At 35.9% G+C, this 1,153,433-nt stretch overlaps 3 protein-coding genes across 8 annotated transcripts; all 3 read left to right on the plus strand.

Moving 5' to 3' along the window:
• The first annotated feature begins 76,136 nt into the window (after positions 1-76,136).
• DGKB (diacylglycerol kinase beta) lies at positions 76,137-721,681 on the plus strand. 2 transcript variants are annotated; one of them, XM_061197732.1, is made up of 24 exons: positions 76,137-76,207; positions 177,396-177,472; positions 180,873-180,893; positions 192,754-192,907; positions 206,936-207,076; positions 218,176-218,225; positions 221,449-221,523; positions 225,582-225,701; positions 233,841-233,958; positions 236,359-236,447; positions 236,530-236,646; positions 247,134-247,232; positions 280,455-280,571; positions 288,706-288,779; positions 291,814-291,888; positions 315,473-315,558; positions 317,025-317,114; positions 322,665-322,825; positions 409,062-409,126; positions 526,739-526,829; positions 536,239-536,434; positions 685,869-685,989; positions 687,066-687,126; positions 721,574-721,681. In XM_061197732.1, exons 1-24 carry the CDS (start codon positions 76,138-76,140, stop codon positions 721,679-721,681), a joined length of 2,376 nt encoding a protein of 791 aa, XP_061053715.1. In that variant the 5' UTR covers position 76,137. The 2 variants fall into 2 exon arrangements, with proteins under 2 accessions (XP_061053715.1, XP_061053716.1); XM_061197733.1 differs by lacking the exon at positions 721,574-721,681 and adding an exon at positions 272,432-272,467 and having other exon boundaries at positions 687,066-687,141.
• On the plus strand, positions 415,473-415,784 carry LOC133096223 (ATP synthase subunit g, mitochondrial-like). Its single transcript, XM_061197730.1, has one exon. It carries the CDS (start codon positions 415,473-415,475, stop codon positions 415,782-415,784), a length of 312 nt encoding a protein of 103 aa, XP_061053713.1.
• A 164,321-nt stretch (positions 721,682-886,002) lies between the features above and the next one.
• On the plus strand, positions 886,003-978,334 carry ETV1 (ETS variant transcription factor 1). Of its 5 annotated transcripts, none has more exons than XM_061197734.1 (13): positions 886,003-886,094; positions 886,531-886,662; positions 887,472-887,559; positions 888,935-888,982; positions 898,257-898,310; positions 936,220-936,349; positions 940,336-940,524; positions 945,422-945,669; positions 962,448-962,514; positions 964,108-964,178; positions 967,221-967,390; positions 972,966-973,067; positions 977,925-978,334. In XM_061197734.1, the coding sequence occupies exons 2-13, from the start codon at positions 886,618-886,620 to the stop codon at positions 978,144-978,146; spliced, it is 1,434 nt and encodes a 477-aa protein (XP_061053717.1). In that variant the 5' UTR covers positions 886,003-886,094; positions 886,531-886,617; the 3' UTR covers positions 978,147-978,334. The 5 variants fall into 5 exon arrangements, with proteins under 5 accessions (XP_061053717.1, XP_061053720.1, XP_061053719.1 ...); XM_061197735.1 differs by lacking the exon at positions 886,003-886,094 and adding an exon at positions 886,229-886,389; XM_061197737.1 differs by lacking the exon at positions 940,336-940,524.
• Positions 978,335-1,153,433: the final 175,099 nt, after the last annotated feature.

The raw sequence follows: 1,153,433 nt of genomic DNA on the forward strand, positions 1-1,153,433 counted from the left end.
AGGGGAGAGAGGGCAAAAGCCTAGGGCCCACTCATTGTGGAGGAGACCACCATCCTCCCCATCTTGTGTAAAATCAGGATGCACAAAATCTAAATCATAATTGAAACAGGTAAGTAGAAATATCCATCTCCCAGCAGCTCCAGCAACAGGAAACTCTAAAATTGCCTGTATTGACACTTGATGCTTGATGTAGAAGGAGAAAAGAATCACACACACACACACACACACACACACACACACACACACACACACACACACATTTAATGATAATATATTCAGAAGTCTTAGAGAGAGTCACCACATGCCACAGGGGGCCAGAGAGGAGGAACTCTAAGGGAATGGATTCAACCAAGCAGTGGCAAGCTGAGAGAGAGCAAGGACCTGTGGACAAACGCCTTTTTTGGGGGGTCAGGTGGTGTACACAAACAGAAGCTGTGAGGAGATTTCTTTGGTGCATTTGAATGTCGCTAGGTCTCACTCGTAGGAAAGTGAAAAGGGGAATTTGTGGCAGGAACAAGCCTTATCACACTGGTTCTTATCATCTGGGTGGGGTGCTCATAGCCTGTTTGTGGGGATGTTGAAGCAGCCAGAAAATATAAAGTTTTAAAAATTTACAATGCAAGTTAACGTTCCCATCATCTAATCTCAGAAGCAGAGAAGACAGAAGTGGGACTAGACAAATATGCAAAGAAATGACAGCTGAAAACTTAACAAATTTGGTTAGAGCCATAAACCTAAAAACTAAGGCTAAATTACATTTTAAAAAGGATAAACTCAAAGGAATCAAAGACACATTATAATTAAGCTTATAAAAACTAAAGACAAAGAAAAAATTCTCAAAAGTGACCACAGAGAAGCAACCTATTAATTATAGTGGAACCACTAATTTGAATGACAGTAGACCTCTTATCTGAAATTTATGGGGACCAGGAGGAACGTGACATTTTTCAAGTTTTGAAAGACAAATGTCAACCACAAATTCTTTATGAAAATAAATATCAGGGATGAAGAGGAAATAAAGACATTCTCAGACAAAAGAAAACTAAAAAAAAATTATTGTCAGTCAACATACACTTAAGATTCCACTTTAAAAGTGAGAAAGGTAAAGCATTCTAAAGAAAAGATCTTTAAACTTCCTTGAAGCAGTATATATTGTAATACCTAGAACAGTCACTAAGAAACATATACAAAGCAATATACTCAAAAACACCATGAATAAATCAAATGAAGTCCTAAAAAAATTTTTAAGTCACCTATAGGAATGTAAGAAAAGAGAAAAAGAGGAAACCAACACCAAAAAAATTTAAATGTCATACTTAAGATCTAACATGAATAATTACTAATAGGTAAATAGTCAAAATACAACAATTAAAAGACAGATTAAAATAAACATAATCCAACAGTATTCATCCACAGCAATTTTATTTTAAATATACAGAGGTTGAAAGAAAAAGAAAAAGAAAAAATACTTTGTAGATATTAGTAGAAAAATGCAGGAATGATTATATTAATATCAAATAAAGTAGACTACAGAACAAAGGGTATTACTAGAGACTGAGAGCCATTACATAATGAAAAAAGTTTCCATCTACCAAGAATGCATAGTGATCCTAACTATATATGAAGTTGTATTCTCAACAAAGCCTCAAAATATGTGGCTTCTGCTGCTGGTAAGCTGATCACAGCTGTGATTCTTTGTATTTGCTTGTCTCTCCAGGTTTGGATGGTATTTTTGCCTTGTGACCTCAAATCTCTGATAGTTATAAGAAAAGCCATTGATTTCCATTTGTTCAGATTTGTCTTGATGTGAGGAGAGGAGTGACAACTTCCAAGCTCTTTATATATCAAGGATAACATTCTAAGTCAAGAGACTACCTTTTTTTTTTCATTTAGCAATTCATCCTTGAAAATTCTCCTCAAATGTCAAGTACCTAATGAAAACTTCCATGTGATTTTCTTCCCATTTTTATTTGATTTGATTTGATTTATGTCATACCCTTCTTTACTCTCCTGGCCCTACTTTTGCTATTGCTATCACCTTCATCTGTAGTCTTTGGATTGCTTGGTGGGCTCTTGATGTTAGGAAAATATGTATCATTCATCTCTGTATTTACAATGCCTAGCACCATATCTAGCATGCAGGGCATAATTTCCATGTGTAAGAATAATGAATATTATGATCAGTATGATGCCTAACCTCAAGAAGTTACATATTTTAGTTGGAGTAACAGGGAAACTAATAGGCATTTTATATACAAGGTGAAAGGTACAAGAATTGCTGAGTGCACAGGTGCTATGAGAGTTAACAGGAGGGTAAATTGTATGTTTTCTAGAGGAGAGGAGACCTGAACTCGATATGAAAGCAAGAGTTGCTTGAGCCAAACAAAGCAAAAAAGGATCATGGGGGACCAATTTTGAAAGGACGGAGAAAACATCTTGAGTAAGAGTGTGAATGTGAGTGACAACATGGTGGGGTGAAGACTCACTGACCTGTATGTTGGAACATTATGTGTCAGTCTGGCTGAAGCTGAGCAGAATGCTTGACAGCATCACCTTTCTTGATGAAGTGGAAGACGTGGTCATTTGCTATGAGTAAGAAGGTAGTGCAAAGTAGGAGTCTCGAAGAGAACCATAAAGTCTGAAATAGTTAAGGAAATGAGAGTAGTGACCTTTGACAAGTTAAGTAAGGGACAGTGATTTGAAACAAGAAGGGGCAAGTTAAAGAGAACAGAGAAGAATTTCTTGTACAAGGCAATGTGAGAGATGGTTTGTAGGTAGGGAAGAGGTAGGTAAGTGAGGGGCCATCATATATGTGGGACACTTAGCACTCTACAAAAGGAATAGAGCCTGGAGCCACCATTGAAATCATGAGAAAGATAATGGTGAGGAAGCAGACAACTCAAGTGGTTTCCACTAAAATACTTAGCTTTGACATTGGCATCTACTTAGTCCTACCCAGTTGTAGCTAGGGAAAAAACAAAAACAATGATGAATTTTGTGGCTGACTCTATATAACACTAAATACCTTACATTTTAACTTCATTAAGACAGTTCTGGCTTCTCATGTAAACTTTTCAATAGCATCCTGTATTATTCTCCTGGTGCTTGTCTCTTTTTATGCTAATACATTCTACTCATGATCACCAGGTGAATCACCCTAACCATTTCTCCCAATGAGGTCATTCTTCTGATGCACATTCTGAGTGTTTCATCCTTGCTTGATCTAGCTGCTAATGTTCTTGTTGCAGAAAAGTTAAACACATTGTGGCTGCTTGATGCAAGATAGTGTCATTCAACAAATATAAAGTGGTTCATAAACTAAAATAAACCACAGTAGGACCAGGCTTAGAAAGGTTAGGAAACAGGCTGACTTGAAGATCTAGATAGAAAGGTTTGAAGATGTTTCTAATGGAATTATCAACTGCAATACCTTCACATAGTTTGGGAAACTCAAATTTCTAGGGAGAGAATGCGAGTGGCTTAACTTAGGTCCCTTTACCTTAGGAACAGGGTATCTTTACATTGCCACAAAATTGTATCCAAAGGAAAACCAGAGTTTGTTACCAAAAGACAGGGAAGTAGAGCTAAGTGGGAGTAAGCAGAAACTAAAACCAGTCCAAAAATCAAAACTCAGATGGGTTTTGAACCTAGTCCAAAGAACTTAGCCTGATAGCCAACTCCTTCTTTTTTATGGCTTCTATACACTGTTTCAGTGTCATACAACATTCCAATATATTGTTGTATAAATAAAGTCAGAAAATGAGTAATAGAGAATGGTCCATTAATTCAGTTACTTACTCTCACTTTTATTTTGAATCTTCGGTCTCCTATCTTAGGTTAAATGAAATATAGTGTTGCTACAACTTGGCTTCTCTGGGTCATGGTACCCAGATGTTTATCCTGTAGCTTAAGGCACTCATGAAAGTCTCAGGTGATCATACACATCTTTCTCAGATGATTTAGACTTGGAAAAGACAGTGTGTTTTTTGAAGGGAAACAAAGAAAAAAGACTTACCAACTCTTCCTGAATTTATTAATTTTATTTAGATGTGGGTAATTAGTAGATAAAATTAATAGATCATTAAACTTGAGTGACCATCTGCCAGGCATTGAGCTAAGTGTTGGAGCTATAGCGGTTAAAAAAAAAAAAAAATTATAATCCTCCCTCTCATAGAGCTTACAAGTTACTGAGATTGACAAATATTAAGCAAACAAACAACAAATACACTGTATAATTATCCTAAGCCCTCAAAAGGAAAATATACTTATTTTTCAACACCAGATTATAACATTTACATAATGTAAAATCAACTGCTTAAAGTATTTTCAGCATTTGGACAGATCCTTACACAAACATTTATTGATGCTGTGATAATTTTGGCAATGTTTCTAATTCCAACTTTTTTTCAAAGAACTAAAGCTACAAAGGCAAATGAGATATAGTCCTTCCCTCACTGAGTTTACAGTGTAATGAGGGAGAGCCACAGAGAAACTACCTGTACTACTGAACCGTGTTCCACTACATGTATGCATTGTAAAGTTAGCATAGTTATTAAAATGCATAAATTAATGGCTTTATTAATTATTCTTTACCTTGGTATGACATATATCTGCTACAGACTATCAGTTACAATAAATATGCATATGCTTGAAATAAATTTTAACATGAGAAATGTAAGGAATCTTGAATTTGTAGTTTAATTAAAATAGTAAATTGTCAAGAAATCTACTTCCAAGTAATTTAAAGTTAATATAAATTACTGACATTTCAAGTGTTAATAACATCCTGAACTGATTAAACATAGATTAATCAATTATCTGTTATATTGCCGTAAGCATTCTGATTTCATATCTTAAATGATATTTACCTGTTAGAAGTAGAGAAGCGATATTTCAGAGCTTAAGAATATGACATCTGCAGCCAACTTATAAAGTTCCAGTGCCTTTGCCATCACTCATCACTGAATCTGGTCCTTGGATAAACTACTTAAGTTCTCAGTACTTTGTTTCTTCATCTGAAAATTGGAAGTTACAATAGTATCTGCCTCGTAAGATAATTCTGATTGTTAAATGAGGTGCCATGGTGTAATATATAGCTCTTTGATTAGTGCCTAGAATACTGTAAAAGGATTTGTTCTTATTGAAAATGAATATATTTTGGTGGACAAAAAGGAAACAAAAAGTTAACATAAAGGTTTATGCTCTATCAAGCTTTTTAAAAAGTATTTTTGAATAAATCTTTCCAAGAAAAAATTTGCTTACTATAGGTGTTAGTTTCCCTGCTTTTAAAACAATATCATGTATTTTGTTTGTATATAGTATCATGACATCACAGCTTCCCAGGATTATCATAATAGGTGAAAAATTTTCCGTAAGCGTTTGATGTCAATTCCCATTGATGTAAAAATGCTTATGTACCAGTGTTTCACGGAACTATTCAACCTCAAAAGCCATTTTTAGATAAGTCATCCAGGGCAAATATGGTGCCTGAATTCAGGTCATGCCAACTGAGGAAAAGTGACTGATTTTTTAAAATATATTTAGTCATTGTCTTTTAATTATGCAGTTTATTTTTAGTTTGCAAGCTGGCATGTAATGAAGCCCATTTGCAAATTTAATTTTTCATACTGGCCAAGAAATCTTAGTTTTAAACATTGAGCTGGGTGTATTTGTAACTAGTAAATCTACAATGAAAAATATTGTTCTTTCTGTTTCTCCCCATAATACTCTAAGAAGATCTACAAAGCTGAATCCCAATAATGTAATGTATACCTGATATTGGTATATATAAGAAGAATGACAAGGCTATAAAAAGCATATAAGAATGATTAGAAAAAGACAACACTGCACCAAAACACCCCCTCTTTCAGGAGATCTTTTCTTTATGCTGAGTTTTTTGAGAATCTGACATTTAAAAATATGGTTACAATCTGAAGACAAGAAATTATTTACTGTAGGGTGAAATGAATTGAGTTTAATAGACATAGCTGTTTGGGGTGTGCAGGTCACATACATAATCAACCTTTCCCTCCTTCACACTCTTCAAGCTGGATGCAGGGAAATCATAGACTAGAAAGCCATCACAAAGAAATAAGAGTTCAGTTTAAAACAAACAAAAAAAAAAACACGTTTAATTGAGGCTTAGAATGAGCTTCTCTATTTTGTGTACATACTTAATATTTTAATATTTATATTTATCTCTCAGTATGGACTGAGAAGGTTAATTGAAAAAATACATCCTCAGTTTCTCAAACTAACTTCAAGGACAAATACAACCACAGATGGCTGATTTCACAGTAGTGAATATAAAGATAATGAATCTTGTTAAAATTTTCATGATCGTATAGCATTTGTCTTATCAATGAAGTGCTTTGTTAAATTCACCCAAAACAATTTATATGTATATGCATTTTTAATGCATAGTGCAGGTGGATATAATTACTGTTGCAAATTTTAATACAGGCTCTTCTTTTCAGGATACCTGCCATTCTAGAAGTTACAGAAATCTAAGTTTCAGTTTAATAAAACTTTAAGGTTTAATCATATAAAGGATACAATAGAAAGCTATTCAAGCTCTGCCCCCAGCTTAAGGCAGTCTTTCCTAAACTGTAAATGATATAAACCATATTTAACCAGTTAAATAGCTAAAGCTAAAGTATCTATTATCTTGAAATTTATAGCATTCATTTTTAAATATTTAGCTGTTAAATGAAGGCTTATGTTCTCTTTCAAAAATGGCATTTAAAAGGATTATTTGTTACAACTCCATATCAATGCAATTGAAAAATCTTTGAGTGCTTTCTGTTTGTAGGCTGTGTGCAAATATAAATATAATTTGGCCTATAAGTCCAGCGAAAGACAAACAAATAAATGGCCTCTAGAGTATTAGGGAGAATGATGGGATGCTGTTCTAGGGTAGAGAAGACAAAGGAGAATTAGTTAAATCTGCCTATCTGGTTTCTTAGGAACCAAAACACAGTCATGACAGAATATGTATGCTTTGTCTTCTTTTAAACCATTGGTCTAAATAATAAAGTGAGATCATACAATGTAAAATATGGCCATTTTCAGGAATTTCTCCTGAAATTGACTATGTGAATGACCATTGCTAAATGAATTATGGTGTAATCTACATCTATCATGGAGACAGCCAAATGAATGGCTAGGCTGTATTAGAGTCTGCTAATTTCCTACATAAAACTTCAGTTTCAATACTGCAGTTTCTCTGTCATAGGCTTTCTATTTTGTGCTTTAAAGCGTGTTTTGCTGCATTTTCTATGGTTCCTTAAGTATGTATGCAGCTTAGGACTTCACATACTGTGGATGCTTTATAAAGTTTGATTGAATGGTTTCTTCAGTAATTCATGTTATCACTGTTCCATCAGACCTCTTTAACACCGTTTACCTTCTTTGAAGTAGACGAGGAATTCTCCCTGATTTTAAAAAGGAGAATTCCTTAGGTCAGCAATGTGCTTGCTGCCCCTAAGTGAATCATGCAGAGTCCACTATCGTTATTCATTTAAAAAAATTAAATAACTGGAAAGTCCTTTACTTAAACATTAACCTCATAAATTATGACTCCAATGAAGAGAAGTAATAATCACAAAACTGATAGTCCGCGCGTGTGTGAATGTGTGTGCGTGTGAATGTGTGTATGCATGCACAGGAATGCATGTGCGTAGGCACATGTAGAACTCTGCCAGGCAGTGTGCTGTGTACTTTACATGTGCCAAATTCTTTGATTCTCTCAACCACTTTATGGGGTAGGTGCTGTTATTCTCTCATTTTGGGAGGGATCAAGATGGCAACATAGGAGGCTCCTGAACTTCTTTCCTCTCATGGCTGCACCAATTGTACAGCTACATATACAGAGCTGAGAGAAATCCAGAAACTAGCTGAGTGACTCCTCCACATCAGGTGAATGAGAAAATACCCACATCAAAATGGGTAGAAAATGTTGAGACATACTTTCCCCATAAACCCCACTCATAGCACAGGGCTGTGAAATTAGGAAGGAACCCCTAACTCTCAGCTTCTCCCTGAGGAGTGAATGGTTTGAAACACACATCTTGTGCCCCAACTTTTAAGGCTTCCACTCAAGGGATGTGAAAGCCAAAGGGGCTTGCATCCACAAGACCAGCAGGGCTATAGAAAACAAAGAAGCAGTTCTTAACAGGCACTCAGGCACTAGCCACACTATCACCCCAGGGCTCAGCACAGAGGGAGCAGGCAAAAATACCCATTTATCAGTCTTTTCTTGGAAGGTATTTTATTACGTACTTTACTTGATACTGCCTGAGCATCCTGCTAATTTGCATTAGCATCCTTCTAATTTGCATGCTTCTGGGGGCTGGCTGTGATCCTTCACGTTGCCAGAGGGAGCCAGTGGGCACTTCTGCTGCTTTTTCCCTCTAGTGCACTCCAACTATATAAAACCAGATCACTCACATCTTTCTTGAAGTAGCTTGTACACATACCCTGGGTGCCAACCTTTATGACGGGCACCTGAGGGACATGACCATCAGATCACCTGGCCCTGAGAGCCAATGGGGCTTGCATTCACAACTCCAACAGGACTATAGCAAACAGAGTAGTTTTTGTTGTTGTTGTTGTTCTGTTTGTTTTTTGCTTTTTTTTTTTAATTGAAGTATAGTTGATTTACAATGCTGTGTTAGTTTCAGGTGTACAGGAAAGTGATTATATATATATATATATATATATATATATATATATATATATATATATATATATATATATATACTTTTTAAGATGCTTTTACCTTATAAGTTATTACAAAATATTGAGTATAGTCTAGTTCTCTGTGCTATACAGTAGGCCCTTGATGGTTATTTGTTTTATATATAATAGTGTGTATATGTTAACCTCAAACTCCCAATTTATCCCTTCCCCTCCCTTTCCCCTTTAGTAACCATAAGGTTGTTGTTTATGTCTGTGGGTCTATTTCTGTTTTGTATATAAGTGCATAGTTTTTATTTAAATTTTGTTTTAAATTTCAGCCTTATTGATATATAATTGACATGTAAAATTATAACATATTTAAAGTGTATACTGTGGTGATTTGATATGTGTATATAAATGAAAGGATTCCCATCTAGTTAATTAACACATTCATCACCTCAATTTTTATTCATTCATTCATTCAGTCACTCATTCATTCGACTTACTGAAAACATTTGAGTTCTGTTCTCTTAGCAAATTTCAGTTCCACAATACAGTGTTATCAACTGTAGTCACCATGTTTTACATTAGCTCCTCAGACCTTGTTCATCTTACAGCTGAAAGTTTGTACTCTTTTACCAACTTTTCTCTATTTCCCTCACCCTACTCCACCGTCCCTGACAACCACTTTTCTATTTTCTGTTTCTATAAGTTTGACTTTTTAAAAAAGATTCCACATATAAGTGATACCATGCAGTATTTGTCTTCTTTTGTCTTACTTATTTCACTTAGCATAATGCCATCAAGGTGCATCCATGTTGTTGGAAATGGCAGTATTGTCTTCTTTCTCATCACTGAATGAGATTCCACTGTGTGTGTGTGTATGTATGCGTGATAGATACATACACATTGCATCCTTATCCATTCATTCTTTGATGGACTCTTAGGTTGTTTCCATATCTTGGCTATGGTGAATGATGGTGCCATGAACGGGGGTGCAGATGTCTCTTTGAGATCGTCTTCTCGTTTTTTGGATCTATATGCAGTAGTGGGAATTCTGGGTCATATGGTAGTTCTATATTTAATTTTTTGAGGAACTTCCATACTGTCCTCCATACTGGCTTCACCAATTTATATTCCCATCCACAGTGCTCAAGGGTACCCTTTTGTCCATATCCTCATGAACACTTGTTATCTCTTGTCTTTTTGATGATAGACATCCTAACAGGTGTGAGATAATACATCACTGTAGTTTTAATTTGCACATCCCTAATGACTGGTGATGTTGAGCACTTTTTCACATATCTATTACCATTTGTATGTCTTCTTTGGAAAAATGTCTATTCACATTCTTTTTCCATTTTTTAATTGAGTTATTATTTTTTGGTTATTGAGTTATGTAAGTATCTTTTATATTTTGGATATTAACCCCTTTTGGATATGTGGTCTGCAAATGTACTCTCCCATTCCATAGGTTGCCTTTGCATTTTGTTGATGGTTTTCTTTGCTGTGCAGGAGCTTTTAGTTTGACGTAGTCCACTTTTTTTATTTTTGCTTTTGTTGCCCGTGCTTTTGGTAGTATATACAAAAAATCTTTGCCAGAAACCATGTCAAGGAGCTTACCCCCTATGTTTTCTTCTAGAAGTTTTATGGTTTCAGTTCTTACATTCAAGTCTCCATTTTGAGTTGATCTTTGTGTATGGTATAAGAAAGGAGTCCAGTTTCATTCTTTTGCATGTAGTTGTTCAGTTTTCCAAACCCCATTTATTGAAGAGATTATCCTTTCCACACTGTATATTCTTGGCTCTTTTGTTGCAAATTAACTGACTATATATATGCATGGGCTTATTTCTAGGCTCTCTATTCTGTTCCATTTATCTATGTGTTTGTTTTTATGACAATACCTTACTATTTTGACTAATATAGTTTCATAATTAAGTTTGAAATTAGGAAGTGCAGTGCCAGCTTTGTTCTTCTTTCTCAGGATTGCTTAGGCTATTTTAAGTGTTTTGTGATTTCATATTAATTTTAGGATTGTTTGTTCTATTTCTGTGAAAAATGCCATTGGGATTTTGATAAGGATTATATTTAATCAGTAGATTGCTTTGGGTAGTATGGTCATTTTAACAACATTAATTCTTTGAATCCATGAGCACAGGATATCTTTCCATTTATTTGTGTCTTCTAAAGAAGCAGTTTCAAATGGGAGCAGGAGCACCCCACCTGCATACCATGGTTATACACCCATACTTGACACAGAAGAAGCAGGCAAAAATGCCCATCTGCCAGTTTTCCCCTGGGAGAGGCTTAACTGCATACTTTCCCAGCTGCTACCTGAGGATCTGGCTTCTAATTACCCTGCATCTAGGTGCTGACTGCAGTCATCCCCCTTGGGGCACTGACAGGTCTTGGAACACTCTCAAATACTGGGAACCACTAAGAACAAAGACTGCAGCTTGGACAGTCACAAAGGATTGAGAGACAACCCGGAGTTTGGATCGGACTGATTGACAAGCTTCATCTCCTACAAGAGAGCAGTCTGTCAAGACTACGAGAGGTGGCTGTCTTATCTAACGTTCAGAAACCAACTTGGAGAGACAAGGAAAATGAAGAAACATGGGAGTATGTTCCAAACAAAAGAACAAGATAAATCTTTAGAAACCGATCTTAGTGAAACAGAGATAAGTGATTTACGCAATAGAGAGTTCATGCAGATAAGCCAGAGAAAGCAGAGGTAGTTATATTTATATCAAACAAAATAGACTTTAAGCCAAGATGGCAACAAGAGACAAAGAAGGCCATTATATAATGATAAAGAGGCCAATTCAAGATTATATGACAATTATAAATATTTATGCACCCAAATGTCAGAGTTCCTAAATGTATAAAGCAAATATTAACAGATCTGGAGAGAGATATAGACAGCAATACAATAATAATGGGGGACTTCAATACCCCACTTTCAATAATGGTTTGCTTATCCAGAGAGAAAATCAGTAAGGAAACGGTAGACTTAAATTACACTATAGATCTAACAAGCATACATGGAACATTCATTCCAACACTAGCAGAATACACATCCTTCACAATGCCCATGGAACATTTTCCGAGATAGATCATATGTTAGGCCACAAAACAAGTCTTAATAAATTTAAGAGGATCAAAATCGTATCAGGCATTTTTTTCAACCACCATGGTATAAAACTAGAAATCAATTACAAGAAGAAAAAGTGAAAGTTCACAGATATGTAGAGATTAAACAACATACTCCTTAACAACCAATGGATCAAAAAGAAATCAGAGGAAAAATCAAAAACAACTTGAGACAAATGAAAATGGAAACATAACATACCAAACTTATGAGATGTAGCAGAATCAGATGTAAGAGGGAATTTGGTAGTGATAAATGCCTACATTAAGAAAAAAGAAAGATCTGAAATAAACAACCTAACTTTACAGCTCAAGGAACTAGAAAAAGAAGAACAAACTAATCCCATTAGTAGAAGGAAGGAAATAACAAAGATCAGAGCAGAAATAAATGAAATAGGGACTAAAAGATAATAGAGAAAAGATAAACAGAATTGACAAACCTGAAAAGATGCTCAACAATCAGTAATCATTAGGGAAATGCAAATCAAAACCACAATGATATGTCACCTTACACCTGTTAGGATGTCTGTTATCAAAAAGACAAAAGGTAAATGCTGGAAAGGATGTGAAAAAAGAGGACTCTTGTGAATTGTGGGTGGGAATGTAAATTGGTGTAGCCGCTATAGAAAACAGTATAGAGGTTCCTCAAAAAATTAAAAATAGAGCTACTATATGATCTGACATTCTCACTTCTCTGTATATATATCCAAAGGAAAGGAAATCATGATCTTGAAGACGTATCTCTACTCCCCTGTTCATGACAGCATTATTCACAATAGCCAAGGTATGGAAACAACCTAAGTGCCTGTGGACCAATGAATAGATAAAGAAAATTATATATATATGCCCACACATAACAGGATGTGCCTCCACCTCAGCATGTGGACCTTTTCTGGCTGCTGCAGAGCATCTGCTTCTCCTTGGCCTTCATTCTGAGTTGCACTTCTCATCCTAGACTTCCTATCCTGTGTCCTTTGATGGGTACCCTGCAGGAACCAGGGGGTGGCTCTCACTCCAGTCAGCAGCACTAACTGGGACCACTGCAAGAGTCAGCAGTGAGGTCACTGTGAGTCCCACCCATGACCTGCCAGCAGTGTTAATCCAACAAGAGCTTTCTCCTTTTTGTGGCCTCCACCACTCAGCACTTACCCAGGGGATGGATGTATGATATATATATATATGATATATATATATATATATATATATCATATATATATATCATATGACATATATATGATATATATATGAATATATATATATAATATATATATATAATTCAGCCTTAAAAGGAAGGAAATTCTGTCATTTGCAACAACATGAGTGATCCTAGAAGGCATTGTGCTAAGTGAAATAAGCCAGACAGAGAAAAATAAATGCTGCATGATTTTACTTATATTATATATAGAATACAAAAATATAGTTGCACTATTAACAGCAGAATGATTGTTACCATGGGCTGGGGGTGGGGGAAATAGGGAGAGGCTGGTAAAAGGTTACAAACTTCCAGTTTTAAAATGAATAAATTGTGAGGATCTAATGTATAAGATGATGACATAGTCAATAGGACTGTATTGTATAATTGAAATTTGCTAAGAGTATAGAAGTGTTAAGTGTTTTCACACACACACACAAAATCAAATATGTGAAGTGATGGATGTGTTAATTAAGTTGATAGTCGGAATCCTTCCATAATGTATGTGTACCTCAAATCATCACACTGTACACTTTAAATATATTCCAGTTTTGTTAATTATACCTCAATGAAGCTGAAAAAAATTATCCTCATTTTACAGATGAGAAAACTGAAGTGTAGAAAAGTAATTTTCCCAAGACCATGCAACTAGTCATTGACATACCTTAGAATCAAAGCATGACTTTTTGTGCCAGAGCTTTGAATGTCTAATACTGTGCTATTCCTCGCCAGTGGAGAAACTGGTAAATGGCCTTCCCAGCAATAAGCCATGATGAACTAAGATGTTAGTTTCCTATCCTGTAAAATATGAGAATTGGACTAGATGAGGTCAAAGGGCCTATCCATATCCAACATGTTATGATTATTATTTTTTAAAGGTAGTTCCATAAGATTTTATCTTTTCTGGATCTTCCCCCCACCCCCCAGCCTACATCTACTGAGTCATGGGTTGGAAACCAGTGGAAAATTCCCCATGTGACAGTCTGCTCAATTTAGGAAGTAGCTCTCCTTTCATCATTTAAGTCAACTTTGGCTAGGGTTTAAATCATGTTTGATATAAATTTGAGCTACTTTATTTTTCTGAAATATAATATACTTAAATCAAAAAATTGTAATTACAAAGTAGGAATACATTTCTTTATAGGGCCACATGTCCTTTAAAAGCAGTTGCTGTGACTGGACTGTGTTTCCCTTTCCAGTGCTTTGCACTAAATTGATGCTCAGTAAATGTTTGTTGAATAAAATTAACATAAGGTGTTTTTAAACACCAGTTTACATGAAAGTCTGTGATTGAATATGGATTTATATTTACTGTAAGTAATCTATGAAATTTCATTATTTAAGCTCTGTTTCTCATAATTTTTTGTTTGTTTGTTAGCTTATTTCCATTTGTAAAAGGTCAACAAAGGCCTTGCTTGTAATTGCTGATTCAGCACTATTATTTTAGAAACACACACACACACACACACACACAGTTAAATGTGTAACATTCTATTTTCTTTAAGTATCTGGTCCAGTACTCAATAGACTAGTTGCAGATTTGAGAGTCAAAAGTGGGGGAAAACCATGTGTTTCTTAGAGACTATATGGGTCCTAATGTTACCGTTTGTAAAGTGCTCAGGAAATGAGATTCTAGAGAATTTTATTGATTGAATTTGTATAGTAGAAAAAAACATTTTGGAGGAATACTGGGGGAAGACATTTATTACACAGTGTTGTGGAGTCTGTGAGTGATATGCCTGAAAGGATGCTTTGAGACCACAAGAAGTGAGTCACTTGCCTAAAGTGCCACAGTTACTTACCAGCAGAGTAGAGGCTGGGAGAATTTAAACATCTTTATTCCCAGTTCACTTATCTTCCCAATGCCCTGCATTCATAGGTTAATTCATTTACTCATTCTCTCATTTATTAAAAAACTATTTGCTATGCACACATCATATTCTAAGCACTTTGATGGATTCCAGAGATACATGAGTGAACTAAACAAACAGGGCTTCTGCCATTGTAGGTTTACCGACCTTTGGCTTTTCTTCAGTGTTTGAGTATTATTAAATTATGGAATTTAGTTTGGGAATACATGTTTCTATGATAAAAGAGATTTAGTTGAAAATTAAGAAGTTATTTCTTTCTATATTCCCATAAATTGTGGATTTTGTTGACTAATGGGAATTTATAGAGCAAGTTCATTTTTCTATCACTATTTTTTTTAGATTGATTAATTATACAATGATCCTTATGAAGTTTCTGAAAATTTAGGCACCTTAGAGAAATGGGAATGGGGTTATAAAGCAGTGATTTATTTATAAGTTTTCCTACAAAATGGAAAATCCTGAATGTCAGGAGTCGGAGATTAAGGGTCAGCCATTAATCCCCAGCTGAAGATTTTCTTCTTCCATTACCAAACCTCAGGGACTGTGTGATAGTTTTGTTAAGAAAGCTGTTTCTTCTTTAAATCTCAGTAATGTTGTAGACAGTGTTTTAAAAACCAGCCAAATTGGTGTGAAATGCTCATGACCAGTTATTTCAGTACTTCCTGGTTTTTCCTTCTCTACCTAGCCTGGATGTTTAGTTTCCTGCTTGTCTGTAATAAAGATAACTAATAAATTCTCTCTCTCAAGAATGTTTAAATTGTAACTGTTCTTCCTAAATATATTTGAATTTTAAAATAAGGTAAAAGTAAAGCCAAAAAAACCCCAAAATACTAAACTATGGAATTTGAAGGGCAGGATAACCTTCACATCACATCACCTATGGATAAAGTTAGCCTCTGTGTCAAATGTATCTCTAAATGGTGTATACTAGTTTTGCCTACTTTCTTACATTCCGTTATATATAAGTATGAAAATGTGAAGTTACTCTTCATATTTTTAATATCGATTGTATGTTGTATAATACTTATTTAATAGACAAAAATTGAGGCAAAAATATGTGGCTATTTGACATCATTTTTCATTAGGATTTTGACATTTAAAAAGTTCTGGATACTCTCAATTTACTGTATTGCATGATTTTTAAGAGAAAACATTTTTCTGTTACAATTGTAAATAGGTTGGTTTTGGTCAATTGATATTTACTGGATAATTGAGAAGTGCTTTGCACATTAACTGGCCTTTGTTTAGCTAAAGGCAGTGATTTTCTAAGGTAAACAGATCAGGAAAAGATGTATCATCTAATCCTTTTGGGTTCCTTTCCTTTTTCTGGGTTCTCTGTTATATTTCCAGGGTCTTTCTTTTTTCTGCATTAACATCTGTTCAGTTTAATCCTGACTATACAATTTCTAGCAACTGGGAGAATGTATGGCAAATACAAAAATTGCTCAGAGCAAGGCAGAAATACTTAAAGGTGTTCATTACTAATAAAATCAAAAGGAATTAAGTTTATTTTTAGCTCAGAAAATTGAATGCTGAAAGTGGATTAATAGTACTATTCAATTAAGTGGTGTGTGTGTGTGTGTGTGTGTGTGTGTTTATTTAGGAGGGATTGTTAGTAGTCTCCCGATCTATTACAGAAACAAGAACATGAAGACAAACTGTTGTTACAGCAAATGACGTTAGTCATTAAGAAGTATTCTTGTCTCTGGGGGTTTAGAGAACCTCTTTAATTTGTAAATTCTGAATATCACCTTATGTGAGAATAATCTGGAGATATAACCGGGCAGAGAATGAGCAACCAATAAGAAGAAAGGGAGTGTTCATAGGCAGTGGTAACCAGTAGGTTTCACCAGAATTTGTAGCTGACGATGATATTAACACATGGAAGTTACACTAGATGTAACACAGGGGAGCTGAGAGCCACCAAGGCACGTGTATATCAAGATACTCTGCAGTTAAGCTGTTAAACACACTCCTGAATAACTAGCTGGCTTTGCACACATTTTGTAAAACAGGCATGGTTATTTACTGGCTTACCTTTTTGTTACCCCAATGCATTATTTTACACACAGAGCTCAAAATTTTCATTTTTATCTGTACCCTAATTGGTTAGACATGCATACAACTCTTTTAATATTCACTTACTCTCCCCCATCCTTTCCTTCTTCATCCTCATCCCTCCCCCAATCACCTGTTCCCAGGTTACCAAGTTCTAATATAGAAATAGAGTGTGCAGCTTCTACAGTTGCTAGAAGTGGGTTAGGCAGGTGTTTGATGAAAAATGACCCATCAAGGACTATAGTTAGTAGAAGGGAGAGGGGAGACAGGTATCAGGTTTCCTGTTGGAGGAGAATTGTATCCTGAATGGTACTAATTGCCGTGAATCAAGCTCAATGTTTCAACAATAGCCAGTCACACCTGCACAGTCTCCTCCCATGTCTTATAACTGGTCCAGCAGTTAAATAGCTGTAAAGCACTGTCTCCCTGTCTCATTTCCCCTGAGTTCCAACAGCAATAGTAGCAATAGCAGCTGGAGAAGCGGCAGCCAGAGATAGGCAGGGCTGTTGCTTGCAGCCGCTGCGCGGCGGATTGCCTCGTCGACACACATACACACACACACACACGCACCCGCACAGATTTCCAATATCAGCGCATCTTGATATAAATCAAGGACTCAAAGACAGGAGAGAAGAGCATTAGTCATGGACAACAGGTATTTCATCTCTGACAAATTCCTCCTGATGCTTGTTGGTTTGGATAACAAAATAATCATTCTTGATACCTAGCTTGAGTGGGAGACTGGAGGTGGCCGCGATAGAGGAGGGGGGACGTGGGAGGAGTGAGGGGTGGGGAAGGGGACTGCTAAAGATGACTTTCAGGCTCCGGAAACCTACATCTTTCAGCCTCCGCTGTTTTTGAGTTGCAAATTGTCAGGAACCGGGGGACTGCAGGCAGCCCTTGTGGTTGACTGGAAATCGATTTCCATCTCTCAGACACTAGTTAGAATGGGCTGTGTGTTCTGGAAGGGGGTGGAAGTAGGGAGGAGGAGGTGCTGTGAGCAGAGTTCTTGAAGCTCCACGCCTCTGGGGAAGCCGAGCTGCGTGGGGGACTCCTGACTGAGCGGAGCGTGTGAATTGGAAAGGATCCTGCTAGCTGGCTAGTCCCAGTTCCTCTCCAGAAAAGCAGTTGCTCTGGCTTCAGAGATGTGCCCAGCCTTCGCCTGCATCACACTGCAGTAAGTTCAACTCGACACGGTTGGCAAGTTGAGTGGCTTCTGGGTATGTAGTGTGGGGGGAAGGGAAGCTGACAAGAAATGGTGAGGAAAGTTAGAAAAGCAGAGCTTTGAATTCTCCATGAGGTATTAAATCGGTTGGTCTCCTTGACTCCTGTCCTAGTTACGGTATAGTCGAGTTACTCTCAGTTATTTGCAGACGGATACTGCTTGTTGGTTAGGTCTGCAAGAAGCACCCTGTTCGTGGCGACTTTCAGCAACAAAACTGGTAAACACATTCTAGATTTAATTACAAGAGTGGGCTTCTGAAAGTTACTAACGGATAGCAGCTTGCATTTTCAACAGAAAATTTGTAAACAGGCTGGCTTAGATCTTCAAACGCCCAGTTAATTAAGTTTCATTCCAGACTTATTCCTAACCTGTAAAGAAGCAATCAAACAAAACAAAAGTCTTTGATTTACTTCATTAAATTAAAATAAAACGTGAAGTAGGTCTTTAGATAATTGCTAGGCAACAGTCGAGGCGACACTGATGTTATGATAAACATTCAAGTACTCTTTAGTGGGTGCAGGATTCCCCCAGTTTCTTACTACTGCAATATTCTCCTCCACTCGCTAAACAGTGCCTTCCTTGTGATTTCTAAGTGGTGGTTTCTTACCTAGATGGCTTTATACTTAGAAACAAGCTGCGTGGTGTTCACTGGCAAAAAGTGAGGCTTAAAAAACTTTTTAAAAAATGACTTCTACTGGTGGCTCAAATTGCAGATAACCAACTTTTAAAAGGAGGTAAAAACAGGTCAGCAAAGGCCAGCCCATTGTAAAGCAAATGACCAAACGAATGTGAATGCAGGCAGAATACTAAAGGTCTTTTTCAGAAAGGAAACTAGAAATAATTAACCTAAAAACGTTGGGGTAATTCTAACCAGGTCCTCTTTTACACTGACTAGATTTTTATAATGGAGAAAAAAACGGGAATCTCTTAAGCAGAAAGAATATGTCACAAAAATACTAGACTTAGCCACAGGATCACTGAAGAGAATACTATATTACTATAGTTTTCGCTAAGAAATATTAATGGAAAAACAGAGGTTATCTAAAACAGAATGCAGGATTTTAAGCTGAACACTTTCATATACTTCCATAAATTCTATAGGTTAAAAGGGTGTCAAAACTTAGGAAACAACTATTGTGAAATGCAAAGTAATCTGAAATTCTCCATCATTAGAGAAGAGGAAACTAAAGGTCAGTCTCCTCCAATTATTTCAGTTTTCAGTTGTGTTAATCTTTTTCTAACCCACCTAATCTTGATTATTTTATTACAAACATATTCTGAATGTAATATGAATTACTTTGCCTACTCATCTTGGGGATCTCCAGATATATTTGTGTTATTATTGAAATACCCAACTTTTTAGAGGTAACCCATTCCACACATGCATAATTTCTTGGTGCAAAAAACTGTACGTATGACTTAGTAAATCACCAAGTCAAATATAATCCAGGGGATATATTTGTTATGATAGTGCATGCATGATGGTGGTTAAAATTTTTAGCAAAAAAAAAAAAAAAAAAGAGAGAAAAAGAAAAGGAAACATCTATACAAAGACTAAAAGAACATGTTTGGAGTGAGTTTGCAAGCAGTTCCCTGCTACTCTAGAATAAATCATTACCTGAACCTTAAGAATTTAGCTAAAGAGAAGAAAAATCAGGCTGAGAGCCTGATTGGAATTGATAAGAATTTAGGTTGAATAGGAGTTTGTCAGAATTTCTTTAAAGATAGAAACTTAGGTAGGTGGCATTGAGTTTCGGGAATACCTTTGCTTCATATTTTGGTTGTCCTGCTGGTAAACAAACCTCATGTTATATCTGAGGAGAAGATTTCCAAAACCATTTTTGAAATAAGTAATTATTTTAAAGTTTAAAACATTGGTAAGTTTTGCTGGAACAGTGTCCGAACTAGACAAGTATCCTGTGACTCATGCTTTTCCTTGCACACTTGAAAGAAGGAAGACTTGTGGCCAGACAAGCCAGACAAAGATCAGCTGGTCCCTCAGTCTAATTCTGCCTACTAATCATGACTGTGATGTTGATACATAAGCTTGAAATGACATTTTAAGAATATCATTTCCTGGATGCTTATTTTCCTGGCTACAGGAACAGAACTGGAACAGAACTGTACTTATGTATGCTTGATACTCTTGCATTATTCTCTTAAACTTAATACCTTTAGCTTAGAAGCATCTGTCTGGAGGAAGCTCTAGATAAGATATTGAAGAAACGTCTTCCTATTGCCCCTCTCCTAACTATGACACTTTCTTTCTCTTGTAAAACACCAACTGAAAATATGACCTCAAGTAAGAATCCCATGCACTTGTTCACCCTTAGGTATTTTTTTTATTTATTTATTTATTTATTTATTTATTTATTTATGGCTGCGTTGGGTCTTCGTTGCTGTGCATGGGCTTTCTCTAGTTGCAGCAAGCGGGGGCTGCTCTTCGTTTCAGAGCACAGGCTCTAGGTGCGCGGGCTTCAGTAGTTGGGCTACGTGGGCTCAGTAGTTGTGGCTCACGGGCTGTAGAGCGCAGGCTCAGTAGTTGTGGCGCACAGGCTTAGTTGCTCCGCGGCCTGTGGGATCTTCCCAGACCAGGGCTCGAACCTGTGTCCCCTGCGTCGGCAGGCAGATTCTTAACCACTGCCCCACCAGGGAAGTCCCCACCCTTAGGTATTGACTGGTTATCACTGCAACTCCTTGATAACTCCTTGGATTATTTGCATGTATGATTTTCTCACCACACAACGCATGACTAGTTCCTAGTTACTGTGAGTGCACAAATGCCAGGCCCTAGGTTAAACACTTTGTTTTTTAATTGAAATGTAGTTCATTTACAATATTAGTTTCAGGTGTACAACATAGTGGTTCAATATTCCTATGATTACATTCCATTTAAAGTTATAAAATACTGGCTATACTCCCTGGGCTGTATATTACATCCTTGTATTTTATTTATTTAAACGTAGTAGTTTGTATCTTCCCCTTTCTTGCCCCTCCCAAGGTTAAGCACTTTAAATATGTTTTCTCATTTATGGGATAAAAGCTACAGGAGGGAGATGGCATGCTCTCCCATTTATAAGAAATTCAACCCCAGAGGGAACAAGCAAATTACCTAAAACAGCATATTTAATAAATGGTGGGCTAGGATTAGCCCCCAAGTGTGATTAACTCTAACTCTTAGTGACTTTGCCATATTGTTTTATTAAGATGGTACTCTACCATGGATCAAGTGGAATGAGCCTATTGTTTTGTGGATGGCGTGGGTTGAGAGTGCTTGAAAAATTGTATCAGTCAGGAGAGAACTCCCAGCTGTACTGACACCCAAGATTGGATCTACCTGCATTGGAGCCTAAATTGACTCTAGATCCAAACGTGGCATACTTTGCAATTCCAATTTCAGTGTTCTGCTCTGGCTTCATGAACCTTGGCAGTGAAGCTGGGGCATCTTTGCTGGGACGAAAGATGATGGAGTTATTGTGGGAGTAAAATAAAGAGATCGCATGGCGGGAGGCTGGGACGAGAACTTGTCCAGATTCTGTGTTCCAGGGGACTCTAGGAAACAACCTCTTCGGGCTATGTGTGGGGTGGAGATTTTTAAAGACACACATGAAGCAGAGACTCAGAATATCTCCTTACATAGGTCTGATTATAAAAATTAGATTAGCTTGTTTTCAGATAATCTCCTTTGTGTGTGTGTGTGTGTGTGTGTGTGTGTGTGTGTGTATGTGTGTGTTTAAGAGGAAAAATGATGATTCAAAGGAAAGTAGGGAGAAAGGCCAGATGATGACTGAAGAGGTAAAACAGTGCTTGGAAATATTACTGGTTCTTGCATAATCACTTTCTGAAAATTTGCCAGGAAATGAAAGGCCATCTTTAACTGGTGAGGATAAAAACAAAATAGTTCATTTAGGTAAAATTCGAAGTGTTGAGGAGAATAACATGAATACTGTCATTTGTCGTCTTATCACAGAAGACAAATACTAACAAGGAATAAAATGAAAATGTTATGGGCATAAGCCAAACAATATTTTAAGATTGGTCTTTCTCAGCATGCTAAATTTAAACAGATGAAATTCTTTTTCAAGTATTATCTGAGTCAACAGTTGGAAATGAAGAATTTGCCTTTTAGCAGGGAGTCTGTATTGCATTGTAAATTTGAAACACAGTGTCCTTGACTCAGTTATTTCATATTGGCAATATGCCAATCACTACAGATCAAGGAGCCCAAAAGCTCTCATCTTCAAAATCAAAGTATAAATGTACATGCTCCATAAGGAAAGTTGATGCTACTGAGCTATTATTGTCATAGAGCTATATGGTGATGGGGCTTTGCAAATACATTCACTTTGTCAGCCCTGATTCTTTCTCTTTTCTCTTGTCATTTGTGACACTGCAGGTCGAGGTTAGAAGTAGTTAATTTCAAGGGTTGGTTTTTGAATGTGGTGCTTTGGCTCTCTTGCCCTCATAGTTTAAAAATAATGATAGTAACTTTTATTATGTGCTTACTACATGCCAGTTGCTTGTATAAGCATCTTGGGCATATAATCTTGAAAACACTCTTATGTGATAATCCTATTATCATCATTATTTCCATTTTATAAGAGAGAAAACTGAGGCATAAGAGGGTTAAAGGACTTACCACCCACAGTTAGAAATTAGAATTGAGCTGGGACATGAACCAGGCAGTCTGGCCCTAGAGCCCGTGCTTTTAACCAAAAGGCTCCAAGTCTACTCTTAAGTATCACTGGCTTGTTATGTGATTTGGAAATAAGCTACGGTGCAAGCTATTTGTTCACCTCTTTTGTCTCTGCTTACGCCTATCTCTCTATAACTTCTTTCTGGACACCCAGATCCCTCTGCCCTCAGTCTGTTAGGTTTTACCTGATGATGCATCTATATCCCTTAAGCTTCTGCTCTAGCATCATGACCTTCTTGAATTCTATTTGTATTCTACCACTGGCCCAACTGTCATTCTCTGTGGTTCCACTGAAGTGCGTGCTTGACTTTAAAATTCAATATGCCACAGAAGGTTGAAATAATCTTATCTACACTGAGGAAGGAAACAAAATCTTTTTTTTATCTCTGGGACTTCAGTGCTGAGCATAGTGTCTAATACATTATTAGAGTTCAATAAACACTTCTTTTATAAACAATTCAAAGCTCTAATTCAATTCTCTGAAGAAATAAGGAGTTCCACTTTCACAGGCTTTACCCCGCAAAAAGACTAGAGAATGATCTTTCAAATGCAAGTTACAAGGTCTGAGCCACATAGTATATTTTAATACATTGAACTCTTAATTAGTATAAAATTACTCAAAAGACATTTATCACCCTCTCTGGTATTGCATATCTAGAATATAGGAGATAATGTTTTAGAATATGACAGATGGCATACTTATTTCCAAATCATAATATTGAAATTTTTAATGATATCTAATTTCTGGTACTAATGTATCTTTAAGGGGGAAAAACAAATATTAGCATAAATTGTTCATTAAAGATGTTTTGCTCTGTGGGACAATAAAGTTGTGAAACGGTGCTTTTTATAAATTGTTTCTTGAACTCTTATTTCTTTTGAGGAAAAGTCCTGAGAGTTTGATTCAGTCATAGCTGAAAACTATTGAGTCATACCAGTGAGCAGACATTAGAAACTTGACTACCACTAGAGAAAAATGAAGAAATGGTGGGAAAATCAATCCCCATTTCCCCTCCCCCAAGAGAAGCTTTTTCCGTTTATGGGATAATTTGGGTTTTACTTATTAATGATTTTGTAAATTTCTTTCAGTAAGTATTCAAGTATTATAACAATGCGAACTGGATAGACGTCATGTAAGGTTTTCCAAAATACAATATTTTTATTAAAGGTGTCATCTTAGGTCAAATAATTCTATTTTAGTCTCTAATCCACGTGAATTAGTTATGAAATATGAAATTATAACCAGGAAAAGGGCAGATGGGATAAAAAGTGTGGTAGCTATTTAAAATCTCTTTGAAATTCCATCAACAGACTAATCTCAGGGTGAGGTTACCCCAGTTAGGTAGCTAGGCCTTCTTTTGTAGTGTAAGTACAATTACATTTAAAGAATCTCAGCTTGTATCATTTTTTTTTTTTTAATAATTCTTTATTTTATTTATTTATTTTTGGCTGTGTTGGGTCTTCGTTTCTGTGCGAGGGCTTTCTCCAGTTGCAGCAAGCGGGGGCCACTCTTCATTGCGGTGCGCGGGCCTCTCACTATCGCGGCCTCTCTTGTTGCGGAGCACAGGCTCCAGACGCGCAGGCTCAGCAATTGTGGCTCACGGGCCTAGTTGCTCCGCGGCATGTGGGATCTTCCCAGACCAGGGCTCGAACCCGTGTCCCCTGCATTGGCAGGCAGATTCTCAACCACTGCACCACCAGGGAAGCCCTTGTATCATGTTTTGATGATTCATGATGAAGGTGTGGAGAAATTGACTCCGTGTATAATTTCTCAATACGCAAAGATGCTCGTTTGAATTTCATCATTCCGTTCTTAGACACTGTGATATAGGGGTTAAACTTATTTTTTGTGTTCAGATTGCCTGGCCTCAAATCTTTACTACTTGTATGACCTTGAGCAAGTTTTACTTAAATTCTATGCTTTAGATTTCTCTTTGAAAAGCAGGGAGAAATGAAAATGATACCCATTTCGTAGAATTACATGATTTAATCATGTAAGGGGCTGAGAGCAGAAGCGACATAATAAATAAGCAAAAGTATTAGCTATTTATTGATTTTTAAAATTTATTTATTTATTTATTTATTTATGGCTGCATTGGGTCTTTGTTGCTGCTCGTGGGCCTTCTCTAGTTACGGCGAGCGGGGGCTACTCTTCCTTGCCGTGCGTGGGCTCCTCATTAAGGTGGCTTTTCTTTGTTGCGGAGCATCGGCTCTAGGCACGTGGGCTTCGGTAGTTGCGGCACGTGGGCTCAGTAGTTGTGGTTCGCAGGCTCTAGAGCGCAGGGTCAGTAGCTGGGACACACGGGCTTAGTTGCTCCACAGCATGTGGGATCTTCCTGGACCAGGGATTGGACCTGTGTCCCCTGCATTGGCAGGTGGATTCTTAACCAGTGTGCCACCAGGGAAGTCCCATTAGCTATTTATGGTTTCCTGTTAATTTGGGATATTGCCTCAGGTAAAGAAGGAAGTATCAATAGCAGAGAAAATGTTCTAAATGAAATCTAAATCTGTAAGTAGTTTTAATTTTAGTTTTATATTAATAAAAATATGACTCATAAAATCTATTAAATGTTACAATAAACACCCTCTATATAGTGTCTTCTTCACTTACTCTTTTGCCCAAAAGGGTTTTATTGAATTACAAAAGAATGATAACAGTTAACAAAGAATAATTAGATAACACATGAAAACACCCCCCAGGAGAGTGGCTGGCACACAGTCAACCTTGAGAAATTTTAATTCCCTTCCTCTTAAATGAAAAACCTCTTATTATCGTTTTAGTTTTCTTCCTCTTCTTAAAATATGGTCACAGCTATCATTCATTTAAGGTACAAAATGATCTTCTGTTTTCATCTATATTGACTACTCTGCTGTTTGTACCCAAGCAGACTGGGAAAATGTGACCTCTTCTGTGAGGAAACCTATTACTACCTAGGTCAGCTCCTTTTGAATTATATGAACTGGAAAGGAGGAAGAAACAGAGGTGCTGTGGAAAAGCATTACAAGATCCTTGCCCTGAAAACAGACTTCAAGCACAAAAGATGAGTTTGTAGTTTATTCAGCAACTTGTTTTGCTGAGACAGAGGATGTAAGGAAATGTTCTTCCTGAGCTTTTGACCAAGGAATCCCTTTGCTGATTCCTTAATGAAAAGAAATAAGAGCTGGAGAATTCTCACTTGCCTGCCTCTCCTAGTGTGTGTTTTAGAGATTGCAAGCAACCCTCAGCTACTTCTGGGAAATTTAAGGTTCAATAGGCATAGTTATTAAAACCATCACCTTAAGAAACAGAAATACTAACACCATGACACTGTATTCTGTTTCATCCCTCCGTCATGGATGGGCTAGTGTTATTGTCAGGCATGGTGCCAGGCTCAGGGAAGGAAGAGTGAAATAACAGGCAAGTTCCTACAATACTGAACTCACATCAATGAAATAGAAAAACACAGAAGCAAACACACTAAACAAGGAAACAAGAACATGATCTGCTGTTGTTGTTGTAGTAGTAAGTGCTATGAAAGAAACAAAAAGCTGAAATAGAGAACAAAGGTCCTATTTACTGGAGGACAGACTGGTTTCAAGACTCGTAGGAACTACTCCCCCCAACCATGCTTTTATTCATTATAGAACAGGTTTCTGGTGTTGACAGTGAGTAGAAGGGGATTATACCCAGGAAGTAATCCTTAAAACCAAGACAGGTGAACTCATGGTGAATCAGAATTTCAGAATTATTGAGCAAAACATTTTCATTCAGTCAAAAACATGACTCCCACACTGCTTTTCCCTTTACCTTTATGTTACAGGACTATTCAGCTTGTGGCAGCTTTAAAAGATTAGAAAAATGCAAGTACTTAATGTTGCTTAGTAACTTCTCTTGCCTGTCATTTTGGGCTGCACATAAACAACTTGTAACTTCCCCACACTTGTCCCAAATTACTAGAATCGGGAAAGAGCACACAAGCTGATGAGTCACTTTGCTATCCTGTTGTTCTTAATAAGAGTTCTGATTACCAGGATGGGTTCTTTACTGTTACATAATGTTATCTGCCACACCATATGTCAGAACTTGCTGTTTGGCAAGTAGAGATTCCTTCCCTGTCACACATTGAAGAAAGCATAGCATAAAAGTCATTCAGAGGAGGACTGTTTTGTTTTGGGTCCTTGGTTTTAAATGTCCTCTATCCAAACTGTATTAGACAATATTTTGTGGGAGTAAAGTGGTAAGTTTTTTGAGCTTCAAGTGGGGATTGTGTCTTGGAGCTATTAGTGCTTCTATCATTCAAGCTACCTGCATAAGTGCCTGGTGGCACATTTGGTTTTTAGGTAACTATATTATCTTTATAAGAGCAGTTTCAAAAAATATGTAAAATAATGGTCTCAATGTGGCTGTAATAATTTTTCTATTTTATATGGTTAAATTCTTGAAATTAATAACTTTGTAAAAAAAGAAAACAATAAGAATCTGTTAGTTTTGATGTATGTGTCAATAGAATGGCAGTACTATATTGATCAAAATTTCTTCTCCACTAAGAAGAGTCAGAGCTATAGGACTTCCCTGGTGGCACAGTGGTTAAGAATCTGCCTGCCAGTGCAGGTGACATGGGTTTGAGCCCTGGTCCAGGGAGATCCCACATTCTGCGGAGCAACTAAGCCCGTGCACCACAACTACTGAGCCTGCGCTCTAGAGCCCGCGAGCCACAACTACTGAGCCCGCATGCTACAACTACTGAAGTCCTCGTGCCTAAAGCCCATGCTCTGCAACAAGGGAAGCCACTGCAATGAGAAGCCCGCGCACTGCAATGGAGGGTAGCCCCCGCTTGCCACAACTAGAGAAAGCCCGCGAGTAGCAACAAAGACCCAACTCAGCCAAAAAAATAATAAAATAAAATGTTAAAATAAATAAATGAATAAATAAAAGATGAGGCAGAGCTATATTGAAGGAATTAGCACCTGTGTCTTACCATTGAGGAGCAACTTGGGTAAAGAGGATGTGCCATACCCTCTGGTTCTTTAACATCTGTTTTGCTGATCCTAATAAGTTAAAATCCAAACTGTCGCAAGACATAAGGAAAAAATGTTTGAGGGAATACTAATATGTGTTTTAAAAGAAGAAAAGAGGAAGAAAGCTTTCCTTATCTAAACAATAATGTTAAATAGTTTTCTATATTAAGGACTTCTTATAGTTCTTCAGATGCAAGTGTGTGTTAGACTCCCTAGGAGTGGGATTTAGTACAAACTTCCCTGACCTTATTTAATTACAGAATCTCTCCTGGGAGCATCTATTAATATATCTTTGAAAGCCCCAGAACACAATTTGTTGTTCGTTGTTGGCATTCAATTATTCATTTAAAAAATTTCAAGCATCTGGCATACCTCAGATTAGTAAGTTCTGGGAAGAAAATTATAAATAGAATCTGGCCCTAACATTGAGTAACTCCTAAAGTGGGCATTGGAGGAAGACACATAGATATAGAAGGTATAACACAATGGGCTACGTGCAGCAATAAAAGTAGGTGCAGAGGATTACATGTAAGATTGCTATAGGAGATGAGGAAATAAGACAAAAATTAATCACAGATAATTTAGAATTTGAGTTGGATCTTGAGGGAAATTTGGAATATCAAAGAAAAGGACAATAAAAGCATTTACAAAAATATATTTAGAGAGCATTATTCTTTTGCCCTCTTGTGGAAACCAGTACTCCTTTCATTCATCCCCCATAACTCTTGAGTGAACAGTTGGCTGCATGAATAAAGAGATGAGAGCAGCAAACAGTGAAAGAGATGTATAAATTTTGTGATACAGATGATAATCCATTCCTTTGGAATAGATAAGAATCTGTGAAAAATAATGTAGAATGAGAAAGAAGATAATTTTAGGAATGAATCTTGATGAATTCTAATATTTTAGAGTGTATTGGAGTAGATGGGATTGTAAAGGAGGAAAATGAATTGTCACAGAGGAGGAAAACAATAACAGATTTGTGGTATATCAAAGACCAGAGAAAAACTTCCCATAAGAAAGACAAAGTAATCATCACTGCCAGATATTGCTGAGAGGTTAATTAAGGTGAGGAATGAAAAAGAAAAAGAATCATTGGATTTGAACACAGGGAGATCATTGCTGATCTTAGCTAATGATGTGATTGGGGTGAAACCCCAATGAAAATGTTTTAAGGATTGAGTAGGAGCTCAGGAAATGGAGAGAGTGACCCATTCAAAAAATTTGTCTATGAAGCTTTTGAAAAAAGATAGAGCTGGTTCTGGAGAATAATAGAATTTTGAGGGAACTTTTTCTCTCATAAAGTGGGAGCTTTTTGAGCATGTTTCAATATATATGAGAAGTTGAGATAATTAAAAATATAGACGCTAAAAGGGAATGTTTGTTTGATGGATACTACAGAATGTGGAATTAAATTGGTTTAAAGACATAAGGGGTATGGGTTGACTTTGACCAGGAGTAACACTCTCTATAAAGAAAGAGGAAAGGAAGGAGAAAAAGAGCAATCTGAATACGTGTGCATGTTTTGTAGTGCTAAATTGAGGATATTTCTGGAATTTAAATTTGCTTTGTAGAATTTGTACAAAGTGGAGAAAGTTTGAAGTTTTTGGACAGTGTTGGAGGATTTATTGACCAGAGACATCTACTAGAATCTGGATAATATTGGGGGGCTATTTGAGTTATGAATTTACAATGATAAAAATTTTCCTCAATGTGTGACTCCCTTCAGCAGTTCAGGATATGTCATAAGAAAACAGTTTATCCAAGATACATTGTTTTATTTGCTTTGCCTTTTATCAATATATCATCATCACCTACCCTCTTTAGTATCATCTGTCATCTTCTTTATTACTCTTTCAAATTTAGAAATCTGGATGACAATTTTTCTTTATATCCCCTGTCTTGATTATGATTGATGAACGTATATAGGCTGACAAGTCAGTTAATACCCTACAGAAATTCCTTAACGACCTTACCTTCTTTGACATTTCACTCTATTCCCTGTTAACCACTGGACAGTGACTCCATTCCTGATATGGAATGATATTACCTGAAACTTATCATCTTTGAAATAATGAATCATGAAACAGTCATCACCTCATTCTCTCTACCTCCCACCAGTCTCCAGTACCTTGACCTACCTTGTTTTCTTCCAGTGATTCTTTTCTCATTCACCCTTGCTGTACTATCCAGGCAAGACCTAGTATACAACTTAAATAACTCTTTTGCCCAAGTCTTTTATTCCTTTGTATTCTTTTCTTTCCTTACCCTTTCTCGATTGAGCAATCTGGCTTTGCTTTCTCATTTGGGGTATTGAATGCTATTGAAAATCACAAAACAGTGAAAGCTAGCGTCATAATAAATTTGTGATCTCCCATCTTAGTCTGACCTTGGTAATTCTTCTGAGTGCCCATGTTTAATTTCCCTTGCCATTCTCCACAGCGGCCTTCTCATAAAGCCCTGCCACACATGTACTTTATATTTCCTTAAGAAAAGAAGTGCTTGAGTATCTGTAACCTTTTCCTCTTTGTGTCATTTACTTTTTTTTTTTTTGTATTGGCATTTAAATATTTTAATTAAATTTGGTTTTAATGTAAAAAATATTAATATCCACAATTACTTCAATCCTGTCTCCCATTGCCACCCACCTTCTCTGTACCCTTGCTTTTAGACAAAGCCCCATGACATGGCCCCTCTTTATCTCTTCAATAATGTCTATTGCCACTCTATCCTCGTCCAATTCAGTGTTCCTTTGACATTAAGCTGCTTAAAATACCCTTTCTGTCAGTGCTCCTTTCTCACCTTGCTTGTGTTCCATTGTGTCTTGGGTTCTTTATTTTCTCAGTGTTTAGAACAGTAGCTGGTACAAAACAGGTACCTAAAAAAACCACTGAATAAATAAGTGAACTTTGAAAATGCCTCTTTTTTGACTAGGGACAATGAGTTATCTTGTAAAGCATCTCTCTGGGTCAATGTTTTTATTCTTGATTCTCTGAAATATACTCTTTCTTACCTCCTCTCTGTGCCTTTTTTCAGTATGGTTCTTACTAATTCTGAACAACTGTCTGTGCTTCAGCATATGTTTTCCCCTTGATACGTAATAGTAATAAATATGTTTGCTCATTCTGGAGATAATAATCACGTGATTCTGTTTTGAGAGAATGAGATTATTTTTAATTTGACCAAGGGCAGTAATTAGAGCTTTATTTCTCCAAGTTTAGCAGCTTACGTTAGATTTAGGCATTTGTTTTATTTGTGACACATTCTGTGGATGGATTATTGGCATTCAGTTGTGAAACTGCATATAAAGAAGTAAAAGGATCAGGGTTGTTTTCAGTATTTGACAAGAACAAGCGTGGAGACTTTGAGGGCTTATAGGAAGTAAACAGAAAGCTAAGAGGTCACATATGCGGAGAGAATAGAAAATAACCTAGTCTGTTTTCCCCAGTGCTCAGTCACTTTCTCAGAGCCTCATTTAAATGATGATGTGCCAGTGACAGAATGAAAATATTTTTCTCAGCCACATCAAATACTTATTATAAGAAATGTGGGAAAATTCTTAGAGAAGGCTTTCATTGTGATTTCTAGGCGCAATTTATGAGTGAATGGTCACTTGTTCAGATTCTTGCTTTCCCATAACCCTGTCCTCCCTCCATTCTTTCCGTAGAAGCAGATATCAACTAAGAAGATACATGAAGGCATTTTTGGGGGGAAACATTATTCATGTCAACTTTAACTTTAAATGAATTTATTCATAGCAGTACACTAGTCTACTTTGCAAGTGTGGATTTTTCACTTACGTGTAGCTTCAGAAATCATAGACTAAGGTTGTCCCTGAAAAAACTTTTGAATTTCTAGTATTTCTTTTCTGTGTACTTTTACCTAAGCAATATAAATAAATAAGGTTAGCTGTGACCTAAAAAAAGTACAGTTAGTCATTTTGCTTAGAACACAATATGGTATGTGCCGTCATTAATTTTATTTGTGGGATTTGAAAAAAGTGTAACTTCACAAGGAAGTGAAAACTGTGTGGAAAGAGAAGCCTTTCAAACTGGGAAACTATTAGATTTTAGGATTAGGTAAATTCTGGTAAGCTGATACATCGTTAATGCATATGCTAGATTTTTTTTCTCTTTTTTATTGGATTTATACATCACTGAAAGAGGTTAATGTATTTCTGTATAATATTTATTCTAGGCCAAACAGGAAAAAAAATGAAAAACTAATTTTCAGTTTTGAAAAATGAATTCCTTGTTAGGCCTGAGTTGAAGGTGGTAGAGGTCAAGGTTTCCTCTGTCTTACTTGTCCAGATTCTGCTCATTCCACCGTTTTTGTTTTTGTCGGTTGGGGGTGGGATTTTATTTTCTTATTTTAAGAGTCTTTTTCTTTCACTTTCCACTTTATATTGCCAAGGGATTAATTACAAACTATCCATTGATGCCTCGGAAGACTTGTTCTTTCTTACACACTGAGCAAAATGTTGGTGGTCTGTTACTACCCAAGGAATGTTCATCGTCTGTTAGCTAATATGCAATTCTGTTTCTTAAACTGAGATTTGTGAGATGAGCTTCCTTTCCTCTCCCATCTATTTTGGGGCTGGAGGCGATTTTCCAAGCGGGGTGGGGGGGGGGGGTTTGTGGTAGGCTGGAGCCAGGCCTGCTGAACTTTACGTTTGGTTGGCCTGATGAAGCACCAGAAAGAGAAGATAGAAGTATCTATCTGTGGTGCAGCAAGAATGCCACTAAAATGAAGAGGGCTGGCATTTTAGTGCTGACATGGGCCCCCTACCCAGATGATGATAAAAGACCAAAATCCCAGGTCCTGCACTGTGTTAACTGGGAGGATTCCGCCCTCTGCACGGCATTCTGGTAGTTTTGAACTTTGACTGCCCTTGTGTGGAATAACACAAAGCCTCAGGGAGCATCTGTTTACCTGCATTCTTAATCCTGTGTTTATTCTCTGCAAGGATTATTTGCTAGTGTAATTGTAAATCGAAGTGAAAGCCAAATGTAGCTGAGTCGTGGTGCTAATTCTTGACAATGCTAGAATCTGAACCAGATTTTTTTCTTTTGACCAGATACGAGTCAATGATACAGAAGATCTTTACTGGGCTAGACATAGATTCCTTGACACTTCCTGTATAACATCAGCACTTCCTGGCGCTCGCTGTTCCATGGTGTTCCTCTTTATCCATATCATACCCCCTGGAGTGCAAGCTATATAGTCTTGTTAAATGTTACAGACATCATTAACGTTAAAAAAATTCTGACAAGCCAGTAGACATTACAGTTATCAACCCTTATTTACTTATACTTCCTAATTTCAGTATTTAAATAAGAGGGCTCCAACACTACCTACATGCAGCCAACTTTGAAACTTAACTTTATAGCAGTGTTCTGCATTCTAAGCAATGACCTAATCTCCTAACTTTCAGATGCATGGCTCTTTATTCACACAAAGATAAAAATGAAGATGGTCAGTTCTTTCAGATTTAAGATGCCATTTGGAAAGAGGACTGGTTAAGTGTGGGGAAAAGAGGCATTAGAGTCCTAGTTGATTTAATGGTGCAGGAAATATCAACACTGGCATGGACAGTGTAGGGGACCCAGGTGTTAAGAATAATGAGCACCTACTTGGTGCTAGTTTCTATTCTAGGCATCAGAAATGCAGTGTAAAAATAGTCCATTCAAAAACTTACATTTTCTTGGAGGAGACAGAAAGTAAAAATTAAATATATAATATAATTTTATATATGAGTGTCATGAAGAAAGGTAAGTCAGGGCAAGTGGAAAGCGATAGAGAATGGGTGCTAATTTAAATAACGTACTATTTTATATTTATTTTTAAAATGTCTCATTCTTCTGTGCACATATTACATTTGAAATGTTTTTTTTAATTGAAGTATAGTTGATTCACAATGTTGTGTTAGTTTCAGGTGTACAGCAAAGTGATTCAGTTATATATATATATGTGTGTATATATATGTGTGTGTGTGTGTGTGTATATATATATATATTTTTTTTTTTTTTCTTTTTCATGACCTTTTCCATTATGATGTATCACAGGATATTGAATATAGTTCCCTGTGCTAGTATCACAGGATATTGAATATAGTTCCCTGTGCTATACAGTAGGACCTTGTTGTTTATCTATTTTGTATATAATAGTTTGTTGAAATGTTTTTAATGTACCCAATAGGTGCTATTAAGTAGGCAGTTGGATAAACAAGGCTGAAATTAAGGGAAGTTGTTGGAGACAAAAATGTCACTGTCAACAAAGTAAATGAACAAACCAAACTGAACAAAAACAGAGATAGAGAGAACAGAGTGTACTGGTTACCAAAGGGGGAGGATTGGAAGGGAGGGAGAAATGGGTAAAGGGGATCAACCGTGATGGGTGGAAACTAAATTGTTGGTCATGATCATGGTACAGGGTACACAGAAATAGAAATATAGTGTTGTACACATGAAACTTATATGATGTTATAAATCAGTGTTACCTCAATTAAAAAAAAAAAATGTGAACTTTGTGTATAGACCTGGAACCAACAGAGGTCACCTAGAGATTGAATGTAGGTAGAGAAAGTCCAGTGCTGAGGCTTGGGGTAAACCAGCATTTCATGGGGTAGAGAAGAGGTGGAGGAATCTGCAAAGGTAAGTGAGAAGGGGCAGCAGGAGAAAGCCAGGAGAATGTACTTCCCAGGATGCCACATAAGAAAGTGTTTCAATAAGAAGAGGCTATTGAAATGTGTCAGTTGCTACTGAGAAGACCAGTGAGATGGCTGCAGATTGACTACAGGATTGGAAAAGAGAGGTCTTGGTTGACCTTGCAAAGGGCAGTTTCAGGGAAGTGATGGAGCAAAAGTCAGACTGAAGCAGATTAAAATGTGAGTGGTTGGTGTTAAAGTACAGAGAAAACAAATTAAACACCAGTACAAATAAGTTGGAGATTGCACATGAAATGAGTGGTCCAAATATAACAGTATTATTTGAGCTAGTCAAGAGGGTTTGAAAGGTTTTATGAAGCAGTAATAAAGTGAGGTCTGAAGGTATTAACTAGATAATAAGGCAAAAGTAGAAAAGCATATAAGAAGCCTGTATTGTATGGCAAACTTGAGGCCTGAAAGAAGTCCATGCAGTTTGGAGTGGGTATGTATGGATTTAAAGAGGAGGCAGATGGTACAAGGCTGTTTTGTCTTTAACCTTAGAGCACTGGACATAACTGATGATTTAAGGGAGGTGTAGTTACGTGGACAACATTATCTGTTTTGATGAGATTACTCTAGCTGTAGTGTGTATAGGATGAATTGCAGGTTGACCAGATGGACGTTGAGTAGCCCATTAGCAAGCCATTGTGGTAATAAAGGTTAGTGATTTTTTAGCCTAGATTACAGCAGTAACAGTGTAAGTGGAGAGAAAGATAAATCTGAGTGACATTTATGAAGTGAATAGTGCTTATGACAATCTGGATATGAGTACATGAGGAAACGAGGTAGAGAAGTCCAAAATGACCTCTAAGCTTCTGGCATTTGTCACAGAGAAGCAGTGCCTTGGCACCAGTTGAGAGAAAATTGGAGCAGGGTTCCATGGGTTTGCTGTTATTTTTGTGGGCTATTTTCATCTGCCTACTAGGATTTTCTGTCTATTATCCCACTGACTACTCAAGAATATTATTAAAACTGAGTTTATTTTCATTCTCCCAGCTTTCTCCTTCCCGTGATCCCAGACTCAGTCATATTGAAGTGTCCCCTCTTCCTAGTACCCTCTCAGCTTCCATATCAGTGACTCAGTTCCATCTCTTGATCTTTCCCATCTTCTATCTCACATTTCTTCCTTCTTTTCCATTTTTCCCCCTACCAGGCAATTTCAGACTCTTAAATTTCACTCACCTGTGCTCTTAACCTGCTATGTGGTCTCTTCATGTTCAATCCATTCCTTGCTTTATACTTCTTTTTTAATCCTCAGTATCAATTTTTCTGTATAAGACTCTGATTTTCTCGTGTCCTTGCTCAAAATAATTCAGTGTCTCCCCTTTTCCTTCTAAATAAGCTGTAGGTTCACCTTGGGCTGGCATTCAGGCTAAAAAAAATAAAATCTGTTGGTACTCCTTAACCTGCCACACTGTATAAGACAGTCCTTAGGAACTGCCTGGTTTAAATCCTGACTTTAGCACTTACCAGTTGTGTAATTTGGGTTGAGTTGTTTAGTTACAATTTTCTATTTTACAAATGGGGTTAATAAAAGCAACTCATTTACATGGTTGTTTTAAAGTCAAAATTCATGAAATTCTGTTAGCACAGCCCCTGGCACAAAGCTGGCAATCAGTTAATACAGCTTCTGTGATGATTCTGTGAGCCTCCCACTATGCCCCCTGTATGTACGGAGGCACGTTTAACCACTTCAGAGCACACCTTTTGTTTCTGTTAGGTGCCACATTAGCCTCCTCTCATGCTTCCCCCGTAGAATGCGTTCTCCTTCTTCTTTTTGAAGACTCCCCCCCACCACAGGATTTCCTCCTGTCTAAATTCTTTCATCTCTTCAAGGACCAGTTCTAATCTCTCTCTGTAGTAAACATTCCTTTCTTACTCAGTCTTTCCCCCTCCCCAACCTCAGGTTCTGTTCCGCCACATTTTTGTGTACTTCGACATATATCTTATCAGCTCCTTGTCTGTAGTCCTGCATGTGGCTTTCTTATATTAACCACACAGTGGTCCTTGAACATAGGAAATTTATTTGTAGAGTATCCATAGTGCTTCCAATATTTGTGAACAAGTGACTACAACGTAAGTGGGCAATTCCTTCAGCCACCTGTACATATGCTCTTTTTTTCTTCTCACACAGACTGGTTTTGGCTCTACTCCCCATCAAGAAACATAAAGTTACCTGTCCCAGATCTTTTTCCTTAAGGATAGGAGCTTTCAAGTCACCAATCTTCTAAACCAATCATTGCTAATGTGTTTTCCTGTGCTTTCAGGAACTGAGTACATTTAACTAAGCCCTTTTGGCAACAGTGGCCCTGCTTTTGTGTTCCAGGTCATTAATCTGGAGATTTTGAGGTGTTTTTTCCCTCAGTTATACATAATTTGAAGGAAGCAGTCTTAGGAGAAGTAGCCAAGCACCAAGCTTAATACTGTTCCACTCAGAGATCTCCAGTAATTGGCTTCTTTCAAAAAAGAAAAAAGTGTCATAAGAAAAGAATATTTAACATCTTTTCTGTTTCCTGCCTAATTTCCTGTGGTCTAAGTTCTGCTGAGCACTGGCCTTTGGAGCCTGAGCTGCCGTTTTTTAGGATGTTCCAAAAACATGAATCAGGATTGATTCCTATTTTATTCATGGCTATACTTGGTGGTAATTTGCACAGCCTGAGATGAGGGTTTATTTTTCCCCTCTGAAGGTTTCAGGGATGTTTCTGTCAGGTTTTGGAAAATGTGCTCTAGGAGAGTGATACATTGAGTGCTGCCTTAGAAAAAGTCAGGCTGTCAGGGAATGTATTTATCTCCACGTTTGGGAAGCAGACCAGGATAAGTACAGACCTTTTAAAAACCTGTGTGAGAACTTTCTAAGGTAAAGGAGAAGGTCAGCCTGACATGGCTTTATGTCCATTTTATTTATAATTTATGGGCTGCCTGGGCATAAAGAATAATCTGAAATCTATGATTATTCAAAGATGAACATTTTTTTCCCTGCAGTACTGCAGTGCTGAGGAAGACTTGCTAGTTAAATGGTTCTGCTTCTTTCTGTTTCAAGAATAGATACCATGATATAAGAGAAATAAATAATTATATTAAAAAATACTCTCCCAGGTTTTCCTAAAGCAGAGGTCTGCCTGTTTTTGTAAGCAGAATGTATTGGAACATGGCTGAAGTCATTTGTTGACGTACTGTTTGTGGCGGCTTTCGCACTCCGACAGCAGTTATGTAGCTGCAACAGAGACCTTTCGGCCTTCAAAGCCTAAGTAGTTACTTTCTGATCCTTTAAGAAAAAGATTGTTTACCCCTGGCCTAGAAGGAAACTTTGTCCTAAAAGGACATTTCTATTCTGTTTTCTATAATGACATGAATAGGAAGCTTGCTCTAATTGTGACAAAAGACAGAATTGTGATGAGAGCATCTATTTATTATTGGTATCGTATTCTACTGATTCATTGGTTTGTTGGGTATAATTGGGTTTAGAATAGGGCTAAAAGTGAAAAGACAGTAAATTTACATCTGCCTCATCCAGCTAAAGCATTGATTAGGGGCTTAATTAGATATCACAGGGTTAGGTATTATTTGCAGAGTTACTCAGTCTACTGGTGTGAGCAAAATGCCAATTAAACATCTAGGTTCAGGTCACCTCTTCTAATAAGAGGTTTCCAAAAAGTGATTCTCCAGTTTGTTCAAAAGTACAAATGGTCACAGTGGTTAATATGAAACCCCAAATCTTTGAGTACAGACTCCTAGAAAAGCCCTGCAGATTATCTCTATCTCTACCTTTACCTCTGTCTCTCTTTCCATCTCTGTCTCTCTCATCTCTAACATCTCTATCTGCGTGTGTGTATTCCTCCATCTTAAATATTTATTCAAAGAAACTAGAAAATTTGAATTTATTAATATTTCTTACATCTACATATTGTGTATTCTACTTATGTATTGTTTACAAGCACTCATTAGTAATCATCTAATCAAATATTAGCACTGTGATAGGTACTAAAGGGGAGCAAAAAGGCATAGCTCCCAACTTCATCAAGCCTTCGTAATTGGAGAGGATAAATTTAATACATTGCAAACAAATTGTATATATATATATATATACACACGCACACACACTCACACACATACACACATACACATATGTATAGCTTTCCTCTTTTTACCTTTTTATCTGAGAGGAGAGGCACAAATCTTAAGTGTATGGCTCCATGAAATACTCACAAGCTACACACACCCATGTAACCAACCCAGATCAAGAAACAGAAAGTTCCCAGCAGTCCCCCAGGTGTCCCCTCCTGGTCATCCCCACTCTTCAAGGAAAAGCACTTGCCTGACTTCTAACCTCAGAGATTCAAACCTGAAGTTCCTAAAACATTGAGTTTCTGATATGTATAAATCAGGAAATCTGCATGTCTGTCATCCTTTGAGAAAGCAGATTTGGATATCCTGGGTGTGTGTACTCCCTTCTTGAAGCAGTGACCTACTGAAGAGGAGCAGTTGTCCCTTAGGGAGGGCGTGGCTTCTCCATGGCCACCTGGCTCACCTCATTTTGTCACCTCTTGGTCTGCTGGTTGCAACACTTGTCTTTCTTCACCTCTAGATAATAATTTCAATATCTTTGTAATTTTGAGCACCCTGAGCCTTTTGTCTTTTGTACAACAATGTAGTATTAGTTGAATAAATAAGGACATCAAAAAAAAAATATGTATATATATATATATATATATACACTAAGTACTTCATTCTAATAATCCTATTAATTTTTTTCTGGAAAGCTTGTTTTTATATGCTTAAAAATGACGCTTAACTTTTCCATTCTTCTTAAAATTTCAACCGTTACTTTTCATCCAACTCTCAGATTGTCATGACTCATATTTCATGTAGAAACATACAACAGAAATTCAAACATTAAAACAGGAAATCACTGCCTACCAAATTATAACATGATTCCATCCCCACCCCTTCTTCTTTCTGCTAGTATGAGAGAGGAAGATTTGGTCCTCCTGTGGAATCTCAGGTCTTAGTCTATGCTCTGTCAAACACTCTCCCCTTCTTGTGGACTGCCTTCCATCACTTATTCACTCTCATTCTTTCTCTCTCTCTCTCTCACCCTTCATTCCTCTTTCTCCCTTATACTCTCAAATATATTCATATTTATTTTTTTTTAACCTGCAAAATCCACTACTCTTTATTTTCATCACCTCTATTTGAGACCACCAAAATTTCTTGTTTAGGAAACTTCTGTTAAAAATATGACTTTCATAAAAATACAAAATGAACACATTCCAAAGATTTTATTCAAGTCATCAATTAATGAACAAACTTGTAAAATGCTGGACTGATTCAAAAGAGAATTAGACGATGTGAGGTTTACAGAGTTGGTCACTTAAAGGAATGAAGAAATGAATTTAACAAATGATACAAATGTGGTTAAAGTCATACAAGAAAATAAATAGTAACAGTTGAGTTTTGTTATAGAAGTCATTTGCATTTCTCTTGGACAGAAACCATTTAAAATTTTCTCAAAGAAGGGTCATCAGCATTTCAGTCAGTTCTACAAGTTAACCTTTACTCTTATGTAGTTGCAGCATATCCTGATCAATAGTAAATAGGAAGTTGAACAAAGGTACACAACCCTAGAAAGTCAGAAAATCTCCAGTTAGGGTGTGTCTGGTACACAACACCCAGCCACTATACTGAAATGACACCTAGTAATCCTTTTACCTGTTTCCAAATGTAGACACAAGTGTATGATTTAATAGTTCTGTGTACACTCTTAACTCCTAATATTTTCTCTAGGAAACTGCAAAATGTTATTTTGACAGTTTTATTATATAGAAATTTAAAACACCTTTATGAAAAAAAGTATCAATTAAAATTTTTAAAATGAATGATTTGTTGGGAGAAAATACATTTTATTCATATAATGGGGAAAGTTAAATTCTCTAATATTCAATGTTGTACAAAAACCAACTTTAAAAAAGTTACAGAGCCATAAAAATGATTCAACAGGATAAGAACAATCAATTTATAAAAGTGATTCTGATATCTTAAGCCTCTGAAAAGATACCCAATCTCAATTGTCACAGAAACAAAATGATGACCATACAACTACCAACAACGGTAATATAGTCCAGAATTCACCCATTAGATTGGAGAAATTTAACAACATTTAAAAACATCCAGTATTGACAAGGGTGTAACGAAATTGCTCTCTTATGAGCAATTTATCAGCAATTCTGTAAATACTGTGGAGAATTTGGAAATCATTTTGCCATAACTTATTAAAATTCAAATTTCTCATCATTTTTGGCCCAACAGCTCCATTATTTTTTATTCAGTAAAGATACTTGTATATAAAATATTGCAGGGATTTTCTATTGCAGCATTATCTATTATAGTATAAAACTGGAAATAAGAGCAAATAAGCATCAGTATAGATATTACTGAGTAAATTGTACTTCCATACTATGTAATATTCTGTGGATATCATAAAGAATGAGTTAGAATCACCTGTATGTCTATTCTACTTTTAAAGTAAAAATGGTAAATTGTAGAATGTGTAGCCTATGATCAAATCTTTTTTTTCCTTCCAGTTTTATTGAGATATAATTGACATATTGCATTGTATAAGTTTGAGGTGTACAGCGTAATGATTTGACTTACATAAAGATCATTTCTTTAAAAAATAAAAAACAACTACTAGAAAAGCAATATTCCCTACTTATGATGAGGTTGTATCAGCAAAGAAAAGGTATACACAAAGCTTTACCAGTGGTTAGATTAAGGTTATGAGAATGATATGAGGCTCCTAAAGACCTTTTTAATTTTGATACTTTAGCGTTTTATTTAAAAGAACAATAATTTTATTATTGTACATATAATTTTATCTTTCAAGGGGCTTCTTATGGCATTAGAATGCAATCCAAACTTCTTACCCCAGTCTGTAAGTCCTTTGTGATTCAGTTCTGCTCCAGCTTCACCTTGAGCAACTCTAGCACTCCTTAACTTCATTTAGGAACAATAGCTAGTTTTTAGTTTATTTTGAAAAAGTGTAGTTCTTTCTTACCTTAAAGGCTTCCTATTTACTACCATACACTCTGGCTGGAACCACATTTCCCAAAATTTGTTTGGCTGATTTAGTTTAAATGTCACTTGCCTACAGTTGTCACTTTGATCCTTCAGTAGAGATTATGTCCCTAAGTCATGAACTCTCATAAGGATTCTGAAGAATGTAGTTTTTTAGTAGAAACCAAATTGACATCTTATGAAGCTCAGACTTGCTGATACAAAGATTTTAAGCATGCTGTGCAAGATGAACTAGATAAATATTCATTAAATGTAATTATTAAAAAGTAGGATCCTATTATGAGAGAAAACAAGGATCGGACGTACAATTGTCATTTATTACTTACATTGACAGTTTCTGGATTGTTTCACTTAGAAAGAATTTTGACTTGTCATACAAAAGTCTCATGTGGCAGGATTATTTCAACATAGGGTTAATTTACCTTGGAGAAGAATGAATGCCCTTGCTTGATTTTTAGTCCCAGCTATAAGGTGATTATTGTAAACATTTTTGTTGGATAAAAGAAAGGAGTTTTACAAGTTTGTTTACTAACATAAATATTCAAGATCATAGGCATATTCTTTGGACTTTATAGCCCTAGGTCATTTCAGATTAAAAAAAAAAAAGTTTTGGCCATTTGTATTAGAATCTTCTAAAGACATAAATACTTAGAATGAAAGCATTATTTTAGACGTTCTGACAAGATGAAGTATAAACTATCCAAATAACTTGGAAAAGAGTTAAGTGTTTTATACTTAGGGGGTGAACTCCCATCTGAAGTGATAGAAACAGTCTCTCTTTCAAGTGATATATCTGACCACAGTCATTTACTGAATGCAAAGAGTGGAAGCTTATCATGTTAAGTTGTCTCATTAGATAGGCCTGGCTAGCTAACCATAGACAAATCAGGTATCTAAAAAGGATAATATCCTTTACCTCAGGTCATGAATATTTTGAAACACATTAATATAGATCATTTTTATTTGTCATTATTTGGAAAGAGTTACATTACCTTGAGCTGTGAGCCTTGATTCACAATACTTCCTTAATAAAAACAAATATATCAGGAATCTGTATGATACATTATTCTGTCTGGTAACGTGAGACCGTGAGTATATCATTTATTCTTATCAAAGAAAGCATGGATTTTTGAGCCCTAAAATAGAATGATTTATACAGCTATAGGTTTTATTTTGGTGATGGTGATGTTTAAATAGTTGTTGGCATTTGATATGAAGTTGAACGGCCTGGGGGGAATCTTATGACCTACAGCTCCTAAGCTAAAATATATGCAAGGTACAAAATGAATTCAATAAGAGGAAAGCAAAATTAGTTTGTAAGATATTTTAATAGATCACATAATATAAATAATATCTATCTCTGAGTTTTTTACATCCAAAGTGTAGTTTATAAGGCCTTTCCACCAACTTACAAACTATGCAGTAAAATGTGTACTCATATAACTAACCTAGTTGCTGACATCATTTAAAGCTTCAATGCAGGAACATTAGAGCAACTGGAAAAGAGAAAGAACAATTGGTACAAGTTTTACTCTGCACTACTATTTATAAATGCAGATAAAATAAAGAAAAAGGTGGAAGTGTTAACTTCTGGATTATTATTGGCATGAATTTTTTCTGGTTAGCTTGATTTATATATTCATATGTTTAACAGTCAGACATAAAGAATTTTTGTTGACAGACTGTATTTGTATATGTGCATATTTCACTGATAAAATATTATTGGCGTTTTTCCCCTCTTATTGGACAATTCCAAAGTCACTGTAAGTTAAACAAAATGAAAAGTCTATTTTTGCCCTTCTGTAAAAATTGGCACAAGTATGAATTCTTTTTTGAACACATACTTATATAAACTAGGCACTAGAGATACAAAAAGTCATAAAATGATAATCAGTCCCTCAAAGCTGGGCTTTGATTTAATTCTCCTGTATGTGATTTTTCCTCATAACAAATCAGCATATTTTCAAAAGCTTCAAGGGGCTGTTATTTGTAGAACTCTGCACTGTGGAGAGTTATTTAATTATCCCCTGGGAAAATTTTAAAATTTGAAGTTACCTTAGTAAATAAACATTAAGCATCTATCATACGCTTGATTTTTTTCTGGAAAACATTCCAAAGCAAAAGAAGTTATATATAAGTTATAAGCCACTGACACATGCAGACCAGCACAAGCTGTGCACAAGGGTGACGGAAATACAATGCCAGAGTGATTGCCCAAAACAGAATTTTTCAAAAGAATATTTAAGTAGGAATGAGACCAAAAAATTTGGCCAAATTTCAGCAATAATATTGTAGAGGGTAAATCATATATGTGAATTCTCAGAGACTGCAGTGACAATATTCAGTAGTTATGAAACTTCCCCTAGCATCCCCAGCATTGTTTCATAAGAAAAAAAAACCTCTTAATTGTGGTCATGTAAGTCCTTTGACTATATTTTTTTCACATGCAAATCTAAAAATATTAATGTCTTCTTATTATCTTTCCAGCACTAAGCACAGTTCTAAGCACAAAAAAAGCGTGGAGATCTTGAAACGGCAGACATTGACTAGTTTTTATTTTCGAAAACAGAATTTGGTGGATGTTACTAATCTTCGTTAAATAATACACAGCATATGAGAAAAGTAGTTTGAGATATAGATTAAAATTTTATTTATGATTTGATTCAATTGATTACAGATATTTACATCGAATGTGCTATAGTAGTGCTAGGCATAGTGGACTTGAAGTACAGAATATGTATGTAGCCTGGCTGTTAAGGAGACATGCCCATGTCATCGAATGACACTATAGAGCATCATATAGTTCAATTTGAATATCAGTTGTACACAGAAGACAAGTCCAGAAATGCAAGTAAGTTAAATTGAGTTGAATTTGTTATAACTTATAATTTAAAAAAACAACAATATAAAACTGATTTGGTAGCACTGATGTAAATAAGCATGAAAACCTAAGAAATAGAAGAAAAACAGTTTAGGAAAGTTGGTTGAGTTCTAGCTTGACTCTTCTTAGTACTCAAGCCAAAAATGTAGCCATGATAGTTATAAAGGTCTTATTATTTACTTGAATGATGCTTAATAGTGTATTAAGAAGGATCACTTCTTTCTATCCTAATACAGGTCATTTTGAGATAAGGATATAGTATGTGTGTGCAAAATCTAACAGCATGTATGCGCATATTAATTCACATAAATTTCATAATGACCTTTATTGACAATTATTGAGCAACAAGGTTGATGGTGGTCTTGATGGTTTTGCGTTATTTATTTTTACAAATAAGTAAATGTGAAAACATAAGACATTATACCAAAAGTAGTTACCAAAAGCTTTTTTATTTTACAGAGAGGTGCAAATTGGTATAGTTCAAATATATACTGTTGAGTTATCTTTGGTTTAATAAAAATAAAAAAGCATGATGACTTCTAAAAAGTGAATAAAGTATTTCTAGATTTTAAGGTACAAACAGATACAGGAAGCAGAATTTCCCTTCCAAAATAAAAGAAATAGCATTTGGCATTCAATGAGGATGTCTGAAAAAGAATAGAAGGTCCTAGATGATAAATAGTTTTAGAGGAACGGACTTATTTTGTCTGTGGCTTGTAGAGACAGCTTCATTTCTTTATAATCACTTCTTGTAATACGACATTAATTGAACTGTTGTTAAATTATCTTATTCTTTGTATGCTGTCCTGGATTTCAGGGAAATTCATTTTGACCCCATCACACTGAAATTCTTAATGACACATCGAACTCCTCTGTAGATAATGAGTGTTATTTTCCCAAACAGAAGAAAGTTCCCTTACCATGCAAAGATGCTTATGGAATTATGCAAAATATCTAATTGTTTAATTATTTTTCCTTAATCTAGCAAGATGAAAAAAGAGTTTGGAAGGGAAGATATTGCAGAGCTATTTTTTCCTCATACTTATTTTAGAGGAACAACTTGAAAATTTACATGCAGGGGACTGTGTGATCTAAGTTTTTTATTGTATTTAATAATAAATCTATGTGGGGGGGTTGAGTACGAATAATGCCTCCAAGCTCAGGGTACAGTAAATTTTGTTGCAATTGTTACTTTTTTTCAGTTTTTACTGAAAAAAGCCATATTTCAGATGACTGCTATCTTTTGTAGCAATACTCTCCTACTTTTTAAAAATCATGTATGTGTACATAGTATCATATATGTTAATATTTAGTATTATATATTAATAGTATATTATTTACTGCACTTTAAAGTAGTGTAGTATTTTTCCTCATTATAATCTCATGGTGAGATTTTGTAGATAAGAAAATTGGAATTCTCATACATTAATCACATCTGATATAGTAAGACAAATGAATGAAAACAGTATGTTTATATTGTTTACCTTAATGGATTGAATTTGAAACGTGGAAAATATATCCTGTTTCCAGTGCTAAGCTGTATCAACTAACTTTTCTCCACAAAAATTGCGTCATAGTGAATGCATGTCCACTGAAATGACCCATGAGTTCAGTTGTGATAAAATAAGTCCTGATTAAAGAGAAGTGGATGAGGCAACTAAAGAGATAGAGCAGAGGAACTCAGATCCTTATTTTTTGAGCATTTTCAAAACAGATTTCTCAAGGACAAACGTGTGTGTATGTGCGCGCGCGTATGGCAGGGTAACTGGATACATCTCTTTATCTTTAACTAGAGAAATTCAACCTCTGATACATTGACTGTACTAGTAGAATTTTATTCAAAGAAAAAAATACTGTTACTAAAAATATTTTTAAATCACCACTGTATATTTTTGATTCATTCTTAGTAACTCAGCATTTTTTTTTCACATTTTGACTACTTAATAAAAATCATTATTCTATATCTGTGTTTTAACCACCTATGTAATAATTTATAATTAACTTACTAATAGAATACATAAATACTGCCATTACTGAATTCTACCAATTATATTTCTTTAAAGAAACCTAATGACTTTTAAATAATTTTCACTCAATTCAGAGATCTTCAGTAATAATGAATCTATCATTTTGGACTGTAAGGGTAACTTTGCCTAGAAATAGTGGAGCTCAAAATTAACTATGTTGTTGTACACGTACATGTCATGGAAAAGCATGTGCATATGCATATGTATGTATATATAAACGTGTGTATGCATTTGTGTGTATATATAAGCATGTGCTTATGTGTATATATAAAGAATATATATAAAAAGTGGATTGGGACAGTTGATACTAGATTGGTGATATTTGTATTTGTTCTTTCCATTTGAAACATTTCCCACCAAAATCATAGGTATATTGTTAAAAAAAAAAAGTAATGTATTTGAACTTTTACTATTTGCTGTACTTGAGTAACGTTCTAAATTTATAGCAGCTTTATTATCTTCCTGCCTTATCTATTTACTTTGTCATTGTGATCAGAGTATAGGGTGTTAATACATTAAATATTTTAAGATGTTAATTATGGTACTACTAAGCAGGATACTTTCATGATTAAGAACAAAATGTGAAAATTTTTATTTGGCCTTTGTACCAGACAAGTAAAGATGGCTAAATTGAGTGAGTGCATATTTGAATGGAAGACTGCAGAGGGGTAATAGAAAGAGGTGCTGGCTGTGTTGACCTTATGTGCCAAAAAGTAATTTCCAAAACAAGAACTTCCTGAAGATAATATTTTATTCCTAAGAAGTTTAACAGAGATTTTAGAAAGTTCTATTGCTGAGCCAGGGTACTTTTCTTTGAGGGTGATTTGAATTTTCCATTACGTGAGTCAATTCTTGTAGTTGATTCTACTCTTTGATTACTTTTTTGAACTTACATTTTGGCATTAGAGGCAAGGGATTGCATTTTAGTGTGTTATGATTGTCACTAAATAGTTGTATTCCTATTCTGTTGATTATCAAATAAAATGTTGAATGCTTAATGCCTTTCATATTGGCTATTTCAAAGTTGAAGAAGCTTCTCAGAGAAATATGTATTATTTATAACATGTGAATATTTTAATAAGCAGGTTTCTTTGCTGGGAGCTAAGAGTGAGGCTGGAATAGTCTTAGAGAAAAGGCACCTATAGAGGGCACAATTCTGAAAATAACTAATGGCAGCAAAACACGCAAAGTTCATTTTCAGAATTTTCGGAGCCACTTGGGTTCTTTAAAAAGTGATGATGATGTCACTACTATAGAAATATTCACCGGTAATTATATTATTAATTCAACTAACATTTATCTAGTACCTACCCTAAATCAGTAACTGTACTGGGCATTTGGAGTATAATACAATATATGACAGACACTTTGTCTAGCTACTTCCTGTAAATTCTGTGATTTTAGAGCAGGTAAGCAATAGGTTTCATTACATATGCCAACATTAATCAACTGGTAGTATTTGCCTCCAGTGCTTTGTACAGAGGAAATGTCTGAGCCTGCCTCTTGGCTCAACAGTAAAATATTTTAATTATTTATTATCTTGGCTGTTTGAGTGTCTAGTGGTAGCAGGTATATCATGTATTTGTTACCCCGGTTCTACCATTTTCTTATTTAGAATCAGCATTTCATTGGAAAAAATAGGTATACTTTATAGGTAGCATATTTGTGTAATGAACAATATGAGCAGATTAATAAATGATAGTTCTTATATTAAACTGCCGAAATGACTTATGATGCTCAACTCTTCATCCTTTGCAAACTCATATTTATTTTTAGATCTAATGAATCACCATTTGCCCTTTGCTTCGCAAAGAACTTAGGGAGGTGAATGTTCTTGAGAATCTCAGTCCTGTCTTGAGGATAGCTTATTTTTGGCAAAGTGCCATATCCATGATAGAAGTTTTAGCAAAAAGCGTTAGAGAATGTTAACATTTCAAACTTCTAAAGGTCATTTAAGATAAAAGTACAGAAACTAAATGGGTAAACATTAAAATTCATTTTGATAATGATCAGCTGTTGTCTGCACCATGCCATCCATTTTTATATCTTCTCATACATAGCAATTAAAATAAATATGTTAATATTTTCACAAAATCTAAACAGTGCTGGGCACTTAGTAAAGGCTCACTGAATGCTTGTTATTTGATAGATGGGTGATCTGTGTGTTCCAAGAATTTTTTTCAGGACTATACTAAGCACGTTTTATAAAAAACAAGAAGCCTAGTCCTTCTGAGTCCAAATTCTAGACAGGATTAGCATACCAAGCGTTTAGGCATATTAACATTACCAAAAGCAGAGAACAGCAAGCATTTTATAAACAAATAATAAGCTGTATGGGACTGACCTTAAGGATAGTAAATCAGAATAAGGTTAATCTTGGAACCTAGAGACAAATTTTCTCAAGAAGGTCAGACTTAAATTAGTCTATGTCAGGATTTCCATAATTAGAGAAAATGGGAAAAGATTTTTTTCAAAGACGGTAGGGAAAATATTCTCAATAGAAGGCCAAAGTATTTTCTAAAGAATTAACTCATTATTTCGTGTGTTTATTTCATTTCACTCATTTATTCAATGTCCACAAAATTGCTTGTGTACCTACAGTGCAGGTTATGGGAAGCTGCAAGATGGGATTAAACAGGGGAGTGGAGAGAGCACTTCGTATAAGTTACCTGTGGGATAACTAGATGAAAATCTCAATTTAATATATGGCTCTGTGGGCTTGGATGTCAGGTGAGAATTAGGGGTTCAGATAAGTTTAGAAGGCTTTTTTATATAGGTGCCAGTGGATCCATAGACGTGAGTGAGGTCACTCAGGGAAAAAGTATGTAAAGCCAAGACCCCCAAGATACAACTCTGGGTCAAGGTGTTACATAAAGGGAGAAAAGTTGATCAAGGAAATTAGAAAATAGAGAGGTGGAAGAACAGTCAAAGAGTGTGTAATATAAGTGCCAGATTATAAAACATTATTTAATATTGTCTCCCAAATCATAAACTAGATCTGACATAGCATGAGCATTAGTGGGTTATCTCTTGTTTGTTTATTGCTGTGTCATGATCCATTGATAGTGACTAGATACAAGTAAATTATTATAAGTGCAAAGCATAATTAATTTAAAAATATGAATACATTTTGTGTATATAATTGTTTTAAAGATAAATTAGGCATAGAACAGAGAAATGCCCATGTACAGTAAATGTATGTATATATTCTTTGCTATTAATGAACTACTTCTATATAATTCAATGAGAATAAACTTTCAGAAAAGCTTTTATTGAGATGATTGATCATATTTTTTCAGAGTGAAGTACTTAATTGATATGAATTGATTGATTCATTTAAGAATGGGCATTGATAACAACACTATGAAATAGCATTGCAGCTTAAACATTTTCCTACAAGAGGAAAGAATGTTTTCTTTTGGGAGGAATGTATGCTCAATTACAAAATTGTGATAAAATGAGTTAGTAAAAAAGAAAAAAAAGAAAAAAGAAAACCTTTAAATTTTAAAATGCACAGGAAATTATGGACCCAGTTAAGCCCTAAGTATTTAATTGTGAAAACATGATAAAGTCTCAAAGTCTCTAAGGTGGGCCCTAATGTGAAATAAAACCAAGACTGAATTATTAATTGCATTTTCCAAGAATTACATGGGCTGTTTTTAGTTTTTCATTACTCGTTTTGATGAGGAACATGATTTTTTTTTTCTTTGTATATAATATTCCCTTTGACAAGATGCCATTGCTCATCTCTGTGGGTTTGGTTATTTTAGTGATTGCCATCGCAAGGATTTATAACATTAAGTTATGAAGAATTCTGACAATGTTTAGATTATAATATCTAGAAGGACTGTCCTTGCAGTTTGATAAAAATGTTCTGTCTTTACCTCTAAGACACAGAGGATTTCTTTTTTCAGTGTCTTCATGGAATTGTTTTATGTCTTCATCTTGCTTAAGGTATCTGGAATTTGCATTTGTGCAAGGAAGCAAGGAGCTAACAATTTACTAACCTTGACTGGGTGCTGAATATGCAGCAGAGACTATGGTAGATTCTTAGGGTTTCACTTTAATTTCACAAGAATCTCTTGGGGTAGGTACTGTTTTCTCATATCACATATAAGGGAGGATTTACCCTCTTTCCCACTACTAAAGAGGGAGACTGGAAAATGGAAAAATAGAGAAGTTGAAGGGAAGAGAAATGGTTCATAAAGGTGAAGTGGAGAGTTAAAGGAAGATGGGAGGAAAGCATGAGAGTGGGAGCAGAGCCAGAGCTGCTGTGCCTAGAAGGTCTCTAAAGTGAGAATCCATCGCAGAGGGGACCGGTAAGCATGGGGAGCTACAGAAGGAGCAGTGGCCAAGGGGGAGTTAAAGGAAAATGTGTGCAGTAGTTTCTTCTGTATTTTATCACAAAACCTTCCATATAGTCCACATATTGTCAGTGAAAGACTGACCTCAGGAGGGTTCTTGGTCAGATTAGAGCCAGAACAAAGTCCAGTGACATGGAGATTACATGTTGATGATGAAACGGAGATGCAGAGATGTTAAAGACAGAATTCAATCCAGGCCTGTCTGATTCCAAATCTCATAATTTGTTACTACATCACGTTGCGTACAATTTGAAATCAGCTATAAATCCAAGGGGTAACACCTCAGAAACGCTGCAGTATCCTTTGTTGATGATACCTTACTTATTATTCTGTTAATGATATCTGGATAGCTGATTTGATTGTTTTGGCAGATATCTCAGAATTAGACATCAGTCAAGGACTCAGTGCTCGTGCTTCTTGCATGTATATCCTAAGAAACTGTATTTCCTCATCTCTGCTGGTATTATTTTGTTTTGTTTATTTATTTATTTTTTCTGCTGATATTATTAATAAGGATGATTCTCAAAGGAGTAAACAGAAGCCTAAGTTAGTTTCACATTCTATTAAAAGTAAAGGAGAAAATATTATTCATTTCAGATATTTATCTAAGTTAATTACATTTGCTTTTAATAATTTATAAATATTCAGAGCTTTGTTATTGTTTTTCACAAACACTGTTAAGCAAATGACTTTGAAAAATTAGTGTTCCAATTTCAGAAAGCACAAAGTCACTTTTTAAATTTAAAGAGTAATTTAGCAAGTACCATCGTATAGAATAAAACACATTTCAAGAATATATATTTTTTTTTAAATGTAAGCCAAAAAATATTGGCCTTAATATATTCTTTATGCTGCTGGAAATTAGTTCTTAAAGTGCTTGAAACCCAAGATACATGACATTTCAGAAAAACAGTTTAAGTAGCAAATGGGTATTTTCTGAAAGTATTTCATAAATTTATGTGACTGCATTAAGAAACAGGACCACTCTCTTCAAATAATTAAGTGGCCTATAAAATAGTCACCAGCATCATAAAAATAGTAATTCACCTAGGATTATGCATATCAATAGGTAAAAAGCACCAGTTTACATTGCAGTGCTTTATAACAGTATTTCTCAACCTTGCTACTAGTAACATCTGGGGCCAGGACTTCCCTGGTGGCTCAGTGGTTGAGAATCGGCCTGCCAATGCAGGGAACATGGGTTCAAGCCCTGGTCCTGGAAGATCTCGCATGCTGCAGAGCAACTAAGCCCATGGGCCACAACTACTGAGCCTGTGCTCTAGAGCCTGCAAGCCACAACTACTGAGGGCATGTGCCACAGCTACTGAAGACAATGTGCCTAGAGCCCGTTCTCCTCAACAAAGACAAGCCACCGCAATGAGAAGCCCACACACTTCAACGGAGTAGCCCCTGCTCGCCGCAACTAGAGGAAGCTCGTGCGCAGCAACGAAGACCCAAGATGGCCAAATATAAATAAATAAATAAATAATAAATAAATTTTTTAAAAAAAGGAAGGATAGGAAAAGTTCCTAACCTATATATATAAAAAAAAAAATTGGGGGCCAGATAATTCTTTGGGACTTGTCATGTGCAACGCTGAGTGTGTAGTAGCATCCCTGGCCTTTACCCACTAGATGCCAATAGTGTCCCCACACCCACCCCACAGTCTTAATCAGAACTCTCTCCAGACATTGCCAGTTATCTCCTAGGGGCAAAATTGTCACAGGTTGAGAACTATTGCCCTATCAAAATCATCATTTAACTCCATTTGAGCTACTTTCATACGTGATTTTAAGGCTTAATACTTACTTATATTATTCATAATTATTACAAAATAATTTAGACTTCCTATTTGTGCTTACTTTCCACAAGCTTTGTATAATGTTGTAGCTCAAAAGTTAGTACTAGCACATGACAGTCTCCATCTCTGTCAATCAAGAAGATTATTTACTACTAATGAATGAGTGAATGAAAGTCATTTTCTTTGAGGATGCTCTTCAGAAGACTTAAAATAATATTTGTGGAACATTCTGCATGTGACTGGATTTATTTTGATGACTGTCAGTTTCTTTGACAACTACTCATTTTACTTTTTATTTTATTTTATTTTAAAATTTATTTATTTATTTTTGGCTGCATTGGGTCTTTGTTGCTGCACGCGGGCTTTCTCTAGTTGCGGTGAGCAGGGGCTACTCTTCGTTGTGGTGCATGGGCTTCTCACTGCGGTGACTTCTCTTGTTGCAGAGCATGGGTTCTAGGTGTGCAGGCTTCAGTAGCTGTGGCACGTGGGCTCTAGAGTGCAGGCTCAGTAGTTGTGGCGCACGGGCTTAGTTGCTCCATGGCATGTGGGATCTTCCCAGACCAGGGCTTGAACCTATGTCCGCTGCATTGGCAGGCGGAGTCTTAATTATTATTTATTTATTTATTTATGGCTGTGTTGGGTCTTCGTTTCTGTGCGAGGGCTTTCTCTAGTTGCGGCAAGTGGGGGCCACTCTTCATCGCGGTGCGCGGGTCTCTCACTATCGCGGCCTTTCTTGTTGCAGAGCACAGGCTCCAGACATGCAGGCTCAGTAATTGTGGCTCACGGGCCTAGTTGCTCTGGCAGGCGGATTCTTAACCACTGTGCCACCAGGGAAGCCCCTCATTTTACTTTTTAGAAATGGACTTTTTATATCTAAGGGAGAGCCCAATAAATTCAAATATAACTAAAAAGTTAGGTGCCATCTGTATTCTAAACTTAATTGAAACTAATTTTTCTGCCCTTCTTGTGTGAGGTGGTTTCTGAATGGGAATTATGTCATGGTTTGCTAAACTCAGATAGCAAGGGAGCCAGGAACTCTAGTAGGAGAAACAGGGACTGGAAATAAGCAAAGACGGGAACTCACAGGTCTCAAAAATATAACGTAATTTCATTAAAGTCATTTTATTAACCATAACACAAATCCATTGCTTTTCCAGAGTCCCATTAATGGAATTACTATTCACCTGGGTTGTTTGTGATCATCTTTTAGTTCATCTATAGGTCATCAATTCTTTACAGATCTAGCTCTAGAATACCTCTAGAATTCGCCATTTCCTCTTCATCCCCACCACAATGACTTTTGTGTCTATCCCTAACATAGCTCTACTTGTACCCCTGCAAAGCCACCTCACCAGCAGCTCTGCCTCTAGCTCACCTTTCTATTTTCATTGCCAGCACCGTTCTGTCTGGAATACGAATAAAACCATGAAATTCTCCTACTTATATTTTTACAATAGTTACCGATTGCCCAAAGAATAACGTCTTAAGGCCTCTGCCCGGTTTCTGACTCTTTTTTTCCCCCCGTTATCATCTATCACCGCTTTGTGCATAGCCTCTCTTTAGTCCTGTTAACTGGCTTATAAGACCCTTAGATAATACACGTGTTTTTCTGTCTTTATATATATCGTTCCTTCAGCCTGGCTAGTTCCTAGTGCTTCTCTAAGGATTCTGCTCAAATACCTCATTTTTTGTGAAACCTTTTCTCTAATGACCAGGCATACATAACTCTATTTGTATTTCTCTCCTTGCATTTTAAGAATTTTTATATATATATATGTATATACACGCTCTGTCATTTAAGTGATTTAAGAACAAGTAGGAATACCTATAGAAACATATCTATTATATAAAATAAAGATGATTATAAAATAACTTCTGTAGCCAAATTAAACTAAGATAAAAATTCTTAAATAACTTTAATTTTGCAAAGTCGATGTCCCACTTTTAATTTAGTATCTTTTTAATTTTAACATGTGCTACCTCAAACTTTAATATTATATTTTGATTCATATTATAATATTCTTAAAGTTTTGTTTTGTTTTTTTAAAGATTACTGTTTTTTTTTTAATGTATTTATTTTATTATTTATTTTATTTTTGGCTGCGTTGGGTCTTCGTTGCTGCGTGCAGGCTTTCTCTAGTTGCGGCGAGCAGGGGCTACTCTTCATTGCGGTGTGCGGGCTTCTCATTGCAGTGGCTTCTCTTGTTGCGGAGCTCGGGCTCTAGGCACACAGGCTTCAGTAGTTGTGGCTCGCAGGCTCTAGATCACAGACTCAGTAGTTGTGGTGCATGGGCTTAGTTACTCCGGGCATGTGGGATCTTCCCAGACCAGGGCTCAAACCCATGTCCCCTGCATTGGCAGGCGGATTCATAACCACTGTGCCACCAGGGAAGCCCTCTTAAAGTTTTTGTACAACCATAAGTATGTAGTAAATATCAATCCTCTTGGGTTTGAAGTGATTTTCCCATTTTCTCATATTAAATAGTATGTTGTGAAATTTTAGTTTTATATTTAATTCTAAAATATGTAACTTTAATAGGGATAATATTAGTTTTGTTTTTGTTTTATTTATTTTTTGAGGCTTGGGCTCTGGCTTTGAAGGAGCAGGTTTAGCAGATAACCTTACACATCTTCTCTGTGGTTCATCCTTCACCTTGACTTTATATCCTTTAGCATCCCCTTCAGCCTGGAAGGTGGTCCACTCAGGGTGAGGGTTCGAGGGGGAGACTCCCCGCAGTGGTGCTGTACCACTGCAGTGGGGCAGGTAGGAGCTGTCCTTTCAGCACCCATTGCTCAGCTGTCTCCCCAAAGGCCAACAAAGCCCCCCCAAAGTCTGTCAGGTGGCTCCCTTAGGTCCTTATGTTCCCAGACCATAGAACCCTGCCACGGAATGATCTAGTTCTTTTCCTTTTACTATAATTGCAAACTATACCCAGTATTTTTGAAATTTAAATGAGAGAAATACTTACAACACATGAGACACAAATGGTTAATACCTAGTATAAAATATTAAGAAAACAGCATCCCGGTGGGAAAATGGACAAAGTGAAAACGAAGGGCCAATTCATATATGTACAAAAAATTACAAATGTCTAATAAATATTAAAAGTTTCACAACTTCACTAAAACTAAAAGAAGTGTAATTTAAAGTGGTTTACCATTTCTGGACCATCAAATAAAAATAAAGAATAATTTTATTAAAATAATTTAAGCATTTCCTTAGGGCTCGGTGCCATGAGCAGGTTTGCATTTCCTGACTCTGTGCTAGTGCTCTTATCATCACCTCTTGTAGTGTCTAATAGAAAATGAGTTCTATTGAAAATTATTTTAAATAATCTTCCCTGAGGGAAAGCACAGAAAAAAACAAAAGTAAATTTAATGAGTTTTGTGACCTGTGTAATCCATTTAAGGCAATAGAACTACTAAAGTGGTTGAAATAAAACACAAATACACAAAAATTGTAAAGGTGAGTGAGGAGATACAACTGCACTATATGTTAAAAAAAAAAAAAAGACGAATTTGTAAAGAGAAGTGATGCGGGCCCATTAGTTGTTACTTTTGCTTTTTTTCCCCATTGAATCCCAGACTTTTAAATATAAAATAAAATATTTAGTCTAGGGCTTCCCTGGTGGCGCAGTGGTTGAGAATCTGCCTGCCAATGCAGGGGATACGGGTTCAAGCCCTGGTCTGGGAAGATCCCACGTGCCGCGGAGCAGCTGGGCCCGTGAGCCACAATTACTGAGCCTGCGCGTCTGGAGCCTGTGCTTCGCAACAAGAGAGGCCGCGATAGTGAGAGGCCCGCGCACCGCGATGAAGAGTGGCCCCCGCTTGCCACAACGAGAGAAAGCCCTCGCACAGAAACGAAGACCCAACACAGCCATAAATAAATAAATAAACAAATACTTAAAAAAAAAATTCAGTCTATAAATAAGGTAACAATAAAATTTAGTGGTTACAGTTGGCTGAGAGGAGGTTCCTCCATTGGTCCCCATGCCTTTGAATTCTGGCTCCATCACTCATTAACTGTGTGACTCGAGGCAAATAACTTAAACTCTTCATCTCAGTTTTCTTATATGAAATATGGAAATAATATTATCTCACCAGAAAGTTGTTATAACCACTAAATAAATATAAAGGGTTAAACATGTACCTAGGTTATAGAGAGCATTTCATGATTGTTAGCTATTTTTATATTTTTCTATTTATTGATCATTTACTGTTTTTATTTTTTAAACCGTATCACAAATTTCTTAAATATGGATTATGCTGAAAGTTAAACATTTAAGCATATATTTTTATAAAAAATATTTAATACACTTATTTGAAAGTATAACTGAGCAGAAATATTTTTGTACATTTTATTGGCTGCCTCAGAGTCTGAGAAATATAACATATAAAAAATACAAACAGTGAAAAACCCAGTACATTTATATGAGTCATATACTAGATATTGTGGCCAAAGAATTTCAGTGGCCTGTAATTATATACATATGCCAGCTACCTTGAAATAAAATGAAATTGTGGGAAAATCATCCTGAATTTGAATTCTGAGTTTGAATTTCCCCTGCAATGATGTCCTTCATCACTGCTAAGAATCATTTTCTTACCAGGATATAGTTAATATAGGGATGTAATGTATCATTCACTGTTTATGAAGGAAGTATATGGCATCATTTAAAATTCCCAGGTGATGTCAATATTTAGAATCTTAGAACCTTTAAAGAATGTCACAAAATCTATGAATTTTCTCTTCTAAGTTTGTACACATAGTCACACAATATTGCACATATTAACAGGGTGTTCAAAGATTCCCTGACACTGTCCATGAACAATTTAATATCCTGAGGGGAAAAACTCAAGGAAGGAGATAATTTTATGTGATCCTCTAAATGTAAATAACATTTAACTATGCCATTTGAAACTATAAAACTGACAAATAAGTAACAGTAAAAGCATCCAATTAAACACTTCTCTAGATTAATGTTGTTTCACTGAAATACTCATCCCTTAGGATTTACCTATCATCCAATTTTACAGTGTAATAAAAAGAATAGAATATTTGTCTTTAGAAAATGATGCCAAAATACCATTTAAAAATCATTTTCTTTTTCTTCCTGACTTATCTCAGTTTTTGTATGCCCTTCACAAGGTAATTTCCTGAGTACCAAATTATTAGGCATTATACACACATATAAAAGAAATAAGTAATGGGAGATAAGTATAGATGTATATGATTGTTATCAGAGTTCAGATTTTGTCCAAAAAGCAGTTATGTTGCAAAAGAGGCAATGAATTATCAAGAATGAATGACATTTGTGTTTGGTGAGAAAATATTTACTCCCTTAGAGATCTAAAATGTAAAACATTTTTAACTAAGTGCTTTAAGTTAGAAAATTTCACAATTTCTAAAATGACAGAAATGATAGATGATATTTAAAGTATTTATTATGCTGTCCTTTATAGTCAGAGAAGGAAATACCTGGCTCATTGTTGTTAGAATATATCATTTAAGCATGAAAATATAAAGTTGCTTTTTCCATATATCTATAGTTAATGAAATTGTTTCTTGTCATTTTGTTTGTGACGGTGAAAATGAGTAAGATGTCATCAAAACAATAAGATGTCATCAAATTATTTCTTATTTCTTGGTACAATTTTCTGATCATATGGCTGTTTATTGAAATCACCTAAATTTCTGCTACTAGGCCTTTGTTACAACTTTGGCTATATGTTGCATCTCTTTGGGTGCCCTTAGAATGTATTGTAAGTGACATTATAACATAAATGGGATCCTTGGATCTAACACAGCTATTGCGAGATGTGCATTTAATCTGTTTCAGGTGTTTGCATTTAGTCAGGAAAGGAGGTGAGAAAGGAAGATATTTATTAAACAACACAGAGATTCCACAATTAAAGGAACAGTAATCTTTAGTGGTTTGGTAGGAGGAGATTGGAGAAGGAAATTTGTGAACTCTTAAAACAATAATGAAAAAAACAAACAAAACCGAAAATGTCTTTCCCAGCATCGTACCCCACTCGTTACCTCCTTCTCCACTCTTGTATAGTCTGAAGATAAAAAGCAGTGGTCTCTGTACTTCAGCTCTCTTGGTTCATCTTTTGAAGTCAAGCTTTCCTATCTTTTTTCTGGCTCACTTATAAGTCTGTTTCTGACTCTGAACAAATATATATTTAATAAAGTAATGACAGTATACACTTGTCCCTGGGTATCCACTGGGGATTGGTTCCAGGACACGCCCCGCTCCCCATCCGAGGATGTATTTTCACATATGACTGAGGAATCAGATCTTATTACCAAGACTAACAAGGAGACCCAGCTCTGACACTGCCCCCCTTTACCTTCTTCTTTTCTTGGTATTCAGATGTCTTGTCCAGGCACCAATCTCTTTTTTGCCCAGATTCTGGTTTCTCTTCCTGACATACCCCACAACCGTCCTCTCTGCCTGTATCATCTCTTGATTGCTGATCACAATGTTTCTGCTGCCTGGAAAGCCCTCTGTCATGTTCTCTCTCTCCTGGTAAACATGTAATTCAAGGTCAAACTTGGACTCTGCACTTCCTCTTTGTAGCTCTGCTTAATCTTCTCAGTCAGAATCACTCCCACCTTTGTGCTTCCAAAGCACGGTTATTCACCAGGGTGCCTCATATAAAGGTGAATGTGTTCACGTTTGTCTTTCCAAATAGACTGGGAGGTCACTGAGATCCAAGAACACTGCCTAATCATGTTTAATTTCCCCAGAACCCATGACAGTGACATGCACTTGTCACTTGATGACTGTGTGATTTGAAAATCTGCACCTTATCTACTCTGGCTAGTTTTTATCAACTCCCTTGATGATCTACCTCGTTGCTGTATCTTGGTCATTAACTGAGGTTCCTATTCATATCTCTTGGCTTACTGCTATTCTAGTGGTTCTTTCTCTTTTCTCTCACTCCTTGATCTGTTGCCATCTGACACCATGACAACTTAATATCCCTCATGGTGCTCTGCCACCTAATTATAACACACATTTTGCAGGCCAAGTAATTATACTCCCTTCAAAGCTGCCACCTCATTTAACAAATTTTGTTTGTGTTCCACAGGGCAGGATCTTAATCTAATGTAGTTGATTGTCCACTTTTACTTATGTCTTCCATTGCTTTTACCTGTATTCCTATCTCTGTATACACATACTTTCTATTTTTACTTTCCTCAGGAGATATACATTCATATCCTAAAACGAACATGAGAAGAGTGTAATCATGCTAGTTCTTTGACTATATTACTGTTGGTCTTCAAAGTCCTTTTAACTGTAGTTATTTTTGAACATAGGAGTCTGCTGTGGACGATCTCTGGAGCAGCATCTTATGGAGGCAATTGGAAACAAAAGATACATTAGAAACAAAAGAACCTAAAGTATGGTTCTTGGGTATTTTTTTTATAGTGTTGTAGGCCAATATTAGAAAACAGTTTTACTTCATAGTCCCAATTCTTACCACAATCTTGAATATTCATTTGCATTATGTTGAAAAAATGCTATTATAGATCCCTAGAGTATGAACCTTAATTATAACTGAGAGCTCGTATCTTTTGAGTATTAATTTTAAGAGGTCACAGGTCAAGTAAGAAATTACCCATACAACAGAAGATTCATTCACTTTGGACATTTATACTTTCTAGACTTCTGTCTCTTGAGATATTTAGAATTGCATGTGGTACTAAAAATGTATAATAAATTATAAAATAAAAATATGTACGCTTAAATTAAAATTTTAAATCCTGATGATAAAGTTACCATCAAAAACTGAGATATACTTAAAGCAATAAATTCGTATATGAACACTCCTATATATGAAAAACAAAAATGAAAATAACCCAGTAGAAACATGGAGAAATGATGTAAATAAGTAGCTTATTGGAAAGGATATCTAACTGGCCAAGGAACACATGAGAAGATGCTAAGTGTTCTAGAATCTGAAATATGTAAACTAAAACAAAAATAATGGGCCATCTTATAACCATTGTATTACTTTTATATACCTCCTTAACAGATTACTACAAATTTTGCAGCTTCAAATAACATCCATTTAGTATCTCTTAGTTGTGCCCAGATTCCTGATCCTGATTCATAACTTAGATAAATTCTCTGCTCAGGGTCTCACAAGGCTGAAATCAAGGTGTTGTCAGGGCTACGTTCTCACCTGGAGGTTTGACTAGTGAAGGATCTACTTTTGTGTTGCCTCAGGTTGTTGGCAGAATTTCTTTTTGTGAGGCTGTAGAATTCATGGAAGCTTGCTTCTTCAAAGCCAGGAACAGAGAGAGAAAGAGAGACTCTGCTGCTTCAAGTCTCTGACTTCTAGACCCTCTTTCAAAGGGCTTGCTCACCTGACTAGTTTGAGTCCACTCAGGATGATCTTCCTTTTGATGAACTTGAAGTCAGCTGATTAGGGGCCTTTACAATCTACAGAACCTCTTGGCATGTAATGAAACCTAATCAAGGGAGTGACCATCACCATATTCCATTGGCTAAAAGTAAGTCACAGTTCTCACCAAGATTTAAGGGGAGGGGATTATCTAAGGGCGTGACCCATTGGGGTTCACCCTCCAGTGTATCTCTCACACTCATGGGCAAAAACTTAATAAGCTCACTAAAGTAAGTTCATTGTGAAGAGGAATTTGGCATCATATAGTGAAGTGTACTCTACAATCCAGCAATTACATGTATTGTTATATATATATATATATATATATATATAGGTATATAACATGTGTAGTTATGTGCCTGGAAAATACATGCAAAAATGTCCAATTGCATTATTTTTTTTAATAATAAAAAATTAGGCATAAAATATAAATTCTATAAATAGACTAGATGAATAAATTTGGTACATTCATACAATGAATACTTTTTAAAAAATTTATTGAAATACAATTGATTTATAATGTGTTAGTTTCAGGTGTACAGCAAAGTGATTCCATATATATATAGTTTTTTCGATTCTTTTCCACTGTGCTATACAGTAGGTCCTTGTTGGTTATCTATTTTATATGTAGTAGTGTGTCTATTTTAATGCCTCCTAATTTATCCCTCCCTATCCTGTTTCCCCTTTGGTAACCATAAGTTTGTTTTATATGTCTGTGAGTCTATTTCTATTTTGTAAATAAGTTCATTTGTATCATTTTTTTAGATTCCACGTATAAGTGATCTCATATGATATATGTCTTTGTCTGACTTACTTCACTTAGTATGATAATCTGTAGGTCCATCCATGTTGCTGCAAATGGCATATTTCATTCATTTTTTATGGCTGAATAATATTCCATTGTGTATATATACCACATCCTATTTATCTATTCGTCTGTCGATGGACACTCAGGTTGCTCCCATGTATTGGTATTGTAAATAGTGCTGCTATAAACATTGGGGTGCATATATCTTTTTGAATTATAGTTTTCTCTGGATATATGCTCAGAATTGGGATTGCAGGATCATATGGTAACTCTATTTTTAGTTTTGTAAGGAACCTCCATACTATTCTCCCTAGTGGCTGCACCATTTTACATTCCTACCAACAGTGTAGGAGGGTTCCTTTTTCTCCACACCCTCTCCAACATTTATTATTTGTAGACTTTTTGATGATGGCCATTCTCACCAGAGTGAGATGATACCTCATTGTAGTTTTGATTTGCATTTCTCTAATAATTAGCAATGTTGAGCATCTTTTCATGTGCCTGTTGGACATCTGTATGTCTTCTTTGGAGAAAAGTCTGTTTAGGTCTTTGGCCCATTTTTTGATTGGGTTGTTCGTTTTTTTGATATTGAGTTATATGAGCTGTTTGTATATCTTGGAAATTAAGCCCTTGGTGGTCACATAGTTTGCAATCTGTAGGTTGTCTTTTTGTTTAGTTTATGATTTCCTTTGCTGTGCAAAAGCTTGTAAGGTTGATTAGGTCCCAATTGATTATTTTTGTTTTCATTTCTATTGCTCTAGGATCCAGATCCAAAAAAATACTGCTACGATTTATATCAAAGAGTGTTCTGTCTTTATTTTCCTCTAGGAGTTTTATAGTATCTGGTTTTACATTTAGGTCTTTACTTCATTTTTAGTTTATTTTTGTATATGGTGTTAGAGAATGTTCTAATTTCATTCTTTTACATGTAGCTGTCCAATTTTCCCAGTACCACTTGTTGAAGAGACTGTCTTTTCTCCTCGTGTGTATTCTTGCTTCTTTTGTCATAGATTAATTGATCATAAGCGCATGGGTTTATTTCTGAGTTTTCTATCCTGTTCTGTTGATCTATATGTCTGTTTTTGTGCTAGTACCATACTGTTTTGCTGACTGTAGCTTTGTAGCATAGGCTGAAGTCAGCGAGCCTGATTCCTCCAGCTCTCTTCTTCTTTCTCAAGATTGCTTTGGCTATTTGGGGTCTTTTGTGTTTCCATACAAATTAAAAAGTTTTTGTTCTAGTTCTATGAAAAATGCCACTGGTAATTTGATAGAACTTGCATTGAATGTATAGATTGCCTTGGGTAGTATGGTCATTTTTAACAGTATTGATTCTTTAATCCAAGAACATGGTATATCTTTCCATCTGTTTGTGTCTCCTTCAATTTCATCAGCATCTTATAGTTTTCAGAGTACAGGTCTTTTGCCTCCTTAGGTAGATTTAGTCCTAGGTGTTTTATTCTTTTTGATGCAATGTACAATGAATACTTTTGCTCCACAGCAGTAAAAATGAATGAATCAGAGCTACATATTCATATATGTATTTATTTATGGAAGAATTTAGTGAAAGAATGCAAGTTACAGAAAAAGATAATGTGATAAAAATTATATAAAGTAACAAAACATATAAAATGGTACTTATACAGTGTTCATTATATATACATATACACACACAGATATGTATATGTATATATATATACGCACACACACACTGATGTTACAAACACAGTAAAAGAATAAAGGAAGCTAGAAATAATACACGGCAGCGTTAACATCTGGACTTTAAAAGATGTGAGTGAGTTTGTGTGATTGAAAAAAGTATATGCTTACCAATTAGAAAAAAGATCAGTTGTAACTGTGAACTTTTATATTTGTATTTCAATGAGAAAATTGTTTCAAAGGACATCTTGGGATCTATGTGTTATATTCTGACGAGACAGTTTTTAAAATTTAATCTGGGATTTTTCAGTTCTTAGAAATTAAGCCTCTGGAGGCTAATAAGGCAGAGTTTATTAATTGAAATTTGTTTGTTTATGAGTTCCCTTGTATAAAGTATCTTGAATGCTATCAGATTTCATATTTGATTACGGTATTATTTCTATCATTAAAACTGATAGACATACGTGCTTCAGAGATTCAGTTGTACTATAGGTTCAGGAAAAGTTTAATTACTAGTATTCATTACATCATCTAAATTAGCACATTGACACTAAATACCATCATATTTCTATAAAATGATATTTTTATATATTGTCTTCTTCATGTTTTACATTAAAATTTATGTTTTTATTACTTATTCCCTGTTCTCAAGATAAATATCTTTTAAAGTACACATGAGACGCTCTTCAAAAGAAAAGAAAGAAAATTTTGTCAAAAGTCATATCCAATCAAAATTAAATAGGGTGTTAATATTTAGAAATGAAAATGAGAACAGTGAATTAAGTATGGAAAGAATCTGATCTTTCCAAAAACATTATATTCAAAAAAACTTTGGGTAAATATCTGAGACTTTACTTAAAGAGTTTAATGACTTATATAGCTCAGGAAAGCAAAATGCTCAGTTAGTCTCTGACAAAATGTGTACGTGTGTGTTTGTGTATGTGAGTGTATGTGTGTGTGTGTTTAATTCTGTTGAGAGTCAGCTATGTCTGTTGGTCAATGGAAATACAGATTTACAGAATCAACTTTCCAGATCTTCCTCCTTTTCGAGTATGTCATAGAAACATAATTGTAACAAATATCTCAAGATCAAAACTATGTGCCTAAGTGGAAGGAATATATATCTTCTTTCTGAAAGAACTTTGAAGATGGAATCTATTAGTTGGAAATAGATCTCACGGCTGATTTAAGCTCTCCCTGGATTTACAAGTGCTGCTATATTTAGGCCATTCTAACCAGGAGAGGCTGAGGTGTGCTATTTCTTTGCTGATCTCCAAACAGCTGCTACTGTTTCTCCATCTTTTTTGAGATAGACCTGATTTAAAATATTACAACCTCATTTCACACCTTGAATTCTTCTCAGAAAGAGTAATTTAATTTGTCTCTTTTTTTAGAAACCCACATTAAAACCTTCGTAATATGGTTCAGTTTGTCACTGTTTCTGGTTTTTGAAGGATGTCCTACAGGCTCTCTTGAATGCATTATACTACATCATGCTTCTACCAAGGAATTATTCTAGTTTAGAATTTGAATCATTTTTTTACGTTTCTTTGGTTATAAAAATTTTCACATTTTTTTTCTTTAGGACAAGTAACATAGACCATAGCCTAATTTCATTAGTCGATTTGTTCTTTTGTAATTCTGAAAAAAACCTTCTACAGGCTAAGAGTAAAAGCTTAACTTGTAAAAAAAAAAAAAAAAAAAAAAAAAGAAATCCTTCTTCTTCTTTCAGTCATCCACTATAATAAGCATGGTGCCCTTCCACAACATATTTAACCCTCCTGAGATTATTTGTATTATCATTTTGCCCAAGGTGTGAATAGGACATAATGAAATTAAATATTGTTCAAATTGACAGTTTTAGGGCAAATATAGCTTCAAAGTTACCTTACTAAAATAGTGTTCTCTTAGCCAGTTTAGAATTTATGGTTGAATTATATATGTTTAACAATGAAAATTGGACATTATCCTATAGGTAATAAAGAACCATTAAAGGATGTCAGATGTAGGAGTCACAAATGCTGATGGATTTTTAGAAAGGGTACCTTGATTGCAGTGCTGATAATGGAATAAAGAAGGCCTAGGATAAATGAATGAGGGAAGATGGCATATAGGTGTTTCATAATGCAATGACCAGAGGGATGGAGACAGTATATATTTTGCTTATAGAATATCATGTGAAATTTAAACTAATCACCATTTTTTACATAAATTTTAGAGAAAAGTGGTTATATTCCAAAAGTTTCTCAAGCTCACTTCTAAAAGTTTCTGTAGTTTATGGTAAAAAAAAATATCGCTAATTTTAAAAGATGTTTAATATTCTTCTATGGCTGTCATCTATCTCTGTGTCTGTAAATTGAATCCAGCTCTGTGTTTTTATACTGTGGATTTACTGCAAGCATTACTTGTTTCTCAGAGCAGACATCAAATTTCATTTAGTAAAAAGGCCCCTAGTGTACTTCAATAATGATTTTCCTTAGGCAGTTGTATACTGTAACTTGAAGTTGAATAACATCTTTAGAGTTGATTATTTTCTAGGGATTAAAGGCGTGAAAAGATATTAGTTCCTTACCAGCAATCATCAATTTCCAGGAAATACCTGAGACTGAATTTATTATTTTTTTAATTAATAGAAGAAGATTGTAAATACATGCATATTTAATTCAATACAAAATCTGAATGTATTATATCAGAGGCTCTTCAGGAAAACAATTAATATTTGGAGAATTATTTTTAGTGATTTTCTGCTTTCTTAAGTTAGGCATGGAAAACAGTAAAGATAAATTTATCAACTTGTAATAATCAACATTCTAGGAAGTATCTGTTCCTGTTGAAGAAGTCCCAGGCCAAATAGATTGAAAAAAGCCCTTTAATGGCCTTCTTCCTTAATCAGTATCCCGTCTTGGGGGTGGAAGGAAAGGGTTATTCTTTTTCATTTTCGCCTCTTTATTTGGGGTTAAATTTGTATTTGGAAAATCTTTATAGAAGATACAAACAGGCCATCTTCCCTGTCAAAATATAACACCAAAAAAATGGCATACGAAATGGATCTTTTCTCTTTCTGGGTTCAGGATCTTTGCCTTTTTCCAATATATTCTGCTAGGTTTTTATTTTTTGCTCCAACATTCTCAGTCTTTCAGCAATCCATTGCTGTAAAGTCCAAAGTTAGAAGAAACCCTATGTTATTTATACTCAACTCCCAAAGGCTCTATTCCTCTCTTCAGAGGGAGATGGAAAATACATAGCAATATGAACTTGACCATATAATGTAACAATGGTAAATTAAAAGTTAAACACACATACACTCACATACATTTTTCATATTTGAGCATACATGAAAATGTAATCATCATCATCCTAGTAGAATAACAATTTTTTGTACTTTTTATATGTGTCAAATATTGCTCTAAGTTACTTGTTCTTTTCATTATCCCATAACAAACCACAAAATACTCTGTGCTTTAAAACAACCATTTATTGTGCTCATGGATTTAGTGGGTCAGGCTTTTAGAATGGGCTTAATGGGTTGGCTTGTTTCTGTTCCACTCTATTTGGTGCCTCATCTGGGGAGACTACCAGCTTGGAGAAGGGGGCTACTTGATAGCCTGGGGCAGGATCATCTGAAGGCATCTTCACTCACATACTTGAGGGATGATACTGGCTGTTGACTGAGACTTCACTAGACTGTTGGCTTGTGCACCTACGCATGGTGTCTCCAAGTGGTCTCTTCACATGACTAGTTCGGGCTTTCTTCTAGAAAGTCATAGAGTATCACTTCTACTGTAATCTGTTGATTAAAAGGTAGTCATAAAGGTACTCACAAGTACATGGGGAGGAAACAGACATCACCTGTTGGAAGAGTATAGCAAGTTTCTAGAAGGGCACTTTACACTCAATATTTCACACTGAGAGAAGTCCTACCTAGTACATAATCACCATTTTCCCCTAACCTTCTGTTCTTTATTCTAAGAGGTGTCCTCCTTAAAACCATGTGTGGAAAGAAAGAGAAAATTCACTTAAAGTAATTTTCTTAAGAAGAATAAAATAAAATAATAATCCAAATTAAAAACCAGGACTATAAAATGTAGACAATACAAAGCTTGATAGATATATTTCCCTGTTTTGCACTATGAAAGCTTTCCCTTAGAAGTGTCAGCAGAGTTCAAAAATAACACAATTATGAATCTTATATTAAGCCACCCCATAATCTTCTGAAAGGTTTGTAGACTTCTAATCTATTTCCCCCATATGCATACTATATATATGTTCAAATTAAATACTATAGATATATCTTAAATCCTTAGTTACAAAAGCAAGGAGAAAATAACCTCTACTGAGAATCTTTTATTTATTATGCATCGTGCACATGTGATTTCATTAAATGTTAATGTCTCTGGGAGGTGGGCGGCATTATCCACTTTTCATGAAAAAGGAATTAGGTAGGTTAAGTGAATTGCTTTACCTAGGAAAGACAGCTCAGAACTTGAATGAGGATACAGATCTATCGGATTCAGAAGTGGTAGGTTAAGAATGTGATTAATTGTCCTTTAGTTGCCTTAGTCTATAAACTAATCATTTAAAATCAGGCTGTTATAGTTTTAAATAAATGGATAGCAATATCACATTAGCTTTTAACTCTGCCTGCTCTTTTTACTGTATGCCTTTAGTGAGCTCACTTTACGACATTTGTATGTAATTTTTTCATATCTTCCCACCGTTACTTTCCTCTTCCCCCATCATTGCCTAACTAATCTGTCAGCTAATAACATATATAGAGATATAAAAATTGTGAAAACCTAAGTCATCAACCAGAAATCTTCCATTTTCTAAGCACCAAATCTATAAAACCACTTGCATCTGTACACATTGGTAAGATTAATTTTGGCCTTCAGATATTTTATGGAACTTCTCTTTCTATTTAGGACTTTTAAAGTCCTTTTTATTTTTTAAGGTCTTTGAAACAGCAGTTAGTTTCTCTCTCCTGAAGCTTGAACCATTCCTACTATAAATTCTTCTCTTCAATTTACAAATTTTTCCAGTGATCCCTGCAAAGAAACAAACAAATGAAAAATCTATTGGTTCCATATTCTTCTCTCCATTGCTACTTTTAGCTCTCCACTCCCCCTCACAATCACACTTATCAAGGAGTTGATGATATTCACAGTCTTCCCAGACTCAATTCTACCATGCAACCCATTCCAATCTGGCTTGCTCGGGCTCAGAGAAATTGTTTTGCTAAGGTCACCAATGACCAGCATGTTGCTTTTGGATATTTCAATTCTCTTCTTATTTAAGTACTCAGCAACTTTTGAAAAGTGCCTTCTATCTTCTCTTTAAAGGATTCTTTTCTTTCTCTTCTGTAGTCTATTTGACACCATATTCTTCTTCTTCTTCTTCTTCTTTTTTTTTTTTTTCCAGTGTTTTTCCACTTCTAATTGCTAATATGGGAATTCCTTGGAGCTTTGTCCTGGGCACACTTTCTCATACCACACACTTTCTGCAGATGTGCTTAATATTTCATATTTGTCCCTTCAGATTCCCTATTTATCCTCTTCCCGTTTTGCTCTGTGACTCATGGGGCAATTTTATATAGACTGCACCAATGGCTGTCTTTGCCCTCTGGCTTATGATTGGGTTTGGTCAGTGAGAGGCACTGAAGGATATTGGAGAGTTGGAAGATGACAGGATGAGGAAAGTTATTTTCCCATCTCTTGCCCAGCTAAGTCATTCAAAGAGGGATACATCCTGCTACCTAAGTCCATGGCTCCTATCAAATGATCTTGTATACTCTGGGGTTTCTTAGCTGCAACATCCCTAGTCCCTTCAGGCTTAGGGTCACTAAGTTTCCAGCTTTTGCTAGATCAGGATACTGCACCAGCTTCTATTAGCTCTTTTAACCTCTGTCCACACTTCCTAAATAATCCTTTCATTAAACTCCTACTTATTCATTTTAAGGGTACCGTCTGTTTCCTATTGGGATCCTGACACATGGGATCCTTCACCAGGAAAGAAAGACTTAGGTGGAGTTACAGATACAAAGGCTTATCCAGAAATTATTCCTGTGAAAGGTAAAAGGGAAGAAAAGCAGGATCTGGCAAAAAGAGCCTTCAAACGAGGCAGAACTAATATCTGGGAAAAGAAAGAAAGTGGGAGATGCAGGGTTGGTTATGAAAAGCTTCAGATTATAAGGCAGACATGACAGAGTTTCAGCCAGTCCATTGGGGTGTTCTGGAGCAAATATAGATCATTAAAGGATTCTCCCATTGGACAAAAGTAGAATGACTCTCATGCATCCATCATCTTTAATCATTGACCTCTACCTGTGAAGAGTATGACCTTGGTTCAAAAGCTGAATGTATTCTAAAGGAAAAAGAGCTCGAGGCTGTCAGTTAACTGTACTCTTTGCAGCTGAATGCAAGTTCTTTCTTGAAGTCAGAGCTTAGTAGCACAGCTTCATGGCTGCCATATCAGGCAAACTTACGTATTTCTTCCACATCTTTAAACATCGTCTGTATCAGACAACTCACAATATCATACCTCTGTCTCTCTTTTATTAGCCCTAGGCCTATGTCACTGTCTACTAATCCTTTAAACTTAGATGTCTCTTCATGAATTTAGCACATCCCAAAATAAATATACTGATTTTTCTATTCTTCTCACACCTGATACTGTTCTAGTATTTAGGAACTTTAAACTCCACCTTTTTTGTACCCTGTGCTCAAGCCAAAAGTATAGGAGTCATTCTTGATCCCCTCATCCTGCATACAACGTATCCTATTCATTATCAGATCTGGCTACAGAAATGTATCTTGAGTTTGGCTTTTTACCTTCATCTTTACTATGACTTTCCTAGTTAAAACCACTACCAACTCTCATCCAGTTACTGGAATAGCCTCCTATTTGGCCTTCCCACTTCCATTCCTGTCACCTTCCAATCCACTGATTAGAAAAAAACTTCTTAAAATACATGTGGACCATGTTTATCTCCTCCTCAGAATATGTCAATGGCTTCATAATTTACTTAAGATAAATCCTCAATATGGCCTCTAAGAATGTCCATAATGTGGCTTTTACCTGTTTCTGTGGTCTAATCATGTGCCTCTTTCCCTCTTGCTCACCAGGCTCCAGTCACACGTGACTTCTCTGGAGGTCTTCTAGTATTTCTATTTTTTTGTCTGTTTGTTTGTTTCCTCACTTCCGGGTTCTGCTCAGAATGTTCCTCTCACTCAAGTTTATAACTATTACTCAACTTTTATGATTTAATTTAAATAAAACTTTTCTGTGGATTGCACTTTGAATCTCTTAATCTAAACCAGGGCTGTCTTTTGTACTCTCATAGAATTCCATTACCTGTATTTCATATAACTTATCACAGTCTATAATTATTTATTTGTGTGGTTGGTTTGTTTAATGTGGATCTTTCCCCCAAACAAGATCCAGGAAGTGTCTTACTTATAACTACATCACCAGCATTTGGCTCAGTCCCTAGCATGTCATTGGGTCTCAATTTAGACTTCTTTTCATGGATAAATGAACAGATAATTATAAATCAAGTGATAACAGTACTATTCCATTTAATTTCATCCTATTTTTCTTTCAGAGGCTCTATGATTGATATTTTGGGTCTCATCCTTTTTCACTTCTGTGATTTTTCCATGGGTTACCTTATATTTTGGGATTTATGACCCTTGAGACCCAGTAAATATTTTCAGTCATCATAATACCTTAAATTCATATACATAGAGTCTTCAGTGTGCCTTAGTGTGTATTAATTTTATTCAATGATTGGAGTCGTCACATGCTGACTTTGAATAAATATTTAGAAATCTACACTTAATGTGACTAACATACAGTGCATCCAACCAGTCAGATCCATTTACCTAGACATTGCTTGTACCTTATTCGTGAGGAAATTGATTTCCTTTACTAACTATGGAGACTGTGTTTTAGTCCAGGTACAATAGGCCAAAGAGCCTTCTCCAACTCCTCCAATATAATTATTTCCTGCCACCAACTAACTGAAGTGGCACACCCATTCACTAGATGAGAATGCATTCCAACAGCCAGCAAAGTGGATTCTTCTTGGCTTTCATTTTATATGCCTAAAGAAAACCCCTTGCAGAGGAACAGGAAGTCTGTGAAAGCATCATAGGGAATCTCAACTGAATACTGTCATTTTCTTTCTATACATTTATAAAGAGGCAGAGACTATAAGGAAATGTTGCCATCATTCCTATCTCCTTCTGAGGCATAGAAAATAGCTGTGCCTCTTGATTTAATATTACACATGCAACATTTCTCTTTACAGACTTATGATATGTTAGTTCAACTAGTTTAAAAGATTTGATTAGGAGAACCTTCTCCATTTGTACCTCACCATTAATTTTTTTCTTTTCTGGCTGCATGTCATATGATGAGAGTTGGAACTACCAGAATTGTGAGAAACCAAAGGCTTCCAGGCACCCACTAGGAGAAGGATGAGAAGAGGTTTTATTCAAAGCATATGGGTGTTGGAATTAACCAAATCTAAGAACCAGAGAATTTACTGTGCATGGTTCAGGGATGCCATTAGTCTCTAAATACCTCTTGCTAGAATGCAAATGCATTAGATCAATCCAGAAATGCTGTTCTTGATACAAAAAGTAAAGACCTACGTCGACAAGATCATGCTAAATAAAGGAAAGCTAAGTAGTGTTTTTGTTAAATATCTACAAATAATTTAAATATTGTCCTGATGCTCATGTGTAAGTGTTATTATAAATTGCTTAACTGACATCTCAATTATGGCATTCCTTGGGAATGATTCTCATTTATACAAAGTCAGTTATATTTCACAACCCAACATAAAAACTCTGTGAAATAAAGCTTTTTTTCTTTTTCAAGTGTAAAAGCTTTGTATCTCTAAGCACAACTTCTTTTGTTTATGTCCATTCAGTTGAAGGGAAGGGGTGAAGCCTCTCAAGAAAGTGAAACCCATAGTGACTTCTGTTCCTGACTCCTTTCTTATGAGCCATTTTCTCTTTATCAACCTCAGGGGCTCCTTCTAACTCTCCTACCCATGTTTTTCATTATGAAAAAAGCCTTTAAGTGAATTCATTCTATAAATATCTATATATACCAAGCACTCTTCCAAGCACTGGGAAATAACACTGAACAAACAGATAAAAATCCCTCCTCTCATGGGATGACTATCTTAGAGCCCATGAGAGGATGGTGGCACAAAATGTAACACATACGTTCAGATGAATATCAAGGGCAAACTCAATACGTATTTTTAGTTGTTTTGTTCTCTTTGTGGAATCCCATCAGGGCTTAAAACCACTTACGTCACCCCTAATTCTAGTGTGAGGAGACAAATATTAAATAATATAAATAACTTAAATATTTGATAATAAGATGTTATATTCAAAACAAATAAAAGTGTGATGGAGGGATGGTGTGTAGGAATGTTAAATTTTAAATTGAATGACCAGGTGAGACTTTACTGAGAAGATAGCATTCATCTAAAGATCTGAAGGATGTCAGTTAACCAGTCATTTTAAATTTGAGTTTCTTACACTAAATTAACTGGGGAATTTTAATAAATTTCAGCACAGGTATCCAGGTGGAAAACTATAATTAATTAAGTAATGAATTACTATTCTAATTTATTAATTAACTTGTTGGTAATTTATCAGACAGACCTCTGGAATCATCTCAGTTCATGACTACCCATGGGGGGTAAGGGATAGGCCATGTTAAGGAAAGGAGAGAGCTCAGGGGGCCGGTTAAGAAGCTATCACAATCCAAGTGAAAGAGAAAGAATCTGAATGAAGACACTGATATTTTTCCAAAATGACGTTTTCCCAAAGTAATCCGGTTTCTGGCCTTTTTTGTGTTCTTTCATTGCTCCTTACTACCTTTAGAATAGTTCCCAAACCTCTTTGTTTGACATTGAAATCCTTTCAAAAATTGGCTTCTTACTGGTTTCTCTAATAGGTGTGTCTGTATTCCAATAAAACTTTATTTACAAAAATAGATTGTGGGCCAATGTTTACTGCAGTCAGCTGTTTGCCTACCCCTGGTGTACTTCATGGGACTCTCCCATTCTTAGCACATAGCTTCCATTCTAAAAGTTATCTCACTAGTGTCAGAAACTGCTGAATTCACAGCCAGTATGTCAACGTTCCAGGTAAGAAGTTGGAGGAAGAGAAAAAAGATTAAAAGAGCACTTGCTAGCTCTTTCCTCAAATAGAACCTTCCTATATATCTCACCCAACATCCACTTACATCTCACTGGCCACTTCATGCAAAGAACCTGAGGAATATAGTTGTTTAGATGGATATATTTTCATTTAATAAAATTAGGGTTCTGTTACCAAGGAAGAAAGAAAGAATGGATATTGGGTGGGTTTCCAGCAGTCTCTGTCATATCTATCAGATTTTAATCACCTAGTGTCAGTTTCTTCATTTGTCAAAATGGGAGACTGTTAGCACCTCACAGAGTTGTTTGGTGAAGATTGAATGATCCAACACACGAATGCTGTTAGGAGACTGCCATGCATACTGTAAGCCCTCAGTAAAACTGACACATTGTTGGAATTAGCCTTATTTTCATCTTTTGTGTGTTTTGATCTTTGTTGTATTTCCAGTGCCTAGAATGCTTTCTAGCACATAGGAGATCAATAAACACTTTTTTTTTGAATGAATAAATGAAGCGCCATTATCATCAGTTTAGATTTTTAGATAGCAGGCAACAGAAACTGATTCTGGCCCACTTAATCCCTTATTAAAATAATGGTACTTACTTCTAGAAGTGACAAGATACCTGGAGAGTCAGGCTCAGACAGGGACAGGTATCCTATTATTGCTGTAATTGTTTAGACCAGAGCTATTTTCACACTGTGCTTGAATAACTCCACTCAACATTGAAGGCCCCATGAGATGGAGTCTAATGATCAAAATGTGACCGAATCATCTGTCTCCCTTTGGATAGGAGAGAACGGAACACCTTGTTTTATAGTCCCACCAAAATGGCATGTAACTGGAGAGAAGCAAAGAATTAGGATGAAATCCATGTGAAGGATGAAATCAGCAGGAAGAAACTGGGTGGAAAGCACAAAGAAATATCCATCACATGTTCTTATTCCTTTTAGTTTGTGTTGCTTCCACAAAGTCATGGTTGTGATGTAAGAGCATCCCCTGGGAGGAAAAAACACCTAGCAATTTGGCCTCTGTTAATGCATCAGTATCTGCATTTTTTTCCATTTTAAAAGCCAACTACCACCTTGTAAAACTGATTGCAGGAACCCTGAAGAGATGAGACCAACAAGAAGAGATTTTTTGTTTTTTTTCTTAAGGATAAGATGACAGAATATGACAGTGAGGTTGTGGGATTGATAGAGAACAGTAAATAGATGTCGAAAAAAGGTTAGGCACTAATGCCAAATACAGGTACCGTGTCTTTAGGTAATGACATCTATATACATAATCCTTCCAGTCATTTAATTTCATAAATTATCTAAGTAATTGTTTCTAAATATTTTAGTTTCTATGATGATTACAGTGCCAGTCTGCTTGGTTACTGAGCAATTGATTACTGTCTCTGATAAAAAGTTGAAACCAGATGGTTTTTCACTTTGTTTGCCTTTATAGATGTAGCAGTGAATGTAGGTCCATGACAACCTAGGGGTTTATTTTTAAGCATGATTCACAGTAGTTCCATCTACTATCATTATGAAAGTCTGTCAGACATTTGGAATTGCTTTAATTTGGTAAATTTTATTGAGATTTTTACAGATGGTAAAATTAAAATTATTTTTTTAATTGTTAGGGGAAAAAAACCCAATTTATATAACCTGCCCAAATTGATTTGCATAATTGCAAATATATGTGCTACCACTGATGACCATTCCAAACCATTGTTGGAAAGCTGGTAGACTAGCAGACTGTATATTTAGGGAACTTTAGAGCTTATTTAGCTTCATTTAATAATCTGGGTCTAAATATAACATTTGTTTAGATATTTAAAAATTGATAAGTTTAGATTGATAAAATGACACCCTTCTTTGCTCTTGGAATGTGGAGTTAAAAAACCGAACAAAATAGAAGTCTACTTGTATGAAACTAGACCTTATAAAATTTTCTTCACACTGTATTTTTAATCATATTTCTTCTATGATTTGGTGTTAGAAAATGTGTATAAAATGCCATTAGAGTGAGCAATTAAAGATTATTATGCAAAATAGAATAATTGAAATATATTATTTAGGGATTAAAAGTCTTTAACATTCTATAACTTGTCAATTCTTTTCTTTGTTTAATGATACTAATCTTTCAATCTTTCTTTTTCTTTCTGCAGTGCTTTAATACCTTATTGAAACTACAAACCCATATCCACAGTGGTCTCATGTTGACAGATTGCATATTTTGAAAGCTTGAGATATTTTATAATGAAACATGCCATGTGGAAACTTTGAAGCATAAATTCTGCCAAACATCTGAATAAAGAATTTCTCACCTGGTATGTAAGAGATCTCCTCACCACCACCATGACAAACCAGGAAAAATGGGCCCATCTCAGCCCCTCAGAATTTTCCCAGCTTCAGAAATATGCTGAATGTAAGTATTCATATTGATAATATGATTTGACTTGGTATTTGCGCTAAACAATGTTACTATTTACTTACCAAAACAGATTATAAATCCCGTTCAGCATTGGGATAAATACAGGTGTGTCTTTTGTGTTTTCAAGTAAGTGAACTTGAGACTACCAGTTTGGCATGAGAAAAAGGAAAAGGTAAACTTAAATCGAACATTAGATCTCGAAGAAAAAGAACTAGAACTTTAGATGCAAAAGTGAACTTGGAAACACTCCCGCTGTAATAGATGTGAAGCAAAGGATAAGATAGTTTGGGAGAATGGAGACTGGTGAGTCTGTAACCAAGAAGAAGGATAAGCAGAAGTAAGGGGAAAAGTGAGATTTTTTTTTTTCCTGCATAACATTTCAAAAAGATTGGGAGTAGGGAGTCATAGATACATCATGGCATTGAAATTAGAGGTTGTAAAAGAAAGAAGGTGTAGGATCTTACACCATGTTGTTTAGTGTGTGTATTGATACAAAAGATAGGCCATGGTGATTCACTTTATAGTAAGCAATTTTTAAATATAGTATGCAATTTTTAAATATTTTAAATACACTTTATAGTATGCAATTTTTAAATACACATAAACAGTAAAATTGTATTTATTTATTGTTCTTACCATGGATTTTCAAAAATACATTTGTGTCACAAATTGAGTTTCAACAATAAATATGGGTAGCAACTGTGTCAAGGTATTGAAGAGAGAAAATGAAGCAACTAATAAATAGGAGGGAGCAAAAGCCTGGGAGCACGATGAGTAGAGAAAAAATAATATGCAGGGAATGTAATAAGAATGGTGAGTGTTAGAGAATAAAATGCAAGAAGCGGAAAGCAAAAAAAGAACCAATAGCACGCAATAGTGAAAGAGGCAAAAACTGGAACAGCTGGAGATGCTTATGCAGAGAATTGGGGCATGTAGGAGAGAAGTGTCAGGAGTGAATTGAATCATATTATGAAGAGGCAGAGAAAAGGATTAAACTCAAATGGAGGATTGGAATAATAAGAAATAGATATGTGAGTGAATAATAACACTCACATTTACGGGGTACATAGTATAAGTCAGGAACATTAGTAAACAATGTATATCATCTGAAGAGGCCAATTTCATAGGTTTTCCAGACTTTTCCTAACTGGAGAGCTGAAGTGTTCTGGGTGAGGTTATCAGAGTGCTGGTGGGTATTTGTAAGGAAGATGCAAACCCATGTAACCTGTAAGTTTTCTCCATCAATAATGATAAAAATACAGCAACTATCAAATGGAGGGGAGGATCAGAAATTGTTGACATCAAAATGTGGTCCTTATACTGAAAAACTGTTTTGAGCCACTGAAAGCACAATTCATTTACTTATCACATGAAGGCAATTTATCCCAGAATGGCTGAATTCTTGTCTGCATGTTTATACTCAGTGATTTCTAAACTGGCTAAAAAATGATTTACCTATGTTTTGTAATTTCTGTATGCTCTTTACTGTTGTGATATATCCAATAATTAAGTAAATATTTCTGAACATCTTCTTTAGGAAGAGTATTCTGCTTGGCACTGTAGGAGATGCAAATATGAACAGATATGGACCCTCCCTTTTTGGAATTTACAGTTTAATGAAGGCTAGAAACTAATGGATAAACAACTCTAGGATAAACGATACCTAGGTGAAATATCTAAGTGCTACAAGCAAAGTTTAGGGATCTGTAGGGCAATAGTATGCAGCTAGAGATGGAAAAAGGGAAGGCTTCATGGAAGAAGTAGAATTTGAAATGAATCTTAAAAAATGGATTCATGGTAAATGCAGAAAAAATGATATAAATTAAAAGAAAAATATAGCATATATTTGAGGAAGTGAGATGAGCTACATTTAGCCACACTACAAATTAAGGGAGTAAGTGGAGGTAAGGCTATAAAAATGAGGTGGAATTTAAATATACAATGCTCAACTTGAGTTAGGCAGTGAAGAGTAATTGTAGAATGTTAAGCGTAGGGCGTCATGAACAATGCTATGCTCCAAGAAGCTTAATTTACAAATACGAAAATAGTATATGTGACAAAGAGATTGAAATTAGGCCAGTGGGCTACTGGAATAGACTAAAACACGTGGATGGAGGAAGATGACCAGAAAAGCATAGATTCAAATATTACATCATTAAAACTAGTGGAAGAGAACTTGGGCAATAATAAAATACAAGAATTGAGAGAGAGAGAGAGAGAGAGAGAGAGGCAGAAAGAGACAGAGTTCTAAAATTTAGCTCTAAAAATTTGACTTGGAGGACAGGGGAATTTGGTAACATAATCTCCCAAGTAAAAGAAACATAATGGTTTGGTTTAGCTGGATTATTAAAATATATTTTCCAGTGTTCAGGTACTTACAGGAAACATGCCTGTGGAGGCACTAGTATAAAATAGATAAATTATTGCCATGATAGCTAAATTATTATTTGCAATAACTTTTGCTCAGATATTCAAATTGCATTTGAACTGATAAACAGAATTTAGTACTAAAGTAATAAATATATTACAGGCTGCTACTTTTATTTTATTGGCTAAGGAATATGGAGGTACATTTAATTATATCATTAAAATGCTTGATTTAGTAATAGATTTGCAGAAATACCTAAGACAAGTGGTAATAAAAATTGTCATAAATGTAAAAGTTCTAACCTCTTGAGACAAAGATTAATGGGCATTCAATAAATTGGTAGTGAGTAGTGACACAGTGAGTATAAGAACATTATTAAAATGGATCTTATGAGAAGACATATTAACTGTGAAGGAAATAAATAGAGCTGATTCCATGATCATTAGACTTGCTACTCTTTTTTAAATAACCAGGACAACAATGAAGAGTGTTAGACCGAATCCTCTAAGAAGTTTCCTGTGTAATTAAATAGCAAAGAATATTATGGTTAGGATGGATCTTTGTGTAATAAATTGCCATTGTCAAAACATAACAGGAAACAAACTTATTATCCTGAAGATTATAAAAGTGGTATATTTTCCATGCTATTCAGTACATGTGATCAGTTTATCAGCAGCGTTTAAGGATCAGATTTTTCATGTTGCAATGCCGTGTTGGCAAAGTGACATCCCTCTGTAGTCTATTAGAAAAGTGATATATTAGATTTTAATTGTTTTGTAACTTTCAATAAGAAATTGTTTATATGTATTAAATGACTAAATTTTTAAAAAGTTATTAATTTAAGTTGAAATTTGCAGCATGCTAAGATTATATGTGATATATTTCAAATTAGTGTTCTATACGCTTTTGGGGAATGGGGTGAGGTCGTCGAATTCTTGGTTGAGATGAATGAGTTCATGAAACCCCTACCCCACAAAACCAAATCATTCAATGTTGGACTTCGATAATACCATAAAGATCTTTTTCTCAAGTTATCTGATCTTGAGTTCTCTCCACGATAGCCACGATATATCGTGTCGTATTCTGTTTAGGCTGCTATAACGAAGTACCATAGACTGGGTGACTTATAAACAGCAGAAAATTATTTCTCATAGTTCTGGAGGCTGGAAGTTTGAGATTAGGGTGTGAGCATGGATTCTGGTAAAGGTCCTCTTCTGGGCTGCAAACTGCCAACTTCTTGTATTCTCACATGGTGGAAGGAGCAAGAGAAGAGCAGCAAGCTCTCCTGGGATTCTTATAAGGGCACTAATTCAGTTCATCAGGGTTCTACCCTAAGAACCTCATCTAATTCTATTTACCTCTCAAAGATCCCTCATATTGTGAGGTAAGGTTTCAACATATGCATTAGGGGAGACACAAATTTTAGCCCATTACACCCTGTAACTATACATGTTGTTTCAGTTTCTAGGCTTTCCTTATAATTAATTGGGGGAAAAAATAGAGTGACATTGGCACAGCATTCCTGGCTAGGCAGCTAGCACATCAAACAGCTGTGTTCAAATCCTGGTCCTACCATATTTTAGATGTCTGACTTTCAAAAGTTATATAACCTCTCTGTGTCCCAATTTTCATACTTGTAAAATGGGAAAAATAATAAATATGTCGAATGTTGTAAGGATTAAATTGAATGAGTTAATATATGTCAAGTAATGAGAACAGTGCCTGGTGAGTTGCAAGTTATATAACTGTTTACGATTATTATTTTAATAGAGAGGGAGTGAGTGTGTTATGTTGGCTGTTTGAATATATTGTTGATGATCAAGTTAAAAAGTGCTGCATTTTAGAGCATTAAGAGCCAATGTCTTTTTTTCTGCTGTAAGACCACATTCTTCCCACAAGGTAGAAGCTTCTGGTGCTGTTGGCAGCCTCGGATCTGTGTTGTCCACACAAATGCTGAAGGCAGCTAATGTGAAGCCTGCTGTGGCTGCCTACAGCATGCTGAACCCATGCTCCTGTTTAGGGTTTCAGGCTGAGTCACTCCGTGGGGAGCATTTCCACTGATATGTGGGAGAGGGGTATACTTTTCTTTTCTACTCTTCATAAAAAGTCATCCAAACTGTTGTGATAAGGTGGACAGCTCTCACTCCTGCCGTGTGGAGAATTGAGCTTATCACATTATTAGTTTGTCGTTGCTTCCTGGAATTTTTTCATGGATAACGATATTTTCTATGTAAAATCTACACAGTATTTCCAAGTGATTCATTATCTGCCCATGTATTGTCACTTAGGATTAGCTTTTTATTTGCTATATACAAAGCGTTATATAGCGTGTACATTATTTTTGAAAAATACTGTGTTATTACAGTGGGAACACTTCCAAACTCTCATAAATTTCATACTGTTTATAGCAGCTGGCATTGTAGAGAGTTGCAGAATTATTTGATGACTTGTTCTTTTCAGTAAGGACCAGCACGCCTAATATTTGGACCTAGTGTACAGTTTCTTCCATTGAAGCGAGGCGTGTGGTGTGGCTTAGTGGAAAGAGCACAGGCTTTGTAGGCAAACTAATATTCGACAGTGTTGAACCGCAGCCCCAACTTCAACTTACTAGCCTTTGGACCTTGGGAAGGTTACATGTACTACCTGTGCCTCAGCTTCCTCACCTGGTAAAGTAGAATTCCACCTCACAGTGTTGTAGGATTTAATGAGACAGTAATCATCATTATCATAAATAATCGATTTTTAGTACCCTATTCTAAATAATATACAAATATTAATTCATTGAATACTCACAATAAACCTTAGAGGTGGCAGATGATCTCCGTCGGGCGGATTGCCTGGCCTATTGCTATGGCACAATAAGCAATAACAAAGATCAAAACAGTAGTAATTCATTTATATTTCTTACAGAGATCACTTTGTTAATAAACAGATTGTTAATCATGTTTCTAAAATAGGGGAATCTGGAACCCAGGATTCAGGTCCTCTTATCTCCATCAGCCACAGCCATCTCTCAAGGGGCTTTTGTACACAGGACAAAGCAAAGAAGCAAAGCTTCTAACTATGGCTTTGGCCCCAGAACACCTTTCTGCTCCCTTATCCTGCTACATGGCGGGGATCCTGTGTCAACCTCCGTGAGCAGTTTTCATCATTCTACCCACGCTGCTTTTCTCCCATCTCTGGACCCTCCTTCACTCTTCCTTATGAAAAACATAGGAGGGAAAAGAGAGGAGAATAAACTCAGGAAGCAATTATAATAAAAATTTGGTAAAGTGCTTGGCCATTTTAAGTAGCTTTCCTCTCCCAAGAAACCCCACCCTCTAGCATGATGATCTGTGTCTTTGAGATGTGTTTTGTGCTTGATCCATACATGATGGGTTAAGGAGACTGGAGGGAGGGACTAGACCTCCTCCCCTGTGCATATTCCATTTATCGTTAAGCAAATTTAGATCACAAATTAGCCCTCTTTCTAATTTGTCCCACTGGGATTAGCTCTTACGTTTGTCCTAGGCCCTTTGTTATTCTACATTGACTCTATTTTGGAAGGCCAAGACAGTTAATTACTCTCTTTGTACAAGACAGAAGAATAAATGGCACAGAGTCAATTAACCTAGCGGCTGAGAACACATAATTTGGTGTTAGATTAGACTGGGTTTGAGTTCCAGTGCTGTGATGTGCACCTCGTTTTCTTCACCGTTGTCCTAGGATTGCAATGACGATTAAGTGTGAAGAGGCCTGTAGAGTGCTCAGGACTCAATCAATTATTGTTTTGATGAGGCTCATGATGGTGGTGACTGTGGTGGTTTAATATCAAATGAGGACTTTCTGTTCTTTGATTTATGACTACTCAGTTATACTACTTACGTGGAATGTCTTGACTTTGCCCTGACACTTGACTGAAATCAGGATCTGTGACTCTATTTTAGATAATACATGTCTGTCATTTCCGACCCTGTTGCTTCTGATTTCGCATTGATGAGCTCAGCAGTTCCTGGCTGTGACCCAGATTTTATTTCTGGAATGTATGTTGGCTGCATAATCTCTTTCGCCTCATCTCTGGCTCCAGTTCCTATTTGTTGTACTGCTTCAGACTGAATTTCCTGTTGGTGGCTTCTCCGGGTCCATATACCTTAAGTTTTTCAATACCTAAATCTGCAGTAGTAAAAGAAAGTAGTAACTATGAATGTCTAAGTTTCCATTATTTTAGTATCCTAAAAATATATCATTTTCAATGATTTTTAAACATCTTTTTCAACGTTTCAAACTTGCCCCAAAACCTTCAATTAAGATTTATGGTCAAACAAACTTTAATAGTGAAGTTAGGACTTCTGTGAAGTATTTTGGTCAAAGTGGACCAAATTAGACTGTGATTGAAACACAAAATCTCAGTGGCTTAACAAAACAGAAGTTTATTTCTTGCTCCTATTACATTTCCAAATCTGAATCAGCAAATGGTTTAATTTCACATTATCCTTGATCAAGTCCCAGTCGGATGGAGCAGTCATCAACTTTAAAATTGGCAGATGCTGTGACAGAGAGAAATAGACTTTGTACATTGGGTGCTAGCTCTTAAGGCTTCTCCCTGATAACGTTTTGCTTACGTTTCTTTGGCCAAAGCAATCCACACGACCACATCTAACTTCAAGGGAGTAGAGAAATGCATTCCTTCTGTCTGTCCAGCATCGGGGGAGACTGAACTATTTGGTGAAAACTGCTAATGTGGACAGTATCACACAAATAAAATATAACCTACTATTTACCTTGGAACATTAAGCAAGTCGTCACAATCCCTTTCAGCTTGTTTCTTCATCTTACAAAATGAGGATAGTGCTCCCCACCTATAAATAATTACTCTTGTTTTTATTACTAATATTAGTATGACAAGTTGTAACAAACGTTATCACAAAGATTCATACAGATTAAATTATGTACTTCATCCTTAATTCAGCTGTAGATTAAAGGTTATTTGCTAGAAGTTTCCTTAGATGCCACCACCCACATTATAGCAGGAGGTGCCGCACACACACATATCCACACACACACATATCCACACACACACACACACACAAATATGAGTATGCAGACTTAGACGGACTTAATTTTACTCGCTGGTCATTATTCACCCAACAGTATTGAGTACCTTTCACTCTTAGGCATTATGCTTGGTTCTAGATAATACAGAAATGAATATCATAGTTCTTTCAATCAAAGAGCTTAGTCTATTCAGGGAGACAAATATCATGGCAAACAATGAGAAAGCAGTGAAATACTTACTCCGGATATTATATATGCAAGATTCTTTTTAACTGAGGTACAATTGACATAAAACGTTGTTTTAGGTGTACAACATAATGATTTGATATGTATTGCAAATGATTACCACAATAAATTTAATTAACATCCATCACCACACAGGTAAAATTTTTTTTCTTGAGATGAGAACTTTTAAGATACACTCTCTTAGCAACTTTCAAATATACAATACAGCGTTGTTAACTATAGTCACTGTGTTCTGCTATACTTATAACTGGAAATTTGTACCTTTTGAACACCTTTACCCATTTCACCCCCTGCCCCTTGCCTTGGGAAACCACCATTTTGTTCGTTGTAAGTTAAATTTTGTAAGATTCCACATGTAAGTGAGATTTTACAGTATTTGTCTTTCTCTTTTCTGACTTATTTCACTTAACATAATGCCCTCAAGGTCTACCCATGTTGTTGTCACAAATGGCAGGATGTCCTTCTTTCTAATGGGTAGATTATATATGTATACAAATAAGTGGTAAAGAAAATTATATATAAAATATGTAAATTATATACCATTTATATACCATTTATCTGTCTTTACCATTATCTTTACCATTTATTTGTCTACGGACACTTAGGTTGTTTCCATGTCTTGGCTACTGCAAATAATGCCGCAATGAAAATGAAGGTGCAGATATCTCTTCAGGATATTGATTTTATTTCTTTCAGGTATATACCCAGAAGTGGAATTGCTGGAAAATATGGTAGTTCTATTTTTAAATTTTGGAAAACCCTCCATACTGTTTTCCATAGTGGCTGCACCAATTTACATTTCCATCGGCAGTGTACAAGGTTCTTGTGCATATCCTTGCCAATACTTGTTATCTCTTATCTTTTTGAGGATAGCCATTCTGACAGGTGTGAAGTGTTATCGTGATTTAAAAAATTATTTATTTATTTATTTATTTATTTCATTTTATTTTTGGCTGCAGTGGATCTTTGTTGCTGCGCACGGGCTTTCTCTAGTTGCAGCGAGCGGGGGCTACTCTTTGTTGCGGTGTGTGGCATCTCATTGCAGAGGCTTCTCTTGTTGCGGAGCGCGGGCTCTAGGCTCGTGGGCTTCATTCAGTAGCTGTGGCTCGCGGGCTCTAGAGTGCAGACTCAGCAGTTATGGCACACGGGCTTAGTTGCTCGGCGGCATGTGGGATCTTTCTGGACCAGGGCTCGAACCCGTGTCCCCTGCATTGGCAGGCGGATTCTTAACCATTGCGCCACCAGGGAAGTCCCCTCATTGTGATTTTGACTGGCATTTTCTTGATGATGAGTGATGTAGAGCACCCTTTCAGGTACCTGTTGGTATATGATGGGCAAATAGGCATCTTTCTTTGAGGCACTGGGTGTTTCAGTCTGTAACCTCTATGCTATGCCCTGGGGATCAGACAGTTAAGAACGCATTCTCTGTTACAGGCTTGTGGGACCCCAGAACATAAACCCCACTGGCCACCAGAGCCAATTAATCAAAGGATGCATCCCCTGGGCCCAGCTGCAAAAGCTGGGGCACCAGACCTCTGTGCAAGCTCCTTTCTGGTATATTAAGCAACCTGGAGTGAGGCAGGGAGAGAGAGAGCAAAGGTGGTGCCTGCCTCTGGAGAGTATTGCAGTCAGCCCCTAGATGTGTATTAAATTAGATACTTGCTCCTCAGGCCACAGCTTTTAAGATAAGCAAATAGTCCTTTTTAATGGAAAGACTGGACATCCTTCCTACACAAAATGTTGCATACTTTCTCCTGGAAGAAACCATTCTACTCATTTAAAATTCTGTATCACTCCATGATCTCCTCCCTGTGGTATTGATCACATTAATGTATACCTGTATCTATATCTCTCTATCTATGTACAGACATCTGATAAGCAATACATAATATATTCTCATTTTGAAATTTGAGCATTACAGATTTTAACCTGCTTCCTCTGCACTGGACCTGGGGGCTTAGCCACAGGGAGTCCGCCTGAGCCTGTGAAGAACAGTTTCTCAGTTCCCTATAGCCTTGTGGGTCTCTTAGACACAAACCCCACTGGCTTTCAAAGCTAGATGTTTTGGGGGCCCATCTCTCAGGTGGAAGTATTCAAAGTTGGGGCACCATATGTGGGGTTCAAACCCCTGGCTCCTCAGGGAGAAGCTGGGAGTTGTGAGTTCCCTTCTGGTTGTGTGTCACCACAGTAGGGGTGGGGTTCATGGCAAGCTTGTGCCTCAGCCTCTCCTACCTATTTTGATGTGGGTTTTTTCTTGTTTGCCCTATGCGTAGGGGTCGTTCACTTTCACCTAGTTTACGGAGTTCTTTCAGAGCGAATTATTCCATATGTAGCTGTAGATTTGGTGTGTCCACGGGAGGAGGTGAGTTCAGGAGCCTCCTATGTCACTATCTTGAACCAAAATCTATGCAAGACTCTCCGAGAGCTTTTAACTCTTCTTCATGTGCATAGGTATTGAAAGGGGAGTGGAAATGTAATTTTAATTGAAAGTATTGAATGGGGTTTAAAAAAGCAGAGAAACTCCAATTAGATAGCAGAGCATGTGCTGAGGCATGAAAGAAAGTGACACATTAGGGAAGAATTGGAAGTATGTGTTGGTGTATGTACGTATTTGTGTCTGAGCATGTATGTGTGCACATGGACATGTGTATAAACACTGAGGGCAAGATTGAAGAATTCAGCAACAGTCATAAAATATGGATCTGTGAATGGCATTAGTAAAACATTGTCTATCGACATACAGTCATTAGGAGAAAGTAAAGATATTAACTGAGTGGAAAGGAAGAGAGGCAGAGAGAATACATAAGCTACTCATTATAGAATCTTGGCCGTGAAAAAAAAAAAAAAAGAGGAAGGATCACATCTAAAGTTAATAGAATAAAAAGAAGGATTTTGTTCTTTCACATAGGAGAAAAAGACAAAGGGAAAAACTTGGTGCTGAAAGATTCTGAGCTTATGGCCAAATCTAGATTTTTGTTTTGGTTTTATTCAGTTTTCTTAAGTACTTCTCTACTGTTTATTTACTTAATGTATTAGGTTTGGCCGCTAGCAAGTTACATAACCTTTCTAAAGTTTAATTTTTTCTACTGTGTAATTAAGAAAATAATAAAACCTACTCACAAGAATGTTGTAAGACTCAAAATAATATGTGTGGAAATGCTTTGTAAAATGCAGACTACTATATGTAAGTTAACTATTGCTTTCATTGTTATCATCATTAGAATGTTCTGAGTTATCTTTCTACTATTTCTTTTCTTTTTCTGTAGTTCAGTATCTCTGCTTCTCCCAAATACACATTTCTAATTTTATTATTTATTGAATTTTACGGTTTGCTTCTATGAGATTATGTAAGAAATACATTCCTACTTCTTGTGGCCCAGTTTTCCAGTTTCTTTTCAAATCCTGCAGCCTCTTTCAGAGCCTTGCCTAGGCATCTTCAGGTGGAAGGATTATTTTCTCATACCCAAAAATATATTTTATAAGGAAGAACATTGCCAAGACTGTAGCAGTCTGAGATCTTACCCTACTTACAGTGTAAGAAGTTAGCTTGCTGAGGCGTCATGATGCTGGAAGAAGATGCAAGACTCCTGGGGCAGAGAAAGAGGACTTTGTTTATCATGTCACAGAAAATATCATGTACCTCATGCTTTTATTGGCTCCCTACTTCAGTTTTCACAGGGAAAGATGAAAAGGGCCAGGTAAGCTTTGCACAAGCAGCGGGTTGAGTCACAGGAGAACTCCAAGTTTAGGGAACCTGAATGTTTTTTAATAGACAGTAAACAAACCTTCCTTTTGCTCAAGAGAGGGTCACAATCAGTGTCTCTCAAGGTTTTTCACTCCAAAAACATCCTTGAAATGACAGTTTGGAGAAAAAAAAGTAGTCTGTGCCCCTGCTTGTAAAACCTGCAGAAACATGAAAGAAACATTGAGAATTGTCTCCCAAAGAATATAAGCTTATTATAATAGTCTTTACCACCATAATCAGTAGCCCAGAAGTTGATGAAAACACATATTTTCCCACCAGGTTGCCTTTCATTCCGTATAAAGGCAGCCTCAGATTTGTGCCCAGAAGTCTCCTCATCTTGGTCTCTGATCCCTCTTTTCTCCCTGTGCCCTACCAGTGGGTTTTCAGATCCATCCTATTTGTGCCCTACTTTTCAAGCTAGGAGACTCACCTACTTTTCTATATTCATCCAGGGAGGATGAAGGGGAATCCATTTACTTACAGGTATTTTAGAGTCTACTGTGAAAAATAGGCTTAATTCTTAAATTTTATTTTAAAAAGTTAGTTTCTTAAAACACATTTACACACACACACACACACCTTTTTCTTAAAAGTAGCAATCACCATTAATTTATTTTTCAGTGCTTTATATTATAGAATGAACACAGAAAGGAAGGATCTGGGAGAAAGGGACAAATAGCTCCACTCCAGGCAAAGTCTCCCCTTTTGCTGAATGCTTTGAGAACTCCTTGCAACTGAATGAACGTTGAGGGTCCTGCTCCATGTCATAAGTGCCTTTGGAGCAGAATGTGTTACTGTTTGAGCTTCTACAGCTGCCAAATGATAAATGACTTCTAGACCTTTTTAAGGCTTAGTTTCTTGCTAGATTAGGATAATCCACTGTCCCTTGAAACCTGCCCCCAAACTGAATACAGTGGGAAATCAAAACTCTCAAATGAAAAAAAAAAAAAATCAGGAAAAGAGTAAAATGCTGGTAGCCACAGCTTTGACTTGGACAGGAGAGTCCTCCAGATGTTTACACAATTCTGCCAAATCTTTCTCGTTTATAGTTTCCCTATGGATATCAGAGATTAGTAGTGGTATTTTTTTTTTAATTTTTATTTATTTATTTACTTATTTATCTATGGCTGCATTGGGTCTTCGTTTCTGCGCGAGGGCTTTCTCTATTTGCGGCAAGCGGGGGCCTTCTCTAGTTGCGCCAAGCGGGGGCCACTCCTCATCGCGGTGCGCGGGCCCCTCACTATCGCGGCCTCTCTTGTTGTGGAGCACAGGCTCCAGACACGCAGGCTCAGTAATTGTGGCTCACGGGCCCAGTTGCTCCGCAGCATGTGGGATCTTCCCAGACCAGGGCTTGAACCCGTGTCCCCTGCACTGTCAGGCAGACTCTCAACCACTGCGCCACCAGGGAAGCCCAGTAGTGGTATTTTTAAAATTTTGCCAAATGAAAGTCTTTCTCTAGAGATTTACTCATAAAAGCTCTGCTTTAGTTAGAAGATATTCAAGGAGGTAGCCTGTAAAGAAAGGAATCCCAAAGAAAGCATAGAACAAAGGATATATTCTGATTATTGGTGGGATATGATTTGATGTGATTACTGAAATACCCTGTTACCAATATCAAATTAACTGGTTGTGACGGGAAAAAATACTGCATACATTTTTTTTAACTTTTGAGCCTGAATTATTTTAAATAAACCTTTCTGGGAGGGCACATTTTCCCTTCCACTCCCCTCGTATTCACTTCACGGGTGGCAGAATTTAAAAAAAATTAAACGTCTTAAACATTTTGGGCTCTTTGGGGTCAGAAAACTTGTACTCTAATGATCTCCAGTCTCTTTTCTCTTCTTGGGTGTCAAAGACATCAGGTGTTGCTCTCAGCGTCTCTGGGAAGTATTTCTGAAGCAGCAGTGACTGCTTCCATAGGTCATTTATGAGGCACTATTATATGGTACAGCTCCATTTAATGATAATTTCTGCCATTTCCAAAGTTGCTTTCTGGTGAAGGGAACCTTTCAGAATTCTTCCTTCTTATTCCACTATTGGCTGCCATCACCATTATATTGAGTTTTCTGCTAATTTTCCTTGTATTACCTTATCTCCCAGTCTGCTCTAAAAAGCATAGAGTTGAGAAGTAAAAAACAGTACCATTAACTTAAGAGTTCCTTAATGTAATCCCTCAAAGAATCCATCTTGGAGAAACAGACATTCGTAAATTGATCACTGATAAAATTCCGTGTGTCCTGAAATTGTATGTTGCTTCAGTGTTTCTGAGTCCAAATTCCACATTAAATGAAAGAACTCTTTCTCCTACTTTGTAATTTCCCTTTCATGTACTCTTTCAGTTCCTTGGGTATCTGAAAACTTTCAGTATCAAAAAAAGTTTGTACTTTGTGTTTGGCTCCTTTTCACTGCAGTCTATAGGCTGAAATATTTGGAACTGCTCTCATGATATTTTTGACCTCTAACTGACCATACAAGTTGGCACAAAGGTATGTAAGGAGAGCATGAGAAGATGCCAGTCAGTCTCTCCTGTAAGAGGTAAAGAATAGGGCAATACCTAAAAGAAGTTGGAATTGACCTTAGTTAGCAACATTAGTCTGCTTAACAGGTGCTGGGTCCACGTGCACCATTTTTCTGACCCCTTCTTTATCCTCTGGCAGCAACAGGGGCTTCTCAGTGCAGTCAGCCCAGGTGCACAGAACCTTGTACATTTAGACCACTGAGAGTTATGTCCATAGTCTTTCTAGGGAAATGTGGACAGTAATGCCCAGAGATGAACTAAATAATAATAGTCCCCTGAGACTCTGTCCAGAATTCTTCCTCTGTTAGTGCAGACACCTTGGGCTCTTTACACTTTTCTCAGGGTCTTGCAAGTCAGGGGCACCAATAGGACTCTATTACAGGAAGCCCAGTCAGATCCAATAGGATGGCATTTTGTCCAGCTCTAGGAAAGCATCCGTTCGAAACATAATTTACCAGCCTGTGCTCTGCATTCCTCCCGATTGCACTGGTAGCAGTAGGTGTGGTGTCCTTTTGAAGTGGATCCCATAGCTTGCCCATGGTGTCACCTCTACTCATGAGGTGAGGTTTGGAAGTTCTCATTTCAGCCACCTAACGTGTCCACTAACATCTCAGCTCTCAATTAGCCATATCTTATGGGTTGATATATGATGCCTCCTCCTTCAACTATTTCTGTTTTCTTCCTGGTTCTCCATAACCTCTGACTTTTCTTGATCCCCTTGAATTAATAAAAACCGCAGAGATATCCAGACATCTTGGAGAGATTGATCGCTGGCAGAGCTTAGCTCTGGGCCATGTGATTGCTCCTACCAGGTCTTGTTTGAGTCTTAACTGGCTTTCTTTTCCTAAACCGTCCTTTCTAGCATATTTTGTAAAAACTTTCTAGTGTATCACAGAATTGCGTATATTTTATCTTCTCTTGCCCAGGTGATTAAGAACTTAGCATATGTATCTCAACATTTCCTAATTTAATGAAAATTTGCTTTCTAAACTACTGATAGAGCTCAATATACAGAGATGCTGCCACTTTCTCAAGATTTCTCCAGATTCTCCTCCATATATACATATCCATACACACACACACACATATCCTCCACATAGCTTGCTCCTAACTTTGGAGTGGAAACAGCATTTTCAAAGCCTATGTTTCTTCTTCAGGTTCACTGCAGAGTCCAAGATGTCTCCATGTTGTCAGTACTTTTCTCTTAAAATGCTCTATGTCTCTCTACTGTCAGTTTAAATGCCACAGTGGAAGCTTCTGAAACTTTCTATAGGATGCTTGATGTAGGTGTAGCCGTTCTACGGTTAAAAATCCTGGGCAATGCCTTCTCCAACTGTACCCATGCTATTACTCCATACAATGTTTAAAGGGTGTTCGGGAACAGTCCATGTTTCACAAAGAATGTAATACCACTAGTATCTGATCAAAAATATACCTAGAGTACAAAGAAGGAGACAAAACATTTATTCATCTATTCTGCCCTTTCTTCTCCTGTTTTGCTTCCTCATTTTGTAGCCCTTTGTAGTGTCTTGGCTCCATCCTGCCTTAGTTCCACAGGATCAAAGCTGGCAAGACCATTATTTTGGTGTCCTATGTAGTCACCATCAGATATTATTCATGGCTTCAACCCATGAGGACAAAAGATAGCTCATTGCAGACCTTGGGTCTATTTTAGAGTATTCAGAATGGTGCACTTTTAAAGCAAGCCAAATGTTTGCATGCTGACATTTATTATTACTCAGAACGTATCTTGGATGGCAAATATAATATACTATCTAATACTTATAAAGAGATTATCATGAGTTCATTTTGGTCACATTTTTCTAAGTACCTATGCTTTAACATATTTAATCCCCACGGCAGCTCTGTGAGGCCAGCAATTATTATGATTATCTCCATTTTACAGATGAGGAAATTGAAGCTCTGAGAAATTAAATAACTTGCCTAAGGTCATAGAGGTATTAAATTATAGAGCCATGGCTCAAATCAAGTGGACTATGTCTTGGATCCATGCATTTAATCACTCTGCTGTACTGATTCTTTATATGTTATCCTTTGGGTGATCATTAGTTTAAAAACAAAGTGTAAACAAACAAAATTGCTCTCCAACAGGAATGAGAATAGGAAGGGGAAAAATGAATAAAGGGACTAGGAAGTTCAAATTATTTATAAAGGATGCACATGTTTGCTATGGCTAAGAAGACAAAATATAAAGTCGCTATTTCTTGGAGGCTGCTGGGCTGAGAAATGGATCATTTTCCAAGTGTTTTCAGTACACCTTTTAAGGCAGCCTTGAGATAGTTCCGATGGGCAGGGAGTTGGAGTCACTTTGAAAGCAGTAAGAGACTCATGAAAAAATCAGAGATTGTGGGCAGAAGCTTCGATGGAGAAGGTACGTTTCTCCTTGGCAGAATCCATCTGTAGGCTTTAGTAGGGAGAAACATGAAGAGGTCCGCCAAAGTTGTTTGAGTATGCATTTAAAGGCTTGGCTCCTTTTTATTGCAACTTTAACACTACAGCTCTGTGCAAGCCCCTGAGCAGGGTAGGCAAAATCAAATAGGCTGCCTCAGGCAACGGTAGTAACAAGAAATGTTGAAGGTATAATCCAGTAAGTGGGCAAAGGGAAGTTTGCAATTGGAGAGTTAATGCAATTGACAAAAGTGAAATGATTTAGTCAGGAAGCCCAGGATAGCTCTGTATTTGTGTTCCTTCAGTCCTCCACCTCACAGTCTAGCTTTTGTTGCTGTAATGTAGTGGTAAGAATTCAGTTATGTTTTTGTTTTCAAAAGGTAGGAATTCGATTTTACTTTTGTTTCGAATAGAGCGTTAATTTTAAGGAAAGAAGAAATTGCCTGGCTCATTTGTTTAACTTGTGAACCTTTGAAAAAGTATTTTTGGAGGGCGGGGGCAGTGCCTTATTAGGCGGCAGCCAGTGAACAGCCTAGTATATCTGAAACACCATCCTGCTCTAGAGAGGAGCTCTTCAGTTCAAGCCTGTTGGGTGCCATGTATTTCCCACCACCCAGGGACACATGAAGAACAACAGCTGAATGACTGTTCTGTAGTATCTCTGCTCACCTGTACATAGTTTTCTTAGTTTGTCTCCAATTTATACGTCCATCAAACAAGCTGTTTCTCTTGGGACTGATCCGTATGGAACAGGTCATTTATCATGAGAATTGAAAAGTCTAAAATTATGATTTTTATAATCAATAAAAATAGAGTCCTAAGTGATATTGTATATAAGTTTAATGTGATCTTAAATGACAAAGACTAAATCAATTTAGTAATTTAAAAAATAGTAGGTGTAAATAAACTTAATATGTCTTCTAATCTCTGATGTAACTTGCCTTGGTAATTACACATCAAACCATATATACAAATTTCTCCAAGTCTAGGCTAATGAAGAAACTTTTGAGGATCTTAATAATTTTTTTAGCTATATAATGTAATGTCTGAATTCTGATCAGTAATGAAGATATTTTGCTGCTAATTTTCTTCTCCAAAATAACTAAATTTGATCCATCTCTCACCCTCCCTTTTTCTCAGTCTGTAGTCCCTCTTCATTCTATTTCATTCCTATTTTCTTCCCTCGATCACTATTTTTCTTTATCATAATCCTGAGAGAGAAAATTAGTATCCTAGAGAAAAATTAGTATCTTAATTGGCAAAACCAAAATTATTATATTCTCAGACATGGAATCTTACTTCATTTATCACTTGCTGTTTATTTAGGGAGAAAAAAAATGAGGAGAAAAAGATTATGCAACTAAAAGAAAAGTCAGTGTGGTTACAGGTTATGCTAATATCGACTGGGGAGTAAGAGCAATTAAAGGAATTAAAATTTATTTTTAAAGGCCATATATATTCTTCGCAGGTAATCTGCAAAATATGGAGAAACAGGGAAAATTTTAATACCTTTAGTTTCACTTCCTTCTTGATTGTTAATCTAGTTATTTTTGTGAGAGTTGTTTGGGGGTAATTGATTTTAAACATCGCTATTTTTTCTCTGTTAAGAAAATAATCATAAATTTTAAAATTTATCTCTGACATTGTAAAGTATTGTCAACTTTTTACATTTTCTCAGTTGAAATTAACTAAAATATAAAATCTTGTGTCCTTGTGTTTTTTTTTACCTTTAGTAAGATGCTATAATAACTGTGTTTTTCCCCCCAAAGGTTAATTTCTGATGCAACAAAAGTATTCTCTCTCTCTCTCTCTCTCTCTCTCTCTCTCTCTCTCTCTCTCTCTCTATATATATATATATATATATAATGTGTTACATGTAATATATATATATAATGTATTTTATATATATGTAATGACATATATTCAGTATACCACAGAGATAAATTTTTTTTGAGAAAACACTTTAAAAATCTGCTGGTTTGGGAATAAAAATTTATAATTGAGGATACAAGAAATGAGAACCAATTAAAAATTAAATCTTGCAGCTTATCTACGTATTTCAATATTCTATCCCTTAATTTAGTTATTCCTTTGTCCTACCTAATTTAAGTTTAGTTTGTACTGAGATTGCATTGCTTCCTCAATTATAGTTTCTGAACAGTTGTGTTTTTTTTTCACTTAGTTTTCTTTTAATGTACAAAGATATTTTAGGCTCTTTATACTTGTATGAAATGACATAAGTAGATATAAATTTAATTCTTAAATTATGAGATGAATTGTTCACAATTGTCCACAAAAAAATGAATCAGTTGATCTAAGGAAGAAATGGAAAATTTTATCTGAGTCAAATTGAGGATTATAACCCAGCAGCATCTCAGAAAGCTCTGAGAACTGTTCCGCCCATTAGAAGTCAAAGCACAGTTATATAAGCTTTTTGAAAAAGAGGGCTGTACATTAAATGATGTATTATTGACAGTTTACACAATCCAGATCTGCAAGTATAAAGTGGTGGGTCATCATGACCCACCAAGATCAAGAAGGAATGCTATCTTCTTGTTTTTTAATTTTTAAAATTTTTGGCTGCCTTGGGTCTTCATTGCTGCGCATGGACTTTCTCTAGTTGCGGCGAGCAGGGGCTACTCTTTGTTGCAGTGCATGGGCTTCTCATTGCGGCGGCTTCTCTTTTTGCGGAGCACGGGCTTCAGTAGTTGCGGTACACGGTCTCTAGAGCGCAGGCTCAGTAGTTGTGGCACACGGGCTCTAGAACAAGCTCAGTAGTTGTGGTGCACGGGCTTAGTTGCTCTGCGGCATGTGGGATCTTCCCGGACCAGGGATCGAACCCATGTGCCCTGCACTGGCAGGTGGATTCTTAATCACTGCACCACAAGGGAAGTCCCAGAATGTTACCTCTTAAGGAGTTGTCTTGTTGATACTAGGAGAATATTGTTCTTTATGGTTGAGCAGGTATTTCTGCCGATGGGGAGGTTTGGTCAATGCATAATGCAGATGCACAATGCACAGTAGTGGGGAGAGAGGAGGTTAAAGGGCAGAGAAAAATTTTTTATGTTTCAATTTTTTGTGTTTTGCCATAAAATATGAATTTTATTTCACACAATAAAAATATATAAATTGGCTTGAATCCTTGGTGAATTCAGCTGAGAATAGATTACATCATCCAACTATACTTAAAATATTGAGTAGAAAAATATTATAGTTGAAGACATCCCTGATTTCTGAGATGAAAGAAAAATCTTCCTAGAAATAAACCTTCATAATCAGAACTTCAAGTCTTTAATTTGTAGTTTTGAGCTTGTAAGAACAATGGTAGAAGGCTCTAATACTAGTATCTGTCATTTGGTAGTTTATACTTATCCTTTCATGAGCTCCCTTACCCTTCTGTAGTCCCTCACCTATTTAATTATTCTTTAACTATGAAGGGGAACAGAAATGCCATACCCAAATATACCTCTTCAACATAAGTATGATTTTGAGATGGTTATTTTTAAGAAACTGCAGATAAAGGAGAAGCTCTGAAAACCAAGTTAAAGTTATTCTTTTGTAGGAGAGATTCACATTTATAAGAGAAATATTCATTTGTAAAGGCATCTCCCTCTTTGTACCAGGAAGAGAAGGATGACCAAATCTCTAGCAACTCTTGTCAATGGAGAAAGCACCAACTTAAATCTGAATAAGAAATATACCCTGCTTTACTGTGCTTTTCCTAGTAATCTCCCATAACTGGCCTCCCCTACTTCAACATCTTTCTTTTGTCTTTAACTTGAAATGGTATTTAAGGTGGTGGCTTGGGTCATTTTGGAGAGTTACTCAGTGTTCCTGTGTATCTTTTTGGAAATGTTTTTTAGATGTTAGTAAAGTTCCATCATTTAAGTTAGCAAAACTCTAAAGTTTCAAGTTACCAAAAATATTTGGAAGCTATTTTTAAGTACACCTACCCTAAAACATAATTATTGCAAAAGGTTTACCTAAAAACTCTTATCCTACTTACATCTATCTAAATCACTTGCTTCCAACAGTTGTGTTTAGATTACTCGTTAAAACTTCATGAAACATTAGACAAAGTCAGCCATCATCTCAAGCTAATTTTCTCGTTGAGAAATTTTGTAAAAGATGAATTTATTTGACTAGTAAACTCAGGCAAAATAAAAGTTGTATGCATTGTATTTAATGCTTATAAATCTGAGACATGCCTATTTTAATTAAGCCAACAAACTTCAACTAGCTTTTATTTATCGAAGATTATCCCACATCATATGAACTTGAGAAACATTTCAGTTAGTTTCTATATTACTGAGAATTTTAGAATACCCCAGTCCTTATAAATGCTTGCCTTCAACCCAACTAAATAGAGCTCTTTTATAAATTAATGTTGGCAATACCATCCAATTGTAGAAAAATAACACATATCTACAGTATACATATATAGACACAAATAATCTTATAGACAGACACAGAGACCTTGTATAGTTACTATTATTTGTGGAAAAGATTTTTCACTTGCCCAGTTTCCAAATGTCCTCCTCCTTTTATTTATTTATTTTTTTTGATGAGAAACAGCTCCCTAAAATTTGCATTTCAAGGAATGGTCCTAGAGAACAGGAGGGGGTAGAAAAATCTACATCAGAAAAGCACAGAGAAAGTATCCAGGTTTTTTTTGTTTTTTTTTTTTCCATGATGGAGTTTTGGGGCATATTTCCCTATTATCAGAGGTCTAGAATACCTACCATTTAATTTTTTTTTTTTTCCTCAAGTGCAGAACAATTCTGTTTCTAATCTCCCAATACCTACAGGCATTTTGGGATGAGTAGGGGAGGTTTGGGTCTTGGTAGTGCTTTGAATTGCCTGTGGAGCCACACCTTTGGCCTTGTGGAGATTTGACAGACAGGATGGTTACTTCCAAATTCTCAAAAAATTGGACTGCAGACTGAATATCAAGGGCTGACTCACCCAACTAAATTATCTTCAATTTTCTTTATTATATCGTGTAGAAGACTTCCAGCTAAGATGGAAACCAAAAGATTTATGCCTTTGTAAAGTCTGGATAAAACATTCTAACAAAGGCCTGTGGGTGTTCTTTTTCTGAGTGCATAATTCAATCTTAGACCAATTCACTTTAGGGGAAAAGCCTCTAATATGGCTTCTATCAAGCCTTGAATATCAGCCTGCAGCATCTATACCGCACTATGTGGTCTCAGGCAGTTTTGTTGATTCCCTTTAACATGTCCAGTTAATATTGCTTAGATTTACATGCCTTCTATTTTACAATATTAGGTAGAGGATACATTCTCCAATGAGCTACAATGTTCATCCCCATAATGCAGTCAGGTAGAAGAGACACAACCACTTCACATAAAGCTTGTTCAAATAGACCATTTTTCCTACTGTCCCTGAAAAGTTAATCAGTCGGTCTAAGAAAGAAGTGGAAAATTTTGTTTGAGCCAAATTGAGGATTATAACCGTGCAGCAGGATCTCAGAATGCTCCCAGAACTGTTCCACCAGTTAGAAGTCAAAGCAGTTATATAAGTGTTTTGAAACAGAGGGCTACACATTAGATGACATATTATTGACAGTTTACACAATGCAGATCTGGAGTGCAAAGTGGTGGGTCACCGTGACCCCTTACAAGATCAAGAAGGAATGTTATCTTTTAAGGAGTTGTCTTGTTGGTGCCAGGAGAATGTTGCCCTTTATGGTTGAGCAGGTATTTCTGCTGATGGGGAGGTTTGGTCGATGCATAAGGCAGCTACACAATGCACAATAGACAGGAGAGAGGAGGCCAAAGGGCAGAGAATAATTTTTTGTGTTTAATTTTTTCATGTTTTGCCATAAAATATGAATTTTATTTCACACTACAAACTTTGACCTTCATTCCATCAACTCTTACATCCTATCTATAGGAATATAGTTAGGACTACATCAACATGTTTTGGTGTCACAATACCGAGTAGGAGAAGTGCTCCTGGCCAGACATGATATCCATTCCCATAAAGCATTCAGGTAAAGTTGACACAAATTCTTTACATAAAGCCTGTTTAAACATTACAGTTTTTTAGGATCCTATCAACCCTTGCATTTCTATAGTCTTTCAATCCATTTGTTACCCACATTCACCAATGGCTTTTGTGCCACAGCGCATGAGTCTCCTGTAGAGTCCTGGAAACTTTTTTTTCTTCACCTCATGACCATTTTACTCACTCCTGTGTAAAAAGCTTTGGGTACTCAGAAAGGAATTGAGCCAAGGGACCTTAGCCCTTTTGTCAGTCTTAACTTGACTCACCTGCCTAACTACTGACCCAAATGGTTGCTTTCTGCCTTCCAGTTTTTAAATTTCTTCAAGCTGGGGTAGATAGAGTAGACTAGTTTGGGGCCCTTTAATGTTGGGGGACCAGCAGGAGGTCCCTATTGGCCCACTCAACCTTTGATTGTGTTGTATCAAAACCTTTGTTTTAACCCCATCAATGTCCATTTTATTTATCCAATTCTTAATAACCATCTAAAGATGTCTACACTGCTAGGATGAGTCCTCATATTCTCCCCTTTCTGCTTCCTCTTTGTTTTGCCCCAATCAATATTCAGTTTATTCACTCTATTCTTTAATTATCATTTAAAAATTTCCAGTGTTGGGAAGAGTCCCTTTCCTCTCCCCTTGGCCTCTTCTCATTATCTTGTTAATTAACTTAATGTTTTTATTAGCATCTGTAAGACCCATGAGGGGAAGCTGAGACAGCAAGTTTAATAAGGTTTCCCAAACTGTTTTTCGGTTTTGCAACAATAAGATTATATCAGGTGCTCCTGTGAAAGGGACCCCTTAATTACAGCATTTACTATGTGACCCGAGTAGTGAGGTCTCGGCTCTGTATCAACCTAAACGTGCTCTTCTGCTCTGCAGCGCTCAAAGCTAAAGGGCTCCCAAACAAGTGACAGTGTAACAGGGAAGAGCTAAATCGGACTCCACAATGGATCTGTTTCTTTGACTTTTCGTTGCTTTTGTTATTATAATCATACATAAAGGCCTGCCTCAGGGAACCCTGCCCACCAGCAAATGGCTGCAAGACAAAAGAGACTAACACATTCCCTCACCAAGGCTGGTCATTCCAGATGTTTTGCAAGACCGATGGCCCTTTTACTTTACTTCCTTACCTCCTCTCCCTCTCCGATTCTATAAAGAAACTGGCATCCAGACCCAGATAAGATGGTTTATCGGAGATAACTAGTCTGCAGTCTTCGAGGTCTGCCAGCTTTCCGAATAAAGTCGTGTTCCTTGCCTCAGCACCTCGTCTCCAATTCATCGGCCTGCCACGCGGCAAGCAGAGCGAGCTTGGACTCGGTAACAACAGCTTGAACAACCTTGAACAACCCAGGTTTGAACTGCATGGGTCCCTTATTGCAGATTTTTTTCAATAAATATGTACAGTAGTACTACAAAGTCTGTAGTAGATTGAATCCATGAAAGCAGAACCACAAATACTGAGGGATGACAGTAAAATTATACATGGATTTTCAACCGTGTGAGGTGTTGGTGCCCCTAAACCCTGCATTGTTCAAGGATCAACTGCACCCTCATAATCCACTTCAATAAAGGTTCCTCAGGAAGCTGATGATACTGATCTACAAAATGAAATGATTCCTTCACACTACACCCTCTGTTTTCAGTAGTTTTTTGAAGATCTGCAGCTGTCCAGGGAACCTGAATTATTTGCAATGGGGATTCAGGATACATCTGCAGAGGACATTGTATAGAAATGTCTGAGGCTGGCAGAGCCTGATTACAGAGGCCTGGGAAGTAGGAGTGTTACTGAACTCAGGTTTGGCTGCTTGCAGCTCAAAAGCCAATACTCAAGAGGCAAGTGTTGGGTGGAAAGGAAGGATTGCTTTATTCAAGAGGCCAGCAACCTGGGGAGAAGGTGGACTCATGTCCAAAAACCAACTCTGAGGCTTCTGCTTGACCATGAAAACTTTTTAAAGGGAGAGTCATTTGGGGAGGGGGTCAGAGTCTTCATTATCTTCCACTGTGTGCAGACTTTCTTCTGATTGTTGGTGGTGAGGTAACAGGATGGTGCTCCAGGAATCTTGTGTTCAACCTGAAGTTACCATCCTCCACCTGGGTGGGGGCGTTAGTTCCTTAGTTTTAAGAAGAACTCAAAGATATTGGTATGTATATTCCTTGAGGAGGAACCAGAACCCTGCCCCAAGGCTGCACTGTTTGTTTCTTGACTGCTCCTCCTTTGTTTCTGCATTCCCTCCCTTTCCTGATTAGCAACTGTTTGAATCTGCCCTTTGGAACCCTGGGAAGGTTAGGGAGGCTAAATGAGGCTTATTTCCTACACACAAGAGACAGGGGACATGGAAAGAATTTGTACCTGGGAGGGTCCCACAGGGTCCTGCTCCTTTCAGGAGGAGTGGTAAGAAACAGTAAAGTGAGCCCTACTGCCTGTCCCAGGTGCTTCTGCTAAATTTATCTCCTGGCTTTCAGTATTTACATGACTAACCTGTGTACCCAGGTCTTGGAGATCAGGCTGGAGTGCTTTCTATAAATCTTGTAAGAAAAGGGAAGTTAAAACAGGCAGATGGGGTGAGATTTTGAGAAGGGAATTTACATTGGATGCTGGCCTTACTTTTTGTTCTAAGTCCAATTTTTGTTGTTTCATTCTATTAAGGAACTCCTAAGGCCAGCTGTTATAATTCTTTTTGTCCTCTTTCCAATTTGATCTTTCTGTAGGTACCAGTAAAAGAATTGTGCAGGATGAGAGCACTCTAAAAACCTTTTAAAAATAGTCCTATCCAAAAGATCCATGGTCTGCCCATTGATGAGTAAGATCTGTTAATATCAATAGTGATTCAAACTAGTATGCCTTTTTGTGGCTTGACTAAGGGTGTAAGAGGCAAACCACAAGAAGAGTGCAGCCCTCCCAAGATTCAGAAAGTTCACTCGCAAAGTTAGCCTCAGAAAGCAAGGACTTTCCTTGTCACGGGCGGTTAAGAATGGTGTAGTGCAAACAGTATCTCCAGGTTCCCGGAAGAATGTGAGATTCCTCCAGCAACAGACCCACTAATCTGTGACATTGTACAGGTGCTACCTGAATGGTGCTTTTCCAGGACTAACAAAACAACAAAGGTTGAAATGACAAAGGCCCATTATGGGCTGGAACCCCCTTATGACAAACTCCCCTGAGAGCTGTCATGGCTGGACAAAGAGAATGCTGCTTACTGGATCCATGGCCTATTCGGCTATCCACCAAATGCATGCCAGTATGTGCATCCTCCAGTTGTTGGAGACCAGAGAGAATATTCTCACTGGAAACAAAGCCAATCTATCAGGACACAGAACAAGATGAAAGGGAAACCTCATCAGACCTGTGGTTTTCCTCCTTACACCAATGACACACCAAACAATGACCATCTCTGGGCCATCAATAGCAAACAAGAGTACCCATAAGAAATTATTACCAAAGTTGATATACACAAAGAATTAGTTTCACAAGTGTTTTCTCCTGCTAATCTAAATTTAGAAAAAGGAAAGGACTCCCACTTTCATCAGACCCTGTAGGCTGAGATTTGTGAAACTGACATCATAAGAATTCTTACCTTTTCTGGCTTTTGTCAGAGGTCCCAGGATCGCTCAGCTGCAGTAGTCTTGGAACAAGCAGAGTCTGGGCAGTAAAGGTCCCTTTGTGGGTTACCAGCTTAAGGATGAAAACTTTTCCCATCTTCCCTTTTAGATTCTTTGGCTCGTGTAATAATTAACTTGATATAAGACAGATTAATGGGAGAAAAGCAAACAAAATTTTAATAACATGATCACCTTCTATATATATGTGGGAGGCACCCAGGAAAGCTGAGTAAATCTCTGAAATGGCTGAAGCCATCACCTTAAATAGCATCTTCAGCTAAAGATAAAAGACGTTGGGAGTGGGGACTCAGTTATGGGAGGTGTACTGGGGAAAACACAGTAAACACGGGTAAGGTTGGTTTGCAGATTTAAGTTGATGCCTTCTCCATTGGTAACAGTTTCTAGAGATTTGGTCATCCTCCTCTTCCTGGTACAGTGAGGGAAACACCCTTACAAGTGGAGGTTTCTCTTATAAATGTAATTTCTTTTTGTTACAAAAAAGTAACTTGCACTCAGTTTTCAGAGCTTCACTTGTGTCTACTGTTTCTTGAAAACAGCCAGTTTAAAATAATCACTAGGCCAAAGAGGCATATATTTTGTTCCTATTCACTTACCTTCTAAAACTCAACTTTCATTTCCTCTAAATGAAATGTGTGTGACAATGACTTCCAGATGTATATTTCTAACCCAATCCTCTCCTCTCAACTTCGGCTCTAAATATGCAGCTGTCTAGTTGACAACTTCAATGGGATGTCTCCTTGACATTTCACATTGAACAGATCTAAAATTGAATTCTTGATTCCCTTCTGTTCCATCAAAATAAAACAAAAATTAAAACACAATTCTGTTACTCCATTAGGTTGTTGCATTTTGAATTTGTGCTATTATCATTCCATAACTTTAGAATTCACAGATATATATCCAACTTGTGAACATAACATTTAACTAACACACAATGGGCACTCAATAAATATGAATCTAATTAATTAATTAAACTTAAGATAGAGAACATTGTTCTAGTCTGTATATATAGAAAGGGACATGATAGGGTGCTCGAAAATAAACAAAAGTAAACTTTTGATACAAAAATAAACTTTTCTGATTTTAAGATTCCCCTCTTCCTAGTCATGGGTATGTTATTGACTTAGATGTGAAGAATATGAATAGACCTTTTTTATTTTTCTTTTTAAAAAAATCTCCGAGTAATTAAGTGTCTGTAGGTAGACCTTTCTGGAATCTGGTTGAATATGTTCACAGAGAGTACCGAGAGCTTAGCATACTTATTGCAAATACATGAGATGTTTCTAAAATGCCTAGTCTGAGGTTATCACCATGAAATTTGGGTCAAAAAGTATTCAGTGGATTCACTGCAATTTTCCAGGTCTAGCCTGACTTAACAACAGAGCCATACTTTGTTCTAGACTTTTCAAAGTTCTAGTTCTGAGATAAATCTCTTTGATAATTTTAGATTAACTTTGTTAGAGTTTCTTGCCTTAAACCCAATAGAAAAGTCATGTCAAGGAAAGAGCACTATCCCCCATAACATTTCATGCACAATCCACTCACATTAAAAATTCTCCAACTGTCCACCCAATGATCAACTATAAGTTCATTAAGAATGTTTGCTTCTTTCTTGTGCTTGTCTTTGAAATGAAATAATTTGAATTTTTCAACAAGCTTATTTAATATAAGACTTTAGCTAATTGGAAACCATAAATTATAAACACTATTTCCTGATTATATGTGCAGTTCAAAATTTTTTTTTGAAATGCTTTAAAACGCCCAACCCAAGGGAATTTTTCCAAGTGTTATAATATCAGGCATTGCAAAATACCACTGCCAAGGTTTTTTGGTTTTGTTTTGTTTTAGGATTTTAGCACTTACTGGACTAGATTATAGCGACAGTCAACTCTTAAGTTGAAATAAAGTGTGGTTGAAGCAATTTGGAAAACAATGAAACACTATTGTATCCCAATGTTATATAATACAAGATTGCCATATATACACTAATATGTATAAAATGGATAACTAATAAGAACCTGCCGTATAAAAAATAAAATTCTAAAATTAAAAAAAAATACAAGATTGCCTGCATATTATTATACTAAAGGGGTAGGATTTTCTGGATGGTGTATAAAAAAAGGGCAAATTTAAACTGGGTTTAAAAGGTTTTTTGTTGATCCAGAATCTCTGTTGTTTATATAGAAGGTGACCAAGCATGCCCTAAAGCATAGAGAATCATTAGTGGATGGATGATTGAAGGCTACTAGGTAATATCTGTAATGAACTGGCATAGGGTAGTGTGATGAAAGGGTGGAAAAAAATTTGGTAACTTCTTCCTCTCTTCTTCCTACCTTCTCTTTCTTCTCTTTCTTCTTTTTCTACCTTTCTTTCCTCCTCACAAGATCTCCAAACATTACATCAGGTGAGGGAGGAGGGTTTTCTTGCTGAATATTTCAACCTGTCCTAATCTCTGTCTTTTCAGAATTTATTACATATATTGGTTATACCATTCATTTCACTCTTCATGTAATGACTTAACCTAATGTTCATGTACTTTTTTTTAACTCTTAAGGCATATGATATAGTGGTTAAGAATGTGGTCTTAGAATTAATACTGCTTAGGTTTGAATTTTGATTTACAAACTGAGCAGCTTTGGGCAAATTGCTTCATTTCTGTTCCTCAGCTTCCTCATCTGTAAAATGTGGATAATTATAGTATATATGTCATAGGGACATAGGGCTAGTAAGTATAATTTTTACCACTTATTGTTATTGATCTATAAACCAATTAGTTTATCCACATAGAATACGTATAGCTGGAAGTCAATGCCTCTATGTCCATTTATCCCCCTTTTGTATCATATACACTAGGCACTCTGTATGTATTACAAAAATGGAAGATATTGGTCAAAAGAAATCAAATATGGAAAGTGAATGAATCATTTGCATCTGGAAATGATAGGGAATGGAATAAGGGAAACCAAAAGGAAGAGAAAAGTGGACAGAGGAGTAGAATAAAGGAAAGAGCAAATATCCTAATGATTGGATGCAATCAGTTCTTTTAATGAATAATTTAATATTTGCTACGTTATATTCATTTTTAAACTGCAGTAGAACTATCCCTGTTTTTGTAATAGGCACATTTGTCTGACTTTTTGTTTCTGCACATCATTACAGTACCATCATCTATAGTTATTTTCTCTGTGCCTCAAATAGTACCATCCCTAATACATAGATTTTGAGCATACAGTAGTCCAAATATTGTTTCAACAACATTTACATGCCATTGTCTTTATCATCATTCCCTTCTCCTCGCTTGCAAAGTGGAAACTTCCACTTGACAACTAAAAGTTGGATTTAGAATCCTGACTGATATAATAATTGGACTGGAGACAATTGTATTCTTTAGTTCTTTTTCTTCGCCAGACAGCCATTGCCTCTGCTTCTGTTTCCCTCATGTTGCAGCTATTTTATAATTCCTTTCTTCACATTCTCTACCCACAGCCTTACCCAGAAGTTTTTCAACACTGTGGCAAGAGGGCAGGAGGCAGAATGGAAGGGGGCACCTGCAGGGTTCTAATGGGCTAAGTTTCTCCACGCTGCTGGGGAGCATAGGAGGCCACCCTGCCTGGCTCTTTATTGCTCTCCTTTGATGTACGTTGGTTGGCATTCTCATCATAGCCTGCTGGTTCAAGATTCTAGAACTGCATGAGTTAGAGGGGGCAGAATTAATAAAGAATAGAAATTGGACCACCCCTGATTTAGCCATTTTATTTTTATTTCTGGAAAATAACTTTCAACAGTCCCTTGTAGGAAGATTGTGACCATGGCCCAATTTCCCTTGATATTTTTGAAACAAATGTGCTTAGTTGTTAAGGGCTGCCCTTCAGTGAGCCTATAGAGGTTTCAGGGTCTTAAGAATTCATGTTCTGATCTTCTGGAACATTGGTATTATCACAGTTTCCTAGCAGAAGTCATGATTTGTATACCCAAGAGAAAATCTGGAGTTTTTCCCAGTTGGTATCTGGGTTGCTTTCTTTTATATTAGCACATAGTAGAGCAATTCAGAATTAGACTTGGCAGATACATGTGACGCCTACTGATCTTTTTATTGTTGTTGTTACCAGAATTGATTCTTGCTATCAGCATCGTGCCATAATCTGTGTGCTTCTGCATGCACATGTACATTTGTATTATTATATTTTACTGGGAATTGATTAAAAATAGACTTTACTTTGTACTGTATCATTATTGTCAATATCTGTGGCAGGGATATGGGAATAGACACTAAGTAGACAACTGGTTTTGACAATATAATCTAAACATTGTGTCATTTGTGCTTATTTTAGATGAAAACATGTATTTCCCTAGTAAAAAGGAAAAAAGTATGTTAATTAACATATCTACTTCTGATTCAAATTCTAAAATCAGTATATTATTGTAGAAGTATAGATAGATATTAGACACCTCAAAACAGAAAATTTTTTAAAACTTTGCAAACCAAAATTTATTACTAATTTCTCCTTGATCATTTTTGTTGTAGTTAATCCCTTAGAATCTTTTATGTTTTTACTTATATTTGGTTGTTTGATTTTTTAAAAATATAGTAATAATATCTGACTAGATTTCATCCTTTTTTAACTAAAGTCAAATATTGTACCTGTGCTTTTTGTAATTAAATTCTTATTCTAATGTAGCTAGACATATATTATGACTGACAAATTGAAACTTGCAACATTTACTAGACTATGAGATGCATTCTTAGTGGGACAAATGACTTAAAGTATCTCAGTGGCATTTAGTCTTATATATGTGTGTGTGGTAGATACAGCTGTAAACCAATATCCTCAGAAGTGAAGGTCTCCATCCCTGAGAGAGATTATAATCAAATTAAAGTAACTTGGAGGTGAACTTCATAATACTCTTAGCCCTTAGGTATTTCTTGAAATCTGAAAAATTGGAATTAGGTCTGAACTTTAGCAAGGATTTGAAATGAGGAAAATAAAAAGGCAAATATTGATGCATAATATGAAATGGAGCACATTACAGACAGAAAACTGTGTCAATAGTCCATGAGCTTTTCTGTATTAAGTGTGTCCCATCAGCAGCGTAGAACATAAAGTCATACTTCTCATCAGGAGTTCATCCCTGAATGATATTCGCATAAATACGTCGGGTTACCTAGAGGGCATTTTTGGTTCAGAGGTTTTTTGTTTGTTTGTTTGTTTTTTGCAAACATTATTATTATAAACAATGTTGGTTCAGAGGTTTCTTTTGTTTGTTTTTTGTTTGTGTGTTTGTCTTTGCTGTTACAATAAAAGCATTCACAGAGAATGTAGGTATCATCCTATAATACCATACATCCATGTGTAAAACAGTGTTCTATGTCCTTTGCTTGCATTATTTTATTTAATCTTTACATTAAACCTAGGAGATATTATTTATACTGTTTTTCAGACTAATAAGATTAAGGTTTAGAGAGGTGGCATGCTTTACCACGTAGTCAGAAATGGAACTTGGGTCTGTGATTACATAGCCCACCCTCTTTTTTCACTTGCTATTCTGACTAGTGCTTACCATTCCTTCTGCCTTACAACAAATGGACACGAAAAAACAAACATCAATGATAGGTTCAGTAACTTCCAACCATCAACATGGTTAAGAAATCAGAAAAACTTGGGGCAAAATGGTAAGCTGGTGGGGAATGAAAAGGAACATAAAGATAACGCCTAATAAGCATGCAGAGGGACTCTGTTGCTATTCTCTACAGATAGACAGTAAAAGTATATTATAACAGCCTGCAGTGTAAGCCTTTTATATTTAAAATCTGCACCTTTCTTCTTCAGTTTAACCCAAGGTTATATTTTATCCATTTTCTGGTGTCCAGTAAGTCTGGTCCAGGGATTTGTCTCTCACAATATTTTCCCAGCTGCTTCCTTTATTTTCATGTTTGTACACAGTCTGTGATCTCATGACTCTGTTTTGTTGCTGTTGATAGACGGAGATGAGGAAGGGGAGGAGGAAAGAGTGTTGAGCCTAGCTGGTGGGTAGTTCTGTGGTTTGAAGTCCTTCGACCCCCAAGATTAAAGCCAGGGGATTGGGCGTCCAAGAGAACCACTCCTAGAGATCAGAATGGTGGAAGAAGAGATTAAGACATGCTTCTCTCTGTTAGGATCCTGTCTTAGGCAGTAGGTTTGTTCATGTGCCAGACACCTGCCTACGCAAGAGGAAAAATAATCATGTGAAATGAGTGGCTGGAAGAAGTGAGGCAGACGAGGGGCAACCTATACCTCATCTTTTGGCATGGCAGGGACTTGTGAGTTTCCCTTTGGTTAAATGGATTTAGTGAAAGCTGGCCAGGCTTGAATTATCTTGGAAGTGCCATACCCCAGAGGGAGGCGTCCTGGTAAGGGGACCTTGGAAGAGGAACTTGACTAGCTTAGGGTGGGAGGAGAGGATGAGCTGGAGGCAGGTTTCCAGTGTCAGAAGAATGTGCAGTGGGAGGCCCTGAATGACGGTTTCATACCTGCACAGGAAACTGTGGGCCCTGCATGCCTGCCCTGCAGTGAATGACAACCAGCAGCCCTAGTCAGGTAGGCAGCAGCAATCAAGATGTAAACAAGAAAGCAACAAAGAAGCAAACAAACAAAACAAAAATGGATCCCCTCCTTCCTAATTCCTCCATTTTCTGATTATAACCCTTTGTATTTATTTGTAGTTCATAATATTTCATGTATAATTCATAATGTTTTATTTTAAATAATGTAGAACACCAGGAAAATAGTAAATATGAAGACTAGAGAAATTATAAAATACTGTATGTAATTGAAATGCCACAATAAAAGAGCAGAAGAAATTGATCATAGACATTAATTAATTATTTGTTAGAATATGCCTTTCTGAGCTGACGAAGGACATAAGTCTACTGACCAAGGGGGTTAATAGAGTTAATGAAAAGAAACATTTACCTGGAATACTCTCATAATATTTTTGAATTTGAAGGATAAAGAAAACATTTATAAGCACTTAAGCAGGTGATTTTTAAGTAAGGACATTTGATGTAGTTTCAGATTTCTCTCTTAACCAATTTTCAGAAGAAAATAAAGTTACATTAGTTAAATGTTGAGTGGAAAATGACTCCAAAATTCTAAACCCAACCACAGTTCCATTCATAAATGAATACAACAGAGACCAATACCCAAACGTTTATATAAGATTTTGTGATCTTGAAATCAGTTAGTCCTTTATTAATCAAAATAGTATTACTTGAAGAAATTCTTACTGTCGAGAGTATTTTCAGCCACAATAATAAAAACCCTGGCTCAAAGTGGCTACAATACATGTATGCCTATATTTTTTCCATGTCATCTCTCTCTCTCTCACTGCTTTTCATTTATGTGGTAGCTTGATGTTCCCAAGAGCAATCCTGGCTGGGAAAGTTGAGGAAATATGCCTGATAGGTGTACTAAATATGAGAGTAGTTTTCTGTTGCAGTTGAGGCAAAAATTAAATGTTTCATTATTTACATCTGCTCAACTATATTTCCCTTCCTCTCCTACTAAGGCTTGCTAAAAGAAATAGCTGGAAGTAAGGACTACTGAATGTGTTAGAAATTCAGGAAGTCAAGTTCCTTGGAATAGTTCTGGTTATTAATAAGATTATCATACGCTTCTCACAAGTCTTTGAACACTTTAAATATGGCATCGCAAAAGTAAGAGAACAGTCTGCTTTTGCTTTGAGCATCAGTTCTCAAGATTTCATGAGCTTTGTTTTCTTATTTTTAGATCATACTTGGTACATGACTGTGTTTATTTTTCTCCAAGGTTTGGCTCATACGTCCTCAAAGCTGTATTTACTAGAGGGGAAGAGATTACAATCGAATCTGAGTTGTGGATTGGGGATAAAAAGGAACTGGTGATAGGAGAAGCACTTACTGATGCTGCAGAATTGCTAAGGTGCAATTTCACAAGGCTAAATTTAACCTAACCAAGCACACATGGTATTTTAGTTGTTGAAATTGTATTGCTTTAAAAATGAGTTTTTAATACCAAGAATAGTTCACATGTGGGAGCTGAGGGAACTAATAGAGTGAAGAGAGTTGAAAGATTGAAGCCTAGAGTATGTGACAAGATAAATTCCAACCAAAATGTGAAACTGGGATAATTTATCTGGGAACCAGGGAGCTGTAGGTTAGAGTATTCTGCAGATATTTTTAATTTTCAGAATTCATTATGCTAATATTTCTACATGTGCAGTGACTTAATATTAAAGCACGATGACCTTAAAAGAATATAGTAGAATAAGAACTAGGGAATAAGGGGCAGACAAAATTTAAGTTTTCAGGGGAATAAATTTATCTGTTCTGTTAGGAAAAATACTGTGTATATTACCAGCACAAAGAGGAGAGATTTTATTTATTTATTTTTTTACTACCTTTTTTTTTTTTTTTTTTTTGGCCCCTCCATGCGGCTTGCAGGATCTTAGTTTCCCGACCAGGGATGGAACCCGTGCCCCTGCAGTGGAAGCGCAGAGTCCTAACCACTGGAGTGCTAGGGAAGTACCTTATCTTATTTTAAAGTGAAAGAAATATCTGCCACCATCTTAATGAAAGAAAAATAGGAAAGATAAGTGGTCCATAAACTTAGGACAGGTAATAAAAGTAAAAGCCCAGGACTCAGATATTTGTACACTCAAGTTCATAGCAGCATTTTTCACAAAACTAAAAGGTAGAAGCAACCCAGATGTCCATCAAATGATGCATATATAAACAAAATGTGTTTTGTATATAGAAAGAAATATTAGCCTTAAAAAGAAGGAAGTTCTGACACCTGCTGTTACTTGGATGTACCTTGAAGACCTTATACTGAGTGAAACACGTCAGTCTCAGAGACATCTCTTGTATGATTCCACTTATATGAGGTACCTAGAGTAGTCGAAGTCCTAGGAACAGAGAGTAGAATGATAATTTCCAGGGGCTGGGAGGAGAGGGGAATGGAGAGTTAATGTTTAATGCGAAGAACATTTCATGTCCTTGGGGGAGGAATGAAAAAGTTCTGGAGATGGATGCTGGTGATGCTTGCAGAACAATGTGAGTGTACTTAATTCACAGCTTAAAAATGGTTACAGCAGTAATTTTTTTTTTTTTTTAAGAAATATGTGCCGTGCTCGGTTTTGTCTTTTTTTTTTTTTAACTTTTGGGTTTATTTATTTATTTATTTATGGCTGTGTTGGGTCTTCGTTTCTGTGTGAGGGCTTTCTCTAGTTGTGGCAAGAGGGGGCCACTCTTCATCACGGTGCGCGGGCCTCTCACTGTCGCGGCCTCTCTTGTTGCGGAGCACAGGCTCCAGACGCGCAGGCTCAGTAATTGTGGCTCACGGGCCTAGTTGCTCCGCGGCATGTGGGATCCTCCCAGACCAGGGCTCGAACCCGTGTCCCCTGCGTTGGCAGGCAGATTCTCAACCACTGCACCACCAGGGAAGCCCAGCAGTAAATTTTATGTTATGTGTATTTTACCACAATAAAAAACAGTGAAGCCTCAGTTTTAGAAACTTTAAGTGATGGGATGAAAATGATCAACTTAGGAAATTGTGATTTTAGGCTGTTTTAACAAATTACATAGCTAATTTGAATATTCTTTCATTCAGAGTGGATAGGATTTATTCATTCTCCATTTCCACTTTTATAACTATAGAATAAATAAGAAAAACTATTAAAAAGACTTCATATCTGAATAATAAAAACTTTATGAGAAGCATGGATTTTGTTTTAGAAGAGCCAATATTTAAAAGTATGTACTGTTCTTACTGTATAACTCTTAGTTATAATTCTTTACAATTAAACACTGAGAACAATTTAAATATTATTAAAATTGCCCTTACTATTTTTTTTTTAATAGAAGTATAGTTGATTTAAAATGTTGTGTTAGTTTCAGGTGTACAGCAAAGTGATTCGGTTATACATACATATATATCAATATCTATCTTTTTTTCAGATTCTTTTCCCTTATAAGTTGTTATAAAATATTGAGCAGAATTTCCTGTGCTATACAGTAGGTCCTTGTTGGTTATCTATTTTATATAGAGTAGTGTGTGTATGTTAATACCAAACACCTAATTTATCCCTTACTATTTGGTTTTAAAGCAACACAACTTTACAAGGATTGTATTAATAGAGAGTGAGAAATACGGCGTATTTCAAATAGATCTCTTCTGGGCCTCCAGAGCTCCAGCTTTTAGTTATACCATGATAATCAAAGAGCATTTTAAAAATCTTCAAGCTCATGGCACTCTGCTTGGCACTGTTTTTAAAGCATTTGAAACCTTAACATTCCAGAACTATATTGTCTAATACAGTAGCTGCTGGCCACGTGTGGCTATTGAGCATGTGAAATATCATTACTCTAATTGCTCATAAATGAAATGAACACTACATTTCAAAGACTTAGTAAGATAAAGGTATTCATTCATATTTTAATATATCAATTACATGTTGAAATGTTAATATTTTGGAAATATTGAATTATGTAAGTTATTAAAATTAATTTTACCTATTTCTTTTTACTTTTTTTTTAGTGTGGCTACTACAAAGTTTTAACTAACTTCTGTGGCACACCTTTGTGTCTTGCGTTATATTTAGATGACAGCAAGTGCTGTCCTAGAATGTTATAACCTAAACATAGCCGAGCATCACAATGAGAAAACCAGTTCAGGATGAGACATATTCACTCAGGATAGAGATTAATTGTCAGGAGTGACTAGGTTTCACTAGAGTATCAGAAACCAGACTATAGCTTGCTTGTCTTGTTCCATAGTCATTGCCATGTTTTGAGAGTGGCAACATGGGAGCTTCTGCCACTGATCTCTGAATACAGCCTTGGAGAATCATTTTTCCTAGTTTCAGGCAAGTTTCTAAGTATAGTAAGTCATTCATGTTTTCAGTATGGATACGTTCTTTCACTTCTCTAGGAAAAACTTAAATAAAGGACTAAAAAAAAGTGGAATTCAGTCATCTAAAGGAGTTAACACAAGATCCTAAGTTACTTAACAGTGATTTGCTTGTGCACCAGAGTTAGTGGAAAACAGGAAAGTAAGCACAATCCTAGAAGTTTCATATTGGAAATCTACGTAGACATGTTGTTCCTGTTGATGCAGCACCCTGATATTGCTAAAATATGACAGGGGATGCTGAGTAAAGGATCTGTTGCTCACTTTCATACGTGTAATCTAAAGGAACAAGATCAGAATTTTCTTGAGGAAAGAACTACATTTACTGTTTTTAATGTTCCTCATTCCCTATCCTTTTACAGCCTAAAACTCTGCTGCATTATTGGCTCTAAATTACTATATATTTTTATTTGATATCTATTTGTCAGGCATATATTCAAGCTGATTTTGTAAAACATATTTTCGAAAACCTAAGAACGAAATACTTTTTGGCAAAAAAAAAAAAATTGCCTACTGTTATGCATTCTTTACTAATGAACGCTTATGAGAGGATCCCAGATGTGTTAGAATATTTGTTGTCAAAAACCCTACATTTCTTACTTGGGTGGAAGGTAAAATAAGAGCTCCATGTTCCTGGGGATGATGACACATCCCATATAATTCACACACTCCTTGGCCCTAGCTTCAGTTGAACTTGAAATCTTAAACTTGATGTTTCACTCACTCCTTTTGATATGGCCTTGAAAATATGGCCTCTGTTAGTATTTGGCCTGAAATATCAGATATTAACCCCTCGCCTATAGCAAGAAACCTAGTGCTTATGGGTGAATAGTTAATACTGTTGTAAATTAAATCACAATTGAATTGCACATACAAAGAAATATTTACATATAAACAGTTATTTACAAATAATTTAGTAAAAATACTTAAATTTCTATATAGACTTTCTTATGAGATATTCTGATTTATATTTGTCTCTTAGTTTTATTATACTTTTCCACAATAGCTATAAAGAGGATGCTAGGAGAAAACTTGGCCTACATTAAAGTTATCACTTTCTCAAGTTTTGTTTCTAAAGTTCTCTTTAACTCCCATTAAAAAATAAGTGCTTTTATATCCACATCATTTGAAAACTTTAAGAAACTTTGAGTGTTTATGAAGGATGTTTGATACGGCAGAGCCACTCATTCCTGAAGTAAGAGGAACTTGGAGCTGTTACCTTAGTTGTCATCTATTTTGCCCCCTTAGATTTCAGGTGAGAACTTTGATGTCTAGGTACTTTTCCTGAGTTATACAAGGCCACACAGCTAATTAGTGACATGTCTTGGGTAAGGACCCGGAATACCTGTATCTTAGTATAGTATTTCCACCATTTCTGAAGAGCCTCTTGGCCTTTCCTGGCAAAATGAAGCCTATGAATTAAAAGCAAACATTCTACCCTTGTCAGTTTTCACCTGGGTTGCTGTAACAGCCTATGCCCATGCTTTACTTCATTTTTGTAATCTCTTGTGCTATGTTCATTTTTTCCCCCAGTTATTATCTTCATCAAGTCTTCATCCTGTACAAAACTCCTTTACTGGCTACTGATCCCAGCTCAATGTCCTTATACTGTCCTTGAAGTCATTTAGGGTTGCAATCTCTCTTTCCCTTTTCTTAAAATGCAGTCTTACTACATTTCTTTTGAACTCTTCAGCGTTTTAATGGAGGGAGATGAACATTTAGTAGTATTTATGCATGACTTGAATAGTTCAGAATCTTTTTTTACAGCTATCCCAGCTTGTTAACCAGTGTGCCCTCTTCGTATTGCTAATTATTTATTACTTTTGTATAGAACTCTTCTTCTTTAAGAACTTATTTGTTTCATAGTAATATTTTCTGTGCTGTAAACATTAACGTTTTTTGGAAATACTATTTTGGGGAACGTTCAGGAAAGGATAATCTGATCTATTCATTCATAGAAACGTTACTCAACGGAAATCCCATTAGTCTACAATAAAGAGACTGAATAACCATTTGCAATGCATGAATCTAGTTTAAAAAAGGAAGCTCTAAAGGGCATTTTTGTGACAAATGGGGATATTTGAATATGGTTTAGATACTCGATATGAATTTTCAGTTATTTTAGGTGTCATAGTGGCATTGTGACTTTGTCATTATCCTTATTCCTAGGAGTTGCATGATGAAGAATGTATAGGTGAGGTGTCATTATGTCTATAACTTACTATAAAGTAACACCAAAATACGTAAATACACAGATAAATGACAGATAAACAAATATGACAAAATACTACAATTACTGAAGCTAGTTTGAGGGTATGTTTTTCATACTGTGAAATATTTCATAAACAAAACCAAAACCAAAAAAGGACTATTGTTCGAAGAAGATTCTCTAAAGCAGTAATACCCAAATGTTTCTTACCGTATTTGTTGGATAATATAATTCTGGAATGCAGGAGCTCTGTGAGGATGTGTGTTATGAGGCATTTCCAGGACTTTCAACACCATCCCTTTCTATATCACTTATCTCATTTCTGATACACATCAATACTGATCTTACCTCATCAGTGTGATTTGACACCATAGTTGATAACTATTTTTCTAATCTGATAATCCAGTTGTTCATAATAATCCCCCATGGGGCAGTGTAGAAGGAAAATAATATTTATTTGGTGCCAATTCAAGATGTTTAACTCAGGATTATAGACAAAATTATCAATTATTTTAAATTAATAATAACTAGTATTATAACTACAAAAATGAATGCTTATTCATTTGTTCTTTTTTAATTAAGTATTTGAGTTGGACACTATGATAGAAACTGAACATAAAATGGTTAACAAGGCATCATCTCTGTTCTCAAGAGACATAATATAGTGGGTGATACAGAGGAGAGAACAGGGAATTATATGATCTGTGAGGTAAAACTCCTGCAGTTACAGAGAAACTAAATTCTATTTGTCTACCACAAAAGAGAGAATGAGAGAAAGAGAGAGAATTTACCTAATTAACTGAAAAATTTCAGGGCCGTTAGAGCTTTGGGCATAGCTTCATGCCCTCAAGAATGTGCCTCCATCTGTCAACGCTGATTTTTCTCTCCAAAAAGCATCCTTGTCTCTTCTTCTGGTAGCAGGATGACTCGAGCAGTGATTGATGAATACTTTACTGGGTTACAAATCTGGCAGAAAGAGCTGTCGTTGTTTCTAATTGTTCAGGGAAATCCTAGAGCTGATGATGCTAAATGGTGTCTCAGCTCACTTGCTCATCGCCAGGAGTGCTGTGGCTTTGATTGTCTGGGCCTCGATTATAGTGTTATTCCTGTAGCTGTGGAATAGGGAGGGCTTCTGGAACAACCAGTCGGAGAGTAGGAGCAATGCGGATTCTTAAAGGAAATTGGTGTGTTACCAGTAAAGAGAGGGCAGCCTGTGAATACCAAGTAGGCAAATATGACAGCCATTCATTACAGAAAATAAGATGGGACAATTACAAGGTACCCTGGGAAAGCATAGGAGGAACACTATACGTCAACCAAGGAAATGCCATGTGAATTAAGAACATGAGTACAATGTCATATTTAAAATTTTCCCTCTTACAAACTATAGCACTGTAGGTGCCATTCATATGGCTTTTATAAAGCAGAGAATAATTATAAGTTGCCTGTTTGTGTTTACTTTTCCTTTTATTTAGAATCCCATATTTACAGAACTAGTTATGAAGAACAAGGTATTGTGTCATGACCTTCACTGCATTTTAATTTATACATGTATAAGATCCAGATTCTTTTCAGGAACTTTAATATAGGATCTATAGCCATATGATCAGTAAATATAGTACAATGCTAGGCAATAATCCCTTACACATATGTGAAAGAATATTAGTTAGAATTATTCAGATATAAATTGGTTAAAGAATATTTTTTGATCTTGCTGAACCTCACTTTGAATTGAAAAGTTAGCTCTTTTAAAATATAATTACAAATATAAGATATATTTTAATTAAAAAGATATAAATATACTTGAGATTCAAGTTCTATGAATTCTTAGTAAAATTACTTTGGAAGGAAGTTACAGGCTTAAAAATTGTGAGAACCAAAATGAAGCATAGGGATCATTTCCTTGGAATACTTATCAAGATGGAATTATAAGTTCACACCCTTTTGTTACAAAAGCTTACTAGTGTTGATAAATTAGGTATTTCAAAAATTGAAAACAAAATGATAGTTTATCTAAAAAAAAGCTATGCCTGACTTTATTTTTAAAATGACTAGGGGCTGACATCCTCTTCAATGAGAGATATCACAACACAATGAAAAAATAATTTAAAATGCTCAAGAAAATTAACTGTAAAACTATAATAATAATTTTATAAATTGATATTCATTGCTTCAAGAGTAGAGGCAAATAAAATACTCAAAGTTTTGCACAAAAAGTCCCTGAATGAAAGAACTACTAACAAAAACACCAAAACCAAAATGTGAACTCAATGTAAAGAAACAATACAAGAGGTAAATCTAATGCACTGTTGAGCAGAATAATTAACAATAAGTAATTTTTTTTAAGTTTCAAAAGAAAGTATTAAAATTCTAGACAGCAGTTACAAGGAAAATAAGGGACATCTTCACTTGTGACTGAAATATGCTAACGTTCTTTTGGAAAAGTAATAGAGAAATTGAACGATTTTAGACATTGTTAGAAAAATTATATTGATTATTTGTATTAAACATATAAGAGTAATCAAGTTAAAGAGTGGTATCTAGTTTTCTAAAGGTATAAAGCAAAGAAAAATCACGATAGACAAAACATACGCACACGTACTACACACACTCCCATACACCAGGTGATAGAAATAAATTTAATTAAAAAGCAGTCATAATAAATTCAAACAGATTAACTCAGTCATGAAGAAGAGACGGTGTCTAACAAATTTGAAGAAAAAGAAAGCCATTTGATGTTTTAAAATCAACCGAAAGCAAGGGAAATGAGAAACAAACAAGACAGAGTGAAGTTAAAATAATGGCAGGAGTTACTTAGGTAAGTTATAATCACTCCTTGCACATAAACTCACTCACACAGTTAGCTAGTATAGCAATGTTAGATAAAAGAACAAAGCAAAAGCATTAATAAAAATAAAGAAAGCTGTATCCTGGTATTGAGAGATCCAAACCAATGTAATGATGGAGGAGGAAGATAAACCACTTGCGCTTCTTAAAATGTTTGCTCAAATGACACCTTCTCCAGGAGACTTACATTCATTCCTCTATTTAAATTGCAAACTACCCCTAGCTCACACACTCCAAACCCTCCTTTTCTGCTTTATTTTTTCAACACTGTCACTTCTAAGATTTTTCATGACGTTTATTCTAAAAAAATTTATGAAAATAAAAACTTTTATGCAAATATTAAATATTTACTGTCTCTCTGTATATGGATACATAAATAAATATGCAGCAAATGTAAAAAGAATCAGGATGGCGAAGATCCACTTCAGGTTTAGGACTGTGGTTATTTTCAGGTAGGATTGAGAGGAATGTGTATACAGGCTTTAGTGAATCTATAATTTTTTGTGTTGATTTTTGTAAATGAACTGAAGAAAAATATAACATTTTAACATTTGTTAAGTCTGTGTGGTGGGTACACAGATGTTCATGGTTTTATGCTTTAAACTTCTCCACGTACTTGAAATATTACTATGGAATGATAATTTCATCTATCAGAATTTGGTAAAATTTCAACCTTGTTTTATAAATTAATTATATTAAGAATGTTAATAACTAAAAATTTTTAAAAAATATTCCAAGAGGTTCACAGAAATTAAAAATAGTATTTTGCAAAATTTTCACAAAATAGGCTGAGAGAAGCCAAATACCTACACTATTGACTTTGCTAATGTTAGGCTGGCTAGATTTTAATGGGTCTATCAACTTAAATGCTGTAGCCCCACATTCCTACTGATTGCAGTGGACATTTGCAGAAAAATAATTGCATTTGTAAAATTAATAACAAAAGAAAAATAAGAGAGGCAAAAAAGAATTGTAGAAATGATTGCTCCTTTAAAATTAGGATGCAGTTATAGTAGTGGCAGTAATTTTATAAGCTGGAAATTAAATCAAGTATAGAAATTTTTTAAATCATCTTAATAGTCTTTAATTTGTAATAAAATAGCAAACACCTGATTTAAAAGGACCATAAATTAGGGGCAAGATCCCAGACTTTGACAGTAATTGTAACATTAGATGTAATACAAGAATTTCTCATGGAGATTGTTAATCTTATCATAATTTTGCTTTTAAAGTCAACTTGTACGTACACTTTTTGTAAAACCTGAGATGTATGTACATCTCTCTGATTCTGGCAAGCAATATTAATCATCTTCATAAAAAACTCTTAAGTACTAAGTATACAAAATATTTGAGTGACACTTTAAAAATCATACAATCTTCCCTGATTTCTAAAAGCTGAATATCCTAGTAAGGTTCAGACACCCAGACGCAGAAGGCAAAAGCAGAGTCAGTGCATTCAGGAAGCCGAAGAGGAAATGTAGTATTTGAATACCACAAGTGAGCCATGGAGAGAGAAGAGGCAGGAGTGTTTGTTTGGGACAGTAGTGGTGGATTGGCACTCCCTGATAAGGCAAGATAAAGTAAGGAATCCCATTCTAATGGTTTTGTCTTTTCTGAATGTGAGAAGTTCCACATACCATTTCTTTTTCTTTTTTTAATTTTTTAATTTAATTTTATTTATTTTTTTATACAGCAGGTTCTTCTTAGTCATCCGTTTTATACACATCAGTGTATACATGTCAATCCCAATCTCCCAGTTCATCACACCACCATCCCCGCCCCCCGCGGCTTTCGCCCCTTGGTGTCCATACGTTTGTTCTCTACATCTGTGTCTCAATTTCTGCCCTGCAAACCGGTTCATCTGTACCATTTTTCTAGGTTCCACATATATGCGTTAATATGCGATATTTGTTTTTCTCTTTCTGACTTACCACTCTGTATGACAGTCTCTAGATCCATCCACGTCTCAACAAATGACCCAATTTCGTTCCTTTTTATGGCTGAGTAATATTCCATTGTATATATGTACCACATCTTCTTTTTCCATTCGTCTGTCGATGGGCATTTAGGTTGCTTCCACGACCTGGCTATTGTAAATAATGCTGCAATGAACATTGGGGTGCATGTGTCTTTTTGAATTATGGTTTTCTCTGGGTATATGCCCAGTAGTGGGATTGCTGGCTCATATGGTAGTTCTATTTTTAGTTTTTTAAGGAACCTCCATACTGTTCTCCATAGTGGCTTTATCAATTTACATTCCCACCAACAGTGCAAGAAGGTTCCCTTTTCTCCACACCCTCTCCAGCATTTGTTGTTTGTACATTTTCTGATGATGCCCATTCTAACTGGTGTGAGGTGATACCTCATTGTAGTTTTGATATGCATCTGTATTGATCAGTGCTATTGGTCTGTAATTTTCTTTTTTTGTAGTGTCTTTGTCTGGTTTTGGTATCAGGGTGATGGTGGCCTCGTAGAATGTGTTTGGGAGTGTTCCTTCCTCTGCAACTTTTTGCAAGAGTTTGAGAAAGATGGGTGTTAGCTGTTCTCTAAATGTTTGATAGAATTCACCTGTGAAGCCATCTGGTCCTGGACTTTTGTTTGTTGGAAGATTTTTTTTTTTTTTTTTTTTTAAACATCTTTATTGAAGTATAATTGCTTTACAATGGTGTGCTAGCTTCTGCTTTACAACAAAGTGAATCAGTTACACATATACATATGTTGCCATATCTCTTCCCTCTTGCATCTCCCTCCCTCCCACCCTCCCTATCCCACCCCTCTAGGTGGTCACAAAGCACCGAGCTGATCTCCCTGTGCTATGCGGCTGCTTCCCACTAGTTATCTATTTTACATTTGGTAGTGTATATATGTCCATGACACTCTCTCACCCTGTCACATCTCACCCCTCCCCCTCCCCATATCCTCAAGTCCATTCTCTAGTAGGTCTGTGTCTTTATTCCCATCTTGCCACTAGGTTCTTCATGACCTCTTTTTTTTTTTTTTTCCCTTAGATTCCATATATATGTGTTAGCATACTGTATTTGTTTTTCTCTTTCTGACTTACTTCACTCTGTATGACAGACTCTAACTCCATCCACCTCATTACAAACACCTCCATTTCATTTCTTTTTATGGCTGAGTAATATTCCATTGTATATATGTGCCACATCTTCTTTATCCATTCATGCGATGATGGACACCTAGGTTGCTTCCATGTCCTGGCTATTGTAAACAGAGCTGCAATGAATATTTTGGTACATGACTCTTTCTGAATTATGGTTTTCTCAGGGTATATGCCCAGTAGCGGGATTGCTGGGTCATATGGTAGTTCTATTTTTAGTTTTTTAAGGAACCTCCATACTGTTCTCCATAGTGGCTGTATCAATTTACATTCCCACCAACAGTGCAAGAGTGTTCCCTTTTCTCCACACCCTCTCCAGCATTTATTGTTTCTAGATTTTTTGATGATGGCCATTCTGACCGGTGTGAGATGATACCTCATTGTAGTTTTGATTTGCATTTCTCTAATGATTAATGATGTTGAGCATTCTTTCATGTGTCTGTTGGCAATCTGTATCTCTTCTTTGGAGAAATGTCTATTTAGGTCTTCTGCCCATTTTTGGATTGGGTTGTTTGTTTTTTTGTTATTGAGCTGCATGAGCTGCTTGTAAATCTTGGAGATTAATCCTTTGTCCGTTGCTTCATTTGCAAATATTTTCTCCCATTCTGAGGGTTGTCTTTTGGTCTTGTTTATGGTTTCCTTTGCTGTGCAAAAGCTTTTAAGTTTCATTAGGTCCCATTTGTTTATTTGTGTTTTTATTTCCATTTCTCTAGGAGGTGGGTCAAAAAGGATCTTGCTGTGACTTATGTCATACAGTGTTCTGCCTATGTTTTCCTCTAAGAGTTTGATAGTGTCTGGCCTTACACTTAGGTCTTTAATCCATTTTGAGTTTATTTTTGTGTATGGTGTTAGGGAGTGTTCTAATTTCATACTTTTACATGTACCTGTCCAATTTTCCCAGCACCACTTATTGAAGAGGCTGTCTTTTCTCCACTGTATATGCTTGCCTCCTTTATCAAAGATAAGGTGACCATATGTGCGTGGGCTTATCTCTGGGCTTTCTATCCTGTTCCATTGATCTATATTTCTGTTTTTGTGCCAGTACCAAACTGTCTTGATTACTGTAGCTTTGTAATATAGTCTGAAGTCAGGGAGCCTGATTCCTCCAGCTCCATTTTTCGTTCTCAAGATTGCTTTGGCTATTCGGGGTCTTTTGTGTTTCCATACAAATTGTGAAATTTTTTGTTCTAGTTCTGTGAAAAATGCCAGTGGTAGTTTGATAGGGATTGCATTGAATCTGTAGATTGCTTTGGGTAGCAGAGTCATTTTCACAATGTTTATTCTTCCAATCCAAGAACATGGTGTATATCTCCATCTATTTGTATCATCTTTAATTTCTTTCATCAGTGTCCTATAATTTTCTGCATACAGGTCTTTTGTCTCCTTAGGTAGGTTTATTCCTAGGTATTTTATTCTTTTTGTTGCAATGGTAAACGGGAGTGTTTTCTTAATTTCACTTTCAGATTTTTCATCATTAGTATACAGGAATGCAAGAGATTTCTGTGCATTAATTTTGTATCCTGCTACTTTACCAAATTCATTGATTAGCTCTAGTAGTTTTCTGGTAGCATCTTTAGGATTCTCTATGTATAGTATCATGTCATCTGCAAACAGTGACAGCTTTACTTCTTCTTTTCCGATTTGGATTCCTTTTATTTCTTTTTCGTCTCTGATTGCTGTGGCTAACACTTCCAAAACTATGTTGAATAATAGTGGTGAGAGTGGGCAACCTTGTCTTGTTCCTGATCTTAGTGGAAATGGTTTCAGTGTTTCACCATTGAGGACAATGTTGGCTGTGGGTTTGTCATATACGGCCTTTATTATGTTGAGGAAAGTTCCCTCTATGCCTACTTTCTGCAGGACTTTTATCATAAATGGGTGTTGAATTTTGTCGAAAGCTTTCTCTGCATCTATTGAGATGATCATATGGTTTTTCTCCTTCAATTTGTTAATATGATGTATCACGTTGATTGATTTGCGTATATTGAAGAATCCTTGCATTCCTGGAATAAACCCCACTTGATCATGGTGTATGATCCTTTTAATGTGCTGTTGGATTCTGTTTGCTAGTATTTTGTTGAGGATTTTTGCATCTATGTTCATCAGTGATATTGGCCTGTAGTTTTCTTTCTTTGTGACATCTTTGCCTGGTTTTGGTATCAGGGTGATGGTGGCCTCGTAGAATGAGTTGGGGAGTGTTCCTCCCTCTGCAATATTTTGGAAGAGTTTGAGAAGGATAGGTGTTAGCTCTTCTCTAAATGTTTGATAGAATTCGCCTGTGAAGCCATCTGGTCCTGGGCTTTTGTGTGTTGGAAGATTTTTAATCACAGTTTCAATTTCAGTGCTTGTGATTGGTCTGTTCATATTTTCTATTTCTTCCTGGTTCAGTCTCGGCAGGTTGTGCATTTCTAAGAATCTGTCCATTTCTTCCAGGTTGTCCATTTTATTAGCATAGAGTTGCTTGTAGTAATCTCTTATGATCGTTTGTATTTCTGCAGTGTCAGTGGTTACTTCTCCTTTTTCATTTCTAATTCTATTAATTTGAGTCTTCTCCTTTTTTCTCTTGATGAGTCTGGCTAATGGTTTATCAATTTTGTTTATCTTCTCAAAGAACCAGCTTTTAGTTTCATTGATTTTTGCTATTGTTTCCTTCATTTCTTTTTCATTTATTTCTGATCTGATCTTTATGATTTCTTTCCTTCTGCTAGCTTTGGGGTTTTTTTGTTCTTCTTTCTCTAATTGCTTTAGGTGCAAGGTTAGGTTGTTTATTCGAGATGTTTCCTGTTTCTTGATGTAGGCTTGTATTGCTATAAACTTCCCTCTTAGAACTGCTTTTGCTGCCTCCCATAGGTTTTGGATCGTCGTGTCTCCATTGTCATTTGTTTCTAGGTATTTTTTGATTTCCCCTTTGATTTCTTCAGTGATCACTTCGTTATTAAGTAGTGTATTGTGTAGCCTCCATGTGTTTGTATTTTTTACAGATCTTTTCCTGTAATTGATATCTAGTCTCATAGCGTTGTGGTCGGAAAAGATACTTGATACGATTTCAATTTTTTTAAATTTACCAAGGCTTGATTTGTGACCCAAGATATGATCTATCCTGGAGAATGTTCCATGAGCACTTGAGAAAAATGTGTATTCTGTTGTTTTTGGGTGGAATGTCCTATAAATATCAATTAAGTCCATCTTGTTTAATGTATCATTTAAAGCTTGTGTTTCCTTATTTATTTTCATTTTGGATGATCTGTCCATTGGTGAAAGTGGGGTGTTAAAGTCCCCTACTATGATTGTGTTACTGTCGATTTCCCCTTTTATGGCTGTTAGTATTTGCCTTATGTATTGAGGTGCTCCTATGTTGGGTGCATAAATATTTACAATTGTTATACCTTCCTCTTGGATCGATCCCTTGATCATTATATAGTGTCCGTCTTTGTCTCTTGTAATTGTCTTTATTTTAAAGTCTATTTTGTCTGATATGAGAATTGCTACTCCAGCTTTCTTTTGATTTCCATTTGCATGGAATATCTTTTTCCATCCCCTCACTTTCAGTCTGTATGTGTCTCTAGGTCTGAAGTGGGTCTCTTGTAGACAGCATATATATGGGTCTTGTTTTTGTATCCATTCAGCCAGTCTGTGTCTTTTGGTGGGAGCATTTAATCCATTTACATTTAAGGTAATTATCGATATGTATGTTCCTATTCCCATTTTCTTAAATGTTTTGGGTTTGTTATTGTAGGTGTTTTCCTTCTCTTGTGTTTCTTGCCTAGAGAAGTTCCTTTAGCATTTGTTGTAAAGCTGGTTTGGTGGTGCTGAACTCTCTCAGCTTTTGCTTGTCTGTAAAGGTTTTAATTTCTCCATCAAATCTGAATGAGATCCTTGCTGGGTAGAGTAATCTTGGTTGTAGGTTTTTCTCCTTCATCACTTTAAGTATATCCTGCCACTCCCTTCTGGCTTGCAGCGTTTCTGCTGAAAGATCAGCTGTTAACCTTATGGGGATGCCCTTGTGTGTTATCTGTTGTTTTTCCCTTGCTGCTTTTAATATGTTTTCTTTATATTTAATTTTTGATAGTTTGATTAATATGTGTCTTGGTGTGTTTCTCCTTGGATTTATCCTGTATGGGACTCTCTGTGCTTCCAGGACTTGATTAACTATTTCCTTTCCCATATTAGGGAAGTTTTCAACTATAATCTCTTCAAATATTTTCTCAGTCCCTTTCTTTTTCTCTTCTTCTTCTGGGACCCCTATAATTCGAATGTTGGTGCGTTTAATGTTGTCCCAGAGGTCTCTGAGACTGTCCTCAGTTCTTTTCATTCTTTTTTCTTTATTCTGGTCTGCAGTAGTTATTTCTACCATTTTATCTTCCAGGTCACTTATCCGTTCTTCTGCCTCAGTTATTCTGCTATTGATCCCATCTAGAGTATTTTTAATTTCATTTATTGTGCTTGTCATCGTTTCTTGGTTCCTCTTTAGTTCTTCTACGTCCTTGTTAAATGTTTCTTGCATTTTGTCTATTCTATTTCCAAGACTTTGGATCATCCTTACTATCATTATTCTGAATTCTTTTTCAGGTAGACTACCTATTTCCTCTTCATTTGTTAGGTCTGGTGTGTTTTGACCCTGCTCCTTCATCTGCTGTGTGTTTTTCTGTCTTCTCATTTTGCTTATCTTACTGTGTTTGGGGTCTCCTTTTCACAGGTTGCAGGTTCGTAGTTCCCGTTGTTTTTGGTATCTGTCCCCAGTGGCTAAGGTTGGTTCAGTGGGTTGTGTAGGTTTCCTGGTGGAGGGAACTAGTGCCTGTGTTCTGGTGGATGAGGCTGGATGTTGTCTTTCTGGTGGGTTCGTCCACGTCTGGTGGTGTGTTTTGGGGTGTCTGTGGCCTTATTATGATTTTAGGCAGCCTCTCTGTTAATGGATGGGGCTGTGTTCCTCTCTTGCTAGTTGTTTGGCATAGGCTGTCCAGCACTGTAGCTTGCTGGTCGTTGAGTGAAGCTGGGTCTTGATGTTGAGATGGAGATCTGTGAGAGATTTTCGCCGTTTGGTATTACGTGGAGCTGGGAGGTCTCTTGTGGACCAGTGTCCTGAAGTTGGCTCTCCCACCTCAGAGGCACAGCCCTGATGCCTGGCTGGAGCACCAAGAGCCTTTCATCCACACGGCTCAGAATAAAAGGGAGAAAAAATGGAAAGAAAGAAAAAAAGAGGATAAAATAAAATAAAATAAAGCAATTATAATAAAAAATAAGAAAAAAAAATTATTAAGAGTAAATTTATTAAGAAAAAAAATTTTTTTTAATTTTTAAAAATAGATTTATTAATTTTTTATACTAAAAATAAGAAAAAAATTATTTAGAAAAAATTTGTTAAGAAAAAAATTTTTTAATTTTTTAAAATAAAAAATATGAAAAAACTTATTAAAAATTTTTTTAAAAATAGAAAATAAGGAAAAAATTATTAAGAAAACATTTATTAGGGGAAAAAAAAAATTTTTAAGCCAAAAAAAAAAAAAAAACGGACGGACCTAACCCTAGGACTAACGGTGAGAGCAAAGCTATACAGACAAAATCTCACCCAGAAGCATACACATCTATACTCACAAAAAAAAGGAAAAGGGGAAAAGTTAATATATCCTGCTCCCAAAGTCCATCTCCTAAATTTGGGATGATTCGTTGTCTATTCAGGTATTCAACAGATGCAGGCACATCAAGTTGTTTGTGGAGCTTTAATCCGCTGCTTCTGAGGCTGCTGGGAGAGATTTCCCTTTCTCTTCTTTGTTCGTACAGCTCCCGGGGTTCAGCTTTGGATTTGGACCCGCCTCTGCATGTAGGTCCCCTGAGGGCGTCTGTTCCCCGCCCAGACAGAACGGGGTTAAAGGAGCAGCTGATTCGGGGGCTCTGGCTCAGTCAGGCCGGGGGGAGGGAGCGGTATGGAGGAGGCGGGGCGAGCCTGCGGCGGCAGAAGCCGGCGTGACGTTGCAGCAGCCTGAGGCGCGCCGTGCGCTCTCCCGGGGAAGTTGTCCCCGGATTACGGGAGCCTGGCCGTGGCGGGCTGCACAGGCTCCCGGGAGGGGCGGTGTGGAGAATGACCTGTGCTCGCCCACAGGCTGTTTGGTGGCGGCAGCAGCAGCCTTAGCGTCTCATGCCCGTCTCTGGGGTCCGCGCTGATAGCCGCGGCTCGCGCCCGTCTCTGGAGTTCGTTTAAGTGGCGCTCTGAATCCCCTCTCCTTGCACGCCGCGAAACAAAGAAGCAAGAAAAAGTCTCCTGCCTCTTCGGCAGCTGCAGACTTTTTCTCGTGCACCCTCCCGGCTAGTTGTGGTGCGCTAGACCCTTCAGGCTGTGTTCACGCAGCCAACCCCAGTCCTCTCCCTGGGATCCGACCGAAGCCCGCGCCTCAGCTCCCAGCCCCCACCCGCCCCGGCGGGTGAGCAGACAAGCCTCTCGGGCTGGTGAGTGCTGCTCGGCGCCGAGCCTCTGTGCGGGAATCTCTCCGTTTTTCCCTCTGCGTCCCTGTTGCTGTGGGATCCGCGCTGATAGCCGCGGCTCGCGCCCGTCTCTGGAGCTCGTTCAGGCGGCGCTCTGAATCCCCTCTCCTTGCGCGCCGCGAAACAAAGAGGCAAGAAAAATTCTCTTGCCTCTTTGGCAGCTGCAGTCTTTTTCCCAGACTCCCTCCCGGCTAGCACTGAAGCCCGAGCCCCAGCTCCCAGGCCCCGCCCGCCCCAGCGGCTGAGCAGACAAGCCTCTCGGGCTGGTGAGTGCTGGTCGGCACCGCTCCTCTGTGCGGGAATCTCCGCTTTGCCCTCCGCACCACTGTGGCTGCGCTCTCCTCCGTGGCTCCGAAGCTTCCCCCCTCTGCTACCCGCAGTCTCTGCCCACGAAGGGGCTTCCTAGTGTGTGGAAACCTTTCCTCCTTCACAGCTCCCTCCCACTGGTGCAGGTCCCGTCCCTATTCTTTTGTCTCTGTTATTTCTTTTTTCTTTTGCCCTACCCAAGTACGTGGGGATTTTCTTGCCTTTTGGGAGGTCTGACGTCTTCTGCCAGCGTTCAGTGGGTGTTCTGTAGGAGCAGTTCCACGTGTAGATGTATTTCTCATGTATCTGTGGGGAGGAAGGTGATCTCCGCGTCTTACTCTTCCGCCATCTTGCCCCTCCCTCTCTGTTGGAAGATTTTTAATCACAGTTTCAATTTCATTACTTGTGATTGGTCTGTTCATATTTTCTATTTCTTCCTGGTTCAGTCTTGGAAGGTTATACCTTTCTCAGAATTTGTCCATTTCTTCCAGGTTGTCCATCTTATTGGCATAGAGTTGCTTGTAGTTGTCTCTTAGGATGCTTTGTATTTCTGCGGTGTCTGTTTTAACGTCTCCTTTTTCATTTCTAATTTTATTGATTTGCATCCTCTCCCTCTTTTTCTTGATGAGTCTGGCTAATGGTTTATCAATTTTGTTTATCTTCTCAAAGAACCAGCTTTTAGTTTTATTGATCTTTGCTATTTTCTTTGTTTCTATTTCATTTATTTCTGCTCTGATCTTTATGATTTCTTTCCTTCTGCTAACTTTGGGTTTTGTTTGTTCTTCTTTCTCTAGTTCCTTTTGGTGTAAGGTCAGATTGTTTATTTGAGATTTTTCTTGTTTCTTGAGGTAGGCTTGTATAGCTATAAACTTCCCTTTAGAACTGCTTTTGCTGCATCCCATAGGTTTTGGATCGTCGTGTTTTCATTATCATTTGTCTCTAGGTATTTTTTGATTTCCTCTTTGATTTCTTCAGTGATCTCTTGGTTATTTAGTAATGTATTGTTTAGCCTCCATGTGTTTGTGTTTTTTACGTTTTTTCCCCTGTAATTCATTTCTAATCTCATAGCGTTGTGGTCAGAAAAGATGCTTGATATGATTTCAATTTTCTTAAATTTACTGAGGCTTGATTTGTGACCCAAGATGTGATCTATCCTGGAGAATGTTCCATGCGCACTTGAGAAGAAAGTGTAATCTGCTGTTTTTGGATGGAATGTCCTATAAATATCAATTAAATTTATCTGGTCTACTGTCTCATTTAAAGCTTGTGTTTCCTTATGAATTTTCTGTTTGGATGGTCTGTCCATTCGTGTAAGTGAGGTGTTAAAGTCCCTCACTATTATTGTGTTACTCTCGATTTCCTCTTTTATAGCTGTTAGCAGTTGCCTTATGTATTGAGGTGTTCTTATGTTGGGTGCATATATATTTATAATTGTTATATCTTCTTCGTGGATTGATCCCTTGCTCATTATGTAGTGTCCTTCCTTGTCTCTTGTAACATTCTTTATTTTAAAGTCTATTTTATGTGATATGAGTATTGCTACTCCAGCTTTCTTTTGATTTCCATTTGCATGGAGTATCTTTTTCCATCCCCTCACTTTCAGTCTGAATGCATCCCTAGGTCTGAAGTGGGTCTCTTGTAGACAGCATGTAGATGGGTCTTGTTTTTGTATCCATTCAGCAAGCCTGTGTCTTTTGGTTGGAGCATTTAATCCATTCACGTTTAAGGTAATTATCGATATGTATGTTCCTATTACCATTTTCTTAATTGTTATGGGTTTGTTTTTGTAGGTCCTTTTCTTCTCTTGTGTTTCCCACTTAGAGAAATTCCTTTAGCATTTGTTGTAGAGCTGGTTTGGTGGTGTGGAATTCTCTTAACTTTTGCCTGTCTGTAAAGCTTTGGATTTCTCCATCGAATCTGAATGAAATCCTTGCCTGGTAGAGTAATCTTGGTTGTAGGTTCTTCCCTTTCATCACTTTAAATATATCATGCCACTCCCTTCTGGCTTGTAGAGTTTCTGCTGAGAAATCAGCTGTTAACCTTATGGGAGTTCCCTTGTATGTAATTTGTCATTTTTCCCTTGCTGCTTTCAATAATATTCCTTTGTCTTTAATTTTTGCCAATTTGATTACTGTGTGTCACGGCGTGTTTCTCCTTGGGTTTATCCTGTATGGGACTTTCTGCACTTCCTGGACTTGGCTGGCTATTTCCTTTCCCATGTTAGGGAAGTTTTTGACTATAATCCTCTTCAGATATTTTCTCAGGTCCTTTCTCTCTCTCTTCTCCTTCTGGGACCCCTATAATGCGACTGTTGTTGCGATTAATGTTGTCCCAGAGGTCTCTTAGGCTGTCTTTGTTTCTTTTCATTCTTTTTTTTTTTTAAAAAATGATGGAGCTGGGATTTGCCTTTTCTTTTTTCTTTTACATTATTTATTTATTTATTTATTTATTTATTCATGGCTGTGTTGGGTCTTCGTCTCTGTGCGAGGGCTTTCTCTAGTTGTGGCAAGTGGGGGCCACTCTTCATCGCGGTGCACGGGCCTCTCACCACCACGGCCTCTCTTGTTGCGGAGCACAGGCTCCAGACGCGCAGGCTCAGTAATTGTGGCTCACGGGCCCATTTGCTCCGCAGCATGTGGGATCTTCCCAGACCAGGGCTCGAACCCGTGTCCCCTGCATTGGCAGGCAGATTCTCAACCACTGCGCCACCAGGGAAGCCCTCTTTTCATTCTTTATTCTGTTCTGCAACAGTGAATTCCACCATTCTGTCTTCCAGGTCACTTATCCATTCTTCTGCCTCAGTTATTCTGCTATTGTTTCCTTCTAGTGTATTTTTTATTTCAGTTATTGTGTTGTTCATCTCTGTTTGTTTGTTCTTTAATTCTTCTAGATCTTTTTTAAGCATTTCTTGCATCTTCTCGATCTTTGCCTCCATTCCTTTTCCGAGGTCCTGGATCATCTTCACTGTCATTATTCTGAATTCTTTTTCTGGAAGGTTGCCTATCTCCACTTCATTTAGTTGTTTTTCTGCAGTTTTATCTTGTTCCTTCATCTGGTACATAGCCCTCTACCTTTTCATCTTGTCTGTCTTTCTGTGAATGTGGTTTTTGTTCCACAGGTTGCAGGATTGTAGTTCTTCTTGCTTCTGCTGTCTGCCCTCTGGTGGATGAGGCTATCTAAGAGGCTTGTGCAAGTTTCCTGATGGGAGGGACTGGTGGTGGGTAGAATTGGCTGTTGCTCTGGTGGGCAGAGCTCAGTAAAACTTTAATCTGCTTGTCTGCTGATGGGTGGAGCTGGCTTCCCTCCCTGTTGGTTGTTTGGCCTGAAGTGACCCAGCACTGGAGCCTACCTGGCTCTTTTGTGGGGCTAATGGTGGACTCTGGGAGGGCTCACGCCAAGGAGTACTTCCCAGAACTTCTGCTGCCAGTGTCCTTGTCCTCACGGTGAGCCACAGCCACCTCCCGCCTCTGCAGGAGACCCTCCAACACTAGCAGGTAGGTCTGGTTCAGTCTCCTGTGGGGTCACTGCTCCTTCCCCTGGATCCCGATGAGCACACTACTTTGTGTGTGCCCTCCAAGAGTGGAGTCTCTGTTTCCCCCAGTCCTGTCAGAGTCCTGAAATCAAATCCCGCTAGCCTTCAAAGTCTGATTCTCTATGAATTCCTCCTCCCATTGCCGGACCCCCAGGTTGGGAAGCCTGGTGTGGGGCCCAGAACCTTCACTCCAGTGGGGGGACTTCTGTGGTATAAGTGTTCTCCAGCTTGTGAGTCACCCACCCAGAAGTTATGGGATTTGATTTTATTGTGATTGTGCCCCTCCTACTATCTCATTGTGGCTTCTCCTTTGTCTTTGGATGTGGGGTGTCTTTTTTGGTGAGTTCCAGTGTCTTCATGTCGATGATTGTTCAGCAGTTAGTTGTGATTCTGGTGTTCTTGCAAGAGGGAGTGAGAGCACATCCTTCTACTCCGCCATCTTGAACCAATTCCAAGACACATTTTCACCATTTCTTATAGAATGCATTTCCAGTAGTCTTTTGCCAGAATGACTGCCATTATTTTTCTTAAAATTCAGTACAATATTTATGCAGAGTAGCAAATGCACTTTTTTCCTCTAGGAATTCTAAGAAGCTTCTCTAGCTCTTGTATCTGATGTTTTCACTTCCTCTTCCTCTAAGATGTATGTTATACACAAGTATGGTTAGTATGTGTAGTCCTTTTTCAAGCATCTCAATTTTGTGTCACCTGACTTTTTGTATCATTCATGTATTTTCACATACCTGTGCTTCCCTTTTCTCCTTAATTAGAATGTCAGTGCTCTGCTGAAAGAACATTTTCTTTAAATTCATTTAATTGCTGGATTCAAGAAATTTAGTTTAACATGGAAATAATTTCCTATAGTATTTCTTTTTTTAAAAAATATATTTATTTCATTTATTTATTTCTGGCTGCATTGGGTCTTTGTTGCTGTGCACGGGCCCTCTCTAATTGCAGTGAGCGGGGGCCACTCTTTGCTGCGGTGCACGGGCTTCTCGCTGCGGTGGCCTCTCTTGTTGTGGAGCATGGGCTCCAGGTGGGCACGCCTCAGTAGTTGTGGTGCATGGGCCTAGCCGCTCTGCGGCATGTGGGATCCTCCCGGACCAAGGCTCAGACTCGTGCCCCCTGCATTGGCAGGCAGACTGCTGACCACTGTGCCACCAGGGAAGCCCTAGTATTTCTTTTTATGAGATCAATATTATGTTCGTATGGGGAAAATTTTTCTAGTGGATTGAATTAGAAGTCTTTGCAAAGAAGAAGTATGAAGGACCTAATGATAATTGTGTAGATACAATGCCTTTTCCTTAAAGCCATTTTGCAAAAAGATGAGGTGTCACTATATTAAACAAACCCAAAGTATTCTGCTATTACATTTACAAAGTAAGTTTTAAAGTTTGCTCAACAGGTTTTTTTTTGTTTGCCTTAGTGTTCATCTTTTGACTTGAGTCTACCAGCCTATTTTAACTGGTACTGTTTCCCTAGCAGTATAGAAAGACCTTTCTCCCTGTTTCTTTATAGCTACATTGTATTCTTTATTACCTAATGAAGTTTTCTCTCTAACAGTCCTTTTCCAATGATCCCCAAAGCTATATACATTTGTTTTAGTAATTGGGCAGGATCCTTCTTTCACTCCTGGCAGTTATCAAATTCATCTTGTAGTTATACCTAATTATAGAGAGAAAGTCATTTAAAAGAGATATCTCAAAGATACAGTAATATGATTAAAAGAGAATGTAGTTATTGAGAAGCCAGGAAGTTAATTGATAAATTAAAAAGTGGAATTATATAATGATAGATTTGGGAGACCCAAAAAACCCCTAAAATATAGCTTAGTCATTAGGATCAGAGACACCTGGATTTAAAGTCTTCTCTGCTACTTATTGAATCCATGGACACAGATAAGTTGTTCAGCATCTCTGATCTTTATTTACCTCCTTTGTAAAATGGAGAATATAATACGTACCTCAGAAGATCATGATGAGGATAAATGAAATAATTAATATGAATCTGAAGAGTATACGGCATATAGTAGCCATACAGTAGACATGTAGTAGAAAATTATGTTTTCTTTCTTCTCTCTATTGTATTATTCAAGTTCATATTGCAAAAATATGAGTATTGTCTGCTTTTCCATCTTCCTCATCTAATCTTGTCATTGAATGGTTTAAGATGAAAATGTCTTTCTTTGTATATATCAATGTGGATTTCTTGTGGACTGTTATGTAGGCTCCATCTTTCTATTTGGTCTCATTCTCTTTCTCTGCTGGTCTCTTAATGATTTTATAAGAAACATCTTAAGTGATCAAGGCCACCCACTGTTTTTAATCAGAGCCACAGAACTGCGTGTAGCTGAAAAAGCATTAGAAGGGTAGCTACATGACAAGGTTGAATGCTAATTGGATTTGGGGATTAGAGTGGCATGAATAAGCTCGGCACTTGTTCATTCTCATATATGGTGACTGTTAGAACATTTTGCTCTGGGAAGGCAAAGCAAATGATAGGTCTGAAACAAGGTGAATGACTGTACAACTATCAATCAGAATTCTGTCAAGGTTTCCTGCCACTTGTAAGCAAATCTATTCCTGGAACAGTAATAACCACCACACCCACCTACTTGGCTATTTTAAGTAATACAGTACTGAAAATGTCAGAAAATTCTTCAGACAGTTTAAACTAGCAAGTTGCCCTCTGATCTGTGATTCATCTGATTGTCCATTTTTTATTGCTTTGGAACATTTGACAGAGGAATAGCCAATAAGGAGACAGATGTGCTCATATTTAATTTCTGATGGAAACTGTTGGATGCTTTATGTTAGAGCTGAAAACAACCTCTATGAACCTTTCAGAAAAGCAGATTAAAGACAATTTTATGGTGCACCAAATAGTTTTTCTTTTTACTTATAACATATTTATAGATATCAGCAAAACAAAGCTGATTATTCTGCTTTTCCTGTGCTTCTATTGTCTCTCTTCAAGGACTGGTTTACATTTTCTTAGGTCCCTCAGTTTTACTCTTTAACCTTCTTGCTCTCATGACCATGCCCATGAATGTCTGCCTTTAAAACATATTGTTGGATTTTTTTTACTTACATGCAACACTTATTCTGCTTGAGGTGTAAAGTTTTAAAAATCATATACTAGCATAGTATAGTATATTCATGTAAGGAATATAGGATATGATTAGTCAGTCCAATTGCTGCTTTACTGCCTCTACTAACTTTCCCAATATTAGTGACCTTAGGAAAATTGTAGGTTCTCTCTGAGCTGTAGTCTCATTAGGTTTAAATAACAAAAGGATAGCATGTAGAAAAGTTCATATGATGATTACATGAGATAAGGTATGAAATCATTTTGCAAAGTACCTTAGACATGTAGTAATATATGATTTTAACTGCTCTGAATTTTTAATTTGCAATTTCCATCATCTCATAGAGTTCCTTCCCTGCAGCCCACTTTAAGTCAGTTCACACCTACCACATGCAGCCCGTGGTACCACTAATTTGATTCCTGTCTTTATAGTTTTGTCTTTAAGTATGTCGTAAAAATGGAGTCATGTAGTTAATATTGTTTTCGTTTTGTTGTTGGTTTCTTTTCTCCTTTCACTCAGCATAATGCTTTTAAATACATCCTCATTGCTTGCATCAGTAGTTGACTCTTATTTCTGCTGCTATATTTCACTGTATTGATGTACCACAATTTGTTGATGAGTTTACTTGTGAATTGAATGTTATCAGTGTTCAGCAATTAAGGATAATCCTGCTTTGAACATTTGAGTACAAGTCTTTTTATTTCTAAATATTTTCCTTTTTCTTTGCAAACTAAATGTATGTAGAAGAAATATTTAAAACAATTATATTATTAACAGGGGAGGTAAAGGCATGTAGAAGAGGGTCAGTTTCCTACATTTCACTTAACTGACAAAATGGTGACACCAGTTGATTATGATAACTTATATGTGTGTAGTATAATTCCTAGAGCAACTACTAAAACCTATTGAAGGGATACACTCACAAACACTAAAGAGAAATCATAATGGAATTCTAAAAGATGTTCAAGTAACCCAAGAGAAGACAAGAGAAAGAAAAGGGAGAAACAAAAACAGAGAAAACAAAACAAAACAAAAAGGCATACTTAAGCCCTAATATATAAATAATCACATTAAATACAAATAGTCTAAGTGAGTCAATTAAAACATACATAGTGCCAGAGTAGATTAAAAATCATGACCAACTGTATGCTGTCCACAAGGAACTCAATTCGAATATAAGGATATAGGCAGATTGAAAGTAAAAAGATGAAAATATATATATATATAATGCAAATATTAATCAAAATAAAATTAAGCATGGAAAAATTAATATCAGAAAATGTAGACCTCAGAGCAAGGAATATTTCCATAAGTAGAGAGGCACATCATATAAAAATAAAAGGAATAATCTACTGAGAAGACAGAGCAGTCCTTATGTATTTACAGCAAGCAATTAGCTTCACAATGCGTAAAGAAAAACTGAAAGAACTGTAAGTAGAAATATTCAAATCTATGGTTAGAGTTGGAACGTCAAAACTTCTTTTTCAAAAATTGATAGAACAACTAGACATAAAAAAGCAAGGATATAAAAAACTTAACCACACCATCAACCAATAGGATACAATCTTTTTTTTATTGAACTTTCCATACAACAGTAGCAGAATACTTACATGGCACTTTTCAAGTGCCCATAGAACATGCAACAAGATAGACCATATCCTGGGCATAAAACAAAATTTAACACATCTAAAAGAATTGAAATTGTATTCCCTGGCACAATGGAATCAAACTAGAGATCCATAACAGGAAACTAATAGGAAATCTCAAAACACTTGGAAACCAAACAACATGTTTTTAAATAAACAATGGGTCAAAGAGGAACTTCCACAGGAAACAAAACTTTAGATTGAACTTAATGAAAATGCAAATATCAGTATTTGTGGGACATAGCTAATGAAGACTGAGAGGGAAATTTACAGCACTAAACGCATATATTAGAAAAGAGGAAAAATTCAAATCAATATTCTAATCTCTCACTTCAAGAACCTAGAAAAACAAGACCAAACTAAATCCAAAGCAAGGATGGAGGATGAAATAATAAAGATAGCAGAAGTCAATGGAATTGAAAACAAAACAAAACAAAAATAAAGAAAATAAATGAAACAAGAGCTGGTTCTTTGAAAAGATCAATAAAAACTCACAAATCTCTGGGAAGAGTGACAAAATAAAGAGAGAGAAGACACAGATTGACAATATCAGGAATGAAGCAGAGGATACCACTATAGATCCTCCACACATCAAAGGGATAAGTATGGAATACCATGAACAACTCTACACACATAAGCTTGACAATTTAGGTGAATTCTTCAAAAACCAGCAACTATCATAACTTCCATAATATGAAGTGGATAGTTTGAATAGCCCTATTATAACTCTCAAGGAAATTGAATTCATGATTTAATAACTCCCCTAAAAGAAGTCCTTGGACCCAGATGATTTCATTGGAGAATTCTATCAAATATTTAAAGAAGAAATAACACCAATTCTACACATACTCTTCCATTAAATAGGAACGAAGGAAATAGCAGTTTGTTTATGAAGCTAGTATTACCCTTATCCCAGAACCAGATGAAGACAGTACAAAATCAGAAAACTATAGACCAACATCCATCATAAATATGATGCAAAATATCTTAACAAAATATCAGCAAACAAAATATGTAAAATGATGCACTATAGTCAAGTTTGGCTATATTCCAGGGATATCAGATTGGTTCAACATTAAGAAAATCAAACAGTTCAGTATACCATATTGACAGGCTAAAGAATGAAAATCTCATAATTCTATCAATGCACAAAAGTCATTTGATAAAATTAAATGTGTATCATAAAGAAAAGCTTTCAGAAAAACAGGAATAAAAAAGAATATTCTCATCTTGATAAAGAACATCTACAAAAAAGACACAACTAACATTCTACTTAATGTTGAAAGACTAATTTTTTTTCCCAAGATTGGGAACAAGGGAAGTATGTTTACTTTCACCATTCTAATTCAAATAGTGTTTGAATTTCTAGCCAGTGCAATAAGGGAAGGAAGGAAATTAAAAAGCATATTTGCAGATGACATAGTTGTCTTTGTTGAAAATCCTCAGAAATCATTTTTCAAAACTTTTAAAATTACTAAGGGAGTTTATAATGTTTTCAGGATAAAAGATAAACATTTAAATGTCGATTATAATTCTGTGAATTAGAAAAGAACATATGGACACTGAAATTCAAAACAATATCCTTTATAATTACTCAAAAATATACTTAGATATAATTCTAACAAAATATGCACAAGACTTATGTGCTCAGAAGTAAAAATTCAGATGAAGGAAATCTAAGAAAATCTAAATAAATGGATGGATATGTTCATGGTTTGGTAGTCTTAACATAGCAAAGATAGAAATTATCCCTATCATAATATACAGATTGAATGCAATTACTATCAAAACCCCAGCAAGATTTTTTTAGTAGATATAGACAATATTATTCTAAAATTTATATGAAAAAGGTAAAGGAACTAGAATAGACAGAACAATTTAGAAAAAGAATAAAGTGGGAGGAATTAAACTACTCACTTTCAAGATTTTATTGTATCGCCACAGTCATCAAGACTGTGTAGTATTTTCAGGTTAGAGACATGATTAATGGAGACGGAGAACACTGAAATATACCCACAAGAAATATGTCCAGCTAATTTTTGACAAAGGTTCAAAACTCAATGGAGAAAAGAGCTTTTCAAAAAGTGCTTAAGCGATTGGGCATCCTTTATATAAAGAAACCAACATACAAATGAGCCTAAATTTTAAATCTTATTAAAAAATTAACTCAAAACAAATCACAGCCTTATATTTCAGATATAAAACCTTTAGGAAAAAATCAAATAGAAGAAAATCTTAGGGATCTAGTGCTAGGCAAAAATTTCTTAGACTTGACACTAAAAACACAGTGCATAAAAGGAAAAATAGATAAAATGGATTTCATCAAAATAAAAAACTTGTGTTGTACAGTACTTTGTTATAAGGAAGAAAGGACAAGCTACACATTGGGAAAAATATTTGCAAAACACCTGAGTAAAAGGACCACTATCTAAAATATATAATGAACTCTCAAAACTCAACAGCAAGGGAGGAGTCAAGACAGCGGTGTGGGAAGATGTGGAGTTAGCGTCTCCCGACAGCTAGAGTGCCTGCCAGCCGCTAGTGGGGGATGCTAACCCCCAAGGAGACAGGGGGAACCCCACAGTGAACCTGTAGGATGTAGGGGGACCAAGGGAGGGGGAGAAGTGGAAGCCAGACAAGATTAGTGCCCCTGAGGCCAGGGAGATCATGAGAGGCAGGTGGGAGGGACTCTCTGGGAAGAGCAGGAGAGGAATGGAGGGCGATCGCCTGGCCCACGTGGACTGGGGAGTCTGCTGAGCTCCCAGTCCGGTTCTCCCCCCTCCAAAGCCCCATCCAGGCTGCATGGGTCCTGGGGGCATAGGAGGGAGGCTGGGGAGGTCAGGAGAGGTAGGTAGGAGGGGCACTGCAGGAGGAGCAGTTGAGGAGAAGAGGGCATTTGCCCCGCCCACTCGGGCTCAGGGACCCTGCTAAGTGCCCAGGCGGATCCCCTGCCCTCCAGCGTCCTCCAGGTTGCGTGGGTTCTTGGGGGCACAGGAGGGAGGCTGGGGAGATCAGGAGAGGCAGGTGGGAGGGGTCTTCGAGGAGGAGCAGGAGAGGAGTGGAGGGCGATTGTCCCACCCACTCGGACACGGGGAGCCTGCTGGACTCCCAGGTGAAGTCCCCTGCCCTCTGAGATCAGGGATGGGGGCCACACCTGGGCCCCTTCTGTTCCTTGAGCCTAAGCTCCACCCCCCACAGGACCCAGGGCCTTTTGCAGCACTGTGGGTCCTGAGCATCGGCCTCGCCCACGGCCCATACCTCTCTCTTGCTTAGGCCCCGCTCTCCACAGACAAGGCCTTCTCCCCCATCCTTTTTGTTTTCCTTTTCCCACCTCTTTATTACTATTGTGGTACTGATGTACCTTCCAGTTATTGATTCATCTATATTTTTAGTTTTACATTCTTTCTAACATATCTGTTAGTTTCCTAGTCTAATTTTATTTTTTAATTTGTTATTGTTCTCTTTTTTTTTTTTTTTTTGCCACCCCACGGGGCTTGTGGAATCTTGATTTGTGAGCATGGGTTCGGGCGGAAGCTCCTATGGTGGGAGCTCCAAGTCCGAACCACTGGACTAACAGAGAACCTCAGACCCCAGGGAATATTCATCGGAGTGAGGTCCCCGATGACTTCCTCATCTCAGCACCAAGACCCAGTGCTACCCAATAGCCTACAAACTCCAGTGCTGGAAGCCTCAGGCCAAATTACCAGTAAAACAGGAACACAACCCCACTCATAAAAAAAAAATGAGATGGCAAAAAAACATGTCACAGATGAAGGAGCAAGGTAAAAACTTACAAGACCAAATAAAGAAGAGGAAATACACAATCTACCTGGAAAAGAATTCAGAGTAATGATAGTAAAGATGATCCAGAATCTCAGAAGTAGAATGGAGGCACAGATTGAGAAAATACAAGAAATGTTTAACAAAGATCTAGAAGAACTAAAGAACAAACAGAGATGAACAACACAATAACTGAAATGAAAAATACACTAGAAGGAATCAATAACAGAATAACAGAGGCAGAAGAACGAATAAGTGAGCTGGAAGACAAAACGGTGGAAATAACTGCCGAGGAGCAGAATAAAGAAAAAAGAATGAAAAGAATTGAAGACAATCTCAGAGACCTCTGGGACAACACTAAATGCACCAACATTCGAATTATAGGGGTCCCAGAAGAAGAAGACAAAAAGAAGGGGTCTGAGAAAATATTTGAAGAGATTATAGTTGAAAACTTCCCTAACATGGGAAAGGAAATAGTCACCCAAGTCCAGGAAGCACAGAGAGTCCCATAGAGGACAAACCCTAGGAAAAACACAGGAAGACACATATTAATCAAACTAACAAAAATTAAATTCAAAAAAAAATTAAAAGCAGCAAGGATAAAACAAAAAATAACATACAAATGAATCCCCATAAGGTTATCAGCTGATTTTTCAGTGGAAACTCTGCAGGCCAGAAGGGAGTGGCAGGATATACTTAAAGTGATGAAAGACAAAAACCTACAACCAAGATTACTCTCCCCAGCAAGGATCTCATTCAGATTGGATGGAGAAGTCAAAAGCTTTTCAGACAAAAAAAAGCTAAGAGATTTCAGCACCACCAAACCAGCTTTACAACAAATGCAAAAGATACTTCTCTAAGCCGGGAAACACAAGAGAAGAAAAAGACCCACGAAAACAAACCCAAAACAATTAAGAAAATGGTAATAGAAACATACATATCAATAATAACCTTGAATGTAAATGGATTAAATGCCCCAACCAAAAGGTACAGACTGGCAGAATGGATACAGAAACATGACCCATATATATGCTGTCTACAAGAGACCCACTTCAGACCTAGGGACACTTCCAGACTGAAAGTGAAGGGATGGAAAATGATATTCCATGCAAATAGAAATCAAAAGAAAGCTGGAGTAGCAATACTCATATCAGGTAAAATAGACTTTAAAAGAAAGACTGTTACAAGAGATAAGGAGGGATATTACATAATGATCAAAGGATCAATCCAAGAAAAAGACGTAACATTTATTAATGTTTATGCACCCAACCTAGGAGCACCTCAATACATAAGGCAAATGCTAACAACCATGAAAGGAGAAATCGACAGTAACACAATAATAGTAGGGGACTTTAACACCCCACTTACACCAATGGACAGACCATCCAAACAGAAAATAAATAAGGAAACACAAGCTTTAAATGACACAATAGACCAGACAGATTTAATTGATATTTATAGAACATTCCACCCGAAAGTGGCAGAATACACTTTCTTCTCAAGTGCACATGGAACATTCTCCAGGATAGCTCACATCTTGGGTCACAAATCAAACCTCGGAAAACTTAAGAAAGTTGAAATCATATCAAGCATCTTTTCTGACCACAACACTATGAGATTGGAAATCAATTACAGGAAAAAAAAAGTGTAAAAAACACAAATACATGGAGACTAAACAGTGCACTACTAAATAACCAAGAGATCACTGAAGAAATCAAAGAAGAAATAAAAAAATACATAGAAACAAATGACAATGAATACATGACAACCCACAACCTATGGGATGCAGCAAAGCCATTCTAAGAGGGAAGTTTATAGCAATTCAATGCCACCTCAAGAAAGAAGAAAAATCTCAAATAAACAATCTGTCCCTACACTTTAAAACAACTAGAGAAAGAGGAACAAAGTAAACCCAAAGTCAGTAGAAGGAAAGAAATCATAAAGATCAGAGCAGAAACGAATGAAAAAGAAATGAAGAAAACAATAGCAAAGATCAATAAAACTAAAAGCTGGTTCTTTGAGAAGATTAACAAAACTGATAAACCCTTAGCCTGACTCATCAAGAAAAAAAGGGAGAGGATGCAAATCAATAAAATTAGAAATGAAAAAGGAGAAATCACAACTGGCACTGCAGAAATACAAAGGATTATAAGAGACTACTGCCAATAAAATGCACAACCAGGAAGAAATGGACAAATTCTTGGAAAGGTACAATTTTCCAAGACTGAACCAGGAAGTATTAGAAAATATAAACAGACCTATTAAAAATAATGAAATTGAAACCGTAATTAAAAATCTTCCAACAAACAAAAGTCCAGGACCAGATGGCTTCACAGGTGAATTCTATCAAACATTTAGAAAAGAGCTAACACCCATCCTTCTCAAACTCTTCCAAAAAATTGCAGAGGGAGAAACACTCCCAAATTCATTCTACGAAGCCACCATCACCCTGATACCAAAACCAGGAAAAGATATCACAAAAAAAGAAAATTATAGACCAATATCACTGATGAACCTAGATACAAAACTCCTGAACAAAATACTAGGAAATAGAATCCAACAGCACATTAAAAGGATCATACACTATGATCAAGTGGGATTTATCCCAGGGATGCAAGGATTCTTCAATATACACAAATCAATGTGATACACCACATTAACAAATTAAGGAATAAAAACCATATGATCATCTCAATAGTTGCAGACAAATCTTTTGACAAAATTCAACACCAATTTATGATGAAAACCCTCCACAAAATGGGCATGGAGGGAACCTACCTCAATATAATAAAGGCCATATATGTCAAACCCACAGCAAGCATCATACTCAATGGTGAAAAACTGAAAGCATTTCCCCTAGGATCAGGAACAAGGCAAGATGTCCACTCTTGCCGCTCTTATTCAACATAGTTTTGGAAGTCCTAGCCACAGCAATCAGGGAAGAAAAAGAAATAAAAGGAATACAAATTGGAAAAGAAGTAGTAAAACTGTCACTGTTTGCCGATGACATGATACCATACATAGAAAATCCTAAAGATGCCACCAGAAAACTATTGGAACTAATCAATGAATTTGGTAAGGTTGCAGGATACAAAATTAATGCACAGAAATCTCTGGCATTCCTATACACCAACAAGGAGAAATCAGAAAGAGAAATTAAGGAAACACTCCCCATTACTATTGCAACAAAAAGAATAAAATACATAGGAATAAACCTGCCTAAGGAGGCTAAAAACTTGTACTCAGAAAACTATAAAACACTGATGAAAGAAATCAAAGATGACATAAACAGATGGAGAAATATACCATGCTCTTGGATTGGAAGAATCAATATTCTGAAAATGACTATACTACCCAAAGCAATCTACAGATTCAGTGCAATCCTTATCAAAGTACCAATGGCATTCTTCACAGAATTAGAACAAAAAATCTTACAATTCATATGGAAACACAAAAGACCTCGAATAGCCAAAGCAATGTTGAGAAAGTAAAACGGAGCTGGAGGAATCGGGCTCCCTGACTTCAGACTATACTACAAGGCTACAGTAACAAGACAGTATGGTACTGGCAGAAAAACAGAAATATAGATCAATGGTCAGGATAGAATGCCGAGAGATAAACCCACGAACATATGGGCACCTAATTTATGACAAAGTAGGCAAGAACATACAATGAAGAAAAGACAACCTCTTCAATCAGTGGTGTTGGGAAAACTGGAAAGCTACATGGAAAAGAATGAAATTAGAACACTACCTAACACCATACACAAAAATAAACTCCAAATGGATTAAAGACTTAAATGTAAGACCAGATACTATAAAACTCTTAGAGGAAAACATAGGAAAAACACTCTGACATAAACCACAGCAATATCTTTTTTGACCCCCCTCCTAGAGTAATGGAAATAAAAACAAAAATAAACAAATGGGACCTAATGAAACTTAAAAGCTTTTGCACAGCAAAGGAAACCATAAACAAGATGAAAAGACAGCCTTCAGAATGGGAGAAAATATTTGCAAATGAACCAACAGACAAAGGATTAACCTCCAAAATATACAAACAGCTCATGCAGCTCAATATCAAAAAAAGAAACAACCCAATCCAAAAATGTGCGGAAGACCTAAATAGACATTTCAGAAAGGAAGACAAACAGATGGCCAAGAGACACATGAAAAGATGCTCAACATCACTAATTATTAGAGCAATGCAAATCAGAACTACAGTGAGGTGTCATCTTATGCCAGTCAGAATGCATTATCAAAAAAGCTAGAAACAGTGAATGCTGGAAAGGGGGTGGTGAAAAGGGAACCCTCCTACACTGTTGGTGGGAATGTAAATTGATATAACCACTATGGAAAACAATATGGAGGTTCCTTAAAATACTAAAAATAGAATTACCATATGAACCAACATTCCCACTACTGGGCATATACCCAGAGAAAACCATAATTCAAAAAGAGATATGCACCACAATGTTCATTGCAGCAATATTTACAATAGCTAGGACATGGAACCAACCTAAATGTCCATTGACAGGTGAATGGATAAAGAAGATGTGGTACCTGTATACAATGGAATATTACTCAGCCATAAAAAGAAATGAAATTGATTTATTTTTAGTGAGGTGGATGGACCTAGAGTCTGTCATACAGAGTGAAGTGAGTCAGAAAGAGAAAAACAAATACCGTATGCTAACACATATATATGGAATCTTAGGGAAAAAAATGGTACTGATGAACTTAGTTACAGGGCAGCAATAAAGAGGTAGAGATAGAGAATGGACTTGATGACATGGGGTGAGAGGGCGAAGCTGGGGTGAAGTGAGAGTAGCATCGACATATATACACTACCAAATGTAAAATAGTTGGCTGCTGGGAAGCAGCAGCATAGCACAGAGAGATCGGCTCGGTGCTTTGCGATGACCTAGAGGGGTGACATAGGGAGGATGGGAGGGAGATTCCAGAGGGAGGGTATATGGGGTCATGTGTATGCATATGGCTGATTCGCTTTGTTTTGCAACAGAAACTAACACGGTATTGTGAAGCAATTATACTCCAATAAAGATGTATTATTAAAAAAAAAAAAAGCTCAACAGTAAAAAGCAGAAGAAACATTCCAGTTAGAGCATAGGCAGAACACCTGAACAGACATATCTCTCAAAAGGATATGCAGATGGTAAATAAGCATGTGAAAAGCTGTCAGCATCATTACCCCTTGGGGAAATGCAAGTCAGAACTAAGATGAGACATCACTACTCACCTATTAGATTAGCCAAACAAAAAAATAGTGGCAACATGACATGCTGAGAGGATCGGAGAAACTGCTCATGCTTTGCTGGTTGGAATTCAAAATGATATAGTTACTCTAGAAAATAATTTGGCAGTTTCTTAGTAAACTAAACATTCAGCTACCATATAACCCAGCAGTGCCATTCTGGGCATTTATCTGAGAGAAATGAAAATATGTTCACATAAAAATATGTACATACATCTTTATAACAGCATTATTTATAATCACCAAAGTCTGGAGACAACCCGGTTGTCCTTTAGCTGGTGAATGGTTGAACAAACTGTGGGAGCTCCATACCACGGAATAGTACTCGACAATAAAAATGAACCAAATGTTGACACATGCAACAGCCTGGGTGAGTCTCCAGGAAATTATGCTGATAGAAAAAAGCCATCCAAAAATATTACATACTGTATGATTCCAGGTATATTGTATTTTGAAGTGACAGAATTATAAAAACAGGAACAGATGAGTGCTTGTCAGGGACTAAGAAGCAGGTGGGATGTAGAGGGAATTGGAAAATGGCAAGATATTACCACTGAGGAAAAAGTACGAAAAGAACACATGAGATCTCTCTGCCTTATTTGTTACAACTACATATACATCTACCATTATCTCAAATTTAAATGTTGAATTTAAAAAATTTCCCCAGTAGTAAACTGCAGCTTCATTTTGCTGAAGGTCAGGTCTGGAATGCTGAGGTTGTTTTCTCAGTGTCCTTGCTCCATTGCCATCTTTCAGCAGACGCTCAGTACCTGTGGCACAGATGAAACTTTCTGCTGCCTCCCACTCGTCAGATGTAGACTGCTGTCGTGTTTCACTTGGTGTAAGGTGTTTCTAAAAATATATTATATTAGACAACTGATGGGAACGTACTGTATAGCACAGGGAACTCTACCTAATGCACTGTGGTATCCTAAATGGGAGGGAAGTCCAAAAAGGGAGGGGATATCTGTATGTGTATGGCTGATTCATTTTGTGGTGCAGTGGGGGCTAACACAACCTTGTAAAGCAACCATACTCTGATGAAAATTAATGTAAAAAAATAGATTATATTATTATTAGGTGTGGCAAGGCCAACAGATCAGGGAATGATTGCAATTGAGAAGATAGTTTGTTGCACTCACAGATCCTAAGAGAAGGGGGCACACCCTGTGACAAGGGGCCACTTGGGGAAGCACCAGGGTCAATCAGGAGGCAGAGGGAGTGAGGAGAAAACTTGAGTGAGAGCCTTTATTGTGATTTCTGTGGGAAAGGATGCGTGAGGCCGGGTAAGCCAGTTTAGGATTGGTTAATTTGAATAATTTCAGCAGGCTGTCATTGGGCCTGTCCCTAGTTGTCTGGTACTTGGCTCTGTGGTAATCAGAGCAGGTGGATTGTGGTCCAGAGTGAGAGCCTGATTAAGGATGTAGTTGGGATATCAGCTCTGGATTGAGATGAAAGCTGCACTCACAGGCAAGACTTTTGCTCTCTCTAGGAATTAGCTAACCCTGAAAGGAACCATCCCTCCAGGTTCAGCAAGGCCCTAAGATATCAAAGCACCAGAATACAGAAAACCAAAGACATGATTAATATACATGGCTTTAGGTGGGATGGGGATGACAGCAGAGGGTTTCCTATCATCTGCTGTGTCCTCGGACTGAGAAAGATTCTGTATACCTGATCCTCAGGGCTTGTAAGGTTCCAAATTTTCCTGGCCTTCCCTCAAAGGCAACATACCTCTGCTTAGTATCCGGGCAAAGTTCTAAAGGGCATTAGCGCTTTTCCTGCTCTTTCTCCAACAGCAGCAAGCTTTTGCTTGGGATCAGGGTACCGGAGGACTATCCTTCCCTTTCCCAGCAGTGTCCTACTGTGGCTTGTTACTCCGTGCACTGTCCCTGGGGTCTGGGGTGTGTCTTTGTTCTGCTCCAGCCTCAGTCTTAGCCATGAATTTTTTCACAGTCTGTAATCCTGTAAGGGTATATGTGTGTGTGTGTGTGTGTGTGTGTGTGTGTGTGTGTGTGTGTGTATTCCTGAAAATTTTTCTGACCTTTGCGTCCTATGAAGTTTGTAACACAGGAGATCTCTGTACCATTGCTTGGAAATGTCATGAAGAGCAAAAAAAAAAGACAGATGACTCTCCCAAATGATTTTCTGCCAAAGAGTTCAAAAACTATTTCGTAAATAATTCTTTGAGCTTATGGGACAACAAGTTGTAATATAGCTTTCTTTTATCCATAGATCTTTCAGCTGTAGCGAAAAAGAAAAATTCTTCTTCCTTTCATATCTGAATATTGCACTTTCCAATACTATTCAGATAAATTTGAGTTACCCCAAATTTTGGAAAGTAAGATAAGTATTTACCTTAATCTGGTATTTTAGAAATAATCTTATTTATGATTTTTTGAATGTACGGTGTCTGTATATTTTGAGATTATGATTCAATATTTGATTTTCTACTTCAGAATTTTAGCTTGGAAAAGTGGGCTTAACTTTCTTTGTGTCACACTCTTCCTGTTATGTGCTCTTTCTCACAAGTTTTGGATGCAGGTGGCCTTGGATTTCTAGTTCAGTTCTCTATTACATATTTATGTCATATATATATATACACACACATACATACACACACACATATATATATATGATTTTAATGAACTAACTAGATGGAATGAGTCAGTATTAGAACCAAAATATTTTATTTAAAAATAAATCAAATGACAAGACAAGGTTAGAAAAGGCAAGACCAAAACCATTTCCTAGAGTTAGTAAATTTTGCCATTTTCTATACTTTTCTTGAGATACTAAGAATAAGATACCTGAAAATGATTTTAAAAAGCCAATTAGCTGTTTCTAAATCTTTGAAGTATCATATTTTTATATCCTATTACTTTTTACTGTATGTTTTTCTGAGACTTTGATATGATAATCATATGATAAAATAAGTGTAAACTGCCAAGGGAAAATGGAAAATAGAGATGAAAGTCACTCAGAATATTTAGATGACTCTTTCTTGCTCTTTTTCATAGAAATTACATTGGTACCTTCATCTCACACTACCTAGGGATGTAGGACATGTTACTGTGACACAGCCAGAACCTTAGTTGATGACAACTGTGCTCTAGTAAAAGAATGAGAGACTCTTTCATCAGTGTGGCAGTCTAGCCATATTGAGAAGTCTTTAAAAAGTAAGCATGCATTAAAATATATTGTTGTTGAACTCACAAAAAGCGTGGAAAATTCCCAAAGTCCAAAAAAGAAAAAAAAAAAAAATCTGGCATAGGATGGGTAATAGAATAAAGAAACCAAGTTGCACTGGGAAAAAGATTAATACCAGAAAGTTAAACCAATGTTAAGTGTATAAATAATCATGATAATTTCTTATGATGACTAATTGATATATAACTAAAACTCTAATCGATAGAGCATATAATTTGGAAGGGAGGTGAATATGTTTAAAGTGTTCAGTGGCTCTCTTATTGTTCAGATTTTATATTAAAATTAGACTTTTCTAATATAAGTATGTATAGTCTTATCTCAAGTGTAACCATTTAAAGAATATATTACGGGATACAACATACAAAGCAGAAGGGTACAAAAAAGAACATGTGGGGGCTTCCCTGGTGGTGCAGTGGTTAAGAATCCACCTGCCAATGCAGGGGACATGGGTTCGAGCCATGGTCCAGGAAGATCCCACATGCTGCGGAGCAACTAAGCCCGCAAGCCACAACTACTGAGCCCGCATGCCAGAACTACTGAAGCCCATGCGCCTAGACCCCGTGCTCCACACAAGAGAAGCCTCCACAATGAGAAGCCCACGCACCGTAACGAAGAGTAGCCCCGGCTTGGCACAGCTAGAGAAAGCCCACATGCAGCAACGAAGACTCAATGCAGCCAAAAAAATAATAATAAATTAAAAAAAAGAATGTGGGCTGAGGACGACAAGTCAATAGATCGTGATAATTGAAAAAAATACAGTATATCCTAATCTCACTACATTTACTCCAGGAATGAAGGAGTTTTTGACACTTAAAATGCAGTTAATTTCAATTTACAATAAGAGATTCGTGTTGAAAAAGAAACATTAAAAGCATTTAATAAAACTCAATATATATTCATGATAAAAAATTCTTTATAAGCCAGAAAAACAAAAAATGTCTTCAACTTGATTAAAAGTATTTAACAGAACAATATAAGTATCATCTTGAATGGCAAAACAGTACAGGTATTCCCTCTAAAATCTGGAACTCAACAAGGATGTCCATTGTCACTACTTAATGTTGAACATTATAATGGAGGTTCTTGTCAGTAAAATAAGAAAAGAAACAAAAGATATAAGGGTTGGAATAGGAGCAAATTATCATAGTATATGGATGATATGGTTATCTATATTTAAAATTCATGGTAACTAGACTTATAGTGTTGATCATTTTGAAATGTATGGAAATACTAATCACCTAATTGTGTGAAAGGAATTACAATAGTGTTGCAGGGTAATTATACTTCAAAAACAAACAGACAAATAAATTCATAGAAAAAGAGATCAGATCTGTGGTTACCAGAAGCAGGGGTAAGGGGGAGGAGAAATTGAAGGAAGGCAGCCAAAAGGTACAAACTTCCAGTTATAGGATAAATAAGTACTAGGGCTGTAATGTACAGCATGATAAATATAATTAACCCTGCTGTATGTTATATGTGAATGTTGTTAAGAGAGTGAATTTTAAGAGTTCTCATCACAAGCAAAACAATTCTTCTCTTTATTTAATTTTGTATCTGTATGAGATGACGGATGTTCACTAAACTTATTGTGGTCACCATGATGTATATAAGTCAAATCATTATGTTGTACATCTTAAACTTATATAGTGCTGTAAGTCAATTATATCTCAATAAAACTGGGAGAAAGGTAAAAATATATACATTAACCCAAGGGAGGGTGGAGAAAATTTCTGCTTTCACTTTCTTATTGCTTTTGTATATTTATTTCCAACTAGTTTGTACAGCTTTTGTAATTTAAAAAATAATATTAGTGATAAAGGCAAAAATTCAAAGTTTTTATAAACACATTTTGAGAATTAATAATTGAAGTAACCAGGTGCTGGATGTAAGATAAATACAGAAAAAAGCTCTATATTCCAAAAACAGCAACCAGAAAATATAATTTTAAAAAAAGATGTCATTCAAAATAACAACAAAAATATACTGTACCTAAAAATAAATCTAACAAAATATGTATAATGCCTAATGGAGAAAGTTAGAGAGTTTTATGAAAACTTATTAAAGCAGACATAAATAAAAGGAATAATATTTCATATTCATCCTAGGAAGACCCAATATTGAAAAAATATTAATTTTCCACTAATTAAGCTATAGGTTTAATTAATATTATAAAAAAGCATTTGTAAGTATTATTGTTAGTGAGATTTAAGAGAATGCTGCATCACAAAACAGGAAAATTTATGATGAAATAGAAACAAAGATTAGCAAGACGTCTCTGAAATTAAAATTATGATGCCAACGTTAAAAAAATGTTGAGTAATACAATATATAGTTGAAGAAGACCTTAATCCTCTGACTGTAAATAGTGGATCCAGTTTGCACAAAGGGCAAAATAACAGAGAGATATAAGGTCTAGTATTCATTTAGTAAAAACTCAGAATAAAGAAAGGCATTAAGGAATTTTGAAAAAATATTGATAAATAAAAATGTCATGTTCAAAATACTATGCAAACTGAAAGGTATGGCATGGTTTGAGCTGTTGATTGAATATAAGAAAATGGAATCTACTTGATGCTTGAAACATTCTTTTTCAAGTGACATAAGATTAATCTAGCTTTCAGCTCCTTCCCTCAGGGACAAATCACACTGTTTGGTTAAGAAGTAAATTATACTATTATACGCTTATTTTTATAAATGCTAAGTGGTTTTGAAATTTTAGAATCAAAAACCAGGCAAAATATTGAAGTGTGTTTGTTACGGTGGGCTAAGATGCTAGAACAGAGAGACCAAAATTTCTGAGATTTAGAGAACAAGGAAGTTTATATCCTTCCTGCACAAAATACGTGGGGGATGTTCCAGATCTGTGGGTGGTTCTACATCACAGAGTCATTTACTTTTATCTTGCGGCCTTGCCATTTAGGCTGGGAGTAGGTCCTGTTCATTTTCCAGGTGGCAAAAACAGGGAAGACAAAGCATGAAGAATGTGTATCACTATTTAAGTGTCCCAATTTGGAATTCGCACAGATGACTTTCTTGCATTCCACGCACCATTTTTACATCTAAGTTGGCCATACGCCCAACTACAAATTTAATTATAGAGGAGGAATCTCCATCACAGAATAAAAATGCAAACAAAGGTATGGTTGAGAAAAGTTGGAAAAAGGAATAGAGAAATAGATTGTAGGCCAAACAATTTTCCCAGACTTCATAGAGAGCAGACAACAGATACTTTGAAATTGAAGGATCAAGAAATAGAGTTTTAGTGAATTATTTGCAGTTATAAGTTATAAAATGTCAATCAGGAGAACTAAAACTAGTCATATAACCAGTAAAATTTTGAATAGATCTGTGTGTTTTGGGGGAGGTGTATATAAAACATAGCTCTTTTATATCAGGTAAAATAGGTATTGTGACAAGAAACAAATCACTAAGCAGAACAGAAATGGTGAAAATAGTTAATTCTGGGGTTTGGGTGAGCCTTTACTTTTATTTTATACCCTGTGGTACTGATCGAATATTTTAATCAAGTTACTTTAACCATATTACTCTTAAATGATGATTGTAATCATACTACTTCCATAATTAAAAATAGAATAGTAGAATAATGTTAAAACAGGGCAGCTATGTCTCTTAATTAAACCTTTCAAGTTCCCTTTGTTAATTTAAGCAATTGACATAAAAATAAGAACAAATGTTTTCTTCTTTCTACTAATTCATAATATATTTAAAAGTCACAAAAATGAAGCAATACATACCTTGAAAATGCAGAGCTATCTATACAAGAGTATAAGTTAAAGGCCAATTCCTTCTTCAATTCTCTCTTTTAGCTGAAGGCGAGAAATATAAAAACAAATGCTTTCTTAGTTGACTGAATATTTTGTGTCAGTAAATGTTACATGGGACCTCAACCTTTTTCTCTTTACTTTCTAGAAAAAAATCAAGCAACTTATAAGAATGGTTCCATCTGCAAAGGGTTATAGAGTAATTAATACTGTAAAATCAATTCTTAGTTTATTTTGATACAATCCTATGAAATGAGATTTGGTTAATAAGCAGCTAGCATACTCATTTACAAAGAGGTTTTAATGTAATCTGTGTAGCATATAAAAATGACTTTTACGGAAGTACTTTATGTGCCAGGTGCTATGGAAAAAAATAAGAAAGTAAGTCATGGTCATTAGCTTAATGCAGCTTGCAATGTAGCATATACAGAGTGTTTTACGAGTGGAAAAGGCTTAGAAATTGCACAGTCTATCATCTTTATGTACAGATAAGAAAAATTAGGTCCAAGGAATATATTTGCCCTCGTAGTACAGGTCTCCTAACTCTGGATGTTATGCTCATTCCACTTGAGAGCACTTTTATTCTTCAACGCCTTTATCTTGATAATCTTTAAGAGCATGATGCTCAGTAATCATTCTGCTACAATGCAAGAAAAAATAGAGAATTTATATACTAGTAATACCTACGTCTACTTAATTATTCATAGCAATATGGAATCTGAAATTAATGTGTCATTTTTACTTCATTTTAATGTAGTTAGAATGCAAGTAGAGTTGCACCACATTTGAATCATGTCCAGATTCTATACATATTAACAAACATCTTCTACTTACACATTGTTATGACAAATTAAATTGGTACAAACTTGCTGAAGAGCAAATCAGTGTGATGTAAAAAAAGCCTTAAAATATATAAAACCTTTGACCCTTGTATGGGTCCTTCAGGAATTTATCCTAAGGATGGAACCAAATATGGTGTAATGATACGTGTATATGTCATGTTTATTATACTTTTAATATTAATGTAAATTTAAAATAATTTCAGTGCTTAAATATAAGAGATTAGTAAATGAAACACAGCCAAACAAGGACACACTGTTCAGCCAATACTAGTGATACTAATGGTTTGGATATATGTTTATTAACATGAAAAAATATTTAAAATACATTAAATATAAAAGCACCTTGAAAAATGCCATGTAACCTGTAATCCCATTTTTCATAACTTCTGATGCCAGTTTTATACATATGTATTTATACATGCATATTGAAAATATTCCAGAAGGATATCACAATGATAATAGTAGTCATTTGCAGATAGAGACATTATAGATGGTTATATCTTTTTGTATTTAAGTGCATTCCTTTTTTTTTTTTAATGGGCATTATTAGCTATATGTTCATAAAAAATACAGTAATCTTGCCTTTATACGTGAAAATCTTAATGGCAAAGGGATACATGCCACTTAATATGACGTCATCCGGGGCAGTGAGAGCCAGAGCATGTAAAGTAATCTGTGACAGAAAGGGAGGAAAGGAATCGCAGAATTCTAAGACAATAACAAATTATTGTTTTTAATATTATGAATTTGGATAAATTTGCTGCCAATTTCTTGTAATTGGCCATCTGTCTTGGTTAATTCAGACTTTCTTAGAAAATCTAATAATTTGGAAAAGATTGTTGCATATGACTACATAGATCCTTAAATTAAAAAAAAAAGGGTAATTGATGTTCAACTATAATCTGATTAAGATTTAAATAACAGTTGCAAAGCGACAGTTGTTGAAAAGGTAATCCGATAACCTCATTCAGAGTAACATTCAAGCAAAACTAGTAAGTATGCCATAGTAAAATGACAATAGTAATATATGAATAAGAGAAAACCTAAAATCTTTCACACTTTCCACTTCACACGGCCTCGTCTCAGCTTTTCCATAATTTCAGATTTTAACTGAAACAAATATCCAAACAATTTAGAATTTTCTTTATAGTTGTGTATGTGCTAGAATAATGTGCCTTAGGTAAAAGCTCTTACTAGGTAATAATTGAAGTTTATTTTAATTTCTTGGATTTCTCTTAATTTAACTTTAACTTTGGAGGAGATACTTTCCCAGTCTTTCTCAGGTTCTTCCTATCATAAAAACAACATCAAGATGATTTCTCCACAGCTTATAAATCTCTTATGCACATTCAGACTTGTAACTTGTCCTTATACTCCTCCCAATTCTGTAGGTGAGAGCAGGTAACACTAAAGCAAGTCAGGGCCAAAAAACTAACAAAGCATCTGGCTGTCACACATTCTAGTAACTCAAGCCAGTTTACAAAAGTCACACCGTCAGGAAAATGAGCTTACTGTCCTTTTTTTTTTCTCCTTTGCAGCGGACACTACAAAAATTTTGTGAGGCAGTATAGGTTTACGAAAACGTCACTGTCTAATATAAACATGATTTTATCATGATGTTTGACAGGTTGCAACACAAAAGAATTTCCCACAGTTATTGGACAGTATAGTCATTTTTACTTAAGGTTCATTTATACCTCCTGGTGATCTCATCTTTGCCCACAGCAAAAGCCCTCCCATACTCATTTCCTGAAATTTTCTATGGTATAGATGGTTTGTTTATGCATTTCTCTGTTCCTCTTTATTGATTACTTAGAACAGGTTTATTTGGATCCTCCAATTGGCTGGGTTATATTCCAATGCTGTTCTTGGCTTTTCTCACACTTGTGGTCTCTTCCTCATTACCTTCTTGGTTATTCTTCAGTTACTTTGAATTCACTGACTTTATACATTCTATTTCTACTTAGTAGGTGTAGTGTATTCATCCCTCATTATCTGAATCGAATCCATCATTGAAAATGTGTTGACTATTGATTTTTTTAAATAGTAGAAGCTTCTATGCCATTATTTTTAATAGGAAAGTTAACATGCATTCCCAGCCTATAAAAACACCCAACCAAATCTTCCAAAGTACTAATAAATACTGAAGCACCTATAAAAAACTCAACAGACTTTTGCATAATATAAACCACTAATGCACCAATTACTTAATCATTTAACACCTAATTATTTAGCACTCTTTGAGCTTATTAGTGTATATGTGTGTAGTATATAATGACACTGCTGTGTAAAGTATTAGCTACGAATTACCTTTTCCCTCTAAGCAGAAACTTGAAGAATGATTAAGTTAGAGATGCAGTAAATAAAAATAACCCTTAAAACAAAAACAACAAAGAAACGAGGTAGATTTTTAAATTAAACTCTTGCAGACTTCTTGATTGAAGTGGAAAGTGGGGTGGAAGATGTAGTTAAAGCTGCTGCTTGCTGAAGGGGGAGGATGAGCAGATGGGGGCTGGTGCAGCGGTGAGAGAGGCAGGAATAAATGACTGAAGTTTGACCATGTCCAAGTATAAGGCCATGTCCAAATACATGGAACCAGTGGACAGTTTTGTCCTGTTGGCTCTTTTAACTCTAGAAATGGATGGTCGTAAACTACCAGCTGATGCCAGAGACCACAACAATAAGAGGCTTAAAACTCGAATTCCACATCTGTTTCCATTCCCTTTGCTTGTGTCAATAAAACTGGTGACAGTATGACAATATGAGATGCTCATATTCCTGTCATGATCACATGCACTTGTCAAATTATTTTTAAAATTTATTTGTTTATTTATTTAAGAATGTCCTTGAAGAAACATTACAAATAATCAGTTTAATTAAATCATTGCTGTTGAGTGCATCTTTTTAATGTTCTATGTAATAAAATAGGAAGCATGCATAAGTAATTCTGATTGACACAGAAATATGTTGTCCCAAGGAAAAGCACTTGCTTTGATTATTGGAGGTGCAAGTTGAATTATTCACTTTTCTTGTAGGATACCATTTTTAGTTGAAAGAATAATTGACAGACTATGTCTATTCAGATATTTTGCCAAATTATTTTTATCTGCATGATCTAAAATTTATTTAGAGATTTGCATCAAATATTTATATTTTCTTTCAATTCACAATAATAATTACATTGAATGAATTTCTTACTGTAATTTCTTGCTATTGCATACAAACCAATTCTGCAACATTTTCACTGTTCACAGTAGTAAATCTGGCCTCTATAGTAGACCCAAGATGTGTGTTTGGTTAGTTCTCTTCATAAAACTTCTGGAAGTTTACCAAAAAAGTATAGAACAGTGTGTTTTTCCATACTTTATTGTTAGGCATGAGGTCTATTTTGAAGCCCAATTGATTAATATGAGTACCTTCTTGCTCTCAGGACCATTTAACTAATCCTTTTTTAGAGCAGAGTCATCTCCATTAGCACCTCCATTAGCACCTCACTCCAGATAATGCATCACTCATATCATATAATATGCCTTCAAGGTTGTCAGTAGTCCTGACTGTAACAGTAACAGTGGTAATGGGAGATATAAAGATCACTTGTACATTATCTGAAAATCAAGAATCCTAGAAGGATGTCCTTGAGCAGGACATGCCGTAGATATATCAAAAGAGCTGTTTGCAGAATTTTCCTTCTTCTTGAATTCTTCTTGAAACTTTTTGATGAATGGTGACAGAAAGCTTTTCACTGAGCTTTGACTACCTCTTCATCATTTAGCATTACACTTTGGACTTACTATAGTATTGATGCTGAGGCCATGCTCTCCCTGGATTGCTCCCAGGCAGTGACCAAGCACAGTGGTGGTGGCCTGGTGGCCAACCAGGTGCTCACCACTTTCTGAGAGCTTCATCACTTTTGAGGCCTGCCTACCCAGTTTTCATCTTCTGGTCTCCTTTCCCAAGTGCTAGACCTGCTTTAGAGTCTAAAGGCTCTCCCTGCCTACTCCAACTCCCTTTTATTTTTCATGGATGTCTCTCCAGTGTCTTTCATGAACGTCTCAGAGAATCTGAACTAACATACCTTTTAATAAAAAATAACTTTACAAAATTCCATTAAGATCCCTGGGTTTTTCAAAGCAATGCTTTGGCTGAACATCACCTTTAAAATTTCTACCCAAATTTAGTGTGTAGTGAGTTGAATAGTGCCTGCCCCCCCCAACCCACCACAAAAGATATGTCCAAATTCTAACCCCTGGAACCAGTGAAGGTGACCTTATTTGGGAAAAGAGTCTTTGAAAATATCATTAAAAAATCTCAAGATGAGCTCATCCTGGGTTTAGCGCAGGCTCTAAGTCCAATGACCAGTGTCCTTCTAAAAGGCAGAAGAGGAGGGAGGCAGAGTCAAGATGGCGGTGTGGGAAGACGCGAAGTTAGCATCCCCCCACAACTAGGGTGCCTGCTGGCAGCTGGTGGGGGACTCTGATGCCCAAGGAGATGGGAGGAACCCCAAAGTGAACCATTGGCTTGTGGGATCTTGGTTCGTGAGTCTGGGGTTAGGCTGAAGCTCATGCGGTGGGAGCTTCGAGTCCGAACCACTGGACTAACAGAGAACCTCAGACCCGAGGAATATCCATCGAAGTGAGGTCTCTCGGAGCTCCTCATCTCAGCACCAAGACCCAGTTCTACCCAATAGCCTACAAATTCCAATGTTGGAAGCCTCAGACCAAATACCCAGTAAGACAGGAACACAATCCCACTCATAAAAAAAAAAAAAAATGAGACGGCAAAACAATATGTCACAGATGAAGGAGCAAGGTAAAAACCTACAAGACCAAATAAATGAAGAGGAAATACATAATCTACCTGAAAAAGAATTCAGAGTAATGATAGTAAAGATGATCCAGAATCTCGGAAGTAGAATGGAGGCACGGATTGAGAAAATACAAGAAATGTTTAACAAAGATCTAGAAGAACAAAAGAACAAACAGAGATGAACAACACAATAACTGAAATGAAAAATACACTAGAAGGAATCAATAACAGAATAACAGAGGCAGAAGAACGAATAAGTGAGCTGGAAGACAAAATGGTGGAAATAACTGCCGAGGAGCAGAATAAAGAAAAAAGAATGAAAAGAATTGAAGACAATCTCAGAGACCTCTGGGACAACACTAAATGCACCAACATTCGAATTATAGGGGTCCCAGAGGAAGAGAAAAAGAAAGGGTCTAAGAAAATATTTGAAGAGATTATAGTTGAAAACTTCCCTAATATGGGAAAGGAAGTAGTCACCCAAGTCAAGGAAGCACAGAGAGTCCCATACAGGATAAACCCTAGGAAAAACACATGAAGACACATATTAATCAAACTAACAAAAATTAAATTCAAAGAAAAAATATTAAAAGCAGCAAGGATAAAACAAAAAATAACATACAAATGAATCCCCATAAGGTTATCAGCTGATTTTTCAGTGGAAACTCTGCAGGCCAGAAGGGAGTGGCAGGATATATTTAAGTGATGAAAGACAAAAACCTACAAACAAGATTACTCTCCCCAGCAAGGATCTCATTCAGATTCAATGGAGAAGTCAAAAGCTTTTCAGACAAAAAAAAGCTAAGAGCATTCAGCCCCACCAAACCAGCTTTACAACAAACGCTGAAGAAACTTCCCTAGGCGGGAAACACAAGAGAAGAAAAAGACCCACAAAAACAAACCCAAAACAATTAAGAAAATGGTAATAGGAACATACATATCAATAATAACCTTGAATGTAAATGGATTAAATGCCCCAACCAAAAGGCACAGAGTGGCTGAGTGGATACAAAAACATGACCCATATATATGCTGTCTACAAGAAACCCACTTCAGACCTAGGGACACTTCCAGACTGAAAGTGAAGGGATGGAAAATGATATTCCATGCAAATGGAAATCAAAAGAAAGCTGGAGTAGCAATACTTGTAGCAGATAAAATAAACTTTAAAATAAAGACTGTTACAAAAGATAAGAAGGGACACTAGATAATGATCAAAGGATCAATCCAAGAAGAGGATATAACAATTATAAATGTTTATGCACCCAACATAGGAGCACCTCAATACATAAGGCAAATGCTAACAACCATGAAAGGAGAAATCGACAGTAACACAGTCATAGTAGGGGACATTAACACCCCACTTATACCAATGGACAGATTATCCAAACAGAATATAAATAGGGAAACACAAGCTTTAAATGACACAATAGACCAAATAGATTTAATTGATATTTATAGAACATTCCACCCGAAAGTGGCAGAATACACTTTCTTCTCAAGTGCACGTGGAACATTTTCCAGGATAGATCACATCTTGGGTCAGAAATCAATCCTCAGAAAACTTAAGAAAATAGAAATCGTACCAAGCATCTTTTCTGATGACAACACTGTAAGATTGGAAATCAATTACAGGAAAAAAAACTAAAAAACACAGATACACAGAGGCTAAACAGTGTGCTACTAAATAAGCAAGAGATCATTGAAGAAATCAAAAAAGAAATAAAAAAATACATAGAAACAAATGACAATGAAAACACGACGACCCAAAACCTATTGGACGCAGCAAAAGCAGTTCTAAGAGGGAAGTTTATAGCAATACAATCTCACCTCAAGAAACAAGAAAAATCTCAAATAAACAATGTAACCCTACACTTAAAACAACTAGAGAAAGAACAAAGAAAACCCAAAGTCAGTAGAAGGAAAGAAATCATAAAGATCAGAGCAGAAGTAAATGAAATAGAAATGAAGAAGACAAGAGCAAAGATCAATAAAACTAAAAGCTGGTTCTTTAAGAAGATAAACAAAATTGATAAACTCTTAGCCAGACTCATCAAGAAAAAAAGGGAGAGGATGCTAATCAATAAATTTAGAAATGAAAAAGGAGAAATCACAACTGGCACTGCAGAAATACAAAGGATTTTAAGAGACTACTACAAACAACTCTATGCCAATAAAATGGACAGCCACGAAGAAATGGACAAATTCTTGGAAAGGTACAATTTTCCAAGACTGAACCAGGAAGAATTCAAAAATATAAACAGACCTATCACAAGTACTGAAATTGAAACCATAATTAAATATCTTCCAACAAACAAAATTCCAGGACCAGATGGCTTCACAGGCGAATTCTATCAAACATTTAGAGAAGAGCTAACACTTATCCTTCTCAAACTCTCCAAAAAATTGCAGAGGGAAAAACATTCCCAAATTTGTTCTGTGAAGCCACCATCACCGTGATACCAAAACCAGAGAAAGATATCACAAAAAAAGAAAATTATACACCAATATCACTGATGAACATAGATGCAAAAATCCTAAACAAAATACTAGCAAACAGAATCTAACAGCACATTAAAAGGATCATACACCATGATCAAGTGGGATTTATCCCAGGGATGCAAGGATTCTTCAATATACGCAAATCAATCAATGTGATACACCACATTAACAAATTAAGGAATAAAAACCATATGATCATCTCAATAGATGCAGAAAAATCTTTTGACAAAATTCAACACCCATTTATGATAAAAAGTCTCCAGAAAGTGGGTATAGAGGGAACCTACCTCAACGTAATAATGGCCATATATGACAAACCCACAGCAAGCATCATACTCAATGCTGAAAAAGTGAAAGCATTTTCACTAAGATCAGAAACAAGACGAGGTTTCCCACTCTCACTGCTAGTATTCAACATAGTTTTGGAAGTTTTAGCCACAGCAATCAGAGAAGAAAAAGAAATAAAAGGAATACAAACTGGAAAAGAAGAAGTAAAACTGTCACTGTTTGCCCATGACGTGATACCATACACAGAAGATCCTAAAGATGCCACCAGAAAACTAGTAGAACTAAGCAATGAATTTGGTAAGGTTGCAGGTTACAAAATTAATCCACAGAAATTTCTGGCATTCCTATACACCAACAAGGAGAAATCAGAAAGAGAAATTAAGGAAACACTCCCATTTACCACTGCAACAAAAAGAATAAAATACCTAGGAATAAAACTGCCTAAGGAGGCTAAAGACTTGTACTCAGAAAACTATAAAACACTGATGAAAGAAATCAAAGCTGACATAAACAGATGGAGAAATATACCATGTTGTTGGATTGGAAGAATCAATATTCTGAAAATGACTATACTACCCAAAACAATCTACACATTCAATGCAATCCCTATCAAAATACCAATGGCATTCTTTACAGAATTAGAACGAAAAATTTTACAATTCGTATGGAAACACATAAGACCCCGAATAGCCAAAGCAATCTTGACAAAAAAATGGAGTTTGAGGAATCAGGCTCCCTGGGTTCAAACTTTACCACAAAGCTACAGTAATCAAGACAGTATGGTACTGACACGAAAACAGAAATATAGATCAGTGGTGCAGGATAAAATGCCCGGAGATAAACCCACACACTTATGGGCACCTAATTTATGACAAAGGAGGCAAGAATATACAATGGAGGAAAGACAGCCTCTTCAATAAGTGGTGCTGCGAAAACTGGACAGCTACATGTAAAAGAATGAAATTAGAACACTACCTAACATTTAACACAAAATTAAACTCCACATGGATTAAAGACTTAAATGTAACACCAGACACTATAAAACTCTTAGAGGAAAAACACTCTTTGACATAAACCACAGCAAGATCTTTTGGATCCCCCTCCTAGAGTAATGGAAATAAAAAAAATAAATAAACAAATGGGACCTAATGAAACTTAAAAGCTTTTGCACAGCAAAGGAAACTATAAACAAGACGAAAAGACAGCCCTCAGAATGGGAGAAAATATTTGCAAATGAACCAACAGACAAAGGATTAATCTCCAGAATATACAAACAGCTCATGGAGCTCAATATCAAAAAAACAAACAACCCAATCCAAAAATGGGCAGAAGACCTAAATAGGCATTTCTCCAAAGAAGGTATACAGATTGCAAACAAACACATGGAAAGATGGTCAACATCACTAATTATTAGAGAAATGCAAATCAAAACTACAATGAGGAATCACCTTACACCGGTCAGAATGGCCATTATCAAAAAAGCTAGAAACAATAAATGCTAGAAAGGGAGTGGTGAAAAGGGAACCCTCTTGCACTGTTGGTGGGAATGTAAATTGATACAGCCACTATGGAGAACAGTATGGAGGTTCCTTAAAAAACTAAAAATAGAACTACCATATGACCCAGCAATCCCACTACTGGGCATATACCCTGAGAAAACCATAATTCAAAAAGAGTCATGTACCAAAATGTTCACTGCAGCTCTATTTACAATAGCCAGAACATGGAAGCAACCTAAGTGTCCATCGACAGGTGAATGGATAAAGAAGATGTGGCACATATATGCAATGGAATATTACTCAGCCATAAAAAGAAACGAAACTGAGTTATTTGTAGTGAGGTGGATGGACCTAGAGTCTGTCATACAGAGTGAAGTAAGTCAGAAAGAGAAAAACAAATACCGTATGCTAACACATATATATGGAATCTAAAAAAAAAAAAAGTTTTTGATGAACCTAGTTGCAGGGCAGGAATAAAGAGGTAGACATAGAAAATGGACTTGAGGACATGGGGTGGGAGGGCAAAGTGGGGGAGAAGTGAGAGTAGCATCGACATATATATACTACCGAATGTAAAAAAGTTGGCTGGTTGAAAGCAGCAGCATAGCACAGGGAGATGGGCTCAGTGCTTTGCGATGACCTAGAGGGGTCGAATAGGGAGGATGGGAGGGAGGCTGAAGAGGGAGGGCATATGGGGACATGTGTATGCATATGGCTGATTCGCTTTGTTGTGCAACAGAAACTAACACAGTATTGTGAAGCAATTATACTCCAATAAAGTTGTATTTAAAAAATAAATAAATAAATAAAAGGCAGAATAGGAGAAGACACAGAGAAATGGAGAAGGCCATGTTCTGACAGGGACAGAGATCAATGTGATGGGTCAGCAAGGCCAAGATTACCAAGGATTTCCAGCAGCCACCGGAAACTAAGGGAGAGGCATGAGACAGATTCTTCCTCCAAGCCTCCAGAAGGAACCATCCTTGAGGATACCTTAATATTCAGATCCCTGGCCTCCAGAACTATGAGAAAATAAATTTCTGTTGTTTTAAGGCACCAAGTTTGTGGTAATTTTTTACAGCAGCCTAAGAAACTTACAAACAGTGTTAGCTTACTTTCAGCAGCTTTTGTGTTCCTGGCAAGTATTTTTTTTTCTCCCCCAAAATGACCGAGAATTTTCTCTGTAGTAGATAGAAGCACATTGATCAGTGGATTCCTGCAATACCCTGGGGTGGCTGCTACAGCCTCATTCATCTCCTCATTTCTGATTCTTAACTTGTGCAATGGTGCACAGTCCTTAAACCATCTCTGACTGCTTTGTAACTAAATTCCTTTACAAAATCATCACCCTTAATCATTCCCTTCTTTTTTTTAGATCTCCAGAAATATTTAAACAATGTGGGAGAAGCCTTTATCCTAATAGGTAAATGGCTGGAATATAGCTAAATTGCATCAGAAATCCTCTGACTTAGAATAGCCAGCTCATTTATTAGCATTTTAGCAGTTTTTTAAAAAATTTGATCACAAATTATGGCAAAGTTTGTTGGAAGTGTTATAGCAAATATACCAATGTAAGATGTAGACTGTGAGAGATACCATTAAAAAAACCACCACCACCATAAATTTCCCTTCTGAACACTGCCTGATAGGGATATTCAGAAAAGCAAGCGACAGTATCCAAACACAGTGTTTCATCTCCAGTCTGCTCTCTGATCGATAACTTGTAAACATATAAAGATTGATTGTCACATGGTAGGTAAATTCCTCAGCTTAAAATTGTCAATTGAAGGGAACTTAATCAAAGCCAATCACTTTTCAGAGTAGTAAGTATAATTCTAAATACATTTCTCAAATATAATACCAGTACTAATATTATTAGAGGTTCTAATGTCCTGGGGAATTTGACATGCCAGAAAAACATATTCCTTTCTGAACTGGAATTCTTGCTGCTTTCTCCTTTTTTCAGTTTATCTGGTAGTGGGATTAGACATCTCCAAGTTCCTCAGTCTGAACTTTCTGTTCAAAAGTTGGATAAGATTTAAGAGAAGTAAAAATTAGAGATGGGAATATTAGGAGGGGAATATTTAGGGGGTGTGGAGCTGAGTATCCTTCTAGGGTATCTGGAGATGTTTTAAATTGTGAATCATAGACTATTGTGGCTGGAAGAGTCCTAAAATATCGTGTCTTCTAATTTCTCAGTGTTAGAGGGAGAAAATGGAGGTCTGTTTTATGAGAAGACTATCCTACAGATCATCTGAGAACCAGGGTCTAGAATAATGCCATGTATAGTTACAGCCCTCCTTTTCACATTAAAGCTTTCACAGCCTCCAGAGGCATGGTATGGATGAGTGGGTACAGAAAGCCACAAGATAAATATGGTCCGTTTCCTTGAGTTCTATTTTGAATTTAAAACTTGGGGACAGTCTTTTGGAGTTTTACGTTCTTTAAAATATGTATGTAAGCAAATTATATTCTTTGAAATATGTGTGCCAGCAAAGTAAATAGTCTTCGATTTTTCCAGGTTGCATAATATTGTGTTTGTTGGTAAATGTACAGAGAGCTGGCAATTTTTATGGTCAGAAACTATTTAGAAATTTTGGTAATTTTTTATTGTCTTAAAACAGGATATTATTATCATAGCGACTACAGAATATACTATTGTTTCCAGAATGTCTGATTCCTCAGTAAATGTTTTGCAACCCACAAAAGAACTTAAAAAGTAAAAAAAAACTTGCATCTTCTGAACTAGTGTGGGTTGCAAAATTTTTAATGGTGTACAGATTTAAAATTGTAACTCATAGTTGCATTTCATTAAATATGTTGATTGAAACACATATAATGACTGCACTTAATTCTATTGCCTGTGAAAGTGAATTTCCCATAACAAGGTAAAAATTGATAATTTAAATATAACTTTAATTGAAATCATTCTACATTGTATCCTGGTTGCTGTTGCAGATAGGAAGTTTAAAGCATCTAGTGAAAATGCAGAAGTAAATGAAAATTGAGAATAATCTGAAATTAAGTTTATGGTTAAAAAAAAATTCCCAGAGCTTAGTATAAATGACAGCAGAGATGATGATAAGGGCTCCCAGTTAATAAATATTACTTAATGTGCACCAGGTAGTAATCTCAGCAGAAGCACAAGGAAGATATTATTATTATCATCCCCATTTACTAATAGCAATACTGTCATCACAAATAGTGAATGGTGGTTAATTAGCACTAGTGAATCTAAAAATCTTGATATTTAGTTGAAAATGAGCTCATTAGTTTGAAGATGCCACATCATATTTGTGAAGGAACTACTTGAACAATACTGAATGAAGTGAACATTTCTTGCAACTATATATATATATATGTATATATATACATATATATAAATCTAGTCTATCTCTCTGGAAAAATAAGTGAATTCAATTTGTAAAACCTACCCTCACTGAATCTAATAAATGACTCAAAATAACTTTTGAGAAGAAGGAAAAAATTATAGGGAATGAAAGAGCAGACTTTAAGTTCAAGGAGTGGGGAAAAAAATATGTAACTTGAACCATACAAGTTATAAAGTGTTGTCAAGGAACAGAAAGTGTCAAGAATCATCTCCCTGTTATTTTTCAGCCTCTCCAAGATGAATTGAGTGAGTGTGTGTTGGCATGGGTAGAGTCGTCGGACGGGAAGGGAAGAGCAGGGGTGGTGGAAAAGGGGACAAGAGGCTTACGCCTCTCTAGAGAAATAACCCTTTTCATTACTAACAATGATGGGTCTACATAGAGCTTAACTACTTGGGCTTTCTATTTTATCCCGTGGACAAGGGGGAAGGCTGAAAAGACAATTATTAAACAGAACGTTATGTGTCCAAGCATAATTGGCCACTTAACAGAATGGAGAAAAATTGAAGGAAAGGGGACAAAAAGAAAGACAAGAACCACCGAGGTACTGTTAGCTCTGGGGAAACACACATAGAAAGCAACCTGAAGTACCAGTTTCTCTCTTTCATATCCCATTATGGCTGGTGCAAAGGAGGTTTGCGTCCGAGTAGAGGGCATAAAGCTCTGAAAAGCACAGTAACTGCCCCAAATTGTTCTCTCAGACCGAAGAGGATGACCAGCAGAGTCACAGGGGACTCTTCCTGAGTTGAAGTAATGATCTAAAACCCGAGGGCAGTGCCCCATGAGAAGTCATTGAAATAGTCTCCTTGTTTCCCCCCGTAACTCTCTTGCCCCTCTCACTCCGTAGCCCTTGGATGGACAAACCATAACCTTAGTTAATTTCAACTCTCCCCCTACTTTATAGCTGACTAGCCTTCCATGTGGCCTGACAGTCATGCCCCATTTCCCTTGTCCATTCACTTCTGCTGTCCTTCTGGGTGACTTTTCAACACCTCACACCTCTCCTCAAATTGCCATCTTTTCCTTTGTCCTCTTTGCTCAGCTTATGGCCTTTCTTTCTCCTCCATTGACTAAAGTAATCAGAGGAAAACTTTATATACACCAACTGGACATCTACCTCCCCCATCACATGAATCCATATATTGTCCCATCTCACTTAGGTAAACTGTCCATGCCCTGCACCCTAAGCCAGACCTTCTGACTTTCTGCTGTGAATGAGATTGTGTTCTTTCTTATCCACTTAAGGACACCATTTTAGTGGCTTTCCCTTCTTTTCCCTTCATTTTCAATTGTTCCCTGTCTACTGGATCATTTCTATCAGCATGCTGTTTTCTTTTTTCTCCTCTTAAAAAATTATCTTGAGTCCACTTCCTGCAGTCCAGCTACTACTCAAATTCTTCGCTTCCGTTTGTAGCAAATCTTTTTGAATGAGTTGCCTCTGTTTGCTGCCTCCCACCCCTCCCATCTTATTTTCTCTTAACTCACTGTGATAGAGCTTTTGTCTCAACACTAAACTGAAACAGTTCTTGACAGGACATGAGTGACTTTCTTCTTGCTAAATCCAGTGATCAGTTTCTGCTCCTCATCTTACTTGACATTATGTGACACTGAATTCATGCCACTTGCTTCTCCTGGTTTTTCTTGCTCTTTCACTCAGTACTCATTCTTAGTCTCCTTGCATGTTCCCCCTCTTTTCCTGATGTCTGAAATTCAGAGTGTTCCATGTCTCAGTCCTTGGTATCTTTTCTACATTTATTCTCTATGTGATATCATCCAGCTCTGGATTTAAACATCATTTATACAAATAACACTCAAAGTTAGTTTTTTAGCTCAGACCCTCTTCTGAATTCCACACTTATGTATAATTGCTTCCTTGATTGCTACACTTGGATGTCTAATAGATTTCTCAAATGTAAAATCCCTAAAACTAAAGTTGAGAACTCTCCATCCCAAGCCTGCTCCCTCTGTAGTGTTCCCCATTCCTCTTTATCCAGTTCTTCAAACATAAAACCTTGGGATCCTCTTGACTCTTCACTTTCACAACCCATACCCAATCCATCAGGAAACCCTTTTGGCTCTGCTTTCAAAATAATCTGTCAAAATTTTAAAAAAATTAAAAAAAAAAAAGAAGAAGGGGACTTCCCTGGTGGCACAGTGGTTAAGAATCCGCCTGCCAATGCAGGGGACATGGGTTTGATCCCTGGTCCGGGAAGATCCCACATGCTGTGGAGCAACTAAGCCCGTGAGCCACAACTACTGAGCCTGAGCTCTAGAGCCCATGAGCCACAACTACTGAGCCCGCAGGCGGCAATTACTGAAGCCTGTGAGCCTAGAGCCCATGCTTCTCAACTAGAGAAGCCTCCACAATGAGAAGCCCGTGCACCGCAACGAAGAGTAGTCCCCGCTCGCTGCAACTAGAGAAAGCCCGCGCACAGCAATGAAGACCCAACGCAGCCAAAAATAAATAAATAAATAAATAAAAATAATAATAAAAAAAATAATCCATCATTCCTGCTCCATCACTAATACTTTCAAGCAAAGTCATATCTCTAGACTGGATTAATATAATAATTCCATAATTATTTTCCTGCTTTTATCCTTGTCTTCTGCAGTCTATATTCAATACAGTAGAGTGCTCCTTTAAAAAAATATTTTGAAGTAATGATAGATTCACAGAAACTTACCAAAAAATATGTACAGGAGGCCCCATGTACCAGTTGCAGATGGTTACATCTTACATAAATACGGTTTATAAAATTCTATCAAAACACTGGTACAATGCACAAAGCTTATTCAGATTTCATTAGTTTTATGTGAACAGAGTGCTTCTTTTAAAACATAAATTAGATTCAGTGTTTTGCCCAAATCTCCCCTTTTCACAAAAGTCTACCCTAACCTTGTTATTTCAAATCACAGACTGTCCTGCAAGCTGATAATCCCTTTTACCTTGTACTATTTTTCCATAATAGTTGACATCTTTTAACATTTATGTGTTATGTTTATTTTCTGTCTTCTTGCACTAGACTATAAACCATGTGACCCAGAATATTTTTGGTTTTGTGCAATGATATATTCCAGGTACTTAGAGTAATACTTGTTTTAAACTCAATGCATGCCTCTCAAATATTTGAAAGAATAATTGCACACTTGCAACTGGGGCTTTTGTTTCTGCTCTTTATCTTTGTTTTGAAAGACCTGTTCTTTCTCCTTAAAGTATATAAAATTTTATGTTTATTAGTTCATTAACTACTGCTCATACGAGTCCAATGTTATCGTCTCTTCCCAGCTCCACATTCATGATGTCATATTGAAGGCTTGAAATGGCCATGATGGGAATATTTATAAGAGCTAAATCAGCAAACATTTCAAGTCAGCACTCTGTACCCTCAGCAGTTGTTAAACATTTGCCAGCACTCCACTGAATCTAACCAGTCAATTCAGCCACCAATTAAAATTCTTTTTTTTGAATTAATTAATTTATTTATTTTTGGCTGCGTTGGGTCTTTGTTGCTGCGTGCGGGCTTTCTCTAGTTGCGGCGAGAGGGGGCTACTCTTCGTTGCAGTGCACGGGCTTCTCATTGCGGAGGCTTCTGTTGTTGTGGAGCACGGGCTCTAGGTGCACGGGCTTCAGTAGTTGTGACACACAGGCTCAGTAGTTGTGGCTCATGGGCTCTAGAGCACAGGCTCAGTAGTTGTGGCGCTCGGGCTTAGTTACTCGGCGGCATGTGGGATACTCCCGGACCAGGGCTTGAACCCGTGTCCCCTGCATTGGCAGGTGGATTCTTAACCACTTCACCATCAGGCAAGTCCTAAAATTCTTAATTAAAATTGTTTTCCATATCAACTTTTTGTTATTGTATAGATGAGTGGCTCAAATGAAAGCATATATTTTCCTGATGAATTTCCTATACAGTAAAATATGTATGCAATATAAATTATTTCACGGGTTCTTAGGACAGTGTCCAGCTGGCTTAGGCTTACTAACAAAATTCTCAGATATTTTGTTTATCTAATATTCACTCCTACAGATATTTTGTCCAAGGCATTGCAGTAGATGCACACATCAAAAGGTTAAGTATAGGTAGATGAAGAAGGGAAAAAATAATAGCAAACGCATAAAAGTGTTTTAAGGACTAGTCGTTTAAGAGTATTATCAGCAAATAATGAATATTAAAAGGAGAAAGGAGATTTTCTTCATGGTCTCAGATCAAGTTATTCTGGAATTAAATAGTTGTCTTTCCAGGTAAATAGACATAGCTACTGCAATGTGTATAGCCCTTTTCTGGAAGATATTATGGCCATTGTCTTTTCAAGTTAACAATGATCCCAAGAACTTGCAAGAACATGTGGAGAGGAAACTTATACTAAGAACACCTTAAGAGCTTATTTTACATCTCTTCCTAGTGTAGTTGTATCATCAGAATATTCTTCTTAGGATGTATTTTAAAATCCAAGTGTATAGATTTCAACTAGCATATAAAGTGCTACAGTGTGACTATTTTTAACAATAGTTACACATTTTTTTTTCAATCTCTGGGTAGTTTTATTAAAATTTTCACACAAGTAGATGTGAACTTCTGTCTCTTGATGACTAGTTCTCCAAATATCTTATTCTATACTGCTGTAGGTGTTTCTTTTCTGCTGCTGACTACAATTTAAGTAGAGCATCTTCTGTATCACCTGAGGAATTGCATTAATAGCAATGTCAACTTCTGGAATTTCAAAATACTATTTTTTGCCATTGTGACCAGAGGTGAGAGTAGACAAATTTTTATATAAAATGTTCTAATAAGTTTTTGTTTCCCTGATAGAAGCCCATTGAGCAACAACCAGACAAAATATATATACATATATAGGAAAATATAGCATGAAAAATTTGCTGATTAACTCTCAATTTCTTTGTGTATCTTTTTAAGAATCAGAGCAATGGTTAATTCAACCTTACCTGAATATGAGAATCATATGAGAATCTTTTTAAAAATCCTTATGTCTGAGATCCACCCCAGACCAATGCAATCTGTATCACTGTGTTTTGGGCCCAGGCATCAGTATATTTTAAAAATTACTCAGGTGATCGTAAGATGGATCCAGGTTTGAGTACCGCTGGTTTAAAAACAAAACTGTTTTGGTTAGACAAAGATAAAGCTCTTTTGCTAATTTTAAGTACTATATATAGCTATGGGAAATGTTAATTATCAAATTTAATTTTGTATCATTTACAGATGGTTCTCAACTTACGATGGGTTAATTTAATGATTTTTTTGACTTTATGGTGGTGCAAAAGAAATATATATTCAATAGAAACCGTACTTTGAATTTTGGATTTTGATCTCTTTCCAGGCCAGCCATACGTAGTACGTTACTCTCTCATGATGCCAGGCAGCAGCAGTAAGCTGTAGCTCCCAGTCAGCCATGGGATTGCAAGGGTTAACAACCCATGTACTTAGAACCATTCTCTACGCATACAACCATTCTGTTTTTCACTTCTGGTAAATATTCACCAAATTCCATGAGCTATTCAATACTTTACTATAAAATTGTTTTTGCGTTGGAAGATTTTGCGCAGTCATACGTTAATGTAAATGTTCTGAGCACATCTTCATTAGGCTATGCTATGCTATGATGTTTGCTAGGTTGGGTGTATTCAATGCGTTTTTGGGTTATGGTATTTTCAGCTTATGTTGGGTTTATTAGGATGTTACCCCATTGTAAGTTGAGGAAGATCTGTGCTAATATGTTATGCACATGAATGCTAGTTCAATATTTATATTAGAAAAGTCTCTTCTTTAAAACAGTTGCAGCTAACATAACCCTACTACTACAGGGTTAAAACAGCCGCTGCAAAGATGCTTCTGACTGGGCACAGGAAAGATTTCTAGGCCACAAATATCCTTTGTGATAAGGGGAAAAAAATCTCTGCTAGGAAGTCTAGATTTTGAAGGAAACTTTTGAAATCACTCAGTTAAGAGAAGTAAAAGATGACTTTTCCATGGTCCCGTGTAACATGAAGATTAAAGGCATTAGTAGCCTCTCTCAAGTTGTCAAAGCTCTCAGTTTTCCCTGGAAACCCAATGTCCTCACTGAAACAGGGACCCATGGCACTGTTTACTTTGGCAAATAAAGGACAAGATTATTAATTTACAGTCAGTTCTTTAAAAACTTGTTATTTTTTAAAATGACAAATGAATTTTATAAGTCTGATAGTCTTGTTGTTAACCAATGGAATAGAATAATCTTCTCATAGCGGCTATGACTGTTATTTGGGTGGTAAAACTACTGGCTGCCACCATCATGTGTCCCCAGGGTGAGACACTGGGGACTTGCCTTTCCAAAGGGCTCTTCAAGATCAGTAGATGGGTCCTATCCAGGCTTCTCTCAAATTACTGCCTCTGCCTTGGGTCTCAGAGCATGTGAAGATTTTGCTTTTGCCCTTTAAGAGCAGCGTCTCTGTTTCCTAAAGCCCTTCTGTTCTCCTGAATGCCAGTCCCTCTAGCCTTCAAAGCCAGATGTTCGACTTTCTGCTGCAGGGCTCTCGGGCTGGGGAGCTTGTTGTGGGACCCCTCACTCCTTGGGGGGAACCTCTGCAATTGTGATTGCCTTCCAGTTTGTTGTTCTTGACTATACCACATTTCCATCCCTCCCACAGTTTTGTGGTTCCTTCTTTATATCTTTAGTTGTAGAAGATCTTTTCTGCTATTCTTCAGGTCATTCTCATTATAGTTGCTCTGTAAATAGTTGTAATTTTGCTGTGCCCATGGGAGGCGATGAGCTCAGAATCTTTCTCTCCACTATCTTGACCCCTCCTGTTAGATTTCTTGTATACATAGAAGATATATCCTTCATCTGTTAATTTAAGTTGGTAAAAAAGCAATAGAATATTTCCATGTACTAGAAAAATAAGTAATAAAATTCTCTGAACTAACTTAACAAAAGTCATGGACTCCAAAGAAGAAGACTTGGCTGTAAGGGAAAATTCTATTAGTTCTTTTTCTAACATAAAGAGACCAGATTTATGTCATATACAAGAATTTGGATCACTACCTTAATCTCTTATCTGTGTGATTTTTGAATAAATAATGACTTCTTTAACCTTGATTGTATGTTTTAAATGGGGAGAAAGTTTGATGAAGTCATAAGGTAATTTTGAGTTTTAAATGACATAAGAAGATAAAACAGCTTGCAATCTCTAAAACACTCTACACATGCAAACTTTAATTCATAGTGTTAATAGTACTCAATGCATAAATCGGGTATAGATTCTAAGAGAATTATTATGAGGAGTTCCACACAGGGCAAATTGCTGTCTGCTGTAGTTGAAGGTGGCCCTGAGAAGTTTTGCAGACAAGGTGGCAGGTAAACTATGGCATATATTATGCTCGAACTTCATTTGACATTGAAGGGAATGCTGGGCAAAAAGAACATCATGAGAAAAGGAAGGACTCTGGAATCATGAGATACCGTGGGAATTGGATGTCTATATATTGAATTGTAAATATGGAAGGCACAGAAAATAAATATCTGTAGGTACATTTGGATCATATTTTGAGACATCTAGGATGCCAGTAGGAGGAGCTTGTGCTTCAATTCAAAGACAAAAGGAAATATTGAATGATGATGATGTGTTTGAAGTCTGTTTAGGATGGAGCAAAGGAACAGGAATCTACTGGGCACTAGACACTTTGCTAGACACAGTATTTCAAGGTCTGTATCATTATTCCAATTTTAAGTATTAGAAAACTGAGCCACAGAGAGGTTAAATATATGCCCAGGGACATTCAGCCAAGAGTTCTGGAGCCAAGACTCAAATCCAAATTTATCTGGCTTTAAATCTTTCCATTACTCCATGGGGCCTTTGCAATTAATCTGACAAACACATGTTGAGTTTTTTGGAGTAAAGAAGCAAAGAGGCAGTAAAATCACAAAGGAAGCTTATTCAAGATGCAACAGACACCTAAAGAGATAGGAAGTAAACTAAAAGTGTTCTATTTTTTTATGTAGCATTTTTTAGGACCCATTAGCTTGATTCTTCTATTTTCTAATCATTGCCAAATACACTTTTCAATTTATTTTTATGTCAGAATTATATGAAAGGATTTAAATTTTCCTTGAAAATCATGTACACATTCAGAATATTCCTAACTGAACATTTCTGAAATGTAGCTACTTTAACTCTCATGGCATTGGATATTATGTGACTCAGCCAAACATGAGAGGATTCACAGGGAGTGAGTACTTTAGAGGACATCTGGAACAACTCATGCACTAGAGCAGGTGCTAGAAAGACAAGACAAAATCTCCTCTGTCAATCGCCAGGTAGATTTCCTCCGTTTCAGCATATATCAGAAGTGTTTGCTCAAAAAAATTACTCCTGCTTTTAGGCTTAGTACCACCTTACTTTTCAGATGATGCTGAGAGTGATGGAAAAGACAACCTAAAATGACCCCGTTCTCTTTGTTGTGGTTAATAATGTTAAATTACTTCCTTGAAGATGGATATGCTAGTCAGAAGGTAGCAATTGGTATCCAGTGTTCTTCTCTAAGTTTCCCCGTAGCCAAGGCAAGCATCGTTGACTCTGGAATTAGCCCTCTATTTCAGAATTGCCTCAAGTCATGATCCTCCTTTGCTTTCTAGGAGACCCAATATTTTGTGCTGAGCATCTGTCCTAATCCCTTATCCCAAGGGTTAAAGCAGCTGTTTTAACGTGGCTGCCTGGCATTTCAGTTGCCAATCTTTTTGGAAGCTGGACCTTTGTCCCATTACAAATACGTATTAACTGTGAATTGATCTCCCAGTTCACAGCTGCCTGCCTGTCTGGCTTCCTGCCTGGATTTCTCAGCCCAGAATCTGTCACTGTGCTCTCATACTTGAAGTTCCAATATTAGCTCAAATATGACTGAAACTATGTCTTTCACCCAGCTACTATCTATTCATCTAGGTGTCACTTCCTTGATGTGTCTTGTACTAGAGGGTAGGTTGGACATAGTTATGCATCCTTTCTTCTCTTTGCTATCCCAGTGTATTTCTGCTTTTGTTTTTTGGCCGTGCCATGTGGTTTGCGGGACCTTAGTTCCCCTACCAAAGATCAAATCCATGCCCCCTGCAGTGGAAGCACAGTGTTCCACCCACTGGGCTGCTGGGAATTCCCGCCCAATGTTGTTTTGGACAGACAGTTGATTATACTCAAAAGTTAGGAATGTTTATGATGATAGGTAATAGGAACAAATCCAGAAAAGCAACTGAGTTACAAAATAAGTAAGTGTGTGTTCCTATAAAGATACATAGAACACAGCAGTAGGTATTTCACAATCCAGTGCAATTTGGGAATCCAAGCAGATATGTAGACAGTTTACATAGGGGATTCTGTTAAAATAATACAGGACTAAGGCAAGATATCTGGAATCCTCTGATGTTCCATGCACAATCTCCATCTATAGAAGATTGGCTGGAAAAGTCAAGACTTTAGTCTCAGGGAGGTTGGACCCAAAAAGTTTACTGGGACATGAATAGAAGAGCAAGATAAGGCTCCAGGTTCTAAACTAGATTGTGAAGTGGGAATTGGATTGTGGGTAAACTTCAGATGTCAAGATGTTAAAAATGGAACTTGAGAATTGGAAAACGAGCAAGTTGAGTTGATGGTGATTCATCTGAATATGAATCAGAGCTTCTTAAATTGTCCCAGACCAAGATCATCACTGAGCCTCAGTTCATGGAAAATGCAGTCACAGAAATAGAGATTTTGGCTCTTAATTCATTAATTTATTCCTAGCGGTCTCCCACTAAGAATATTCCAGTGTAAACTATGACCAGTAAACTGTTAAAAAGTGACGTGAATAATTTTGAAGGCTGTTGTTTTCTCCAGGGTATTTATAAATGATTACTGATTGTGTATTCCTATGCATATGTGAAATGAAAAGCCCATCTTCAGGTGGTATCTCTGAGGTTCTGTGGAAGTCCTGTGTATAAGAAACCAAATTTTTCTTCTTCCCCTTCAGTTTTATCATGGAGCCAAGCTATGGTTAAAATAGTCTATTGGGATATATTATTCCAGGATTTACACGTCTATATATGTATGTCTCTGTAGGTATGTACAGAAGGGTCTGAATCTACATCTATAAACAAGAGGAAGTAAAAGGTGTTCTGCTAACTTAGAATAGTGCTTTATCATCCACAGAGAAGGATTTGAGAGTAAGGAGTCAGCTTCATGTCTCTTTTTAATATAGCAGCTGGTCTCTGAAGTAGTATAAGTTTCTGCCAAGGTGCACATCAAAGCAATTATTGTAATTTGTTGTATTTTAGGAATAGCTGTGATTATTTCAATCCCAATATTTCTTGCAATTCTATTGTTTCAGCTTTGTAATAAATTGAATGCTGTGCAAAAATGAAAATGTGCATTTTCTTCCGTAGGGAAACCTTCAATTTAGCAAGGGACACAGAATAACAAATTAACCTTGATCACAGTATTGAAAGTGCTGGCAAGATATATAATGAAAAATATTTATATATAGGAATCTGTACGGGCTTCAAACACGTTATAGTGTGCTCACACACACACACGCACACGCACACACCCCCAGAGAATCTCAACAAAAAGACAAACAACCCAGTTAAAAAATGGTCAAATGGCCAATAAGCACATGAAGAGGTGTTCAAGATCATTAGTCATTAGTAAATGACTACTCAAGTGCAAATCAAAACCATTTTATATCCATAGGATGGCTTTAATTAAAAAACTAAAAAATAACAAGTATTGGCAAAGATACGGAAAAACTGGAACCCTCATACGTTGCTGGTAGTAACGTAAAATAGTACAGCCCTGTGAAAATCTGTTTGGCAGTTCCTCAAAACGTTAAACATAGAATTACCATATGACCCAGCAATTCTCCTCTTAGGCATATACCCAAGAGAACTGAAGCATATATTTGAACAAACACACGTATACGTTAATGTTCATAGCATCATTATTCATGGAAACAACTCAAATGCACATCAGCTGATGAATGAATAAGCCAAATGTGGTATATTCATAAAATGGAATCTTTTTTACCTGTAAAGAGGAATGAACTACTGACACATGCTACAACATACATTAACCTTGAAGGCTTTATGCTAAGTGAAAGAAGTCAAACACAAAGACAATACATTATATAATTCCATTTGTATGAAAAGTCCAGGGTTTTGGATGCACTGTGTATTGTTAAGTTCAGCAAAGAATACCTTTTTTTTTTTTTAAACTAAGACTATTTCATTAATTTAGAAGTTATGTTATCAAAAGAAAAAGGGAAAAAGCATACTACCTACTCATTTATTTGCACATTAGTTCGTATAATACATAGGCAGTGTCCCCATTCTTGGTCAAAACATACTTTTTCCTGTTTGTTTTGTTTTTTTTTGGCCCTGCAGTGCAGCTTGCGGGATTTTAGTTCCCTGATCAGGGATTGAACCTGGGCCCGGGCAGTGAAAGCACCGAGTCCTAACCATTGGACTGCCAGGGAATTCCCCTGTTTCTTTTTTTGTGATTGCCTTTTCCAGTTAGATAGCCCTTCAAAAATGGTAAAGAACATTTTGCATGTTTGTCTTAAAATTTAATACCTGGTGATATTTATTTATATTTTAAGAAGTCTTTGTTTCTGGACTGGATTATATAACCACAGTAGCATATATAAATAATTTGTGTGTTTTCTATTTCTTATAGATTCTACAAAGAAATTAAAAGACGTTCTTGAAGAATTCCATGGTAATGGTGTGCTTGCAAAGTATAATCCTGAAGGGGTAAAACCTTTTTTCTTTATTTAAGTTTCATATAGATGTTTAGAGGAGGGATTTCTTAATAAAGAGTTCTTGGAAATAGATATTCATATACAAAATGAAATTCATAATGAAATGCTATTCTGGAAGATACATTAAATGGTGTACTGCTTTTTTCATCCAAAAACATTTTGCTAATGAAAAGAACATTTCTATATTGTGTGCCTGGAAGTGTATAGATTATTTATAATACATGCTAGGTTCTTTTCTTAAAAGTCAGGAAACAGTTTTAGATAGAACGGGAGAGAAAGTGTGCTGACCCTCACTCTATGACCTACAGATGTTAACCCCAAATGAACATTGGCATGGGGCAGGCAGTATTCCCTTGACTGAAGAAAGATTCTGTGATGGGTATAAGTGGTCTCTTACTTTAAAGAGCAGGCTTGGATACAAAGATAGGAATTTTTTCTCCTTATCTTGTTTTAGCCTGTTACCAGTAAGCTTATGAATCTTTCCCTATAAAAACTTGATGTCCTGTCAATTGCTTTGAAACACCTTGCTTGAATGAATGTCTTTCCCTCCCTAATTATTTGTTAATAACCTTGTCTTTAAGACATGGTTAGCTGAGAAATGTTACATATTGAATGTTTGATCATCATTGCTGTAAGTTCTTTTGCAGCTTCACCAAGTGACAGTTGGGTTGTATGGGAGCTAAAAGAAACTGCCCTTTGTAGAAGACTCTTTTGCCTGGATATATTATCTAGCCATTCATTAGATAGATTTGTTTGCTGATTAAAATGTGATCTGTTTTTTGTTTTTGTTATCATTGTGGTTTTGAATGTTTACAAAAGCACAGTTCTTGGCTATCCTTAGTATTTAACTTCTCTGGGATTCATAGAACTAATATTTTAGTCAAAACCGAATCTCTAAATTCTGACCTCAAAATGTTCATGTTGTTTTATAATTTCCTTTTAGCGTTTCTAATACGTACTATTCTTACTCCAATATTTACTATTTTTCCTTCCATATTTTTATTCTGTCCACATTCTGATACATAATTATACCTTTTAAAACTCTTTAACCTAAGATTTATTTTCTTTTTTAAAAATAAAGTTAATGTTTAATGCCTACAAATGATGCAGAAAATAGACAATTTAAAGCTACTCCCGTTTGCCTATAGCATGAGGGAAAAAAGCAGACATCTGGCCTACATTTTCCTCACATTTTATTTTCCTAGATGCTTTAGAGTGAGAGAAAGAATGTTGGCAGATAAATTGGTAGAACTGAAAATCTCCAAGACCAAGAAAGCAGGGTTGGAAAGGTAAAGATGACAGCTTTACTGAATTGCTGTAAGACCCCAAAAATTCATTAATATTTACATTTCCCAATCATAGTTGAAAACATGCATGTTATCTAATCTACATACAGAGAGAAAAACAGTTTTTTCCCCCTAAAGATAGCTGTTGGCTATAAATTCAGTTGGAATGTGATCTTGTTTGCAAAGTAGACTTTTTGCTTCAATTATTTCTTATTTAAAGGACTCTCAAGAATTGGTCTTACTGATATTATATGTTTCATGAGGATTATTAGTCACCATGTACTGGATTTATTGAGGTAATTACTAGACTCATTGTTAGACACACATATGATGTCAGCCTTTTCAATAATGTAATACCTCTCCATAAGTGCACAGATCTGCTCTTGAAATGCATTATTAAAATAATGAACAGTTGAAAAACAAAAAAGTTAGATCTCATTAAGACCCAAAAGTATTTCTAATTTAAGAGTGAAACCACTCTCAAATTTTAAAGGCATAGATGACTGACTACCTAATTGATGTTCAGTTGCACAAGAAAAATTAGAAAAGTGATTAATCTAGTCTTGCTTTAGAGTAAATGACTAATACTTTGTTTTCTAAAATGGAGATGGCCTGTATCATCCATATAAAATGTATTTGCAAAGAGAAAACAACCTAAATATCTCTTAAATTGCTTCTCCCCTTTATATAGTAAAGCTGCTTAAACAGTAGATGCATTATTTTTCTTATGATTCACTTGAACTACTGAATTATAAAAGCTCTGTGTATAAAAGCTTAATCCAATGAAAATGTGACCTGTTTAAGTCCATTTGAATAGAGGAGAAATGTGTAATATATGGATGACTCATTTATTTTTAATTCCTGTGAGGAAATAAATGACAGAATCATAAAATATAAATTTAAACAATGGCTTTAAAGATTCTTTAAGAATAAAAACTTGAGAAAGGTGTTGAGATAACCAAACAAATATGATTATAAAGTTTTTAAGTAAAGAAACTCATCTTAAGAAAAGTAAAATGACTTTCCCAAGATTAACCATCTAGGTTTGTGACAATAACCGTAGTTAAAATCTGGTTGTCTCGGATCCCAGTTTAGGACATTTCCTCTTCACTTAATTGGCTAGGCCATTAGAATGAGAGGGAAGACCTGAGGAGATGAGAAGGATAAGGGGAAGGGAAAGGTATTTCACATGGACTGAATGACATTGCATGTCATTGCAAGCATTACATTGCTTCTGTAATGAGCATAGCATGTTCCATTGCACATAATTATTACTGGCTCATGCCCAACAAGGTAAGAGATGCCTATTAGTTTCCACCTAATCTTATGTGGACAATATAAAGAGTATGATTACAGGTAGATTGTAGTGGCCATCCAGTCCTAGTGAGAAGGTTCATAGTAAAACACACTCAGAACATCTCAGATATAACTGATTCATGAGAGTCATAGAATTTTATACTATGAGAAAGAATCAGTTTGGCATTGCATATATAAATATTTTTTCCCTGGATTTCAAATTCCACACCAAATTATTTCATTGACATCTAAAGAGATGGGAAGAAATTAAGCAGTGGCTTATGTATGGAAAGATATTTGTCTTTAAAGGGGGGGAGAGAGGCTAGGTATGTTATTCTAATAGAAGGAAATAGGAGTGGGGAATAAGTACAATCGAATATATCTTTATATATACTGTTACATTTTCACATTCTTCTCTGGAAGGTTTTAATTATACTGTGTGTGTTATTCATTATATTTATCTCATGTCAATTAGAACTGTTTGCTTATTACATTCTAAGATTGGTTGATTCAATGATTCTCAAATTTCAGCTGGCATCAGAATCACCTGGGGGGTCTTCTTAAAACAGAGGTTGTTGCCTCCTCACCTTAGTTTCTGGAGTGGGGCTCAAAATGTTCTATTTTTATCAGTTTCCCAGCTGATGCTGAAGCTGCTATTTTGGAACCACATTTTTAGACCCATGGATCTAGGGTATGCTTTAAAATCAATCTGTAAACTTGACTTTTTAGTTAAATTATCAGCAATATGAGATAATAAGTATAAATTATCTTACCTTAACGCATGTATTCTTTCTTTCCTTGCATGCGCAGAAACAAGACATTCTTAAACAAGTAAGACATTTTCTTTTCTATTAAAATCTGTCTTTTCTTTCTTTATTCTGATGTGAGCTATGAATTTCTTATCCATATCACTGAGCTATACTTCTGTACCAATAAGATTCATATAATATACAATATTAACTGTAATACTTATAAAGTTATAAGTGACTGATATTTGTTTAAATTAAAGACTCAAATGGAGGAGCTGATACCTCAGTAGAATCAAAAAGGGTCCAGAGTGCAGGCTTCAGTTTTGTAGACTCTTGAACTTAATTTTCTAATTTCACTGAAATATAATCAGGCTCTGGTAAAATGATCTATTTAATGAAAGTCTTAAATTACTATTTTACAGTGGGAGATTTAATAATTGCTTTTAAATGAGATGGATAAGGACTTTTTAATTGGTCGACAGTGCTGTTAGAATCTGTGAAGAAAATATGAGTGAAAAGCTCTTGATTTTAGTCCTCGTGGGAAAAAGAGCAATCCATCTGTTGTTTCAACCACTCTCTCCTAGTAAAGTCCATTTTGTCAAGGAAGTTTTAGGTCCATAGTTCTGTTGGATACCTAGAATTACAACACGTTTTTGAGTTCTCTAAATGGATGTTTATATCCTACTGGGACTATATCTTAGTAAAATGCATGAGCTGTCTAGAACCATAACATTGTCTCCCTTGGACGATACTGAATGTGTACTAGTTGCTTCTTATTCACAAGTTTCCCTGTTGTTTCAATGACAATAAGCATTGCAGTTTCATCCCCAACATGTCCCAGTACAATTGATTACGTCAGAATGATCTTGACTGACTTAGACACTGGTCCTACATACTACAGTCTCCTAGGATGAAGCACAACTGAAATGGCAACTCATTGACGGTGATGATTTTTACCAGCCCCTTTCACAGGATGACCTTTCCCTGATCTCATCCCTGACCTCTGTGGAAACCTACTAGCTCCCCCAAAGACAGTCTACATGAGCTTTATGTTGTTAGGAGGCAACTCCTCAGAGTAAACAGTTGCTTTTATTAAGCAGGCCCTAGCTTTTAAAGGGCATTTGTTGAACACCTTACTCAACAAACACACCATTCTGCACAACCTTCATCCCTGCTCCAGGCTGTTTGAAAACTGATGGCAAATGAGCGTCTTTTCTTGGGGTCAGTAGAATGAGCTTCTTCCTTCCTTTTCCTGGCTCAGCCTTTGTTCCATATGCAGTTGTTTAGTAGGGAAGCAATTTCAGTTGCAGAGTAGAAAGAATGCGGAAAGCTGAGGGTAGCCAAAAGGAAAAAGAATGAGGGCATGCATACTTATTACTCTATGTGTGTTCTTTGTTTATCAGTGTTCCGTGAGTGTAGGGTTTTCTTTTTACATTTCCTGTCAGTAGATGATTCTTGGCCTAAGGCTGAGTTAAGTTTTCATAGCTCCCTGGGCGTACTCTATCTTTGTACTCAGTACTCTGTACTGGGTTTGTGTTATTCAGACAAGTGAGTTGCTTCAACCCCTTAAAAGAAACCTGGGATTTCAGAACCTACATTTTGTAGTGCTGCTGCCTAATGTATATTTGAAATGTCTTTAACAAGGATATTGACACTATTATAATTATTAGCAATGATATAAACACCCTTGTGTTGTAAGCTATAATTGTACTTCCAGAACCAAATTCAACCTTTGCCATTAAAGAAAGCACCTGGAAAGTATAACAGAGAAAACATGGTCTTAGGTTTCCAACTGAACTGAGTTCAAATCCATATCTGCCACATATGAGCAGGTCTTGGACAAGTTACTTCATCTCTCCTAGCCTGAGTTTGTTCACCTATAAAATGAAGAGAGTATTGGCTCTACTGAGTTGTCAAAAGGGTTAAATTCTAAAGTATATGCAAAATACTTAAGTCTCTGTCTGCCAGGTGTTCCGTTGATGTTTTGAGGCAGTGGCTGTGGATCACACTGTAAGGAGCACCATGATTTCATATGAAAGTTCTGGAAAATTTATGAAAGGTGAAAGGGAGAATATCTGAGACACTCCAACCAATCCTGTAACCTTAATTTTCTCAGAGCCTCACTTTTCTCATCTATAAAGTAGTAAATATAACGCTGTCACTCTGATGTCTTTCCCAACGCTAAATTAATTTCCTTCTACCGTGAGGTATGAGTGGAGGACATGACATGTGATTTGCTTCCCCTACCAGGCCTGGTTGCAATCCAGAGTGCTGTCCTGGCGGGAGTTATGGTGTCTGTTGTATTTGCTCCACCTCTCACAACTGCATAAATGCCAGGACAATTAGTTAGCAAGGAATGGATGTAACATGTTAACCAGTATTTCTGCTTCTCTTCCCTATTACTATCAGCACAATTTCAGTCATCTTCCTCCTCTTATCAAAGCTACAACCAGAACACAGTTTTGAAAACATACCAGCAAATTGAAGAATAAAATGCCTACTACAATTGTTATTAACCCAATTTTGACTGTGTAATACTTATTGTTGAAATACGTAGTAACTTTTATTTCACCATGTTGCTTCAGTTTTTATGCCTTGATACTCAGAGAATTGCTCTTGCATAGAATGGAACCACATCCAACAATTTGAGAAAATATTTGCATGGATACTTGTGAGATTAATTAGTTATGTCATAATTAAACAAATCAAGTTGAATAACTTCTTGCAGGTTTCTTTTAATTGCATTGAGGATCAAATCTCAACATTTACCAAAAAAACAAACTATTTTATATCTATGAAAACATCTTGAATTTGAGAACGGACCATCTGCTACATCTATGCAAAATTGAAAGCTTGGATTAATGATTTGACTGCTTCAAGTGGCTAGGTGATATCTGTTACAGTTGATATGTCACAGTTGATCCATTTCTCCCTTAACGTTCTGTAATAAATATACAGAAATTTAACAATAGGTAAATATTTAGGGTATATAAAATACAATTATACTAATTGCTTCCAATTGCTTTCTCTACAGATGAGTTTTAAAAACAAGGTTAAATAATTTGAAAAATAAACTAGTAACTCTCCTGAGTTTAATCATAACAGCTAACTTTGATATGCAGTATTTAAACATTCTGTGTAGGTTGCTCTTTCATTTCTTTCATAACATTGATTAAATAATTTATACGAGTTAAAAATCAGGTTAGAGAAAAAGTGATGCTGGGATCTTCAGGTGATCTTTTTCACTTCTTCAGGGACAAGTAGAGCAAACTCTTTAGGTGCTTGCTACAACTAAAACTTATCTTAAGGTTTGTATGTTGTTTTTGTTTGTGTGTTTTCATCAACAGGAATAGTTTTTTTGAGCAGAAGTACATTTAAGGATATTAGGGGGAAATAAATCTAGAGATTTGTGTAGAAAGGCCTAGAGTGTCTAAGGATTTTAAGGTTTTTTTTAATAGGTAAAGGAAATCATGAATGATATTCCTAAGATCAATGAGTTAAATTTTCCACTTAGGAAAATACTTCTAAACCAATGTGAACAACAGGCTTGAGTTATAGAGAAGACCAGGTATGAGTTATTGAAGCAGTCCAATCAAATGATGAAAACTGGGAGGGCAGTTGGGGTTGTAATAGAGGTCGGGGGCAGAGTTAGAACACATTGCAGATATATGGTCAAAAGTAATAGGTTACACTTAGTATGTCAAAAAGAGTTACAGTCAACTCAGAGTTTTCAAGATTGTGGAACTGAGTAGAGATAGTTATGCCATTACTTTTTATTTTTATACTTTATTTTATTTCCCTTTTTTCTCTAATGGCTAGTTTATTGATACACTAGTCAATACATTTGACGGTGATAAACCAGTTGTACTAGGTATGAATATTGAAAAATCAAAATCTGTCTATAGAATTATACTTTGATTAACTATAACATAGTAGCCTTTGAAGTCAGAAATATTTAGGTCCTTGGCACTAACTAGGAGCTTTTGGCTTTGGGCAATTTGCTTGACTTTTCTGAGCCTCAGCTTTCTGTCTATAAAATAGGAGTGATAGTAGCATTTACTTAAGGGGTTATCGTGAGGATTGAAGTATGGCATACATGTAACATATTAATATTTAGTGCAGTTCCTGGAACACAATAACGTTTAGAGAGTTTCCATGATATGCAACAAACATATTAAGCAAACACCTAATTTTATTTTTCCACTTATGGATGATAGAGTGTATCACTAACTATGAAGATTAAAAGGAGATATTGGAGGCTTTAAGAAAGAGTTTGGCATAAAAGCATGCACTGGTGAGAGATAAATATACAGAAAGTGAGAAAAGCACTTGGAACAAAAATAATTGGGTTGCATCCCAAATGCATTTATTGCATGTATATTATATACTGGATATTGTATCTGGACCTGTGGGAGAAATAGAAATGGTCAAGATGATCTTTGCTATCAAAAAGTGTCAAACTATTAAATATATTTTCAAATTGCTGACAAAATGCTTCAACTCAGGGAATTCTTAAGCCCTGAATTCTTAAGCCTTTACCCAGTTGTAAAGTGTCAATCCCTCACTCTCACATGCTGGCTGAGTATTTCCTAGTCTGTCTTCTACACCTTCCCATCTTGATATTTCTCCCAATAATAACCCTGGTATATTTGGACCTTGATGGATTAGAAAGAATAGAATTTATAGGATAGTATATATTTGAAACCATTCCAAATTTTTGGTTATTTTGTTATCATTAGTTTTGTTGACTTTATTCTATTTTAATCTGCTACAATATTAAATATATAGACATATGCTATTATACTTTAAAATAATCTCATTTGAGATTTATTAAGTAAAACAGTATATTCCTGCTCAGAAGCTTTTTCTATTTATTCTATTTCACAAATTCTTACCATCCTACCTGAATCAATTTTCTTTGTTGCTAGATTTCCTACAAAGAGGTAATTGAGTGAAATTGTGCTATTTTTTTTTCTTTTTTTGTTATTCCAGTGTCCATACTTCAAATATATAGGAAGACTTACAATGTAAAAGACACTGTTTTAAGCACTATGTGATGCAGTGTTGTGTTGGATCTTATAGTCTAGCAGGGAAGAAGAGATACTTGTAATTCTGCCTGCACACATACCTTCGTTAAGTGAACCCCCTTTGGAAATTTTCTTTCAAAGTAAAGATGCAAGTAAGCAATCATTAAAAACTGACATTATTAATGAAAATTATATATGCATAGTTGTTCCCAAAATCTTTATTGAGTTTTATTTTTTGAGGAGAAATAACTTATAGAGCATTTGGTGTGTGCCTCAGTAACAATTCACAGCAGTTCTAGTGACAGCACTGAAACATAGGCAAGACAACGTCCTACTCCATGAAAGTGGATTCCCGCTAAGTACAAAATGTAGTTGGATACAGACTCTTTTTTTTTTTAAAGTAGAGGGAAGGATTTTTTTTTTTTTTAATTTATTTTTTTATTTTTGGCTGTGTTGGGTCTTCGTTTCATGCGAGGGCTTTCTCTAGTTGCGGCAAGCGGGAGCCACTCTTCATCGCGGTGCGCGGGCCTCTCACTATCGCGGCCTCTCTTGTTGCGGGGCACAGTCTCCAAACACGCAGGCTCAGTAGTTGTGGCTCACGGGCCCAGTTGCTCCGCAGCATGTGGGATCTTCCCAGACCAGGGCTCGAACCCGTGTCCCCTGCATTGGCAGGCAGATTCTCAACCACTGTGCCACCAGGGAAGCCCTGGATACAGACTCTTGATCACAAGATATACTGAAAATCACGACAAAAATAATCTGCTTAAAATTCTTCCAATCCATTATTTGTATTTCATAATTACTAAAATAACTTGGAGTAGCATTGTTTGTTATTCTTGCCATTTATCGTCTTACTGAAAAACATGTTTCTAATTTTCTCTTTACTGAGACTTAATAAATGTTGGTTTTAGGTAAAGACAAGTACAACTAATAAATTATGCACCTCTGAGGTAGTACAAATAATTTCATTTGCCAAAACTAAGTTTTAAAAATCCAGTGTGAAATTCACACTTTCACTTTCACTCTTTATCTTTAACAGAAGTTTCTCCATGGCAGTTTTAGGAGACTATCAAGGAGCTCTCTGAAATTTGAAGTAATGAACAATAAATTGCAATACAAAATAAGCATAAACAATGAGACATTTAAAGTGCACATTTTTCTTCTGAAAGTATTTTAATATAAAAAATATGTATTTGAAATCTCAGGAAGTTAGCCATGCTACATATTAATTTATATACTTTGGTTCGATGACCTTTACATCAATGTTCAATTTAATATAATTAGTTAATGATATAAATTAGACAGCAGAATGGAAATGGAAATGGTGAAAGAAAGCCTCTAATTTAAGTTACTGCCTACCTCATTTGATCAGAGTTCTTTTGCCCAGTAGTCAACAGTATTGTACACATAGCAGGTACTCAGTCCATACTTGCTGGTAAATGAAGTAAAGTCATTTCTTTGTTAATGGTTTTAGCTAGTACCTTAATCTAATCTATAATAGTTCAATGATTCCTTTTTTCTTTTTTTTTTTTAATTTTATTTTATTTTATTTATTTATGGCTGTGTTGTGTCTTCGTTTCTGTGCGAGGGCTTTCTCTCGTTGCGGCAAGCGGGGGCCACTCTTCATCGCGGTGCGCGGGCCTCTCATTATCGTGGCCTCTCTTGTCGTGGAGCACAGGCTCCAGACGCGCAGGCTCAGTAATTGTGGCTCACGGGCCCAGTTGCTCCGCGGCATGGGGGATCTTCCCAGACCAGGGCTCGAACCCGTGTCCCCTGCATTGGCAGGAGGATTCTTAACCACTGCGCCACCAGGGAAGCCCCCCTTTTTTCTTTTAAAGATCACTTATTAATCAGCTGTGTATACAAGTTTGTTAGAAAATGTGAAAATTAGACTATCTTTTGTGTGATATAAAAGTTATAAGATCCTATTATATAAAATGATCCTATTATATGAAAGAGTCTTATGATCCTATTATGGTCATATGATCCTGTTAAAATGTGTTAGATCATGTGATCTCCTGCTGCAATCCCTCCAGTAACTGTTCCTCTCACTCTACCTTAAAAGCATAATGCTTTATTGATGGTCTAGTATATGTTACAGCATCAGCCCCCATCCACACACCACCAAAGATCCTATCTTGTACTTCCTGTCTATGACTCGCATCCTCCCTCAGTCCTGCTCTGGACTACTGCTCCTCCTCACTAGCTCCTACAGCAAATCCTCTCAAACAGGAGCATCTTAATACCTCAGGATATTCGCACCACCTGTTTGATCTGCAATGTTCTTTCTCCAAAGATGTACGAAGCTCTCTCCCTCATCTCATTTAAATCTTTATTCACAGAACCGATTCTCATTTCCTAGTCATCAGATTTAAAACTGTAAGCACCCCTCCCCCACATATAAACCTTTCCTTCTTTATTTTTTTCGACAACATTTAATACCTTCAGACACTGTACATTTATCCTGTTTATTTTGGTGTTTTTCTTATTCCCTTCATTAGAAGATAAGCCTCCTGGTGGAAGGAGTTTTGCATATATCAGTAACATCTTTACCACACCACCGAGAACAGAGCCCAGTACAAAGTGGATGTATGCATAATGAACGTTTGCTGATTATGAGAAAATCTTCATCCCAAGACTGCCAAAATAAATTAAAGTAATGATAGAATGACGACATTTATATTCATTCACTTTGAATCTACTTGGATGAATGCTAGAGTTATTTCTTTAGTATTAGCAGGGATTTAAACACCAAGAAACCAGATGGTCAGATATAGTAATGAAAGGCATATAGAAATGTGTTTTTGGATTTATGCCAACTTGGCAGCAACATCTGAGCAGCTTCCCAAGTTTGTATTCTTTACAGATTCTCTGTGTTATCTCCCTAAATAGTCTGTGCCTGTTCCTTCAGGAAAAAAAAAAAATGAAAAAGCAGTTTTCAAAATTTTAAACATCATTTGGTGTATCTGTCTTTGAGCTTACAGCCAGTTCGATTTTTGAACACTCATTCAACTGCCTGACCCTACTTTTTTCATTAGTGTTTCTATTGCTATGCATATAAATGATCTCATTCTATTTAAAGGTCACAGTCTTCAAAAACCAATGCTAATGCTGCTAGATGACAGCAGTAGAAAATAAGATACTTAAATTTCAAGGTATTCTGCTAAATCATGAGATAAGGAAAATGTATAGATTGAGGACATTATCCACTTACAGAAATGTTTGGTACTTTGGACAACATAGAATTTTAGAAAAGATTGGAAAATCTTTTGCTAATAAGAAAGAAATGGGTTAACCAGGAAAGGCATTGAAGATTAATTCCTCAGTGAATCTGAAACACTGAAGCAGCTGCCTTTTGGCTCTGAAGAAGTTTGGGTTTTGCAGCATTGTAAGCTGTGTGTAATGACAGGAAATGTAAGAGAAAGGAAGTTTGCTGCCACCAATAATGTAAAGAAGTTGGAGGAAAAAGTTGACATCATCAGTAAAACTTTAGTCATAAATAGGATGACATCATCTCATGGAAATCATTTAAGAACTAAGGAAATCTTTATTCTATTCTTATGTCTACGATAAGTTTTTATTTTTTTTTAAAGTAAGATAATCTATTTTTAAAGGCTTGCTTTCTGAAGGCAGTAATTTGCCAATGTTGCCTGACACAGAAAAATTACATCAGAATATCTAAGACCCAAAAAACAGAGGGTTAGATTTGGAATAATGCAATGAAATTCTAATTTCCTGGACCAATAAAGAGGTGGGCAAATTAAGATAATGAAAAAACCCATCTAACCTCAAACAAGTGCTTCTTTTTACTTATTCCCTTTTTTTTTTTTTTACTATTTTATTTCTTTTACATCCTATGTGTCCAAGGGTGCATTAAGTGCTTTACATCAATTTATTATTACTTTTAGGCAGCAATGCTGAACAGTTGATCTTATATGGAGGAAATTAAGGTGTAGAGATGTCAGATAATAAGACTAAGATATTTTTTGATTGCTGAGCAAGGGAGAGCTACAACACTGGAGAAAATTCAGAAAGTTTTCCTGAGATCTGAAAAAAGAAGGACCAAGGAGAAATGTATTCCTTATTAAGAGGGATGTCATACATTAAGTTCACTTCTTCCTTTTGGTTGGATATTTTTCTGGTTTTCATCATTAAACCACAAGCACCGATTTCAAGGAGGTCCTATGTGGGTTATCACACTTGGGATGTGGCAGATTTTTCCTTAAAAAGAGCAGATACGTTTCTTGCCCCAAATCACTCAGGTGGTGAGTGGAGGTATTGGAATATGAAACAAAATCATTTTATTCTGAAGTCCTTGTTTTTGTTTTTGTTTTTGTTGGTTGGTTGGTTGGTTGTTGTTGTTTTCCTGTGTTACCACGTCAAACCCTTGGCTTGAAATGATTCTGTTTTAAAATATAATCTTATTGTGAAGGAAGATTCAGAGAAAAAAATTTCAGCAATTATAGTCTTTTGTTCCCATTTTTTTACCTGGTTTCTCAAAAAAAAACAAAAACAAGTGAAAAACAAGTAAACAACAACAATTTAAAAAAACACCCACCAAAAAACAATGAACCATGTAATGATTCGTTAAATGCAAATGGAAACATTTAAGTTAATATGGTTTTAAGGCTCATTCATCAAATACGATTTGTAATTCTTCCTAACAAATCAAGAGGTTGGTATTATAGATGAAGAATTTGAGGCACAGAGAACTTAATAAATTGCCCACTGTCACACAGTTGGAAAGTGTTGGATCTGAGAGTTTATCCAGGTAGCCTGACTTCAAAACCATGCTCTGTCATCTGTTATGTTTCCAAACACAGTGCTGACTACAAAAGGGTACAGGAAGAAAAGCAACTATAAGTAACTTTGATTTTAATCACAATGCTTGTGAATGTTTACCATACAAATTTCCTATAACTTTGCATATAAAATTAACTCCTGCGTTCCCCATAGCCCTTCTTACATGTTGAAGATTATTGACAAGTGTTGGTCACTCATCCAGCTGAGTGTGGATTACTTCTCTTTTGATGGGCCATCCTGAGGAATCCTATTAGTAAGAAGAGGTGCCCTGCTCAAGGCAACTTATTTGGATATACTAGTCTGGCTGCTGGCCTCATCTGTGTATTTTGAAACCTTAGCTTCATTCATTGTGGCAAATTGCTTTTTGAAAGTACTTCTGCTAATTGATGCTATTCTTTATATATTCATGTTATTCACAGTTTTTAGTTTTGTGGTTCAATCCACTAGTAGAATTTACAATATTCTGTGGTGGAGGTGATTCATTAAATATGGAAGGAAATGAAGTCTTTTTACCGCCACCAATATAAACATCTGAAGTGCCCTTCTGAGAATTAATAAGCAAAACAAGACTAAGTTATGTTTAACCAAAAATGTCAGATTAAGTTGTAGACAGAGTCTTGGAACCATTCATAAATAAAGTGAAGTTTTTGGCTTTGTTTTGTATTAGCTTGAGGTTATGTTAGGTACAAAAGCATACACAGTACATATACTTAAAGGGCATGCGATCTAATCTGCAAAATTTTACTTTCTCATAATGACACCCCTGTATGTCTGATTCCCTTTTGGGTTTATTCAAAACAGTACAATAATAAAATTGGTTGTTCTCTACCACCTTATCCCAATACTTTTACATAGGAAAAATGGACTTTTTGTATCCAAAATAGCAGTTTATGGAATTTTATTCTCCTCTGCCAGGATTCTGTAAAAAATTAGGAGCATTAATCTGCCAAGTTTTATTTTTTCCTTATTTTTAGTTTCATCTCAGTTACGTTAAACTGGGTAATAAAAAAATGCCCTTCAAGGGCTTCCTATGAGGCCTATAGCCCTTGCAGTCTCTTGATCTGGACAGATGTGGCTTTATCTCAGTTTCTTCTCTGTAGGTTTCCTAGTCCCTTCAAATGGCCTACTGGATAGTATCCAACACAACTCCAGGGGCCTTCTCTTCCATGAGGTCTACAGCTATTTCCCAGGCAACATTTATGCGTCATTGTCCCTGCAGTCACAAGGAGGGTTGGCCAAGCCCAGTACAATACCATTTTCTTTTCTTTGTCCCGAGTACCTGTATCCTTGTCCTCAGTTTCCCAGGCAGGAGTCAGATCCTGGCCCACTGTCCCCATCTGCTTGGAGAAAGCAATCTCTCTTAGTAGCTCCTGTGAAATCCTCTCATTAACTTGAGGATAGAAGGTGGCTCCCATCACCATTTCCCCAAGTAGACAAGGAGATTCTCAAAGTAGCAATGGTTCTTTGCATGTAAATGTCGACGCTTTTATAGTCCTGCAATGAGTAAGAGTGGGCATGGATCTTGAAGTAGATTTCTTTGAAAATCTGCATAGGAAGATTTAGAATTTCACTTTAGAATTTCATATCCATTCGTCTTGGTGTTAGGGTGAAACTTTCATGCCAACCACTTTCTCCAATTGTCGAAAACAATATTCACCATTAGAGACAAAGAAAGGAGATGAGAGAAATACCTTTCTTTCTGAGTATTCATGCTGTGTGCATGATTCTGCATTGGCATCTTCACATAATTGTCTGATTTAATCATCATAACAACTTTATGGGATTGGGAATATTACACTCAATTTACAGAGGAGGAAATTAAGTTTCAGAGGGTAAAATTTTTAAGGCCACATAGATACTGTGGAAATAGAGATGTCTGAGTGAAAAGCTCCTGCTTTTCTTGCTCCATTATTGCAGGTAAGACATACAAATCTAATCACCAGTGTCAACCTAGGACTGACTGCCCGATTTAGTTCTCAAATAGTTACCTTCCTTTTGTAGACTTGGATTTAAGAATGTTTGAGGTCGTGTCTACTACTAATGATTTTGAGCATAGCACAAAATCTTAACATTGGCTGAGTCTTAAAATATATGTTTAAATTTTTTTTTCAGACGATAGATTTTGAAGGTTTCAAGCTATTTATGAAGACATTCCTGGAAGCCGAGCTTCCTGATGATTTCACAACACACCTTTTCATGTCATTTAGCAACAAGTTTCCTCATTCTAGTCCAATGGTAAAAAGTAAGCCTGCTCTCCTCTCAGGTGGTAAGTTTAATTATTTACTTTAAAAATGTATGTAATGCAAAAACCTCAAAGGGAAAAATCATTATAAGTTCTCTATAAGATGAGATGATTTGTTTAAAAATTACCTTTATTGCAGGATTTATCCTTTTATATTAAGACTGTGCAACTAAGCATTAGAGAAAATATACTTTATCATTATTCATCACTTGTCATTTCAGTGTCTTAGAAGTCTATGTTTAGGTAATAATTTTAAGAGATACTTCCATCAAATATAGGAAAGTGCCCTTTTAAATGACTGGAATATATATATATAAAAATATATGTAGTCACAAGGCAGTTATGTAAAAACATAGTATTTAATATCCATTGTTCAAATTACCAATATACTTTCACATTTTTAGATTTGTAAGCTCAGAACAGAGTTTTAATTTTTCTCTTAGATACTTAATTCAGTTTATCACCATAGAGATGGTTGGTTCTCTCATTAGGTGTAGCTTTTTAGAGATGTCTAATGCATTACTACCTGTCACTAATTGTATCACTCTCCACACAGTCAGGAAAATAGAAATCTCACTCTATTACTTTAGAAAACGTGCAATAGGAAACTGGTTAAACAGTGTTGGAGAGTTGAAAAGGTGACGAGGAACACTGAGACACACTGAGGTAGAACCATAGGAAGCAGATGCCTCCCCTGGGTTGGTGTCATCAAAACCCAGAAGCTTGGAAGGAGGACCTCTTGGGGCTGGGAGGCAGAGTTGGGGGGTGGGTGTTGCCTGGCAGGTCTCGCTGTCAGACTCCTGTGGAGGGGACCCTTCCTGACTGGCTCTGATAGCTCAGGAGCTCAGGGAGGTTTGTGCAGCCCTGGAAGTCAGACCTCTTACAGCATCACCATGGTCTGTGCAGGACTCAATTGCGGGAGCTCACTGCGCCTTCTTGGTCTGGCAGTAAGCTGGAGTCTAGAGCGCCTTGCTACTGGACCCAGGTGCTGGGACGGTGAAATGCTGGAGAGATCTAACAGATAAGTGCAGGTAGACCAGCAGGAACTAGTCCCTTCTCCCGCCTCCCTTCTCTTCTCTCCCTAGTGCCCCCTGTGAACCCAACAGGTTTCCACCTGGCAATGGAGAAATGTAGTCTACAGCAGTGTTTCCCAAACTCTTTGATCTCAGGACTCTTTTAGGCTCTTGAAAATTATTGAGGACCCCAAAATGCTCTTGTTTATATGGGTGATATTTATTTCTATTTACCATATTAGAGATGACACATTCTAGAAATTACAATGATCGGCCCCTCAGATGTTGACAAAAATAACATCTTTATGAAAAATGACTATTTTCAAAAACAAAAACAAAATAGTGAGAAGATTGACATTATTTCACACTGTTGCAAATGACTAACGTCCAACTTCATAGAAGACAGCTGAATAACCACATCTGCTGCTGTGTTGCCATATCATGTCAGGTAGCCCCTTGAAAACTCCACTGTACACCCATGAGAGAATGAGAGTGAAAAAACCAAATGATATCTCAGAATCATCACTGATAGCATTTTGACCTTACAGATCCCCTGAGAGGGGATTAAGCATCCTATGGGAGCCACTGGTCGAGATTTCCCGTCCTAGCATCACAACATAGAATATCGAAGTGTGGGTAAAGAGGTGAGGAGAATTTTACTAATTAGCACTCTAATAAATAAAAAACTTAAAACATATAATCAAGAAATAGGTGATTGAGCCATAAACAAAACTTGGGCAATCTGATGAAGAGTCCACACTATGAAGCCTTATGTTGAGCTGCTTCCCTTTCTGTTAATGAAGTAAAATATTTTTCCCCGAGCCATCACATGTTGGTTCAAGCTTTTTAACAGATGTACACCTTCCATATGCTGTATTTTGATCCCTTCAAAATATAGAACAATTAATATGCTTATAATCTTTAACTACCCATCAAATATTTTTGTTCCTGAAATAATTCCCCTTATGCCATGAACTGAGAGGACTCCCCACACTTGCTGTTTTCTCTGAATGAGTTCCGTTTAGTTTGTCCTAAAGTGTGGTTTCAGAGCTTACCAGTGTTCTGGGCTGAAAATTTTTATATGAGACGGGTTTTTACTTGGATCTAGAAATTGAAACTTCTGTGTTCTCCGTTTCATGCTATAAATGGATTGCATATTCCTTAGAAATAACAAAGTTGTCCCTTATTTAAATTTACATGAAGCAATACTGTCCTTGGGAAACACTGTCTTCTTTAAGAAGACAAATACTGTCTTCTTTGAGAAAGAAGGGGGAACATTTTTTGATATGTTGTCTCTCTGAGTCAACAGACTCAGACTAATTGTGTCATACTTGGAGGAAGGAGACAATCTAATTACTTTGGTAGTTTTATAAGAAATTCAAACCTCAAACCCTCTTTTCTTCAAGATAGCACATAGTAAGTACTACATAGAAGATACCAAATTTACAAGGAGTAGAGATCAAACCATGTTTCAAAATGGGAAAAAAAAAATAAGGAATAACAGCTTGTACTTCTTTTGGGACAATCACACATCCTGCATAGACCTACTTGAAAGGAATTGTAAGATAGGCTGTGTAACCCTCATGCAGCAGTAATAAATTAAACTGTGATGCCTTTTCAAAGCGTGGCCTCCACATTTTAAGACATAGGTGCATAGTGTCCTTTGTAGGACTGTTTCTCATCCTATGTATTTTCAGAATAACCTTTGATAGTGGTTTTTTTTTCTGGGAAATAAGGAACCCTGGACAGTAATAAAATTTTCAAGGCCTGGGGTAGCCTTGACTCAGAAACTGAAAGATAAATAGATTTTTATTCCTAGAAACTTGCTTTGCAATAATCTAAGTTATCTACGCAAGATGTATCTGTGGTTGAAAAAATCACAAATTATTTTTGAATAAAGAGGTGCTATATAATCTGCTTTGTTTATCTGCTCTGAGAGTTCACATATTTCATTACCACATTACCATCAGGAATATGGTAGCCATTCTTGATTCTGTATATCAACTGAACAATAAAGGCTTCTCAATAAGAAGACAAACTTTTTAAAAGGAAAAAAATGTTATTCTTGTTAATGAACAGTGATCACATATTTGGTAAAAGTAAAGCATTTAGTTTTTATAGAATAAAACATTTAAAAATAATTATAAATAGGTATAAAAGTTGTGTGTATGTAGTTGTGTTTTGTTGAACCTAATGATCCATCTGGCATTTCAAGTAGTGGATGATGTATTGTTTTGGAACATTTTGTTTCCGTTAAGTGCCTCTTATCCCCTATTTAAATATAAGATGATTAATTCTGCTGTTCCCATGTTGGACTTTTAGTTTTGAAATATATCCCCAATATACCATCTTTCCAGCTTTCTTAGAACCTCTTCTGCTTCATTGTAAATCCCATATCCCTAATCCTAAACCTCTCGGCTATTCCAACGAGCAATTTCTGATCTTACCTTCATCCCTAGAATCTATCACTTGAACTATTATCTTTACAGAAATGTTTAATGATTTGGAATCCTTTTTTTTTTTTTCCGCAAGTGGCTCACAAACCCTCAACCATGGATCACTATTATGATCCCATATTTCAGTCCCTGCTATTTGCACACTGAGCATAAGCAGGGAGAAATCTCATAAATATGCATGCAGGTTGTTGCCACTACACGTCCCTAACACCCAGTATTAACATGGCCTTAACACCTCTTCAGCTTTTAAAAAAATCTATTCTGAAAAGTATTTATTCTTGATACTGTCTCCTAGATCAATCAGGTTAAACTTTTTAAACCTCCTTTAGTTTATTCATATCTTTCCCCTCACTCTCAACAGATGACTTTTTTTTTTCACATCATCCAAAAAAACAGGTGCTGTCTAAAATAAAATGCTCAATTGTTTCCCACACAACCCAAAATGGTTTCTTCAGCTCACAGAGAATACATATTACTATATTCCAGATGGAACCCTTCATCTGAGTGAGTGTTCCATAAGGAATCAAACTAAGTGGATTGGAAAGTCAAATAATTACATTCTACCCAAATCTGCTTCTATTCCTATCTTCTTTCTGGGTGAAAGGAACCTGAGTATTTATCAATTTCCCTACCCTAAAATCTTGGTCCCTTCCTACCCTTCACTGCCTCACTACTTAGGTTTAGTTAATCACAAAATGCTCTCTATAACTCGTTGTAACTTCTTCTCAAACCTTCTGCCAGTGTCAGTTTGATACATCATTGTTTGTGTCATAGACTATCAATTAGCATGACTCCCAGTCAGGCCCTGCCCTCCCATCTGCAAAATGTTCTTTCTAACACAGGAGCCTGATGATATTATTCGTGGGTTCCCAAGTGCAGACTTTCACGATCACCTTGTGGAATGTTTTTTTAAACCTTTATTTCCCAAGTAAACGTAAATCCTTGATATTTAAAGCCGATTAAAGCAGAGTTACTTTGCTTTGGGGGTGGTGCAGGAGAGGTCGAAGTGCAGGGCGTCCTAGTAACTCTGCCTTCCCCCTGCCTCTGGAGACACCCCCTCCTGAAGTGACCTTACAGAGACTCCAGGGCCTGCGCAGTGCAGTTAAGAAGATGATAAAATCTGAGTTCCATAGCATTAAGCCCATGCCATGCAGCTTATAGAGTCTGCCTACCGTCCTCATTCTCTGTCTCCTTGCCCCATGCATCCAGATTCTTTTCATATCCAACTGTTTGCTGTGACTTAAAACCTGCTGTGCTTACTCAGGACTCTGGGCTTTTCTGCGTGATGTGCCCTCTGCCCTTATTTCACAGCAAAACCCAGCTCCTTCAGGTCTCAGCTAATGCTTCATTTTAATTCAAGAGCATGTGCTGTGTTCCATGCTAGGGATGCAGTGATCAGTGAGATGGGATACCTAGAGAGTGTAGCTGGGAAGCAACCCTGTCACCCTTGTTAAAGTCCCACCATCTGCCTCTTGTAGATTAGCTGGGACATCCCTGCCTCTCTCCAAATCCCACCTTTGACAGCTGTCACACAGAAACTCCTGGAATTAACCCTCTTCAGCTAAATTGTCTTTCTTTTTGTATAGGATAGCAATTAACAGCAGTTATTAATAGCAATTACTTTCTCTAAGAATATGGCTATTAGAAGAGAATGTGATGTGATTTATTAACTGGTTCAGACACTCATACTATATATTCCTGTTGGGCTCCCCAGTGTCCAAAACATTGACTTTATAATAGGAAACATCCTTTATTAGCCATAGGTCAGTGTAAGAGTTCTTGTTATTTCTTATTAGTTGTTTTATAGCACACAAAGAGAAGATTTTCCTAGCACCGTTTAAATCAGATCATGTAGTGAATTGACCAGTCGTACCATTTAATTATTCGTTTTATTATTTCCTTAATTTATGCATCCAGCCATTCATTTTTAAAAACACATTATGTGCCAGGAATTCCACAAGGAAGCTGAGGATCCTTTAGAGTCAGGGGAAAAAACAGATAGGTGATCAATATTATTACAATAAAATAAGTGCTGTGCTCTATGTGTCAGGAGCATGTGACTGAGATTTTAACCATAAATTGAAATTATCCAGGTAGAAGTAGGGGGAGGGATGGGTGGGAGTGGATTAGAAGGGAGTTCCAAGAAGAGAAAGCAACATATACAATCTCTGTTTAAATATTAAAATCATGTCCCATCAAAGGATAGTGCACAAACTTTAAGACATTCAATATTTATGCTTTCAAAAGTATTTATTGATCACTTACAATGTGCCAGATACTATTCAAATTACTGGGAGTACATCAGTGAGCAAAATAGAGCTACCCCTCCCATAGTCATTTACATTCTAGTGGTGAGAGAAAGACTACTAAAAATAAAAATTTATGGCACGTCAAATGGAATGAATGCTGTTGGCAAAAATGAATCGGATAGAAAGTGCAGGTCAAGGCTGAGGATGACTGAAAGTCCTAGGTTTCTCATGACGAGCTGAAACTGGGATGAGGGTCATGAGGAGGTCATTTTTGATGGTCCCAGAGTAGATAGTAGGCATGACCTTGGAAGTATTGGGCACAGCCTGGAGGTAGAGTTGGGGGAGCAGTCCTGGCAGGATTGGAGTCCTGACTGCCTTCAGAGAGTGGAGGAAGGTAGACTTTTGGGGAGTCCTGAGAGATCTGGGGCTGTGCCTTGACTCAGTTGGGCTGGGACAGATGACATGACTGGAGGAGAGATGAGGTGGGTAGTCAGGACCCCATGGTGGAGAGTGTTGTCCATCATGCTATGTTTTGAATTTTATCCAGAAGAAATTGGAGAGCCATGGAAAGGATGTAAGCCAGAAAACAATTACACTGTCAGTGGTGTGGCAGCTATCATGAAGGCAGATGAGGCTAAAGATATAAAAAAGTTCCAAAGATATTTAAGATTGAGAATAATAAAAACTATCTCTGAAAACGTTCAGGTACTTTATCTTGGGTCCCCTCTCATTGCTCATTTGATGTGGCAATGGTTAGTGAATTTGTGCTGTGAAGCTACAATATCAGTAATGGTATTTAGCTCTTTTCATGTTGTCTGTACAACCAGAGAGTCATACCACAATGGCTTTTTTTAGACAGAAAAGGAGAAACAATGCCTTTTTGTCCATAAGGAAGTTAATCAAGTTAAGAACAGAAAATTGTGCAATGAAGTACTTAAACCTTTGGGAAAATGTTCTTTTGCCAAATGACCTTACTGAGTGTTCTTGCCAGAAGACACACTTCATTAACTGTGCTGAGAAGAAAGTATTACTCTTATCAGTACTGTCTTAAGGATATTAAAAATGTGTGTGTGTGTGTGTGTGTGTGTGTGTAGTGTAAAGTAGCTTTATAGGCCTTTTGTGTCTAATAAGCTACTTCAGTTTCCACCATGCAAACAAGGGCGGGCCAGGTCCCAAAAAACACAAACTGAACAGAGTACAAGACTTATGTAACTATGAGATGCGGAGATTCTTGGCACACAGTAGGCCATTTCAAATATATTTGTGCTTTTATCGCTGTTGATATGCTTTATTGATAATAACGATTATAGTCTGTGCAGCTTATATACCTACATACAAGTGCCCTAGAAATAAAGATACAAGAATTTCTATCTGTTGGCCAATAAGCATTTATGTATGTCAGCCATTACATTTTTTATGCCTCTATAGTACCAAATTCAGACTTCTAATCATTATTATTAGTAGTAGTAATCTACAAATTATTTTACTCCAATAAATTTTTTATCCTGAAACCTTGAAAGCCCTAAAAATCCTTCCCTGAAACCAGGGAAAACTCCGTAACTTCAAGGCCCCACTGATGATAAAATTACTGTCGGTAAAAGAAAAGTTTCTCCCAAATCTCCTCTTTAATTATTAAATGGGTTTGAATATACTGAACTTGATTATATAGGTTTCTTTGTTCTTCTATCTGAATATGCTACGTAAAATTTTGGTTTTCAAACTGTTCATTTTTACTATTAAATTTATTGACCCAAAATAAAGGGGTTTTGTATTTTGAATTGCATCTTAATAATTACATATTAAATGATAGTGTTATCTTAAGATTGTTGCATAATATGTTCACAAATACTTTTTTACAGTTTTTGAGATCCTTATGAGGGCAATATGATATTTAGTACTTTACAGTCTCAAATCAATCATAATATTATTTAATTTGTGTTATGCTCTAAAAATAGTAGCAAGCTAGAAAATGTGCTATGGTATTGAGCATTTGCTTTGATCTGCTAGAACAAAAACCCTATGAAAATGGGATTTTTCATCTGCTTTGTTCAGTACTTTATCTCCAATGCCTGGAACCTGGTTTTACATGCCTGGAACCTGGTTTCACATGACTAATATTAAAGGACCTTAATATTTATTTAGGTTTATGTTTATAAAGGATATGTTAGTTGTATACCTATGAAAAAACACAGTTAAGCAAAAAGAAAAATCATTCATAATCCATTTCCCATAAGAAAATGCAGGTAAAGATTTGGTAAATATGTATTTTCGTGTTTGCATGTTTACACATGCAAGCAAGCACATCCACAGGCTTCTCACAAACATGTATTAAGTGGATGGCCCAAGGACTGATCTGAATGGAAGATGAATTTAGAGCTCTCAGCCATGGCTAGGATTTCTAATTTCCTTCCAAAGGTTTATGAAATAATGTATGCACTCTCAAGAGTCTTGAAAACCAGACCCTTAAAACAAAAGGTCATTTATTGAGAGGCAGGAGACAGATTTCTCTGCTTTATTTTTCTCTCTGTAGCCCCACAAAATTATACTTAAAGCATGAAATCCCACATCAGGCTGCCTTTTGAATTGTGGATGCACAACTGGTCTTTGTTTTCTTGAAAGCGAAATGGAGATAAGAAGTATATCTATCTTACTGGGTATTGTGGGACTCAAAAACGTAATGTATTAGGTACCTTAGGAATGCCAACTTTTACCGTTATTAATTAAACAGATCATTTTCCTGTGTTTTAGTTTGCAAACACAAGATAAAGGTCAAATTCAATATAGTTTTTTTTTCCACTAAGATGCCATACATCCTGAAAGAGTACAGTCAAATTTAAGGAGTATTATTGGGATTTCTTTTTAATGTAACAAATATAGAAATTTTGGTAGCATGACTTCTTTTCATATGTGGTGGTTTAATTCCCATGCTTAGGTATAGTCACGAAACAGAGTAATTCAACCAACTCTCAATTCTCTGCCTGTAGACAGTGTTTCACCTGCATTATGGTTGCCACCAGCCCAATGTAACTTTGAAATCTAAATTTAAGTTAGTTAACAATCAGTTAAAACAATTCAGTTCTCCAGTCAAACACCAGCCACATTTCACGTGTTCAACAACCATATGTGGTTAATACTACTATATTGAACAATATGTACATAGAACATTTCTATCATTGAAGAATATTCTACTGGACAGGACTGATAGAGCAAGTCTTGTTTTTACTGCTTTTGAAAAGAGCTCAAAGTTTGGAGTTAGATGACCTGTCTTCAACTCTTAACTCCTGGGATTGCTATGTGACTATCAGTAGTTTACTCTCTGACTTTCCACCCTTTTCTCTCACAAATGGAATTGCAGGGTCAGTGTTGCTGGCACACAGCCAGGAATGTTATCCTTGTTCCTTTGCAGAGTTTGTTCTGCTCCTAGGACATCACCCCCAAAGACCTGCTTCAAGCCCTGTTCCTTATAATTGCTTGTTTCAGGTTTTTGCCAGTGACCAAAAAGATGAAACCCATATGATGTTCTTAGAGGGATTTTGCTGACCCTAGTCTCTTGTCAAAGACTGTATCCATTGCCTGTCCTCATTTTATGAGGAATCACAATCTAGTTTACCCAGTCTATCTCATCTTGCTGCAGGTTTGTATAAGCATAAAAAAAATTTTTTTTAATTATATTATTTTAAGACAAGCATAGTTAGAAGGTTATGTCTAAAAATCATGAAATGTGTGATAATATGAAGCAACTGTTGTTATTCTTGGTTATCTGTGCTACTCATCATGACTATTAATATGAATATTGGAAGTATGATATGTGACTACACTATGTGACAAATTGCTTCATAAGCCTGTTAAATTTCTGCAAATTGAACCAGTATAAAAAAAATGGAAAAACCAAATTACCAGAGTGTTTTATTGCCTTATAAGTTTAGAATTTTAATTCGTGTCATTATTTCATAATAATAATAACAGTTTTGAATATTTCATTTTAATAGATGAAGGGAAACAATGGAGATAACGCTACCATTTTCATTATCTGGAATGCAAGTGTTTGAAAATAAAATACACTGGAGCAGAGGCAGTAATTGAACATGTACCCAGAACTGATTTGCTAACAATTGAACCTTGAGACTAGAATTAAAAGTATCTATTAGAATAAAACTTTTTAGGTCATTGTTTTAAGAAATGGAGTGTCTGTATTGGAATACAATGAAAATCGTGTGCTTGAAGAATGTGATAATCGTAGGCAATATTCAGTTTGACTAACGCTAAGTCTTTTTGTAGTTAAAACTTTGAAGAGAATAATGTTTATATATATATGTGTATATACATATATATGATCATCATAAAAACAGTAAAATGCCATCGAAGTACAAGATAATTATTCCTAATAAAACTAATAGACTCTAATTACTTTGCCTACTTTTCACTTTATTTTGTACTTTGTTGTACCTTGTAATATATATTATATGTGTATAGGTATATATGGGTCACTTTTGTGGGGAAATATTTAAAGAAGCATAGCCTTGGGCAAGTCAGAGAACCTGCAAATTTGGATGTCAGTCACATGATCTTCAGAACTAAATATTGACCACTTGAGGCAAAAAAAAACCACATTGTGTTTTACCTAGCTTCATGTGCAGTTCCAATTCTAAAGAGAGAGTTTCACCGATGCTTGGATGGGTTAAAATGGCCTTTGTTAAAGGGAAGTAGACTTTTTCTTTAAATTAATTTATTATTAATTAATTAATTAATTTATTTATTTATTTATTTATGGCTGTGTTGGGTCTTCGTTGCTGTGCAGGGGCTTCCTCTAGTTGTGGCGAGCGGGGGCTACGCTTCATTCCAGTGCGCGGGCATCTCATTGCGGTGGCTTCTCTTGTTGCGGAGCATGGGATCTAGACGCGCGGGCTTAAGTGTTTGCAGCACGTGGGCTCAGTAGTTGTGGCTCGCAGGCTCTAGAGCACAGGCTCAGTAGTTGTGGCACATGGGTTTAGTTGCTCTGGGGCATGTAGGATCTTCCCGGACCAGGGCTCGAACCCGTGTCCCTTGCATTGGCAGATGGATTCTTAACCACTGCACCACCAGGGAAGTCCCAAGGGAAGTAGACTTTTGAACCTCTTCTTCAGAGGCTATTACTGCTAAAGAGAAGTGTAGGATTCCATTTACCATCTCGTTTCCTTGAGGAGCTGCAGCCAAGAAACCAGGCTTGCTATGTCCTGTTTGCCATTTGCATGGTCTCGTGTGTGTCCTGTATAAGCCTTAGCACAAACTGCTTAAAAGGAAAAGGACTTTTCTTCAGGGAAGTGAACTTTCCTAGAGGGAGGTAAATACTGGGAAGGAGCTACAGCCAAGTTTAGGGACAGGAAAAAAAAAAAATTTTGAAAGGGTAGAATAGGGTGTAAAAACAACCTCTATGAAGACAGATTGAGGCCCTAGGGCCTGCTTTCAAAATATTAAATGAAAATATAAGGAAACATTTTCACCACTTAAGAGAAAGTGGGCTGATCTAGGGTAGGGGGTTAGGAACAGGAACAAACCTATGAGCTTTTTTAATGTAACACATCAAGATTTAGTGGTCCAGCTCTATAATTTTTTTGTTGTAAAGTAATTGTGGAAAAGGTCATTGACATTTTTTTTTTTTCCCTCTGATGCACCCTATAAATCATTGCGAAAAGTATATGTTTTACCTCTCAAATTTAGCTGAAATTGGACTTAAGGAAAAACTGATTAGTTTTTCATTGTGTGTTGTCATATATGCCCATAATTTCTTTTTTAAATAACCTTTAAATTCTTTTAAATATTAAACTATGACACAATTCAATGCATGATACAACTTTTTGTTTACAACATATCATGAACAGAAAATGGCAAATAGTCAACTCATTTTGTCAAACAAAATAATTTTAGTATAGTAACATGTTTCTTGTTTAAAAGTAGTGTTAAGTTGAAATAATACATTAATGTTCATATTCAATATGTACATTACATACAGGAAAGGCAAACAGAAAATTATGATACTCATATTTTCCAAATGTTTGTGTTTAGTATTATGAAAATTGATAATGAAATACCATAACCTTCATTTTATATATACAAATGATCATAAGTGAACATATATAAGTGAAAATGTATACCTTTTGGCATTCTTCCAAATGAATGTGATGATACATGCTTTTTATTGTTTTATGCTGAGTTTTTGTATAAAAGAGTTAAATCAAGCTGATTAAATCATTTCAGTACCATAAGCGGGGAGCATAGAAGAGAGGATTAGCTCATCAGGCAGGATGAGTTAGGTCATAGTTTATCCAACCATAATTCAAGGGCTGTGTTCTCCGAGTCTGGAAGTTATGGTCATGTGAAGGATCAGTGCCAAAATGTCTTTTATCACAAGTTGAAACTGCTTATTTCTGCAGCTGGCTAGGCTTTAGATGATTAGTTAGAATTAGTCAGGTATTTTCTTTTCAAAGCTCAGGATTGTCTTCTGTTCTCTGCCTTTGGTTTATAAAAGTGACTATGTTAGTTTGTATCAGATATACAGTGACACTTTTGTTAAGGGAGGAAATCCATTTATAATATGTGTATATATATATATATATATCTTTTTCAATAACTATAAACAGAAGTGGAATTAATGTGAAGCATAGAGATGTATTTGAAATAAAGAAGCCTTTGGTAAAAAAATGAAAGATGTAAAGCATTGTTTTTCAAACTGTGAACTGTGGCCCATGGTGGGTAATGAATTCAGTTTAAGGGGTCTTTGACAGAATTTTAAGAATGGAATAGAAAAGAAGAGAATAGGTTAACACAGAAAACATTGGCACAGTTATGAAACCTACTAGTGTGTGTGTGTGTGTGTGTGTGTGTGTGTGTGTGTTATTTGTGCTGGATTAATATGTAAACTGTTTTTCTTACTTTTCCTTACTATTGGCCTTGAACAAAAATAGTCTATAAGCTATTAGTGTAGAATAAAAAGGATAAAGTTGCTAGTTATGAAACTCTGGGCAGTTAATCTCACTAAGCCTGTTTCTCATCTGTAAAATGGGATTAATGCAATCTCCCCTCACAGGGTTAATGGGAGAATTAAGTGAAATGACACATGTTCAAGTGCCCAGCATGGTTCCTGCCACATAGTGTACATTCAATAAATGGTATATTTTATTAGTAGTAACATTGTGACTACTAAACTAATTAACTGCTGACTTTTCAGAATGCATTAAATTATACTCCTGGATATCTTGAAATGGCTGAAGGAAATCACAGGTGTTCAATCAAAGTTATACATGGAAAGAGATAGACCAGAGCAAGAGATGTGGTCAGGTGGAGGTGTGCTGATGAATGACAGATGAATGACAGGCTTGTAGAACTGTATTTGGTTAAGATTATTCCCTACATTCCAGTAACTCCTGGTTGATTAGGAATCAAGTAGCCATTCAGCCCATTAGCCATCTCACCCACATACCTTTTATATGGCCAAATAGACCTCAAAGGATAATTGGGGTTTACCTTGAGGTCTTGTCAGATACATATGATCTGGTTTCAGAGACTTCTCTGTAAGATGGAACTATTTATTGTGAAAGAGTTTTGATTTAATTATCATCAGCCAGATAATCTGCAGTCATCAGCTGTTGTGAACAGATATTCAAATTCTCTACCCTTGTCTTGGAATAGGCACAATGAATGGATGTAATAAATAAAGTATGGACCATATTAAAACCAAACTACAGTTGTATGTTCTTACCTCTCTAATTAAATCTGTCATGTTTATCCAGATTTTTGTTTATGTTCTCTTTCTCTCTTATTCATGGGCAAATTCCTTGATGGCAAAAAGGATGTCTTATTCATGGTGCTGGCAACTGTTTGACATAAATACATGTTTTTATGTATGAATGATTCCTGACCATCAATATATAAATCATATTGTGACAGACTCACATTTCTTCAGTTTTTTGTGAAAGACCATTTTTCAGTCTTCCCAGCTGATTTACAGCTGTCACTGCCTAAGGCAGAGAAAAGTGGAATAGGAAAGTAGTTCTTCATGCTTTGAAATCTGTCTACCAACTAACGCTGGGCAATAGAATTCTGGCCCAAACACCATCCAGTGAGTAGGCAGAGCAGTCCCTATGTCCCCAAATCCCAAAGAACTCTCCATTACTTAAAAGAATCATAGAATGTCTGTCTCTGTTATACTAGAGACCGGAGAATTTGGTTATTTTACGCCTAAGAAATATACAGCTTCTCTACATGGTCTAGGCATTATCTCTCTATTTCCTTTGCTGGTTTTTGTTTGAGAGCACTGTGAATATTTTTAAGTATATGAAGACAGATCTTTTTTTCCAGGTCTGAGAATGAATAAAGGTGCCATCACCTCTCCCCGTACTTCTCCAGCAAATACGTGTTCCCCAGAAGTAATCCACCTGAAGGATATTGTCTGTTACCTGTCTCTCCTTGAAAGAGGAAGACCTGAGGATAAACTGGAGTGTACGTGTTTCTTCATTTAGTTTACTTATCGTGGTTGGGGTGGGGGATAGGACTGGATATTGACAAACTTAAAATTGTATATACTATGGTTGTTTAAATTCTTACTAAATAAAGTGACCTTGGTTAATAATAATAAAAAATCCTCCAATTGAAAATCAGACAATTAAAAGGTATTAAGAATCTATCAATTTTAGGTTATTATTGATCAAGGTCCATTTATTACTGAGTATTTCTTGAGCATGTTTATCAATTGATGGTGTTTTTTTTTTGAATTTGCTCAGTTTGGTAACCAGACGATACTGAAAAGTATGCTTTGTGTTGTTTTGAAAATACACTTATTTCTAGTATGTAGGAGGTATTCCCATTAGGCAGAAAAAGGGTTCACTATCCATAGGCAACCTGAGCCTTTCTCTCTGGAAATCTTCCTTGAAACCTTCTGCACTAACTTTCATTGCCAGGGACAAATAATTTCTTAAATGCCAAGCATGAGAGTTTCATTTCTAGAAGTTGACTCTGAATATTATAAATAATTAAACAATAGCTTTTTTTTCCTTTTACCATGTAGCAGGCGTTTCAGATAGAGAATGTCAATCTAGTTGAAAGGAAATAAGTGCTCTCTTTAATAACATACAGTGACTGAGCTCTCTCTGGTGGCAAACTGTACTCATTGCAAGGCAAGAAAAAATACTTCAAACCTTTACTGCAAACCCAATCATTTAATAATCTATTCTATCTCCAAAGCCCTTGCTAAATACAGAGCTGGTGGTTTGTTCAATAAGCTGATTAACCTGATTGTATTAGATATCATTAAAATGAATTAAATTTTTTTGCTACTGAAATGATAGTAAAGATAATGAATCCTAAATTTGACATTTCTAAAGTAAATGTAGAATATTGTGACACCTCAGAATCATGATTGGGTAGCATGTTTAGTTTAACAGTAACTTTCGATAATATTTCTCTTACTAATAAAGAATTTAATATAATATGATTATTTAATAGTAACACCTGTTTAAGTTATGAATAAACCATATTAACATCATTCTTTAAATACATATTTATTAGTTCTAAATGTTGAATATTTGCATTTCAAGATTTATTTGTATTCCTAAGAACCTACAGAAATCTCTCTCATTCCAAAATAAATATTAATGTTTAGTGAATTTCTATTGAAGTAATGGCCAGAGAGAAAGTTTTCTCAGGTGTTATTAGGACTGTGTTTGGGATGATTTTAAAAATACAAAGATTCTATTCCAGGTCTGAGAATAAATAAAGGCACCATTACTTCTCCCCAACATGGTCTTTGTGATCCAGTTTAATTATTTTTAGGTCAACTGCAAGTATTTTGTTTCTAAGGTAGAATTCCTAAGAGGTAATGTTGTAAGTTCTCAGTTTGAATCTGTGTCTCAGCAGTCTTTGTCCACAGTTGCCAGGCAGAATGTTAACCCACGAGTGATTCAGAAACACTTGATGAATCAAGTTGAACCTGACCTGCCACTTACCTCTCTTCAGTGTTATCAATCCCCTTCCCTCGGTTCTTTAAGTTTTCCAGCTCTTTTTCGAGCTTATACCATTCAGTTGCATTTTCTTTTTCTCTTAACCATTTCTTTAGACTTTCCTCATAGACAGACTTGTTACCATCTGGCATTACTTCTGTGATTTTCACCAGACTCTTGAAAGAAAATGCATTTCAATTTCAGAAACTCATTAAGGTTCTAGCTATGTTCTAGTTTTCTTCTCTACTATCCTCAAGTTTGGAGGACCTTAAACTGGTCCTTACTCATCTGGAGCTTGTGTTTGTTGGTTTGTTTTTTAAATGCCAGTGCCTGGCTTTTTCCTTACTCATCTGGAGCTTGTGTTTTTTTGTTTGTTTGTTTGTTTATTTTTTAAATGCCAGTGCCTGGCTTTTTCCTACATCAGTTAAATCAGAATCCATGTCTTTCGCCCACTTTCTTAGCCATATACTTATACATTTTTCCCTTCTACAATTACACATTTACGAATTCCTAACATTCATATAGTATATTATAGTTATAGATTCTAAAAATTTTTTCAATGTCTTTAAAGAAATTTAATGGTTGTTAATTTAATATATATTTCCAAAATGGTTATGACTTATTAAACATAATATATACTAGAGGAAAGAAAAGAAGAAAATAATTAAAATTAACACAGAAGTAGATATAATCAAGCACCTAATATAGTTAACTTTTGCAGGTGAGCGATGTTTTTGAATCTCAGTTTCTAAGCAGCTAAGCAGAAAGGAGTACAGACATGTTGTCTTAGGCCAGAGGTTCTTGAACTTTATCGCACATAAGAATCACCTGCAGAGCTTATGAACACACAGCTTGCTCTGCCCCAACTTGAGTATATATGATTCAGCAAGCCTGGAATGGGACTTCAGAGTTTTCATTTCAGGTCATGCTGGTGTTGCAGGGACCACATTTTGAGAAGCATTGGTTTATGCAATTCCTTCAGTCCAATGAAAACACACACACACACATAATTCATCTGAAACTACAATTGTTCTTGGAATTGATGGTGGCATTATTTGATACGTTCTTTTACCTGGGTTATTAGATAAATTAATGACATGTTTTAAATGTTTTTTCCCCAAAAAACAATGTTTTATAAATCTATTCAGTGCTTACTGCCACTTGTAATTTCCCCCACCTCTCTTTTCTGCCAGGCATTTACAAAATGTTTAGAATAAAGCTTTTTTTTTTTTCATTGAAAGGAAACTAACAAACAAAAGCTTTTGAACTTTCCACTGATTATATGCCATTTCTTCAACTTGCTTTCCTTCACTCAATCTTTGACTCAATCCTAATGCCTCTCTGTGGTCTTTGCCAGTTCTGAGGCCCCGTCAAGTAGAAGGTATTTATTTACCTGTTCTCACGAACCCTTGGAAAGTATGTGTGCATGCATGTGTGTGTGTCCTGAAGTTGTGGAGGAATTCTATTTTTATGTCTCCTTGTTGGTGGAAGCTACCAACCATCGAGGTGCATAGATAAGAACATTGTACTGGGGCTGGTTTGCCCTCTTCACCTTAAGCCCACTACAGTACTTCATGGAGAGCCATTCAATACATCCCTCTTTGAGTCTCCTTAGATTCCTCAAATTCTGTGATCTCAACTCCATTTTATTTCAGTCACCCACTTTTGTTGCAATACCCCAAGTCTTTTAATTCCCAAAGACTGCTCTTATTCTATAAATTTAAATTCTAGTATTTTACTTTGACCACAGCCTATGCTCACTTAACTTCTTACTTTCCTACTTTGAATTTAAATATAGCATAGCACAGTACTCGAGAGCCTGGACTCTTCATTTCACTAACTGAATGAATCTTAGCTTTGACCCTTACTATCTGAGTGACCCAGGCACATTTTTAAAACCTCTCAGGCCTCAGCTTCCCCAGCTGTAAAATTGGGATCATAATAATGTCTATCTTGTATGTTTGCTATGAGAATTAAATGAACCAATATTTGCTCACATAAATTGCTTCACATTTATGTGAATGTTAAATGAAATAAAAGTAAGTTAAGAATTCTTGCCCCTTGACCGCTTCACTTCCTCCTGAACTTGCTTGCTGCTTTTGGGCCTCCCACCCCTTCAAATATAGACTGACCCCGTAATTCGTGAGGTCAATCATTCCTTCTCACTTAGTTTTGAACATCCAATTTATTTGCTCATATACTGAGCTGCCAGAGATTTTATGAAATAATATAATTCTGTGGATTCGAACTCTTCTCAAAACCTCAGCTGGCCTTCAGTGCCTTCAGTGTTTCTCTGGTCATTGACTTCTCCTAGTTAAAAGTTCATTCAGATGCTTTGTTGCTTCAAACACCTACCTAATTAATCATCATCTCACTCATTAGCTGTAAATTCTTGTAACTTCCTCTCATGTTACCTAAAACTTGTCAACTTCTATACCTGTTCTTTCCTCTTCTTCTGACTCAGGAAGAATGTGTCCCTTTGGTAGTTCCCTACTGAATAATACATCAAAGTAAGCCCTTAACTTAGCATCCATAAACTCTTCTGGCTCCACAATTTGACCCCAACCTACTTGGCCAGTCTTGCATTTGGCTATGACCTGCACAAAAAAGTCCCAGTCATATGAATCTACTTTTTAATCATCAGACAAACCCTGAACTTTTCCACCTTCATGCCTTTGCTTATAATGTGCATTTGCTAAGGGTGTATATCTTTCCCAGTGTATATCAGATCCAGTCCAGTCTACACTTGAAGCCTAGCTCACATCATGAGTCCTCTTGCCATCTCTAATCAGATTATTTTACTCTCCTTCCTTGTACCATTGCACTGTGTATAAATTTCCCACTCTAGCACCTACCACTTATATATGTGTGTTTTTCAAAAGATAGATGCTCAATAAACGCTAGTTAAATGGAACTGTATTGAAGTCTATGGGTGCTTGACAAGAGGAAGATAATGCGAATTATTGAAGGCATCAAATAGTACTAAATTTATACTTTTATTTTAAAGTATAAATGTGGCATTCACATTTGGGTTAGTGTTTATCAAATTATTAATGACTTAGCTAGAATAACTTTAAGTTAGCTTACAGTTACTGAAAATATATCACTAAAAAAAAATCAGTAGGAAAATGTCCAGAAAAATACATAATTGACATGCAGATAATGAGGACTACCCTGTATGTTAAAGTTACTGCTCTGTCTAGTATTAATCTTAGAACCACTGAAATTTAATATTGAAAAGTCCTCAAATATCATCTAGTTAACCTTCCTACATTGTCAATGAAAAAATTAAAGCCCAGAGAGACTGGTTATTAATTATACCACCAGTTTAGCTATCTGTGACTAAAATGTATGATTTCTGACCTGCTGGATAGGTGCTCTTTTTATTTTGAAAAGCTGCCTTTCTTTGTTTAGATTATTGTTTCTTTTGTGGAGAAAAGAAGAAAGTATAACAAAGTATAATAATATTAGATGTCAAAAACTCCAAGCAAATGATTTTCACCTCTGCCCTTGTGGTTTATTAAATAGGTCTTGAACTACATAAAACAGTAAAAAAATTGTGAGTTAAATGAATTCTGGCTTAAATGCCTTTTAAAATATATACTTTCTAATCTTTAAAAACAATTTCCATAATAATATTTTCATATCAATAACATACTATGCAAAGTATAAAAACATATTCTATGGGAAAATAGATTAAAAACTTGCAAGTCTTTTGGAAAAGAAACAAATTCTAGGTATAAAGAATTACCCTCATATTGCGTAATGTGCCTTTCCTTTGAGCTTTTAACCAAATTCATGTGTGGGCACATAATTGTTTCTATATAAAGTATAATTGCATGAGCATAAAAATAGAAAAAAAGTGGGTTAAACTGGTTTGTAACTTTGTAAGAGGTACCCACCTTTGGAAGCTATCATGTTGACAGAATAATTTTAATATTGGGCTTAAATTATTTTTGCACCTAAAAATCTATATCCTTATATGTTGGTTTTAAAAATAAAACCTCTTTGTTCAATGATTCACTTGACCTTGGAGACTAACTTTACTTTTAAATTCTAAGGAAAAAATAGTCTTATTATAATGTTTGAGGATCACTATTAATTTTATCAGTATTATTCAGGTATGCTTTTAAAAGGGAAAGGTTCTATAGGCTTACCAAGCCAAACAATTTTTATTTTCTGTGGTGTTAATAACTGCCTTTTTTTCTCTTTATTTGATTAGTTTTTCTATTCCTATAGAACTAATTCCTAAATCCTCCACCATAAATTCTGGTTTGGAAACTTGTGCTCTCCATCTTTTCCTTCATCTTTTCATCGTTAGTTACCTTCTCCTTTATTTTACTTGTTCAGTCTTTCTGAAATCACTATTTTTAGATGTTGAAACTCCATGACAGAACTTTGAATTATTATATTTTTTAATTTTCCTGTTTTCCAACTTCTTTTCTTTTATGCCTTTCATTTGACATCCGGGACATCTTCTACATCTAGGATGACTTTTTTTTTTTTTTTAACTCTTTCTAGCATAATTTTCACTTCACAGAGAATCCGTTTTGTTGTCAGCACCATCCTTATTTGCTATTATTCTTATTTTATGGATTGAAACTTTCTTCTTATTTATAAGGTTCCCCTCTCCCTGCTTTGCTGGTTTCTTCCAAATTACTTTGTTTTGAAACAACTACTTGGTGGTTGTGGGTAGGTGGGTGGGTAGATGAGGTTTAAGTCTGACTCATTAGAGATGAGGAAGGGGACTTAACATTTGTCAATGTTCAGTATATACATTTTCACATGATTACACTCTTTGGTATTGGACCCCTACCATCAGAATTCCTGAGCACCCTGAACACAGAGTCCCTGTGGCTTGACTGCCATAAAGCTCAAAGATCCAGTCTTCTTTAAGATAGAGGGCTGGCATACCCTCAGGTGCAAGCTGTGAGGGGTAGTGTTTAAAGGTGTAATTTCTTTTCATGAAGATTATGTTTCCTTTTCTGTGTGAATCTGTGCCTCCTCTTCACCACCAGCTTACGTCTATATTTCTCAGGTTTCTACATCAGTCACCATGTGTTTTCCAGCCTCTAAAATTTTATTTTTCTTGTCTCCTCTCACGTTTTCTTTGTACTTGTGTGTTTATTATGCCTATTTCATCCCTTACTGTTACTGTAGTGGACCTTCAATAGAAAGGCAATGTAAATATGTGTGTTCAATATTTCTTGTTTTGCATGACCCCACTACAATTTTAAATTAGGAAAGTAGACTTACTTCTGAAAATTGAAGTCCTAGAATTCCTCTCTCTCATCAGAATCAAAGGAAACTTTTATCTTTGATTTATAATTGGTGAGATTTAGACTACAAGATACTTAGTGCTCAATATATGTATACTGTTTTTATTATTGCTATAATTATTAACTAAAACATAAAGTTCTCCAACTTTGTTCCTTGGTGAATTAGACAGGATTTATAGACAACCATTAACTCCTGTTAATGTGTGTAGAAATTAATATAAAAATATACTAGGGCTTCTACTTCATACAACAGTAAAGTGTTCTCAGACCAACTTTTCTGCTAGAAACAACTAGAACATTTAAACTCAATATTTTTTTTTTAAAAATCTGTTTGTAAATTTTAGGAAATTATCAAGGCAAGTTGGATTTGTGGGTTAAATTTCTGGGAGCGGGGAGCCAGGCTTTTGCCACTATTTTTAAACTGTAAATTCTTAGACAACTGAGAGGCTGAGAAGGTAAGCAGCTTTGGTAGACTGGTCTTGGGGAAAAAACTTGAATTCTGGAGTCTTTCTAGCAGGCATATGATGGTCTCTAATTGTGGTTTAAATTTCCATTTTCTTTACGATTGATGATGTTGAGTACTTTGTTATGAGTGACTACTCACGTCTCTTCCATTTTTGAAGCATCTGTTCGATTTTTTGCCTCTTTCCTAATTGGATTGTTTGCTATTTTATTACTGAGCTAGGGTTTGCTCATATATTGTAGAAACAAGTCCTTTGTTAGATATATGTGTTCTGAAAATTTTTTTTCAAATCTGCAGCTGGCTTATTTGTTTTCTTAATAGTCTTTTTTTTCTTCTTTTTGATGAGCAGAAGTTCGAATTTTGATGAAGTTTAATTTACCTATTTTTTTAAAATCTTTGATGGTTCATATTGGCTTATGTTGAGGTCATGAAGATATCGTCCTGTATTTTCTTTTAGAAGCTTTATAGCTCTGCTTTAATGTTAAAGTTTAGTTTCAAAAAAATTTAGTTTTAAAGTTAAAATTCAGTTAGACCTAATGTTCATGTTTGGTGTGAAATAAGGGTCAAGGTACTTTTTCTTATATGAATATCCATCCAGCTGTTCCATCATCATTTTTTGAAAAGACTTTTCTTATCTCATTGAATTGCTTTGGTCCCTGTTGACCATAAGTGTGTGGATCTCTATCTATATTCTGTATTTCCCATTGTTCTGTTGTGTAGCCCTTAGTCAGCATGTCACTATCTTGATTCACTTGATCTTTAGCAACTCTTGAAGTCAGGTCATGTAAATCCTTCTGATTTGTTCTCCCTTTTCAGGGTTGTTTGGGGTATTGTAAGTCTTTTTTATTTTTGTGTAAGTTTTAGAATCAGCCATGTTAATATTTAAAACAAAGCTACTGGTATTTTTATTGAGATTGTATCTGTTATATAGAACAATCTGTGGAGAATTTACATTTTAATGATATTGAATCTTCCAATTCATGAACATAATGTATCTGTTCATTTATGTAGGTTTTCTATAATTTTTCTTGGTGAAGTTTTATATTTTTTGCACAGAGGTCTTGTCCAACTCTTGATAAATTTATCTTACATATTTAGGTTTTTGGATGTTATTGTAAATGATACGTTTTATGTTTCATTTTCTAATTGTTCTTCGCAAGTATGTAAAACTGCAATTGACTTTTTAATCCTACCATATCACTAAATACATATACTTATGTATATTTATATATAAACATATGTCTTAATATTTATACGTTATATAATTTCTAATATAAAACATATAACCTATATAAGTTATATAAGATCTAATTATATAGTTATATAAGTTCTAATATAAGATATAATACATATCATATATGTTCTAATAATAAGATATAGATAACATATCAGTTACATAAGTTCTAATACATATATACATTATGTAAATTCTTATATATATATGAAATATGTATATATATACATTCCAATTCTTTTTGATGATTCAATAGAATTTTCTAAATGTACAAACATATCATTTGTAAGTAAAGATAGTTTTAATAACTCTCTTCTTATACATATGACAACCCATCACTGCTTCTTTGTGGACAGAGCACCTTTCAGTGCTACCACCCCTGTCACACACCCCTTTCTTCAATTACTGCTGTTGCTGCTGCCTCTCATCACCATGGATTCTGTGAAGCCCCTTTTTTCTTGGGTCACTAGCATCTGATTGATCATCTGGGCTTGTGCTTCCAATTGGTAGAGGCTGGGACATGTGCAAACCCTATTTTCAAGTCAGGCTAGTAAAGGAAGGTGGTATCTGGCTTTTCATCTGTTATTGTGCTTTATAAAGTCTGGCTTTCAGAATTTAGGAAGATGTTTCAGATGCTGCCCAAAATGAATGACAGGTACCCACACACCCACCCCAGTTGTGTGTACGTCTTTGAGCTCATGTTTCCAACAAGATTTACCAGTAGACATAGGTAAATGTCCATATACCTGAGCTGTATGAAATGGTTTAGCAGTCATTTACTCCAATAAGGATTAACAGAGTCCCAAGCGTCCCTCATTCTAAAATATAGTTAGGTTTTGCAAGTCCTTGCCTTGTTCCTGGTACTTAACCCCTTCTCTGAATGGTGTATGAATTCTTGCCACTTAAAAAGGTATTTTTACCATTTTATGCTATACTAGAAAATCTTGAAATGCTTAGTATCCATGTTGTGGTAAGTTTTTTTGTTTGTTTCTTTCTTTCTGAATTTTATTCTCATTTAGTATATGACAGAGAACAATTATCATGGTTTGAAAATCAAGATATTTACATTCTTTAGCAAGCCTAACATTCTATCCTTTAATTCAATAGGTATACATTTCCCCTTACATTTCAACATCTTTAAAGTCTGTTTCCATTTTACAGTGAATAGAACACGTTAGCTAGATTGGCGGCATTTTTTTCCTTTTAGTGATGTGCAGACTAGTTTTGCATCTTATAAATATCTTAGAATTTTTGAAATATAATACTTATTTTTAAATATAAAAATAATAATGAGTTACAGATTAAGGTCATTGCATAATTATGTCTCCTAGTTGTCAATGTCTTTGGTTAATATTATAGACCTCAGACATCAAGACTCTCCAGGAAATTATACAAACGCAACACAAACCCTCATTTCCACTCCTCTATTTTTACAGCTGTGTCATTCTTCTCTGTTTATCTCAAAACGGCACCTGCAGCCTCTTCTGTAGTCTCCTGGTGGTGTGTGAATTATACAAGGGAATCCTCAGGCCAGGCATGGACCTCTGCCATCCTGCTTTCCTGAGCTCCCTAGCACAGAGCCAATAGTGTCTTTTTCCTCATTTGATTAGTTCAAAGAGTGGTTACCCTATGAAACTACATCTCCAATTTAAACAAATACACCATTATACCCATGATAATAATGCCATTTATGTCTTTGCATCCCCTATCAGGAAAATTCCCTTATTTTGCACTAATTTTTTCTTTCCCATACTGCTTAAGGATTAATCAAAACAATGGCTTTTATTTGTGTAGTGACCTACAGCTTTTGATACACCTTTGTGTGTATCATCTCACTTTCACAACAAATGTGTCTTTTTTTTTTTTAATTTGCATTGGAGTATAGTTGATTTACAATGTTGTGTTAGTTTCAGGTGTACAGCAAAGTGAATCAGTTATACATATACATGTATCCAGCTGATTTACAACATTATGTAAGTTTCAGATGTACAACATAGTGATTCACAGTTTTTAAAGATTATACGCCATTTATAATTATTATAAAATATTGGCTATATTTCCTGTCTTGTACAGTATATCCTTATAGCTTATTTTATGCATAGTAGTTTGTACCTCTTAACCCCTATCCCTAACAGATGTGTGTCTTATGACAGGGTGATTATCCTCATTTTATAGATAAGAAAACAGCATTTGACTAAGCTCACATAACAGTGGATGGTAGATTCCAAATTATAATTGATTTCCAGACCTCTGAATTAGTTATTTCTTCTTATCCACTTTGTCCTTTAATATTCAGACTCTGAATGTCTGAATTCCTTCTCTTCTGTTATTTTTGAATTTCTATTTAATGATCTTGTAATACAAATTTGAACAAACAATAGCACTTTTTAGTGTTTTCTAGCTATATAACAAAAATTGGTAGAATTTATATCTGATATCCAGTATTTTTATTAATGACTAATTCATCTTTAAGCTTGAGAAATGATCCCAAAATCAATTGCTTTGAGGAGGGGAGGGATTTAGTAGTATTTGTTTTTGACAGAAAATAAATTTTAAAGAATATGCCTTATTCTAGCATTGATCTTACTCGCCTATAATCTTTTTTTCAACACCTCTTTTATTTCTAGTTATGTTTCGCCTCTATGACACGGATGGAAATGGCTTCCTGGACAGCTCGGTAATTTTTTTCTTCAAATTTTCTGTGAAAATTTCAAAGTAGTTTGTTCTGAAAAATGCAATGAATAAATTTATAGCTATTACCACAGAAGACACAATATAATTTCCATGCACTCACACAGCATTTTTATCATCTGACTTTCTGAAAGCAAGTGATCTGAGGAAACTGTTAGGATTACAGTTGTTCTGTTGAATAATTTTACTACAAAAAAGTGACTTTTTATATACAGAAAGATAAAAAAGACTTCAACCCTGTCTGAATAAAATATAAGAGAAAGATGAGACCATTGATCTAAAAAGAAAAAAAATGTGTGTGTATATATATATGTATATATACATATGTACATATATATATATCAATGAGATTTGACACTTAGGAAAATACCAAGAATACAGGTAGAATTTAAAGGAATTATGAAGTTGATTCAATCATTTTATTATTTTCCCACTTTTTAAGTACTGTTACTCACATATGTTGATGAAATGGGTAATTATATTTAAAACTGCTTTGGCAAACTTCCCTTCTCATCCGATTTTAAATCCAACTTGCACTCTATCTGTAGTTTTACTCATAAAAATCAACAGAAGAAAAATACCGTCTCACAGAAAGTAATAATTAAATGTTTATTTTATTTGTAATATATGCAAATCATTGACAGTTTTCAGAGGAGAAGTTAGACTCTTAGTTCTCAAATCAGGGCCTCCTGAGTATATCCATCTCAGTTTCCACCAATGATGTATTTTCTATTTAACATTTTGTATATTATATCATGTCCTGTTCTATGAAGGAAATATAAGAATATTAACAGAAGAATAAGTGTCACATTATGGAAATTTTGAAGTACATAGGTACATGTAAAAACAAATGTTTTGATATATTTAATATTGATTAAAATAAACATTATTTCTGATAATGAGTTTCTCTCATCATCTGATGTACCTCTCTATGGCAGAACTCAAACAGACTGTTACAAGCAAAGCAGTGAAGTTGGAGACATATTTATGTAACACTGAGTAGGATAATGGTACATTAGTTTCTCCAGAGAGAGATAAAAATATATAATTCCTACTCTAGGAAATGACCACCAATCTGAATTGATGCTGTGATTGTGGGATTTCTTATGTTAGGGTCTTTCTAATTTTTCAAATGCTGTTATTTTTAAGTGCCTAGTAGTGTTCAGTTTTCCACTTAGGAATATTAAGCAACATGATACATTTGCTCATTTTCTGGTGGCATTTCACGACTAGAAGTTTAGATTTCTTCTACATATGTCAATATGCTTATTGTAGCATTTCTGACTACACTAATGCAAATTATATTTTTAATGCAGATTTGTTTTCTTTTTCTTTTTAATTAAATTAAAACAATGTTTCTTTAGTAGGCTCTTAGCCATGGGTTGGCAGCTGATTAGAAAATTCAGTCAAATGCTTTTCTTGGTCTCTGGCCATTTTTTGGTTAACATATAGTAGATTACTAGCAATATTTATAGCTATATTCCCAATATTAAACAATGAGCCGAGGATAAATAAGTTTGTTTATGATTAAATTAGTCTTTTTTAAAATAAAGGTCTGGATTTAATTTCTATGATTTTCTCCATACAACTTAGACTGCCCCAGGATATTTCCTTCACTGTCAGGTAGGAAGCGCACCTTCTGATATCATTTGTCTTTGAAATTTAAAGGCTATGTTCATATACTGGAGACAAAACAGAAGAAAATTAATACTTTGAGAAATGACCAGTATGTCTAATAATGCTAGTTAATGTTTATTGATCACTTGTGCCAGATAAGATAAATGTATTTCATATAACAGCATATTTAATCTTGGTAGCAACTCTATGAACTAGGTACTATTAGAATACCCATTTTACTGTTGAGGAAACTGAGTCTTAGAGAGGTTAAATGACTTATCTAGTACCACATATGTACACAATAGTCCACCAAAAATAATTTCTGTTCCTCCAAACATATCCAGAGACTTTAACGGTTCCAAACCATTAAGGCGTATATAAGCAAAGATAAAGTAACTGGAAGATTAGTTACACACACACACACACACACACAATTCTAGCCTCTAATTGCAAGGGATTAGTGTTTAAATTTTTTCTCATCTGTAATAAATAAACACATTTATATTTGCATTGTTTCTGGGATGACCTGTGTTATATAACATTTTCATGATTCCGTATATATATTTTTGGAGAGAGAGAGTGTAGCTTTCTTCAGCTTCTCAGAGGGATCCATGAATACCCCCCCCCCAAAAAAACCCTCTTTTACTATATTTTCTTCTTCATTTTATGCATATTAACCACGTACATTAGATGAGAGGTTTTAGTAGAATAAATTTTATTAATATATTTCAAGCTTATTCTTTATACTTCTTATATTTTAAATTATCATACTATGAAATACCACTTTTAATTGTCATAGACGGACTACCCTTAAAATTATTAGCATTCACAAAGTATGTTTAATCTTTTCTGAAGATACAGAAAAATTAAAACATTAAATAAATCGGTATGAAAAAATGTTATAATTTATTTAGCCAAGGCATATATATTAACCAGCAGTTCTTCAAAGAGCTGACGTTGAGCAGAAGAATGTGAAAATTCAGACTAAAATTCTATCCCCTCATAAAATAAACTCTGCATGCACTTAGCCTCCAAACCTTGACCTGAACACACCTCTAGCAGAGCGAATTTTACCAGTAAATGGCTAGAACCGTCAGTATACGTTCTCAGTGTATCAGAATAAAAATAAAACTCTCAGCTGCCCTCAAACCCTTCCTCCCACCCTTCCACACCTGTTTTCAAGCTGTGGGGTCAGGATACTCAGTACTTAAAAATCACAGCTTTTTGGAAAATATGCAGGCTCCTACTTTCATCAGACGCTGCTCTCCAAACAAAAATTTTCTTAAAAATCTTCTCCTGGAAGAAAACCTTTCTTTGTATAGTTGTGCCCTCTCCTGGTGAAGGTTTCTAGACAAAGTACAAAAGGAATGTATATTTAGGCTCTTCTTTTATGTATAGTTAATTAGACCTTTAACATGAAGAGGTATATGTTTACTTTTTATATAAAATTAATCATCTCACTCCTTTAGTTTTTGAGCTACATGTTGAACAAATCAATTCCTGTAAGTCAAAGTTGAAGAACTTACTAAGACCGTGTATTCATTTTCCCTCTCCTTCCTTCCCTCCCTCTTCTTCCCCTCCCTCTCCTCCAGGAACTAGAAAATATCATCAGTCAGATGATGCATGTGGCAGAGTACCTTGAATGGGACGTCACTGAACTTAATCCAGTAGGTATAGGAATGATTTAACTGTTGGCTACATTCTAGAAGACCCCTTTCTCTTTCATCTTTTTTGCAATCCTAATATGTTACTGGCATTTGATTTTTAAAAAATTTTTATTGGAGTATAGTTGATTTACAATGTTGTGTTAGTTTCAGGTGTACAGCAAAGTGAATCAGTTATACGTATACATGTACCCACTCTTTGTTAGATTCTTTTGCCATATAGGTCATTACAGAGTATTGAGTAGAGTTCCCTGTGCTCTACAGTAGGTCCTTATTAGTTTTCTATTTTATATATAATAGTGTGTATATGTCCTTTGATAACTCTAAGTTACTATTTCTAATCAATAGCCAAAGTGGATTCTGAACAAGAAAAAGTATATGTGGTTTTCTGAAGCCCTTAGTAATAATAACTTCTGCTTTTCTTCCTCATGGAAATTAATTTGAATGGTAGTCTAATATAGGTGTAGGTGAATAGAAGCTGCTGATGACACTGCCAAGGTCATACCATGCCACAAAAAAGTCAGAACTGACATGTTTTTTATGATCGCCATGATTTTCCTTATATGGAAATAGCTAAAATATTCAATCTAAAAGAGGATGAAGGTGATTAAGAAGACGATAATGATGGTTTACTATGCACAGTGCACTGTTATCTTTGCATATGTGTTATTTAAGGCTCATAACTCTACAAGGTAGATATTACTATTTTATTCATTTTACAGATGAGGAAATTGAGACCCCCAATTTTTTTTCATTTATTTTATTAAAGTATAGTTGCTTTACAATGTTGTGTTAATTTCTACTGTACAGCAAAGTGATTCAGTTTTATATATATATATATATATATATATATATATATACACACACACACACATTCTTTTTCATATTCTTTTCCATTCTGGTTTATCACAGGATATTGAATATAGTCCCCTGTGCTATACAGTGGGACCTTGTTGTTTATCCATTCTATATATAATAGTTTGTATCTACTAACCCCAAACTCCCAATCCATCCCTCCCCACCCACCTCCTCCTTGGCAACCACAAGTCTGTTCTCTATGTCTGTGAGTCTGTTTCTGTTTTGTAGATAAGTTCATTTGTGTCATATTTTAGATTCCACATATGTGATATCATATGGTATTTGTCTCTTTGTCGGGCTTACTTCGCTTAGTATAATAATCTCTAGGTCCATCCATGTTGCTGCAAATGACATTATTTCGTTCTTTTTTTGGCTGAGTAATATTCCATTGTATATATGTACCACATCTTCTTTATCCATTCATCTGTTGGTGGACACTTAGGTCGCCTCCATGTCCTGGCTATTGTAAATAGTGCTGCTATGAACATAGGGGTGCATATATCTTTTCGAGTTATAGTTTTGTCTGGATATATGCCCAGGAGTGGTCTTGCTGGGAGACCCCAAAATGTTAGTTACTTGCCCAAAACTCTGCAGCTAGTTAAAGATCGAGCTAGGAAACTTTAATCAAATTGTTTCAAGAAATAGTATCTAACAATGCCTATAAGAGCATTAAAAACCTCTTATTTTCAATAGATTTTTACCAAAGTTACAACATTATTCAAATGTGTATTAAAACAAACATGATTCGAAACTTTTACTTTGGCCACAGGGATATTAGGGGGAGAATGTTATTGATTTTAGTTTCTCTTTGAAACCAACTAAGTTTAGCATATTGTACATTAATTAAGTAAATACAAATCAATTTTATGTAAATGGTTTACATTTTGTATGAATTCAAAGAACCTATTTAACCACATAAATTCACATTTATGCAGTCAACAGCATGGTAATGGCATGATTATGTGAGAGGAGCAGTCTGATAGCTTTTCCCTTGCTTTGCAAACTAATGCGGTTAAAGGACAACAAAGTCAACGCAATGTCATGGAAAGGGAGGGAGAGCACCGTTCTTACTGGGATTAGGGTTTTCCAAGTTTTAACTCAGCTGATTTTTCTTTTCCCTTTTTTTATTTTTGAACATGGAAACGCACATGCTGTGCACATGATGAGTGGCGGGTATCATTAACAAAATTGCAGTTTGCATATGGACTAATAAAGTAGATGGTAACGTATTTAATTCTAAGAATACCGCTTGATTCATCTTAATACTATTTTCACTGAAATCAAAGGACTCATAAGTTCTGCTGCCTTTTCTGGTTATGTTAATGTAAAACACAACATTGTAAATGTAAAAGACACATGCACCCCTATGTTCATGTGCATATAATTCACCTATCAATCAAGGCTCTTGTCCTCACGGGAGTAACAGAGGGAAGGGGGTCTTTTTCAATCAGCTTTGAAAGCAGAAGGAGGCACCACCACATCACCGTATTTGGCGGTGGGGGGTTTGAGAAAAGAGGGATCTGGATGCTCTAAAGAAGGAACAGTTAGTGGTTGGGCAGTCTAATTAGGACAAATACCTACTGGAAAATACAAATAAAAAGCTATATAGCATTATTAGTCATTTGTGACACATACTGACAAGTTTGCCCTTTCTGTGGGCAGTATAAAGAGTAAAGATAAAAGACTTGGCTGTTTGCTGTCATAGTAACTGCCTCATTCTGCCTGATGATTCAGCAGCTCTCCCCATTTTAAACACATGTGTACATTTGTACACGTTGTCTGACTCCTGGTAAGTTTGCATAATAACTAAAGAGAATTGTACATTTCAGGTTGATGGCTCAGGGTAGACTGAGATGCCCTTGAAGGGAGTTTTTAAAAACTAACCCAGGTTCTACCATTAGATTTATTAAGTACAATATGAAAGTATCAGCCCTCTGAAACAAACACTCTGTGTTTTACATCTCTCCTCATTTGTTCATTTCTACTAGTTCATCAGAGTGTCTTCAAGGGGGAGGGCCTTTTAATGAGACCTTATGCCATTTTGCCCAATTCTAAATGTCTTTCAGTGTTGAGTGTAATGAAATAATTATTTCAACATCACTTTGTTCCAAAGAGTCTCTTTCTGCTACCTATAGATAAGTTTGTTTCAATGAAGGAAAATAATCTGATTTTCAAAAACTTCCTGAGGAAAGACACCAATCCACTAAGTTCAGGGATGTTGAGGCAAATAATACTTCTGTCCACATATCAAGTTATTCCATTTATTGCACCTTTTCAGATTTTTCTTCTAATGCTCTCTGTATTTCTTTCTTTTTTCAAATTGATTAAAAGTTACATATTAGATAAAGGTGGTGAGTTACTTCCTTCACTGGATTCTACCATGTTTGTCACTTTCGTGCCATTAGATGGGAGGTACTTTGCCTTCCCAGCAGCCAAGGGTAATATGTTTGGGTAATATATATTAGCAAATATAATTTCTGCTAATATAACACTAACAACACCTATATTACACTTACTATATATGCTAGATACTCTTCAAAGATACTTATAATGTATTAGCACCTTTGACCTCACAACAACCCTTCGAATTAACAACTAATATTAGCACTATGCAGCCGAGAGATAAATATATTACAAACAGACACTACGGAGAACATTTTAGAACACTCTGTGTAAGTCTTCCTTAGAAAAGAAATCTAATCAAAAAATTATTTGATTGTTTAACTTCTTGGCTCCATTAAGTTCTGATAGGCAATTAAAAGCAACTTAATTCCTCCGCCCCACACCACTTAGCAAAGAATTATTTCAGCTCTTTGCCATGAAGTTAATTTGGTCTGTCATTATCTGGCATATATTTGAATTTAAAAAAATAATCTAGAGAAAGCAATTAAAGATCACTTTCATGCTTAGAGATACCTTCTTGTTTAAGCTGTACCATCCAGTGACAAAATATTAAAAAGTTAAGCATTTATTTATAAAAGTTGATCAGTGTAAGTAGTCAGGTTCTCGAAATCATAGCAAAGCTACTGTATGCTCAATAATAGGATTAACATGGTACCGAGTTATTTAGATATTTACCTCATCTCTCTACTTAGTTGCTAGTCACAGTTTATTATAACTAATTCAGTGCAATACTTTGTTGTGTCATATGAAATTTATTTTATTGACTTATTTCAAGTTTTTCCTCATCTCCTCTTCTCCAGATCCTTCATGAAATGATGGAAGAAATTGACTATGATCATGATGGAACAGTCTCTCTGGAGGAATGGATTCAAGGAGGCATGACAACCATTCCACTTCTTGTGCTCCTGGGCTTAGAAAATGTAAGCATTTACACAGAGGGGGTGGCCTGGTGGTAAGTCAGTGGGGTTCTCTCTTATACATTTTGATTATAAATTCATCTGGCTATTTTCTACCATTAAGTATATAGTGAGTGCCTGCTTCTTCTAAATACGTATGTCACAGTACAAGTTAACAATAACTCCTTGTATAGTAATACTTGCCACGAATATATTAATTCATTTTAGGTATTACCGTATTATTTAATACCTAATCTCTCTCTTTTTTTCCACTATTTAAAGTGCAATCTTGTTAAAAAAAACATTGACCTTATTTTATCTAATGCAAGAAACATCCCAGTGTTATTGCATTCTGTGGTTCCTGCGGTGCTCCATCCCATTCTGTACTCCCCCTCCCCATGAAGATGATCTGTTTTATTGATAACTGAACCCATACTTGGAGGAGCCAATTATATATAGAGGTGGTTGAGTATATATGCATGTGTGTGTGTGTGTGTGTGTGTGTAAATGTTTTCCTTACATATCAACAGTCTGTCAAAGTTCTTCCTTCTAAGCCTGTCGAAGTTTTCTTATATCAGTGCCTCCAGTGGTAATTAAAACTGGTGGTTTGGGGAATAAAGTAGATCAACATAAGATCAGAATGTGATATGATGGTGACTTTGAGCCCAAATCTTGCTGCCCCGGCTTGGTGTGAATTTTAGTAATAGTTCATTTAAAAATCCAATGAGTCAACGCTAGATTTTTATACTTAGCTTAATAAATAAGAATTAATTATAACATGAGTATAGTAAAATTTATACTTAGATTCAAAGAGCATTACTGATGGAAAGCACCCTGACACATAGAATATTTAGAGTTTTGAGATGCAAGAATGTAATGTCCACCACTCTGCTGCTGACCTCCACATTTTTCATACTTCCTGTTACCAGCAATAACGATTTTTCAGATTCAAGACTATACCACAGTTAGTCAAGATACCAATTTTTTTTAAAGACAGTTCTCAAGAGATCTTGCAGTCTGTGTTTGTAAAACATGTGAGAGTATATAAAAATAGGTTTGTACATATTTACATATGGGTTTGGGAATATATAAATGGGTTTCAGATGGTTCAGTTTGTCTCCAGTTCACCTGGATCTTCAAATTCGTTTACATTCAGGTTAATCTTAGCCTTCATGAGGCCCATGGGATTTTAGGCATGGTCAGAGGAAGGAAAAGAAAAATTACTAATAGATGATAAATAGGAAATTACCCTTAAAGTAAATAATTTATTAAAACAAAGTTAATATAGACCTTATTGTTAATAGATACATATTTCTACATTTTGCAAATTAATGAAGCAATACTTCTTGTATCTGATGTTCTTATACTATATATAACCTAATATCTTTTGTAATAACTTACTATATATCTCTGTATCATAAATATGTGTTTATTGTTTAATATACCTTCTGTCAAAAGCATATGTAAATCAGACTGTTGGGAGAAAACAGAAAGAAAACTGACTAAATGTTAACTTTGTAAGGTTTGGTGTATATTCTATACTGAAAAATAGTTGACAAATGACTATTCAAGAAATTCTATTCATAATGGTTCCCAAAGGGAATTTTATATTTTTAAAGCTAAAATGTTTTTATTCTAAATATTTGTGGAAATTCTTGTATGAGAGAATGAAAGAAGTAAGTAAATCATTTGGTAGTTGAGGGTTGGACAGGAAAGTACAGAAATGGAGATATAGTCATCTATATTTTTAATATCACAGAAAGATTTTGAAATAATGTTTTCTTTTGGAAAATATTGCTTACAAATTCTTTACTTTTATTCATAAATACAGATATTTGTGAAATTATGAAAATAGCATTGGTAAATATAGTCCACAAATCTATGTGGATTTAACTAAAAATATTTTAAACAAATACAATATACCTCATCAGTTTCTAGTGTAGCAGTAACTTTATTTCAACGGAATGACAATTCTTTGCCATTAATGTCCATCAGGTTAATGATACATAATTTACTTTATATTCATATTCTTAGATTTATATTTTATGTTTTTCGTTAAAAGATTTTTTTTTGGAGCTTAATAGGAGAAATCGATTCAGGGTTTCAAAGAAACCCAAGCTGTGTTCCAAAGTTGTGTTCCCAGTGATGGCCACTAGATGGCAGGGCTACATTGTTTAACATTTGTAGATCAACTTGAATATGAGATTGGATGGTTCCCCTGTGAAGAACAATTCTGAGAGTATTTTCTTCACTTCTTAAAAAAAGAATAAGTCAATAATGTTTTTAAAATTGGCTTTTAATAAAATGGAAAAGCTATGTAATTATGATCACAAATCAGAGCATCTATTTGTTAAGAACAGCTTTTTAATTCCCAGGCATGGTAAGTGTTTTACAAACTAGTAATGACACAATGACAACTGAGTGATGAGGGCCTTTTTTAGTAATTGAGATTTATTTCCTTTTCTGTAGGCAGTAAATGTGTTTTGTTATTACCTGTAGAGAATTTGATTCATGGTGCCATTCCCTCCTACTCCGCCCCCCACTTTTGCTTATGAGATTGGAAATCTAGAAGCTTTAGGTTGAATTCAGCCATTTATTGTGAGGCCTGTCTTGTTATCCTTGTCCTATATATTCTTGGCTATTGTCAATTATGAGCTCAGGGAGTAGATGCTAATTGATAGTGCGTGTTAAATACCACAGTGTATTTGAAAGTGACCTTGGTGTATTAGCCCAATTACCCAGATAAGAATATTGCCCTGGGAGAGCAGTCCTCACGTGACATGTAAGGTAGAGCAGTTGTGATTTTATTGTAGTTCATTTTTCTCCATCAACAGAATTTTTTAAAGTACTCTATTTTACCTAATACCCATTGTGGTGCCAGGATCAGAATTGTAGTTTATCAGAACCTGATTCTTTATCAAATGCTAGGGAGTAGAAGTCATTTTATTTCTCTTACAAGAAGTCCTTCAAACTTCATGAGACCCAGTATGAAATGGCATAGTCTCTTACATCTGAAGTAAAATCGAGTATTTGGGTGGCATATGTGATTTTGATTACAGTTAAAAATTTATGCCTGAGACTTGCTCATTCTTCCTTCAGCATTCATCTCAGTGAAGAATTGCTTTTTAAAAAAACCTTATTTTGAATGAAAATGTTTTTCTTTTTTAAATAACTGTATCTAGCAATAAACTCTGCTCTAGTGATTGGCAAACTTTGCCTGTAAAAGGGCAGATAATAGTTTAGGCTTTGTGGGTCATAAGGTCTCTGTTGCAACTGCTGGACTCTGCCACTGCAGTGCAAAAGCCACCACAGACAGCACCTAAATGACAGAGCAGGGCTGTGTTCCAATAAAACTTTATTTACAAAAACAGCTTGCTGGCCATGTTTGACCCAAGGGCCATAGTTTTGCTGACCCCCAAGTTATTCTGTCATTAATCTGTCATACAAACAGAATGAGTGTTAACTGTTTTTAAATTATCTTGGAAAGAGAAATCTGATTTTTTTTTTTTTAATTTAGCTCAATTAGACCACCCCAGCAAGACATAAGGACTAATGAAGAGATAGTAGAGTGGCAGTGAACGTTATCAAATTGGCCTTCACCCTGGCTTGATTATTAACTAACTAGGTCATTTTTTGCCAGTCATCTTATCTGGACATGTACAAAGAAATTAGTCAGGAATATCCCTTTCCTTTTCTGATATTCTCTCAGTTCAAACATTTGTTTTCCTCGATGAACAGGATAATTAGTAATGCTCCAATTCCTGAAATCTGTAATCTTGGATCATTATTAGGTTTTTCAAGGAAAATTCCTGAATTCATATTATCATAAAAACAGGAATACACATTTAAATAGGATCCTGGCTTAAAATAAGGATACCTTCACTTCTTAGTCTTGGATTGTTGGGCCCAAATCTGGCCTGTATGATTTTTGAAAGGTTATGTATGTTGATTTCACTATATGTTCTCAGAGTCCTGGTCTTTAATCCCTATATATAGTTTAAACTTTGCCATTGATTGAAATGTTTTAGGATACATTTTTTTGCCTGATTCAATAAAGTAGGAGTAATTCTTTGGTTTGCTTCCTGATTTCTGATGAAATGTGTCCCTTGATGAGTATGATGGAAAGCAGAAGATGATGTATTCTTAATAGACTAAGCTATATTTGGAAAACTAATGTTTCACACTCTATTTTTTTTTTTAATTTAATTTGGTTAAGATGTTGTTCTGCTGTTTGCACAATCTAGAAAGGAGTTATTAAGCTGGATAAATGCAACAATTCTTGAGATTCCACACTGGGTCACTCAAGGAAAATAACCACGTGATGTTACTGACAGTTGAAATGGCATTTGAACCTTAAGGCTATTAGGGTCTGAGCCTGACTTCAGAAAGTGGGATCTGGAGATGGGCAGTTGATTGCAGCTCCACTCAGAATTTTACAACTTCTCTCTGCATTCTCTTTTCTCAGGCCTGATATAGTTCATCTTTTTGTCTAAAAGAACAGTTTCTTTCATATCATTATAATTTTTTGGAGACCTTGAACAGAAATGTATGGTAATTTAATGGCACTTATTATTTCTTGAGTTGGGATCCATTTGCGACCTTAGCTCTTCTATGTGTCATAAGTGAAGTCAGTTGAAACAGGGACCTGGCTAGGCAGGGGGATGGGAGCATTTTGGCTGTGACATCAGTGAAATTTCTCCTTGAGGTCTTTTGGAAAAAATGATATTATTTACAACAGCCCTAGTTCACTTGAACACTGTCTGCAATCTTGGAGGTATTTACGGAAAAAACTAAAACTTTAGAAACCACTAAGATAATGAAATCGTTTTCAATATTTTCCAAAGAGCATTCTTCCCTTCAAAGCCTCCTTTTGACTTACAGGGGATTAGAAGGCGAGGAAGACCCTGGCACTCCCTCTCTGTGTTAATTTGCCTGTGTTTCATTAAACATTTCTCTGACACATGCACAGAACTGAACTGCTTCATTAGAAAATACAGTGTTTACTAAATATCAGGAATACATTTTTATTAAGAGTAATGTCTGGTAATGAAAAAACCAGGAGAACACAACTTTTATGAAATAAAGTATCATAAACCTACAAACATCCGTCTCAGATCTTTTGGCTGAAACACTGGGATGTTACACAACTCAACCCAATGATGGTAATAATATTTGCTGTTTATATAACACCAGTCTTCTGAGGAGCTAAATTGACTTCACAGGTATTGCATAATGAAACCTCACACCATGGCCCGGGTGAGGAAAGTGGTTACTTTCATTTTATTTCATTTTATTAGAGAGGAAAATAAGAAAGGTGAAATGGCTTATCCACATTTTCATCAGAGGCCAGGAATCAAGCCTTCCAGATTCCCTCTTCATTGCTTTTTTTATAAAAATGAATTCCTCTCTATGACAATAAATATTTATTTGCAATGGAAGTACTAAGAGGTGTATGCTCTGCTGGCTGATAGAACGTAGTAAGGCACAGTGTCTCCCCCTTCCCCAGTAAGTTTACCATCTAAATAAGACAAACAAGACAAGACATGAAAATACATAGCGTTGGCGTTTAATTTGCGCTGCTTAGAAGTAGTTGGCTCCTGGTTTCAATTTCTTCTCTTGAAGTCACATACATATTTCATCCTCTGAATATTCTGGCAATGTATCCGGCTAAGAGCTATAAAGTGATTTAATTTGTTTTTTGGTAGAGCATTTTATGTCGGGGTAATGGATTTGTGCATCAGTGGCAGCCTGTAACATGGCTAAGTGTTCTGATTGACAGAACACCCACGTTCAGACTTGTTTATTTTTTGATAAGGAAAATGCCAGCTAACTTAGTCCATATGTGCTCTTCAACAGGAGGAGGCTTATTCACATGTAATGGACACTCATTTCAAAATAAAATGACAAGGCTTATGAGAACAGTAATACATATGAAAATTAAATTTTCTTTTCTCCTTTTCACTTAAAAATGTCTTTTTAAGCATTAATCTAATTATTTAAACTAACGCTTAATGCTAACTTTATCAATATATTTTTAAAAAATTAACCTCTTTAACTTTTAACATCAGGGTATCTTATTCTTATTTGAAGGAATAGAAATTTTAAAACATAGATGTTTGGAAGCTATAGCAAAATTAAACAAATATATAAAGCATTCCATTCACATAATAAAGACACTAGAAATCATATGACTTGAGCAGACCAGAACTGGATTCAGAAATTACTATAAAATCTATTTCTTAAGCTTTGGAAAAAAAACCTGAAACACCATTGTCTTCTGAGGTCCCCTCCGTGGCACCTTCTGCAGAAGTGCTTTTGCTGAGAACTTGTTAGTTCTTTGTCCGGAAAATGAAGCTGAGCATTGTCAAGAACCATGAAGGGTCTGAGAGTTACCCTACTTGCAGGTGAACAAGTGAGCTTGCCACAGTTCCATGGGTGCTGGCAGAGGACATGAGTGCCTGGGTCAGAAACAAAAACTTGTTTACTCACAGCAAAGAAGCAATAGGAGCTTCATATCTGAGCTCGTTCTCCTGGCCCATGAAGTCTCTTAGGGGTGATGGAGAGAGGTCCAAGTAATTGCCTGGCACAGCATCAGAGCTCAGAACCCCTGGCTTGGGGAAACTAAATCTTTTATAATACGCAGTAAACAAACTTGCTAAACCTTTGCTTAGAAGGGAGAAATTATCTTTATTATACCGGACAGTAAGGAAACCTGCCCTCTGCACATCTCTGTTGTGCAAGGCTGTATGTTATTCAAACACCTTTGAAAAGATAACCTGGAGAAAAGGACAGTTCTTCTGCTTACAAAATGTGCAGAAATTCAAGAGACCCATGGAGAATTATCTCCCAGAAAGCATTTTCATTAATGTTTCATATTATGATGCAAATTTGACATTTCTGGTTCTAATGTAGGAATTAGTTACTGTGGATTTAATTGGGTACTTCAAATCTGGTGGTTTATCTCTTGATTGGGAATAGGAAAAAGTAGTTAGGAAGCATTATTATTAATATTTTATTATCCAGAGAAACAAGATGATCTGGACATGTTTATACTGTCTCACTACCACAGAATTTGTATTAGTGCCCCAGCACATAATAGGTGCTCAAAAAAGTATTAGCTTAATGTGTTCTAAGAAGTATGGCAACTTGACTAACCTGAAAAACCATGACCTGCAGTGGTTTCTATAGAATACCAATAAATGATGTCTAAAATTAATCTGAGTTTGATATAGTTTGGTATATGATGTACAAGGACTACATGTTAATACAGGAAATGATGGTAATAAAAGTAATGATGTATAATAACTTCATTTAATATCTTCACCTCCTTGTAAGGAATCTTGAGCATCATATTATTTCATTTTACTTCAATCTTAAACAATGTATCTAATAGAGAATAGCTATTATAATATTATATAGGGTTTTACTTAGAAGAATAAATAATAATTACAGTTGTTTTGCTAAAATGTGAATTAATTGAACTCAAGGTTTTTTTGTGGCAAATAATGATAGAGATGTTATAAGTAAATACAGTAATACAGTTTTAATATTTTTGCCATCTTTCCATGAGATTAAAATGATTCATATTTTGTAATATCATGAATATCTTGAATATCTAGAATATCATGAATAACTTACTTTTAAGTCATTCTTTCCCATCCCATCCCACCCTTCTACCTCCTTATAAGAGCTAACCACCATCATGAAATTTGCATATTCCTACTATTAAGCAAGGGTTAGCATATTCTGCCAAGGTTTTCATCTCTCAGAATTTTCCACTCAAGAGTATTTTCTCTTCCTTTATTCACTTATTTGTTTATGGAATTGTGCTAGGAGTAAAGTATACAGAGGTGAGGCAAACGCGCCTCTGTTCTGAGGAGTGCTCGGTTTGGCGGACGGTTATGATGGTTGGGACCTGCTGTTGAACTGTTGATATTAGGCAAGAATTTGTGGGTTACTATAGCATCTGATATTTGTTAGCAGGATCTCATTCCACTAGAGCACATGTGGTTTTCTAGACTCTGTGGCAATCTTGGAGAAAGTCAGGGATGAAATAACAGATTGTCTTCAAATGCTTCAGTCCAGCTCTGAATTTTATTGGCACTTACATATTCCACTGTTTACTTCATTAAGTGAAATCTTTTTCTCTTGCGTCCTGTGCAGAATGTGAAGGATGACGGACAGCATGTGTGGCGACTCAAGCACTTTAACAAACCTGCCTACTGCAATCTTTGCTTGAACATGCTGATCGGCGTGGGGAAGCAGGGCCTCTGCTGCTCCTGTGAGTATGTTTGCTTTGCCCGGATGTCATCACCTCTGGTGAGGAGGGGTTGATTTCACGGAATAGTCCTATTTGTAGACGGAGTTAAGACCTGACCCTTCCCGTACCTATGATTTATCTTTCCATGAAGTATGTTTCTGAAGGTTTAGATCACTCTAGTTTTAACTTTCTTCAATTTTGGAAAACCTTCTCCTTGGAAAAGAAATAAGGACATTTCCCAATTCACTAGCCATTTGCTTTCCACTGTAGTTTAATTTATTCATGATTCCCATTTCTTCTGGGAGTATTATGAAAATATCCATTGGTCTCTCATATTTATATCTTATGCATATTTGTCTTTTTTCCCTCCCTAAGTTATCGCTTTATTCACATTGTCTTCCTATAATGAGCTAATTCCTTTCAGTCTTTTAAAAATAATTAATTGATTATCAGTTTCCATTCAAACTAAGAAATCACAAGGAATACAAACTAATCTTATACCTCAGGCACATGATTCTTAATTCTATCACAAAGAAAATCTAATATATGGTTAATGGATATTAGAACCCAAAATGTTGCCAGTTCATGAATTGTGGCCATTATTTTTATTTCGGTACACTTATCTTTACAATATTTATTTTATTCTATGGCATACTTTCCGGTAGTATATGTAACAATTAATTTATAAAAGGCACGTAAGAAGTTTTAAATAAACAACATGTGTGCCTGAGGAACTTTTGCATTCCCTGATGCCTCTGTTAAAACAGAGGGAATATTGAGTCCTCCTCACTAAAGTGTGACTTTGTCTTGGTCCAGCACGTGGTCCATCCACACCCTTTTCTGCAGTGTATGGAGTTACTGAAATTGTCAAGTTTATTAGACACATCCCATTTTCGTGCATTTATATTAAATCTAATTTTTTACCTGGCTTCCATATAATACATAATTTTCAGATATTATTTTTAGCTAACAGCTTCTTTGGTAACATATTTGGGAGTTGACTTTCTCTCAGATGTTTTATTTCACATTAAAAACCATACTGTAGGTACACTTTTAAGTGATTTCTTACATGTTTAAGGATTTTAATAAAGTTACATAAAATTACCTCGTGCCACTTTAGAGGGCAGTTTCTGGTGGCCACATTTAAAAGACTGTTTATACCAGAACATTCGCCATGTACAAAGGAAGTAATTTGTTTTCAAAGTTTTATTATTTTTAAGGAAAATAATTTTTCATGGTACTTTCTATTGATGGGAGCTTATGAAACAAAATGGTAATTCTCATATAATATGGGCAATATCATATAAGAGTGAGAATCTTGCTCACAAATTTTAACTGATTCGTGTGGCAAATGTAATACTCAACATTATTGCCAATATGGAAGAGAAGAGAAACTGTGTTTTCTTCCTCAGTGTTGCCAAGGAAATCACAGATGTAGATACTTGGGAATAGTTTTACCATATAAATATTGTATTTTCATTCTAACTTCATGCAGTGGTTAATTTTTGTTTGTTATATTGAGAGAGCTACCTGGTTGTTTTTTACTTAATTTTTATTCTATGTATTTATGCATTTAGAATTCTTAATTTGAAACCAGTGTTTTATTAAAGAATATCTGTATATGACCCTGAGTTATATTGAGAATCAAGCCATGAAGTAATTTAAAGATGCCAATAAAGTGTACGTGTTGGTTTTTTTATATACATTATACATTTTATATACACACACATATATATGTTTGTACATGTGTTTCTATACATATTTGCAGATACATATAAAATTTTGCATATATATATATATATATATATATATATATATATATACATACATACAATATGCTGCCCAACAAAGGTTGTTCCTTTTGGACAAACGGTGCCATGATGGCAATGAGGGATGAAGTTTAACTGAAGGCCTGGCATGTATGATGAAATCTATTCTCTGGAAATAGACTAATCAGCCATTTAAGGTTTAGATAAATCAATAGACAAAATAGCATAAACTCATGGGCTTTTATTCTCATGCCCGCCAGCTGCTCTCATGCCTATACTTTGTAAAATATAGATCTCTTCCTTCTAGCAAATGACACCAAGCCGTTTGGCAGTCATCAATTTGTCTTTAGTATGTTTGTCATCTGGGAATTATTGTGAAAAATTTGAGTGAGGCCTGATTTAATTAAGCATTTCCTGCTATTGCCATGATAGAGGAGTCTTGGTTTTTCACATGCATAATATTTCCTGTACTAATTGGCCTTTTGTATTCCATGGTAAAAACAGTCGAGCTGGACTTTTCCTTGATGTGGCTGATTGGATTGATTAGGGAGCAGCGGCTATGAAACGAGCTTCTGTTAATGTCATTCTTTCTGTATAAAACTGCAATCAGGGCCAGGATTAGCTCTGAATTTGTGTACATGTTTCCTTTCAGTTTGCAAGTACACCGTCCATGAGCGCTGCGTGGCTAGAGCACCTCCTTCTTGCATCAAGACTTACGTAAAGTCCAAGAAGAACACTGATGTAAGTGTGTGGCCATGCTTGCTTTTTGAGGGTGGTGTTTATGGATGCCTCCTCTTACCACAGTGCTTTTGTTGTGTTCTAGGTGATGCATCATTACTGGGTTGAAGGCAACTGCCCAACCAAGTGTGATAAGTGCCACAAAACGGTTAAATGTTACCAGGGCTTGACAGGACTGCATTGTGTTTGGTGTCAGATCACAGTGAGTAACATCGAAGGATAAATCTCTAGCATTCACTCACGATGAAGATGGTATATCCCATGTTCTCTGATGAGTCCTATCCTGGAAGGCCATCCTGAATTTTAGACTAAGTCCATGTTAGCGTAAATTCATGGAGGCCTCTTATATCATGTGTGGCTCCCAAAGGGATAAATGTCAAGGTCAGATTTGTCCCCATAGAATCGAGAATTTTAGAGCTAGTGACAACCTTAGAGATAATACTGTCATAAGGTGTTCAATCTGTGCTCCATGGAGTTCTAGGAGCTGCCAGGAAGGTAACCAGACACCATGGCTGTGGGTGGGCAGTGAGCCTGGGATACTGACTGTGTAGAACTCAGCTATCCCTCTGCCCGGAAACACTATTCTGGTAAAATTTTCTATTCTACATGTTCTAAATTTATTCCAATCATAGAACCTATGGGCTTAAAAAGGGTAGAACAATGAATAATGTGGTACAAAGACAATTTTATATAGTGAGGACACTAAGACCAAGAAAAATCTATGCAAATCATCAATGACCACATGACTAGGTAGAGATGCAAGTGGGTCCATATTTTAGTTCTCGATGCTTCTAAGAACTCATTTAACCCTTCTTTACAACATGGTGTTGCCTTGCTCCTTTAGTTAAATCATAAATTGAGGGATAACAGATATGGATGTAAACGCTAGTCATAAATGGTATTGACAATCGAGAAAGAAGAGGTCACTTGGTCTTTCCCAGGAAATCTTAGCACTCTACCTAGTTTGCTTAATTGTCAAAGCTGCTTCAAGTAACTTCTGGAATAAATGCAGTTGTTAGATGGTACCTCTAGTGTTTCATGTTGTACTTCTGGAAATTAATTAGAACGCACATTTTTAAGAATAGCCATTTTTTACAATTTGGTACAAAAACGTTTATGGGGCTGGGTTTTTTCCCCCATCAGTTTTGTTTTCTTTTTACAGCTAGTGTATGAGTCACCTTGTTATAGGACAAATTATTCTTGCTTTTGTGGGAATAAAACAGTAGGGAGCGTTGTTTCAGTTAAGCAGACACGTTTCTCTGTAGTGCCCCTCAACACCCCTCCCCAACACACACGCCATTTAAAAATTTTTCTTAAACACACACACACACATACACACAGGATAATGAGAAAAACAAACTGTGACTTGCATTTCAAAAGTACAATTAAGTACTCTTTTAAAATGAACGCATTTTCTTCAGTCATTTTCAGCTATTACTCGGTTAAATTATATTTACATTTGAAATTTCCTCAATTATGAAAGACAGTTTTATTTTTTTAAAGTGTTTGGTTATTGTAATAAAACGTCTAACAATGATTTAAGTTACACATAGAAATTACTTAAACATGTTGCATTCTCAGTTTTAAGAAGACCACAACTATTTCATTTTTTTAAAATTTTGGGCCATTAAAAAATATTAGTTTTCTTTTTTTTTTCTTGCTAAGCATCTGTAAAAATATTTCGGATTTTTTTCTGATATTGTAGGAGCCTGTTCCTCTTACTTTCCCCATAAAGTGCATCTTTCATTAGTTATATCTTTACTATAAACTGAAGTTAGAGAATATCAGAATTTATTTCTTCGTTGTATTTCACGTTATTTTGCCATCCTTCATACATTTCAAGTGTAATGTTTTAGATCTGTTATTTTCTTTCCTATTTTTATTTCTTTAAAGTTTGAATGCTCTAAAAATATGCATTGCTGGGCTTTCCCGGTGGCGCAGTGGTTAAGAATCTGCCTGCCAGGGCTTCCCTGGTGGCGCAGTGGTTAAGAATCCGCCTGACAATGCAGGGAACACGGGTTCGAACCCTGGTCCGGGAAGATCCCACATGCCACGGAACAACTAAGCCTGTGTGCCACAACTCCTGAGCCTGCGCTCTAGAGCCCGCGAGCCACAACTACTGAAGCCTGTGCTCTAGAGCCCATGAGCCACAACTACTGAGGCCGTGCGCCACAACTACTGAGCCTGCGCTCTAGAGCCTGCGAGCCACAACTACTGAGCCTGTGGGCCTAGAGCCCGTGCTCCGCAACAAGAGAAGCCACCATAATGGGACACCTGCACACCGCAACAAAGAGTAGCCCCAGCTCGCCACAACTAGAGAATGCCTGCGTGCAGCCACAAAGACCCAACGCAGCCAAAAAATAAATAAATAAAATAAATAAATTTAGGAAAAAAAAAAAAAAAAGAATCTGCCTGCCTATGCAGAAGACATGGGTTCGATCCCTGGCCCAGGAAGATCCCACATGCCGCGGAGCAACAAAGCCTGTGTGCTACAACTACTGAGCCTGTGCTCTAGAGCCCGCAAGCCACAACTACTGAGAGCCGCACACCACAACTACTGAAGCCCGTGCACCTAGAGCCCATGCTCTGCAACAAGAGAAGCCATGACAATGAGAGGCCCACGCACTGCAACGAAGCGTAGCCCCCGCTCGCCGCAACTAGAGAAAGCCCATGCGCAGCAACGAAGACCCAACACAGCCAAATATAAAAATAAATAAATTTAAAGAAAAATAAATAAAAATATGCATTGCTACCTTTCCTAATACAAAAGCTTTTAGAGATTTTAAGTTTCTTTACTTGACTCCTCTTCTCCTTCCCCCATTTAATCTCTATGAGGTATATCTTCCGCCCTTTTCATTCTATGGGAATCATTCTCCTCAAAGTTACCATTGCTAACGGTCTTATTGATGATCAAGGCATCTTGATATTTTTTTCTTGTTTTATATTCCATTTTGTTTTTCTTGTTTTCTTTCTTTTGTTTTAGTGGTTCCTCTCATCTGTGACTCCAAAATCTGTATTTCTAGCCCAAGCACTCTCCAGTTATATATTTATATTTGGTCTTGATCCTGGTCCTAGTGTTGTAAGAAATTAGGCCTTTCCTTTTATAGGAAAGAAGGTGCTACCTCTGAATAAACTCTGCTTTTTAAAATCTAAGTATTTCATATCTAATTCAGTTCAGACAGCATGTCCCTAACGTCTTATTCTTAACAAAAGATCAGAGTGTACATGAAGATGACTCTTTGGTCACTACAGCAAAGCACAATATAAGCTGTAAATGTATTTAAATCCCGAGTTCTACTCAGGACACAGGCTAACCAGGGACCACTGAAGGGTTTAAGGCAGAGTCAGGGAAAAGTGGCTGCCCTCTCACTAAGCTCTCCCAAGACCCGAGGCTTCTGGCTAACTTCAGCCTGATTTGCTGTAAACCATGATCTCCGCGGTTCCTGTGGGTGTTTGGTTCATGAAACAAAACCTGATATTTTTAAATAAGTCCTCATGTATCCAGAAGAATATATATAGCCTTCTTAAAAATAACTTCAACCTCTGTGCTCTTTTGGTTTTTAATGTTAAGCAATTATAAGACTATATCTATTAATTTATAGATTTTTTGCCTAGGTTAAACAGAGGATATTTACCTCCAAACATTGATGTATTTAGTATAATCTCTACTTTCTTCCTGAACTATTGTATGAAAATTTTAGTATGAAGTTGATCTGCTTTTGACTGACACTTACACTACTGATTGCCTTTAAACAAACTGAATCTACTTTCTTATGTCTTAATGCTTCCCAGAAAGTGCTATTAATATAGCAAAGAACTAGCAGAAGTCGTGATGGGATATGGCACCATCAAAGCTCAGCTTTAGTAAGGCCTATCTGAACGGAGTCCGTGAGGAATAGATTGCAGAGAGAAACAAAGAGAACAAAACCTGGCTTCATTTCAGTGGTTTTCCAAATGCCATCACTTCCTTTGTACATATGACTTTTGGAAATGGCTTGAGTTTTAACTTCGTCATAAGTTAGACTGACCAGATTCTTAAGAATGTCTCTGTCCAACCAGTAAGATAGTAGTTGTACAATCTTGGGCCAAGTATGTGAAAAGGTTTGGCCAGCTTCCTAATTTGTAAAATGGACTTAATGATACCTATCTTGTAAGAGTTTTATAAGAATTAAATGAATTTTTTTTTAAAATCTATGTCAATGTGTTTAGGGAAGGCCCCATACATACTAGTGCTTATGGAAGGACAATTATTATCATAGTGAAAACTAGCTAAAATGTCATGTGAGGACACAAAACCCATCCCGTGGCTCACAGAGGGCACTCCATGGATGTTACTCCTGCCATCTCTTACTCACTTCTGGAAGGATCTGTAGTTTCCCAGTCTAAGAATAGCACCTGCATATTCTAAAAGCACCCAGAACCATGTGGTCCCGAATATCACTCAATCCTAGACTAAACTGATTTATCTGTATTCACAAAGAACAACTCTTCCAACTGTATTCTATCAGACATGGTAACATCATGCTTGCAATCATTGGAAATAGAAGTCAATCTCTTTTATCCTTGTCTTTCACCCCTATTTCATATATTCAACCTATCACTGAGACTTTAAGTTTTCCCCTTAAAATATCTCTCTCAGATTTGAGTTTTTTGTCTTCACCATTCACAGCCCGCGTGCAGGCTCTTAGCACCTCTTAACTAGATTAGAGTCAGAAATCTTGGCTTATCTCCCTAACAGAAGGTACTTTTCCTATAACACAGGCTGCAAACCACCTCCAGAGTCATCTTCTGAAAATACTAGTTTGTTATCATATGCCACCTTCAGCAACCTATAATAGTTCTGTGATAATAAATGCAGCTCTCACCTCTTCCTACCTCAACCTGGTTTTCACTTCTCCAAATATCCGACCCAAACCTAAGCACATGACATATATAATAGCCCCCGTATGCCCAGTCCCTGCTGTAGCCGAGCATGTCTGTTGACCGGCCACTGGGAAAGCCATGCTTCCCCCCTATTTTGCTTACTCTATTATTGCCCTGAATGCACCCACCTCAAATTTTGACTGACTATACCTCAGGAATCAAATTAAGTTCCATATTTTCCTTGAAATTTTCCTTGATAATAATGTTTGCCATTTTCTAAACACTTTCTAGACTTTTATTCCACACCAAAGGAAAGACTGAAATGCTGTCCAGCAGTGTCACATCTGCATGCTAACGTTGTCTACACTGTTAGACTACAATCTCATCCAGCTCCGGGTCCAGTATACACATTTTTCTTCTAATAACCCTGAATCTTGATGGAGTGCTGAGTTTAGAGGAGGTCCTCGATAATTCACTTTCGTGACTGATAACACTGTTCTTCTTACTGCTAAATAGTGAATTTTAACTGCATGATTTAAATTTCTTTTTAAATCATCCTGTAATACTCAAATCTGCATCAAATATACAAGTGTAAACAAAGGCTTAAAGATTAAAAAAAATCCATTTTAGCACCCCTTTTTTATTCAGAACCTGTGGCTTCTTGATATAATACTATTTGCCATTATGTAGATAGAATGTTAGGCTCTTAGAACTGGGTTTTATCTCCTTTTGTAAATCTAACCACTTAAAAAATAGAAAAATCCTAAGAGAGACGTATAAACTACCTTCTAACATTAGGCAACCATTTCCCCTGGGCTTTATAATTCAATCAGCCGGGCTGCATGTCATCATTGCTTCTCTCCTCCTCCTCTTGCTTACATTTTCTGATTGTTAAGATTGCACTGTTTATACCTGTTCATTTCTGCCATGAACATATTTTCTTGACATGTAAAACCTGTATTTAAAACATGTTATCATTTGCGCCAGTTGCGGTAAAATACCCGCGGTCAGGCAGGACTCACAGGGTAGGAGGATGATACATGTCATTTGAGCTTCGCAAACGAAAGCTTATACGATGACTATGGATTATTGCCTTTTGGTATCATGTAGGTTCCTACTTCTTTTAAAATAGTAACTCCTTATTTCTATTCCCGTCTTGCCCCTAGGTTCTTCATGACCATTTTTTTTTTTTTTTTTTTTTAGATTCCATATATATGTGTTAGCATACGGTATTTGTTTTTCTCTTTCTGACTTCCCTCTGTATGACAGAATAAAGACGCAGACCTACTAGAGAATGGACTTGAGGACACGGGGAGGGGGAAGGCTAAGCTGGGACAAAGTGAGAGAGTGGCATGGACATATATACACTACCAAATGTAAAATAGATAGCTAGTGGGAAGCAGCCGCATAGCACAGGGAGATCAGCTGGTGCTTTGTGACCAGCTGGTGGGGGGGGGATAGGGAGGGTGGGAGGGAGGGAGACGCAAGAGAGAGGAGATATGGGGATATATGTGTACATATAGCTGATTCACTTTGTTATACAGCAGAAACTAACACACCATTGTAAAGCAATTATACTCCAATAGAGATGTTAAAAAATAAAAAAGTGAGGCAAATACCCCCCCCAAAAAAATAAAAAATAATAACTCCTAACAATAATGTTTAAAGGTTTCCGATGCCTTTAAAATAGAAAGGTTCATGCTTTGGCCAATGCCAGCATTAAGGCAGCACCCTGAAATGGCAAAATGTTAGAGAGAAAAAATGTATATAAACCAGCAAATGTTCCTCTAAATCTGGTCACTTCATTTTTCTGTAGGAAAATGATTTATTTCTTTTTTGACTCCAAATTCTTACGAAAATTTTTTTCTATTTTTCTCCCTTTTGACTTCTTAGATTACATTGCTTTCTTCTCAATACAATGCCTTCACTCTTTTCTCAACTCCATCCATTAAACACACACACACACACACACTCATTCACACATTTTCTTTTTCTTCCTAAATTGAGACAGCTGTTTTCAATAAACATAGACCTGGCTCTAAATTAGGTGCTATTGGAAATTGTCATAAACTCTGAAATTATTTCCAAGTGTTTAATTCACTTCCAGGAATAGCTGGTTTATATTTTATGAATTTCCTAGATAAGAGACTGATTCCCTTAACATGAATGGACGTTTCTGTACATACAATAAAATAACGACCTGAGTATTTTTATGCCTTACTCTTTAAAAATGCAGAGGTAACTGTGAACAAAAATAAAAACACTTTTAAAAAGGTAACGATTTCCTTTCTCTGGGGCTTCCTTGGCCATTTCATTTAAGAGGCAGGATTCATCAATGTTCTAGTTTATTTCTCTTCTTGATGAGGCTTTTTCTGTTTTGCTGATTTGGGATCTGGGTTATCTTTAAGACAATTGTCAGACTTCAGTATCTTATTGACACTGAGAAGGACTCAGCTGTGCTGTGTCTTTTTCTGTAAAATGTCATGGTGACGAGTTTAAGCAACTTGTTTTTATTGCTGATTATATTCACTTTTTTTTTCCTTTTTACAGTTTTACTGAAAAATAACATACATGCAGAAAAGAATAAATATCTTAAGGGTAGAGCTCAATGAGTTTTCCACAAATGAGTACCCTGTGTAGCCACCACCTAATCAAGAAACAGAACATAACCCGTTTTGGGGTAGTTTTGGGGGAAAGTGCCTTTTAAATTCTATTATATGGTTTCTATTTTGTTGATATTTGCTCTTTTTTAAAAAAGAGGCTTTATGCAGAAGTTTTAGTTTCACAGCAAAAATGAGGTTCACTATTAATCTTGATAAATAGTCCTGGGAACTATAAGCATTTTCTCATTGGCTTTCACATTTTATATTTTGTCCTCAAGTATGTCTCTGAGCAGTATGATAAATGCACTAGACCTGCTATACACATTGTGGAATGATCAGTATTTTCCAACATGGTGTCCTCTGGTTTGACACTCCTGGTTACAAATAATCTCATGATGTTGATGGACATCCAACTATATTTAGCAGCTGCCAGATTCCAGTCTTCATAAAAGTATAAGGTACCTTGCACATTATTAGTTAATACAGGCTTCTTGGGGAGGAGAATTATCTTGCACTGCGTCTCCCTGTTTCACTGATGATGATATCGTTACTGACCTCCTTGTAGACCCTGCTATATGCCTATGTTCTTGCAAGACTCTGCCTTGCAGCTGCCTAGACAAAACTCAGGAATATGGACCCCGTGACAATCAAACTAGACAATGCCATGCTGGTTTTATTTAGCTCTGCAGAGAGCAGTATTTCATAGGACCATTTGCCGGTACCTATGCTCTGAAACCCTCAAACCTCAATACGAAGAGTTACCCTTTACACACACATTCTGTTCGGCTTATCAACTGTGTGATTCTACCTGAGTCCTCAGTTCCTTTTTTTTCCCCCCACCTGGGAAACTAGCCTAAATGCCAAAAAGCTGTCATTAAATTCATTTTATCTTTGTTATCCTTTCTTACATCTGGTAACCCTCAAATAACTGTATAGAGAGGTTAGTCATCCCTTATCATATCAGTTGCAGATTGTTAGAAACGCATGGTATGGAGGCATGGAGGAGGCTGAGGCCCTCAGCTTATGTACCTGTGGTCAGTGCCCTGCATCTCTGTCCTTCAGAGTCGCATGTAAAGCTTCACTAACTGCAGTCAAGAGTGAAAATCAGTACTTTCTCAATGTGTACACACAGAATTTTTCTCTTACATCTCTATTTGTAGAGGCTTTGTAGAGCCTTGCATTGTCAGTTTTAAATAGGTGGTACAGGATCAAAAAGCAGAAGCTTTTTCTCTGTGACACCACATTACAAAGGAGTCTTCAGACACACAGCCTGTCTTTGGTTTGGGTTCAGTTTTCATAATGACTGGTATATTCGTTTCCTAGGGCTGCCATAACAAAATACCACAAAATAAGAAAAGAAATTTATTCTCTCATAGTTCTGGAGGCTAGAAACCCGAGATAAAGATGTCAGCAAGGTCAGGCTCCCTCTGAAGGCTGTAAGCAAGAATCCTCCCTCGCCTCTTCCTGATTCTGTTAGTGGCCCGCGATCCTTGGTGTCTCTTGGCCTGTGGCTCCATCACCAAATCTCTGCCTCCGTTGTCACATGGCTTTCTTCCCTTCATATATGTCTCCTTATGTCCAGATTTCTCTCTTCTTATAAGGACACCAGTCATTGGATTAGGACCCAACCTAATTCAGTATAACTTCAACTGAACTTGAACACATCTACAAAGATATTTCCAAATGAGTTCATATTCACAGGTACTAGGATTTAGGAAATCAATTGGGGAAAGACCAATTTAATCTACAACACTTGGTAATCTATTTGTTTAAATCCAAAATTTCAGGGCCATGATTTATTCTAAGAAAATTAAGTCCAATAAATTAATATATTTAAACCAGTCACTGATTTTCTTTCAAGGAAACTATGCATTTGCATTTGCCAAATGAGTGTCTGTTAATTTATTCCTATTTTGCATGTGACTTCAACTGCTTCTTTATCTTCAATACCTCCTGCCTCATGACAAAGATCAGCAATGCCTGATAAGATTAAACCACTTTTTTAAAAGGAGTTTACATGCCACGGAGAAGCAGAACTGCTAATTATTGATGAATGTGTAAAGATACTTTTATTTCATGTAATGTGGCCTAGTGTGAGTTAATTACTGTGCAAGTAGCCTTAACTCCAAGGCAGGATGTGATAGATGTTTTAGATTCAAGGACAACAGAAATACCCCTTCAGTAGTGGTGAGCTATACTATCGCTAACAGCAGATCAACCCCATTAGACTCCAATGGTTGGTTGTTAATTAACTGTTACAAAGGTAGGTTTGTTGCGGAAATTAATGTAATCATGACGTAAACGGAGTGGCTTTTGGTTCAAAACTGAAAAATGAAGCAGCTCCTTTTTGGTTTTGAACAAGACATTTTATTAATATGTATCATTTTTCTAAAGTATGGATATTTCATATTAAACTGATAGGGAGTACGGGGCAGATATACCCCTAGATGCCTTTAAACAACTACTACTTTAGCAATTCTGTATGGTTCCAATAAGAATTATCATCTCAACTTTTAAAAAATCAGTATTTAATGTACTATGTTATAACACCTTAATTTAAACTTGTGACAAGGTTGATAAAAATATCAGCTTAGATTCTTACATGTAGAAAAGGAAATAATATGTTACATGATTATACACGTACTTAATGTAGAGCTGATAAATATAATATAAAGATAAATTTTTATAATCATAATCGTCTTCTTATATTTATATCCTGCTCCTACTGAGATGAATCTCTGGTTACATTTACATATTGAATTAGAAAGTTAAAACTAATGATGGGATCAATTATGCCCCATACTGAGCTGTGCACTTTGGAATGACTTTGAGAAAACAGGAGGGTCAAAAAAAAAAAAAAGCATCCACAGTGTATAGTAGTTTCAAGATTATGCTAACAGATAAGCAAAGGAAGGACTGTAATGGACAATAATGTGTGTTTGTCAAGGAAATCAGGCTTTTGGTAGAAAACCTAAAGCACATTTCTAATATAAACATTTCTGAGAATTGGAAAATATATAGGCTGGGTCACGGAAGTTGCTAAACAGTTTATTTAAGGTAGAATATATATAAGGGCAAATGTAATATGAATCCCTTTATGATCCTGTTGGTTTGTTCTTGTAGTTCTTTAAATATATTTGCTGTATCTCGGGCGAAATATAATCTGCTTCATGTTTGCTGTTGCCATGCAAAATTTGATAGTGTCCTCTTTCTCCTTTCCTAGCTGCATAATAAATGTGCTTCTCATCTGAAACCTGAATGTGACTGCGGACCTTTGAAGGACCATATTTTACCACCTACAACAATTTGTCCAGTGGTACTGGTGAGTTTTTCCTTCTCGTCATTCTGCTATAACTTGGGGTGTCTGTGACTAACTGGTACACTCTACCACTCAATGCTTCCAGAGATCATTTTTCCATTGATCAAGGCAGAACTCAATAGACCTAAAATACCTCATGGCTTCAGAAAATACCCCTTTGCCCATTATATTTCCTTTATCCTTCATGGCACAATAAACGTCTTAGTAAGGTATGTTGTAACTGAAGCTGACTCAGGTTTTATCACTTAGTCATGCTGTAGTTACCAGAAATTGTATGGGCAGAACACTTCCACATTTTACATGTTTTATAGATCTGGCTTCCCAGAATAATGAAGTTATTCTTATGGACAATTTTGCTGGAGATGCACATTCTGTATCTGCAGTCGGGAGGTCTTTCACCTAAGTCAGAGGCTACTTAGAATGAGGACACACACCTTGAAGAGAGTTACGCACTGCCATTAGGTGTATTTTATCTTTTATTAGTGAACAATAAATTTACCTGCAAAATAATTCCTTGATTTAATAAATATACAAGGGAAAAATGTGTAAGTGAGGTAATCCTGAAAAGAACAAATCTTGATAGAAAGAGAAGCAGCTATTCAAAGATAATATTCATATTACATTTCAAAATCCAAATTTTCTAAAGTGAAACAGTTATTTTACAAAACAAACTATCATATCTATAACACAGTTCTCATTTTTTTAAAACAACATGGAAGTTAACTAGCTGGAACTTCAGTTTGATATAATAAAAATACAACAAGTAAGAAATGTTAGACAAATACTTTTCTAAAGGTCAACTTAGAAATTAATCAAATTACTCAATTTGCACCCACTTATGATTCATTTTGTAATTATCTGTAAAATGCTGGTTGTATTTAAATTCCTTTATTTAAAAAAATTAAAACTCTCTTCTCAAACTGCAAATATAAAGCAGAAGTAAATACCTCCATGGGACTGAGGAGAGCAGTAACTAATTCTAAATTTCCTTTCTTCATGTAAGATTTATTATACATCCTGTAGTATATAAGATTAATTAAAAATAATGAGAGCCACGTTAAAATACATTTTAGATGAATTTTGGTATTATGTTCTTTTGTAGTGTTTTCTTAAAGAGAAAGAACTTATAAAATTTTTATATATTTGCATTCTCTTTAAGAAGTGTAGTAATTTTATTGGTTTAGATGCATCCTTGAGCTCAGATTTTAACTATAAGAAGAAATCTATTATGTCATTCTGTTATCCAGCTATCTGGGTATAAAGCCCTATTCAATTCAATGAGACTACTTTGGCCTACTTATATCAACCTCTGGTCTTATAAGTTCAAACACGAGATACATTCTTTTATTATTCCATCCTTTCTTTCTTTGAGAGAATCAAAGGTAAAGAACATGGGTTAAATGAATAGTCTTGTCTCTAACGATCTTGCAAACTCTTTCATTGCTTTGGTAGATACTTTTGATTCCGAAGATTTATTTTCACTCATTAAATCTTCCTACGGTATTTATCATGATTTGTATCTCGACATTTGTTACGTTATCATTTCCTTGGTACTATATACTCTGAAGTATTAGGCACTGTTAACCACCTCATCTTTCATGAGTGTCTACCTTACCTTGACACTCATTATACCATCGTCTCCTTACTCTTCTTCTGTTTCTCTGGATACTTCCTTTTAATATCTTTCCTAGCTTTCGAGATTTCAACCTGCCCCATGTTGGCTCATCCGTACGCCTTGCCCTCACATGCCACAGCTTTCTGCTCTTAACATTTTTCCCAGCGGGATCTTGTTTATTTATTTCATTACCGTATTAATTTATATTAAGTTCATCCTCCTCTTCTGAATCTCAAGTGCTGCAACCTGGAGGTTCCATGTTGTTTACATGCCTGATGTGTTATCATTATTATAAGTAATCACAGTAACTTGTTTACTGAGCACATATACTATACCAGCTACTATGCTAAATATTCTAATCCATTCAAAAAGTGTTTATTGAATGTCTAGTATGTACCCAATAGTATTAACAGTAGAAGGAAAAACAGTAAAAACCCAAATCAAATCTTTGCCTTCATAGAGTCTTCATTCCAGTGGAGTGAAATAGGCAATAAACAAAGCAATAAGTACAGTATTTAGTACCTGGTTATATTAAATTACTGGTGGTATGTAAAGCTTAAAGGACAAAATTAAAGTAGGAAAAGAAGAGAAGAAATGCTGGAACTACAATTATAAAAGAAGTAATTAAGAGTTCACCAAAGAAATAATTGAGTAACGAGTTGAGGAATGTGAGGGAGTCATCGATGTGGCTCTCTGGGGACAGAACTTTGTAGACAGAGGAGTCACCAAAGAAGGACAAGCAAAGACTCAGAGGCAGGAGAAGCCTGACATATCTGAAGTGCATCAAAGAAATTAGTGACTGGGTTTCATTCTGCAGGGGGAATACTAGTAGAGAAGGTGAAATATGTCTTAAGATTTTCATAGGTGTAGGACAATTTAGGCTAATCTAAGGTTTTTAGCTTTTCTTGTGAAAGAAGTTGGAAGCCATTAGAGGCTTTTGACCGAAAGAGAGAGTGATCTGACTTACATGTTTAAAAGAACAATCAATCTAACTAGTGTGTTCAGGGGGTAACAATGGAAAAAAGATATGACACTTAGATTTTCTTAGAAAAGTAGGAAGGTGGGTCATTGCTAAGAGCAAAGATGGTATGAGAGTTTTGAGGATCAGGAATAAGTTACACACGAGTCACCTGGGAGAGTGGGAGCTACATGGATCAAGAAATACCATATGATTGCCAGGGAATAATGAAAAGTCTCTTCCTGTTAATAACTGTGGATTTAGAACAAGATCAGTAAGCTTCGATGGGTATATTTCTCTGGTCATATGCAGTCATATTTCTCCAGTTACGTTGTAGGCCCAGGAATAGAATAGGCATGGGCCAGCCTTAATGAGACTGTGTTTTGCCCAATATGATGAAATGAGAGAGAAGCAAAGGAGTTGAGAGTATGAGCAAGGGAGTAATTATAGGGATTGGCCATGGAATTTAAACTGGGAAACAAGGAAGTAAGGACATGAAGAGTGAAGTACAGTAAGGGATGTTAGGAAAATACATTGTGGATTACAATGGAATCAAAGATTGTTGGAATCAAGGTTATTGGGGTCAAGTTACAAGAATGAGTGAGGTAACAAACAATTGAGATTATGAAGGGTTTGCAGTTATTGGTAATGATTTGTATGAATTAATTTAATAATCATAGCAGCACCATAAGGTAAATATTGTAACTATCTCTATTTTACCTATGAGGAAACTGAGAAACAGATAAGTAATTTTCTATGTCACATGGCTATGAAGTGACAATTCAGGACTGGAATCCAAGAACGATCATTCCAGAGCTTATACCCTGAGCTCATCATTTCTACCCTTTCTCCAAATCCCGATACAGGCCTTCTCCTATTTGCCTTATCTAGAACCTTCATTCCCCAACTTCCCCAAGCCAGAAACCTAAGAATTATAATTGGTGCCTCATCTTGAATATCAAATTAATCATTAGACAGCCTATTCTGATGTTCTTACTTCTTTCTCTTTTCTTCAGCCCAACTGTAACTGTCTCATATGTCACCCAAAAATTGTTCTCCAGAATTCTCCTAGTACTAATAGTATAATCTCTGAACTTCCTCTTTTCTTTGCATTCTCGATACTACTCCCTGGATCCACTTTCAAAAATACAATAAAATATTTTCCTTCTTAAATATTTAAAGTATTTTAAATCAATGCCAAACTCTCCAGCATGGTAAACAAGGCTCTTTAACTGGATCAACCCGCCTAATCCCTCACACACCACCTTACACACTAGAATCAAGGATTTGAACTGCTTGTAATTCTCTAAGTACACCTGCTCTTTGAAGTCCTTGTGGTTTTGCACATGTCAATAAATTAACCTAAATCACTTTACCTTGCTGCCTTGCTAAGTAGAAATTAAAGTTTACTTTCCAATCATGGAATAAGTACATTGACTCTTAAACTCATTAACTGTTTAAATACTAAAACTTTAAACAAATTAATAAAGTTGTTCTGCACACGAAATTGCTTAATATGCTACAACTGATGGGCTCGGAGGCTTTTCAATTTGTGAACTCTCATTAACTTTCCAGGAATGATTTCACACTGTATCACCTGCTGTAAATTTTTAAAATTTCATTGAAAGAAAATCGTTAGTCCTCACAAATAATATGAGGTTTTCATGATCATGTTCTCTAAGAAGAGCAGGTGAGTTTCAAACTCAATTACTGCAAAGTGGTCATCAATATCATTTCTAGCTCATTCTAGAAAATATGAAATGAAGAACTTAAGACATAAGATTTTATTGAAGTTTTTTATCCCTTGCTTTTGACCCTGTGGTCAGGAATTGGTTATTCAATGAGCAATATAAACTCATTAAAGATCCCTTTTGCTGGTTGAAGCATTTTAATGACACACTTCAAGGTCGAGGTCCATAGCAGCAGCCTTCTTATATTTTAGAACATCTCTTCAGGTATTATTTTTATTTATTTATTGTTTAAAATTTCTGTACCTCTCTTTTCAGCCCTCAATCCCTCCTCAACACTTATTAACTTTAAGTTAATGATTCAATACGTACGTGCTCACCTGTTATGAAGATTAGCAAGGTCAGCATCTTCTTTGCACTGATGACATGCTTTTATAAGCATGCACTAAAATAGGATTCCACAAATAATTAAATAGGATTCCACAAATAATTTGTCTCGATGGTGCTTATAGCCATAAAAATGGATTAAAACCAACTACTCTGAAATTAAAATAGAAATATAATCAGTGACTCCATACATCAAATATAATCACGGATTTCTGGAGTTGCATTTGGCTTCTAGTATATTTTGAGAATACTATCACAAAAAGCTTCATTGCTTAAAATCTATCAAGATTCTTTGTGACCATGTTTAGGTACTTATAATGCTTTCTTTGAGAATTTTCCAGCAAAAAATGATTGGAACCACAGTCTATTTACTGCCATATTGAAGATAATTCAGAACTGTTTACAAAGGTATTCCATAGCTCATCCCACCTCCAAACAAGTGGAAAGTGAATCTAATGCAATCAGTCAGGACTCTTGATCAACAACTTAATTTCCAGAAAAGGCCATTAACCTTTACCAATTGATTGTCAAAACAGATGTTCTGCCTTTGATGGACTCCATCAAAAATGCATTCCTGATTCTTGTTTTGGATCACACCCAGAAATCTCTGCTGTCCAATCCCAATCAAATGTCAATGCAAAAAATTGTAACAATTTCATATAAAACATGACCTGATGAGCATGCAGTTTGCCCACTTCTTTATGTTCCAAGTTTTACCCCTAACTCAAGACAGACTTGGTCCATGTTGTGTTAATCCCTCACAGATTTGCTTTAATTAAATTTGGACTCACCATTATGTCATCAACCTGCCCTGAAAGGCTTTAAAAAAAATTATATGAAATTCCCTCATTGTAACAAAAAAGGTATGTTTTTGGAGATGCCTTCATTACCTAACAGAAGTCCATCTCTGCTCTGTTTATCATGGTTTGTTATCTTTCGAACCCTATGAGCCTTATTACTATCATGTTTTATCTTCTATCCTTAAGAAGAGTAGAGTTCAATTTATACTGACATTTGAACATGATGATGGGATGTGTGTTTATTTCTGTGTGCTAATCTATAAGTCTATTGTTGTCCTTTTCATAAATTTTTCTTCACTATAAGAAAAATTTAGCCTCATTTAGTACTTTAAAACTATTTTTGTCAGTACATAATTTTTTTAGTTTCCAGAAATCAATGGAATGAGCTAGTAGAGTCCCTCTGATTCTCAGAATCATTTTATAGTGGAAGCTGTATATTTGATCAACTTCTCTAGAGCTATGGTGTCATCTTACATTCATTATAAATTTTATGTATTTTTTTAATTATCAGGCTAACTGGGTCTCTGTGATTACACGTGTTTTTATACTGATTCTTCAATTTGGGTTAGGCTTTTATTCAATTGATTCTGCTACTGTCAACAAATGAATACTTGAGATATCTCATGAAGAAGTAGCTTTTTAAATTTTATATTTGAACAGCAAAAGCAGATCATCATTAAAATCATTTCTATTATATTTAGCTCTGTGATTTAGTTTTCTTTTTATAAAATAATTATTTTACATTATATTTTAAAAGCAAGGTTCTATTCTGTAAATAAGAGGTTAATTATTAATAATTTTCTACATCAACATATATTAGTAAAGTTGATAAAATACAGGGATCATGTAATGTTGATTACTTTAAACTTGGGTTTTTTACATTTAAGTATCCACTCTTCATATAACTGTTATGACTATGCCTTTAAAGAATTTTTAAGATCATTACTGATAATCAATGTACATTATTTTTATTTACAATATCTGCAGTGCCAGTTTCCTTCTGTTTTTTTCTTCTCTTTCCTTCTTTCTTTCTTTCTTCCTTCCTTTCATTGTATTGGAGCTAAAAATTCAGATAAGAACAGTTCTTTTATTTACTGTAATTTCGAGTCTGTTGGGCAAGACAGTCAGGCAGGTTACATATTATGATGAAGTAAATATTAACTTACTGAGGCTTTAGTGTAGAGAATCTTCATCTATCCTGAGGATAATTCAAAGAGTAAATGAAAACTTTCTTGAAGATATGATGCCTGAGCTGAATCTTGAATAAAACAAGGATTTGGCCAGCAAATACAAAGTGAACTTGATATGAATAGTCTCAGAAATAAGAGTACAGAGTGAGATCTTGAAACGGCAAAATGTTTATTAAGTCTTATGAGTAAAGGTGAGGTGTGGAGAGACAGGCAAGAAAAGGTCTGAGATGGTGAAAAGCCTGACCTTTCTTGTCAAGGATTTGGGCTTTATCCAGTATAAATAAGAGACTACATGATCAGATTTGTGTTTTAGAAAGCTAATTCGGCTAGCAGTGTGAATTACAATAAATTTAAAGCAGGGAGCAGAGGAGATATGAGAATATAATCACTGGGTTGTGAGGCAAGTAATCAGAAAACACCAACAGAGGAAGAAAATGAGGGAAACAGGAGAGAAGATTGTAGCAGAGAGCAGAATATTAGGGTTTGATGTGATTTCAGAATAGATTAGTTCCAGAGGATGGTAAAGTCCATGATGCAGCCGTGGATCTGGGTGGTTCAGCTGGTTGCAGAGAGGAGGGTCACTAGGTGTTAGGAGGTCAAGGAACTCTGGGCATGGTCTATTTTATCTTGTCCATAAAACCACCTGGGATAATTACAGGGTCTTGGTGGAAAGGTGGCTGTATCACAGTAATGAATAAGAGTAGAAGGGAGAACTATTAGATTCCATGAGTCTCAAATGATAAGAATTTCTACTTTGGGGCTGGAAGAATGATGATTTTAATGCAAAGCCAAGCTAGTCCATAAAAAACAAAACAAAAACAAGCAAACACAAAATGATCAAAAAAATAGAACAAGTAATGTTTGAGAGAATGGGCAACCTCAGAAGTGGTATAGGGGTAGTGGCAGTGACTTAGAAAGAAAGAGGATAATTTGTTTATTTTGAGCAAAGTTTCCAGAGACCCCAGTGAAAAGTTTTAGAAATGAAGTATGGAAGATCAATTGAAGAGAAAGAAAGCAGAAGTAGGCATGGGATGGTGATAGCCAGAAAGGATAGAAGACCAGAAACTTAAGTTTCTAACATGAACTCTGGATTTGTAGGCAAGTTATTTCGAGTGGTTACAGCCTGGTGACAAATGATTTGTGTCCAGAATATAAAGGTAATTTATATAAACCAATGATAAGCAACAAACAATCTAATCCAAAAGGGCAAAAGATCTAAAGAAACATTTGAATAAAATATATATATGCAAATCACCTATAAACATATGAATATATGCTCACCATCTTTACTAGTCAGGAAAGTGCATATTTAAATCTCAAGAGATAACACTACACACCCATCAGGATGATTAAGATAATTAAAAATCCTAAGTTTGGAAAGGACACGAAGCAATCAGATTGTTCATACTTTGCAAGTGTGAGAGTGAGTTGGTTCAACCCAATTAATGCTAGCAGTATACTGTCTGTTTTTGAGTCCTGGCTTTTTCACTAGTTTTATGACATGAAGCAAGTTATTAACATTTTGTCCCTATGCATTCCATTTGGAAAATGGAATTAAGTGAATTAATTCATGAAAATTTCTTAGAACTGTGCCTAAATATAGTAAGTTCTCAGTCGATATCATCTAATATTCCTACTATTGTAAGCATTATGTTGAACCAGAAAGTGAATTTTAACCCTTTATTAAAAGAGAACTTTGCATTTATTAAATAAAATTTATAGAAACAATATAAAATGAAAAGGAAAAAATTTTTAAATCTCTAAAACAGTTATATAGGAACCATTATTAATGTATAAATAGAACCACTATTAAAGTTTACCTCTTGATTTTTAAATGTATATTTTGGCATTTTTGTAATTAAACTTGGCATATCATGTGACACCCTATTTTTACATTTAAACTGATATCATTAAGTGCTTATGTATTTCTATATACTATGTAACATCACTATTAATGGCTGCATAATATCTCATTAGTTGAAGATATTATAATTCAGTTGAAACAGTGTTTATATTTAGCATGTTTGCAATTCCTTATTTTGATCTCATAAGTAACACCTTAGTGAACATCTTTATGAGGAGTGGCTTCCCCAAGTTACTCTCTAATCTATACTGGAAAGTATCATTTTTTCCCAAAATGTACTTATTTGGTTGTTCAAATGAGTCAGATTTCACAGTTGTTTAGTTCTTTCTGTACTATAAACACATCTCCGAATCAGGAACACAGTGCTTGAAATGAATCCTAAAGCCAAAAGTTAGTTTTACAATAAACTATTAATTATTTAAACATTTAAAAAACTAATTTGGTGGGATTATTTTATCTTACTTTTAAACAGACATAATATTATCAGAATATACAGTAAATACAGTGTTCATTGGCAGGAAGTGATATAAAACAAAGAATATGTTCAGCCTTGTGCTTCTTTTGGACCAATTGTGGTGTGTTCTTCCTGGAATACTTTCTCTTATTATAATACCCTATATTACCTTAAATTAACCTTTAAGAATGCCAGCAAGACAAATGATAAAACTTGTTAGCTCAGAGAAAGGAAAACAAAACTATTGAGAAAATGTAAATTTTAAGCATAGTCTTTAGATCTGATTCAAATGGTTCCAGTTCTACCTCTCTCTCTTCTTTACTGTAACTCTGTAAACTTGGCCAAGTGATGGTGTTGCTGAAGCAGCAATCTATGTATCTCTAGGTATAACACCCTCAGAGAACCATATGTCTACATTAACTTTTCCTCTTCTTCCGATCTTGCTTGCTCTTCCACTATTATAAGAATTCTACTAAATTATGCATTGTAGATATGGTAAGTCTTAAATAGCATAGAGTATGTTAAATCTTTCCTTCGAGCATGTGTTTACTCCTCAGTGATGTCAGGGGCCTGTTAGGGAGTGGAAGTATAGCATGCGTTTCTTTCTCACGGTCCAAGGATTATGGCCTCTTCCTGTCTTATCTTTCACTTACCCCTACCGAGCAACAGTTAATAATGACAACTTCAGTACCAAACATCAGCTAATTAAAAGAGGGAGGGGGATATTCGAATTCTCTGTAATTCTGAAAGTTGGATATTGAATTCTCAGTAACCTTATTTCCTGAACTAGTTAGAGAGCTCCCAGAAGTGAGGAGAGCCTGGTGGAGAGGTGTGAACAGTTGGCTAAGGTTGTGACTTGCTGCACTGAGCTTCAGGTTTTATTTAACATCCATTTCAGCTGCTTCACCCTTCTTTTCCATTTACCTCTTTAACCTTAACCACAGTAACTGAAGTCATCTATTTTCTTGAAAATTCTTTATGTATGGTACCATGGGTTTGTGCCTATGCAATTTTCTTTTTTGTCTAAAGAGTGGGAAAGAGCACATTGTCAGTGCTCAATAATGTTTCATCAATGTCATTACTTAATATTCATTTAATTAATATTCATTATAGATCAATTCATAATTGTCATCAGAGTAATGATAGGCAAGAAGGAATCTCATTTTTTCCCCATATTTTGAAACTCTTAACTCAGGCTCAATTTCATGGTATTATACATAAAGGATACCTGCTTTTTATTTATTTTTTTAAGTATGTAGAATTAAATAAGAATGTTCTTCTATTTCTTTGCCTATGATTTTCTGCTTCAAAAATCCAATGAAGGATATATTCAGCACTAGAGAGCAATAATGTTTATAAAATATGTGTAGATCCATTTTGGTTGGGCATAGTCTTCCATGTACATATACTTTAAAGGCACATAGTGAAAGAAATCTGAAAACGCCGCAGCATCACTAAGTGATGATTCCATCATCTGCATTGTGAGATGAACCATTTATCTGTTACATTGTCTTAATTAGATTGGTTTTATTGGTTTATAACCCATCTTTATGCTAACCTAGGCTATATTATATGGAATATGTATACCCATAAGCAGGGTCTAATATAAAAGAAAAAGTTCATATATCATGGTTAATGATAATTTTTACCTAATGAATATGGTAGAATTCTATTTTTAGGACTCTAAGTAGAAGTTTTAGTTTATTTTTTAATAGGGCTAAAAAAATATTCCTACAAGTTTCTGTGATATTTTATGCTTAAAATGTTGCTGTATCCAGAGCAAGTTATAATAATTTTTTAAGGAAACAAATATGTACTTTCTTGGTTTTGTCATGATTTACAGAAGGTCAAAAACAAAAGGCTAACATGACATAAACTGGAAGTTCAGCTAAGTGAAAATCTGATAGAGATCTAAAACATGTAGACACAAATAAGCATTATCTGAAGAAGGATTAAAAATATTCAAAATTTAAAATCTATGGAATAGACTCAAACAAAATAAAGAATATCATATATGTGTCTGATTCAAAAGTGAGGATGCAAGATTATCTATTAGTGAGTTATTCTACAACTTATTACCAACAATTTTCAAGGCAGCTTATGTGAATATACAATAAGCAGCAATATAAAACATAATAAGTTTGTGCCAAAATTAAGTTAGACTTAGAAATTCATATCACAGTATCCTAAAAAGTTGACAGAGGTGCTTTGCAAATTTGTCCCTGAGTTTCTTAGTAGCCTTTGGAAAAGGGGGGAAATATTGGCTTGACAATTGTTTTAAGTTGTGAAGACTCATTCACTTAGAGGAACACTTTTTTCTTGTTACTGTTATTACTAAGACCCAAGATTAATTTTTTCCATGTGAAATTGTATTGGTACGGGACTACTCTTAAATAATATTGCTATAATTGGTATAGTATTTGTTCCCTTTGGTTTTGCTTTTTTATAACAACTGTCATGCAGACTGATGGCTTATGCCCAAAGTGCATTTTAGTGTAAATAAGTACCTATTACCAAAATGAAATAGTAATAATTCTGCAACAAGAAAACAAAGAAACATGCATAGCAGTTAAAAGTTAGAAGGATGTCATACATGAAGATTCATTGCAGCAAGCAGATGAAAATGTTAATAAATTTACATGACCAAGAATACTAAAGAAAACATCTCTTTCACAGTATACTGATTTGAAAGGGATATCTAGAAGGTTAAGAAAATATGTAGAGAAAAAAGTAAAGCCTTATCAGAAACTAAAATGTATCAGTATCTGCATAAGGAAAAATCAGCATTGAGAACAACTGAATCAGTATTTGGAGGAGAAGGTTAAGAAAATCTCCTATAGTGCAAAGGAGAATGACAACAAGGTGGAAAGAGACCTTGCTACCCCTAAACAAAAAATTAAAAGTATTCTCTTAAGTCTAAGTATATTGAAGAAAATCGAGTTGAACTAAAAAGGACCCACATTTCTTCACATTCACTCATCTACTTAATTCAGTTTCCGTGTAATGTTTTTTGCTTGACAAAATGATTCCAAAGTTTGCCTGGAAGAATAAATGTGCACAAACGTAAATTCTGAGAAAGAAGAGTAGTAAGAAAAGACCTGTTTTAACAAATCTTAAGAATATGTTTACTAAAGCTACAGTGATCAAAATGACGTAATAGTGGCTCTAGGAGATACAAAGAACTGGTAGAAAGTCTAAAACATATTGAACTCTATGTAATGGTATGGTATATGATGAAGGTCGCATATCAAATCTGGTAGGGGCTAGTGGAGATTAGGGGTGTTGAGATTACTGTATAACCATATGGGAAACTAGATTAAGATAAATTCTGCTTTATACCTATTCCAAAATAAATCAAACATGGATTGAAGATTTAATTTTTGCCTTTAGAAGGCCTTTTTATCTTTTTTCCTAAAAAAGAGAAATAAAAGGTTGACAGCCTTGGTCAATCAAAAATTTCTTTAGAAAGTGGTAAAGACCAAAATTTACAAATCAAGATAAACATAAGCATTATAACAAAAAAGCCCTGTTTTGTAATATTAATGCAAATAACTAAAAAATAGTTTTAAAACTTAAAGCTTAAAAATATTCAAGACTATCAAACTGAAAAATGAAATAAACTTTTTCCGTCCATTTTGGCAAAGATTTTTAAAATGGTAATACTCAGTGTTGGCAAGGATGTACAAAACTGGCTATTCTCATTAAACATTGGTAAGACCAAATGGCCCCAAACTGTCATAAAAACTCCCAGGTATACCTTTGTGTTGATATTTCTGCTTATACCCCCCAAAGAAAGATTGGGGTTAGTGCAGGGCAAATATCCAGATCTGGTTTCATTACAGTAGAAATAAATGCTTTATATCATTCACATCTTCTAAGTTTTAAATTTTGAGTTCAGTAAAAATGAGTCCCTTCACCACTAGACATTTAAGAATAAATTCTACCTTACAAAGGTAACCTTTGTGGTTTTAATGATTCCATATGAAATGGTGGTGCTCATGAAGTATTTAGATACATGCTTTCCTCTGTTTTACTATTAAATATAACTTGTCTATTCTCAAATTTCACTTGAAACCTGAGCCAGAATTGATATATATATAACTTTTTGTCCATACAGCAGTTTCATGCATAGTGCAGTGATTTTTGACTCAATCCTGTGTTCATTCCTTAGTTCAACCTGTTCTCCCTTTATATGGAATAAGGATAGTTTAGTTCTGTGGGAGACCTCCATGCCCACTCCTTGCTATCCAGTCTAGATGATGAAATCTATCATTTTAAATTCTGTTCCTAATACTCATAGGAGCTTTTACCAATTCCTTCTCATTTGCCCAAGGAAACCCAAATTCTGGGGGAATACAGCTGATCACCTAGTGTTCTATTCCCTATGACGTTACTCCTATTTCATCCCAACCACCAATATTCTCAAATTATTTCATTTGGTTACCAGTTCTCCAACATCCTTGAGTCATCCAAGGCCTACATTCCTCCAATTTCTTTCATTTGAGCATTTTCTGCCCCTCTCTCTCCTAGAACTCCCCATTTTTCTCCCTTTATGGCATTAGTCACAATCTAATAATATACTGATCTGTGAGCTTCCGATTGAAAAAACTCAAACAAGGTATAGTCCAACATGCTCATATTAGGTAGCATTTGACAGCACTATAATTTGAGTCCAGTGCTTGAACTTCTCTGTTTATACCCTTAGTTGCTTGTCTGTTAAAGAACCCATACCAGAGGAAGAATTGTTCTTTCTCCTGTATAGTGTTATTTTCCATATTTGTGTAGGATGTGGTCTTTGCCTGCCTCTTAATGTAGCCATAAGTATATGCAGGTGTAAAGATACCTTCACTGTGTCAAATTTCTTCCTTCCTCTTCAACCCACATTATTCTAATTTCTGACTGTAAAATGAGTCTAAAACTATTCTGGCCATCCATCCTAAATCCAACGGCACTCTTTTTAGTTGGATTCCCAAGGAGTAGAACGTGAACCGGGGATTTAGTTACGTGTGATATATAAAGAGAGGAATGTTTCTTTATTAAAAAAAAGAAAATCTTTAAGGGAGGAGGAAGCAGAAGAGGAAAGAGGCAGGCTTTGAGCAAAGAAGTGGTCACAGAGAGAGTTTAAGCCTTGGCCTAAACCTTGGGGGCTCTGGCACAAAATCATACCATAGGATTTTTCTTAACTTAAAACAAGGGGCTGGCATTTTGTAACCCGTATCAGTCATTTATTAGCCGTGGCCTCCTGCAGGATAGGTGGTGCTGCCTGGAGAGCCTGCTGCAGTGAGCAAAGGCTAATTCTGCAGAAAATGGGACAGATGGGAGTTCTCAGCACTCGACACTCAGAGCAGCTGAGGGTAGATTCCCTGGCCAGGTAACTAAGGATCTGCTTTGGACTACCAGCAGCATCTACTAGACACCCTTTCCAAGAATGATCTTTTTTGAATCCCCTGCAGCATTTGACAGTATTTGAAATGTCTGGTCTCATATGTCTGTCATCTAAGACATTTCTACTAGCTTTTCTTCTACCTCTTTGGCCACAATATCCATATTGCTAAATTCCTACTCCTATTTCTGTTCTTAAATACGTTTAGGTTTCCATTTTTTAACTATATTCTAATGTCATTATGCTCTGTATAAATTACCTTATCCAATTTCATGACTACAACTACCACCTTTGAATATATCTAAGCTTGTTCTCCCTTACACCCTCCAGATCCGAATACTCAGCATCACGTTGTAAATTTCCTCTTGGGTATCCAACAGAGATCTGAAAGCCAACATACCAGGAACTGTACTGAACCTGTTTCTTGTTGAACTGTTTCCTGTGCTCATGGAATAGCACCACTGTCATTCCTGTCACTCACACTAAAATGGGGTATCTCTTTATCTCTAGCACCTAATTCAACTTGACATGTAGTAGGTGCTCAACAAATATTTCCTGAGTTCATGAATAACATTTAGTCAGCTCTTTTACTCCCAACAGTCATCACTCTTTTTCCTGAGTCAAGAAGAAAATACATCAGACAGTGATATAAATATTAAATACAAATCAAAATGAATATGCAACAGGGAAGCTTATTTTTTTTAAATCATTGATAACCCATGATAATTGAATTTTATTGTTATAGGCTAATAAAATTGAGTTTAAAGTGTATAATGATGAGATAATATTAATGAATGTCAAATTAGCATTGTGTTTAGTTTCTGGAGTAGCATTTGAAGTATTTTATACTTATTACTAAATTTTGAAAAGCTTGTGATTGTTATGTTGTTGCAGTAATATAAAGTATCCAATAGATGGTACTGTAAAATGCCTAATATTTAAAATAAAGTGATATTGCAGGTAGAGAGTTTAAATGAACAGTTCAAAATTCTGGGGAGAATTAAGACATTTTCCTCTGGATATTAAATTATATTTAAAATCAGATTTTTAAAAATATAGCTTAAATAATACAGTAGTCCATGTGAAATATTATAAATATTCTCTTAATTCTCAGAAAACGAAAATTGATGTTTACTACAAGATGCAATTTTAAAACTGTTTGTATTATATTAGAAATTTTTTTGTTCGTCTTGTAGTGATTACCATTAGTAAATGTGGTGTTTTACTTAATGTTACTCAAATCACAGCATTTTTAGCAAGCAACTATAGTTGCATGTCTTTGTTACTGAAGTTCTAAAAAAACTTTTCATGTTCAAAATAAATCAAACCTGTCTGCAATAATCTCCCTTCTTGCTTAGCAAGAGTGAGTTCATTATTTCTTTCAGTTTTTGGTCTTGCCTAAGACCAATCTAATATCTGAATGAAACATTATACCATTTTGTAAATATAACATACATTCAGAACGTTTAAGAATATACAATTTTTTGGAGTTAAAATTTCTTAAGAAAACAAGCAAGAATTAGCAATAATTGACAGATTGGTTGGAGTTTGCTTCTAAAGCATATATTAAAAAGAGCAATTTGTAGATGGCTTAATTTATCTTAGAGCTCATTCAAAATTTCCAGTGCATATTTATTTATAAGTATGAATACCAAGTTTTGATTACCAGAATAAAGTTCTATAAAACCTACTTCTAAAGCTAAAGATGTCTGAAGAATTATGCAACAACATAGAAGGTTTGAAATTCTCTGTATATCTTACTATACAGAGATGCTACATAGCTTTAAAATTTTTTGCTACTGTTTATGATATTGCTCTTGAATAATGCTGAGTATTCCTTTGTATTATGGTTATTTATTAATTTATTCAATAAAATGTTATTGCATATGACAACATGACAGATTTAAAGAAACCAAGATAAATAGCTTTTAGGAAGAATGATTTTATGTGAATCAGCAGCTTCCCATGGGACATGGATCATATGTCCTATGGCTTCCTTATGCATCTACTATTTTTTCCATGTTTTGTGTAATTGGAATGTGTGGTATGATACCATGCATACTGTTAAAAAGAATATATTCTTAGGTGCATAGGAATCTTCTGCTTAAAGAAAATATGGGATTGAAATAACTTGATCTAGCCTGAGTAATTGAGGCTATTTTCTCAATTAAAAAAAAAAAAAAAGTAGTTAGTGCTTTGGTAAGTCTAGACTTTCCCAACCATCATGTCCTAAGCCAGATCAGAATAAATAGGTCAGACTTGTAATAAAAAGGTATGAGATGAACAGCTAATTACCTGAATACTTCAAGTAAAAATGACTTTGTCCACCAAATATGTTCCATTTGATGGTAACAAATTTGTAGATTCATCAGGGAGTGGTGGGGCCTTTGGAATTTTACCCAAATTCTTTAAGATGTTTGTATTCATTGTGTGTTATGTTCTCTTCAAAAACAATGGCACACACTGACTCATTTACTCAGATTTCCTCGCATACTGGATATATGTAACATTACATGGCAAAGTTCCTACTTGAGCTAAATGGGTTTAAATATAAACTGTGCATGCAGATCTCAAGTGATAGTCTCTTAATAGATATCAGATACTCTTTATCGCTGCCCTCTTTTATTTCAGTAACATTTTAATTAATTCACACTGATTGAATAAATGTACATTGAGACTTGTTTCCTAATGAGGGCGCATTTAGAGGAAAGGTTTTGCATCATTCTGATATCCTGTGGGTAATTATATTCTAATTATATGGTCGGGGGAAAAGAGTCTATAACTCAGTACTGATATTGTTCGTTGGACCCAATTAATTACATGCACATAATGAAAGTTCATGATAAGGTTGACTGGCAGTCAGTGTAAAATTTTAACTCAATTGAATCTAAGCCTAATGTGAGTACAGAATTGGACTTTAACCTGGTTAGAAAATGCTTTGGTGTGAGATCAGTGGATATTTAGAGGGGCGAAGGATGAGAACAAATCTCATTATAACTTATTAGTTTTTAAATTCAAGGTCTTTTCCAAGATTGATGAAAATGAAAACTTAGCAGCATAATACTTTAATTCTAAATATTATTTTTAATATTCTTTCATTACCTTCAGTGATTTTTCTGTATTTTAGAAAGCAGTGGTAGACTAACGATACAATGGTACATTTCTAGAACAGGTTCGTATATTTGTTGAGAGAAAAAATAGGCATAGCAGGGAGTATTATTAATTCATTTTATGAATGTAAATTCAGTAGGTACTAATCTATCCTATTAGGGTGCTTTTTTATTTCAAACCACCCACTGCATTTGGACTCCTGTGCCCAAAATTCACAAACAATTATATATACACACACATACCCATAAATAGGTAACTCTTAATTATCTATTTGTAAAGTAAGAGTTCCAAAGAATAATCTGAAAAAATAATAAGACATGTATGTTTCATTTTGAAATGCATTTTGGAATTATTTGAATCTGATATTTAAGAATTTTGCAATACTTCAAACACAAAACTAAAGCCATGGTCTAAATATTGACTCCCATCCTTCCTTTACTCCTTGTTTCCTTTGCTCAGATTTTGGAAGAGACGGTCTCTAAGATTAAGGAGACTGTCTTCTTCCAACCCTCTTCTCTTCTAAGCCTCTCCGCTCCCCCTCTCCTTTTGGTTCATTGCTTTCTGGCTTTGATCTCTTCTCCCCACCCCCTCCCTTTCCTTCCTTCTGTCTCTTCTAATAGCCCTCACATAGATGCTTTCATTAAAAGATAAATCTGCTGGGTCCCTCCTTATTAGCAACAAAAATATTTTCAGATGAAGAAAGTGCAGTCAGTCCTTTCTTGCTGAGCCCTAAGCAGGCAGTGGAAATATTTGGGTTCTACAGTTAAAAAAACAATTACCATTTATTGAGAACTTATTTGCTAGACATCCTTTTAATTCTAAAGGTAGGTATAATTATGATACTCCCTCTACATTTGAAGAGAGTAAAAAGCTTAGAGAGATTAAGAAATTTACCTAGAGTCACACAACCTGCAAGTGTCAGAAGCAATACCTGCCTTACCCTGAATCCCATGTTTTAAACTTATCTTTTATGTTCGTGCTGCCGCCCCCCCCAAAATTGGTGAGGTATGAAATAAATTTAGGGGATCTAGACCTTCAAAAAAGGAATGGGAAGAAAAATAATGAAGTAAAGTAGAGGAGAATAGAAATGAAGAAAGAGAATAATAGATCAGAGAGTGGCGCACACTGCGTAAGTGGTCTTTGTGAAATTATTTTACAAGTGTGTAAATATACAAATATTTATTGTGGATCACAGCCAGAAAGAAATTGAAGAACACTTCCGTAACCGTATTGGCTTCTGATAATTTTACGAGACCTAACCAAGTAGGATAACATTTCTAATGGCTTTATTTCACTAGATAATCAAGTAGGCAAGACAATAACGTTATTGTTGCTGATTGCTTTTATATGTAGAAATCTGTGTTTGAAATGATTTTAATATCGATATTAAACATATTTTTAACATTTTTATTGAAAACATTTGGCACCACTTAAGTCTCCAAATGTCCACTGTACTTTCCCTGACGGTTCAATGTGCTTTCTTTCTGGACAGAGGCGTGAATGTTGAGGGAGCTATTAAGGAGGGAGCCTCACACGCCCTTTTCTCTTCAGTATCTCCTGAACAAAACTCTGCAAATATGCATAAACAATCACATTAACAAGAGGAAGAATAGAACATTTTTGTGAGCAGTTATAAGAGTAGCAAAATCATCTCAGTTAAAAATGTTTTTTATCTTTAAATTTATGTTGGTGCAAGCTTCAAAACTTGGCTCCAGTGAGAAGTGGTTAGGCAAAGGACGCTGGATAAGATTACAATATGTGTATTTTCTAAAACAAATTTTTATTGAAGTATAGTTGATTTACAATGCTGTTTTAGTTTCTGGTGTATAGCAACGTGATTCAGTTATATATATATATATATTCAGTTATATATATTCATTATGTATAATGAATATATATATTCAATATATGTATTCTTTTTCATATGCTTTTCCCTTATGGTTTATTGCAGGATTTTGTTTTTAAGTCCTAAAATAGCATTTATATTTTTTAATTTTTTTCCATTTTATTATTTTTTTTAACATCTTTATTGTAGTATAATTGCTTTACAATGTTGTGTTAGTTTCTGTTGTATAATGAAGTGAATCAGCTATACGTACACATATATCCCCATATCTCCTCCCTATCCCACCCCTCTAGGTGGTCACAGAGCACCGAGCTGATCTCCCTGTGCTATGCAGGTGCTTCCCACTAGCTATCTATTTTACATTTGGTAGTGTATATATGTCCATGCCACTCTCTCGCTTCATCCCAGCTTACCCTTCCCCCTCCCCGTGTCCTCAAGTCCATTCTCTACATCTGCGTCTTTCTTCCTGTCCTGCCCCTAGGTTCTTCAGAACCATTTTCTTTTTTTTTTTAGATTCCATATATATGTGTTAGCATACGGTATTTGTTTTTCTCTTTCTGACTTACTTCACTCTGTATGACAGACTCTAGGTCCATCCACCTCCCTACAAATAACTCAATTTCGTTTCTTTTTATGGCTGAGTAATATTCCATTGTATATATGTGCCACATCTTCTTTATCCATTCATCTGTTGATGGACACTTAGGTTGCTTCCATGTCCTGGCTATTGTAAATAGAGCTGCAATGAACATTGTGATACATGTCTCTTATTGAATTATGGTTTTCTTAGGGTCTATGCCCAGTAGTGGGATTGCTGGGTCGTATGGTAGTTCTATTTTTAGTTTTTTAAGGAACCTTCATACTGTTCTCCATAGTGGCTGTATCAATTTACATTCCCACCAACAGTGCAAGAGGGTTCCCTTTTCTCCACACCCTCTCCAGCATTTATTGTTTGTAGATTTTTTGATGATGGCCATTCTGACCAGTGTGAGGTGATAACCTCATTGTAGTTTCGATTTGCATTTCTCTAATGATTAGAGATGTTGAGCATCCTTTCATGTGTTTGTTGGCAATCTATTGCAGGATATTGAATATAGCTCCCTGTGCTGTACAATAGGATCTTGCTTTTTATCTGTTCTATATATAATAGTTTGCATCTGCTAGTCCCAAACTCCCAATCCAACCCTCCCCGCACATATTTATTAGATATGTCAAGGACCAGTTGAAAAGAAAAACAATTTATGTTTCTTCTAATTGATACACTTGTCATACACTGAAATAACCTTTGATTAAAGATGTTAATAAATGCAATAATAGTATAAAAATCACTTCTGATCCATTTCCTTTTAAAATTTGTATTGTGTTCAGATGTGTGAGTGTACATACTTAAGGACGTGCAAAATCATAAAAGGTTAAAGAAATTATGAAGCTTCAATGTAAAAATAAAATTCATGGAACCCAAATATGTATTTAGTTTCTATACCTAGAGATGTCCTGGATACATTTTATTATCACGTGTGAGGAAGAAACAGCTTCCCCTCTTAGACTGAGGCAGTGCACCATTTTAGGAAGACAGTTGTTCTTTTTCCAAACCTGCTTTTCTGTCTCTCACTTTTTTTAATGCCAGGGATATCCAGTTATATAAGGAAAAGAAGCTACTTTAAATAGTTTTATTTGACCAGTTTATGTTTATCATGACACTGGAAGTTATTGTATTCAGCTACTCCATACTGATATCCAAACCTGTCAGAACAGGTAATACTTTGTGGTTTCTAAATATTTGGAGTATTCATCAACATTTAAACTAATTTTATTTCCAGCTTGCTTAAAAAATGAGACATGGCTAAAAAGAAACTTTTTTTAAAAAGTTCTTGTTGAACCCTGCTGTTCTTTTAATAAATGAAGCCTGCAAAAGGAAGCAATAGATTTGGATTCTGCCACTAACTTAGTTTTCTTGGCTAGTCATCTAAACTTTCTGATTCTCAGTTTTCCAATCTGGAAAATGGGATTTCTTGTTTTACTGGGAGGATTAAATGAGACCATAAACATGAAAGCAATTTTTTAAAAATATGAACATCTTTATATAGGTAGAAGTTATAATTCTGTTAATTTTTCTTGAAATAACTGATGACCCTTTTAATGTGAGTACTATACTCTTATTATAGTTAAACTAAGTCAAACCTCTAATAATCTCTCCATCAAAGATTTTTTTCTTTGTCCTATGACAATTTGAATTAAATTGTCAATTTAAAATGATTACATGTTAGGAAATATGAAGACAAGAGATATCTCAATACTTAAGAATAATAGGACTTTTAAAAATTCTTGATATTAGGTTAAACTTAATAAGTGCCCTGAAGGCAAATGCATCTTTTAAACTAATTATCTGTACTGTGTATTCTATTTAATATTAAAATGATACTGATTAAATAAAATCAATCACATTCCTCTGTAGTCACACCTCACATTTGATTAAATAAAAAAAATACACACTTCCTGTATTAATTCTGATTAAAAATACATTACATTTAGAATTACACACTCGTGATAATTTTCAAAAAACTGAAACATTTACTCTGTTCATCCTGGATATTTAAAAATTATACACGGAAGAATAAAAAAGAAGTATGTAATTTCTGAATTTGTTTTCTGTCAACCTGCTTCTTTTTCTTTTGCCCAGATGCCGTGGTTTTCGTATTGTAACTCAGGGTTACGCTACTTAAGAGCAGGTTAATTTAATGTATACTCTTTGCCTACATATGTTGATTGAAAGTGAGCTCATATATATGTTCTTCTCATCCCCCTTATTCTTGGAATGAATTTCTCGTGTTGCTCTCAGACGGCTGAGGATTACTGGAGAAATTCTCAGAGCTGGTGGCTTTCTCTCTTACATATTTATTACTTCTAGTTCCAGCTGAGCCCTTAATTTCGCTTGATCCTGTTACTCATCAGCTGCTTTCCCATTCTCAGAGAAGTAGTGACAAAATCGCTACTATTTTCTTACTTTCTTCATCTTGCTACCTCTCTGCCAATTTCGCGCTCTCTCCATAGATAACTCATATCACCACCGCTCTGAGAAAAACGAAGCCTGCAAACATGAATATCTGTAAATTACAGATTCTCTATGCAAGTGGTAGCAAAATGGCAGCCAGGCTTCAATTTCATCCCATCGTGTTTCTGTGGGGGATGCCTTACAGTGGGATTTTTATTATCCAACTTGGCACAGTCTTTGCCTTTCGTGGCATTGGGCCCATTTGTATTACCGTCTTGGCCCCTGTACATTTTTGCATTTGAAACCCCTGTGAATACAAACTCAGAACTCTTTTTCCATCATTAGACACTCCCTCAAAATGAACAGATTTGGAAAAGGCTGATACCTGACTATATGAACTTCTGCCTCATCTGAAACATTATTTTTTTAAGGAACCCCTTTTATCGTTTATCTTGAAATGGTCCCTCTCTGTGTCTCTCTGCTTCTTTTTCCCAGCAACCTAGATGCTTACCTATATTTCTTTATAAGATGTTCTGGAAAAACCCAAACAAAGTTTTTGGCCAGCCCAATACGCACACACACACACACACACACACACATATATTTTATTTCATTGTAGAAACATTTTTGCACTCTTTTAGGAATAAGTGGATGTATAAAAAAGTTAGAAAGGGAGATCAGTTTTTCTCCCAAATTTCATTACAAAAATTCTCAAACAAAATACAGTGAATACAGTATATCCCAAACTTATATGAAGTAATTATTATTTTTCAATCATTCTTTATGTATATGTATATATATATGACTATGTATGCATATATATACATTTTTACAATATACACATAATATATAATTTATTGTTGGACCTTTTGAAAGTAAATTGCAGGTAGTATGACACAGCATCAGCAGGCACATTCTAAGATAAGAACAATTTTCTATACATTTACAATACTATTATCACACCTGAAAATGTTAACTGTTCCATAATATCAGTAGTTATTCTTTCTATATTCATATGCCCATAATTAGCTCAAAAATATCCTTTATTGATTTATTTTATTTTATTTTTTTGGTGGTAGTGGTGGGGTGGACAGGAGCTATTTGAAATTCTTGCACCACGATTGGTTGTTAGTCTGAATCATTTGGTAACTATAGTCTTTTCACTTGGCTTTCTATTGACTTGCTCTGTACAGACATACGCACAGTGAGCACTGATGCTTCCCAAGGTAGAAGGCATCTGAGACTCATGCCCTAGAAACTGCCTGATGGGCATCTTAGTTTGATTGCATGAGAGTCCCTGGTCAATGGCATAGGATAGGATAAGGCACTTAATCTGGATTTGAGGAGATCAAATATTTGTGTATTATGATAAAGATGGAAGGGCTACATTCATGTCTTTAAATGTTTATTTAGGTCTAAGCTTCAACCAAGAAATAAGAAAGAAAGAAGGCTGACCAGCTTTGCGCTGGTCCTGACTGAAGCAAACGCAGACATCTTCCCCACCACCCTTTGCCCCAGGTGTTATATAGACTGGCTTGGACTCAGAAGTCGAGAATATTACTGACATCAGAAACTTTTAATGAAAGTTCTACCAAACCTGTTGTCAATGCATCTGAGAAACAACAGCAATGTCCCTCATAGGCTTCTCCTGTTAATGGGATAGTTGACTCGAGTTCATCCTCCCAGACTTCATGATTTTTTTTACTAAAAATCTGTTGCTGCAGTATTTTTTACTTATATTATGGAAATATATTCTAAATAGAGTTGTATTCCTGGACACTTTAATTTTCTCTAGGGTCTGTTCCACTTTTGGGTAGATTGGATCCTTTTACTCCATCTCTGTACAAGAAACCATGAAGCCTCACACGGAGCTATTTATTCTTTTGGGTTTTGTTCCCTTCCTGGAGTTCTACTGGGTAAGGGAGTAAACTAATACCTGTGCCCTCAGATCTTTCATTCTCATTTTGGGAGTCTCACACACATAGCTTGGTCCAGGAGAGGAAACTCAAATATACTGACTGCTCTCTTCTTTCTAGAGACACACAATGTCTAAGGACTAGCTTCCCCTCCACCTTTCCTACTCCCCGCAACCAAGGAAAATCTTTATCTAGTATTGAGTGTGATTTATCACCCATTCTTCCAAATTTGTGTTTTATGTTATGAAGTCCCACAGGACACAGGCTTTTGGAATTTGGTAACCTTTTTCTCTGCTTCTTGCCAGAAAAAAACTTTCCTAATGTGACTTAGAAAAGGAAGGGTGGTGGGTAATTGAAGACATGCTGTCATGAAGACTGGTTTTAGTGTATTTAACCTAATCTTTTAATAATTACTCTCAAGTAAAATTTTGCTACTTATTTGATTATCTTTTTATTTTTTACTGCTATTAATGGAATATATATTTTTTATTTCCAGAATATCACAAAGTAAAATCAGCACCATAAGCTATGTCTACATCAAAAGACACTGAGTATTTGTAGAAAGGATTGAAAGTTGGACTAGAAAGTGAAATGGTGGGCTGTGTAAATGGGCAACTTAAAAAATTAGTAAGAATGGTTTATGAAGGATAATGGAACTTGGAGATGAGTTCTCTTTCCAAAATACGAATGTAATACATCAGTATTATTGTAGAGAGGTCTGTGAAGCTGGCCAAAGATTAGTCTACTTTAAGTATCTGAAATTGTATTTTGGATAAGTAATTCTACAGTCTAATCCCCTCTGCATTAGAGTGTTCCTTATTTCATGAAAAGATTTTGGTTTATTAATGAAAGTAAGCAGAAAAATTATGACAAGGAAATGTATTTGTAATGTATTCGTTTATTTCATACGTGTGTAGTGATATAAGAACCTTCACTGATACTTGTTTTCAGTTTGACTTTTTTTTTTTCAGCTTTAATATGAACTTCTCTTTTCTCAGCAGACTCTGCCCACTTCAGGAGTTTCAGTCCCTGAGGTGCGTAAGCAAAGGTTTTCACACTTGCAATTATAGGTCATTTATACATCTCGTATTGTTATAAAGAACATTTTGGGCTGTATCAGTGACATACTAATATTAATTTGTATACTTTATTTTTTCTCATATTTTGGTATTTGGAATTGGGATCTTTGTATTTTCATGATGGGATAGACTTGCAGCCTTTATAATCAACATTTGTGACAAGCATTAGGGAAACAAGAAGTTAAATGGCACAAAGTATGCAGGAAAAAATAAAGGTTACTTTGCAGAGTTTTGACCAGTGTATAAGAATAGCATTATTCCTATTTGTCACATTTAAACCTTGCAGAAAACCCAAACAGTTCACTCCTCTAAGCCATTAAAATGTAGCTTTCCATGATAGTAAATTGAGAAACTCTAGCTCACTTTGAAGTCCTCATCACTTTTAAAAGAGTACATCTACATTAATCACTTAGCATATGACATTGCATAGAAAGTCATTGGAATATATAAAATAAAAAAAATAAAATATAGTCACAAAGTAAATGACTTTGATTTTGAAAATAAATGTAGGCATTGCCGCAACATTTATTTTCAGTAAAGTGTTAACTTTACCTTTTAATTAATGAAGCAAAACCTCCACATTGTTCTGTGACAATATCCCATACAATTGCTGTTATCTCTAAAGGATATCCTCAGATGGTATTGTTTCGCTTAAAGTTATAATTTGAATCTGCTTGCTTAGAAAATATTACTCATAATATCTGAATACTATATGAGTATGATTTATTTAGAGGATAACATAATTGCACAAAAATGTAATAACCTCTCTCCCTTCCCCCGAAAACATTTCCTAATCAGTGTAGACTGCCTCATTAAAATTTTTTAAAATTTCATTTTGTAACCATGGATATACTTACAAATATACTAGGAGCTATGCTTGAAATATAATGTTTCTACTCTAAGAGAGATATTAAACTGTTTTTATATTCTTTAAGTCAGTTGATACCATTATTATCATAATTATTATAAAGTAGACATGTTAAATTACACACTCAGGTGACAAAGGTATTAGGAAAGTTTATTATTTAGGCTATTTATTTAAGTGTCAGAGGATTAACTTTATATGTTAAGACCCTTGAGTTTATTTTTGCCCCTATCATAGCTCATCAAATGATTAACTGAGAGATTTAAAGTTTTCTCTTTAGACTTGTTAATCTCAAAATGTCTCCCATATTTAGTTAAATAATTTGTATTATTATAGATTGAATAAATAGAAAACTGCTGTTTTCAAAACATGCTTTTTTTATTTGTCAAAAAAACCTTTTTTTTGTCTGCTATAAAGTTTTTAAAAGTCTTCCTATACTGTTTTTTGTTTGTTTGTTTTGTTTTGTTTTGGCAAACTGTATTGGTTTACATTAACTTAAACTTTCTACCATGTCCGAAATCATTATATAAGCTTTTTTCAACTATGTTGTTCCAAAAATTTCTTTAAGCACATGTATAGATATATACATGGGTGACTGTGTGAATACACACACACACACACACACACACACACACGCAAGAAGCCTTATATACCACCATCAAGAACAATTGCTTTTTGGTTAATTGAAAATGTGGTTAAAGTGTATGTGGGGGAACTTATAGAAAAATGTGTATATACCTTAAACATTTTACTTAAAATATGTAAATGTATATTAATTGGCTAAACTCTTCACATAGGATCAAGGGCTTTTCTATGTGGATACATCTATTATTTGGAAATGGCTATACCCTTTCTTGCATATAACACAGCCTTAACACCCGTGATAAGTTTCAATTATCAATTGTTTTAAAGTATAACAAAAGCATTCCTTATTTTGTGAAAAGATATTTGTTTATTAATGAAAGTAATTGCTTTCAATTACTTTCAATTGTTTTAAAGTATAAGAAAAACTCACAGGCATCTGCAAAGCAATTTGAATGTAAAAAAAATATCTCTCAGTTTCTGTTATTAATTCTCAAATCTTTCAGTCATGTGTCATGTGTCCAGCCCAACTTGACTGCTCTTCCTACACACACACACACACACACACACACACACACACATCTTGTTTTATTGTGCCTTTCCAAAGGATGCAAGTAATTTTTCATGGAAACAGCTTATTTTACATTTAAAACTCAGTAGTTTGAGTGCTAATTAAATTACACAGTACCAATAATAAAATAAATTCTACTTAGAACTTGCATAAACAGATTGGGGACTACATAGAAATCACTAGATTAAGCATTTAACTCAACTGGCAGAAAGAGATGATGAGTATGAATATACAAGAGGGATGCCTCTTGGCTTTTAAGCTTCGGCTTATTGTGGCCATCAATTATTATGGTTTACAAAGGGAATGGAGAGTGAGTAAGGTTGAGGTCCATACACTCACACATAATTTTATAGTGGCCCAACCATATGCTAGTAAACACAGCCCAAATAAATGATTTTGACATGGACCTTCCCATTCCTAAATTTCATTTCTTCCAATCAGGATTTCTTGAACAGAAATCTTGTAAGTGGTTCACACTCAGTATGAAATTATCCTAGGAGAGAATATGCACATCATGTGTGATGTATGAAAACCAGGGCTGTGGATCAAGATATAAATTATACCTTCAGGCTGAGTTGGTGAGTAGCACCTGCAAGTACTTTAAGACTAGGATTGACTCTGTCTAGTTTGTTGTCTTCTATCCTCCTACAAAAGACTCAGATTATCACAACAGTTATCCCAAGTTATGGTGACATAGTGGACAAACAAATAAAATACTATAAAGTAAATAAAGTACTTCTTCACAACACCTATCTTTACTATAATCCAAGCAGTGTACCTGTGTTAAACTTAATGATAAAATATAACAATTTCTTTTATATTTTAAAAATTACTGCCATTTCTTGAGTGCCTGATTTATTCTGGTACCTTCATCGACATTTTCTCAATTTGTCATCACATGAACCCTCCCATTTTATAGATTAATTAAATGATGGCTTAGAGATAGTAAATAACATGCCCAAGTCTTTACAGAGACAAAGCTAGAATTTGGCCTCCAAGCCCATATTTTTGTCTCTGCCCAAAGTAATTTTTGTTTTTGTTTTTGAATAAGTACTTATTTAACTGATTAAAAAGAAATGGAAATCTTTATATCATTTATTATAGTTATGTTTAAAACTCTATAAAAGTATTTCTAAAAATCAAGACTACTTTGCTACTCAGCCATGTTTCGCTGCAAGTTCTAAGGATTTCTAGTAGATTAAGAGCCTTTGCCATTTTTGAAATGAATTAATGTTTCTCAGCAGGAAAATGTTCAAATCCCATAATAAGGTTATGATAATTAAGGTGCAGCTGTCACTAAGTTGGTTTCTTGGAGCTCGTAACTTGTATAAGCCCAGATGAACATGGTAACACTCCTGCTTCAGGAAGATCTTTTATATTGTGAATATCCATGTGTTCCTCAGGTTAAAATTCTAGGGTTCCTGGGAAATTCTTGGGGCCTGGATCCAGTGGCTGAATGGGCTAAGTCTCCATTCGGGCAAGCGGTGCAGTAGCAGAAAAAGCAAGTTCCAGGGTTCCAGTAAAGGATGCTCTTGGCAGCCAAGCACCGCCTACCCCCACCCTTTGTGGCTTTGTACCAATAGAGGTGCTTTGCTGCTGCCCATCTCTCATGCTGAGATTGGACAAAAAGAAGAAAACCCTGTGCTTGAGGTAATCATCACTTGCTGCTTGTCGTTTGTGAGTGATCGATAACAGCAGGCTTAAGTATTGTGGTAGGCATCCCTTTTGTGAAAGCAGTTTTCAACAACTTACAAATACTCTACTTCTGAGAATCAGCATGATATAGAAAAAGACTTTTTTTAGAGCACATATTTAAAGTGACATCTTTTTATTTCATCTTTCTGTTTTCTGTGAATGGCCTTTCAGCTTTTCTTCTCTGTTCATTATGATGATTATTCTTTTGGAATTCTAATACAATATATTCCCCAGTTAAGATCTGTTGTGCTACTTGTAGAGTCTAAGGATAACAAAACATTGAATTCTGTATTCTAAATGTCTGCATAGCAAACGCAAATGGTTGATATTTGAAAATGCTGAAATATCAATAACTGTATTTTATATTTTGTTGTTATATGTTCTATATTCTTTCATGATTTTTTTGTTAGAGTAACCCTTTTCAGTGTTTGAATAATTTCTATTGATTAAAGCAATCATTTTCCAACTCTTTATATTTGGGATAATTTATCTAGCAGAAGAAAATTTGCCTTAATTATAACAAAGTAATTTATTTTGTGATTTAGAGCCCAAAAACTTAAAAAAAAGAACTGACGGTGAAGTGATAAGCACTGCCCCCTATTATCAGAGAGCAATTTTATCCTGAATAAAGGTGCAAAATAATGCTGGTGAGCTCTTCCTGAAACTTTTCAATAACTTCAACATAGGAAGTAACGTTCTTAAATATCATCTTAGAACTCAGTCAGTCAGGGTGAATTAACCCCCAGAAGAGGCCAGTGAAATTTTTGTGAACATCAGATTTTTCAAAGATGCAATTGCTTCACCCTTCCTGTCCCTCATATAAAATAGGAAAGAAGTAAAGATTTTCTTAGTGGAAATAGGAAAAAGTATCCAACTACCCTCCTGTTAGCTTATGCTGCTTAAGTAAAATACAGTGAATAGCTCAGAAAGACTTCCATACAATTTGGAAATAAACATAAAACAAATGAGTATAATAAAAAGAAAACCATGGGAAAAATTAAATGATTATGAGTCTCTCCTGTTTTTAAATTGTCAGCCTTGATTAATTCCACAAATTCTACCCACTAAGCATATTTCCCTCAAACAAAGAAACCACTTGCTTTTCTTGACTCTGTGTGTGTGTGTGTGTGTGTGTTTAAACAAATGTAAGTTTTAGTATTATCCAAATTATATAATAAAATTCACCTGCCAATGGGTAGACTGAAGATTTTTTTATTAACTTGTTATATACCTCTTATGAATCTAGATTTCAAAAAGAAAATCTTATCAATTGAAAACACAATTTAGAGTTTTAAAATTTCTTTTTATATTTCACAATTGCTACTAGAAAGCATTACTTTAGTTTAATCCACAATTTACTCAGAGGGATGACTCCCTGGAGAGACATGAAACCACTTAATCAAGTGCTATCTGCTAGCTGGAGATTCTCACCACACAGGATTCTCCCTAGCCATCTGCATAGCTAAGAATAAAATAATATCAATAGATAATTTGGTAACTCTTTACAGACATATACTTACATGTCTTAAATTTCCAGAATTACATTTATAAATAGTCTGGTCACAAATACCAAGTTCCAATGTGACTAAAATTTTATTTGAGTTCTTATAACCTAAGAACTTAAATTTTATTTAGTTCTTATAACCTAAGCATTTAGGAATTAAATACTAAATAACAATTGTTGGATTACATGGCAGAATATAAGACATATAAGATAAGTTATAACTTTCTATAGTTATAGATTGTAGATTTTTCTATAAAATTTTCTATAAAGTTTTTCTTTCTATAAAAAATGTAGATTTTTATAGAACATTGTTCCCATGTTTTATTTTATTTACCTGCATGCTAGAACCCAGAAAAAAATTATTCCCATACCCACCAACAGTGTCACATGCTTGCACTCAGCACAAGCTGCTATGGATTTTCTAATATAAACATTGAGCTTTACTTATTTCAACATATGCCTGTTGTAACTAGTGGATCTTTTCATATATATGTATTTGGAAATATAACAAACATTTTGCATAATGGTGACATTAATGAGCACCCCAATGGGAGAACCATACCTATTTTACATAATTCACAATAACTTTCATTTATTGAGCACATACACTAATATAGGCACAATATTAGAACTTTATACATTTTCTGTCAAGCCATACACAACTTTGAGAAATAGGTATTACTAACTCCATTTTGAATAAGAGTACGTTCTCTAAGTCTACATAGTATTTAAGTAGCAGAGATGGGATTCCACTTGGGATGTCTGATTCCAAACCTCATCCTATAATTCACTCATTTATGCATTATACCCTTAACTATCTATGGACAAAATGTTATTTGCAAGCTTAGAAAAAATGATCTATTTTTTAAAATATCAATATTTTTGCCAGAAATTATGCTTATATGAAAGTACATCATTTTCCAAAGAATTTGAATTTCAGGAATCCTATTACACCATCCATTTTCAGCCACACAAAAAATATATTCAGTATTTTTGCACCATGAAATTGCAAGGACTATAAAAGGACTATACTGATTAGCATTTATTTTGGTCTGAGACGTTTTCTGTTCCATCTGGCCCTAATATATTTTAAAAGAGCTTTACTTTTCAAATATTTCCACTTAAAAATATTTTCCTAAATTACAGTAATTGAAAAGTAATCGACAAGATACATGTAAATATAGGAACAGAAATGTATATATATCTGAATAAGTGATAGGAAATAGGTGGCACTCAAACTTTTAAGCACACATGGCAGACATTGCTAATTGATCAGGACGATTTTTCACAACAAACGTAGACATGCCCCAGGAGTCCTTCTCAACACAATATTTCAGGCACTTTAAAATTTTTGATTTTTTAGTGTTAAGATTAATTTATTTCCACATTCATTTATGGTGATTTTATCAGGCACTGATCTAGGATCTGATGTGAAACAGTGCACACACACACACACACACACACAGAGGAATAGAGTAGCCTGTGTAACATTTGACCAGGAGCAAGAAGAACAGTCCAGCAGAGTTCAGAGTGGTTGCAAGATCCCTGTATTAAGAGCACAAATGTTGTGATCAAGAAACAAAGGTGAGGTAGTTGTAGCTGGAGTGGAGTAAAAAGGGATAAGTGTGGCTGTTATATAGAAAATTGACTGTAGGGAGACAAAAGATGGAAGCTGATTGGTCCATTAAGGTGATGACTACGATAATTAAGGCAAATAAGATGACGGGTGCTTAAACCATGTAATGATGGATGTGGTGAATAATCGTCCAGTTTGGGATTTATTTTTAAGGTGGGTAGGCAAGTCTTCATTATCAAAGTGAAATTGAAAGCCTTGGTTTTAAATGAAGTTACCTAGGGAGTGAGTATAGATTGTGGAGATGAGCGGTCCAAGGGAGAGGTCAAGTGTTAAACGTTACAGATTATAAAGCTGGAGGAGAAATCAACAAAAAAGACTATGAGGGAGCAGTTAGTCAAGTAAGAGGAGAGCTAAGAGAAAGAAGTGTCCCGGAACCCAGCTGAGGCATGTTTTCTAGAGGGTAGATGTCAATTCTGTCAAACGCTGCTTAAAAATTGAGAAGATGAAGACTGACCAACAGGTGAGGCGCAAATGAGCAGGTCATTGGTGATTTTAATAAAAGCTGATTTAGTGGATTAATGGTGATAAAAGTTTATTGGGTTGTGTTGAAAAGAGTGAAAAGAGAGGAAGTAGAAACAGGAAGAAGACCACTATAAAAAATTTTTCTATTATGGTGAGCGTAGCAATTAGCTGGGATGGAATGTGTGTTTTAAGTTATGTGCCATTCTTGATAATCAATAGTAGCTTAAGGGTCCAGCATGTATTCATTTTCAATATTGCATGTATTTTTAAGTATTATTTTCAGTGCTCAGTACCAAATCCTTTACATTACAATCCTGTATTATTATCTGCAGCATTGTTTATGAAAATGATTAGCTTTAGTGTTCTTTAATAACTTTTAACATAGTCATAATTGGGTACCTAGGGATAATACAGTTTGGTTTTCTTTCACATCCTTTCTTTAACTGATGTTTTGATCATACATCTATCATATATTTTGAGCCAGTAGAAAACATTAGCTTTCATATTATTCACCAGAAACCCCAAATTTGGAACCTGGGCCCAAGTTTGTAGCCATGAAATTCTTCTCTATGTTGCCCATTGTAGTGAAACAATTCAGTATTTTTATAAAAGATTTTTTCCTTACAGGAAAGACAAGCAACAGTGAAAAAGGAAAAGGGTGGTTCCCAGCAGCCAAACAAAGTGATTGACAAGAACAAAATGCAAAGAGCCAACTCCGTTACTATGGATGGACAAGGCCTACAGGTATGATTTTTTTAATCCAAATGTTTGTAGCTTTCATATTTGTTACTTCCATGCTCTTAGAAGGGCATATGTCCAGCTATCAACATGTTTATTTAATGTGCAAATTTGTTCAGTTGACAATTTCAGAAACATTTTTATTAATTTATCAAGATGTCAATTTTATAGTTGATTGACAGAGTGACATTCTGATTGGATTAATCATTTATGATGTTATCTCCATTTAAACTCAACTTGGTAAGAGATCTTGTGTCAATCTGAGGTTTTTGCAAATTATTACTAAATATACACCTTTATTATGTACATATGCATTATTTATTTCCAAGTATACGTTCTCCGTACGTATTATTGTATCTATTTGGAAGTGATTTTGACTCACAAAATGTCTTCAGAAAATAATAAAATCAACTCTACTTGTGTGGAATTTTTTTCTAAATCAATAATAAAAATAAAGAATCTGGGCTTCCCTGGTGGCACAGTGGTTAAGAATCCGCCTGCCAATGCAGGGGACATGGGTTCGAGCCCTGGTCCGGGAAGATCGCACATGCCTCGGAGCAACTAAGCCCACGTGCCACAACTATTGAGCCTGCACTCTAGAGCCTACGAGCCACAACTACTGAGCCCGAGTGCCACAACTACTGAGCCCGAGTGCCACAACTACTGAAGCCCACATGCCTAGAGCCCATGCTCCACAACGAAGAGTAGCCCCCGCTCACCACAGCTAGAGAAAGCCCGCGCACAGCAACGAAGACCCAACACAGCCATAAATAAATTAATTTTTTAAAAAAGAAAGTTTATTTTAAAAAATCTATTATAATTTATCCATATCTTCCAATATTTTAAGTTGAAATTGAAACTCCATGTATATTTCTAGTTTAAGTTAACACAGGTAGCTCAAAATCATGTTTTGAGTACTTTAAAAACCTCTAAATTACCCCTAGGGTCTCTGACATCAAAAGTAACATTTCTTTCCATCTGTATTTTAAGACATCCTACAGATTGAATCTATTGTAATTATTTGCCTCTGTTTCTCACTCAAACATGAACACAATCAAAGAATTTGGCTTAATCTATGGATTAAGTTCTTTTGTTTTGTTTTGTTTTCCTACCTATACGTTTCTCTCTTCCAATTTTTAGTTCCTTTCCTTAAGAATATGCTTCAAGTTTCATGTTCTCCAAGAAAATTTACCAACTTCTTACCACACAAAGATATATTATGTCACATACTTGTGTTCAATATACATGATTTTATATCTTTTTTTCATTTGTTATTGTGTCTGTGATTCTGTGGGTTATTATGTCTTTTATATTTCTTAATTTACAAGCACAGTTGAGAGCACACAGTAGTTGCCTAAATGCTTGCTTCTTCATTGTTTTGAATATCTCATTGAAAATTTAATAATTATTGCTTAAATATTGATAACCAGGTTACTGTTTGTTTTGACATAATAAAACACATTGTGAATAGAATATTGTTCATTAATTATTAAACTCAAATGTAGAAAGAGGAAATTTGGAACAATAAATTTTTTTACATTGGTTAGAGAGTATAGAAGTTAATTATCGAAAGAGAAAATCAGCGTCCACACCTTTTGAAAGGCATACTTGGGTGTTAAGCAATCTCATTGAAAGCCGCAAATATGAAATCTATTCATAATTTTGATAGCAAAAGCTATTAGTTTGTTAAGTGATCCTGTGAAATTTTTAGTGGAAAATAATCAACGTTTGTAGTTTTAATAAGTCAATTGACAATATTGATTAGTTTAAATCTTTAGTCGCTCTGGGTTCCTGCAATGAAAATAACAAAAGGGAAACCTAATTTTGAAATTCAGGTATATTTTACATATGGCTCGGCACATACTTCTCAACATGGAAGGGAAACACGCATCATTTGTTAAACAGTATATGCTAGGCACTGTGATAATATTTTATGCGTATTAAGTGACACCTCTCAATGAACATATGAGATAATTATGAATTCTTAACTCTCCAACACATGATAAATATTATTATTACCACTTTAAAAATGAGCATATTGACGTTCTGAAGTCAAATTATTCCTAGGGCCTCACAGTTAGTGAGGTGTGAATGAGGACCATCTGACTCAGAGTTTGTGTGTTTTACTCCTAAGATCCCTGTCTCCTTGGTTAACAAATTTTAACAGGTCTAGAAATGCTAAATTTCTGACCACCTTGCTCTTCCATGTACTATTACATTGTTGCAAAGTTTGAAATAAAAAGCATGAATGCACTAGAATTATAACTGCTTTAGTCTCAGTTTCCTAAGATTTGTATAGTTACATCTGACTTTACTCAGACATCAGAACCAAAATTAAATGTTGCATGCAGAGTGTTCTAAAGACTTTAAACTGACATAGCAAGGTAAGTTGTGTTTTCTTTTTTATTCAAAAAGGATCCAAAATTTTCAATCTTGTTACAACTAAATTAGTCACATCAAAAACAATAGGTGATTAACTTTCTCTGTGGATGTGTTTCATTTCTCTAACCAGATAATAACTTTTCATAGCTTTCTTTGACATATAAAAGTGTCAGGTAAAGTTGTCAGTTAGCAAAGGGAAGACGTCAGCCCTTATAAAACAGCAGTAAGTAAGTACTGTAATCGTCATCATTAACATTTTTAAATTTAAAAAAATTGGTATATAATCACATGCAGTGGTCTGTTTCACCTCAGCAGAATGGACTAAAATATGATGCACATAGGTATTCACATAATTTGGGAGAAAATATTTAAAAGGTAAGAGAATAAAATTATTAGATAGCCATTTCATACAAAATGGAAAAATAAGTAATTTTTGTTGTGGTAATCAATTTTAAAATAATAAAATGCTTATTCTTTATCATAAAAGGTAAAAAGATCTTACAGAAAATTAATTTTTTCTGCAAGTTTTAAAAATTATATATATCATAAAAAAGCATTGAGTTGCAGCCCAGTTTGCATATAACTCAGTGACAGAAGAGATCTACACTACTTAAAGACTATTAATCATAGTTAAGCACATTCATCTTACTTCTTTCCAGCTAACCAGCATAATGATCAGGATTATTATTTCTAATTAGAGGAAGTAATAGATCATGTATAACCTTAGGATGAGTCTCATTAATTAACCCGAGTCCTAGGGGACTTCAGATAGAGGTGGTTAGGTACTCCATCTTTGTCATCGCTCATACCATAGGTTTACACTTAATACATATGATCAAATGTAATTGAAACTACAATTCCTTAACGTGCAATAGATGTGAAAATACAGATGATTATCCACATGTGAACAAATAAGTATAAAAACAGAACTGTTGTTTGAACTGTATTAAGCCAACGTTACCTTGTCCCTAATTATTCTTTGAAAAAAGTTTCCAAGCATAAGCATCACTTGCAAACCAAAAAGTCTAGTTTGTAATACTCTTAGCGAAAGATAAAAAGGGGAACTTTTATACTGAAATATCTAAAACTGAACTAGTGTTTTCCCCACCACAACTGCTTTTCTCTATCCCTACTGTCTTTATTATTTGTAATATCTCATTCTTATAGTTCTCAATACTGTAAACATACATATACGCACTATACAGAAATATATAGAGTGTGTATAAAATTAACTCCTTTTCTTTGATGATATGTGTGTGTGTGTGTGCCCACTTGGAATCCTCAGGCCTGTTGATTCTTATAATCAGCTCTTCACTGTCATTTTAACTCCCTCTCTAAGTCCAGAATTACTATTCTATACTTTGAGTATATAACAACCTCTAAAATGAGTCCATGTCTCCATACATATAATGTGCTAGGTTATAAATGGAACGAAAAAAATGGAACTGAATAAGATAAGATGTGTCAGGGCTGAGAGTTGGAGTTGTCTATAATTTTAAGTCAGATAGTGGGATTAGGCGTCATTAAGAAGTGAGGAGTAGGGACATCTCCAAGACCTTTGGCCCATGGAACTGAAATGATGAAGTTGCCATTGACTGAGATGGAAAAGGGTCTGGATGAATAAAGTTTGGAGCAAAATTTCTGATGCTGTTACATATCCAAATGGAAATGTCAAGCAGGCAGACAGATATGTGAATCTAGAATTCAGGGGTGAGGACGGATATGAATTTGGGAGTGAAAGGCGTATTGATAGCACTAAGGGAGAGCGTATCTGTAGAAACGAATGGTTGAACTGGGATCCCAAACCAGTCTGACCCTAAAGTCCTGTTCTTCAATGTTTACTGTATATGATTGAAACTGTCCCTTTATGTGAGTAAATACAATCTCACGTGATTAGCTCTATTCTTTATATAGGAGAATCCATTCTGTTTGCTATTGCAGTGTCCTTCACACCTAATTTATAACCATTCTGCAAGATTTCAAGTACCACACATGCTGTAAAATATTCCTGAACACTTTCTCCCACCGTCAGTATTTTCTTTGCTATACTGTATTACCCTATCCCGATTTTTTTTAAAAACTGTTTTGAGAAGCCCAGGACTCTGTAGAGATGCCTCAAGCACAAGAGTGGGGTGATGGGAAGCTGAGAACAGGGTCAGAGTTCTTTCACACTTCAGACATAGTAATTTGCTTTTCATCTGTTTTATGTACTGTTCCACGTGAAATTACTTCAAGTGCTACAAAAATATCTACTTCCAAATTCAAATAGTTTTAGGCTAACAGAATTTTAAAAATACTTGTATTTTTGTCTAACTGCTTCCCATCCCACTAAAATCTATAACAAAATGCATATGACATTTTAGGATGACAGTACATCACTTTCCAAAATAACTGAGTTTTACATCTTATTTCAGAGTTATTGTATGAAAGTAAAAAACCAAAATTTGTCCTGTTGAAGACTATATTAGATACAGTTCAAAAGAGAATTAGTGAACTTGAATACAAAATTGATACATTAGTGCTATCTAATCCTTAGATCCCATTCAAGTTTCACCAGTTGTCTCAATAATGGCTTTTATAACAAAAGAAGCTAGTCCAGAATCGTGTTAAGTTCTCTATTTTGGTGGTCGTGCTATGTTTACATAAGAGAATGTCCTCATATGTAGGCAATCCTAAAACTCAGGGTTCTTTTACTAAGGATGAAGAGGAATATGAGAATTAAGTGACAAATTGCAGTCTCTGCCACTAAGATGCTGCTTCTTATTTCAGGACTATTAGTGAACACAGAAGTTGTTTATTTTTAACTTGTAGATTTGAAAATGGCTATGCAGTACTGTAGGTCTTTGGCTCTCAAATCTAAAAAACGCTGCCTTTGGTCTCCTGGCACCTAAATTTACTCTGCTAGATTGACCTTCTTTTTATAGTAACAAAGTTTAGCAGAATTTAAAAGCTTTTTGAATGAGCATTGAAAAAGATGGCGATTTGCCTGAAACCTTGACATTTCTTGTATAAATACCACCATTAAATGATCCCCTAACACCAGAGTTTTAGTGGTTTTGATATTGAATCACATACTACTCCTTAAAAGGAGGTTGCATTAGGTCAGGTGTGTTATCTGTTAGAATCATTGTCAAAGGGGCACTATTCCACAGTCCCTGATAACTTACAAATAAATATCTAAAGTGTCCAATTTTTAATTTTTATACAGTCTTATTTTACAAGCGTAATTTATGTTAAGGGGATATGTGAGGAAAATTTTGCTAATTTGATTTTATTATTTACTGTACTTCCATTTTGGGTTCTTGACTTTTATCACTTGTAGCGTATCATCGTTATCCTAAATTCTTTATCTAGATTCTCTCCTATTTTTCTAATCCATTTGATCTAATCATCCATCTACTCACCCCTGACATCTAGGGTGAGTAGATGACATCTAGGTTTTTATATTTTCAGATCCTCTACAGACTATAATATAGTCTAGTGGGATCTTTATTTGTTTGTAATAGTGTTTCCTCAGAACACAATTTTCTGTAGCGTGGTACTGTCCTTTATTTGATAAATCATAATTATGCCTTTAAACATTTCAATTAATAAATATTTCTGAAAGTTATTCCAAAATATATTTCCAAATGAATACGAAAATTTGCCCAAATGAACTTAGTGTAATCTCATGTAATGGTAAGCTGAATATTGAATTTTGGGACGATCATCCTAATTAGTATTTGGATTCAGATGTTATGTTTTGCTAAAATATTTTATTTACCTTGAGAATCTCCCCTCTCTTTAAAAATAAAGAAAAACAATTCAAATTAAATGCTAAAATCCACATTTGTTAGGCTTACTTTTTGCATGTGAAAACTTTAGGAGTTCTCTCTGATTTTGTAATAGAATGAGAAGTAAAGGAAACTGAATACTAGTAGTCAGAGGTGTGTTTTGGTGTTTATTTTAATGGTGGGAAGGGGAAGTCACATTGCAAGTTTATAGCACAATGTCTTAAGCTAGTAGGTACTTTCTGTCCAGTAACTGATTGAACACATGGAGTTCAGGGGAGAAGAGCTGAGAAGTTACTACAGATCCAGCTCATCCATCTCATCTCCCAACTGAATGAGAGACAAATCAGGCACAAAACCCATGTGTCCTCTTTACAAGAGGAAGTAAAACAGAGTCAGAAAGAATAGATTGTAATGGGAACAAGTTAGGTAAGAGTATAAGAATTGAGAATATTTTACTCAACCTTCTCATATAGTGTGAAGATTTCAACAATTTCCCAGTGCCTATACTCATTAGAAAAATGGCATTTCACAAGAATTGGAGGAAAATATGTTGGTAAGGTATTTTAACTTATATCGTTTAAACAAAAGGAAGAACATGATATGGTGAAATGGTTGTTTTTAGTCTTCTCATTAAATATTTCAGGTACTTTCTAAGGGAAAAATACCAGAGCAATGAAGGACACTTTGACTCTACTTTCAAAAAGTAAATTGATCTAAAACTTTTCAACTTAGTATTTAGAGGACTGCGTTGGTTGCATATTTTTGTTATTAAAATATTGTTTTATCAAACTGTGTTTAGATGGGAGTTACATAGGTATACACTGAATAGGAATACTCTTATTTAAAACAGCTTACCTCTTAACATTGAATTCAAGTAAAATACAAGTGTTCTGCTTTGCCACTCTATCAAAAACAATTTCTGCCCCCGACCGATGAAGTGCTAGCACCTTACCTGCTTTATTTCTGGTGATACTTTTCACTACTAAATGTATATTTATTTGTTTGTTTCTCTTTTTAAAAAACATTTATTTATTTGGCTGCGTCGGGTTTTAGTTGCAGCACGTGGGATCTTCGCTGCAGCATGTGGGGTCTTTCCCTGCAGCACGGGCTTCTCTCTAGTTGTGGCGCGTGGGCTTCCCTGCGGCATGTGGGACCATAGTTCCCTGACCAGGGATTGAACCCGTGTCCCCTGCATTGGAAGGTGGATTCTTAACCACTGGACTACTAGGGAAGTCCCTATTTGTTTGTTTCTTGTCTGTTTCTCCACCAGAATATAAGCTCCACTAGGACAGGCACTTTTTTTGGTTAAATCGAGAATGTATAGTGATGAAAGCAGGGCATGGCATATAGGGACACAATCAATTTAATGGATTCCTGTTTAGCAAATAGACTGGATTAACTGGCATCTCTTCTCAAGCAGGAAAAGAAAGCATGGAGGAAACATTGTATAGATGGGGACTCTGACCGAAAGTGGCCTCAAACCATCTTATTTAGATTCTAGTTCACAAGTGGTTGGGAAGATGGATTCCAAATGTGCTATAAAGCTCTAAAGTAGGGATTGTCTATAAGAGTAGGGCTCACTTATACTTTGGTCCCTTTCTTTTCTAATCTTTTTTACCACCATAATCTGCTCTATTCTGGATGGTTTACTCACGATCCCACGGATTGTACCTATTGTTTTCATCTCATAGCTATTGAGAGGTTATTCCCTTTTCATAGCTGCCTTCCCCTCTGCCCTATTCCTAGCTAGAAAATCACCTCTCTTAGTGGAGTGGGTATGTATTTTGATATATATGGAGTCAAAGCACAAGATTTAATTATGTTGCTAATTAGATCTGTTATCTATCCTCTATCTCTCCACATTGCAGAACAAAAGAACCATATTCTTGAATTTGCTAATTGGCATTTCATGACTTAGAAATAGCAGGGGGTTCTCTTTATATCTAATATAAATAATTTGTCCACATATTCAACTTTTCTTCTAGATCACTCCTGTTCCTGGTACTCATCCACTTTTAGTCTTTGTGAACCCCAAAAGTGGTGGGAAGCAAGGAGAACGGTATGTTTTTAAAAATCACATTTATTTACTATGTTATATATCTGTAAAAAGATAAACTAAATTTATAGTATAAAAACATTTAAAAATATTATCCCTCATGGTTCACTAATTTTAACGTGAAATAAGTGGTGCTATCATCTCTATATAACAATGTATATTGGTATGATCTCCTTGTTTTTACAGTTGAAATTTTAATATAATAATGGCGTTTTGTAAATATTTTTATTATCATATCTCAGGTGTCTGAATTCTCTCTACCCTGCCTATCACCCCTAGCCATTAACAAAGAGCTTTGCATACAACATGGCTCCATAAATACTGTTGAATGAAAATTGGTTCTCTAAATGGTCAACAAGGTGACTTCAGGTAAATGATTGCCCAGTAGTTAGAAACAGAATTTTTATCCAGCTTCTAGACAAAATATATTATAATGATTTTCTGCATGTTCATTTGGAGAACATGATGCCATATATCCTGGAGAAGCACAGTATATTTAATCAGAATAATAATGAGCTGCATTATCAGGTATTTCAGTATTCATGTGGACAACAAAAAATTTTCCTTTTTGTAAAATTAACGATTAAATCATAATATTTAATGAAAATCTGAAAGTCACCACATTGAAGAGTAAATCTTATGTCCTTCTAAGAAGGAGTGTCAGAAACAGAAATGCAGTTGTACCTGTCTTAATAATTTCTAGAACTCTTTACTAATTCCAGCCAAAAAATGAGCAATCAGATAAAAGCACTCACACAGACACTATGATAATAAAATAGAAATTTACATTGTGGTTTCACCAAATAATGAAATTGAAATGTTTCCATGAATAAAGGAATTTTGAAAAGTAATTTCCTTTCCTACCATTTAACTTTCCAGCTTCATTTCAATTAAATGAAGAATGGTCATTTTCCATTCAACAAAATATTATTTCTGCTTAAAAAGTTTTCCCTTTTATCACCATATAGTTATACTTTTAACTCTGCTAAACAAGACAAGTTATTTTAAATAACTAGTGACTTAATAATATAAAATATTTACAATGCTTTATTAAAGAGAATAGTTGCCTCACTTTTAGGTATATAAAATAATAATTAAATAATGATGCTAAAATTATTTTCTCCTTTCCTACTCACAGTTTGTTAGTTGTATATATTATGGATATCTTGAAAAAGAAGTAAACTCTTCACAAAGCATTAGATGAGACTTAAATTCATGCTGGAAATTAGAAACAAATGAAGTATCAAGTGAAAAAAAATATACTTCAAATGGAAACATTCCCCTCAAATTAAGATAAAGTTAATCACGTAGAATGACCCTTAATTGAATATCTGCCTCCCTCTTCTCCCAGTACATAAAAATAATTTTCTTTAAATTAAAAAATATGTATCTACAGATAGATACACTGAAGTCATCAGTAAATTAAATTTAATGGGGGGGGGGAGGGAGGATATTTGAGTGCTCCTATATGCACACCCACTTATGCTTTGTCCTTTATACACTAACAGGGACCATTCAAAGTCAAAAGAATTGTAAATATGTTTAAAGGAGATCTATTATTAATGCAGTCATAAATTCTCCTGAATGCATAAGAAGCATCTTTCACAAATAATGGAATTCTATTCAGGGTTTTCCTTTCAAAATATGTAGGTTTTCTTCTTTGATGTATTAGATAAGCAGAAAAAGGTAACAGAATTGTATATTCACACATAGTTTCCCATACCAGTCAACAGGTGTGAAAATGTTCACACATCATTCAGACAGCAACACTTGAGGGAATCCAGTCTCTACTAGGAACTGGGGATGAGACAGAAGACACAGTCATACAAGGAGGCAGACACGTAAACAGATTTACTACAGTAACCCCAAGGCAAAAGCTAAGCTAGGAATGTTTAAAATAAAAGTGCTATGGAAGTTCAGAGGAAGAAATGATTGTCTGAAGACTCAGAAGTCTAGCTTTTGAGTTGGTTCTGATATAAGTAGATGTTTGCCAGGTGAAGGAAGAAAAAAGACAGATGTGTGGAAGGGGGTGTGGTGTTTTGGTAGGGAACCAGGAGATATTCAGCGAGGTTGAAGTTTAAGAGGAAGGAGGAGAAAGACGAGACATAAACTATTTTAAATATAATAAAATATTTTATAAGTAACTTGCCACTGGCAGGAACTTTGCATCATGGAAACAACGTGACTGTACTTAAATAGAAGGCTGAATAGGCAAGACTTTTACAGAGCTGGTGAGAGAACTTGTAAGGCAGTGAGAATAACCAGGTATGATAGACATTACTCAGTTAGAGGGTACAGGATTGTCCTTGATTTCAGGTGCTGGGGAAAAGGAAGTACTGAGAATGACTCTAAGATCATTCTTGAGACGGTAGGTGACATCATTATTCAAGATCTAGAATGTGAGGGTGTTGCACAAGAAAGTGGAAGGATATAAGTAGATATTTGGAGAGTTTCAGTACACATAATATGAATATGTTAAGATATATAGTAATATTTTCACATGTATATATAAAAACTAATTTTAAAAACTAAATATATTCCTTCACTTTTAATATTTTGTCTCAGAATTCTGATATGGGATGTGTGTGTACTTAGAAACATTTCTGTTGCATTTGTTATGCAAAGATCGAGTTCTTTCAGAAAAAAATGAAATGTTTAATATGTGCCTGTAGAAATAGTTTAGCAATTTTGTGATCTAGCTCATCAAGATGATTGTTTATGTGAAATAATTAAGCAGCTGAAGTCACAGTCTTTACTTTCATGCATACAGTGTCCAATCCCATTTTATATATGGGATAAATAACTTTCATCTCTGTTAGACTGGCCCAATAATCTGTAAATTTCCCAAGGATCTATTAAGAGAAGATATTTAACTAATTGTATACTGATATTTTTAAATATTTATTTGAAATCTTATTAGCTAAATAATATTCAAAAGCAGGATAGAGAGTGTTCTAAATGCATGTGCATATTTAGAATAAAAATTTGGAGATATCACTAAATTTTATTTTTTCCTTCCATATTTTCATCTTTATAGAATTTACAGAAAATTCCAATATCTACTAAATCCTCGTCAGGTTTACAGTCTTGCTGGACATGGACCAATGCCAGGGTAAGCCTATATATATTATTACCATTAATTCATTTAATACTGATTAATTAAATAAGCAGCCAGACAAACCTAGAAGTAATGTTATTCAAATACAGCAGCCAGATTAGTATACAAAACAACATTGAATATCAACTACATAAGAGAAACTAATGCAGGTGCTGTTTTTCAAAATGGCCTGTTTCAGTAAGATTTTCCTCCTTTCTAAATATTGTGAAGTAATTCTCATACTGCTAGTAGTAATGTTAATAAGAATAATCACACCACAAATATACACATATATTAGCTGGGTCCTTAAATTACTGAACCATCTATGTGTTAGAAGAACTGCTCTCCTTCCGTTTGCTAAATATAAGACATGGATCTACTACAGAATAAAATATTTTTTTTAAATTTTTAATTCTTCTGGTTAACAAAGAATGGAAATCATAATGATTTTTTCATTTACTACTTACAAACTCTAATACATATCACTCTTTTATAAGATACTTTATTAATAGGCAAGATGTAGTGAAATACAATTATTTTTCAACAGATACCATATACTTTTGATATCACAAGTACGCACTGAAATAATTCATTGTTAACTTGGCCTAGTTAACTAATTAATGTCATTTTCTTCCACTGATCTGATTTCTCTCTATCAACATGATAGTAAACATTAGACCAGATGAAGTAGAGAAAAGCTCTAAAAATAAACTTCTTTAAAAAAAAAAAAATCGGTATGATTAAAATAAGTCTTCTAGGTTATTCTCAGAAATGAGAAACCAAATGTTAAAATTGTCTTTTAAATGCTCAGCATAAAATTTATGCCATCGTATATCATGTTAGATAAATGTAAATAATATGCAATTAATCAGCACAGGCTCCCACAATTATACTCATCTTTTTCTTCCATTGCCTGCTACCTGTTGTGCAGGGCCAGTTCCCAAATGCTGAGCCGTGATGTGTGGAACCTCCTTGCTGTAGAAGGCAGGCTCACCACAGGAATTTAGTTCAGAACACTGCCTTTGTCAAACTCCAGACTCCACCAGGTAGAGGATCATGATCAGATTATTGGCTAGGTGAGCCACATGCTGGAAGTTCCAGTCTAGTTAAAGACAAGAAAAAGTGAAGTCTTGATATTCACACAGAAGCTCAGTCAGGATGCCTCTTTTTCTTGTTCTTTAATATTCTCTGAACTTCAAAGAAGTAGCTCTTAATCTGCAGGATTAAGGAATTTTGCATTAAGAAGTTTAGCTACTCCAAGACCTCTGTAGCTCCACCAGACCAAGTAAATCCAGGATTTGCTTGTATTTTATAGTTAAACTAAATACCTAATGACTCTGCTAATTATAAACCTTATCATTTAACCACTGTGTCGTCATGGTCTTTTCCGTGAAATGAAGGAATAGTACCTGCCTCATAGGCTAGTTATAAAATTAAGTTGGGTGTTACCCATGAAGCATATAAAAATGTGCTTGCCACATAATGTGTCCTCGATGACTGTTATTTGTTATCAATATCATTTATTAATTAATAATCAATAACATAATCACTTTGTAGCTCTATGTAAATTTACTGCAATAACCTTGATTTTAGCCTTGTTTTCTCATTTCATTTCATTTTTTTTCCTACTCCACTTTAAATATGTATTACATGTTTCCTTTTACTCTTTAACTGTTAGCCATCCTATTATCTTCTCTAGTTTAATATACTGAAAAATAAAAGTAATAAGTGTACTTGTACAATTCCACGCTACAGTGAATATTATTTAGAAATTAAGTTAAGGGCCCCACTTTAAGCACTACCACCTCTCAAGGATATTGTGAATTGTTTGTGCGTATCCTCCAAGAACTTCTATAAATATAAAAACTACTGTATGTATAGAATGTATTCATATATATACAATGTATTCATATATAGATACACACATATATGTGTTGCATAGATAAATAGATTTTTTAATATAACTTAGACTGTAGTTTTTTTATTACTCTGCAACTTGCTTCCTTTTACTCAAAAGCATATGGTGGATATTGTTTGAGTTCAGTAGGTATTGATCAGTTTAAATGTTTTTAAGAGCTGCACAGTATTCCATAGTTTTGTTAACTATTCTGTTATTGGGAAATATTTATATTGCCTGCACTTTTAAATAATTGGCATAATTTAAGTTAATGTCTATCAATTTATCTGTTTTTCGAAGCATATTCAAATATTTTCAATTTTATTTCTCAGGTTCTGCCAAATTACTATACAAAAAGTTTGTATCAAATTATAATCCCAGCAGCAATATATAATGTTTTATTTCCCACGCCCTCCTTTAAATTGGCTATCGTCAGTAATTTTTATTATTGTTAAATGTACTAGGTGAAAATATATCATTTTTATTTGCATGGCTAATCAATTATAAAGTTGAATATGGCATTAATTAGATTGACTTTTCTATAAACAACAGAAATATAATCTGGCTTATGATGCAAAATAGAGTTTACTGGAAAATTATGAAGTAGCTCATATAATTAATGGAAAAATGAAGAACTATGTTTCAGAAAGGATAGGAATCAGGACAATTTGAGGAAATTATTACTAAAAAGACAGAGTCCGTAGGAGTTACTGCTAAGAGAAATTGATTCAATTGTTTCTGGTATTTTTGCTTCTATATTCAAAATTTATATCCCCAGGAGAAGCATATTTATTAGCCTCTCTTGTTTCCCATGCCACAGCCTTGGCTACTTTGGGATGGAGCATCTTGACTAAAGTCCTGTCAAGACTATTATCTAAATTGTTTGTCTCCTCAAAGCCAAATGAGGATGCTATATAACCTGAGGATGAAAGATGAATTCTTGGTGGGAATAAACAATAGGTGTTCACCACGGTCCAACCATTGAGTTATCCAATATCTCTTCTTTTCTGAACATAAAAGTTGAAAAAAAAATACCAATCAACATATTGCTACTGCTAAATATGTAGCCAAAAATACACATCCTCCTAAAATGTAGACAACCCCAAGTCTCATATTGTTTCTATATCCAGCTTCAAGTCCTGGTTCTCTAAAACATCTCTGGAGATGACTATTTTCTCCTTTCCCTTCATCCATTTGGTCTCAATATACAGAAATGTAATGAGAAAATTACATATTTAACTATGAATATGAATTTCATTAAATGATATTCTTAATAATACAAAGAATAAAACACACGTAAAGTCTATAGTCCTGGTTTTACTACTGATTGAAAACTGTAGCTGAAACGTAAAACATTTCTCAGCTTCTTGGAAATGTTTCCCCAGCATAGTTACTCAAATATTTTTACCTGATAGGTCTGAGATTTTGGTAGTACTGCTTGTATAGGGCTGAATTTGTTTCTCGTGTGCCTTGAACGACTGGTATGGTAGTACCTGACAGTATTAGTACTGTTTATCAAATATTTCCAGATCTTCTGCCAGGCACTTGATTTTGATTTCAGTCCTTTCACCTTAGGTATTAAGAGTGGCTATATGGCTTTCTCTTACAATAAACTATGAGCAGAAAGTAAATTTTCCACTCTTTCTTTTCCTCTACCACAGTGACCAGCAGTATTCAATATTGGCCTGTTGGTTAGCTTGGATGCCAGAGTGAAAACTGCACGAGAGAGCCCCTACCCCCAGCCCGCTTACCCCACATCCCTGTAGAATGGATGATAAAGAAGCCTCTGTAAGGTTATACCACGAAGATTTTGGGTTGTTTGTGACTGTATGTAACCTAGCCCTTACAACTAAACCAATGATTGGAGTAGAGGTCCTATTAGTACTCCCTTTTCCCATTATATAGCAGCAAACCTAATTTCTCCTTGGAAATCAGAGTCAGTTATACCAGTTAACATCCTATCTGTCTTTTTGCCTATTAGTCTAGTGGTATGAGGAGCCTCAAAATATCCAGGTGTTAGCTTCAATTCAATGAAAATTTTACTGTCTCATATGCTAGCATTCCTCTTTGGTGTTAAAACATCTCAACCATAAGAGTTCAAAACCAAGGGAATGTGAAGCAAAATATTTGAAAGTGAATGTATTAGTCAGTGTTCTTTAGTAAAACAGACCAATAGTATATATGTATAGAGAGAAATTTATTATAAGGAATTGGCTCACATGCTAATTGAGGCTGACAAATCCAAATCTGTAATTTGATGTTCCAGTTTGAGTCCAAAGGCTGGCAAGCTGCTGTAGAACTAGGAAGAATCAACATCCCAGTTCAAAGGTGATCAGGCTGGAGAATTCTCTCTTTCTTGGGTTAGGGTCTGCCTTTTGTTCTATCAGGCCTTCAGCTGATTAGATGGGGGTCACCCATTAGCCAGGGCAGTCTGCTTTATGAAGTCTACTGATTTAAATGTTAAATCTCATCTAAAAATACCCTCGCAGAAACACTCAAAATAATGCTTGATCAACTTTCTGGGCATCCGTGGCCCAGCCAATTTGACACATAAATTTAAGATTCACAGTGAGTATTAAGTGTAATTGTAAGTTTCATCACCGAGCTTTACATTTGGGTTCCAGAACCATGTTTTCTGAATTGGGTAAAGCAGCATCGTATAATTCAGGGCACATGATACAGCTGTTCGATCATACACCATTGAAGTGCTCCCACTGATTCAATGACTGAGTCTTTAGTAGGTTATTTCAGTGTTCTGTGGACAACTGTTTCTCCCTGATAAAACATATAAGAAGGCCTTTATGTCACAGGGGCATCAGCCCACTGTCTTTCTTCCTTCTCTGTGAATGGTATTCCTTGAAAGGAGACAGCAATATGTGAGACACTATGATAGTGGTTAAGGCATTCAGTAAGTCATTTGCTATGACCATTGACACAGGCATAATGGGAAAGAAAAGTAAATCCAATTGCTAGAACAAATGTCTAGTTAGTGAGGACAAATGGCTGCAGTTGCATTATGGAAAGGGTCCAGGGATTTTAGGCTACCCTTAAGTAGCTGGCTTAGGTTCCCTTGAGGTATAGCAACATATTGGAATTCACTAATTGGTTCATTTGATGACAGTTGAGTATTCCAGAGTCAGTACCTACTCTTCTTGTTGAAGATAAATTCATGTTGTTTATCCGTTCCAAAGCTTCCACCCCTACCAACATGAACATGAGTGTTTTGAACACTCACTGGGAGTGACTAAGAAAACATGCTAACTGACATTTCTTTGGAACAATTATACTCCCAATTATGGGTCCATTCTGAGAAATTCACTTATATAAATTTTGCTTCCATCACTAATTCTCCATTCTTACCCTTTCCGAGTCCTTAATAGTGTGAGAAATATTTGTTAGTCAGTACTATTGAATTGGTATGTTTCCTAAACTCTAAACATCTCTCTGTCCAGAAAAGGTAAACAGGACATTTTATGGTTTGAGATACTGCCCAGAGGTCAAATGGCATTCTTTTCTGTCCTCAAATTATTCCCAGTTTATTTGTACTGCCATAGCAGCCTACCACCAGCTACTTCTGATATATCATGGAGAGGCACTGGTAAATCCGTTTTTTTATCCTTAAACGGTGAGAATGGAGAACTCCCTATGAGGGCATAGGTATGGGTTGAAGGAGGGGTTGGGAGTATAGCCAGATTCAGAATATCTGAGTGGTGGGCCTAGGCACTTCAATTTCTTAAAAGCTCCCCAGCTGATTATGTGGAGATAGCATGGAGAACCCCTGATTTAGTAGATTAATTACTATATAATAGGTATTATAGGACATATTGATATGCTACAATTAGAGTAACTTCCCCATTAAATTTATAATAATTACTTTAAATTCTTAGACAAGCATTAGTTTTTTACACCAGCAACCTATCGTGATCTTTGTGTTTCACATGTTTCAAATTTAGAAAAGAAGTGTCTCATAGGCCTAGCTTTGGCCACGTGCCTACTGCATTGTTTGGGTCAATGCAGTTGGTTTCCTTGTTTGATAGACGTACCAAAACTGTATTCAGCAGCATGTTTCCCCACAGTCAAATAAGGCAAAACCAACAGATGCTCCAAACAAGCATTTTGTCTTATATATACTAAACTTTTGATTTCTTATGTAAAACGTATGCTCTTTTTTTTTTTTAACATCTTTATTGGAGTATAATTGCTTTACAATGGTGTGTTAGTTTCTGCTTTATAACAAAGTGAATCAGCTATACATATACATATATCCCCATATCTCTTCCCTCTTGCGTCTCCCTCCCTCTCACCCTCCCTATCCCACCCCTCTAGGTGGTCACAAAGCACCGAGCTGATCTCCCTGTGCTATGCAGCTGCTTCCCACTAGCTATCGGTTTTACACGTATGCTCTTTTATTTGCCTATTTTCCTTTTGATTTATCTTTTTTGTGTTCATTTTTAAATCTTATTGTATAAATATTATCATCATTTTATATATGTTGCAAGTGTTTTCTTCTCATTTGTTCTGTGTGCTTTCAGTTTGTATATTTTGTTCTTTTTCTTGTCCATATATAAATATATAAAATTTTCATTGCTAATTCTACACTGAATGATTTCTCAACTTTATATTTTAGAATAACCTTTCCTCAAACCAAAATTACTGAAATATTTTTATATCTTTTATTAATTTTTCATTTTGTTTTCAATTTCTAACCTTTAATCTTTAAAGGTTACATTTTTCTTAGAGATGCGTTGACAGACTAGGATGAGGTAGGCATGGAAAATTTTTTTCCTTCAGATTGAAATCTAGCTGTCCCAACGAAAGCTGTTCATTTGTCCACTGTTTCACCACTGATTTGACGTACTTCAGATATGGTGAAATAATATATATGTTAGACTGTTGCTGCCCTTTCCTTTGCTTCATGGATCTATTTGTTGATTCTCACTGGAGACTGTTTTATATAATGTAACTCCCTAATTATTCTCTCAAAATTTAATGACATTTACTCTCTTCAATGTGTTGTTATTTTCTCGAGTTTTTAAAGTATGAGTTTGAATGGAATGGTATTGAATTTCTACTTTCATCTCGATAACTATGAGAATACCCTGTTTTATATCTGATGCCAGTGCCCAGGCTGCATGCCCAGTGGTAGACGTGCACTTCTGTTAGAGAGCTGTTCCTCAGTTGTTATCCAGGAGGCAAACGCCCCAGGTAGCTCCTCTGAAATGGGACCCTGGCCAAGCTATGCTGTAGTCCTTCACTTAATCCCATAGCTGACCTCACGTGTCATAACTCTTCCCATCCCTGTTTCTAGCTGTGCCATCCCTGATCCTGGGTCAGCCATGGGGGCAGAGGGTGCCATTTGCAGCAGTTCCCTTTCAATGTATTGCTTTCTGAGTTGTTCTATTCTGTAAGGTCTCTTTACTACTCTAATTTGTGATTTAATTTCATTTCTATTCCTGGTTTATTACTTTTCCAATGCTACTATAGATACACTTTTTAAAAAATAAATATTTTATCTGCCACCCTGAGCCTGCAGTTATTCATTCTTTTAATTTCCTTTTTTCCCCCATTGTTCCTCTTTACCATACCAAATTTTTAGATCTTTTCGTATGCCTCTCTTCTCTCGTCCTATCTTTATTTATTTCTTCTTTTCTAACATTTTGTTTAAACGCTTTTCTTGATGTATCGAAACTCTGCTAATCCCTAGTGTAAATTATCTGGTAAATACCAAAACTCTCTGGTCACTTCCCTTTTTATCTTTGTTTTCAAGATAGAAATAGATGTTTATTTGTTTGTCTTTATTGTATCTCTTTACATAAATTCTCTCACTCTGATAATGACTATTTAAAGATATCTGAAACTAGAGTCTGTATCATGTAAGTTGTTTCTTCCTGATGAAGCATATTATGATATAATTGAATGAATGGTTTTGAGGTATAAATTAGTTGCAAAAATGAAATATAAAACATATATCGCTCACTGGTCTTCACAGAATGAGATTTTTTTTTCCTTCACAACATTAAAATAAATATGCACATCTCTAGCTGTTATACCAACTGCATATGCTAATGTGACTTATGAAAAGTTAATATCAAGTTTTTTGTATACTCGTGATGTTGGTTGTTCCCTTTTGACTATCAGCTTCATGAAAGTACAGATGGCTTTTTCTCATATCATCCCTAAAATATTTAAGTAAAAAATAACAAGTATTTATTGAATTGAAAAAATACATAAGATAAACATTTTTTAATTATGTAAATTATTTTCCAGATTGTTCAGCATAGTGAACAATCACAACAATGAATTGTTTGTGAAATAGGTGCTTTAAAAAAATCTTTGGTTTCATCTACCTGAACTAAATGTAAAACATATATAATTTAAAAAATAAAATTTAACAGTCAACATACAGATTCACATATTCCAAGTATCACACATATTTCCATAGTAAAGCCTTGGAATACATTCTCCTGTTAAAATAAATTTGTAATTTAGAAAACACATAACACATTCCACAGATTTCATTACTTTCTTAATTTAAAATATCATTTTATATAACAAAGTTTCTACCATATTTTACTTAAATAAAAACCCTCTTGAATCAGAACTATGACATATTACATATGTCTCTTGTTATGAAATCTTGTTGTGTCAGAGAGCTGAACAAAATCCTCAAAATGCTAAGAAAATGTTCATCAAAATTCAATCCAGCTCTACTGCAAATTTCCAGGAAAAAAAAATCGTTGCTTTGCTAATGTAAAAACAAAGCACTCAATTGACCCTTTCAATCCTAATGATTAATCATAAAATATGATGCAGATGATTTTGCAATCCCCCCCAATTAAATGTGTGAGCATAATTTTGTCTCTGCCTTGATCAATGGAGTGACTGAGTTTGAGAAGCGATATGTGTGTCTGTATTAAAGATCAACATGTTAAATACAAGTAACAAAATGTAACATGCTCCTACAGTTAATAGTCCTATAACTTCTAGCCTCGTGAAAGAATTTTGGGCATTACAAGTCTATAGTCACTTTCCACAAACATCAACAAATCAATTATTACTTTAAAGATGTTGAAAAATCTGAACTTTTGTTACTCATTTCACAGAGAAAAGAACAGCTCAATAACAGACTGTAGATCCATGTGTTATTGTTTAGAGGTGATTGTTTATCCAAATTCCTTGAACACTCTAGAAAAATAACATTTTCTCCTAAGTTGGCTGTTGGAAATAACCAATGCATTTGCGTATATCCTTCTACCTGTTTCTTATTTTATTCTACAAAAGTCAAGTTTCTAATAAGTATCATAAACTATTTTATTTGACTATCCTCAGTTTGCTATTATTATCTAAGCCTGTCCAGCAAGCTCCCTGGCACAACTTTACCATCAGCTCCAGGGAGTCAACTAACAGCGTCTTACTAATGAGTGAAAATAAGAAAACTCATAGCAGATGATTATCTCAGAATTCATTATTAATGATAATGTAGTAACCTACTCCTATAATTTAATTAGAAATAATAACAGTGGACTATTGAATGTAGTCCACACTCAAACAGAATAATGATTCAACAACTAAGTAAAAGTGAAATGGTAGTTTAACAATAACAACAGCAGTAAATATATGTAATAGTATTAGTAATATAAATTGATTCAGCATATATTAATTCAGTGGCTACCAGGTGCCAGGAAAAAGTCTTAGCACTGCCATTCCACTATGGACAAAAGAAACATCACTTTCTGCCCTCATGGTCTTAGTGGAGGAAGGCACACATTAAACTAATAAAATATACACATGTCAGCAGGGAAGGTAAACAGAGTGTACATTGGTAGTGAGTGTTCTGTGATGGTTATTTTAAATAGGCTGAGCAGGGAAAGACTCACTGAGTATAGACATGAAGGAGATGAGGAAGCAAGCAAGCCATTTGGTCATCACATAGAATAACATTTAAAGCAGAGGGAGGAACAAGACTAAAAGCATCATGATGGGAGAATATTTGACACAATTGGGGAACATTAGCAAGAAGGCCAGCGTGGCTGGAGCAGAGTGGATAGAGATAGCGTATTAGAATAGTACTGGCGGGCCAAATCACATAGCGTCTTACAACTACTGTGACCATAATAATTAAGTTGACCCAGGACTCTTCTGGTTTATTCCTGGTGTCCCAGCATCCAACTCAATTTAGTATTAGCATAAGAATTTTGTATTTTTAGTTTAAGTATTATTATTAATGGGTACATTATAATAGACTTGAGGGGTTTGAGAGCTCATTTGCACATCCCGCTTCTGCTGTTATCCTCTAGTCAGATGTAAGACACACACATGTCCAGTGAGCACAGTTCTCACTTTAACCTATAATCACTTCATCTAAAAAAGCAAAACAACTTTCTCTTCCCAATCCTTCCCACATACAAGCAACAACTTCTTCTGAAATACAGTGTACAGAGAATTCAAAGACAAAAATAAATGTTCACTGAAAGACCTTGTTGGCCAACTGGTATACTTGTTATGCCGGTCCATTATGCTGTGGCCTGTGCCTCTCCTCTCCTTGTGAGATGCAAATGGGAACACATATAGCAATCAGCATTGTCAGTGGAGATGTGGGAAATCACGGGTTAGATGTACATGAAATATATGTGAGGAAGAGAAGATGAGCAGTCCTGCCAAGAACGTTTAATGAAGTTTGAATACTCTTCCTTGGTGTCTTACAAATTAAACATGTAGTTTATAAATATTGTGTTATAGTATGCATTTTTATTTTGCAATAAAACTTTTCAGCAAATATATCTCAAAAATGAAAATGCCTATTAAATGAAAAATTAAGTTCTGAATTTCTGTTTTAAAAAGTGTTGATGATGAATACATAACTTCTATGAAATATTTATCAATCTTTACCATCAGCGATGGGAACTCTAGTGATATCACTGACCATGTGGAAACCAGAAACACAAAAATGCTAAAGAAGCATCAGTATCTGCCTCAAATTAATAGTGAATTCTCTGCTTGAAGGCAATCATTTAAACTGCAGAAAAATCCCTTTGTATAACACTCTTTTAAGCATGATTTTTCATTTAGATCAAATGTGACTTTTAAATTAGTGTACATTTTCAATTTCAGGTTTTCTTATGTGTTTTGTAAGTGAAGTAATAGCTGTTAAGATTTTGGTCCACTAGCAAAAGAAGAACTTTAAAAAGATCAAGTAATGCCGTTTTTACATTAGAGTGATCAGAATGTTTTAAATAGAAAATTCATTTATTGCAATAATGATTTGAGTGCATGCAACTTGTGGACCCCCAATCAAGTTTTTGGAAGTTCATTTGGATGATGGTAAAACATTGGACATTATTGATCATGTTATCACAGACTCAGTTAAAAAGTTCAGCGCTTAAGATTCAATTATTTGTTCCTATGGTGATAATTGGAATACAGAGTTTGGTGGAGCACATCATCATGACAAAAATATGTGTTTTACTAAAGTAAGAAACATACAGATAAAAATATAAGCTTTGCATTCGTTTTGGTATGCACAGAAATCATAATTGCTTTCAAAGACACTTTAATAGTCTATGAATTACAATGAAGGCCTTAATTGTCAAGTTGTATGCATGTGCACATGCACACACACACATTCACAAATTATTCAGTCATTCTCTTATTGATCCTACAGGTGCTAAGGGACCTTTTGGGGAAAAAAAAGTAAGACTCAAGTCTTAGGTCACTGAAGTAATGAAGTCTTTAGCATTTCTATGGATAATACTATACCAACTAGACTTTTTCAAATTATGCCCTGCTCTTCCATTTAAAACTCTAAAACTCAAGAAGCATGAAAGTTTAAGGCAATTTGATATAGAGGCAATCAGCTTATAGAAATCAACAATTTGATCTCATCTTTTTATCTCTTCATAAATATGTTATTCAAAATTGTTCATATGAAAAGCCAATAAATGGAAAATTTTTAAGTATATCAAGCTAATTAATTATGTTTTTATTCTAGATCATATGATGTCGTATCTGTGAGCTATCTTAAATTTTCAGTTTGTTGTGATTTCTTATGTTAAATAACTATTTACGTATATATTCATATATTACATTTATATATTTATATATAATTTATCTAAACCTAAATTTATATACATTTTTTGCATATTTTTTCCTAAAGAAGGTTTCAGATTTTTCTAAACATCACATTCCACAAAATCAATATTCATCCCTGATCCTAATTTATCAATCAGAGGCCATGGCAAGTAAATTATCTTAACTTATTTTCCTTACTCCTACCCTTATGAACACATTGATATTCATACCCATCTTGACTTCCTTCCCTCTCACTGGATGAGACATCTCTCCTCCTAAATAAGGTGTATTCAACTTCTGTTCTGGGTCCCTGTTCCTCTTGGTTCTTTGATACTTAATTTATTATTCCCACCCTCTTATTATTACATCTTGAGCTGTTCCTATTCTACTGGCTTTTTAGCTGAAGTATGTGATCCCTTTTTAACATATGACTACTCTGTATTAAAATGACTTGGATTAGTTTATGAAAACATGTGCGATGATGAAAGTGTTATAATAATCACAATTTACAACAGGAATGGTTAAAGGATAGAGGTTCAAGACCAAAAGGAAAACAGAAAAACAATTCCCAGGTCATTGCGGAGTTGCAAAAACATGAGCAACATGTGAAATTGAGGATACTCTCATTTTTAATTTGAAAAATCTCTATGGAAATGTATAGCTACTTACCTTCTCAACTCTTTTGTCTCTTCACAACTACATTCTTAATAAAATGGGCTATTCTTTCACTTTTCCATCTCCTCTTCAGTGCAGTTGGGGTTTTGACTTTACTCTCCACTGACATTGCTATTGTCACTGGTAAATTGCTAAGTGTTAAGTCACGTAGTTTTAGCTGTTTTCACCTATCTTAAAAGTCTCATCTCCCTTGGATATTAGAAAATCAATGTCTCCTATCTCTAAGGTGCTGCTTATTATATATCTGGATACATTCTCCTTAGTCACTTCTTTTAATATCATTTTTTCTTAGAATTTCACACTCAACTTCGTTCATTTCACGTATATATGCTTTCTTAATTTTATAATAATAATAGTGATTTGTTGGTTGTATGCTAGGGAATATGCAAAATACTATCACTTTATGAGTTAAGCATTTTCTCCATTTGCCGATAAGGAAACTCATGATCAGGGAGCTTAAGATTTGCTCAAGGTTTTAGTCTCATAAAAGAGCAAATCCATGTCTGTTGTACTGCAACATGATCTTTTTTTTTTAATTTAAGTTATTGAAGAACAGTTGATTTACAATGTTGTGTTAGTTTCTGGTGTACAGCAAAGTGATTCAGTCATATATATATATATATATATATATATATATATATAGTTTGCATTTGCTAATCCCAAACTCCCAATCAATCCCTCTCCCTCCCCCTTGGCAACCACAAATCTGTTCTCTATGTCTGTGAGTCTGTTTCTGTTTCATAGGTAAGTTCATTTGTGTTATAATTTAGATTCCACATATAAGTGATATCATATGGTATTCGTCTTTCTCTTTCTGACTTACTTCATTTAGTATGAGAATCTGTAGGCGCATCCATGTTGCTGCAAATGGCATTATCTCATTCTTTTTTATGGTGGAGTAGTATTCCATTGTATATATGTACCACATCTTCTTTATGCATTCCTCCGTCGATGCACCTTTAGGTTGTTTCCATGTCTTGCCTATTGTAAATAGTGCTGCTATAAACATAGGGGTGCATGTATCTTTTCAAATTATAGTTTTGTCCAGATATATGCCCAGGAGTGGGATTGCTGGATCATATGGCAATTCTATTTTTAGTTTTTTGAGGTACTTGCATACTGTTTTCCACAGTGGCTGTACCACTTTACATTCCCACCAACAGTGTAGGAGGGTTCCCTTTTCTCCACTCTCTCTCCAGCATTTTTGTTTTATATTGGAGTGTAGTTTTTTTTACAATGTTGTGTTAGTTTCAAATGTACAACAAAGTGCTTCAGTTATACATATACGTATATCTATTCTTTTTCAGATTCTTTTCCCATATAGGTTATTACAGAGTATTGAGTAGAGTTCCCTGTGCTATACAGTAGGTCCTTGTTGATTATCTATTTTATATATAGTAGTGTGTATATATTAATCTCAACCTCCTAATTTATCCATCCCCCCACACCTTTCCCCTTTGGTAACCATAAGTTTGTTTTCTAAGTCTGTGAGTCTGTTTCTGTTTTGTAAATAAGTTTATTCATATCATTTATTTTAGATTCTGCATATAAGTAATACCATATGATATTTGTCTTTCTCTGTCTGACTTACTTCACTTAGTATGATAATCTCTAGGTCCATCCATGTTGCTGCAAATGTCATTATTTCATTCTTTTTTATGGCTGAGTAATATTCTATTGTATATATGTACCATATCTTCTTTATCTATTCCTCTGTCAATGGACATTTAGGTTGCTTTCATGTCTTGGCTATTGTAAATATTGCTGCAGTGAACATTGGGATGCAGGTATCGTTCCAAATTATGGTTTTCTCTGGATATATGCCCAGAGTGGGATTGCTGGATCATATAGTAGCCCTGTTTTTAGTTGTTTAAGGAACCTTATGGTTTCCTTTGCTGCAACACAACTCTATGTTCCTTCTTCTTATTTTCTTTTCATGATTTTGATCATCAAGTGTACACAGATTGCTTCCGACTATCTTCTTCCATCTCAGATTTCTCTGCCCATGTAGGTTTATTTGACTACTTAGTCTACATTTCCATGTTAATGTCCCATAGGTATCTCAAATTTCACATTCTAATACTAAACTCATTTTCTCACCCTTTCTAAACCTGTTCACTAGCTTTATTCACTAACTTGATGAATGGAAAGACCATTCACTTTCCCATCCCCTCTGACAATGCATTTATTCTCCTCTAGTTATTCTGCATTAACTGCATTAACTGTTTTCAAAACATCCCATAGCAATGTGAATCAGATGTTTTCTTGTCTGCCTTCTCAATTAAGATACTTGATGGCAGGGACTCTTATCTTGCTTTTGAGTCTCTGGACTCTAACGCAGTTCCTGATACACAGTTGTAGTTAATAAATGCATATTAAGTAAGTGAATTGATTCAGGTGCTATATCATTCATAAAATTACTTTTCTAGGTATATGGATTTTCCATGAAATGTATCTCTCTTTCTTAGGCATAGCTATTTTTTTTGTATTTGATTCTAGTCAAAGTAATTTTTTTTAATAGATGTGTAGATGTATTTCCTAATTCAAAATAACTTCTTACTTCACATTCTAAAGTTAACTTGGTGGAATGATCTGATGCATATAAAATAAAACTCACTAAGTATTCCTTTGTTTATATTCACTCAAAAATGACTTGAAAGCATTTGATATTCATTTTAACACACTAATTTTCCAATAATTACGTGCACCAGTCAAAAAAGGAACAAATATTTGGATTACTTTACAGAGCTTATTTACTGACTTCTTTCTATTTTGTATTACACTAGGGAGAATATTGAAGTTATTTAATGACATAACATCATAGGTTTCCCAAGAGTAAATATTCACTCATTTTCTGTCTCTCATCTTTTGTCATTTTTCTCTGCCTCTCTCTCTTTTTCTTCTAAAATACACATACGCGTACGAGATGTTTTTGAGATTTCCAGAGATAATGAAATTAATGTTTCAATTATTAATGGCTCATTGGGGTATATATTTTCTCAAATACTCTGAAAGTTTTTCTGAATATGATGAGAACAGCATTAAATTTTATTGGGTTCATAATGATGAGTCCAAATAACATTTTGTTTATAACCATTCCACTTGTTTACATTAAGTGCCCCCCCCAAAACAGTATAAATTCATCTTTCATACAATAGCCTCAAAAGACTAGCCAAATTTGTTGAAACAGGTGAACTTCCTTATTTACCTAAACTTTGTAATTTATTGGTAAAATAGATATGAGATGGGAGGACATAATTATAATTAGTTTTACTTTAAGCTGAAATGATGGGGAAGGTACATTACAGTTGATGAGTCGTCACTTTGAAGCTGACATTTTCAAAATCCACAGAAAAAGATGGCATATACCGCCCCCCGTTTTTAAATATATAGCATAGAGAAACTTTGAGGGACATAATTGCTTCATGCATAGATTTTGTCAGATTGGCTGCAGCAGCAGTAATAATACCAATGACACCAAGGTATGTATAGATACAGTTTGGGTATTAGAAAACGAGTTGGAAGGTGTTAAGAATTGGTTTTCTAGACCAAAAAAAAAAAAAAAGTTTATAAAACAATAGCAACATCACAGACCAGAAAATTCTGCCTGATTTTAGTGAGACAGTTGTGAAGCCATCTAATCCTATAACTGTAAGAATAATATATAACTGTGTACATACAGGTATGAATATGAATTGAGCTGAATAATAAGAGATAAGTATGCTGTATCTGGCTCAAAATGTTTAAATCAAAATGCAGACCTTTCTTAAGGCAAGCTCTTTAAGTAAACTATTTTTTCTAAACAAAGAAGAGGAAGAAGAAGAGGAAGAGAGTTGATGACATATGATAAAATCATTTTTGATCCTTCAACCTTGTGTTTCTTTAATACAAATGAATGAATATGTACAATTAAATGAGAATTCACTCTGGAGTATTATGCTAACAGTATTTATCAGTCGCACATTGGTTTCCTTTAAGTATCAAAGAATATAACTTTATAACATATAATGTACAATATGTACACTCTTTAGTAGCCATACATTTATTATATTTATATGCTCAATCTGATACATCAAAATTAGATGTAAATGGCAGGTATCACTTATTTTCCTTGAATAATAAAATGTGCTATTGGAATAAAAAGAAATTCCTACACATTGTCATTTAAGAAATCTCATTATAAGATACTTTCCAAGATAATGGAATCAGTACTGCAGTTTTTCTTCTGTCTTAACGAGTTGCTCTAGTGTGCTTGTTAGATACTATTGTCAGGCACTAATTTTTCTGTATCAGTTTTATCCTAAAACTTATTTAAAATGGAAAGTAGACTTCTGAATCTTAGATGAAATATTTTGATTTGCTTTTAGTGGTATTAAGCATTATAATCTTACCACCCACTTTTTTTTAGTGTGTGCTATAGTGGTGGCTGTTGAGCATATGTGATAAGAAGGCATTAGACACAGAGCTACTAAACACACATTAACATAGGTTCTTTTTTCAAATTTAGCTATCATGGATAAATTAAAAAACTCTAGGAGAACCAGTGCTATAATTACAAACACTGAAGACTCAAGAATCATTATCTGCTTTAAAAATCGTTTTAATTTTTTAAAATTTCCATAAAATGGCTAAAATAAATTCGGGAGCCATGAATGATTATTTCATTACAAAATGTTTATACCTACTAGTTCTTCAAGTGAAATGTTGAAATTGATAGGTGAAACGTATAGTATACAGTACTAATGTTTCCACAAAGGGGAGTCTTTTCAGACACTCCACATGCCTTCATCTTCCCCATCGTTAGGATGACTTATGAAGTGGGAGCCTCACATCTGCTGGTCTTTGCAGCTTAATGAATGAAAAGTCAATGGTCACATAAAGCCCTGTATTTTGACTCTTTCCACATCTCTTGCACTTGTTTGTTCTCAGTCAGAGCTGTTTTCCTCTGAACTTACTGTCCCCAATGCCATAAATAGGTCTCCTAATAGTATCAGCTTGGAGGTAGAACTCTCATCACTGTCCATCCAGCTGTGCTTGTTAGAAAATTCTCTTGCTGACTATTTTGCCAGAATGCTGTGGGTGGGAGAGGTGGTAAAATAGAGGAGTGGCAATCTGACCTATGAAATATGTTTACTACTTTTAATAAAGATAAAATTATTAAATTAATAATCACCTCTGGATAGTACAATGTAATTTACGTACGCACTTTGTTTATTCCTTAAAACAGCCCAACAAAGCAGGTGGTATTAATTTAATTTTAAAGATAAGAAAACTGAAGCTCAGAATGATTAAATAATTATCGAAGGCTACTATTCAAGGAATGAATGAAATGAGGAATGAATGACTCTCCAGGGAAAACTGCATGGATGAAGTGGATTAAGAAGTTAAGATAGAGAAGTCCATTTTTCAATCCATTTAGCAATCAACTTACAGAGAGTAAGCTGGTCTGACAGTCACATGGGGTTTATGTTTGGGGTTAGGATGCTGCTGAAGAACCAAAGATGACAATTTTAAAAGAAAACAGATGAAACATCATCATGGATGGAAGAGTGATGGTGAGTCATGTGGATGGTTAGGCTTTCACCAGAAACAACTGTGGTAAACTTTTCAGCTCTATGATAAACTTTTCAGCTACTGGCATAATTTGAAAAGCTTTTGTAGGTTTCAGTGACAAGATCTTTGAAAACTTAGGAGATAGACAAATTAAAGCAGAAATGTAATTGGTAAAAACTGATTTAGAAAGAATTAGAAAATAGGATCTTTTTCAGTAATCATTAAAGGAATTGAAACAATTATTTAATATCTCTTAATTAAAAAAAAAAGAAATCAAAGACTCACTAGAAATTGGATAGTTGATATGCAAATGCTACCAGTTTTAAGGAACTTCCAAAATTATATAGATGCCTCCAAAAAATGGAAAATAAGGGCATATTCTACAATTCATTTTATGAGACAGAAAAATTTTGATAAAAAGTTAGGTGGTATGAAGAAGAAAAATAGTAAGTCTATTGTGTTCATGAATGTAGATGAAAAACTTCTAAGCAAAATGTTAGCAAAGCAAACCCAATTCTCTATAACAATATTAATAAACAGTGTCCAATTTGGGTATTTGAAAGTATTATAAGAAAGTTTTAATAATGCAGAAATATGTAAGTGTATACGCCCACATTACCAATTAAATGAAATCATCTCAATATCTCACAAGGTACAGAGAATATTAACATTGATTCATAATAAAAATTCTATATAACAGAAATAGAAGAAAACTTTATTAACCGTATGAAAGGTGTCACTCAAAAAAGAAAAAGAAAAGAAAATCCGTACGACAAACATCATCCTAAGTTGGGAAATTCTGGAAGTATTCCATTTAAATTCAGGGACAAGATATGGATATTCTGTATAAATACTCTAATTCAATAAAGTATTGAAGCTCTGGCCAGCACAATAAGACAGGGAGAGAAATAACAATTATAAGGATTGAAGATCACTAATAGTACCATTGTTATTAGCATATGATACAGTTGTTTACATAGAAATCCAAATGAATCTACAAACATAATATAGGCAATAGAAAAGAGGAGTAATGTGACTGTTTGTAAGATCAATATATAAAAGTCAAATATATTTATATATACCAGCAACAAAAACATTAATTTTAATAAACAATTTAAAAATTTAAGATACCAACATAAACTTTAAAACAACCAAGAATAAATCTAACAATGACCTGCAAGCAAAAAAATGTTGTAATTTATTTAAGGATATTAAAGAATAAGTTGATTGAAAAATCCTATATTCATGGATGAGGAATTAACACCATATAGATATTATTTCTCCTAAAATTGATCAATAAACTTCATGTAATGCAATTTTTTTAAACATTTATGATTTTTTTGTGTGTGTTTTTATTTTCACCCTTATGGGATATGACAAGTTAAATTTAATATGTATACAGTAAAGCAAAGAAAAAAATAATAGCTAAGATTTCATGTTCAATGAGATAGATTAACTATAAAGCTATAGTGTTGTAAGAGTGTGGTACTGGTTCAGAGATGGACAAATTCATGAATAAAATAGAACAGAGTCTAAAAAGAAAAATACCCACATATGGAAATTTGATTTATGATGGATTTGCATGATAGAAAACTGAATTATCCAAAACATGAAAAGATGGATTTAAAAATGAAAAGAAAAATTGTTGCACAACACCCAAAAGGACGGAAGAAAGGAGGCGAGAAAGGGAGGAATGGAGAAAGAGAAAGGGAGGGCAGAGGGATGAAAGAAGGCAGTGAAGAAGGGAAAAGAAGAAAGGGATCACTACTAGACAGAACCACTCTAGAATATTGTGGATATTTTATATATATTATATAGTCTATTCCAATAACTCACACCATCCTATCTTACATCACCACATAAAATTTCTATGTCAAAATTAAAACTAAGGGGCTTCCCTGGTGACTCAGTGGTTAAGAATCTGCCTGCCAACGCAGGGGACACGGGTTCCAGCCCTGGTCTGGGAAGATCCCACATGCCCGGAGCAACTAGGCCCGTGCGCCACAACTACTGAGCCTGCGCTCTAGAACCCGCGAGCCACAGCTACTGAGCCCACGTGCCACAACTACTGAAGTCCGCATGCCTAGAGCCTGTGCTCCGCAACAAGAGAAGCCGCCGCAATGAGAAGCCCATGCACCGCAACGAAGAGTAGCCCCCGCTCACCGCAACTAGAGAAGCCCGCGTGCAGCAACGAAGACCCAACACAGCCAAAAATGAAATAAATAAATTTTTTTAAAAATTAAAACTGAAATTTTAGGAGAGTAAATGTGAATTCTCTTCTGTCCACTGAGGAAACATTGTTTCTTACACAAAGCAGGCTAAGGTGCTAGCCATTTATCAAAAGATTGATAAACTTGAATACATTAAAACTAAAATGTTACTTGTTAAAATATACATTAAGGAAAGTAAAAGAAAAAAACTTTAAACCTATAGGAAGTATTTGCCCAAAAAAAAGAAAACCCAAAAGGATTAAAATCAAGAAGTAAAGAATTTTTATAAATCAACAAGTAAAAAAGGAGTAGAGAAAAGATATGAAAAGGCATTTCACAAACGAGGAAACACATAAAATTAACAAGTATGACATTACAAGTGTTAGGATGGGCTCAGCACAGTTTTTTTCCACTTTTTTTTTTTTAATTAATTAATTTATTTATTTATTTTTGGCTGCGTTGGGTCTTCGTTTCTGTGCGTGGGCTTTCTCCAGTTGCGGCGAGCGGGGGCCTCTCACTATCGCGGCCTCTCTTGTTGCGGAGCACAGGCTCCAGACGCGCAGGCTCAGTAGCTGTGGCGCACGGGCTTAGTTGCTCCACAGCATGTGGGATCTTCCCAGACCAAGGCTCGAACCCGTGTCCCCTGCATTGGCAGGCGGATTCTCAACCACTGCGCCACCAGGGAAGCCCTCCACCTTCTTTTGCGTACGTACATTGGTACAACTTCTATAGGAAACAGTTTGGCATGATCTTGTAAAGTTGCAAAAGTGGTCACTGTCCATGAGCACTAGAAAATATGTCCAGTAATGCATTTTTTATGAGAACATAAAGCTAATCAATCCAAATATCCATTGTATGGATTTAAAAAAGCATATCCACATAAATGGTATTAAACACAGCAGTAGAAATAAAATAACTCTTCAACTACACGTGGATGGAAATTCAGCTACTACATGGAGGAATGTTAGTAACAATGCTGAGATGAAAAAGCAACATACAAACAATGTGTTGTTTATGGCATACACATGATAACCTGAAATTCAGAATAGTGGTCACCTTTGTTAACGAGGAAGGGGGTGCTATAGGGAAAGAACGCAGGTATATTTAAGTTATTAGGAATATTCTACTCTCTGGGTTGGGCAACTGGTATATAGGTGTTTATTATATTGCTTATATAACAGCAAACTAACCAGTGATAGTCTGGAAGAAAATATTTCAACATGTCTAATGAAAGGTAAATGCCCACAATACAATGCATGAGGAAATACAGGAAAATTTCATGTTCTAAATATTTGTGGCTCTTAGTATCAGGGGATGGGGTTTTAGTTGATTTGTTTACATTTCTATTATGTTTACGCACTGTTTGTATTACATTAACCAAATGTTTTTTTCTAATGATGCTAATTTAAATAAAAATATCACTCATAATACATAGAGTTTGTAAGATAATAAAATACAACTTATGGAAAAGAAGGACAGGGCTTTAAAGATGCAGTTCACAAAGGAGGTCACACATCTGTAAACCTACAAAAATATGTTCAACCCACTAGTAAACAGGCATGTGATTATGCAATAACAGCACCATGGTATTTTTCACTTATTGAAGAAACATCATAAAGTTGTTTATATGTAGTGTTTTGGAGTTTCAAGGAAGTGGGCCCTTACATTTTCTACAGTGGGTGCCATTCAGAGGGTATCATAATGTTGTAGTGGAGTATTTCCCTTATAGAAGATTAGCTTTCAGAACATAATGCACTTGTTCACATAAATGTATTCAAATAATGTTAACTACAATACCTGTTTTTTTGTGATAGTGAAACACTAAAGAGTTTAAAAGTACATGAAATGACTTATTTAATCATAGAATATATACCCTATTGAATACATTCACTTATAATAAATCTTTATATATACACTGACACAGAAAGATCTCTGACATTTTTAAGTCAAAAAATGCACACGGATAAATTAAAAGGATGTATAGCATAATCCCATTTATGTTAAAAATATGTGTGTGATAAAATTTACATGTGTACATTTATATGTGTAATCCTATAGAAAATTTTCTTGTGGTATCCACAGGGGATGGGTTCCAGGACTCTCCAGATACCAAAATCCACAGATGCTCTAAGTCCCTTATATAAAAAGGCATAGTGTTTGCGCATACTTTAAATCGTCTTTAGGTTACTACAGTACGTAATAAAATGTAAATACTATGTAAATAGGTGTAAATACAATATAAATTGCTTTGTAAATATATAGTTGCGGCTCACCAAATTCGAGTTTTGCTTTTTGAAACTTTCTGGATTTTTTTTTTTAAGATTTTCGATCCCTGGTTGGTTGAATCTGCAGATGTGGAACTTGTAGATATGGAGGGCCAAATGTATTATATTGTTACCATTGGGGCAAGAAAGGTGAAGAGACATATTCTAAATATTCTGTCCTATTTCAATTCTTTTTTTTTTTTTGCAAGAAAATAGGCACGTATGATTGTATAACTGGATACATTACCTGCCTTTGTAATTTTCCCCAGGGTAGGTTGCATTAATAAGCACACTGCATGCAGTGGCAGCAGAAGCAGTGGACATTTATCACAGCTGACCCCGCAATTAGTCTTGAGTATTCCTGGGTGGCAAACACTGCCAGCCAGGTCAAAAGACAGGGGGAAGCCTGGCTTCTGGTTGCAGATTCAGTCAGAAGGGAACACTGAATACAGTTGGCTAAAACCTCATATGCAGCCTGATCAGTTTCTCCCAGTAATGGAGAAGGCAGAAAACTCTCAAAGACATATTTACTGACCTATTGGTCACATTTATGTAATTATTCAAAAGAATTGTTTATCAATAAAAATTAGTAAATGAAACAGTTTTGTATATGTCACTCTGCATTACGTGAACTGCATACCGCATATGGGAGTATATCTTAGTGAAAATTATTATAATTTATTAACTTTATTTTTTTAACTTTAGAGTTGATAAAAGAAAAAATATATTTATTATAGAATATAGAGTTTATAATGGCAATGTTTAACTTAGGACATGTTAATACTTTTATTTTAGAATTTCATTCTACATAAGAATTTAATGTTTTTCAATAAAATCAAAATCTTTCATTAGATGAAATGCTAAATATACAAAACTAAAAATGTCCTAATTTTGAAATATCAATCATGTGCCATAACATGCTTATTTTTCAGGTTAAACTTTTTCCGTGATGTTCCTGATTTCAGAGTGTTAGCCTGCGGTGGAGATGGAACTGTGGGGTGGATTTTGGACTGCATAGGTAATGAAGACACACATTTAACGTAGCTGGGGTGAGAGTGGTAACCTTAAATTCTATGTATTTTGTTTGTTTATTTAATGCATCCATATCTTTGGATGTGGATGCATTAAATAAACAAAATACATAGTGATAAACTTAGACATCTGGAATGTTACACACTGTTTACTGGCTTAATTTATTCTTCTATATTTCAAATTTTTAACTGACAAAAAAATTTACAAGTAACTAGAAATCCTTCTTTTCTCATTCATTTCTCTTGGAATTTAATAAGCCCTCAAATATTTCTGGATCTGCATTGACCAATCTTTTTTAAAAATAGGCCTCTTCATAAAAAGGAAAGATTGATTCAAAAGAAGTTTTACTATCTATATATATTGAAGCGAACTTTTATTTAGTCAATGCAGTTGAGAATATTCTACCTTTTCATACCCTCAAAAATAGTCAAATTAAAAATGAATACATATTGTCAGCACACTTTTGGTAAGCATCTAACGACTTTAATCTACTAACATATTTTTAAAAAAGGAAACACAGGGAAAATTGTATTCTTTGGCCTTCCAATAAACAATGTCAGTAGTATTAATATATTTAAGGAGAAAACCAGAGTTCAAGAACTGTAAAAATTAAGGAGTTGCTTGAACAATGTCTGAGAACTTGTAAGAATTTTAGTGAAAACAGGAGGATATTGTTGGTTTGCATTAGCCCTCAAAATCTAAGCCTTGGCTAGTACACTGTGGCACATCCCTACGTAATCTATTCCCTCCCCATTCCTACACAACCACATATGCTTACTTTGAAGGGCTGAGAAGGGAGAAAAATAAAGAAAAGTAATATATGTTTGTGAGATTTGCTCAGTGATTCAAACAAAAGCATGTGGAATTTCAGTGGCAAATATCTTTACTGGACTCAAACACTATGTTGTATAATGTTGAACCTCAAACAAAACCTGGTAACCTTTTACGTCGTTGACTCTGACACAGAGTAGCACAACCATTGTTAGCGTTTTACTAACTTTTAGAATTCCACTATTTTCAAAATATTTTATTCCTTGAAGTGTACCTCGAGTTGATGTTGCAAAGGACTTTTTATAGGAAGCTACTTCTCCACTCTGCTTATGTCCTTGTATGAATATTCCTGTGTTGCATATAACTGCATCCTTGAGAATTTCAAAGGAGTTAATTCAAACTCGCTACAATTTTTAACTGAATTAACATATTTAGAAGGCTTTCCTCATGCATAAGTCTTGAAAATTCCTGTCACTCTGTGAATTTTGGTATTTATTTGTTTTATAAATTGCTAGAAATACATACAAATTAATCAATTTATAATTGTATATAACTATAAAATAGAACGTTTTGTGTTTATAAGTACCTGGTGGAATGCCTTCCATGCCAAGCTGTGTTTTTTTCATTGTTGTTCTGTCTGTGATCAAAAATTTATTTTATTTCAATTTTTCAATTCTACAGAAAAGGCAAATGTAGTCAAGCATCCTCCAGTGGCTATTCTGCCTCTCGGGACCGGCAATGATCTAGCAAGATGCCTGCGATGGGGAGGAGGTAAAATAGCTAAAACAACAAAAAAAAATCTTAAAAAACAGAGATATAGTACAGAGCACCCTTCCCCAAAAAACTAAATCCAGCATGTCTTCACTGCATGACAGCTGCCATGTGATTTCAGCAAACATAATTGCTGTCAAATATGTAGTATAATTTTGAACAATAGTCTAGGGTAGAGAAACAAATAGTGGACCAAGAGTTAGACTGTGAGTGCTAATTATATACTTGATGGGGCAGGCAAGCTTCCAACCCTCTTTGGTTTTGGGGTTTCCAATTTAAGAAATGAGATAAGCATGGGTTAACTCTAAAATAATGTTCAGATTTGTGATCTCTTGAGTGTGTGAGAAAATAACAAACAAAGGAAAAAAATTGAAAGGCTAACAAATGACTTGTCCAGGAATAAGTACAAGAGGTAACACATTTTCTGAGACCCACTCTGCACCAGGTGGTGTGTTCTGCACTTGGGGTACAGGGTTAAGAATAGAAAGAAAACAATATCTGCTTTCAACGGGGCCTTAAATTCTAGTGGAACATGAAGTCATGTGTAAATTGTGAGACTTCCTACTGACAAGTAAGATGATAATCAACATAATGAACGACCTCACCTAGGAATTGATGAGGTGACATAAGAAGAATCCTAATAGGTGGATAATGACAGAGCCATATAGAACTGGGGGTGGACGTTATAGGCAGAGGGAACATCAAGTCCAAAGGCCCAGAGATATAAAGGCACTTGACATACTGAAGGAACTGAAAATGGAATAGTGTAGATGGAACAGGTGAGTAAGGGGAGAATATTTCAAGATGAGATCTTAAAATAATTTGAAGTGTCATTAACAGGCTAAAGTTACCTGAAGATATCAAAGAAAAGAAAACCATATTTTGCTAAAGAAACAAGAACTAATCCTAAATATTTTTAGCATCTAAACTCAGAGAAGTTTGAAAAGTGTCTCCTAAGACAGTGTAAATCAGAAGCCCTTGGGGAGCTTGTTAAAAATATAGTGGACTGACCTTACTTCAAATATGCTAAATGGAAATCTCTAGAGATGGGACCCGGGCAGTTGATTTTTTTTTTAAGCAAACTCCCTAAGTAACTTGATTTGCAACAAAATTTGAGAAGAATTGTTCCATGAATACCTGGGCAACTTGTGAACTCTAAGATGTATATACATGTATTTGTGTATTTGACAGAATTTGAAACCAAGTTAAAAACATGATATATTTATTATGATATATATATTATATGATATATTTGTAACTTTCATTAAGGATATAACTTAGTAGAAGAATATTATAAAATACTGAGTTAAATTGTATAGAATCTAAAGATAGATATAGATAGATAGATAGAATGAACCATTGCTTACGAGATGCTCATATTTGCCAATGTTAATATACGTGTATTGATTAAAAAGAAGAGAATCATGCATGTGGCTTCTTAGGTATGCCTCTGGAAATATTTTTGATATTTGAAAATTAATAATTTTATTTTGGTTTCAAGTTGGCAAATGACTTAAATCTCAAAATTGATATAGAAGTTCCATTCAGGGCATCCTCTAATTATTTCCTTATAAACAGTTTTAAAGATATTCTTATCAGTGGCCAAAGACACATGGATTATAGTATATGTCAAAGTGTGTATTGATGATGAACTCTTTGTGCATGTCTAGCATGTGCTGGCACTGTTCTAGGTGGTGGATATTAACTGAGAAAATAAATAAAGGGTTCTTACCCTTTTGGAGGTTACATTTTCATTGAGTACACAGACAATAAATCACTGAATAATGAAATATATAATTACAAAATAAGGTCAAGGATATGAAAGAATCAGAGTGTATTTTCAGAGAATAACCGAGGGGAACTATTCAGCTATATGGTCAAGAAGACCTCTCTGAGGAAGTAACATTTAAGCTGGATTTAAAATATGAGGAAGAAAGAGCGAGCTCTTTGTACTGAAAGGACTGAAGGAAGGCTGATGTAACTCTAAGAGGTCATGGGGCAGTGGGTAGGTATGGCCTCAGGGAGGTGAATAGGATGACATTGGAGAGATAATCAGGAGCCAGATTATGCAGGTCTTAATGGTCATGGTAAAAATTTTATGTGATTGACTTTGAAGCACACAGTGAAACTTTGGAAGAGTTTCAAAAGCAGAGTGGCACAGTGACATTTGTGTTTTCAAAATAGGTTAATTTGGAGGCATAAAAGACTTAAGAAAATGTGGCAATGTGGGGAAGCATAGTTTTTGAAAGGAGAATTTGGATTACCATTGTATTTAGAGGATAAATGGGCTGGGCTAGGGCGGTGGTAGTACAAATGAGACAAGTGCACAGACTGACATTTTCAGGGATAGACTGATACAACTTGCCAATGGATTGGTAGGGACTCTGGGGAAAGTGAGGTATCAAGGGGGACTGCAAGATGCCCAAGGTGAGCAATTAGGAAAATGGAGGTGCGATCTGCTCGAGTTTACTAATAAAGAAACATGCTCTGGGGTGGGATTATTTCTTGTCAGGTGTCTAACTTTGAGCAAGTTGCTTAACAACTGTGTGCTTCAGACTCCTCATCAGAACTTGAAGAAAATAATGGTATCTGCCTTGGAGGTTCTTACACCCAACTATCAAGTTGTTTCCCCAATGTCTGGGCTGAGTCCTTCCTGTAATTATAGTAATTATCATTATGCTTAACATTTGGTAAAGAAATTACTTTATTCAACCAATAATCATTTTGTTCACGTAATATCACTGGAATCTATTGACTGGAAGCTTAATTTTTATGAGTAAATTTACATATTTTGGAAAACATAACACTGTACAAATATAGGATGTTGTAGGGCATTTGAAAAAAATACTTAATTTACATTCTCTTTGCAATTTTTCTGGCAATGATTAATCTCTCAAACAAAATTCTGAAGATTATTGCAAGAAAAATGTTGTTTTGTGAAGAGTAAGGGGGTAGGAGGCAGAATTTTACATGGAGCACACTCTTATAAATATATGTTGTTGCTTTTCTTTATGTGATTTTAAATTTGTAAAAATTTCTATGACATTTTAGATAGAATCAGTCATTATGATAACATCATATCATTAAAGCGAAGATAAATACTAATTACGTTTTCATTTGGTTTCTTAGCCTAGAGTGATTATAGGCTTTAAATCAAAATAATGGAAGCAAAATAGCATCATTCTTTTCTGGAACAAGCTTTGTTTGCATATTTAATAAGTTTAATTTATCTTTTTTTAAAAAATATCTTATTGAGTTCAGGAATCCTATTTATAGTTATGGATCATTATTAAACAAGCTTGAGCACAGATAAATCTAAACAAGTAGGGCATAGATATTTGTTAAATGGGGAACTACAATTTGGAATTCTTCACCTTTGCGAATTAACACTGAACTGCAGATATGATTCTCCAAATAGATTTATTGCCTCTCTCTTTCCATTTTTACTTGGCTAGAAGACTGATTGATACCAGCCTTTTTCATACTTAGCCATAAAAACTTTGAGAACCTATCCAGTGCTAAAGAATTTAAGTTAATTGACCCTAGCTGTATTAATTCTTTCATTAAATTCAATTCTATTATGTTGTCTCCTGGTCGGTTGCCATTCCTACATTTTTCCAGTGTTATGCTGAACAGTGCTTCTGTTAACCTGAGATGTAGCTGAGGACAAGCTCAATGTTTGTTTTAGAGCGTTATCATTTACTCATATTTCTGCTGAGTGGGTTTGTATATAATACTATATATTAAATATACTATATTTTCGTACTATATTATACAATATTAGTTTAATGTATATAAATTCATTTATATCTAAAACCATCATACTTATTTTCAAACAAGAGTAGAATTTGGAGAATAGGTGAATATATTTAACTGTTTTTAATTCAATGCAATAGGGAAACATATATATATCTATATATATAATTTATTTGGGGGCGTTAAAAGAAATTGAAAATTAAAAAGAAAATAAACATTGGGAATGAGGGTGGAACTATTAAGAAACACCTGAAAAATAAGTACGCTTAATTACTATAGTCTTGTAGTTTAAACAATTCAGTGTTTTATCACTGAGTACAATTATATGTATATTATGTAAGTTCATAATTTTTGAATTATGCTATAAAATATGGTATGGCATTTACTGAAATGATTTTTAATACTTTTAATGTTTATATCTGTGTAATCATTGTTTGTTGTACTCTTTGCTGTGTGTATTGAATGGTGTATAATTAGTTTTTAGACCTGTGTAAGGTAAGAAGAGATGGTAGGCTCCAAGATACGTATTCCTGGTTTCTGGCTGCCTTGCCCCTCTAATAGTTAATTCAACAAATACACCATAAATGTAATTTAATGTTGGCATATTACAGTGCCTATTCCCTTTTCTTTTAATGCAATCAGTTTTTCCAGATTTATGTGTGCTAACACATCTAACGAGGACTCATAGCCTCTGGCATTTTCTTGTTCAACAAATAAATTATTAAAATATAGAATGAAGTTGGACACAGAAAAAAAATCTATGAAAATATTGTTGCTACTCAAAATATCATTGTAAGAATGTGTATAGAGTTAGAAAGATTATTTAACTTAGTATAACATTTCAAATTCTAATGTCATCGTCAGTATTATTATATTGTTGAAAACTTTCTATTCTTTTGCCTTATATACTAAGACCTTTTATGCGTTTTCTCATTTTTTTTCTCACTTAATTCTCACACCAAACCTAAGTTCTTACAGAGGAAGAAACTGTTTAGAATGTTAAAAGCAGACACTGAAGTAAATAACACAGCCAGGATTAGGCTACAGCCTTAATTAACTATAATGCTAGATACCTATAGGTACATTTAAGAGAAAGTATAATATTAAGCAACAAGTGTCTTTTCTGGCCATGGTGACTATTTAGAGTAGATTTATTTAAAAATGGATTTGTTAGACATTTACTGTAGGGCACACCTGGTAAAAGGAACTTGTGGGGAGAAAAATGAAAATAACTATAGTGCACCATGCTAGTTCTACGGTAGGGCTAGTTTTGAGAACTGTGTGCTGTGGTACTGTACAGAATCCATTATTTTGGGAGGGTGGCTTCTGGAAAAAAGTGTTATCAAATATAAAGCCTGCAGAGGGAGTAGAAGTCTAACATGGCATCCAGGCTTTTTACTATAGCAACTGGGTGTAGGGGAAAGTCAACTGTCTTTCGGAGGGAGAGTTCACAGGAGGATGATACCAAAGCACATCATTAATTCCACTTTGAATAAATACATTAATAAAAAGTTTTGTGAGGGGTATGCATTGGAGATGTTCATTTGGCAGTTGGCTCTACTGAGAATTTGTCCCACAGGCGAGAAATATGAGTTACAAGTTAAAGCTAAAGATAAAATATTGGTATGAGTATAATAAGATTATAGTTAATTCTTCAACCTGTTTTAGAATTTGCTTCAAAATGCATTATTTAGCTTTAGAATGATACACACATATTCACACGCTTAAACATATATAATTATAGCTTTTGTTATTTGGTTATATTTTTTCTCAAGATAATTTTTTTTTCATTAGGTTATGAAGGTGAGAATCTGATGAAAATCTTAAAAGACATTGAAAACAGCACAGAAATCATGTTGGACAGGTGGAAGTTTGAAGTCATACCTAATGACAAAGATGAGAAGGGAGACCCAGTGCCTTACAGTATCATCAATAATTACTTTTCCATTGGCGTGGTAAGATTTTCCACTAACCATTCTTTTTTTACCAGTTCTGGATAATCACTGATGTAAACTCATATACTATGAAGATTTACTGATTATAAATAATTTATTTTATCTTTGTGTCAGCAAAACACGTCTTCTAATGGATAATAGTAAAGCTTATGAATTTATTTAAAGTCAGAGAATCAGCGATGAATTTTTCATGTGTTAAATATAGGAAAGAGACTATTTTTTACGTAATTGGCTTGACCATTTGTGTTAATAAAATGAAGCTGAGAATGGTTTATAAGGTAGTTATAAGTTTTAGAGTATAAGCTACAGTTTCACATTACTAAAAATGTGAAAAGAATGCATCAATTTTTTTCTTATTTTGAAATCTACATTATAATATCATAACCTATTAGGTTTTTATTTATAGACATTATTTTAAAATTTATGGTTTAGTGTAAAGTCTAAGAAAAATGCTGCTAGTATTCTCAAGTGGTTAATAAGTCAAAAGGTTAATTTTTCACTTAGTTTCTTGAAAAATTTGAGACCGAAATTAAAATATCATTTGGCAATTTAAAGAGTTATTGAAACTTCAATCCCTAAGAAATTAATAATTTTAACAGTAATTTTACTTGTATTTATATATAGTACCCAGTAATTATGAAGTCTTAAAATATATTATCTACAGCATTACATTCCATTGAACATATTTGCCCAATATTAATCTTGCATCATGTCTCATTTCTCTCTTATGCATGTGCATGTGCACACATACACACACAGACACAACTAGCAAACTATAAAAAGCGTTGGTTGAGTCCATGAACTTAGGAGTCAAGCTACCTTTAGCAATTTTTTTTCTTCTTAGTGTGCATTCATTTACCTGTATCATGGTAGTTATTATTTTCTCTCTCATAGTTGTAAATAATGTGATTATACATTTAAAGAGCCTCATATAAGGACACATAATGAAGGCTAAATATACAATCTTTACTAATACTGTGATAATGATTATTATTATTTGCAAGAAAAATGTAATACATTTGATTCATTAAAATTCTATTTATATTTGATATGAATAACAATATTTTAACAGCTTTATTGGCAAATAACTTACACACAACCTAATTCACTCATTTTAAGTAAACCTTTTAATGATTTAATAAATCTATCCCATATTAGAGCATTTTCATCACCAAGACAAGAACCCTCATGCCCACTTCTAGTCAATTCTGGGTCCTTCCCCCAGTTCCAAGCAAAGCTCTAATCTTTCTACCTCTAAGATTTGCCTTTTATGGATAGTTCATATAAAAGAAATAATACAATATATCGTCTTTTGCATCTAGCTTCTTTCACTTCACATAATGTTTTGAGGTTCACTTATATGAACTACATGAATACTGTATTCCTTTTATTGCTGAGTAGTAAGTATCCCATTGTGTGGATATATCATATATTGTTTATCTCTTCACGGATTGATGTACATTTAGATTGCTTCTGGTCTTTGGATATTATGAATAATGCCACTGTCTTGAGTCCCTATAGTTAATTTTTTATTTTGGTTACTGTACTTTTTGACTCAAGAATTTCTATTTGGTTCTTTTTTATATTTCTAGGTCTTTAATTGATATTTTCTATTTGAACAGTCATTGTTCTTATACTTTCCTTTATTATTTAAGCATAGTTTACATTAGTTTTTTTGATCAATTTATAATAGCTGTTTTGAAGTCTTTGTCTGCTAAGTCCAACATCTAGAGTCCATCAGAGACATTGTTTGCTTTTTCCAAAGTATGTGAAACACTTTCCCAATCCTCTGCATGTTTGCTAATTTTTTGTTGGAAACAAGAGATTTTATATAATATATTGTAACAACTGTGGATTTGCATTCTCCCATAGGTGTTATGCTTGTTCCTGTGTTTGTTTAGGGATTTCCCTCCATTAATTGTAAGGAGCCTTTCTCCCCTGTAGTGTATGGATATACTGATGCCTCAGTATTTTTGTTTTTGTTTTTTCTTCTTGCTTTTATATTAATCCTGGCTTCTAGGGATCATTCCTGTGTCAGCATGATTGACCAAAGTTTGTGCTTAAGCACCTTGAGACATTTCATCCCTTTGCCACTGAATCTGTATGTTCATTTGGGAACACATACAAACTGCAGGCAATTATTAATCTGATTCAGCTTTTAATATCTGCTGGCCTTTTTGTCTCTTCTGCTCATGTAGAAGGCCTCTCACTTAGCCAAAGATGTATAAATAACTATGGCCCTCTTTGGACTTTCCTGAACATATGTGCGACCTTGCACATGCATATAGCCTTTCAGACAGCCAGGAATATGTGACAACTTATCAAGGCCCATTATGGCTGTCTCATTCTCAAGATCTCCTTGAATATCTGGCTAGTTGGCTGGTTAGTTGCTTGCCTTAATCATTTTCGCAAAGTAAGGCAAGCTGCTATGTTTGCCACTGAGATTACTATTATTTTGGATAACTCTGGGTCATGGAGTTTTTCCAGCTTCCACTGCAAGTCATGTTAGCTCCCCCGACAGTAAAGTTGCTTGCTTTCATAACTTGCCCCACCCTGGTAGATCTGTAGTACTGATGGAGGTAGAGGGTAAGGTAGCAGCTCAAGGTTGAAACATCACAGATTGACAGTGTTCTCCTCTTAGGTTCAGTGGTTTTTCTTGAATAAATAGTTCTCAGTTTGTTATATGCCTTTGATCAATTTTCAGTGGTCCTCAACAGAAGCTATTTCCTTTCCATCACAGGAGACATTTGGCAGTGTTTGGACACACATTTGATAGCCATGGCTAAGAGAGGATTCCTACTGGAAGCTAGTGGGTAGAGGATAGGGATGCTGATAAACACTCCCAGTTCATAGAATAGCCCCCCAAACACACAAGAAAGAATTACATAGCTCAAAATGTCAATAGGGCTGAGGTTGAGAAACCTGATATCAACAAACCAATATTAATTACAAAACTTAAGATGTTGGAAAAGGGGAAATAGCTAACACATGAAAAAAAGGAAAGCTGTAATAGAAATAAGACAGGACATATAGCAAAGAATAACAAGAGCAAAAAAATTGAGTATGTTAGTGAAACCAAAAACTGGATTTTTGAAGGTAATTAATCAAATCTACTGCAAAATTGATTTTATAAAAATATTGTAAAGAGAATTGCAAATAAATAATATAGAGTGAAAAAAGACCAAAAATCCCCCCCATAAAGACAAAACATAATATCCCAACTGAAAATATATTAGGACTAAATAAGGAAGTGTAGCAAAGTTACTAAATATAAAATCAACTTAAATATTCAATATTATTCCATTATATAAGCAATAATCTATACATTTACAAAAACAGCAACCAAAAAATTTGAACTATCCAGAAATTAATAAAGAATATACAAGACCTAAAAGCAGAAACATTAAAACTCTCTACAAAGACATAAAAGATCAGAATAGAGACATTTTCTATTCTTAGATGGGATAGCTTAATAATTTGTAATATGCAAGTTAATGTATACCTTTAACCTGTAAGTAACCAAATTAGAGCTGGATTTTATGACAAATTTGAAAAACTTTTTCCAAAATATATATAACAAAGTAGCTCAGTCAATTTTAATAAAAAGAAATGGAGAACTGTTTTACCAAATAAGACATGTTACAAATGAATTGGATAATTATAATAAAATAGTGCAGTGAATGAATAGAGGAAGAATTCAGTGGAGAGGTAGAGAGACTTCGAAAGTAGAGACACATATCGAAACTCAGTATAGATGTGGTCCAAAATCTCATTGGAGAAATAACGGTGCTTAGTTGATAAGTGTTCAAAAACTACCTTCCTAGGGGGAGAAAATTTTGTTAGAACTCTACATTAGATAGGCAATTGCTAGATATATTGAAGTACTAAATTTGAAATGCAAGGTTTAGGACCTAATTCAAGAATATGTAATAGCATTCATTTATGATTTTAAGGTAGAACAGAACTAAACAAGGTAGATTTTGATTGCGTTTCTTTAGAAGGGTCCTGTTCCATTTAACTTGGAGCCTCTTTCACTGAGTTTGACATGGGAAGGAGAGGTGTGAAGAGAGGGAGAGCATCCTTCCCTGAAATATTTGCCTCTGTCCCAGCAAGACAGAGGATCAACACTCAGGGTCACAATCAGACTGGTAGACCTTATAGAGAGTTCAAGCTTTGGCTGTCACTCAGCCAGGCCACCTTCTATTTAGCAACTTATATTCCTCTGCCCCAATGAGTGAATCCAGCAAACAACAAAAAGAAATGAATTGTGTACCTCAAGCTATGCCTGAATATATAAGAAACAGTGGAACTGGAGCATTGAAAGAATAAGGGGGACATTTCAACTTTTTGCTATCACCAGCATGAGAAAGCTTAAGATGGCACATAATTTGTACTTGAAATTATCTCTAGGAACCCTCCTACCTCCTAGTTACAAGGTGGTCTCAAAACTTGACTCTACTGTCAGTGTTGTTTTCATTATTTCAGTGATTGCCTTTTATATATGACTGTAAGTGATTTACAGTGTACATAAAACCTTCAAATTTTTAGAGAACCTGTGAGGCAAACCTCAAAATATTAGTGGTCTGACAACAACTAAAAATTAGTTCTTCCCTCACATGTTAGGACAGCGGGGGTTGACTTTTGAGGAGAGGCTCTGCTCCACTTGGTCAGTCATTGACCCAGGGTCCTTCCATCTTGTGGCTCCACCCTCTTCTTGATACACAGAGCCCTCTCTATTCAACAGTTGGGCAACAAAAGAGGGTGAAGTATTGGCGTTTGTGTTTTTTTGTTTGTTTTTTTTTTTTGTTTTTTTTAATAGACCAGGCCTGTAAGATGTTCAGCTTGTAACCCATTGGCCATATCCGAATCAATTAGCTGCACCTAATTGTAAGGAAGCTGGGAAAGGAATTCTGTCTGCCCAAGAAGAGAAGGGAAATTGGTGAATAACTAGCCAGTTTCTGCTAATTTCTTTTTGTTATGCCTTTCACTTTTAGCCAGAACAATTGGAAATAATTCTGAAATCATAATTAAATCTGAGAATAGGTATTCATCTACAGTGGTGATCCTTGAATAAAAGCACATTTATTTATTACCTTCTATGTGCCAGATACCATTTGAGGGTTGGCAGTGAACAAGAGAGAAAAAGTCTATGTAATCACTAAACTTATATTATTGTGAGGTGAGAGAGAATACTCATGAGAGACTTAACAGCTGGATGTTAGAAATATAGATTATAGAAATTAATAAGAAAAACTGCTACGTTCTACCTTTCATTCTGATTTTGCACTTTAATAACTATAGATAATCTCAAAAATCACAGTTAGAAAATTGTTCACCCATTGCATCACCATCAAATTCATACATTCCCATTAGTTTTATCCTCACTGTTGATTCTTCATTCATTTGCTTAATAAACAAAAAAACTAAGTACCTTTTTTTTTGGTCAGGCCCTGGAGTTACAGAAGTGAATAAAAGAGATCGCCTCATTATTAGAACTTGGAGTTTCATGGTAGAAAAAGCATTGAAAAACAAATGCACAAATACAAGTTTTTTGGAAAATTATGATGTATACTGTGAAAGAAAACAAAAGTTGCCATGAGCTAGAATAAGGGACAACAACTTTAGGTCTCATGGTCAAGAAAGGCCTATAAAAAAAGATACATTTAAGAGAGGATCTATGGAATACACATAAGTCAGGTGGACACCATAGAGATGGAAAGAGCATACCAAGCAGGTATAACTGTATGTGAAAAGCTCAAGGAGAGAAAAGGCCCGTTGTGTTCAAAGACCTATAAGGTCAGTGTGCCTGGAACATAAAGATAGAAGGTGGGAATGAATGACAAAAAAGGCAGTAGCAGAAGTGGCTGCTGCCATGTCTTGAAGACTTGGAAGCCAAGGTGTGGTGTTTGTCTTTTAAGAGAGGCCACTGAATGATTCATGAATATAATCAGGAAATGAAGTCCAATTTATGTACAGCAGGAGTTCGTCTACCAGAGGTGATAGTTAGACATTAATTAAAAGGTAAAACAAGTGTCATAAAAAAGATACATATAGCTTTGGATATTTCATTTAACCTAAAACCTATAAATATAATTGAATTGATGAATTTTTTCTTATAGGTCCAGCTCATGTCCTTTCTTTGAATGTGCATCATCGACTGGGGTTCTACAAAGTTTGCTTGTATAAATCATATTCCATAATAAACCATCTGTGATTTCCATTTTTAGTTTCTTTTAAGTGGAACAAAAATTCAAAAGATACTTGTGAAGCAATCAGTATAAAATCCTTCTAGATTTCTATAATAGTTTAAAAAATCTTTTATAATGATTTTTCTTACATATGATTTTATAACAAAGAATATATAATTCTATAGCAGTTTTAGAATTGCATTTATATCAGATCTTCCCAAATCATCTTTGTTTTCATATAAAATACTTTCTTTTTGCAATCATATTTTCCATTTATATAATAGGTAATTAAATGATATAATAAAGACTAAAACTGGCATAAACAGTGTTGGGAACAACACAAATGACTGTTGGTAAGTGTAAACCTCAAAATGTGGAAACATTGCCAGATGTAGTAGCTGAGAGGGGCTGGAACTGAGTTACAGGCTGCTTCAGTATCCACAGTGGGCAATAGGAAGGACGTAGATGGGCATGTCTCCCTCTGGGTCCCTGAGGAGACAGGACCACTGGGACCACTGCTAAGAAGGACTGAGGCCACGTTACAGGGCTGCTTCAAGATCCATAGTATGCATTTTACAAAGCAGTCACCTTTTCCAGTCTTTACTGACCGGCCTGGGCATAGAAACACCTTGTCAGCGCAGCTAAGGATTCTGAGGCTCTGTCAGACTTTTTCTATAGATGCACCCACTCCCTACCTCTTGTTCCCTCTTTGGGAAGGTGGGGGGAGGCATTCTTAACATCGTTTGCTTTCTCTCCATCCCCAAAGCCAGGGTGGGTGCTCAGAGCCTTCTGTGTGTTTTCCTCAGGGCAGAGCCCTGAAATGCGCAAATCCGGGGAACTTCGGACAATCCCGCGGAGCTGAGCCAGCCGTCTGCGCGTGCTCACCAGCAGTCCGCAAGGGCTTGGCCTCCCACGCGGCACACACGCATAGCGCACGCATGGCGCGTCAGCCAGGAGGCGGGGAGGGCTGAGGCACGCCGAGGGTTGCAGGCGCCAGGTGGGCTAGAGGCTGAAATCATCAGTTGAGGCTTCCAGAGCCGCTTGTGGGCCAGCCTCCTGAAGGAGTCCGTGCATTGGTCTGTAGGCTCTGTAGGCTCCAGCGCCCCTTGTTGAGGTCCAAGCCCTTGTGGCTGAGAGTCGTCCTCTCGCCTACCTGCTCCCAGGCTCTCCCAACACCGCAGCTGTGCTGAGACCCTCGCTATTCCCGGTGAGGCAAGAAGGAAGTGGCCTTTGGGGCAGCGTCCTGGAGGCGTGGGAAGCTGAACACTCCCAACGCTCCCACTTTCCCCCCCCGGGGGAAATCTCGGGCTTAGTGGAGCCTCTCTTGGCCCTGAGCTATGCCACTCTGGGGGAGAGGCCATGCAGGTAAAGGGAAAAGTGTTCTTACCCCCTTCAGTGGGTCTGATCTCGGATTTTTTGCTCAAGTGGTGTGCTGGAATTTCTCCGCTGGACTCCCTGACTCCCAACAGAGGTATTACTATCTATTCCTTAGTGGTTGTCAAAATCTATGTTCGTTTAGGAGGGGGTGGGGGGGTGATGGCTGAAAACGCCTCTTCCGCCATCTTGCTGACTTGTCCCTCCAAGAATTTTCTTTTTTAAACAAAAAGAGACACAGAGCATAATAAATTTGAAAATATAACCACAGCTATGGAAAATATTTAAATAATTATAAGAGTATATCCTGTGCATCTGTGCTAGTAAACTTTATCATGTGGAAGAAATTTGAGTATTGTCTGCTAAAGCTGAAGAAAGCTGAAATATGCTGAGGAGGAAGGGGTAGGAAATCTAAGGCAGTAGTTCTCAAACTTAAGCATGTATCAGAATCACCTGAAGGGCTTGTTAAAATGCAGATTGATGATCCTCAAACCCAGGCTTTCAGTAGGTCTGAACTGGGGTCCAAGAATTTGTAGTTCTAACAAGCTCCCAGGTGATCTCAATATTTCCTATCCATGGTCATACTTTGAGAACCATTTCTCTAAGCACATAGCCAAAGAGGAAGAGGTAAAAATGTAGTAAAAGAACTATTGTCATTTCAAATGATCTTTCATAGAACAAATAATTCTTATATTTTAAAATTTTTTCCAGAATATAGATTAAGATGGAGTGTTTTCCCATTCTTTTTACATAGCTGGCAAACCTCAGCATCAATACCTCAAACACAACCCCCAGAAAAGAGCATACATATGTGTATATAAATACAACAGTTGCAAACATCAAAATTAGCAAATAAATTCAGGTATTCTATTTAAGGACTAAATCCTATTGACTGTGTAGGGTTTATTTCAACAAAGTCAAAATGGGTCAATGTTAGTATAATTATTTAAATAAAAAATAGGTTTGCTATTTTTTATAATTAAAAACTACTGAAAATGTGTAAAACATTTTTTGCAAATTAATAGTTAATATTATAGTAATAGTGGCATACTAGAGGCATTCCAAATAAAATCAGGAAGAATACAGGGATTTTTCTATCACCACTCTAGTTATCACTTTTAGAAAAGTGAGCTAATAATAATAAAAATTTAAATGTCATAAATATTGACAAGAGACAAGCTTATTGTTATTTGAAGATGATATGATGACATATATAGTAAATATGCATCAACTAAAAATGAAACTAGTAAATCAGCTTAAGGTGCCAAATACTAGATAAGTATACAGGAAAATGACCCTGAAGCTTTCCTTTATAAAATTACCTGTTAATATGAATATAAATTTAGTTAATGATATCAGAAAACTATGAAGTATCAAGGTTTACATCTAGTAAGAAAGACACCGAGCTTATAGGGAGAAAACTAATTTAATACAAAGTTATAAAATAAAACCTGAATAAGTTGTCTCAAGTTCCTATATGGGAAGAAATCAAGACTCCTCGAATTAATTTATAAATTTAGTCCATTGCTACTGAGAATTCTAGTAGGATTACTGGTAGTTGTTTTGATAAATGATAATTTACAATTATACAAAAATGCCTTTATATTTTTGAGATAATTAATATCCTTTAATGGTCAGTTTCCTTGCCATGTGCAGAATGCTATCAAGTTAATGTAACTAAAATATGATAGTACAAAAATAGATAAATAGAAAAGAATGTAAAATTAGACCAAAAAGATGACAAAGATATGCAGAGAATTTAGTGTTTGTAAAATGTTGAAATTTCAGATCATTGGCTAAAAATGAAGTGCACAATAAATTAGGTGACAGAATTGGTTCCTCTTTTGAATGAAAATAAACTTATATTTGCATTCATATCCGTGTGAAATATACATCCACTAGATTAAAAATGCAAATTATATCTTATAAATTAATATATAGTATAAGATAATGTTAATATAATAATATCTTATAAGTAATACATTTATAAGATATTAGAAGAAAATACCAAGTATATTGCTTAGGGTAGGAGAAACCTGTGTGAGGCAAACCAGAAACTTAGAACCCATAAAAGAAAAGGAAATTAAAATTACTTTTCATAATCTTTCATTTAAAAAAGTATATTAAAACTCATTAACAGAAGTCAAAGAAAATATTTCCAACACAAGTAATAAACATGGTGTTAATAAACTAAAATATGTAATTCTTAATAAAAAGCATCTAATAGAAAAGTAGACTAAGACTATGAAAATTACAATGACTAACCAGATAAAAAGATTCCTGTTATTAATTTATAAGGAAATGAAAAATTATACAATGGGTTATCTTGTTTCAGATTATTGAAAATTACAAAGAGTGGTAGTATCTAATGTCAATGAGTGCATACAGAAATAGGCACATTCATAATTGTGTGATGGGTCTATAAATTTAATCTTTTGGAGAGTAATTTGATCGTATCTGTTAAAATGTGAATACCCTTTGAGCCATCAGTCCCATTTCTAAGAATCCATTCTGCAGAAGTAAATAATACAAAAGCCTAAACTGTACCAATTATATTTAGTGACATACAATTGGGAACAACCTAAAAGTTTATCAATTTGAACAGGAAAAGAGGTCTCAAAATTATAATGGTAAATCACAAAAGCAAACAGTCCGTAATTAAGCGCTCTTTCTCCTATTCTTTAGAGAATGAGGATAATAACTATCTTAAGGAAGTATTGGGGTTGAGTTAGGGACTCTTAAAACTCTTACAACAGTATCTAGTGCTGATGCTTAATAAATGTTAAGAATGATGATGGTGATAAAATATGAATGGTTTTTTATGTAGCTTTGTCTCTAAGAACATACAAAAGAGTCAGCAAACATATATGCCAAAATGTTAACAATATTAACATTCTTATGAAGGGATTTGGAAAGGGAAATGAAACTTTCTCTTCTTAATATGATTCAAAATGTTGTAAGACCATGGGTAATCTTTAAAATTTCACAGGATTATTCAAATGTATCTAAGTCTCTAAACCTGCTACCATGATGCTTAAATTCTCCTTCAGATATTCACTCTGACCAGTTCTATATCGCTGCCTCTTATAAAAATTGTTTTAATAATGATTTGAGATTTGATGTGGTTTTATTTGCTTATTTTAAGTGGATAGACTTTACTAAATTATACTTGCTATTCTGTTGATTCTTGTTTCATACATTCTCATCTTTTCCTTTAATTTCTTTATATTCACTGTGTGCTGGACATTCTTTAAACATTGGGTACTATAGTGAAAATCAGTATTGGAGAATAGAGCAGACAACTTCAGTTCTTATGCAATCTGCATTTTCATGGGGGGTGAGACAAATGAATTTGAAGTAGTGGTAAGTGTTATGAAGGAAAAGATGCAAGGTACTATGATAGAAAGTGACTAAGAGTGTGCACGGTCTTTATTTCACTGCTGGATGGAAAATATTTTTTGTTTTGTATGATATTATTTGGTGCACTTTGCACAGTGATTTCATCTGTACTGGGCTGCCTGTACCAGACCATAACAAATGCTTCTGTTTCAAGTGTTGTTGCATTTGCTTCCTCTTCTTTTCTTTCTTTTTTTTTTCTTTTTTTATTGAGGTATAATTGACATATAGCATTACGTTTGTTTCAGGTGTACAACGTGATTCAATATTTGTATACACTGCAAAATGAACATGGCAGTAAGTCTAGTTAACATCCATTACCATACACAATTACATAATTTTTTTCTTTTCTTTTCTTATGATGAGAACTTTTAAGACCTACTTTCTTACTTAGTACCTTTGAAATATGCAGTGTGGTGTTACTGACTGTAGCCACCATGCTGTACATTACACTCCCATGACAATTATTTTATAGCTGGCAGTTTATACCTTTTGACCCCCTTCACCCGTTTTGCATCCCCTCTCCTGGCATCCACCAGTCTGTTTTCTGTATCTATGAGCTTGGTTTTGTTTCTATTATTTTTTTAGATTCCACATACAAGTGAGATCATACAGTATTTGTCTTTCTCTGTCTAACTTAATCTCACTTAGCGTAGTATTCTCAAGGTCCATCCGTGTTGTCGCAAATGACAAGATTTCTTTCTTTTTTTGGCTAATATTCCATTGTGCACGTATACCACATCTCCTTTATCCATTCATCCATCAGTTCAACTTAGGTTGTTTCGATATCTTGGTTATTGTAAACAGTGCACGAATGAACTTGAAGGTGCATGTGTCTTTTCAAATTAGTGTTTTCTCCATTTGCAACAGCTCCACTTTCTCTTTGGCTATCTCTCCTTTGCCGATTTGGCCTTATGCATCCCAAAGGTATCAAGGCCCTCATTGTTAGCCTTAAGACCACTGGCTCATTAATTTTATTTTTCACCTTTCTGGTTTTGTTGATAACTGTGACTTTCCCAGTCCATAACTACACTGACCCTGACTTCTCATGTTATTGTCCTTGTGGCTTTGAGCTGGAGAGTCAATTTCTGGAAAAGATACTGATGGGAAACCTGAACATCTGGGAACTGTAGAACCCAGGCTCCATGAGAGTTCCCTGTTGAAAAACATTCACTTTTCTCACCAGTACAGAAAGCAAGAGAGATTATATATTTAGAATGCAAAGGGTATAGTTCAAATTAATAATAGCTGCCTCACATACACAAAGGATCATTTTAAGTCCCTTTAACCATTAACTTTTTCCTGTCCTGTGAGTAATCATCCACCCAAGCAACACATGCCATATTGCAATAAGGAGAGTATGAATGTGTAATGTCAGGGAAGGAAGAGTGTTAGTACACAAAGGTACTCCTAGTGGAGGATCCAGTTTAACAGAGCAGCGAAATATTCCTCTTACGGGCCATTTACCAGGATTTATAAATGGCGTTGTTGAATAAATATTTGTTAACTTCTGATGGTGTATACTGTACTTACATTAATATAAAAAATTCTAAAATATTGAGTCATCGTGGTCATTTAGTACTCTAGTTCTGATTAGTATTTTAGTCACAGAAGAGTTCATTTATTAGATTATTCCACAAATACTTATTCAGTGCCTGCTGTAATTCCTGGATAAGCGTTACAGTGGATACAAAGATTAACATCATGCCAGAAAGAAGTGTGAATTCCAGCATATTGGACGTAAAACATTACACACATGCATCTTCCCTTAAATGTGGCTAGAAGAGATACAAATAAGTAACGTTTCAGGGAATTAATTTTTGTCCCTTTAAACTGTCAGCATATTTATCTTGTTTTAAATTTATGATATTAAGTTATTATAAAGAGCATAATTATTATAAAGAATATTTAGCCCTAGAAAAATAGATATAAAGCATTTTTAGGATGTATGTCAGCCATTACCTTACTGTTAATTGGGGCATCCGTGTATAGTAAACCAAATACACAAACATCTGTATTACCTTTCAGTTTAATTTGTGGAGAAAAAATTTTAAGACTCATTTTGAGGCAGACTGCAGTAGCAATAGTGGGACATAGTATTTCAACCATAATAAATGTGAAAATAATAAAAGATTTAAGTAAACCTATTTCTCACTAAGTATATCAGTGATCATCTTTGCAACTGAGAATATGTATAATGATGCATAATTAAAACCTATGAATCCCCACCCCCTAGTTCTCTGAGGCTGATTCTGAAAAGCCCATGGATTATATCCATGGAAATGCTTCTACTAACATAAATTATATCTGGCTTGCTGACATCGATAGATATTCGGCCACAGAATAGTGCTCATGTAAGATTGTCTTAGCCCAATTCTGTTTTCCCTACATAGAGTATTGATTTTGTAGCAGCTGTTAATCATCCCAGTAAGTTCCAATTTGGATACTCTTCAACACAGACGTCAGCACTGCGAGCAGAAACAAGCAAGGCAATAAGAATTTCAAAGGCTTCTGGAAAGGTCCTCCATTTTTTGTAGAACATATCCAGAAACAAGTTAGTATCGCACGCTGTGTAAAAAGTGAAAGCCAACATGAAATTTAAAACCTTTTCCATATTAGTACTTCTGAAATTGGAAATGGATCTGTGCTGTCTGTGGATTTACTCTCTGAGTCTGGAAGAAATCTGACGAAGACTAGTGGACTTCTAGTGCACCATTTATATTACCACCCAAATGTCCTATCAAATAGATATTTGCACAGTTACGATTTAATATCCTTCAGCCTTAGTCAGTCACTAAAAGCCTCTTACTCCTCCAGTGTAGGAAAAATGTGACTACTGAATTCTCATAACTATAAATTTCAAGTTAGTGGAATAGTTAGCAATCAGAATTCCTTTAGTTATTAGCCCTTTCTTACATTACTTATTTCTCTGTGCCTTTACTGAAAATACAAAGGAAGTATCTTAACCGTATAAATTTAGTTATGATCACAGACTGGTGGAGTTTTTGGTCTGGTCCTGAAATCAGTAAAATTAGACTCTGGACATGATCAAATCTATTTTTTTTAATCTCATTTCCTTTTCTGTATCCACTTCATCTACATTTTTATTATAAGCATATAATTTTTAAGCTACCACCCTTTTATTACTAAACTTTAAATATGTTTTGGCCAAATTCTGTTGGTCTAAAGATAATTCCGTTATTAAGCCAACAATAATTTATGTGTTTTCCTAAGTGAGGAACTTGGATTATACATTTGAGAAATTGAAAACATTAATCAAGTAAAGCCTATAATTCTCATTATAGAAGGGCATTGTTTTCAAATGTATTTTTCCCATTTTATGACAAGAAGAAATTTATAATGACATGAATGCTGTATTGGATAATATGTTTTTCCTGGATAGTCTACTTCATACTTTTATTGGAAAATTCTGTTTCATAGGACATTTGTTTCTGAAATAGGTTATTTATCTTAAGAAAGATTCATGGTATTTGAATAAATTGTCAATCACCAAAAGATTTCTAATCTCAAATACTTGATAATTTTACCTCACAGAAGTTTATTTTACCTCCAAAATTTTAATGTAAATTCAGTTCTAACCATTTTCTTACGATTACATAGTGTTTCTCTTTTATTGGCTAGGCCACATTAAACTCTTCAGTAAATTATTTAAAAAATAATTAACTTACTCTTTACTGAATGATAAATAAGTTATTCATTAAGGATCAAGCAAAATATTGAGAATTTTTTCAAAACAGATCCATCATATAAAAACCGATAATGAATACTATAATTTGATTTTACCCCCAAAACCAAAAACCCCAAACTAGAAATTTGAATCTGAAGCTGAAACAAAATTGTTCATGTTTTATTAATAAATTTTCAAGTATTGCTCTTTCATTAAGCAACTGATTGCTATATTTTCCAATTGTCTCTTTTTTTCCCCACCAGGTATTCTGGGGTTTTTTTTTCTTTTTTTTTTTTCTTTTTTTTTTTTTAATGTGCGGACTTAAATACTTTTGAGTTACTTTTCCTGTACTTTCTTTATCACTCAGGAAAGTTTATAGTGGGTTTTGATTATTGACACAAATTTTTGATCTCTGAAGATGATACAATGCAGTGTTTAAAATATTTAATTCAAATATAAAATATTTGGGGAAAGAAGAAAGTGCAAAACCCACATTACATTTAAAAAAGGAAATATTTATTCCTAGATAATTTCTGAGTCCAAAACAATTAATTTTAGTTGTCCCCACTTCATCTCGCATTTGCTGAAGCAATGCAAGCTGGCTTTGTATCTTGCTGCTTACTGTCTCACATACTTAACGTTCCTAAAACTTCTCTGTCTGTTGTTACCCTTGACCTTCAAATTTACCAGTTCAGTAACACTATCTTTCTCAATATTTTGCTTCATTTAACCTTGAATCACTTTCTATTTCTTGAATTTCTTTTCTCACTTCCTTTGGCTTCCTCAACCCCATACCCTCTCGAAACTTATAATTCTTTTCTGACCACCTTGCTGAATATGTGTCACCTTCACGTGCTTTTCTGACTTCATCTGCCCTTTAATTGTGAATGATTACCAGGACTGTTTTTCAGTTCTGCTCTTTCCTCTCCATATCTGCCTGGGTTATTTCATTCCTCCCCATGATTTCAAACATCATCGGAAAATAGGCCAGCATTCTCTGTACCACTCACATAGATCTCATCTTGGAGTTTCACAAATCTCCATACCTAATCGAGGACTTCTGATGATTCTGTATCTGAATATTCTCTAAGTATTTTCTTTTCTTTTTTTTTAGCCCCGAAGGAGCTCAAACCCTTATCATGTCTAATTTTCACTATTGCAGTGCTTCCTCGTGGTTCTTCTCTGCCTCCAGTCCTAATTCTTCAGGTCCATGCTCTGCTTAGACAGCCATGCCTCTAGTGGCCCACTATTTCATACAGATGAATTCCAAGCTCCTTATCATGTTCTGGCCCTGACACATCTTCAGCCTCATCTCCATTTTGGAAACTGCCAGTAGTTTCTAAAATGCTTCTTCGTGATCTGTAGTTTTACTCATGTCATCAAGTCTGTCTGGGTGAAACCGATCCCCTTCATCCCTCCCCCAGCCCCGACCACTAACTTCTCACAAATGTATCCACCCTTTTCTAGTTAGCAAATTATAAGGTCAGCAGCTGTCCATTTGTGAATAATCAACTCAGGCTATTTTTCCCTTAAAAAGTCTTTCCTGAGCTATCAAAGTGGGTTTGCCACTCTTTTTTTGGTACCTCATGTTACTCTTCACAGATCTTTATTTAACATTAATCACATTTTCATGTTTTTGTAGTCATCTGTTTGTCTTTCTTTCCCTAGAATCTGAGCACCTTGAGATCAGGAATGTAAGTTATTCAAGTGTGCCTACTCTTTGCACATATATTAGCATACAGCATTTCCCAATAGATAATTAAATGATCATTTACTGTGAATGAATAAATGTTCCACTCTCTTCCAGGCTACACACAGATCTCTTTGGTTCCTCTTCTCGCTCGTATTTAATTAAGAACATTCTCATTGTTAGAGAAAAGCAAGCATTATAAAATTTCCATCATAATTTAAACAAAACTTTCTATATGTATAGAAAGGTTAGCATGTTATTCTTTTGACTATTTCTAACAATTTTAGAAAATAGGAATATTGAAAACCTGCTTAATGTGCATAAAGGAATCCATAATGTGCTGTACGTTTTCTGTACGTATATTTCAAAGCGTGGGATCTTCTCAAAAAAGCTATAAACGTAGGAGAGGCCTTTGTCTGACTTGAATGATTTTTAACAGAATTTTTATTTTATTTTATTTTTTTACAGTCATTTAATTTCTGGGACATGGACTTTCCTAATGTTCCATAACTAATTTAATCTCACCTGGTTTTAGCTGTCATGTGCTTTTAATGACTAAACTTGCAAAATGTATAATAGCTAAGGAATTTTTTTTAATATTAAAAAAAAAGCCCTACACACTTGCTAAGAGCTATAATGCTGCAAGTGACAATGATAAATGAGAGTGTATTCTTGAAGATGTAATTAATCTGCAGCAGGGTCAGAACAGCTCCTTAGGTAAATGAAACTAAATCAGCTGTGTAGTCTATAATTAACTTACAACCATATTAGTCCAAGTGTAATGTTATCCATTATATATGTAAGGTATTATTTTCTCCATACGAAAGTGGTAATTTGCTAAGTAATGATTAACAATCCATCTTAATACTTTAGTCATATTATCATAATATAATTGTCATACATTTGCATTTTATTCCATTTACCGTTTCTGTTTGAAAGGCAGGAGTAGATGTCTATTCCTTATATTGTATGTACAGAAATGAATAAATTGAAGATAAAGCCTGATTTCTTGTGATTAGGTTAGTTCTCACTTGCACTCCATGCATCAGGTCTATTTTGGATTATTTGAGAATGTGGAGATATATACAATAAATATTAAAGCAGAGGTATGGCATTCAGTCTGCACTGAGTACGTGTAAGAAAAATTCAAAGAAATAAAGTAAGGAATTACTGACTTTTCAAACCCATAACCAGATTTTTATTCCATACGTATCACTCCATATTGAGCCCTGAATCTATAACAAGTTCAGGCATTCAGTGATTGTTATGGATATCAGTTAACCAGGAAAGAGCTTACTTTATGCAAAGTATAGTGCTTTTCCAAGACCATTTTAGCAAATTAGGGAAACAAAGGAGACTCAACACAGAAATAAAACATGTTTTCTAAGGACTGCTTGGGATTCACATGGCCAAAACCCCAGTCATGCTAGTTTAAGCTAAAATGGGAACATGTTGACTCACATAACTGATCCAGGAGTGTTTCAGGCGTCAAGCTGGGTTTGGAGGCTCAACACAGTCATCAATACCATATTACTTATTCTGTCCCTTGGCTCAGTTGATCTTTGATTTATTTTCTAGCTTGGGTCCAAACAGTATTGTCTGGATTCAGTTTCTCTGTTTTCGGGTCTGCTTACTTCAGACTCGTCCCATCTAGTGGAAGAAATCATTTCCTGAAATTCTACATCCATAGTAGAAAGATGCAGTCTTACCTCACAGTTCCAGCAGCAAACCCTAGGGAAGTATTTGACTGAAAAAGTTTTGGACATACATTGAAGATGGGCTACATAATTTGTAAGGCCCAGTGTAAAATGAAAAGAAAGAGCTTAACTTGTTCAAAAGTTAAAGAGTTTCAAGAATGAAATAGTAGGACCTATTGAAAGGCCATCCTGCTGGTGAGGCTCCTTTTGATTACCCAAGTCCTATGCCCCTGAAGCCCAGCCCTGCATAGACTCATTCCTAAAGGAATCACTGTGTCCTGAGGTACTATTGCATCAAAGAAGGGTAGTCCTGATGGTGATGAGTTTATTTCTACTTGAGTCACAAGGAATAAGTTGTCCATTATAAAGAGAGATTTTATTCTGAAAAAGAAGGAAGGGATATTTGATAGGCAAAGCCAGATATATGCTCACCAGAAGTCATTGAGAACTTGGGAAGTCACTTAAGAAGGAAACTGAAAGATTAATTCAAGTAAAAATTAATTCAAATCCTTGGTTTCTATATACATGCAAGTAATTGTCCTAGTTGGTAAGAATATTACTTAAGTACCACAATAAGTGATATTTCCTCTAAAGAACATTGCAATATAACTGAGAAGATTTGAAAAACGGAAAAAATTGAGTTGTTATTTTTGACTTTAATTTTTTACAGATGCAGTTACTAGGTAAAAGCAGAGTAACAAGTGAAATAAAAGTAATATGTGTATTTGCCAAGATAGACTAGGTTATGCTGAGCAAACAAACCCTCAAAATCTAGGAGCTTAAAAAATAAAAAAAGGTTTGTTTCTTGCTAATGTGTTATATATCCCTCATGGTCCAGAAGGCACTGTATTATGGGTCTGCTAATTCAGGGGACTCAGGCTGATAGAGTCTTCCCCTTCCGGAACATCTCCTTTCACTATGACAGGGGGAAATGGTAAATTCAGTATTGGATTTTAAAGGCTTTTACCCAAAGCTGGCACAGAAGAGCTTTACATTTTATTACTAAAGGAAGTATGCAGCCACAGGTAACTACAAGGGGGCAGGGGAGTTTATTTTTACCGTAACCCATTAGAAAAACAAGAATATTGAGGGATATGTCCAGTGATTATCAGAATCAGGTCTTTTGGTTAGAAAATACTCAGTTTAATCTCTGCCCCACACCCAGTACACTCGTGCCCTGATCAAGGATGCTAACCCTATACTCCTGGTCAGGCATGTCCAAACTGGTCGGAGCCCACGATCTCTGCCTAATCACACTTTTCTTCAGGAGGTGAGAAAGTAGTCTACCTCAGTTCTTTGGGTGACCTCTCTTGAGTTAGAAACGTAGAATTAAAAATAACAATTGTCTGCCCTCTTTCTCACCTGATATATGGTGAATCAGGAACAGGATAACCACAGTACATGCTCCCAGAAAGGGAAAGAATGGAAGTCACCCAGCTGAGCCTGATTTTTAGCATTTCTTAAAGGTTGCTGAGCATATAAGTGTGAGGATTCCAACCCTGGGAATGTGTAATGGAACCTAATTAAACCTTTTTTCTGCTTTCCAGGGACCCCGTTGTCCATTGTTCACATTCCCTTTGCTTTAGTCTTTTTCGTTGTCCTCTTTGGCTACATCTGGGATAGGCATTTGGAAACTGGTCTCTCTTGAGAGATGATATGTTTTCTCAGCACAGATTCTACTCATAGATTGTTGGGGCCTCATGTGTCATCTCAATCTTCTAGACTTATCTCCTTTAGTTCATGCTTTTTAAAATATTTTGACTACTTAGTTGACTAGCTGTTCGATTCCAGTCAGCAACATGGTCTACTACCTACACCCACAGTTCCCTTTAATTGGGGGTACTTTATTTATATAAACTTAAGCTGTAGACACTCAACCTTAATCTTTTTTTCCTCGAGCCATCTTTTGCAATTAAAAGAATTTACTATGTGCCACACACATTAGCCTAACTTTTCTCTAATGAATGTTAATCTTTCAGAGGTTCTAAAAATGTGGATGAAGGCTATAACTTGAATCACATCCTTATCCTGAGCCAGTTTAATAAATTGAAAGTTTTTAATAGCTATAAATCCATATTTTTTTCTTTACAAAAGCTGAGTTTTAATCTGCTTGTGTGTCTCTAAAGCTGTCTCAGTTTTATCTTGTACTGTTTGAGAAGTTTCCTCTTCCTGCCCTAATGAATTCTCTCTTTACATTCTTTTATTCGTCATTGCAAAATCTCCAGTTCTTTTTTGTGCTCATTTCTTCCTTGAAATACCTTGCGAAATACCAGCAGTGGCAACTGACACACAGTACTTACATTTTTTTTTAAACTTTTTCTCCTGTAGCTCAAGATATTTAGTACATGATCCACTTCACTTTCACCAAAGTATAATATGAATCATCACCTTGTTTCCTACTACCTCTGATAATAGTTTCCTCACTACATAGCATCCTACGCCTAACGGCTAAGCCAATGTCATATGTGGTTTTTTTTTCTTTACTTAAAAAATCATGATAACATCCTCCATAAGATCACAATTTCTGTTACAGTGTGGTAACAAAAAGCCCTCCAAATCTCAGTGGATTAAAAACAGTTTATTTTTCATTCAAGCTGTGTGTCCAGCATATGTTGCCAGGATTCTCTGATGCATATCATCCTCATTCATGGACCATAATTGAATGTTGTCTCCACAACTTGGAAAGTTGATGGTTGCCTTGGCAGCAAAAAAGAGATAGAGTGAATTACACACAGGCTCTTCAAGGGATCTGACTGACAGTGATATGTATCACTTTGGTTCACTTACTATTTTTTTTCCTGTAGCAAGTCACGTGTCCACTCCTAATTTCTGATAGTGCCCAGAGAAAGGAGACTGAAATATGGATAAACAGTCCTAATGACTATCCTAGCATGAATGCATAAAGAGGAGTAGAAGTAAATGCAGTTTAAGGAGAATCTGTGAAAGAGATAAAACATTTAGCAATAGAGGGAGTTAGAAGGGATGGTGACAGAAAGGGTAGAATAGCAGGTATAAAGGAAATGGGAAACGTTCAAAAGCTGAATTGAAAAAAAATACATATCTTGGCATGAACATGAAGAAGCATCTGACAGTAGAAATACAAGTGGGAGTGAATGAAAGGGAAAATTGACATTTGGGAGCAAGCCTAGAAAGCAAAGAAAGAACTGACTTATAGGGGGAAAAAATAGTGTGATAGGCCTAAAAAGCAAAAATGGAGTTCTATAAAAGAGAAAATGCCACTACTGAGGAATTTATTAACACCTTTGTCCTAGAAGAATTTTCCCATCAAAAACAGTGTGTGAAGTTTCATCATTACTATTTTCATGCCCCAGTATTTTTGACTATCCGTATAATCCAAATAATAAATGTGCCAGATAATCTGGATATTCTTTGAAAACTAACCTGAATTGTTTTCCATTAGACACAAAAATTTGGCTTGCGTATCAGCCATGTTAGGGGTCCATGAGGATAAAAGATGTTATTGACATTTTTTATACACAAAAATGAGTGACTCCAAACATGTGTTAATGAATTTTAAATTCCTATCATGAAGATTTTTGTATTGTTTAAATGATTCTGTATGTTAGGTTTATTCACTTTGTTTTATAAGCATATATCACTTGATAAATATCTTCAAGGCTTATGAAAACCACTGCTGTTCTACTAAACATTTACAAATACAAAATTATATAAATTTTTCCAACTTTACTGAGATATAAATGATATCACATTGTCAGAGTTAAAGATGTACAGCATGTTTATTTGATACACTTATATAGTACAAAATGATTACCACCATAGTGTTAACTAACACCTGCACCACGTCACATAATTACTATTTCTTTTTGTGGTGAGAACATTTAAGATCTACTCTTTTAGCAACTTTCAGTATATAAAACAGGGTTATTAACTATAATCACCATGTTCTACATTAGATCCCCAGGACTTAATTCATCTTTTAGCTGGAAATTTGTACTATCTGAAAAATGTCTCTCCATTTCCCCCACCCTTCAGCTGCTGGTAACTACCATTCTAGTTTCTATTTCTATGAGTTTGGCTTTTTTAGATTCTATATATAAGTGATATCATACAGTATTTGTCTTTCCCTGATTTATTTCAATTAGTGTAATGCCTTCCATGTCCAACCATGTCACAAACAGCAGAATGGCCTTTCTCATGGCTGAATAATTTCCATTTTATATTCCATTATATATATATATATTCATATATATATATATATACACCATATCTTCTTTAGATGGACATTTAGACTGTTTCTTTATCTTGACTATTGTGAATAATGCTGCAGTAAGTATGGCAGTGCAGATGTCTCTTCAAGATCCTGTTTTTATTTACCTGACATCTATACCCAGAAATGGGTTTGCTGGATCATATGGCAGTTCTACTTTTAATTTCTTAAGGAATCTCCATATTGTTTTTCGTAGTGACCGCACCAATTTACATGTCCACCAGCTAAATATTTATACATACAAAATTATAAAAATTTATATTGTGTAATTTTTATTAGATGAGGTTAGTCAGTTAATAGTCTCAGTGACTGCACCTAAATAGAGGGAATTTTTTTCTTTCATTGTTATAACCTGTACCAACACAAAGACTTTCTTCTGATGTTCTGGTGAAATTTCCTAAATATATGTGATTACATATCTGATGGTTATAACTGTAACTTGAATATTTTTTAATTATCTCAAGGTCATTTGAAATTTCAGAATTAATGGCTAGATTATAGAGAAGTAAAAATTCTATCCTGAAAGCAATGTAATGTGTTTAATAATATATTAAAAAGAAATTTTAGTTAATATATTTTTTTATCAAGATGAAATTTTTAAAAAATGCTTATGGTGTCCTACACTTAAAATGTTCTTTGTGTCCTTTTGAGATCCCTGAGGTGTATGCAGATGTGTCCAGAAAGAATTTGTGGAGCTTTCTCTCTAGCATGTACAACCAGTCATTACCTTCTGAGCTAGCGATATCTTGAGTTTTAAATTTATTGCCATAATAATGAGCTGTTGTTTATTGAGCTACTACTATACGTGAGCGTACTGGGTACTAGATGCTTTACAAATTTTACTTCATTTAATTATCTCCACATCACTGTGAGCTAGTCACTACTACTCCTGTCTCGTTCCTGCTGATGAGAAAACTGAGGTCCAGGGAGGTCAATTTTCCCATCTTCATGCAGCTGGTAAGGGGGAGGGCAATATCAAAATTCAGTCTTTTTTTCCATTCTTTCAGGTAGGTTTTCTGACTCCATGAACTCTGAAGTTCTTTCTTTGTAAACAAACCCTTTTTAAGTACTGTAGCCTTGATAAAATGGAAATTTGTTCATCATTGTGTATTTAGAAATTATTTTAATTTCTAACCTTTTTAAGACAGAATAAAACATGACGTGGACCTGTAACGTGTTGTGGCCCATAGCATGAAACTGTGCAAATAAATCTTTATCTCAGATTCCTTAAATAGTTCCAGTGGACCTATCCACTCTTTTTTCGAAGCCATCACAGCAAAGTCAGATAAACACAGATTTGGGAGCAGTTTAGCTGTAGAGACAGGGCATTTTATTTGCGCACCAAAATCTCCTGAAGTACCTTGACCTCAATGGTAACTTAGCTGGCAATCTGCTGGGGGAGGGGAGGGGAGGGGAGGCGTGATTGACATCTCAGGAAGATAGTCCCAAGCAGAATCTTCCCCAACAGAAAATCCTCCAATTGTGTGCCTGGACCACTGGCAGGCAGAAGTGTTATATTCATATTTGAATATCTGAATCTTTTGCCTCTGCAAGAGAGAGGCAGCTACAGCTTGGTTCAGGTGACCAAGCAAAGTAGTGAAATGCAAAACTGGTAAAATTATATGGAAAATCTTCTTCTCCTGGATTATTCAAGGGCATGTAGGAATTAAATAGGAAAATAAAGTATGCAAGAGTTTCCTGGACAAGAAGAATGATGTGAGCAAAGTTAATGAAGCGGGGAATTTAGGTAGCATGAACGATGTTTAGGGGAGAGTGACCACCGTGACTTGACAGGTGTTTGCAGGTAGATGATCATACGAGAGTTCAAAAACGGCAGTCTGGTTCACCATGAAAAAATTAATAAGGAGTTTGGAAGTTAAGATGTAGTCTATAAAGAACCATTGGAAGATTTTGGAAAAACATTTGAAAGGAATGGTATTTTAGGAAGAATAATCTGACTTCAGCCAATAAAATGTATTTAAAAGTGCTGGCAGGGAGGCCAATAATGAGTTCAGAGGCTAGCAGTTTCCATGGTATGCAATGATGATGTAATGAAACATAACAGGATTTTTAGAATGGGAATATTAGAAATCAGAGTGTGCTAAGGACCACAGGAACAATTGAGAAGTTTTGGTGATGGATCTGAACTGGGGTTGACATGGCTATTAAAAATGTTTTGACTTCAGAAACACTCTGATACTGATTGAGTTGGAAATTCAGGTCTGTAACACAAAAGAGGATGTGGTGGTAAAAATTTGAGAGTAGATTAATGTGGATGTGATTGGGAAAATCCTATAGAATGTAAAAGAAAGTGGCCTACGACTGAGAGAATAAGTCATTTACGTACTTTGGGAAATTTTTAAATCTTTAGGTTGCTTTTGTATAGCTCTCTTTAAATATCAGTCTATTGTTTCTTAATATAAGAACTCTAAAACACAAATAATTACTTATTCCATACATGTATTCATGGGGAAATATCAGTGATATTTTATCTTTTCTTACTTGTTTACCCTCAGTGGGCTCAGTTCATTCTTTTTTTTTTTTTTTTTAAACTTTGGATTTATTTATTTATTTATTTATTTATTTATTTATTTATGGATGGCTGGCTGGCTGGCTGGCTGGCTGGCTGGCTGGCTGGCTGGCTGGCTGGCTGGCTGGCTGTGTTGGGTCTTCGTTTCTGTGCGAGGGCTTCCTCTAGTTGCAACAAGTAGGGGCCACTCTTCATCAGGGTGTGCGGGCCTCTCACTATCGCGGCCTCTCTTGTTGCGGAGCACAGGCTCCAGATGCGCAGGCTCAGTAATTGTGGCTCACGGGCCTAGTTGCTCCGCGGCATGTGGGATCTTCCCAGACCAGGGCTCGAACCCGTGTCCCCTGCATTGGCAGGCAGATTCTCAACCACTGCGCCACCAGGGAAGCCCGGTTCAGTTCATTCTTGCTTCATTTGTTATGTTTAACAAGTAGCAAGGTATATTTCCTACAGTTCCACATTTACATTTTCCAAGGCACTGCCAAATCTTCTAATCCAGTTTGGAAGCACTTCACTGTGCCTCACAAGTGAAATGGTACTATAACTGACCTATGTTTGTGAATCATTTTTATTTCAATGTTCATTAACATAGAATCATCGTTTTCATAATTCTCAAGTAAATTGCTCTTTACTTAAGTTATTGTCTGTTCCCATGAATGAAGGAATATCACAAATCTTTGGACAGGTTATTGCTTGTAATATGAGTCTATCTGGAAGAAAAGAGACACAACATTTTTAATGCAGTATTTTTCAAAGTGTAAACCATGGACCACTAGTGGATCTTTATAACCTATCAAATGTCAACCAGGTATCTGGTGGCTTCGATGAAACCACAGTGAAATTTTTTTCACATGTATTGCACAAATTTGAAAATAAGATTAATTACTATTTTCATAGATACCCTATTATACTACTAAAAATAGTTGCATTTGAAAGGGTATATGCATGCTAAAAGGACAGTGTTGATCAGTTTATCCTAGAACATGTTCAGACAACAGGGTAAATTTCCTTTCACCTAATATTTTCATATTATTTGCATTTATTGCTTGTGTGTTTTAAATATGCATTTGTCATTTTTACAGTTACATTAAGTTTTATCCACAATTCATTGGAAATTAATCAAAGCTTCAAAATAAACCATTCGAATACAAATATGATGAAATCAGTCGTGAAGTTGTAACTCAAACTGTGAACCAGACTCTTACAGGTGTAGAAGGTAAAACTGAATATTCTCAGGGAAGCAAATTAACAAGTGTGATGACTTTGCATAAGTAGCCAAAACAGAAAATGATATGATAGGAATTATGAAGATAAAAATCTTTTAAAATTAGATTTTATTGTATTAATGATTTTTTTTTAGCTCACCCTAGAGCTTTTTAGGTCAGATGTCTCTGACAATTGGGGGTATGAACTTTTGCTTAATTTTCAAACAAAACACAATAACCTGTCTGGTAAACCAATTGAGTTATTTCAGAACAATCATAATACAGTGTTTACAAAATTGATTACTATTACTTTTGCCAAAGGCAAGGAAAAGACCAACATTTCAAAGGCATCATTAAAGTCACATTTTCATAATAAATATGTCACATGGTTGCTGAGAGTATTGTAACAACATCTGCAAGGTTAGTAAATTTTATACCCCAAAAATGATGTATGGGAAAATTCCTTTATCAAATGATACTGTTGACTGTGGCATAATGTCATTGGCCTACACCTTGCAAGAGCAAACCCAGGGTTTTTGTATATTATCAAATATTTCACTTAAGTGATACCAATGATGTGATAAGGGAAACGGGCTCAATGTTTTTTTCTGCTTATCACATGACAATTCATGCTATAGGAGATTATTCAAAATTATTTTACAAATTATTACAGAGAATTAAAAGTATATTGTGATCAATAATTTAAAAGCCTAAGTATTACACCCTGAAGGGGTTAACCCTGAAAGACAATCAGTCCACATACTGTGACTATTTAATGGTCAAATATACACCTCTGGATCTTGATTAAGTGTAGAAGCAAATCAGTAATTTGAAGGTGACCAAAAGACATGTCCTAAGTATAAACCGTTTTAGTGTGCTGTTTGAGGAATTGGATAGCAACTCCAGGATTGAGCTTTTTATTACTGAATTACTATTGCTGTCAAGAAGAATGAGCATTACATGAGTCTTTTTTAAATTAAAAATGAAAAATTTAAAAATTCTTGTGGATAGTAGTTGTAAGTAATTTACTCAAGTTTCATATCTCAGCAATATTTTAAAAACATTTAGGATATATAATTTACACACCATAGAATTAACCCATTTAAGGGTAAAGTTCAGTGATTTTTATTAAATTTATATAGTTGTGCAACCATATGCATAAAACAGTAGTAAAACATTTCTGTCATCCCCAAAAGTTCCTCGTGTTCTTGCAGTCAGTCTCTGCTCCCACCTCCAACCTTAGGCAGCTATGAGTCTCCTTTCTCTCTCTTTTGTTTCTTACTTTATTGCACTGGCTAGAATCCAGTGAGTAGGTATACTTTCCTTGTTTACAATATTAAGGAAGAGACACCCAGTCCTTGGCAATTAAATTTGAGTTTAGCAGTTAAATTCCAGTGTCTTTTCCAAAGCTGAGGAAGTTCCTTGTTAATGCTAGATTGTTGATAGATTTTTATCGTGATGAGTTTTATTGCATTTTATCAAATGATTTTTCTGTATGTATAGAAATGATAGTTTTAGATACCAGTTTCCCTCTGTGCACTGCTTTACCTGCAACCCATACTTTGTTTTTAATGTTTTGATATGTGTTCAGTTCAGAAATTTTCTAGTTTCCTTCTTGATTTCCTTTTAGCTCAGAGGGTATTTAGAAGTGTGGTGTTTAACAAATGTTTGGGGATTTCTCTTTTTTTTTTTTTTCATGTGGTTGATTTCCAGTTTCACGTCGTTGTAGTGGAAGTGCATTACAGTAAATTTAAAATTGTTGATACTTTTTACTGGTTTAATGTATAGTTTATCTTGGATAATACTCCTTGTGCACTTGAAAAGAATCTGTAGCTTCTGTTGGGTATAGTGTTCAAGAAATGTCAGCTTAGTCGATATGATTGGTAGTGTTGTTTTAGCCATCTATTTTTGAATTGTTTTACCTAATATTAAGAGTGGGGTATTTGACTCTCCAAATATAATTGTTAAATTGTCTGTTTTTCTTTCAATTTTGTCGCTTTTTATTTTATGTATCTTGGGATCTATTGTTATGTGTGCATACTTTATGATTATTGTATCTTCCTTATGTTTGACAGTTTATCAATGTGACACCTCATTTTCTTGGCCTCTAACAATATTTCATGTTTTAAAGTTTATTTTCTTACATTTTACTATGTTGACTCTAGCTCTCTTGTGGTTATTATTTACATGGTATAACTGTTTGTCACCCCTCTGCTTCCAACCTATTTGTGTCTTCGAATCTAAAGCCTGTTTCTTGTAGACAGAATATAGTCGGATCTTGTTTTGTATCCAGACTGACCATCTCTACTTTTTGATGCAAGTGATAGTCCTTTCGTATTTCTGTAATTACTGATATGGTTGTTTTCACATCTGCCATTTTGTCTTTATTTTCTGTAGGTCTCATGAAATTTTGTTCCTTTGTTCCTCGTTTACTGCTCTTTTTTTTTTTTTTGGATTTTAACAAATTTCTGTTCTGTATCATTTTTATTCCTCTAATGTTTTTTTAATAGCAATTGATGTATAATTTACATGGTCTGAGATTCAGTTTTTTTAAGTGCACAGTTCAGTGGTTTCTTAGTGTTCATTTGAAGTTACTACCAACTCCCATCTTCAGTCACAGACTATCACTGATATACTTTCTGTCTCTATAAATTTGTCTTTTCTAGACATTTTATTGAGATATAATTGACATCCAGCACTGTGTACGTTTAAGGCATACAGCATAATGATTTGAATAATATACATCATGAAATGGTGACCACAATAAGTTTAGGGAACATCCATTATCTCATATGGATATAAAGTTAAAGAAGGAGAAAAAAAATTTTTCCCTGTGCTGAGTTCTTCAGATTTACTCTCAACAACTTTCATATATAACATACAGCAATGTTAATTATCATGTTGTACATTCCTAGTACTTATTTATCTTTTAACTGGAAGTTTGTACCTTTGGACTGCCTTCATCTAATTCCCACTCTCCCCACACCCACCTCTGGTAACCACAAGCCCGATCTCTTTTTCTATGACTTTGTTGGTTTGTTTGTTTTTGAAGTATAATTGATCTACAACAATATGGTAGTTCCTGGTAAACAATATAGTGATTTGATATTTCTATACATTTCAAAATTATCACCACAATAAGTCTAGTTACCATCTGTCACCATACAAAGATATTACATAATTATTGACTATTTTTGCCACACTGTACATTTTATAGCATGACTCATTTATTTTGTCAACTGGAAGTTTGTACCTCTTAATCTCCCTCACTCATTTCTCTCCTCTCTCCACCCCTCCCCTCAGGCAACCACCTGCTTATTCTCTGTATCTGACTGTGTTTCTATTTTGTTATATTCGTTCATTTTTTGTGTTGTTTAGATTCCATATGTAAGTGAAATCCTACGGTATTTGTCTTTCTCTGTCTGACTTATTTTACTTAGCATAATACCCTCTAGGTTACATTCATGTTGTTGCACAGGGCAAGATTTCATCTTTTGTGTGGCTGAGTAATATTCTATTATACATATGTGTATATTTTTATGTGTATATATGTATATAAATTATATACACACACCACATCTTTATCCATTCGTCTATGGATGAACACTTAGCTTGATTCTGTATTTTGGCTATTGTAAATAATGCTGCAGGGAACATAAGGGTGCACATCCTTTCTAATTGGTGTTTTCGTTTTCTTTGGGTAAATACTCAGGAGTGGAAGTGCTGGATTTTATGGTGGTTCCATATTTAATTTTTTGAGGAATCTCCATACTATTTTCCATAGTGACTGTACCAATTTACATTCCACCAATAGATCAAGAAGTTTCCCTTTTCTCCACATCCTTGCCAACACTTGTTATTTGTTGTCTTTTTGATAATAGCCATTCTGACAGGTGTGAGGTGATATCTCATTGTGGTTTTGATTGGCATTTCCTTGCTGATTAGTGAAGTTGAACATCTTTTCATGTGCTTGTTGGCCACCTATATGTCTACTTTGGAAAAATGTCTATAAACATTTATAAAATTAGAATCATAAATATGGAGTCTTTTGCATCTGGTTTCTTTCATTTAGCATAATGTTTTAAGTTCATTAATATTACAGCATACATCAGTAGTTTATTTTTTTTTAAATATTGAATGGTGTTCTACTATATAGTTATATCAAGTAGTATACATCCTTTCATTAATTAATGTGTATTTGGATTATTCCCAGTTTGGGCTGTTAGTATCATAAATAATGCTGCATTCACACGCATTTCTTTGTGTAGACATATATCTTCATTGCTATTAGATAGATTCCTAAGAGTAGAATTGCTTAGTTGTTTGGCAAGTACCTGTTGAACAGTTTAAGAAACTGTGAAACTGTTTTTCAAAGGGGCTCTGTGTGCCATTTTACATTCCCACCTGCTTACATGAACAATTCAGTTTCTCCATATCATCACTAACTCTTGATATAGTCGTTTTTTGAGCCATTGTGGTAGGTGTGTAGTGGTATCTCATTATGATTTTAATTTGTATTTTCCTAATGACGAATGATGATGATCATTTTTTCACATGCATGTTAGCCATTGATATATATTTTTTGATAAGAAATCTACTCAAATCTTTGTTCCATTTTTAAAACTTGGGTCTTTAGTGTTGATCATAAGAGATCTTTATGTATTCTGGATATAATCCCATTATCAGATATATGTTTGAATATTTTCTTCCATTCTGTGACTTGTCTTCCATTTCTGAATGGTATCTTTTGATGTACAACAGTTTTAATGTTAATGAAGTCCAATTTAAAAATTTTTTGGTGGATCATTGTTTTTTTGGTGTCATGTCTAAGAACTCTTTGTCCAACCCAAAGGCCATGAAGATTTTCTCCTATATTTTCTTCCAGAAGTTCGGTAGTTTTAACTCATCTATTCAGATGTGGGATCCATTTTCAGTTAATTTTTGTATATGCTTTGAATGAAAAGCCTAAGTTCTTTTTTTTTTTTTTTTTTGCATATTGTTAACCAGTTATCCCACTGCCATTTGCTAAAAATTCTGTCCTCTACCCCATTTGAACTAATTTGATGTCTTTGTCAAAATTCTATTGACTATAAATGTAAGGGTTTATTTTGGGACTCTTAAATGTGTTCTATTGGTCTATATGCCTATCCTTATACCAATACCACACTCCCCATTGCTATAGCTTTTTAGTAAGCTCTGAAATCAGATAGTGTTAAGTCTTTCAATTTTCTCCTTTTTAAAAATTGTTTTGACTATCCTGGGTTCTTTTTATTTCCACATAGGTTATAGGATCATCTTGTCAATTTCTCCAAAATAACCTACTGGCATTTTGATAAGGATTTCATTAAATTTATAGGACATTTCTGTAAAATTGCTATCTTGACAATACTCAGTTTTCCAATCCATGAACATAAACTATCTCTCACTTTATTTACTTTCTTCAATTCTCTTAGCAATATTTTGTACAGGTTTTCCCCTTTTTATTAAACGTATTTTTGAGAGTTTAGTCTTAGGAACTATTATAAATAAAATTATTTTCTGAATTTTACTTTAAGATTGTTCATTACTAGTATATAGAAATAGAGTTGATTTTTCTAGATTGATTTTTGTATCTTGTTTTAGTAATTGTTTGTTGGGCTTGTTGGATGGGAATTTTCTGTATACAGGATTACGTTATCTGCAAATAAAATATAGTTTTCCATTCTTCTTTCCAATTTGGATGTTTGTAATTCCTTTCTTTTCTTTATTGCTCTAGCTATAAACTCCAGTGGAATGTTTGAATATAAGTGGTGAAAGTGGATATTCCATTTAGTGTAGCAATTTTTCAAGGGATGGATTCAAGTGTATTTGAGTACATAAACTTTCCTTTCTATGTGTTTGCCAATATAAAAATGTAGAAATAATTGCAGAATTTTTTTTACAATATTTGATAATATTCTTAAACAGACTAAAATTACTTTCTTTTCATTCCATATTATATAGCAGGTTTTTATATGGTTTGCTTTAGATTTAGATTCTTTAGCTCTACTATATTTTTTCTTAAGATACTTTATAGGGGAAACAGCCTAGATAAAATGAGCTGGAAAACTTTGTATCCATTTATGACATTTTCTGCTAGCTTCTTTGTTTTCTGAGAAACACCATCCTGTACTAGAGCAACAAATTAGTAGGGGAAAATGAAAACAAAGAAGAGGTTTAGTCTAATGGTAAATTACATAAATGATTCATGGTGCGATTGTTAAGAAGTCAGTTTGAGCCACCTTTGCTGTCTTTTGTATGATGGCACATTTCTTCTCAGGAACTTAATGTAGTGGGTAGCTTGATCTCATGGATGTGTTCATGAGACGCCCAGTATTGTATGGTAAACTCACTTAAAGCATCTTTTCATATTTTATATATGCCATCCACTTTTCAACTTTCCTTTCTCATAAAGGAGACAGGAATTTTAAATTGTAGGCTGTATCAGTTGACAAGTGATCAAGGAAGAAGGCGACTTGAGATGAGTTATTGTGTACACAGAATGGCTAGCCATGTTAATTGCTTACTAACTCCCTTCCTCAGCCTAACCAAAGGCATTACCCAATGCATGATCTTTATTTATTACCTCCCAATTTTTTATGCTTCATGAAACAGTGTATAGTAATTTATTTTAAAAATTAATAGTGGAACGATTCACTTTGGAAAAGCAATTATAAATAAGTTTTGGTTACAACATGAGAAAATATAGCCTCAGTAAAATGGCATTCCTGTCTTTGAAGGATTATTGACGTTTTTATATAAGACAGAAACCTTTAATGAGATCTCAATCAAAGAAAATACTTCATTAATGATATGAGAATTAATTGATGCTGATCAAATAAATCTACCCCAGTCCATTTTGGATTTCACTTTATGATTAGCTGCTCAGGTCAAAAGATTAACAAGTTCATAAGTGACTACTAATAGCATTTCACTTGACTATGCATTTGTATCTGGCTAACTATACAAGACAGTATTTGAAAGTACTTCAGATTGCAGTTTATTGTAGTGTAGAATTCCTTGGAGTAGCAACATAGCAGGCACAACAATATAAATCAAGGCTTAATCTAAAATAAACCATGCAAAAATACTTGAAGGTATATATTGTATTTCATGGGGCTGTGGCAGAAAATAGAAAAATACTAAAAAATAGTAGCATTAAGACTATGTTGAAAAATTTAGCAAAGAATTTGAAAGTAACCACGCTCCATTTTGATAGCATTATCATTTCTTTGGATGCTGTCAACTCACCCTTCTCCTTTAGAGAAGGAATTTTTATCTATTGCTGAAAGACATTTTTTCATGGCAAATGATGGTATTAACACATTCCAGAGCTCCGTGCCAACATTACATACAAAATGTCATCATAATTACTTTGTAATGGAATCAACATGATCTTTATTTCAGGGCTCATATTATTGGGTTTTTAATCATATTACTAAAGAAGAAATAGTTATTTAAAAGGTTTTACAGATTATTAATTTTTAGCACCATTCCTCAGCGAAATAGTTGATCTTCACCCTCACCATATTCCATGAAATCCTTCTCCTGGTATATATCCTTGCCACTCCACAGTTTTTGTATTTGTTTAGGTTTCTGAATTCAGCCTATATCAGACAAATTTTCAGGAGAGGATCCTTTATTATTCCCTTTCCAAACTTAAAGTTGAAGCTTTGAAAATAATTTTAAGTAAATACCTTTAGTGTGTTTCAGTACCATTTTAAATAGTTATCCAGACAGTTCTCATGTCACTTAGTAATTTCAGGAAGAGAAGACAGTGAGGGTGTATAAATGATTCCAACTTGGGTCCTACCAGTTAGTAATGAATTTAAGCTACACTCTTCATTTGGATTAAGCCACTAAACCCCCATGCACATGATCAATTTCTTAACTTTGTCTCCTTTGACCTTATAGTATTCATTCCACTTCTCTATCCCTGTCTCAGTTATTTGCCCTATCACATTTTTTTGAAGTAGTGTGCAAAGAAGCAGTCGCATAGCACAGGGAATCAGCTCGGTGCTTTGTGACCACCTAGAGGGGTGGGATAGGGAGGGTGGGAGGGAGACGCAAGAGGGAGGAGATATGGGAATATAAGTATATGTATAGCTGATTCACTTTGTTATACAGCAGAAACTAACACAACAATGTAAAGCAATTATACTCCAATAAAGATGTTTAAAAAAATGACTATTAAAAGATACAGTAGTATTCTGTATTTTATAGGTAAACCATAACAATTCCTATTTCAGAGACTGATTACCTATCTTGTAAAATATATATCCCCATTCACATGTTTTTCTAATGAGTTGTGTAATATTTTTGGTTACCCATATTTATGCTCTATTAGTATAAAGTATTGATTTTTTTCTGTCATCACTTTATAGAATGTGTATTACAATATAGGTATTCTGCAATTACTGTTGAGAACCACAATACAAATACAATTTCTACAGATTACTTCATAATTATACTTCAGGTTAGCATGTAGCTCAATGACTAATCATCTTGTTACTTGCGATTTTTATATCTTGTAAGCCTACAGTTTAAAAGACAGAAATAATCAGATAATTTGTCTTTGATTACATAGTACTCACCCTGTTCTTAAATGTACTTAAATGGCCAGTAATTACCATGTAATTACAGAGCAATTATTGTAGTGCATTCACACCAGCATATGTAAGGCAGCATGTCAGTGATTTCATCCCCTATGTTTAGCGATTTATGACTCAGGCATGGAAAGGTCACTGCAGGCTGCGTTGGGGAAGAACTGCCTGAGTGAGTGGGCCATGTTGTAAAGGTGAGAGCAGGTGGCAGTGCAGTAGAAAAGCCTATTAAAGTAAAGTAGTGGTGACTGCTTTTTGAGATTTTTGACATGGATAATAAATACAAATATGTACAGAAAGAGAAAATGCAGAGTTTATATTAACTGTTGCAATTTTTGTAGTCCATCAGTTTGTTCTTTTCAGCAAGTCATTTTTGCTAAAGTATCTCTTTTCATTTTACCCAAAGATGCTTTTTGGGAGGCTACTAATAGACCATTTTAAATTACACAGTACAAGGTTCACACACTAAAAATTTCCATCTCACTTTCTTATAGCAAGAAGTTTTAAGTGCCAGCACCTGGCACTCAGCAAAAGATCATAGTTAGCACATTTTCTTTTTATTGAGTTGTTGCATGGCAAGAATTGATAATTTTCCACTTTGAGAGTTAAATAAAAGTTGATGCTTTAAAAATAGCTTTACATGGTTGAATTTCCTACTGAACTATGTAATTCTTTTAATTCTGTAATGCTTTATTTTCTACATGTTTATTTTAATTACAGTCATGTTTGATTAAAAGAAATTGGCATTATTGGTGTTAACAAGGAAAAGTATATCTTAAACCGAACGAAACTTATAACATTTACGGTAATATTGTCCTGCACTTTCTTTGAAACTCCCAAAAGTAATTCAGACAGAGTCAGGCATGTATAAAAATTCCAGGAAAACTTTGAGTTGAAATCTGTTCTAACCTTAATTTGCTGGTGCCAAAAGTTGCTATTTCACCAGCAGTTGTGGATATTTACTTTTACTATTTTTTAATTTTGGCTTTTCTTTCATGGAGACGCTAAAAGCTAAGATGACTACAAAACAGGAAAAATGTTCCTCAATTTAAGTCTTAAGTATTTACTCAGGCTTTATTCTATTCCCAGTGCTCTTCTTTATACAGTGGACAATGCTAACAAAACGAGCTTCCTGTGTAGTTGTAGAGATGACATAAATCAACCAGAGATCAACGCTAAGGTATGCAAGCGTATTCAAGGTAGTTCAAGGCTATCTTTGAACATAAATGTTGAGTATATTTAGAATAAGATAAAGATCCTCAAAAGCCAGATAAATGAATTGAATATGTTATTACTTGTAGGCTTCGTAAATACATAAGAGTAAGTTCAGTTAGCTCTTCAAGTAACCATATTTAACATTATCACTTGATATTTTAAAAAGGATGGTGGGAGAAACAGGTGAAATGCTAGGTAAGTAAAAAGTCAGTTTACTCATATCAAAGTGTGTTTGTGTATTTACCGGTGACCAATTTTGGCTTTTATGTATGAAGGTTTAAAATTCATTCCTTTTCTGTGATGAACTGTTCTAGATGAAGGTATATCAAAGCAAATTGATGAAAAATGCATTGCTTGCCATCCTACTATTTCCCGGGCTTTGTAAGCGACTTAGACTTTCAAGCAACAGCTCATTGTGGCACTCTCTTACAGATCCTCACATTCAGTACACATTACTTGAAATTATTTCGTTTAGAAATGTTTTTAGTCGAAAACCTATTTCTTATCGCAACGCCTTTCTCAAAATTCTTCATTTCTTATACTTGTTTAACTCTTGCTATTTTTTGACTTATAATCCTTTGGTAGTAATTAGAATTTAGGTAGATGCAAAGCAATATTCACCTTAAAGCATTGGTTCTCAACAGCGGGTAATTTTGTCTCCCCAGGGACATCTGGCAATGTCTGGAGACATTTTTGGTTATCATAGACTTGGAAGGAGGGATATTACTGACATCTATTAAGTAGAAACCATGGATGTTCCTAAATATCCAACAATACAGTATCTACAGTATCTTCATTGTAGAGGGCTGTAGACAGCCCTCGATAATGAAGAATTACTCAGCCCTAATTCCGTAGTCCCGGGGTTGGAAAGCCCTGCTTTAAAGGAATGAGTACATTTATCTTAAAATTTATAATTAATCTTATGGAATTTTAGCAGATTTTTTTTTTTTTGCTCAGAATTATTTAAAACACACACAGATGAAAGAAAAATTACATGAAATTGTGTTTGAAAAAATATTACATAAAATGTAAAGTAAAAATTAGTCTGCCTAGCTTTTTGGATGTGGGCAGATACTTTTTAGCATATGTAAAAAGCTATACTAAATCATTATTTTAAATGACATAAAAATTCTAAAATTTTCCCTTCTTAATGCTAATTTTCTTCAAATACTTCCTTCATAACCAAACTCTGTACCTAATTGTTATGATGCTATAATAGAGATTAACTCCTGGAAAGTATGTTGAGTTAGGTAGTTAACATGGTAAATAATAAATAAGATTGAAATATTTTTACTATTGCACATATAAAACAATTTTACTCTGCCTACTGATTATTTCTTTCAAATTGTCAATGTCTCTACATCCATTACAGCAATTGGATCATCAAGTCTTGCCTTCTATGAACAATGTTATGGCTTAAAATATTTAAAGGTCAATAGACCAGGTCACTTAAGTGACCTGCCAAGGGTATGTACCCAATCATTAAAATGAGAGAGAGTTCCCAAATGAGAGAGAGTTCCTTGTTGGGCAGAATGATTTTTCCTTTGCTGCTTAAGGGAGACAACTTGATAACACTCTTTTCGAGACATGGTAGAAATGTAGCAAAAGAGTTTTCCAGAACAGTCATTCTTGTTTCCAGAAGAGTCTAACTTTTAAACCACTCGGAATGTCTTTTTTTTTTTTTCATCTTGTTCTAAGGTCACAAATGAACCTTAGAGCTGCCCTGAAACAAATGAATATGAAGTTTGGAATCAGACACAAAGAAATTTTTAACTGGAGTGGGAGAAAGTTACCAATATCAGGGTTACAGAGTGGACAAAAGAGGAAATTACTAACCTACTTGTCTTAGAAATGGTTGTTCTGTTTGTATTCATGGCAGGACCACCAAACCAGAGATAATGTTAAAACTATGTTATCAAAGGGATTCAAAGAAACAATAGTTACCAAAAAAAGGAAAAAGAAAAACAAAGTAGCCATAGTAAAAAAAAATAATAATAATAACTTTTTACTCTGGAAACGTTCAACTATACCAGAAAATGAAGAGAAAAGTATAATAAAGGTTATGTACATTTAAGCAGCTTCAATAATTATCAGAGTCTTGCCAATCTTTATTTTACCTGTAAATATTTTAGTATGTGTCTCTAACTGCTAAAGGCATTATTATACAGTTACCGTACATTTATCATATCTAACAAAATTAACAATAATTCCTTAATATTTTAACAATCCTAATAGGAAACAGATGGCACCATTCAAATTGGGGTAATTGAAAGTAGAGTTTAATGAATGAACTATTTTGAAATATGTAGGTGGGATCTGGGGATTTCACAAGTAACAAATAGCCTGGCTCATGTTTGGGAAAAGAGTGTTGTTTTTACAATTCCCTTGTCTGGAATTCAGAAAGGAGTGAGAACAGTTACCTACACTCAGAGAAAGGAATTATAACCAATTCACTGGGAATGCTATTTCCCAAGAACATTGGATTTTTTTTTTTTTTTCAAACTTAAATTTAAACTGCTTGTGTGTTTCCTAAGAAACTATTTTGGAATGTGAAATGCATCTTATATTTTGAATATAACACAATAAATATACAGTACAAAAATTTAATAGACAATCATTTCTCAGCTCTTATTAAATCAGTGTGAGATATTTCCAAAATGGCTATTTGAGGAGGTACAAAACAATCGATTTATTCAGTATGCCTACATGCCTCCATTCAGAGCTGGGGGATGTAGAGAGAAGGGCAGTTATTACCTCTGGTCTATATGTCAGATACTTTAATAAATATCTCTATATAGTGTAGTATATCATTTAGTTATTAGAGAAATACAGTATAGATAATATTGCAATCCTTGTTAATACGATGAGGAATCTAAAACAGAGAAGGGCTAAATCACCCAGCTAATAGGTAGTAGAATTGGGATTCAAACGCTGATAAGTCTGACTCTGAAACTCAAGGTCTTTCTACTACAGTATGCAGTGTTTCATATGAAACATATTCAGCAGCAGTTTGATATCTTATGACTCATAATTATTTGCAGAGAACATTTGTATGTAATAATTATATCCAAACAAGATGGCATATGACTGTTTTATTGATATTATTCATATTACACTATGTTCTAATATATAAACATTTATATTTTGTATGTAGCCTTGATTTGGAGTGTAGTGTTTTTGTTTTTTTTTTTAACTTTGGGTTTTATTTATTTATTTATTTATGGCTGTGTTCGGTCTTCGTTTCTGTGCGAGGGCTTTCTCTAGTTGCGGCAAGTGGGGGCCACTCTTCATCGCGGTGCGCAGGCCTCTCATTATCGCGGCCTCTCTTGTTGCGGAGCACAGGCTCCAGACACGCAGGCTCAGTAATTGTGGCTCACGGGCCTAGTTGCTCCGCAGCATGTGGGATCTTCCCAGACCAGGTCTCGAACCCATGTCCCCTGCATTGGCAGGCAGACTCTCAACCACTGCGCCACCAGGGAAGCCCCTGGAGTGTAGTTTTAACACAGGTATTCTCAGGGGTCCTGAGCTTCCTGTAAGTCAGTCTACCTTCCGGACTGTTAACTGTATAAAGGAAGCAGTTCTTCAGAACAGAGGAATAACCTATTTTTTGTCAATCAAGAAGGCTGTACCTGTGACAAACGTGCATATGGAATGTCTTGTACCAGCTATTAGAAAGACTAATCTCTTCAGTTTAAACAACTTTCATGAACAAGGGAAATGGAAGTCTCTCTTCTCAGATGGTTTCCATGATACCTTCTGTCAAAGGAGATGTTATCAAAATTAAGTGATTTTTAGAGAACTTGTGACTGATAACTTAGTTTTTACCTTCAAATATGTTTTTGAAGAGAATTTATTATTTAGCAAAGAGAGGAAAGGATGTTATCCATTTGATCTGGATTCACAGCTTCCTATTATTGAAGGTTATCTTTTATTTTAGCATCAACAGCTATCGACTATAATAGTTCTGACTCCTTTGGCTCAGGAAGCGTAATGAGATAGATGGTATGGGGCTGTAAATCAAAGTTGGGTTTAGATTCAACTTGGTCAAAAACTTTTAGTTCAGATCTGGTCAGTTTTATACTTTTTTTGTTCTCAATTTCTTCTTCTGCACAAAAAGAGGTCAGTTTCTTGATCTTAAAAACTTATTTTTTAGTAATCCTGTATAAATCAATCAAAAGTCAATGGATGGCATGACCAAGTGAGGGGTCAGCAAATCCTTTCACCCCCAAAACAAGTATAAGGCTGGATGAACTTAATAGCAAACAGTTCTTTGCTCTAGGATTAAACCAAAAATATAAAGCGAAGGGTGCTGATTCATGAAAAATTTGAACTTCAGGTAAGAAAAATTCAGGACTATCATATTATTGCCTGGATATGCTATCACTCCCTTCCCCAGCTGTATCAATCTGGTGGTTAAATCAGGAGGGGCCTGCCTTGCTGCCACTGCCAAATGTGGCTCATTTAATTTGAAGTGTTGTCAGTTAAAGTGCTCAGTAGCAAATGAACAGGGATGATTTAGTACTTTTCTAAGACTTAGTGTGCAAGCCCATATGGCATATGCAGGGCCAGTAGACTGTCCAAAAACTTGACAGAGAAGTATGTGAGGGACAGACATAAAGGGCTTGGTAAACTTGCTATGTATCACAAGTTGACAAAAACTTAAGTGCATACTCTTAACAGAATAGTCCTAAGCGACCCACAGTCTCTGGGCTATAGAGCCTCTGTCTGTGTGGCAGAAATGTCTAAGAGCCTTATAAGAAGTAAAACCCTGGACAAACTTGTAAACACAGTCTAAAGTTTAAATGTACTATCTGGGTCACAAATAGATCCATCAGCAAAAAATAAAAAACTTAATGGCCGAGGTAGGTGAGGACAAACTTTGACCAAGCTTCATTGGAACACTGAGGTATATGATCACAAAGGTGACTATTACAATGCCAGGTTTAAAATAAACAAACAAACAAACTGAACGGTACATTATAGGACATCAGGCATTGCTGGAAAGGTAGATTTCACAGATTTAGTCCATGCAAGTTAGTTAAACAAACTAGCAAAACAACAATACCAATAGCCTTAAGGACGGAAAGGCGTAATCCATGATTGTTTTATTATCTAAAAAGTTCAGTATTCAACAAAATCATGAGATGTGCAAAGAAATAAAATGTGACCCATTCTTAGGGAAAAAAAAGTCAGTAGAAAGTGCCTGAATTTTCCCAGATGTTGAAAATAGTAGACCAAGTTTTTGAAGTAGCTATTATAAATATGTTAAAAAATAAAATAAACTTTATTTAAAGAATTAAAATATATATGAAAATAATGACTCAGTGAATAGATTATATCAAAGGAGAAAAAATTATTTAAAAAGCAGTGGGAATTGTGGAATAGTACAATAACAAAGATGAAAAATTGACTAGAAGGGCTCAATAGCAGATCTATGTAAAAAGAGAAGGAAAAAAGAACCAGTGAACATGAAAACAGATGAATAATAATTTTCTAATCTGACTGCACAAAAAGACTGAAGATAAATGAACAGAGTATGAAACTTTTGTGACAATATTACATATACCAATATACAGGTAATGAGAGTCCTAGAAGGAGAGGAAAGAGGGGCGGGGGTAATTTGAGATACAGTGGTTGAAAACTCCCGAAACTTGATGAAAAAGAGTAATCTACAGATCCTGGAAATCAACAAATAAGCAAATAAGATAAATACTAAGTGAATCAAACTGAGACATGCCATATGTCACACTGTTAGAAGACAGTGAAAATCTTGAAAGTAGCAAGAGAGAAACAACTCATACAGGGGAATGACTACAGAATATGGCTGACATCTGACCAGAAACAATGAAGATGAAAAGAGTGGAATAATGTATTCAGACTACTGCAAGAAAAAAAAAAACCGTCAACAAGAGTAATATATTGAGCAGTATTATCCTTTAGTAATAAATGTGAATAAAGATCTTTCCAGATAAACAAAGACTGAAAGATTTCATATAGGATTTCTTGCCATACGAAGAGTACCACAAGAAGTCTTTCACGATGAGAGAAAGTGACACCAGTGAATAACTCATTTACAGGAAGAAGTTAAGACTGCTGGAAATGATAAATATATGAGTAAATATAAAAGATTCTATAAATTTGTTTTTTTCTTTTTTCTTCTGTTAATTACGTTAAAATACATAATATGGTATAAAGCAATTATAATATGGCATTATTATATAGAGAGATTATTGTAATATATTGATTATAACAAAAATATATATGGCAATAATAACATAAAATGGAGAGGGGGAAAAGGAGATATATTGGAGCAAAATTTCTGTACTTTAGCAGAATTAAGTTGAATTAGATTTTGATAAGCTTAGATACATATTGTTATCGCTAGCAAAACCACTGAGAAAAGTAACATTTTTTAAATCAGCAGAGAGATTAAACTGATACACTGAAAATATTTGTCACAAAATAAGGCAGTAAATGAGAAACAAAAGAGTAAAATGTCAGTGAGACAAGAAGAAACAGTAACAAAATAGCAGACATAAATTCAGCCTTATTAGTACTTACATTAAATGGGAATGGACTAAATACCCAAATCAAAAAGTAGAGATTGTTAGACTGGATTTTAAAAATCCAATTATATAGGGCTTCCCTGGTGGTGCAGTGGTTAAGAATCCGCCTGCCAATGCAGGGGACATGGGTTCGAGCCCTGGTCTGGGAAGATCCCACATGCAGTGGAGCAGCTAAGCCCGTGAGCCACAACTACTGAAGCCTGCACGCCTAGAGCCCGTGCTCCACAACAAGAGAAGCCACTACAATGAGAACCCCGCGCACTGCAACTAGAGAAAGCCTGCGTGCAGCAACAAAGAGCCAACGCAGCCAAAAATAAATTAAATAAATAAAATTTTAAAAAATCCAATTGTCTATATGTTATATATAAGAGACTCACATTAAATTCAAATGCACAAATAGGCTACAAGTAAAAGAATAGTAAAAGAAATACCATGCAAACAGTAACCATAAGAGAACTGGAGTGTTAAAGATGACAAATGGCAGTACATCAGGACTATATAAGACTTACAAATGTACATGCACCCTTGGAACATAGGATGTAAATGTACATGCACTTCTAAATGTGTAGAACCCCTATATATATGAAGCAAGAACTGAAAGATTAAAAGAAGAAATGAAAACTTTAACAACATTGCCTGGATTTTTCGATACTTCACTCTTTGTAATTTATAGGAAAACTAGACAGAAAATAGCAACGATATAGGAGTCTTCAACAACACTGTCAACCAACTATGTTAAATTGGCATATAGAGAACACTCCACCAAACGACTGCAGAATACACATTCTGTTCGCTCACTCACACACTCACGGAACATTTTACAGTAGAAACAGTTTGCTGTTCTGCAAAACAAGTCTCAATGAATGTAAAAATATTGACATACAAGGCGTTGCTTTGACCACAGCAAAATTATATTAAAAATCCACAACAGAAGGAAATCTGGGAAAACCCCAAATAGTGGAAATTAAAGGAGACACTTCTAATCATACATGATCAAAGGAAAAAATCACAAAGAAAATTAAAAATATTTTTAACTGGATGAAGATAAAACCCCAGCATATGAAAACTTATAGGATGTAGCCAAAGCAGTGTTTAGAAGGGAATTTATAGATTTAAATGCCTATATTAGAAGAGAAGAAATGTCTCAAATCAATAACGTAAGTTTCCACCATAAGAAACTAAACTAAATCCAAAGCAAACAGAAGGAATGAAATAATAAATATTAGAGCAGAAATCAATGAAATAGAAGATAGAAAAGTAATAGAAAAAAATCAGTGAAATCAATCAAAGATTTATTCTCTGATAAAATGAACAAAACTGATGAAATCTAGCTAGACCAAGAAAATATGAGGAAAGATACAAGTTACCAAAATCCAGAATAGTAACTAAAAATATATACTCATAGAGGAAAACTTGTGAACATCTTTGTGACTTTGGGTTAGGCAAAGTGTACTTAGACACAGTAGTGAAAGCATGACCCATAAACTAAAAATTTATAAATTGGAGTCCAATAAAATTAAAAATGCTTGCACTTTAAAAGACACCATTAAGAAAATAAAAAGACAAGCTATAGTGGGGAAAATATTTGCAAATCATATGTCTGATAAATGACTTTTATCCATATAATATAAATAACTATCATCCAAGAATAATAAGACAACTCCATTTATAAAATGGACAAATGACTTGAATTTCACCAAAAAAACTATTTCAAAAAGCTAATAAACAGATGAAGAACACAACATGATTAATCATTAGGAAAATGCAAAGTAAAATTCCAGTAATATACTGCTACATACCCACTAGGAAGTCTGTAATCAAAAGCCAGATAATACTAAGTGATTGAGGGAATATGCAAAACCTGAAACCCTCATTAATTTCTGATGGGTTATGTGAAACAGCCACTTTCCATAAGTTAGGCAGTTTCTTAAAAATTTAATTCATTCAAGAGAAATGAAAAGTTATGTCCATGTAAATACTTGTATTTATATTTACTTCAGTAACATTTAAAAATTTTAATGGAGTCTTATGATTTGTTACTTTTCATTAAAAAAGAAGATAGGACAGTGTACATCAGTGTAGCAGCAGCAGCACCATCACCTGGGAACTTGTTGGAAATGCAAATTATCGGACCTTACCCCAGACCTACTGAATCAGAAACTTTGGGCAACGGATGCAGCAATCTGTATTTTTAACAAGGCTTCTAGGTGATTCTGCTACATGCTAAAATTTGGGAGCCACATACCTTCATATTCCCATAGTAGTGTGGTTGTCTCTCTCTTTGGGAAAAAATTCATATCTCCTGAGTCCGCGCAACCCAAATGCTATTTTTAGTTGGTTTTTTTTAAAATGTTGAATAGGCAAACATTTTTTAAACAAGTATTACATATAAAATTCTAAATTTCATGTTTCTCTTGGAAAATCACAAGATGAAGCAGTACTCCTCTGGTCTTCCCTACATGGCAGTATTGAGCTGGAGCAGATTCTGTGTATCCCTTGAGACAAAATGGGCTCTTCAGTGTGCGTCTGTCCCACACAGCTTTCTTCATGCATCTTCTTTATCTGCATGGCCTATTTGGGTCTAATTTGTTTCCTCTTAATCTTCAATTAAACCCCAAACTACTTGAGTGCAAATTACAGATTTTGGAAAGTACATTAAATTCTTCAAGTATGCAAGAAAGTATTTTTAAGATAGTACTGTTATAATGGTTCTGGAAGAATATGTAGAGTTTGATTTTATAGCTGTATTTTCAGTTAGTTCAATGACTTTGTTCAAATTATGTACTCTTTGGGGAGGAATTACTTTTTGTTTTATGTCCCAGGAATCTCAATAATAGTCTACTTATTCCTAGAGTGGATAGATTTTTTACTTGTGTTGTAAAACAATTGTTTTTGCCTTTAAAAAAATAGGACTTCTGTGGTAGCAATTTGAAATGAGAAATCTTCTTACATTTCTGCAGTAACCATGTCATTTATTTATAATCTAAGTAGCTTTAAGAAAAATAGCCACGGTAATTATTCAAAGAATTTAGTGATAAAGTTCTTATTTCTAGATGAAAAGGCAGAAGGTTGAGATGTTGCCCAGATTGTAGCAATGCTGTGTGAATACTTTGGTATTAGACACTTGAAATGTGAAATTTATAGATTTTTCCCTCTCCCCCATTCATACATTTTTTGATAAAGTGCCTAAGTCCTTTTGGAAAACAGTGATATTCTAGTTAATAGACTGATGAAAAGATAGTTTAATAAATTTAAATTATTAAACATGTTAGCTTGTTTGAATCAGTTTCTGATTTGTTCATAATAATGGGGGTGGGGTGGGGGGGAGTGTCTGATCTGCCCGTCAGGAGCACCTAAGAGACAATCCATCTCAAAGCAAACAACTCCCTTCTGTATTTTGAGATCTTGAACACTGCCACTGCTGATTTCATTATTTTCCTGGCAAATAGTCACAGAATCTGCTATAATCAATTTCCTCAAAGATGTTGAATAATTTTCCTGAAATTGCTAATGAAATAGAAAAAAATGAAACAATATATTCATGTCATAATGAGTGTTCCCATTTTTTATTTTTGTTACCTGATTTTAATATTTTAACTGACTTTATAATGCTCTAAACATGAGAACCATTAGTTAAGAAATCTTTATTGTTGAGGGAATGTCCCACCTCTGAGTGGGAAGTTAGTAGCACCTTTCTTGTAAAGTTGTAGTAAAAATTAATTCAGAGCATTCTTTTTATTACTATACTTGATACAGGGTAAAATTAAAAATAGGTTCATTTGATAAAAAATAATAGCTCAATATGTTAATATCTTTGAGATTCTGATAAGCACGTTTTGCTCATAAATATTTAATTACTTGTTTTATAATTAGATTACCAATCCATAATACATTTTATATTCAGATATTTAAATAAAAGATTACTTGCAGTTATAATCAAATTCTGTGGAGTGCAAGTAATAGTTGGAAATATCCATACATTGTTCAAATAATGCAGCTGATAGTTCTACTTGTGTATAGCTTTTAAGAAAGTCAAGTTAATGTCCTATTTTTTAAGTTATTTTCAGGTGGGAATGTGATCCTTATATATTTTCATTTGTCAATTCTGAACTAAAATTTTTGAATTTTGGAAAACAGCTTTTTTTTTTACGGTGGGAGGGATACCTGCATAATTTAAAAAGAAGATCAAAGTTTGGTTTATTATTTACATCACAATTTAGAAAGATGTTATAGGAGTATTTCATTGGCTAGAACTATAAAAGCGTTGTGATTTAAATAGCATCTGAAATATAATCAGTTCTCATGTTAATTAGTAGGGTTTTCATTGGCACTTTTATACATTTAACATTTATAATTTATCTCATGAGTTTAAAGATTTTAATTTGCCTTGTAAAGAAATGAAACTTTAAAACAAGAATCAGATTACTTTTTGGTAATTAACTGCCTAGAAATGTCTGTAGTCCAAAAGCAGAACCAACAAATTTAGGCACAAAATAGCAGGTAGAACATTTTAACCACTAGTAATCAGTGGAACATAGTAACTGCATAGAGGACTTTTATATTTAGAAAATCATCCATATGTTCACCATTTTAATTTCATTCTAACATTCTTTTATTAAATGAAACATTATGCTATGTCCCAAGGAGTATACAAAGATGAACAACATGTAGTTCTACCTGTAAAAACAGTTACAACCTAGTAAAAAAATGTATTTCAATATAAAATTTTGACAACACTCATGATAAAAAATTGGCCTTCAACTATAGTGTTTAAAATCCAGTAAGTATGTTGAAAAAATCTTGTTTTAGTAAAACCATTGTGTTGGTATAATAGGAAAATACAGGTAATAATTATTTGTCTTAACTGCTTCCAGAATTAGACTGGGTGACTGTGTCTTAAAAGTGAATAAATTCTCAAAAAACGTCCCGTCATGCTCACAGAGCTAATTCATTTTGTTATTTTTTTAGTGAGAAAGTGAAAATTACACAACAAATTTGCATTCAATAAAAGCAGAATAAGCTGTTGACATAAATATGATTGCTCTAAATGGACACAGACATCTACTATGTCCTATAGAGATTTTAAAAAATGTTTTTTAGTTTTATTCTTAATTACATGTAATACCCCCAAATGTGGTCAAACCTACTTAATACATGTAGAAGATAGAATAATAAAGTATGGATTCTGTCTTAATCACTCTGCTCTATTAAATATTAAAGGTCTGTTATTAATAGCACTTTTGTAATAGATGGCATTTTCTATCTTGAATGAAAATCTCATCTCCTTTCATGTATTCATTGCAGAAGTTATATAATCTTTTCAATTCTGAATCTTGTACCAAAGGAATTTTCTTTTGACTACGTACTGTATTTTCTTTGTATTCAATAACTGCCCCAGTTCTTGACATGTAATAAATGCTCAACAGTTATTTGGTGAATGCATAAATGGCCGTATGATTGAATGATGGAAGGAATAAAAAAGAGAATAAATGAATTGTCACAGAGCAAAATCTCTTTGTTTAGTTCAAATAAACTGTTTTCAGGTTTTGGTGTGTAAACTTCTGCTGTCAGGGAGATTTTATGATTTGTGGTCTTTCAGAACCTCTGTAATGGTTAGCTGTGTTATAATTGAGTTCTGCAATATATTAATGGACAGGGAGTCTCTTAATTACATTTAGTAGGGAAAATTGATGAAACAGTAAGTTTTTACCAGTTGTATACCTTAATTATAATTTGAGAAATCTGTAAAGTACTCTACTAGCTTCTTTGTTTGAGGAATGGCTGTAAGCCACTTTCAAAAATCTGAGCTATCTATGGGAATGTTTTAAGACAAATTAAAAATAAAAGAAATTGAGTTTTCAGGGTGAAATTGTAGAAGATTCAAGCAATCTTAGGGCATTCTAATCCTGTCTCATATCCAAGTAAACTTCAAGAGTAAACCTATTTCTTAACATTTTAGTATCTTTTAAGAAAAAACAAAGTTATGATTGCGAAAACTTTACTTTCTGGGTAGGCTCTGAATATATGTCACTTATACAAATCCTCTTTGGTAATCAAATGTAGCCAAATAATTCCATCTTGTAGGAAAATAAGGATTAAAGTAGACTTCTCAAACACCAGTTTCTGTGACTATGTTTGATGTTCTGCAAACATGAATATGTTGCACTGGAAGTATGTATTCATTATTTGGTAAACAAAATACATCTATAGACAATGGACATAAATTGACCTGGAATCAAGATTAAAACGGTAGTGAGATGTCTAATCATAGAAGAGACTAAATGTCTGTGTGTACTATATGCTATGGAATTTAAGAAAATTATGGAAATGTAACATGATTTAACCAGCCACTTAGAAAGGACAGTTTATTTTTTCCATGCTTGTTTGAAATCTTGCACTTATATGCTAGTAGTCATTTAATAAATGGTCTCTTGAAAATTGAATATAATATTCCTATTCACATCTTAAACTCTAAAAGTTAAATAAATGAACTAGTTCAACTCTGCAAAATGGCAGGATGATAGGATAATAACAATAGCACTGGATTTGGGCTCAAGAGACCTGAGTTAAATATATTACTCACTCACTTTGAACATATTAAATAGGTTAGCTAGGTCCTGAATTAATTTTCTAAGTATTTTCAACCTCAAGAAGTTCAGTATCAACTTATTTAACAGATGTTCTCTCTAAAACCAATTCAATAGGAATTGTCCTCAGTATAGCTTATGAGTAAGGTGAAGGGATTCTGGGGGTCTTTCCCACTAGGTCCTGAGGGCCTTTGCTGCAATAATTACACCTCATCTATCCCCCAAATCCAAAGTCTTCTGTTCTACTTTCCCTAATAAAACATTTTCCTTCTAATAGGCACCTTCAGGAGATAAAATAGCTTAACCTAACTAAGTGGCAATAATTTAAGAAATTTCAGGCAAACTGCCAAGACAGCAGGGAAGGCATTCTTTAAGTGGATGATCCATTTAAAGATCCTCAAATCACGTACTGTCCATTTCTTGTGCTCACAGGTCCAATCCTGATAATAAAGTTTACTGGTTTTAAAACAATACAGTTTTGATCACACAGACATAAGGGTCAAAGGTGAGTATTTAACAGCCACAATTTGAAGCCTGCTGTGCAGTCTTTGCTCCTAGCATATAGTTTATTGACATTTGTCTTCTGTTTTTATTGCACAGTATATATGAATAAAGCCAAGATACACTTTTTCCATTTATTTAAAACTGATTTAGCTGGAAACAGTTTTTTTTTTTAAATGTCTTGCCTATTTGTCTTTTGAAGAGTCACCTGGGGAATGACAAAAGATTGAACACCAAGCTTTGTGGAGTTATTGCCTTGTAGCTATCCTCAGCAGCCAAAGGTGGCTTTAAAAAATATTTTATAAAATTAATCTGTCAGTGCTAGATTATTGTTGACAAATCTGCGTGTCTGTAAGTATGTACTGTAAGCTTAGGATGGACAAGTGTTTGGACTTTCATGTCTGGGAATTATGCCATCAGTACCCACAGTTGATTCACATGTTTTTTTTGGCTCTTTCCCCCCATACCATCTGTGTGTTTGGCATTCTGCCTGCTTGCAAGTTGGTCAGACCTGTGCCAACATAATGGAATGTAGATAGATGGTACGTAGAATGCTGCAAAATGTAGCATTTTAAAGAGGAAAACTTACTTCAGGAGGTACCACGTTGGTTCAACATATGGCCTTCCATGGATACCTGAGGAGAAAGGGTGAACAAAGACATGGAATCCACAGATACTCCCAAATGGCAACAAAAATGAGAACACTGTGAAAATCTCTGTGCAAGTACAAAATGAAAACATCCTCACACACCTTATGGCTTGACATATTTAACATTAAGTCATATGTGGATTCTCCATGAAAATGCTGATTAGTAATAGACCATTAAGGATTTTACATGGCACATTTAATATTTCAGGAGCATCTCTGACAGTATGCTCAGGAGAGTTATGTATTCCATTAAAATTGCAGTATTCCTTGGAGAAAATATCAGAACTTAAATGCTTACGTTTTGAGGGCCAGAGAATAAGATGCTAGGTTTTGGAATTGTCATGAAGAGCACTGACTGATCTTATTTTTTTATGTCCGTGAGTGAGAATTTTAATATTATATCATTGTTTGAATTAAGCATGTTATGCTAGGTTATGCTGCAACAAAAAAACAAGCCTTTAAATCTCTATGGCTTAACCCAATAGAAGTTATATCTTGTCCATGGGTTAGGTAGTTGTCCTCTAAATAGCCCAGGTACTTGCAGCCAGTACCTGTGCTATATTGTAAGTACAGTGTCACCTTGGCATCATCCAGCCTACAGATGGAGTGGGAAACAGGACAAAAAGAAGGAATCCTGGACAGGTAACGACTCCTGGCTACAGGTGATACTTATTACCCCTGTTTCCTCCAGTTACCATCTACTGGCCAGAACTAGTCAATGGTTAAGCTGCTAGGAAATACAGAAGAGAACAGAGTATCAAGGAATATAAACAGCCGTTTCTGTAGCAGAGGATGTCAGCAGTAAATCTTTTTTGTGTGGAAAGTCCAAGGGAGTAATGATGTTCCTACCCATTCACCTACTAACAGAATCTTGAATTTTCAGGTACCCTAGGCATCCCAGGTGTGATCTCCTCAGAGGTCTGTGTATTGGACTTCTAATTCTGTGTTTCCAGTGCCTTGCACAGCCTATGGCATATCTTTGTTTTGTGAATGAATGAAATCTGAACTCCTATTTTAGTAATCAAAAGCGATTAAGTGATTCTCATAAATTCCCAGACTTAAGCAGATCTTCTGACTCCCGGTGTCACGCTGTGCCAATATAGGGACACTTTATTTGCATATTTTCTACCTTTTTTTTTTTTTGCGTAAGTGTTTTGAGACTAGAGGACATACTTGTTCCCTTTAAGAAGTTTAAAAAACGATTAAGAAGTAGTTGTTGACTGTAGGAGTTTGCCGTTTTGCCTCCCCAAAATGTACTTTGTGTGGAGGTCTGGACTTGCTCTGAGCATGCTCTGTGGCGTCAGGACAACATCCGTCCTGCAGTGAGTTTACATTTATTGGTTTGGGGAAGGCCTGGAATTTTGTTCTTCCCTAATAAGAGGATTCTAACAAAATCTTTATTCCGAGTTACCAGGAAGTGTGGTTGGTCATAGTGTTAGTGCACACTGTAAGCTAGAGAATATGCATTTAATAATGCCATAGGTCCTGCCTTGTAGCACTTACACTTGAAAATATGATGCAGACCTACAGAAGTATCTGGCTGTAGCTAAAAGCGAAAGCATTTTAAATCACACTACTGGCAGGGGAAGAATGTTGCTCTGTCTTTAGAATCAGCAGTAAAGAGATCTAGAAATTAAACAAGTACACTGCAGATCAGAGAGAGGATAGAGAATTTATATGAGGACATTGTAAAGAAGCAAATAAACTGGGGTTTTGAGCTTCATTCACATTTGTACTTCACCAGCACTTTTCTATTTCCATATCTTCTTGAGGAAGGTCTGCTAAAGATTTGTTTTCTGTTTCAAGAAGAGGAAGAGTCTAAAGGACATTTAATCAAACTCCAAGGCAAATAATTACATATACATTTAGGAGGCAATTTTAAACTGATTTTTGGAGGTGGAAGTTGGAAAACATGGACTAAGCATTTTTAACATCTTCACAAAGGCAGTGAACTTGTGACAAGTAGAAGGTAGTCTACAGGATAAGGGAGATTGAGGATGAGTGTGGGAAATAAGGTTAGGCAATCCTGAAACAAAATGAAACAAAAAAATTGAGTACATGAAATAAATAGTTGACCAGTTCAAAACATGGGATATTATTTCTGAGCTCTATGCCTTGACTGCAGCAGGGGGTAAAGGAAGAACATTGGAGAGCTTTACTGTAATGTGAAGGCTTGTTTTCTGCTTCTGACCTTTAGAGAGTAACAGGTATTGAATTCAAGTTCTTGTTACCTTGAGGATTTGAAAAAGTTTTAGCATGTTCAAGGGATGATTACATACAGAATTAACTAACTTACACTGATACACTTTATCTAGTTTGTTAGGTTGAAAGAAATTTAGTTTGCAGTGACATGTAAACTAGTGTAGGTACAGTCAAATCTTGGAAATTATTCACTACAATACTTGCAAGGAAGAGTCTTTAAATAAAAATCAATTTCAGTTCAACTATAAACTTTTTCTGAGAATCATGTCTTTCTCTGTTTGGTTTAAAGAAAAACAGTACTTTTGGGTGATGCTTTTGTTTTCATATACTGACAACTTCTTATTGATGCATGTGACTACTCGCTTTGGAATATTTGTTCACTTTAAAAACAGTAATGGAAGAGTACTTAAAATTTTATAGTACATTAGTAATCACACATCTCAAATAGATGAATGATACCCTGTGAATCACAAGGAGAAAGCTATAGGGAAAAAAAGTCAACAGGTTCATTTCTAGATACCTCTTAGCTATAAACCTCTAAGCACTCTTCATTTGTCAATACTGAACTTTAATGAGTCCAGATAAGAAGCTAGTCAATGGATATCCATTTAGCTGGAGATAATCTGAACTCCAGCTGATTGTCCTAGCAGCTGTGTGACTTCATTACCATTAGAAAGGCATACAGCCAAGCCAGCTGGTACCCAAACCGGCTACTCAATACACAGAGCATATCTATTTGTTGGTTTACATATCAGAATTACACAGGCTCCATGAAAAGTTTGGAGTATGAAATAGAATCTGCATAAAGATTTAATTTAAAGGGCTTATCATTACTATGCCAAGTACAGCTAGTTTGTTTTGTTTCTGCTACGATACAGTATATTGTGGTTGTTTTTGGTTCTTCCATAAATGCAGCCTACATGCAGAATTTGCATTTAGATACCAAACATAACTGCACATCATAATTTCCCAGTTAAGAAAACATCTTTTTGGTTGTGTTTGCTTTAGTGCTTACCACAGTGCATTTTCATTTTTTTAAGGCAGCTTTAATAGAAAACAGTTGCAGGAACGTATTAATAGCTAGTTTAGCTTCCATCTGTCCCCTCCTTTCTATCCCCAATTCCACTGTCTAGATCAGGCTTCTGGTGGCTCTCCTTTGCACTTTTGCAAAGGTTTTCTAACTGGACCTGCTCTCTAGTCTCTCACCGCTTTATGTTACTATTAGAAAATTGTCTTGACTCTCATCCTCATTGCACAGAACAGTGTTTATAGTATAGTCTCTGGACCAGAAACATCTGGATTGCAGATTTTAACCCCATTCCAGATCTCCTGAGTAAGTCTAGGAGATGATCTTATTTATATTAGTCTTTGAAAATCACTCTATAATAAGAATACCACAGGTAATTCTTGCTTAAAATGTACTCCCAATTTAATAAGATGATTAACACTTTTACTTAAATAAAAACGAGTCAAAATATAGATCGTAAGTTCAAAGTATGTGAAAAATCAGTATATGTAAGTAATCCATGCAGTGTTACAGTAGAGAGAAAGAGGTTTGTTCATCTCCTTTTAAGGGTAACACAATATACAAGGATTGATCAGTTCCTGGAGGAGATAGTCACACAAATATGGAGTTTGTGCAAGCATGCAGATGTTTCTAAAGCAAGGACTAACAACAACATACAGTCACTTACATAAATTAAATCCTGGAGAGGCACAAAATCACAAGGGGAAAAAAAGACAGGAACTTAATTGCTGGAGTGAACGTAAAAAATCAAAAGAACAGCACAAGCCCTTTGAAATCTTAAGCTGTCTAGTGGTGCTTTCATCGATTCTAGTTTTCTATAAGTAAACTGATCCTTGAAGGGAAGATTGGAGGAGTTCAAGCTGAGGGTAGTAGAAAGTTCTTAAGTGAAGGAGAAAGGAAGTCTGAGAGTCAGAATACTAGGTAAGGTTTTTCAAAGATGGTAGGAATTGTGCTGGGCTTTGAATGATAAGTACAGGCACCAAGAGGGTTTTTGCAGTTGGGATGCACTGTGATGGGAGTAGTGGTATAGGTCGTATCGTATTTTCAAGGACTGTGTATTGGCATTTTAACTGCAATTATAAAACCCAAGACAGTCGAAACCAAACTTTGAATTAAGTTGTCAATCTAATGTCAAATTTTATGATCTTTTTATTTCTGTCAACTGCATTTAAGGCTCCAACTTTTATAAATTACATTTTAGTGCCCGAAAAAACAACTATTACCAAAAGTATTTCAGAATGATACATGAATACTATAGGTGTGTTTGGCTTGAGTTATTTATTGTTGTGTCACACACTACTTCAAACTGTAAGGACTTAAAACGACGATTTTATCTTGCTCACAGTTTTGTAGGGCAGGGATTTGGAAAGTGATCAGTGGGTGATTTATCTCCGATTCATGGACATTAGCACTGGCAGCTGGGGCTGGAGGATCCAATTACAAAACAGTTTCTTCACCCACATGTCTGGTACCTTGGTACTTGACTTTTCTCTCTCCCTCCAGGATGCTTGACTTACCTCTCTCCCTTCAGGGTGGGAAGGCCTCTTCTCTCACTTCTCACATCATGGAGGTCTCAGGTTAGTTGAGCTTCTTACTTGGAGGCTGGGTGGGTCCCCTGCAAAGCACACATTTCAGAAACAACTTTCCAAGAGACAAAGGTGGAAGCTGCAAGGCCTAGATTGTCACTTCTACTGCATTCTGTCAGTTAGGCCCAGGTTCAGAAAGATGGAAATAGACTGTACCTTTCATTGGGATATGACGTGTGGTCAGATAGGAATAGAATTTATTGACAACTGCAATTGAGAGAAGCTGCAGCATTCACCCTCTCCCCCCCCCAAATTTATGGCCATATCACACACAAAATATACTATCTCCCAACACCCTCAGAGACCTCATCGACTATGACATCAGCTCAAATTCCAGAAGCTTGTTATTTAAATCAGGTGCAGGCATCGGTGAGGTTCCTGAGTGCACTTCCTCTAGTACAGCTCCTTGAGTATGATTTATCTTGAAATAAAGATCTATTAACTAAAGAGACAAATTATCTCTACGCTCTATACATGCCCAACATACAATGGCATGGGATAATAGGCCATAGACACTTCCATTCAAAAAGTAAGGAAATGCAAAGTACATAGCAGTTACTGGTTCTTAATAATTCTGAAATGCAGCAGAGCACATATTGTCAGTTTCTTGTTTACTACCTAGTTCAGCTTCCTGGAGATGATTCTCTTAACTCTTAGTTCTGCTGTCTGAGACACTATGTCTTTTCCAGAAAAAAATAGCCCATGTTTTCTGTTAAACAGTTTTCTCAGCCTGCTACCTTCCCATAGTAGGTTGGAGCTTCAACAACTTCTTTTCATTTTGCACTGTCTCTGTCCCCATCAGTCCAATTGGAAGAGTTCCTTTAAAAACTTCTCATGCTTCCTGTGTGTCAAATTATAAATCCTCTCCACTAGACAACAGACCATACCGCTATATATCTTCCTGATAGACTTTTCTCTAACTTGGGTTGCCTGAGAGCCTGCTGTGGGAGGATTCCCTTAAGATTCTTAAAGACCCTATTAACTGAAAGTCTATAAAGCATACTCTTTAGAAGATCCACTAAGCAAGACTTTAAAATTTTTTAGGTCTTAACAAACAACCTTAGTAACAACTTGGTGATCTTAAGCCTGCGTTCACGTGTTATTTGTAGTGCCTGGATTTTATCTTCTCTCTGCTCTGACGCCAGTTCTTGAGAATCTTTTGATGGGAGGGGCTGAAAGTGAGAAACAGTTTTTTCAAACCCATCAAGTCCTGGCTCATTAATTTTTTTCTTTAAATTTTGCTTTAAAACTTAAGTTCCTTTGTTATTTGATCCATCTTTCCCTCCCTCCCTCCCTCTCTCTCGTTCTCTCTCTCTCTCTCTCTCTGTCTTGCATTTTACTATAGGCAGCTAGAAGATGTGAAATTGTTTTTTACATTTTGCCTAGAAATTTTCGCAGCTGTATTCATGAGTTTATTAGATACCATTCCTATCTTACATGTAACAAGAAGGAGAAATGTTGCTAGACGTTTTACCGCTCTACAACACAGGTCCTCTTTTCTCCAGTTCCCAGTAAAATTTTCCGCACTGTATTCAAATCCCCACCGGTAGACTCCCTGATGTCCTTTGAGCGTCTGCCCATCAGCCGGTCCCCAGACCAACACTTCCAGACAAAATGCTTACAATACCTCTAGATTGCTTATGTTTAGGAGTAGTATATATCACTTAGTTTTAATTTATATTATTGTTAACAATAATAGTAAAATCAAAAGGGTGGAGTTGAGATTTTACAAAGTATGCAGAAATGCTACTAGAGTTACTTCTTGTACTTCTGATTATTCCACTTTTGGAAAGTTATGATAGCAACAGGAAAGCAAGGAGCTTTTCAATCATGTCTGTTTTCTTATCTCAAGCCCTTACTCTGGTACCAAACATTTATTAAAAATTAAATGAATAGGTGAATTAATAGTAAAAAATGAGCAATTTTTAAATGCAGAGAAAGGTAAAATAATTTTATTTGAAAGGTTGATCAATAAAAATATGAAAGTCTTATGAACTTTTTATCCAAAAAGATGAAGTTTAAGATAACTTGTAGTCTAGGTCGGTAAAGTTATAAGGGCAAAGATGTTAATCAAACTAAAAATACAAGAAAATAAGCCATTGTTTGAGTCTTAAAAGTTAACATTGACTTATAGCAAATAAACAGTCAAGAATATTTATAGGAGCATATAAAATTGGGAAACAAAAATATATAAAAATATCCAAAAAAGCTAGAACAAATTCATGAATAATAACTCCCCAGGGGCAAACAGGCTGTCGAGTTATAGTCTCAATTCAACTTATTTTCCAATTTTGAGATTGACCTGTGGGAGAAGAAATGTGTCCTCTTCTTATTGCCATGGCCAGAAAGAAAATACTGGGATGAGCTGGGTGTCTGATCCACTTTGACAGTTCTTAGGTTATCTGTTTTCAGTATGTGGAAAAGTATTTAATTGTTCTATCCTTTATCTTAACTGCACTCAGCCGTGCTTTGAGCAACTTCTGCCACTCACTTTTCAGAAGGTATTTGATTTATTTATTTACTACTAGGCATTAAAGTTAGATTATGTAGTATAAGGGTGTACACTAGGAATCAAGAGACAGTTATCTCTGCCACAGCTCATTAACTATTTGCAAATCATTCCATTCAGGGCATTTCCCTCAGTTTTCTTGCTTGTAAAAGAAATTCTCAAACAAGATGATCTGTGAGATTACATCTTTATGATTCAGTTAATCTATCCCTGATCTGGGATATCTTAATTTCATTTTTGGTATTCAAGAAGACTTGGACCAGAAGACAGAGGAGTCAAACCAAAAATGAATCTTTCAGAACTGATATTGATAGCCAGTAAAAATCATGATGGAACCATATATTATTTTAATCAGATGAAGCCTTGCGTCCCACCAAAGCTGGTAATGCTCTGCCTCAGACAACTACTTCATGCCATCTCAGATCAAACTGAGTTATATTGCTGGGCAAAAACCAGTAAGAAGGACAGAAAATGAGTTTGTGCATAAATACATTTGGAGCATTATTTGCTACATGTTACCGCTTCAGAAACGTGTAAAAACCTTTTATTCATGTAGTAATAAGGTAAGCTTTCCAAAACAGAATCACAGCTGTCTTTTTAGGTTGAGGCCCATCTCTAAGATATACATTTTCCCTCCCTGTGTTCAAGAAATTATGATGAGGACTCAATCATCAATCAAATCAAATTAAAACTCTACCTTCACATTGTCAAAGCCTTTCATGTTTACACAAATGTCTTTTCTTTCTCTTCAAAATCCAGTTTTTTTCTAGCTTCATCTCCAAGTGATTCCTCTCCTTCCCTATCAATTATAATTTGTTCCCCACATGGGAGCAATTAATACATTTAAGTATTAATTAAGGCAAGTAAATAGATATATCACTATTTAAAGTAATTAGTAGTTTGGATGTTTTCAGTCTGTTGGGGGTGAATGTTTTCTCATTGTACAATCCAAATTAGTTTGGTCCTGTGTGTCCTTGCTAGCAAAAAAGTGACAGGTGCTTACGTATCGGATAAATCCTAGCACTCGTTGATAGAATTTTACACTTTTTGAGGCAAAAAAAACCCTAAACACAACAAATTGATAATTCCCTGAAGTTACATTAAATGACTAATTCAGATGATTTAATGTAAAATAGAAAGAATGCCTGCATTTTAATTTAGAAGACTTTTGTTGTACTCCTGGTTCAGCACTAACATTTAGACAGATTATTTTACTCTCTGAATCTCTGAGTTTGAATGCCTAAAAACTCTTCAAGTTTTTAGAATTCAATGGCTTATTACCTGTGCTGTTTTTCTTTTCAATTTGTATCTCTATAATTTTATAAAACTGTGTGTTAATTAAGTTAGCTATATTAATGCATCATTAGTAGAGCAGTTTTTAAAAATGGAACACTTATATTTGTGAATATATTTTAATGAGCTTTAAAGACATTTAAGCAAGGTAAGCATCTTCAACAAATGCTATGAAGGAGAATGCGTAAGGCAGCAAATTTGCTTTACCAAGACAATGTTTATTTGCTTTAAAAGATACTTTTCACAAATTGAGGAATAGATATAAATTACATGCCTTTTGATAGAAAATATTCCTGTACTGACCTAAACCCTTCAAATAGAGTAAAACGTGATTATTTTCTCATGTATTTTAAAAGTATAAGAATTTAATTCAGTACAAATGGGATGTAAAAATCTAAAATAAGTAAAAATATATGTTTTTATTAATAAAGTTAAATGTACAACCAAACTTTTGCTTTGAGGTTTAGTAGTGATAGAACGTCAGTTGTCCTTCCTTCAGTGGCATTTGGTGATAGCAGTTCTTTCAGCGCTCAGTGATATTGTGTAAATAAGATAACCAGCCATCTCCTAGAAGAGAGCTGAGTTTGAATACCATTTGAAACCAGATACTGATTTTGCAACATTGCATGATTTACCCAGCATTGTTGAACGTCAGTTTGCTCAACTATATGTATAGTAATATCCAACTTTCGATACCTTCAGTAGATTATTTTTTTATTTTTTAATTAATTTTTATTGGAGTACAGTTGATTTTCAATGTTGTGTTAGTTTCAGGTGTCCAGCAAAGTGAATCAGTTATACGTATACATATATCTACTCTTTTTTAGATTATTTTCCCATATAGGTCATTACAGAGTATTGAGTAGAGTTTCCTGTGCTATATAGTAGGTTCTTATTATTTATTTTACATATAGTAGGGTGTATATGTCAATCCCAATCTCCCAATTTATCACTTCCCTCCCCTTACCCCCTTGGTAACCATAAGTTTGTTTTCTACGTCTGTGACTCTATTTGTTTTGTAAATACGTTCATTTGTACCATTTTTTTTTTAGCTTCCACATACAAGCAATATCATATGATATTTGTCTCTGACTTACTTCACTCAGTATGGCAATGTCTGTGTCCATCCATGTTACTGCAGACAGTATTATTTAATTCCTTTTTATGGCTGAGTAATATTCCCTTGTATATAGGTACCACATCTTCTTTATCCATTCCTCTGTTGATGGACATTTAGGTTGCTTCCATGTCCTGGCTATTGTAAATAGTGCTGCAGTGAACATTGGGGTGCATGTATCTTTTTGAATTATGGTTTTCTCTGGTTACTATTCTCAGTGATCCTGCCAAGTTCCAATTCTTGCCTATAAGCTCTGGGTCATTTGGTGTTCTCTTATGTAGCAGAGGCTCTTTAAGCTCACTTGTACCTGTCTAGATGTGTACTAGGGTATATAGTGACACATTTTGTTAAGTTGCCCTGTTTGAAGAACCCAGGAGCATAGCGTTGACCAAAGAAGACATTCTCTGTATTGTGGGGAATGGAATTCAGAGTTTGGTGTAGTTTTCCCAAAAGAATAATGTAATGTCAACATGGAGGGCTAGTGTTGAAAACTAAAGATTTACACTTTTCATACCACTCTCCTGCCTTGTACAGTCTATATCTTGAAGCACCCTCACACATTTTTAGAAATACATTCCTATTAGGTATATTGATTTTTGACACCTTACCTGAAAATAGAATTGCATAATCACCGAAATAATTTTAGTAGTAATTGAACTTCTGTAAATATCTGAAGCAACTCTGCTCATCTTCTATTTTCAGTTTTATTGAAAAAAATACTGCTTCTACTGTTCCCAAGAACTTCAGAGTATTGTTCCTGCCTCTTTGTCACTGTTGCATCCCCAGTGAGGCTCAAAGAAAAATAAGACAGGGAAGTAGAGATTTACAACTTTTGTGATTTTCCTAAGCACAGGTCTAAGTGTATTTAATGTTGTCAACTTGGAACCAAGCACAATGTTTGGCCAATAGTAGGTGCTCAATAAATATTTATTCAAGAAATGACTTTGAAAGTTAGTTTTATGAAAATGGTCATTTTGAACAAAGTATCTATAATAATATACCACTGCACCATTCTTTTTTTGCCTGAAACACTCTGATTTGAATAAAAGAACCCGAAAGGTGCTCTGTTTGTAAAGAAATAAAAGCCATTTGTAACTGAGAGACAAATACTCATCCATCATACTATCTTATCACCTTTTATATTTTTAATATGCCACTGAGGTTTATCTTTAAAAATCCAAGAACAAATTGCTTCAGGCAGTTATTATAAGTTTGACCATATGGGCATTACGTCTGCAATCTACATTTGAAATAGGAAAACAAATCTTTTGCACATGTTTGATAAAACATGAACTATTTATTAAAGGTAAAGCAAGAAAATGCTACTTCAATAAACTAAAAAAAATTGCAAGTCAGTAGATTAAATATTAATTTCAATGTCTACAATAATGGGTACCTCTCCTATTTAAAGAAGTCATTATTCTACTGTGTAGTCAACAAGCATATTGATTAGAATTAATTCCCTGCAAAAAGTCTCCAATCATTTTTAACATAAGTTTTTCCTCTTTAACAGTAGCCTGAAGCTTGTCTCTTTTTTTGAGTGTGGTCAATTTAGCAACAAATTTGCAATTAATCATTTGCTGATTGCAATGAATGGTCTGTCAATAATATGCAACTCACATTGCTAAAAGGATTATACTGAGCTTTGTTGTTTTCTTTTTGTCTCAGGAATGCTTTGTCTAGCTATATTTCCTAGAATGGATTTAAATAGTTGTTTTGAGGTAATGCATGCCAGTTTTAAAGAGACACCACAGGCTGCTCTGAGGGTATTAATCAAGATATGCCCTAACTCTCTTTTGGCATTACAATATTTGGACATCTGTTCTGACTCCTTATATGTGAAATAAAACTCATACCAGATAGCAGAATAAATGAAGGGTTTCATTATCTTAAATGTCATAACATTTGTTTGAATTATCATTTGTAAATTTTAAATGCTGAAATTGTCATTTTGGTTTTGTTTCATCTATTTTTCTGTCCTTTCAAAAGACTATAAGCCTGAAAAATTCTTTTTTCTATTGAATTAATAATTTAAAAGAAATAATTTACTATTTTATGCAATAACAGTGAAATTGTTGTGGATGAGCTATATAGTCTGGTAATTTATAAAAGCATAAATATTTTACTGAGAGAAACATACCCTTTTAAAGCACAAAAGGTTTTTTGTTATAATGGCAGTGTATTTAGTGACAAATAGTACATTTTTAAAAAGCCATTTGTTGACTATTATTATAGTTCTCTTTGTGTAATGGTATTATAGATTCTTAGGTATTCACTTATTAAAGTCTTTTCCATTGTGTGTATCAGGAAAGACTTGTTTCTGAATTCTGTGGTGCCACTAATTAGTGGCAACTGCATCTAGATGTTCACAGGTCAACTTGAAATATAATAGGAATGTATTTGGACTTTTCATTTAAACAACAAAAATAAATAATTTGATTGTGGTAGATATCAAGAATAATATCAAATTTGACTTAAACTACCTCTTAATACCTTTGCCTTTCTCAAGAGCTGTTTTTTGTTTGTTTGGTGAACCAATATTGCTAATTATGGGAAGATAACTGTTTATCATGAAGCCATATCACATACATCCACTAGGCTTGCAAACACTAGTAGTACTAGATACTGGTTTAGTGTCTGTATTTTTTTTTCATTTCACATTAGAGTGAAAGAATAGCATATAATTTGACATACAGAAAATGATTTAACTAAATCATGGAAGCAAAGTACTGTTTTACAAATGTATAATTTTGAATATCTTTAGCAAGTCATACGCGCTTTCATTCTTCTGTTCACTTTGCATATTTGATGTCAGTGATGTTTTGCCTAGCAAAACATTTCAGTCCAAGGTGCCCCATAATATTTTGTTTATGAGACTAATTTTAAGTGGTAATAATTCTTAATTGAAAACCATTTTTATAAATATTTATTTGAAAAGTGGTGAACAAAGTTTAGATTAAATTTATATTCTTATATTGGCAAAAACTGAGAAATTTTGTACCTCTTTTAGATAGTGGGGTCCTGAATTAAGATCAGTACAAAGCAGGAAAAAAATTATCCCACTTGAAGTATTAAATATGGTTTGTCTTAAGCTGTGCATACATTTTGAGTGAGACATCAAAAATCTTGTCATTTTATAAAGCACTAAATAAACTAAAATGCCACATTACCATATAAGATTAGATGGTAAATACTAAATGAGATAAAATACTGAATGTAGTAGAAAATTCGTTCTTTAAAGGAAAACTTTTATAAGACAGTACATTTTAGTCATACATCTTCTCTAAGCAGGGAGAATATATAATTTTAGTTGAAGAACATTTTTATATGTTTGAACCTTCAAAGCCCTTAAAAGATTGACACTAATATGTTGGTGCCAAAATACTATGGAACTTTTTGCCCATTCATGTATTTATAGATCTTGTATTGGATTATGGCATTTGATTAAGATCACATTTCTGTTTATTTGCCCTGATGAGTAAATAGCCACAATATGTAATTCTGTGATGATTTTTTTTGTACGTAGAGTTAAAAGTGATAGTTTTATATGTGGAACTTTTCATGGTGAATAAGTCCAGAGACATAGAAAGTTCTTTTTAGTTTTCAAACAGCAACGTGGAACATGAAACTCATTTTTAATCCGTAATTTATTCAAATAAACGTAATTGAACATTTATTTGTCTGTTTAATCATAGAACCATTTTGTTAAACACATTGATATAAAACGATTTTATCAGAAGTAGCAACACTAGGCAAATATGTCTCTAAAAGTGTTTGCATAGGTTAAGCATTCAAAGTAGATGTATTGAAAATGGTTATGTCTGTATATGTGATAGTTTTACTTCTGCAAAATTTGACTGTGGTTATTACTATTCATTAAACATACAAAGAATATAATTAACATTTTTTTACTTTTTCAACTCAAGTTTCTTCCATGTACTATGAATATAGAATTGTTATGATTTTTATTGCTATTGAATGTGAAATATCCAGGTGATTTAAATTTCTTGTCACCTATTTCTTTTTGAGGTGACCCATGTTTCTTCATTTTGCAGGATCAATAATTACATGGGGTATTCAAAACAGTTTTGTGTTCGTGAAGTTACTTTATAATGGCATAATGATATAAGTACTTGTTAATTGGAAACAGAGGCGTTGTGGAAGTAGAAGTATACAGATTATATTTATTTATTTATTTTTCCAAACTTATTTATTTATTTATTATTTATTTTTGGCTGCGTTGGGTCTTCGTTGCTGCACACAGGCTTTCTCTGGTTGCAGCGAGCGGGGGCTACTCTTCATTGCGGTGCACAGGCTTCTCTTTGCGGTGGCTTCTCTTGCTGTGGAGCACGGGCTCTAGGCGTGCAGGCTTCAGTTGTTGTGGCACTTGGGCTCGGTAGTTGTGGCTCACGGGGTCTAGAGCGCAGGCTTAGTAGTTGTGGTGCACGGGCTTAGTTGCTCCGTGGCATGTGGGATCTTCCCGGACCAGGGCTTGAACCCGTGTCCCCTGCATTGGTAGGCGGATTCTTAACCGCTGCGCCACCAGAGAAGTCCCTACAGATTATATTTAAATATTTGTAAATATTGAATAGATTCCTAGAGGCTAAAGTTTTAAATGTTAGAGTGGGCAGAAGATGAACGGCCTTGAAAGCTAAGCCTCAGATGTGGAACTTTGATGGCATAGAGTAATTATCACGTTTGAATGTGTACTGGTACTTAGGATGGATTGTATTAGTGTGTCATCTTATTAGCAGGAAAAACCATTTGGAGCACGCTTGTAGTAGTTTATGTGGGATGTGATCAAACCTGGACTAAGATGAGGACAATAGAAATGAAAAGCTTCAAGTAGATTGACAGCATGGGTTACTGTTCAGAAGTGGAAGAAAAGGGAAAAATCAGAAATAACTTGAATTCTGAACCCGGGTAGCTAGGAGTAGGATGAGGACATCAGTGATGGAAATAACAGTTTGAACTGGATCCATTTTTGGGGAAAAGATGATGTTAGATTTGAATTTTCAGCATGACACCTGCGTGACAGAATAAAATATGGATTTGGAAACATGGAACTGAATAGCAAGAGAGCAGTCAAGGCTGCAGATATTGAACTAGATTTTATCAGAATAGTTGAAAGCTGTAGAAAAGAGTGTAACCAAAGATGGGGAGATTTTCAGACTATGAATTTGGAAGAAGTAGAAGGCAGTGTTGCAGGGATCAGGAGAACAATCCTGAAAAAGGCTTTGGAGTTCAGTGACTTGGGGTTATTTTCTCATGTTGTGTGAACTTTCTGATAACTTTGATCTCTCATCACAACTGTCAGTGAAATATGTCTCAGTGTCATTCAACAATGTTCTTGAAACAAATATGTGGCATATTTTTAAATGCTTAAATTTTAAGAATTTGTGGAAAGATAAGGAAGATCCAGGGACAATCCAATAATTATATCAACTTTTCGTGTATGAAGTTACTTTTCTAAAGGAAACATTTTATTTTTTTAAATTTGGATCCATATATTGTATACAACATGCAAGTGAAGAGCATTTTTAATTGATATATTTAAAAGATAATAATACATGTATGTATTTAAAAATCTTATGAAGTTAGAAATCTTACACTTTTCTTATAATTTCCAGTAACCACTTTTACATTATCAAATCGAAATATGATGAATAAAGAAAATAATTATCATTATCGAGTACTTTCTGTATTGCAGGTATTAGCTTGATTCTTTCACCAAACTATTGGGTTGGCCAAAAAGTTCGTTCGGGTTTTTCTATACGCTGTTATTGCTTACCATAACTTCAAAGAGTAGAAACAATTTCCCCGGGATTCCATTGCTAGTAAATGGCAGAGAAAAGGTTTAAAGTAAGAATTATTTTTTTCCAAATCATGTTTGATTTTTTTTTCCCAGTGAAAAATTGGATGATTTTCTATTTAACCTATATCAAATAATATAAGAAACATTGTTGGAATAATGAAGTAGCAAAATCTGAATTATTCATAATCATATACATATAAACATTCCATAAATTTATTCACATATTTTAAATTTTTATCTAAATATTGATGATTGCCAATTTTCAAAAGGAAGATAAATTCTAGAAAGAAATCACTTTGTTAATATCATAGCAACATATCACATAAGTTTTGATTTGAGATTCTAATATTCTTCTTAATATTATCTAGTTAACACAGACTCTCTAAATATTCTCATTAACCATCGATCTAGTCTACTGTTTGTTTAATTATTTAAAAATTATTGACACACACCATCACATAATTATAGTTGCACATAAGTTCATGAATGCCAGAAATAACTTTAAATAGGCTTTTAGCCATTCAGCCTTTCAAAGACATAGGCAGTGATGCTAGTCAAATCTCATATTTTACCATAATATTTAGGTGAGGCTATTATTCTTTGTGTTTGTGTGTGTGTGTGTGTAATTTTTATGTATGATCTACACTTGAGTCAAGTCAAGGCTCACTAGAAAATGTTATAGGACTGAAACTCAACTTCTTATGATGGGACTGGACTTTTGGAGACCACACAAATGTGCTATTTTTTTTTTCAATCTGGATGTTGGTTACACAGTTGTGTCCATTTATTCATTGTATACACTTTTTTAAACTAGATTTTAAATTTCACTGAAAAGTTAAGCAGAAAGCTTCAATGTGACCAAAGAAGACTTTGTCATCTCTGATGAACTTCCAATTCTTATTCTATCTCACTTGGAGACACCACATCAATCAAATTACTCAAACCCAAAACCAGCGAGTCATTTCTAATACTTTCCTCCTGCTTAGCACTCAATCAGTCAATGCCCAATCAATCATCAAGGCAAGTATTTATCTCTTAAATATGTCATGAATATTCCTTTCCATCCACGCTACTACTACTACTACTACTGTTCTAATTCAGCAGTTATTTTGTATCTTCCTAACATTGAGCCCACCAAAAAAATCATTCATACAGTGTCCAAGTGATTGTTCTAAAATGCAAATAAGATGCGCTGTTTAAAACATTTCTGTAGTGTCTTGTTTTTAGAATCAAGTCTCATCTCCCTAATATGAGTAGCCTTTCCTTTTCAGACCCACTTGTGTAGAGTTAGAAAAAAGAGTATGAGGACAGAATTCCAAGGAAAGGCATTATTGAAGAGATAGGCAGGAGAGTAACCAAGATGAAATGGCCTGGAAAATAGGAGGAAAACTAGGAGTTGGTCTGATCCTAGTCAAGGAAAGAGAGTGTTAAAGAAAGGAGGGAAACAAATTAGAGTCAAATTTGCCTCAGGATCGAGGATATCAGTTATAATGGAGTGATAAATTACACTCTAGATGGCAGTAGGATAGGGAGTAAAAGTTAGTAGAGGAAGCAAAGAGAGAAATCATAGTTGAAAATTTTAAGTTGTGATGTAGAAAGCCAGACTTCAGTAGGGTCAGAGGGAGTGAGGAAGTGAAGTCAGAAATTCTAGTCAGTATTTTTAAGAAGTTTGGGTGAAAGGTTAAAAGGAGAGTGCCAACATTTTGCAGGCACCGGAGGTTAAGGGATTTTTGTTTACATTATAGATACCTGAAGAATCTTAATGTTATGGAAAAAGAGCCCATAAAGAAGCAGAGGATGAAGTACTGGAGAGAAAGGATATAAACTCCTAATGTATTGTGATTCCTAAGAGATGGATGAGGGATAGGATCCAAGCACGGGTCAGGGGACTGGTCTTGGAATGGAGGAAGGGGACCTGTGATGTAACAGAGGGAAGGAGAACCAGGTATGTTTGGAAAGTTCCTTTGGTTAGCTGTGTGTATGTGTGTTTGTTTGTGTGTGTTTGTGTTTGTGTTTGTGATGGAGATGAGGCCACCTTCACAGGTGTAAAAAGAGTGAGAAAGTCTAATATGTCCAAAAAGTCAAAGTCTGTGTGTGAAACACTATTGACCAACTAGCTTATTTTGGAGCAAAGTTTAATTTAAAGGATGACCCAGACAGAATCTTTCATCTATATTCACATTTCCCTTGAACACAACTCATATGAACATTGTTGGTCCACTCCCATTCTCCAGCACCTCTAAACTCTCCAATTCCAACAGCACTCACTGGTTTCCCTTCCATTATGTTGCCTTCTCTTGATCTTTTCACTCTTTTTGATGACACACACCCACAAGGTGTGCATCAGATGTATTATATTCCCTTTCAGATGTGTTATATTCCCATTCAGATGTATTGTATTACCCCTCTGGGGATAGTAATTATTTTTATGTTACTATTTTATTTTATTGTGGAAAGAACACTGAGATCCAGCCTCTTAACAAAATTTTAAGTGTCCAATACATTATTGACTCAGGTACAGTGTTGTACAGCAGATCTCTAAACTTTATTCATCTTGTTTGACTGAAGCTTTATACCCTTTAATGAATAACTCTGTTTTTTCCTCTCCCCAGCCCCTGCCAACAACCATTCCACTGTTTGATTCTATGAAGTTGACTCTTTTAGATATCTCGTAAGAAATGTAATTATTTTTTTTATAGTGCTTTTCTCCAGAAAGTCAATTTAAGAGGCATCCGAACTTTCTTTTTGCAGTAGATAGGGGAAGAGGGAAAAAAATCAGTGGGCAAACAGCAGAGGAGGAAGTTGTGAGTCCTTGTGTGCTAACAGTTTGTGTTCTATCACAAATAGTGTTGTATACATTATAACATTTAAGGGTTATATGTCTTTATTTGCCACTATGATAAATCTTGTAGGACACACAGTACTGAATCGTGTGTAATAACTGCTTAGGAATGGCATGTGGAAGATATTTAGGAGTTTGAGATTTTACTACCTCTCTTCTTACGGACATCCCAGGAATACTTCACAGGGGTTCATGATTTGTGCAAGGCAGAGATTAAAGTAATGTCTCTAATATTCATTAATTCTATGCGTCTGTGTAATCTGTAATACACTAATAAATGTGACAACTGTGTTGACTTATCTTCAAACAAGCCAAAATGCAAGATACTTTCCCTTGCATAAGGATTAGGCCTTTAGTTTTAGGTTGGAAAAACATGACCAAATATTTTAAATGTTACTGAAGCAATTTTGATATGTGTTCTTTTTTTTTTTTAATGATGTATTTTATTTTTATTTTTGGCTGTGTTGGGTCTTCATTTCTGTGCGAGGGCTTTCTCTAGTTGCGGCAAGTGGGGGCCACTCATCATCGCGGTGCGCGGGCCTCTCACTATCGCGGCCTCTCTTGTCGCGGAGCACAGGCTCCAGACGCGCAGGCTCAGTAGTTGTGGCTCACGGGCTTAGTTGCTCCGCGGCATGTGGGATCTTCCCAGACCAGGGCTCGAAGCCGTGTCCCCTGCATTAGCAGGCGGATTCTCAACCACTGCGCCACCAGGGAAGCCCCGATATGTGTTCTTTTATTTTTATTTATGGATTTTCCTTTAGAGCTTTCAACTAGAGCTGTCATCTCTGCCCCAGACTCTAGCTCCCCCCTCCTTCCCAGTAGGATTGCTCCTTCCTTCAGTAAATAAAACCTGTTGAAAAGATTGCTCCTTTCTCTGCTGCCCGTCACAAGGCCCTTAATAGACTATTTACAGCCCTCTTTTGGAGTTGTAAAAAGCAGACAAACAGGAATTACTTTCCCTTATAATTTTAATTTTTTCAAGATACTGAGTAGACTTTAATTTTTATATTACATTAGAAGGAAAGTAATTTTATCTCTGAAATCTTTTGCAAATTCACTTACCAATATTATTCATTCATAAGCGTGACGTATATAGCCCTTTATCCTCTTTAAAGTACTAGTTTACTGATGTGGGAGTTCTGTAGTCACTTTGTATGATGTTCTTTGTAGCATCAAGGCTTGAGGTAGTTTTGCTGAGTGATTTTGGAGTCAAGTTCTTCTAACTTAAGTTAGATAAATTAGGAGCCTCCGATTATGGTCTCAAGCTACTGACTTACTGATTTTATTCTCTTCAAGGAGAAAATATGATTACAAGAAAGGACAGTTAACGTTATATTTGTTCTTGAGGACAAATAATAAGGACAGATGTATTTATTTAACAATTACCAATCAACATCATTTTGTTTCCCAACATCACCTAGGAAATACATCATTAATTAAATGAAACCTACTATTAGATTACAAATAGAATTATGGATGCAAGCAGCTTCTCCTGATTTTCTGAATAATATTAGTTGTTTTAGGAAATATGATATGCTAATGGCATTAACAGCAGTTAATGTTGAAACACCTCTTGACAAGAACGTGATCAAAAGGAGCATTAAGTGAATATCCATATTGCTGGGTTAAATAAGGGAGTCACACCCTGAGCTACGGATTGCCCTTCTGGAGAGCTGCATAACCTCAGCAAAGTCCATTAAACCCAGATAGATCTTTTCATTCTGAAATATAAATATCTGTCTGTTTCTGTCAAAAAAGCCAAATATCTAATTTAGCAAAAGTAATCAGGTGAAAACAGATAATTTTCCAGAAATCCTTTAGAAATCATGTCTCTGTATAAATATAACATTGTAATTTTAAGCATAAGGAAATATTATTGAGTGAAATATTTCCCAGAAATCACCATTACAGAATCTGCAGACTCCCTGACTTTGTGTTTTCAGAGGAATGAGTTGCTAGGGAAGTTACCACCTATTTTTTCGTTATTTTGTGTTTGGCTTCATGGAGCAATAACAAAATTTCAAGTTAGGGGATTCTTTTCTCGGGAGGACATCTGGAGGAAGTCACTTCAGAGCTACTGTGGCCATCAACATGTTTTAAAGGACCAGGCTCCTTATTTTTTCCCTTGCAGTTTTCAGCAGTGGCCTTTATCCTTAAGTTATCTGCTTATACCTCTTAGGAATTACATCCACTTTACTGCAAGTAAATTGGTGGTGGTGGTGGTGATGGTGGGTAGATAGGAACTACATCTATATCACCAGTCTTTGCTATAAAGAGGAGCCCTGAGGATTTAGGGTTTGTTTGTTTGCTTGCTTGCTTACTTGTTTATTAGCTGGGTATATGGCTGGCCAGAAGAAATAAGAGTTCTGTTGGTTAAAAAGAGGAGGGAAATAGATATTGGGAAGGCAACAAGCAGCATCTGCCACAGCCCAGTTTTACCCTGTTAGAACCAAAATCCCTTGGGTAGGTATACAGTTCTAGGAAAGGAATATTTTATAGAAAAAAAGATGAAATCTACCTAAGGAACTTTCCTATGTGATGACAGATAGATAGGAAGGAGAAGGTGGAGGGACAGGAGTGGGAAAGAGGAAAAGAATGAAATGTAGTGCAATACTCTTCAATGAGTTTTTCTCCTAAGACAGACCAAATAAAAACATATGCTGTCACTTTCAAATACCTTATTGAAATCAACCAACTATTAGTATCATCATTTTTCAGATATAAAGAATATAATCTTATTTGGAAATCATTCCTGTAATAAAGCTAGAATGATTTTGGAAGCAGTTGGCCTTTAGAGACAGTGGACTACATGACTATAAACTATTTATATGTATGTGTGTGTGTGTGTGTATATGTATGTATATATGTATGTATGGCTACTCCAACTTTATGACTTATGATAGGTTATACAAACTGATGAACCCTTCAGTATTTCTTTTTATCATAGTATTTACCTTATAGATTTAAATGGGATAAAGACTATATAATTGCACCTTGTATTTAATGCTTGATGCATCGTTGGGACTATTGGCATTCATTGACTTTATGAATGTTTTATAGAGAGCCTTACTTTTATACTTTTTCCATGAAAATCATCCTAGTTCTCTTTTTGGTTTTGTTAAACTACTTATCTCCCAGCATCAGTGTTGTCCTCCAGGGGACTCCCCCCACCTCCTGTTTTACATGCAGGCTTACTTCCACCCTCACCTCTGACAACTACTCTCTTCCCTACTTACAGACAGTAAATAAAAATCCTGTTGTTTTCTAAATTTCAATTCCCCTCTTCCTTCGTGTCCACCTCAGCTCCTTCTTCTGCCCATTTCACTCCATCTTCCTTCACCCCATCTCACTCCAATTTTCTTGTTGCACTCATATCAGCTTGGTCATTCTCACCTTCAGTTTAATTACTGGTAATCATACACCAGGTGTCAAATTAGATTTATTTTGCAAATGCAAGAATTATTCCTTATTTGAGATATTATGGAAATGGTCCCTGTCTTGTGTCCTTATGCTGTAACATCATGTGCAGTATTCCAGGTTCTCATGCCCTGGAGTCCTGGCCTGCTTTCATTGACTCTGGTCCTATCCTACACCTCAACTGTGAAACAAGGGTTGACTTCTTTCTTGTCAGTCATGGGGAGGGTATCTTCCTATTATACTAACTCATATTCCCCTCTGTAGTCCCCTCTGACTCCATCTGAACCCTCTGAAAGGGAATATCTAGGGTTTCCCTTTCCAGGACTGCTCTGTAACACTACAGTACCTCTTGAGAAGTTCAGGTTTACATCAGGTTTTAGGCACGTTGATTTTCTCTACTAGAGTAATTTAATCAGGGCATCGCCAAAACTATGAAAGTTGATTTAAATATTCCTGTGCTACTTAGGTATCAACTTCTGTGTCTTTATTATATAAACTGCACACTCTTTCTTTAGTTCTCATCTTAGGCTCTATAGAAAGAGAGCTCCTGATCTAATGATTAACTGTTACTAAAACTGTTATTAATTGGGCTTTCATGGATTTTTATTGAAGTATAGTTGATTTACAATGTTGTGTTAGTTTCGGGTGTACAGCAAAGTGATTCAGTTATATATATATTATATATAAAATATATATATATACATATATATAATATATATATAATATATATATTCTTTTACAGATTCTTTTCCCTTATAGGTTATTACGAACTATTGTGCTATACAGTAGGTCCTTGTTGGTTATCTATTTTATATATAGTAGTGTGTATATGTTAATCCCAAACTCCTAATTTATCCCTGCCTCCTTTCCCCTTTGGTAACCATAAGTTTGTTTTCTCTGTCTGTGGGTCTATGTCTGTTTTGTATATAAGGTCATTTGCATCATTTTTTTAGATTCCATATGTAAGCAATATCATATGATATTTGTCTTTCTCTGTCTGACTTACTTCACTTAGTAAGATAATCTCTGGGTCTATCCACGTTGCTACAGATGGCATTATTTAATTCTTTTTGATGGCTGAGTAATAGTCCATTGTATAAATATACCATATCTTCTTTATTCATTCATCTGTCGATGGACATTTAGATGCTTTCATGTCTTGGGTGTTGTAAACAGTGCTGCAGTGAACATAGGGGGTGCATGTATCTTTTCGAATTATGGTTTTCGTGGATTTTTCAAGATCTCCTTACATCATTTCCTGTTAGGAATCAAACTGAAATTATAAAAGCAATCATTTGGATTACACTTCAGTCACCATTATGTTATCTATACTGTTTACTAAGTTTGAGATTTCTTGGCCTTCAAACTTAGGAATTTTTAATCGAAAGAAGCACTTTGAGAGAAATTTAGTTTTTTTTCTTTCAGTTAAAAACCAGTCAGGAATTGGAGTTAAAAACCAGTCAGGAATTGGCGAAGTAAAACAAAATTATATATAAGGGAGCATTTTGACCATAGAAATCATACAGTTGTGATACTAGTAAGTGTATAGTAAGTTTATTATTCTTTCTACAAATTTGTTCACAGAATTTAAGGTTAATGTAAACTGTTCTAGAAGTTTTCTGGCACTGCTAATCCCATGTATTGTGTGTGACAAAGAGCAGGATCAGGACTTGTGATTTAAGTTCTCTTCTTGGCATGTCTCTCTAGATTCCCTAGAGTCAGATCTTCTTTCCAGTAACCTGATCTAGTCTGTCTGGTTTCATGAGCTCTTCTGTATTAAATACATGTAAACAAGAGGAATTTTCAGTAAGATTGTTAAAATTTAGATGAAATCTTCTCATTTTACTACATAATTTTAGGTATGGGTGTTCTGTTTTGGAATTTAAACTCAGACTAATCATTTGTACTTTTTCTTTCACTCTTGTCAAAATCTATTACAATTTTAACAGATTTTTATTTATAGGAGATGAAAAATATAATACTTACATTCCAGTAATGTTTATCAAAGATAATTTTAAATAGCTTTGGCTTTTTGGAATAAAATGGCAATCTAGGAAGTTGAGTATAATAAAATGCTTAGGAATAGTTATAATAATGAACTGTAATTTCATGCACAGAATTCCTGAAATTCACTTATAGGAGAACACTATAGACTCTTCTACCACCTTTTATCCTTATTGACCGTATTCCAGACCTGTATTGGCTTTGTTTAATCTACTTTGCTCATCTAGGCTATGAGCAGTATTTAAGGTTAATTCTATATTTAAAATTCTAAGGTTCTATTTCTTCTCAAAATATGAAAATTGAGATTATGAAACAGAAGGAAACTGCTAGGGACAGGCATGTTTTTTGGAGCAAAGAGTGAAAGATAATAGTTTAACATGATAGAAGAGGAAAGGAATGAAAAATCCTAAGAAAACTAGGAAACACAACAACATAGCAGTCTGAAGTCATTCAGTGTAGAGTGAACAGCCCTTCACCCAAGGTCTGTGATATTTAATAGGGTGACCCTAGCCATTAGGAGTAGCTTAAAGGTGATGCTATATATCAATTTCAATGAGATAAAATATTAAATTAATCTATAAGTTAAATTTATATATTTCATAAAATACTTTTTATCCCAAATTAATAAAATTTAAAAGTCTAGTGTATAACATATGGTGGTAATATATTTATGTGGAATACATCATTCTTTGATAAAGCCAGAAAATTTGATAAAGCCAGGCATGTGACTTTTTAAAATAAGAAAGTTTAGTGTTTATTTTCAGGTACCGTGTAATACTATTTTATTTAATTAACCCAAAATTTTATATATCATTTTGTAATTATATGTATATTATATACATACATATATAGACACAATTTATACTCTACAGTCCAACGGACATCTTAGTTGTCAATTATTTTTTATATATTTGGTGCTTATGCTTCTTAGACTTTTATGTTCTTACACATAGTTTTCCATTCTGCTATAAGCATTGAATCTTTAGGACTAAGTCCTCCATTCTGGATTGCTTCTGTGTGCCTCTCTAGATTCTCTCTCTGCCTTTCTCCATCTTTCTTTCTGCTTGAGCAGTATCCTATATAGACATCAGATTCCTCTTGCCCTCTTCCTTCTGATTCGCTTGGCCAGTTGTGAGCCCCAGGGGGAGATGGAAGGGAGGAAAATATGGTTAGGGTATTTATATTCCTGCTTACCTCAATGAAAACTCACCTGCAACTGGATGTCTTTTTCTTTCAAGGCCATCTACTCCAGGTAACTCTCTTCTTCTGGGTCTGGTAACTGCCTCCTCACATTTTCTGAAGGACTTAGGTGTGGTAACAGCTTCCATTTACTTATCCCAGTATTCTGCATGAGGCTGTTAGTTTTCCAAAGACTTTTTGATAATCATTTAATGAGAATAAACTTTCCTTCATTTAGGATAAATGTACCTTGTCAGATTAGTGTGTATCATCTCTTTTTTGATGGAATGCTGATGATGCACTTTCTTTCATTGTAAAGCTGCCATTTCCCCAAGGGTCTCTTCATAAATGGGAGACAGAGTGGAAAGACGCTGAAGTGGGAACGGGCCTCATCTCACTTATAATTCCAAGTCTCACCTCCCTCTGCAACAGGGTCACCTAGAGTGGCATGACTCTCTCCAACTTCATTAAATAATTGGGGAAAAAAAAGAAAACTAAAGAGTATTATAAAATTTGAATGCAATAATTTAAGCTAAATGCTAAATTTAACATTTGTCATCATCCAAGAGAAAGTAATTTAAAGAAATTTCTTAATTTAAAAAATTAAGTAATTCACGAGAAGCCAGCTCAAAGTGAAGACTTTTTGCAAAAGTCTCCCATTGAAAACTCTGCTTTTGAATCTGTGTCTACCACTTAGCAAATCCTGTATCCTACGCCAAGGACTGACTTTATTCTAAGACCTTTCTTCTTGCTCTCAGTCATGTATACCTCTAAGTCTGAGTTTTTAATTCTAGAAAAATGCCCTGGTTGTCCCAGGAATGTAATCCAAAGCTAACTAACAGAGGTCCACAATGGGTTCCATCTAAAGTACTCACAGCAGGATAAATTGCAGATACACAACTTGATGCCTCTGAGTTCCTTTGGAATCACATACGCATATGCACATGCACACACCTACATACTAAAAACCAGTTCCAAGACAGTAAATGCAATCTAATAGAGAAAAGTCCACCTGTTTCCATTGATACTCAAGTTCAGAAGAAACTTACCAGCCCTCACATCTTTGAACCCCAGCTCCTTAAGTCATTGCAACTCAGGATGGTATGCATTTCCATTGATTGTTCTTCTGTTTCCTTCAGTACTTCTCATTTTCTTCTGTGGGACTTGCAGTGGTAGTTTTTTTTTCCCCTTGATATTTGTAATTGTTGTTGTCATGAATGGGATAATTTTCCCTTACTTTGTTTTAATGTAGTCAGTTCTACTAATTTTATATGCTATTCGTATATGTGGATAACTCTTTAAACTCTTAACTTATGTGGATTTCAAATAAGTCCTTTGGATTTTCTATATAGGGCATTATGTCATCTATAAATAATTATAGTTTTTCTCTTTCTTCGTAATACATACACCTTTTCTTATTTTTTCCTTGACCTATTGCATTTCTAAAGACCTCCAATGCAATGTTAATAAGTACTAATCAGGGTTTTCTAAGGTTGAATTCTTTCTTGTCCAAGCAAGAGATTCTGCTTTTCTAAGATTTTTCTGTTTGACTGTTTCATCCCACTGTATGTATTTGACATACAGAATTTGTTATGCCTATTTGAATCTTCTCATATGCCTTTTTGCTAAATTACAGGTTCCAAACATCATGTTAAATACAAAAAATACTGCAATTAGAATTGAGAGAATAAAAATAACTGGATTCAGACAAAATTAAAATATTATAAGATAATGCTTTTCTCAAAAAACCTGTAGGAATAGACGATGTATTAGTTTCCTATGCCTGCTGTAACAAATTACCACAGACTTGTGGCTTAAAACAACAGATGTTTATTCTCTCACAATTCAAGAGACTAGAAGTCCAAATTTAGTATCCTTGGGCAGAAATCAAGGTGTCAACAGCTTTGTGCTCCTTTTGGAGGCTGTAGGGGAGAATACATTCCTTGCCACTTGCAGCTTCTGGTAGCTGCCAGCATTCCTTGACTTGTGCTTGTATCACTCCAGTCTCTGCCTCATCCTCTTCTGTCTGTAAAATCTCCCTCTGTCTCTGTCTTACAAGAACACTTGTAAGGGCATTTAGGTCCCACCTGGATAATTCAGAATAATCTCCTCATTTCGTGATCCTTAGTTGAATCACATTTGCAAAAAGTTTACCATATAAGGTAACATTTCTAGGTTCCAAGGATTAGTGACAGATATATTTAGGGGTTACCATTCATCCCACTACAGTCTGTGATCTGACCCCAAAAGATTCAATTCTGTCCCACTTGCAAAATATTTTCACATCATCTGAGTATCTCCAGTGTCTCAATCTGTTATATCATCAACTCAGGTCAAAAGTCTTATCTGAATATCATCACCTCAGAGTCCCAAATCCTATCTTCTAAATCATCAAAATCAGTTATAGGTGAGACTCAGTATTATACATTCCGAGGAAAAATTATTCATTGTGAACTTGTAAAACTAGAAAACAAGTTATCTGCTTTAAGCAGTGATGAAACAATCATAGTATAACAGTTAGACATTCCTACTCTAAAAGAAAGAAAGAGTAAGATAGAAAGGAGTCACTGGCCCCAAGCAATATGAATACTTGACTTGATCACATCTGCAAGAACTTTACAAGGTTCCAAGGATTAGGTTTTGATACCTTTGGGGGCCACCATTCAGCCCACTGCAGATGACATCATGAAAAATATTAACTTACATATAAAGAGAAAATCTAAATAGATCATAGAAATTTTTAAAAATTGTCATAATGTTGCTTCCAAAAACCACCGGGCCAGCAATTCACAAACGATTCTTTAAAACCTTCAAAGAACAAATCCTATGCATTATTAACTATTCTGAACCATAAAAATGGAAACCTTCTGATTCCCTTTATTAAGCCAACACAATAAATATCAATATCTGACAAAATCTGCCTATGAAACAATCCCATTTGTAGCTATTGGTGTAATTTTCTTAAATAATATATTAACAGAGAGGACATTATGTAATTCGGACATTCAGGTAAAGATTGTCAGGAGAGCAAAGATTGTTTATTGCAGATGGGAAATATATTATGGGACTCTAATCTCATATTTAAAATTTCAAAATCTAACAAACCTCGGACAACCAATTTTTTTCCATTATTTATTTGGTGAGATATGTAACCAGAACTGACATGTTCTTTGTAACGTTTATTTACCTTTCTTTAAGTCAATATTCATATGTACTAGTACAGAAATATGTGAATTTTACAGTGTGTTGTTCCCTCTGGGTTTGTTATTTAATGTGTCACATATGCACAGTATAGCCTTTTTAAAGTCCCCAAAGTTTTAAATAGCAAAGCACAGCTGTCTCTAGGTACTTCGTCCAATGCACATAGGAATTTATTTAATTTACTGTATCAATAAACCAAAAGAGAAAATCATGTGAATCTCAAAATGATAACTATGTTTCTATAATTATAAGAGCTAACATTTATTTCCTTGCTTTATACATGCCAGATGCTGTTTTAGCTATCTTCCCGGTATTAGAACATCACGTCTTCATAATAAAGCAGGTACTATTAGTATCACTCCTATTTTAAAGATAGGAAATTAGAAACACTGATAGCCTGAACAACTTTTCAAGGTAAAAGATCCAGTTAATTTTAGAGCCAGGTCTTGAACCCAGACATTTTAACTCCAGAGTCCAAGTTCTTAACCTCTCTGCTATGCACATTGTCAGTCCGTATCTGGTGGTCATTTTAATCATTTGTCCATTCATTCAGTCAATCACAATTTGAGTGCTTGGTCTTTCCTAGGCTAGTGATATGATATGATATCTAGTTCTGTGATATGGAAATGAATAAAACATGTCATGTCCTCATAGAGCTTACATAACCTTACACAAAGCTTAAGAGGAGAAGATGATTAAAAAGCTGCAAAAGAAAAATACATAGCATGTCAGATTGTGTTAACATGCTGTATGTTAAGATGGTAATTGATATGGAAAAATATATCAAGAAAGGGAGACGAACTCTTAATAAAATATAACTGGATGAATCATTTCCAAGCCTGATAAAACTTAATTTCTCAAAAGTAAAGACAGCATTTTGATTAATAATAATATACTGCATACAGTCTCATTAAATTAAATCTGCAAAAGTGTACCAGCATTTCCATTTGGTATTGTTCTGGATGTACTATATAAAGCAATTAGATAAGAAAAGAAGACTTAGAGATGGAAATGTTTGAATGGAGCCAGAGCATGTATCATTATTTATAGATGATAGGACTGTATTCCCAGAAAAAAATGAATCAATTGAAAGGAACCATAAAATAACAGAATTATAAGGTTTAAAAGATTAATAATAATCAAAATGTTTTCTATATAAAACATAGCCAGTTAAAAAGATAAAATAAAAGAGGGGTATATTACAGTAAATACAAAAGTAAGATAAATATATATGAAATTAACATAAATAAATACATTGGACTTAATATGAAGGAAACTTTGGCGCCTACTAAGAATCATATGAGAAAACATAGTAAGCAGGAAAATATATCTTTTAAAAGCTAGGACCTGATACTATAAAATATCCCAGTTCTCCCAAAATTTATCTATCAAATCAGATCTAATTGCAGTACCAAAGGATTTTGGCTGGGCATTCATAGCAAGGTAATTTGAATAAAAATGATGTCAAATTTTATCAGAAAGTACAAATCTTCTATATAACCATAAAATTTTTTAAAAGAGTGAAATAAATGGGGAATGTGACTCTTGCCCATCCAGATATGAAAATTGATTACAAAGCTACATTTAAAATAGTTTAGTATACTGGTTCAGAGTAACAGAGATGCAGAGATGGAAATTTATTATGTAATAAATTGTGTCTTTCAAACAAAGAGGGAAAAGTAAATTATTCAAAAACTCCTATTAATATACATAATATGTATTTCGGGGAAAATTAGGCAAGATTTCTACTTTTATGCCAAAATAATACAAAATGATTCAAATATTACACTGTAAAATATGAAGTCATAAAGGCCAAAACATACAAAAAGTAGTAATATTCCTAATTCTGGAGAAAAGAAAGATGTTTCTAAGCATGACTCAAAACTCAGAAAGAAAATGTTGATATATCTGAAATATAAACATTTTAAACTCTACAAGGTAAAACAAGGTCAAAAAACAAACTTGTAAAATATTTGCAATGCATGACTTTGTCTGCACTAGTAAAAAGCATAAAATGCCTGGGTTCTAGAGGCAGTTTCCTGTATTCAACTGTTAATTCCACAACCTCTTCCTGTATGGTCTAGAATGATTCTAAGATCCATAATCCTCAGATTTCTCATTCATAACACATGTGTAACAAAAGACAGCTCATAAAATTTTTTATGAGGTTAAATGAAATACTACATGTAAAGCTTTTAAAACAGTGCTTTAACAGTAGTAAATATTTAATTATTATTCATTGTTATCATTATGGTTATTAATATAAATAAATGTTTCCTTAATGTACACAGACAAAATGGATAATGTACTTGAATAGGCAGTCCACATAAGAATAAATATGAACAAAAGCATATGAAAAGATAGTCAATTTCAGTCAACAATAATGAAAATTTATTTAAACAATTGTGACATAGCTTTTAGCCCATCAAATTCAGAAACTGGTAAACTTAATGATAACCAGTCATCTTAGATACTACTAGTGGGAATATGTTAACTTTTTGGAGAATAATTTTTCACTCTATAATGAAATGTAATATTTACATATACTTTTAGCCAGGAATTCCACTTGAGTATTTGTTGTAAAGAAATATTCACAGAGCTGCCTAAAGGTTGTATAGAATTTGGTATCAAAGTACTAAACAACATCAAATTTGATAGCAAAATATTAAACCCAAACCACTACCGGTAGGAAAATAGCTATATAAATAATGGCACATCCATTAAAGGGAAGAGGTTGCTGACATTAAAAACTTCAGGAAAATACCTGTTTACTGATATAATAAAATGTCTGAGCTTTATTTATAAGTGAAAAAAACCCCAGTTTCAGCACAGTTTGTATAATATAAACCTATTTTTGTAAATATACATATGTGCATATATATTTTCATACATGTATACTTTATATATAGACAGTTTTCAAAATGATGCATGAGAAAGGATCTTGGTTATTATCTCTAGTAATTAAAATTGGGGAAATGTGAGACTCACTTTTCATTTCATATACTTTTATATGTATTGAATTTTTTTAACATTACTTTTATTTAAAGTATAGTTTAACCAAAGAAAAAGATCATAATCAGTTTGAGAGCTCAGAGTTCTTCAAGGGAGACCCTAAGCACATATTCTCTGAATATCTTTTGGAGGAATTTAATAGAAAAAAAATTCTTTGAAACCCTTGAGGTTGTGCGTGGGGTGAGTGTGGGGTTGAATGCACAAATGGACTTCCAGAGACTGCTCATTGCTATTTTGGAATTGTTGGACAGCATAACTGAGAAAATATACTAAAAGCTGTGAGGATGAATCAACTGGGATGGAGCTGGGAACATTTATTAAGTCTGTACCAGAACTTTCAAATCGTATAGTTTCATCAGAATTGGCAGACCTCTTTGCCGAAGCAGATGGTACTGGCTCATAAGGGTTAAGGTTCCAAGAACGGATACCACTGCATATTTATTCGGATGGTAAAATTAAAAAGACTGTCAAGAGTTGGAGTAGATGTGGAGTGTTGGTAAAGATGTGGAGTAACTGGAACTCTCATACTTTACTAGTAGGAATGCAAAATGGTACAAGTACTTTGAAAAATAATGTGGCAGTTTCTTATAAAGTTCAATATCCACATACCATATAACTCAGCGGTCTCCTTCCTAAGTGTTTACCCAAAAGACATAATCACACATGTCTACAAAAAGAATTGTGCTGAAAAGTTCATAGCAGCTTTATACATAAAAGCCAAATGTCAGCAACTAATGAATCAACAGATTGTGGTATACTTATTTAATAGAATACTACTTAGCAATAAAAAGGGACAAACCACTGACACTGGAACAGATGGCTGAATCTCAAAAGCATTATAGTAAGTGAAAGAAGCCAGACATAAGAGAGTACTTTTAAATTCCATTTATAGGAAATATTAGAAAAGGCAAACTATAATGACAGCAGATCAATGATTTTTAAGGGTGGAGGAGTGTTTGTGTGTGTATATACACACACACACACACACACACACATGCATGCATATACACATATGTGTGTGTGTCTGTGTGTGTGTGTGTATATAAATGCAAAGGGCCTTAGGGAACTTTTGGGGGTGATGGAAATTTTCTGTATCATGATTATGAAAGTTGTTATTGATACCTCTGTCAAACATTTAATTGTACACTTAAAATTGCTTTATTGTATGTAAATAATACCTCAAAAATTCAGTTGGAAATCTTTAAAAATATTCAACAAATAAAACACCACAAACTTCAGCTTTTGAAGCTCTTTAGCAAATTGCAATTATTAAAGGAAAAAAAGCTCACACAGAGGAAGACATTGTGGTTTATCCATCCAAAAGTAAGGAGGAACTGAACTATTTCAAGAAATCAATGAAAATTCATTCATCTAGCATACAAGGTTTAATTTTAAATTCCATAATTGCATTTTGGAATAACTCTTGATAGTACTTATTTGTAATTAGCTAGATTTATATTCTATCCTAAAATGGAATGAATTGAGAAGATACTTAATTTGGTATAATAATAATACAGTTTCCAGAAATACAAATTATTTGGCAAGTTTTGTAAAAATATTTGTCAGAGAAAGTTTCTTTAAATGGATTAAAAAATATAGTACCTATGACATATTTAGGCAAATATATTTTACACTTCAAGAAAAAGATTAGTATTGATAATGTCCTCCACTTAGTAGAATTCGCTGTATATAGGTATCTCAGCACTTTTATTTTCTCAATTTAAAATGTTATGATCCACAGAAAATAATAAAGTTTTTCAAATTAATAACTTAAAATGCAACTTTGGGGATTTAGGGTAAGTTTATGATAAGCCCTTACAGGAAAAGAAAAACATCAGTGTTTAGAAAAATACCAGTGCAGAGTATTAAAGGCAGATGTGGCTAAGAGGCTGATTCTCTGATATATGTATACTTGTGTGTGTGTGTGTGTGTGTATATACACACACACACATATGTACATATTTGCATATATATAAATTAACATACAAATTACTACACAGACTACTTTGAAAATGAACATAATGGGATTTATTTTTTTTTGCTTTAATAAAGATGGATACGTTTTAGTTCTTCGATCTGATTTTATTTTTTAAATTAAAATGAAAGTATAAATTCAGGAAATAATAAAACCAAATTGAGAGTCAGTAAATACATCTTTCAAATTTGTGCAATTCAACTATTTTTTAGCACCCTCTTTCTACTTTAAATAACATTCTAGTATGGATATAGAATATATGAACACCCCAGCTATAACAGAACACTACTGCAATTGCTATACAGAATAATCTCAGAAAATCTCACTACAATACTATAAAGGGGTATCAGTATCCTCTTTTAAAGATAAGGAAGCTGTGACTCATGGTAAATAAGCAATTTGCTCACAATCACAAGTCTTGGAAGTGAAAGTCTGTCCGAATTCAAAGTTTATCCGTTCTAGGATATGAAAGTGATGCCAATTTAATTTCTGTTTCCTACAAACCGCAATGCATAGAGACCGAAAGGGCAAATTTTATGTAAAAAACCAACATTACTGTAGCTTTTTCTTATTTGGTCTCTTTTTAGAGACCCGTTAGTGCCCCTGAAATATGGCTGCTGGATAAGTTTGCAGGGTTTGGCAGTTCTCTTTCAAGCCTCTTGGGGTTATGCCAAAAGGACAGGGTCCCATGGGAATTTGGTCTGAATTTTCATCCAAATGAACACCTGGTGTCATTGTTCCTTATCCATTCTGTAGTCAGCAAGGCCAGCTCTCTCTTTGTGGTGGGACCCATTCAACACAAGGAAAAGGCATACCAGTGTTCCTCACTAGTTTTTATTTTTCCCCTCTCTTTCCTACATGATTCTTTGCCGGAATATCTTGGAGATAGAGGAGCTAAGGTTAAGTTTATCTTTGGCTATTTGGTGTTCTGTATTTCTAGGAATTTAGACAATTATAGTCCAGTCTACATAAATGGTCTTCTTTTGATACTCTCTCTTTCCTCCTTCCTCCTCTCTTTTCCTTTCTCCCTCTCTCTGTACTATTTGTGTTGCTTTGGAAAGGAAGAGATCTGTTATTGCAAAAGTGTATGCTTATAAAGCAAATTATCTGACACAATCTACTTTTAAAAGTTTCAGTGCTATAACTTACAGAAACAAATAATTCAAGCAGAGGTAAATTCAATGATAGTCTCCCTGTGGATAACTAATATTGATCATTCATTCTTAGTACTTGATTCATATTTCTTTACTTTTGTTTAACTGGTCTGTTGGATGTATGCATTTAATTATAAGGTATTCCAGATTGATTTTGAACCAGATTAGGGATAAAGTCAAAATAAGTGATTTTTAAAATTAATGATAATGCCACATAATATACCATACTCAGATTTTTTCTATAATTTCATACCACAGTAAGACAACTGCACACTCAAAAAAGTATATTTATGACTTATTAGTGAGAATTTTTTAAAAAGGAAGAAACTCTGTGGCTGGGTTTGAGAGCTATTGAACCAATAAAGGTGAACACCTTGATATTCTTACTTAGCAAACCAGGAAATTGACCACACATATATAACAGAGTTATATCTTAGGATATCAAACCACAGAATTTTTAAATAACTTTTTTATTTTACAAGTGTTGTTTCAGTACACACCTATCTATACCTTTGTGTCCTTTACACGTGGATTAATTCAATTACTCAACAATTTTTAGAGGATACAATTGTACAGAAAAAACTAGAGTTCTATCACAGCTCTATCTTGCAGGGAAAAGCAGCTCTCGGTCTGCCATCTGCGGCGGGCATTGGTCCCTCTCTTGTTGTGCCTCATGCTTTGTTATGCATGAGTAAGCACATTAGCCTTTTCATTCATTAGACTTTTAATCCTTGATTAGTGTTTTCAGGATTCTCTCAAATACACAACTTCTTTATTTCCTTTGTGTTTGGTTTTTCTTTTTCTTTTATCTCTACTATGAAACGAAATTAACCGTTAATCGCTAAAATAGCCCCATTTCCTTTGAGATTACTGGTAAATATATTAGTTTCTCATTGGAGTGATTAATCATGTGTAGATGAAGAATGGGAAATTATCTCCTTGCTTGGAATAACAGGGCCAACTATTAAAAGTCAGCAAGAACAGTCTGTACTTGAAAAGCTTGAATCAAAGTATTCTACCAATCTCACATGTTGTGTGATTCTGTATCATAGAAACTCTGAATGAATTTCCTAAAAGGGAGAAACATCCATTAGGGTGCAGAACTGGTGCATTTGAGGTCTCAGAGTTCAGTTACACTTGTCCCCAATACTCCAAAAATAAATTTTTCCCTTTGTTGTTTTTCTCCATTAAGGAAGATATGTCAGAAAGTAGCTTGTGGAATGAACAGTTAATAATTGCACATCCAGTACACTCTTAGCCAACTTTGAAGCCACGTATTATACTTACCTTTACTAGATATGCACCCTCAAATTATATTTTTACCCATAATTAATCTCAAAGGACTAGGAGCTTCTCCACCTGATCATTTCTCCACTTAAGCCATTCTTCTAGTTTTTGTGTAACAATATTTTCAACTACTTTTTGACATTTATGTTCATATGAACTATCTTAAACATACTTTAAGCATGAGGCCCAAACCAATTATTAAAGGAGATATATAAATTAAATAGAAATCAATTCCTAGAAGTAAATATGAAAAGTAACCAATGGTGACTAAATCACACTTGCACGGAATTTATGTGGATTACACATTTCTGCCTAATTGCAGAATATCTTCTTTGCAATGACATTGTTTAGGAAAAGTTAATTTAAAATATTGTTCTTCAATTTTTTTCTCTTTTAATCGTTATTTCCACAAGATAATAGGATCATAAACTGTCTTGTTTTTCGTTTCTGTTTCTCTTCTTAGGATGCTTCCATTGCACACAGATTCCACATCATGAGAGAAAAACACCCAGAAAAATTCAATAGTAGGTAAGATAACATATTATAATTATGATTGCTGTTGATGAACTATGTCATAAAAAGGATCACTATATGGTATAAAGCATTTTACATATAATGACTGAATAAGGCTTGGTGTATGTGTAAGTATTAAGACAAAAGTGTAAACGAATTTGATTTTTCTTGTTAGGTTTTAGTGAGGTTATAATGAGGAATACAGTGTGGTCATATCTAAGCCCATTCTTATGTGATGAGAAGAAAGATTTCAAGTGTAAGGTGAAAATAGTACCTTATTAAGATATACTGGAAGTCTTTACATGGCTAAGTATGTGAGGAATGATCATCCTAAATCCCAAGGAAAAACATGAGGCTCTGATTTGATCATGCTGAGTAACTGTACATTACGTAGGTATCATACAAGACCTCTAATCTTTGTACTGTCAGTCCTATATTGGCCTCAGCTAAATGGAAAATAAACCAGAGAAATATAAATGCTGACAAAAACTACTTTTAAAGACTTTTTCTTCACAGTGAAAAAGCCTTGAAAACCAAAATATGCAGAAATTATTTCCTCTAAAATGTAGATGTTGACTTTTTTCTGATATTCAGGGAAGTAGAGAAAGCTTTGGCTTTGTTATCTTCCCCATTTCTAGAAGGAAATAGGGCTCTCTCCACCCCACTACCCAGGAAAAATTGGGCAGAAGCAGTGAATCATCTTTTGCTTCAGTTATACCCATTTGTACTCTGTTCATTTCATAGAGGTACAAAATCATAATCAGCATTTATATACAGTTATTTAAGTGCTTTATACATTAATGTTCAAAGTCAAAGGCCCTATGGTCTCTGTATTTGGCTAGATTGACATTGTACCATAAATGTTACAGAACACATAAGACAACTGCTCCTGGAAATTCTTGTGTTTATTTCAGTTTTGTCATATACTAGTAGATTGACATAGTTTTCTTCCATGTAGTTTCATAATAAATAAATGCTGTTAAAATGTATTTTTAAATCTATTTTAGATTTTTCTTAACTGTAGACTTTAGTGTACTACTTTATACAAGAATCATCATATTAAATAGTTTCATGGTTAGTGAGACCCTATCTGATTTTTCATTATATTGATCTATTTAAATGTTTTAGCAAGACATATGAAAACCTATTTGTAAAATGTGCCTTAGGTATTGCCTTAATGATAAATCATGATGCTATGGTTTGCTCTTTCTTTCATAGTTCAGACATCTATGATTTTTGTTTTAAGGAAAATGGAAAAAGTATATAATGAATATGTGTGTGTGCACATAATATCTTCAGAAGGATTCACAAAATTCTTTTAACTTTGGTTTCTTCTGGAAAAGAGAACCAAGTGGTTGGGATGGATACTGAATTTTTATTGTACTGTTTGAATTTTATGCCATGTATATTACAAAATTAAGTCAAAAGTAATTTCATTAAAATTTCGCACCTCTTTTCTTTATATCTAGAATAGACACTTTCATTTTACAAGATTTAATTTTATTTCATGAAATCTATGAAAAATATTGATGTAACAATGAAATTATATTCACTTTGTAGTATATTTCAGCACTTGATGACCCACCCACCTTGAAAGTTCTGGAAATGAACATATTTATTAATGCACATAAAGCCATATTATAGAATCAACTATCCTATGCTTACCCCAGTGCCATTCTGTGAAGCATTCATGTGTTGATATTCATATATTAAAGTAGATTTCTAGCAAAAATAAAAATGCTATTTGAAAAATGCTGCATGCAGTGTGCCCCACCAGGAGTTTTACAGTTTAAAAGCCCATTAAAGGAATTAAGAAATGCTTAAGGGGGAAAATTTTTGTCCCAAACTTATTCAGCAGAGGGAGGAGAGAAGAGAGAAGGAGGGAGGGGAGAAAACCAGAGAAACAGAGAGAAAGAGAGACATGGGGGAGGGGGGAGGGGGAAAGGAGAATTAAAAATATAGAGTAGTGTATCAGTATGTTTAGGTGATGCTCAAATTTGACAGCCTATATTTAAGAATGCCAATACTTATGATCCTCCCTCAAGTATAAAAGGTAATCAGTTCTGTTCTCCAGAATAATTTTAATTCTTTTTAATAAGACTTCTGTTATTCACATATATCTATTTAAGTTTTTATTATCAATTGCAGTACTAATTTATGACATTGCTCACTGCCCAACATGTGGTTAGATACCATTTACTACAATGTGTTTATATACCCCGATGAATTTATAAGATGTAAAATTACATCTTAGTGAAACTTACTTGTAAATTTAAGTCACAAGTAAATCTTGCTTATATAGTTTAAAGGGAATATTTCATTTGGAACAGTAATAACATAGAAAACACCTTCTAGACTGTTACAGGTCACATGTTTCTGTTGTGAGTTCAAAGAATGCCAGGTATATCAGTAGATGCTCAGTGAATTATCGCCAACTGTTTTTTAAGATAACAATCAGCCCTAAAATTGTATACATCACCAAGTTAATTATCCATATACATTTCAGTCTGTACTTCTGTAGGCTGCCTTCACTCAGAGTTACAAGCATTTAGGTAATTCTCTAAACTGCAATACAACATATTCAGATTATGAAAATGTTCTAATAAATTTCTATGAGGAAGACATGCCAGATATTGTGCACAAGCAGTTTCATACTTACAAGGACAGATTTCCAGATTTCAACATTGAGACAGGTTCAGCTATAGCACTTTCGTATTTTCAGGAATTTGCAAATGGATTTTTTTAAGTACTCCGAATAATGGTGTTTCAGATCAGATCTCTTGTCACAATAAATCACATGCCATTAATATTATCCTCTAGCATGCTCACCTTGAAATTCATTTATATTTTAAAGAACATGATGTTTCTAACATTATCTTAAGGAAATTAATTACCAAAATATATAGTTCTGCTCTCTATGCTTCTTATGACAGAAATTGAAGGAACTGGGAAAGATAATGATTTTTCCGCTGGTGCTTCAGAGGGTGCTAGTTGAGAGGTTTATATCATATTCTTTTCCAAATTTCTATGTAAATCTAAGTTAACTGTTAAAAGGAAATATGCTGTTCAACTTTCTAAACTTTAAGATAGTCTTCAAACTGAATTTAAATAAATATTTCTGTTGTTTTAAGCTGGAAAAAAATAATTCTTAAAGTATCTCTGCTACTATTATTTAAAACCATTTTTTACATAATATTGGTATTTAAAATATTTATATAACTTGACTGTTACTATTTACCATCTTACTGATGGTCATAATTCAAATATATTACACCTTTCCGGGTTTTATTTAGTAAAAGCATTTTAAGTTCTTGCTGTTTTAAAAAAAGATATGAACAATTGTACATAAACACACTATAATATCTATCTATTAACACAATTATGAAGGGTTATAATAATTTTGGAGAAAATGCAAAATGGTTGAATTCCATGTGTAAATCTGTGTAACATTGACAAGGACTTACAGGTAATATGCAAAATGGAACTAACTATAGAAAATGTATCGGTGGTTTACAAAGATTTCTTAATATTGTAGTCATAGCTTGTTTTTAAAGAAGCAGTTCAAATCCTTAATACACAACACTTAATACACCTGCTAGCAAACACTGAGGGCTAGCAATACTGCACAAAGATACTATTTCATTGTCACATGGATCACTTAAAACTATCTGGTCTCTAACTCCCTGAATGAAACAAAGATTGTTTTCTTAGCCCCCTGTTCAAGAGGTATGTGCCTTATTTCTGTACTACTTTCTGCTTTTTTGTGAAGACATCTACAACTAGAAAACTGAAATGGATATGTAAATTTAAATAAGGCAGTTTAACTCAGAATCTAGGTAGTGATATAAGATATGACAGAGGGCCTTGCCTTCTAAATGTGTGAGAAGAAACAAAACCGAAAAATTGGTGTTCCAGACTGTTCATTTGATGTTACTATATTAATAAAACCTAATTTTGAAAAGATTCTGTGCTCTGCACATTACTCAAGAAATTAATAGTCTACATGAATTTAGAAAATTTGCCTATGCCTTTAAGATCACACTCATTCTGTGGAATGATTCTTGATTTTTTTTTTCTGACAATAGGCTTTAAGAGATCATGGAATGAGACTCTCTTTGGGACGTTAGTATCTACACAGTGCATGGAATATAATGGGCACTCAGTAGATACTTGCTAAATGTATTCATTAAATTATTTATTAGTAAGTGGTATATCTGTTTTTGAAATATCTTACTACTTTTATAGTTTGTGCTTTTTATAGTGCCAAAAAGGATAATAGAAAGAGAGTTGAAATATGCCTAGAATGAGTCTTGATTCTAAATAACTATTCTTTTAGGTACTAAAAGTTTTTTTGGTATTCTTGTATTTAATATCCAAGGACCCCAGCCAGCAGTGTTAACAAACAAAAATTTTACAGTATAAATCCCTGAGCTCTGTGAATGCCTTGCTAATGAATGCTTACTTACAGATTTGTTTTAGCACTTGTATTATCAACTTTATAGGTTAGCAGTAATTCTTAATAATTATTAATTATTTATTAGTCAAAACAGGTCACAATATGTTCTTAGAATTCAACAAAATAAATGTTCAAAGCTTCACAAGCAGTGTTGAAATTCTGTGTGGCGTTTGATTTTAGGCATTTGACCTCACTTTTGCATCCATCAGTCAAGACAACTTCATTATTGAACAGTGAAGCATTTTTTTCTATTTAAAAATGTAAATTATGTTTCATTGTAAGCTTCCACATTTGTAAATGGTACCGTCTTTTATAAACCAGCTAGGGAAATGGCATTGTTGATATTAAAAGTTTAAACATGTGTCATTTTTAGTATTTGGAATAAAATCTATATTCATTAGAATTGTTCACATTGTACAGGGATCTTTTGGACAAAATTATATACTCATGAGACTCCCATGAGCTAAAGCATTTTTTATTTCTTTATTTTCTGTGTACCTACCCAACTTTGGTCTGTTTTTAAAAATGAAACTTACTCATTTTTCATTATCACTTAACATGACTACTCAATTATATCCTTTAAATAACGTTTCTTGAATTTTTTTGTGTAAGCATTATTAAGTCAGCTTTTCCAGATGACAAAACTATTATCCTCATATAAGCCATATAGTGTGTAGATAAATAGATGGGTAGATAATATATAGATTTATACATGTGTGTATATATATATATTTGTGATGCATAGATTTATTTATTTGTGTATGTATATGCTACATATATTTTCTGTGAGTTTCAGCTTTTCATATTATCATATTTATGTAAGCTTTTCATAATTATATGTATTCTTACTACAATATAGTTCTAATATAAGACCTTTAAAATAATTTACTAACTCTGCTATTCTCTCCATATAGTTTCATTTGTATGTTGAGACTCATTTAAATATGTCTGATCTGAGCAGATGAAAATATGGTTAAGTGAGTTAGAGCTGTGTGTACATTGATGCAAGGGATTCAATTCACCTGAATCTTTCTGCATTATTTCCTGGTATCATTAAACCATAATGCTCACTTTTATGTCCGAGCTGTTCAAACTCGTGTTTATAAGATAACTCTTTGGAATAGAGTGCGTGAGAACTGGAGGATAAATTAGGAAGAGATTCAGTAACTTTTCTTCCTTCTTTGCCTCTCACTCCGTCTTTTCTTCATTCTCTCCAGATTTCTTATTCCTGCCCTCTTGTTTTCTTTCCTTTATTTTTGACACGGCAGGGGAGTAACAAAAGGATCAATGAAGGTCCTGAAATGTGGATAAAACATTGCTATCTGCTATTTATTTGGTTGATTATTCTGCAGACATTTAATAAGGAGTTCTTTTTATATGATGGGCATCCAGCTAGACACTGTATTTTTTGACTCTAAGGCAAATGAGGAAAATGAATTTGGGGTTACATAGAAACCTTAGATCGTTACAGGTTCTGCAGAAGAATGTAAACTGGAAGAAAAGTCTACATTGTAACTGTACAGATGGATATCTTCTGGAACTCCTAAGTTAAGGTGAGCATTGAGCTCTAAAGGGTATATGTTGAAGTGAGGGTTGCTTATATATTCTCTGATTTAGCTGAAGAAGAAACATTTATTTCTAGTTTTTGTTTGCAAGATACTTACATTTTATTAGTATCATCTCCAGGCAAATATTCTAAATTTTTTCTTCCTTGATTTTGCCTTTGTATTCCCAGGATTTGTGTTTTTGCTTTACATGAATTTGCAAGTGTTTTATGCAAAAATTTTATACACGTACACAAACACATACACACTCACTTCCTAGGATACCCAATTAAGAAACAAGATTTGGGGAGGGTGACATTCAGCCGGCCAGTCGGGGCGACGGGCTTTCCGTCCTAGAACCATGGCCCAGTTTGTCCGTAACCTCACGGAGAAGGCCCCGGCGCTGGTCAGCGCTGCTGGGACTTACTCGAAGCCTCGACTGGCCACATTTTGGCACTATGCCAAGGTTGAGCTGGTTCCTCCAACCCCTGCTGAGATCCCTACAGCTATTCAGAGCTTGAAAAAAATTATCAGTAGTGCTCAAACTGGTAGCTTCAAACAGCTCACAGTTAAGGAAGCTCTACTGAATGGTTTGGTGGCCACTGAGGTGTGGATGTGGTTTTATGTTGGCGAGATCATAGGCAAGCGTGGCGTCATTGGCTATAATGTTTGAAGACCAATCTTTGCTTTGTTATTTGGGTGTTCTTGGACCATGTGTGAGCAGACTGCTATTTGAATAAAATAAGACAATGTGTCAAAAAAAAAAAAAAGGAAACAAGATTTGTGAAGTAACAGCAGTTAATTCAGAAGTGTCCGAAAAATCACAACTGAATAATCCAAGATCTAGAGTGTTTTCTTATAGGGAAGAGTACTAAACAGAAGGCAGTTTAAGAAAAAAATTTCTGCTCATTATTATAGGTCCTATGCCTACATGGAAACTTACAGGAAATAATTATCAAATTAAAAGTAAATTATTTCTTGTTTATTATAAGCTGACAGCAAATATATATATAATATATAAATTTATACATATTATAGATATATAATTTCAAGTAGTCCTTAATGAATTATCACTTTTAAGGGAAAAACCAAAGATATACTTAGCCAGCAGTTAAAGCTGCTGTTTCTAAGAAGCCTATCCTCAATTTACCAAGTGTTTTTGTGTTGAAAACACTGAAGCTTCTGTTTCCTTTGTGTTCAGGCCTACTCCCTGGCTTAGCATTAGTCTCTCTAACTGTAACAAGAGCCAGGTGTGCTCTGGGGGCTGAGGGGATCCACTAAAGTAATTAGACAGTGGACAGCTGACTTTGGGGAATGAGCCTGTAACACTGACCGGTGTGAACAACAGGAATGTTTTTTCCTTTGATGTTCGTAGATAATCTAGAGGCTAGCGTTTGTAATTTGTTAGAGTTCAATTGTTACATTCTTTAGTATAAAGTTAGTTCCATATAAGTTAGTTAATTTGATATGAAGTTTAAATGCCTAATTTATAGTCTCTAGATGCTTTACGATTTATTCCATCAATAATGTAAGTATTTTGGGTTCTTCTAGAATAAAATCTATTGATTCTTGTTAGAAATTATCCCTGGCATGGAACCTTGAGGACCCTTGTTATACCACTTCTATATAGGATATATTAAGTATACGTCTATCTTGAACTCTTTCCAAAGAGGTTAATCACCTCATTATAAGGTAATTTTACCTGGAAAGTCATCCTCTGGCATGGCTAATTGGAACTAATTAGGTGCTCTCCATTGCTTCTTGCTCCACCTAAGCCTTGGTTACTCATGCTTTTCCTTTTAGGATACATGTTCTTATAAGGATATGTTCAGCATTATTTTCTGACTGAATATAATAATTCTAAAATATTAACCTTGAATGGTAGCTTTACTTTTTATAAACAGGCTTCCTCACATATATTTTTCTTTGAAGAGAAAGATAATATTCTTGAATACGCAGCATTTTGAAGTTTGTATTTTCTGCTTTGTATTTCTACATGAGCAATGTTTTCACAAAGTAGGGAATCTTATTTAAGCCACCCTCATAATTCTATGTAGTAGCCCTAAAATAGGAAGAAAATATTTCCTTAATGGGTAAATTTCTGAGGAGACTTAGAAAGTAGAAATACAAAATCTTGATTTATTATGAATTTTTAATTTTAATATCTTAAAAATCGCTTCCTCCCCACCTCAGCTTCTAGCAAGAAAAATAGCAGACATGCTATAACTTTATTGTATTTTTAAAGATTTTATTTGACACACTTATAAGGGGCCAAAAATATGCTAATTGCCAAGGTATTCCCTTTACTATTGCTCCATAACAAGCTTTTTGCCACCATATAATGAGTTCAGTTTCTTCCCCTCTCCCATAACATTGTTCCTATGTTGTTCAAGCCCTCACTAGCAGGATGCTAAGGCTTGTCAGTATCCTCCTATCTCTTCCAGGTTCTTCTCACCCTTCAGTTCCAAAGCAAATGTCACATGTTTTCTGTTTTTGTTGTGGCGGCCATTCACTTCCACATATCAAAATCTCTTTTGCTTACTATTGCTAAATAATAAACTACTTGAGGGCTTGACAATGTAAGACGATCATTTTATTACATGCATAGCTTCTGTGGGTCAGCAGTTCAAACAGGGTGAAGCAAGGATGGCTTGTCTTTGCTTCCTCATGTCTGGGCCTTCAACTGGGAAGACTCGCTGGTTGGAAGTGATCTGATAGCTAGTGGATGGAATCTTGGTTACTCTCATGTCTGGTGGCTGATGCTGGACTAAAAAGTCCAAGAATCTACCTTCTGCAATCTGGAGACCCAGGAAAGCAGTGGTGTAATTCAGTCTGAGTCCAAAGGCCTAAGAACCAGGGGAGCAAATGGTGTTCATCTCAGTTGGAAGGTCAGAGAAGATGATTGAGATGTCCCAGTTCAGTCAGTGAGGCAGGGCAAAGGGGGCAAATTCCTCCTTCATCTGCCTTTTATTCTATTCAGACCCTTCACAGTATGGATGATGCCTACCCACACTGGGGAGGGTAATTTACTGAGTCCAACAATTCAAATGCTAATCTCATCCAGAAACACTCTCACAAACACACCTAGAAATAATGTTTAATTTGAGCACCCTGTGGCCAAATTGTCACGTAAAATCAACTATCACAAGTCCCTACAAAATGGCTTCTCCATGTGGCCTAGGCATTTTCAAAGTGTGGTGGCCTAGGATAGCCAGACTTCTGACATGGCAGCTCAGGCCTCCAAAAGTTAGTATCCTGAGAGAACAGGGAAAAGCTCTATGGCATTTTCTTCACTTAGCTTTGGAAGTCACAGAGTTTCATATTCACTGTACTTTTTATTGATTGAAGTGGTCAAAAGCTCCCTCAGATTCAAAGGGAGGGGACATAGATATCACTTTTCAATCGGAGGACTGTTAAAACATGTTCTATAACGTTCACAGAGTGGATTCAATGATGAATAATACTAGGTTCTTGTTTCAAAGGAGCTTAGAGTTTAATGGCAATAATATTGCAACATACAATTATAATAAAGGCTACTATTTATTTAGGAATAACACTTCCACATCATTAAATCATTTTTATCATTTGATGTCTTCTTTAATCCTCAAAGTAAGTCTACTCTGTAACAGTTGCTATTTTCATTTTGTGGAGGTGAATACTGTCCACATAATACTTCATAGTAGGAAAACCAGAAGCTCATGCTCTTAATACATATGCACAGTCACGGGTAAACTGTGTCTCTACAATGTCTCCTTGTTTCTCCATGTCCTGCCCTTGTTCCTATGGCACTTACTTTCTTTTGGTTCTTGACTTAAAGCTTCTGTTGGAATTCCCAATTGTCTTCTTCATTTTCTGGGTCCCTCTGCATCTGGTAGCATTTAAGTAATCTTAATGCTGGTTGCATTTCACTAACACCAGCTACTGCTAAACACTGATGCTGACCTTGAGACCTGTCCTGTGCATGCATATCTTCACCGTGCTAGGCCTGATCATAGGGTGCCTATAATTTGCTAAGGATTGGTGAGGGTGGCAAATGGAATGCTAGATTTTATGTATAATCGTCTTTAGATAGATGATATAAATGACATAGAAACTGATTCATCTCTATAGACAGAACTGAAATGATCTGGTTTGGAAAACAGGCTACTGTAACTTAAAGGACAACTTAAATTTTAAAAACAACTTCTTATTTTTGGGCAATTACTGGCACTTTATCCCCAACTGTATTGGGTTAATGACTTTCATCTCAGACCTTCTGAAGAAGGAACAACTACTTCAGTGATCCTAGGCATAGAGTCTTTCCAGAAACTGAACAACTCTCCTCCACATCAGTGCTAGTCCTGTTGTGTCAGATGTTCCACCAGCATGACTCTGTCATGTAAATTGTGGCCATTGGTGCCATTTTGTCTTACCATCTGGGGTAAAAACATACATTATATTTTATATAAATACAAATGTATACATTTGTTTATATATTACTTATATTTTATCTAAATAAACATTGTTATTATAAATCATATATAAATAAAAATTAAAAATAAATATGTATTTGTCAAAAATAAGCATATAATAAATTTTTAAGTTTATGTAGATCTATATATAATAATTATAAGATATAAATAGGTAAATATATAGTATACTTATATACAAGTTTTTGTCCTTTTATATTTTTATTTAACAGGTTTAAGATACTGTCCAGAAGTCTTCATTTTTGATAAATAAATCTAGAAATTGTGAAAGACATGGTCTAAGAGCTACTCTTTAAGGAATACAACTTTAGATTACTCCTTAGAAACTTCTGTAGCTTGACTGTTCAAAATAAATTAGCTTGATCACAGCAATAAGGTACCAAGCAGAATTTATCCAGCTTCTGTGTATAAACACCATCGTATGTAGTATTTGCTGTTTGAAAGTTTGGACCTCAGCTGTATGGATACCTGCTATATCCAGAGTAGGCACTGGATCAGAACTTGGCAATATGTTTTGACTGACTTACTGACAGATGAAACCAGTTTGATTTTCTCATTCCTATTCTTTGTCCACCTAACCACTGACAACTCCTGCCTGGTTTAAATTCCCTTGGGTTTATGGTCCCTGGAAGTAGCTTTAGAGCTGAAATAATTAAAATTTAAATAATAATACCTTGTTTATTCAGAATATTTCTTGGAAATGGTACTTAAGCTCTCCAAACCTGTAAGATCTAAAGGAGAGATATATGGAAAAGATCGACCTCAGGGTTCCTGAGGCCACCTTGTGCATTTATTCATGATCTTCTCCCAGTTGATGGCTCAGTTCTGTCCTTAGGCCAGCTTGTGTGAACATCCAAACGTCTATTTCCAACTCATGAAAATCCCGTGGATAATGTCCCATATAAAGTCTTAATATTTGTGGTGTATGTGAACAGCTAGGAGTGGCACTCGTTATATATCATATGAAGCAGTGAGCCGTATTTCACCATGCACTTAGAACTAATAAGAAGGGAATCTTAATGAAAAGCCATACGTGGATCTCCTTGACTGAATTCTTTTCTCCCCCAGACAGACATATACGTGTGCTAGTTAGAGCTCTGGAGCCTGTCTTCCTGGCTTCAGATCTTGGCTCTTCCCGTTCAAAGATCAGTTGTGTGACTTCTGAAAGACTGCTCTCATCATTCTGTGCCCCAAATTTCTAATCACGTAACGAGGATTGATACTAATAGTACTGGTTGTGGGGGGTTGTTTCTAGGTAAGAAACAGTGGATGAAGAGCACTTTGAAAGTGACTAGTGAATATCAAGTTCCTGATAAGTATGAGCAGTTATGATTCATGACCTTTTCACTCACTGCCTACAACTCCCACAGGACACGTCAGCGCTCTCTGTCACACTTTCTTCACCTCGCCTCTCTGATTGTTCTTAAAGAGTCTGAATTTACCTTCAAGGCCTTTCTTGCAGACTCCTATTCCTGGTGAATGGCCTCTAATAAAGCCAGACCTGGACCCCTACAACACGTATGCTCGGCAACTCTTAGTGTCTGTGTTTGGTTACCTGAACTTCAGGCCAAGTTTGATCCAAAGATAAATAAAACTGTTAGGTCCTAATTTCATTTTTCTTTTATTTTCTGGTCTTTGCCCTGCTTCATATGTTAACTTAGTCCTCAGATGGACTTAGGTTATAGTAGTCAAATATTTCCAAGATTTACATCTACAAACCCACACTGTCTAGAGAGAAAGAGAGAAAGGAAGTTCTGATTGTCACTCTTATTGGCTCTGCATCTGTTGTTACATGCCTGCCGCTGGACCGGTCACTTTCACCAGAGGATGGAAGTCACTTCCCTTAGAACCATGTAGATCTCTAGATGGAAACAGAGTGATTGGGGATTGGGAAATAGATGCTGCTGTGTTCACTGTACATACTAATAAGCAATTATAATCATCAGTTACTAAACTTGGATCCTTATGTTACAGCATTTTTACTTTCTTTTTGACTTTTTCTAAACCTGTTCTTTTGTACATAAATCTTAATACTACCTTACAGAGTCTGGTCTGAAAGTGTCATTCACTGGAAAATACCTGATGCTGTTCTTACATGTTTATTATTTCAACCACTGTTGCCAATAAGCTAAACTTATTTCCTCTTCTGCTGATTTCCATTGGCGAAAGTTTAGCTCTTTATTTACCCAGTTGACTCCCTTCCCCATAACTCATTGGGATGTTGAACTTTACTGCAGAAAATCACAAAACAAGACCAAACTTATCTGAGTGTTCAGTACTGAATGGTAATCCTACATCTATTTGCTTATCCAGTTCCTTCTCTCCATCTCCACAACACCACCCATTTCCAACATTACTCACTCTATACAAACCTTTCCTCCTGATAATGATTCTGATTTATACTGCAATGAAAAAAATATTGATAGAAATAGAAACCACAAGTTAAACAGTGATTAACCCAACTCCCAAATCACAAACCGATAGTCTATCTACATCAACATCCATCTTTCCCTCATCCTTTCTAACATAACAGGTAAGTTAGCCATCCATTAACCTAGGGCCAATCCCTACCTCTTGTGAGCCATATCTCTTCCATACCACCACCATCTTCTCTTTCTCTATACCTTGAAGCATACTTTATTCCTCTCTCCCAGATCTTTTATATCCTACTATTTCAAGCTCTTTCCTAACATCTTCCCATCAAGTTCTACCTAGCTTTTCTCTTTATACTTAAAAAAAAAAAGAGAGAGAGAAAAAAATCAATCTCCTGATCTTCCTTTTTTTCCAGCTATACCTGATCCAGCTTAATCTCTTTATAACCAAACTCTTTTAATAAGTTTTATACACTTTCCCATTGTCCATTCATTCCCTTATGAAAACCAATTTGATGTGGATTCTCTTTCCATTTGAAGGGAAACTGTTCCCATTAAGGTCACAGAAGATCTCTAAGTTACTATATCCAATATATAGATTTTTTTTTTTTTTTACCTCTACAGAAATTGACTTTGAATTTGTCTGTTACTCTCTTTCTAAACTTTGTGTTGTCTTAATCCATAAAACACACCATCTTACCTACTCCTACTAAGTTTTTAGTTTTATTTATGGCTGCTTCTGCTGTCTAACCAAGCCATAATTGTTAGCGATCCTCAGAATTCTGAGAGTTTACGCTCTCTTCTCTAGTCTCTTGCAACTTCTTTGAGAGTGATCTTTTTAAAAAGCTAACCTACCTTCCTTTATCAAAGTCATTAATTTCTCAAACTTTACTAGTTTACAAGGCGATCTACGATCTGGTTCCTGACCTGACTTTTGACCTTTTCTCTGTCCTTTGCTGTTTCTGCCCTTCCCTGAGTTTTAGATTGGCTGTTTCTATTCATTAGAATGAATCCACTCAATTGCTGCTTCCTAAGGATCGTTCGCTATCCTTAGAAAAAAAATTTTTATTATAAATTTATTTATTCATTTATTTTTGGCTGTGTTGGGTCTTCGTTGCGGTGTGCAGGCTTCTCATTGTGGTGGCTTCTCTTGTTGCGGAGCACGGGCTCTAGGCATGCGGACTTAAGTAGTTGTGGCACACAGGCTCAGTAGTTGTGGCGCACAGGCTCAGTAGTTGTGGCACGCAGGCTCAGTAGTTGTGGCGCACGGGCTTAGTTGCTCCACAGCATGTGGGATCTTCCCAGACCAGTGCTCGAACCCATGTCCCCTGCACTGGCAGGCGGATTCTTAACCACTGCGCCAGCAGGGAAATCCTCCTTGAAGAATTTTGATTTAACTTCCTGGCCCTTCCTTTTTCCAAACTGTATTTTAATGCAACTACTACTTCATGATAGGGTTAAAAAGGAAGGGATCACAATTCTCAGTTATTAAATTTCAAAAGACTTGAAATTCACGTCAGAGACAAAAGTTTGAGAGTAGATTTGAAAATTTCATAATTCTGGCTTGTGAATATCAAAAGTGGAGGCCTGAAGGACTCAGGGCATGAAATTTATGTTATAATCATAATTCTCTTATTACAGAGTCTCTGAAGTGATCTCAAACAATAGAAAAGCTTTATTTAAAAAATGTATATATTTTTTATGACCCTTCAAAGGAATTTGGCAATAAAGAGCAAAGCACTTAAACAGGAAACTAATGTTGGAGTTGGTGGTGCACAGGGAAGAATGCCAACTGCGTTAGGCCATAAAAACATTAAAAATAAAGGAAGATCTTACGGATTGCTATTTCCAATGTTCTCTCTAGTTGTTAGAATTTTCTATTTTTACTTTTTAAATCTGATTATGGTTGTTTCAGAATTCCAAATTTTCAATGTTTTCAAACTTCAGTTTTTTAATGTAAGCTTCATCATATACAAAACCTAACAACTTTGTAGAATTCTTTATGCAGAATAAAAACTTTTTATTTATGTAGACACATTTATATGGCTTTTATTAAAGCCATAGGAATGAAGCCAGATGTTTATTTTGTTTTAGGGAATTTTTTTCAAAGTTTGATTGATATTTTGTATTTTAACTATTTGTTTTTAATCGTGGTAAAATATATATAACAAAAAATGTACCACTTTAACTACTTTTATGTGTACAGTTTAGTGGCATTTGGTACATTCACATTGCTGTGTAGCCATTACCACCACACATCTCCAGAACTTTTATTTCTTTCCAAACTAAAGCTCTGTACCCTTTAAACAAATAACTCCCCTTTCTCCCCCCCTCCAGTTGTCCCTGGCAACCACCATTCGACTTTCTGTCTCTGTGATCTGACTACCTCATGTAAGTGGAACCATACAATATTTGTCGTTCAAATTTGTCCCTTCTTTCACTTAACATGTCTTCAAGGTTAGTCCATACTGTAGCATTTTGTAGCGTATTGTAGTCAGAATTTCTTTCCTTTTTAAGGCTGAATAATATTCTGTTGTATGTATATACTACATTTTGTTTATTCATTCATCTGTTGATGGGACATTTGGGTTCTTTTCACCTTTTAGCTAATGTGAATAATGCTACTATGAATATTGGTATATAAATATCTGTCCAAGTCCTAAGCTCATTTATAAAAGTACTTTTAAACTTTCTGAAAATTTAAAAGCAGTTACGATCTACATTAAAATAATTTTATTCTATAAAAGACATTGGATAGGGTCTAGCATACCTGGATCTGCAAATAATTAAGTAATGTGGATCTTCAAATAATTAAGTAAATGTGTATTCTTTGGGTTTGATTTTTTTTCCTGATCTCTCTTTCTGTTTCTCTCTCTGTCTCTCCTCTCTGTCTTTGATGTGGAACAGAAAAAAGAAGTATTTATTCAACACTGATTTTTGTTTATAGCTTATATTTTATTTTAATATTTATTTGACTTGCTGTGTAACACATCTTTTAAAAGTAGGTTTCTGCTCTGCTCTTCTCTGAAAATCTTTCTAAGTGCTGAGGGAAACTTGAGTATAAGTATTCAAGAAACTGTTTAATCATCAAATAGATTTACCTTATAACCAAAATAGAAATGTTTCAGGCATACACATCAAATATATATCATTTTCTTAGGCAAATATTGACCTCAGAAAATTAAGCAATTCTTAGTTTATGGCCCAATGTTTTAATATTCTAAGAATACTAATATATTATTTATTCAGTAAAGAGTTAAAGTTTTACACAGTTATATCCTTTTACTTATAAAAACAAAATGATTACTACCAAATTTTGAAAAACAAAAGAACCCCACAACTTTAACACAAAAACCCTTAACACAATTTCATATTTTTTCCGTTATTTTTAATGTGTAACAGAGAAATATTTACTACAGGCAGGTCTGTAATGTAAAAGTGCTTGGAAGATAAATAAGGTTAATAATTAAATATCCTTCCTGCCCTTGAAAAGCCTGCAGGCCAGTGGGAAGACAAACCAAACATGGTAATCACAATAAAATGTGGTTAAAAACTGTCACTGAAGTTAAGTGCAAAATTAAGTACATTGTGCTACCAAGAGGACGTGTCTATTTCTGTCTGAGGTGAGAAGGAAAGAGGCTATCCCCCCAAAAAGATAGTCTTCTCATACCCATGTCCACTGCTTACAGCATCGTCACCAAGTTCCTCCACTGAAAGTCACACATGTCACTTTTGCTCATGTTATGACTTAGTGAAGCAGCCATCCTGAAAGGCAAGAGCTCAGGAAAATGTGGTCTCCCACTGTGGGGTCATGGGCCCACCTAAAGCCTGGGAGGCTCTAGTACACACAGAAAGAAAGGAAAATGGAAGTTGATCAGCAGTCTCTGCCAAAATCGTCACGTATTGTGAAAGTGAGTTGGGCTGTTCATAGACTTTAGGATTCTTAGTTCACTCTCTTGGGTTTAGGAAGCCACTTACATCTAAATTTCTGTGGTCCTCATCTCCTATTGCATCTGTTTAATGTAGTAAAAATACTTACAGATACTATGAGAGAACGTTATATAATAAAACCTGTTTGTAGTGCAAGCAGTCAGTCCCACATTTATCACCTTTGTAACTTTAAATCTTTATATGTCCATTTATTTCTAGGCAGGGCACATGCCACTTATGCCACCCTTCTAATTTGCTGATAAGTTTATTATTCACTGTGATGGCATAATTTGTTTTGTTTTACACACAGACCTAATCAATTCTTTACATGTGTTTTTTGCCTATTTATTTTCATTAACTTTTTTCTTATTTAATTCATTCTGCTTTAATTTTTAAGACACATTCAAATTACAAAGGTCATTTGTAATTTCTGTAACTTCTAAGGTGCAGAAACATTCATGTCCTGTAATTCATGTAATCTGTGAATTTATTAACATGAAATATATTTATATTCATACTCAATTACTTTACATTATCAGCTTTTTTACATTTCAAACTAGATGTTTTAGCCTGTTTTGTATTTGCTTAACGATCTAAACTATATTCAAATATACATAAACTAACTGAAACTATTATATGAGGGAAAGAATGCAGAGTCTAATGAAAACTCTATTGATTTCTCTTTATCTGTTAATCTTATCAATCTTTATGAGAAAAATTATTTCATTAAGGAAAAAACTTTGGGTTACCATGACCCCTTAAAATAATGTCACGATAGTTAGTACCCATCTTATTTTCATTATGAATTCTTGTAGCCTAGTAGTTATAAATCTAATAGTTGTCTTTTCTAACAATGTACTATAATAAAACTCATCACTAATATGTTTTAAAGGCTGCACTATGTTCCAGATACTCTACCAAATTGTTTTCCTGGATTATTTAAGTCATACACAACCCTAGGAGATGGTTACTATTATTATTCCCACTCTGTAGATTAGAAAACAGAGTTAGAATTGTAAGGAACTTCCCTAGGTTACCTATGCAGCAAGTTACTAACCATTCTGTCCAGATGAACAGTCATTTAATACATATCTACTAACCAGAAAATATTTTTATTGTTCAGGGTAACAGATGAGTTCGATACCATTCCAGCCTCTTAGAGTTTGTGGCTTAGTAGGGGAAAGATACGTGCAAACAATACATGTAGTACTGTGAGATGAATGCAGTAACCAGAATATCATACCTAAGGATACAAAGGAGAAAATAATTTTCATGTGGTGGTGGTGTGGTGGTGCGAGGGAAAGCTTTGTAGAAAACGTAATTCCTGAACATGGTTCTAAAAGATGATTAGGTGCTTTACAAGTGACTGTGGAGTTAATAGAAGCAATGTCATGTATTAAGGTAAAGCAGCATAAAACATACCAGTATGTGGTGGGAACCATAAATAGTTCCAGGTAGGTAGGTAGGTAGATGGATGGATGGATGGATGGATGGATAGATAGATAGAGCAATGTCATGTATTAAGGTAAAGCAGCATAAAACATACCAGTATGTGGCAGGAACCATAAATAGTTCCAGGTAGGTAGGTAGGTAAGTAGGTAGGTAGATGGATGGATGGATGGATGGATGGATAGATAGATACATAGATACATAGATAGTGTTTGAAATGTAAGAAATGGAAAATTGAAGGGGATTTGTTGATCATACTCAGATCACAGAGAACTTGAATAGTCCCACTGGAAACTAGGACTTATATCCCTTGAGGTAATATGAAACAACTGTAGGGTTTAAAACAAGGACATAAGACTAAGGAAATGGATTTTTAGAAGAGAAAAGTGGCTACTGTTATCAAATTTAGTAATTGATATGGCTGTGAATGTGGATGTGAAGGGAATGGTGAATGAAAGCAGAATGGTAGCAACACCAACCAAGAGGTGAATGTAGGAAGAAGAGGTGGTATGGGGGCGGAAGATTATGAATTTGATGCTGTGCTTCTCGAATGTGAGGTATCTATCTGTGGAATATCCAGGTCAGTTCCATAGACAGTAGATCCTTTTACTGGCACGTGGCATTACGTGGGATGTCTGGGATTGAGATGAAGAGCTAGAAAAATAAAAGAGTCATTTTTGCTCCATCATCTGTAAACTGGAGCATTGGTAAAATCCAGATTAGTGAAAACTGGGTTATATGACTGGGTTTGGTTATTTTGAACTATACTTGTTATAATCAGCTATGCTTTTTGAAGACACTGACTTAAGTCATTGGTGAATTATATTTTCATATATTATGAGATAAAATTATATTACATATAATTATAGTAATATATGTAATTGCATATATTATTATTAATAGTTTTATCAGAGGCATTTATTTAGCATTTATTTAGATTGTTTTATTTATTTGCTTATTTAGACTATTTTATCAGAAGCATTTATTTATTATTTAGGCATATTAACTTATTAAATTGTTTCTTTAACTTTTAGGATAAGGAATGTAAGAATCTACCTCTATTGTGACCCTCACAGAAAGCTTCCTTTTATTAGAATTCTTGGAATTAAGTTTAAAGTTCAAATTCTTATATAGTTTCCATAGATCCTTAATTACAGAAAGAAAGAAGCTTTAGGACATCATTATAAGCAAGTCTTGAAAAGATTTTTAAGTACCTTAAAGAAGTTGAAGAATCCAACCAGCAGAGGGCGATGGCCTACATGCACTCAGTCATTGCAGCAATCCTTGAGATCAAGACAAGGCAGGAAGAGTCCTTTCTTAATAAGTACACTGGCAAAGTAACTGTTTTGCTGAGTGTTGCGTTAATGGCAGAAGGTAGATATTTATACCAGTAGCCCTTCTCTTGTGTAAATATGCATCTCTTTTAGCACAGTGTAATTTGAGTTGTATTTGAATGCCGGCCAACACACTTGAGAGTTTGTTACAAAAAGCCAAAATCTGAGCAATCTGTGTTGAGAGGTCAAAGGCCATTTGTGTACCATAGTCCTGCTAACTAATTAAGGAGGTTTTGATCACATTTGACAGACAAGACCAGTTTTAATTTGATGTGGGAAGGACATTACTTAAGTCAAACTAAAAGTCAGAGTTTTGATACTTTCTTAATTGTAGCATTACTAATTAAATAAAAGCCAAAATGTCTGTAACAGTTTTCTTATTGGAACTGAGGGCATTCTAAGAAAAAATTCTTATTTAAAAAAAATTCTTAGATAATTAAAGCTAGGAATAATAGCATTACTATGATATAATACATTAATTATTTATAAGACTTTTTCAACATACCTCTTTGGTTTAGAATATTTAATGATCTTGGAAAAATTTCATTTTATAAATATTTTAAAAAGTAATACTATATTTCTTCAGAATGCATTTTAGCAAATCTCTTATTTTACATATATTTATTATTATAATTTTCTTAAATTTTCCATTTAGATAAGAAAATAAGGAAAACAGTTATTTGTTAAGCACATAGAAGCTTTTTAATGTACAGAAATTATTGGCAACTGTGTATTTTAAGTAATTGCTTAATAATATCAATTAGTTTTTAATGATGCAGGCCCTTTTACATGCCATCTTTACTAGTACATGGTGATTTCTTGTTATTGTAACATGCAGCATACTTTTAAACTGTGTACAATTAAATATGTGATATATCTGTGTAGTGTCTGAAATCTGTTTACTTTTAAAAGCTGTTGTGAAATATGTTTGCTTTGTATGTTATAAAGAGAACTTAATGCTGTCATTTCTACTTTATGATCCAACACAGTGAAAGTGTAGTAAACTGTTTAGAAACCTGTGGGAAGTTAATTTTAATGTTTAATAGTGTGAGGGGGTCCTGTCTCTTTCTTCGTTTGATGAAGCTTATAACAATTTTATTTGCCAAGATGATGATTATTTAATAAAGTGACAAACTGTCCCACTGATAGGATACATTAATTTGCCTCTAAACCTGTTCCTTGTCCTCCATAATAAGGTGATAATTAGGTTTTCAGATTAGAATAAAATAATCATGTCAGTTATGTAGATGCTTGTTAAAATATATTTAATCCTTTATATAAACTTGAAACAGTTAAAAGCTGTAAAATATTTTTCTATGTGAACTTTCAGGTGAATACAGCTAATATACCAAGTTAATTTTAAGCTAGCATGACTCATTGGAAGGTTAGCAATTGAAAAAATAATGTGAGAGGTGATTAACTTTTCAAGTAAAGCAATAGTATTAGGCTTTGCTGGAACATCTACGTAGTAAAACTGCACTCATTCATATCCTAATTTAATTTCTTGCTCTGTCCACAAAGGGTGTGCAGTTTAATCTTTTCAGAAGTCACATAGAATCAGTTTGTGCATGTATATTAGCAGCCTCAATTTCTAATATTGTTGAGGGCTTAAATTGCTGTCAGATACTACAAAGGATTACATTTCAAGTTTAGCTTTATATTACACAAAATTAACTCATTCCCACAGGTAAGAGTCTAAAAACTACTATATGGTGTTTGAATTTCCAACAGGGAAAACACAATTTACAAAAGCAAAACACTAAGTGACTTTTTTAAAAGAAAGACTGTTTTCATTGCCTTGGGCTTGATGATAGCACATTGTCTTAAAGTTCTAAAGCCCAATTTTCTCTAGCTTTAAATAACGAAAGGTAATTTCCTCTTAAAATTTGCAGGGTATTAAAAACTTTCCTAAATCTATTTCCTGAACCAAGTTGGAGACTGTTCGGTGCACATTCGTTTAAAATACCTTTAAATGTTCTGATTCGATTACTTTTAATAGAGTGGAGAATGTTTGGTGTAGCTTTGAGTGCACAGCATGAAAGGTGGGGTTTTAGTTAGGAAACATACAGAACTAGTTCCTGTGCAAAGGTAATCTCTAGAGCACCGTAAGTAACCAGAAAACCTTGTTGGAGACCATTACGTGTACTGCAAATGTCATGTACTTTCTTTGTACATGTTATGTACAGAATTACGACATAAATGCAGTTATGGTAAGACGTTGGCAAGATAAAATAAAAAGATATTTTTGTTGATAATATGCAAAAATGCCACATCTGTTTTTATTCATTCTGCAGTTATTTCTCTGAGGGAGCTTTTATATAGCTGTGAAAACCTAGAGAGTTTTGTACAAAACAACTTGACAAATGTTCATGATTCCACACCAATGAAATGCATTTTAATTTCATTCAGAATGTTTCAAGCTCTTTAGCTCATAAACAGTAATAAAACTCATATTGAAGTTATTTCTGTGATTTTTAATGTTATTGTTTAAGTGATACAAGCAAGTTTTCCTGGTCCTCATTAAGAAATATAGAGAATTCTAAGCAGAGTTTACATAAGAGAAAGTATATTGATGGTGTGGAAGTTGGGAACTGGTATGTCATGATGTCATACAAAGCACACACAATGTGTGAATTCTGATTCTGCTTCTTACCAGCTCTGAAACTTTGTGCAAATTACTTAGAATTACATCCATTTTATCACCTGTAACAACAGGAACATTTCCAGAATAACAACAGAATTCCTAGTTCTCAGGGTTGCTATAAGATTACGTTAAATTGAATAATGCATAGGATATAGCTAAAGTAATACCATTTTTTTTCCTTTTTATCCCCATCAGAATGTACTGTCAAAACTATCATTTGAATGAAGTGCATGGGGAACAATGATGTCCTCATTACAGGGGCCAATAATTCTTTAGGAATTTAGGAAGGCAGGTCAGAAATACTAAGTGCTTTGTAGAAAGTGGAAAATGGAGTAGGAAGTTTTTGAACACCACTTTAGTATTTAAGAGGTAGCAAGTATCTGATAATAATCACATACGATTTTTCTGTGTAATGCAAAAAGTATGTTATATAGTAACAAGAGCGGAGACTTTAGATTAAGAAGCTATATTATTATTCCTGGTTGTGGGAGTAAACTCCTCTGTAAATTGGAATGATTTTGGTCAGGCACCTCACAGGGTTATTGTAGCTATCCAGTGTGATAATGTTTGTGAAAACACAGGCTATCCAAGAATTGGCCCAAGGTGATTTTCCAGTAAAAATCATGGTCAAAAGAGAAGATAAATTTGAGAGACATACAGGGAATGCTGTAGAATTAAGTGGCTTCTCTAGATGGGAGAGCATTTTCAAATTATACTTCCCTCCCAAAAGGCAGCACAAGATATAAACACTTCCCAATGTAGCATAGCAAGATAGATCAGGGATCGGAAAACTATGGTACATGCACCAATTCCAGTCCTCTGCTTGCTTTGTGAAAAAAGTTTTGTTGGAACACAGCCAAGCTCATGGGTTTTCCTGCTCTCTCTGTCTGTGTTCAAACCACAAGGGCAGAGTTGAATTGTGACAGAGACCACGTGATCCTCATAGCCTAAATATTTACTATCTGGTCCTTTACAGAAGAAATTTACCCCCTGGAATATGTGGAAAACTGTAACTATGGAGAAAATGTTCAAAAGAATGTGGACAGATATCAGAGTGTATGAAAGGAGGGGAAATCTCAAGTTCTAGAACATAGGGACATAAACAATAGATATAATTGAGAAATACAGGTTTCCCTCGCTATCCAAAAGTAGACTGTTTGTATGAAATCTTTTGTAAGCCAAAATAGTGTAAAGCGAAGAGGCTTGCTAGTGGATGCACAAAATAATTCAAGATAAAGCACAGATGCTCACATACACAGTTCAAAGCTACGGTGATTTGATACTGAGATGCTGAGTTCAGTTCCCAGGGAAGGAGCTTGGAGGTGTTACTCTGCTGCTAGGGTGCCTGCTTCTTGCTGCAAAACAAACCTGAACGCTATTTTTGCTTTTGTCTTTTTTTTGTAAAAGTGAAAATCCTCTTAGGCTTTCTTTAGGTTAGGGAAAACAGGTGCTCATGTAGGTCTTTTGCAAAAGTGAAGTGACGTAAAGCAAACTTTCAAAAAGTGGGGGCTACTTGTACAGTGGATGAGGAATTTAAGTAGACTTCTCATCTTAAGTAGTGTGTGAAATTTGAGCAATTGTGGAGAAACTGAGATTCTCTGCAAAAAGTAACACATTCTAGTGCAGATCTATGTGTGTGACACAAAATTGTGAAATAGATAATCCTGAGTGTTCAGTCCGTATCTGTGTCAGCTTTGTTTATTTGTTTGTTAGGAAAAGCAGTATATACCAGAACCATTTAATTTGATCTTTGAAATGGCTATAGTGGTGAGAAGAACACACTCTGGAACCTGACAGCCTAAATCTAAATCCAGGCTTCTTTGCTTACCAGTTGGGTGACCCTGGGCAAACAGCTTAGCCCTCTCTGTGCCTCAGTTTCCTTCTCTGTAAAAAAAAGCATGACAGTAGTTCCTACCCTGGAGAGCAGAAAGGAGTATGTAAGTTAATGTAAAACTCAGAGAACAGTGACTGGCATGTAGTAACCATGATATGCATGAGCCATTACTACTTCCATTTCTAGGCACATGCATATATTAGTTTATATTAGCTGTTTCGTTTTTATTTACTATTTATGATTTTCATTGTGTAGTGTGAATTCAGTCAGTCTCATTTGGTCCCTTTTTTTGTCTTCATAGGGCTCTGATTTAAATTTACCTTCAGATAGATATATCTGTTTGGACAAATGGAATCTTATCTAAAAATTTCAGTCAAGGAAGTGTATTATAAAATGATTTGCAAACAATAGTTATCCAAATGTTAGTTGCTATATAAATATTTCTTTGGGGCCTTAATAAATGAAGTGAAGCATAAATAACTTTTGTACTAAAGGACACAATTTGCAAATCAAGGGTCACAGGTTTTTCCTTAATTTCAAAATAAATATTATCTTGTAATGCATAGTTGAATAGTTTGGAATTCATATGAGAATAAAGTTGTTAACATATCCTAAGTAATTATCTGCTTGTTTTTGTGTTCTAAGAAAATTTTTTGACCCTTATCGTTATTGTTTAAATAATAAAACACGTGCCTACTGATTTACAGTTTTAAATTTGCTTTTTATGCATTATTTTATGTGATCTTGAGATGTTTAAGCACAGAGATGTATGCCATGCATGCTCTTTTCTATTTGGCAGGAAATATTGCAAGCATATTGATGGTGATAATTAATATTTTCTAAACAGTCAGAAAACAGGTGTACCTTTCCAAATAAATCCAAATAAATTTCAAAACAAACTTGTTGAAAGACTTCAAAAAGAACTTTAAAAAAGTAGAAATTGTCTTTAAAGTCTTCAAATTAGTAATATTGTTAGAAATAATTACTTTGTCAAATTTTTAAAGATGAATCATGCTTTATTCATCTTTGTATCTTCTCTGCTTATCAGGTGCCTAACACACAGTAGATATTCAACGGGTATTAAATGATACACATTTTAAACTTCTCTTGTTATCTTTCAGTGGAAGTTTTAATGATCTCTAAATATTTGTGGGCTAGAGGTAATGGTAAGAGTAGCTAAGTTAATTTCACATTATTATATAAAAATTACAAGCCTTGGCAATAGCCATATTAATACAAGCAGTAAAATATAAAGCAATCATAAATTACATGTGCAAAAGAGTGCCTTTCTTTAATTTCTATTATTGATCTCATCTTGTTTTTGAGTCCCCATTCTCACTGATGGAATAAACAGTTGGTTCTGTCAATTAAAATGCTTGTCTTTTCTGATTTAAAATTTTTTTCTCTTTCATTTAACAACCCAGTTTTTCTAGGTATCATTCTCTATTCACTGGCTTTGTCCTGCCTGTTTACCTTCCCAGAACAATATTTGGATGCAAAGGGCATAATACATTTCCTGTTAACATAGGAAAAATCTCTCTCTCTGTTCTCTATCAGGCGATCTCTATCTCTGATGAAGCGTAGCAGAAGTCAGGCGGTCCTTGGGCATCTTCCCCTGGTATCCTCTGTGGAGACCCACTTGGTAGCTTAGGCATCTGGCTGATACCTGCTCCTCATGACTGTGGACTGTGTAAGTGCCTTCTTTCTCAGTGGTCCACACTCAACCACCAACTTGTCCTAGATCTGTGGCTCCTCCTCCTTCATCCTCTTAACACTTTGAAGTCCACGTTGTGGAAGGGTCTTATAATTCCAAAATGCTTATTCACCATAATAAGGTCTCTGTGACCCTCAGGGGCTTTCTCCAGATCCATTTGACTGGACACCTCCTTCACCATTGCTACTTCACTGAGCCTATGCCATGTAGGGCACAGAATTATGAAAACATTGTTCTTTCCACCCACAGGTAGGATATCCCAAGGCTATTCTTAGGTTCTTTGTTTGTCTCGTCCTACTTAGGTATTTTCCTTTTCTACTCTGAGGGGTTGACCTGAAGAATGAGGGGGCCAACACTTACATCTAATCTCTTGTCTTTCCATTACCAGCATTTTGGCTCCCATCTTGTCACCCATCACTTCTACCCGGCAATACCAGGGCTTTGCCCTTCTAGTTTAGCAGAAATCCCCACTGTGTATCCTTATTCTATAGCTTCCATGCATTAATTCTTCTCAGTTTTCTGGCACCTGTCTCTTGATCTGTAAATCCCAGCTGTGGAAATACAAAGAAGGCCCTTTATCTTTCAGCTAGGCCTGATTTTTGCAAAAGTCAAAAATACATGTCTTTAGATTAGATTATTACCTGGATAATGCCATCCCCACAAAGTTATGCATACTTACATAAGTAGTAGGGATTCACAGGCATTCAGGATTTTGTTATTAGCCAGCATGACAATACATAAATTTCATATTTCAAAAATTAGAAGAAATTCTCTGTTGTATCTCTTTTGCATAATCATAAAATGTGTTCTTGTCATATTTTTATTTTTTATTCTATGAAACTGTTTATCAAAAATATCATAAGATCACAGTTAGTTGTTGTTGCCTAGAAAGTAAACCATACTGAACTTTGAAAATCGAAGTCCACTGATTTAATTAAACAATTTACTACATTGTTTACTTTCTACGCTATATAGTATGTCCATGAAGCATCCAATTAGATAGTTGCACTGAGTGTTCTCCATGAGAGTTTGGCACAACACCGAGATCAGAATAACTAACTGGGTTGGCTAAACATTTTGATCCAAGAGCCACACACAAATTCAAAGTTAATTCTCTTACTCTTTTGAAGCTGATATTTCCTTAATCTGTCGTGAAAGAAAAGCTTGCAAGAATATGCATTAAGGGAATGTAGATGTTTGAGGGGAGGTTAAATACCACTATAAGATATTTAGAAAATATCTTGTCTTAGGGATTTTGTAATGGTAAAATATGTCAGCTGTGCTCAAGAAAGTGGATGTAGAGATTACAGGCAACTGAAAGTAGTAGGTGGTTATTTTAGCTGGAATGCCTCCCAGAACAGATGGTTTTTTAGGAGTTTTTGAAGGAGAAGAGCAAGGTGGCCTGCCTGCCTGGCGTATATTAATTGAGTGCCTGTTCCAAGTGTAGGGGGTGGTTGGAAGAATGTGTGATATCTTGAGTGGGCGAATGATACAAACAGGCATAACTTCAAAATAACCTGGAATTTATATCCCACAAAGCTTACAGACAATTCACAAAGACACAGTTTCGGCTGTAAGGAATCAGTAAAATGCAGAGTTACACAAACGGAAAGTTAACGCCACGTAAAATAGAACCTAGCAAACCGTGGTCAGTATTTTCACATTTAACACTTGGCTATTGCTTTTCAACAAAAAATAATTTCCTAATTAGGAAAACCATACTAAAACTACTTCTGAGTTTGAGTTTTAAAAGAACAGATTTTATCAAGCATTTAAAAGATATGATTATTAACTTCTAATATTTTTATGTATATTTGTACACATAGATTCTTTGAGAAATAACATGGTTTAACGTATCATATAGTCATTATATTCAGTTTTTTGAGTTCATAAGGACTCTTGAATTTATCCCATTCAGCCATTACTTACAGCCCCCATTCTGGTTTAAATCACATTACCCCATGCAAGTACTGCTGAAAATTCTTCTAACTGAAGTCCATTCCCAGCCTTTCCAGCTCTTTAAAGACACCTTTATGTTGCCCTCAGATTGATTTTCTTAAAGATTTGTTGTGCTCATTCACTTGATAGAGTCATGGGTAAGAACACAGAACCTGGTTGAGTCCCAGTCCTGCCTCTCCTAGTTGGGACCTTGGGCAACTTACTTAACTTCTCAGTTTCTTAGCTCTCTAACTATGTATCAAATACATGGATGATAAAATTAGTTACCTTACAGAGTTGTTTTTTTTTTTTAATTTATTTATTTATTTTTGGCTGTGTTGGGTCTTCGTTTCTGTGCGAGGGCTTTCTCCAGTTGCGGCGAGCGGGGGCCACTCTTCATCGTGGTGCACGGGCCTCTCACTATCACGGCCTCTCTTGTTGCGGAGCACAGGCTCCAGACGCGCAGGCTCAGTAGTTGTGGGTCACTGGCCCAGTTGCTCCGCGGCATGTGGGATCTTCCCAGACCAGGGCTCGAACCCGTGTCCCCTGCATTGGCAGGCGGATTCTCAACCACTGCACTACCAGGGAAGACCCAGAGTTGTTATTGATGTGGAAAACTCGGCCTCTGTGCCCCAGTGCCAAATCAAATCTCAGAGACAGAGTTTCGAGTGAAGTATAAAAGAATACCTTTATTGCTTTGCCAGGCAAAGGGGGACGCAGCGGGCTTGTGCCGTCAAAAACTGTGTGTCCCAAACTGGGGGCGATTTGGTGAGGAGTTTTATAGCAGTGGTTGGAGGGCAGGGTTGCTGATAAGGATCAGGGTGTGTTCAGGGCCTGCATTCCTCTAATCTGGCCTCGGGTTGTCTCCTGATGAGCTTCTGTGATTTTCAAGGTTATCAAACTGTGACCTTCTCTCTGGAATGAAGAAGGCTTCATCAAGTAGTTAATGTCTTCCATTTGTTGGGGGTTTTAGTTCTGTGAAAGAGCTCAAAGGTATTGTTCTATGTATCCCTTGAAGTGGAACCATGACCCTGCCCCAAGGCTGCACTGTTGTTTCTTGACTGCTCCTCCCTTGTCTCTGCATCCCCTCCCTTCCCTGATTAGCAACTGTTTGAACCTGCTCTTTGGAACTCAGGGAAGGTCATGGAGGCTGAAGCCTATTTTCTACAACCAAGAAACGGGGGGGACACACAGAGAAAGGCTTCTGTGCCCAGGGTCCTACTCGGTTTCATTGTGAAGAATAAATGTGTTATTATTTGCAAACGATTTTAAACAATGCTGGGCACCTCACAAGTGTACTGTAAGTGTTTAGCTAAAGGTCATGATCATGCTCAGAAAACTTTAGGACTCCCTGTTGCATAACAGAAAGTTCAGAATTCTTAGTAAGGCATTCAAGGTCTTTTCAACTGTGTTTGATTTTCCTATCTTAACCAACCTTGTTTCCACAGGCAAGCATTCTAGTGTCAGTATTCCATTCCTTTTGTATTTTCTTGCTTGCACCTTTTAACCTGTAGCTTCCTCAAACTAGGATGCTGATCAGCATTCCAATACTACACCCATATCCACCCACAAGCTATATATTACATCAGGCACAACATTCACATGTCTCCTTTAACCCATCTCCTGTATAATGGTTTTCTTTTTCACACTCTTCCTATGTGATCTTCCCCTTCCAAATTCCTCCAACACTAATAGCCTAAACTACACATATAAAAACATTAAGTTGTTACTAAGTTGTTTCTGTAATTCATAGTATCTCTCCAGCTAAGTTGCTAAATTCTTAAAGAGCATAGCATCAACACTTAGTGTATATCCTTGCACCCAAAAGGTGCTCCTAAGTATATGGTGAATGAGAAAATGAATAAGCAGATAAGTGAATGCATGCATAAATTGGAGTATCCAACAAAGGGATTTCTTGTGTTTTAAAGAGATTAGATGGTCTAAGTTTCTTGGAATTTCAGTGTCACTCTGTCAGGCTTTAGATAATATCTCTTTAGTCAAGAGCCTACTAAAAATCAGATACATAGTTTAAAATTTCCAGTGAAGGCACAGAATTAGTGTTGCTTGAGATGACCAAAGTCAGGGAAATGTTCTAATACACATAGAAGCTTAGAAACAGCTAATGGGTTTTATCTTCTAGAATGCCAGTGGGTGTGCTATGACAGAAGCAGCTGTGGTAGCCATTGCATGATTATCAGCATAGGTCTGTTCATATCTAGGAGGGTTTTCAATATTTCAAGTCTGAGAACTGGATGTGTTGGTAGTTGTACTTTTAGTACCTAGTGACTGAGAAAATATAAAGTTATACAGAGTAACATAAACATACCAATGCTTTAAAATGAGTGCATCTTATACTCTAATTAAAATAAATATCTCTGAAAATTATCAGTGTATATAGGTGCAACATAGTATTTCTACAGTTGTTTTTCTGCATATGTGAATTTTCAGACCCATTGTAATATATTGATGTACCCGACCCATGATCCACATTTTGGAAGCTTTTAGAATTGAGCCTGGCATTAATGAGGCCAAATTTATGAGCTTTTTTTTTTTTTTTTTAATTTAAGTATAGTTGATTTACAGTGTTGTGTTAGTGTTACTGAACCCAAGTTTGTGTGCCCCACACACAGTGAGGCCAAACGAACGACAACGTTGGAGCTTGGAGCAGAGAAAGGTTTATTGCAGGGCCAAGCAAGGAGAATAGGTGTCTCGTGCTCAAAAACCCTGAACTCCCTTATGGTTTTCAGGGAGAAGTTTCTTACGGCAAAATTTGGTGTGAGGGCTGCGTGACTTTCTTCTGATTGGCTGGTGGTGAGGTAACAGGGTGGTGTTCCAGGAATCTTGTGTTCACTGTGTTCAGCTTCAAGTTACCATCTTCCACCTGGGTGGGGGCCTTAGTTCCTACAGAAGAACTCAAAGATAATGTTATGTATATTCCTTCAGGAGGAACCAGGACCCTGCCCCAAGGCTGTAATTGACTGCTCCTCCTTTCTTTCTGCATTTCCTCCCTTCCCTGATTAGCGACTGTTTGAATCTGCCCTTTAGAATGCAGGAAAGGTCAAGGGGGCTGAATGAAGCTTATTTTCTACAGACAAGAAACAGGGGACATGGACAGAATTTGTACCAGGGAGGGCCCTTACAGGGTCCTACTCCATCTCATTAGTTTCTGGTGTACAGCAAAGTGATTCAGTTTCATATACATCAATACACATATATATTTCAGATTCTTTTCCATTATAGTTTATTACAAGGTATTAAGTATAGTTCCCTTGCTGTATAGTAGATCCTTGTTGCTTATCTATTTTATACTTAGTAGTGTGTATCTGCTAATCCCAAACTCTTAATTTATCCTTCCCCCAACTTTTCCCCTTTGGTAACCGTAAGTTTGTTTTCTATGTGCATGAGTCTGTTTCTGTTTTGAAAATAAGCTCATTTGTATCATTTTTTTAGATTCCACATATAAGTGATATCATATATTTGTCTTTCTGTGTCTGACTTCATTTAGTATGATAATCTCTAGGTCCGTCCATGTTGCTGCAACATTCTTTTTTATGACTGAATAATATTCCCTTGTATAAATATACCACATCTTTATCCACTCATCTGTCGATGAACACTTAGGTTGCTTCCATGTCTTGGCTATTGTAATAGTGCTGCTATGAACATTGGGGGTGCATGTATCTTTTTTAATTAGAATTTTCTCTGGATATATGCCCAGGAGTGGGATTGCTGGATCATATGGTGGCTCTGTTTTTAGTTTTTGAAGGAACCTCCATACTGTTTTCCATAGTGGCTGCACCAATTTGCGTTCCCACCAACAGTGTAGGAAGGTTCCCTTTTCTCTGCAACCTCTCCAACATTTATTGTTTGTAGACTTTTTGGTGATGGCCATTCTGACCTGTGTGAGATGATACCTATGAGCTTGTTTTTATTTGACCCTCTACATGTCCTTGGACAAATTCTTACCCAGAACCCTGGAGGAGGGACTTCATATGTGTCCTTAGATACAAATTGAGCAAATGGTAAGCTGGGTAAGAGAGAAATATAGAAAGCTCTTAGAACACATGGAATAGAAGTTGATGTTTTATCATAATTTATTGTATATAGCATTAGTCAAAGATTTGATCATTTGTCAATGTTTAGTTGAATTGTTTTTTAAATTGGCATTCATGATAACACTCAGTTTCTGGCTGCATGCCATGTGTTAAAGTAATATGTGGAGTGTGTAAAAGCTAACAAAGCAAGTTTCTATTAAAGAAAACTATACCTCTTTTCTCTATTGTATCACTCTTAAGGAGTTAATAGAGCAGCTGATAGAAAACTAAGTAAACCAATTTACCTAAGTTCTCAGGAAGGTTTGATGAGGATCTTAGAAGTGGTTTTAAGGATGTACAAATAACTCTCCTAGAAGAGAATACATTTTGTTTGAATGGAACATTAGTTAAGCTTTTCAAAACACAAAAAGTGCGTATGGCTCTTGGGTCCACTGTTGACAGGATTTTCTCCATGCCTTTTAGAGCACAAACTGACTTCAAAGGGAATCCTTTCATGAAGTATGGAGAGACCCTATACCTTTACTAAACAGGAGATTGCTAGAAGTGTTTGGAGACAATTTTGGTTGTGATGTGTATAAAAGACAGGCTAAACAGCCAAGGAAGTCAGTGAAACATGGCTTTTCCTCGTGTTACAAATTATGGTGATTGAAGTTTAACTTAAAAGTAAAAAGAAAAAAAGCCTCAACAATTCAGTGTAGACATCCTCTTCTGATAGGACTTTGAACTCTAGGGAATTTCTGCAGCAAAAAGTAGTTGAGTTTCACAGAAGGCATTACTTTTAGGACTTGCTTTTTTGGAAAATCACAATTCTAACCAAAAAAAAAATAACATTTTGATAGATGCCTTGGTTTATAAGAAACATGAAACTTGTGGCTGTGTTTAATGTATATATGTCATTAGGGATACTTTACCTTTTAAGATGCAGGGTTCTCTTTATGATCCTTGGAAACAGGTTCCACCTTTTAAGGTAAAAAATGATTTATCTAGTCTTGTAATCACAGTTAATTAAAGCCAAACTTCATGCATTTTAGCCTCATTTTGGCCTCCATTATTATGGCCTTCTCTCCATTATTTTCTTTGTGCTGGTTCTTCTTATTTAAGTATATGTCTGAATTTTGTGTGTCCTAGTAAAACATCGTTAAATAATTTAGAAAAATAAAAAGAACTATGGTTGACAAATTAAGAAAAAAGACTATAGCAAAATCGGGATATTTCTACTTGGATTTTTTTTTTCAGTATAGATCAACTTTTGCTTTAATAATGATTACTAATTTCACCTTGCACATAATAATGCAATGGAATGTGGGCAGTCTTTGAGACAGTGTATCCAAAATATATTGTGAAGATACAGGAAATTAAGAGATCAGAGGATTTACTTCTTTATTTTCTTCACAGTTTGTCATCCTAGAAGACATGCAGGGTTTTGTTTGTTTTTTTAAATTTATTTATTTATTTTTGGCTGCATTGGGTCTTCGCTGCTGCGCGCTGGCTTTCTCTAATTGCAGTGAGCGGAGGTTACTCTTCGTTGCAGTGTGTGGGCTTCTCATTGTGGTGGCTTGTCTTGTTGCAGAGCACGGGCTGTAGGCGCACGGGCTTCAGTAGTTGTGGCTCGCGGGCTCTAGAGCACAGGCTCAGTAGTTGTGGCGCACGGGCTTAGTTGCTCCGTGGCATGTGGGATCTTCCCAGACCAGGGCTCGAACCCGTGTCCCCTGCGTTGGCAGGCGGACTCTTAACCACTGTGCCACCAGGGAAGCCCGACATGCAGGTTGTAAAAGACACATCATGACAAGGTACCACAAAGAAAAACAGCAAGAATTAAGAAACAAGCTAGGGAAAAGATTAGTTCAAATTTTTAAGAACTATTTTCTCTGAAATGGTTTTACAGTAGGTAATGAGTTGATGTTAAACAGAGTTTTTGTACAACTGGGGCATTAGTACTTGGAAACGTTTTCCCAATTTTCTTTCCTATTAAATGTCTGTACAGAATAGTCACCTGCTAAAAGATGTTGCTAAAATTTGCCTTCACAAATTTTTCCTGGGAATGTTTAATGAATTTTTTATTAAATTGGCCATAATAACTTCTAATGAGCATTCTAAATGCTCATTTATCTTTGGACAATTCCCTGAAAATAGTCCTCTTGATGAAGATCCAGTGTAGTTTATATGATTATATGAACTTAAAGTAAGGAATCATTCAAGGATTAATATTGTGAGTGACTGTTGATAGTTGCTTTGTTTTCTATGATAAGTTTTTAAATTCTTCAGATGTGTGATCCTATGTATTAGTCAATCTTTCTAATTAAAATTTTATTTTCTTTTGTCTTCCATGTTTTGTAATTTAAATGCCTTCATTTTATAACCAATAGATATGTATTTGTTTTGATATGTTTTATAGTATTTTAAACTCATTCAGTGAAGGAAAAACAATAAATACAGTCCTTTTTCATTTATAACATGGAAAATATGAGATGATACTTTTTATAAAAATCATCCTAATTTATAGACCTTATCCTTTAGAAAAATAAGATTAGCCTTAACTTCTCTCCTTGATTTTTATTATTTTGACCTTCAAAATATATTCTGCTATTCATTTTTTTGTTAGTGTAAGAAAACCTAGGAATTGGTGTCGGGTAACCATAATGATCAGAAAAGAAATTAGTCTTGGATCTTATAGGCAGAGAAAGGAACCATCATGATGGCTAGTAAAGGAAGAATTAAAAGTATACAAATGACAGAGGTGTGGGGGACAATAGTAGTACTGATAGATAGTCTGAAATAGATTAAGGATTAATGCCATGTCTCTATCACTCATTAATTGGAAAAGAAGCATTTTTAATTTAGTAACCAAAGAGTTAATTATTGTATTTCTCAAATGAATTTGCTACAGGGAATAAACAGGTATATTCAGTGGTGGTTTAGGGCATTTCAGATATGATACTATATTATTTATTATGTTTATGCCTTTTTAAATAGCACTCCTAAGAACACAGTATTCATGAGTTTATCTGGAAATTGTAGGGATTTAAACTTAGTAATACTAGCTATAATAATACATAAGAATAACAAATATTATTTGTTGGGGCATTTATAATGTAGTAAGTATTAGGCTAAGGGCTTTACACGCATCATATATATTTGTAAAGTGGGAGTAACAATAGGACCTCCTTTGTAGTCTCCTGTGAAGATGAAAATGTCTGATCAATATCAAATAGTGCAGTGTTCAGTAAATGTCCAGTGTTATCTATTTTGTTGTTGTTGTTGTTATTGTTGTTGTTACTTTAGCACTTAATGCTACAATATTTACTGTCCAAATTTTCCAGATTAGGAACTGAAGGTAAGAGAGATCGGGTAAGTTGTAGAACTTGTACTGTTGGATACAACATCTGAATTCTTATCTATCCATCTTTAAAGTCTATCCCTCTTCAAAGTGTATGCATTTGGCAACCATGCTATAATGTTGTTAATGAACACATACCTTATCTTTTTGTCACACATGATATTGCTATAACATTAAAGTTTTACTAAGAAAAATAGTATAAAATTATCAGTAAGAAAAAAATAGTACTAATACATTCCAACTGAATAATACTAAAAATTATAACTACCATATACAATATCAAAATCTGACACAAAAATTTAGAAATTTTGGAGATGGAAAATTTAAAAACCTCATGTGACTTTATTACATCTTACAGATGAGTAATCATTATGAATATTGTTGAGAACCATTATTATCAAATTGCTACAGTTGTAGCTATAAAAAGGATTTATAAAATTTGGCAGTATGATAACCAAAATTGTTGACATCATCATCTAACATATATGCATATAGACGAGAGTATTTGCAGTGTACGAGGTGATTTTTAATTATATGTATAAAGTATAATTATTTTATAATTATTTTAATATAATTATTATTTATAATAATTATTATTTTAATAATAATATAATAGCCAATGTTTATAAACTTCTTTTCCAAAGTCAAAAATGCAAATAATTAAATATAGTCTTTTATTTCTTGGCATTGTGGTGGATAGATGTCCTGAAAACCCTCAAACCAAACACTTAAAAATGCTGGGTAAAATATAAATGCCTAGCTATGATAAAATGCAAAATATAAATGCATGGCTATATTGCAAGTAAGAGGGAATTTCTCAGCATTCAAAAACTGAGAGAGGAAAATTGGTGATCTAAGTTTAACTGGAAGCAAAGCTGCTTTGGGCATGTCTACAGAATTTAGTTTTCTCAAATATTTCGTTTTATCTGTTCCATTGGGGTCATAAGACAAGATCCTCAGCCCCTTTAATTTGGTGTTAGAAGGTTACCTTCACACAAAGCTAAGCATTTGAAATGCTCTAAACTGAATGAAAAGACAGAGTTGAAAGAAAAATCCATCCTCAGCAAGAAGAAATGACAAAAGATACTTGTTTCAGCCTGGACGCAAAGTTGGTACAGTAAAAATTCATGTAAAAGTAAAAACCACAGACTGAACTTCTTGCAAATTTGGAACTGAAGTTTCTGCTATCTCTGGAGGTATGAAAAAAACCCAAGGTGAGAATTTAAAGTAATTCTGGGTTGATATCACCACTGGTTACCTTGCAGAGCCAAAAGCAAATTCTACCTGGAGACATTAACTCTCAACGTAGGACTTGTACAGTTCCCACGCATAAAATAAGAAGAAGCCTCAGTGAATAAGAAGTCACAATAGAAAATTTAAAAGTGGTTGAGAATATAAATTGTCATGAACAAAAGACAGAAGAAACAGAATGAAGCAGATTTATACCAAAAGAAAAAAAACTCCCAAAAGGTATAATACTAAAATTAGCAGAAATTAAAAGTATTTTTTAAAGGTTAACAATTAAAAAAAATAAAAACTTGAGAAAGAAACATGATTATTTTAAAAAATACCAATCAGTCTGGAAAACAAACTAAATGCAGTGTCTATAAATGTAAAATATGATTATTGAAATTTGAAAAAGAATTCTCAATGGAGGATTAATAAGCATATTAGAACACAGCTGAAGATAGTATTAGTGAAACGGAAGATAGAACAACACATGGGGAAACAGATTTTAAAAATGAGAGATAATTAAATGTTAACTAGAGAAGCATGTGATTGGATTCTAGAAGTAGATAATAAAGAGGTGAGAGAACTAATATTGGTAATGATAGTGCAAAAACATTTTGTGGAGTTAACAAAGAACATAAATTCTGAATCCAGAAATCATAATAAATTCTTCGCAGGATAATGACAACACAAAAACAAAGAAAGAAACAAAACTTCCAGATTCATCTTAGTTAAAACTACAGAGTACCAGAGAAAGAGAAACAGAGAGAATGAGAGAACCTTAAAAGTGCCAGAGAGAAAGGACAAATTATCTTCAAAAGAACACAACACAAGGGACACTTGATTATTCAACATCAACAGTAAAAGCCAGAGTACTGCAGAATGTCTTCACATTTCTGAGAAAGTAATTGTCAACCCATGATTTGAAAATCAGCTGACTTAACATTTTGGCACCAGAAGGCACATGAAAACATGTTTCTACAAAAGGTAAGAGAGCTTATCTGCATAAACTTTCACTTCAGGAAGTTCTCAATTTAATTTATTCTCAGAATAAAAGATATAGCATATGAGAAAAAAAGAAATTTGTATAAAAGTAGACACATCTAAATAAGCATTGGATGAATAAATCAGTAATGTCTAACTGAGAGGTAGACAACAAAGTATAATTCAAACATGTGAGTTGAGAGAGAAATGATGGGATTTAAAGATTCTAAGTTTACCGTATGCTTTAGAAGTAGAACCCTACTTCCAAACCAGTAAAGGAAAAAATAAGGAAATAAATGTCAAATAAATCAAAGGAAGGTAACAGGATTTGTAAAAGATCCCTAGAAAAGGCAATAAAAATAGAAGACACAAAGGCATATCCAACATATCATTTTGAGTTAAATTTGACAGATACAAAACAGAGATTGGCAGTTTGTGTTTATCAGATTGACCAATATGTAAATGATGCTATGTTTTCAAGAATCATTATCATGTAAACTGTATTTTCATACAAAAAGTTAATCATCGAAATCAATTACCATATAGAACAGAAAGAAAATATGTAAAACCCTTATTTAGAAATTCAAATATTTACACATAACTTACACATAAATTATAGATCAAAGAAAGTAGTCATATGGACAGTAGAAAATATTTAGAAATGAAGCATAATGAAAATAAATATTAAAACTTTTGTGATAGAGTTACTGTGTAATTAAAGGAAAGTTATAGCTGTAAATGCTTATTTTAGGGGAAAAAAAGGCAAAAAATTAATGAGCCAATCATTTAACTTAAAAAGTTAGAATACACTCAAATAAATTTGAAGATATCTTAAAATATTTGTAAGAGATGGTATTAAAGATATAGAACAAAACCTAAATTCAAAAAAAAGTTAAATATTTGCTTATGGAAAAGACAAAAATTCTAGCAAGATAGGTCACACAGAAATAATAAAGAGGGCTTCCCTGGTGGCACAGTGGTTGAGAATCAGCCTGCCAATGCAGGGGACACGGGTTCGAGCCCTGGTCTGGGAAGATCCCACATGCCGCGGAGCAACTAGGCCCGTGAGCCACAACTACTGAGCCTGCATGTCTGGAGCCTGTGCTCCACAGCAAGAGAGGCCGCGACAGTGAGAGGCCCACGCACCGCGATGAAGAGTGGCCCCCAGCTCGCTGCAACTAGAGAAAGCCTTCGCACAGAAACGAAGACCCAACACACCCAAAAATTAATTAATTAATTAATTAATTTTTTAAAAAAAAGAAATAATAAAGAATTTCAGGAATTTTATAAGAGAATTAAAATGCAGAAATAAAAATAATAAATATAAAATAATATAGTAAAGAACTTTATTACAGTGCATTTGAAAAAAACAATTTGCAAGAATAATACAATTTTTGAAACTGTTAACCAAAGAAAATTTATTAGACATAAAATAAAGAAATTAAATCAGTAGTTAAAAATTAATACACCCCTTCATTCACTGATGTTTTTTAAAACAACTTTGAACAAATACTCAAGGAAGTGTTAATTTAAATAGCATGCATACCAACTAGAGGGTATATAAGAGGAAACTCTTACCCATTCACTTTATGTTTGAACATATTGATATACATAATCTAAGACAGGATGAGAAAGGAAAATTAAATCTAATTTCAAATATTAACATAGATGTAAAATTCTAAGAAAATACATGGAAATCAAATCCTAAAACAAATATGTTTTAAAATATCAACTACATCATAATCAAGTTGGATTATCCCAAGAATACAAGAACGGTTAAAAATTAGGATATTATAGTAGACATATATCAAAAGTGAACATGTTTTAAAATAATTTATTAAATAGCTCATTAAAATGAAAAAAGAAAAGCAGTAAATAAAATTAAGTATCTACTAATTCAAATTCTTAGCAACTGGGAGTAAAAGATGAAGAATAACTATTAGAAAATTTAACAAGCCTGATACATAATGATGAAAATTGAAGGTATATCCTTATGATTGAGGAATGATACAAAGATGCTTACAATCTAATTATTTCTGTAGAACACTGTACTTATCAGTAGATCAGTAAGTCAAAAACATGAAGTAAAACAAAACAAAATTTATTATGACTGGGAAAGAAGAAACTAGATTGTCCTTATTTGTCATTTGTCATATACATGACTCTATGGAAAACATTAAATAGTCTACATTCAAATTATTAGAAATAATATGAGCCATCTGATATTTAACAGGTAGTTATCATATATAATTGAAAGGAAAGAGAATTAGGTCCTATTTACAAATATGCCAGAAAATACAAATTACATTGGAATAAATCTAACAAAGTTGCGTAAGACCTTCAAGAACAAAAAAATGATGCATTTATGGAAAGGTGTTAAAACCCTATTCATTAGTAAGAAGACTATCATCAAAATGTCAGTTCTCCTCAATTTTTAATTCATTTATAATCCTAAAAGAGTATTTTTTGAAAGGAACTGGGCAAGCTTATCTTAAAATGTATATGGAAGGCAAATGTTTAAAAACAATCAAGACAGAGTTCGAGAGTTTTTCTTACCAAATACCAATATGTATTATGAAGCTATGATAATTAAGGCAATATAGAATGTGGCATTGGTGCAAGCATAGAAAAATACTATTAGAAAGGAGTGCCTGGAAACACGCCCCCTCCATAGGAAAGCATGATATATGACAGAAATAGCATTGTAAATCAGAGGAGATTATTTAAATTGTATTTTGAGATTTTTAATCTATTCTGAAAAAAAGTAAATCAGATCTCTCTTTCATATCACAAAACTTTTAAAAAGTTTAAAGTTAATAAAATTGACTTCATAAAAGTTGAAAACTTCTGTATATCAAATAACTTCAAAAGATAAGCTGCATCTAGGGAGAAGATAATTGTAATGTCTATAACTGACAAAGGATTATTATTTAGAATATGAAGAGGCTTTCTGTGGTTATAAACAGAAAAGTGAGTTTTTTTTAATTAAAATGTGCAGAAGATATGAAAACAGCATTTCTAAAAGAGGGAAAATGAATACCCAGTAAACACAAGAAAAACTGTTCAATTGATTTCAATTAAGAAAAAGGAAATGAAAAGCTACCATTTTATAGCTATCAGAATAATTAAAATTAAAAGTCTGACAATACCAAGTGTTGGCATGCATGAGGAGCAAAGGCAAATCTTAAACACTGCCTATCATGTTTTTGTTGATAGAAACACTTTGAAGAGCAGTTTTTCAGTTAGATATAAAGTTAAAGATGTGCATATGCTAAGACCCAGCACTTCTGTTCCTAGCTATGTTTTCTAGAGAAATTCTCACATATGTATACCATGAGACTTGTTTTAAAATGTCACTCTTTGCATTGTTTATACTTGCAAGATAAATTCGAGTCATCCTACCGTGCCATTAACAGTAGGTCAATAAGTAAACTGTGGTAGCAAATTCGAACAATGGAATATCATTCAGCAATGATAATGAAAGAATTTGAGTTACATCTGTCAACCTGAATATATCTCACAAACCCCAGTGCTGGATTTAAAAGAGCAAAGTACAGAAAAATACATATCTCTGATAACATTTTCAGAAACGTTTTAAAACTTGCAAAATTTTTTGTATGTTTTAGAGATTCATACATGTATAGAGATAGCATAATTCATGGAAATGACAAATGCCAAACTAAAGAAAGTGGTTATCTATGTGGAGAGACGAGAGGAACTATGTGAGGGGAACACAGGTATTTTTATATTATTTTCATTTATCATTTTATATCTGAAATATTCTGTGATAATCTTTCAATAGAAATAAAAATATTTATTGCCTTTATATTGAAGTTCTTCTTTAACAAACATTTGCAAATGCCATAAAAACCTCATTTTCTTCTCTACTGAAGTAGGAGTAATATTAACAGTACATCAGCTTATATCAGGAATGAGTGTTATGAAGAATAAATATAAAGAGGCAGTTTGGATATAAGTACATGTAATAAAAGCAAGCCTACCTTAGGAAAACCACACGCCCCCTTTCATGTTTGCTTCCTTTAAACACACTTTAGTTGGAGAAGTCTCATCTGGCTATGTTTTCAGTGAAATATAAGGCACTCTTGCCTTGGAAAGAGCCTAGATTAAAAAAAAAAAAAAATAGTAAGGCTTTCCCTACTATTATGTAATTTCTTCATCATTATAGGATTTGAAATGTTTAAAAAAATCCTAGAAATTGTTAAAGGTTAGAGAGTATATTCAGGTCACTGTATTTTTTTCTCATTACTTAGATTTTAGAACATGGAAGTGTTAACCTTTCAAAAGCTATAGAGAAGATAATTAGGTGATACTTAATTGTCTGTTTCTTTAAGGAATGTATTTCTAGATTGAAACCTATTCTTGCTGCCAACACTTACTTAGATTGCTAGAAGGACATCTTGCTTCACAATGTCAGCTCTAATTTGAGATAAAATAATGCATCTAACTATGCTGTCATCTATAATTCATGGCCACTTCTAAGTGTAGTTCATTGAAATCTCACGCATGCCCCAACCTCTGTCACTCCAGGAAGCAAGATTCACTACACTTTGGTTTTTATCTAAATTACTATGTTAACTGTATAATGGGTTTGGGTAGTAAATTGTTCTCAGTAACACATAAGTCTAGCTTGATAGTATCCCTTTAATAGTATCCCTTGATAGTGTCCCTTTAATAGTATGCCTTTAATAAGAAAGTCTGCATTTACATTTTTTTTTTGCTTTTTAAAACATGAATACAAAAATAACACAGTGTTTTTGATGGTTTCTCTACTAAGTCCTCTTCCAAATGTCACATGTTTGGTTAGACTGTTTAAAAAAAAAAAAAAAAAAGACTGCCTTTGCTCTCTTGACTTACTGATGTGACTCCATCAGGCTCACTAAGCAGCAATGACAGGGTACAACCTGATACCAAGGCAGAGAGCTTGAGCCCCGTTTTCTTACTCCTGGCTCTTCTAGTGTTAGACTGACAAGTTGGATCAGCACATCTGTCAAGTTTGAATTAATTTGTCCTAGTATCCCTGAGTTTCTATTTGATTTAGGTACATACTTAAAGAATAAAATACTTAAAAACTTCACAAACTTCAGGCTTGATAATAAGGCTTTGCCATCTAGGTACTATCACGTATTAATGGTTTTAGTCATTTTGGTATCTTGCAATAAAAGATTTAATTTTGTAATTTCATCTTTCCTATGCTGAGGGGAAAATATTAAACTCTAAGCTTCAATTTCTTTGTCTTATTTTTCAGTTACTTAAAGGCCAATAAATTCTGCCTTTAAAATGCTTTCCCTAGAATTCTCTAAGGCACAATCTTCTTATTTCCTAAGAAGGACTTAAAGGAGAATGCTAGGGGCAATTTGGGGGGTTATAGAGTAAGTTGGGAATTAACTTTTGAAAATCTCATGATAAATTGTTGAAAATATTTTAACTCCCCAGAGATTACCTTAAAGACAATTCTCTGTCTTGAAGATTCCCTTTAAAGATGCCAATTAACATAATTATCTTAGTTGAAAACGTATTTGGGAGATACGCAATCAAAATAGTAAATCAGTTAAAGAAAGCTGGCATGTGCAGTCACATTTGCTAAGTAAATAATTTCTAATGAGAAACTTTAAGGAATATGTTTAGCATACTTTTAAGAGTGGAACATATTTTCTGTAGAGTCAATATTGCTCCTCAGCTTAAACTAAATTTTACTTTTCTAATCCAGAAACCAGTAAATGTGGAGGGAACTCGAAATCAGTATAAAAGCATGAATAGTTTTAGGATTATCAAAGTCATTTTATGTTAATTCTGCAATACTTGAGTAATGTAAAAATTGATTCTCTACTCTCATGGGTTTGGTTACTGAATCAATCAATCCAGCTTAATTTTTAATTACAATCACTTTTTCTGGGTCTTAATATAAGGGTTTTTTTTCTGTTGTTATCGTTTCAGCTCCCTTGTATATTTAAAAATGAAATGCATCTCCATAAATCATAGTGTCTTGGTTCCCAGAAAAGTGTTTTGTGTATAAAAGTGAAATTTATGGTTTGCTGAGGTTGCAGTTCTTTACTGCAGAACCACACAAATAAGCAAAAAGAAAATCAGAAAAGAGATAGAAAAGCCTACATGCAAATTGAGTTAAGTTCATCAAGGAAGGTGAAATTAGTTGTCTTAGTAAATTCTGTGAAAGCATTTTAACAATGATATAGTTGTTAATAGTTCACTTAAGTAATTTCACTCTGAGATTCCATTAAATATTTTCAAAGATTATGCTCGCTTTTTTGTATTCCAGTACTTTTTATAATATAATACTGCAAACCCTCTACTTAAAACAAAGGTCAGCCTCCTAGAGTTTGAGCTAAGGCAAGACTACCTTAAATGAATTTTATTGTAGAAATAGGTATACAACTTGCAGATGAATCACTAGGAAGTCACTGAGTGAAATGAAAAACTTAGTTTAAAAACAAAACACTGTATTTTTTTAAAAAGGGTGGCCTCTCTGACAGAAGGCTAGAGAGCAGTCAGGGCTTTATGGCACCCTTTCCCCAAGTGGATGACATGCCAGTGTAACTATCCAAAGAGTCAGAAATGCCTATGAAGACAGGGAGCAAGAATTCTCAGTCCTCAGCCAAACAGGAGGCGTGATGTCCATTCTGTTGCTAAATAAATCCAACTATTGTAATAAATATGAGTTTGATGAATTTCATTTTTAGCTTCTATTTATTTTATAATGGTCTTTGCTCAGAGTTAAACATTCAGTACTATTAAAAATAAATAGGAAATAATGATTGGTATTGGGAATTAATATTTTAAATTCTGCAATTTCTAAATAATATGCTAATACATGTAATGGGGACAGTTAGGCATTAAATTCCATTTGAAATACTCTCTGCCTGAAGAACACTGATAATTTCTGTTGATCTTTTCTTTGATATTTTTCTAAATCATAATCAATAACAATACTCATTTGCCCTATATTTCTGGAAAATTAGTACAATATGTGCCAAAAATTTACAACTATACCTTATTCTTGGGAGCTTGGAATACATTTCCAGAGCTTGCTCTCATAAGTAAATTCACAAAACTTGCTTTCTGTCATGATTTACAATAGAAAATTGAATATTATTTTCAAACATAATTAAATTTTCCAATTGATAAAAGCAAGTAATTTCACTTTTTTTCTTGCACAAGGGAAATAGCATAAATTAGAAAAATATGTGGACATGAGCAAATAAACCATTGAAGATAATATGACATTCAGTATCATGTTGGGAGCATTGTCAAGGCATTATTTATTAATGTCATTGATTCTTATAATAAAAAATAATTAAAAATAATTTATTAATAAACTGTAAGTTTATTTTTCTATTTAGTTGCCACAGTACTTTAATTGCATTTACTATACTCAAAATCACCCTGTTGGGTCAGTGCATCCTGCTTTTCAGAAGAGATAATTGTGACTTAGACATTGAAATAAACTTCTGGACATCAGATACTGACCAAACAGGGGAGCAAAAACTGAACTTAGGTCTGTCTGACTTCACTTAGTCCTATGCATATTGCCTCCTTATCCAGAACTTTGTCTTATGTTCAAATCACATACAAACGTAGAGATTTCTTTAATTGTGATTGATCAATAGGTGGTTAGTTAAGATTATAGTTTTTCTTTGTGATACGAATAAGCAACAACAAAAAGGAAGTGAAAGCAATGCTTATTTCTGGAGAAATATGAAGAGAAAAGTTAACTTAGGTAGGGGTTGATAAGAGCTAAAAATCTAGATCAAGAGCTAATTTGAATTAACTGGGTGCTGATATTAAGCCCCCCCCCCCAAAATAAGTAAAGTAACAAACAAAAGTAGGGAAATAAACTTTTCTGATGTTCCTCCATGTGACAGTTTTATAGACTGGGAACAACATCACTTTTCTGGTGTATGTGTGAATTTGAAGGGAGGTGGGGAGAAGAGGGCACATTGGAAGGGCAAGAGAATGGAACTGGCCAAACAAGCTTAGTGTGGGAAAAGTATGATGCAGATTTTATTCAACCATTGGCGTAGAACAAATATATTTTAGTCCAGTCATTCATGTTGTTCTTTCACTGTTTTCCCAACCTTAGTCCCTACATACAGACCTAGACCCGGTTTACTTCTTGAGAATCTTACCGTGAGTCATGAAGGTTGTATTAGTTTTCTCTTGATACTATATAAATTACCTCAAACCTAGTGGCTTAAAACAACACAAAGCTTTATTATTTATTATTTTGCAGTTCTCTAGGTCAGATATTTTTGACACATTGTGTTAAGGACAAGGTATTGGCAGGGCTGCATTCCTTTCTGTAGGCTCTAGAGAAGAATCCATTTCCATGACTTTTCCAGCATAACCCCCTTTCTCCATCTTCAAATCCATCAATGACAGGCTGAGTTCTCACATCACATCTTCTAATCTCTTTTGTAGTGTCACATATCCCTTTGATGTTCTTCTGCTGCCTACTTTTAAGAACTCTTGTGATCATAGTGAGCTCACCCAGGTATCCAGAATAATCTCCCCATCTCAAAGTCCTAAATTTAATCATATCTGCAAAGCTCTTTTCACTAAGTAGAGTCACAAATTCATAGGTTCAGGGGGTGAGGACATAAAAAGATTGGACAACTTTGGGGAAGGTAGGAGTTATTCTGCCTGATACAAAGAGTAAGCTTTCCTGGTCAAAATAACGATAACTCAGCAGTGTCAAACTGCTTGTCTAGCTTTAGTTTATTGGTCCAGTTAAAGTAACTGAAGATCTTTTTGATTCTGAGATGACTATCTTATCTTATATTCCAAAAATTGTAATTAGTTGTTTTTAATTAACTATCAGTATATGTGTTTGATTGCCCTCTGATTTTCTTCAACCTCTCTAAAGTTAGAAAGGGATTTTTTTTTTTTAATTATTGAGGATCGCTTCTGCAAAATGATGTGTTTTAAATATATTATTTAATTTTTCACTTAAGTCAATTTTTTCAGATAGTCAGGTTACACAATCCCATGACGTCATTCTCATAAAATACAATACCATTGCCTTCATGTTACCATTTTTCTGTTGACAGAAGCTGAGGAAACTAAAAAGCCCAAGGTCACAGAGCAAGTTAAAAGTGCTTGGTTTCAAACCCAGATTTCTCTGACCCCAAAGCCTATAGTTTCAAGTCAAGTTCCCTAGAAAAAAAAATTCTGAAATGGAGATTTGTTTACAGGAAATGCATTGGTATCAACATTGGTGAGGGAACAAAAGAAATTGGATTGGGAAGAGTTGAATTTTAATTAAATCTCAAAAAGGCTTCAGCTGATCCCATGGAGAGCTCTAGAGCAGGAATGGCCCATGAGAATCATTCTTAAAACAAAGGGTGAAACTTTTTTGTCTTGGATTGACCAGTTATCTTCTTCCCTGGGAGAAGCTATGATGTAGGCCTAAGAGGTTCTTCCCTGCCCAGCTGTTGTCAGCTGTCAGTATTTCCAGCAGCTATACAGCAGAAACTAACACAACATTGTAAAGCAATTGTACTCCAATAAAGATGTTTTAAAAAAATAAAAATAAATACATGAAAGAAGGTAATGGTTAAAGTTGAAAAAAAAAGAGAATGAAAACTTTAGTCTTCAAAGGTGGAAACTGGGAAGATCACCAAAACATTCACTGTACTCATGTGCTCTTTTCTGTCTGTGCTTATTGGAGTTCCTTCCATTCACTGCATTTGATTTTCTTCCCTAGGACTGGTTTCTGGGCTTCCTATTTCCTTATCCCTCCTAGATGGCACATCTGGAATGTGTCACTTGAGAAAGAAAAATGGCTCTGGAGCAGACTGTAAAAAAGGAAGGAGGAGGAGAGATAGAAAGGGAAGTATGAGGTGAGGGAAATAGAGGAAATGAAATCAGAGCAAGGCTAAAGAAATCAAAACTTTGGCAGTGGGTGGAAGCACATGGGAACCACTCCTGAAATTCCCTCTTTGGGTGATTATGGTTAATTGACTGGCTCTTAGAGGTCAATTTCTGTGTATACCTTTTAAAAGTAGTAGCAAGCCAAGAAATCTAGTGGGTAGAATTAAAGCCAAAGGCCATGAAGGGGAATTGAAAATCTTTCGGGGACATGAGAGCCACAGACCAAACCGGGGGAAGTAGTCGAATCACGAATAAGAAACAGAGAAGAGTTGGAAACAGTTTGGGGCTGAATCAATTTACAAGTATTTCCTGAAAGAGCAAAGACATTTGGAAAAGACTGCCACACACATTGGTAGTGTTTGCAGCCCGATTTTCCACTGAAAGGGCGTGGTGGTTGTACATGAGTACATGACTGAAGGAAGGGTTATTATATGGACTTCTCATTACTTTCTCTTTTGAAAATTGTATCAATTCATAGTCAAAGTGACAAAGAGAACCTTTTATAGGAGCCATAGTGCAACAACAAGGACAGGAAGTTACAAAGGGAAATATTTCTGATTTGATAGTAGCAATTTCTTTACCTACTAGCGAGAAACCAATAATTGCAAGGGATTTTGCAAACTGGGAATTTTGCATGCATATATGAAAGCATATTGAAGTCTATTTTTATCAACAGAAATAAAAATATGTAACTATTAGGAGAAGAGACATCATCATTTTTATATTTCTGGGCAAGCACTTGCATTTTCCACTGAAGCATATCTGGCATAGCCTTTCACAGTTAACAAATGTCAAGACATTGCAAAATGTACACTTATAAGTAATAATATAAATGTGCAAGTGAAGAGCATAATAAAGACATGATCTCTCATACCATGTATTCATGTGGCCTTCCCATGATTACATACATATAAATTATTTTTGCTTCAGTATAATTTTTATGAGCAATCTCATATAAATCAATATATACATCTTTTTCTTCAAGAATTTATCAATACTTTAGTAATATATGTATAACTTAATCAATTTAATTATTGGATTAAGTATAAAACTATTTAAAATATTGTCAGAAAATTTGTGGTTAATAATTATAGATAAAGCTTAATGATTAAGGCTGCTACAGCATTGCCTTAAAGAAAGTACTTAATGTTATCTGAAGATAATGTAAAAGTCTACTATGTAAGAGCTATCAGATTGTTCCTTTTAGTTCATGAAATGGTTTCAGAGAGTTGAAGTAGAGTAGTTTGAATTTCCAGACATTTTCAGTAGCACAGTTTACATCTATCCTTAAGATTAGATTAGGTTGATCCAATTAAATTCCTGTTATTCAGCCCCTTTTTCACTTTTTAATTACAACATAATGATTCAATACTTTTATAAATTATATTCCATTTAAAGTTATTGTAAAATACTGACTATATTCTCTGTACTGTACAATGTATCCTTGTAGCTTATTTATTTTACATATGATAGTTTGTATCTCTTAATCTCCTATCTCTACATTGCCCCTTCCCCTTCCCCTCTCCCCACTGGTAACCACTAGTTCATTCTCTGTATCTGTGAATCTATTTCTGTTTTGTTATATTGATTCATTTATTTTACTTAATTTTTTGGCCATACCAGAGATTTCTTTTTTGTTGTTTTTTTGGTCACACTGTGCAGCATGTTGGATCTTAGTTCCCCGACCAGGGATCGAACATGTGCCACCTTCATTGAGAGTAGCGTGGAATGTTAACCACTGGACTGCAGGGGACGTCCGCATTCATTTATTTTTTATATTCCACATATAAGTGATAGTATGCAGTATTTGTCTTTCTCTCTCTGACTCATTTCACTAGGCACAATACCATCTAGGTCCATCCATGTTGCAAATGGCAAATTTTCATTCTTTTTTATGGCTGAGTTGTATTCCATTGTGTATATTTACCACATCATCTTTATCCATTCATCTGTTGATAGACACTTAGGTGGCATCCATATCTTGGCTATTGTAAATAATGCTGTTATGAACATTGGGGTGCATACATCTTTTAGAATTAGTATTTTCTTTTTTTGGATGTATACTCAGGAGTGGAATTGCTGAATCATATGGTAGTTCTGTTTTTAGTTTTTTTGAGGAATGGCCATGCTATTTTCCATTGTGGTTGCACCAATTTACATTCCCACCACGAGTGTACTAAGGTTCCCTTTTTTCCATGTCCTCACCAACACTTGTTATTTGTGTTCATTTTGATGATAGCCATTCTGACAGGTGTGAGATGATATCTCATTGTCATTTTGATTTGCATTTCTCTGATGATTAGTTGTGTTCAGCATCTTTTTATTTGCTTGTTGGCCATCTGTATGTCTTCTTTGGAAAACTGTCTATTTAGGTCTGCTGCCCATTTTTTAATTGAGTTGTTTGTTTGATATTGAGTTCTATGATCTGTTTATGTATTTTGGGTATTAACCCCTTATTGGTCATAGGTCATATCGTATGCAAATATTTTCTCCCATTCAGTAGGTTGTGTATTCGTTTTGTCAATGGTTTCCTTCGCTGTGCAAAAAGCATTTATATTTAGTTAGGTCCCATTTGTTTATTTTTATTTTTGTTTCCTTTGATTAAGGAGACAGAGCCAAAAAAATATTCCTGCAATTTATATCAAAGAGTGTTCTGCCTACATTTTCTTCTAGGAGTTTAATGGTTTCCAGTCTTACATTTAGGTCTTTAATCCATTTTGAGTTCATTTTTGTATATGGTATGAGAAAATGTACTAACTTCGTTCTTTTACATGTAGCTGTCCAATTTTCCCACCACCACTTACTGAAGAGAGTGTCTTTTCCCCATTGTATATGCTTGCTTCCTTTGTTGTAGATTAATTGACCATAAGTGCATGGGTTTATTTCTGAGCTCTCTGTTCTGTCCCATTGATCTATGTGTCTGTTTTTGTGCCAGTACTATAGCTTTGTAGAATAGTCTGAAGTAAGGAAGTGTAACACCTTCAACTTTCTTTTTTCTCAAAATTGCTTTGGCTATTCAGGATCTTTTGTGGTTCCATATAAATTTTAGGATCATACTAGTTTTGTGGAAAATGTCATGGCTATTTTGTTAGGGATTGCATTAAATCTATATATTGCTTTGGGTAGTATGGAGATTTAAAAATACTAGTTTTTCCAGTCCTTGAAAACGGGATATCTTTCCATTTCTTTATATCTTCAGTTTCCTTCATCAGTGTTTTATAGTTTTTCATAGTTTTTCAGAGTACAGGTCTTTCTTTCACCTCCTTGGTTAAGTTTATTCCTGGGTTTTTTATCTTTTTGATGCAATTTTAAACCGGATTGTTTCTTTGTCTTTCTCTCTCAGATAGTTCATTATTAGTGAAAAGAATAGCAACAGATTTCTGTTTATTAATCTTATATCCTGCAACTTTACTGAATTCATTTATCAGTTCTAATCGTTTTTTGGTGGGGACGTTAGGGTTTTGTATATGTGGTATGATGTCATCTGCAAATAGTGACACTTTCACTTCTTCCCTTCCAGTTTTGATGCCTTTTATTTGTGTTTTGCCTGATCGCTATATAGGACTTTTGATACTATGTTAAATAGAAGTGGTGGGAATGTGAAATATTTTTAAAAGACTAGTGTATATTAGGATATAGAAGAGCAGGTCTTGTTCTGAGTCTTAGTTCATTTTGCTCAGAAAGGTGCCATTGATATGTGGAAGTGCAAGCTAACCATCATCCTGCCAGGGGCCAAAATCAGCCAAAAAAAGGACTTTGCATACTTTAACAACAAAATACAGTCTAAGCCAACCCAACAATGAAAGAATGAAAGTAAAAAGTGTAGAAAAGGCAAAGAATGAGTAAAACCAATGGTTTACTAAGGGAAGCCAGAACAATATGTGTTAAAACTAGTAGGCTTGCTGTTATTTCCCCCAAATAGGTTTTCTTATGTACTCTAGAACCCATCAGAAAGTAGAAAAATCCCAGGGTGAAGTGTAGATTATTAAATATCTTTAATATGTATATTAAATATCTTTAAGATATTTATTACATGTGACAAGGATTAAAGACATCCAGAACATTCATAAATTACTATCATTAATAACACAAACATTCCTATTTTTCCTATCAAAATAGATTTTTTTCCTTCCCAAGACAACTGTCCTGGTTATTAATTCTCTGAAGGTCTCTGGCTACAAGGCTCAGTTTCTTTTGCTCTCAGGTCTTCCCTTAATCTGAATCAGTAACTATCAAGATTAAAGGAGGAGGGGGTTTATAATGTAATACACAAATGCATACATGCACACGCTTATACAAATATCTATTTCTGCTCTAACAAGCTTTCTCTAAATCAGGACAAAAAGGTCTCTGCTCTTCTGCAGTAGAATCCCCAACTGATCCCCATGGTCCAAATGAAGTAAATACTTCATTTAAGATGAATAATGAAGAAAATGTACCAGTACAGACTATACATACAATGATACAGGAATAGAAAAAGGGAGAAAAATACAGGCTGAGAAAACCCACCAGGAAAATATTGCATGAGCAGAAAGTAATCACATCTGTCTTATTATCATGAAACATCCACTCACCCAGGCCCATCAAAAGCCTCAGTGCAACAAGTCAAGGGAAAAATTCAATATCTCAGGATGTACAAAGATAAAATCAGAACTGGAAGAGGGAAATTAAGAAAGGCATGGAAGATGTATATAAAACAATTACAGAAATGAAGCCAAAATGAGAGTAGCACAAAAAGGCACTGATGGAAGGAGTAAGGGATACAGAGAACAGAATTGATTAAGCAAAGCAAACTAATGAAATAAAAGTGGAACTGAATAAGACTGTAGTGAAAAGTTTGTCCATCATGTATATATATATATGTGTGTGTGTGTATATATATATATATATATATATATATATATATATATATACACACACACACATACACACGCACACAGAAAAGGTTATAAAACAGAGTCTAGAACAGTCAGTGCCTAGTGCATAACAACAGTAGGTCCTTATTATTGCTAATTGCCAGTTGAACAAATGAATAAACCAATACAAAATTGATGTTCTGAAAGAAAACAACTGCATACATAAAAAAAAAAGTAATACAAATAAGTACTTTAAAAAGTTTCCAGAAATGAATGTAAACTTTAATTTATAAAGGGCCAAATGTGTTTAAAGACAGTTTAAAATGAAATGACCGACACTAAAACATATCATATCACATTAGGTTTGAAATACAGAAAAAGACTCTCTGGAGTATCTGGGCCAAAAATTTCAAGTTGATCCTAAAGATTTTTGGTTGGTCTCAGACTTGTCACAAAAAGCATTCAGTTTTAGAAGATAGTAGGAAAATTTACCTACAAAATTCTTAAATATGTAAAGAGTGAGCCCCCAAATTTTTAACCAGCTAAAATGTTGCTTGGACACAAATATTTTTGAACATGCAAAAAACATTCCTAGCAATACTATAATGAAAGAGCTACAAGTTGCATACAAGTAATTTAATAAGACTGATAATTACATTCTGTAAATATTATTTATAAAACAAATGAAAATGTAAATAAAAACAAATGGAAGCTGAAAAGTTAATAGATTTTGTTTAAGAAAATTCAGCTGAGTGAATTTGAAGATCTAATCAGCTTTATTCAGCAATGCATGAATCAGGCAGCATCCTATCTAGCAAGTAGAAGGGCACTGGGAGGTGCTGTACAAAATGGAAGGCTTTTATAGGCAGAAACAGGGTGGGGCAAGAGGGGTATTAGCAAAAGTAAAGAACAGATTGTTTCAGACAAGATCACCTTCCCTTAGGGAACAGGAAGTACAGGGGTCTTATCAGGCAGATTATTTCACTAATATGGATCATGAAATTCCAGACTGGTATCATATCAGTTTAAAATTCTACTGGGAGAGGCTAAAACAAAACTGCAATTAGGTTAGGTATTAAGTCTTGATGGGGCTAAGCATAAGTGATTCCATTTTGGGTCACTTGTTTCTCTTTAACAATTTTATTTAAATAATGAGGAAATATAGGTGTATAAATTTATTTAATAATATATGAAGTACATTTATTATGATTTATTATAGTATATAAAGTAATTTATTATAAGCTTAACTATTTTATCTTAGTTAAAATTTTAGTTGAAATCATAAGCAAGTCAGAAAAGTCTTCATACAGAGACTTCAAGAAAGTTGTTCAAATAAGTGCTTTTGAGAAATGAAAGTACTTAGTTCCTTTGTCTTAGCCAGCTGCATTTAATCAATCCTTATTTGAGAAGAATTGGATCTAAGATGTCAAGATTCATGTAAATATGCATAATAAAATAATTCATAGGGACAACTTTATCATTAGAAATAGCAAAGTGGTCACCGATTTATATTAACCATTGTTTTAGTGTTTATATGAACATTATGGTCAGTTTTAATTTTCACATTGGAGATATGTGAGTTATTCAAACTAAACTGTCAAACAGAAATAAAATATTATAAAACAATTCAAGCCGAAGCAAATGCAAGTTAATGGAAACTTGAATAGATCGAATTAAAGTAAAATAACTAAAGAATAAGGAAAAGGCTTAAATACCTTAAGTTGGGAAGACTCTTAAATGATACCTTTTAGTGATATAAGAAATATTTAATTATTTCAGGCCTTGAATCCCTACATTTTTTTTTTCTTTCTGCAGATAGATTTGTTTCAAATCACTTTTTTATAAAAAAAGGTCAGGTCATTTTTCAGTCATTAAACAATAAAACAATGATGAAACAAACGGATTTAGAGATATGACTGTCCTTAAGTAAAAATAAAGTTTCAATAGTAGTATTGCTTAATACAGAGTTGGTAGAAGTAATTGTACTAGATTCAACAAACTTTAAACTCAAGGCTCGGTGATAGCTTTCATGAGGATCTGTAATCTGCTTAATAGTTTGTCTTTACTCGTAATTTGAGGAGAAATGACAGGAATACTTCATTATCAAGAAATCACTTAAATCTGAGGCAGGGCAGAGGGGTGATGGGGTAAGGTGTAAGATCTTTTAGTCAAGTCATTTTGCAAAGGCTTGTTATTTCCCTCCGTGCCCTTAATTATTGTGATGGATGGCTTTCTTATGCGATGAGGTCATGCCATCCCTTCATACATTCATTTAATAAACATTTATTGACCTCCTACTGTATTCTAGGGGAAGTTTATTTATACAGTAAAGCATCAGGTTTTGATTTCATATATCTCACATGCAGATTGCATGGCTTCAAATCATTTAGCTTAGTATACAGATTTCTAAGTCCAGTTTTACCCTTTAATACACAAATAGCAAATTTCTATTGCAGTGAGCTTGTATTGCCAAAGGTAGACTGAACAACCTTCTCAAATGCCTACAGGTAATTTGGGTTAGGTAATTCATGAAACTACATATGAGGACTACACATGAAACTGGTCTGTGTTATATTCCTCTTGAATCAAATATTCCTTTTTCTATTTATATAAATATATGTCCACAATGGTGGCTTAAATCTAGATTTAAAAAACAACAACAAAAGGAGTTTGAGCTTAAGATAAAAGTCCAATTTCAGTAATCGTAAATACTTGTAGTATTTTTTTTTCCAAACTATTGCAGAAAAATTTAGATGAAAATGTTGTTATTTGGGATGGCTTTGAGAGGAATGGAGTAAAACTATTATTACTAATACTAACTTAAAATGATATAAAATATTCCTTTTTGTATGCTGATATGGGACTATACTTATTAGGCACCAGAGACACTTGTAATCATCTTTAATGCAAGTCTGATTACAGCATAATGTTAATGACACACTGCAGAATGTTGTCACAAGACAGCTTGTCTTCTTTCTCCTGCTATTGGATAAATGTTGAGAAAGCAGGAGATAACTAATCTTGTAACCAAGTTCTAGTTTAATGACTTTATATGTAATAGGGACTATCAGATTATTGTTTGTAGCTGATTGGTTCTGTGTGTTGGATGTAGATGGACCAGGTACATCTCAGTATATCTTTGTATAAATTTATAAATGTATGCCCTTTCTGTTAGATTATGTTTGATTCTAGTGTATAAATGGCATTTTTCACCCATGATAATTATTAAATTCAATGAAATATGTAAAGGCTGGTTTATGTATAAAACAAATGTATGGCACAATTGATCTTTATCTTTCACTAAATATACAAGCAATAAAAGATAATTTGTGTTATGGCCTTAGTGCCGGTGGTACATTACAAAGATTCTAAAAGAATATGCTTTATATTGTGGTTAAAGGTGTATTTAAAGGGTTTCCTAGTTTTTATTTTAGAGAAATTTTAATTCAGTTGCCCAGTATGGACATTGAAAAATGAGAAGTTTAGCAGTTATGTTATTTAGAGGGTAGAATGAATTAGCCAATAAAAGAAGGAAAAACCAATGGGAATCGTAAGTCTCAACTCTAAATAATTTCTGGGACAAAGTCAGTAATGTTCTTTATAATATGAATACTTTTCTTACATTTCTACCCCAACCAAACCATAGAACTGAAATAATCATTTACTTACATGAGACTTGGGTGAGTAAGTAAAAAGCCCAGAAAACGTGCAGAGTGAACACGTTTTATCTTTAGATGTTGATTGCCAGTAGTGACAAAGTCTCCTCTTCCTTAAGAAGGCAGTGTGATGCAGGGGAGTAATCGCCAGGTTTGTTCAACGTGGGTTTGAATCCCTTTTCTACCATCTACTTGCTGTGTGATCTTGAACAATGACCTTAAAGTCTTCACCGTCATGTCCCTCTTTGTAAAACTGGGAGAATTCTGAAGAATAAACAGGATTGGGTAGTTGATAAAGAGCAAGGGCTGAAGAATCTGGAGACCCAGTTTGAATCTGAGCCGCATGTCTAGATTATTGTGTAAATTTTAGAAAGTTACTTAAGTTCTCCAGTCTTCTGGTTGAAAGAGAAAGAATAAAACCTACTTCTTCGAATTGTTCTGAACACTATGAGATAGTGTAAATAATACATTTAGCAGAGTGCCTGGAATATTAATATAATAAAGCTTCCAGATGGAGAGTTGATGGAGCTTAACTCTTTTATATAAGGGAGGTCAAAGAAGGCTTTTTGCTAAATGGCATTTGGGCAGAAACTTAGAAAAAGGAAGGGGATGTGACATATAGAAGATCTGGAGGGAAGAGTATTTTGAGCAGCGAGGAGAACTGGTATGAAGGTCCAGGAACAAATCCAGGCTTGGTATATTCAAGGCAAGGGGGCAATGAGGTAGGAACAGAGTGAGCAAAAGGAAAAATGGGGGTGGGGAGAATGAGGACAGAAGAGCAGACATACAGGCCACTTACGGCCTCATAGACAGTGATGAGGATTAGGTTTTACTGATTGGTGGGGTTTGGCAGGTTGTACCAGGTCAACTCTGGTTTCTGCATGGAATAATGATTGAATGGGAGTAAGGATTTAAGTGGCAAGACCAGTTAGGAGACTGTCACCAAGTCTAGGTAGGGAGTGATGCTGGTTGGAGTAAGCTGTGATGGTGGTGAGTGAAGGGGATGAGATGAGGCTGGATTCTGGATATGTTTTGAAGGTGATATTAATGGGATTCACTGATTGATTATATGTGGGGTATGAAAGAGAAATAGTAGTAAATTTTAAAATTTAGGCCTGAACAACTAGAAGAGTAGAGGAACCATTTATTAAGGGGAGAATATTATAGGAGAACCAGATTGATGAGGAAGAGATCAAGAGTTTTATTTTCAATTTATTTCCATGTACCAGATTCAAAGATTGGAGCAGTTATAAATGTTAAATGTATGTCAGTGATTTAGATGTAATCATCATTGTGTGAAATGTCAACGATTTCAGTTAACTTTTTTCAGAAATTCTCCTTTCTGAATTTTAGTTCAGCTTTATATGGAATAACATTCTTGTGAGTTGAAAGATGCAAACCTATTACTAATTCTTTCAAAATATTTCCAAACCAATTTAATGAACTACTAAGGAGTAATTACACAGTTAAATAAAAAATTTATGCATAACTAGATTCATTGGCTTTTATATACTAATTATGGACCAGATGATATTTGAGCACCTATTTGGTAAAGACTAAAAGTGTAAGAGTTATGAAGCCATTTAAAACTTCTTAAATGTCAGATAATTTTATTAGTGTTCATGTAATTAATATTCCATTGCTGATTTCAGAAGGTAAATAGCATTATTCTTTTCGACAGTTATTTTAAAGATAGGCCATTTTTTTTCATCTTACCTTTCAGACTGGAATACAAAGGTGTGTAATAAACTTAAAGACTGATCTCTAGAATGACGAAAATATATTATGAATTTGAAAATCACAAAGAGATATTGTATTATTTACTGTCTGGCCATCTGGCTATGTTGTCATCTAGTTATCCATCTATTACTTGGATCAGCTGTACTGTTCCTATTGTTAGGACCTTTAATTTACCAAATCGTAATGGTGTTCTTCTAGAAGAGAGATAGGTAGAGCATGATCATGAAATACAGGCTTTATCCTCAGAATAAAATTTGAGTCCCAGCATTTTCCAGCGTTTAGCTATACAATACTGTATCAGTCATTTTGTACCCTAGAGCCCCGTTTTCCCATCAAAATATGCATTGACCTCATAGAGTTATTTTGGTAATTTAATGAGATAATGAATATAAAGAACTTTAACACTGTACCAGAGATATAGAAAGTACTCAATAAAAGGTGCTTGCTATTAGTATTCCTTGTATTGTTATTAATCATCATCATCATTATTATTAGATTTTGGAGATTCTATTCTATCCATAGAATTTTTAATGGCCCAAACTCATGCATGAATAACACGGCATTAAGCACTAAAAATGTCTTAATGGGAGAACTTTTTAGCAGTTAAGATTAAAAATATCCTGTGAGAGAAATAGAATCTTAAAACTGTGCTATCAAATAAAATACAACAAAGGCATTTTCTTTTCAAGAGGGTCCTTTGATATTTGAAATAAATAAAGCCTGGGAGTTCTCTTTGTTACCTTGGTGCTGTATGTGAGTGACTGTGGGAAAATTGGATGGTCTTTTACCTGAATAAAATGTTTATGAATTTCAAGTTTTTCTGATTCTAAAGTAATCATCTAAAGACAATATATATATTTCCTATTATGTCTCTTCATTTATTTAATAGAATAGCAGAGTTTCTGTTTGCATACAAGTTTTGCAACGGCAGTGCTCAACAATAACAACACAAAAATAAACTTCAAAAAAAATATATGAGTTTATTCCCATTGAAGGGGATTGGTCCTTCTCTTGATTTTTCTAGAGGCCAGCAAGCAAATTCTGAAGTAGTACTTTGTTGATACTACATTAATCATATTTAAAAACAATTGAAAGGACACTGAATTTAATTGTATTTTTCCTTTTAGGTTAATGGAACTGAAGAAGGTAATATGATTCAGCAAATTGATAAAGGAGATTAGTTGTCACAAGTGCATTTTTAAAAATAAGTAAACATAATATATCAATATTTATATGTATACATTCTGTAAATATTCTTACTATTTTCCCAGGAGGCTGTAATAGCTTTTTTGGATGCTAAGTAGTGCCTGAAGTGAATTTTTATGGCCCATTATAAACTCCTAAAAGAAGGGTTTATAATGGGAACATGGTGAGACATTTAATGTCAGCACTGAAATAGGTACTTTTGAGTTCCATATTTGTTTGAGAATAGTAACAGCAGTCAGAGTTTCTCCCAGAGGTATATTTTCTTTAGCTGCATGTCTAAGTATGTCTGATTACAGGAGTATTCTTTTGCCTATTCAATGTTGATACTAAACATTGTTTTCCATTACAACAATATTCTTATTTTAGAGCTTTTAAAATATACTCTACCCAATAAAATATCTGTGGAAATTATATTTTGAGATTGAGTGAAATGTTTTCCATTGATAAAGGTTGAAAGGCAAAATGTTTCCTTCTTTTTTAAACAGAAATTCTAGAGACGGTTGACCCAAGACGTTTGAATAACTTATTTTAGAACAAATATCTACTTTCTACTTTATCTGACTGGAAAAAAAAAATGGTCAATAACAACTGATAAATTATGTAATAGTTTACAGTTTACTAAGTACTTTTAACAAAAATTATTTTATTAAGCCTGCGCAAATTCCTGTTTGTGTTATCTTTATCATTCTATCTATCTACCTGTCTATCTGTCTACCTATAAAAGTCATTTGTTTATGGCCAAACAGCTAGTAACTACCAGATACAAGGCTTCACTATTTAAAGCCATTTGAATATCAGAGTCCCTGTTCTTTAGAGTTGTATTAACTTTTCCAAAATACCATGAGACTTTTCAGTGACTGAACAAGTAAATTCTGAGACACTAATTTAAAAATTAAAACAAGCATATACATTTGTAAAGTATGAGTGACTGGCTTCTTTCTCATCAGCTAGATAAGGATTTAGTTACTTAATATCTGAATTGAAATAAATCAACATCTTAGCCATATGTAGTTGAAGCCTAAATTTAAAGTTTAAGGTAAATGAAACTGTGTGCAGTATGCAATGTCTTTGAGAATTTCTACCTGAGGCTTCTGAATTTATATCATGGATGAGGTAGAACATTAAGGACAGTGCAGTCACTTTCACATTCAAATCTACTGTGGTGATTCATTTTTCAGTTCAGAAATACAGAGAAAAAACATTCTGAAAGCTGTATTGGTATAAATGAGACAGAGACCCCAAAAGTCTGCTCACTGAATTTATAGTAAGCAGACAGGTATTTTACTTAGATTCTCTCTAAAGTGATTTTCTAGAATATATATTGGCAAATGAATTGAAACTGAAATCTGAAAACCCTCCTGCCTATTATCTTTGAAAGACTGAAGGTCAGTGAGAAAAGGATTCTTCACAAGATTCAAAATATATTTTTTAGTCATATCACAATGAAAATATTGCCACCTAAATTCATCTTTGATATAGAGTAGATAATATATATATTTTTCTTCCATGAAATCATTTTTAGGAGCGTTACTCTCATTTAGCAAGTCTAGAATATGAACCTTTTTTTAAACACCAGTTTTCTGTGCCTAGGGCTGCATTTTAGTTCAAATTTTTTTAATATATAAAATAAGCAAAAATATTGATGGTTGTCCCTTGAAGTTTCAGTTTGGATATATTTAAAGTGTCAAATGTATCTGTCAAGTAAAAGTGCTGCAGAACACGACATTACTTAAGAAGTCGCATGATCTCCTCCCTCCCCCCCACCCCATGTTCCAAGTACCATGTAGAATGTCCATTTCATTTTTTGATCTGGCCAAGTATGTATCTCTTTGGCAACACATAGACCACAGTTATGGAGCACAGGGAGGACTTTTTGGACTGTTATTTGATATTTGGCACTCTTTTTTCACATACTTTGTATCTTGATAGGGAGATGGCCATTTTTTAGAGCTAATTAGGAGCCTCTAAATCTAATTCAATTGTTAGTGAACCACTTCCTGGTCATGGTTTCATTAAAATTTGTAGAACACCATCAGTGCTTCTCCAATGTTGTTTTCAAATTAAATATCTTTACTTTGAATAATTTCAACACAGTTTCAAAGAGAACATCCAGTTTAGTGATGATCACCAAGCCCAAACCAAATAACATTTTTTTCACTTTGTCTTTGGTCATATAGCAAGTATCAACAAATAGATGATTACAATCTCCTTCATTACGACTAAAAGCCAAAAAGGAATTATGATCTGAGCTTTTGCAAAACTGAAGTTTGTATCTCCCAAACTCAGTAGTTTTATAGTTGACAAGAACTGGATAAAAAATGTTGTAGAACGTCTACGTATATATTCCTAAAGTTTTTTTTTTTTTTTTTGTCATTTTTTAATTTTTTTTTTTTTTATTCAAGTATAGTTGATTTACAATGTTGTGTTACTTTCTGGTTTATAGCAAAGTGATTCAGTCATACATATTTATAACTATATGTATATTCTTTTTTCATAATTTTCCATTATAGTTTATTATAAGATATTGAATATAGTTCCCTGTGCTTTATAGTAGGACCTTGTAGTTTATCTATTTTGTATATAGTAGTTTGTATCTGATAATCCCAACCTCCTAATTTATCCTCCCCTCCCCTCCCGCCCTTTCCATAAAACCATAAGTTTGTTTTCTGGTAACAAACCATAAGTTTGTTTTCTGGTAACCATAAGTTTGTTTTCTATGTCTGTGAGTCTTTTCCTATTTTGTGAATAAGTTCATTTGTATCATTTTTTAGATTCCACATATAAATGATATGTGATATTTGTCTTTGTTTGACTTACTTAGTATGATAATTTATAGGTCAACCCATGTTGCTGCAAATAGCATTATTTTATTCATTTTGATGACTAATATTCCATTGTGTGTGTGTGTGTGTGTGTGTGTGTGTGTGTTGTGTGTATACTCACCACATCTTCTTTATCCATTCATCTGTCAATGGACTTTTAGGTTGCTTCCATGTCTTGGCTGTTGTAAACAGTGCTGCTGTGAACTTTGGGGTGCATGTTATCTTTTTGAATTAGAATTTTCTCCAGATATATGCCCAGGAATGGGATTGCTGGATCATATGGTAGCTCTATTTTTAGTTTTTTAAGGAACCTTTATACTGTTGTCTATAGTGGCTGCACCAATTTACATTCCCCCCAATAGTGTAGGAGAGTGGGTTCTTTTTTCTCCACACCCTCTCCAGCATTTATTATTCATTCGTAGACGTTTCGATGATGGCCATTCTGATTGGTGTGAGGTGACACCTCATTGTAGTTTTGATTTGCATTTCTCTAATAATTAGAGATGTTGAGCATCTTTTCATGTGCCTCTTGGCCATCTGTATGTCTTCTTTGGAGAAATGTCTGTTTAGGTCTTCTGACCATTTTTGATTGGGTTGATTAGTTTTTTTTGATATTGAGTTGTATGAGCTGTTTGTATATATTTTGGAAATTAAGCCCTTGTTGATTGCACCGTTTGCAACTATTTTCTCCTAGTCCATAGGTTGTCTTTCATTTTGTTTATGGTTTCTTTTCTGTGCAAAGGCTTCTACGTTTGATTAGATCCCATTTATTTATTTTTGCTTTTATTTCTGTTGCCTTGGGAGACTGACCTAAGAAAATATTGCTATGATTTATGTCAGAGAATGTTTTGCACATGTTCTCTTTTAGGAGTTTTATGGTGTCATGTCTTATATTTAAGTCTTTCGGCCATTTTGAGTTTATTTTTGTGTATGGTATGAGGTAGTATTCTAACTTCATTGATTTACATGGGGCTGTCCAGCTTTCCCAGCACCACTTGCTGAAGAGACTGTTCTTTCTCCCTCATATATTCTTGTCTCCTTTGTCAAAGATTAATTTCCTATTCCTAAAGTTTGGATTGCGATATAACTTTATTCACCTTTTCAGTAGGTTCTGAACTAAGAAATGTTTTGTCTATCATATTAACTGTAGAGTTTACTCAGACTACTGTCTCACTCTATTTTCTTTTCCTTTTCCATAGGAGAGAGAATTTTGCAGAGGTTTATTTTGTATTAGATATAATGAATTTATTTTTTCAAGCAAAATTATTTATTATAATAACGTAAATGATTTTTAAAAATTGTAAAGACAGTCTCCTGCCTGAGAGTAGATTCTAATATACTCCCCCCTCTGCTCTCTCAGTTACAGTAATCAAATTCAATGATGGGCTTCCTAATGGAGGTGGGTCCTGTCTCTGCGATGAGCTATGCAGAACGTATGACCTGGAATGTGGTGAATGTTTACAGATGTTTGTAGTTCAAGAAGCAACCTTATTTCCCGATTTCAGGTTCAGCTAGCTGTTATTGAATGCCTTCTATGTTATTAGACCATTTCACGTATTTTTATCACATTGATTTTTTATTTATTTCTCATAAATCTGTGAGGTAAATATTATTGTTCCTACTTGATATCTAACAGAAGTTCAGAGGGATAACAAGGATAATGAATCTAACACAGCTAGTAATTAACATACCCAGCATTAAACCCAGGATTTTTTTTACTCCAAAGCTAATCATCTTCAACATAGTTCAGACTTGTTTGTGTGTTTATTTGCATTTACAGCAGAACAATAGATTAAAAATAAATGAGTGGATTGATATAAACTTTCCATAGTTATTTAATAGTAATAATGATAACCAACAATTATAAAGTGGTTGCTGTGTATCAGACACTGTTTCGCTTTGCATTGTATGCTTTATTATTTTAATTAGAGGGAATTGAGATTATATACCCTGCCATAAAGGAAACATAGAGATCTTTCCCTCCCTGCCCTGTCCCCCCTACCCATGTATATTCACACACACACACACACACACATACATGTATATGTACATTTATATGTATATGTATATATATATATAATTTAGAAATATTTTAAGGAAACATCTAGAAGCATTATAATCTATACTTAATGCAGAGACATAGAGACCTACACGGGGTGCTACAAACACCACCGTGCTGCAGAAAGCTACATTCATTCATAAACAAAGATGACTTGGCATAATCAAGCCCAAGTTTACTTAATGTTTGTAACTCCCTGATTTTTCAAAAAACATCAAATGAGTACATAATATATTCAATGTTTGTATTCAAACTAGGTTAAAAGTTTTTTGTTTTCTTTCCTTTGTTGCTGAATGTTATATACCCTCAAACAGAAGACACAGCTATCCAAACCATCCTACTCATCCAAAATTCTGGAGAAGATAGCTTTACTGACGTTTACTTTGAATTTCTTCCTAGCATTCTTGGCAGGATAAATGTATAGTATGCACATAAAAAAGTAAAATAATTACCAGAAAAATTTATTATAAGTCCCAATTGTCACATGCCGATGCAGAATTTTAAGCAAAATTGAACTGTAGATCATTATTTATAAAGTTCCTTAAATTGAGTGAATGATTTTTAAAAAATTTTTATTGGAGTATAGTTGATTTACAATGTTGTGGTAGTTTCAGGTGTACAGCAAAGTGAATCAGTTACACATATACATATATCCACTCTTTTTTAGATTCCTTTCTCACATAGGCCGTTACAGAGTACTGAGTAGAGTTCCCTGTGCTATATAGCAGATTCTCATTAGTTATCTATTTTATATACAGTAGTGTGTATGTCAGTCCCAACCTACCAGTTTATCCCTTTCCCCTTATCCCTGGTAACCGTAAGTTTGCTTTCTACATCTGTGACTCTACTTCCATTTTGTAAATAAGTTCATTTGTATGGTGAATGATTTTTAATCATTGTAAATGTTATTTATCAAACCTCTTTGTTGAAGTTCAAAAATAATGTTTCCCAAGTGAAGTAAACAAGGAAAACATTCAGAAACTATATCAAAATTTTTATATTTTGAATTAGTAGATACTTCCTAATTCCAACGGCTCTTACCACTCAAAAATTTCATAGCTTATCTCACTGAACCAAGATAACTGTATGTTTTGTTATGTTTTCTGAAGTGTTGTATGTGAATATTGAAGTTGCTGGTTATTTCACAGTTTTTGTTTTATTCTAGTACAGTGTCTACATATAACAACATCAAAATACGTGTAAACAAGGAAATCTTTGATATTATGGAATTAATCATCATAAATATAATATACTCGAAAATGTAGAATCCTAGAACTTTAGAGGGAATGAGATTTCAGAAAACACTTAATCTTTACTAAAAACAGTAAGGGAGCAGAGAACATAAATGTCTTCCCCAAGGTCATAGAGTGCTTTATTGGAAAAGCTAAAATATAATATCTGTTCCTATGATCCTAGTTCTTTCCATTAGATATATGTACCTTTCATATCAATGATATGCATAGTAACTGTTACAGTGCAATAGTATCGGATACTTAGCATGAAGGAAGAAAGTCATCCCATGAGTGATGCCTGGTGAGCAGAGCAGAGCCTTGACCACTAAAGGCATGAGTTGCAGCTTAGAAAAGTTTTCAGTGGGTCACCAGAGGAAATGTTGAGTAAATTTACTTGGAGCTATAGAAGTGAACTAATTTAAACTCTTCAAGAACGAATTTAAGGCTGAGAGCAAGATTCTGGTCCTGATACATAATCTTAAGAAAATTTTAAAGTATATACTTTCAAACAGTATATAGTTTACAAAGTTAAGAGATAATTGTTAAGAATGGAAGTGGATTCCTCTTCCAAAATTTCAAAATTTACCCAGTTCTATGAAACATAGCTGAGAAGAAGCACCACAGAATTTTATTCATTTATATATAATGAAATCAAAGTAAAGCCCTATTTAAAAATACATAAATATAATGTGACTCAGAGTTAATCATTATTTCATGCATAAAGCCAAACCAATTTTAATACTTAATAGAAAATAAAAATTCCAAAAAAGAATAGATGTATTTACTCATAATTACTTTATATGTCATCCATTCAGTATTTTTTACATGCTTATTTTAACATGTTTACTTCAAGAAATACATGTGTTAGCTTTTTAAATTCATTCTTTACTGATACTCTATTGTAGCGTTTTGTTGGTTTAAACATAGATCACATTAAAAAGTCTTAAAATGACTAGCTGTCTTATTCAGAGTATTTAAATTGTATGTAGTTGTAAAATTATGTGCACAAGAGATAGGATTTTAATGGGTAAAGTTACACGAGGGATAAAGTCAAATGACTCAGCTTGTCAGAAATGTGAAGTGCCCTTCACACATCCCTAAGTCTGGAGAATGTCATTTCACACCTCTATTCAGAATTAAGTCAAGGAATGTGTGGAGCTTTTATTCCCAGTTACACAGGAACCTACAATAAAAAGTTCTGATAATATCATGCTATACAGATCCTTAAGGTTACGCCAGTGTTTTTTTGTTTTTGTTTTGTTTTGTTTTCTTGCAGCATACCTTTACTCTTCTTTTGGTAGCAGAAGTAAAGAATTTTAATGTTGTAAGAGGCAGATAATACAGGAAAATTCTTTAATTACACATGTAAAGAAACTAAAGCTTAGATTAATTAAATGACAAACAAATGCCCCTCATTATTGTTGGGAGAGAGGAGAGCAAACCCTTGTACCTGACTTTTGGAGCGGGGGCGGGGTGGGCGTTTAGCTGTACCATACTGTACCATCTCCAGAACAATTTGGATGTCACATAGTAGTGAAACTGCCTTCTTGATATCATGGGATTCTTTTCATCTGTCTTTTAATTGTTCAAATACATTTAAAAATCTTTCCGAAGTCTGCTCTGTTCTTCTTTCAGAGGGTAAATAAACTTTGCTTAACCCCCTTCATACTCCTTATACTCAACTTATCTCTGACCTGTCCCATCCCAGTCTCTTACAGTGAGCTTTCACTTTCCAAGCTCTAGACGTTTGGAAAGGATACACATTAGTCCTTAATATTCATCTACTTCATCTTTTTATTGTTAGGTATTGAAATATCTTTTACTAGAGTTAATTTTTTTTTCTTGAATTACCTGTGAAAGATTATAACCCTGTAAACTTAAAATATGTACAATCTATTTCAAACAGTATGAATACTGTTGATTCAGTTCTTCTGCCCATTTTTAATAGGTTTGTTTGTTTTTTTGATGTTGAGTTGTATGAGCTGTTTATATATTTTGGATATTAACCCCTTATCCATCATATCATTTGCAAATATCTTCTCCCATTCAGTAGGTTGTCTTTTGGTTTTGTCAATGGTTTCCTTTGCAGTGCGAAAGCTTTTAAGCTTAACTGGGTCCCATTTGTTTATTTTTGCTTTTGTTTTCTTTGTGATGGATACAAAAATATATTGTTGTGATTTTTTTTTTTCTATTTATTTATTTTTGGCTGTGTTGGGTCCTCGTTTCTGCGTAAGGGCTTTCTTTAGTTGCGGCGAGCAGGGGCTACTCTTTGTTGTGGTGTGCGGGCTTCTCATTGCGGTGGCTTCTCTTGTTGCGGAGCTCGGGCTCTAGGCGCACAGGCTTCAGTAGCTGTGGCTCTGCAGGCTCTAGAGCGCAGGCTCAGTAATTCTGGTGCACGGGCTTAGTTGCTCCGTGGTATGTGGGATCTTCACGGATCAGGGCTTGAACCTGTGTCCCCTGCATTGGCAGGCGGATTCTTAACCCCTGCACCACCGGGGAAGCCCTCTTGTTGCAATTTTTGTCGAAGAGTGTTCTGCCTATGTTTTCCGAAAGGAGTTTTATAGGACCTGTTCTTACATTTAGGTCTTTAATCCATTTTGAGTTTATTTTTGTATCTGATGTTAGAGAATGTTCTGATTTCATTGTTTTGCAAGTAGCTGCCCAGTGTTCCCAGCATCACTTATTGTAGAGACTGTCTTTTCTCCGTTGCACTTCTTGCTCCTTTGTCGTAGAGTAATTGATGACAAAGGAGCTTATTTCTGGCCTGGATTACTGTAGATTTAGCCTTTAACTTCTAAGAGCAAATCTCCTTTCTTAATATGCCCAAATCTCTGTCATTAAAAAACAAATTCTTTTCTTTGCATAGCGTGTGCCCTTCTAGCTAATATTCTTTATTGCCTCTCTTCTTTATAGCTAAAATGCTGAAGGTGTTTTCCACATTTTCTGTTTTAACTAGTCAAGTCTCATCCAATCTTGTCTACATGGATCTCTCTTGCTCTGGGTGCCAGTGACCTTCATGTCACTTTCTTCAGTGAGATTTCTTTTAACTGCCTCTTACATGAGCTCTCTGCAGGATTCATTACAGTTGGATACTTCTAGAAACACTTCTTTTTTCACTTGGCTACTATGATACCATATCTCTAGCCACTTCTGCTCTATCACTTCTTCAAGATTGTTCTCCTTTTATCTGGAATAGCTAAAGACTTGTTACTAGGCCCTTTTAACTTTACTTTATTGACCCCTTATGTAATTCCCAAATCTATGTACAATCCAGATCTCTCCTCAGAATGAGGCTAATTTATCCAACTGCCTCATTGGCATCTGCTCTTGCATATTTTGAAGGTAATTCAAGGTCAGGATATGTAAAACTGAATTAATAATTTTACTACTGAAACTTGATGCTCTTCCAACATTTCCCAGCTGATGAATGGTAGCACTGTTCTCATGATGCAAGTTAGGGTCCTATAAACCACCTTCATGGGCTCCTTCACACTCAGTATCAGTCCCTTTCTGTGCCTGGCCCTGTACTGAGCACTTAAGTGACTTGTTGTTTTTTATTTCTCGTAACTCCAGAAGGAAGATATTATAATTTTCTTTCCTCTGTACTCTCCGTATCCAATCCATTGCTATATAATTTTAGTTTTGCCTAATAAGTGACTTCTAGATCCATCACTTCATTCTATTTTTACCAACCCCTTCCTGATCTAGGGTCCTGTAATCTCTTCCTTGCATTACTCAGATAACTTCACAGTTCTCTTCACTGACTTGCTCACCTTCAATCTGTAGCCAGAGTAATGTTTTTCAAACAGATCTTTGATCATTTCACCTATATGAACACCTCCTTGAATCTTAATAATGCCCTATAAGCCCTGTGGGATCTGTCACTCACCTGACCCTCCAGCCTCACTGGATACCATGCTTATCTATTAAAACCACGCTGAAGTCCCTTGCATTTTTCCAACTCGGGGCATTCTGTGAGCTATCTTTCATCCAGTTTTTACTGTGTGTATCCTGTTCTTCCTTCAGATTTCAGTTTCATTCTGTCTTTAGTAGGGAAGCCTGATCTGACTTCCTTTAGAAGTCAATGTCCCTGTTACATGCTTTTCTATATGTCTTTGTAGCATTATTCTAGTTACAATTTGAAATCTGTTCATGAGATTATTCTAACAATATCTGTCTTCTCAATATATTGTTTGCTGTTAAACAAGTTTGTGTTTGTGTTTGTCTTCTCTGAGAATTTTATCACCAGAAATTAGTGTGGTATCTGCTTCATAGCAGGAATTCATTATATATTTTTGGATAAATGAATGTTTATAGACATCTGGTTTTTCTCTGTGCTTATACATACACACTGTGACAGATGCATACCCATCATATCATGTCCAAACACGACCTACACACATAAATGCCTGCTCTTACCCATATCACATACACACATAGACAAAATTGTGATACTAAAACATATTATTTATACAATCTGATATTTTTGTTATACCAATATGGCCTGAGTATTTTTACTAAATAATTTTATTATTTTTTCTGTAGTAATACTGAAGTGGCTGTGTATTATCCCACCATATGAATGCAACAAGATGTATTAAATCAACATCCTCTTATTTTACTGTTAGAGATAATAACTTGGTTAACATCTTTGTATATTAAGCTCTGTTTGTATCTGTAATTAGTTCCAGAGGAAAATAAGGAGGTAGAGGAGAATAATGAGATACTAGCAGTTTTTACCTGAAGAGTGATTATTGTGTGTCAGATCTATATGTTTATTGTTTATTTGACAACCATCCTGTAAGGTGGTTATCATGATCCCCATTACACAGAAAGGTAAGTTAAAACTCATGGCACAAAGTAAGTTACTGTGATTATATGACAAGCAAATGGCAGAGCAACAATTTGAGTCCTAGACTGTCTGATTACACTAAGACTTATTAATAATAGGCTATACTCATTTTAAACTTCTTGATGTTTATCGTCATGCCCTCAGAGAATTTGTATTAATCTATACTTCTCTATTTCTGTATCTGTGCTCTCATTACTATTGCTCTTTCTGTTGTTACTAAGGAAATATATTTTTTCCATTTAAAGATATATGAATTTATTTTTAGTACATCATTGTATGTTTGAATACAAGCAAGTGAGGTTCAGTATATTTGTATCTTTCTCTGAGTTGTCTAGTCTTTTATCATTTTTATTGATATAATTTTTTAATATGATTCATTCTTCAAAACTCTTTCTATATTAAGGGCATTAACTGCGTACCTCATATATTGCAAGTATTTTCCTATTTTGTCAATTTTAATTTTGTTTATGTAGTATATGTGTGCGCTTGTGTGTGTACTTTTAATGTTGCAGTCATTTTTACTCTTTTGTTTAGCCAAATAATTTAAAACTATGCTTCTATCATATTCAAGATTTGACTTTTGAAAACATTTCGATGATGGATAAAGGTTGAATAATTCTTGAAAGAAATGTGCTTTTATGAATATGGTTGGTTATATAAGCGAATGTAGATGAAATTTATTTTAGATGTGTCTTGCTGAGTAAAAATGTCTTAGAGATAGGAATAGCAAAAGATTTTGGAAATAGAATGAATGTACACATGAAATGAATTTGGAACAAAATGAATAGAAAGTTACCCATAACCAGACTTTATAAAAATATACAGCTATTATACATTTTTAAATCTGTTAAAAGATTCTGCTGAAAGATTATTTTCAAAAAGTATATATATGTATATGTGTATATATGTATACATATATATATATATGTAAACAGCCCTGGTGTGATTAAAATGTCAGAAAAATTGATGGAAGAATAGCTAAGGGATTTGCATATAGATGGGATTTTGTTCATTATAGTATCATAGTGTTTGTTGAAACTCAATGACTATTGCAATAATGAACAACAAAAATGCAAAATGTTTAAAACTTAAAATTAAAAAAATGCAGTGAACTAGAAGAATAGGATTATAAAATAAGTTAGAAATGGCAATTGTTCCATAAATTTTGAAGGTTATTAGGTGTACCTCCCCAAAGTATTTTGCCCTCCCCTCAGTATAATAATCTAAACGTTTCCTGTTCACCTAAATGCCTGGTAACTTTAATAATGTCGTCAACTTCACTCTGATGTAACCTGTGAATGTGAATGCTTTGTTTTATAATCCTTCCATATTCCCTATTGTAACTAAACCATACTGGTCATATAGTAGTAAATAAATATATAATTATTTGCTTATTGATTTGAAAAATTTCTTTATATCTGTGCTTACTCTCCCCAAGATAAAATTCTGAGTACTTCCATGATAATTGACTTGTCCCCGGATGCTTCTGACACCCAGAGGTTATTAATAATGCCTAGCTCTACAAAGTCCCAACCAATCATAGTTCCTCTAACACTCATACCTTCAGAGACCAAAACTTCAAATGATCACTGCACTCTGGGTGAGGGATATGTTTACTTTGTCAAGAACCACTGTATTCTTTCTTCACAACTTTATATGCTAAAATGTGTTCTACCTTCTTAGAGTATGTTTTATACAGTGTTAGCTCCTGGTTACTAATAATTATCAATATGGACTCCAAGACTTGAAAAGTGATGTCTTCCAGACTTGTTGGATTTTGTGTTCAGTACAAAACTACTTTAGAGTTGATGATTTTCTCCCCTCTAACATCTACCTGTGTCAATACCCATCCTTTTCAATAAGTATATACTATTGATCATATACTGTTTGTATACCTGCGAGGAAAATCCAGAGGACAAAGTTAACACAAAGTTAGTCACACACACCCTCTGGCTGCTTCCCAGAGGATGGGAGCTTCTATTCTTAACATTGCCTTATTGTTCTATCTAGACTGTTATTCTTCTGTTTTCTTTTAGAGGAGGGCGGGAAGGGGTAATCTTTGAAATTTACTACCTAATTCTATTTATTCTATCTCTCCTTGTTGGTGGTGTCTGTTGACCTCTCATTCACTTCCCTTTAGTCTCAAGGAACCATCAAGGCACCTGATTTATAGTATTTGTCTTCATTCTTATTGCATCATCGTTTGAATTCTTCACTGTCTTTAATCACAGATTTTGCCTTATCAGTTTGTAATACAACTCATTAGAAAAGGTGGATTATTTTTCTCCACCTCATTAATTTCAGTTTGAGTCATGCAGTTTATTTTGGCCAGTGGAATGTTAGCATATATTAATTGAGTTAAGGCTTTAATTTGTTTGTATGGTCAGGCTTGCCTCTTGTGCTCCTGTCGCCCAAAATGGGAAGAGCATGCCCAGGTAGCTTCTTTTCCATCAGCCTGGCCTCTTGAATGAACAACATGGAGGAGACCTAGATACTGGAGCAAAGCCCCACCACACAGGCACCTTGCAGCAGAGTAGCCCAGGTGAGCCCAGCCTTGATCAACTAAATACAGTCAAACTGAAGACCCATGGGCTTAAGACAAAATGTTTATTATATTACCAGTGAGACTTCTGAGATTGTTTAGTAATCAGATATTATAAACACGTAATACATTTGATGAATCCAAATCCATTTGGATTCAACTTTTTAGCTCCCTAAGATTATAGTTTCTGAAACCTATGAACTAGAAGAACTCTCCTTTCTATGGTGTTCATCTACTCCCTGTCATATTCATACAGTGAACTATATCATTGCCCTCACTCTCCGACTTCTTTTTCTTATCCTTTCAGCTCTCTCCCTCCTGCACTCCTTCTTAACTGCTCTTTGACCTCGTAAAGACCTCATGTACTTGACTCCTGCATTTTCTCCCAAAACTATCAGCATCTCCTTGAACTAAATTTTCTGTTCAGTACCGAACCCATAGTCACTCACTTGACTATATCCTCAAGCAATCTGTTCCTCTTTCATTTGCTATATATTTTTCCTGAAAACTGCAAACATAGATCAAGCCACAATTTATCCTCTTTACTTCTTCATGCAGCCTCGTAATATAACACTTGGGAAATTGTATGTAACTTAAATAATTCCACAAAATGAGATGCAAATATGGTGATATCTCATATCATATAGATGAATTATTCAAGATGTCACTTAGCTTAATAGCAGAAAGTTTAGGATCTTCTGGAGGTTTCTCTCACTCTGTGCATTTACCAGAGTGAAATGGTTTAGACAGTCCCAAAGTGGGCCAGTCCTCTGCGCCCTAAGAGCTTGTTTTTCTTTTAAAGAAATAAAGGTCACCATCAAAATTTATTTCTAGTTTTTCATCTTTCTGGAAGTCAGCCAGATAGGGCCTGTAAGTGTGGTCTTGACCAGGAGTATACCAACTCACAGACCCCAATCTTTTGTCTGAGTTTCCCAATTTCTTATATCAGGGATAGGCAGTATTTTTCTTTAAAATGTAGTATTTCCAGATCCATCCTCTTTCCCTTCACGGTAAGGTCCTTTTCCCAAAGTATTAAATGAGGTGAGCCTTAATGACCTGAAGAATCTTATGCCACTTCTGGCCCAACATGTTCTCAGATCAGTTCCTTGTCCTTTGCTTTTTCTACTGGTATATCGGGGGCTGAATTGTTCAGGTATATTGTGTCACCTGGCATCTGATTTGGTTCAGCCACTGCAAATCATTGATAGTGGAGACTTTATTGATAATGGGATAATGGAGGAAGGGGTAAAGGGGAGTTTTAAAGCTCTCTCTCCTTCCCGCTTTCTGCGTCAGCATCCCTAGCAAGTGGCTTTCCTCACTGACTCTAGCTTCCTTTGGGCAGACCACCTCAGATTCCATCTTATGGTGAGAGTGAACCTTTGCCTGGGCTCTGGTCATCCTGTGTCTCCTTTTTGTCCCTGCAGGTTAGAGGTAGTAGAGACTTAACTGCTCTTGCTAATCTTGCATTGCCTCGCCAGTCCCAGTTTGTAGTTGCATCTATTCCTAAAAGATAGCAATTTCTTTACTGCCACAGTTTCTTTGTCCTTCTTATTGCTCTGGTGTAGAATGCCTTTTTTCACTTTTTTCATGGAGAGCTCTTTCTCCTTGATGTCTCATCTTAACCACTGCATTGGGAAGTTTGTTAATGAAATGAGGCTGCACCTCTGTTTTCATCACTGGGCTCAGTTTCTGGCATATAGAGACTACCCAGTAAATGTTAATTTCACACAACAAAGATTGCCTTGAATATTGAGTTACAATTTGATTTGAGGAATAATTTATAGCAGAGTGAGCAATTGAGTACATATGCTAATGTGCTCTTAGGGAGAATGAATAATGAAATAAAGTCCATTTGTGGATTTGCTCTTTTAAACACTTGGTTACAGCACATTGGAAAGATATGGATGACATAGCATAGCATTCAATAAAGAAAAGGGAATGGTAACATTTTTGTTTCAGATGTTTGAGGAGGAAGGAAGGGCATTGCATCTGAAGGAAACAGTAGGTTAAATGGAGATATCTGAGAGTGCGTGTGGATGCATCTCACAATATCAGCATTCAGCAGTTTCTAACCTATTCTACTCTTACTTTTGGTCTAATATCTGGGTTTGACTCTAAGAGGAAATTAGATATTTAACCTTTGTAAATCAGCTTTGCGTATCACAATAAGCATGCCTTTGGCCAAAAAGCCACCCTCTTCTTTCTGACATGATAAAATGGATGAACTTTCTGAAAACTATCTTCCTCAAAGGAATCTCTTACTTCTTTCTTAAAAGGAGGTCTCATTCTCCTGGCTAAAGAATTAAAATAATTAGATAAGTGGGGTGCTACTATAATGTAATCTTACTTTTACATAAGAGAAAAGTAAAGAATATAATCACTAAGCAAATTAACAAAGCTTAGATGAGTGTCACTGGTCCTGATTTGAGGTGTCTTTATCCTGACAGATTCCATGATTCATGTAGGGTTTAGTGGTTTAAATAACAATCTTTATCAAAGGATATTTGAAAAGAGCAAGTCACTGTGGTGATTAGATAGATGGCAAAGCAGTCATATGTAAATAGTTTCCAAGGTCTTTACATGAGTTTACTTCCTTATTGAAAACTAATGGATACTATGGGACACTAATTAGTGTTCCCTAAGAGTTCTCCAAGAGGAGTTGCATTGGAGTTGATGTGAATTGGCAGAAAGCATCATAAATTGATTTGATCACTAAAAGGCCTTACATTTGGGGCTTTTTTTTTGAAGTGGAAAATGGTTCCCCAATGAAAATATATCATAGGAGAATGAGAGGAAGAGAAGATAAAGAAAACTGAATGTTCGTCACTGATCAATTATTCAGAAACAATTATGGTTTGCTAGGGAAAGCATGCTGTGCCGAAGCCAAACCAAACTCAAGTAGGCATGAGAATTAATTACTTTTATGCTTGCATAAGGCTAGAGGAAGGAGGACGTGGTATCTGTTGGCAGAAATGTCCTCCTCTCTAGGAGCAGGAAATGATGATGACACAATGAGAGACCTTACTCCAAAATGTCAGACATTTTCTTATCAAGGAAGAGATTCTGAACTCAGTTTATAAGAGAGGTATTAGTCAGAGTTCTCTAGAGAAATAGAACCAGTAGGATGGATGTATATTATAATATATATGTAACATATGTAATAAAATACATAAAAACATTACATATATGTACATTATATATATGTATGTATGTGTATATATATGAGAGAAAGAAAGAGATTTATTTTAAGGAATTAACTCAAGCAGTTGGATTGTGAGGGCTGACAAAATTCACAAGGCACACTAGCAAGCTGGAAATTTTGGCTAAAGTTGGCATTGCAGTCATGAATCCAAAGACTGGAAACTCAGGCAGTATTTGTGTTGCGATCTGGAGAGCAGAATCCCTTCCTGCACAGAGACCTTTGTCTTTTCTCTTAATGCCTTCAACTGATTGGATAAGGCCCACCCACATTATGGAAGGTTATCTACTTTATTCCAAGTCACCTGGTTTAAATGTCAATCTAAAAAATACCTTTACAACAGCATGTAAACTGCTGTTTGACTGAGTATCATAGACTGGCCAACTTGACATATAAAATTAACTAGCAGACTTACTGTACCTACTTATGGCCCAGGTCTGTGGTATGGATAATAACCTCTCACATTTTGATAACTATTTTTACATACTATCATAGTCATACATTTCATATTCTGACAACATTATTGAAAGTTAAGCAGGGAAGCAAATTTGACTCCATTGACACAAATAAGGAGACAGAATCATTAAAAACATAAAATTCTTAAACTTTATATTGAAGTTCACATCCAGTGTCATAAAGAATATAATTAGCAGCCAATAAAAAAATTGTTAGTAAGAAAATATATTCTTGTAATTAAAATTAGGTGTTATGTGATGTGGATAGGAGTGTCATCTTTATCATTAAATTAAAATTATTCTATGTATTTGATTTGTAAGCAACTTCAGTTTAGCTTGAAATATTTTCACTTACAGAAACTGGTAAACTGTGATAAAACAATTTTGACGATAAGAATGATACTGTCTTTTCTTCTTTTGAAAAACATTAAAATCATACAAGAAACGAAATAGATCTACTTCTCTCAGATAACCTATATCTAAAGAGAAGAAGAGAGAGAGAGAATTAAAGAGAAAGTGGCAATTATCAGTCCCTGCAAAGGAATCTGAAGTCCCCCTCCCATTGAGGGAGATTTAAAAGTCTTTTCACCACATTTAAAAAGAAAAAGGGCAATGATTCATATTAGTTGAACAGGATGTGTGTATGTGTGTGTGTATATAAATTATTGGGTTTTTTCCCACTTGAGATAGGTTTTTTCCCCCCTATGGAATTGCTCTTAGTCACAGGTGTCATACATAAAGGGAGAAAAAGTTTGATCAGTATTTAAAAAGTCTCCCCCAGTGAGGCAGTGTTTCCCTTTCACTGCCATGGAGTTGAATTTTTTTGAGCTGAGAAAGTTTGAAGAGTCTCTCCATTTTTAGAGAGTGAATTGGTTAACTATAATGCTAGAAAGAGACTATTATACCAATTATTTAAAACATTTTAAAACTGGCCTAATGCAAGCGATTATGTTTGGAGTTAATGAAGCACTGATTCCCCTAATGTAGTTGAGTAAAGGAAAGAAAGATCTTTTGCCAATAAAAATCTCATCAGGTGATGGCCTTGACAGAACATCCCACTATTCCTGTCAGCCAGAGCTGTCATAAACAAACCACTGATGAGACAATGACAATAATTAACACTGTGTTAATGGGATATGGAGCCTCACAGTTATTTTTTCAGCTACAGTGAACTGAATGAATGCCAAGCAGTGCACATGGCTTAACATCATAACATGTTTCTCTTTTATTTACTGTGGTTACATTGGCTCTCTTGTGTTACAAATCAGAGATATGCTTTCTTAGGCTCATGGGATGGTAGATAAGGATACTAAATGCTGGAAATCCAACAACTATGTTCATATCACCATTAAAGGTTAAGAGTAAAGAAACTGGCTTAATCTGGACTTTGTTTTGATAAGACAATGGTAGTTTGACCCAGCACAATGGAAGACATTTTGGATTATGATTGTAGCTCTAGGGGAGAACATTTTTTTAAAAATCAGAAATTTGAACCCACAAGTAAAATAATCAGAGGCAATGGGTTTTGTTAGAGATGTGGCCCCTGGCAGAATCAGGTTACTAAAGTCAGGAGAGGTGCTGGCTACTGCTGCTACAAGCAGGCATTTTTGGTGGCAATTTTTGTAACAAGATATCACATTCTAGTACAGGGCAGCAAATTGAGTTAAGAAGTGGTCAAGGATGGCCTGCCACATAGGTTCCCTGAAACTCCCTTTACTGTGCATCTCTAGAGCCATCACTTCAGTCTAACCTGTTTATACTCTACTGTATTTTCAAGTGTATATCTAAAATATCTCTCCCTCTTGGCATTGCAACTTTTCAATAAGATATTTATGGAACACATTTCAGGCTTAATAAATTTCATCTTACACAAGGAACAAACATGGTAAGTCTAGACAATTTTTTTTGTTTGTTTTAGCTTCCCTGCTTGAACTCAAAGCAAAGGAAGTAACTGTATTACATAAAATGCATTCACTTGTAGAAATGGAAATGTTTCGATCTCTATTAAATACTGGATAATTAAGAAAAAAGTTTGAATGTACTCTGAAAAGTGAGATTATTTTTACCATCCTGAATGACAAATCTTTCTGAACAGGCTTTCCAGCAATTAGTCTTGCTCTAATGCTATTTCTACACTGGCAAGATGAAGTCTGTTACTTGCCAGATATCTGGAGAATATGGTGCTTTCTGTACAGGCACCAGTATTTGTCCAAAAGCCAGAGTAGACGCTTGTACTTGGCCAGTGTAGAAACAGCAGAAGAGGCCTGAAGTACTCAAATTTTGACTGGATTAGTTGGGTGATTTCTCTAAGGAATCACTGCTTTACTTCTCTGAGAGTCACAAATTATTAAACATAATGCAAGGAAATCTGTGGGTTATTCTGACTGTTTACTGAATATGCATTATGTTTGGCATTACTGACAGTTGGAAGGAAGTAAAATCATGATCCTGACTCTGAGGGAGACCATAAAGGGTGTTTTTATCTTAGACTTACAACTTAATTGAAGAGATTTATATGGTATTTCAAAATGGATTTTTAGAAAACTGTTATTATACACACTGTAGTGTACAAATGCTTTTTTTTTGATAGTCTGTTACATATTTGTGTAGCCCTTCCCTTAAAATAGATTGAAAAGAAATTCTAGTATTCTTGTTAGAATTCATGGTTGTTTTCATAATAATCTAAATTTTTTGTTAATATTGTCATCGTGTGTCTCTCCTATTAAAAGGGAAAAAAAATTGGCAGTCTGAGCATTGTTAAAAAATTTTTCATTTTCTTAAATTCAGAGGCTTCAAAATAATGTTTCGTGTTCTGTCTCTCTCTGAGAACTTCAAGAGAAATGGATATTTCAAAGAACACCATGTTGAAGCAGATTTTCTTTGCCATTCTAGAAACACATACTTTGAATGTCACTCCATAGTCTGTCTCAGTTAAAGTACTGTCACCTTTAAGTTTTCTCTTTTCCTCAGCCAAAATCAAAGCTCACTTTTTCATGGGAGTAAATGTATAGGACAGTCACTGTACAATCACTGTACAATCATGGTAATCAATCTACTTGTTTTCTCGAACCTTAGTGCTTGGCTGTGGAATTAGTTAAAGGTTACAGTGTGGTTCAATATGGAGTCTAAATGTTCATCTTTGTTTCCATTATAGAAATATCCTTTTTTTAAAATTGAGGTACTCAGTAATCTTAAGTGTTAATGATAAAATATAATTATTCTGGATTTACTAATATCATAAATACTTCTGTCTAACATTTAGGTTGATGGCATAAAATGGAGCTATAGATAATTATTGAAGAACTGAACACTCAAGTGGAGTGCTGGATTCTTTTTTTTTTCCATAGTTAGATCCATATCCAAAAACATGGTGGATATATAATTTTTCTTATGTATTTATAATAATAGATACTAATATACTGTTTTATGTACTAAAGTGCTTTCAAATATATTCTCAAAAGCTAGAGACTACTTTTGTTTCAGGAGTAGTAATGGTGGTGATGATAACAGTGGTATTCCCATTTTACCAGTGAGAAAATGAGGCTTAGAGAAGTAAAAATATTGGTTTAGATTTATATGTTTTATAAATTGCAGGGCAAACTCATTAGATTCATATTTCTTGATTCAAAATTTCTTACTAATTTCATCATACCTTTCTTCTGTGTCCACCAGGTGTAAATGGGAGTAGGATTCCTGGATCTGCGGGATTTGCAGGCATGTTTCAGGACGAATTGCTAAAGTTGTACTGAAATAGTCCCTAGATCTTACCTAGCCTCAGACTGGGCCCACCACTGACAGCCAGCTTAGAAACCTAAATGACTTTCAAAATCAAGGCCTTTCAGAGACCATTACCTTTTGTTCTTGCATTTTTTTAGTCATAGGCTATGGGTTAGAATCTAAGCTCACATTACTTCATAGATGACTCCAGATAATAAATGTCAACCTCTGTTCATTCTAATTCCATTCCCCTGATGTGTTTCTAACCACTATTCTGTCTGCACCCTCATTCTAGCTCATCAGAGATAAATTACTACTAAGTCTTTTACTTCGATAGATGATTTTCTTATTTGAGAAGAACAAAATGGTAATAAAAACAGAGTCCAAGGTTTTGCCTTCACACATGCCAGTTAGTTTTTCTTTTTATGAAGGTAGTCGTAGCTCTGCCTCACTGTTCATTTTCAAAATGATAGTGTGAATTTGTCAAAATCATAAATGTGAATTTGTGCTCAAAGCGTTGATTGTCAGTTGCTCATCCTTTGAATGAATTATACCTTTAGAACCATGTACCAATCATACTGATGTTCATTATAAGGTGTCTTTCTATTTTCCTAATTACACATTTTGTATTTGCAAGGACATTTTCAAAGCCTCAGCTCATAGGAAACATAGGAGACTATTTATTGGTAAATGTCGTTTAGCATAATGTTTCACAATGGATACTATAAAACTGGGCATTTCTTCTTTTTACCATCTTTAAGCTTTCAACCAGTCATTATCATTGATCAAAATCATTCAAGAGGATGAGATCAAAGTAGATGTTTAGGTAGTTGCATGCAGTATGTGAGCAATTTATGGTGCTAATGTCACATTTTCTGCAATGCATAAAGCATTCTTTGAAGTGAATCCAATATTTATATCAATGCTAAGTGTTCAGAGATTGCAGTAAAATTTTGGCTATCTGTAACCAGAATTCTTGTTCCCCCATTCATCTTGAAAGAACATAAATACATGAGGCTTCCAATTCCTTGAAAACAAAGTCTAATTGTTGGGCAACTAGGAACAATTAAAGTTATCTAAAAGAAGTGGAACACTCAAAGATGACACTTGATATAAGAAAGCAGCCAAATAGTAAATACTTTGATTAGCTGATGAGAACAATCCACTTTTTTCACATGAAAGCTAAGAAGCAAAAGAGTAGCAGCATTAAACAAAACATACCCAAATAAAAGTGAAAATGTGTAGTGAAAAGGGAGGACACACAGCAAAGAAGTGTCCATTGGACCATCGTGGTAATGATGCAGGTCAATGATAGTGATGGAAGTGGTGAATGAGACTGTAATGCTGAAGAAAATGAACCATGAAGAGGCACAGTAGGAAAAGCAGCTTTGTTGGTAGAAGGCAACAGTGGTTCTGGACTCCAGAACTCAAGGAAAGCATAGCCTAGAGGTGAGCTACCTTAAAAGGAGAAAAGGAGCAAAGAGCTAACTAACCACATTAGAACCTGAAGATACACCCATAGATTATTTCTAATGACTGGGTAATGGAAAGGGGGAAAGATGTAAATGTACAAGAACTTCTGTGCCCCCCAAATAGTCTACATGTTAAAAGTAGGCCAACCACTATGGTTAAACAGTCTGAGGGCAGCAAACATCCACAGCTAATGCACTGGCAGTTCTTATCACCTCTTCAGGGGATAATACTTATACACAAGTATTAATGCTAGTAAGGTAATCTTCTGTCATCAAGAAAGTTTAAGTCATGTTCTGACTACCTATGCAAAATTGAAAGAAAACATACAATTCTTATGGAGATTTCTGTCCCCCAGTTTGCGTAAATAAATATAAAACTCAGAAAACTTGAAAAGTTCCTTGTACAGAATATTATATTCCTCCAATATTTTCATGTAACATAATTTTTACAATAAAAAGCTTGGGGATTGATTAGTAGACAATTTCTCAACCCAGTTCAGAGTTGGGAATTCTCCCTGCTCTGAGTCAGTCAGATGTAGAAAGCAGGGCAACATATTCTGCCTCTTTTATTCAGTGAAAAACCTGTATGGTTTCATTCTTTCCTTGGTCTTCAGTGTTCTCTTACTCTATCAACTTAGTAGATACTTGCATAGCATGGCAGCTTCCGCTATGGAAGAGCTGGGTGTGAATTAAAGCATATTGTCACCCTAGTATGAAATGCACCAAGAAGCACTATAAAGCACAGTTCGTACAGCAATTTGAAAATAAAATACTGATTCTTTTTAAATGTGCTCTCTGCTTTGACCTACATGTCATCAATGTTGTTAAATATTATGCTATTTGAAAAATCCCAGTCAACAAACAAAAGCTCATAACAGCCTTTTGGCCCATAACAACATAGAGCTGGGGTTCTTCCTGCTTTGGGGTGAGCTTGAGTATTGTCTTTGTACTAGATCCCGGTATGTAAGGTTTAACTAATAATGCCTCTGAATCCATAATTAATGAGATTCCTAATGGTAAGCCAACATACTTTACTTAGAAAAGATAATCTTTTAATAATTGAGAAAAATGGCGTAAAATATTTGTTCTATGTAAAGTTTTGATCACTTATACACCATGCAGAGCTAGACTTCTCTGCCTCTTATTTCCTATAAGATATGCTATTGTATTTTCACCTTGACACTAATTGTTTTTTTTCAAATAAATAAATCTTCAGTAAAATTTAGAATAACATTTGGGATTTCTCAGGTAACATTTTGCAATCAGACTAGACTCTGGGAATTTGTTTTTACTTTCATTTAGTTATTATATTTAAAATATATTATTTCCTAAACAGTAAACTTACTCTTCATATAAAGAAGAAAATAGCATCCTTACAGATATGTAAGGTTGACCTGGTCTACCTTTGGTGACATAGTCACATAATTACAGTCTAGGAGAGCAAACTTTAATTCATATATTGCTGACTCACAATGGGAAAACTTATATTGAAGGTAGTTCTTCAAATGCATATTTTATAACCAAGAAATTTCATGTTATTGAAGTGATATATAGAGTAGCTTGTATTGCTTACAGTGAAGTCATTTTTAGGGGGAAATATTTACCCTTTTTCTTGGAGAAATTCAATAGGTTAGGCCTAAATATTCAAGGACTTTACTTATCTTAAATTCACTGAGTTTATTATCAAATAATTTATATATTGGTTTCTTTCAGATAATGTGAATAATAAATTAATTAAACCTAAAAATGACTTTAATAGATCCAAGTATCTAAAATATTGCATATTTGGAATTTGTACGTATTTATACATATGGTAAGGTACGTATTTGTACATATGGTAAGATATTATTTAGACACGATGGTTCTCTAAAATGTTTTAATCTGGATTTCAGAGTGCTGGAATTCTTGTTTAAATCTTACATGGTAAATTCAAACATCAACATTTTGTAATTAGCTACTTTAAAAACTTTACCTAGATCTTTATAAAATCAGATTTTTAAATTTTCTTACATTTACTCCAGAAACAGTATCAAATTATTAAATAATAGATTTATCTATTGTAAATAAAAAAGCATAGTAATAAAATTATGAAGAAATAATTTTAACCAAAATTTCCTTTGAATTACAAAGATTAAAGATTTTTCTAATGTGTGAGCACGGAAAAGAGCAAATGGTGGGATGGGAGTGAGTAAGAGGTGCTAGTGAAAATCATTGTGTTCATTACCATAAATCAAAGGCACTGTAAGATTTGCCTTTATGTTTGGAAGAACAAGCTTTTTATTGACTGTCTTTCATAATTAATAGCATTTACTGTTTAAATCAAATTAGTCCACTTTTCCTATTAAAGCCTTACTGTAGGATCATTTTTTAAAGCACAAAATGACCTTGACAAAAATGAAGGATCAATAATATGTTGATTAGGAGTCTATTTGCTCTAATAGCAAATGTTTCCTTGTCATTAGTTCCTTTTGCAACACTCTCAGAGGTCATAGTTCATTACTATCTCCTGGCAGGGGTATTTTCTCAGTGGTATTTTATAGAGAAAAAGGTGATCCTACTGAACAAAACACTGATGGATTGACTTAGTCATATATATGGATCTTCTTAATACTTCTTTAATCAGCTAATTTTTGGATTCAAAGTTGTGTTACAGGATATCCATCAATTGGGCAGGAAGAAGAGAACGATATGCTGGGGAACCTAGCATCCTCAGAATTTCTTGAGTTAGACTTAATCAATGAAGGGTAGAGGGGCTGTGCTTTACTGCAGAAAAAGAAACACTTAATGTGATTGAGGTTTCAGAAAATCAAAACGTGAGCATTGATGGGGAAACGGATAGCAGGAGGAAAGTGCACATGTATAAGAAAGTGCAAGTTACATAGGTGTTCATGGTTTGACGTGTTGAAAAATAAAGCTAGAAAAGGTTGTATATAAGCCCCTGGAATGCTTGCTGAATTTAAGAAATTTTCCTATGAAATGTAGTAATTTTTAATACAAAGGGGTCTCCCTTTCGCAGTAGTTTGAGCAAAGGAACACAGATGTTTATGCAACAACACAATAAACAGAAACCATTACTGATACATTCTTTATCAATAATATATGTGGACTTAGCTGGTGTAAAATATAGTCAAAGAAAAAATAATAGTTTGCTTTGGGTAGCCAAGGGGAATAAAGGAAAAATGAGATGCAATTAAGCACAGAACAATTTAGTATAATTCTAATAGCAAAGTCTTTAATGATGCTTTGGTACAGATGAATTTGATTTAGAAATATCTCCCAAGTTAAGTTGTGGAAACCTATCTCTTCAGTCACATAAATTTGGACAGGCCAAAGTTATTATGCTGAATGAGAAAATTGGAACCTTGGAAGGGAACTAAATGACCTAATTGATCTTCTTTTCCATCACTGATTTCTAGATACTACTATGAATTAAATGAAAAACGGTTAATTTTGCTATTTAAGATAAAAAGAAATGAACTGAACTTACAAGTGCTTACATTTTTTAAAAATTCAGCATAGAGCTGTGTCTATAATCTCCTTTTGGCCTGTGTCATTGGACTCATATTGTTCTTAGTCATGTGGCTCTGAGGTGGTATACACAAGATTCATGTTATATAAATCACTTCAGAGAGCTTGCTTATAGTTTTTCTGTAACAGAATAGTAGTCACAGTTTCCTGTCTTGATTTAGAAACAAATAAGTCATTAGAAACTATAAAAACATTATCCTTGGCTGCTCCATAAGCAACTGGTAGACCAATAAGACAGGTAAATAAATGGTGAAGGAAATGCAGAAAACATGAAGGCCCAAAGATGTTGTATCAGGTAAATTAGCAATGTAAATATTTTATGATCTTTAGGGAGTAGAGCAGTATCCTGAAAAAAGGGTAGGCAAACTTTTTCTGTAAAGGCGAAATGGTAAATACTTAGGGGTTTCAGGCCAAGATGCAAAATTAAGGATTTTATATACATTATTAAGTAGCAAGAAAGAAAACAAATTTTCATACATTTTTATTGATAACATTAAAATATAATATTTATTGAGTGCTATATTGGTAATACATGTTTACTAATGAAAAGAATGGATTTTCTCTTTTGAGGGAGTAACATTTTGCTTTATTGGGGTTCAAATTATGTGTTCCTTGTCATCAAATCAATTGCAAATGTACAGGCTATACAGAAACAGATTTGTTTTGATCTGTAAGCCAAAATTTGCCAAGACCTTTATTAAAATACTTACAGGGTAGAGCTATATCTGTAGAAGTTTTATCTCCTATATAGGAAAATTAGGTAAATTCTTAGCCCAAAGTTATCTAAAATATCTATATTTGTACTCCAAAGTAGATCTGTACCTAAAGTGTAGAATAGAGGTTTTTCTGGTCAATTAAATGTGATCAAATATCCTTGAATTCTTATTTTTTTTAGTTGTAATTGTGTATCAGAACCACTTTTTGCCAATGTGTTTTGGAATGTCCAATAGAATTTGACCCAAATCATTTATTTTCAACTACTCTTCACCCCCTGAGTGCAGACAAGAGCACCACATCTGTTTCACTCGCTGAATTCACTCAGTGTCTCTTGATGCCCAAGTGAAACCCAAGGGGTCCATGGATAAATGGCCTAAGCTTCTGTTACAGAAACAAAATAATTGTTAATTTATATTTATATACATTAATTTACTTATTAATTATTTATATATTCTTCAACAGTCACGTTGAATACATAGAATGTCCCACTCACTGGTAATTATGAGGACACAGATATTTTGTGAATATTTTTGTTAGACGAGTGATTATATCATGATTAACTAGATAACAGAGTAAACTAGACCCTTGCTACCTTTTTATAGCACTGTTCTCTAGTATTCACAGTTCCCAGATAAAGGTTACAATCGTATAATCTTAAAAAGTTTTGCCTGACATATTCAACCATGTTAATATAGCAGTATTTTCTATATAAATTAGTTTTTCAGACATCAGAATAAAATGAAGCAAATAAAAGTAGAAAATTTACATGCTTTCAAATTTCTAAATCAGTTAATATCAAAAGTATAGAGAAAACTTTCTTGACAAACAAAATGTGGTCAGGTACCCTTTGGCGCTGTCAGGCTATTCATACCATATTCTTTGAGGAAGCACATGAAATGTATATTAAAAATGTACTAGGAGGTATTGCTCTTATGTATATTTTCAAACGATTTTAATATAACTATTTTAACAGAGATGTTCAAGTACAGTTAGAGATAAAAATCAACTCAATTTTCTAAATCAATTATTTGTCTAATTCTCATTCATATGTTTACTAGAGTTTCTCAGTATTATATTTTTCCAATCCAATGTTGCAATGAGAACATAGTTAGAATTTTTCAATCATTTTATCTTTAGCATATGTATATTACTAAAGAATTAGAAGTATGAATTTTAAGTATCCATATGTCATGTCTGAAAGACACAAAACAGCCATTTTTCATTATCTTTCAACTTACCTTCTTCCATCCTCCTTAGAACATCATTGCTCAAGTGGGGTGGAGAATATGAAAGGTTGTGGGGAGAGAAAGTGGGCTCAACTTTCAAGTGGCAACATTTCAGTCAGACTCTTACCATAGACTTACAAAACACAGCAAACAACAAAATAGATAAAATTATACATTTCCATACAAAATTAATTTTGTCAATTCTTAGAAGTGAATTAATGTGATATTGTTACTACATTTAATATTTTAATCACAAAAATACCTCTAGCAAGTAGAGTTAATAAATATGTCAAACTGAATATATACTGGTTTTATGTTGATTTTTCTTGAATTAATTTTTACTAGAAACAAATTTCTGAAGACTTAAATATTTTGTCTAATTTAAGATATAATTTATTTGAAGCTAAAACAAACATTCCAGAAATTGAAGAGGTGAGTTCTTAAAGAAGGAAACAGCAAAGACCTCTCCTCAGAGTGAGTCATTTTACCTCCTCTAAATCGATACTGATTAATTGGTACACTTTCTCTCCTAAATGAGTATATTTTGCATGCTTATTCCATCTTCTAAATTCTTCTGCAATATTTTACTCAAATAATTGTATTTCCCCTTCTCAATTCTGTTGTGATAATTTTACTTAAATAAAATTGTGGAAGAGATGTCTAAATGAAATGTAGACCAAGATATAATGAAAGATACCTGTGACTCTTGGATGCATGAAAAATAACCCCGAATTTTTTCTGTTTTGTTGTTGTGGCTGTCATTTTGTTGAAGAAATGTCTTGTGCACTCTAAATATCTATGTTTGAAATTTCAAATGATTATAATTCATGTTTTTCTTTGTGGTTCTTATCAAGAAATCAATACAATGACATAAGAATTAAGTGTATAAAATAGTTCAAAGAAAAATTATTCCTTCATTATAACTTTCTCAGGTTAAGCCATGGATGGCACTTAAAGGAGAATTTTAGTTTATCAAGCTGAAAACGACAAGTAAAAATTAATTTCTTCAAGGAAATCTCTTTTCCCCAAGATTCTCCTCTTTTAGAATCCTCAAGAACTTTATTATCAAGCTATTAAAACAAATTATTAAAGTGAAATTAATAAAAGTATGAGAGATTTTCATTTGCTGACATGAAGACAGGGAGCTAGTTTGGTTTGCAGCATCAGCAGAGAAGGAAGTTCTGAATAGCTCTTACCATTTGGAATCACACCAGTATTTAAATAGAAATATTGAAGAAAGATTAGTAGGCATAGTGAAAGATTCTGTTACCATATAGCTTTATGTGTATATCATAGTTTACTCAGAAATGGGTACGTAGTATTTTCTCTCTGGAAACAGCTGTGATATATGTCTCCTCACACTCAAATTGCTACCTGCACCCCACTTAGGGTTTGGAGGTCATTTGCCAACCAGTTATAATGTCCCCCTATATATGTTGGAAGTGTTTCACTGTAAAGGGGCTTGAATGGCATGCCTCATCTTTTAACTTTAACAAGGGCCATTGATGGATGTGGTCCATTTAAATGTACAACAGAGAGCTGAACTAGATAACGAACTTATTATTCCTCTCGGAGGATTATAGGTTAGTCCCGAAGGAGAGCAGTAAGCCAGAGCAAATCCATATCTACTGGCTAAACAATAGCCAGAAGGCTGACTGGAAATATTGATTTACTTTCTAGGCCATTTAGGCCTTAATGGCGGAGAAAAGCTGAAGTGCTGTTTACTTTTCTGCCTGAATCGACCAAACAACCAGTCCATTTTTTACAGGTTTTTGATTGATTTCGCTTAGAGGAATTAGAGGTGATTTATTTTTAAGCTGAAAGCAACTCGTAAATATCTTCAACTGCATGGGTTCCCTGAGAGGAAATGTTAAGTGGAAATGCTTATTGAGAAAGACTTTGTTGCAAATCAATGGAAACAGGTATCATGCCTCACTATGAGCAGTCAGATGTCAGACACCTTTCCAGAGCGCTGTCAGGACTATAATCTCATCCCTTCAGCTACTCTCCTTTTGAAAGCTCTCAAGTTCACCAAGCTTGAATAAATTTAATCGCCTGACTGAATTTCAGCCAGATGCACCCTGCTGACTTTCAAAGGGTCCTAGATGGGACAACATAATGGTGTGCAAGGCTCGTATGGAGCATTTTCAAAGTTTGATGGGTGAAAACAGTAATTTATCACACAAGTGGCAATCTTCCATGATTCTTCAATCCCACACACAGAAAATGTGGAACTCTAACAAAGGAATGAAGCAGACACACAGAAGAGGGCTCATCCCAAATGCTACCATGTTAGTCTGACTTTTAAAAAAGATGTCAACTCTTAAATCAGTAGTAATATTGAAAGACATGCTTCAACAATAACAACAAAAAATTGTTTGTGACTTGCTGTTCACTCTGGCAAGGTGTGACAACGCTGTAATGAAAAGGCAGTTAGTGTTTTAAATGATCTTCCCAAGAGTGCTTGCCTTCATGTTTAGAATGAGTTAACAAAGGGGTAAAGGACAACAGTTGAAATTCTATGTAAAAGTTCTCTATTCTGCGTTGGCAGCAGAGGGAGAAAAGTGTTGAATAAGCTTCAGGTTTCATCTCTGTGCTCTTCTTAGTTGTCATCACCATATCCATTGTCTTTTAAATTTTTTGAAATGGTGCTGTTTGGGAAAGTTGTCAGTGATTCTTTTTTCCCCACCTTACTGAAAGAATTTAAAAAATCATATTATCTACTTATTCTTATAATTTTCAAAGATATACAATTATCTTTATAATGTTTTCTTTTTCTGACAATAAAACCATATTTACATGTTGTAGAAAATTTAGGTAATACATAAAATTTTAAGTATTAAAAAGATCACCCATAATTCCTTCAGCCTGGAATAAGCACTGTTGTCTTTTTAGTATTTTTCCTTTCAGTCCTTTTTTTGGGGGGTGGGGGGAGCTAGGTTTTTATGTATATTTGCTTAATATTAAAAACAAAAATTTGGAAAAACTGCATATTGTTTCACAACATTATTTCAAGAGCATTTTATATAATTTGTAAAAGAATTTTCCTTCAAATAATAGTTCCACCGTTTTCTAGCGGTGGGTGTTTGAAAAGGACACTTCTCCATCTGACAATAATAACCTGTAAAATGGGAATAATAACAGAGCACATACCGCGTGAGATTTTTGAGAGGATGAAAATATTTTAAAACGTCATAACAGTGGTGATCAGTCATTTGAGTTTGTAGCTTAAAAACTGTTTTCTCTGATTTTTTTATGTATTTTGATTTCACAGTATAAAATTTAACTCCCTGCCTGTTTTCTGTTATATCTATTAGTTGTCATTAAAATGGCAAACACCAGTAAGAGAAATCAAAAAAATAGAAGCCTCCTATTAGATAGACCTTTTAAATATAACAATTGCAAAAATCTAATTAATGTTCGTAATCTTTTTGTTTCTCTCCCCCTGCCCTTTTGTCCTTTATTTCCTCCATCAAAATATTTGATCATTTAAAAGAGACCGGGCCTCCTGGGAGAGGAGCTATACATGTCAAGCTGATAAGCTTGAAAAAACCATGCTTGCTGGAGTTCACCAGAGGGACAGTCAGCTACCACTTTGCTGTAATTACTGTAGACCAGGGGCAGCAGTAATTCACGGACTGACAATTTACACTTTCTTTCTCACTTATCTTTTGCTTTTTACTAAAATCTGTGCAACTGTTTCAGCAAATGGCCCATAGTTGTGTCGCAATTCCTGTGCCAAAAAATACCTTCTCACCACAGATCTTTCTTGATGAATGAGGTTACTGAATTAGAAAGGAATCATCTTTGATACATAGTCATGTGTTGGGGCAAAAGGTCACAATCAGCCTAGAATCCCTAAATGTAGAGGTGTGAAACAACTCATTTTTCCTTTTATCCTGGGAGTTTAAATGGAGATACTTCATACGAATAACTGTGAAGCTCAAAGAAATTTTTAAAAATTTATTTCTGAAAGTGAAATAGTAAAGAAAACAACAGCTGTTATCATGGAGTTGAACTGGATTTGAAAATGCTAGTTTAAAACAATGATTGTAAATGCAGTACTGCATTATGACATTAGAAGCTTCCAGGTTCAGAGCAGAATTTCCCACATGCCGTGTGGAACTGTGTTTTTGAAATAAATTAATAGTTCCCATATTGTTGTATTCATATACAAGTTCACATAAGTCCTACAACCCTCACTCTTGGAAATTCACAATCAACATAACATTTTAAAGGCTCTGTGATGTTTTATATCTTAGTTTTTACTTCTCACTGAAATTAAGTATTTCCTTCAATTCGCATGAAGACAAAAAACTCCAGTAGTAACAGCCATACCTGAGACTTTGTCTCCAATTAAAAATCACAGATGGTTTCATATGAAATTATAGTTGTTGTAACTATTATGAAAAGTTGTTTATACTCAAGCCTATTTCAAAATGTTCATAGTTATTAGACCTACTACTAGGTCTTATTTGATGTGTTAATAAAGAAATACTTGCATTAATATGCCACACATTTATTTTTATATTTTGATAATTGTACTTCGATACAATTCATTTCCTTTGAAGCCCTATACATTTTGTTTTATGTATTTAATAACATTATTCTGAGAAGGGATCTATGACTGTCAAAAGGATTTGTCACATAAAAATGGTTAAAACCATTGCTATAATATAAATAAACTTATTAAACTGTGTCTAACCTAGTAATCTCCAAACTTATTTATTTAGGAATCCTTATTTTTCCCACTGATGACCAAGTTGGAATGAGTCATCCTGGGAACACTGTTTAGAAAATTCTGGCATGCCCTTTGCTCCACTGATCTACTGCATTTATCCTAGAGCTCTGTCCATAACTGGCTGCCTCAACAGGATCCACATGCCCAAAGTTCATAGGTTTCTTCACCACCAGACTTCTCAGAGCCTTTTCCTTGTATGTGGTGAATCTCCAAAGTGGTGATATTATGATATTATTAGCATCCTTCCCCCAGTTCTTTTGGCCATGGAATCCTTTTCTCTTTCAGAACAGAACTTAGGAGCTAGCATTTAACGTGACACCCTTTGTGAGAAACATTGTGTCAGTACATTTTAAGTGATGAATGGAAAACATTGAGTTGATAAGTCCAAGTAAAAATGGTGTTTTAGTTCAGAGAGAAAAAAAAAAGATGAGGGAACATAGCAAAGCTACCGCCACTGAGATAGACTACCACAGGACACTTTCTTTTAAGGAACGTGATTGCTAATTGGCAACCACGTGTTCACATTCTCACTTGCCACCAGGTTTCTCAACATTAGCACTATTGACAGGTAGGGCCAGATAGTTATGGCGGGCTGCCGTGTCCTGTGCGTTGCAGGATGCTTAGCAGCACCCCTGGCCTCCACTCACTAGACGCCAGTGGCAGCTTCTTACACCCTTCCCTGCCCCAGTTGTGACAAATAAAAACGTCTCCAGATGTTGCCAGATGTCTCCTGGTGGGCAAAATTGCCCCCATTTGAGAACCACTGGAGTAAACGTTTTTAAGAGGAAGGAATTTGTCATTCTTTAAGAGCAAGTCAGAGTCAAGGTAAAAACTGATGAATCTGCTATATAATTAAATGATACAGCCATATAAGCAGTTTTTCAAGAGAGTTCTGTGGGCTCTTCTAAGTGTGAGGAAAATTCAGTACGTCCTGTTATTTATTTTGTTATGCCTTTACCAGGATTAGCACACTTCTTTCTATATCAGTCTAACAGTAAATATTTCAGGCCTTATGGGTCAGACTGTCTGACACAGCTGCTCAGTTCTGCCATCATACAGTGAAAGTAACCACAGACAATATGTAAACATTTGAGAGTGTTCCAGTAAAACTTTATTTACACAAAAACATGGTAAGCCAAATTTGGCCAGCAACATATATTTCTCACCCTTCCTTTAAATACTATTTATTAATTTTAGGTCTAGAATAAGGAAAGATGCTTTTTAAGAAACTGTTATGTATTTGATATACATTCAACTAATAATTCAGTCACACTAATTTTCAAAATTGACACTGTGTCTTATCTAAAAGTTTATTTACATAAATTAATGGATCAGTTTGGCCTATTCCTCACAGATTTGTTAACATTTAGGTATCTTGTGCTTGAAAGTAAGGTGGAAATGAGTAAGTGGGTTGTTACAGAAATGCTAGGCAGTGCATACCTCATCTTTAAAAGCCTCTCAGTCCATGATTGATGGTAACCAAAGACTGCCACACAGTATAGTCAATCTTGGTTCTTATAAACAAACTACATGCTTTATTAAAACATCAGTATGAAAGCCAATTAGCATGTCCTCTATAAACAGGCTATGTTAAACGACACCACTCCATAGCCATGTTCCCCTTTCTCCTTACAATTAGAACCCTGAGTTTAATTCAGGGTGATAATGCATTCAGCTAAAAGACTAGATTTCTCAGCCTCTTCTGCAATTTCATGTGACTGTGTGACTTAAGTTATGGCCTATGAGACATGTACAGATATGTTGTATGGGACATTCAGGAAGGATGCAAAAAAGGTTGACTAGCAAGGAGCCTCTTTTTGCTCTCCTTGGCATCTTCATTCTCCTGGCCTGATATGTTGATATGAGGGCTAGAGCAATAGAGGCCATGCTGGACAATGGGCATAGAAACCACACATTGATGATGGCTGAGCAAAAAGATAGAAATCTGGGTCCCTGATGACACTGAGAAGCCAGCACAAAAGACTATGTACCTCCTGATGTCTGCTACATGAAAAATGAACAAAATCCTGTCTTTCTAAACTGATGTGGTTTTGGGTTTTATATTATGTGCTCTAAAATATCATACTTGATTGAATTAGTCATAAGTTTGAAAATGATTCTAATATTCATTTGATGATTGTGTGAAATTCTGACTTCCTGAGTACTTCAGGAACTGGTATACCTCAGATAAACTACCTGGTCATCAGTGCCAAAAGAAAAGAGGTAAGGAGACATGAAATGATATTTAGAAACCCTGTGTTCTCCAGAGATGTTCTTCCCCGAGAGTGAAATAAGCCATTATAAATAGGAACTGTTACTGAAAATAAACTTTGCTGTTGAGTTTTGCTTCTACCACAGATCTTACTCTTCAGGCTACTCTAAAAGAAAAGGAGAAGGAAGTTCTTTTTGCTAAGAACTACCAAAATGTTACCAAATTGGCAGTCAGAGCAGGAATGAGATTATTCAGTTTCTTTCCTGACCAGCACATTGTTATTATATTTTTCATAATTTAAATTTCCTGAAGGCTCCCCTCTTGGCTCTTCTTCACTGTCCGTTCCACAGTCACTACCCACTGGGCCCTGTGGCTGCTGCATGAGCCACCTAGCTGAGAGTCGCCACCATTGTCCATTCAGACTCAGAAACATGTCCCAGAACCCCCAGGCACCTTCTGTTATTTCTCCTCAATCTCTAACTACAGAGGAAAGCCCGTGGCAATAAAAACTCATAAGCTTTATGATCCTTCCTACTGTAAACACTCTTCTTTTAAAAAATACCTTTGGGTCCTCTCAAATGCTTAATTTCCGAAGAGTTGTTTTTCTGGTTTTAATACTCCCTTAGTAAGTGTTCCTTAACTGATCATACCTATCAATAGAACGTATAGAAATTACTTTTGTGAAAGGGATCAAACCTTTTTCTTGCATAAGTCCACCTATACTTTATGTTTTAGGATGTGTGTGTTTATGTGTGTGTGAGTGCATGTGTGCATATGTACACACAAGTACTTAAAAAATCATTGGGGATGGTTGATGAGAAAGTAAAAGGAAAGTATATATGAATGAATAAGAGGCATATTCCTCTCTATATGTTGTATTTGCCTCACTGAATAACACTTTGGTGGACAAAAATGCTACCTTCTGTGTATCTGTGTGCGAGAACTGTATTAATTGTGGATAAGAAATTCGTAGACAGTGTACTCCGACACTTGTTTTCTAAATTGCACTTTCCTACTGCATCCATGTGCAACTCCATTATCCTTGTCTGTAGAGCCATTCAGGCAGCTGCTACCAGACTATCAAGGATGAAATCTGATATGAAAGCTGTTTGCAGTCTAAGACTAAATTGTCTTGTAAAAATTAGTTGGAGAAGAAAGATGGCTGAATTTGAACCCATGTGAAACACATACTTCAGGATTCAGAAAGATATGACACTGATAAAATGAAAAGATTGCATTATTACAAAGAGTTGGCAGAATCAGTAACTAAAGCTAAAGATTGCTTGAGTTTGGATGCTCTCCCACTTCAAGCACAGAAGAAATTGACACTGTGGCAAACATCATCACCAATCCTCTAAGACCAATATATTTTGGGAAAAAGTTTGTGATTAGGCCATGTCTAAATACAGGAAGAAATGGGGAGGACATCCACTTCCTGAATGCCAAAAAAAGAAGCATTCCTACAAACTGTGACTAAAAGGAAAATCTGTTCGTAAGATAGATTTCTACTCCTGTAACTTCCATTTTCTCATCTCTAAAGTGTGTGTACAAATTGTTCCTATCTCAGTGGGTTGTTATCTGAATTAAAATAGTACACGTAGAACTTTTTACATAGTGTCTGACACATAGAAGCCATTCAGTAAGTCTTAGTCGCTGGAATTATTATTCTCAGGGTTGTACCTGAGGTTTTTAGGACTTGGAAGAAAAGTAAAATGGAGGTCCACATACCATACGTATATCTAAATATTTAAAAGTTTTAAATCAATCCAACCAATCTAATCAATCTAATCTATCTAATCTATTTTATTTAACATCAACTTGTTTATGGATGTTAAGTAAACTAGGCTGTATCTGATTACCTTGGTACAACAACACAGAGGGCCAGGTTCCAACTCTTTGACGTTTCTCACCTGGAGATGACAGCGCAGAGAGAATGAAGCCCTGGCCACAGCTCTCAGCAATGGCCTTTCCTCTTCTTTTCCCACACCCAGCTCCATGGTGCATCATAAGGAGCTTAGCTTTCATCTACAGGACACCTCAGTCTGCACATACCTCCTGTACACAGCATCCCCTTGGACAACCCTTGAGCCTAAGGGTGCACACCTGCACATTCTGTCATCAGGAGAGAGGAATGTCCAGTCTCTAGAGGTAGGCATAGGTCTATTTGGGAAGAGATTAAAAGAGGAATTATTGTACTAAAATCAATTGCTTAAAGCCAACTGAAGTCATCAACTAGCCAGACACTTGACATCAGTCAGGACTCCCCCCACTCTCTTTCCTCTTTCCCTGAATCATCAAATTTCCAAGTATGGGCAAGAAATGAAAGTGGGGAAAAAAACAACTCCATAATTTCTTTGAAGCACCTAATGATGGATTTCATCTTAGACTTTCTAGTAACTGTGGTGTATGAATAGGAAAGTTGGTGCGACGAAAGTGATTTTGTACATGGAGGACTTACAGATGATGAAAAGAAATAGGAGCTCTTATTTAAAGAGGGCTCAAAACAAACACTCACTGAATTTAGCTTAATGAGACAAGAAAGTGAAGCCAATGAAATGAATTTGACTTAAAAATAACAAATTTAGAAAATGAAGATATCTATTGTAATGGGAAAAAAAGTCTTAAAATATGTATGTGGCATAATTGTCTCCAGTACTCTCAAAAAAGGATGTTGGTAAAAAATAAAAATTAAAAAAAATTCTTCCTCAGATGACATTTTCCTCAATGTCATTATGCTTTATTTTTAACCAACATTTCCTCCTATTCTTTCAAGCCAACTTTGCTAACAACTGTTTTTCTACTTCACCAAAATGTGTAAATATTTACAATGGGCAAGAACAAATACAGGGTTTTTTTTTTTCCTCCCCTTCTTAATTCTGTTTGCATAATCACTTAGTAAAAAGGAGGTCTGAAGAAAATAAGTAGGTAAATGTTTTCAAGTACACAGTTTATTTAAAATAAGAGTTGGTTTTGGTCCTTTTGAGTTTTTAAGTTTTCAGGCCGTATCCCACTGCATGCATTCCCCTGGATCTCGTGAGTGTGCTATACAGAAATATTTCCGTTGAGGATTTTGATGTTAGTCTCTAATGAAAACAGTCAGTATATCTAGGATAGGTATTAGATAATTTTCTGTCCTTTATATGGACTGATTGCATCATTCCCTAGTGTGTATTTGACTTCTTGAATTACTGGAGATCACTTCTATCACTAAATAATTTTTTAAGTAAAGTATTTATTTTGGAAAAAGTTTTGATTTACAGAAAGGTTGCAAAGATGGCATAGAGAATCTCTATATACCTTCTACCCACTTTCCCCTAAAGTTAACATCTTAGGTAGTCATAATACATTTGCCAAAATAAGAAGTAAACATCCAAAACTGAGAAATTAACATTACTATATTTTTTTTTACTGTGTTTATATATGCAAATGGATTAGAATGTCATTCTCTTCCCCTAGAAATGACTGAATCTCCAAAGAGAATCAGTGTTCATAAAGAGGTCAGCTTCAAGATTAGTAGGGAGGAAAAGGGGTGTCGTGAGCGTCAAATTAAATTCATTTGTCTTTCATTATTTTCTGCTTTCAGTAGAAGCCTTTCTCCTGTGCAGCTACACAATTTACACAATTTTGGCTGGGCCATTCTGAGCAAAATCTAGACTATCTTGAGACTGTCTGACTGAATAACTTTGAGATACTTCAGCTGCACTGCAGAATCACAGGAGGCACTGAGTAGTCTGGCAGATCCCGTACATTTCCATTCAGGAAAGCCCTTTGTGGATTGAAAAGACAGAAATTTTAGGACATCATGCAAGGAGCACTGTGAAGAAGGAAAAGTATTGTACTGTCTACAGAGACACTTCAGAGGGAAAATCCCTGGCTGTGAACAGATTTGCACATGGCAAGGGGAGCACAACCTACCATGGCAGCTGGGAACTGGATTTGGCAAGAATCTCCGGAAGATCCCGCAAGAATCTCCGGAAGATCCCAGGGATCCGGGAGAGGGGCCCAGCCAATGTAAGGTACATGATTATTGATGGGAGACAAGGTGCTTCGTTGTTACCACCGATAACTTGGGGTCCTGGTTAGGTATGTTGTTTTGATATGCACTGTTTTTATATGCATCTTTTGGGGCTGCATTTGTTCCCAAGTTTGAAATACATATTACCAGTTTTTATTAAAGTCACTTAAGTGTTTTCATACCTGTTCTTAGAAAGATAAGACTATACACTGAGGAAGACAAAAGCATGGCCCTCAAGAAAAGCAAGTCCCTACTTTAAATCATCAAGCAAATCAAAAAAGTTTAAAAGACTACCATCATTGCAATTTTTCATCTTTCGTTTTAAATTAAATCATGGGAATAAAACAATTTTCTTTTTTCTTTCTCTCTTAAGAGCTTAGTACATTATAATAGATATGACATTGAGTGATTGCTAAATTAATGAAACCATTGTTAGAGTTCTCTACAAGTTTAGAGATAGATTTATAAAAGGTACATTTGGCTGCTGGCTGCTCGGCCCTATTTTTGTCCCTTTTAGCTTTGAAAGAGCCTAATTAGGAAACAATTCTGAACAGTGGGTCAAAGGATAAAATCCCATGAGAAAGAACTCAGAATATCATGGCACAAAATTGTCTCAAATTTAGGGGTTCTCGTGGTTCAGAACCCCCTATACTGTAACCCAAGTGCTATAACATCATTACTTGAACCTGCAAAATGCAGACAATCATGCACTTAGGCTTCCTAAATATTGGCTTAAGTTACAGAGGCCATGGGCGGCCTTGTGCCATGGGTCTCCTGGGAATTTTCCCCATGGCTTTGGGGGCTAGGAAGAGGCCCCAGACTGTCACACCAACTGCAGTTTTCTCTTCCAAGTTTGGTCATTTATAGAAAGACCACGTCTGCTTTAAGAAACATTACAATTTGAGTTTTCGATCAGCCTCTCACCAATCTGCCTGCATGGAAATATCTGGGTATTTCTTTATCACCTTAGAAAATTATTTAGCACAAAAGTCTTCATAAGTTTAGATTTGAGTAAGCAACACACATACTGCTGAAGGGGGCAGGGGGCAGGGACAGTCTTGGTTTTTATAAGGCTTTTATAATTCTATTTCCTAAAGTTTAGAGCACTGTTAACAGTGGTTTCATTAATTTGTGAATCATTCAGTGTTACCTCTGCTATAAAGTATTGGACTTTTAATGGGTTTAGGGAGAAAGGAAAATTATTCCTATGATTTAATTTAAAATGAAAAATTGCATAGTTAGTAACTTCGTTAAATTGAGGGGGGGTACTGGTAAAATCTTCATCCGATGTAAGGTTATTTTTGTGATGAAAGTATACATCTGTTTTCATAATCTTTGTAACAAGAAAGAGAGAAAATATATTTAAAATACTGCATGATGGATTAGGTTACCTATGAAATTAAAGAGAGTTTTGCGAAATATGAATGGTTATTATGGTGCATTATCATAGTAAGTGACTTTGGTGCCTTATGACGAATTCTCTGTCCACCTCCAATTTCAGCCACAGCTGTCTTGGATTTTCTGTGTCAGCTGAGACCCACCTGAAGCGGCAGCCTTCCACAAGGGCAAGCCGGGTACCCACCTGCTTTCTGCCTAGGAGCCTAGCTCCCTGGGCAGAAACGAGAGAGGTAGAAGAGAGCCACTTCTTCTCTCTCCCATCCTAGATTTTTCTGTATAATATTTGTACAGCCGGTATCCTGATTTGTAGAAAATTGAAAGGAAATCATTCTTGAAACAAGTCTGAGCCAATATTTTAACCCACGTCTCTGTGCTGTCTGGTCTGGTTCAAATACTAAGACCCCCCCATGTTGAACTGGAAATGTATTTGTGTATTTATTCAACAAATATTTATGGAGAACTTAACAAATGTGAGACATGTTGTAGGCACTGAGGATATAGTCATGAAACAAAATCATTTTCCTGGGGCTTCCCTGGTGGCGCAGTGGTTGAGAATCTGCCTGCCAATGCAGGGGACACGGGTTCGAGCCCTGGTCTGGGAAGATCCCACATGCCGCGGAGCAACTAGGCCCGTGAGCCACAACTACTGAGCCTGCGCGTCTGGAGCCTGTGCTCCGCAACAAGAGAGGCCGCGATGGTGAGAGGCCCGCGCACCGCGATGAAGAGTGGCCCCCGCTTGCCGCAACTAGTGAAAGCCCTCGCACAGAAACGAAGACTCAACACAACCAAAAATAAATAAATAATAAATAAATTAAAAAAAAAAAAAAAATCATTTTCCTCAAAGAACTTCTAGTCTATTTGGGGAGGCAGATAATCAACAAGTACAATATCAGTATTTCAGAAGGTAGGAAGTTCTATAGAAGAAAGCAAGACAGGGAATACCAGTTTAGGGTCAGGGATTATAATTTTAAACAGAGCAGCCAAGAAGTTCTCTCTAAGAAGGTGGCATTTGAATAGAGACCTGGAAGGCATGTGGTTGTTCGGGGGAAGAAAATTCAGGGAGAGGGAACAGCGAGTATAAAGAATGAAGAAAAGTCTCTGCCTGGCCTGAGCAAAGTTCAACAATGAAACCAATGCCTGACCTTGAACTAATAATTTATTCTCTGTGTCTCAGTTTTGTCTTTTGTAAAATAAAGGTAATACCATTAGCAGTATCACTGTGAGAATTGAATGTATCATTTTACATAAGACGCATAGTGTATGTTCAATAAATGCTAGCTCTTATTATTATTGCTTACTCAGTTTCATCTATCCCACTTCAAAAGGAAACATCAGCGAAAGCTTTGGATTCAGCAAATTGCGTATCTAAAAGAAAATTAGAACTGTTAACACTGGCCTGGAAGGCTCTCCCAGCAGAGTCTTGGCTTTCTCCTCAGCCTTCAGTTGCATTAGCAATGGCCTCATTTTGTTGTTCTCACCTTGGTGTGTGGTGTATGCCACATACCAACCATTGAAAAGTGGCCAGGAAGGGGAGGAGATTATTTAAATAAAAAAAAAAAACAAAACCAATCAAGTCACAAAGGAAAAATGAAGCACGGGATGCTTTATAACAAGAAGAGCTGATTTAGTTTGGGTCAGCCAAGTCTAAGATGAGTAAGAATTTTCCAGGTGAAGAATGAGAAGAAGAAACCTTGGCAAAGGAAGTATCCTATGTGAAGTTTCTAAGGCAATGGGTAGACGTGTGTCCCTTCGTCAGGCAACATTTAGCCGTGTCTGGAGACATTTTTGACGGCCACGAGGGGGAAATGCTACTGCCATATAATAGGTAGAGGCCAAGGATGCTGCTAGACATTCTGCAACACACAGGACAATCCCCACAACAAAGAATGATCTGGCCCTTACCCTGCTGTAGGGCAAGAAAGTGCTCTCATGTAAGAATAAAAGAAGCCCCCTATGACTAGCTCTTATTATCACAGCGTGGTTAAGACAAGCAGTCACGCAGGACTTTATAGGCTTAACTAGATTGTATCCTAAATTCAAATGAAGTCACTGAAGGAGTTTAGTCAGTATTTGGGAGGTGGGGGTGGAATGAGGTCGTGGAGGAGCAGGTGGAATTGGCAGAACTCGACTTATATTCGGAACAGATTATTATAATGGGAGTTTTCGGCTGAGGCACATTCAGTCCAAAGAGAGGTGCTGATACAGAACCAACTTGTGAATTGTTAAAATAGTCTACCACACCGAAGTATAAAAGAGCCAATGGGTATACACTGGAAGATTTTTGAGGCGGATTTCCTTCTCTGGAGGAAGATACGTTGTCAGGATCTCTTTACCCTCCTCGTGAAGTCAGCCCCTGCAAAACCCACCTAACCTAGCGTCGGGAGAGTAGGTTTCAGGAGCTTCCTCGGAGATCTCTCTGTGTCTCTGCCTCCTTGTAGGCCATGGTGTGTGTGATTCGTATCTGAGAGAGGTAAAGGGCAGGAGACTGACTGAAGGGGCTGTGGATAGCAGAACAGAGGGCTGCAGTGTGAGAAACGTTGTGGTCTCCGAGTCCGCCAGGGCCAAACATGCAGCCTGAGGGCTAGATATGTGCGCTGTGTGAGGACGGGAGGAGGGGTCGCAGAGGGGAGAACAGAAGCTGCTTTGGGATTGTTTTAGATCCTTCAAAAAGGACAAAGTGGCGTCAGCACAAGGAAATGGAAGTTAGATGGACAGCCATCCAGAGGATGTGGAGGAGGGCAAAATGAGCTGGAGTGGAAATGCACTTGACCATGTCAGGGGACTGTGGTCGAAATATCTCCAGGGTTGGGGGGAAGGGGTAGAAGGCAGTGCTGGGGGAAATCTCTGAAGAATGAAAGCAAGGGCCGAAGGGAGAAGCGAATTTTTAAACTATGACAGAACTAGAAAGCACTAGTGGAAGTTTTCCCACTGTGGTACAAATCAACTAGTAACTATCTTACTCTCCTTACCTCTTCCCCTGCTCCATGCTCTAAATCAGAAAGGCCAGAGCACGGGGTAGTAAGATAGGGCAGGAAGAGAATAAGTCCTAGGTCAGAAAGGAGTGAAGAATTTGCCTCCCCTTTCCTTACCATAGGCATTCTGCTTACACCAGCCACTAGCTATGGCTGGGAAGAAATTTCCACTTTAAGTTAGGAGTCTTGATGAAACCAGCATTTTAATTAATGAAGTAAAACTTTATTTTGAGTAAAGAACTAATTATAGAATAAATTTAAAGACAAATTTCAGAAATTAATTTTTGTGATAGTATCACTTTAATCATTTTAATTCAATATAACAGTTTACTGTTTCACAAATTGAAACAAATGAACAAAAACATGGCTACCTTTTGGAGAATAGTTTGGGAGTAGAACAACATGTTTGAAAATATATGTTAGAGCGTGTTTTGAACATGTTAGGAAGTATTATGCTAGGATAATAACCCCAAACTAAGGGTGACTGAAAACCGCAAAAGATTCCTCTCCATCACGTTCCAAGTTCTTTGCAGGGACAGGGGAGCTTTGTTTACTCTATTCAGTCAAGGATCCAAGTTGATAGCACAGCCATGTATTTGTACTTTGTCTTTCAATGTGCAAAAAAGGCAAGAGAGTTCCAGACGAGCTTACTTTGGCAATTAAATGTTCCGGTCCTGAAATGACCTACATCGTGTTCATTAACATCTCATTAGTCAGAAGTCACCACATGGCCCCATCCCACCATAAAGGGGCCAGGAAGTATAATTACATCTTGTTCCCAAAAGGGAAAATATTTATCAAATTGTGTGATGAAATAAGGCAATTGATGATAATGACTTAAAGTAATAGAAATAAAACTTAAATGGCCAGATTTGAAGGATATACTTGAATAAATTCTTCTAGAGCCATAATTTTTAAAACATATTTACCATTTATATTTTGTCTAAGGTAGTATATGAGCACCTAAAACAATGTGAATATGTAAAGTAATAGATTCATAACTTATATTTGTTACCTTCTAATTGCTCTAAGAAATGCCTTAGGAAATTGTCATTATCTTTAATTCTTCCTATATATACATTGCTCTAATGGTAAAGATATTCACAAAACAAGTAGAAGCGAAGTAACAAGGATGCAAATATTTCTGACTGCAATGTTTTGGTATGTTTCTGAACTCTCTGCTTCTTGTTGCCACAAGTTATGATGTACTTGCATTATAGGCTGTATCACCAACTCTATGTTCCTTCACATTTTGCTTTAAAGAATTTCTAATATTTTTAACACAATCGGATATAATTATAAAAGTATATTTCTTTCTAGAGGAAATCTTTGAAGAAAACTTTAAGTTCAAAACTAATATTTAGCTTTTACTATCATCTCTCTTTAATAATAATTGATTATTTTTAAAATGTTCCTAATTACAACATTAGATGCCATAAAATTGCTTTGCACTTCATATTATTTGTGGAATTGAGACTAGACTAGGATTTGGCTTCAGGTATAATAATTTGTAATATGAAACAAAGATTATTAGTCAGTTCTTTGCTATGTATTAAAATAAATGAGAGAAAAAGACAGATCAAAGTGGAAATAATACGATATGTTTACAAATGCTCCTCTCTAACAGCACATTAGGTTCTAATAAGTCAAATGCCAATGTATTTGGGATACAGCAATGTAAATTTGAGTGAGACACAATTACAGACTGAGGGTTAAAACCCACTCATAAAATGTAATCAACTCTAATTTTGTGACTTCTTGTTAGAATAGTAGAACACTATATAACTACATATCTAATATGATGTCCTCAAATCTACCAAATAGTAAAATGTGCCTGTCTTCTCAATTTTAAATGAAAACAACTATCAATTTATTTCATGTAGATAATGGGAAAACACAGTTTGAAAACTGCATTTGTGATCTAACATGCTGGTACCAAATAACTTTGAATAAGAAATTTTAAATAATTTACAAGGAATTCCTTGGCAGTCCAGTGGTTAGGACTTGGCGCTTTCACTGCCTTGGCCCGGGTTCAGTCCCTGGTCAGGGAACTAAGATCCCACAAGCTGTGCGGCACAGCCAAAAAAAAAAAAAAAAAATTTACATTTAAGGTCTGTCATTTATAATACATACCACCTAAGATTTTTGTCAGTTCTCAAGGTTGCAAATATGACCATAGTTATAACTTTTAACTTGAATTTACGTAGTTCTTGGCACTGTGAGTAGAATTCAGGAAGACTGTAAAACTTCTGAAATTTTAGGCATAATCCTTTACATATGTGTCATGTGTGTATTTCAGAAAAGGTTCATGACTCATCAAATTCTTAAGGTATCCATGACCCACAGATAATTAAGAACCATTGCTCTTTGTATCCACCCCAGTAATTCATAAAGCTAGTTACAGACTAATTGGCTGTTGTGTCTAGATTTCTTTTTAGTGCTTTCTAATTATTTTTACAAAAGTGAGAGAAAAGACTTTTTAGCACTTCACTAGAATTCCTGCATACGTGGTAACAAGTGGAGAATGATGAAGCCATGTTATGCTTCATGGTAGGGATGGTAGGGAATGGTAGGGATGGTAGGGAATTCAGGTTGACTCAAGTATTACTAGAAATCCCACACCTCATTTTTACCTGTGATTCCAGGTCCTTGCTTTTGTTATTATTTGCAAAGGGTTAAGAATATAATCATTAATAATCATGGGGATAGATATGATCCACGTTTTACACTAGCATGTAGAAAAAGGTCAATATTTTGTCAAGTGCTGAAGACTTGAATCCTTTTTTTGTGACAGAATTTGATTGATTCTGTAGATGGTGGGCTGTCCTTGCCCCTCTATTTCTGTCTTGATCCATATTGTGGATATTACCCCAACAGTGGTTGAGTGAGGCATGAAGTGGAGGATTATGATGACAGAAACAGAAAGTCTTAGAAGACATTGTCATATTGGTTAATTCTCAAAAGACTTGAGTCTAATCCTATGTCTGGCACAAATTCTACCCAGTTTAGATCTGGCTTCCTCATTCACTGGGAAAAAAAATCTGTAGTACTTTTCTGCTCTAAAAGTGGGATTCCACAATTAATCAGTTTATTTCCATCATTGATTTTCTAAGTATTGAGTACTTCTAAGTCACTTTGAAGAAGATTAAAATGAAATTAGCATGGGGAACTCCAACCCTTAAAATGGTGACTCTCTAGGAGGAAACCATAAATGAACATAATAGTTTAGAGTGGTCAAGTTTCAAAAGAAATGTATATATTTGATGTTTATAGCCAGTGTCATAAAGTGGTATTAGGACTACCAAATATTTTCATTTATGTGACACATTTGCAGATGGTGACCTTCTATATGATAATCTTGGTACATTTCCATAGAAAATTCTGTTTTTCTGAAGTCTGTTGCTCCATGACTTTTGGTTCTTGAGATTTATGCTCCCGTGCTGCCTGGGCCTGAGCTTCATTAGCACCTGATTTACCACGAGTGCAGATGGTTATTGGAAATAAAAAGTCAGCCATTTCCTATGATTAAATCTCTCACGGGCTGCATCTCCCTCTTAGCTATTTCCTTACTATTGCATATGATTCATTCGCAAGCAGAACAGTGATTATTATATGATTGTTAAATCTAAAGTGGAAAGGAAAGTAGATTATTAGAAAAAGTCTAGTAGCTTATTAATATATATTATGTGCTACAATGAAATGATTTTACCAAAGTATTAGCAGGATGATAGATTTATAGATGATGAGACAAAATTACTCTATTGTGACGATTGAATGTAACAAAAAGAATTCAGATTTTTTTCTTTTCTTTCTTTTTTCTTTTTGCTTGCCTTGCTTTAAGGGGTTATTGCTTAAACCAATAATCTCCCCAAATGCCTCCTCATCCTTCTGAGCAGTATTATTGTGAGTCTAATAAGCAAAGGAGGGGAACTCCAGGAATATTAATTTGCTATGTCTGTATTTTTTGAACTGAGAGGAAAGCAAGACTTTGTTCCCAACAGAAATATTTCAGTAGTTTTATCTGATTGGAAATAATTGACTGTTACTTTTTCACTTGACACTTTCCTTTTATGTGAACAATAAGAGTTTGAGAATTTTTATCTCCCCTTCAGAACTTTGCATACTCTTTATATTATACTGAATTAATGAAATTGATGACCACATAGTACAGAGTCAACTTGTACAACAGAGACTTGTTGATTTGCATGGTTATTACCGTACTTAATTGACCTATCATATTCCTTTTCTTCTATGTAAAAGTCTGAATTGTTCAATTGAAAGATGAATACAACCACAATTACCAGAGCTCTTTTCTCTCTAATTCATTTCCATCATTAAATTTATTTAGGTTACTTAGTTTCAGCTCTGAGGCTTTAGATATGCAAGGAGTTTTAACAATGAAATTCAAGCATTGCTCTGCTGATCTTTCAGGAACATATTGTGTTGCCATTTCCTGAATGCTCATGGAGCAAATAGTTGCATCAAAAAGAAATAATACACATAGATAAAGAAATACAAATTCAGTATAAGCACTGCTACTACCAGTATTCATCATAAGACAAACATGCTCTGCAATGAAGTGTTTGGCCCTAATCTAGCAGCACTTACACTGAGCTAACATTCTCTCTATTCTAGGTTCTTTGGCCTCCTTAACATGGCTTTAGGTATGTTTTCTGCCACAGGGCCTTTGTGCTGACAGTCACCTGTGCCAGAAATGTGCTTCCCTCCCAGGAATTATAACCTCTCATGAAATATTTCCACTTTTCCTCCTTCCCATGGTACCATAGCAATTTCACAATATTTGTGTGCTTGAGGAATTACTGTCTTTCCCACTACACTGTAGGGCAGAGTCTAGAAGGCAGAATTTATGGAAGCTTTTGCTGACTTCTGTATATGTTGTGGTTAGCATGTTGCAAGATATATAATAAGTTTGTGTGTCTTTCATCCATTTTTACACAGCACACCACACCAAAACTTTGTGCCTGAAAATGACAGCAGTTTATTATTTTTCTTACTTCTTTGGGTGAACTAGGCAGCTCTTCACATGCCATAAGTTAGTGGATGAGCTGGGCCTAGGCTCAACTAGGATCTTCCTCTTCACATCATTTTCCACTCTGGATGTCTCACAACAAGGAGTTCTCAGGACGGTGCTCCAAGAGAGGGAAAGTGGCATTTACAAGGCCATTGAGGCCTAGGCTGTGGAACTTGCACAACATCACTTCTGTAACATTCTGTTGGTCAAAGTCACTAAGGATAGTCCAGATGCAGGGGGGTGAAGAAAGAGATCTACCTCTGGAAGGGAGATGTGGCATAGTCCCGTTTCATAATGGCTTGCATACAGGATTGGGAAGAATTTGTGTCCATTTAAACAATCTACTGCTGTATTCAATAATACTTTAATTAATTATAAATGCAATTATAATTTAGTTTTGAAAACTAGTCCAGGAATTGGCTGGTATAAATGTTTTATAATTTTTTGTGTTTGTTTGGATTTTTATTTTATATACGCTCTGCTCTAAGAATGAGAAGAAATGGAGAGAGAGTGGTTCATCAATTCTAAGTGATAATAGGCAATCTAATCTCACATTTAAACAAATAAAAGCTATTAGCAATATAAGAGCAGGAACTTACTCACTAATGAATTGCCAGCAACTAGAACGGTGCCTGTCACATAAGAGGTATTCAGTAAATATTTGTTGAATGAATGAATGAGCAAAAATAATAGATATCCCTTTCTTTGGTCTCCCCTTTTATGTTCCTAAGGAAGTCGCTATTTGTTTTCATCTGTCTCAAATGATTAGGTTCTAAATTTTGGGGGGAAATAGCTGAATGAAAAGTAGTGTTCTTGCTCACATACGTATTTCCATGAATCCATAATAATGAACTCTGGCAAGATTTAGCAACACTGAAACATATTATGTAGGTATGAGTAATCTTATGATTATTTTACATTTGATGACTTACTAAAAAGAGCCTCCAAGAGATTTTGTTTTCGTACTGATAGATAAAAATAACAAGGAGTTATCCTCTGCAGTCTCTATAATCTGTTCATAATAGGAAACATCTCTGAGTCACTAACCTAAATGAGCGACTATAAATATCCAATAATATTTTGGATGAAATGACTTCGATACTGTATCTAGGTTCAGATTATATACTACTTTTTTGAACAAGGGTATCATTTTGTTCTTCCTCAAGTGAAAAATACAGATGACTTTTTATTTAAATTCTGGAAAGCGATGAAACATGTTGCTAAGTATATTAATATAGCAAAAAATGTTGGTTTATTGATTTGTTGATGGTAATGCAAATTGATAAAGGTTTTCTCTTATAAAATATCTTCAACTATAATTCATCTCCATTTATCATCTGCTTATTTGGGCATAATTTCAAACAGGAGAAAATAGTATATGGGCTAGGCATATTTTTAAAATAAAAAATAAATAATACTAGAGAAAAAGGAAAGGAAATGTTTCTTAGAATTACCCAACATGTACTTGAGTGTACCAGCACAATGATTAATCTCCAAATAATAATGCCTACATCTGTCAATTAGTTTATATACAAGTCAGCCTGAATATTTTATATAAATTATAGCATCTTGACTGGAAACAAAAACAGGTCATGATATTTCAGGGAGTCATCTGGGTCCCTCAGGATATAAATCGGTGACAAAAAATGCAATCTAAATAGTAATGGCTTTACTGATTCATATGTTAGACTATATAATACTTCAGTTTGATTAAAAATATCAATATTTTCAATATAACTCAAGTAGTCTGATTCTTATCCTTATCGTTTTTATACAAGATAATTAATGTGTGTGTAAAACCACTCCTCTGTAGATTGGGAAAAGGAGGATTGCCCCATTTTTTAATTCTAGTGTGAGAGAAGTTTTAAGGTGAACAGCATTTTCAAAATGCAAAGTTGTGGTTCTTGTTACAAAATTGGAAAAGGACTGCTGATGTGTGAAGAAAAACAAAAGGTAAAACACTTAACTAATTTTCAGAGAATAGAAACAAGTTTGTTTTTTTTTTAAGTTGTGAAGCTGTGTTAGTCGTCACAGAATATAGGTAAGGAAAATGATGTGTGAAGTAACTAGAGAGGTGTAATTTTTTTCTTTATTTTTGTAAGTTTTACAAAACATAGCATCTAAAAATTGGTTAGGAGAAACATTTAAAATGTCGCAAGGTATAATATGTTCTAATGATTCATAATTATTGATTTTAAATTATTCTATGACACTGAGGGTAGTAATAGAAAAGAGTTAATTGACCTTTCAGTGATGAAAAGTAGATGTGTTTTTCAAAACTATTTGTATAATCTCCTTTTTCACATGTTGAATTCCTTGTGTTTGAAACCGCTTTGTGTAGCAATTTCAGATGTCATTAATATTTTAACATGCAAAGCAAATGCCGATAGACAGAGTTACTTGTTTAATAATGTTGACTCCTTCTCATAGTCAAATGCAGAAAGTTACCAGTTAATTCATATTCTAGTTGTAAAGAGTTGTCCATGGGTCAGGTCAGAAAACTGGAGCTGTTTTTACTCTAAGTGTACCTGAACTATTACATTTAATTAACTTCCCTGAAACTAAGTAGGTGCTCCTTCAATATCTGTCAGACTATATAGTAACACTAAAGAACCTTTATGTTCTTATATCTGGTGCTTAAATAATTGATTGGTTTAGTACATTCAGTAAAAGCAAATAAAAAAGACAGAGAAAGAGGGAGACAGAGACAGAGAGAGAGAGACAAATATAACCAAGAAAGTCAATTGGTAAATGGTAGAAAGAGAGGGGATGTCTCAAGCAATTCTTTCACAGTCTAGGTCAGCATATTCAATTTATTATCCAGCTAGTTGTCCCAGCTGCCTGTGAAGGCCTTCCAGCTGTCATCCTAGCGAGCAGTATATAGAGTGTGTGAACATAGTCCAGTCTCGTCCTCATTTTTAGTAAACAGAAATACATCATTGTATCATGGCACCCAGAAGTGATCAGGCTCTTAATCACTTGCTCAAGTTACCAAATAGTAAAATCTATATATACCACTTAAAATGGGGGGAAAGTGGTGGTGATTCCTTTCCAGAGAGTAGAATACCCACAATTCCATAGTTCAGGACATCATATCAAAATCCATGGAAAGCAAAATTAACTCCACATTGCTTGGTAACTGTGGAATTAGAGCAAAGGAAGGAGGATGGGTTAAGGAACTCTGTTACCTAGACTCTTTGAAAAATCTGGCCAATTTCCTTCCTTAAAGAAATTTTGCTGTTCCCTTTTATTGTGTTCACTCTTAACAGCATCCTATAAACCTCCTTTTTTAGAACTTATCACAATTGATATTAAATCATTTCGTATATTTTTTCCTGACTAAAAATTAAGTGTAATGTGAGCAGAGACTTCTGTCCTATGTACAAATGTAATTCCATTGCCTATCACAGTACCATGTCTAGAGTAGGTGCTCAGAATGTTGGATAAATGATTTTTTTTACCACTAGAGAGGAGAACAGTCTAGTTTCCCCTGACGTTCAGAGTTAGGCATGGAGACTTGCTAATTCCTGCATTTGTGGTGCCTTCCTCTTTTTGTTTTTATACGTACTGAAGAGAGTTTTTGTGTTGTGGACGTTTTCTATTTATGAATACAATAACCCATTTAAAAGAAGTAGAGCTTTATTTTATATTGATGCATACAAACCTTCATTACATTTTCACTATCAATTTTGGCTAGGCTCTACATGTGTCTATTTATATTAGTGAGAAATACTCTACCTTAAATATTTCTGTACATAATCTCAGACATCATGGTATATTTTATTAATTCACATATCACCCACTGACTATTTCTAAGTTTTGGGAAATGGAACAGGGGAAGGTGAGAAGTATGAACTTACCAACTGCTAACTAGTCTGTGACTCTGATAAAAGCATCAGTTGCAAATTTGGGACACTTCAAAAAGGGATGTTTTGTGAGTTTTTTTCCAAGATTATTTCAAGTATATAGACATGGAAATAATTCTTTAAAAATTCAGGGGATAGCAAGTCAGATGAGGAAAGCATATTCGGTGATATTTGCATATCTAGTCACAAGATAAGCACAGGGAATTATGCTGAACAGAAATTCTCTACCTTAACTCCTTTATTTCAGTTACCACCAAATTTCACATCTAGAAAACTAGTATTGTATAACAAATATATCACCTCATTTGGATTTTCCAAATATCTCATTGATAATAATATATGTGAAAATTCTCTTAGAACTATAATGGACAGTGCTGTCAGTGTGCTTTTGGCTGCAAGAAACAGAATACACAAAATAAATAATAAGAGTCTATTTATAAATCTCACATGAGTAGAGATCCAGAAATGGACTGTTTCAGAATTGACTGATTAGGAAGTTCAACTCTCTTCAGGAATCTGGGTCAGCATCTCTGGGTATCCCTTGCCTTTCCTTTCATGGTGGTAAGATGGCTGCTCCATTTCCAGTTAGAATCTCCTTCCTTGACAACATGCAAAAACAGGGGGAAGAATGGGCCTAGCTTTCGCATTGTACATGTCTCTGTTTCAGAATGGAAAATCTCTCAGGTCCTGTTTGTCAGCGCTAGATTACATTGTCATCCTTAGTTGACTTATTTCAGGAGAGGGGAATTAAAAATACTTCTAAAGTAGAAATATGAACAAAAGAACCATTTAATGATGATCACCTATCTGACCTATAACATTTCCCTTATGGCTTAGAGAAAAGTTTCATGTGATGCTGCATTCATTATTATATTTAATGAGAGACAGTATGGGAAAAAAGCTAGAATTTCTGAGTTACATTTTGCTACTTCTCATATGATGTTGGGTGAGTGACTTCTAAACCTCATTGGGTTCACCTGTGACAGTGCCATGCTCAGTAACAACAGAAAACATGGCTATCACAAATTTCATTTAATCTCCCTAACAGTTTTCTTAAATAACTTTTTATGATTATGAAATACTTATTTTAATAATAGAGATCTAATTATTATTGAAAGATATTCAGGTCTAAACATCTTGGACACCATTTAAACATTTTATAGGTTTAGTTTTACATTTCATAAAATTATTAATTTATCATTGTTCTTTGGGGACTTACTATGTATGTATACTTCTTTAGACTCTGCAATATGGCATTACTACTGCTTTTGTACTTTTCCATTAGACTATCCATCTCTTTTTACATACTAAGGTGGAATATTTTATGATTCTGTCTGAAGTTTCTGTAGCCTGTTTCATTGTCTCTTGAGGGCTTAACAAGCATACCTTAAGAATGAACATTAGATACAAGCATTTTTGTATGTCATTTAAAAAAATATATCTTTACCTGTTGTGTGCAAACATGAAAAATGTTTGCTGTCTTCGGTGTGAATATAAAATGTCTCCACTGTAGTCATTACAGCCATGTTCCTTCCTTATGAAATAATGTTATCAACATTATTCTTTTGCTATGAGAGAGTATAAATTGCTATTTTAAAAAAACATAGATTTGAGGGTTTCAGTAAAATGTAGTTCTTTTTGTAAAATATAATCATATTAAGAGTAATACCTCATTACATTTAGGAATAAATGAGTAACCCTATAACCAATGTCTGGTGTAACGTCTCTTGGCAATGAAAAACAAAACTGAATTGAGTTCTATGACATAAATGTACCATTTTAAACACTTACCCTATTGCTGTAAGTCAACAGTGACACATCTCTCATCACCACTATTGTTAGCCGAATTCAAAATTCCTGCTATGTTTCTAAAGTATTCCATCAAATTGTAAGACTAAATATTGTATTAAAGTTATTGAATTGTTAGAAACATTGTTCTCCCTGAGAAAATAATTTTGAAACCAGTTTTGAAATGACTGTTGAAATGCTTTCATAACAGGACAAAAATGAAAGCAAACTAATGTAAATGAGATTTTTGAAACATCTTTAATGAGTAAAAAATATTCATTTAAAATCCATTTTAACTAAGCTACTTAGGACATTATGTTTTTGCTTTCATTTTAAAAACAAAGGTCGGGGCTTCCCTGGTGGCACAGTGGTTAAGAATCCGCTTGCCAATGCAAGGGACACGGGTTCGATCCCTGGTCTGGGAAGATCCCACATGCCGTGGAGCAACTAAGCCCGTGCGCTGCAACTACTGAGCCTGCACTCTACAGCCTGCGAGCCACAACTACTGAAGCCCACACACCTAGAGCCGGTGCTCCACAACAAGAGACACCCCCGCAATGAGAAACCCACTCACCGCAACTAGAGAAAGCCCGCTCGCAGCAATGAAGACCCAACGCAGCCAAAAATAAAATAAATTTAAAAAATAAATAAATTTTAAAAATAAAATAAAAGCAAAGGTCGGGGCTTCCCTGGTGGCTCAGTGGTTAAGGATCCGCCTGCCAACGCAGGGGACATGGGTTTGAGCCCTGGCCCAGGAAGATCCCACATGCCGCGTAACAACTAAGCCCGTGTGCCACAACTACTGAGCCTGTGCTCTAGAGCCCGTAAGCCACAACTACTGAGCCCATGTGCCACAACTACCGAAGCCCACACGCCTAGAGCCCATGCTCCGCAACAAGAGAATCCACAGCAATGAGAAGCCTGCGCACCGCGATGAGGAGTAGCCCCCTCTCGCCGCAACTAGAGAAGGCCCGCACGCAGCAACGAAGACCCAACGCAGCCAAAAATAAATAAATAAATAAATTTATAAAAAAATAAATAATAAGCAAAGGTCAGAGGATTTTATTATCTGATGAGCATGTTATTCATACAGTATAGATAGAATCAGTTAAGGATGCTTGAAAAGGGATTCAGGTGTCTATTAGAAGAGTTCAGTTTTATACACATATAAATGGTCTTCCAATAGCTGCTATATCACCACTAAATACATGAAAATCACAAAAGAAGCACATCTGTGAGAAAAAGTTGACATTTAATTTAAGAGTAATTTCATTGCATTAAAACTTTCTGTGTGTTTATGACTTTAGAGTTTTCTACAGTAAGGTAAATGAGGCAATTTCACCATTTTTATGTTGCATCTTTGTTAGGAGTGAGCGTCATATCTAATTAGGTTCTTTGGTATTATTTTTGGTAAATGCACTGGCAATTCATGTTTTGTTTGTTTTGTTTTATGTTTGCTGCATTAACATTACTTAGCAAAGTTTAAAAAAAAAAAAAAAACCTTTGTAAACCAGGAAGAAAAGTTCCAAGGAAAATATATTGCTAGAAATTAAAATGCCTATTTGAACAGAACTTGTAGAGCTAAATATTAACTAAATTTCATTATGACAAGAATAATTTTTTTACCTGAGCAATATCTCTGACCACATTTTCCTGAGGATATATAAAAGAAGCAGAATTACTGGTAGTAAGAAAATGCCTGGTAAATGGGAGCTAATTTTATTTTTACCTGACCATCTGGTAGCCAAGCACTTTACATATTAAACTGAAGCCTGTAGACTTACAATTAAATTCATTGAAATACGGTTTAGTATATTAATGACTTAAAATTATAACAGTATGAATAACTTTTTTTGTAGCACATTTGTCATCATACCTGTAATCACAAAACCTGTGTAAGAACACAATAAATTTGACTCTGGTGTGAACATTTCATAGTGGGTTAAATGTCCAGTTACCTTGTTCTTAAAATCCACAGCTATATGTTTTCTCTGACAAATCTGAGTTTGAATTATTTGGATCATTTTCTAATGTGAGCCATAAAAATAAATAGCATACATGCTTAAATGTGCTTTTTTGCATTGCTACAACCTAAAGACAAGTTTGGTTGAAAAAAAATAAAATTTAACAGCTTTTAATTTGTCATGTGGAATCTGATTCTATGTGCTTTTTATTACCTCCATATATTTATCTAAGTGAAACATAAAATGGTTGTAATAATGGAGAATTTAAAGCAGCTTTTGCACATGAGCAGTAATGCTAACTAATATGGTGAATAAAGACTGAATGTAAATTCTCAGAATTTCTGTTTCTTGTGATGTGTTTGCTAAAATGAGTATATCTTGGTTAGCTGATACAAGCTCCTCATCATCCTGGTTAAGCTATGAAGAACTTTGATGGACAGAATGGAAAAAAAATAGGGACTAACCATTTACATGCAATTGGAAGCCATATGTGTGTGTGTGTGTGTGTGTGTGTGTGTATGTATGTATATATATAATTTTCAAACTGTAATACAGTGTACATTACATCATTATATCACAGAACCTGTCAAAATGTAAACTCATAGCCCTTTCTTTGCTGGAGTAATGCTTTGATATTCCCACATATACCTCTAGAGATAACCTAGGTATGGCAGAAATCAGTATAATCTAATACCACCAGTTCCTATTGATTCTCCCTCATTTATGTCTCTTAAATTCAGCCTCTCCTTTCCATTTTCCTTGCCCCTTGGTTTAGGCCTTGAATTCTATTTCATTTGTACTATTCCAACAGCCACATTTCTGTCCACAGCACCAACATTTTGCCATTCCAGCCCAATTATTCATTTCTATGAGTTTTATTTATCCAACAAAGCTGGCTATGTTGCTTCACTGCTAACAGACTTCTTTCAGACATCCTATAAATCTATAATATCAAGTCCAAACCCCTTAACTTGGCATACCCATTCTGAAAAAGACCCTAGTTAGCCCATACTTAGGCAATCTGTTAAGTCACACTGCACTCCTAAAAACACCAGAACTTGTCTAGCCTTCCTCCTGTTTGCCTTCTACTTATCCATTATAATGCTATCGTCTCTTCTAAAGCTTTCTGGACCCCTCAAGGTAAAAGCAGGTGATTCACTGAAGTGTTTTTTCACAATATTTTGCTCATATTTAACTTAGAGAATTAACTTTTCAATTATTTTATATGCCCATAATCTTAACCATTCTGAGCTCCTTAGAGACAAAGATAATCGTGTTCATATTTATATCTTTAGAACTAAACACAACATATGGAAGTGAATGTTCTCACTAAACATTTGTTGAATGAATGACTGCATGAATAAATGAATCCAGGAAGGTCTGGATAAAAGGCCAACAGAAAAATATTATTAGAAAACTTGTTGAATGTAGAAAGACAATTCCAAACAGTCATAAAACATATACTATGTATTATTCTGATTGTCTGGAGACCATTTCACACAGAACAATATTTTCCTCTCAATTTATTGAATGTTATATTTTTCATGATAATGATGAATCAATAGGAAAATATTTTTAATTTTCCATAAACTAAATTTTCCATTAACTTCAGCCATTGTATAAATTTGTAAAACTACATTTATTCTATAAAGTACATTATTTGCATTAATTTAATATAAACTTACATGTAAACTCAGGCCCACAGATCTTACTGTTAAATGTTTGCCCTGTTCTATCTAACTAGCTATCATCTATTTCTGTCTACTCAGATATATTAAATCAGGCCATAATCCAAGGAGATATTCTCTAGAAAAGAATAATGATTCATGGTGCTAGAGTCCTATGAAACTTATCTTGGTTTTCAGATTATTGGCCTTAATATGGTGATTAATGCAAGAAGGGCTAGTGAAAATTTTGTAAGCAAATAAAACCTTGTATGAGGCTAAATATTATTTAGCCTAGTACGTCTAGATAGATAAGATTACTTTTATGGTTTGTAATTTTATATCAGAGAACTCTATACAACACAGCATAATAATAAGCACTGTATTAGGTTCCATGTCATTTTACATAACAAGTAAGAGGGTTGCATTAAACAGTAAGGTCCTTGCCAAGTGTCTTTTTTAATTGTTGAAATGTTTTACATTCTAATGTGAAAAGTACATATCCATGTTTATAAGGAAAAAATAATTTGTTGTGAGAGAGATATTTGAATATCATTATAAAAATTTCTTTTTGTTTTGCCTTCATGTGAGAAAGCATGTATCCCATTTTATCTGTATTTTCTTCTAATTGAGGGCATGATAGCTTGTTAGACTATGTATAATTTAAAACTGCAGCTTTTCGTGAGAATCCACTACTGGCTAATATAAAAATCTAGTCAGCCTTTGTAAAATTACATTAAATGATCATTAATTTAATCATCTGGTACAAAGAAACAAAGATATGGTCATTGAGTTGTGGGAGAAAATAAATTTTGAGCATCTTACTTCCAGATTAAATACTGAAATAGTTTAAACTATATTTTCTTTGTAACTGTATGTTGATAAAATATATTACTTCTTTAGTTCTTTCATGCTGTATCATAATTTCCCACTATTGTTCATATAACAGAGGACAGTATCTTTAAAAAATAATTAATAGTTATCCAAAAATTACTAAATTTTATCTTTATGGATAACTACTATTTTTTCTTTTTAATATACTTTCCAATCATGATAATTTCTAATGATTGCATAGCCATCTAGAAAAATTGAGCATATTTAAGTTTGGTCTCCTTTTCCTCATGAAAAGCCTAGACTTTTTTTTCTCTCTCTTTATGATTACAGAGTGGCTGGTCTAAAATCAAGTTGTCTAAGAACAAGCTAAGAATCATAAGCACTAAAACCATATTTCAAAATCTGAGCAACCAATATTATAGAAAAGGCAAAGATATACTTGAATCTGTCAGATCAATACATTCCTATAATCCCCTCCGGGACAATCATATAATTTGATGCTAACAGTTAAACTCTGAAAATTATGTGACCATCTATTACATAATGGATGGTACGTGTCCTCAAACCTTTTCTATCACTTATAATACAAGACAGGCCTACCCCATTTTTAAAAATCCCTTCTGTTATTGATAATTGCCTAAGTTGCTTCTTCCTTTCCTTTTTCAGAATGAAGAACAAATTTTGGTATTTTGAGTTTGGCACATCTGAAACTTTCTCAGCCACCTGCAAGAAGCTACATGAATCTGTAGAAATAGAAGTAAGAAAATGAATTATCTTTATAATACTATGAAATGGCTTGAGTTTGATTATTAATATGTTGTGCTAGCCCATGGAAGGAGTTAGAATTTTAGCGACTCATATAGCTTTACCCAAGATTCTAAAACATCATTTCTGTCACTCATTGGGAATCTAGCACATCTGAAGGACTAATATAAAGTTAAGTTTGAGTATGAGTTGTTTAATACAGCATAAAAGAATGAGAGGTGGAACACAACTTTAGAAATCAATGGGCATAGTATGGACAGAAAAATGTAAGATGAAAGTACTTGAAGGGAAAGAAGGAAAGTTGCAAAATACATTTTTAAAAACTTATTATTTTCAGGTCTCAATATCTTATAACCTTTAAAACACAGTTCACTAAAATTGTACTTACTTTTATGAATAAAGTTTAAAAAATATACTTTTCCATTCCCATTCCCATTCATTAACTAGGTTTTTTCTCAGTTCCTGAGGTTGCCATTTCCCCATTACATTTGTAGGAAGTGGAAAAGCCAAGAAAGAGAGCAAAGATAGCAAGAAAAGATACACTTTAAAAAGATTTAGAGCAAATACGTCTACCAAAAATATAGACATTGTAGGACTAAAAATTTTGGAGACAAGTTATAATAGAAAATGAGTTAGTTTTATTGAGAGATTTTTAGGGGTTAAAGAAAAAGGAAAAGTTATATTTTGTTAAGTTGTAAAGACAAATCAAAGGAACAGAATTATGAAACAAGGACATCTAATGACTAGCTGATATGAATTGAGAAATACTGGCTCTAACACTTTTCTTTTTAAAAAGAAATAAATAACTTGTCTACTGAGACCTAAGTCATTAGTGGCAAATATTAGGGTAATAAGTTTGGTAGACAAAAGTAGTTATGGACCACAGAGAATCATAATAATGGTCTGGCTAGGTTCTTCATTATCCCAGCTTTCTAACTTACTGTTAATGATAATAACAGCAAAAGTGGTAGTATTTCAGAATGTAATCTTTTTGGACTTTTTCCTCATCATGATGGACAAATAAATTGAAGTATTAGGGGTAGAATTGATTGTCATGGAACGGAAAAAGCCCTTCATGACTGAATCAGATCATAACCCTGAAAAGGGATATAATCACAAAAGGTGAAGGATTTGGGCTCAATAGGCACTTACTGTGATTGCTATTTGTGATGATAAATATGTGTATGTTATTTATATATATATATATATATATAAGTATATATATACTTATACAGCTATATGTACATATATATTTATAAAAATCATCTAAGATCTCCCTTTACCTTCAAAGCTCATTATATAGTAGATTTTGAGCATTTCTGCCCTCAGAAACCGATGCTTGAAGAAAATCTGCAGCAGAAGGCAAAAATGAAAAAAATTTAAGGTATGGCTTCTGGTTGAATATAGGGTGGATACCCTGAAGCCTCTTGCACCTCTCCTTACTTTCGCCTACCACTGAACGTAGATTGAAAAAAAATTATCTAAGAGAGGTATTTCATGTTCATGGATAGGTAAACTCAACATTGTTGTGATGTTAGTTCTTCTCAACTTCAGCTAAAGATTTAGTATAATCCCAAAATTCCAGTAAATTATTCTGTGAATATCAACAAACTGATTCTAAAGTTTATCCTGAGAGTCAAAAGGCTGAGAATAGCGAACACACTATTGAAGGAGAAGAACAAAGTTGGAGGACTGACACTACCTGACTTCAAGACTTACTGTAAAGTAGTCAAAACAATGTGATATTGGTGAAAGAACAGACAAATCAATGAAACAGAATATAGAGCCAAGAAATAGATTCCCATAAATACAGTCTGCTCTTCTTTGACAAAGGATGAAAGGCAATACAATGGAGCAAAGAAGGTTTTTTAAACAAATGGTGCTGTGATGACTGGACATCCACAGGCCAAAAAAAAAAATCTATTCACATTTCTTCACCCTTAACAAAAATGAACTCAAAATGGATCACAGAACTAAACATAAAATGCAAAACTTTAAAACTTCTAGAAGATAACATAGGAGGAAACCTAGATGGCCTTGGATATAGTGATGCCTTTTAGATACAACACCAAAGGCACAATCCGTGAAAGAAATAATTGATAAGTTGGACTTCACTGAAATTAAAAATGTCTGCTCTTTGAAACACAATGTCAGGAGAATGAGAAAACAGGCCACAAAGAGAAAATATTTGCAAAAGACATACCTGATAAAGGACTTTGTATATTCAAAATATACAAAGAACTCCTACAACTCAACAATGAGAAAATAAACAACCGTCTTGAAAACTGGGCCAAAGACTTTAACTGATACCTTACCCAAGGAGCTATACAGATGGCAAATAAGCAGCTGAAATGACACTCCATATCATATTTCATCAGGGAAACGCAAATTAAAACAGCAGTGAAATACCACTACACACCTATTAGGGTATTGAAAACCCTAAAAGCTGGTGAGGATGTGGAGCAATAGGAAGTCTGATTCACTGCTGGTGGGAATGCAGAATGGGACAGCCACTTTGGAAGACAGTTTGGAAGTTTCTTACAAAGCTAAACACACCCTTACTGTATGATCCAGCAATCATAGTCCTTGGTATATACCTAAAGGAGTTGAAAACGTATGTTAACACAAAAACATGCACGTGGATGTTAGTAACAACTTATTTAATAATTGCCAAAACTTGGAGGCAAATAAGAGGTCCTTTAGTAGATGAATGGGAAAATAAGTTGTGGTATATCCAGACAATAGAATATTATTTAGTGCTGAAAAGCTACCAAGCTGTGAAAAGACATGGAGCAACCTTAAATACATTTTCCTAAGTGAAAGAAGGCAATGTGAAAAGGCTACATACTGTATGATGTGAACATATGGCATTCTGGAAAAGGTAAAACTATGAAGGCAGTAAAAAGATCAGTGGTTGCCCATTAAGGGGGACGGAGGAAGGAATAGGCAAAGCACAGAGGATTTTTAGGGCAATAAAAATACTCCATGTGATGCACTGGTGGTGGCTCCAGGTCATTATACATTTGTTCAAAGCCATAGAATGTATACCAAGAGTGAACCCTAATGGACACTATAAACTTTGGGTGATTATGATGTGTTAATGTAGGTCCATCAGTTGGAACAAATGTACCACTCTGGTGGGGATGTTGATAATGGGAGAGGCTGTGTATGTGTGGGACGGGGTATACAGGAAATCTCTGTACCTTCCCCTCAATTTTGCCATGAGCTTTAAACTGCTCTAAAAAGTAAAGTCTCAATTTACAAAAAACAAACATCGATCTATAGTATAATATTATGTATGTCACAAAGTGAAAAATGTCCAAGGAAAAGTTTGTGTCATATAGCAAAAGACGTGTGATAAAACTAGGTATGGAAAACATTGATTTTAACATTACAAGTGATAAAATTCGGTGATTTTGTTCCATCTTGAGAAAAACTCTTTCGGGTCATGTTTCTACATGCCCTCTAAGTCTGGCTTCCCAGCTCTGCATTTACCGCTTTATTCTATGCACCACTGGAGTGGCATTTATAAATCAGAGACAGCACTGTGCACTCCCCATTCTATTGTTGCATATCTTGAAATACTGTTATCATTTTATGAATTTATCTTAATTCTAAAGCTTGTTTTGTGTGTGTGTGTGTGTGTGTGTGTGTGGATGGATGGTAATGTAAAATCTGCTTCTCTACTCACTTTTTAATGAATCCAGTCTATCATATTAGCAGAATATGCCTTTCTACCCTCAAGGTTACTTCATAATTAAATATAATAAAAACAGCAGTTTGGAAATTTGATTCTGTTTGCTGTTGCTTCCTGGCCTAAAATTATACCAACCATGGTTTGAAAATATATGAGAGAATAAAACCACTTCAGTACAAGAGTACCTCAAGTAATGGATATATGTTTTAATGACAGCTTCTTCCAAACAAAGCATTTGCTGTGTGACCCTTTACTTCATCTCTCTCTTTCATTTAGCAAGCTTTTTTCTGAAAAAGGTGTATATTTGGAATAATATTAATATCACGGGCTAATAGTTGATGAAAATAATAGCTAAGATTTATCTATTATTAAATATACCTCATGCTTGGTGCTAAGCAATGCACATCCATTACCTGACTTAGTCTTCCTCAAAATCCTATGATTTAGAGAGATTCTGTTGCATCTCTATTGCAGAGACACACATGTGAGCATTTTCTTTCATGAGTTTAAAAAAAAAAACACAAGAATTGTGTTGCTTGCTGCCAAAATGTTTAAGGAAACAAATCAATTGGAGAATGGAAATATAAATATATACATAGAGAGATTAACAAAGGTGAAATTTTTAATTTTAAGAATTTCAGTTATCTTTTAACTTTGTAACAAAAGATAAAGAAATAAAAAGATAAAATGAAAAACTTTAAATTTACAAGATAATATATTAAAAGCAAAGTTTGTATTAAACTACCTGGGGCATGGATATGTACCTGAGAATCTCAGGTCAACATCTGGGATTGAAGCTTACAAAGTTCATGAGTTTTTAATTTGTTCCATGTACCAGGCAAAGTTCATGAGAGAATAAAATGGCCCATTCTCCAAAGTATTTGAGTCTTTTGGTATTCGATAAGACTTGGGAGGGTGGTATATTTTAAGGCCAGGAATTTCCATCCTCAGATACTGACCTTTGTCTTAATGATTAAGTATTTCTACAAAACCTAAATGAGCTCAAGAATTAACAAATTGCAAGAAGAGTGTCAGGGACACAAAATAAATTAGCAGAATTTGAAAGATAAGATTCTGATTGCCCAGTAACCTGGAAAGCACAGAGTTATTAAAGGCAGTAGGGCAGATTTTCACAGCTTAGTCTGTGCTCCACCTATATCAAAATCATCCTGGATGGTCTCTCAGTATGTATTTAGAGAACCTTAGCCCATCCTTACCCCTACCAAAACACCATCTTGGAGTAGTAGAAATGGAACGTGTGAATGAACATTTCTTTTTTAAACCCTTTATTGAGGCATAGTTGACCTACAAAAAGCTGTACATATTTAATGTAGACAACTTAATGAGTTTGGAGAAAAGAATATACTCATGAAACTATCATCATAATCAAAGCCATCAACATTTCGTCACCTCCAAAAGTATCTTCCTGCCCTCTTTCTGTGTGTGCGCGCGCATGTGTGATAAGAACAGTCAAAAGATCTTCCCTCTCTTCTAAAGCTTCCCAGGTGATTTCTTTTTTTTTGCAATGAAATTCTAGAAACAATGATGAAGGGAGACATTAAAGGTGTGGACCTCAACAAAGATAGTCCTAGTAAACAAAAATTGGACTCATTAAGTCCAAAGCAAAAAAAATACCTCCCTGTTCCAGGAAAGTACAGGAAATGTGGGGTTGAGGTACTGTTACCATTTCATTAAGATAAATACATTATAATTTTTCTTACTGAGGAGAGTGAGGAAGAAATGAGACAGATGAAAGGTGACCAAAGGTGAAATTTCTCTTCTATAGTTACCACAAGTTATTTTTAATGAGATAACTTTTGGTAAGAAATTTAATATTCCAGCAATAATTTCTGGCTTTCACAGAATCTCCTGAAAGAGAGAAACATGTAAAATTATAGTGCTTTTCTGCTGATACTTACGGCGAATGCTTGATATCTTGAACCAGCAGTGTTATTGTTGCTATCAGCATGTTCAGCAACTGTGTGTGTGCATACATGGTACCAGTTTCAAATAGTCCTGTTTTCCAGGTGTGCTTCCATCTTCCTCTCCTTTACCAGTTATCTCCCATTCCACTCTAAAAAAAATCTTGCGATTATCTGCAATCAGCACTTTTGTCACCATCACTGGACTGCCAGCTAACAGTAAAAGCACCTAAAAGGCATGTTCTGAGTCCCTATATCACACTGTGTTTTGTGGATAATACTTTTCAAATGCATTTCAGAAAACACGGAGCTTAATCACTGGGAAGATATAGAGTACCACAGCCTTCTAATAGCAGAAGAGATCCCATTAAGCCATTTATATGTACGTTTTAATTTGTAGGTTTGCTGCTGTAGTTTTCTGCAAAACATAAATAATTTTATCCTATGAATTACGTATGAATTTGCAGAAACTATTCTAAAAGCAGGTATATTTAAGTCATTTTACACCATACCATTTTAAACAATGAACAAAGCAATGTTTTTATGTTTCATTAAGTAAAATTATGAATAATTTTTATCTGACCTGGGCATAGAATTAGACTCATTATGAAAAAATATTTACAGTTTATCATTCATCATATCTCATCAGATTTATTATCCACACTTTTATGGCTCTCCAAAGTTCTTCACATGTTTTAAATATTTCTGTCAAGTGATATGTTAACTGAATCTAAAACACTAAATTCACATATAAAAGTTTGTCTTTAACACTTCTGTATAATGTGGTGCAGGGTATATTTATAAACTAGGATTAAAATATATTGGAAGAAAAATTTAAACCATATTCTTTTAGGTAAATTTGTCTCTAGAATAAGATCTTCCATTTCAAAACTGAAAGGAGTGGACAATGGCCTCACAACATTGCACTCTGAAAATAGCTCCCATAGTAGTATACGTAAACGACCTCTCTTCAACATAATAAAAATATTCAAGATTTATTGACTAACCAAGGCTGTTAGCTTTTAAGCTTTTATATTCTTTTCCTCTGTAGCTACCTTTTTAAAAATCATAAATCTTCAAAGTGGATGAAAATATTATCTGACACAGTATTATAACTTGTTTATATTTCATAGCCTTCACCTCAGCTTTTATTTCCATCCACTCAACTGGTGTGCTACAACTCCTGGTCTTCATCAGAACCAGCACTGGAAATTTCCAGACTAACGAACATAACGTTAAAGCAAACAGAGGAAGGTAGCCTGGGGTCAAAAACTAGTGGAAACAAATTATTAATAAGTAGGTATTTATGTAAGTACACTGTCCTCCTTTCACAGGAACCTCAGTGTTCTTCACTGGTCCTTCTTCTTTGGAATTTCTTAAGGATTTTTTTCACTTTTCACAGAGCTGCTTACTGTTTCCTTAAAACTACACGTGCCAAGACTCTGAAGAGTGAAAACATGAATAATAGTATGCACTGATGTTTTTCAGTTGTCACATGTGATTCCCCTAATTCAGTTTAAAAAAAAAAAAAGCCTATTTGCAACATGCTCTCCTTTTTTGCAGATGAACAAAGGAATACTCCTTCACTAATTCTGAAAGTAACTTGTCACAGTGGGGTTCGAAGGCCTAGTCAAATAATTGTCTTAGTGTACTACCTGCTGTGTTCAATATTGAGTGAAAATGGAAGCCAGGCCCCAACTCCAGCTTATTTCACAATTCTTCTGTTATTTAAATGACTTTAGTCAGTTTGGGGGAAGCCAGACCTTTATAAATTAACAGCAGGGAAATACCAAAGGTGTCAGATTGCATATTTATCGTCTTTTTCGTGTAATACTTAAATATGTATTAAGAAGTGACTGACATAAATTAGGCAGATTTCAGAAGCCACAGGCCGTGGCTTGTAGAGGACCCCCTTCTGCTTGACATTTCATCCTTGTCAAAGATCAAATTATTTTAATTTAGGCTGCAAATTATAAGGAATGAAGACTTCTTTGTGGGAATTCCCTGTGGTAATCTGACTTTTGTTGTTACTGCTGCTTGTCAGTGTGCAAAAGATATAATATGCATGCAAATAAGGTTAAAAAATATGTACTATCTAATTATCCAGCCAGTACATTCCACTTGAAGACAGTGGGAGGCCTGACACACAGTATGTGTTTGATTCATTGAGGCCTGCAGGGTATTTACACAAGATTACTTTTAATTATGAAATTAATATCTGTTTATCTAGAATATATAGCAGTAAGTGAGTATACACATGAGCAGAATTCTTTAGTAAAAAGAAGTCATCTTAATTTAATACATGAAAAGAAGGGGAAAAAAATCAGTTGTTTCTAGGGGGGAAAAAGGCATCATCCAGACCTTGGTTTCACCCTCGTTGAAATAAATTGAATGAAAACTTGGCACCTTCTCTAGAATTTGTTTCTAGCCCTGCCAAGTAGGCTCAAGATGTGTTGCTTTATTTCACAGTTTTTATATTTTAGTGAACAAGATACAGTATTAGATTCAGTATGATGAGGGAAAATGTAGAAAAAGAGAGGGTTTTTGTTTGTTTTTTGTTTTTATAATTTTGGTGAAGGATTATCTCTTCCAGTTTCAAAAATCATGATTACGGTGAGAAAGAGAATGATGAAATTGTATCCACCTTTTTTTTTTTTTTTTTGCTGTAATAAAACATATAGCAAATAAAACAATCCCACTGCAGATATACTTTAATTGATGAAATGCATATCCCTAACAAAGTTTGTTTGTAAAGCATAGTGTTACCTATTGACATCTCTGCTCATATTGACGTCTAACTGAAAATGGGAGGACAATATCTGGGCTATATTTATAATAAGTACCATTTTAGAAAACTCAAAGCAAATGAATAAATCATAATTACAAAAATACAGTATGGCCTTGTCACTTTCCACACATGCGCATCAGTAGAAATGTATGGAAAATTCAAAAAAGTAAAAAGTGACCACTCTGAGTATTGCAAAGCATTGTCTGGTAGAGTGTTCCATATTTTGCATAGTCAAAGGGTGTCTTGTCACCAGGCAAACAAAAAAATCTGGCTGACTGATTTTACTTTTCATTTTTTCGTGAAAGCAGCTATAAAGTCATGATGGGTTGGAGATTGCTTTTACTGCCACTGCTCTTGGCATTTCCTTCACTCAGCCTGCCTGGTTCTCCATGTTCATGTAGATAACCATGCCTCTCATTGCCTTTGACACTGTGCTTGGAACTTAATCTAGTCCAAGAAACCATCCTTGGCCACTTTATTGTAATTCAGATCTCTCTGAATTGCTGTTTTTCTTTTTTCAAAAGTCTCTTAAGCCATTTCTTTCTCTGCTCCCCAAAAATGAGACCCTAATTATGAATTCTGTTTCTTTAGTTTCCCCCAATAGTACCTTGCAGTGTGTTCTAAATAGGAGCAGTCATTAAAATTGCTGCCTGAAATTTGACAAAACTTCCCAGAATCAACCTCTTTGTAACACATTGGAAATTTGCAGCTGGTTATATATGCAGACACTAAAGTGTGCCCCTTCCAAAGGTTTTCTGTAAACAAAGATACACTGATGATTTAATTTGATCATTTTTAAAGACTATTTATGATGCCTGGTAAATGTTATTGGCTGCTTTATCTTTTATATTGACCTTTAGGGTAACCATTTAAGTGTTCTTGAAAGGTTTATTTAGAAAGGACAAGATTATAGATTTTAAAATTCTTATTAAAAGATAAGGAAATACAAAAGATGAAATCAAATCGTTTCTGTTCTTTTCATTTTTCTAATCAGTGTGATGGAGTACAGATTGATTTAATAAACATCTCTCTGGAAGGAATTGCTATTTTGAATATACCAAGCATGCATGGAGGGTCCAATCTTTGGGGAGAGTCTAAGAAAAGACGAAGCCATCGCCGAACAGAGAAAAAAGGGTCTGACAAAAGGACCACGCTCACAGATGCCAAAGAGTTGAAGTTTGCAAGTCAAGGTAAGTTTTCTAACATTTAATTGTTGCTTCTTAATCGGCTCTTGAAGACTACTTTAAATGAAAGTTTTCCATTGCACTATACTCTATATATTTCTGCAGTTGTATTTTTTATATCAGATATGCAAGTGTGATTAAATTAATATTATAATAGATTCTAAAATCATGTATAAACTGGCTATATTTTCATGGATTTTTTTTCTCCTTTATTCTCCTTTTTGTGGGTATAGCTCTTCACACAGAAAATAAAATATACGTGGGTATTTAGTGGATAATAATATAGGATGTATTGTACATTAAATTCTGGAATGTGATCATCTTGGTCAGATGTTTGAGTTGCTATAACAAGGGCCTAGTTAAGGCTTTTCTGAGGTGTGTTGCAAGTTTTATTTTTGGCTTTCTTCCGTCAGGCTATGATTAGGAAGCTATCTTACATGAAGCTGTTGTCCTAAATATTATATATAATGGCATTTTAAAATATCCCACGATCAGTTTTGGTTATCTGCTTCTATTTTTCCAGAAATTTAGTAAAAAGTAGAATACCTGGGAAACAAAGGGCAAAGGAATAACAAAATAGGGTAGAATAACTATGGATCAGTTTTCAACTCCATTGAATTATACTTCACATTGGGACATGACAACTAATTCTTGTTGATAGATTGTACAAACAAAGATACCAAATTGGTATTATAATCTTTTGGTATTATAATAATTGATCATGCCCCAATTTATGTATAGTATCCATACTATTTTTTTTAACCTTCCAGAATCTATCTAATACCTTTGATGGCATTCAGATGGCCAAGAAAACGTATTGGCTCAGCTCAGTGTAGTAAAGGCAAAATATGAAGAGATCACAGCCTTATGGGCTCAATAAAAATAAATATTTTTTTAAGTAAAGAAAATAAAATGTGAGGATGGTTGATAGGCTTGGCGGTGGTAGAAAATAGCTTTATGTTTTGGTGTCTTCAGGTATCTGAAGGTATCTGATTCAAGTTTCAGTAGCAGACAGTGACTTCTGTTAGATGGAACTTGGTGACCATGAAGGTGAAAAAAGATTGACAGAGGAAGTATTAAGTATCCTCTTGAAAGAAGTGCTTACTACAGCCTGCCAATAACAGAAGGTTTTGATGCCCACTAAATGTATGGGTGATCCTAAAGAGGCAAATCCTGAAGAGTTGTGTAATTTAATGCAAGAAAGTTATACCAAATTAATTAAGATGCTTTCTATTCAGAACGAATATAACTGTATGAAAACATGGAGGAAAATGGTTTTTTGAAGGAGAAGTACATAGAAAAAATGAGTATAATTACTAATTTCTAGGATTTATTGACATTAATAATGCATTTATATTTAAATGTAAATGCAGATTTCTAAAAAGATTCCTGAAAAATTTCTAAGTTTAAAAATTAGTTCAAGGACCATACTAAGACCAAACCTAAAAAATCTCTGCTTCTGTCCCTAGGAAAGCAATGAGTACATATAGTAATATAGTCCATGTAGTTAAAAAATAGTCTTGCATATATTATATATATAAAATGATAATTTCTAGGTTTATTTTTCTGTTTGGTCACTACCTATTAATACTTGGCATGTCCTTTGCATGTAGACATTTCAGATATGTATCTGAATTGATTCTCGGTGCTCAGCTGCCAACTATGTTCGCCCAGTGAGATGTTAAAGTTTGTAAAACTCATGGCTGTGCTCCACCAGGACAAGTGTCTGTATACTATGGAGCTACTGCAGACATGCTGTCTGTTGGCCTCACTCATCCCCCTTTGTATGCTGAGGAATACACGTTTGGAATGAAGCACACACAAATCAGCCAGAAGTATTGTATAGACTGTCAGTGCCGATAACCCTAGGAAAAGGTCTCTCTTCCTATTCTGTCTTCTTGCTCTGTACTATGAAACTATTGGGACCAAGTTTCCATAAACTTGGGAAAGAAGAAGGAAGGAAGTGAGAACCTACAGGGTTTGTGACTTAGGGATACATTTTTGTCAGTACAAAGATTGGGAAAAACATTAGAAATCAGAGTTTTTGAAGGTCATTGTATGAGTAATAACAAAAGCATGCTTTATAATTGATTTGGCTCAACTTTTTTTTCCCTCTCTAAACCAACTATGCTTGTAAGTTTGGGTTTAGTTTTATTTCAAGATCAGTATAATTGAATGCTTAAAATGACTTTATCAGCTGAATATTTTTAAAAGACTTCTATATTAATCAGTCTTTTATTAATTTTATCAAGATTTTTTTCATTTTGATATATTTTACAAGAAAATAGCTAAAAGTATCTCAAAATGCTTCAAAGTTTTGATTTCACATTTATTCTGTTAATTCTTAAATGTTACACTTAATAATCAGAAATGAAAGAAATTTACTACTTAAAATATCTGCATGTATCCCTTCCCGAAATGGGTAAATGTTTCTATCATTTGATTTTGTTTTCAGTTTCTTGACACAAAGACAATAGTATTAAATGTAAGGGTCAATCAGTATTTTAAATCTAAATATATTTTCAAATTTACACAGAATGGTTACAGGTGTGGCCTTTAGAATGAAATAACAGGAACTGTAATTCTAGTCCAACAAGTTTTCTTAACCCAGATTCAAATTAATAACTTCACTCTTGGAAAAATATAAGTAAATAAATGAACAAATTAATAATGTAAATTTCTTCTTTTTAAGTTGCACTTTCTTGAAATATTAACTAGCAACTTTTCTGACATAGCTCTGTAAAAATTTGAAGTTTAAACTGAATGTTTACTATATTAGAATGGATGCTTGTTTCCATAAACTTTAGAAAGCTTTTGGTGGTGGGGAGAGTGGGGAAAGCATACCTAACTATAGATTCTTGAAGTAAAGATAATTTTTTTAATTTAGTAGAAGGATTTAAATTAAGAAAAAGTTTACAAGTTTGTTTTAATTTTAAAAATGTCATAGATCAAAGGTACAAGATCAGGTTTGGAGCATTACATACTCATTTATACTTCACCCTACATAAACTGGAACTCCTGCACAATTTTTTTGCTTGCAGTCTTTGAGGACATTCACAGCGTAAGATCAGAGTATCTTCAATTAATAAATTCACTGGTTGGAAATTTTACAGTTGATTTAATTCGAGTTGATCAAAATTATAAGTAACTAATTACATTATTGTTCTAGCAAAATACTCTAAAACAGATGCAGTTCTGAAACATACGCATACTCACATTCATCTAATTCAGACACTTTCTTTGTGGGTTTGTCTTTTTCTTTTGTTTTTGTTGTTGTCTGTTTTGTTTTACTTCTTTTGGAAATACAAATGAGTGTATCATATGTAGATGTCGTGGTCTTTAAGCAAAATTGTAAAGTAGGCAAATTAGATCTTCAGTGCTCTTAGCCTTAATATTCAGTCTTTCCCATTTCTTTCAGTTGCTGAGTTAATCTTTGCCTCCTCTTCTTCTGCATTAAATCCAAGTCTCAGAAAGATATCTAATAAATTTATTCACATAAATATATAAATGACTGATAGCAGATGACAGTAGAGGTATTTGCATTTTAAAAGAAATAAAAGCCTTCAGATAAACCATTATTTTTCAAACTGTGTTCCATTGAGCTATAACTGCAGTTCTTCAGAGTTTCTGTAAAAACTTGGTTCAAATTCATTTCTGTCATATTTTGGAACAATAACGTAAAAACCTATAAGAAAAACACTGTAAAGTGTGTTCTATAAAAACATTTTGTCATATTGACAATTCCCAAATCATCAAATTGTGTTACCAGACAAAAATAACTTCCTTTCCTCCTCCTCTTCCACCTCCTCTTCTTCTTCCTGATGGGTGGATTGATCCATAGATAGATGGATAAAATGATAGTTATACCTTTCCACACATGTGTTTGTAAACATATACACATCTAAATAAACAACTCAATAACTATGACATTAATTGGAAAGTCTGTAGCTCTGCAATGGTCATTTTAAAATACATCTTTGTATATCTCATGATGTACCAAGGGGAACATTACCACCACAGTGTATGTGAATCACAAGGAATTAAAAGGCCTGCAAGCTCAGGTACTTTTGTTTGACACAAGCAAAGAGTGCATAACAATCAATGGAAGTGAAAACAAGGTGACAATACTAATATTTGTTATGAAAATGGAAATCACTCCTTAGAAAAGTTTTTGCTCATAAAAAATTGCATTAGTTAACTAGCTCCCCAAAATAACAGGCTTGTACTAGTTTGTATATCAAATGCACTTTTAACAGAGATGTAGGATATAAACACGCTCACAACTCCTGGTAAAGAACCAGTGATAAAATTGAAACAAAGTTTCAGCTAAATATGCAGAATAAGGTAAATTTGACTAATTGAAACTTCTAGTTAACATCTGAGGCAACCAGCAAGTAAATTTGTATTGACAAAGTTGAAAAACTATATTAAAAGTACACCTGTGAACGTGCTTTTTGACAGCGAGGACCTCTCAAGTAATACAAGCAGTTTTTAGGCATTCTAATGGTTTTAAGCTTTGATGATACAAGTCCAACTATACCATTTTCCAGTAATGAATGCAGAAATGGTGCAGGACTGCCAAGTGAGATGTAAAAAGTTCGTATCATTTATGATTACATATCTGTCTGGATCAGGATATTCCCAATATCATAAAATAAAAACAGACTGCAGAGATCATTGAAAAATAGGATGCCTATAACACTGCAACTATCCTCATAAAAATAACTCTGTCATTCTCATAGATTGACTATATCACAAGTGTTAGCAATTTAAACATCTAAAATATATTTGCACAAATAAAATTCTAATTTTCTCTTTAATTTACTGGTTTTAAAAATATTGCTTCATTTGAAAAACAGAAAAGGTTGACTGCTTTAAAAAGTTTGAAAACCACTGAGCAAAAGTAATTACATTCAAGCCATAGAATTTCAAGCATTTGCCAGAAGCTAAGGGAGGTACAGTCGGGAACAGCTGGACTTCCTGCTTGAAACCTCATTAACTAGGTGAATGTCTACTCCACATACGGATACAGATAGAAAAGTTTATTTTAAAAACTAATTAACATATGATATTGTCCATGAAATTTTCAGTGATTTCATTCCCATTTACCAATGCAAATTCTTTTCTTTGGGCAGAATTTCTCAAAGTGTAGTATACACTCCACTGATGGAAAATTGAGCTCCTTTAAGCAGTACACGGATGCATATTTTAAAGTGTGACAGTTTCTATATGTACTATTGCAGTTGTTTTCTCTTTATGGTAAGGAATGCTTTTTTCTTAGTTTGTAATTTTAAATAATTTTATTTTTGAAATAAATTTATTTAAGTAAAAATAGAGTAAAAGCCAAAACTAAAAAATAATAGAGGAGTACATGGATATGGAAAAAATTTTTGACGGTGGGACCAGAAAGGCTAAAGTATAGAAAACTCCACTAGGCTAACAGTACAGATTCCACCACTTTGTATAATTTGCATAGCCCCAATTTTGAATACTTAGTGAACACATTATTTTTATTCTTCATTATCTTGCATAAAATGTCCTATGTATAAGTTCCCCCCAAATAAACTTACACTGCACATACCCCTACCCCACCTTATTTGATGTCTGTGCTCTGTACTGGGGAAGACTAAAATCCTGATTCTTTTTAGGAGCTAGAGGGGAGAGACTATAGATCTGATTGACTGTCAAGGACTCTGTCTATATCAAATGACTTTATTGTTTTGAAAACTCTGAAGAAGTAGGAAGAAAAGAAAGGTCAATCCAAGCCAAATTGATCAAAGAGAACAAATGAGTTGATGTCTATGAAAGCCTGGCCAAAGATGAATGTCTTTTGCTGCTGAAGAAAAATCAGGTTATTGGCTTCAAGGTCTTCATCTTTAAAATGGAGATTGTGAGTTCTGGAAGAGTTGAGATTAACTTATGTGTGCTGTCCATTCTGTTGCCTGGAAAATTGCACAAAGAGCATTTAAATAGTAAGAGTGTAACACTTTCTACTCCTTGTAAAAGTTATACTTACCTGAAAGTTGGTGGTAATGGACATTTGTCATGCACTATTATCAATTTTTCTAGACATTTCTGTGGGTTATTTAGGGTAATTTAGAAGGCAGTGTTTTAAGTTGTCTAAATATAACTGCAACATTCATCTTAGAACTGTAGATAATGTATTTGGCATTCAGACACCAGCAAGCAGAACAATTTCCAAGCATTTAAATTCAGTGATTAAATCAATTAAATTTAGAAGCAAGAAAAGGATTTCATGTTACATTATTATACCTGGAAGTTAAAATTGTTGAAAAAAGATCATGGCATTTGAGATGTTGCATTTTACAGAAATATATGCATATACTAATACCGTGATAATTTCATTAGTTGAAAATACATAGATCCAAACATTTGTTATCTAGTAACCTTTAAGGAGATATCTCAAAATGAATTTCTAATTGTATGTTTTTAAACTACCTTCCTTGAAATTTTCCAGGACTGGATAATGCAAATAATAGCAAGTACTTGTTAAAGCTATCTAAATATCAAAATTTCTGTTTGCATTTGAAGATTACATCATAACCTGGATATCTTAATGTGATAGCTCTCGCTCTTTTTTTTTTTTTTTTTTACAAAAGGCATGCCTTTAAAGTTTATAAAACAGCAGTAAATAGAAATTAGAAAATACAAGACGTATTTCTTGTATGTAAAAATAAAAATATATTTTCAAAATATAAGATCATGTACTCTTATATTTGGCCTAGCTGTCCTGTAAAACCATATATATTTTGATGAAGCATTTATGAAATTTCTATTTGTCATGACACTATAAAGACTTCACAGAAACTGCTAGCCTCCTAGAGATTTGAAAACAGAAACCATAAATATAAATAAATTAATATTTTAGTAACAAAACAGATGACAGTCTTTAGAATATTCTTATATTCCTTCTGGAGCTATATAGAATACCATTCTGTGGCTAGGATTATTGACAAATACCCCATGTTCAACAGTCAGATTTTCAAAATCTGACATACAGTATAATTCTAGAAACAAAATCTGACATGCAGTACAATTCTCGACTTCTTATAGTGAAATTGGTAAGGCCACGAGATTATTTTGGATATAATATAGTAAGTAAGTAATCATTTAAACAGGAAAGTGGTGTTTTCTAATATGTGAATGAGATCATTGAAATTAAAGGTTTATTCCTGAAAGCAAATTGAAGTTAGGAAAATGGAGAAAGTTCAAAGAACAGGTAGGTAGGAATGGCAGAACAAGGAGCCGCTTGCTTTCACCTAATGAATCTGGGAAAACTTGAAAAAAAAATGAGTTTTTAGTAGCAGTTGCATTTTGAAAAATATATGCTTTGGCAATCGATTTAATAGATGCAAGGGAAGAAGGAAAGGAATTTGTTTACTTGAGGTTTTAAATTAAGGCTCATCTGTTAACCTTCTCTGACTTCTGAGGCAGAATACCTTCTTTATTTTCAAAATGCTAATACTATTCTGAGACTCTCCTACATTTGTAACTATTGATTTTAATTGTAAGTTCAGAGAAAGATGTAAAATATAAATGCTTTAATGGGTCATTTTCTCTATGATGCTGATGTCTAATATCAGTGATAAAACAACCATCTTACTTGTCTCTGTAATATCCAATCCAACGTAATATCCAGTCCTGAGTCTTTTGAAGATAATGGCAGGTCATTTACACAGGCTAAAACTGCATTATAATTTTTAGTAAATTTAACCTACACATGGTAGAAATATAAAACATATTTCCAAGTTAAATAAATATTGGCTGATTATATAGGCCTCAACTATGCACTTGTAGAGCATCTTTCAAATAGTACTCACATAAAGTTTCCAAATATGAGGGCTATCACAGAAGTGTCCTAAGTATAAAACCCTGTAGTAACTTTGTCAATTGAGGGTGATGGTTTGGAGCTCAGGTAATAGGTGTGTCCCAGGGAAGTTAAAATAATTTTCCTATAATCAGGACATATGAAAATAATTTAGGGAGGATTTTTTTAAAAGAGTAAACATGAAAGAACTATCAAAAAGACATGAAATCAGCTACATAAATTGTTAAATATAAGTCATGATTCTATTTTTTTCTATTTGTATTAAAAACCATGTTTTCTTTTCCATCAAGATAGAAAATAGCCAAGAAAAACTATAATCTTATTGAGAATGAAACTTTAATTGCACCATCTTTTGGAGTGATTTCTTATTTAGAGATTTCATGTCATGCCAGGAGAGATATTGAACTTTTATTTTACCCCTCTTTATTTATGTCTTTTTTTTTTTTCTGGTTACCTTAATGGATGTAATGAAAACACCACAGTCTAGCACCTGGTACTCCTTGCACTCATTTGTCTTACTACCAAAGGCTTCCAGGTGCGTCCAGCAGAGAGCAAAGAGACTTTTTTCTTGAAAAAATCAAATCCCACCATCTACTTAATTATCTTTGAGCTGTATGTGCCTTTGAGTTAACCAAAACAACTAACCACTAGAGTTCCATTGCCATGAATTTAGTATTTACACATACAGTCTTTTATTGTATAGAGCTAGTTAATGTAGAAATGATAGCTTCTTGGACAGTATCCAGCCAACTCTGTTCTTGTGGAAATTGATAGAGATTCATATAGACCACCATTCCCTCCAAACTGAATAATTATTCCCCTGGTTTAATAAAAATAGTTATATTGCTCTTCCTTTGATAAATTGTAGATTTATAAACTGGGGGGGGGTTAGTGTCTGTTTCAGGCAGTGTCTATTGGCTACTGTACAGTACAGCTATTAATTAGAGTAAGCTAAAGATTGAGGCTTGAGTGTTGTAAGGTGACAGTCATTTGAAATAAGACTAAAAATCTCTATGGATAAACATAACTAATTTAAATGAGCCCCCAGGGAGCTTTTTTGAGAAAGTTCAAATGCCTGATGAATGCTGCACTGTTATTCTAATCATCCCGTAATATGGTATAAAATAACAACCTCATTTTATCCTTTTATTTATAAAGCTGCTCCCATTATCATTATATTTTACCTGTTCAAGTTCAATGCTACTCATTGAGAGATTCATTAAGAGAATAATTATATTTCACAGATTGGCAGAAAGAAAATGTATCTTTGAACAATTCCATTTCCCTGAACAGTTGTTCATTTCAAGGTCGAAGACAAGTCTATTAAGTATCTTCTACCCTTTTTAAATATGTCAAAGCTAACCATTAATAATGAAATTAGCAGTTTGGTTCTGATTTAATGAAAGAATCAGCTGCTATTTGTAGAACTCAATTTCTGTGAATGAAACAAACATTTTTTTAATATCGAATAACAAAAAGTATTTAAGAATCCTTTTATGTACAATGATTTAAATCCATGTCTCTTCAGATAGTTAAAGCCCTTAGCATACTGACTTCTTCCCTACTGATGTTTGAAAATACATACTTCTCCATCCAAAATATTACATCATACATTTTCTTACTAAGTGTCATTCACATTTTCAGAATATCTTTTTAGAATAGTAAGAGGTAGAAAATCAACCAATATCAAAGAACATTCCATTTTTAAATTTACTGCAAGAAAGGTTCATGGGATTTGTGACTAAATGTTTCAAAATTAAAAGCAAATTCATATGCACAAAAATGTGACTTCAATAGAAAATAGGTCTAAGCCATATCACCTCATATTTGAACATGTTGGTGCTGTGAAATAAGCCTACCCATGGTCACATGCAAGTAAATACCTTAACTCATCTTAAATCTGTCTGGTAAGTAATTGAGCAGTAATAAAATAATATATTAATCATGGATGGTTTTGCCAAGCCTTCTATACTTGATGATAAACACTTTCTTCCAAAGAGTTCTTATGTTGTCTTTTAACATCATCCAGGCCAACTCACTAAGACTGAAGTACAGGATATCTAGTGAGCTTAGTGGGAAGCAAGGAGTCAGTGCATCATTTATTCAGTATAAAAGTATGAAAGATGCTGTTTGATTTTTTAAAGATAGTAATTGAATCAAATTTAAATAGCAATTTTAAACATGTGTAGGATTTGAAGAACTCTCAGAGCTAGGAAATGAGTTAATCTGTATGTCTCACTTTAAACGTATGTAACTAAAATATGCTGACATATTAACAATGCTATTTTGAGTCAAAGGTTGAATATGAGGCTTTGTACAATTTTGTAGTTAGGTATTATTTTACAATTCTTCATTAATATATTTTTTGTCCTTTTTATTAATGAAACCTGTTTCTTCTAGAGGGATTATATAGGTCTTCATCTTTTTTGTTTTGTTAAGATAGACTATTTTAGATTTCTATTGCTTTTTTTGGCTTCATTTTTATTTTTGCTGTTTGGTTTCTGAATATTTTATATATGTAATCTTTGTAAACTCTTCATCCAAATGTTCATCCAACATTTAGGAATTAACAAGGAATTATAATAGGTGTTTTCATTCTTGAGGAAGGGAATGAATATTTTGTTTATGGTAGATACTGAAATTTAACTTCCATTGCAAGCCAAGAAATTAAGTTATCCAAAATTGCAAACCAAAAAAATGAAATAAATGTGTTAGTTTAGGCATAAAAATTGAATTAAATTTTTTTTAAATCTGACATTTTAAATACCTCTGGCAGACTTTATAGAAGAGTGTATTTACTAGTGAGTACTCAGATAAAATGCCTTGATCATGTATATGCTGTGACAGAGTTTGTGTGTGTGAGTGTGTATCTGTGCAGGTGTGTATATATACTGACTTCACTTATGGGGAAAAACATACGGACATGCAGATATCAAAATGATGCATGGAAGCAAAGCATCACTTAAACACAATTTATTCTGGAAAGTCCCAATCAGAAAGAAAACCAGGGGAGCCCAAGCATTGTTTTAGGAAAGGAAGGGGAATTTTATTTTTGTTTTAATAGCAGTAGAGAGAAGTGTGATAGAACAAAGTATTCTCTAAAATACAAATCATTATCCCATTTTTCAAGGGAAAAAAGAGATGAAAATAGGTAGAAGGGAGTTCTTCATTCTGCCTTCCTTTCCTTTTTTTCCGCTGCGTGTCATCCTTTGGGAATAATGCTTTCTTCAGATTCCGTTACTCTTCCTCCTTCAGATGAGAGGGCCCATCCCAGAGTGACCCTGCTAAAGCAGCTCACTCTTGATCGATCCTTATAGCACATTTACACCTACTTATGGATCAGAAGACAGTAGCTTCTGGAGGTCTGTAGGAAAATTGTGTACCAAGACAGTATTGACATTTCTTTTTCTCATTTTTAAAGTTGAGATATAATTGACATAAAACATTGTGTAAATTTAAGTTGTACAATGTGTTGATTTGATGCATTTATATTTTGCAGTATGATCACCACCATGGTGTTAGCTAAACCTCTATCATGTCACACAATTATCATTTCTTTTTTGTGTTAAGAGTAATTAAGATCTAGTTTCTTAGCAACTTTGAAGTTCATAGTACCATGTTGTTGACTATACTGTATTGACTTTTTTCTTTTTTGGTTTTATGTCTTCCCATGAGGTGTATGATAAAAAGAAGTTATATTCCATGGCAAGAAAAAAACCAAGCAAAATAATATCACACCAATTGTCTTACACAGAGTTCTCTCCCAATCCAGGCTGTCTTCCTCCTACTTTCTTTTCAAGTCAGCAGCCCCTGAGGGAAAAGACTTTTGACGTGGACATTGTAGGCCAGTGGATTTCTTAGAGATAGGCTTTAGTTTTTAGTTTTCTGGACTCTAAGAATATGGTTATAATAAGTTCTATGGTGAAAAGAGAAAGAAGTCTGTGACCTCAGACCAAGTATTAACTTGGCAAAGTCTGTTTCCTAACCTGTATATAAGTGAAAATAATCTTTTCGGAATTTTTTTTTTACCTTATAGAGTGATTTGTGGATCTTAACACATTTCAAATAATTTACTATAGAAATGGAAGGTGTCATATTTATTTCATCAACTTAAGGATATTCACAAAGCTATCACACTAGAATATGTGACGCACTTCTAACATTTGGCCCACATTTGCGAGAGAGGAGGCAAAGGTTAAGGGGTCATTCTCCGGGTATGGAAAAAATAGCCCTTCTAAGAATTAATCCTGACTCCACAGAATTATAAAAATAAATAGAACTCTTACTTCAGATTATGACAAATTTTTCCTTTCCTGGGAAACTATTTTATGATTAAATAGTAGAATTCTCAGTACTTGAAATCTTTAAATGAGATCTGATGAGGAATATAATACTGACTGCATTCTGATCCAACTTTGAATTAAAAGTTATTTATCATCCTTTCCCAAGAAAGGGGCAATTCCTATTAAAATATTAGTGCCAATGAAAGTTGATTAAAATACAGTTCACTCTTTCCAGGTGTTGGGATGATTGAAATATTTTGTTTATGCTGCTTAGTTTCTTGGTGTCTCATCTGCTCATTCTTTCCTCTCTTCCTCATGGTGAATCATGGAACACATTGTTTGCTTTCTGCACTCCCTTTGGTTGCACACCTTCCATCTCTCACTTTCTCACAAAGATCTTAAGATTGTGGTGGCCACGGTACTGATTCCCTGGGAACCAAATAAGCAAATTCCCCCATGACCACTCCCCATTGATTTTGCAGCCAAGACCAAGTCACCTGAGCCATCAATTCAGATTGTACTCACTGCTCTGAAATTTCGGTTTCCCTCCTGGCGGCATTACTCGTGATTCACAGAGATGTTTATAAGAGCCCTCTGTTAAGTAGGCTGTACTGGAGAGTACAAGCTGCCTGACAAATTACCGATGTTGTGAGGTGCTGCCTGCTGGGGTGAAAATAAATTCTAAGAGAGTACAGGGGACAGGTCATGGGCCCCAGCTAGGCTGCAAAACTCTTGTCAAGCCAGTACTGTGTGCCAATAGATGTGGCAAGAACTGACAAATTTTACGGCCCTTTAACATAGACTCAGTAAGAAGGGGAAGGTCGGAGTTTTGTGATTTTCTTTAAAGCCTCCTGCTTTTGAACAACTCTTTCTAGGCAGAAGGGGTATAATCTCATTGCAGGCCATTCACAATTCTCAGGGAAGCTCTTTGTATGGTCTCAAGACTTTGAATTTTTATTTTGTTGTTCTTGCATGTGTTGTTTTACCATTGTTGGTAATGTTGACACTAGTATTTTTAAATTAAAAAGGAAAAATTCTTACAGAGTTGGAGTGTGGGATGTGTAGGTTCTCATAAAATGTAGAAAGTATAATCGTTGTTCACATTCTTTTGCCCTCAGAATAAGTTTCAGTTGTCTCAAATGTCATTGCCTGATCTTCCTGGACTACCCTAGCATAAATTGTCTTTAAGAATAATATGTCCCTTTAAAGAATGATTTTCTGTTTTTCTGTTTCCATTATTGCTGGTGTCGGGTCTTAAATCTAGCATTATCTCTATATAAACCCTTCATATGTATGTATAAAATGTGCATATAATCCTTTTTTCCATAAATGATCAGTGAATGAACAGATTATGCTTTTATCAACACTTTTTCTCAATCTAGCTATTTTCTTGATTAACTGATGGTTTCTGTCTTCATTAGGAATTGTGTAGGATGGACAAAACTTTAAAGATTGAATGAAACAGGAATAAGCTCTTAAATTGAGCACATTTATTACCCTCATTTTAAATCTGTTTTTCTAAGGTTAGTAGATAGGGTTTTATAAATCATTTTACAATGTGCTCTGTATATTTAATGGACAGATAACAAAGAACAATCATGTTAAGACCAGAAGTGTCAATATGCACATAAGTTACTCATTCAGTAGTTTAATATGTGCCCAGCCAATCTGATTTGTGACTATCTCTTTCTCACTTCCTCCACTCAAGCCAAATTGACCTTTTTGGTGCTCATCGCATATAGCAAGCGTGGTACCATCTCAGAGCCTTTGCACTGATACTCCCTCTGCCTGGAATATTCTTTTTTTTTTAATTTTATTTATTTATTTATTTATTTATTTATGGCTGTGTTGGGTCTTCGTTTCTGCGCGAGGGCTTTCTCTAGTTGCGGCAAGTGGGGGCCACTCTTCATCGCGGTGCACGGACCTCTCACTATCGCGGCCTCTCTTGTTGCGGAGCACAGGCTCCAGACGCGCAGGCTCAGCAATTGTGGCTCACGGGCCTAGTCGCTCCGCGGCATGTGGGATCTTTCCAGACCAGGGCTCGAACCCGTGTCCCCTGCATTGGCAGGCAGATTCTCAACCACTGCGCCACCAGGGAAGCCCTGCCTGGAATATTCTTACCTTAGATCTTCACATAGTTCCACGTGGCTTCTTCCTCGCTTCTTTCAGATTACTGATAAAATATGCTCCCCTAGGAATGGGTTTCCCTGACCACATATCTAAAATGTCATGACATCCCCTCCCACTCCCTACTCCCTGCCTTACTGTGTGTTATCCTTTTTAAAAACCTGAACTCTTTATTGAACGATAACGTTTGTACAGAGAATTGTAAACATCATAGTTGTACAGTTGGTGAATTTTGACAAGTGAACACATCTATGTAGCTACTCTTCCAGATCAAGAAATAGAGTATTACCAACCCCACAGAACTCTACCCAACAAGCCCATGTCCTCCTCAATATCCTGGCTTCTAAAACAATAAGTTTTGCCAGTTTTTAAATTTTATATAAATAGAATCATGTAGCATATGTTCATTTATGTCTAGCTCTTTAATTTCTATTTTCTTTATTCAAGTGTATTCATTATATTAGTATACAGCTTTTTTCCAGTGTGGAGCTATTATAAACCCTAATGCTATGAACATTATTGTACAGGTCTTTTGATGTGGATATGTATTTCTTCTGCGTATAGACTAAGAAATGAAAATTGCTGGATCATAGGGTATGTGTATATTCAGCTTTCGTAGATACTGTTAAAAGTGGTTTTGCCAATTTACACTCCAGTCAGCAGGCAAGGCTTCCAATTGGCTCTGTATCCTCACCAACACTTTGTATGATGAGTCTTTTTAATCTAGCCATTCTGGTTTATTGTGTTTTAAATATGCATATTACTGATTGACTAATGATGTGGAACACCATTTTATGTGACCAGGTTATTTGGATATCCTCTAGTCTCTTGCCTATTTCTTATTGGGTCGATCTACCTAGCTCGCTATGTATTTGTATTTGAAAGAACTAGAGTCTTTTGTTGGTTCTATAGGTTGCAAATATATTTTCCCACTGTATGGCTTACCTCTTTATTAATGATGTCTTTTGAAAATCAGAACATCTTGATTTGATTTTATTGAGGTTTAGTGTATTAATTTATTCCTTTTTGATTATTGCTTTTTATCAGCAGTTAGTTTTTTAAAAGTCTTTTTAGCATCTCCTGTGTTATTTTGAAGAAGCTTTATTTGTTTGACTTTTAAATGAAATTGGTTTTTGTGCATGGTTTAAGATTGAAGTCAGGAATAATTTTTTCTTGCATATCATTATTCAGTTTACATAGCACTATTTGTTGAAAAGGCTCCTACCCCATTGCTTGGTGGTAACATAATCTTGATTCCAGGTTCCATTTATGTATTGATTTATTTCTGGACTCTATATTCTACACTAAAAATAGGCAAACTTCTCTAGTGTCAGATAGTAAATATTTTAAATTTTTGGGTCAGATGCTCTCTGTCGCACCTACACAACTCTATCACAGTAGCACAAAAGCAGTCAAAGACAATACATAAATGAATGGACGTGGCTGTGTTACAATAAAACTACTTACAGAAATAGGCAGCAAGCCAGATTTGACTCACAGCTACAGTTTGCTGACACTTGTTCTACACCATTGGTCTATTTGACAACGTTTATGTCAATACTACACTGTCCTAATTAATGTCTTATTTTTCAAGAAGAACATTCCCTTTAAATTTTTCTTACACATTTTAGAATCAGCATGTTAGTTCCTCCAATCTAAAAATAAGTAAGTAAATAAATAAATAACTGCGGGGACTGTGATTGGAATTGCATTGGTGAATTTAGGGAAAATTAATACCTTTACAATCTGTGCTTTCCAATTCATGAACATACTATCTCTTTCCATTGATTTAGCTTTTTAAAAAACTTTCTCATAATAATGATTTATAATTTTTGATGTAGTAGTCTTATGCCTGGATATTTAATGTTTGGGTATGCTGTTCTAAATAGTATCTTTTCTAATTGTCACTGTATACAGATAGAAAACTTTCTGAAGCCACTTATCAGTTCTGATAGTATATGCATAGATTCTGTTGGATTTTAAGTATCTGTAATCATGTCAGATATAAGTGATGACAGTTTTATTTCTTCTTTTTCTACTCTTAAACCTTTTCATTTTCCTCTTCTTGGTTCCCTGCTTAAGGTTGACAGTACAACACAGAATACGGGTGGTGATAATGGATATTGATTTTGGAGGGTGAAGAGGTGGATTTCAGTATTTCACCATTTATCTGATGTTTGCTGTATACTTTTATAAATACATCTTAGACTAAAGATTTCCCCTTTATTTCTAGGTTACTAAGTTTCTACTATAAATGGATGTTGAATTTTATCAAATTCTGGTTCTGTATGTATTGAGAAAATCATACAAATTTTCTTTTTCATTCTGTGAATTACTTTAATCTTCAAATTTTAAAGCAACCATGTATTCCATAAATAAATCTAACTTGGCATGATGCGTTATTTTCTCTACGTAGCACTGTATTGAATTTACTACTAATAGATTTAGAATTTTTCATCTATGTTCATGAAAATCATCACTACTTACTTTCTTATAATGTTATTATTTCGGTTGAATTAACAAGGTTAACCGGATTGAGCTAGTTAGCTAGGTTAACTAGTTTAAAGTATTATGCCAGCCTTGTAATACAGGTTAAGGAGTATATTATCTTACTGTATTCTCTTGAAGCCATCTGCACCCAAAGTTTTTCTTATGATGTTTAAAAATGTAATTATCTTAAAAATATATATAACGTTATATAAATTTTCCATATTTCCTCTTTTGTCAGTTTGGGGACTTTTTCTTTCCCTTGGAATTTGTCGATGCCATCTGCATTTACAAATATATTGCTATAATGTTGTTCCAGATATCCCTTTATTTTCTTTTTCATCTCTATATTATCTTTAATGACACAACTTTTCATTACTCACATTTGTAATATCTTTTTCTTTCTCCTACTTTCTTTGGTTTTAGTTTGCCGTTCTTTTTCTGACATTCTTAGTTGACTTCTTAGCTGATTGATTTTAGTTTTTCTTCTTTTCAAATATATGCATTGACGGCTCTGCATTGCCTCCTAAGCATGGCTCTAGTGGGATTCTGTAGATTTTGATATTTTATTATTATCCTGTTATCTAATTCTAATTTCATTTTTTCTTTGACCCATGGTCACTTAGTGCCTCATTGCTTTATTTCTAATAGCTTTGAGAATTTTTGTTTGTTTATTGTTGACTTCTAGCTTGATATCACTATGGTCAGGAATATACTGTCAAAGATTTCAGTCTTTTGAAATGTGACCAGACTTGCTTTATGACCCACCGCATGATCAGCTTGGGCACATACTTCACGTACGTGTGTTCATCAAAGCTTTTTAAAATTATATTGATTTTGATCTACTATTCCTATCAGCTATGGATTGAGGTATTTTCTCACTATGATGATGTTCTGATGTATTTTTCCTTATAGTTTTGTCAATTGGTTTTTACTCATGTCAGTGCTATGTTTTGGGTTCATACATATTTTGGACATGCATATTTAGAAGGTTTCATTGTTCTTATTGTTTGTTGGTTTACTCTTTTCATCACTATGATGTATCCCTCTTCGCCTATTGTAAATATGCTTCTTACCTTAGAACGATTTTGCCTTATATTAACATAGATAAAAACAGCTTTATTTGGTTATCTTTGCGTGGCAAATCCCTTTCTATCCTTTATTCTCAACATTTTTATATAATTTTAAGGTATATCTCTTATGAGCAGCATGCAATTAAGTTTGTTTTCTCAAAAAGACAAAATTTTTGACGCACCTGATTTGTGTGAAATTTTTGTCACATTTTAATTATACATATATTTTCAATCCCCTTAAATATTATTCTATTATCAATCTCCCTATATATTTTGTTTAATGCAGGTGTACCAATGTCTTGGATTCTTTGGAAACTGTGACTTTGAGGCAGAGAGTTTCATGCAAAAAGTTTACTGGAGAAGAGTCTCAGGAGTGACACATGTAAGAAGTGAGGAAGTCAGGTTTGGGAAGACAGAAAAGCAGATCCACAAATGTATTGCAACTGAGACCTCAGAGTGATCCTCCAGGACCTGGGACAGCCATTTTGAGTTGTCCTGGATTGACGGTTGGGCTTTTGAATATTTCCATCAACCTCCTTCTGAATAGATGCCTCCTGAAAGGGAGAGTAGATATCATTGAGTCAGTTCCCTGGGATAGACGACAAATCCTAGGATGGAGGTGCAGCTATGAAGTGGCCAGCAGCCATTATTCCTAGAAGATGGGAGCTGGGTGCTTTGGTCATGACATAAGGCAGATTTGCATGAAACAACAGAATATCTAATTTACCCATTGAACCACTCATTCAAATTGCTTCTTATAGTTTGCCCCACTTACGGGCAACTTCTCCAGGATTCAAGGCAGACTTTAGTTCCTGGGGAACTTACAAGAGATGTGTTAATGAGATTAACAAAAGTCTCTGCTGCAGCAGTTGATCTCAAGGCCACAATAATTCTTATCCTCCTCCACCACCACCACCATTCTAGCGCCCTCTCGCTCAGCTAGTACCTCTGCTGAACTAGGCAGCTTATCCGATGGATTTGCTCAGATCCTCATCTTTCCTGGGCTATGGCTGCTATACTTATCCCTTTTTCATTAAATCGTGTCATGGAAGCATCAAGATACAATCCCGTAGTAACCTAAACATCAGACATATTGTTCCCTGCTCCTTTTGTGTAGCAGCATCCATTTCCCCTTGGATACCAGGGTCTCTAGATCCATAGAGCCTGAAGCTGCAAGGATGAGAAGCACAGATTCCCAAGGTGGGTCATTAGGAAGGATGGTAAATAAGACCACTTGTGCTTTCTTTCTTTTGTTCCCAGATCCATGCATTCTAAGTATTGGGAGCAAAGCACCATACAATAATTATTAATTTAGGATGTATACTGTGTCTAGAGGGTGACACTTCATCCTTGCAGGGTATCATCTACTGATTGGTACTTTGGCTGAGTCTTCAAATAGCATTCTATTTTTCTATCAGTTCAGCATTTTCTTGGTAGCTGAAGTAACTGGACTAGTGTATTCCACAATAATATGCCCTCTGCTCTACTTCTTTGCTGAAAGAGGGGTCCCTTGGCAATGTGATTAGTTTCCCCTATCAGCTAGCTGAGTCATTCTGCCTATCTGGTTATATTGTAGAGGAACCTCTATGGTGGGTGTTCATCTATGATACAGAGATCTTCAGACTTTGTTCCCATTCCTTTAAATCTATGCACAAGCATCTTTGGAACTCCTTGTCCAGATATACATGAGTCCATGTAAATTCTAGCCTTCCACAACTCCTGTTTCCACACAAAGGATGACTAGGTACGCTTCCCAGAACTCTGCTCATTGGGAGAATTTCCCTTTACCTCCATCCTTAAGAAGCATTTTAGTAGAACAGCAGCCCATTTTGATGCATACTAACATAACAAGACAAACCATATATGAAACCTGCTTAAACTTTTTCCTTCTTTGACATCTAGTCCTAAGAATTATCGGAGGGAGCTGAAGGAGAGGTGCTGGTCCAGCAGTGGTAGAGACAGAGCCACCTTTTCATGCAACTTTCCATACTTTCTGACCCTACTCATGTCTGATCCAGGTGTACTACTTCTATCTTGCAATGGGTTTCTGAGCTTATGACTCAATGGGTCCTTCCATATGCATTATGACAGAGGTCAAGAGAGTTAACAGGGCCCCAGACTAAGACTCTGTAGTTTACTGTTGTCTATTCCACATGGATCTAAACTTATTTTGATTCTTCTTTCTGAAAGAGATAGAAATGAATACATTTTCCATACCTCACACTGAAGGCTGTGTTACTCTGCTCCAGAAAAATACTGTATCTTGTAAAGCAAATGCAGTTGAGATTACGATTTGGTCAAGTTTAGTTTTCCACTGTCATATGCCATAATCCATCCCTTATTTTTAATAAGTCTAGACTGGTGTCATAAATGAGAATATGCCAGAGACTACTACCTCTGCTTTCTTTAAATCTTTGTGGATGGCATTAATTGATAGTTCTTATATACAGGACAAGAAACCAATGTGAAGGATCTGCCAGTTTGCAAGGGTGTGCAATCCAACAATACATTGGGAGGTCCTGGAAAAGACCACCTGATGGGTCTGTGGACTACCATGTGCCAGCTGCAGGCCAGAATTCCATTTATTATCTGGCTCCCTCCCATGTGCTTTCTTTCTATTAGGAGGACTGTTGGATCAGTTTGGGCCTCAGTGTATCAGTTTTAATTTTGACTCTGAATTAACAGTCCTCAAAAGTTCTGGATATTTCTCTTTACCTAGTGCATAGTCACTTGAGTAAATGGCCTTTAGTATCTTTCAGAAAGGACTGGGGGAATTACTGCCCCATGCTTTCATGGTATTGCTAAGTACTCTGTCTTAGAGATCTGCCCTGTCCTTCACTAAATAGTCTTCAAACAAAAGTCTGAGACTCAACTCAGATCTACAAACTGGGCAAGAGATAGTGATTGGGGAGCAGGAGCAAGATAGAGGGAGGAACAGAGAAAGGATTTATTTTCATTGTATAAATTGAGCAACACCCTGCCCATCTATCTTGATTTAGGGGCTCCATATTCTATTTATTTACTCAATCTTTTTTCTTAAGGTTATATCCCAGGTTTGTCACTCCTATGTTCCTGTTCATTGCAATGATTGCACCTACCTTTCTTCTGGCCATTAAGAGCCACTTCTTGGTATTTATTGTTTAGAGATTCTGTCATTCCCATTTTTATGAGGAATCCCAATTTTGCAATGTCATTTCCTACCCTGCCTACAGAAGACAGCTATCACTGAGCTTCTCAGTGATACTGATGTGTCCCTCTCCATTGCACATTCGTTACTGTTTGGTAAATGGAGTGTCTGATGGGCTATCCCATCAGATTCTAGTTAGCTGGTGGGGTTTCTAGCCTTACGTATATATTTTTTCTCAGGCATGCCCAATGCACTGAGTCTTTTGATCTCTTCCTCCTTCATCTCCCATGGCAGTTGTGGAATTTCCACCCACTTAGCATAGGTCATAAATTTTTCCAGGCTTACAAGAACCATCCTGGCAGCTGTTAACACCACCTCCTAGGACATGTGCCAGGGTTTTAAATTCTGTATCACAGGAGAGTGCTCTCATATCAATTAACTACTGTATCTAAATGTAGATTTTATCACCTGTTGACAAGGACCGCAGGACCCATGCTGTGCATACTCTCCCAGCTCCTGCAGATCCTACAGCAATTTCAGTGATAGCCCCTCTTCTCTCTCGGCAGCCCCATAGCATCTCTGTTCTGGTTGTGTTGACCATTAACGTTTGTCTGGTTGTCAGGGGGACTAATGTCAGCAAATCCTGAGGGAAGGCAGGATTATTTATAAGAAACCTGCCTCTTGTCAGGTCTCTACATGATCTTCAAGTTGGGGTGTGGAGAGTAGTATCTAGTAAAAAGAGACATAGAGCCACTTTTTACAAGCCCAGAGAGAATCTAGGAGATCTAATTTCTGAATTGCATCTGTCCAGGTAACCGTATATCACTATTGCAAGTCTCAGGGTTCTGATCATGGAATAGGAGACCAAACTTCTCTGAAGTCCGATGCTTTCATGACTGAGTGCCAGGCCTGGTCCTTTGCTCTCCTTGCTCTCTGGCTACAGAAGGTTAGATCTCCTTAAATCTTGCAAAAGAAGCCCTCTGGCTTTCACTTTTTGCCTGGAATTGGTGATTAATCAGTATGGTATTTGCTTTCATTTAAGCCATTAAAAAAATTGTATGCAAGATTTACTACATGCTAGCCCCTGAGTATACGTGATGAACAAGAGAGAGAGTGCTCTGCCTCTAGCAGATCATTTCGTTTAATCCTAACAACAATCCTACAAAGAAAGCAATGTTTTGCCAATTTTTAAGATGAAGAAACTCAAATCATTTATCTATAGTAGAATAGAGAGCATAGAGACTGTTGGAGACCTACTTGTGGAACTGAGAAAAATGTGTCCCATATTTTTAGCTTATTCTAGAAACGAGACCTCATTCTACCCTGGCACAGCCTCTAAGGGTTTTCTCCCCTTAAGTTTCCCATCAGGTTTAATATTCCCTTGTTCCTCCCTCACGTAGCCCATACATTTCCCCTCTATCTACATTAAGATTTACAGTTTCACACTTGTTTCTAGGTTTACCTGATAGTTTTTAAACTACTGTTTAATGTTTGTCATCTTGTAACTAATTCCATATCCTCACCTCATACATGTTAAAAAAGATGCTTAGACCTCAATATTACTTTCTCTTTTATTACAAGACTCAACAAAGATGTTTGTGATTAAAAGAGAAATTACATTTCTATGTTGGCTATTCTCTGAACATATATTTTTATACCATTAAATAGCATGTTAATATTAGCAATATACTATAAAAAAGATTTAGGTCCTTTAATAAACATTATTAGAGAAATCTATTACAAGCTAATAAGCAGAGAAATGATTTATATCTAAATATATTCATTTCATAAAGAGAAATTATGTAAATGTCCAAATTTAGGGAAAATGTTATATTAATCATGGCATAGCCATTAAAAGCATATTTTATATGTATATAGGGGTAAGTACTGGTGATAGAAATATATACTAGGAGCTCCAAAGCTTGTGGAAGAGGTTAGGGAAGTTAGAAAATACATGATACTAAGCTGAGACTTGAAGAATGAGAATGAATTAGTACCCAAAGAGGGAGAGAAATGTTTGTATTATTCTAGGTTTCTGGTGGGGCAAGAGGACACATTTGAAGAGCTAAAGACATTCAGCAAGAAGTCACAATAGAATTAGCTAATTATTGGCCTGATTACTTGGACTGTGTTCCTTTCTCTCCTACTAAACTGTAAAAATTATGAGGGCAGGGAATATATCTCTTTTGTTTCCTTTTGTATTCCCCAGGACTGAGCTTGGTTCCTGGTACACAGTTAGTAACCCAATGATTATTTGTGGGGAAAAAAAACAAAACAAAACAGCGGAACCAGGGGAGAACTGGAAACCCATGAAGCTGAGGACAAACTTTGTGCACATCACAGGATACTTCAATGTTAACCTTACAGGTGATGCAACTGACGCAGCTTTTAAAATAGTGCTCAAACTTCAAACTTATAAAGTGGCTATATAGTGAAGTGAGGTTAAGAACTCAATTCTATCCAAAGCCAATGTAGTTTCCAGTATACATTATAACTCTTAGAAAACAAAAGCAAAAACACAGGCCTAGTTCTGAAGTATGGAGCCAACGGATCCAGGGAACATTTCACTTTAGTTCTCTGCTCTATCAACCCAGCCAGCCAAAAATTCTGAGAAAAAACTTCACTTCACTTGATGAAAGCTGAAATATAAACATATAATAACCAATATCAATATCTATTTTGTTCTTATAAATATTGGCCAAAATAAAAAATCACTGTTCAAATCACAGCCAAATTCTTGCTACATTAATTAACAGCCCCTTCTTAGAAACCAAATGTAGAATCTAATTTCTCCACTAACTCTTTTGCTTTTCCACTAATATCTTTTATTCCCTTTTTGCTCACTTTATTTTAGTTTTATACATTATTAAGCTTTTTGTTGATTCTAGTCTGTTTAACTTCTTTATCTTGTTTTACTGACAATATAATACATATATAGTATATATATATGGGGGGGGCAGAGAGAGAGAGGGACTCTGACTGACTCAATGCCACTGGGATAAAACTGAATGATTCCAAATAAGTAAGTGGTTTCTCAAAAAATTTAACTGCTTTAGAATGAATTAAATCCTACTTGGGACTGTCACCTCTAAGGGAAAAAGAAAAAAAATATCACTTAGATTTCAGGCCAACTAGATGAATAAATCTAATCTTCAAATTTAAGTCCTAGAATTAAGCTAGGTCTTATCCATTCATTTTAACCCTCGAAAGTTCATCTGCTTTTGCTCTCTGCTTTTCTCATACAAACTGACATTAATCATTTAGGTAAAAGTTTAAATATGAATGTCTGAAAAAATAAAGTCAAACAGACTGGCAATCTAGTCATCTTGTCAAGCTGTGGAAATTACTATGGAGTCTTTTGCTTTCTAATATTTGTCTTTTTTTTTTTTGGCTGTGTTGGGTCTTCGTTTCTGTGCGAGGGCTTTCTCTAGTTGCGGCAAGTGGGGGCCACTCTTTATCGCGGTGCGTGGGCCTCTCACCATCACGGCCTCTCTTGTTGTGGAGCACAGGCTCCAGACGTGCAGGCTCAGTAGTTGTGGCTCACGGGCCTAGTTGCTCCGCGGCATGTGCGATCTTCCCAGACCAAGGCTCGAACCCGTGTCCCCTGCATTGGCAGGCAGATTCTCAACCACTGCGCCACCAGGGAAGCCCCTAATATTTGTCTTTTAAAATAAGAAACCTGAAAAGACTATAATGATCAGTACTATGGTAAGATTGTTAGCAAATCAGGATCTTGAAATTACACTGACGCAACGTGTTGGGACGCTGCCAAGAAGACCTTCTAGTCCCTGAAGCTAGTGGCAACTGTGCCATTTGATGGATCACAAACCACTAGATCTATAAATGAATGCTGTCGTTAAACGTGTTCAGAAAGCTTTGAATTTCAGCATTTGAACAGTGATTCCGAACATACCCTCTATATCCACATACATGGGAGAGGTCACTGTCTTTAAAATCAGTTCATTCTAATCATGACTGCATTACTGTCCCCCATGTCAACCTCACACCTAACTATCAGAGATTAGACCTCTACTTAATATTATTAGAAATGAGGTAAAAAAAAAAAAACCAAACAAGCAGACAAAACAAAAATATTGTGCAAGTAGATTAAGTTAACTAAATAATAACAGCTAATAACAACAACAACAACAACAAAAATGAGTTCAGAATCCAAAGTAGTATTTTTGCAATATGTATGTGCTTTGAGTGAATAGTCACAGATAATACAGTAATAACTATAAACTTCAAAACTGGATGCTGCTTCTATCTTTGAAATAGTTCTATAGTATTGCCAAAGCTAATCAGTGTCAATAATCTAAATTCCTTAGTGGTTTTCACTAGGCTTAACGTAGGCCCACCGTGTCATAAATGGACAAATTTTTACTTTATCGAGAAGTTGAAAAATTCCACAAATTTTCCATTAAAATTCACAGTATATTGAAATAGACATTTTATTTCTCATTTTAAAAATCAAAAGTCAAATTACACTTATGAACTCACTTTCGGACACTAAACTGGCAGTGATTGCTTACCAGGGGAAGTATCTGTGAACTGAGCTTTGGCTAACATTTGAAGAGAAAACAATCTGCTTGGACTCTAATGTAAAAAACTAAACCAGCAATTTCTTTTCTCGAAGCTCATCTCATTACCTGGCCTTCTGAGGCAGAAAACTGGATGTAAGTGAATGCTATGAGGCTTAGCACAAAGTGAGACAGTGAAATGTTATGTATTATGACAAGAAAATCTGGTAATATTGCAGAAATCAAAATGCTCTTAATGGTGCAATAAAAATATCTATAAAACACCACACTATAAAAATAAGCTATCTTACATTGACTGGGTGTAATGATGCCAAATGTAGAACCCTGACAGCCTAGGCAGATCTCAAAAAAATAAATAAAATCTAAAAAAGATAATTCATCCAAAAGTTAGTCATTTTAACTTGAAGCAAATGCATAAACCTTACCTTTAACGTGAAGAATTACAGGTTGATTTGTTATTTTTGAAAAAGAAAATTTGCAACCTCCTTCTTTGCTTAAGGTTTGTGTATGTATGAGTGTGTGTGTGTGTGTGTGTGTGTGTGTGTGTGTGTGTGTGGTGTGTGTGTGTGAGATGCTAATTCTACAAGAGGAAGCTGTATAGACTACAGACATATAACATAAAAATAAAATAAGAATGAAGAAGCCCATTTTCTAAGTTAGGATTTCATTACAACATTAAATTATTTGTGTGTATGATAGCATATCCCCTCTAATACTTGATAGATTTTTCAGTCCTCAGGTGATAAATAGCTGGGATAAATAAATATCTTTTTTGCCTTGCAGTATATCTATGATAACCAAATTATATAATGAGATGTTAGGCTTCTCCTAACTTCCATAGTCTAGTAGACTAATCTCAAGAATCTTTTTTTAAAAAAATATTTATTTATTTAGGCTGCACCGAGTCTTAGTTGCGGCACGTGGAATCTTCATTGTGGCATATTTAGTTGCAGCATGCAGGATCTTTAGTTGCAGCTTGTGGGACTCTCAGTTGCAGCATGCATGCAGGATCTAGTTCCCTGACCAGGGATGGAACCCAGGCCCCCTGCATTGGGAGCATGGAGTCTTACCCACTGGACCACCAGGGAAGTCCCTAATCTCAAGAATCTTAAAGATATTTTTTCTTGGCCAAAGATTCATTCCGTGTTGAGAATAAAGACCAAAAGAATACCTGCCATCATAGATCTTAAATTATAGCAAAGATTTTACAGTAAGTAAAAGATAAAAAATACATACAAAAACTTCTAGGGCTTCCCTGGTGGCGCAGTGGTTGAGAATCTGCCTGCTAATGCAGGGGACACGGGTTCGCGTCCTGGTCTGGGAAGATCCCACATGCCGCGGAGCAACTTAAGCCCGTGAGCCACAACTACTGAGCCTGCGCGTCTGGAGCCTGTGCTCTGCAAAAAGAGAGGCCACAATAGTGAGAGGCCTGCGCATCGCGATGAAGAGTGGCCCCCACTTGCCGCAAATACAGAAAGCCCTAGCACAGAAACGAAGACCCAACATAGCAATCAATCAATCAATCAATAAATCTTTAAAAAAAAAAAAAAAAAACTTCTAAATTCAGTGTCATCATATGGAGCTTTCTAATATGAGGGAAATAAACATGGTGATATAGAGTAATTGGTGGGTGGCTTTGCATTTAGAATGAGTGGTCAAAGAATGCATCTCTAAGAAAGCTACAGTTAATTTTAAGCTGAAAAACGAGGAAACGGTTATGTGACAAGCCAATAAAAGTGTATTGCTGGAAGAGAAGGAGGTTCAAGTGCAGAGACTGATGTGGGTAAAATTTTTTTGTCTCTTTGAGCAAGAGCAAGGAACTCTGTTTGCCTAGAGTGAAATGAGCAGGGGGAAAGCAGGCTATTTCCAGGTGAGAGTAGGAGACAGACAATGGCAGATTATTGGAAGGTTTTCAGTAGGGAACAACATGATCTAATGAACACTTTAATAGTCTTGGGATAAAATGTAGCACTCATGTATGTACACAAGTGTCAACAAAAAATACACTTCAGTGATTTGTCACAGAGTGATCACCTGTGTAAACATCACCAAAAAATAGAACATCGGCAGCGTCCCAGAAAATTTCCTTATGTCCTCTCTTCAATTGCAAGCCTCTGCTCACCGCATTAGAGACCATTATCCTGACTTTGATTGTAAATGCTTTCTTGATTTTCCATGTAATTTTAATACCTAAGAATGCATCTCTAAACATTATAGTTTAATTTGCATGTTCAAATAAATTCAGTCATTTTTATTCTTCTGTATCTACATTTATTTATTCAAGATTGTATTTGTGAAATTTGCTTGTTTTGTTGTCTTTGGCTTTAGTTTGTTCACATTTGTTGCTATGAAGTATTACAGAGACTGAGAGAATCAAAACAGAACTGGAGTCCCTGTGAGAGTCTGCCTAATTCCAGTTGGCTCTTATTGCTAGAGTACTGCCATTTGGGGTCCCAAACGAAGAAAAAGAGTGTTTCCCAAGCCACCTACTTTCCTGGCCTGGAACTCAGTCCCATGAGTGTGACAGAAACACTCTTTACTCTATCAGCCACCCCTCCTGGAATGAATGAAAGCCCACAGGGCAAAAGTCGTCCACCCCCCCCCCGGGGATCTCCATCCATAGTCAGATGGTGGCCCAGTTTCTTTACTCTCTTATTAGCTTCCTGAGCCTTTAAGTAGATGGATATATACATATACACACACATGCACACACATACACATATATCTGTTCGTGTATATGTACATGAATATGTTTATGTATATGCATGCATATGTATACAACAGCACTAGTTGTTCTCTTTGTAGGATTGGCCCAAATTACCTAGTTCTTATTACAATAAGTAAAGTCTCCCTAATTTGTATTTTAAAAAAATACTGACTGCCTTAAGGAGAATGGATTTATTTAAGTGGTAAGAGTTGAAGACAGGATATAAACTAGACCAGTAATGCTGTTGTTTGCGCAATAGATGAAGATGTCTTTGGCTGGATATGATAGCTGTGGAGAGAGAGTTTTTCTTTAGGTAGAAATCTCAGGACTTGCCAATTGTTAGGATACGTATGATATGGGAAATAGAGGTTTTAAAGAGCTTGACTTCCAAGGGAAAATTGTTTCTAGGATCAACTATTCCTGTTCCACTGCAACTAGGTATCTTAGTCTAATGAGATTATCTTCTTTGGTGTTATTCTTTTTTTTTTTTTTAAATTATCTTTTCTAATAACTTGGCTATTGTAAATTTTTTTTTAATTATTTATTTATTTATTTATGGCTGTGTTGGGTCTTCGTTTCTGCGCGAGGGCTTTCTCTAGTTGCGGCAAGCGGGGTCCACTCCTCATCGCGGTGCGCGGGCCTCTCACCATCGCGGCCTCTCTTGTTGCTGAGCACAGGCTCCAGACGCACAGGCCCAGCAATTGTGGCTCATGGGCCCAGCTGCTCTGCGGCATGTGGGATCCTCCCAGACCAGGGCTCGAACCCGTGTCCCCTGCATTAGCAGGCAGATTCTCAACCACTGCGCCACCAGGGAAGCCCTGGTGTTATTCTTTAACATTGTATTTTTAAAATATATTCTCAGATTTTAGGTTTTGGAAATATATTTATAAGATGATACATGTGTTAAAACAAAATTTCAAATACCACAAACAGATAAACTAAAGGAAGAGTAATACAATCTTTTATTTTTAAAACCTTGGCTGTTAAAATCAGGTCAAGTATATACAAATATATTGCAGGCTGCATCTGTTATATGAAACTCTGATGCCTAATAGTGTAAGAAAGCTAAAATCCAATCAAATCTGCATCCAGTTAAAGGATTTCCTTAAGAAAACCCATCTGGTTCAAAACAAATGTAGTCTTTGATAAACTATTGTCTAATGAGTTTCTCTGCTGAGTGAGTCATTGAATTCAACAACCATTTGCTTTAGTTGAAATGAGGTACCTGAAAGTTCATTGTTGAGACTAGAAATAAAACTATTCAAAACCAGGAAATTAAAAAAGAGTAGAGCCACAGAGGAGACATTTCTATGAATGATATATTTGTTAAAACTGGATTCTGGATGTCTAAGAAGGTCAGGATTAAAGGCAAGAAGGACAAGTATTAAAAAAACAAAAGAAACGTCTAATATAGGAAAGAAATATAAAGTCAAGAGAAAATTTTAAATTTGACTGAAAGTATTGAGAGATATATAGAAGAGTTAACTTTATCGGGTAAGTTTATAATTACTAATTACTAATAAAGTAAGTGATCATTTTCACAAAGGGCTTTTAAATGTGGAGTAAGTGATACACTGGGTAACTGTAACAGTATCATTGTATGTATGAATCTGTGAATCATATCATTGACCATTTAAGAAATATCATAATAATGATTAATGAAGAAAGAAGTGAAACAGGACAAATAAGGTGTACTTTGCTATCATATTTAAAACAATGGTGACATCTAAAATAGAAACAAACATTTCTTGAGTTAATTTTATTAGGAAATATTTACATCACGTAAGATTTGAAAATATTGGTGGACTTTGGAAATTACACTAGAGATATTTTATAATTCTTGGTAGATTTCTTTTGGCAATCATAAAAGTGCAATTATATTCTTCTCTGTGAGTTTGGAAGTAGTTAGTATACGAGTATCGTGACCTTATGGTCCTGTATTATAGGGGATCATGCCATTTTAAAATATATTCTTCCTATGGTTGTAAATGCAGGGATTTGGGGGGATGTTTTGTTTCTGTTTTGGCTCAGTAGTACTAATAATTATAACACAAGTTATTAACAATAGCTGTATAGACAATACTTCTCAGGAGTGAAGAGTGGAGGGTATGCCCCATGGAGACCTGTAGTAACACAATATAAGAGAGGTAGCAAGTGTAAAAGCAAACCCCAAGTGAGTTTATACCTGTGGCCCCTTTTCTGTCTTTCCCAAAGCCCCTCATATACTCTCCTATCCATTTAGTCAAACCATGTGACTCAGTTTTTGATTCATAAAATATTATCACCATGGGTATAATATGGTGTGGGGGTGTGAGTGTGGAGAGAGAGAGACAGAGAGAGAGAAGGAGGGAGGGAGAGGGAGAGAGAAAGAAAATATGAGAGTGAACGATGAGCTGAAATGCAGATAACACTTTGCAGTTGTTGTTGGTCTAAGTGAAGCACATTAGTAGTTCTGTTAACTTTATTTAGCTTTCTGTATTGAAACTAATCTGGCTTTTCCCCCAAAACTTTGGTTAATATGTTCTGTAATTTATTCATTCACCCTTTTAATACTGAGTCCTTAAAATGAATCAAAAACTACTCCAGAAGATTATGATACATTGGTCAAATGACTTGTTATAGAAATGTAATTCTACATTTATTTAGGCTTTTCTACATGGGGCTTTTTTTTTTTTTTTTTTTTTTTTTTTTTTTACATGGGGCTTTTTTCCTCTACTTTTCTCCCTGGAAACTGTACAGTGTAGCCAGTCTGGAACTATTATAAAAAAATGTCCCTTTACTTTTTCTACCTGCTACTACCTACCTTTCCTCCAATACTCTACTTCCATAGCCAGCACCTCCACTAACTTTGAATAGATATAAATTAAAATTATGAGGATTGGTTAGAAAATAACCAATTATAGAAAAGAACATAAAGCTCATGAAACAAGGTAGAGGGAGGGTTAAAGATTCAGATACTTATTTACTGGGAAGCAAGAGTAGGCTCTATGTTTTTGAGAGCATGTATTGAAAATAAACTACTGCAGAAAACCATGTCCAAGAAAAAAAATAAGTGAAGTTGCAGGTCCCATAACCCTGAACTCAGACAGAAAATGAAGATAAGTAAAAATCTAAAGCACACAGGCCTTTTAACAGATTCCTGTTAGCTACATGCAGTTTTGGGCTTTGGAAAATTATAACTCAAACACATATTTGGTCCTTGAAACACATTTAAGAAATAAAAGGAGAAGGACCTTCAAGGTGGCAGAGGAGTAAGACGTGGAGATCACCTTCCTCCCCACAAATACATCAAAAATACATCTATATGTGGAACAACTCCTACAGAACACCTACTGAACTCTGGAAGAAGACCTCAGACTTCCCAAAAGGCAAGAAACTCCCCATGTTCCTGACCGAGTGGCTGACAGGGTCTTGGTGCTCCGGCCTGGTGTCAGTCCTGAGCCTCTGAGGTGGGAGAGCCGAGTTCAGGACACTGGACCACCAGAGACCTCCCAGCCCCATGTAATATCAGTCAGCGAGAGCTCTCCCAGAGATCTCCGTGTCAACGCTAAGACCCAGCTCTACTCAACAACCGGCAAGCTCCAGTGCTGGACACCCGATGCCAAACAACTAGGAACACAACTGCACCCATTAGCAGAGAGGCTGCCTAAAATCACAATAAGTTCACAGACACCCCCAAAACACACCACTGGACGCAGTCCTGCCCACCAGAAAGACAAGATCCAGCCCCACCGACCAGAACACAGGCACCAGTCCCCTCCACCAGGAAGCCTACAGAAGCCACTGAACCAACCTTACCCACTGTGGGCAGACACCAAAAACAACGGGAACTGTATACATGCAGCCTGAGAAAAGGAAACCCCAAACACAGTAAGTAAGACAAAATGAGAAGACAGAGAAATACGCAGCAGATGAAGGAGCAAAGTAAAAAGTAAAAACCCACCAGACCAAATAAATGAAGAGGAAATAGGCAATCCACCTGAAAAAGAATTCAGAGTAATGATAGTAAAGTTGATCCAAAATCTTGGAAATAGAATGGAGAAAATACAAGAAACATTTAACAAGGACCTAGAAGAACTAAAGAGCAAACAAACAATGATGAACAACACAATAAATGAAATTAAAATTTCCGTAGAAGGAATCAATAGCAGAATAACTGAGGCAGAAGAACGGATAAGTAACCTAGAACATAAAATAGTGGAAATAACTACCGCAGAGCAGAATAAAGAAAAAAGAATCAAAAGAATTGAGGACAGTCTCAGAGACCTCTGGGGCAACTTTAAATGCATCAACATTTGAATAATAGGGGTCCCAGAAGAAGAAGAGAAAAAGAAAGGGACTGAGAAGATATTTGAAAACGTCACTAATATGGGAAAGGAAATAATCAAGTCAAGGAAGTGCAGAGAGTCCCATACACGATAAATCCAAGGAGAAACATGCCAAGACAAATTAATCAAACTATCAAAAATTAAACACAAAGAAAAAAATATTAAAAGCAGCAAGGGAAAAGCAACAAATAGCATACAAGGGAATCCCCATAAGGTTAACAGCTGATCTTTCAGCAGAAACTCTGCAAGCCAGAAGGGAGTGGCAGGACATATTTAGAGTGATGAAAGGGAAAAACCTACAACCAATATTAGTCTACCCAGCAAGGATCTCATTCAGATTTGATGGGGAAATTAAAACCTTTACAGACAAGCAAAAGCTAAGAGAATTCAGCACCACCAAACCAGCTTTACAACAAATGCTAAAGGAACTTCTCTAGGCAAGAAACACAAGAGAAGTAAAAGACCTGCAAAAACTAACCCAAAACAATTAAGAAAATGGTAATAGGAACATACATACTGATAATTACCTGAAAGGTAGATGGCTTCAACGCTCCATCCAAAAGACATAGACTGGCTGAATGGATACAAAAACAAGACCCGTATATATTGCTATCTACAAGAGACCCACTTCAGACCTAGGGACAGATACACACTGAAAGAGAGGGGATGGAAAAAGATATTCCATGCAAATGGAAATCAGAAGAAAGCTGGAGTAGCAATTCTCATATCAGACAATATAGACTTTAAAGTAAAGACTATTACAAGAGACAAAGAAGGACACTACGTAATGATCAAGGGATCAATCCAAGAAGAAGATATAACAATTGTAAATATTTATGCACCCAACATGGGAGCACCACATTACATAAGGCAAATGCTAACAGCCATAAAAGGGGAAATCGACAGTAACACAATCATAGTAGGGGACTTTAACACCCCACTTTCACCAATGGACAGATCATCCAAAATGAAAATAAGTAAGGGGACACAAGCTTTAAATGACCCATTAAACAATATGGACTTAATTGATATTTATAGGACATTCCATCCAAAAACTACAGAATACACTTTTTCTCAAGTGCTCATGGAACATTGTCCAGGATAGATCATATCTTGGGTCACAAATCAATCCTTGGTAAATTTAAGGAAATTGAAATTGTATCAAGTATGTTTTCCGACCACAATGTTATGAGACTAGGTATCAACTACAGGAAAAAAAAACTGTAAAAAATACAAACACATGGATGCTAAGCAATGCACTACTAAATAACCAAGAGATCACTGAGGAAATCAGAAAATACCTAGAAACAAATGACAGTAAAAACATGACAACCCAAAACCTATGGGATGCAGCAAAAGCAGTTCTAAGAGGGAAGTTTATAGCAATACAATCCTACCTCAAGAAACAAGAAAACTCTCACATAAACAACCTAACCTTTCACCTAAAGCAATTAGAGAAAGAGGAACAAAAAAACCCCGAAGTTAGCAGAAGGAAAGCAATCATAAAGATCAAATCAGAAATAAATGAAAAAGAAATGAAGGAAACGATAGCAAAGATCAATAAAACTAAAAGCTGGTTCTTTGAGAAGATAAACAAAATTGATAAACCATTAGCCAGACTCATCAAGAAAAAAAGAAAGAAGACTCAAATCAACAGAATTAGAAATGAAAAAGGAGAAGTAACAACTGACACTGCAGAAATACAGAGGATCATGAGAGATTACTACAGGCAACTCTATGCCAATAAAATGGATAACCTGGAAGAAATGGACAAATTCTTAGAAAAGTAACAACCTTCTGAGACTGAACCAGGAAAAAATAGAAAATATAAACAGACCAGTCCCAAGCACTGAAATTGAAACTGTGATGAAAAATCTTCCAACAAACAGAAGCCGAGGACCAGATGCCTTCACAGGCAAATTCTATCAAACATTTAAAGAAGAGCTAACACCTATCCTACTCAAACTCTTCCAAAGTATAGCAGAGGGAGGAATACTCCCAAACTCATTCTACAAGGCCACCATCACCCTGATACCAAAACCAGACAAAGATGTCACAATGAAAGAAAACTACAGGCCAATATCACTGATGAACATCGATGCAAAAATCCTCAACAAAATACTAGCAAACAGAATTCAACAGAACATTAAAAGGATCATACACCATGATCAAGTGGGGTTTATCCCAGGAATGCAAGGATTCTTCAATACACGCAAATCAGTCAATGTGATACACCATATTAATAAACTGAAGATAAAAACCATATGATCATCTCAATAGATGCAGAAAAAGCTTTTAACAAATTCAACACCAGTTTATGATAAAAACCCTCCAGAAAGTAGGCATAGAGGGAACTTACCTCAACATAATAGAGGCCATATATGACAAACCCACAGCCAACATCATTCTCAATGGTGACAAACTGAAACCATTTCCACTAAGATCAAGAAGAAGACAAGGTTGTCCACTGTCACCACTATTATTCAACATAGTTTTGGAAGTTTTAGCCACAGCAATCAGGGAAGAAAAAGAAATAAAAGAATCCAAATAAGGAAAGAAGAAGTAAAGCTGTCACTGGTTGCAGATGACATGATACTATACATAGAGAATCCTAAAGATGCTACCAGAAAACTGCTAGAGCTAATCAATGATTTTGGTAAAGTAGTAGGGTACAAAATTAAGGCACAGAAATCTCTTCTATTCCTATACACTGATGATGAAAAATCTGAAAGCAAAATTAATGAAACACTCCCATTCACCATTGCAACAAAAAGAATAAAATACCTATGAATAAACCTACCTAAGGAGACAAAAGACCTGTATGCAGAAAGCTATAAAACACTGATGAAAGAAATCAAAGATGATACAAACAGATGGAGAGATACACCATGTTCTTGGATTGGAAGAATCAACATTGTGAAAATGACTATACTACAAAAAGCAGTCTACAGATTCAGTGCAATCCCTATCAAACTACCAGTGGCATTTTTCTCAAAACTAGAACAAAAAATTTCACAATTTATATGGAAACACAAAAGACCCCAAATAGCCAAAGCAATCTTGAGAAAGAAAAACGGAGCTGGAGGATTCAGACTCCCTGACTTCAGACTATACTACAAAGCTACAGTAATCAAGACAGTATGGTACTGGCACAAAAAACAGAAATATAGATCAATGGAATAGGATAGAAAACCCAGAGATAAACCCACACACATATGGTCACCTTATTTTTGATAAAGGAGGCAAGAATATACAGTGGAGAAAAGACAGCGTCTTCTTCAATAAGTGGTACTGGGAAAACTGGACAGCTACATATAAAAGAATGAAATTAGAACACTCCCTAACACCATACACAAAAATAAACTCAAAATGGATTAAAGACCTAAATCTAAGGCCAGACACTATAAAGCTCTTAGAGGAAAATATAGGTAGAACACTCTATGACATAAATCACAGGAAGATCCTTTTTGACCCACCTCCTAGAGAAATGGAAATAAAAACACAAATAAACAAATGGGACCTAATGAAACTTAAAAGCTTTTGCACAGCAAAGGAAACCATAAACAAGACGAAAAGACAACCCTCAGAATGGGAAAAAATATTTGCAAATGAAGCAACTGACAAAGGATTAATCTCCAAAATTTACAAGCAGCTCATGCAGCTCAGTGTCAAAAAAACAAACAATCCAATCCAAAAGTGGGCAGAAGACCTAAATAGACATTTCTCCAGAGAAGATATACAGATTGCCAAGAAACACATGAAAGGGTGCTCAACATCACTCATCATTAGAGAATTGCTAATCAAAACTACAGTGAGGTCTCACCTCACACTTGTCAGAATGGCCGTCATCAAACAATCTACAAACAATAAATGCTGGAGAGGGTATGGAGGAAAGGGAACCCTCTTGCACTGTTGGTGGGAATGTAAATTGATACAGCCACCATGGAGAACAGTATGGAGGTTCCTTAAAAAACTAAAAATAGAACTACCATACGACCCAGCAATCCCACTACTGGGCATATACCCTGAGAAAACCATAATTCGAAAAGAGTCATGTACCACAATGTTCATTGCAGTTCTGTTTACAATAGCCAGGACACGGAAGCAACCTAAGTGTCCATCGACAGATGAATGGCTAAAGAAGATGTGGCACATATATAGAATGGAATATTACTCAGCCATAAAAAGAAATGAAATTGAGTTATTTGTAGTGAGGTGGATGGACCTAGAGTCTGTCATACAGAGTGAAGTAAGTCAGAAAGAGAAAAACAAATACCGTATGCTAACACATATATATGGAATCTAAAAAAAATGGTTCTGAAGAACCTAGGGGCAGGACAGGAATAAAGATACAAACATAGGGAATGGACTTGAGGACACAGGGAGGGGGAATGGTAAGCTGGGACGGAGTGAGGGAGTGGCATCAACATATATACACTACCAAATGTAAAATAGATAGCTAGTGGGAAGCAGCCCCATAGCACAGGGAGATCAGCTCGGTGCTTTGTGACCACCTAGAGGGGTGGGATAGGGAGGATGGTAGGGAGAGCAAGAGGGAGGAGATATGGGGATGTATGTATATGTATAACTGATTCACTTTGTTATACAGCAGAAACTAACACACCATTGTAAAGCAATTATACTCCAATAAAGATGTTTTAAAAAAAAGCATTAAAAAAAAGAAATAAAAGGAAATTATATGTTTTATTCCATAATTATAAATAAATAAATCTAATTTAAAAGGCCTGGTTAACGCAACATTTATTTGGGATTGAATTTTAGCCAAAATGCCATCAGACAATGATGGTGACATATTTGCTAACTGAAAGCAAAATATGTTGCCAAATAGTTCATCCAGTACAGTGCCTTTTTAATAATGAAAAATTGTGCATTTTCTGTACATGTAATCATACTTATTTTCATTAACTATTTATACAGAACTTACTGTGTGCCAGGAACTAGCCTACTGCTGAGGAAACACTTAATGATCAAGAGAAGTAAGATTTTTTTCTCTCACGAAGCTCTTGGGAGGAAAAAGACAACAAAGAAAGAAATATGATACCCATTGACAAATCCCCTCCCTCAACAGCTGGTCTGCTCCATTTGGAAAAATTTCTGAAACTTCCCTGGTCTAGAGGTTAGGTGACTCTTTCTGGTTAGTCTCTTTTGAGCTCCTGTAAGATTCTTTGAAACCTAAGCTTAAGTTCTTCTTATGCTATCTTTTTCTCTCATTGAACTGGTGAGTCACTTGAAAGCCAATCCTGGATCCTATTCCCTACTGTATACCCAAAGCCATCCTATAATAGGTTTTTCAATAATCTTTGAATGGCTGAAAGCCACCAAAACACAAGTTGCAATAAAACACATCACTGATTTCCAAATAAATTATATAAAAAGAAAAGTCTCTATTTGATAAGTCACAATAAACAGATATCAGTACAACAAAACAAGTATTTTTATTATCTCTCATAACCCTTGGCTGAATAAACTTACCCTCATCCTGATGTTCTTCTCATCTTTTACCACTTTTCATTTGCAGTATTCCAACATTTCCAACTTTTCAAATTATTCGTTAGGCACAATATGGCACTCTTCACATCGGAGTGGCTGTCAGTGGGCAACCACAGGGTCTGCATGCTTGATGCTATCGAGGGTAGTGGGTAGCCGGTTTTGACTTTCCAAGAAATGCTTGAGAGTGTAGTAAACAGAATAATGCTTCCCACCCCCCAAGATGCCCTCATCCTCATTTTTGGAATCTGTGAATTACGTTGTTACATAGCAAAAGAGAGGAAGGTTGCAGAAGGAATTAAGGCTGCTGATCAGCTGACTTTAAAATAAAGAGATTATACTGGATTGTCTGGTTGGGCCCAGTGTAATCCCAAGGTTCCTTATAATTGGAAAAAGGAAGTAGAAGAGTGAGAACCAGGGAGATGGTAGCATGAGAAAGACCCAGCTGAAGGTTGCTGGCTTCGAAGGGGGCCAAGGAGCCAAGCAATGCAAATGGTGTCTAGAAGCTGCAAAAGGCAAGGGAATGGATTCTCCCCTAGAGCCCCCAAAAAGGAGAGAGCCAGTTTGGACTTTTGCCCTCCGGAACTGAAAGATTAAAAATTTGTCTTTGCCACTGAGTTTGTGCTAATTTGTTTCAGCAATAGAACGCTAATAAAGGGGACGAGAGTGAGAAAAACAGACTGTACAAAGTCAGAGAGGAAAGTTGTAAAAGATTCAGCAAGAACAGCATATAAGGACTTTGAAAGTTATTCAGAGTGAAGTAGGAAACCATGGAGGGTTTTAAACTAGAGAGTTTTAGAAAGTAAACTCAGTCTGCTCTGTGGAGGATGGATTATAGGCAAGCCAGAAGGATATCACGTAGAAAAACAGGCAAATAGAAACGAGAAGGAAGCCCAGGAAGAGATGAGGAGTAGACAAAGAAACAAGTACTAGAAAGCCAAACGATTTGTTACCATTACCTATTTTGAATGGTTACAGGTCAGGTGATTCATATGTTTTCTTTTTTATTTTTTTCTTTCTGTTTTACAAGTTTCTTTATTGAGCACATTTTACATAAGTACTCTTAAAAAAATAGCAATATATGGCATAGGACATGGAGAATAAATCAGCCACAGATATGAGATGATAGTTCCTATCCTGTGAAGAGAAAAGAAGATGACATTGGGTAACGCACAATGGAATGAAATACAGAAACCATGGGAAGATTTCATGGTTTTCCCTGTTTGCCTTCATCTTGGCAGGTACAAACAGAAGTTGGGCACTGAGATATTTTTATCATGCACCTGCAAACTCAAGTAAACTGTTTTTCTTGACATGATTTCTCAGGAGTTTTTATATTTTTATGTGAGCAAATTTATAAAAGAACCTTTATTTCCAGACTAGTCAATGATTGCTGTTTCTAAGCTTAATGTATGTACTAAACTAGTAATGTGCATATTCAACAAATAACAATATCTCTAATTTAAATATAAAGAAAATTATTTTTTAAACATATATATTCAAAGGGACATGTCACTAGGTGTCTACTGAACTTTTTTCTTTTTTTCTTTTATTCTCTCATCCAAAGAATGATTTACATGAGGCTTCCCTGGCAGTGCCGTGGTTAAGACTCCGTGCTCCCAATGCAGGGGGCACGGGTTCGATCCCTGGTCGGGGAACTAAGATCCCACTTGCCACACAGCGCTGCCAAAAAGTAAAATTAAAATAAATTTTTAAAAAATTACCAATAAATTCTAGTTCAAAAAAAAAAAGAATGATTTACACACAATCATTTGAGCTTTCTTAGTCTTTGATTCGGCCATCCAGAAAGCCCAGAACACTAGTTCACTAATTTTTGATCTGGCATTTTGCATCATGCAGAGATGGCCCAAAATGAAACCAGTAGTGGCCAAAGCCCTGCATACTTATCTTATACGTTCTTTAATGAAGTAGGAGCCACTGTCAAGACCAGCACCTCTGAGAAACCTGATTTCAAAACCAGAAACCTCTCATCTCATCATTTGAAATCAGATAGAAGGTATGCAGAGGCTCTCTCCAAGTGCAGATAGGTTAAATAGTTTTCTTAGGATGGCAGTACAATTCATCCATAAGTAAGACCACCCAGGATCTGAATTGAATGAGCCATTTAATAAAATGTACTTTCACCTGCTGGTTTAAGTATTGATACTCCTAGAGAAAGAATGGTATAGATCTGTCCAAAAACTGGTTCCCTGTTTAGGAGTTCCAAAACACTGCTGAAATATATCTTTTATTTTGGGACAATTTATTAAAAAAAAAAAAAAAACAGGTTTGAATTGTAGTCAATCCAAGATATGAATATGAGCAAATAGAGTTCAGCTGACAGAGAATGGGAATATTGCTGTGACACTTTTCACAGCTTGAATACACTTAAAATACTGTGAGAAAGACAGGCTTACCCTGTTCTGCATTCTTAGTCAGTGCTGACGGTGCCGCGCCATTTTGCAAGGGAAGATCCAGCAGCAGAAAGAGGAGGCAACATAAGTGAATCATGTCATATCCACCATAGATGAAACTGCAGTGAGAGAGAGAACTTCTCATAGAGAAGGACTTTTGAACTTTAACATTATAATTAATATCTTCCCAAAAGACGTTCACAATTACTTTTTAAAACCAAAAATATTAGACCAAAGTGACCTTTCACAAACAGAATGAATAAGTTGTCATAATTTCTACTGTTTCCACTGCATTGATAAATATAACATTCAAACTTCAAAAGTGAGCGTTTGTCCCTCAGAGATTGTGCCTCTTTTGTGAAGAAATTGAAAAGAAGTTAAATAGTAGATGTTACTAGCAATTTCCAGAAGTTAGTCTATCTGAAACTCCTGAGATTAGCTCTTGGCTCTCTATGCCAATGTTTGCTTTGTTGTCTAAAATGACATTGTGGTCTGCTGCTTACAGAAGCAAAACGTTTAGTGCAACAAGATATTTGTTGCCTACTTATAGGGTTTGTGATTTTTTTACTAGTAATGGCAGAATTTTCTGCTTACTTTGAATAATTTACCTGGATGTATTCCTGCCGTTTACTATTTACTATTTAGAAATCTATAAAAATTTCTGAGAATGAAATTTTAAAATTGGGACTTTTATCTGGGTCACATAAAAGGAATTACACTGAAAATTTTTCTCATCAAAACAAAAATGGAAAGGGCTTCCCTGGTGGTCCGGTGAGTAAGACTCCACGCTCCCAATGCAGGGGGCCTGGGTTCGATCCCTGGTCAGGGAACTAGATCCTGCATGCATGCTGCAACTAAGAGTCCGCATGCCACAACGAAGAAGTCCGCATTGCCACAACTAAAGGTCTCACATGCCACAACTATGACCTGGCACAGCCTAAATAAGTAAATAAATAAATATTTTTTTTAAAAACTGGTAGAGAGAAACAGTTTCAAGCTTCCATTAGGTCTAGGTCTTCAAGTACCAAAAACTATATATTCCTATAAGACTGGTTGGAGAATTTACTCTAAGGAGGATTTAAGATTCCTGAACCCAAAAAAATTGGGATTACCAAGGAAAGAGCCAAAGTCTGAGAAGACATTTTAGGACCCATTTCACTTCAAGCTCGTGTCTACTTGAGACATAAATGAAATTCTTTCATGTACCTGGGCCAATAATAAAGAAATTCTTTGAATTTACAAGTTAGGAAATTAATATTTCATCTCTCTGTGTTTAACAATGAACAGCATTTGTCTACTTTTAGATAGTGGGATATTTTGGCACTTCCTCCCTAATATTTAGGGTGGGGGGCACAATGGATCCGTTATTTGTAATCATTTTCCTTGACCACAGAATTACAGTCCATCCAAGTGTCTAACATACCCTGATGTAGTCCACCATGGCAGGCAATTCCTCTATCTCACTCCTGGAAATTACGTTGCCTGATGCCATCTGTGGTAAACTGTATTATTGTTCACAGACTTTCCCCTGATAGAAGAAAGTGTTACATTTGCTCATATAACTTCTTGACTTCCGGTGTGACCTGAGACTGTCATTGCCGAATAGCATATGAGCAAAAGTAGTTGGTGTCTCCTCTGAGCAGAACCTTTAAGAACCAGTGTATAGTTAGCATGTCCTTTCTCCCCCGCCGTTGCAACAACTAGCAGTGTTCCAGATAGATTGAAGGAAATATGCAGCCAACTTACAAATTCATCTTGGATGTGTAGCACGAATAAAAAATAAAACGTTTTGGTTGTAACAAAGAGAGCTAAGAGATGTAATGCTCACTCTTACATTTTCCAAATCACGTTCTTGGAATGCAGTGCCTTGAAAATCTGAGGTTGCTTCGAATAAGGAATACAGCTTTTCAGCCAGTGCCTGTGTTGCGCTTTGGGGTCAAGCCAGAGTCTCCCTTTCCTTCACTGTGTCTGTGAGCATCCTTCCATACATGTGGTTCCATGTTGGTTGTAATGTATGCCAGATTTATAAAAGTGCTACATACACTTTGGATTGGGTTATAGCATTTGATTTTGTACATTTCTGAAATGTCAATTAATGAGTTTGTAGTTCAGGTTGACCACCCTAGAGTAACAAACATAAAGGACAGAAAAATACAGCTGGGTTTTCCTTGATAATAATCATACAGATTTGCAAAGCCCCACTTATATCTTATCAAGGCATTTGCTTAGAAGAGTCTAAAGATATGTGTCTCTAACCACACTACTCTTACAGAATTGCTTTTGTTAGAGATTTATTTTTTGGAATTTTTCTTATTTATTTTTCTTTTATTTTTAAAGTATAGTGATAAATAAAGAAAGGGGTATTTTTAAAAACTAAACCTAAGACAGTGTTTTTTAATGGTATTATCCTTTTTTTGTTAATGGCATGTTACCATGACTTAGATAAAAATTTGTAAATGATTAATCTTTCAAATCACTTTTAACAAAACATTTACTGATTAAATGTGTGTTTATTAGCCCGTATCTATAATATTCAAAATAGAATGTGTAAATGGCCGGAAGTGTTTAATTTTTAAACAGGATTTTAGTATGGTATGTAATATAAATGCATACTTATGCAAATATATTAGTTTTGTTCAGAAATTGCCTGTGTTGTAAAATGCATTCAAATATATTTGCTTCAGTTTTTAAGTATATTTTACATTTGTTGATAAATGTTCACCACATTTTTTCAATTAGAGACAAAGATCATTATATTTGTCTCATTAATATTCCTCTTTCCCCACTCTGAAAAAAAACTAAAAGTTAGGTGGTTTGTTCAAGCAGGAGTCTCTGTTGCAACATTTCAAAACAATTTCTAAGACATCTACAATAAATGTTGAGTTTAATATTAAATCGATCAATTGCCTCCAAATCTATAGACGTTTTTAAAGACTGATTCTATAATAAACTATGTGTATCGGGAAATTAGGAGAAATATGTTCTTCGATTCTGAAGAACTATGCCAAAGAACAGCATGCTACAAACAGTACTCCAAAACTCTGTCGTCGTCACATCTTTCTGTATCACTGTATGTGCTAAGGGCTAAGTGTTGGCTGAGACCCAGACCGTGTGGATGCTATCGCAAGCCTTGCATTCAGGAGCAGCAGTGCATATGGGTGTGGGCTGTTCTTTCTGGTAGCAGAACCAGCCTGACCCACCGCAACACATCAAGGAACCTCCTGTTTGGATGCGTCTGTCTGTGGGGAGGTTTCCAGCTGGTCTATTGGCTATACATTTGGATGCTTTCATGTAAACAGTGAAAACATTGAGGGACTTGCCCGTGGAGACTGACTAACAAGCAGAGGCTGACTTTGGCTGCTCTACAAGGATAAAATAATGAAGGTAAAGAGAGCAGAAAGAGGGTGTAAATAAGGTGGACGGTTAAGAGGGAAACACAGAAAAGCAGGAGAAAAGTTGCAAGGAAGAAAATAGGATAGGGTAATGGTTAAAAGTACAAGGGGCACTTTATTCCTGGGAAAATATATAGTTGGTCAGAAGTAAATAATAGCAATTGTCAATGAGGCCTAACTACTAAAATATATTCTTACAATCAATTCTTGAGTGAGTTCTTTTCAAATTAGGAATTTGAACTTAGTATATTAATTCAATGTATGAAATATACCACAAACATGGCACTAAAAATTATTGCAAAAATAAATGTATTATAATCTTTCTCTCCCAGGCCAAAGCCATGTAGGACTATAACAGTAAAAACTCAGATAGAGGCCTCACTTATAGAATGTCAAGAATTCTAACACCTTCAAATTCTTCCCAACCAGTTCAGGAAGTTCAAGGTATGATTTCTCATATACCTGCAAACATGATCTTCTTGGCTCGGACATAGTATTTGCCATTTTCTCCATTTCTGATCCTGATAACATTAGAATCATAAGAATCTTAAGAAAATTTGCAAAGAAACCTTCTATCATTCCTGAAGTGTCACAGCCTCAGCTGCCTCTGCCATTTCCTTCCCATTATATGTTCCAGTGTACCCCAAAAGAACCAAGGTGCAAATGAGGCAATGGCCATGGGATCAAATCGTGTTTAAAATTCTCACCTTTCAGATATACTTCACAGTAGCTTCTGTGAGGCCAGGATGCCCTTCTATTAAAATAAAATTATTAAAATGCCTTAGATCTAAAAAAGCATGTTAATGAAATATGATATAACAATTCGGCACCAAGTTCTAGAAGGTCCTATGTCAGCACCATTTTAATTTTCAGTTAAAATGTACCCTGGGCATCTACTTTATACCGTAAATATATTTTAATAGAATTTCAGTGGTGTTTAATATTCTATCATGTAGATCTACTGTAATTTAACTTATGTTTTATCATGTCTTTATTAACTAAAAAAATGCTTTTTGGAAAAAAGTGGATTGTCAAGAAATCCTTACCTATTGAAAGAAGTTTGAGGGGAGGAGATAGGATATAAAAATATATGTAGTTCTACAATTCGGCAAGAATGATAAACAGGTTTACTTACCTTTATTATAGGGAATAGGGAGCTGTGTGGTATCATTGATGAAAAAACTTTGTCACTAAATAGCCTATAGTTCTTAGTGGAGGCAGATGTAACTGTGCTAAGTTAGGAAACAATAAAGCTTCAACTACTACATCACAGTAAAACATGAACTTAATACATTCTGAATTTTAAATATTAAAAAAAAGAACAAAATATTTTCTGTATACTAATAGGTCTAGTACTATAGTATAGAATTCTGGCTAGCAACTAAAATTATGAATGAGATTTCAGAACTTCTTGCATTTATATTCATAAAGAATAAAGAAATTTCTCTTTATGAATGAAGAATTAGAAAAGTACTCACTTTAAAAGACATGATTAAATGACAGTTTAGTTTGTTACTTACAATTGGCATTGTCCTAAAATTTGATTAGCTTCATCATCATTATGAACTAACTTTGGAGATGTGTTTCCAAACTTCTGGAATTCTTCTAATCTTTACTGGCAGGACATCATTGACATTGTGGATTTGGTAAGGGCTATTAAGAATTGCTAGTTGATTTTGTTAAGAAACTCTGTTTTTTCTTAGTTGTTTCTTATCTTCTGTTAGTTGTCCGAGGCAGAGAAAGTATGGCTGTTACAGAGGCAGAGACCCTGTATGAATTGAAACTATTAAAATTTACACACATGGAGTTCATTTGACTCATTCTATACATGCTGCAATTAAGTGCTTGATAAATGTTGCTTTCCTCTCTCTGAATGAAAAGCAATTAAAGGGAAAAAATGTGGAAAGATTTAAGCGCAAGCCTGGTTTAGCTGAAGAAATAGGCTCATGCTGAATTATAACCAAGTACCTTGTGTTCTGTCACTGGGAAAAGAAAGCTTATAATTAAATGTTAGTTCACCAAGTTTTCATACGAAGACTTTTTATTGATTAACAGCTCTGTGTCAGGGTGTGTGGTAGGAGTTGGGACTACATAGATATATGAGCTGTGGTGTCTGCCTCAAGATTCAAGAAGATATGCACATTTAAAAACAGAATAAAACAAAGCAAAACTATGGAAGTTAAGTATATTAAAAGCAATGGTAACGTAAAAAGTGTTAATTACTTCTGCCCAAAGGTGGTAGAGGGAAGTTTCAGAGGCAGTGATGCTTAATCTGAATTTTAAACAAAGAAGAGAAATTTATCTAAGGCAATGGAGAAGGCCATTCAAAGTAGAAGAAGCTGCATTTGTAACACACGCGCATGCAGAAACAGCATAGCGTGAGAAACTGGAAGTCTGATGTTAACGAGAAAAAGTATCAAGTGATAAAAACAATATAAAGTCAGGTAGGGAGCAGTCATTTCATAAAGGGTCTTTTTTGCTGTACCAACAAATCTGAATTGGGGTAACTAGAAATCACTGAAGATCTTTTATAGATTAGAGGAGGTATGCATCTTAGTAAAAAAAACTCTGGCCAGGTATAAGAAGGTAGGATTAGTTATTACAAGAGAAAAGGTAAGGTAAAATTTGGAGGCTATTGCCAAAAACAGAACAGATCATTGCATATTACCTGCAAGGAACCATCTGGATACAGTGCCAAAATCCAAAGGAACAAAGTGAAGCATGGGACTGTCAGATTTCGGGGGGAGCTACTCTGGAGCAAGCGGGCAGTCAGTGACCACACAGGCAGGTACCTCTTACTTCAAATCCTGGACTGTTCCTGCACCCAAGCAGGCAAGTCATGATACTCTCTTATTAGCCAAAGCCCCTCCCAAGTACATTGCTCAAGCCCTCGGAAAGGGACACAGATGCTCAAATCTAGGGCAGTCTTCCACAATACGATGAAATATAAATATGCTTCCAATAATTTAAATCCCTCTAAAAATCATTCTGCAAGTAAAATTTTAAAATAATTAACTCCATATATTATCATATTGCTTATCTGTGGGTGCAAAAAGAAATTACTAATATGCAGATATATCTTTATACAAATGTACACACACTCTCCCCAACATGAACAAAGGAAGGAAGGAGGGAAGGAGGGAGGAAGGAAGGAAGGAAGAAAGGAAGGAAGGAAAGGAAGGTAGGACCACTTACTAGTAACAAATGAGTAATATCATGTCTGTACAATTTTGGAACATGCCTTTTCAGAACAAGAGAAATGAATTTTACCATGAAAATTTATACACAGCATTTGTACGTAGAGTTGTCAGTCAATTAAAATCTATTCTCTATGCCATATTACATGAAGACCCACCATTATAATATTATACTATGCTAACCAGAACGGTAAGATCCTAATCAACCCCAAACCCAGCACTCTAGCCTTGCTGTCATTATAAGCACGATGTGATAAACCAGAGAGCTCACAGTGCTTGATAGAAACATACTGGCTACGAGGATCCAGCAGTCAACCTGAATCCATAAACTACACATGCACATCAGTTTCATGGTCTTACTCTATTATTGAATCTCATCTGAAACGAGATTGCCAAAATATCATCACATCTCCTATTGAGGAAAACTGTGATCCTTGTTATGAATTTAGACTAATAGGGGGACAAACATATTGGCTTGCATTATCTTCATCTCCTGGTTCTGCTATACCAAATATCTCATTATCAGAAACATCCATTCATTCATCTATCTACCCCCCAAAATAGGCTCCCTAGTCTCAATACTACCATCTACAAACTATATTCTTCTTTCCCTTTTAAATCTTTTATTATTCACAAGGAATTTGCAGTTGGAATCTTTCATTTAAGAATGCTAGGGCAGCAGCCATTAGTAGAAGATAAAAATTGTTAAATGTCAACATTGTGCACTATGAACATCTCCTGGTTCTTATGTGATTTATTTTGTTATATGGAGACGCTAAGGGGTCAGAGAAAAAAACGTTTTCAGTCGTGGATAACATCTTGTTTAAACAATAAAAGTAGAGTGAAAATGGGCATAGTGAAGGAGGTTCTAACAATGTGGCAGATAAAGAAACTACTGTACAATGTAATCTTCAACCTACTATGTGCATAGCTTCTTCAAAGACATAAATTTCAACAAAAAGTGATTGGAAAATATGTTTTTCTGATCTAAATCTTTAAAAGTTCTTTCATAGTTTATGGTCATCTATATAGATTTAGAAAACACATTCCTTTTTTATCATATGAGATTTTTCTTCCAACTAATAATTTTGCATATATGTATATGGCAGTAATAATGCCTGGCATTTGTATAGAATTTTTTTATAATTAAAGAAATTTAGTACTGAGAATCTGTGAACAGATTGGGATATTAAAAGGTTACTTTCACATATATTTTTTATATGTGCCTACCTGATTTGGATATTAAAAGGTTACTTTCACCTATATCTTTTATATTTCTTTAAATTGACAGACCATTAATTCATCTAATTCTCCAATAAATATACTATCATCATGTGTTGTTTGTGAAAGGTAATATATAAATGACATAATTAACAAGAGTTATTTGCTTTTTAGTCTCATTGCTGCCCTTCAAATCAGATTAAATTAAATCACATCTGCACGTATAGTACTGTATGCTTGTTTACTTGTTTTAAATCAAAGTGTCAAGGAAAGTAGAGGCCAAAAGACATGTAACCTAACACACTGAAGGGGTATGGTTGTATGCATGATCTTTTAATAACCAAAACAGGCAAGAGCACCAAAATGTCTCTTCTGCTTTCTTTATCTTCATTAGCAAAATGTTAAGGTTTTCTTCTAAATAAGAAACATAGTATTGTTAGATTTTTGGCAAATGACAGTTTGCCTATATCCTCACCCGCTCAGCACCAGCATACGTAACAAAAGGAAACCAATTTATTGGAAGCTGTTTTCTTTTTTCCTTATAAATCCCAACTAAAAGCTTTTGTGTTTGGGGCATTTAAGCAGAGAATACCTTTTCTGTAGTGCTGTCTTTCAAAGTACTCAGGCCATGTGCTCTACCATTATTTTAGAATGGTAATACTTTCCCTTTAAACGGTGCTTCCCTTGCCCCTCAAAGGCACCATTGTCTGCCTGGGATCCTTAGTTCAGTTGCTTTTAGCCCCTGATAAATTAGCGATGGAACAGAATAGGAGGCATTGTGGCTTCTGTGCCCTGTTATTAAATTGTGGTATGGTGCTAAAATGTACACACCACAGCCTCTGTAATGACAGGTAACTGTTTGACTAATTGCATCAGATTCAATAGAATCACAGAGGTACATGGATCTTCAGATTCTTTGGTCTAGTCATTTCATGTTTTTAAGGAAGACTGAGGCCTTGGAAATTAAAAGACTTGTACAAGAACATAAAAACAACAAGCAGCATAGCTTGGACCATGGCATATTCGGTTTCTCATATTATTTTCCCTTTGAATGGAAGTTCTGATATCTGTTAAAGTATTAAGAAAATGAATTTAAATTTGACCATAGACTTTTTTTAAAAAAAAGGTCTGAGAGGCTTATAAAATATTTTTCAAAGGTCGAGGCAGCTTTTAAAAAATTTTTGGTCAGTCATCAATTCCTAAATTACTGTTTACTCATAAGAGAGCCTGTGTTGCCATAGGAATCTATTCTTTTCAAAACTTGTCCCTTCAGCCCTTTCCCTTCAAGCTTGTACCCATTTTATGTCCGTTGAAATATTATATTTTCTATAAAGGAGTTAAGGAAGATATTATCTATGATTTATCTACTTCTAATCTGAACCCTAATAGCTATATATTTAAATTCTCTCTCTCTTAAAAAATCGCTTTCTACCTCATATTTATTTGTTTACATGCTTCATCCCTCCTATTAATCACTCTTGAAGGTAAACAAACTTCTTAAGCATCTTTCAAGACTCCACAAGTTTTAGTCATAGCTTCACAGAAATAAGCCTTCAATATGTCTATTTAGTTAAAAAAATTAATTTCTCTTTGACAGATAAAACATGTATAAAAATATTTTCTTAAGGTCATATAGGAAATTAGTAGAAGAGATAGGACTAAAATATTGTATTCATTTATTCACCTATTTATTTAGCATTGTACTACTTGGGCAAGGCCTCAGAATGAATGCCTTTATTACCAAAAAACCCCTACTGAGAGGAGCAAATTTTCCAGGTCTCTTCCTAAAGAGGCAGCATTTTGCAACCCCTGTGCCCACGTGTGCCCCAGTCAGAGCTGACTGATTGAAAGGATGGGTGGGGTCCTGACCCAAATTATACAACATAGAAGCTAGGCTGAGGAGTGCCTTAACAGCTGAAATGCATGGTTTACAGAGGGGTGAGAGCAGCCAGGATACCAGCGGCCAGCTAAAGTTGGGAGGGAATAGAAACTATGATTAAGCAGAAGAGCCTAGTTAGGAGGGAGAAAGAGATGAAAATGTAGCGTATGTGCAGTAAAAAGTGAAAATGCCGTGAGAGACAGAGTGTGCAGCCTGTGAGAGAGAGACAGAGTAGCCCGACGCTGGAGCTGCATCACTTTTGACGGCTATACTTTTCTGTTTCCTCTCTTATCCACGTACATCTTGAAAATTAAACCCCTTTCCCGTGAGGTAAATTGATGGATATCCTTCTCTTGTAACAGCAACAATAAAAGCCTTTATAATAAACTTAGTTAAAGGTGTAGGATTCCTTGACCCCTGATTAGAAAAGTCAGTATATTTCCATCTTTCCACAGTGCCTACCCATTAATTCTCTATCTTATGGAACGTTACAGAATTTTTAATACAGATAATTAAATATTTGCGACCTATCTTAAGAAGTGTTGTAAAACCTTCTCTATGTAGTTAATTCTAAGATGTATTTTAGATTCAAATCACATCCCGATATTTCTCAGGAGTAAAACCAAATTTCCCTAATAAGTAAAACAAAGAAGAAAAATGGATTGCATCTAAACAAAAAGTTTCTAAATCTATGAACTACAATTCAGTGCTAGTTGTTTTCCTCTGATCTAGCTAGTACCTTGACCTGGATTGCTCCCACACTGCCAGAATGTGAAGTTGCATTTCGAGAGAATATGTTTGATTTTTGTGACACTCAGTGGTGGAGCTGGAGAAATGGTGAATTCAGAGAAAGCCCCTGATCGTTCTCTCTGATCCCTCCCTCTGCCGTGTCATGAGGCCCCTGAAGTAGCCCTATGGAGAGATCTACCGGGCAAGGGACTAAGGCCTCTGCCCACAACCAGTGAGGGACCGAGGCATCCAGCCAATGGCCGTTTGAGTGAGCCATCACAGAAGCAGATCAGCCTGGTAAATCTTCAGATGCTTGATGACAGCTTGGCTGCAACCTCATGAGAAACTCTAAGCCAGAATCATCCTGTTAAGCCACTCCCAAATTCCTGACCAACAGAAACTCTGAGTTTATACATGCTTGCAGTTTTAAGCTGCTACAATAGATAACTAGTACTTTACCCTTACAGCCTACAGAGAGACCATCAAACTCAAAGATACTTAATGTTCTGATATTCAGATTGTTTTTCAATAACCCCTTCCCTATCAGAAGTGATACATAAAGTAACTTATTTTCCAAATGTTCAGTGTGTGTTCTAAATATGTTATACTTTGTATACTTTGTGAATGTTATACTTTTAAATTGTTCAACCACTGGAAGATTTGCATGTTTTTCTTAAAGGAAAAGCAAAATTAACTTTCTCCAAAACTGATTAGTAATACTAGGAATTCCCAAAGATTCTACATCCTCTAACATTTTATTTTATTTCTTAAATTGTGCTAGCTTCATTTTTAAATTTTAAAAGAAACCAAGTAGAAGAAGAATTTCTTACGTGTTTTTACATTGTTATTCTGAGAATTCTTTGGGCACCTCTTCATTTTGAATTCTAAACCAGTAACCTTGCATATGCCTGAAACATCTCTTTGTATTTATATACATATATATGAGTACTAAAATGTGCATGTTGTTTTTCATTCCATTGTTTTATTTATTTATTTATTGCTGTTGAAGATTAATTCCTCCCAGAAGCAGCTGCCTGTGGGTGGTGGGTGAATTCACTGCTTAGTTCACAGAATCTTTACAAGATGACTTATAAAACACTTTATAATCTGGTGATATGAAAGAAGTATTTGGAGTGTGTGTGTGTTTGTGTGTGTTATTTTAATGTTTAAGAAGGACATTTAAAATCTACAAGTCAGATAGTTCTATTCAGTGGTTAGATCAGTGGGCTAGAAACTAACAGACCTGACTTATCTCCAAAACAAATAGAAAAACCGGGTAATACTTGGTTGGCAACCCTGATTTTTTTTCTTTAGCCCTGGAATTATGGACTTAATTATTTCAATATTTCTATATATTCTTGCAGTGAGTTATTTTCTGATATTTAGATGTTTGGCCTATTGTAGCCTAGTTAGTAGAATAGTTCTGAAATAGTCTCATGAAAGAGAATCACAAAATGGAGTGTCAGCCCAGAGAATCACACCATTTACCCTATGTTCTGATTGTTTATTGTTCTATAACAAACACTCAAAGCTTAGTGGCTTAAAACAGCAACCATTTATTAAAACTCATGGTTTTGTGGGTCAGTAATTTGGTGGGTAATTCTTCTGCTCCCTGTGGCATGACCAGGCTCACTTGCTGGGTTTCAGTTTGGCACCTTAGCATAGAGGGCTGAAAGCCTGAGTAGATGTGGGTCCATCTAATGGTCCATGTAGTTCCAAGAGACAGGAGGTGGAAGATGCCAGTTTTTCCTAAGGGCTGGCCCAGGAATTGGCACAGTATCACTTCTGCTGTTGTCTTTTAGTTTAAACAGTCACAGAACCTTCTAAGACTTGATAGGAAAAACATCAAAGAATTGTGGCATCTTTAATCTGCCACACCCTGGAAGACACGCAAAGACATCCGCTTATGCACCAGTATATCTCATATACAACAGATATCTCTAGAGGGAAACCAACTTGTTCATAATCTATATTTCAAGTGAAATTGGCTTTAAAATATAAGGTAATGTTCATATGACAAAGAAATTAAAACACAAAAACTTCAGTTACACTGAAGCACATCAGCTTGCTTAAGTGCAGGTGTGTTGTAATGCCGCTGGTGATCATTAATATCAAGGAAATTGATTAGACAATGATGATTTTAAATTATGAGGCTATATTAAAATGAATAGCATTGTCCATTTAGTTAAACCAATGTATATTTCTTTGTGTATTAAAAGGCAACTGAACCATGAAAATAATCAGAGGGTAAAAATATATAAAGATATAAATTGATACAGTGGAATGTTGTCATTTTATTTTGAACATGTTGGATAAATAATGGTGGATATACTTTGGTACATTGGTATTTAGAATCTCTATAGAAATACTTAAAAGGTCGAACACACAGAAACCTCTTTACCTGTAGCAGCAAAATGACATCATCTCTAGCCTTTATAGCTACAAACATTTTTCAAAGACAGCAATTTATGAATGCGCTTCTAAGAACCAGTCGATATATTAGCTTTCTTTAAAATATACAGCTGCAGCAGTAAGCCACATATATTTTATTTGGCCTTGCTAATTTTCTCTGAGTTCTAGGAGCTATGGATTTTTGAGATATTTGGCTGAAACTCAAAATGAAAAATCATTTTAAAAAATAGAAAAGCATTTCATTCTTTAAAAATGCTAAAAATATATGATGAAAAATGTCATAGTTTGGCTGTAATAGCAAAATTCTTAGAATCAATCAGTCAAAAATAACTGTGTTATTTAAGCGCAATTTGAAGGCATACAAACTAAAAACAGTATTTTAAAACCATCTATAAGAACTTGATGGCTTCTCTACACACTGATAGCTATTTGCTTTGTAAAAATAACAATTGAATGAGCACAGAGAATAGACCACCATAGAAAAGGTTGCCTTTTATGTAGCACTAACATGCACTCAGTAGTATTTACCTACTTAATCTTGGCCAAAGGCAAGAGGGTACTTCAACAACAACCCAAACTCCCCTATTTTAACCACCATTCTCACTATATAATCCCCTTGCAGTAAAAGCAAGAAGCACACTAAAACTCATATAAACACCCCAGATTGGAAGACGTTTTATGTATGTTTACTTTGCCAGAAAGAAAATTATATTTAGGAAGAAGTACAAAAGTAGTTGGCTTGATCATTTATTCATTTTTACTTATTCATTTATTCAGAATATATTTATTTAAAGACCCTACTGTGTGCCAGATACTATTCTCAACCTTGGGGGTAGAGAGAAATAGACATAGCTCTTGCCTTCAATTTAGTGAGAATCTAAGGGGAAATATACATATAAAACAGACAGTTTAAAAATGCAGTTACTGGGGCAAGGATGGGATATCATAGGATCCTAACTCAATTTTGGAAAAGTGGGGAGAGATTTCTCAAATGAAGTACCAGAAGGACATTTGGGAATTAGCTCAGTCAAGGAAAGGATTTGCAAGGCACAATATGAAAGGAATATGAATATCAGGAGGTTAGAAAAGTTGTGTTAGCTGGAGCAATTAACACAGTATGGGGTGGGTAGCAGAGAAGTATGGAAGTTTAAGTACTAAGATGAATAACATCTGAACTGAAACTGCAGCGGAAAGAAAAAAATAGGAGAATGCAAGAGAAAGGGAAGCATTCCAAACATAGAGAAAAGTTCCTAAAGCCAAAAAGTGTGTGCTTATGATTAGGACCAGAGAAATAAGCACAATCCTGAAGTACCAGGTATGAAAATGAAAAATTGTATCCAATTCCTAATGAAGTTACTTTGAAAGGTTTTAAATCTGACATCATCAGATTTATTTTTAGAATGAACTCTGGCTTGGGGGAAAAAAATGGACCAGAGACAGGAAGATGAAGTTGCTGCCGCATAATGGGAGTCGGGGATGGAAAGCTGAAAGGAGCCGCCTTCCAGCTCTCATAACAGTCTTCTCAAAGTCCTTCCAGATTCTGCCCGGTCCCCATCACAAAGACAATGCCACATATTTTTGGTTTGTGTTTCAGCAAAACCCTACTTCTGGTAAAGTTTCAGCTTTATTATGTATTGCTGTATGATAAACCAACCCAAATTTGAGTGGCTTAAAACAACAACCATTTTTTTTTCTCATGATTCTGTGCGTTTACTGGGCTCAGCTTGGCAGTTTTTCTGCTCCTGGTGATGTTGGCTGGGGCTATGATCATCTAGGTGCACAAATGGGCTGAAACGTCTGAGCTGGCTCCGCTCACTCACACCTGTACCTCTGCTGGGACACTTGGACAGCTTGGCCTCTCTTTCTTTCCATGTAGTCCTGAGACTCTCATTCTCCACATGACCTCTCTAAAAGTCAGTCCATAAGAATAGCCAGATTTCTTATATGGCAAGTCAGAGTTCCCAAAAGTGCAAAAACAGTAGCTACTTGGCTTTTTTAAGGGTTGGGCCCTGTTCTTTGATGATCTCTGCCACTCACAAGTATAGTTGAGCCTATACTCTGAGTGAGAACCTTAATTACGATCAGGACTTATGAACATCTTTTTAGGATTCCTGCCTGGAAAACAAAGCAACAGGAGCATCCCTAGATGTCCTACTGAGGTCCCTAGAAGCAGGTGTTTTCATTTGTCTTTGGGCTTCATTAATGTAGAAAGTCTGAACTGAGAATGTTTGTTATGGCTATTTCAGAGAGATTTCTGTTAAAATATATGAATACTGAAAAGTTGGTCTTTTCATGGTTTCCTCCTTCACCTAGTTGTAGGATACGTCATTGCAAAATAAAGAACATGATAGTCATAACAATACTGCCTGCTTTTGTACGGTTGCAAACTCACAGCTTACTCAGGTATGTAAAAGACATTTAGTTTATTTTACCAATAATTAATCAAGTCTAATTTACTGCCATCTGCCAAGTAGCAGGAAAGAAAACATATAGTCCTATCTATTTTAAACTGTGCTTGTTATGCCACTTAATGAATCTCTTTACATAATGTTCAGTTATTCTAAGATAAAATGTGCAGCCCCTCAGAGTTCTTAGCCACCTGGCCCCTTCCTCAGATTTCCAAGATCTCATCCGGATGTGTGAAGGGAGGGGTGCGGCCTAACTCACCTCATGATGGTAAGGGAAAGGTTGACTTGTTGGATAAAGTGTCTTCTAGCTCCCTTGGGTCTGAGGGCAGTAACCCTTGTCTAGTTCATTGCTGCTTGCCCAGTTGGTGTTCTGAGCTATAGTTTGATTCAGTTTAATGCGGTCTGACTAGTAGGACCTGGTTTGGCCAGAATTCTGAGTCCGTCATCTCATATCCAGTCCCTATCTGGGTGTTTCACCTCGTATCTGCTTGAACTATACTTTGCAATAGCCCTGTAGTAGGTTTCCGACCCTGAGGCCAGAAGGCTTCCCAGCCATTCCTCCAGGGACAGTGTATACATGTGGGTTCCATCCATGCTGCAAGGTAAGAGAGATAGCTCTTTCCACTCAACGCCATTGGATATTAAGTTTATTTTGTGAAGCTGAAAATTCAAATTCTGTGTTATCATCTGGGGAGCTGTTACTCTCCAGAGGGCTCCCTCTGCCCTCACTACACCTCTCTTAACCTAAGGCCAGAGAAGATAAATCCCTGTTATTAATTGTTCACCACAAAACTCAGGATTTATTCAAAGTCTTCTGTAACATATAAAGCACAATTTCACTAAGCATAATCTTATTCTCACAGTTTGTTCTTAAGTTGTTGAATTAGGAAGCTTTACAGGGAAGAATTTATTTCTGCTTTGTGTTCTAAGGACATTTAATGCCAATTGCTTTTCAAAAAAGAATATAGTATAATATACTATAGAATATAGTATTCTATATAGAATATAGAATATAATTATAATATAATATAGTATATAAGCTTTTCAACTACATGTCTAGTTGAAAAAAAATCAGACAGACAGTTAAAAAAGAATCCTGGTACTTAAAATGTAAAAGATACCACCAGATTATTGTATCCCTTTTTAAAACATCAAAAGTTATATTCTATGTTAGAATAAAATATAGCTTTATAAAATATGTTTTGGTTTCTTCTTACATCCATTTTAAGAAAGAGGACCTTGCTCAATCTTATTTTATATTTGATCATGTATATACTACATGTTAAATTTATTATGGACTAGTAGAATCTAAATATAATGTCTATCTTAATTCCTAAAGAGCATATCAAGTCAAATTATTGAAAAAGCAAAAATATCAACTCAACTCTAGGTGGTTTTGAATAGATGTGTCCCAAACTTCCGTCTCTCATCCTTCACCATTGAGCATATAATATCTAAAGTTTACAAAGGGAGAATATTACATTGCTTCAAATAATTCATGCTAGCACTTAGTTATGTCTGCATAAAAATATGAAGGCGCTAGCTATACATTTTGAAAACATTGCTTGAAAAGTAACAAATCCAGCCTAAGCACTAGTTGCTTTATTTCTATGATACCAAAACATTTATATTTGACTTTTTTTTACTGAAATGACAGGTTTTCGCCACTGTAAATAAATATTTATCTAAATTATTTTGGCATCGAGCAACCCAACATGTTGAACAAGAGAATGAAAACAATTCCTTGCATAATTTAAAGCAGTTAAAACATGGTTAAAATCATCTAGCAATTGCCCGGTTCATTTAGTTCATTTTCTTACATTCTGCACGTGTAAATACAGTCACTCTGAAGAAGCTTTGTCATTTATTTAGTTAATTTAATCAAGTAAGCCATTAGCTTCACTTAGTGAATAAAGTCCCAGACCTATTTTTTTTATAATGGTTTTCTTGACTTTTGATTGCATTAAATGTATAGTTGACAATATTCCCCTTTCTATTGGGTAGACAAAATCTTAATGAGCGATAAAGCATCTCTTTTTGTGGGCTTAAAGCAAGTTTTAATCATAACCTTACCTGAGTTAAATGTTAACATTTTGGTTAGTAGTCAGGTTCACAAAAATGAAATGTTACTGTAATTCCATGGTATTATGTGGCCACACTTAGACCAAAGAGTTGCTAAAATTAACTAAAAATGCCTAGTTGCCTGACCTTTAATAAGCTGAAGTCTCACTTTTAATTATATTGGTTGAAAGTTCCTAACCTAACTGATGAGATAAGAATTGAAAGCTAGAGAAGCTGCCTTATTTTATTATTTGTAATAATGCCTATTGTTTGAATGATGAAAAATGTCTAAGAGTTCTTATGAAATCTTGAATGTCATGAAAACAACAGCCTCGTCTAGCTCTGAGCCCATTGGCTTGTGTTGCTGGATGATCACCAGCAAGGTTTAATTTTAAACTTGCTAACATAAAATAGTAACTAGAAAGCAGTTTGTTTCATTTTTTTCTTAGTAAAATTATGATGGAAAACTGTTCACCTGGGAAAGTCCAAATTCATATCATAAACATAATGCTGCTTATAAGGAGTACTAATGATATACTTTATGAATTTTAATTTCTGTTTGGAAGTCAGCAAGTGTGCGTTCTATAAATGTAAACCATCTGTTGGCACCTCCTAAAAGACTAGATTTCAGTCCATCCCAACATGAATTATTTATTTTGATGGATTTCTTTCCTAAGCAAATTCAAGGTTGTGTGTGTGTGTGTGTGTGTGTGTGTGTGTGTGTGTTTTAATCTGTTTTTAATCTGCAATAAAGTTTCAAAGTCAGGACATGCATATTTGCCAACCAAGAAAATAAAAGTGCTCAACAATTTAAAATGTATTTATTTTACATAATAAAATTCTTGTGAAATTAAGGCACACTGTTTAACATTAGATCAAAGGTGAAAAGAGAAATAGGAGGAAACAATTTAAAATTTCTTTAATATTAATGTTTCAGTGACAATATCAGAAATTCCTATTACTTACCAAAAGAGAGGAACCCATAGCTTTCCATTGACAGTATTAGGTGCTCCGGAGTTATAAGGCAAATGCAATGACAATGAACAGTTTAAATATATTCACTTAACTAAATGAACATTGACTGTATTTTGAACAAATAACAAAAATATCTCATTGGGGTTAACTTAACAGAACTTGTTACATTGCCAATATTGCATTTTTTTAAAAATAATTCTTGTTGATAAATATATAAAATAGCCCTTATATGTCAAAGATTACTGAACATAGCTGTACTTTTCTCTTTTGAGTTTGCATTTAACTTTTTCCTTTCAATGAAAATTTTCATTAGGTAGGACAGAGACCGTCAATGCACATTAGTGAATCTGTACTCTACTCATGGTAGGAAGGAGATGTCCAGGGGATTTCTCAAGGTAGGAAGGGTGTCCAAGGGATTTCTTAAACCACATTCAACAGGGAATGGTATAGAGTTCAAGGGGAAAAGAAGTTTTGCTATAGCATAGTTGCTTCAAACCTGTTGAACAAATGTCATAGACAAATACATAAGACATCTACGTTACAAATTAGCAGGACTGGAATCAGGCTTTAAGAATCAAAAATTTCTTGGTTTAAAATAAATGCCTCCCGATAATAATTTAAAAGCTGCAGATTTTCCTAGGGCTAATCACATGTTTTCTAGAGAGGTGGATCCTGGTTGAAGCAACACACCCTAGAGCTAGGGATCCTTTTTTCATTCCTTATAGGGTCATTATTCCATTTTGTAACATGGGCAAATTAAATCAACTGTGAAAAGTCTGTTCCTCTTTGTACCAAAGACCAAGTTTCTGCTGTACATAGACTTGATTGTGCTTATGTGTATTTCCACAACACTTGCTGCTATTGGAGAGCTACAGCTGCAGTTGCCATCTCTGGTTTGTTCCCTCCCATCTCTTTCACCCTCCAGCAATTTTTGTTCTCTTCCATTCAGGCAAATTTGAACTGATTAAATGTTCTTGGATTATGCAAGGAAGCTATAGGACAAAGTGTCCTGTTGCATTTCACCCTAATTTCAGCAGTCTGTAAATTGTATCTGTTGTCTTTGAAAATATATCTTTAGTTATTCCTCTGGGCAACAAGTCTAAAAAGTATTTAATTCAGACTTTTTATTGATTCTTGACTATGAAAAAAATCTTAAGGCACCAACAAAAAGAATCTGTATTCCTCTTCTTATCCAAGGTACCTTCGCCAAGCACGGTCTTCCTATCCCTAACACAAACACGAAGTCTTCTTATTCTGGGTGCCCATTAAAAATTAACCTCAACCAAGTATATCAAGGAAATGATATCTAACACAAAATCTTACTGGTTTTCAAAAACGTGAATGTTGAGCAGGATTTGTTAATATAAAGACTTTTCACAAAGTTCTCTTACTCTTATGCATGTCAACTTAGACTCATCATGGTCCTTTGGTTTATTTTATTTTTCCTACTCAGAGACTTTCAAATAAAGAATGTCATTATTTTATATTGACATCATTTAAGGTCTGTTTACTAAGATAATAAAAAATATATCATCTGTGTTTTTGTTAAAGGTGGAAATCATTAGTGCAGGCTCAGATAACTTAAACCTTAGACCCAATATGAGTTACTCTTATTATTTAATTAGAAAGGACTCATATTGAGAAAGCAGAGAGCAGGACTCGTATAGAGAAAGTACTTGCTCCTGGCCCTTGCTTACCCTTTACACACTTTTTTCTTAATGTTTTTCATGATGCCGCTGCTTACCTTGTCTGTTGTAATTTCAATTTTATTTTGTATCTGTCCACTCCTTCTCTATCTTCACTATGTATATCCTTATAAAAATATCATTCTTTCTCAAACTACTGCAATAACCTCCAGTTTACCTCCCAACATCCACTCTGGCCACTATCCACTATCACCACAAAAGCCAGAGTTATCTTAAAACACATAAAGCAGATCATTTTATTCTCCCACTTAAAATCTTTTTTAAAAAAATTAAAAAGTTACACTTGAAATATCCATAATTTGGAAAATTTAAAACATCAAAATGAAATTAAAATATTAGAATGAAATTAAATATAAAATGCTATAGATTAAATTTGAGTGTCAGCTCAAGTAGTAGAGGGAAAATTATCTAGCTATAATGTAAGTACTAGGAATGAAGATAGATTGAAAATAATGAGCTAATAAATCAACTTAGAAGGTTAGGAAAATAGAATAAATGCAAAAAAACACGAAAGGGTGAAATAATATAAAAGGTAAGAGTAAAAATTGATTTAATAGAAAACAAAGATTTAATAGCTAAGCAAATAAAACAAACTGGTCCTTTGAAAGTATAATATAATGGAAAAAACTCTGCTAAGATTTAAAAGGAATGATAAATAAGGAATGGGGAGAATCATAAGAGGACATTATGATAAAGAGATTGAAACAAGAGAATTTCTGGAATATAGTTGTTCACAAGCCTCCAAAAGGTCAAGAGAAGAGGGACTGAAATATATGTGCATTATGTCTCGCACTTAGTAGGACCTCCGTGACCTTTGCAGGCACAGATTCAGTGGGGTCAGAGCACATGATCAAAGCTTGAATGCAATTACAGAAGGGTGAATGGCAGGTGAGGAAGTGTAGAAAATAAAGCACAAGTAACTGTGCTAAAAGCTTAGCTATGAAGGGAAGAGAAGGAAAAAAAGCTGGGAGGATAATGCAATAAAGAAGCAGAGCTTTTTCACAAACTACAGTGAAGGGATTAGTAGAGAGAGGTAAGTTTGGGAGCTAGAAGTTGGTACCCATACTGTTATTTTGTGTGTGAAAGTCTTTGGAAAGGGCATTATTTTAGCCTTGTTTTTCACTCTTACCTTCACAACAGCAGAGAGGTCTCCAAGTAACCTCTGGCTATGCTTCCTGTTTACAGGTCTCTGAAAATATTTCAAGACCTTTTTATGCTTTTTTTTTTTTCTTCCCACTTAGTTAGGGACCAAGGGAGATGCTTCGAGTAGAGTGATATGTCTTTAACTGAATTCTGTGTCTTGGTTTTTGTCATCATAAGAGTATACATGTATTGACTCTGCTGATTGCATTATGTATAGTAGCAATAGGAGAGTGATTAATATTAAAATATTTTAATCATTAAAACACCTCCAATTAAATTATTTTATTTTTTCAAGGCTAATATGGGAATGTTTTCATCTTTGTTGCAACGTTTATATCTTTCAACAAGACTTTTTCAAGTTTGTTGATTGAAAATAATTCTTAGCCCAGCAATGGGGAACAGCTTTAAGAGAAGGCGAATTTAATTGGTTTGACACCACACTTAGACTTCATCACATTGTCCTCATTACCGTATTCAAAACTCTAATCCGGCAGGAGGGGAAAAAAAAATTGGTTGCCAGAGAGACTTCAGACATAAGAGCATTAAGGATAGAGAAATAGGGAGCTGTAGCTATTTCAGTGGTTTATAATCAGTTATTACGAGTAGATAATATGGGCCTTCAAGGAAATGTTAGATAATCCAGTGCTGATAGCCAGGGCCAGACAGCTGGGACCCAGAGGAGGGTATAGGCCCAAAACTCACGGGACTGATCTCTGTGCCACACTTCTTAAAGTTACTCCCAGTTCCTTAGCCCAAAACAAAACAAAACCAAAAAACAAAAACATAGAACTTGATTTTAAAAGCTACTGAATATATTCTTTTAAATTATAATTTGTTACATAGTTTTATAGTAAATTATATGCCATTAGCACAGAAGATGAATTTAGGCATTTTCGGTAGTCTGATAAGCAGTTTGATACAGTGGTTATGAATGTGCCTACAGAAGCTTGATTAGCTGCTTCTGAATTCTGGCTCCTCCACTTACCACCTGTGTGATGGTGGGCAAGATTCTTAACGTTTCTGTCCTTCAGTCCCCTCATTCATAAAATGAGATTGGTTTTAAATTCATAACATAAAGCCATTTTCAAGATTAGATGTGAAGTACTTAGAGCAGTACCTGGCAAATAATCATCATCCGATAAACATTAGCCATTACACTTAGATTTAATTTTTCTAACATCTAACAGGTACTGATATTTTTAAAAATTCAAGCAGTGTTACATATAGATCCCTGGGCTGATTGAAGCCGTTGTGAACATTGCAGACAAACCAGCTAAGAAATGTCCCTTAAGAAGTCCTCTTTCTTTTGATATATGGAAAGCCAATTTATAACCAGAATGTCAGTTCTTATTTAGGATGAGATATAATTGTCAAATAAATCTGTTTTCACTCTGATCTAGCCAGTACATTTTCTTCACGAAGACATATTAAATGGAGAGTAAAATTATTATAATTTTTGTTGGCAAACTTGTTCCTTAGTTAAAATAGCTTGAAGCACTCTTACTCATTAAACCATTGGTCTTGCCAAGAAAACCATAATGTTTGAACGTTGGAGGCTGGTTGGATAGTCTCCTCACCTTTTGGCCAGCACCGGCTTCTAGGATTCCCCTTTCCCTGTGCTTACCTGGCTTATTCACCTCCTTTCTTTTAGTTTGTGAGGTATTTTTCCCCAAAGGGTGTGATGTAATTAAACATGTCGTTTTGTTGTTGTTTTTCCTTAATCAATTTCAGTCAAATTTCAATCTTCTTTACCAGACCTTATCCCTAAATAATTATAATTAGAGTTTGGGGCTTCAGCAAAGTTTTCAGTAGGATATTTACTGTAGCAGATAGCCTTTTCTTTTATTATTACCAAAGATTATCATGGTGTGTGTGTGTGTGTGTGTGTGTGTGTGTATGTATGTATGTATTTCCCTCGTATAAATAAATCCAATGGATAAATTAGTTTCAAATTTTGGGAAGACTCCTCTATGACATTTCCATGAAACTCATTCCTCCCTCCATTCAAAAATTGCTCCCTACATCTCTTTCTCTACAGGTGAGTAAAGGTAATGAAAGTTGTGGAAAAATGAGTGGTTGGTATTTAGTGACACTGTGCTCAAAGATTTTATGAAAACATAATTTTGAGAAAACTATTAACAAGCACAATGATGGTGGGTAAATTCATTCTTACTTCCTTCTCTAGCTTTTTAACATTCTTCTCATTATTCAAGACCTGGGTCATGTTCTGTTTCCTCTTTATGTCTTCTGCAGTCTTTCTCATTTTGCCAGAAGTCACCTTATTCTCTTTATGTAATAATTAGCACTTGTAAAGTAGATCTCTGCTCCCCCATCACCCACAAAATCTCTCATCATACCTTATGCATGTAGAAGGAAAATATCAATAATAGAAATTTAGATTTAGCAATCTTCAACTCCTCCATTTAATAGATAAAGAGTAAAGTTAGAAGATTTGACCAGTATCAAGTAGCAAAGATGAGACTAGAAATTAGTTATTATGACTCTCAGTTTAGGTTCAGATTATGGCAATGGCTGTAGAAATAAAAAGGACAAAGTAAGCGTTATTTTGAAGGAAGAATTGACAGTATTATGGGCTAATTTCAGGAAGAAGCTACAGTCAAAGGTGATTGTAGTCTCAGTTTTATTGGGAGGACAGTAGTAATATTAAGAGGGGAGATTTTTATTTATCAGATGCAGTGTGCTAAGGAAATAATCCAACTTGAATATTTTCTGTCTAAATGAAGTATTTGAATAGGAGTGTGCTTTGATGTGCTAATGCTTCAAAAGACATTCCCTACTCTGTTTGTTTTGGAAACCGAAATGCCATATCAGGAGCTAAAAGTGTGCTTCCCCTACTTTGAGTAAGTCTTAGGTGGATGAATTGCTGGTGATTTCAGCATATGAACTTGACTTCTAAAGATAAAAATCAGGATATCTGAGTTAGTTACTTGATATTTAAAGCAAATAAAAAACATCCATCTAGCTCTGGGAATTTTTTAATGTCTCCGTATTGCTTGTTTCTCATCAGCAGTCCATCACCTCCTTTGATTTGCCTGTGCCTTGAGGGAACTAAAAGTTCTGTTCTGTCCACAGGAGCAATAGGTTTCCAGAGTTTGGAGTCACAGCGCACAACACTTTCTTAAGTGTCAATTCCGTTTCCCACACATTAGTAGGTGCTGGGCACAGCTTTGGCAACATTTGTACAGCCTCAGAGCAACATGTAAATTTCTCTCGAAGTCTCTCCTTTTCCATTTTAGTTTCTTCTTTTCCATCTTTTTTTCTTTGTCTAAGAAAAGGTAAATTGCCTAAAAATAGGTTTAATGCTCATGGATTTTCTCATTTATTTGCATTTAACGTCTGAAACTGCATTTTTTTAAAAAGATTATTCTATCGCTGCAATTCTTTCTCCATCGTATCCTCTTCCGATCGCCAATCTTCATATTGTCACCTTTATTAAGGAATATGTGTCTGCTTCCTATTTGCATGCAGTGCAAATTCTGAACATTTGTAGTATTTCAGGAACACCCAGAAAGCTTCATATATATATATATGTGTGTGTGTGTGTGTATATATGTGTATGTGTATATATATATATATATATATATATATATATATATATATATATATATATATATATATAAAGCCTTCATATATTTGGATGTGGTTCTTGTATATTTACTGCTGCTGACACTTCTATTGAATTTAGAAACACATCATCTTCAGTTATTATTATTGACTTGGAAGTTATGAAGGGTATAGTTGAATTTAAGAACTATGACCTTTCTCCAAGGTCACCAATTAAATTTTATAACTTACCTTATGAAAAGCTGGAGTCAAAAAAAGAACAGAATAACTTTTTCTTCCTTCAGGTTGTAATATAATTTATGAACAACCGTCAGGATTTGCTCAAAGTATTTCCACAATGTAAGATATTGCTTTGAAGGGCTTGGGTGGCATTACTGGATGAATTCTGACCTAGATTCCTAAGAGAAGCAGGCCTCACAGCTCTCCGCTCCTTCTCAGACAAACAGTAATCTGATTCTCAAGCACAGAAAACTGTCATGATTTGTGACCTTTACTGTGAGTGATATAAGCTACACCAAAGTGGAGACAGAATTACCTCTTACCTCGTGGAAAGTCATTCTTGAGGTCATTTTCAGGACAATGTAAGGATAGGTGCCCTACTGCTTCTTTGCCCTGTTAGGCCTTTCTGTTTGGCTGATTTATCCATCCTAGGGTACACCCCACTCCAGTAATTCAAAGAGAACTCATCCTCCACTGGATGAGATCAAGTCTGGTAACCACCAGAGACTGGTTTCTGTGAAGGAAAATTATGTCAGCCTGCAGGCAGGTCAGGGACTCATGGAATCAAATGAAATCGGCTTAGGTTTTCTTGTTCGTCAGGCATCATCTGCCTAATAAATATGGACCAGAGAATGTTGATTTGCTTCATGTTGGCCTTTTTGTATAGATGTATTGAAATACATAAATTACTGCAGGTCAGCAACCTAATGCAATTTGTCCTATTATCCCAACTAGCTATTTTATATTTGTTACTTCTAAAAATAATTTATTGCAAGGAATTTTCTTTATACTTCATTATTTAATCATTAATTTGCAGTCATTTTATAATATTTGTGAAACTTGTTTCTTTCTTAATATTTTCTCCTGGAGTTCACAGGTTATATCTCTAATACTCTCCTTCTTTCTGTTCTTATGTCTGCATAAATGTTCTCATGATATATTTATAAGTTCCCTGGAGTTCAGGCAAATCACTTTTACTCATTCATTTTATTTTGCTTTTCTACTTTCAGGTAAAAGTCAACTAGCTAAAACAAAACATTTTTAATTAAATTAAATTTTTGAAGCCTTTTAATTTGCACTGTTTCTTGTTGAAGTGCGCATAAGCTGCTTAAAAGTCAGCTTATTTCTTAAGGACAATTTTAGGGCATGCATAATAAGTGTTATAGGATATTACTTATATGTCATTTTTCATAAGTGGAATGAGTTGGGTTCAGGAACATAACATTCACATACGTAATTTTAATATATTAGGATTTATGTAGGACTCCTCTTTACGTGGTCAAAGTTATTCAGGATTTTGATAGCCTTTATAGAATAATGGATCACCATGGAAGAAAACGCTAAGGTAAAAATCTTAGGTAGGAAAAATTATATGTTTGACCTACTAAGTGAAAATCAGGCTACTGATTGTTTTTATATTGTGAGCTTTTATCTGATATACAGTATGCATAGGAATTATTAATGTTATAATTTATAACAGTAATAATAATGAGCATTTACTTTAATTAGATGCCCATGAAGTGACCTTAGAAGAAGAAAGATCCATACATTTAATTAATGATCTAAGTCAGAATGCAGTTAAGTCACTTCGGACGATTTCCTTATGGCGCTTGAGTTTCTAACCACTAGTAGGCATTTATTACCAAGAGTCAAAAAAAGAGGACAAAAGTCACATAGACATTAAGGCCATATCTGTGGTCATAGCTACTTGAAAGAGACTTGAAGAGACCCTCCCTCAAAGGTTTGTGAAATGATTAACTCACAGATTCTACAAATTCACTAAGAGGCACATATAAAAATTTCCAGAGACTTCTTTGGCTTATTAAGTTTTTTTTTTAAAATAGCACCTCTATTAATCCTTCTAAATTGTAACCATTAACTGAAGATGTCACTTAGCTTATCAAGAGTTAATTACTGAGCGACTGAAAGACAACAAAGAAGAGCAAGATGGCAGGGCAAAGGCAGCTTCTTCTCACCACTTGCTTTTTGTCTCTTTTTTGCTGAAAGTAAATAGGAGACCCAAATGGCAGAAGTTAAGCCCTTTCACCAAGGATCTTTCTTTTGGGAGGGAACAAAAGGTAAGGGGCACTTTCTGACATTTCTGGTTGAGGGCACTGAAAGAGGGAAGTAGTTTATTTTTTCTTATGAGTCATCTTGTGCCACAGTGACAGCACTGATAACAATAAGGAAGCATGAACGTAGGTTTCTGAGGAGAATCCTGGATATCACGGGCCAAAATAAAATCATTTTGCCACTTATCACTTAATGATAGATTAACCACTCCAAAGATAATAACTTTTTAAATAATTAAGCAACTATATAAACATTGACATTTCTTGGTTATTTTGGATGCAGTACAAATGGCTTGTTAAAATTCTGTGATTTTTCACAAGTGCTACTAGTTACCAAAGAAAAATTCTTTTAAACTGAACCTTGGCTTTACAGGATTGCTTTGTTATTTTCTTGCAGCTACGGGATGTAGAAGGTTGAAATAATTTAACAGAGAGTTAATAATGAAATCTCCTAAGCATAAAAGTGTTTTCTGAATAATGGCAGTATATTAGCAATACATAATTGATGAGGGGGCATATAGAACATTTGTGTACCTCTGCTGTGCTGTCTTCTCCCCTTCCTCACTTTTCCCTTTCCATTAATGTTTTAAACACAACTTATGTATGGTGGCTTGTCAGGTAATCACATTATTTTAAAATTATATCTCCCGTCAACATTAAATGTGTTCCTCCTATAGGGTCTATAAACTGTAATATGGTAAAATGCATATATCTCTATAGATTTAACTTTAAACTCCAATCTCATATTAATCCCCTATACCAACTAAATTTCAATCTCATAATAATCAGGCCAACTGGAGGGATGGTCTCATCACCAATGACCCCAACTCAGCATTGTTTTATTTATTTATTTAAAAAAATTTTAATTAATTAATTAATTAATTATTTTTGGCTGTGTTGGGTGTCCATTGCTGCGCGCAGGCTTTTCTCTAGTTGCGGCGAGTGGGGGCTACTCTTCGTTGCGGTGTGCAGACTTCTCATTGCAGTGGCTTCTCATGTTGCGGAGCACGGGCCCTAGGCACACGGGCTTCAGTAGTTGTGGCTCGCAGGCTCTAGAGCACAGGCTCAGTAGTTGTGGTGCACGGGCCCAGTTGCTCCACGGCATGTGGGATCTTCCCAGACCAGGGCTCGAACCCATGTCCCCTGCATTGACAGGCGGATTCTTAACCACTGTGCCACCAGGGAAGCCCTCAGCATTGTTTTAGAAATCACAACCTATCTTAATAGGCTCCAGTAGAAGTCTTTGGAATTTAATGAAAGAATTAGTACTGTTTTCAATTTGAGAAGTCCTTTAGGCTTCCCAAACCATGGAATATTTTGCATCATTCGGATAAAATTCCTGCCCTAGTTAGATCCAATTATGTGTGTCTTTTTCAACATTTTTAATTCAACCAAGCCTAAATAGTACACAAGGACTTTATCATGATTTTCATTGTTTCTTTTATTGTGCTTATCAAAATTTAAGGAATTTAATATTGTCACGATTACCGGGCCTTGCATTTGAAGGAATAACATTGCAGTTGCCTTTGAATAGTTCTTCATGTTCTCCATAGTTATGAAGGCTTATTGAACAGATTAACAAGTATCTGAATAAGGAAAATAGCAATTACTCCTAATAATCTGCAGATCATCTCATGTAAACATATGAAGTTTTCACAAAGAAACAAGTGTTAAGCATATTCTGAATGCATGAGTTTATACAGATGTCTTGCTTTTGATTATTTGAATTGGTTTTATGTACCTTCAATTTTTTTTTCTGTAAATAGCCTAACATTATGTTGGGTTCAACCTAGCATGTTGAATCAGATTCTTAAGAAACAGTATAGTTTGAGAAGACCAAATTAATCATACAGTGTTAAAGTTTTTATTCTGGGGTGAATGGAAGGGCTTCAGAGAATCCATTATCCCTCTGATATAAAAGGTAAAATTTTTGTGTTCTGAGATAATGGACCTTAATTACCAATAGAGTCTTATTGAATTTGGGAACACAGTAATAATTTAAAATCACACAAAGAACTATGCTTACATAATCTAAGCGTCCCAAATTATTTCACTCCCACTGGCACACAAGAAGCCTGCGGCAACTTTATTGTGAGGATTCTCCTGACCCACACCAGGCTGGATGGGTGTCAGGTAAATGTAGATTCTAGTCTAGGCTCAGAGATTCATTGACCTTTTGACCTTAGCACATAATTTAACATACTTACTCTCCTTTTTTGCCTTAATATGAAGATGCTAATTATCTACCTAGAAAGTTCAGAGGACATAATGGATGAATAAAGACATAATAAAATTATGAAATGCTATATAAATCTAAGGAATTACTGTGACTGCATTGCTTGAGATTTTGGTATGAAAATGTACAGTCAACAGAAAATTGCACAAGGCAGTCTGCCGTGTCAAGATCAAACAATACTGAGCTGTTTTAGAAAGCACTTTTTAAATTCCTTGCTCTCAAATTTTCAAATTTATCATACCTATGAGCTTTAAACTTTGCTGAATGCATTTTAACATTTTTTTTAAACTTTTTGAAATCAGCAATAACGTTCCTAGAGCCGTAAAAACATGATGTTCCAACTGCACTTTTTTATAAGCTTTGTACCCTTTTCTTGGTTTTATTGCCAAAACAACCCATGGAAACAAAAGATGCAGAAAAGATATGAAAGGAAGTAACGACTGCTGAGCAGTTATCCTGTAGATGAATAATAGACAAGTACATAAACAGATGCAAGCCTAATATGGATGCAAAATGAATGAGAGGAAACAAACAGCAAAAGCAGTTACAAAGTTAGGCTTTGGGAGTGGGCATTCATCTGTCTCCCTTGGAAGAAGCTCTATTGCTGACAGAACAAAATCCCTCTTCACTGTAATATAATCATTGCTCTATATGCCTCTATCTTCTTTTGACAAGTTAAAAAAAAAAAAAAGAAAAAAAAATTTTAAGACAAAGCATGCTAACTTTCTTAGGCTGTTATTCCTATGGTACTTCAACAAGCATCTGAAAGTTAATCACCATTTATACATAGGTATAATATGTAGTTATCAACTGATATTTTCCTCAAATAGTACCCAGCTACTGCTTTGACGTATGTTTTTACTAGGAATTACCTGTTTCGATTAATTGAGTTCACCGATTCTATGGTAGAGTTTATTAAAATGGTAGAGAGTTGAGAAGGAGAAAAACTTCTGTAAACTCCTGCCGTAATGTGATGAATCCAACTGCATAAAATGCAGCATTGTGTCATTGTGAAGTTAATTAAGTCGCTTTGGTTGCTTCTATACAGCTACCCATCTGGGAAACCACAGGTGTGGGTACATCATCCTTATCTCTCTGTATTTCAGTTGTGTTTGGTACCTGGAGACAGTTGTCTCCTCTGGTTTAAAATATCAGCAGTACAGATCTTGTAGCTCACTGCAACTTCCAGGCCAGTAGCAGTGATGCCAAGAATGTTTCTGCCCACCAGCCTAATCCAGGGAGATTGGGCCAGAAGGCTCTGAGGACTCAAGGACCAACCCATCACCACCCAGACACCCAACATACAGAATGTTGCCTTTAACTTCTCTGCCTGAGTTCAGGTTCGATTCCACTTCACTGCTCCCTTCAGAAGATAAAAACTTGAACCTTTTGTCCTGTACTCTTTTGAGAATGGTTATTTGCTATAAGCATTGCTGAGTTTTGTTCTTATTAAATCAGAAAATACACTCCAAGAAAGGTTATTATAGTTGAGCCTGAAATTTAGCCCTGGGATTCATGGAAACCAAGGCAAAAATAACAGTTTTCACTAATTTTTATTTCTGATAAAAGGAAGTTCATGGGTTTAAAAGAAACCTTTTTTTTCACCAACCTCTGAGAGATATTTATTATACGATTGTATATATAGAGGATACCAACCGATTTAACAGATATATTCAAAATATAAATTATTTTGTTAGGTTTCAATGACATACATAGTAATAACAAATAGCCTTTAATAATTATAAACTCTTAGGGACCACTGAATTCTTGACTATGTTTGTGTTTAATATTGAATGAATGATTAACATTCACTAAACACTACAATGATTATAAAAAAAAATACATGAAATTTAAAAACCTTTATATCATCTTTAAAAGGTTAACTTGATGATAATTTCTAATCTTTGTTGCCAAATTAATGATGTATTTTGATGGCTTGTACCACATCTCAGGTAATCACATTGTTGATTCCGTCATATAAACTATTGCATTGCTCTCAGACCTGTTTCTGATTCTTATTCAAAATATCTTGGGTAAACTGCATGAACCTTATATGAATTGAAATTCAAATGGCATTTTAAGAAGTGATCTTTTGAGTAATTATAAAATATTAGACAAAAATGAAGTATATATTATTTATACTTAAGACAATATTTTCTCACATTAGTGACTATTTGGTGGCTACACAGGCACATTAGTGGACTGACTATACTACCTTAAAGAGTAAGTGCCTCATTTATTAGCGTTTTCACAGCTGGTCACATTGGAGGAAGAAAAAACAATACACAAACCAGAAAGTAATGAAAAATAATGGGAAGGAAAGAAGGGACAGAGGGAAGGAGGAAAGCACGGACAAATTGAGTATAACGTTCATGTCCATGTTCCTTGTTCCATGGGAGTCAATTTCAACTTTATTCTTTATATTTATACATAAGTAATATATACACATAGATATTTTATATCTGTACATATTTTTAAAAGAGTAGCAGGTTATTATGAGTAATTAGTGTAGAAAAATGTTAAGCAAGTGTAATGCTGGACTGCAGGATGTTACCTATGGCTTTAAAAATAAACCTTATTTACAAGAAGAGAATAAATGTAAGAAATCTCAGAAACTTGTTTCTCTATACCCCAAACTGATTACTAGGGTTAGTATACCAGATTGATTTATTGGTCTTCTACCATGCTGAGAAAAAGTTCAGAAAGTGGAGGGTAAATATTACATTAAGACTTAAGAAAGGAAATAAGAAAAGTGATCAGGAGGGAAAAAAAAAAACAACGTAATATTCTGAAAATGTTTAGTGACCCACATGCTTATTTTCGTTAAAACTTTTTTCCGTTTAGTTTCAATTTTTGAGATTTCATCAAGCTGTTAGTATTGCTGGTATAAGAACTAAATTGGCTTAAGTGTGTTGAGTTGATAAGTTAAGGTTGATAAATCTTTTGCTAATAACTGTGTCAGAAAAGAGAAATCTGGAATTAAATTACTTCTTTCTCGTACATAGTTCATAGTTGGGAAAAGTTTAATTGCTTTGATTTTTAGAAAATTTTATGAAATTTTTTTTTCAGATAAAGATTTCCCACTATTTCTAAAATCACTTCATTAAAATTACAGGAACTGTGTTACATTTATCAGCTACGTGAAATTTGATTCTCAATTTGATTTTTATTTAACAGCCAGAATTGTCCTTTTATCACAATATATATTGTTTTATTTTTTTCCTTTTTTCTTCTTCAGTGACATTATGGTAAATTATATGTTCTGGAACAATAATGGTTGTTCAAAGGGTCTCTGGTTCCTCTTAGCTTTGCTAATATTTTCCCAGTTTTTTGGCAGAAATAATAGTTTGTTATTACTTTTCTTCCTTAATTGTACTTAATACTCTCTTCACTTTTCTAAGAAAATTGCTGTGCCTTCCCTACTTATTTTGGAAGTGATAAGCTGCCTTTTTTGTTGATAGTTACTTGTTCTGATGCTTGGTTAAATTGTAACAATTATAATTCATTTTAAATGATGATTATGAAGTATTGGTTCTTCAAATGATATCTATAATTTGAAAAGTCAGTAACTGCAAAATAGTTACATCACTCTTTAAATTCTATTTTAAAATCAGAATTAAAATGCATATTTTGCAGTAACATTTGAAAAAAAGTATCAAATAAGTAAACGAGCTCATTTTTATTTATTTTATTTCAGAACTCATCCTGACTTAGTGGTATCATAAATTGCATATGTTTGTGTGTTGTGTGCACTGCATGTGTTCATATATGTGTGCACATGCAAGGGGTAAACACTCCAGAAATGTGGTTTGCTATTAATGCACATCACTTATATTGCCACAAAATTTTATAGATTCACATAACATCCAAATTAGCTTCAGGAAGCTAAACATTAATACATTGTTTTTAAGTATGCAAGGATAGATTAGCTTTTTAGAGAGTTTCCTGATTACACTTTTAGCAACCACCATATACTGCAATGATGTTTAATTATAAAATTTTATTAATGAAATTATGAGCCTCTAGTTTTCCAGGGAGTAGTGATCAAATACTGGCATTGTACTTCACTGATGTTGATAAAACCCCTGATAAAATTGACATTCACTCCTGCATCCTGAAATAGGGTCCCATCTCTGAAGCCTTTCTTCTGTTGTACAGAATGACAGTTTAGTTTCTTAATATCAAATTCTTTTGCCTGTTCCAAGCAAAACAGATGGTTAAGATAATTATAATGGAAATGGCATGCTGAGAAAACTGTGGGGAGACCATTCCATTCTTCTATCCTTCCTTTTTCCTCTTTCTAAATGCAGTGGATAAAAGTATGGGACAGTAAACAAAATATGCAAGTCAAAAAAAGTGAGTTCTAGCCTTGACTCTGCGAAGATGACCTGTGAGACTCAGATGGAGTCAGTTGATCTCTGTGCCTCTCAGTTTCCTATTCTATAAAAATCAAGATGAGAGAGTTATTTACTTAGGTGGAACCTCAACATTCACCCGGCAAAGGCTTCCTGGAGGAAGAGGAGGAGGAGTCAGCTTAAGCAGAGGGATGGCTCCTTCAAAATCAAACCCAAGTTACTTTTTTGTTGACCAAAAGAATTTTTATGCAAAAGGCATTTCAAGTGCATTTAAAACAGAGAGCAGAAATGAATCTGAAATGCCTAACGTATGCTTTTTCAGCACTTTCTAGCAATTACGACAATTTAGGTGGTTATGTAAATTACACAATTCTTGTAAAATGACATAATTATGAAATGTTGGGGCAGAAACAGAAAAGGATTACATTGCTTTAAAGTGAATACTGCAATGATATAAGACTAGGAATACACCCCCTCCATCACCTTTTCTATCTTCTTTGGGATTTTACTGTTGCCAGTGGAAAAGTATCAATAGGAAGTAACTTTCCAAGGGTGTAAGTATTGATAAAATCTGGATAGGGTGGTGTAATATAATGAGGCTATTTTAAACTGAATTTTATTGTTTTGTTTCAGATATTAAATCTATGTATAAACAATCCATTCACATGAAAATTTTTCCAAAACAACATTATCTTTTTTTCTAGTAATTTATTTGGCATTTGGAGCATTTAAAACACTGGAAAAATGTTTGTAGTAAGTATTTCACTTAGCATTGTGTGGTTCACGTTTTCAAGAAGAGGAATATTTTATTGGGGAGATATTGCTAAGATAGTTCCAAATAGTCTAAGAACCAAAAAAATACATATGTGTATTTGCAAATTTCAAGCAATCATACTTACTTTTGGAGAATAGTATATGAAATTTATTTTCCTTTTAAATCTGTGGTTAACACCTTATCCTTAATTCCCCAGTTACCTAACAATGACAAGTATGTATGTGACTGTGTTTGTGAGGGGGAATAAAGGATTTTTTTTTTCTTTACTATTTATGTAATATGTTGAATTTCAAAGTCTATCACAAAGTTCCCTACTTTTCCTCCAGGATGGAAAGTTTCATCCCAAGGAAAGGTAGAAGAACGAACATGCAGGCAGAGGTTTGTAGCTCACAAGGGCTGTTACTTGCCTGACAAAGAGTACTTTGAAGATACCATGCCTTCTAGGCATCTTGGGTTCCTTTTTTGAACCCAAACTAGGTGTGCTTCTCACTCGGAGGATCACAGTTAAAATTGCCCTTGCCAGGCCTTTCGTCTAGTTGAGTGCAGTTGTGATGTGGGGAGTGACAAACAGAAGCTTTATTTCCTGCTTTCTTTCCCTTTCTGGGGGTAGGAGCAGGGATGGCAGGGAGAGAGGTAGGGGGTACTCTTCTCTCCATCTACCTAGGGATGCACCTCACAAACTCTCCCTCTACTCTGGTTCCTATTTCTTGACGTTTGGTTCTTAATTATATAGGCAATTTTCCTCAGGGACTACCTGCCCCTCTCCCAGCTCCGTATAGCTTATACTTTGTATTCTTAGATAATAATCATCATCTTTAAGCAATTTATAGAGGAGCATAGAATATTTATTTCAGTGGATACCATGCATATCTACATTATTTTAGTAGCTGGAATGCATGTCTACGTTATTACCTTTACCTCAGGGATTTATTTTCAGGCTCTCTGACTAAGAATAGTTATTACTCCCTCTGAGCCTTATGAACCTCTGATGAGGAAGGATTTTTCCCCAATCACACTCTCTCACACTTGCTAAGTAGACAAAGACAAAAGGACAAAAGAAGCAAGTGAGTACATTTATCTTGTTAAGTTTGCAACTTAAAGTGGTGAAAAATGAGGCCTGGGACTCAAAGGAACATCAAAAAGGAAATTCTGGGACTCAGTGTATGGGAAAGAAGAGACCTTGGCATGAATTCTTTACAAAACAGCAAATATGAGCATCCTCCCTTGGCTAAGATGTAATGTACAAAGAAAAAGAAAGACAGAGAGACTTTTGCACTGCTCTTCACTCAGTCGCTTCAGATAGTCCAACTTGTCATTGGCTAACCAGACTAGGGTGGAGAATTGTCTGAAAAAATCATTTTCACTACTTCCTTTCTATGTTCCTTTTCTTCTTTCTTTGCCTGCTCATAGCTTAAGGCAAGCCTGTTTTATACATAGGCTCCCATTGTCTTGAGTTCCCTTCATGTGTTCCCCTCTGTCTTCCAACTCTAGCCAAGACACGTCAAGAAATCATTCTTCCATTTTTAGACCACTAAAGCAAAATATCAAGCATGGATAATAAGCTTGAGTTGTCTCTGTGTGGCAAGGACAAAATGCTGTTTTTAAATGGCCAGCAGATTCTTCCTGTTGCTCTGGATGTAGTCTAGATCTTAAAATTGTTGGGAGCTTGGAAACTGACGTCTTAGGGCTCGTGAAGAATTTTTGATTGTCAAGTGGAGCCTGGAATTTGTCCTTAAAGCGGTTGTGCTCATCATTCTGGGAGCTGCACTTTACAGAGCACTTTTTAGTCATACAAGTACCTTTTCATGGCTTTGAGATAAACCTTGAACTAGTAAAATAATCAGACAATTCACAGTAAATATTAAGTTTTCTTAATGTATTTTGGGTGCTTCCTTAGCAGGACTATGCCCTTAAAGGGTTACTGTTTTGCTTTCCAAATTAGGAATTTGAGCTCATCCTGTCTTAGTGCATGCTACATGCCAGGTAGAAGAAGACTGAATCACACAGATTTTGAGAAGCAATTGGTCTTCTTTAAAGATTGACTTACCTTTGTCTCCAGAGTCTGGATCTCCCTGTATGGTGGGATGGGAATTTTCTCCTATAGTAAATGCATAGTCACACTGTTAATCTTACCAGCTTCATACACACACACACAGAGAGAGAGAGAGAGAGAGAGAGAGAGGCAACATTGGGCTCCTGAGGGAAAGAACTTTCTTTTTTTCTCCCAAACTTCCCTGGACTTTGAAGGGAAGGGATTTTGAGTAGTCATTTGTTTACTGAAGACACATGGCTTCTGAAACTTCCAAGCACTGAAGGATTGAGGATAAAGAGGGCCCAGAGGTTGGACTTCCTGGGGAGGAAGAGGAGATATTTAATATCCACTTTAACCTTTTACTTTTCTTCATTTAATTCCCTTCTCTTAAATCTTTATTTAATTGTATCATAGATGGGAGGGGAATTAAAGGAGAGGCAGAAGGATGCAGAAGGAATACAGCAATATGAACAAGTGGTTCAGAGCTAGCTTGAGTGGACCAGCAGAAAAATCTGGGCAGTGGTTACCAGGAGCTAAGCACCTGGCAGATTTGTGTGGCATGAAAGCACTCCTAAGAACTCTTAAGAATATTAATAGGAAAATTCAGTAAAACCTCATCAACTTTTCTCCATCTCAGAAGATGGGGCTTCAGCCAAATTGAACATTATAAGACAGACTTGATAACTTTGGGATATTTGAATAATATTTTTTTAATAAAATTATTTATTTATTTTGGCCGCGTTGGGTCTTCATCACTGTGCGCAGGCTTTCTCTAGTTGCAGCGAGCGGGGACTACTCTTCGTTGTGGTGCGTGGGCTTCTCATTGCGGTGGCTTCTCTTGTTGCAGAGCACGGGCTCTAGGCACGTGGGCTTCAGTAGTTGTGGCACGTGAGCTCAGTAGTTGTGGCTCATGGGCTCTAGAGCACAGGCTCAGTAGTTGTGGCGCACGGGCTTAGTTGCTCCGTGGCATGTGGGATCTTCCTGGCCCAGGGCTTGAACCCATGTCCCCTGCATTGGCAGGCAGATTCTTAACCACTGCGCCACCAGGGAAGCCCACTGAATAGTATTATTGATATACTTTCAACAGTATGTACTTTTCTCCTTAGAAATGCACATCAACTAAGTTTTTCTTTTTCCTTTTGAAAACCAGTAGACATGTTTTTCTGTCATCAGAATTACGGTATAGTGAACCTGCAGGCATTGTCAGAGAATATAACACAGTAATTAGTTTAAAGCAATATTTTTCCTGAATAGCAGAAAATTATCTTCCATTCCATACCAAGAGACTATATATATAAACATATATATGTATAATACACACATATATGTATATATACACCCATATATGTATATACACACAGATATAGCATATATGTGCAAATACACACAAACATATATACACATAATATTTAATTAATTTTCAATATGCCGAAGTATTCTTTTGTAGACGTTATTTCATTAATTTCTGATATAGTCAGTTCTTTAAAATGCTAATAAATTACTTTTTTATAGAATAGTTTTATTTTATAGAATAGTATTTAAAAATATGGCATCACCTGAATAGTCCTTAAAAAGTACATTCTTGTTTAATCCAACCTGTCATCCAAAAATGAACATCACAGAGACTTGATACATGTCCTCCAGGAGGATTACAGCATAATAACGAAGATAAAAATAATTACATAGTAATTAATTGTTGTAAAGATATTTATAATAGATCTGCATGTTAGGGACATGTCTCATCTGGTAGCAGAGGAAGGAAGACTGCCCTGAAGTATTTGGACTTAGCAGGAAATAGGGAGAAGGTCATTTTCCAGACAGATATAATAGCATGTATGAGAGCTACACTGCGTAGAGGAGGTTGGTTCTTAATAGGAACTGAAATAAGGAAAGTAAACATCAAAGAGGATGAAAAGGGACAAGACTAGTGAGGATGGTCTACTAATCTAGCAAGTTTGTTCTGAAGTTTTAGTTAACATTTTAAAACACTTGTGAATCGATGTTACTATATGAAATGTGGCAAAGTTGTTACTGTTGCAATAATTTTCTGGTTATACCAGTTTTTCCTTTGAAATAGTTTAGTTATTGTTCTGTCTTATCTTGGTGTCATTAATTTCTCCTTTTTCTTAATTTGTGGAAGATATTTGACTTTACAGATTACCTCACATAATAACTCTTCAATTAATGACTTTTCACAACAGCTTTTGAAAATATATAACATTTTTCAGACTAGATTTCTCTTTTATCATAGTGAAATGACTTTTTCCCCAAGAATATACTATGTGACTAGACCATAAGAAGTTTTATATTGACATTAGTGTTTTAGGCAAAAATGCATTCATCAATTTGTGGGAAGTCACACTTTCTAATAAAATAAATCATGCAAAATAAATTTGAATTGTGTGAATTTGCCAATTGAGGGATTGAAGAGAAAGAATCTTTTACAACAGTTTGAGCTAATCCTCCTGTTTTGAGGCAAACTTGTGTTAAACATTTTTTTGTCCCAATAATGTTTTCTGGCTCCTGTTCTATGACTTTATTTTTTAAACATATTTTTAGTGCAATTTTAGATTTAAAGAAAAATTGAGAGGAAGATACAGAGATTTCCCATATCACCCCTGCTTCCCACACATGCAGAGGGTCTCTCGTTATCAGTATCCCACACCAGAGTGGTACACTTGTTAAAATCGGTGAACCTCCATTGAGACATAATAATTACCCAAAGTTCATAATTTACATTAGGGTTCATCTTGGTATTGTACATTCTGTGCATGTAAACAAATGTATAATAACATGTAGTCAACATTATGGTCTCATACAGAGTATTTTCATGGCCCTAAAAATCCATTGCGCTCCACCTATTCGTTTGTACCTCCGCACTAATATCTGGCAACCACTGGTCTTTTTACAGATTGGCTTTTTTCACTTAGTAATATGCATTTAAGTTTCCTCCATGTTTTTTCATGGCTTGATAGCTCGTTTCTTTTTGCTACTGAATAATATTCCACTGTCTGGATTACCATAGTTAATATACCCATTCACCTGATTAAGGACATCTTGGTTGCTTCCAAGTTTCAGCAGTTATGAATAAAGTTGCTATAGACATTCATGTTCATATTTTTGTGCAGACCTAAGTTTTAGACTCCTTTGGATTAATACCAAAGAGCATGATTGCTGGATTGTATGGTAAGAGTATGTATAGTTTTATAAGAAACCTCCTAACACTCTTTCAAAGTAGCTGTACCATTTTGCATTCCCACCAGCAATGTATGACAGTTCTCATTGCTCCACATACTTGTCAGCATTTGGTGTTGTCGGTGTTCTGGATTTTGGCCATTCTGACAGGTGTGTAGTGGTATCTCATCGTTTGTTTAATTTGCATTTGCCTGATGATATATAATGTGAAGCATCTTTTCATATGCTTATTTTTCATCTGTATATCATTTTGATGAGGTGTCTGTTAAGGTCTTTGGCCCATTTTTTAATTGGGTTATTTGGTTTTTTACTGTTGATTTTTAAGAGTTCTTTGTACATTTTGGATAACCGTCTTTTATCAGATGTGTCCTTTGCAAATATTTTCCTCTTGTCTGTGGTTCCTCTAATTCTTTTGATGTGGTCTTTTTCAGAGCAAAAGTTTCTAATTTTAATGGAGTACAGCTTATCAACTGTTTCTTTTATGGATCGTGCCTTCAGTATTGTGCCTAAAAAAGGCATTCCCAAGGTCATCTAGGTCCTCTCATCTTGTGATGAGAGGACTGTGATCCATTTTTAGTTAATTTTTGTGAGGAGTGTAAGGTCTCTGTCTAGATTCATTTTTTCTTCATGTGGATGTCCCGTTTTTCCAATGCCATTTGTTTAAAAGACCACCTTTGCCCCATTGTATTGCCTTTGCTCCTTTGCCAAAGATGAATGGACTGTATTTATGAGGGTCTCTTTCTGGGTTCTCTATTCTGTTCCACTGATTTATTTTTCTGTTATTTCACTAATATCACACTGTCTTGATCACTGTAGATTTATAGCAAGTCCTGAAGTCAGGTAGCATTAGCTTTCTAACTTCAGTCGTTCTTCTCCTTCGATATTGTGTTGGCTATTCTGAATCTTTTGCCTCTCCATATAAACTTTAGACTCAGTTTGTCAATATCCATAAAACAGTTTGCTGGGATTTGGTTGGAATTGCATTGACTATATAGATCAATTAGGGAAGAATTGATACTTTGACAATATTGAGTTTTCCTATCCATGAACATGGAATATCTCTCCATTTATTTAGTTGGTCAGCTTTGTTTATTGAAGTTTTGTAGTATTCCTCATATAGATCATGTATATATTTTGTTAGATTTATACCTAAGTGTTTAATTTTGGGGGTGCAAATGTAAATGGTATTTTTTTAATTTCAAATTTCACTTGCACATTGTTTTTATATAGGAAAGCAACTGATATTGTATGTTAACATTGTGTTCTGCAACTTTGCTCTAATTGCTTATTAGCTCCAGGAGTTCATGGGGGTTTTTTGCCATTTTTTTCAGGTTTTCTCTGTAGATGATCATGTCATCTGATAACAAAGACAATTTTATGTCTTTTTTCCCTATCTGTGCACCATTTCTTTTCCTTTTCCTGCTTTATTGCATTAGCAAAGACTTCCAGTATGATGTTGACAAAGAGTGATAAGAGGGGACATCTTTATACCTGATCTTAGCGAGAAAGTTTTGAATTTCTCACTATTAATATATGATGTTAGCTGTACGTTTCCTGTAGATAGTCTTTATCAACTTGAGAAAGCTCTCCTCTGTTCTTAGTTTACCGAGAATTTTTATTAAGAATGGGTGTTGGATTTTTGTCTGTTGATGTGATGCAAGACATAATTGATTTTCCCATGTTAAACCAGTCTTGCATAACCAGGATAAATCCTACTTGGTCATGGTGTATAATACTTTTAATACCTTTTTGGACTCAATTTGCTAGTATTTTGTTGAGGATTTTTTCATCTAAGTTTATGAGAGATGGTGATAGTTTTCTTATAATGTCACTGTTCGGTTTTGGTATTACAGTAACACTAGTCTCATAGAATGAGTTAGGAAGTATTCCCTCTGCATCAAAGAAATAATATAGAATTGGTATAGTTTCTTTCTTAAATGTTTGGTAAAATTCACTGTTGAACCCATGTGGGCCTGGTACTTTCTGTTTCGGAAGATCATCTATTTCTTCTTGTGTGAGTTTTGGCAGATTGTGTCTTTTGAGGAATTGGTCCATTTCATTGATGTTTTCAAATTTGTGAGCACAGAAGTGTTCATAATATTCCTCTATTATCTGTTAAATTTCTGTGGCATCTGTAGTGATATCCGTTCCTTCATTTTCTGATATTAGTAATTAGCACCCTGTCTCTTTTTCCCTAGTTAGCCTGGCTCATTGATTTTATTGACCTTTTCAAAAAACCAGCTTTTGGTTTCATAGATTTTTCTATACTGATTTCCTGTTTTCCATTTCATTAGTTTCTGCTCTAGTTATTTTTGTTTTCTTCTACTTACTTCAAATTTAATTTGTTCTTCTTTTTCTAGTTCTTAAGATGAAAAGTTACATTATTGATTTTAGATCTTCTGTTGTAGTGTATGCATTCAATGCTGTAAATGTCCCTCTAAGCACAGCTTTTGCTGAATCCCAGAAATAAGTTGTGTTTTCATTTTCATTTAATTCTTTGACCCATGTATTATTTAGAAGTGTATTGTTCATTTTCCATGTACTTTGGAATTTTCCAGTTATCTTTCTGTTACTGATTTCTAGTTTAATTGCATTATGATCTGAGAGCAGACGTTGTATGAATAAGATTTTTTTTAAATTAAAGTGTGTTTTATTGCACAGAATGTAGTCTACTTTGGTGATGTTCCCTGTGATCTTGAGAAAAATGTGTATTCTTCTATTGTTCAATGACATAGTCTGTAGGTGTCAATTATATTCAGTTGATTGATGGTAGTGTTGAGTTCAGCTATGTCCTTACTGATTATCTGCCTCCAGGATCTGTCTGCTTCTGAGAAGGAGATGTTGAAGTCTCCAACTATGATAGTGGATTCATCTATTTTTTCTTGCAGTTCTATCATTTTTTGCCTCATGTCATTTGCCACTCTGTTATTAGGCACATACACATTAAGAATTGTTTTATCTTCTTGGAGAATTGATGCCTTTATGATTATGTAGTGCACTTCTTTATCTCTGAAAAATTTCTGTGCTTTAAAGTCTCTGTCTGATATTAATATAACTACTTCTGCTTTCTTTTGATTAGTGTTAACATGGTATATTTTTCTTCATCTATTTACTTTTAATCTATGTGTCCTTATATTCAAAGTGGTTTTCTCATAGACAACATACAGTTGGGTTGTGGTTTTTGATCCTCTCTGGCAAGCTCTGTCTTTTAATTAGGGCATTTAGACCCTTGACATTCAAAGTGATTATTGATACAGTTGGATTAACAACTACAATATTAATTACTGTTTTCTATTTGTTGCCCGTGTTCTTCGTTCCTGTTTTTGTCTTCCACTCTTTTTCTGCTTTCTGTGATTTTAATCGAGCATTTCATATGATTCCATTTTCTCTCCTTAGTATATCAGTTATAGTTGTGTGTTTTTTCTAACTTTCTCTAGTGGTTATTAAAAGTCCACTTTCAAGTGAAACCATACCACTTCACACGTAGTGTGGGTACCTTACAATAACAAAATAATTCTAATTCCTTCCCCTCATCCCTTTTATCATTGCTGTCATTTATTTTACATATATAAGCACACATAAGCATATATATGAATACATTGTTGCAATTATTTTGAATAAACTATTATCTGTTAGACTGATTATGAATTAGAAAAATAAAAGTTTTTCTTTTACCTTCACTTATTTCTTCTTGTTGGTCAGCCCTTTCTCTGTGTAGATCTGAGTTTCTGACCCGTATTATTTTCCTTCTCTCTAAAGAACTCCTTTTGACATTTCTTACAAGGCAAGTGTACAGGCAATATATTTCCTCTATTTTTGTTTGTCCAAGAAAGTCTTTATTTCCTCCTCACTTTTGAAGAGTAATTTTGCTGGGTACAGAATTCTAGGTTGGTGGGGGGTTTTTTTCCAGCAATTTAGGTGTTTTATCCACTCTCTTCTTACTTGCATGATTTCTCAGGAGAAGTTGGATGTGATTCTTATTTTTGTTCCTCTATAGGTTTAAGGTGTTTTTTTCCCTCTGCCTTATTTCAGGATTTTTTTCTTTGTCTTTGATTTTCTCTAATTTGAAAATGATATGCCTGGATATAGGTTTTTTTTTGGGCATTTATCTTGCTTGGTGTTCTGTGTGCTTCCTGGATCTGTGGTTTGATGTCTAACATTAATTTGGGAAAATTGTCAGTCATGATTGTTTCAAATATTTCTTCTCTTCCTTTCTCTCTTTCTTCTCCTGATATTCCCATTACATATATCTTACACCTTCTGTAGTTGTCCTACAGTCCTTGGATATTCTGTTCTGTGTTTTTTAGTCTTCATTCAGATTCTTTCCTCAATTATGTTCAGTTAAGCCCATAAAAAGCATTTTTAAAATTTTTGTTACAGTGTTTTTTTGTTTTTGTTTTAATGTCTAGAATTTCCTTGGGAGTTCTTTATTAGGATTCCCATCCCTCTGCTTATGTTCTCTGTTCTTGCATACTGTCCTCATTAGAGCACTAGCATATTAATCACAGTTGTTTAAAATTCCTGGTCGGAAAATTCCAACATCCCTGCTCTATCTGGTTCTGATGCTTGCTCTTTCTCTTCAAATTTTGCTTTTTGCCTTTTTCTATGCCTTGTAAAATTTTCTTGATAGTGGGATGTGATGTACCAAGTAAAAGGAACGGCTATAAATTGGCTTTTAGTAATGTGGTAGTGAGTTGTAAGAGGAAGGGAGCATTCTATAGTCCTACATTAGGTCTCAGTCTTTTAGTTCTCTTGACTGTGAACTGTAGAAGTATTTTTGCTTTTTTCTCCCTTCTTGGGTAGCTCAGGATGGCTACAGTGGGCTGGAGTTGGGTATTTCCCTTTCACTGGCCGGTTAAGCTCTAATAATACTGCAGCAGGTTAAGCTGTGACTAATTAGTCCATCCCCTCTTCCCAAGACAGGTTTTGTTAAAAAGAACAAAACACTCCACAGAAATCTCTTGCATTACTATACACTAATGATGAAAAATCTGAAAGTGAAATTAAGAAAACACTCCCATTTACCACTGCAACAAAAAGAATAAAATATCTAGGAATAAACCTACCTAAGGAAACAAAAGACATGTATGCAGAAAATTATAAGACACTGATGAAAAAAATTAAAGATGATACAAATAGATGGAGAGATATACCATGTTCTTGGATTGGAAGAATCAACATTGTGAAAATGACTCTACTACCCAAAGCAATCTACAGATTCAGTGCAATCCCTATCAAACTACCAATGGCATTTTTCACAGAACTAGAACAAAAAATTTCACAATTTGTATGGAAACACAAAAGACCCCAAATAGCCAAAGCAATCTTGAGAAAGAAAAACGGAGGTGGAGGTATCAGGCTCCCTGACTTCAGACTATACTACAAAGCTACAGTAATCAAGACAGTATGGTACTGGCACAGAAACAGAAATATAGATCAATGGAACAGGATAGAAAGCCCAGAGATAAACCCACGCACATATGGTCACCTTATCTTTGATAAAGGAGGCAAGAATATACAGTGGAGAAAAGACAGCCTCTTGGATAAGTGGTGCTGGGAAAACTGGACAGCTACATGTAAAAGAAGGAAATTAGAACACTCCCTAACACCATACACAAAAATAAACTCAGAATGGATTTAAAGACCTAAATGTAAGGCCAGACACCATCAAACTCTTAGACGAAAACATAGGCAGAACACTCTATGACATAAATCACAGCAAGATCTTTTTTGACCCACCTCCTAGAGAAATGGAAATAAAAGCAAAAATAAATAAGTGGGACCTAATGAAACTTAAAAGCTTTTGCACAGCAAAGGAAACCATAAACAAGACGAAAAGACAACCCTCACAATGCGAGAAGATATTTGCAAATGAAGCAACTGACAAAGGATTAATCTCCAAAATTTACAAGCAGCTCATGGAGCTCAATATTAAAAAAAAAAAACAACCCAATCCAAAAATGGGCAGAAGATCTAAATAGACATTTCTCCAAAGAAGATATACAGATTGCCAACAGAAACATTAAAGAATGCTCAACATCATTAATCATTAGAGAAATGCAAATCAAAACTACAATGAGATATCATCTCACACCAGTCAGAATGGCCATCATCAAAAAATCTACAAACAATAAATGCTGGAGAGGGTGTGGAGAAAAGGGAACCCTCTTGCACTGTTGGTGGGAATGTAAATTGATACAGCCACTATGGAGAACAATATGGAGGTTCCTTAAAAAACTAAAAATAGAATTACCATATGACCCAGCAATCCCACTACTGGGCATATACCCAGAGAAAACCGTAATTCAAAAAGACACATGCACCCGAATGTTCATTGCAGCACTATTTACAATAGCCAGGTCATGGAAGCAACCTAAATGCCCATCAACAGATGAATGGATAAAGAAGTTGTGGTACATATATACAATGGAATATTACTCAGCCATAAAAAGGAACGAAATTGAGTCATTTGTTGAGACGTGGATGAATCTAGAGACTGTCATACAGAGTGAAGTAAGTCAGAAAGAGAAAAACAAATATTGTATATTAACGCATGTATGTGGAACCTAGAAAAATGGTACAGATGAGCCGGTTTGCAGGGCAGAAGTTGAGACACAGATGTAGAGAACAGACATATGGACACCAAGGGGGGAAAACTGCGGTGGGGTGGGGATAGTGGTGTGCTGAATTGGGCGATTGGGATTGACATGTATACACTGATGTGTATAAAATTGATGACTAATAAGAACTTGCAGTATAAACAAACAAACAAAACAACTAATACTAAACTTTCATTGGGTTATTTGTATGGAAATATGTTAATATAAATGTTTCAGACATTACATGAAATTTCTAAAAATCTTATATGTTCTGGTATAATGTTATAAGTCATAATCCTAGTTATTACTTTAAAATGTATATCTCAGAAATAACTAATTTTCTTGTCGACTGCATTATTATGAACTTTCATCAAATCTTTAACCGTGGTCATTTTTAAGTCTTTTGTCATTTACAGACAGTTCTGGGTGTACTCTGATGCTTTTGTAAATATGTTCCTATAAAAGGGTTTCATCTTCAGGAAATTCATGGAAAAGACTCTGACAAGTACAGGTTTCTGGTACCTGACTGTACTGCTGAACTGAATGAATAAGCATTTTCAGAACTCTAATGAAAAACTGATGAGCTCATAAAAGTGCTAACAAAAGATCAAGATGAAAAAAAAAAAATTAATTACATGGGACTGAGTGAGCTGATGAGGATGAGTATAATTTTTGTGACTTTCTGGTTGAATTTAAAAAAAGAAAAAATCCCACAAGAACTCAGAGGCAAAGAATATACAAATCAATTTTCACTGCAAAGTAAAGGAGCTGTTACAGTGGAGGATTACTGGACTGAATGTCAATATTATGACATAGTATGAGTGTGTTTCATGTTTGGTAATTGCAATCATTGTTGCTTTTGTTGTGGTCATCCATGTACAATGCTTGGTGTCAGTCTATCTCTTGTAAAAATAAAATACAGTGTGTGTGAAAAAAAAAAAAAAAAAAAAAGAGTCATGTACCACAATGTTCATTGCAGCTCTATTTACAATAGCCAGGACATGGAAGCAACCTAAGTGTCCATCAACAGATGAATGGATAAAGAAGATGTAGCACATATATACAATGGAATATTACTCAGCCATGAAAAGGAACGAAACTGAGTTATTTGTAGTGAGGTGGATGGAACTATAGACTGTCATACAGAGTGAAGTAAGTCAGAAAGAGATAAACAAATACCATATGCTAACACATATATATGGAATCTAAAAAAAAAAAAAAAAGTCATGAAGAACCTAGGGACAAGACGGGAATAAAGATGCAGACCTACTAGAGAATGGCCTTGAGGATATGGGGAGGGGGAAGGGTAAGCTGGGACAAAGTGAGAGAGTGGCATGGACATATATACACTACCAAACGTAAAATAGATAGCTAGTGGGAAGCAGCTGCATAGCACAGGGAGATCAGCTCGGTGCTTTGTGACCACCTAGAGGGGTGGGATAGGGAGGGTGGGAGGGAGGGAGATGCAAGAGCGAAGAGGTATGGGGACATATGTATATGTGTAACTGATTCACTTTGTTATAAAGCAAAAACTAACACACCATTGTAAAGCAATTATACTCCAATAAAGATGTTAAAAAAAAAAAAAAAGAACAAAACTCTCTGGTATATTTTTAAATGGTTCCTTTTACCCCCTGCATGCGCAGAGCTCAACGGGATTTTTCTCTGATATTTACTGTGGGAATCTGGTGAAGTTTTGGAGGTAAATCTTACAATATTCAGAGGACCCCTATGACTGGAGGCCCCTGGAATTTTTAACTTTCTGAGTTTTTCTCACTGAGCCTCCAGCAATTCATCATTTACCATTTAGCTTTTGCTACCCCAGCACTGTTTCCCACAGCAGTTTTTGCTTGTGAGTTAAGTTCTGCCCCAATAAGCCTAGACTCCCTACATTTGCCTGTCTCTCCAGTCTTGGAGACCGATTTGCTCTGTGTTCTCCTCTCACTTAGGGATCCAAGAAGAGTTGACTTTTTCAGTCTGTTCATGTTTTTACTTGTTGTTAGGACAGAGTGGTTGACATCTTAGCTCCTTATATATGGAAACAAAAATCCCCAACCTCTGTGAGTTTATTTTAAGTTAGTTTTAGTACAGGAGAAGCATGAGCCCATATGAGTTAAAAATATATATATGGTGGAAAAAAATGGTGCAGTAAGAATGAACTTTCCAAGAACTAACTTTTTCATACCTCCTCCACCAACTATCTCTCACTATAAAGTTACTGTTTTTTTGGCAAAGAAAATTAAATTTCATTACATTGTAGTTTATGCACAAACTAATGTTTATTTACTTTTGAATTATCATTAATTACATATACACTTCTTTCTATTATTCAGTTCATATATTTTTCTAATAGTGAAAATTATTTGTTTATCTTGGCTTAGGATGGAATACAGCATAATTTATCTCACTACAGTTAATTTGTTAAAATTATTTAAGAACTTTTCACTTAGCAACAGACTTCTTGGGAATGAATGACAGTCATTGAACAAAAGATAAATATACCTTGTAGTTATTGATAAAGCAATAGTCTGTAAAAATTAACCCAGAGAATCTTCTCCTTGGATGACTTAATTTTCTTGCATTTCTACCGTGGTGTAAATTTCATAGAATAAAATAAATGAATGATATATGCATAAATATGTATATACATATCCATATATATATTCTTATATATGTATATATCAGTAATGAGAAAATTTTATGAACAAGTAAAATAATGTAGAATGATTAAAATTAGAAAACATCTTTAACAAATAAATAATAAAATCTGCTGATTTTAATATAGAAAATAACTAAATTTATTTGGGATAAATAAAAAATGTGTTATACTGCTGTTTTGTGCAATATACAGTATAAAATTATACTTTTACACATATATACCTTGATTTTCTCCTTTATAAAATGTAGGAACCAGACTACATTATGTCTAAGCTTCCTTTAAAATCTTCATTATTATACTAAAAAAATTATATATGCGTGTGTATATATATATGTATAATTTCACATATATACATATACACACATACATATATACACACACACATATATATGTGTGTGTATATATGTATGTGTGTGTGTATATATATATATAATTTCAGTACCAACTGATCGTTTTCTCAATTTCTTAATGAAATTTGTGTGGTCAAATTTACTATAAGTTATCCTAAATGCTTTTCTTCTTAATTCATTGCCACTATTCATAGGAAAATATTTGAAAACACACATACACACAAACAAAAAAGAAAGAAAAAACTGATGTCAGGTGGTTTTAAGCTTTAATGTTCTTTGTAAGTAACGGAAGTAATGAGTTTTGAAATAGAAAAATTTTTTTAATGTTTAATACGTTCTATACAATGGCAGAGGTTGAATGTTCATTTGTCCTGGGAAACCTTACTGTCATTTTTCTCTTATGATTTCTCTGATTGTCACAAAAGACAAAAGCATCTGACAGTTATACTTCTGCTCAGATCTACTGTTACGAGTAAGGCTACTTTTCATTGTGGGTAGTGCTGTTTGGACAACCATCATCATGATGCATTCAGTGTAGTATTATACATTGTGTGTGTGTGCACGTGCGTGTGCATGCACTTATGTGAGCGTGCTATCAACATAGCTCTAAAGATGTTTTTGGACTACCCATACTAAATTTAGTGTCTATTCAAATTAGAGTCTGCAATTTTACAAAAACATAATGAGATGAAACTCCCAGTCACAAGAGACAGGCCACTTCAGAAGGTGGAAGTATTAAAATAATAATAAGTACATTTTCTACATCAACTTAGAACAACTTAGCAATGGGAAGTGGACTGTGTACCAGAGTATGTCCACTGACAACTTAGTCGTTGTCCTTCAGTGTTGTCAGCCTCTATATTTATTTCCTTCAAATTGAGGAAATAATCAGTAGCATGCACTCTAGCTGTTTCTATCCTGTGGTCGCTAGGCAAACAGGCATCAGTTATAAAATAAAATAAAAATAAATTACAAAGAACCCTGTTGTTCAGAGGAATTAGTGAGCCACAGAAGCTCATGACATAATAACCTTAGTCTTCAAAGCCAGAAATTCTCTATGATGCTGACATTGAGAGTTCTGAGCCTAAAGAATATGAGTGGTTAAATCACTCTTTACAGTAGCTAATCAGCATAGATGGTGGCTTGATAAATGCTGTCTTTTTTTTTTTTTTTTTTGGCTGTGTTGGGTCTTCGTTTCTGTGCGAGGGCTTTCTCCAGTTGTGGCAAGCAGGGGCCACTCTTCCTCGCGGTGCACAGGCCTCTCACTATCACGGCCTCTCTTGTTGTGGAGCACAGGCTCCAGACGCGCAGGCTCAGTAGTTGAGGCTTACGGGCCTAGTTGCTCCGCGGCATGTGGGATCTTCCCAGACCAGGGCTTGAACCCGTGTCCCCTGCATTAGCAGGCAGATTCTCAACCACTGCGCCACCAGGGAAGCCCAATGCTGTCTTAATTGATGATATTCTTGGCAGACACAACTAGCGACAACAAATGAAATTTGCTAAATTATTTAATATTTTTCAGTAGCACACATAGTTGTCCAGAACTCTGAAGACAGATGTGATCTTCTATGCAAGAGGTGAAAAAGAGTAGATCAAACTTTGACAGAACTTCAAGTTTTAAATGTCCCATTGTTTTTCCTGCAGTTTTCTGTTTTAATGAAATGATGAATAAATATTACATATGTTTATATGAGATGTATATAAATCATACGCGCTTGTTCCATGCATTTGGTATTTGCATATTTTTTTCATGGAGTCCAGCATAAAGGACTGGAACAACAAACAAGATTACTGATTCTCTTTCTCCCTTCTTTCTCCTTCCTTTTCTCCCCTCCTTCTTGTGTAATTTTATCAGGGTAGAACCCAGTGAGCCTTAGTTATTCCATACTTGAAATGGAAACTCAGTTGACTCTTATTTCCTGGTGAATTGACCTTAAAAAAACGTTTTTGTTTATTTTTATTGTAGTCTATTTTTTTAAATTTAAATTGGCTAGTTTTGTTTGGCCATTTGCTCATAGATTTCTCTAGTACCTTGCACATTTCGGAATTGTTTTGAAACTCAAACACTTAGCCATTGTGATTGAGTAAAAATTTAAGGAAAGGGAACCTTTTTTAAAGTGTAAATCTAGTTTCAGTTTCCAGTGTGGTGTAAGTGAGAATGAAGCAACCTTATATATCTCAAACCCTCCAAAGTGAGATTTTCTGGACAGGAGTTCATCAAGGTTATGAAAGAAGCATAGTAGGGTTCAAAGTAGAATGGACCAAGACTTTGGCAACCTGTAGTCTAACCCTGGATGCCTCACTAAATAGCTGTAGGTCTTTAGATAAATTATGTAAACTGTAGACCTCAGCTTTCTTATCTTTAAAGTTAAATATTTTAACCACATGACCTATTAGCTACCAGCTTTGAAAGTTTATGATTCTAAGTAAATGTTAAAAACAGCAGAAATTCCTCATCTAAAAAGTAGTCATAGAAATTAATTCCAATACCATAATGTGTTTTTCACATATGATTCAGCTCATGTATTATAAGTAAAACTACTGGATATTGATAAATATTTGCTAATTATCTGGAAAATTTGGCCAACATAGATTTGGTGAACTATGGATTCAGTTTGACATGTGTATACATCATAAAATAATTATAAAAATATTTACATTATCATTTGCTTTGTGAGGGCTTGATTTTAAATCTTTCTTCAAGGAAAATAGTCATAAGGCTAAAATTTAAAAGAGAATTACAGAATGCCAATTAAAATATTTAAATGTGTAATTACTTTAAAAAATTGATACTAAAAACTATCCTATCTCTTTATCAATTTGGTTGTAATTCACATTTCAAACCTAAATAATCTACATGCCTGTAAAAAGTCTTAGAATCAGAAAGAGAGAAAATATCTATTTTGCTTACATATGATCCTCTTAACATTCACATGCCAGATGGTGTTTCATATCAGGTCAGAAATAATGAAGGAATCTGGCTTTAAATCTAAGAATCTGGGGGAAAATAAGAAACTAGGGATTACATATTTGTAATAGCATTTTTCCCTGAAATTCAACCATTTGTAATAATTCTTGATATGTTTCTGTCTGTGTGGGGGGGGTTTATTTTTACTTACTTCATTTCTGTTATACTTTGTTTGGATTCTGAAAGGTTATTTATGTTGTGATTAGACATTTTTTCAATCCTTGGATCACTATAGCCAAGTAATAATTTGACCTTCAGATATTTCAAACCAAAACTCAGTGACTAGTCTAGAAACTAGAAAATCAGTGACTCATGGGGAGGGAAAAATAAATAGAAATTCTATTAAGTATGGAGGAGAGTAATATTTTTCTAATTCATTTCAGAGAAACTAATTATAAAATTAAATGGCCTGAATTCTTCTGCTAAGAAAATAAATTTCCTTCATATAACAATAGCACATTTCATAGGCATAAACCTGGCTGACTTCAGAGAATAAATTTAGGCCTTTTTTGTAGGGAAAACAGAAATTTGTACTCTTAGTTAACTCATTTTTATTATTGTCTTGATTTCTATCACTTCCTCTTAATAGATCATGTGATTGTCTTTGTCTTTAGCTAACCTGATCAAAACTAATTCATCACAATATTCTACTGGTCACTCTCTTTTTAATGTCTATATATAATAATTATCTGGTTCTGTGGCTTGACTGCATCCAAGCTATAAAAAAGGACAAACATTTCAAGTAATAAATGTGGCTGGATTATGTAAATCCAGTCCCAAATCTCAACCAAAAAAAAAAGAAAAAATGAAAGTTTCACTTTTGACATGATAGCACAGAAAGCTCTGTGGACTCACTCCCTAGTGAAACTGATAAAAACTGTTTTAAAAAAATTAAGTCTCCAGAGATGATCCTAGGGGAACATTCAGAGTCTCTGAAGTGGTTCTAAGGAAGGCAAACACAGGTCATTTAATGAACAAATTAAGAAACACTCAACAAAATCTGCTAGAACTACTGTGCCCTGCCCCATCAATTGAACATTCAGCTCATAAAGTGGAGGTGTTACTCAGAGAGAAGTATCCTATTGTCCCCACTTCTGCTTCAGAGCTGTAGCTCAGAGATTTTGCAGTGGGGAAAAAAAAACACGTTGTAAAATAGAGAGCTCCACATCTCTTCCCACAGGAACTGACTTCATTTGCAATATAATGTGGAGAAGTTTAGAGTGAAGGATGGTCTCAGAAACAGTGGTGGTTGTGATAAAAGGCAGTTGAGAGGAGACTGATAGCTTCATTGGGGATATAGACTAAACTTTAAGTTGGGTACTTTGCTGGGGAGAATCAGGCATAGATGCATCTGGGAAGTACCTTCCTTGGATCAGAACAGATTTCAAACAGGAATCTCAGGAAGTGTCTTTCTGGATGGTCCCAAGTTTGATTGGATCAGTCCATCAGGCAGTTCATGCCTCAGGGAAAATAAGAGCACAAATAAGCTTACCAAGTGTTAGACCTTGTTGTGGTAATGCAAGGAGACAAAGAGAACCCTGCAAAAATCATTGTCATCCCAGAGTGATTATAGGTGTATCCAAGGTTGTGTTCTCTGAGGAGCAACATCAGAGGCTGCACGCTAGAGGGTGGGAGCGGGGGGTTGGTAGTAGTGGGGAAATTGACTTCACTGAAATAATCACTAAACAAATAAATAAGCAAATAACAATAACAAGCCCCTAGGGTAAGAGGGAAGTACCCAGAGTTGCCAAAGCATATTATCTAAAGTGTCAAGTTTCCAATTAAAAAAACAAAACAAAACTAGAACTGCAGAGAAGCCAGAAAGTATGATCCATACACAAGGGGGGAAAAGCGGACAACAGAAACTGCCTGTGATTGCAACCAAATGTTAGATTCAACAGACAGAATCTTCAAAGTAACCATTATAAACATATTCAAAGAAGTAAAGAAATCATGATAAAAGAAGTAAAGGTATGATGACAATGTTACATCATAAAGACGTCTATTTAAAAAAATGGACAACCTAAAAGTTGAATATTACATTTTATTCAGCGGGCTTACTGAGGACTTAAGCCTGGGAGACAGACTTTCAGATAGCTCTGAGGGACTGTTTCAAAGAGGTAAGGGATATATAAGAGTCTCTGCAACAAAAACCAGGTAGGCAGAACATCAAAAGATTACTGTTAACTAAAGAAATACCAGATGTCTCAAGTTGATGAATTTAGCACTTTTCTATGTATGGGAATATGCAAGTTTCTGGGCTCACTGAAATCATTTCTTTGATATGCACCTTAACTGTCCTGTTTCTTTCCATCCTGAATCCCCTCAGGGTGCGCAGTCAGGGCGGCTGCAGTGACTGATGGCTTGATGGCCAGAACACCCTTTGTTTACCTATATGGCAGACGGCATTCTTTGTCCACACAGACAATGTCTATAAGAGGTAGAAATTAGTTTCTTTAAAAGAACCGAATTTAAATACTGGGGCTAAAAGATGCAGTAGCTGAAGTGAAAAATTCAGTAGATTTGAACTACATTAGTGACTTGAAAATTGATTGATCAAGATCATGCAATCTGAAGAATAAAGAAAAAAATTAAGAAAAATGCAATGCAGAGAAATAATGAGACATTATCAAGTGCACCAAAATAAGCATAATAGGAGTACCAGAAGGAAAGGAGAAAGAAGCATAAAAACTATTTTAAAAAAATGATGGCTAAAAACTTCCCAAATTTATTGAAAACATTAATCTACACATCTAGGAAACTCAACAGATTCCAAGGAGTATAAACACAAAGAGATCCACAATCAGACACATCACAGTATAAATATTGAATCCAAAGATAAGGAGAAAATCTTGGAATCAGCAAGAAGAAAAACCACTCTAATTTACAATGGAATTCCAGTAAGATTAATAGGTGACTCCCCATCAGAACAGTGGAAGCCAAAAAAAGGGGGGGATAACATACTAAAAGTGCCCAAAGAAAAAAATGTCACTAAGAATTCTGTATTGAGCAAAACTGTGATTTATAAATGAAGGCAAAATAAGCATATTCCCAAATAAAAGCATGAGGATTTGTTGCTAACAAACCCACATGATATGAAACACTAAAAGAAAATCTTTAGGTTGAAAGCAGTTGACCCCAGACAGTAACTTGAGTTCACATGAACATATGAAAAACAATAATAAAGATAATAATGTAAGTGTATAATATAGCATATTTATATATTCTCCTTTCTTAACTGATTTTAAATTTATTTATTTATTTTTGGCCGTGCTGGGTCTTCGTTTCTGTGCGTGGGCTTTCTCTAGTTGAGGCAAGCGGGGGCCACTCTTCATCGCGGTGCGCAGGCCTCTCACTATTGCGGCCTCTCTTGTTGCGGAGCACAAGCTCCAGACGTGCAGGCTCAGTAGTTGTGGCTCACGGGCCTAGTTGCTCCACGGCATGTGGGATCTTCCCAGACCAGGGCTCGAACCCGTGTCCCCTGCATTAGCGGCAGATTCTCAACCACTGCGCCACCAGGGAAGCCCTTAACTGATTTTAAAAGCTATTGCATAAAACATTATACGTGTAATGTATTGTTTGACCTATAACATATACATATGTGATACATTTGGCAAAATAATACAACAGAGGTGAGTAATCTAAGCTGTTTTGGCTAGGAAGTTAATTCCAAATAGTAGCTTGATCCACAGGAACAAATGAAGAGATCCAGAAATTATAAATAAGATTAATTAGCAAAAGCTATACTTATTTGCTCTCCTTTTTTCTCTCAACTTCTTTAAAAGACAGTAAATTATATAATGTAATAATTTTAAATGTAATGTTAAAATATTGTTAACATTTATAGATATATAATATAAATAATATGAAAATAATATCACAAAAGGTTAGAAAAGGGAATAGAGTTACAGGAGTAATACTTTTATGGCTCACTGGAATTGAGTTAAACTAAATTTGAAGCTGATTCTTATAAATAAAGATGTATGTGGTAAGCCTTAGGGCAAATACTGACATCACTCAAGAAAATACAGTGAAAAAGTCATTGAAGTAATTAAATCATTAAATTAATTGAAATACTATATTAGAAAATATTCACTTGCAAAAAAGCAGTAAAGAGGTACAAGAAAGATATGAGACATACCAAAAAAACAAAAACAAAAAAGTAAGATGACAAACATAAATCCAACTATATAAAAAAGATATTAAATGTGAATGGATTAAAAGCCTAATCAAAAGACAGAGATTGTCAGAAAGGAAAAACAAACAAACTAAAAAACCATAATCCAACTCTGTACTACTATAGAAGATATACTTTAGATTCAAAGATAAAAATAGATTGAAAATAGAAGACTGGGAGAAGATATACAAACAGCAATCACAAGACAGCTGGAGTGACTATACTAATATCACAAAGAAAAACAGACTTTACAAAAAGACTGTTTATTGGAGATACAGAGGGACATTTTATAATGATAAAGAATCAACCCATCAGTAGGATATAATTATTATAAACATATGCACATAACATAGTGTACCAAAATATGTGAAACAAAAACTGACAGAAATTAAGGGGGAAATAGACCATTCAAAAATAGTCAGATACATCTGTACTCTACTTTCAATAATGGTTGAACAGCCAGGTAGAAGCTCAACAAGGAAATAGAACATTTGAACAACGCTATGAACTACTATATAACATCTGAACAAACACCTATAAAGAAAAAATCTATATAATATATGTACAACATTCCATCTAACAAGAAGAGACTATACATTCTTCTCAAGAGCACAAGGAACATTCTCCAGGATAGACCATATGCTAGGCCATAAAACAAACCTCAGTAAAATTTAAAAGGCAGAAATAATTTGAAGTATGATTTCTGACTACAATGGAACAAAATTAGAAATTGATAACAATAGACATTTGAAAACCCCACTAATATATGAATTAAACAACATACTCCAAAATAACCAATAGGTCAAAGAAAAAAATCAAAAGGGAAATTGAGATGAATGAAAATAAAGACAAAAATTCCAAATTTATAGGTTGCAGTGCTTAGAAAAAAATGGAAAAGTAATAACGTTGAATATGTATTTTTTAAAAGGGGGAAAGATCTCAAATCAATAAACTCACCTTCCATCTTAAGACAGTGGGGAAAAAAAGAGCAAAGTAAATTTAAAGCAAACTAAAGGAAGGGGAAAAAAATAAATGTTAAAGCAGAAATTAGCGAAATACAGAATAGAAAATCAAGGAAACCAAGACCTGGTTCTTTAATTAATCAACAAAATTAATAAACCTTTAGACTGACCAAGAAAAAGAGAAGATTCAAATTACTAGACTCAGAAATGAAGGAAGAGATATTAGTACTTTCCATACAGAAAAAAAAAAGACTATAAAAGAATACTATGAAAAATTATTTGCCAATAAATTAGATCAACTAGATGGAGTGGATAAATTTGTAGAAAGACACAAACTACAGAAATTGACTCATAAAGAAATAGATAATCTTAATTGATAAGTAAAGAAATTAAAATCGTGTTCAAAATCTACAAACAAAGAAAAGTGCAGGCCCAGATGGCTGCATTAGTGAATTCTATCCAACAGTTAATGAATTAGTATTAATTATTCACAAACTGTTCCAAAAAATAAAAGAGGAGGGAGTACTTCCTAACTCATTCTATGAGGTCAGTATTACCATGACACCAAAACGCCACACAAAGACAGAACAAGAAAAGAAAACTACAAACCAGTATCTTTTATGAATATAGATATAAAAATCCTCAACAAAAAACTAGCAAAGCAAATCCAGCAACATATACAATGAATTATACACCATGACTAAGTGTTATTTATCCTAAGAATGTAAGTTGGTTTAACAACTGAAAATCAATTAAAGTAATACATCATATCACTAGAGTAAAACCAAAAATCACATGATATTCTCAACAGACACAGAAAAGACCATTCAGCAAATTCTCATATTTTTTCATGATTAAAAACATTCAACAAACTAGTATAAAAATTTTCAACATGATAAAGGGCATCTGTTTAAAAAAATCCACAGCTAATATCATATGTAATGGTGAAAGACTAGATACTTTTCCCCCTAAGAACAGATAAAACAAGGATGTCCACTTTCATTATTTCTATACAACATTGTTCTAGGGGTTCCAGCTAGGGCAGTTAGGAAAGAAAAATAAATAAAAGGCACCCAGTTGGGGAAGAAAGTAATAAAATTATCTCTATTCTTACATAACATGATTTTGTATTTATGAATTTTTATAAATCTACTAAAATACTATTAGAACTGATAAATGAGCATGCTTGTCAGATACTAGATCATTATATAAAAATCAGTTGTATTTGTAACATTTGCAATTAAGAATCAAAAAAATGAAATGAAGGAAACAATTTCATTTATATAATAATAGCATCATAAAATACTAGGAATTAAACAAAATTCAAACCTCAAGTAATACTCTGAAAACTACAAAACATTGTTGAAAGAAATTAAAGAAACTCTAAATTAAATATTTCATGTTCATAGATTGAAAATTTTTAAATTGTTAAGAAGGTAATACTCCCCAAATTAATCTATAGACTCAGTGTGATCACTGTCAGAAGCACAGCTGGCTTCTTTGTAGAAATTGACAAGCTGATTCTAAAATTCATATGGAATTGCACAGGATCCAGGACAGCCAAAACAATCATGAAAAAGATGAACAAATTTGGAATACTCACACTTCCCAATTTCAAAACTTAGTATAAAGCACTAAGTAATCAAGACAGTGTGGCACTTGGATAAGGATAGACATATAGATCAATGGAATAGAAATTAGAAACCCATGTGTCTCTGGTCAACTGATTTTGACAAGGGCACCAAGACCATTAAATGGGGAAATGAATCTTTTGAACAGATAGTGCTGCAACAACTGGACAAGCCACCCACATATAAAGAATGAAATTAGAACCTTACCTTATACCATATACCAAAATTAACTTGAGTCAAAGACCTGAATGTAAGATCTAAAACTATAAAATTCTTTGGAGAATACATAGAGGTAGATCTTGGTTTCTTAATTTGGCACTGAATTCTTATATAACACAGCAGTAGGAGACCTTCAAGATGGCGGAGGAGTAAGATGTGGAGATCACCTTCCTCCCCACAGATACATCAGAAATACATCTATATGTGGAACAACTCCTACAGATCACTTATTGAACGCTGGCAGAAGACCCCAGACTTCCCAAAAGGCAAGAAACTTCCCACGTCCCTGGGTAGGGCAAAAGAAAAAAGAAAAAACAGGGACAAAAGAATAGGGACGGGACGTGCACCTCTGGGAGGGAGCTGTGAAGGAGGAAAGGTTTCCACACACTAGGAAGCCCCTTCACTGGCGGAGTTGTGGGGTGGTGGTGGGGAAGCTTCGGAGCCACAGAGGAGAGCGCAGCAGCAATAGGGGTACAGAGGGCAAAGTGGAGAGATTCCCGCACAGATGATCGGTGCTGATCAGCACTCATCAGACTGAGAGGCTTGTCTGCTCACCCGCTGGGGCATGTGGGGGCTGGGGGCTGAGGCTAGGGCTTCAGAGGTCAGATCCCAGGGAGAGGACTGGGGTTGGCTGCGTGAACACAGCCTGAAGGGGGCTGGTGCACCACACCTAGCCAGGAGGGAGTCGAGGAAAGTCTGGACCTGCCTAAGAGGCAAGAGACCATTGTTTCGGGGTGCACGAGGAGAGGGGATTCAGAGCACCGCCTAAACAAGCTCCAGAGACAGGCGCAAGCCGCCGCAATCAGCATGGACACCAGAGACGGGCATGAAGAACAGACGCCCTCAGGTGACCTACGCACATAGGCGGGGCCAAATCCAAAGCTGAACCCCAGGAGCTGTGCGAACAAAGAAGAGAAAGGGAAATTTCACCCAGCAGCCTCAGGAGCAGCGGGTTAAATCTCTACAATCAACTTGATGTACCCTGCATCTGTGGAATACCTGAATAGACAACGAATCACCCCAAAATTGAGGCAGTGGACTTTGTGTGATTTTCTCTGTATAGCTTTGCTTTTAACATTTGTCCTAGGGTTCTGTCTGTCCGTTTTTTTTGGTTTATTTTTTTGTTTTTTTTTTTTTAGTATAGTATTTAGCGCTTGTTATCATTGGTGGATTTGTTTTTTGGTTTGGTTTCTCCTTTTTATTTTTAATTTTTAATTTTTTAATTTTTAATAATATTTTTTATTTTTTAATAACTTTATTTTATTTTGTCTTTTTCTTTCTTTATTTCTTGTTTTCTCCACTTTCTTCTGAGCCATGTGGCTGACAGGGTCTTGGTGCTCCAGCCAGTTGTCAGGCCTGTGCCTCTGAGGTGGGAGAGCTGAGTTCAGGACATTGGTCCACCAGAGACCTCCCAGCTCCACATAATATCAAACGACGAAAGCTCTCCCAGAGATCTCAGTCTCAATGCTAAGACCCAGTTCCACTCAACGACCATCAAGCTACAGTGCTGTACACCCTATGCCAAACAACTATTAAGACAGGAACACAACCCCACCCACTAGCAGAGAGGCTGCCTAAAATCATAATAAGTACACAGACACCCCAAAACACACCACTAGACGTGATCCTGCCCACCAGAAGGACAATATCCAGCCTCATCCACCAGAACAGAGGCACCAGTCCCCTCCAAGGGGAAGCCTACACAACCCACTAAACCAACCTTAGCCACTGAGGGCAGACACCAAAAACAATGGGAACTACAAACCTGCAGCCTATGAAAAGGAGACCCCAAACACAGTAAGTTAAGCAAAATGAGAAGACAGAGAAACACACAGCAGATGAAAGAGCAAGGTAAAAACGCACCAGACCAAACAAATGAAGAGGAAATAGGCAGTCTACCTGAAAAAGAATTCAGAGTAATGATAGTAAAGATGATCCAAAATCTTGGAAATAGAATGGAGAAAATACAAGAAATGTTTAACAAAGACCTAGAAGAACTAAAGAGCAAACAATAATGAACAACACAATAAATGAAATAAAAAATTCTTTAGAAGGAATCAATAGCAGAATAAATGAGGCAGAAGAACGGATAAGTGACCTGGAAGATAAAATACTGGAAATAACTACCGCAGAGCAGAATAAAGAAAAAGGAATGAAAAGAATTGAGGACAATCTGAGACACCTCTGGGAAAATATTAAAGGCATCAACCTACGAATTATACGGGTCCCAGAAGAAGAAGAGAAAAAGAAAGGGACTGAGAAAATATTTGAAGAGATTATAGTTGAAAACTTCCCTAATATGAGAAAGGAAATGGTTAATCAAGTCCAGGAAGCACAGAGAGTCCCATACAGAATAAATCCAAGGAGAATCAGGCCAAGACACATATCCATCAAACTATCAAAAATTAAATACAAAGAAAAAATATTAAAAGCAGCAAGGGAAAAACAACAAACATACAAGGGAATCCCCATAAGGTTAACAGGTGATCTTTCAGCAGAAACTTGGCAAGCCAGAAGGGACTGGCAGGACATATTTAAAGTGATGAAAGGGAAAAACCTACAACCGAGATTACTCCACCCGGCAAGGATCTCAGTCAGATTCGATGGAGAGATTAAAACCTTTACAGACAAGCAAAAGCTAAGAGAATTCAGCACCACCAAACCAGCTTTACAACAAATGCTAAAGGAACTTCTCTAGGCAGGAAACACAAGAGAAGGAAAAGACCTACAATAACAAACCCAAAACAATTAAGAAAATGGTAATAGGAACATACATATCGATAATTACCTTTAATGTAAATGGGTTATATGCTCTAACCAAAAGACATAGACTGGCTGAATGGATCCAAAAACAAGACCTGTACATATGCTGTCTACAAGAGACCCACTTCAGACCTAGGGACACATACAGACTGAAAGTGAGGGGATGGAAAAAGATATTCCATGCAAATGGAAATCAAAAGAAAGCTGGAGTAGCAATTCTCATATCAGATGAAATAGACTTTAAAATAAAGACTATTACAAGAGACAAAGAAGGACACTACATAATGATCAAGGGATCAATCCAAGAAGAGGATATAACAATTGTAAATATTTATGCACCCAACATAGGAGCAACTCAATACATAAGGCAAATGCTAACATCCATAAAAGGGGAAACCGACAGTAACACAATCATAGTAGGGGGCTTTAACACCCCACTTTCACCAATGGGCAGATCATCCAAAATGAAAATAAATAAGGAAACACAAGCTTTAAATGATACATTAAACAAGATGGACTTAATTGATATTTATAGGACATTCCATCCAAAAACAACAGAATACACATCCTTCTCAAGTGCTCATGGAACATTCTCCAGGATAGATCATATCTTGAGTCACAAATCAAGCCTTGGTAAATTTAAGAAAATTAAAATTGTATCAAGTATGTTTTCCGACCACAACGCTATGAGACTAGATATCAGTTACAGGAAAAAAACTGTAAAAAATACAAACACATGGAGGCTAAACCATACACTACTAAATAACCAAGAGATTACTGAAGAAATCAAAGAGGAAATCAGAAAATACCTAGAAACAAATGACAATGAAAAGACGACGACCCAAAACCTATGGGATGCAGCAAAAGCAGTTCTAAGAGGGAAGTTTATAGCAATACATTCCTACCTCAAGAAAGAACAAACATCTCAAATAAACAACCTAACCTTACACCTAAAGCAATTAGAGAAAGAAGGACAAAAAAAGAAAAAAACCCAAAGTTAGCAGAAGGAAAGAAATCATAAAGATCAGATCAGAAATAAATGAAAAAGAAATGAAAGAAACAATAGCAAAGATCAATAAAACTAAAACCTGGTTCTTTGAGAAGATAAACAATATGGATAAACCATTAGCCAGACTCATCAAGAAAAAAAGGGAGAAGACTCAATCAAATCAATAGAATTAGAAATTTAAAAGGAGAAGTAACAACTGACACTGCAGAAATACAAAGGATCATGAGAGATTACTACAGGCAACTATATGCCAATAAAATGGACAACCTGGAAGAAATGGACAAATTCTTAGAAAAGCACAAACTTCTGAGACTGAACCGGGAAGAAATAGAAAATATAAAGAGACCAATCATAAGCACTGAAATTGAGACTGTGATTAAAAAATCTTCCAAGAAACAAAAGCCGAGGACCAGATGGCTTCACAGGGGAATTCTATCAAACATTTAGAGAAGAGCTAGCACCTATCCTTCTCAAACTCTTCCAAAATATAACGGAGGGAAAAACAGTCCCAAACTCATTCTACGAGGCCACCATCACCCTGATACCAAAACCAGACAAAGATGTCACAATGAAAGAAAACTACAGGCCAATATCACTGATGAACATCGATGCAGAAATCCTCAACAAAATACTAGCAAACAGAATCCAACAGCACATTAAAAGGATCATACACTGTGATCAGGTGGGGTTTATCCCAGGAAGGCAAGGATTCTTCAGTATATACAAATCAATCAATGTGATACACCATATTAACAAATTGAAGGATAAAAACCATATGATCATCTCAGTAGATGCAGAAAAACTTTTGACAAAATGCAACACCCATTTATGATAAAAACCCTCCAGAAAGTAGGCATAGAGGGAACTTACCTCAACATAATAAAGGCCATATATGACAAACCCACAGCCAACATCATTCTCCACGGTGACAAACTGAAACCATTTCCCCCAAGATCAAGATCAAGACAAGGTTGTCCACTGTCACCACTATTATTCAACATAGTTTTGGAAGTTTTAGCCACAGCAATCAGGGAAGAAAAAGAAATGAAAGGAATCCAAATTGGAAAAGAAGAAGTAAAGCTGTCACTGTTTGCAGATGACTTGATACTATACATAGAGAATCCTAAAGATGCTACCAGAAAACTACTAGAGCTGATCAATGAATTTGGTTGAGTAGCAGGATACAAAATTAATGTACAGAAATTTCTTGCGTTCCTATACACTAATGATGAAAAATCTGAAAGAGAGATTAAGGAAACACTCCGATTTACCTTTGCAACAAAAAGAATAAAATACCTAGGAATAAACCTACCTAAGGAGACAAAAGACCTGTATGCAGAAAACCGTAAGACACTGATGAAAGAAGTTAAAGATGATACAAATAGATGGAGAGATATACCATGTTCTTGGATTGGAAGAATCAACATTGTGAAAATGACTATACTACCCAAAGCAACCTACAGATTCAGTGCAATCCCTGTCAAACTACCAATGGCATTTTTAACAGAACTAGAATAAAAAATTTCACAATTTATATGGAAGCACAAAAGACCCCCAATAGCCAAAGCAGTCTTGAGAAAGAAAAACGGAGCTGAATGAATCAGGCTCCTGGAATTCAGACTATACTACAAAGCTACAGTAATCAAGACAGTATGGTACTGGCACAAAAACAGAAATATAGATCAATGGAACAGGATAGAAAGCCCAGAGATAAACCCACGCACATATGGTCACCTTATTTTTGATAAAGGAGGCAAGAATATACAATGGACAAAAGACAGCCTCTTCAATAAGTGGTGCTGGGAAAACTGGACAGCTACATGTAAAAGAATGAAATTAGAACACTCCCTAACACCATACACAAAAATAAACTCAAAATGGATTAAAACCTAAACCTAAGACCAGATACTATAAATCTCTTAGAGGAAAACATAGGCAGAACACTCTATGACATAAATCACAGCAAGATCCTTTTAGACCCACCTTCTAGAGAAATAGAAATAAAAACAAAAATAAACAAAAGGAACCTAATGAAACTTAAAAGCTTTTGCACAGCAAAGGAAAACATAAACAAGAGGAAAGGACACCTCTCAGAATGGGAGAAAATATTTGCAAATGAAGCAACTGACAAAGGATTAATCTCCAGAATTTACAAGCAGCTCATGCAGCTCAATATCAAAAAAACAAACAATCCAATCCAAAAATGGGCAGAAGACCTAAATAGACATTTCTTCAAAGAAAATATACAGATTGCCAACAAACACATGAAAGGGTGCTCAACATCACTAATCATTAGAGAGATGCAAATCAAAACTACAATGAGGTATCACCTCACACCAGTCAGAATGGCCATCATCAAAAAATCTACAAACAGTAAATGCTGGAGAGGGTATGGAGGAAAGTGAACCCTCTTGCACTGTTGGTGGGGATGTAAATTGATACAGCTACTATGGAGAACAGAATGGAGGTTCCTTAAAAAACTAAAAATAGAACTACCATACGACCCAGCAATCCCACTACTGGGCATATACCCTGAGAAAACCATAATTCAAAAAGAGTCATGTACCACAAAGTTCATTGCAGCTCTATTTACAATAGCCAGGACATGGAAGCAACCTAAGTGTCCATCAACAGATGAATGGCTAAAGAAGATGTGGCACATATATACAATGGAATATTACTCAGCCATAAAAAGAAACGAAATTGAGTTATTTGTAGGGAGGTGGATGGACCTAGAGTTTGTCATACAGAGTGAAGTAAGTCAGAAAGAGAAAAGGAAATACTGTATGCTAACACATATATATGGAATCTTAAAAAAAAATGGTTCTCATGAACCTAGGGGCAGGATAGCAATAAAGACGCAGACGTAGAGAATTGACTTTAGGACACAGGGAGGGGGAAGGGTAAGCTGGGACGAAGTCAGAGAGTGGCATGGACATATATACACCACCAAATGTAAAATAGATAGCGAGTGGGAAGCAGCCACATAGCACAGGGAGATTAGCTCCGTGCTTTGTGACCACCTAGATGGCTGGGATATGGAGGGTGGGAAGGAGACGTAAGAGGGAGGAGATACGGGGATATATGTATATGTATAGCTGATTCACTTTGTTATAAAGTGGAAGCTAACACACCATTGTAAAGCAATTATACTCCAATAAAGATGTTAAAAAAAAAAAAAAGACACCAGTAGCATGAGCAGCAAAAGAAAAGAATATATAAATTAAACTTCATCAAAATTAAAAACTTGTGCCTCAAAGAACACTATCCAGAAAGTGAAATGACAGCACACAGATAAGAGAAAGTAATTGTGAATCATGTATCTGATAAGGGACTTATATCTACAATATATAAAGAACTCTTACATCTCAATAACAAAAAGTTGAATATCCAATTCAAAAATGAGGAAAGGTTCTGAATAGATATTTCTCCTTAGAAAATATACAAATGGCCAATAAGCACGTGCAAAAGTGCTTGACATCGTTGCTGGTCAAGGAAATGCAAATCAAAACCGCAAGGAACTACCACTCCCTATCCACTAGGATAGCTAAAATCAAAAGGTGAGATTAATAATAAGTGTTGAAGAAGATGTAAAGTAATCATAACCCTTGTACCTTGCTGGTTGGATTGTAAAAATGTTTCCACTTTGGAAAATAGTCTGGCAATTCCTCAAATGGTTAAACATAGAGTTAGCGTATGACCTAGAAATTCCACTCCTAGGTAAGTTTCCAAGAGAAATGAAAGCATGTGGTCAAACAAAGACTTGCACATTAATGTTTATAGCAACATTATTTATAGACGCCAAAAGGTGGGAACAACCAAAATGTCCATCATTGGATAAATAAACAAAATATAATATATTCATGCAATGAATTATTATTCATCCATAAAAAGGAATAAAGTATTGATGCATGTTACAATATAGATGAACCTTAAAATCACTATACTAAGTGAAAGAAGCAAGTCACAAAAGGTGACATATCATATGATTCCATTTATATGAAATATCCGGAATAGGGAAATTTATAGATATTGAAAGTAGATTAGTAATTGCTGGGGAGAGAGTGAGACAAAGAGATTTGGAGATTAGGGACTAAGGGGAGAATATCTAAAGGATACAGGGTGTCTTTTAGAGGGAATGAAAATGTTCTAACATTTAATGTGGTAATTGTGCACATATCTGTGAGTATACTGAAAAACATTGAATTGTGTACTTTAAATGGGTGAATTGTATGGTATGCGAACTATATTTCAATAAAGCTGTACAAAAAAAAGTCTCTGTCCCAGGAATGGTAGTTTAAATACTTTCTCAAAGGATGTAATGTAATATTTTCGTGTAGGATCTCCATAAATGGACAAAAGTATGATTAGCTTCCCCTTATCTTCCTTCAAGCCATCTCTGATTCATTATGGGCAAGAGCCACTTCCAAAGCAGATCAGGTCTTAATTCCCATTAGCATTTGGCCTTTGGTCAATTTACAGCACAAAAGGAGCTTTCTTTGGCAGACAGCTTTAGACCACCAACAAATACACCTATGAGGTTGAGCAAATATCATTGTGGTTTTCACAATTTTTTTTATTAGGGTGATATTTTTATATAACTATTGAGTGCTTTTTCAAAATGATTTCAATGTTGAGACACATAATCTTGATCAAGATTTGTAACTTTTTAAAACTCTAACCTTGTAAATATGATTTCAAGTGTCATAGCTAAGTTAGGACAGAGCTCAAATTTATTATCTATTTGGAAAAGATTTCAAATTCTTTCTCCATTTCCTCTCAGTAAACCAATACATTCCTTTTTCTGTTCTCTATTTTGAACACATAAATATTAAATACCTCATATTGAAAATGATTTTTCTTTTTGCTCAAATTCTCTTTGAAGACTGCAGTCTTAGCAACACAAAGCCATGTCTGATAGGTGTATCTGTGTTTATATGAATCTACCCTACCAAATAAAACTTATCTTATTTCAAAGTCAAATGAAATCTAACATTTGCACATTAGTAAGGGTCCTAACAGGAGACAGATTAAACACTCAAGTAAGGATACCTTGAGGTGGGTTTATTCACAAAGGACTTATTACAGAAGTACTATGGGTAGGACTATGAGATCAGATGCAGTGAAGTTGTTACCACCTAGACCTCAATGGATAAAGGGAGGAAAAAGGAAAAGGAAAGTGGGAAAAAGAATGATGGAGAATCAGCTGCCTTGAGAGGAGCATAACTTTCCGTCAAGGCTCAGTCCACCTGGCAAACTTGTGGTGACTTCACAAGGAGAGAAGGAAATTGATAGCTTCAACTGTAAATGGAAATTTTCATACGTCTATACATGGAGGAATGATGCCATTTTTAGAGACTTGTGTATACATTTCTTTTAGCTTATTTTGAGATCTGTTTTGCTGTTTTCCGTTTATGTTCTAGCCAGATCTTTTGGAATTTCCCCTATGACTTCATCATAGACATTTTTTCTTCCAGTTTTATTGAGATATAATTGACATGTAGCACTTTACAGGTTTAAGGTGTACAGCATAATGATTTGACTTACATCATGAAATGATTATCACAGCAAGTTCAGTGAACATATCTCATATAGATAAAAATTAAAGAAATAGGAAAAATTTTTTTCCTTGTGATGAGAACTCTTAGGGTTCAGTCCCTTAACTTTCATATTGATATATAACATACAGCAGTGTTAATTACCTTTATCATATTGTACATTACATCTGTAGTATTTATTTATTTTATAACTGTATCATCCAATTCCCCCTCCCCTGACCCACTACCTCTGGTAACAGTGAATCTGATCTCTTTGAGTTGTTTGTTTTTGAAGTATAATTTACTACAACACTATGTTAGTTCCTGTTACATAGTGATTTGGTATTTCTATACATTTCAAAATGAGCACCAGGATAAGTCTAGTTACCATCCGTCAACCTACAAAGATAATGCATAAGTACTGGCTATATTCCCCACACTGTACATTTCATACTCATGACATTTATTTTGCAACTAGAAGTTTGTATCTCTTTATTTTGCTCACATATTTCTCTTCCTCCCCCACTCCCAGCCCCTCTGGCAACTAGCTGTTTGTCCTTTGTATCTATGAGTCTGTTTCTGTTTTGTCATATTTGTTCATTTGTTTTGGTTTTCAGATTCCATGTGTAAGTGAAATGATACAGTATTTGTCTTTCTCTGTCTGACTTATTTCACTTAGCATAATTCCCTGTAGGTCTATCCATGTTGCTGCAAATGGCAAGATTTCATTCTTTTTTACGGCTGAGTAATAGTCTGTTGTATATATATACCACCTCTTCTTTATCTATTCATCTACAGATGGGCACTTAGATTGTTTCCATATCTTGGCTATTGTAAATAATGCTACAGTGAACATAATGGTGCACATATCTTTTTTAATTAGCATTCTCAATTTCTTTGAATAAATATCTGGGAGTGGAATTGCTGGCTCATATAATAGTTCTATTTTTAATTTTTTTTGGAATTTCCATACTGTTTTCCCTAGTGGCTGCACCAATTTACATTCCCACCGACAATATGTGAAGTTTCCCTTCTCTCCACATCCTGGCCAAGACTTGTTATTTGTTGTCTTTTTGATAGTAGCCACTCTGATAGGTGTCGGGTGATAATCTCATTTTGGTTTTGATTTGCATTTCCCTGATAACTAGTGATGTTAAGCCTCTTTTCATATATCTGTTGGCCATCTGTATATCTTCATTGGAAAAACGTCTATTCAGATCCTCTGCCCTTTTTTAATCAGGTTGGTTTTTTTCATTATTGAGTTATATAAGTTCTTTGTATATTTTGGATATTAACCCCTTATCTGATATATTATTAGCAAATATCTTCTCTCAGTTAGTAGGCAGCCTTTTCATTTTGTTGATAATGTCCCTCACTGTGCAAAAGCTTTTTAGTTTGATGTAGTCCCACTTGTTTATTTTTGCTTTTGTTTCCCTTGGCAGAGGAGACATGTCCAAAAACGTATTACTAAGCCCAGTGTCAAAGAGCAAACGGTCTGTTTTCTTCTAGAAGTTTTATGATTTCAGGTCTTACATATAAGTCTTTAATCCGTTTTGAATATATTTTTGTTCATGGTATGAAAGAGAAGTCCAGTTTGATTCTTTTGCATATATCTGTCAAGTTTCCCCAACACCATTTATTGAATAGGCTGTCTTTTTCCCGTTGTATATTCTTGCCTCCTTTGTTGTTGATTAATGGCTCTTGTAAGTGTGGGTTCATTTCTGGGCTCTCTATTCTATTCCATTGATCTATGTGTCTGTTTTTGTGCCAGTACTGTATTGTTTTGAATACCATAGTTTTGTAGTATAGTCTAAAATCAGCTTTGTTCTTCTTTATCAAGATTGTTTTGGCTATGTTCAGGTTCTTTTGTGTTTCTGTACAAATTTTAGAATTATTTGTTCTAGTTCTGTGGAAAAATGCCATTGGTATTTTGATAAGGATTGCACTGAATCTGTGGATTGTCTTGGGTAGTATGATTATTTTAACAATATTTATTCTTCCAGCTCATGAGCACAGTATATCTTTCCATCTGTTTGTGTTCTCTTTAATGTCTTTCATCAGTGTCTTATAGTTTTCCAAGTACAGTTCTTTTGCTTCCATAGTTAGATTTATTCCTAGGTATTTTATTCTTTTTGATATGATTATAAATGGAATTGTTTCCTTAATTTCTCTTTCTGATAGTGCATTGTTAATATATAGAAATGCAACAGATTTTTTTGTATTAATTTTGTATCCTGCAACTTTACCAAATTCGTTGATGAGTTCTAGTAGTTTTTTTGGTGGTGTCTTTGGGATTTACTGTGTATGGTATCATATCATCTGCAAACAGTGACAGTTGTAGTTCTGCCTTTCCAGTTTGGATTTTTGTTATTTGTTTTTCTTGTCTGGTTGCTGTGGCTAGAATTTCCAATACTCTGTTGAATAAAAGTAGTGAAAATAGGTATTCTTGTCTTGTTACTAATCTTAGACAAAATACTTTCAGCTTTTCACTGCTGAGTATAATGTTAGCTGTGGGCTTGCCATATATGGCCTTTACCATGTTGAGGTATGTTCCCCCCCCTACCCACTTTGTTGAGAGGCTTTATCATAAATGGATCTTAAATTTTGTCTAAAGTTTTTCCCACATTTATTGAGATGATTATATGGTTTTTATTCTTCAATTTGTTAATATCCTCTATCACATTGATTGATTTGCAGATTGAAAAATCTCTTCAGCTTTAGTGATTTCCACTATTATGCTTCCAGTTTGCTGATCCATTCCTCTGTATCATCTAATCTACTCTTGATTCCTTCTAGTGTATTTTGTATTTCAGTTACTGTATTCTTCAGCTCTGTTTGGTTCTTCTTTATATTTTCTAACTCTTTGTTGAAAACTTCTAACTTCTTACTCTGTTCAGCCATTCTTCTCCCAAGCTCTTTGAGCATCTTTATGATCATTACCTTGAACTCTTCTTTGGGTAGACTGCTTATCTCCACTTCACTTAGTTCTTCTGTACTTTTATCTTGTTCCTTAACTTGGAATGTAGTTCCCTGTTACCTCATTTTGCTTGATTTACTGTTTTTATTTCTATGCATTTGGTAATTTGGTTATGTTTCCTGATCTTGGAGAAGTGGACTTTTGTAGGATATGTCTTTTGCATCCCAGCAGTGCATTCCCCTCTTGTCACCAGAGCTGTATGCTCTAGGAGTGCCCCCTATGTGGGCTGCATGAGCCCTTCTGTTATAGCAGGCTGACTACTGTGGTCAGTCAGATAGGCATGGCTGGCCCCTGGTCTGGGTGGTTGCCATACCCTACCTTGTGTGGAGGCTGTCTGGCCACTGGTAGGTGAGGAAGTCTGTGGAGCCCCAGGGGTTCCTGGGGCTAGTGCTGGCACACTAGTGGGTGCAACTGGGTCCTGAGGTGGGTGTTTGCAGAGCTGGATGTCCCAGATCTAGTGTCGGCCTGCTGGTTAGCAGGCCAGTTCCCAACATGGCTGGCTGCAGGGTCCAGGTTGTCCCAAAGCTGGTATTGGCCCACTGGTGAGTGGGGCTGGATCCTGGACCTGGAGCAGGGTCCAAGGTGTCTCACAGCTGATGTTGGCCTGCTGGTGTGTAGGGCCTGGGCTCTGGGGTCCCAGGTTCATCCTGGCTTGATGGTAGGTGGGCCTGTGTTCTCATCCAGCTAGGTGCTTGGCCTGAGTTGTCCCAGTACTGGTGTAGAAAGGCTGGTGGGTGGGGCCCAGGCCCAGTACTCATAAGCTAGAAGAGGATTTTAAAATGGAACTTGCTAGCTCCATTGTCTTCATGGTAGAACAAGCTCCTCAAAACAGCTGCCACCATGGTCTGTGTCCCCAAGATGAGCTTCACTTGCCTCCTGCCTTTCCTAGAGGCTTTCTAAGATCAGCAGGTAGATCTGACCCAGGCTATTTTCACATTACTGCTTTTGTCCTGGATCTTGGAGCATGTGAGATTTTGTGTGCATCCTTTAAGAATGGAGTCTCTATTTCCTACAGACCTCTAGCTCTCCCAAAAAGTACACCCCACTGGCCTTCAAAGGCAAACATTCTGGGGTCTTTTCTTCCCAGTGCAGAACCCCTGGGCTGGGGAGCCCAGTGTGGGGCTCAGACCCCTTGCTCCTTAGGGAGAACCTGTGCAGTTATAATTATCCTCCCGTTTGTGGGTTGCCCACCCCCAGGTATGGGTCTTGACTTTACCATATCTCCTTCTCCTACTCATCTTGCTGTGCTTCCTTCTTTATATCTTTAGTTGTAGAAGGTCTTTTCTGCTTTTCAAGTCTTTCTCATCAATAGTTACTCTGCAAATAGTTGTAATTTTGGTGTTCCAGTGGGATGAGGTGAGCTCACGATCTTCCTACTCCGCCATCTTTACCACTCTTTTCCAGCTCAGCAGAGTACTGTGTGATGATAACTTTTTCAGTGCTGCATGTAAAAATAGATCTTTTCTAGGTTCTTGAGGCACCTGAATTTCTTGACTCCTGGCACCCTTCTTCTCACTCTGATACTCTCATCATAGACTTTGATATAAACCTGGTATGTTTAATCATTTCGGAAGTTGATAGTGGTCACAAAAGATTTGTCAATACTTTAGACTGCTAGTCCAGATTAACAACAAAGAATATTTGTGATATTGCTTTCCTCATAGGTTAATGAAAATGGGAAAAGTAAAATTGTAGAGATTGCAACTGGAGTACAAGCTTCAGAGATTTGGTGTCTAGAAAAAAATCCATATTACTAGGAAGCAAACAAAAATCCAAGCATTAAATTTAATTAAGGTAGAGAAAATCAGTGGACAGTTGCTCACAATTATTAAAATTATTACTGGAAAAGATATTATTTATAAATAAAACTTTGAATTATTCTCACTTTTTAAAATTTAATATCCAAGTAGTACTTTAGAATCCTCACGTTTATCCTTTAGAAATACAATGTGCTTTGTATCTGTAAGTTGCCTTAGAGACCCTCTAGCCTTTTCTCTTGTTGTTTGATGCATACGTTGGAATGTAAAGAGAAAAATGACTTTCTCAACCCCTTCAAGTTCTCATTCAGTGGGCAAGATGAAATAAGAATCTAGGTTAGAGGTTCAGAAGAATTTTTTTATATAATACCTTGTGTGATTTTTTTAATTAAATGTAATATTTAAAATTGATAAAATGTATAGAAAATATGTAGTTTTGAAAAGTAACAAAATGTCATTCATAAGTCCATCTTTCGAAGGTAACCGTGCCCAAAACATTGGTACAAATCCTTCAAATTATTTTCTGAACATGCACCTCCCTCCCCAGACCCCTCCCCCACATGCTCATTGATGATAGTGGTAACATACTGTCTGTAATTTCATAACCACCTTTTGCATTCTATAATTTGTGTTTATAATAATATTTTAAACAAAAGTTATCACTCATGACATAACCAATACACTAGCATAAGCTTAAAGTCCAAAAAGTATCAGGCATGGCTGAGATTTGAGTAATATTCACCATATTTTACCAACGTCATTCTATTTTTTCCTAAACACATTCCTTACCTTCAACTTCCAACCTGATTAAAAAGGTAAAGGAAAAAAATCAAAATTGCCCCCTTATTATTCTTTCCCATCATTGCATATTGTTCATTTCCTTCATAGTATTGATTATAATCTGTTATCCTCATTAGACAGTAAACGCCCGGAAGGCAGGAATGGTATCTAATTGTTTTCAACCATTTAAAGTCCTAGCACAAGGCTTGACACATAGTAAGAGCTTGGTAACGATTTGTGAGTGAATCTGCAAATCAGTCTGCTTAAAGACATAATATCCAGGCCATATGTACACAGTGGCACACTTATAGAGGAAACAAGCTTAGCATTGTATAAACAAATATGTTTGAAAATGTTTGACTTTTGTGAATAAAATATAGGCCTTCCGAGTATTTTTTTCCTATATATATATATATATATATGATTTCAGTATACAGAGACGTAACATTAGTACTAATCGTATTAGATAAGACCTCAAATCCAAAATCAGAATGCCTGCTTGCAAATCCCAGCTCCACCATTAATTAACTAGGCCAGTTAATTAACTCTATCTCAGTTTTCTCATCTGTAAAATGGAGATACTAGTACCCTCCTTACAGGACTATTTGAGGATTAAATGAGATAAAACATATAAGACAGTTGCACTTATTAAATGTTGTAAATAGTAATGACTATATTGTTATCATTACCATCCTTATTATTGTGGGCTCATCTGCATGCATAGACTGCTGTGAAATTTGAGAGAAAGGAGATGTGCATATAAGAGATGGAAGAGAAAGAATACTAACATTTATGCTTACCGTGGGCCTGCACTTTGTGAGGTGCTTTTAGTATATTATCCATATTTTACTCTTGAGAAAAATGTGTCTCAGAACTTTAATTTTCTCCCAGGTTTGTCACTAACCTACTTGTCACGCATGCATACTGATACTACAGGTTCCTCTCTTACGAAGTTGTTTTTATTTGCCCTAACCTGCAGTATTCTTCTTGTTTTCCCTGTATGAAAAATCTCACTGCATCCCTCAGCCACCAAACAAGTGTCCACATTTTCCTCAAGACTCCACTCAACTAGTACCTCTCATCATAATCATTGCCTTCATGCTTTTGTTTTATCATTTGCCATCATAGTGAGGGTAGGTGTTTATAGATCAACTCCTCCATTTCACCATGAACTCCTTCGACTGGATTAGCAGCATTCTTGCACTGGGATAGTGATTATTAAGTGTTGAGTGGGAGGAGGAGCAAAGGAGTGCGAGCAAGAGGGTGGGAGACATAAATGGAAGCCAAGACAGTACTATGTGGCGCTAAAACCTGTGAAGCAGTCGACAGAATTTTCTCTCAACTTCGTGCTGTGTTTCCTTAGTTCTTACGAATTTAAAGTTAGTTTAGGTGAGGATAAAGAAGCAGTTCTTACACTTAATCTTCTCTTGGTATTTTCAGATTTGTGCTACGTTCTTGCAGGTAGAACCGTGTACCACATTTGAAATTTCATTGTTTTGTTGTAATGATGTGATAGAAGAGCGCAAAATAGAGGGAAAAAAACAGATTTTGAGAAAAATATTTCTAACTAATAGAGTAAAATGTGTTTGTTGCAGAAAAGGGAAGAATACAGAAATTAAAATAACTATTGATAAAATAAGAAATATGTATTGATCCTACTACCCAGAAATAACTGCCATGTAGCATTTCCATGTGTGTTCTTCCTGTACTTCTTTTTTTGTTTGTATTAAATGTACAACCAAAACGCTTTTTTTGTTTCTTATTTCCAAAACATGAAATCATAATAAATTTCTTTGAAAACATGAATTTGAAATAGCATATTGCATTTGATTTCATAAATGGATGAACATCCCCCAAACAACACTGACATATTCGAGAAAGTGAAAAGCTATGTTTGCTGTAGAAAATGATGACAAGAATGGCAACAGATAGAGCTAGAGAGGTGAGCTGGGAGAAGAAAATATGAGGCCATGTTGGCCCTGTCAAGTGTTTGGAGTTTTGTCCTAAGGATAATCAGAAAGACTAAGTGTGTTTAAACAGGGAAGCGATGTGATCAGATCTGCATTCTGTATTTGAGGGAGACCGAATGATGTGAGGCTACCAGTTAGGAAGCTATTACAGTTACTTTGGACTAGGATGGTGGTATCAGAGAACAAAAGTAAAAATAGTATGAGGAGTAATTGGGAAGGAGCAAATGGAAAGAGAGAGGGAGAGAGAAACATGTACAACCTCACTATACTAATAACCAAGGAAACGCAAACTAAAACAGTGAGATACCATTTTTCTCCTGTTTGGAAATAAACTATAAGCTATAAATCATTGGCTACAATATGGGGAAGATTGTATTCTCCATACCCTTATGATGAGAATATAAACTATATACCCATTGCCACAGTTTTATTAAAATGCTGATGGAAGACACAAGAATCCTGAATTACAGATGAAGTATAGTTTTATACTCATAACAATAGAGTAGCCAGAACATCAGCAGCTTTGCATTGGTTTCCCAAGTCCTAATTCCCACAGGACAACTCAGAGAAGGCCAGATAACATTTGCCCATGCAATGAGTTAAATTATAGGGAAGAACTCTGCGCTTAGGGAAAGCATTATTATACTGTAGGGTAAGCATGCCTTCCTTTTGCTCTGGAGGGAGACATGTTATCTTCCAAGAATGTTCACTATTTATGCTTGAAAAGATAGCGCAGAACAAAACAGAAATTGGGAAATCCGAAAAGAATTGTCTCCCAACACTACTTGGGAGTATTATCTCTATTCTTCAACCTTGAGAAACACTCATATAAGGAGTCATCTACAATGATACTCATTGCAGCATTATAATTGAAAAAGGAGAAAGCCTAAGTTTAGACGGAAGAAAGTCTAACAGTGGGACATTTATACTGCGATATTTTGTGCATTAACTAAAATGAGACAAATCTTTATATACAAAAGTAACTCCACAGGACGTGTTTTTGTCTGAAAAAATCAAATTACAGAGTATGTTACAATTTTTTTTTTTGTAAAAAACTGACATACAAACTAATCATATATTTGAAATTGAACTGGTACATACATGAATACATATAAGAATAGACAAAAGATTTGGATGAATATACACCAAATTCATACAATTTTACTTTAGATAAAGAAAAAGATGGACAAATATTGGAAGTAATGGAGAATGGACATTTTTGCCATTTTTTATAAAGTACATATTCATGTATAACTTGTTTAATTTATGAAAGTTAGCTGACAAGTCTTGGTAATTGTTAGATTTGGGGAAGGAGAAAGACAGGTGTCAAAAATGGCTTAAATTGTCTGGCTTAATTAATTGGGTGGATGGTAGTGAAATTTGGAAGAATTGAAGACTTTAGAAAAGAAGTATTTGGGGGGTAATGGGAATGATGAGTTAACTTCAGAAGTGTTGGGTTTGGAGTACTTATGAGTCATTCAAATTCAGATGTTGAATGACTAGTTTGTTGTTAGGGCCTGAATTTTAGAAAACTGGAAATTAAAATGAGTAGGTCAGGGCTTCCCTGGTGGTGCAGTGGTTGAGAATCTGCCTGCCAATGCAGGGGACATGGGTTCGAGCCCTGGTCTGGGAAGATCCCACATGCCGCGGAGCAACTGGGCCCGTGAGCCACAACTATTGAGCCTGCGCGTCTGGAGCCTGTGCTCCACAACAAGAGAGGCCGCGATAGTGAGAGGCCTGCACACCGCGATGAAGAGTGGCCCCCGCTTGCCACAACTAGAGAAAGCCCTCGCACAGAAACGAAGACCCAACACAGCCAAAAATAAATAAATAAATAAATAAAATGAGTGGGTCAGCTACAAAATGGTGGTAACTGAAACCATGTTGGTGAATGAGAATCTCTAAAGAAAGAGTATAGTGAAAAGAGGACTCAAGACAAAACCTTGCAGAATTCCGTCCTTTAATTGTTAGAGGAAACAGGGAGAGAAAAGGCAACTAGGAATAAGTGGCCAGGGATGTAGGAAACAAAACAAAACATGAGAGTGTGTTACAAAGCAGAGGCTAGGTGACTGCCTGAGAAATAGTAGTCATATATGTCAAACGCTGCAATGTCTCTATTAGGATGATGAAGTCCTTTGACTTTTAGCAGCATAAAGGGTGACTTATGAAATCAACATGATGAATGTTAATGAAATGTTAAGGAAAATAGCCAGAGTTGAATGGTTTGAGAGGTGAGTAGGAGGGGAACAAGGTAGGGAAACTTATTAAAATGTTTAGTTGAAAAAGAGGAGAGCAATGGTGAAAGGTGACCATTATAGAGGAACAAGCATCTATAGAGGTTTCTTTTAAGAAGAGAATCCTGAGTGGGTTAAAATTCAGATGGCAAGGAATCCAGTGGAGAGAGAGAGAGAGTGCGTGCATGCATGAAAATTCAAGTAAAGGTGAGGCTATAATGCAGGTGTAAATGGGCTTTTTCTATAAAGATAAAGAGCTCACAAATCTATTGTAACAGGAAACAAAGGGGAAAGGGTGGGTGCTGGTTTGTGTAGGCTCTAAAATGGTGGAATGTTGAAGCAGTGCCCCTCTAATGACTTATAGTTTCTCAGCAGTAGGTGGCATGGTCATTTCTTGAGGGTAGGTGAGATTTGAAGACTTGAAGAGAGGGACATAACCTGTGTGAAGCTCCGTGCTGTGGAGACTGTTGGATGGAGGATCTCCACCATCCTCACCCTGCCATACTGATTGATTCTGAAATGAGTTGTATGTAGAGACTCTGCATCGAGCCAAGTCACATTAAAACTCTCTTACGATTCTCACGACACATTAAAATTCTGTTCTTTTCCTGGCAATAATATTTAGAGACAGAAATTTAAACTGAAGAGTTAACCTTCTCCAGATTATGCACATGGATACATATCTAACTAAACTGAAAGGCCAAAAGCATCCATCTTTCTGGAGTGCTGTCTGCTAATCAGTATCGTAGAATTGGCTGGCTGCCCTTGATCCTAAAAAGAAATTCCTTTTTGCCTTTGTGTTGAGTTAAAGAGTCAGGCATTTGCCCCCCAGTAATGGAGGCGTCTCTACTTTGTGCTTGGCCATTGCACCACCAGATGTATCACATAAATACTGTAGCGGATAGTGGTGGACCAGGAACACAGGAGATAATCTGATGCAGGCAGATGCTAGCAGTCAAGATTACTCAAGCTGTATTGAAATTTCCTTTGCACCTGGCACTGGAGGTGTTAGCCATGCCAGTTCAATCCCCCCAACACAGATGTTCTTGTTGTACCACTTTGTATGTATAACATTTAGGTTTCTGTTCAGCTTTGCCATAGTACACATAAATACTGTAATCCAAAGACCACCCATTTATTAGTGCACCTGCATCTTCAACCAGATTTCTTTCATTCTTTTCAATGAATGCTCAACATTTTTTTAAAAATGAGACAGCTATAGGGTGAATAACCTTCTGTATCTGCCAGATAACTTAACAAAATGATGATGATGATGATGATGATAATGATGATAAAAATAACAATACCAGATCCCTCCCCTCCTAAAAAAATAATAAAGTAAAAACGTTACTAAGACATGGAAGTAAACTGAACTATGTTTAAGCAAAGATATTTTATTAACTTTTTGAAGCTTTTATTTCTGATTAGTGAAGATAGATTATATAAATAGATTATTTTGTTCAAAGCTAAATTCTCCATTTTTTTCTTCAAATGGGAGATTAGTAGAGCTTACCTCTTCAGGAACGGATTTTCCTGTATGTGAACCTCTGAAGCCCCCATTTTAAATTAACAGGAGTGGGGCTCTGTGCAGCTGGAGACTGGCTATGACCTCCTGAATATGGGATAAAAAAAACCTTTGGAGGGAGGCAAGATCATTACTCTAGAGAACAGACTTATGTAGTTGCTGTCCTACTGAAGTAGGGAAAGGGCATCAGAATGTTTTGATCTTGTTTTTATAGTTGCAAGCTGTGTCTGTATCCTTCCAAATACCTAATTTTGAAATATCTCTCCATGAAAAGGAATTTCAATGCTACTTAATTTTGGTTTAGGGGGAGATGGAACTGCCTTTCATTATTCATTTGAAACAAATAAATGTTTAAACATGAGCTACATTTTAAAAATTGATGAGTGGTGATGGTTTTTAAAGTTTTTTTCATCAGTAGTAATAGTTTCCCAGGTTTATATTCATGTCCTGCTTACTTCCCACTCTGCATATGGCCACAGTTATATTCTGTCTGAGATTTATACATGCGCCCACAGAGAAAAAGGGAAACAATGCATTCCATTATATTACCCTGGTAATTTAGGAATTCATTGTGCAGAATATAGAGGCTATCAAGAAGCCAGCTAATTAAGGGATGAAGTGGAAAGAAGAGGAGACTCCAAAAGGAAGAATGAAGAAGCAAAAGAAAGTAAATGAAAAAAATTAAAACTAGTCATATCCAGAAGGCTGTGAATGTCCTTTTGTTTATTTCTGACAACTCTTGGAGCACTACGATAGGACTGAACAAACACTAGCAGTGTATTCAGTGAATAGTTAGAGAATCAGGCTGGCTGCAGAGGTTACCTAGTAGTGCTGTATTCCAAAATTAAAGACATAAAGCTAGAATGCAGAAAAATGAAGAAGAAAGCAGTAAAAGCCAGTTTCCAAAATATTCTAAAATTAGTGCACTATTTCCGTTTAGAACTCTTTGATTCAATACAAAAATGCTGGCATATGTGTACACACAGGCAGAAAGAAACATGAATCCATAACTTAGAAGAAAGAAAGAAGAAGAAGATGTATAAAGAGGAAGAAATCAGGGCTCTCTGGCAGTCGCTGTCATCCATTAAAATGGATGGGAGATGCTTGAAGTAGAGCTTGAACCTCCATTAATCCTTCGTGCCTCCTACTTCAAAAATGAGGATAAAATAGAATGTATTGTACTTCTTTATCCTAGACTAGTCTTTGTGCCTTTTGACTTTTTTAAGGCCTTCTAATACTGCACTCCCAGTCTAGAATCTAAAGTACTAGTACTCACTATTCCTGTTCAACCCTTGGAATGCTTTCCTAGCTAAATGAAATGTTTTTATTGCTAATGATACTAAAAACTATTGAAGACCTGTCTTGTACCAAGCATGGTGCTTTTCTGAATATACTCTCTTATAGGTATTTTTATTTCATTTTACGAACAAAGGGACAGGTGCTTGCAAAGATTAAGTATTTTTTTCAAAGTCACACAATTAGTAACTTAAGGAGCAGCAGTGTGGTCTCAGATCTCACAAGGTTTGAATGTTTAATCACTAAAAAAACTTTACTGAGAAGACAAACAAAATTCTGTAGACATATTCAAGGATCACATGAGAAATTGTGTTGATAAGTCATGTTGAAATTTTGACAACACTAATTTTTTTTTTAAAATAAATTTATTTATTATTTATTTTTGGCTGCATTGGGCTTTTGTTGCTGCGCACGGCTTTCTCTAGTTGCGTCAAGTGGGGCTACTCTTCATTGTGCAGCTCGGGCTCTAGGTGCATGGGCTTCAGTACTTGTGGCTCGTGGGCTCTAGAGTGCAGGCTCAGTAATTGTGGCGCATGGGCTTAGTTGCTCCGCGGCATGTGGGATCTTCCCAGACCAGGGCTCGAACCCATGTCCCCTGCATTGGCAGGCGGATTCTTAACCACTGCGCCACCAGGGAAGCCCGACAACACTAATTTTTTAAAATATATTTTACTTTACTTTGAGGATATAGTGTTGGGATGCATTTTTTTCTCCTTTTGTTCCACATTTACACTCTCACCCTAGTTCCCAAGTACAATAATGCAGTAGCACTAAAAAGTTGCCATCTCAGGATAAAAATCATAGTTTTACTTTGACGTATATATCAGGATTTTCAGTTGCAAACAACAGGATTCAGTCTAACTTGTGCAAGAAAGAAGGAATTTATTTAATGGTATTAGTAGCCCCAGAGTCTCTCAAAAGGACAGAGAATCAGACCTAAAAGCTGTACTGCCAGGAACCACAGGCAAAGTACATCACCTAACTTTTCCACAGGGAACTTGACTGTCACTGCTTCTGTGTAGGAGTACAATACCTTACCATAGAGATGAAGGACGCAGGATGCTACACTCTGACACTCCTCCCACAGGAAACACTATCTCCATGCCATCCTGGCCAGAGTCATTTCTGCCTGGCACCTCCTTCTTCAAGCCACTGCATTCCAAACGAAAGCCTCATGTTGGTGCACCTGACTGGCGAAGCCCTTGTCACAGGCTGGTGGGTCACGTTCTGGTGGATCACATTGTGATGGGTCACATGCAGATCAGTCATGTGCTGGTGGGTTACATGCTAATGAATCATATGCTGATTCCAAAGAAGGCAGGGCAAGTGAGCTTCTGCTCTCTGCTAAAGGCAGATTTTATATTCCCGAAACATAGGGAGATTACTTTAAAAGTGGTAGGAACAAAAGAGCATAACGAATGTCTTCAGCACCCAATAAGAGAAACAATATAAGAGAAAAGGTTAATTAAAAGTTCTTGTCAACACCTTTAATCTCCATCTCATACTTTTTTACCCTAATATTTATGTTTTCTGTAAATATCTGTCTTTCTCTTAGTTGAGTATTTGCTAGTAACTGCTATAAGTTGTACTTTACTACTGTTGTCTAATAATAAAATTTAGTTACCCATCAGAGATCTTGCTACAAAAATAGTTGAAAGAAATGAGTTTTATTCAATATGAGGTTTACTTGTATCTTAGAGTTTGCTGAACTTTAACATGTATTATATTATTTGATCTTTGCAATAATCCAATAAGGCAAGCATGTTAAATGACATTATTTCCACTTTACGGATTGAAGAAACTGGATTTCAGAGGGGTCTCAGTGCCAAAAACCTGATTATGCTTTGCTACATAAAATATTTCAATGGAGGGCCAACAGCCCTTCAACATAAATTCAAGCTCTTTAAGATAGTTTATAAAACCATGTGCCCAGCACTTGCTTACTTTCTGAACCTAATTTGTCTTTTCCCTTGTAACCCTTGAAATTCCATGCTGCAGCCATATTGAACAATTTCTAAGTCATTTTAAGCATCAGGATTTATCTCACCTTTCTTTGTGCCTTTACACATGCTGTGGCTCTGCCTGAGACCACCATTGCCTACCTGTTCGCCTGACTGAGTCTCATTCTCAGGTTGCTGACACGTGACTTCCTCTGGGAAATCTTCCCTTAAGGATTTCCCTTCCGACAAGCTACCTAATTAGCCCTGTCTTAATCCCTGTCACCTTTTTTCATTTGGTGTTTTAATGAACTGTTTGCCTATATGCATTCCCCGCACCACCTCCTCTCTTTATTAGGCTGGAATCTCTATGAGGACATATACCATGCCTTTCTAATTCATCTCAGAAATGCCAACTCTTTAAGGAATTGACAGCTTTTATTTAGTACACACATTTTTCTTTTGAATATGTGCATTATTAAATTAATTATCACCTGGTTAGTATGAAATAGCAGGAATTACCTTATTCAAAGTCTATAGTTTTTCTTGCTTACCTCTATCTGCCTATTCATCTTTCTGTCTGCATTCTGTAAAATTTATACACAATATATTATTATTTGACTTGTTTGGCTGTATTTTGCCATTCCCAGTTTTACGGATATAGTAGGACTCTTCCACATTCCAGCCTGGGACTTTTTGCGATTAGTATTCTAAGCTCAGAAGGCAAAGACACAAATGGCAAGTGGGGCCAGAAGTGAAACACTCTGGGCAGGAACTTGATTGAACTAGACAAGGAGATTTGCAAGGAGGGCAAGTCAGCCCAGTGTTGCCGGATCTTCCAATCTTTCAAGAATTTGAGAATTACATGTTTATGTGGACTCTACTTATTTTTTTTAAAATGTTAACCAGAATGGAAGAAAAATATTTGCAAACTATGTGTCTGATTAAGAGTAAATATCCAAAATGTAGAAGGAACTCCCACAACTCATTAGCAAAAACAGAACAAAAATACAATAGGCATTTCTCCAATGAAAGCATGCAGATGAAGAATAGGTATATGAAAAGGCGTTCAACATCGCTGATCATCAGGGAAATATGAATCAAAACCACAGTGAGATCACCTCGCACCTGTTAAGATGGCTATTCTTTAAAAAAAAAAGAAAGGAAAAAAGTGTCGGTGAAGATGTGGAGAAAAGGCAGCCCTTGTAAACTGTTGATGGAAATATAAAAATTGGTGCAGCCACTATGGAAAACAGTATGGAAGTTCCTCAAAAATTAATAGAACTACCATATGATCCAGCAATTCCATTTTTGGGTATATTTCTACAGGAATTGAAATCGGAATCTTGAAGCAGTATCTGTATTCTCATGTTCATTGCAGCCTTATTCACAATAGGCAAGACATGGAAGCAACCTAAGTGTTTATTAATGGATGGATGGATGAAGAAAATGTGGTATATACATACAATGGAATATTATTCGACCTTAAAGAGGAAGGAAATCCTGCTATTTGTGACAGTATGGGTGGAATGGAAGACTTTATGCTAAGGGAAATAAGCCACACAAAGAAGAACAAATACTGCATGATCCCACTTACATGAGAAATCTAAAATAGTCAAATTCATAGAAGTAGAGCATAGAAATGGGGTTACCAGGGGCTGGAGGGGAAGGGAAACAGGTAGGTGTTGTTCAAAGGGTGCAAAGTTTCAGATGTACCAGAAGAATAACTCCTAGAGATCTAGTGTACAGCATAGAGCCTATAGTTAACTACACTGTATTGTATACTTTACAAGTTTGCTAAGAGAATAGAGCTTAAGTGTTCTTATCACCAAAAAAGAGGGGAGGAAACTTTTGGAACTGATGGATGTTTGTGACATAGATTGTGGTGATGGTTCCATGGGTGTATACTTATTTCCATACTCATCAAATTGTATACATTAAATATATACAGCTTCCATATGTCAATTACACCTCAACTGAGTGGTTTTAAAAAAAAAAAAAGAAAAATTTGAGAGATTAATAAAAGATGTTAGCAACAATTAAAAATTTTAGAACATGTTATAGTACGAGTCAAACAAGTCTGTGTAGCAGATTCAGGCCTCTGGCCAACAATCTGTGACTTGCTCTCTGAAGAGATAATATGAGATGTTCCAAAGAAAGAGGAACTTTTAGGGGAAAGGAAAGAGAAAGGAGAGGTTCTGCTAGGCCAGCCAGGGGAAAGGGTTGCTGTGGGTGGGTCCTAAGAACAGTATAGCACCACAGTCGGCTCCCTGGAAGAGTCCTGAGAAGGTGGTAAGATGTCCTCAGATGGAAGAGCTGGGGAAAAGCCCCAGAACAAGTCTCCACAAGTTTCCTCAGTCCCACATGTTCATGGCATCAGAATGCAAACTTGTACACTGTGAATAACAGTGGCAAGATGACGCTAAGAATGAGAGGCTGTTTTCAGATTTTCCTGGCTATTATACAACCTTTAAAGAGGAGATTGTTCTTTAAAATACCTGAGATGAAATTTACAGAGAAGATGGAGTAATGGGAAAATGGAGACAGAATTAAGTTGATTAACAGGAAATAAAGACTATGATATTTTTGTTGAACACCTGACGTGGGCTGATACACACACATATATACACAGACAGAATGCTTTATTCAAATGATTAAAATTTTTCCAAATAAAACTACATCCCCTAATTTCAAAGAGTTACATGAAAATAACTACCAGAGATAAAGAACAGAAACAATTCACGTGATATATTTCTTTTTCTCCTTGAATCGATCCACTTGAGCATATGTTCCCCTTCCATACCCATGACCCTGCTTTTAATATCCTTTTTTGTGTGGAAAATAATCGCTACCCTTTTGTTATAACAAGGGAACTGGCTATCTCATGACGTTTCAAAAACACAATCTCCTTTTAGCCAGTTCATTAAGAACTTGAACCTTTTAGTTCTCATGGGCAAAGAGCCAATGAAGATTTTTATGAGACAATTTAGATCATATTAACTCTTCACCAAATTGTAAACTGTATATTTTCTCAGCAGTTTTATATTTCCCAATTTAAAATGTGTGTGGGGAATGGGTCTCATGTAATGGACTGAAGTATGGTCAGTGACTTAACCAGAAACCTCAGGCTAATCACTTCCTTGCTCATATTTGTCTAGATAGACACACACACACAAGACACACTTAGAATGTTCAGTTTACCGAGGCTACTTGTAGATATGTGTGGAAGAGCTGCAATAAATCAGAACAGTTAAGGCTTATGTCATGTCAGAGTTGAACATGCTTGCATATATTAGGCCTCCGTATACAAGTTTCCATATGAAGCACTTGCACCTCGTTTATTCCATCTAAATAAACCTCTTCACATTTCCTACAGCTTCACGACATTTTCCAGCGCCCAAGTGTTTATGATAGTATAGGATGTGCTCTGTAAAATCTGAGGAGATACCATTCACTTGATAAGGATGTGGATGGTCACCCTAGAGAGATGTGGTATACAACCTGGACAGCTGCACGCACTGGCCTACAGCTTTAGTGACCTCTAGGATCAGAAGCTTTTCTTTTTGTTACTGTATCCTGGCTGGCTCACTCCAATTTAAATGCTTTAATGCTAAATATTCTGGTTTATACATATGAAACTTCTCTAAACATGGATGAATCATTTGCTGCCCTTGGGATTTATTCATTATCAGAATAGAGGAGTATAAGAATGAGATAAAATCAAAATATATATCCATCTCTAAGTGCTATTATTGATTTTATAGTTTATTATTTGCTCCTCATTCCAATTTATTATTGGCTAATCCAGTTATCAGTATTAGGGAAAATCCTGAGAATGTTTTTGTGTGTGTCCTCTAATGTGGTACAGAAAACTTCAGAGTATAGAAAGAATAAAAGTTGGAACTTTTTTTTTTTTTTTTTTTGGCTACTGTTCTTTCTGATACTGGCCCCAAGAAGAGATTATTCGCACATCTGTTGGTTTTTCTTTTCACGTTGCACACATTTGCACCTTTTTTTTAATGTTGACTGAATCACTTAATTGTAGAGGAGCATTCATTTTAATGTAAATCTTACAGTATTACATGAGTGAATGTATGAAAATAGCTTGGAACAGTTTAAATTGGGCAGAATACTGCTTTGATCATAATGTGCCTCTTCAGCATTAAAATAAACTTGCAACATATGCTGAAAAACATGTGTAATAAGTAAGTGCCTCTTGCATGGTGACTTATCTGGAAAAAATAAATCATCATTTAATAGAATTCAAAATTCATAAAATACTTCTAACAACTAACAATGTGAGGATATGATTAGCATCTTATAATGACAAGTACCTATTTCTAATTTAAAGAAAGAATTTTTAAATTTTAAAAATGTTATCAAATTCTAATCAGTTTTGGAGGAGCTTCAAGATGGCGGAAGAGTAAGATGTGGAGATCACCTTCCTCCCCACAGATACATCAGAAATACATCTACATGTGGAACAAGTCCTACAGAACACCTACTGAACGCTGGCAGAAGACGTCAGACCTCCCAAAAGGCAAGAAAATCCCCACGTACCTGGGTAGGGCAAAAGAAAAAAGAAAAAACAGAGACAAAAGAATAGGGACGGGACCTGGACCACTGGGAGGGAGCTGTGAAGGAGGAAAGGTTTGCACACACTAGGAAGCCCCTTCGTGGGCGGAGACTGCGAGTGGCGGAGGGGGGAAGCTTCGGAGCCGCGGAGGAGAGCACAGCGACAGGGGTGCAGAGGGCAAAGCGGAGAGATTCCCGCACAGAGGATCGGTGCCGACCAGCACTCACCAGCCCGAGAGGCTTGTCTGCTCACCCGCCGGGGTGGGCGTGGGGCTGGGAGCTGAGGCTCCGGCTTCGGTCAGATCGCAGGGAGAGGACGGGGGTTGGCGGCATGAACACAGCCTGAAGGGGGCTAGTGCGCCACAGCTAGCCGGGAGGGAGTCCGGGAAACAGTCTGGAGCTGCCGAAGAGACAAGAGACTTTTTCTTGCCTCTTTGTTTCCTGGTGCATGAGGAGAGGGGATTAAGAGCGCTGCTTAAAGGAGCTCCAGAGACGGGTGCGAGCCGCGGCTATCAGCGCGGACCCCAGAGACGGGCATGAGATGCTAAGGCTGCTGCTGCAGCCACCAAGAAGCCTGTGTGCAAGCACAGGTCACTCTCCACACCTCCTCTCCCAGGAGCCTGTGCAGTCTGCCACTGCCAGGGTCCCGTGATCCAGGGACAACTTCCCCTGGAGAACACACGGAGCGCCTCAGGCTGTTGCAACATCATGCCGGCCTCTGCCATCGCAGGCTCGCCCCGCATCCGTACCCCTCCCTCTCCCCAGCATGAGTGAGCCAGAGCCCCCAAATCAGCTGCTCCTTTAACCCCATCCTGTCTGGGCGGAGAACAGACGCCCTCAGGTGACCTACACGCAGAGGCGGGGCCATATCCAAAGCTGAACACCAGGAGCTGTGCAAACAAACAAGAGAAGGAAAATTTCTCCCTGCAGCCTCAAGCGCAGCGGATTAAATCTCCACCATCGACTTGATGTCCCTTGCATCTCTGGAATACCTGAATAGACAATGAATCATCCCAAAATTGAGGCAGTGGACTTTGGGAGAAACTGTAGACTTGAGGTTTGCTTTCTGCGTCTAATTTGTTTCTGGTTTTATGTTTATCTTAGTTTAGTATTTAGAGCTTATTATCTTTGGTAGATTTGTTTACTGATTTGGTTGTTCTCTTCCTTTCTATATATATGTATATATTTTTTTCCTTTTTCTCTTTTTGTGAGTATGTATGTGTATGTTTCTTTGTGTGATTTTGTCTGTATAGCTTTGCTTTTACCATTTGTCCTAGGGTTCTGTCTGTTCGTTTTTTTGTTGTTGTTGTTGTTTTTATTACTTAAAATTTTTATTCTTAACAATTATTTTTTATTTTAATAACTTTATTTTATTTTACTTTATTTTATTTTATTTTATCTTCTTCTTTCTTTCTTTCTTGTTTTTCCTCCCTTTTATTCTGAGCTGTGTGGAGGACAGGCTCTTGGTGCTCCAGCCAGGCGTCAGGGCTGTGCCACTGAGGTGGGAGAGCCAAGTTCAGGACACTGGTCCACAAGAGGCCTCCCAGCTCCACATAATATCAAACAGTGAAAATCTCCCAGAGATCTCCACCTCAACGACAATACCCAGCTCCACTCAATGACCAGCAAGCGACAGTGCTGGACACCTCATGCCAAACAACTAGCAACACAGGAACACAACCCCAACCATTAGCAAAGAGGCTGCCTAAAATCATAATAAGGCCACAGACACCCCAAAACACACCACCAGACGTGGACCTGCCCACCAGAAAGACAAGATCCAACCTCATCCACCAGAACACAGGCACTAGTCCCCTCCACCAGGAAGCCTACACAACCCACTGAACCAACCTAAGCCACTGGGGACAGACACCAAAAACAACGGGGACTATGAACCTGCAGCCTGTGAAAAGGAGACGCCAAACACAGTAAGATAAGCAAAATGAGAAGACAGAGGAACACACAGCAGATGACGGAGCAAGGCAAAAAACCCACCAGACCTAACAAATGAAGAGGAAATAGGCAGTCTACCTGAAAAAGAATTCAGAATAATGATAGTAAAGATGATCCAAAATCTTGGAAATAGAATGGGGAAAATACAAGAAACGTTTAACAAGGACCTAGAAGAACTAAAGAGCAAACAAACGATGAACAACACAATAAATGAAATTAAAAATTCTCTAGAAGGGATCAATAGCAGAATAACTGAGGCAGAAGAACGGATAAGTGACCTGGAAGATAAAATAGTGGAAATAACTACTGCAGAGCAGGATAAAGAAAAAAGAATGAAAAGAATTGAGGACAGTCTCAGAGACCTCTGGGACAACATTAAACGCACCAACATTCAAATTATAGGGGTCCCAGAAGAAGAAGAGAAAAAGAAAGGGACTGAGAAAATATTTGAAGAGTTTATAGTTGAAAACATCACTAATATGGGAAAGGAAATAGTTAATCAAGTCCTGGAAGCACAGAGAGTCCCATACAGGATAAATCCAAGGAGAAACATGCCAAGACACATATTAATCAAAAATTAAATACAAAGAACAAATATTAAAAGCAGCAAGGGAAAAACAACAAGTAACACACAAGGGCATCCCCATAAGGTTAACAGCTGATCTTTCAGCAGAAACTCTGCAATCCAGAAGGGACTGGCAGGACATATTTAAAGTAATGAAAGGGAAAAACCTACAACCAAGATTACTCTACCCAGCAAGGATCTCATTCAGATTTGACGGAGAAATTAAAAGCTTTAGAGACAAGCAAAAGCTAAGAGAATTCAGCACCACCAAACCAGCTTTACAACAAATGCTAAAGGAACTTCTCTAGGCAGGAAACACAAGAGAAGGAAAAGACCTACAATAATAAACCCAAAACAATTATGAAAATCGTAATAGGAACATACATATCAATAATTACCTTAAATGTAAATGGATTAAATGCTCCAACCAAAAGACATAGACTGGCTGAATGGATCCAAAAACAAGACCTGTATATATGCTGTCTACAAGAGACCCACTTCAGACCTAGGGACACATACAGACTGAAAATGAGGGGATGGAAAAAGAGATTCCATGCAAATGGAAATCAAAAGAAAGCTGGAGTAGCAATTCTCATATCAGACAAAATAGACTTTAAAACAAAGACTATTACAAGAGACAAAGAAGGACACTACATAATGATCAAGGGATCAATCCAAGAAGAAGATATAACAATTGTAAATATTTATGCACCCAACATAGGAGCACCTCCATACATAAGGCAAATACTAACAGCCATAAAAGGGGAAATTGACAGTAACACAATCATAGTAGGGGACTTTAACACCCCACTTTCACCAATAAACAGATCATCCAATATGAAAATAAATAAAGGAATACAAGCTTTAAATGATACATTAAACAAGATGGACTTAATTGATATTTATAGGACATTCCATCCAAAAACAACAGAATACACATTCTTCTCAAGTACTCATGGAACATTCTCCAGGATAGATCATATCTTGGGTCACAAATCAAGCCTTGGTAAATTTAAGAAAATTGAAATCGTATCAAGTATCTTTTCTGACCGCAACGCTATGAGACTAGATATCAATTACAGGAAAATCTGTAAGAAATTCAAACACATGGAGGCTAAACAACACACTACTTAATAACTAAGAGATCACTGAAGAAATCAAAGAGGAAATCAAAAAATACCTAGAAACAAATGACAGTGAAAACGCAACGACCCAAATCCTGTGGGATGCAGCAAAAGCAGTTCTAAGAGGGAAGTTTATAGCTATACAAGCCTACCTTAAGAAACAAGAAACATCTCAAATAAACAACCTAACCTTACACCTAAAGCAATTAGAGAAAGAAGAACCAAAAAATCCCAAAGTTAGCAGAAGGAAAGCAATCATAAAGATCAGATCAGAAATAAATGAAAAAGAAACGAAGGAAATGATAGCAAAGATCAGTAAAACTAAAAGCTGGTTCTTTGAGGAGATAAACAAAATTGATAAACCATTAGCCAGACTTATCAAGAAAAAAAGGGAGAAGACTCAAATCAGTAGAATTAGAAATGAAAAAGGAGAAGTAACAACTGACACTGCAGAAATACAAAGGATCATGAGAGATTACTACAAGCAACTATATGCCAATAAAATGGACAACCTGGAAGAAATGGACAGATTCTTAGAAATGCACAACCTTCCGAGACTGAACCAGGAAGAAACAGAAAATATGAACAGACCAATCACAAGCACTGAAATTGAAAATGTGATTAAAAATTTTCCAACAAACAAAGCCCAGGACCAGATGGCTTCACAGGCGAATTCTATCAAACATTTAGAGAAGAGCTAACACCTATCTTTCTCAATCTCTTCCAAGATACAGCAGAGGGAGGAACACTCCCAAACTCATTCTACGAGGCCACCATCACCCTGATACCAAAACCAGACAAAGATATCACAAAGAAAGAAAACTACAGGCCAATATCACTGATGAACATAGATGCAAAAATCCTCAACAAAATACTAGCAAACAGAATCCAACAGCACATTAAAAGGATCATACACCGTGATCAGGTGGGGTTTATCCCAGGAAGGCAAGGATTCTTCAGTATATACAAATCAATCAATGTGATACACCATATTAACAAATTGAAGGATAAAAACCATATGATCATCTCAATAGATGCAGAAAAAGCTTTTGACAAAATGCAACACCCATTTATGATAAAAACCCTCCAGAAAGTAGGCATAGAGGGAACTTACCTCAACATAATAAAGGCCATATATGACAAACCCACAGTCAGCATCTTCCTCAATGGTGACAAACTGAAACCATTTCCCCCAAGATCAAGATCAAGACAAGGTTGTCCACTGTCACCACTATTATTCAACATAGTATTGGAAGTTTTAGCCACAGCAATCAGAGAAGAAAAAGAAATAAAAGGAATACAAATTGGAAAAGAAGAAGTAAAGCTGTCACTGTTTGCAGATGACATGATACTATACATAGAGAATCCTAAAGATGCCACCAGAAAACTGCTAGAGCTAATCAATGAATTTGGTAAAGTAGCAGGATATAAAATTAATGCACAGAAATCTCTTGCATTCCTATACACTAATGATGAAAAATCTGAAAGAGAAATTAAGGAAACACTCCCGTTTACCACTGCAACAAAAGGAATAAAATAGCTGGGAATAAAACTACCTAAAGAGACAAAAGATCTATATGCAGAAAACTATAAGACACTGATGAAAGAAATTAAAGATGATACAAATAGATGGAGAGATATACCATGTTCTTGGATTGGAAGAATCAACACTGTGAAAATGACTGTACTACCCAAAGCAATCTACAGATTCAATGCAATCCCTATCAAACTACCACTGGCATTTTTCACAGACTAGAACAAAAAATTTCACAATTTGTATGGAAACACAAAAGACCCTGAATAGCCAAACCAATCTTGAGAAAGAAAAGCGGAGCTGGAGGAATCAGGCTCCCTGACGTCAGTCTATACTACAAAGCTACAGTAATCAAGACAGTATGGTACTGGCACAAAAACCGAAATATAGATCAATGGAACAGGATAGAAAGCCCAGAGATAAACCCATGCGCATATGGTCACCTTATCTTTGATAAAGGAGGCAAGAATATACAGTGGAGAAAAGACAGCCTCTTCAATAAGTGGTGCTGGGAAAACTGGACAGCTACATGTAAAAGTATGAAATTAGAACACTCCCTAACACCATACACAAAAATAAACTCAAAATGGATTAAAGACCTAAATGTAACGCCAGACACCATCAAACTCTTAGAGGAAAACATAGGCAGAACACTCTATGACATAAATCACAGCAAGATCCTTTTTGACCTACCCCCTAGAGAAATGGAAATTAAAACAAAAATAAACAAATGGGACCTAATGAAACTTAAAAGCTTTTGCACAGCAAAGGAAACCATAAACAAGACGAAAAGACAACCCTCAGAATGGAAGAAAATATTTTCAAATGAAGCAACTGACAAAGGATTAATCTCCAAAACATACAAGCAACTCATGCAGCTCAATATCAAAAATCAAACAACCCAATCCAAAAATGGGCAGAAGACCTAAATAGACATTTCTCCAAAGAAGATATACAGATTGCCAACAAACACATGAAAGAATGCTCAACATCATTAATCATTAGAGAAATGCAAATCAAAACTACAATAAGATATCATCTCACACCTGTCAGAATGGCCATCATCAAAAAATCTACAAACAATAAATGCTGGAGAGGGTGTGGAGAAAAGGGAGCCCTCTTGCACTGTTGGTGGGAATGTAAATTGATACAGCCACTATGGAGAACAGTATGGAGGTTCCTTAAAAAACTAAAAATAGAACTACCATACGACCCAGCAATCCCAGTACTGGGCATATACCCTGAGAAAACCATAATTCAAAAAGAGTCATGTACCACAATGTTCATTGCAGGTCTATTTACAATAGCCAGGACATGGAAGCAACCTAAGTGTCCATCAACAGATGAATGGATAAAGAAGATGTGGCATATATATACAATAGAATATTACTCAGCCATAAAAAGGAATGAAACTGAGTTATTTGTAGTGAGGTGGATGGACCTAGAGACTGTCATACAGAGTGAAGTAAGTCAGTAAGAGAAAAACAAATACCGTATGCTAACACATATATATGGAATCTAAAAAAAAAGGAAATGGTCAGAAGAACCTAGGGGCAAGATGGGAATAAACATGCAGACCTACTAGAGAATGGACTTGAGGATATGGGGAGGGGGAAGGGTAAGCTGGGACAAAGTGAGAGAGTGGCATGGACATATATACACTACCAAATGTAAAATAGATAACTAGTGGGAAGCAGCTGCGTAGCACAGGGAGATCAGCTCGGTGCTTTGTGACCATGTAGAGGGGTGGGATAGGGAGGGTGGGAGGGAGGGAGATGCAAGAGGGAAAAGTTATGGGGACATATGTATATGTATAACTGATTCACTTTGTTATAGAGCAGAAACTGACATACCATTGTAAAGCAATTATACTCTAATAAAGATACTAAAAAAAAATTATAATCATTTTTGGAAATATTTGAAAACAAAACATTTAGTTGGCAGTTATATAACACTTTATTGTATTGTTATAGACTTAATCCTAATTTACTTATGCTATTTAACATATATCAAAGAAAGTGGCCAATTGATTTCAATCTTTACAGTAGTCAGTAAAAATAATGAAGTTATCAATATTTTGAATCATGATGAAGGTTGAGAAGAATTAGTAATGACAAAGGAGTTTCCAAAAACAAAATGGCTAGATAACAAGAGCTTTTGTCTTTGAAAATTACCTTGACATTATTAACTAATGACAGTTATCCAAAGATTCCAAAGAATCTTTCCATCAGTATCCTTGAGATGCAGGGCGGAAATGTAATATCCTGAGAAGAACCCTAGACACCCTAATTTATCTTCTGTGACTTTTCTTCCTCTATAAAATTGTATCAGTAAGAAATCTTCCATTGCAAGTTAAAAAAAATTCATCTAACAATGGCTTAAGCATAGTTCTTAAATACTATGAGTATATTAAATCATGAAAAAATGTGGGAAACAAAACAGAGCCAGGTAAATGTAAGAAAGAACTACTACATAAAAGATAATCTATGAATATTTATCTTTAATCAAAAACAGTATGTTGTTTGTCGCTTCAAGAATGTTCCTCTAAAATCATGAGCCTTTTTTTTCCCAGCGAGTACTCATTATAAAACAAGTTCAAAGGTAAGTCTGTCTTTCTATTGGAGGACTTATAGAGGACTATCAGAAAAGCTTCAAGTGTACTTAATACAGTACATTTTTACTAATTTAACATATGCTTATTGATTGTCTGCTGTGTGCCAGGTTGTACATTTGGGGATCTAAAAACAAAACAAAACAACAGCAAACTCCAAAACAACACAGTGTATGATTCTCAACCTTAAAGATTTTAAGTTAATTTAGAGATGAGTGTTCATATCTATAGATATGTTTTCTCCAAGCAGTCCTCTCTGGATTTTCAGAGGGCTCTTTGTGAATGTCCCACAGAGACCATGATATCAGCATGTCCTAAGCCAAACTCACCACGTTCTCTGCTTTCCCACTGACTTTTCCGCAGCTTTCCTTGGTTGATGGCATTGCTGTCGGCTTTCGTCACGAGTATGAACCTGGGCATCATCGTCCCTTCCAACACTCCCCATCTCCCAGTTCATGACACTGCCAGGGCTACCTTCTACACAACTTTCCCTTCCATGCACATGGTCATGGCCTTATTTAAGTCTTTGTCATCCCTCACCAGGGTTATTTCAGCAGTGCTCTAACTGACCACTCTGCTTCTTACCTCCTGTCTTTATAGTCTATCTTCCACATCACTCCCTAAATGTTACTTTTAATTTTAAATGTAATCACTTCTCTACTTAGTTTAGAAATCTTAACTGGCCCTCAGTCAAATGCAGGGAAAACCAAGGATCCAGTCAAGGTTTATAAGGCCCTTCATGACTGAGTCCTCATTACCTCATTTCTCACAACTCTTCCTCGTGCTACTAACAATCCAGGAAAATGGAGACTTTTATAATTCACTGAACATACCATGTCATTTTAAATGCCATTGTGTTTCCATACTCTTTTCTTATCCTGGAAGAGCTTCACTTAACCCAGCATCAGAAAACTAAAATTTACCATCAATATCATCAATCCAGAAAGACTTCCCCTAAACTTCTCCTATCCAAATTCGCCCCACCCCAGCTACCATCCGTAGAATTAAACACTCAACATTTTTGTCAGTGTATACATAGAATATGTGTCTATTGTAGCACTAAATATACTACGTTACAGTTTTTGGTTTTTGTTGGTTTTTTTTTTTTTTTTTTTTTTTTTTACTCTTTTTATCCTTTCTCTTAAGGATACTAACCTGTTTGAAGTTAGGAACTGTAACATCATTCACATCAGTCTCAGTTGCTTTCCATAGTACCTGGCATATATTGATCTACTGAGAATCTATTTGGTATTCAGTGTAATTTTGTAGTATGAAATGAATGGATAAATGAACAATGAATGTTAGTTATTCTGAGACAATATGTATGATATAACAAAATACAGAGATGAAATTTAAACCAGGAAAATAAAAATTCTTGCCAAAATTCCTAATCAGGATGGAACAAAATGAGATCATCAGAAATTCATAATAGCTATGTAAAAATTGGGATTACTTTTGTGAGTAGTGGGGGGGGGATCATAATTGGACTAAAATATTGATAATGATTATGCTCAACAGTTAGGAGCTCTCATATAGTCCATTAGGCAATGAGATGACCAAAGTGAAAAGTGACATGTGTCATTTTTTAACTGCTAGGTCTTGCACTCCAGGTCCACCTTATGTGAATCTTTGCTACTGTGTTTGCTGCCTCACAGTGTGGGTTGAGTGTCAAAAGGGTCATAAAGATAGAGTGTTTTTATAACATTTAGCAGCGGGTTGGTGGCATAAAAGAAAGCATTACAGAAGAGGTGTTATTAAACTGAACCTTAAAGGGCTAACAGAGTTTACGTAAGAGGGGAAAAAGCTTTCCTTAGTATTGAGGAGCAGAGTAGTAGCAATGGGACCTATTTTAGGGAACAGAAAAGTAGTAGTTTGAACAAGGTGTGAAAATTTGCATAGAGGAACATTGGAAATAAAGTTAAGATTATGGCTAGCTGAATGCCAGGGTTCTTGCACTTTAGTGAATACAAATCAATGAAATGTGTCAGGGAAGGAGAATGATACCACCAGAGTACACTGAGGAGGGTGAATCTGGCAATGCTAAGAACCGGAAGTCATAACGCTCAGGTGCCATTCAGTTGTAAGTGAGGGAAACCCAATTCAACGGGCTAAATAACACTACCGAATGTAAAATAGCTAGCTAGTGGGAAGCAGCAGCATAGCACAGGGAGGTCATCTCGGTGCTTTGCGATGACCTAGAGGGGTGGGATAGGGAGGATGGGAGGGAGGCTCAAGACGGAGGGGATATGGGGACATATGTATGTATATGGCTGATTCACTTTGGTGTACAACAGAAACTAACACAGTACTGTGAAGGAACTATACTCCAATAGAGATCTATTAAAGAAAAAAAAACTAGACTTGTTTTTATTTTAAATGTTTGAAATGATTTTGAAAGATACAAAGTGTATATATTTGCTCATATAGCAAAAAAAAAAAAAAAAATCAATGGCAAGGTTCAGGAATGGCTGAATCTAAGTCCTCAAACAATTTATTAACCAGAATGGCTCCTCCCATGTAGTGGCAAGTTGCCCTCTAGGAGCTCCAGACTTATGTTCATTTTTGAACCTACACTGAAATGTGAACTTCTGCTTTCCAAAGATTGTATTCAGTCTTTGTTTATGTTTTGCTCACCCACTGTATCCTTAGCACCTAGCTTAGCAACTGATATGTATGATTTTAATTTTTCTTTGATATTTTTTGTTTTGACATTTTTGTTTTTGTAATTCCTGAGATTATAATAAGCATGTGGTAAATAACAAATGTCTTATTTTCTAATATTCTACCCAGAGATCTAAGATATTGTATACTTTATTGTATACTTTGTCATCACTACTACTTTTATTTCAAAAATCATAAAGAATAACAGATAAATTATTGTATTAACTTAATAGAGTAATAAAGATATTCTTTACAGTAGACTGCCCCTAGCCCAGTTATGGTACAGCTTTGTACCATACCAGTTCAATCCCACTGAATTTTTGGTTCTATGTGTCTTGCACCAGAAACACTGGGGCATCATCTCTTCATCCTCATTCCTTGTGGAAATAACACGAGTCTGGGTTTTACTTCTGCCCCTGCGTTTACAGTGAGCCCAATCCTATCCCAAGAAGCCTGCAGAATGCTGACCTAGTTTCTCTGTCCCCCTTTGACTCTAAGGTGGAAATGCTCTTTGCTTCACCTTTTGGAAACTGAGGTTCAGGGGACTGACAGCAGTGTTGTGGGTAATAAAGTCTTGGATCTCTGACTCAGAAATTCATGTTTTCTGCCAGACTCTCCCAAATTGTGGAAAGCTAACATGTTAGCTTTCAAGAAAGGTAAATCTTGGGTGCTTCACTTCTTGTCAGTGATGTACATTCCGTAATGAAGAGTTCTCCTCTCACGTGGGTTCTCTCTAGACACCTGCTCTCTAATTCTTCCTTATTATTCTCATTCCTTGGCTTCAGAAATTTCTTCTTTTTATTGATGATTCTTGCAGAACAGAGTCTTTTTACTTGCAACTTAAATTAACATTCCATTATGAATCTGTTTAGTCCCAAATGCTAGTTTTATTGAATCCTTTGCTAAAAGAAAAAAAAAAAATAAGGAAAGAACTAAATATCTGAGTACAGCTCTGAGATTCTACCAAATAATTCAACTCTTTGACCTGATCCCCACATACTTCAAGCCCAAGAGTATGAATTTGTCAGTCCCGAATGAGTTCCTAGGCTCATTTCCCTTGCATGCATTGGTCTGTTTCACACCTAGTGACCCTAGTTAGGTAGCCTACATCAGAGAGAAGTTGCGAATCCTTTTGTAACGTTTGCTCAGTAATATGTACCTTTCCACTGGATGGATGCATACCTACTAACTTGTCCAACAGAAGCCACTAGTAGGTATTCTTTGAAATGTGAATCTCAGCTATACAAATACTATTTGAGGAATAGAACTTTCTAATAATATTTTTCCAGTGAAATTGATACTCATTCTGCATTTTTACCCAACTAAGAGAAAAAAAATGAATAGGGAGGTTCTGCACAGGAGCTTTAAACTATCGGGTAAAAGTGGCGATCAGTCCAAACACATTAAAATTCTATTTTCCTTTCCAAGTGTTTGCTGCAGATGACCCCCACTGATCTTAAATATATTTCTGTATCTGTAACTGAATAGAGGTTTTCCGTACAGCATGTTCTAATGGCACTCTGGCCTTTAGCCAACAAGGCACTGAATAAGGCTATTTTTAAAATACAGAAACTGGGAACAGCTGCAGCAATCAAATTTGATAAAAACAGAGAGGAACTTTGCTTTTTTTTTTATGATTTGTCCAAGTTTAGACTTCTTTCATAGAACTGCTTTTGTTCAGTTGTACGAAGGGCTACAAGACCAATACAGTGAAGCCCTTTTAAATAAATAACTTTTAAAAGTATACTACTAAATAGAATAAATTTTCTTTGTACCAAGAGTATCAACGCAGTAGTACTTTAAACTATTATTTAAAAAGGATATATCTCTTACATGAGGAGGTAGGAGAAGAATGAGTTATATTCGTAAATTTTGTACTATGAAAGAGGTTTTGGCTTCCACCACCCCCAAAGGCACTCCTTGAAAGGGGAGATAAAGTCCTGAGTTTGTCAGTTTGGAAATCTGAAAGTTTACATTTGAACTTCTCTTATGTTCTCAAGTGTTGTTAGGGATGAACATACTTTGAATGTTCCATTTCTGCTTTTCACTTTACTATTAGTCATGAATGTTGTTACTGTATTTCCTAAAAGATGAATTAGTATCAGTGTAGTTCTTTTATAAAGATAAAATGACATGCTTTTTAAAATGTAAAGAAAAACTTTTTCACAGAGACCTTTTGTACTTATTTGAATCCCTCAACATGTCTACAAACAAGGGCTTATTCTTTATTTTTTAAAAATTCAGGCTCTTTGGAAACTTGTCAGTACATGATTAATAAGCGTCATGAGGTGAATAGACACTGAAAATCTACGCAGTAGTAGGTTACGAGTTCTCTCTTCTAAGTGATTTCATGTGTGGAATGGATTTCTCTGCTAACTTCGTAATTGACATGACAAAGGATATTGAATTTCTTATAAGTATTTACAAATGGGATTAATTTTAAAATGCCATCCAAATAAAACTACTTATGTCAACATTAATTCAATTTAGTAATCCAAGATGTAATATAATTCTTCCTCTGTAGCTATAAAGTCATGAAACAGAATTCTCTTACAGCATAAGAAAGAAAAGAAGGAGGATATGTACAAAACAGAAGAATTCAGGTGTGTTTAAATCTATACTAACTTGTTAACAGGTAGCCTGTTAGAGATGTTGGCCCATCTGTCTATAATCTATCATAAGCCTAAAAGAGTGAAAAGCCAAATGAAGCGGTGTCTTCTCTGACTTGAATGAGTTAAGAAGCGTTCATCTTTAAGCGGCGAGGCAATGACGATGTTAAGTGTGTTGTTAGTGCCTGAGGCCATCACACTTCCTGTCTCAGTCCTGCCCTTGTGCCCTGTCCACAGTTGTGGGGATTGGGGTGGAGTCCTTGCTCCTGCATAACATTAAAACTCCTTAAACCCACACTGTTCTCATCAGAAACTGGCACTCCTGTTGTGCAGAGCCTTGAACTCAGCAGGTTTTCAAGGGCTCTCTGGCAGGACACCAGATTTCAGGATATAATCCTATATTTTAACCGCTATCAAAAAGTTCCAAAGAAGATTACTTGGATTTCATTCCATCTAGTCATGTAGCCTCTTTTCTGAAGACCGACTGCCGGAAGCGTAGGATTTACTTCTGACCAGCAGTGCTTTTATGCAAATGGCCTGAGAAAGCACAGTAACCCCAATGTATTAGAGTTCCTCAGTCTCTTGCTAGGGGTATAATATTTATTTGTTACCAGGCATAATTGGGTATCAAAACCAGCTCTTTTATACAGAACGAGTTTTAGTATAAATCACTATTCTTCACAATTATATTTTGTCTTTAATTTATAGCCTTAAGTTTATAAATGAGTTCAAATGTATTACCATGTTTTAAAAATTTTACCTTTTCACAAGTGTGTTTCATATTTTGTTGAAATTAAAATAAGGAGACAGTAAATCTATACTATTATATTCTGTAATACATTTCAAGAAAAAACTGGTTTTCATAGTGCTTCTGGAAATTGAATATAAAGATCACATACATAGCCATATGTAAAATAATATTGGCACTGCCCTCTATTAAATTGGATTTTAAGTTGTTTTTTAATTGTTGGAACTGCTTAATTCTTTTTTTTTTTTTAAAGATGGTAGCCAATTCTTTTTCTTTTTTAATTTTATTTATTTATTTATTTTTTGGCTGCATTGGGTCTTCGTTGCTGTGTGCAGGCTTTCTCTAGTTGTGGCGAGCGGGGGCCACCCTTCATTGCAATGCGCGGGCTTCTCATTGCAGTGGCTTCTCCTGCTGCAGAGCAAGGGCTCCAGGCGCGCAGGCTTCAGCAGTTGCGGCACATGGGCTCAGTAGTTGTGGCTCGCGGGCTCCAGAGCGCAGACTCAGCAGTTGTGGCGCACGGGCCCAGTTGCTCCACGGCATGTGGGATCCTCCCGGACCAGGGCTCGAACCCGTGTCCCCTGCATTGGCAGGCAGATTTCTAACCACTGCACCACCAGGGAAGCCCTGGAGCTGCTTAATCCTTAGGAGAGTAAGGATTGGTTGTGACTTTAGCCCCTTAGCAGGCATCAGTGTTATGATGCAGGATGCCCCTCCAGAAGTTACTCAGAATTTGCTGACATCAGCCTTCATTCACGGGCACTCGCTTTGTTTAGTGATGGCACTAATATGAGGAGACACGTGAAGTAGCTTGGTTTATGGAAGAGGGCAGGGGAGGCATGGTGCTGTGAAAACATCCCCTCACACACTAATGGCTCATTCACACAGAAAACAAGCGACAGCCTTCACTCCCTCCACAAAGCTTAACGAGAGCAAACTGACTCCAGATTCCAGAAGCAGCAGTGTTCAGATTCACTGCTAGCTTGTGCTCATAAACGCTCTGCTTACATTTACTGATAATACACGTTGCCAGTTGTAATAGACTGCTGTGGCAAGTCTTTCAGCTGGCTCTTTATAGCCTTGTGAATGAAATGCGTACGATTTCTTGGGTTGTGTGTCCTGAGGTGAAGGTCATCTTTCAAGTATGCCATAACAAAGTGATTGCAGGCCCTGAACTACTTTGGTCACAATAGAGAGGTGTTGACAGTATGCCACACTATGATTTCTGGTCTTTACTTTTTTTTTGGATCCATTTAGGGAAGTTCAGAATTTTAGAATGAAAATACATGAAGTTATAGTCAGCTCTAGCTGGTTGTTTTTAAAAAACAGATGGCTTTAAAAGAGATGATGAAATCTATTCTTTAAAAGTCATTTTTAAAGTCAGGCGTGTGATTCCGCTGTATATATATATTTATGTATATACCTTAACGCCTTATTTTTCAGATTTCAGCAAAGAATGGGATATTTCACACTGCTGGATTTTCCAAATAACTCTCCTTAATCCATTGGTACTACATTCTAAACTTTTTCGTTTTTATTTTCTGACTAGTTTGGATAGAAGTCCTTTCAAAAAGTATTTTGTGTTTCTCAGCCTTCTTATAGACTCTTCAGAGTATAATTCATACACATGACCTGGAGTAGTCATTGTGAATGTGAGTTTTATACTGTATTATAATTTGGTGACAGCATCTGAAATGATTTACTGGTGGGATTATTAATGGTACCATTTTAAGGTATCATATATCTCTTTGTAGTATTTTTTCTTTCAATTACTGATAACATTTAATTGGTTAGTTCTTACTGTTGTCCATATGTACAATAACATGGATTTTGGAGTCAAGCAACCTAGCTGGAAAACCAGATTTTCAACTATGTGTGAAGACTTGAACAGGTAACATAGTTTCCTCATCAATAAAATGGGGAGAATAATACCAGCCTCAAGGAATTGTTGGGAGTCTTAAATGGAAAAAATGCCTGTAAATCCCTTAGCAGAGAGCCTGCTCACAGTAGGCGTACCATATATATAATCTCCATTTTCTTGATACACCTGTAATTGTATAGTAGGTTCCCTGAGGTGCTAAAATTTTGTTTTAAATATACTTGTACTGTGAAACACAGAGTTCATATTAATACATTTTTGCTTAGCTCTGTCCACTCGGGTCCTTTGCTAATTGCATTTTCTAATTTATGGAGGTAGGGGAAAACAGCTATTTATGTTCATGGGGAGTACATCTAAATTAAGAATCAATGGGCAGGGCTTCCCTGGTGGCGCAGTGTTTGGGAGTCCGGCTGCCAATGCAGGGGACATGGGTTCGAGCCCTGGTCCGGGAAGATCGCGGAGCAGCTGGGCCCATGCGCCACAGCTGCTGGTCCTGCACTCTAGAGCCCGCGAGCCGTAGCTGCTGAAGCCCGCACGCCTAGAGCCCATGCTCTGCAGTAAGAGAAGCCACCGCGATGAGAAGCCCGCGCACCGCAACGAAGAGCAGACCCCACTCACCGCAACTAGAGAAAGCCCGCACCCAGCGACGAAGACCCAACGCAGCCAAAAATAAATAAATAAATTTATTAAAAAAAAAAAATCACTGGGCAATAAATGGACATGTTAGAAAAGAATCCTTGAAGCATTTGCTTTGGTGGAGGAATTTCATACGTCCCTTGGCTTTTTAAAAGTTTATTCTGGATCCTCAGGCATGTTTCAAATGTCTGCTAGATAAAACAAGCATCACTGGAAGGCATATAATCTTCCCACAATCAGAAGGTACAACTCTATAGCTAGCTTCGTCTCGCCCTGGCCAAATAAGGACTTAATTGTTGGTGATATAATTAGCAATTTAGGTGATGACAAAAAGTCCTTGCTGAGTCAATGAGTGTGCCCCAGGACATAGCTGCCCCCTGTGTTGCAGCATGTTGCTGGACACCATGCATGAAGGAGTATGTCCTGCCCTGCCTCCACCCCATTCCTCTCCCTTCAGTACACACTATATTCAACGAAATGCCAAAATGCTACAACCCACATTCAGTCTGTGTTTGTAATGCATCCTCTTCTGTTCCCTACATATGGCAGTCTGAAACAATTACATAATGAGACATATTATCAGGGTATAACTGTCAAAAATGAAGAGCCTAAGCTATGAATAAATATTATCCATTTATTAGCTGTCCTGCTCCTGTGTTCTCAAATCTATACTGGACCCCTGACTTTCCGATTTTACGTTCATACCCCTGATTCCCTGTGTAACACTAATGCAGCACTTACAATGTTCAGGAAAAGATATCCAAAGTCATAAGGCAAATTAAACTCTAAAGTAGAGTTTCTTATCATTTTTGAGTTGCAATCCTCTTTGCCAGTCTGGTGAAATCTACTGACTCTTCTCAGAGTAATGTTTTAAAATTCCAAAAAAATATGCAGGATTACAAAAGAAATCAATTATATTGAAATGTTGTTAAGATTTTGATTTAGTGATATATGTGCTTCTTTTCAAAATATTTTTATTGGAGTATAGTTGATTTACAGTGGTATACAGCAAAGTGAATCAGTTATACATATACATATATCCACTCTTTTTTAGATTCTTTTACCATATTAATAAATTACCTTTAGAAATCTAGGAGGGGCTCAATAATTATTAAGGTGTCAGTAAAGATTAGTATAAATAGAATTTTGAAATATTGCAACAACTGTAATGAGATATGGAAATATCTATGATATCGGTCAGTGACAAAGTCAGAGATATTTCTACTACGACTGTGGTTTCTTGCCTAAATTTATAATTGAAAGAAGTGCTTAATTTCAATTACATGTTAGTGAAAAAGTTACCTTCTTCTGCATTCAGAGTCACTGCCCCGTGTTAAGAATCTTGCTCTGCTATATGCCAGTTTCGGTTATTTCATTAAGTTTCTTCCCTCTGAAGTACCTCTTCTAGACTCTCTATTTTAAATATGAAAATACCAAATTTGGCAGAGTCTCTTGCCTCTGTTGTACCCCTGGAGCAATTTGGAAAGATATGCTAACTCTTTCAGAAACGTACTATTTTTCCCCTTCAGAAGTACATCTCATATCATTAATTGATCAAAAGCACTGTCTTCCTTGGAATAGACACACTTCCCAATATCAGGAGGTCAGGCTTTCTCAGTGCTCAGCGGATGACTCCCCCAGGGGGAGCTCTCACCTGCATCTCCTGGCCCAGATGCAACTTCTGCCTTCCTACCTATGATTCTTCTTTCACACGCAAGAAAGCCAACCAGATGCAATGACTGAGCATAATGCTGAATGTTAAGGTGCTCTAGTTTCTTTTGTAACCGAGTTACTTAGAAACTTTGGTATTACATGATTGATAACAAACTGATTATAAGAAACCTCACAGTACATGAGTGTGGTGAGATGCCACGGTTGAGAGCAGCTCTTTTACGCACCAATACACACACTGAGGAATGAGTGCTCGGACGTTATGTCTTTCAGGCCACTGTGATGCCATTAGGATTTATAGTGGCAGTACTAAAGTGAAAAAGTCAGTGGCCCAAAATAGTTAATGTTTCTCTTAGGCAGAGTTTGGCACTTTCTCTCTAAAGGTCCAAATAATAAATATTGCAGGTTTTCTGGGCCATGTGATTTCTGCTGCAGCCACTCTCTTCCGCCATTGTAGTGTGAAAGCAGACGTAGACAAAACCTAAACGAATGAGTGGCTGTGTCCCAATAAAAACTAATTTGTGAATGGTGCCATTTGAATTTAATGTATCTTCAGATGTCACAATATGTCATTTAAAATTTTTTTTTCCATTTGTAAACATGTAAAAACCATTCTTAACTTGCAAGCCATACAAAAATAGGCAGTGGGCTGGTTTCGGTTCATGGGCTGTAGTTCAGTACTCCTACTTTTAAGTATGAAAGCAATAGCCAGGTAGCAGACCAATTAAGGAGGTGAATCTGGTTGGTTATGACATCCCAAGGGACCTGCACTTAAAGTAAATTTTAGCTAGAATGTGATGTGAGGAAGTCTTTGATGTTTCTAGATGGTACTACATGTAGAAACAGAATTCAAAATTATATAGAAATTATCTTTGTCTGAAATCAGTCAGGACCCTGACCTCAAAGACAATATGTAAGAGGCAGCAATTGTACACAGACGTTGCAGGCTTCTGTATAAAAAATGTCGAAGTGTTTATGGGAGCAAATTGATGCAGCACAAATTAGAATTTCTTTTTTTTTCTGAACACTTAATTAGAAGGAATATGGTATTTATTTACTTTGACCAGAGCTAGTAAATAGACCACCATTTCTCTACAGTTCTTTGTGTTAGCAAGAACATGAAAGTTTGAAAGCCTAGGTCTTCTAAATCTGTAAGAAATGTCTTCATTACCAATTATTAATGGTAGAATTGATTTTCATGGCATTTTTGCAGGGAGAAAAACAAAGACAAATTAAAAGAAAGAAAAAAACCAGAAGGAGGGTGGTAGACAGTAGCAATATGGTGTGGGTGTAGACAATCCCTGTGATTCATGGAGAAGTTAGGGCTTATACAGATTAACTCTCTTGTGAGAAAGTATTTCGTTTCTTGTAGAATAGTTTCCATCAACCAGATCCTTACAGAAATCAGCATAACATTTCACCTATTTAAGAATCAAGCAGTGGAAGATATGTAATACTAGATATGAACTTCACTTTTGTGGTGGTTGTTGTTTTATAAATATCACCAGACACACATCTGGGGTTTTAGCGCTTGCCACAGTGCAGTTTGCCGGTTGACATGTATCTAAAAAATGCGTATATTAACACCCAGGCTATAGAGCCAAGCACATTTTAGTGCCGGCTACAGCTGAAAGAATATGTTTCCATTCCTTGTCCATCTGTTCTTGGCAACATAAATTTAAACTAGAAACACAGAATAAGTTTCATGAGAAATAAGTCTAAATAGGGTTTAGAACAGCAAGGTGAATGTTCTCGGTTATTAGGACTTGTGAACGTTTGATCTGGTAGCTGGGTGATCGTGTCCACGTGAAGAAATCTCATGCTGCAGCTAGAGCTTAAAGTTTAAAAAGTAATAGTTTTTTTAAAATCAGTTCTCTTCAAAAAAAAATACAGTGGATTGGTTACACTTTTTGTTTTCAGGGCCTATATAATATTTGCCAAAGATCATGGGCCTAGCAAACTTTGAGATTTCAAAGTGCTGTTCACCACACATTTGAACAACGCTGAAAATATGTCGTTTATTTCTCTGAACTTCGTGCTAAAATGGATTCATTAGCGGGGAATGAGGGCTTTCTGTACAAAATGGAGTACATACAACACACACATGCTGGTTTTTCTTCAAGTGCACCCTCAGCTACGACTAGCTATTACATGGTTATCTGTATAATCATCATGCCCTACCCTATGCCACTCTATGCCACCCCCTCCAGCTTTTGTTGCTACTAAAACAATATTAAACAATTTATTGACATTTGAAAATACATGGGATTACATGAAAATATCAGTATAGAAAAGGACCATATATGTGCACCTAGAATTTTACCTTCAAATCAAAGGTTCAGGCATTCTGAGCCAAATAAGTAAGCGAAGGGGCTGTGTGCTGAGACTGCGCTCTGTCGGCGTTTACTGACGTGAGTAGTTGCTCTGCTTTCCCGCTGAGTGAAAGTCTTCAGGTTGAAAAGGGACTTTGGAGCTCACACAGAACACTCTTACTCCCTAAATAAGAAATATTTCTATAAGTTTTAAAAGTATCTCTCTTTGGTGTGGCTCATTTATCAAATACAGCACTGTGGTTATGCCTCAAAGTGATTGGATTCAAATTTTGGCTCTGTCACTTCCTATGTATGTTAATATGAATAAATTAGCTTCTCTAATTTTTAGCTTCTATATCTGTAAATTCTAATAATCATATTTGTCTTCAACTGGTTTTGCGGGGGGAGCAAGTGAGGTGATATACAGAGAGTGACTAGTCCAGTGACAGGCATTTAGGAAACACTCGGCAAGCAATATGCAATGCTATTAGCCTCTTTTTACTGTCCTCTGGTAAAAAAAAAATTATGATTGTATTGTGCTAATTATCTAACCTACTCCCAAGTAGAATTTGGTAGCACATTCCTTATCATAAAAAAAAAAAAATTGCTGTTTTCAAGTTCAAGAAAAACTTGACATCCTGCTCAAGTTTACTTATGATTTTGGACAATTCACTCAATGATTTAGGGCCTCAAGTCTTATCTTTAAGTTGAGAAACTTTAATTCCATGATCTCTAAGGTCTTTTTTTCGAGTAATTTAACAAAATCATGTTTGACAGCATATCCTCATACTTTATTTATAGTATTGAAATGTGTATTTGCTGCCAAATGTCTGATGTGGGATGTAAAATGTTCCATATATACATGTGGAATAACGTTAAGTTTGTTGATGTTAAAAACTACTGGTATATTTTTTGGCATTATTTGGCTCAGAATCCATTCTTCCCGTTCTGTTTTAGAATAAGCTGACAGCACATCTTTTTCCACAGCACCTCAGGGTCTGGTTAAACTGAGAGTTTCAAAAGTAGGCCATCTTTTCGTTACTTTTAGTAGAGTATCCAAGACAGAGAAGCTTTCTTTGTGAAGTAGCTTTCATTTTTCATTTCCATAACACCCAATGACGTGAAATTGTGCACATATGCATACGCACTGTAATTTACAAGGTTTCTGTTTTCTTTCAGATCTGAGTGATCAGCTGCTGGAGGTGGTTGGCTTGGAAGGAGCCATGGAGATGGGGCAAATATACACAGGACTGAAAAGTGCTGGGCGGCGGCTGGCTCAGTGCTCCTCTGTGGTCATCAGGTAGCTCTTTATAATTGAGAAAGGAGGTTGACATGACATAACTACAAATTAATTAAAGCCATACAAGACTCTGATAAGCATGTTTGTTTTATCTGTGCCTCAAGTTATCAGTGATTAATGCTGATATATTTCAAAATAATGAAAATTGACAGTATTTACAAAGTTTTGGTTCACTATTACTTGCCATGTCCATTGGAATTTGATTCTCTTTTGTTGAGACCGTGGATACAATTCTAACATACAAATTCTACCCCCTCTAATCTGGCTCACACTCAGTTTAAGTTACTGAAGCATCAAAATATCTACTGGGCAAATTACCCAATGAAAACACTGTTGACGCACCATTAACTTACATTCTTTCATGGACTAAAGTCTACCATTGCTTCTATAAATTAAATAATGGATTATTATAAAGTAAGATTTTATATGTGTATTACATTTAAATCTTTAAAAAAAACATTTTTTCAAAATTTTACCTGTAGAGAAAAGGTCTATTTTTACCCTAACGTGAAACCACAGATTATAGCACAGATATAATTGGTGTTATATATATGAAAGTGTTGATACTGGAAAATCTGAGATGTCAAACACTTTTTCTCCCTGTTTACAATGTGGGTTTGCATGAAAACAAGGGAGGCCCTTTTGGCTGTAGGAATTCTGATTGTGGCATTAAACATAAACCCTACATTTGTCTTTTGGCATCCAGAATTTTTCTTTATATCACGACAGTTCCCAGGAAGCTCTTAACATTCCTGTAACTAAGATACCTTTCAAGGTATTCATTAATAGTCAAGAGTTGAAGTTCCAGGACTTCCCTGGTGGTCCAGTGGTTAAGACTCCGAGCTTCCAATGCAGGGGGTGAGGGTTTGATCCCTGGTTGGGGAACTAAGATCCCACATGCCACGTGGTGTGGCAAAAAAAAAAAAAGTTGAAGTTCCTTTCAAAGAGATAACTTGAGAGCAGAGCCCAGCTATTACCATATTTGCATTCCCTGGTCTCATAATTTTTTATGGGACATATAGTCTGTTGTATCAAGTATTTCCATGTTAAACTTAAAATGAAGTATTTTTCCCCAGGACTAGCAAGTCTCTGCCAATGCAGATCGATGGGGAACCATGGATGCAGACCCCATGCACCGTGAGTACAGAGTAATTAAAATGCTATGTCACTTTCAATTTTGCTTCCCAGATACTATATATTCCCATAACTAACTAATCACATACTCCTATAAGTAAATAATCACAATACCTAAGCTTTGGACTTATCACCCAGTACCGTTTTATTTATTTATTTATTTATGTGACAGAGCCAATGCGTTCAGGTTTTAGGCATTATATGCCCTTGGCAATGGTTAGCATTTGAATGTTTGTGTTAGCGAAAGTATAATCTTTGGATACCTTAGATCGATTATAAAGTCTGGAACTAAACAAAATTGATAAAGTTTCTCTTAACCTTTCTTGTACTTATTTCAGAACGCCTTATAAGAAAAATATTTATGGGATCTTCAAACATAATTCTCCCTGAATTTATTACCCATCTGTTCTTTTGCCTCCATTTGGGGATTTGAGGTCTTCCTTCTCTATAGAAAAACTACCATTGTAGTTGTTCTCTGCATAACGAGATATTATTTAACTCAGACATTTAGATCTCCCTAAATTTCATTTGTATAGTGAACATTTTATTGCATTTCAATAATATGCTAGGCACTTCTCTTGGCACTGAGAATAGAAACCTGATCAATAATAAAACATTGGAATAATAGAACATGGAATAGAATGTATTCGATAATATAATTGTCCTCAAGGAACTTACATTCTGATAATAGGAGATTAAATAAATAAATATAAACAAACAGATGCATAATAAATATAACTTTTGATTACTAGAGTTATGAAAAATGACAGAGAGGAACTGGGTGCAGTATGAAGAGTACTACTTTAGATAAGTGAGTCTGGGAGGCCTTTTTGAAAGAAAGGTCAAAAGCTCAGTATGTTAAACAGTAAGAAGGATGATGGAACGAAAGTTTTTAGAGGTTGGGTGAGAGTGTAAGAGGTAAAGTAGAAAAGACGGGCAGGGGACAGATCAAGTAGAAAAAATGATGGTTTTAGAATTAGCATCTGATTCTAAGTGCAATAGGAAACTATTGAAAGATTTAAACACTCTTCTCAGGGAGAAGGGAAATTTAGTCCCTGTGCCATGTTTTAAATCAAGAAGGATTCATGGCAATAAAAATATCGAACATTTATTAAGCTTTTAGTTTGTGCCACATAGTTTGAGACACTTTGACCTGTATTGACAAATTTAATTCTCACAGAAATCCTATAATAAGCTTCATTTTGTGGATAAAGGCAGACAAAGGTTAAATAGTTTGCCTGATTCCACCCAGATAGTAAGTGGCAGAGTAGAACTTGAAACGCAGGTAGCCTGGCTCCACTGTCTGCACTCTTCATGGCTACTCCCCACCCTGGATCTCCACCTGAGAAGGCCCCAGGCCATCCCTGTGACCCTCCGCTCCAGAGTATGACCTTTGATAAATCACTTACTGCCTCTCCCTAGCTTTAAAAAGTCTGTATCTATTAAAACATAATTAGTGCATTATAATACTTGTAGCTTATTTCACACAAGCTCTTCTAATGACTCTTTTGTTAACTTTTCTCTCAGCGAGTAACAGGATATTCGTTTCACCTATTAATTATCATGATCTAAACAATTGTTAAATTAGTAATTTTTATATAACGACTATTTAATTTTCTCTCCGTGTAAACTCTCTTATTCATTTAAAACATTTATTGCAGTCAACACAGTGGACCAAGAACTGTACTAGACTATGGCTCGTTATTTCACATTCTGGCATACTCTTCTTTTCCTAGAACCACATGGAGATCTGAACTTTAAATTTCACTTTAACTAAAGAGAATATTTAGTATTCATAGCGTTGGTATGGTTGAACTTAAGAGTGTTCTTTGCTTCAACTGAATAACACGTTTCTCTTACAGAACATAAAAATGGTAGAATGTTAAAATTCTTCGCTGAATTTAAATATCCATAAGCTGATACTCAATTTATGAAGAAATTGCTCTAGATATAATTTTAGAGCACAGCAGAAGTTCTGCTTTTCTTTAAGTGGAATATATAAAATAGAAAAGCATGTGATAAGTAGGTCTTGATTCTTACATCAATTAATATTTTTTTAAGAATCAGAGTAATATAAATTCTGAAGTTAGGTGTGTTGATGGTTGCACGACAGTGTGAATGTACTTATGCCATTGAACTGTATACTTAAAAATGGTTAAAATGGTAAATTCTATGTTACATATATTTTATCACAATAAAAATAGTAATTGAAAAAAAATTAAGGTAATATTTACTTACAAATTTCACTAATCCTAAGTTCCAATTACCAGGAAAAACAAAAACCAAAAAGCTTAAAACTGTCTCTTCACATGTTGTAATTATTTTTATGACCTTTTCAATTATCTCACTATAAAGTAGTCAACAGAAACTTGTTAGATACTCCTCTGTTCACAGTTTTGTAATAGTCACTGAGTTAACAGAGAATGGATTTTAACCATTTAACAATTAGCAATGTTAATAAGCATAACAAACTAAAGACACAATTAATTCTAGAAGACATTATATTGAAACAGTTCGTGAAGAGCCTTTCTTTAGGGTGGACTCCAGAGCCTAACTCTATTCCCCTTCCTATCTTCCTCCCCATTCCTTCCTCCTGACCACTTCGAACATACTGACTCTGTTGTCCGTATGTTCCCATTGTGGGGAGAAAAAATGAGCAGCTTAGGGAGGAGACAAGGAAGAGCAGTAATATATGGGACGTCATACACTAGGTCGGATTTCATTTTGTATCTGCACACCCAGCCCTCCCACCCCAATTTATTCTGAGTGATGGGTGTCTAGTAAAGTTTCATTAAGTGAGGAGTGACCATACTAAGACTCAAATTCAGTGTAACCAAAATGAACGCATCATGTACCTCCTTCCATCTCCTCCCCACCCACCATATAATGACTTTTTCTTACATTCCAAAATTCCTGCTCCTCCCTTTACCATATTGAGTTAGTGGAGCCCAGTGTTTCCTAAGCTAGAAATCTGAGAGTCATCCTATACTTCTCTCCATACCCTAAAATTCACTAACTGTGCCCACTTGATAATATGTCATATTTCTGGACTCTTTTCTTTTAATCCCTACCACCATTGTCCTAGGTTTGGCCCGTTTCATTTCTCCTCTCTCTCAGCAATAGCCACATCAGTCTTTCCCCATCCCCATTTTTTTTTTTCTATTTAGATCCATCCTTCACTTTTCTACCAAAATGATCACCATAAAATGCTAATCTCACAATGACACTCTTCCAATTAAAACTTTCTATCTGATAAAATATAGTTTGAATCGGGCTTCCTGTTTCACTGCTATCATCACTTACTTCTTTTTCATATTTTCATATACTTTCCTCTTGCCCAGATAAACCTTTCTCCTTCTTTAGTTGAGTTACACAACTCATCTTTTGAGACTCATTTCATGCTGCCACTCCTCCATAAATTCTGTTTTGAATATCACCCCTCCCTTCACTCTATCCCGTCCCTGACCCCAACTAGTCTAAAAGCGCAGCCCCAGTGCTTCATAGCTTTATCAAAGAACTAACTACGTTAAATTGAAGTTATCGGCTTTTCTGACTAGCTTCTGGGTAGACGTAAGCTTATTAAGGTCAGGCACTATGATTTTAGTCATCCCTGTACCTGCAGAGCATAGCACTGTGCCTCGCACATCATTAGGCTACCAACACCGTGTGCATTTTGAATTTGTGAGTTTCTTAAATAATTCTTGGGGCAGTATAATAATTTTAAAAAATGCTTTCTACTAAATCTTTCACTGAACATAATGTAGGTTGGCTAGCAATTCATTCACATATTTTTCATATATACATACATGTAAAAGTTATTTTGAGTTATCTTTATTCATTACATTCTCAAAGCGAAGAATTTTGAATGTATCGGAGAAGAAATACTTTCTCAGCATTAAAAGATTTAATCTCTTTGTTTCCTGAAATAGGACGATTAAACTTTTGGGCCACTTCCCTCTGCATTATCAATTATGTATTCATTTTACACATTGTGTAGGCTACATTCTGTTAATACATTGAAATATTAATAGTCATGTACTAGTTATTACTTGTGTTACTTTTATGAAAAGTAATGCCAAACAGGTTGTAATGCAATATCACTCTGGGTGCTTTGTCTATGATTAAGTCAGAAAGGATTCCTGAAACTTTCTTCCATGTGGTAGAGAATGGGAGGGAAGTCATGAACAGATCATAAGCTAAATGGTGAAATGACCACAGGTAAAATATGAAAGTGATAGCTGAAGTCAAGACAACTTCTGGAAGGCATTTACATGTGTTTTGGTCTCTCTTTGCCTGTTTTAAATACCTTCCTTGGTATAATACTTCTCAGGACTCTGACCCACTTGCCCAGTCTCAGCCTCTCGTATTAAATACCTTCAACACTCAACTCAGCCCTGAGCTGGTAATTAGCCAATCCCCGCCAAGCCTGGTAGTCTTACTGCTTTAAGTGTGATCCCTAGTATTCTTGGGACAGACACTTGTCGTTTAGTGCCCTAAGAGCCACTGCCTCCTTCAGTCCCCATTTCCACTGAGTGGACCATTCTATAAGATGCTGCTTTCTGACTTGCATGCCACTTTCCTTCTCTGGCTCTAGCTTCTAGTTGATTCAGACATAGGCTAGTTGCCTAGCTTTTGCTCGTACCCTCTCTTAGGAAGGCTGGATCTTTTTCCCATGGCCCTAGACACTGCAGTTACTTGGAGTTTATCTTCATTTTGACGCTCGTTTTTGCAAAGAGAATATATTCAGCACAGCTTTAAAATGTAAGCTCTTTAAAAAGAGGAACAGTGTTTCAGGGCCTATTAAATTTTTACTTATGTGTTTGTTGTTATTATTTAAAATAATCATAATTTTAAAGTGTTATTTAATCTTAAATCATTTGTTGAAATACAATTTAATCTCAGGACATTAAGATAGAAAATAAGCATTTTATAAATGTAAGATTTTCCAGTCCCAGGAATTTAGTGATATGTAGATGAAGGCTAATTGAATTTACAAAACACTGAGATGTCGTTGAGATGTTTGGAAGAAACCATGGTAATAATGCTTAACAATATTTAGCATCATTTATGATATACCAGTTTCTGTTCTGTATATTCATATTTATTTTTATTTAATCCTCAGAACAACCCTAAGAAGTCAGTAAAGTTATTATAACTCCCATATCATAAATTTAAAAAAAAAAACCTTGAAGCAGATAAGCCAAGCATCTTGACCAAGGCCACACAGTTAGTCAGTGGGCTCTAATGCCTTTTCCCTTAATTATGATGCTTTGTTGCCTCACTCAGTGGCTTGTATTAGTAATCAGTTACAACTCTATCATTTATAACAGAATTCAGTTCTTTTTCACCTTATTTACATTTTTTTCTCTTTACTTAATACATTATTTTTTGCTTCCCAGTATAGCCAAAGCCATCCATCACATTGCCAGAATTACTACTGAACAACATAACTATGATCATCCAACTCCCTGATCTCAAAGTTCATTGCCTCCTCATTTCACACAGCATAGAGTTCAATATCCTTGTCATGGCATTAAATCATTCTCCCAAGGCTTCCATCAGCCAACCATGCTTCATAGGGACCACTCTCCAAAGGCTTTCTACTCATACTGCTTAATTATGTACCTGCAATCTCCATCCCCTATTTTGTGGTTTAGAAATAGACACATTTTTCTGGCCTTCAAGCAGGCTCCCAGGAAATCTGTGGTTTCTTCCAGCAGTTCTGTAGGACCCATGGTTTGCATTTCTTTCATTTAATCTTACCTACGGTTTATTATTTTGCCTGAATTAATTATCCTGTGCTGTTGGGATATATATATTTTTATAAGTTACTTCAAAATCTTTCTGGAAAGTGATGGGATATAAATACATATATGCTAAAAATAAAATAAAATCCCTTCCTTCAATGCCAAGCTTAGCAACAATTTCCTCACGAAACCTTTTAACTCCCCATCTGTGTGAAATAACTGCCTGATCCTTTGTACTCCTGTGACTCTCTGTTAATATCTTCTTAATGCCATCCCGGTGCACAGCTTTGTATTTCAGCAATGCATGTATGTGTCCAGCTCTTCTGACTTAATTGTAAACATTTTATGATTTCATCCTTAATTCCTCATCATACCTCACGTAGTGTCTTTTACATAATACGGTTTCGGATGAGAAGTCCACATGTGAATCATTGCTCTGCAATATGTAATGCATCATTTTTCTCAGGCTGCTTTCAGGAATGTTTCCCTTTGTCTTTACTTTTCAGTACTTTGATTTTGATGAGTGGGCGTGGATTTCTTTAAGCTTATTCTGTTTTAGTTTCTCTGAACTTCATGAATCTGTAGGTTTATGTCTTTTGCCCAATTGGGAAGTTTTCAGCCATTATTTCTTCAAATACTGATTTAAGCACCCCAGTCTTTCTCCTTTCCTTCTAAACTCTGATGACATGTTTTAGATATTTCTGTAGTATCCCAATATCTGAGTCTCAGTTAATTTTTTCTTTCTTCTTTGTTCTTTCTATTGCTCATATTGGATAATATCTATTCATCTATATTCAAGCTCACTGACTTTTTCCTCTCTTATCTCCGTGCTGTTCTTTTTTTTTTTTTTTTTTAATTTTTATTTGGTTGTTCCGGGTCTTAGTTGTGGCAGGCAGGCTCCTTAGTTGTGGCATGTGAACTCTTAGTTGCGGCATGCATGTGGGATCTAGTTCCCTGACCAGTGATAGAACCCCGGCCCCCGGCATTGGGAGCGTGGAGTCTTAACCACTGCACCACCAGGGAAGTCCCTCCATGCTGTTCTTGAGCCCATGCAGTTAACTTTTATTTTGGTCGTTGAGTTTTTCCGTTGTAAAATTTTCAGTTGGTTCCTTTTTTTTTTTTTTTCCATATCCTCTATTTCTCAGCTGATAGTCTCTATCTTACCTTTCATTTCAAGAGTGTGTGCCATTACTTCTTGGAGCATGGTTATAGTTGCTGCTATAAATTTCTTGTCTGGTAATTCCAACACTTTTATCATCTCAGAGGTTGCATCACTGGCTGTCTTTCCCCTTGGGAGTTTTTGAGATTTTCCTGGATCATCATGTATTAAAAAATGTTGGATTGTATCCTAAAAATGATACAATCATGTTATTAGACTCTAGGTGTTGTTTAATTCTTGTGGGAAATGTTGATTTGTTATTGTTGTTTCTATTTTAGCAGGTAACTGACCCAGTTAGTTTCAGGCCACAAATCCAGATCTGCTGCCTGTGAGCTGTGGTTCTAATGTCAGTTCAATTTTCAAAGTTTTTGCAGTGTTACTTAGATTTATCCTACATGTACAAGATCCACAGGCTTATCTGGAACCTGGGTGGTGGTCTATCCCCTAATTCAGTTCTCTACATTGTCAGTATGCTTCATAAGGTCAAATCTGTGCATACACTGCTCAGGGGTAAACTCAGGAGATCACATACAACTTTAAGAGATAGTCTTTTTGAGGCCCTCTCCACTCTAGGATCTCCCTGATGTTTTTTGACTCCCAGGACTCCTCTGACTAGAAATAGAAGGCTTTCATTTCTCTGAACTGCCATGTACTTCTTCATATAGTATCTGCTTCCAGGGCCCTGTGGTAAGGGGATGAAGAGAGAAAAAAATCAGCAGGTATTTGCCCATGCTTTTGGGACCGTAGTTTCATTGACCAGAGAGAAGGGCTTTCCTTCAGTGGAGTTGTAGGCACCTGCCACTGCTATGGAATTGCCAGGGGACTGGGATGGGAGAGATTGGGGTGGCGGGGGGAGGGGGAGATGACACAAGATACTTCCCTCACCCTCTCTGACCTCTCCCTGTATGTCCTTCATTTCCTACCCCAGAAACAGGGCTTTTCTTGGAGCTTTCCATCTGTACTTGGTGTACTGTTCCAGGTTTTGAGCTGCCTTTAATTCCAGACTGGGGAATATAAGAAGGGAGAAAAAACAGGAAGGTCATCACTGGCTCAGTGGCACTTCATGCTCTGGTTTCCTTCCCCAATCTACGTGCTGTCATTTGCTTTTCACCAATCCTCAGTTAGCTGCTCCGTGCATTCTGTGCAGGGTTTGTAGTTGCCTTCAGAGGGAGAGACAGGGTAGCATGTGCTTACTTCTTCTTGACTAGAACTGAAAACACCACCACTCTCCTTAGATTTTGTATATGGCCATTTTGAGATCTGCATGAATAGTCCCCATCAGATTGGTATATTATTAGCCAGAAGTACTTATCTGCCAACTTACAGATTTCACAGTACAGTCCCCATTTACATATATTTTACAGAAATGCTAAATAAGTCTGAGAACTGCTCTAAACCTTGAATTATAAATCTTATCCATTTTGAGAAAACTTCATTAATTTTTTCCCATTTTTGTGTCCTGCATTTAGGCAGTTGAGACTACATTTACCTTGTTATTTGAGTGAAAATAATTGACCAAAAAGGCAGAGATTCTCTACTCACCTATAAAGATAAAGTTAAGTTTTATGTATTTCTCTAGGCAGTAATGATGTGGATGACCACACGAGATGTTTTTTTAGATTACTTTGTCTGTAGGCAAACATTTTAAGAGTATTGCAAGTAAGTTATGTGATTATATGGGAGGCTTTTAGACCGTGGAGGTGAGGTTAGGTGAATGTTCAAGGTCATGAAGCAAAGAGTTATAAAACTGGGAGTGTTTCTAACTTGTTTTTCTACTCCTAAACCTGTCATCAGTTCATTAGGCTTATTTGCCTAAGGGTAAAAAGTTGAGAGAGAAGAAAATACAAGGTCTCTGAAATTTTCTGTGATGCATAGCAGTGAGCGTAAAACAGGCAGCCAGGCAGTGAGACTTTCTCGGGCAGCTCTAACCACAGCAAACCAAGCATAGGGCACTTACAGTTGAGAAGCAAATTAAGCAATTTTAAGAAAGAGATTGTTTTAACAGCCCTTTCAACTCACTTGTAAAGCTGAATATCATGAAAATTCTTTCTGCTTGGGAATACCATTTGAATGAGAATTTCACATGATATTATATTAGGAAGTACAAGGATATCAGACAGATTACTTGTTTCCATAGTTTATATGCTTACATCTCTCTTGATTACTACAGATACAGTAAATACTTTTAAAGGCAAATTGTGGCTAGAACAATGTTTCCTGAAAAGAAGCTACTAAATCCTAAATATAAACAGAACATTAAAAGATTTATGGGGAGAATGGGACAAATTTAAGAAGTAGGAAAATAGCTAGAATTTGCTTATCTTTATGGCAGGTGAGTCTCTTTATACCTACTACCTGGATTAACTGATCACAGACCTGGGAACTGAAAACAGGTTAGAAATTACAAAACCTTACCACTCTTTAATTATAGAATCTCAACCATTTTATTACAACTTCTGTATGTCAGCTTTTTATTTGAAACCCATTCTAGGTTTTAATATTTTAGAAGTTAGTTTGAGCAAGCTGGCATCCACAACTAAAATGGTCCACTTCTCTAGCCCATTAGCAGCAATTCAAAGTAGTCTGAGGTTAAAAATATTTTTCACTCCTTGAAAACAGTGTTTTATGGGATTTCTATATGAAGGGGAGGGAAAAACTGCTTAGTAATAGTACTGTGCAAAATAACTAGATCCCAATGGGTAGAAAACAGAAATAAAGGCCAGAATCCAGTGTCTCATATTTGTTGTATCAGTGACCTCTGGACTTCAGAGAATTACTTAATCTTGGAACTATTTCCTTATTCCTAAAACCAGCTACCTACAAACCACAAGAGAGTATTGAAGGGTTGTTGAAAATTACTTTGCATCACATGTATCAACACTGAGAAAGTATTAATTATTTTGTGGTGTATATTAAGTATTGTTGTATTTTATAATGCACCTGAATTTTCTTCTTTTTCATTGTTTAGACTTTCTTGTTATCCTGAATCATACAGGAAAAAATATAGTTAAACTCATGTTATTTTATGTTGGGATAGTATTTGACATCTATTTTAGATTTAACCAAAGTACTATAGAAAATGTAGCAGTGACTTTTACTGTTTTCCTATAATCACAGATAAACTCATACTGGAAAAAGATATCATTTCACCATAATATTTAACTTCTTTAGTAATTATCTAAAAGGAAAATTATATTAAAACTCATGCAGAATAGAATAGTGCATGAAACCTGCAGGTTGCCTAACTCTTGAATCTCCCAAGACCCTTGCATTAAGTTTATTAAGTTTAAATAATATTAAATAGTAGCTAATGTAACAGGTTGATTTCCTGGAAATTAGTCTTATTTTGAAAATTTTATAAGAATATTATTTTCTCATTAAAAGTTACACAGCTATTGAAACATGACACTTGCTGCCTTTGCAGACACACCGTAGTTTTTAACCCTCAATAGATATTTATTAATAAATTAATAAGAAATTCCTATTGAGTTATTGTTGCATTTTCAAAGTAAGTTATACCATTGAACTAGTAGTTCTTGCTTAAGCCATTGAAATCAGAGAAAATTGGCACTCTTTTTTTTTTTTTTTTTTTAGGTAAGAAGTAGATTTATTTAGAGAGATACAAATTCCACAGACAGAATGCGGTCTGTCTCAAAAAGCGAGAGCAGCCCTGAAATATGGGGTGGTTAGTTTTTATGGGCTGGGTAATTTCTTAGGCTAAAGAGTAGGAGGATTATTCCAACTATTTTGGGGAAGGGGTGGGGATTTCCAGGAATTGGACACTGCCCACTTTTTGGCCTTTTATGGTTGGCCTCCAGAACTGTCATGGTGCCTGTGGATGACAGACACATCATTTTTAAAGAATCATAAGCCGCTTTGATGGCTTACTTTAGAGGGGAAAAAAAGCAGGCAAGGTAACATGTGTATTTTTAGTGATAAAAGAAAAAGAGTAACCCATAAATTATCAGTAGGAAAATTGTCAATAGGTAGGTATAGACAGTGAATATTTTCTTGATATGCCTGGAAATTGCATTTTGCCTAATATTTAAATACAAAATAAGAATAAATCTTAAGAAAATACTGCCATTTGTTATTCCATGAGTCTAAATCTTGACATTTTGAGGAACAGAAAATTAACTAACAGTCTTCTGTCATCCTGAGACATATTTGGATAATCAGATTGCTGTTCTGGTGGGTATACTTTTTAAGGTGTGAGTGGTAGTGAGACTCCAAAAGCAGTTAAATAAAACATAAAGTAAAAGCGTCCTGTTACCTAAGACTTCATTGGTAAATACTCTTACATAATTTTGCATTTCTAAGCCTTTTTTCCCCAAAGACTGGCACGTTAGTGTTTAGTGGCATTAGTTTGTGTGTTCCGTTCCCCTGTTACTTATGCATTAATTAGTTTTGTTTACCTGTGCATAATTTTTTCCTAATTTCACAACAGTTGGGTTTTTTTTTTGTTTTGTTTTTTGTAATTGACAATGCAATTTACTGCATATGCGCTTTCTGGCCCCCAAACAGGAATGTTAAGGTGTAAAGCACCAACCTCTTCATCTCAGACTGTTAAAAAAAAGGATTGGTTGTGACTAATTTCCAATTAATTTGCAGTGGTTACAGGGAACAAAACAATTGCACCTACTAATTAAAATTTAAAATATTCCAAAGTGTCATCTTTAGGTGTCTTTGGAATATATAATTTCCATTTTAGTTCATTGCTGGATCTGTTAACACCCATGAGCTTGACAGCTCTATTAATTTAAAGACTCAGTAATACCTATTAGTACAAAACATGAAAAAAAATACCATTAATCATTTATTTTAATTTTGCAGCTCTGTCATTTTCTCAGTATGTTTTAAAATTATCATGACACCATAATGTGTACAAATCGACCTGGATGAAGGGGAAACGGATCACACTACTTAGGAGAGATACTGAAGTATGTTATTAGAGCTTAATTAATGCCAAACTGATTAGATTTGATTGCATTTTACACAAAAATATTTTAAAGAATTTTTTCTTACTATATTATATTTTAAAAGTTATCCCAAACAGGTTATGTTTACAATTATACTTACCTTTTTATAGCTCTTTTCTTTAATACATTCTATTTAAATATTATGAAATAAACCTACATTGTTCTCTTGTTTTTCATTGTGAAACCTGAATTAATTTACTCAGTTTTAATTTAGAAAAGTTCATTTCAGTTTAGCTCAAAGAAAATAGCGTCTCTCATAGATATGTTCTTTGATAGGAACTCCTAACCCAAAGTGGACACAATGTCCAAAGACATGAAAGGGCAAAAATTGAAATGAGAAATGTACTAAGTATATAATACCTTATACATTTATACTGATGTGATCCAGGACTGCTAAACACACTAAAAGTGATAAAATTATATGCACTTAACAGAATTATGTCATTAGCTTTCTAGAATACCAATAGTTATTTTATTTATATTTACATCTGGTTAAAAATTGAATATATTTCTCTAGAATGCATAAAGTTAATAGTCTCTTAGTTGATGTGCATCGTCGTACTAGTATGTAGATTTGATTTCTTTCCAGAGCAGTTAGAGGTCTCTCTTCTGGTGGCTACAAACTGTAGAATCGTAAGGCCTGAGTCTGACTTTTCTCCCACAATCTGCCTTGTGGAAGACCTTATCTAGCTCTTCATTTCTTCTGATTTTGTGTATTATAATTAGAAAATATGGCTAACTTATTCTAAGCTTTTCCTCAAAAGGCAACGTACTGTACTGTTGAAATTTTTTTTTTTTAATTAATTAATTTATTTATTTATTTTTGGCTGTGTTGGGTCTTCGTTTCTGTGCGAGGGCTTTCTCTAGTTGCGGCGAGCGGGAGCCACTCCTCATCGCGGTGCGGGCCTCTCACTGTCGCGGCCTCTCTTGTTGCGGAGCACAGGCTCCAGACGCGCAGGCTCAGCAGTTGTGGCTCACGGGCCCAGTTGCTCCGTGGCATGTGGAATCTTCCCAGACCAGGGCTCGAACCCGTGTCCCCTGCATTGGCAGACAGATTCTCAACCACTCCACCACCAGGGAAGCCCTGAAAGTTTTAAAGAGTAAGCCTTCTCATCCACAGTGTTTCATAGAGATATTCCCAGGATGGGTTACCAATTTCAAATCAGAATTTGAATGAAAAAAACTTAACAAAAATACACTGAATAGAATTTAATAATTTATTTTTTTATTTCCTTGAATAGTCAGAACACAGTTGCACATGTCTTATTTGAGAAGACTTTAAAAAAATGAGAGGATTTTAACATATTACAGACATACCTCGGAGATATTGCAGGTTCAGTTCCAGACCACTACAATAAAGCAAATATTGCAGAAAAGCAAGTCACATGAATTTTTTTGGTTTCCCAGTGCCTATAAGTTATGTTTATAGTATACTGTAGTCTATTAAGTATACAATAGCACTGTTTCTAAAATAGAATGTACAAACCTAAATTTAAAAATACTTTCTTGTTAAAAAATGCTAACTATCACTTGATCCTTCAGTGAGTCATAATCTTCTTGCTGGAGGAGGGTCTGGCCTGGATGTTGATGGCTGCTGACTGATCAGGGTGGTGGTTGCTGAAGGTTATGGTGGTTTTGGCAGTTTCTTAAAATAAAGCAACAATGAAGTTTGCTGCATCAGTGGACTCTTCCTTTCACAGTCAATTTCTCTGTAGCATCAATACCTGTTTGATAGCATTTTACCTACAAGAGAACTTGTTTCAAAACTGGGGTCAATCCTCTCAAACCCTGCCGCTGCTTTATCAGCTAAATTTATGTAATATTCTAAGCCCTTTGTTGTCATTTCAACAGTCTTCACAGAATCTTCACCAGGAGTAGATTCCATCTCAAGAAACCATTTTCTTTGCTCATCCTTAAGAAGCTACTCCTCATCTGTGAAAGCTTTATCATGAGATTGCAGCAATTCAGTCACATCTTCAGGCTCCATTTCTAATTCTAGTTCTTCTAGTTCTATTGCTATTTTCACCACATCTATAGTTACTTCCTCCACTGAAGTCTCGAACCCCTCAAAGTCATGTATGAAGGTTGGATCCACTTCTTCCAAACTCCTGTCAATGTTGATATTTTGACCTCTTCCCATCAATCAGGTATGTTCTTAATGGCATCTAGAACGGTAAATCCTTCCCAGAAGGTTTTCAGTTTACTTTGCCCAGATCCATCAGAGGAACCACTATCTGTGGCAGCTATAACCTTACAAAATGTGTTTCTTAAATAATAAGACTTGAAGGTCAACATTACTTCTCGATCTATGGACTGCAGAATGGATGTTGTGTTCGCAGGCATGAAAACAACAGTAATCTCATTGTACATCTCCATCAGAGCCCTTGGATGACCAGGTACATTGTCGATGAGCAGTAATATTTTGAAAGGAACCTTTTTTTCTGGGCATTAGGTCTCAACACTGGGCTTAAACTATTCAGCAAACCATGTTATAAACAGATGTGCTGTCATCCAGGCTTTGTTGTTCCATTTAGAGAACACAAGCAGAGTAGATTTAGCAAAATTTTTTAAGGGGCCTAACATTTTCAGAATGGTAAATGAGCGTTGGCTTCAACTTAAAGTCACCAGCTGCGTTAGCCCCTAACAAGAGACAGTCAGCCTGTCCTTTGAAACTTTGAAGCCAGGCGTTCACTTCTCCTCTACAGCTATAAAAGCCCCAGATGGCATCATCCAGTGTAAGGCTGTTTTGTCGACATTGAAAATTTGTTGTTTAGTATTGCTACCTTCATTAACTATCTTAGCTAGATCTTCTGGATAATTTGCTGCAGCTTCTACATCAGCATTTGCTGCTTCACCTTGTACTTTTTTGTAATGGAGATGGCTTCTTTCCCTAAACCTCATGAACCAACCTCTGCTAGCTTCAAGCTTTTCTCCTGCAGCTTCCTCACCTCTCTCAGCCTCCATAGAAATGAGGAGAGTTAGGGCCTTGCTCTGGATCAGGCTTTGGCTTAAGGGAATGTTGTAGCTGATTGTCTTCTGTCAGACCGCTAAAACTTTCTCCATCTCAACAATAAGGCTGTTTTGCTTTCTTATTATTCATGTGTTGACTGGAGTAACACTTTTGGTTTCCTTCAAGAACTTTTTCGTTGCATTCACAACTTGGCTGTTTTGCACAAGAGGCCTAGCTTTTGGCTTGTCTCAGCTTTTGACATACCTTCCTCATTAAGCTTAATCATTTCTAGCTTTTGATTTAAAGTGAAAGATATGTGACTATTCCTTTCATTTGAACATTTAGAGGCCATTGTAGGGTCATTAACTGGACAAATTTCAATATTGTTGTGTCTTAGGGGATAGGGAGGCCCGAGGAGCAGGAGAGAGATGGGGGAATGGCCAGTCTTTGGAACAGTTAAAACACACAAAATTTATCTATTAAGTTTGCCACCTTATATGGGCACAGTTCATGTTGCCCCAAAACAATTACAATAGTAACATCAGAGGTAACTGAGCACAGATCACCACAACAAATAGAATAATAATGAAAAAGCTTGAAACATTGTGACAATTGCCAAATGTGACACAGATACATGAAGTGAATGAAAGCTGTTGGAAAAATGGTGTGCACAGACTTGCTTGATAGAGGGTTGCCACAAGCTTTCAATTTGTAGAGAGAGAAAAAAAAAGCAATATCTGCAAAGCACAATAAAGTGAAGTGCAATAAAAGGAGGTATGCCTATACATTGCTTTATCCTTGTCACAATTTCATGGGGTAAACAAAACAGATATTTACTATTAAATGTGATTCTGAAATCAGTAAATGAAAATTAAGAAAAGAGTACAACTATTTAATCCAAGTCAGGCATATCAGTGATTGATTTCTTCATTCCTTCAGCAAATTCTTACTAAATTTCTTCTTTATAAACGTGCTGAATTTTGTCCTAGAGTGTTATAATGGAGAGAAAACAAAACAAAGACATGATCTCTGAACTCTTTTCAGGTATTCATTACTCAAAGGATCACACAAATATAAAAAATTCAAGAAAGATGTAAGGTCCGTGAATGAAAGGTTCATGGTACTGTGAACTGTGACACTATGGAACTATGGTAATAAGAGAGGGTACAGTAGAGAGATTTGACCTTGTCAGAGGAGATCCAAAAAGACTTTCAAAGAAACTCAAAATAGACCTGAGAACTAGGGGATGAGAAGCATATGACTAGGCATAACAGAGGGAAGAGTGTTCGATGCAGAGGGAACAACATGGGTGGGAGGGGGCATGATGTTTACAAGGATTCGAAAGATGACATGATGGCTGTGGAACAGAAGGAAGGGAGGTGTGGGGTAAGGCAGGTGATTCCATGGGAATCTGAGCTGCAGGACCTTTAATCACACAGGAAGAATTTTTAGCTTTGGTTTAAGAGTCAGGTGGAACTAAAGAGAGTTTAAGCAGGAAGGTGATGTGATCAGATTTGCATGGTGATAAGATCATTGTAGGTGGGGAATCGATTGGAAGGGAAGACAACCAGTTAGGAGATTTCTGCAATTGTTCAGGCCTTAGAATGGTGGTGATAGAAAGACCCAAAAAAAAAAAGTCAAGAGATACAGAAAAGATTTGAGGGATAAAATTGACCAGACTTTGTAATAGATTGGTTATAGGAGGTAAAAGGGAGATGCCAGAGATGATCCATATTTCTGGCTTGAACAACTGAATAAATGATGGAACAATTATCTGAAATAGGAGAATTTGGAAAGTAATCAGGTTATGTCATCTCTACTCCAATTTAATTCAAATAATGATGCTCCCTAATCAATATCTTAGGCACATGATTAGGAATATCAATTATCATTGCATTATGGGATTGCAATTTTTTATGAGTAACATGTCAACATGTTGACTAGATTACCATGAAATAGTTTAACGTTGATGAGAAAGTCTTTCGGTCAATGCTGTGATGCTCCAAATAATGAAGGATATAGCTGAGAGTAGAAATTGGGTCATTAAAGAAGTTTCTTCTCACAGTTTGTCAGTATGGGCTTTTGGTCTCCCTTGGTTTAAAACACCCATACTTTCCGTGGGTTAGTAAATGCCTGACATGGATTTTTTTCTAGTCTTTCCTTTGGGTAGACCTGGAGCCTGGCATGTGACTGAAATCCTACCAGGTGCTTCTAGCCTCCTCAGAGAGAAAGCAGTTGGCCATAAATGTCATCTCTCAGTGTCACCCAAGGAATCCCAAAAGCCTTGTTGTCTCAGACTGGAGAGAGGTTAGCAGAATGTGTTTTCCATTGGACCAAACGTAATTATGTTAAAAATAATAGGTAACAGTTATTAAGCACATAAATGACAGGCATAGCCTCTTTTGGTACTTGTAGTGGTCTTTTTAAGTAGGTCTATCATTATCCTCATTTAGTAAGTAGAGACTGAGGCTCAAAAATGTTAGATCCTTTGGCCAGTGGCCAAGCTGGCACTCAAACCCTTGGCTCACGTCCTGAATCCATAATCTTAACCCCAATGCTATGTGAAAAAACCATGTAAAAAAGGATATATGAAATATTATGAAGAAGTAGAATCACAAGTTGTGAATATATTGCTAATATTCTCTGGTTATAGTCAAAGAGGAGAATTTTTTGTATTGTTTTGTTCTTTTTTAAAGTTTTTGTTTCTTTTTTCCCACATGACAAAATATTTGGAGAGACCCTAGGCAAAGAAAAATAGTTACTGTGTTAAAGTTGTGGATATAATTTTTCTGTAAAGACATGAAAATTATAAAAACATTTTTAAAAATGTCATTGACCTTCCCTGGTAACCAACTTACAACCATAAAATAAAAGGAGAACCAAATTTATATCTTAAAAGAGATTTCAAATCCAGGTATGAATATTTCCCGTGCGATGTGGCCAAATAGCGCATCACTTTTCAGGAGAAAGTTTCTCTTTTCTCATTACCATACCTATTTAAAATTCCTGTGAATTTAATCAGCAAGTAAACCTCTCAAACCCATTTGTTAGAAATTTTATTGTACATCTTCACAATGATTTCTTTGAATCTGATGTTAGATCAAAGACTTTGACATTAAACTTGGAAATTACTATCATTCCAGAAAATAATGGCTGGAATCATAAAGAAGCTGGCACAGGGATTTTCGAAAATTGTTATGTTTCATTGCTTTGCTTTTTGGCAGTTATGGACCTGAAAATTTTAGCATGCTCTTTATTCCTGCTGTCATATGGCTCAGCTACATGCATGAATTCAAAATGGTTTCCATTATTGGAAAGAGACGGTCTTACTCCAGAATCAAGCTAGGTAACTTTTAATGTTCCAGGTAATTGCTAAATTAAGCTTTCCTTCCCCACAGATATTTTATGGCATTTATTTTGCTCTGAAAACCCCATTCATTTTTAAGATAGCTGAATAAATCCAGTGATAATAAACTCTTAAAGAGGTGAATCAGGGAAAGAAAATTTTGGCTAGATACGGGGAGAATATTTAAAAAGGAAAATGCTACCTGCTGATGTACTTTCTAAGAAACACCATATTATTAAGCCCACCCTGGTGCAAAGCAATAAAGAGATTAAACATTTAAGCCAAATTTGATCAGTTGATATGTTACCAAAATTGGGAAAGCTAGTATATGTTCTAATTCAGAATTTTCACAGAAGGAATTCTGAATGGTGGCACTCAGTATAGCAAAGACATGCCATTTGAAACTGTTTCCACTTTTATTCATCTTTTAGCTACTGACCAATTAAGTCATAATTTTAAATTAAAATTGCTTTCTTCCACCTTATGCCTCATAATTCTAGATGCAATTTTCAGTATTTGACTGTAATTGCATCAGAGGTCATCAGGTAATGGTCTTTGGGCCAGATCTGCACAGCTACCTGTTTTTGCATAGTCAAAGACTTAAGAATATATTTTTGCATTTCTAAATGGTTGAAAAAAATCAAAAGAATAATAATAGTTCATAATGTTAAAATTACATGAAATTCAAATTTTAGTTTCCATACATAAAGTTTTACTGGAACACAGTCACATCCATTTATTTACATTTAGTCTGTGGATACTTTTGTGCTACAGTGGCAGAGGCCTCATAGACCACAAAGCCTAAAATATTTACCATATAGACCTTTACAGAAAATGCTTGCCAACCCCTAAATTGCATAAACATCCTATAGTATATAACTCTCAAATATGAGTTCTAGATTTAGAATTAATATGAACAGTTTAGTAGTTTACATCACTTATATGCAAACGATTGTGACAAATGGAGGCATGCCTAGCCTAGATACATGTAATTTGAAGGTCTCACCCTCATTAATAGAAGAAGAATAGGCCTCTCTGAAGATTGATTGTAAATGTTTGTATGATGGTACTTCTTTCCTTTTTTTTCTCCTACCTCCCTGGCTATTTGTCCGCATATTCTTTCATAGTATTTCACTCCTACTTCACTATTATATGTCCATGTTCCCCCGTTATGCAGTCTAATGTCTGATATTCACATTTGATACACATTTGTCCTTTAGTAATCTCTTTTCAATGGATGATGTTATTTATAGGATTGTTACACCCAAATCTGTCTCGAGACCTGTTCTCCCTTCTGAACACCAGACTTTCATATCCCAAAGACACTAAGCAGCTCCTTTAGAATGTCACACTCAACAGAGTTCACTAACTTCCTGGTTCTCACTCCTGCCAAAAATACATCTCTTTCTATAAAAAACCACCACCACACACACATAGCAAACAAAGCTAAAAGCATGAAAGTCATACTAGAATCTTTCTCTTTTCCAATACTCCACACATCCATCATGTCCTGCAGATTGTACCTCCTTGCTATCTTTCAAGTCTGCCCTGTATTCTATCCCCATTGCCACTGCTGCAAGTAAAATCCATTTTACTTCTTTCTAGAATATTTTATTCACCTCCCATCTGATCTCCCTGTCTGTTATGGCACACAGCCCCTAAGCTACACTTCCAGAGTGATGCTGCTAAGACTCAGTTTAATTATGTCCGCTTCTTCCCCCGTGATCTAAATGGCACTGCTCTGTGCTCGCATTGCACTCTGAGAATATCTCCATAGCACAATGTGTGTTACATCCTACCACTGCGTATGTTACCATCATTTGACTATGTGCACCTCAGTTATGTTTTAAAAAGTATCTGTTCAACTTGGAATCGCCAGCACTAAGCTGAAATAAGCTGGTACCTAGTAGATTAACAATAAGGCTAATTAAACCTGAGTTAAATTAGGTTATTTGGTTCCATTGATATTAGCTTTCAGCCATATGTTTGGGGGTTGAGTATAAGAAGGTGCTGGTCATTCCTTTAGTCAGTCAGTCAGATTCTGATAGGTCTTACCCCTTAGAAAGAGAAGTAAATGACAAATAGACCAGGGCTTCCCAAATTTAAGCATGCATGTGAATCACCTAGGGATCTTGTTACAAAGCAGAATCTGATTCAGGTCTGGGGTGGGACTGGGAGTCTTCATTTCTAACAGTGAAGTCAGTGTTCCTGGTTTATGAACCACATTAGGAGAACCAAAGCATTAGAGAGGAAGACAGTTCACTGCAGAGGGATTTTTGCTTTTGCTGTTGTTAATTTTTTTTTTTTTTTTTTATTGTCTGTGGCTCTATTTTTTCTTCCTTTTCAATTTTTTTATTTTTATTTTTAACATCTTTATTGGAGTATAATTGCTTTACATTACAATGTTCTGTTAGTTTCTGCTGTATAACAAAGTGCATCACCTGTATGTATACACATATCCCCATATCCCCTCCCTCTTGCGTCTCCCTCCCACCCTCCCTATCCCACCCCTGTAGGTGGTCACAAAGCACTGAGCTGATCTCCCTGTGCTATGCGGCTGCTTCCCACTGATATCTGTTTTACATTTGGTAGTGTATATATGTCAACGCTGCTCTCTCACTTTCTCCCAGTTTACCTTTCCCCCTCCTCGTGTCCTCAGGTCCATTCTGCACATCTGCGTCTTTATTCCTGTCCTGCCCCTAGGTTCATGAGAACCATTTTTTTTTACATTCCATATATATGTGTTAGCATACGGTAATTCTTTTTCTCTTTCTGACTTACTTCACTCTGTGTGACAGACTCTAGGTCCATCCACCTCACTACAAATAACTCAATTTCGTTCCTTTTTATGGCTGAGTAATATTCCATTGTATATATGTGCCACATCTTCTTTATCCATTCATCTGTCAATGGACACTTAGGTTGCTTCCATGTCCTGGCTATTGTAAATAGTGCTGCAGTGAACATTGTGGTACATGACTCTCTTTGAATTATGGTTTTCTCAGGGTATATGCCCAGTAGTGGGATTGCTGGGTCATATGGTAGTTCTGTTTTTAGTTTTTTAAGGAACCTCCATACTACTCTCCATAGTGGCTGTATCAATTTACATTCCCACCAACAGTGCAGGAGGGTTCCCTTTTCTCCACACCCTCTCCAGCCTTTTTTGTTTGTAGATTTTTTTGATGATGGCCATTCTTACCTGTGTGAGGTGATAACCTCATTGTAGTTTTGATTTGCATTTCTCTAATGATTTAGTGATGTTGAGCATCCTTTCATGTGTTTCTTGGCAATCTGTATATCTTCTTTGGAGAAATGTCTATTTAGGTCTTCTACCCATTTTTGGAAAGGGTTGTCTGTTTTTTTGATATTGAGCTGCATGAGCTACTTGTATATTTTGGAGATTAATCCTTTGTCAGTTGCTTCGTTTGCAAATGTTTTCTCCCATTCTGAGGGTTGTCTTTTTGTCTTGTTTATGGTTTCCTTTGCTGTTCAAAAGCTTTTAAGTTTCATCAGGTCCCATTTGTTTATTTTTGTTTTTATTTCCATTTCTCTAGGGGGTGGGTCAAAAAGGATCTTGCTGTGATTTATGTCATAGAGTGTTCTACCTGTGTTTTCCACTAAGAGATTTATAGTGTCTGGCCTTACAGTTAGGCCTTTAATCCATTTTGAGTTTATGTTTGTGTATGGTGTTAGGAAGTGTTCTAATTTCATTCTTTTACATGTAGCTGTCCAGTTTTCCCAGCACCACTTATTGAAGAGGCTGTCTTTTCTCCATTGTATACTCTTGCCTCCTTTATCAAAGATAAGGTGACCATATGTGCTTGGGTTTATCTCTGGACTTTGTATCCTGTTCCATTGATCTATATTTCTGTTTTTGTGCTAGTACCATACTGTCTTGATTACTGTAGCTTTGTAGTATAGTCTGAAGTCATGGAGAGTGATTCCTCCAGCTCCATTTTTCTTTCTCAAGATTGCTTTCACTATTCGGGGTCTTTTGTGTTTCCATACAAACTGTGAAATTTTTTGTCCTAGTTCTGTGAGGAATGCCATTGGTAGTTTGACAGGGATTGCATTGAATCTGTAGATTGCTTTGGGTAGTATTGTCATTTTCACAATGTTGATTCTTCCAATCCAAGAACATGGTATATCTCTCCATCTGTTTGTATCATCTTTAATTTCTTTCATCAGTGTCTTATAGTTTTCTGCATACAGGTCTTCTGTCTCCTTAGGTAGGTTTATTCCTAGGTATTTTATTCTTTTTGTTGCAGTGGTAAATGGGAGTGTTTCCTTAATTTCTCTTTCAGATTTTTCATCATTAGTGTATAGGAATGCAAGAAATTTCTGTACATTAATTTTGTGTCCTGCTACTCAACCAAATTCATTGTTTAGCTCTAGTAGTTTTTTGGTAGCATCTTTAGGATTCTCTATGTATAGTATCATATCATATGCAAACTGACAGTTTTACTTCTTCTTTTCCGATTTGGATTCCTTTTATTTATTTTTCTTCTCTGATTGCTGTGGCTAAAACTTCCAGAACTATGTTGAATACTAGCAGTGAGAGTGGGAAACCTTGTCTTATTCCTGATCTTAGTAGAAATGGTTTCAGTTTTTCACCATAGAGAACGATGCTGGCTGTGGGTTTGTCATATATGGCCTTTATTATGTTAAGGTAGGTTCCCTCTAAGCCTATTTCTGGAGAGTTTTTATCATAAATGCGTGTTGAATTTTGTCAAAAGCTTTTTCTGCATCTATTGAGATGATCATATGGTTTTTATCCTTCAATTTGTTAATATGGTGTATCACATTGATTGATTTGCATATATTGAAGAATTCTTGCATTCCTGGGATAAACCCCACTTGATCATGGTGTATGATCCTTTTAATGTGCTGTTGGATTCTCTTTGCTAGTATTTTGTTGAGGATTTTTGCATCTATGTTCATCAGTGATATTGGCCTGTAGTTTTCTTTTTTTGTGACATCTTTGTGTGGTTTTGGTATCAGGGTGATGGTGGCCTGAAGAATAAGTTTAAGAGTGGTTTTCCCTCTGCTATATTTTGGAAGAGTTTGAGAAGGATAGGTGCTAGCTCTTCTCTAAATGTTTGATAGAATTCACCTGTGAAGCCATCTGGTCCTGGGCTTTTGTTTGTTGGAAGATTTTTAATCACAGTCTCAATTTCAGTGCTTGTGATTGGTCTGTTTATATTTTCTATTTCTTCCTGGTTCATGAAGAACCAGGAAGGTTGTGCTTTTCTAAGAATTTATCCGTTTCTTCCAGGTTGTCCATTTTATTGGCATATAGTTGCTTGTAGTAATCTCTCATGATCCTTTGTATTTCTGCAGTGTCAGTTGTTACTTCTCCTTTTTCATTTCTAATTCTACTGATTTGAGTCTTCTCCCTTTTTTTCTTGATAAGTCTGGCTAATGGTTTTTCAGTTTTGTTTATCTTCTCAAAGAACCAGCTTTTAGTTTTATTAATCTTTGCCATCGTTTCCTTCATTTCTTTTTCATTTATTTCTGATCTTATCTTTATGATTCTTTCCTTCTGCTAACTTTGGGGTTTTTTTGTTCCTCTTTCTCTAATTGCTTTAGGTGTAAGGTTAGGTTGTTTATTTGAGAGTTTTCTTGTTTCTTGAGGTAGGATTGTATTGCTATACACTTCCCTCTTACAACTGCTTTTGCTGCATTCCATAGGTTTTGGGTCATCGTGTTTTCATTGTCATTTGTTTCTAGGTATTTTTTGATTTCCTCTTTGATTTCTTCAGTGATCTCTTGGTTATTTAGTAGCGTATTGTTTGACCTCCATGTGTATGTATTTTTTACAGATTTTTTTCCTGTAATTGATATCTAGTCTCATAGCGTTGTGGTCAGAAAAGATACTTGATATGATTTCAGTTTTCTTAAATTTACCGAGGCTTGATTTGTGACCCAAGATATGGTCTATCCTGGAGAATGTTCCATGAGCACTTGAGAAGAAACTGTATTCTGTTGTTTTTGGATGGAATGTCCAATAAATATCCATTAGATCTATCTGGTCTATTGTGTCATTTAAAGCTTGTGTTTCCTTATTTATTTTCATATTGGATGATCTGTCCATTGGTGAAAGTGGGGTATTAAAGTCCCCTACTATGATTGTGTTACTGTCAATTTCCCCTATTATGGCTGTTAGCATTTGCCTTATATATTGAGGTGCTCCTATGTTGGGTGCATAAATATTTACAATTGTTCTATCTTCTTCCTGGATTGATCCCTTGACCACTATGTAGTGTCCTTCTTTGTCTCTTGTAATAATCTTTATTTTAAAGTCTGTTTTGTCTGATATGAGAATTGCTACTCTAGCTTTCTTTTGATTTCCATTTGCATGGACTATGTTTTTCCACCCCCTCACTTTCAGTCTGTGTGTGTCTCTAGGTCTGAAGTGGGTCTCTTGTAGACAACATATATATGGGTCTTGTTTTTGTATCCATTCAACCAGTCTGTGTCCTTTGGTTGGAGCATTTAATCCATTTACATTTAAGGTAATTATGATATGTATGTTCCTATTACCATTTTCTTTACTGTTTTGGGTTTGTTATAGTAGGTCTTTTCTTTCTCTTGTGTTTCCTTCCTAGAGAAGTTCCTTTAGTGTTTATTGTAATGCAGGTTTGGTGGTGCTGAATTCTCTTAACTTTTGCTTGTGTGTAAAGGTTTTAATTTCTCCATCGAATCTGAATGAGATCCTTGCTAGATAGAGTAATGTTGGTTGTAGGTTTTTCCCTTTTATTACTTTAAATATGTTCTGCCACTCCCTTCTCACTTGCAGAGCTTCTCCTGAAAGGTCAGCTGTTAACCTTATGGGGATTTCCTTGTATGTTATTTGCTGCTTTTCCTTTGCTGCTTTTAATATTTTTTCTGGGTATTTAATTTTTGATAGTTTGATTCATATGTGTCTTGGCATGTTTCTCCTTGGATTTATCCTGTATGGGACTCTCTGCACTTCCTGGTCTTGATTGACTGTTTCCTTTCCCATGTTAAGGAAGTTTTCAACTAAAAGCTCTTCAAATATTTTCTCAGACCCTTTCTTTTTCTCTTCTTCTTCTAGGACCCCTATTATTCAAATGTTGGTGCATTTAATGTTGTCCCAGAGGTCTCTGAGACTGTCCTCAATTCTTTTCATTCGTTTTTCTTTATTCTGCTCTGAGGTAGTTATTTCCAGTATTTTATCTTCCAGGTCACTTGTCTGTTCTTCTGCCTCAGTTATTCTGCTGTTGATTCCTTCTAGAGAATCTTTAATTTCATTTACTGTGTTCTTCATCCTTGTTTGTTTGCTCTTTAGTTCTTCTAGGTCCTTGCTAAGTATTTCTTGTATTTTCTCCGTTCTATTTCCAAGATTTTGGTTCAACTTTACTATCATTACTCTGAGTTCTTTTTCAGGTAGACTGCCTATTTCCTCTTCATTTGTTTGGTCTGGTGGATTATTACCTTGCTCCTTCATCTGCTGCATATTTCTCTGTCTTCTCATTTTGTTTGACTTACTGTGTTTGGGGTCTCCTTTTCACAGGCTGCATGTTCGTAGTTCCCGTTGTTTTTGGTGTCGGCCCCTTGTGGGTGAGGTTGGTTCAGTGGCTTGTGTAGGCTTCCTGGTAGAGGGGACTGGTGCCTGTGTTCTGGTGGGTGGGGCTGAATCTTATCTTTCTGGTGGGCAGGGCCATGTCCGGTGGTGTGTTTGGGGTTTCTGTGAAGTTATGATTTTATGCAGCCTCTCTGCTAATGGGTGCGGTTATGTTCCTGTCTTGCTAGTTGTTTGGTATGGAGTGTCCAGCAGTGGAGTTTGCTGGCTGTTGGGTGGAGCTGGGTATTAGCGTTGAGACAGAGATCTCTGGGAGAGCTCTCGCAGATTGTTATTACGTGGGGCTGGGAGTTCTCTGGTGGTCCAGCGTCCTGAACTTGGCTCTCCAACCTCAGAGGCTCTGGCCTGACACCAAGCTGGAGCACCAAGACCCTGTCAGCGACATGGCTCAGAAGAAAAGGGAGAGCAAAAGAAAAAAAAAAAAAAGAAATTAATTTAAAAAAGAAAAAAAATTTTTGTAAATAAAAAATAAAAATAATTTAAAAAAAGAGAGCCAGAAAACCAATAAAGAAATCCACCAATGATAACAAGCGCTAAACACTAAACTAAGATAAACATAAAAATCAGAAACAAGTCAGTCGCAGACCACAAACCCCAAGTCTACAGTTTCTCCCAAAGTCCACTGCCACGATTTTAGGATGATTCGTTGTCTATTCAGGTGTTCCACACATGCAGGGTACATCAAGTTGATTGTGGGTATTTAATCTGCTGCTCCTGAGGCTGCTGGGAGAGATTTCCCTTTCTCTTCTTTGTTCGCACGGCTCCTGGGGTTCAGCTTTGGATTTGGCCCCGCCTCTGTGTGTAGGTCACCCTCAGGCATCTGTTCCCCACCCAGACAGGAAGGGGTTAAAGCAACGGCTGATTAGGGAGCTCTTGGTCATTCAGTTCAGGGGGAGGGAGGGGTACAGTAGTCATAATTGGAATGCAGGGCGAGCCTGTGGTGGCAGAGGCCGGTCTGACGTTGCAACAGCCTGGGGCGTGCCCTGTGTTCTCCCGGGGAAGTTGTCCCTAGTTTACGGGACCCTGGCAGTGGAGGGCTGCACAGGCTCCCGGGAGGGGAGGTGTGGATAGTGACCTGTGCTTGCACACAGGCTTCTTGGTGGCTGCAGCAGCAGCCTTAGCGTTTCATGCCCATGTCTGGGGTCCGAGCTGATAGCCGCGGCTCGCGCCTGTCTGCGAAGCTTGTTTAGGCAGTGCTGTAAATCCCCTCTCCTCGCACACCCCGAAACAATGGTCTCTTGCCTCTTAGGCAGGTCCAGACTTTTTCCCGGACTCCCTCCTGGCTAGCCGTGGCGCGCTAGCCCCCTTCAGGCTGTGTTCACGCAGCCAACCCCAGTCCTCTCCCTGGGATCTGACCTCCGAAGCCTGAGCCTGAGCTCCCAGCCCCCACCCGCCCCAGTGGGTGAGCAGACAAGCATCTCAGGCTGGTGAGTGCTGCTCGACACTGATCCTCTGTGCGGAAATATCTCAGCTTTGCCCTCCGCACCCCTGTTGCTGCGCTCTTCTCCATGGCTCCACAGCTTCCCCCCTGCCCACCCCCAGTCTCCGCCGGTGAAGGGGCTTCCTAGTGTGTGGAAATTTTTCCTCCTTCACAGCTCCCTCCCAGAGGTTCAGGTCACATCCCTATTCTTTTGTCTCTGTTTTTTCTTTTTTCTTTTGCCCTACCCAGGTACGTGGGTATTTTTTTGCCTTTTGGGAAGTCTGAGGTCTTCTGCCAGCATTCAGTAGGTGTTCTGTAGGAGTTGTTCCACATGTAGATGTATTTTTGATGTATTTGTGGGGATGATAGTGATCTCCACGTCTTACTCCTCCGCCATCTTGAAGGTCCCCTCATTGTTAATTTTTTTAACACTCATATCAAAATAATATGTGCACATTAAGAAAACCAGAATGTATAGCATTCCAAGAAAAATGGCTAGCCTCTCTCCCATCATTTCTGTGTCACCAAGTCCACTCTGTGATTCTTTGGCTGTCTCTTCTGATTGTTTACTGCATGTCTGTAAACAATCTGCTTTGCTGTAATTTTTTTGACTTAATAGTTTTAGGTATATTCTACTTAATTTATGCTATAGAAAGTGGTTTTTAATACTCTTACATTACTCCATTTAACTCTTACTAATAGTTAATATGTACTGAGTGATTTTTATGTGCCAGGTAACATTCTAAGCATTTTGTGTACATTGATTCATTTAGTCCTTACAAGAAACCAATGAAGTGGACACTATATTAAAGTCTCTATAGTATTTTTTTTTTAATGGAACTTTATTTTATTTATTTATTTATTTATTTTTGGCTGCATTGGGTCTTTGTTGCTGTGCGTGGGCTTTAGTTGTGGCCAGCGGGGGGCTACTCTTCGTTGTAGTGCACGAACTTCTCATTGCAGTGGCTTCTCTTGTTGCAGAGCATGGGCTCTAGGCATGCGGGCTTCAGTAGTTGTGGCACGCGGGCTCAGTAGTTGTGGCTCATGGGCTCTAGAGCACAGGCTCAGAAGTTGTGGCACACGGGCTTAGTTGCTCCGTGGCATGTGGGATCTTCCCGGACCAGGGCTTGAACCCCTGTCCCCTGCATTGGCAGGCAGATTCTTAACCACTGTGCCACCAGGGAAGCCCAAAGTCTCTACAGTATTGATGAGGGAAATGAATTATAGTCATCTGCCCAAAGTCTCCAGATAGGAAGTGGTGGATCCTGGCAGTCTGATTTTTAACCAGTATGCTGTTCTGCTTCTGAAGAAAAATTTTATTTAAATCAATATAAAACATGTAATGATTGAGATTATGAAAATGTTGTCAACTGTAGAACCAAGTACCGACACACAATTACATTTTCTTTCCTATAAAGCTTTTATAATCTCTTTTCTCTTTGTTTGTAAAGTCATCATTATAATAATTCTCATTTTTTTAAAACTACATGGTATCAATTAATCTATTATCCCCACTCCCTTCTTTATATGGCAGAAGCCCTTCCCTGCAGGTTTCTTGCTAGGTTTCTTGCAGATCTCTCATCCTGGGTCTCAGTTGGATACTCTTTTTGTTGTTATTGTTGTTTTAAATAAACTTAATTTTTACAGCACTTTTAGGTTCGCCATAAAATTGAGACGAAGGTACAGAGATTCCCCATATACCTCCCACCACCCAACACACATAGCCTCCCCACTAGCAGAATTCCCCACCGAAATGGTATCTTTGTTATAATCAATGAACCTACATTGACACATCATAATCATCCAAAGTCCATAGTTTGCACTAGGGTTCACTCTTGGTGTTGTTCATTCTGTGGGCTTGGACAAATGTGTAATGTCTTGTATCCATCATTATAACATCCTAAAGAATATTTTCATTGCCCTAAAAATCCTCTGTACTTCATCTATTCATCACTGTCCCCCATAAACCCTGGCAACCACTTATCTTTTTACTGTCCCCATAGTTTTCCCTTCTCTAGAATGTCATATAATTGGAATCATACAGGATGCAGCCTTCTCACATTGACGTCTTTCACTTAATAATATGCATTTAAGTTTCCTCCATGTCTTTTCATGGCTTGATAGGTCATTTCTTTTTAGCACTGAATAATATTCCTTTGTCTGGATATACCACAGTTTATATATCCGTTCACCTACTGAAGGGCCTCTTGGTTGCTTCCAAGTTTTGGCAGTTATGAAAAAAGCTGCTGCAGACATCTATGTACAGGTTTTTGTGCAGACATAAGTTTTCAGCTTTTTTGGTTAAATCCCAAGAGTGCAAACACTGGATCATATGATAAGAGTATATTTAGTTTTGTAAGAAACCTCCATACTGTCTTCCAAAGTGGCTGCGCCATTTTTCATTCTCAGCACCTATGTATGGGAGTTCCTGTTGCTCCACATCCTCACCAGCGTTTGGTGTTGTCAGTGTGACCCTCTGTTTGTTTAATCTTTCTTAGCTCACACATCTGTTCTGCTGGAGAACACCCCCAAATATGTTTTAAAGGACATATAAATGGTAAACTCTCTAGATCCTTTTATGAATGAAAATATCTTCATTGTACCCTTGCATTTAATCAATCCATTGACTAAGTATAGAATTCTAAGATAAAATTAACCTTTCTTCTGGGGTTTGAAGGTGTTTCTCCATTTTCTTCTGCCACTCATGTTTTTGAGAAGCTTAATGCCATGCTGATTTTTATTTTTCTGTAAGTGACCTGTTTTTCCTCTCAGAGGGCATTTAGAATCTTCTTTATCTCACTGTGCTTTGAAATTTCAAAGTAATGTGTTATTTGAGCTGGGCAGGACAGGGGTCAAAGTTTGAGGGAAGGTTCTCCAAAGCACTAATTGACACAAAAGTGCAGAGGTGGGAATTAACAAGGAGTGCTTGGGAGATTTGAGAGTCAGCTTTCAAAACCCAGCTCTTGCCCTTACCAACTTGAGTGGTGTAGTGCAAGTTACAGAACCTAAGTTTCTGTCCTGTATTGTAAAGTAAGGGTGTTGACACCTACCTCCCAGGGTTGTTGAGAGGGTAAAATTAGATAATATATTTTAAAAATTATGAAAAAAATATTCTTTTGATATTAGGTATGAGAATTCCTTGAAGATAGAATAGATCCACCTTTATTCCGATCTTATCAGGATGCTTTGATAAGCACTTGCTTCGGTAGATGTGGCATTCGGGGACTGGGTGTTAAGTAGGGTGTTCCTATCACATGAGGAAGAAAAATAACTACTCTTCACAATGAAGAGCATTAGGAATATTTGATGCTGAGAGACAGGGAGCTAGGAAAGAAAATAACAATGAGCTGGGCCAAATACTGCTTGGAGAATGAGTGCAGGAAGACCTTCCAGTCTTCCTCAATTTTAGTTGGACTAAAAGTCTTCAGAGAGAACACAAAAGTCTAGTGGGAACAGTCTAGACACTGTTCACTGTGTACTGTAAGATATAAACCTCTCTTCTGTCCCTTTTAGGACATCGTTTTTCAATTCTATGTTCTTTGATAATATTACTTTTATGCGAGTAGACTTTTGTCAAGAGCCCCTCAAAGAGGTGGATGAAACAGGTAGCATGTGAATAACGTCTGTAAAGCACTTAGCATAATACTCAGCACACAGTAAAAGCCAAATCTTGCTATTTTTATTCTTGTTATTATTGGTCATATTACAATTATGAGGTGGAGCTGTCTATCACACCATGCAACCCTGACAATGTCATAGAAACAAGAAAACTGTGCCTTATAATCCTTCATCTGGTTTCTATATGTGAATTTTTTTTTCATATTGAATAATTATAAAACTGAAACTGAAATCATTTTTTTTCTGTTTATATTTTTAGATGTGTCCAATCTTAATTTGAAATAGGAAGATAGAAGTAGAAAGAGTCATGAGACTTCTGCTGCTGTTGTTTTCCAAAGGAATAGATGATAAGTAGAAATGAAGAGTTTTTAATAGAACATCATTCTAATTCTGACAATATCTAGCTTGCATTTTTAGCAATGCTCTTTGACCTTCGTACAGCCATTCCAGCTCCTAGGAGCCCCATCACCATTGCTTATGAGTGCCCACAATTCTCTCTCAGTTATAATCTCAGGTTCTCTTCCAAACTAAACAGTCTTGCAAACTGCCTTGCCCATAGCTGGTGCTCCATAAATATTTGATGTATTGAGAAACAACTAAGAAGTAACTACCTGACTCTTAAAAAAATGGAAACACTCAAAGAGAACCTAATGTTTGGTTCATGTTTTCAGATTGCTGAGACTTAATATAATAAAATCTTTGGGGGATAAAATCTGCTCCTTACTCTGTATTGTTTTTCTTGTAGATAACAGGTTCTCAAAAAAAGTAGTAATAAAAATATAAGGATGTGGAGTTGAAACAGGCATCTGAGTCATTATCCCGTGCCTGGTGAGGCGCCCTTAACCAGGTTCCCCCAACACGGGCCATCTGAACCTAAATTACACTTAAGTCTCTACAGCTTTCTGAAACCTCACCTGGACTTTCTGTGACTACAGTACCAACAGTTCAACTGGACTGGAATTTTTCTCATCCTTAATGCAGTAGTTTTTGCTCTGCTCAAATATACAAAGACCTATAATTATCCGATGAGGTAATGTATGCAAAGAGCCTGGATACATACTAGACATCTCATGAGTGCGAGTTTCCTCCATGTAATCTCCCCTAAGAGGAAAACAGCCAATTGTTTCTCATTTTTATGAATAACAGACAGAAAGATGTAGATTGCATTTTGTACGGAAATAATGTTAAATTAAAGAAAGCATTGTGTACCTTGACCAGAGGAGTGCTTAAACAACCAAGAAGATAGATTACAGATAATTTTAAAAATAGGACCATTATTCTGCTTTGAAACTATAACCTAGAATTCGAATTAGTCAGTAGCATGGATTAAGGGTCCCACTGTGTCAAGAGCACTGAATGAGATACTGTGCTGTTTTTCAAAGGAATAGCAACATGTGATTTCTTTTAAAAGGGATTGTTAATAAAAAGATAGCTGTGATCAAACAAAATCCAAATAACTTAAAAAATACAAAGGGCAAACAAAATCTCATACACAATAAGTTGCGGTATTTTGGCTATGCTTTGTCATAAATTGATGCTAATCTTTTGTAAGTGACTAGAATGATATATTTCTTCCAACATCTTAACAACAATAATTTGTTAATAAGGATCTTGTTTTCCGAAAGGCCCTAATAGTATCATACCCTCTAAAGGATTTAGTCCAGCAACTGTGAATCAGAAATCTTTATTTTCTTACCTTAGCTACTTACGTTCTCTTTGAATCTAAGGTTATTACATAAGTAATATGTGTTAACTGCATCGTCAGGTACTCATTTTAAACTGACATTTTTGTATAAAAAGATTCATTTTTATTTTCAGCATTAAAAAAAATAGTGCCTTTCTGCTTAGCCTCGTATTTCAGCATCTATAGCACTATTGAACGTGCTTGTTAAATTTCTCTTTCTTACTTGACTGTAATTTACTGGGAGTAGAGATTGTGCTTTGTCTGTTTATTAGAGGTTCATGGTACAGTGTCTGAGGCATAGTAGGGGCTTGATACATTTTGTGAAATGAATAAATGAGTGAATGATGGTGTATTAGGTTTTATACTCTAGAGGAGTATAAAATCAATGGCATAAGGCAGGGCGTAATCTAAAAGTGAATTATTAGGAGAGAAAATCTGGTAGAGATCTTTTTCAATCTACATAGATAGGTGCATTCTAGCATCTTAACTATCTGGCTATTGATTCCCCAATTCATAAGATAAGAAAAATAAAATAAAATGAAATCAGATATCCAGAGAGTTTGAGGCTGGTTTAGCCTGGTGGCCTTTTTACAGGTGCAATTTATTTTTACAGTACAAAGAACACTGAATCTTCCCAGAATAACCTGATTCCAACAGAGTTAAATAAAGAGTTGTTCATTTATCCTGATTTTTAACATAGTTCTGTCTTTCTAGACTGTGAAGGAAATCTCCATTTCCCAACAGCCCCAGTGCCGATTTTAATGATCCTGTCCACGTGACATCCACTTTTTTTTTGTTTCATTGCTATTAGTCAATGACAAGTGAAGGATATTCATTTTAACTTGAAAATGTCAGCTATGCACTTTAAGAGCTATATTTTTGCAGCTTTTAATGAGGTGGTGTTTCTTTTTGAAAGAAATGCTCATCTCTGATGCGGGTGCTGGGCCGGTGACAACTGATATTTAATAAGCGATGGTTCTTATCTTAGTGGCAGTTCTCTAAAGAAAATGTCTCAGATTGCTTTTGAAAAACTCTTAGCGTCACTAGCCCAAAGGCAAGATGTGACCTTTTTATTACATAATGAGAATCATTTATTATCTTACAATGTATCTTAAAGTCACAGACAAAATGCCACTTTGATAATTGCTTTCAATTAGCTTTGAGCATAGCATATATTCATAAAATGTCTTCTCTAATTTAGGCTTGAATTAGAGAAAATTGCAGACATCATCTACTTTAAGGTTGTCTCATTTAAGGTGATTCGTAGTTTTATTTCAAAGAAATCAAAAAGAGTAGCTTTAGAACAGTCTCTCAGAATGTTTTAAGCAGGCTTTTCAATATTTGATTCTATTCTATTACCAATTAATTAACAAATTAGAAAGCTAGTTCATCATTTCTGACCTTTTTTGCACGTTAACTTTTGACTTTCATTCGTAATGATTGTTTTGAAATTAAGCCTTGCAGTTCATACTGAAAGAGAGAAACAATCTGATTAGCAGAGTGAATAAGGCTTGCCTTGATATCAAGTACATCTTGATGTTGGGCTATAACTGGGATTCTGAATACTATAATGGTGCGACCTTTCCTATCTTAAGTAAATAATACATAACTAATGGTCAATAAATTATACTAGATAATCATGTGGCATGAACAAGAAATTTGGGGGTGTTATTACAAGTGAGGTTAGAAGTAATATGATATTTAAAATGTAATTTCAATTAAATTTAATTTCTTGGTAGCACCCTGAGCATTGGAATATAGTTTAAATACATACCTTATCTTCCTTAAAAATATTTTTGAAATAATAGAAACTCTGAAAATACATTTTACACTTGTGCTGTTTCAGTAATTCAGGGGATATTATTAACCTTAACAGAGATTCTCAGAAATTGGTGTTGTATCTGGAGATTACTCTACCCTCTTTCTCTTTTTTTCCCCTAGATAAAAATTATGCACAAGAACCAAGCCCCAATGCTGATGGGCCCTCCTCCAAAAACTGGGTTGTTCTGCTCCCTCATCAAAAGAACAAGAAACCGAAGCAAGGAATAATCCTGTATCTTTTCATTCTTAGAGATTTAATTAGCATAATTGGGCCATGGAACACTTACGCTGGAAATCGTTGAACAATTTCAAGTCTCCTGCTCATGCAAAATCATGGAATTGGTTTAACAGTTTTTGTTACTGAGCTAATGTAAAATTCAGCTATTAGAAAATTTGATGTCTCAGTTTTTATAAGCATCTTTGCATGAAGAAAGCAGAAGTTTACATGAAGTGATACTGCCTATTTTTGTTGCATGCATTCCCATAAATTTTTTTGTCTCCTACCCATTCCTTCTCCAATTTCCATTTACTAACCTGTAAAAAAAATCTGTACAACAAAAAAAGGAAATATCACGGGAAATGTGATTCCAGTTATTAATAAGCACTACTTAATAATGCTACAATAATCATAATTGCAGATTGCTATACTTTTCCCTTTAGAATCAAACAGTATATCAATGATCTTTGACCTGTGAGTTGAGGAGAAGCTTTTAATTGAAAGGTTTTGTTAAATAGTTGTCTACTTGCTGTATCTAAATAGTTTTTCTTCGACATCTTGATGCTTCTGAGTGGAATTTAAGATATCAGGTATAAAGTATTCTTGTGCTAAAAAGTAGGAAGTGGTTTTTAGTTTGTTTAGTTTTGTTTTTAATTCCAGACATAAGTGAAAACATGTTACTTGGCAGTAAAGTGTGTTAACATGGCAAGCCTTATTCCCTTCTGCATGTGAATTTAGAAGAAAATTCTTAATCACAACAGTAACCAAATAGATGTTTGAAACTATGTGCCTAATAAACTGTGTTTCCCACCAAAGATTCAGAAAAAGATGCTTCGAGAGAAATGGGTTAATGCATAATTAATTAAGCATTGTGGAGAAAATCTATGGTTCTAATGTGCAATTTTGTGATGACTGAAACTCTGGAAGAGAGTGAATTACCCATTAATTATAATTAAAATTCTCACTTTTCACAGACAATAAGCCGTACAACACAGTCAAAGCTCAATGGCTGATTTCTTGCTTTTTTTGGTCATTTATAAGTATAGACGTCTGTAATTTTTAATGGATCAGTTAAGTACACTTGAGAAAGTAAATGACTGTATCAGTTCCTTTCTAGTATAAATTGATACCTGTAATAATATTGAGCTCATTGAAGGTAATCATGCATGCATTTGCGCCCTCCCCCTCACCTACTCTACTCCCATCTCTGTGACATTTCAAATATTTATTTGGAAATAACGGCCTAGATTGTTGTTAAAGTATTTCAGGGCATGGGTGGATTCTCTGATTGTTTGAAGAAATTATGGAATAGTATTTTTTAATACTGTTTCATTAAGCCTATGATATAAAATGAAATGCTATTCTGAGCAGATTTGGTATTGTTCATTCATATTGACCTGCATCTTATCATTGTATGTTTTATGTTTTCAAACATGCCATAAGGAAAACAAGTGCTTGAAGTGCATGATTTATTAGTTTCTCTCTCCACTCTGCATTAAAGTACTAATGATTTGTCAGTTCTCTTTTTCTATTGATTCATTCATCTTTGCATTACAAATAGCATTTAGTGATTCTGTTGAACATAATCCTGAGCATGGATTTATGGATTTCAAGTGAAATTGCTATAATTTTTGTTCTTTGATTTGAAGACTCAACTGAATGCTGTTATATAAAATAGCTACCCTCAAGCATTGTGCTATAATGGAAGATTATGTATAAAATGTATTCTTTCAGTGTTCCAGGAACATTGGATGGTAAATATCAATCAACAATAAGTTTAATTGCTTTGAAAATAAAAGCTTTTGAATAAATTAAGACATAATTTAACATTCTCAGGAAAATTATCATTACAATTGCAAATGTAGCACAGCAATCACTTGCCCTAGTATAATAAAAAAAAAAGTTATTTGGCAGAGCTGTAATCAAGACCAGAAGAAATCTCAAAGCAGTAACAAATGCATTACTGATGTAATGTTACATAACATACACATTGATTTTGTGTATCTATGGTTACAGGTAATAAATATTTTCACATAAATTGACAAAATTTTCTACAATGGGCAGGCAGGCTTTGTGTCAAAAACATATTCTGAAGCCACAAATTATTTTATGTTCAGTACAACATACAGTTATTTCTTGGCTACCTTTTATAGTATATAGTTTGAAGGCAGCAACAGTTTGTGAATCATTTTTAACAATCTGTGCAATGAAAAGCTGTTGAATAGACAGTGGGATGAGAGAAATCAAACAACCGGCCTATAAGACTTCAATAGTTGAAATAATGGGATGCAGCTTTACTTCATTGTAGCTATATTATAATTAGTGATAATCGTAGTTACATTTTCAGTCAGTAGGATTCATTGGTACCAATAATAAATGTTCAAATAGGAATCAAATTTTACTTTTCCCAACTCATTTTCTAAAGATACTGATGAGCTTGCCCTTCGAGTACACTACTCCTGGGGTTTGGAAAGTAGTTTTTAAAAACCTACTTTGATGGTTTTGAAATCAGAGAAGATGTTCTCCCCAATTTTATGACAGCTTCAAGAGAAGGATATATATTTTAAGAAAAACTCCAAACTGAAAGCTCCATGGTATATAGGAATATTAAATAATGTTAGCTTTGTAAGATGGAAACTTTTCTTACGTGTGTGCGTGAGTGTTTGTGTTGTTGAGTCAACCTCTTTTAAATACAGTAGATATAGTTGTACAAAGTTTTAAGTGGATGAAGCTCTTGAGTAAAAATTAAACTGGGATCGCAGGGGGTCAGAGGAAAAGGGGAAAAGAGATATGCACTTTGCTAAACATTGCCATACATTGAGGAGATAAATAGAGATTCCAGAATAAACCTGGATATCTATGCTTCTAACAGGAAAGGAGGTGTCTGTGTAGATCCAGGAATTTTAAAGGACATAAATGTATTTCTCCACTTACATGTGTATACTATGTGTATCTGATGCTAAGAGTGATGGTCAATTTATTGTGGCAGGAGAAGATATCTGGTAGGAAGTGAAGAAAACAGAGTTTTAAAAGTTTTTATTTTTTAAACAGGTTATGTGATTATAGCCAAGAATAAAGCAAAAGACTCAGATATTTAGTGTATTCTACTGCAGGGGGAAATTTAAATCCAATGAGAATTAATGAATGACATATTTTTTTGTATTTTGTTCTTTTTTCCTTATTTAGGAGGATGGGAAACAACTGCAGTTTTCAAGGAAGAATCTGTTTTGAATGTCAGACTGTATTCTACTTGAATAAGACAAAACTTATGACCCCATTCCTTTTTGTGTCAAAGTTAGTTTGTTTTTAATTGGTTATAAAAAGGACAATGTACCTTTCTTGGCACATATTAGCCCAAAGAGCTATTCAAATACACTACGTATGTTCTAAATTAAAATATTAAGCCCTTGTAATATATGTTGAGGCTGTAAAATTTAAATAAATAAATAAACAAACAAACTTGCAGAAGAACTTTTATTTTGTGAAATGCAGAAATCACCCCTTAAATCTCTCAATTAAAGTGCATTCTATTTAAATAAAGTTTGGATAAACTCACATTTAAAGATTCTATACATCTGTATTGTGCTTAAAAACATGGAATTCATTTCATTATACTATCTTAATTATTTTCTCAGAAAGTGTTATATACAGTATCCTGTTTTTTGAAATAAAAATGTTAACCATTCAGTTGTGTCATTCCTTACCACCATTTTGCCCTGATTTTTTTCCGTAAATGAACTCTCCAAGAAATTGACAGTCAGTCTCCCCCAGTGAATATCCACTGGGGGTACCAGACAGACCACCTGTCTTTTGTCAGAGAGAAAGGATTCTGGGTATTTGGGGGCCGAATTTGTTGTCATTAAGAATCAAACCATTCTACTTTGTGGTGCTTTGGCCCCAAGATGCTGCTGTGAACATTATTCCACCAATTTCAGAGATTCCAGGAATGCCAGCAAACCAGATGATAGAATTATGGGGACTGAAAGACTAGGCTGGGGCTTCTGTAAGGGCTTACATTGAATTTTCTGGATGAAACTGATTTCTGATTTTATTTTGTGTAACTGACTTCAGCAAATATCTCATGGGCACTGGCTAGGTACACGGTATTTTACAAAGGGGCTGAAGAAATTAAAGAATTTTTTTAATGATACAATCTCTTCTTTAAATGTCTTTCCATCTATTGGAAGAGTTAAGTAAATTATTGACCAAGGTAAGAACCAAGGTAAGCAAAATATAATATGTATTCAAATGAGGAAAGATGATTTGGTTGAAGGAATTCTTAAAAATACTCTAGAGAAGGTAAATCTGTAAATGGCTTTTCAGGGTAACTAGACTTTTACATGAAGAGAGAAGGAGAAAGAAGGAGCTCCTGAGTCAGAGAAGGTGAGTGAGGGCATAGGGATAGAAACCAGGTCCTGGGTGCTTCATTGCCTCAATTCATTAAAAGTTTAGGGAATTCATAAATCAGGCATTTGAATAGTGGGTTTATTTTAAATTATTAGGAAGGAGCAAGAGAAGAGGGTGAAAAAGGGGTAAGCAGGGAAAAAAATAAAGAAGGGAAGTAATGAAGGAGGGAGAGAGAATAAGCCAAAACCCCAAATTAGGATTAAGTGACTGTCAATTTTCATTCTGGAAGAGAGACAAAACAACAACTACCAAGTCTGACTTAGAAAGCCTCAAAGCAATATCTGGCCATTCTACATTTTCAGAGAGTTTCGTTAAAATAATGTAAGTAATTTTATGAACTCTCTAAAACTTACAGAAAACTAAAGTAATAGAGAATACTAGTTGTAAAATGTGTTAATGCTAAATGTATAAAAATTAAATATTTAGAAAACCCATATAAAATAATACAAGTTAAAAATTCATAATATAATAATAGACTAGGATAATAGAGAAAAATCCTGGTAGAATAATATAGTCTAACATCTTACAAATGGAAGCAGAGTCATAGCAGGTTCAAAAGTCTCTCTCTCTTACTCCATTTTTCTATCCAGGTATCCAGTTGATCTCAGAAAACACATTGAGTCAGTTGCTCTAAGAGAAAACACATTCAGGGTCGACTAATGACTACAAATGTATAAAGGAGTTGTTGGAAGAGTTTGATGTTGTTCCCATGTCAGAGCACAGCTCAAGGACCAGAGTTATTCAGCTAGCAACAGCTACATCAGATGAAACAAGTGACTTGAAAATCATTGGAAAATTTTGATAGATTACTTGCACCAAAATGTATTCCATTAGAGGAGTAGATAGATATTAGATAGATACATAGATAGAAATCCTCAGAGAATTAGATATTTTCTTTGAAAAATTAAAGGGAATTTTAAAATATTTTGATCCACTCATACTTTTATATAGACCATTAAATATTTTTAATTTCAGCCCTGGCTCATTGGCTTCTCTCTCTCCATCTATCATTGCCTTCCCCAACCCTGTTTTACTCGTTATATATGTTTCCTTATATTTACTGGATAAACATCACCTAAATTTATGGTTTTAAATATCCCTATACACCTAGGACTCCCTATTCTGTATCTCTAATTCAACTGTTTTTGAACTCAGTTTATATTTTTGCTGCCTATTTACTTTTCTTGAGTACCCCACAGGCGTATCGAACTAAAAGTCTCCAAAATAATACAAATCTTTTTCCACCTGCTGTACAGATTTCTAGGTGAATTGCACCAGTTTGGTCTCTGAAGTGAGAATTGAGGGAAAGGCTCAACCATTCCTAAATACCACTCCTACCCATCCCCTCAGTCCCACCCCCTCTACCACCTACTATTTATCAAGTCCATTCCCTACTCATCATCCCTATGGTCTTTGTCCAGATCCTCATTTCCTACCTAAATTATAATTGTGGTTCAGGGTGGATCCAGGTCCTTTGTGTCCTGAAGCTCATAAAATTTAGTGACATCTCATTAAAAAAAAAAAGAATACAAAATTACAAAGCAAAATATCTTTTTAGAAAGAGAATTAATTGCCCATTCCACTTCCCTATTTTTCCCTACACTTTTTGGCTGCATCCTCTTTGGTCCTCTCCTTGTAGATAACAGCTTTGTAATATTTTTCACAGAGCAAATAGAAAGATAACACAATCTTTTCTCTAGGGTGGTTGAATAAGCTTTTTAATTGATTGTTTCAAAATTTATTTTGGCTTCCTAACTCCCGTTGATAATGTTCCAATGTAATTTCTCCAAAGTAGCTTGTTTGTGTGGTTGAATTAATTTTTTTAATTTTTATTTTATATTGGAGCATAGTTGATTAACAATGTTGTGTTAGTTTCAGGTGTACAGTGATTCAGTGATACATATGCATGTATCTATTTTTCAAATTCTTTTCCCATTTAGGTTACAGTATATTGAGCAGAGTTCCCTATACTATACAGTAGGTCCTCGTTGGTTATCCATTTTAAATATAGCAGTGTGTACATGTCAGTCCCAAACTCCCAGTTTATCCCTCCCCCCCACCCTTCCTCCCTGGTACCCATAAGTTCGTTCTCTAAGTCTGTGAGTCTGTTTCTGTTTTGTAAATAAGTTCATTTGTATCATTTTTGTTTTAGATTCTCCATATTAGCGATATCATCCCAGGTGGTTTCTCAGAGAATTCTAGCCCTTTGACCCCACTAGTCGTGGTCTAGCTCATTCAGGTCCTCACAGGACCCAGAGGCCAGTAGGCCAAGGTGAAAATGGCCTCTAAGCTTGGAGTAGAGCAGCATCTCTTGGGGTTCATTTTACTTGAGGTCAAGATTAGTGTGGATGCTCCCCTAGGCTACACAGGGTGTTGTCTTGTGTCCTGGTGGATGTGGTGGTCCCCAGAGTGAAACAGCGCTCTGTGACTCTGCCATGTGACTGAGCAGGCTGCTGCTTCCTCCCTCTATTCATCAAGTTTTGGGATGGACCCATGCCAGTAAGATAACCAGAAGATTCAGCGTGAGAACTTCAAGATAAATCTGCCTTTGGGAACTGTAAGAGGGTTCTGGGCACAGAGGTATAAATTTTGATCCCAGCTGCTTGTTTTACAGAATATGTTTCAGCAGAAAAATCTCTCTAAGCCTCAGTTTTCTCACCTTTAAAATAGGGATAAACATAAGACCTGTTTCAGGGGTACTGTGAGGATTAAGTAGAGATAATTTTCAAAATTATTTTCTATTGGCAAACATTCAAATTACTTTTCACCTTCAATGGAAATGTAATAGTATTAATTGTAGTAGTAGTAGTAGCAACGGCAGGAAAATCCTCTTTGTCCCTACTTCAATTCTTCATCTACAATGCCAACTGTATTTTTCTAGAAATAGATGATATTCCTCATTGGGTCACCCTTTTTTACATGATAGAAGCTCAAAACCCTCATGTACACAAGGGCTTTCATAAGCTGGACCTTGTCAACCTTTCCTGTATCTTCTTCCCTCTCATCCCCGTGTGCAAAACGTAGTCCCAGCTACACTGTTCTACTTATTCACTAGATATGCCATGTTCTTCCATGACTATGCACCTTGTAAGATTTTATAATCACTGGCACATTCCCTTCCTCAAGGGTTTGTTCACCTCCATTCGGAAGGATTTCTGGAACCACCCTGGTCTCAAATGCATTAGAATGCGTTTTTCTGGTGAGTCTTGTTTGTGTTCCTTTAAGACTCTGACACCTATGCTAAAGTTCTTTTGCTTGTATTTTAAATGGTTACTTATCTGATTCTCTCATTAAACTTGTGAGTCCTTTGAAAGCCAGTCTTGGGTCCTCATCACTACTGGGGCCATCCCATATCAGATAACCAATAATCTTTGAATGAGTAAATAACAGCCACTGAAACAAGTCCCAAGTCACTATAAAATGCATTGCTTGTTTCAGAAGAAAATATATAAAAAGGAAGGAAAAAATAGTCTGTATTTAGTGTAGCTGCCTTCTATTCTCCAGGGAATGGTGAGGAGCTGATCGGCAGAATAATGGCCCCCTAATCTTTGGAACCTGTGAATATGTTATGTTACACAGCAGCAGGGAATTACGGTTTCAGATAGAGTCAAGAATGCCAGTCAGCTGACTAAGATAGAGTGTTCTGAACTATCCAGGTGCCCGTAATGTAATCCTAAGGGTCCTTTAAAGTAGAAGAGGTCGGAGGTCAGAGTCAAAAAGGGATTTGAAGGTGCTGTACTGCTGCGTCCGAATCCACAGCAGGATGGAGATCACAAGCCGAGGAGTGCGGAGGCCTCTAAGATGCTGCAAAAGGTAAGGAAACGGATTGTTATCTGTAGCCTCTAGAAGGAACATAACACTTTGATTTTAGCCCAGTGAGACCCATTTTGGACCTCTGATTTGCAGCACTGTGAGATAATAAATTTGCGATGTTGTAAGCCACTAAATTAGTGGTAATTTGTTACAGCAGCGAGAGGAAACTAACATAAGGAGGTAGGCAAGTAGAATAATGTTCAGAGCTGTTGCTACAAGTTGATGCCTTTTAAAATAGAGTAAAAGTTCTCTCACTTTAATCCTTGATACGTTTGAATTGCTTAATCCTCACTTAAATGCATTTGGGTTACCAGAATCCAGTACACAAGTCTCACCTTGGACCCTATGTATATAAATTGATGGGGAGGGGGGGAAGGGGAAGAAGGGGAGAGCAATGTTATTTCTTAGTTCATTCGTTTTTGAGTGATGCCACTCTAGCAAGGAAAAAGTGAAAAAAATAGAAGCGTCTGCTGTGATGAGACCTATTTTGCTGAAGACAATGATCTCAGTAATTTCTTTCTTTCTGGTGATACGCTTAATCCTGGTTTTAGTTTTGTGGAAGCCTGCAATATAATAATTATTTTTTCTCCTTCTCTGGACACCTAAGACACTTTCTACTTTGGCCGGTAGGAATAAGAAATAATAAAAGGTGACTGTAAATGAGAGGTTTAGAGTACTCCTCTCAAGTTAAATTATTTATGTTATGTCTGCCCCACGTTTTCCTGCACATTCACTTTGCAAATTCAGCTACAGCGGGAGCAATAGCTGAATAGAGTCGGCTAATGAAGCCGCCCCTACCTGCTGGGTCAGAGCCTTACCTTTGCTTTTGGTTTGCTGTCCCAGTTTGAAGCTTTTGAAGAGTGTGCTTGGCAAATGCTAATGAATTTAAACTGGTTCATATGAAAATCATTAGGTGTTTTGAGGGGAAAATTAAGGTACTTTGCAAATATTTTACAGCGTAAAAGACGTTCCGGGCCTCTTATTCATAGATGAGAGTTTCCCAAGTCAAAGAAGGTTGCCAGCCAGATGAAAACTTAGCATATCTTTAACTTGAGTGCTTTTCCTATTCCAGAGTCTTTATTATTGTGAGTTTCACAGATTGCTATTGCCACCCACACAGCTGGGAGAAATTAATAAATTCGGTGGTCTTCTCAGTACATTTTAGTGACAAAAACTCCCTCCTTGAACTTCAGGCTCCCCTGAATGCTTTTCCAACTAGGCCTGAACTTTTGGACTTCTTTGTCTCTGCACTGTCCAGTTTTAGCAAGAATCTTGCTAAGTCAGTTTGGCCAGATTCCCCAAACTCCATAGCTGATCGCTCGATAGCTAATCATGTTTCTCATCCTCCACTACTGCCCAGGTGATACTTGTTTACCCTGCCTGCCTTCAACAAGAATGCCCCCTTGCCCTGGATGGCGCCTCTGAGTAATTTTCCATCCACTAACCCTGCTCCTTAGCTGTAAATTCCCACTTGCCCATGCTGTATTTACAATTGAGTCCAATCTCTCTCCCCTATTGTATAATTCCACTGCAGTTGTTCTGTTACCGAACCAAACTTGGGTCCGCTGGCTTGCACAATAAAGCCAATCTATCAGTACTAACTCTGGTTTGTGGTGAAGGAAAGTGCAGTTTTTACTGCAGGGCACCAAGCAAGGGGTCAAGGCAGCTAGTGGGCAAAAGGCCTGAATTCCCTGATGGTTTTCAGGGAAGGGTTTTTAATGACAGGGTAAGGCAGAGTTACCAGGTGTGTGACCAGCTCGTGGACATTGCTCTGACTGGTTGCTGGTGAGGAAATTGGGAGTCAACATCGTGGGGACTTCCCTGGGGGCGCAGTGGTTAAGAATCCGCCTGCCAATGCAGGGGACACGGGTTCGAGCCCTGGTCCAGGAAGATCCCACATGCCACGGAGCAGCTAAGCCCGTGCGCCACAACTACTGAGCCTGCGCTCTAGAGCCCGCGAGCCACGACTACTGAAGTCTGTGCACCCAGGGCCCGTGCTCTGCAACAAGAGAAGCCACTGCAATGAGAAGCCCACGCACCGCAACAAAGAGTAGCCCCCCACTCGCCACAACTAGAGAAAGCCCGTGCACAGCAACGAAGACCCAACAAAGCCAAAAATAAGTTTATTTAAAAAATCATGAACCTTCTGGTTCCAACCGGTCTGGGGTCTTTGTGCTTGTGGGCAACATGCAGTTAACTTCTTCCACCTGGTGGAGGTTTCAGTATCTACAAAGCAGCTCAAAGTAATGGCTCAGCATATTATCTAGAGCCCTTGAGGAGGCAGTAAAGGTCCTTGACTTTGTTAATGGCTAAATTATTATTATTTTGTCTTGCTTGACTGTTTTCCTTTGTTTCTGCATTTTCTCACTTCTCTGATTATATTTATCATTTGCAACTTGGAGGAGGCCTAGGAAGCTAAGGTTTTTATACAAACAAGTGGCAGTTGGAGGTCATGGGTGGGGGAGGTCTGTCCCAGGAAGGCTCATAGGATCCTGCTCCATTACAGTTCCTGTACCTATCCCCCAGCCCCTCCCCCAGTAAAGTCTTCCTTAGCAGGCTTTAACAAGTGTCAGTGAATAATTTTTTCTTTAACATTAGTCTTTGGTATAATGGAAAATTGGTATAATATAGGCAGCATATTACCAGTCTAAGGACTGTCTCCAAGTTCCAGCCCTGTAAAATAATATTCCCTATGGAAATTCACCTTGTATTCCTACTGATGTAGATTAAATACAATCAAAAAATAATTTGAAAAAATCAGAATGTAGAAAGAAGTGTTATTGCCCATGCAAAGATTTAAGACATTGATCGTTTGCAATTCCATAATACAGGCGGTTGTAAAAGCGCCATATCCCCCAGATCCTACCTGAGTTTACCTGCAGCTCTGGAAAGTTCGCTACACGCTGATCATTCGCTGCCAGAGAACACTCTCCTGCAAGGAAGCGAACATCCTGGGGGCTCTACCCAGAAGTGTGTGCTGCCCAGTAATATCCACCAGCTCAACTTTCATCCAATCAGGGATGGAAGTCCCCTGATAAGTGTCCCAGCCTCCCTTGTCCTTTTAGGTCTGACAGTTCAGAGGTGTGGTTTCTTAGAGGGTTCCCAGTGGGACTGAGTCCCATTTGCCCACACAGCAGTAGCCTCCTTTATGAGCTTGCCTTGGGTCTCTTAATTTTCCCTGTTTCTCACTTGTTTTTCCTGGCATTATCTTCCAAATGAACAACTAATACCCAACCTCAGGCTCTGCTTTGGAGGGAACCTTGTTTTGAGGGAGCTTTTTTGAGCACAAAGACAGCATTAATGCCCACTTAAGCCCACCACTCTTGTAAAGAGAACTAGATATCAAAGGTGAAGGGAAAGGTGGCAAATCAAATGCCTAAGGGCGTTAAAAGATAAACTGAACATGTTAAAAATGTTAAGAGTTTATTTGAGCAAAAATCCATTAGAATCAGGCAGCATCTAATTTAGCAGGTAGAAAGGAGTTCCAAGGATCTGTACAAAAGGAAAGCCTTTCATAGGCAGAAGGGAGCAGGAACAAAAAAGTAATTCCAGGCAAAAAAGCTCAGTGGTTATTGCAAGGTTCCTTTCCTTGAGTGAATGGCAGGGATCTATTAGGCAGTTACCTAACTACTGCTGATTGGGAGATTCCTGACTGACTGGTTTAAGATTCCATTTCTGCAAGAGCTGGAACTACATTTAAGTCTCAGTTTGGTGATGTGAAGCTTAGCATAAGCAACTCCATTTGGGGCCTGTTGTGTTGTTTTTTAAACAAGGGTAACATAAGGAGTGTAGCCCACCGGGTAAACCTCATGAGTGGGCATCGGATAACAGTGAGAACTGTGTTGGAACTAGCCCACTCACACGTGGTTTATAGGGGCTGGAGCCACTCGGGGCAAGCAGATTTTTACCAAATGAGAAAGGTATTATACACCGGCATCGCCATTTCTTCCACTTTCCAAGAGAAGTGGCAAACTAAGATTTTTGTATGAAGTCTTAATTTTAAAATGCTGTGTGGCTAACAAACAGATAAGCAAAAACACTTGTGTAACTTTTGTTCGGCTCATGGGCTCTGAAAGGTACTCACTACCTTTTATTGAAGAATCTTTTCCTCTGTAAAATGTCACTTCTGCAGTCAGAAGGAGAACTATTTGTCTACTTGGTAGTGATGAGACTCACTACTGTCCTACCACTCTCCCTTTCTCTGCTAAGAAGTCTGGATCATTGTTTACATGAATTGTTTCAACTGAGATGAAATATGCCGAAATACTGAGACAAAGATGATGTCTGCCTCTTACTGATTCCTTTAACAAGTCTAGTACCTGTTTTACAAGATGCCTGTGAGCTCAGGAAACATCCGTGAGTAAAATAAAGGCCATTGCCCTCATGTGGGTTATATTCTAGCTGATGGGACCATTAAACCATCTCTGTAAGCCATTTGAAATGGCAATATCTAAAAGTTGTGATGAAAAAACTTTCATGAGGCTGTATTAGGGAAGTTTATAAGCAAGTATTTTACGGCAGAAGCAGTAACTTACATATTATATTATTATTAGGTTTAGGAAAGTTTTCATTCTTTACTCAATTTTCCCAGTCAAATTTTATTGACTCATATTTTCACTCAGGACTTTTACTGAAAGGGCTTTACATACTGAAAGCAAAGGGACAAAAAAAATCAATATGGTAGATGTTTTGTTTACATGACGTGATGTTGCTATTTTTAATTACTGAAGATAACCTCCTTATGGTCATATAGCTGAAAACTAGGAATTGAGTATAGGCTTAAATCACTACAAAGTACTTTTCATGACTCAATGTATACATGCCTTTTAAGGTAGGGTAGTAACAATGTGCCAAATAATGAGCATCTTTGGGATTCACACATTTACCTAATATTTGGAAAAAAAAAATTTTATGTAAAATCCAACACAAATCCATATACATGTTTAAAACGGAACAAATATTAAAGTGAAACTTAAGGTTTGCAATAGGTCACTTCAAATAGTCCCCCAAGTTCCCTGGTTTATGTAGCCAGAACTTTGGAAGATGCTTTGGGGAAAGCACCGCCCCATACTCAAATCTTGACGAACAGCCCGATCTCATTTCTAAGTTGCAGTCCGGTATGCAGCTGCCTCCTGGTAATTCTACTTGGATGTTCCCCGGCTATCGCAGACTCACTGTGCCCGAAACTTGCCTCCTCCGCATTCTCACGTGACAGCCTTCTCCCCTGTCTGTATCTGCTTTTTCACTTAATGGAAATGACACGACCCACTCTTCCATATCTAACCAGTCATCCCGGGTTTTCTAGTTGGTTTATTTCGCATCTTTTCCTTCATCTTCTACTTTTCTGTTCTCCCTGCTGTTGTCTAACTTTTGGTCCTTCCCTCTCATGTGAACTTTTTTCAATAATTACCGAACTGATCTATGTGCTTTGTTCTGCTTTCAATGATCCTACCACACGATGGAAGGGTTTTTTTCTAAAACACCAATATATTACGGATACACTACTAATAACATACTGAAAAATGACTATATACTGAATACAATGAAGTTATTTTTCATATAAATGTGAATAGCTTTCAAAATTCTTAAATGATAATGCCTTTACTCGCTAGAATTAGAATAAGCTAGTTTGACCGAAGGAGGAAAGAACGAGAAGAAAAGAAATATGCAGCAATCATCTCATCAAAATCACAATCCAGAGCCGAGTTAGGTGTGTGATAGTGATGAGGGGACTTTAACCACCACATAGATAGGAAAGCGTTGAATAATAGCTGACCTAGAAGACTTCTAGGAGTCTTCTCAGCAACTTCTCAACAGCTCTCCAAGGAATTCCAAGACCTCGACCCTCATAGTTCCTTTACCCTCTAACATCCTTGCAATCTTAGAAAATGCAGGGCTTTTAATATCTTCTTATTTATTAGAGAATTCATTGATGTATTCCAAACTTGTTTCCCTGCCTCTAGTCATTAAACGAATTGTGACTTATAATGCAATCGGTGCAAGAAATAATGGATAAAATAGGAGTTTAAAGCACTTAGCATCTGTAAAGAGCTGCAGAGAGGCAAAATGATATTTTCAAAATGTTTATACATATTTGTAACTTTTTCTATGCTCTCTAGTAACTGCTTGCTGGGAGCTCTGTTGGGTTTTGGCTTGTAATATTTTAGATTACCTTAACGTATGCAGCTCTAAATATCTGGCATTTCTTTTAAAGTTGTTGCAGCATAGATATTTTTTTCTTGCTCTCAGTGTGTGTCTTCTACCTTTTAGAGAGCTTCTGAGAGAAAGACAAAAGTTTTGTCTACCTCTCATTTATTCACACACATAACACGTGCCACCTCACACACAATTTGGCAGAGTAAATCTAATTGAACAATGGGGGAGTCAGGTATAGCCTATATTAATTTCAAGGCATTAAACTTTATATTGCAGAAAGGAATTTTGAATGTTATTGGAAAATGCTCATTCAATTGTTAGTTTATTTTCATATAAGAAAACAAATAGGCCAAATAGAGGTTCCCTTTTGTTCATGCAGGTGGAAGATCAGTGGTGATCTTTGGTTTTAAAAAAAGAAAAAAAAGTGCTGTTGCTTAACAAATGCATAAATTAAGGTTTTTAAATGATCCTTTGGTTTCAAATAACTTTGCTGCTAAACACATAGTATTGACATTTAAGAACAATAACATTTATAAATTCAAGAATAAATTCTTAACTCTTTTGATTTTATGTTGATTTTATTCTCCTAGTTTATAAATGCTCCTACACTGGAAACCTCTGTTGGCTTTAAAGAAGGGGTAATAGGCATTTGAAAATAGAAAACAATAACATCAAATCAATATTCCTTGCTAAAACTCAATCTTGCATTGGTTTCTAGTCCGTATATTTTTTAAAAAGCATAATAGCATCTAATTTTATAACTCTTAAATTGTTGGAAATTTCCATTTCATTTTTGAGCTATTTTGGAATTTGACTTTTTCAAATTTGAAAAACAATTTTTAATAACTCATTTTAGTTTTTAAATTATGTATTCCTTTTCTAAGTCTTGGGATTTGTACTTCAGATATGTGAACAGAATTCTCATTCTCTGGTGTCTTTATCTTGTCAAAAGTATCATTTAATTTCTATCATATTGTTAATTTCTCTAAATTAGTCCCAGTAATACTTTGCACGTTTTAGAAGCAGATATTTAGGGCGGTAAGAAGACCTCATTAAACGTACCTTGAAAAATTATGCCTGCATAGCTTAAGTTCTTTGGCTACATTCTCACAGTTAACTAGGAATAAAACACCCACCTATTCCAAAACTACTCCCATCTCCATAAACAGTTCAAAATGGTAAAAAAAAAAAAAAAAAAAAAAAAAAATACTATGAGACTTTTAAAATAGAAGGATTTTCAGTTAAATCTGAATTCTCCAATAAAAGTATATGGTAGAATAGTTATTTCCAAAATATTTGGTTTTAGAGAATATTTAATTTTAGAGGCAGTTTGCATAATTATGTTTTATTAGGCAAATATTAAAATTTACTTCCCCTGAATAAACAATGCCTGATATTAGGGATAATTGAGGAGTGGGGTTGACAGGAGTTGGCAAGGTTTTTCAGAGTATTAATATGTCTTGGGTAAAATGCAAAACCCCAAATCAGGTAGGTAATTGAAAGTTATAATTGAAATAACTAAGAATAACAACAACAATAAGAGAACCTAATCATGCATATACTTATATTAGTTATTTTAAAAGTTTAGGCTTCTAAATTCTTTCAAGATTTTTTTTTTTTTTTTTTTTTGGTTTAGAAAAATTGGTTAAGAAACACTACAGCCAGGTATGATGTTATCTAATCATAATGGTAAGAGCAAAGTTATAACATTATTTGATTTTTAGATTAGAGAAGAGCATACTTTTCTTCCTTTATTTTAACTTTAAAAACCTATTTCTTTAAAAACTGATTTGAAACAATTTTACCAATAAAACAGAGTCCTTAGTTCAACACTTTAAAGTGTAAATACCTCATATATATTTTGAAGTATATGCACTCACTTTTAGCTTATCTCTACCAACTTAACATGGATTTTAAATTAAGGTCAAAGTCACTCCCAAGGCTTGTTAACAACCTTTGGTTGCATGGAAATGACAGGAAAGTGTCTCCTTCTCTTCCACCATAGCCTATGCTTACATGGACATGCATTCTTAGTCTGTTTCTCTTCTGCTGATGGTGTCTGGATCACTTGCTCGTGCACTTTCAGCGGATTAACAGAGTCTTCTGGCAGATAGAGAATAAAAGGTGTATGTGTTCAATCTTTGACCTTCTCCATCAACTCAGGATTCAGATATAGTCACATAGCATTTATTTTTATAATTGATTGCTCATGTTTTCATATATCCTGTTCACATGAAAACCAAGTCATACCTCCTTCTGGTGCAGGAATCACCAGGATCCTGTAGTATGAAGAGAAGGAGGCATGGGGGGATGGCACAGAGAGAGGCCAAGACGAGTCTTGATGCCTGCAATTGTGCCATTGTTTGTTTCAGCCACTAGGTGACACCGCTAAAGGGTGTCCACAAACTCCTGAAGGTGATGCCTATGCTGGTGCAGATACCTGAGTGCTATAGGAGTGACTGCACCCCAAGCACAGGTTCTAAAGCTGTGCTTCCTTTCCTTTACTCGCAATGTTTAGCCATTTCCCCAAATATAACACATAACGCCATGAGACGTTTACTCTGCCGGGGTATGCTTCCTCCTCCAAGTGAAAGTTGTGTTCACACCAACTCTTCTTCAAGACTGCTTAGATCTTTGTCTTAATCTAAACACCAGCTTAGATTTTACCTTTCCTCACAGCTATTTTCTTTTAGGAGTGAAGTTTACTTTCCCTGCCAGTAGGTCTTTCTGAAAACATCCTGTTCTACTCTGGTCTCTTTACCTTTGAATTTAAGGGAGCCAGGGGTCAAGATTTCTAATCTCCCACAATTATACCTATTGCTTCCTTCTTTTTTCCTGTCACCAGTGAGGAACCTCAGGAAATCCGTCATGATGAAGTCACAAGAGGTTCTATCCTACCATTTTGTAGGGTTCCTGCTCTCCTAGCTCCTCCCTTTCACAATTCCATAATGCATATCTACTTATCTGCAGCTCTTTTTGGAGAAGCCATACATACATACCTACACACATGCATAGATGCAATCATGAATGCTGCCTGATCAAGCACCTTCTATTCTGGCATGTGTACACTGATCTGGCCTTGGTTAAAATTTCAAATTCAGCAGAGCTTACCTTCCTTCAATGTTTGTCATCTTCTTTAAGGATCCCCTTGCCAATCCCAACTATAAATGGTTGCATTCTACCAAAAATGTGTAGTGTTTCCCACTGAAACAGATCTTAGTTGCCTCTGGGATCAAGAAATCGATAACACAATCCATGTCTGTAGGGACTGTTTATAGCCACATCTTTAGATATTTAGGGATTTAGTTTTTATAAAGTGCTTCCTTTGAGAAACAGCCTTGCATAGCAGAAAGTTTACTGGGTTTTCAGTCAGCTTGACTCAACTCCAAATTCCTAAGAAAAATAAAATAATGAGAGAAGGAAAATAAGGAACCGAGTAAGAGCCCAAAGATGAATGAGAAAAGGAAAAGCTGCACTCATGCTCTAGTTATTACTGTATTTGGACTCTACCACTTGGAAACTAAAATGAATAATGTGGTATTTATATTTAAAGGGAGTTTGCCATGAACTTGAGCAGTATAAATAATAAATACTGAATTTTTAAGAAGGTATGCATAGTGAAACTTTAAGGGAAATGCCAGGAAAAAAGTATGATGACTTCAGCTTCAACAAAAAAAATCCTTGTTACATAACAAATAAACCAGATGTCATCAGGAGCAGATGCCAATGAAAATGTTCACTACTGAATTTAATAAAAGGAAGCATCATCTGTGACCGTTTCCTTCCATGAAAAAGGAGGTTGATCAAGTCCTTAGGATTCAAGTTCATGGTGTCAAATGAAATCCACAAGTAGAAGCCAATTTAAATAAAAATTATTGAAGTATTAAAAGAAAATGCTTTAAAACTAAGGATAATTACTTGCATACCATAGGGGATACTGAAATGCATTAAGTGAAAAAGATAATTCAAGAGATCAATTTTTCTATAACTCTAACTTGGTTTGGAATAGGTAGACTCTAATTCATGGTAGTTGACACAAAGTGTTTGGATTTCATTGTTGGGTTTTTTTTCTTTAGTCAATAGCTTTCTCAAATTATATACATACATATATATATATATATACACACACACATATATAAAATGTACTTACTTACATCTATGTAACAATTTATACACACACCTAAACTTCTAACTTTCTTGTGAGTATTTGTTTGCTGCCCTGGTAGTGGTATATTGCATTTCATGGACACATGCCATGTTAATTTATACTGAAATAGGATAGACTATTTGTCAAGCATTCATCAGTTTTAAGAAAAAATATCTTCAGATTCCTGGAAGCTTTGTACAATTTGCTTTAACATCAAATCAGAAGAATGATTTTTCTTTTCCCTTGTGAAGTTTTTTTTCAGTCATTTGCTAATGTCCTACTTTTTTTCCACCAGAAATGTAGCTGTTCTTTGGGAAGTAATTCAGAGTAAATAAATTATCGCTAGGCTTGGGTTTTGGGAACCCAAGTGTTAATGTTAGCAAATACCACAATCTGCATTTGATTTCTAAGCTTTCCTGTTATTTACCAAGTGTCTCCTTCTGTGCCATAAATAATTTAGAGTTCAAAGTGAACTTTGCCACTAAGTGCTACAAAGCCCCAAATCATGTTGATTTTGTTAATGTTTCCCTCATATAACCAAACTCTGAAACCATTGCACTTGCCCTCTAATGTTAAACAAAAGTCTTACAATGCCAGCTGTAAGCTTACTTCTGGCAAGGGGTAGAAGAATAAATCCAATAACCAAAGTGAATTGATTATGGAATAGTTCTTATACGTATTATTAGTAATGACAATATAATTTTCGTACTATATGCAACTCATATAGGAAAATCTACATTTAACATGACCAGAACAAAGAAGGATATGAAAACTCAACATGGATTGATTTGGAAAAGGTTTTATTAATAAGCTATTCAACAGTGGCATCTAAAATAAAGGAATTAAATTTACATGTATTTTGAGTCAACGTGTACATAACCAACCTGCAACACTTGAAAGAATAAAATTACAATTTTAATTGAGTATTTCTTACAACATTGGCTCACGAATAATCTTAAATATTCACTTCAGCTTGTTTTGAAAAATGACACAGCAGATTCTTCACAGTAGTGGGAAACATTTTGCTACTTTACTGTAGTGATTTCCTTATGTCAAAGAGCAGTCATTTCAAATGATTTGTTTGTTTTATTTATATGACCTGGAAACGCTTTTTGAAGGAGAAGAGATGTAACAGAAAATCAAGATCATACTTTCATTTCAATGATTGTGTAAAGAGAGGTTCAAAAATTTTTCACTTTGCCAAAGTTAGAAAGTTAAATTGCAGCAGGTTTGGAATGAAAACCCAAGATTGTGGTGGTCTGCTTTGGCCTCTCTACTGCCTCTTAGGAGGTTTGTGAAGTTCTAAACCTTTTACAAATATGTACCACAGACAAGTTTAAGATACTAATAGTAAGGTGTCATTATAAAAAAAAAAAAAAAAAAGTACTTCAAAAGAACATCTAACTTTGTCAGTAATTTAAATGTCTTACTTGAAACCAAAATATAGAAAATTCTTTTTTCTCTTCCATTTTAAGTCAGATTAGAAAATAATAGTTTTTAAAAATGAGCTAGAGCTTATTACTTGTGTACGGGGGGTTGTACCTGCGTTTTATCTCCTACATGTAACAAGAACAATAAGCACCACTGCCAACTGTCTCTAAGATTGTTTGCTTGTTTATAAGATGTTTCCTATTATTTGAGGGCTTTTGTGCAGACTGGCAGTCAGGATGGATGTAAGAAACTAACCTAGTATCTGTTTTGGTTTCAGTTAGTGTTACTAAGTGAATGGCTTTACTGAATCATCATCCCCTAAGATTATCTGATTCAATTGCTCTTTTACATGAAACATCTTTTCTTGTTCATGTCCATAAACTCTTTAGCTACCACAACCCACAGTTAACATCAAGAACTCTATTATGAAAGGGAAAGAGACTAACACAATCTCTCTCAAACATCTGCAATGAGGCAAGCGTGGCCCTAGGTGTTTCATAGATTATTCACTTTGATTCTCTCAAAAATCCTATAAGATAGGTATAAAGCCCCCCAATGTCTTATCATGGACACTCGGTTCAAAGCAATTGACTTAACTAAAACTCCATAGTGATATAAGAGAAGCTGAATTCAAATTTAGCTGTGCCTGCTTTGAAGTCTATCAATTTTCTAGTCTATCAGGTGACTTCAAAACCCAAAAGATCATGTAACTTAAAAGCTAAAAGAGAACTATGTACTCCTCTAGTAGAAAAACAAACATTGTTTAGAAGCACATCAAACTCCATCCCAATGTGTCATCCAACATCAATGAACAACAGACTGAGAATCAATTTCTGAATGTTGTTCCCAACTCCCCTGTGCTGTAAATTTTGAGGTCAGACTTAGAATTTTGGAATTTCTGTCGGCTATAACTTCACATGCTTTTGAATTCTCTTTTCCCCTCGAATGCCAAAAGCAAACACTACACACACACACGCACACACACAGACACAGAGTCATCTGCCTCATTTCCTTCATGAAAGACAAAGCTTTCTTTGTATGATAAGAATCACGCCTCACTATACAACAACACCTGACCTCCTGCCATTTTCAGGGTGTCCCATTAGAGCTTTCAGGACACTTTCTCAGCCCCTTCATAAGCCCTTTGAAAGTGAGTCCTAGTTTCTGAACATTGAAAATCAATTCATAAAGAAATTTCTCCAGCTTTCACACAAATGAGAAGATCAATTGCCTTTCTTTAGGAATATGTTCCAAGTAATATGCTAAGCACTTTGCACACATTATATTGTCTAACAGCTAGAATAACTGAATATAATAGACGCTGGTCCTCATCCCTATTTTTCAAATGGGTAAACTCAGAAAGCCAAAACAAATAAAGCAACAGAATAAATAAGAGAAGGTTCAGGAATACAAGCCAGAACTAGCAGGGATGCTTCCACAGTCTACCTTCCAAGGCTTACATTGGGTAAGCCAACTCCCGAGATACTCACACGTGAGCTTAGGAACATCACCTTGGAGAATCTCCTCAAGCAACAGGGAGTATTTTCTCATTTCCATATCCCCAACTTTTTCCAACAAGCAAATAAAAAAACCAGGTATTCAAAACTGTGTGAATGGAGAATAAGAAGCTGTGATATGTGATCATTTCATTTCCTTGACATTGTTGGGTCAAGTTACTGTTACTACCCAATGTCTCTGTAACAATATCAGGTAGTTTGCTTCATGAAAGAAACTGTTGCCATCTTAATCCTCATGTATTAAATGTGCTGTCTTTGGAAACCATAATGTTTATATAAAACGAAAGGAATAAAAATCTCCACAAACTTTACACTCTAAAATATATTATACATACTGTCAAACTTTCCAACTGATGATAGAAAAACCATTTTCAAGTTTAGTTTTGATGCATGTTGTCGGGAAAATTTTGGATTTGTTCTTTGTGCTCAGATGGCTGTAATGCAGACAGCTGCTGGGGAAATTTGGCAGGTGTACAAATGAAGTTAGGAATGTACATGTTTGTCACTTAGATGCTGCGTATACCTACTGTTCTTCTTCACCAAAAGATAACACTTCCACATTTTGTAGGCAATTGTCTTTCCTTTTTTGTCCCAGAGGCTCACCAAAATTCAATAAGTTTATTTTAGTGAAAACCACCTTGCTGCGCTCAGCATCTTGCCTAAGCAAAATTCCTTCAAATAAAATGAGCAGGAGCCATTTAGCAGAGTAAAGAAAGCCAAAATGATCATGAGCCCACTGCTTTCCAAATGAGCTCATTACTATTAATTTCTCCTGTCCTTAGAGAATATTTGGAAAAGCAAGTTCATCAGGAGAGTGAACCAAATGTAAAAACAAAGTTGGTAAAAATATCTCTCCTCTTTAAAATTGCATCCTAAGTAAGGCGATCCCATAGGGCACTAACTCTCAAGGGCACAGGCTCTGAATACATATTTTAGATGGTGAGCTGTGCATGATGCCGGGATGTTTTGACACTGGTATCAAACAGGAGTGAAATGTTTGCAGAACCACCTCAGTAAATACACATAAGGCAACAGATTCCATTTTCAAAGACTTAGGACTTTCCCTCCTTGGGAATCTAGAGGGACTCTGTCATAGGAAAGACTATTAGTAATAGAGATCAAGAGTTAAATAAATGATGACATTTAAAGACTTGCTTACTGTGAGTCAAATTCCCAGCCGTCCCTACCCTGCCCTAAGGAGGGAAGGTGGGTGTGTGGTATGCAGGATGGGGCGCACGGCTTGAGGTGGGAAGAGGGAGGTGAACAAAGCATTGCCTTTCTTTGATACCTCCTCACGCTTCTCTTTTGAATGCCAGCTCCGCCACTTACAAGATGTTTGACATTGGACTTCTACTCAAATCTTAGCACTCTCGGTTTTTAATCTATAAAATGAGAATAGTAGTAGTTCTTAGGTTATAAAAATAAAATATTAAATGTAAATAGCCTAGGACAGTACTTGGCATGTGGTAAGATCCAAAAAAATGTTAATCATTAATTCTATGGATTTGGACAGCATTCCCCGTCTCCTCTGTTTCTTTCCAAGTGGAGAGTCTAGGAAGGTAAGCATAGACCTGATTCTCTGCCTTTGGAAAGTTGAGCAGGACGGGGTGGGGTTTGGAGCCACAAAGGAGGTGAGGTGCAGCCTGTGCACACAAGTTTTTGAGGGAGGGAGATATTCTTTTTCTGTGAGTTGAATCTTCCATGGTTTCTTACCATATGAAGGGAGTCAACCTTCAGATATAAGCTTGGGAGGAAAACCATGGTAGACTGTATGAGTCTGACTTAATCTGAGCCTTAAAGAAGCAACAGGATTTTTCTTAGTTCTCACAAGGTCCAGCCTACTTTATGAACATGCACCACCAGCTAGGGATTTGGAGCTATTAGCGGCATTCTCTACTACATAAATGTGCTCCTCCTGGGGGCCTGTAGCAACACAGGGAGCCACTGAAAATCAGGAGCTGGGGATTCTCATTACTGACTTTAAGAAAACATGTTTAATCCCCCTCCCCACGCCCCACCACCTCTGCTTCCCTATCATGTGTCTATCTAGCTCCAAATTATTATTTCTTTCCCAGCAGAGAGAATTGTATCATTATCAAAACTTCTTCTGGCTCTTTTCCCTGATGAGTTGACTTAATATTAGACCAGATGAAGTACCAACACACCCAAAGTTAGAATGAAACTGGTTAGCTGTCTGTGAGTAATGCTGTCAATGATTTCAAGAACAGAAACACACATTTCAAAGAAGTGGCCGCTCCTCTTTAATAGCATTCAAGCCGTTAAAGCTAGTAGAAAATGGAAATTGAAAAAGTATTATTTCATTTAAAAGCTAGGGATGGCCAAGGATTAAGTAAGAAAATGTCACACCAATGATGCATGCTTGTCAAAATCCAAAGCAGAAAATTCAATTTGACTTCTAGTGCTTGAGATGATAGTTTAAATGTTTATATACCTAGACATCACTAATACAAGATTTTCAAAGCAGATGCTCCAAACCAAACAAAGATGAGGTGATCATTGAAATGTATATGCATTTATTTTTATTCTATAAGACTGAAAAAACTTGTCGTAAATGAACTTTTTTTAGCCTACTTGACAGAGATTGAATTACCAATTAGATCAAATATGTTAAGCATGAAATAGAAACTTCCATCCCAGGCTACACACTTCCCTAAACTCTACATTTCCCTGAGGAAGGCCTTGAAGAACACCTTGCAGGAAAAGGCTCTGCTCCTGATCATCCAAAAAATAGAGGGGGTTTTGAATAATTTATCCAAAGCTGTCAATTCACATGCCTTAATACAGTCTTTCAACATAAATGCCATAATAGGTGAAAGATCCAACTCAGTGCTTTTATCTGTGCTCAAACATTGTACTTCTTGAAAATATCCTAACAATAGCTAAAACCCTCGCATGAAGGAGGAAATCGGGGAAGATCATCTAATAATCAAATCTCTGAATTTTTTTTAAAAAAGATGGTACCTTATTTGTAGGCCTCCAAATATTATTTAGTTTTTCTCTCTCCTTGGGCATCAAGCAAATGCATAAAATGAGATGCATTTTATAGAGATCAGTTTCAAACTCCAGAAGTTTAATTCTTTTTAAATTCAATGCATTGCCCACATTTTATTTGATTGATTTTCTCATAAGTAGATTCCCAGGTGCAGCCATTGTTCCTCAGCTATAAACAAAGTACAATATAAAACTTTTGCCTAACTTCCTGGAGAAACCACAATCCAGTCCAAATGCTTTCTGTACATGATTCAAGATGCTTAACCTACAGATTAATACTCAGTCATAAATGGTAGAGGATGAACAATGTAGGAAGTGCTCTGTATGGTTCTGTTTATTAGACATTATGATGGTTCAATATAAAATGATCACAGAAGAAGTAAGAAAACAAAATCTGGGTTCTAGAGAGGAAAGTCAGGGTATCAATACGTGCAAGAGTAAAAGAGCATGGCCCAAGTGGCTTTCAAACTTGGACCACAGACCAAAGCCAAGAAATATATTTTTTACTTCATTATCCAGTAACACACACACAGTCACATGCACACACATGTGAGGAAGAACTGAAATACCACCTTAATGAAATAACACTTGCCATTATTACCTGTGACATACCTGGTATTTTCTGACCTATCCTAACCCATGTCATCTCATCCCATCCTATTCTATTCTGTTTACTTGTGTTGGAGCGACTTAATATTCTCCACCTATTTACTATGGTCTTTGCTGTGCATCCAGAAGCTAGTATTTTCCTTGGTTGCATCAGGTATTTCTTGCTTTCTGCCCTGGGGCTTCTCAACCACCTCTGCTTAGAACTAGATGAGAACGCCATCAACTATTCTGATGCATGATACTAAAAGTGTGAGGTAATTAATTCATTTTTGGAGTATCTTTGATTGTGAGGGGACGGGAGTCGGTGGAAAACCATCTCTCTTCCATGCCTCTCCTGAGGCACATGACTCATGGCTTTTCAGAGTCACTCCGGTGGGCTCTAGCCCCTGGTACCTGTAGTAATGACCAAGACAACACACCTGGGGGTTGGTTTTTCTCTTCTTGGTTTCCCAACTCTTAAGTCCCCGACGACTATTTCTTGGGATCAAACCCCAAATAAAGCACTTGCACATATACTCAAGACTCAACTTCTACTTTTGGGGGAGAGAGGCGTGGGAGGGACTCCGGCTAAAGTATCACTTGATTTAAGAAATGTTCATTGTAAACTGATTTCCTGATTCATTAGTATTAGTTTGTAAAACAGTGATCCAGGCCTTGGGAAGAAGGAGAAACCAAGTGGAAAGGATGATTCTTAGGGGACGGGAGAGGGGAAGAATTCTCATTTTAGTCAGAGAACTTGTCAAAATACCCATTGGTGAATGGTACTCAAGAGTCAAGTGTAACTAGGCTAGTAAGAAAGTATCTCTCTACCCTGTGGTATATATCAACTCTACTCACTGCTACCTTTTTTATGACTTCATATGAAGATAGAATATACATCATGCATTTTAATGCAATGTAGCAAATATTTATTGAGTTTCTATAATGCTGAAGGTTGGAATGTTTCTAGAAGAGAGCTGAAACATAACTTACATATCTTTGTAATAAGAAATTGGAAGTCTCCTGGGCACTGCTGGTGCTTTTGAACTTTTCGTTAGGAGAAATAAGGGGATTGGAAAGGAAATAAAGAAATTAGAGATGACTCTCTGTGTGTGTGTGTGTGTGTGTGTGTGTGTGTGTGTGTGTGTGTTTATGATTAGGGAAAAGATTGAAATAAAATTTGATGGCTTAGGTTAAAATTCACAGAAAAAGAAATACATAGAAAAAGAAAATAGAGTAGCCAGTACGGAAAAAAACTGAACAAGTGTCAGGAACACAAATTTTAGCTTCAGATTCTTAATGTACATGAATACCCAGGGAATGGAAATAAGATACACGTGAAAAGTAACTACATGTGTCCACATATGTATTACAGGGCTTCCCTGATCATTGAGGAGGTTCACTGGCTATGCACATTTCCTCTTCTGTGAATGGTATCGTCTTATCATTGCCTGTCAGTCTGATTGTTAGTTCCTTTCTATGGATCTGTAGAATTTTAACATATTCTGTCAGTCACGTGTGTTACAGATGAAGGAATCTTACTTCATTAGTATTCCAAAAGAGTCCCAGTAGCATCTAACAAACTCTTTACTTGCCAGGCTGAATTTAAGTCAAAAATAGATAATGAGCCTAAAAGAGGGCAGTGACTGTTTCAAGTTTTATCTCTTGTTGGTCAAAAGGGTTCAAACTTCCAGTTATAAAATGAGTAAGTTTTGAGGATCTAATGTACAGTATCGTGATTATAGTTAACAATACTGTATTGTATATTTGAAAACTGCTAAGCGAGTAGATCTCAAATGTTCTCATCACAAAAAAGAAATGGTAATCACGTGACACGATGGAGGTGGTGGCTAGCACTGTGGGGGTAATCACTTTTCAGTAGAAATGTATCAAATCAACACATTGTGCCCTTTAAATTTGCATAATGTGATGTAAATTATATCTCAATAAAACTGCAAAATAAAGTTTTATCTCTGGTCCAGAAACGTAATATCCAAGGATTCTAATAAATCTCCTAGAGCCCCTATCATTATATTGGAGGCAGTATGATGACCAGTGGAGAGGCCAAAGGGTGAAAACGGTGCAGAAACAGTGCTGGTAGACCAAGGGGCTCATCCTCCATCTTGAGCTAAATTTCAGAATAGTTAAAATAATCTGTGAACACTTACAAGGGAAAGGAAAAAAAACAAAGAAAAAGATAAAGCACCACTTATACTTGCCCTGGTAGAGCACAGGGCTTACTAGTGCCTTGCCCAGTCCCTTGGCATGCAGTAAGTGCTAAATAAAGACTTACTACACAGTAGAATGCTACTGTGGGCATTGCATCTTAAGAAGGATGCCAACAAGTGGGAGCACATCCAGTGATGGACGATGAAGGTAATGAACGGTCCAAAGGCCATGCCCTGTGATGGGTCATCGGAAAAAATGAATTTATTTAGCCTGAGAGAAAACATGAAGGTAGTGGCATAGTGGTGTGCCATGACTACACGGTTTGGATTTGGAAGTGATACTAGAATACTAGTCTCCCAATGGCAGGAGAGGCCCGTGGAAGGAAGTTCAAAGGGGAAGATAAACTTTCACATAAATTCAACAGCAACAAAAAAACATTGAAGCGTTTATTATATGCTGAACAATGCGCCTGATGCAGAGGTAAAAAAGTACATGAGACAAAATATCACGTCTCAAAGAGGTTTCAATCAGGCAGAAGAGACTAGTATCTATACTATTAAAATTAATCAAATGTGATAAAGTAATCCAGTGTACTAAGGGAGAGCTGAGGATGTAGTGATTAATTCATTTAAATACAATCAATCAGTTAATGAGTTACCTCGAGAGATACTGAGATCCCAAATACAGAGGGCCTTTGAGCCAAATGTGAACTGGACTCAAATGCACTTGGACGTGGGCAATAAACACAATTGTTTAAAAGTTGACTGAGTTTGAAACAACAGAGTGTAAAGTGGCTGTATTTCCAAGAACATGTTTGCTTAATGGATTTCATTCTTAAAAACGAAACAAACAAACAAAAAACACACATGAACTCAATAGTAATCAAAGGAAACTACTATTGTTTTCATGTAGGCCTGGGTTGCCAGTGTATGATCCATAGTCTAAATCAGGGGTTGGAAAACTATGGCTCATGGGTCAAATCCAGGTATCTGCCGGTTTATGTAAATACAGTTGTACTGGAACACAGCCATGCTCATTAATTTATGTATTGCCCGTGGCTCTTTGAGTACTTGTGGAAGAATATCTTGTCCTCAGATCTAAAATACTTAGTATCAGACCCTTTACAGAAATAGTTGGCTGAGTGCTAGTCTAGATGACTACCTGTTACTTATGTTGGACTAGGTTATTTTGAACTTTACATGATGCCTTAAAATTGTGATTATTCTGTATTTTTCTTGTTAGATCTTGAGCAAGTTGTTTTACTAATGTGGATAATCATGTTCTTATCTGTTAATAAGTAAAAAACAACACTAACTCCCTGAAAGTTATGAAATTCTCAGTTTAATTAATCCAGTTCAATTGGATCGTGTGTGTTTTTTCCTCCAACCTAAAAATTATGTTATAAATCTACAGATTACTTGGGTTACACCACTATTTCTGCTCAAAAATACATTTAAATTGATTAGAAAACAGTTGAAGTGATAGTGCTATAGTAACAGGACCTATATGGTGAGGTAATGCTTGTTGGACATTTAATGTGAAATTAATGAGAATTACGCACCCATGACTACTCTTAGAGTGCCAGTAATAGATGTTTTATTATGATGTGAGCAGAGAGATTCTGTCTTGTCACCGTTTTGCTCTTACTCTGATTGATGTGGCCAAGCTTCCTGAAGAATTGAATGCTGAAATATATTTTGAATGCAGGCAGGGAAGTATGAATTGAAAACTATTTTTTAAACATAAACAGCTAAATTAAATATTTTTCTAACATTAGAAAAGTCCATTTATCCAGGCCTCGGCATTTAGACCCATCCTCTCAAAAATAGAATGCTCTTGCTAGAAATAAGAGACCTGGTTCTCCCATGGGCAGCTGTGGGAGCCAGCCTCCAAAATGGTCCCTGAGGGTCCTCATCTCCTGATAAACACACACTTTTATTGGGCCCTCCCATATTAAGTGGGGCTGACATATGCAAACAGGCTACTGCAAAAATGATGGAATGTGGTGTCTAAAGTTAGGTAACAAAAGACATTGCGACTTCCACCTTGCTCTCTTGGATCACTCGATTACAGAGAAGCCAGGTGTTGTTAGAGAAGGATACTCAAGTAGCCTTGTGGAGAAGAAGTGTCACCAGGAAAGGAGGCCTCTTGCCAAGAGTCAAGAACAACTTGCCAGCTACGTGGGAGAACAACCTTAGGAGATCCTCCAGCCACAGTTATGCCTTCAGATGATGGCAGATATCTTGACTGTAACCTCATGAGAGACTTAAAGCCAGAACCTCCCAGTTACGATGCTCCCAAATCCATGAAATACAGAAACTGAAAGATGATAAATGTTTATTGTTCTAAGCCATTACGTTTGGAGATAAATTGTTATGTACAGTAGATGGCTAATATAGCAGCAATACCCTATGTTGAACAGTTATGGAGCCCTGCCTCACTGAAAGGATCGATCCACACTAAAGAGCCTTTGGCACCTTGGAAGGGAATGTCCCATGCCAATGGCCGTACAGCAACTTTGTGCCCTAGAGATGAAAACCTCCTCCGCTCTGTGTAGATTCAGCCCAATCAGGATGCCTGGCTTGTTGCTGGGAATGATGCAAAGGGAAGTGTTTTGAACTGAGAGACTGGCAAAGATACCAGTTCTACTCATTTAAAGCCATATGACATTAGCTATGGCACATAACTTTTTATTTTTAACATCTTTATTGGAGTATAATTGCTTTACATTACAATGTTGTGTTAGTTACTGCTGTATAACAAAGTGAATCAGCTGTATGTATACCATATCCCCATATCCCCTCCCTCTTACATCTCTCTCCCACCCTCCCTACCCCACCCCTCTAGGTGGTCACAAAGCACCCGAGCTGATCTCCCTGTGCTATGCGGCTGCTTCCCACTAGCTATCTGTTTTACATTAGGTAGTGTATATACGTCATTGCCACTCTCTCACTTCGTCCCAGCTTCCCCTTCCCCCTCCCCGTGTCCTCAAGTCCATTCTCTACATCTGTGTCTTTACTCCTATCCTGCCCCTATGGCACATAACTTCTAAACTTCATTTCTGTAGTTGAAATGACTCTTTGCCTTTTTCCAAGTCAAATAAGGGGACACGTGAAAATATGTTTGAAAATAGTAAAGAGCTATGCCCCCATCAGCGATTGCTAGTGCTTAGCACCTTGTTTAAAAGGTGAATGCTGGCTCCTGCTACTTTATAAGTGTTGATAAAACTGTGCATTTTTCTTGGTCTGAATTACTGGATGCATGGGTAGCTCATAAAATTATCTTCCATACCTTGATCTTCCCACCACATGAGTACCTGAATTTATTCACTCTCAGCTTTAACTCTGAAGCCACAGAAAATATTCCTTTCCTGTCCTAATTGTCCTCATGTTTCCCCTTCTCACCATTTTCATCCTGGCCTGCCATATCTATCCAGTCTTAGAAGACCCTGTACCTCCATTCCTAATCATTTCTGTATTGAACCACCCAATGCTAAACACCTCTAAAGGAATTAAAGGAACACACTTTTAGTATATGTTGCTCATACCATCATGAATGTAAAAAAAAAAAAACATTTTGCAACATTAATTCATTCATTTTGTAACATTACTTTGTGTAATATAATTAACATAGATACCACTAATATTTATATTCTGCATCAGGCTCTATTCTAGATGCTAGAAATATAGCTGTGAACAAAGCAGAATCCATACTTTCACAGGGCTTTTAGTTTATTAGTGAGTGAATGCAGATCATAAGTAAAGTATATGAAATACATAGTATATTAGATGGTGCTACTGGAAAAAATGAAAGAATTGTAGGGAGTGCATGGAAGGTACTATTTTATTTTATTTTATTTTATTATTATTATATATATATATATATATTTTAATCAGTCATTAATTTTATACACATCACTTTATACATGTCAATCCCAATCGCCCAATTCAGCACACCACCATCCCCACCCCACAGCAGTTTTCCCCCCTTGATGTCCATACGTTTGCTCTCTACATCTGTGTCTCAACTTCTGCCCTGCAACCCGGTTCATCTGTACCATTTTTCTAGGTTCCACATACATGCGTTAATATACGATATTTGTTTTTCTCTTTCTGACTTACTTCACTCTGTATGACAGTCTCTAGATCCATCCACGTCTCAACAAATGACTCAATTTCGTTCCTTTTAATGGCTGAGTAATATTCCATTGTATATATGTACCACAACTTCTTTATCCATTCGTCTGTTGATGGGCATTTAGGTTGCTTGCATGACCTGGCTATTGTAAATAGTGCTGCAATGAACATTCGGGTGCATGTGTCTTTTTGAACTACGGTTCTCTCTGGGTATATGCCCAGTAGTGGGATTGCTGGGTCATATGGTAATTCTATTTTTAGTTTTTTAAGGAACCTCCATATTGTTCTCCATAGTGGCTGTATCAATTTACATTCCCACCAACAGTGCAAGAGGGTTCCCTTTTCTCCAAACCCTCTCCAGCATTTGTTGTTTGTAGATTTTGTGATGATGCCCATTCTAACTGGTGTGAGGTGATACCTCATTGTAGTTTTGATTTGCATTTCTCTAATAATTAGTGATGTTGAGCATCTTTTCATGTGCTTTGTGGCCGTCTGTATGTCTTCTTTGGAGAAACGTCTATTTAGGTCTTCTGCCCATGGAAGGTACTATTTTAAATAGAGTTGCAAAAAGTCTTCCTGGGGAAGGTGATATATGAGCCAAGATCTGGTGGAGGTAAAAAGTGACATATGGGTCCCTAAGAAGAACATCGCCATCAGAGGAAACAGCAAGAAGAAAGGCCCTCATGTGGAAGCATGTCTGATTTGTCTCAGGGAGAGAAAGGAGGTTAATACGGCTTAAATAAAGTGAGAAAGTGAGAGATTGTAACAGGTGAGCCCAGAGGTTTTAACAGAAGGCCAGATCTTTTCCAATGACTTGGCTTGTACACGGAATGAGATGGGAAGCCTCTGAAGAATCATGAGCAGAAGGTTGATCTGATCTGATTTACATCTTATAAGAAACATTCTAAGAGTTGGGATAAAAACAGAGTGAGAAGGCCCGTGGCAGATTCTGGGTAATGGGTAAGAAGGTTTGAGCATTAATTTGAGTGAATAATAATGGAGGCTTGGACTAGAGATGTTTAAAAAAAAAAAAGTGGTGGTGAGAGGTGGTTAAATTCTGGATATGTTTTGAAAGTAAAGCCAAAAGAAGTTACTGACAGATTGAATGAGGAGGTCAGAGGATGATTCCAAAGATATTTGGCATGAGCATCTGGAAGAATGGGTTTAAGTGATGATAAAGATCGCAGGGAAATGCGCTGTGGAAGGTTAGAACCTAAGGAGTTCATTTTATAATATGTTAACTTGGCGACTCACGTTAGACGTTCAGGTGAAAATGTCAAGTAGGCAGTTTGTTGTTCAAGTTGGGAGTTGAGGGATGAGGTCTCGGCTGAAGATGTTCACTTAGAATTCGTCAAGATTTAAATGATCTTCAGGTTGAGATTTATGAAAAAAAATATGTTGGTTAAAAAGAGAAGTGGTCCAAAGATTGAGCCCTGGAACACTCTAAGTTTACAGATGGGCAAAGAGAGGAGAGCCCAGCGTAAAAAAGCTTACGAGAAGAGCAACCTGTTACACAGCAGAAACTCCATGACAACTGGAAGCCAAGTTAAGACAGTGTTTTAAGGATGAGAGACCCATTAACTCTGTCAAATGCTGTTGATAGTCCAGTAGATGGGGACTAATAATAGAAGCAATGCAGAGGTTCTTGGTGACACTGACAAGAGTCATTTCAGTGGTATTGGAAGCATGAAAACCTGAATGAGGTGAGTTCAAGGTAGAAGAAAGGAAGAGAATTTAGAGAGTGCTACTGAGGATGAGTATTCTGAGAAGTTTTTCTGTAAAGTAATGGAAAAAATCTGATGTAGTATCTAAAGAAAGAAGAGCGCTCCAAGGAAAATTGTTTTAAGGTGAGAGTTAATAGAGAATATTTTGTGTTTATGAGAAAAATCTCAGAGAAGAAACAATGATGGGGCAGAGGGAGAAGATTGGCCGAAGCAATGTGCTGGAGTGGTTGAGTAGAAACCAGCACGTAAGTGGAAAGGTTGATCACTGCTTGGAGTACAAACAGTTTATAGCAATAGACACAGTTCATAGGCACAAGGACAGATAGTAGGCATATGTATTCGTTGGGGCTTTTTGAAATTCTCTTCTGTTGCTTCATTAGTCTCAGAAAAACAGCATGCTATGTCATGGACTAAGAATGTGCATAAAAGAGTAGGTGTTGGAGATTTGAGGAGAGAGAAGACGATTTGAAATAGTTATCTAGGAAAATGGAAGAGACCCTAGATTGGGGAAATACAATGTTAATTCCAGGCATCATGAAAAACTCATTGGTAGTCATATTTAAAGACATGTGGCATGTTTTTCTCCAGTGTGTTCAGCTGTACGTGTCTGGGCAGGACTGGAAAATGAGACAAGTTGGATGTAAACAGATGCATACAGGCTTTGCCAAGAGAGCAGAGAAAATGAGTGAAAGGCAAGGTAGCTAAGGGTGGAGGTCAGGGAGTGGTTATAGTGACTGAATATGGAATTTAAGCAGAATCAGGAGAGAAGTAGAAATATGAGGATGGGTGAGGGATAATCAAAGGTGGTGGAGTCAATGGGTTATAGACCCATGAGTTAAAGGGATTGTTGGAGTTGGAATTTTAGACTAAGTGAACTGGAAAGATAGGATGTGGTTGCTGGGGGAAAAAAGAATGCTTGTGAATGGAATGTGGAGGGACTGTAGTTCCTGGCGATGACAAGCTTTAGGGAGTGGACCTTGAAAGTGAATAGCTGGAGACACAGGCATTGGAGGGAAGGATGTCAAAGAACTCTAGGCAAAGATATTGAAGGGACCATCTAAGTGGATACTGAAATTTTTTTAGAAATGTGGCAGAAGTAGTGGTGGAGAGAGTGACCATGAACCAGGAACTAAAATTTTCCAGGAATGAAAGAAAGTGGTGAGAGAACCAAACACCAACTGCAGCAAGGAAGGATACTTGATAGGATAGTCTCATGACATGGAATCATGGGCGTAAAAACTGGATTTTTTCAAGAATAAGGAGCAGGAAAGTGGCTGATTGCACCTCCGGGAGAGGAACATGCAGTCTGTGAAGAAGCAAACCTATGCCACTTGAAACGATTCCAGGGTAGGCAGATTTCAACTTCTGCAAAAAAGTCAAGAATGTGAGGGATTTCGCTGATGACCTATTGTCGGTGGAACAAGCAGTTAAAAAGTTTTCATAGTCCATTCTTTAGTAACTTGATTATACATTCAAGAAAATAGGTGTAGAGGAGAAATAACGGGTACACATGCAGGTACTACTGAACCAGAGCACAGTTCAATTGCATCAATTATTCACCTGCAACTATGCACTAGTGACCCAGGTGATGGATTCGAAGGCGCAGAGTCAGAACAGCCTCTGGTCTTTCTGAACCATTTCTTGTTCTCTAGCTTCATAGTGTTTTTATGATAGAGAAAAGCATGTTCCTTTGGGTAGTCAGATGGAAAGTAAGAAAACCATATAAGATTTTGAGAATAAAATAGTAACTATGATATCAAATGTAAATTTGGCACGCTGATAAAAGTATGTCTAAAACAAGCAGCAAGACCATAAAGAAGTGGGAAAAACCTCTACTAGATGAGTTCTAGCATCATTTCCCCCACTTTTTGCCCAATCTCGTTGGGCTTTGATTTTTCAATAGGAAAAATATATACAGTATAAACTGAGAGGGTCAGACCAGGTAAATCCTAAGATCCTGGCTCTAAAATTTGTGTCTTAACCTACTGACAAGGAAAATAATTTTAAAATGTTTCACTGTAATAACTTTCCTTTATACTACTCTGCTTTAAACTATTTGAAAATTGTTTATATAGTTTAAAATTGGAACTCTCAATAAATAATATTAAATAAGCATTGTTTTTGTTATAGAAAGTGGAAAATGTAACATAAATGCCAATACAGAACAAAAAGAGTAAAATTTATTATCTTTCCCTAACCCCAGGCAAAGGAAAGCATTTTCCTAGATATTTCTCTCTCCTAACCATTTCCATGATATTTAATGATCAGCATTATAACTAATTTTCTATTCTATATGTAACCAATATAAATCTTAGAAAAGAATGATAAAAGGAATAATGGATGATACAGATGAAAGGGGAAAATGGTAAACATTAAATTTAAAAAAGAAACCATTTCTCTAAAAATTATAGTTGTAAAATTTTACCCTTCATCTACCACACGTGACAGGTATGAAACAAACAAGCACTATGCCCCCAGAGTATACTCTTCAATGGGATTTTTTAGGGACCTTTTATACTAAGATTCAGTCTTTCCTTATGCATGCAGTCAAATTACAGCTTTTGTGAACTGAGCTACAGTTGATAACTCTTAATAAGGCTGGAATATAGTCTAGAGCAGTGCAATCAAACGTGAGGTCAGAAGACTGGCTGCCCATCTGCAAACTGTTTCTTGCTAGTCTGCAGCAAGATAAGGACCTTGGTAGAATGTGCGTGATGAGATAAGGAGCTTGTACCAGAATATAAGTTACCTATATCATGAGGCACACTCTTAACTTCAGTTGTTATTTTTTTCTTAGTAAGACTTTTGCAATGAAGGCAACAGTGTGTTGATTTCTATTCAGGCACACTCATGTACCTCCTCATAGACAAGAATTTTGAGTAGCACAGGCAAAGAGATTAAATGTGGAGGGCCTTTCTGCTAGCTACAATGTGAAAATGCTGAATCACTCCAATTCTTCATATTATAGCATAAATTAATTATATACAATATAGATTAACTTCTCTGTAAAGTCCTTAGTGTCTATAGTATTCACTGCTACGTTCCCACTACGAGGCACAGAGCTGGACTTCAATAAATGTCTGTTGAATGAATTAGCTGCAAAAAAAGAAAAAGAGAGAAATGAGCACTATCCTTGAGACTATTTATTCCATCATATTAAAGCCATCTTTAATAGGAATTCATATTTGTTTCTATTACATTATTTTTCTTTTGCAGTTTAAGCAGAGAAATATAAGAACCAAGTTCATAGTAGAATATATATATGTATATATATATATATACATATATATAATAGACATTTATCTCCATCATTAACTCAAAGGGTAGATGCTAAAGAATGAAAATATATCATGGCTAAGTATTATCTATTGCTGTTACTAGGACTTCCAATACTAGGTTGAATAAACATGGTGAGAATGGGCCTTGTCTTGTTCCTGATCTTAGAGGAAAAGTTTTCAAATTTTCACCATGGAGTATGATGTTAGCTATGGGCTTGTCATATATGGCCTTTATCATGTTGAGATATGTTCCCTCTATACCAATTTTGTTGAGGATTTTTATCATGAAAGAATGTTGAATTTTGTGAAATGTTTCCTCTGCATCTATTGAGATGATCATGTGCTTTTTATCCTTCATTTTGTTAATGTGTTGTATCACATCAATTGATTTGCAGATGTTGAACCATCCTTGCATCCCTTGGGTAAATCCCAGTTGATTGTGGTGTGTGATACCTTTAATGTACTGTTGAATTCAATTTACCAATATTTTGTTGAGGATTTTTGCGTCTATGTTCATCAAAGACATTGGCCTGTAGTTTTCTTTCCTTGTAATGTCCTTGTCTGGTTCCCTAAAACTTTAGTCTCAAAAAAGCAACACACTTTTAAACTCTCATAGCTTATATGGGTCATGAATTCAGGAGCAGCTTGGATGGGCAGTTCTGGCTTGATGTTTCTCATGATATTGTAGTTAGATATTGGTCAAGTGAGAAGTTATCTGGTGTCTTTGACTCTGTCAGAAATATCCAGTTCCAAGGTGGCTCACTTATATGGTTGGCAAGTTGGTGCTGGCTGTCGCTGAGAGGCCTCAGATCTCTGCGTAAACCTTCCTCAGGGCTGCTTGAGTATCCTCATATTATAGCAACTGGTTTACTCTAGAAGTGATACCAAAATATTTGTCCTTTTTGAGGCCTAGCCTTGGTTTTCACCACATTCTGTTTATTAAAAATGGTTCACAAGTCCAGCCCACATTCTAGGGTAGGGAAGTTAGACTCCTTTTGAAGAAAGGAATGTCAGTGAATTTACAGAAATATTTTTAAATCACCAAAGATTATTTGGGAGATTAAAATTTCCTCATTTTTTTACTTAAAAGACTGATTACTTTAGTCTAAAAGCTAGTAAATTTACTGAAACATAATTGGCTTTTTCAATAAATTGATCTTTCTTTCTTTCTTTCCTTCTTTCTTTCTTTCTCCTCAGCTCCTCCTCTCTTTTCTAAAATCTGCTATTTTGCTCAATTGGCCACCTCAGTTGTCTGTTTGGAAATCTAGTAGGTATAACTTACGTGTTCTTTCCAAGGTCACCCAGCAGAATGTGGAACTCACTCTAAGTTTTCCAAGTGACAGATTCACTCATATTATTTTTAGTTATTTTGAAATAACCTATCAATGACAGCAGCTTTACTTTTTTCCCAAGGCTCTGTGATTGTGAATACAAGATTCAAGGAAGTGAGTTTCTAATGACTATGAGACAGATACTGGGGTGGGGGAAAAAACTTAAAGTGACAAGGTCAGAAAGAATTTTTGTCACCCACATCGTTTAAGCCTGGATGCATGATGTGGTAAAAAGAAACTGAACTGATGACTAGATAATGCACTACAGACCTTTCAAATAACAGGAGCAAAAGTCATTTTTTCTTTTATTTCTTATTTATTTCAATTAATAATGCATGATGGTGATCTCAGCAGTTTAGCACAGCAAGTTCCAATCCTCTCATTTTCTATCTGCAGTAGAGAGATGTTACTCTGTCTTCAATACAGGTTGTGGCATTTGTTACATAATAAAAACCAGAATCATATTTAGTGTGGCTAACTTTTTGAACCTCTCTATAACAAAAGGATACATTGTTGTCTTAGGCAAAGAGATGATGTCATGTCATGTCTTGTTTGAGATAAGGGGGTAAAGTTTATACAGTGAGCAGAGGCGGGGGGTTGAGAGAGCCATTCTCTGAATATCACTTCGGAGTTTCATAGAATATCATAGGTGAGCCATATTAAAGCAGTAGAAAATACTTATATAACTACTATATGTATTAACATATTTCATATTTAATTTCTACTAAATTAGGTTTTGAAAGCTAAAATGTTTAGCCAAGACCAGCAAAACTTTTCAAACCTATAAATACCTTTGCTTCTCTCAAGCTAGGTTTATGTTGTATTTCCATCTGAACTTCAGTGCACATGGATCAAATACTGGCATCACGAGAACTTTCTCTGACACTGAAGGTCAGAAACGTCAAAAATAGTACTAATAGAATAAGAAATAACAGAAAGGTGGTATCCAAGAATGTCTGCATTTAGTATACATCCAGACAGCTGAGTAATTTTCCCATAGTTATGTTATAAAGTAGATATCCTCATCCCAACTTGCATTCGAAGAATTTTTCAGTGGTTTCTGATGATAAAGAACTTCAGTCCCAGTTGTTGAAAAGCAACATGAGTTTCAGTGTTTATTCTATGCAATTTACAAGAATAGGAATGACCTGTGAATATGAAAGCAGTGCTAACTTGTATTATAGCAGAGTGCCTTCTAATACAAGATAGTTTAATATCATAGACAGTCTTGAGACTTAAGGAAAAGAAATTACCAACTGCTAATGGATTTTTAGACTCATCTTCCCTTTTAGGGCTCTAGATTTTAAGACAATTGTGGGGAAATTGAAATTTTTCATTCAAATGTTTCTAAACAATAAAAGAATAGTAGCATTTTTGAGCAAAGGGCTAGAGCAGACTATTGTAGGAATATATCACTGAGTTTAAATTTAAACATTTGCCAGAAGATGCATTTTAGATAGTGCAAAATTCTGAGAGAAAAGCCTACCTAAATTACATAATTTAGTCACCCAGAAAATTATTCTAGCAATAAAAACAAAAATTTCAAAGTCTTAGGTAATTCGTGAATCCCAAAGAGCTAATTACCATTGTTTTTTTCTTTCTGCTCAATCTTTTTTCTAACATGGAAAAAAGAAAAACCAAAGAATAAGTGATTTAGGAAAGACAAGAGAAGCCCTCTCTGAGTTTTATCAGACTAGGTAACGGCAGAGTTTGTTGCTAATAGGAGACATTGCCACCATTTCTTTTTTCATAAAGAGAAGAAAGTCAGCTGATAAAATGGAAGCTTTCCTTGATGAGCCTAAGTTCTAATTAAAATCTTTTCATGATTTGGCTGAATATGGAAGCACACTAGAATCTCTTGACGTAGCCTACAGGGCGGTGGGCAGGAAAGAGTTAGGCTGTAAAATTTTGTGCCATTTCAGGTGGAGTGGAGAATGGAGATGCTGTTTGAAGCTTCAATTCAAGACGTATCAAAGAAGGCTGAGGGTCAAAGGCGATCTGAAAGCTTCTTTCTTTCATCTAAAAGACAGCCTGGACCATACTATTCCTCCCAGTTTTTCTGAGTAGGAGAAGAGTATAGAAGAGAGCAAAGAAAATATTCAAAGTAAAGATACAGTCAGACAAAGAGAAAGGACCTTATACTTTCCAAGGGTCAAAGTCAGGAGAATTTTTAGCAGAGTAGACAATGCAGGCGCAGATAGCGTCACTAATACCAGTAGAATCCAGAGCGGCTAGAACCATAGAAATATAGGTGACAAAGTCTGAGAAATTGCAGAAATAAACGGTTGTGGAACATTGGCACTGAGAGCCACAGACATGGGACCAATAGTGCAAAAGAAGGGGACACAGTGCAAAAGGGATTCGGATAAGACTACCGTGTTTACACAGAAATTCTTCCTTAAGATGTTGAATTCACCACAGTAAGGGATTGAAAGAATGAAAGGGGTGTGTGTGTGTGTGTGTGTGTATGTGTGTGTGTGTGTGCTTTACCCTCTTTTCTTAGGACTCAATTGTTCTAGGGGTCGAGAGCGGAGATCTTCCACCTCTAAAACAATATTATTCCATCATCTGGATTTAAATATATAGTTTATACGTGTGTGTGTGTGTGTGTAGGAAGGGAATGGAAGTGAACAGATGCTATTGAGCGTAGGTGGTGGACCCGAAAGGCAGCACTTTTCATCTTCCTTGACTAGGAAGGGAAGAGGTTTTGGCGAAGTTCATTTAGTTTTCTCAGTGATGATGTAGGGCCCCTGTTTGTTCTCGGCAGGCAGGAGGCGGGGTGGAGGCAGGATGCTTGGGAAGCCTGGATCCCAGACATGAGCCCTGCAGAGCAGCAGCAAGTTTCTTTATGGCTAAGTCTGCTAGGAGTGAGATTCGTCTTTGAGCCTCTCAGAGACATCATTGCTTGACAGAAATAGGAAGAGAAGGTGTTCATTAGTTGTGATTGGAAGAAGAAACAGCAATAATGGGATTTACCGTGATTTAAGGAGCAAATCCTCCCATGTTCCAAGCACCTTGTAAACCTCAAAGATTCTGCTGTAGGGTGGCAGAGAGATCCAAACTTCTCATATTGGGAATCTCAATTTGCTTTTAGATAACCATAATGGTACTTCTTGCCCTTGAGTGTGGAGCAAATACCTATTAAATACATAAATTATGCTTAGTACCTGGCAAAAGTTTGCTGTCTGAGTTTTATTTGTACATGGGTTTATTTGTACAAAAAACAATGTTAAAACTTTGGTGACTTGAAATGGACAAACTGAGGTTTCCCTTCTAAAGGAAAGGGAAAAAAAAGAGTAAAATGGCAATATAAGCCTGAGAGTGTACCAGAAATAAAAAATTTCTGTGATGTGCTGTAGAATGAAAAATAAAATAAAAAGGAGTGACAATCAATGATTCTATTTCTCACATCTCCAAAAAGAATGTGGAGAAAATGAAATACATAGTAGAATACGATATTCCCAAAGAAGTTGGAGAGCCCTCAAAAATCTTTCCATAATGGACTTCCCTGGTGGCACAGTGATTAAGACTCCATGCTCCCAGTGCAGGGGGCCAGGGTTGGATCCCTGGTCAGGGAACTAGATTCCACATGCATGCCGCAACTAAGAGTTCACATGCCGCAACTAAAAGATCCCACAGGCCGCAACAAAGATCCCGAGTGCCACAACTAAGACCCCGCGCAGCCAAATAAATAAATTAATTAAAAAAAAACTTTCCATAATACACAATGCCTGTCTCCTTCTAATGCTTTTTTACTTTTTTTTTCTTCTCTTCTGTTAACTCTCAACTCTGTTTTTTCAAATTGTTAAGAATTTGTCAATTTTATCTTTTATCTTTTGGCTATCAGATGTATCTCAACTTTACCACTTAAAAAAAATCTCCCTGACTTTTAAAATTTTCCTCATTTTGAGTATTATTTTATTCTAACTTACAAATTCTTAGTCTTATAGTTTTCCAAATTTTAGTCTCTGGTCTTAATTTTTGGTTATCTCTTTCTCATTTAAATCAATTGTTAGGTTTAAAATTTTGCTTTAATACCAGTTGAACGTTTTCCCTTCCTTTTAATAACCATATTTCCTTCTTAAAGTTACCCATTCCTTACTTTTATTTTTATGACTTATCTTGATCATAGCTGAACAGTGGAGAGAATGGCCATCATGTGTAAGAGGATGGCATCTTTTTTTGATCTTCCTGTTCTAATGGGTGCCACCCCTGTTTTCCAAGCCTTGTTGTATTTATGTTTGTTTTAAATAAACAGTGATTTTTGTATGAGCAGAGTGATACAGAAATCCAATTTAGCTTTTTCCATACGCATAATTGTCCCAGTGCCATTTATTCCATAGTTTTGTCCCAATGATCTCTTAATACCATCTTTGTTATATATCATATTTTCATATAGGTGTTAGCTTCAGAACTCACTATTGAATTTTCATTGGTTAATTTTTCTAAAATAAGGTATATATATATGCGTATATGTATATAAACATATACATATATAGTTATATTCAGACACCTACATACATGCAATAACCATAAGAAAAATCGAGAGCAGTCAGGATTGTGATTACATGGGAGAGTTGGGTAGGAGATGCATCTGAGAGGGTCATGCAAAGGACATCAAAGTTCCTAACATTAATCTATTTCTTAGGGTCAGTAGCATGTACGTATGTATTTACTTTGTTAATAGTCATTAAATTGTACATATATTATGTACCTATATATCTTTTGTACATCTGTTTTATTTTTCAACAGTAAATAGATGAGCAAGATTATGATTTATTTTTCATGTTTACTAAAATGCACAATCACATGGAATGCAAGGTAGAGATCTGAGACAAAAGTAAACTTCTGTTTTGTTTACTTAAGTTGCAGATAGTTGTGAACTATCTAAGCACAGACAGACATTCATTTTCTGGAGCTCAAAGTAGAAGTTCATGCTGCAGATAACAGTTTGGAAATCTTAGCCCCGGTAATAGGTACGTAGCCAGGAATGAACGAGTGCAGAGGAAATGAAGATGGCTCAAGACTGTAGCCTGAAGGCAACTTCCCTTCAGAAGACAAGGAGAAGCATCCAGCCAAAAGACAGCAAAATCCCTGCCAGTGAATTAAGAGCAGTTTGTTTCAGGGAAGCCCAGAGGGGAAAATATTTTTTAAAAAAGCTAGTGGACAGTCTTAGTAAATTATGTTGGGAGATCAAGAAAGACACATTCAAAGAATTGCTTGTTTTTTCCACAAGGAGATTACTGTACCCCCGATGCGAGCAGAGGAGTGATGGGAGCAGTTTGGAAGGATTAGGAGTGAATAGAGAATTTTACCCTAAGAAATTCCTCACAAAATCTACCTCTTGTCTCCTAGAGTAAAACCCATGATAAAATTTATAAATAGTAGTCAAACAAGCAATAATAACCTAAATTAGTAAACTGGGAAAAGGAAAAAGTATAGGACTCTATACCAGAGTAGAAAGAGAGAGCATGGTACGGATCCTGTCCCTCCCTGTGATGGTTAATTTTATGTTTCAACTTGACTGGGCTAAGGGGTACCCAGCGGACTGGTAAAACATTATTTCTGGGTGTGTCTGTGAGGGTGTTTCTGGAACAGGTTAGTATTTGAATCAGTAGATTGAGTAAAGATGGCTTTCACAAATGTGGGTGGACCTCATCCAATCCACTGAGGGCCGAATAGAACAAAAAGTCAAAGGAGGGGCAAATTGTCTTTCTCTTCTCCAGGTGGGAAGTCCATCTTCTCCTGCCCTTAGACATGGGAGCTCCTGGTTCTTGGGCCTCCAGACTCTGGGTATACCAGTGGCCTCTCCATTTCTCAGGCCTCTGTACTCAGACTGAATTATATCACTGGCTTTCCTTTTTCTCCAGCTTACAGACAGCAGATCTTAGGACTTCTCATTTTCCATGATGACGTGAGCCAATTCCTAAAATATATCTCCTCATATGTATATTATCAATATTTGTATCTTACTGGTTATGTTTCTCTGGAGAACCCTGACTTAGACATGCTGACATTTGCACAGACAATCCCGAGCAATATGGTAAAATCTTGAGTGAAGCCACCAAAGGTGGTACACTCTCTTTCTCTTCTTCTGATCATGAAACAAAGGAAACAGCATCTGGAAAGTGCTGTAGAGTTACGTAAAGTGGGGAAAGAAAACAGAAGATGACTCTGATAGAGAGAAAGGCATCAGGACTATACATTGCATAAGAAAAATAATCTTGAATCACATGGGTACGGAATTAAGGCAGCACCTAGTTAAGGCAGATTTACTATAGGGTAATAAAGCTTAAGCTTCAGGTTTCCCTCACTTACGTGAGTCCCTTTTAAGGCCTTTAACCTAATTTTATTTTCATAATTTTGCCTTATGTTCCTTAACAAGGGCCCTAAATTTTGTATAAGCTCACTAAACGTCAGTTTACCCTTGCCTATAACTAACAAGAGGAAACCTTGGCAGTGTACATAAAAAATTCATAAAGGAAAAAGCAGAGATTCTGTTAGAAGTAACACCACCACCTCTACCCTCTTGACTGTTCCCTGTCCCACAGAAATTGGATAGAGACAATTACTCAGCCTTCACACCATATCTCAGGGAGAAAATAAAGCAGTGCTGGCCTCGATACTGCAGGAAAATAGCTAAGTTACTTTCACAATTAGGCAAGCAAATGTAGTGTCTAGATAGGCACAACCAGGAATAAGAAAGAAAAAATTAACTGTCATGGCATCTAAGCAAATACACTATGGCAAACAACTTAAGAAAGAAAGCATGGGAAGAAAGAAAAAGAGCTCATCCAATAGGAAATCATTACTTGAAGAACAAAACGAAATTCTTCCTAGCTGCTTCACATTGTAGAACAAATTAAGAAATGTGGTTTCTATAAAAAAGCTCCAAGAGGAAATGATAAGATAAAAAATAGTTTGAAAAGAATTCCAAATGTAAGGGGGAATGAGGATTAAAGCATCATAATAGAATTAATAAATTAATTAGAAACAAAGAACAAAAATGCCAAAACTAAAAATAAAATTGCTGACATAGAGGAAGTGTTTGAAATAATCACAGATTTTAAAAAAAAGCATAAAGAAACAGAATGAAACAATTGGACACGGATGATAGAGCAAGATAAGCTGACATTAAGTATAATTTTTCTCTTAATGTTGAAAAACTCAACATTAGAACAGAAGATTATTTTTAAATTTAATACAAGAGGAGTTCCCTGAGATAAAGAAATAATTAAATCTGATAACTGAAAGAGAACCCTCTTCAAGGATTTGATATAGAAATCTCAAGACCAACGTATATTATAAGTCAGCTATTTAAGTGGTATTTTAAAGAAGTCTTTTTAGAGCATCTAGACTTAAAAATCAATTCACCTACAACAGGAGAAAATCAGGCTCACATCAAAATTCTCCTCAGCAAACTGCAAAGCCAGAAGACAATGAAGTAGTTTCCACAACAGTCTTAGAAAAGGGTGACCCAACAATATTATGCCCAAAGTATCAGTCAAGTATAAAGGCAACAGGGATATATTCTCAGCTGTGAAAAATATCAGGGAATACACAAGCTAAACACCCTTCTTGGATGGAAACAATGTTTGACAAAGAAATTCAGAAAATTAAGAGAAGGATGAAAACGAAGACAAAAGCATAAAATAATTAGTGGTAAACATTAAACCAAAAAATAAAAAAAACCACAGAAATCCAATTGTAAACAACATTGAGAATAATTATTTTTATAAAAGAAGTAAGTCATAGGTTTGCAGAATATAAAATATTAATAGCAAAATTCAAATGAAGTATCTTATTTAGAATAATATGTACAATATGATTCCATTTCTATAAAAAATATCAATCATTCATTTTTACATGTATTGAATGATATATGCATTTGCTTTGTATAAATGAAGATAATTTCAGGTGTATTTGGAGACGTATTTGGAGATTTTTTCCAAATCTTTCATCTTTATAATTTCTCTGCAAAACTTAAACTTTATAACTTGTATTTATCACTTTGAAAAACAAAGTTATTTTAAAAAGTAAAACAATAAATTTCATAATGTTATCAGCGTTAAGGGTGGTAGACATGTGAATGATTATTTTATTCTTTGTGGTTTTTTTTCTGCTGTGTTCTGAATCCCCTCACCCCACTTTACTGTCAAAAAATTATAAAACATGCATGTAAGGAAAGTGGTAAAATGAGTAAATGTAAGAAAGTATTTGAAAAGGTTTGGTTAAGTCAGAGAAAATGCTATAATTGAAAGGAAATGTGGACTTAAGGCAGGGTTTTTATTAGAGGATTAGAGCATGTTTCTATGCTGATGTGAAAGATCCTATGTAGCTAGAAATAGATGCTGTGGGTGAGATGGAGATAATTAAGTGAGGGACCATAGTTCCTTGAAGAGGTTATAAAGGATGGAACCCAGAACGTTAACAGAGTGATTGTCCTTGGAAACAAGGAGGGCTAATCATTCCACTGTAACAAAAGAGAAGAAGGAAAAAATGGGTACTAATGTAAGCAGGTTGTTTAGGGATGGAAAAATGGAGAGAATTTGCTTCTGGTGGTTTCAATTTTTCTTAATGAATTGTATATTACCTGACAATACACTAGGAAGAAATAATATTCTATTAGAATAAAAATACTAGTTACTATAACAAAACAAATCCCAACTTCTCAGCAGCTGAAAACAACAAAAAAACCCACCTATTTATTGTGTATGCAAAACCAATGTGAATATTCCTGATAGACAAGTTATCTTTTTCGTAGTCACTCATGACCCAGGTTCTTTCCAACTTGTGACTTCACCATCTTCTAGGTCCTCACTGTGCTCTTCCATTCAGCCCGCAGAAAGAGAAGGATTGTATGTAGAAGATACTTATGGGCCAGGTCCCAAAGTGATGGATATATTTTCTGCCTACATTCCATTGCCCAGAACTCAGGAACATGACTACTTCCAGCTGTAAAGGAGGCAAGGGGAGCTTGTGAGTCCAGGAGAAAACCAAAATGATTTGGAGAGGAGTGAACCAATTTTTGCCCCAAGATAGCGATATAAAATAATTTCAGGTAGTGGGGCAATAAGTCTATTTGAGATGTAATATGATTGTTGGACCACACTGAGTGCAAATCAAAAAATCTTAAATTAACCATGTTAAATTTGTAAATGTGAACGTCAAAAGTGTGCAGCAAAATCTCCTTGGCTCAGGTGGGTGATTTCCTCAATAGCTATTCTGCAGTTCAGTTCACATACAGAAAAGAGAGCTGTTAGGGCTCATCCAGACCTACTAGTTGAGAAAAATAGAGGGAAAGCTGCACAACCAATTGAGAATATTTGCAAAAGCGAGATGTTATTTATGGACCATAGAAACCAGGCCGATCTAGGAAGCAGATGGATATTGAAAAAAGTGATGGAGTTAACATATCGAAGGTCTCAATGAGGTCAGATATTTGTAGCCATAGAAATATTTGATAGAAAAGCTATAAAAATGAAGTTGTTGACCTCACAGTGGATTACTTTAAGTCTATTTTAAAAGTTTCTAGTGATAACAAGGTTTATTCATATTATCATAAGAGGTAATGGCAGCACTAAAATGGATGGAAAAGTCATTGGAAAAGAGAACGGCAGAAAACTGAAAGACCAGGGGAGAGGATTTGTACATATTGAAGTTGGAAAGAAAAGTGACATGAGTAGGGAGAAAAATTATTAGCTAAGTTCTAGCATTCAATGAATGAGCTGGGTGAAAGGAAGACTGTTAGATGACAGTGTGAATGAGAAGGATGAAGTAATTTATCCAGAGGAATAAATCTGAAAAAAATGAAGTTGAAGTAATGGATTGCAAGAAATATTGGAAAGAGGAGAAAGGAAACAACCTCAAGTGAAGAATAGGAAGAAGTTACTCCAGTAGATATCTGGAGTTTACATGAGGCAAGGAGAAGAGAAGAAAATTCCAAGAGGAGGTTAAAGGCACTAGGGAGCTTTGTAATCACAGTGGGCGAACTGGTAGTTGTGTGGTTTTTGTGAAGAAGACTGTGTGGGTGCTTGGGTCAGATGATGGATACCAAGCATGGAGAGGAAAGTAGAATGGTAATACCTGGAAAGCTCCCACATCTGGTCGTGACCGGGATGAGCAGAGATAGAAAGTATGATGCAATTATAGGACTGTAAGTATTATAAGCGATATTCTTAGTATTATTCTGGATTCTTCTTTAAGGAAGCTGCTCCTGGCATGAGGGGAGAATGCAGAGAAAAGAAATAAGACAAATGCGAGAATATTGGAAGGGTAAAATACAGTTATTGGTGATTGAGTAGAAGAGATAAAAGAAATAAAAAAGGACGACTCCCTCATTTCTGGTTTAAACAATGGAATGGCTATTGGTGTAATCATCAAATATAGGAAACATGGCCCCAGGAGCATAGGTATCATGGTCTGTTTTTGTTTGTGAAAGAGGAAAAGGACAAATTAATTATTCAAACGGAGATGGAGATGTTTCATTAAATATCTGCAAAAAAGTTCAGGAGAGATGTCTGTGCTGTGGATATAGAAGAACATCAACATTTGCAGGTTGAGTAGAAGGCGAAAGCAAAGAAGACTCAGAAGAAACAGCCAGAGAAATAAGAGAAAAACAACTAGGGACCTGTATTATAAGAGTCATACAACAAGAGGGAGAGATAAATCAATAAGGTAAAAAAATGCCAACAGGTACATAAGCAAGAAGGTTCAAAAGTGTTAATTGATTTGTGTGACATGGGACACATATAGTTCCTACTTCTGTAGTTGCCCAAAATTTTCTGGAATGAGACTCTACTGGATTTTCAGGTTTTCTGAAAATCATTCTACTATACTCAAATATATCTTAATTTCATCGATGTATGCCTAATCTGTTTTTAAAAGATTGTATCAGATATAGTAATTTAAATAACACTATTATCAGATAATATATTTAAGTATAGCAATTTAAAAATACATCACCCTCTGCAAATGCCATTTTCAGTACAGGTACTAGTTCAATTTTTTAGAGTAAACTCCAAATACTCATCAATAGTGGAGAAATAATTTGTAAAGTAAAATAATCCATCACACATGATCATTATACAGCACAGTTTCTGCATGAAATACAATATCTATGGGAATTTCGTGTGAAACTTTCTGGATTAGTAATTCAAATTTCCATTTCCTAATAAATTATTATACGTATAGTAAATATACATTAAGTGACTATTTTTTCAAAGGCAAAAAAAAAAAAACCACAGAAATTAATGAAAATGTAACTTACGTGGGAAAAGGAATTTAACTTAAAACTGCTATAGATCCTGTAGATCCTCAGATACTCTTTTACAATAATCAGTTTACCAAAGAGAAGCTGAATTTGAAGCAGCAGGAAATGCTTTGACAATTTAGGAAATGCCTCTCTCAAGTCTGACAGCTTTATTAACACTACTATTTTCTTCCCTACAAATGCATATTTATTATTTGCTCAGTACTATAATGACTTACGGACCCAGCAGATTCAAAATTTGTTTTTACAATACAGGGCTTGATGCCAAGTATGTGTCTACTTTTTAACCTTTTTTCCCCCTTCTTTTCTATTTCTTAAGGCAACCTTAGATTCATAATATATTTATTCCACTGCTGAAACGCAAGGCAGCAATCTGCTTGTGTGGATTGCAGGGAGTCCCAGATACTAGCTTTTTAAGACTGTCTAGATTATTTTCAGTTTTTGGACCACAGAAGTCTACATTATCATACTTCTATTCTCATTTTGACAAGGATCATCAGGCAGCCAATATGGTTTTCGAAGGTCAGTAAGGCAATGGGAAAAGTAAAAAATCACAAGTGGCCAGCCATATGAGAATATGTAAAGCTTTCTTGAGTTTGTTCATTGGTTTAACAAACTTAGCTACATTAGAACTATGTGGGAGAGCTAAGTAATTACACTGTCTCAGATTTGCAAGCCAAAGTCGATGGCAAAAGATTTTTTGCAAAATCAATCCTCTTTCTAAATGGGACAATCCTTTACATTTATCCTATAGAGTTATTTCTTTTTAAATAATAAAGACAACACCAAAGGGAAAATTTTTAACCAGTATAGCTGATTAAGAATTCCTCTGAATGATGTATTCCAATTCTAATGAACTAAATCAACTTTATTAATTCAAAAATTACGGTTCTGGGACTTCCCTGGTGGCACAGTGATTAAGAATCTGCCTGCCAATGCAGGGGACACGGGTTCGATCCCTGACCAGGGAAGATCCCACATGCCACGGAGCAACTAAGCCCGTGCGCCACAACTACTGAGCCTGCGAGCCACAACTACTGAAGTCTGTGTGCCTAGAGCCCGTGCTCCACAACAAGAGAAGCCACCGCAATGAGAAGCCTGCGCACCGCAACGAAGAGTAGCCCCCGCTTGCTGCAACTAGAGAAAGCCCGTGTTCAGCAACGAAGACCCAACGCAGCCAAAAATAAATAAATAAATAAATAACTTATATAAAAAAATTACGGTTCCACCTGACTGACAATGGAATATAGCTCCAGAGAACCATAGCATAAATGTTTAAGAAGAGGAACATTGTAAAAGCTCTGTGTGTGTGGCTTTGATTCCCAGCTCTGCCAATGTCTGTATGACTTGGCTGAAGTTACTTAGCCTCTCTGTGCTTCAGTTTCTTCATCTGTAAATGGGAATAACAATGACATCTTTCACCTATGGTTGAGTAAGGACTAAATTAGTCAATACATGTAAAGAATTTAGGACATAGCTTGGCATGAATTAAACTCTACCTGAGTATTAGCTACAATAGGTATTAGCTAGAATAAAATTTTTCTCTATCATTTTCAAAAAAGCAACCTCACTTCCTCTTAAATTTGGGCCATTAATTTCTTGGGCAAAGTTCTGCCATCATCTGTTGCAGAACTTGTAGCAAAGAAATTCCAGAGGATGTAACTAGTATCTGGGGAACATTACTCATAGGTCAATCCAACAAGCATTTAGTAACAGCCTCCTAGGTGCCAGGTGGCTCCTAGTTGCTAAAGTAGAAAAAATGGACAAGTCTTTGCTCTAGGACTGCTCCATCGTATTTGCAAACATCTAAGGAGATAGATTGCGTCAAGAAGTGATGGGTGCTAAGGTGCATGTTCACCATGGAGACTGGGCGTAGAGAGTGGTGGAGTCTGCTCAGGGGAGGCAAGCAAGGCTCAGAGGGGGTCCCGTGTGGACAGAACCTGAAGCCTGACTACAAGCCCCAGCCTATTTCAGTGATTACACATCTTAGCTATCAAGGAACATGGTAAAAATCTCTGCCCTTTAAAATTAAATGTGTAATGGAACTTGACCTTAGCATCTCTCTTGCAATTTTAGGTGAAGGCATGGGGTTCACACCAGCTCCAGATGCCTTGCTCCTCTTTAATTCCCTGTCACAAAAGTCACAGATGAGTACAGAGCCTCAGTGATTTGTATGATGAAACCCATTATTTCCCCCTCCTTATATTTCTTCACAGATAAAATGCCACAAACATTATTCTCAAGGATAAAATGCTGAGGCGACAAGGGGAACACTATAGAAATATTTGAATATAAAAATGGATTTAAATGACAGAATACTATCATTGAATACATAGTTAAAGCGTAGATGGAATCATAGACAGTTGTCATAGCATTTAACTTTTTCTGTGTTTTAGGCTAATGTTCAAATCCACAGTTTCATCGTGTTTGGCTTGGCAGGCACATCCCACTCACTCTGAGGGCGTGTGGCAGGGAAGAGGAGCCAGGCTGCTCGCAGAGTAGATGGATCCCAATTGCTTACTCATCTCGTGACAGAAAGGCTTTTTTTAGTTGTAATGCTGCCAGCATGTAAAGTGAGGAGCAGCTGAAATGACTTATAATCATCTGCAGATACTTCGGGACCTTTGTATTTAGTTTTTAGACAAAGAACATCAGAGGAAGCATGGCAGCCTAGAGTTAGAAGGGACCCACTTGCGTTTACTACTCCACCCTTCACCCCTACAGTTAAGAGAGAAAGGATCCAAACCCAGGAAAGAAAAAGTGCCCTGAACAAAATGGCACATCTATCTGGTACCAATATCAAGGCTAGAATCCAGATTTCTTGGATCATGTTTTATTTCCACTACACCATGAATTCTTCCTGATAATTATGAGTGAAATACAGTAGAGCTTTCATATTCTGGTAAAGTGCTTTCTGAGACTTTCTCAGATTTGAGAACAGAGCTCTAAGCATATATTCTTTCAAATGCAATAGCATATAACTGAAAAATGTCAATGACATCTTTGGACTTTTCATGCACGTGTTATATGGGACTACTGTTTGTTTATACAGCTATTAAAATACGTGTCTCCAAAAGCACGTTTCCTTCTGAAGTTACATGTTTCTTACTAGGAGTTAATTGCTTTTTCAGATTTTACTAAAGTTTTATCTTTCACAATAAGAACAAATTTTGGACTATTTAGAACATTTGCTGAATTAGATTCACAAATCACTTATTCTTGTTTTCATGTAGAACCTATGGTGGGCTTGAAAACTTCAGATTTCCAAGCCAACATATAAGGTGACAATCCACTTTGAATTTATCCAAAATGTTAATTTATAGATAAAAACATTAATACTTTTAATGAATATCTGCCACTAGCAGCTGGATTTCTTTCAAGAGTCATTTTTCACAATAAAACACAGTTTTATAGCACTTCGTTAGGATTTTATAAACTATAAATGTTAGACAAGAACTCAAATCTACAATGAATGTGGGTGCTCAGTGGTCATCTCACTCACTAGCTGAAGTTCATTTCTATCCATCAACCTTGGGCTGTAAGTCACTCTCACAATTAGCAAAAGTAAATATTGCTATATAACACAGATGTGTACAATGAATCAGTAATCTAAAGCAGTGTGTTAAATGTATCATGTCAAGATATCTTTTACTCTTATTACATCCATCTTCTAGCCTGTACCTCAGAGTGCAGTGTTTTCCCCATTTCACAAGTGGAAACTGAATTAGCATTAAGTTTGATTACATAAAGTGTGTCCCTGTGCACCTTTCTTTTTTTTTTTTTTTTAACATCTTTTTTGGAGTAAAATTGCTTTACAATGGTGTATTACTTTCTGCTTTATAACAAAGTGAATCAGCTATACATATACATATATGACCATAGCTCCTCCCTCTTGGGTCTCCCTCCCACCATCCCTATCCCATCCCTCTAGGTGGTCACAAAGGACTGAGCTGATCTCCCTGTGCTATGCGGCTGCTTCCCACTAGCTATGTATTTTACTTTTGGTAGTGTATATAAGTCCATGCCACTCTCTCACTTCATCCCAGCTTACCCTTCCTCCTCCCCGTGTCCTCAAGTCCATTCTCTACATCTGCATCTTTATTCCTGTCCTGCCCCTAAGTTCTACAAAACCATTTTTTTTTCTTTTATATTCCACATACATGTGTTAGCATACGGTATTTATTTTTCTCTTTCTGACTTACTTCACTCTGTATGACAGACTCAAAGTCCATCCACCTCACTACAAATAACTCAATTTCATTTCTTTTTATGGCTGAGTAATATTCCATTGTACATATGTGCCACATCTTCTTTATCCATTCATTTGTCGATGGACACTTAGGTTGCTTCCATGTCCTGGCTATTGTAAGTAGTGCTGCAATGAACATTGTGGTACATGACTCTTTTTGAATTATGGTTTTCTCAGGGTATATGCCCAGTAGTGGGATTGCTGGGTCTTATGGTAGTTCTATTTTTAGTTTTTTAAGGAACCTCCATCCTGTTCTCCATAGTGGCTGTATCAATTTACATTTCCACCAACAGTGCAAGAGGGTTCCCTTTTCTCCACACCCTCTCCAGCATTTATGGTTTGTAGATTTTTTGATGATGGCATTCTGACGGGTGTGAGGTGATACCTCATTGTAGTTTTGATTTGCATTTCTCTAATGATGAGTGATGTTGAGCATCCTTTCATGTGTTTCTTGGCAATCTGTATATCTTCTTTGGAGAAATGTCTATTTAGGTCTTCTGCCCATTTTTGGATTGGGTTGTTTTTTTTTTTTGATATTGAGCTGCATGAGCTGCTTGTAAATCTTGGAGATTAATCCTTTGTCAGTTGCTTCATTTACAAATATTTTCTCCCATTCTGAGGGTTGGCTTTTCATCTTGTTTATGGTTTCCTTTGCTGTGCAAAAGCTTTTAAGTGGGTCGAAAAGGATCTTGTTGTGATTTATGTCATAGAGTGTTCTGCCTATGTTTTCCTCTAAGAGTTTGATAGTGTCTGGCCTTACATTTAGGTCTTTAATCCATTTTGAGTTTATTTTTGTGTATGGTGTTAGGGAGTGTTCTAATTTCATTCTTTTACATGTAGCTGTCCAGTTTTCCCAGCACCACTTATTGAAGAGACTGTCTATTATCCATTGTATATTTTTGCCTCCTTTATCAAAAATAAGGTGACCATATGTGTGTGGGTTTATCTCTGGACTTTCTTTTTTTTTTTTTTTTTTTTTTAATTTTTTTTTAATGCTATTCTTGTCTGCTTACATTCTTTTTTTATGTATGTATGTATGGCTGTGTTGGGTCTTCGTTTCTGTGCAAGGGCTTTCTCTAGTTGTGGCAAGCGGGGGCCACTCTTCATCGCCGTGCGCGGGCCTCTCACTATCGCGGCCTCTCGTTGCCGAGCACAGGCTCCAGACGCGCAGGCTCAGTAATTGTGGCTCACGGGCCCAGTTGCTCCGCGGCATGTGGAATCTTCCCAGACCAGGGCTCGAACCCGCGTCCCCTGCATTGGCAGGCAGATTCTCAACCACTGCGCCACCAGGGAAGCCCTATCTCTGGACTTTCTATCCTGTTCCATTGATCTGTATTTCTGTTTTTGTGCCAGTACCATACTGTCTTGATTACTGTAGCTTTGTAGTATAGTCTGAAGTCCAGGAGCCTGATTCCTCCAGCTCCGGTTTTCTTTCTCAAGATTGCTTTGGCTATTCGGGGTCTTTAGTGTTTCCATACAAATTGTGAAATTTTTTGTTCTAGTTCTGTGAAAAATGCCATTGGTAGTTTGATAGGGATTGCACTGACTCTGTAGATTGCTTTGGGTAGTAGAGTCATTTTCACGATGTTGATTCTTCCAATCCAAGAACATGGTATATCTCTCCATCTGTTTGAATCATCTTTAATTTCTTTCATCAGTGTCTTATAGTTTTCTGCATATAGGTCTTTTGTCTCCTTAGGTAAGTTTATTCCTAGATACGTTATTCTTTTTCGTTGCAATGGTAAATGGGAGTGTTTCCTTAATTTCTCTTTCAGATTTTTCATCATTAGTTTATAAGAATGCAAGAGATTTCTCTGCATTAATTTTGTATCCTGCTACTTTACCAAATTCAATGATTAGCTCTTGTAGTTTTCTGGTAGCATCTTTAGGATTCTCTATGTATAGTATCATGTCATCTGCAAACAGTGACAGCTTTACTTCTTCTTTTCCAATTCAGATTCCTTTTATTTCTTTTTCTTCTCTGATTGCTGGGGCTAAAACTTCCAAAACTATGTTGAATAATAATGGTGAGAGTGGACAACCTTGTCTTGTTCCTGATCTTAGAGGAAATGGTTTCAGTTTTTCACCATTGAGAACGATGTTGGCTGTGAGTTTGTCATATATGGCATTTATTATGGTTAGATAAATTCCCTCTATGCCTACTTTCTGGAGGGTTTTTATCATAAATGGGTATTGAATTTGGTCAAAAGCTTTTTCTGCATCTATTGAGATTATCATATGGTTTTTCTCCTTCAATTTGTTAATATGGTTTATCTCACTGATTGATTTGTGTATATTGAAGAATCCTTGCACTCCTGGGATAAACCACACTTGATCATGGTGTATGATCCTTTTAACGTGCTGTTGGATTCTGTTTGCTACTCTTTTGTTGAGGATTTTTGTATCTGTGTTCATCAGTGATATTGGCCTGTAGTTTTCTTTCTTTGTGACATCTTTGTCTGGTTTTGGTATCAGGGTTATGGTGGCCTTGTAGAATGAGTTTGGGAGTGTTCCTCTCTCTGCTATATTTTGGAAGAGTTTGAGAAGGATAGGTGTTAGCTCTTCTCTTAAAGTTTCATAGAATTCGCCTGTGAAGCCATCTGGTTCTGGGCTTCTGTTTGTTGGAAGATTTTTAATCACAGTCTCAATTTCAGTGCTTATGATTGGTCTGTTTATATGTTCTATTTCTTCCTGGTTCAGTCTCGGAAGGTTGTGCTTTTCTAATAATTTGTCCATTTCTTCCAGGTTGTCCATTTTATTGGCATATGGTTATTTTTAGTAATCTCTCATGATCCTTTGTATTTCTGCAGTGTCAGTGGTTACTTCTCCTTTTTCATTTCTAATTCTGTTGATTTGAGTCTTCTCCCTTTTTTTCTTGATGAGTCTGGCTAATGGTTTATCAATTTTGTTTATCTTCTCAAAGAACCAGCTTTTAGTTTTATTGATCTTTGCTGTCGTTTCCTTCATTTCTTTTTCATTTATTTCTGATCTGATCTTTATGATTTCTTTCCTTCTGCTAACTTTGGGGGTTTTTTTGTTCTTTTTTCTCTAATTGCTTTTGGTGTAAGGTTAGGTTGTTTCTTTGAGATGTTTGTTGTTTTATGGGGTAGGATTGTATTGCTATAAACTTCACTCTTAGAACTGCTTTTGCTGCATTCCATAGGTTTTGAGTCATCGTGTTTTCATTGTCATTGGATCCTAGGTATTTTTTGATTTCCTCAGTGATCTCTTGGTTATTAAGTAGTGTATTGTTTAACCTCCATGTGTTTGTATTTTTTTTACAGATTTTTCCCTATAATTGATATCTAGTCTCATAGCATTGTGGTTGGAAACGATACTTGATACTATTTCAATTCTCTTAAATTTACCAAGGCTTGATTTGTGACCCACGATATGGTCTATCCTGGAGAATGTTCCATGAGCACTTGAGAAGAAAGTTTATTCTGTTCTTTTTGGATGGAATGTCCTATAAATAACAATTAAGTCCATCTTTTTTAATGTATCATTTAAAGCTTGTGTTTCCTTATTTATTTTCATTTTGGACGATCTGCCCATTGGTGAAAGTGGGGTGTTAAAGTCCCCTACTATGATTGTGTTACTGTCGATTTCCCCTTTTATGGCTGTTAGCATTTGCCTTATGTATTGAGGTGTTCCTACGTTGGGTGCATAAATATTTACAATTGTTATATCTTCTTTTTAGATGGATCCCTTGATCATTATGTAGTGTCCTTCCTTGTCTCTTGTAACATTCTTTATTTTAAAGTCCATTTTTTCTGATATGAGAATTGCTACTCTAGCTTTCTTTTGATTTCCATTTGCATGGAATATTTTTTTCCATCCCCTCACTTTCAGTATTTATGTGTCCCTGGGTCTGAACTGGGTCTCTTGTGGACAGCATATATATGGGTCTTTTTTTTGTGTCCATTCAGCCAGTCTGTGTCTTTTGGTTGGAGCACTTAATCCATTTACATTTAAGGTAATTATCGATATGTATGTTCCTGTTACCATTTTCTTAATTTTGGCTTTTTCTTTTTTGTAGGTCTTTTCCTTCTCTTGTGTTTCCTGCCTAGAGAAGTTCCTTTAGCATTAGTTGTAAAGCTAGTTTGGTGGTGCTGAATTCTCTTAGCTTTTGCTTGTCTGTAAAGGTTTTAATTTCTACGTCGAATCTGAATGAGATCCTTGTTGGGTAGAATAATCTTGGTTGTAGGTTTTTCCCTTTCATCACTTTAAATATGTCCTGCCAGTCCCTACTGGCTTGAAGAGTTTCTGCTGAAAGATCAGCTGTTAACCTTATGGGGATTCCCTTGTATGTTATTTTTCCCTTGCTGCTTTTAATATTTATTCTTTGTATTTAATTTTTGATAGTTTGATAAATATATGTCTTGGCATGTTTCTCCTTGGATTTATCCTGTATGGGACTCTCTGCACTTCTTGGACTTGACTCACTGTTTCCTTTCCCACGTTAGGGACGTTTTCAACTATAATCTCTTCAAATATTGTCTCAGTCCCTTTCTTTTTCTCTTCTTCTGGGACCCCTATAATTTGAATGTTGGTGCATTTAATGTTGTCCCAGAGGTCTCTAAGACTGTCCTCAATTCTTTTCGTTCTTTTTTCTTTATTCTGCTCTGTGGTAGTTATTTCCACTATTTTATCTTCCAAGTCACTTATCCGTTCTTCTGCCTCAGTTATTCTGCTGTTGATTCCTTCTAGAGAATTTTTAATTTCATTTATTGTGTTGTTCATCATTGTTTGTTTGTTCTTTAGTTCTTCTAGGTCCTTGTTAAACGTTTCTTGTATTTTCTCCATTCTATTTCCAAGATTTTGGATCATCTTTACTATCATTACTCTGAATTCTTTTTTAGGTAGACTGCCTATTTCCTCTTCATTTGTTTGGTCTGGTGGGTTTTTATCTTGCTCCTTCATCTGCTGTGTGTTTCTCTGTCTTCTCATTTTGCTTAACTTACTGTGTTTGGGGTCTCCTTTTCGCAGGCGGCAAGTTCGTTGTTTTTGGTGTCTGTCCCCAGTTGCTAAGGTTGGTTCAGTGGGTTGTTTAGGCTTCCTGGTGGAGGGGACTGGTGCCTGTGTTCTGGTGGATGAGGCTGGATCTTGTCTTTCTGTTGGGCAGGAGCACATCTGGTAGTGTGTTTTGGGGTGTCTGTGACCTTATTATGATTTTAGACAACCTCTCTGCTAATGGGTGGGGTTGTGTTCCTGTCTTGCTAGTTGTTTAGCATAGGGCATCCAGCACTGTAGCTTGCTGGCTGTTGAGTGGAGCTGCATCTTAGCGTTGAGATGGAGATCTCTGGGAGAGCTTTTGCCATTTGTTATTATGTGGAGCTGGGAGGTCTCTGGTGGACCAGTGTCCTGAACTCGGCTCTCCCACCTCAGAGGCACAGGCCTGACACCCGGCTGGAGCACCAAGACCCCGTCAGCCACACGGCTCAGAAGAAAAGAGAGAAAAAAAGAAAGAAAGAAAGAAGGGAACAACCAAACCAAAAACAAATCCACCAATGATAACAAGCACTAAAAACTATATTTAAAAAAAAAAAGAAAAACGGACAGACAGAATCCTAGGACAAATGGTAAAAGCAAAGCTATACAGACAGAATCACACAAAGAAGCATACACATACACACTCACAAAAAGAGAAAAAGGAAAAATATATATATATCTATATATAAAAAAGAAAAGGAAGAGAGCAACCAAATCAATAAACAAATCTGCCAATGCTAATAAACTCTAAATACTAAACTAAGATAAACATAAAACCAGAAACCAGTCAGTTGCATACAACAAACCACAAGTCTACAGTTGCTCCCAAAGTCCACTGCCTCAATTTTGGTATGATTCGTTGTCTATTCAGGTATTCCACAGATGCAGGGTACATCAAGTTGACTGTGGAGATTTAATCCGCTGCTCCTGAGGCTGCTGGGAGAGATTTCCCTTTCTCTTATTGTTCGCACAGCTCCTGGGGTTCAGCTTTTGATTTGGCCCCACCTCTGCATGTAGGTCGCCTGAGAGCATCTCTTCCCCACCCAGACAGGACGGGTTTAAAGTAACAGCTGATTAGGGGACTCTGGCTCACTCAGGCCGGGGGAGGGAGGGGTACGGATGCAGGGCGAGCCTGTGGCGGCAGAGGCCGGCATGACGTTGCACCAGCCTGAGGCGCGCCGTATGTTCTCCCGGGGAAGTTGTCCCTGGATCACGGGACCCTGGCAGTGGCGGGCTGCACAGGCTCCTGGGAGGGGAGGTGTGGAGAGTGACCTGTTCTTGCACACAGGCTTCTTGGTGGTGCAGCAGCACCTTTAGCGTCTCATGCCCATGTCTGGGGTCCGCACTGATAGCCGCGGCTCGCGCCCATCTCTGGAGCTCCTTTAAGCAGCGCTCTTAATCCCCTCTCCTTGCGCACCCCAAAACAATGGTCTCTTGCCTCTTAGGCAGGTCCAGACTTTTCCCCAGACTCCCTCCCCGCTAGCTGTGGCGCACTAGCCCCCTTCAGGCTGTGTTCGTGCCGCCAACCCCAGTCCTCTCCCTGCGATCCGACCTCCGAAGCCCAAGCCTCAGCTCCCAGCCCCCGCCCGCCCCGGCGGGTGAGCAGACAAGCCTCTCGGGCTGCTGAGTGCTGGTCGGCGCCTATCCTGTGTACAGGAATCTCTCTGCTTTGCCCTCTGCACCCCTGTTGCTGCGCTCTCCTCCGAGGCTCTGAAGCTTCCCCCCCCTGCCACTCCCTGTCTCGGCCAGTGAAGGGGCTTCCTAGTGTGTGGAAACTTTTCCTCCTTCGCAGCTCCCTCCCAGTGGTGTAGGTCCCGTCCCTATTCTTTTGTCTCTGTTATTTCTTTTTTCTTTTGCCCTACCCAGGCACGTGGGGAGTTTCTTGCCTTTTGGGAAGTCTGAGGTTTTCTGTCAGCATTCAATAGGTGTTCTGTAGGAGTTGTTCCCCATGTAGATGTATTTCTGATGTATTTGTGGGGAGGAAGGTGATCTCCACGTCTTACTCCTCCACCATCTTGAAGGTCTCCCCCTTTCTGAACCTATATATATACACAGTAGATATTTCAAGACCTGTAAAGTTTTTCAAATCAAGCATGGCACATTACATAACAAACTCCTTTTTTCTCCCTCTTTCAACTAAAGAACTTTTAGCTGTTAGATAGATTGAGTCTCTGAAGAAACCCTTCTGTGATGTATTCAAAGTATTTTTGGAATGAGGCAACAAAATTTCAGCAAGTTCACTGCAATAGGAGAGAGCTTATTTCTTTTTTTTTTTTTTCCCACTTTTTGTAAAACTTTAATTTCTGAGCATTTGGTGCCAAAACCCAGGAGAGAGCTTATTTCCATGATCACCTCCCCAAATTTTCCTTTTGCGGTTTTTCTCTCTGTTCTTAGGGCTTTGATCCTTTTCTGAAATAGGCTTTTTTATCTCTAGATTACATGTCTTCAATGCAGTTGTCCCAGGTTCCTGCTGATCTTTATGGTTCTTTATTCTACTTCTTACTGGTTGGTAGTGATCTCTTTGTACTTAAGATATTTCTCTTTCCAACAGGCAAGTCCTCCTCTTCATGTCAATACAATTTAATCTATAACTATTGATGTTTTGGATAATTTATAGATTTGGTAGTACATGGAAGAGATTGTGCAGAATAACCTTTCCTTGAGGACATAAGTTATATGCAATCTTTTAAAATTTACAGGACTCAAACAAAACACTACAATAAATTTGAGCTTATATGCAGTCTTTTAAAATTTACAGGACTCAAGCTAAACACTATAATGAATTTGAGCTTATGAAACAATCACAGTAAAAATAATTGCTTCTTAGAGTTTACATTCTATATTTGTGCTAATATTCCATATATGTTCAGAAATGAACTCCCAAATTTAGAAGATGTAAAAAAAAAAAAAAAGTAACATTTTACATTTTCACAGGGCCTCACCCTTTCATTTGTGTTCTACCAAGACAGCTGTCCAATCTATTGGTATTTATTCCAATAGAATGAAAATCTTCCTTATGATTTCATAGTATTGTGTATCAGAAGGCAGAATTTTGAAGCCTTTAGTTACATGGGAAAGAGCAATTTTAAAGTGAAAAATTTGCCTTTCAAATGTCATTGGAAAAAGTAATTGACTTCATATAACCCGAAGCTTTGAAAAAAAATATATATATATATATTATAGTTTGAAATAAGAGCAAGAGGTCTATTTTTAAAAAGAATATTATGTTTAAGATTGAAATGTGTTATAACTAACATGTATTTCCTTGGTAATTCTTCAAAAATGGACTTAAGATATATGATCTAAGTCAGGCTAAACAAATTATTTTCTGGGGCATTTGCTGAAGTTTTCAAAAGTAAAGCTAGTGTTTTGGGACTGAAGGTGGTATTATTAACCTGGAGTTGTTGTAGCCATCTCTCTACTGGGAGACTGTTGCTTGAAAATAAAAAAGAACCTATAAGAAATGGAGATTAGAAATGGAAGAGAGAGATCTTGCTCATTCCTAGACATTTCATTTATGAAAGTCAATATATTCCATTTATTTCTTAAGCAAAAATAGATGATTAAGATTTATCTGTCATGGAAAATTGACAACAGAAAAGAGAAAGACCAAAGTGAATGAATAGAACAGTTAAGCCCACAGAAAGGAATATAATACAAGAAGTAAAAGAATTTAAGAATTATAATATTTTCAGAGTGTTTGGAAGTTACTGTACCTAGAAAAATAAAAAAGAGAAAATGGGATTGTAGGAAAGATTCAATGTATGAACAAGAAACAGTTAAAATGTCATTGCCAAAATAAAAATTTACTAGAGTAAAATCATAAATAAATGAAGAATAAATAGTACTATACAAGATAAAATCAAATTTCTGGACTACAGAGTGAAACCAAAAAAAGTGTAGGTATCAAGTCGAAAGACATAATGTTTTCAGAAAATACAGCATCTCATCCCCAGAGGGTTAGAAGGAAAAGAATGCAAAGGAAGAAATTTGAAAAGAAGGAAAGAAAATGAGAGCGAGAACAGCTAAAAAACATTTTCCCAAGATGAAGAAAAGACTCAAGTCTTAAAATGGAAAGGAAATATCAAAGACAAAATTGAAATATAAGGAAAAAAACATATATAGATACATACTACACGGAAGTTCAGAATAAAAAGCATAGAATATCTTAGAGGCTATTTATTACAGTTCACCCTCTGACATCCAAAATTCACAACACTTCCACAGGCAAAATATTCTCATCCCCTCCCAAGATCCCCCAAATTCTCATCCCAAAAAAGTATATAAGCTCCAGAATCCAGAATCTCATCTAGATCAGTTCCAGGTAAGGATAAAGCACCTCTGATGTAGTTCCTTATTCAAATCACTTAATTACTATAACCATCCCATTACATGGAAGGGAACAGAGATCTTAACTATTTATTGTAGCCACACAACAGGTCCTGGGAAGGCACTGGTAGCCCTCTGTAGGAGGTGATACAAAGATCTAAGGCCACTTAAGAAGCTCCCAGGTCCTAGACCAAACCAATCATGTGTAAAAAAGAGGAGTTCTAAAATCTTTTAAAAATTAATAGTGTATGATTCCTTCAAAAAAGAAGAAAAAAGGAAAATAAGAAATCAACCTCAGGCTTCTCATCACAAGCAGGAAGTCAAATGAAAATGAAAAAAGAAAAATTCACATACATGAAATCTATATAATCATCATCTTTCTTTAACATGTTTTTGGAGGTCCTGCCAATGTAATAGAGTAAGAAAAGGAAAAAAATGGTGTTTTACCCTAGGTTAAGAAGCAGACCTTAAGGCAAAAGTTCTTGTGCTGCTACTTTTTTAAGGAGTACAATCATAGGGAAGCAGGAGTGAGTTAGGAAAGAAAAAACAACCAATACAAGGTTGCATTCCTGAGCTGGCCATCACTTGGTGTCAAGCACAATTAGTTGCTCTGTCTCATAGAACTATCTTTAAAAAGTCTCGTCTGGGAGGAAAATTAAGCTAAAGATTTAGCCAATGACTTCTATGACCTTTTGGTCTCCCACAGGGAGCTAACACACACAAACTTTTTGTTTTTAAATACTTGAGAATCAATAGGGTTTCATACCTTCATTATTAAGAAGGAAGTACTGAAGTCTGTGGCTGGGGTGAACAGTGGGACAAGACTAGAGATAGGTGAGTGAAAGAGGATCTAAAGCCTCACGTAAGATGTGTGTAATACAAGGGGTATAAATGTTAGAAAGTAAGAGATAAAACTGCAAAACATATGATTGCCTTCTTTGAAATCTAAGGCACATCAAACTCTGATACATGGTTAATTTTGAGGAGAAGATGGCAATTGGTGGGGACCAAGAGAGGATTTTTATATTTTATTCTAAACATGTTGGTTTCAGTTCTATAATGGACAATTTCACTGTATAATCATTATTAAATATGAAAAAGTTAATGTATTTTAAAAGGGTACAGTCTTAGGGGGATTGCCCACATTTTTATGAGTTTTACCTTCAGGATCCTCACCAGATTCTCATTGTAAAGATCAGAGAAAAGTCCCCTTGTGCTCCAGAATGGCAAAAGGAGGAAAGTAACCATTTCAAAATATGACTAGAGCCTTCAGGTCTCCATGTCGAAGGTGGATCCTCAAGGCAAACTACCTTGGCAAAGCCTTATCTAGCCTAGGGCGAGAGCTATTAGACAACTCCAGCCATGCTAGCCTTCCTGTCTACATAAAGGAAGGGAAAAAAAGGTTAAGAAACTCTTCTGAAAATCATATACCAGAAATTAAGGCCTCTTTAAAAAACCCGAGATTTAAGCAAAATATTATAGAATACTTCATCTCCCCAATGCCTACCAACACATTAACAGACCCTAAGACAATAACAGTAGATTACAACTAAGAGAGGTGAAAGACACTGACTTTAAGATGGAGTTTCTATGGAAGCCCAAAGGTAATAACAAGAACACTAGAAGATAAACATAAAACCTCATAGTAAAGGCCTATTTATCTCAGTTCCTGTTACCTGATACATCTTGTCTGGCTTTAAACAAAAAAAATTGCAAGGCATGCTTAAAGCTAGAGAAAACACAGTCTAGAGGGACAAAGCAAGCATTAGAACCAGATGCAGACATGGCAGAGATTTTGGAATTATCAGGCTGGGAATTTAAAACAGGATTAATATGTTAAATGCTCTAATGGAAAAAATAATTGACAACATGCAAAAACAGATGGGTGATATAAGCAGAGAAATAGACATACTAAGGAAGAATCAAAATGGAATGCTAGAAATCAAAATCACTGTAACAGAAATGAAGAATGCATTTGATGACCTGTTTAGTAGACTGAACACAGCAGAGGAGTGAATCAGTGAGCTTGAAGATATGTCAATAAAACTTGTCTAACTGAAAAGCAAAGAGGCAAAAAGAACAAAAAAAAAAAAAAAGAAGATCCAAAAACTGGGACAATTACAAAGGTATAATACGCACATAATGAGAATAACAGAAGGAAAAGAGAGAAAAAAATCAGAAAAAATATTTGAAGTAATATGAGCTAAAAATTTTTCAAACTCAATCACAGACACCAAACCACAGATCTAAGAAGCGTAAAGAATATCAAACAAAATAAACACCAAAAAGTCTACACCTAGGGACATCATGTTCAAGCTGCAGAAACCAAAGACAAACAGAAAATCTTGACCTATGCAGGCAGAGGTTAAGAATTACATCATACATCTCTTCAGAAACCATGCAAGCAAGAAATGAGTGGAGTAAATTATTTAGTGTTGAAAGAAAAAGAAAGGCTGGGTCTGGATGAGTTTGACCTTCAGTCAGACCTTCATCTGGGTTTTCGATTGAGAGCCGGGCAGATCTCTGCTTCCTTGGTCCTGAAACACTGGGAGGGATTAATTTCCACCATTATTAGGTTTTGAGAAAAGCTTTTTAAACTTCTACCCTGTGGAGGTTCAAAATATGACATATATCTAGAGACAGAGATGACTGTGAATTTGAAGCAGTCCCTCTAGGAGAACTTTCTCTTAAGCACCACAAAGCTACAGAATATTTCACTCTGCCTTTAAAATGTTTCTCAGTCCCCAGCTTCCCACACCACCATAGAAGTCAGCAAATATCCCAGGATGAAAGCCAGTCATGCATTTGAGATTCCTCAAATATCAATCCATAATTTTAAAATGTACAGTTGTTTAAAGCTCTGCTGGTTTCCCTTTCCCCCCAGTAGGGACCCTCTCCCTAAACCAAGCTAACCTCAGCTCATACCAATATTTGGCAAATACTCCCAGGAAAGGAAACAGCTAGAGGTCTGGAGCCCTCCCAGAGAGCCCTTTCATTTCTGGAATTTTATTTCACTTAGTCTTTGCTAATCCAGAGTGCTCTGATGTTCTCAAAATTAGTTTTCTTTATGATATCCTTTTTAAGTTTAGTTGTTATATGTACCACGATGTATTACATCCAACACAGAAGCCACTTAATCCTTTAAAATATAGATATAAATTATATATAATATATATTTTACATATATTTTATAATGTAGTTTGAATGCTAGAATAAAAGTACAGGTTTATTCTTTATTACCAAAATTAATACACATATACAGGGTGTACATACATTAAAATGTTTCAGTAATATTGATATATGATCAGCAGTGTTTAGAGATCAGTTTATGAAAATTATCCTGTTACACTGCTCCAAAAACCACCTGTATTTGACTTCTTAGCATGTTCACAAATCTAATCCAGAAGAAATTAAGCTTTTCAATGGTCTTTGCTGAAAAATTTTGATACATACGTAGAATCTGATTTTATAGGACATATATATCCACAGAAATTTGCAGCTGTCCTTAAATAAAGATATAGCAATGTTCTGCATTGGAAGAATTTTTTTTCTTGAAAGAGTGATGAACTATAGGAGCACTTTAAAAAAAGAAGATAAGAATCATATTCCTTTTGCTGAGAATCATTTTACTTATTAAAACAAGTAACCAATATACTAGTTTTCTTCTTGTTGAATTCTTGGTGTTCACAACTGATGGCCTAGTAAAAGAAGTATATTATGTTTCTTACTATTCAAGTTAAATAAATTATGATGAGCTTTATCTTTCATGAAGTGAGCCTAAACTGGTTGTTCTATTTCCTAGTGCATCTTCTACATATCTTCCAGATGTTCCCATCACCAAGATTTTTTGAATATCCACTCCTTTATGGTGGGTTCATATTTCTCAAACTTCAGTAGTGTTTTTTGTTTTTTTTTAATCTCTTGCCTTACTTTACTTTCTTGGAGTTATTCTGTGAATCTTTTTGTGCTGTTTGAAAAGCACTCAGCTATCTGAACATCTGGAAATAGAACTTTGCAATTAACAGTCACATTTTCATCGCTGGAAGCCTGATAGTTTGTAAACATCTTGTTGTTGCCTTTTTACTAGGTATGTTGAGAAACTGCACCATCTGGGTCTAATGAAGGAAATGAAAACTGAGCATCAGAATACTCATGGCACGGTTGCCCAAAGCATCCCTGTACCTTATTTCACCTTTGCATTTATTTTACCTTTCTTGGGCTAAGTGCTTTTTTCCTCTATATTGCTGAATTACCATTGACACAAAATAAGTAACAGTGTCCTTTCAACAATTATTTAAAATTTAAATGCTGTGATAAAACTGGGGTTCTTAACCTGAGTTCCGAATTTTAATAAGACAACATATTTCTTTTGTGTATCTAGTCTTGTTTTGACTTGAACTAAATACGATTTGCGTATGAGATTTAGGAATCTCATACTTTCTCTTGGCTGTCTCACAAAAAAATGGGATCTACTTTAATTTATGAGGCTCTAGGCTACTGTGTCTCAAACTCTGACCCCCTTACTACAGAAATATAAAATATCACATTGCTGTATTTTTATGTTACTTTGTCCTGAAACCTTGCAGGGACAAATTAGAAATGACATCTTATTTAATTCCTTTAAATAATTAGAAATTTGCTAAAATATTAGACTGATTTTAGGTGAATCATTTACATGTAAATTAGGTTTTGTACTTGGGATTTTAAGTCAATAAATGAAATTGAAAATAGTTGAATCCGTAGGTTTTTCAAATTGAGGTAAGTGGATTTCCGGTAATTTCAAAGAGTCTCTTTGGGTGGGGATTTAATGGAAACAAGGGTGGGGAAATGTGGATAATAGAAGTAAGCAGGGTTCCTCTAGGCCTTATCATGATCAGAGAAGCTTGACTTTCATCTGTTTTTGCATATTGTTTCTTTGTAAGATTTGATTTGAAAGAACTTTCCAGGACCTTAAAAAAAAAAAAAAAAATTGAAGTCATTGACATTATCAATGTCTCACTCTGGAGCCTAAAAACAAACAAACAAACAAACAAACAAAAAGGAAACCTAGAGATGAAGGGCTTTGCCAGAGGCTCATTCACAGCTAACCCATGATAGAATTTTGACAGTTTCTCCTAACTTTAAGTTTTATGGTTATTCAAATGGACCAAGTAGAGAACTGAAGAAAGTACACAAAAATAGAAAGAAATACAGGAAAGCACCAAATTTATAACATCATTTAAATTAATAGAGAATTTGCAGAGACATTTATAAAATGTGCCATTTTTGAGGAAAAGAGTTGTTAATGACTATAGACAACTATCTATAGCTTCACTTCTGGAAATCTATATGTACGTGTGTGTTATTTCCTTAAAAATAGCCAAATAATTATATATGTGGTAAGATAGCTGGTAGAAATATTTACATCACTTTTTACTCAACAGTTCTTTTTTTCCTCAAAACTGTTCTGAAAATCCCCAATGTGCTCAATAAGCATCTTACCAAAAAACATTTAAAAAAATATGTTATAGTTAATATTTATTATCCAATATGGTACTAACTATTCCAACTTGGGATAAAGGTCTCAAAACCATTAAGATAAACTGAACAGACAAGTCCTCAGTGTAACTGTAGAAAAGTCAATAATAATTGAATACTGTAACTCCACAGTTGATGTCATAAAAATTATGTAATAAATGGAAGAAGTATCAGATTTTAAAATAACTGTCATACCAGTTTTAATCATTTAGTATGAATAAAGGAATTGACCTTTCCCCTATATTCCTTAAAATCTAACAAATTTTTAAAAAATCTATCAGCATGTACTGTTCTTTAGAGGAAGAATAGAACTAAAAAGTAGAAATCTCTTTGGTATAGGAAGACAGGCCACAAATGACAATTATTCCTGTGTATATGTCATTTCACAAAACCTACTAGTAGTAGGAAACAAAGTATACAATTTGGGTCAAATGTGCCTGTATTATGGTGAAATAATAGATTCAGGAGTGATAGTGATTCCATTAGTCATTAACTGTTCCCTTGTCTGACAACACTGCATAATTAAATACACAATTAAGATGTCCTACAGATTACATTTTGTACTTATGTAAGAGTTGGTATGGATTTAAACAGACAGCTGAATCATCCCATAACATTAGCACAAACTTTCTTGTATTTTTGTACTAACTTTACAATTCTTTTGCATCTCTGATCTTCAGCTATCTGTACTTTATGGTACATATTTACTGAGTGATTAACAACTATAATAAGTCTAAAAAAATATATCAGTAGTCAAATCTGAATCTTCTGCAGGGCAATTCTCCTCCATTGGTGTAAAGACCTGGGGAGGTTTTCATTTAATCTACCCATGCATTTGACATCAATATCAGTGGTTTTTAAAATTTTTTAATTGTAGCAAAAAGAAAAATATAAAATTCACCCTCTTAACCATTTTTAAGTGTACAGTTCAGTAGTGTTAACTGTATTTAATTGTTATAAGATCTCTAGAACTTTTTCATCTGGCAAAACTAAAACTCTATACCGATTTCCCCCTCATTGCCCAGCCCCCAGAAACCACCATTCCACTTTCTGTTTTCATGATTTTGACTACTCTAGGTATCTCATATAGTGGAATCATATGGTAATAGTCCTTTTGTTACTGGCTCATTTAACTCAGAATAACGTCTTCAAATTTCAATGATATTGTAGCATGTGACAGTATTTCTTTCTTTTTCAAGGCTGAATAATATTGCATTGTATGTATATACCACATTTTCTTTATTCATTCATCTGTCCATGGATATTTGGGCTTCTTCCAGTTCTTGGCTATCATGAATAATGCTGCAATGAACATGAGTGTACAGATATCTCTTTGATATTCTGCTTTCAACTCTTCTGTATATATGTGTATACCTAGAAGTGGAATTGCAGGATCACGTGGTAGTTCTATCTTTAATGCTTTGAGGCACCTCTATACTATTTTTCATAGCGGCTGCAACATTTTGCATTCCCACGAACCGTGCACCACCATTCCAATTTCTCCACATCTTCATGAACACTTGTTGTTGTTTTATAGTGATCATCCTAATGGGTGTGAAGTGATATCTCATTGTGGATTTGATTTGCATTTCTCTAATGATTAGATTTTAGTGTCTTTGCATATACTTGATGGCCATTTGTATATCTTCTTTGGAGAAGTGTCTGTTCTGGTCCTTTGTTAATCTTAAAATTGGGTTACATGTTTTTGTTGTTGTTTAGTTGCATTAATATCAGTTTTATCTTAAGTTTTATTAAATTTTACAATATTAATTTCTACCCACAAAAACAGGGTAATTACCTATTTTTATATATAATATTATGACAGTTGGGACATGCAGCAGATAATCTTACATGAGCAAATCTCAGCACCTTTTTAAACTTTTACCCTCACAATTAATGGCCACACAGTGTTTATTCAGATTATTATGAATTTGTGTTCTCCAGATTGCACTGAGTAAATATTCCCTATAAGTTTCCTCCTTTCATGTCTCTTTGGTAATAGACACATCCCGGAAAATGAGAATCAAGATACATAACCATATTAATATTATTTCATATGATCATAGTCAGAGCTCCTAACATTTTATCCATTTTGAGCACACAGACAACTCCTGAATGTGTGTTGGTTAGAATGGCCGTCATCCAGCTCACTACTTAGTTCTTTACATGAGGAGGAAGTTTCAACAGAGTGCTTCCCTCCAAGTGCAAATGAGTCAAATCTAAGGGAGCTATTATTTTTCTCCAAGTTTCTCTCAAGGCACCAAAATTATATTAGCATTTCCCTTTTGTTATATGCGTTCACTGACTCCTTCTCCCTCAGTTTACAATCTCTTTTTTCTTTCATTTATCATTAATTTTCATCTAAACCTTTTCTGCTGAGGTAGGTTCAGGCACTGACCCTTCATATTGCTGGTAGCTAGATGAAACATCTCCTTTATTCCATTTCTGCCTACGGAGGGTCAGATTGAACAAATACTCGGGATGAGACTATCACATTCACTAGGCAACAAAACATTTACAGCCGTCAGCCCCAACTTGGCAAGGTATGGAGAAGAAATAATCCATCCCACCCATCCCTTTGGAATTTTTTTAGATAGGTTCAGATTAATAGATATAATTTCTCATTTTGGGCATTTCATGCTCTGGGACAGTAGCTCTAGTCTAGGAACTACTAAGACTGGCATTGAAAAAAATTGTGCTTAAATATAAGTCTTGAATATAAGCTCCTGTATCCTCCCTCATTCCCTTTTCCCCAATTTCACCACAAATGCATAACAATTTAGCTAATGAAGACCCATAATTAGACCTCTTGATATTAAATTGCAAAATATAAGGCCAGAAGTTCGTAGACTAGCCCTTTAATCTTTTGTCACCATCAATCATTTTAAACAGATATTTTAATTGACCATGTCAGTTATTATATAAAGAATATGAAATGTTCATTGAGAGTGATGTTTCTATACCCACTGGTGCATTAGGTGGATAGAGAAGTGAATGCCTTGGTCTGATGAAATGCAACTGGGAAGGCCAAACTGGTACAGTATTTTTTTGTCCTAGTCTTTTTATAGTATTAGCAGTGACTCCTTTTTGCCCCAGTCTTTTAATAGTATTAACAGCATTGGCTTCAGTTTACTGGGTATAGAAATCCAAACCCGGAACATGAATCAAGTCCTGTCAGTGTCCATTTAAGTACACTTCCCTACCCCCAGCCATAAGTAAAAAGCGAAAGTAATCTACTAGCCCACTATGTGCTGGCAAGGGTAAACTTTAGACTTTGCCTTTTCTGGTTGTTAAACGTTTGACTTTGGTGGGGGCTACCAGTACATATCACCATTTGGCACATGGTTGCATGACTTGAGTTCCCTTACGTCTGTTCCTGTCATGGACCTAAGCTGCCACTTCAAGAGATCAAACTAGTGTCAACTTCTTGACTGTGATCATCTTCAGATCCTGGCATAGGGTTGTTTTGGTTAAGTCTCAGCATACCTTACTTTGATTTTATCTCAGAATTTCCATAGAGATTTTCAAAGAGTAGTATCCCTTATAAAGGTCCTTTTCATGACCCATTTTGTCCATTTTGCAGAACAAATTACAAGCCCAAGAGTCAGTATACCCAAATAGTAGGGCTTTATTTTTTTTTCCAGTTCTTTTATCATTGCAAGGAACAGAGCCTGTAATTCAGCTCTTACATGAGGATTTTACTATTTGCTGTTTGCAGGGTAGCTGATTTTTACACTGAGTCATGGCCCAGTCATGCTTCTGGAATTGCACTCTCTAAACCAGACCAATTGCCCGGCATCTTTAGGCACCTGGTCAAAAGCATGCCCATTAAGCAATAGCTATCAGTAAGTTCTCAGGCAGCTCTACAGTAGGTTATAGGAGAAATGAGACTACTTGCTTATGAATGCAGTGACTATTTCTTGCAGAAAAAAAAAAGCATGTTCTTGTACATACCATTTGCATTCCATCTTATGAGGGAGCTTCTTTAGGTGTTGCCCTCTGTTGGAATGCTTTCCTGCTATCACCTATGGTTATAGGTATTTCAGGTCTTAATACAGTCTTAAGCATTTACTTATTTTGGCTGTCTGCAAAGGTGCTCAATAACAAGTCAGTAACTGTCTTTCAAAGGGAGTACGCCAGAGAACCGCATCTGATAATTTTCTAGTCCAAAAGACTAGATAGGTTGCCATTAAGTAGTAGTAGTAGGTATAGACTTTTGTGAGAGGCTCCAGTTGGCATGAGTGTAGGTGGCCAGCACTTGTTAATGTCATTTCAACATTAGGGTTATGTAGTCATAAAGAAATAGCTTGATTTACAACCTTCTGCTGTTCTAAGAACACTTGTTTTTGCTCAAGCTCCCAGTTAAATATGGACTTTCTTTCAATGGTTTTAAGGATTTTAGCCAACAGTATCCCAAAGCAAGGAGTATGAATTCGCCAAAAGTCAAGAAATTCCAATAGGCATGGTTCATACTGAAAGACAGGCAGTGAAAACGATTTATTTTTAGTGATCTGTGATAAGCCATAGGTTGCTCCCATCCAAGTAATCCTTAAGAGCCTCACAGCCTATGTGGGGTTCTGGATTTTTGTGGGGTTAATCAATAATCCCTGATTATCATGTGATTTATGATCATAGTAAGGTTGCTTTGAGTTTGATCCTCAATTTCAGAAATAATTATAATATCATCAGTATAGTGTATTATAATTTTGCCAGTTGCATTAGACTTGGTCCCACCTCATTAGATTGTGACAATATAAGGGAGAGTTCAAATATTCATCAGTTGAATAGTGTATATCATCTCACAAAGTGAGGATATTGAGAATACTGAGTTATTGAGTCTCTTATAATTTATTGTTGGTGTCTTAATTCCATTGGCTTGCCTCATTGTCCACACCAGGCTATTATACAATGAGTTTTTGAGCACTAATACACCTGAATCTGATGTTTTCTGATTTGAGTTGGCTTGGGTAATTCTGACTCAATTTTGCTTGTCTAATTAGCAGTTGACAAAGGGCAGATATATTTTCATGTGTACCTGGTTAGGAGGAATTTTCATTCGGATATTATGTCTGTACCAATTATCCACTCAAGTAATGCAGATGCCACCAGGACATACATTTTTTTTATCATACATTCCAAAATTTAACCAGACATTTATTTTTCCCAACTACTGTAGCATCTCCATATCCCCATACATTAATTCTACACCTGGAAGAGGCTTACTAGCAGGTCTAGGCAGTACTATACACTGTACTCCTTTATCTAATAGGCTTAAAGATTTCTATTCAGCCTTCAAACCATTGCACCCAATATTGGGGTAACTTATTGGAGACTGGGTCAAGGGACCCTGACGTTCATGTCAATTTTCTTCTTATATTACAAACTTAATGTTAAAAGAGGACATTTTCACAACCAATACTGAAGCTGCATCAGAACTTTTCTTAGTTATTGGTCTAAGCTCAGACTGAGCATATATGCCTTGAGGTTTTTATATCCTAGAAAGTTCGAGGTTAGAGAGTTGGAAGTTCCTAAATTTCCTATAAAATTCCACCAAGCTTTCAGTGAACACACTGTCAATTTTCTCCTTTTACATACCATTTATAATTAACCATCTTGAGACTCCCATGTAATTATGCCCTGAATAGCTGTCTCCTTTTATTATGTTAAAGCCCCTTATGAGGAAGCTGGGAAACAAGATCTGTGATGGCTGCTTTTACATTTTCCTACAGTTCTCACAGCAAAAGTCACTTATAGTGCTTTCCTAGTAGGAGTCCCTTTATTACAGTATAATTATAGTTGGGTGGGGGACAAGCATCCATTAGGGATTTCATTTCCATAGTGGTGGAATGTCACAAGCAGGAACCTGTGGGCCTGAGACTTTCGTACTGAGCGACACAAAGGAGACTGCTTTGGTTAAATCCCTATCCCATCCATTCACCCAGGCAATACCAGCAAGAAGTAGTGAGAGCCCCAGTAGCATAAGATGAACCAAGAAGACCAAAATAAAACCATGAAGGCAAAAAAAACAAAACAAAACAAAAAAACACCACAAAATTAAACTGTCAATGGAACAAAACTAGGCTGAAATCTGCATGCTAAACAGAGTGAATGATTGCTAAAATAGAAGATTTAAAGATCTGATTGGAACCAGAGCCTCCTAACACAATGGAAAAACTTATAGGGTACAAGCAAAACTTATACAGTATAAGCAAAAATCACTTATCATAGTAAGAACTAGGAAAATAAAAACTAGAATGGAAAAAAGACAATCAACTTATGTTATCACTGAGATAAATCAGATGTTGGAATTGCCAGCATTCAGTTTAAAGCAGTTCATAAAAATACTTCAAGATCAATTATAAATTCTCTTGAAACAAATGAAAATAGAAAACTCAGGAAAGAAAGGAAGTTATAAAAAGAAGAACCAGCAGAAGAAAATGGAAAATATAGAACTGAAAATTTCAGTAACAGAAATAAAAATCTTGCTGCATCAGTTCAATACTAGACTGGAGGTGACAGAGGGTAAAATCAGCGAACATAAGGACAATTAATAGAATATACCCAATCTTAATAACAGGCAGAAAAATAGACTGAAAAAAATTGATCAGAGCTTCAGGGACCTGTGTGACAATAACAAATATCCAATATTAATATCATTGGAGTCCAAGAACGAGAAGAGATAGACTAAAAGAGTATTCAGTGAAATAATGACTGAAAACTTTCCAAACTTGGTAAAAGACACAAACCTACAGATCTAAGAAATCAGATGAATCTCAAACAGGATAAACCCAAAGAAATCCACACCAAGGTAAATTATAATTTATTTCTAAAAACAACCAGAGAGAGACAACATGTTACATTCAAGGCAACATCAGTTCAAATGGTTTCCGATCTATATCCCCGAAGGCCAGAAGTAAGTGACACAACATTTTTCAAGTGCTGAGAGAAAATAACTGTTAACTATGAATTACATATCTAGCAAAATTATCCTTCAGGAAGGAAAGGGAAATAAAGATTTTCTCAGGAGAAAGAAAACTAAAGAAATTTTTCACCAGCATATCTACTTTAAGGTTGTCTAAAGAAAGTCCTTCAAACAGAAATGAAGTGATAAAAGAGAACATCTTAAAGGGTTAGGATTGAAGAAAGAACAATAGAAAGAGCAAAAATATGGGTACATAAAATAGATTAGCCTTTCCTCATGAATTTTATAAGTTATATTTGATTATTGAAGCAAAAATTGTGGTACCATCCAGTACTCTAGGCAGTGATATTTAAAGTAAGGAAAGGAAAGGGACCTAAGAGGAAGTGAAGATCCCACACTTCACGATAAGTGGTAAAATATTTATACTAGTAGACTGTGTTAAATAACATGTATATATTATAATACCCAGAACAACCACCATGAAAGCTATACCAAAAGAACAATTTTAAAAACGTATAAATAAGGTGAAACACTAAAAATTGTTCAAGTAATCCATAGAAAGGAAGAAAAAAAGAAATAGAGGAATGAGAATCAGAAAACAAACAACAGAAGGAAAGACTTAAGCCCTAACATATAATTATCCTAAATGTCAATCAAACGATAGTTTGGTAGAAAAGATTTTTATTTTTATTTATTTATTTAATAATTTTATTTAATTAATTTATTTGGCTGCACTGGGTCTTCATTGCTATGCGCGGGCTTTCTCTAGTTGTAGCGAGCAGGGGCTGCTTTTCGTTGCAGTGTGCAGGCTTCTCATTGTGGTTGCTTCTCTTGTTGTGGAGCATGGACTTCAGTAGTTGTGGCACACAGGCTCAGTAGTTGTGGCTCATGGGATCTAGAGCGCAGGTTCAGTAGTTGTGGCACACGGGCTTAGTTGCTTCACGGCATGTGGGATCTTCCTGGACCAGGGATTGAACCCGTGTCCCTTGCATTGGCAGGCAGATTCTTAACCACTGCACCACTAGGGAAGTCCAGAAAAGATTTTTAAAATAGCCTGTTTAACCAGATTAGACTTTCTTCTCAAGTGCACACAGAACATTCTCCAGGATAGATCACATCTCGGGTCACAGATCAAGCCTCGGTAAATTTAAGAAAATTGAAATCATATCAAGCATCTTTTCTGACCACAATACTATGAGATTAGAAATAAATTACAGGGAAAAAAGTGTAAAAAACACAAACACATGCAGGCTAAACAATACATTACTAAATAACCAAGAGATTACTGAAGAAATCAAGGAGGAATCAAAAAATACCTAGAGACAAATAACAGTGAAAACACGACGATCCAAAACCTATGGGATGCAGCAAAAGCAGTTCTCAGACAGAAGTTTATAGCAATACAAGCCCACCTCAAGAAACAAGAAAAATCTCTAATAAACAATCTAACCTTACACCTAAAAGAACTAGAGAAAGAAGAACAAACAAAACCCAAAGTTAGTAGAAGGAAAGAAATCATAAAGGTCAGAGCAGAAATAAAGTAGAAACAAAGAAAACAATAGTAAAGATCAATAAAACTAAAAGCTAGTTCTCTGAGAAGATAAACAAAATTGATAAACCTTTAGCCAGACTCATCAAGAAAATGAGGGAGAGGACTCAAATCAATAAAATTAGAAAATAGAAGTTACAACGGACACCACAGAAATACAGAGCATCATAAGAGACTACTACAAGCAATTCTATGCCAATAAAATGGACAACCTGGAAGAAATGGACAAATTCTCAGAAAGGTATAACCTTCCAAGACTGAACCAGGAAGAAATAGAAAATACGAACAGACCAATCACAAGCACTGAAGTTGAAACTGTGATTAAAAATCTCCCAACAAGATCAGCTCGGTGCTTTGTAACTGCCTGGAGGGGTGGGATGGCAGGGGGATGGAGGGGCGCGTGAGGGAGGAGATGTGGGGATATATGTGTATGTATGGCTGATTCACTCTGTTGTAAAGCGGAGGCTAGTGCACCATTGTAGAGCAGTTATGCTCCAGTAAAGATGTTTAAAAGAAAAAACAAAACTCTCCCAACAAACAAAAGTGCAGGACCAGATGGCTTCACAGGTGAATTCTATCAAACATTTAGAGAAGAGCTAATGCTGATCCTTCTCAAACTCTTCCAAAAAATTGCAGAGGAAGGAGCACTCCCAAACTCATTCTACGAGGCCACCATCACCCTGATACCAAAACCAGACAAAGATACTACAAAAAAAGAAAATTAGAGACCAATATCACTGATGAATATAGATGCAGAAATCCTCAACAAAATACTAGCAAACAGAATCCAACAACACATTAAAAGGATCATGCACCATGACCAAGTGGGATTTATCCCAGGGATGCAAGGATTCTTCAGTATTCACAAATCAATCAATGTGATACACCATATTAACAAACTGAAGAATAAAAACCATATGATCATCTCAATAGATGCAGAAAAAGCTTTGGACAAAATTCAACACCGATTTATGATAAAAGCTCTCCAGAAAGTAGGCATAGGGGGAACTTACCTCAACATAATAAAGGCCATATATGACAAACCCACAACCAACATCATTCTCAATGGTGAAAAACTGAAAGCATTTCCACTAAGATCAGGAACAACATAAGGTTGCCCACTCTCTCCACTTTTATTCAACATAGTTTTGGAAGTTTTAGCCACAGCAATCAGAGAAGAAAAAGAAATAAAAGGAATCCAAATCAGAAAAGAAGAAGTAAAACTGTCAGTTTGCAGATGACATGATACTATACATAGAAAATCCTAAAGATGCCACCAGAAAACAACTAGAGCTAATCAATGAATTTGGTAAAGTTGCAGGATACAAAATTAATGCACAGAAATCTCTTGCATTCCTATCCACTAACAATGAAAGATCAGAAAGAGAAATTAAGGAAACAATCCCATTCACCATTGCAACAAAAAGAATAAAATACCTAGGAATAAACCTACCTAAGGAGGTAAAAGACCTGTACTCAGAAAACTATAAGACACTGATGAAAGAAATCAAAGATGACACAAACTGATGGAGAGATATACCATGTTCTTGGATTGGAAGAATCGATATTGTGAAAATGACTATACTACCCAAAGCAATCTACAGATTCAATGCAATCCCTATCAAATTACCAATGGCATTTTTTTACAGAACTAAAACAAAAAATCTTAAAATTTGTATGGAGACACAAAAGACCCCGAATATCCAAAGCAGTCTTGAGGGATAAAAATGGAGCTGGAGGAATCACTCTCCATGACTTCAGACTATACTACAAAGCTACAGTAATCAAGACAATATGGTACTGGCACAAAAACAGAAACATAGATCAATGGAAGAGGATAGAAAGCCCAGAGATTAACCCACACACCTATGGTCAGCTAATCTATGACAAGCGAGGCAAGGATATACAATGGAGAAAAACAGCCTCTTCAATAAGTGGTGCTGGGAAAACTGGACAGCTACATGTAAAAGAATGAAATTAGAACGCTCCCTAACACCATACACAAAAATAAACTCAAAATGGATTAAAGACCTAAATGTAAGACCGGACACTATAAAACTCTTAGAGGAAAACATAGGAAGAACACTCTCTGGCATAAATCACAGCAAGATCTTTTTTGACCCACCTCTTAGAGTAATGGAAATAAAAACAAAAATAAACAAATGGGGCCTAATGAAACTTAAAAGCTTTTGCACGGCAAAGGAAACTATAAACAAGACGAAAAGACAACCCTCAGAATGGGAGAAAATATTTGCAAACGAATCAACAGACAAAGGATTAATCTCCAAAATATATAAACAGCTCATGCAGCTCAATATTAAAAAAACAAACAACCCAATCCAAAAATGGGCAGAAGACCTAAATAGACATTTCTCTAAAGAAGACATACAGATGACCAAGAGACACATGAAAAGCTGCTCAGGTCCTTGTCCTCATGGTGAGACACATCCACCCCCTGCCTCTGCAGGGGACCCTCCAACACTAGCAGCCCACGAGGTGGTATTGTTTCAATGTCCATCTTGGATTAAGCATGTACTTGGGTCTGAGCCAATTAGTATATCACATTTCCTGGTTACCGTGATTTGTTCAGAGACAGTCATGAGATCAGATTGGAGAAGATGAGACACAGTGAATTCTTGGTTAGGGGGGAATGCTGGGACAAGAATTCTCACTCTTTGCTACTGGACGTGAATGAGGAAGGTTGCAGTCCTGGGACCTCCATGGAGCTATCTTGAGACCACTGTGGGAGAGCCTTTATGAGACTGATATCTATGCAGAGATGCAGGGAGAGGAGCTAGATTTGGATGGCTTTGTTTGAGCCCTTGGGTCCAGCTGTGCCTAAAGTCAGATTTACCCTTGGATTTTTCAGTTGTTTGAGCAATTCTCATTTTGCTTCATCCAGTTAGGGTTGGAGCAAACAACTGTACATCATATGTCATCAGGAAAGTGCAAATTGAAACAGCAATGAGATACCACTTCACATCTATCAGAATGGCCAAAATCCAGAACACTGACAATACCAAATGCTGGCATGGAAGTGGAGCAGTGGAAACTCTTATTCATTGCTGGTGGGAATGCAAGTGGTACAGCCTCTTTGGAAGACAGTTTGCCAATCTCTGACAAAACTTAATACACTTCAGGACTAGCCCTCAGTATTTACCCAAAGGAGTTGAAAACTTATGTCTGCACAAAAACCTGTACATGGTTATTTATAGCAGCTTTATTCATAATTGTCAAAACTTGGAAGCTAACAAGATGTTCTTCAGTAGGCGAATGAATAAATAAACTGTGGTACATCCAGAAAATGGAATATTATGCAATGCTAAAAAAAAAATAGAGCTATGAAGCCATGAAAAGACATGGAGGGAACTCAAATACGTATTACTAAGTGAAAAAAGCCAATCTGAAAAGGCTACATACTGTATGAGTCTAACTCTGTGACATTCTGGAAAAGGCAAAACTTTGGGGACAGTAAGTATATCAGTAGTTGCCAGGGGTTATAGGGGAGGGAAGGATGAATAGGTGGAGTAGAGAGAATCTTTAGGGCAGTGAAAATACGTTGTATGTTCCTATAATGATGGATACATGTTATTATACATTGCTTCAAATCCATGGAATGTACAACGCCAAGAGTGAACCCTAAGGTAAGCTATGGACTTTGGGTGATAATGATGTGTAAATGTAAGTTCACCAATTGTAACAAACATACCACTCTGGAGGATGTTCATTGGGGCAGGGGAGTGGCAGTGGCTATGAATATGTGGGACAGGGAGAATATAGGAAATCTCTGTACTTTCTGCTCAATATTGCTGTGAACATAAAACTGTTCTAAAAAGTAAAATCTATTATAAACAAAACAAAGATATGTGCACTTCTCGATATGTGTATTTCACTAATGTTTTTTAAAATCCTGGTTATTACAATGTCAAAACCGAATAAAATTAACTGAACATAAAAAAAAAAAAAGCTGCTCAGCATCACTAATTATTAGAGAAATGCAAATCAAAACTGCAATGAGGTATCACCTTACACCAGTTAGAATAGGCATCATCAGAAAATCTACAAAAACAAATGCTGGAGAGGGTGTGGAGAAAAGGGAACCCTCTTGCACTGTTGGTGGGAATGTAAATTGATACAGCCACTATGGAGAACAGTATGGAGGTTCCTTAAAAAACTAAAAATAGAATTACCATATGACCCAGCAATCCCACTACTGGGCATGTACCTAGAGAAAATCATAATTCAAAAGGACACATGCACCCCAATGTTCATTGCAGCACTATTTACAATAGCCAGGTCATGGAAGCAAGCTAAATGCCCACTGACAGACAAATGGATAAAGAAGATGTGGCACATATATACAATGGAACAGTACTCAGCCATAAAACAGAACGAAATTGGATCATTTGTAGCGACGTGGATGGGCCTAAAGACTGTCATACAGAGTGCAGTAAGTCAGAAAGAGAAAAACAAATATCATATATTAACGCATACATGTGGAATCTAGAACAATGGTACAGATGAACCGGTTTGCAGGGCAGAAATAGAGGCACAGATGTAGAGAACAAACGTATGGACACCAAGGGGGGAAAGCGGCGGGGGGGTGGGGGCAGTTGGGGGATGAACTGGGAGATTGGGATTGACATGTATACACTAATATGTATAAAATAGATAAGTAATAAGAACCTGCTGTATAAAAAATAAAATAAAATTCAAAACAAAAAAGCCTGTTGATTATTTACAGAATCTCATCTCAAGTTCAGTGACATAGCTAGGTTGAAACTAAAAGCATGGAGGAAGATATACTGTGCAAACATTTACCAAACAAACAAAAAGAAGTGGATATGTAAATATCCAGTAATATGGACAGAACAAAGAAAATTACTAGAGTCAAAGAAAGATGAGATCTAATGATTTTTTAAAAAATCAATCTACCAGGAAGATGTATGATCCTAAATGTATATGCACCAAAAAACCAAGTCTCAGAATACATGAGGCAAAAAGCTAATTAAGCTGAAAGGAGACATAGACCCACAATTATAGCTGTGGACTTGAGCACCCTCCTCTTAGCAACTAATAGAACTACTAGGCAGAAAATCAGCAAGGATATAGAAGAACTGAACAGCGCAATCGACAAAGAAGATTCAATTCATGCATATAGAACGTTCCAAACGAGCACAATGCTCATTTTTTTCAAATACCCATGGGAAATTCATCAAGATGGGCCATAAAAAAAAACCTTAACAAATTTAAAAGAGTTGATATCATACAGAGTATGTTGCCTGACTGTAAGTTTAGCTAGAAATCAATAACAGAAAGACAACAGGAAAATCTCTAAGCATGTGGAAATTAAACAACAAACTTCTTTTAAAAATTCATGAATGAAAGAGGAAGGCTCGCAGGAAAGTTTTTTTAAATACATAGAACTGAAGGAAAATTAAAATATAGCAAAATATGTGGGAGGCAGCAACAACCATGTGAGAAAAATATATATAGCACTAAACGCTTACTTTAGAAATTAGGAAAGGTCTCAGATCAATTTTCTAGGTTCCCACATGGAGAATCTAGAAAAAAGGAAAGAGCAAAAGGAACCCAAAGAAAGTAGAAGGAGGGAAATAAAGAAAAGAGCAGAAATCAATAAATTAAAAACAAGAGAACAATAGAGAAAATCAATTAAACAAAAGTTGGTCTTCAAAAGAAATCTATAAAATTGACAAACCTCTAGCAAGACTGACAACAATAAAAACAAAAGGACACAAATCACTAATGTCCAGAATGAAATAGGGAATGTCACCTTAGATCCTATAGCCATTAAAAGAATATTAAGGAAATAGGACAAACAACTTTATGCTCATGAATTTGACAGCTTAGAAGAAATGTACCAATTCCTGGAAAACGGCAAACTACCTAAACTGAACTGAGGTGAAATAGATCATCTGAATAGTCCCATAACTATTAAAGAAATTGAATCCATATTTTAGAATCTCCCAAAGTGGAAAGTGGAAATCACCAGCACCATCTGGTTTCACTGGAAAATTCTACCAACACTTCAAGAAAAATTAACACCAATTTTACACTATCTGTGTCAGAAATAGAAGAGGAAGGGACACTTCCCAACCTATTTTGTGAATGAGAGAATTATTCTGATACCAAAGTCAGACAGTACTAAAAAATGACAGACCAGTGTCTCTCAAGACTTTCTACATAAAAATCCTCAATACCAACATTAGTGAAACTTACCCAACCAAGTATTAAAAGAACTTTTTCCACGACCATGTGGTAACTATTCTGAATATACAAGGCTAGTTAAATATTTGACTATCAATCAGTATAATCCATCATACTGAGGCAGGAGACAGACGGGCCCTGGGGCAAACTGTTTGAGTTCATTCCCTGTGGACCAATACTCCAAGATGGGAATAACAGGACAATTGAGAGAGGAGGCTGGGCCCTGCCCAGATAGAAGATAAAGAGACCACATATTCCTCATTCTCAAAGTCAGGAGACCTCCCTGACTACACATGGTGCAGAAAGGCTCCTTGGAGGTCAAAAGGGGAGTGATGCCAAGTGACTAAACCTACCCATAGGCCTCTTCCTTAGAATCCATCTTGGTTAAGAGATGTGCGTGCACACATGGGAAAATCCTGAGCTATACCAAAAACGGACTTTGAACCAGGCAAATCAAAATGATTGGCCAAAGGAAATCCAGAAGAAATGCCCCATATAAGTGATTTAAACTTCCATGAGGGTGTGACTCTGTCTTTGAGCCTGCCCATGTGTCTATCCACACGTAGTGTACTTCTTTTTTCCCTAATAAATACTTTACTTATTCCACTACCTTCTGTCTTTGTGGGAATTCCTTTATGCAAAGCCGAAGTGCCAGGGCCTTGTCACTGACCACTGGTCAGTGGCTAAGATTCAGTGCTCTCACCGCTGCGACCCAACCTCAGTTTCTGGCTGGGAACTGAAACCATGCTTCAAGCCACTGCAGGCCGAGGCCAGCTGAGATTAATATCAATAGTTTGAAAAGGAAATCATATGGATCATATCAATTGGCCCAGAAGAAGAATTTAACAAAATCCAACACCAATTCAGGAAAAAAATTTCAGCAAACTAGGAATAAAAGATAGTCCCCTGAGGGCTTCCCTGGTGGCGCAGTGGTTGAGAATCTGCCTGCCAATGCAGGGGACACGGGTTCGAGCCCTGGTCTGGGAAGATCCCGCATGCCGCGGAGCAGCTGGGCCCGTGAGCCACAATTACTGAGCCTGCGCGTCTGGAGCCTGTGCTCCGCAACGGGAGAGGCCGCGATAGTGAGAGGCCCGCGCACCGCGATGAAGAGTGGCCCCCGCTTGCCACAACTAGAGAAAGCCCTCGCACAGAAACGAAGACCCAACACAGCCATAAACAAATAAATAAATTTAAAAAATAAAAATTAAAAAAAAAAAAAAAAGATAGTCCCCTGAATTGCTAACAAGCGTCTATACAATAACTTACAGCCAACATCACAGTACCTAATGGTGAAAGACTGGATCATTTTCTCTTAAGATCAGGAAGAAGGAAAGAATATCCACTCTCATCACTCATATTCAACATATTACTGGAAGATACAGTTACCGAGGTAGGATAAGAAAAGGAAATAGAAGGCACACAGTTTGGAAAGGAAAAAATAAAACTGCCCTATTTGCAGCCAAATGGCTGCAGCAATTCCAGACTTCTTATGTGTATACCATACCGTCCAGAGCAAAAGAGAAATCTTTTCTTCCCTTCTCCTTCCAAACATTTGACTCTGACCTGTACAGTTGTGGCCAGGAGGATGTCTTGCACTGAATAGCTTAGGTCTGGGTTACTGACCTTTCCTGAACCATTTACTCTAGCAAGGGTGGAGAAATTATTCTGTTGAATTTGTGGCCATCAGGACCCACACTGGAGCTGAGGAATACCAGTGCCAAGCAACGACATCACTATTGTTAATGGATAATTGGGAGTTTGGGCTGGGGGACAGTGCAACTCTCTTCTTGACAAGTAAATCCATCTGTGGAAATGACATTTTAAGATAATGTAAATGCTATAAAAATTATTCAACAGATAATGAGACAGATACTGACTGTAGGTAGGACAGGTGCTGTTTTTAGACAGGATGGTCAAAAAAAAAGCCATCTTAGAGAAGGTACCATTGGAGCTAAGTCCTGAAAGATAAGAAAGAGCAGGTCTTGTGAAGAGCTTGGGCAAGAACAATCTAGGCAGATCGATTATGGTCTGGTTGCTTATTTCGTTGTGCGTCTCCTATACAGATCGTCACTAAAGATCATTGGACCATGCTGGCTAACTCCCTGCTATACCTAGCAGGGCCTTGCAAAGATTAGGTATTCAAATGTTCCTGGTTAAAGAATGAGGAGGAAGGGAATTCCAAGCACAAAGACTCAGTGAAATGCTTTGGAACTGTTTCTGAAAGAATGGAAAAGAGAAAGTTGATTTAGGCCAATGGAACAGATCAACAAATCCATGTCACTTGTAGGAAAGAATGGGTAATCTCAAGTGCAACAGATGCGATGTAATGTGGGGTAAAAAGGAAAGGAGCTCAAATAAGTAAAATGGGCTTCAATTACAGAAGTTTTAGAATCCAAATAGAACTTAGCTCTGTTGTCCTATGCAGTAGGGAAGCATTATTAGTTGTTGAACAGTGAAATAGAATGATGAAAAATTAAATAAGACTATTCTGGAAGGAATGAATAGGCTGATTGAGTTGATAATTATGATCTTTAATTATCACTGTGTCTTGTGTGTATAAAAATCAATGTTGTTGAAAGGGTACTAAATAAATCAGACTGTAGGGACTTCCCTGGCAGTCCAGTGGTTAAGACTCTGTGCTTCTAACGCAGGGCGCATGGGTTTGATCCCTGGTTGGGGAATTAAGATCCCACATGCTGCGTGGAGCAGGATAAAAAAAACAACAACAAATAAATCAGACTGTATTCTAATAATATTGAGTGGCTACTATGAGTTATACACTGTTCTAACCACTTTATATGCACTTATTTGATACTCACATCGCCTTACAAGACAGGTATTATTTTCCCATTTTGCAGGTGGCAGCTAAGGTACAGAGAGCTAAGAAAATTATCCAAGTTCAGCCAGGTAATAAGGTGTGGAGCTGAGTGGAACTGTACGCTTAACCAACATGTGATGTTACCCTTCCAGAGTCCTGTGGAAATAAAAAGCTTTTAGAGTTTTCAAAAGAGCAGGAATGGACAACATTTGGACTCATATGTTGACTATTTCAATTTTGGCTCAGTATCTCTAAGGAATAATTGAGTTCTTTTTCCAAAAGTCATCTATTAGCTCTTGAACTATATTCTCCAGAAATTCAATTATAAAAAAACAAGGCATAAGGGTTTCACTTTTCTGTATATATTTTCATTTTGTTCTTTCCACAAGTTTATTTTTATCTAGAGCCTGAGTTAGACATTTAATATTTTCCCCTAATATCTTTTTTTTTCTTTTTGCATTCAAGTATTTTTCACTAAAAATCTGTAGTTCTTACTTTTCGGGGAGTTTTCTTTCAATCTTTTTAATTTAAATTTTGTTGAACACTTAAAATTTCTGAACACCTTTGATTTATACCCAAAGTATGTAATTCTACTTGTAAGTAGTATGTTTAAGTTAAGAAATATCCCCACAAAATACTGCGTGTTCTTCAGAGCAAGAGTACTTGCATTAGAAATGTATTATTCCGTACGTTCTTAAAATATATAGTTAAATAATATCTGTGTGCTTAATTCAGGAGAAATAATTTCTCTGATAATCCAAATTGGTACTCCACTTCTCACCAAAAATGCTCATGCCTTTATTCTTTTTATCTTGAGATAGTACAAGTGTTGATCTCAGTTAAATGTTATTTCAACAATATTTTTTAAGGCATTTAAAAAACTTTTTCCTTACATTTTACTATGAAAAAGTAAATTATGCAGACAGACATTTTTCATGAGTTCTTTCAAGGTCACTCTCTAATATGGCATGACCTAGCCATAATTTTCTTTGAGGTAGTTAATATTTCGGTACTAATTTTTGATGTGCTGCAAATATCATATTGATCGCACACTATAATGTTTAATCAGATTTTCTAAGCAGAAATGCTCTTCATCTTTTCATATTCCATAAGATGTTTTACCTGTAATTAAAGAGTCAGCTATACTGAAAATCACTGTACTTTGCTCTTTCCAGTATTATTACATAATTATTGATTGTCAGACTACTTTTAATTCTCCCTTGTTAGTATAAACTACATCACTTAAAAATATTATATAAAAATCCCCAAAATATTGTGTTATATCCATTTTTCCTAAAACGATTGAATATTTTTATATTAATGCTAATTTAAAAAAAAACAAATTGTATAGCAAATTTTTAGCTTGTTAGTTGATGTAATTAATGACTAAGCATATTTAAAAATAGAAAGGGTTGATATGTTATAGGAGCTTTGTTCCAAATCACCACCTTTTAAAGTTTTCTGTGCCAAAGTGGACCAACATCTATGAATCTAATTTTGCAGAAATTTGTTGGGCATACATCTTAATGAGATCAATCATTGATAATTATTGAAGGTATTTTGTCATTTTTTTTCTTAAATGAAAGAATTGACCTGCAGCCCCAGAGCGTATGGGTATATCAGGAAAATTACTTGCTTTCTCAAAGGATACATTAACCTGCATGACTAACAATTCATCTGGGGAAACTTGAGCAAATCCTGTTTGAATATTTATTCTTTCTGTATGTCTTTGCTTTAGCTCATTGATTCATGAACCTGAACAGAGTTAATATAGAAATAAGCACACACTAAGCTTCTCTCAGTCAGTTATTCCACACACCCTTAACCTTAATTATATTGGTTTGCCCTTCTCCTGTGGTTGTTAAATATTATAGTATGCAAAACTCTTCCTGGTACTATTGACAAATATGTCAAACCTTATGTTCATCAAAACTGATCTAAGTGTTCTATACCTTGGCATGTACAGTCAGATCTAGGCCTTGAGGTCAGTTTCATGAAATTCCGTGGGAGTCAAAGAAAAGGGCAGAAGCATCTGAATCTCAGAGTGAATTAAGTGGTGTGTCCCGACCGTTTGAATCCAGCTCTTGTGATCACAAGACATAGAAATTGATTGAAGTTAGCCCTAGAGAAATGGAATTTACTATAAAGAAGGTGAATCCATCTGAGTCCAATAAGGAGAAAAAAGTCACAGCAGTTTGAGTGTGTACAAATTTTAGTATAATGAATGATTAATTTAAGATAGGGGAGAAACTACAAGGATATACAGAGAACTCTATGGGTTAATTAAGGGCAGAGGAAAAGTATGCAGTGAAGGACAAGGTTGGACAAGGGGATTCCAAGGTAGGCATTGAATCTTGTTGGAGAAGTTGTGGTTGCAGCCTCCTGGAAAGTTTGTGAGGTTACTTAGGTCAGAGATAGTCCACCACAGCGGCTGGGCCAGAAGGATATAAGGTCGCAGCTAGCCAAGATTCCTAAGTGAGGGTATACAGAGGGAGTAGGGGTGGAGCTTTCACTGGAGAATTAGAGCCTGTGGTGTCTGCGTAGACAGGACCCTGGGAAGCAGCTTTTCCAGGTGTGCAGACAAGCTGATGCTGGAGTAGGTGCCCAGAGTGCATGAGGACTGCCGTGAGTCCTGAAGTGCTTGGTGTTCATAGGCAGGGCTGTGGGAAAAACCGTCCAAGGTGCAGGCCAGTGGGCAAGCACACAGAGCAGGGAACATTAAGTACATGGTGTGTTCCAGGAGAGAAGGCCACCTAGACGGTCACCAGAGAGCCATGGCTGCGTGGTCACTGAGGGACTGCAAGTTCTGGGGGTACAACTGGGACAGTATCAGTGGATATCCCTACACATCCACCACTGACAGAACATACAGCAGGAGCCCAAAATAAAATACAAAATAAAGGGCAGCACCCCAGAGTCAGCAGCCTTCTTCCTGCCCCCATGCCTCTCCTGTGTCCTCTACTGACAGTTTAATATGTGTTCCTGTAAGGGAGAAATGCTTGACGTCAAATCCATTATTGCAGAGCAGGTACTGAAGGGTGGATTTGGAGCTGAGAGGCACTCAAGTGATAAGTGGCACGATTGTGAATGGAATGAACCTATAACTGACACTAGAAAATCATAAGCAATCAAGTCTGCAATTAGGGACCCGTTCCTTTTTTTTCTGTTTCTCCTGACTGTAAGTCTTGTCTCAAGATCTCTCTCTTAAATCTACCCTTCTCTCCTCATTCTTGGGTTCCTTCTTCATCATTGTAACTTGTATATGTTCATCATAGTCTCTCTAACTGCTTTCTGTGTGAGACATTTCTGCTTCAACTTACATTTCTAACAGATGTATTCTACCAGGACCTAGGGTCCAAGTCCTTAAAAGAGGGAATCTGTTTAGCAAAGTTCATTGTTTTGCTCCAGACATCATTAAGCATACAGATTAACTGTCTTCGAGACCATTCCTAGTCTAATTGGTTCTGTACCTGGGGATTGGGTCACATGGTATAAACCATGGCTCCCAGGAAAGACTTCAGCAGGAGTCATAGAGAAATAATTCCCCATTGATTGAAAGGGGAGGAGCCGCATACTGAGAGACATAATGATTGATGATATCGCTATTAAATTTGGTGTATATCTATTATATACATGGTAAAATTTTCCTAGAAAGCAGTCAACCATATCTAAGCACTTTTATATTTTATTTCCTCTAGATATGTTACAAATTGTATTCATAAAATTCATTTTCCTACCTCAAAACATTTTCACTACACCATCTTCAGTGCTTTTATAACTTCTCTTTGTGGTATGCAATCATCAAAATAAATCTAAGAAAGTTAATTTATAACGAAAGAATTATATCCTGATCTTTCTTTGACGTACCTTTCTGCATTGCTGAGGATCTTTAGAGTTGTGAAAGAAGGAAACAACTAAAATCAGTCTAAGTCAGAGAGGGAGATTTGTTATCTCAAGTATCTGAAAAATACTGACTTCAGTTCCTGCTGGATCCCAGACTCAAACGGTGTTACCCATTTCTCAGGTCAGCTTTCCTCTGTGTTGGCTTCATCCTCTATAGTTTTTCTCTACATGAGGGACCTCACTACTCTCGACTTCTATCGTTTTTAAAAGAGTGTCAGAGCAGTTTCAGGCTGTGGTTGCTGCCCGCAGGAGTGACAGCAGTGTCAAGGAGGACAAATGTCAAGCTGCCCAAGTAAAAGCAACAGAAGTGTAAAATTTGGTTTTGCTTATGTTCTTTTCTTTCTGTGGATTTCTTTAGCTTATATGTAAACATGTGATTATCTTTTTAACTGAAAGGGTAGCTAATTTACAAATAAATAAATACCCATTATTAATTTCCCTTTGATAAATTGGATGCACACTTTATGTGATCTAAATTGGTTTAGAAAACATTTGGTTTACTTATTGCTACTGTGCCATCCCTTGCAAATATCTCTATACCAGTGGTTCTCAACCAAGGGCAGTTTTGCTTCCTAGGGGATATATAACAATGTTTGGAGACATTTTTAGTTGTCACAACTAAGTGGAGAGTAGAGGCCAAAGATTCTCCTAAACATCCTACAATGCATAGATCAGCAGCCCACAGCCGACAACAAAAAATTCTCACCTCTAAATGTCAGTTGCGTGAGGTCGAGAAGCCCTGTTCTACATGATCATGCCCCCTTCTCTCCCTCTCTCCTCTATCTCTCTCAATCAAGTATATATACCTCAAATTCCCTCTCAACCCAATATCCCAGGCAGCTAGTTCCAATAGGGACCATAGTTGGAATTCAAAATGAAACCTGTTGACTACTATCTAGAGCCTGCTGGGGAAACAGTAATTATACTGGGCCGGAGTCTTTTGGTTGCATGTGACATAAACAATATTTCGTCTCTCATAACTAACAAAAAGGATCACTAATATAAGATACTATGTCTCATGAACTTGAGAACAAGAACGTGCCTGGGTGAGAGGAACCACTACATACAGGGATGCAAATGTCACAGGATATTCTCAGCATCTCTCAACTCTGCTCTCCTTCTGTTAGCTTTATTCTTCACTTGTCTTCAGATCAGCCAAAATAGAGCTCACACTTTACATGTTACAGTTGTCATTAGAAAGAGACAAACAGTATTCTGGATGACAATGCTGAAAATCCTGAGACAGGGTTCTGGAGAACCAGACTTAAGTCAGATGCCCATTTTTGGATGGATAAACTATGACAAGAGGGACAGAGAGAGACTATCACAAACTGCTCACCCACTCTCCCCGTAACCATACGTATGAGGATAGAAGGTAATTTTCGAAAGTAGGGAGTATTGGCCATCAGTCTCATGGAGGGAAATCAGACACCTGGAAAATCACACCTACCTGTCCTCATCCCCTTATGCTCACTTGATCAAAAAATTCTGATTTTCTTGGATAAAAATATTCTCAAAAAAAAAAAAACACCCCTCTGGTAATTACACTTCTAAGTATATCACTTCTTTTCTACCATATCTTCCCACACAAAAAAAAGAATTGCATTTAAAAAAATTCTGAGTTTAAAGAAATTGGAGAAAGCCTATTCAACTACTATAAAACTTGAATTCTTGACTGTTTTTAAAAGATACATATAATCATTTCTGAACACACAACAAGCTTAAGCAAATAATGTAGATATTTTTCTCTAGTAGGTAGAAAATAATTTAAAATGAGGATGGCAAAGAAGCAAGCTAAATTGAACAATACCTGTCTAAGACTAAAATTAGATGCTTTATAATGAAGGTATAATTCAGATTACTGAAAAATTTATCACGAGTTTAAAGCAGCTAGTTCTCTTAAGAGAGAAGTATTTTCCTCTGTAACATAATGCATAAGGCTCACTAGTTCAGTAAGTCCCTTTTTTTCCTTTGGAAAATAAAAATAAAGTTCTATCTAGCCATATTTGTCCAACTTATCTCAAATTCTAAAACAACTTCGTTAGCAGCTGTAGAAGAACCTTTACCATGACTTCTCAGTATAGACTATAAGGTGATATAAGGTAGGCTGCTACCTGAAAAACTAAAAAATGACATGGCAAAAATTCCCCCAGCTACATCAATTTCACATATAAAGAAGAAGAAACATCTCAGGCAAGTATTGTGTTCCATATACGTTAATTGAGAGGCATGTATTTAAGCAAACCAACACTCACGGCCTGATGGAACTACTGAAAATGAAATATTCCAAAATTAATTATCTTAATGATAATTATCAATACTCATTTAAGATAATAATAATTACCTTAATGATCATTATCATATCATTTCATTAGAAAGGAAAAAGACTCCAACCAGAATCTTACAGCTATTTAATTGAATGATAAAGTAAAAGTTCAGTTCAGTGGAGGGCACATGGTAAGAGGCAGATTAGGTAGGTGAATAAGTTGGGATGGAGGGCAGGCAATCATCTATTTCAAGTTGAGCTTCCATTGCGTGCAACCAAAGGGTCCGACTGAACACAACAATTCCCAATTAAGATGATCGGAGTGTAGACTTCAACAAAGTCTATTCAGTGTGGCATACTCAGTTATTTAATACATCAAATACATTAAAAACAGCTTAGGGGGAATAGAAATATTTTCCCATTGTGTCTACTTCACATTACAGTCATTCCCTCAACATTTATTGGATGTCCTCTCTGTTCCTGACACCGTGTTTTTACTGGAGATAAAGCAGGGAACATAATCTTCTACCCTATTTTGTAAACTCATTAAAGTTTTTACGTTCTTGTGTGCTGCTCATATGCCCCTCAGAATGATCATTGCCTCAGCTGCCAGGGGTTTTCTCCCCCTGAAGGCCCAGACCTCAGTCCCTCTCTGGGAACTGCCTTTGGTGTAAGGAGGCTGCCTTTTTAAAGTTATAGCCCCTCTAGCCGCTGCACTGGTGGCTGGTTGATGTGGCAGAACAAAGCCCTGGTCCTTAACCTAACTGAGACTACTCTGCATGGCCTGGCTTCCAGAGTGCCTCCTTGGAGTCACCGAGACCTCTGTTGTGATTTCCTCACCGTTCAGCCTCTCCCTTTGCCCACTCCAGCTACTCTCACCCCTCACAGATGTTCTTCCCCAAATTAACCTCTTGTCAAAAAACTCAGAGTCTTTCCCAGGGAGTCTAGCCCACGGTACTTATTTTATAATCAGTAAAGTTTTATATGAAATACTTTAAAAGAAAGTAATATTGATTTATTCCAGAATTATCCAAACAAAAGTTGGCTAAAATAAAAATGTAAATGTGAAAAGTAAAACTACAATTTTATAAGAAAACAGAAAATAATTTTTATAAGCTTGAGGTAAGAAAAATTTCTTAATAACGACTCCAAAATCACTAACACTAAAATGATTCTAAAGTAAGAATGTCTGTTCATCAAGAAATACCACAAAGAGAGTGAAAATAGAATCCACAACCTCATAGAAAGTGTTTCAAATCATGCTAATAGTAAAGGATGATAGATAACCAGATTAAAGCTTTACATTAATAATTTTTAAAAGTCAACCCATGAAAAAGGACAAAAATAGATGATCTACTATTGATACTTCACAGAGAAGTTTCACAGTAAATAATAAGAAAAGTTTTCAACCGCACTAGTACTCAGGAAAACACATATTAAAATCAAGATGATGTTGGTTTTACTAACTACACAGGCAAAATTTAAGAACTCTAAAAGTTCTTGCTTTGGTAAAGATGTACTACAATGGAAATTCTAATAAACTGCTAGTGGGAGTATTAATTGGTATTATCACTCTGATAAACAATTTGGCATTATTTTGCGCAGTTGAATGTGATGATAACCTGTGATCTAGCAGTGTCATTCTTTGGTTAATATTATAGACACTCTTCTACATGTGTAATAGGAGACACATAGTTAATAATAGGAAAAAAACTAGACAGAAACAAAATGTTCATAAACGGGAGAGTGGATAAATAAACCATGATAGTCATTCTATGAAGGATTACACAGCAGTGAAAATGAATTAATTGCAGCTACGCAAAACAATATGGACGAAACTGAGAAATATTATGTTGCATGAAAAGAAGACTACAGTATGCAATAGTTTCTTACAGCTTAAAAACTAGTAAAACTAAACAACATTGTTTAAGAACACATATATATGTGGTAAAACTATTTTTTTTAAGAGGAGTAAAGCAAGGAAATGATAAATATAAAATCGAACATAGTGCTACTTTTTGATACAGTGGCACAGGGTTCGAACAGGGGAGAGGAAAACAGGTAGTTTCATCAGTGTTGATAAATTCTAGTTCATGAGTTGGGATTTGGGGTTCAGAGTGTTGTATTATATTATCTGCTTTGTATCTTTCCTATATGTTATATGTATATTCTTTTGTGGGTATTAACATCACATCATGTTTTTTCCAAAGAGAATTGTCCACATAATTTGGATACTAATTCAAACAAACCAACAAAGAAATATGAGAAAATCGGGGAAATCTGAACTCTAAACATCGGACTGACATTAAGGGATTTTTTGTTAATATTTTAGTTGTGCGTGGTTAAGATTTTTTTCCAGTTCTAGAGTTACATCATAAAATATTTATAGGTTAAATGATACCATGACTGGGAGTATAATCAGTATAATCTGGTGGCTGAAGGGAAAGTTTAATGAAGCAAGATCTGGCATGTGTTGATTCTTGTTGAAGTGGATTTTAAAAACACAAAGATTTATCAGATTAGTCTTTCTACTTCGTGGTAAGTTTGGAACTTCTATAATAAGAGAGCAAAAGAGAAAAGCAATTTATTTCCAAGTAAAATTTTTATTCAATGGATTTTAACTCTGATTCTGTTGAATGACAATTATTCTCTGTTAAAAAAATATTGCCACTTTTACAGATAAGGCAGAATCAGTTCCTTCTCCTAACTTCCCTCTTTGTCAATAATATTATCCTACTCTTAATCAGTCCAACTTAAAAGTGCCAACAAGCTATTTTATGTCAATGATCAATGCCATCAAGCCCTACTAAATGTCTTCTATTGAAAAGCCTCTTGCTTATTTCACCTTATGTTTTTCAACAGCCTGCCCCACCTATAACTTTCACCAGCTCTACTGGCTCTCATGTTTCTTACACCATACTCCATCCCCAAAGACCCTGTATACACCAGCATTTCTGTTCCCATGCTCAAACTCTTCTAGCTGTCTTCAGTAAGTAGCTAAAAATTGTTCCTTCTAATTCAAAATAGATTTACCTTTCAAGGCCCTTCCTTTCCCACTAAACCTTCCCTGACCATTTTAGACTTCAGTAACCTCCCTCCTCGTTGAAACATCTTCTTCCCTTGGCATTTATAATGCCATGCTCATCTGAGTATCCTTTTGATTGACTGACCTCTCCTGCTCGGTATTCTTTTCTGACTTCTGTTTTATTTGATGCCAGCAGATGTGAACCCACAGGATGCTTTCCTGCCCTATTTCTTTTATCTACTAAGGAAGCTTGTCCTGTCCCATGTTCATTATCTAAACACCAGTGACTCCAAAATCTATATCTCCAGCTCTGATCTTTTTCTCTTGAAATCCAGAAAGTAGAACGCTTGATTGTTCTCCCTATATTAGTCAGAGTTTGTTCAGGAAAATATTAACCACTCTAAGCATTTCATACAGGAAATGACTTAATTCAGGCAACTAGAGAACTATACAACCATTAGCAAGTCTGGGGAAGCCCCAAGGAGGGATGAAATTAAGTAAGCAGGAAACTACTGTTACCAATCTTAGCTGCCCAGGAAGCTGAAAGTCACTGGGAAAGTTCTGTACCCGCTGTTTCCAACGGCCATGCAGCTGCTTACAGCTCCCACCGAGTTAACGATGCCTCCGCCTTGTCCGCCTTCCAAACCACACACAAGAATCCCTCACTGGCAAACCTGAAATCAGTACCTGCTGAAAAGTAAGTTGGAGTACTGTTGGTTCCATGTTTTCAGTCATTGCAAAACAGAACAATTTAAAAGTGTAGAGTTGATTGTGAGACAATAAATAATATTTAGGTGCAACCAAACTTCTTACTCCCCAGTCATTCTAATTTAGTAAATACAATTCATCAGCACGGTCCATCAACTTAATCCCTAAAACTATCCTAAGTCTCCCCGCTTTTTGCCATCTCCACTGACACCTTCCTTGTCTAGGCCTCCATTTCTCACCTGGATGATTGCTAATTACGATAGTCTACGGATTTGTAGCCCATCTTCCACTTGTGTCTGCCTACAACATATGCAACCAAACTGATCTTAGTAAATAAGATCATGCTGCTGCTCTTCTTAAGAATTTTCTGTGGTCTCCTATCCCACCTAGAGTATAATCCAAAATCCTCAATTTGAAACGTCTAGGCTCTACATCTCAACCATTATGCTCTAGTCACACTATCATTAAATTTCCTCAGATTTACCAAGTTTATTACACTGACCTGCAATATTGCCCCCTCCCCAATATTCACATGACTGGTATCATTTTGTCATTTACATCTTAGCTTAATACCTATCCCTGAGAGACTTTCTTTCCCAATCTAGAATAACAACCGGCACTTTACTTCTCTTCAATGCAGTCATTGCCGTCAGAAATTCTTTTATTTACTTGTTTATGTCCATCTTGTCCTCCAGCATTAAGTATCATACAAGCAAGGACCTTATGGATTCTGTTTACCACTATGGCATAGTGCCTAGAACAGTGTGTGGAGATAAAAATTGCTCCATAAACATGTGTTGAGTGACTGACCACTCTAGCATGCATTGTGATAATTGTTCTATTTTTAACACGATGATGATGTTTCTTATGCCATTACATTTTACTGAATACATCAGTCTTGATGCCAACCACTCCTTGTTGATAGCCTCTGCTAAAGAGTTAGTCCTTAGGACTCAGTCTTGGTCTTCTGTATATTCCATTTTCTTGCATAAATACTGGTAAATATTTTCAACTGCATGAATTAACCTCAAATTATTATACTGAATGCATGAGATGAGATAGCGGTATTTCTGACATTATTTTCTGAAAGATGTTGTGAGGAAAATGTTAAATCCAAATTACTGATAGTAGCCATTAATCCTGAAATAGATATTTGTCGAGAGAGTCAATGGAATATTATTTTGTCTCCAATTAAAATTGACATGTTAAACATTTTTTTTAAAAAAAGGGTTCGTCCCTAGGAAACCATTTTGTAAAATAAGACACTGACTGCCATTGTACCAGATGATATTCTAAGAGTGTGTCTGAAACAAAGACAGCCAATTCTTAGACTGACCAGTTACCTGAATTGTAAAAATATCCACTAGAGGATTATATCTCTTATGATTTACATGTAAGAGAGAAAAGTAAACAGCAGTGAAGCTGAAAGTTCCTGATATATAAAACCAGAAGTGGGGTGGGCGTGGACATGAGCTATGTTCAAGCCAAAGGCATGAGAGAATAAAACTCTACAATGCAGAAAAGAATACATTGTCTGAAAGTAGGTTAGCAGGATGGGAGAAAAAATGGTGAGACCTGCCCAGAGTTTCTGAATCAAGTTAATGGTTCAGTGCTTAAGTGAGGATTCACAAATTCTTACAGGCCATGTCCCCTGAACTGACTTGGAATTACCTGGTAATAAACCTCAGAATTCCTGACTTCCTGGTATATATACCCACAATCACTACCTCGTAACTTGGAGAAGCTTGGCTGAACTTCCCTTCTTTATATCCATATAAGCATAACTGGATAGTTCGTGGCTCTAATTTCCATATTTTTTGTCTTGTCATTTAATCTTTTATTCAACAAACATTTATTGAGTAACATTAGGCACTGTTTTAAGTTTTAGGATAAGATGTTGAACAAAAAAAGACAAAAATAAATTCCTGATCTCCCGAAAATTATGTTACAGAAAGTGATATTCCGTAAAGAAGATGAATAAGTTAAACATACTTTATAAGATAGTGATAATGCTAAGAAAAACAGAAAATAAGACAAAGGAAGGGGATATGAAACACTGAAGTAGGGAAGGCGGGGTGTTGAATTTGAAAGTGGCCAGAATAGGCCACAGGGAGACCATTACTTTTGAGTAAAGACTTTAAGTAAATAAGAGCATTACTATGAGCACACTTGGAAAATCCTAGGCAGACAGAGGGGAGAACAAACACAGAGGCCTAGTGTCAGGTGTTTTCAAAGACTAGCAGAATAAACAAGGGGAAGAATGTTAGGAGATGAGGTCAGAGAGCCTTGGGCATGGGGAGGTGAGACCAGGAGGGAGTGAGACGTAGAGCCACAGATCACGATGAGCCTTTTCCGTCCCAGTACAGATTTTGGCTTTTATTCCAGGTGAGGTGGGTTATTGGAAGTTCTGAGTAGAGAAGTGGCATGTTCTGACAAGTTTTAAGAGCATCGCTTTGGTTACTGTGTTGGTGACAGACAACAGGTGCCTAAGGGAAGAGAGAAAGGTGAGTTAAGAGGCCTTTGCTATAGTCGAGATGAGAGCTGAACGGTCACTTTAGACCAGGGTGGTGGCAACGGGGGTGTTGGGAAGCAAATTCTACGTATATTTTGAAAATATTACTGAAAGAATTGGCTTTTAGGTGGATTTGGGGGGGTGAGGGGAAAAAAAGAATCAAGATTTGGGTCCTGAAATGGGAAGACTGTAGGAAGAGCTTATATAGCACTAGGTAGCAGGCAGGTATATCAGGAACTCAGTCTTAAGCTTAAGGCATGTTAAATTTAGGACGTCAAATCTGAGTGGAAATGTCAAATAGGTCAGTGAGAGATAGGGATCTGGAGTTCTGGGGAGCTTTCTGGACTGGAGATATATAAATCTGATAGATAGTCAGAAAGGTGGATAAATAGACAGATGGACAGACTATAAAGCCATAAGACATGGTGAGCTTCCCTAGTCACAGCCCAACACTTGGAGGTCAGTGAGATGAGAAGGAAAGCAAGTGAGACACTGCAGTCAGAAAGGTAGGGAGAAAAACTAGCCCACAGTGATATCCTGGAATCCCAGAGAAGGAAGTGTTTCAGAGAAGAGCAGTCCTCACTATCAAATGATGCAAATAACTCACCTAAGATGAGGGGCAGACGCAAGGAGATAGATCACACGTGGCTGAGGGAGCTTGAGTAAGTTCTCTCCTGAGACTTTCTATGTTCTTGATGGAGTGGAGAGCAAAGTCATCATCTGAGAGTAAGGATGGAGGTGGTGTTGGGATTTCCCTGTAAATTTCCAATTATAATGCTTTTCACTTATTGATTAGTGCTCAATATTTTTGGCTTATGGAACTGACACAAAAAAATTAAAACGAGAGTGAGAAGATAGGGGTTAGAGGCCCCACTCCAGTCCCTATTGTGTTAAGTAAGTCACTTACTTTCTCCACTCTGCAAGATTCAGTTTTCCCATTAATAAAGTTAGGCTAATAATAGCTACTTAGTAGAGGAAAAAAATCCCTGATTGATAGAATTTGTGGTGAAGTAATTAGGAAATGATGAGTCTTGAGTATTTAGTACCTTTGTTTCAAGTATAATTTATGTGATTATAAGCTATATAGCTTAATATTTAATTTTATTAAACTTATTTCTGAAAATTTAGCAGTTGGTTCTCAGGAGCTGAGACAGGCTGGCTCCAGAACACTGCTGTATCTACTCCTGAGTTTTAGTAAGAATTGAATAAAACAATGTATAAGGGAGAGCTTACATTTGTTAAGAATCGATTCATACAAACACCAAGGATCATTATTATTGTGAGATGTTTTAGAGAAAGTAAGAAAAGCAAAAGTTACAGTTCTCGCCTTATTTGTGTTGGAATTTACGACGCATCCTCAAACAGAGAATAACTAACAAGTTAATGAACGAGTTAAATTTCCCTAGGTGAGAGAGAGAAAAGGCTTTTTGATCATAAAAACGGAAGAAGATTTTAACCTTTTGTTCACTCAAGGTCTAAAAAATTGATCAATTTAGTCGTTCTTTCTTGTAACTTTACTGTTTAAACCTGCTTCTCTCTATAGATAGAAGGACCAACTATAAAACTTCTGAAAGATTTAAGTTATGAGTCAGTTTTTTCTGGAATACTGGGTAGCCTTCAATTTCAAGACTCCTTTCTATTTGGTAATAAGAGATATGGTGAAAAGGAGTTAACTACTAACACTTCAAAAAGTGACATCTTTTTCATGGTACGTAGAAGGTACCGCATGTTGTTCAACTCTCTATATTTTATTGTCAGTTTGTGGCTCATATGTTGTTTTCCAAAGTGGAAAAATAAATATAAACTAGATGGTTGTTGAATACCTGTGGCTCTAGTTTCATAATTTCTGAATTAATTTACCCCATTTTTTAAAAAAGGAATATTTCTGGTTTAACCTCTCATAAAACACACCTTGAAAACAATCCCAATGGAGAGATTAAAGGTTATCAAAATATCTATTTTGGTGTATTATGGTTAGATTATGGTTAGAAGAGCTGGTATGCACTGTACCATTAACTTTTCAAGCAAGATTAAAATATCTCGTTATCATTCTTCCTCACCCCTTCACTTTACCCCACAAGTTCAAGAAAGATAGATACAGAGAAAAAGAAATTAGAGGATATTAGGGTCATGTTCATGTACAAATCATGACTAATATGCAAATGACTATGTAACAGAGTATGGCTTTCCTAAAATAAATAATATTTATTTACCCTATTTTCAAGCCCAGTATTTTTTTGAATTAGGTTTGTAATGCCTTGACCTCACAATCAATTTGTTATTGATGTTGGGGCTTATTTTTGTTTGTCAGTATGCTTCCTTTTCATCTTCGGAACCAATCTGGTGATTTCTCACTGCCTATAGAGTTTTTTCAAATGCTATGATAACATAAAAGACATTTTATGTCCACTTAAAAAAGCAAAACTCAAGGAAAAAAACAACACCTCAATAATTCCTCAGAAATTAAAAAAGAAAATGGAAAAATGTCCGTTATCTCTTTCTAGAAGTCGAGATGCTCTTAAGAGTAAAGACTGATGGAAATCTTATTCCTGGGGATCCAAATCCAATGTTACATTTAAAGGTTTTTTTTCTTTTAGGTTTACAAAAAGACACCTGTTTTTTTGGTATATTTCCATCACAAGGACAATAGTGTCTAGAAAATTTCTCAACAGAAATGTGCAAACAATACGGAAGTTGATGTTAAATACATCAAAAGCTCTGTGAGAGAATTTTCACACATGTCTCTTCAAAAGCAATGTCAAAGTAATGGAAAGTGAGTGTTGTCTTTTCTCTGGCAGACACATATTCATACTACAGAAATTGTGTGTGAGAGCTAAGAAAGCTTTCCTTTTCTGGCACAGGGTCAGCATTTTAGGATTGTATTAGTATGCTTTATCGGAAGATAGTTACCCTCTCACCATTTAATAATACATATAAACTTATACGTTTAATTTATATTCTTTTCAATATTGCTTTTTTAATATTGACATTATTATACCATTTTGATAATTTTAAGGAAAATTTCCCCCAATTCTTTTTATTTTGTCCTTGAAATTGGTTTAAAACACAAATCTTAGCAGATTATACAAATTTAATACAGAGTATCAACCTATCAGAGATTCTTAACCTTTTTTTGTGCCATGGACCTTTTTGGTATTCACTTATTGATTGAGTTCTAAGAATGATGTTTTGAAATGCATAAAACAAAGCATATAGGATTATTTAAAAAACAGCCAATTATATTAAAATGCAGCTATTTAGTTTTATTTTTTATAGTGTGACTCTATTAACACATTAAATAACAAGACTTAGCAATATGTAAAATCACTGTCAAAACAGTGTGAGCATGAACAATAGCTGGTGATATCACCAACAACTGTAATGTGATTTTAAATATCTCTGATTTCTATTGATGATTAAATTATATGTAGTGCTACTTTGGTTGCCTGCATTTATAATTGAAGGAAATGTAAATTTTAGTTGGAGGATGATGAAAATAAAGGTGTAATTTTTCCTCATACAAGTTCACACAGCCCTTGAAATTTGTTTATGGATCCAGGGGTTAGTGGATGTGAGGTTATGACCTCTGATGTAGAATTTCATTTTAAAATCTTGTTCTTGTAATAGCTGCAATTTAGAATATCTTCCAACAAGTCATTTTGTCTTTTTGATTCCTTTTGCAGTGGATGTAGATTTGATTCCTTCCTTTTCTTTCTTCCCAACCCTTTAACATCTGTTTGACTCAAATGCAAAACTCTCTGAATGCTAGTTGAGTGGCCAGTTTGAAAGGAAGCAAAAATGTCTCAGTTTTTCAATCTACATGGCATGACTAGGACATAATGTTTAGGTGAGGAAACCGTAGCCTAGATTCCCTACTGCATACTAGTTGCATGTCTGCTTAACTGTTCGTCTTAGGACTAGTTGTGCCATGAATTTTTTATTTTAAAGAAAGCGCTGAACCTTCACACACAAGTATGAATAAGACCTTGTTAAAAGAAGAGAAAAATGAGGCTTCCCATTTATTTACTTTGATGAGATGCTTTGAAGATAATATATAAGAAAGGAAGCTGAGATGCTAAGAATTTAAGTCATTTGGTTCTAAATCACAATTACTATGCAGTTAAACCTCAATCTGGTTTTCGGAAATTCAGTCCAGGGACTTCTATGTTCCCATTATGTAAAAGATTTTCTAAAATATTTTCCCAAATGATAAACATTTCAGTGAAATTATGTATATTCTTTCTTCTCTGATAAGTGAGATCATTACTTGTCATCTATATGATATCAAAACCTAGTATATTATGATTTTCTTTTGTCCATAAAGAACAAAGTTATAATGATTAGCCAAAAGGATTCCATAAGAGACTATTCCATTACTTAATTAGATATAACTTATCTGCTATGAATCTGAGAGAATTATGGAAATGTTTATAATTTTTGTCAGTACTACAATATTCCCAGATAGAAAAACCTGTTGCAGTACAGACCTGAAATGTGCTCATTCATTTGGATATTTCATATAATTAATAGTATAGCATGTCAAAACTGAAAATATAACATGAAAAAAGATAAGAAAGCGAAATAAAATAACGTAATAGCAGAAAAAGTAAAGACTAACTTCAGAATCAACAATTTAAGAGGTAGACACTCTTCTGATACCTAGTAGTGTAGTGATCCAAGGTTTGAAACAAGACATACTGCTCATGGAACTGAACCCTCATTCGAAAATAGCTTCAATAAGTAGTTTTTGAAAACCTACTGTATTGAAGGCCATTGGTATTATTAAAAAATGTGAAATGATGCCTGCCTTTAAAAACCATTCTCCCTGTGTGTCTCTACTTCTTCATATGGCGATCTTTTTATAAAAACACCAGTTATATTGGATTAGGGGCCTATCCTACTACAGTATGACCTAATCTTAACTCATTATATCTGCAAAATCTCTATTTGCAAATAAAGTCACATTCTGAGGTACTGGGAGTTAGAACTTCAACATATCTTATTTTTTGGACTGAGAATATACAATTTAACCCATAACATGTCAACTCTGTTGATGTAAGAATGCTTTTTCCCTCATGGAACCATATGTTCAATTTTATGGCAATCAAAAGAATAGTCAGTATTCTTTTAGCTAAAAGTAACTGCAACCCTACTTAAAAAGAAAAAAATTTTGGAGGGAAGCTCACAAAATTAAAGAGAGTTGCTGAATCAAAGGGCAGCTCTGGGACTCTCTCTCTCTGCCTCTCACCTTTACTTCTCTCTGGGTACCTGATGACTATGGCTGTTATAAGGTGCTAGGGTCACAGCCTAGCCTAGTCATAAGCTCAACCCTTCTGTCCAACACAGTAAGTCTGAAACAAGAGGAGAAATTTGGGGAGATATATAGGACTGCCATAACAAAACAGCACAGGCTTTAATAACAGACATTTAATTCCTCATAGATATACAAGCCAGATGTCCAATATCAAGGTGCCATCATGGTTGATTGCTTCTGCGGCCTCTTTCCTTGGCTGGTGGGTAGATGACTTCTCTCTACTCTGTGTGCTCACACATCTGTGTCAAAATCTCTTCTTTTGAGGGGACATCATTCATATTGGATTAGGGCCCACCCATATGACCTTATTTTACTTTAATCGCCTCCTTAAAGGCCCTATTTCCAAATACAGTCACATTCTGAGTTACTGAGCATTAGGACTTGAACATAGGACTTTTGGGGGAACATAAATCAGCTCATAACAATAGATAAAGTCTGATAAGAGCCAACAAGCATTTGCCTGAAAACCACTGTCTCCTGTGAGGCAGCTGCTCTGCTAAACAGACTATATCATGGAATCTTTCCAAGAATCTCACAAGATTGACACTATCATTGCCCAGAATTTTACATATAAATTGAAAATTTAGAAAAGCTAATATTTTGTTCAAGGTAATACAGGAAAGCTGAGATTCAAACCTGAGTTTACCGGGTTCCAAATTCTACATGTTCCACAACTATATTGTAATGACAGAATTTGTTTTGGGTTTTTAGTTTTGGATTTTGGCTTGCATTTGTGTTACTTTTTGTGATGGCGGAGAGTGATACTAAAACAAAGAACACATTTAAATCCTATAGTATTTTGCATTACAGACTTTTGGGGGCCTTAGAGAAACTCTTAAGAATTTTCAGACTGTCTCTTAATAAATAATCTTAGTTCACAGCTGCAAATGAGGCTGATTATTTCAGGGGAAAGTTGATAAAGTTATTTCTTAAGAAAACATGAATAGTTTAAAGAACATATTTAATGATGCTGTGGCAAAAATGTATTTGAAATGGAAGCTTATCTCAACCTACACGTTTTTACTTGGAGAGCTGTATTAACTGGCAAAATATATCTTATCTTTTGGTCAGTGAACAAAGACCATTTCAGTTCGGTGAATGAACTGAAATGGTGGCATCTATAAAATGGCCTTACATTCCAACGGCCAAAATTCAGTATATTGTATTTCAGGTGGAACATTTCTTACTGTTTATACTTGTATTTCCCAAACACAGAACTATAGGAAATCTTCTTATAAAAAAAGGTAATTTTAGAGTCTCATTGCAAAAATAAACTGCGCATTAATGATATATAATAATAAAAAACACTTTTTTCATAGCACACCTATGCTAATCTTTTGGGGGGGCAGAAAGAAGTTTGTAGCTGGCTATAATATCAGGCTGATTATTATGGAGACTAAAGAGGGGAAGAGGGCCACATTCGTTTGTTTGCTTGTTGATGATGCATGCTCCAGATCAATACCGAAGACCTCACATAAGGTAAGAAGACTAAGCAGTTTTATTTCATAATAGGTTGTGGAAAGCGACCACAGTTCACATTTCCTGACTTTGTGGTGATTTGGGGCTTTCAGTGCCTCCATCCACATAAAGAAAATGAGAGTCTAGTGATCTTCACCTTCATAGTTCTGCAAAAGTACATGGAAAAACTAACAATCAGGAGGAAGCAGACAGATCTATATGGTAGTTCAAGTTTCATTCCAAACTCCATCTGCATCTTCACATTATTTCAAAGTGCTTAAAACTTGTAAATATTATATAGGCCAAACTATTAGCACTTGGAACTTATCAGTTCTCTGAAAATTAATGATGCTGCATTGTCTTTGAGCAGAGGGAATGTTCTCTTGAATTCAGTGTGTTGAACTAACTACACTGAGTTTATTTAATTGATGATCACTTACTATTAAACTAGCTTTATTTACTGAGAAACATTAAGTTCAGAATTAAGAACTTTATGACCTTCTCAGAATTAAGTTCAGAATTAAGAACTTTATGACCTTCTCAGCTCAACCTTTTGAAAGGGTGGAATTGACAAATATGTCTGATCATTCTTTTTTTTTTCTGCAGCTTTATCGAGGTATAATTGACCAATGAAATGATAGTGTACTTTGTGAAGCGATTCCCACCGAGTTAATGAATACATCCACTAACTCACATATTTATGTGTTTTTTGTTTGTTTTTTGAGAACTCTTAAGTTCAACTCTTAGCAAATTTTAATTACACAATACAATGTTGTCAACTATAGTCACCATGCTATACATTAGATCAACCGCCCCAATTCATCTTATAACTAAAAGTTTGTACTTTTTAACAGCCTCTCCTTATTTCCCTCACCCCCAGCTCCTGGCAACCACCATTCTAATCTCTGTCTCTATTTTTATTTTTTATTTTTTTCTCATGCCACGTATAGTGAAAACATGCAGTATTTGTCTTTTTCTGTCTGGCTTATTTCACTTAGCATAATGCCCTCCAGTTTCATCCACAAATGGCAGGCCAATAATATCCATATTCATATTCATAAATACATTACTTTTTCATTATTAGTTCATCCATCGACAGAAACTTAGGTTGTTTCCATACCTTTGTGAATAATATTGCAATGAATATGGGACTACAGATTATCTCTTTGAGATTGTGATTTCACCATATATATATGGTGAAAACTCTCACTTCATCCCAGCTTACCCCTACCCCTCCCTGTGTCCTCAAGTCCATTCTCTATGTCTGCATCTTTATTCCTGTCCTGCCCCTAGGTTCTCCAAGAAGTGGACCTACTGGATCATGTGGTAGTTCTGTTTTTAATTTTTTGAGGAACCTCCATACTATTTCCCACAATGGCTGTACCAGTTTACATTCCCACCAACAGTGTACCAGGATTGCCTTTTCTCCACATCTTCACCAGTATTTGTTATCTCTTGTCTTTTTGAAGGTGTAGCCTTTTGAAGGTGTAAAGTGATATCTCATTGTGGTTTTGATTTGAATTTCCCTGATAATTAGTGATGTTGTTTTCTCATGTACCTGTTGGCCATTTGTATGTCTTCCTTGAAAAAAAGGTCTATTCAGATTCTCTGCCCATTTTTAAATTGGATTATTTGGGTTTTTTGCTATCGAGTTGTATGCGCTCCTTGTATATTTTGCATATTAACCTCTTATCAGACATGTGGTTTGCAAATATTTTCTCCCATTCCATAAGTTGTCTTTTCATTGATGGTTTCCCTTGCTGGGCAGAAGCTTTTTAGTTTGATGTAGTCCCATTTGTTTATTTTTGCTTTTGTTGCCTTTGGTTTTGGCATCAAATCCACAAAAATCATTGCTAAGACCAATGTCAAAGAGCTTAACCTCTATGTTTACTTCTAGGACTTCTAAGGTTTTAGATCTTACGTTCAAATCTTTAATCAAACATTTTGAGTTGACTTTTCTGTATGGTGTAAGATGGGGGTCAGTTTCATTATTTTGCATGTGGATATCCAGTTTTCCCAGCACCATTTATCAAAAAGACTATCCTTTCTCCATTGTATATTCTTCATTCCTTTGTTGAAAATTAATCACACATATTTATTTCTGGGCTGTCTATTCTGTTGCATTGATCTACGTGTCTGTTTTTATGGCGAAACCATCTTATTTTGATTACTATAACTTTGTAATATAGTTTGAAATCAGAAATTGTGGTGCCTCCAGCTTTTCTTTATCATGATTGCTTTGGCTATTCAGGATCTTCTGTGGTTCCATATGCTGTCTGATCATTTTTAATATTCCAATAATCTAAGAATCTGATTAAACCAAGAGAACTGCAAGGATGGCATAATGGAATATTATACACATACATATATATCAGGATTTGATGTTGGAAAGTTAGTAAGATATTAGCCAAAGATTAAGACACATGGTGTTAATATTAAGATAAAAGTGTTAACATGTTGACTTTTATTACAAACCAATGTAAGATAACTAGTATTTGATTTCTTTTTTACTGATGTAATAACAGTTAGATGGCAAAAAAAAATTGTAGAACGCCCCCGGCAGTACAGAAATAATAGAAGTGAATGAAATGCCAGCACGCTGCATAGAACTACACAAAGCACAACCATTTCAAGCCCTTGAAATAATTATACTTGATAATCCTTATGTCTGGGAGCATACTAATTACTTAGCTTTCTAGGCAGGAAAAAAAAAAGAAAGAAACATCTCTTTTGGGGCTTTTTAAATTTGGTCTCCGGCTAAAATAGAGAGTTTCTAGCTTTAAGTTTCCAAAAAAAGGTGTGGCTACATTGTTATCCTCACCCAAGAGCAGCATATTCGCACTGCTGCTAATAAGAAAAATGTAAGAGATTTGGATCATCGTTGATCAGCCTTGACTAGTGGCAAAAACTCTGAGGCTTGCATAACCAAGGTGCTATATAGTTCTTTTATTTCCTGGTCCTACATGTTAATACAGTGACACAACATTTAGATATGTATTACCCCAAGCAAACTTTAGAATCTACTAAAGTTTATTATGGCCATAACTGAACTTTATATATGACCTTTGGTCTATACTGGGAATAAGCAATAAAGGGCCTTGTTTCCATCTATTTTAATTTTATTTCATGGTTCCACCTCAGAAAGGTTTAAAACATATTTAAGTGCCTGATGTACATAACCCTATATTGTTTTGATTAATACGTTGGCAGTTTTACAAAATGTTTGTTTTTAATTACCAAAAGGAACCAATCCATATTAAAAATTAAATGGTTGAATTTTTTAAAGCTCTGGCTGCTTCTTAAGCTAGAGTTAGCCATAAAAACATTTTTGGCTCCCCTACAATAGAAGAGAGATTTATCTAAGCTACACTATTAAAAAATCCATTTATGCTGTCAACAAGTATGTCAAATATCAACCGAATATGATTTAAAGATTCAAAGCCATAAAAGAGAAATATTCCTTGGATGGCTTTAGAATCTGTATGGTTTCAAAGAATCAGAGGAGAGTGACAGGCTGGCGCAAGGACAAGAAGATGATCAACAGTTACCTAGGGTAGTAGAGTTTGAGGGCTGGCCACATCCTCCTGTGTGTGCCTGTTGTCTGGCCCAGCTGGGCTATGACCTCCATTTTCCCTGATTCTGTTTCCTCTGTGTGTGCATTCCTGACGAGCTTCTATGCCAGTTTACCTTTACAATTATGGCTTTATTAGTCTCATTTTAAGTATATTTTGTATTGTAATTCCATTTGTATTTTCCCCTAGTACCACTTTCCTTCTATCAAATACAGAGGCATTGATCATTTGCCATAATTTCTAGGAATAATAAGTGATAAGGATTTGATTCCAGACCTTAGAGAGCTCACAAACTAACAATCTTCTGGTAAAGCTATTGAGGAAAAGCTAGACCATGAATAAACCTTTACAATGTCACCTTTTCAACTTCTTTTATTCACAAATTCCTCTAAATACGTTACTTAACCCTCACAGTCTCTTTTTTCCATAGGTCAAAATTATTAGTCCTCGTTCGTAGATAAATAAAGTAACATGCCTTGATTTTCAGTCTACTACCATATCCATTAAATAAATAGCTATATAATAACAAACATGAATGTATTATCTTAGAAATTAGGTAAGATAATAAGAAATCTTTGACTTCTTAGTGAAATCAATACTACTTCATTTTCTATTAGACTCTAAAATATTTTTAAGGAATCAACCTTACATTTTGGCAGTAATCCCACACCCAAACAAGAAGGAGGTAAACTGAAAAGAAAATTCAAGAATTTTTATGTATACAGAAATAAAGCAGTGCAAATTTAGTGTTTACAATTGAATTGCCCTTGTGAAATCAAAATATGTACTTAATAATGGTGTTCGGTACTCTTTCCCTAATGTATTACAAAAACTATAATATGCCTAGTATACAGAATTATACTCAGAGTACCTTTCATATTGGATGAATAAACACCTCTTGATACAGCTACCAAAGTCATAACAATGTTGTCCTCTTTTCAGAAAAGCTTCAATTCACAGTGAAATGCTCCAATTCTTGCTCCTTTTGGCCTCTTGTTCCAGAGGTGGCTGGAGACTCAAGTCAAGTCAAGCTAGTCCAGATACTCCATCCTAAGAACATGCAATTTTGAACCCAGAGACAGGGAAAAGGGAAGTTTAGAAGGCTGAATCATATCAATGGCAATACTTTGCTAAGCAGCCCATGGCTGGCTACTGCCGAGGCCACTGATGCTGCTATGATCACAAAGCTTTTTAAATATCAACGATTCACCTCTTCCAGAAAAGGCAATGATGTATTACATTATCCTTCCAATACATTGCTGTGATTGAGCTAACAGGAAGTAATTACTTTGAGACTATAATAAAATAGTAAACTTTTAGAGCTGAAAGAGATCTCAGTTATTCATACTTGCTGTAAAAGATGAGGAAATTGAAGCATAGAGAGAATAAGTACTTTGCCCAAATTTTTGAAAAATATGTATATGTATACATGTGTGTGTATATATGTATATATATATAAAAGTTTATATTTAAGTTAGCATTTCCTGCCTCAGTACAATGTGATAACAGGAAAGCTGGTATATTTCATCTTTTAAAGAATATTATCCACAAATTGATATAATTTGTTATTTGATTGAATTAAAAAATTGACCTCATATGACATGATAAAATATTACTGTCTTTGATTTAAGTTGCTAGAAATAGCATTTGAAAATGGCATTTGGTCATATGTTTGAGAGAACATATAGACTTGGTTGAAAACTTGCCAAATTGTTTCTGAAGTTCATCAGACATAAACCCTTATGTCTGATGTTGAGAAAATGGCCAAGATAGTAAGTGAATAAAGGCAAAGTACATCACAAATGCTATTATTTTATGAGAATAAAAGGAAAATATATTTATGTGTTTTTTTTTTTTTTATTGCATAGAATGTCTCTAATAAGAGGAATTGTCTCCAATAAGAGGTTAAAGGAGCTGGCAGAGAGGTGTACAAAGAGGCTTTTCTCTGTATTTCCTTTTGTAAATTTTGTAACACATGTACATATTACCAAATCCTAAAAGGAATAAAGTTCATCAAGAAACATAAGTGTGCGAAAATAGCTAAGAAAATTGTAGGAAAATGACAAAAATAATTAGAGGGGACTTTATTATTAAATGTTAAAATAATCTATAAAGCTATTATCATTAAAACAGCATATTACCACAAGACAAATAAATAACTAGCTAGGTAGCATGGAATGAAGAATCCAGACAGAGAGGAGAATTTAATATATGGTTTTCAAAGGAGGATATCAAACTTTGAAAGCATTTATTAAACCTTGATGGGACAATTAACTGTCAGTTTGGGAGAAAAATAACACACCCCATAACAAAAGTAAATCCCAACTGGATTTAATACGTAAGTAGCAACAACAAAGAAATGATAAAAGTACTGGAAGAAAATATATGATACCACTTTTATTACCTTGGGTATGTTAAAATACACCATGAATAAATTTATTAAAAAGCAGATAAAAACTAAAGAACATAGAAGAAATAATAAAGATACAAGCAGAACTTAATAAAATAAAAACAAATTTACAATAGAGGCTCAACCAAGAACAACAAAATTTGTTCTTTGAAGAAAACTATGTAATGTACAATCTTCTAATAAGACTAATAAAGAAAAAAAAAAAGACAATTTAGAAATGGGACATAATTAGGGATAAAATAAAGGATAAACAGTAGTAAACACTATGAAATACTTCATTAATATTAAAAGTATACAAAAAATGGAAAATTCCTAGAAAAAAAATCTTATCAAAAGTGATTAAAACCTATGGAGAAAAACCCTGAAATTTCCTATATTCATTAATTAAATTTAATTATTAATTAAAAATCTTCTCACAAAGAAGGCACCAGTCTCAACCAGCTTTTTAGGAAAATTCTACCAAATATTGCTGGAACAGATAATTGAGAACATGTATAGACTCACCCAGGTAAAGAAGAAAAGTTTCCCAAACTACATTAAGACTAACTAAGGGTATTATATTGCCAAATGGTATGTATAAAGTTAAACTACCACTTGTACACAGATACAACATCCCTAAGAAAATACTAGCAAACTACATCTAACATTATGTAAAGAAGATAATAGATAATCACCAAGTTAGGTTACCAAGGGAATAAATGGTATCAGCACAAGAAAATTTCTAAATTTCATTTACATATTAACAGATAAAGGAGGAAGGGAAAAAAATCATCTCCCTAGGTGCAGAAAACCTGCTGGAATATTAAAAAACTATGATGAGAACTCTTAGCAAACTTGAAATAGAAAAGAATGGTCTAACCTATCAAAGGTATCTATTAAAAAAAAAAACCCACAAGAATAAAAAAACTTACAGCAATCATCTGATTCAATGACAAAAAGAAGTTAGGGGCCAGACTAAAGTGCCTACAATATGATGGGCTCATGGACCCTGCTTGTACAGGCTCAAAGAGAGTCCTTTAGGTACGCCTTCTCCCTCTTCCCATCTCCAAGATACTATTGGTAGCTTGAAAATGGCTATGGTTATTTGCATTACTGGAACTGGCAAATACTACAGATCAAGGATTTCAGAGTAGAGGGTAGGGGGAAAGTGGGGCTGAGTAGGAGGGATCTGGTTTGTCAAAACACGACCTAGTAGAGAGGGCTGGGTAAGATCAGTTAAAGAAGAAAAATGAATGAGATAGCAGTTGGGGTGGAAGAAATAAAACAGTCATTACTTAATGGTGTTATGATCGCCCACATAGAAAACACAACAAAGTACATGGATCATCTATTATAACTAAAAATAGGGTTTAGCCAGTTTTTTGAACATAAGAGTAATACCTGAAAAGAAATGAACTCAGCTACAAATATCAACATGAATTCAATTTTGGAAATATATCATTGAGTGAAAAAAGCAAGATACAGAAGAATATAAACAGTACAAGTCCATGTTTTTAGAGTTCAAAAACAAGCAAAATTCAGCACCATGTTGTCTAGGAATACATACATATGTGCTAAAATTATATTTTATGAAAAAGAGCAAGAAATGAGAAAAGAAATTTCTAGACAATTATTATCTCTGTGGAGTGGGAACAGGTAAGAGGATGTGATTAGGAAACAGCCCACAGAGTTCTTTCATAAGAAAAACGACCATACGACCCAGCAATTCCACTACTGGGCATATACCCTGAGAAAACCGTAATGCAAAAAGAGTCATGTACCACAATGCTCATTGCAGCTCTATTTACAATAGCCAGGACATGGAAGCAACCTAAGTGTCCATCGACAGATGAATGGATAAAGAAATTTGGCACGAATATACAATGGAATATTACTCAGCCATAAAAAGAAACAAAATTGAGTTATTTGTAGTGAGGTGGATGGGCCTAGAGTCTGTCATACAGAGTGAAGTAAGTCAGAAAGAGAAAAACAAATGCCGTATGCTAACATATGTATATGGAATCTAAAAAAAAAAAAAAAAAAATTGTTCTGAAGAACCTAGGGGCAGGACAGGAATAAAGACGCAGATGTAGAGAATGGACTTGAGGACACAGGGAGGTGGAAGGGTAAGCTGGGACAAAGAGAGAGTGGCATGGACATAGATACATTACCAATGTAAATAGATAGCTAGTGGGAAGCAGCCGCATAGCACAGGGAGATCAGTTCGGTGCTTTGTGACCACCTAGAGGGGTGGGATAGGGAGGATGGGAGGGAGATGCAAGAGTGAGGGGATATGGGGATATATGTATATGTATAGCTGATTCACTTTGTTATAAAGCAGAAACTAACACACCATTGTAAAGCAATTATACTCCAATAAAGATGTGAAAAAAAAAAAAACGAATGGAAAAAATAATAGGCAAGTGAAAAACATTTGCAACAAATATAACAGATCTACTGTTGAGACATAAATATAGAGATATAAAATTTGCCAAATCATTAGATACAAAATCAATGCAAAAAAAGATGGGCAAAGGTTATGTAGCAATCATTATTCCCACTAAAAATTAAGTAAGTACCAATTTAACATTTTTTACCCATCATAGTTAAAAATTTTTTAAATATTTTGGCATGGATTATTGAAGAAAAGATACTCTCAAAAAGTGTTGATAGAGTACAAATTTGATACAGTCATTTTTAGCAGGTAAATTTGTTTCTTATTACTCAATAATTCTACTTAAAAAATTATGCTCTATAGTTAAAAAAAAAAAAAAAAAAGTGTAAGTTTGTGCCTCTGTGCTTATGTTCATTGCACCATTGATTGTAATAGGGTAAAAAAGAAAAATCTTACATGTCTGTCAATGAAGAAATCAATAAATAAAATAGAGGAATATTCTGTAAGCTATTAAGATTAATGAGAAAGCTATGTATGTTGATCTGGAACAACATCAGTGATATATAATTATCAAAATCAAAACATATGGCACGATGCCAGTTAATGACAGGAATAAAAGAACAGAGTGGTGGGAGCTGGGAATTCTGGTGGACATAAAACAGTTAACAGGAATGGCCTTTGAGACTTGGGGTTAGAGGAAAAGTGTAGGGAATTTCCTCCTCTTACTTGATCTATTTCCCGCAAATGTGATGTGAATATCAATCAGTAATAATACATAAAAACATGGATCAACAAAAATAATAATTAGTGATTTCTCAAGTAAGTGAGGGGTGTTCTTGCTGATTCTGAGGAATATGCAATAAGTGTTTTAAGCAAGGATTGCTTAACTATTGGAAAAAGAAATATATTAGGACCTGAAGTTATTGAAATGTGAGCATATTACTTTAATCCCAGTATTTTTTTTTTTCTGCTTTGGGAATATAAATAAAATGCTGGGCATTTTTGTTGTTGGTAACTGAGGACAAATGCCAAAGCTAACAGCTGCCAGGAAGGAAACTCTACTTAAAGTATCCTAAAAACCTTATTTTGATTTTTTAAAACCTCATAAGATATAGAAAGAGAAATTGGAAATAATTATGCATATATATGAAAATATATATGGGCATATATTTATGTCTCTAAATCAATTTTTATATATAATACATATAAATTTTTTTCTTATATACAACATATATTTAAGTAAAATTTATATAAATATAAACGTCCAAATTTGAGGTTCATTTAGAAAGCTGGGGAAAAGGGCACTATGTGGGTTACCTAGTCGTAAAAGATTGCCATAGTTAAATCCAGAAGAATTGGGAAGGAAGAATATGAATTTCCCAGACATAGTCCAGTTTAGACGATGTAGAAAAAAATTAATGATGGGTGTAGTAGGACACACATCTGCATTGCTAGAAATACCGCAAGGAAATGGGTGCCAATTGTGCCAGCCAGGGGATTTCCAGATAGGAAAACCCAGACAGGAAAGCATACATTCACATTGCTTGATCATGGTCTGCTCTCCAGCGAGGCTGGAGGAAGGCACAGGACGAATCCATGGATTCTTCCAGCCCAGCAGTTCCCTCCTCATTCCTTAAGCCGCCTCAGTAAAGGGACACACCCACATCAAATGACATCCAGTGCTAACTCGAAGTCTTACCCCATTCTTACTTTGAGCATAATGTCTACTGCGTATACTAAGTTCCTCTCTTTTACATTGATCCAATATACCTGCAGGCTTCATGATTCTATTTGAAAACTTTCTCATAATTAATCTTTTATCGACAGCTTTGCTTTTATTCTTTCTGTGGTCTTTCAGCTACTAAATTTATAAAGGTCTTGTTGCTATATGAGTAGGGAGGGATTCATAAGAATGTAGGTGTCTCTGTATCCCCATTATCATACTAGAGTCAGTCCCAGGTAAGAGCTAAATAGAGAAGTAGGAAACACAAGCGTCTCCAGGAAATTGTCTACCTTGCTTATTGGGGCTAGAGTTTGTTTTTATCCTGCAACGAATGTACAACTGGATTAGGTAATGCAAACTTCTCCTGGTTGTTTAGCTGTGTTTCTCTCAGAAGAGGCCAAATATAAACTCAGTTAAAAATGCAGGAGATTGGAAGGTAACCATAGATTTTTCAACCCACAGCTGTGGTAATTTATCCTCCCAGGAAAGATATGCTAGTTAGGATGCTATTATAAATGGAAAACTCTGAGGGGAGGGAGCCATTTGATTCTGAGTAACTCTGAAACCAAGTAATAACTTCACAAATAGGAATTTCAGGTGAAAAAGATTTATGTATCATAGAGGAATGAGGTGAAATAGATATTCTGAATACAGCACAAAATTTTACATGTGAAGATAAATGCTGAGGTAACATACTTTGTTAAATCAGTGATGCTGATCTTTTTTTTCAGCTTCCTCTGCTACTCCTTTGTTTGGCACTGCTTCTTTTTCCTCTCCCTAGAGTTTCAGTATCACCCAATGTTCTGTTCTGCCTCTCTTTGGCTCTTCTCTCTGTTTATAAACGTAGGTTACTGAAGTGAGTCATTTATTCACAGGCTACTCCCAAATACAATATTTAGTCCTGACTATTATACTCTCTAAAAATTGTAAAGACAGGTAAGAGTCTACTGTTGGAAGAGACACTAAAAGCCATGTAACTGTCATCCTATAACAAATCCTTTCTGCCACATCCCAAAGAAGCAGTGCTCCCACATACACCTGACTCCCTCCTGTTGATAGAGCATTTCACAAGTTTTAAAGAGTTCTTTCTTGTATTTGAAGGAAATTGACTCTCTGAAACTTCTGTATACGTATTTCATTTGATCTGTAGCGTCCATAAAAAATAAGAGTAATGTCCCCTCCACATTACAACACTTCAAATGTCAAAAATAATGACCATAGCTCCTGTACTGTACTGCTCCTATACTGTAATGCCTAATTTTTTCAAGCATTCTTCACGTGACATGGTTTGGAGTAAATATAGCAGATTGCAAAATAACGGTTACAGCTTCTTCCCATCCCTGTATGCGCGTGCCTTTGTAGCTTGTCAGAAGAAGTGAGAGATAAGAGTTGCTCCACCGCTTTGAATCCGGGTTGGCCTTGCAGCTTACTTTGACCAATAAAATACGGTAGAAGTGAAGTTATGAGAGGCTTGAATATAAACCTAAAGAGGTCTTGTTGCCTCTAGACTCACTTTCTTGGAATCTGAGACATCCGTGTGAAGACGCCTGGGCTGGTCTCCCGGAGGATGAGAGTGGCTCAGCTGTTAGCCACCACAAATTTTTAGATACATAAAGGAGGTCTCCAGTCCTAGTTTAGTGACCAGATGACTGTAGTTGCATGAATGACCCCCGACAAGACCAGCGGAAGATCTGCCTGGCTGAGCCCAGCTCAAATTGCTGATTTCCAGAATCATGAACAAAGGAAATGATTGTTGTTTGAAACCACAAAGATTTGGTTTCAAATCTACCTACCAATAAATAACTGATACAGTAAATTGCCCATTACTCATTCCATTACTCCATCCTTGGAGTATCTATCCCTTGAAAGTATGATACAGAATACAGTATTCCCATTTCCAATCTGACTAAAGCAGAATAGATCAAAATTAGTCTCTCCTACATTATACATAATTCATTTCATTTGTCAATGTTTCAAAATTGCTCTAAATTTTATAATATCACATTTTCTGATCTCTATTATAACCATTCTTTATATATAAAAGTACTATAGACCAGAAAATATTAAAATATGCTCAACACTTTATGAATTTTTTTTTAAGTATTTATAATTTCTCAAAATTTTTCTTTTGTTTCTTCTTTGGTAATTTAACTCCCTTCTCTTTTGTGTCTTTCCAGAAAACTCTCTTTGTTGGATGTTTGTCACTTGGGATCAATCTTTTGATTTTATTTTTTCTTTATTTTTCACTTCTTGCTTCATTGTTCTAATTTATGAGATTTTCTCTTTTTATCTTTCTAGCTTTGATTTACAGTCACTGTCATACTTTCAATTTTAAGAGATTTCCTTTTATTCTATCATTGCTCCTATATAATAGCATTCCGTTCCCATTTTGGAGATGTAATAAATATTCTTATACCTCTGACGCTATTAAATGTAAGTATCCTTCTATTTCCTGTGTTAGGTCTGTTTCCTCTAGGTTCCTATTCTGGAGTTTTCTTTTTTGTTTTTAATGTTTTACTTGGTGTCTTTTTCTTTTGTGTCAGAGACTTTCTTGCAATAACTGGTGATCTTTAGCTGCCAAACCACATATAATAATAAAATGCTGAAAAGCTGAGAGGAGCTGGGGTGGGGAGGAGAGATTGGAAAGGAGAGACAGGGAAGTGAGGTTTGAGAACTTTGTTTGTTTACAACACAAAATTTTACTTCCTTGCTTATATTTTATGTCATATGTATTCTACTCTGTTTCACATGCTTTATTTATACTGGAGCCAGGCTGAAGGAGAAAATCCTATCTTCTGGAAAAAGGAAAAGAACAATAACAAATTCATGTGATTGTTCTTGAAGTTTCTAATTGAATATAGCTTACGTATATGTCTAGAGTAAGTCATATAAACAAGTATGATGCTCATGATCTGCAAAAGTATATTCCTTCCTCAGGGAGGCATTGCAAATGATACAGCAAGGAGCAGACATATATAATCCTTCTACTGGAAAGGAGTTGGGAACAATATACAACCTGTAAAAATTACTTTTATAACAGTAGCAACTCGCCTGTATTTTTTTGTCTCAATTTAGTAATTGATTAATTGAAGATAACGATAATCATTCCAGAAGATTGTCATTGAGAATAAATCAGTATGTACATGTTTCAAATGCTTGTCTTACCACTTGATGCATTGTGTTTAATTAATATTGAATAATTATATTCTTCTTTTCCAATTTTAATGATCTTTATCCTGAGCTCTAGGACCCAGATTTTTCATTGTTTGATGTTTTATTCTCACCATATCATTCCAGTATGTCATAATCCACTTACCCTTAGTCTGAGGTTTGAGAATTTAGGGTGAATAACTGAGACCCTCATATGTTAAGACATAGTGGGGTTTTTTAAAAATTAATTAATTTATTTGTGGCTGCATTGGGTCTTCGTTGCTGCACATGGGCTCTCTCTAGTTGTGGCGAGCGGGGGCTACTCTTTGTTGCGGTGTGCGGGCTTCTCGTTGTGGGGCCTTCTCTCGTTGTGGAGCACGGGCTCTAGGTGTGCGGGCTTCAGTAGTTGTGGCTCGTGAGCTCTAGAGCACAGGCTCAGTAGTTGTGGTGCACGGGCTCTAGAACGCAGGCTCAGTAGTTGTGGCGCACGGGCTTAGTTGCTCCGCGGCATGTGGGATCCTGCCGGACCAGGGCTCGAACCTGGCCCCCCTGCATTGGCAGGCGGACTGTCAACCACTGCACCACCAGGGAAGTCCTTTAGTGAGGCTTTTTTGTTTTCTCTTTTCTTCTCCAGGACTATTAGTTTCTCAGGAGAAGTCTCCTTGGGCTTTATGGCTGGTGTTCTGGGAACAAGGTACAAGGAAGCCTAGAGGGTCTCGAATTCACTGTGCTGACTGGAGCTTGATTTCCTTGCTTTCTGTCCCATTCCTCTCCAGCTCCCCATCAGACTGGATGTCCCTGAGCCCTGAGCTTCTCTGGCTCAGTTACTTCCAAGTAAATGTCCAGTACCTACTAATTATGGAGGCATTGAAGGGACGTAAGGCTGTGAGACAGTTGGACCCTGGGAGTGGGAAAAAGGCAACTACACTTCTTATATGCAAACTCTAATCCAATCTTTGCTTCCATGCCTCACATCTTAACTTCCTTGTCAACTTGCCCTGATACTTGCCTTCAAGTGCTGAGTCTCCCGGTACTTTGCACCCTGAAGCTGGGATCAGCCCTCTCCCCTGCAGGGCCTCCCCTGCAGGTACTTTACGCTTAGCTTCCTCCACTAATCTGACTCAACACCACTCCCTCTGGTTCCCTTCTTCCAAAAATGGGCTTAGAATTTTGGCCCATCATTTTACTCCTCTGGTTCTCTGTAACCTTGTGAATTTATACCTTTTTAAATTCTTTATTTAACACTGAAGTATAGTAGCTGTCCAATATTATTTAAGTTTCAGGTGTACAGTAGAGTGAATCACGATTTTTACAGGTTATACTCCATTTATAGTTATTATAAAGCATTGACTATATCCCCTGTGTTGTATAATGTGTCTTTGTAGCTTATTTTGTACCTAATAGTTTGCACCTCTTCATTCCCTCCTCCTATATTGCCCCTCCCCCCTTCCCTCTCCTCACTGGTAACCACTAGTTTGTTCTCTGTATCTGTGAGTCTGCTTCTTTTTTGTTACATTCACTAGTTTGTTTTCAGTTCTTTTATTGGCATTTCACTGGGATTCTGAAGAGACAAAAATGAGTGATGAGACAAATGGGTGTGAGGGTCAAAGGTTTGGAAAGGTTCAAATTAAGAAAGAATATAATGTGTTATTTAAACTCTGTAGGGAATTCTCTGGTGGTCCAGTGGTTGGGACTCCACGCTTTCACTGCCAAGGGCGCAGGTTCCATCCCTGGTCGGGGAACTAAGATCCCACAAGCCGTGCAAAATGGCCAAAAAAAAAAGTTTAAACTCTGTATATTGTCTAATTCTCTCCTAAAAATAGGATGCCAGTGATAACACTAAGATAACTATTAAAAAAAAGAAATCTGAGAAAGGTTAAGATATTTTATTTTTTAAAAGTTATGCCAACTCAGCAGGTCTCTAGATATCACTTAGGAAAACCAGAACTCTCAGACTTTGATGGTGCTCTTATTACAGAACTTGAAATACTCCTGAACTGAAATGCCATAGCATATCACCATCTTGGTCCTTCATTCTGCAATCACCATGCTTTAGATAGGGTCAACAAACTACAGCCCATGGGCCAATGATCTGTTTTTGTGAATAAAGTTTTATTGAAACATGGCTACTTCCGTTCAGTCGCCTATTGTCTGTCGCTGCTTTCATGTTACAAACCCTGGGGGTTACACCAGAATTGTATAGTTACAAAAACATTTACTGCCTGGCTCTTTACAGAAGAAGATTGCTGACACCTGCTTTAGATGGCTAAGTTGCAGGAATATAAGAGTTGGTGGCTATTTTGTTAAAAAATAAATAAGTGGAAAATCAGCTGTGAAGAGTAGCAAATATTTTCTTGTTATTTCTGAATTAGGTAAAAATGATTATTAAACTTATGTTACCTCTTAAATATAAAAGGCAGGTGCAGTATAATGCCTCATGTGCAGACTATATTTGAAACATACTAAAGTCAAAAGCAAAACTCTGTATACCATTAATCTAATTACATAAAGGATCGAAGTATTGATATCTGGCAACCCGAATAAATTCTTTCATTTTAATCATAGTGGACACAGCACTATACAAGGGATAAAGGACACCTGAGTTTGATTCTTGTATGTGCTATTTACATACTCTATGGTCTTGAGCAAGTCACAATGCCTCTAAATTTAAATTTCCTTGTCCATAAATACAGGGGATTAAATTGCATGGTTTTGCATCAGCTGTGATTCCATAAGGTTGTGAAAACAGGGCAGTCAACATCTTCCTTGCTTGCACATGATGTTATTAGGCTGTTTCACTGGTTTTAATATTTAAAAGAAAAGCATCAAGCACTAAAATGAGGAATACTGTGGCTATATTATGATTCTTCTACCCCTATACTTTATTTGGGTTCCCTTCGAAAAATCATTTATGCAATTCCATGCTCCAGTTTCCTTTTTACTAAAGCAGCAATAATAGTGTTTGTATTTTTAGTGTATCAAGATATACTATTCTTTTTGGAAAAGCTGTTTGGAAAGACTTGAAAGAAAAGAAGTACATGAATATTAAGTTTTGTTTTGAAATTAATTTAGGTTATTATATTATTTCAAAAAGTACTTACCCTTGCCCTTTAAAATATTGTGTACAGAATGCAACTTAAATGCTAAATTTTACATAGTCCTTACTCATGTGTGAAAAAATTAGATATTCTGCATCGTAGACAACTCTTCTGAAATAATGTCACCATGTAATATCGCTGTTAGCTTTCCCAGCTGAGAAATGCTGTTTTCATGAATAGTGATAAGAGGGGAATTTGAATGGAATTTTACATTCTCATGCCTGGTTACATAAAATTGTCACTCAGGACTATAAATTTTATCCCTTTTATACCAAATATAAACTATCAATTTCAAACATGTAGTATAGATTTAGATGCATTTCTTCCCATTTTTAAATGTCAGGTAAACAATGTTAGGTAAAGAGAACTCTGAATATGATTAGCTAGCATTAGAAACATTTAATCTAAACCATGACCCCTTTCCATTACCATATAATATTAAAAACCTTACTATTTATATGCTATAGAGCAACTGGGAATGTTTGCCTTAGTAATCTAACTTACAGTGAACTTTTTACAGAATAAGAATTTTAAAAGGTCTAGAACTTTTAATACTATGGTAAAATTACTTCTCTTTAAGTATTCTTTCTTGGTGTTTGATACTTACACTGGTAATTATAATACTCAAATTTTACCTGATATTTAAATAGAAAATACGAGTTCATAATAAATACGCTATAAATGTTATGTAGGAGATGGCAACTTAGTGAAAAAGATATACTCGAAATAATCATACTATTGTTTTCTTTTTATTTGTTTATCTGTAGATAATGTAATGGGAAAATGTAGTGCTATTGTTGAAGATCCTGTCATTGTTTGCTGAGTTGAAATTAATTATTTAATACTTATTAATCATCAGTAAAGTTCCATGGAAACCCACAAAGCCTGATCTTTGTCTGAAGGAGTATCTGCTAATGTAGCCAACCTTTATAAGGAGTTACTAATGAAAGAGCTGGTGGAACAAAGGCAAGATATTGTATCAAAATGGAGTTCTTATAATACTATTGTCCTTTAGACTTTCTCGCTTCCTCTCACTGTTCCATCAGAACAGATTAATGATGTGTACTATTTCACAGTCACAATTTAGGTACACATCTGTGGCCTTGCTTCTATAATGGTATATTTTACCCCTATCCTATCATATTCACTTTTCAGTTCATTCACAGGCTTTCTAGGTTGTCTGTAGTCTTCGCTTCAAGTCCTGTGAAGCTCAACCTGGTAAACTTTTATAATAGTTTTGTTCTCCTCTTGGTTTTTTGTTTGTTTGTTTGTTGCTGTTGATCATTCTGATCATTCTGAACATTGCAGCCACCATGACATTCTTATCTTAACTAATGAACAAGCTCTGGGATAATTGAGATTCACTTCCTACCTGCTGATGAAATCATAACTGGTCAAGAGAATCCTGCAGGTCACAAGGCCAGCTTCATATGATTTCTGAGATACTTTCCATCATGCACGATGCTGTGAATTCATGGTAATACTTCACATAGCCTACTCTCAGCAGCAAGATACTAAACATGCTCCTGATTTCAGGACAACAGTGGATTCCTATGAAGCTGAGATGAGATAACTACCATCCTTGTTCCTCCAGACAACTTCTTAGGATTTGGGTGCAACGTTTAAAAATCAAAAATCTCTTCAGCTTTTCTAGCCCAAATGGTCTGAGAAGGTATAGCTCACACATGGGATATCCATGGAGCCAATGTAATTAAAGCAGGGCGACCGAGATGAAAATGGCAAGAGAAAAAGCCACATGTATAATGGAAGAGGGGCAGTCATTTGCTGTGGGCCGCTTTTAAGTTGGCTCCCAATGTTGCCCACCTGCTGGCATTCATGCTCGTGTTTCACTACCAACGATTTAGTGTGAGCTGGACCTAGTGACTTGTTTCTGGTAAAGAAAATAAAACAGAAATCCTGGGATATCACTTCCAAGGTTAAGTGTAAAAAGACTCTGGTTCTAAATTTGCTTGACTTCTCTTACTTTCTTGCTTTCTTGATCTGATGAAGCCAGCTGCCATGTTGTGAACTGACCTAAGGAGAGGCCTGTGACAAAACTAGGGGAGACCTCCATCCAACAGTCAGCAAGGAACTGAAACCTTCCAACAACCACCTGAGTGAGACTAGAAGTGGGTCTTCCACAGTGGACCCTTTCTATGAGACAACAGCCCTGGCTGACACCTTGATTACAGCTTTCTAAGAGACCCTGAGCCGGAGGAACCAACTAAGTTGCCCCCAGATTCCTGACCTACAAAAATTGTGATTTATAAGCGTTTCTTGTCTTAAGCCTTTAAGTTTTGGGGTAAGTTGTTATATAGCCATAGATGACTAATATATCATTTAAGATCCTATAGGCCATTGTGGTGACTTTTTATCTCTCTGGGTGATATGAAAACCTCTTGCAAAATTTTGGGCGGAGCTGTGATGACTTACATTTTGAAACGATTCTGCTTGCCGCTCTACTGGCAATAACTTTAGGGGAGTAAGGACATAAGCAAGAAGAAGAGTATCTTAGTACTTTCAGGCTGCTATGACAGAACATCATAAATTAGGTGGCCTAGAAACAGCAGAAATATATTGCTCACAATTCTGGAGGCTTTAAGTGTAAATGAGGGTACCAGCATAGTTGGTTCTGGTGAGAACCCTCTTCTTCCATGTTGTAGACTGCTGAGTTCTTGTTGTATCTTCACATGCTAGAAGGAGCTACAGAGTTGGGCAGGGCCTCTTTTGTAAGAGCACTAATACCTTTCTTAAGGGCTCCACTCTCGCGTCCTAAGCACCTCTCAAAGACGCCACCTCCTAATATCATTATATTGGGCACTAGGTTTCAACATATGAATTGAGGGGACACAAACATGCAGTCCATGGCAAAGTTTTAAGAGGCTTTTGCTTGCTCTAGTTCAAGTGAGAAGATGGAGGCTTAATCTAGGGTGACAGCAGTGGATGTGTTAAGAAGTGATCAGAATCTGATACATTTAAAGAAAAAGCCAAAAGACTTTGCTGATGGAATAGATGGAGGGTGTGAAACGGAAAGAAAAATGTCAAGAATGTCTCCAAAGTATCTGGCAAGATGGATCTGCCATCTACAGAGATGGGGAAATGCTGTGAGAGAAGCAGGTTTGGAGGTGATGGATATAGGAGCTGAGTCTGACGACTGTCCATTGACTATGCCTAATGCATGTCCAAGTGAAGCTTCAAGTCATCAATTGAATGTATGAGTCAGATAATCAAGGGAAAGGGCCCAGTCGCAAACATGAATTTGGGAACGTTCAGAATACCTGTAGGTGGTATTTAAAGACTTGAGTTTGGATAAGGCCACTTAGAACTTATATATCAACAGAAAAAAGATCTAAGGACCAAACTGGGAGTCACCCCAAAATTTAGAGATCAGGGAGCTGAGGAGGATCCATAAGAAGGAGGCTGAGAGGAAGAAGACGGTAAGAAATAGGAAGACTAGGAGAGTGTGGTATCCTGGAGGTCAAGAGAAAAACATGCTTCAACTCGCTGTGTTTAAGGAGGCTGACAGGTCAAATACAATAAGGACTGGGAAAGGACAATTCGTTTTAGTAATATGGATGTTGGATGTCATGTTGCTTGGTGACCTTGATAAAAGCATTCTGGTGGAGAGTTAGGGTGAATTGAAGAAAGACTAGATAGAGGGAAACTTTAAAAATATAGACAAATCTTTGGTGGAGTACTGTTGTAAAGAGAAAGGGGAAACAAATGGTAGCTTGAGGAATACGTGAGGTTGAGAGAGATTTTTCTAAACTGAAAAAAATAAAATAAGTATTGCAGGCTGATAATTCACTTAAAGAATATAAGTGGCTGCCAGAAAATGAAACAAAAGTTGGAGATAGAAAGTCATTCCATCAAAAAGAAAATGCACTTATTTATTTTTGTAAGAAAAATCTAATGGGGATATTGAGTGAAATTGTGCTAAATTTATAGGATTCACTTGGAATGGATCAACATCTTTGCAATATTGAGTATTCACATCTGCTATCTATCTCTTCATTTATGCAAATGTTACATAAAGAGATAATAATTTTCTAGAGATTTTTCATATAAGTTCTGCCCATTTTTTAGGTTTATTACTTTGTATTTTTTTGTTAGGAGTGGGATATTCTTTTTATCATTGATGTATTTTTTTGATAAATGTAAGAATATTGATTTAGATGTATTCATTTTGTATCTGCTTTTCATATTTATACATTGGTTTTAAACAGTTTCAGTTGATTCTCTTTGGTTTCACAATAAATAAAATCATATCCTAAGTAAATAACTGTGGCACCCTGTTGTCAGTCTTCCATTTCTAGAACTACTGCCAGGCTCTCTCCACATTATCAAGTAATCAAAAAGTTTATACTGAAGTATAAACCAGAGGACATATGTAAAATGGGATCTTGAAGGACTATCTGATACATCTTCTGTCAGCCCCAAATGTCTAGCACCTCTGATGAATGATTCTTTTAAAGGAATTAAAGAAGTTCAGCCACTCTCATTTGATAGATTTTTTCAAATATACATACTTTATCATATATCAAAATTTCTGTTCATGGTACTGAGTAGACTTTCATTTTTCCCTTATGCTTGAAGGGTTAATAAGTTCCTGGAGGATAAAAGATGATACACAGCAAGCTGGATACAAATGGAAAGGAAAGCAGAGAAATCAGTACCCACCAGGGCTCTGCATATAGTTTAGCACAGTGTCTGGGACATAGTTGGTTCTGAATAAACTTTAAATAAAATCTCCCGAGGAGTCAAGATGTCGGTGTGGGAAAATGCGGAGTTAGTGTCTCCCCACAACTAGGGTGCCTGCCGGCCGCTGGTGGGGAACTCTGACCCCCAAGGAGACGGGAGGAACCCCAGAATGAACTGGTAGGCCATAGGGGGACTGAGGAGGGGAGGAGAAGTGGAGGCCAGACAAGGTCATTGCCCCTGAACTTGGGGAGATCAGGAGAGGCAGGTGAGAGGGACTTTCCAGGAAGAGCAGGAGAGGAGCGGAGGGTGATCGCCTGGCCCACTCGGGCGGGGGAGCTTGCTGAGCTCCCAAGCCAGTTCCCCCACCTCCAAAGCCCCATTCAGGCAGTGTGGGTCCTAGGGGCATAGGAGGGAGACTGGGGAGATCAGGAGTGGCAGGCAGGAGGGGCCATCCAGGAGGAGCGGGAGAGGAGTGGAGGGCGATTGCCCTGCCCACTGGGGTCCAGGGAGCCTGCTGAGCTCCCAGGCCGGTCCCCTGCCCTCCAAGGCTCCTCCTTTTCCCCCCACCGCCTGCATTGGTCCTGGGGGCATAGGAGGGTGGCCTGGGAGATCAGGAGAGTCAGGCAGGAGGGGACTTCCCAGATCCCAGACCAGAGGAGCAGGAGAGGAGAGGAGGGCGTTTACCCCACCCACTTGAGACCAGGAAGCCTGCTGGGCTCCCAGGTGAGGTGCCCTGCCCTCTGAGACAAGGGGTAGGGGGCACGCCTGGGCCCCTTCTGTTCCTTGAGCCTAAGCCCCATCCCCCACAGCTCCCAGGGCATTTTCCAGCACTGTGGGTCCTGAGCACTGGCCCCGCAAACCACACAAACCTCGCTGTTGCTTAGCCCCGCTCACCACAGCCAAGGCCTTTCCTGCCCCACCCCCGCCTTTTTTTTTTCCTTTTCCCTCCTCCTCTTTTTTACTACTGTGGTACTGATGTACCTTCCGGTTGTTGATTCGGCTATATTTTTATTTTTACATTCTTTCTAACATATCTGTTAGTTTCCTAGTCTAATTTTATTTTTTACTTTGTTATTCTCTCTTTTTTTTTCTTGCTGCCCCACGTGGCTGGTGGGATCTTGATTCATGAGCCTGGGGTCGGGCAGTAGCTCCTGCAGTGGGAGCTCCAATTCCGAACCACTGAGCTAACAGAGAACCTCAGACCCCAGGGAATATTCATCGGAGTGAGGTCTCATAGAGCTCCTCATCTCAGCACCAAGACCCAGCTCTACAAAATAGCCTACAGACTTCAGTGTTGGAAGCCTCAGGCCAAACAACCAGTAAAACAGGAACACAATCCCACTCATAAAAAAAATAAAAGAGAGATGATAAAAAAATATATCACAGATGAAGGAGCAAGGTAAAAACCTACAAGACCAAATAAATGAAAAGGAAATAGGCAATCTACTTGAAAAAGAACTCAGAGTAAAGATAGTGAAGATGATCCAGAATCTCAGAAATAGAATGGAAGCACGGATTGAGAAAATAAAAGAAACGTTTAACAAAGATCTAGAAGAACTAAAGAACAAACAGAGAGATGAACAACACAATAACTTAAATGAAAAATACACTAGAAGGAATCAATAACAATAACGGAGACAGAAGAACGAATACGTGAGCTGGAAGACAAAATGGTGGAAATAACTGCTGAGGAGCAGAATAAAGAAAAAAGAATGAAAAGAATTGAAGAAAATCTCAGAGACCTCTGGGACAACACTAAACACATCAACATTCGAATTACAGGGGTCCCAGAAGAGGAAGAGAAAAAGAAAGGGTCTGAGAAAATATTTGAAGAGATTATAGTAGAAAACTTCCCTAACATGGGGAAAGAAATAGTCACCCAAGTACAGGAAGCACAGATAGTCCCATACAGGATAGACCCTAGGAAAAACACACCAAGACACATATTAATCAAACTAACAAAAATTAAATTCAAATAAAAAATATTAAAAGCAGCAAGAGAGAAACAAAAAATAACATACAAAGGAATCTCCATAAGGTTAACAGCTAATTTTTCAGTGCAAACTCTGCAGGCCAGAAGGAAGTGGCAGGATATACTTAAAGTGATTAAAGAGAAAAACCTACAACCATGATTACTCTACCCAGCAAGGATCTCATTCAGATTTGATGGAGAAGTCAAAAGCTTTTCAGACAAACAAAACCTAAGAGAATACAGCACCACCAAACCAGCTTTACAACAAATGCTAAAGAAACTTCTCTAAGCAGGAAACACTAGAGAAGAAAAAGACCCACAAAAACAAACCAAAAACAGTTAAGAAAATGGTAATAGGAACATATATATCGATAATAACCTTGAATGTAAATGGATTAAATGCCCCAACCAAAAGACACAGACTGGCTGAATGGATACAAAAACAAGACCCATATATATGCTGTCTACAAGAGACCCACTTCAGACCTAGGGGCACATATGGACTGAAAGAGAAGGGATGGTAAAACATATTCCATGCAAATGGAAATCAAAAGAAAGCTGAAGTAGCAATAGTTGTATCAGATAAAATAGACTTTAAAATAAAGACTGTTACAAGAGACAAGGAGGGACACTACATAATGATCAAAGGATCAATCCAAGAAGAAGATATAACAATTATAAATGTTTATGCACCCAACATAGGAGCATCTCAAAACATAGGCAAATGCTAACAAACATGAAAGGAGAAATTGACAGTAACACAATAATAGTAGGGGACTTTTAACACCTCACACCAAAGGACAGGTCATCCAAACAGAAAATAAATAAGGAAACACAAGCTTTAAATGACACAATAGACCAGATAGATTTAATTGATATTTATAGAACATGCCACCCAAAAGTGGCAGAATACACTTTCTTCTCAACTGCACATGGAACAGTCTCCAGGATAGATCACATCTTGGGTCACAAATCAAGCCTCAGAAAATTTAAGAAAATTGAGATCGTATCAAGCATTTTTCTGATGACAATGCTATGAGACTGGAAATCAATTACAGAAAAAAAACTGTTAAAAAAACAAATACATGGAGGCTAAACAGTGTGCTACTAAATAACCAAGAGATCACTGAAGAAATCAAAGAAGAAATTTAAAAATACACAGAAACAAATGACAACGAAAACACGACAACCCAAAACCTAGGGGACACAGCAAAAGCAGTTCTAAGAGGGAAGTTTATAGCAATTCAATCTCACCTCAAGAAACAAGAAAAATCTCAAACAATCTACACTACACTTAAAACAACTAGAGAAATAAGAACAAAGAAAACCCAAAGTCAGTAGAAGGAAAGAAATCATAAAGATCAGAGAAGAAATAAATGAAGAAAACAATAGCAAAGATCAAAAAAACTAAAAGCTGGTTCTTTGAGAAGATACACAAAGTTGATAAACCCTTAGCCAGACTCATCAAGAAAAAAAGGGAGAGAATGCAAATCAATAAAATTAGAAATGAAAAAGGAGAAGTCACAACTAACACCGCAGAAATACAAAGGATAATAAGAGACTACTACAAACAACCATATGCCAATAAAATGGACAACCAGGAAGAAATGGACAAATTCTCGGAAAGGTACAATTTTTCAAGGCTGAACCAGGAAGAATTAGAAAACATAAACATACCTATCACAAGTAATGAAATTGAAACTGGAATTAAAAATCTTCCAACAAACAAAAGTCCAGGACCAGGTGGCTTCACAGGTGAATTCTATCAAACATTTAGAGAAGAGCTAACACCAATCCTTCTCAAAATCTTTCAAAAAACTGCAGATGGAGAAATACTCCCAAATTCATTCTACAAAGCCACCATCACCCAAAACCAGAAAACGATATCACAAAAAATAAGAAAATTATAGACCAATATCACTGATGAACATAGATGCAAAAATCCTCAACAAAATACTAGCAAACAGAATCCAACAGCACATTAAACTGATCATCCACCATCATCAAGTCGGATTTATCCCAGGGATGCAAGGATTCTTCAGTATATGCAAATCAATCAATGGGATACACCACATTAACAAATTAAGGAATAAAAACCATATGATCATCTCAATAGATGCAGAAAAAGCTTTTGAAAAAATTCAACACCCATTTATGGTAAAAACTCTCCAGAAAATGGGCATAGAGGGAACCTACCTCAACATAATAAAGGCCATATATGACACACCCACAGCAAGCATCATACTCAATGGTGAAAAACTGAAAGCATTTTCACTAGGATCAGGAACAAGACAAGGATGTCCACTCTAGCCACTCTTATTCAACATAGTTTTGGAAGTCCTAGCCACAGCAATCAGGGGAAAAAAAGAAATAAAAGGAATACAAACTGGAAAAGAAGATGTAAAACTGTCACTGTTTGCAGATGACATGATACTATACATAGAGAATCCTAAAGATGCCACCAGAAAACTACTAGAACTAATCAATGAATTTGGTAAGGTTGCAGGATACAAAATTAATGCACAGAAATCTCTTGCATTTCTGTACACTAATGATGAAAAACCTGAAAGAGAAATTAAGGAAACTCCCATTTACCGTTGCAACAAAAAGAATAAAATACCTAGGAATAAACCTGCCTAAGGAGGTGAATGACTTGTACTCAGAAAACTATAAAACACTGATGAAAGAAATCAAACATGACATAAACAGATGGAGAAATATACCATGTTCTTGGATTGGAAGAATCAGTATTGTGAAAATGACTCTACTACCCAAAGCAATCTACAGATTCAATGCAATCCCTATCAAACTACCAATGGCATTCTTCACAGAATTAGAACAAAAAATCTTACAATTCATATGGAAACACAAAAGACCCCAAACAGCCAAAGCAATCTTGAGAAAGGAAAATGGAGCTGGAGGAATCAGGCTCCCCGACTTCAAACTATACCACAAAGCTACAGTAATCAAGAGAGTATGGTACTGGCACAAAAACAGAAATATAGATAAATGGTACAGGATAGAATGCCCAGAGACAAGCCCATGCACATATGAGCACCTAATTTACGACACAGGAGGCAAGAACATATAATGGAGAAAAGACAGCCTCTTCAATAAGTCGTGCTGGGAAAACTGGACAGCTACATGTAAAAGAATGAAATTAGAACACTCCACAACACCATATACAAAAATAAACTCAAAATGGATTAAAGACCTAAATGTAAGGCCGACACTATAAAACTCTTAGAGGAAAACATAGGCAGAACACTCTATGACATAAATCACAGCAAGATCCTTTTTGACCCACCTCCAAGAGAAATGGAAATAAAAACAAAAATAAACAAATGGGACCTAATGAAACTTAAAAGCTTTTGCACAACAAAGGAAATGATAAACAAGACGAAAAGACAACCCTCAGAATGGGAGAAAATATTTGCAAATAAGGCAACCAACAAAGGATTAATCTCCAAAATTTACATGCAGCTCAATATCAAAAAAAACAACCCAATCCAAAAATGGGCAGAAGACCTAAATAGACATTTCTCCAAAGAAGATATACAGATTGCCAGCAAACACATGAAAGGATTCTCAACATCACTAATTAGAGAAATGCAAATCAAAACTACAATGAGGTATCACCTCACACCAGTCAGAATGGCCATCATCAAAAAATCTACAAACAATAAATGCTGGAGAGGGTGTGGCGAAAAGGGAACCCTCTTGTACTGTTGGTGGGAATGTAAATTGATACAGCCACTATGGAGAACAGTATGGAGGTTCCTTAAAAAACTAAAAATAGAACTACCATATGACCCAGCAATCCCACTACTGGGCATATACCCAGAGAAAACCATAATTCAAGAAGAGTCATGTACCACAATTTTCATTGCAGCTCTATTTACAATAGCCAGGACATGGAAGAAACCTAAGTGTCCATCGACAGATGAATGGATAAAGAAGATGTGACACATATATACAATGGAATATTACTCAGCCACAAAAGGAAACGAAATTGAGTTATTTGTAGTAAGGTGGATGGACCTAGAGTCTTTCATACAGAGTGAAGTCAGAAAGAGAAAAACAAATACCGTATGCTAACACATATACATGGAATCTAAAAAATAAAATGGTTCTGAAGAACCTAGGGGCAGGACAGGAATAAAGATGCAGATGTAGAGAATGGACTTGAGGACACAGGGAGGGGGAAGGGTAAGCTGGGATGAAGTGAGAGAGTGGCATGGACCTATATACACTACCAAATGTAAAATAGATAGCTAGTGGGAAGCAGCCACATAGCACAGGGAGATCAGCTCGGTGCTTTGTGACCACCTAGAAGGGTGGGATAGGGAGGGTGGGAGGGAGATGCAAGAGTGAGGGGATATGGGGATATATGTATAGCTGATTTGCTTTGTTATAAAGCAGAAACTAACACACCATTGTAAAGCAATTATACTCCAATAAAGATGTGGAAAAAAAAAAAGGAATCTTAAAAAAAAAATGGTACTGATGAACGTAGTTGCAGGGCAGGACTAAAGAGGTAGACATAGAGAATGGACTTGATGACATGGGGTGGGAGGGCGAAGCTGGGGCAAAGTGAGCGTAGCATCGAGGTATATATACTACCGAATGTAAAATAGTTGGCTCCTGGGAAGCAGCCGCATAGCACAGGGAGATCCGCCCAGTGCTTTGCGATGACCTCAAGGGGTGGGATAGGGAGGATGCTAGGGAGGCTCAAGGGGGAGGGGATATGGGGTCATGTGTATGCATATGGCTGGTTTGCTTTGTTGTGCAACAGAAACTAATACAATATTGTGAAGCAATTATACTCCAGTAAAGATGTATTAGAAAAAATTAAAAGAAGCTCCCTCTACATGGCCTAGAAAAAAGAATGAAAACTTTGTAAATGGACCTTGATTAGTAAGTCTGAAATTAAAAGGAAATTTTTCTAACACTATCCTCTTCACTTGCGGAGCAAGGGAACTACCAGAAAGAATATCATTGATAAGAAAAGCAAATAAAAATTCTGTTATTAGTTTAAAGTGACAACATACTACCATCACCTTTTTCTCAGTCACCATCTTCAAGAACAAATAACAATGAACAGTTGTTGGGTTTGAAACTGGAAAATTACAACTGATAACAGATATCAATTGCTGCTCCAACTCTGGAAAATTTTTGAGTTCATTTCTCCTTAAATTTTTGGAGGAAAGAATCTATTAACGATTCCCACTTTAGGCCTTTTTCTCAGTGTGTTTGTAAAGTCTGTTCTGGGTTGATTGGACTTCGAATAGTGGCACATAACAGATTTAACTCATTTCCTTTACTTCAAGCACCGTAAGCTACTACTGCTTCCATTATCATAAGAAATGTAGATAAATGACTGGCCCTTCAGTCTTAAAAAAAAAAAAATAGTAGCTTAGGTCAAGAGATAGTTAAGAAGAATAAAGTTAAATCTGACTTTTAGCATGTTTTATTGTGGACCATTCCTTTCAACAATTAATGCTTTGACTTCTAGATGATGGATTTATTTTGAGCTGTCAGTTTTAAGACGGAAAGAAAAATGAGAGAAAAATGTTCTAGGCAATGATAACGTCCTACTTTAAAGTTCTTATGTGTTTGCTTAAATAGTTACAATAACACATGCTGCAGAAATTTCCTATATTTATTTTAGAATTACTGCTATGCACATATGTATTATTCTTGGTAGGATGGGCATCTTCATATCTAGGGCATCCCACTATGATGACTGATTATGTTCCAGCTGGTCTTTCTCTACTTAGGAATGAAATTTTTTACTGGAGTAAATTTAATCAGAAAATCCTGTTAAATGTGGCACTCGTCCCAATCAGTTGAAAGTTTTGAAATGAGAAAGTATAAGAAGAAAGACAAAAGCTACAGTCTTTAATAACATGAACTTATCCAATGTGAGTTCTGAAGTTGGACAGTCTTTGACTCTTATTTTGAATTCATCACTTATTAACTCTATGACTTTTAAAGTGCTGTAAAACTCCTCTAATTCTTGGTTTTCTGTGACTTGGAGAAATAATAATAGCTACATTTTAGGCTTCCTAAAAGGGTAAAATGAGATACTGTATACATGCATTTAGCCAAGTGGGCAATAAGTGTTTCCTTTTATTGTTACTGTTATATATTCCAAACAGTGTCAAAGAATGATTTGCAAACCACCTGCATTGTTATCTCTTGAGGTACTTATTAAACTACAAATGCTGGGTCTCTCTCAGCACCAACTGTTTCAAGATCTCTAGGGCTGAGACCCGGAAATCTGCATTTTTCACAAGAACCCCAGGTGATTCTTATGCATATTAAAACTTTTTTTTCCAATATTAATCAGTTTTTTTTCGATTTTTAAAATTGAAGTATAGTTGATTTACAATGTTATGTTAGTTTCAGGGGTACAGCCTAGTGATTCAATTATACATATATATATGTATAACGTGTGTGTATATATATATGTGTACACACACACACACACACACACACACACATCTGTTCTTTTTCAGATTATTTTCCCTTACAGGTTATTACAAAATATTGAGTATAGTTTCCTGTGCTATACAGTAGGTCCTTGTTGGTTATCTCTTTTACGTATAGCAGTGTGCGTATGTTAATCCCAGCCTCCTAATTTATCCCTGCCTCCCCTCATTTCCCCTTTGGTAACCATAAGTTTGTTTTCTATGTCTGTGAATCTATATCTGTTTGTAAATAAGTTGATTTGTATCTTTTTTTTTTTTTTTTTGGATTGCACATACAAGCGATATCATATTATATTTGTCTTTCTCTGTCTGGCTTGCTTCACTTAGTATGATAATCTCTAGGTCCACCCATGTTGCTACAAATGGCATTATTTCATTCCTTTTTATGGCTGAGTAGTATTCTATTGTGTATATGTACCACATCTTCTTTATCCATTCCTCTGTCGATGGACATTTAGGTTGCTTCCATGTCTTGGCTATTGTAAATAGTGCTGCTATGAACATTGATGTTTATGTATATTTTCTTTTACTTAAGTTTTATTGGCGTATAGTTGATTTACAATGTTGTGTTAGTTTCAGGTGTGCGGCAGAGTGATTCATTATACATATACATATATTCATTCTTTTTCAAATTCTTTTCCCATATAGGTTATTATAGAATATTGAGTAGTGTTTCCTGTGCTATATAGTAGGTCCTTGTTGGTTATCTATTTTATATATAGTAGAGTGTATATGTTAATCCCAAACTCATAATTTATCCCTCCCCGCCATGTTTCCCCTTTGGTAACCATAAGTTTGTTTTCAAAATCTGTGAGTCTGTCTCAGTTTTGTAAATAAGTTCATTTGTATTATTTTTTAAATTAGATTCCACATATGAGTGATATATGATATTTGTCTTTCTCTGACTTATTTCACTTAGTATGATAATCTCTAGGTCCATCCATGTTGCTGCAAATGGCATTATTTTGTTCTTTTTGTATGGTTGAGTAATATTCCATCGTATATATGTACCACATCTTCTTTATCCAGTCCTCTGTCGATGCACATTTAGGTTGCTTCCATGTCTTGGCTGTTGTAAATAGTGCTGCAATGAACATCGGGGTGCATGTATCTTTTTGAATGATGCTTTTCTCTGAATATCTGTCCAGGAGTGAGATTGCTGGATCATATGGTATTTCTATTTTTAGTTTTTTAAGGAACCTCCCTACTGTTCTCCATAATGATTTTACCAATTTACATTCCCACCAACAGTACAAGAGGTTTCCTTTTCTCCACACCCTCTCCAGCATTTATTGTTTGTAGATTTTTTGATGATGGCCATTCTGACTGGTGTGAGGTGATACCTCATTGTAGTTTTGATTTGCATTTCTCTAATTAGTGATGTTGAGAATCCTTTCATGTGTTTGCTGGCAATCTGTATATCTTCTTTGGAGAAATGTCTATTTAGATCTTCTGCCCATTATTTGATTGGGTTTTTTTTTTTTTTTTTTGAAATAGAGCTGCATGAGCTGTTTGTATATTTGGGGGAATAATCCCTTGTAGGTTACTTCATTTGCAAATATTTTCTTCCAGTCAGTAGGTTGTCTTTTTGTTTTGTTTATGGTTTCCTTTGCTGTGCAAAAGAGTTTAAGTTTAATTAGGTTCCATTTGTTTATTTTTGTTGTTATTTTTATTACTCTAGGAGGTAGATCCAAAAAGATGTTGGTGCAATGTATTGCAGAGTGTTCTGCCTATGTTTTCCTCTAAGAGTTTTATAGTGTCTCGCCTTACATTTAGGGATTTAATACATTTTGAGTTTATTTTTATGTATGGTGTTAGAGAATGTTTTAATTTCATTCTTTTGCATGTAGCTGTCTAGTTTTCCCAACACCACTTATTGAAGAGACTGTCTTTTCTCCATTGTATATTCTTGCCACCTTTTTCATAGATTAACTGACCATAGGTGCATGGGTTTATTTCTGGGATTTCTATCCTGTTCCATTGATCTATATTTCTGTTTTTGTGCCAGTACCATACTGTTTTCATTACTGTAGCTTTGTAGTATAGTCTGAAGCCAGGGAACCTGTTTCCTCCAACTCCTTTTTTTTTTCCTCAGGATTGCTTTGGCTATTTGGGGTCTTTTGTGTTTCCATACAAATTAAAAAATTTTTTGTTCCAGTTCTGTGAAAAATGTCATTGGTAATTTGATAGGGATTGCATTGAATTGGTAGATTGCCTTGGCCATTTTAGTTATTTTAACAGTATTGATTCTTTCAATCCAAAACATGGTATATCTTTCCATCTGTTTGTGTGGTCTTCAGTTTTTTTCATTAGCATCTTAGACTTTTCATGGTACAAATCTTTTGCCTCCTTAGGTAGGTTTATTCCTTGGTATTTTATTCTTTTTGAGGTGACAGTAAATGAGATTGTTTCCTTAATTTCACTTTCTGATCTTTTGTTGTTAGTGTATAGAAATGCAACAGATTTCTGTGTATTAATTTTGCATCCTGCAACTCTACCCAATTCACTGATGAGCTCTAGTAGTTTACTGGTAGTGTCATATTTTCTATGTATAGTATCATGTCATCTGCAAACAGCGATAGTTTTACTTCTTCTATTAAAGTTTGAGAAACATTACTTTAATACTTGAATTTCCTTTTTTAAAATGCTGTTTTCTTATCATCTGGCAGTAGTTTAAAGTCATTCTTTAGTAACTCCATTTTATCTTATCAATATGCTATCTTCCTGAAAGAAAATAAATGCACATTGCTGGGGTTTGTATTTAAAATGCCCCCTTCCCTGAATAGCCAAAATGATCTTGATAAAGAACAACAAAGCTGGAGGTATCATGTGCCCTGATTTCAAACTATACTACAAAGCTACAATAATCAAAACAGTACTGTACTAGGACAAAAACAGACATATATATCAATGAAACAGAATAAAGAGGCCAGACTGAACCCATGCTTATATGGGCAATTAATCTAGGACAAAAGTGGCAAGAATATATAATGGGGAAAAGACAGCCTCTTCAATAAATGGTGCTGGGAAAACTGGACAGCTATGTGCAAAAGAATCAAACAGGACTACTTTCTCACACCATGCACAAAAATAAATTCAAAATAGATTAAAGACTTAAATATAAGACCTGAAACCATAAAAATTCTAGAAGAAAACATACGTAGTAACTTCTCTGACATCAGTTACAGTAATATGTTTTTGGATTTATCTCCTCAGGCAAGAAAAAAAAGCAAAAATAAACAACTGGGATTAAATAAACTAAACAAACAAATGGGACATCAAACTAAAAAGCTTTTGCACAGTGAACAAAACAAAAAGTCCGCCTACACCTTAAACTTACACAGAGCTGTAGTCGATTATATCTCAGTAAAACCGGAGGAAAAAATTAAATTAAATTAAAATGCCTGTTCCCTCCCCCCCTCACCTTAGCTCAGGCCCATTGAAAACTGCTTCCAACTCCCCTTGAGTCTTCCTCATCTCTTTTCTTCCTGCATATAACCCATTGGAACTTTCTAGCACTCACTATGCACACTTCAAAATTTTTAGTTGTTAATCATCCTCTACATGATAAAGTCTAAGCTTCTGAACATAGAAATCAAAATCCTCAAAATATAGCCCCTACCTCTCTTTTCAGCCATATATCTACCCTGTCCCTGACACAGTATACTCTACTGAAAGAAAAGAGAAAGAAAAAAAAACCCTCAGCATTTTAAATAAATAGTTCTTCCCTGTTTCAATGCCCTTCCTTCAGTCAATAAATGACTTAAAATTTCTTCCCGTTGAAATCATGTCCACTAAGATCCAGTGTGAATGGTGCTTCCTCCCAAGAGCTTTTCCTAATCTCTTCAGCTGCAAGAGATTACCTTCTTAAAGCCCTTAGTTTGTAATACTCTTAAAACACTTAGATTTTTCTTTTTTGTATTATGTCACCTATTAGGTTTTTCACTTCTTACAGAGAAAAAAACACATCATCATCTCTTTCTCTTCATCCCTTGTTGTGCTTGGCATAAATACTGGACTCAGGATGGTTGTTTCAAAGGAACCACTGAATGAATTAATGATCGTAACATGTAACTTGCAATAATAGTTTTCTAGAGATGCTCAACTTATGAAATATTTATCTTTGGCACTTTAATTACTCTTGGAATGCAAGGGTGTTCTTGCTTTATCGACTGTATATGGACCTTAAAAACTACCGCATCCAACACTAGCACTACAGTTGAGAAACATGAGTAACACAATGACTTGCCCAAATCATACTGTTAAGGATGACACTGGATCCAGAAGTATATTGGACTAATTCTCTGTTCAGATGATTAATACACTTATTTCATTTGTATATATGTACATTTATACATTAGTATATTTATTTTTGACATTTCTATAAGTGTCCTGTATAAGCTTATTCTATTGCTTCAACAATGCTGTATAATCATCAGAGTTCTACTGGCATACAACAAGAAACATCGATCCTCATGTTTAGTAGATTGATGTCCACTGTTCTTCAGCTGAACTACACTGAATTCTGCATTAGGCTGCAATTCAGCTGGGCTTAGCTACAGACTGACTGTTGGGTTCATGTTTTCTTCATGTGTCTTCTTTCTGATGGGAAGCAAAAGGGGCAGCAGCTACCTAGGGCATGCTGTTTTGCTTTTTTCTGATTTGTCAAACTATCATTTCTGCCCACATTCCATTGGCCAAAGGAAGTAATTTTTATTATGTTTACATTTATATTTAATATCTGAAATATGTATATATGTCAAAATAGTTTACTTCTAAAGATACAATTCTAGATATTCCTTGTAACAAGTGCAACTTGTAAGAAAATAAATGAAAATTAACCAATATAGAAATTTAGTTTCTGTATCTCCGTTATGAAACTGAAAAAAATATATATATTCAGTTTTGTCTTCATACTTGACAAAATGTTTATATGACTGGCCTATACTGATTATTCTTGATTACTCATATTTCTTCTAGTGTGAGAAATTACAATGACTTCATTTAAATGCTAGCAACTTAAATAAGTAAAACTATGTTTTAAAATATTGAGGGATTTGGATTTTGTTTTCCGTTTGCACCAAACAGAAAAATGAAAAGGTACAATTTTTAATCTGCAGTAATAAAATTCATGAGAAAATTGCTTAAGATCTGAACTTTTAACAATTACTCAGGTTAATTCTGATATACGTTACCCAAAATCAGTTTCAGTCAACCCTTCCTTAAAAAGGAAACCTCATGAATCATGTTTATATAGATACACTCCAGAATATTTTACACATTTAAATTGACTTCCATGTGAAAATGCATCATTAAACAAAATATCCAGCATTTATTAATTTTACCAAAACTTTGCCTCTCTGAGTGATTGCTAGTGATTGCCTATAGTCTAATCAAAATATTATATGAGAAGCAAAATACTATATATCATACAATTTTATTTCAAAATTCCTACTACTTTGCCATGATACTTAGTAAGATCTATCACTATGCATTTAGCTATATTCTTCATTAATAATACTGAGATGGTCAAACCCTTAAATTCCTTTTAAGTCCCTTATATACAAGGTGGAACAGTTTTAGAAAGCTCAAAATAATGAGAATTTAGGGATTAGTTAACTGGTTTTTTTCCCCTTGGAAATTAATATGCAACTAGTAACTATCGTACAACACTCACACTGAAGACCTGGGGTCTGAAAACTGAAAATATAAAGTTGTTTAAATGGTGTTACTGTAACTTAAAGATTCAATACTGAAATTTCTCTAACTCTCAGTTATTTTATATTTGTTTGGGTTGGCTATCCAACCCAAAAATCCTTTGCCCAGTTTTATTAGAAATTTCATGTCAAAATGGGCCTAACAATTCTGACTTCTTTTTTCCCCACAGTTTAATAATTGCTGTTCTCTCTCTCTCTCTCTTTTTTTTAAGGAATTCTGAAGAGGGTAACCCATCAAGTATGTTATTTGCCCCCGGTTGCCATGGTTAGAGAAAAGGTAAGGTAGATTCCATAAGAAAGTGGGGCCCCCAAACTATCATTACATCATTAAAGAGGAAACACAACCACCGGTGCTACCTATAAATGTGTTCATAATTCAGCTGCAGTAAAGGGATTTACTAGATGACACTGTAAAAGTGGTTATTTTCTATTCCTATCTGTATTTTTTGAAAGACCTGGATTTTTGTGACCTATACTGTATGAATATTTGTTTCAATTAAAAGATGCTTTCTCTTTCAAAAGGGGAAACAAACACAAAAAATTCATTTATTCATGCCTATCCATGTTGATTTTCTGCTGTCTCTATAAGGTGGGGTGGAGAGGCAGGAAGAATGTTCTGATTTGAAGTAATTTGTAATGAAAATTGTCTATTTCTATGCATTTATTCAATGTTTTATTGATTGATTTTAACTAGAGTTTAAGTCTATATCAGGGAAGAGCTATGTGCAAATTACTCTGAAACTATTGTCAAGTTTGGCAGTGTTGGTGCTTTAAGAAATTCTTTGGTTTTCATTGGAGTCATTTATTCCCATTGATAAGGAAAAGTGTTTGAATTTCTCTAATACAAAGTCGCTGGACCGGGAGTTAATACTAACTTTACCAAAGTATACAATGGTAAGAATGAAGATGTCTCACTCTGGATCTTAGTTTCATTTCCTATAAAATGGGGAATAGATACTGTATCAGCTTCAGAGTCCCTTCTGATGATAGGATACTGGAGTAGTAAAGAATTGTGCTTAGCCATTATTTTTATATACCAGTGTTTGATCAAAATACAATGTACATCATGGCAGAACGTGTGATAGGATAATTTATTGAAATATTAATTTGTGTTTCATTTTCACTGCTATGGAAGGATCAGAAAGAACAAGAAGTATTTTTACTTTGACATCTCTATTACATTCCCATCCTCATTCCAGTAAGTGACCAGAATTTGTGTTCCTTTTGTTACCTGAAGATAAACTCACTCCCCAGCTTTTGTTTTCAGTGTATTGAGGGGTTATACTAGAGATTGGAGAGACAGAGAGAGAGAGAGAGAGAGAGAGAGAGAGAGAGAGAGGAATGGAGGAAGATGCAGGGTAGAGGAAGCATCAAAGGAAGGGGATGGAAGACTACCGAACCCTTGATTTATAGGGATCCAGGCCTTAGGCCTTGCAGAAACCCCAAGAGTACGGAAGAACCTGGGGGAGGTTGGTTGAGTACACGGGACTTCTAGGGAGGTTGCTCTTGAAGGACTTAACAAAGATTCCTTTCACTGGCACTACCTACCTTCAAGAAGAAGTGGACTTGGTCACTAAATCATAAAAGAAGAAAGCAAGAGAAGAAGAAAGGAACAGAGAGGAACTTCAAAAACAGCCAGAAACAATTAACAAAATGGCAGTAAGCATAAATTGATCAATAATTATTTCAAATGTAAATAGATGAAATTCTCCAATCAAAAGCCACAGAGTGGCTGAATGGATTTAAAACAAAAACAAAAGCAAAACCCATCTATATGCTGCCTACAAGTGACTCACTTTAGATGTAAGGAAACACACAGACTGAAAGTGAAGAGATGGAAAAAAGTTATTCCATACAACTGGAAACCAAAAGAAAGCTGGCATAGCCATATTTAATCAGACAAACTACATTTTAAAACAAATACTATAATAAGAGACAAAGAAGAGCATTACATAATGATAAAGGAGTCAATCCACCAAGAAGATATAACATTTGTAAATATTTATTCACCCAACATAGTAGCAACTAAATATATAGAGCAAATATTAACAGACCTAAAGAAAGAAATAGACAGCAATACAGTAAAAGTAGGGGACTGTAATATCCCACTTACATCAATGGATAGATCATCCAGACAGAAAATCAATAAAGAAACATCAGCCTTAAATGATATAGACCTAACAGGTACTTACAGAACATTCCATACAAAACCAAGAGAATACAGTTGATCCTTACACAACATGAGTTGAACTGCTTGGATCCACTTATATATAGATTCTTTTTAATAAAGATATTGGAAAATCTTTTGGAGATTTGAAACAATTTGAAAAACTCACAGGTGAACTGCATAGCCTAGAAATATCAAAAAAAAAAATCATAAAAAGGTATGTTATGAATGAATAAAAATGTAGATATACAAAATACAGGTCAATCATTTGTTTATGTTATCAGTAAAGCTTCTGATCAACAGTAGGTTATTAGTTAAGTTTTTGGAAAGTCAAAAGTTGTACAGGAATTTTCGGCTGCACCGAGGGGTCAGCACCCCTAACCACTGTGTTGTTCAAGGGTCAATTGTATATGTTCTTCTCAAGTGCACATGGAAAATTTTCCAAGATAGATCATATGTTAGGCCATAAAACAAGTCTTAGTAAATTTAAGAGGATTGAGATAATATTAAGCATCATTTCTGACCACAGTGTTATGAAACTAGAAATTAATTACACAAGGAAAATTGGAAAATTCATAAGTATGTGGAGATTAAGCAACATGCTACTGAACAACCAATGGGTCAAAGAAGAAATCAAAGAATACCCTGAGACAAATGGAAATAGAAAAGTAACATACCAACATTTATGGCATGCAGCAAAAGCAGTTCCAGAAGGGAAGTTCATAAAGATAAATGCCTACCTCAAGAAACCAGGAAGGTCTCAAATAAACAACCTAACGTTACAACTCAAGGAACTAGAAAAAGAAGAAGAAAACCCAAAGTTAGTGGAAGGAAGGAAATAAAAGGTCAGAGCAGAAATAAATGAATTTAGAGACTAAAAAGAAAATCGAAAAGATCAATCAAACTAAGCTGGTTCTTTGAAAAGATAAACAAAATGGACAAACCTTTAGCTAGACTCACCAATAAAAAGACTCAAATTAAAAAAATCAAAAATGAAAGAGGAGATATTATAACTGATACCACAGAAATACAAAGGATCATAAGAGACTACCATGAATAATCACTTACAAATTGGACAACCTAAAGAAATGGATAAATTCCTAGAAACTTACAACCTACCAACACTGAATCATGATAAAATAGAAAATCTGAACAGATGTTGATTATTAGTAAGAAGATTGAATCAGTAATCAAAAACCTCCCAACAAACAAAAATCCAGGACCAGACTGCTTCACTGGTAAATTTTACTAAACATTCAAAGAATTAATACCAATCCTTCCGAACTATTCCAAGAAAAATTGAAGTGGAAGGAGCTCTTCCAAACTCGTTTTACAAGGCCAGTGTGACCCTGATACCAAAACCAAACACATCACAAGAAAAAAATTACAGACCAATACCCCTGAGGAACACAGATGCAAAAATCCTCAACAATATATTAGCAAACTGAATTCAAAAATGCGTTAAAAGGATCATATGCCACCGCAATCAAGTGAGATTTATTCCAGGGATCCAAGAATAATCCAACATCCACAAATCAGTCAATGTGATACACCACATTAACAAATTGAAGAATAAAAGTCATAGGATCATCTCAGTAGGTGCATAAAAAGCATTTGACAAGGTTCAATATCCATTTGTGATCAAAGCTCTCAACAAAGTGAGCAGAGAGAGAACATACCTCAACATAATAAAGGCCATGTATGACAAGCCCACAGCTAACATCATACTCAGTGGTTACAAGCTGAAAGCTATTCCTCTGAGATCAGGAATAACACAAAGATGTGCACTCTTGCCACTTTCATTCAACATAGTTTTAGAAGTCCTAACCAGAACGATTAGGCAGGAAAAAATAACTCACCCATGGAAAGAAAGAAGGAAAAGTGTCACTATCTGCAGGTGACCTGATGTTATATATAAAAAAACTTGAGAGACTCCATTAAAAACCTGTTAGAACTTATAAAAAATTTAGTAAAGTTGTAGTTATAGAATCAGTACACAAATCTGTTGTGTTTCTATACACTAATAATGAACAATCAAGGAAATTAAGAAAACAGTGCCATTTACGACTGCATCAAAAAGAACAAAATACCTAGGAATAAATTTAATTAAAGAGGTGAAAGACCTGTATATTAAAAATTATAAGACATTAGTGAAAAAAAATTAAAGAAGACCAAATAAATGGAAAGATATTCCATGCTCATGGATTGGAAGAATTAATATTATTAAAATGTCCATACTACCCAAAGCAATATACAGATTCAATGCAATCCCTGTCAAAATTCCAATGCCATTTTTCACAGAACTAGAACAAAAAAAATCTTAAAATTTGTGTGGAATCATAAAAGACCCCAAATAGCCAAAGCAATCATGAAAAAAAAGAGCAAGGCTGGAGGCATCATGCTACCTGAGTTCAAAGTATTACAAAGGTATAGTAATTAAAACAGTATGGTATTGGCATAAAAGCAGACACATAGATCAATGGAACAGAATAAACCCATACATATATGGTCAATTAATTTATGACAAGGAGCCAAGAATAAACAATGGGCAAAGGAGAGTCTTTTCAATGTGTGGTATTGGGAAAATTGGACAGCCACAAGCAAAAGAATGAAACTGGAATACTATCTTTTTTTTTTTTTTTTAAAGTATTTGTTTATTTATTTATTTTGGTCTTCGTTGGGTCTTCGTTTCTGTGCGAGGGCTTTCTCTAATTGTGGCAAGCGGGGGCCACTCTTCATCGCGGTGCGCGGGCCTCTCACTATCGCGGCCTCTCTTATTGCGGAGCACAGGCTCCAGACGCGCAGGCTCAGCAATTGTGGCTCACGGGCCCAGCTGCTCCGCGGCACGTGGGATCCTCCCAGACCAGGGCTCGAACCCGTGTCCCCTGCACCGGCAGGCAGACTCTCAACCACTGCGCCACCAGGGAAGCCAGGAATACTATCTTATACTACATACAAAAACTAACTCAAAATGGATTAAAGACTTACAGAATGTAAGACCTGAAACCATAAAACTCCTAGTAGGAAACATAGGCAGTAAACTCCTTGACATAGGTCTTGACGATTTTTGGATCTGACACCAAAAGCAAAAGCAGCAAAAGCAACAAAAGCAAAAATAAACAAGTGGAACTACATCAAGCTAAAAAGCTCTGCACAGCAAAGGAAACTATCAACAAAATGAAAAGGCAACCTACTGAGAGAAAATATTTGCAAATCATGTATCTGATAAGGGACTAGTATGCAAAATATATAAAGAACTCATACAACTCAAGCAAAAACAAAAACAATTTTTAAAATGTCAAAAAAAATGAACAGACTTTTTTCCATAGAAGACATACAGATAGCCAACAGGTACATGAAAAGATGTTCAATGTCATTAATCATCAAGGAAATGCAAATCAAAACCACAATGAGATACAACTTCATACTTGTTAGAATGGATATTATAAAAAAGACTAGAAGTAACAAGTGTTGGCGAGGATGTGAGAAGAAGGGAACCACTGTGTATTGTTGGTGGAAATGTAAATTGGTGCAGCCACTATGGAAAACACTATCTCAAAAATTAAAAATAGGACTACTATATGATCCAGCAATTCTACTGCTGGGCATTTATTTAAAGAAGACAAAAAACTACTTCAGAAAGATATATGTAGCCTCATGTTCATTGAAGCATTATTTACAATAGCTCAGATATAGAAGCAACTTAAGTGTCATCAATGGATGAATGAATAAAGAAGTGGTGTGTATACACACACACACATGCACACACAATGGAATATTACTCAGCCGTAAAATACAATGAAATCATGCTATTTGCAACAACATGGGTGGAACTCAAGGACCTTATGCTAAGTGAAATAAGTCAGATAGAGAAAGACAAATACTGTATATGTGTGTGTGTGAGTGCATAAAAAAGAATAAACCTAAAACTAAGTTTATAGGTCCAAAAACAGAGTAGTGGTTGCCAGAGCTGGGGATGGGGGTGGGATAAATGAAAGAACTGTTTGTTTGTTTTTAGTTTAAATAAATTGACTAAAAAATAAAATTAGGGCTTCCCTGGTGGTGCAGTGGTTGAGAATCTGCCTGCCAATGCAGGGGACACAGGTTCGAACCCTGGTCCGGGAAGATTCCACATGCCGTGGAGCAACTAGGCCCGTGAGCCACAACTACTGAGCCTGCGCGTCTGGAGCCTGTGCTCCGCAACAAGAGACGCCGCGATAGTGAGAGGCCCGCACACCGCGATGAAGAGTGGCCCCCGCTTGCTGCAACTAGAGAAAGCCCTCGCACAGAAACGAAGACCCAACACAGCCAAAAATAAATAAATAAATAAAATAAATTTAAAAAAAAATAAAAAAAATAAAGAACCACTTTAACAACTAATGCTTCCATAAAATACACAATTGGAGAGATTTTTTAAAAAATAAATTAATTAAATTAAATTAAATTAAAATATAATTTATTTTTTAGGAAAAAAACTGGGCTTGGATATTGAGCATATCACTAAAGTCATATTTGACTAAAGAACTGAGGCCTTCTTCCATGTTCCAGTTTTCCCGTTAAATATGTGGATTTCTGTGTGGTCCTAGAGAGGCAGATGGATGTTGCCAAAATGACTGAATTTGGATCTCTTACCAGCCAAACAAGGAGAGGCTTGGAGTCAGATGCAATTTGATTTAACGACAAGAAAGATAATGTGACATTTCTTGCTCATGTACTTAGAAACTGAAAATTATAATGGCTGCAAGTATTAAGCAATAAAAATTTCTTTGAAGATTAACCATAAACATAACTCTGAATAATTAAATTAGAATTACTTTCCTCTGCTACAAACATCAAAAGGCAAAGTTCAAACTATATATATCAAATAAACATATATGTTCCAATAGAATGAAAGTAGTATTCTCTTTGTTAGAATGCATCATCGTAGGTAAAAACTCTCTAGGACTCTTCAATGCACAGAAAAATTTAAAGCTCTCAAATTTGTTTTTACAAACTCAAGGGGTGAGACCTAACATAAAAAAAATACAGCATTCTTTAGCCCTTATCTGTGTACATCACTACACATTCAAGAGATTTGCCTCTACAAAGCTTTGTTATTTTGAGAGACAGCCCAGTGAACTTGTCACCATTCATGATGCAGTGGTGCGAAAAAAACTCTACTGTGTGTCAAGTATCCTAACTCTAGTCCCAGTTTCTGATTTTACATCTGTGGACTTGGTTAAATTGCTTAACTCTTCTGATTCTCAAAAGTATCCTCTGTAAGTTAAAAAGATTGTGATGAGAGGCTCCAAAGCTTCAGCCAACTTGAATTTTCTATTATAATGGTAATTTTTTCCAAATACTTTGTTTCCCTGGCCTTTAGCCAAATATCCTAAGAACTGCCATCTTAACTGCCATTCATGTATTAATGTTGAAAGTTAAAGGAGTCACTACAATGATTCTCTCATCAGCTAACACTTTTGGAATTCCCTTTTCTTATTGTCTTCAGAGTCCGTCTGAGTTACACAACAGAGTGAGTCTCAATACTAGTATGTTAAACTCACATCAGTGTTTGAACAAAAGCAACATTACCCACTTTGTTTTATTCACAAGATGCCCTCCAAAAGGTTTTAGTTGTTTCGAAGAAAATCCATACTCAAAGACTCCCTTATGTTAAAATTATTCAATAAGAATATGCTGCCAGCATTGATGCCAGCTACAAAGGATGAAATCTGAAAGTGTTTTAGGTGATGGCGGTGTCTTTGAAATAAACATCATCCTTTAGTCTATATAGTGTATTCAATTCACTAAATATAAGGAATGTATATTTGCCTTATTTACAATTTTCTTCAAGAAATGCCCTTTTCTAGAAGCATCTGTTAGGCATGTGCCCACTGCTAACCAAAGAGCCAAATTATCAAAGCGCCAGCATTCTTTTGAATTGAAAGGTCTAGAATGTTTGCTGGAAATCAGCTCAATAATGACACAATCACAATATGCGTACTTATTTTTTGTACATTAGCTTTTATCAATGGAATTGTTTGCAATACTTTAACGAGACTAAAACAAGGGCATTCATTTGAACTCAATACTCAGAGGAGTCCACAGGATTTGAGGGCAGGAAAGAAAGCAGAGAAAGGTAGTAATTCCATTTTATAGTTGGGAAAACTGAAGCAGAGGCATAATTGAGTTCCAAAAGTTATGGAGGAGGTGATGTTAAATCTAGAACATAAAGAATTTTTTTTCAAGTCATAGGCAGTTTTATTGCAAAAGGACCCTGTACACATTTATCAGTTCTAGTACCTTAATAGCTACCCAACGAGTCATTTTTTTGAAAAATATATAACTAATAAAGACATTTAAATTAACATAGCTGTAATATTGACTATGGCTTTTTTTTTCTTGTCTTTCTATCTGAGTTGAAGATCAGTGTCCCAAGACACCTTAAATAAAATCTATGTAAGAACAGTAAGCTTGTGAGGCAAATGCAGCTGCATGCTCCACTGCCCTTCCTCTCAGCCAGGAAAGATTATTGTCTGGTTGTTGTCTCAAATCCTCCCATGAAGACATTCTGGAGCCCCTTTCATGTATCAGGATCAAAATATAAGACTCCGAGAAATCAAGAGCAATCAATGTGGACTTCAGTTAGCATGTGACATCAACAGAACTGCTGAAATTTTCAATGGAAAATCCACAAAAATGTTGTACAGCAACAATACTTCCGTTAAAAAAAAAAAAAAAAAAAAAGAATCGTAAGCCATTTATCTTCCATTGGATGAAAAGAAATAAAGTTAGATTAAGTCTCGCAGTAAAACTTTCTGGCTATACTTTGTACTTACTGAAGTACCAGAATATTTAGCCAATAAGGTGAGTTTTTGCCCATTCCCTAAAGGAAAATTCTACGAATAACTAACAAAAAATAAATAATACGGGGGGCGGGGTGGGGGGGGAATGCAGTCTGTCTTGTGAAGTGTCTATGAAATTTTTACATCTAAACAGCAAAGAAATCATATCTTTGGTTTCTTTAACCCACAGAAAATAAGTTAAGCAGTCAAATTGTAGAAACTTGTATGAATAGACAAATGTCATAAATATTTTTCTTTCTCCCCATATTTAAAAAATGTCTTTACATTTATATATTTATCTATGCACACATAGACTTACCCTAAAGTACCCATATTTTCAATCTCTGATTTAAAATTCTCACCTCATGGGGACTGCCCTGGCGGTGCAGTGGTTAAGACTTCGCCTTCCAATGCAGGGGGTGAAGGTTCGATCCCTGGTTGGGGAGCTAAGATCCCACATGCCTTGGGGTCAAAAAAACAAAACATGAAACAGAAGCAATATTGTCACAAATTTAATAAGGACTTTAAAAATGGTCCACGTCAAAAAATTTTTTAAAAAATAAATAAACTTCACAACTCTGTTTTTTAAAGACTTAAAAATTATGTCTGTATGTATGATATTATTTGGAAAACAAATCTTTTGTAATAGTATATAACTACCTCCTGACAATATTAGCAGTCACTTCCTAAATTCTATATATTGCATTCACTTTACCAAACAGGAAATGCAAATTACCCTCCTTTGTTATTCTTCCATTAAAGATATGCCATTTCATTGAATTAAAGACTTTTGTTGAACATAAGCCAACCATTAGAATGAGGTTATGAATACTAAATATACATACAAGTCCTACGCCATTTCATTCTTAAAAGTGTGGGAGAATAGAAGGGAATAGAAGAGACTTATGAAGCATCCAAGTAGTTCTGTCCTTAGACAAGAGGGGACTCATACTTGACAAGGGTCCCACACTTATATAGGCCATCACATGTATTTTTGTCCCCAAATATAATTTTGCCCTGAAAAGATTGATTAGCTTGCATTTAAACATCATTTCAGCCATTCTTGGTAATGATCATATATCAGAGATTCTTCTTTAGAACCAATGATGTATACAGCAAATGTCATTGGAAGTTACACTTAATATTTCCCTCTTACATCCTCATTCCCCACACTCCACCACTTTTGTATTTTAGTAATGGCTAAATTGATAATACAAATCAAGAAACTATTTGTGCTTGTGGAGATCGGTGAGAAAATGGAGAGAAAGAATTTTTTAATGATAAAAAATTTGTACTTATACTGTAGGATTTCCTTAGTTTCATAGTTCCTTACACACTTCGGATCAAAGAGGCTACTCTGGGCTCCCCAACTACAGCTACAGCTGTCACTCCATAGAGTTGAGGCCAACACTCTGGATTCCAAGGAAAGGTGGTAGTAATAAGGGAGAACTAAAGTGCAAAACAGCTGGTAGGAAGTTAAGAAATAAAAATAATTGTTGATAGTATGTAGCTGTTATTATAAGTGTATCATAAACTGGTCATTTCAATTAACAAAAACCTTATAAACTGGATGCTATTTTTATCCACATTTCAAAAATGTAGAAACAGGGCTTAGAGGGATTAAGCAACCTGCCCAGGATCACACAGCTGTTAAATGGCTGAAGCAAGTTTGGAATCAGGCAACGTAGCCCCAGGAATTCATCCTTCTCAATGTCCACCTCCTCTCCCATCTTCTCTCAGCTGAATGCAACACATTTCTTTATTATTTGTCTTCCTGGGCAAGGAGAAGCCTGTTTCTATTCAGAAGAACTTCAACTCCAATATCAGCTATTTTTAATTTGATAAAATAAATTGGTATAACCTACTAGAAAGTGAATGTGCCAAGCATTGATCTAAGCGCTTGACAAGAGATAATTCCTTTTATCGACTCTGTGATGGAGGTATTTAATTATCCCCATTTTGCAGAAGAACAAATAAAGGCACAGAAAAGTAAAATAACTTGCCCAAGGTCACACAGCTGCTAAGTAGAAAAGCTAGTATTTGCAACATGGCAGTCTGGCTTCAGAACCTACATTCTTTTTTTTTTTTTTTTTTTTAAATATTATTTTACTCTTTTTTTTAATGATATATTTTAATTATTTATTTATTTGTTTGTTTGTTTATGACTGTGTTGGGTCCTCGTTTCTGTGCGAGGGCTTTCTCCGGTTGCGGCAAGCGGGGTCCACTCTTCATCGCGGTGCGCGGGCCTCTCACCATCGCGGCCTCTCTTGTTGCGGAGCACAGGCTCCAGACGCGCAGGCTCAGCAATTGTGGCTCACGGGCCTAGCCGCTCCGCGGCATGTGGGATCCTCCCAGACCAGGGCTCGAACCCATGTCCCCTGCATCAGCAGGCAGACTCTCAACCACTGCGCCACCAGGGAAGCCCCAGAACCTACATTCTTAAGCAGGGCTGACTTCTCATTAGGCACGTAGACATAGAGCCAAGGGCCTACCATATTTTAGAGGACCATAAAAAATGTTTCAATTTAAGTTTCTTTTAAAATCAGAAGCAAAAAATGAATTTAATAATAACAAGTAGATAATAAGTATAATATCAAGTGTATAATGTAACTAATATCATAACACTGAATATATAATTTCAGATTTCTTATGCCAAGACAGTCTTAAAATATAACAATATAATTATATAGTTTTACTATTAATTTTTAATGGAGGAAGGAGCCCATGAAAGCAAAGATGTTCAGGATTCACAGAAGTCAAATCTAGCCATGTTCTTAACCATTGTGCTATGCTGCCTCTCATTAAAAAATAAAGTTCACAGTCAAACACTCTTAAGTTTTGTTGTAGAAATAACTTTCCCCAATAGTTATCTGCCTATTGTTTAGCATCCTTCATATTTGCCAGGCAATGGCATGCCATTATCTTTTCCCAGCCAAAACAAATTAAGAAATAAGAATCATCCTTTTCATGCAAATATCACTTATTACTTTTAAACCCATACTGACAATCATAAGGAAAAGTAGACACAATAAAAGGTAGCTGAGGTCAATTTCACAAAGCCTAGGATTCAAGTCAAACAAGTTCGTTCTCTAAGTCTGTGAGCCTGTTTCTCTTTTGTAAATAAGTTCATCTGTATCATTTTTTAAATTTTAGATTCTGCATGTAAGTGATATCAGTGATATTTGTCTTTGTCTGACTTACTTCACTTAGTATGATGACCTCCAGGTCCATCCATGTTGCTGCAAATGTCATTATTTCATTCTTTTTAGTGGCTGAGAAATATTCCCTTGTATATATGTACCACATCTTCTTTATCCATTCTTTTGTCAATGGACATTTAGGTTGCTTCCATGTCTTGGTGATTGTAAACAATGCAGTGAACATTGGGGTGCATGTATCCTTTTGAACCATGTTTTTCTCCAGATGTATGCCCAGGAGTAGGATTGCTGGATCATATGGTAGCTCTATTTTTAGTTTTTTAAGGAACCTCCATACTGTTCTCCATAGTGGCTGTACCAATTTACGTTCCCACCAACAGTGTAGGAGCATTCGAAAAGGGCATCTTTTGTGTTCACGTGGTAATACTGAATCAGTATAATTAGCAGCCCTCATTGTAAACTCCTTCAGAATTGCTGCCTTTTTTTTTTGCTCTAATAATTTACACAAGTATTTTACAAACTGTAACCCATAGGGCTTTAGTCCTAAAAATGTTCTAAGAGGGAAAAATGTTAGATGATCACCTACTTCTGGAAATTTTATTGTACTGTCTCAATCCAGGTCCCCACCTTCCCCATCTCTAGGAGTCTCTAAACCACCACCATGGAGATTTAATTCACCCAGAGCATTAGTGCGTTGAAGGTTCTGATAAGTGCCAAAGGGTTATTTGCGTTCTTTTGTTTTGTCTTAAATTGATTTAATTGTGTTCCCCTCAGCATTTCTCAAACTTTCAAACCTACCCTGGCAACTTTTTCCTCTCCAGATATCTATTAGTATTTCAAGATCAAGTCCTTCCCTCAAGAAAAACTTTGGGAAACTCTGTTCTGTTTATTGTGTAGTCACATTTGTCCCGACTACACATTAGAAAGTGCTTCAAACCAGACTTGAGCAATTATTCAGCAGCCAATTATTCATGGTCTTGAGGTGCCTGGGAGTCATATGAGCTGAGGTTTGCAGCTCTGTTCCTCCACTTGATGGCTCTGTAACTTCAGGTGATTCCTTTTACTTTTTTTTTTTTTTTATCAGTTTCCTAGACTGTAAAATGGGACACCAGTACCACTGTTGCAGTATTGTTCTGAAGATCTAGTGAGAGAAATCATGCAGTATATAATATGCCCAGTGCATAGCTTAGCACAGAGCAGAACTCAATGTTTTTTTTCACAAATAAACAGTTAAATATTAACCAAAAAAAAATTCTGATTAAAAAAAAGCCTTTCCCATCCCAGTTTTATAAATTCCTAGGTAATGGTTAATTTACTCATCTTGCGTTAGTGGGCTACCTGGCAATTTCCATGACTACTGAAAAATAATTTTACATGAGACTAATTATAAAGCAGATCAATTTTTAGAACAAATGCCCTTGAAAACATCTCTTTAATTTCCATTTAATTTGAACAGATTCATCTTCAGCCCTTATTCATGCAAAACTCCCATTGATGTCACTTCATTCCAAACTAAATTAGGTGATCCAAAGATGAAGTAGAATCACTGAACAGACACAAGAATATTGTGCTTGTACTGTGGCTCCACAGCTTAAAAAGCTGGAAGAAGAGGACGCAGTGGAGGGAAAAAACAATGATCAAAATATTGAAAGGCCAGAACTTAGGTGAAAGCGTAAACGAACAAAGTAGAATTTTAGGCCTTGTCACGGACAGTTTGAGACAGAATTTTTGAAAAGCGTAATAGATCCCATCTTGCCTTGAATGTACCTCTAGTTAACTGTATTCATTCAGTGTGTATTTGGTGAATGCTTTGAGCTAAGTCCAATTCCAGGCAGGCTTGTAAATAAAATAATCAACAAGACCACCAGGATCCACCCAACTTTCCTGGAGCTTCCATCTTGTAGTGGGGAAGGAAGGGTCAGAGAACAAACAGAAACCAGGGCATATATGTAAACAAGTGGGAATATTTTAAACAAGCTAACTCTTATGATGAATAAAGCAGATTAATATGCCGGAGAAACAGTGAGTTAGGGGAAACACGGGATGAGTCACGGAGGGCCCCTCTAAAAGGCTGCTTGACTGGGATATCTCTCCTTCTAGCTTATGCTTTTCATCTATTGGGGGTGCTATGTTGTTTGTGTCTTCCTCATATAACACAGTGCCTGCTATGCTGTGATGATGAGTGCTGAGACCTGCCGGTAGCAGCTGCACTTCTCCATTTGCTGAACAGAGAATTTAATAAGAGGAAATAAGTTTCCACTTCAGCATAAGGGATTTAGTTTAGCTATTACTAAGCATATCCCAATCCTGAAGCGTTAAATCCCTAAATGGTGTTGTAATTTGAAGTTCTTGATTTCCTTTGGCTCTTAGTTTTCTCGGGCTGCCACAACAAAATACCACAGACTGGCTTAACAATGGAAATTTATTTTCTCACAGTTGCGAAGATTGGAAATCCAGGATCTGGGTGCCAGCGTGGTCATGTTCTGGTGAGAGCTCTCTTCCTGGCTTGGCTTTTCACTATGTGCTCAAGAAGCTGTGAGTGGAGAGGGAGGGAGGGAGGGGGAGAGAAGGAGGGTAGGAGGAAGGGGGAGGGAGGGAAGGGATTTGAGAGAGAGAGAGAGAGAGAGAACGAGAGTTCCTCTTTCTTTTCCTTCTTCTTCTTCTTATGAGGCCACTAAACCCATCGTGAGGGCCCTACCCTCATGAACTAATCTAACCCTAATTACCTCCCAATACCATTAGATTGGGGGTTAGAGCTTCAACATAAGAATTTGGGGAGGGGGGACGCAAACATTCAGTCCATACACGCACCTTTAACAAGAGGATGTGTTTAATAAGTCCTTTAACAGTCATCCCTTAGAGATGACTGAGGTGATAGGAATACAGCCATGAGTAAGACGAAGTCCCTGTTCTCTTGGAGTCTTGGGTCTAATTGTAGAAGCCATTTTGCATAAATTAGAATGGCAAGTAAATCTGTGTTCAATCTGTGATAGATTGGACATTTGAAAAGAAAAGAGTTCTTATAGTCAGCCTCTAAGATTGCCACCAGTGATCCCAGCTTCCTAATATTCACACCTTTGTGCCGTCTCCCTCTCACATTGTATTAGTCTGTATGACCAATAGTCTGTGGCAGAACTGATGGTTTGTCACTTCCGAGATTAGGTTGTAAAAGACTGATTTCCATCTTGAGCTGTCTCTCTTGGATTATTGGTACTTGAAAGTCTTGTCATCAGCAGCCCTATGGAGAAACACACATGGTGAAAAACTGAGCTATGTGGCCAATAGTCCCAAGGAACTGAGACCACCAGCCACCGCATGGGTGAGCTTGGCAGCAGATTTCCTAGCTCCAGATCGCAGCTTGACTACAGCCTCGGGAGAGACCCTGAGCCAGAAACACCCAGCTAGGTTTCTCTTAGATTCCTGATTCACAGAAATAGTGAGATAATAAATGTGGATTAACTTAAACTGTTAAATTTGGAGATAGTTTGTAACTCAGTGATGGATCACTAATGCCGGTCTTTCACTGCAGATAATTTGAGAGACAGTGATATAGAGTGTTCTTGATCAGTGATCAGATATGGAAGGCTTAAGTAAGAATCGATAAGCTCTAAATAAGTATGGCTGTATGTGTTGGAAAATAAGAAGAGTAGTGATGGCATTGATGACAAACTTGATGAGCTACTGATGCCCCTTTGAGCTATGAGACTGAATTATCTAGAAACCAAGCACGGATATCTCTCATTACGTCACGAATGAGTCAAATAGCAAGAGCTATTGATAATGAATGTCATGGCCTTTTCCTCTGTTTTAACTGATAACACTCATTATTTTAAGAATTCTGATATTTCAGTAGGAGTGGGTGTGAGAATATGTATATGTATAGGAAAGAATATCTTTGTTTTAACTCTGAATGCAAAATTATTTTTAGGTCTCATCCATATACATACCTGCTTCCTGAATGCCTTTCTGATAATGCCTTCCTTTATGGACTCAAATGATGTCAAGAGTGTCAGATACAAATCTTTCCTAACAAAGGTAAGACTCTCATCATAAATAACTTATTTTTCTGGATGGACCATGTTGCTCCAAGATATATTTGATAAACTTATGAGCATTGATATTATTTGACACAAGAGAAACAGGGAGTAATTTCAATTTAGAATATAAAAGTGAACCAAGAATAAAAACCTGAGTTGTATTTAGAGTGTGTCATACAGATCCAAAGAAGATTTGTAGCTTTCTTTGATGTGCTCACATGAAATGCCTGTAGTCAAAGGGCTATTTTTAAACTTGAGAAGAAATTCAGGACAAAAGGAACATTTTAAATATAAAAGAGAATTCAGGAAGATCACAAAGAAGTGAAATCACTATTACAAAGTTCAAAGACACATTGTTCTTCAAATACCAAGAAACAGACTTAAGGATCATTGGTGACCCTCATTCAGGGAAGACTTTCTAGGTATTAAGGAAGTGATGGACACGAGGCTGTTCTTTTGCCCCCCTTTGCAGAAACTGCTCTGTTTGGACAACTTTTCTGTTTTACTTTCTTGAGACTAATTCCTCTGCTGTGCACTGCCGTCAAGCAACATTTTCTCTCTCCTTCAACTACTATGCTAGAGTTTTTGAACTCAGCAAGGAGATCTTAACTGCAAGATAATTGGCATGTGGTGTCAGGCGTCACGTTGGCTGATCACTAGAGACCAGGGAGAGGAATCTGATGTGTCAGTCCCCTGCCTGAGCAGGATAAGTATTGGAGACCAGGAATTGACCTCCACATTGATGGGAAGCTAGAAAATTATTTTAAACATGGGCAGGAAGTCAGGCTGACTGTTCTTAGGTATTAAGGACAGTTCTAAAAGTCATCTGGAAGGTCACAGGGATAGATCTGTGACATCAGGCCAAGGAGGACTGACCCAGAGAGGAGAAATCTTTTGTCTTATGTCAGAGAAAAGCTCTAACACACAGGACAAGAAAGGCAACTTCTATGAGTACCAACTCTGCGAGGCAATTTAAATACATTAGCTCATTTCTTCCTCACAGCAATTTTGGAAAAGAGGTTTTATATCCATTATATAGATGTGGAAACTGAGCCTCAGAGACATGACATAATTTAGCCTGTGTTGGACCGGCATTGAGATCCATGACCGTCTGATACCAAATCCTCTTTCCACTACACCACTGTTTTTTTTTCTTCTGAGTGACTTTAACACAGCCATTGACTAAAAATAAGATCAGGGGACTTCTTTCATAAGGGATCTCAAGGGCATCTATGACAAACCCTTCATGTAATACATTTAAAAAAGAAAGAAAGGTTACATTGGTACAAGTTATGATTCTGAATTATATACTTCAGATACTTTGCTGTCGGTCACAAATATCAGATCCTTAGAAATCACGAAGAATGTTTTTCTGTGTCAAAAAAAATGAAAGAAACCTATACATAGGAGAAATATATTTAGCTCAATGCAGCTTCTAATTTTCTTTTTGCTAATAATTTAAGAGCAAACTTTTATCAAAAAGCCATTTGTACTCAGGTAAATCGGCCCTTTTCAGTTGTCCAGCAAATTTTTATTTGTTTTCAGAACAGTCATTGCCTACAACATTGCTTAGTTAATATTTGAAATGTGTTTATATTTGTAGAGTGAGGCAGTTCAGTAGTAGGCTAACCATTCACTGATTCATTCATCCTACAACAAGCATTAAACACCTTCTATATGCCAATGGCTAAGATACTTGTAATCAGGTCCTAAGTATTGAATGAAGGACAGTTATTAACATTTACACAGAATTTAGAGCTATGAAAAAATGCCAGCTCTGAGAGGTCACAAGAAGAAATTCTCCTAAAGCTACCTTGGGATTCAGAACTGGGGAAAACAAACTATTTCCAGGAGGACCACCCAGAGGAGGTGCTTTGGGAAGCCAGCCTGGAAATAGGCCTCCCAATGTGTAATACACATAAAAGATTAACTTTATTGTTAGTGATTTAGATTGTTCTAAATCAAGTTGTGTCCCAGGAGAATACAATTCCATTTCTAAAGTGGACTTTTAGAATCATTTTTTCCCTTTGTTACTAACCTGTCTTTTACATGAGGAAAGCACCTCCACCAAACCTGCATCTCTCACAGTGGTCCAGAAAACAACTACAAGGGTAGAGATTGGTGAACTCCGCTTATGTCTTACTGTTTAATGTTACCAATGCCATGCCTTCAAATGCAAGTAGTCCTCTTTCCAAAGAAAGGTAAAAGATTTGTTTTGTTCCTTGTTCATTATTTATTCTGAAATTTACAAATCACTCAAAGTTAAGATCCATGACTATCTAGATATATTGTTATTCTATAAATGAAAATTTCTATGGTTCTTACAAAATTAACTCTAAACTACTAATGTGTTCACCCCTTAAATGGATTAAAAAATGACTATGATACATGCATGTTGTAACAAACCATTCCACGTGCTAAAAGAAAAATATGATTATCTTTTTTTATAAATTTCTTTATTTATTTGTTTGGGTTTTTTTCTTTTTTTTTGGCTGTGTTGGGTCTTCGTTGCTGTGTGCACGGCTTTCTCCAGTTGCGGCGAGCGGCGGCTACTCTTCATTGCGGTAAGCGGGCTTCTCATTGCGGTGGCTTCTCTTGTTGCGGAGCACGGGCTGTAGGCACGCAGGCTTCAGTAGTTGTGGCACGTGGGCTCAGTAGTTGTGGCTTGCGGGCTCTAGAGCATAGGCTCAGTAGTTGTGGCACACGGGCTTAGTTGCTCCGCGGAATGTGGGATCTTCCCGGGTCAGGGCTCGAACCCATGTCCCTTGCATTGGCAGGCAGATTCTTAACCACTGCGCCACCAGGGAAGCCCCCTATGATTATCTTTTACCTCACACCTCCAATCAGACCTACTAGAGGTACCTGTAACTAATAATAAGAGATGGATGTGTATTCTTTTGGATGATAAAAATCAATATTTTAAGCTAAATACAGTACCTATAGAAAAAGAAAAATAAAGGTATATATTATACATTCTCAGTGGGGGTGATATTGCCCCCAAGTGTTGAAAATTGGTTCTTGGAGGGATAGATGTTAGATATTACACTAATTTGTGACCTTCCAAAGGATTATAGGATATAAACAGATATACAGTATATCTGTAGTATTAAAATTTAATGGGAGGGGGACAATTAGAAATAAAAAATATCCACAAAGGCTCTTTGGGGGGCAGTAATGAAAAAATTTTGAGAAACACTGGTGTATAGGTATATATACACATATGTCTCCTATATGTGTATACAGGCACCTTTATGCACACTATTTTTTCTTTTGAACAAAACCAGAATATATGATAATCTATATTCTGTCCCTTGCTTTTATTAACACGCTATGTCACATGTAATTCGGGATTGACACATGCAAATGCTTACAGGGGTCAGGTGGGTAACATAAATAACATAACATAAATAAGAAAAACAGGGATTAGGGAAGAGTGTGGACCATGGCAAAACTGAAACCCATGCTCCTTCACAAGAGCTTCACAAGCTCCAGCTGATGGTTGCTATTTGGGAATTTAGTCTCAGTGTTATCATATTCTCTGATTTGTCAAGCAATAGTGGAAATCGAAATTTTACGTGTTGATGATGAAATGTCCAAGCATGTCAACATTATGTGGGTCAAGCAAAACATGTCCAAACTAGTAAACATTGCAGGTCTCCCTTTGGATTTCTGGTAGAGGTCCAACCCAGGGTTTCCCCAGAAAGATTCAGAGGCCAACTACAACAAAATCCTCTGCAACAGAATTTTCATGTGATGTGCTTGCTGGGCCCAAGTTCAGGTCTACTGAATCGGAAACTCTATGGGTCCATCCAGGAATCTGAATTTTTAAGAAGGAGTTTCTTAAGTAATCTCAAGTTTGAGAACCAAGAACACAGCATACTTTTTAACAGCTATGTAAGCACCATAATTGAATTCCAAAGTATGAAATGATCATACTATGTTAAAAACCATGTCCTTATTGGTGGGTATTGAAGTTGCTTCTAAATTTCCCCCTCTATACATAATACTTCAGTAAATGTCCTTATGCACATTACTTTTATTTTTATAGAATAGATTTCCCAAATCAGGATTATTGGGTCTAATTAAGATCTAATAGATACTGTACATTTTAGGGTCTAGTAGATACTGACTTCATACTTACTTTAGACATTTTAGGGTCTAGTAGATACTTGCTTTATAAAGGTTGCAGAAAGTCACATTCCAACCAGCAATACATGTGAGTGCCCTTATCCCAACACTAACATCCCTGGACATTAGAATTTTTTTCCAACTTGATGGGATAAAGATGTTTTTAATTTTTTTAATGAATAATGTCCTGACTTCCAATGCAGTTAACAATTTTTTAAATCGCATTTCCTCTACAAGGGAATACTGGAGATATTCCCCTGTTGAGAATGGCAGGGTTAGAGTGGGAGCTAACACCTTGTACACAGTGTCAATTTTCTTGATACCTTTACCTTCTTCCTAGGGTCTACCCTCCTCTCAAATCCCTGCTTCTCTTCCCACAGGGAGCCCACTATAGCCACTCAATATCTTTCACTATTCTGGCAGGTTTCTAAGTTTTCCTTTAAAATTATATTCACCTGTTCATTCCTATGCCCACTTATCTATTTAATGGTCTATCTTTTCCTTATCTATTTGATGTAGCTCTGTGCAAACTAGGCCATTAACAGTTTGCTTATAAAGAATTAAAAAAATTATACAGGTTACTATTTTACTTAATAATCAACCCAATTTGAACAAATTTCATTTAATTTTAATCATATTAACCATTTCAAACTATCAGTACCATTTTAGTTTCTTTCTGCTGCTTTTAGAAATGTGCTTTAACATCAGGCATTTTCAGTATAATGCTATAATAAGTTAACTGCAGAAAAGCCACTAATGAATTTTATTTTATTAAATAACAGCAAAGGAACTATAAAGATTTAAATAGCTTTTTATGCAACTTAAAAACTTTCCAAACTCAGAAATGGATTTTTATGGGGGGCGGAGGGGAGAAGGTGGGCTTTCTCTCAAGAGCTCTAATTTCAAAACCCAAATGGAATTTCAAAATACAAGTAAATAAATGTCAAAGCCTCTTGGCCTCTGCTCTGCCATTCTTTGCCTGAAATCCTGCCAAAATGAAATTTTCCATTCAAGAAGGACTGGCGTTTACTAAGCTGATTTTTAAAGACTCACTTTCAAAAGTAGTTGAAACTTTGTGCAACTTTTGACGTTCCTCTCTGTGGATAGAACAGCTGCCTCTGTAGACATTTTCCACAATGGTAACAATTTCTGAAAAACGAATTTTTAGCCCTTCCAATGCCTTCAGCCACTAGGTCTACTGGTTTTTCCCAGCGCCAAGCAGAGAAGATAAACAGCAGCCAAACTAAAAGCTAGTGTCTCACTAAGTATCACGACACAAAAAGGACAGAAAGAGAAAGGGCAGAAGAGAAAGTGGGAGAGAGGAGGGAGCATGGTCCCATAGTCCACTTGCTAGAGGGAAACATTAATCTCAAAACTGTGTGCTGTTTCAACAAAACTGAGCTGTAGCGAGACTGGCTTGTCTGCTTAGTCACATATCATCATATTCAATTACTGTTAAGATCAAATAGTTAGAAAAGCTGAGTTCGTTTAAAGAATCCAAAGGGAAAATATAGAGCCCCTGCAATACGTAGTCAAATCCGAGGATTAAGGCTCAGCTTCTGTTGGTCACTCCAGCGTAGGTGGGAAGTAGGGGTAGTGCTTTTGGGGGCCTGTGAAAGAGTGAAGTCTTGGCAAATGGAAACTAAAACTGTCAGCCAGTGAAAACCTGCAGTGTGCCTGAAAGAAGCTTTAAAAAGCTAACAAACTATGGGATAAATCTAAGGTAGGAATGAAAATTACAGAGTGTTGTAAGAAAACTGAAATCCATTTACTCTTTGACAGTCTAAAAGCAATGACTTGAAGCAGCAAGCCTAAGTTCCTAGCTTGTCCTTAAGGCTTTCTCCCCACTTCTTTATTCTCTTCCTTTCCTCTTTCGCAGCTTTTCTCATATGCAGTGTATGTACCCCGTAATTACCTCCCTGTGAGTCTTCCTTTAATTTCGGACTTATTTTTTTCCCCCCTCTTTGTTGCTCCCAGACCCAAGCCTCCTTTTCCTCATCTTCTAGTATTTGTTCGTTGACGGAACAGAGAGGAGGTAGCGAGGCAGAAAAAGTTTTGTGGTTTGGAAAACTTGGGCCTTTGTTGTGTCATTTCCCCTGCCCCGCCACGCCCCCAACCACGTGACCAAGAAAGGCCGGAATTTTGTGAATGGAGCCGAAAGGTGGCTGCAGGGGCGGGAGAGGCTCCGCCTCTTTTCCTAAAGCGGCCAATCTCCTAGCGGAGCGCTGCGGGGTCAGCAATAAACAACAGTGGGCTGGGAACAGACGGTAAATTATTGGCTGCCGAGAGAACCTCGCGGGGGCTGAGTCTGAAGCTCCGCCCCCTCCCGGTTACCATCGTTACCCGTCAGGCTCCGGCAGCAGAGAAGGTCTTTGGAAACTGTTGCTCGGGTTACGGGGGCTGGGTTATCCCGGGAGTGCTGGGCGGCGGGACACCCTTGCCGCCTGACTGCACCCTCAGAAAGTACCCTAGAGCCTCACGATGCCAGCCTTGAGGCCAGGCTGCGCCCGAACCCCTCCCCGGCTCGTGTAAATGTGCAGTTCCCGCTCAAAATGCTTGTAGGTGCGCGCCTTAGGACAGGCTAACTCTGATTTATTACTTTCAGGGAACGCACGGTGTGTGTCCTTGCTGTCCACAGTTATTGGGTGTTTCCCCAGTAATAAGTTTTTTTTTTTAATATTACAAATTTTTTTGACCCATGACCTCCATGGGTCCGGAATTGAGCCTTGTGCGCTCACACTCCGGTTTAATACGGCTCCATAACGTTCCATTTAAGGAAGGAAACTTTCAATTAGAAATTAAGAACTGCAGCACGTTTCCCAAAGGGCTGAACAGCTGCCGGAAACATCCTTTGGTCTCTAGCTCTGGTCGCCACCAGGATCACAAATGAATTTCAACACCACTGAGTCCCTGGTCCCATCCCCGAGGCCTCTCATCCCCGGTTGGGCCGAGGCTTCTTAAGTGACTCTTTACAGCTCTAAGCCTCGTAGGAGGGTCAGGGCAAGTGGTTTCAGAATTGCAGCCCTCACTTTTTAACGTCCTAGTCATTGTCCTTGAAACCCGACGCCCCTCGCCTCTCTCCCCCAACTCCCGGCTCTGGCTGTTTAAAAGCTGGAGAGGAAGTGAAAGCGTCAAGTACAGTAAGTGACACCCTCCGCCTCCGTGTATACATAACAAAAGCTCAGGAAACGTGCGGGTCGCTAGGATATCCGAGCCACCCCAACCTATCCCTGCTCCTCCCCACCTCCACCAGGCACTGGAAACACCTTGTCCCAGTGCACACGTGAGACAAATTTTATTTTAATACTTTCCCTCACCTAGATCGCTCTGTAGTTCTCTCTTCCAACGCAACCAGTCCTGAAGCAATTCCTCTGCTTCTCCCAGGTGCTTTCCCCATAGATTTTACTGTCCCATGAAAGATTTACTTGAGGATGACGTTAAAAAAAATAATGTTTTTGATGCGCCATAATGGTTATGGTGGGTGTCGAAAAATGGGAAGAGAACCTGGGCCAAAAACTTAGTGGGAACGAGGCTATAGTGTGAGGTGGGCTCCTTATCAGGTTCAAAGTAGAGGGGCTGGAGATCTTGAGGGAGGGGTGGTGGGAGACTAAGGAGGCACGGTCTTGGTGGATCGCGCTTCATTGTATATATCTGACCCGAACGAATGTGCTTTAGGAAATCAGCCCAATTAGTGGACCAAACACACCAGTAAGGAGAACTGGCGACTCGAAACACATGGCTTCGGTGTCCCCGGGCGCCTTAACAATAAGGAGCTGGTTAGGACAGCAGTCGATTTGCTCTGTGGCGTTTCCAGGCAGTGGTCACCGCGCCAGCCGGCGGAGCAAGGGTATGGGCAGAGGGGCGCGGGAGATTCACGAGCAGGGGCAGCAAGCCTCCTGATTGACAGCCCGAAATCCGATCTTGTGAAAGAGACGCGGAGCCAATGGGAGGCAGCGATCCATCAGTTTGGATTGGAGGCCCCTGGAGGAGAAGTAGAGGAAAAACCACCGAATTGAGCTCTGTCAGAGGCGCTTTCGGCTTCCAAGGGGGAAGTGCTGGGCAATAATTAATGTTTTTATTAAAATTGGAGGGAATTTTTTGCAGCCGTTCGCCTAGCGTGGCCTTCAGGTGGGTCTATCCAACAACTTTTTATGTCTCTCCAGATAATTGCATGGTTGTGGGTTGCAAAAACTATCCTTATGAAAGAGGTGTCTCCGTCTCTTTAGTCCCGTTAGGTGCAAAGCAAGTCTCGTTGATCGCCATTGCTAGTTTTGCACACGTTTGCGAATCAGAGCTGCCCGGGGTACACCAACCGCGCAGGGAAACATCGAGAGTGTAAATAAATACATCGCCTCTGGTTCGGATTTTTGCTACTGCCGAAAATATGTAAATTGTGAACTCTCTTGGCTCTCTTTGGATCCAGGTGAAGGAGGCGGTGTAGGGAGGGTTATTTTTGTGAATGGGACTGTCGGAGGGTAATTAGCTATGCAAATTCAAGAGCTTCATTCATGATTTTTTTTTTTTTTTTTTTTTTGAGCCTAAAAGCCATCTTGTTCCCCTCTAGGTTGATAGAAGTCCAGATCCCGAAGAAATCTCCAGCTAAATGCTCAAAATATAAAACACTGAGCCGAGATTTGCGAAGAGCAGCAGAATGGATGGATTTTATGACCAGCAAGTGCCTTACATGGTCACCAATGTGAGTGATCAGTTCGAAAGTTGCTGTTTATAAACTTGACTCCGACGGAGGGGGTGGGGTGGGGAGGAGGGAGAGCATGAGAAGGGAGGGGGCAAGGGGGCTGGGATTGCAGATACTTTATCTGCTTTGTTGCCACTGTAGGGCGACTCTGCTTCTAGAAGCCCAATCTTCAAAATGAGCTTACCTTTCAGTGATTTGGATAAGGCATAGTTTTGTTTTTAAGACTCCTTTTTCTGATTAACGTGCTCAAGATGAGTGGAAGAGGAGATGGAGGGCAGCAGCAGCTGCTGCTCTCAAAGTTTTTGGCTGGGTTTGTCTGCCACATTGAAAAGAATGAAGTTGAGACAAATGCTGACACTTTTTGTTTATATGGGGTGTTTTTGTTTTTTTTTTTTTTTCATTGTCTCTCTTATATTTTTCATTTCACCACTCTGTTTTTGTTCTTTTTTTAGGGGGGTATCAGAGAGAATAAAATTCACTGTGTTTTAATCTAGCTTTGATCCAGCCTAAAACGACTTTAAGTGTAATTGCTTAATGTTGTTTTGATGTTGAGATACCACGAATATATGACTGATAAATAGTGTATTACCATCGGCACAGGGAAGCAACTCTCCCTGGCTGTTGAGTTCTCAGCATAAGCTTTCACTGTCAATGAACACAGAAAATGATTATTGGAATTGATACGATGGACTTTTATTTTGCTATTTAGGGAGAAGATCCAGTAGACTTTTGTATGCATGTGTGTTTCTATGTGTGTGTGACACGTGAGGTTTACATTCTTTTAAAGGATTTTATCTTTCCCTTTGTAGAATCAGCGTGGGAGAAATTGTAACGAGAAACCAACAAATGTCAGGAAAAGAAAATTCATTAACAGAGATCTGGCTCATGATTCAGAAGGTGAGGTTTGCTTTTGGGCTGAATCCCCCCTCTTTACCTATACTTCCCACCCTCATAAAGAAAAGCACTTCAGTCTTACCTTAAGAATAATACACTTTCAAATTACTGCATTTAACCAAGACTTTTATTTGGAGCAATTAACATGATGTGACAGTTTGCGTTGAGGGATATTTTATGGCTCTGTCACAAACTAATGCAAGAAGGAAATAAAAACTTAACAATGACATCCTTCTTTTAATCATTCTTTTGTGTTTAAATACCTTTGTCCATATGGCATACAAGTAATCCCATACACTAAGGTAACAATTTTGAAATATCCAACACAGTGGGACAAATTAGGCAGCTGTGCACACTGCTTAATTTCTCTTTTCTCCTCTATTAGAAGTTGAGCAATATAACTGATTGTTTGATCTCCCATCCCCTTACACTAAAACCATATACTGTTATCAAACTTTTCATTGATGATTTTGATGACCACATGGTGAGGCCTTAAAATGTTCAATGAATCATAATCAAGGCCTAATTAGTAATTATAATACCTATTTGGGAAATTGGGTTACAGATTCTTTTTATGAACTGTTGGTAGGAGGTCAATATATTATAAATTATTCCAGCCCTATGCAGGCATTCATAATAAACTTACCATACTTAGATTTAATTACCAAAGTTCAGTTTGCCATTTAGATTAGGTATATTGAATTCTGAAACATCCTCAAATCTTCATATAAGTATAAATAAGTTACACATGCCTCTCCCTCCCCACTATGACAGAATACACAGTTTTGGACTTGATAATAAACAGGTACCAGAGAATTATCTCTCTGACTTTTGTAAACCTATTACTGTAGAAATTTTCTTCTAAAATCTTATATTTAAAAGTTGTCCCTTTTAGTTTTGAGGCATTGAACTTCAAAACATACAGTACTTTGAGAATTATACAACGTACTGCTACATGTTTTATATAAGATTCGGAAGATAGAAATAAAACGTTTTTCAGTCGTTCTGATTTTTCCCCTACTACTGTTTTAGCAATCGTTGAATATATTTAAGAAAGGTTTATGTGGATAGACATGCCTTTACCCCAGCCTTTTTGAGTTCTAGTGTATGCGTGTTGTTTGAGGTCCCTAAGCTTATTTATTAAGCCAACTGTTAAAAGGGGGAAAAAAAAAAAGATATTGAGAAGTATTGCTTAATAGGCATCAAAATGGGCAGGATTATTGATATAATTAAGTTATAAATCCTGATTTCTTTTTATATTGACGCCCCTCCCCAAATTAAATTGATCTATAGTACTAATTTCATGACAAACATTTCCATTTAACGGTAGGCTAAAGGTTTGCCAATCTTTTGTTTATGTCTTTGACTTGTTTTTTAGAACTCTTTCAAGATCTAAGTCAATTACAGGAAACATGGCTTGCAGAAGGTAAGGCAAAAAATTGCTTTCAAAGGAGGGGAAAAGCAACTCTAGAAGGGGAAAAAAAAAAAGTCCTGAACTTGCTGTCTTAATGTTCAGCCCAATTAATTGAGCTCTAAAAGAGCCACCTCATGTGTCATGCATACATTAGAGCCTCTGATGAGTTTGTCTTCGGGGAATCTGGGACTGCACTACCCAGTGTCATCACAAATTACCAGGAGAAATTGCTTCCAGCTCACAATCACATCTGCTTTTGGCAAGAACTAATGCACCAAGACTTCAAGTTCTAAGCCTCTGTTCAGATTTTAATTGCAATTGATCAGGTTTATATTATTGTACCTCGAGAGACCTCCTAGAGCCAGAACTCGGCTTGCTGTTTCCTTTAGAACAGCGCATATCATTATTTGGTGTTCTGGTGGAGGACTTTTCTGATGGCAGAAATTAGTTTCTCTGGGTTCATCAGGACGGGATGCTTCAAGATTTAAGTGCAAGTGTCTTCTTTCCACCTTGTTCACAACACAGAACGTTAGGTGTGTATCCAATGCTAAGGAAATCCATGGCTTTAAAATAAATCTTGGGGGGATTGGAGGATTTTTTAAATGTTTTCTGTTTGTTACTATGATGTGATGTTTGTTGAAATTGACCTTTGCTATTATAACACTTTTATTAGGATTTATTTAATATAGCAAGGAGATATTTAGAGGCATTACTTTTATTTTTGATTGCTTTTTGATAAAATTTTGTGTTGCAGTCTATTGTACCTTTTATTGTGAAACTTTATTTTATAGGAACAAGGAGATATTGCTTCAGTACAGCTTTATACAACTTGAGAAATGTCTAATGTTGAGGGACTTTTGTTGGCGTCTATAATTTGAAATTTTTCTTTTGGATTTGTTATACTAAATGTGAAATAATAATTTTATCCTACGGTGTGTTTTGTGGGAAATACAAAGAGAAAATTATAGATATTTAGGTATTGAGTATAGTTGTGTTACTTCTGTCTTTGCATTACATGGGAAACATGCAATTTTTGGAACAGATTTTTAAGATGGTTCAAAGAAGAGAGAGGGTCTCTTTAAATGGAACCCAAGCATTGCTGTTGCTACTTTGAGGCAGACTGCTGTGTTTTTTCTAGTGGTCTTGCTTGCAGTTGATCAAGTTGCTGTTAGCATGTAAAATAAGTTTCTTTGTTTTGCTGATATTCTAGTTCTTCCAAAGGGCTTCTGCAATCTTTATAAAGCTTTTAAGTTAAATAGCTTTTCCAGTATCCCTTTGCAAGGGTGATTGTATTTGTATGTTAATGAAAGGTAAGTATTAATGAAAGTTTTAGTTACATTTAAAGGTCATTTTGCTTGTCACTGTAAATGAAACTTATTGCAGTAATTACTTATTATTGCAACGTAAGCCATATATTCAAATGTAACTTTCTCAAGAAAAATCTGCACAGAGGATCTTGCATGAATTTTATCTGTTTTGCAAAGTTAAATGTTGTGAGAACATTATGTTTATGAGGGAATTTATTCGCTTATCCAAAATACCTTCAGATATCTATTTTAATTGTTCTGGAAGGTTTGTTGGTTCTTAAGATGTTGAAGTCTCATTGATTCCAAGTCAGTGCACTTGCTGGCAGATTTTGAATGTGCACAGCTACTCTGTTCCTGGAATTTAAAAATGTGGAATCTGTGACAGACTCTTACCATTTCATAATCACTTTCAGTGCAGTGTTTTACTTTTGACTTGTTTTGTTTCTTTGTCCCTCAGATAAGTGATTTGGTAATTTATCCAAGTTTATTTTAAAACTCTGCACTGAATATTCTTACCCATGATAATTAACTTACCTGTAAATCAGATCTGAAGATTTAGCTTTATATAAAATAAACCTAGAAAATGATGGATGTATTTGAAAGAACATGGACTTTTACTTAGAAAAGAATTTATAAGCTTAAATAAGTTCAGGAATTAATCCTCGGAGTGTTTTATTGAATACCCAGGTGGGCTCCTATTTACAAACCATGAGTTAGATTGCATTTTAGGATAATTTAAACATTTTTCCAGAATACTTTACATTAATTTATCTTATCATGATATAAGCATAACATTAATTTTATTTTTAAAAATCTAAGAGTAAGAAGAGAGGTGGGTTTTTAAAATCGTCTGTTAATGGACTGCACATTTATTTTTAGCAATTTTATATAATTATGCTATTTGCATTAGCATTTTAACTTATCCCACATCTTGAACAATATTAGCTAAGAAGAGATCTCAAAATTATACTAGTTTATTTGTAGCTAGATCTGTTCATTTATGTTCTTCTGGTCATCCAGAAATTAAAACATTGCCAAACTGGCAGACTATAAACGGTTTACATATTTCTTTTCATAATTCTTTATCGCCAAGAAAGGGACCATGGAATTTTAAGGCATCTTGACCCTTTTTAAAAAGACCATTGGCAATTAACCAAGTTTCTCCCATAAGAATCCCACTGGGAAGTTAAACAGGTCTAAAAATGTTACTAGGCAGGAGAGTCAAGGTAGTTGTAATGTGTCATATGAATTTTAAAAAAATTATCAAAGTCCCTAAATACTTAGGAAATAATATATTGTTTCAGGTTTAATTTATTTTTTTCCTGTAAAAATTTTTATAAGGTAGACCCGAAGTGTAACATGGATTGCTCATAGGTAAATTATTATGGATTATGAAATATGTTTTATGTCCAAGGAAAAATTTGGATAGATTAAGGCAGGACTTATTTGAGGGTGGGGTTGGAACCAGTATTTTCAATTCACTAAAGTCCTCTCCAAAAAATATGCTTCCATTCTTCCACCAAATTTCTAAACAGGGATCAAAAAGATGTTTTTGAAGAATATAACTTTATATTAGTATCACTTTTGAAGTACTAACACTGCAATTTTAAGGTTTTTTAACATATACGCCACAATTTAAAATAATCACATCATATTCTGAAGAAAATAGAAAACGTAATGTTTTCAGTGACCACAGTAGCAGTTAAAAAAGTGAAGAATGTGCTTATTTTAAATTTTGCCATAGCCACTCTATATTGTCATTTTACTGTGTACAACTCTTTATTGATTCTTTGACTTTTGAATTAGATTGCCACTAACAGAAAGGCAATTCCAATTATTTGATCCCATGAAATAATGAGTTCAAATATCAATTCTATCAACATCCTGGTAATGTCCTGTTTTTTTAAGTGGTGCTTTAAGGAAGGGCGTCCTAGAAATTCGTAGTTAAAATGGAACCTTTTGTGTGTGGGGGGGGGGGGGAACAGAAGTAGAAGGATGTAAAATTGAGTTAAAAGAGGATCACATTCTTTTAAAGTTGCTTGTTAAAGTTTACCTTTAACACAACTTAAAGAAAAATAATACATTTCATATGTATCTAATATAAATACATAGCAACTTTTGAGTGTTATTTTTGATGTTGGTCTAGGTGTCCTTGAGGTTTCTTTTCATCAGTAATATTAAGGAAAATTGTCGACAGTGATTCGCTGCCATCAGGGTAGAATGTTTTTCAATTGTGTTGTAAGTCAAGTTTCATGCTGCCAGGACACTTGAGGCAAAGTTGTGCCTCCAAGAATAACCTTTCTGCACTAAAGATTATTATTACCTCATGCCCTCATGCCGATAAGCTTTTTTCCTTTTGTTTTATGTGACCTTCTATTAATAGTCAGGTTTGCTGAAAAGTAGAGATGTCATTCTATCTCCTCAGTTCACTTTAGTGGCTGATACTAAATTTATAATCAAAATCATTTATTATGAATTTCCTCAAATAATATGTGCTCTTGTTACTCAATATATATAATGCCACCCATAATACACAGTAGTCATAATGTACTCATTTTTAGTTTTTAAAAACTAGACTGTTTCTTTTTGAAGCGGAACATAAATTGGGTATGTACTCATGATTTTTTTTTAAATGTGAGGCAGTAAGGAGAAAAGGCTTTAAAAACTACATTATTTTGTGTGGTTTAAATAAAAAAGGAATTGAGAATTAGGCATTAAATTACAGAAGTTCATACTATTTCTTAGACTTGAGCAAGAGTCATTGTATGGGGGGAGGGGGGAGCTACTATCCATCTTTTTCTTGTACCAGGAAATACTCTCAACTATGAAACAAAGACTTCTTGTTTGGACTTGATTAAAGGATAGCAGGTAGAGTAGATGTATTCTATTTCTCAACATTTATTGGAAGTATATAAATGCATTTTCATCTAGGGTCTATTTGCAAAATAGAAAAATTTGTTAAAAATAGAGTTCGGATTTGGTGTAGCCTAGATATCGGTTTCCCAGAGGGTCCTAATACATGTTAATGAAATATTGCTGAGCTTTTCTAATTCAGTTACAGAAAATGTATAATTTCTTGAATTTCATAACATAACTTTATTTCCTTTGATCTGTGCACAACATTGTAATTAAAATAATAATAATAATAATGATAATAGTAATAGAAGTCAGACCTCAGTAGCATTAGAGAAAATATATGGGTAATGACAACAGCTCTGCGCTACACTTAAGTTTTCAAGCCTCTCTATAGGTTAGAGTTAGGAAATTGAAGTTGATTTGAGACTAAAGACAACTAAAACTTACTGTTTTCTTTGTTTTAGAGCATACAGAAAGAATGCCTTTATCAATATTAAAGATGTTTTTGTCATGGGGAAAATGCCCCCTTTTTTCATCTGTTTAAATGTATTTATACTTCTGCATTAATTAATGCTTATACATTGGTACAATCATTTTAATGTTAAAAGCCATGTGGTATAAAACCAGGCTTAGTGGCCTCATGATTATTTTCTTCCATGGCCTGAAGCTTCATTTTAGGATTAAACAAAATACGACTGTGTGAAGGTTGATTTTCTTGTTGTTTTACTTTTATTTAAAAGAAAATTTAAATTTCTTTAGAGAAACTTGTTTCTTAACCCTGTGAGAGTGAAATGCTACTAAGTTCAGCAATAAACTATTGTAATCTTAAGATAAAAAGAGCATTTGAATAATAAGCAAGAAAAATAAGGTATTTCTTTAATGGTTTGGCTTTTTTTCCCCCTTCCTTCTTTCCTTCCTTCCTTCCATCCATCCATCCATCCATCCATCCATCCATCCGTCTATCTTTACCTCTTTTTTTTTTTCCTTCTTAGTTTTATACATTCAAGTTTCTGTGACAAATTACCCTATAAAGCAGGATGGGTTAAACATACGTAAATACATATATGGATTTAACTTTGTCATTTATTTAAACGTGTACCTTAATGGATTTGAGCTGTATTTGAGACAGAGCAATAAAACTGGTATGTTTATACTGCAAGTTCAAGTTGACTTGCTTTAGCTCTCTGGAAGGGTGTGACATGAAAAGATTGCGGTTGGGCCCCATGGCTCATGCTGGACTGTGTTTTTGTGAATGGAGGCGGAACTCCAGCTCTGCCTGCTAGTCTGGAGGAATTGCTGAGGAGATCAGCTGTCTCATTCACGGGCAGAAAGAATGACTCATACATCTTCCGCCTTGTTTGGCTCCAGGTCATTGTTACAGTGGATAGAACTGGTTTTAATTAAATATTAACCCCTTTTCAACTTGACATTTGTTTCAGTTGTAATTTTTCCACTTTTTCCCTAGCTTTAAAAGAAAACCTGACAGGCGCCTAGTTTGTAAGAAAAAGGGGGTTTTTACTTGTTTGCAGCCAAACTTAGAAAATATTTCAACACTCACCTTTCCTTAAGTAATGATTATTACTTTATTTGAAGGTTTAAAATAAGCACAAAAGACAGACGAACTCTGTTTAAAAATTGTCCACTCCCCACCCCAGCCCCGCCCAAGAAATGTTAGTTTAAAAAGTATATTAAAATTCAAAATAAGGGTTAGTGATTCTGTGACATCAAGATTGTGATTAATATTTTCATGAGTTTCTTTCTCATAATATGTATTGCGATGTAGTAGAACGAGAGAGAGGGAAAGAGAGAGAGAGAGAGGAGAAACAACTTTGGATAATAATCTAGGTAAATAGCTGAGAGAGCAAATACTTCCCTTTTAAAGGCGAAGTCCTGAGACTTGATGGCAACTTGTCTATTAATGTGTGATGAACTGATAGAAGCACTCCAGCTATTACCAGTAAAATCCACATGCTTCATCTTCTTGAAAGCCTTTTATTGGTCTTTTGGTATATACTTTCTCTTCTCCTTTCTTACTCTTTCCCCTTCCTCTTTAATTACAGAGTGTGGGGAAACATTTTCATTCCCCAGAGGTGATTATTCCAAGCAGAGTTGATTATAGATAGCAGTGAAAAAACTAATTTATTTTTAGGTTGGCCTCTATTGTTAATTTTCCACTTTGGAGTTGGTATGGCTTGCCGCAAATTTTCAGGAAGCTGTAGTTTGCTACTTCACAGAATTCCCCGTGAATGGAGGAAAAAAAGGAAATGTACGATACGAGTGTGGCAATACTTTGTCATATTTTCCTTGCCCAGATCCAACTTGTGTTTTTCGTTAGCTGCTTTCCTTTGACTCTAACTTGAAGTTAGAGGTAGACTTCAGCTTTTGTCTATTTAAGTAGCATGCTGCTTCATTTGGTCTATTCAGTTTCTTAAGATTAGCTTCTGTGAAAATGTGAGTCATATGTTTTTTGTTAAAATTCTGGAATATGTTCAGGCATAAGTGTGAAATATTTATTCAGTATGTTAAGGAGTTAGAACAGAAATAGCAGTTCTTATTCTTTTTACAAAATTGTTGGTATGTAGCTATTTTCTGTATTTGTGAGGTATAACTTCTGGTTTCTTCTCCTCCTGAAGTTTTGCCTCCCCAACTCCCATCTCCCAACATACACTGCTTATCCATCAGCGATTTTTACGCCTTTCTTGCAGTGATATATATCATTGAATTGCAACTTTGTCTTATGATAGTAAGAAAAAAAAAGTCTGGCCTTTGGGACAGTCATACCAGCATATTCTGTTACAAATACATTTTTGTTACTCACCCGCTATTTTTAACTATTCCTGTAAAGGGATATTACGTTTTTATTAGATTCTTGTAAATGTTGGCTTTTTAAAAGCATAGTAATTGCTGTGGTTGATAATTTTGCCTCTCAGTAGTTATCTGGGTTTAGCTGTTAATTTCAAAGGAAAACCAAAACCTGTGGATATGGTGGGAAAAATGTGTAGGATTTGATTCTGTCTGCCCGCTGTTATTTATTAAATAGATATTAAAAACATTTTTGTAATTTTTTTGGTGAAAAGACTTATTTTAATAGATACTCCTCCACTTATAATTTGTGAGTCTTTGAGAAAAATCAGGTTTACTGTACTGTCAAAAAAATGTTTATAGCTAAGAGAATGCTAATGTACAAATTTTAGCTGCGATTTTGATCCGTCTCCAATATAATTCATTAGAAGTAATGATATTAAACTTGCATTGTAATGATTTGAGTAGGACTTCGTGTGTGAATTGAAAAAAAGGGATGGGTGGTGGAGGTTTGGAAAGAAGAATATACGTAATGTTTCTTGAGTATCTGATATTGTGTCTGGCGTTGTGTTTAGACTATTCCATTTAATCCTCATGAAAAACCTATATTATCACTATTAAACTGAAGAGTAAAATGGAGTTCAAAGAGGTTAAATAATGTTACACAGTTTACACAGCATAACATAGAACAATGATTGGAAGTTTGTTGGCCTTTAGTTAACCTTGGTATCAGGTATTAGTGGAATCGGAAGAAAAAAGCACCTCTTCCTCCAGTACAGGCTGATCAAATAGGTATCAGTTCTAATTTGGAAAAAAGTGCTTAATTTGTTTGGTTTCCTTAAGTGGCAGAGGATGGAATTTGTCTTCAATAAACTTAAGTATTGGTGTACAGAAGAAAGTTGTTAGAAAATAATTGAATGTCAAACTGCATATGTCTTGGTAATAGGCAAGATTATCATTTGTTCCGCTCTTAATAATATAACATAAATTTTATTCAACCAAATATTTGTTTTTTTAAATCCTATTAAATAAGCTGACACAACAGACATTTTAATTCTATGTATGTTGTGTTCCTTTTTTATATAGAATTTTTAAAATGTAGAATTTCTTTTTATATGAATTTTTTTTCTTAACTCAATTACCAACACAAAACTTTTTCAACAAAGACTGATTATGTTAATAAGAATTCCCCATACAGAATAGGCACTTTTAAAAAAATTAATTGACTTCTGTTTTAGTATGACTTGATTGGATAAAAATTTCACTATTAGATAGTACTAGTAAAGTAATACTAGCTAATCAGGTTATAGCTAAAGTTCATTAGGATGATAACTCATTATAAACCCAGCTTTTATGTAGTTTGTATGTGTGTAAGTGTGCATATTTGTGTGTGCAGATGAAAACTCATTTTTGTAATATGTCAATTTGGAATAGGTTATTTTGACGTCTAAATTAACTGTGATGAAAATCTTCTAGAAGTGAAAAATATACTTGTGTTTTGATTGCCAAATACATTAAGTACTTGCTCTTCAGAATTTTTTTCCTTTCCTAAAAATAGGGTAGTCATTTGGCATTAGGACTGATGAAATAGTGATATCCTTTTGTTAGTGCTAAATAGTCAGCTGGAAAATATTTTGCATGAAAAGATGGAGTTTGTTTTTATTATTTATTATTTTTATTATTGTGACCATAATCATTGAGATATAATATTTTATTATATATGACCAAAATCAATGATAATCTTTTCATGTAAAAAACTTTGTCACATATTTTGGCCAAATTTAGGGCAAACGTTTTTAATTATGGTAGTCTAATTGGCAGTAGACCGAACATATCAAAAGCAGACGTTTCTAAAAAGCAGAGGGATATGTGTAGTAATTACACATCATTTTAAAGAATTGTGTGGTTAATTTAAATGGGCCGCTTAAGCACCGGCAGTAGGTGAATTGAAATACTTCTTACTCCATTCTTGCAAAAACAAAAAACAAAAAACAAAAAAAACCCCACTGCATCTAATGGAATTCCTGTAGCTTCTTTTATTTTGCATGTTTCTTTTATTTCCATGTGGCAGGTGAAATTCACAGGGATTACAACTGCCACCATTTTATTTGACATATGTGTTTTCTGCTTGACATTGATGATGGCTTCTATTTCTCCTCCCAAATATTGCTGTCAATGCCATTTTAAATAGGAGCTCATTGGCAAATAATCATAGGTTTGGTCTCAGTCTAAAAAGCTCTTCCATGAGAGATCTTACTTGACATTCTTTATGCCTTGGCAGTTTCTCTCTTAATTTTGTTTTCATTTCTTTTTTTCTTCAGCTCAGGTACCTGACAATGACGAGCAGTTTGTGCCAGACTATCAGGCTGAAAGTTGTAAGTATAGTATGACTCATCTCTTGAACTTTTCTTTGTCTTTGTTTCCTGCTTTTATCCTTTCTCTTTGGTTAGTCTCCACTTCCAGTGTCTTTTCTTGCGTTGTGTCCGTGCCTTTTTAGCTTACAGTCATGAGGTGATTGTATTTGTCAGGTTGTGACATCAGTAGAACCCCTGTAGGATCTGAGCAGAGCTTAGGAAAACTGATTGGATTGAAAGAGGGTTCTGTTCTCTATTTCGTTAATATCCTTGGCGAAGAAACAGGGTGTGATCCATGAACGTGCAAGTGTTTATTTCCAGCTTTTCAGTATGTTAAGCAGGAAAAGTGTGTGTGCTGATGGGAGACGGTCAGTAGTTCAAATCCTTATGAGATTTATTGTATAACATAAAAATCTTAGACCACACATCCTCTGGCTTATTGTATTATTTTACACTCGTGAACTTTCACCTGCTTGGATTTAATTTTTAGCCTCATTATCTGCTTCCTGGTTGCAGTCACACAAATGCAAGTAGCCATTGGCTTCTCTTAGGATCCCTTCTGTGTTTCTTTCCCCGAGCCTTGCTCCAGGGCCTGTCATAGCATGCGAGAGGAGTGATTCAGGGGTTCTCCCCTCCTCTAATCGCAGAAAGAGCATTTTGCCTGTATCAACATGGTTGCCTCGGGGTTTACTTCCCATATTTATGGTTTGCCTCTATCAGCAAACTGCAGCTATTGACCTGAGGTGTGAATAGTAAAGAAAAGGGTATAAATGCCATCCTGATTATCAAACTGACCTAATACATTTTTGTTCTTTTAGCACCAATTAAAGCTCTAACTTGTTTCATTTTTCCAAGCCATTGACGGTTTCACAGGAGGCAGTAGCAACAGCAACAACAGATGCTTAATACCTTACAACTTATCAAACCCATATTTTCACACCTAATATCATAAATCTAACACAAATACCTACGTTACTTTGAGTAACAGATGTTCGTGTGCAATGTTTTCAACTTTTATGTTTGGTATCTTACATTTCCCAGGTGTCAAGGGTTGTAAGAGGTTTCTTCCAGATTCTCTCCTGTGTTACATATTTTAGTTCGGCGTCATTAAAAATTTTTTTTCATTTGTGGTAAAATATGTATTACAGAAAATTTATCATTTGAATCATTTTTAAGTGTGCAGTTCAATGGCAGTCACATTGTTGTGCAAACATCAACACCATCCATTTCCAGAACTTTCTTATCATCCCTACTGAAAGTCTGTACTTACTAAAAAATAACTCCCCACTTACCCTGCCCCCAGCACCTGGTAACTGCTGTTGTATCAGCTTGATTTTTGATCTGAGAAGAGAATTTTCTGTACTGTTTGATATATTTATTAGACATAGGATTTCAAGAAACCTGTTCAGCTAAGGTTTAGACCTTAATTAGAGACTCTTAGAAATTCCCGGAAGGATGATGGCTAAGGATGACAGCTAGGCAAGGTCTCCCTTTCTTTGGTAAAGTGTGGGAAGAGAATGGTCACATTTCTACATGTCCCTTCCTGTGAGGCACTGGAGTTCTTTCTAAAAACTAAACCTGTCATCTGAGTGGGAGAGTTAGTCTCATGGAGTCATTTTATATCTGAAGAAATTGGTAATGATTTTAATACTCTACCAAATGCCTAAAGGTAATTTTTTACTCCTTTTCTTATTTGCCCTCTTTTTGGTTTTTTGTATTCTTGATGAATTCGTCTCGTTGAACCCACTTCTCTAGGTTCACAGCCTATGATTTTTTTCTTTCTTTCTTTATTCCTTTGATTACTCCTTCTCAAGTCACTCATCTACTTTCCCTCTCTTTCCCAGGGTTCTGTCCCCAGACCTTTCCTCTTCTTTTTCTTGTGCCATGCCAGCACAGTCCCACAGAACTTTCTGCGATGATGGGAATAATCTATGTCTGTACCGTTCAGCATAGGAGCCACTAACCACATTCCTCATTGAGCACTTGAACTGTGGCTAATGGGACGGAAGAAATTAATTTTTAATTTATTTAATTTTTATGACTTTAAATTTATGTGAAGACATGTGGCTATCGGCTACTGTGGTCAGCATGCTTCTGTCGAGCTATGTCTCCTACGTCGTTTTCTCTCGTGCGGGTCTCCAGTCTGTCCCTGTCTACTGAACATGTGGTGTCCCAGGGCTTTCTCTAGTTGCGGCGAGCGGGGGCCACTCTTCATCGCGGTGCACGGGCCTCTCACTGTCGCGGCCTCTCTTGTTGCGGAGCACAGGCTCCAGACGCGCAGGCTCAGTAGTTGTGGCTCACGGGCCTAGTTGCTCCGCGGCATGTGGGATCTTCCCAGACCAGGGCTCGAACCCGTGTCCCCTGCATTGGCAGACAGATTCTCAACCACTGCACCACCAGGGAAGCCCCTCCCCCCCAGTTTTCAATGTGATGCTCCACTGACAGTTCACTCTCAGCGAGGCCAATGGTGAAATCTTTACTTTTTTTCTGCCCAGCGTCTCTCTTCAACTTCTGTTGTCTTTCTAAGTTGATGGCATCACCAATCCAAGCTGAAAACCTTTAATTTATCTTCAGTCTGTCCCAGTTCTTTACCATTAACCTCCCTTTGCTTACCAAGTTGTTAATTCTACGTCTCAAAAGTATCTTAATTTCATGGCTTCGCCTCCATTTCTAGTATTTCACTGCCTTAGTTCACACCCACTTTCTGCCTCCAGGGAACTTGTGAATCAGCCTTTCTGTTGGTGTTCTTGCCTTCAGGTTTCCCTCCTTCCAGTCTGCTCTCTGCAATGATATTAACACACAGCCATGTGACCTTGTTAATTTTCTCTTTAAACTTCTTTCAGGACAAAGTCCTAATTCTCTAGCTGTACAGAACATTGTTCTATAACCTGGGCCTTGGCTATCTTTGCAGTTTTAACTCTTGCTATCCCAGCACCCTGTGTCTCTCCGTTCTCTAAACTTGAGCCTTTCTAATTTTTCAGTTCCCCGAACAGAGTGAGCTCTCTTATGCCTCTTTACCTTTGCACATGTTCATTTTGCTTTAAAATTTTTTTAAATTTTGCTTTGCAGTCTGGTGTGCCTCCAATTCCAGACTCAGTTGCGAGTTCACCACACTGAGGTCTTTCTTGACCTTTCTTTGCATCCTTACCCTGCAGAGTTAGACTCTATAGCATCTTGTATCTTCTGTTTATTATAATATTTTAGATACATGTCAGTAAGACTGTGAACTTCTTGAGGATTAGGAGCATGTCATAGTCAGTATGCCTGGCATGTTTCAGAAGCACAATAAGTAAAATTGTCATAACCATGATCAGCTTCTTAGTGCTGATTTTCTCCTAAGTATTTTCGAAGTCCTAATTCCCTTCTTAAGGTAGAAACGTCTGATCATGCCTTAAAGCATTATATATAGTGTCCTTCTGGAAAAACACGCTAAAACCATGAATGTTTAGCCAAGCACTTTCAGAATGCTGAAATTTTATTTTACTTCAATTAGTGAATATTTACAGTTTAACAAATATGGCTCTGGGACTTGTGAATAAAACACCTAATTATAAAGGGAAACCTATGAACACATGTAAAAATAAATCTGAAATAGTCTAATAAGAAGAAAGTGGAGGTGTGATTTATTTTAAGTTTCACTGACTTAAAGGACTATTGTTCAGATGATGGTGACCAGCTAATTTCAGTCTTCACTGAGGATGGAACAAGAGGGAAATAATTTAAAAAGAGCAATAGGGCATATGGATTAGATTCTAAAGAGCATTTCTGGATGGAGAAGGTTATCAAATATTGGAATTGAAAGGCTATCTTGTCTCCTAAATGCCCTCTACAGATGTTTGATACTTGTCTGTCTGGAAAAGCTTAGTGGGGCAGAGGGATCCTATCTCTAGGAATAGAAAGAAACTCCATCCCCTCTGTGTGGCCCGTCTATAACTTCTATGGGGCTATTTTTTTCCAATGGGAATAATCAGATTTCCTTACATACCTCAATCAAATAAAATGCTTCTGTTTTTGCTTTTATTGCTTTAGCCCTTTGGTAAATGCAGGTTAGGAGAATGAATGGCAAGTTTCTGCCCAGCACTGTATTACAGAACATACATTCGACTGTAATGTGTATAAACATACGTAGAAGAGTAGTGAACAGAGCATTCAAAAAATCTGAAAAATGAAATTAACATAACACTGGGGTATTTCCTAAAAATTTTCCTGAGCATTTCTTATTTTTATTTATAAAGTTTTTATGTTGGAAACCTGGAATCTTAATGATGTCATGCTATAGTTTGGTAACCTTTGAAGGATGCTGACGTTTGAAGCATGTATAGACATTAAAAACAAATGAAAACAAACAAAAACATCATACAGGCGCATCCTAGGAATTGAATGGAGGCTAGGAAAACAATTATGTGGCTCAAACAAACTGTTTCTTAGAAATGAATCTTTTCAGAATTCAGACACTGTGGAAAAAAATAGAATGACTTTAGGATATGCTTTAGTCCGGAGGAAGTAGAATTATCTCTCTTCAGAAAAGAGAATTAAAAGAGTATTTAGAATAATAGATGAGCCTTATCTTTCCAAAGTAGATACAAATTTGTGTATAGACTGAATTTTTGTAAATCATGTGTTTTAAATTCAATACATCAATAATCTTATATTTTAAATCATATACTTTAAATTTAGTTATACCACTAGTCTTTTAAAATCTACCACCCCTCATTTTCTTCATTTACAAAGTTGTGTGTTACTATTTTTCTAACTTGTTCGTTTCCATTTGATTACATTAGTTCCTTTCCATGTTTCCTCTACAGTGATTCACATGATAGATGATATTCACATTTACATTTTACATTCTCCCAGAACATTCCCAGGGGTTTAGCCAGGGTTATGCAAAATTCCCAGTAGGATAGATCCTTGTAACTCTACACCTTTCTTTCACACCCGAGAAAAAACACTGGAAGGCAAATCAATTAGAATGATGTCATTAAAGGAATAATAACCTTGACTCTTCTCTGATATATTTATGAAAGTAAATATAAAAAGTTTGCAAATTTCTCTACTTTAACTGAAGTTTGTAACACAATACTAGTGACCCATTCTGAAAATAATCAAGACAAACCAGTGTGTGCGGACTCAACTGTTTTTTTTTTTTGACTCAACTGTTTAAAGCCATTATTACACGGGTGATACGTTGTCTATGTAAATGAAAGTCATAGCTGCACTTCATCTTCTTAGGAATTTTTTTAAAAAAGAATAGCACTTGGGGTGCTTTTTGCAGTGAAGTGGAGAAAAAAAAAATACCTTAACAGATTCATGTTACAAATCTGCTTCTGAAAAAAGCTGAAGTTAGGTCTATGCAGACCCTGACTGAATAATTCCTTTTATATTAACATGCGTTTGTCCTGGGTTGGAAAGTTCCACTTAGGGTTTGTATTTCTTAATTTTCTTCCTTTCTACTAAGCTACCTGCCTGCATTCTGTTCCTTTCTACACAGACAGTGAGTACTTTATAAAATTTACTTTTTGTTACTAATTTTGAAACCTTTCTTACCTGATTCATGTTTTGGATGTGACTGGTCAGGAAGATTTTGTCTTTTATTTCTCTAACTGCTTTTACCAGAAGGTGAGCACACATTCACAGAGGAATTCCGTTTCTGAGATTTGAGGAAATGAGTTTGTTACTGTGTTTTGTCTTCTTTTTAAACATTTTTGGAGGTAAATTTAAGCATGTCACTGTCATCAGACTTAAACTATCCATTTCAAGGATGAAGTGTCTTCTGCCTTTCTCACCTGAGATCATACGTATGTCTACGATCTCAGCCATTGCCAGCCCTTGAAGGTTGATTCCTTTGTGTATGGTTTTTGTTGTGGTTTTGGTTGTTTTTGGTCTGTTTGTTGCTTTGTTTTTTCTTTTTCTTTTTTTTTTTTACAGTTTAAATATTTTGTCAAAGCAATATATTGATAGAGTAGGAAAACACAAGTAAGATCATTCCCCATTTTTCACAGTTCTCTTCTCTAGAGGCAACCATTTTTTTTTCCTTTGTAGTTGGCTCACATACTAAATAATGTAATTGTACTGCAACTTATTGATTTATCAGTTTTAGGTTTTTTTTGTTGTCCTGTTCAGATAGATAATCATTTTGGGTAAGTTTAAATTATTTTCCTGAAAGTCACCAGCTATGTAATTTTACATGAGCCCGGTAATCTTATTCACACTTGAGTGTGAATATGAATTATTTGGGAAGCTTATTCAAATGCAGCTTTATGGTCCCTATCTGTGAGAGTTTGACCATTTAGGTCTGGAATTGGGCCCTGTAATTTCTAACGAGCTGTTAGGTGATTCTGATGCAGGCCTTCCAAGGAACACAACGTTAGACATTTTACTATCCTGTTATTTACTTATTTGTAGAATAAAGATAGCAGCATCAATTTTTTGCAATTAAGTTGTAAGATGGACTTGGCTATTCATACACAATTCATTATGTAATAGATACAGTTTCTGAAGATGTTATTAAGTAATATATTGCCATCTTATTGAAATATACTAGGGAATTAAATCTATATAAAAATGATACTGTTGAAGTGGTTTCTTCATTTTTATCATTTTTACTTGAGTTATTTGTGTTTTCCAATTGCAAAGACTATTTTCTACTTATTTTCTCTTACCTTTAGCTATAAGAAAGTCATGGCTGATTGTAGATCCCTGTCATCCTTGAATCAATTCTACTTTAGAAGGCTACCTAGTAAATTGTGAATTTTCCCAATCTGGTTAGAGAGAACCAAGCATTGGGGGCCCCATCTTTTTCCAAGTACATTCATTAGGGATTCTTATTATTAGATAGTCTACTCTTCCATTGGTAGTGCACATCTGCCCAATCTATGCCAGTTTTGAGTCCAGCAGCCACATTTTCAGCAAAAAAAATTTAACTTGGTGCTTGATTGTTTCACAAGGAACGTAGTTTTCAAACCAAAATAGAAACCCAGTGAAAAATAAGCTGCATCTTGCAATAATTTTCATTTTAGATAACCTCCCAGGAATCCATGAAGTTTTAGAGAAGAAAGAAAATCTAAATTATACACCTTGGGCCTGTTTTCTTAATCTGTATTTACTTATCCGTAAAATGACAAAGAAATAATCTCTCAGACCCAGGCCACGTTGTGATTGTGACTCTTTTTCCACGCTCAAGGGAAAAAAGGAAGGGTAACATCTAAATATGGTAAATGCTTGCTTGAATTTGAAAGTGGACTTTAGAAAAAACATAATTAATGGGGAAATGTATAAATAGAAATGACAATAAATTACTATGTACTTATAAGTAAACAGTTGGATCCATTTTATTAAGATCTTCTCTAGGAGATAGATCCCTTTCACAAATTTTGGTTCTACTGGTTTATTCTTCATAAGGTAGATAGTTCAGACTCAGTGCCAAAGTGAAAACCAAAAGACAAAGGAAAACAACCCCACCTTCCAAAAAAAATTGGAGTTTGTTGTTTCCTTATAGCTGAAAGCTAAAATTATGTATCTCAACCCAAGATTTTAGCTTTTTGTTTCCTATTTTATTTATCGTTCTTTGATTTTGCCTTTAGTATAACAAATTATCCTAGAAATTAACTTCAGAAACATGCTCAAAGGGAGTACGTCAACAAATGCTTTCCAATTAGCCTGCCTATAATTAGTAACAAATTATTTTGAGAAAAGTGATCTGTGCCTTCTTTGGTTGAACGTTACTCAATATTAAATAAGTATATCATTATGCAGTAACTGGATTTATTAGTCTGAAAGCCAAACAGTATTTATTGGAAAATTTAGGTAAGGGATGAAGGTGGAAAAGTATTTGCAGAACCAAAGTTATGTTCTTTGTTCTAGTATTTTTAATAAATACACAGATGCGTATATATATTGATGAATAAAAAAAGCAAAAACAACATTTATTAGTATTTGCAAATAAAGCCAAAGCAGTCATGAAAATGAGTACATTTTGGGGCCATCAAATTTATGTAAATTTCATGAAATCAGATATAAAGGACAGATGAAGCGATAATCTGAGCTAAACTAGTACATGAGAATCTTCATGTCATAATTGTATGTTTAGTGTTCTTATGGGGTTTTCTTTATATCATTCTTTTTTTTCCATTTTTTCCCTTTTATAACATTAAACGTCTACTTAATATGCATAGTGCTTATTTGCTTCTGTCTGTTAATGAATTTTCTCCTAATGAGAGTTTGTGCTGTGTCTCACTAAGTAAAAATGGTTGGTTTGATGTGGTTGCTTTTTTAAATCTAATGAATTGTGCCCCAACAAGCACTACTTCGCTTTGGCATTAGCTGAGGCTTTTGTTAACTCAAGAACGTATTTATCGACAATTTATCAGGAGTGACTAGATTAAAAATCCTACTTATATAATGTCTGATTAAAGTTTAAGAAAAACTACTTTTGTGTGCTAATGGTTTTGTATGCCATCTTCAAATCTTATTTAAATCTAAGGTTAGCAAAGTTCATTTTGCCATGGATGCTACATTGTTAAACCGTTCAGGTTTGTTTCATAATCACTCCTAGTTGTTGAATTTACAGTGCTTTTAAGAGCGATTTTTAGATCCCATGGAAGAGGTTTGAATTGTGATTGTTCCTTTATGTTTTATAGGGAAATATTATATTCATATTTCTGTTTGCAAAATTGGAGTGCTTATGTATGCTTACAAATGTGAGCCATATCCATTATCTTCATTTTTGTTATTTAAAATATGAATAATAAATCTTAATAGTATAAACATTTTTATTTTACTTATGAGATTTTAATTTAACTTATTTACTGATACATACATCTATACAGTTGTATATTAAGGATGCTAAGTAAGTTTATAAGACACTAAAAGTTTATTCATTCAGCGAATGTGTTTTGAGCCTATTATATGCCATGCTTTGTTCTAGGCATTGCTGATAGAGTGGTGGGCAAACCAGAAAAATACCTCTGCTCTCATGAAGCTTTCGTTCTTATTTCATGTAACTGATAAAGTCTTATTCATCCCATGTTGAGGGATGTGAAATTGTATCGGGGTCAGTGTGTATTCATAGTCATTGTCTGTTCAGACTCTGATCTATTATGTTCTGAAGAAAATGTACTTAGGTGTTTTTTTCAAATTTTATGTTTATTTCCACAGAAAGCACTCTGCTTAAAGGTGTAGCCACTAGATTTCCCAGTGGATGACTCTCTGTGTTCATACCTCTTTAGCCTAAGCCTAAATTCCTGTGATGGTTGACTAAGAAGAATATTTTACAGCTTTTTAAAAATTATGTACTCTCATGTTAATATTGGGTTGGCCAGGAAGTTCGTGTAACATCGTGCGGAAAAAGCCGAACGAACTTTCTGGCCAACCCAATACTATATATACGTTGTATATTACTATATACAGTGTATTAACCTCTATATTTTGAGATCATACTCGTTCTTTAAGATTCAGTTCATATGTCATTTATTCCTTAATTATCTTAGAATTAATGACTTCTGTGTGCCCATAAATGCTTTGTGTGCATCTCAATTTAAACACTATTTCAATTGGCTTGTAGAGGATGGATCATGTCCTACTCATCCTTGTATGATTCACATGTTGTGGGGATTGAATGAGTATTGAATTGAATGAATAGCTTCTTGGGTGCTTAGACTCTTTTTAAAAACATATTCATGCACAGGTAGCTTAAGTTGTTTGAAATCTAACAGAGATATCTTCTTTTATTTTCCATGTTTCATTTTTATTTGAAGGATAATGGAAAGCTGTTTGCATTTGTGTAACATTAGAGCTAAGTCTCAGTTATCAGATTAGGGCTCTCTGATAAGTATTATTTAAGACTCATGTCTCACATTTCTCAGTAATCTCTGTTTAGCACGAATGCTCTGAAATAACTTGGTATTGTTCCAATTTTATACAGAGGGAAACCTAGGATGTAAAATAATTCAGTAGGTAAAACATGTGATGACTGGTATTACAGAGGTCAGACCCCAACTCATACTTGCTTTCTCTGTGGAAATCTTCCTTCCCTGAGAGCCCTTCCTTAGCCCACTTGTAAAGATTTCAGAACTGTTGTTACCCTTGGGAAAAAACCTACATTGCTAAAAAAGAATGTTCTTCATATGGGACATCAATATTGTTTGAAAATTCTTCTTATCAAGGTGTGATAAATTGTCAGAGACCAAGAGAGCCAGGCGTTTGTCCCAAGAAAGATATTCTGTGAACTGATAGGAGCTCATTACCTACAGGAAAGCAAGATGGGAGGACTTGGTATTCGGGGACTATTGCTGATTCCTATCTAGGCTACAGTGCTTTTTTTCCTCTTCCTCAAATATTTTATCTTACTTTTCCAGCATTTGAGAGGTTTATGACAACACTATATATTTTCATGTTTATGTGCAGGTTTTGACTTCAGAAATGTTTCAGACCTGGCATATTTTCCTCACAGGAGGCGGAGGGAGAAGAATAGTTTGGGTAATTATGACAGTAGTAGTGTTCATGGAATTGCCAAACTAGTAGTAAATATTCATGAAAATCCCGAAGCTGCAGCTTGAAGAGACGTTATAGATTAGTGATATCAACAGTCTTATTTTAAAGATGAAAAACTGAAATCCAGAAATATTATTGGGCTGTCTCTGATTTTAAAAAGAGTATATGCTCTCACTTGTGTGTAGGTAAAACAGCAAATAAAAATTATATGAACCTAGACGCTTTCACTTATATGTGACCTTTTCTTTATCAAATTCTCTGTTTGTAACCCTGGAATAAAAAATATTTTTCTCAACCATTTTCTCATTAAAGAAGGTACTTTTAAACTCTGCAACCTTATTAGCACAAATGTGTATTTTTCAGATAGAGGCATGAATTTAGTTCAAGACATCTTTATGGTAGGCTTTTGTTTATCTGCTTTACCAATTTTAGTGTGTCTGTACATAATTCTTAGTTTACTATTATTTAGGTTTTTCACATTAAGTATGATCAAAATCTATAAACTGCTATAAAATTCTGGATACATTTTGATCAGAAAGAAATATATACCCTGCTTTGTCCACTTTTCCCTCTGAACTTTTCGACACTGACATTTAATCCTAAACCATAATATGCTCTTCTTAGATTGTCTTGCAGCTATAGAGCTGCCAGGAAAAGTTCTGTCAAATACTCTCAAGGCAACTGGACTCGGTTAAAAGTGGCTCTTTCCTATCAAGATGTATGGATAATATTGAAGCAGACCCTTCAGTAGTGTTAGCGTTTCCTTTGAAATGGAGGTCATGCTGTGAAGTGAACTCTTACTGCTGTTTGAGGTTGTTTTCCTCCATCCTCATGGACACAACAGCCTTATTATGTTGATTTGATTTGATTCTCTAGTCCATGGCACTGGGGCTAGAATGTCAGGTGATTCAGTTGTCTCAACTGACAGGGCTGCAGGGAAAGCCAAGTAACTGGATGTCATTGCTCCCTTTTTTCTGAATGTTTTTGCCTTCCTCAGTCTCTCCACATTCTTGTTTTCTTCTAGGGTAATCAAACCTTATTTTCCTTTCTGAAAGCTCTACGTTCATTCACTGTTTTATTGCAGATTAAAGGCTGGTGCATTAGAAGGTTATCAGCTAATCAATAAACTTCAGTCATCCCATCTTGTGATAAAACTGTTTCATTGATCAAACTAGAAATTTAGGCCCTTAGCCTTTAAATGGCAGTTTCTGAAGGTTTGGAGAATGTGCTTATGGAATGTATAGCCCAATCCTCTTATGTATATTGAGAGGTAGTCATATGAGTTTATGTGTGTGTGATGTACACAGAAGCAGATCCACATATAAAAATGTCTTTAACTGTATTTTATTTAAAATATTGTTCTCACTTTTGTTAAATTTTTTTTTTTCAAATTCTGATCAGTAAACCTCTCTCTCCCTATCTCTCTAAATATATAAAACCTATTTTTGTTAAGACTGGTATTAAGATGTCTTCTAAACCCCTAAAGTGAATTTTCAATAATTGCACACATAGTAGAAAAAGGTTCAAATGCTGTGATTGTGAAATCAGAAAAATAATACTCTTATTTTCATATTAATTACGTAGTTAAATAGATAATAGTTTAAGAATCTTAAGATTTTGCTTCTTTATTTTGGTAAATCGAAGCTTGCTCTTTCGGTTGAGTTCCTACCATTGCTTTTTTTTTCCATAATGAAGAGTAAGTTTTGCCAACAAATATTCATAGTGCCAGGCATTATGCTATGTGCTATAGAATGAAATTTAAAAACAATATTTGTGATAATACTAATCTCTGTTTGTTCAGCAATTTAGAATTCATAGATCATTTTCACACCCACGTCTCATTTGTACCTCGCAGTGGTCCTGGGATGTAGGCAGAGCAGACAACGTCATACAGGTTTAGTGAGGTTCCCAAAGTCTCATAGATAGTGAATGTCAGAACCAAGACTCATCTTGTAGCATTTTCTCTTATACGCATCTGAGCAGAATGTGTTAACCCGTCATTCCTTGAAATGCTAAGACTAGACAAGTGAATAAAAGACATAAGTATTTTTTCCGTTTGCATGTATACATACATAAATTTATGTTTGTATAATATAATAAATTAAAGGAAAAATGGAAAACATCCAAAAGTTTCTTACTGTTATAGATTTCTTCTAATTTATAACAATGTACAAAATAACATATATGGAAAGCACGGGTGGAGTAGACAGCCCTTTAAGTTCCCTATTACTCTGTGAAAATCATGCTCATACTTTGAATTGTAGAGGTATGGTTAAGTCCTGTGTATACGTAAGCCTTCAGCTTCAGGAATCCTGAATGTTTGATTAACAAAATAATGAAGCTCTCAAAAGAGAATTTTTAAATTTTGGTTTGGAACACTATTTCTCTTTGGGCATTGTATAATTTGGCCAGAAATATTTCCTAATATTGTGCAGAAATTAATTGAACATTATATTTGACATTTTGTCTGGTACAACTTTTTTATGTCTATTCATGCTGTTTTATAGTATTAATGCTATAGACACTAAAGCCATGTAATATAAACATGGGATCCTTTCAGGGGACCAAGGGCAGTGTACTACATAAGACCAAGGCATTGGACCTAGGATGCTTGAGTTGAAATCTCTATTTACTAGGTGTGTGGCTTTGTATAAGCAACTTAAGATCATTGTGCCTCAGTTTCCTCCTGTTTAAAACCTGGATAATAATGTTCTCATCCCTTAGGGTCACTTGTGTATGTTTATATAAAATATGTAAGTAATAAGCAGTGAGTAATAAACTACTATGCCATTTTAAATAAGGAGTTGAGCATTGGGATTTTGGTATCCATGGGTGGGAACAGATCCTAGAACTAATACCCTGAGGATGCCTAGGCAACAACTGTATATGTCTGGCACATAGAAAACACCATATAAGCTTTTATTCTATATATACACAAATATATATGAAATACACAAAATATATAATTCATATTATAATATTTCACAAATGCATTTATTTTGATCAACTTACTTTTCTGTGTTGTTTTTGTTTGTTTATTTGTGTGCTTTTGCCATATTCAGAAATTATCTATACCTCCCAACTTACAGGCTTATCTACACATATTGTAAAATAGTATAAGAACAATTTGACCTTTTACTGTTGGTCACACTAAGCAGTTCAGTGCATATCCACAGTGATACTGTCAGAAGACACTCAGAAGTGTTGTTTGTTCAAACCTACTGTCATTTTGACTCTAAGGATTCATAAACAGAAAGTTGACCTGGAAACATTTGGTACTTGAAAAACAGACCTGGTTATAGGATCAGTTAACATCTTACGTTTAAGATTATGGGTTATGCATTCTGGTTGATCAAGGACACCCTGATTTGTGGGTCTAGCAAAATTGCCTGCATCTTCATTGTTTTTGTTGATTTTGAAGTTGATGTATTCATTGAAAGGGAAAAAAAGTGTTGATTTTTCAACTAAGATGCAACCTTTACAATGCAAAGCGATAATAATTATAGTGTTCACTCAGCCTGAAGAAAAAATTTCACCAGTTAAATAGCAATAATCAAGATGAGAACTATATTAGAAGGGTGCTAATTTTATGATCCTCTCTTATTTAAATAATAAAAATTAATCCCCAGGACCTTTGCTGTAACACTATGTGCAATGAAAGGGTATTCAGCTTTAGATGTGGCCTCTGGAAGCCCATTTAAAAGTAATTGGTTGCTTAAGTTGTGACTGACCTAAGATCATCCTTATCAAATAGGATGAATGAATTAGTTAGGCAGTGGCTGGGCTTCTACCAGTTGTGTTTGACCTAAGAATTGTACTCTGCGTGCTAAATTTAAGAAAAGTTGATTCTAGCTGTACCTAAAACAGAACTGGAATTACTAACGTTGGATGCTTGTTCAGCACTGAAGTAAATAAAGATCTTAAAGTAGCTATAATCTCACAAGGCAACACGTTGGCTTTAGGTTCAAATCTTAAGTTCCGCAATTTACCATATTTGTGATCTTGGGCTAATTACTTAACTTCTTTAACCCTTGTAAGTAAGAGGAGAAAGTAAATGGATTGGTGTAATGATTAAATGAGATATTTTATGTCAGGATTTTGGCATGCAGGTTAGTATTTGATAACTCAGTAACTCTATAGAAGTAAGACATTATTGATGTCTATACTCTTTTGAGGCCAGAGGATTTCATAAGCTACAGTGACAGTTTCAGAATAGTAATGCTAATAATACAGTTAAAAACAATTGAAAATGACTGCATTTGATTGACCTAGCGGTGAAGAAGTTTGGTTTGTGTTGTCATTCCTGCTACCTAACCACTTGTTGGTAATACACCTACTCTAGATAGAGATAATGAATAGATTGTTCTTTAAAGAGTAAACCTCACCCTCCTTTCCATTATGCTCCATTACCAACCCACAAGGAAGAAACACTACAGCTGTAGCAGCATATATATTACAAAATTGTGGAAGATCCTGCTCTTTCTCTAGTTAGTGTGGTAGGTTGTCTCCGCCAAGTGCTTGAAGTTTTTCCTGTAGGAAAGATAAACACTGTATTCGTGACTCACAATTGAAAAAATAAAAAAAAAAAAAGGTGGTTTGACAGACCCAACCATTTTTATTTATTTTATTTTATTTTTTTTCGGCAGAGGCACATTTAATTTACAGTGATTATACTATCTATTATTCAGCACAGTTTTAAGTACTACAAGCTCCCTGGAGAACAGGGGGGAAAAAAACGCACGTAAAAAGAACCCAACCCTCTCCAAAATCACACAATGACAGAAGAATCTCAGTGACAAAATACAATTCATGGCACAATAGTGTATTTTAAAGTACTTTACATTTCTCAATTCTCTATTTCATTCCCATGAGGAACTCAGTTTATTTATTTATTTTTTGAATTTTTGAATTTTATTTTATTTATTTTTTTATACAGCAGGTTCTTATTAGTTATCCATTTTATACAGATTAGTGTATATATGTCAATCCCAATCTCCCAGTTCATCACACCACCACCACCATCCCCTGCTGCTTCCCCCCCTTGGTGTCCATACGTTTGTTCTCTACATCTGGGTCTCAATTTCTGCCCTGCAAACCGGTTCATCTGTACCATTTTTCTAGGTTCCACATATATGCGTTAATATACCATATTTGTTTTTCTCTTTCTGACTTACTTCACTCTGTATGACAGTCTCTAGATTCATCCACGTCTCTACAAATGACCCAATTGTGTTCCTTTTCATGGCTGAGTAATATTCCATTGTATATATGTACCACATCTTCTTTATCCATTCGTCTGTCAATGGGCATTTAGGTTGCTTCCATGACCTGGCTATTGTAAATAGTGCTGCAATGAACATTGGGGTGCTTGTATCTTTTTGAATTATGGTTTTCTCTGGGTATATGCCCAGTAGTGGGATTGCTGGGTCATATGGTAATTCTATTTTTAGTTTTTTAAGGAACCTCCATACTGTTCTCCATAGTGGCTGTATCAATTTACATTCCCACCAACAGTGCAAGAGGGTTCCCTTTTCTCCACACCCTCTCCAGCATTTGTTTTTGTAGATTTTCTGATGATGCCCATTTTACCTGGTGTGAGGTGATACCTCATTGTAGTTTTGATTTGCATTTATCTACTAATTAGTGATGTTGAGCAGCTTTTCATGTGCTTCTTGGCCATCTGTATGTCTTCTTTGGAGAAATGTCTATTTAGGTCTTCTGCCCATTTTTGGATTGGGTTGTTTGTTTTTTTAATATTGAGCTGCATGAGCTGTTTATATATTTTGGAGATTAATCCTTTGTCCGTTGATTCGTTTGCAAATATTTTTTCCCATTCTGAGGGTTGTCTTTTTGTCTTGTTTGTAGTTTCCTTTGCTGTGCAAAAGCTTTTAAGTTTCATTAGGCCCCATTTGTTTATTTTTGTTTTTATTTCCATTACTCTAGGAGGTGGATCAAAAAAGATCTTGCTGTGATTTATGTCATAGAGTGTTCTTCCTATGTTTTCCTCTAAGAGTTTTATAGTGCCCGGTCTTACATTTAGGTCTTTAATCCATCTTGAGTTTATTTTTGTGTATGGTGTTAGGGAGTGTTCTAATTTCATTCTTTTACGTGTAGCTAATCCCAGCACCACTTATTGAAGAGACTGTCTTTTCTCCGTTGTATATCCTTGCCTCCTTTGTCATAGATTAGTTGACCATAGGTGTGTGGGTTTATCTCTGGGCTTTCTATCCGGTTACATTGATCTATATTTCTGTTTTTGTGCCAGTACCATACTGTCTTGATTACTGTAGCTTTGTAGTATAGTCTGAAGTCAGGGAGTCTGATTCCTCCAGCTCCGTTTTTTTCCCTGAAGACTGCTTTGGCTATTCGGGGTCTTTTGTGTCTCCATACAAATTTTTAGATTTTTTGTTCTAGTTCTGTAAAAAATGCCATTGGTAATTTGATAGGGATTGCATTGAACCTGTAGATTGCTTTGGGTAGTATAGCAATTTTCACAATGTTGATTCTTCCAATCCAAGAACATGGTATATCTCTCCATCTGTTTGTATCATCTTTAATTTCTTTCATCAGTGTCTTATACTTTTCTGCATACAGGTCTTTTGCCTCCCTAGGCAGGTTTATTCCTATGTATTTTATTCTTTTTGTTGCAATAGTAATTGGGAGTGTTTCCTTAATTTCTCTTTCAGATTTTTCATCATTAGTGTATAGGAATGCAAGAGATTTCTGTGCATTAATTTTGTATTCTGCAACTTCACCAAATTCATTGATTAGCTCTAGTAGTTTTCTGGTGGCATCTTTAGGATTTTCTATGTATAGTATCATGTCATCTGCAAACAGTGACAGTTTTATTTCTTCTTTTCCGGTTTGTATTCCTTTTATTTCTTTTTCTTCTCTGATTGCCGTGGCTAGGACTTCCAAAACAATGTTGAATAATAGTGGCGAGAATGGACATCCTTGTCTTGTTCCTGATCTTAGAGGAAATGCTTTCAGTTTTTCACCATTGAGAACGATGTTTGCTGTGGGTTTGTCATATATGGCCTTTATTATGTTGAGGTAGGTACCCTCTATGCCCACTTTCTGCAGAGTTTTTATCATAAATCGGTGTTGAATTTTGTCAAAAGCTTTTTCTGAATCTATTGAGATGATCATATGGTTCTTCTTCTTCAGTTTGTTAATATGGTGTATCACATTGATTGATTTGCGTATATTGAAGAATCCTTGCATCCCTGTGATAAATCCCACTTGATCATAGTGTATCATCCTTTTAATGTGTTGTTGGATTCTGTTTGCTAGTATTTTGTAGAGCATTTTTGCATCTATATTCATCAGTGATACTGCTGTAATTATCTTTTTTTGTAGTATCTTTGTCTGCTTTTGGTATCAGGGTGATGATGGCCTCGTAGAACGAGTTTGGGAGTGTTCTTTCCTCTGCAATTTTTTGGAAGAGTTTGAGAAGGATGGGTGTTAGCTCTTCTCTAAATGTTTGTTAGAATTCACCTGTGAAGCCATCTGGTCCTGGACTTTTGTTTGTTGGAAGATTTTTAATCACAGTTTCAATTTCAGTGCTTCTGATTGGTCTGTTCATATTTTCTGTTTCTTCCTGGTTCAGTCTTGGAAGGTTATACCTTTCTAAGGATTTGTCCATTTCTTCCAGGTTGTCCATTTTATTGGCATAGAGTTGCTTGTAGTAGTCTCTTAGGATGCTTTGTATTTCGAGGTGTCTGTTGTAACTTCTTTTTCATTTCTAATTTTATTGATTTGAGTCCTCTCCCTCTTTTTCTTGATGAATCTGGCTAATGGTTTATCAATTTTATTTATCTTCTCAAAGAACCAGCTTTTGGTTTTATTTATCTTTGCTATTGTTTTCTTTGTTTCTATTTCATTTATTTCTGCTCTGATCTCTATGATTTCTTTCCTTCTGCTAACTTTGGGTTTTGTTTGTTCTTCTTTCTCTAGTTCCTTTAGGTGTAAGGTTAGATTGTTTATTTGAGATTTTTTCTCGTTTCTTGAGGTAGGCTTGTATAGCTATAAATTTTCCTCTTAAAACTGCTTTTGCTGCATCCCATAGGTTTTGGATCGTCGTGTTTTCATTGTCATTTGTCTCTAGGTATTTTTTGATTTCCTCTTTGATTTCTTCAGTGATCTCTTGGTTATTTAGTAATGTATTGTTTAGCCTCCATGTGTTTGTGTTTTTTACGTTTTTTTCCCTGTAATTGATTTCTAATCTCATAGTGTTGTGGTCAGAAAAGATGCTTGATATGATTTCAATTTTCTTAAATTTACTGAAGCTTGATTTGTGATCTGAGATGTTATCTATCCTGGAGAATGTTCCATGCACACTTGAGAAGAAAGTTTAATCTGCTGTTTTTGGATGGAATGTCTCATAAATATCAATTAAATCTATCTGGTCTATTGTGTCATTTAAAGCTTGTGTTTCCTTATTAATTTTCTGTCTGGATGATCTGTCCATTGGTGTAAGTGAGGTGTTAAAGTCCCCCACTATTATTGTGTTACTGTCGATTTCCTCTTTTATAGCTGTTAGCAGTTGCCTTACGTATTGAGGTGCTCCTATATTGGGTGCACATCTATTTATAATTGTTATATCTTCTTCTTGGATTGATCCCTTGATCATTATGTAGTGTCCTTCCTTGTCTCTTGTAACATTCTTTATTTTAAAGTCTATTTTATCTGATGAGTATTGCTACTCCAGCTTTCTTTTGATTTCCATTTGCATGGAATATCTTTTTCCCTCAGTTTATTTCTAGTGGAGGAAAAAAAGTATATCAACAATTTAGAATTCTGAGACCCAGCCATTTTTAAACCATGGTTAAGAGTCATTCCATTTTAGAAATTGTGTGAATTATTTGCGTAGATGTAGTGCCACGATAAAGATAGACAAATGTTTAAGTCTTTATTTACATGGAATACAGTTCTTGTGCATAAAAATATGTTAAAAACCAAAACCATGATCCTTGAATTCAAAAAACATACTGGGAAGTTTGGAAGAAGAGGGTGAAATATGCCTGGGATGGTTAAGATACAGTAGAGTGAGGAGTTAACATAGCAGCTAAGAGTACAGGTTCTGGGGTCCTACTAGTTAGGCTCATGCCTCGATCTACTACTTTCTAGTTCAGTGATCTTGGTAAGTCACTTCATCTCCCAATACTTCCATTTCCTCAGCTTACAAAAAGGCTCTCAATGGTAAGGATGCTATAGATGTGGAACAAGGGAACAAGCATGCAACTAATCAGGCTGTTCATAATTATTGACACCATTACTATTATAGAATTAATAAAAGTCCTGCATGACTAACAAATTAAATAAATGTTACATAAGTTCTATAGCTTTTTTAAGAGATTAATGTAACTTGGAGTAGTTGAGAATGGCTTCGTGAAGCACATGAAACATGACCTGGAACTAGAAACCCAGATTCATGGAATGAAAGGATCCATGAAATGAAATGAACCTAGAGATTATCCACCCTTCATGGGCAGTAGTAGTGAATACTTGCTTAGTGCTCCCTGTGTGCTGGGTACTTTTCTAAGCACTTTATATATATCTTCATGCATCATCCAATCTTGACAACAACCTTGTGTACTGCAAACGATTAGTTCCTTTTTTTCAGGTGGGAAGATTGAGGCACAGAGTGGTTGAGTGGATTGTTTCTGATCACACAGCGACCAAGTTGCAGATCTGACTCTAGAGTTTACCCCCATAACCACTATCCTATGCTGTTCCAGATAGAGTTTTGTGCCAAAACTAAGGTTGGTGGGGGAAAACAATGTGCTCAAGGTGACTAGTACTTAGTGCCCAAGAAGTTAGGCACTTAATCCTTCTTAGTGCCTAATTTGCAATACTTCTGTGCATCCGCCACCTCAACTGGCTCTTCATGATTTGTGTGATTTCCACAGTCATGATGGGAGGGCCCGTTAGGTGAGATGAAGGCCAGGTGTTAATTTCTCTGAAGAAGGCCTGAGCATTTTCTGTCCTTTGGGGAGAAAGGCAGCAGTATTTGGAGATCAGGTGTGCCTTGGACAGTGGGAAGATGAAGTTTGATAGGTCACAGTCAACATTTGTGAGTCAGCAAAAGTCAATCAGGTACATTTGGGATTTATTCCTAAGGACACACAGGCCAGCCTGGGAATTTCTAAGCGTTGAAATCAGATGTCATGTTATTGAGGAAGAGAAAGCGGAGAGAAAAAAACAAAGGCGCATAATATATATATTTTTTGTGCATATATTTCAGCATATAAGCACACTGTAGTTAACCATATTTAAAAGAGATATATACTAAGTAATGCACCTGTATCAGAAATGTTATAATTATGTCAGTGGAATCTAATGTGGTAAATTGAAGAAATGTGCGGTGGCTAAGAATTTATATGCATGCAATTGTAAAGGGAGAGGGGAATCAAGCTTTATCTGACTTAATATTTATCCCTATGCACACCCTCAATTTACAAAGCTTCTATTAACTTCAAAGGAGCGAGGTGGAGAATGCAAACCAGGCCTGTTTTGTTTGTGATCATACACTTGTTTTGCGGGTGGTATCCATGTGTTTCTCCAAAGTTCATCTTTTCCATTTGCACACACGGAAGGAGAGCCGAGTCCTCTTTCATCTTCATATTTTTCTAGTTTCTTGGAAATGTCAATTACAAAGGAGGGCTGTATAAATCTCCTTTGTGTGGTTTAAGTGCTAATATAAGCTGCCGAACATATCAGCTGGCTACAGTATTTGACACACTTAATACTGACTTTACACCAGCAGTTATAGCAGACGCATTGGTAGAGCTCTGTGTTCTAAAGAATGAGATTATATTTCAGAATACAACATAAAAAAGAAATATAAAAAAGTCCATTCTACTCATGAGTTTCCTACATTGTGTTACGTCGGTAAAACATTAAGCGGCTTGAAAAAACGCTGTTTGTTTTCATTGTCTGTCATCCTCTTTGATCACTGAGTTGTAGAAAAATGATTACTCCTGTATAATTTGTGATCTACAGTAGGCATTATAATATCCGTTTATCCACATGGGCTTGCTGTTAACATCTAAGCGTCTCAAGAGGCAAATTCTAAATAGGTGCTTTAGGTTGACACAGCAGTAAATATAGTTTTGACAGTTTTAAAAGAAAGCAGCTAAACATGAGAACACATTGATTGTTTGGATATACCACCTCATTTGAGCATGGAGATCCATTTATATATACCTTACATCTTTAATTTTTAAAATCCACAAGGATTATTAGTAACTAATATTTAAGTGAAATTTATGTGAAAATACAATCCAGTGCAGAATTTATTTCCCAGTTAGTGCATCTATATATTATGAATAACATAAAGACTTGCATTGTGCAAAGGTTAGTATGATTTGATATGTATCTTGATGTTACCACAAAACGCTTTGTCCAAAGTAGAAGTAAAAAGATTTGTAATATACAAATATTATTGCCTCCGAGCTGTGATTTTCTATTTCCAATAACACCTATACAGTACTGCTACCTAGTTATGCTCTACATTTTATGTTTAATGTGGTAATCTAATTTCCCCTTATTTGCAGTTAGCAAGTCAAAGTAAAAAATGTACATTGGAAAGTTGCCATGACACTATTGCTCTGGAGCCAAATTTAGTAACTGGTGAGAAGTCTTGGTACCTATCAGACAGGGCTGGTTCCTGAAGGACCAAGCAGAATGATCTTATTACATGGCATTTTCCCCTGTAATGTAACCTCAAGGATGCACTTGTGAGATCATGCTGTAGGAAGGCTCTAGAGTAGGGGAAAAAAGGAACAGACTTCCTTTGAACTAGCAGCTGCGAAGTTACATCAACAACTCTATGAAGTGTAATAAAAATTTTGGGATAATTTTCTACACATTTAAGAAGCCCTTCTGGAATACTGTGAATAGGGTGAAAATTAAGGAAATTTCTAAGGTTATCAGTGTGTGTAATTAATGAATAGTTGTATAATACTTGATTTCATATTTTCAGCTATTCTCATGATTATGTATCCCTAGATCATAGCAACTAAGTCACATATAATTGTAAATTTATATAAATATGTCTTGAGATAATTGGGCTGCAGGGTATAAAAATCATATTAAAAAAGTTGTATGTCCATGGTTAAAGTCTTTCTCAACAACTGTTCATTGTGAAGATTGTGAAAGTGGACAAGAGTAGTCTCTTAAACTCTTTATGTAATACCATAAACTGACTTGGTTCATTTGTGATTCATAACTCCCAACTGTCATGCCAATTAAAAGTTAGAGTTGTCTTCCTGTAGAAAAAAAATTAATTTAATCTATAATGTAATACATTTTTTTAAAAAAACGTATATTCAAAGGAAACAATCTATTTTTTTTTAATAAATTTATTTATTTTTGGCTGCGTTTGGTCTTCGTTGCTGTGTGCGGGCTTTCTCTAGTTGCAGCGAGCGGGCTTCTCATTGCGGTGGCTTCTCTTGTTGCGGAACAAGGGCTCTAGGCACGCGGGCTTCAGTAGTTGTGGCACGTGGGCTCAGTAGTTGTGGCTTGCAGGCTCTAGAGCACAGGCTCAGTAGTTGTGGTGCACGGACCTAGTTGCTCCGCGGCATGTGGGATCTTCCCAGACCAGGGCTCGAACCCGTGTCCCCTGCACTGGCAGGCGGATCTTAACCACTGCGCCACCAGGGAAACCCTGGAAGCAATCTATTAAAAATAAGTATGTTAAGAAATCACAGAAACCACTTAACAAAATGCTAGTGTAATTCTGAAACTCTTCATCCCAATAACAATTTTCTTGGGATGATATCCTTTAGCAGTGGAAATGCGATCTGTGTATACACTGATTGTTTACATTTGCAAAGTAGAATCAGCTCCTTATATACTGTAGCTTATGTGATATCTCTTGACTGTTTATTTCATGACCATGGTTAAGCCTATCCAAAGCTCTCTTGGTTGGTTTTCTTTATCATCCTTCGGCTGTTTGCTTATTTTATTTATGAAGGCTGGGCCTGTGTCAGTAGATACTTTTTATAGTTATTCTGATATCACTTGTTCTATAGGTTTTTTAAGTTAATATTTATTGTTAAGAAATGACAAAAGGGCTTGATTGGCATCTGGAGGTGCTGATGGTATTGTCACAGTTTAGGAAGCAAACACTCTACTTAGCTATGAGTCTCATTTTTTAAGAAAATCTTATGGATTTTCATAAGGAAGTTTGGTCAGCAATATTATCTGCTGTATGAAAAATAACGTGCACTTTTCTAAATGTTTCTACATAATAATGAAACATTTTTGTCTTCATAAAGGCTATTTTGGGGTTAAAAATGTGGCTCCCAAATCATAGTATTTACTTTTATATTTCATGAATCTCCCTTTTCTTGGAGAGAGTTCTTAATCTGGTACAGTTAAATAACCATTTTTCAAGATGGGCAAAATAGTTTGGATAAAAGCTTTTCTGTAAGAATGGTAATTTCTCATGGAAAATGCTCTAGTGTACACTGAATTAAATATTACAGGGCATATTTAAAGAAAATCCCCAAATTTATTTTGGAGAAGAAATTCTAAAAATTTTGTACCAAATTAGTAGTTGGTTTAAGTAAGATGTGTTTGTGGGATTTATCCTCATTAGTATTAACAGCTGTAACAATTGAGGCCAAGTGACAGATAATTTCTTTTTTAAGAAGGTGTTTATTGTCAGGAAAATTACAAAGTTTCCTTTGTAATTACTCTTTGTTATTTTGGCAGCCTGTAAAGTTTTATTGGCATTTACTGAAAGGTACTTTTTTTGGCTCTAGCCAGCTGCCTTTCTTTTTGGGGTAAACTTTTCTAGCTCTGGTATTCACAACATATTTTCAACTTTGTCTACCGATGGTGTCTTTTTGAACAAGGAGCCAAGTGGCTAATAATGTCTGAATTATTCTCAATCATGTCTTCAGGAGAGTGACATCAGAATACCGCAGGTGTACTTCAGCCATTTGAGTGTTGTATCCTACTTATCCGGTGTATCATTTTGGTACTAAAGTGGTCAATTTAAGACCATGCAAATTACAGGCTCTTTCACATACAGCCTGGAGGAAAGGTATGTTGAAATTATGAATCGAAAGTGAGGATTCACTAATTTGAAAGAAAATAGAATCTTTCAAGCAGTACGGGGTCACCAAATCAGAATTGAAAGATTCTTTTCAAGAGGTGAATATAAAAAGTAAAACCCAAACATTGAAGAAATGGTGCTATAATAGAATTTTGTTAGACTTGGGAGTGTGACATATACGTTTGGAATTTCAGTTGTCTTGGTAGTGGTATTCACTCTGTCGCCCATGTACCATTTCTCTTACCTCTGGGCTTATTTAAAGACTTTTCTAGTTCAAGCCATTACATGTGAGATGAATTCTAAATTTAGAATTATACTGCTCTAGTTCTGAAGACCACCAAATTCATTTAAGCAAGTCTTTGCATCACTAATTACTTATTTCATTGCTTTGAAAGTAATACTGGAGAAAGTGGTTATACTTTATTTCATAAAAACTTATTTATTTGACTACTTGTTCTTAGTGAGTAAGACTTACAAATCATAGAAAACTGCTGGTCTTTTTACTAATTATTATTCCAAAGTGATGACAGGCATGTTAGTAATTGGCAGTCTTCTTTGGCAATGAAATATCATCTTAATTTTGTTTTTTATGTTACTATGGTCTATAGAGTAATTAATGTAAAATTTTAGGTTGGAGCTTCTGTATTTGTGATTTAATAAAAAAGGAAAATTAAAGATTACATTTATCGTTTGCTACTTCTAAGTAAAAATATCCTTAGATGCTACTATCTGCCTTGGTTCTTCTCTACTGTCTGTTGTCTACTTTCTTTTTTTTTTAATCAATAGATTTCAAAGAATATATTTACCACCTTTTTTCTGAACCACTTGTTAGAGATCTATACAGATAGTTTGCAGAGGGTGGTACTCTGAGGTTTGTTCTGGAGAGCTGGACGAGGCAGGGGGGTGCAGGATAGAAGAAGCCCACCTTTTACATGTCCTTCCTATGGGAAGGACCTGTCTTCATGGTCACACAGTATCGAGGACAGAGCACTCTTGGTGTCTGGGTATTCTGCAGGGCCCATCTGTCATGGCCTTCTTCAGAACTTCTTCATGCTAGACTGAGAAACACCAGGTAGTGTTGGCATCTTCCAAGTCAGCTAGGAATAATAATAGATACTGGTCAGCCTTTTGCAAGACAGTATTGTCCATTATTTGAAAGAAATTACAGAATTACAAGGTAGAGAAGTAATATTAATTTATGTAACTGTATAGGTCTTAACGAGTATCCATATCAAAGCACAATGGAACAATTTCTGCAGAAGAGGTATCTTCTGTATTTATAAAGGTCGTAAGTAGGCAACTGATGAAGTAGGGCAGTTTTTGAGGGGTGTGGGTTTGGGTGGGCATCTTGATTCAGAACTTCATTTCAGTTTATTAGATCTGTTTCTCAAATAGCTGCAGCTTGTTCAGGTTTGATTCCTGCCAGCTGGATATGAAGTACTCTCTGTTTGGGCTCGCTGTACAAAATCTCTTTCCAAAAAAATAGTGTCGTGCTGCTTTCCATCTACTGGACCAGTAGGGGAAGGAAGATCTGATTTGAAGCCAGTGCAGAATGCAAAACTGATTAGATTTGGATTGTTTTTACATTAGGTCTTCTTTTCCCTGTTCTTACCCTTTTCCAGATGGAAGAACCAGTTTCCCACCAGGACACTTTCTCCTGGCAGTTAAATTGTGAAGGTGAGGATCATTTAGCACCACTACTGCTGAAGTACTGTTATAGTAGGATTAGGCTTTAAAATTTAGAGGAATGAATCAACACTGTCCGAGGTCTCTCTATTTTTAAATTAATGGTGCTTGTGATGCTTTTAAACTAGGAATATAACTTTTTGTCTTTTGATTCTGCTTTTTATTTTGTCAACATAATAACATTACTTTTCATCATCAGCTGGAAAGAAGGTGGTCCATGAAATGCCTTTTAAAGCATCAAGTGTTTTAAAATGTTAACCATATGTACACCTTTCTAATGTGCATTATGCACCCTCCTTTCTTGAATATAGTAGATTACACCCAATTTTGCCTTTTCTTGGTGATTAAGTCTCATTATGAATTTCAGTGACCACCATTTGCTAAAATGCAGTAATGCCCTCAGGGATTATTGAGGTGCTTAGAGCTGTGTGGCCTCAGAATGTTATGCCCTCTGAATTCTTGCATCAGATTTTTACATTTTTCTTTGACATCCGTAAGCAGGTACTTACACCCAGAGTTATATTTTAGAACTACAAGATTGCATAGTCTGATGCTTTCGTTTTGGAGATGAGGAACAAGAAGCCCAGAGAGGTTGCACACTATGCCTGAGGTCACGCAGCTAGTTAGCAGTGGGGTAGGAAGTAGGTACAGATTACTTGACTCCTTATCCAATGTTCATTCTGCCAGGCCACACTGTTTGCTTTTTCCTTTTGTCAAGGTACCTTCCTTATAGATTCTTCTCCGTGTGTACAGTTTTTGTTCTTAGTGAGTAGTTGACTTGACATACTACTGTGAAGTAGTATGTGTGAAGTTTCCATGTGAAATTGGAAACAAGATGAAATAGAAAATGTAGTATGGTAACACTCTGATGGTTGAAATCCTGTTCCTATCATTAGTCACTTTACTTTCTTGAGTTTCAGTTTATCTTCTGTGAAAGGAAGTGCTTGGAAGTAATAATGGTAATAACTAACGTTTCCTGAGTTCTTACCACGTGCCAGGTACTATTCAAAGTTCTCCTGTGCATTACCTCATTTAATTCTCACACAAACCCCATGAGGAAGGTCTATGATAAGCCCCATATTACACAGGGAGAAACTGAATCCTGTAGCAGCTACCTAGTTGACCAGAAGTCCTTAAGCTAGTAAGTAGCAAAGCCAGATTGCATCTCCACGCTCTTAGCCACTGCTGTTATGTTTCTGGGTGATCTACGTGTTCTCTTTTAGCTGTCATGTGTAAATATTCTGGGTTTGAATCATAACAATGCCAATAGCTAATATTATTGAGCACTTACGTACTTTACACGTAGCGTCCCATTTAATCTTAACAGCAACTCCACGAGGCAGGTGCTATTATCATGCCCATTTTATAGAAGAGGAAAGTGAAGTACACAGAGGCTTGCCCAGTCTTACAACTGGTAAGTAACAGTGGCAAAATTTGAAACCAGGCAGATTTAAGTACTTGTTACCTTCACTGCTCTGCCCTATTGCCTGAGAACGAGTACTTGAGTACCTAAGCCAGAGCGTGTTATGAGTTTTGTAATAGTTATTTTTGCTGATTAGAGGTAATGTGTGTGTGTGTGTGTGTGTGTGTGTGTGTGTGTGTGTCTGGGCACATGCACATCCACATGTGGAAACACACTGACTAATGATTTCTTAGCTATGTGTTTGATGAGGTGTAGAAAACTCTCATGCCAAGCATAGAAATGAGGGAAGTGAATTTAGTGCCAGAGATAACGGGGTGTGGAGTGGTAGCGATGGTGGGAACTGTGACAAATAGGAAAACACGGGTTGTGGCCAAAGGGGAAGCTGATATAGGGCTCAGTCAACTGCTGTCCTATTTTTCAGGCTGGAAGAGTGGATTCAGTGTTGCTGGATATTGTGTTTTTTTCTAGAGAAGCCAGAATTTTGGATTTTTAAACCAGAAAAAGATTTTTAAGCTGATTTTTAAATGATCACAACTAATTGAAATTATTTGAAGCCACTATGTGAATCAAACAGAAACATTGGCACCCTCTGGTTTAGACCATCAGGACTGCTAGATAAGTGACCTTCAGATGAGTGAGAGTTGGTTGCATCTTGCTATCACCACTAGTTTTTGAAGAGGTAGGGTTCCAAATCCAGAATACTTGTCCATTCTGTTCTGTCTATTAAGATGGCATAATGGTAGTTTGAGATGTAGAGAAAGTTGAATTATGAAGTGTACTTTTAAGAAATAACTGTCTTGCGTGAGGCTTTTACTCTGTAGACTGTGAGGATTCCTGGCTTCTGATTTTGGCTCTGTCCTCAGCACTGGTTTCCACGTCTGTAGACACCACACCAGATTCTGGATGGGGCTGTGAGGTGCAGGATGACCTCCAGGACTTTTTCAAGCTGCATCCCCTCTTTTGTTCGGGTATGTACACCCCTGGCAGAACCATTCAGGAATCCCTGCAATGGAGCGTGCAGTCCCTGTTACTGATAGGAGGAGTTTGGTATTAGGAAAAAAAGTTTGATATGCCCTTCTGAGAAAGGTGTGGCTTCTCTGAGATTCAGTTCTGGTTTCCAAACCGCCCAGGAAGTTCCTTGCATGTGCTGAGCATTTACTTCTGGGAGCAATGCAGGGGCAGTTAGATGACTGTTTGCCTTCCTCCAATTAAAGTAGCTCCTCTTGTTTATATTTTTACCCATAGGGCATCCACTTATGATTCCTTTAGCACAGAGGTTTCTGAGTACAGACACCGGCTCAATCCCTAAAACTTGATCATATCTAATGTTTTCAATTTAAAAATTCTGAGATTGATAACAAGAGGTGAGAGTCTCCCTTACTTTACCTTTGTGATTACTACGGAGCAGCATTCTATGTGTTGCCAAAATAACATCAAAGGACCAACTAGGTATGGGATCTATCCCCACTGATAATATTCCTTTAAAAAACATTGTATCATCTTTTTTGATAACTGCTCTACTCATAGAATATTCTTTCAGAAAAAATATATATCAACTTGCTGTGCAGTGGTCTAAATTTCTGTCTCGGAAATATTATAGGTGAATCTATTTCGAGATGCTGCAAATAATGGAAAATCATGGAAACTGGAATCAGGGTCTCTGTCCTTAAATGTGTTTCAGTTTGCATTTTGATAGCAGTTTAGAAATGTTATCGCTTGTTTTGTCACAGACATAATTCACATCTTTCTTCGGGCACTGTAAACAAGAGAAATGGTTTAATGGCCCCATAAAGGCACTCTGCTGATAGCTGAGACTAGGCCCTTTAGTAATGGATGTCGGTGTGTGTATGTGTGAGTGGTATGTGTACACAGTGGGGGTGGGGAGGGCTTGGAAGAAGTAAATGTACTGGAAAAGAATCTTTGAGAGGCTCAGATGCAGCAGAAGTGCCTGCCGATTTTCTGTAAGACTTGGAAGATGGATTTACGGAGCATGTGACACTATTGTCTTTATTTGTACACAAGCCTTCCCCCTTGCTTCTGGAATTTAACCCGGTACTAATTGAGGTCATTGCCACCCATTTATCACCTGAAATTGAAGTGATGTTAGCTTAAAGTGAATGCTTTTCATCTAGTGAGTGTATTCCCAACTATATATATTTGTATAAAAGGCTACATGCATTTTTCATGCCACACTTGTATCTGGTCTTAAATAACCTAATTTATGTATACCATTTACTTTTCCCCCTTTTTACAGAGTTTTTTTTAATTTGCTGCTATAGCCAAGTGAAATTATTTTACAAACAGTTTTGTGTCCACAGAATGATTTGTTTTGACTTCCTCAGCTATGTTTTGTAGACAAGTGTAAAAAACTCTCTGCATTATACATAACCATGGTCTAAGTAAATGCCTTGAAATACCTCAAAACACATAAATTTCTAGTGTTTTAGAGCCTCAATATCATGTCATTTTTTTCACCATCTTTTTTGTGTATATCCCTTTAAATTGGCTACACAGGGCTGTACGCTTGATCCTGACAGAGTAAACACAGGGTTAGTGAAGCAAAATTAAATATCCGTTGTTAACTAGTTTAGCTGTTCCCTATCACTAGCAGGGGTCACTGTGCCAGATCTTTCTCCTTTCTCATTGCAGACCATAATCTAGACTAGGGATCAGCAGACAGTTTTTTCTGTGAAGGGTCATATAGTAAATATTTTAGGCTTTGTGGGTCAAAGTGTTTCTGTCACAAATATCCCATTGTTACTCAAAGTAGTCCTAGACTCTACCTAAATGAATGGGTAGAACGGTGTTCCAATAAAACTTTATTTACCAAACAGGTGGGAAGCTGGATTTGACCCATGGGCTGCAATTTGCTAACCCTTGTACAGAATACTGTACAGTAGACTATTCTAAAACAGGCTTTTTGAGCAGACCAGAAATCGCAACACCAAACTCAGGAGACTCTCATCAAGGCTGTAAATTCCCAGCTAATATTGATTCAAAAACTACAGATGTGATTCAAAGACATAGTTTTGTTTACAGAAGAAGTAGTTAAAAATGTGATGTGCTTCTCTTTGCAGGGTAATTGTTTTGTACTCACAGAAATTACTGCTCTATTTCACTCTTAGGATAAGAGTTGGGAGGAAAGCAGAGTGAAAGGTCAGAGCTAAGACAACTTATCACTGTTTTTACGTTCACGGTCCACATAGAGAAGGGGACCCATCACTTGTGACATTTTGGTTATCAGAATCAAGGGGAAGCTTTAGATGTTGGATAGCAATGTTTTTCCTTCAGTGGAATATGAATGGTGTGAATTTTTAAATGCCTTTGGCCACAGCAATAAATTGAAAGAAGGCAGAATGCCTAAAAGCAAGCATGAATGCTCTGTTTTCATTTAGATACAAGTGCAAGAATATATTATTAAGGTCATGTATACAGAAATATGCATAGCATACACATGAATTGATCAAACTTAAGACTGGCTAATATATTTATTAGAACTTTTCTTAAAAAAACAATGAAATAAAGCTCTAATTGGACTTCTGTGAGCTCTTGATGGTTAGGACTGTGCCTTACTGTACAGCTTATGCTATAGCTCCACATTCCCTGCCCCTTAGCAACTGGCATAATGTCTGGGCTGTAGTAAATGAATGAATTAATGAAGAAGTAAATGGATAAAGAAACATCTGATATAATGTTGTAGTGGTGCTCATGCATGAAGGAGATCTTAAGTGTGCTTATTCAAAAATACATTTGAATTGTATGCTCAAGGGTTCAAGAGTTGCTGCCCAAAGCCCATGGCTTTAATTCCGAGCCTGTTATAAGTTAGTCCTAGGTCTTTAGTTGGACATGAAGCTTAGCTTCTTCATGCCTTTAAAAATTTTTTTGCAAAATTGGAATGCTGATGTCCTTATCTTGAATGATGAGAATCGAGAGTTGGTGAAGATTCTTTGAAAACTTTATAATACTATGTAAATTTGAGTCTTTTTTTTAAAAAAAGCATTATAGCTGGTGTTTTCTAGCACTATTCCAAACTCAGCCAGAGTTCAGTATGTTAACACCTACAGTTTAGCATATTATCTTTCTTAAATTTATATCATGTTCACTATAGAAATATAAACAGAAACTCAGTTCATAAGTTTCATTGTTTATTCTCTGGACTAACATGAACCAGTAAGTCATAACATGGTCTGTTTTCAATTTAGTGGTACCAAAAAATACTCCAGGGTCATGATTGTTTGGGAAATTATTCTCCTATGAACAAATTTTTAAATTCAATATCTCCGTCTCTAATATTGTAGGTGTTCACATATGACTTATATGTCTACCCTGAGCCAAAGATTTGGTTGTATACCAGCATTGTTGCATTTGTAAAGCCAAGGGCATTTCTGTGCTCCAGGAGAATGATGACAAGAGTGGGCCTCTGGTCAAAAATGTGGGCAGAAAAAAATGGAAGCCAAGATGATGCCTCATAGTTCTAAAATGAAAACAATCACTAATCTAACAAATACTTTACGATGAATACCATAACCCCAAGTAAACTGTGTGAATTAAGAAGTGGTTAAGTTTATTTTGGAAGTGCATTTTTTAATGTCCTGGTACTTTGGAGCGCTTACATTTAACCATTAGAGGAACTCAGTCATTGTAAGTCAGCCTTAAGATGTGGTTTTAAAGGTCAAGCCTCCATCAAAGAAAAAATGCAAGATGCATCTCTTGAGAGTTCTCTTGGCTTCTCCTCCTAAAAATCTGATTGTCCAGAGGAGTTGCAGGTCATAAAAGTTTGCAGGGAAACGTGTTTGAGGAAGACGGCAGATTTCATAGATAAATGATCTGAACTGTCTGAAGTCAGGGATAAGGATATATTATAATATCACTGGGAACCATCACTTCTTTGTAAATGAAATGAAGGAGTTAACTCACTTGATTTGATACACTTGAAGAAGGAAAGATTCACTTTAATTAAAACTACAAACAATGCCGATGCCTGTAGCCCTGGTTCCAGAGCCAGCCAGGACAGTACAGTAAGCGAGATGAAATGTACCTAAGCAGCCTCGGCAGCAGGCTGGAGCCATGTTCAGCGAAAGTAATTTAATTAGTGTTGATCATGACTCCAGATGATGGTGATTTGATAAGGAATAATTTAGTACTTAACAGCCTTTTACATGCACCAACTCCATGTGGGAAGGTAAAGCAAATTGCACAAAATGAATGTGCTGCTTCCACTTGTGACTGTGCCAGTGAGCTGGAAAACTGCCTGTTCACAGACGCTCAGGCTCTCAGCCCTGTGATGAAATACCCAACACGGTCTCAGCTCAGCCCTCTCTGGTGGGAGTCTCTGTACTACCCTTACTGAAGAATAATAAATAAGAGAAGTCATTTTTGTGGTCTAAAATCTCAAGGAAGCAGAAAAGTGAAAATGAGGAAAATAAAGTAGCTCTGGTTCTTGTGCAAAAGATTGACAATCTTAGGTTGGCTTTTTTTTCCCCCTCAACACAGCAATTAAAAAAACAATCCTAGCATTTGGCTTACGATTAGAAAAAAAAAGTCATGATTCCAAGGGCACACGGTGATTAAGAGGCCCGCACACGGAGAGAGTAGGGGAGCCCTAAACTTCTTGGAGAACCTGTGAGAATCCTTGAGTGTTGGTATCTAACACAAAGGAAGTCATTGTTAGTTTTTTTGAAAACGTCTTTTCAAGTACTGGACCTGTTTCAGTGCCGCACACACTGGATCCAGGTGTTGCCAAGCATCATAGTGGATTTGAAATTTGCCCGGTTATGAGAATCACCTAGAAAATTTTATAAGATACAGAATCCTGATGTATCTACCAGCTTTAGTGAATCAGTTTCTGGGAACAGGGTATGAGTTTGCTAGGGCTGCCATAACAAGGCACCACAAACTGGGTGGCTTAAAAAATGGAAATTTATTGTCTCACAGCTGGAGGCTAGAAGTCTGAGATGAAAGTGTTGGCAGGGTTCTGAGGGCTGTGAGAGAGAATCTATTCTATGCCTCTCCCCTAGATTGTGATGGTTTGCAGGTAATTTTTGGCGATTCTTGGCTTGTAGAAGCATCACTCTAATCTCTGCCTTAATCTTCACATGGCTTTCTGTGTGTCTCAGTGTCCTAATTCCCCTTTTGTACGAGGACACCAGTAATACTAGATTAGATCCCACCCTAATGACCCCATCTTAACTAATTTTCCAAATAAGGTCACATTCTGAGGTGGGGTTAGGACTTCAAGATAAAATTTGGAGGGGACACAACTGAACCTGTAACATATGGAGTATGGGAATGCCTGTTTTTTGGGGTTTTTTTCAAAATTTCCCTCGGTAATCTGATGATTGGCCAAATTTGGGGGTCCCCTGTTTAGGGATCTACTTGCCTCTGATAGCACTTTGGGAATCCTTATGTTCTTTCTTCTAAAGTCACTTTGGGAAACTCATGGGGCCAGTCTGAAAGCACTAGAGCTCCAGATGATGTATCTACAAGGATGGGTCATGCCTTTTGCTTCTAGGTTGATATTAATGGACATTTTGATAGGAGGCTACTGTCCTGCTAGCAACCATTCCCAATGGTACCCCAGACTTGTCATTCCTCCCGTGAGTCATCTGGAATTATTTATTATGTGAAGTTGAAGCACATTATCAGATGTCTGTGCTGGAAGAGGAGGCCACCAGACATTTTCAAACATCTTAATTTGTATAGCATTGCTTGATGCTTCTCATACTTTTAAATCTTTTTATGGAGATACACATTCATTACAATGCAAAACTCTTAAGTGTATAACTTGATGAATTTCACATAGGTATATACTCATATATACACCGCCAAGAGCAAGATATAAAATAATTACAGCTCTGTAGTAGGTTACTAGTGCCCTTTCTCAGTCATTAACACTCCCATCCACCAAGAGAAGGAGATTCTTTCACTATCCATTAGTTTGGTCTGTACTTGAAATTCATATACTGTGTACTCTTTGTATACTCTTTTGTGTTTGTCTTCTTTTACTCAACTTACCATCTGTGAGACCATCCACGTTTCTGCATGTGTCATCAATGTGTTCCTTGTTAATTCTTGTGGAGTATTCCATTGTATGAATAAGCCACAATTTACTTATCCATTTTTCTGCTAATAAACATTGGAATATTTCCAGTTTTTGGCATTATGAATAAAGCTGCTATGAACATGTACTTTGGTAAACATATTCAATCCTTTCTCTTTGATATCTACCTCAGAGTATAGTTACTGGATCATAGGGGAGATTTATATGGAGACTTGGTAGATACTTCAAAAAGTTTTCCAAAGTGTTTTTGTCAGCTTATACTCTTAGCAGCATATATAAGCAGTTCTTATTGCTTTAGGTCTTCTTCATATCTTGGTAATGCCAGTCTTTTTCAGTTTAGCCATTCTAGTGGGTGTATAGTGAAAACCTCATGTGATTTTATTTGCAGTTTCCTGATGAGTAAAGATGCTGACTACTTTTTCATATATGCTTGCTTTGTTGCTCATTTGTTTGTTTTGTCATTTGGGTATCTTCTTTTATGAACTGCCCGTTTGAGTCTTTTGCCTGTTTTTAATTGGGTCTCTTGTTTTCTCTTATTAATTTGTAGCAATTCTTATTATGTTGAATATGATTTCTTTGTCAGATCTTTCTATAGCAAGTATCCTCTTGGTGTCTGTAGCTTAGTGTCTTGATGAAGAGAAGTTCTTAATTTCAATGAAGCCTAATTCGTAGATTATTTTCTTTTATGGTTAATGCCTTTTGCATCCTGTTTACTAATCTTTTCCTACTCTATGGTCCCAAAGACTTTTAAAATATAGTAATGTTGAATATGGCAGTCTCTGGTATGTTTGATATTTTGATAAATATGATAAACTTTGCATCATACTGGCAATTTATTAGCTTTTAAGTTCTTATCCATTTTCATTCATATAATTTAGATCTCATCTCTCAGGTATAATGATTTGTTACTTAGTTGAATGGCACAGTGAGTTCCTTTGATGTTGCTACTGCTTTTTCTTAGGAAAATATAAAACCTACTACTTAATCTAAAGTGCTAACTAGAGTATACACATTTTGTTGTATATGTTCAAGTAAGTAATAAACAGTGGAAAACTATTTGTTAAGAAAGCAACAAATGCATGGTTAAGATATTACAAGATTGCATCATGCAATATTTGTCATTCTAAGAAGTACCACACACGTACACACACAGAGGGAGAGAATTTTCTTATAGAATACTACTTTAAATCTTTTGTGATTTTTTTCCCCCACATTTTAAAACCATTTCATCTTGCAAATTCAGGTAAAAGTAAAGAAACTAATGTAATGAACTCCCACCTATCCATCAGTCAGCTTTTAACATTTATCAACATTTTTCTATTTGATTCTTCCCTCATACATTTTTTTCTAGAGTATTTTAAAGAAAATCCCAGAGCTTATTTTTTATCCGTAAATATTTTACGAAGCTTTAGCTTTAAACCTTTCTTTTTGGTACAACTGCCATTTCATTATCACATCCAACAAAATTAACAGTAATTTCTTAAACATCTAATACCTAGTCCACATTGAAATATCTTATTTGTTGGAAAGGTGTCTTTTTCAGTTGGTTTGTTCAAGTCAGAATCCAAACAAGTCCTCAAGTTACAATTGATTCTTGAGGTTCTTAAGCCTCTTCTGTCTTAACGTTTTATAAATTATAACTTTCTGACTTGGTAAAGTTAATGAACATACGTACCCTTTGCATATGAAGAGACATGTAATTTCCCCTTTGTTTCTATTCCTCTAACTCTCTACTTTGAGTAGGTATATTAAACACACATTCAATTAGAAAAAAATACTTTGAAATAGACCACTCAGCGAAATAATTGTATTATTATTTATTAAGTTTTCCTTAGACAACTAATTTAGGTGAAATTTGTTTACTTCTGTGGCACATTTGTTTTCTACAGTGTTTCAGATGTCTCTTGAGTACCAGTGAACATTTTTGTCAAAATTATGTGCTTATATAAACAAATAGCATTTATTTTCCTGGAGCTTGGTAGCTCTTGATATCAATTTCTGATACTAAAATTATATATGACATTCAAGTTAGTACAAGTTCATAATGCTGCAATATCATAATCAAGATTGAATGGCATCATAAGCCACAAAGTTTCTCTTGTAATATCTTCCTTTATAGTATATACACTTAATATTTTGTTTTAATCCCAGGTTTTATAGGACTTGGAGTAGCTATCCACAGTGTGTCCTTCTTGTGTTTATCCTTGATAATTCATACCTGTGCAAATTGTATGAAAATAAAACTCATTCTCATGTCTATTTTCCCCTTATCTTTTTATTCATTTTCCATTTATACTAAAACTTCAATTATTCTGAGGATCTCTAATATGCATTTTTTCAGTTTCATATAGAAGAATAAAAATATATAATCTTATTTATTTATTGGTTTGAAAGCTATGATTCCACCCCAAATATACATATTTCTTCATATTTTATGATATTGTCTTTATATTATATTGAACAGTAATGACATATGACACTAAGTCATATGAAAAAGGAGGAAACATCATTTCATATAGAATAATTGTTTTATGGTAGATTATATATGAAAAATAACTTTAACATATTTCTCACAATGTATCTTCACACTTCTGGTAAGTAGTTAGGCAAATAGTTTTATCTGTATTTTTATATATGAGCGCTGGCCTAAAAAGAGGTCGAGTTTTTTGTCCTTTTGTCCAAAGTATCATTAGTTACCCTGAGAACTGCATGCATCTGGATTTTCTTTCCCATAGTCCAGTTGTTATTCCATTAAACCATTACTATTGGTGCATTTGAGATATTTTCCTTTCAATAATACTTAAAATTATGTTCCTGTCTTCAGTTAATTCTTGGATAATCAGTTGTATTTTTTCTGCTTTAGTCATTGGAAACCTTTCTGAAACGTTTTCAAGCTTACTTTCTGAAAACTGAGCTTCTAGTATTGTCAGTATCAGCTAAGCCAATTACAAGTAGTTCATTTGACTTTAAGTAATGAGAGAGAGTTGAAGCATGCATTTCGTTATGCGATAAAAGCAAACAACGAAGTATATGGAGATTCTCCAGAATCCTTTCTTGCATGAAACTCATCCAATGTGATTTTTCTTATGTATGAAAGTTAATATGAAATGTTAGTGACATTTTAACCAAGAGGAGTAGAAGAGATTAGTGTACTTAATTCCTAACTGTATTTCATTTTTGTGGGTATTTGTGTTTTGTTTTCTAGTGGCTTTTCATGGCCTCCCACTGAAAATCAAGAAAGAACCCCACAGTCCATGTTCAGAACTTGGCTCTGCCTGCAGTCAAGAACAGCCCTTTAAATTCAGCTATGGAGAAAAGTGCCTGTACAATGTCAGGTAAAGCAATCAGGTGTATAGAGAAGGCCTGATGGTTCTTATTGAAACACAATTCCAGCATAATATAAAATCTCAAGTCATATTTTATGAGTTACATCTTCAGCATATAGCAAGCTAATTAGATTATGTGTTTAGCAGAACTCGGAAGGACCATTTACTGTCTGATTACATACTTTCAGAATCATTTTAATTAAAGGTCAATTCAGAGACCTATCTTTTTTTTTGGGGGGGTCTTTGTTGCTGTGCGCGGGCTTTCTCTAGTTGCTGCTAGTGGGGGCTACTCTTCGTTGGGTTGTGCAGGCTTCTTATTGCAGTGGCTTTTCTTGTTGCGGAGCACGGGCTCTAGGCGCGCAGGCTTCAGTAGTTGTGGCATGCGGGCTCAGTAGTTGTGGCTCACGGACTCTAGAGCGCAGGCTCAGTAGTTGTGGCGCACGGGCTTAGTTGCTCCGCGGCATGTGGGATCTTCCCGGACCAGGGCTCAAATCCATGTCCCCTACATTGGCAGGCGGATTCTTAACCACCGCGCCATCAGGAAAGCCCCCAGAATCATTTTAAAGCAGTCATTTTCATCCAAATCATGAGTTGCTTTTCTACTGTAGTGATGCACTATGGGATTGAAAAGAGGGTCTGGGGACTTCCCTGGCCGTCCAGTGATTAAGAATCCGTACTTCCACTGCAGGGGGCACTGGTTCAATCCCTGGTCGGAGAACTAAGATCCTACATGCTGTGTGGTGTGCCCAAATAAATAAATAAATAAATAAACAAGTAAAAGAGAAAGGTGCTTCCTGTGTGTATCTTCACTTAAAAAAAAAGAGAGAGAGAGAGGTTCTTACTTTGCATGCATGAATAGCTACTGAAAGTTCTCATTAGAAAGAAAGCATTATGCACTTTAGATAGAGTGTGTAGGAAAAAATGAACCATTTGGCAGGTCTAAGCAGTACATTAGTTATCTGACAGGTTTTGCAGATGATCTATAAGATGCATTCATGGACAATTGCAGTAAAGTTAGAATTTTATAAGGCTTAGCAGAGGCTATTATCTATTAAAAAGCCAGTTGTTCCTTCGGATGATAATAAAGGGTGGAGCAGTAGAAGTGCATTGCTCATTTGTTGGAAAATTTGATAACATGTATGTTCATTAAAAACCCTTCATAGTAAATTGCATTCTGCTGCTTTTCATATCGACCTCTAATTGCGTACGGAAAAAGTTGGCTCTGTATACTGTATGTTATTACTCTCAATTATAGTAGAGACGTACGTAGTTCTTTAAAGGAGTTAGTTTAGAAACTTATAAAAATGATTACAAATATTTGTGGTCTTGTAAATTATGTTGATTCAAGTTCATAATACATTATAATCCAAAGGGGTCTTCTATTTCCTCAGATTTTTTTTACATATATTCTTTTTTCTTTTTGTGGAATAATTTTTTTCCTTTTTTTTAAAATTGAAGTATAGTTGATGTACAATATTATATAAGATAGAGGTGTACAAGATGGTGATTCACAACATTTAAAGGTTATACTCCATTTATAGTTATTATAAAATATTGGCTATATTCCCTGTGTTGTACAGTATGTCCTTGTAGCTTATTTTATGCCTAGTCGTTTGTACCTCTTAATCTCCTACCCCTGTGTTGTCCCTCTCAACTTCACTCTCCCCACTGGTAACCACTCGTTTGTTCTTTATATCTGTGAGTCTGCTTCCTTTTTGTTATATTCACTAGTTTGTTGTCCAAGATATTTAAGATTTGAGAAACTTCGATTTGTGCAGTCTCACAGTACCTGACCAGTGCTTGGATATTCTATTACTATTTGTTCTTGGAAACTTGTCTTTTATATCTGCTTTTCTAGGAGATTCACCAGAGCCTGAAATGGTGAGGCAGTTCAATTGAACTGCAAAGCCTTTATAAAACAGATCTCTTGTAGAAGCCAACTATTAAAACATACTGAGTTCAGATAAAACAATATTGATCAATCTGAGTTTTATTTTTATCGTGTTTTTAATTTTTGCATTTTCTCCTTAAGAGTACTGTGTATTCTCAGAGTAATTATTTAACATGTGGAGGAATTTTTAATTAATAAACCAAATAGGTATAGAATTGCCATTGCATTTTAGCATTGATCGGAAGTGTGACTATGAAATAACTGCTGCTTTATGGACATATGAAGAAGAAAGACATATTTGACTTTCATAAATTAATGGTAGAAGAATTACCTGAATATTTTGAGATTCTTCTTGGGGACCAATAATTCCCACAGTGATATATGGATTAAATTTTGTTATTTCCATTTCTATACAAACAGTGTGACTCAATACAGCATTTCATAAGGGAAAAAAGTAATATTCTAGGACAGGAGATGTATCATTTTTTTCTTTTTATGTGGGAATGAGACAGGTGAACCATTTTATAAAAGAAGTGGGTTCACATTCAGAAATATTGGTAAGGGAAATAGGTAGAACCAAACATAATATGAGTTCCACTGACTTTGCTTTAAAGCAGGCAAGACTTATGCAGCACATACTCCTTCACTTCTATAAAGTATTTTTGCACTTGGATGTTATTCTGTTGTATAGATGGTGCAACAGGGTAAATTATTACATAAGTCAGGTTTTTTTAAAGTTTCTTTTTTAAAGAAAAATATATATTAATGAATGCTTTTTATTTTAAAATGAAATACAGTATTTTAATCTAGAACATCTTTTTTTGTTCAGAAATTTAAGTAAAATTTGTTTTCAATAAAGTATTTTTTAGATTACAAAAATTAGTTAAATCATATTCCTGAGAGCTACGCTAAAGAAAGCAACTTAAATTCATAATGTATATAAAAACAAGCTTACTCATTTTATTATTTTGTAATTGTGTTCAGAAGTTAGACGATGATAACAGGATTTTACTCTTAAGAACATTATTTTGTACCTATTCTTTTTTTTTTAATTAATTAATTTATTTATTTATTTATTTTTGGCTGTGTTGGGTCTTCGTTTCTGTACGAGGGCTTTCGCTAGTTGCGGCAAGCGGGGGCCACTCTTCATCGCGGTGCGCGGGCCTCTCACTATCGTGGCCTCTCCTGTTGCGGGGCACAGGCTCCAGACGCGCAGGCTCAGTAGTTGTGGCTCACGGGCCCAGTTGCTCCGCGGCATGTGGGATCTTCCCAGACCAGGGCTCGAACCCGTGTCCCCTGCATTGGCAGGCAGATTCTCAACCACTGCACCACCAGGGAAGCCCCCTGTACCTATTCTTATACTCCAAGAAAGTTTAAAGATATCAGAGACGTAAATCTTTATTAATTTGCCTCATAAACCTTTATTATCCTATGTGAGGAAATTAATGCCAGGCGTCATTTATTTTACATTAAAAAAATGATAATAAGGCAGAAGCATGGCCTTCTTAGAGTTCTACCACAAATAAAGGCGAGCCAGGTATGATCCGCGTCTCGTTAAACTGATGTGAGTTCTTATTCTAAAATCTTATGTAATATAGAAGGATTATAATATCAGAAATATTTAATGATCTAGAAAAGATCTATGAAACTTGCTTAAGGAGACATATCAAGAATAGATGGATGCTGAATTGGGCGATTGGGATTGACATGTATACACTGATGTGTATAAAATTGATGACTAATAAGAACCTGCTGTATAAAAAATAATAATTATAATTAAAAAAAAGAATAGATGGAAATAATATGCTACTGCTTTCATTGACAGAGATGTTCCTTATACTGTGTTGTTTGTATGTGTATTAAAAATAGATGTTTTATATTTATGCTGTTGCCAAGTTATACATTCATTATCCTATTTTCTTTTTAAGTGTGTGACAGTTTCAAAGATTACATGTTCTAGAGCTGCGGAAACCAAAAAATACGAAATTCCAACTTCCTTAAGACTTAAACCAAAAATATTTTTTCTTCCCTTGGGTTGGGGGAAAAAAAAGTTTTAATTGCTCCCAAGAAGCACATGTTCTCTTTTCTTTCATTCCTTGGGTAGTGCCTATGATCAGAAGCCACAAGTGGGAATGAGGCCCTCCAACCCCCCAACACCATCCAGCACCCCAGTGTCCCCCCTGCACCATGCGTCTCCCAACTCAGCTCACACTTCGAAACCTGACCGCGCCTTCCCAGCTCACCTCCCTCCGTCGCAGCCCATTCAAGACAGCAGCTACCCCATGGACCACAGGTAACTGCAAGTACCATTTTTTAAAAAATTTTGGTTGGAGTATAGTTGATTTACAATGTTGTGTTAGTTTCTGCTGTACAGCAAAGTGGTTAAGTTATACATATATATATATATCCGCTGTTTTTTTAGATTCTTTTCCCATATAGGCCATTACAGAGTACTGGGTAGAGTTCCCTGTGTTATACAGTAGGTCCTTATCAGTTATCTATTTTATATGTAGTAGTGTGTATGTGTTAATCCCAATCTCCCAGTTTATCCCTTCTCCCACCCTTACCCTCTGGTAACTGCAAGTACCATTTAAAAAAGCAAAAAACAAACCAAAAAAACAACTGTTTTTAGCATTCTTGGAAGAAATTCCTATTACTACCAATTCCTAAGACCTATAGTAAATTCAAGGGGAGTGTATTAATTTTGCACATCTGTGCAAAATATTTTTAGGAAGAGCTTGCTCTATCTTTAGCTATAAATAATTTGTGGAGAAGGTCATTTATAAACATTCCTTTATAAACATTTAAATTGGTTGCTAAAATGGAAAATTAATCTATATACTGACATTTGAACATTTCCCTTTCGCTTTGCTTGAATTAAATTGCTTCACTTAAACTTTAAATCAGATCATCCCATTTTTATGAGCATATGTGTGTACTTTTTCTATAAAGTTAGGAGACTAATTTTAGTAGGTGGCTTACAGAATTAGGTTCTTTACCTTAGATGAGTGGTTTAGCTGTACATAGTTTTGCAGAAGAAAACTTATTTGATAGAACTATCTTTCCTCCTTTCCAAGTGATGAATATTTAATGTCAGTAGAGGCATGACCCTGAACACTGAGAATATAAAGAGGTAGAGACTGAACTAGTATTACTTAGAAAGGAACAAGGCAAGACACAACATAGAGCTAGAGAGAATGTTACGGTGGGTAATTCTCGACTCCTAGAGATGAAAAAAATTCGTATTGAAATAAAATATTAGAGGACCTTTAGAGGCCTTAATAATACAACTTAAAACACAAGTCAATTATGTATAGCATCCTTTCTTCCCCTTCTACCTTGTACTTATATAGAGTGAGTGGTGTGCTGGTAAATAGTTAACAACGGGCTCTCTGGGAGAAAACCCAAGGACCTTGATCTATAGCATTTGATGAATCTGTGATGTAACTACTGCCCCCATGGCAGACTCCAGGCTATCACTGTAACAACCCTGAATGTGGAATTGCAAAGAGATGTGTAGTAACATGCCATGAAACAGTATTTCTACCAAACAGATACAATAGACATAACCTCTAGAGCATAATTAGTATAATTAGTAGTAAAATGTAGTAAAAGAATTAGGAAGTGATGAGTTTTGAGTGTTTTCTGCCTTTGTTTTAAATATAATTTTTTAATAATTATAAATTTACATAATTTAATTCTTAACAATGGCTGTGTTTAAGAGTTGGCTCCCAGAATTCCTGAAAATTTAACAATAAGCCCGTGCAAATTGGCTCTGACACACCATTATAAAAATAGCTCAGCCAGAGGAATCTCCCAGATCAGCAGAGGAAACCAGAAGATGTGCCACTGGCAACTTTCTGAAAATAAGGGAATACTCAGATCTGCTTTTTATAGGTTATTTAATGGGACTCAGTCTCAAGTTCAGTAACTCTTTTGATATGAAGGTAAGATGAAAGCATTCTTTCCAATGTGAGACCAAGTAATAACTTTCCTACCTTGGTTTCCATCCCTGAGTCCTCTTGTGCTTTAGTTATGAAATGCTTCCTATTATCTTTCCCTTCTCACCCTGTGGACTTGAGACTTTGTCCGAGTGTAATGGTATGTGCATCTGTGTAAACAGTTTTGTAAATACAGATGAAAGACATCTTATTGCCGGGTGGGCCATTAAACAGATGCACATTGTGCAGGGCTGAAAGGGAAAAAGAGGACGTCAAAGAAAAGCAAGTTTTGTTTTGTCTACTTCTGGTGACTTCCCAGAGTTCTTGATCGCTCGTCTCACACCTCAGATGAGGGCCAGAATTAGAGATTGCATAGTCGGTGCTCTGTGCAGAATAGTTCTTTCCTATGGAAGGTGACTGCTGAACAAGCAGTATGGCTGTTTTTAGGTGACCTAACTTGAAATGCTGTAGCCAAATCCATTTTAGTTTCTGTACTTGAAGTCAAATATTTGAGACTGAGAACAGCCGGCCCGGAACTAGAAGAGGGAAGCTCAGGGTCTTTTCCCACTGCCCCCCACTGAGTGTTGAGGACAGCACCAGCTGGCCGATCCCAGGAAAATCTCTGAAGCCGTATGCTTCTGAGGAGGATTTCTTGGAGAGCTCTAGCCAACAAATGACAGTCCCTCAGTTATAATTGGCAAATTTGCTCTGGGAACAGATCCTTTCCCCCAAATAGCCCCAATCCAGCCGAGGCACCCCACCTCACTCTGGGAATGCGTCATGGCCAACTGGGCTGCACCCCGCTTCCTTTCCTCAGCCTCACTGTGCTCCTTGGGCCAGCCCTTTGGCACTTTTTCCTGAACCCACTGTGCAGGAGCCCTGTCTCTTTTTCTCAATGTTTCCCACCACTTAGACACTGTTTTTCTTTACCCAGGAGTTCATCAGCACGCTCTCCTTACCCATGAACTCTCTCCAGAAAGCTTCCGGAGTCGCTTTCTCTTTACAATTGGTCATAAGAATGATACCACAAACTTGTAGTTTCTTATGAAGCACGTGTGTTTGATATATTCGTGGTCCTCAGTGAGTACCAACTGGAATCATGTTGACTTGTGAAAACAAATGGCTTGATTTTTCAACAAAGCTTTTAGTAGAAGTATTATTATCTTCCTTTGAAGGCTTCCCAAGTGAGCTGGTTTCTTTTTTTAACTTCAACTTACAATTTTCTGATTCATTCCTTGACAGTTCTTAATGATAATTTGTTTCTTTTTTTGGCTAATGAAATAAGCAAGAGAAGGGAAGTGAATGCAGTGCCAGTCAGCCCATTTTGCTAGATCTGAGTTTCTAAGTTTATTTTCTGCAGGTGTAGGTGGAATTTCAGTGCTTTCCATGGCAGCCAGAGAGGCTAGAGTTAAATCACAGGGTGGAGTGTTCTTAGAAATGCTAAAGCAATTGCCTTGCCATTCTTTCGCTTTTACCTTGTTTTCCTTTAACGTTACCAAAATTAAATGTTAACTTTCCAAATTAAAGTCTGAGGAATGCTTTTGGGGGCGGATGCAGGGGAGTTCATAGGCTTACATTTGCTCATAGAGATGTTGGATAGGTTATTTTTAAGCACTCCTGGGCATTTTTAGAGCTGTTAAATGTTTAATTAATCCACATCTTTGCGGTGGGTCAATGATATTAGGATGAGAAACACAGAACTGAACGAGGAAGTGATTAGCCAATCAGTACACAGGATAACCAAGAAGGAAGGAGCTAGAGACTCGCTCTCAGCCTTCTGCCAAGGCCTCAGAACTTCCTTATGACCTAACGGCACGACCTGTCCCAAAGCTATGTGATGCATGCATGTTCCCTCCATCACTGGAGGTCTGCTGTAATATTTTATGCTTATTTTTATCAACCTGATATTTTGTTGGAAGCTCTTGGAAGCCAGTGAGTTCTGTGTTGCTGTTTGACAGTAAAGAAGTAGTCTTTTTTTTTTTTTAATTTTTATTTATTTATGGCTGTGTAGGGTCTTCGTTTCTGTGCGAGGGCTCTCTCCAGTTGTGGCAAGCGGGGGCCACTCTTTTTTTTTTTTTTTTTTTAATTTTATTTATTTATTTATTTATGGCTGTGTTGGGTCTTCGTTTCTGTTTGAGGGCTTTCTCCAGTTGTGGCAAGTGGGGGCCACTCTTCATCGCGGTGCGCGGGCCTCTCACTATCGCGGCCTCTCTTGTTGCGGAGCACAGGCTCCAGACGCGCAGGCTCAGTAATTGTGGCTCACGGGCCCAGCTGCTCCGCGGCATGTGGGATCTTCCGGGACCAGGGCTCGAACCCATGTCCCCTGCATTGGCAGGCGGATTCTTAACCACTGCGCCACCAGGGAAGCCCCAAGGGGGGGGCCACTCTTCATCGCGGTGCACGGGCCTCTCACTATCGCGGCCTCTCCTCTTGCGGAGCATAGGCTCCAGACGCGCAGGCGGCCTGTGGGATCTTCCCAGACCAGGGCTCGAACCCGTGTCCCCTGCATTGGCAGGCAGATTCTCAACCACTGCGCCACCAGGGAAGCCCAAGAAGTAGTCTTTTAAAACTAGCTTGGATTTCGGTCTCTATAATATTTCCCAGTTTAATTTCTCACTAGAATACAGTGTTATTTAGGACATTGTTGAAGAGGTAAGAGTCCTGCACATTTGAGAAGAAAGTCATTCCCTTCTTGCTCCCTTGATAACTGATGGTAAGGGAAGGAAAACCAATAAGGAGGTTTTTATTTGGTTGATTTCGTTTGTTTGTTTGTTGGTTAGTTTGATAACAGAATTAAAAGCTGGAGGCTGCAGTTTGAAATCAGATTCTTTCTGGTTCCCCTGTTTTGTTTTGTTTTTCTTGTCTATAATTAATTTGAGACCCTCTTAATAAGGAAATCTGGCAAATGATCCAGTTGATTTCTAGTTGGGCATTTTAACTGTTAGAGTGTGTATTTCTTGCAAACACTACAATGCTCTCCTAGCCTTCCTCGAAGCACATCTTTAACTTTTTGTCATGTACTGAAATGGTGCTGAATGGAACTAATTAGAAGGGGAACACAAGGTGTATTATGATTAGAAAGCACAGTGCTACTGACCCAGGCAGGAGATATCTAGTCTTTGTTAAAGATTTACACTTCGGGTCAGCTGGTGTCATGTTCATTAACTAAGCAGTTAAAAATCGTGCCAGTATTTTAAAAGGGTATTCCTTGTTACTATTTTATTTGAAACATGCTCTCTTATTTCCCAGATTTCGCCGCCAACTTTCTGAACCCTGTAATTCCTTTCCTCCTTTGCCGACAATGCCAAGGGAAGGACGTCCCATGTACCAACGGCAGATGTCCGAGCCAAACATTCCCTTCCCACCTCAAGGCTTTAAGCAGGAGTACCACGACCCAGTGTATGAACACAATACCATGGTTGGTGGTGCGGCCAGCCAAAGCTTCCCCCCTCCTCTGATGATCAAACAGGAGCCCAGAGATTTTGCATATGATTCAGGTAGGCCTGTGCTTTAAGTTATGTTTAAGATATCTTTTCACTTGCTTGTCAGTTTCATTAGTGTTGGCCACAGATTGGGTGGCTCCTGACCATTTTTTGGTGGAATCTTTCTGATTTATTCCTTCTTTGAATCTTTCTCTCTATGTGAAGGGTTGGACTGTCAAATCATTTTGGTATGAGCCAATGGGTGAAATAGTGTCTAGAAATGAAACCTGTCCAAAGAAGAGTACAATTTGTAAAATTACGCACACTCTCAGCCCAAGAGAGTAACATGATCATTCTTTTCTTGATTCTGGCCTTTCTTTCCATTTGCTCCTGCTGCACTGTTTAATAGCAATATTTACAGAAAGCAATATTCTTCTGTACTGAGTAACTTATTGCTTATAACTGTTTGTTTGTTTCTTTATTCTTGTGGCAAGATTCCAAGGGTCCAGAAGTAAGGATTCTTCCATATTGGGAGAGGAATAGCAAAAATAGCAGTAATAAACTTAGCTCTAGTCTCACTGAGCCCGAAAGATCTCACTAAGTAGTACATCAAGATGGAGAATTGGGGTTTCCCGAAAGTAAAAAGCACTTAATGTCTATTGTTAATGTTACCACCAACTTTGCCAATATTTGACCTTAAGAACTCAGAAAAATTACTTAACTGTTCTGTGCTCATTTCTCTTGTTATAATCTCAAAATCAGGACACCTGCCTTTCAGAAATCTCAGGAATTTGGGGAAAAAGTATGAAATAAAAGCTAATGCTTCTAAGAAGGGCACCAGGCAAAATATTACTAACATTATTGTAAGCGTGGTCAATAGATGGTTGTGGACTTAAAAATATTTGAAAACAATGTGACCGCCTTTCATCTGGATGCAAAGTTATGGATGTTCTTTATGAAGGAACTCTTGCTTCTCTAGGCATAGCTCTGCTGAGTTTTTCTATCAGTTCTACTTGACGAAAGAAAATTGTCTCCTGGTCTTAAGTTTCCAACTTGCATAAAATTACCTGTTTTATTATAAACTGGTCGTAAAGCTCCGCAAGAAGGAGCCCTACCACTGAGAGTCCCCCTCTGGCCACCCTTCCTCATTGGACAAGACGTTGAAAAGGACTAAGGGGAATTGCCCACTGAGAGGCTATACCTCTACTTCTGGAAGGTACACCAGCTACCCAGGACCCATGAATTCCCTGCCCAGCCAGCCTTGAGTCCACGTCCAGGGCGTGAGCAAGTCTATCCCAGGCCTAGTTTTCTGAAGGCAAATCACAGTGTTCCTGTGTATACCTCTAGGTCCAAGGAGGTGGCCAAGGGACAGCTGTTTGTGGGAGGATGCGGATGAAGCTTGGTTGTGCCCATATGTTTGGTGTGTGAGGCCCCCGTGGTGTGGAACAATGTGGGGTTGAGGGATAGGAAGAGAGGCAGGAAGGGGGTGGGGTGGGGCTGGGGTCTGAAGACTGAAAACTGGCTCCATACCATCCTCGTTCAGCACTCATCCTAGAGATTTTCCCAAATTCTAGGTTTGGCCTGGCCTTCCAAGTTGTTATGTTGTTATAGGTTCAAGGAATAGGAGGAGAGAACATATTTATTTATTGGTTTGTTTGGCTGGTTTATAGTTTAAAAATTTAAACATATGGTGTGAGGGACTGTACTTGAGTGCTTGTCCCAGGCCCTGTAATTTGGAGACGGTCCTAGAATGTACCATAGTGCTTACACTTTAGAACCTTTTATGTTTGTCCATGATTTACGGGCATAATTAAGAACCCTGCACTACAATGGGCTTTATTATAGATACGATTCATTTTTCTCTGCAAGTTTCTAGTCCTGTTAACTGATGTTATCCTTACTCTCCAAACCAAATTTTAATTTGCTGCACAGTTTTTTGAATTCATCGTGATTTCAAGAAATTTTACATGGAAATCAGTTAAAATAGCCCAAATAATTGGTTCAAAAGGACTTGTAGGGCATAGCATTTTTAGAAATTTCTTTGTGTTTTTTAGAAATGTTTTTATATGTGTAATCTCAGAAAGATTATCATTGAAATCATTTTCTTGATTCTGTGGTTTTCCATACATATATATATACGTATACACACACATATGTATGTGTTTTCCTTATATTTATATTGTATATACAATTATATATAACATGTTGTTGAAGACGTGTAACTTTTCTTAAGAAGATGTGAACCAAACAAGAAAAAGATTTAAATAATCCATTGAGGGCAAAAAAATAGGAACTGGGGCTGTGAGGTTCAATTGCATTATTTGTGGACCATATATAATATGAATTTCAGAGTCAGCCACAGTCTGACCCTCAAAAGCACAGATTCAGTCACTTCTAACCTAAAGAAGGATAGTCCACTCCTTAGCTCAATCTGCTATAATAAAATAGCATCAGTGGGAAAGCTGAAGTAACAGACATTTAACTTTCACAGTTCTGCAGGCTGGGAAGTCCAAGATCAAGGTGCCAGAAGATTCATTTCCTGGTGAGGCCTCTCTTCCTGGTTTTGCAGATGGCTACTTTCTCACTGTGTCCCCATGCGGCAGAGAGAGGGCTCTTGTCTCTCTTCCTCTTCTGTTATAAGGACGCTAATTCCACCATGGGGGCCCTACCCTCATGACCTAGTCTTATTCTAATTACCTCTCAAAGCCCCCGTCCCCCTCCAAATACCATCACTTTTGGCATTAGGGCTTCACAATGAATTATGGGGGACACGATCATTCAGTCTATAACAGTCCAGTATCCTATTTTAAAGGTACATAGGACATCTCTTTTGTAAGTTGCCATAAACCTTGCAAATGACTTGTGGAATATTTGTTTAATATTTGAGAAGCTGTTAATTTATGTTACTTTCTCCCCTGTAAATTATATTTCAAAGTGCTGAAGTTGGACAACACCTTTGAATTCTAATTTCAATATTGCCAATAAGATACACTTCAGTTTTGCTTGAATAGTTAAATAGTAAAGTTGTATCTTCTGGATGGATGTGGTCTAAAGAACTGTAGTTACCGTGTAACCAGGGCAGATGAAAAATTAACGTGTGTTTCAAAATATGTTTTACTGGCCACCAAATTGCTGCAATTAAGTTGACGCATCTGTATACGTCATACATTGCCGTCAACAAGTACGATCTCCAGATGTTTTGTTTTGTTGTCATTAGTTCTTTCATCCTTGCTGACAGAATATTAAATAACCTTTTTAGGAAATCTAATGTATTTATCACTGAATCATTAAGTTCTTTGTTCACTTATTGATGTTGAACAAGTAGCACATTAGAAAATACTTTATGTGATTTAAGGACAATGCAAAAAACATTTCATGGTCCATTTGCTCAGCATCTGTGATCCAAAGGTTGTCCTTTAAGAAGTCCTCTAGAACTCGTTCTTGCTTAATTCAATATAACATAAATGTTGTGAAAATAAAAGAAGCTTTGTAAGTGAAAAGGTAGCATGATTATGCTCTAATAAAGCCTGACATTAATTACGATATGGGAAATGGAAGGTCTGTTAGTTATAATTATAATTACAGGAATGCAATTTCAACTGCTGAGTATTTAAGCTAAAAAATTGCAAAATATTATGTTAGTAGAGTAGACATTTTTATTCAGGAAAAGGGACAAATCTTGGATCAGAAGACACTGAGGGGATAAAAAAAAATTGATATTTAGGGCCAATTTGGTGAACCGGTACAGTGTGATCATGGTTATATGATATTAAGTTCTCAACAGTCCAATTGCATCTATTATTGTTGTTTTCCTCCTCTGTTTCTCTAGCCTAATGGTGCTGCATAAAGCAGGACACAGGTTTTTTGTTGGTTGGTTGGTTTTTCTTGAATCCAACCTGATTCCTCTCTTTTGCCCCTATGGCCAAGTGACTATGTAAAAAGCGTTGAATAAGCATTGTGCGCTTCATATGGATGCAGTGCTCCATTTTCATAAAATCGTGGCTATTTTCCCATTTTCATGCTTGCATGTGAGGTTTTGCAGATTCAAAATGCCCAATGAGGTAAATATTTTAGAGACTCACAACAACGTTGATTCGTCTTTTGTTTTGGTTTTGGTTTTGCATAGCTTCGGGTAGTATTTTTAGGAAGGTGGTGGGCACATGAAACTAAAGTTTGACTTAAGAAAATATCAGCACACAATGTTCATGGCTTTGATTAGTAGGTATTTTCACTCTCAGAAAATTATCTTAAGGAAGGGGAGACGCAGGATGAATGTTTAGTGGGGGGAGGAATATTACAGAGTAATTGAATGGTAATGTAAGTTATGGCTATCAATAACAGAAATATTATGCAGCCATTAGAAGTCAGGTTTTTAAAAAATATTTAGTGAAATCAGACTATTGAGTAAAAAAAATTATAAGTGTAAAGCCCGACTCATGCAAAATAAGACTCAGGACAGAAATAATGTGGTTATATACGCGTGGTGCTGTTATAGGCAATATTTATTTTGTCTGTAAGGTGCTTTGTCTTTCAATAGTGTTTACGTACGGCTTTCCTAATCAGACAGAGTACGTATTATATTTTAAAATATCAACCAATTTAGAGTTGAAGAAAAAAAGTGTCCAAATTAATCACATCCATCCTATAAGTGAAAAGGATGCTAAGTTAAGGATGACATAGTCTCATTCATTGCAAACCTGACTTTCTATTCGTTTGTTTCCAGGACTGCCTTAGAGAGGGAAGAGAATGAATATGCTACTTGGTGGGTTTCAGGTTCATCCCTGCACTGTTCATCATTTAATGCTATTACGTTCCTTTGCATTTTTGGGGTGTCTTAAAAATCTTAACCTAGGAGTTGATTGGAGGGGGTGATACATTAATAAGGTGTTTTTAACACTCAGCGCCTATTCTATTACTTTAATTAGTTTAAAAGATACCTCCCAGCCCTGTGGTGGAGCAGTTTAAGCTAGGAGCTGGGAAGGAAGAGGGGAAAGAGAACTTTCAGGGACAGAATAAGGTTTCTGAAATAAGAAAAAGGGGGAAAGCATGTGCTTGGAGCTTCGGGAGAGGAGGAAGTAGTTGTAGAGGGTAGGGGAGAAAGCTGACATCATGTTTTCTGAAGAAAAAGTTTCTGTGTTTTTTAATTGTGTTTTTTAGGGCCATGAGTCCTGGTACTGATGAGGCCTTCTTTCAGTTGGGAGGCATGTCGCATTTATGTGGTAGTAAACGTTAGCATTATTTTCATTTGGGAAATTGACGCAAATAGCTGTTTCATAGAATCGTAAATCTTTAAACTCATGAAAGCTCTGGGGTATCACCTAATTCACATTCCTTCTTTACGCCCTATTGTACAGATAAAATGTCCGCGGCTCATTCAAGTTAACTTACCATCAGTTACACAGGTGTTGTGTGAAACAGCCAAAACCAGAACCAAGGTTTTCTTATTCTTAGTTTAGTGCACAGTCCACAGCCTATCTTTCTATATAATTGTCCAAAATAAAGTACAATATATCTAACAATATATTATTTATCCTTTTCTCTAATTTTTAGAATGAGTATTTGCCTATGTTTTTTAAAAGCTCTATGTGACCCAGGGCAAAGAAAGCATTTGCATTAAAACTTAAGGTGTGCTTCTCCTAATGTGGGGGTACTTGTTTCACATTAGACAGCCCCCAAATTTTATTCTGTTAGGTGCTCACTGCTGTAAGATAGGAAAATATAAAACTTCAAATGATATTTCAGATTAAAATGCGTTCTATTTCCTTTTTAAAAATATACCATAAACATTATCAAAAATTGAGATTGTCAGAGAAGTAACTTTTCCTAATAGTTCTTCTGGAAAAGGCTGAACAATAATTAGAAGGAAAAGTAGCAAATTGCTGGCCTAGCCATCTCTAAAATTCTTTGATTGATTATATAAACTTTGAGTTGTTCTGAGCCTTCTTTCTTATTGGACTTCACTCTTTGTTAAAACACTTGATAGCTTGATGGCTTAAAATTTAACTATAAGAGTCATTTTCAAACTTTTGTCAGCTGAATCTATTTTTCAGCAGAAAGCTTATGAAGGACTGCGGTATCTAAAACAGATACGGGACTTCCCTGGCGGTCCAGTGGTTGGAACTCCACGCTTCCACTGCAGAGGGCGAGGGTTCGATCCCTGGTTGGGGAACTAAGATCCCACATACTGTGTGGCATGGCCAAAAAATTAAAGAACAAAACAAACAAAAGAACATATAAGGAAAGCTTACATTTGGAAAAATAAGGCGGGCTTTTTCTATCTTTCATTTTTAAATCCTAGCAACCCTTCCCAAGTTCTCCGTATACTTCATCACCTTAGGAGTTGGATGAAGGCCAACAGACAAACCTTCAAATTTAGAGAGTAATTATCTGTACTTAGCATGTAGAAAAATTATATGTAGGCAGAGAAATGATAAAATAAATGCACAGTACTTAGCTCATGTTAAATATGTTAAAACTAGGAATACATTTAACTTTCATCTGTGAGAGCTGACAAATATATCTGGTACTCACATAGGTCCAAGCTGTCACTGTAGTCATAAGAGTTAAATAGTTTTGCGTTTCTGAAATGGCGAGAGAAGATTTTTATGTTGTAAATGTTATTCTGTGTTTTGCTGTGTTGATGGGTACTCATCTTAAATAGCAGAGAAAATAGCGAAGTAATTCCTAATGCTGCTCTGAGTGAGCATTGCTTGGGATTCCCCTTGCAGAATTTAGAATATGGTTTTAAGGTTAAAGTTATAGGATGAAATCAGTAGATAATAGAGCAAGAAAAACATAACTGTTTTCTGCAGCCACATAGAAATATGAGTAAATAGTGCTTTATGTGTTTGGAGATGATTTGTCAGGGCCTCCTCAATCAACTGGCGCAACTTGCACAAAATTACAAAAAAAACAAAAACCAAAAGACACCAAAATTCAGAAGGCAAAATGTACTCAGTAGTTTATTTCTAAACTGTTACTATTATGATTGTTACTACTACTACTATAGTAATATCTCAAATTCTGTCATCAGGATATATTATTTTTTAATGATTTCTTATTATTTACTTTTTAAGAGGAGATATATATTTTAGGGAAACTAACCTCATATATATTTTATAATAAATGTTCTTACATGTTTTCTGAGCAATTGAGTTATACATAAGTAAACAACCAAAAATATTGTTCAAGAGATACAAGGAATGCAGTGATGACAAAAGGAAACTGTTGAAAAATGCTTATTAAAGTTGGATGGAACAGAGAGAATAGAAGTAAAGGCTACTGATATTTATTTTGAACTTCCAGGCTTGCTATAAACTAGCTTCTTCATTTCTGAAATGGAAGGCCCCATGATTGATAATTATAACTTTAATTTTTAAAAATATGAAATAAAAACATTTAGAAATATTAAGCTTTACTTCATCACTTTTACTTACGTATCTTTTAACCACCTTAAAAACTAATTCTTAAAAGAATACTGAAATTTTTTAAAGCCAAAAAAAGAGAATGTTATTTAAGAATTAATAATTGAATGTACGTTGACTCTTCAGTGGTCTTTCTCTGTTCCATGTTTTCTCTGGATGATAGATTATAGGATTCCTTATCATCTCCCCTCCTGGCTGTGTCAAGTATTTTAATTTTAGTTTAATTTTAGTTTAAAGTTAAATATGGTGGTAACTTGATTTATTCTCTATCATTTTATTAGCCAGATATTAGAAATTGGAAGATAAATATTAAATTATAACACCATAGTAGAAAATCTTGCACACATTTAAAACCAAAGACCATGAATTTTTCATGTTTCTCCTCATTCCTTCTTCTATAGGCATAGCAAAGATCTTATGAGAAATCAGTTAGATATATATTCAGGCATTGTTGACTGCAGCCATTTCCCAATATGGCTTCAGGTCACTGGAAGAGAAAAGTATTTTCTTCCCTCTGGAGTCAGGGACCAAGTTACAGATGGCTGATAAAACCCATTATATGTTTTAACAGTGTTTGGTATTGGACTGACTCTTTACAAATCATTCCTATAATTGCTCAAAAAATAGTTTTCTTCCCTCCTAAAAACTCTAGATATTTTTAATCATTACCATCTTTAGTAATTTCCAGCGCAGCGATGATTATGGTTCCATGAACTTTGGCTTTTTGTACCTGATATTTAACACTCCCAAAGGCCAAGCTTTGGCCCTACTCCATTACTAAGCATCATTTGCTTATGGCCACATTTTCTCCTAAAACATGGCAGCTGATTTTTTTCCCTCCTCGCTTTGAAACCATTGCTCCAAGAATTTCAAGTGGAGAATCACTTGGGAATTTAAAGGAATGAGCTATTGATCCTTCCGAAAAAATTAACATCTTACCTGTTTCTCTAGCATCCAAATATAATTTTCTTTTTCTCAGTGTGTGATTTGTGGGCTAGGAGATCACTTAATCTCTGATTTTTAGGTGCTTAAATTGTGAAAAGTGACGGTGATGCCTTCCTAATTGATTTTGTTATTATAATAGGGCTCACAATTTGACTTTGCTTTTTATTGCTTAGCAGATCTCATATGAGTTTTCCTCATTCAGTTCTGGGTTAAAATAGCAAATCTCCCCAAACAGTACTTTGGTCCACTATATAAGTTTTTCTAAGAAATACTTCAGTATGCTCTAAATCTACGGTTACAGTAAGTGGCATTGGCTAGTGATTTGATTTGAGAATTGAGACTATGGTCTGGATGTACTCTTTATGCATTAACACAGGTCAAATGGACAGGGAGTGTATTTTAAGTCAGTAATGGAAGGCTGAAGGCTGTCTTAAACCAATCATATCAGTTTTACCCATGACTGATTGATCCCTAGGGGCAGAGCCCTGTAAGCATTTCTCTTACATGAATGGACTCTATAGAGCCTGGAGTTTCATTCATAAAATGGAGACTGAAAGGAAACACACACACACACACACACACACACACACACTCTTACTCTCTGGAATGTGCATTTATACAGAGCTGAAGGGTATAGTGTTCCATCAGCTGCTGCTTTTGCCGGTTGACTGGAAGTAATGATTAATGCTCATTGGTCCTGCCTGCATGTAACCTGACACTATTTATGGCCTTGCAGTGTTCCTAATGTATAGTGAATGAGAAGACAACATTCTCAAATCAGAAACATAAACAGGAACTGGTGGGTCTGAATTCCATTCAAATATGTCATTTCAGCCACACAGTGTTTGTCTAACTTGGATTTTACAGGCAGGAAAGGGGGAAGGGAGGGATAATCTGCTTGTGAGTTGAACTAGCATGAAAAAAGGGAATTAGAACGGGGAGGGGGGTGTACTTTTTTAGTGTGGGATTTTTAGTTTCTTTTTAAAGAAAACAACCAGGATGCTTAGGCCCAGAACTGCTTATTGTGAGTGGGTGAGATGAGCATACAACTGTTTTCATATGTGCAACTAAGATTTGCAATTAAATGAGACACTTTAAGGATGCGCATTTGGATTTCTCCCTCTGTGTGTGTGTTTCATAAATGTGAACAAGAGAGGGAAGATAAATATTTATTTTTTACAAGTATATATCTGAGTATATACGTTTAGGTTTAGAATATTGTTATAGAATATTTTACACTTAAAGGATCTCTACACTTAAGTGACTTAACTATTTAATAGTTTAGAGAAAAGGGAGACTTTTTATTTCATAAAATATTTTTACCTAACATAGGCATAACTTAATTGAAATCTTTTCAAGGAATTTTTTTCAGATTAAATAGATTATTGTTTTTATCATGTGTGTACATGTGTGTAAATTTTTGAAAATTTTACAAAGATAACTATTCAAAAACACATGTGAAAAGCAAAGCAAGGCAAAACTGAAAGAGTGACACGCATATGTCATTATGATTTATTTACTATTCTCTTAAGTTTAGAAAAGTATCTTTGAACATTCCATTCTGCTAACCCTTCTTTTCAGTGTGTGGGCCCTCACAGTTCACTGTTTTCATCCACATGTTTTTGTTATTCTTAGCATTAAAAAATAAAACCACCCACTTGGTATGACACTGGAAACATTATACTGAATCCTGGACCTGTTACCTATTTACTACTAATGTCATTTTGAGCATGTTTTGTTACCTCTTTTGTCCTCAGTTTCCTCATTCATGGAAAGGGGAAAATAATTCCTATACCTTTTGTGTTTTTGTAAGGATTAAATATGACTGTGTTTGTAAAATTGCTAATATAGTGTTAGGGGTCCAGGCAATTAGAATAAGGATTTCTGTTGATATGATTTTATCTTAACTTCTAGAGATTTCCTCAGACTGTTGCTAGTTCTTGAATGAGGTGCCACTATTATTTCTAATATTTATAAATACATTTTGGTGCTAAAGGATAAGACAAAATAAGAGAGATATTCTTATGTTAAAACAATCATATTGTGCATGGCCAACAAGATAGTGTACAATTATGCTGTTTCTGATGTAGTGAAACAATCATACTGAACTTACTGATAGTGTTATTCATGTTCAAAGCAAGTAGACTAAATCATCTGAATCTTGAGGTGATCCAAGGAGAAATGAGTGAGAGGACAAAGCAATTCATGATGTATTTGTTTCAAATTGTGTAGGTTCCAGAAGGGGAACAATTCAGTTTTGAAGCTCATCATGAAAAATTCCCCCACTTCAGAATTTTTTTTGTGGCCCGTTTTGGCAACTAATGGCATCTTTTCTCATATATTTTTTTAAACTTCCGTTAATTGTCAGAGTGCAATAATATCTAATAAGTAGTCAAAGTTAAAATTGTGCTTATTTTGTGCAATTGTGTTTCCTATCATTTCAACTTTATTTTCAACTCTAACTTACTGAAACCTTCACAGGCTTGTAAAACTTGTAAAACTGTGAGCCAACTAGATCATAATAAGCTAATCCTCTTTGAATGTGGTGGTAATTTGTGTAGGATACTGTCCCCTGCAAAAAAAAAAAAGCAAAAAACCCAGATGCTTACAAGAGAAGTTTGTGGTTTCTTAGGTAAAATTCTATGCTGTTATTTTAGGTTATGTAGCCTTTAAGTTTTAAAAGCATCTGAATGCAGATAACTGTGTTACTTTTTTTTTCTTTTTTAAGGTTTTGCAAGCACTATTCTAGGCATACAAAGACTGACATAGTTCTCTTTCTGTCCTCAAAGTCTGTCAACAGTAGATTCAGTACATCTGATCTGTGGCAAAAGAAATATCTCTGCAGATTTTACATTACTTATATTCACAGTTTACTAAAAATCCTAATGACAGAGCTCCCATCTAAGTGTGAATGAAGTAATACCAAATGCATCACTCTCTTAAGATTTCAGCCACCTCCAACTTTTCTGCCTTCTTCACATGAGTTTCAGTGACTAAGTTGTTACATTCACATAGAGCTTTTGTGACTGACAACAGGTAGATCTTATAAAACTTGACTTAAAGCCTTCACACTTGAATTCAGACATATTAGTACTGGGCCTTATTTTTTAGAGTTAATTACTTTCAGGTTTGTTCTATAAATAGACTGTATGGGTGTAAAAAAAAAAATCCTCAGGTTAGCATCCTTTTTAGAACACTTTATAAAATATATTTTCTTGATTAGCTACACGAAATCTCTTCATGTGGCAAGTGGAAATTCAGAGTACAAGGATGCTACACTAGTATGTATGTGAAGACTTGTGCATTTAAATACATCTTTATGAAGCTCATTTATTTATGCACTCTGGAAAACCTTTGGATTTTAAACATTCAACTGAGTTTGCCAGGAAATGAGAAGAAACAAAAAACTTAAGTTTAAGAAAGACAAAACTTAGGCAAGATCTGTCATAATGCTCTTCTTTCTTGAATGAGATTGATTCCTTTAGTTCTTGGTACAGCTCAATATTTGTTTAGATGATAAATAAATGTCTTTGAAAACTTGTTTAAACTCCTGTGTTTACATTGAAGTACACACACACACAAACACATTTCTCACCAAGTACCTGTTAATTTCAGATGTATGTTGACACACACATTTTGGCCCTGGAGTTTTAATTTCCACCATCATCATTAAACCACAAACAAGTTTAGGTGGACTTGATCTTGTTACATCACCTCCTCAAGGAGTTAGTTAAGTGTGTAATCAATCCATCTCTGCAGTGCACACTCATATGAAAGCAAAATCACATTAAAATACAACATCGAACTTATTTCTATTTTACTGGGATTTCTCATTTACTCTCAGAGATTTGAATGCTTAATTAAGTTATCACACTGATTGTTTCTCCAGGAATTTAACTAGAAGCATCAAATGAAAGCAAGGTGCTTTTTCCCCCTTATTTAGAGTTTACAATCTGAAGTGTTTTCAGCTTTGTACACTATTTGATAACAAACAATTTCAGCAAATTATAGGGATGTCTCATGCAACTGTGGCAAACAGTTTCTCTCTGATCCGGCCTGTTATAGCTCCTAGAAACTTTAGGCAAACCATGCCCTGAAGAAGAAACTTCATCCTGTACTATGGGGCAACGCATATGCAAATCAGAAAAGTGCCTAGCAAGTTCAAAACTGCACTTTGTGGGCAGACCTTTGGTAAAGCTTCCCAAATCAGTATTATGTTTCCCAATACGGTTTTAAAATGCAAGTCAAGAAACAGCTTTTTAGTTTCATACTTGCTTATCTTAATTTAAAGGAAATTTTAACTGCGTTACTAAAGGTGAAGACTAATCAAATCAGGTAGTTTAGTGTGTTAGTTTACTTCTTCTTAACTTCCGCCACAGTGACTATGGCTAGCGCATTAAAATGACAACAGTGTTTTGCTGCTTTGAATTTTTGCAGCATATTAGATCCGCTTTCGTCACCATGAACTCATCTGTGACAAATTATAGGCAGTTTAGTTTCTGCAAGCTGATTTGGCCCTGTCCTAAGGTCATGCTGAAGAGCTCTTTGATCCATAAGTTTCCAAATAATAAAAAAAAATCCTTTACCCTAAATTAAATATACATAATTCAATTTACAGATTGAATTTAAAACTTTTTAGACTAAAGCCATTTAGCATCAAATATCAGGGAGTAATACTGTAAAAAGAAGCTCAAAAGAGGTACCTCCAAATATTTTGAAAATATAATGGAGCTTCTCACTTAAACCTTATAAATCATGAATTTATAATGAATTTAAAATCAATATATTTTAAATATCATAGGTTAATAGATTTATGAAGAATACTACTGAATAAGTACACGAATAAGCAATGTCAACCATCTCAATAGATACATGATTTAAGAATAGCAAATTAAGTTACAAAAATAATTTTGATACGTAATTATTTCTAGTTTTAAGTACGGTGATTCACACAGTTTAAATACTTGTGAGGTTCACTTAAAAATAGATTCTGTTAATAATAAGTACCTTATATTGAATCCTTAGTGTTAGCAGAAAGTGGGCAGAATGTTGCCCTTGGCTTACTCCATGTGGTCTTCCAAAAGCCCTTTGAAGGAAATCACTGTTATTCCCATTTTACAGATGTGGAGGTTGAGAGTTAAGAGGTGTTAAATAACTAACACAATGTTATACTCCCATAAAATATCAGAACTGAGATTCAAAACCAGGTCTCTTAGAAGACAAGGTGAATGTTTGTAATCACTGCTGTACTAATGATCCTAAGATTATAATTATGGACGCATATTAAGACAGTGTAAATATGCTGTCATCTTAACGTTTGTGAATAGGATAAACTGCAGCTTATTATTGTCACTGAATTATGTAAGTTTTATTTCATGGATAAACATAAACGAATACGTATGAAATGCCTCCGTTCCCTGCTACAAAACATTTCCCTTTGAAGTCGCCACTTAGCTAGTTTGGATCTGAGTTGAGCATTTAGCAAAAGTTAAAATGTAATGCCAAACTTCATTGGTTGGATTTTTTATTAGATAAGGTAGAAATGAAAGCAGCAGGCAATTTAATTAGCAGTAATTTTTCTGGGCAAGTCATTACTTTGATGAACTTCAGAGCAATGTTTATGGCCCCTAATTAACCATGTTAGTCATTTGATTGAATAATCACTTTGGAAATGTTTCTACAATTTGATTAGAGTCTGACCCACTCTGATGGTCATAAATTAACTGATATCGCTTTAGGATAACATGACTTTAGTTACTTTAGGGGAATAAACTTCTCTTAGCCATATTTTTTTCAGGCTTCTCTGGACCATATAGAGGACACCGATTTTAAAGATAGACTGGACTTAAACAATGCTGGCCAAGTGTCTCAATTTCAAGAGCTAGATGTTAATTTTATTTACTCTGGGGTGTAATAAATAGTATTAAGAACTGGCATAATCACAAATATATTCTCATGTATGCATTTTTTTCTAAATTGCTGTTGGGTGCTTTTTTGTTTAGAACTTAGACCACAAGTTGAGCCTTTGGAAATGTAATGGAGGTTCCAGCATTAGCCATATTTTATGTCATTAATTTATGATGAATTTTAAATCAGGATACTTTAAATATCATAGAATAATAAGTAGAATTTATGAAGAATATTACAGAGTAAGTACAACAAAAACCAATAAATCAGCTAGTTCAATAGATGAGTATTAGTGAAATTATCCATCGAATCCTATCTTTGATGTCAAATGTCTAGTTTTCCAGGATTATGATTATTTCATATGATGTTAGGGCACTTTTATAAGCCGACCCTTCAACTTTGAGTAGTGGATTTCTCAGAAACGCTTGCATTTTCTTTCTTCCGCTTTTTCTCCCCCTTTGGGGAGGAAACTACATTTAGTCACACTTAATATATAATAGAGTTTAACCTATACATTTCCTAGCTGCCTCCAGAGCCAGCCAGCTGTTTTTACAGCCACACTCCAGCTGGGCAGCAGTCAGTAAAAGTATTTTGTGGCAGGGTGTCAACATTGGTACAACAAAATGCTTGCCTCTAAGCAGCTGGGGAGCTGATGGCAGAGTCATTAACACTCTCCCTTCCAGGCCCAGCTGCATGAGGGAACTTACACCTTGGTAATAAATCAAAATAACATTAAAAATTAACTTGAAGTACCATTGGTTAAAGAGTTGGGATAAAATGCATTGCTAATCATTTGGTAACCCAGAAGATCAACTCCACTGCAACCCTATTGTAAGCACTGATATCAGAGAGCAAGGTTTAACCCTGTAGGGTCAGAATTATATACTACATAATACTTTATATAAAGAAGGCGCAGTGTAATAAAGTGTTTGAAAATGAGTTTTACACTATTTTCGGCTTGTAAGCTATTGATTGCTACGTACTTTTCAATATTACTGCTATTAGGGATCGCCATTAAGCTATTTTTGACTAAAACCACGTAAGATAAGCTTTTTTCTGTGAAGTAATATCTCATATTTTGGTTGATATTTATCACTAGAAAAAATTTTAGAACATCAGGTAGACTTTAAAAATGGAACATTCCAGACCAAGAAAGAATGACATCTGGGCTAAATAGTGCTCATTATCTATTACAGCATGAAAGTCTATAGATGGATAGTTAAAGAGAGATAAGGGCCTTTGGATTCCCATTCATTTAAATGTTATTACTTGTTCAGAAGTTAAGTGCTTACTACAAGTGGTGGAAAGGAAGATACATTCTTATATTAAATAGCACACTTGTCATATATATTTTATACATTTATTTTTGTACACGTTGTTTTAAAAACTTAAGTAATACATACAGAAGATAGAATCAACTTAATCACATGTGTATATATTCCTGTGGAACCTATATATGTTATATGTAGGGTTGGGCCCAGGTTTTTGGTACCTAAAACTTATAAAATTTGGGGAACCCTCTGAAAGAAAAAGAAAATGAAATGACATATACAAAATTAGGCATAGGATTTCAGTAGGGCTCTTGCAAGTAGAGGATCTTGAGGTTGAAACTTCACTGTCTTCACCATGAATAGACCTCTGGTTATGTGAGTGAACTTCTATATTCGGAGTTAAATAACTAGGGACGATAATAGACTCAGATAACATCTCACCCAACCCTTTGTTTTATATAAACTTAGACACAAAATGGCTTATCTAAAGTCATGTAGCTTTATTAGTAGTAAATGAAGGACTTGAATTTTAATCTTTTGTCTCTTAATCTATATATCTTTCCTTTTCTCCATATCTAAAGCTACTAAACACATTAGATACACAACCATCACTATGACTCAAGTTTAACCATTAACCAAGTTTATTTTCTCAGGGATGAGTTAACTTGGTCACACAGGCAAGGCCTCACTCTTAAGGTAACAATGGTGTTTGCTATGAAGTTGTTGGATTTCTCTTTTATAGCCTCACTGGTTTTGAATCTGACCTGTGGGCTTAACAAAATGAAAAGCCAGTCATGTTTCTATCTGAAGAAAAAACAGCAGTCACCTTAATAGGCTGGAGTAATTTTAAGAGATATAACAATTTCGTCTTCTCATAATAATTTCTAGCCAGTGTTCATGAAATAAACTATGAATGAGTCTTTTATTGATCTTTGCTTTGGATGACATTGAGTATACAAAGTTATTCCATACATGTCCTGAAATATTTTTTAACTCATGACACTGTTTGAGGACACAATCACATTTATGCAGGGTTGCTGGTAGAGCCACCTTTACTGTAGTAAGGTTGGTGTGGGTAAAACTTTGAATTCACCTGCCTGTTCAGGAGAATCAGTATTCACCATGATATGCTTCTCATCCTTACGTTTCTTGTGTGGGCCCTGCCTGAAATGTTAACTATGTGTTGACAAGTTCCCCTCAAGAGACTCGTGTCAGTTTCTGTTACTTTCCTTTCTGCACTCTGTCCACTGATAACAGCACATTTTCAGCTCCAGACATCTTTGACCGATGTTGTTTCCTCTTGCAGAAGTGCCTAGCTGCCACTCCATTTATATGAGGCAAGAAGGCTTCCTGGCTCATCCCAGCAGAACAGAAGTTAAGTTTTCCACTATTGAAATTCTTGTAAATACCTGTCAACAGAATTGGACATCCTAAGGATGCTGTCAGATTATCATTATATTACATGGGGAAAATCACTTATGTCCACTAAGCCATTATTTTAAAACTTTTCTTTTTAAAGTAAAAGGAAGATTTTTCAGGTCATGATCTCTTATATTTGGTTGTTAGCATGAGTCATGTGCATATAAACAGCTGAAAAGTGGACTTCTCTGTTCTTTTTTGCCAAGAACTACATCCTTTTGAAAGAGAACATGTGTTTTTGTAAGATCACCTTACCTTACTGCTTTCTACTGAAATGTATCTTTGAGGAATTTTCAGTTTTGCTTTAGAGACCTAAGTCATTGTTTTGAAATAAAGCACCATTGATTTAAATACATTCACCTTTAAATATCCTAGATTTTACATTTTGGGAGAAGTAATTGTTAAGAATGGACTTTCACATAAGAGACTTAGAAAAGGAGTTTCTGTTGTGGATGTGTTATGGTAACCGTAGGGGGAAAGTCTTGTTCTAATGGGCATGATACCTGCAAAGTAATGAATGAAAATGATTTTATCTGGATAGACTCCCCTTTAAAGTATTTCCGGAATTATGTGCATGGTCCTTGATGTCAACACTGTGTATCTTCAGTGAATGACTTAGATCCATCCTTCTAGGTTGAGTCCAATATTGGTTGTTTTGTTTAAATAACATTAATAGAAGTAAATCCCCATGTTTAAAGGATAGTATTATGAGATGGTAAATCCAGAAAATAGGAGACCAAAAATTTTGCACAAATGCAATATAATTATTGTTGCTATTTTTAATATTATGTACCTACCACAGAGACCAATACTTTTGAGAAATAAAACTGTGACTAAACTATGGGAAATTTCTTCCTGGTGATGAAAGATAACAGCAATTAAATGAAGGTCCCACAGTCAAGGATATTTGGGGGAGAAAATGATTGTGAAAAGCTGTCAATTTATTTTGCATTTTTCCTATGGACTTAGTTATGTTACAGCAAAAAAGGAAAGTTTTTTTTTTACTGCCTTGGCTATTGAAGATGAAAACATGAGAAGGTTAACCTAGCTAAATATTTCTCCAAAGAAGTAAGGGGGTAAACCGTACCTGTTTCAGTTCATCAGGGTCATAATGCAAGGTACATGGCAGTAATTCACTCTGATTTCCGTCTCATCTGGTTGAATAACAAAACTTGGAAGAAAATGGAAAAGGAAATGATTCGTTATACATCCCAGGTTTGCCAGTGTTTACGTAAGCTCTATGCTTCTGTTAGTAATAATATAAATTGCTAACTCTCATGTATTACCATGTGCTAGGCAGTGTTCTAAAGTTGCATATATTAAATCATTTAATCCTCACAACAACCCTATAAGGTAGATGCTTTATTATCATTCCCATTTTATAGATGAGGAGACTGAGGCACAGAGGTTAAATAATGTGTCCAAGGTCACGGAGTGGAAAAGTAGAAGAGTCCTTTTCTACCTCCATTTTTGCGTTAATGGTTATATTTTGATTTATTTGTGAGTGTTATTTCTGTCATGAATAAATGTATTTCATTTACCCCCACAGGCTGCATGTTTGAAAAGGGCCCCAGGCAGTTTTATGATGACACCTGTGTTGTCCCAGAGAAATTCGATGGTAGGTTTTTCATTGTGTATCAAGTTTTGATTTCTGTAAGAGGGCGTGGAGAGATCACCTTCTCCTGAAAGCAGTCAACATCTCTACTTAACGATTTTTATGCCCATCACTTACGATGCACTCAAGTCTCGCTAAACTTTGCCTCTTATAAATTCCCTTTCCTTTGCCCATTAAGAAGCTTTTTTCTTTTGTCCTATGAGAGATCCCATTTTTAGAGTTAGAGTATCATTCTTGCTGAGCTTTATGTAGAATAAGAGGGCCCTTTCCATTGCCCGGCTGAGAACATGCAGCTTGTTGCTCGAGATTTATTGAAAGCTGATCCCGTAATTAACAAAGCAGAGGAGAAAGCATGCTACTGTGGATGCATGGATGACTAATGCAGGCTCTTGCCTTTTATTGTTCATGAAAAGATGCATTATGGAACACAGGAACAATACAGCTGCCCATTTAGTTAGTGATCGTGAGTCCTCCTTTTTTGTTTTTTCCCTGGGAAGATGTTCATTACTAATGTGACATTACTTTGTAATTGCTTCAGATGGAGTTAGGAAAGCATCACCCTTTTAATATCACTTGCTGTGGCAATGAAAGTGAAAATATCACACACACCCCCACACGTTAGAAAAGGGTGTCAAGTTAGAATCTTCTTTGCTTGACAAACGTGGCAGCAGTCAGCATCTACACAGAGGCTTGGGTAAAAAGTGAACAGTTGATTGACTTAGTGGTTCTTCAGAGTGGTCTCCATATTTCCTGCTTTGATTGTTTAACAGGAAACGAGCAGGGGCCCTCTGATTAGCTGATTGCACAAACTTTGGGGATCATGGCTGTAAGGACCTGGTAGCTCTCAGGAGTTTTTAATTGTCATTATTTAAACAGCAAAGTGTATGCGCAGATTGCTGCTCAGTCTCTAATTAGTTGCTTGAAGTCTACTGTGTTCCCCAGGCTTTTGCTACAGGTAGACTTTTCAGAAGGGGTGATATAAGTCTTGGGAAGATCTGTTTCCTTAGCCTCCCTTTAAATTGCTAAATTCATGCCAAGGTCACAGGGTTAAACTCCAATACAGATCACTTTTTCAGCCTTACTCTATAATAGATGTTAGTTTTAACCTTTGAGTTTCAGAGGTGTGATCTGTGTTATTTTATTTAGCATCATTCGCAGAGCATCAAAATCCTTAAAATCCAGCTTTTTCTCTTGAGATAAAGCATAAAGTCTACTTTTTGGCATGACCTTCATCAGTTTCTTTCATTCTTAGTGAGCTTAACATTTTAAGAAATCTCGATAATTAGTATGGGCATGTAAGGAAGGAAAATAGCTCAAAACTGTAGACAGGATTATGATATAATCTAACAGGGCAAAGTCGAAGTCACTTACGTGTTTGAGGAAGCTGACTGTCTTGATTATTTTTTCCCGTTGGCTTTTAAATACTCCTCAATTTTATACTAAGAAAATATTTTTGGGAAGATAGTATTGGGCTTACATTTTACAAGGAATAGAGAACAAGTAGAAAGAAGAACAAAGGGTTATTTTTTCATTGTACAAGGCCAGTATGATCAGTCACATTTATAGGAAGAAGCAATCTAAAGGTTAGAAAATCTGACAGTGTTTCACTCTATCTGCATAATTGCTCAGTTACCCCCATGAAAATTTCTAAATCTCAGAAGGAAAAACTGAGATAAATAAACCTGTCATTGACATCAGTATGAAGAGACAGTTCTATATTTTATAGCTTAGACCAAAACAACATAATGATTTTTAGCAGCTGTTGAGTGAATAATTTTATTTTGGTTTAGGTTTTTAAAGTGTTCTTTCTGTAATTATTTTAAGAGGTGTATTTCTGTCTCTTGACCAAAGGAAATTTTTAAAAAGCTTGTGATTTGGTCTGGTTTGTAATTCACACTTAATGTCAGAAGATCGGCTTGAATATATTCCGTCTGAATTGTTTCTTTAGTGAAGGAGAGAAATTCATGCATTAATAGTGATATGCTTGTAGGGCCCTAGACGTTCAATCCCCAATGTGACTAATTCCACATATTTTTGAGACAGTTTGCTGGAGATAGAAGTAAATAATCAGTAGTCATGAAACTGAGTTGTGGTTTTTTTTTTTGGTTTGTTTGTTTTTTGGTAAAATCAAAATATCTGGCCAGATATTCCAAAGAATTGGAAACTAACACCTTTGCTGCTGTAATCTATTTAATAGAGTTTTTTACACTTTGTATGAATAACAAATAAATGTAGCACAAACAAACCTTTCTTGTTTAAAAATATAGATAACAGAAAACTCTGGTGTATTCTTTTTTGTGTGTGTATATACATTATAAAATTGGACTTTTAGAAAAACAATAGCAAGCTAAACTCAAATAAGTGTAATACAAACAAGAGAAAAGGAAAAATGAGAGAATTTTCATTTGCTGCCAGTTGAGAAAGCAGAGTGCCAGTGAAGATGTGGAAGAAAGATGGTATACCGGTAATCCAGTATGCCCTGAATTACCCATGACATGGTCCTAGTTTTTACGTAACTCACAGAGTCCAAGATGCTGTTAACTTAGCTTTCAAGTATTTGCATTAAAATTTTCACTAGTTTGTCATGTGCAGGTCAATGAGGTATTTACAAATTGCAAAATTTAATTTGTGCAAATAAAATGCACAGAGCTTAAAATTGATTACTCCCTCTGCATTGTTACTTAGAGCAGTAAGTAATGGCATTAACGATGAAGGAAAGAAGTATGATCAGATACTATAGTTTTTAAAACAGTATCTAAAGAAAAAAAAGTTGTACAGCATTTTTATAAGTAAATGACCTCCATGGATTTATTCTGCCCTTTGTGCATTTATAGTGACCTTTATATATACAGTTGTGTGTAAATTTGTAGATTCCTGGGTTATATTCACCCTTTTACCTATTTTAAATCCCTATTTAATGGTAACAGTATATTTCATAGAAACCCTTAAATTGGTTGTGGTGTAACCATTTTAGTGATTGGTTTAATATAAATTTTATGTAAATATCATTGCTAATCATAGAAACTTAAAATATTTTTAATTTAGGAGATATAAAACAAGAGCCAGGAATGTATCGGGAAGGACCCACGTACCAGCGGCGGGGATCACTTCAGCTCTGGCAGTTTTTGGTAGCTCTTCTGGACGACCCTTCAAATTCCCATTTCATTGCCTGGACTGGGAGAGGCATGGAATTTAAATTGATTGAGCCTGAAGAGGTGAGTTTAGTAGATTCTAGTTAGGAAGATCAGATATGTTCTAATATAAAGAAACATATACTTGATTAATATGCCAAGAAAGTATTTTTTAATTTTAAAACTATAGGGAAACATTTTGAATTGAAAGGTGGGCCAAAAAAAAAAAAAAAAAAAGCAGGAATATATTTAAAATAAGACATGAATATGTTGCAGGCTTTTTCCATTTGAATACCATCCTACAGGAATTGAAGGAAATCAACCAGTTTATTAGCATAATCCTTTATTCAAGAGAGCAGCGCATGGGAAGTCTCTAAAGGTGCATCTAAGTTGGGCATGTTTGATGGTCTTTGAGGAAGAGAGGAGATGTCTATCAAAGTTCAACTAGTTTTGGGTATGGAGGAATTGTTCTTGAGAATTAGCAGTTATTATTTGGACAATCTTGATTTTTGTCAAGAGGGTTAGAGAGGAACAGTTAGAGAACAAAGTCATGTGTAAGAGGGTGTAGGGGAGACACAGCTGTGGGCGATAAAGGCACACAAGGGCCACAGCGGGAAATTCTCACTCCTTAAGTGTTTCTTAGGAGACACAGACCTGTATGACCATTGTTTCCCTTTGATTATTGGTGACATCTGTTTTGAATCAGCTGGGCTGTGTACGCTTCTTTGGAAGGTAGGAATAAAGTTTAAAATGTCACCATAATACCTAAGAAGACTGGATAGAGGTAATACAGGTAAATGGAACACCTTTCATTCTGTTCAGCTGTCTTACTTCCTCCAACGCTCCCCCATGCACATACCAATGGCGTGTTTTCCTGAAAAACCTCTCAGTTCAATTTTTATTCTTCCCAGGACTAACTTTAGGCTTAAGCCTACTATTTTTCTTGGTTGCGGCCCATGGGATCTTTGTTGAGGCATGCAGGATCTTTTCATTACGGGGCGGTCTCTTCGTTGCCGTGCTCGGGCTTCTCTCTAGTTGTGGCATGCAGGTTTTCTCTCTCTCGTTGAGGTGCGTGAGCTCAATAGTTGTGGCACACGGGCTTAGTTGCCCCACGGCATGTGGGATCTTAGTTCCCCAACCAGGGATCGAACCCGCGTCCCCTTCATTGGCAGGCAGATTCCTTACCACTGGACCACCGGGGAAGTCCCCTTGCCTACTATTATTATTACAACATAACCTACTGAATAGCATTTTGGACCTCAAAAGAAAGGTGACTTTTATATGAAATGTTTGTGTCTTATTAAAGATGCTTTCTCTGCTGCTGTTAAAATTGACTTCAGTTTACGTTAGCTGAGAAAGCAATGGAAGACTTTTAGCTAACATGCCTATGACTGATCATATTGGCTATAGGATCTGAACACCTCAGAAAAGTCGAAAAATTCAGAGGGATATCCAGCTATTTTTTAACTCAAAGTGATTAGTTTCACGTAGACTAGACATCTACAACCTAGACTAGGCTAATGGGCCTATACATCTTGCATTTTCTGCTCTATGAGACCATGTATTTAATCATAATCAGATAACGTGTCCTAATTTGATATCCAGAAGATAAGGTGACATTACTTATTAAGATTTAAGAGATTATCCGATTCGAATATGTATTAAATAAAGTATGAAATCAGAGGAGATGGTTAGCACAATTAAGTATACTCCGGGTTACATCAATACGCTGGTAGCATTCGAGGGCTCAAGTTAAATCAGAAATTCAAAGTATCCATTATTGAGTATAGGCTAAATGTTTGGGTGTTTGAATTTTGTACTGCATCTAAAACTTAATTTGGCTGTCAAAAGAAATTCATTTTTTATGTAGGTGTACTTAAATGATGTAAGTGAAAGAACCTCAAAAATGTGAAGCACTAAAAGTTGAGACTAGAAACACTTAACGTAATTTGAAAGCCCTTTAACATGATGGGAATGTGTGCTCTTCACCTCATGAAAGATGTTAATAATCTCTGCAAGAGTTGGTTCATGCTAGAACTGAGGACATTCAACAGGGATTTATATCAATTACTTCCGTCCATCTGTGATTAAAATAAAGCGAGCAGAAACAGAATTTTTATTTTTGCCATCTATCTGTTAAGATAGGGGAAATGACTGAATTATGTCAGTGATTATTGATCCACTCAGAAGTGTAAAAATACTTAGGCACGTGATTAAGTTCTTTATGTAGCAATTGTTGATTTTTAAGCTGATCATGTTTGAACAAGTAGAATAGGAGACTTGACCAGGGGACCATTAAGTTACATCAAATTATGAATTTCTGTGATTTTTTTTTTTTAAATGCCGGGAAGGAATACAATTACTTCTGTTCCATACAACAAACCAACATTTAGACACCTTTTCTGTATCAGACTCAGAAAGTAAAAAAGGACCGGGGAATTCAGAGTCAGCCTAACTCCCTGGCAATTGTGCAATGAGCACTCCATGTCTCCTAAGGCCCTTTGTTCAAAATGAGACATTCCATTTCTGATTGCTGCATTGCTCACTGCTACAATTGCTTCCATCAGGCAATGACTGTGCTGTTTATGTTTAAATTTCTTCTTTGGAAAATGTTTGTGAAATTTCTTTAGTCTCTGTGGCCCATGGTCACCCTCTTCTTTCAACTACACAGCAGTTAATTGAGGGTCTGTGACAGCACAGCTCATGAAAGGTGGCTCTGAAGCCATCCTTGTTGGAATTACTCATGAGTTCCACTTTTTATATTTCCTCTTGCAGTTTAAAATGATACTGAGTGAGACTGCAGTCTTGCGCTGATTATCTGCTCAGTGTGTTTGGATAACTTTAGCAAGCACATAATCTTTAACATCTCTCTTTTTGAGATATTTGAGATAACGAGATGTTATTTTTTAATTAATCATGGGTTCTGGGGAATTGTTCCAGGGAACAGTTATTGACATAGCGAAGCATCTGTAGGATGCAGAGTAGAAGTCTTCTGATAATATTCAAGCTTGTTGAGCTGGAAGAGTTATCGAGAAGTCTGATAGCCAGGCCCTGATTGTGGTTTCTAGCTTTACTGTTGCATATTCAAGCGTGATTTTAAAAAATAAATTGAATAATAATTGAACGATTGCGTTTTCCTGTTTAATTCATTTGGTAATAAGGGTAAATGCTAGAGTGCTATAGAGATCTTTTCACTCTCCTCATTAACAGCCGAAGTTTTCTTTTGAAAGAGTGTTAAAAGGAAGTTACTGGAAGTGTTGCCACCATCGTACCTACTCCATGTTGAAAATGGTACCTTGGCTTTTTTTTTTTTTAACATCTTTATTGGAGTATAATTGCTTTACAATGGTGCGTTAGTTTCTGCTGTATAACAAAGTGAATCAGCTATACATATACATATATCCCCATATCCCCTCCCTCTTGCGTCTCCCTCCCACCACCACCCCCATCCCACCCCTCTAGGTGGTCACAAAGCACTGAGCTGATCTACCTGTGCTATGCAGCTGCTTCCCACTAGCTATCTGTTTTACATTTGGTACCTTGGCTTTCAGTGGCGCTGGATATAGTGGTGATTGATGGGTCATATGTGAGGGCTGAATGGACTTTCTTAGTTGTTGGATGGTCTAACCTATCCTGGAAATTATTTATGTTACCTGTTAATTTTAAGTTTCAATCTTTTAAAAAATTTTTATCATGATAGGAACACAACATGGGATCTATCTTCTTATCAAATTTTTACGTGTTCAATCCAGTATCATTAACTATAGGAACAGTGTTGTACAACAGATTTCTGTATCTTATTCCTTCATCTTGCACAACTTGTCTGCATCTCCCAGGCATATGAGTATGTCCCATTTCCCTCAACTTTATAATGAATGTGATATTGAAACAGCTCTAAGAATAAATTTGATTGTTTTAAAATGTCTACTGATACCCATGGTGCTGAGAATTAACTGGCATCATAAAAGTCAAACTCTGCTTATGGTATTAAAAAAACATCTTTCTCTCCCCAAAGGCTTCCGCTGTATTGTCTTGAAGTTTGTTGCAGGTATTTTACTTTCTAGGTGCCTCCTGGTGAGCCTCTAGAAAAGTATCATTTACAAATGCATAAGTGTTCAGAAATTGTTGTTCAATTTAAGGAGATACTAATAATTTATTTTCACATCCCCTCCAGGTTCGCAGGCTGTTCAGTTGTCATGTCTATTAAAGGTTCACTGATGTCCATTGTTAGCTTTTTAAAAGACATTTTATTTAGAAATTATTGCTTTCACTTCTTATTGCCATCCGCCCATTTTGCTATTGCGTAGAACATTTACATTAAAATGAAGTTTATCTTTGGAACATTAAGATGTACCTGTCACAGTGACTCTGTTTTGATATATAGTCATGTCCCTGTGACATTACATCTCTCTGCTCTTAAAAAATTATTCTGATATATGTGACTAAATTACATTGTATCTTCATTCAGGAAGTAGAAATTAGTGAGAGAGAAAATAGCAAGGATCAGTGTTTTTAAAAGAGAAAAAAAAAACCCTGGAGAAAGGTTATTGCTAATGAAGTAGAGAGACAGAATGATCTCTTTGCAAAGCATTATGTTTTAGTATATTACACGTAGCAACAACTTGGAATTCTCTGAACATGAAGGAAAACTCTAACCCTATTTAAAAATGCTCTCTCAGGGTTACCTAGGTATGCATGACAGCTGCAATTTCTGCTCAGATGAAGCAAAAGTGGAAATTAATGCGAAGGTGACTTTAGCTGGGGTCACAGAAGCAGGCCACCCTGTTCTGGATAATGCTGCAGCTAGCCAGGGTAGTGGTGAGGTAGGGGATACAGATATGTTGAGGAAGGAGGTTTTGCTGAAGCTCTGTTGAAGAATTCTCCCTCTTTGCCAGAAAAATTGCTCCTCCAAAGCCACATTATAAAAAGCTCGGAGTTTGTTCACTAAGCAACAAAAGTGGATATTCTGCTTTAGAGATTTTCATCTGTGGACTCATATACATGGTGACCTTCTTATTTTTAGCATCTGATTACTGTTCTTTAAATAAATGCTTAATTCCCCAGTGTAGTATTGGCTACAATTTTATTCTGATGCTGCTTCAGGCAATAAAAATTATTTGCAGTTCAGCTTACTAATTTGTATACTGTTTCCTCTGCTGTACACACTGTGCCACTTGTTCACTCTTTTATTCAGTGTCATGCAGGATATCTATTTTCCTTTGGTTTATCATAACCTCAAAAACACCTTTACGAAGAGATCACGAAGCTGCTCTTGATCTATAGTTTTTATCTGAAAAGAAAAAATAAGAAGGAAAAAACAGGGTACCTCAGAATGCGAAGCATGCCTCATTTTGGTGAATTGCAGCCTGTTCATTACCATTGTAAATACATTCCCTTATTTCCATTTAATTTTGGATCTAAAACAGTAGTGACAAAGAATTCTATTGTGATGCTTCAGAATGATCACTGAAGGCCTGGTTTAAAAAGCAAACCAGGACACAGGATATGCAGATCATGATAGCTTTTGTGTCTTTACTTATGTTTTTGATTTGGATGTGTTTTAGAGTGTTTGGAAGTAATTAATGGATTAACTAATTTTTATGAGATATGTTGATAAGTTAATACTTAACATTACAATGTAATTCTGTTTTGGTGGCAGGTGGCCCGGCGTTGGGGCATTCAGAAAAACAGGCCAGCTATGAACTATGATAAACTTAGCCGTTCACTCCGCTATTATTATGAGAAAGGAATCATGCAAAAGGTGAGCAGCTAATACAGCATTAAAATTCATTGAAATGTTGCACATTCATCTGCATGTCATACTTTAAAGCCACGTATCATTACACTGCTGAAGCAAGGTTTTCGCCCACTTTAACGTATGCTTAGCTGTTGGTTTTGCTATTACAAGCCTTTCTGTTTATAAATTCATGGGCATTATAGACAAATGTGTAATAATATCATATACAAAGTAGTAGACTTTCTGGAAGTCCCCACTTTCCTGTGTTTGGTAGAAAAAATGTTGTTTTAGTACTAATATGGCAAGCATATATCCCCAGAAGTTGTTGGTATTTTGCCACATTCTCCACAAGTATATAATTTTGAATACTAACCGAATTGTTACCTTTTCCCTCTTGTTCTGATTCTTAAAACATTCAGAACATTGCTTGTTCTCATTCTGAGAAACATTTTTTCTTGGCTGATTTCATTACTTGACAGCTTAACATCTTAAACCATTGATTGAAAATAAGTATTTGATCTTATTTCATTGGTATAATGAAGTTAAATTTATTTTATTTCAAATGAGTGTCTCTTAATATTTCCAGGTAGCTTTTTTAAAAGGTGTGAGATAAAACAAATGAATTACACCTAGAATAAAATATAAAATTTTTGAAGAAGGTAATGAATAAATGAATAAATAAAGATAAAACATTTGGGTATTTGTTATTGTTACATCCTTCAGCCTTGCATGCATATTCAGTCTAATAGTCTTGACTGTGAACAACGTTTAGGATTTATTCATCGTGAATATTACATTATAGTTTTATTATGCGTCCTTTGTTCATTTGGGGGGACACAGACGTATATTACAGATTGTGGCATAGTTTTATGTCACCATGGTTCTGCCAAGAAAAACTAGACCAGTTGGCCCATGAAACTTACTAGAAGACAGGGAAACAGCATCATTGAGTTTTCTAGACCAAAGGGAATCTGTGCTCTGGAGTTGGCCAGCCTGGAAGTTCGAACTTCGAAGATCCTTAAAAGTTAAGGCTGAATTAGATTCTTAATTGCTTCCTATTTCCCTGAATCTCACCTTCAAAATGTAAAACCAGTTACTATCTGCTCTGTCTTCTCCATCTCAACCCTGGAGTCTTTTTTAATTCCTCCCTTTCTCTCATCCACCACTCCCATTTGCAGCCAACCCCTTTCAGATACATCCCATTCTTTTCATTTTCATCACCATCTTCCTAATTGGGCACATCAAGTGGGATGGCACAGTAGGTGCTCTGCAGGTCCCCTGGGCAGTGTTACACAAAATGCAGTCATGACTTTGGTTTGCATGCTATCTTCTCATTAGATCACCTTTTTTGAACAGATTCTTCTGCTACTAAGCAGTGGTATTCTTACCTTGTGAAGCTGCTGTGATTATTAAATGAAATAATGTACTTGAGACACTTGCATTGTACCTGGCGCAAAAGTCTTCAGCAAATGGTAGCTGTGAATGCATCTCACACCCCGAAGCCAAGGCATATTTAGCTTGTGTGTCTTGACCAGTTAAATCCCTTACTAAATGGAGCAGTCACAGAGAGCTAAAAAGTATCGTAAAATGTCTAATCATACCTCAGGTTTTAGACACAGTGTTTGAGGGGGTATCTGCAGGGTGACATGTCTGGTCTTAAATATTCTCAAAGGTGTTCAAACTTAACGCTTATTACTGATACCATCACTTCCATGTTCCTATTTATTTATCCAGTTATCACATACCCTATTTACTTACCTCTTACTTTAATAAATTAATAAGGCAAGATGCTATCAAATAATCAAATGACAGCATAGATGTTGAAAAAACAAAGAAAAATGTTATGGCTCCTCACGTTTTTTCTATTAGGCTGTAATTGCCAAAGGAAACTATTAGCAACTATTTATTTGTCAGCTAATATAGGAGAGCAAAATGTTGTACATCACAGGCCTTTTGGGGTATTGCATATGATATAAGGAAAAACAGGTCGTTTAGAGGTGAAAAATGCAAAAGTTGAAGTCTACTTATAACTAGCACAACAATCAAGACTTCTGACAATTTTTACACACATACATACTTATTCTTCCTTCCACGTGTTGAGCCGGTCTACTTGCTACTCTCTGACACACCTGTGACTCTCTCATTGCTTCACTCTTTTTAGAATGTCCTGCCTTCTTATCTTTACCTGTTAACATAATGGTTAAGTAAGTTCTAGTATAGTCATTCAGAGGAAAATTATGCAGTCCTTTACAAAAAAAAACAACTCTGATGTAGAATTATATATTTTAATGTATGGGAAAAATGCTTATCTGACCACGGTTGTTCATGAACTTAAAACTCTGTGTGTATGTGGTGTATGTAAAAGAAAATTAAATGGAAAGATTAGAGAATAAAATAAAACCCAAGTGGATCTAAACATCAAAGAAACCCTGATTATTTTAGTAGTCATGAAAGAAATAAGAAATGAAGTAATGAACATTATACCTTATAGACAGTACATGTATGAATTTCAAAATTTAGAAATGATGGGAAAAGTATATACAAACATTTAAGCATTGGTTATTTCTGGTTGATATAATCAGATTATTATTTCTTTTGGCTTAATCTGTAATTTAAAATTTTCTTCCAATATCCCTGTATTACTTCTGAAATTTTAAAAGTTAACACATAATTTAAATAGCTAGTCTTTCAAAATTCATGTTTTATCTATCTAAGCATTGCAGTTTGTGTATACTGAATGTATAGCATTTTCCATATTGTAACTGAATAACAGAAGACGTTCTGTCCCTTGGTTGGTTATCAGCCCTTGTTCTAAACTTTGTGGCATTTAACATAGTCCAATAATTATAGTAGTAGCGCTAAATATGTTTACTGTAAGGAAAATAAAACAGTGAGTCAAGGCAGAGTCCTTAAGAGGTTTTATAATCTTGATTGCGTATTATACATTTTAATTCCCCACAGTGATTTATCGAATCATTTCTAATTATAACCAATAGCAACAGGTTGTACAAAAAAACTTCCAGTATCCTAAAGCAAATGCCTCCTTCTCAGCGGCCGCAGACAAAACAAAGCAGGTTATTAAATGCTCTGAGGTATGCAGGCCATTTATTTTATTTTTATTCTCAGAGTGCTTTGAGCAAAGAAAAAAGGGAAATGAGGATTTAGTATAGTTAAGCTTTGTTTCTGATATGGTCTATTTTTACTTTTATGGCAGTTTCACCATTTCACCTTTACGAACTTAATTTCCTTTTTATAAAGGACTAAAGTGAATAAATTTATGCCAGACTCCTCTGTTTGCCATGCCCTGTGCTAGAGACTTCCATCTTAGTCTTGCAACAGGCTTTCCAAGAAGCCATTCCTGACTCCATTTCACAGAAAAAAGGGGAACTGGGGGCAGTTTAAGAAACATGTCCAAATTCATAAAAACTAAGTCTTGGCTATTTTCAAGCCTAAGGATATTCAGAGTATTTGAATTCTCTAAATTGATTCCTCTTACAGGGTAAAAAAAATCCAGGTCAAAAAACATTCTAAATCTGAGTCCAGAACAGCAGTGCTCTTTGGTAATTTTTTTTTTTCTTCCCAAACATGCACAGAGGGTTTATAAACTGTGAACTCACCATATCCCCACGTCACACAGCAAGTAGCAGAGGAGTTGAGTAATTTTCACCTTTCTAAAATTACTGAACTCTACATAGACACAAAAAGTTACTGCCAAACTTAATACAAAGAACTGTATTCATCCACTCCCGCCCCGCCCAACCCCCCTGGGTTTTTGAGAAGCTCAGCATTGTCTATTAATGGCAGCAGCGGCAGGGCCGTATTTGTTCCACTCAATTGTTTATAATTTCCTAGAGAAGCATTACTCTTCAAAATTTAAGTTTGGGACATGTTATTTCCTACAAATTAGGCCACTTCTCCTTTATTTCAGGCAACTGTCACATTTCTTTTTTTCATTTCCTTCCTATGCATTGTGTATTTTAAATGCCTTTCACTTTTTTACACCTCTTACTTCAATTTGACACTTTATATACATCCTTAACTTCTGTCTAAGGCATCTTGCTTTCATTTTTAAAAGTGATGTACCCAGGATAATGCTGCCCTCTTGATCCATCTTTCATTTAAATGAGGCTATGTATCTTTTTTTTCAGGTGAGAATATACAGTGCAAAAGAAAAATAAATAAATAAATAAAGAACAGTTCACCCTGCGAATCAGTGAATCACTAGTCTAGTCTTATTAGGAACACAATACATTTTTCTTCTAAGGTTTGGAAGTTTAGTTTTTCTACAGTTTCAGAAATATAATGTTAGGAGGGAGGCACTACACTTTAAAGGCCTGGTTATTTTATAAGTACTATAGATATTACCTTTTCAAACAGAGGGGAAAAAATTGTAATGTGACGATGCCTGCATGAAATCATTGATTTTTTTTTTTCCCCAAATAGCAATGTAAGTTTACACTTACATGAAAACAAGCAAACTGCTAAGCTTTCTAGAATATATCTGGAATGAATGTAATTATTACTCAAGATCAACATTTCGCATTTCCCTCGATTGAACCGTAGTTTATCCCACAAAGTGAGGATTATTTTTCTATCTGTTAATACTTAATTGCTTCTTCTTTTGTTATTCATCCTTTCTGGAGTATTAAATCATGTTTTTGTTTATTTCTTTCTCTGCCCTTCCAATCTGGGATGGTGAAGATGAGTTGTTGTTTTTTTTTTAAGCTGAGATGTAGTTGACATAACAACCTCACATTAGTTTCAGGTGTACAACACAACGATTGGATATTTGTATCTCTTGCGAAATGCTCACCACACTGAGTCTGGTTACCATCCGGCACTGCACATAAGGATGGGATTTCTCTTCCATGTTTCCCTTAGGTGGCTGGAGAGAGATACGTCTACAAATTTGTATGTGATCCAGAAGCCCTCTTCTCCATGGCCTTTCCAGATAATCAGCGCCCACTGCTGAAGACAGACATGGAGCGTCATATCAACGAAGAGGACACGGTGCCTCTGTCCCACTTTGACGAGAGCATGGCCTATATGCCAGAAGGGGGCTGCTGCAACCCTCACCCCTATAACGAAGGCTACGTGTATTAACACAAGTGACAGTCAAGGGCCTTCTCGCGCTTCTCCTCTTTTGCAAGATGCAGAGATTCTCCGAATTCTCTTCAATCTTTGTCTGATTTTTGTTGTTTGTATTTTATTTTTAAATAATAATACACAAAAAGGGGCTTTTCCTGTTGCATTATTCTATGGTCTGCCATGGACTGTGCACTTTATTTGAGGGTGGGTGGGAGTAATCTCAACATTTATTCTGTGTAACAGGAAGGTAATGGGTGAATGGGAGGGGGGATTGGGGGATTACTTTTTACTTAGGCTTGGGATGGGGTCCTACAGGTTTTAAGTATGATGAAGCTATATCATGTTGATTTGATTTCATAACAACCTAGAAAATGTTCATTTCCTCTGGGTGTCTATAGTACACAGTTAATTCACATTGTGTAAATATCCACTTGGAGACTATTTGCCTTGGGCATTTTCCCCTATCATTTCTGAGTCTCTGCAAGGTGTACAAAAAAAAACTACTGTAAAAGGCAGTTTAATTGTTAGAAATGACTGTTTTTGCACCTCTTGTAAAAAGGTATCTAGAGATTGCATTTGCTGCTTTTTGTTTCGTTTTGCTTTATGTATGACTCATAGAGGATAACCATAAAATGGGTAATTCTCTCTGAAGTTGAGTAATCACCATGACTGTAAATGAGGGGCACAATTTTGGACTCTGGCTCCAAACTGAGTCACAGGCCAGTAGCAGTATACGTATCTGGTGCCACCTTGCTCTTTAGGTACAAATCATACTGTTGTTAAAGTATTTTGAAGCTCACTTCAGTTAAATAATGATATTTTTCATGGTCCTTTGAGATCTTCATTTAAATGTTAAATCTGGGATCACAATGAAGCAAAAAATATCTTGTCTCCTTTTGCTTCCTTCAGTACATAAAAACATTATTTAATCAATAAGAATTAACTGTACTAAATCACATAATATGCTGTTCTAGATACAGCGAGCACTCCTTAAGAAAAATATCCAATACACTAAATAGGTACTATAGTAATTTTTAGACATGGTACCCATTGATATGCATTTAAACCTTTTACTGCTGTGTTATGTTGAAACATATATAAATATTAGATAATGCTAATGCTTCTGCTGCTGTCTTTTCTGTAATATTCTCTTTCATGCTGAATTTACTATGACCATTTATAAGCAATGCAGTTAACTACAGATAGTATTTCAGGACAAAATAGATGACTCGAACCATTTATTGCTTAAAAAATAGCTTATGCCATGCTATGCTATAAGCAGCTTTTATGCACATTGACAAAATGAAGAGTAAGCTTCAGCTTGCTAAGGGAAACTGTGGAAACTTTTGTAACTTTTGGTGAAATGGAAAATTATTTACAAACTGTCAAAGAATATGAGGAAGTTGCTGTATGACATAGTGCTGGCACTGGTACTATCCATCATCTTGCTTTGGACACTGGTGTAAATGTGATTGGATTGTTTGAAAGAAGATTTAAAGATTTAAAGTTTCAAAGGTTTTTGTTTTGGTTTTGTTTTGCATTTGGAGAAGATACTGAAAGCAGGGTATAACAAAACCATAAGTAAATGGTGTTACAGTATCTCTGAAGAGCTTGCTAAAATGATTCAAGAAAGAAACACGAATTTTGTTCAATCCATCAGTATCCCAGAGGAACAAAAATTTTTAAAGAGTCAATAGCAAAATTTTAAAAAACTCCTAAACACAAAGCCAAAATCGACTTATAAAAGCTTTTCATGATGAACACAGGAAAAATTGTTGAAAGATGATCTCCTGGCTACCCATTTTCCAACATGACATGGATCACAACTCATGTCTTTAAATTGAACAGTTATTGGGAAACCCACATACCATAATCAATACTACTCACATTTAATCCTACAAAAAAAAAACAAACCATATTCTAATTTCAACATATCTATGTAACCTGTGATTTCAATGCTTGTTCTACATTTACATTATATAGCATTAGGCCCATTATGGGCTAATAAATATGCCTTAAAAATCAGAACTTTTTTCCCCCACTTTGCTCATGTGGCCATTTACAGCACTTAGAATAAAAACAGATTTTAAAATATTCAGCTAAAGTTTTACTGGAAAGAGAATTGACACATTTGGAGAAATTGAAAGTGGGTCCTTAAAATATGATCTAAATGAAAATTATATTGAGTATTCTTTTTTTTCTCTCTTTTTCTTTTATTCTTTTAAAAATTCTAGTTCTAGTTTGACAGTGAGAAAGAATTGGGCTATGAGTTATTTTAAGGAATCAAGGAAGAATTGGTATTGATTATATAATATTTAAGGACAAATTATATATTTTGCTGTTTACGGTAGTAACTCACTGAATGAAGTAAGTAATTGGCCAACATTAAGTATATTTCTCATACAGAAGGGTTCAAGACATTGCATTATAAACTCTTGGGAAATGTATCTAAATTTTTTTTGGGGGGGTTCTGTTCTCATTCTACTTTTTGTTTGGTTGTATTTTTATTTTCAGATAGATTAATAAATCTGGCAGCTGATTTCTGCAAGATTCTTGTGTTTTGAATTTCTAATTGAATTGGCTATTCAAACATAGAAATCAACAACATAACATCTTCCTTCAACTTGGTAAAGGAAACTAAAAGAATTATCTCCCCTCATGTTGCTGCCTTTTGATGCTAATACCCAACAGACTAATTACAACAAAGAATGTCACCTCTCCAATAACTAATGAAAGATGATTTCCTTTAAGTTATGCCTATAAAAATGCTTAAAAATAAAAATTTACACAGCTGACAGTGCAGAGCAGTTTCTCAAATTATAGAAAGTTCTTGGGGGTCACTTAATTGAAACTCCTTTTTATAGATTTTTATCAGTTTCCTGTAGATGCTATAACAAATTACCACAAATTTAATAACTTAAAGCAACACAGATTTATCCTCTTTTAGTTCTAGAGATCAGAAGTCCAAAATGAGTCTAAAGGGGCTAAAATCAAGGTGTCTGTAGGGCTGGTTCCTTCTGGAGGGAAGAATCCCATCCTTCCTTCTACTTTTAGAAGCTGTTGTCATTTCTGTCTTCTGGCTCCTGGCTTCCTCACTCCAATCTCTGCTTCTGTGGTCACATCTCTTTTTCCTCTACTGTAGTCAAATCTTCCTCGGCCTATCTCTTATAAGGATATCTGTGATTACATTTAGGGTCTACCCAGATAACCCAGGATAATCTCCCCATCTCAAGATCTTTAACTTAATCACATCTTTGACGTCCCTTTTGCCAGGTAAGTTATCATTCACAGGGATCAGGACACAGGTAAGGGGAATGGAGGAAAAGGGGTGGCTGTTATTCAGCTTACCACACACATGAAGACACTGTGTATTAAAAATACCAATTGACTTACGTATGGACAAAAATGTTCTATTGATGGATCTAGGGTGAGAAATCACTGAAGAACATTTTTGTTTACCATTGAGATGGTCTCACTTTACTCTGCATAAAAGGTAATGAAAGCATTCTGTGTTAAAGTTCACCTACTCCACTAAAGCATCTGATAATCACATAGAGCTTTTAGATTATTTAATTCCCCCACATGTAAAAATTATGTAATGAGAGAAAAGAATAGTGTGATAATTACAGAGTTATAGCATAGTTAATTATGTTATCCAAGTCAAATTATTTTTTTTAATATAAATTTCTTTTGGTGCTAGTATGAGTTGTTACTATACAACCTTAACATCTACAAGTTATTACTGTTTAAGAAAGAATGATATATAGAATATGTTTGTTACTCAAAAGAGCAATTTTAAAATATGAGTCAACATGTTTATATGACAAGGAAAGAAATCTATTACCAGATGTTTTAGCATTTGGCCAGATCATAGGTGCTTCTAAAATGAATGTTCCATCAGGCGGCATTTTCAGAGCCTATAATGACAAAACGTTACAGAGGGGAAGACCATTTGAATGTTTCTTACTTGGTATCTTAAAAGAGAAAAACTGAAATTTGAAAATAAGAAATGAGTGAGCTATTTTCCAGTTGCAGTTTGATATGCGGAAGGGGAAGAATAGAATTGTAAGAAAAAAAAAAGATGGGTAAAAATAATAGAAGGAAGTTAAAGAAGGCAAACGAACATATTGAGCAATTGTGATAAGGATTACATAAAAGCCAAGTTTCCATAAGATATCAGTGTTGGACATGATACTGAAGAATTTGGCTCAATTTACTCAGAACTCAACTAGTACATACTTTTAGGACTTAGCTTTTTTTCTTTTTTCTTTTTTTTAATATATGAGACTCCTTTAGAAAGATTTATTTATTAAAAAAAATTTTTATGGAAAAATATAGTTTAAGAGGAGAATTTGATCAGAGTAGTGGATGCCTTTACTGAAAAATATTGACGATTTTAGAATGTTCCATTAAAAGTATACATAGAATAGCTGTGGTTTATAAACTCATATGTAAGATAGGGTTTTTTTTTTTCTTTTTCTTTTTGCATATAGACTCCAATATTCTTATTTAGTTCCATCCTAAAATTATGTTTCTATGGAGAAGAAATTTTTAATTCACTTGGATGTATTAAAATTATACTTACGGTTTGAGAAAACATTCCATGAAGTTTATGTGATTATAGCAAATAAATATGCTCAAAATTTAAAATAAAAGCCCAGAAACTGAAAATATTGCACTATTGTGATCACTCTGGGAGGTGGCACATGTAAAACTGATAAATATCATCTAAGTTGTTGACTTGCTTTGAATCATTTTAATCATTTAATTTATGACCAGTGTACTTGAGTAGTGTTTTGCCCTCCTGTCACTTCCCACGTGTTATTCTTTTTCTGGTAATTTAGGTCCCAGGACACCTGATAACTATTTTTCTAGTACTGTGTTCTAATCTCTTTAAATACATTGTTTCACTTAATCTGTTCAGCAACTATATCAGGAAGAAATTTTGGGAAAGGAACTATCTAAATTATTTCAGTGACTCCCGTGTGCCAGCCAGCGTGCATGCTTGACAGATGTTACTGCTTCCATCACTGATTGGCTTTGCGGAGAAGCTGAGGCTAAAGACAAAACCAGAATGTCATTGTGTTCAAAATGTCATGTGATCACAGGCAAATTCATAAACGCTTTTTTTTTTTTTTTTTTTGTAACCTGGACCTAGCTACTTTCTTGATTTAAATTTTAAATAACTTAAAAATGTATGTAAGTCTCTCCTCAGCTCTGAGAAGGACGCGGCGGCCGCGGCGGCCGCTGGCGGAGCTGGCCAGCGAAGCTCTGGAACTCCTGATTGCCAGAGTAGTTCAGGTAGCCCTGGAGGCGAGGGTGGTCACCGGGGCCCAGAAGGCCGGGGTGGGCCTGGCAGAGGAGCAGTGATGGAAGCAGCTGCCGCTGGTCCCAAGGGTGAGCGGGCACCACGTGCCCTAGGACGTGGTGGAGATGCAGCACCCGCGGCTGTAGGGCCTGGAAGTGGACTGCTGGTGTTCACACTCAGTGCCTTTCCGACCCGCCCCACCCCGGGGGTGGGGGCAGACATGCCCCACAGATCTCTGATCCCAGATGCCTAATGCCACCAAGGCGTGATTCATAAGGAATATACAGTGAATGGCAGTGCCCTGGCTATTAGATGGACTGCTGAAGACCTTGTCCTCTTCCTGATTTCCATCAACTCCTTCCTGGATCAGCTTTCCCTGGTGCTTCGGAATATTCGGCGCTTTGGGCCCCCGCCTCCCCAAAGGCTAGGCGGAGGAAAAGGGGCTGAGGCCTAACCTTGTGTCCCCTACTAGGCAAGGCAGAGGGAATTCAAACTTAGAGTAATTGCCACTTTGTTATTTGGGTTTAATTTTTTGCCTCTACTGGCCCTTGGTATCTCTTGGTTCACTTGTTTTGTTTCCCTGCAGCTTGAGAAGTGGGATGCTTCAATGTTTATTACTGCAGAAAATAAAACTTAGCTACTAAAAAAAAAAAAAATGTATGTAACAGTGACTCACATTTTGCTGAAACACAGTCTTATTTAAAATGTATTTCTTTAAACATCTTTGATTAGTCTTTATAGAAAAATCTGAAAAAGAAATCAAGTACTACTTAAACAATAGCAATATCATAACATGAATTTTTTTTTGAGTCTTTAAGCATTTAGAAATCAAAATGATTGAAGTACCACTTTGGTTTTTCCACTGGAGAAGGATACAGCTTAATGATCCCCAAAGAGACAGATCAACGTCTTCAGAATGTTGTAAACACTGCCCCCATGACTTGCGCTATTAGACATGACTTCTGAAAGTAATAGATTGCCCAGAAAACTTTTAAAGCATGGTAGATTTGAAGTCACGTGATTCAGAAGAAGCAACAAATGAATTTTTAAAGTAGAAAGTAGAACTGAAATCACAGCAACTATTTTTCAAAGAAATCTTAATTTTTAAAAACTATCACATTGTTTTAGAGGGGACTATGACATCTTATGCACGTTTAAATTTTCTGAACAGCCAGTAAAACTATTTGTCCTATAGAAAATTTAATTGACAGAAGACAAATATGGCACAAAAAGATGGGGAGAAAATAAGATAATGCATGTGGCATTACATTTTTTAAAATTTTTATTTATTATTTATTTTTTTGGCTGTGTCGGGTCTTAGCTGCAGCACGTGGGATCTTTTGTTGTGGCGTGCAGGCTTCTCTCTAGTTGTGGTGTGCTGGCTCCAGGGCATGTGGGCTCTGTAGTTTGCAGCATGTGGGCTCTCTCGCTGAGGCGTGAGCTCAGTAGTTGTGGCATGGGCTTAGTTGGCCCACGGCATGTGGGATCTTAGTTCCCCGACCAGGGATCGAACCTGCCGCCCCCTGCATTGGAAGGCGGATTCTTTACCACTGGACCACCAGGGAAGTCCCGACATTACATCTTAAACTGCAAAATGCTCTCCTACTTTTAATACTTGAGAAATATTTTACTTGATATTTTAAAATATTAAATTCTTTAAATTTTTTCTATTTTAAAAAGTTGTAGTAAAATATATGTAACATAAAACTTGCCATTTTAACCATTTTTAAGTGTCCGCTTCAGTGGCATTAATTACATTCTCAGTGTTGTGCAACCATCACCACTAGTATTTCCAATCCATTTAGATTATTTTATTCTTAAAGTATTTAAAAAAAAATACTATAGGAGATACTTTGTTATATATTAGAATTAGAAATGTAAAAAATGCAACCTTATGCTTTCTAATAATTCACATTACTTGTAGGTCCTTTATTAATAGGTTGGCCTTGATTTCATACTGTAGTTTAATAGCATTATTAAAGAAAAAAAAAGAACTTTATGTATAAACACTATTTCTACAAAGTCCCAATGATTGCAGGGAAAAAAAGTTCATTTAGATAAGGAGCTTACTGGATGTTTTGAAAATAACTCAGTTATTTACATCTGTGTTAACAAATAAAAACAGCCCAGAACCTTAAAACAAACTACATCAAACAGAGAACTGATCTTTTGCACTCTTGTTTCTTTAGTTTGAATGGACAGATTTGATTAACATATCATAAAGACACAAACATATTGAAGCTATGCTCTTTAATACAGTGATAATTTCAGGTAACTTTTTTTTTAGGAAAAAATTCCCAAACAGAAACATGTGAGATTTAATAAAAGTACTGAATTAATGTGAAATCAGGTTAACAAGATACATTGGGCATCACGCCACCACCCCCTCACCAAACACTAAGAACTTGCTAAATTAAAACAGAAATTGAATATTTTTCTGTGACTTTTCAAATCTCATATATTCCTTTCAAAATCTGTCCCCTGAAATATGGTGCTTAATCACAAGGTGACTTGTTTATAATCATTCACTTATAGAGTAAATTTTGGTTTATTGAAAGCACAGCATCTGAAGAGATAAGAGTCTGTTATTTATTTTTTCCTCAGATATATAATACCAGGCCCAAATGTGATAACATTCCAAATTTGTTTGTTGATTTTTGTTTGTTTCATGAAGAGCTTGCTTTGCAGGTGTAACAAATAACCCATAAAATTGCCATTTTAATTATTTCACATGCCAACCTTTGAAACTCACCATCACGAAAATTATGAAGGACTTCCCTGGTGGTCCGGTGGTAAAGAAGCCACCTTACAATGCAGGGGACCAGGTTCGATCCCTGGTCAGGAAACTAAGATCCCACATGCTGCGGGGCAACTAAGCCCATGCACCACAACTCACACACCTCAACGAGAGCCCACGTGCTGCAAACTACAGAGCCCACGTGCCCTGGAGCCTGCGCACCACAACTAGAGAAGAGAAAATCCTCATGCCGCAACTAGAGAGAAGCCCACGCACCACAATGAAGAGCCCGTGCACCGCAACTAAGACCCGATGCAGCCAAAAATAAATAAAAAATAAATATTTTTAAAAAGTTATGAAACAATCAACCGAAAAAAGAATTCTTCCCTAGAATTTACTGTTTAGTTATTTTCATAAAAATTTGTGATCATGTAGAAATCCTGAGGCAGTTTTCCAGAACAAGGAGAAATATGAAAATAAATATTTGGATAATTTAGATCTCAAAGGAGAAATACATTGCTCACTAATTTATTCATTGAGTGAGTATTAATTCACTCATATTAGAACAGATTTTGGATTATTCATTTCAATTTGTTCCTTGTTGGGAAATCCATTGATTTCATCCCTCAAAAATCCCCAATTACGAATCTTCTACAAATTGGTCTTAAACGTTGCTATAAAATCAGTTGATTGTGTGCTTATTGCATCCAAATTAAGTTACCCCACCCCATAAGTAGACTCTGTGGAAGATGTAGTAGATTTATAAAAGCGATCCCTGCCCTCAAACTACATAAGACTAACCCACGTGAATCTAACCCACGCTTAGAGAACTATGGACGTATTTACCAAGTTCTACAAGAGTATAATCTAAGAGGAATAACGATGAGAACAAACCAATATGCATAAAGGATAGGTACTCTAGTAGTTCACTGGGGCTGCCGTAACAAAGTAGCACCAACAGGGTGGTTTGAACAGCAGAAATGTATTATCTCAAGTTCTGAGGCTAGACCTCCAAAATCAAGGTTTTGGCAGGGTTGGTATCTTCTATGGGGCTCAATCTGTTGCAGGTCCCTCTCCTTGGCTTCTAGCTGTTCTTTTTCCCATTTCTCTTCATATCGTCTTTCCTCTGCATCTATCTCTGTGTTCACTTTCTCCTTTTCAGGATACTGGTCATATTGGGTTAGGGCTCACCCTAATGACCTCACTTTAACTTACCTCTGTAAAGACCCTGAAACCATGGTTAAATCCATTTCACCTGCCTTTACTAATCAAGGCCATTTTAAGATTTGCATGCCCTCCAGGCCGCAGGTAGCCTAAACGATAAGTTGTTTGCCTGAGCTGTTTTCTAGGAACTTGGTGTCAGCTGCCTCTAAATCAATCTGAATCGAAGACTGGTTAGGACCGCCAACCCTCCAACTGGGCATGCGCTAGCGTCCTCTCGGTGACCTGAACTGGCAGAGGCCGGTAGCTTAGTTACGCCTGCGCAGAACCACACACCTTCCTCCAATCACCTTTCCCCATGCTCCCCAGGCCTCAAACCGCCCTGCTTTCTTATTTGTTATCCCATCGGTACCCTGAGCCCCTTGCCTTCAGGGAAGGCGGAAGGCGGCTTTGGGATTCGTTTCCTGCTCCTCGCTGGACTGCCTTGCGAGTAAACCCTCTCTTGTCTGCAAACCTCGGTGTCTCAGCGCTTTGACTTGACAGGTAAGACGAACCTGGCTCGGTAGCAACTTCATCTCCAAGTAAGGTCACTTTCAGACCTGTTGCAGTTAGGACTTGACGTTTCTTTTTGGGGGAGAACACAGTTCAACCCGTAGCAAGTTATGGTCAAGTGAAAGTGAAAGAATCCATTAAAATGAAATTATTATCCATTACATGTGAGATTTAAGCTTAAGAGAGAAGTTACAACTGTATTTTTTTTATATTACATGACTAATGTGGATAAAGATATTGCATAAATATAACCAAGGCATTGCCCTTTATTTTCAATGAAGATGTTCAATAAATTTTATTTTCGTGGTCCTCTTGTCCCTCTACCAATGAACACTTTTCCTTAAAAAAATGTCATAGGAGAATAGAAGTAAAGGGATTACTCACATAATAAAATGAAAATCTAATAAGAAATTGTAGGGGGACTTCCCTGGCGATCCAGTGGTTAAGACTGTGCTTCCAATGCAGAGGGTGCAGGTTCGGTCCCTGGTTGGGGAACTTAAGATCCCACATGCTGCAAGGTGCAGGCAAAAAAAAAAAAAAAAAAAAAAAGAAACGAAATTGTAGGGATGATAAATGGGAAAAATAAGTAATAGGAAAGTAAAAGAAGAAAAAGTGGTACCCTAAAAAAATTAGTATGTTGTTTCTGTTCTCTGGTTTTTAAGACCTAGAAACTTGCTATGTGCTAGGAGAAAAATCTATGAACAAAAACACTATAAACTTTTCTAGGCTAAAATGAGAAGTTAGATGAGGAAATTTGCGTTGAGCACTACTTATAATTTAAGCACCATTGAGCAATAAGCAGCCTGGGTTTACACAGAACAAATCATGCCAAACAAACCTGATTGCTTTTTTTTATTGAATTACAAGATTAGTGGATGAATGCAAAGTGGGAGATGTAATACATTTGGATTTTAGCAAGACATTTGATACAGCGTCTCATGAACTCTGAAATGAATTCAAAGAGTCAGGAATATTAACACTGAGGTAAGGAATAGAAATTAAATGAAGGACTGCAAAGAAAAAGAAGTCATAATCAACCATGATATGGTAGCCTGGGAACACATCATTATAGGTACTACAGCGATCACAGGATTTATTCAGTCCGTATTAACATTCATACAGCTTTCTCAGGCTTGATAAAAAGAAATGGAATAAAGGATTCAGAATGCACCCCAGGATTTCAGGTCGTATGTACAGTCAATCCAGATTTGGGGGAAGGAGAAAATAGACTTAGCCTCAGACGTTTTTGATGCCTTTAAAAATAGTTATTTATATCACTGGATCATTTAATTCACTTAATGCTCCAAGGTTTTGTTGTGATGCTATTATTTGATCCCTTTTCTGTGTCTCAAGATGAGCCACTTTTTTACATCATCCATATTCTTACGTAGGGTAAGTCATACTGTACTTTAGTATAAGTCTGCCTGGCCTTATACTAAAGATCAATGAAGAAGATAATACAAGCTCTCTCGGTTGCCCGACTTTTTAGCGTTCAGGAGACTTAAATCCCACCACCGTGTGTGTACTTCACGTTAGATACCGCCCTCAAGGTGCAAGTTACAAGGATACCTAATTAAGTAAATAGGAAGGAGTAGAAGCATTCCAATGAAATTCGCAGTTGATAGCTAAATTGGGAGGTGCTGCTAGAAGCAGTGAGACCACTAAAATTACAGCTGGTGTCCTGGCATAGCTGAGAGATGTGTATGTCAAATGCACAGCGCAAGAGTCGCTTGGAAAGGAGAAAAACATTCAGCAGAAATGCTGGAGGCGACAGGAAACAGCAACTTGCATGTGAGTTTATAATGTCAGATATCACCCAAGAGATGTAGCAGAATGTTTGATCTATTAGATGAGTTTGAAAAAGATTCATCAGTTTCTAATATAATGCTAAAGTCCCTTCTGGAAGACTGAGTTTATTCCCTTTGGAAACATCCTTTTCCAGAATAACAAAAAGGTACAGAGGGAAATCAGAGCATAGCAACAAAAAATGATTATGAAGTGGCAGGATAGTCTCACAATGAAAGATCAAAATGTGTATAGTATTGTTAAAAGGAAAAGGAATTACACAGTTAATCTGCAGATGTATAATAATATCTGTTAAGGTGAGTAGCAAAAGAGTATCAGTATTTTCTAAAGAGCAGGAAAACAGTCAATTGAAAAAACAGAATAAATTTATAACCACATTAATAAAAAATTAAAATCTTGAGAAGGGGAGACACTATCTGAGAAAGTCTTCAAATTTCACCCTTTGATTAAATAATTGACTTGAATATGCCAAAAAGTTAGAAATGCAATGGCTTTCTTTTTGGTTATCAATTTTTTAATTGAAGTATAGTTGATTTACAGTGTTGTGTTAATTTCTGCTGTATAGCAGAGTGATTCAGTTATACATATATAAATATACATACATTCTTTTTTTCATATTCTTTTCCATTACGGTTTATCATAGGATACTGAATATTGTTTTCTGTGCTATATAGTAGGACCTTGTTGTTTATCCATTCAGTATATAATAGTTTACATCTGCTGATCCCAACCTCCCACTCTATCCCTTCCCCAACCCCCTCCCCCTTGGCAATCACAAGTCTGTTCTTTATGTCCTTGATTCTGTTTCTGTTTTGCAGATAGGTTCATTTGTGTTATATTTTAGATTCCACATATAAGTGATATCATATGGTATTTGTCCTTCTGGCTTACTTCACTTAGTAAAATAATCTCTGGTTGCACCCATGTTGCTACAAATGGCATTATTTCCTTCTTTTTTTATAGCTGAGTAGTATTCCACTGTATATATGTACCACATCTTCTTTATCCATTCATCTGCCAACTGACATTTAGGTTGTTTCCATGTCTTGGCTATTGTGAATACTGCTGCTATGAACACAGGGGTTCATGTATCTTTTTGGATTAGAGTTTTGTCTGGATATATGCACAAGAGTGGGATTGCTGGGTCACATGGTAGCTCTATTTTTAGTTTTCTAAGGAACCTCCATACTGTTCTCCATAGTGACTGTATCAATTTACATTCCCACCAACAGTGCAGGAGGGTTCCCTTTTCTCCACACTCTCCAGCATTTATTGTTTGTAGACTTTTTAATGATGGCCATTCTGACTGGTGTGAGGTGGTACCTCATCGTAGTTTTGATTTGCATTTCTCTAATAATTAGTGATGTTGACCATTTTTTCATGTGCCTATTGTCCATTTGTATTTCTTTGGAGAAATGTCTGTTTAGATCTTCTGCCCATTTTTCGATTGGGTTGTTTGTTTTTTTGTTGTTGAGTTGTATGAGTTGTTTGTACGCTTTGGAAATTAAGCCCTTGTCAGTCTCATCATTTGCAAATATTTTTCCCATTTTGTAGGTTGTCTTTTCGTTTTGTGTATGGTTTCCTTTGCTGTGCAAAAGCTTGTAAGTTTGGTTAGGTCCCATTTGTTTATTTTAATTTTTATTTCTTGGAAATCAAAACTACAATGATGTATCACCTCACACCGGTCAGAATGGCTATCACCAAAAAATCTACAAACAATAAATGCTGAAGAGAGTGTGGAGAAAAGGGAACCCTCTTGCACTGTTGGTGGGAATGTAAATTGATATAGCCACTATGGAGAACAGTATGGAGGTTCCTTAAAAAACTAAAAATAGAACTACCATACGACCCAGCAATCCCACTACTGGGCATATACCCTGAGAAAACCATAATTCAAAAAGAGTCATGTACCACAGTGTTCATTGCAGCTCTATTTACAATAGCCAGGACATGGAAGCAACCTAAGTGTCCATCGACAGATGAATGGATAAAGAAGATGTGGCACATATATACAATGGAATATTAGTCAGCCATAAAAAGAAACGAAATGGAGTTATTTGTAGTGAGGTGGATGGACATAGAGTCTGTCATACAGAGTGAAGTAAGTCAGAAAGAGAAAAATAAATACCATATGCTAATCATATATATGGAATCTAAAAAAATAAATGGTTCTGAAGAACCTAGGGGCAGGACAGGAATAAAGATGCAGACGTAGAGAATGGACTTGAGGACACGGGGAGGGGGAAGGGTAAGCTGGGACAAAGTGACAGAGTGGCATGGACATACATACACTACCAAATGTAAAATAGATAGTGGGAAGCAGCTGCATAGCACAGGGAGATCAGCTCTGTGCTTTGCGACCACCTAGAGGGGTGGGATAGGGAGGGTGGGAGGGAGACGCAAGAGGGAAGGGATATGGGGATATATGTATACGTGTAGCTGATTCACTTCACTGTACAGCAGAAACACAACATTGTAAAGCAATTATATTCCAATAAAGATGCTAAAAAAGTTTTTTTATTTCTATTGCCTTGGGAGACTGACCTAAGAAAACATTGGTATGATTTATGTCAGAGTATGTTTTGCCTATGTTGTCTTCTAGGAGTTATATGGTGTCATATCTTATTATGGTGTCATGTCTTGTAAGTCTTTAAGCCATTTTGAGTTAATTTTTGTGTATGGCGAGAGGGAGTGTTCTAACTTTATTGATTTACGTGCGGCTGTCCAACTTTCTCAACACCACTTGCTGAAGACAGTGTTTTCTCTACATTGTATATTCTTGTCTCTTTTGTCGAAGATTAATTGACCGTAGGTGTGTGGGTGTATTTCTGGGCTCTCTATTCTTTTACATTGATCCATATGTCTGTTTTTGTGCCAATAGCACGCTGTTTTGATTACTGTAGAGAAATGCAATGGCTTTCTGAACAAGGGTTTGCCAAGAACTTAAGAATTTTCTTGACAAACTGAGAGATTCAATAACTTATTTGAATAAAAATTCAAATTCCAATACACATTTTTCATATATCCATTATGACCATAACTATTGGATCTGCATGTCCCTTCCTTCCTCCCTCCCTCCCTCCCCTCCTTCCTTCCTTCCTCCCTCCCTCCCCTCCTTCCTTCCTTCCCTCCCTCCCTCTCCCTATCTCCCTTTCTCCCTTCTTTCCTTCCTCCCTCCCTCCCTCCCTTCTTTCCTTCCTTCCTTCCTTCCTTCCTTCCTTCCTTCCTTTCTCCCTTTCTCTCTCCCTTTCTCTCTCCCTCCCTCCCCCTCTTTCTTCCTTCCTTCCTTCCTTCCTTCCTTCCTTTCTTTCTTTCTTTCTTTCTTTCTTTCTTTCTTTCTTTCTTTCTTTCTTTCTTTCTTTCTTTCTTTCTTTCTTTCTTTCTTTCTTTTTCTTTCTTTCTTTCTTTCTTTCTTTCCTCCCTCCCTTCCACCCTCCCTCCCTCCTTCCCTCTTTCTCTCTTTCCTTCCTTCTTTCTTTTCTTTTTCCTCCCTCCCTCTCTCTCTCTTTCTCTCTCTCTTTCTCTCTCCCTCCCCCTTTCTTTCTCTCTCTCCCTCTCTCTCTCTTTTGGTATGATTAACCTGCATGTTTTTAAGTGGTTTGTGTGCTACCCTGTTTCTCAACCAGAACAGTGGGCATTTGGGCCAGACAATTCTTGAGCAAGACTCCTGTGCATTATAGGATGTATGGCATCTGCAACCCCCAGACACTACATGCCAGTAAGTCCTCCAGCAACGATAACAGTCAAACCCTTACACACACACATTTCTAAGTTCCCCTAATGTCACCCTCTACCCCAGAAAAGTTCAAAAAAGTTTTAAGCACACTCACCATAGCAAGCTCATTAATTAAGGTTTCCATATATAGGTTTATTGTCATACCTGCTTGGGGAATTCAAGGGTCGGTGTCACAAGAACCTTGTATCAGTCAGGATATATTAGCTTGTGCTAAGTGGCTTACAAAAACAAAGTTTATTTTTGTGTCTACATATCCACCATAGGTCAGCTGCAGTCCTGTCTCAGACTTTGTTTTGATGGTGCAGTCTTAAGGCAGAACATTGATGGTTGTTATGGCATAGGGAAAAAGAACATGGTAACCATCTGCTGGCATAGGGAAAAAGAACATGGTAACCAGCTTCTGCTCTGAAGTCACACTAGCACTTCTGTTCATACTCATTTGCCGAAGAGTGTCACTTGCCCATGCTTGAGTTCCAGAGAATGGGGATATACAACTTTTCTGCTGGGAGGGGCATTTAATATGAGTAAACAAACCGTCTTTGGCTCTTAATATTCTTTTTGAATTTCAAGGAAAATAACGTTGGAATTCATGATAAAATTTCCCATAGTGGAAATGACACCTTTAAACAAGGTGATGGTTGCTACACCGATATTCATAGTAAAAATTTTAGGGAAACATGGAACAGAACTGCTTTGCATCTGGCCATGCAGAGTTTTCTAGAGATGAGAGGGTCAAAATTACCACACCAGAACTTGTCTCACTGACTTCCTTACTCCTGTTACTGTGATATGTGTATTGAAGTGTTTATAAAACAAGTAATTCTTAATTACTTCAACATATATTTATTGAATAAGCTCTGAAAATGACCAAAATAAAGAAGACACAGCTTCTCTTGAGGAAGTCAGTATGAGAGGCAAGAAAGACACAGAGATCACTGTCTGTAATTCAATGTGTGAAATTTCGTATTACAAATATCTAATAAGTATCTGAGTACAGTTATGCGAGCAGTTCATCTTCCTTGAATGTGGATATGGACACATCTTTATAGATGAAATGATGTAGGGCCCAAGCACATAAATTTGGTGGATAATTTCAGGTAGATAATAGAGACTGGCAAGTGAGGAGAGAGAGAGAGAAAATCTGGGATTGTCAGAATCTTCTGGGAACCTTTCTTAAGCTATGCATCCCCATCCCCCAACTCCCCATGACACAACAGAAAAAAGCAGGAGACATGCTCTTTCTGATAAAACTTCCAAGATGATTCTAATGCACGCACAACCCTTATGAATATCATCACCACCACCACTCCATGCTTTGATCTGCTCTCCAGTAGATCAACAACCCACCCAGCTGGGTTCTTTAACATTGGAATCACTTGGGGTTTTGTTTTAAAATAAAGATTCCTGAGTTTCAGATTCAGTAGGCCTGGGATAGGGCCCAGGAATCCTAATCCCATGTGATTCTACTATAAGTGATCCTCCAACCTCACTTATGTGGGATACAGGATATGAGGAAGTATGCCTGGGGTTGAGGTTATTGGGAGAGACTGAAACTAGAGCTTGAAATTCTTCTGTGGAAAGATAAGGGGTTCAAACAGAAATAGAGACACAGACATAGAGAATAAATGTGTAGATACCAGGGGTGTAGGGGGGGTCGGATGAATTGGGAGATTGGGATTGACATGTACACTATTGATACTGTGTATAAAGTAGATAACTAATGAGAACCTACTGCATAGCACAGGGAACTCAGTGCTCTGTGGTGACCTAAATGGGAAGGAAATCCAAAAAAGAGGGGATATATGTATATGTACAGCTGATTCACTATGCTGTACAGTAGAAACTAACACAATATTGTAAAACAACTATACTCCAATAAAAATTTAAAGAAACAAAAACAAAAAACTGAAACCAGAAAAAAAATGATAAGGGGTTCATGCGGCCTGTAAATATGGGGATCCACTATTCTGCCTACTGCAACATGCAGGCATAGAATTGCATAAAATTCATAGGATTGCAAACCAGTAGGAAAAAATTCAGTTTTACTGTATGTAATTTAATTCATAAAATAAAATGGCCCAACTGATTCTTAATATAAAGCAAGTTTTAGAAACTCAGCTTTTGGCCAAGGTGAGCCATCAAAGTCTGTTAAGCATAAGTATGAAGAGTGATATTTTTGTTTAAAAAAATGTTCTTTTGTAGATGTGTGAAGGGTATATTGGGGGCTCTGGAGTGGAGACAAGCTCATCAATTAGAATGCAATTAGTTACGGCAAGAGATGGATGAGGATCATAATTAGACCCTGGAGCCTCATTTTCTAGAAATTGTGACTTTCTCTGGGAAGAGCCTAAGGGGAGGACCCTGGGTTTATGCTCCTCCCTTTCCCTACCCAACAGTAGTGTCTGCTTTCCATGTTAAAAGCACAAGGAAATTGTGGAGAATACAAAGCTATCATCTTCACATCTGTTCTCAAGAAGCTTAAAATCTGACATTCTAAATGATGGAAAGGAATAAACCAAGAAAGAAAGGGTGTGTGGGAAGGTTCTGAGCGCAGGCTTGGTCTGGATAAGAACAGTGGTACCCTGGTGTGGGGAGACTGCTTTTAAATACATTGCCAATGATGCTAGGGAGGTCAGCATGATACCCGCATCTGAAACAAGTTGGTTGGAGGGTCTTTGAAATTCTGCCCCAGATTGCAGCTCAGTAGTAGCATCGTGGCTCATTTATAAATTATAGAAGAGACTAAAGGAACAGGTCTGTTTGAACAGTTATTCAGTGTTGGCATTCATTGCAGAATACTGTGTAAGCCTGAAGATTGGAGTTTGGATGTATGTCTTTATTCTCTGCCTATCATGATCCATCAACTCATCCTAATAAAAAAAGAATTCCAGGGTTGAGGTTTTGGGGCTTCCAGCTTGAGGAAGATGGCCTTTAAAGCATTATTGAGTAGAGTGTCTTTGAATGTAGTTGAATATATATATACACACACACACATGTATATGTATTTAGGCTAGTGAATCAACCTGGCTTCTGTTACCGATGCTTCCTGTTATAGGTCCTAAAGAGTGAAAGATTGAAATCAGAAAGTTAAAAGAGCAAAAATAGCCCTATATAGTTCAGGCATCCATCACTTAGGGCCTATTAGAATAATTGGCACTGAGAAACAGGGTAGCTGAAAACTTTTGATGCCAACAGAAACCAGATAAGAGGTAGACTCTGGTCTGGTAACATCTCAGCATGAACAGGAGTGGATGGGGGCTGGACAAGGAATGGAACACAGCAAAAGGAGTATCTGGCCAAGGCCCGTCATCAAGGTGAGCAGGAGCCAGTGCATCAGGAAGGATCTTAACAGGACCTAAAAGTTGAGTACAGCCAGAGTCAACACACGTAGGTAGACCACACCAAGGAAAACCAGAAGGAACCTTCTTATAGAGCACTAGATGCTTCTGATCAGAAGGGGCAGTTTCTCCTGTGCACGGAGAGGGTGGGTTATAATGAAAATACTTAGAGAAATTTGAGTTCTAGGTTGATTTGTGGGGGACTTAGAGATAAATAAAACCTTTTAGTAACACTTGGCTGCTTTCTCTGTCTTTAAGAGACTTCCAGATATTGCTCTGTCCTGCCTTTTTAGTCACTCTTGTCAGTCCCCTGTGTGTGTTCTTCTCGCTCTGCTGGCCATCCTTGGCCTTTTTCTAGTCTCACTTTCTGGATTCTCCCTGGATTATCTCTTTGAAGCCTGTGGTTCCTATCACCACTTATTTTGACGTATTCTAAAAATCTAATTCTTAACCCCAGCTCCAAATCCCAATTTCAGATTTCCTGCTGGACATCTGGGTGTTCCACAGGACTCTCAAATGTATTGTGTCCCAAACCGAACCCAACAATTATCCTCTCACAGGCCCTTTGTTTCCCTGCACTGGTCCCACACCTCACCCTATAAGCATTTACTCTGGAAAGTCTTCTACAACTCACCCTCCAACTGTATCTCCTTGCTTATTCTATCTGTATTTTGTATTAGTGTCTCATAACTAATTGAAATAATAAGTTGTTTAAATTTGACCTTGTGTGACACGTATTTTAATAAAATAGTTAGCAAACATTGAATAATTGTGTCCTATTGCTAATTTGTTAAACACAGCAGGGACAGTGGGGCAATGGAATTCCAAGTATCTTATGTGCACAGACATGAAGATGACCAGAGATATTAATGGGCCGGGCAGTCTAGAGCCGATCTTTACCCCTGTATGTGGCACAGTAGGGCAGTATCCTCTGTGTCTGTCCTCTAGAAGCAGAAGATAAAAGCCATAAAGATCACGTGCGAAATTATCCTGGACTGTGTTGACTGGGTGTGTCAGACCTGACTTGCAGAGCCTATAATGTGTCCAATGTTTCCTGCTTCAGGAGAACCCAGTCATTTTGGTTCTGGCATAAGAAATATCCCAACCTTGCCTACGGGTTGGAGGAAGGGAAAGGAATAGTTGTGTTATATTGATATTTTTTGTTTCGCCACTAAGGCCGGAGGGCTAACATGCTTAAGAGAGTGATGGGTTAGAGAAGAGGAATACAAACTGTACGCACTGCTGAGAGAGTCTGGCTCTCCCGCTGAGCTCAGTAAGGTACTGGATTGAGTCCTTCCGTGACAGGCACAGAGGCTGAATATGAGGATGCTCTGAATCTGACAGTCAAGTGGTCTTGAGGGAGCTATTCTTATAAATGTACAGTGTTACTGGTGGGTATTAATATATATGGAAGACACTGTATTAAGACTGACTTTGGCCCAGAAAACTCTTTTGGGTTTCAGTTATTTTGTGTACAGTTTCCCTCAAGAACATTTTTAGTTTTTGCTTCTGGCTCTGTTTTCCTTTTGTCTCCAGAGTAAGAATTCTATCTAATCTCAACTTTTGCTACTAAATCTGGGAATAATTCTAGAATAATCAGTTTATAACCTGATTTATTGACCTGGATGACTTTCTGTGTTCTTGAGTATAACTGTACATTGTGACCTTTTAAAGTTATGTATAGGTGTTCTACGATTTATTTAACCAGTTTTCAAATTTGGACACTTAGTTGCTTCTAGGGGGTTTTTGTATTGTTATAAATTTTAGATAGATTTATCTTCATATTTTTATCTTAGAGTTTTGTTGTTGTTGTTAAATTTCTTAGGAGTGAAAGCACTGGATCACAGAATATGCTGTTGTAGCATTATTTTAACTTTTGCTGAAGTTTTAATCAACCAGCAGGAAATCTGTGTCAAGGTCATTTTTGAGAAAATAACAAAGCCATATTCCTGAATAAAAGGTAACCATGCAAAAACAAATCAATGAAATTTTTTCAGTTAAGATAAGTGACTGGAAGTTCAGGGTAGTTTATTGAATATTAGAGTAATTGATTGGCTACAGGGAGATGTAAATATACTCTGGGCTTAGGAGGAACATTGGTAAAGACCTAGGAACATCGTCTCCTTTTTCTTTCTGAAGAAAAAAATTTTTTTCTTGTAGTGAATAATATGGCCATAGAACCATAGAATCCCAAAGTACATGCAGACCTAGGCATAGCTGTTGACATCAAAAGGGGATAAACACAGTGGTGTAGCTATATATAGCAGGAGACAGAAGGAAACACCAACTGTATGTATGGATCTCAAAAGACGCAACACAGAGGAGGAATGAGAGAAGAAAATAGCAGAAGGCAACAAGACAAAGGAGACACAGAAGGTAGATAATCTACCATGGTATACAGGGGTTCAGAAAGTATAGGATCAAAATTAGTTTGGATAGAAAAGAGGAACCTAAATATCGAACATTGGAAAGTGGTTAAATATATTGAGATGATCAAATTTGAATATGGGCTATGTATTATGTAATAGAATTTTATTGACATTAAATTTCCTGATTTTGATAATTATGCTATAATGTATAAAAGAATGTCCTTGTACTTAGAACATGAGTGCTGAGAAGGGTGAAGGCCATGAAGTTTGCAACATACTTTGAGATGGCTTAGAAACATAAGCGTGCACACACACATTATGAACATTGTGATAAATTTTAAAATGTGACCAAATGTTAAAAGTTAGTAAATTTGGGTGAAGGAAATAAAGGAGTTAATTATAATGTTACTGTAACCTTTATGGAAATTTGAAGTTATTTCCAAATAAAAAGTTGAAAGAGGAGAAAATAAGAATACTCTCTATTCCCTGAAGTTATTAAAGGATGGCTTTAGTTATTCAAGGATGAATTTGTAACCCAAAATGGACCAATCATAACTTTTCTTATAACTTTTCTATTATGATCCAGCATCAAAGACTGTCTTTGGGGTCACAGTACTGGAAGATGGAAGTTTAGAACTTCTTATCCAGTCACATGAAACATGTTTAATTGGCAAACTCCTCTTCTGCTCCATGGAATTTTAATGGGGCTGCTACAGAATTAGATACTTTACCCATCTTCCAGCCCTCAGTGTTTAATTCAGGGATTAGCATGAGACCAAATCCAGGTCAATCAGTGTACTCCCCATATTTTTTGAGCAAGTAGTACTATGGATGACTGTCTCTTGCCTTTGGAATTTCAATGCTAGAATAATACAGATTTAGAATTGCTTGGGTCAATGTTACTGGGTCCCAAAAAGACAGCTTATTTGCAGCAGGAAATAATGAGATCAAATATGTAAAATTAAGCAGAACTGAGCTAGGAAAACAAATGCAGAAACATCCATAATGTATTTTCAGTCCCTGGTTCAGTGATGCCTGAAACCTGAAGATCCAAGCACAGACTTCCTAGTTATAATAAATTACAATAAATCAACAGATTCCCTTTAGTTTTAGCTTAAACTAGTTTATAGTATGTAGTTGTTGGTTTGGATATTCTGTATTTGTCAATTATGTCAAATTGGTTAATTACATTGTTCAAGTCTTTTATCCTTACTGATTTATCTGCTTGTCCTATCAGTCACTGAGAGAGTTGTTTTAAAGTCTTTCAATATAACTGTGAAATTGACTGTTTCTTCTTGTAGAACTGTGAAATTTTTCACTATTTTGAGTCTATGCTAATATGTGTACATATATTTAGAATTCTAGTTTTATAGTGGTTTTACCCTTTTATCATTGTGAAATGTATCTTTGATCTGTAATAATGTATCTTTCCTTAGAGTCTGCTTTGTTTAATATTAGTGTAGTTTTACAAACTTCCTTTTATGTTGCTCTATAATTCTTTTATCATTCTTTTATTTTTAACTTTTCTGAATTTTAAAATTGAAAGTATCTCTTACAAGCAGCATTTATTTGAGTTTAGTTGTTTTCAAGTATTTAAATCTTCATCTTGTAATTTTAGTTCATTTACATTTAATGTTTTTACTTACATATTGGTGCTTAAATCTACCATCCTATTTGTTTTCTATTTCTTCTATCTGTCCTATGTACCTTGTTTTCTCTAAGTCTTCTTTTGTTTGTATTTAATTGTTAAATTCCATACCCATTAGCTTGTTAGTTATACATTCTTGTACTATTTTTACTGTTACAACATTCCTTGACGTATTCACATCCGCCCTAGAGATTACAACACACTTTTTTGACTGATTAAAGTCAAATATAAATGAATACCTTTACTATTTTCCAGACAATATAATGACCTTAGAACAGTATATGTTTTAAACTTAAAACATTGTATTTCTTTTATACTGTCAATAACTATTTAAGTTTGCTTATGGATTTCCAAAAACATTGCTCTTTCAAATACTTTTTCTTCACTTTTATGCTTCCCTCTTTTATCAGTTTCATCTGCCTGATAAACTCCCTTTAGAATTCACTGAGCAAAACATATGGACAATGACGGTGTCTGATCAGAGATGAACGTAGCTCTTTTCTGGAGATGCAGATCGGGGATAACTTACAGCTATGTCTAATTCGTTTCAGTTGAAAAGTTGGCAGTAGTATGTAGGCGGCTGTTAGAGCAAACAATCTTATAGACCTCTCCTGGTTTTTGACTCACTCTTCTGTCTTAGAATTTTGGCCGCAGTTCCTAACACTAACTGTCAAACTTCCAGATCTTTATTTTGGATACATAGACTGCGAACCACATTGCGTTCTGTCGGGCAATCTACCTGACTTCTCTATGGCCAAAACATCCATACAGGGACAAGATTAATCTGGTTAAACTCAAACTCATGAGGCTGGAAGTTTTACTGAACAATACTTACTAGCTGATCTACGCTGAACAAAAATTACCTCCTAATTTATGTGTACTTCCCAATACCATGTAAATTACAAAATATCTTTTTGTTTTACGCTCAGTCAATTCATATAGTTAATTTTCCATGAAAAACTGAATTATGTATGTTGCTGATTGTATAAAATCAAGACCATTTAATATTTTTTGACATTGAATTTCAAATTTGTTAATGTATACACATTCTAGCTAAGTCTGAAAAGTTACTGACAATTGTTCAATGGGTTTTGTCTGCACTATTCAACTATAACATTCCTTTGAGTAAAAAAGCATTTCATGTTCTCAGCATAAAGTTTTGTTACTGAGAGTGTGCCTTTTACACATCTGAACAGCCTGAATTGAGTTTTATTTTGAATTTTGTACCTGCTTCAAAGATTATTGGCACGCAGGTAAAGCTTTATGAAAATATATGGAGGTTGTAAATGCCATGAAAATGCCACTTTTCTACTCTTGAAACATATGTCTGTAAATGACAGATGATTATTGATTTGTTGGTAGAAAAATGCACAAAAAGTACCGACCTCACCCACATCTCCACTCATATATCTCTTACATTTAGCAGAGAAATCACAAATACTGTATACTTTTCAACCAGAGCACTTAACAATTGATGGTGTCACGGCTCCCATGTGTCTCTCCATTTTGATTCTTCAACTAGTCTCATAAGTAGGTCCCTTATCAACTCTGGCTCTCTCCCACATACTTTGAACTGAACACAGGTAAAATGATACTTTAGAAAGGATTACACTCCAAAGAAAAAAACTGTCCTTTAGCATGTTGATCTGCTGAAGGAAAACCAAATGCAACTTGCAGCAAAATACATGTTTATCTCTCTTAGTCCATCAGAGAGATGAAAAACGGCTACTCTTTTTACTTTTACCTAATCAAAAGCTTCAATCTGTTTGTTCCCAGGCGTTACAGCCCAGCCTTGTGCTATTGTATATTGATTGTGCCTGAGGGCACCTCCTTGTGGAGAACAATTGATTTTTCTTTGTTAGCAAAGCGATTTTAATAGTCTTTCTACAGGCTGTCATGTTTCAAGGCCCCAGAATCAAGATGCACTTGTTACTAGAACTGAGTGATCAACCGCTCAACCCACGGAAAATGTGCCTGTCTGCTGTGCTGAAACACCTCCACAGCAATTACTCAGAAGGTGACTTTAACTTGTTTTGATAAATATGCTGCCTGGGAGTCTCAGGTGGGTTATCTTAAGAAGTTTTACCTCGGAGCCCGAAGTTAGGTGTTTTGTTCCATTGCCATTAAGAGAGCTGAGTTGCAAGAACAGAGTTTTGCTGTTTAATGTTACTTTAGTAGTTTCATGCCAAACTTCCTTGCCAAAGAAACTAGCCCAAAGTAAAGGTCACTGCTTTGAAGAGTGAGTGATGATGATAACTCTATGTGTATTGCCCTTGATATTTGAAAACATCTCCTCTGGATAATTGTGTGGCAGAACTAAAAAGTCAAAGGTAGGCTCTGGAGCTTACTTCTGTACAGTCGCTGTCTCTTCTCCTTGAGCAGTAGTGACTACTGTTTCCTTAATGTCATACAAAGTATCCCTTATTTTTTTTTTTTAACCTCTCCATGAATCTGGCTCAGAAGGTTTTTCTATGTGTGTATGGAGGCCTCTCTGTGATCTATAGCCACGCTAAATTCTTTAAAAACTTCTAGCAAGTCTTAAGTGTTTGATTCATGCCGTTTAAAGAACTCCTGCCTGTAGGTCATTGTTAATGGGACCAACTTGTAAAGTTTGTAGCCTTAAAGAAATCTCCATGCTAAAAAGTTTGTTCTGCTACAGCTCAAAAACATGAAGTGACTGCCTGGAATTTGGAGTTAGTCCCAGTGTTCAGGTGCAGGAGAGGTGACCGCTTTTCAAAGAAGGACCCAAACACACTAACACTGTCTTCTATAGGGATTGTTAGGCAGGCCTGGGATCCAGGTCTGTACAGTGAACAGGAGGAAAGAAGAGCTCTGAAACAAGGCTCTGATACCACGGGTATATGTAGGAGAGAACTAACAAGATTCTGTTAATTAAGATCCAAGCAGAACTTGTTTCAGGAGTCATTTTATCTGACATGATCATTATTTCTGCAGGAAACCGGATGTTCAATGCTCCTTTTTAAACTTTATCTTGCATATGTTTGTACAAAAATTGTCTTCATCCGGGGCCTCACTGGTGGCGCGGTGGTTAAGAATCCGCCTGCCAATGCAGGGGACACGGGTTCGAGCCCTGGTCTGGGAAGATCCCACATGCCGCGGAGCAACTAAGCCTGTGCGCCACAACTACTGAGCCTGCGCTCTAGAGCCCACGAGCCACAGCTACTGAGCCCGCGTGCCTAGAGCCCATGCTCTGCAACAAGAGAAGCCACCCAATGGGAAGCCCGCACACAGCAACGGAGAGTAGCCCCCGCTCGCCGCAACTAGAGAAAAGCCCCCATGCGGCAACAAAGACCCAACGCAGCCAAAAATAAAAATAAATAAAATAAATATAAATAAAATAAATGTAAAAAAAATTGTCTTCATCCTTGTGGTGCCTACCCATCTGAGCCGTCTTCATAGTCCCCATGCCTCTGCTTTGTTTTTCTTTTGTAGAGTGAGGGTTTTGCTTTTGCCTTAAGGTTTCCCTAGGGAATTAACAGGTCTTGTCATTTTGTACAGCTTTTGCAGCATGGATCAAACATTAGCTTACTATGCTAATGTGTGAAGAGAAAAAATTATCTAAAGCAGGTGAGCTTTAATGAACAAATGTGTATTTTCTCTGAGTTTGATTAGGGTGTGTGTGGTTTTGTTTTCTTTTGTTTTAATAAATTTATTTATTTATTTTTGGCTGCACTGGGTCTTCGTTGCTGCGTGCAGGCTTTCTCTAGTTGCTGCAAGCGGGGGCTACTCTTCGTTGTGGTGCCCGGGCTTCTCATTGGGTGGCTTCTCTTGTTGCGGAGCACGGGCTCTAGGCACGTGGCCTTCAGTAGTTGTGGCGCGTGCGCTTAGTTGCTCCGCGGCACGTGGAATCTTACCGGACCAGGGCTCGAACGCGTGTCCCCTGCATTGGCAGGTGGGTTCTTAACCACTGCACCACCAGGGAAGCCCTTGTTTTGTTTTTTAATTAATATGAAGAAAGTTAAGTCCAGTTCTCACAGATATTAATCAAATAAAAATTGCTACTCATTCTTGAAAAGGTGCACGTGTAAAATTTACAAAATAAGTGGAGTGGAGGCCAGACCCATGAGAAAAATGTTTACCAGCAGGTTCATTAATTATTTTGGATCTGGAACTTGGTTTTGTTTTTTAATAGTGATAAGAATGGTGGAATACTAGGAAAGTTGTGGAAGATGCTGTTAGTTTTACTTTAAAATGAAAAGATGGTGTTTCTGTATTTTTTTGTTTTCAATAAACCTTCTTAAGTGTTTTGGGAAAAAAACCCACAGAACTTCTAGCAAGTCTTGCAGAATCGTGTCAGCACTTTAAGCTTGTAGCCATCCTGTACAATAGTATTATTAGCTACCATTGTTGAGAACGTTGCACGTGTTATCTTAATCACCTTTCAGTCATAATTCTTCAAGGTATGGACCATAGGTCATGCTTTATAAATGACATTTGAGAGAAATTTGTGAGAAATTACGAAACATCAGGTTACGTACATACGTAAGTGACGAAAGCGGTATTTGAGCCTCATCCAATCTCTTAACCACAGTATTATGCTGTCTCTCAGTACGATGGTGTAAATGTGACTGGAAGCTGGAGAGCCCTTGCCTGGCTCCCAACCGCAGAAAAATCCCTGCCCCCCCCCCCCTTAAGGGGAGAAACCTTTTCAATTCAGCAGGCATTTTGGGGAGGTCTGCTACCTGTTAACACAGCATGATAGACTTTGGGGATAAAATAGCAAACTAAGAAAAATACAATCCCTGATTTCAAGAATCTTGTCATGAAGTAGGGAGAGGGAATTGTCACTGAGGGACTCAGCAGGGGAAAATACTCCCTGAGCCTGGAGTCAGGGGAATGTTTAATGAGAGAGATTGCTTTTGCATAGGCCTGGAAACACAAATCGGGTGGTTAGGAGTTTAACTTTGCCCCCTACCCCCAAATTCATGTCTTGAAGTCCTAACTCCCAGTACTTCACAACGTGACGTTATTTGGAAACAGGGTTTTTGCAGAAGTAGCCGAGTTCAGATCAGGTCATTAAGGTGGGTCCTAATCTGATTTGTGTCCTTATAAAAAGGGAAAATTTGGACACAGAGACACAGGGAGAACGCCATGTGAAGGTTGGATTTATGTTGCCAAGGAAGGCTAAAGGTTGTCAGCGAACCACCAGGAGCTAGGGGAGAGACTCGAACAGATTCTCCCTCCCTGCCCTCAGAAGGAACCAGCCCTTTCAAATAGACTCCTAGAAATTTGCTAAGCTTGATTTCGGACTTTCAGCCTCCAGAACACTATGAGACAGTATTTTACCATCGTTTAGGTCCCCCAGTCTGTGGCACTTTGTTACGGCAGCCCTGGCAAACTAACACAAGGGTTTTTACCAGAATAATGAGAGAGAGAGATTTTTTTGGTTTGTTTTGGTAGCAGACACGGGGAAAAAATAGCAAAATTTGAAGATTAGGAAATACTTGTCGTCTGAGGAAACAGAAGCCTCCAGTGTTTCTGGAGCGGGCAGCCCAGCAGCACTCAGAATTGTGCTTTAGGAAAACTCATGTCACATCATAGGTAGAAAGACTGACAGACAGATTTAGCTGGCCCCGAAACTTTTTGCAGGTGGAAGTCAGCAAGGAAGAAGAGACGGTTGCTTGACTTGAGATTATTTAAAACTGAACTTTCTTTAAAGATGTAAGCAACTCTGGCACTTATATTTGTAGATGAGGGAAGAAGCCCCTGTCATTTTGCCTGAGGGATTAGAACCAGGAATAATGATGCAATAGGTTAGATTTATAGAAGGCAAAACATTTTAGAAATGTTCTTTCTCTTTCCACCCGTTCAGGTCTTACATGGGTAGAAACACCTGTCGCTGGTCAGTCGGCAGACTTGAATTTGAGTCAGCTTTACAGTAAACTACATAACCAGATTGGTTAATTTCTCCAAGTTTCTCGATTTTGGTTTTTTTCTTAGAAAGAAAGTGGTGGATGTATTGGTAGTTATGTCCCTTTCAGCTGTAATAAACCCTCTCCTTAAGGAATGTGGTGAGTTTACCTTCGCTTTAGATGCTTTTTGTTTCATCCTGTATCTCTTTCTCAGTGTTTTTAGGCTGTATTAACATAATTAAACCTTTGAATAACCTTGAATTTTAAGAGGGAGGTTGCCCACCCACTGCTAATCCTCTAATCATTTGAAGTGCTCATAGAATTTACATGGTGTCCAGAGACGCAAATGCTATAAGTAAATGTGTTGCAATCACAGCTAGCAAGTGGAAAAAAGTCAGAGATTTAAAGGAAAAAATAAAAGTTCAGAAACCAAGTGAAATTTCAGAAACATAAGAAAAAGCTAGCTGAGAAATAAAAGGAAAAGAGGAGATGGGCTCATACAGGTGTAGAAAAAGAGGAGCGTAAATCTAAGTAAGCAGCATCTAGGCGATGAACAGGTGCAGCAAGAGAGGTGCAAAGATTAATGATTTATTATGGAAAATTCACATCAAGGGTCTGTTTCTAGCTCTGTTACTGAATGGGACTATTCTCACTAAGTGAAACTAATCAGTGCTGATTACTCACATCTAACAGTTTTAAAGGGGTTAAGGGTAAAGGAGGAGAAGAGGTGATGTAGGCTTAAATGCGGTTTCTATATGCGTGTTCTCATGACTGAACAAATCATTTGCCACAGCAGTTAAAAGGAGGCAGGGGTCAGCAAACTGTGGCCTGTGGGCCCAATCTGGCTGACTTCTGTTTTTGGAAATAAGCGTTTATTGGGACATAGCCATGGCCATTGTATACATATTGTCTACGGCTGCTTTTTCACTACAATGGCCAAGTTAAATAGTTGCAACAGAGATCATTAAGCCCCCAAGGCTGAAAATACTTACTATTTCACCTTTTACAGAAAAAGATCTCTGACCTCTGCACTAAAGGATGCTTAAAATGCATTTTTTGGCCTACGTATTTTTTTTATTGAAATATAGTTGATTTACAGTGTTAATTTCTGCTGTACAGCAAAGCGATTCAGTTATACTATATATACATTCTTGTTTAATATTCTTTGCCATTATGGTTTATCACAGAATATTGAATATAGTTCCCTGTGCTATACAGTAGGACCTTGTTGTTTACCCATTCCATATATAATAGTTTGCATCTGCTACTTCCAAACTCCTAATCCAACCCTCTCCCACCGCCCCCTTGGCAACCACAAGTCTGTTCTCTATGTCTGTGAGTCTGTTTCTGTTTCATAAAAGTTCATTTGTGTCAGATTTTAGAGTCCACATATTAAGTGATATCATATGGTATTTGTCTTTCTCTGTCTGACTTACTTCACTCCGTATGACAATCTCTGGGTCCATCCATGTTGCTGCAAATGGCATTATTTTGTTCTTTTTTATGACTGAGTAATATTCCATTGTATATATGTACCACATCTTCTTTATCCATTCATCTGTTGGTGGGCATTTAGGTTGTTTCCATGTCTTGGCTATTGTAAATAGTGCTGCTGTGAACATTGGGGTGTATGTTTCTTTTCGAATTAGAGTTTTCTCTGGATATATACCCAGGAGTGGGATTGCGGGATCATAGGGCAATTCTGTTTTTAGTTTTCTGAGGAACCTCCAAACTTAACATACGTTTTAGAGAATTCTCAGCTCTGGGAATTTGACTGCTTGGGTTAAAATACTTTTTCTTCTGCCTACTAACCTTGTAGTCTTGGACTAGACATTGCCACTCTTCAACTTTGAGTTTTCCTCAAGTATAAAATGGGTATAATAATAATCCTTCTCTACTAAGGTGGTTGCTAGGACCAACTAAATATGTTAAGCATTACAAGCACCACTGCTCCTGATTTTCACTCCATCTATGCTATTGTATTGCTTCCCTATTGGTGTCTTCCAGGGATTATTACAGTTTCTGTCATCCATGCTGACCCTTTACTACATAAATTTGTGACCACCAGGCATTACAAAGGTCCTCAAAGTTCCAAAGTTTCACAGCTATTTGTAGCAGTTTAGAATAGGGTGGCACCATTTTGCTTTAAAATTTGTTAGAGGCATGCCAAAAAAATACACATTGTGCTCCACAGTTTTAAAGTTTTCACTGAAATTGTTCTTTTGTTTTAAACTTGGAGTCCTGTCTCTCCGTTAGGACCCAGATAGAAATCCATGGTGGTGGGCCAGTGACAGCCTGACACGAGAATCACTTTTCCCTTCTGAAAACAAACATCTTGTAGGTAATCAAGTTGGTCCTTGAAAGCTCTCTTTTTCCTTGGAATGAGTTCACGCCCTGGAGACTTCCCAGTTCCCCATGCAAATAGTTCTCTTTCTAGTTCCTCTTCATCCTTTTTACAGGTATTATCAGAATATCTGAACTTCAACAGATGACACAGTTTAGGCTAAAGCTGGTGACTCCTTTGCCCTTCCTTACTATTTTACCCTTTATAGTATTCACAATAGGGATAACTGAATATATTTAGAAATAGTTGATATGCTTTAAGATAATATCAATTGCTGATATTTACTATGTGCCATTTACTTATATGCATTTGTTGTAAGCCAGGTACTGAGCTAATCACCTTAATGTATTGATATTTTATCTAATCCTCAAAAACTTCCAAGGTATTGTCATTATTCCTAGCCAGGTACTGAGCTAATCACCTTAATGTATTGATATTTTATCTAATCCTCAAAAACTTCCAAGGTATTGCCATTAATCCTACTTTATACATGAAAACTAAGTCTTTTTAGGAAGATTAAATAAATTGACTCAGGTCACAGTTAGTGGTAGGGCAAGGTTTTGAAACCAGAGCTTTTTCATTCCAAAGCCCCTACTGGTGAGCGTCACTGTGATTGTTTCTCAATATCAGTAATTGTTTTGAGTTTGAATTGTGTCTCTTAAAAACAGATGTGTTGAAGTCTTAACTATAGCATGTGACTTTATTTGGATTTAGGGTTGTGGCAGATGTAATATATTAAGTTAGGTCATACTGGAGTTGGGTGGGCCCCTGATCTGATATGCCTGGTGTCCTTATAAGAAGACGGCTGTGGAAAGAGAGAGGCACACCAGGAGAACCCTATGTGACAAAGAAGGCAGAGATTTTATTTATACAGCTGCAAGCCAGGGAGCGCCAAAGATTACTAGCAAACCAAGAGAAGCTAGAAAAGGCAAGGAAGTATTCCCCTATAGGTTTCAGAGAAAACATGAAACTCGATCCTGCCAGCACCTTGATCTCGGACTTCTGGCCTTCACAAGTGTGAGACAATAAATTTCTTTTGTTTTAAGCCACCCAGTTTGTGGCACTTTGTTGTGGCAGCCCTAACAAACTAATACTGTGATACAGATGGAGAAACTCTCAGGAAAAAGATGTTACGATGCCATGAATAGAGAATCCAAAATATAATACAATGAAGAGGGACAAGAGACTCCAAATAAAACAACTTTCTAAGGAGGAAGAGACCAAAAAAAAAAAAAAAAAAAAAGTTGAAAAGTGAGATGTCTGATGACATCTGATTTTAACAGGACATCCATGAAGAATGAAAGCAGGGATGTGTAAAACCAGAGTAAATCAATACAGATAAGTGAGTTCGTGATTAACAAGGTGGTTTAAACTTGGTGGCTTGGTGATGGTGACCTGGGAAGAGGTAGTTACATACAACTAAAGACCAAAGCTAAGTAAGTGCAGATTGGATTTAATGTAAACTTCTCAAAGTTAAAATGACATCCAAATGTAGCATTCTGTAAATGGCATCCAAAGAAGAAAATACACTAGAGCTGTAGTTTAGATCTACAACCATAAATTGCCTGATAAAAAATAGCTAAAATTGCTCTCTATTGAAATAGTCTATTATTGTTGCCTCTCGCATCTCAGCTGAACTCTCACTTTTCCCAGTAATGGAATACAGCATCAGGGTGCCCGTCCTCTGCAACAGACTCAAACAAATTTACTGTGTTTCCATGTGGTTCCAAGTAATAGACACATCCTAATATGTAGGTGTTTTAAACAATTCATAAAAATATAGATTCATTCAAAAACATGTAGGTTTTTTTTTTTACTGCAGTTAATTTGAAAATGGTCAACCTACTTCTGAAAATTAGAGTGGTGTATGCAAGAAGCGTGTGAAGTATCAGATGTGCAGATAAGTGCTTTACATCCAAAGCCATGGTCCTTTTTTTCTCTTTGCCTTGTAACTGCTTGGATTTCCCTTCCTTTGATCTTGTCTACCTGACCAATCCTTTAAGGTACGGTTTAAGAAAAACTTCCTTTGTTAAGAAGCCTTTGCAAACTGCCTATCCCTTAGCCCATGTCACTAATCTCTCCTTTGTGCCAACGGTACACTTTAAAAATATTGTTTATTATGTTATGCGGCATACTTGTGTGCCTAGCTGTAGAACGTGAGCCCCTTGAGGGCATGGCCACACCTTAGTAATATTTATATATCTGACATCTAGTACAGTATCTGGCATATAGTAGCCACTCTCTAAAGAACAAATAGATGAACAAATGTAATTTGAGAAAAAAAATATTAGGGGAGATGCAAAAGAATTTATCAGTCCTATTCAGATCTAGAGAAGATCAAGAATAGGCTCAGGATTCAGGCAGAGATAACATGAGTGAGAAGACAGAAACACTAAATGCCTATTCTGTTTCCAACTTGTGTTTAAAGATGAATCCTCTTAAAAATGAAGCCAAGATCATGGTTGAGAGGATTTAAAATTGAAGATCAATGAGGTGGCTATAAAAGGCACTGGACTGGTTTCAGTGAATACAGGTCTCTAAGATTAGGTGAAGGACATTCTCAGGTTTTAAAGAAAAGATTCTTTCCAAGTCACTAGGTTATTTTGATTCTTTCTTCACAATGTTGACCAGGAATCCCCTCAGGGCTATCACTGTAGTCGGACATTTGATTATCATCAGTTTAAATAATACAATGGCCTAATTTTTATCTTATTTCCTGCCTCAGGTTTGTCTACTCTTCAACCCATTTTGCACACTACCTTGTTCATATCATTCCTCTGTTCAGAAATCTTCACTTGTTCCCTACCTGCCTACAGACCAAAGTTCATCTTTTGTAGCCTTCAGTGGCCTCTCTGAATCCATCCAAACCATTGTTTCAACGTAATTCCCCATCATCCACAGCAATATCCTTCCTCCATTTTATTTTATTCTTTGGGAAATACAGTTCATTAAGTCTATTATTAAATATAACTTGATTGTTTTATTTTTGAAAGACTATTTTGATGCTACCACCTGATAACAGAGGACCCACAATTCCTGGAAATTTTCATCGTCTTTTGGCCCCTTGATATTTCTGGGAGTCCTCTGGAAGATTCTCCCATCTTTGTGGTTGCAGCAAAGTCTCCAGTTTTTCCCAGGAAGCTGTCCTTCTCTGAGAAGAACCTAGTGAGTGGTGTCAATCATAGTTTGAATTGTGTCCTCTGCTCTAGGTGGTCATAGCTTACCCCAACTCTGGGGTGGTTCAGGACTACATTTATCTCCTATATCACTGTCAAACTCATTACTTAGTTCATAATATCCATGTGGCACTTACATAATTGGCTTGTTAGTTTAATAATCCAGTTTGGTTGATTATTTCTAATACACTCAGCATCATTACTGCTCTCTGTATCACAGAGAAGAGGCTGGAACTATATTTCACAGAATTTACTTCACTGCGTGTCCCTGGGTTAGAGTTTCTCCACGTGAAACCCTTGCATGCAATTTGAAATGTGAATAGGAGTAGCTATTATTTTTCTTAGGCAAAAGCAGCTACACCTGTGGACAGACACGATTCACCTTGCTGCTCTAGGTTGATGTCTTAGAATTCTTGGACTACTAGAACAAAATACCATAGATGACATGGTTTAAACAATAGAAATTTATTTCTCACAGTTCTAGAGACTGGGAAGTCCAAGATCAGAAGTCAGCACGATCAGGTTCTGGTGAAAGATTTCTTCTATCTTGCAGACAGCAGCCTTTTCACAGTGTCCTCACGTGGCAGTGGTGGTGGGGTGGGAGTGGGTGTTGGGGGGTAGGGTGGGTGTGAGTGGGAGAGCATGGTAGACAGTAAGCTCCGGTCTCCCTTCCTCTTCGTATCAGGGCACTAATCCCATCATGAGAGCCCCACCTTCACAGCTTCATCTAGACCTAATTACCTCCCAAAGGCCCCGCCTCCGAATACCATCACATTGGGTTTGTTAAGTCTTCAATATGTGAATTTGGAAGGGGACACAATTCAGTCCGTAGCAGTTGAGATATTGACTGGAAGCATTCGGGAGATTCTTGAGAATTTTATCAGCTTGCTGCAGAGTTGTTGAGAACCATCTACTTCGGTGCTTTAGGTTGAGACTGAGGACAGCAGTTTCCCTGACCTTAGCTCCCAATCCTCCCAATGATTTTCTGTGTTGCAACCTTTCACATTTAGAATGCAGAAAGTAGCTTTTGTTGAAGGGAGAGAGATTGGATTTCCTGCTTTGACCAACACACGGCATTTATGGTATTGAACTCTGGATCTTGCCTGGTGTTGTGAGAGTCCTTGCACTTCTGCATGTCTTGTTGGTATACCAAGAATGCAAGACCCTGACTGCTGTTTCTCAGGGTTGTGTTCACAGAGAGCAGCTTTAACAGATTAGGTAAAGTCTCCCTCTTTGATGAGCAGCAGGCTTGCTTATTGCTTACTATGAAAGTAATAGATTCTCTAGTTCAGTGTTCCTCTGCTATAACACAATCTACTGAGTGTGCAGATATCTATCTGAGCCCTCTGCATCCCCCCCGGCCCCCGGGACTTGGATGTGGGGCAGTAGGAATCGACACCATCATGTTGACGCTCATGCTGCTTGCTGTGTCATGTATGATTAATAAAGTCCTTGGTTTCTAAACCAGGAGTCTCTTGTCTTCTGCCGGTGTCTATGAAGCATCAATAGGCTAATATACCAGTTTTAAATGGAATAGAATCAGATTCCAAACTTGACAACTGGGATACAGTTTGCATCCCAAATACTAAAGAGGGGCACACAGCTCCATGCCTTTCTTCTGCTGGGTGATGACCTTTTTGAAGACAGAAATTTCAATTTTATTTTATTCACTTTTGTAGCCCCATAGCTTTATATATTTTGCAATTATATTAGTATTCATTAAATAGTTACGGAATGAATTAATAAAAGATATTAATACATATTGCTTTCAACTCTTCCCAACATTTATTAGCATACCTCAGGATCATTGTAGAAGCACAGATTAACATGGCTTCATCTCTGGAATTCTGATTAGTAGAAACTTTGATTTTTTTTTTTTTTAAATTGTGAGCATTAAATATACTAGAGTTAGTCAAGTGACTTATATGTTGTAGGTTCTCAAAGTTATGTACTTCTCCAACCCATTTTTCCAAATCATTCATTTTTTCCCAGTTTGATTGAGATATAATTGGCATACAGCACTATATAAATTTAAAGTGTACAGCATAATGATTTGACTTACATATATTGTGAAATGATTTCCACAATAAGTTTAGTTAACATCCATCATCTCATATAGATATTAAAAAAAAAAGAAAAAAATGTTTTTTTTCCTTGAAGTAAGAACTCTTTAGGATTTACTTTCTTCACAGTCTTCACACTTAACTACACATCAGTGTTAACTATAGTCATCGTGTTGTACATTACATCCTTAGTACTTACTTATCTTATAACTGGAAGTTTATACCTTTTGACGACCTTCATTCAGCTTCCCCTCTTCCCCCGCACCCAGTCCTGGTAATCACAAATCTGATTTCTTTTACTGTAAGGTTTTGTTTTTTTTAGATGCCACTTATAGGTGAGATCATACAATATTTATCTTTCTCTGTCTGACTTATTTCATTTAATATAATGCCCTCAAGCTCCTTCCATGTTGTTGCAAATGGCAGGATTTCCTTTTTTATGGCTGAATAATATTCCATTGTATATATGTACCACATCTTCTTTATCCATTCATATGTCAGTGTACACTTAGGTTGTTTCCATATCTTGGCTATTGTAAATAATGGTGCTATGAACATGGGGGTGCACATATCTCTTCCATATACTGATTTTAATTCTTTGGATATATACCCAGGAGTGGGATTGCCGGAATTATATCTTAGTTGTATTTTTAATTTTTTAAGGAACCTCCAAACTGTATTCCATAGTGGCTGTACAAATTTATAATCCTACCAACAGTGCACAAACGTTCCCTTTTCTCCACATCCTTACCAACATGTTATCTCTTGTCTGTTTGATGATAGCCATTCTAACAGGTATGAAGTGATATCTCATTGTGGTTTTGATTTGCATTTCCTTACAATTAGGTTGAACACCTTTTCGTGTACCTGTTGGCCATCTGTATAACTTCTTTGGAAAAATGTCTATTCAGGTCCTTTACCGATTTTTTAATTGGGTTGTTTGCTTTTTTGCTATTGAGTTATATGAGTTCTTTTGTATATTAACCCCTTATCGGATATATGGTTTGCAAATATTTTTTCCCATTCCGTAGACTGTCTTTTCATTTTGTTGATTGTTTCTTTTGCTGTGCAGAAGGTTTTTAGTTTGATGTAGTCCCACTTGTTTATTTTTGATTTTGTTGCTTGTGCTTTAGGTCATATCCAAAAAATCATTGCCAATATCTGTGTCCAAGAGCTTTTTTTCTATGTTTTCTTCTAGAAGTTTTATGGTTTCAGGTCTTACTTTAGGTCTTTAATTCATTTCAAGTTAGTTTCGTGAGTGGTATAAGATAGGGGTCTAGTTTCATTCTTTTACAAATGAATATCCACTTTTCCCAGCGCCCTTTATTGAAAGACTGTCTTTTCTCCAGTGAGTTTTCTTGGCTCCTTTATCAGGCATATGCTGACCGTACCTGCATGTGTTTATTTCTGTGCTCTCGCAAATGGTTCATTTTTTAAATGAATCATTAACAACCTTTGTTCTCTGGATTATTTTTTCATATCAAGAATTTCAACTTAACAATTCTCAGAGATTGTTGCAATTTTCTTAAAAATTCCCGACTGTCCTGGTGTGTGGAATGAAATTAGGCCTATATAAGATGAATTCAAAGAACTGTTATTTTTCTTGCTTTCCTAAAGTAAATGTATCATCACTATCAACTACTGTTTGCTGAGAACCTTGTATACTGAATGACATAGGTAGCACCTCTTCTCTACCTTTTTTGGCGCTATCATCTCTACGGGAATAAAACTACCTTTAACTTTATAATTAACACTTTTTACACCAACTGTGAAGGCTGTGAGTTTTCAGATTAATATTTTTTTCCAGGCAGTCCCAGGTTATCCCAAGAAATTCAGCAGTTAACTATCACTGGAAGCTTCTGGTGCCCTCTCAAGCCCAATTGCAGCCCAGTCTCTGGTTCCATAGCTGAAAGTCAGGATTCCATAGCTCTGCCTTAGAGAGCTGGCAGGAGGCCATAAAAGTAAACCAGTGGGTAAGAATCAAGTGAAATGGGCCAAGGTGGTAGGATTTACCAGCCTTTAAAGTAAGAGCTTAGCTCTTCGATTTTAGAAAGGCAGAACACATTTTGGTTTTAATTTTCTAATTTGTGGTTCTAAATGCCTCAAGATTTAGTCAGGGAATAAGCCAGTGGTTAAACTTCCTTTTTCCTGGGGATATGAGCTGTTTGAGTCAAGCCACCAACCCATATCCCTGCAAATGAAATATATTTGCATTTCTCATGTGTGTAAGCCTAGTAAATGTTGATTGCTTTCAGCTCACTGACACAGCTCCCCCATGCTTTCCATTTTGTTACCAAATAATAAAACCTCAAACAGAGGCACCATCCCTGGGCTTAACAGGAAGCATGACTCACACCTCTAACCACCAGAGAAGGGAAACAGCAGTGGTGCACTTAGCTGGTTTAAAATGCACATTAGCACTAACTTTGTAACATACATTGGAAACAGTGGTCTTCCCAGCACAATCTTTCCTCCTGAGCATGGTTAAGGGCTGAAGGGCAATCTTACTTCAGTAAGGGAATGTGTGAAATAATACATACTATGTTCTACTTGCCCCAGCAGAAGAACCCAAGCACAAGGATTTACTAATTATACACTTGCTTTTCTGCATCTTTGCTTATGTATCAGTATTTTCTTTTGTTGTTGAATGCAAAAAAGCTACAACAACTCATATTGACTTAAACTGTAAAGGCAATATTTTGTATATTTTGGTTCACATCCAGGTTAGGACTTAGGCAATGTTTGATGCACAGTATTTCTTTTTTGATGACTGTATTTCTCTAATTTTCTCAGGTGGTTTCTTGTTTGTTTGTTTAGTCATGGTAGGAAAATGGCTGCAGAAGTGTTGGGATGTATATCTCTAACCACAGGATCTGGAATAATTTATCTTTACTCAACTATTGAAAAAAAGGAGTAGGCTTTACTAATTGGACAGAATTAGGTCACATCCCTACCTCTGACCCAACCACCAATCACTGTGCCCGATGCTGAGGCTTAGGCCTGGACCCCTGACTACCCTGAACCTGTGCAAGAGTGAAGGTGTTTCATGGAACGGATGAGGCCACTTAGCCCTCTCTGCTCATTCCCTGAGCTAAGACAGGGTGTTGCTGCCAATGCTAGCCAAACCAGAGTACTGCAGCATGGCACTGGCCTGGTGCGTGTAGGGAGGAAAAAACCCAGGGTCTACTACAGTGTGGAACCAAGTCTTGGCCTGAGGTTGAGGAAATTGATGTTAAAGACTTAGCTTTAGCCAGTTATCTTGTGATCTTGCCAGATCTGATCTGATCTCTCAGTTGTATGTTAATTCCTTTTACACAGGATTTTTTTAAACAAAATTACTCCTGGGCTTTTGATTGTGTTTTTTATTTTTTCTTTTTTTTTAAAGAAAATTCGAATCTAGTTCACGCAACCTCATTTCAAAACCAAAAGTAATTCAGTCACTTTAAATGCCATATGGAATAAATAAATGTTTCAAAACAAATCAAACTTAATTCCCTATAAAAATCATCAGCATTGGTAACTCTGATTAAATATGTAAGGCCAGCAAAGGCCAAGGCTTTTGGCAGGCCTATAAAGGAGAAATGAAAGGAATTAGAAAGCAGGAGTCACTTTGTGAATTAAAAAGTGATGGCAGAATTGTTATTTTTATAACTTCCCAGAATAAAAAAAAATGTGGGCTTGCAGCTGAAAATTGGCTGGTGATCAGAGCCTGGCAGACTGAACAAGGGCACATGAACCGTGTATTTGGATCATCCATTACATTAGCACACACTGAAAATAACCAAAACTGGAGGGAAATCTTACCACCAGTTCAGTTCAATTCAAGAAACAAATACCGATTCAGCAAGCACTCTGTCCCAGGCTTAGCATTGAAGAGATGGTAAAGAAGAGGAAGAGATTGAGTCTGTCATCAAAGAGCTTACTATATTAAAGAAATGAGGCAATCATCTAACATTAAAAAATAATTTTGAAGTGCAAGCCCCATTTTAGAAGGAGAGAGTGATTGTGTTACATGGGTGTCAGTAGTGATATCTACCATGTATATGGAAACCCACCTATGCCAGATAGTGTCTAGGATTTTACATTCTATTAAAAACAAAAAAGCAATCCATGAATTAAACTTTACAATTTAAACTTACTGATGAAATAATGGACAGACAGAACAGCTTACATACCTTGCTTAAAGTTATCCTGTTCCCAAGTGGCAGAGTCAACATACAAACTGAGGTTTTCTTATGGCTCGAAAGTGAGTCCCTTCTCCCACAGTGTGCTCTTCCTAGGAACCTTCTCCAGGTTAGCAGTTTGAGCGTATTGATCAAACATTAAAGTCAGACAGAAGTGAAGGAAAACTGAGTTCTTCACCTCCAAGGAGATGTATATTGCAGAATCAACCTCTGACCAGATTTTAACGATCCAAGAAAAAGAGATCTGTGAGATATACACATATATATCACAAAACAAAATACAAAAAAATCTAAAGAGTAAGTAAATATATAATATACATATATAAATATTTTATATATAATACATAAAGTATAATATAAATACACATTAAATATATATAAATATTTACCCTTTTTAGATTTTTCTTGTGTGTTTTGTTTCTCCTGTACCACTCAATAGGGAAAGAAATTGACCCATCCCTACATCAACATAGAGAGGGAGATCATTCAATGTTTATTTCACAGATAATCGTTGACTGCCAGCTTTGTGTTAGTCACCAGAGAGATGAAGTTCACTAAGACGATTTTTATCCTCAGGGGGTTGATAATCAAGTAGGAAAAACAAATTCATAATCAATTACAGTACAAGATAGGAGTCATAAAACAGACATGTATATAGCAAGAGAAAAATTGCAAGGAGAAGAGCGAAGTGGGAAGTAAAGGAGAATAAGAATGGGACGGTTCACAGTTGGTTAACTTGAGGATTGAAGAATTTACTAAGCGGATAAGAGGAGGTGGAGGAGAATTCCAGGCAGGAGAAATTCCATTTACATGGATATAGAAACAGCAGGTCACCTTGGCTGAATTTAGGCAAACTCTGGGTTGAGGTGAGATTTAGTTGGGTCTTTTTTTCTGTATGTCAGTGATCTCCAAAATTTTGATTGTGAAACCCATCAGTGAACATTTTTGAATATGAACATCCAAGATATGTGTATTTCTGTGGTTATCACTGTTGTCCCATTCTGTAAATACAGGTAAAACTCGGCTTGTATCAAATTAAAAAATCAATGACAACAACAGCAATAATAGTTATAACAATAAGTGCTACCATTTATTGGTCAAGGAACTTCCGAACTATTTTAGGTGCTTTTTGTGAATTAAGTCGTATGCCCTTTTCAGCAACCCTATACAATAGATGCAGTAGTAACCCTTTCTCGTTATTAATGGGAAAATCCAGGTATAAATATGTTTTAACTTTTTCTACCCTCAACTTCATGGATCATTTTGCAGTAAATATTAACAGAGACCAGATGTGGTTGTGACATACAAGCCTTGATCAAATATCTCAAGGAATATTATTGGGGGTGCTTGAAAACGTGTGTTTGTGTGTGTGCGTGTGTGTGTGTGTGTGTGTGTGTGTGTGAAGATTGGTAAGAGTTAATGTTAAATGTCATTGAATGTCCCTTCCTGTCTTTGGTGTTCGACAAAATAGTTTTTGCAGCTCTGTGATTAAACAGGTAACCTTTCTGGACCTTTATTTTCTCTTTTCTGAACTTCACTTTTATCTACTGTGATTGGGCAACTCTGTATTGTTTTCCTCACATAGTTTTCAAAATAACATTTTTTTCAAATTATAAATTTGTCATCTTTCCAATGTAGAAAATTTGGGAAAAAAGAAAAATATGAGGATAAAATCATGGATGCATATTCCACCAACCAAAGAAAACGCTGTTCACATGTTACAGTATATCCCTTACAGTTCCAGGATATCCATCATGGGTTCTTGACAAGTTTAGTCCTTCAATTAAGGGCTCCCTCCACCTCCCCACCCCTTCTACATCAGCACATTTTTCCTTTATACATGGTAATTTAGTTTACTCTTTGCCAGCTTTAGATACCGTAATTAAGCCAGATTTCATTTAAGACTACTTACTGATCTCTAGATAAGAGGAAATTTCCAGCCCTTTGCAAGAAAATTTCTCATAATTTCCTTTGAAAGCCAACATATTTATGAGAGTGCTTTGCAATAAATCCCCTTCTTTTATATCTTCTAAATTAAACCTACATTGTGTTTTGAAGTCTTTGAAAGTTATAAAAACAATTATTATTTCACCCATTCCACTGTACAAAGATGCCTGCCCACAAGAAAGGGAAACCAGTTATGTAAACATTTAAGTGGAGTAAAATGCACTAATGTTCTTATAAAAGTATGTAGGCCCTCAGTACTGGGATTAGTAATAGAGATGGAAAGACCACCAAGAGAGTATTCATAGGTCAATACATGTGAAATACATCTTCCGATATGTTTGTAAATGTCAAGACTGCAAGCAGTTTAGTGCTGGGGCTCCTGGGGTTTGGCTGTCTGGGAGTAGAGTGAGACCAGAGGAAGGCAGAGAGGGAGACTAGAGACAAGAACCTGATTATGGGGAGTCCTGAAGGGCACGTAAAGGATGTAAGATTTTAAATGTAGGCAGCAGCTGGCAAACCTGGATTTAAATCCTAGTTTATCACCTTCCTCAGCTGTAATTTCTTTATCTGGAATAATAATTATAGGTAACATTTATAGTTTAGAATTACACAGCTAATAGCACAGTCAGATTCAAATCTCAGCATTGTGACCTCAGAGACCATTTAACTGGGACCTCTACTGTAATAACTCTCCACATGAGGCGGATAGTGAGTGTAAAATTAGGGGCATGGCCCTGGAGGCAGAATGCTTAGATTAGCTATTCTCAAAGCATTGTCTGGGGTGTCCTTAGGGTGATTGGGGTGGTCCCTGAGATCTTTTTAAGGAGTTTGCAAGGTTAAAATCCTGTAATAATAGTAGTAGGAAGTTATTTACTTATTTTCATTGTGTTGACAGTTGCATTCATGGTACAAAAGCAATGGTGGACAAAAATTCTGGTATCTTAGCACAACTAAAGGCCTTGGCACCAAATGGTACTAGCAGTCATTGCGTTCCTTACCACCATTCATTCACCGAGGGGGGCAAGCCATGGAAATATTAATCTTATTCAATCTCAGGGTTTGAGTTCATGTCTGTTTAATATTTTGTATGAAAAGATGAGAAGTACTCAAAACGTCTACTGAATATTAAGGTAGGACAGTTATTTCAAAAGCACTTGGGTGGTTGTTTCAGGTGCAAGCTGAACTAGCCATCTTTTTCAGGAGCACTTGAAAGAATGGTGCATAGACAAAACTGTGGCCATTCAGACTTGGATGGTAGACATGTTTTTTTGAAAATGAAAAAAGTGAGCTTATCACTTCAAGGAAGACAGCTGACAATGTTTGATGTCAGTGAAAAAATTTAAGTGTTCAAGAGATAATTAGAATTCTGGGAAACATATCCATTACTTACTAGTACTAGAGATTTTTCTGATGAGATTAATGGTGATATTAATGAATGTGATTTTTTAAATATTATGTGATAAACGGGGTCAATAGTTGGAAGATCTGCATAATTCAATAAATTACGATTTTCCGAACAGCCAATGCATGATGTTACATGATACAGATACATTCAAAATGCATGATAAACCAATGGATTTTAACGTAACACATTACAGAAAGTTTATTGATATGATTTCAGATACCACATTGCAACTATTCTTTAAGAAACTGCTACTTGGTGAGTTTACTATGACATCAAAGAGGAATATTCACAATTATATGCAAAAGTTATTAAAATACTTCTCCATCTGTTCAATTGTATAATAATATGAAGCGGGGTTTTCTTCATTTACTTCAATCAGTACAACATATTGTATCAGGTTGAATGCAGGAGCAGATATGAGAATCCAGTTATCTTTTATTAAGCCAGACATTAAAGAGATTCATAAACATTTAAAACAACAGCACTGTTCTCACTGTTTTTTTCTGTTTGTTTGTGTTGGAAAATATAGTTATATTTCATAAAAATATGTTATTTATAAAAGAAGAGAAACTTTTTTAAAGGATAAAATAAGAAAACCGCCAGTTCCAGGAATGGCAGTAAAGATCCAGAGAGGGATTCTCATAAAAGAGGAGACATACTCTGAAGGAAGTCCTGATTGACTCTATGAAAGTATGGGAAGAGGGTGCTCCATGGGTTGAATGCCAGTTTTCTCAATGTAATGACTCTAAAAATCATGTTACATTTTATTATGATAAAGAATATAGGAGGAACAGATTTGGAAACTGTGGGAGGGGAAACGGTAATTTTAGTCTTGGACATGTTAATTTGGAACTTACGGAGGACATACATTTAACGACCTTGATTAGGACGTTGGAAATATAAGTCTGTACCCGAGGGATTTGACTGGGCAGGGGATATGAGTTTGATATGTGTTAGCAGCTCCATGTATAAATTAATGGGATGGACACAATTAACTAGGGAAAACATCTATAATGATACAAGAGGAAAACTGAAGAGCAGTCCGTCCTGCTAGGGACGGGTGGGGCAAGGCAAGTGCAAAAAGAACACTAAGAGTGAATTATCAGAGGAAGAAAGAGAAAATGTTTAGGAGAAGAGAATGTTTCTGCGAAAGAGAAGACAATGTGTGGAGAAGAGAATGAATGAATGTTTGTGATGAGACTTTCAAAGTCTTTTATTTTTTAATTTAATTTATTTTTTAAAATTAATTTTTACTGGAGTATAGTTGATTTACAATGTTATGTTAGTTTCTGCTGTACAGCAAAGTGTATCAGTTACACATATATCCACTTTTTTAGTTTCTGTTCCCATATAGGTCATTACACAGTATTGAATAGAGTTCCCTGTGCTACACAGTAGGTTCTTATTAGTTATCTATTTTATATATAGTAGTGTGTATATGTCAATCCCAATCTCCCAATTTATCCCTCCCCCCTTTCCCCCTTGGTAACCGTAAGTTTGTTTTCTACATCTGTGACTTTCTTTCTGTTTTGTGAATAGGTTCATTTGTACCATTTTTTAAGATTCCACATATAAGCGATATCATATGATATTTGTCTTTCTCTGTCTGACTTACTTCACTCTGTATGACAATCTCTAGGTTCATCCATGTCACTGCAAATGATATTATTTCGTTCTTTTTTTTTTTCCTCATTTATTTATTTATTTTTGGCTGTGTTGGGTCTTCGTTTCTGTGCGAGGGCTTTCTCTAGTTGTGGCAAGCGGGGGCCACTCTTCATCACGGTGCGCGGGCCTATCACTGTCACGGCCTCTCTTGTTGCGGAGCACAGGCTCCAGATGTGCAGGCTCAGCAATTGTGGCTCACGGGCCTAGTCGCTCCACGGCATGTGGGACCTTCCCAGACCAGGGCTCGAACCCGTCTCCCCTGCATTGGCAGGCAGATTCTCAACCACTGCGCCACCAGGGAAGCCCCTATTTCGTTCTTTTTTATGGCTGAGTAATATTCCATTGTATATATGTACCACATCTTCTTTAAAGGAGTCTATTTTAAATGCTGCAGAAAGAAAGTTAGATAAAAACTGAAGAGAGTCCATTAGTTTAGGCCAGTGGTTCTTTTATGGTGGTCTAAGCCAATGGTTCTCAAACGTTAGCAGGCATCAGAATGGCCTAATGGGCTTGTTAAAACAGAGATTATTGGGTCTCAGGCCCAGATTTTTAGTAGGTCTGTGGAAGGGCCCCAAAATGTGCATTTCCAACAAGATCCCAGTTGGCACTGATGCTGTTCATCCAGGTACCACATTTTGAGAATCATTGGTTTAGGTAGTTGGAAGATCCCTGTCAGTCTTTAGCAGAGAATCATAGTGGGCCTGGGGGACCAGAGTGCAATGCAGTCAGAAAGTACATTCAGCAGTTCCTGTTATTCTTTAAGAAACTTGACCTTGAAGATAGATAGGGCAGTTGCTGCTAAAGATGAAGGATATGGGAAGGAATATTTGCAATGTAAATAAATAAATAAATAAATAAAATGGTAGTGACTTGAAATTGTCTGTTACTGGTGTTGAAGTAGGCAGAAGAGTGTTTAATGGTGTAAGAACTTGCAGAAATGGGATCCAGAGTAGAGGTTTAGGAACTAACACCGAGCAACAATGTTGGTGATAAAGATAGCCCAATAAGGGCTACTATATATGATAGGTGCTCTGGAAGGTGTTAGGTATTCATTATCATGGTTAACATTTTCAGTAACCCTGTAGGGTTGGTGGAAGAACAGATCTTTTTTCTAAGATCTATGGGAAGAAGGAAAGTATGGCTTGCCTATGGGTAAGCTAATTGTCATCAGGTTTGAATTTAAAATAAATTATTGAAATTCAGAGAAGAGCAATACCTTGGAATAAAGCAATGGAGAAGGGGCTGACATGGTTTAAGGAGCTGTAGTAGGCAGTGATCCCCATTTCCTGATCTTTACTCCCTTCTGTAATTCCCTTCCTTTGAGTGTGGACAGGAACCTATTGACTTGCTTCTAAAGAATATCACAGAAGTGCTGGGGTGTTAGTTTCAAGATTAAGTGGCAAAAAGACAGGGGTCCTCTGTCTTGTTCTCTGTCAGATTGCTTGCCCAGCCAGAGGAAGTGGCCAGTGTTTACTAGCAGCCTATGGCCAGCCCTTGGCTTCACTGACTTAAACCTCCACTAGAGTGTAATGCTGTTTTTCTCAATAATATAAAAAAAAGTCAGTTACCAGATTGTGAAATTTCATTTTGAATACACAAACCTAAGTTGTAAAGTATATATGCATTTATATTCACTGTGTTAAGTGTATCTGCTATTTGGCTACTTTTATTTAGAATTATGAGAAACTTCTGTGAAATCTACCTGCTTATCCCTTTTTATATCCTATTGGTAAAGACAATTCTGCATGGAGTTTTAGTGAAGATATATTTAGCATATTTCTCACTCCACAGATTCAGAACTTTGAATCAGCTAATCTGATGGCTTAAAACTATATGTTTGTTCCCTTGTTAGCTGCAAACCCAGATAAGAAAAGATGCTCTTTTGAATTTAAAGAGAACTGCTTTTTAGTACATAGGCAGATTTTGTCTTCTCTCTTAGCTTTTAACTTAGCTTTAGATAGAATACATTTAAATGTATCTTTCTATCCATCCATCCATCCATATATCCATCCATCCATCCATTCTTCCATATATGTTCAACATATACTTAGCTCTTGAAATTCAACTGAATTCAATGCACTTAAAAACGAACAGGTCCTCCTTTACAGTCATCTCTCTACCACCACCATCCGTAAGAGAAGAAAAATGATATTTTTATGGTAAAGCATGCATCTTAATATTACGTATCAAATATTATTTAAGCTCTGTGATTATTGCGAATTTTCCGTCAAAGATAAACACTAGTGAACTTTCTTTCCCCTCTTCCTCCCTTTTTATACCTGCCAAATACAAGCAAATACTAAAAGTTACATTACAGACATGTTCCTGGATCAAAGATTGATAGGAAAGTAAAGATAGATACTTCTTAAGCAAGTGAGAAAGATCGCTATTCAAATTCTGGTAGCATTGAAAATAACATTCACATAAATTGTTTAAACAGGGAAATATATTGAACAAACGTACATTTATATTCAAAAACAATCAGAGGAACTAATTTGTTAAGCTGATTTAAATTTCATCAGTTTTTTACTTGAGGGATTAAAACATACTGAAAAAAGCCATAATGATCAGTTTTACTGGAGGAAAAAATAGACATTTCCCATGTTCAACATCTCTAAAAAACTGCACAGTTACCTATGCAAAGAGGTTTCTCAGTAAATGGATTTACAAGGAGCCTCAGTGAGAGGATGGATACTCCTGGTAACTTTTGAGATAGCATGGGAAATTTAAGGTAAATGATGCTAAAAATACGCTACAATAGTACCTAGTCTCGGCTCTTACAATAAAATGATCACGGCAGTTCTTCCTTACCATCAAAGCAGATGGCTGTAATGATTTTTCAAGCCATCGTTAATTCATTTGCAAACAACAGAGATCGGTTGGCAAATGTGTACTGAGAATAAGATGTCACTGTTCATAAATGCTCCTAAAGTTTGTTTTGTCCTATCATTACTGGAAAATGGTGTTTACCTAAGTTAAATTATTTGTGTGAACCATCCCTGTGACGGTGCTGCAGTTATAATAAATGACCTGTAACGTGAAAATGAACTTCACCTGGGTAAAGTGGTGGTGGTAGTGAAATTGACCTCATGGAGTAAGTGAGCACATCTGTGTCCTTTAAATTAAAATTTTATGAAAGAAACATTAGGACTTTTCCTATTTTGAGAATATGTTTACTAGGATATATTTAAGGTATCCTCCATAAGACACAGAAAATACTATATATAATATTAATAAATCCTGAATTATATGTTTTATAATATTATCATTACAAGTTCTTTGAATAGTTTAAGTATCAAATGAGATGATTGAAAACTTCCAGCACATGTCATTCAGAGTAAAGCCAAGTTAGCAGATTTATCAAGGCTTTTGTAACACAGCAATACATTTGTATATGTTGATTGGGCATTTTTTTTTTTTAAGTTGTTTGTCAGCTCTGGTTTTAACCAGAGAGTAAGTCATAAATAAAGTACATATTGTTGCTTGTTTGCTAATAAAAGCAATCTTCTTCACCTTAATTTGAGTTTTTGAAACTTTTCACAAAACTTTGGGTGGTTTTTATCAATATCTTTATGGCCTCAAGTTAGAAGGTGATTGGAGATTTTAATCTTGTCCATATTATACATTACAGACAGATCTGAGGGAAAAATCTTTCCCAGAACAAGCATTTATCACTTATTGATGTGAGTAATGTTTCCAATTAGGGCACACAAGCCTTGTTTTCTTTCTTAACTGATCTTACTTGGACTAAAATATGCTTCATGATTTGTGATTGATGGTTTGCCAGATAAATCATTTAAAAGGTAGCAAGGATAGACAAAGGTGTTGGGATGCCCCTGACTATAATAAATAACATGAGATACGTGTTAAGAAAACTGTGAAATTAGATATTGAAGAGCATTGATGCTTGGGGTAGAAGATGCTTTGACTCAAGCTGGAATTATAAGTAAAATAAAGTTGTATTCTGAATTGCTTAGACCAAGGAAAGTTACAGGTGGTATTGGTGATGGTCTGTCCTCTTGTTTTCCTGTTGCTCTAATCTAATTATTGTTCACCTAACTTTCACCACCCAGAAAAATATTTAGTGCTTTTAATAATTATTTTGAATTGAAGCATGTCTATGATCCAAACTTCCAAATAATCTAAAGAGGTTATAGCTAATAGTATTAACCTTGGTTTTAATTTAATTTTAATTTTACTTAAAATAAGTAAAGTGTACTCTCCTGGCATATATGCCAAAGCTAAAGAAATCAAAATAACTGCTCAAATAACCCTTGTAACATCTCAACGTCCATATCTACTTTGAGAAATGTTTTACTTTTGTTGCTGGTCCGTCCCTCTTCTCTTAAGAAGGGTCTCTTTAGGAAGTAAAGTATTATTTTACTAGCTGAGTTTATAAAAAAACTTTTCCTAACAATGTGTCCTCCTTAAAGAAAAGTATCTGATTTTATTTAAAACAAATCATAGAAAACAAATATTTCTACCTGTGAATTTTGACAAGTTATATCGATCATAAATAGAATTTGGAAGTAATAGTTGTTCAAATGGAGGAATCAGTTGTTACTTCATTGGGTGAGATTCTCTGTAAGAAATCTCCCTGTAGTCTAAATAACTTAGCAGGAGAATATGTTTTCTTTGGACTTGTTTTCTAACTTTTATGGTTAATTAGTTCATTCAAAAATATATATCAAACCCTTTATATGTGCCAGGCATTGTTCTAGGTCCTGGGAAGAAAATGCCGAAGAAGACAGTGTCCTAAAGAAATGTAGCTCCATCCTTTTTGGTCCACAAAATTTTTATACCATCACTTAACTTGTAAAGGTGTGTCAGTTTTTGCAATTTATCAACCCCCTTTATGTAGCCTAGCAAGTGAGGGATGACCTGCCAGGTTCAAATGCTGTATGTACCCAACACTGATTGTTTAATGCCAAGATTGTCAGAGTGTGATGTGTGGAAATTCTATGCTTTAAAAATGTGTTATCATACTTCAACTAAAGAGAAAACAACCCTACAGAGAGAGAAAACTAGGAAAATGTTTAAAAGAGCGAAAAGAATTCATCAGTATCAATTTAATATCACGTTGTGATGCTGGACCAATATTTTTAAATCTTGACTTTAACACCCATAATGAAGATTGTAGTTAGTACCTAGGAGGTAATGCTAGGTAACCTGAGCTCTTAGGATTAAGGTTTCCCTCTGAGAATGAAATTAGATACAATCATCGTGAAACAACTGAGATCAGTCAGCTATAGAAATAGCTGGACTAAAGCCATAATCTGTGACTAAGGAGTCTAGAAACAACTAACAACGAATTTCATGACTAAGTTCTTGGGTGGCTGCCTTAACATGGCTAAAGCTGTTACATACTCGATTTTGTCTGATCCTATCTGTAAAAGAAAAAAATAAGTATGTTGTTATAAGAAAACTTTAAAAAGCCCAGCAAAATCTCTGGTAGTTTTGAATGTCCTCACCTTGGCCTGAATGTGCCATCGTGTTTCTTTTTTCTTGCTTACCAAGGAGTTGCCTGGTTATTAATTTAACTTTTATACCTATGTTAAGACAGGCTGTGATCCCATCTTGATCACATCTCTGATAAGGGTACTCTAATATCTTTGGAGGCTGGACTAACAGTAAGTTATGAATTGGACCTGGTCTAAGACAGGAAGTTGTGGCCTTTGGTCAAAGTGGAGAGAGGATGACCTGTCTAGGCTTCCAACAGGATGTATCTGTGGACCACATTCAGTTATAATCCCTGATGGATACTCTTACACTGAGACAAGAATCTGTTGAGAATCACATGGTTAAAGGAGACTTTTAAGATTTCCCTTTTGTTTCTTTATAAATGAAGACAAAATTTATCTGGTGATCAAAGTGTATGTGTGTACATGTGTATCTATATACACAGGTACATATGGACTCACACATATGCATATACATATTATATTCATATCTACATATATCATATCTCATATATGTGAGTACAAGTATATATGTGTATATATGTGTGAGTACATATATATGTATATATACACATATATGTACATATATACATACATACATGTGTATATATGTATATATATTTATCTTTATATAGTCCTTGGGTAACAACTTTTTTTAAAAAAAAGAGGATCATAGTTTACTCTTTTATCCTAGAGGTGATACTGTCTTTTATTTTCTGTCTGAATTTTCATCAAATCAGTTGCTCAAGATAGTTCCTCAAGCAGGGAATTTTGTGCTTGTCAACTTGTTCAGGAGATCTTGTACTTTAAAGGCTGTAAAATATTTTAGGGCAATTTGTGATTTCATTTCAAAAAGTACCCTGAATGTGGAACAGAAGCTTAGCTTCCTCAGCTCTGAGAGAGCTCATTGATAATGGTCGGGGAGTATGCATACTGTTTAGTTCAAGCAAATTCCCCTAAAGAAGCCCTGGGCAAAGCTTTTTGGGAGCAAGATAAAGCCTCTAGTCATTGCGAGGAATATGGATCTTGTGATTGTCTCATATTCCCCTCTCATCATCCCCCTGTGTAGGAGCAAAGAGTGGGGGGTGGGTGGAAGGCACCCTGACCCCATCCCACCTGCAGGTGTGCCCTGATTGACCCCATCATGAAAATCTCCTCCCTCCTGCTACGCTGATTGTTTCGGAGAGCTCCGCCTTAAGCCTAGCTTTCCATGCTATTTCTGTGTCAATTAAGTTGGTTTAGGAATGGGTGAGCCTGGCCCAGGAAACATGGGTGGACGTTAAGCCACTGGGGAGAGAGCTCCTCACCTTTCTAGGCGAGCTGGCTGCAGCCTGCAGCAACTGTCTTTCTGGATGGTGTGGTTTGTGGATATGGATCTTAAAACTGTGGCAGCATTTGAGACCGGCTCAGAATGAACCTGATGCTAGGAAGTTGATGCAGAAATGGGGAAGAGGAATTGTCTTAATGATATCCTTGAGCTGCTGAGTCAACCCCAGATCTGAAGCCCTATCTACCTCTGCATCATCCACATATATACACTAATAGATTCTCTTTTTTGCTCAAGTCAGTTTGATTTTTATTTTCTGTTTCTTATTGTATAGAGTTCTTTGTGAGGTGAGGACAGGTTTCCGAACACAGTATGGTCCTTTCCCCCCCTTTTTTAGACTCAGATGAGCACAGATTGCTTTGCAGTCATTGAACCTGTGCCCAAATACCCTTTCCTGTGGCTCAGCTTTGGCGAAGGAAGGTGATCCTTGCTCTCTGCCATTAGCTTAACATTGTAGAACGGTGAAGGGGATTACATTTTTAAGCTGGAAAAAGAAGTGAACATTATTATTATTTGTCAATTATATGTCAGTGAAGCTGAAATGTAAAAAGAAGTGGACATTATGAAGTACTTCTACTTCTGGAAAAACGGTTATAAAATACACAATACAAGTGACGCCTGTACACCAGTAATTTACACCAAGGGCTGTTTGAAAATCACTCACAGAGCTACGCTTTGGTAAATAGGCAGATTCCCTACCACACAATGACTTTTGTCTCACCTTGAATAGAAACTATTAATTCCTATTTCTTTGTGATTCTTTGAAGTATATCATTCTTATTACAGGGAATGTCATGAAGAAAAGGCAGCAAGCCTCTGCATGAAGAGCTGTGAAATTCATTCGTGAGTAACAGCAATCAGTTCGTTTATCTGACACAGTGCCCACAAAAATGGTACAAGGGTACAAGATCCAGGGAAAACTAGAGAAAATCTAAAACAGCCCCAGAGGAGATGTGCCTTCCAACTTAGTGTGGTGAAAGAGGTCTGAATGGTGCGTCTGGCACAGTGACACCAGCGATGGTTTGAGTGAGGATAATTCAGCCTGAGTTTTCATGTCTGGTGCCAGAAAAGCAGCTGGCATCATGGAGGGAGTCTTCTCCAATGAAGGAGGAGAGGAGATACGGTGGCATTTAGCACAGAAAGGTCTTGGTTTGCAGTTTCACTATGGAATGAATGCGATGTGGCACCAGCATGCTGTCTGGCACCCAAGTGTTGGCTTCCAATTTAAAACAGCTCTTTGTGTCCCTGTAAACAGGGAATTTCAGTGAGAAAAGCCAGAGCAACTAGAGCGGAATAGAAGCTTAAGAGAGGCAATACGATCATACAGCTGATGTTTCATGGCCTAATATGTGAAAAACCTTACAAGAGATAAACAGATTAACTTGAAAACGTATTACAAATCACATTCTGCTGTTGGGAAAACCATGGTAGTGTCTCCTATCTGACTGTACACCATAGTGGCTCTTTGGGAACCATGGTCTCTGACCAGCTTTCAGGTGATTGTTCTATCTTTTTCTATGCTGGGCTCTGCCTTGCCACACTCTCTCACAATGGCAACAGTTTCAGGTATAGAAGAGAACTCTCTATTTATAGGCCAGAAATGGAGTTTTAAAAGCTCATTGCAGAATGTTTATAAGTCCAGGATATACACTGAAACAATGAAGACAAACAAAGACCAGGAAAAAAAATAGGGTTTAGAAGTACAAGCTAAACCCTTCATGAATGTAGGCTACCTTTAAATAGAAAAGACATCAATTATCCTTCTAAGGATGAGACTTCTTTGTATATTATACTTTAACCTTTTTTCATTCTTATTTTTTAAGAAATCTGTTCTCTCTGGATGATTTCTTGTTCCTAGACATTACGTATCCCTTTCCCATTGTTGTCTTCAACAGGCTCATTCTAGAAGTTAATTTTGTTGATGAATATGCCATCTTTCAGGGACCTTGGAGCCGCCTTCTTGTTACTGAGAAGATGCCAATTCAAATTTAGTGATTTATTTCTTTAAAAATAATCAGTAATTTTTACTAACTCAAAAAGGACACTTTTTCTAAAACACACAGAAGAGAACATTTTTTCAGTGACAGTATCTGGCCCTGAAACAGTTAGACTGGAGAGGAATAAATATGAAAATAGTTGAATTGATGGAAATAATCAGCTAATGGGGCTTCATGGTACACATTTGAATTGAATTATTATTGAACTGAAATTATTATTTCAACTTTATACATGGGAAAAACTGAGACAGCATTTGAACAAGATTAAATATTTGTGACCAGAGTAAAGGAAACACATATTTATGTGCTTCTATTATGTGTTATGCACTATGAAAACTAAACATGTTGTGTTATTTGATCCTTGTAGCAAACAACTTCTGGAACACAGTGACTTAACCCAACAGAAGATGTTTCTTGTTTCCACAGCATATTTGACATGGGTCAGTAGGGATGCTTTGCACCAATTCAGGGACCCATACTGCTGGAGGAGCTTTACAAGAGCTTTGACATCACCAAAACAGGGACAGAGAACACATTTTTTTTGTTGTTCTTGTCATGGTGAGAACATTTAAAGTGTTCTTTCATAGCAACTTTCAAGTATACAATATGGTATTGTTAACTATAGTCACCATGCTGTGCATTAGATAACTGGAACTTATTCATCTTACGACTGATAGTTTATGCCCTTTGACCAGCCTCTTCCCATTTCCCCAACACTCCAGCTCCTGGTAACCATTAATCCATTCTGTTTCTTTGAGTTCAACTTTGTTAGATTGCACATATAAGTGAAATCATGTTGTATTAGTCTTTGACTTATTTCAATTAACCTGTTGAAGACTTTTTTATTATAAATGGATGTTGACTTCTGTCCTATGATTTCTCTGCATCTATTGAGATGATAGTATGATTTTTGTCTTTCTTTTAGTGTGAAGTATCACATTGACTGATTTGCATTTATTGAACCATCCTTGCATTTCATTGATGAATCCCACTTGACCATTGTGTATAATCCTTTTAATGTGCTGTTGAATTTCATTTTTTAGTATTTTGTTGAGAAATTTTACATATACTTTCATGAGGAATATTAGCCTGTAGTTTTCTTTTCTTGTAGTGTTCTTATCTGGCTTTGGTGTCAGGGTAATGCTGGTACTGTAAAATGAGTTCGGGAGTGTTTCCTCCTCTTCAAATATTTGGAAAAGTCTGAGAAGAATTGGTGTTAATTCTTTTTAAAATTTTGGTAGAATTCACTTCTGAAGTCATCTGATCCTGGGATTTTCTTTGTTGGGAGCTTTTTGATTACGGATTCAGTCTCCTTACTGGTAACTGGTCTGTTCAGATTTTCTATTTCCTCATGATTCAGTGTTGGTAGTTTGTGTATTTTTTTTTTTTTTTAATTTCCACCACCACCTCCCCTTCCTAGCTCTTTTTTTAAAAAAATTTATTTATTTATTTATTTTTGGCTGTGTTGGGTCTTCGTTTCTGTGGGAGGGCTTTCTCTAGTTGTGGCAAGTGGGGAGCCACTCTTCATCGCGGTGCGCGGGCCTCTCACTGTCACGGCCTCTCTTGTTGCGGAGCACAGGCTCCAGACGCGCAGGCTCAGTAGTTGTGGCTCACGGGCCCAGTTGCTCCGCGGCATGTGGGATCTTCCCAGACCAGGGCTCGAACCCGCATCCCCTGCATTGGCAGGCAGATTCTCAACCACTGCGCCACCAGGGAAGCCCAGTTTGTGTATTTTAAAATAATTTATCCATTTTTTCTAGGTTATCCAGTTTGTTGGTATATAATTATTCACAGAAGTCTCTTATGATTCTTTGCATTTCTGTGGTTTCAGGTGTTTTGTCTCCTCTTTCATTTATAATTTTATTTAAATCTTTTCTCCTTTTTTCTGTAGTAGTCTAGCTAAAGGTTTGTCAATTTTGTTTATCTTTTCAAAAAATCAACTCTTAGTGTTTTGATTTTTTCTATTATTTTTCATTTATTTCTGGTCAAATCTTTGTTATGTACTCCTTTCTGCTAACTTTGGCCTTTTTGCTGTTGAAGCTCTATTGAATTCTTTGGTTCAGTCATATTTTTCAGCTCAATATTTCCATTTGGTTCTTTTTTACGTTTTCTATCTCTTTGAACTTCTCATTTTGTTTTATATTGTTTTTCTGATTTCATAAATGTTTGTCTGGGCTTTCTTGTAGCTCTCTGAGCATCTTTAGAACAATTATTTTGAATTCTTTTTCAGGAAATTCATGTATTTCCATTTCTTTAGGGTCAGTGACTGGAAGTTTCTTGTGTTTCTTTGATGGTGTCCTGTTTCTCTGATTCTTCACAATCTCAGTAGCCTTGCATAGGTGTCTGCACATTTGAAGAAGCAGTCATCTCTTCTAGACTTTATGAACTAACTACCTTCATCTGTTGGTGGGGGCATGCTGGAGCATGTATGGCCACAGTGGTGCAGGGTGTCAAGTTCAAGAGTGTGTGGTGTGTCCATAGCTCAGGCCATAGAGGTCAACAACTGTGTGGTTCTTGGTGAGTTCTCTGGGGGTCCACTTGGGTTCCTGCAAGGGCTGTTGGTGTCCTCAGCAGTGCCCCTCAAGTCCAGCAGCTAGGGACCAGGGCAGGCAGCAGGGGTACCTGGGCCAGCGGTGTGACATACTTGGCTGTGGAGGCCAGCTATAGGTGTCTTTGTAGTGACAGGGGCCAAATACAGACGCTCACTTGGTGGTGAGGGGCCAGGGTCAGCAGCAAGGGCTGGGCTGGACTGCCTGTGCACTAGCAGCTGTGGGTGCCTTGGCGGTCAGTGCACACTCCTGTTGCATACTCCCATTGCTGCAGTCTTGCCACAGGGGCAAGTGTGGCAGTGGAGGCCAGTGTTTCAAGTTAGGCCGGGGTCATGCAGGTGCATAACTGGAGGGGCTGACCTCAAGCTGATATGGTGGTTGACTGCAGCCATGAGGTCAAGACTGGTGTCTTACACTGGTGCAGCCAAAGAGCTGCTGGGGGTCCTAGGCCCTGGTAGTGGATGGAGGGGGTCAGGAGGGACTCAGGTGACTGGCATCTGCAAATGCAATCACCTTTAGGGTGAAATCTAGTGAAATCTGCAGTGAGTCCATGGCAGCCATTCTGGCCATTGGTTTCTTCAACGGCAGTAGTGGCTGAGGTCTTCTGCAGAGCAGATCATTGGGAACTGTGGTCACACCTGTAGCTGATATTGGTAGTCCCTGCCATTCATCCTGATTCCTCGCTTTCTGTGTATGTCTCAGCTTTGCCGGTCTCTAGGTGGAATGAAACTGAAGTGGGTTCTGTTTTGAAAGACTGGGGAAACAAGTCGCTCACCTCAGTCTACTTTTCCGATTCAGGGAAACTCTTTCTAGCTGGGAGTTCCCTCTTAGTGCTGAGCAGTGCCAGCGGGGAGGATGGGATGATGGGATGATGCAGGCAAAATGAAGCTACTCTTCCTTCCCTTTTTGTGTGATTATTTAGAGGATTTTTGTCTTACTGGGTTGCTGAAATTTCTTAGGTGGACTCCCGAGCTCTCTTAGAGCTGTTTTTGTTCATGGATAGCTGTCTAATTGTTGATCTTTTACGCGGAATGGAGGCTGGGGTCTCCTGCTCCACCATCTCGGTGAGGTCACTCTCCATTGACTCTTCCATCGTCCATTCAGTCGTGACACATTTCATTAGCTAAATGTGGCCACACCTAACTTAAAAGAGGCAGGGAATTACAATCTTACTGTGTCTTTAGAGGTAAGTCAGACTATATTTGGAAAGTCCTAAAGATTACCACAATCTTTATTATCCTGAGAATACGGAGAGTCAGAGGGCTTAGATAATTTACCAAAAATTATTTACTTGTTCCCTGACTTTTCTCTGCTATTCTGATCACTACATGGTCTCTCACCCGCTAATTATAGATCTGAAGTATGGCTTGGTTCATTTTGGGGTTTAAAAAACACTGCAACTAATTGCCATATCAAGTATTTTGTTTAATAAGTGACTTGTAATCAAAGGCTTGAAATGAAAAGAAAAACAAAAATAGTACATTGTCACTTTTATCATATTATCACTTGTGATCTCTATCCTGACTGTGATTACTTCTAAATTTTCCCCTGTTTTCTCTGTAAATTCTTACATGCAGGGATTTGAGACTTGGCGATTTTAACTCTTAAAATTTTTATATCTCTGTCATCCTTAGTTGAAAAAATAATGTAAGCAAATTAAAGACAGTCATTGATATGCGCAAATACATAGCACCTATAAGAAATTGGAATATTAACAGTTAAAGAGTTGAGAAATTATATTGTGAGAGAAATTCCCAAACTGACAAACAAAGCACATTGTTGCTCTGCATTTAAAGCAAAATTCATGACCCATCTTAACAGGATCTGGGCTGCTTGTAGGGCTCCAACCCCCAGAAAAAAAATCTTCTTCCATTGTACAACTCATATTTCGTCAAGAAAAACAAAGGCCAAGGGAGATTTTGTCAGAGAAAAGAATTCTGAGAAATCCAGTTAATTGAGCAACTTACTCATTGTCAAGGGAGAGAGTAAGGGCTCTTCTCATTCTCAGGACAAAGCCTGTGCTTGGATTTTAATTATGATTTTCCTGTGTCCTCTTTCCAGACATTATCAAAGATATCCTGTTTACCCTCTACCATGGTATATTGATTATGTTGAGGATGGTTAAATTAATCATGTATCATGGTTTGTTTATTGGATATCAGGATGTAATAATTGGACAATTTTGAGTTGTCTCCTGGTGGGATGGAGTGAGACCTTTTTGGGTTGTATATGGGATAGTGGTATCATATAAGACCAGGCAGTTTTGAATGTTTGTTTGGGGAGAGTTGCATGTATAGATGCTGACAATCAAGGAACAGAACATTATAAAAATATATTTCAATTTTGGTCTACTGTTCAGAATCTCTGTGGGAAAAACCCGTTTCCTCTCCTTAGTACATGTGATTTATGTAGACTGGCAATCCCCACTCGTAACTTCCAGCCTAAGGATAAGCAAAAGACCAAGGCTTGTCCAGGGAGAGTGTGCCATCCTCTTACAGAGCAGTTGGTTCAAGAAAGGATATTAATACCAAGCAAATTGATTAGAGTCATCTCTGGAAAATCAGAGGGAACTCTTGCTAAATGAAACATGCTCATTTCTATGAAATTGCCAGCAATAAGGACAGTATAGGGCTAGAAATTTGAGTGGCTTTTAAACATTCTGAATATTAAAGTTTCTGAAAAAAAAAGGTTATGGTTTCTACGCTATAAGAGTGTTATGAAGATTAAGTAATGTTTATGTAAACATCAATCCATGGCTTTGCCTAGTTTACAATAGATATACATTAAATGTTAGGTAAAGCTAAAGTATAAAGATGGAAAGAATGTAGGGATTTCAGGTATCCAAAGAATTACGTCTCTGCAAAAATGTTGGCTATATTGTAGGATTTGACTCATCTGTTATCTCCAATTTTAGCTATATTTGGATAACTTGGTATTGAACTAATCAAAGAGTCACTACAAAAATATTCTCTTCGTGACAAAGGGTATGACAAATGCAATAAACTTTGTACATCAGTAGAGTGGTATTATATATGCTCATGATGACTCTGGAACCTGCAAGTTTTAGAAGTTGTTCAACACATTTTTAGTGTTAAATGCATTTTATTTCATCCAGATATTTTGATCTTACTTCATCATTGATGGAATACATGCCCTTGTAAATTTGGTATTTGTATAGCAAGAAAACCCTATCTCCTTGTATAGTGTCAGTGTTTTTATACATCTTGAAATTTTACTAATAAGACTCATCAAAAGAGTGTTAATATGTTCTATGAAGAGGCACATTGTAAAAAAAGTAATTCATCTCTATGCTGCCTGTCTTAGCTTGGGCTGCTATAACAAAATACCATAGATTAGGTGACTTAAAGAACAGATATTTATTTCTCATAGTTCTGGAGGCTGGGAAGTCCAAGATCAGGGTTCCAGCATGGTCAGGTTCTGGTGATAGCCCTCTTTCTGACTTATGCTGCATGCCTTCTTGGGTCCTCACATGGCTGAAAGAGAGAGCTCTGGTATCTTCGTCTTCTTATAAGGCCACGGAGCCCATCATGGGGCACCCCCATAATGACCTCATCTCAACCTAATTACTTCCCAATGATCCTATCTCTAAATACCATCACACTGGATAGTAGGGCTTCAATATATAAATTTTGGGGGACACAAACATTCAGTCCATAAAACTACCTTAACTCTATTCCCAGCAGTTTCTTAAATTATTACTCTAATTTCTATTCAGTGAAAAAGATAGGCATCAGATTAGATGCTGGCAGTAATTATCAAGTGCAAAACACCTGCTGTTAAACCAAACTACTGTCTCTACTACATGGGCAATATTTCTGATACTGAGCTGCTTTTCTTCACTGTTCCCCAAGAAGGCGAGAGCAAGTCTTTACTTAACCCCAAGAGTGACAATTCTACATCTGAATCATGATTTAAATTGTGATCTCATGGCATAAAGGCTCTCAGCACTAGAGGCACAGTATTATATACTTTCATTTGAATGTTTTCCAGGAAGAGTAGGTGAAGGGTGTTGGAAACCAGAAAATTTGTCAAGTATACATTCATAGGTATTTCTTCTATAATTTGAACACAATGGCTGGAATCCAAAGAATGAGCATACTGCCTATGAGAATTCTCTCCTTTTAACTCTTCATGCACCTCATGGATTCCATATAAACATTCAAATCAAGAACACTTCACATCTGTGTATAGGCCATCCTCTCTCTACTTCAGTCCCATTATGACTAAGGATTAGGACTCAGTTTCTTTTGGTCTCTGTGTTTTACAAAGTTAGAAATGAAAGCAGAAGAGAGCACGTGGACACCCTGAACACCAGGCACCAGATTCGCAAATAGAAATCCTTAACTTCCAAATGTGAAAAAAATGTAGGTTTCTATAAAAAAAATTTCGGATGACATGAATGTTTTCATAAGGCCTGATTTTGTGTCAGGCTGTGTAAAACTGGATCCCACAGCCCAGAAAGAGGACACGATGAGAGAGGGAGAAGAAAGGGAAAGAGATTTTTTTAAAAAAAATTATTTATTTCTTTTCCATTATGGTTTACTACAGGATATTGAATATAGTTCCCGGTGCTATACAGTAGGACCTCGTTGTTTGTCCATTCTCTATCTAATAGTTTGCATCTGAAAGACAGAGATTTTTAATGGATGGTCCTTTTACAGATAATTCTTTTCCTTCCTTTCAGTTTTATCTTTAAGTTTAGCATTTATAGACTTAAATAACAACATTAGGATTCCCTTGAAGATAATCTCCTTTGGATCATCAAAACCACTGGATTCACGAAGACTTAACTAGAAAGATCTGAGTTTAGCCAAAATAAGCATTTTCAAAATCCTTTTCACTTGAAAAAATTCTTCAGTGGGATGTGTAATTCCACATAGTCTGTAAGGCTTTCATTTCTAAAATAACTTTTGAGTGGCATATAATAAATGTATTTTAAGTAAATAAATATATATATATATATATATAGCTTTGGATTAATACATTATCCAAAAATATAAAATATTTTAATGCTATTTTTAAGAAGAGAAGTAATACATAAAAATATAAACTGCAACCGTGTCCATTAAAAATAAAAGCTTTTTATTTTAATTTCATTTAAAGGTCATAATTTATTGAAAAGTAAATTTAACAACCTAAGGGTACATCATATTTGATTTTGTGAATAAATATCTATAAAATATTTTCAATGCACGTTATGAGAAAAAAGTACCATTGTGACCAGATATGTAGAGTTCTTGCCCTTTACTTGAAAAATTAACTGATTTATTTTTATAATTTTTACGTTTTGTTTCTAACTGAATAGATAAGAAATGAGATTTAAGATGTTATTTGAAAAGTCTGCAAATAACATATTGTATGCAGTGTGATTTTTTATTTCCCATGATGCTAAGCCATATTTAATACTCATTACATTAGCTTATGCTTTTCAAATTGATTTTTGAAGTACTAAACACACACAAGAATTTTGATCTGATGAAGGGAAAATTGAACAAAATTTGCAGAATTATATCATTATGCTCCTAGTTTCCTTATTGCATTTCAACATCAGTGGGCCTTGTGCTTCCTGCCTTTAATGAATGGTTAATTATGGATATAAATTGAACAATATTTGACTGAGAATTTAAAAAAAAAAGCAATGTGCTGTTTAAAACTAATGTACTAGCTGAGATTATCAGCTGAGTCAGAAATTAAGACTGAGTCATGAGCCAGCTCACCTGACCTCCTCCAAACACTGAAAATGCTCACTTGAGGACGCATGGAGGGTCTGAAACTGTTCCTTTATAAAGGAAACATTTCTTAAACAATGACTTTATTTTTTATTTAAAGAATGGAAATTTCAGTAGAGATCAGTATTATGTTGAATTTGGGGAACTTTTAGACCTGTGAACCAATGGTTGGGAAAAACTATTTTAATCCAAACTCTTCAGTTTCCCCAGGAAAAAACTGAAGCCCAAAGAGTTGATGTCTTTGCCAAATGTTTAAAGGTAGTTAGATGAACATCTAAAAACAACTCATAGGTATTTGCTTTATATCATTATTATTGGCATTAATATTTTTAGTAATTTATCATTATTGATATTAACATTGAATTTTTATTTCATATTATCTGTATTATTGTTATTCAATCAGGATAATAAAATTTATTTCCTCTCCTTAGGGTAATTAGATTATTGTTATTAATATCAAAATTATAGCAAAATTTGAAATTAAAAGGAAAATTACTAACATTTTCTATTTATGAAGATTAGAATATTGTTTATTTTCTGCTGTGGAACTGTGCTAGGTTTTGCACATAGCCTTTGAATCTTAATTATTTGACTAACTTGTTCCATCCCATATTAAAAAAAAAATCTCAGAATTTCTGGCACTGATTTTTCAAAAATGTATTAGTAATTTGGACTCCAAAGCTGATCTTAACGTATAAAAGAGTGAAATAAGAACTGAGATAATTATTAGTCATGTATCTAACTGCTCAATTCTTTGCACATAGAAGATCCCAGATTTGGAGAGAGAAGTTCCCATTTTCCATTCTTAGTTTGGTTTGTTTTATTTTATGTGTATCAAAGTCCAACAGAAAAGTGGACATCCCAAACAGAGGGAATTAAATATACAGAATGGGTTACACAGTTGATGAAAGAGCTAGGAAGCCAGAGGATGGTAGAAAACACAGAGATCAGTACTGGCAGGAGGCTACTGCCGTCCCTGAAATGGAGGATCAAGGCATGTGGAATTCAGGAAGCGTGGCAGGACTGCTGGGCCTGTGTGGGGCTATGGAGGACACTTAGCCACACTGAAGATGCTGCCCCAGACAGTGAGAGAAGGACAGAGATAACTGGGCTTCTAAATTCCTTCTGCCCTCCAATTTCCCACTAGTACTTCACCTTGACCCAGCTCAGACAGAAGCACACCCGTTTCCTCTGCCCATCCCCCATCTTCAGCACTGGGAGATGTTGCCAGTGATACAGTGCAGAAATGAGGAAGGCTCTTGGAACTCTGATTTACTTTCTTTTTCTTAAGGACAAGGGAGACAGTGTTAGCGACTTCTTCTAGGATCTCAGTGTACCTTCTGAAAAACTTTTTGACACACATTTAGTCATAATGACTTACTTGAAGAGGTGCCTCCCTCGGTAGGTTGCGACCTTCTTGAGGAGAGAAGCCATCTTTTCATTTTCAGTGCCTGCAGTATCATCTTGTATATACCATGCACCATGCATACCCAGAGGCATGGAAAATTAATCTGCCAGCTCCCATAATTAAGTGATGCCTGAATGACAGAAGCTAGAAATAGAAGAGAAAATGTCCAAGGTAGCAATGCCTGTGCCTCATAGTTACATACCTTCAAGCATCAAACATCTCCTTGGAGAGTTTTTGCTAATGTCGCTGCTGCCTTCATATGGAAGGAAGCACTTAATAAACGCAAACCTGTGCCTCTGAAGATTGATACTAAACAGAACAATCTCTATGGGCCATGATCACGCTATGTAGGATAGCTATTTCACAGACAGACAGACAGAGACAGACACACACACACACACACAAAACCTTTTTCCTGCATTCTTAATTTTAGATTTGGTTTGATTTTATTGTCTGAGCTATGAGTCAGTAACTGCCTGCTGAATTAACATGGCTTAAGAAAGGGAGCTTCTAAGCTTCTCTGTCCTTGCTCGCTTGCCTAGATTTGACAGGTGGAATGGTGACATTGAGGTTATTATTGAAGTGTGTGTTCTGTTGACTCTGGCTCCTGATTTGGAAGAGCGACAAACACTTTCAAGTCAGATTTCCCATGAAAAGTGTCCCCAGTAGGCTCTGTAAATGTACGTTGGACCATATAGTTCTTCTCCCATGCATTTGTTTACTCCACACGTTTATGCAGTGCCTGCCCACGCCTCATATTATGTGCTGAGAATACAAAGATGAAAAAATGTTTTGCATTTGGTCCTCACGAAGCAGAGGGAGTTCAGAGTCTTGTGGAAAGTGAGCCCGCAAAAACAAGTGTTTAAATGGACACTATACAATCTTTTCTAACATAGATGTATGTGAAAGGTGAACTAGAGGGGTTGGTGAAGACGTCACACAGGAGAATGTGTTTGAGTCAATGGGATGAGACACATAACGAACAAGCAAAGTGAAGATGTACAAAGACATGGAGGCATGGGAGAGCATGAGATTTCTCAAGGAACTCCAGTTACTGCTTTTATTGGATAAGGGATAGGAGAGGAAGTTGAGGAGATGAGACTGAAGGAGTGAGCTGAAGCAAGGATGAAGTTCTTTATGTGCCAGCTAAGGAGTTGAGAGTTTTATCTTGTAAGTCCTGGTAAGCCACTGAAAGTTTTTGAGCATGGTATAAATATTTCAAAGATTTTTCTGTTAGCAGCAAAAGAAATGTTGTGCAGTGGAGATGAGGTTTAAAAACAGGAAGTCTAATTAGAAATAAATTTTAATAATCAATGAGGAGTCTTTCACTTGAAACTCATTAAACAGATACTGTATTAAGAGCAAGCCGGCATGAGACTAGTCACTGGGCATGTCCTGAGGACCAAAGTGGTCATGGGCCCTGCCTTTGTGGAATCAGTTCAACGATGATAAAGTATAATGCTGCAAGGGCAACAATGGAGCTGGAGAGAAAGGGGTAAACACAAGAGAAGATTGAAGATGGATGAAACTGGACTTTGGGACAACAGTGTGTGGAAAGATAGAGACATCTAGGATGTAGTTATGAGTTGAATTGTGTCCCTCTGCCCACCATCAAATTAATATGTTGAAATCCTAACCTGCAGTACCTCAGAAAGTCATCTAAGTTACAGACAGGGTCATGGGATGTAATTAGTTAGAATGAGGTCATAGTGGAGTAGAGTGGGCATCTAATCCGATACGATTGGAGTCCTTATAAATAGGAGAAATTTAGACACATGCACACAGGGAGAATGCCATGTGAATGTGAAGGCAGATGTTGAGGTGATGTGTCTACAAGCCAAGGGTCACCAAAGATTGGCAGCAAACCACCTGAAGCTAGCAGAGAGGCATGGAATAGATTCTCCCTCCCAGCTCCTCAGAAGGAGCCAGCCCTGCCGACACTTTGATCTTGGACTTCTAGGCTCCAGAACTGTGAGAGAATAAATTTCTGGGTGGCTTAAACAACCCAGTTTGTGCCATTTTGTTTCAGAGGCCCCAGGAACCTAATATAGATGCTTCTTTGGTTCCCAGCTTGACCAATTTTACTTTATAGTAAGAAACATGATCTGAACTTGACTTCTTCCCATCATGTGTCATCACAAAGGAAGCTTCTTTCTTTTCTGCCTCCCTCCTAAGTTCTGAGACTGCTGCTTTCATTATTGAACTTTTACTATTCTTGTCAATTGTATTTGAAGTTGGAAATGGACAGAATCATGATTTCTGGTGCTAATATTGATTCCTGTTTCAGACGCTGTGGGTTTACTACATTCTAGCCCTGAATCACTTGCAGAGCTATGCTAAAAATTTGGAAAAAATTTTTAAAAATTCCTTCAGATTGTTCTTTTGGGTAGGCCACGCAGTTCTGGAATTAATGGAAATAAGGTATATTCCCTGCTAATATAGTTAGTTATATGAACAACCTATGTGTATAACCTGTCAAGCAACTTGACGGTTTATTGCTTTATAATACTTTAAACTCCACCTTAAAAAAAGGCACCAGAGTCTGTTAGCACTTTTGCTTGATCTTTGCAGAATACTATGAAAATAATAATAAACCTCTAGGTAGAATAAACAATTTGCCTGTGACAATTGCCCAAGTACCTTCTGGCAAGTCTAGTCCTTTCTGCTCTCTTTAAAGTTGCGAAGTGCAAATTGCTTTGCAGCAGTAATACATTCTGGCCAAAATAGGGGAAAAGTACGAGTTTCACTTTAAAGTTGAGGTTGATGATTGAATCGTTCGAACTTCATCAGTGGTTTTGTGAAATTGGCTCTTTTCTAAGGAAGCAGTTTTTGCCTACAAATCAGATTTTAAACTATTTTCCTGTATTACTGTTCAATAAAAAATAGAATTGGGGAGAAAATATGGTGATGCATAACTTATGGTCACATTTTAGAGGACACATTTGCTTAGAATGTAATGTGTCTTGATAACTACTACCGTTTTCATTCAGAATGTTACACGTCCCCCAAGCAAGCAGTGTGCTGGCCTTCATTTAGTGTATAAAACACAAAGCACTTCCTGCTAAAGTGAAGGATGGGTAGAAATTGGTCCTCTGTGAGAGTATAATGTGGGCATTAGCCACCCTCCAAGCTCCAGTTTTACCTTGTTTATTGTTCCTTTTCACTGCCATTATTCCTAGGTGTCATTTCTCTTAAGTAGCAGTGTGATCTGACTCCTAAAGTTGATATCTCTCTGTTTTTCAAAATTCATTTCCTTATAATCAAATGTGCATTAAGCACAGATTCAGAGGTTTGGAAAAATTATTACGTAGTACCTGGTCTCTGACAAAAATAACTAGAAATGATGGTTTTGTTTTCTTTTTACTGGTATTTGAGAATCTGCCCAATAATTTTGCCTGATCATAATAATACTGCACATTCACCTCCTATTTAGTCCTGGATCCACTCAAATATGGCTTCTAATTGTTCCTAATTCGTAACTGAGGCCTTTCCTACTGTTTATTTTTTGACTTTATCTGCCGTATCTGTTGCTGTTGATCCTTCTGTTACCTATTCCTCGGGCTCTTGTGATCAGGCACTGTCCTGAGTCTTCTATATTGATACTGCTAATATCTTTAGCTGCTTTGTCTTCTTATTCATCTCCTCTTCCACATCAGTTTCTCATGCCCATTGGAGTGTCTCATCTACTCATAGTTTCATCTTCCAAGCTCTATGGTTTAAACCTCTCCCTAGACTTATATCTCCCACAGCCTACTGGGTACCGTCCAATGACGCATAGGAAACTTACCTGTAATATGTCAAAAAGCAAATTTGTCTTTCGCTACCAAATTTCACTCCTCATCCCATACTTTCTAGCTCCACGAATGGAATCATGGCCAGGAAACTTGCTTAGAAATTTGTAAGTAATTTACTCCTCCCCCTTATCCACCATCCATATATAATTAATTATAAATTACTGCTGATTTTTTTTTTTTTTTTTTGACCACACCACACAGCTCATGGGATCTTAGTTCCCAGACCAGGGATCCCTTGGCAGTGAAAGTGCAGAGTTCTAACCACTGGACCGCTAGGGAATTCCCTGATTACTGCTGATTTTTATTTATTTATTTTTTATATCTTTATTGGTGTATAATTGCTTTACAGTGTTGTGTTAGTTTCTGCTGTACAACAAAGTGAATCAGCTATATGTATACATATGTCCTCATATCCCCTCCCTCTTGCATCTCCCTCCCACCCTCCCTATCCCACCCCTCTAGGTCATCACAAAGCATCGAGCTGATCTCCCTGTGCCTATGCAGCAGCTTCCCACTAGCCATCCATTTTACATTTGGTAGTGTATATATGTCACTGCTACTGCCTCATTTCGTCCCAGCTTCCCCTTCCCTCCCTGTGACCTCAAGTCCGTTCTCTATGTCTGCGTCTTTATTCCTGCCCTGCCACTAGGTTCATCAGTACTGTTTTTTAAGATTCCATATATGTGCGTTTACTGCTGATTTTTAAATCCCAATCCATCTTTTCTAATCCATCCCTTTGGTCATCCCCTTGGTTCAAGTCCTCATTATCTTTCATCTGGCTGCTTTCTCTTGATTAGTTTCTTAATTGATCTCTTTTCTCCATTCTTGTACCAGTCAAATCCATTCTTGTACCAGTCAAATCCATCTTCAATCCAGCTGCTAGAATGATCCTTCAGAAATGCAGGTTTAAACAATATAACACTCTCTGCTTAAAGCCTTTAAATTTCTTCTTATGCTTGAGAAGATACCTCCCAAGCTTCATAATTCAGGGCAAAAGCTCTCTCATCTAGTCCTTGCCTAATTTCCAGTCAGACCTCTGGCTACGCATTGTCTTACACTTTTTGCTTCAGCAAAGCCAAACTGCTTGCATATTTGTCTGACACCATTTGGTTCCTCTGCCCTGTGTCTTTGCTGTCACTATTGAGAAGACTCTCTCCTTTTCCATCCTTGACCTAGCTAATTCCTAAGAAATCACTTAGGTGTCATTTTCTTCAAGAAGTCTTTCATTGCAAACTATCTCCTGTTCCCTACAGGGTAGAGCAAGTATTCAGTAAATGTTTGTTGAATGAATTATTCCACTTTGTTTTGTTGATCTAAGTGGTGGACCATCTGAAAACATGTCAACATAATATTAGAACTACTAATACTAATTTTCAGTTCAATGTAAAATTAATATTCTTGCATTGATTTATTCCGTGTGGGACTATGAAAGTGAGACTGAGCTCTTTTCTCCTCTTGGAATAATTGTTTTCCCAAACTTTGTGAAATTAGTTCCTCTTTATAGCATCAGATGTTGGCTTCATATGCTGTTACTTGAGTAAATAGAAAATATTCGTATAAAATTACAAATTACATATATATGTTTGTTTAAATTTGGAGAATCAAAGATAAAATTCTTGCTGAAAGCTATAATTTAAATTGTTTTTACTTAGTTTTGCTAGGCAAGTTAATAGCATTTTTAGTATGCTCAATCTTGAGATGAAATTATAATGTATAAATTGAGATAGTAACATAAAGTCATGGAGACACTGGTAACTCTTTCGATTTATCCCCAATTGCATTGATAGGTTCAGCAGTTTCTTCTCTTACTATAGAAGACAATATTGATGGGGCATTTGAGTTATGATTTACCTTATTTAGAAGTTTGCTCTTTGAATTATACTCTTGAAGGTCTTGGGTCGTATAGACTGAAAAGTTTATAGACTATCATTCTTCCAAGAAGAAAAGCAAAAATCTTTATAGTTACTATGCCCACTTGAGCAAGAACAGTAATGCTGAAAAAATTGTCTCAGATTTGTTCCTGCCATTTTAGCTAGGTTAGTGAGTTATAAGAGTCAAATCATTGCCTTTCAAAGTATATTTTTAAAAATTTGCCTTTTCCCTGTTTTTACTATGAAATATTTGAAACACAAAAGACTACATGTAATGTATGTATGTAAGTCGTGGAGCATATTATTGAAACTGCCATCCATGGCAGGGTGATTCTCATTGGCAACTAAACCCCTTTATTACCAGCCCTAATTCCATGGAGGCAGTACAGTGACATAGATTTTTTAGATTTTTTTTTCTTTTTTTGGATCTACTGTAACGGCTCAAAGAGAAAAGCAAGGAGGTTCGCCGTTTCTTCTATGATCTTTGATGTTCTTGTTACTTAACACGAGTGAATGCTGACTGGCAGAGGAATATACATGTACTACAAATGAGTCAATTAATTTTTTTTAACTTTTTCTTTGTCCTACTGTGTAAAAGTTTTTTCTGTAGGATGAAATTGTCCTCGGTATTTCCAACTAGTCACCCATCTGTCCATTACGGTCCCACTCTTCTGAGAGAAAAGTGTCTTTGGGTTGGGGTGGAGGAAGATTGGTTGTCGGCACAAAAGGTGGTGTTCTCATTATCAATGTAATACTGGAGAAGGACGGTAAGAAAAGGTATCCCTGTGTCTCCTGGTTGTCCCTCTGGCTGATACTGATTTGAAACATAAAATAGGTAAAGCGCTGACCTGCTTCAGAATGATGCATGAAGTGGCAGATGGTGGGATTGTATTGGAACCAGATTGTTCATGCCTAATCTCATGCCCTTGTGCATTTCAGCTGCTATTTTTCATTTGTTACAAAAATGCCATTATCTTGACCAGTAATGCAGTTTCTCAGATATTTTGAAATCCTTAAAGGCTTATTTTTCGGAGAGCCTGTGCTGGAACACCACCGACTGTGCCTCGTATGCATTGTATTAGGCTAATGTAGGGTGGAAATAGCAAATTGACTTTGATAACGGATTTTCAAGTGTGCTCTTTGTGGATGAAATGCTGTTTCACTTATTATGATTTTTTCAGGCAGTAATTTATTTGTAAATGTCTTGACTGCACTTTAATGCCACTCTGTCTCTGTGGGTGAGTCTGTGTTACAACCAGTAACAGGGATAACGAAGTTAGGAATACATCCTCACGTGGCATTTGTCTAGGGCCTGAAACTTTTTTGTGTTGTGACAGCCTGACAGGAACAAATGATTCAACAAGATTTAGCAGCATAAGGGTAAGAAAGCTACAAATTAGCATACAGTTGCCCAAAGGCATTATACACAGGGGTTCTTTGTTTTTTTTTTTTAATAAATTTATTTTATTTATTTTTGGCTGCATTGGGTCTTCGTTGCTGCACGCGGGCTTTGTCTAGTTGCGGCGAGCGGGGGCTACTCTTCGTTGCGGTGCGTGGGCTTCTCATTGCAGTGGCTTCTCTTGTTGCGGAGCGTGGGCTCTAGGCGTGTGGGCTTCAGTAATTGTGGCACAGGGCTCAGTAGTTGTGGCTCGTGGGCTCTAGAGCGCAGGCTCAGTAGTTGTGGCGCACAGGCTTAGTTGCTCTGTGGCATGTGGGATCTTCGTGGACCAGGGCTCGAACCCGTGTCCCCTGCATTGGCAGGCGGATTCTTAACCACTGTGCCACCAGGGAAGCCCAACACAAGGGTTCTTTTTATAAGGAAGTCAGAAGCTGACATTCAGGCATGGAGAGGCCATCTTAATATCTTTTCTGCTATTGCTGATTTGAACTCCTGGTGGTGGTGGGTGGTACTGGGTGGGGGAGCCAGAGAAACAACATTGCCTCCTAGTGATGGAGGCATTGCCTCATTTACAACCATGAGAACTGGTTTCTTTCTAAAAGAGAAAGAGAGTGAGTCAAATATATAGGATGCTCTTATTATAGGGGTTTTCATGGACTTCTTGGATTGGGTGAAAGTTCATGTTCATGTGTAGATTATTAGCGGGAAATAGGTTCTAGGCCAGAGCTCGGCACACTTTCTCTGTATAGGGTCAGACAGTAAATATTTCAGGCTTTGTGGGCCATATGTTCTCTGCCATAACTACCAATTTCTGCTAATGTCATGTGCAAGCAGCCATAGACAATAAACAAATGAATGGATATGGCTGTATTCCAATAAAACTTTATTTAAAAACACAGGGAGTGGGCCAAATTTGGTGCACAGGCCATAGTTTATTAACTGCTTTTCTAGGTTGAGTGGAGGAGGGCTTGCAGATGCTTGCACTACTGCACTTGCTATTCTTTTTTTTTTTTTTTAAATTTGAATTTTATTTAATTTATTTTTTTATACAGCAGGTTCTCATTAGTTATCTATTTTATACATATTAGTGTATACATGTCAATCCTAGTCTCCCAATTCATCCCACCACCACCACCACCCCCACCCCCCGCCACTTTCCCCCCTTGGTGTCCATACATTTGTTCTCTACATCTGTGTCTCTATTTCTGCCCTGCAAACCGGTTCATCTGTACCATATTTCTAGATTACACATACATGCATTAATATTACAATATTTGTTTTTCTCTTTCTGACTTTCTTCATTCTGTATGACAGTCTCTAGATCCATCCACGTCTCTACAAATGACTTACTTTTGTTCCTTTTTATGGCTGAGTAATATTCCATTGTATATATGTACCACATCTTCTTTATCCATTCTTCTGTCGATGGGCATTTAGGTTGCTTCCATGACCTGGCTATTGTAAACAGTGCTGCAATGAACACTGGGGGGCATGTGTCTTTTTGAATTACGGTTTTCTCTGGGTATATGCCCAGTAGTGGGATTGCTGGGACTGCACTTGCTATTCTTTTAAAATAGCTCTGAGGACACCTTAGCTCACGTAATCCAAGTTATTCTGTCCTAGGCCCCTTCTCCATAGTTTTGGTAAAGTTACTAATTTCCACTTGTCACTATCAACCTCTACTGTTGTGCCTTAAAGGTGATTTGAATTTAAGACATATCTTGAAGGATATGATAGAATAATCTCTTAGTGTTGACAATGATGAGGTAGCTAAAGTCCTTTGGAGAGAGAGTTATTACTGTTTTGGGCTAAATATTTGGGATGGAGTTTGATAGTATTTTCAAATGCTAGCCTTCAAGGACTGAAGGTTTTATTTTCCAAGTACGTTGACTGATTTTATACTCTCTCTCTCTTTGTCTTTTCCAGTTTTTGCTTTGAATTTCTTGCTCTCCTCCCCTCCTCCTTCGCCACTCCACTGTATCATACTGGGTTCCTGGTTGCCGAGGTGCTGTGTCACCTTCTGTAATGTTGCTTGATCTTTGATTTCCCGTGAAGCACAATGAATCTTACATTAGACTATTCCGAGTCAGGTGGCGCACCATCTGTTCCCAGGCCTGGAAAACAGGAGTAGCAGAGAGCAACAGAAAGCAACAGCCACCCTAGTTTTCAGCAGAATATTCATATTCCCACAGTGAGAGAGAGGCAGACAATTCTGATTTTAGGCAGGGTGAAGTTTTATTTTCCTCACAATCCCCTAAGAGATTTGACATAAAACCTTTATTAAAATCATTTGACACATTAGTACACTCGTGGAATGGAATAGGTTTGGACCTATTTGCCTTTGCTGTTCTAGGGTAATGTTAGATTTAAGTGGTTGGGAACGGTTGTGTAATTGTACATAACAGCTTCATTGCGTGATGCTACCCAGAACACACGAGGGCAGCTGGCAAACCTGGATATTGAAACTGATAGTAGGTAGCATCTAACAAATTGAAAGAATAGAGGCCAACCAGAGATCTCCTGGCTGCCAACTTGTGATAGCATTTAAAAGATTGATCTAACCTTCTGTTAAGAAAATGAGAAACCCATTTACCACGTGGCTTTAAATCTCTGAGCTAAATAATTAACTATAGATAGAACTCTTTTAAGTATACGTTGCTCTGATAGTAATGTATTCAGATTAAAAGCCATTTGCTTTTATAATACACCCATCGGTTTATAGGCATGGCATATACTAAAGTTGCTAAGACATATGTCTGTAATGCATTAAAGGTCCACCCCCGTTAAGGTCACAGATGCTGTCCAAATGCTATAATGACTTCCCCAAATATCCCATAGATTACAAAAGAGGAAAAAAAAAGACCAACCCAGGACATTTTTAGACACCACTTAAAAGATTTCATTGATCTTCCTGCACTTCTTTATTTTTTACCAGGTATTTTTGAGAACTGGCATTTACTAGGAATGTAAAACACTGTGGGAAAAAAAAAATCCTCCTGAAAGTGAGGAACCTATAAAAATAAATGAGACAGAAAGCTACTCAGGTAGATTTTATGAACTGCTGGCCCTCTCTCTCAAATCTTGGGGAACTACTTGTGGAGTAGGAAGTTCTCTTTTATTCAGTTGTTGGAGGTTCTTCCTTTCAGTATTGACTGGGGCATCTCTGCTATCACAGTTTAATACCAAAAAAAAAAAAAAAAAGTTATGAAGAACCTAGGGTGAGGACAGGAATAAAGACGCAGATGTAGAGAATGGACTTGAGGACATGAGGAGGGGGAAGGGTAAGCTGGGACGAAGTGAGAGAGTGGCATGGACTTACATACACTACCAAATGTGAAATAGATAGCTAGTGGGAAGCAGCCACATAGCACAGGGAGATCAGCTTGGTGCTTTGTGACTACCTAGAGGGGTGGGATAGGGAGGGTGGGAGGGAGGGAGACGCAGGGGGGAGGAGATATGGGAATATATGTATATGTATAGCTGATTCACTTTGTTATAAAGCAGAAACTAACACAACATTGTAAAGCAATTATACTCCAATAAAGATGTTAAAAAAAACCAAAAACCAAAAACTCAACAGCTCTTGGAAGGGTATTGGGCAGTGGGGGCTTATCCAGTTGCAGGAGATAACGATCCCGTGGACCCTGTTTCAGATATAGATAAATAGGTGTCTGGTTATCAGGAACAGTTTTGCCGATTTTCTTGGCTTCAAGAAACATATATATTTTGAGGCAAATACTGGACTCTTTGAGGCAGTGTGGGAAGGAGATGTGATGCCATATTAGGGAAAAGGGACACGGAATGGTTAATTCAGTCCTGCTACCTTAAACAATTTTTTAAATAGCACAGATCAGAGCCTTACCATATTTTTCTACTAGAATTAAGAGAGAGGCAGTCCCAGCTCAGCCAAAAAAGTTTCTGATAATGAGATGAGCACTGCTTCTGGAGCCCCAAATGTCATCTTGACTCATTTATAATCACCTTTAAGAATCTCAGAACAACAGCTCACTGTTGCTGTAAACAGCGTGTTGTTTAATTTCAGAAGTAAAAGTTTAGTATAGAAGCTTTTAAAATCCATTCTGCTTGCAATAAGGGTATTTTTAGACTTCCAAAACTCATGCTGAAATTTTACGTGATTTTATTTTAATCTGAGCATTTTCATTTCCACCTATTCACTAATGTATGATCCTTCCAAAGGACTTCAGAACTGAAGGCCTTTGACTTCTCTCTTTGCAGCCTTTATGTCAGAATCTGTGTGGTTCTTGGACCAGGGAATTTTTCACAACATTAAAATAAAAATAGGCATTCTAACCTTTGATCTACAGCCTGGTCTACACAGCTGTGTTTTTCATGGATCCAAGATCCTCATCGCCAACTGGGGCAGCCTGTCAGGCAGTTCCAAACCATTCCAGAGAACACACTGCAGATTTCCCTTTCTGATTTCACTCCTGTTTCCATTTACTTGACAGTAGTGGAATTCAAGGACTCCAAAATCTACACAAAACTCACAAAGATTGTGTGTATAGATTCAAAAATAAAGAACTGAAGAAATTATCCAAGCAGATCAAACAGTGAGATCATTGTGACCTCAGAATTTATCCCCTGGCCCATCTTAAGATTATTTTTACTTTGCTTTTTGTATGGTTCCACTGGTTTTCCAGATTTCTCTTAATCTGCTTTAGTGTTTGCAATGAAGAATTCACTGTACAGTCTTAATAAGTACCATGATGAACGTACTGTCTAACTAGTACCAAGCTAGTCCACACTGCTTCGAAATCCATCTAATCAGTGACGGATTTGCTTCGAGTACCATTGAATTACATTGTTGAATCATCTCTACGTTGGTAATACATGAACAGAATTTTTTCTCTTGGTAAAATTTTCTGTAATTTCCTTTATGCATTCTTCCAGGGGCTTATTGCTATTAAATTTCATTTGGATAATTTCGCAATTAGAACAATTGAACCATCTCTACATAGTAGGCAGCACAAATCTCTATGCTACCCAGTCCATATCTCCAGCTCGTTCATGCCTCATCTCTCCATACTTGTAACCCCATTGTTTCTTCGTTATCTCTTGGTCCTGTTTGAATCTGTGATCCACTGTTTTGGTAACTCTCTCACCCATGACCTAACCTCTCTTATCCCTTTGCCTTTTCATTACATCCAGGCAATAATCAAATCTGGTTGAACTTTACTGACCTCTTTATCTGTGCTAGTCCCTGGGTAGTATAGCAGAGCTAAAGAAAATAACACAAGATAGAGAACTGGTATGGTATTGTTATACCTCATTGCATTCTTTGTGGTACCTATTCATAAACATGTTCTGTCAGTTTAACATGGTAATTAACTCTTTAATCCAGTTATACGTATCCATGTGCTCTATCACTGTTGTAGTTCAAACCATCATTATTTTCTTCTAGATCCCTACAATTATCACCTGACTGATATTCCAAGATCTACGCTTGATTCTTTTTCTCCAAAAATCTTTCAAAAACACGTACCTGATTAAGTACCTCATCTGCTTGTAATCTTTGGAAGTTGTCCATTGCTCTTAGAATAAAAAATAGTATTTTTCACATGTTCTATATGATTCTTCATAATCTATCTCCTGTCTGCCTCTCTCCCGGTATCATCTTGTGATACCCTGTTACTGCTGACCTCTTTCACTACCTTGCATATTCTAGGTCCTTTTATTTTCTGAGGCAAACACTGTACAACCTTCTGATCTCAACTTGGGTATCTTCACAAAAGAAGTGTACCCCTCCCGCCACCCCTACTCTACTTGATAGCCCTCACCCAGTGACTGATGACTACAAAAAGTGTGCCTCCTTGCCTCAATGTGAGACCAGCTTGGTGGTGTGGTTCATGCTCCAGAGATCCCTCTGGGGTCAAGCCCAAACGAGTCTCCAGCTGAGTCCACATTCTTGCTTAAATTTCTTCCCTGTTTATCCTGCTTCCCTTACTCCGGTCTTCCTGGGAACACTCAAGTCACTTGAACAAGAATCCTGATCTCAGGCTCTGTTTCTAGGAAACCGACATAAGACAGAACTCTGTATTTTTTCTTTACTACACTATTCAAGCCTTTATTTGTGTACGTGTGTCTTTGATTATTATTGTCTTTGTCACTAGATCATAAGCTCTTTAGGGCGGAGATCATGTATGTTTTGCCCTCCGTTGTATACACAGCAGCCCCACAGAGTACCAGAAATATAGTTGATAGACATTCAGTAAATAATTGTTGAATGTAAATGAATCTAAGTATCACTATCCTGCCTCACTGAGGGACAGGGTTGAACTATAGGCTTCTGGCCAATTCCTTTTAGGCAAGGGAATGCCCACTCCAAGAAGGGAAATAGAATCAGAAGTCACAGGTTTACTCTTTGATCTTTTGACCTCTGTACCTGCACGGACATACTGAATCATGTAGTTTTCTCCTGTTTTGGCTGACTACTTCTTGCCTAACTATATCTTTATATATGCCCAATTCCTGTGTCTTAGCTAAATTCAAGGCATTTGCTCATTCTCATGGTCAATCCATAACCCAAACATGGTTTCCAGATCTGGAAGTGTATGGGACATTTTACATGGCTACAGTTTATATCACCAGAAATATGTTTATTTCTATGAAAAGTGTATCTTGCCTGGGTTTTTTCTAAATTTTTTTGTTTCCAATTTTTCCATTTTAGTTGTTACTCTTTCAAGTTAAAAAAAAATCATGTGAGCATATCTTCCTATTAAACTTTTCATAAAAATACTGAATAATTGCTACTCAAGATTACTGTTTCCGTAATACTGGTTATAATAGATTTGACACCTTAGCATTTGAAAATAAAACTTTGTGTTTCCCTTAAATCATATTCTTTGAATATAATTACATTTAATTTTCTATGTGTTTCTCTATATGTAAAGGTGAGAACACTAAATTAGCCTTTGGTTAATATAAACAAGTTCCTTTCAGTAAGTACTTTTTCTGAAGTAATAAGTACTCTGAGAGGAGTATTATGTATTTTGTGGGTGGGTGGTTGGATGGGGGTAAATTAGAGTTCCTGTGTCACCGTTTATATTTCCCCTGGTGAAGTTTTTTTTTTTAACTGTATAATTACTGACCTAGATGGAATTACTGCGCTTTGATCAAGGGAATAGTTATCAGAGTCACAATCTGGTACATAGTGAGAAAAATTTGTATGAGAAAATGTTTGTAAAAATTATATGAGAAATATCTTCTCTTAAATCTGTCTTCAAGGTTGGTTATGGGTTTGATTATATGGTTGAAAAGGGAAGTAAAATTTCCAAAGGACCAGAGAAGTTAGCAATAAAATGAAGCAAATTTTAGATTCTGAAGCAAATGTGTTAAACTCAAACAGTGCCTCACCTCGCTTGAGTCACTTTTTAAGACTAATTATACATGGTTTGAGAAGGAAGATTTCATTCTCAGTCATTGAAAAGAGAGAAGAAATACACCGACTGAATCTGGTTTTTTTAAAGGCTCCTAATTGCAGTTATCCTTATGTTACGGGTACCACTGTGGGATAATTGATCTTTACTCTGCCCTCGCTCATGATGTGATCAATTAGCAGCCAAAGGTAGAAGCTGTTGCTTAATTTCGCAAAAAAAAGTCTCACGAATTCCTGGATTTTCATTATTAAAAGGTGGTTAGGACTGACATAAATTTCCACCTTCCTGGTATCCTTTAGAACTACTTTTGCAAAATTAAATATATATTGTTAAAAGAAAAAACTAAATAAAAATATTAAGGAAAATTAATGACATTTATTATTAAAAAAATCTAAAAGCTCCATTTGATTGAGCTTCAACTTTGGACAGTTCTTAACTAAAATGTGATTCAGTGGTCATTAAATGAACAAAATCTTAAAAAAAATCCTAAGTGCTTGATGGCTATAATAGGTATTTGTCTAATGCACAAGGAGGAGTAATCAACAAAACTGATTTCACTTACTGGGAGCAAAATACAGTAAATATATAATCATAACATTTTATATCTAAAAACAAACTACAAAAGATTTCTAACTTAAGTTTTACTTAACACAGTGCTAGGGAAGGAAGGAGGAGCTCTGCTGTAGAAAAGAAACAAAACTTGTTTAATACAGATAGTGTTGCTTGCGTTGTTACATCTATTTATTAGGAAAATCTTTAATAAAATGCTGACTTGTGTTGGTAAATACATAAACTCTTCACTGGGAGCCAAACTGTGGACCTGTCCTATCCATGTTTTGTAATTCGACGTGGGCTTTGTTCCACTTTGTGCTAAAATTTCATTTGCATTACTTTTCTACATTCATTTCCTGCTTTTTTGTATTAGTATCTGTTCTAAAATATTTTGATTTCATTATTTTTATAAACTAGTAGATTCAACATTCACCATTTTTGAACCATTAAACCTGAAGTTTTGAGGCCCACTCATGAAACATGATTCTAAAAATTAACTCAAGCATAGCTAAATTAGAAGAGTTGTGGGAAATTGATGAAACATTTAAAACAATTTTTTGAATAAGGACCTGAATTAATTTTAAATTAGTGCTATTTTAACAGATATTTTTACTAATTGACTTTTTTCTTTTTTCTCTAAAAATTCAGAACAAAACAGATTGTCTCCAAACAAAATATATTGTTTAACTGACTTCCTAATCATACTGACTGTCCCATTTTATATTCCAAAGGGAGATTTTTCCGTTGCTATAAAAATAAACATGAACTTTACTCCAAATAGAACATTATAGAAAATGACTTAACATTATGGGAAATCTGTAAATTGATCCCAAACTTCAAAGTCAGTTTTTCAATGTTGAAAAGAAAAAAAAATCATGAAGAAGAAACATCTGTTCTCAAATACATGAATAGATCTGGAAGGATTTTCAGAACTGTTATGTAACATGCATGTCAGCGTGCTCTGTTATGAATTCCCCAGGTCGTCGTGTTCATGAACATCATTGATGTCTAATTCCTCTCTTCCGTCACTCCTAGGAATATCTAAAATATAAGAAACATTTCCAGTAGAGGATCTTAATGGAAACTTTCCCTTGTTTCCTCTCTTATGGGGCATTTCTCAGACTCCTGCATTTCCCCATGCTGTATTATTTTAACTGAAACACAATGATTGTTTGTTGGGTGTCTTCAGGTACAAAGGAAGAGTCATCGTCTTGAAAAATTTTGGATTTTAGACTGTTTGAATTAATATCTCTGGGGCAGAAAATGTGATTCCCGTGTATAATATTCCACTTTACTTTGATATTGTCAAATATATTGATAAATAATGAACAGTCTATTGTGTCTTGATTTATACATTGTTTGGGGAGGACTTCTTGTGATATTGTAACAGATTATTGAAGGTAAAAAGTTATTTAGTAATTTAGTTTTGGTCATAAATTCGTTTTTACATTGATCTGTCAAATAAGCTATTATGGCTTACAGTTTTTAATTGATTAACACATACCTATTGATCACTGAGTACGTACTGTGTGATTAGAGAGACACAAAAGAAAGGAAGAAAACATAGGGTGCTTGATCACTGGTAACTTGCAATCTCCACCAGGAGACAAAACGAACATAGGTGAGACAGTAACAGAACAACAATTGCCAAAGGGGGAAAAATATATTCTGATTAATCAGAAAAGGCTTTAGGCAGGAGTGAAATTGGAGTCAGCCCTTGTGAGTCAATTGCATTTTCATAGGTGGACAGGAAAGAGGGAAGCATTCCATGTGCGAAAGAGCAGAAGTATGGAGTGAAAGAGAATCGTGCATGAAGGTAGATGAAGCTGTAGACAGTCCTCCTGATACCTATCTCTAAGTGGAACTGAAAAAACACTGAGGAGGAAAAACATCACTGAAATACAACATGGTGGCGAAAATTATGTTTCCTATCATTTCTCTGGGAGAGAATGAATATTCTGTATTCTGGAAAGAACACTTTGAAAAGAACTGGAGTTAATATGGATGATTGTTAAGTTTCGCTCTGTGGAGGACGGATTTGGCAAGCATCAGGGCTTGTTTATGGGGGGTGGTATTGTCAATTTGATACAGCTAAGCTGCTTGTGACAATAGTAGAGAGTCTTTGTCCTGCCTTCTCTCAAACTGTACTTGGCTCTGCTCTAAATGGAAGTCAAAATCTATTATTTTAAAAGATGACTAAATTACTGGCATGGTTGGGGCACCCACAGTCTCCCTGCCCATGTTGTGCTCTTGATCTTATTCTGGATGGAAGTGGAAGGTTGCTATTGTAAAAGACCAAGCCTAAGAAGGGAGAGTGAGTGTGTACCGTACAACTCAAGAGCCAGGCAGAATGAGTTGTTGGGATTTGTTATATTAAGAGGTGAGCGTAGGCATTTGAAAAGGAGAGTAGATGTGTGGTTTGAAAAGGAACTTGAGGAGAGGAGGTGCCAGAACAGAGAATCATGAGATTGGGTATAAACTATAATTGAGGTGTAAGGTGATAAATACTTTGATAAGAGTGATGACTATCAGAGTGAAATGGAAGAGATAAATGCAAGAAATTTTTCAAATGAAAAAGTAATGGGGCTTAGAAACAGCTAGCATGTAAATAAAATGAAGAACTAGAGATGATTTTCCAGGTTTTTGGTTGAGAAGATTCACAGAATTGGAGTCGTTAGAGTGGAGACACTTTAGTGAGAAGGTAACAGACTTTGAATACATGGAATTTAAGATTGAAAAAGGAACATCCATGGGCTATTTTTTTGTCAAACGTCTGCTCATTTATCGTAGTACTTTCACAGTTTAGATATTATGTCATTTAGGGAAAGAATGACATTTGACAAGGTGAAAAAAATGCTTGTAGATAATCACCAGATAAGTTGGTTATGAATAGCTTTGTAAATGTATATTACCTTTATTTTTAATTCCTATCTTGGTGAAGACTGTATTACAGAAAATACTAAAATCATGACATGTATTGACTTATTTTTTCACTATTCTATCATATTCTATCATATTTCTGGCAAGTTTTTTCCTCTGGTAGGCTGAGGGTTTACTTTGGCATTGGGGGCTTCTGGGGCACTCATTCTCTTGGATGATATAGTTGTTCTGTAAAAGTCTTATCTTTCTATCTACTTCTTCACCATTTGCTACCCATAGCCCAAACCCCTTTGGCTTGTCAGTTCTTCACAATTTTATTGTATCTTTGTCTAAAATGTATAAAAGCTTCCTGCTCTGGGTCTTCATTCTCTTGCGAAGGCTCCTATGAACATGTAAAAATTTAATAAAATTGGTATGCTTTCTTTTCTGTTAATCTGTCTTAAATCAGTTTAATCCTTAGGGCCAGCCAGACACTCAGATAGAGGAGAATTTTTCCTCTCCTATGATAGCTTTCTGATGTTCTATAGAATGACTGTACCAGAATGTGATCAACTGTTCATTATTTGATGACTATCCTCTTGGTGTCTCTATTATTTTAAACTGGTAAGGAAAATGAAATAAGTAATTTGTTGTAAGTGTATGATATTACTAAAATACACCTAAAAATCACTTATAAACTGGTACATTCTATCTGTGTGATAAATACTCAAAAGGAGATTTGCTTGTTCAAAATGCATCTTTTTAACTTGGTAGACTTTCAGAAAGTTGTGGAAATTTATAGTCTTAGCCACAGAATATGAGGGCCTATTTCCACATGTAGCCTATTGAGCATTTTCTTTCTGTCTCTGCAAATTTGATGTGTGCAAAATGGTATCTGACCGCATTTTCCTGACGACTAGTTACGGTAAGCATCCTTTCATGTTTATTGGCTATTTGCCGTTCTTCTTTTGTGAAATGCCTGCCATATCCTGTGTTTATTTTCTTTTGGGTGGTTTGGCTTTTCCTTATCTTATTATGAATGTTAATTATTTTTTTGTTTTCATATGTATTGCAGAACAGTTTTCTTCCAGCCTCTCTTGTCTTTTGACTTTAATAATTGTCTTTTTAAATATAATTTTTTTAAAAAAGCAGTCAAATACATAACTTTTTCTTTTCTGGTTTTGAGTTTCTTTTGTGGTAAGAGTTCATCACCTAAAGGTTACAGGAATATTTTCCAAAATTTTCTTTACTTTTAAATTAACTTTTTTCTTGAACACTTAGAACTTTATTTCATCTAGATTAAAATAGCTACTGTGGGCATAGCTACTGTGCAAGAACTGTACAGCAAATTAAAGATCTTTTTCTTATTCAATTAAAATGCCACACTTACATTAACCTCCCTAATACACTTAAATCTATTTCTAGACTCTCTAGTTTGTTTACTTATCTAGCTATTTGCTTTTGGGTCAATTACATACAGATTTGAATAAAGAGGAATAATAAACTTTACCACACTCTACAGTTTTTCTAGAGTTTTCATGTTTCTCCCAAAACTTCTAAAGCAGTTTTTACAAAATACCTGTTTATAAGAAACTTAAAACCAATTTTTAGGATCCTTTCTCCCCACCAAGTTCTCTAAAAATTTGATTGGAAGTGCATTAAATTTCTGTAATAATTAGAAAATAACACAGTTTAATTATTTTAAGTGTTCCCACCCAGGTCTCCATTGTATCATATTTTATAAGTTTCTATATGTTTTGAACCTAATCTTATTAAATTTAGTCCTCAGCATTTTACAGTTTTGGTCATGAGATACAAAACCATTAATAGTCACAGATTAATATGATTAAGTATAAAACTCTACATCTAGGTGACTTTACTATTTGATTATGTGCATTAACAGAACATTATTATTCCAAGAAATTTTTGTTCAGGATAATAACAGTTGGACATAATTATATGTTTGTTTCAGGAATTTTCAGACATTTCATTTTTTCAAAGAAAACATTTTCAACTTGCTCTCATCAGGATAAACAGCTTCCTTCTCAGAAAATTAGTTTGGTCAGTTGGGCTTTACTCTTTAAGACTTGCTTCAAAATTCTCATTTCCCTATGTCCATCAATCCTAAACTCTTATATCATGAATTTTGTTCCATCCCGATCAAGACCTCCCCGCTGCGTGGGAAGATCCACCTTAAATCCAATCCCCCAAACTTTAAAAATATCCCTCCTGCCAAGATTCTACTAAGAGTCTGTGGAGGTGGTGTTCTCCCTTAATACAGAACGATTAATTTGGCTGTGCTTGATAAAAAGATTATTTTGATGGTCCCTTCGGTGAATTGGTAGTCAACAGTTATTATTGTGATTTTCCTCTTTATTCCTATTTTTAACTGCCCAGTGAAATTCTAAAGAAATACAGTTGAGTTTGCAAATGTATTCAGCTACAGTGCAAATCTCTCTTATTAAATATAAAATTTATCAGAAGAATTTTTTGGATTTTCTTTTCTAAAACCAATCATATAATCAGACAATTAAAATATTGGTTTCTTTCAATTTCATATACTATTTAAATAAACTGTTTTCCCTTTATTATTAAAAGCAAGTTGAATAAGTATGGTGATAGTGGTCATCCTCATGTATTTCTGATTTTATTTGGACTGTATCATTTCATTGTTTAATAAATATTTGATGTTAATTTTTAAAGTATTTTTTGTACCTTAGTGTTTTTTTTTTCCTAGTCCTGTTTTTCTTAGAAACTTTGTTAGAAATGGTTGAAGAACTTTAGCAAATATATTTTGGCATTTATCAATATAATCTTATGAGTTTACTTTTTTTTTTCTTGACAGTTTTAAACATTTCCCAATGTTGAATAATCTTTGCTTTACTAGAATTATAATAAAGTGATGTGTTTGATTACTTTTTAAAGACTTTTAATAGTTATATGTTGACACTTTTGAAATTGCCAATATTTGACTACTTGTGACCTAAAAATGACAGTTTTTTGTGGTTTAATCTAAATAGCAAGTGTGCAGTACCCATTAAGTTTGATTAGTCTTTTTTCCTGCCTTTGACCTTGAATTGCCCTCTATCCGATGTTAGTATAGCCATGCTACTTTACTTTTGTTTGTAATTCTATGATTTTGTCATTCCTTTGTTTTCACTTGGTCTTTGAGATTTTGTTTTACGTGTATCATTTGTAAATGGCATGTCACTGGAGTTCCTTATTTCATTCAGTCTGATAGTATTCACCTTTGAATAAATAATTTCATATTTATTGTAATTAAATAAATATTAATATTTTCACCATACTTTATATTAATTATTGAGTACATTTGTTTCCTTTCCCCCAATTTCCAATTTGTTTTTTCTATGCTGACTTGATTAAATGTCTTTCTGTTCCTCTTTTACTCCCTACTTTAAATTGGAAATACAGTACTGCTGCATTTCTTATCCTATTACTGCTTACATTCCTGTTCTAACCATCTATGTAAAGATATATCTACATCAGAGTAAATTAAATAATGTCTAAACCTGCACAGAACATTTCACATAACTGGTTTCCCAAAATTTCTACTGCAGAAAATGTTTGGAATGCATTTACTTCTCCAACTGCTGGATTTAAGCAGTTTAGAATTTTTATTTATGAACTATAGTAATATCTTTGTTTTTAAAATCATTGCTTAATACTTTAATCATAATACCTAGTCACATAAGTTTGAGTATTTACATACATATTTACATATGTATTTAAAAATCATTTCTTGCCACTCATTTTATTTACTTATTTACTTATTTATTTTTGGCTGTGTTGGGTCTTCGTTTCTGTGCGAGGGCTTTCTCTAGTTGCGGCGAGTGGGGGCCACTCTTCATCGCGGTGTGCGGGCCTCTCACTGTCGCGGCCTCTCCTGTTGCGGAGCACAGGCTCCAGACGCGCAGGCTCAGTAGTTGTGGCTCACGGGCCTAGTTGCTCCGCGGCATGTGGGATCTTCCCAGACCAGGGCTCGAACCCGTGTCCCCTGCATTGGCAGGCAGATTCTCAACCACTGCGCCACCAGGGAAGCCCTCCGGGCACTCACTGAATTTTGTTTTCCTTTATTTTGTTGGCGGTGTCCTCATTAAATTGTCGTTTGGTAGGAGCATGTCTAGTATTTTCCTCAAAGAGTATATGGATGATTATAGAAGGTATATACATTATTTGCTGCATGTCAGAAAATGTCTTTCTTTTGCTTTCATGATAGCTGCAGCTGATGTATTGGGTAAAAGGGACTGCTGTTAAGTAGGCTGTTAGTAATGTGGTGGTGGGGTGTGGGGAGAGGGGAAGTGTCCTCTAATCCTGTGATCAGGTGTCACTCTTAGTGAGCCTGTACCTTTCAGCTGTGAACTTCACCAGTGCTTCTCAGTGTTTTTTTCTCTCCTTAAGTGGGACAGGATGGCTAGAGTAGGTAGAGTTGGGTATTTCCTTTCTCCCCACCCGAAGGCTAAAGGGAGCTGGTGTTGGATATTCCCTTCTCCCGGGTCAGTTAGGCTCTGATTAAATGCCAGCAACTCGGGCTCTGGTTAACTAGTTTCTCCTGAGTGCAGGCCTTGTTAAGAACAACGTGTTCTGACATATTTAAAAGTGGTTCCATTTCCCCTCCCCCTGCCCAATGCATGAGGGGAGTTTTCTCCTCTGGTTACTGTGGGAGGCTTGTCAAGCTCCTGGAGGTAAATCTCACAATACTGTGGGGCCCCTTATAACTGAGCTCCCCTGGAATTTTTAACTCTCAGAGTTGTCCACACTGAACTGCCAGCAATTCATCAGAGTTCAAGTTTTCCTTCCCAGCATTGGTTCCTGGCATGGTTTCCACTGGTGAGTCTCTGCCCAGTGGACCTGGACTCCCTGTATCCCCCTGTCTCTCTCTCCAGTCTTGGGGCCAGTGGTTGGCCCTGTGCCCTCCTCTCTTCTATGGGTCTAAGAAGAGCTGTTGATTTTTTAAGTGTTCAGCTTTTTACTTGCTGGGACGGAATGGCGTCTTACAGGCTCCTTATTTGTGGAACAGGAAACCGGAAGTTCTTTTGTTTTCATATAAAAATTATATCTTTGCTACGAATAGGGTCTTGAAATCACAGTTCTTTCCTGACAACAGATTATAATTGTATAGATTTTGCCGCCTAGAGTTGAAGGTTAGAAATCTGTTTCTAGTCTGACTCTCTTTTGTTTTCATCTATTCTTTGTCTGAAAGCTTGTAAAATTTTGTCTTTATTCTTAGTTATTTCATCAGTTTTATCTATATGTGTCTCTCTTATTTATCATAACAGGGATTTGGTGATTTTCTTCTAAATTGAAAACTTGAGTTGTTACTCATCTAAGCTAAGATCTTTTTATATCCTTCTTGCATTAAAAAACATATTTTCAGCATTTAGAACAATAGAAAAAATAGTATAATCATCTGTGAACACATGACTGAAATCATAATTTTTGGCTTTTTTTTTTTTTTTTTTAGTTTTACAAATGAAACATTTGTTTCATTTGGAAGCAAATCTCTTTCTATTTAATTCATTTTAGTTTTGTATTCAGCGATGCGAATAACCATGAATACGAATAAACAATAATTTAAAAATGGGTTGTTCCAATTTTTCTGTAATTTTGAAATCCATATGTCTGTACATGACTCCTTTTATATATGTGCAAGAGTTTTTCCGGGATGAGTGTTTCTGTAGGGCGTTTTCATATTCTTTGACCGTGTTTTCCGTTGGGTCATTTAACTTTTCCTTTATGATTTGTAATGCTTTGTAAATATTTTAGATACTAGACCTTTGTTATTTATGGGATAAATATATGGAATTTATTTATGTAAATATTTATAGAACATTTGTTATGCATGGAATATAAATATTTTCTCCCAGTGGATGTCTTTATGGTGCCTACATTGATGGTGTGTTAATTTTTCTTTGCGTGCCCATACGTATACGTAACTTCAGTACAGCACAGACAGATTTTGGGACCTCAGTCTGTGGCAATCCTGGAGAACCTCTGCGAGGATCAGGCAGGAAAAACTGTGAGTATTCTACTGGGGAATAAGGAGAAGGGCTTCTCAGTTTGGGCCTCTTGAGGACCAAGCAGAAGAGAAATGGCATCTCTTGACTAATGGACCACAAATGGTTCAGTTTGAGTGTATTTTCCTCTAGATTTCTTTTACTAGCTAAACAGGCCACCTTCAGAAGAAAGTGAAGAGCAGAAACCCCCTTCCCTACCCAAATCCAGAGTCTACCAGTGTCTCATACCAAACCCTAGTTCAAGAGCCTTAACCTTAAGCTCTGTTGGTCTGTTGATTATGTCACAGGCATTACCAACAATGACATACCTAACTGTGCTTTTTTCTGGAGTTTTTATCATCAAGGTTAATTTATTGGTTAAGCCTCTTTGACTGGGAGCTGAGGGGAAGACAAGGAGGCCAGGAATGTAAGCTTAGGCAGTCATTTTTCCCAGAATCTTCTTTCTATTCTAGATACTCATTTTAACTTCGTAAGAAATAAATATGTATTATAAATGCTTAGAAATATATTATCTCATTGTCTTCAAGCTTATTATCTGCCTTCCTCTGATTTCTTAGCTTTTCCAATTTGCAGTGAGATGGAAATTAATCCCAAACTAGCCATTTTTATTTTTTTCTTGTGTTTCCCCCATTGAAAGGTTTGGATTTTAATAAGGTTGCCACCCTTGACACAACAGTGCTTCTTATTCCCCTGTGGATTCCTGTTAACCTATAGTGACCCTTGATCCCATTGCCCTGGAGATTAAAAATGTTGCACTGTAAGGAGATGCTTCTTCAAATTAGGGAACAAGAGCAGGAAGAGACTGGACTCTAGTTCAGTGCCTCTCCAGTTTTGGCACACATAAGAATCACTAGAATTTTTTAAAAATAGATTTTTGGATACCACAACCAGAGATTGCGATTTTTTTTTTTGGGGGGGGTAAGGTTAACAAATGTACAATTTTTTTTTACTGTATATCCCAGGAGTTCGAAAGGATTTCCTAAAGAAAAAAAAAACATCTGAATGATGGAAAAATTAGGCCATGTAGATGCAGAAATTCTCCATTCATTTTGTACATAGGCACTCTTTAAATTTGGGACTCAATGTACATATGTATACAATACATTCTGAAACTACTCACTTAGAATAAAAAATAAATTTCTATTTCTCCTACAAGATCTTTATGTAATGTCAGTTCCCTCACGCATATGGTCTGCATTGCTCAGTCACGCACTTTTTCATTAGTTGTCTTGAAATTGCCTTTGAATTGCTTTGTGATGACGTGGAATGGGAACAGGCAGTGCAGTGCTAAAGACACAGTTCTCGGGGCCATTATTTCCCACCCTGGTTGGAAAGGATGTTTCTTTCTGCTAAACCCTGCTCCCTTAAGAGGTCTCAAGGGGAAAACAGGGACCCCTGGTCATACTTTGGCAAACACTATATATTCTCTTCTGCTCCTACAAATTCACAATGCGTATTAGCATATTCAGGGTGCTGAGAAGTCCTGTAGTAGAATCTGTATGGTCCTTGGTGTTAATGGTGATACTGAATATCATTGTTTGGTTCTAAATTACTGATTTAATTTAAAAATAATTTTTTCAGAAAACATTTTTATTTAATGTCTTCCAATTAAATGAGTTTTGGTGATACTAAGAAGGATGTAAACTTTATAGGCTCAGATTTTGCCTAATTTTTCTTTGTCCCCTCAGTGTTTAGCTCAGTATTTAGTACATAACAATCAAATCGTTTTTCCCAGTAACCATTTGTTGAATGAATGCATTACATTTGTGTGGTAGATGTACCAACACATTGGAAGGACTGTAGAAGCCATAGATGACAGAAAGAAAGTAGCAGCGCTTAACTCTGACATGGAATCATCCAGTGTTTGCTTGAACACTTCTGTGCATGGAAGTTTTGCTCTTTTGCAAATGTCTTTTTCAACTAGAGAGAATAATCCTCATATTACAATATAGTGAAAAATTCATTCAAAAATAGCTTTTATGATTGTTTATCATTGGGACTGTTTACCACTGGAAACCACTGACAACCTGGGGCCAAAGGCGGAAATCTTGCAAACATCAAAGAGCAGGATAATTCTGAAGTATAGATTTGATGTGTGAGCGTGACACCAACCCTGGTCAAGTTCTCAAATGGATTAAAAAACAGTTATTTCGTGAATCCTTAGAAAAGAATGCAGTGATCATAGAATACATTTTTTAGGAACTAATGCCAGACCAGAGTCATTTCCTTTTTAGGCAATGTTTATTGGATGGGAAAATCTGGAGGAATGCTCTTATAGACGTATTATAGCTTGATTTTGGAAAGGAAAGGCATTTGACAGTTTCTCGTCTTTATGTTTAAAGACAAGATGAAAGTAGAATTATGGGAAGAGTGAGACTTATTGGCAGTTTTGTGGAGATAAACGAATGAGAGCATTGAACACAGAGTTTCTAAAATCTTTTCCGTTTCTAATGACCTCATGATTATTTACTATTTCTACAGTCAAACCTTAAACAAGCTCCTCCATCTCTGCCTCTTCCTTCTCCACCTCCTCCTTCATCCTCTCAGTTTGCTCCTTCTCATTCTTCTGGCTACCCTCCCATGTATGTTTGGAGTTACTTCTCTTCAGATCTTCTCAATTTGCTCACATTTGTTAAGTGCGGAATGGAAAGAATAAGATCCTCTCTTTGATACATTGGAAATTAGAGCCTTGCAAAGGCATTATAAGACAAGGTCTGTACTTTGGAAAAAAGTTTAATCAAACAGTTGATTCAGTTACTGTTCAATTAGCTGAAAAAGTGAAACATTTCTGAGGGTTGTCCATGACAGTGAACCATTCAATTATTTGAGCTGGAGTAAATATATTAAAATGTATCACCATATCAATGTTCACAAATGCGTTTGTACACAGAATTCTCCTCCCTTGCCCTCTATGAGCAGAGTTAGTTACACATATGTGAGTTCTAGTTGAAGAAAGCCTAATTTCCCAGAAAGTTGGAGATTGCTGGTATGGGAGTTGCATTCTTATACTACTAATGCATCTGAAGTTCCATTTTTAATCTTTCATGTTTTTTGCATGTAAACTTTAAAAAAATATTTTAATTTTTTGTTCTTTTTAAGAAAGAAATTTGGTTTCATCATTTTAGAAAGATAGCTAACAATCACTATAACTAAAATAAAAATGTACACTGAATTCATTCTTGCCTTATTCGGTCACTTCTCTGGGAGCATTTGACCTTGGCCTCTGAGCTCCTGGACTGAATTAGGTAGCCTCCCTTAGAGTTGTATTGACCTGGAAGTATTTGTTGCTACCACACTCCAGCTAACCTTTTCTTTGGTTCCCAGTCGTTCTTGTGTACCTTGAGGCAGCATAGCACACTGGTTAGGGCTTGTGCTGGAGTCCAACAGAGCTGGGGTCCTGCCTTACCTATGTTGCTTTCTATTTATTTGACTTGAGGTAACTAATTTATTCTCTATTCCTCTGTATTTTCATCTGTAACTATCTGGCACACCACCTAGCGCTCCACCTATACCCCAGGACTCAAGTGCTTGTTTTCTGGCTGCTGGGGGTGTTGGAGCTGATGACTCATAGCCGAGCACCCTTCTGGAACTTGCCATCTGCTCTCACCCGAGGCCTCAACACTTCCCAAGGGCAGCCCACATCCAGTGACTAGTCGCGGAGGGGGTTTAAACACCTGGCACCTTTGCCCCAGTTTGTACAACTCTGTAGGGCCATCTCAGCTCCAGAGCTCCCTGGAGGAATGGCTGAGAACTTTGTTGTGGCTGTATCACAGCCCCGCTCCTCCTGTGCCCAATCTCATTTCCTTCCCTTCCGCTACAGTCCTGAGGTACACTTGCCCATAAACTTCCTGCATTCTAATCTCTCTCTGAGTTTACTTCCCAAAGAACCTGCTCTGTGACAGTGATAGTACATACCACCCTCATAGGCTTGGTTGTGAGGTTTAAATGAGACGATGTTTTAATAAATGTTAGAAATGTTAGCTCTTAATATCATCATATAAAATAAGGATGTACTAAACCCTACTCTTCACCCCCAAATTTGTGTAGTTATTGTCGGATACTAAATCCTGGAATCAGACTGGTGGCGTTTGAAATCCGCCTCCACCACTTATTGGGCATGTAACAAGTTGCTTAATTGATCTGTCTCTCAGTTTCCTCATTTGGAAATGAGTGAAGATAGCCCCACATCATGAGGTTTTGTGGATTAAATGAGATAAATACATTTAAAGGCTGGATCATAGTAAGCTCAGTGAGTGCTCACTATCATTATGGTTATCATTCCCCAGTTAATCCCAATGATGTGATAAGATGTCTTTATCATTAGCACTTGCTTCAGGACACCTAGAGTTTTCAGCCAACATCAATACCGGAAACTACACTAGATAGATTATTCCTGATTCAAAATAAAATCCCACAAAAATAGTTGTGACTAAGCAGGAAAGAAGTGAGAAACTGAGAAAAAGTTAGTTGTAGTGACGTTCCTTAATCCACAAAATTCTAAGGTTTTTTTTTTTTAACCATTCACTTCCTAATTTTAAGCAAGTAATTGAACCTTGTGCTTTATTCCAGATAATTTTGACTTTAACTAAATTAATGGTATAGATAGGTCAGGCAAATTCACTCTGAGTGGATTTTGAGACTGAAGACAGAACAGGGTACTTGGGGAGGGAATGAGGAAACAGAACTTAGAAGATATGGATTCTGAAGTTGATTCTGTAAGGCATGTGTCTTTGGTGTATATTATACACATTATATGTACTATATGGTCTATATATAATATATCATAAATAATATATAAATATCTATAATACGTACATGTATAAAATATAACTATATTTCTAATCGACTTTAGTTTGGGATAATTTTTGGTTTACAGAATGTTACACGGTACAGAGTTCCCACCTCCTTTTTACCCTGCTTTTCCTGATGGTAACCTAACCACGGTAAATTGTCAAAACTAAGAAATTAACTTTGCCACAATACTATTAACTAAACGAGAGACTCTATTCACATTTCACTGCCTTTTCCACAAATGTCCTTTCTCTGCTCCAACATCCAGTCAAGGATGCAACATCGCATTTAGTCATCTTGTCTTCTTACGCTCCTCAGGTCTGTTGCAGCTTCTCAGTCTCTCCTAGTTTTTCATGACCTTGAACAGTTTGAAGAGTACACTTGAAGTATTTTCTAGACCATCCCTCCATTTGGGTTTATTTGATGTCTTTTCATGATTTGACTGGGGTGATGAGTTTGGGGGAAGGATATCACAATGATGACATGTCCTCCTCAATCATGTTGTATCAGGGGCACATGACATAGCATGACATCACTGATGATGTGAAACTTGGCAGTTGGTTATGGTGGTGTATTAGTTTCCTATTTCTGCTGTAACAAATTAGCACAAACTTAGTGTCTTAAAACCTTAAAACAACACAAACTTATTTTCTGACAGTTCTATAGGTTAGAAGTACAGCATGGGTATCATTGGGCTAAAATCAAGCTCTTGGCAGGGCTGCCTTTCTCTCTGTAGGCTTTAGAAAAGAGTCTGCCTCCTTGCTCCTTTTCTAGTTTCTAGAGGCTGCTGCCCTCCTTGGTTTGTCTTCCTCCGTCTTCAGAGCCATCATATCAGCATCTTCAACTCTCCCTTGGGCTAACATCTTCTTCTATCAATACTTTCCCTTCCTCTTTTAATGGACCCTTGTGATTACATCAGGCCCATTGGTTGATCTAGGATAATCTATCTATTTTAAGGTCAATTGATTAGCAACCTTAATTCTCCTTTGCCATGTAATATTACATATTCACAGGTTCTAATGGTTAGGATGTAGATATCTTTTGGGGGTGGGGAGGTCATAGATAGTATCTACAAGTATCTTCTCTATTACAAAGTTACTATTTTTTCATATATATTTTTGACTCTCAGTTTTCTTTTCTGTGGAAAGGAGGTGATGATAATGTTTGCCTTGTCAGACTACTCAGAGGATTAAGTGATCAAATGTAGTGAAAGTGTCTGGCACATGGGTCCCACAATGGTATTTGAACCTGAATCAAAACAATAACCCTTTTTTTTTTTTTTTTTTTTACAATTTCTTCCTCCAAGACAGGAATGTGATTATTTTTAGTTGTGCTGTAATTTTACATCAATTTCATTAAATGTGAAATGTGTGAGGTCCCCATCGGCACCAAAGAGGAGCATACTGACCAAAATGTATGTAAAATATTGCGAGCTCTTTATTAACAATTCTGATGTAGCCAAGGGACTTATTGTATGACGCTTAAAAAGCTGGCCCAGTTCTATCTATGATGGTTTCTGGCAAGCTTTTTATTATGCTTCTTTTGACTTGATAAATGTGATAACTTGTTTGTAAATAGTTGCTATTCATAAGCATATTCATTTATCCTGCTTAGAGAAACAGGCATGGTAACTTTTAGTAAAGACTGCTTGATAAAGATGTACGTTGGTTAAACCACATTTGGGATTTACCCTGAGACAGAAGTGTCCTTATGCAAGAAGAAGGATTTTTTATTTATATATGTGATTTTTCTATATACTAAAGAGTTATTTCCTTGCACATATTCTGAGAGCTCACTGCTTGCTGCGGAGTGGAAGAAAGAGAAAAATACAGTGCAGTCATTAATCCTGACCTTGTAAGCAAACACTGTTGACTTGTTCTTGGTTTGCAAAATGAATGGAACTCATTTACAATACTCAAACTGTACGTTAGTGTGTGGGCAATCCAATATAATGATAGCTTATATTGGGGCTAAAGTTCCTAATCTTTCTATTGGATTACCCAAAAGCAAACACTCAATATTAAAAGCTGTGTATATACGTAACATAAGATCTAAAGGATTGAATTTATTTTTTGAAAAAAAAAGAGGGAGAGAGAATCAAATTTTAAATACACAGTAGCTAGTGAGACTTAGAGCTTTGTAAAAATGCTGCCCCAGACCTGCTATTTTATAACTCTAGGTTGGCTTCCTCCTTCAGAGGGAAACATGCCTAAGGTAGGAACTGCATGTAGGTGACAGTGACTGTTGTTTAGTAAATATTTGAATATAAAAAAAAAAATCAAAGCACAGATGCTAAGACATTTCTTGGCCCTCTGGGGCTGCAGAGGCCTCATCCTCCAAACTAAAAGTCTCAGGATGTTGCAGGAGACAAAACCCTGGGTCAGGTGGGTAGAGAAAGGAGTTTGGATTCCTTCTCTCTCAGCCCTACTTTCAAGTTCATGAACTTGAACAAACCACCTTACTTCTCTGGGTGTTGGCTTAATAATTCTAATGCAGTTGGACAATTTTAGTGACTTTCACATTTTTAGGAAAGTTTACTTTCAGGTGGGCCTTTTTATGAAATGAAAACTTTTCTGAAACGAAAGCCCTATATTTAACACATGCGGTCCCCTAGAACCAGAGCGAAATACTGGCCTTTCTTTCAAGACAGGCTTTGAAGCTTTTCCTGAGAACCAGGACGTCCCCAGAACAGTTTTTAAACCACTGAAATTAAAATCTACCAACAGTACTTTCAGTTATAGTATTTAATTGCCTCTCACTTAGGCCGGTAATTCTCAGCCATGGGGTGTGACACTGCTGAGTCAGTTGTGTTACTGGTCATATTTGTCAGGAAAGGAAAACCTAGTTGTTGAATCAACTCATAATCGCAGTGGATTAATGCAGTGTGTCAGTTATCACCTGCTGCTTATCCAGCCACCTCCAAACTCAGTGACTTATAATAAACATTTGTTATTTCTCACGATTTTGTGGGTCAGGTAGGCAGTTAGTCTGGTTGAAGCAATGTGGCTGATTTCTGTCATGAGCTGGGGTGCCAAAATCAAAAACAGGGTCGTCTATTTGGAGAACAAGGCAAGAATCCAACCATTAACAGCAGCATTGCTTTCAAGTCATTGGTAGACAACTGTTAATCCATCCTCTGTTGTAATGCAGGTGTTCAGGGCTTCCCTAGCGGTCCATCTGCTTTCTATACCTTTGAATTTCTGCTCTTTTCCATACCCACTTTCCTCCTCCTGTCATCATATTTTAAGGAGTCTGGGCAAGAAATGACCTAGCAGTCCACTAAAAGATACCAATTACATTGTTTTGAATAATCACCGGGTTCTAGTTTAAGATGTATGGAATTAATGCAAGAAAAATGAAAGCCATTTTTAAATTAGAGAAACAAAGTACAAATCCGGTTTGAACATGAGACCTAATCCTAGAGGTAAATATGATTATCATTTTCCAATGAAATTCAGAAAAATACTGTATATAGCAATATAGTTATTTTTGAGATATAATTGACATACAGTATTGTGTAAGTTTAAGGAGTACATTGTGTACAATGTGTTGATTTGGTACATTTATCTATTGCGATATGATTACCACTGTAGTGTTAGCTAACACGTCTACCACGTCACATAATTATCATCCATTTTTTGTGATGAGAATAGTTAAGATCTAGTCTCTTAACAACTATGAAATTTGTAATACAGTATTGTTGACTGTACTCACTGTACTGTGCATTAGATCTCCAGAACTTATTTATCTAGTAATTGCAAGTTTGTAACCTTAAACAACACCTCCCAATTCTTCCATTCCCCAGCCATTAGTAACCACCATTCTACCCTGTTTCTATGAGTTTGACGTTTTAAAATTCCACATATAAGTGATAGCACTACAGTATTTGTCTTTTTCTAAGTTATCTCCCTTAGCATAAAGCCCTCAAGGTCCATCCATGTTGTTGCAAATGGTAGGTTGTTCTTTCTCATGGTTGAATTATATGTATAATCCCATCTTTTTATCCATTCATCAGTTGATGGACACTTGGGTTGTTTCCATATTTTGGCTATTGTGAAAAATGCTGCTGTAAACAAGGATATGCAGGTATCTTTTCAATATCCTGTCTTCATTTCCTTTGGATATAGATCCAGGAGTGGGACTGCTAGATCATATGGTGGTTCTATTTTTAATTTCTTGAGAAACCTCTGTACTGTTTCCCATAGTGGCTGAACTAATTTAGATTTCCACCAAGACTGTCCAAAGTTCCCTTTTCTCCACACTTTTACCAACACTTGTTATCTCTTGTCTTCTTGATGCTAGCCATTCTAACAGGTGTGAGGTGATAACTCATTGTGTTTTGATTTGAATTTCCCTGATGATTAGTGATGTTGAGCATCTTTTCATGTACCTGTTAGCCATTTGTATGTCTTTGGAATATGTCAATTCAGATCCTTTGTCTATTTTTTAATTGGATTGTTTGGGGTTTTTGGTAATTGAGTTGAATGAGTTCTTTCTAAATTTTAGATATTAACTACTTATCTGATATAGGGTTTGCAAATATTTTCTTCCATTTCATAGGTTGCCTTTTCTTCTTTTTTTATTTTATTTTATTTTATTTTTTCATGATTATTTGTTTTGCTGTGCAGAAGCTTTTAGTTTCATGTAGTCCCATTTGTTGATTTTGCTTTCGTTGCTTGTGCTTTTGGAATCATACCTAAAAAATTAGTGCTGTATCAAAGAGCTTTTTTCCTATGTTTTCTTCTAGGAGTTTTATAGTAGCAGATCTTATATTTAAGTCCATTTTGAGTTAATTTTTGTGAGTGGTGTAAGATAGGGGTCCAATTTTACTTTTCTGCATGTGGTTATACAGTTTTCCTAACACTATTTATTGAAGAGACCTTCCTTATTGTATATTCTTGGTTCCCTTGTCAAAAACTAGTTGATCGTATAATGCAGGCATTTATTTCTGGACTCTCTGTTTCATTGGTCTGTGTGTCTGTTTTTATGCTAATACTAAACTGTTTTAATTACTGTAGCTTTGGAGTATAGTTTGAAATTGGGAAGTGTGATGCCTCTGGCTTTGTTCTTACGATTGTTTTGGCTCTGTAAGGTCTTTTGTGGTTCTATACAAGTGTTACATTTTCGTTTTCTATTTCTGTGAAAAATACCATTGGAATCTTGATAGGGAGGGGTTACATTGAATCTATAGATGGCTTTAGGTGGTATGGCCATTTTAATAATATTAATCCTTCTAATCCATGAACATGAGACATCTTTCCATTTGTATCTTCCTTAATTTATTTCATCAAAGAGGTGTAGTTTGCATTGTAATATCTCTCTCACTTCCTTTGTTAAATTTATTCTTAAGTATCTTACTGATTTTGATTCTGTTCTGAATGGGATAGTCCTTTTTTTCTTTTTCAGATATTTCATTGTCAGTGTATAGAAACACAACCAACTTTTGTATGTTGAAATTAATTTCTGTGACTTAACTGAATTCGTTGATGAGTTCCAACAGTTTTTTGGTTAAGTCTTTAGGATTTTCTCTATGTAAGATCATGTCATTTACAGATAATGACAATTTTACTTCTTTGTTTACAACTTGGATGCATTTTATTTCCTTTGCTTGCCTGATTGCTCTAGTTAGGACTTCCATTACTATGTTGAATAAGAGTGCTCAGAGTGGGCACCCTTGTCTTCTCCCTGATCTTAGAGGACAGTTTTCTGACATTTCACTATTGATACTGAGTATGATATTAGCTGTGGGTTTGTTGTGTATTGCCTTTATTATAATGAATTATATTCCTTCTATACCCAATTTGTTGAGGGTTTTTATCATGAAAGGATGTTGTATTTTGTCAAATTATTTTTCTGCATCTATTGAGATGATCGTATGATTTTTATCTTTCATTCTGTTAATGTGGTGTATCACATTTATTGATTTGCATATGTTAACCACCCTTACATCGCAGAGATAAATTTCACTTGATTATGGTATATGATCCTTTTAATGTGCTGCTGAATTTGGTTTGTTAGCATTTTGTTGAAATTTTGCATCTTTATTCATCAGGGATATTGGTCTGTCATTTTCTTGTAGTATTCATTATCTTGCTTTGTTATCAGTGTAATATTGGCCTTGTAAAATGAGTTTGGGAGTATTTCCTCCTCTTCAGTTTTTTGAAAGAGTTTGAGAAGCATTGGCATTCATTATTCCTTAAAAGTTTGGTGGAATTCACTAGTGAAAAGCCCATTTGGAACTGGGCTTTGCTGTATTGGTAGATTTGTATTGCTGATTAAATCTCGTCACTCATTGGTTTGTTCTGATTTCCTATATCTTAATGATTCAGTCTTGGTAGTTTATATGTTTCTAGGCGTTTATCCATATCTCCTAGTTTGTTTAATTCATTGGCATATGATTATTCATAGTAGTCTCTTATGACCCTTTGTATTTCTGTAGTATGAGTTATATAGTGTCTTCTCTTTCATTTCTGATTTATTTTATTCTGTTTCTTTTTTCCTTAGGTAGTCTAGCTAAAGGTTTGTCAATTATGTGTATCTTTTCAAAAATCCAGCTCTTAATTTTTTTGTCTTACTGTTTTTATGGTCTCAATTTTATTTGTTTCCGTTCCGATGTTTGCTGTGTCCTTCAATACTTGTTCTGTTGCCTAACATTTGATCTTTTCTGGAGAATGTTTCATGTATACTTGAGAAGAATGTCTTCTGCTGCTCTTAGATATAATTTTCTGTAAATTTCTGTTAAGTACATCTGGTCTAATGTGTAATTTAATTTTTCTTATGGATTTGGGGTCTGGATTATCTATCAATCGTTGAAAGTGAGATATTGAGGTCCCCCACTATTATTGTATTATGGTCTATTTCTCCCTTGAGATTGGTTAGTATTTGCTTAATATATTCAGGTGCTTTGATGTTGGGTACATGTATATTTATGATTGCTGTATCTTCTTGATGAATTGACCCCTTAATCATTGTATAATAACCTTCTTTGTCTCTTTACTATTTGGGGCTTAAAGTTTATTTTGTCTAAGTATAGCTAGCCCTGCTTTTATGATTTACACTTGCATGGATTATCTTTTCCATCCCTTCGCTTTGAGCCTATATGTGCCCTTAAAGCTGAAGTGAGTCTCTTGTAGGCAGCATATATTTGGGTTTTGTTTTTTTGTCTGTGTAGCCATTCTGTGTCTTTTGATTGGTGAATTCAATCCATTTATATTGAGAGTAATTATTGATCTATAAAGAATTACTAATGCTGTTGTATAATTGCTTTCTGGCTGTTTTGCATTATCACTGTTTCTTTTATCCTCTCTTTCTTCCTACCTTTGTAAGTGGGTGATTTTTCATGGTGATATGCTCCAATGCCCCTGTTTTATCTTTTGGGAATCCGCTATAGGTTTTTGCTTTGTGGTTACATAAGGCTTACATAAAACATCTTATAGGTAAAGCAGGCCATTTTATGCTGATAGCAACTTAACTTTGATTGTATACAAAAGCTCTACCCTTTTACTTTATCCCTTTAATGTATTTGTTGTCAGAGTTTACCTCTTTATATTGTGTATTCATTAACAAATTATTGTGGCTATAGTTATTTATTTATTTATTTATTTAAATTTTTTTTTTATTAATTAATTTATTTATTTTTGGCTGTGTTGGGTCTTCATTTCTGTGCGAGGGCTTTCTCTAGTTGCGGCAAGCGGGGGCCACTCTTCATCGCGGTGCGCGGGCCTCTCACTATCGTGGCCTCTCTTGTTGCGGAGCATAGGCTCCAGACGCGCAGGCTCAGTAGTTGTGGCTCACGGGCCCAGTTGCTCCGCGGCATGTGGGATCTTCCCAGACCAGGGCTCGAACCCGTGTCTCCTGCATTAGCAGGCAGATTCTCAACCACTGTGCCACCAGGGAAGCCCAATATAGTTATTTTTATAATACTCTTTTCCACCAACCAATAGTTACCTGGTTAATTCGTACTTATATTACAGAATTAGAGTTTTCTAAATCTGACTGTATATTTACTTTTACAGTTTGTGTATTTTATTTTTTTTTGTATGTTTTCATGATACTAATTAGCACCTTTTCATTTCTGCTTGAGGAACTCCTTCCAGGTTTTCTTGCAAGGCAGGTTTAGTGGTGATAAACTCACTCACCTTCTGTTTGTCTAGGAAAGTCTTTCTTTCTCCTTTATAACTGAAGGATAACTTTGCCAGATAGAGTATTCTTCTTGGCTGGCAATTTTTTCCAACACTTTGAATATGTCATTCTACTCTTTCCTGGCCTATAGAGTTTCTGCTGAGAAATTTGCTTATAAACTAATGAAGGTTCCTTTGTAGGTTACCACATTTTTTCCTTTTGCTGCTTTTAGGATTATTTATTTGTCTTTGATTTTTGATAATTTCATTTTAAAGTGTCTTGGAGAAGGTCTTTTTCATTAAGATAATAGGGTGATCAATTCGCTTTGTGAACACAGATATCCTAGTCTCTCCCCAGGTTTGGTACATTCTCAGCTATCATTTTTTAAACTTTCTGCCTTCTCCCCCCTTCTCTTTTTCAAATCCCAGTTAATCTAATGTTTGCACACTCGATGGTGTCCCCTAGATGACATAGGCTTGCTCTTTTTCATTCTTTTTTTTGTTTACCTCTGGGTTTTTTCAAAGTACTTGTTTATTCTCTGATCATTGATTCTGTCTTCCGTTTGATCTATTCTGTTGTAGCTGTACTCTACTGCATTTTTCATTTTGTTTACTGAATTCTTCAGATTCAGAATTCCTGTTGGTTCTTTTTTAAGATTTTTATCTCTTTGTTAAAATTCTCATTTTTTTCATAAATTTTCCTGATTTCATTGAACTGTGTTTCTGTGTTTTCTTAGAGTTCATTGAGTTTCTTCAAAAGAGCTATTTTGAATTTTTTATTAGCTATATTGCAAAATTGCATGCTTTCGAATTCCGTTATGGAGGATTATTATTATCTTTTGCTGGTGACATGTTTCCTTGATTCTTCATGTTCCTTGAAGCTTTGCATTGCTGTTTTCACATATGAAGCAGCAGACACCTCCTCAAATCTTTACTTGTTGATTTCTGGTGGGAGATAATCTTTGGTTCTGCTTAAATCTAGCACTCTCTCCAACCTTGTTGGATGCACCTGCTCTACACTTTTTACTCCTTTTTGTGTCGGAATTCTTAATCTTCTGTCTTCTCTGCTTCTTACAACTTACCAGTCTTTCTGTTGGAAACCTTTTTTTTTTCGCTAGAATGTGGTGCTACAGCTAAAGGCTATAGTTTATCCCTTGCCCATAATTCCCAGCCTTTTTTTTTTTCTTTTTTTTTTTGAAAGGACTCCTTGTTTACTGGACCTTGCTCTTGCAGCTGCACTCTGAATTGAACACCAGGAGCCAGCTGCAGAATGTGGGGAGGTGTGAGTTTGGCACTTGGAGCATTGGGGGGTAACTGTGTGGCAAGTGAGGGGATCCTTGAGTGAGGTTCTCCTAGTGGCTCATGGGTGAAATTTTTGCTGGAGTCGTGAAAGCAGTCAGCAGGCACTATATGCTTTTGATGCCCTTTGATATTTGTATCTGCCTCCTTTTTGATCTCCCTGCCCCCAGTCCTGGAGGTCCTGCATCAGTACTCTGGGTGCTGCAGGTAGAAATGGGCTTCTTCAGCCCAGTTTCCTGCACAACGTGGGTAGCCAGGTACTCATTCACTGGTCTCTTTTTCCTTCAGGTGTGGTCCCCACCAGCTTGTTCAGTCCAGGGCTGTGCTGAGGCATCAGGGGGAGTAGTGTGGTGGCCAAGTTTCTCTAATCCTCTCCAGTGCATCCAAACTTGTATTCTTTTCTTTTTCCTCAAGTGGGAAGCTGGAATCTCTCCTCAGGAAGGCTGGACTTCTACATAGTCGCTCTCATCTGTGGGTGTCTACTCAAGTCAGCACTCTCCTGGTTTTCCCGGCCGAGGTTGAGAGGGGCTGTGATCAGTTTGTAAGCTCCTGCTGGTTCCATAGCAATATCAATGTCTGTCTGCCTATTACTCATTGCATAGGTGATTGGGACTCCTCCTGATTTCCTTGGTGTATGATACTGGATCCCACAACTCACGCAGAGCTTCTCTTGTTCATGAATGGATGCCAAACTAATTGCTAAAAAGTGGAGACAAAAAGGAGGGATGTCTTACGCTCCTATGGTGCTGACATCACTCCCTAAATATGTTAAATAGGTGCTGTGTGTGAGTATGTGTGCACCTTCGTGTGTTAAGTATGAGTGTTGCTAACTTTTATTGTGCAAGGTAATATTAAACAAATTTTTATGTCCCTTTGGTTAAACCTTGAACAGACAGACACGTATACATATAAACACTAAATATATACAAAGCAGTATGCATATATCTGCATATATTTTTAGTATATGTATTAAATAATACATAATAAAGTAATACAATTAATACATATTAAATAAATAATACATAATAAAATGAGTACAATATTGTATATGTCTACATATACATGCATTTCTAAGAATTTCATTGAAAGGATCAAGACGTTTATTGATTACCTTGTGGAATGAAAGGTGGCTCCACTTCATATATGGAGAAATTTGAGCCATCACGTTCATCTTATTTGTGAATAAGGAAGTGTTATAAGAAGTGATATAAGCTATACTTTTAACTGGCTGAAATTCCTTTCCAATAAAGAAAATAATGAATTGTATATCTTTAAGGCTCTCTTCTCTATGACATGTCCTGCATTCCCCATGAAATGAAACTCTTAAGATTTCACTGGCATTGCTCAGTATTAAGAGGAGAACCCTAGACCTGACTTTATTAGCTGTTTTTGAGTGCTGAGATAAGAAAAATAACATCAACCCATATTGTTGCTCTTTTGTTACATGTTACAATTGGGCACAGCAAAATTACCATATTTTATGACATATCAAAATGGATAAATCCTAGTTTCAGAAAGCCAGAAAAAACTACTCTGAAAAGGTTTTCTCCCCATTTACTGAAAGAAAATTCAAAGGACGAGATGGAAAATCGTAGTGATGGGTAAAAATGCACGGACTTGTTTGATAGCCTTAATTAGTGATGTTGTAATTGGGTTATCATGTCAGTTGTCATGTAGCTGGCAGCGTTCACTGAGAACACATGTAAATCCCTATTCTTTCACTCCCTCTCAAACATTGTCATTCATTTGGGTGACAATTCATGCATAATATAATAGCCCTGGGGTGCAATTAATTTTAGCAGTTGCACAACTTAGTAAGAAAAAAAAAATCCCCTGGTATCATGTGTTCTTTGAAGGTCAGATGATGCCACAGTTTGCACCTTTGTTGTGAGACATGAAAATTAGCAATTAACATAAATATATTGATTAACATATGGATAGTTTAGTCTGACGTATTAATGAAGCTAATCATATTTTACCAGCTATATGCATTCTTTTTATCTTCTACGATGAGACATAATTATTTTTTAAAAAGTTGAAGTTGAGATGAATTTTGGCTTAATAATACTTGTTGTATGAGGTATATACTAGAGAAACATAAATGGGTCCCTGCTCTAGGAAGCTTAAAAAGAAAAAAACTTGATAGGGTTTAATTTATTTGGTACCACCCATGTTACATCACTGATCTTTTTGTGTAGGTTCCACCTTCTTCATACATCTCATGGCTCTCCGATTCTTCATATAATAGCTGCTACTGCCTGTATGTAGGTCTTCAACACCCTTACTTCTGACTCTGGGCATAATCCCATATCTGGATTTATTTCAGTTTGGTGTTCAGATATCGCCAGAGGGATCTTTCTGAGCCACACGTTTAATTCTTGACTCTCTGTTGCAATTTTAGGATACAGACATAAAACCTGGCTCTTGGTTAGGTGATACTAATAATTAAGTTGTTGATATACACCAGTGGTTTAATAAATTACTCTTATTCTTATCAGCTAGGGATGTTTCTGTGGTGAGTAGAGTGCATGAAGTTTTTAAAGTACTATTATTATTATTGAGGGTATTAATAACTAAAATCTCTTGAGCACTTACTGTATCCCAATCATTCTTTAAAGAGTGTTACATGTATTATCGTATTTAATCCTCTCTTAACAATTATCTTAGGAGGTTACTATGATTGCCGTTTCCATTTTGTTAGATGAAGAATCTGAGGTACAAAGAGATTTACTATTTTGCCAAAGACTAAGCAAGTATTAAGTAATAGAGCTGGGATTTGTGCTTATATGAACTGAATCAAAGCTTATACTTTTTCCACTAAGTATGAGGGAAGGGAGCCCAAGTAATGGAGAAATCTAGGGGTTGCCATTTGGTGTCTTGTTCTCTGTAAACTTATGTAACGCTGGACATTTGTGGACTAACTCCTGCTTTGGTGTTTGGAAAATTTGGGTTTTCCTTATTTAACCAGAATGTGTTCATTTTTCGGTGTTAGTTGAAAACTGAAGGGTGTTATCTGATATAAACTAACATAAATTAGCATAGGTCACTTTGCAGTCAAAGTGAACGACAGACGAATTTAAGGGCTAACGTCAGTCACTGTTGGGTTCTGTGTAACAGAGATGTTACATGCACCATTTCACTTCCCTGAGTAAATAGATACCAGAGCTAGTTTTTTCTTTTTTGAGGTTATCTGTAAGAATATTGTCTCTGACAATAAAATCTGAAGCTGAAATGGATAGATTTGGAAGGATTTGTTTTTAAAAATGGATTGTCAAACAGTATTCGGTAGTTAGCCATTTCTTTATAAGTTAGCACTAGTTTCCTAATTGAAAGTCACATGGTGTTCCCTAGGCCATGAATTTGGATTGAATTTACTGTTTTCAGTTGATCTGTCCAGTGGTGACGCCAAATAAAACATCTGGCTCTTTAGAGGAGAACTAATTGGAAGACATTAAAGTTGCACAACTTCTAGGGTTGGGCTGTTTCAAGGGGAATAAGGCAATATCGCAGGTATCAGCCTGTATATTTTTGTTGCTTTTCTGGAAAGGGAGAGCAAGGGAAGAGTTGGGGAGAGTAGTAAAAGTGGAATAAAATTGTTGATCATGAGTAGAATGTGGAGAAGTCATGATGCCGTTGAGTGTCAACTGAGCATTGTAAGTGCTATATAGTCCTCAAGTCACACAGCTAGTAAAGACCAGAGCAAGAATTTGAGCTCAAACACTGAAAGCCAAGGCTTGAGGTTTTCACTACAGTACCACCCCCCACCCCCAATTTCTAAGATATGTGCTAGGTGTTTAACATGTATGATCTCATTTAATTCTTATACCTGCCCTTCAATTTTACTACCATTGTATACATGAAAAAACTAAAAAAATTTTAAAAGTCTGAGGATTTAACAAATTAGATAACTTGCCCAATTTGTTAGAACTGTGTATTTCCAAAGTCAAAAAAAAAAAAAAGGCTTTCAAAGGCTTATCAAAGCCGTGTTGTTAAACTATCACTGGCAAGAATGCTCTAGAGACTTTTATTTTAGATAATCTATTCTGTGGAACTCCTGACCCCAGAGACCCAGTATGGGAATCAGCCCAACTCCTGTATTCTAGGTAGTTCAGCTCTGGCAATTATCTTTCACTATGAAATCTTTTACTGCCGCCTATGTATTGCCTGTCTCTAGATTACTAGGAAGTTTAGAAACAAAACACAGCAAAGAAAAAGAAAAAGCCAAGAGCAAACACCTCTTCTGTAGATAGGAACTATTCAGAAATTTTAATTTGGTCCTGGAGTAGCCAACAGAGATATTAGAGATAAAAATGTGTTATCTTTGTACTTTATTTCAGTAACAGTGGTGTATTTTATTACCTGATTACAAACATTAGAAACAATTATTGTCTTTGCTTTTTTTATCTGTAATGGCTTGGTTGATTCTATTAGAAAATACAACAAATCATATTCATTCATTTAACCATGTTGTTAATAGTAAACAGATTTTATTTTAGCTTTAAAGTATATATCAGCAACAAAAAGACCACATATAGGACTGCAGTTACCTGAACATAATGAATTGTCAATAAATCCCAGGTGTGTTTCCCACCAGCATATACGGGCATTTGATGCTTCTGAAGCAATAGGCACATTGGAAGCCACTTTGAGTTACATGCAACATATATTTTTCCTAACTAACATTAGAAGTGCTCAAGCAATAAATGTGCCCCTATAAAGAACACTAAAGGTGAAATATTAACAGGGGAGATTGTAATTATGGAATCAAATACTTAAGTAAACACTGAGAACATTGTTTACCCACTCAAGCATTTGAATAACATCTTTCACAGTGGTACCTGTGGTAGTTGTTTTACAGGGATGCTAGATGATCACAGACAGTGGGGTAATTGAAAAAATATAAAATTGGTTCTGAATCAAAACTAGTTTCAACATCCCCTATTTTTAGAAGTTGTTCTCTCTCACTGTGTCTGAATGTGTGCACAATTTTTTGTTTGTATATTATATTTCTGTAAATTGTTTCAGTGATCACTCTGTTAGTAAGGGAACTTGTTTCTATTATACATTGAGTAAAATCGTAATGATGTGTTCAACTCCATGTATTTAACTCTGGAGTCACAAGGTCTGTGATGAATCCTGGTACCACAGCAGATTCGTAATAGATATGTAATCTTGGGCAATTTATTTTGCTTCAGTGCCTCAGTTTATGGCCCAATGTGTAGAATGGAATAATAGCAGTTACCTAAAGGGTTGTTGTGAGGATTATATTAGTATCTGTAAAACATATGTTACCTTCTCAGTGAACTTTAATAATGATGATGATGACTACATGGCATAAAGAATGATGTGTTCTACTTTTCTGCACAGTATGGAGCCAGGGAGTAAAATTTGGGCCAAATTTGAACATCAGATGTTATAAAAATATCTTGTATTCAACTTCTTAATCATACTTAGTAGGAAATATATTAAACATAATTTAAAATCATAAGAAATTAGCATAATGAGGGCAAAGGGGAGGAAGAAGAGGAGGAGCAGGAACTGAGTGCCTTGATAACAGAGCCTTGTATTAAAGTTTCTCTTGTTTCTAGATCATGAAAGAATTTGCCAACCTAAAAATTGCTCTGGGTCGGGGAGAATTATGCTGATCCTGGGCCAGTGATAAGATCATGCTTTTAACTACCTGCCTTGTGGATCCATAGCAGTGTCTAGCACTGTATCAGGCACTGAAAAATTGCATGGTGAAACATGCCCCAAAGTGTGTGTGTGTGTGTGTGTGTGTGTGTGTGTGTGTGTTGGGGGGTGCCGGGTGGGGCACGGCCAGTTTGATTATGACCAAATGGGCAGAGTTTGAAACACGAGCATTCTTAGAGTGGCCTAGAAGACACATTAAAAACAAAAGGAAAAGGGACTTCCCTGGTGGCCCAGTGGTTACGAATCTGCCTTCCAACGCAGGGGACGTGGGTTTGATCCCTGGTCGGGGAACTAAGAACCCACATGCTGCTACAGGGCAACTAAGCCCACGTGCAACAACTAGAGAAGCCTGCGCACCACAATGAAGACCCAGCGCAGACAAAAAAATTAAAAAAAAAAAACAAAACAAAACAAAAGGAAAGATTACCACTTGGAACGCTTTCTCTTTCCGGCTTCCCCACTAGAACCCCCTGCCTCCCAGTTTCTCCTCTCTTGTGGGGCAGCCTGAGTTTGAATACACACTTCTCTGCTTCCTACTTTAACATTCTTTCACGTGCTCTGCGACCTTCTGGGACTCAGTTTCTTCAACTTCAAATGGAGCTAACCCTAGATCTTGCTTCAAAGAGTTGTTGTCAGGGTTATGTGTGTAAATCCATGTGTATAAAAGTGTGCCTAGAACAGTGCTCAGTAAATGTTAGTTATTATTATACTGTTTTGTCCAACACATGTTTCTGAGGCCCACCAGAAACAATGTTTCATTCTGATCCAGAGGTTTATATTGAGACCTACAATTCATGAAACTGGGGAGTCTGAGTTAGCTGCTTTTGTGGGGCTATGTGCTTCCATTTGTTTGGAGAATGAATGACTTGCCCAGCAGTTCTTGGTACATAGTAAGGCCTCAGTCGCACTGGTGATCATTAGTAACTATTGTTGTAACTTTAAAGAGAGTGCCAGAAATTCTGTAAAGATCTTTCTTTCCCCCCCCCCCCCCCGCAGGACACTTTGCCTACAACTTTGTTAGTCTGTATTTTTTCTTTTCATTTTCTCTTAGAATTATGTGTCAGGAAAACTTCTGCAGTTGTTTCTGTGCTCTCCACTGCCACGATGTTTACACATCCATTTTATGAATGGACTGTTGTTTACTTGACTGTTGGATTTTTAAGCTTCTGAAGGGAGAGTCAACTCTTTTAGGGATATATCATTTTCCTTTTGCAGCACTTGGAAGAGGGTTGAGCACATATTTGGAGTTCAAGAAAGGTTGGCTATCTGCACAAACATACACGAAAATGTATATACACATTGCTAGAATATATTCTCCTTAGTAACATTTTAGATATTCTAATTTGAACAGGAACATATCTGTTTGTACTTTTAATGTTTAATTAATATTGTCTGTTTCTTTTTACTGTTATTAGATTTTAGAGCAGAAATCTGCTGGCCTTAAAAATTAATGGTGATAACTGATTTCATGTTAAACAACTCAAAAACTAATAGGAGAACCTGATAGACCATTTTTGGTCTTCTCATAGCCTTATGTAACCATAGTCTACTTGTTTATTTTTCCATATCAATGTACAGCATCATTAAAACATTATTTGGAGAAATTGGTGAAATCTTAATGAAGTCTAGGATTTAGTTAACAGCAGTGTCCCAATATTGTATTCTTAGTTTTGATGAATAAACTGTGACAGTGTAGTGTGATAACGTTACGAGAAATGGAAGGCTGTGATGAGTATATGGGCGCTCTCTGTACTATCTTTGTAACTTTTCTATAAATCTAAAATTATTCCCGAAGAAAAAGTTTATTTAAAAAGTGAACAAGGCAAAAAAATTTTACAAATCATTACAAAAATAATTTACAAATAAAAATTAAAAGTGAATAACTGGAAACCAGCTAAATGTTTAAAAATATGAGAAAATGATTATTAAATTTCCAGTGGCATATTCACTTAATGGCATATAATGCAGTCATTAAAAAGTTTCATTGTAAAAAATGAGCTAAATATAAAATGCTTTTGATATTAAGTAGAAAAAATGTCAAGAACACTATTTGCACAGTCTGATTACAATAGTAAAAAATATGATAATGAAAGCAGACACATCAAAACGATTATCCTAGGACAATGAGATTCTGACTCATTCTTTTTCTTTTTGTCACAGTTTTCTAAATTTCTGTCGCTTTACTCTGAATAATCATTGAAAGTAAAAGAGCAGCTCTAAATAACTGAATTTACCCACCAGGGACGTGAATTAAGCCGTGTTAAAGGAAACAGTAGATTTGACCACAACTTCCCCGATTTTAATGAAAAAAAAGTTTATATCAAACAATTTTGAAAAATTTGATTTGGGAAAGTAGTCAAAATAGATGAAGGTCGTCAGAAGGGAGAGACTTCCAATTATAAAATAAGTGCTGAAGATGTAATGTATAGCATGGTGACTATAGTTAACAATACTGTATTGTATATTTGAAACTTGCTGAGAGAGTACATCCTAAAAGTTCTCATTTCAAGAAAAAAAATGTAACTATGTGTGGTAATGAGTGTTAACCACAATGTGGTTATTGTGGTGATCATTTTGATATATATATGTGTATATATATATATATATAATCATTATTGTATACCTGAAACTACTATACTATACATTCATTTATATCTCAGTAAAAAAACAGTTTTAGCAAGTGTTTTATCTTAAGGATGTAACTTATTCTTTAGTGTTGGGTACTGGATTTGTTTCAGTTACAAATACTCTCAGCTTCCAACTGTCACCTGATACAAAATTGACTAATTTTTCCTGTACACAGCTGAATACTCTGAAAGCCCTCTTCAAAACTTGTTACCTGTATACATTCACATAGGAAGAGGTGGAGCCAAAAGTAACTTGTGCAAATGCAAAGTGCCACTGTAGATTAAGAACCCAAAGTGCATATTGCTGCCAGCAAAGGGCAGTCAAATCAAAAAGCACACTGTGGTTCTGGAAGTGACCTTGAGGGAACAGCCATGGCTTTACTCTCTTCTAGAGCCTCCGCATTCTGGCATTCTTAATTATTATTATTATTTTTTTAATTAATTTATTTAATTATTTTTGGCTGTGTTGGGTCTTCGTTTCTGTGCGAGGGCTTTCTCTAGTTGCGGCAAGCGGGGGCCACTCTTCATCGCGGTGCGCGGGCCTCTCACTATCGCGGCCTCTCTTGTTGCGGAGCACAGGCTCCAGACGCGCAGGCTCAGTAGTTGTGGCTCACGGGCATGTCGCTCCGCGGCATGTGGGATCTTCCCAGACCAGGACTCGAACCATGTCCCCTGCATTGGCAGGCAGATTCTCAACCACTGCGCCACCAGGGAAGCCCCCTGGCATTCTTAACAGTCACACTTTGGGGTCCGTTTGAAGTCTGACTTCTAGCTCCACACTCTCAGGACACTTGTAAATTTCCACTTCTTGCATCCAGAGATTCCATCCCACGTTCAGCTTCTTACTTTGGGGGTACAGGTACCCCCCACTTTTTGAAGTTTGCTTTATGCCACTTTGCTTTTACAAAATACCTACATTAGTACCTGTTTTCACTAACTGAAAGAAATCTGAAGAGGGTTTTCACTTTTACGAAAATAAGCAAAAAGGGAAAATAGTGGTCAGCGTTTGTTTTGAAGCAAGCTCTTACAGAGGCAGTGTGCTTCCTGAGCAGGGAGAGTGGCACCGCCAAGCTCCTTCCCCAGGAACTGCACTCAGCATCTCAGCATCAAGCCACCATAGCTTTGAACTGTGTCTGTGAGCATCTGTGCTTTATCTTAATTTATTTCGTGCATCCATTAGCAAGATGTGTCCTAAGATAATTGCTGCTTTGCTTTAAACCCTTTCAGCTTAGGAAAGCTTTCATGGGAACGCTCTGCTTTTAAATATCTGGGGAAACCTGTATATTATTTGCTTAATTTTGTTTAGTATAGGAAGAAATATGTAAAAACTGTTAGAAACAAACATAAAATATAAAGATTATAATGGGTTGTTGCTAAAGTTCTGCTATATATAGATAAATGCTTATATAATTTTTTATCCTGTATTTTAAAATGCTTTACACAGGGAGATCAGCTCGGTGCTTTGTGACCACCTAGAGGGGTGGGATAGAGAGGGTGGGAGGGAGACACAAGAGGGAGGAGATATGGGGATATATGTATATGTATAGCTGATTCACTTTGTTATAAAGCAGAAACTAACACACCATTGTAAAGCAATTATACTCCAATAAAGATGTTAAAAAAAAAAAGCTATTGGTAAATGAGGAATAAAGAAAATTCTCCCTTAGATAAAAATAAATAAATAAATAAAATGCTTTAGAGTATGTGAAACATAAGTGTTATTTCAAAATGAAAATGATACGATTGGCAATTACTTTTCAATTAAAACCTTTTCCCCAACTTTACGGCTCCTAGTTGAAAATATTTCAGTAGTAAAAAAGGGGATATGTGTAATATATGTGTAAGTGTGAGAAGATTCTTGACTAAAAGAGACCTTGGAATACTTTCATCCCTTGGGCTGAAGGCAGATATATATTTAGAAGCAAAGACAGAATCAACTGGACAATTTCCACCATCAACTGATAAGCAAGACATGTCCTTGGAAATCATGGCGATAGGTTTCTTCTCCCTTAGAGGTATTCCATCCTTAAAAATTGAATGAGGTATACTGAATCCTTTATTACTCCTTGGATAGATCTTGGACAAGATTCAGAAAATGGGAATCATTGCAGAAGCCCCTCTCAACTCTTTGAATGGAGAAAATCTTTGATAGGAACTCACCATTTAAAAAGGGTGTGTGTGAAGAGATCCTTGGAAGATGTTCAACTTTTGATGAGATAGCTCCTTGGATGATTTTCAAGACCTGGAGGGGTCCATAATGAAGAATCATGCTGCTTCCATTAGTGTATTTTTTCCTCTTCATGTTTGCAGACAAAGCTGAGAATCTGTCCAATTTCTTCTTTGGCTAAGGTAGTCTTTATTTTAATAGAATGGCTAGTCAACTTGGCACATTTGACATATTCTCATTTGCAGATGAGAAGAGCAAATGGAAGCAAGTAACATTTACATAATTCTCTTGGCCAATGGAAGATAACTTTGTATTTGAGAGAGCTGTACTTTTTTTCCCCTTTTTTTCTCCACAGTAGTTTACCAGTTTGGGAAATGATGAAAAAATTATGTCCTGTTTTACAGCTGTTAATCTCCAGGTGATTTTTATGCTTAATGTTGTGAAAAACTTCAGTTGGGTTGTTTATATTTAAAAGTAGAGTTATGCCTTTATATACTTCATACAACTTAATATGTCACTTCTCAAAGTTCTGTAGTATATACAATTACTAATTAGGTTGATGGGGGGGTATTAGTTTCAGGAGTTTCACCAACAATCATTGATTTGCTCTTAATTTAAAAATCAGAGAATCTCTAAATATGAGATTTCATTTTCTCTTGAACCTATAAATGTAGTATTATAACATGTACCAAGTATATTTGCTAATAATTGTTTCATTAGTTAGGGCACTATATTACTTATTGTATCTGATGAGTGTTCTACCTAAACTCTGTTACTGTATTTTTAATGAGGAACATTATTACTCAGTAAGAACAATAACAATAAAAAATCCTGTAGAAGTTTAATAAAAAAAATCGCAAATGCAAAAAGTCACATTTAAGGTTCTATGACTTGCAATAATCAATATAGATTACAGTGCTCCTTGATATTCTATGATCCCGTGTATCTAAAAGACTTTAGTTTACATTTTACTATAAATGCTTAAATGAAAATAAAAATTTGTATTTATCTTAATAATAATGATTAGGAAATATATTAATTAATGACCTCTTAATTTATTGAAAATAGTTACTTTTCATACCTAGTCAAATTTACTATATTAGTAGCTGGCATATCTTGATTAGTAGGGGAAGCAGATATAGATATAAGAAAATGCAAATTTTAAGATAAAATTGTTTTCAGGCTTAATTAAAAAAAAAGTCTGTCTGCAATGGATATTGGTTCCACTCTTCCATTATGACCCAAGACCAAAACATTTAGTTTCAGCAGCACGATGAGAATTAAAACTCATTACACATGAATGATTTACTGATATCAATGAACGAATTCTTTGGTAGGGGTTATAAAGTCATAAACTCAAGAGAGATAAAGAACCTAAAGTACAAAGGCTCAAAATTTCCATTCTTTCAGGGAACATCTCTCTTTTACTCTAGTCAAAGCCAGAGAATCTGTGAAGAGCCTCCTTAATACTACAGTTGGTGAACATCCTTGAACTAGGGATGAGTTCTGTGCAGCATGTTCAATTATGACTGTTGATACAACTCTGCCCAGCAGGGCAGTTCTGGTGAAACTGTTCATTCCCAAATTAAGATGGGTTTCTGTAGGTTTCAGGGAGGGAAAAAAATACTTCACAATAATTAAGTCAGAAAGATCTCTGGGATTCTATTTAACAAAAATATATGCTGGCTTCCACAAAATGGTTTTCCTGTTTAGGTGAGCCATTCAGTTGAAAAATTAAATAGGCCATAATAGCATTTTTGCTGCTTAAAATTTCATTACAATGGCTCCCGTCCTACTTTTCCCAGTGGAATGTGAATTCTTACACTCAAAAGCCAAAACAAAAAAACAAGAAACGAAAAACCCCCCAAAACACACACACAACAAAAAACTGTTTTGTGACTTTAGAAGTTACAAACTGTTTTAACTGATCTGGCTCTGAGGTGCGGTTGAAACGGAATATTCCTTCAGCCAGTGGCACAGACGGGTATTTCTGGATGAGATTCTGCCCCCTCGTAGTGGAATGTGATGCACATTTTGATTCCCTGGCATGCCTACACTATCACCCATCTGTTAACATGGCATTGATCCTAAAAAAAAATGTGGTTTGCCAGGTTCCAGAAGTCCTAGGTGTCTGGCATATGTATACATTTCTAAAGGTATTTTCCAGAATTTAAAAAAAAAAAAAAAATGAGTTTAGCTTAGGGTGTTTTCTCCTAGAGAATAGTTTCATTGGTGGGCCACGACAGGCAATTCTATCACTAATATATAATTATATAATTTTAGGTATAAATATCCTTATGTTTGATATTGGGAAATCTACATGTGGAAGAAATGTCGCTGAAACTTAGAGCAAATATTAACTGGTCTTCTGTATTAAAAATCCTCGTTCGTTGCAGCTGCTCTCTTTCATGGATACCTATATTTGTGATTCATGTTAATTGTATCAGTTCTACCAAGTATTCCATAAGGTGATGTGTTAAAGAATGGAGCATCCGAGAGGACTGTTGTGACCAATTTTGAGATGGAAATCCGTACCCCATAAACTTGACAGGATAGTGTTGATTGCCTGAAGTGAAAAAGTCCAGAAATGGCTTAAGTTAAAGTCAGATGATGAAAATCTTAGAGAGCCCTGCAGCTCCCAGGGGGCCATAGGATAATTTGGCTCCCGAAGAGAAGACATCCTGTTGTTGCTTACCTACAGGACTCTGGGTGGCAGCTCTTTTCCCTCTTACATTTCCTGGTGTTTTGTTTTTGTAAATGCAGTTTCTTGCAAACGAGGGTGTCTCCATGCAGATGTCCACATTGCAATTGTTTTGTAAAATGAAACAGTATTAGAGGAAGAAAAAAACCTGGGAGACATAAAATTTGGAGAGGGAGTTCCTCCTTGTGCTTCACTGTTTAAGAAGATTAAATCAAGTAATGTAAAACATTGTAGACACTTACAGTTTTTGGTATACATTTTGCAAGATTCAGCCTTTTGAGTTATAGCACTAGAAAAAAAATCCTTTATCTTTCTAAGAATACCGGCTATATATTGAAAACACGAGCACCTGTTGCATATACATGTATTGAAAATCATTGATATTCAATCTACTTAATAGACCATTTTCAAAAAATCAACTTCAGATACTTTATATATGTTCATGGACATATTTGAGATTTTCAATTTTTGACCACATTTGAGTTAAATCCTTTATCATTTTTTAACTTTGTATGCTGGTTCCTATATTAAATTCCGAAGAACTAAGGTATAATAGAAGTTCCAGATAATATTCTATAATTATCAGATCATATTCCATAAAAATCACCACCATCATAACTACATTCAATAATGTATTTATTTTGTAGTGTTAAAAGGTTATTGAGTTATTGGAGGTAAACTAACAAGAGATTTTTAATATAGTTCCATGGAAAAGATAGTCATGCTTAGAGACTCATTGGTAAGAAAAAGTCATTTTATCACAATTATATTTATAATAAGAGTTAAGAATAAAAGCAAGCTCAGTGGTGGTAGGCATGGGTCTATTTACACCCTGCTCTTTCACAGTAGCACAAAACGAATTAAGAGGTTTTAATCAACACGGAAAAGTTCTTTCCAAATCCAAACAGCTGGTCTGAATAATTTATTCACTTTTTTATTTAAACAATCTGCTTTCATTTTTTTCTCATGTATTGTTTCTGTTCTAAAAACTACAATGTCCCATCTCCAGGTTGAGAAACATGAACCTGATTTCCCTGGTAGGGGGAAGTGTGATGTGAAATAAATATGTGTTTGTATGTTACAGATGAGAAGGAATTAAATGTTACTAAACTGAAGGGTAAAATTAAATGTCTGTCGAGAGTCCCTGCACAACCGTACTATTCAGGACACACACAGTCAAAGGACTAACTGCTGGTTTTGTGCATGTTTCAACTCAAGGCTTTATATTTTTACTTCTCAAGTTTTTTTTCAATAGGTATGTTGATGAGCAAAAAGTAGAAGAGTCGGTGATGTGAAGATACGTGCTTTATGCTGAGTTTGTTCAGAAAAAAAAAATTTATAGCTATTTCCATGACAATTTAGAAAGGACCTGGGATGACGTGTTGAATGTAGCTCCCTGAGCATCTGTTGGTTTTCAGTCTCTGTTCAAGTGGAGTAAGAGTCGAGTATTAGGACAGACTGGCTACAAGTGACTCATTCTGCCTCCCTGTTATTCCAAGTGGATAATTCATTCTTCACTCTCCATTTGAAGACATTGATGAAGAGTTGGACAGGCAAAGAGTAGAAACGAGACTGCTTTTTAATGAACTCAGGGCTCTTTCTGTATATACAAGGTGGGGCAAAATGCACTAAGATCCTTTCTTTTAAGGCGGATGCACTGGTGTGGAGTCATTAGCCCTTCCAGAGCATTAGTATTCTTGCAGGAATCAGTGTTTAGACTTTCATGGTGCTGATTTTGAAGTTTGACGTCCATTTTTTCTACCCTCCCCCACTGCTGCTCCAAGTTTTATAATGTCATAGCTAGAATGTATCAGGGTATACAGTCTAACCAAGAGATAATGTAGGATCGTGGCAGGAGAGAGCATAGACTTTGAATCCGAAGATCTTGATCTGAATCTAGGATCCAGCATTTACTAGTTGTGGGGCTCTTGGGAGTGTTAGTTACTTTCTCTAAAGCTCAATTTCCTCTTCAACAAAATGGGATAATAACAGTGCCCAACATAGAGTCAAACACAATAACAAGTATGAAGTGCTTGACCTTATAGCTGGCATAGAATAAGCACTTAATAAATCTTATTTTACCAAGATATTTTCCGGAGAAATGCAACTTCAACTCCCACAAGGATTCTTAAAATGCACCTTCATAAGTAGCTTTCCCCTAGTTTAAGAGTCAAACTTAAACTGAGCTTCTCGAGACTATAAAAATATGTAATATCTTTCCCTTTTTGTCTTTCTCTCTCTATATATATGTAGACCATACACGTTTGTACGTATATATAAATATAGTCTGTGTGTGTATTTTATAATATATACTTTTTTTTGATTGCTAGAGGAAATTCTACGACTTCACACAACTTGAATTTATGAGATTGTTAAAGGAACCACGGGAATAATATTGGGGTGAAGAGAGGAGAAAAAGAATTAGTGGAAAATCAACTCCTCAATGGAGTGCAGTAATGAAATTTGTATATGAAACTTGTTATTCTGTCTTCTTCCTGGAAAGCTTTACTTTTTCTGCAAGAAAATATCACCTAGGAAAATATTCTTCCTCAGTCTCCCTTGTTAATGTAGTCCCTTGTTGCACACATAGAGGTACAATAGTTTAATAAAACAAAGAGTGACTTGACGTTTCCAGCACTCGGTTGTTTGTGTTCACCTGTGACATTTACAAGTGAAGACATACAGAGCCTTCTTTTGTTTCCTGGATAATCGCTCAGGTGTTAAAGAAGAAGTTGATTCAGTTTTAAATGGTATGATTTCCTCAAGCCTTGGAAAAGTAATTGATGGATTTTCTTCTTCTTTTTTCCATAGCTCAAATATACACACTGCAAAGTCATGTCTAACTGTTTAATTTTACAAGACTGAAAATATTGGATTTAAAGCTTAGGTTTTAGTTGAGGTTTATTCTTGGTGTCCAACCCTGTCTAAACTTTCACAGGCAAATCGGAAATGAAACACAATTGAAACTAAACCAACCCTTTTCTGCCTGCAAAGGGGCCTTAATATTTCATTTTGTGTTTTCAGATGGAATCTAATGAAAACGTGATTTTATACAGATTCCTTGTGTCAGTTATTCCCTGTATCCCTTCTAAACTTATCTGTGCATTCAACGTGAAGCTTCATTAAGGATCAAGCCAAGTAGTCTTTAAAAAGTACAGGGTTTTTGGTGATAGACAGATGGTGGCTTTCATGATGTCAGGAAGTGTCAGATAATATGGTTGGCTTCGGAATGGTGGCTACTATCCAAACAGATTGGGAAACAGACAGAAAGAGCAAGAACACCATTTGTTTTATTTAGATACATTGTGAACAGAAGGAAGCAAGACAGAGCATACTTTTACACATCTTTTTTCCACTCCTTGTGAAAACAGTTTAGGATCTGTTATGTTATATTAGCCCTTTCATTATGCAAAAACATGTGAAAGCCAGAGACGCTGGTTAGAGAATTTGTCTCATTGTAATTTTCTATGAAGTTTGTTTATTTTTATTTTTGCAGAATGTGATTTTTTGAAAAACTTCCCTCTCCTTGGGAATATCAAATGCTTGAAACAGAGAACTGAGACGAAGCCCTTTAGAAGGGCAGTACTGTTAGGAGAGTATGAAGAGAGTATTGACTTCGTGACCCAGATGAGGGACTCTCAGAGAATACTGTCAAAAAATTGCAGTTCCTCAAATGAAGGTGCTTCTTCATGAAGAACTGTAGATCTATTTCTGTAAGGATTTAATTCACATTGGCAGCCAGAGGGCAGTATCAGCTCCAGACAAATAATGTTGGGTCTAGTTACAGGATTAAAGTTAAGTATTCAGTCCTAGACCTTGGTATCAGGGCACCGCAATGTATCAGTGGGGGACATCTTGATCTTAATCTAAAAGAACATGTAAATTTTCTGTCATATTCAACAGGCAAAATGCCTTTAAGCTTCCTTTTTTGCTATTGACCTATATTCATTTATTATCATAGTATTTTACTCCACCCCTTGGGAGATAACTAGAATCTTGGCATTTTTGATAGATTAGAGATGCACTGTCACTATCTGCTCCACAGCTGTGTCCCCAAATCATGGTGGATGTACTGGAAATATGGTCCCTAATGTAACTGCTTATGTATTTGAATATGAGGGACCGTATTAAAATCCTAAATAAGGAAGGATATATGTTACCCAAAGAAACTGATTGTCTTGGGTTATATAGAATCCAAGGATTTGGGACCTGGAAGGACTCTGAAAGACCATTCTATACTAGTGGTTTTCACTCTGTGCTTCACGTAGCCCCCAAGTTTCACGGAGGTGCTTTAGAGGCTCCTGTGTAGGGTGAGTGAGAGGTCAGGCCTCCAGTCTCCTATCTCTGCTTAATCTAAACAGCTGGGTAAATGAAGACTCTTTCCAGCCTAGGGACAAACAGAGACTGGAATCTTGGCTTCAGAGACAAACATTCCTTTAATAGAAAAGTGTAAAGCATTTGGCTAGGGCTGAGAGTTGGGCATGACTGCATTTTAATTGCTCCCTAAGTTCAAACAGGAGTCAAATTCCGGAGAGAGTTACGGGATAACTCTGATAGGGTAAAAGGAACTCACATGCATCCCCCTTCCCTCTCTGTTCCCCCACCTCCCACCATGATTTGAATCCTGATGTGACCAAAACACCAAAATAGAGGCTTTAAAGATGTAGGAGGTCCTAAAAGTAAGAAATCTCAGCCATCTTCCTAGGATCCCTCATAGCCTCCCCTTCCCCCCTCACCACCCCCCCACCAAGAAGAAAAAAAACCCCACCACTGCACAGGCAATACTTCAGCCCACAAGATCTAAAGCAGTGGAGGCACGTTTTTTGGAAATGAGCTAATCCACAGCAGCATAAGACATAATGTGAATTCTTTATTGGGGAGTTTTGAAATTCACAGTATACGTGCTGAATAATAGTTAACAGTTGTTAGTCATCTGTTCATAAAAATGCAAAACGCTTTCTTTTGTTTGTTGAGGCAAGCATACACATTACACATTAAGGAGGGAAAATATTAAGACATCTAGTTAGTAGAAAGCCCATCCCTAGATTGTGGGTAGGGACTGGAGTAGACAGAAGAGGAAGGTTATACAGACCCTTTATGCTAAGGGCATTTCTGAATCGAGAGTTAGGGGGCGAATCTCGTATAATTTCTACAAAGTTTTGGTTTATGCAGTAAATTTTATTGCCTTAAATAAAATTAATCCTTGTTCTACCTTGGAAAGTGTCTGAACCACTTGACAGGTTAAAATTATGTTTCTCCAGAGCGTGAGTTTAATAACAGCTCTGGTTAGGACTCATCAACTGCTGAAAGAACTCTTGTAAGGAGAAATGTAACATTAGAATATTTGCTGAGGCCATTAATTTATATCATGGAATTAAAATATCTAGGAGTCATCTTAAATCTCACTTGGACTTTCAGAGGTAGCACACATTGAATCTATATTAAAGTGTGGCCCATCAGAAGAGAAAGCATTTGATATATTATTTATTGCTCAAATGTTATTTCATTATTAATTCCAGACAACTACATGGAGAGTTGTATGTAAATTAAGATGCCACTGCTTAGCAGTTCAACTTCTTACTCGAAAAGAGACTGGGGCTTTTTTTTTTTTCAATGTAATTTTTTATGAATTTTTAAATTATTTTTATAGAACATGATTTGTAAAAAAAAAAAAAAATGAAAAAGAAAAAAAATCCCCCCTTACTGGAAATATTGAGCACTTGAAACAGAATGAACTCATTTTAAGCTTTGTAAAAAAATTCTTGCCTGATTTTGACAACAGGAAAAATAAACTTGTGACTTTACAAAAGTGGATAAAATTACTTGCCCATGTTGGTTGGGGCTAGATTCCTGGTTAAACCCAGAGATGCAGACTCCTGTCCCAGGATAATTTTGTCAAGATTACATGGGTAATTCTGTATGTTACCATTCAAACGTCAACAAATATATACACACTTACTAGTTTAAAACAACATTTTAAAACACGTGGTCAAATATATACATGCTTACTAGTTTAAAACAACATTTTAAAACACGTGGTCTGGAATTATACCTAACCTTTGTCGCATATTTCCACATCCCACACGCCTGATAATGGCATGGAATTGTTCAGTTGCATATTTACTTTATACATAGTGTACTTGTGTTATTTTTATGACACTAACCTCTTCTGAAGTCTTCGTAACTTCAACCACAGAATTTTTACCCCTTCCGGGAGAAAGGGAGAATTATAGATGCTGACTGTCTCACTTCTGGATCCTTCCAGTGCATGGTAGGGAGAGCTGAACCGCTGGTAAATTGGGAAGAAGGAAAAACATCTCTGAAATTCCTTCACGTTAAGATAATAGGTAGAGATGCCATGCTAACTCTCATAGGGAGAAGAAGAAATTAATCTTTATTCTTGCCATTCAGAGTAGCCTAAATTGATATTTTAACACATTTCCTTATGGTCTATTTCTCTTTTTTGATAGAAGTTTTTCTTTCATTATATCATATACAATCCCTATTTTATGTTGGAATTTAAACGGTATCCTTGAGTAGGGAGATTAGTGCTAATTTTTATGCTCTTCATTGTAATTTCTCCAATATTCAATTTTCCCATGGTTTTGTATTTCTTTTATAGTCGGGAGAAAGTGCTTAAAATAACAAAAATAAGAAAGTTAATATGTCGGCAGTTTCGAGGTAGACTTGAGTATAGGAAAGTTAGGAAACACGGGACTGTTTGGGATAGACTTGAGTATAGGAAAGTTAGGAAACACGGGACTGTTTGGGATAGACTTGAGTATAGGAAAGTTAGGAAACACGGGACTGTTTGGGACAGACTTGAGTATAGGAAAGTTAGGAAACACGGGACTGTTTGGGACAGAGACTCTTGGTAGGAAGATGGAAAAAATGAACTTCAAACTATAACTCACCTCTGATTAAGAGCTTCTATGATGTTAGTAGGATCCATCTTCCTTGCCTACCTTTGGGTTGCCTCCCTTCTCAGACTCTATGGAGAAAAGTTATATGATTCAACCTCACAGAATCCCAACACCCATTCAACAGAAGAATCTATTTCCCAAGTAACTCAGAATGCTATCATTGAATCATATTGGCTTGGATTGACTTGATTTGAGGTTTGTGCCCTGCCCTCTCCTTGAACCAATCATTGTAGACAGGAAGGGAATAAGCTGACTGGTTTTGCTTATTTCACGTATTCAACTCCTGGATCCTAGGGGTGATGTCTGTTTCATCTGAAGAACATGGCTGAGAATGGAATGAAGAGTTTACCCAAATCAAAGTTAAGATAGGTTTCCCATAAAAAGAGGGAATGGATGCCGAGAATAAAAATACGCAAATTCCGCTAGAGCCTTTATGACAACACAGTCTTCTAATGTTTTCGCATCTCATCTACATACTTCATTGTGCCTTCGTGTACCTTCTGTCACTTCTCATCACTCATATGGTTTCAAATACTTAGCTGACTTCTCAGTTCATCTCTCTTCTGGTCTCTTCTCTTCTCACTATGCCCCTTAGGCAATCTGATCCCCTTTGAATGCTTTAATCAGCATGTGTGTTCAGATACTTACTAAGTCTTTATTTCTATCCCAGCCTTTTCTCCTCAGGATGAGACCTTTGCATCCACATGTCGAACAGACATTTCTACTTGGATGCCCCCTAAAACTTCACTGGTCCCAAAGGGAAAGTCTTATCTACCCCTTTGAATTTTTCCTTTTCACCTTCTCTTAGGGAATGTCACCTCCTACATCCTCATTATTTTTTTGATAATATCAATGTCTCTCTTTCTCTCCTGCTACTATCATCTCTTGACTGCATTGCAAAACTGGTTTTCCAGCCAGCAGTGCTGAGGCTGAGTTCCACCCTGATCCACCCTTCCCTCTGGCCAAAGTTAACCTTCTAAAATCTGACCACGTCAGCTCTTCCCTCTAAACTCAAATGACTTTGCCATTTCGTTCAGGGTAAGCCCTACTAATGTGGTTTAGGAGGGACCATTAAGCTTTTGTCTCCCCTTAGTTCTCTACCCTCATCTCTCATCACCCAGGCCCTGAATTATTGGGCCAAAAAGTGACAACTTACAGTGGCTTGAGTGTGCTGTTTTTTATTTAATCGTCTCCAGGCGTTTGCTTGTTTTATAACCTCTGCTTGGGAGATCCACATTTTAGCCTGATTATTTGCTATTTCAGGGTCATTTCTTATGGATAAACTTTTCCAATCACCTTTCATGGAGAACTGCATTATATGCTTCCATCCCAGACACCAGCCATAGTAGAGTTTGCAGTCTTTTGAAATTCCTTTATCACTTGACTTTCTTACCCAATGGACTAAAAATCCCTTGAGGGTAGGAACTCTCTATGCCTTAGTCATAGTTGTATTTCCAGCCCCTATGACAGTGCCTGCTCTTAATTGTCTCCCAAAATAATGTTCATTGAATGTACTGTGAATGTGGCTATTGGCAAATATTTTAGCTTTATAGTCAGACTGTTACATTTCTCTGCAGATTTTTGGGACAAGTCAATCAGGATGGTCCTGCTAAAGAGGGCTGTGTTCCTTTATCTTCAGGAGTTTATTGGCATCAAATGAGACAGGTTTTTTTGTTTTTTGTTTTTTTTTTTTGGCTGTGTTGGGTCTTCATTGCTGCGCGCGGGCTTTCTTTAGTTGCGGTGAGCAGGGGCTGCTCTTCGTGGCGGTGCGCGGGCTTCTCATTGTCGTGGCTCTCTTGTTGTGGAGCACGGGCTCTAGGCATGCAGGCTTCAGTAGTTGTGGCGCGTGGGCTCAATAGTTGTGGCTTGCGGGCTCTAGAGCTCAGGCTCAGTAGTTGTGGCACACGGGCTTAGTTGCTCCGCAGCATGTGGGATCTTCCCAGGCCAGGGCTCGAACCTGCGTCCCTTGCGTTGGCAAGCAGGTTCTTAACCACTGCGCCACCAGGGAAGCCCGAGACAGTTTTTTTTGTTTCTTTTAAAGTACCTATAAACATCAGCTCAATAATGACAGATTAATTAGTTTTCATCTCTGAAGGGAGTTGATGGCCTAACCGAAGGACAGGAATCATTACCTTCAGGTGGTCATCAATCCCCATGAAATATCCTTCCCTACGGTAATTGCTCTTATAAATTGAAAAGTGGAAATATATTTATGCAAGGCCGAAGATTTCTGTTTTCTGCCATTTCAGTTGTATGTGTAAGGCATTTCTAGAGACTTAATATTCTGTACTCAGGCTTCTCAGATTGCATAATACAGGTTTCCACACTCAGCTTATGTAGTGGATAAGATCTCCTCCTTCATTGCTTCTAACCCTATGATCAAAGCAACAATCAAAACCCATTTCAAGTGAACGCTATTCTGAAGGACATTTGTACATTTTCTAGCAGCCAGTCTTCCTTATTACAGCATGGCTTGGTTTAAATTTCTGGTTGCCTGTTTATAAACCATGGGGTTTTCTTATAAGAGGATTCTTTATTCTTAGGGAGGCAAACCTATACAGTGAGAGCAAAAAAACTCATATTCCAAACTAAGCATCTACTTGCTAGTTTGAAGGGTGTTTTGTTTTAAAATTATTGTTTTCATTTGGTATGAAGGCTAATGTGATTTATTTATATAAACATATATAAGGAAATTAACAGGTACGTGTTTAAGAGACTATCTCATAACTGATGACTTAAATTATTAGGGTTTCTATAGATGTGTTATCAGATTTGCTTTCATGTGTAATGGCACATAACTGAAGGTCATATGTTTTAACTTACGTTTGCGGCCAATTAGACTCATATCTGATCCCACTTGTGATCAATAGCAAACTTTGGTGACACAGCTGGCCACGTTATGTGGTGTGTAAGAGAAAACTCACCCTATGGCTGAGTGATTGGATAGTTAGCTTGGTCACATTTGCAGTAAGTTCTAAGCAACTCAACCAACATTCTTGGATCATGGAATGTGAGTAATGTGATGATCTGTGGAGAAGACTGAGTCTTTCTTTGGAAATGCATTTCACAGGAAAGCACATTCCCTACAGGTGTCTTTCTCTGCCTTTATTCTTGAGTAGAACAGTGAATAGAGTTAATGAATCTGGTATAAAGCCAATTATTATCAGTTAGGAAAGGAACATAAACCAAGTTAATCCATCTTTGTTTCATATCTGAGATGCTCTTATACTTGGGAGGAATACTCAGATTTTCCTGCTTTGAAAATTATTCAAATAAATTTGAATTTTTTTTTCAAAGGAATTCCTTTATTTTTATTATTTATTTATTTATTTATTTATTTATTTTATTTTTGTCTGTGTTGGGTCTTCGTTTCTGTGCAAGGGCTTTCTCTAGTTGCGGCAAGCGGGGGCCACTCTTCATCGCGGTGCGCGGGGCCTCTCACTATCGCGGCCTCTCTTGTTGCGGAGCACAAGCTCCAGACGCGCAGGCTCAGTAGTTGTGGCTCACGGGCCTAGTTGCTCCGCGGCATGTGGGATCTTCCCAGACCAGGGCTCGAACCCGTGTCCCCTGCATTGGCAGGAAGAGTCTCAACCACTGCGCCACCAGGGAAGCCCATAAATTTGAATTTTAATTGTACAGACATGCTTTTGCCCATTGCCGTTGCCATCAAGCCAACTCAAGTGGCTTATGAACAGGGTGAATGATTGCCCCTTTGCCATCAAGCCAGCCATGATGACATGGGACTCAGTCACTCATTATTTCTTATTGTGAACCAAAAATCACCCTGTGTGCCAACCATTTTCCTTTATGTTTTGCTTTTATATGGTTTCCAACTGGCTCAGAGAATGTACTGAAAGTGTTTTAGGTTGCATCTTTCAAGGGCAATTATTTTAGATCTTTATAATCTTAAGAGCTGCTGGAGAAACCATATACATTTTTAGAAAATATCAGTGATGATGGTAAGAAGAGTATTTGAAATAGTACTAGGTGTGGAGTCAGTCAGTTTGGGTATGGATTTTGACTCTCTCAGAGTTTAGCTACTTGATTTCATACAGATCACTTTATTTTTCTAGGATTCAGTTTCTCAGAAATAACAACAGTCTCAGAGGCGTCAATGAGTATGAAGTCTTTGTAAAAGTCCTTATCATGGTGTCTGGCTCCTGGTAGGTGGGCAAGAAACAAATCTTTTAAAATTAATAATTAATTCATAAGTAAAGAAAATAGGTTATTTTAAAAGACCAAAGCACGAAAAAGCATACATTGACGATTGAGCTACAGATGAAGTTAGTGTAAATTAATCAGAAATAATGGAGTTATAAAGAATCTAATTTCAAATCAAGATCAACTACACTGAATTCCTGAGATTTTATCCCACCCTTATTCCTAGGTTAATGTTTGCCTTAGTAAGTTTTTGTATCACAGTAAGGAAAGGATTATAGCTTTAAATACCCTTGACAAGTTGGAAAAATAAACTGCCAGATGACAAGCTGAATTTTTTGACAACAAACTTCTTTGTACAGCAAATACTGTAGAGGGAAGATCTACATAACAGTAAGATATTTATTTATTTATTTTTTTTTAAGTTTTTTTTTTTTGATGTGGACATTTTTAAAGTCTTTACTGAATTTGTTACAGTATTGTTTCTGTTTTATGTTTTGGTTTTTTGGCCGTGAGGCATGTGGGACCTTAGCTCCCTGACCAGGGATTGAACCTGCACCCCCTGCATTGGAAGGCGAAATCCTAACCACTGGACCACCAGGGAAGTCCCTACATAATAGTAAGATTTTTAAAAAGACAAAGATTATAGCATTCTTTCTCTAAGTTAACATTATAGTGTCTTCGAAATGCTATGGGGGTTATTGCAGAAAGATATGAAGCAAACGAAGAATTTATGAGAATATGTAATTTAAAATCATCAGCTCTTGTATCATTTTTATGCATTATTCATTTAATAAATATTGAGAACACACAATGTGTCAGATACTGAGCTAGGTTCTGGGAATGCAAAAGCCTAGACAGAAATCAGTTCCCTGCCCTTACAGAGCCATGATCCAATGAAGAATATAGCTATTCAATACATTTTACATATGTAGTAAATTTTATGGAAGGAAGATGGAAAGACCTAACAGTATCAGTAAGAGGCCAAGGACTCAGGAGAAAGTTCCCTGTAGTCTGACATCTGAAGAAACAGTATGAACAATATCAGCGAGTGTGCATAGGCATATGCACCTATGCACGTGTGTATGTGTGTGTGTGTCTGTGTGTGTGTGTGGTGGGGGAGGGTATTTTGAGAGAGAGAAGGGTTACAGAGAGAGGGTAAACTTACATTCAAAGGCCTGACATCGAGAGCCTATGTCTGTGGTCTGCAGGGGAGGGGAAGAGAATGGGGGCTGGAGAGGAGATGAAGCTAAAAAGTAATCAGAGGCAGAGCTTGGAGCATCTTTTAAGCCTTCAGAAGCATTAAAGATATTTGTTAAGGAGAAGCCACTGAAGCATTTTAAGGAAGGAAGTAATCTCATCAGATTTTTGTTGTTGTTAAACTCAATTTTCACAACTCTGTGGTTTGTTAAAGCGCATCCACATAAATAACAAATGGAATGCAGCACCTGGAGAAGATTAAACAAAAAAGTACTACAAATTATTTAACAAGTTAAAAGTACTTATTTTTGTTTTTTGTTTTTTTCTTTCTTTTTAAATTGTGTAGGGGAAAAGGCCATAATATTCTAGGACAATGCTTCTCAAACTATCTGTGGTAGAGGACTAGTTTCTTTTTCCCAATCTATCACAGAACGACACTTCTATGAAATGCAATAAAGATGAATTACTTAGAAAATAAACTTAAAACAGTACATACACAATTCAAGCCTCAGTTTTTTATTAGATCCAACAAGACACAAAATTGAATTTCCATAAATATGATCAGAGCAAACATAACAGAGAGAGAAGAAAGAGCGTCACAAAACCGATATACATTACTCATTGAAAGTGTGTGGGCAATTAAAATTTCTGTACTTATGTCATGCAGACCAATGAAGAAAAATGGGCAACAAACCACAGTTTGAGAGAGTTTTGTTTTAGGAATAGTTTATATATTGTTAATGATGTCAAAAATTTGTTCTCCGTATTTTTTTAAAATTTATTTATTTATTCATTTATTTAATTTTTTTGGCTGCATTGGGTCATCGCCGCTGCACGCAGGCTCTCTCTAGTTGCAGTGAGCGGGGGCTACTCTTCGTTGTGGGCGCAGGCTTCTCACTGTGGTGGCTTCTCTTGTTGCAGAGCACAGGCTCTAGGCGCGTGGGCTTCAGTAGTTGTGGCACACGGGCTTCAGTAGTTGTGGCTCGCGGGCTCTACAGCGCAGGCTCAGTAGTTGTGGCGCACGGGCTTAGTTGCTCCACGGCATGTGGGATCTTCCCGGACCAGGGCTCGAACCCGTGTCCCCTGCATTGGCAGGCGGATTCTTAACCACTGCACCACCAAGGAAGCCCTGTTCTCCGTATTTTTTAAGGATAAGAAAAATGGAACAAAATTAAGTTCAGCAAGAAGGATTTGGATACCATATAGAGAGGCATGGAACTAAAAAAATTTTTTTTAAAAAGAAAGAAAAACACTAAACTCTTTGCCCATAGAGGTCCATTATTATCGTGGAATATTAAATTCTTCTTTCTATGGATACAGAATGGCTTTGTGTCATTTTGCCTGTCACACAACCCACCCAACCCAGGAGCATTACATTGACATTCTTGCAGGCAATAAGAACCAGTGAGTTTGACTTTTATTATTTTCTACAACATTATGTTATAGTGGCCTTGTTGAAAAGTCTAATATTACTCCGTTTACGCCTGTGTTCTGCATTCTGAGAAACACAGCGTGGAAAAAGTGTGATAGACCTGCTCAGTTAATACGTGCTTTTAATATGTTAGATAATGGATAAAGCAGGAGAGAGGTTTTCAAACAAGCAGCTAAATAGATATATGGATGCCAGTGGATGTTAAAACATTAGTTAAATATACACCAGCAATGAGTTTCATTAATTTGAAAGTTTTCTATTTTTCCTTAGGCATTCATTAAATTTCTTGTTAGTTCAGCCCATCTTTATTGAGCATCTATTAAAAGCCTATAATTGTGTTGGGAGCCAGGATCATAGAAAATATGACCCCCTGTTTGAAAACTGCTCGTATTGTAGGGAAAAGTGTACAAAAACGTGTAATTGCATTGCGATTAACCACTGAAGAAGCTGTATCTGTAGTAGAAGTTCAGTTTCAGAAAGGACTCAAACTCTTGTACTTCCTCTCCCAGGAGTAGGCAAATAGCATTGTGTAATATAAAAATGATCAGCATATGTATTTTAGGGCTTAATACAATTTCCCAAGCTCAATATCAGTTTCATCAAGCCAAGTATTCTTAAACTGGCCTTCCCAGTTTTGCTTTACTCTTTTTCCTGTTGAAACTGTTCATTAGAATCTAATAATAATCAACAGGTCATAATCAGCTGGTAATAATTATAATAATAATGTTAATAAAAATAACTGATTTATTGTCTATTAGGTGCCAGTCACTTTATACTTTTTATTTAATTCATTCAACAACTGAGAGGTATGCCCATTTTACAGATAATGAAATTAAGGTAATTTGCCCAAGATTATCTAGCAGTTTTGTGGCAACATAAAACTCAAGCCCAGACAGTTCTGCTGCAGCATTCTCCAGTATTAGTCCATCACTATGATTTTTCTATAGACTTCTGTCCCGATGCGCAAATCTTTTATGCTGGTGCCTACCTGCATTCCAACCCTTTACCTTCAAATAACAATAAAATCCATAACTTCTCCTGCAGGTCTTTATTTCTCTGCGTTGTTTGTTCTCCACAAAGAATCAGTTTGTTACATTATGTTGTAGAACTGATGAACTAGGCTTCTCTAAATCGGAGAGTGTATTTTTTAAGGTTGTAACCCAATTCAAATCTATTTTTGAAAGAAGGTGAGATAAATCTTGAGTATATCAATTTTATTTTATCATTGAAAGAACACATAATAAAATTGATGTGTTCTGGTTGTTCTATAGCAAAGTATTAGAGAAAAAGTCTTTAAAAAACTATTAAGGAAAACCCTATTTTCCTTAATATCATACATTTGCATGAATACTTGCATTCTCTACCTTGTGTTTGGCAAGCCTTGGGCATTTTAAATTAATGAATTTCTCAGCCACTTAAAGAGGAGATTTAAAACCAAGTTTACTCTCAAGATGTAACTTGAGACTGAGTTATACCACTGTCTTATTATTCCTAATGGCACTGAGGCAATCCACGGATACTTCATCCTGCAGTTTTCTAGTGTTATGAAAATGCATAATGTTAATCATTGTAATACTTTATAATCTGACCATAAAACCAATGTTTATAGTCAGTTAATCATTGTATTACTTTGCTTTAGGTAATTTAGTACATTACCATAATGTAGCAATCTACTTAATATAAATTTTGAAGTGAACACAATAAAGTTGTATAGCATTAATATATTATTCATCCTAACCTGAAATTTTAAAATACAACTGAAGTTTGGACAGAGTTCAGATGTTCTATGACTCTGGTTTCCTCCATCTTGGCTGGGAAAAGAGTGAAGGCCTAATGAAGGGCAGAAGAGTAAACAGTTATTCCACCTCCAATTATTTATGCACCCATTTCACAACCTGTTTTGGCAAGAATAGGTTTGGATATCCTCAGGCCAGGAGTCTACACGTACTCATTTTTGAAAGAGTGAACTCCAATTAAGGGAAACCCATCCCACGTTCAAAAAGAAAATCAGTAAATTTGGGAGTAGTTGGCATTAATTTCATTGAAATGAGATAGTGTTTCTCTTATAAATGACTTCAAGGAATACTTTATGAACACTTTTTAAATTAACACAATTATTAGCGGAATTGGACATTATCTTTGTTTTGAAAACAAACATTTATTGAGTGGCTATTATGTCTCAGGCACAGTGCTAAGTGCTCTCTTTTACATTATCACCTTTAATCCTCATCATAGGCCTGATGGAGAGATTGCATTCTCAGGACATAAAACTTGGAAATCTTCTAGTAATGCTAAGCTGTGGTGGTAGTTGGGATTTTTAGAAAGCAGTAAAGAAATCTGCGTACATGTGGACTTTTCCCTCCATTCTTTGTATGATAATGAAGAATATGGATACTATCGAATCATAATGCCTCTTGGCCACCAGGGTCTCAGCATAAGCATTTGATATGTCCATACGTGGGACCGGCTAGCAGATTGAAAGAATCGAGAGAGTGTTGTTAGGAATCAAAGGCTGTATGTATGTAGCTGTCTGGTCACCTCCAATGTGGGTGAACATCAATCAAAGCAGTTTCTAGATATCAGTCTCAGTTTTAATAACATTTGCCAAAGACAGTTTTGGTGTGTATAAGGAAAATTGTCTGGGAATTCCTCTATGATGGCTGGAGTCACTTGCATTTAAAAAAATATTTTCATTGTCTTTAAGTGATTGATTCCTTTCATGATTATCATTCCTGAAGAGACATTTAGACTTTTAATATTTTTATGTGTGTTTGTTCTATTATGTGAACTGTATTGTAAACATTTTATGACAGACTTTGTGTCTTGTACTTTTTTTTTTAAACAAGTTTTTATTTATTTATTTATTTTTGGCTGTGTTGGGTCTTTGTTGCTGCGCGCGGGCTTTCTCTAGTTGTGGCGAGCGGGCTTCTCATTGCGGTGGCTTCTCTTGTTGTGGAGCACGGGTTCTAGGCGCACGGGCTTCAGTAGTTGTGACTCGCAGGCTCTAGAGCGCAGGCTCAGTAGTTGTGGCACGCAGGCTCAGTAGTTGTGGCATGCAGGCTCTAGAGCACAGGCTCAGTTGTTGTGCACACGGGCTTAGTTGCTCCGCGGCATGTGGGATCTTCCCGGACCAGGGCTCGACGTCGACGTCGTGTCCCCTGCATTGGCAGGCGGATTCTTAACCACTGTGCCACCAGGGAAGCCCTCTTGTACTTTTTTTCTTACCCTTTAGTCCCTACCAGAGTATTTTGACTATTGGAGAATGAAACATTAATTTAAATAAATGATTTTTTTTTCAATGAAAGTTTCTCTAATGAATGTTTGGACCTAGAGAAAAATAAATGAAACAGAAACTACTTAAGCAATGATGAGAGTAGTAGGGAAGCTAATCCAGTGTTTCCTAAACTTGCTGCGTATTATACAATCACCATGTGGTCTTTTAACTGTTTCAAAGCTAAGGCCACACCCCAGACAATTAAATGATAAATCTAGCAGGTGGATGGGGAGTGAAGCTCAGTACTTTTTCAAGTTTCCCAGTAATTGCAATGAGCAAAAAGATTTGGGAACCACTGAGCTATTTTATCATATATAATGGGCGTCACTTGCAAACTTGGCTTCACTCTGTTTAAAATAAATCCTTCTCAGATTATATATTTTCATTTAATAATTTTGTCCAAATATATACCTAACAATGATTGAGTAGAGATTATATAATACATGAATGAGGTCATGGGGCTGGGTTGTGAGACTAAAATTTCTCCCACCATGTTTTAGACAACAAAAGGCACATAAGTGGAGCATTTGGGAAAACACGATAAGCTTAAACAATAAGATTCACTAAAAAAAAATCGCAATAGAATATTTAATGTTTGCAATTGACAATACTGTTATACTTCAGCATTACATTTTTCAACTATTAGTTTTGATTACTAGCGCCTTTAGAAGAAGCTTATTGTGAATATTCAGAAAAAGCAAAATTAGTAAATAAGGAATTAAGCTTTTTTCTTTTTTCCAGTGCTTTAGTTAACAAAAGTATATACAGACTTAATAATACTAATATTAATAAAAAGCTGTAACCACAGCAACACCTGCCATATATTGAGCATCTATTTTAGGTTCTTTTCAGAGATTATCTCCATTCTTGAAATTGACTGTGGTATTCCCGTCTTGTATTGAAAAGGAAATGGGCATTCAGGGAGACTAACCAATTTACATAACTGGTAAGTGCAAAGCTGGGACAACTTGAAAGCATATGTTATTTGGCTTACTTCATTCTGTGTCTCTAGTCACAATAGCTAAGTTCTGACTTCCTCCAAATTTACAGTATTTTTTTCCAATATGTCTGCCATTTATCAGTAGATGAAGAAGATGGAGTTCAAAGAGGAATTACTTCCTGGGCCTGCATGTGGTCATGTTGAAATCAGGAAGGTGTGTGTGTGTTTGTGTGCTTCCTTAGGTGGGCAGATCTTGGGTCCGGTTTTGCATATATATGGGTGAGATAAAAACGAAAATTGCATGCTGGTGGGGATTCAAACTGTTGAGCTTTTGGAAATTGGCTCATTCCTGTGTTTGCTGCAACCAGTCTGGTGCTGTGTGTCACACTTCCCTGCCATATGCAGGCACATTGGCTCTTTTCCTAGGGAAATTGTTTATTTTAAAACACACTCAGGAGACACTATTGGCTAAACAGTGGTTATCCCTGTTTTTTTCCCATAGGGAACTTAATATTTTGTCATTGTTGTACAATTCTAATGGCTTCTTGTGTTCAAGCGACAAAAACCCAACTCACACTAGCTCAAGCCAAAAGAACAGCAGCAAAAACTAAACTCAACAACCAGTACAGGTTTCTTGGAAGGATTCTGAGGTAGCTCAGACACTAAAGGAACTCCTGTAAGAATGACACTGCTTTGGGAATCTTAGGGATAGATAAGCAGGCTGTATCTACTCTAGGCTTTCTACTTTTCTTTGTATTTCCATGTGTGTTTACCTCATTCTCTTCTATGCCTTCAAGTACAGAAGTGTGTGTGTGTGTGTGTGTGTGTGTGTGTGGAGGGGGTTGGCAAGGGGCGCAAGGGTGAGTATATATAGCTTTGTGCCTATGTCGTCTCAATTTCGGGATTTGAAAGAGGAAGGAGTTCTCACCATCCTTATTCCCAATCCAAAGGTAAAAATATCCCAGGGAATGTCTCTGCTTGTCCTGGCTGGGTCCCCTGCTCTCTCCTGAATGTGTCACTGTGGCCAGGCCTGGGTTACACGTCCAGTTCCCAGAGTTGTAGGATTGGCACCCTCCCCTAAACTCCAGAGATGGAGCAGAGAGAGAGCTGAGCCTGAATGAAAGGGGAGGAGTTTGTTCTAGACCGGGAAGAAGAGTGCCCGATGGACTAAAACAATAGGTGGCCATTACACAGGTGTTCTTTAGTTCCTTGGTACCAATTTACTTTCCACGTTACTTGGTAGATAAGGAACAGATTTAGATTAAGGGTAGGTGCCTTACCTACTAGTTAAAGCTGATTGAGGACGTAGTTATGATATTGAAAACAGTAAAACTGCAAGTAATTAGGGTGTCTAGCTGTCATTTTGGTTTTGAATGATAGATAAAAATAAGTATTTTGAATTAGAATTGAGGTTAAGTCAAAGCCACTCACTCTTATTGAAATTACTTCTCTGAGCCTCGTATGTCTCATTAAGTGGGAGAATATAGTACCTATGAGGTAGTGTTTTACATGGATTCAATGAGATCATTTATAAAAGCTTTTAGTCAAGAATTTGCCATATAGTAAATACTCAATGCATGTTAATAGTAAAAAAGAGCTAACCAAGTCTAATGATAACAAAAAGAACTCTAGTTAGTCATAAGTTAGAGATCAGAGTGAAATTATGTATTAACATGTTCACATCAGGCCTCATTTTATAATATATGTGTGTACATATATATTTATACAGTATGTGTGTATATACTTGTACATATATTCAGTATACTACTTTCAAAGATGAACAGATTATCTTAAATCGGTATGGACAAGGCATGTAGAATTTCAACAAATGCTATTAACGTCAGCTCTGTTTTGATGTTTTCCATATCACTAGCTAGAATTTGAACCTTTATAGTTTTTATATTTTAATCTTTCCTTTTAAAATTCTATTCCACATCTGTACATATTTATGGAATCCTGAACCTATGTCCCTAAGTAGTACTTTATGAAGAATATTCTGTAACAATCACTTGTGTTATTTTAAAAAGTATGAAAACCCAAATATTATAAAGCTTTTAACAATATATTTGTATTTTCCTCAGCCCCTTGCATAATTTAAAGCACTTATGTGTAAATGCATGAAATATATGGAAATAATAATCATATGATATTTATAAAAAATAGATGGCATGTCCAGTGAAAAGGGAGTATTTGAAAAATTAGTTTCACGTTCAGAATCCATTTAACTAGGTGTATGGGAGAGAAGAATTAGTGCCTTTGTTAAAACACTTCTACTAAAAAAAAAAAAAAGCTTACTAAATTTGAAAATAGAATGACACTTTATTTTGCAAGACACAAAATTGTTTTTATTTTTAAGAAAAAAATATAATTGTTGACCACCAGATGGCTCCCATATTTTTAAAAATTCAGCAGAAAGAGTGGAACTTCTATTCAAAGTATATAAACATAGATTTAAAAGGAATACAGTTAAAGACAATGATATAACCTGTGAACATCTTAAGCATACAAACATAATTGAAGTTCCATAACTTTTGGAAATTTCTCTCTCCCTTTAAAAAGAAAAGTATGACGTATATATGAACAGCATGATACAATGTACTTTTCAGGTTTTTACTCCAGTCTTTGAAAATAACCATGTTGTTAGTATTTCAAGATGGAAGAATAGATAGTATGTAGGAAAAAAATCACTCAAAATGTCAATGATAGAATGGCTTTAGTATTTTCGTATTATGTTTTAAATTACACACATGGCGTGTCTCACAATTAATGTAAGGACAAATCCGTATGCTTTTGTGTTTACAGATTCTGTCCTGGGACTAACTATGTATTATTGATGGGGCATCCTTAATGACCCCCTCCTCCTTCTATAAGTATCATTCCACAGGACATTTAACACTAACGTCACATTACAAATCAAGTTCTCCATGAAAGCAAAATAATTTTGACCTGTGTCAAAAATGGAGCCAGTTTGTGATGAGGGATGCGTTACGCATCACAGCTCAGCTGAGGACATTGCTGTTCCCACACACACTGTTTTATGCCAGTTTTAATATGTAAGCTATTAAGATAAAAGACCGTGCGCTTGTTGCTCTTGACAGCTTTTTTTAAAGGCTAAGCTGTCCAATTTGTCTTTCATTAAAAGCTTTGTGAAGTTTTGTGATTTGTAGTCACTGAGCCGTTGAGCTTTCAGAGCATACAATTCTATTTTGAGAAAAATTTTTTTTTGTCAATAAAAAAGGCATATGCTTCAGTGAGTCATCCTAACAGAGCAAACTCACACGAAGGAGTTGACCTGCCCTTCTGCCCAGCTCCTGAATTTCCCCTACCTTTTCTTGTTAGCGCAAAGCTTGCCCCTGTGCCTCACACCATGGAGAAACCAAAAGTGGGGAGACAAGGTCTCCTTAGCCCATATGGTTTTATTTGTGTTCTGCTGGCACAGTTATAGTCATACAGTAACCAACATAAATTTTTAGTTTTATTATCACCTCTAAAAAGAGACAGAAATGTGAAAATTGAAGCCAGAAGGTTTGTATCACAGGATTAATTAGGCAGGGCCAACTGGAGTCTCACTCCTCCTGGCAGCAAGTGCCTCAAGAAGGTGCCTGCCTTCAATTACGGAGCCACAAAGCAATTAAAAACCCTGTTTCTTTTTCCTGAGGTGTTACTTGTTACTTGGTAAATCACTTTTTAAAAATTCTCTGGGGAGCTGAACTGGCTTGAGGTGCAATCTACTGGGGTAGATATTCATGGAAAATTGATTTAACTCTAGCCTAAGTGCAGTAGGTTTAAAATAAACGTGAAAGGAATGAACAGTGTGTTTCTTGGCTGACATTTTATTGGCCATTTTTTTTTAATGCACAAAAGACTAGATAATTAAGAATTGAGACATTATGGATCTCCACCAGCAGATATGAATCGAATTGGTCAGCCATCCCAGGCATTTTCTCCTAAGTCACGCTACACATTTGATTAACCTTTGTCACAGGGCGATTTGTACAATTCTATGGACAAAAATGTGGTGTGCACAAGTCAGAATTAAGTGCATGCCTCCCAGAGCCCACATCCCCTTTCTAATAGAGAATCAGCTCTGTATGAAATTATATCTTTCTACCTGATTTATGTCCTAGTCTAGTGGGATTGGAAACTTGGATCTGTTGTTCTGTTTCTCCAAAAGGAACTTTTCTTGCTTTTCACTGTTAGTTGCAGAATTAGAATAATAATGTAATTCTCAAAAATAGCTATAAATATTGAGAAGTAAGCTTCAGTTGTCTTCTGTATAGCTAGTTTTTTGGACTGGGATTTTACCACTAGTACGTAAATCACCTAGCTAACCCTTTTTCCTCTGAAATATAAATAATTTAAAATATGCAGTAAGTACAGAGTATAACTGGTACAGAGAACAGTGCTCTATCAAGACATATGGGCTTAAGCTTTATCAGTGATCTCATACTTCCTGTTGAAGAGAGAAGCAAAATATTTTTTAAATCAATAGGCTAAAAACCATGATTGTAAATACAGGAATGAGACTCTACTTTCACTTATAAAGCATATTATGTATGATTTAATAAAACAACAAAGACAGACTTCACTCTATGTTATTTTCTACGGTTTGTGTTTCTGAATTAAAAATGTTTATTTAAGAAAGTTAATGATAAAACATTTTATCTCCTCCTTACTTTTTCACTTGTTTCCTTTCTTCCTCTTAAGTTTGAATATAGTGTAAAGTTTAGGCAAATGTTTAAAAAGGCTTATTTAATGTCAAGATAGTAAAAATATTTAAGTGATTATAATCAGAAAAGAATTTACAGTCTTTTAGTGAAGATAAACTGACAAAATATGACCTTAGAAATCTAAATTCTAGTCACTAGAAGTTAATTCTGACAAATTCTATTGGGCTTTCATTATGGCTTATCTACCGGTTGATCTATCTTTCTGTTTCTTCAGAAAAGCATGATAATTCTTTTCATTACCAGCCAGATTTGACACAATATATTTTTCCTCCTTTGTGTTGTGATTTAACGGGCCTAAGTGTTTATTAGAAGAAAATGCCAGAAGGACAATATCTTAGGAAATTTGAAAAGGTGCCAGAAAATATTTGCTATTTCCTTGTACGTTTATTTTAGACCTGGCTTAAAACTTGCAGCAATAGGTACCTGAATAGACATATGGTCTCCTTTGCTACTGGTCTTAGTAGAACTAACTACTTCGTCTTTTAAGTGAAGCAGTCTGAAGAATGCAGTCTGTGACATGGTAATTATTTCTGTTGGAACACTGGCCATGGGTATGCCTTTGGGAACAAGGCTAATTGTGGGTCTAAGTTATGATCTTTTGTCCTCTCCTTTGGCTCTCTACTATGTTTATTGCTTTTCTTAAAGTTTCCCAATGTGGTAGACTGGATCCGCAGATGGGCCTATGATTCCCATCTTCTGGTATCCAAGTGTTTGTATCACCCTGCCCTTGAGTGTAGGTGGGACCTGTTAATATAAGGGACTTCACTCCTTGATTAGATTATGCGCTGTGACAAAAGTGAAGTGATTTTGTAGATGCAATTAAGGATCCTAATCAGTTGATTTAGTTTCATCAAAAGGGAGATGATTCTGGATGGGCCTGATCTAATCAGGGGAATGCTTTAAAGCAGGGACTAGAGGTCAGAGACTTGAAGCAGCACAGATTCTCCCTCTCCTACTCGCCCTGAAGAAGCAAGCCACTGTGAGTCCAATAGCTACAAGGAAACGAATTATGTCAACTACCACTTCAGCTTGAAAGAGGCTCTTGAGCTTCAGATATGACCCAAGCCCTAGTCCAGTCTTGTTTTCAGCCTTATGAGACCCTGAACAGCTAAGCTGTTCCTTGACCCCTGACCCATGGAAACTAGGATAAAATAAAGTTTGTTACACAGCAATGGATAGCTAATACATCCAACACAACTATTCATGTCCTAGACATCTATTTCCTAAATTTTACTCAGGACATTAATGCCAAAGTATGTTAATTGGTGTTACAGACCACACTGGGTAACTGAACAAAACATTTGTAACTTACTAGAAACAGTTAACTAGGTTTCTCAAAGGTTTTACTCTTCTAATATGTACTTCTCAAAGGCTTCTTTAAATCAAAGAAGGATTAACATAACTAGTATATTCCAAACCTCTAAGGAACCCTATTTTTCCATGTGGCCACTTAAGAATATAGTATTCTAAGGATTCCCCTTAGGAAAGGAACTTTTGGGTCAATTCATCATCCTAGTTTAAAAATCATTACCCCTCTCTCTGTAAATTAGAAATCTGTTACTAGCAATGACTGAATAAATTAATTCAAGTTACAACTTTAATGGCTGTTAGGAGAACAATGTGTTAAACATTTTGGAGTGTTTTTACTTTAATATAACACTGAAAGAATAGGGCTTTGACCAGAAGAAATGTACCTCTGTTAATGAAGATTTTAATGTATTTCAAAACAATGACTTCATCCACTGTAGAGTTGTTAAAATTCAAAAATATAAAGATAGTTGAAATTTTGTAATCTGGTTACACTCTTGCTAAAGCTCAATATAGACTAACACTTAGCCTATCATTTGGATTCCTAAGGTGGGTGTCTGCATATGATAAAACATATAGGTCACAGACTTTGTTCCCAAAATTTTAATCATGGCATTTGTTTTAAATAAAATGTTTGGAAAGGAAAAGAAAATGTTGCCAGGGAAGATTTTTCTTCTCTTCAGCACAGGGCCATTTTTCAAGCTTGTCTGCCTCTTACCTAATAAAGTTCCCAGAGAGTCAATTTGCTTCCTTTACCTCCTTAAATTTGCTTGTTCCCACTGGGCCTTTTGAGATCATTGCCACAGAATCGATGTGAAGAATTCCTGTATCCTTCATTTTTGCTGCTTCTGAAAGCTAGCATATAAGTCTGAATGGTGGGGAAAATAAAATTAATGGAAATGGGTACCGACTGATAATGTTTAACTGAATTAACTTAATTAGTATGCCTTTTACTTTAAACTTGTTAATTTTCTTCATAACTTTAAACAACCATTGTAATATTAGACTCATTTATAGAAATCTAAGGTCACTTTGCTTCTAAGTACCTTAGTACCTTATATGGCATTTGCATGAGAAAAATAAATGCTTAGAACCTTCTAGAAAGTTCATTGGAAACTCAGAATACTAGAGAGCTTATTTATATTTCAAAGCATTGCTGAGCTTCAAATTTACCTAATAGATAAAGTTGTACAAAGATTCCAGTCTGTTGGATACTCTTTCCCCTTAAATTCTTAATGACCTGGTATTGTTTTCCTATATGTAGCAATAGTAATTTCCTTCTACATTCCCTGAAAACCGTAATGGATTGGAACCTATATTTCTTCCTACAGGCCTATGTTATGATTTTATTGTCACAAACCACAGGGGGCTTCATAAATAAAGAAGATGAAATTGGACTTTATGATAACTCTAATTCAGGATTTCTCAAATCTGGCAGCATTGATGTTTTGATAATTCTTTGTTATGGGAGACTGGCCTGTGTCTTGGAGGATATTTAGCAGCATCCCTGGGTCTCTACCCAGTAGATGCCAGTAACACCCCTCCCCCTAGTTGTGCCAAGCAAAAATGTGTTCAGACATTGCCAGCTGTCCCATGGGAGGCAAAATCCCTGCCAGGTGAGAACTATTTTGCTCTAATTATATACCTTCTACAATTGGGAAGTTGGCTGGCTTCATTTTTTTAAAAAAAATTTTTTATTGGAGTATAGTTGATTTACAATGTTATGTTAGTTTCAGGTGTACAGCGAAGTGAATCAGTTATATATATACATGCGTCCACTCTTTTTTAGATTCTTTTCCCATATAGGTCATTACAGAGTATTGGGTAGAGTTCCCTGTGGTATACAGTAGGTCCTTCCTTATTAGTTATCTATTTTATATATAGTAGTACATGTTGTCAATACCAGTCTCCCAATTTATCCCTCTCCCCCTTTGTCCCCTGGTAACCATAGGTTTGTTTTCTACATCTGTGACTCTATTTCTGTTTTGTGTTTAAGTTCATTTGTGCCATTTTTTAAGATTCCACATATAAGCGATATCTTACAGTATTTGTCTTTCTCTGTCTGACTTACTTCACTCCGTATGACAATCTCTAGGTCCATCCATGTTGCTGCAAATGGCATTATTTTGTTCTTTTTTATGACTGAGTAATATTCCATTGTATATATGTACCACATCTTCTTTATCTACTCCTCGGTCAGTGGACATTTAGGTTGCTTCCATGTCTTGGTTATTGTAAATAGTGCTGCAGTGAACATTGGGGTGCATGTATCTTTCCGAATTATGGTTTTCTCCGGATATATGCCCAGGAGTGGGATTGCTGGATCATATGGTAGTTCTGTATTTAGTTTTTTAAGGAACCTCCATGCTGTTCTCCATAATGGTAGTACCAGTTTACATTCCCACCAACAGTGTAGGAGGGTTCCCTTTTCTCCACACCCTCTCCAGCATTTATTGTTTGTAGATTTTTTGATGATGGCCATTCTGCCTGGTGTGAGGTGATACCTGATTATAGTTTTGATTTGCATTTCTCTAATAATTAGTGATGTTGAACCTCTTTTCATGTGGTTGGCTAAATTTTAATTTGAAGGTGGTTAATATTTTAAAATTTTCACTCATTATTGGTGATATGGTGCTAAGTAAACCAGATGGCGTTTTTGGTACTGCAGCTGTGTTTTTTTTTAAATCTGTTGTGTTTGATCCATGTTAACAATTAGGACACAAAACGAAAATCTTTTAGCACTTAGTGAAAAGTGTTCAAGTATTGCATTATGGCACATAATTTTTTGATGCATGCAGTATTATAATTTTGAAAGCACCTACGATTATTGTCAAAATATTGAGGATGCTTAGAAAGGGTGGTAGTTGGCAGGAGTTGAGCCAGCACAGAGGCATATTTTGGAGACTCATTGAGCTTATGGAAACTTCCTAATTTGGGGGGCTAGAAATCAGAAAGGACATTTGATTGTTTGAAAGAATTACTTTGTCCATGTTCCCTTTGCTTACTTTTCTTCAACTGCAGCGGGTGGAATTGAGCAAGTGTTGCTTACGCATTATGAAAGATTCTGCTCTGGTCTGTGCTTTTGCCTCATAAGATTATCTTAGAAACAATCTTATATGGTCTTGTTAACTGGTCTTAGAATTTTATCCCATGCTTCATGGTTTCCTGAAAATGGAAAATTCCATGTTCTGGAATAGGGAAGAGAACAGGATGAAAATTCCCTGTTTGGTTAATTTCCTGTAAGGCTTATTTAAGGAGAAAATGGGTTGGCAAAGAAAATTCTGACCAAGGGAAGAAGAGTAAATTAGGCCGTCAGAATAGGGGAGGGACGTAGAAAACAAAAAACTGGGTCAGTGGCCTGACTCACCCAACTTCCCAAGTTCAAGCACACTGATTTCCCCAGACTACAAGGAATCTCAAGGAGCAAGGGAGGGTAAATGTTTTTCAGTGAGGATTTCTCCAGGAAAACTGCCTTCATCCTGAAGAACAACTTTCTGGTCTTTAGTATAACATTATCTTTTACTTCATACCCTCAAACTACTTTCCCCAAGATCCCTCCCCCCTAGTAGGGTATCTGGATCAAGATTGCTTCTTGAATCAAGCCACATGCTGTTCTCAGGAAATTCCATTCTAGTGTTGATCCCAAGTCTCTAGTCTAGAATCTTCCCTTTCTGGTATCCTCTTTCAGTGCCATTTTTCTTTGCTATTCTTTAGTCTTACCTGAATACAGCAACTCATTTTATCAGACGGGTTTTCACATCTTTGAAACGCCTGGAGAAGGAACCAGGGTATAAGCCATTCTACTCCCGGGAAACTCTTCTGCATGTGTGTAAGTTCACAGATATGCATTTGGGAAGAGCATCATCTAACTTTACCCACAATCTTATGTACTCACGATCTTCCTCAGAAGCCCATCAAGCAAAAAATTTTGTATATTCTCTTTCATACCAGTAAGTAGACATTTTTCACAGTTTTGAATATTACTCCAGTCATTCTTCCCCCCAAAAGGTATGGTCTGCTTAGAAGATAAATTTCACTGTTCATCTTAGAAGAATGAATTTGCCTAAAGTTAAAAAAGATAGTCTTTTGAGCTATAAGATCTTAAGGTTAAATCTCCACTGTAGATTTCATTACATGAGTTTTAACAGGTCATTTTGATATGTCAGTGAAAAATTACCTTTGGGTCCGTGATACTAGCTAGTTATTACAAAGTCTGCTTTGTAGTAAATGTTCTTTTGAGGTTACTGTATGTTTAGACAAGGGACATAGATAGTGCCTAAATGGATGTTCTGTGGTTTGAGGATCCTTTCTGGAAAGAGTAAAATATTATTCACCTATAATTTTCTCTTACCGTGACGTTTATACTCTTTTTCTTATCAGCATTTAAAGATAATTTAAATCTTTCCATGTATTGTCTCTCTACTCATTTACTGTTCATTCTTCACCTAGCTCTACCTCTAATAATCTGGCTTCTTCCCTGTCAGTTTGCAAATCTATTTTTGCTAAGGCTACCTTTGACTTCCTTGTCATTAAATGTAACAAGCAATTATCAGCTGTATCTTATTTGATCTCTCATTAGCACTGACCTCTTCCACTGGCTTACAGGTCACGGACAGTCTCCTCTGTTCCCTTCTACCTTTATGAACATATTGCACAGACTTTGTTGCTGTCTTCTGTTCCTCTGTCCAGCAGTTTTGCAGTTCTCAGGATTCTATTCTAAGCCTCTTTTCTTTCATGTCACATACTTGCCTATTAAGTCTCATCCACTGTAATGGCTTCATTACCTCTCACACAGCAGAGACCCCTATTTCAATTGCCTATTGTATAACAAACCACTCCAAAATTTAGTGGCTTAAAACAACAACAACTTTACTATTTCTCGCTAGTCTTGGTGTTGACTGGGCTAAGCATGGCCTTCTCACTTAGTACAATAATGTCAGCTTTGGCTGCGTCGTATATGGGCTCAATTGTGCTGGAGAGCCAAGATGGTTCACATGCCTGGCATTTGATGCTGGATAGTGGCTAGAAGTTGTTCTGAGACTGTCAATTGAACATCAACAGGCTTCCCGTACATGTGGCTTGGTCTCTGCACAGCATGGTGGCTGAGTTCCAGGAAGAAGTGTTCCAAGAGTGAGAAATCCTAGAGGGAGGAAATAGATTCTGTAAGTTCTCTTTAAAAAGTATATCTGCGGATAACCAACAGGTACCTACTGTATAACACAGGGAACTCTGCTCAATATTATGTAACAACCTAAATGGAAAAAGAATTTGAAAAAGAATAGAGATATGTATATGTATAACTGAATCACTTTGCTGTAACCTGAAACTATCACAACACTGTTAATAAACTATGTGCCAATATAAAATAAAAAGTATATCTGTGATTGGCACACTGTCACTTCCATTACATTCTATTAAGCTGTCACAGGGCCAACCCAGATTCAAGTGGGAAGGAAATAAACTCCATGTATTGATGGGAAGAATAATAAAAAGTGTTTGGCCATCTTTAGTCCAGCTACACATTATTATACATAAATTCATCAGACATGGAAAATACCCTAACCACTCCCCAGGATCCCCCAGATCTCATCCCATTACAGCATTAGGCTCAAAGTCCAGCATCTTTCTATCTAAATCAAGTCCCGGTATAGATGAGGCTCTTCAGGCTCCTCTAGATATGAAGAGCTATAAACTGGGAGACAAGTTACCTGACTCCCACAAACTCCATATGCAATGAATGCTGAGACAAGGACCTTAGAATGGACATTCCATTCAAACAGCAGGGAGGCAAAGAGCAGTCACTGGTCCATAGAAATCTTAAAATTTAGCTGAGCACGTGCCAGTTCCTTGATTAGGGCTCCTTCTGGCTTTCTTGGATTGATTCCCCATGCCTCTTGCCTTTACCTTCTGGGCTCCCATCTCCCCCAGATGGGTCATCCCTGTCCCTAAGAGCTATCCCATGTGTAGCTGACTAGCTTTCTCAGGCTGTGTCCTACTTGCAGGAAGTTGGGGTCTCAAAGGCCTGTTTTAATTTGGAATGATCACTGTTCCTTTTAGTACAAGCTGGTATAATCCCTTAGGAACTTTGTGGACTTCCTGAGTATAAAAAGAGTCCATTCTATTAGACAAAAGAGATGGAAATTTCCTTGAAAAAGGCCCCTCTGTACCTTGGACTGAGAGTTAGAAGCCTTGTTGTCTAGAAGAAAGTTTCAGTGAGGTACCTAAATCTTTGTCAGTTCTTAACAAAGGTTTTTATACCCACACACTTGAGATCTTAATTCTAAGATTGCGTTTTTACTAGCAGTGCCTTGGAGTGTCTTTTGGAACAGACTAATTTAGAAGATAATTTTTATAATAATTACTCTCTAATTATTTACATTTTTTTTTTTTTTTGCAAACATGGAAAGTGTTTGACACAGGCAACCAATCTTAATCTGCAATGACCTAGTGACAACAAATCTCTTGCTTATAAAAAAAAAAAAAAACGAATTGCAGGAATAGAATAGTCTATTTCCATAGGTGGATTTCTCAAAGAATACAGGTAAGCATTTTATTTAGAGGATTCACACTAAAGGTACCGTCCCCCAGTCCATCAGCCTTTAGTAGCAAATCAATAGGTGAAGTTTAAAGTATCTTATAATTGCCTGAAGTATGAAGCAGCATTTTAAAAATTTCCTCACATCTGCTCTTTTGGAAGGATATAATCAAATGAAGTGATCTGCTATTTCTCCAATTGCTAGATCAATTATTAATTTAAACTAGAGCTATATTTTTATGACAATTACCGTAGACCCACATTTGTAAATAAGATAGTATCTATAACTTGATCAAAATTCAGTATGCAAAGTGTTGACAAAATAAGCTTAAGAAATATGACATTACTAATCACATTTCATAGCATTAGATTCTAAATGTTTTTAATCAACTTACAACATCAAAATAAAAGCAGGTTAAATGGAAATTAGAATATATTTAATGTGAAGAACTTTTGAAGTTATAAATAAGATGAACCTACAAGAAAGGAAAGGGGGAAAATAAGTATATTGAGAGCTACTGTGATACTTGATTTTAGAGAATATAAATTGCCTTCTAGAGTAAATATATTTTCATTTATGTTAAGACAAGCTCTATGAGAAATATTATGTAACTGATTCAACATCTAATATTCTTTCTAATGCAACAGTTGATCTCAAGCTTTTTTTATTCCTTAAAAACCTTGTAAGTTTTTAAACTTTAGTTTTGAGCCTGGCTGGTGGTTTAGTGAGTAGCAGTGATGTGCTAGGTATGGCTCCTGTTGGACCCAACTGTGAGCATCTCTTTCCAACATTTTGTACAAAATGTAGGCCATGATGAGAGTGTTTACACCATGGAAAAAAGGAAATACTGCAAATAAGGGTTTCCTGTTTCCCCAGAGAGTTGATTGTAATACATTTACCAGCATTATAACTGGTAAATATATATCAAAATATGTATCTAGATATTTTCTTGTGATGAGAACACTTAGGATTTATTCTCTTAACTTTTTTTAAATTTTGTTTTTAATAAATTTATTTATTCATTTATTTAATTTTTGGCTGCATTGGGTCTTCGCTGCTGCACACGGGCTTTCTCTAGTTGCAGTGAGCGGGGGCTACTCTTTGTTGCGGTGTGCAGGCTTCTCATTGTGGTGGCTTCTCTTGTTGCAGAGCACAGACTCTAGGCGCGCGGGCTTCAGTAGTTGTGGCACACGGGCTTCAGTAGTTGTGGCTCGTGGGCTCTAGAGCGCAGGCTCAGTAGTTGTGGCGCATGGGCTTAGTTGCTCCACGGCATGTGGGATCTTCCCGGACCAGGGCTCGAACCCGTGTCCCCTGCATTGGCAGGCAGATTCTTAACCACTGCGCCACCAGGGAAGCCCATATTCTCTTAACTTTTAAATATAGCATACAGCATTGTCAACTATAGTCATCATGTTGTACATTATATCTTGAGTACTTATTTATCTTATAACTGGATGTTTGTGCCTTGTAACCACATTTATCTAATTTCCCCTAGCCCCAACTCCAACCTCTGGCAACCACAATTCTGATCTTTTTTTCTATGAATTTTGTTTTGGTTTTTTTTTTTTAGATTTCTTATAAGTGAGATCATAACAGTGTTTTTCTTTCTCTGTCTTATTTCACTTAGCATAATACCCTCAAGGACTATCCACGTTGTCACAAGTGGCACGATTTCCTTTTTTTGGCTGAATAATATTCCATTCAATATATATACAGGCATACCTCATTTTATTGTGCTTTGCTTTTTTGTACTTTGCAAACGTTGTGTTTTATACAACTTGAAGGTTTGTGGCAACCCTGCATCAAGTCTACAGGTGCCATTTTTCCAAAAGCATTTGCTCACTTTGTGTGTCTTGGTAATTTTTCCAATATTTTAAACGTTTTCATTATTATTAACATTTGTTACGGTGACCTGTGGTCAGTGATCTTTGACGTAACTGTTGTAATTGTTTTAGGATACCATGAAGTGCACCCATATAAGACATAGAACTTAATTGATAAATATGTTGTGTGTTCTGACGGGCCGTTCCCTCACCTCTCTCCATCTCCCTGGGCCTTCTTTATCGTGTTCTTTGGTGTAATCACTGTAGGTTTTTCTCTTGTGGATACCATGAGTCTTACATTAAATATTATAAAATTATAACAATTTATCTTAAACTGATAACTTGGATAGAATTCCTAAACTTACAATTTTACTTCTCCTCCCCCTCACATTTTTGGTTACTGATGTTGCAATGTACATATTTTTATATTGGGTAACTAATAACAGATTATTGTAGTATAGTTTTTTTTTTTCCTACATTTGTTTAACTTTTAAACTAGAGTTGTAAGTGGATTATGCATCACCATTATCATATTACAGAATCTAACTGTGGCTGTATATTTACCATTACCAGTAAGTTTTATGCTACTTTCTTAGAATCTTATGATATCAATTAGTGTCCTTTTACTTCTACTCAGAGAAATCCCTTTAGCATTTCTTGTAAGGCAGGTCTAGTTTGGGAAAGCTTTTGTTTGGGAAAGTCTTTATCTGTCCTTCCCTTCTGAAGGACAGCTTTGCTGGGTGTAGAATGCTTGATTGACAGTTTTTTCTTTCAGTATTTTGAATATATCATCCGTTCTCTCCTAGCCTGAAAAGTCTCTGTTGAGAAATTTGCCCAGTCATATGGGGGTTCCCTTCTATGTAACTTCTCTCTTGTGGCTTGTGGGTTTCAGAATTCTTTGTCTTTGACTTTTGACACATTGATTACAGTGTGTCTGGTGTGATCCTATTCAGGTTCAACTCTTTGGGGTCCTTTGGGCCTCATAGATTTGGATGTCCAATTCTTTCCCAAGAAACTTTAGGATGTTTTCAGCCAGTGTTATTTAAATATATTTTCTGTACATTTCTTTCTCTACTCTTTCTGAAATTCCCATACATATTGTGGATATTGTTTCTTTTTGATTTTTTTTTTTTTGATCGTGTCCCATCAGTTCCATGGACTTTATTCACTCTTTTTCATTCTTTTTCCTTTTTGCTACTCTGACTGGATAATTTCAAATGTCCTCTTTTTTAGGTCATTGATTCTTTCTTCTGCGTGGTCTAGTCTGCTTTTGAAGCTCTCTATTGAATTCTTTAGTCACTGTACTTTTCAGCTCTAGGACATCTTTTTGTGTGTGTTTGTGGTTTGTATGAGTGTGTGTGTTTTTTTGTTTTTGGGTTTTTTTTTTTGATGGTTTTGATGGTTTCTATTTCTTTGTTGACCTTCTCTCTTTTTTTAAAATTCATTGTTTTCCTAATTTTGTTTGTCTGTGTGTTCTTGTAGTTCACTAAACTTCTTTAAGAAGATTATTATCAATTCTTTGTCTGACAGTTCATAGACCTCCATTTCTTTAGGGTCAGTTATTGGAACCTTATTACTTTCCTTTGGTGGTATACCATTTGGTCATGTACCTTATTTTTCATGATCCTTTATTCCTTATGTTTTTATCTGCATATTCAAGTAAGTGGTCTTCTCTTCCAGACTTTATGGGTTTGCTTTGGCAGAGACAGTTCTTATTTTTTTTTTTTTGGTAGTTACTAGTTTATTTTATCATTTAATACCATAAAATATACCCAAACCTATTATAAAAAGTTAAAATTTATTAAAATTTATACACACAGACCACACTCGGCACCATCTTCAGCTGAGAGAAATGTAATCAAATGTAAAAATGCAGTATTAAATCATAACTGCCTAGAATTAACTGTAGTATGTACTGTACTACTGTAATAATTTCATAGCCATCTCCTGCTGCTATTGTGGCAAACTCAAGTGTTGCAAGTATCCACTTAAAGCACCACGTGACACTAGTCATCTCCGTCTGAGGAGTTCACCTCTCGAGTAAGTTGCATATAGTAGCAAAGAGTGTTCTCTCACAGTTCCTGCATACTTTTCATTGCATTTAGTGCAATACCACAAACCTTAAATAACAACATGGAACCCATACAAAATGCCACTAGTGGTGCTGGAGGTGCTCCCAAGAAGAAGAGAAAAGTCATGACATTACACATATAAGAAAAATTTGAATTGCTTGATACAGAGACAGTTCTTTTTTTTTTTTTAATAAATTTATTTATTTATTTATTTATTTTTGGTTGTGTTGGGTCTTTGGTGCTGTGCACAGGCTTTCTCTAGTTGTGGCGAGCGGGGGCTACTCTTTGTTGTGGTGTGCAGGCTTCTCATTGCGGTGGCTTCTCTTGTTGCGGAGCACAGGCTCTAGGTGCACAGTCTTCAGCAGTTGTGGCATGTGGGCTCAGTAGTTGTGGCTTGCGGGCTCTGGAGCACAGGCTCAGTAGTTGTGGTGCACAAGCTTAGTTGCTCTGCGGCATGTGGGATCTTCCCGGGCCAGGGCTTGAACCCGTGTCCCTTGCATTGGCAGGCAGATTCCCAACCACTGCGCCACCAGGGAAGCCCCAGAGATAGTTCTTTACCAGTCAGCTCAGTTTAAGTAACTAGGCATATCTGTTGGTAATGTCATTTAGAAAATGGAGCTTGCTACCAGGGTGTATTTAGCGGCAAGGCTGCTACCTGAACTCTGATGTTGGGGAGGCTGCCACTGGCTGATAACAGTTGGATAGGACTGCTTATCCAGTTCCCTGCCCAAGCAAGGCTGTACGATAAGCTCCATGGTTGCGGGGGTTCTCTTGTCAGGCTTTCTAGACAGTTGGGACTCGGTACTATACTCAGTGGTAAATGGGGCTATGAATTAGCTCCCATGCCTGGCAAGGCAGAGGGAAGGAGCCTGGGGCCTGCACAGTTTGTTGTCTGGAGACCCAACTCAGGTAAGAGTGTGCACTGACTTCCCTGACCAGGTGAGGTCACCAGTTTTGCTCTGCAGATGTAGAAAACCACAGGCTGTACTCTCCGTTCAAGCGCCAATGTAAGCAGGGCTGTTGAATGTACTATGCAGCTTCCTGTGTGTTCTGGTTAGGTTCCCTGGTTGGACAGGTTAAAGACTGTCTTCAGCAATGAGGGAGGCTATGAATTAGTTACCCTGCTGTGGTGCAGTGGGAGAACCATCTCCAAGACCAGTAAAGCTCTTTGTTTGTGGTCTTGACTCAACCTGACCCATGCCCCAGGTTCCCTGGCTGAATAGGGCCACTGGCTTTACTCTGCAGATTATCTGCTCTGCTTGCTGGACTCTCTGTTCAAGCACTGGTGGACTATGCAGTTTTCTAGGTATTTTGGCCAATCTTTATAGTAGGGCATGGCGGGGGGCTTCACTCAGCAGTGGGTGGGGCTGTGACTCAGCTTTCCTGCCTGGGCAGGATGGGCCAGCTCCAAGCACCTCCCAGGGAGAGGAGCTATTTTAGGCAGTGAGTAGGGCTATGCATTAACTTCCCTGCCTGGGCATAGCAGGGTACCCTTCACACTCAGAACTGGCTTTTCTCTGGGGGTAATCAACTTTGTCTGTTGGACTCTGTGCTCAAGTGTTGTTGGGCTACATAGCTTCCAGGTGTTCTGCAGCCCTTCTAGTCAGGGCTGGGGTTACACTCAGTAGTGTGCTAGCCTATAGTTTCCTGGTCACAATGTGCCACTGACTTAGTTCTGCAGATGAGAAAAGTTGCTGGTTAGGATTACTGCTTGGGCTCTGCAGGTAGGAACTCAGTCTGCCAAGAAATGAGTGCTTGTTGTTGCAGACTCCTCCTCTCTTCTTCATCACTGTCAGATTCCTAGTGGTTGAGTCCTGCAAATACCCCTGCAGTCCTCATGGGGCAAGACAAGAGTGCTGGCTCCTGAGAAGGTGGGGGAGCTGGATATCACCCCTAGGCTTTCTTTTCTCATTGGAGGAATCATAGACTCAGAAGAGACCCCTCTATGTGGTACTGTACCAGCCTGGGGGAGGGCACTGTTCAGCCTCACTCCCGTGTTCTAGAATTCCCTCAGTCGTGTTTTGTTCATGAATACTTTTTAGTTGTTCTTCTTGTGAGGGGGAGTGAAGTGAGGAATGACCTATGTTGCCATCATGGTGACCAAAAATCAGATTATATGATTTTTATCATTTATTCTATCAATGTGGTGTTTCACATTTATTGATTTGTATATGTTGAACCATCCTTGCATTCCAAGAATAAATCCTACTTGGTTATGGTGTATAATCCTTTTAGTATTTTGTTGAATTTGGTTTGCTGATAGTTCAGATTTTTTATATGTGTATTCATCAGGGATATTGGTCAGTAGTTTTATTGTAGTGTCCTTATATGACTTTGATATCAGGGTAATGGTGGCCTTGTAAAATGAATTTAGGAGGGTTCCCTCTTCAATTTTTTGGAAAGTTTTGAGAAGTATTGGTATAAGTCTTTAAATTTTTTTGTAGAATTCACCAGTGGAACCGTCTGGTCCTTGGGTTTTCTGTGTTGGGTGGTTTTGATTACTGATTCAGTCTCTTTAGTTGTTACCGGTCTGTTTAGATTTTCTTCCAGATTCAGATTTGGTAGGTTGAATGTCTCTAGGAATTTATCTATTTCTTCTATGTTATCCAATTTATTGGCATATAATTGTTATGGTAGTCTCTTATGATCGTTTGTATTTCTACAGTATCAGTTGTAGTTTTGACTTTCAGTTTTGACTTTATATATTTGAGTCTTTTCTTCTTGGTTAGTCTTGCTAGAGTATTGTAAATTTTGTTCATCTGTTTGAAAAACTAGCTGTAAGTTTTTTTCTTATTGTTTTTCTCGTTTATTTTATTTTATTTTATTTATTTTTTCCACTCTGATCTTTGTTATTTCCTTTCCTCTCCTCACTTTGGGCTTAGTTTGATCTTTTTCTGATTCCCAAGTTCTAGTTTTAGGTTGCTTCTTTGCTTAATATTTTCTTAATATTTGCATTTATCACTATAAACTTCCCTCTAAGAACTGATTTTGCAGCACTGCATAAGTTTTGGTGTGCCGTGCTTCCATTTTCATTAGTTTTGAGATTTTTTTTTTTTTTGATCTCTCTTTTGATTTCTTCTTTGACCCATTGGTTGTTTAGGAGCGTGTTGTTTATTTTCTACATATTTGTAGATTTTTCCAGCTTTCTTCTTGTTGTTCATATCTAGTTTCATACCATGTGGTTAGAAAAAATCCTTGGTATGATTTCATTGTTCTTAAATTTGATAAGACCTGTTTTTTGTCCTATCATATGGTCTGTCCTGGAGAATGTTCTGTGTGTAATTCAGAAGACTGTGTATTCACCTTCTTTTGGATGGAATGTTCTATAAATGTATGTTAGGTCCATTTAGTCTAATGCCTGGTACATGTCCAATGTTTCCTTGTTGATTTTCTGTCTGGATGATTTATCCATTGCTGAAAGTGGGGTATTGAAGTCCTTTTTAATTATTGGTGTCTATTTCTCTCTTCAAATCTGTTTGCATTTACTTAATGTATTTATGTACTCCAGTGTTGATACATATATTTTTATGATTGTTATATCCTCTTGATAATTGACTCTTTTATCATTTTCTGTTGACCTATTTGTGGGTTGTCTATTTTGTCCAATAAGTATAGCTACCCCCCTGTTTCTTTCTGTTTGCACTTGCATGAAATATCTTTTTACATCACTTCTCTCTGAGTGTCCTTAAAGCTGAAGTGAGCCTCTTGTAGACAGCAGGTAAGTGGGTCTTGTTTTTTTAAATCCATCTAAACATTCTGTGCCTTTTGAATTCATCTATTTACATTTAGTGTTATTATTGCTATGTAAGGATTTAATAGTGATTGTTTTCTGTTTATTTTGTATTTCAATTGTTTTCTCTCTGTTTCTGCCTACATTTGTAAATTGGTGCTTTTCCCTGCTGGCATGCTCTTTTCTCCCTTTCTTTATTTTTTGTGCATTTACTCTAGGTTTTTGCTTCGCAGTTACCTTGAGGCTTACATAAGATACCTCATAGGTAAAACAGTTCATTTTAAGCTGACAGCAACTTTGATCATCTACAAAACGTTCACCATTTTACTTCCTACCTTTTGTATTTTTTTTTTTAAAGAATCTTAACAGTTTTTTTTTAAATTAATTAATTATTTATGGCTGTGTTGGGTCTTCGTTTCTGTGCGAGGGCTTTCTCTAGTTGTGGCAAGTGGGGGCCACTCTTCATTGCGGTGCGTGGGCCTCTCACTATCACGGCCTCTCTTGTTGCGGAGCACAGGCTCCAGACGCGCAGGCTCAGTAGTTGTGGCTCACGGGCCTAGTTGCTCCACGGCATGTGGGATCTTCCCAGACCAGGGCTCGAACCCGTGTCCCCTGCATTGGCAGGCAGATTCTCAACCACTGCGCCACCAGGGAAGCCCCCTACCTTTTGTATTTTTGATATCATTATTTACCTCTTTTCATACTGTATACTTGTTAAAAAATAATAGTATCTATAATTGTTTTTAATACTCTTTTTCATTGACTTTTATGCTATAGTTAAGTGGTTAACCTATCATCATATTACAGAATTAGTTTCCTAAGTCTGACTACTATATATTTACTTTCCAGAGTGTTGGATATTTTTCCATGTTTTCATTTCACTGATTAGTGGTTTTTAATTTTATCTTGAAGAACTCCTTTGAGCCCTTCTTGCAAGGCAGATCTAGCAGTGATGAACTCCTTCAACTGTTATTTGTCTGGAAAAAGTCTTTATTTCTCCTTCGTATCTGACATATATCTTTGCCTGATACAATATTCTTGGCTGGCAGTTTTTTTTTTTTTTATCACTTCGAGAATGTCATCCCACTGTCCTGGTCTTACAGGGTTGAGATATCCAATGATAGCCTAATGGGAGTTACTTTGTAGGTTATAATGTTCTTACCCCTGGGTACTTTTAGAATTCTTTATCTTCGATTACTAGATCTTTGATGATTCTAAGTTAATTTTATTTTTGATGATGACAGTATCATTATAATGTGTCTTAGAAGGTCTTTCTACATTAAGATAATGGGTGATCTACTAGCTTTCTACTAGCTTTGTAAACTTGGATGTCGAACTCTCCCCACATTGGGGATGTTCTCAGCTATTATTTCTTTAAATAAACTTTCTGCTCCTTTCTCCCTCTCTTCTCTTTCTGGAAATTCAATTATTCTAATATCTGTACACTTGATAGTGTCCTGTGGATCATGTAGGCTGTCTTACCTCCTTTTCATTCTTTTCTTTTTTGAACATTTTATTTTGTTTTTAAATTTTTGACTGTGTTGGGTCTTCATTGCTGCGCGCGAGCTTTCTCTAGTTGCGGCAAGCGGGGGCTACTCCTCGTTGCCGGGAATGGGCTTTCATTGCGGTGGCTTCTTTTGTTACAGAGCGTGGGCTCTAGGCACGTGGCCTTCAGTAGTTGTGGCATGCAGGCTCAGTAGTTGTGGTTCACGGGCTCTAGAGTGCAGGCTCAGTAGTTGTGGCACACAGGCTTAGTTGCTCCGTGGCATGTGGGAATCTTCCCGGACCAGGGGTCGAACCCGTATCCCCTGCATTGGCAGGCGGATTCTTTTATTTTGTTTTGCTTTGTTTTATTTATTTATTTATTTATTCATCTATTTATTTATTTATTTATTTATTTTTATACAGCAGGCTCTTATCAGTCATCAGTTTTATACACATCAGTGTATACATGTCAATCCCAACTGCCCAATTCATCACACCACCACCACCCCCCTGCTGCTTTCCCACCTTGGTGTCCATACGTTTGTTCTCTACATCTGGGTCTCAATTTCTGCCCTGCAAACCGGTTCAACTTTACCATTTTTCTAGGTTCCACATATATGCGTTAATATACGATAATTGTTTTTCTCTTTCTGACTTACTTCACTCTGTATGACAGTCTTTAGATCCATCCACATCTCAACAAATGACCCAATTTTGTTCCTTTTTATGGCTGAGTAGTATTCCATTGTATATATCAAGCACATCTTCTTTATCCATTCGTCTGTCGATGGGTATTTAGGTTGCTTCCATGACCTGGCTATTGTAAATAGTGCTGCAATGAACATTGGGGTGCATGTGTCTTTTTGAATTATGGTTTTCTCTGGGTATATGCCCAGTAGTGGGATTGCTGGGTCATATGGTAATTCTATGTTTAGTTTTTTAAGGAACCTCCATACTGTTCTCCATAGTGGCTGTATCAATTTACATTCCCACCAACAGTGCAAGAGGGTTCCCTTTTCTCCACACCCTCTCCAGCATTTGTTGTTTGTATATTTTGTGATGATGCCCATTCTAACTGGTGTGAGGTGATACCTCATTGTAGTTTTGATTTGCATTTCTCTAATAATTAGTGATGTTGAGCAGTTTTTCATGTGCTTCCTGGCCATCTGTATGTCTTCTTTGGAGAAATGTCTGTTTAGGTCTTCTGCCCATTTTTGGATTGGGTTGTTTGTTTTTTTAATATTGAGCTGCATGAGCTGTTTATATATTTTGGAGATTAATCCTTTGTTGATTCGTTTGCAAATATTTTCTCCCATTCTGAGGGTTGTCTTTTCGTCTTGTGTATGTTTTCCTTTGCTGTGCAAAAGCTTTGATGTTTCATTAGGTCCCAATTGTTTATTTTTGTTTTTATTTCCATTACTCTAGGAAGTGGATCGAAAAAGATCTTGCTGTGATTAATGTCAAAGAGTGTTCTTCCTATGTTTTCCTCTAAGAGTTTTATAGTGTCTGGTCTTACATTTAGGTCTCTAATCCATTTTGAGTTTATTTTTGTGTATGGTATTAGAGAGTGTTCTAATTTCATTCTTTCACATGTAGCTGTCCAGTTTTCCCAGCACCACTTATTGAAGAGGATGTCTTTTCTCCATTGTATATTCTTGCCTCCTCTGTCATAGATTAGTTGACCATAGGTGCGTGGGTTTATCTCTGGGCTTTCTATCTTGTTCCATTGATCTGTGTGTCTGCTTTTGTGCCAGTACCATATTGTCTTGATTACTGTAGCTTTGTAGTATAGTCTGAAGTCAGGAAGTCTGATTCCTCCAGCTCTGTTTTTTTCCCTCAAGACTGCTTTGCCTATACGGGGTCTTTTGTATCTCCATACAAATTTTAAGATTTTTTGTTCTAGTTCCGTAAAAAATGCCATTGGTAATTTGATAAGGATTGCATTGAATCTGTAGATTGCTTTGGGTAGTATAGTCATTTTCACAATATTGATTCTTCCAATCCAAGGACATAGTATATCTCTCCATCTGTTGGCATCATCTTTAATTTCTTTCATCAGTGTTTTATGGTTTTCTGCATACAGGTCTTTTGTCTCCCTAGGTAGGTTTATTCCTAGGTATTTTATTCTTTTTGTTGCAATGGTAAATGGGAGTGTTTCCTTAATTTCTCTTTCAGATTTTTCATCATTAGTGTATAGGAATGCAAGAGATTTCTGTGCATTGATTTTGTATCCTGCTACTTTACCAAATTCATTGATTAGCTCTAGTAGTTTTCTGATGGCATCTTTAGGATTTTCTATGTATAGTATCATGTCATCTGCAAACAGTGACAGTTTTACTTCTTCTTTTCCAATTTGTATTCCTTTTCTTTCTTTTTCTTCTCTGATTGCTGTGGCTAGGACTTCCAAAATTATGTTGAATAATAGTGGTGAGAGTGGACATCCTTGTCTTGTTCCTGTTCTTAGAGGAAATGCTTTCAGTTTTTCACCATTGAGAATGATGTTGGCTGTGGGTTTGTCATATATGGCCTTTATTATGTTGAGGTAGGTTCCCTCTATGCCCACTTTCTGGAGCGTTTTTATCATAAATGGGTGTTGAATTTTGTCAAAAGCTTTTTCTGCGTCTATTGAGATGATCATATGGTTTTTCTTCTTCAATTTGTTAATATGGTGTATCACCTTGATTGATTTGCGTATATTGAAGAATCCTTGCATCCCTGGGATAAATCCAACCTGATCATGGTGTATGATCCTTTTAATGTGTTGCTGGATTCTGTTTGCTAGTATTTTGTTGAGGATTTTTGCATGTATATTCATCAGTGATATTGGTCTGTAATTTTCTTTTTTTGTAGTATCGTTGTCTGGTTTTGGTATCAGGGTGATGGTGGCCTCATAGAATGAGTTTGGGAGTGTTCCTTCCTCTGCAATTTTTTGGAAGAGTTTGAGAAGGATGGATGTTAGCTCTTCTCTAAATGTTTGATAGAATTCACCTGTGGAGCCATCTGGTCCTGGACTTTTGTTTGTTGGAAGATTTTTAATCACAGTTTCAATTTCATTACTTGTGATTGGTCTGTTCATATTTTCTGTTTCTTCCTGGTTCAGTCTTGGAAGGTTATACCTTTCTAAGAATTTGTCCATTTCTTCCAGGTTGTCCATTTTATTGGCATAGAGTTGCCTGTAGTAGTCTCTTAGGATTCTTTGTATTTCTGAGGTGTTTGTTGTAACTTCTCCTTTTTCATCTCTAATTTTATTGATTTGAGTCCTCACCCTCTTTTTCTTGATGAGTCTGGCCAAAGGTTTATCAATTTTGTGTATCTTCTCAAAGAACCAGCTTTTAGTTTTATTGATCTTTGCTATTGTTTTCTTTGTTTCTATTTCATTTATTTCTGCTCTGATCTTTATGATTTCTTTCCTTCTGCTAACTTTGGGTTTCGTTTGTTATTCTTTCTCTAGTTCCTTTAGGTGTAAGGTTAGATTGTTTACTTGAGATTTTTCTTGTTTCTTGAGGTAGGCTTGTATAGCTATAAACTTCCCTCTTAGAACTGCTTTTGCTGCATCCCATAGGTTTTGGATTGTCGTGTTTTCATTGTCATTTGTCTCTAGATATTTTTTGATTTCCTCTTTGATTTCTTCAGTGATCTCTTGGTTATTTAGTAACGTATTGTTTAGCCTCCATGTGTTTTTGTTTTTTACGTTTTCTTCCCTGTAATTCATTTCTAATCTTATAGCGTTGTGGTCAGAAAAGATGCTTGGTATGATTTCAATTTTCTTAAATTTACTGAAGGTTGATTTGTGACCCAAGATGTGATCTATCCTGGAGAATGTTCCATGCGCACTTGAGAAGAAAGTGTAATCTGCTGTTTTTGGATGGAATGTCCTATAAATATCAATTAAATCTATCTGTTCTATTGTGTCATTTAAAGCTTCTGTTTCCTTAATTATTTTCATTTTGGATGATCTGTCCATTGGTGTCAGTGAGGTGTTAAAGTCCCCCACTATTATTGTGTTACTGTCGATTTCCTCTTTTATAGCTGTTAGCATTTGCCTTATGTATTGAGGTGCTCCTATGTTGGGTGCATATATATTTATAATTGTTATGACTTCTTCTTGGATTGATCCCTTGATCATTATGTAGTGTCCTTCCTTGTCTCTTGTAGCATTCTTTATTTTAAAGTCTATTTTATCTGATATGAGTATTGCTACTCCAGCTTTCTTTTGATTTCCATTTGCATGGAATAGCTTTTTCCATCCCCTCACTTTCAGTCTGGATGTGTCCCTAGGTCGGAAGTGGGTCTCTTGTAGACAGCATATATATGGGTCTTGTTTTTGTATCCATTCAGCAAGCCTGTGTCTTTTGGTTGGAGCATTTAATCCATTCATGTTTAAGGTAATTATCGATATGTATGTTCCTATTACCATTTTCTTAATTGTTTTGGGTTTGTTTTTGTAGGTTCTTTTCTTGTCTTGTGTTTCCCACTTAGAGAAGTTACTTTAGCATTTGTTGTAGAGCTGGTTTGGTGGTGTTGAATTCTCTTAGCTTTTGCTTGTTTGTAAAGCTTTTGATTTCTCCATCGAATCTGAATGAGATCCTTGCCGGGTAGAGTAATCTTGGTTGTAGGTTCTTCCCTTTCATCACTTTAAGTATATCATGCCCCTCCCTTCTGGCTTGTAGGGTTTCTGCTGAGAAATCAGCTGTTAACCTTATGGGAGTTCCCTTTTATGTTATTTGCCGTTTTTCCCTTGCTGCTTTCAATAATTTTTCTTTGTCTTTAAGTTTTGCCAATTTGATTACTATGTGTCTCGGCGTGTTTCTCCTTGGTTTATTCTGTATGGGACTCTCTGTGCTTCCTGGACTTGGGTGACTATTTCCTTTCCCATGTTATGGAAGTTTTCGACTATAATCTCTTCATATATTTTCTCACGTCCTTTCTCTCTCTCTTCGCCTTCTGGGACCCCTATAATGCAAATGTTGTTGTGTTTAATGTTGTCCCAGAGGTCTCTTTGGCTGTCTTCATTTCTTTTCATTCCTTTTTCTTTATTGTGTTCCGCAGCAGTGAATGCCACCATTCTGTCTTCCAGGTTACTTATCCGTTCTTCTGCCTCAGTTATTCTGCTGTTGATTCCTTCTAGTGTAGTTTTTATTTCAGTTATTGTATTGTTCATCTCTGTTTGTTTGTTCTTTAATTCTTCTAGGTCTTTGTTAAACATTTCTTGCATCTTCTCGATCTTTGCCTCCCTTCTTTTTCCGAGGTCCTGGATCATCTTCACTATCATTATTGAGTTTTTTTTCTGGAAGGTTGCCTATCTCCACTTCATTTAGTTGTTTTTCTGGGGTTTTATCTTGCTCCTTCATCTGGTACATAGCCCTCTGCCTTTTCCTCTTGTCTGTCTTTCTGTGAAGGTGGTTTTTGTTCCACAGGCTACAGGATTGTCGTTCTTTTTGCTTCTGCTGTCTGCCCTCTGGTGGATGAGGCTATCTTGGCAGGCGGATTCTTAACCACTGCGCCACCAGCGAAGTCCCTCTTTTTTTTCTTTTTTCTCCTCCTACTGGGTTATTTCAAAGTTCCTGTCCTCTGATCATTGATCCTATCTTCTGTTTGTTCTCTTCTACTGTAGATGCTCTCTATCACATTTTTCATTTTGTTTAATGAATTCTTCAGCTCCAGAATTTGTTTGGTTCTTTTTCATGATTTCTGTCTCTGTTAAATTTCTCATTTTGTTCATGAATTGTTTTCCTGATTTTGTTGGCTTTCTATGTTTTCCTGCAGCATGTTTTCTCAAAAAAGCTATTTTTTATCAGCTAAGTCTCCAATTGCATGCTTTTGAATTTGGTTACTGGAGGGGAGGATTGTTATCTTATCTAGTGATGACATGTTTCTTTAATTTTTCATGTTCTTGGAGCTTTGCATTGCTGTTTTCACATTTGAAGCAGTAGACTCCTCAAATATTTACTTGTTGTCTTCTGGTGGGAGATATTCTTCATTTGTCTTGCTTATAGCTGGTACTTGTATGGATACACCTGCTCCATACATTTTGTGGCAGAATTTTTAAGCTTGTATGTTCTCTCTGGTTCTTACAACTCCCCAGTCTGGCTACTGGAAACGTCTCTTTTTTGTTTGCCAGAAGGTGGTAACATAGCTCAAGCTTGTAGTTTCTCATTAGTGCACAGACCCTGGCCTGTTTCCTGAGCTAACTCCCTGTCTGTCAGAGTTTGTTTTCACAGTGGCACTTGAAAGTGCTGGAGCACACCAGGAGCTGGCCACAGAGTGGGGAGAGGTGTGGGTTTAGCACTTGGGGCATTGGGGTGTTTGTAGTCCCACTAGGGAGATCCCTTGGTATGTGGTTCTGCCAGAGGCTCATGGGTGTAGTTCCTGCTTAGTGCAGTCAGCGGGAACTGTGTCCCTGCAATGCCCTTTGATACTCTTATCTGCCTCTTTCCAGCTTTCCTCCCTCCTCCCAATCATGGGTGTCCCACCTCAGTGCTTCAGTTCTTCTGAAGAGAGATGGGTTTCTCCAGCTGCATCTGGCACCACTGTAGTACCAGGGCACTTATTCATGGCTATCCTTTTCCCCTATGGGAGAGGTTTTCACTCCCACATAGACAGCTGCATGCAGTGTTGCTTTGGTGAGGGCAGGGGAGGGAGGGCTGCTGGTAAAATTCTTACGATCTTCACTATGTCCAAATTTGTGGGCTTTTCTGTTTGCCTCCAGCAGTGTGCTTGAATTCCCCTTTAGGAAGCTGGACTTCTGTTTCTCTCTGGTCTAATTTTCTGTCCAGGTCAGTGGGGATTGGGCAGGCGTGTTGCTCTGCTTTTTCTACAGTGTGTACCAAGGTCTGTCTGCCTATTACCAGATGCACAAGAGGGCAAGACTCTTTCTGGGTCCCTTGGCATGTGGTGTTAGATCTCACAACTCCCACACAGACATTTTTGTTTGTGGACGGATGTCTAATTCTTGGCCGAATGGGGGGACAAAAAGGACTATCTTATGTCGCATGATGCTGATGCTGTGTTCCAAATATTACTGATCTTAATTAACAACAGTCACACGTTTTCAGGCAAGGGATATGCATCATTCAGAATTCTAAATATAGAACCATTGATGGAAGTGCAAATGGGTGGACAGTTATACATAAAACTCAAAATATATGCATAGTATTAAAACTCATTGTAAAGAAATATCAGACGTTCACATAATTTATGATAAAATATTTATAAAAACATTTTGGTACAATTAAAGAAATGTAGGCCAGCTAGGTCCTTGTTGTTTATCTATTTTATATATAGTAGTGTGTATCTGTTAATCCCAGACTCCTAATTTTTCCCCTTTCCCCTTTCTTAACCATAAATTTGTTTTCTGTATCAACACACCACTTTTTCTTAATCTACCAGCAGGGGAACACTTAGGAGAGTTTCAAAATGCCAATCAGCAAACCATACTTTGTCCCTTCCTAACCAGAAATATCAGCATGGGTTCTTTCAGCCTCCTCACTGTTGTGCAAAACTTGACCAAAACCCACCATACTTATGGGGCTAAGAATGGCCGCTCAAGTAATAGTAAAAGGTCAGATACACATTAGCCTCATAACTCCAAAGAATTATATTAAAGCATTGTTTCACATAGAATGATATGCCTATCATTGATGATGTAGGATATGTCTAGATTAGGAGTCTAAAAGACTTCAGGCCATGGGTCATATCTGGTCTGCTGTCTGTTTTTGTAACTATGGTTTTATTTGAACACAACCATGCCCACTGGTTTACATTGCTGTCTGTGGCTGCTGCTGCACTGGAATAGCAGAGTTGAGATGTACAGAGACTGTATGCCCTGCAAAAACTAAATCGTTACCTGGCTGTTCACAGAAAAAGTTTGTTGATCCTTGGCTTAAATGTCACATATTTATGGTTGTATATTAATGTTATTGTTTAATAGAGTATATGTGTGTATATGTGTGCATACACATATGTATATATAATACACACACACATATATATATATGACAGACACACATGTATAATACCAAACTGATTTAAAACTATGGTTGTTTGAAATGGGGCTTCTTTTATTTAAAACGTGAGCTGAAAACGACATATACAAATAATGGTACAGGTGATGCATAGATATGAAAATTATGAAGAAAATTAAACTGAGAAACCTGTTTTAAGAATAAACGGTCTGCAGTGTAAACTCTCTCAATTTTATATTAGTTTAAAAGATTGGCAGTAGGCAACAGTAAAAGCATGGAATGATTTGAAGACTGAGACTTATCAGTGGCCACAGAAAATCTGGGGGTTAAACTGTCCATACTAGATACACACACATAAACCTATCAGAGTCAATAGACACAAGAATGCACGCACATAATTCTGAAGGATACACATAACAATGGCAATCAGTGTCCTTGCCAGTAATATACAGGTTGTTCTGTGTAAGAAACGGTTTTTCTTCAACATATAATTTCAGCATTACATATTTTTATAAATATTCTGTGCTTTACTCTCAACCCTATTCTTTATGCAATACAACATTTTGAAGAACTTGCTTGAAGCTAGGACTCCCCAAATAAGATATATTTACGTCAATAAAAAGTGCAAAGTAAAACATATCCAAAGATTTGATGAAACTAAGTCTATATTAAGCTATTTAAGACTGTGAGTCGACTTAAATCACAATTTTACCCTATGAAAGCTTCAAAAACACTCATCAATTCACCAGAACAAAGAAAAGAGAAGGGTGGGGATATCTTGAGTCCAATTAATTTGACCTCTAAACACTGTGTATTGTCATATGATTGAGGAAAGGGACTGTGTCATACTGCTTTAGTATTCCCAGCACCTAACACAATGCCTAACATATGGAAGCACTCAGAACATTTGCTGAATGGATGTATTAGGAAGCGTACATTTTTCTTGTCTGAATTTCCTCTCTTGAGGTTAAAGAGAAAGAAAACCAGTTTTTTTCTAGACCTCAAAGTTTATTATGAGCAAATTAGTTAATGGCTTTCTAAAGATACTTTAGAAATATAGGATGATATTTCATGGAATATTAATGTTTAAGCTCTTTGGAAATAAGAATTATAGACCTGGATACTAAAAAGAAGTAAAAAATGTTTGACCTGCAAAACGGTATACTTTGAGGTTTGGCTGACACAGTGACATTATTCTGTTCCTTCCCAACTGGTTCAGCCCTCTCTGCTCCTCTAGGTGGCTGGAGCAAATGCATCCTTGACCCAAAATGAAATGTTTCATCTACTAGTTTAAAGGCTGTTTAAAAAATAACGACTTTGCTTTTAGCAGTCAATGCTTTCCTCTGAAATACTCTGCTGATTCACAAAGCTGTCTGAGAAATTCATGATGTCGCTGCAGTATCAGCCTGAATGAGGATAAAGTACCCATTTGGAGATCGGAAAATTTACTTTATTGGCTAAAGGGCTACTCCCCTTTGGTATAAAGAGAGGCATTAGAAAATCTATTAAGACTGAGTTATATTCTGCAGTCACCATCTTTTCTTGTTGCAATTAGTATTTCATTTTAATTGTGCTGCTGTATAATTTCTTATGAAAAGCTATTCAGTGTGAACTCAGAACATGGGTTTTTTCCCCCAATAGACTATGGGTCCATGGAACACTTTGTACAATTCCATGGGTTATAAAGAGAGGTACGGCAACTTTTACTTTACGAGATCAAGGAACTTAGGGCATATTTGAAGTGTTTTCCTCTTATATCTACCTCTTTTGTTGTTATTCTTGCTGCTCTAACAGGAAAATGGATATATGTATCTTTTGGAATCAAGCTGTAGTTTGGAATGCCTAGTGAATTAGAGTCTGCTTGTCTTTCATTTTTGAGGCCACTCCGTATAGATGATCACTGGCAGCATGTTCATAGCTTCTTTTTATAAAATACAGACAGTTTCTTCTCTTGGAGAAAAAAACTGAAACTTTTTTCTATTTTCTATTTTTTACCTTTCTTTACCTATCACACACTTCTAATAACTATTCTACATAGCCTCTCCAATTTCCTCAATCATTGAGCAGTTATTCAGCACTTACTATATGACAGGTTTTTTTGGTTTGTTTTTGTTTTTAAGGTATGCTGGTTAAAATATAAATAAAACATTCTCTGCCCTAAGAAGCTCATAGTATTTTGGGAAAGACAGACATGTAAGCAATTAACTTATTTTTTTAATTTATTTTGTTAATTGAAGGAGAGTTGATTGACAATGTTGTGTCAATCTCTGCTGTGCAGCAGAGTGACTCAGTTATTTATACACATATACACATTGTTTTATTATTTTCTTTTCCATTATGGTTTATCCCAGGATTTTGGATATAGTTCCCTGTGCTATACAGCAGGACCTTGTTGTTTATCCATTCTAAATGTAATAGTTTGCATCTACCAACCCCGAACTCCCAGTTCATCCCTCTCCCTCCCCCCTCCCCCCTCCCCCCTCCCCCTTGGCAACCACAAGTCTGGTCTCTACGTCTGTGAGTCTGTTTCTGTTTCATAGATAGGCTCATTTGTGTCGTATTTTAGATTCCACATATAAGTGATATCATATGGTATTTGTCTTTCTCTTTCTGACTGACTTCATTTAGTATGACAATCTCTAGTGGCATCCATGTTACTGCAAATGGCATTATTTCGTTCTTTTTTTATGGCCGAGTAATATTTCATTGTATATATGTACCACATCTTTTTAAAAATTAGTTAATGTATTTTAAAAAAATGTTTATTGGAGTGTAGTTAATTGACAATGTTGTGTTAGTTTCAGGTGTACAGTAAAGTGAATCTGTTATACATATACATATATTCATTCTTTTTTAGATTATTTTCCCGTATAGGTCATTACAGAGTACTGGGTAGAGTTCCCTGTGTGATGCAGTGTATCCTTATTAGTTATGTGTTTTATGTATAGTAGTGTGTATATGTCAATCCCGATCTCTCAATTTATCCTGTCCCCCTTCTCCCCCCTGGTAACGATAGGTTTGTTTTCTACATCTGTGATTTCTATTTGGTAAATAAGTTCATTTGTATGTACCACACCTTCTTTATCCATTCATCTGTTGATGGACATTAAGGTTGTTTCCATGTTTTGGCTATTGTGAATAGTGCTGCTATGAATATAGAGGTGCATGTATCTTTTTGAATTATAGCTTTGTCTGGCTCTATGTCTAGGAGTGGGATTGCTGGATCATATTTTTAGTAACTCTATTTTTAATTTTTGTAAAACTAGTTTTTACTTTTAGTTTTAGTTTTCTGCCATACTGTTCTCCATAATGGTTGTACCAATTTTACATTCCCACCAACAGTGTAGGAGGGTTCCCTTTTCTCCACACCCTCTCCAGCATTTATTGTTTGTAGACTTTTTGATGATGGCCATTCTGACCACAGTGAGGTGGTAGCTCACTGCAGTTTTGATTTGCATTTCTCTAAGAATTAGTGATGTTCAGCATCTTTTCATGTGCCTACTGGCCATATGTATGTCTTCTTTGGAGAAAAGTCTGTTAAGGTCTTTTGCTCATTTTTCGACTGGGTTCTTTACTTTTGTTATTGTTGAGTTGTATGAGGTGTCTGTATGTTTTGGAGATCAAGCCCTTGTCGGTCACATCATTTGCAGATATTTTCCCCCATTCCAAGAAAAGGTTGTCTTCTCTTCCTTCCTTCCTTTCCTTTGCTGTGCAAAAGCTTGTAAGTTTGATTAGGTCCCATTTGTTTATTTTTGTTTTTATTTCCATTGCCTTGTCAGTCTTACCTAGAAAAACATGGGTATGATTTATGTCAGAGAATGTTTTGCCTATGCTCTCTTCTAGGAGTTTTATGGTGTTATGTTGTATGTTTAAGTCTTTAAGTCATTTTGAGTTTATTTTTGTAAGCAATTAACTTATGCTCAAAGAGTTTTGGGGGTGATTTCTTCTCACTGAGATCAAGGAAGGCTTCACTGAAGCCCTGGAATGTAGAAGTGGCCTTTCAAGAAGGAGGGGATATGGGGATATATGTATACATATAGCTGATTCACTTTGTTACATAGCAGAAACTGACACAACATTGTAAAGCAATTATACTCCACTAAAGATGTTAAAAAAAAAAAAAGCCTATTTAAAAACTTAAAAAAAAAATAGTGAAAGATAATAATAGGGGAAACTGTGCAGGAGGAGAAGAGCTAAATGAGAGCTCTCTATAATTTCTGCTCAGTCTTTCTGTAGACCTAAAACTGCTCTAAAAAATAAAGCCTGGTATTTTTAAAAGATACCAAAAAAAAAAAAAAAAAGAAAAAAAGAAGTGCGCCTTGAGGGAGAAGACATTCCAGGCTGAAGAAACAGTGTTAGCGTAGGCATAATGTTATCAAAAACCATGAAAAGTCCAAGTAGCAATGAGTAGTCCTCTGTGGCTGAAGAGTTGAGTGATTGATGACACAAAATACAAGTTGGAGCCAGGTTATTGAGAACTGAATGAGTAATTAAAATGTTAAATTTTATGCATTAAGCAGTGGGGAGTCATTGAAGATTTTTCAAGAGAGGAGTAGAAAGGTCTGACTTAAAAGTTTAGGAAAGTAACTCATATCTATGTAGAGGACAGGTTGGAAAGTCAAAGACAGAAAATATGGGAGAAATGCTAGTTAGACATTTTAGTAGGAGAGAAGTATTTATCTTGTTTCGAATTGCTTCCTTCACAGAGAAATAGTTTTGTTAATTCAGTATCTTATAACCAACATCCTAAATGTTAGATGAGAGCAATTTTCCTTAATCAGTAGTCACCATATACCCTTGATATACTCAGGTCTTGTTATTGACTGGATTGTGTCCCCCTGAAAATTCATATGTTGAACCCCGAACCCCCATGTGTCCTTAAGAGAGGTAAGTAGGGTTAAAACGAGGTTGTAAGAGGGGCCCTAATCCAATAGGACTGGTGTCCTTATGAGAAAGAGACACCAGAGATCTTTCTCTTTCTGAGGAAACAACAGGAAGGTGGCTGTCTACAAGGTAGGAAGATAGGTCTCACCAGAAACCAACAGTGATGGCACCTTGATCTTGGACTCTACCCTCCAAAACTGTGAGAAAATACATTTCTGTTGTTTAAGATACCCAACCTGTGTGGTTTTTTTGTTTGTTTGTTTTTGTTTTTTTATGGCAGCCAGAGCAGACTAATACAGACCTAGAAGTAAAGTCTTCTTGTCTTCAAGTTCCATACTGCCCCTTTGTCTTTTTCCGGGGATACTGTTTTCTAAGTCTGAGGCGTCAGAAACCAGGAAGCATTCATTAAGGTATCACTCCTCTGAAGTGCTCATGGCAATTGAGAGGAAAAGAGGGAGTAGATTAAAGAGGTAATAATTGTTCAGATAGAAACAAGTTGATTGGATTTAGAGATAAAGGAGAGAGACTTTTGAAAAACAACAGGTCTTATTCCATCTGAAGTTCTTAATCTTTCTTCATGATTATTCTGCTGAAACCACCTCTTGAATATAAAGAAGCACCTCCAGATCCATCAGGGAGTTGTGTGGTTTTCCATTGTGAACCTGACCTCAGTTAGGTTTGTTATCTCTGGCTTCTACTACTGCACTGTTGTCCTATTATTTTTCTTTTTCTTTCTACTGCCTTGTAAGTAAGTGTTGTTCATATATTTTAAGATTCTGTCTTTGACTTCTGCCCCTTTTCCCCACTTTTTAGCTAGGAGAGAGAGGTCAATTGCTCCTAAGATTTCTATTAAAATACTTTTGTTTTACAACTGAAATTTATAAATGTACAGTGCCATATCTTCAAGTTTCATGTCCATGAGTGGCCTCTGGATATTTCCAGTTAAGTGTCTTAATAGCAATGTATTTCATTGGTGTAACTCAGTGGTTGACAAAGCACCTTCATATATATACGTATATACTTGTTTTACCCCATATCAGTACTCTATAAGGCATGTGGTATTAATTCTGTTTTATGTTTAGGGTGCTTACTCTCAAAGTGGTGAATTTTACAAGTCATAAAATAAGTCAAATAAGCAAAAATCATTCAGATGTCAAGCCTAGAGATATTTAGACAGGTCTAAAACTTCTCCAAGCAAGTCTAAAACTGGTCAAAAAGACTTAAATAAAACTTCCTGTTACCAACATTAGTTGCAAATGGTCTCCCCTTCTCAAATTTCTTAGTTGTTATCAGCGCTATCATTTTCTTCATCAGCCTGTCATCAAGCCCAATACCTGAAACTCAATAAGTGTTTGTTGAAAGTATAGTGAAATGACTAAACAAATGGTTCTTAAAGTTGATTTTCAATTTAATGCCTCGTGAAATCATTTACAGAGTCATTAATCATTCCACATTCTTCATTCCTACTGCAGTCACCCGGGATGTTGGAAAGAAAGAACAAACAAGAGGATGAGCACAAAGAAACACGGATTTTTGGATCCATATTCAGTAAGGAATTTATTTTTCTTAAAGCCAGTGTGAAATTATCATGAGTATTTCAAGATAAATGTATCTTCAAAGTTATATAGTAAAAATAAATCTTTGATTTTTTTTAGTTATACACTTTCTGTTTACAAACCACATACTTAGCACACAAAATAGCAATAATACTGGAAATGTGGTCTCTTGATATTATTATTGGTCTTTCTAGCAATTAAAATTAGGTTTAAAAAAACAAACAATGGCATAAAATATTATAAGTTAAGACATTGCCTGATGTAGTTTTAGAAATTTAGGAAGTAATATTGGTGACTAGTGACAACGTAAGGAAGACTAAACATTTCTTAATCAAAATAAATGTTTATTCTGGTCTGGAGACCATTTCTTATTTGATCATCCTTGGAAAATATAAAATGTCAGAGCCATTATTTTTTATTAACTGGCTCTGGCATGGGCATAAATAGTAAATTGAACTATCTTTTGTGTGGTGGTGGGTATTAAGAGAAAATTGGGCTGAAAAACTATTCAGACTTAAAATATAGCTCATGTAGGTACTTATAGATGGGTAAATCAATTTTTAATAGAACGTTTATAAAGTAAATGAATATCTCATATAATTTTGGTAAAATACAAATAACCTGTCTTGTCACACAAGGGGTAGTTTGTATGTCTGGCTCGTCACAATTTTAATTGTAAATCTCAGGAAATGCAGAATATGACAATTAAGTTAGGAAGTGCTCAGTGGATTGCAGAGTAGTAAACTTTATTAAATTTCTTCATAAAATAACATTGACAAATAATCTAATACAGAGCTGTCTGTGCATTACTAGGTATTGCTGAAGGAACAAATAGCCAGCTCCAAATTCACTCAGAAGATGAGTTCTACTAGTTTGTTCTCTGTAATTTACAGGTCGTTCTGTGATAAAATTTTAAAAGTTATTTGGTTCTCTCACCAAGCAAGCAGCACTTTAGAGTAAGCAACATATCTAATAGTAGAAAACTACTATTTTAGTAGATTGTAGGAAATCAAATATAAACCTATCTATAGACACTAGTAGCTTAATATGCATTACAAAAGAAATTTGAGGGAATATTGATTGATAGGAAATATATGGGAATAATTTGCTATAACACACAAGCTGGAAGATCTGGGGAAAAAAATAATAAGTAAACTTCTTGGGACTTATCTTTTTTTTCTTTAGCTGGCATGACTTGATAGATGATAACGATGGCACATGTACTTTTCGTCTCATAACAGTTGACAGTGTTCCAGGTAAGCAATGTCCAACTCCCATCCTCACTAATATCAGGTATGATATAGTATGTTAGGTTCAATAATAGGTGTTTTATGCCATGCATTTCTACATATACATCATTTACTACTGTCTAAAACATGAACTAGATCAAAAATGGTTTTGAGCACTCTCTTCAAAATCACCTCTTAGTAGATATCCAGAAAGTAGGAAAAATCATTTTGACATGGTTACTCTAATACTCCAGTAGTAGTGCCCTGTTATTTGTCAGGACTCACCTGTGTAAAACTCTGCAGTATTTATCATAGCTTTCAGAATGCTGTGGCACTTACCTGTTACTGCAGCCTAGAAGGTGAAAAGAGCAAACCCAAATCCAAAACATAGTTGCATATCTGCCATTCACATCAGACTCATTATTTTTCTTAACATGAGCACAGATATGAGAATGTACATATATTTTCTATATTTTCTCACAGAAAGTATATAAGCTGTGACTCAAAAATTTGGATCACTACCCCGAGGACCCCAAACTAAAACATGTATTTAAATCTTTTAATTTTTCTTGAATTCACCTTAAGAGTGTAAAAAACGTGTTAAGTGTCAGGAGGTTCGAAAGTTATGTTACTCTTCAGGATTTCTGCAGTAGTTCCTGACTTCAGCTGTCACTTGGGGGCTCTTAATTACTAGAATCACTGTTTGTAGTTTTAGGTTTCAATGTGGTGTTTATTGTCTCAAATATATAGTAAGAATTATTATAGACTAAATGTTTGTGTCCTTTGACAATTCATGTTTTGGAGCTCTAGCCCCCGATGCGATGATATTTAGAGACGGGGCTCAAGGGCAGCAGAACATTATACCCCAAAATATATGCAACTTTGGCATATTGATTATTTCCAGCTGTAGGCCCTGGAAAAACAGCAAATGCAAGGAGAGGCTTTTTCTAAACTCCCCTTATCTGCCTACAGACAGATCTTCCAAAAGGAACGAATTGTCGTCATAAATCCCCTCCCTGGCCATCAACCAGGGAAGGCTGAATGTTGACACCACACACAAACTATCACACCTCCCATCCATTCTTACAAGGGCCTATTCATCTTTCCTAGAAACCATTTACACTACCCTCTCTGAGAGGGCTACATCCTCCCTCCCCTTTCCCTATTATTGATGACCCTTTCCCTATTATTGATGATATTTAATTCTGAATTCTAGGCCACCTTGGGGAGTAATTCATTTATCTCCCATGTTAAATAAACTTCTGTTTTTCTCTTGTTAATCTGTCTTTTCTTACAAGGGCCTCATCTAAGAACTCAGAAGGATACAGGGAAAAATATTTTCCTCCCCTACTGGGCCTTTCATAGGTAATTAGGTTTAGAGGAGGTCATGAGGGTGGGGCTAGTGTGCTACGATGGGATCAGTGCCCTATTAGAAGAGACATAAGAAAACTTGATTCCTCTCTCTTTCCACCCTGTGAGGACACAGTGAGAAGATGGCTGCCTGCAAGCCAGGAAAACGGACCTCATCTGGGAACAGTATTGGCCAGTGGATTAGAACAGTGGATTAGAAAGAGCAGAGTCAAGTACAGATTTTGTTAACGGGAGAGTTTCTGTTATACTTGAGAACTAGCATTTTTGTAGTGTAAAACTACACTGACTCTGGGGACAGATTTGGGTTTGAATTCTAGAATTGTCTTTTACTCACTTTCTGGTCATTAGCAAGTCACTTAAACTCTCTAAGTTTCAGTTGCTTTATCAGTAAATGTGGGTAAATACCACATTTGCCACACTATTGCTATAGATTGATCATGTTTGTACAGTACCTGACATTTGTCTGGTATCTATCAGGTAATCTTTAATTACTGCTCTAAAACAAACTATGTGCACATTTTTCAAAAAATGATATGTGCATTGAGTAAAATTTAGTTTACTAGTTTCTCTAAATAGATAATAGTTTTAACACTAAAAAAAAAAAACCCCACTATTCTCTTTCCTCATTTATGATATATTTTTAAGAAGTCCTTATTGGGGCCTAATCTAAAGAGTAAATTCCATTAAAAAATCATTCCAGTTACCTTTTTTATGGGGGTGGAGGGAGTGTCATCTAGATTTCAAAGTATGATCTTCAGGCCCAAAGTTCCATTAATTTTACTTCCTAGGGGAAAAAAGCCCTAAACCCAGACTGTGGAATTTATCGTTTTCCTGATGGCCAATTCTTAACCACTCCCAACTCAGTTTCCCTAACTCTAAAAGGGAAACCTTTTACTCTCCTTTTAGGCAGAACATAAAGATTAATTAGTTAAGATTGCAAAGTGCTTTAAGCATGAAATGTTGTATGAGATAATAGGATAAATATTAATAATATCCTGTTAGAAGTACACAGAAGCCATAGTAAGGTAACTAAGAAAAATAAATGGCAGTGCTTGGTATGAGATTGAAAATCACTAATGGAAAGAAAGTTTGTTCATACTGGGAGCAGTGTTGCAGCATGTATAATGTAATACCAGGTCATTTTCAATTGTTTTAATTGCCATGAGCAACTGATCTTTAGAGCTGTTCCTGACAAGCTCTTGCACGGCCTTAATGCTGGTCTTTTGGCACCATTTTATGATCATTAGCCCCTAGTGAACATTAAATGGTATCGACCCCCTTCACTGGGTCCATCACTCAGCAGACTCCTTAAAGTAATTCACGGCACAATTAATTAACTTTACAAAAACCCCCTCCAAACTCTGCCATTTTAAGACTTCAGGCACTGAAGAAAGTAAAGAGGCAACTAAGAAAAAAGTTACGAGTCCTCTTGTGAGAGCCATCAATTAGGGTAAGTAAAAGATTCCTAAATTTTTATAACCCTCATTTATCACTTGCTACTCCTGATAAGTTTATCCTGTGTAAAGGTATCTTTAAAGTTGTTCACGACTAAAAGAACCATTCATCTCTCTACTTCACATCCACTTGAAAGCTGAGAGTGGCAGCTTCCAAATTGATGTCAGAGTAAATCAGAGTCACAAGTGACTACTACTGGGCCCTACAGAAATGCGAACCAAGTACCTCTCAGGTATGCAAGGAAAGAACCTGGCCCTGTCCTTCTCATCTCCATTTCTAGAGAACTCTCCTGCGGGAATTGTATTTCTGCTCTGAGTTCCAAGTGACTAGCACAGGCTTTCTCTAGAATGTCCACAATAACAAGAAACTACTGTTGGTAATTAGGTGCATGACTTTTTACAAGTATTAATCCATTTAACCGTCCTTGTAAGTAAGTCTATAAAAATAAACATTCCGATCATTTTAAACTTGCTAACAATAAATGTGCTTTTATTCCAGCCACCTGAAAGTAACTGCTCAGTAGTTTTAGATCTGGGGCTTCAGTCCATCCAGTTCAAATCCTTTTAAACCTGAACCTTTTATACCCTTTTCTTTATAAAGGTAGCAAAGTTGCGTATTCCCTGTACGCAAAGCATGACATTTAACTAGGTCTGGAGGGAGGATGACAAAGTATATCACAGTGCACTAACCCGGAAAGAGAAAATTTTATTTTTTGCTAGGTAAGAGCCTGAGGGGAAAAGAACTACAGAGAACAGGTGTACCTAAGTGTCCTGCCAAACTCATCAGCTGGCTCAGAAATGTCCTGGAAGAGGATTTTGTTCCTCTTAGCTTTGAAAGTTTGAAAGATAGTAGTTCCTTACTCTGTATATTCCGGTCATAGCTACCAAGAAATTTAGAGTAATGCATCTTGTTTGCATAGCCCTCACAATATTTCCATGGTATTGTACTTCACTCACATCTTTGGATTCTAGATCCTTACTTTTTAAATATCTTTCAACAGGATCATACAAGAACAAACTTCTTTTATTATTTTATGGGGTCTGCCTGAAAGCAACGGTATCAAATCCATGGCCATTTTCTTCTTTCAAGGATAGGATATTCAAGATTTAAAAACAGATCGTCTTATTCATAGAAACTGCATATCTGTTCTAGGATACTTGCTCGTCTTATTCATAGAAACTGCATATCTGTTCTAGGATACTTGCTCTCCCCAAATAATTTTAGACTCTCTTTTTTATCTCGGGGCCACAAGAATGTCTTTATATTAAACCTGGAGACCACTGACTCAGATTCTCCCCTCATGCGGATCAGGACCACCAGGTGGGGCCGCTGAGGCTGCTCACTGCCTCAGTTTTGCATAAACTGCAACTGGACCAGCACCCGCTGGCTTTGTGCACTGTGACAGGCCAACTGCATCGGGCCTTTGGAACCAGAACAGGGTCTGAGGGTCATGAGCTAGCTGCTGCTCCCAAGAGGAGCCCCAGTCTGGGAGTGGAGGCTCCGGCAGGCCTCAGACTCACCCGTCACTGCTGTGCTCTTCACGGGGGTGGGGCTGATTGATGGATAAGGCTTCTTCACACAACCACTGGGCTGCATCCACGTTTCCTCAGAGCTCGGCAACCTGGCCACAGTATAAACAACAAACAGAAACTGAGAAATAAACTGTGCACCAAATATTCAAAGACGTAGCAAGCTGTAAAAAATATTTCCAAGTTGGTGACTTTGTGTCAGCTGTTGAGGAAAGAGTGTGGCTTATACAGTATTTGTTGTTTTCCTCCATGTAGTCTCTCTGTACGTTGTTATTTTTAATATTTAGTTTCCCAATAGTAGAATATCTTAACCCTGTTTAAGCACTCTAGCCAATGATAAACAATAGGCTTGTGTAAGGCTGAGGGTAGAAAATTTAACTTTTACATTGAGGATTCTAATTTTGTAATGTTTGTATTTTATCCTAGACATAAGAAAGGAATACAGCAAATTTTTCATGACTGTTTAAGCACCGAGGTAGGTTTTATAATCCTTGGTCTGTGATCTTAAATTTTATAATATTGGTTAATTGGTTGATGCTTTCATCTAACACATATTAGTGAACGCTGATAATTCGCCTGGAACTGTGTTAGGAAGTAG

This window comes from Eubalaena glacialis, chromosome 8, assembly GCF_028564815.1.
Source record: "Eubalaena glacialis isolate mEubGla1 chromosome 8, mEubGla1.1.hap2.+ XY, whole genome shotgun sequence".
NCBI classification, from domain to species: domain Eukaryota; kingdom Metazoa; phylum Chordata; class Mammalia; order Artiodactyla; family Balaenidae; genus Eubalaena; species Eubalaena glacialis.

Excerpts from the sequence above, each read along its gene's own strand:
- ETV1 (XM_061197734.1), top strand. The coding sequence starts at position 886,618 with ATGGATGGATTTTATGACCAGCAAGTGCCTTACATGGTCACCAAT. Across the intron at positions 886,663-887,471 it reads TGCCTTACATGGTCACCAAT|AATCAGCGTGGGAGAAATTG; the intron begins GTGAGTGATCAG and ends TTCCCTTTGTAG. Across the intron at positions 964,179-967,220 it reads TGTCCCAGAGAAATTCGATG|GAGATATAAAACAAGAGCCA; the intron begins GTAGGTTTTTCA and ends TTTTTAATTTAG.
- DGKB (XM_061197732.1), top strand. The coding sequence starts at position 76,138 with ATGACAAACCAGGAAAAATGGGCCCATCTCAGCCCCTCAGAATTTTCC. Across the intron at positions 233,959-236,358 it reads GCAGGGCCTCTGCTGCTCCT|TTTGCAAGTACACCGTCCAT; the intron begins GTGAGTATGTTT and ends GTTTCCTTTCAG. Across the intron at positions 247,233-280,454 it reads CAATTTGTCCAGTGGTACTG|GAAAGACAAGCAACAGTGAA; the intron begins GTGAGTTTTTCC and ends TTTTCCTTACAG.
- LOC133096223 (XM_061197730.1), top strand. The coding sequence starts at position 415,473 with ATGGCCCAGTTTGTCCGTAACCTCACGGAGAAGGCCCCGGCGCTGGTC.